This window comes from Podarcis raffonei, chromosome 17 (genome assembly GCF_027172205.1).
Source record: "Podarcis raffonei isolate rPodRaf1 chromosome 17, rPodRaf1.pri, whole genome shotgun sequence".
Classification (NCBI taxonomy): domain Eukaryota; kingdom Metazoa; phylum Chordata; class Lepidosauria; order Squamata; family Lacertidae; genus Podarcis; species Podarcis raffonei.
The window spans coordinates 904,645-2,058,077 of record NC_070618.1 but is presented as its reverse complement, the minus strand read 5'-3'; the positions used below and the strand labels follow the sequence as shown (position 1 = coordinate 2,058,077).

Below are 1,153,433 nucleotides of genomic sequence, written 5' to 3'. Positions count from 1 at the left end.
CTATTCTACATCAGGAAGCTTCTTCCATGCTTGATCTCACTGAACACATAGACGTCATGTACGCATCTACAGCGGTCACCTTGAGCCAATTACAACCTCTCTGCCAAATCTACCTCACAGGATTGTAGTAAAGAAAACATGTACAAGGCTAGGGATAACGTACAACACCTTCAACTGATAAATGGAATGAAATAAAATGTTAGCGGTAAGCTGCCTTGAGTTCTTGTCAGGGAAAAAGGTGGGATATGGAGGTGGTACTACTAGTACTACTGCTACTACTAGTGTTGTTGTTGTTTAGTCGTTCAGTCATGTCCACCTCTTCGTGACCCCCTGGACCAGAGCACGCCAGGCACTCCTGTCTTCCGCTGCCTCCCACAGTTTGGTCAGACTCATGTTTGAAGCTTCGAGAACACTGAACCACCATCTCGTCCTCTGTCGCCCCCTTCTCCTTGTGCCCTCCATCTTCCCCAACATCAGGGTCTTTTCCAGCGAGTCTTCTCTTCTCATGAGGTGGCCAGAGTATTGGAGCCTCCGCTTCATGATCTGTCCTTCCAGTGAGCGCTCAGGGCTGATTTCCTTAAGAATGGAGAGGTTTGATCTTCTCGCAGCACATGGGACTCTCAAGAGTCTCCTCCAGCACCAGAATTCAAAAGCATCAATTCTTTGGCGATCAGCCTTCTTTATGGTCCAGCTCTCACTTACATACATCACTGCTGGGAAAACCATGGCTTTAACTATACGGACCTTTGTACTACTACTAATAATAATAGAAACTGTGAGAATGCTTAGGAACATACCATAGAGCAAATCCTATTGAACTCAGTGGGACTTACTTCTGAGTAATAATGCTTAGGATTGCAGTGTAAGGCTGCACAGTCTTTGCCCAGTTACCTGGGAGTGGGATCCATTGAATACCATGGGACTTACTTTTAAGTAGACAGTGTAAGGCTCCATTTACAATAAAAGAATCAACACTCCATGTGTTTCCTAAAATAATGGCTGACTGCTGAAGCATGGCAATTAAAGAATTTAAAGTGGATTGGTGACCTTTTCCTTCAAAGTTATAGAAAGGGCTTCGTATGCCAGCATCACCATTTCCTTCATTTGGTGCAGGTATTTTACTTTCAGGATAAACAGGACTCTGTTTTTGCACCTACACACACTGTTATGTACTGAAGTTCTCACCCTGGGCCAGCAGGGGGATACTGTAGATAGTTATGCAAATGAAGGATCGAAAGTGACGTTTAGTGATTGGATAGTTTTGTATGCAAATGAAGGATCGAAAAGTGACGTTCAGTGATTGGATAGTTTTAGAATGTTGCAACAGTTACAATTGTTCTGGAGCTCTATATAAGCAGGCTGACTGAGCTCCTCAGTTCAGTTCTGTTCCAGCTTACAAAATAAAGAGCTGCTTTGGAGAAATCGCTGTGTTGTCTGCTATGTCAACCCACAACTTAACACACACAACTTTTTTCTGAGACATGGAGGGGAGGAAAAAGGAAAACCGGGACATTCCAGGATCAAATCAGAAACTAGAACAGCTTCTGTATTTCCAGGACTGTCCCTGGAAAATAGAGACACCTGGAGGGTATGCTGTTAAAAATGGTTAAAAATGGAGGAAGGGAGAAGAAAAGCCCTGTAGCTTTGACTGTCTGGGACACCTCATGAGAAAACCACCCACCCCAGTTCTTCGCTACTACTGAGCAAAGGTTTGCCCACCTTCACCTTCATGAAATATTGCAATGAATAAAATAGTGTTCAGGTGGCAGGTCCAATTTCACTGAATATTTTCATTCTACTCTTCCTGAAACAACACTGCCTTGTGCAAGAAGCCCAGGCTGGTATATTTCATCATCCCTGTTGGTTTCTTGAATGCAGCATTTTAATCAATGGCACGCAGTTGACTGAATAATCAATTTTTCATTACTACTGATGACTCTTTTAGATAGTTCATGAGAGAATAGGGCATTCATAATTAAGCATAATCAACTCTGATGCTGTGTTTGTAAGAAGAGATTTATTGTGTTGTCAGCTACATGCTGTGAAATTCCTGGAAGAATCTTGAATTTTAGCAATGCTAGGAAACTAAAATACGTGTCTCTCAGCTGTGCCATTTGGACCGCCTCGGTGTCTTTATTATATAGAATGGTGAAACTGTAGAAAAATTGGAAAGCGAGAGAGAGAGATCACCTGGGGTCTTTGAGTAATTCAGTTTTGGAAGAGGTGAGTTGAGAAACTTGTGTTTGGATTAGGGGAACTATCTGCATGACACTAAGAGCAAGAGACTCACAACAAGTTACAACAAGTCACACAGAACCGTTGTTATCAGTACTTCCTGTCACACTGTGCATGTCCAAAGAATAGTTCCCACAGAAAATGTCCTTGTATAGACAAACAATCTCAGTCTTGAACCTTCTTGAACCTTCTTCTCTGTTCTTCTCCGTTTCTGGAACAAATGATTCTCTTTCTCTCAAGAGAGAATATCCAACAGTTTTAATAGCCCCACATTTGTGTGAGGCTTATTATCGTTACCTTTGATCAACCTCCCCTGAAGTTCAGTGTCATCGCGAGTGGTGACTGTGGGAATATCCTACTGTGCTGTCAGAAGGTTGGCGGTTCAAATCCCCGCGACAGGGTGAGCTCCCATTGCTCTGTCCCAGCCCAGCTCCTACCAACCTAGAAACTCAAAATCATGCCAGTGAAAGTAGATAAATAGGTACCACTGCAGTGGGAAGGTAAACGACATTTCTGTGTGCTCTGGCTTCTGTCACGGTGTCCCGTTGCCCCAGAAGCGGTTTAGTCATGTTGGCCACATGACCCGGATAGCTGTCTTTGGACAAACGTTGGCTCCCTCGGCCTGAAAGTGAGATGAGTGCCGCAACCCCATAGTCACCTTTGACTGGACTTAAGCTTCTAGGGGTCCTTTGCCTTTTTACCTTTTTACATTCCATGTCAGTGATCAGCAACCTTTTTCAACCATGAGCCAGTCCACCGTTCCTCAGACCATGCGGTGGGCTGGACTAAATAACCCAGAGATGCATTTTAAATAAAAGGACACATTCTACTCATGTAAAAACACGCTGATTCCTGGACCTTCCGGGGACTGGATTGAGAAGGTGAATGGGCTGCATCCGGCCCACGGGCCTTAGGTTGTCTACCTCTGTTCCAAGTGGTTGCATGAATCTCGACAACATGGACCAAACGCAGCATGAGTTGGGTTTGCAGCTACTTGCGGTGTTTTCTGCAGCTGACACTTGCCTCCACCTTGAACTGAGTTTGCTCACTGTACCTTCATATACACTGCACAATTGTCAATAGTAAACGCAACTGTGCTTGTGCCGTAGGTCTATCTGTCTATCTTTCTTAAAAGCACCCACTCTTCCGAGCGATGCACACTGAAAGATATGTATGCCTATTATACTTTCAAAACAGAGTGAAGATAATAACAATGGGGAGCTGTATCCCAAATGATCCCATTATAAGGAACAGTAAATGTTAATATATGCCATGTGCAGTGCAGACGCTCATAAAAATAAGTAACAAGGAAGCACTTCATATACTATTGAAATATTATACACGATGGATGTTATTAGAACAAAAGTATGTATATCTGTGGAACAATTTATAGTCTTGTCAGCACGGGACTATACTTCACGGGAATGAAAGGCATAAGGATAAAAGGCATAATCTAGACCTTTTTTCTGCAAACGGCACATTTATTCATACCGGCTGAATAACTGGCAGTGCTGCATTCTTTGAGCTGTAGAAATGGCTCTTGTGTTGACAGCATGCAATCTCAAGCCAAGAACTGGTCAAGGAATTAATAACTGCTGGAGTTCATAATTACCTAGTCCAGAACATGAGACTGTCCAGCTCATAACGTTCAAGGTTGTACTATGAATTGAGTGCCATTTCCCCCGGGAGTTCTTACGCAGCTTTGCAAGCAAAATGAGATTGTTCAAATGTGTCACGCTGCTTTGCAGGTTGTAAGTGCAAAAGTCGCGTTAGCTTCTTATTTTTGTTGAAACTCTTATAGAGCATCATCGATTGCATGGAACTACGTGTGACAAAGCTTTGTAAGCACGTGAACAAAATGTTTTTTAATGTTAGCCCCTCACTGTTTGCTGTGAACTGTGTGACCGGACAGGCTTTTGTTTGTGGTGTATCTTCTCACTATTTGAGTAATTCCTAACAATTGTTTTTTATTAACATTTGTGTGTGTGTGTGTGTGTGTGTGTGTGTGTGAGAGAGAGAGAGAGAGAGAGAGAGAGAGAGAGAGAGAGTGTGTGTGTGTGTGTGTGTGTGAGAGAGAGAGAGAGAGAGAGAGAGAGAGAGAGAGAGAGAGAGAGACCCTGCTTTAAAATACTGTTACACAGCACCCAAATCTCTGAGTGGTGTGAGATTACAGGGGTTATTCAGGGTTTATGTTTCCTTTGGAAATGAGGCACAGCAGAGGCTGTGGTGTCTTTATAATATATGGTTTATTTTCACCTATATACAGTACAACCTGCGCCTACGATGGAGAACATTTCCCAGCATTACACTACAAGAAGGTCTCTTGCTTTTCTCATAGGTGCAGCAGCCTTGGATACGAAACAGAAATCAGCCATGCTTTCTGTCTCCTTTCTACAGACTGTCACAGTCTTGCTAGTACATCACCGCCAACTGTAATCCTAAAAACTAACACTGGCCTTTAGTTTTACCGACTAAAACCAGGGCCCATTTGGCTGTCTGGCACTGAATCTCCCTGTGGCCCATCTGCCTACTGTTCGTCAGGTTAACAACTCAGACATTATCAAGTGATTGCCTCATGAGGAAGCTGCCCTGTGTTATTCCAACCCTTGCTAGATCCAAGAGTTTAAGGTGGGGTTTGCTTAAATTCAGATTTAGGGTAGTCTGACGCCCTCCACAAACTCATAACAATACTGTTACATGCCCCCCAAAACTCTAAGCAGTGTGAGATTCCAGGGGTGCCAGGCACACTTACCAGGGTTTGTGTTTTCATTTGGACAATGAGGCACAGCAGAGACTGTGGTGTCTTTATCATATACGGTTCATTTATGCATATATATGCAACCTGAGCCTACTGTGGAAGTTTTCAAAGCATTACGCTTGAAGCAGGTTCTGTGTGTCCCATGGCTGCAATGTTGGATTCAAAACTACTAGAAACTAGCTTTCCTTTAGCTGACATCCTCCTCCACTGTAATTCTGCCCCTCCTGAAACTCCAGTTTTTTGTCTCCTGTTTGTTTCAGTGTGGGGGTGGAGGTGGGGGGTGAAATTCCAAATGGCTCTCAGCCATTGCTGAAGCAATTCCCAAGGATACTACAATAATGCTACATGCATATGGTACCATACAGCTGCACTGACATTATAAATTGGGAGAGAAGGAATTCTCAGAAGTTTTTGTCTGGATCAAGGCAAGGAGAATTGGCTTTCAGTCAAAATTGGCTCTGACAGGGTTGAGTGTCTCTGAAACGCAGTCTGAAAGGAAGATATAACTATACACCAAGGCTGTAACATTTTCAGTTTGGCTCGCCGGAGAGTGAGGCTGTTGTTTTCAATAGGCTGAAGCTGAAGATAGATGTAAATTTAAAGGAAGCTCGAAGCATTTCTTCAGATACTCTCTGCTACTTGTGTCAAGGTGAACTGTTAGATGTTCAGCAAACCAAATGCTGGCTGAAACCCTTCAACGTTCCTATCCTCTACCCAGTGCTTTTTTTCTGGGGGTGGGGGAACACAGGGGGACATGTACCCCTAAACATTTTTTTGTTGCCCTGTCTGACAGACCGACATGCCAGCTGTCTCCGCAGTAGCAGCGCGGACTGGAGCTCTGTCATTCTCCCCGCCGGTGTCCGGGGAGGGGAGTCTGGGGTGGCCACAGTGGAGATGACGGCGCTGTTCCTACTCCTCTTGACAGCCTAGAACCAGATGGCAAGCACTCGCCCCTTCTTGCTCAAGCTGACTCCTGCAGCGCCAGCACCTCAAGTCCCTCATCTGTGGGTTGGCAGGGGAGGAAAGGGGCGAGGGAGAGGGGGAGCAGCCAGAATGAGAGTAAGGTAAAGGTAAAGGGACCCCTGACCATTAGGTCCAGTCGTGGCCAACTCTGGGGTTGCGGCAGTCATCTCGCTTTATTGGCCGAGGGAGCCAGCATACAGCTTCTGGGTCATGTGGCCAGCATGACTAAGCCGCTTCTGGCGAACCAGAGCAGCGCACGGAAACGCCGTTTACCTTCCCGCCAGAGTGGTACCTATTTAACTACTTGCACTGGCATGCTTTCGAACTGCTAGGTTGGCAGGAGCAGTGACCGGGCAATGGGAGCTCACCCCGTCGCGGGGATTCGAACCGCCGACCTTCTGATCGGCAAGCCCTAGGCTCTGTGGTTTAACCCAGAGCGCCACCCACGTCCCTAAAATGAGAGTACCCCTAAACACTTTTTTAGAAAAAAACACTGCCTCAACCTGATATCTCTTCTTCCTCCCACTGTTGCTGCATCCCCTTCTCCATTTTCCACCTACTGCAGACAATTTGGGCACCTGGTATTAGGGTGCCTTTGAGGAAGCAGTGTCAGTGATGGAACCAAGTGGGGAGGGAGGAGGCAAGTCTGAAGAGCTTCAACTATCACTTGATTTCCTGGTACATCTGATTGTTTTATTTGAAGTGGGAATCAGAGCAAGGCTGAGAATGAGTTCTTTTTTTAAAAAAAAATCTTTTATTTTTGTGCCACCCTCTGCATACAGTGGGCTACGTAACTACATCAATCCTGGACTTCTTTTAAATCCTTTAGAAGATTTTTATTTTTATTTAATCTACATAGCTTTTATGTGCACGTAGTGAACCTGCCATATGAGTCATGAGCACAGATCACCAGTGTGTGCAAACCAAATTGTGTAGAATATGTTCACACCTCTTAGTAGCTAAATTCACACAAATGGCTCACTAGGCAAACCCTCTACGAGAAACAATAAATAAAATAAAATAAGCCCCATAAGCATTTGTGCAAGTACGCGTTCAGTTCCAACATGGAATTGTTTATGTATTATTTATAGTATTCATAAGCTGTAAAAGGCACCAAATATGATATACAACAATAAAACCAATAATTCATCCAAGGGTGCCTGAGCAATCCTGCAGCTTGATGTACAATGGGGACATTGCAATTCCACAGGTGCAAACAGTTATTCCAGAGCTGCTTTCTATCACATTCTATCTGCTTTGCTTCCAACCAAGGGAAAAATATTACCAGTGGCTGGATGAAGCAACTCCTGCACAAACTAGTCTGGGGAGCTAAAAATAAATATCCTATTGGGAGCAAAGGACAGCATCTGCAGTTGAATGCACATTAGATGCATGTCTCATTGAAAGCAATGGACAGCATCTACATTTGTATGCACTTCCAATTTATGCTTGCGGTTTCTAAAAGCAAGGATATCAGAGATGCCCTGTGGAGTTTCCATAGAAATCAGAGACCGTTGGGTGGAAAGCAGAAAGCACCACGGAAATAAGATGGCTAGCTTGTGCACATCACAATTTCAATGAACAACAACACCACTGAAAGCAACGGCAATAAAACATTATATTCAACAATATCTTTATCAGCAACTGCCGGCCAAGTCCTTTTGAAATTAAAAGCAATTATAAAAAGATGGCAGTAGCCAAGTTCAACAAAAGAGGCCAAGCTAATTTCATTTGCCTTTGCTGAGAAGGTTGCCTGATGGAGAAAGCCCCATTCCTTACATTTAGAACAACAGATTCATAGATTTGTAGAGTCCAACCCTCCCACAATGCAGGAATCGCAACGAAAGCATCCATGACAGATGACCACCTGACCTCTGCTTAAAAACCTCCAAGGAAGGAGAGTCCACCACCTTTCAAGGAAGTCCATTCCACTGTTGAACGGTTCTTTCCATCAGAAAGTTCTTCCTGGTGTTCAGTTGGAATCTTCTTTCTTGTAACTTGAAGCCCTTGGTTTGGGTCCTGCCCTCTGGAGCCAGGAGAAAAGAAACTTGCTCCATCTTCCATGTGACAGGCCTTTAGATATTTGAAGGCACATGAGGTTTGGTGTTTATAGGTTTAACCTCTATGTGTCCTGCATCTGGGGAGGAGCTTCCTACATCCAGGAGCTGAGTTCTTTGTCTGTGGAGTTACTTTCACTTCTCAATGGAGAAGAAGCAGAGACACACGCAATGGCTGCTGTCTCTGACGGTGTTTGTTATTTTATCTGTCTGATGTAAATAAAAGCTGTTTAGTTTAGAAAGAAACAGTGTATGAAGAAGAAGAAGAAGAGTTTGGATTTGATATCCCACTTTATCACTACCCGAAGGAGTCTCAAAGCGGCTCACATTCTCCTTTCCCTTCCTCACCCACAACAAACACTCTGTGAGGTGAGTGGGGCTGAGAGACTTCAGAGAAGTGTGACTGGCCCAAGGTCACCCAGCAGCTGCAGGTGGAGGAGCAGGGAAGTGAACCCGGTTCACCAGATTACAAGTCTACCACTCTTAACCACTGCACTACACTGGCTCTCAGCAGATGTCACAGGTCTCACATGTGTCAGCAGGTGTTTCCCTAAAATGTTCCCCCTGATACTTGATTACCTCTGCGTCCCCGGTCATTTTCCAGCCAAGTGTTATGTCTAACAAACAAATTGTGAGAGGACAAAAGGTCAGGGGGAAAACCCTAAATTTAAATTAAATATCTTTAATACGGTCAATGACCAGAAAGCAATTTATAAAAATATGACATTATAAATAGTATTGTGCTACAAATAACAGTGGAAATATGGCCAATTCACAGAATTGGTGCTTATATTTATGACCAGGTTTCGACTTTTAAGGTTTTAAGAATTCAATTCAAATGTCACTACTGTTTATTATCGTTCCTTCAATGTTTACAATTTGAACTCCGTTGCTGACATCATTGCTCGTCTTATTCTTGTTGCAATGTAACAGTACTTTGCCACAGGCCTGTTGATTTCGGGCTCTTTGTCAGCTAAGAGGTGTCTGATATAGGTGTCGTCTGTACTACGAGGTATTTTCCTCAGAATCGGCTCGATCAGCTCTTTTCTTGAGTCTCGATATAATGGGCAATATAATATGACATGCCCGATGGTTTCGATTTCGTTGCTGTTACAGGGACATAATCTTTGTTCGATCAGTATTTTGTTGTATCTTCCCTCTAGGAGAGCTGAAGGGAGAGCGTTAAAGCGGGCCCTGGAAAATGCCCATCGGTGTTTAGCGTTGTGTAAAACTTTGAGATAGTTTGCTAGATGGGGCCTTTGGGAATTGAATAGGAGTTTATAAGTTATTGGAAGTTGATTAAAGTCATTTTGGGCTTCAATGTCCCTGAGTCTTTCTTTGATTATGTTCTTGGCCCTTCCCCTTTCTAAACTTAATAAATACTCTGGGGAGAGACCATACGTGGCCAGTTTTCTGAGAGTGCCCTTCAACCAACTAGATTGGAATTTGTCAAGAAGCATCAGGGAAAGTAGTCCAACCGGCGAGTTGTTAAGTCTTAGCCCTTAGTGCATAAGGTTCTTATCCATACTTTGGCTTTAATGCTGTATAAGCCCGCTTCCAGTCGTAGGGCGGCGTTTGGGACGCATTTAGGTGTTTGCAGGAGTGATCTAAGGAAACCTGATTGTATCTTTTCATATGGGTCTAGATTAGAGAGGGAGACGAGTGGTGCGCCGTATAGTATTTGTGCTGTTGGTTTTGCAATGAATTGTTTAATTGTAGCAGGAATGAAATTTCCTCCCGTTGTGCGATGGAATCTTAGGATTGCTGTTGTACTTTTTTGTGCTGTGGAGGAGCTGTAATTTATGTGGGCAGTCTTCTTCCTTGATGCTTGGAATATAACTCCTAGGTATTTAAAGCATGTCACTTGTTCAATCTCCTGATGGTCTAATTTCCATCTGTATATTTTTCTTTTGTTAGAGAAAACCATGATTTTTGTTTTTTGGTAGTTCACTGCTAGTTTCTCTTCTTTACAATATTGGGATAAGCTGTTAAGAGGTCTTTTGAGGCCCATCTGAGTCTGGGACAATATAACCGCATCGTCTGCATAGAGTAGGATAGGCAGTTTTTTGTCTGCTAATTTTGGGGCGTGTGTATCCGCTCCTTGTAGGTGGTCTATTAGGGAGTTTATATAGATGTTGAACAAAAAGGGGGCCAAGATTCATCCTTGTTTAACTCCCTTTGTTGTTCTAATCAAATTAGAGAGTTGACCTTCTTGGCTACATCTTATACGAAGTCGTGTGTTGTACAGTTTGGATATTAGTAGCAGCAGACGTCGGTCTATGGATGATTTGTTGAGTTTGTCCCAGAGTCGGGTTCTTGAGATGGAGTCAAAGGCTGCTTTAAAATCTACAAATGCTGCGAATAGGTGGTGATTATGATGCAATGTGTATTTCTCAGCTAAGTGCTGTAAGATCAGGCAGTGATCTATTGTGGATCTCCCCTGTCTAAATCCTGCCTGTGCATCATCAAGAATCTTCGCTTTTTCTATCCATTTGCACAGTTTCTTGCTGAGGTGTTTAGCATATAATTTACTTATTATATTCAGAAGGCTTATAGGTCCATAGTTGGAGGGATCATCCCTCAAGCCTTTTTTGTAAATGGGAATAATGATGGAAATCCTCCAGTCGTATGGAATCTGTGCAGTTCTATCTATATATGTGAACAGAGAGGCTAACAAGGGGGCCCACCAGATCGCATTGGTTTTAAAAAGTTCCGCTGGCATACAGTCAATTCCGGGGCCTTTCCCGTTCTTTAGTTGGTCAATCAGCAGATGAGTCTCTGTTGTTGAGACTGCTGGCCATGGCTGTATCTGGTCTTCCGGTATGTCTAATGCATAGGACTCATCGCTAGATTCCTCGTAAAGATTATGGAAGTGTGTTTCCCAGGCTTTCATTGATATGCAGCAGGATAGTTGTGATAGGCCCCTATCCGGTTGTGCAACGATTCTCCAGAATAATTATGGGTTACTGGAATTGGAGGCCTCTATCAGTTGCTGCCATGATAACTTCATTGCGTACCTTTTCTTTTGTGTCAGGAGTTTTTTGTAACTTCTTTTGGCTTCAAGCATCTTTTGTCTGTTATCCTCTGTTGGATTATCCTTATGACATATGAAGGAGTGGATCAATGATTTCCTGGAGGCTATGCACTCATGATCGAACCACTCCCTGGAAGTTTTCCTATGATAGGGAGACTTGGTATTCAGTTTTACAACAAACTCTTGAATTTTTTGTTTAAGCATTTCATATGTTGTCATCGTGTTCAGGGCGCTCTCCTCTGTTTCTAAGCACCCTTCCATGATTGCTTTTGAGAGACGGTAGCTCTCCTCAGATTTGTACCAGTTAGATATCCGCTCACTCACTTGTCCATTCCATCTGATTTTCTTGAGGCCTATTCCAGGTGTTAGATCTGGTTGATATCTGTGTTGTGGTTTGGGCAGATCAGAGGGTAGATCACACACGAGGGATAAAGGTAGGTGGTCACTTTCAGCTCTTGCTGTAATGGTGAATTTTGATATCCTAGGGATCAAATCCTGGGAGACAATGCAATAGTCTATCGCTGACAATTTGTGTCCTGACCAATATGTATATTGACCAGGATAATCTCCTTGTATAGCCCCATTCAGTAAGTGTAGGTTCTGTCTGTAGGCCATCTGTGCTAGATGTAGTCCTCCAATGTTGCATGTCTTGTCGTAGGATGATCTTATCATTAGGGGTGGGATAATTTCCGTTTCTGGAGGCCATTGGTGAAAATGTGTATATAGGCCGTTGTCGTTGGGGCCCACTCTTGCGTTTAAGTCACCAGCTAGTAATATCATGGCTGACGGATGTTGTCTCCTCCATTGCACCACGTGGGCTTCCACTTCTTTCCATAGTTGTTCTACTTGTGCCTGCCGTCGACATGTGGGTAAGTATAAGTTTATGCATAACAGTTTGATTTGTCCAAAATCTAAAACTGCTGCTACAGACCATTCATCATTGGAGGGTAATTGGATAATATTAGCATGTATCTGCGTTGAGAACAGTAAGGCTAAGCCTCCTTTGGGTCTGCCTTTGGGTCCCTCTTTGGCTAGGTGTTGCTCTTTTTGTACACGAGTGGTAATTATCCAGGTAGAGCTCGTCTATCGACCAGGTTTCCTGGATGAACAGGATGTCAAATTTAGTGAGGAAGTCCATTAGATTGGGATCTTTACTTTTAGCTCCCCACCCTACGATGTTCCACGTACAGGTGGCCAGCTTGTGTTTTTTGATTGGCAGACATCTCAAGGGACAATCAAACCTAGGTTTATGGCCAGTTTGAGATTTGTCAATCATTATGTCCCTTTTGGGGTGTATAATAGGACATTTTGGCACAGTGTGTACTTGGTCATATTTTAGTGTCCCGGAGGGGCGTCCTTCCCCCGTGATCTTATTTCAGTCATCCGTGTGAATGGTGTCTAGGGTTCCTAGGTTGTCCACAAAGATTGAACCGTTCTTGCCTAGTGGAACCGCTATTTCAGCTTGATGTGTTATTGTTTTCTTTGTTATGGGTGGTTCTGCAGTCCCAGTTCCTCTGGCAATAGGAATAGCCTTAGTATCCACTCACTGTTGGATAAAGGTTTTGTGGTATAAGTTGCATAGTTAAATTCCCTGGTGACAGGTGTGGCTAGAAGGGTAATAGATTTCCTTATGGATGCTAATCTTTCAATTAGTGCGTCCTGAGCTTTACGTATTTGTTCAATAGTTGCTATGAAGCAGTTTTCCTTCTCTATACTGGAACTTTCGTCTGATACGTGATTTAGAGATAGGGTTTTTGGTCTTTTAGCCAGCTGGTTTGGGGCTTTATCTGCCTCTAGTTGAAGCATCTTACAGTTCTCGTCCATCATAGACTTTGTCGGCTTTATTTTTATCTTATCAGTCTTGATTGTTTCGATGAGAGGAGTGGGAGTACCGGACACTTCGAATAGGCGAGTCACCTGCAATCCAACCCTTTGCAGCTTGTCCTTATTGTCTGAAACTAGTTTGGTTGTGTGCCAGTCTCTGAATGTTACCACAACTCTGTTTAGGTCCTTGTCTGATGGCAGAAATTTAACATTAATGATGTTTTCTGCTGGGACGAACCCTCTAACGGCTAATTCAGTTTTCTTGAGAATATAGATTCTCTGTTGTGCTGGGGAAAGGAGATCTTTGTGCATGTATACGGGTAGGATGATAAGTTTTTGTTTATTTAGAATTAGATTTCTGCAAGAGTATTTTGTTTTAGGAGGAGTTTCTTGCTTAGGGATCGGGTTTTCCCTTGAATTTCCCGCGGTTCCATTCGGGAGCGCTACTTGCTCTGCTGAATTGTGAAGCCCAGCCTTATGGAGTTCCTCTGTTGAATTGAAAAGCCCAGCCTTATGGAGATTTTTGTTTGAGCTTGGGCTTCGGCTTTTATCAAGGGGTGGAAGAACTGGGTTAGCTGGGCTCGTTGAATTTGAATTCTCTAATAGCTTAAATAGTCTTGTGAAGTTCGTTTTCTTTGTTCGGGATGGGAGCTTTGTCTTCCTTCCCATTTTTACGTTCTTGGGCTTCCTTTCTTTATTCGTGGGACACTTCCCCTTTAAGAGGGGTTTCTTAGGGTCAGATAAGTTTACCTTCTGGTTTGATTTGATCCTAGATGTTTTCCTTTTTTCCACATCATGTTGGGTTTTATTTTCCTTAATGCTGTTATCGTTTGGTGTACTAGAGAGAACTTTATGTGTATGCAAGTTGTCTATTCTCCTAGTTATTTCAGTCAGGGTGGTAAGTAGGCCCAAGCATTCTGAGAGGAAGTCTTTGATGTGTCCCAGTTCTCTGCCTATCTACAACTTCTGTTCATTTAACAGATCATTATATAGCCCTGTTAGTGTGTAGGGGAGGCATTCCAAGTCCAGATATTGGGCTCCAGGTCCTCATTCGTCACAGTGTGAAACCCCATCTTCTCCCCGGGCCTGGGTCTTTGGGAGGGCTCGTTTGTCTTAATTACTGAGTTTTCCTCTTGTGACTCTTGTTCCTGCTCCTGCTCCAGCCCCGGTTGATTCACTAAGGTTTCATTTTCTATGGTAACTTGTTTTATTTCCATTGCCAGATTGACTCCTGCCCCTTCTTCATCTATTTCCATGAGCTCCCTGTACCTGGTGCGGTCTATGGACCATTCGTGGGGGTGACGTTTCTCAGCATTACTTATTTTATCTGTTTTTGGTTTAAAATAGTGTGAGATTTTCACCTGTCTTCCTCTTGTAGAGGGTTCAGCCGCTTTGGTGAGGGGGATTCCCAGCTCTTTATAGCTCTGCCTTGTGAGCACCATTCCCTAAGTTGAAAGCTTCCCTTATTGGAAACTTTATTGTAGAAATAAGGGTAGAGGTAAAGTTTGGAAGTCCCGTATCCAGGCTGTTGGCTCAGGGAGCCTCCCTTCCTTTCCCTCCTTAAGCCTTAGCTTGGGGCGGGAGGGTATTCATGGGGGAGATCTTGGACTTATCTTATTGAAGTTAGGCTCAAAGGAGTTCAGCGGTTTCCTCTGCTTCTTTGGCTGTATTTCAAGCCAGTCCGTAGTCCGGGAGCCCCAAGGTTGTGAGTCAGTGTAGCCGTATCAATAAACAGTGCAGGGGGAAAACCCTGTTTTCTAGCCAAGAAAATCAGGGAAAGCAGGTGTAACACTCCTGGACATACTGTTGCTCTCTCTTCACTCACATATCAAGCACGCACTGCTGCTCTGCTACTGGCTGGAAATTCTGGAGCCAGTACCAGACCCAGTCATCTTATCAAACAAGGCAGCTATCATATCTCCTCTCAGTGTCCTCTTTGCCTGGAAAAGAGGCACGGGACAAGTGGTGTCATGAATGAGCCAGCTCCCAGTCAAGGTTTGCAGCCAGCTCTCAGGGAAGGTTTACAGCCAGCTCCCAGTGTAGGTTTGCAGACAATTGAAGAAAGCAGCCAGGAACAGAGAGGCTTAACTGCCATATAGGATGAGCATCAGCTAATGCCAACTGCCCTGCCCCTTGGAATGCCTGTTGATAAGGGAATGGCTGAGAGCGGGCTGGAACCCAGCCAATGCTCTCAGGAAGTGCAAACTGGTGGGAACAGAGAAGGAAGAAATGGTCCTACTATAAAAAGCAGGTGACGGAGAGCAGCAATTAACCCATTCAAACGCAGTTAGTGGCTGCTAGAGCAATTAATATAGTTTCTAAAGATAGTCTAAGCATAATCAGATGCAGCTGGTGGGTATTTCTCTGCTGACAAAGCAATGATTGGAACTCTAAGATGTTCTTGACTCAGGAGCGCTTGTCAGGCTTCATGAATGTGAACAAGTGAATACACAAGGGGGGAAATCAGAGACAAGTGTGCTAGTCCTGCTATTTCAGTCGCCTTCCAAATCATGGAAGGAGATGGTGTGAAGTGGGGAGCTTTGAGAATCTGCGGAGGCTCCCAGTATGCTGTGGAATGCTCGAAAACTCAAAATGCTCAGGGAAGGCTCCCCACTTCACAGACTTCATATCGCACAGGTGATATGAGGCAAGGTGAGGCAATTGTCTTGGATGGCAGGATCCACAGGGGAGCAGATCCAGCCTGCAAAGAATGCATTTCCCACTGGTGCTGCTTCTGCTTCTACAATAGCAGCAACAGCTGTGGTGCACTCCTTGGAGATCTGCTACCTCCTCAGCAGCTCCCCTCCCAATGCCACCTTTGGTCCATGTCACCTTGGGGCGAAAAGGAGGCACTGGTGGTCTCCTCCCACCCTTCTTCCCAATGTAGATCCTTATTCCTCCCTTGTTCCTGATGTAGATCTTCACTCACCCCTTCTTCTCTGGTGGGGAGGGAGAATTTTGCCTCAGGTGATAAAATGTCTTGAGCTGGCCCTGTTGTAAGGTGTCTGAAATGGTAACGAAAGGGGTGTGTGGAGCTAGGCCCTTGCATGACAGTGTTTTGGATTTTTGGGTGACATGAGTACAGATTTCCTAGCAGCCTATATTTGTATTCCTTTCATTGAATAGGAATACTACATCTTGAGAGCCAGTGTGGTGTAGTGGTTAAGAGCGGTAGATTCATAATCTGGTGAACCGGGTTCGATTCCCTGCTCCTCTACATGCAGCTGCTGGGTGACCTTGGGCCAGTCACACTTCTCTGAAGTCTCTCAGCCTCACTCACCTCACAGAGTGTTTGTTGTGGGGGAGGAAGGGAAAGGAGAATGTTAGCCGCTTTGAGACTCCTTCGGGTAGTGATAAAGCGGGATATCAAATCCAAACTCCTCCTCTTCTTCTTCTTGAGACACTTCTCCTTCATCAACAAATCATACAATGGTACCTCGGGTTACGAACTTAATTCGTTCCATAGGTCCGTTCTTAACATGAAACCGTTCTTAACCTGAGGAGCACTTTCGCTAATGGGGCCTCCCGCTGCCGCCGTGCCGCCTGTGTGCGATTTCCGTTCCCATCCTGGGGCAAAGTTCACAACTCGGAGCAACTGCTTCCGGGTTAGCGGAGTTCGTAACCCGAAGCGTTTGTAACCCGAAGCATTTGTAACCTGAGGTACCACTGTATTTGGAAGAGGTTTCTTTTACCCACCACTGGCAATGCACAGCAAGAGAAAATGTCAGGTTCCTGCACCCATTCCCTCTGCATACTCAGATGCATGTCTCACTGAATTTAAGTGATGATGATGATGTTTGTTAGAGTTCTATCCCATCCTTCTGCCCAAAGGAGCCCAGGGCAATAAGCCTAAAAATGTTAGAACAGTACAATTAAAACAACAACAACAATGAAACATTTGAAAACATTTTAAAGCCATCTAAAGCATTAAAAACACTAAGAGCATCTAAAAACATTTAAAAGCAATTGCACACACACACACACACACACCACTTATTAATTACACAGGTGCCATGGCTAGTGCCTTTCAGCCCTCAAATGTCTGGGTAAACAGGACTGTTTTTTAAATTAAATCTCCTGGGAGTCAATAGTGAGGGTGACAGACACACCTCAACAGGGAGGGAGTTCCACAAACAGGGAACTACCACTGAGAAGGCCCTGTCTCAGGTCAATGCCAACCAGACCCCCCCTGCCAGTTGGAGGGCCTGAGGTGATTGAAATAGACATAGGTTTCAAACATAATCCTTTGCACATTTTCTTGGACTACGTTCAATTTCAGTCGCCTCAAATTATTAGATTCTAACTCATTTTCCGTTCCTTCCACTGGGTCAGTCAGATGCGGATCATTTCTTACTTTAGAATATTAATGCTTTGGATATTCATGATATATTGAACCATAAAATGGTGGAGGTTGAAAGTGCCCGGAGGGGAGGATAGTAATAGAATGAACTGAAAACAAAAGTCAACAATCCTGGAATTAAATAGCACAGAGGTGTATAAATCAAAAGCAGGTGCATTACAGAACAAAGCCAAGAGCTTGCTGGCTGGGGAGAAAAACAGAAGCAGTGTAAGAATGTCTGCACCTACTCAGAGCTATTCTCAAAGCAATAAAACTACAGTCCCTAACTAGATGAGCCACTGTAAGGAAAGAAAGCCAACAAGGGCACTAGCGAGGCAACACTCTCTTGAGTTATGCTCCCATTCTTTTCCTTCCTTATTGCATATGTCATCTACCTGTCACAGTGGCCTTGCACTCAGTCATTACTTCTAAGTCTGTTTCCTCCTCACACACAAACCTTTCAGGACACATCCCCATGTTATTTAGGTATCAATTAATTCATTAATAGTAGGGTTGCCATATTTCAATAGTTGTTTTTTTGTTGTTGAACTCTTTTTGCAAAATCTTAAATAGATAAAAATAAAATTGAGTTTTTGAACTATTTTTAATGAAATTCGCCAGAACCTACACTACTGACATGGACTGGTAGTGTCTGGATTTTCTCGAACATTTCAGTCATTTCCGCCCAGATGCTGTTTGCGAGGGCTGAATACCGGCTGTGTCGGGGAAATTGTGGATGTATAGCAACCCTAATTAATAGCGAAGATAATGTCTGCTTCAGCAAGCATTAGCAGACCTTCCAAGTGTCCCTATTTTCTAAGAACTGTATCAGATTTACAGAAGCCATCCTGGTTTCTGATTTGATCCCAGAATGTCCTGCTGTTCCTTAGGACATCCGTATTTTCATCAAAGGATATGGAGTTATGTGACCCCCAAACCAAGGAGATAAGTAACTATAGAACCTTTAGAAGACATCTGAAGGGAAGGTTTATTAAATATCGAATGTTTTGTTACATTTTTACATATGTTGGAAGCCACCCAGAGTGGCTGGGGCAACCCAGTCAGATGGGCTGGGTATGATGATGATTATGATGATTAAATAGGACACCCCTATTTTCATCAGAGAACCTTTTAATGAGGGTGAAAGAGGAGAGCGCAAAATATGGTCTGAAGCTCAACATCAGAAAAACAAAGATCAGGGCCACTGGTCCCATCACCTCCTGGCAAATAGAAGGGGGAGAAATGGAGGCAGTGAGAGATTTTACTTTCTTGGGCTCCATGATCACTGCAGATGGTGACAGCAGCCGCGAAATTAAAAGACGCCTGCTTCTTGGGAGAAAAGCAATGATGGAAGTGAGAGCTGGACCATGAAGAAGGCTGATCGCCGAAGAATTGATGCTTTTGAATTATGGTGCTGGAGGACATTCTTGAGAGTCCCATGGACTGCAAGAAGATCAAACCTCTCCATTCTGAAGGAAATCAGCCCTGAGTGCTCACTGGAAGGACAGATAGTGAAGCTGAGGCTCCAATACTTTGGCCACCTCATGAGAAGAGAAGACTCCCTGGAAAAGACCCTGATGCTGGGAAAGATGGAGGGCACAAGGAGAAGGGGACGACAGGGGACGAGATGGTTGGACAGTGTTCTCAAAGCTACCAGCATGAGTTTGACCCAACTGCGGGAAGCAGTGGAAGACAGGAGTGCCTGGCGTGCTCTGGTCCAGGGGGTCACGAAGAGTCAGACACGACTAAACAACTCAACAACAACATTTTCATCAGAGAAACGTTGGAGGGCATGCATTAGGCAGAGTGTGGTCTCGTTCTCCAGGGCAAATTAGATGTGACTGATGAGGGCAGCCATTGTTTTTCTTTCTACTCTTCTGCCCATTCTTCAGCCTTTGTGTTCAACCTGGTTGCTTCTCTTTCTACTTTTGCAGCTTATTTTTTCCAGCAACAGCAGAACTGTCCATGAACTGCAAAGGCAGACTTATATTCTTTTGACACCAAGCCTCTCTCCAACCATGTGCCTAATGCTAGTAAGCTTCAGAATATTTTGTTACAATAGTAATGGTTTGTATAGATTTTCTTGGAGTGATGGGGGTTCATAGGGCATTGCTCTTTAAACTGTAATCAATCTCAATAGGAAAATTGATTCCATGTGTTGTTACTGCCAATAGTTGCCTCATAGCATCCTTCCATATCATGGAAGAATTTTGGCTATGATGTGTTAATCCATGCATTCATGTAATGCTCCAGGAATAAAACGGAAGTAATGCAACAGTGGTTTTTAACAGTCAGGAAGATCCCTCTTACTCTGAAATCAAGTTTTATTTCCTGTGATGACTGTTTAGTGGACCTTTGGCTCATTATCTCCACTCACTTCAAAGAATAGGGATGACTGTATATGCCCCTTATGTCACAGGTCACCATAACTCTTCAAAGCAAGAAAAGAGCAGTTATTAAAAAGGAAGAAAAAAATTATTTTTATAAAGCATCTGACCCCAAAATACAAAATTAAATATTGTTACGAGTTTAGTCGGGGGGGGGTAGGCTGCATGCTAGATCTCCCTTCTAATACCTGGATCCCGCATGGATTCAATTCCTGCACTAGCAAGGCTTGTTTCCTGGTGAGGTAATAGCTTCCTAAGTATGGGCTATTAAGGTACCACAGGAAGTAGCTCTGTGCCACACGGCGAATGGGTGGGCCCCCCTCCCCTATTAAGACAAAGACCAGAGTTGTGAATCGAGTTATTTCAGCTAGAAGCTTGCAGGCTGTAGGCTGGGCAGCTGGGAGCAGAGCTATGCCCGATTTCTCTTGTAATCTAAGGCTGTGGATATGGGGAAAACAAGGCCCCATTGAGGTGTTAATGCTGTGAGCCCATCCATCGTACGCTCAGGTTGTGGTTGTTGTTTAGTTGTTTAGTCGTGTCTGACTCTTTGTGACCCCCTGGACCAGAGCACGCCAGGCACTCCTGTTTTCCACTGCCTCCTGCAGTTTAGTCAATCTCATGCTGGTAGCTTCGAGAACAGTATCCAACCATCTTGTCCTCTGTCGTCCCCTTCTCCTTGTGCCCTCCATCTTTCCCAACATCAGGGTCTTTTCCAGGGAGTCTTCTCTTCTCATGAGGCGGCCAAAGTCTTGGAGCCTCAGCTTCAGGATCTGTCCTTCCAGTGAGCACTCAGGGCTGATTTCCTTCAGAATGGAGAGGTTTGATCTTCTTGCAGCCCACGGGACTCTCAAGAGTCTCCTCCAGCACCAGAATTCAAAAGCATCAATTCTTCGGTGATCAACCTTCTTTATGGTCCAGCTCTCACTTCCATACATCACTACTGGGAAAACCAGAGCTTTAACTATACGGACCTTTGTTGGCAAAGTGATGTCTCTGCTTTTTGAGATGCTGTCTAGGTTTGTCATTGCTTTTCTTCCAAGAAGCAGGCATCTTTTAATTTTGTGACTGCTGTCACCATCTGTAGTGATCATGGAGCCCAAGAAAGTAAAATCTCTCACTGCCTCCATTTCTTCCCCTTCTATTTGCCAGGAGGTGATGGGACCAGTGGCCATGATCTTCGTTTTTTTGATGCTGAGCTTCAGACCATATTTTGCGCTCTCCTCTTTCACCCTCATTAAAAGGTTCTTTAATTCCTCCTCACTTTCTGCCATCAAGGTTGTGTCATCTGCATATCTGAGGTTGTTGATATTTCTTCCAGCAATCTTAATTCCGGCTAGGGATTCATCCAGCCCAGCCTTTCGCATGATGAATTCTGCATATAAGTTAAATAAGCAGGGAGATAATATACAGCCTTGTCATACTCCTTTCCCAGGTTGTACATATGTGTAAATAAACCATATATCATAAAGACGCCACAGGCTCTGCTGTCCCTCATTCAAAGGTAAGCAAAACTCGAGGGTAAATGCCTGGAACTCCTGGAATCTCCTGCCACTCTGAGATTGGGGTGGCATGCAACAAAAATTAGTATAACCTCTTTTCTGTTACTATTCAGGTTCAACTGCACAGTGTCCTTGGAAAGTGTGAAAGGTGCTGTTACCTCAAACACTTTTCAACATCCTTCATGTGGATGAAAGAGATTGGAGAGCTTTTAAAAAATATACACAGCTTTAATTGGCTCTTCCACACAGCGACAATGACGCACAAACCACTTTTACTATGACCCTACAGACATTTGCAGAACTTTGTGGACACAACCATTAAGCAAGTAGTAGGTGAGCTGAATCGCTGCTCGCTAGTCGTAACGGAGGGACAGGAGTACCTTGTTGGTTGAGGCAGACAATTCATGCTTCACACCTCTTGACTTCGACCTAACAAGATGCCATGAATTGCTCAGACAAGCATCACAGCTGCAAAAAAACCTTGTGCCTAAGAGGCTGAAAAATGGTGTGACAATGCCCAGTATAACCTTTGGCTTGGCAAACACAAGGCAGTTCCTTAAACATATGGACCAAAGCTTTTATTATCGTTAATAGCAATAAACACTGTTATGAATTTTGCTCTTCTGCTTATTATGAATCAGGTTTTGCCTACCTAAAAAATAATGGGTAAAAAGCATCTTAAGAAAATATGTTTAGTCCTTAATGTTCTAGAATATCACTCCAGCCTTTGGGACATCACCCCATTAGCATTTGGGAAAGAGATACACAGACATAAAGAAGCAGCTTGCGCTGTGAATTTAGGCATACACAGGAGAAGTGCAAGACAGGGAGATAATAGTTTTTGCTGAAATTGGATAAAACAGAGATGCAACAGTTTCTCTTTGGGGATTTGATGGAATATATTAGGGATTGTGTTGTTCGCTTTTGGAGTCGTCTATTTGCATAATTCAAATATGCTCCGCTGGTATACTTGTAAATAAACACGTATTTCAAATGCACGGCAGAAATCCAGAGTTCTCTCTCATCCAAGAGGGAAAAAAAAAAACCCCAGTAGAGCTGTCCCTGAAGTTCTCACCACTCAGGGAAGTGAAGAATGAGTAATAATACATAAGTCAAAAGCATTAGCATTATCAGTGTAACTCTGTCAATTTGCCAAGCGCTTGGCAATTCTTAGCTCATTTATCCTGACAATAACCCTCTAGGGGTGAAATCCAGAGCAGATTCTTCTCACACAACATTTTGCACTTGTCTACAGATATTGAGTACAAAGCAACCCCCTTAATCCCCTTGTACCCTGGACAAAATATACTGTCCTCAGCACACCCAGCCTAAGGAGGACAAATGGCTGGTGGTTTAATTCTTTGTTGACAAAGCACAAATTTACAGAAGCTTCCAAGGAGCGTTAAACACGCAGACGCATGCTTCTGGTGGCTTGGCAGCTGGCGTATCTCCCTGATAGCAACAAAAAACATTGCAATATACACAGAACAAAATAAAAAGTCGATTATATAAAACACAGTTACAGAAAGGTAGCCATGTTGGTCTGCCATAGTCAAAACAAAACATTTTTTTCCTTCCAGTAGCACCTTAAAGACCAACTAAGTTAGTTCTTGGTATGAGCTTTCGTGTGCATGCACACTTCTTCAGATACACTTCTTCAGATATAAAACACAGATACACTTCTTCAGATATAAAACACAGTTTAGGGTCCTGAATCAGCAGTCAAATAGTGGACCTTATTCTGATTGCCCCAGCTAGAAACCTTGCAACCTTTGCAGTCATCTGCTTCTCTTGACCTCCCGGGAGAAACAAGACTGTGGCAGTGGTTGGGCGACCTGGGATGGTCAATAAAAGAGGCGTGACATTCTAGTTCCTCAGGTCTTTGTAAAGAGTGTGCGTGAGGAGGGCATGTGCCACTGATTCAGTGCTGCCATCTCTGCAGGGACATAAGCGTTTTTCGTATGGAATCTGTTGGAATTGTCTCTCAAGTACATCCGAGGGCAGTACATTCAGTCTTGCGAGGGTGAAGGCACACCTATATTTTGGAATTGCTAGATTATACAGATAGAGTGCCAGAGAGTCAAAGTGGAAGGATGGGAAATGGTCATACCATGGGCAAAATTTCCTTATTGTGGCCAAGTTGTTCTGATGCTCGATATCATTTAGGCATTGGCAAATGAGACTGTTTGCTTTGCTATAACCCAAAGTGAGTAGCTGTTGTGGGGATAAACCACAAGAGTGAAGTTTTTGGTTGACAATTTTGGACCAGGCACTCTTGTGACAGTCTAGTTGCACTAGGGATATTAGACTGGGGGGATTTGAGTTTAGGCAGAGCCAGAAGTTGAATATTTCTACCAAGGGGAGATTGGTCTCTAGGTGCAATGATGCGTTTGGGGCACAGGATGGTACAGAAAAAATTTGCCTTAAGAACTTTGATTGGACAGCTTCCGTAGATCCATGGTAAGTGCCAGTCCAAAACTAAAAATATTAGTTTTACATAAAAGTTGTACACCATAAACATAATATTTTCAAACCTTCAAAAAGTGGTTCTTAGAACCTTGAGACCTCCTTCCCTCACTCCATGAGTTCCAATTCTAACCCCCCCCCCGCATCTTTTACTGTAATCTTTCTACAGATTCTACAGATTAAGTACTCGGGTTAAATACTTAATTTGTTCTGGGGGTCCGTTCTTAACCTGAAACTGTTCTTAACCTGAAGCACCACTTTAGCTAATGGGGCCTCCTGCTGCCGCTGGAGCACGATTTCTGTTCTCATCCTAAAGCAAAGTTCTTAATCTGAAGCACTATTTCTGGGTTAGCAGAGTGTGTAACCTGAAGCGTATGTAACCTGAAGCGTATGTAACCCGAGGTACCACAGTATTATATAATGATAGTATCCAAAATCCATGTTACTTTATAAGTGTCATTGTATTCCTGCCAATGATTTTAACTGTTTACAGTGGTCTCTCAAATATGTTAGAAAATTATTCCAGTCTTTTCTGATTTCTGATCTTTCCCGTCAGTCTAGCCATTTCTGCATACAGTGGTACCTCGGGATGTGAACAGGATCCGTTCCAGAGCCCCAAACGGAACGCAAGACGCGACAGCGCGTCTGCGCGTGTGTGGGTCGCATTTCACCGCTTCTGCACATGCGCATGACATGATGTCATTTTGAGCGTCTGCGTATGTGTGAGTGTGAGCGGCGCGTTCGGGTTGTCGCGGAGCACAACCCGAACGCGCTCAACCTGAAGCACATTCAACCCGAGGTATGACTGTATTCCATCAGCTTGGTCTGCCACTCTTCTCTGGTTGGCGTTTCTTCTTCTTCCCATCTCTGGGCAAGAAGCATCCTTGCTGCTGTCGTTGCACACATAAACAGTCTTGTATTTTCTTTTGGTAGTTCTGCACCTCACCAACAGGCAAACTTAAGCACCCTTGACTGACAGCGCGAGTGCAAGTAAGCTGCATGGAAGTTGTCACTGTACTTGCCTCTTCAAGACCATCCTGGCCCTGGGAGACAGCGAGGGAGGGGAAGAAGAAGAAGAAGAGTTTGGATTTGATATCCCACTTTATCACTACCCGAAGGAGTCTCAAAGCGGCTAACATTCTCCTTTCCCTTCCTCCCCCACAACAAACACTCTGTGAGGTGAGTGGGGCTGAGAGACTTCAGAGAAGTGTGACTAGCCCAAGGTCACCCAGCAGCTGCATGTGGAGGAGCGGAGACGTGAACCTGGTCCCCCAGATTACGAGACTACCGCTCTTAACCACTACACCACGAAGGGGATTCCACCAGTCCTCTCCCTTCAGGCTCCATCTCTTCCTTAGCTCCTGGCACATTCTGTCCTTCGGCTCCAGCTCCAGCCCCACTTCCTGCATCTCCTACCCTGTCTCCAACTGTTCAGACCCCTCTCAATCCTCCAGCTCTGGCTTCCGCCTCACGGTAGGCACAAAATTCCACAAATCGCTACCCACCCCATCCCCTCTGGCCCCACTACCTTGCCCACCCCATCCTCAGAGTCCTGCAGTCCCTGAAATCTAGCAGGTTTTGCTGCAGATTCCTCATTAAAAGTTAGACTCCTAATCAGGCAGGTACATGTGATCGGTTCTGTATAGACGTGGCACTCAGTGTCAGAGGATTAAATATATCTAATCAATGCTAAGACTTGCTCCAAATCCCTGTTCTTTTAGGCTGTGTTGACATATTTGGAATCCTTTGTCTCTCTCTAAATCCTACACTCTGCAGTGTTAGACCAAATATACCCAAATCAGCGATTTGGCCCTAATTAATTCAAGTCTGACTGTGCCTGAAAACTAACTGTGTTTATTTTTAATTTTCTCACATGCATAGCCCAGCTTGTACCCATCATCAAACTCAATCTGATGTACATATAGTTTGCAGATAGCCACCCACTCATCCAGAGACTGACCACATGCAAACACGCCAAAAGAAGATGGTGGACTTATTTGCCATCAGACCATAACTCAAAAATCAATTTAATCTAACAGAACCAGAAATCAGCCGGTTTTCTCCCTTATCAAACATGACATGGGCTGAAATAGTTTCCTACTGCAAGTGTTCCCTAAGCTATAATAATAATAATAATAATAATAAAAATAATAATAATAATAATAAAATTTATTTATACCCCGCCTGCCCCGGCCAGAGCTGGGCTCAGGGCGGCTAACACCAATACAATTTCAGTAAAAACATAATAAGAAAAAAGAAAAAAACAATTTAAAATACAGGTTAAAATGCGATTTAAAATGCAGCCTCATTTTAAAAGTCAAAACCATAAGGGGAGGGAAACATAATGGTCAGACTGAGTGTCCAAATAAAAAGTTCACAAACAACCCAAAATAGAAGGTGTCAAAAGTAAGGGGGGAAATGCTATTATGGTAGCAGCAGGATTCTTTTATGACCTGGTGAGCTTCATGCCCAGTACAAGATTCCACAGCACTGCAAAGAAAACATTAAAATACAGGCACTATGCTACAGATTCCTAAACTTGCCTTGTAACCCTCAGAGGACTTAGTAAAAAGGAAATTGATAATGGGCACTGTAGCATAGTTATTGCCCCCCAAAGTCAAACATGTGGCTGGATATCAACAGTCACAGCTTGACAACCCCTCCAATGCGAAATACAGTGGTGCCTCACAAGACGAAAAGAATCCGTTCCGCGAGTCTCTTCGTCTTGCGGTTTTTTCGTCTTGCGAAGCAAGACCATTAGCGGCTTAGCGGATTAGCGCTATTAGCGCTATTAGCGGCTTAGCGGGCTTAGCGGATCAGCTGATAAGCGGCTTAGCGGCTTAGCGGATCAGCTGATAAGCGGCTTAGCGGATCAGCTGATAAGCGGCTTAGCGGCTTAGCGGATCAGCTGTTAAGCGGCTTAGTGGATCAGCTGATAAGCGGCTTAGCGGCTTGGGAAAAAGGGGGGGGAGGAAAAAAACCCTGCAGGAACTCGCAAGACATTTTCGTCTTGCGAAGCAAGCCCATAGGAAATTCGTTTTGCGAAGCACCTCCAAAACGGAAAACCCTTTCGTCTAGCGGGTTTTCCGTCTTGCGAGGCATTCGTCTTGCGGGGCACCACTATAATTCAGGAAAGGTAATGCCTCTAGTTATCTGCTCCCATTCCCATTCCAGTTGCCATTTCTCACTTATGGAGGTAACCATCCGCTTTGCGAAGGCAAACCTTGCACCAGACGTGCAACAGTATGTCCAGGAGTGTTACTCCTGCTTTCCCTGATCTTCTTGGCTAGAAAACAGGGTTTCCCCCCTGACCTTTTGTCCTCCCCCAATTTGTTTGTTAGACATAACGCTTGGCTGGAAAATGACCGGGGACGCAGACGTAATCAAGTATCAGGGGGAACATTTTAGGGAAACACCTGCTGACACGTGTGAGACACGTGTCAGAGAAAGAGTTTATTCTGCTCTCCGGATAGCAGAAGGCACTTGCGTGGTCAGCTCACAGCAAGTCCGAAGAAATGAGAAATTTCATGCAGTATATATATACACTCCAGGCACCCTCTCACCCCTTCTCCAGGAATCCAACCATGTCAGCTTATACACGCAGGTTGACATCACATATCTTCCTGCTCCGGTACTCTTAACCATAAAAGGGTTTTCCTCTTCCTGTACTCTAGACCATAAAAGGGTATTCCTGTTCCGGCACTCTTATCTTGGGGTAAGAAGGTCACCAACTCTCCTTGCGCTGTTCCCGGACTAGGTCTGTGCGTCAGAGTGTGGTCAGGATGTAAGATATGACCCAGACGTGTCATCCCTGCTCCACTGGAACAGTCAAGGCCATACATTGCCGTCACGGACTGATAAAGGAGATGGCTTTGAGCACTTGTTTATACAGCTGGGTTTTGGCTCAAGAGCTCAAGTTAAAGCATTTTAGAAATGCTCCCTTGGAGAAGGAAAAATGCAGATTTTGGGGCCCGTTCCAGACTGACTACACAGTCAGGTTTTTAGATTTTGGAAACCCATTCCTTCACCTCAAGGGCCTTTTGGGCCTCAAACCCAGAAGAAATCCGGGCTTCCTTATAGAGTCTTTGGAACACTCTCTAGGCCACACCTCCTCTCCTTAAGCCACACCTACTAGAGGTGTTGCTCTGCACCTCCCTTGAGTGCTGTATCAGGCTGGAATATATCCTTGAACTTCAATAATGCTTCTTGCTTTGCTGGCAGGAGGATGAAGAAGGTTTTGCATGTGTAGGGACCACTGACGTTTGTATGGCTGAAATGTAAAGGTAAAGGGACCCCTGACCGTTAGCTCGCCTACGATAAAAGTCAGATCTGGGTTCAAATCCCCACACAGCCAAGAAGTTCACAGGGTGACTGTCAGCGCTGCCCAAGGTCCCAGCTCACAAAAGACCAACGCTGCTTCTTCCTCAAGTAAAAAAGTCTTTATTGAAGTTCAGTTTCATTTCCAGACGCGCAGCGCGCAACGCTACGTCTATGCCTTAGACCGTAGAAGTTCCATCTGAATCTCCTCCCCCCTGACACCAGCTTAAGATTCTAGCCTTACTCCACCTCTTCCTCTGTTCCTTCTTTCTCTGGGTCCTCCTGCTAGTCGGAGTCTCAGCCTTCCTAGACTCCTCTGACGCTGAGTCCCCTGACTCTTCCCCCCCCCTCCTTCGGGCTTTAGGACCTGGCTCCCAATCCGGGTTTTCTGCTGTCCCGCGCTCCTCCACATTTGAACTTGGCGCGCGCGCGCAGCCTCCCACTTTCCTTCGGACCGTTACACTTGTGTCACTGCTCCCTCTTTCGGGGAGGCTAGCTGGACCTGGCCTTCCCTCCGTTTCCCCACTTCCTGATGGGGGCGTGGTTCCCCCTGACTCATCTTCTCTCCCCGCTGGAGGAGAAGCTGGTCCTGACTCATGTGACTCTTCCCCCCCACTGTGCTCTGGTGGGGGAACTGGTCCTGATCCTCCGCTGCTCCCTTGGGAGTCCCCTCTGGTTCCTTGTTTATGGAGCGTCCCCCCTGGGACTCCCCTCACCCTTACCATAGGCGCCCCCTCCTGGGAATCTTCTGATTCGCTGGAGAAGCTCATGGAATCTCTCGGGCCACTGTCATATTCCCCTACGCTCCCCTCGGATTCCTCTCCTCCGCTCTCTATTTGCTTTCTCCCCTGCTCTTCTGCTCCTGAGCCTCTGACAGTGACCTTGGGCCAGTCACCATCTTTTAGCCTAACCTACCTCACAGGATTGTTGTGAAGACTAAATGGGGAGCATGAGAACCATGTACACCACCTTGCAATCCTTGGAAGATAAAGGTGGTATATAAATGTAAATCATCACCATCAAGGTTATGATGGCCCTTGCTACCCGGTTCCTTCCCTTAATGTGCAAAATGGGAACGGACGACGACAACGACACACATAATTAGTGGATGACAGTAACAGAAAAAGGCATGCAGGCTTCCACTCTCTTAAAAAAAACAACTCACACATCTCAAGCAATCTCCTCCAGAATAAAAAGTCTCTTGGAGGGGCCTTGAGTGTTTAGATAGGGACACAATAAGATACCTGATGTATTATTTGACACCATGAGGGGACTACAAGCCCTGGAAAACCGGAATCTCAGTTTCTGCTAGCCAGCATTTATGTTTGGATTATTATTTTTAAAAAACAAACAAAATCACCACTGCAAAAAAACTAAAACTGACTGGCCATATTAAAATGGATATTTTATAGTACAGTACAGGTTATAATAAAAATTGCTCCTCTGGTGGATCAGTTCTAATTTTTAAGATAATTTCAAAGGGTTAACGCCTCCCTGGGTACTGAGTCACTACTCCTGAGCCTCAGTGAGATGGGGACGAAGCACGTGGGAGATTATTGCTCCCCTCTTCTCCTTTCCCCCCCAAAAACAACATACAGTGGTACCTTGGGTTAAGTACTTAATTTGTTCCGGAGGTCCGTACTTAACCTGAAACTGTTCTTAACCTGAAGCACCACTTTAGCAAATGAGGCCTCCTGTGGCCGCTGCGCCGCCGGAGCACGATTTCTGTTCTCATCCTGAAGCAAAGTTCTTAACCTGAAGCATTATTTCTGGGTTAGCAGAGTCTGTAACCTGAAGCGTATGTAACCTGAGGTACCACTGTACAGCAGCAGCTCACAGTACAGGAGGCGGGAAGCGATTTTTCCTCACAGCGTGTCGGGAAATCCAGACAACTGACAGACACAGTTCCAAACTTTCAGGGACTATTATTTACTTCTGGTGGTAGGACAGGTATAAAAAGCAGAGTGTGGGATATGACAGTGTTCTGAACATGGAGCATGTGAATTGTGACTGTCTAAAGGCCAGCCTGATTTCTTGCGCTGCCCACCTTGTCAGTTGTTCCTTTTGTACCTGCGCTTCCTCAAAGTGGCCAAAGACAGCATTATAGGGCTCTTTGTCTCTGCCCTTCAACTGCACATGTCTCACTATGCCACACTGGCAAAATAATTTTAACCGCAGCATGCAGAGACAGCGCCACCCGATTATTACGTTCCACCCGGAGTTGGTATGAAATCTTATAACCTTGTAAACAGCATGGGTGTCATGATGATTGATACGGAGTGAGGCTGCGTGCTGCAAAAGTTGGCAGTTTGTTGCGGTGAGGTGTAATTGTGCTCTGCCCTACCTGAGCATTTTGGTCTTCCTTACTGGCAGTCGCCACGTGTTTTGACTACTTCGGTTCACATGCCAAGTATTTCTCAATGTCTCTTACCACTCTGCCTAGAAGTAAACCGAATGAGTGAGTTAATCTCTGGTGCCTATAAAAGGAAGACTTTTGCATTATCCTTTCCAAATGCATTTAGTACAAAAGAGCCAGCTGAAACGAAAGACGGGTCAGAGAGAAGGAGCTCCTGCCAAACTGTTTATTGTGAAGTCTTCTCTTTTTGTGGCTTCACGCAAGGCGGGCTTAACATGCCAGTGAAAATGGGCAGGGTTGAAATCTTGGGGACTGACAACAACATCGGTTAGCGCAGGGGTGGCTAGCCTGTGGATCCCCATGTGCTGTCAAATTCGAACTCCTGGCAGATTCAGCCAGCATGGCCAATGTTATGGGGCGAGTGGAATTCTTGAAAAACATCTGGAAGGTCAGAGGTTAGCCAACCCTGAATTAGTGTCTTGGTGACTACCAGCAACGTCAACGATAACGCTGGTTGTTGTTTATGTTTTATATGGAAATTATAATGAAATTATGGGCATTCATTAGTTTCCTCACCACCAACATTTTTTTTTAAAATGCAGTAGTAAAATCCCCCCAACAACCTTGCCTTAGCAAGCCTCTCTCCTTAACCATCTGAAACATAAATTAGCTCCACTCTACTGATTAAAAATATTGCTTACAGTGATTTGCTAGAAATAGAGTATTCTGAAATTTAAATTAGGTTAAGTATTTGTAGCAGAATGCCATCATAATTTTCCAAAGCAATAAAATCAGTTATCAGAATTAATGATACATGAAATTCATTTTATGATTTTACTTACATTAACTTCCTCCACTCCTCATCTGTTTTCAAATCAAGTTCCATAACTTTCTAATATACCTTTACACTGCCTAGTGACCCTGTATGTGTTAAAGGACAGCGATATTAAGTGTGGCTTTTGAACATTAACTTGTTAAATGTTTTCTTGATGGAGTTATGGGGAATGCAAAAGAAGGCTGCAGAAAATGATGTGGAATCTCACTAGGCCTTTGGCTCTGCACATGGCAAACAAGCAACTTTTTCTGATGCTATAGAACAGGGTTCCCCAATGTGGTGCCCTATAGCATAACCCCCATCAGCCCTATCCAGCATTGCCAATGACCAGGGACGTTGTGGTCCTAAACAACTTGAGGGAGTCAGGTCAGCATTACAATACTGTGAGTCTCTGATTCTATGATTCTGACTAGCCTGGATAGTTCAATCGGTTATAGCATGGTGCTGCTAATGCCAAGGTTGCAGGTTTGATCCCCGTATGGGACAGCTGCATATTCCTGCTTTGCAGAGTGATGGACTAGCCTACCTTCCAACATTTCACCAATGAAAATAGGGACGTCCCGTTCCATATTGATAATTTTACTATTTATACCCCACACAGCTTACTAGGTTGCCCCAGCCTCTCTGGGCAACTTCCAACACACACAAAAACATAATAAAACATTAAACATTAAAAACAACAACACCTTCCCTATACAGGATTGTCTTCAGATGGCTTGGGGGTCGGATAACTCCATACCCTCCAGAGAAAATAGGGACATCCTACCATACCCTCCGGGACGCAGGTGGCACTGTGGGTTAAACCACAGAGCCTAGGACTTGCCGATCAGAAGGTCGGTGGTTCGAATCTCCACAACAGAGTGAGCTCCCGTTGCTCGGTCCCTGCTCCTGCCAACCTAGCAGTTCGAAAGCACATCAAAGTGCAAGTAGATAAATAGGTACCGCTCCGGTGGGAAGGTAAACAGTGTTTCTGTGCGCTGCTCTGGTTCGCCAGATGCGGCTTAGTCATGCTGGCCACATGACCCGGAAGCTGTACGCCGGCTCCCTCAGCCAATAAAACGAGATGAGCCCTGCAACCCCAGAGTCGGCCACAACTGGACCTAATGGTCAGGGGTCCCTTTACCTTTACCATAGTGCTGTGGTTTACACCAGTGTGCTGCTTAGACTTGCAGATCAGAAGGTCGGCAGTTTGAGGCCCCACAATGGGGTGAGCTTCCGTTGTTTGGTCCCAGCTCCTGCCAACCTAGCAGTTCGAAAGCACGCAGGGCAAGTAGATAAATAGGTACCACTCCGGTGGGAAGGTAAACGGCGTTTCTGTGCACTGCTCTGGTTCACCAGAAGTGGCTTAGTCATGCTGGCCACATGACCCGGAAAAACTGTCTGCGGAAGCGGACAAACCTCAGCCTGTAAAGTGAGATGAGCAGCGCAACCCCAGCGTCATTTGCGACTGGACTTAACTGTCAGGGGTCCCTTTCCCTTTCCCTTTACCATAACCTCCAACATTTCTGCAATGAAAGGAGGGACGCCCTAATGAAAAAGCGGGACATTCCAGGATCAAATCAGAAACAGGGGCGGCTTCTCTAAATCAGGGACGTCCCTGGGAAATAGGGACACTTGGTGGGTCTGAACTAGGTGACTCCTGTGGTCCCATCCAACTCTACAATTCTATGATTACGGTTACTGATTGTTTTTCTGGCTATCCAGGAGTGTGGGGAAAAAGAGGTAGGAGCCAGGCTGCTCCAGGTAGATGCTGAGCTCTTGTCCAAAGGTGCTGTATTCTGCCTCAGCTCTTAAACTCTTTCTCCCAACTCTCAGGGAATCAATTGCTCAAGCATCCCTCTTCACAATCCCTTTGTTGTAATAGCATGCTCACAGTGTTTGATCATGGGCCAATTTTGGGTGACTGTGACAGAGGCTTGGCTGGGCACTGTTTGATGTAGTTCTGGGGAGATTAGGCGGCCATTCTTGTTTTTGCAACATTCACAGCCGTTGCTGCATCAGAAACGCCGGCGGTTGTGAGATACCAAGCTGAATGAAGATAACGTTCCCTGTTTTGAGGCACCGGTGTGCTCTGAGCATCCATCCCTCCTCACTCGCATCACTTAGATGTGCAAATAGAAATCTTATAAAAGGCTTAATAGCATGCATCTGGAGGCCCAATATAACACATAATAGGAGAACTAAAAATCTTGTGATAGTCGATATAGGTAGGTCTACATATATAGTGAAAAGTTTACATATTAAAAGACGTCTAAATCATAACAGCCACATCCTCAACACCAACTCCCAGCAAATTGTAGGGCGGTGTGTGGAAGATGACCGCACCATAGGTAGGCATGGAAGGAGCTAGTCCACTCATGGAAATCAGGAGAGCCCACCCCCCCGGGTGTCCCTCTATCTCAGGATCTGCCAGGCAGAAAAACACCACTATGTAGGATCGCTAGATCAGGGGCATCCCAGACCCTGAGATTTCAGAGCCCAAAGCTGAGACCTAGGGGTGGCCCACTATGAGGGCAGTGAAGCCCCCGGTGAAGTCATATGACGGGCCCTGGAGATGGACATTTATTGGGAGAGAGGACCAAAGTAGGGCAAGTGTCTATGCTATAATTTACAGCCAGCTTCTGCCAGGCTGAAGCTTGCAAGCTGGACACACAGCCTTCTTAATACCCCCCTGTTTTAATTAAAGGCATTCTCACCCAATGAAGATTCAAGCCTTCCACATACCACCCAGAACAGGGCAAGCAAACCTGGAGGTCTGGCAACCCTACCACTATGCGAGCCGTTGTGAGAAGAACTTAGCAATGGGGAGTCTTGTGGAATCCCTCCATACACGTAAACGAATATCCCTTGTAAATGCATAGAACAAAGGCATTTGCAACGCAGCATCTGACTAGCTTCTTGGCTGGAGATACGCATGGAAAATACCCAAGTTTCCTTGGGGAAAGGGTTCAAGATCCACTGAAGAGATGGAAGGAGACTGCACTCTACATTAGCTCGCTGCACGGGGTACATGGCTGGTTCCTGTTCCTGTGCTGTAATTGGAAGGACAATAACTGTCTTTGCTCCCTATTAGAGACTGGTCTCTAAAGAGAAGAGACAGTGATTTCTCTCTCCATCACAACACTGTGCTGGGAGGAACAGAACACCACAGCAGATGTGGAATAATAACATTACAGTCGTACCTTGGAAGTCGAACAGAATCCATTCCGGAATTCCGTTTGACTTCCAAAACCAAGGTAACCAAGGTGCGGCTTCCGATTGGCTGCAGGAAGATCCTGTAGCCAATTGGGAAATGCGACAGATGCTTGGGTTCCAAAGAACGTTTGCAAACCAGAAGAATCAAATCTGGGTTTGTGGCGTTCGGGAACCAAAACGTTCCGTCTCTCAAGGCGTTTGACTTGACGACTGTACTGGATTTTTTAAAGACTATACCTGAATATGCTAAAGCAACCTGAGTAAAGTCCTGCTAAAAAGCAAAGTTTACAGCTTCACTTTCTCCTGCTTAGATTGCAGGTACCCATAACCTTTTTGAATTATGGTGCTGGAGGAGACTCTTGAGAGTCCCATGGACTGCAAGAAGATAAAACCTATCCATTCTGAAGGAAATCAGCCCTGAGTGCTCACTGGAAGGACAGATCCTGAAGCTGAGGCTCCAAGACTTTGGCCACCTCATGAGAAGAGAAGACTCCCTGGAAAAGATGGAGGGCACAAGGAGAAGGGGACGACAGAGGATGAGATGGTTGGACAGTGTTCTTGAAGCTACAAACATGAGTCTGACCAAACTGCGGGAGGCAGTAGAAGACAGGAGTGCCTGGCGTGCTCTGGTCCAGGGGGTCACAAAGAGTCGGACACGACTAAACAACAACAACACCCATAACCTATAATATGGTTACCTATCTATGTAGGTGATGAAATTCATAGAAAATATGGGGGAGGGATCTGGTCCCATTCCTGACCAAAATAAGACGATGTTCAACATCTCACACATATACAGACACATATATGCACACATTGCCTCATGCTGCTTCTCACACAGCTGGAGATAGCAGGATCCTGGCACATGGCTCTGGCTATGTGCTTTTGTTCCAAAATGCAAGGAAACTTAGAAATCCATTTTGAAAGAGGCTAGTTCTCTAGTTAGGGAGGGAAATTGCAAGGCTGGGATTCTTATTAAAATTAGTTTGATTCATTCCTTTGTCATTCCTTTACCATGCTATTCTTATCCCATCCTCCATCTGTATTATATTGCTGTAGCACATTCTACTTTATGTTGCCATTTCATTCTTCAAAGTTCGTAATATTTTCTATATGAAAATAGTCCTGCTCTCTGAATGAAGTATTGCGCTGTCCGTAAACCTACTGATTCATTTCAATCACTTCATTTCAAGCTGTCGTCTGGTTGCTCAGGCCTCTTCCCAAGCTCTCAGAATGGGAGGGGCCCTGCTCCAACCCAAGATGAGGCGACTGACAGTGCAGCACACTGCCAATCATGACAGTGCATGCCAAAAACTCACCCCCCCAAAAAATCTTTACTAAAATGAATAATGAACTAGGGATGTATTTGTTGTTGTTTAGTCATTTAGTCGTGTCCGCCTCTTCGTGACCCCCTGGACCAGAGCACGCCAGGCCCTCCTCTCTTCCACTGCCTCCCGCAGTTTGGTCAAACTCATGCTGGTAGCTTCGAGAACACTGTCCCACCATCTCGTCCTCTGTCGTCCCCTTCTCCTTGTGCCCTCCATCTTTCCCAACATCAGGGTCTTTTCCAGGGAGTCTTCTCTTCTCATGAGGTGGCCGAAGTATTGGAGCCTCATTCTCTTGGGGGCCCCCCAAAAAATTAAAGGAACAAACCTGGCTGTACATATCCAAAATATAACATAAAAAATAAAATAAAACCTACATACAGCAACAGTGTTTTGTGTTGTGTTGGCTCCTATGATGTAAGTCATGGGCCCCGCCTGCTAGCCTGCTCCCTGAAATATCACTGGTTTGCTCATTTCTATATATAGGGTGCCTACATTTTGCATGGGCTGGTTGCATCCCAACATGTTCAAATGGCTTTAGATACCTATTAGGTCCATAAATAACCCTAAAGCATATATTCAACACAAAAAACAGCAACAATTTGTTGTTGACAAAGGACAGGTGGACATATAATGGGCCCCATTGCCTTCAGTAGCTTAGGGCTCATCAAACGTGAATCCGGCCCTGTATATACACCCCACAGTATGCTTTATGTGCCCCCAAAATCATACACCTACACCTTCACGAGAATGTCATCTATGAGATGGCCTAGCATTGCATCTGGCCCAATACTTTGTGTGCTGTCAAGTGTAATGGCCCATTGTAACAACCTTATTATATATTAGTGAACTGTGAATGTGCACTCCAAACAAAGCCTTGAGCCACCTGAAATCATACATCATTTCAGGAGAGTATTGCCCAAAAGATTTGTACTTTTCAGAAGAAGAATTACTCAGTGTTCCCCTCCCCCTGGAAATTTGCCTTCTTTAAGTGAATAAACAGAAAAATGCAGTGACAAATTTGTGTCTGCTGAATTGACCACTAGTTGGTTATAACTTGCATTTTGTGTGTTTATTTGGAAAATAATCACTATGACTTTAGGTGGAAAAGGTAGAGGACCCCTGGGCGATTAAGTCCAGTCAAAGGCAACTATGGGGTTGTGGCGCTCATCTTGCTTTCAGGCCGAGGGAGCTGGCGTTTGTCCACAGACAGCTTTCCGGCTCATGTGGCCAGCATGAATTCACTGCTAAACATGACAGAAACGCCATTTACCTTCATGCCGCAGCAGTACCTATTTATCTACTCACACTGGCATGCTTTCATTCTGCTAGGTTGGCAGGAGCTGGGACAGAGCAACAGGAGCTCACCCCATCGTGGGGATGCTTTGGCAGGCCCAAGAGGCTCAGTAGTTTAGATCACAGTGCCTCCCACATCCCTATGTTACATCGGTACTTTATTTTTCATTAGTAAGCAGTGCTTTTTTCTAGGGGGACACATACCCCTAAACATTTTATAAATCTTCATACTTTTGTCCATTCACTGTATTTATTTTTCCCGATTTGAACTATAAAATGGTGGTTTTCTTGAGTCAAAATGCAAGTACCCCTAAACATTTTTTAGGAGAAAAAAGCACTGTCAGTAAGCATAATTAAACAATAGATGAAGAAGAAGAGGAGGAGGAGGAAGAAGGAAGAAGAGGAGGAGGAGGAGGAGTTTGGATTTGATATCCCGCTTTATCACTACCCGAAAGAGTCTCAAAGCAGCTAACAATCTCCTTTCCCTTCCTCCCCCACAACAAACACTCTGTGAGGTCAGTGGGGCTAAGAAATTTCAGAGAAGTGTGACTGGACTAAGGGCACCCAGCAGCTGCATGTGGAGGAGCAGGGAAGCGAACCCGGTTCACCAGATTACGAGTCCACTGGTCTTAACCACTACACCACTTCTTTCTTTATGCTTGTACAGGCCCCCTTATTTTTATTCAGCGCCCCCAATTGCATCCAAGGCTACTACCGTCTCCCTGGATCATTCCAGTACTCCCCAGGAGGCAACATCTCCCACTTTGGAAAACAGTGTCCTAAATGGCCCAGCCCCTGACTCCCCTTTGTTTCTCAATGGCTCTGTACTTAGCTAGCCTGGCCAGGTTGGTTTTTATACGCTAACCCAGGAATTCCCTGTCTGGCACAATTCTGTAGCCTGCATTTCCCTTCATATCCCAAATAATATCTAAATACTCCTGTTTATTAATTTCTAGCATTCACTAACAGACTCCAGTACCCTAGATGTATGACAATATATATGATTTACGGTCACATTAATTGGACCAATAATTGTTTAGCTGCAGTGCTAACAGAAATACAGCTTCTATTTCTCTCTTAAGTACTTTATGAGCATGCTACATGTTTATTTACTCTTAGCAAAGGGCTAGGAGTTAGGAGGTTGAAAATATGGGAGTATTTCATGGCAAAGTGTGCTTCTTCTGTTCAAATGATTTTAATGTATAAGGGCAACTGTTATTTGCAATTCATCACATTAGAAGCTTAATTAATTGTGAGATGATCATGTAATGAATTTCTAATCTATCACTTGTTCGTAGCAGCAGAGAGATAACTAACTCACTCTCTTCTGCTTTTGACATTATAAAGTGGAATTGATTTGTATGCCATTTTTAATGATATATGCATTTTAATTCACACATTACCCAGGACTGTGCAATTTTTGTACACATTACTTGGCGTTGCAAAATTCAGAGATGTTTGTTTCAGTTTGTGTCTTGCTTTGCAAAAAGCAAAATGGGTAGATTCAAATTTAAATGTAAACTGGGTCAAATTTCTACTCCATTCATATGTAGAGGTAGTTGTTTCAGTTGATATTTGTTTTTGAGACACGGGAGTGATTTGCAACCTTGCTGACTAGAGGAGAGGAATTTTAAAGGTTTTGTTTCTTAAGAGGAGGGGGTTACCTTGAACCAAAGAATAGTACAGTGGTACCTCGGGTTAAGAACTTAATTTGTTCCGCAGGTCCGTTCTTAACTTGAAACTGATCTTAACCTGAAGCATCACGTTAGCTTTCTGAAGAAACCAGAGGCCTTTCTCCTGGGCATGGTCGGCCAATTGGTGCCAAAGAAGGATAGAACTTTCTTTATGTATGCCACAACAGCAGCAAGAATACTTATTGCAAAGTACTGGAAGACACAAGTTCTACCCACCCGGGAAGAATGGCAGATGAAGGTGATGGACTACATGGAACTGGCGGAAATGACTGGCAGAATCCGAGACCAGGGAGAAGAGCCGGTGGAAGAAGATTGGAAGAAATTTAAAGTTTATTTACAGAAACATTGTAAAATTAAGGAATGTTAGAAGGATGTTGGAATGAAGTTATGTGGTTTTAGCAGAAATGTTATAAAGGATTAAGAAAAAACAGATTGTTAATTGGTGAAAAGAGGGAAAGTAAAGTCACATTATATTAAGATAAGGACAAAAACTGGAAAAGATGGATTGTTATAAAGAATTAAGTAAAAATCGATTGTTAATGGGTTAAAGTGGAAAATTTAAGGTTAGATTGTGTTAAGATAAATTATAGAACAAAAATTGAGTAAGATGGAAAGGATTTGCTGAAATAGCTAACCGAACTAGAATACAAAAAAGGGAGGTGTGAGGAGGTCAAGGAAACAAGCGAATGAAAGATAAGTAATGGGAACGTTTGTTGTGTTTTTTAATTGTGTTTATTTTTCTGTCCCCCCCTTTTTTCTTTTTTATTATTGTGATGTGTTGTTTTGTTTTTGTTTAATATGGTGTTCTCTATTTTTTCTTTTTGTAACCTTTAAAACTTTAATAAATATTATTTTATAAAAAAAATAAAAAAGAAGCATCAAGTTAGCTAATGGGGTTTCTCACTGCTGCCGCTGCACGATTTCTGTTCTCATCCTGAAGCAAAGTTCTTAACCCAAGGTACTATTTCTGGGTTAGCGGAGTCTGTAACCTGAAGCGTCTGTAACCTGAAGTGTCTGTAACCTGAGGTGCCACTGTACAGTCGTACCTTGGATCTTGAATGCCTTGGCTCCTGAACAAATTGGCTCCCAAACGATCGAAATCTGGAAGTGAGCATTCCGGTTTTCAAACGTCTGATGGGGCTTCCGCAGCCAGGGCCAAATTTAGATGAAGAGAGGCCCTCGGCTAATCCACTTGTGAGGCCCCTCCCCACCCCCCCACCCTCACGACTAGAAGGAAAAGGAAGAGTGTTATAAACAAAATTGAGTGAAGCCAGGGATGATGACGGGTATTTAAAATTCTGCAATTCACAATTTCTCCTCTAAAGGACATAAGATATTGTTGTTAAATACCATGGTGATTTTAAAAAATGCATAAAATTAACACTGAATTTTTTTTGCAATAACTGAAGTTTGTAAACCTTTTGTGGAATAAGCATCATTTGTTAGGAAAATGAAGTTGTAATGTTATTCTTTATAAAACCCCGGCCAGGGCGAAGGTGTGACCAGGGCAGTCGTCCTCTTATATACCTGCTGGGATTGACAAGGCATCTGACCCTCACCTGAATCTCATAACTCTCCTGACAGGTGATTTGGTCTGCAGCCACAGTATGGAAATAAAAGATGAGCTTGCCCACCAGATACCAGGCACTCTACTATTCAAATTAGGCCCCAGTGTTTTTGTTACAATCCCCCTCTCAATGAAGTAATCAATTTTAATCCAGAATTTAAATTGCTGGATAGTTTTGATGAACTGCAAAAGCCCTGGGCTCCAGTTTGAAGAACGGTTGCACAGAAACAACAACAGATGCCGATGCTGCTGTTGATTCCCTTACGGGGAGAGAGATAGTGCCTTTCGGGATAGTGCTTTGTTCTTTGTTCACAGTGATCCATGCGACGGTCATCTCCAGGCTTGACTACTGTAATTCGCTCTATGTGGGGCTGCCCTTGAAGCTGTCCCAGAAACTCCAGCGGGTGCAGAATGCTGCAGCGAGGCTCCTCACGGGGTCTCTGCCATGGGAGCATATTCACCCAGTGCTTTTCCAGCTGCACTGGCTCCCGGTGGAGTACAGGGTCAGATTTAAGGTGCTGCTTTTGACTTTTAAAGCCCTTCACGGCCTAGGACCCTCGTACCTACGGGACTGCCTCTCCTGGTATGCCCCACGGAGAGCCTCAAGGTCCATAAATAGCAACACTCTAGAGGTCCCGGGCCCTAAGGAAGTTAGATTGGCTTCAACCAGAGCCAGGGCCTTTTCAACACTGGCTCCGGTCTGGTGGAACGCTCTGCCTCATGAGACCAGGGCCCTGCAGGATCTGATTTCTTTCCGCAGGGCCTGTAAGACAGAGTTGTTCCGCCTGGCCTTTGGCTTGGAGCCAATCTGATTCCCTCCCTCTCTTTCTTTTTTCCTTTCCTTCTCCTCCTGCGATGAGGCTGCATTTTAATATTTTAATGTTTCAGTATTTTAATGTTGTATTTTAATGTTGTTTTTTAAGTTGTACTCATTCAACTTGTTTTTATTATTGCTTGTAAGCCACTCTGAGCCCGGCCTTGGCTGGGGAGGGCGGGGTATAAATAAAAATTATTATTATTATTATTATTATTATTATTATTATTATTATTATTAGCAGGGCTATTGACTGGCCAGAGAATGATGCTTGTCTTGACTGTGTGCTAACAGAATCAGGTACAGAGCAAGGCATTATAGCATATACGTATTTTGAGTTGTCACATGTCAAGCTGATAAGCCTATGTCTTGTATATGAGGGTAACTTGTGTAGACTTGCAGAGCACTGTTCTCTTCCTTTGGCATTCTGCACTGCATCACACGCAGAGCAAGGCATTAGGAGTCAAGATGCTACAGGAGCCCACTTAGAAAGAGAGTGGGGCAGAGCACATCGGTAACAATGTACAAATGCCACTATTAACCTTTCTGAAACTCTTATTTTTGATGGAAGACACCGGGAGGGGACCACAGAATAACAAAATGGCAGAACAGAAAGAGTGTAGGTTAAATAATGCAGATTACAAAAAGCACAGGCACTAAATGAATAGCTAGGGCCAATGTGACAGAGCAACGGGTGCTTACCCCGTAGCAGGGATTCAAACCGCCGACCTTCCGATTGGCAAGTCCTAGGTTCAGTGGTTTAGACCACAGCGCCACCCTTTTATTATTATGGAATGTTGTTGTTGTTTAGTCGTTTAGTCGTGTCCGACTCTTCATGACCCCATGGACCAGAGCACGCCAGGCACTCCTGTCTTCCACTGCCTCCCGCAGTTTGGTCAAACTCATGCTGGCAGCTTCAAGAACACTGTCCCACCATCTCGTCCTCTGTCGTCCCCTTCTCCTTGTGCCCTCCATCTTTCCCAGCATCAGGGTCTTTTCCAGGGAGTCTTCTCTTCTCATGAGGTGGCCAAAGTATTGGAGCCTCAGCTTCCGGATCCGTCCTTCCAGTGAGCACTCAGGGCTGATTTCCTTCAGAATGGAGAGGTTTGATCTTCTTGCAGTCCATGGGACTCTCAAGAGTCTCCTCCAGCACCATAATTCAAAAGCATCAATTCTTCGGTGATCAGCCTTCTTTATGGTCCAGCTCTCACTTCCATATATCACTACTGGGAAAACCATGGCTTTAACTATACGGACCTTTGTTGGCAAGGTGATGTCTCTGCTTTTTAAGATGCTGTCTAGGTTTGCCATTGCCTTTCCCCCAAGGAGCAGGCGTCTTTTAATTTCGTGACTGCTGTCACCATCTGCAGTGATCATTATGGAATAGGCCACCCCTATTTTCACCAGAGAAATGTTGGGAGGGTACACATTGGAGGAGGTGGGTGTGATTTGTGGGAAATGGCCTCGCAAGCCAAATTGGGAGCACGGCTAGAGACTCCTTCATGCCTGGTTTATATTATGTCTAAGCAAATGATTTAAAAATCATTTCTGTTTTGCTTTACATTACACTTACATTACACTTATTTTTCTAATTGTTTTTAATGAGTTGATGTGGGGAATCCACTCCTTCCTAATTTTTATGGTTATGTTACAGTTAGGGATGCCAATTTTTTTTTAATTTGCTCCATTTTCTTGGATGTTTTAAATTGTTTCAGTCATTGCTAGCCAGCCCGAACACATTATTTGGAGCCATGTGAAAGGATGTAGAGCACATACGTCAGACCTTCTTCAGATGGTTCATATTTCCTATAACTATGGTTTTATTCATTCCCATTTAAAAAATAATTATGAACACAATTTAAACTATGGGCGAAAATTAGCAGAACAAAAATTAAAATAACCTATTATAATATTTTATATTAATCTGTAACGTGCTTAATTCTTCCAGCACCATATTTCTATACTACCAATTTAGAATCAGCCGTGATATGACAAGGATTTTTATTGTAGATTAAAAACGAGGGTTTAGTTAATAAGAAGCACTGTGCCAAAACACGTACATCAGTTCCTGAAAGTTTTCTTCCCCCACAAAAGGGGCCTTCAGCACACCATTATTTTTGAAACAGCACAATTAGTAAGTAAATTCAGATACAGAATTGGTTCACATTTCAGAAGGGAGATCACATATTCTACTGGGAGTCAATATTTGCTGTGAATATAGAGTTCTCCATTGAGGGGAGAAGTCAGTAAAGGTGGCGTAAAGGGGAAAGTTGTTGATTTTAGAAATGAAATGAAGTTACTGTAATTGCAGGAGAGGCAGACTGCAATGCTGCTTAGTTAAAAACTCTTTCCCATCTCTCTCCCTTGATCTTGTGAGAGTACAGAGCTTTACTAAAATGCACAAAAAGCACACACAAAATTCAAGCTTAGTTCCTGGGAATTTTGTGGAACCCAACCTCAGTTAACTGCTAGCTGTAGAAATTAGTCTGTTGACTAAGGCTATTCCACTAAATGCTTAATTTGACATAATGACGTGGGCTTGCTGTACTCTCTGAGTTTCAATTGCCAGGGAAGAGATGTGTGCTTGGAACAATATAATGAAACATAAGGCGTTTTATCACTTCCCAATGATACTTAACGGGTTGCTGATAGCCGTTAGCAAATTAAGAATTGGAATGGATGTGCACATAGGATAACATCATTAGAGACCTCCATTGATTTTTTCTGAATAGTTTCAGTATTGTGTATTTCCTGTTTCCAAGCGCTAATAGGTTTTGGTGGGTGAATGTCAGAATCTGCACTCATATACTGACATGAAACATCAGTGAATCACAGAACCAACCCCCACCCCACCCCACCCCACTCCACCCCAAAAAAGCATCCCCAGAAGCAAGGTTTTACAATCCTTTCAAAAAGGGACATGAGCAATTCATTAGTAGAATATCCTGCAGTTTTGATCTAATTCATTACTCCTAGCAGGTTTGAGGCAACTTTGAAGATCAGGGGAAATTGTGCTTTTGGAGAGCATGCTTTGACCTTTCTCCCTGTATTTTCCCCAACTCTAAATCCACTCTCTCAAATATGGCATTAGTTCTGCAGGGGGAAGAAGGCAAAGATGCTGTACCCATCTTTCCCCTTCATGGTGTCATGGACTGGTTGGACGCAGAGGAATGGTGGGAGGAGCCAGCTGGGGAACCCTAGGGAAGAAGGCTCAGAGCCTGAGGAGTGGAGTAAGATGACGATGAGTGGTCAGAGGGAGAAGACTGGTTCGGTTTAATTTCACAGTTATGCAAAACTACGGATGTAGTAGCACACAGCAATGGATATGTTAGGGGCATAGCTGTCAACGTTTCCCTTTTTTAAAGCTATGGTTAGGGGACCTGTAAGTTAAGAGGTTTATCTGCACAACAACTGGCCATTGTGTACCTTTACTAGGCCTCAAGGAGAACATGCATGTAATTTGACCATGAGAAGGGAATTGCGCACAATCTCCAGCAGGTCTTGGAGAAAGTGCCTATCTCAGCTGAATTTTGCACATTCTCTAAGTAATATGCACATTTGTTGGGCTGATTTGACCCATCACCCTAACCTGTTGTCATAATGTCTTGTCCCAATTCCAAGAGGTCTGATTTCCTTTCTTCTCATTTTGGAATTTGCCTGATTATGGGGTGGGGTATACTTTGGGCAAATCCAGAAACAGGAAGTTCACAGTGAGCCCTCTGATTCCCAGCATCCTTTTATCTCTGTGACAGCCTTGTGAGATAGACTAGGCCACACACACACACACACACAGATATATATATATATATATATATATATATACACACACACACACACACACACACACACACACACATATCTTAGGATATTTCCATTCCACCTTAAAAAGGGGACAGGCTGTTGTGAGTCCTGCTCACAGGAAGTTTCTGTTTTGTATATAGCTTTTGTTCTCTCTCTGTCGCCTTGACACGCAGGCAGGCAGTCATGTTTTTTCTTTGTTCTGACCATCGCTGAATAAAGCTGTAAATATGCTGCTCTCCTGGGTGAATTTTCCGTTGTGGGAACTCTGCGAAAAGGGCGTGCATGAGTCCTGGAATGTGGACTGCTATTTCTGAGGCTCGTGTCGCTAATTGACTGATACTGTTTCCATGGGAGACCGGGAGACGACGTGGAGGCACCATGGCCTTTGTCTCCCTGGCAGTATCCCAACAATATATACATGAGCAGCAGAGTAGTTTAACAATCAATCCTTCAGAACTCCAGGACCCTTCAGAACTCTCAGGACCCTCACAAACTACACAGCCCAGTATTCTTTGGGGGAAACCACTGAAGTTTAAAGTTGTATGATACTACTTTAAGTTTATACTGCAGTTGGAGCCTACTAAGGCAGCAGCCTACTAAAGCAGAAGACAGGAGTACCTGGCGTGCTCTGGTTCATGGGGTCACGAAGAGTTGGACACGACTAAACAACTAAACAAACACAAGGCAACAGCTCCAGGCTGCATTCTGCTTTATGTTACCACACATCTTCAGCTTCGTTGTTGCACAGCCCTGATGGGGAGACACCAGCAGCTCAGTCTTCGTTGCTCATTACGTCGCAGGCCTTTCTGGCATAATAGCCTTGGGACATTCATTTCCTTTGATTGATAACTGCCATTGATGGAGGTGCTTGCGAGGACTCCCAGATTTCTCTCTGAGGGCATTTGCCTGAATTGGTTTATATCTAGTTCTGGTTGTGTCTTGTCTCAAGACTTGTGAAACAAAGGTATGGGCCTAGCTTACAAGAAGGAACCTCAAGTAGTTTGTGGTCTTCCTTCTCATTTTTTGTATGGGGCGAATGGGAGAAGAGGCAGAGAGAACATCACAAAATGCAACATGGGGCATACTGCCACTTGCCAGCTAACAGAGCGGAAGTAGAATGAACCAGAAAGACGCCCCAGTTCCTGTTGAATGTTTCCCCCTCTGGGAACATCCCAAGCAAGGGAACTTAGTGGCCAGTTTCATGCTTTGGTGCTGAACTGGCAAGCATATCCATGTAGAAGTTTATGCACAAATAAGGGTCCTTTCTTCCACAAACCTTCATCAAAAACCATCCCATCTCTTTCAGAATGGGTTCATTTTCAGGCACACATAAAAATGAATGTAAGAACCAGTGCTATTTTTCTAGAAAAAGAGGTGCTGGAACTCACCACAAACACCTCCCTTGTTCTCTTATACAGTGGAACCTCGGTTTTCGATCCTCTCGGAAGTCAAACGTTTCGACTTTCAAATGCCGAAAACCCGGAAGTAACTGCTCTGGTTTTCGAACGATTTTTGGAAGCTGAACGTGCCACTCGGCTTCCGTTTTGAGTTTCCCTATTGTACTGAGGCTTCCGTATTGAGTTTTTGGTTGTCGAACCGTCTTCTGGAACTGATTATGTTCAAAAACCGAGGTTCCACTGTAATGGCAATGGGGCACACCTGAGAGGTGCCGGCACTGAGTTCCAGCTGAAAAAAGCCCTGGTAAGAACCAAATACCTATAAAAAGGTGTGATAACATGCTCCCTAACATAACAATCCAGCATATACAATTATTGCAGTCAGGCATACAGAATTATCCTGAAAATTATAACTCATGCAGCTATTACAACAGTGCATGAAATAGACCTGAACAATGAAGTCTCAGTAATCAACAGTTTAAATAGAACACATTTTTCAAGTTCATGTGTTGTTACTTTCTAATTCCTTGTGAAAAGCTCGCTTTTGTTGGATTCTAATTTCAGCTGTTGCTGCCAAGCTGAAGTCCTCCCACAGTTCTGGTTATTAAATGTAGTTTCTCCTGCTGAAACCTCAGCCTCCAAAAGGTACTTCCTGTAAAAGCGTGCTATTTCAAGTTCCAAAAGATTCTTCCTATAAAAGGTATTATTTTTGCTTAATATCAACAATCTAATAACAATAATCAGACAGAAAAAGATTAGCATTTACCATCCAAGGCCTAGCAGACGTCTATAATGACCGGCCTATCTGAACAATTTTTCCTTCACAACACCAGCTTTTCACAACATTACCTGTGGACAGTATGATCACAACTTCAAGTTAAACTGAAATTATGTCAGTTGCCAAGTCTTCGTCTCTCTGTCTCTTTTAGAGAAAATGTAAGTTGAGTGGGTAATGTGATAACAACCATCCATTGAGGCCTCATGGAGAATGTGCACATAATCTGTCTATGAAGAGGGAATTGTGCACATTTCCCAGACAATATATGCAATCGCTAACAGGGGAATGTGCAAAATATCGACGGAATTGTGTACATTCTCCAGCCGTTAGGAATAGCCTTCATCAGCAAATAACTGATTTTCCCCGTACTATTCCATAAGAAAACTCTCTCAAGAATTCCTCTGAGAAATCAGTCCATAGGAGAATTATACAGGGAGCAATATTGTACATAATGAACAATATTTTCCACCTGTCTCTGGCCGCAAATGGCCATTTACAGGCATTCTGGCATATTTCCCATCTAAATATGCTGCAGGCACGGTTTCGAATCTCAAAGCTGTAAATGCCTTCATTATCACATCAAATGATAATTCAGGACTATTTCATCTTTTGTTATAACTACATGAATTATATTTTTCAGGCTAATTCTACATGCCTCTCTATAACAATGACATATGCTGGATTATTATGTTTGAGAGTTCAATATAACATAATTTTATATGTATTGGGGTACTGTGTTTGTGTGAAGAGCATATGTGTGCCTAAATATGCTCAACCTTTACAAAGGATGGGATTGATTTTGATGGAGGTTTATAGATTAACTATCTGAGATAGCACATGACCTCTCACAAACAGCCTACTGATTCCATTATTCCCTCTTCTTGACTTGGTGGTTCATAGCTTGCTTTGTATGTGAGATATGTATGTAACAAATTCTGCCACATGCTGTCCCTGGGCGGGAAATTCACCAGATTTCAAGTGGGAAAGAAAACAAGATGGAGCGCTACCTAGATTTCTGTCTCATCTTCTTCCATTTGCTTCAAGATCTCCATCCTGCAAATCCATTTGTAGGAAATGCCTTTGGGAAGATCTCTAAAGCATCTTCTCAATTTTCAGGATAAATGGGCCAGGTCTAAAGGAGATTGCGGCAGACCACCCCCACCCCACCTTCAATTCCAACATTATTTACCCATTTTGGAGAGGATGGTTTTCTTAGAAGTTTTGTTTTCTCCACTTAAGCTAAAACGAAAGCATGAGGACTAAGGCCTAGAATTCTGTTCCAGGTGCCTTAGTTCCCATTTAGGGTGCCACTTCCTCCTTCCATGGATGAATATTATAAAACAAAAATGCCTCAAGAGTTCATGAAGAAGAGAAGGAAGCACTGTTGCCAAGGGAGCAGTGATTATTGGGTCTATCTGGTTTTTTAAAAACTCAGAGGAGGAATTTCAGAACTATATGTAACATGAAGTATGATCGCCAGAGAAGAAGACGAGACTGCCATTTCTGGAACTGTACCTAAAGGGATGGCAAAGAGTAGGGATGACCACCAAGAAAATTTGGAGGGGAAAATTTGCTTAATTTCTAGTGGTTACCTCAGAGCAGTGGCATAGCGTGGGGGGTGCAGGGGGGGCCGGCCGCACCGGGCGCAACATCTGGGGGTTAGGGTTAGGGGGCGCAAATCCACGGGTTAGGGGCGCAAATCCATGGGTTAGGGGGCGCAAATTACTTGCCTTGCCCCGGGTGCTGACAACCCACGCTACACCACTGCCTCAGAGCAAGCCTCATGACACACATACAAACACTGAGCTGGCAGAATTTGGGGAAATGATGTCTCACCAAAGGCTTAGTTATGTGAAGCCTCAAAATGGCTGTGCCAGGGCTTGACCTCTCCGTAGCTATGCTCTCCTGGGAGAGTTATTTGCAACAGGTAATTGTAGCCTATTCTGCCATCTCATGTGTTTATGGAATCGTGGTTGGCCTCTTAGGATGGGGAAGAACCATGCCTTCAGGCGGGACCACAGTAGAAGGGGGTGCTGAAAGCTCCTCCTCAAGTGAGGCAATTAGTGTATTATCTGAATCAGAGTTCCCAAGCCCACACTGGAAATTTGAATATCAACATTAAGCCAAAACAGAATATCCAGTCATTATGGTCAGCTTGATGGAGTTGGGTAGTTAGAGGGCACAGCTAGGAAACTGGAGAAGGGAAGGAAAAGGACTACAGCCAGTAAAGCTTCCATGTTCCTTCTTATGGGCTACTTGTTCCTCTGCCCACCAGAAGAATATGGAGTCTAGCATTCAGAGGCCAGAGGGAAATGGGGTCTGACTATATTACAGTAGCAGGGACCAAGCACAGGGCAGCCAGAATCTTTGGATGTTCAGGATTCTCTTAAATTGTGCCAGGAAACATCCAGAATAAATACAATTTATTTATATGACTCAGAGCTTCACCTAACCTTGCTGCCACCTCACCTTGACCCATCCCTGTCCTGGCAAATGTAGCACCACCATTGCTTGGATGAGGTAGCTGTCCCTCTGTCCCACCCCATGGTGCTGCTGGGGCAGAGTTGGCATCTGGGTTTGGTATAGAGTCTACTTCCTGTGTCCATGACTATGATCAGTTATGGGTTTACCTTCCTTTGATCAATCTTTCTCCTGTGCAATTATTTCATTGGAGCAAAAGGACACATACTATTTCAGCCTTTCTCTTTATGCTGCTTTTGTTTGTTAAAGAACTTATTTACCAGTTTTCTGTCCATTCAATGAAATTTGCAATAAATTATCACTTTGCCATATTATGCACAAGTTACAGAAAGTCCATGGCATGTTCTTCCTACGTTAAAAAAAAATGTAGTCAAGCAGATGGGGCACGTTATAGTCTTAAAAGAAAAATATGAAAATTGTTATCAACCTTCAAGACCTTGTTCTTCTGCTTAGCCACATGTATTACTTACATTTTAATTTAATTTGCATAAGTTCCCTGTATGCAGAGTCCCTGTTTAGTACATTTATGAGATTTCCTTTGAACTTGGTGCTTTCCTTACTAAAAGGGGATATATTATTCAGTCATTTTGACTACGCCATTCATCAAGCTACTAGGTTGCATGTAATCTTGACTGCATAAATAATTTATTGCTTACTGTAGCTCGCTATATAGAATACATTGGGCAAATTCCACTTAAAATAATCAAGAGATTAATTACTTGATTGAACTTTACTTATTAAGCTAAAACAATTCTTTAAAAGATTTGAGAAGACTTGGCGTACTACCATAAGTTTAGCTACCATTGGATGGGAATTAATTTTATCACGAGATGGAACCAGATCTAACCAAAATATATCTATTACTGGGGTATTTCAAAATGTCATTTTCCTCTTAGAAACAATTGTCAAAGTATCCATTATTGAAAAAATATGACTCCTAACACAATGATTTCAGGTGGTATTAAAGGATGCCAAGCAGGAAGGAGGGATAACTCATATTATTCTCTGGCTCAGAATAAAATGCTAGTCAGAGAAGAACTTCTGGGACTATAACACTCACTTTTCTCTTTGCACTGTGAGCTGCTAAAAATTGAGTTCCTAAGCCATTATTAGTCATCACCTAATTTCTATCTGCTGAACCTGTATCAGAGACATATGACGACTATGTGTTGTTTTACTTGGCCATAAATTGAAGACCTGGATCCCAAGTTTCGAATGAAACTATTTTCTCTGAACATCAAAATACAAAATGTATAATTAGGATAGCATTAAGATCTAGCAGGGAACTTTGATTACATATGCAAAAAAGGCTGTTACAAATAATATCTACAATACACCCGATGTTATACAAACATAATATAAAAATAATTCTGTGCACAGGCACTCATTCTTTTGGGATCGTGTGTGCCGAGATATTAAATTGTGTGGTGTTAAAGGAGTGAAGAAAGTCGTGCTGAGCTGAAACTTCATTTAATTTTCCTGAAGATATCACACCTACATGAAAAATGGATGTGGTCTTCTCTTGATTTCTTAATGGGTAATTAAAAAAAAAGTTAAAGCTATGGTTTTCCCAGTAGTGATGTATGGAAGTGAGAGCTGGACCATAAAGAAGGCTGATCGCCGAAGAATTGATGCTTTTGAATTCTGGTGCTGGAGGAGACTCTTGAGAGTCCCATGGACTGCAGGAAGATCAAACCTACCCATTCTGAAGGAAATCAGCCCTGAGTGCTCCCTGGAACGACAGATCCTGAAGCTGAGGCTCCAAGACTTTGGCCACCTCAGGAGAAGAGAAGACTCCCTGGAAAAGACCCTGATGTTGGGAAAGATGGAGGGCGCAAGGAGAAGGGGACGACAGAGGACGAGATGGCTGGACAGTGTTCTCGAAGCTACCAGCATGAGTTTGACCAAACTGCGGGAGGCAGTGGAAGACAGGAGGGCCTGGCGTGCTCTGGTCCATGGGGTCACAAAGAGCCGGACATGACTAAACAACTAAACAACTAAACAACAACAACAAAAACCTTCACCTGGGGAGGGGCAGCAATAATACTGTATAAAGTGGTCAAGGGGCAGAAGTGGTTAGCTTCAAACAGGCTTCCTTAACCTCGGCCCTCCAGATGTTTTGGGGCTACAACTCCCATGATCCCTAGATAGCAGGACCAGTGGTCAGGGATGATGGGAACTGTAGTCTCAAAACATCTGGAGGGCCGAGGTTGAGGAAGCCTGGCTTAAAACAAACAAACAAAAAACAAAAAATGGTAAAACAAGATCCCAAGCTGCTCACACCATCAAGAAACCCTCTCTGCCTCTTCCCACCAATCATACTTGTTAGACTTTTGAATGATGCACTGTGACATCACATGACTCCCAAGTCCCTCCAGGAAGTGTGGCTTGAAAGCACCTTTCCACACTTCCTAGAGTGGCTTGAAAGTGACACGACACATCATTATGTTCCTCCCTTCTGGAAGCATGGCTGTCCATTTGCCAGACAAACTTCCTGGAGTGGCTTGGGAACATTGTGACATCATTTTGCACCATAACACTTGGAAACTATTGGAGTAAGTACAGGTAGCAGGAGGAAGCAGAGAAAACCTTTTGTGGCTTGGGAGCAGCAATAGGACTCTTGCTTTCGAGTTTTAAAAAGAGCTCCAAGTCCTTGGCAACTCAATTCTCCCCATATGCGAACGTAGCTGTGTGTGTTTTGAAAATTCCTCATGAAAATTCCTCACCATTTTAGCGAGAATTTCTCCTAATAAATATACTTTATATGCAATTTATATCAAAATTTTGCCAGCAGTTTCCCCTAATGTGACACATTTTGTACATTGGTTTCGCCTTCATGTTTATGCATACTTTACCCTAAAACATGCATTTTTGTAAAGTATTTTTTCGGTTGGAGCACTGCATTGCAAAATTCAGATAACTGTGAATTTAGAAGAATAGCTGTGTTTCAGTTCTTATAATGTTTTGGACAGTGATTCGGCTTTAAATGCATACCAAATCAAAATTCTCTCCTCTTCTTTTTTAAGAAAATCAGGTTCTTGTTTCCATAATTGATAAGATGCTTTACTGTTATCAGAGTTTCTAGGCCTCAGTTATGTTCAGTATTAAAATAAGAAATGAAGTTCCATTAATAAGTAAGCAGTTCTTAATGGGCACCTCTGACTCTCTACAGCAACATCCAGTTGCACAGAGTTATTAGGAATTGTGGATATTTATTCCTGCCATTATACATTTTCTGCTGTTTGAATGGTTAGAGTTCTTTAAAAAACCACAAAAAAACCCACACACTTTAGTTTCTTTGAATTATGCCCTTAGGTTAATTTTCAGCTCACATTCCACTTACTCTGCAACTTTGCATTTTTGACATTGACCTTTGATAAGCAGTAACCTATCAAGCTATATTTTAATACACAGTGATTTCCCTTGTCTTCTTTGGCAACAGTCTTCTTAAAATGTGTGGAAGAACAAGTGATGCATGACCTTCTGAGGCTGTCTATCCTTCCCCTAGCTGTTTTTTTCTTAGCATGCATGGAACATTCCTACAAAGGGGAAGAATAAACCTGCTGTCTTCAGCTAATATATGATCCAGCCATACTTGAAACACTTTTAAGTACCATTTTAAACTTTTGTTTGAAAGTATTGCTGTTATTGTGTTGGGTTGCCAGATGTCTGGAATTTCCTGGACATAGCTGGAATACTGCAGTCGGAAGCAGTGTTAGGGCAGAAATCGCTGGAGTGTCTGGGAAAATCTGGATTTTGGCAACTTTCATTTAAAAATACGCTCAACAATTTTTGTGTCCAGATTTTCACTTTTTGAATATGGCAACCCTATTATAGTGGAGTAGAAGAGCTGAAAAAAGAATCATATCTGGAAACGAATGCACCCCTTTGGTTTCAGATAGTATTTAGTAATGCATTTAGCATTAACCCTAGAAGTGTATACTTGATTCTGACCAAACAGCCTTGTGATGCATATTTTGCTCTAGGAGATTTAGTTTGGTCAGAATCGAATATACACTTTCAGAGTTAACGCTAAATAAATTACTTCTGGTAAATGAGCCACCATAGCTGCTAGAGGGCTGTGAAAATTGTGTCCTGAGATTTTTAGTCTTGTCTACTAGGGACCCATGTACTAGGGACGCAGGTGGCGCTGTGGGTTAAACCACAGAGCCTAGGACTTGCTGATCAGAAGGTTGGCAGTTCGAATCCCCGCAACAGGGTGAGCTCCCGTTGCTTGGTCCCTGCTCCTGCCAACCTAGCAGTTTGAAAGCACGTCAAAGTGCAAGTAGATAAATAGGTACCACTCCGGCGGGAAGGTAAACGGCATTTCCGTGCGCTGCTCTGGTTCACCAGAAGCGGCTTAGTCATGCTGGCCACATGACCCGGAAGCTGTACGCCGGCTCCCTCGGCCAATAAAGCGAGATGAGCTTCGCAACCCCAGAGTCGTCCACAACTGGAGCTAACGGTCAGGGGTCCCTTTACCTTTACCTTTACCCATGTACTCTCTGAAACCAAAGGAACACATTGGTTGCCAGATGTGAAATATATGGACATTATTTTCAGCTTTCCTACCCCACTATTATTTTGCTGTATCTAATTAATGTGGTGCATCTTGTTTTTGTAAATTGCTCTGGAAGCACCGCTGAAGGACAGAGTGATAGGAGCCAACTCCTAGGGGCCGAGGGGTCTTGGGCCCCCACGACAAAATTATTTGAGGAGGCTGTGTCCCCCCCAAAAAAGATGATGTGTATTGCCATTCAAATGGTGTGTATGCACTGCATCATGAGACTGATTATGTGGGTCAGAGTTTACTGCCCCCGCTGCAATATTTTATTCAAGTTAGCACCCCTGGACAGAAGATAAACCTTTTAATTAAGGTAAAGGTAAAGGTACCCCTGCCCGTACGGGCCAGTCTTGACAGACTCTGGGGTTGTGCACCCATCTCACTTAAGAGGCCGGGGGCCAGCGCTGTCAGAAGACACTTCCGGGTCACGTGGCCAGCTTGACAAAGCTGCATCTGGCGAGCCAGCACAGCACACGGAACGCCGTTTACCTTCCCGCTGGTAAGCGGTCCCTATTTATCTACTTGTACCCGGGGGTGCTTTCGAACTGCTAGGTTGGCAGGCGCTGGGACCGAGCAGCGGGAGTGCACCCCGCCGCGGGAATTCGAACCGCCGACCTTTCGATCGGCAAGCCCTAGGCGCTGAGGCTTTTACCCACAGCGCCACCCGCGTCCCACAAACCTTTTAATTACATGCATACAATTAAACTATAACCTTGTGCGCTGTCTACTTGGAAGCAAACATCATTGACCTTAGTTGGACTTACTTTCATGCAAATCTGTACAGGATTTCAGTCTAAGTTAGTATTTGCTGTAGCAAAGAAAGAATATCTTCTTTCTCTCCTGAACTGTTATTTTATGCACATGAAGTCTTAATCAAATCAATTAGACCTTCAATCTGGTTACAGCCCTAATCTAATATCTTATTATCACGGCAAGGGTATTTTTTCTGAAACTGAAACACCATGGAAGGTATTGTACAAATGGATAATAAAGAGGCTGTTCTTGCACTCAATAATTTGCTTCTGTTAACACAAAAATATCACACCATTATTTTGACAAGATTTAATCTTTCACATCAAATGCTGGTGTCCAATGGGAGTTCTGTCTTGTGATTTCAAAGGATCTGAATATTTTAAAAGTTCTGTTTTTTAAAACAGCAACTGTCCTCCTTAATGCTGAATAGGTGCACAACGTTTATTTTCCAAGGACTCTAATGAATGTGAATTTTTGTATTTTTTAGGTATAGCTCTATTTGTATTTCTGTAGCTTCTGTCCATTGATTGGATTTTGTATTATCCTGTATTGATTCCTTCCTTTAAAAAAAATAAAAATCTATTTTCCAGAGTTGCCAGGGATACAGTTCCGGTTCTGTTACAAGAAGGGCTGTTCTTGCCGTGAATAGGAATGCAAAAGGGCTCCAGTGCTCACACTTTCTGCTGCTGATTAGAGATGGGCTCACATCCAAGTGCACCATTCCTGCCTTTGAATCTGTGCCATTTGCAGCCGCTCACATCCAAAAGCACTGCTTCAGAGAGGCTATTAAAATGTTCAGGGTGTGTTGATTATGATTGCAGTCAGTAACAGCCATGCAAAGTGTTGAGGAATTAATTGCCTTCTCTCTTGGACAAGGTGGAACATACTAGTTGATGAAGACTATTAAAACTAATTAAGTAGATGCTCAACTACACCAACTGCTATTAAATCTGTTTGTTACAAGGAATGTGTAATGACAGGGACGCCCAACCTGCCACCAGATGCCTCATCATTGTGAGTCACTGTACACAATGCAACACAGCTAACACATACTTCTTTTTTTTTAATACCATTTTCCTCAGGGAATGCAAACAGAAACCATTTGCACCCCGCTCCCTTCTGGTGTAGTGGTTAGAGTATTGGATTGGGACCCTGGGCATAGCTGTCAACGTTTCCCTTTTTTGAAGGGAAATTCCCTTATTCTGAATAGGATTCCTCACAAGAAAAGTTGACAGCTATGAAGCTCAACATCAAAAAAACAAACATCATGGCCACTGGTCCCATCACCTCCTGGCAAATAGAAGGGGAAGAAATGGAGGCAGTGAGAGATTTTACTTTCTTGGGCTCCATGATCACTGCAGATGGTGACAGCAGTCACGAAATTAAAAGACGCCTGCTTCTTGGGAGAAAGGCGATGGCAAACCTAGACAGCATCTTAAAAAGCAGAGACATCACCTTGCCAACAAAGGTCCGTATAGTAAAAGCTATGGTTTTCCCAGTAGTGATGTATGGAAGTGAGAGCTGGACCATAAAGAAGGCTGATCGCCGAAGAATGGATGCTTTTGAATTATGGTGCTGGAGGACACTCTTGAGAGTCCCATGGACTGCAAGAAGATCAAACCTCTCCATTCTGAAGGAAATCAGCCCTGAGTGCTCACTGGAAGGACAGATCCTGAAGCTGAGGCTCCCTGGAAAAGACCCTGATGTTGGGAAAGATGGAGGGCGCTAGGAGAAGGGGACGACAGAGGACGAGATGGTGGGACAGTGTTCTTGAAGGTACCAGCATGAGTTTGACCAAACTGCGGGAGGCAGTGGAAGACAAGAGTGCCTGGGGTGCTCTGGTCCAGGGGGTCACGAAGAGTCGGACATGACTAAACGACTAAACAACAACAACAACAACAACAACAACAACAACAACAACAACAACATGACTCTGGGAGACCAGAGTTCAAATCTCCGGCCAGCCATGAAGCCACTTCCTGTCATCCTAACCTACGTCACAGGGTTGTGAGGATAAAAAAAAAAAAAATGGAGACATGGAGAGCCATGTGTGCTCTGTGAAGGAAAAGCAGGATATAAATGTAATAAATAATAGGTAAAACAATAACTACTATTGGTGGAAGCTAAACCAGAGCTTTCCAAGGATTAGGGGTGAGGGGGACACCAATGCTATTTATGATCTAAGCCAGGCATAGGCAAACTCAGCCCTCCAGATGTTTTGGGACTGCAGCTCCCATCATCCCTAGCTAACAGGACCAGTGGTCAGGGATTATGGGAATTGTAGTCTCAAAACTTCTGGAGGGCCGAGTTTGCCTATGCCTGATCTAAGCATATGCTCTCCTTGTAGGTCATTTTGGAGCACAATCATATACAGTGGTACCTCAGGTTACATACGCCTCAGGTTACAGACTCCGCTAACCCAGAAATAGTGCTTCAGGTTAAGAACTTTGCTTCAGGATGAGAATAGAAATCGTGCTGTGGCAGCGCAGCGGCAGCAGGAAGCCCCATTAGCTAAAGTGGTGCTTCAGGTTAAGAACAGTTTCAGGTTAAGAACGGACCTCCGGAACGAATTAAGTTCTTAACCAGAGGTACCACTGTAGAATCATAGAATTCTAGAGTTGGAAGGGACCACGGCGGTCATCTAGTCCAACCCCCTGCAATGCAGGAATCTTTTGCCCAACGTGGGGCTCAAACCCACAGCCCTGAGACTAAGAACCCACAGCCCTGCACAATGAAGAAAAAGTTATGTCAGAGGGAAGTGCACTGGCCTGTCACTGTGCTTGAGACATGTACAGTGGTACCTCGGGTTAAGAACTTAATTTGTTCTGGAGGTCCGTTCTTAACCTGAAATAGCTCTTAACCTGAGGTACCACTTTAGCTAACGGGGCCTCCTGTTGCCGCCGCGCAATTTCTGTTCTCATCCTGAAGCAAAGTTCTTAACCCGAGGTACTATTTCTGGGTTAGCAGAGTCTGTAACCTGAAGTGTCTGTAACCTGAAGCGTCTGTAACCTTAGGTACCACTGTAGTTCCTAATGAGGTTTTTCTTTCTGTGCTTCAAGAACACATTCTTCCCTCTCCTGCCCTCACATGCAAGAGCGAGGTCTTTTTTCATAGGTATCACACAGAATGCCATGCTGTGCCATGCAATGTTTCCCTCCAGATTTCCCCCTTTTTATCCCCCACCTGTTTCTCCCTTTCTTTCTGCCTGTACCCGTGTTTTGAATATGTCACTGTAGTTTTTTTGCAGCTTACACCGCCCCCCTCTCTTTTCCTCTAGTGCTCCCTTCCCTCCTTTTCCACATGGGGTCATTTCTCAAGCTTTTTCTTCTTCTCATTACAGATTTATGAGCATCTTGGATGCATTCCATCCACAGGGTACATCTCTCCATTGTTGTGGCAATCACTTTGTCTTAGTACATTTTATATCATAATCTCATGAGCCTTGAGTTATCGGCTGCTGCAATGAAAGGGTATTTGTTTCCCTCTGTCAATTAGTTGTGCCTTGAGGCTCATAGCCTCCTTACGAGAACGACACCTCTGGTCCTTTCCTTGTTTTTCAGAGCTGCTCCGAACATTTCTTCTACATTTGCCCCCAATTCCCTATTGTTTAATGAGGAAAACACAACAATTATCAAAGGAGAGAGAATTTTTTTTGGTGAAATTCTCATGAATAGTCTTCAAGGCTTTTTATGCTTTTATCTTGCTTTTATTTTCAGTGGATGGGTTTTTTTGGGGGGGGGTGATGTTGTCATTTTCATTCTAAATATCCTTCCTTTTGTGGCCCTGCAATCTGCTGTCTTCTCTGGTGGTGACGCTTCCTGAAAACCCAGCTTGGGGCATTTCTCTAGGCACAGGGAAACAGGGAAGCTGTCAGCTGGGCTCCCAACAGCTGTTCAGTGTTGGTGGCTTTTAAAGTGAAACCCTTCACCTTAGAAAAAAAATTCCACACTATTGTTTTTAAAAAGGAAGAAGGATGAACTTCCCTTAAAACCAAATTTGGATGGAAAGATGGAAGACTGAAGAAATCCCAACTAAAGAATCATGGCAATAAAAATTGACGGACTATGCAGAACTGGCAAAATTGACATATAAGCTACAGGACAAGGATAACTGTAACTTTAAGGATGAATGGGAACCTTTCACAAAGTATCTGAAGACGCAACAAAGCGAAATGGACTCCTTGGCAGGTTTTGAATAAACATTCACAACTTTTTTTTTATTGATAATAAATTAGCTAAATAGTTTGAGGATCTATACAACTTTGTAACATGCAGAAAATAGCATTATTGGAGAAACCAAAGACTGGAACTGAGGGAAGTCAGGGGGTGGGGTGGGGGGATGGGTTTTGTGGGGGGGAGGGGGGAGGGAGAAAAATGGCGGAGGAAATAAGGAAATGTTTTTGGATAATATGTTTTGTTATAACTTTGAATAAATAAAAAAAAACCAAATTTGGCAAGTGCATTGATTTAAGCCCAGAAGGCAGATATGGTGTTGGGGGAAAGTTGGGCAATTGCAGAGGACATGATATTACCTCCCTCTTGAAGGTTTTCCTGCAACTCGTAGGACTTGTGTTGTCTGGAGAAACCAGAATTCCCAACTGGAAGACAAGCCAGGATGCCCATTCTATTCCTAAAGAAAAAGCTCCTTCCAAAGTAGGCTAACATAGAAAAAGTTGCCTCATCAGACTTCCATGTGAAAAGTTATGAACATTTCTGTAAGAAGTGTGGGAAAACTCGGAGCTGGAAGAGAAAGTTTCTAACAAACTCGTTGGAGAAAAGGCAGCCTTCCGCTATTGTATAAGGAACAAATAATGATCATCTGCTGAACCTGAACATGGAAGTCTTAATAGAAACTGACCAACCCCCTCTTCTCATTCCTGAAAAGGTACTAGCCCCAAAGGTACAAGTAGTGTCTAACATGCCAAAGTTCATGTTTCGAAACTCTTCCTGAGCCATCTTGTAAGACGGATACCATTTCAGATCATTACTCATCTCACCCAGTTATTTGGAACCCGTTTTTTCGATTTCTAATTAAGAAAATTATATAATACAGTCTTCACAGAGAAAAGAACATAGCATTAAGTTATGGCGCCATTTTACATATTCTTAAAACATTGGCAGTCCATATACGTTCTCCACAGACAGATTTGTGACATGGGCGTAGCCAAGGGGGCAGGGGGCAGCTGCCACTCTCCAAATAAAATAAAGAAAGAAAGAAAGAAAGAAAGAAACTTAACTAAATGACCAACAGATAGCTTGGTTCTGCCCCCTCCCCCCAAAATCTTGGCTATGCTCATGATTTGTGAGGCTGGTGGGAGAGCTTTACTTTCTTTCCCTTTACCTATGAAAAGAAGGGAGACCAGGTTTAATCAAAGGTATATTTCTTTATAACCCTTTTTGCAACTCTTCTAAGCCCAGTTAGTCGTTCTGAACTAGTTATATCTCAAATATTATTGAGCCATATCTCAAGAGGCAGCTTCACCTGGGATTTCTAGTGATCAACAGACATTATTTGGAACCCTTTGAGACAAACAAATGTCTCAACAGTGCTGATTTAACTGTTGTTTCTTTAAGCAAATGGGAAGAATGTGCAGATAGGTTCATTATCTAGCTCAGGCATAGACAAACTCCAGCCCTCCAGATGTTTGGGACTACAACTCCCACCATCCCTAGCTAAGAGGACCAGTGGTCAGGGATGATGGGAATTGTAGTCCCAAACATCTGGAAGGCTGGAGTTTGCCTATGCCTGATCTAGCTATAAGGCAGTCCTCCACTAATACCAATGAAATGATTTCCATGCGCACAACGTCCTCGTCCTCGTCCTGGGCATGCCCTTCACCCTTCCCAAATGTGCTGCCCTAGAAGAGATTTAGGGGGCATGCAGGAGGAAGAGAGGGGAATAATATTCTGCTGTTCCTTGTGTGGACAACAAAAAATGTAGTGCTACATTGGATTCCACCTGCAGTAACTAAATGGAGCCAGACTTGGTTGTATCAGGTTGTAACCAGGTGGTTTTTGTTTCTGTTCTGTTCTTGTTTAAGAGAGACAATAACATATTTGTCTAGCATCCTGACTAGTGTGTTCTCTAAGCTTCCATGACAACCTTGTTTCCTTATTGCTTCAAATTTATGGATCCACTCTCTCCCCCCAAACCGAATTCACGAAGTTGTTTATGATGAAGTATTTGGCCCCTCTACTCATAGAGGAATGCACAACAGTGCCTCAATCTATCCTGATATTTGTTCACACTTTCATCTAGTATTTTCCATTCCTCTGGTTAATTTTTCACAAGTCTCTTTTTCCTTTCAGCAAATATATGGGTGCTTTAAAAAAAAAAGTATATCACAGTGCCACAACAGACATACATATCTCAGCCATGAACAGTTATTTACAAATCAATTACCTTACCTGTGTGTTCACTTCCAAGGTTAATGAATTTCTAGAAGGATAGCCCTGTTAGTCTGTTGCAGCAAATACAGTTAAGAGTCCTGTGGCACCTTAAAGACAAAGTTAATGAGGTGTCTAATGACCCATCACAAGGGCATCTATGGCTGCTGTTCTAACCATGTCTACTCAGAATTCAATGAGGATTATGCCAAGGTAAATGGGGTTAGGATTGCAGTCCACCCTACTATCTATCATGGTGCAGGATAAATTTGTCATGTTGTCTCATTTTCCTCACTCAGGTATCTGGAAGGGACAGGCTAGCACCCTGCTGATGTGTCTGGGATCATATGAGTCAGTGTAATGCAACTTAATCACATATGCCTTTCTCATTACAACATTTCATTTAATAAATGCATATATAATACTGAAAATGGGACGCGGGTGGCTCTGTGGGTTAAACCACAGAGCCTAGGACTTGCCAATCAGAACGTCGGTGGTTCAAATCCCCGCGACGGGGTGAGCTCCCATTGCTCAGTCCCTGCTCCTGCCAACCTAGCAGTTCGAAAGCACACAGTGCAAGTAGATAAATAGGTACCACTGCAGTGGGAAGGTAAACGGCGTTTCCGTGCGCTACTCTGGTTCGCCAGAAGCGGCTTAGTCATGCTGTCCACATGACCCAGAAGCTGTACGCTGGCTCCCTTGGCCAGTAAAGCGAGATGAGCGCCGCAACCCCAGAGTCGGCCACGACTGACCCTAATGGTCAGGGGTCCCTTTACCTTTACCTTTAATACTGAAAATAGTTAAATGCGTGGAGGAATGTAACACTCAATATGACTTATGTTTTAAATGGCTTTTGGAACAAAGATTTAGGGGTTGGGTGGTCAAAAATGAGCAGTCAAATCCAAATGGCTGTCCCCACATTGACAGAAGGGGTTCAGATAAAGGGCAGAGGAGCACAGATAAAGTTTCCAGGTCCTGGAAGAAATCATTTTTTCCCATGTGAACAAACATAAGGAACAATGGATTCTGTTCACAGTAGGAAATTGATTATGGCTGCAACTCTATCCCCACTTACCTGGGAGTAAGCCCGATTGAATTTAGTGAGACTTACTTTTGAGTAGACACATATAAGCTTCATCCCTCAACAAACAACTCACACAAAATCAACAAAACACTTCAGAAAAAAAGAAGAGCAATGAGGCAAAGTGGCCACCACACTTCAATGAATATGTAAACAGCATCTATTGCAAAGCAATTTACACATCAATTGAAGTATAATGTGTTCATGTTAAAAACCAAAACTATTTTTTTAAAAAAATCCTTTTACTGTACATACCACATTTTTCACTCTGTAAGACGCACCAGACCATAAGACGCACCTAGTTTTTGGAGGAGGAAAACAAGAAAAAAAATATTCTGAATCTCAGGAGATAGAACAACAAGAGGGATCACTGCGCAGTGAAAGCAGCGATCCCTCTTGCTGTTCTGGCTTCTGTGATAGCTGCACAGCCTGCATTCGCTCCATAAGACGCACACACATTTCCCCTTACTTTTTAGGAGGGGAAAAGTGAGTCTTATAGAGCAAAAAATACAGTATATATCAATATGACATACCTTTATGGTTGGGGCGTAGTTGACTTTCCTCCCAGACAAAGAAATTGAGGGATTATAAATAAGAATCCTTCATAGGGGAAGGCATAGATCCATGTGAAACAGGTTTCAATACACTTCCCAAATCATTGTGATTGGAGCGCCATGGGGAAAGAATTCCTTCCCCTCTCAAGCTCTGGGCATTTCCCAGTCAGCTGAGACCACAGGCTGGATGTGAAGCTTAATGGTACAACTTGAGAAGATCCCCAGTTAACTGTGTGGTCTGACATGGAAATATGATAACTTTCCCCAAATCACCCCAGTTCATCTCATAATTTGGGGTACACAGAGAGCTGATGCACACCCCTGTTATTTGTTATTCAACTCTGGTTATCAGTAACCAAGCAATACAATTCTACACACATTCTCTTTTAACCTAAAAGCAGTTCCTATTAATACTTGATCTGTTTATGTAAATCCTACTCAGGGGGTTTTTTCCTATAATTTTGTGCTGCTTTAAAATTCACAGCTTGATCTCAGAAGCATGAACACTATAATCATTTTGATTTATATTTGCAGTTATTTAAATTATACAGCTTTCACCCACCATAAATCCTTGAGAAAGATCTCCCTGAAAGAGCAGTTGTGATATATTGTTGCAATCCTTTGCACACTCGCTTTGGCCTCATTGAATTCAGTTGGATTTACTTCTGAGTAGATATACTATAATTGGGCTGCACGATGGATTGATCAGCTAATTAGCAAGATCCAGAGCTGTGTTTTGCCAATACTATCGGTTGGGGAATTGATTGATCCAGAGCCTGGTACTATGATCTGTGTGTGGTTGAACCAATTGAGAACAGTGACCACACTGCGATTGAATTCAACATACATGGAAGTGGAAGGTCCAACACAGTCACCCCTGACTTTAAGAGAGGAAACTGTTCAAAAACGAGTGGACTGGTTAAAGGGAAACTGAAAGGGAAACGTGAAGTCAAGTACAGTGGTACCTCGCAAGACGAATGCCTCGCAAGACGGAAAACTCGCAAGACGAAAGGGTTTTTGGTTTTTTGAGCTGCTTCGCAAGACGATTTTCCCTATGGGCTTGCTTCGCAAGACGGAAACGTCTTGCAAGTTTGTTTCCTTTTTCTTAACACTGTTAATACAGTTGCGACTTGACTTCGAGGAGCAACTCATAGCACACGGTGTGGTAGCCTTTTTTGAGGTTTTTGAAGACTTTGGTGATTTTTGAAGCTTTTCCAAAACTTTTACGACACCGTGCTTCGCAAGACGAAAAAATCGCAAGACGAAAAAACTCGTGGAACGAATTAATTTCGTCTTGCGAGGCACCACTGTAGCTTCCAAATGCTTGGACATGATTCAGAACCACAGTCATAGAAGCTTAGAAGGAATGTAGGAATATGTACCACCAAGTCAAAGAGGGTGCCAACATGGGAACAAACTGCACATTGGGCAGTAGCCGACTAGGTTTCATTGAGTGTAGAGCTACCAGAACTAATGCATGTGACTCATGTTCATTAATTTAAGTGGGTCTACTCTGAGTAAAACCTAGTTGAATACAAGCCACGAGAAGAAATTCAATGTAGTGCTAAGGAGATCATTCCATCAACACAAGCATTTCTGCTTGCCTGATGGAATGATCTCCCTTCTCCTTCCCCGGTGTGCTGCTCTGGGGGTTCTGTTGCCTCCCAGAATAATTTGGGGTGGGCATGGGAGCACATGGTGGTGGGGAGCCCCATTCAGTGGCGGAGCATATGCCCGCGCTCCCAAGGGGGGGTGGGGCTTGGAGGGTGCCCTCCCAGGTGCGGGATAGCCACTTGTGTGTACGGAGCGGCACATGCACCCTGCAGCCGGGGGCGGAGCAAGCCGCCGATGGTGGACATTCGGCGAGCCGCCGGCCCGCAACTCCCAAGCCTCCCCCAGCTGTCAAAATGAAGGGGGAAGGGGGAAATACCATCGGCAAAGCGGGGCAGCTTCCCCTTCCCCTGACGGCTCGGGGTAGGCTTGGGAGTTGTGGGTGGGTGGCACGCCAAATGTCACCATCCTCAGCGAAGACACCCAGGGTGGTCTGCGCCCACCACACACCCCTTCATCTGCCCCTGGCCCCATTATGCTAGAAAGCTTTGTACAGGACCAGTTAGTCAAATCCAGTAAGGGATTGGAACCCTTACTCAACCAAGCTGGGAGAATGGCCCTGGGAGGACTACTTCCAGGTCCCCTCCTCGCTGTAAGAGTGAACCACTGTTGAACTGAAGGGCATGGAGGCCATGTGGTTGTGGTGGGTTGGATCCTCACACAGAAGAACGACCCAAAGGACTGGAGTTCTTAGTCCATCGAGCTAAGAAGACAGGAGAGACACTGTGCTGAGAGGGTGACTTCTGGGTTGCCTTTCTGAAAATGTGTGTCACTGCTGGTGTTGCACCATGAGGAAATGTGAGGCTAATTGCACACTTCATATCACACTTTTGGAGAACAAGTGATTTCCCCAGAAAGAGGAACACAGAAGTATTTTTATGGATGGCTGTATCAAGCAAGATCTTATTGACGCAATGTGATTTTTCCTCACTCCTTTGGGGGGGCCTGTTTTGGAAGGTTGGTCACATTAATCATACTGATTGGGAATGGGAGTGATGCTGACACTATTTTCTTCTCTCAACAGGTCTGCTGAAGATTTTTTTTTGTTTAAATGTGTTTTTTTTTAACCTTCTTGGTTTCTTCTTGACTCCAAGAAGAGAATAATGAAGTTAATGAACTAATGAACTAACAAGAACTAATGTCTGAGTAAATGATGAGCTGAATGAACTAATTACTTCTGGATCTAAAGCTATGACTATGAGACTGTTGTTACCGGACAGAACAGAACTTTTTTCTTTGATCTTGATTGTGATTAAATGATTATATATAAGTGATGAATTAGATGACTGATGAACTAATGAACTGACACTATCACTGGCATTGAGAAAAAAACATTGTTTTGTGCTGTATATTTATGAAGTATAGTTCGGGAAATCCTTATACCACAAACATAACATGTTGTGACTTTTTGAAAATTGGCACTTTTTTGGCTAATTTGATTAACTACGGCATTTTTCATTACTTCTACTAAAATGCAGTAGTTGATCAAATTAGCAAAAAAATGGAGCGGAAAAACAGTCCCAATTTTTAGTAACAGTAGAAGTTTCTTTTTTATTTTTTTAAAATCTGCTTTTTCTTATCTTTATTCATGTTGGCTTCAGTTCTTTGGTGATATGATTAAATATTGGAATTTTATAAAATCCTTAGATATTACAGACCCTTCAGCAAGAGCTATGAATGGCATTTTAGAAAAAAAAGAGAATGCCAGATATCTGCAAAGTTGCTATTTGTTAGTGATTGGGAAAGAAAGGGAAATCTCTATCAGTGCAAATACCATGCAAACACATTTCATTGTTGAATTACATTTACTTTAAAAATCCAACTGTTTTAATTAGATCAGTTAATGGATATTGTTGTTTTTTGGCATTGTTACTTTGTTGACATTTTGTTTATTTTTTAAATGGATGTTTTAGTAGCTGTTTTATTGTTTCATTGCATTACTGTAACTCCTTCCACCCTCCGGGACACCAGAATGGAAGGTGGGTAGGAAATGCAGCTCATAAAAAAATAAAAATAACAAATAATCTGTTTAGGTGAACCTGATTGCATTAAGAGAAGGAAAATAGGATATAATATTTAGAAGAGATTAATACAATCGATTATATAAAGTAGGAAAGAAAATTAAAGCATCAGTTATGCTCATTCATGTGGAAAAGGCTTTCCAATGGTGTAGAATGACCTTTTAATTCATTTATTTCAAATATTAGAATTTTTATGGGCTTGCTGTAAATTTTGGAAAAGGGATTAAATAATTTTCCATTATATAATAATGCTAATTAATAGACTGCTAACTTCACTGTTTACTCAGTCCACAGAGAAGGATGTCCTCTGTTGCCATACTTTCCCCCCAATAAATATTTAAAACAATCTCTTATGGCACTAAGGGACAACCCTAAGGTAAATACTATTTTGGGAATATGCTAAGGACAAAGCGAATGAAAGGATCACTAATTTTTGAGGTTGGCTGTAGGGTCTGGAGGACCTGAAGGATAGAAAATCAATGTGGATACATTCTTTTCTCCTCATCAATATAGTTTTACATATCGTTGAGAATGAAAGACCTAATATAAAGGTAAAGGGACCCCTGACCATTAGGTCCAGTCATGGCCGACTCTGGGGTTGCAGTGCTCATCTCGCTTTACTGGCCGAGGGAGCCGGCGTACAGCTTCTGGGTCATGTGGCCAGCATGACTAAGCCGCTTCTGGTGAACCAGAGCAGTGCACGGAAACGCCATTTACCTTCCCGCCGGAGTGGTACCTATTTATCTCCTTGCACTTTGTGCTTTCGAACTGCTAGGTTGGCAGGAGCTGGGACCGAAAGACGGGAGCTCACCCCGTCACGGGGATTCGAACTGCCGACCTTCTGATCGGCAAGCCCTAGGCTCTGTGCTTTATCCCACCGCACCACCCGTGACCTGAATATAGATATCCACAAATGGGAAAAGATACTGAAGAAGGGGCTTGCAGAAGAATTGCGGAAATATAAATATGCAACTTCTGTCTTCTTAATGGAAAACTCAATCAAATTATCAACACAAGAAATAGTATATGACCCCTCTCAGGTTATCCAGAATGTAGCAAGTGTGTGTTGGCTCTGTGTGTGAGCTGGATAATGAGAGGAATTAGTGTGATTCCCTCCTGAGCAAGATATGTTGGCAAATTCTCAGGGAAATAGGAGCAGAAATTACAGATGTTCACTTACTCTTTGCATGTTTGGATCGAAAATTATCCCGGAGAATACTATCAGTACTTGCTGCTACTGTTTTCAGCCTGCAAATGAAATTTAATTAATGATCTGCCCCATCATTTGCACTGTGTTTCCTCTGCATCAAAACGAACAGCCTTTGTGTTGAAATGAGTAGCGCGGAATAACGTCACGATATTGTAATTAATCACGTAAAACTCTACTACAGCGGACAGTGAGAATGATGTGGTTTTTGTTGGAAGCTGACTTCAGCAGAAAAGAAACAGGGCTGCGTGAGAGAAACACAGGTCAGAACAAAAAATTATGCCTTCCGACATTGCTCCTGCCAAATCAAAGTGTGATGTCAATATCTGCCCCCTCCATTGCTATTAGGTGCTCCACAAAGCCTTATTATTTTGTTTCTGTGCTTCTCTGTGCCATACACTGCCCTATATTTTTCCTATATTTTGCTATGTTTCTCTAGGTCTATGGGCACTGCAGGAAGTGAGGCTTCCAAACTGTTGCCTGAGGAGCACTGAAGACTATGGATGGAAAGATCTGTCCATTTTGGTTCACTTGCTTTCTCGTTTTTACAATCTTCAATTGTAAAATAGAGGCCATTATTTGTGGCGTGACACCCCTTTTGCTGGTATTTATTTTTGATTCAGATTTGTCATGGCCATTGGCTAGTACAATAAAGGGTTTTTTTGGGGGATTAGACTAGAATCTTCAGTTCAGTTGTTCACAATTTAAATAAATCTTCAAGAAAAGTAATCTGCATTTTAGTGTGTATTTTTACTCATAAGCACATTTTTGTATGCAGTTTTGACTAGTGGGACACATTTCTGTAAGAATTTTCCCCTAAAATAATGCATTTCGGTGTGTTATCTTCACTAAATATATTTACTTTTATGGACACTTTACCCTAAAACAAGCATTTTTGTAAACAACTGGTTGGTTGGAGAAGAGCACCATAAATTTCAGATAGGTGTCCATTTTGAATGATAGCTGTGTTGTGGGAAGTGTAAACTGGTAGATTCGCCTTTAAATGAGAACTTAATCAGATTATCCAACCACACACCCCCATCCCTACTGAAGAGCTCTTTACAAAAAAAGGCATTCTTTTTTAAAAAGTTAGAAACTTCAGTTGTTGTTGTTTTAAAAAAATCACACTATATTGCTCTGCTTTAACAAACAAAAAGAAAGCCCAGAGCTCTTCAAAATTCCTCAGGCAGTGTTTTAGACAGCCTTACATTATAATGTCTATTACATTACCGGCAAGGAATGGCTTCAACGATAATAAGATTTTGTGATCCAATATTTCTTTAGTCTCTAAAATCTATTTATTAATTTGTTTGAAAGGGGTAGTGCAGAAGAACAAAGAATATGTTTTTACACGATTGCAGCAAAACACTTAGTGTGTACTAAATACGGGAGCTGAAGTAAAATCCTTGTAATAAATGAATGGCATGGCAAATTGTGGAACTTGGCAGTATTAGGCGGAATTGCATGGGGCTTATGGGTTAAACAAGAAATCCATAAAATGAAAATGCACGTATTTTTTCTTAGGCAAACAACAGGTGATATGTTTCCATGGGAACTGATTATTCCTTAAGCCTTCCTTAAGTCTTCTGAACAGGGTAGAAACAGGCCTCCCTTTCTCCCTGCCCCAGCTTGATGTTGTCAGCTAGCAGTCTCCCTGTGAAAGGAGACAGTAAAAACAGTGGAACTGGGATAGTCTAAGCGAGAGAAGCAAAGCTGAACTTTGGGCTCCGTTGGCTAATGGCCTTTTGGGGAGTTCTCTGGAGATCTGATGTGGATGGATGGGTGAGGTGGACTTTGGCTACTTGTTGGCATGTTTAACGTCTCCCTCCAAATCTGCTCAAGTTGTCTATTCTAAGTAGGAATGTATGGAGTGTGTGGGGAGAGGTAGTATATTTGGGGGGCACCCATTGTGCTCCTTCTAACGTAGGTTGTCCACCTTGGAGTTAGGGACTTTCTCTGCGTGCAAAGAGGGCTCCAGTGGATTGAGTAGATGAGATCAATAGTAAGTCTGATGCAGCGGCGGAGGAAGCCGCTCAGGTGCCAGGGGCAGGGCAAGCCACCCATAGGGGCGGGGCGCACTGTGGGGCCTCCGGAGTCTGCCTGCCACCTCCTGCTCAGCCGCCCTACAGCTGGGGGGAGGCAGCAGGCAGACCGTTTGGGCAGCACGGAGCCTGTACACACCAAAGCCACAGCGTCTCTCCCAGGAGTCTCTCCCAGTGAGTGCTGCCTGGCATTTTGTGGTGACACCCAGGGCGGTCCGCACCCCCTTCCTCTGCCCTTGGTTTGATGGTCAAGAAGGTGGGTTTTGCATGTGCTGTAGAGGGAAGTCAGGGGCAGGTGGGACTCAGCAACCTGGGAAGATAGTCAGCCTAGGAGAAGCAAAACCCTCATTCTAAACCTGTGCTGCCTTGCAGGATATCTTTGACACAAATCTAGAGTGGAGTCTCTAAGATGGTTAGATGGCGCCTTGTATGCCTCCTTCCAGCAACTCCTGCAGCCAAGCATATTGCTCTGCTTTCCTTTGGACCACAAATCAGGTCCTCCCTTAAAGAGGGCACGTGTTGCGGTGAGACCTGGCAACCAAACCCTGCGTTGTCGGTGGGTAAGATTGGTTAGCCACAACACCTAATTGGTAGGTCCCTTGATGCAGGGTTTAATCAGCCCAATGGGACGCAGGCTAAATGGATCAAGGGACCTATATATACCTATGCACGTGACCCAGAGCTTCCTCTTTCAGTGTGTGCATCGGAACACCCACCCGCCTCTCCCTACTTTTAGGGCTTGTGTGCTTTACCTTGCTATGCCGTCATGTGTCGTGGGCAGGAATTTCCCCCACTTGGCTGATTGGCTGGTGCCATTTGGGTTTCGCCTGCCATGTAGCAAATCGTCACAACTTCTAAGGTTGAGGATAGGCTCTGGTTCAGGTGATAGGGATGGGAGAACGCTCTCGCCATCCCTATGTGATGGGTATTCCGTTAAAGGAATCCAGGGACTTGATGGTTTGGTTAACCCCTGAGAGGGGGTTGTGCCCGTGCCTCAGTCCAGGGGGCATTTGGGTGGCGAAGTGAGCCTGTTCCTGGCTTTCTGCTTATCCAGATGTTCACCCTTGCTGACCTATGCTGGTGCCCTGGGTCAGCGCTACTTGCAAGGGTACAGAGAGCTAGTCGAACCAGAGCCTATGCAACCCCTCACTTGCTGTAATCAATAAAGTTGTGGCCTAAATTCTGCCAAAAACCGAACCAAAATTTGAGTTTTGTCTGAATTTATTTAAGGGGGAGGTTTAAAAGTCTGAACACACAACAGTGAGGGCAAGAGGGGGTTCTTGTTGTCTGGGCAGCCCAGAACCTCCATACACACTTCTCAGGCTTACACCTTGGGGAGAGGTTCAGGTGATAGGGATGGGAGAACAGCACTTTGGTGCTGCTATTGACTTCAACCCCAGAGGCGCCCTCCATTCTCTCGAGACAGACAGATGCCAGCAATATTCTTAATAAATCCAGATATTTAAAAAATGCCACAAGTCTCCAGTGAACCCATTTGAAAGGAAATTAAACTCAGTTGAGCACTGAGCCTGAAATATACTCGGAGTCGAGTGTGGATTTCATGCTCCTTATTCAGCTCATAGTGGTGAGGAGGAATGGAAGTTCCCCCACAGTATCTGCTTTATATACATTATTTACACGATAGGCTAATTCTGGGATTCTCCTGTAGGCCAATCAGGTTGCGGATTCACTTCCACCTGGTGCTGGATTGGGTGGCTCCTGTGGACCAATCATCATGGAACTTTGAAGTGTCAGGCATAGCTCTAATGGCTTTAGCCCAAACGTAGCAGAGTTTTCCTGCACAGCGAAGAAGCTAGTTGAGGTGGAAATGACTAGCCAGCTAGACTCAGAATAACTATTTACAGGATTTATTAAAAGGAAAAATAAAAACCAGCAGAGTTTCTGCATACAAAACAAAGCAAAATAAATCCTTTCTTTCTCTCTCTCTCTCTTAACCATACACAGCACTCCTACTCCTAACACACCTAACCCAAACTGTGCTAGCATTCCTAGATAACAGAGTTGAGTGCTGGTCCTTAACCAATCAGAGTAAGTAGTTTCTAGGTCAAGCTGACCTTGGCTTTCTGCCAAGAGTAAATTGACACTGCCTTGAGTTAATTGTGTGAAGCCAGAATCTGTAAGTTTTCATGAGAATCAATTAACAGAAACTGAACAAATCAGACTGCTGCATTTTGGATCCTATTCAACTCAGTACATAACAGAGCCCCTGGAACTGCTCAGTGCTCAGAGCTGTGGGGTGAACACACAACTATGCATGCTCTAAGACGGGTGTGCAGGAACCTTTGACTCTCCAGCTGTTGCTTAACTACAACTCCCATGATCCTCAATGATTGGTTGTGCTGGCTGAGCCTGATGGGATTGTAGTTCAGCAACAGCAAGAGGGCCAAAGCTTCTCCACACCTGCTCAAAGAGTACAGAGATTACATTTTCATTTTTATACAATTGGGGTTTTGCTGCTCCCCATGAGAACTCCTCCCCTTTGGTTCTGAGCACACAGTACTTGAAACTAGCTGAATGGTGTACAAATGTTCTTTTAGCATAACTACTCTGTCCCTTCTGCTTTCTGACAGAAAACAAACTATATTTTAACCATTGTATTATCTTCTTGCATAATTAAACAGGAAAGGGTTATTTCCCCCTGGAAACATAATTAGTTCAGAAATTCTGTCTTGATCTAGCTAATAGGTTTTAATTAACATTCAAGCTGGCGGTACAATGTGTGTATTAATTGGTATCAAGCACTACTGAATAGCCGAGGCCAGATCAGTTTTTCATACTGACTACTAAAGATCCACTGCAGCTGCAGTTACAGCCCAAAATGGGAGCCAGTGCAGAGCTCAAAATATGATGTCACTTTGTTTGCATTGAATGAAGACTGAAATTAATCATTATGCAATTAATAGTATACAGTATACCAACAGTCTGAGAGACTTCCTTGGTCAACCAACAAGCGGATTAAATGAAATATATGCAAGCAGCCTCAAAGTCCAACAATGTAGAAGTGACCACTTACACTGGCATGACCAAATCTGTCAGGGGCTACAGACTGGTTTTCCAACTAGCTTAAATGATAAATGAATGAATTTCTGGCCCATGTCAGTTCATTCGTAAGTCTATTCCATCCCATCCCATTCTGTGATTTTTATTTTTATTTTGTAAATGCATGAACATTTGCATTCTGGGGTATGCATTTTGCCCTAGAATATGTGTTTTGTACTCATTTCATTTTAAAATACATGTTTTTGTGTGCATTTTTACTTATAACACTTTTTAAAAATGCCACAAAATTCAGAAAAGTGTGAAAACCAAAAATTACCTGTTCTGATCAACACATAGCTCATAGAATTGTAGAGTTGGAAGGGAACATAACCCTCTGCAATGCAGGAATCTTTTGCCTAACATGGGGTTCAAACCCACGACCCTGGGCTCATTCGTCTCATGATCTACCAATTGATCTATCAAGCTGGCTCACTTACGGTTGTGGAACAAATGATATCCTCAAGCATTCCCAACACAGACTGTGTCCTCCCACAACACACACACCCCCCTCAACTGCTGATACTACCATCTCCGCCACTAAAATAATAATCTTCATCATCATCTGTCAGGGAACTGCCATTGGCTCAGGGGCAAGGGGGGGGGAGACAGATGGATTACAGAGAGCCCCCAAAGATCGTGGGAAGCAGCACTTCCTCAGTGGAGGAAGGAAGCCACGCCTCCAGTGGAGAGGAGATGCGGGGCTCGGAGGAGGCAAGGCAGTGCCAGGACACCTTGCCTGGGCAAAGCGGGGAGGAGAGAGGTCCCCCGTTACCCACGCCTTCCTTGCGCAGTAGGCTTCCGTGCAGAGAGGGGAGGCGCAGACTGGGCGTCAAGAAACTACTCTGCTGGGGAAGGTTTAAGGACCCCCCACTCTCAGATTCTGCCAGTGAATGAGCAAGACACGGAATTGAGGCGCTCTGCATTCTAACGGTTTTTATCACCAATAAGAAACCTTTCAAAACAGACTATTGAAGCTTATTGCCTGATTGCTCTCGAGCAACCAACCGATACTTCTAACATCATCCAACAATTTTGGAAGGAAAACATTGCTATTCCAGGTTTACACTGATTTTCGCTGTGGCAAGTGCAGAAAAAATACAGACCAAATATTTATAGAATTCGCGTGCACACTACAGGGGTCTAAGGTACATTAAAAATGTGTGGAGACCTGGCTTGACAGAATCCAGCAAATATTTGCCTTCTGCTAAGAACAGACTCAGCCATTTAGATGCCTGGTAATGGCTGTGGTATGAATTAACTCAGCAGGCAAGCAGAGCTCTTTGTAGGTCTGCTCTCATGAGGTGGCCAGCCTGGTTCTGATCTCTATCTCTTCAGACAACTCCTCTGTAGGAAAAACAACAACTCAGGCATATGGGAAGGTGGATGTCAGATGAGAATGTCTTGAGCAGCCTTTCTCAAACTTAGGTCCCCAGATCTATGAACTGAGCCATCCAGTCCAACCGCCTACAATGCAGGCCTGGTAAAATACAGCTGCTCAGGGCAGGGAGGGGGTCATGTCGAAGCTGGACTAGATGACCCCCTAGGTCCCCATCCAATTCTGCAATTCCTTGAATGGGTTAGTCAGTGGCCTGGTGACCCTCTCATCCCCTGGCCCACCCTTCCCTAGTTGCTGTTAGGCGTTAAAATGTTCAGTGGAATAACAGAGTCATAGAATTGTCATGTTGGAAGGGTTATCTACCTAGACAGCATCTTAAAAAGCAGAGACATCACCTTGCCAATAAAGGTCCGTATAGTAAAAGCTCTGGTTTTCCCAGTTGTGATGTATGGAAGTGAGAGCTGGACCATAAAGAAGGCTGATCGTCGAAGAATTGATGCTTTTGAATTTTACTTTTGACAAAAAAGATATATGAAAATAATTTCTGTATACCTTTTTCTGAATTCCAATAAAATCTGTTTTGTTTTTTAAAAAAAGAAAGAAAATGAATAGTTCTCTTTCCCCTCTCTAAATCAACTTTAAAAAGTGCCTGGCCCAAAAGCCCATTAACATATTTGTCTGCAATGTGGCACATTTCCCACCATGGTAATCACTCTCATCTCTGCAATTTTCAGACCAATTCTCACAAATTACTAGTGGAGGTTAAGCCATTCCTTTTCTTACCCACCCCAAAAAGTGCAAGGGAAGCTCTTGCAGGAAAACCATTGAAGCTATATTTCAAAAATGCTCTAGGAATCATGCCCTCCGGAGTGACTTTGCCTGCAAATGCCATTACAGTCATACTTCCACTTCCATATCCCTCTGTTTACATAAACTTCAGGATACATAAGCAGCAAAACCAGAAGTGTATATTTCCAGTTTTTTTGCCGCATGCGCAAAAGCGCTCTACCACCCCGCGCGCCTGCACAGAAGCGGTCCCTCCAGTTGCGGAAACCTCAGGATCCAACCAGAGCTCTGGAATGGATCCCGTCCGCAACCGGAGGTACCACTGTATAGCCCCGAGGTTTGTTTGTTTTTTAGACTGTTCTTTTGGGTGGGGTGGGGGTGGGGAATAAAAGTTTAAAGAGGCCTAGCGCAAAAGCCTGTTGCCCTATCTACAATTTTGCAGCTTTCTTATCTGGGGGCTCATCTCTCAAGCCTGCAATTTTCAACCAATTGCTCAGGAAAAACCCACACCCCCAAACTCTACAGGCTGCCCTTGCAGGAAATTCACTGCAGGTGCTGTTCTGAAATTTGGCAGAATTCATGCCCTCTGAAAGAGTGACCTTGCCTGCACATTTCATGCACTTCTGCTACAGAATTAACTATAATAAAATGTTACAGTCATTTCATTTTTTAAAAAAACAATAATGTTAAAGATTCCCAGCCTTCAAATCTCTGGAACTATGTGCTTGTAGTTTGGTAGTCGTCATTAGTTCTGGAGGAGTTACAATGCTAGCAAATTCCACACACTTGTGTAAAAGGGTGGATGGGTTATAGTTGCTTTTTAATTTATTCAACAGTGAATTGCTGGGGGTGCGGTGGGCAAAGTGGGCTTGGATAGATGCTGAGCTGTCTCAACCTATGAAGCACTTTTTACTGAGACAGACTATTTCCAGAAGTGCTGAATGTGCTCTGTGCACATTCCTAGTACCTTGAGTTTTGCATATCTGCAACATAGCTGCCTTTCCAAGATGGCAACACTTACGTATTACTGCATTTTTAATATATTGCTTTCCCTTTATATAGTACTTAATTCCATACCTATGGGACTGAATAATATACTACATCGATTATTTATGAATGCCATAGTTAATTTTAATAAATAGATGAAAAGACCAACTAGTTTCATATTTAATGGTTCACCTCCTGAAAACATTTTTAAAGTGTTTTTGTTTACAGAAAGTGTTAACATTTTATATGATTGTCTGAAATTTATGGCTCATAGGCTCTGAAATCGTTAGCATTTTATTAGCAATGTGTAAAATGCATAACGTGCTGATTATGAAGGGTTAGCAAATCATTGTGGTTAATGAGACTGAACAAGTCAGATGAGGATATTCAGCAAAATTCTGCCTCCTTTGGGCTTTTTAAAAACAACTTGGAGACCGGTCTTGCCTCCTCCCCGAAAGATGTACACCAATCTCATAGATTCTGTGACACAAAACGTCAGGAGAGGACTTTGACTCCAGAAAGTTTCCTTTTAGGATACACAGGAGTAAATTGCTCTTCCTTTCCCACTCTTTCCAGATAAAATGTAAAAGGAAGAATTAAGCATTCTCCCTGTGAGGAAAATCCATGAGCTGTTTGGTAGTCTCAGTTCCTGTTGTGCGCGCACCCTTTGCACATAACAAAGATAAATCTGCTGTCTGGTGAATTTGCCATTTCTAATTTGTATGTAATCAAGGTTATCATGTGGCTACAGGATGACCTACTTTAGTGTTGATTTATGTTTCCAGTGATGCATCTCAGCAAATTTCCAAATTGGACTGATTGGGAATTCTATGCAAAGGATGATCCCGCGTCTCAGTGACCTGGTTCTATGTACAAGAGCAACGAGTCTGGTTGATTATAGTACACAGGGGCTGCCCCTTCTACTTCCCGGTTTCTTACTAAACTTGATGTACAGACTGGACTTAATGAAGCACTTCGTACTTTATCGGTCATGGCTATCAATATTTCTGAGAAATTCAGGTACTACTCTGTGTGATTAATGGTTTCACATAAAAGTTTAATAAAGGCTTGCATTGGTTACATGAGATGCTCAGCAAGGAAATTTCCTCTGGAAGTTTAAATACAAAGTTAAACCTGAAAATAATGTCTAATGTCTAATGTGAGGAGAGGAGGTATCTGGGGATTGCTATAATGGGAGAGTATTTGCAACAATCCTTGTAAAAAAATAAATAAATAACAAGGCAGCTCCGTTGATCCATAAGCATAGCTGTCAACGTTTCTCTTTTTTAAAGGGAAATTCTCTTATTCTGAATAGGATTCCTCATAAGAAAAGGGAAGAGTTGACAGCTATGTCCATAAGGGGAACTTCTGTGGCAGGTCAGAAGGCTATGGGAGTCCTCTTGACTGCCTCATATAGTTACTGTCAGGCAGCAGAGGAACCAACCACCATGGCAGGTTGCCAGGAATGGACAAGACAAGGGAAAGTCCTTACCATCTGCTTTTATTCAATATTCACAGAGAGAGGCTTGGGAATGTGGCCTCTGGGAATAATGGCGTTGCTCTGAGTGAATCTCCATCCCCTCACATTTCCTCAGCAGCCATAACTACGGGTGCTGGTGCGTGCCTTCTGCCTTTGAGCTCTTTGCTCTCCTACCTTCAAGGGCTGCCGTGTTCTGGGAGAGGGTGGGCCTTGAATGATCTAAAGACACTGAGTCCATCAGCTATTGCTCCCCTGGTCGTCGTCGTCTTCTTCTTCTTCTTCTTCTTCTTCTTCTTCTTCTTCTTCTTCTTCTTCAGCTTCTTCTTCTTCTTCTTCTTCTTCTTCTTCTTCTTCTTCTTCTTCCTCCTCTTCCTCCTCCTCCTCCTCCTCCTCCATCATCTCCATTATTTCCCAGCTTTCCCCCTCATCTGCCTCTGAGCTATGACCTCCCTCAAACCCCTGTTGTAATTCTGAACTGTCTCTTTCTTCTCTAGAAGGGTCAGACTGGGAAGGCGGTCTCCACCATTCCTCCTCTGCCCAGTTCCTGACAGTTACATGCCCACTCCCATCTCCCAAAATTCTCCTTCCTCTCACCCATTTTTGTGGGCAGGCTTTTCCCACTGCCCCTGCAGTAATGGGTAATGATAGAATAAAACATTGTCCCCAATTGTTATGCTTTGGAGATAATACTCCACCCTTTAGCCCCGTCCTTATGGTTATTTTCATTTTCCTATCCACTTGTATGTTTAACATGTTCATCGATAAATGGCCTATTCTCCTGGATCTACAAAGTGAGTTGCCCTGCCTTATATTAAATAAGAACTTGGCAGCCCCCTTGGCAAATAGCTGAAAACCAATTGTCTGAAAATATTGGCTCAGTATTACTTTGAAGACTGTTCAGAAACTGCAGTTTGTTCAGAGTACAGCTGCTAAATTGCTAGCTGGGCCCGTGCATTATGAACTTATTACACTGGTGCTTCGCCAAATGCACTAGCTTCTGGTTCATTTCTGGGCTAAGTTCAAAGTGTTTGTTTGACCCATAAATCCATAAATTTGATTGAAGGGCAGGGTTTAAATGTTTATCACAAACAAACAAACATTTTGCCCCACCTATGCATCACCTTGCCGACAAAGGTCCGTATAGTTAAAGCTCTGGTTTTCCCAGTAGTGATGTGAGAGCATGGATTCAGAAGGCCTGACTGTCTCCACATGGGCCCGTCCATCAGAAATAGGCCAGAGGGGTGCCTCAACGGTGGAGATGCATTTGGAGAATGGTTTCCTCCAAGGAGCCTCACTCAGCATCCACATTGATATTATTCTGGCGACCATTTTATTTTCTCAGGCCTTTTCAATTACCGTATTTTTCGCTCTATAGGACGCACTTTTTCCCCTCCAAAAATTAAGGGTTAGGGTTAGGGTGTGTGTGTCCTATGGAGCGAATGCAGGCTCCTTGGCTTCAGCAATAGCAACGCGAAGCTTCCGAAGCGCAGAGGGAACGCTCCCTCCGTGCTCCAGAGGCTTCACGTTGCTTTCGCTGAAGCCTGGAGAGCGCAGCGCAAGTTCCCGCTGTGCTCCGCAGGCTTCAGGTTCCTTTTGCTGAAGCCAGGAGAGCAAGACTCTCCCGGGTTCAGCAGAGAGGGAGAACTGCGCAGCGCCCCTTCAGCCAAGTGGGAGGAGAAATGGAAGGGGCTCCGTTTCTCCTGCCGCTTTGCTGAAGGGGCGCTGAGCAGAGAGGGGGAGAATTTTTTGTTGTTGTTCTCCCCCTCTAAAACAAGGTGCGTCCTATGGTCAGGTGCGTCCTATAGAGCGAAAAATACTGTGACTTGGTTGGTTTTATCTTGTTTTTATGCCCCGCCCAGAGTGGCTGGGCCAACCCAGCCAGATGGGTGGTGTATAAATAATAACATTATTATTATAAATTCTTATTACGCTCCTGAAGGTCAGAAGAGATCTTTTGCCCTCCTCTGCCCATTTCATGGACCCATCCCAAGGGTTTCTGTCCTACTGGAAGCAATGAGAAGGAAATGATCTGGAGAGATTTGGACAAGTTCCTGAGCTGGTCTAAATCTCTCCTTTGTTTGGATCACCCAGATCCCATCTATTTCCTAACTTGCCCCCAGCCTATCCAGACACACAACCTTTTTGGTCCTCCCATCATTACAACTCAACCGTTGGTTGGTCAGGTCCTGTCAGGAGTGGAACATCCTCTCCTCCCCTGGTAGCCTCAGAGGCAAGAAGAACAAACAGTTCGTATTTTATGGCTTTTGATTTAGTCATCTGGTTGCAAGACAAAAGATCCATGTTTCCACGCATAGGAGACGTTGGCTACTCTGAGTCCCTCCTCTTCCATCTTCCACAGCATCCTGGAAACCTACAGGAAGTTACAGGAGACACATCCCTCCGCATTCTCTGTTCTTGAATGTGGAGGGACCAGCAAGCCCTTGGACTAGGAAGGTCTCCCATACTTTCCAGGGAGGTCTCTGCTGTCTGTTTCCCCTACTCCACTATCTCATAACTAGTCATTTCCTCACTCAGCTGTACTTCATCCCTGTCTCCCTTTTCTCCTGAAACTGATGGATGTATTTCCAGGGGCAATAGGACTGACTCCTTGGTGTATGTTTTGATTTGTTTTATTACATTTTGAAATTCTGCAACTTGTCTTGGGAATTTGATTGAAGGGCAGGGTTTAAATGTTTATCACAAACAAACAAACATTTTGCCCCACCTATGCATCACTTTGCCGACAAAGGTCCGTATAGTTAAAGCTCTGGTTTTCCCAGTAGTGATGTATGGAAGTGAGAGCTGGACCATCAAGAAGGCTGATCGCTGAAGAATGGATGCTTTTGAATTCTGGTGCTGGAGGAGACTCTTGAGAGTCCCATGGACTGCAAGAAGATCAAACCTCTCCATTCTGAAGGAAATCTGCCCTGAGTGCTCACTGGAAGGACAGATCCTGAAGCTGAGGCTCCAAGACTTTGGCCACCTCATGAGAAGAGAAGACTCCCTGGAAAAGACCTTGATGTTGGGAAAGGTGGAGGGCGCAAGGAGAAGGGGACGACAGAGGACGAGATGGTGGGACAGTGTTCTAGAAGCCACAAACATGAGTCTGACCAAACTGCGGGAGGCAGTGGAAGACAGGAGTGCCTGGCGTGCTCTGGTCCATGGGGTCACGAAGAGTCGGACACGATTAAACGACTAAACAACAACAACATGCTCCACTGGTTACATCCTTGTAAGTCCAGCTGTGCTGAAGAATAAGCTACTGTTAACACACATACACCCTCTGCAAAAAAGGGTTAGGATGATTGACTATAAATAGGTCTCTGATCATTATTAAATTAATTATTTAGAGTAATCTTTTTGGAGCTTTTGATATATTAAGAAGGTTCTGAAAGTTACTTGAGCAAAAAGCAAATTGCTAATTTTTAATAAATGTACTTGCAAAAATGGCAGGCGGCAGATGCTGTCGTAGAAGAGACATTCATTTCTCATTCTTTTGCTCAGGAAGGAATGATCTTAGTAGAGCTAAGATTGTTCTGTTGTTGTGACACACTGTGCAGCCAACTAAAAAACAAACCATTTTTCTTCAGAATGATCTTGTTATTCATATGCAGATATCTGCAGATATGATCAAATAGTGAAACGGTTAATTCTGTTAACACTGTAACTGACTTAGATTTCTTTTAGCCAGGTGACATAAAGTACACAAAGTCAGCTGAAGGGGGGAAACCACATTTAAATGAAAAGGCTGCAAAGCTCATTCATACTGTGAGCTGGATTAATAAACAGAACTGTCTCAATCAAGGGGAGTTTTGGAATGGATCAATGAAGGTCCAGTGTTTCATCAGCCAGCAGCCAAAACCACATCTGGGTTGCATGCTGCTGTGTCATGCGATGGACTTCAAACTCATAACTCTTTCTCTGAGATCCAGTTTTTGAGATAATGGGGGGGGGGAGAGAGATTCTAAATAATTCCATGATTTTGTAGCCATAATTTTTCCAGACGGAGCAATGGGTACTAGAACCATCCATCCTCCTTATAGAAGCTGTAACTTTGAAATACTCAGCAATACACTATCTGGACAGTTATAACAGAATGGAAATACCAGAATTTCACATATGGACACCCTTTTTAATCAAAAGACACCACTCCAAAGCCAACCTGGAAAACAAATTTAGGACAGAAGAGTGAATTACTAGGTCTGGGAATAAACAAAATAGAGATACATAAGCGGCGCTTATGGATACAGTACAAAAATGAATGAAAATATGCTGAGCGACTACAGAGAACATGAGGCAAAGGGGGTGGCTGGCCCTTGGTGCAGAACAAGCTACTGCCTTCTTGCATGGGACAGATCTCCTCTCCTCTCCTTCAGAATAAACATACCAGCTACAATCCTGGAATCATTTTCGCAGGTACTACTGCCAGGGTATGGATCTGCTGCATTCAAATATTTTCATTTTGCTTTTAATTCTTTTGCATTTCTTCCTTATTTTTGGTCAGTTCTGGCCCTGTTTTGCATTTGTAAAGACTGTTTAGACTGTTATTTCTGTCATTCACATTGATAAGAATGCCTTCCACCCCTTCATCTAAATCCTTTGTACCACCACCACCTTTGAATTGATTCTGCCAGCCGGCATGACCAATAGGAATAATGATGGGAAGTCTGGGAGGGCCATGCGCTTTCCATCCCCAATGTAAGGGCCGGCTGGCCACAATAGGTGGAACAATGTATGAAGAGGGAAGGGAAGGAACTCTGAGAGCAAGAGAGCGATCTGAGGCACCAAGCAGTTGAAGGGGGAACCTGTGTAGCAGGCACTCCAAGAAGGTTCGGAGACCTGAGAGATGGAAAGGCCTTCCTTAACCCTGAGGACTTTTCCACAATTACTTTTCCCCCTGCTCTTTCTAGGCACAGGACCACGCTTTAAAGCTCTGTGTGAAAGCCTCCTCCTCCTCCTCCTCCTCCTTCCTCCCCTGGAGTTTTCCCTGCAAAAACCCATTCTTTAAAGCTGAAGCCAGTGGCGTAGCGTGGGTTGTCAGCACCCGGGGCAAGGCAAGTAATTTGCGCCCCCTAACCCATGAATTTTAGTAGGGGCAGAGAGCTGTGAGTGCGAGCGCCCCCCCCAGATGTTGCGCCCGGTGCGGCCGGCCCCCCCTGCACCCCCCACGCTACGCCACTGGCTGAAGCGCAACAAACAACAATTCAGGTCAGCCACAGATTGGCATTTGCTCTGATGCAGCTTTAAATACAGTGGTACCTCGGGTTACAAACACCTCAGGTTACAAACACTTCGGGTTACAGACTCCACTAACCCAGAAGTAGTACCTCGGGTTAAGAACTTTACCTCAGGATGAGAACAGAAATCGCACGACGACGGCAGCGGGAGGCCCCATTAGCTAAAGTGGTATCTCAGGTTAAGAATGGTTTCAGGTTAAGAATGGACCTCCAGAACAAATAAAGTTCATAACCTGAGGTACCACTGTCGTGGGTTTTCATAGGGAAAGCTCTGCAGCAAAAGTGTGTGTGTGTGTGTGTGTGTGTGTGTGTGTGTGTGCTTGGGCACAGAGCTTTAAAGTGTGGACCGTGCCCGGTATGCACAGAGGAAAAGTAATTGTGAATAAGCCCCTAGACACACAAACTTTGAGCTAATGTCAACCCGGCCAGCAGTTAGGGCAAAGAGGTGGGTGGTTGATTTCAACAACTGCGTCTCCAGCCCACAGAGTGTTACTCCTGCTGTGTTTATTGTATTGCATATCTCCACTGTAAATAGTCAATAAAGCCAGTTTAATTCAATTACATGTGTTTTGCCTCTTTATTTGTGCTCATCACAAGTGCTCAGTAAGTGACTGGAGGTCAGGTAACAAATGCCAAGCTACAGAAACACTGAAAAGGCAAATTAACATTTACTTTTGTGTATCAATGCGGAATGGCAGATTTTCCTTTGGGGGCTTACTGTCCTATGACTGCCTAATTTTTAGAGCTGGTAAAGACAGCGATATTATTTATGTAGTCGTAATATGAAGAGTTAATCTTTCAATACTTGTAGCAAGAGGCAACTTCCCTCATTTGGTATTGATTATAAGATCATTAATCATGACAGATCCTCTAGGTGATATTTGTGAGCCTGTCAGATATTCCCAGTACTTGAATAATTTCTAGAAGGCATCCAAATGATATAGACCTCTCAAACGGCATGGCATTTTCAGGGAGAAACTGTATTTTATTTCTCAAAGAAGGAAAAGAGAATTGTTAACCAATTTTGAATACATTCATTCCCTGCCACAAAAGAGCATAATTTGTTTCTGCATTCGCTAATTACCAGCTAGATGAGCAGTGAGGCCATCCACCTGGATACAGAGGAGGTTATGTATCTGAGCTCTCATTTAGGGGCTGAGTCACACATGCACGCTCATCAGTAAATGACTGCAATGTCAAGTGACACCTTACATGTCTGAATGACCCGCAGCCAGCCCAAACATGAGACAAAGGGAGGAAGCCGCCTCAGGCAGCAATAATAATAATTCTTCATTATTTATACCCCAACCATCTGGCTGGGTTTCCCCAGCCACTCTGGGCATCTCCCGATGGAATATTAAAAAAACGGTAAAACATCAAACATTAAAAACTTCCCTAAACAAGGCTGCCTTCAGATGTCTTCTAAAAGTCAGATAGTTGTTTGTTTCCTTGACATCTGATGGGAGGGCATTCCACAGGGCGGGCGCCACTACCAAGAAGGCCCTCTGCCTGGTTCCCTGTAACCTCACATCTCGCAGGGAGGGAACCGCCAGAAGGACCTGAACGATGGAGGTGGAGACGCTCCTTCAGGTATACAGTGGTACCTCGGGTTACAGATGCTTCAGGTTACAGACTCCGCTAACCCAGAAATAGTACCTTGGGTTAAGAACTTTGCTGAAGTTCTCACCCTGGGCCAGCAGGGGGATACTGTAGACAGTTATGCAAATGAAGGATCAAAAGTGACATTCAGTGATTGGATAGTTTGTATGCAAATGAAGGATCGAAAGTGACGTTCAGTGATTGGATAGTTTTAGAAAGTTGCTACAGTTACGTTGTTCTGGAGCTCTATATAAGCAGGCTGACTGAACCCTTCAGTTCAGTTCTGTTGTGGCCTCTGAATAAAGAAGAGCTGATGGAGAATCGCTGGTCGTCTGATATGTTCACCCACAACTTAACACTTCAGGATGAGAACAGAAATTGTGTGGTGGCGGTGCAGTGGCAGCAGGAGGCCCCATTAGCTAAAGTGGTGCTTCAGGTTAAGAACAGTTTCAGGTTAAGAACAGACCTCCAGAACGAATTAAGTTCTTAACCAGAGGTACCACTGTAATGGGCTGAGGCTTTTTAGGGTCTAGGAGTCTTGGATCTAGGAGTCTTGGTTGACCACAAACTTGACATGAGCCAACAGTGTGACGTGGCAGCTAAAAAAGCCAATGCAATTCTGGGCTGCATCAATAGGAGTATAGCATCTAGATCAAGGGAAGTAATAGTGCCACTGTATTCTGCTCTGGTCAGACCTCACCTGGAGTACTGTGTCCAGTTCTGGGCACCACAGTTCAAGAAGGACACTGACAAACTGGAACGTGTCCAGAGGAGCGCAACCAAAATGGTCAAAGGCCTGGAAACGATGCCTTATGAGGAACGGCTAAGGGAGCTGGGCATGTTTAGCCTGGAGAAGAGGAGGTTAAGGGGTGATATGAAAGCCATGTTCAAATATATAAAAGGATGTCACATAGAGGAGGGAGAAAGGTTGTTTTCTGCTGCTCCAGAGAAGCGGACACGGAGCAATGGATCCAAACTACAAGAAAGAAGATTCCACCTAAACATTAGGAAGAACTTCCTGACAGTAAGAGCTGCTCGACAGTGGAATTTGCTGCCAAGGAGTGTGGTGGAGTCTCCTTCTTTGGAGGTCTTTAAGCAGAGGCTTGACAACCATATGTCAGGAGTGCTCTGATGGTGTTTCCTGCTTGGCAGGGGGTTGGACTCGATGGCCCTTGTGGTCTCTTCCAACTCTATGATTCTATGATTCTAGGGCTTTAAAGTTCAGCACCAACACTGTGAATTGTGCTCTGAAACGTACTGGCAGCCAATGTAGCTCTTTCAGGACTGGTGTTATATGGTCTCTGCGGCCCTTGGACAGTTGAAAAAATACACATGCGCGCCCACACACACACCAGCTCTAGTAGGTGTCTGGTCAGGACTGTTGCCCGTGGAAACCGGGGGGGGGGGGCTACTTTTAAAGGCAAGCCTCCTCAGTGGCTAGCTAGCCAGCATCCCTGGCTCTCTGACTCACCGTTTTCCCTGACAAGAGTGGGGCAGGTTCTCCCCAACCTTCAAGCAGAAAGGTGGGGGAGCTACACTTCTATATATGACGAAGACGTATAATTTCAGAAAGTAATCCAGTGTACAGGGTGTTCTGTCCAATATCTTTAATAGTAATAAAATATTTCTAAAGCTGCATTGCCAATGATATATAATATTTGCAAATTAAATGTGTATCATGAGGAGAACTCATTTATTAGCAGCTCGAGTTCAGCAACTAATTTGTCTAGTAGTGCATTACTTTGACACCAGCAATTTAAGCCATTTTGTTTATAGGGAAGGGTGGCACCTTGCAGGAACTGTTACAAGACAATTAATTAAGCCATGCCAATGGCTACAAATGCCTTGACATGACTAATTTAAATAATTCTGCTGAGTGCAGAGCTACGCCACTGCTGTATAATCAGTATTACAATTTTTCTTTTCCTGAAGATGCCCAGACCTTCTTCTGGAAAGCAATTTATAGAGTGTGTGGATGGGTGTAAAGATTCTTTTGAACCCTTAGATAGTTTTTGTCATATATCTACACGGAACAAACATTACTGAACTAAGTTTATGTCACACGTGCATGTAAAAACACAATACTAAGAAACATGGCTGTGGTCAAAGACAGGAAAAAAGCTTTTGTGAATTATGGTATTAGAAACTGGAGCAATGCCTCACATCAGTGATTGCATCACATATCATTAATTTCGGAGGAAGGTGCTGCATAAGATATCCTCAGCCCAGGGCATTTGGCATTTTAATTTAATTGTCAACATCAGCACTTTGAAATGTGCCTGGAAACTTTGCTGAAACCATTGAAGCTTTTCCAATGAAGGTCTGTTGAATGTTGACATCCGTCTGTCTCGATACACAATAGACTTCACCTCTGGGGGTGAAGTCGAACCACTGTGTTACCAGCACTGAAGTGATCTCCTCAGGTTAGATAAACTAACAGGAAGGATTTGAAACTGGCAAGACCAGAAATTCATGGAAGACTGGAGTAAATTTACGGACTATTTGAAAAGTAATTGTGAAGAACAGAGGACGTTTGTAGGGTTGCAAGAAGTTTTGTGAAAAGTATTATTAGAAGTATTGTAAAAATGGGCAAGGGGGAGGATGATTTGTTAAGAGATGTAAAGGCAATATAAAGTTAAGAAATGCATAAGAAGTGGTTAAAATGGTGGATCATCAGAGGTGCTGATGGAAGTCTGAAAAGATTGTATAAGTGATAAGTTTTGTGGTACATCTTATACTTTATATGTTAAAATTAATTTAAAAATATTATAAAAAAAGAAGTGATCTCCTCAGGATAGAAGCCTAAGCAGTTTGTATGGAGTTCCTGGGTTGCCCAGGCAACAAGACCCCCTTCTTGGCCTTGCGGATGTGGTCCAAAGGACATCAGAGCAATACATTTGGCATCAACTTGGCTTCAGGAGTTATTATTGTTATTTATTATTCATTTCATTTCTATACCGCTTTTATATTTTTAAGAAAAATCTCAAAGCGGTTTACAGAATATTAAAACATCAGTAAAACAATCTGAAGAAAGTCAAATATAGAGTATGCAGTCAAAGCAACATAATTAAGAGAAAACTAAAATATTATCTTAGAGATTTTGAAAGAAAACATTACAAAGGAGGTCAGCTACAGAATACATATTTAACACAAACAAAGTGAACAAAAAAATCTTAAACATTTCAAAAAATAAAAAAAATTGCTAAGCCAAGTCAAATATAAAACGCATATTTAAAACAGCATAATTAACAAGAGAATAAAATATACATTTTTTTTTAAAAAAAAATGTTCAGTAGCACCTTAGAGACCAACTAAGTTTGTTCTTGGTTTGAGCTCGCACACGAGAACAAAGAACAAGAACAAACTTAGTTGGTCTCTAAGGTGTTACTGGACAATTTATTTTTTTATATATATATTTCTACTGCGTCAGACCAACATGGCTACCTCCCTGAATCAAGACAATAAAATATAATCTTAATCATGACACTGCTGTTTGGCAGCGACAAAAAGATGGGGCAAAAGAATCCAATAGTTTGGGTTTGTTGTCAGGCATAGCGATGTCCCTCTGGTCTCACCAGGAGCCTCTTCCGTAGAGCTGGTGAGTGTGGACCCTGCCCCCTAGGCCAGATGGAAAGGACCTTGCAGGGAGCAGCCTTCACGACTCAGTTTCTGGAAGGAGGCGTGCAAAATGCCATCGAACTGCCTTGGGGTCTAGTGAAGCTAAGGGCATAACTGAATATAACAGTGAAAACCTATGTACAATGCCAGGTCTTCCACTGAATGACTATAAAACGGCAGGACAGGACAGGACAATTTCGAGAGCAGCATGGGAAAGTGAACAGTTGGATCATCCCCTTTGCTTAGCCTTCATTTCCAAATTTACTTTTTAGCTGTTTTTCTCCAGATAAGGCATTATGACCCCTAGTGAGGGAAAGGGCTTAAAATAAGTGGGCCAGTACAGGTAAATAAGGGATGCGGGTGGCGCTGTGGGTTAAACCACAGAGCCTAGGACTTGCCGATCAGAAGGTTGGCGGTTTGAATCCCAGCAACAGGGTGAGCTCCCGTTGCTCAGTCCCTGCTCCTGCCAACCTAGCAGTTCGAAAGCACACAGTGCAAGTAGATAAATAGGTACCGCTCCGGCGGGAAGGTAAACAGCGTTTCCGTGCACTGCTCTGGTTCGCCAGAAGCGGCCACATGACCTGGAAGCTGTACGCCGGCTCCCTCGGCCAATAAAGCGAGATGAGCGCCGCAACCCCAGAGTCGGACACGACTGGACCTAATGGTCAGGGGTCCCTTTACCTTTACAGGTAAATAAGGATTCAGCTCCCTCTTCCAAACCACCCATGCTGCAGATTAAATTTGACACACATACACCAAATTGTGTTTTGTAGAGAATAGGAAGGAACCAGGTTGGGTCCTGCTGCTGAGCCAGAAAATACGACCTGAGGGGCCTGACTGGTTCTGTTCAGCTATTGATCCTCATTTGGATCGTCCGTTGAGCAACACATTCAACCAGTTAGCCCCACAAGCTGTGAGATGGGGGAAGTGGTTAGAAAATGGATTTTATGGCAACACATACAGAACTACATAACCGCTGCAATAATAACAGACACAGAGAGATCTTAGGTTAAAAGTTCTCCACAATATTTTCTGCTCTTTTGGGGGGACATTTAAAGGATCCACCCTCAAACTGAATATTTTATCCAAGTTGTGCAGGAGTTCAGGGCCACAGCTCACTGTAGAAAGGGCCTCCCAAGCACAAGGGGGGGAAGAACCTTCACAGACATTTATACTTCCTGCGGAGAACTGTTGCTGGTGAAGCAGATGGTTATTGCATTCCTAGAATCCTTTCTTCTGGCATTCAGAGGTCAGCCTCAAGAAATAAGAAATCCACAATGTTCTGGAAGCTTTTGGAGAACATGACCTATTGTTATGTTACCAACAGAATCAGGAAAAAGAAAAGAAAAAGGAGGAAACCTCTACAAGAGGATCACTTATCCTGGGAAATTCAGAACGAATTTCTCAAATTGAGTGGAAAGCATGTGTTGAAGCCTCTACTTTCTGAAAGAACAGAAGCAATATACTTTCCCCCTAATACGTGATGATACTTCTGATATTTCACACATGGAGCAAAATGTTCTTGTTTTCCATTATGACCACAGAAATGTGGGCAGAGTGTGTGAGAATCTTTTTTAACTTTAGCAAAAGGTAGGCAACAAAAGTACATTAACAGCCTTGTTGTGACTACAACATTGTGATGGGATCCAACTGGCTGCAGAGACAAGTGATTTGACAATGCCACAAATAGGATGCGGAAGAGATAATCAGGTCTGTGCTCAAGAGTACAACCCAGCTTCTATCTTTTCACCTTGTGGGGTGCATCCATTCAACCTTATTGATATACATGCTGTGGCACGCTCTCCTGAAGATATGACCTATTGTTGTATATGCTCTCTTTTCCAGAAGCCCAAAAAGATGGAATGTGTTAACCAAAAAACGCGATGTTTACTGCATCATTTGAGAGATATGCGAATAGGAATGTATGAACCTGCCTCAATCCATTCTGATATTAATTTGCACTTTCACCTGTTATTTTCTGTTCCCCTGCCATTTGCTTATTTTCCACAAGTCTATGTTCTGTTTTTGTCATTCACTGATGTGGAAATATATGTGTTTTTAAAGTAGCACACAATAAGCAAGCATACTGTATCTTGGCCATCAATTGATATTTGCAAATCAATTTATTCCCCTGCATGTTTTCTTTTGGAGTTAATGAAGTGGCTAACGGCTCATCACAAAGCCATCTGTGGCTGAAAACCTAATCATGTATACTCAGAAGTAAGTCCCATTGAATTCAGTGGGGTTTACTCCCAGGTACGTGAGGTTAGGGTTGTAGTTACTCTTGCCACCTTGATTTCACAGTTCAGTATAAACTTGTCATTCCCACTTGTCATATTATTTTCCTACAAGCATCAGAAAGGGACAGTTTCATTATAAGTCAATAAATTTTGAGGGGGCTGGGGTGAAGGAACAGAAATTTTAATTTAATGTTGCTTTTGAAACTAGGAGTATGAGTGGTCAAAAATGGGCAGTCAAATGCATGTGTTCTTTCCCACTTTGACAAGTGGGACTTTAACTGAGGTACAGAGATACAATCCACAGGTAACAAAAGAAATAACTTCTATGTGAAAATAACAATAATGAGTTATACATGTCATTGGTTTCTAAAATTCACAATAGGAAGCTGTTTAAGGCTGAAATCTTAACCCAGCACCTAAATTCAGGGGGTTTTACCTCTAAACAGACAAGTTTAGGATTAGTCATAGTGCATATTAGCTGCCTTTGGCAACAGACAGAAAGAAGAGAAACCTATATACATAAATAAAATTGTAAATAGCATATAGTGTGAAACAAGTTAGGTATCTATTAAAGTATAATATGTGCATGGTTGTTTTTTTAAGTTCATTGTCAAGAGCTAAGGTGGATAGTTTTCGCAGCAACAATTCATGCCACGTAATGGCCAAAAAATTTTGAATTCTGGTGCTGGAGGAGACTCTTGAGAGTCCCACGGACTGCAAGAAGATCCAACCTGTCCATTCTGAAGGAAAACAGCTCTGAGTGCTCACTGGAAGGATAGATCCTGGAGCTGAGGCTCCAATACTCTGGCCACCTCGTGAGAAGAGAAGACTCCCTGGAAAAGACCCTGATGTTGGGAAAGATGGAGGGCGCAAGGAGAAGGGGACGACGGAGGACGAGATGGTGGGACAGTGTTCTCGGAGCTACCAGCATGAGTCTGGCCAAACTGCGGGAGGCAGTGGAAGACAGGAGTGCCTGGCGTGCTCTGGTCCACGGGGTCATGAACAGTCCAACACAACTAAACGACTAAACAACAACAACAATGGTCAAATGGGTGGAAATCTGTTTGATTGCCTGTTCTCAACAAATTTCTCCAACATCCTTATATGTGATTGACTGTAAGATTACACACAATTTGCTAGTGGCCAGTGAAATTGATGCTCCGAGAGAAATACATTCAGTATCAGTAAAGAAACTAGAGCATGAACAATACTCAGAGTAATGATAGGTGAATCTGTCAATTTCAGTTTCTCTTAGTTTTTCATTTTTCCAGTTTTATGTTTGGTTTGCCTCTTTTCTGCATCGTTTTGTGATTTAAAAAAAAGAATCACAAAAATTCACCAGTAATTCTGTGTGCATTTATTTATTTTTGCTTTTGTATCCCGCCTTTCCTCCGAAGAGTTGTACGCATGTTTTTCTCCTCCATTTTATCTTCACAACAACCCTGTGAGGTAGGTTAGACTGAGAGATGGTGAACTTCACCCGGAGAATCCGCGACCAGAAAGAAGAGGAACGCCAAGAAGACTTGAAGAAATTTAAGGACTATTTGAATAAATATTGTAATATTAAAGATATGTAACCACTTGAAAGAAACAATTAGGCCTAGGATTAAAATGGAATTAAATTTATAAATAAGAAAATATACGATAAGGAAAGCTATGTAATATGATTAGGACTGTGATATGGTCTTTTGAAACACTGATATTGGAAACTTTTACATATAATTACTAAGAAATTCGGATGGAAGAGATTCGAGGAAGTCAAATACTATGTCTATGAAGATGGATGGCACTTAATTTTAATTAATTAAGTGGTAATATGTTGTATGTATCTTTTTTCTTTTTTCTCTTTTTCTCCCATTTTTTGTTCGTCTTTATTATTGTTAATCTTTTCTAATTTTTTCTTTTTTATTATGTTTATTTACTGAAAATAATAAATATTATTTGGGGGGGGGGAGAGAGAGATGGTGAACTTCATGGCCAAGTGAGGATTTGAATCCTGGCCTTCCGAGTTCTAGTACAACCCCTTAACCACCACACACCACTGTTGTAATGGAGCACATATTCCTTCACTTAAGTACCACTTTTGGGACATGGGGGAGGGGGAATCTGGAAGCTTTTCAAACCACTCAGAATTTAAAAGGCTGCAATTCTATGGTTGTGAAGTAAACCAAACCCCTAAAAGTTATACATGCAAGCAGTGTACGATGCTACATTTGGAAAATGGGAAGGAGTGCTTGAATTATTGAATGCCATGAGCAGGCTGCAGCTTGAAAGTGCATTCCCTGAAGTGCACCCCACGGATCTTCGCTTCCCTTTTCCTAAGTGTTGCAGAACGGGAAAGGGCATTCAGCAAACTGTCCCATAGAGAGAGAATTACGTTCAGTCAGCCTTGAGCGAAGAGGGGTTGAACAGCTTGACACTGATATTAACTGAACAAGAATTTGCTCAGGTTATTGATTACTCAGAGGTCATCCGAGACTTCGTGAATGAAAAGGCAAGAAGATGGCACTCAACCTTTTGAGACGTGTTCAACTTAATTCCACAAAATTCATAGGTAGCAATTCTACCTACAGCTACCACTTGGAAGTTGTGTTTCATAAAAATGTGAATATTGTTGAATATTGTGGTTCTTATTCAAATTTTGTATCCACAAAAACAGCAAGTTCCATGTTTTGTAATTATTTGAGCAAGAAAAAATGGGCATGGCAAGTGTCTTTCTGATGCTGTGCTTCAGTAAATGTTTTGCTGCTCCCCTTTAATGTTGCTTCAACATTGCTGAAATTTTATTTAATAATTTGGAGTGTTGGAATATTGTTATATGTTTATGGTGTGTGAACTATTTATCATTGCTGTAAGCCCCCCTGTGAAGACAGGAACCTTGAGGGGCAGGTTAAAAAGCTAATCGATCAATCAATCAATCTTCTCATTATGGACTATGGACTTTGTAGCTATATATGTACTATGTACATATAGTACTATGTACTATGATATTGGTAAGTTGGAATTCTTGAACAATACCTGTACAGAAGAAGCACATCTTTCCAATAAATTCAGGGATGGGGGCTTGTGGGTACCCTTTCACTTGCAAGGAGGTGTCCCCAGTTTCAGGAAAACCCCAAACCCTCAATCCACAATAGCTTTCATTGCTTTTTGCTTGTTCTGGTCCTGCTAATGCTGGCTTCTGTTTGGGTAGCCTTCCTAGGCTGAACAACCCTCCTCCTCTTAAACACAATTAGATGGCAGGACTGGAGACACACACCGTCTCATGTTCAGACAGAGCTTCTCTCAAGTGTGGTAGGTGCTTTGTTCTTGAGGGAAGAGGTTGACGGCACTGGCGGAGGAAGGGGGTGTGATGGATGCGGTCCGCCCCAGGTGCCATCCCTGAGGGGGGTGACATCGCCATGGCGCTCCCCTGGGCTACTCGCCGCAGGTGGCACCACCCATTCCAGGTGTCAGAGCAAATAGCTACGCCTCTGGTTGATGGAGCCCACTGGTACTGTTTGACTAATTGGTGAGTAGCTGGCGACACTGAGTTTTCCCCATTCTTCCACCCACCAGTCACATGCTTGGTGGTGATGGCTCATGGTGGCTTGTCTGCACCCAACTCTATTGCAGTGAGAGGGTTTTTTTGGTGGTGGGAAGCTACAGAGAATAATTCTCCACTCTCCTGATGTCCTAGCCATTCTTTTATAGGAGGTGTTTGCCATAAGGGCTTTTGGAAAGGAGGGAGGAAGTTTCTGCTCTTCCTTTGCCCCACCTGCTCCCCCCTTCTGAAATTTTGTTTGCCCATGAGGGCCATTGAAAAGTTGGCGGAAGTAGGTGGGTCATGGTTGGAGCCCAGCTTTTGCTCCCTTGCCTACAAACCAAGCTCCATCTAGCCAAGAGTAGGGGTGGGAGATAAATTTGATTCCGTTTGCATTTAAATGCAAGCCTACCTAATTTGCTCTTTCGGAAACAATGCATGAATGAAAACACAGCCATCCTTTGCAATCTGCATTTACTGGATTTTGCCATGCAATTCACACAAGCCAAATGAGTACAGAAATGCATAGATTAGTGAAAATAGCATACAAAACGCATTATATGAGGCGACATGTTTTTGCAGAGATTTGTATGTTAGGGGGAAATTGCATACAAAAATGTCTATATTAGGAGAACTTTGCAAAAAATGCTGATGAATTTTCATGAGGACTTTTTTTTTTTTAAAGGAAACTGATGTGGAGAACTGAATTTAAAACTGGTGTAACAGGTACAAAAAAAATATGTTATTGATGCCTCTAGGGTTTTAACTTGCATACTTTTTGCTCAGTTTCAGCTCCAGGAAGTTAAAAATGTGATCTGCATTGAAATAATGTGTGGGAGCATCATGGAAAATGATACAGATTAGAGGGTGCAAAATTTGTATAGCACGGATAAAAGAAATCTTATTTTTCAGATTTCGCTGGAGGAAAAAAATAGGTCCTAAAGCTTCAACAGCATTTTGTACCCTGCTCCCCATTTAGGGGGCTTCAATCCTGTGCATACTTGCCTGCGGGTAAGTCCCATTAAACCCAATAAAGTTTACTGTTGAGTAGACATGCATAATATTGCACTCTTGGCCTACTATCAAAAACTATGCAACAATCCGACAATGCATTATTGGGGTATAATTACTGGGGTGAAATATCACACACACACCTTTTCTACCAGTGGTCAACATTCATTCTAACCTACTGCTGCTTTTCTGCTCCATTTTCACTGCATGTAAACTAATTGTACAGTCAATGCCTGGGCATTTCAGAATAATTTTTTTAAGAATCACGACAACTGCATAATTCTTTTCATGGGAAAATTGTATTTTCCTTATGTGGGAGCAGTAATGAAAATGTATGTGTATGCACATATACATATACAAAGATAATGAAAATTAGCATGTCCAGCTGTGGAACAGGGTAAATATCAAAGGTTTTTTCCCCAGCAAGGATAAACTAGCCAGAGGAAATCTGAACTTGCAATGTATATAACTGTTTGCAGTTTACATTCAAGTTTACATGAATAAGTCCCGTCCCCCCTGCAAGAATTTTTTCCATTGGTCTGGAGAACCTTGGCCATTGGTCTGTCTGAGATAATATGTGCCAGAACAGTGGGGGAAGGGATTGTGGGAGATTTAAATCTCTGTGTCAAGGCTGCCTTTTCAGGTCCAGCTCAGGACTTTATGGCCACCATGGCAGCCATGGGTCATACCATTTATTTCCGGGAGGCCACATTTAATGGCATGAATAACCAAGTTGCAGATGATTACGTATCACGTTTATTTACATTGAAGTCAAATTTGAAGTCGAGCCATGGCGTGTACTGGATACTCCTAATCTTAGCTAGATTTCTGTATTACTATCCCTTTCTGATGACTGTAGAACAGGAGCTATAATTAGTTCATCAGAATGTCATTGCTTAGTAACAATTTTGCTCCATTTGGCACAATTCAAGGATGGGATGAAGCCACATGGAAGACTCCCAGCATTTATCGGATGTCATTGCTCTCTTAAAAGCTGCTTACACCATCTGCGCAATGAGATCTATGAGGTTCAGAGAAGAGGGCACATGAACCATTAGGGAAAACTTTATAACTTGTTTTAAGGTGTTTCATTGTTTGGCCAGTTTTACAATGTAAACCCCTTGGATAACATTTTTGCATGTTGGTTAACATGACAGACTAGTACAGTGGTACCTCGGGTTAAGAACTTAATTCGTTCCGGAGGTCCGTTCTTAACCTGAAACTGTTCTTAACCTGAAGCACCACTTTAGCTAATGGGGCCTACTGCTGCCACTGCGCCGCTGGAGCACGATTTCTGTTCTCATCCTGAAGCAAAGTTCTTAACCTGAAGCACTATTTCTGGGTTAGCGGAGTCTGTAACCTGAAGCGTCTGTAACCTGAAGCGTATGTAACCCGAGGTACCACTGTACTCAGGTAACCTGTACTCCCAGAGGACCCAAACCACCCAAAGGAATAACAGCTACACATATTCTGCTGCAGGCAGTGACCTGAGCCCAGGACCAGCCCAATATTGGGGATTTTATGCAGCCGATGCTGCTAGTGTGATTAGTATAAATCACATGAGATGTCTGAGAAGAGTGTGGGAACGGAAGACTGTCTTATCTCTTCCGTTTGAGCGTGTTTTTGTACTGTACTTTCACTTTTGCAGTATGCAACAGGTTGTTCTGCCAGAACTTGGAGAACACAGACGTGATTATGGATTGTCTGTATAGAATGTAAATAATGTTTAGCTCTAAGGGACGTGGGTGGCGCTGTGGGTTAAACCACAGAGCCTTGGGCTTGCCGATCAGAAGGTTGGCGGTTCGAATCCCTGCGATGGGGTGAGCTCCCGTTGCTCGGTCCCTGCTCCTGCCAACCTAGCAGTTTGAAAGCACGTCAAAGTGCAAGTAGATAAATAGGTACCGCTCCGGCGGGAAGGTAAACGGCGTTTCCGTGCACTGCTCTGGTTCACCAGAAGCGGCTTAGTCATGCTGGCCACATGACCCGGAAGCTGTATGCCAGCTCCCTCGGCCAGTAAAGTGAGATGAGCGCCGCAACCCCAGAGTCGGCCACGACTGGACCTAATGGTCAGGGGTCCCTTTACCCTTTACCTTTAATGTTTAGATCTACAGATGTTTCTTTCTACTTGCTGTATGATGCTAGAAGACTTGTGTACACTTTTCATATGAAAAGTGTCGCAGAGAGGCACTCTGGAGATGAAGGGACATGCCATTCCAGAGACGTGCCTACCGGGAGACGCTCAGAGGTCCTGGGCGGTCGCCGTCTCCCCAAGAGCATTTTTTCCAACACACAATACATTCTGGCACCGGAGGCACATAAAAGAACGGCATCTCCCTCCCCACCAAGGAAGAAAGGGTGAGGGAAGATTGACATCAGGAACAAGGGGTGGGGAATGAAGATCTATATCTGGATTAGGCCTGAGCAGCCTCCCTCTGCTGCCAGCCCCCAACATAGAATCATAGAATCCTAGAATCCTAGAATCATAGAGTTGGAAGAGACCACAAGGGCCATCGAGTCCAACCCCCTGCCAAGCAGGAAACACCATCAGAGCACTCCTGACATATGGTTGTCAAGCCTCTGCTTAAAGACCTCCAAAGAAGGAGACTCCACCACACTCCTTGGCAGCAAATTCCACTGTCGAACAGCTCTTACTGTCAGGAAGTTCTTCCTAATGTTTAGGTGGAATCTTCTTTCCTGCAGTTTGGATCCATTGCTCCGTGTCCGCTTCTCTGGAGCAGCAGAAAACAACCTTTCTCCCTCCTCTATGTGACATCCTTTTATATATTTGAACCTGGCTATCTCATCACCCCTTAACCTCCTCTTCTCCAGGCTAAACATGCCCAGCTCCCTTAGCCGTTCCTCATAAGGCATCGTTTCCAGGCCTTTGACCATTTTGGTTGCCCTCCTCTGGACAACATGCTGAGGGAAGAATGAGTTGCATTGGGCCTGGCCCTACAAGGTGCCAGAGTGAAATTTTCGCTGCCCCCACTGAGGGAGGTGAGGTAATTTCACCCCGGTGCCTCGCGAACCTGGGTCCAATGCAACTCATTCCTCCCTCCACTTTTCAACATCGCAATGTATCATTGGTGGTTTGGCTGGTGATACATCGCGATGTTGAAAAGCTGATATCGCCCGGCCCTAATCAGGATCGGCTGCTCCTGTGGATCCTGCTGACTGAGGCAGCCGCCTCACCTGGCCTCACAGGTGGACCAGCCCTCCCTGTTCCTCAACCCTGTGATCTGCTTTAGAATTCTCCCAATGAATGATCACCCTTTGATCATAAAAGGAAATGTGTTTCATAGCTTAAAACCCATCTTGAGGTGTCCGAAAAAGATTTCAATACATCAGAACAGAAGATGCACACAAGGGGGAAAACTGCTGTTAAGGCAGCAGCTTAATGGTAGTATAAATTTCAGATTCTCCCTAACGAAAAGGAGTCTAAAAAGTGTGGGAGGTGGTGATGAATTGGCTTATTTGACTGAGTTGTGGCATAGTAACTGGGAAGGTGTGGAAGAGACATTTCACACAACATTAGGAAGGTAAGTAGGAGTGAGTAACCGTTCACAGCTTGTCCATGGGAAGTATATCTTATGTATCCAGAATTAGATTATACTTATTTAAGAATAATGAATTAGAAAAATGTTTCTTGAGGTACTAATGAAAAGTTCAGGGCTCAGTTTTCAATGAAATAGTGATACTGTAATTCTGCAAGGACTGAAGTATTTTCAACACCATTCATCAAGTCTCCATAGCAACACTCCAGTGACCTCACAGAACCTTATGGAAAACCCTTCATACATTTTTATGTTAGTGCTTGTCTCTCAATTCAAGTGGGTAATTCCCATTTTTCATTCCTCTGAAGTGGATGATAGTTTGATGGGTGAAATGCTGGAAATGATTAGACCAAAGAACGGAGCAAATCATGAGAAGGAATGTCTGCATTATTAAAACGGCACCACAAATCGCCACATTAGTATTATTACCCTGACTGGCAGCTATGAGGAACTGAAACAAAGGCATAATTGTGTTCAAAGTACAAACATTTCACGGTTTCGGGTGACTGCAACCACAGATCCAAAAAATTAGGAACAGGGATATGCTTTTATTTTGCATCGACCAAGCAGTAATTATTAGCTGCTTGCAAATTATTAGAGGATAACAATTTCCCCCCAAAAAAACCTGCATAAGAAATTATTAAATGTAACACCTTCACGAGCAAATGTATTTTAAACAATTTAGAAAAAGCCCATCTAGTACTTTGGAGTGAAGAATTAGTCTCAAATTATCTGTGAGGCTGTTGACTCGATTTACATTTATTACTATAGCAACTGTGCAAGCTCTATGGGAGCAGTCAGAGATATGAATGATGTCACAGGACTGAGTGAGCAGTGCTGCTCAAAGCAGCACATAAACAAGGAGAGCGCAGTAAGTGGAGCTGCAATAATAGAAGGACCTATACCCCTTTTATTTATTCCAGCGGTTTCCTTCATCATTGTATTACAAATTATCCACAACATGCTGTACATATGCATTAGGGAGCAGTTGTGCACAAGAGTCTCTGGGTCAAGGTCACAATGGATGAACAAACTCAGAAGCTGTTGTTTTTAAACAATATAGTTCACACATAAAGTCAGAATGCCTAAGCACAGAATGATCAGCTCCCCCTTTTCTGATCCTTTTGCCGTACCTGCACAGGTTCTCTGATATTAGCACATTAATGGTTGTTTTGCAGACAAATGTCAACTGCAGTCTATAACAATGCTGAACTGACAAATAGCATGCAAAACCTTCATAAAGATTGTCAGGTACCAGTTTTAGTTCGCCATTTGGAAATCAGTTACAATCTGTTTTTTTTCTGGTTTGGTACCTGTCCCATGGAAATCAAACTGCCACAGATTGCAAAGCTTGTAAGGCTTCAAATTCCAAATAGTTGGGTTCATGTTTTCGCTCGGAGAAGAAGCATGAAAATACCTTGTTTTATAGAAGGTAGCATCGAATGTCACCCCCTTCCTTGTTTGTTTTATCTGAAACGCATTTTTCTAGATGATGCAAAACTATTCACAATAGTGAAATTAGGTTTTGTATGTCTTGCCTTTGTTGTTGTTGATGTTTAGTCGTTTAGTCGTGTCCGCCTCTTCGTGACCCCCTGGACCAGAGCACGCCAGGCACTCTTGTCTTCCGCTGCCTCCCGCAGTTTGGTCAAACTCATGCTGGTAGCTTCGAGAACCCTGTCCCACCATCTCGTCCTCTGTCGTCCCCTTCTCCTTGTGCCCTCCATCTTTCCCAACATCAGGGTCTTTTCCAGGGAGTCTTCTCTTCTCATGAGGTGGCCAAAGTCTTGGAGCCTCAGCTTCACGATCTGTCCTTCCAGTGAGCACTCATTGGCCAGATTGTACCCAGCTTCGAGGGACCTGCCAATCGGGTGTTGTGGCTAACCAATGGTACCCACCCACAACACAGGGTGTCAGTTGTCCAGGTCTCACCACAATAGCCTCTTTAAGGGAGGACCCGATTTCAGCGCTACTGTCTGAGTAGCCATGTACATGTTGCCACCAAAGGAGATGCGAGGGCAAAAGAGGACGCACATTTGCGTAGAATTTTATTTAGTTGTGCAGATGTGCATTTGAAAACAATAACCACCATTTAAATTTCACAGGAAGCAAGCCAAGGCAAGTCAGCCGCTGAACTACTTGCACTGTTTCTGCACAAATTGAAACCTCAAAGACCCCAGGCAAATGATGTTGCTTCTGTCTCCTTTCCAGGGAGATTGGCTGGAAAACGAAATGGCTGCTCCTTTGTGGTTTTCTGCCCAGGTCATTTCCGACTGGGGGGCATTTGAGGTTTCGATTCACAGTGCGGTTACTGAGCCAGTGGGAGCATCTGAGCTGCCAGCTTGCCTTTGACCTATTGAGTGGAAAAAAGCCTGACCACCCGCTTGCCACCTTCTCCCATCCTGTGTGTCTCATACCAGACATACGGAAAAAGAGGACACTCTCCTGGACAGCCCTTGACATAACAGGCTGTCTGGTATGAAAGAGGACTCCTGTCCATCCTGGTTTCTATCTACTTGTGAGAAATTATCCTATTAAAATGTCCCGATTCTTCACAGCCCAAGAAAGGCAGCGGTCAAAGAGACAGGATAAATGATTCCACTAGTGCTAAAGCTCTCTCAGAACACCATAAATCTATACCAAAGGGTTTGTTTTTTTCAGTTGAACATTCTCTTTGTGATTAAATGTCCCAAGTCACAGGTACTTGAGGAACAAAATGTTTGAATCAAAGGTAGCTCTTAGCAAGGAAATCTCTTGTGAAGCTGAGAGAACAGAAAAGGACGAATAAGCACCGGACCAATTACGATATTTACATTATTCCACTCGGTTGCGAAATCCACTGTGCTCTGCAGAAGACCTGCCACCATAATTAGATTTGGAATTAAAGAATTTGACAGAGCATTCCTGCGGTCCCAATATGTAAGGGGGGCTTTTGTTTATTTTAACAAAATGTATATGCTGCTTGATTTTAAGAAGTGGCTTACAAAAATATGAAACACAGCCTTAAAGTCCCCAATAAAAACAGGTGTTTTAAAACATTTACAAATGATTTTAATCAGCAGTAGCTAAAAAGAGATAAAACACATGAAATGTCTACATAGCTGGTATAATAATAATAATAATAATAATAATAATAATAATAATAATAATTTATTATTTATACCCCACTCATCTGGCTGAATTTCTCCAGCCACTCTGAGCGGCTCCCAATCAAGTGTTAAAAACAGTACAGCGTTACATATTAAAAACTTCCCTGAACAGGGCTGCCTTCAGCTGTCTTTAAAAGATAAGATAGCTGCTTATTTCCTTCACATCTGAAGGGAGGGCGTTCCACACGGTGGGTGCCACTACCGAGAAGGCCCTCTGTCTGGTTCCCTGTAACCTCACTTCTCGCAATGAGGGAACCGCCAGAAGGCCCTCGGCGCTGGACCTCAGTGTCCGGGCTAAACGATGGGGGTGGAGACACTCCTTCAGGTATACAGGACCGAGGCCGTTTAGGGCTTTAAAGGTAAGAAAAGATGGTGGTGGTGATTTCAAGCCAGCCCTGAAAAGAATACAGTTGAGGTTCCTGTGTACCAAGTATCATGGAATAACTATCACATGACACATGTAACAGCTTAGGGCTACTTACCTGGGTTATTTAGAAGGCCCTGATAAGAGGGTCTGGGTCATGAATCAGTCAGTAACCTCCTGGGGTGGTCCTAAAGCAGAGATAGACATCCCAGAGTAAGAGCTTCTGTCCTTGAGAAACCTGGCGTACAATGAAGAAGGAAAGAGAACCGATTTACCTTGACAGTATTGTAGTAATTTTCCCAGGGAGAAGTATCACCAGTGCTTTTGAAAATGATGCAATCAATATGTGCTTTTCTTGATTGCCCCATTAAAGCCTGTTCAGTCGTACTCAACTGTGATGTGGTTTTAGCACCCAATAACTAACAAAAGCTATATCGGTTCAGCAAAATCCTGCTTCAGGTTCCTTTGGGGAAGATAGCTCAGGCTATCCAGGATCTTTTGAGGTGACCTTGCTCATGGAGGTACATCAGGCAAAATAATACATTTTTCCTTAGAAGAGAATGTGGGTTTACCAGGACACAACATTTAGGGTAGGTTTGTTTGGTTTTTTAAGCCACTTATTGATGGATTCTTTCCAATCCCCATCTGTGCTCAGGGATTAGGCTCCAGAAACCAAGATATTCTTGAAAGGGCAGGATAATAATTCAAGGTGGTTTTTTTCCTGATCATAATTCTGATTTTAGACAGCAGAAATCAGGCCGCTTCCCCACTGCACCCATCTGGACACCACGGCAATGTGGTGGTGGCAACAAAGATCTAGAAGTCAGAGGCAGTTTTAGGATACTACTGCTACTAATAATAATATTATAATAATACTTTTATTGTCATTGTACAACCTGTGTACAATGAAAGTAAATGAGCCTCCCCCCCAAACACCCAGTCTTGTTGCACTCTGTGTGCTTATCGAACAACACACCACCTCGCAAGTCAATTTCGCTGTTATTTTCCCTTCAACAGCCTAACAACCCACGGATAGAAGCTATTTTTTAGCCTGTTGGTATGGTACAGCTGATTATACTTCTATATCTCCTGCCCGAGGGTAGAAGATTAAAGAGGTGATGGCCGGGGTGTAAGTCATCCCTGAGAATTTTTCTTGCTCTCCTAAGGCAACGATCCCTTGCGATGTCAGCTAGTGGACTCAAGGGACAGCCCATGATATCATGGGCTGTATTCACCACCCTCTGTAGAGATTTTCTGTCCATGGCTGTCAAGCCAGCATGTTGTTGTTGTTTAGTCGTTTAGTCGTGTCCGACTCTTCGTGACCCCCTGGACCAGAGCACACCAGGCACTCCTGTCTTCCACTGCCTCCCGCAGTTTGGTCAAACTCATGCTGGTAGCTTCCAGAACACTGTCCCACCATCTCGTCCCCTTCTCCTTGCGCCCTCCATCTTTCCCAACATCAGGGTCTTTTCCAGGGAGTCTTCTCTTCTCATGTGGTGGCCAAAGTATTGGAGCCTCAGCTTCGGGATCTGTCCTTCCAGTGAGCACTCAGGGCTGATTTCCTTCAGAATGGATAGGTTGGATCTTCTTGCAGTCCATGGGACTCTCAAGAGTCAAGTCAGCATACCGCACTGTAATACAATATGAAAGGACACTTTCTATTGTGAACCAGTAAAACGAGTTCATCAATTGTTGTTTAACGTTATTCTTTCGCAAGACCCTGAGGAAATGGAGTCTCTGTTGGGCCAGTGTGGCCACACTGAGCACCACACTGCAGGTGGCACCCCAAAAATGCTGTAGAGCGGAGCATGAGAGGTGCCCCCCATATTTTTTTTTAAGCACCACACAGTATTGAGTATTGTTCAGAGTTTGCAATTGTATTGAGCAGTTTCTCTGGAGTGCCTCCTGATTCTTTACCTTGACACGAGCCAGTGCTCTGCTTTCACAGCTGAAAATAGTCCTATACATATATATCTTGTTAGCCTTGGTGCTTTATTATTCCACCGCATCATTTAGTTAAAATGTTTAACGCAGCCCAGCACGACAGAATGCTAAAATGAAATGTCAGCCGCATGCCGTAATAAAATACTTGATACACAATCTGCTTGTGTCCCTTTGTGATAACCTTTCCCCTCCGAAGCTCGCACAGCAATTTCAATGGCTGGAATAAAGACACCAATTATCATTTACTCGCCAGAACTAAGTGGCATTGACTCTGTGGTATCTGCAGTATCAGTGCCGCTGAATCAAACAACTGCAAAGCTATTTTGCACATGTTCATCAACGTTTGTTTTGCTGGGAGCCCACAGAAACATGGAGGCTGCCATTTAGCTGTCGTTTGCTGAAGACTAGGAATTTCAGAGGAACGTTGTTAAAGCTGGAATAGATTTTCGGGAGCTGTTTTTATTCAGGAGCTGTTTGTTCACAGATTTCCGGGCTGGATTTGCAACAGACATTCCAGCTCTGCGGGTCTTATTTTATTCTGTTTTGTCCCACTCTAGTCTATTATTTATGGGTTTGAACTGTAATTGGATTGGTTTGTATTATATGAGCATTTAAACTCTTGATGGTCTCTTTGGGGGCTATAGGGCTATTTTATTTGTTTCATAAATTCTACACACTGCTAGAAAGAGAAAGAAAGAAAGAAAGAAAGAAAGAAAGAAAGAAAGAAAGAAAGAAAGAAATATTCTAAGTGGTTTGCAAAAAGAATAAGAAACAAAATGATCACTTAAAACAACTATTAAAAACATTTAAAAAATAAAATCAGCAACAAACTAAAAACAGATTAAAATACAAATCAACACCCCACATATCTGGGTAGGCTTGTCTTAACAAACAGGTTTTTGACAGGCACCAAAAAGAGAAAACTGAAGGCACCTAAGTTCCAAAGTTCAGGTGCTGCCACAATAAAAGAATAATTTCTGACAAAAACAGAAACGGGTATTATGTAGCACCTGTCACAATGCAAGTTCTACAGATTGAAGCTGTTAAGTGGGTGTTATAAGAATTCTAAGGTCTCAAATATAAATTTAATGTTCATAAATGTGCAAGGCAAACACATGCATAAGTATATAAACCACGTGTCTGAAATAGCACAGGAGAACAATCCTGACTCTCCCAAATTTTGACTCTCCCAAATGGACCTCAAATATTTCGCTGAAAGGAGAAAGGAAATGGCAAATACTTCCCATTGTCTTTTGCTTACAAATCCTGTCTTCGGGGGGCATTTGCATATGAATAGGGTGAGCCTGTGACCTCGATTCAGGAACTAAAGTATTAACCATCACAAAAGAATGGCCAGACTGCCCAGGTAATGCATTCAGTGACCATTATCAGGTATCCTGGCAAGCAGGATTTCTGCTGTAGACCGCCTCCTTCTGTGATGTATGTATGATGTTTTTTGGGGGGTGGTCTTGGGCTACAGGGTGGGCAATTTCAAAAGTCTATATAAGGGCTTGTGCACCACTGTTCGGGGTTCTCCTCCCTCCTGCGTGTGGTGAGTGGGGACCTTGTTGCAACTGTTCCTTGCTAGCCACTTTGCTTCTCAATATTCTCTGTTTGGCCTCTGTTGTTTTCTCCTACTGATAGGGGACCCACTTAAGGACTTTATACGGGCTCTTGGATACCCTATGAGGGAAAAGGAGCAGTTTTTTCTTATAACATGGGCATATATGAGGTTGAAATATACTCTGAGTCGAGAGTGGATTTCATGCTCTTTATTCAGCTCATAGTGGTGAGGAGGAATGGAAGTTCCCCCAGGATGTCTGCTTTATATACATTATTTACACAATCGGCCCCACGTGATTGGCTAATTCCGGAATTCTCCTGTAGGCCAATCAGGTTGTGGATTCATTTCCACCTGGAGCTGGATTCGGTGGCTCCTGCCAACCAATCATACTGCTGCATTGTTCTAGGACCAATCAGACTGCTGTATTCTGAATCCTATTGTTCTAGGACCAATCAGACTGCTGCATTTTGGATCCTATTCAACTCAGTACATAACAGAGGTAAAGGTGATTTCACAAGGAAACTGGTCCCAATTTGTTCAAGGCATATAATAATAATAACACCTTAAACTTGACAGCCACTGCTGATCTCTGAGAAGAGGGGTTGCGTGCTGACAGGGTCTCAGTGCTGTCAGCAATTGTGCTTCAGCATTTTGAACACACTGCAGCCTCTGGATCAAGTGCAGGGAAGCCCCACATAGAGCTCATGCGGTTAACTTGCTATACCTGACCTGATCTGAGGAAGGGAGAATGGTAACTGAGGATGTGAAAATTGGCAGCTAGCCCTTCTGAAACTGGGAATTACAATTCACAAAACTTCCTGGATCCTGTGATTTGCAACACACACAGGCAGACGCTAGAATTGGTCAGTTTGTTTTTGTTTTCCAGGTACGATAAAGGTGACATCTCGGGAAGACAAACACACAAACAGCCAAGCTGGAGAGTTTACAAAGAGGTGAATCCTCATGTAAATTCATATCCTTGGGGATTTTGTACTGATACGGGGAAAGGATTGCGTATTGTCCTGTTTTATTTTGTTCCTTTGCTCCACGAGGAAGCTGATTGTGTGCTAGCAAACTATCTCTGCTTTGCTTATCATCAAAGAACCTTCTAAATGTTTTACTAAGCTTTTATTTTGTTCATAAAACTGTTGTGGTCCCTAATTATTCTAATCACTCCATGCCTAGAAGTCATAAACTATGTTACCTGGGCAGGCTGCAGGGAGAGTTGTTTTAGGCAGATTGTTAAAAGGCAGCCTTGTGGAAGGCGTTTTTGGACTGGGGGGGCAGACAGAGGCACACACTTCTTATTAAATTAAGGTGACCAGATTCCCCCCCCCCAATGAATCCAGGGACACTTTTCAACTTCAGCAGGAATGACAGGATTTTGTCAGGGGAGTGATTTGTAAATCTGGGGACTGTCCCTGGGATACAGGGACGTCTGGTAACCTTATATTAAATTTCACTAGTTTCCAATTCAACATGCTTGTCATTATCATAGCTGTCAACTTACAAACTTGAAAATAAGGGACCAGCAGCCTCGAAAATAAGGGATCAGCAGCCAAAATAAGGGATTTTCTGGGCACAGGTATGTTCAGCTTCTGAGCCCCTCCGAGCCAAAGGCAGAAAGCCCAGCCAGCAGCCAAACGAAGCCTCAAGCGGTGGTTCCCACAGCGCAGCAACCCGGCAAAGGGGATGCAGCAAGGAAAACCACCGTCACCTCTCCGCTGGGAAGCGCTGAGCAAAGGCGAGTCCCCAGGCAACGCGGCCGATTTGATCGGCACAAGTCGTTCTTAGACTCCTTATTGGGTGAGCAACACAGCCAAGCAACACAGTTGGAGCCTCCCTCCTCCCTGGCCGGCCGGCAGGGAGGGAGGGAGAGGAGCTGCTTCCTTTGAAACCTGGTAAATTTAAGGGACATCATCAATAAGGGACAGCAGTGGGACACGGCGCTGGGATAAGGGACTTTCCCGCCAAATAAGGGACGGTTGACAGCTATGGTCATTATCCATAAAGCCCAAAATTGCATGGACCAGGTTATCCGAAAGACTGCCTCTTCACTCCTGTACTTGCGCTTCAGTTGCACTCATATTCTAAGGCCCATATCTGCATGTAGAATGTGTGTGTGTGTGTGTGTGTGTGTGTGTGTGTGTGTGTGTGTGTGACCTATGGGAGGGAGTGTTACAACTGTGAAATTCCCTCCCAAGAATGACATGATTGTTCTCTTCACTTTTATTCTTTAGGTCAGTGGCTCCCAGCCATGTTAGTATGGCGATCAACAAAACCAAACATACTGGATTGTCACATAAGTTATGGACCTTAAATCTTCTGCAGCTGTCATATTTATGCATCTTAACTGTAAGTTTGTGTATTTTATAACCATTACTTGAGGCATCCAAGCAAAAAACTTACTTAATGCCCCCATTAATGTAAAATTTGGTAAAATATTCATAGTACTTACAAAGTTATTTACAGTTTGGTTTATGGGAATGTAAGAACACCAACAATCTAATTGCAGAGCATTGCTTCATAAGCTATAAATATTTATTCTAAAAATATACAGTTATACAAGCAGTGTTAAGTATAACGAACTATGGATGTTTTTCATACTTTAATTCATGTTAAAGTCTATTTTGGCAAATAGCAGTGGGAGGGAGGGGTTTGCGTTTTGCCAACAAGTAGGTAAATGTGGGGTTTGATGGTTGTCGGGAAAAGCCTCAGATCGTTACTGATACATAGCCTGCTACTGTATTTCATTCCGATACCAGTCACTGCTGAAACACTCGTCTTGAAAAGGTACGGCGGCGGCACATCTATTGCTTTGACAGCTAGCTCAGGTTATTCAGTGGCAGGGCTGGCCCACCCATGAGACAAGGTGAGGCAACTGCCTCAGGTGGCAGGATCCGCAGGGGCAGCAGTTCCAGTCTCCATTGCTCACTGCTGCTGCTGTGGCATGCTTCTTAGAGACTGGATCCGCCGCCTCCTCAGCAGCCCAGCACACCACTCAACTGCCCCAAATTAAGTGGGACATCATAATCACATAATCTGTTTCATAGAATCATAGAGTTGGAAGAGACCACAAGGGCCATTGAGTCCAACCAAGCAGGAAACACCATCAGAGCACTCCTGACATATGGTTGTCAAGCCTCTGCTTAAAGACCTCCAAAGAAGGAGACTCCACCACACTCCTTGGCAGCAAATTCCACTGTCGAACAGCTCTTACTGTCAGGAAGTTCTTCCTAATGTTTAGGTGGAATCTTCTTTCTTGTAGTTTGGATCCATTGCTCCGTGTCCGCTTCTCTGGAGCAGCAAAAAACAACCTTTCTCCCTCCTCTATGTGACATCCTTTTATATATTTGAACATGGCTATCATATCACCCCTTAACCTCCTCTTCTCCAGGCTAAACATGCCCAGCTCCCTTAGCCGTTCCTCATAAGGCATCATTTCCAGGCCTTTGACCCTTTTGGTTGCCCTCCTCTGGACACGTTCCAGTTTGTCAGTGTCCTTCTTGAACTGTGGTGCCCAGAACTGGACACAGTTCTCCAGGTGAGGTCTGACCAGAGCAGAATACAGTGGCACTATTACTTCCCTTGATCTAGATGCTATACTCCTATTGATGCAGCCCAGAATTGCATTGGCTTTTTTAGCTGCCGCGTCACACTGTTGGCTCATGTCAAGTTTGTGGTCAATCAAGACTCCTAGATCCTTTTCACATGTACTGCTCTCAAGCCAGGTGTCACCCATCTTGTATTTGACGTCTGTGATGTCCGGCCAGGACTGTCTTAAGCAAATAATAATAATAATAATAATAATAATAATAATAATAATAATAATTTATTATTTACACCCCGTCCATCTGGCTGAGTTTCCCCAGCCACTCTGGGCAGCTCCCAATCAAGTGTTAAAAACAGTACAGCGTTAAATATTAAAAACATCCCTGAACAGGGCTGCCTTCAGATGTCTTTTAAAGATAGGATAGCTGCTTATTTCCTTCACATCTGAAGGGAGGGCGTTCCACAGGCTGGGCGCCACTACCAAGAAGGCCCTCTGTCTGGTTCCATGTAACCTCACTTCTCGCAATGAGGGAACCGCCAGAAGGCCCTCGGTGCTGGATCTCAGTGTCCGGGCTGAATGGTGGGGGTGGAGACGCTCCTTCAGATGACCGAGGCCGTTTAAGGCTTTAAAGGTCAACACCAACACTTTGAATTGTGCTCGGAAACGTACTGGGAGCCAATGGAGGTCTTTCAAGGCTGGTGTTATGTGGTCCCGGTGGCCACTCCCAGTCACCAGTCTAGCTGCCGCATTCTGGATTAATTGCAGTTTCCGGGTCACCTTCAAAGGTAGCCCCACATAGAGTGCGTTGTAGTAGTCCAAGCGGGAGATAACTAGAGCAGCGCCAGGGTGCAAAGATCCACCCGACAGCCTCCCCTCCCAGGTTGCCAAGTCCTAGGCGTGCAGGAGGGCGGAGCCAGCCAGCTGCCTCAGTGTCTCACTGGCTCGGTCGCCCCCGAACTCGCAGCACAGAGCTGCTCACAGCAGAAGAGCCCCCTGTGGTGCTCTGACCGATGGGCAGGCTCTTCCCCGGACTCAGCTCCTGGGCCCCGGACTCTCAGCCTGGAGCCCCTGAGAGCCCGGCGCCCGGGTGCCCCGCACCCTAGCACCTATGGGTAAGACGGCCCTGTGTCCGGCTTCTGCCACCTCGCTTCCTCCGCCTCTTCCAGGGCGGCCTCTGCCATCCACAAGCTGCTTGCAGAGACTTTTGAGTAAGTAGCACAGCTCTCCTCTGATGCACAGGCTCCTCAAAACAGCTCCATGTATGGGCACGTTGTGTCAAGCTGTCATGGGCTCTAACTCCAACGGACAGTTCCCAGGTGTTAAAATGTAAGGCTTGAGTTTGACTGACGTTCAGCTATAAGTGTCAACACAGCATTATGATACAAAGCAGAAACATATAAGGGGTTCTCATGGTAGCAATCAACGGTTAAAAGTAATAATTGTTTTGGTTTTACTTGACCCACTTGCACAGGCTTTGAGGCACACTCTTGGGCTGCAACCCACAGATTAGGACAGTAGCATAGCGTAGGTTGCCAGGGCCCGGGGTGGGAGAGAGGGAAATGGATGGAGCATGGCATCTGCGTCACCCAGGAGATTGCAGCCACAGAGATAAGAAAATAAGAGTTGTTTTGTTGTCTGGAGAGGTCACTTCCTGGTTCGCATGGAGATGCCATTTTCAACAGAGCCCATTGATGGAAGTGTGCAGCTGTATTAAGGCAGCACTGGGTGTTGAAATTTTACGCCCCTAACAATTTTGCGCCTGGGGCAATCGCCCCTGTGGCCCCCCATGCCATGCCATGTCACACCACGCCACGCCACGCCACTGGGTTAGGAAACACTGCTTTAAGTGAGTTGTTAAGACATTGTTTTGTTTTCCCTGGCTTTTAATGTGTCTTAATTTAATCTAGTTATGGTTTTCTTTATCAGTTTATCTTGCATTTAATTTTATTTTATTGTTGCGTCAGCTGTCTCGGGGCTCTTTTTAACAGCTAAAGAGCAGTGCAGAAATGTGTTATAAATAAATAATTGCAATGCTGTTCTTTCTAGATGGCATCGGCTGCATTATGGCATATAACTAATAGTGAAGGGGTTGGTCTGTGCAGGAAAATGCACTTCCAATAGCTCTATCACTTTGCAGAGAACGTAGTGGCTCCTGAGAGTATAGGAGCTGGCTCACCCTCATCAAGATGATGCAGATGATCTGCTCCAATGCTTCTCCATTAATTAACATCCATCATTAATGCTCAAGCCAAGCCAAAGCAGAGAAACAATAACAGAACAGCATGTCCCTTAACTCAACTCTTCTCCTTGCTTCTTAAAGCTTCTTAAATTATTATGTGCTGTTCAATAACTTTGTTGCTGTTGCTGTTTTAAAAATGAATCCCCATCTGGTGGCTTACAATCTCTCTAGCTGCATATCCCAAAACTATTTTTCAAAGATGCTATTTGAATGGTGCCTGTTTAGAATATAAACTTGGCTCCAAGTATAATATTTACCTTGTAAGATTAAGTTGGATTGAGCCGCCACTGAGGAAGAGATGAAGAAGGAAAAGAAGGTGGTGTTTAATTATGGATGATCTAGACCCTTTGTAAAAAATCTTAAAGCTTTCAATGAAGCAAAACATATATTTCACGTGGTCACTTGTGCCGTTCCAGAAATTACCACAGGTGAGGAAGCCCGTTTGTAAAGAAAACCCTGCCGTGGTGAAGGTGCAGGGGGCATGTTGCAATGCTCTTCTTTGAGAAAAAAAGATGTATACAGTTAAGGTATGTACACAACCCCCCCGCTTCCCCACTATCCTTAAGGATAAATTCTTCAAAGTTCTTTCTCTTCCTGTGAAAGAGGCAGAGAAAGCAACACCTCTTTCACGGGGAGCAAAGAGCTTCACGAAAACGGTCAGCAGCAAGATTTTGTTGTACAAAGCAATAAAAGAAATAAAAACATTACAGCGCCAGCATAATATCGATCTCCCGGTGCAATAATAATGTGAGGATAATTCACATTAGCCAAGTGTGATTCATGACATGCTAACTCCTTACCAAAGCATGCCTGAGAAAATGTCCCAATGATTCCCACAAAACTGTGTTCTGATTGGGCAGGGGGATGGGATGGTATCATCCTGTTCCTGTACCTTCCAGCTCACAACACATAGAAAGTAGAGTGGAATTAGGTGATGGAATGGTTGCACTTCCACGTCCTGTGGGGTGGGGAGTGTAGGCTCCTTAAGTTAGCCTGAAAATAATATTGGGTAGATGTCTGCAGTCATGCATATTTAGCCAATAATGACATCATGGGTGTCATAAACTTTACCAGCGCAGTGCATATACATAAGCACCCATATCTTTAATTGTTTTACATAAATACAGTGTCACATTAAACCTACTGACATATGCCAGACTTCTTGGATACTTATTGCAGAACAAGGAATGAAGTTTCATAACTATAAGTCAAATTTTAATACCTTTTCTTTGATTTCAGGTGTCATGAATGAAGAGAAAATGACTGAGGCAAAAGAATAGAATGTTCACAAAGCAATGATGATATACAGGACAAAAGTGAGCTGAGCAAATGTATGAAATACCAAAGAGCTGCTCGCCTGCAAGCCTGTAAATAATACAAGTAGACCTAAGGCAGGGTTGGGGCCCCCGGTCTGTTAAAACAACAACAGCACTGCAATTAAATGACAGAGCAGATGAAGCCCATCATCCTGAAAATGTAGCCCATCTAGGAGAAAGACTGATGACTGGGAGCGGCCGCTGAGACCATATAACACGGGTCCTGAAAGACCTACATTGGCTCCCAGTACGTTTCCGAGCACAATTCAAAGTGTTGGTGCTGACCTTTAAGGCCCTAAATGGCCTCAGTCCAGTAGACCTGAAGGAGCGTCTCTACCCCCATCGTTCAGCCCAGACGCTGAGGTCCATCTCCGAGGGCCTTCTGGTGGTTCCCTCTCTGCGAGAAGTGAGGTTACAGGAAACCAGGTAGAGGGCCTTCTCGGTAGTGGCGCCCGCCCTGTGGAACGCCCTCCCATCAGATATCAAGGAAATAAACAACTATCTGACTTTTAGAAGACATCCGAAGGCAGTCCTGTTTAGGAAAGTTTTTAATGTTTGATGTTTTATTGTGTTTTTAATATCCTTTTGGAGGTCGCCTAGATTGGTTGTGGAGGCCTGGCCAGAAGGGCGGGGTATAAGTAATAAATTATTATTATTATTATTATTATTATTATTATTATTATTGTTGTTGTTGTTGTTGTTAAGTTGTGGGTGAACATATCAGACGGCACAGCGATTCTTCAAACAGCTCTTGTTTATTCACAGGCCAGGCCAGAACTGAACTGAAGGGTTCAGCCAGCCTGCTTATATAGAGCTCCACTAGAACGCAACAGTAACAATTTTCTGTAACTATCCAATCACTGAACGTCACTTTCAATCCCTTATTTGCATTTGTGCACCTGAGCAAAAACTATCTACAGTATCCCCCTGCTGGCCCAGGGTGAGAACCTCAGTACATAACTATTATTATTATTATTATTATTATTATTATTATTATTATTACCCTAAACCTCTGCTGCCTTACAGCTATACTCATTTGTAACAAGGGCAAAGGGAGTAAACAGCAAGGAAAAATTCATACCTGCTGCCTTGCAGAACGTCTTCAGGGGAAGAAAAGGCTAAGGAGTAAACTCTACACAAGAAGTCCCTAAAATGGTTGGACGTTGACTTGTACGTCTCCTCCCAGCAACTTCTGCAGCCAAGCTGGTGCCCAACGTCTTGCTCTACTTTCCTTTGGACCCCATCAGTGAGGCCAAGAGGAGAGTCTTGTCATCTGGGCAGCCCAGGACCTCCATATACATTTCCCAGGCTTGTGCCCCGGAGAGGTCACTTCAGTGTTGCTAATGCCACAAAACCAACTCAGGAGGCAGAAGCTACAAGTTACCAGTTTCTCTATAGCAGTTTCACTTCACCTCAACAGGCGCACTCCATTGTCTCTTGAGACAGGCGGATGTCAACAAGGTCACCAAATGGTGAAAGCTGCTAGCAAGTACTGTATTTGTCTGGGTCATCAGGAGGGCTGGGAAAGACTTTACATAATTGCCGCTGCCCCTTCCAACATTGCTGGGACCAACACAGGAAAGCAGAAGGAGCTGAGCTGCTACATCTGGATGAGATGAGCGCCTTCCTGGGACATCCAGAACATCTGGTCCATAAGGCCATTTCCAGGTGGGCAGGATATTTCCCCAAAGCGTGGTATAGTCAGTGAACTGCTGCTAGTGAGCTGACCCTATATACCGTATTTTTCGCTCCATAAGATGCACCAGACCATAAGACACACCTAGTTTTTGGAGGAGGAAAACAAGAAAAAAAATATTCTCAATCTCAGAAGCCAGAACAGCAAGAGGGATCGCTGCGCAGTGAAAGCAGCAATCCCTCTTGCTGTTTTGGCTTCTGGGATAGCTGCGCAGCCTGCATTCGCTCCATAAGACGCACACACATTTCCCATTACTTTTTAGGAGGGAAAAAGTGAGTCTTATAGAGCAAAAAATACAGTATATTCTCATTGTTGTGTGGCAGGAAAAGACCAAATTATCAGTCCTGAAATAGCTGCTCTTGGTATGCAATCCTGGCTCTTCTGTACACATTGACTGGCAGCCCTGAGTAAAAGAAAAGCTTAATAATGGCAAAATGCAAACAATTCTGACAAATACACCCATGTCCTACAATTTAAGATGTTTCCTTCCTTCCTTCCTTAATCTATAAAAAGTGGTTTTAGTCAGCACTTTACATTGATTTTTAATGTGAAACAACAAATAATCTTCTCAATTTAAAGACAGACAGATTTATTATGACAATTATTACGAAGCTCAACAAGAAAATAGTCTTGCGTTTCGGTACAAAAAAAAGTGAAAGCATAAAATCAAACGGCTTGGCAGCAGCACATAGAAAAATGACCTCTGCTTCTTAGAGGATCACAAGTTGAACATGAGCCAGCAGTGTAATGCAGTTGCAAAAGAAAAAAGCTATTAAGTCTTAGGTTGCATTAACAGATGCATGTTGGCCAGACTGCAGTAAGTAATTGTTCCAGTATGTTTTGTGCTAATCATACTACACCTAGAGTACTGTGTCCAGTTCTGCACATCATATTTTAAAAAATGCATGGCAGTAAGGTTGATGAGGGATTTGGAGACTAAGTCCTAGGAGGAATTGTTGAAAGAGCTGGATCTGTTTAGTCTGGCAAAGGAAAGATTAAGGGGCGACATGGTTTTCAAATGTCTGGAGGACTGTCCTGTAGAAGGTGGAAAAGACCAGTTACTCTAGAGGGTAGGAAGGCAACCAGTGAGTGGAAATCACATGGAAGCAATTGGGAGCTAAACACATTGCATGACCAAACAAAAAACCCCACAAAAATGTTGTGACCTGAAAAAGATAGAGTGTGTCTTACACAAAATAGACTATTTTGGTTTGGAAATCACTTTAAATTTTCTCTACCACCCACCACTATTGTACTGGAGAATTTATTTCTGAAGTGAGCAAGGCAAAAACTATATGCAAATAGAAGTCTTTTTAATATTATGAACACACACACAAAAAATTATCTGATGCTGTTTTACATCTATACAGTTGTACCTTGGTTGACGAACGCCTTGCGACTCAGACGTTTTGGCTCCCAAACACTGCAAACCCGGAAGTGAGTGTTCCGGGTTTGCAAATGTTCTTTGGAACTTGAAGGTCTGACGTGGCTTCCATGGCTTCCGATTGGCTGCAGGAGCTTCCTGCAGCCAATCGAAAGCCACACCTTGATTTCTGAACAGACTTCCAGAACAGACTTCCGGAATGGATTCCTTTTGACTTCCGAAGTACAACTGTATTTTGCTTTTGGAACATTCCTTACTGATGACCAGCAGAAATCTGTAAGCCTGCTGGGACTCACCTGCCTTGGACCTCTTTTCCATGGCAGAAATACATTGTTGAAACCACTCCCCATGTTAATCACTCACAGCACCCACGTTGGGAGGGGGAAAGTCAAGATATGAATCCAAGAAATGAATTGTCAGAGACATATTACTTCCCATAGTTTTATAAGCATCTTAGAAATTCACTGTCAATTGTTTGTAGCTAGTTTGTAACAACAGAGGACAAGATGGTGGGACAGTGTTCTCGAAGCTACCAGCATGAGTTTGACCAAGCTGCTGGAGGCAGTGGAAGACAGAAGTGCCTGGCGTGCTCTGGTCCAGGGGGTCATGAAGAGCCGGACACGACTAAATGACTAAACAACAACAACATGCTATTTTTCTAGAAAAAGAGGTGCCAGAACTCACCATGAACGCCTCTCTTAGTCTCTTATAATGGCAATGGCGCCCACCTGAGAGGTGCTGGAACTGAGTTCCTGGGAGATGTGGCTGAAAAAAAGTTCTGATTATAAGCATACGAAAGCGCACATGTAACACCTGGGGAGGGGAAACCAACCTGTGTCACAAACTTACTGTTGGACAATGACATTAGAAGAAAGTTCCTAATGCTAAAAGAGCTGTTTTGACATTAAATCAGAGTGTTTTGGGTGGTGCTTAGCTCTCGTCCATTAGAAGTATTTAAGCAGTGACTGGACAAAAGTGCACTGTAACTGCAGGTCCTGCATTGCTGATTCCGCACTGAGCAGGGGGTTGGAGCACATGATATCCAAGGCACTTCGAACTCCATTATTCATTAATGAGCTTTCATGCGCCAGTCCATGTTGTCAGATGTCTGATTATCCTCAATTAGTAGATTTATCTGTATCCACAGTGACCATCCACATCAGCAGTAATTGGTGATAATGCAAGCTTCCTAGATACTCTATGCTAATTTAATCCCAACTTGGCATTTTACTGATAATTCTTAAGAATTCCACTAATGCCAGGAATGCAAATGGCCAGGAACATTTTGAGTCATGAGGGCGGTTTTCGATTGATTGTTTGGGCGATTGCAAGGACAGCCATCTTAAGGCAGCAATAGTAAATAAAAGTTAACTGAATGGCAATTAGTTTGGAAGGGGGAAGTTCCATCAGTGATAGAAACAACTGTTTTCTCCGGCAGGAGAAAAACCCAGACTCTAGCGCAGAGAATGCACACATAAATATTTATTGGCACCAATTCCTCACATTTCCCAGAAATGTCAATTTTTCTTTCCAGCTTCTTTCTGATTTGTCTTTCACATTTTCATCTTCCTCATACGCACCTATGAGACTCACCTTTGACTGCAGTCATATAAAGTTACCTGTTGGGTTGCATCCAACTAACACTTAGTTGCTAAATCAGAGTAGGACCATTGAATTCAATGGACTTCAGGATCTGAAGTATATTGATTTCAGTGGGTCTTAGTATGACTTTGTTGTTGTTGTTGTTGTTGTTTAGTCGTGTCCGCCTCTTCGTGACCCCCTGGACCAGAGCACGCCAGGCACTCCTGTCTTCCACTGCCTCCCCCAGTTTGGTCAAACTCATGCTGGTAGCTTCGAGAACACTGTCCAACCATCTCGTCCTCTGTCATCCCCTTCTCCTTGTGCCCTCCATCTTTCCCAACATCAGGGTCTTTTCCAGGGAGTCTTCTCTTCTCATGAGGTGGCCAAAGTCTTGGAGCCTCAGCTTCAGGATCTGTCCTTCCAGTGAGCACTCAGGGCTGATTTCCTTCAGAATGGAGAGGTTTGATCTTCTTGCAGTCCATGGGACTTTCAAGAGTCTCCTCCAGTGCCATAATTCAAAAGCATCAATTCTTCGGCGATCAGCCTTCTGTATGATCCAGCTCTCACTTCCATACATCACTGCTGGGAAAACCATGGCTTTAACTATACGGACCTTTGTTGGCAAGGTGATGTCAGAGTAGGACCATTGAATTCAATGGACTTCAGGATCTGAAGTATATTGATTTCAGTAGGTCTTAGTATGACTTAGCTGGATGCAGATCACATTGAACTCTCTGTGCTGACAGTCAGGGAGCAGTTCACAGATGGGGAGTTTCTGTGTTAGGGGAGAGGTATACAAACTTTGTGTACAAGATCAAGAATCAAGGAGGCAGAACCCGCTGCCTGTTTCTTTATTTAGAATTATAAAAGTACGCTTAAGGAGAAAGTTAATAATAGTTTCATACGAATGTGGTAATCTGCCATCCCATTTAAAGCCTCTCTTAAATTTCAACAACTTTGAATAGTTTTTTTATTGTTTCTCTCTTTTTTGATCACTGTTATTAATGTTCCAAATATAAAACACTTCTCCCCGCCACCCCGCCATCTGCCATTAGCTTGTGCTTGTTTGCTCTTTGCAAATTCACAGTTTTTGTAATATTTGCTTCTTTAACCATGAAATATGCAGAATTTTATATAATTATGAAGTCCTGAGGAAACTAGGACAAAGATTTCCCAGGAGGAATTAGCAAACAATTAGAATGTTAAGGAAAAAAATTACAAAGTAACATCCTCCAGTAAGAACTCTGTGATGTTGCACTAAATTTAGATTCTGTTCACTTTTCCTTTATGGCTATATGGCCCAGTGTGATAAGTTTAATTGCATTTACACAAACCACTTTACACTTATCAGTCACGGTTACGGCAGAACTAGATTTCTACAAGAGACAGAGCTCCCAGCATCCCACATCTCTTTGTCTTCCCTTCCCTGTAAAGTCCGTTACGACAATACAACTTGAGACATGATGTCATTATATTGTGCCTCCACGCCTGATATCACTGGTGCTTCAGAGATGAAAGGGCAGCATGACAATGTGTCACACATTGTGCTGTAGCACACATTATAAGGATAGGAGGGTGCGAGACATCAGATGGCAGAAACTTCATGTCTCCTATAATATCCAGTTTAGGCTTAAGAGAATGTTGCTGTGTATACCATTTCCTATTAAAGCAACTTTGCAGAACAGGAGATACATGTGAATCTGCAGGGCCTCTTTCTGTGCTTCTAGAGCAATGTTAATAATAATAATAATAATAATAATAATAATAATAATAATAATAATAATTTATACCCCATCCATCTGGCTGGGTTTCCCCAGCCACTCTGGGCACCTTCCAACAGAATATTAAAATACAATAATCTATTAAACATTAAAAGCTTTCCTAAACAGGGCTGCCTTCAGATGTCTTCTAAAAATCTGGTAGTTGTATTCTCTTTGACATCTGGTGGGTGGGCGTTCCACAGGGCGCGTGCCACTACCAAGAAGGCCCTCTGCCTGGTTCCCTGTAACTTGGCTTGTTGCAACAAGGGAACCACCAGAAGGCATCTGTTATGCCAGAGATTATCACCAAGGGGACGTTCTGTGCCATTTTGCATCTTTTAGTAGTGCTTCCATTCCCGTACTTTCTCTATCATCCCAAATGCAGCCTTTAATCATTCATTCGACAGGATCTGGCATGGATTGGTTGGGAATCCCTGATGGAAGAGACAGAAAAAGGAGAAGAGGGGGGGGGGGAGGTATTGAAAGCTGGCACCCATGGGTTGAGGTCATCTCCTTGTGACTCCAGATGTAGGAGAGGAGGAAGCAGATCTGCTGGCTTCATCCATCGGGTCCCCTGCAGAGCGAAAAGTTTCATTGGGAGTGTGGAGGACTGCGACCAGCCAGTGAGAAGGGCTGATCAGCAGCAGGAGGTGCTGGAGTCAGAGGAGCAGGACACAGTTATGCCAAAGAGAATGAGTTTACTGCTTCCACAGGTGGGAAAAGATGCACCCACCCAGGCAGAGGGCGTGTTTCAACACACAACCATCACTCACACAACAGGGTGAGTGAGCTCACCCCACCTTGTTTTTCAAAGCTTGGCCTTAGAGGGTCTGGCAACTGTTGGGACAACTTCATTGCATCCATTCAGTTTCTGCATCTCTCCTTTTTATATAAAGGTAAAGGTAAAGGGACCCCTGACCATTAGGTCCAGTCGTGACCGACTCTGGGGTTGTGGCGCTCATCTCGCTTTCTTGGCCGAGGGAGCCGGCGTCCAGCTTCCGGGTCATGTGGCCAGCATGACTATGCCACTTCTGGCAAACCAGAACAGCGCACGGAAACACACAGAAACGCTGTTTACCTTCCCGCTGGAGCAGTACCTATTGATCTACTTGCACTTTCACATCCTTTCGAACTGCTAGGTGGGCAGGAGCTGGGACCGAGGAACAGGAGCTCATTGCGGGGATTCGAACCGCCAACCTTCTGATCGGCAAGTCCTAGGCTCTGTGGTTTAACCCACAGCACCACCTGCGTCCCATTCTCATATATATATATATATATATGTGTGTGTGTGTGTGTGTGTGTGTGTGTGTGTTTAACATATCATTTTCAACAGTAATTAAACATACTTTTGCATCTTATTCAAATTTTTGACTTCCATCAATCCTGTCTGAAAATTTTCCAATCTAATCTCTCAGTATGCATTTTTTATCTTCCCTATTACCAATATCTCTATATTTTTCTACTTTGTAACACTTCGTATATTTCTCCTTACAAAACTTCTTGTAGTCCTACTAGCGTAATTTGTTGATTACAGTTGCTCTTCAAATAATTAATATACTTCTTCCAATCTTCTGTAAATCTCTGGTCCCGCAGGTTTCAAATCCTTCCTGTCATTTTGTCCAATTCTGCATAGTCCATTAATTTCGTCTGCCATTCTTCTTTCATCGGAATGTCAGTTCTGTATCTCTCACCTTGTTTGTGTACCCTGGAATCCTGGCTTTCGGACCCATGCTTGCTGCTAAGTCTATATCTTTATTAGTCTGAATAATGATCTCTTCCATACTCTCAAGTAGGAACCGCTGTCAATGTTTTTGGGAAGGATGTATGACACACATTAAATAGATCTTGGCTGGATTGGCATGGACTTCCAATTAACTACCAAGTGACACACAGCGTATATACTATGAAGATATTTGCCCTTTAAACAGCTATGCTTCTTTTGCTTCTGTAGTTTCCTTTGGTATCATTAGCTAATAATAAAGCAGTAATTAGAAACTTTACATAAGGATACCTAAAATATCGTCTCAACCTTTATATGCCCAATGAATCACCATACGCTTCAGGAGACAGCCTCCCACAGATACCATCTTTACAAGAGGTCTCTTCCATATGATATAGGAATTGGGCCTTTCCCGTAGTTGTTGTAGTAATAATAATAATAATAATAATAATAATAATAATAATAATAATAATTTATTTATACCCCACCCATCTGGCTGGGTTTCCCCAGTCACTCCGGGCGGCTTCCAACAGAATACTAAAAACATGATAAAAGATCAAACATTAAAAACTTCTTAAACAGGGCTGCTTTCAGATGCCTTCTAAAAGTCAAATAGTTGTTTATCTCCTTGACATCTGATGGGAGGGCATTTCACAGGGTGGGAACTACTACTGAGAAGGCCCTCTGCCTGGTTCCCTGTAACCATACTTTTTGCAGAGAGGGAACCGCTAGATGGCCTTGGAGCTGGACCTCAGTGTCTGGGATGAATGGTGGGGATGGAGATGCTCCTTTGGGTATACTGGACCGAGGCCGTTTAGGGCTTCAAAGGTCAGCACCAACACTTTGAATTGTGCTCGGAAACGTACTGGGAGCCAATGCAGGTCTTTCAGGATCAGTGTTATATGGTCTTGGCGGCCACTCCCAGTCACCAGTCTAGCTGCTGCATTCTGGATTAGTTGTAGTTTCCGGGTCACCTTCAAAGGTAAGCCCATGTAGAGCGCATTGCAGTAGTCCAAGTGAGAGACAACCACAGCATGCACCACTCTGTTGAGACAGTCTGTGGGCAGGTAGGGTCTCATCCTGCATACCAGATGGAGCTGGTAGACAGCTGCCTACTCTCTGGAGTAATTTCCTCCCATTACATACAAGAATCATAGAACTGTAGAGTTGGAAGAGGTCCCTGAGGGTTGTCTAGTACAGGCATAGGCAAACTCAGCCCTCCAGATGTTTTGGGACTACAACTCCCATCATCCCTAGCTAACAGGACCAGTGTTCAGGGATGATGGGAGTTATAGTCCCAAAACATCTGGAGGGCTCAGTTTGCCTATGCCTGGTCTAGTACATGACAGATGGGCATCCAATCTCTGCTTAAAAACCTCCAAGGCTCCAAGAAACCATTTCTGTTGTCTTTTGGGCACCTATTAGAAGTTCTTCTCTGAACAATCCAAACAGCGCATCTGCACTGGGGCTATTTTAAACTGTTTTCATAGGTGGAATTATTTTTTTTTTTTTTTAATATTTTTATTAAACAATTTTTATAATCATACAAGCAAAACATACATAAACAAACAAGAGACAAAAACAGAACATAAACAAACAAACAAAAAGAAAACAAGTACCATTTCATATCCTAATTTCTTGAACCTTTCTTCTTCGACTTCCTCATGCCTCCCATTTCTGTATTCCAAATTCTAATCAATTGCTCAGCAAATCTTCCCTTATTTTACTATAAATTTTAGCTAATCATCCTTATTCTCCTTGTCTTAACCATTACTAATAGTAACCATTTACTTTAGTCCAACATCATTCTAACTGTCATTAATTTTATAATATTTCTTTAGATAGTCCTTGAACTTTTTCCATTCTTCTTCCGCTGCTTCTCTTCCCTGGTTTCGGATTCTGCTCGTCATTTCTGCCAAACCCATGTAGTCCATCACCTTCATCTGCCATTCTTCCAGAGTGGGTAGATCTTGTGTCTTCCAGTACTTTGCAATGAGTATTCTTGCTGCTGTTGTAGCATACATAAAGAAAGTTATATCTGTCTTTAACACCCCCTGGCCGACAATACCCAAGAGAAAGGCCTCTGGTTTCTTGGGAAAAGTATATTTAAATACCTTTTTAAGTTCATTATAGATCATTTCCCAGAATGCCTTAATCTTCGGGCACGTCCACCAAAGGTGAAAAAATGTACCTTCCTTTTCTTTACATTTCCAACATTTATTGTCAGGCAAATGGTAAATCTTTGCAAGCTTGACTGGGGTTATGTACCACCTATATATCATTTTCATAATATTTTCTCTTAAGGCATTACATGCCGTAAACTTCATCCCGGTGGTCCACAACTTTTCCCAATCAGCAAACAAAATATTATGACCAATGTCCTGAGCCCATTTAATCATAGCTGATTTAACCGTTTCATCTTGTGTATTCCATTTCAGCAGCAAATTATACATTTTTGACAAATTCTTAGTACTGGATTCTAACAGTTCGATCTCTAATTTTGATTTTTCCACCTGGAAGCCAATATTTTTAAATGTATGTATTGCTTTCCAACCTAGCAGTTCGAAAGCACCCCCGGGTGCAAGTAGATAAATAGGGACCACTTACCAGCGGGAAGGTAAACGGCGTTCCGTGTGCTGCGCTGGCTTGCCAGATGCAGCTTCGTCACGCTGGCCACGTGACCCGGAAGTGTCTGCGGACAGCGCTGGCTCCCGGCCTATAGAGTGAGATGAGCGCACAACCCTAGAGTCTGGCAAGACTGGCCCGTACGGGCAGGGGTACCTTTACCTTTACCTTTATTGCTTTCATATATAGAAGTGGTGATTTGTTTTGTTTTTTTAAACATTTTTTATGGTTGTAGCTGTCTGTTTTATAATGGTATAGTTTATCCCTGCATATATTTTATTCCTGCCCAGGGACCATGTAGTAAAGGGCAGGTAAGAAATAAAATAAAATAAAATAAATATTGCTACAATTTAAACCTTTTTTCTGCCAGTAGATTATAATTCATTTTGCGGCCCAGAGAGAGAAATCTCTAAGGAGCAGAACTAGGCTTTTAATATAATTAAGTACTTCTACCCAGGTCCTCAAAGGAGTGATAGGAGACGATACAATAGATATTTGAGGTACCAAAGGGTTTTTTTTAAGCGATGGTGTGGTGGATAAGAAAGCCATTCTTGCTGGTCATCTGCCCATTCGCAGCTTGTTTTTCGTCTTTAAAGGTTATTTCTTCTTAATAGTTGGCTGATCAGGAAAGCAATACAAATAAATCACGGGGAGTAATGAGAGCAAAAGTAATTAACAATGCAATTCTATGCATGTGTACACAGAAGGGCAACTGGTTTCAGTAAGGCTTAGTCCCAGGTAAATGAGTCTAGGACTGCCAGGGCGGCAGCAGGGAGACAGAGAAGGAAGGAAGGAAGGAAGGAAGGAAGGAAGGAAGGAAGGAAGGAAGGAAGGAAGGAATACTGTCCACAATGTTTCAGTCCTCTCGGCCCTTTCTGACAAGGAAAAGGGAAATCTCACTGCTTGAATCTCCTCTGTCTACATTTTTATTGTCCTCAGGAACAAAAATTGATACTGGCTGAGGTTTCCCCCTATGTGACTGAGGATCATGGATGTAAGTTTCACTGGACCCACTTAATCATATCTCATTATATTCTGCTATGTAATAGTCCCTTTATCATGTAATAATATATGTAATAATCCCTTTATCATGCTGAAATGGAAGGTGAGATACATGTGGGCAAAACTTGCAGCAAGGCAGCCGCAAAACTATTTATTCATTTCGTTCAATTTATTTCATGCCCTCCTTCCTCTCAAAAAAGCCCAGGGTGGCAAACACATCAAGAAAATATATATATATATATATATATATATATATATATATATATATATTCTAAAAATGTATCTAAAAACTATTATCTCAGGGTTGCGAGGAAGGGTGTCTTTAAACCATCAAATGCCTGGGTAAACAGGAATGTTATTACATCTTTCCTGGAAGTTGATAAAGAGGGAGACAGGCGCACCTCACCAGGGAGGGCATCTCACAAATGTCGAATTGCCACCGAAAAGGCTCTGTCATGGGTCAGTACCGAGTGGGGAGCCCCTGGTGGTGGCGGTAGCACCAAGAAGGCCTCACCTGACTATCGTAGGGTCAGAGATGGTTGATATTTCAGAACATGCTCTTTTAGCTTTACACAGTCACCATATCCAGTGTGGCAAAACACTGCACTTGCTTGCTTCTAAATAAAATTGTGTCGTACCTTCTGCTGTAATCTAGGCAGAGTCTATCCACTTCACTATCTGACTCAAACCTTTTTGGTCACTCAGTGTCACGGACTGTCTGGATGCCGAGAAGTGGTGGGAGGCCCCAGCTGGGGAACGCCCATGGGAAGAAGGTTCAGAGCCAGGGGATTTGTGGTGGGATGAAGGTGCATAGTCAGAGGGATAAGACTGGGAGGAGGAGGAGGTGTCAGAAGCTGAAGAGACAACAGGGTTTAGTGAGCAGGAAGAGTCTGTGGCAGAGAGCAGCCCAGACTCAGGTGAAGGGGAGGAGGGGAGCCAGGAGCCAGCGATGAGGCAAGCGGCAGAAGAATCCAGGGAGTCTTCCCCTCCTGCTGCAAGTATTCCCCCTCCCCGCTGGTATCCCAGGAAACAGTGAGATGAAGAGGGCAGAGCAACGAGAGACAAGACGACGGAGCCTCAGACTGCTGGGGAAGGAGCCTTAGAGAGCGGAGGGAAAGCGAGGACCTTCAGGCATTGAAACTGCTTCATTGGGGCAAGATCTACTGGGAAGAGTTGCTGCGATCGCTAGGCCTGCACTGTTCTGGTTTCCTTGCATAGAGTTAACTTCACAGACACCGGTGTTTTTTTTAATTGCTGACCTACTCCTGACTCCGGCTCCTGACACCCGGTTGGCCTATGATGCAGGCTCCTTGAAGGGAGCTCTCGTCGTTATAGTATTCGTTCTTCTTTAAAAGGAGACTAATTACACAGTTATTTTTTTGGTACATAACCTCGGCCTCCCCACTCCCACCTCATCTGTCCTCACACCTCCCTTTCCAGAGATTTAATTGGGAGTCAAAACCCAAAACATTTAGAGGGATGTTGAGGTTATTAGCAAGGCATACAAAATTATTTGGGCCGTACCCTCTGTGCTGGCACTTCATGCCTCCAGACCTCCTTTTCCATATGAGAAACATGGCAAAAGAAGATGAGGTGACCCTGCGCTCTTCCCTTAGGTGTTGTGATGGAGGCTTCTTCGCACCTGGTGAATAAGGCCTGCCACTATCCAGGTCACGGTCAGGCCTTACAGCGTTCTATAAAGAGCTAATTATTATTCAAGTTATATTGCTGCTGTCACTCAGGAGGAGAGCTATTATGTGTTGGGAATTATTAAAACAATCTTAGGGATGTTGACTTTCATTCTGTTTGTTCAGCCTACTAGATTCAACATGCAGAACAATGAGGAATGTATGGCATTCTCGCAGCTTATGCGTTTCCACCACCTCCTGCTCCACAGATTCTGTTTAAAAGTCATTTTTGTAATCTGTGCGAGATGCATGCTTTTGAGAATAAGGTGGATGAGATTTATAAATCACACACATTCATTGATTGTCTTTTGTATCAAACTAAATCTGGCCACATATAAAATAAATATTTATGAAGACGAAAATCCTTTGCCTGAATCTTAAACCACCGTAAAAAATATTCTGCACACACTTTCCTCTCTCCTCTTTGATTGCCTTCAGCTTAAGACATTCTCCACACTCCCTGACTAGCTGCACCTGACCTCCTCTCTTTTCCAGCAGCTCCGGCTATGAAATATGCACATGGCTTTGGCACTGGATGCAGCTCTGCTAATCGCTTACCGAGATCCCCTGTCCATCCGCTCTGCTGTGGCCGCCTTTCAGCATTAACCACCCTCAGTCACAGGAGAGGTGCTATTTTTATCCGTCATACGTGTGGTTATGCAATGGTGTGCCTCTTGGATCGTTGCACGCATTTCACCTCCTACGGCTGGATGTGCATGCTCTCTAATGTTTCTAATGAATGCCTCCATGGAAAAGGAAAAAAGAAGTGGAAGTCTCTAGCGAGTGTCTCTCGAGGCCAGTCGGAAACAGCCAAATTCATTCGGAGACAGCCAAATTCAAATTCGGAGACAGCTTGCTTGGGAAAGTTACAAGGCCAAATTGATGTTTTGGCTATAAATGTTGCAACTCTGGACTTAACAGTAAACAAAGCCATTGATTTTGATAAGGAATTGACTCAGGAAGCCCATGCAGCTGGACAAGAAGAGAAACTTGAGAGTTCTGAGAGTGTGAAGAAAGAGATATATGTTGTTCCTGAGGAAAAGGAAGGAGGAGATGTAATGTTACAGAAAATAAAGGAGGGCCAGAGGCCTGACATGATGGCTACAAAGGAAAATAAGAACTTGATGGTGAAAATTTGGTCTGAATTGGAGACTGAAGAATGGAGAGATCTCCTTATGTGGAGATCGGAAGACCCAAGGATTACAAATTTGATTAAGGTGGAAGTTGGAGCTTTGGGGACATTTGGACTTGAAAGGAGTAAGAAACAAGATTCAGGCTCCACTTTTAAGTATGGAGGTCTGGCTGGAAGAAATATGGACCCTATTGGACTAGTGCTTCTCCGAGATTTGGTGCTTAATACCAAGGACTATCAAAAAAAACCGGCAGAGAGGAACTGAGAGAGAATTAAGAGCCTCGGACGTGAGATCTCCAGGCTGATAGTAGATTGAATGATGGACGTTTGTTGGGGATTGAAACCGGGAAAGGGGGGGGGTGGAGTTTAGGAATCCAAAGGGTGTATAATTATAATTTGTTTTGTTTTTACTTTTGTTATCTGTCTGAGAATTGAGGAAATCGTTGAAGGGAATTTAGGCCGACTTTAGAAAAAGGTTTTAAGAATAAGCACTGATGTATCACTATTGATGTTTATAAGGCAAAATTGGTTTTTTAAAATGAACTAAATATAAAAAGGTTAAAAATTAGGGATAAGAACTTGTTGAACCAACAATTTGAATTGGAATACAAGAGGGGGAGGTGTGGGGAAGTCAGGGAAATATGTTATTGAAAATAAGGATTGTGGATTCTATGTGTTTTTAAACTTTTTTGTTTTTTCTTTTTTGATTTTTTAATGTATTACAATGGAAAATTTTAATAAATATCTTTTAAAAAAAAACAAATTCGGAGACAGCTTGGACACTCCAAATTATTACAGGATAGGGTGGTCAAGTGTCATACTTCAGAGGACAGTCCTCTATTTGAAAGGCTATCTGGTCCAAGCCTCATTTGAAAAGAAAACCCTATGAAGAATGGAGACCTCGAAGCTGTTCATCAACAGCAACTGGACAGCAGACTGAGCAAGCACACACACCATCTAGTTCATGGGTAGCCAGCCTAAGGCCCGGGGGCCAGATCTGGCCCAATCACCTTCTAAATCCGGCCCACAGATGGTCCGGGAATCAGCGTGTTTTTACATGAGTGGAATGTGTCCTTCTATTTAAAATGCATCTCTGGGTAATTTGTGGGGCATAGGAATTCGTTCATTTCCCCCCCCAAAAAAATAATATAGTCTGGCCCCCCACAAGGTCTGAGGGACAGTGGACTGGCCCCCTGCTTAAAAGTTTGCTGACCCCTGAGTTGCAATCTTCCTTACTATGTCGCATTGTGTTGCATTGCATTGTTGCATGTTACACTGTTGCATTGTATTGTACATTGTACGTGATAATCCCTATGTACATATGATTCCTAGAACAGAAAGGTGAGATCTCTTTCTACAACTGATCCAGAATGTGGCAGCTAGACAGGTGACTGGGAGCAGCCGCCAGGACCACTGGTTATATGGTGCCGAATCCACACAACAGTCTATACCACTGAGCCTCTTGGGCTTGCAGATTGGAAGGTTGGCACTTCGAATCCCTGTGACAGGGTGAGCTCCGTTGCTCAGTCCCTGCTCCTGCCAACCTAGCAGTTCGAAAGCACGCCAGTGCAAGTAGATAATTAGGCACCGCTGCGGCGGGAAGGTAAACGGCGTTTTTGTGCGCTCTGGTTTCCGTCATGGTGTTCTGTTGCACCAGAAGTGGTTTTAGTCCTGCTGGCCACATGACCTGGAAAGCTGTCTGTGGAGAAACGCCGGCTCCCTCGGCCTGAAAGCGAGATGAGCGCTGCAACCCCATAGTTGCCTTTGACTGGACTTAACCATCCAGGGGTTCTTTATGTTTTAACCTTTTAAAATTTATAACACTGGTACTAAAGGATCTACACTGGCTCCCAATACATTTCCAAGCACAATTCAAAGTGTTGGTGTTGACCTTTAAAGCCCATTATCGGCACAATAAACTGGTGGTGTATTTATAGAAATGTTTCTTTTTTATCGTTGGTTTAAATAATTTTATGATGCATGTTGTTGTGTTATATTGTGTTCTGTTTAACCACCCTGGGATCTACTTCCGATGAAAGGCTTTTTCAAGGCAGAATGAATGAATAACAAAAATAGATACAAATCAAAATACCTATTATATATATATATATATATATATACACACATACATACATATACATACATACACACACACACACCAACAACCCCCAAATTGACAGCAGACAAAACTGCACGTTTATCGCTCAGATAAAAGATCAAAAAAACCATTTCGACTGCAACATTAAAAAAAACCCATCAAAAAAAGAAAGAAGAAGACTGGAATGGATCAGTTTTTAAAGCCCATTTGAAAACCTGAAGAAATATTACCATTTTCATCATCTGATGAGTCTTCCTGACAGCTAAGTTCCTTTAAAGTTGAAATTTATGAAACATTTTTTCCTCATGATGCCTACAGTTCTCTGTTTATTCACCAGTTCATTCACATTCAGGGCCTCCTTCTCTCATAGTCTCCTGTTGGCTCCTGACCTGATTTTTTAAAAAAAAATATTTTTTTGCTTCAATAATTGCCTTATTTTCTGTCTTTCCAACTAGTTTCCTCCATTCAGTGATGTTCTGACCTTCAGTGTTTCTCTGCAAAATATATAGCCGTGCCATCCTGGCTCCCCTCCCCTCCACCACCCAGATTTCTACCTTACCTTGAGGCAGAGGTAACTATGCATATCTAATGCATTCTAGAGCTGAGGCTTCTGCATAGTTTATACCTGCAGCTCAACAGCACAGTAGCCCTGTATCTTACAGAAAGGGAACAGACAAATTTATGAGTCCAATTTAGTTGGCATTCCAGGAAAGGCTACTTAAACTACGAATTTACCTTGTTTGCTTAAATCACAAGGAATGCATTGTATAAACTGAGGCCTTCGTGAGACGGCAACGTAAACCTTGAGATTTGCTGCTGAATACCTGTTAGGATAACCAGTTTTGCACTGCCAAAAAAAGGACAGAAGTTTGCATGGCTAAAATTCAGCCCTTTGCTCCTTTAAGAGGAAGTTTGGGGTATAAATTTAATGAATAAATAAAAGGAAAGGAGAACCGGAGGAGAACCACTACTCATTAAGGTGTATTGCTTTAGAGAGTAAAAATTAATTTTTGCAAATTTATTCAACGAGGAGGCCTTACAAATGTGCTTTGCGGTGTGAAGAATTCAAACCTATTGTTATTTTTGTGATTGAACAACATTTAGCTTGGTAAGTCTACATTTGATGAAGAAACACATAAACTGCTTTCGGGAAAACAAATAATTTTAATTTTACCATCTGAAAATATCAGATAATGCTTAAAAACAATAATAATAGCAGCAGCAGCAGCATTTGGCAATCATATTTAATGAGTTCTATGCAATTTCACACAAATTTTACTTACTTACTGAGCAAGTCTATATTATATTAATTTAACCAAAATATCTGTTGACTTCCCAAGTCACACTACAACTTTTAGCACCCCTCATTTTTGAAAGTTGAAAAATTCAACACACCCGCTGACTCATATTCCCAAGGCACATAGTCAAGCTGATTAAAAAACAGTTCACAAATATTTTATTTTGTTTGGTGTCAGCTGATATGCACATGTACCTTTGTACACAGGTACAATACTATGCAAAAAGAATCTTGATACAGCCATAGGTACTGTACTCTTGAATCAAATTGCTTATTTTGCCGAAATCTATCAAATACACATGTGCATCTGTAAACTGCAGCAAAAAAAAGAAAAGAAAAATATTGAAGTAATCATGCATCTGATCACAAGAAGATTGCTTTTTGTTTTTGCAATATGCATGGGTAATATAGCACAGGGAAATATACAAATAAAAGAATGGCAGGAACAGAAAACTCCGGCTAACTGTGCATGCATGGAGCTCTGCACAAAATCTGGAAATAAAAAAGGAGGGCATTGGAGGGTTCCTAACGCATTGGGTTCACGCCACAAGACCAAGTCATTCGCAGTGAGAAGCATTTCAGAATAACTGCCATACAAAACACAATAAGGCAGCAACAAATTTTCCTTTTGAAACAATAATAATCCAGCGCACTGGAAAGGAACCCAAGATATAAATAAAATCATGTTGTGAGGATAAAATGGACTGCCACATGTACGCCACGCTGAATTCCTTTGAGGGATGATGGGATGTAAATGTGCTAAATAATTTGAATACGCTTAGAATAATATTTATCTGAAGGGAACAAAACATCCGAGGACTTTGAACACAGTGCGGAGCAAAATGAGGTGGGCAGGTTTGTGAAAACCAGAAGCTTTGTCAGTGTAACAACGGGACTTGCGCTCGGCGATTTTCTGGGCATTGCTTGGGGTTTTGGGGGGGTGTGGGAAGCTGTTGTGTTTTTAGAAGGATCCCTACATAGCCCTGTATATAACATATGGTATGCAATATCTGATGAGCTGTGTTGTCTCAAATAGAAATGAAGAGAGGTGTGTGGCCAGCACTTGTGAACAGTCTCCCCCCACCTCCTGCTGTTACAGTGGCTTCCCTTCTCTCTGTTTAATTTTTCCTTGAGTGATGGATCATAGTATATGAGGACATTGCAACAGTGGCTGTGTACCACATGAACCATCATGATAAGGCAGAATTAAAGACTTTCACAGTGTGGGTTTCAGTCTTAGAAATCACTGAGGCGACAATCAAATCTGGAGACTTTCATCTCTTCACTACACGGTGTAGTGCTTCTGTAGAGTGGACAAGAATTTGCGTAGCCATTACAACTAGCAATTTAAAATGTGTGCACATAGCATGCGTCCTGCAGGTCAGCTGACACTCAAAATCTTTGACTCCACCTCAACGGAGCCAACCTGTAAACTCTATCAGAGTATGACACATTTCAGGAGAGCCATTCCAGCATAATTTTGGCCTTTGCAGACACTCTTCAGAAACTTCTTCCATATTCATGGCCTTTAATGTGTTTTATTCATTAAGGAGATTTCTTATGGAGTTAATGGCAACAATAATCATTGATCAGTGGCTCCTTTCGCAATTTCCCTGCTTCTAGTAAATTATTTAAATTAAAGCACATTCATATATCCACATACACACATTATATATACTCATGAAGAGGTTTTAGGGGACTTCATTTTCCCAGTGATTTCATTGAGTGCCATTGTCATCCTACATTATTCATGGGGAACCTTGCAAATTGCTTCTCATTCTTACAGTACTGATAAATCATAGGGCCATTTTCCCGGGAAGATTTCAGCTGTAAACTCCACAGCTTGTTTTCAAATGAAAATTGTGTTCAGTTAAGGTGATTTGTTTGCTATTCAAAACTGTAAGTCTTTCATATATTGCCATTTATAGAGACAGAAGCTAAGGATAAATTTGCACAACATGAATATTATAATGCCTTTGCCACCCTCACTTTCACTTTCTACTTTCCCTTCTCTTTGTTTCCTTCTCTTTGGACAAACAGGGGAAGCCATCAGCATTCCTTGTCCTCGTTGTCAGCTTCCCAGAGGCATCTGGCTTGGCCACAATTGTAAACAGAACGTTGGAATGATTCCACAAGGCTCCTTTTACGTTCTTAGGAGTGAGAAGACAAAGGAAGTACTTGCAAACTTGGAAATAACTCCCTTTCCACTGTACCATATGATCATCTCAGCTGTCTCCAGTTAGTCAGTTGTTGGCAGTCATTCTGCCAATGTTCTTTTGCTGGCCCTGAAAGGGGACAAGTATTGCTGGATCATCTTTAAAAGTAGAGACATCACCTTGCCAACAAAGGTCCGTATAGTTAACGCTATGGTTTTCCCAGCAGTGATGTATGGAAGTGAGAGCTGGACCATAAAGAAGGCTGATCGCCAAAGAATTGATGCTTTTGAATTATGGTGCTGGAGGAGACTCTTGAGAGTCCCATGGACTGCAAGAAGATCAAACCTATCCATTCTTAAGGAAATCAGCCCTGAGTGCTCACTGAAAGGACAGATCCTGAAGCTGAGGCTCCAAGACTTTGGCCACCTCATGAGAAGAGAAGACTCCCTGGAAAAGACCCTGATGCTGGAAAAGATGGAGGGCACAAGGAGAAGAGGACAACAGAGGACAAGATGGTTGGATAATGTTCTTGAAGCTACCAGCATGAGTTTGGCCAAACTGCGGGAGGCAGTGGAAGACAGGAGTGCCTAGTGTGCTCTGGTCCAGGGGGTCACGAAGAGTCGGACACGACTAAACAACAACAACGAGAGGCATAGATGAACCTCTAGTTGATTGGGGCCATTATGGAGGCTAGGTGCCATATTGGGCAACTTAACAGCACTATCATGCTTATGTACCTTAATGCTCTAAGACAGGGGTGACCCACCCCTGCAGACCAACTTTGGTAGGTGAGCAGGACTGCCCATCTGCCAATCACCTGCCATTATTATGATGCCAGGTGACAACTTCAGAGGGGTTTACTGTAACCACCAATCAGCATGGCCTGGAGTATAGATCACCCATATTGTAGGACACACGACTGAGTCTTCAGATCATTACTTCTTATGCACACCATTTGTTCGCTCTTGTGAGAACTGCTACACAGGCATGGGACTCATTACAAGTTATTCCCACAGTAAGGGAAGGGAAACTAATGGGGGGGGGAGGGTTTTAAGGCAGAATGTCAAAGTTTGAGAAAACTTGTGCTGAAGTAAGACACCAGACTGATAGATTAATCAGTGGAGAAAACAGAATGTGAAAGTATTTGTCAGTAGTGAAAGGGCTCATTTAGGAGAGTAATGTTTAAAAAGATAATGCAGGATCATTTCAGTGACAGTTTTTTGTTACAAATGGCTTACTTGGTGTAGCTTAGCACATCTTGTTCTCAACAATGTGCTTCGCTCTTCAGTGGTCTAAGAGAAGACAGAAGGAAGCATCAGATTAATATTATCAGCTATTCACTGTTTCCCATACCAAAAGAATGGCATGGAAACACCTATTCATTACTCCAAATGTTTAATGCCCCTTTTGACTTCCTCCTCTAGGGCTTTGATCTGACTATTATCCTTGTATTACCTTACAATGTTTATTAAATATGCTTTAAAAAGAGGGAAAGAGGGATGGCAAATCTAAGAAAGAGGGAGATCATAGTCTGGTATCAAGGTTCTGACATCAGAATTTAAAAAGGGTTTTCTTGTGTGAGTTTCTTGTGGCTGATTAGCTGCTCTCGCGCAGTTTGATCCATCTTTAGATTTAGGGGAGCTAGTCTCAAACGTTTGTTGGGGGAGACCTAGGTTTTTTTGGGGGGATTTATTTGTCCTGTCTTCATGCTTTTTATGATGGAGGACCGCTGTAGTCACCCCCAACGACACGTTCTCAAGATGGAGGGTGAGGGAACAGCTGCAGTCGCCTGTGGTTCCTGCGCAATGTTTGCCATCTTGCCAAAGGTTGCAGGCAGCTTTACCTGCAGCAATTGCATGTTGATTGCCCTCTTAAAAGACAAAGTCCAGCAACTGGAGGAACGTGTAGCTACGCTCCAAAGAATTAGAGAGCTGGAGCTCTTCTTGGAAGCAACAGAGCACACCGTCTCCACCAAGGAGGAGACAGGGGACTCCCCTGAGAAGGAGGCTAGTTCACCAACACAGGAGCCAGATATATGGAGAAACGTGACTCAAAGAAGTAGGAGGCCCAGGGTTCGCTCTGATTGTTTAGAAATACACAATCGCTTTGAGGTCCTCTCCCCTAGCATGGAATACGAAGAGCAGACTCCATTTGAGGATCTCTCCCTCATTACAGTCGATCAGGTATATGAAGATGAGCAGCAAAGTCAGTCCTCAGGGAATGTGCAGGCGACCTTGGAACGGACAGCTCACGGAAGAACCCCGACCAGACCTAAGAGGAGGCGTGTAGTGGTGATAGGGGATTCCCTACTGAGGGGAACAGAAGCAGTGACAAGATGTGGGCCTGACAAGATGTCTCGGGAAGTGTGCTGTCTCCCCGGGGCTAAGATCCAAGATGTAACTGAACGACTGCAAGGAATCATAAAACCCACTGACAAATACCCCTTCCTCTTGGTTCATGTGGGAACCAATGACACTGCAAGCAATAGCCTCCAGAAGATCAAAAGAGATTACGAGGCTCTGGGCAGGAAATTGAAGCAATTAAATGCACAAATTGTCATCTCATCTGTCCTCCCAGTTGAACGACGTGGCCCAGGGAGAGAGGGAAAAATAGTGGAAGTGAACAACTGGCTTCGCAAATGGTGTAAACAGGAACGGTTTGGATTCTTAGATCACGGAATGCAGTTTCTTGAAGATGGACTTCTGGCAAGCGATGGGCTGCACCTCACAACGGTTGGGAGGAATGTTTTTGCCAAAAATCTCAGAAACCTCATCAGGAGGGCTTTAAACTGACTAATGTGGGGGAGGGAGACAGTGCTCCTGAAGGTAGGAGTCTATCAATTGATGAAGATGATCATCCAAATGTCATAGACCGAATGGAGCAAACAGCACGCAGAACTAGTGGTGAGAGGAAAAAATCCTTAAATAAGAGACACGGGGGAATGATTAATGGACTTCAATGTCTGTACACTAATGCGCAAAGCATGGGAAACAAACAAGATGAGCTTGAGCTCTTGGTACAGCAAACTAAATATGACATAATAGGAATCATTGAAACCTGGTGGGATAAGTCCCACGATTGGAATGCAATAATGGAGGGATACAATCTATTTCAGAGAAACAGACCAAACAAGAAAGGAGGAGGAGTGGCGTTATATGTCAGGGATGTGTATACCTGTGAAGAGATCCAAGATTTAGAACCTCAAAGCCAAAGTAAGAGCATTTGGGTCAAAATTAAGGGAGAGAAGAATAACAGTGACCTCATTGTGGGAGTTTACTATAGATCCCCAAGCCAAACGGAGGACATAGATGATGCCTTCCTGGAACAGATGGCCAAGCATGCAAAAGGAAGAGAGATAGTAGTAATGGGGGACTTCAATTACCCGGATATTTGTTGGATGTCAAACTCAGCCAAGAGCATAAGGTCAAACAGATTCCTCACTGGCCTTGCAGACAACTTCATTGTCCAGAAAGTGGGAGAAGCAACAAGAGGAACAGCCATTTTAGATCTGGTCCTAACCAATGTTGATGACCTGGTTAGTGGGGTAGAAGCGGAAGGATCATTAGGCGCGAGTGATCATGCTCTTCTGAAGTTTACTATACAGCGGAAAGGAGCAGCCAAGCATACTAAGACTCAATTTCTCGACTTTAAGAAAGCCGACTTCATAAAACTTAAGGAAGTGCTGGGTGAGATCCCATGGACAGTAATACTAAAAGGAAAGGGAGTTCATGATGGCTGGGAGTTTGTTAAGAGGGAGATAGTAAAAGCACAACTTCAGGCAATACCAATGAGGCGGAAACATGGAAGGTGCCTCAAGAAGCCAGGGTGGCTATCTAAAGAACTTTTAACTGAGTTAAGATTAAAAAAGGATGTGTACAAAAAATGGAAAAGGGGGGGAACCACCATAGAGGAATTCAAACAAATAGCCAGCACATGTAGACACAAAGTCAGAAAAGCTAAAGCACAGAATGAACTCAGGCTTGCTAGAGAGGTTAAAAGCAACAAAAAAGGCTTTTATGGGTATGTTCGTAGCAAAAGGAAGAACAAAGAAGCAGTGGGGTCACTCAGAGGAGAAGATGGTGAAATGCAAACAGGGGACACAGAAAGGGCTGAACTCCTCAATGCCTTCTTTGCCTCAGTCTTCTCCGATAAAGAAAACAATGCCCGACCTGAAGAATTTGGAGCAAATGATTCAGCAGAGGAAACACAGCCGAGAATAACTAAGGACTATGCTACCACTCAGTGGATTTGTAACTGGCTGACTGACCGAACCCAAAGGGTGCTCATCAATGGTTCCTCTTCATCCTGGAGAAGAGTGACTAGTGGGGTGCCACAGGGTTCTGTCTTGGGCCCGGTCTTATTCAACATCTTTATCAACGACTTAGATGATGGACTCAAGGGCATCCTGATCAAATTTGCAGATGACACCAAACGGGGAGGGGTGGCTAACACCCCAGAGGACAGGATCACACTTCAAAACGACCTTGACAGATTAGAGAACTGGGCCAAAACAAACAAGATGAATTTTAACAGGGAGAAATGTAAAGTATTGCACTTGGGCAAAAAAAATGAGAGGCACAAATACAAGATGGGTGACACCTGGCTTGAGAGCACTACATGTGAAAAGGATCTAGGAGTCTTGGTTGACCACAAACTTGACATGAGCCAACAGTGTGACGCGGCAGCTAAAAAAGCCAATGCAATTCTGGGCTGCATCAATAGGAGTATAGCATCTAGATCAAGGGAAGTAATAGTGCCACTGTATTCTGCTCTGGTCAGACCTCACCTGGAGTACTGTGTCCAGTTCTGGGCACCACAGTTCAAGAAGGACACTGACAAACTGGAACGTGTCCAGAGGAGGGCAACCAAAATGGTCAAAGGCCTGGAAACGATGCCTTATGAGGAACGGCTAAGGGAGCTGGGCATGTTTAGCCTGGAGAAGAGGAGGTTAAGGGGTGATATGATAGCCATGTTCAAATATATAAAAGGATGTCACATAGAGGAGGGAGAAAGGTTGTTTTCTGCTGCTCCAGAGAAGCGGACACGGAGCAATGGATCCAAACTACAAGAAAGAAGATTCCACCTAAACATTAGGAAGAACTTCCTGACAGTAAGAGCTGTTTGACAGTGGAATTTGCTGCCAAGGAGTGTGGTGGAGTCTCCTTCTTTGGAGGTCTTTAAGCAGAGGCTTGACAACCATATGTCAGGAGTACTCTGATGGTGTTTCCTGCTTGGCAGGGGGTTGGACTCGATGGCCCTTGTGGTCTCTTCCAACTCTATGATTCTATGATTCTATGAATCTGGCCAAGAATAAACAATGATATTGCTAGAAATGAAGTATGAGGGTGAGATCCTGGGCTTGTTTTTACTCAAGAGTAACTCTCACTGAATGCAGTGAGACTCGTACGCTGGAAAATGCGTAGACGATTTTGTACTGAATCACTTACTTCCTCTATATATTGAAAAGCAATTATAATAAAATATAAAAAGCACTCACTTCAACCACTGACCATATTAATTCTGGGAAACCAGAAGACCCTTATGTTCTCAAACTCCAGTTAATTACAATACCCATCCACGTTCTCCGTGAATCCAATTACATGTTTCTTATATTGCTACAAATAGGAATTTCCCCGTGTGAGATCATTACGAGTTTTTATGGGATGTTAAAAGAGTGTCTGGTTTGTAGCAGCCTAAGACAGCAAATGACATCCTAACAGAATTCTGCATTCAGCGTGTTGGTCAACAAAAGAAAACAGAGGAAAGTCTTACAAATTGACACATCCCATGTGGCAGTATAAATTATGCCCAAAGAAAAGGTGACATTTCAGGTAGAATTATTGTGTGAGCTCAAACACACTTGCAGTTGCAGAGGGTGGTCCCATTATAAGGTGCATGTGCTGCTCTCACAGGAGCAGCTCATCTCATTTTGCCACCTGAGGCAAACTGGAAAGGTGTCATCCTGTGTGTGTGACCACCTGCCGTCTCAATGACTGGGGTCACGAAGCTTCCAGATTCTGGCCAGATCTCACAAGAGTCCCATCACTGAAAACCTGAAGCCACCATAGCCACTTCTCTGGTGGGTATGTCTTGGATTCTGCCACCAGAGGCAGCTGCCTCAGTCTGCCTCATGGACAGACCATGGTACAACAATGAGTAAACAAACCAACCCCTGTGTTGCAAAATATGAGTCAGCAATATCAAAAGCAACACGGTGGCCAGAAACAATTACAATGTGGAAAACTTTATGGAATAATTCAAAACATCAAAACTAACAAACTGAAGCCTCTGAAAGTCTCTGAAAGTCCTTAAATGAATCACGGTGCCAGACTTTACCTGGCGGATAACAAGCTGTGAAGCTTTGTATAATCAGCAAATGTCCAATTCTGATGTCCAACTCTGAACTCTGCTGAACAGTGTTTCCGGATAACAACCACTGTTTCGTTGAATTCTTCATCAGCCAATTAGTTCAACACTTGTAAGTAGAAAGATAGGTAATTTCTTCATTAACCAATCTTTTTTCCGAATAGATATAATGAAAAATACTCTGGAACAGTGTTCATGCGATTATGTAGTCACAGCTTGCTTTTGATATTGCTGACTCATGGACAGACCAGCCTTGTTGCTCTGTTCTTCACCAGCCACACACCTGGAATATTTTCTTCCTGTGTTCTCTGCGGTGCCACGCTAAGACAAATCGGGGGGGGGAAGCTAGTTGCAAGGTGTGCGTATGTGTGCATTGGGATGTGCGTCCAAACGGGCAGCTCAGTGAGAATGCAGCCCAACAGCTTCTGCATTCAGCTTCTGCTCATGTGAGTGAATGTGAGTGAGCATTGGCCCAGCTGCCTTAGTAACAGGGAGAGATCCAGTATATCAGGGAAACGAGAACTGGGGCCAGACATGAAAAGCTAAACAAAAAGTGGGAAAAGGTAGTGAAGGGGGTCATAAACACCTCAAACTTTGCAACGTAAATCAAACCCCGCCACATCTTGGCTCTGCGCTACTGCAATGTAGCTGCAACTAAGGGAAAACTTCCACCTACACAACGGAGGTAAAATCAGCTTCCCACATGGGCTGTGTTGAGCCATGCTCAGTACCTGGGGGGAAATACAATGCTGGAGTCATTACTTATCACAAGATCTGCCTAGCCCATGCTGGGATCTGATTATCATCACTGTATTTGAATCCAGTAACATATGGAGAAGTGTACTGTATCTGCACTTCAGTAAACAAGCATAGGGAGTTTTCTGCCCTCCTGAAGAAGACGCAGGAATGTTCAGCAGTCAACATAGAAGGCCCCCAATACCTGAAATATACCTTCGCTACAGACCCACCTTGGTATTAAGATTGGAAGAGGAGGCAATCTTGGTTGTTCCACCACCCTCAGAAGTTTGGGCACGGTGGTGGCCTGGAACAGGGCATTCTTACAGGTGGACCCTAGAGGTGCGTCCAGTACCTTCACTACACAGCTTTCGGCAAATGCTGAAGACATGCCTATTTACCGTGGCTTTTGACACCTGAGGTGTATATTTTTAGGGTCCACCTTATCTTTCCAATTTAAGTATTATTTATCATTATTATTGATTACATTTGTATAGTGCCCTATACTTGTAGATCTCAGGGAGCTTCACAAATAGTTTTAAACTGTATTTAATGTTGTGTTTTAATCATTGTAACCTGCCCTGGGACCTTAGATTGACTGGTGGATAATACATGAATGAATAAATGATACTATTCAACCTCAAGGTCCTTATAGTAAAAGCTATGGTTTTCCCAGTAGTGATGTATGGAAGTGAGAGCTGGACCCTAAAGAAGGCTGATCGCCAAAGAATGGATGCTTTTGAATTCTGGTGCTGGAGGAGACTCTTGAGAGTCCCATGGACTGCAAGAAGATCAAACCTCTCCATTCTGAATGAAATCAGCCCTGAGTGCTCACTGGAAGGACAGATCCTGAAGCTGAGGCTCCAAGACTTTGGCCACCTCATGAGAAGAGAAGACTCCCTGGAAAAGACCCTGATGTTGGGAAAGATGGAGGGCACAAGGAGAAGGGGACGACAGAGGACGAGATGGTGGGACAGTGTTCTTGAAGCTACCAGCATGAGTTTGACCAAACTGCGGGAAGACAGGAGTGCCTGGCATGCTCTGGTCCAGGGGGTCACGAAGAGTTGAACATGACTAAACGACTAAACAACAACATTCAACCTCACAATCAGATCTGAGAAATCAGGGAACTGACCTCTCTAAGCTGTAGCTTCTGAAGCCACTGCCTTGACAGTCCATACATGAAGCTTCTGTATGTGGTAATAGCACATAGAGGAGTGGGTGGGGAAGTTTATGGGAAGTGGCATGAATTCAGCCTAAAATGACTGCTGTGCACACATGTGGGGAGAATTCCAGCCATTTCCTCATTGTGAGCCCTGTCCTGCTTATATTTTCCTCCCCTTCTCCCTTCCCTTAACAGTCTAATAATCAGTTTACAGCAGGGCTGTCAAGCTTCAGCTAAAGGCTGGTGGAAGATTTGTATGGTGCCACAGGGAGATTGTGCAGAGCTGGAGGGGGATTTCAAGTAACTAATTGATGCAATCAATTTTTAGTGAGGAATAACAAGGCATACACCATTAATATTTAATGCAGAGGAAAATGTATTTTGAGAGTTTTTAAAAGGAAATATATGAATCTACTATTAAAATGGTCCCCATACAGGATCAACATGAAACAAAACCTCTTTTAATTCACAAGAATGTGAATTCTGTAAGAATTTGAAAAACCCCACCACCTGCCCCCTCTCTACTTTCATCCCTTCTGCTCTTCATTAACTGCAAAAGCTGGGAACTGGGGGTCAGGGGGGCGGAAAGGCAGCACAAACAAACATCTGTATTTCATAGGACCTTTTTGCATTAATGCCCAGCTATAAAGGTAAAGAGACCCCTGACCATTGGGTCCAGTCGTGGACGACTCTGGGGTTGCGGCACTCATCTCGCTTTATTGGCCGAGGGAGCCGGCGGACAGCTTCCGGGTCATGTGGCCAGCAGGACTAAGCCGCTTCTGGAGAACCAGAGCAGCGCATGGAAACCCACCAGAGTGGTACCTATTTATCTACTTGCAGTGGTGTGCTTTCGAACTGCTAGGTTGTCAGGAGCAGGGACCGAGCAACGGGAGCTCACCCCGTCATTGCGGGGATTCAAACCACCGGCATTCTGATCGGCAAGCCCTAGGCTCTGTGGTTTAACCCACAGTGCCACCCGCATCCCTAATGCCCAGCTAAGGGGTAACTAATACTGCACCATTTTTTCAGTAGATTTGATATCTCGTGCAAAATTTGTAATTTAATGGGTAAATGGAGAGTTTTGAAAGCATCCACAGAAACTCTTGCTTCTATGCACTGGTCATTCTTCCTGCCCACCAATGTTTCCAGTCCTTGTTTCCCCAGTGTGCTTCAGGAGCAAGCTGGTGTGCTGCCATCAGTTTGTATAAACTTGAAAGGGCTTCTTCACTGCACAGTTCCCACCTAATCAGACTCAACAAGATGGTTATCAAGCCAGCATCATAAAACTCTGACAAATTCCATGTCATGCTAAGCTTAGCTGGTGGTTTCATTGCTTCACTGTAACAAAGACTTTTCCCCTGCTCCAAGTTTAGTTTGACTAGCTGGGGAAGAATTGTGATGGTGTTTTGCTCTCATATGTACACGTTGTTGTTGTTGTTGTTTAGTCATTTAGTCGTGTCCGACTCTTCGTGACCCCATGGACAAGAGCACGCCAGGCACTCCTGTCTTCCACTGCCTCCCACAGTTTGGTCAAACTCATGCTGGTAGCTTCGAGAACACTGTCCAGCCATCTCGCCCTCTGTCGTCCCCTTCTCCTTGTGCCCTCCATCTTTCCCAACATCAGGGTCTTTTCCAGGGAGTCTTCTCTTCTCATGAGGTGGCCAAAGTCTTGGAGCCTCAGCTTCAGGATCTGTCCTTCCAGTGAGCACTCAGGGCTGATTTCCTTCAGAATGGAGAGGTTTGATCTTCTTGCAGTCCATGGGACACACACCCCTATCCATATTCTGACCCAGCTGAAAACTATGCATGACTGAATCAAGAGGACAGAGGATCAGATTGATTCCCTCAAGAATGAAATGTGTTCCCTCTTCGCCTGACACCTGTCCCTCTTTTATCCTTTGTTGTAAAGTGTTTTAGAGGATGCATCTACATATTTTTGATTAAGACCAGGGGCAACATTACAAAGGAATCATCTTGCACTTCTCAGTATCAAGTACAACTGCGCCTCTCCCCCTTCCCCACTTCACTGGTGTTATGTACTGAGCTAGAACAATACGATCCAGAATGCAGCAGTCTGATTGGCCCGCTGGAGCTACCCAATCCAGCTCCTGGATGAAGTGAATCAGCATCCTGATTGGCCTGCAGGAGCAGCCAATCAGGCTTCTGGAAGAAGTGAATCCGCAACCTGATTGGCCTACAGGAGCAGCCCGGAATGAATCAATCACGCGAAGCCCATTGGGTAAATAATGTATATATAGCCTGCTCTCTTGGAGCGCTAGCCACCGTGGAGTAGGCTCAGGTTGGGCATGGGCTCGGCCACATGTCCTTGCCCTCCCAGTGCTCTCCTCCTCAACTGTGGCGGCAGCAGTGGCACGGCAAGGTTGGGGCTCCCCTCTTTTTTCACCTTCCTCTTTCTCTCTCTTCCTTCTCCTTCTCCTCTCCTCCTTCTCCCTGCGTTGGCTCTGGGGTTTTCCTGGCCCCAGAGCACCGCTGCGCAGTTGGCCGGGCACTCTCGCTCCCGGCTCGATTTGGGTCATGGGGGGGTCAGCAGTTCCCCCAGTTGACACGCCAGGAGTCCCTGGTTCCCCCTTGGCAGTGGTGACGGCGGTAGCAGTCTCAGTAGCCCGGAGCGAGCCTGGTAGTGCAGTTGGCTCCGGCTGGCTTCAGGAGCTGCCCGCTGCCTTGGCGCCCGCCATTTTGCCTCGCCAGAGTCAAGAGAGCAGGCTGAGGACCAGAGGAAGGTCGCACAACAGAGGAGACCACAGAAGAGAAGATATTACTTCTTTAAAAAAAAAAAAAACTTTTTTAAAAAAATAACTTTTCTCTCTCTTTTTTTTAGAAAAAGTGTCTCCGGATTCTTTGAAAAAAATCTGGTAACCTTAGCACAAGCCCCGAGTGCTGATCTGCATTGCAGGATAATTGTATTTCTCATTCATTTTAAAAAATGTATTTATTGCACCTGTCGGTGCTTGTTCATCATCGCTAGGAACAGAGAGAGAAAGGATGGAGAATACATTCGTTAAACTTCAGAACTTCAGGACTGGGGATTGGCCCTGCGCAAAAATATAAGCCTGTCCCATTGCGTCTGGCTGCTCATGCTGAGATCTAATGCATGTTCCTTGAAACCCTGAAAAGCCCTGGAAGTTTAAGCCAAATAGTGAGATCTGGCAACCTAGCAGGGAGGCATAGGTTTCTGCTGCTTCTTTTCCAATTATTACACGAGCCCCTGAAAGAGACAATTAAAAGCAAGTGCCTTTAGCTCAAATGCTATAGAGCAGAGATTGAGGGTGCAGCATGGTGGATTTCCAGGTCTAAGTTTGTAATCCTGCTTTAGGTGAACTTTTTTCATTTCCTCTTTTCAGCTCCAAACTTCTCCCAAATTAAATGGGTGTTGTGAATTTAAAACAAAAACAAAAACCCACACACCTTAACAAATAACCTTTTTAGTGGGTTTCAGTTTTGCATTTCAAAGAGGCTGCAGGAGAGAATTGAGAAAGCCCTTGCACCTAGTTCAGGCATGTCCAAAGTCCGGCCCAGGGACCACTTGTGGCCCCCGGGCTGGTTTCAAACAGCCCCCCAGGCAATTTTGAAAAAGCAATCTCTTGCGGCCCCCAAGCGCCTGCCCACCAAAGCCATTTCCTTTTTGCAGGCTCGTCATGAGCTCTCCCCTCTGCACGGGGGGTGTGGCTAGCCCCCAAGCCATTAGGGAGTCCCCAGCTGCATCACTTCTTGGGTCGACCAATCTGGTCAGCTTGGGGGGCGTGACTGAATAAATAAATACTACAGCACACATTGGGGACACTGATGCTGCAGCGATGGTGGTAGCAGAGGGGCGGCTGCCACCTTGACCCAGTGCTGGATTTATGTATAGGCTAAGTAGGCTGAAGCCTAGGGCCTCTAAATCTAGGGGGCCTTGCCACCCCGCCCGCTCCCCAGTGGGCATTGTCCCCTCTCCCAAAATTGCAAACCCAATACTTCATGCAAGGGCAGGGCAACTCAGGCCCAGCAACTATGAGACTCGGGGCTAGCCAGTGGGGCCGAATTTGAAGCAGTGGGGCGCAACTTGAATTTTTTTTTGTAGGGCCCCAGTTTACCGCCATGACAAGGCATCTGACCCTCTCCTGCGGCCTGCCCAATACAGAACATTCCAGTAAATTCAAACATAAAAAAATTCAGAGCATGTCAGTAAATTCAAATTTATTTGAAGATCAAACAGCAATGTTTCAAAAGACAATGGGGAGGAAAGGATATTTGCCAGTTCCCATCAAAATGTGGCATATCCCTAGGTCAAAAGCAATCCGATTCTGGGAGTGACAAACAACAAGGGGCTGTTGCCTTTATACTTAGGTTGTGCATTTTCCCAAAGACATCTCCCATGGGGAGCTGGGCACGCTTTAGTAGATGGACCTTTGATGTGCTTCACCAAGATTCCCCCTAGGTCCTTCCTTTCCTATGCCTGGTCTATTCTGCTCAATGCAGCCGAGCAGTTTGTTTAAATTGTAACCCATGCTCTTTTTAAAGATTGCTGAGATCGAGCACATTGTTCATAGAAGTGAATATGTGCATCCCCCTATCACATTTGATATCATGTTTATGGGATGGGAGTGGAGGGCACAACCCTCCTTTTCCACCATGCATACAACAGCATTGCTAGATTTCAAATGTGTGAATACTGGCGGCTACTTTACAGAGGAGAAGTCCTCATTTTGAAGACATCCTCCGTTTCAGGAGCTGCCCAGGCCAAATCCAGTTTAAAGGTAAACAGCCCTAAGAAAGAAGAGCTGGGACTTGGAAGTTGCTCAGTAACAAGCACCCAGACACCAAACTGAGCAGGAAAAACAAGTGACCTGGTCAGTCTTCCTCACTGTGGTGTTGATAGTGTTTCTAAAATTGCACCTATGTGTCTAAATTAGAACATGCAAATTTTATGTACATTTTTGCCCCTTTTTGTCCTATTTTGGGTGATGCATTTACCCCTTTTTTGGCAAAATGGCTGCCCTATGTATGAGCAGCTCTGAGACAATGAAACATCTAAAGGTTGTATCAAACTCAGTCATTGTGCGAGCATAACTTCTGCTTGAACCCCTCCCTCTCCTCCTGCACCTCCAGGTGATTTGGGGGCAGCGGGGGGGGGGGAGGTGGGAGTTCCATTGTGTAAATGAAAGTTGTTCTACTTAGTTGGATTCATCCCTAAATAAGCAAACATGCAAGTTAGGGGCTCATCAACACTTCTGTAGGGATGATCGTGGAGTGGGGAGTGGGGTCTGGAGGGAGCACACTCCCCACCCGCAGGCAGCCTCAGCCTGCCTGCACGCGTGACCTTGGGGTGCGGAGCACACACACCCCTCACAGACAAAGCCACGGCTGTCTGAACATCGTACCCTCTGTCTAACCTTTTGCTGTCTCAGTAGTCTGCGGTGTCCTGTCTGTAACCTTTGCCCCTGAGACCTTTTGTCTCCTTCATCATACACTGTGCAAGGGGAAAATGACACGGTAGAAACAGGTGCCAAAATAACTTTGTACCACCTCACGATCTCGGGACTGGAAGATGTGGAAAGGGCACAGCCCAAAATGTATCTGCCTGGTTTGCATATTTGTGCCAATAAAAGGAGGCTCCCCAGGGCTGACCAGCAGCTTGCATGCAGCTCACCTGTGCGCAGTTCACCTGCATTATCAACTCCTGCCTCATGTCCGTCACTTCAACTTCCACTTGCCCTACTGCTTTCCCCCAAGGAAACCCACTCTTAAATTGGAGAAAATGTCAATCAGCTCTTCTGTGGATTGTCATTTGCTCCGATTCAGCAAAAAAGAGCAGATTTTCCCAGAGACAGCAGTAGGGCCAGCAGAAAACCTATTGGAACCATGCTTTCTAGGCACGGGACAAGTGAATTGTAGACCCTCTCAGCAACTCCAAAACTCTGCAATATCAGCCATTGCTAACCTGCTGTCTGTTAAGGAGATATTCACAACTTGTTTTCTATTACGCTTGTGTTAATCGCTTTCATCTGTAAAGCTCTTGTTCCAATTTAGTCCTGGTGCAAATTGCATTTACTTGAGAAGATTTTTGCCCACCTTAAAATGAACATCATTTTGTCATTTATATGTTGCTCAGAAGAATAAACAAAGCTTTTCATTTAAGTAGCAAAGCCTGAGAAAATCAAAACAGCATAACCAATTGTGATTGCTTGAATTATGTAACTAGTGCCATTGATTTCCTTCTAATTCTCCAAGAAAGAAAAACAAGTTAGGTTCACCTCAAGCACTGAAAATTTTTATACCCTATTGTGGCGATCACACAGGGCCCCCGGACGTTTGACGGTCTATTGACCCTGTGCCACCACTGTGATTGCTTTCTTCGCTGCCACCACCCCGTTTCTCACAGGGACACACGGAGTCCAGACAGTTGTTAACATAAACAAATAATCAAGTTTATTTTAAAATGCAGGAACAAGCATATGGTTTCAGTTTATTTTTCTCTTGTCAGTTTCTTAATCTTAGTTCCTAACAACTCCAAACTGAAAAAAATTTTTTCCTTCCAGTAGCACCTTAAAGACCAACTAAGTTAGTTCTTGGTATGAGCTTTCGTGTGTATGCACACTTCTTCAGATACACAGTGTGCATGCACACGAAAGCTCATACCAAGAACTAACTTAGTTGGTCTTTAAGGTGCTACTGGAAGGAAAAAAATTTTTTGTTTTGACTATGGCAAACCAACACGGCTACCTATCTGTAACTGGAACTCCAAACTGATTATTCCATCTATCTATCTCACTCAACCTAACAATTCCTCTCACTCTCTCGCAATACAACTCGACCAACCCACTGCCTATTCCTCCCTCTTACTTCTCCAACTCCCAAACCTCAACTCTCAACTCCCAAACCTCAACCGACTTTCAAAACCTCCCACTCTAACTTTTACTCCTCCCCTTGCATTCTCACTGGCCAATCACATCACACCCATTTTTACCCTTTCCTTATGACCCATCCTAGGAGGCAAACGCCACACCAATTGTTCACCAAAGACCTTAAACAGTAGCCCATTTCTGAAATGCTCCATGTTCAAGTCAATATACTTTTTGGTATTGGATCAAAATCCTCTGATTTAGGACAGTTTCATAACATGAATGGGTGCGATGGCAAAAAAAATATTCAGGCGGATGGAATGTAATGACGATAAAGCTAAAGATTTCATTCTAGAACTGTAGCAACATTAGAGTGGCAGTTGTGGCACAAACACATAGAATTGTAGTACAAATGTGAGTTAGACCTGGTCTACATATGCAGCACAATGAGGTGGGAGGTTTCTGAGGTGGTAGAATGGCCATTACCAATTTAGAATGAAAGTTGAGATTACTCTTTAAAAAAAATAAAATCCTGCATAATAAATTCCCAGCAAATATATTTCAAAAATATTTTGTAGTAGCTCATAAGTGTGGAAATTTATAAACCCACCAGCTCCTACCCAAGTCCCCCTCAAGGGTTAGCAGTCACTTTTGTGCAGCTTGGCTGAGAGCACCAAAATAGTAATGTTGGGATGAGATAAAATGGATTATTCAGAATGTCCTTGGATCAAAGCACACCAGGTTAATAATTCAAAAACTGTGGTTTATTAATAAAACAAAAAGAACACAGAATTGCAGTCAATGAAACAGACAAATAAATGCTCCTGAGACTTTTACCAGGTGGCATAATAAGCAAGGGGGTTGTCTGTTACATGCTGCAAAGGAGCCATTGTAAGAGGCAACAGTTAAAGCTGGCAGAAGATGTAGCATGCACTTCAGGATATATAGCCAGCTAATTCCAGCTGAAGACCAGAGACAGAAGGTACTACACTTTGTATTTGGTCAAATATTTACAGGACTGCCTGCAAAACTGGTGCAACTGCATGACTGAATAGTGAGGAAATAATGACCATTCAATTTGTACCAACACATATTTTTGTGAGACACTAGGCTTGTTCACATTTTTGCTTGCCCTGTGACTAGAAAGCATGGGTCCGAGTGGCTTTCTGGTTTTCTCATGCTTTCAGTAACATTTCAGCTACTCTGTAAACAAATATCACCTGTAAGCAGGGCTTTTTTGTCAATATATGAGTTTACTGGTACTTTAATCAATGAAAGCACTGCTTGCAATACCCCCATTATTTGGGGATCTGAATGTTGGCCTTTATCATTTGCCTACCTCTGTCCTAGATTAATGGCCATCAGCCATGTGAGTGAGACTGGTTGTATGTGCTTTCCCCATGGAATCAGGAGTGTGCCATATCAAAGGAAGGACCCACGTGACAAGTTCACCCACATAACTGCACGCCTTTTAAGAGCATACTGTCTGCAACAGGCACCAGCTCCTCGGTTCAAGGCAGTTTCACCCCCCATGTATTTTTTGAGGGGGGCAGGGCCTCTCAATGTTCAGAGGGCATTCGGCTCTGCCCCCTGGCTCCTTTCAACATTGTGCATGCAACTTCAGGACATCATGTGACATTGCACATGCAACATCATGACGTCACATTGGGCGCCCTGTATCAACTTTAGAAGATGGCGCCTCTGCAGGCTGCCATGGCATGAACGCACAGAAAATGCTATAATTCACCCTAGGACCTAGGGTGAAGGGTAGGTAATAAATATATTCTTGTTATTCTTATTATTAATATTACTATTACTATTATTGCTTCCCTTAGTGCTAGGGTGACATTTAAAGCAAACCTGCAATGCTACTGAAAGGACTCTCATGCTAGAAAACAATCGTGTGAGATTCAGTGGGCCTGCTAAAACGATATACCCTGGATTTCCAAAGCAAACACTAGCACACAAGCTTAACTTGATCCTCATTCCCAGCTTCATTGAACTCAGAGTGACTGCACACCTGGGCGAATTCAAACACAGCCTTAAGAGCTCACATTAACAGTGATTAATTTTTAAATCATTATTACTTGTTGTCCTTGCTATAAATTTGCAGAAGTACTACCAGGAAAAGCGGTAAACCTGTTTTTATTGTGTGATAAAAGCAAACTATACAAAATGCATATGTTTCCTTTTTCCAAGAAGAGAGAGAAACTGCTGCTCTTTATAACACTCTGGCAAAACAACTTTATTGGTTTTACTGCATCATTTTTACTTATTAAAATTTAATAATGTTTGTTGATGAAACAAATGAAACAATTTTACAATGATTTGTGCTTGCTTACTTGGGTTTTCAGGGTTGCTGCATTTCTTTCTAGAATGTGTGGGGCCTTCTGAAAGGCTGAAGTCCTGTGACGACAAGCTCTGTAGAGATGAATGTCCAGGGTGTGGGACAGGGAGCTCTAAGAAGGTCAACTACTGACCCCATCTTTCCACTGCAAACCCCACACATTTGAGATGGTGGTAGGCATAGTGTCCAATGAGCATAGGGTTGTCTCCAACTAAGTCCTACTCATTGGAATTAACAGACCTAATTTAGTCCATGTCCATTCATTTCAGTAGGTTTGCTTTAAGTAGGACTAAAACTGGATAGACCCCCCCATGGACTCCAAACATCCAACCACTACGCCGGAGGGGAAGAAATTAAACTTCTTAAGGCAAAGCTTTCAGCTTCTGCCTTCTTCAGCTGCTCTGATGTTAATCAAAGACTGTTGCATGGTCATGGTGAAGGTTGAAAAAGAACTTTTTTGAGAGTTATGGCACTCCTTTAAAGTAATATATATGCTTCCATATATATATATATATATATATATATATATATATATATATGCTTTTGAATTATGGTGCTGGAGGAGACTCTTGAGAGTCCCATGGACTGCACGAAGATCAAACCTATCCATTCTGAAGGAAACCAGCTCTGAGTGCTCACTGGAAGGACAGGTCCTGAAGCTGAGGCTCCAAGACTTTGGCCACCTCATGAGAAGAGAAGACTCTCTGGAAAAGACCCTGATGTTGGGAAAGATGGAGGGCACAAGGAGAAGGGGACGACAGAGGACGAGATGGTGGGATAGTGTTCTTGAAGCTACCAGCATGAGTTTGACCAAACTGCGGGAGGCAGTGGAAGACAGGAGTGCCTGGTGTGCTCTGATCCAGGGGGTCATGAAGAGTTGGAAATGACTAAACGACTAAACAACAACAACAACATGTTTCCATAGTCTAAACTCATACTACTAGCAGTCAAACTGCTTGCATAAGAAATCTTAAGCTGTGTTGTGTATTCGTGGGCATATTTGACTAAGAAAGAAAAACGGCGAAGGAAGTATTCAAGCATGATGAGAACATCAGATTTGCAGTCCCACAGTTTAACTAATTCATTTTAAAAACAGTCAATCTGTTGCAAAGGTCAGTCCTGTGCATATTTAATCATAAACGCAGGGGTCACCTCATTCTTCCTTTTCCCCACTTGTGTGGCAGTGCATGATGAAAGAAGACACGTATCTCTCTCCTCCCCACACCCACATCTTTCGTCTGTCAACCTCTTCCACAGACAGTTTGTCCCAATTAGCCCAAATGAAAGCATATCAAGGAATCAGGGTGCCAGGGTGCCATGAAGGAGACATTGCCGCATCGTGCCCTGAGGCGGTCCTTGAGGTACTGCAGTCTTGAGCCATTTCAGGCTTTATAGGTCAAAACCAGCACTTTGAATTGCAACTGGAAACTAATTGGCAGCCAGTGCAGTCGCGCCTGGATCGGTGTAATATGCTCAAGCCGTCTTGCCCCAATGAGCGACCTGACCGCCAAATTCTGCACCAGCTGAAGTTTCCAAACCATCTTCAGAAGCAGCCCCACGTGTAAAGCATTGCAGCAATCTAACCTAGAGGTTACCAGAGAATAGTGTTAGAATTCCTGCTCCATGATTGCAGTCATGGGATTTTTGTCTATCACATGATGATGTATGTTTTGACTCCACAGAGTGGGAAGTGACGGTGACAGGATGTTTGTGCTACTGTGTTCCACGAAGTGGGACTATTGTCCTTTGTTCTTTTTCTCTTTGCTGTCTGATGCTAGAGAGAGAGGGAGCCATGTTGCAGTGCCCCGTGTGTGTTTATATGTAAATAAAGTAGATTAGCCAAAATGCTAAGTTGTTGAGGTCTGTCGCAAAAACCTGCGGAGACTCTGCAGATCTCTAAGTGTGCCGATGTCTGTGGCATTGGTCGCTGTGATGTTCGGGCTGAAGAAAGCTTTTGAAGCTCCCAAAGGATTGACCAGGAGGGAGAGAACATGCCAGTCGGGCATGTGTCTCTGCCAGGGTCTACTCGAGTGTAGGCTGAACTCCTGACAAATAGATGACAGAAGTTTTGCTATCTCTGTCCACGGGGTGCAGCAGAATCACCAGCAGAAGCTGATGGAAGACACTCCGTTCCACCAAGGCCACCTGAGCTCTGCAGTCAGCATTTACGGGATCTGCTTGAGGAAATGGCCCTTTTGAGGGTCAGCTGACAGGCTGCTCAGGCAGGATGGTACTCCTGTCTAGATAGCAACCTGGCTCAGCTTGCCAGGCTTGCAGTAGAAACCAAATATTGCAGTGCAGGAAGCCTTTCTATAAGGGAAAGGGCTGCTGCTGTGAAAATATAAGATACCTGCACCTAAGCTTGTGGTAAGGGCTATACAGGAATGGCTTGAAGAACTTGGAATATTTTTTGATGCTGGCTCTTCATTAGTGGATTTGATTTGCGTGGAATTCCCAACATGCAAGGTTGTCACATTGCCTGAAAGAATGAATCCTTATTTGCGTCAGTCACTGGCCATAGCAATAAAACAACAATACGATATACAAAGAATAGAAATTTAAAAATCAATTATATAAAATACATTTTAGGGTTTTGAATCAATAGTCAAATAGTGGATCTTATTCTGGTTGCCCCAGCTAAAAACCTTGCAACCTTTGCTGTCACCTGCTCATCTTGGTCTGCCAAGAGAAAGGACATTGTGGCAGTGGTTGGGCAACCCGAATGGACAATACAAGGGGGGTGATAATCTCATTCCTCAAGTCTTTATAAAGAGTGCAAGCCAGAAGGGCATGCGCCACCGATTCGGTACTTCCATCTCCACAGCGACATAAGCGTTTTTCGTGTGGAATCTGTTGGATTCAAGCACAGCCGAGGGCAATACATTCAATCTTGCGAGAGTAAAAGCATATCTATATTTTAGAATTGCTAGGTTATGCAGATAGGGTTCCAGAGAGTCGAATTGGGAAGATGGAAAATAGTCATACCATGGGCAAAAAATTATTATTGTGGCCAAGTTGTTCTGACACACAATAACATTTAGGCACTGACAAATTAGACTGTTTGCTTTACTAAAACCCAAAGTGAGTAGCTGTTGTGGTGATAAACCACAAGAGTGAAGTTTTTGATAGACAATTTTAGTCCAGGCGCTCTTGTGACAATCTTGCAGCACTAGGAATATTAGACCAGCGGGATTTGAATTTAGGTGAAGCCAAGAGTTAAGTGTCCTACGCCAGATCTGTAATTCTACCAAGGGAAGATTAGCTTCTAGGCGCAATGATGTGTTTGGGGCACAGGGTTGTACACAGGAAATTAGCCTGAAGAACTTTGATTGGACAGCTTCCGTAGATCCAAGGTCATATCTAGAAGCAGCAATAGGAGTTAGCTACAATACTTTTATTTCACCTTCACTACTATCCTGAACAAATAAAGACTGCTGCACTGAAGATCAAACAACCGTTGGTTTCAGTTTTATCAGTTTTATTCAATTTTGCTTCTATTGCATGTGACATTTTGCCTGCACAAGCCACATAACTGGCTGGCCTTCAGCTGACTAAAACAAAAGCGAGCTTCGATTAGATGGCATGTCACATCATGAAAGCAGCAGCAGTTCCAGTAACATATTAACTGTGCCCACAAGGCTGAGCCAAAAATTCTCCTCTTGCAATTTACAGCCTATTTGCAGGGTGTGGTAGGGGATAATTTCAGGGGTTTTGGAAACACAAAAAGAGGGCAAAGTCAATACTGGAACGATGCAGCATTCTCATGAAGCCAATTGTGCTAGGAAATTATCTGAAACTTGGGGAACCACCAATGAAGGGGGCAGGCAGATCTTTGCATCTCAGTATTATTATAAACTTCTTCACAGCAACAATTCCATTGGTCCAATAGCCATCAAGGGAATAAAAATTAAAAGGCCCCAATATCTCAAAAGGGTACAGTATTCCGTATTCCTGAATTTGTACATGTTCTGTTCATAAAGTTCCAAAACTCTCCTGTCAAATCCTCCTTGTTCCTCCTTGCCAACGTACTTCAGCCAATTCGTTTTAGCATGGCGTAAAAATACACACCACTCCCAAACTTTGCCATCCTGTTCACAGGTCTCTTTCAGTTATTATTCAGGGAAGTGGGTTTCTTCAGAGAGGCATGACCTATTTGCCCTTCATATCAGCAGGGGAAGCCCTGGTTGTAGTCAACACCCCTTCCCACTACTCCCCAGGGCTGTTCCCCACCTACACCCCCCCCCCGCTGTTTTACTGATGGCAGAACTGTGCAGGCAGTGCCACTGCAGAAAGCCAGGTATCAGTGCATTTACTTAGTATGTAAACAGAGGAGGTGGAATATTTGAGAACATTCCAGGTATGTCAAAAGGCTTGTGAAACTCAACTGTGTGGAAGCTAATGAGCTAACACTTGTAAGTTCACTATACTTCACATTCTGAAGTTGCATGTAATTAGTTTTACTCATTTCCTTCAAAACAACAAAAACCTGGTCCTTGCAACCAGCTTGAGATTTGGCCTTGTTAGCATCTTGTTAGCATCTTGTGGTTTCTGACTCCTTGAAGCTTTTGAGAAGTGACAAGAAACATCACTAAAATATCCTGACTACATATCTGATCGTGCTAAAACCGTGCTTTGAACATCTTTTATATGCTGAGAAACAAAACAAACAAATCCCTGCTTTGATTGAAGTCCAGTTATGGTAGGGCAGGGATATTTTTCTTCTTCAAGGCTCTGCCCCAGTCACATCTAAAGAAGGGGTAAGTAGGTCTCATCTTTAAAATACGGTGTGTGCGCGCAGGTGAAAGGAGTGAGATGAACCTCCCTGCACCACCCATGGTCTTACTTGCTGTGCACCATTACCTGAAGCTCCCCCCCCCCCCAAAAAAAACCCTGGCTCACTTCTGGTTTGGGAGCCAGCATACAAGAGAGTATAGGGAGGGGAGACGGTTCATTTCCCTTTGATTGTATGAACATTTTGCTGGAAATATTACACACAGGGTTTAGATGTAGACAGTAGACACATGAAGAATAAATGGGGCTATCCCAATATCTCTAGTCTCACCTTGAGATACTGTTGAGTTGCACAGCTTGTGGGACCATCACAACACATCTGAAGGATCCTGCTGGGCCCTGGTCCACTCTCCCTTCTCAGGTTGCCAGACAGTAGATATATCTGGCCCCTGACCTAATTACTTCACAACAAGGCATAAAATAACAGTCCGTGTAGGTTACAGATAGGTAGCCGTGTTGGTCTGCCATAGTCAAAACAAAAAAATTTTTTCCCTTCCAGTAGCACCTTAAAGACCAACTAAGTTAGTTCTTGGTATGAGCTTTCGTGTGCATGCACACTTCTTCAGATACACTGAAACAGAAGTTGCCAGATCCTTCTATATAGTGAGAAGGTGGGGAGGGGTATTACTCAGAAGGGTGGTGGGAATGGGTGATTGGCAGATAGCTGTGATGAGCCTGTTGACGACTCTTAACGACTGCAATAGGTCTTACAGGAAAAAGCAAGGGGTGAGAAGGTGAAAAATGGCTTTGTCATGTATAATGAGATAAGAATCCAATGTCTTTGTTCAGACCAGGTCTCTCCATGGTTTTAAGTTTGGTAATGAGTTGCAATTCAGCAGCTTCTCTTTCCAGTCTATTTCTGAAATTCCTTTGTAGTAAAACAGCTACTTTGAGATCTTGTATAGAATGTCCTGGGAGATTGAAGTGTTCTCCTACTGGTTTCTCTGTCTTGTGATTCTTGATGTCCGATTTATGTCCGTTTATTCTTTGGCGTAAGGTTTGGCCTGTTTGTCCAATATAGAGAGCTGAAGGACACTGTTGGCATTTGAGCTCATACCAAGAACTAACTTAGTTGGTCTTTAAGGTGCTACTGGAAGGAAAAAAAATTTTGTTTAGTCCGTGTAGGCATTGCCTCCTGCCATTATACAGTAGCTGCAGGGCTTGCCCACCCGTGAGGCAAGGTGAGGTGACTGCCTCAATTGGCAGGATCAATAGAGGTAGATCTTTATTCCCTCCTTGTTCCTTATGTAAATAATAATAATAATAATAATAATAATAATAATAATAATAATAATTTATTTATACCCCGCCCATCTGGCTGGGTTTTCCCAGCCACTCTGGGCGGCTTCCAACCGAATATTAAAAACAATACAGCAGCAGACATTAAAAACTTCCCTAAACAGGGCCGCTTTCAGTTTTCTTTTAAAAGTAAAATAGTTGTTTATTGCCTTGACATCTGCTGGGAGGGTGTTCCACAGGGCGGGTGCCACTACCAAGAAGGCCCTCTGCCTGGTTCCCTATAACCTCACTTTTCTCAGTGAGGGAACTGCCAGAAGGCCCTCGGCGCTGGACCTCAGTGTCCTGGCTGAACGATGGGGGTGGAGACGCTCCTTCAGATATACCGGACTGAGGCTGTACTGGGAGCCAATGAAGATCTTTCAGGACTGGTGTTATATGGTCTCGGCTGCCACTCCCAGTCACCAGTCTAGCTGCCGCATTCTGGATTCATTAATCTTCTTTCCTCACTACTTCTTCCCTGGGGGTGTGCACACACCATTTTGTGCTTTGCCTCAAATGTCTTGGGGTGGCCCTGGGTAGCTGGGAGGGTTTGGTGGTAAAGGAGAGGTGGGGTGGTTTTCCCAGGCATCCAGAGGGGAATCAAGGAGGTAGAAGAGGTAGTTTAAAAGAGGATGACATACACTGCAACATATCTCTGATGAAAATAAAGGTAAAGGGACCCCTGACCATTAGGTCCAGTCGTGGACGACTCTGGGGTTGTGGCGCTCATCTCGCTTTATTGGCTGAGGGAGGCGGAGTACAGCTTCTGGGTCATGTGGCCAGCATGACTAAGCCGCTTCTGGCGAACCAGAGCAGCGCACGGAAACGCCGTTTACCTTCCCACCAGAGCGGTACCTATTTATTTACTTGCACTTTGACGTGCTTTCGAACTGGTAGGTGGGCAGGAGCAGGGACCGAACAACGGGAGCTCACCCCGTTGCAGGGATTCGAACTGCTAACCTTCTGATCAGCAAGCCCAAGGCTCGGTGGTTTAACCCATAGCACCACCTGTGTCCCTTTCTGATGAAAATAGGGATGGCCTATTCTATAATAATAATGATTTTATTATTATACCCTGCCCATCTGACTGGGTTGCCCAAGCCCACTCTGGGCAGCTTCGAACATATATAAAACCATAATTATACATTTAAAAACTTCCCTATCCAGGGCTGCCTTCAAAGGTCTTCCAAAGGTTGTATAGTTACTTATGTCCTTGCCTCTGGGGCTGCATAACTACATACCCTCCCACATTTCTCCAATTAAAATTCGGACATCCTAAGGAAAAGCAGGACATTCCCGGATCAAATCAGAAACTGGGATGGCTTCTGTACATCCAGGGAAAATAGGGACCCTTGAAGAGTCTTCATTTCAACCCATGATTGCCCACAGGAACCATCCCTCTTTTATGCTCCTTTTGAACAAAGTTTGATCCCTCTATTATTAAAGCATTGACTCCAGCATGAGGGCAAACAGGTCATATTCAACTCGGTCTTCTGAGTATTGCAGCCCACACATTTTCACTACACTGCAAGAAATGGATTAGAAGACCTTCCCTTATCTCATAGCCTAGGCCTCTCGCCACGATAGCCGGGAAATTAATATTCCGAGGTAAGTCTCAAATGTGGGTGATCATCTCTTTATCCCCAACCTCCAATAATAAAGTGCAACCGCTATGGGATAATTATGTGTTTGTGTGTACATATATACACAAACTCAGACTTGTACATACTATTTGGGGAAGGTTAGCATCATTCCCCCTTTTCTACAGGCTTTCTGATCTGCTGATTCCTAAGCAACATGCGGCATACCAATCAGGTTTCTACACACACATTAAGGGTTCCTGGCAGCTTGCCTTGGATTCTGTCACTGGCTAAAATGTTCCCATCGGGGGAAGAAAAACCTGCCAGAAGTAGACAGGTATTTAACGTGGTGTCAGCATTGTGGAAAAGTCAACATTTGCACTGTAGTTTACTGCCAGCTGTAAGAACTGCAGTGGAAATGGGATTGAATAAGGTGGTAAAAAGCATAAATTAAAATGATGGGGGTGACAAATTGTATGCCTGAGCTAAATCAGTTCTCTCCCCCCCCCCACTCGTTGCTGGAAGAAAAGCATAGATTTCCCTGATAAAGGACTGCCAGTAGCAAAGTGGTTATTCTGAAAGATGCTAGCCTGAATTCAAGGTTCCCACCTGCAAAGGCTGGGTTAGATGCTTCTGCAAACGGATGCCAAACTGGGATAGTAAATCTTTCTATGACAGCAGCTGGGAAAGATAATTTCTACTTACTGAGCACCTTGTGCCTGAGTGTCTCAGGAACTCTCATAATCAGTTAATTTGAGCTCCTTCCAGTGGCCTTTGGAGTTCAATGCTCAGAGATGGAAATGGAGGCACAGAGCACTCTGCAAGCGGCTTTTAAGCACACAGATGCTGGGTGCTCTACAATTATTAATCAGAGCCCTGTTTTCTAACTTGCCTTGAAAACCGTTTGGGATTCTGTGTGTTCCTACTGAATGCTTGAAGAATCTTAAGGGTTTCAAATATATATACATATAGCATAGCTGTCAACTTACAGATTTGAAAATAAGGGACCAGCAGCCTTGAAAATAAGGGACCAGCAGCCTTGAAAATAAGGGACCTGCAGCCTCACCTGTTCCAGGCACTCCAGTCTTCCTGTCCTCCTGCAGTCTGGTCAAACTCATGCTGGGTAGCTTCGAGAACACTGTCCAACCAACTTTGTAACCAGAGGTTCAACTGACTAGAATCTGAATCACATGCACCACAAGGCCTATGCAGCCTCAACTTAAGATGGCTCCCCGGCCTGGCTTTGCACTGCAAAGTTTGCAGCAGCATGTGCAACAAAATGGCATCCAGCATTCAAAAACCCCCTCAGCTTGCATTAACTAGCCACACACAAGGCATGCAAGCTCCACCCCCCGTCATTCTTAGACTTCTTATTGGGTGAGCAACACAGCCAAGCAACACAGTTGGAGCCTCCCTCCTCCCTGGCCGACAGGGAGGGAGGGAGAGGAGCTGCTTCCTTTGAAATTTAAGGGACATCATTTAAGGGACATTTAAGGGACATCCATCAATAAGGGACAGCAGCGGGACATGGCACTGGAATAAGGGACTGTCCCTTCAAATAAGGGACCCTTGGCAGCTATGATATATAGCAGGAGGACCACCATCACCACCTTGCAAAGGACTAGATCAAAGGCCTCCCACTGTCCCTCTCTCAAGCAACAACACCTTTGTCTTTGTGGAGAAGAGGGAGTAGCCTGAATCAAATAGGGGTCACTAGGCAAAGGCCTCACGTTGCAGGAGCTGCTCTTTGCAGACCCTCCAAGTGTCCCTATTTCCCAGGGACAGTCCTGGATTTATAGAAGCCATCCCAGTTTCTGATTTGATCCCAGATTGTCCCACTTTTCCTTAGGACCTCCCTATTGTCATCAGAGAAATGTTGAAGGGTATGGAGTTATCCAAACCAAGGAGATAAGTAACTAAACAACCTTTCTTTCTTCTTTGGCGATCACTAGTAGCCGAGTAAGATTGTCTACCATAAACACGGTTTTAACAATGAGTCCATAAGTGACTGTGGAGGCCAATTCTGGATCAACATGTCCTTCCACAGTGGGGACATTGGTTCCCAGGCGGGAGTTGATCACGGTGTGGATTTGCCAAGCGTGCCTTCCTCTTAGCACGTTTCTCCCTTGCGTTCTGAGTTTGAGTGTCTTCAAAGCCCATGACACCTTTGGTAAAGGCTGTTCTCCAACTGGAGCGCTCGCAGGCCAGTGTTTCCCAGTTGTCAGTGTTTATACTACTTTTTTTAGATTTGCCTTGAGACAGTCTTTAAACCTCTTTTGTTGACCACCAGCATTACACTTTCCATTTTTCAGTTCGGAATAGAGTAGTTGCTTTGGAAGATGATCATCAGGCATCCGCACAACATGACCAGTCCAACGAAGTTGATGTTGAAGAATCATTGCTTCAACACTGGTGATCTTTGCTTCTTCCAGTACACTGATATTAGTCTTCCCAAGTGATGTGTAGAATTTTTCGGAAACACAGTTGATGGAATCTTTTGAGGAGTTGGAGATGGCGTTTATAAGTGGAAGTGGAAGACATCTGAAGGCAGCCCTGTATAGGGAAGTTTATTTTTAAAATGTTTAATGTTTTGTTATGTTTTTATATATCTTGGAAGCCGCCCAGAGTGGCTGGGGGCAACCCAGTCAGATGGGCATGCCATTATTATTATTATTATTATTATTATTATTATTATTATTATCATCATCATCATTATTGAATAGGACGTCCCTATTTTCATTGGAGAAATGGTGGAGGGTATGTCTTTGCTGCAAATGATCCCCCTGACCATGGCCTGAAGTTTTGTTTGAAACCAGTGATCATGTTCATAGAATCATAGAATCATAGAGTTGGAAGAGACCACAAGGGCCATCGAGTCCAACCCCCTGCCAAGCAGGAAACACCATCAGAGCACTCCTGACATATCGTTGTCAAGCCTCTGCTTAAAGACCTCCAAAGAAGGAGACTCCACCACACTCCTTGGCAGCAAATTCCACTGTCGAACAGCTCTTACTGTCAGGAAGTTCTTCCTAATGTTTAGGTGGAATCTTCTTTCTTGTAGTTTGGAACCATTGCTCCATGTCCGCTTCTCTGGAGCAGCAGAAAACAACCTTTCTCCCTCCTCTATGTGACATCCTTTTATATATTTGAACATGGCTATCATATCACCCCTTAACCTCCCCTTCTCCAGGCTAAACATGCCCAGCTCCCTTAGCCATTCCTCATAAGGCATCGTTTCCAGGCCTTTGACCATTTTGGTTGCCCTCCTCTGGACATGTTCCAGTTTGTCAGTGTCCTTCTTGAACTGTGGTGCCCAGAACTGGACACAGTGCTCCAGGTGAGGTCTGACCAGAGCTAAATACAGTGGCACTATTACTTCCCTTGATCTAGATGCTATACTCCTATTGCTGCAGCCCAGAATTGCATTGGCTTTTTTAGCTGCCGCGTCACACTGTTGGCTCATGTCAAGTTTGTGGTCAACCAAGACTCCTAGATCCTTTTCACATGTACTGCTCTCAAGCCAGGTGTCACCCATCTCGTATTTGTGCCTCTCATTTTTTTTGCCCAAGTGCAATGCTTTACATTTCTCCCTGTTAAAATTCATCTTGTTTGTTTTGGCCCAGTTCTCGAATCTGTCAAGGTCATTTTGAAGTGTGATCCTGTCCTCTGGGGTGTTAGCCACCCCTCCCAGTTTGGTGTCATCTGCAAATTTGATCAGGATGCCATTGAGTCCATCATCTAAGTCGTTGATAAAGATGTTGAATAAGACCGGGCCCAAGACAGAACCCTGTGGCACCCCACTAGTCACTCTTCTAAGTTACAGTACCTCTGCTTTGAATTAGGACATAGAGTAAACCCCTGGCATGAAACAATATCTGTGGTGCAAGAGATTATTAGTTTTCATCCCCCTGTTAATTCCAGCTAAGCACAACCTTGCAAGGCTCCTCTGTTGTTCAGCAAGCCCTTCCATGCCACGGCTGCACCACCCACCCCCTCAAACTCCCAACTTGGCGAAGTGACTGGAGGCGGCTAGCAAACCTCAGGTCAAGCTGGACCCAGATCTGAGCCCAAAGGCAACTGGAATTTGTTTTATTCACCAATAAAAGAACCTCTATACTGACACATCAGAAAATATTAGTGCAGTGTACAACTATGAAATACAAAACACGGTTGGAATCAATGCAAATAATCATTCAAGTGACAGGCTAATCAGTTTAAAGAACTGCCTATATAGGCCTGTTAGCATAGGAAAGTATTCAAGAGATGCGTGGAAGTCCAAAGGGGTGAATCTTTGCTGGAAGAGTTTTCCGCAGTATGGAACCACTAAATGCCTGACTCCTTGGGGAGGCCAGTCAAGGCTCTGTAATACGGGGGGACAGCAAACTGCTTGAGTGAGAAATGGTGCTTTTTGAAAAGTGGAGTTTGTATTAACCAGTTTAAAGTTCATCCCCATCTCTATCTAGGATAGCCAGTTGTGGAGTGTGCAGCTTCTTTTGCTCAGCCTTAAGGTGCAAAGTGTTCCTGGGTCTGTCATTTTGGTTGGTTCTGCCAACAGAGTTCTCCTGGGCATGTAAATCTATCCTAGGCTTAGACTATGTACACATTATCTGCTTCATCTCCTTGCCTGGTCTGCTGTGTTTAAAACTGATTTTTTATGTCACTGATCAAACCAGAGGCGGATGCGGTGCCCATTACTTGATTTGTTTCCTAAAGCCAACTTCTAATTCCCTGAAGCTGTCAGCTGCACATGTGCAGTGGGTGGTTAAAATGTACACACCTCAACTGGACTGAAGCTTCTGTTCTCTATAATCAGATGGAAGCTGGTTTGAGGGTTGTTGTTGTTGTTTAGTCGTTGTGTCCGACTCTTCGTGACCCCCTGGACCAGAGCACGCCAGGCACTCCTGTCTTCCACTGCCTCCCGCAGTTTGGTCAAACTCATGCTGGTAGCTTTGAGTACACTGTCCCACCATCTCGTCCTCTGTCGTCCCCTTCTCCTTGTGCCCTCCATCTTTCCCAACATCAGGGTCTTTTCCAGGGAGTCTTCTGTGTATCAAATGGGAGGGTTGTTCAAGAAGCTATAAGATACCTATGGCTTGTGTCATGTGTCATGTGTACTCAGCTTCAAACACCAGTGGAGGGAATTTGCTGGAGCCACAATAGTGTGTGCACAGCCCTAGACAGATAAGGATGAGAAGGCTGGCCAGCCCTCAACTCTTGGCTGTCAGTATGAAACGCTTTGCATGGTCAAATCCATGGCCATGCCAAGGATTTGACACCGACAACTAGGGATGATGGATGCCTACAAGTCCCCTTAATCCCTGGCTGTCAAAGGCTATCTTCACATATGGTCAGGAGACAACTCTTTTAGCCATGTGATGCTAGCTTTTGACAGCCAGGGATCATACAAGCTAACAGGTTCCCAGACTCCCTTGCACACTCAGGAAAGGAGGTAGTCTTTTGGAAAAGCATTTTAAAGTCAGGGGTCATTGAGAATTATGAGCGTCCCCAACACCTAGCTGTCTATTGCAGTTGTGGTGGGGCAGGGGTGGTGTATTGTGCTTCACTACTTGGGACGCGGGTGGCGCTGTGGGTTAAACCACAAAGCCTAGGACTTGCTGATCAGAAGGTTGGCGGTTCGAATCCCCACGACGGGGTGAGCTCCCGTTGCTCAGTCCCTGCTCCTGCCAACCTAGCAGTTCAAAAGCACGTCAAAGTGCAAGTAGATAAATAGGTACCGCTCCGGCGGGAAGGTAAACGGCGTTTCTGTGCACTGCTCTGGTTCGCCAGAAGCGGCTTAGTCATGCTGGCCACATGACCCAGAAGCTGTACGCCGGCTCCCTTGGCTAATTAAGCGATATGATTGCCGCAACCCCAGAGTTGGCCACGACTGGACCTAATGGTCCGGGGTCCCTTTACCTTTCCCTTGAGGTGAAATGAGAAGTGCTGCTGCACCCTGCCATCACCACGCCACTCGCCACACCAGTGGAGAAGCAGTTGGAAATTGGCACCAATTTCCAGTGAGATCTTTCAATATCTTGCCAGAAATTGACACCACTGAATGTGCCAGTTCTCCACCACTGGCAGAGGTGACAGGGCAGGCAGGGCACCTGCGGGAGGTTCTGCCTCAGGGGCTTCTGCTGCCCAAGGCAACCTCTTTATCGTGCCTCATAGGTGGGCCAGGCTAGGTGGGGACAACACTTGAAGTTGGTTTGGAAATGAACTGAATGAATTCAAAAAGGGGGAGATTGTTGTCAAAAGTGCCTGTTGCAAAGTGGCAGCTCAGCACACTTCAGAACACGGGGTTCCTTCTTCAGGATCAATCAATTACTGATTGGATTAACAAAAGATGAAGAAAAAAATGGAATATGGAGAAAACTATATGAAATACAATTAAAATACTGAAACCCCTTGGAGGAGAAACTATTTAACGGAAGGAATAAAATTATCATTATTGAAAACCATTATGTAAACCCAAGGGTTGGGATGGCACAAAAATGGCAAAACTAGACAGCTCTCTTTCTCCTTTTCTTTGACAGGTCTTTTAAAATTATTTTGTTAAATATAAAAAACAAACAAGTTGATTTTTACATCAAATAACAAACCATTGTGGAGAGTAACATTTCAAAACAAACGTTAATAATACCTAGACTTAATAAGTACCTAAAACTTTCAAATTCTACAAACCAACAAAAAGCTGAAATCATTGACTGATTCTTAATCAGTTATAGATTGCTCTTGAAGACTCCCATGTGCTGAGTTGCAATGAGTTAGCAGTTGGTGCTTTGGAGAACAAAGATCTCATTTTTGCATTATTTTTGAAACTGAGTTGAACCATTTCCCAATTTTAGAAGAGTGGCCCTCCCTGTTTCCAAGCCATTCCCATGCAATCAATGGATCACTCACCCACATTGGCTATACAGTACTTTTTTGCAATCTGAAGGGAAAGGTTGAAATATGTGACTTTGGATTTGTTAGAAAGTTTTCAGTGCTGCTAGGATTGATTTGGCAGCAAATCGGAAGAAGGCTAATGTTCTTCACCTTACACATGATTTGAAAGGATCAGGCAAATAACTGAAATGACAAAACTGACAAACAATTAGTTTTGGGAAGGACACCCATTAGATAACAAGTTTGTGGAGAAGCTGGCATTTCTCCCTTTGACTCTGGAATGATTAATTTTTATGAAAATACACATCAATATGTTCTCTTTTTTGCAAAAATGGGTTTTCTTGTAGGATGAGATGCCTTTTATGTATGTTCTGTAACCTGAGACGTAAAATAAAATAAAATAAAATAACATGAGTCTCGGGTACTGACAACATTATTTCTCAGAACCGTTTAGATAATTGAGTGATTAGCTCTTTCTTGCTGCAGCTGCGGCTGCTCTGTTTTGTGTTTATTGAGGCTTCAGTATTTCTGGCTTTATTTTCATTTTATTGTTTTAGTGTGGTTTGACCTTATTTTAATAATTTGTTTTGCATGAAGCTTATTGGATTGACATTTCCCCTTATACCTGCCTTTTAAGAGGACAGATAAGCTCACTGCCAAATGTCGTACGGTCACCTCCAGTCAGAAGCTCGTTTTAAGCAACCATTTTAAGTAATTAAAACATGCACACACAGAGAGACAGGATTAGGGGGCTCCGGCACATAAACTCACACACCCCAAAGCTGACCAGGCACTGGCTGCCTTGCAATGCTCTCTTCCTTAGCAGCACAGAAAGCAGAAAGCTGAATAAAGCCACATGGTTAGTTGGAGTCATCCTAGTCACCAGCAAAAAGCTTCATTGCAGTTGTTTCCTTAGCAAGGCTCACCCCCAACACCTGCCCCCACCCTGGACACTGGAGCCATTACGCCCCCCACCCCCCGTGCTGACAGATAGAGTAGGGGAAGTTGTATTTCCAACACTGCCATTTTCTAGCTTCTACTGGATAGCAGATGGGATTACTCTGAAGGAAAACCAGGCAGGTGTATGTGATCAATGTGGACTGGCCCACTGGGAGAGATGGGAGAGAGAATAAGTACTTGGGGCTTCATGAGGCTCTGGCTATTGGGAAAACGGGCTTCTAATAGGCTGGGACGCCTTCTGCCTTTGTGAGGAACTGCTACTAGCTGCCAACATTTTTCGGCACCTTGTGACCATGTTCCTGTGCTATCTAGCAGATATGGGTGTTGTTGTTGTGTCTTTGTTTTTAATGAAATCAGATTTGTTACTAAATTGCAAGGAAAAAGCTTTTCAGCTGTTGATGGCACCACTTCGCATGGGATCTAGAAGAAGAAGAGGAGGAGGAGGAGGAGGAGGAGGAGGAGGAGTTTGGATTTGATATCCCGCTTTATCACTACCCAAAGGAGTCTCAAAGCGGCTCACATTCTCCTTTCCCTTCCTCCCCCACAACAAACACTCTGTGAGGCGAGTGAGGCTGAGAGACTTCAGAGAAGTGTGACTAGCCCAAGGTCACCCAGCAGCTGCATGTGGAGGAGCGGGGAATCAAACCCGGTTCCCCAGATTACGAGTCCACCGTTCTTAACCACTACACCACACTGGCTCCCTAGTTCTGTTTTGAGGCTGTGTACACACACCTATCTGCCCTGCATCAGGGCACTCCCACCACTGGCTTGGGAAGTGGTGTATGCACAATCTTAGACTCAATCCTCATCTATCCTGTAGCTATCCTTACAAAATACTGTGTTCCAGAGGTGTCGAGTTGCACCCAACATTGGGGAGGCCTGTTGGCGTGGCCAGAGTAGGGTGGGTAGGTGGCACATCACACACGTGCTGCTCCCACCCCCACCCCAGCCAGGCCATCGAAACCATCCTCTGCTACCACTTGTTGGAAAACTTGCCCCCTCAGGAGAGGCTGGCCTCTCTCTCAGGCTCCCGGGGCTTGTTTGCCGGTGATCTACTCTGGCTGGCATCCTCGCAGTCCAGGAATATCTTGATAGGCAACATCTCCCTGCGTGAAAGATGCACACCCCCTTCCCCCTTGCATACCAGCAGGAGAAAGAAGAAAGTCAGAAAGTCTACATCTTTAGTTTATTTCTGTCTGTACAACTGTACAAAAACATGTCCGTTCACTCAGACTTCTCTCCGAGCAACTGACAGAGACTTCCTTCACAAAAGCAACAGGAAGGTCTCAAATTGCACAAAGAACAAATCCCTGTGAATCGCCCTGTGAACTCCCTGGAATGTCCTGTCCCACGGTCAGGGCCATCATGTGATGTAAACACCGAGCTGCTAGTTTGCAGCTGCTCATATCCCAACACTGCCTACCACCTTACCTTCATATGCTGATCCTGCGAGGCTGAGGCCCCCAAGGCACTTTGGCATGTTTCTTTGAGATTGCCAGGGAAGGCGTCCTAGCAGTCGTCAAAACGATACTGCATCCCTACTCCATCCCTGGCGAAGAAGGGACACAGAATTTTGAGGGGGTCGTCCCCCCTCTTGAAAATGTGGGGGCCCTCACATGGGCCCCTCCCAGATGGTGCCCCTGCTGTGTTCTGATGCATTTCTCCCCCAAACCAGCTTTCATCTGAATTGAGAGAAAGAATGACCCAGCTGCTTTTTAAGCCAGCAAAGTGTACACAGCCCGAATATGCCAATCAAGCTATGAGCTACTCTCTTTGCTTCTGGCAGAGGTTTCATGTCATATGTGGAGATGCACAGAGGGACCTGGATGGTGGCAGGAGGACTGCAGAAAGGAATAAGAGACAACTAAGAAGGGGGGAGAGACGGAGAGGGTGCAGAATTGACAGAAAAACTGAATAAACTTAGGAAGAACTGTGGCTGTGGAAGTTGGCAGGTGCAGCAATTGACTTCCCTTCACTTACAAGATGTGACTCTCAGTTAATCTTTTCTCCTATGCTCTCATCTCTGATGTTATCTGGTTGGTTTCATACTGCCTAAATATTTACATATTAGGGAATAGATCTGTCTTTTATTCTTGTATTCAGTTTGTATTGCTTTTAACCAATGTCATGCATGAAAATAGGGATGCTTTTGAATTGAAGATACTTGAATTGTATTTTCATTTTGCATTTGGATGCTTTGTAGATGCAATTTGCATATTATTAGTCTGCAGTTGCACTTTATGCACCAGATTGTGACATAGTTGTGCCAGATATGTGTCTGACAGCATTTTATATAGTGAATTGCTCAAAAAGCTGAACTTTATATTGTTATTTGTTGCTAGATGTATTGGACGTAGAATGTATTAGTAATTAGACTTTTACGTATCAACATAATTGATTATCTGTGAATTTTTGGTAAGAGATTGCTGGATAAATTATTGTTTGACCCATAATGGAGTATTCTTTGGAATATTAGGGGATAGATTAGAATATGAACAACCAAAGTAAATTTACTATAGTGGTACCTCAGTTTAAGAACAGCCCTGTTTACGAACTATTCGGTATAAGAACTCCGCAAAACCAAAAGTAGTGTTCTGGTTTGCGAACTTTACCTTGGTCTACGAACAGAAGCTGAACAGTGGAAGGGTACTGGCTGGCGGGAGGCCTCATTAGGGAAAGCGCGCTTCGGTTTAAGAACAGCTTTGGTTTAAGAATGGACTTCTGAGGTACCACTGTACTATGAATATAAATACAGTGATAAGAGCAAGACAAAAAGATAAAAAAGTGAGCAGGAGAGCGGATACCTATGAACAAAGTTAAATAAATGCTTTTAACAGAATTTAAATTATCTCAAGTGGGTGTTTAGTGAAAAGTTTGATCATTGTGAGAAGAAAAGACATGAGATTTGAGATGAGTGAAAACAGAGTGCTAAAAAGTGAAAATTACAAGGCTGACATTAAGAAAGATTATGAAGTAATTATTATTATTATTATTATTATTATTATTATTATTATTATTATTATTATTTATACCCTGCCCTCTCCGGCCAGAGCCAGGCTCAGGGAGGCTAATACCAGTAAAATTACAATAATAATATTTTTAAAAAACACAATTTAAAATAGAGGTTAAAATATAATTTAAAATGCAGCCTCATTTTAATAGTAGCCCAGAGATCAAAACTATAAGGGGAGGGAAACATAAGGGTCAGACACAGCCCAAACCAAAGGCCAGGCGGAACAGCTCTGTCTTGCAGCCCCTGCGGAAAGATGTCAAGTCCCGCAGGGCCCTAGTCTCTTGTGACAGAGCGTTCCACCAATTTGGGGCCAGTACTGAAAAGGCCCTGGCCCTAGTTGAGACCAATCTAACCACCTTGCGACTTGGGACCTCCAAGGGGTTGTCATTTAAGGTCCTCCGTGGGGCATACCAGGAAAGGCGGTCCCATAGGTACGAGGGTCCTAGCCAATGATATGGTGTGATGGAGGTGCTTACTGGACCTCCCAACAGGTGGGTTGCTGCTGCTTACTGGGAGGCAGAACAGGGTGGAGTGGGGGTGGGAATGATGTGGCAGAGAGGGTGACACAGGAGGAGCACTAGGTTGGCTCAACCAATGCATTTGCACTGTGCCAGCCTCACCGCTACCTTACCCCTCCCAGTAAGCAGCAGTGACTCACCTGCCTGGAGGTCAGGTAAGCACCTTTGCTCCTCCACAACATCTGCTAATGAGATTATGTAACACCCAAAAAAGGAAGAAGAAGAAGAGGAGGAGGAGGAGGAGGAGGAGTTTGGATTTGATATCCCGCTTTACCACTACCCTAAGGAGTCTCAAAGCAGCTAACATCCTCCTTTCCCTTCCTCTCCCACAACAAATACTCTGTGAGGTGAGTGAGGCTGAAAGACTACAGAGAAGTGTGACCAGCCCAAGGTCACCCAACATCTGCATGTGGAGGAGCGGAGACGCGAACCCGGTTCCCCAGATTACGAGTCTACCGCTCTTAACCACTATACCACACTGGCTCTCAAAGGAAGAGAGCAAATGTCATTAGATGTGGACAAATAACAAGAAGGTTCCATTGGAAGTACCACTGAATTGGCTTCAGTTTACAGGATTCCATTCAAATATGCGTTTTTTTAAACCTTCCTCCCAGAAATGTTTTAATCTATTTTCAAAATGTGATGATTAAGTATCAGAGTAAGGGAAATTGTAAAAGCAACTGGCAAAAAGAACATGGTATGAGAAGGTCTCCCAAATATGACATTATGAGTTAGTTTAAGATATTTCGTGGAAGGAATGAGGAAAATACAGTATTGGTGAAATTAAATAGTGGGATTGCCCTTGTATAACAGCGGAATCTGGACAGTGAGGGTAACAGCGAAAACGAGGCAAGAAAGTATATGAAGGAATTCAATGAAGAGGAAGAAAATGTCTTGGATAAGAAGGAACCAAAGGCATAAAAGAAATTGTGTATTGAAGAGTATTGAATTGAGGCGTAAAGGAGATAAAATGTGCTACTTGGAATGTTAAAGGATTGAAGGGCAGGATAAAAAGGCAGAATGTATATATGGGGGGTTATATTTGCTTTTATTACAAGGCATTTGATTCAAAACATTATAAATACTTAGAAAATATGAAACGTTGGAAACATTTATCTTCTTCAAGTGCTATATCTAAAAGAATACCTGTTCTGAAAGGCTGCGGTAATGACTAGGTAAGTGTTCCATTGATAAATAAGGAACAGTAGTGTTTATTAAGGGTCAAACAGGGTAGGGGGGAAATAGGTTATTGGTGCTGTGTGCTTCAGATGGTTTGAAAAATGGCTGGGAGTAGAATAGTCAATATGCCAAGAAGAAAGAAAGATAAAGAGAAAGAAAGAAAGAAAGAAAGAAAGAAAGAAAGAAAGAAAGAAAGAAAGAAAGAAGCAAGCCCAGGGTAGCAAGTTTTGAATGATATACTTGAATTACTGCTGAAGTATTTCTACTACTTTAAGTATGCCCTAGATGGCATCTTAAAAAGTAGAGACATCACCTTGCCAACAAAGGTCCATATAGTAAAAGCTATGGTTTTCCCAGTAGTGATGTATGGAAGTGAAAGCTGGACCCTAAAGAAGGCTGATCGCCGAAGAATTGATGCTTTTGAATTCTGGTGCTGGAGGAGACTCTTGTGAGTCCCATGGACCACAAGATGATCAAACCTATCCATTCTGAAGGAAATCAGCCCTGAGTGCTCACTGGAAGGACAGATCCTGAAACTGAGGCTCCAAGACTTTGGCCACCTCATGAGAAGAGAAGACTCCCTGGAAAAGAACCTGATGTTGGGAAAGATGGAGGGCACAAGGAGAAGGGGACGACAGAGGACGAGATGGTGGGACAGTGTTCTCGAAGCAACCAGCATGAGTTTGACCAAACTGCGGGAGGCAGTGGAAGACAGGAGTGCCTGGCGTGCTCTGGTCCAGGGGGTCACAAAGAGTCGGACACGACTAAACGACTAAACAACAACAATAAGTATGCTCAACAGAATAATACCTTTTTTGGGGGGATCCATCAATCCTACTGAAGAACAGATTGTATTCAGTGATGCCTGTTTATGAATGGAACAGACTTCTGATCAGGTAACAGGACTTCCCCTTCCTCTCTTCTTCCCCAATGTCCTCTGTGTACCCTCAATATCTGCTCCAAAGGCTTAGTGGACTGACTGTTTGGAGCAGGGGACTGTGGGAAAGATCAGTCTCCTCTTATTCAGGCTAAACATATCCATCTCTCTCTCTACCTCTCACCACTTTACCTTGTTTAAACAAATGCAATAGTGAAAATGTTTCATCCAGAAATTGTTCTTGGTTAGTATTTGGTACATAGAGAACTGCTGTCTCTATCTAACATGCCTTTAAGAAAAATAACTCTCCCATTTGAGTCCCTTAATGTTCATTGAGTTAGAAACTGAGCTTTGGAGAGATCCAGGTTTTATGCCACTATTATGCTTTACTTTTTTTACACGTCTCTTGTGCAACAATAAGATCTAGGTCATGGGTAGGCAAACTGATGCCCGGGGGCCAGATCCGGCCCAATTGCCTTCTAAATCTGGCCCATGTACGGTCCGTGAATCAGCGTGTTTTCACATGAGTAGAATGTGTCCTTTTATTTAAAATGCATCTCTGGGTTATTTGTGAGGCACAGGAATTCTTTCTTTCTTTTTTTCTTTTCAAAATATAGTCTGGCCCCCCACAAGGTCTGAGGGACAGTGGACCGGCCCCCTGCTGAAAAAGTTTGCTGACCCCTGATCTAGGTTATCTCATTTTAAAGCAGACTACACCCACTGTTAGTAATTATTCTTGTAAGTTTGGCACTAGTTTGTCACATTCATGAAGATGGCATGGGAGGGGATTTACCCAATGGTAATGAAATGAAAACGACCGTTTACAGAAATGATATGATGTTAAGATTAGAGGAGCTGGTGGAGCATAAAAACTCTTAATCTCAGGGTTGTGCGTTCAAGCCCCACCTTGGGCAAAAAGATTCCTGCATTGCAGGGGGTTGAACCGTCATGGTTCCTGGCAACTCTATGATTCTATGTTACGGAGGGTTGAATTAAACACCCCACAAAGAACTTCAATTCACTGAGTCAATTTGCATTTCCCCATACCTGCTTCTAATGGAGGGGGCATAAGAGAGCCAATCTTTTGTCTCATCTAGATTTAAATATTTAATTGGACATTTAGGAGAATATAGTAGAAAGCAGAGGTATTAATGTTAGCAATTTATAAGTAAGGTAAAGGTAAAGGGACCCCTGGCCATTAGGTCCAGTCGTGGCTGACTCTGGGGTTGCGGCGCTCATCTCGCTTTATTGGCCGAGGGAGCCGGCGTACAGCTTCCGGGTCATGTGGCCAGCATGACTAAGCCACTTCTAGCGAACCAGAGCAGCGCATGGAAACACCGTTTACCTTCCCACCGGTTACCTTCCCGCCGGAGCGGTACCTATTTATCTGCTTGCACTTTTACGTGCTTTCGAACTGCTAGGTTGGCAGGAGCAGGGACTGAGCAACGGGAGCTCACCCTGTCGCGGGGATTTGAACCGCCAACCTTCTGATTGGCAAGTCCTAGGCTCTGTAGTTTAATAATAGGATATTGGATTCTTGATCAAGTGCGCAAACAACTCTACTTGTTAGAATTTGTAACCTCATTTATTAAAAACACCTGTATATATAATTGCTTTTGCGGTAAGAGTGTAACAACAGCCACGTATAAAGAAAAAAAAGCAGAGAATGTATATCACACCAGTAGATAATAGTAAGCCATATTTATGCAAGCAAGAAACCAACAGTATAAAAGGAGTGGGCTGTCAGAGCTATTCATCTCACAGTGGAAAATTGCCATGATATATTTATAAAGAACATGGTCATTACAGAAGGCAGCGAAGATTAAATGAAAACTCAAATTTCATGAGTTCCGGATTCACAGACAGGCTGCTGTAAGAGTATAATCCCACTCCACGAGCTACAGGGAGCCCTAGTTGATGAAGAATCTTAGCCCCTGTTGACAAAGCATCAAAGATGAGCTAAGCAGGCTTGTGAGGAAAGGGTGAGTCACGCCCATTTATTTAATTATTTAATTAAAACAGCTCAGACTACGGAGGCAACCACATATTTTTCTAGCCACAATTTAATCTACAAGGGTTCTCGCTGAATCCCTTGGTACACTGCCATTGCCATTCAGTTGGTAACAAAAGGAAGCTGAAAGGCAAAGAGAGTCAAATCACTCCCCAGTGCTTTGGAGCTGTTAAAAAACACCATATTACATAGAAGATCAGGGACACGGGTGGCGCTGTGGGTTAAACCACAGAGCCTAGGACTTGCGATCGGAAGGTCGGCGGTTCGAATCCCCTCAACGGGGTGAGCTCCCGTTGCTCGGTCCCTGCTCCTGCCAACCTAGCAGTTCGAAATTACGCCAAAGTGCAAGTAGATAAATAGGTACCGCTCTGGCGGGAAGGTAAACAGTGTTTCCGTGCGCTGCTCTGGTTCGCCAGAAGCGGCTTACTCATGCTGGCCACATGACCCAGAAGCTGTACGCCGGCTCCCTCGGCCAGTAAAGCGAGATGAGCGCCGCAACCCCAGAGTCGGCCACGACTGGACCTAATGGTCAGGGGTCCCTTTACCTTTACCTTACATAGAAGATCAACTGGAATGTATAAGGCGGATCTGGAAAGGTACCGTGGGAGTCATGAGGGTGCCAAGATGGCTAACAAGCAGAGTCAGAGAAGTTATTAGAGACAAGAAGTCTTCCTTTAAAAAAGAACAGCAGTATTGTGCAAACGAAGAGAACAAAAAGGAACACAAACTTTGATTCTCTCCCCAAAAGGTGTAAAGGCAGACAGTAAGAGATGCTGAAAAGGAATTTGAGGAGCACATTGCTAAAAACACTTAAACCAACAAGTTATTTAACCACCTAGTGAGGTGGTTGGGCTCTTGTATGACAAGCGAGTGAAATGAGAGCTAAAGGAAGATAAGAAAATGGCAGAGAAGCTTAATGAATTATTTGCATCTGTCTTCGCAATGGAAGATATAAGGCAGATCCCTGAACTAAATTTTTTAGGAAGGGAATCTGACGGACTGAGGCAGATCGTGTTTCAAGAGATTAGGTTCAAGGTCTAACAGACAAAATAAAAACCGACAGATTGCCGGGTCCGGATGGCATCCACTCCAAAGTATTTAATTATTAAATTCACATATATGGTCTGAACCGGTGGTGACTGAGCAGGAATAAGACTTGAGGGTCATAGCAGATAGCTCCATGAAGACGTCAAGTCACTGCACAGAATCTGTGAAAATGGCAAATTCCATGCTAGGGATCATTACGAAAGGAACTGAAAATAAAACTGTCAAGATCACAATGCCATTAAGCAAATATATAGTGTGACCACATTTGGAAGACTGTGTACAGGGCAACCAAAATTATCAAGGGGTGGAGCAACTTCCCTATGAGGAATGGTTGCAGCATTTGGGACCTTTCAGTTGAGAGAAAAGGTGAGCAAGACGGATGGCGGCTAACAGTTTGAGGCTGAATCCTGACAAGACAGAAGTACTGTTTTGGGGGGATGGGGCGGGCGGGTGTGGGGGACTCCCTGGTCCTGAATGGGGTAACTGTGCCACTGAAGGACCAGGTGCACAGCCTGGGAGTCATTCTGGACTCACAGCTGTCCATGGAGGTGCAGGTCAATTCTGTGTCCAGGGCGGTTGCCTACCAGCTCCATCTGGTACACAGGATGAGACCCTCCCTGCCCACAGACTGTCTCGCCAGAGTGGTGCATGCTCTGGTTATTTCCCGCTTGGACTACTGCAATGCGCTCTACGTGGGGCTACCTTTGAAGGTGACCCAGAAACTGCAATTAATCCAGAATACGGCAGCTAGACTGGTGACTGGGACTGGCCGCCGGGACCACATAACACTGGTCCTGAGAGATCTGCATTGGTTCCAGTACATTTCCGAGCACAATTCAAAGTGTTGCTGCTGACCTTTAAAGCCCTAAATGGCCTTGGTCCTGTATACCTGAAGGAGTGTCTCCACCCCCATCGTTCAGCCTGAGAGCCAGTGCCGAGGGCCTTCTGGCGGTTCCCTCATTGCACGAAGTGAGGTTACAGGGAACCAGACAGAGGGCCTTCTCAGTAGTGGTGCCCGCCCTGTGGAACACTCTCCCTTCGGATGTGAAGGAAATAAGCAGTTATCCTATCTTTAAAAGACATCTGAAGGCAACCCTGTTCAGGGAAGTTTTTAATATTTAATGCTGTACTGTTTTTAACATTTGATTGGGAGCCACCCAGAGTGGCTAGGGAGACTCGGCCAGTTGGGCGGGGTATAAATAATAAATTATTAAATTATCATTATTGGCATGTTAGAAGTCTCTAAAATTATGCATGGCGTGGGAGACAGTATATAGAAAGTGTATAGTTTTTCTCCCTTTCTCATAACGCTAAAATTCATGGTCATCCAATGAAGCTTAATGCTGGAAGATTCGGGAGAGATGAAATACCGTATTTTTCGCTCTATAAGATGCACCAGACCATAAGACGCACCTAGTTTTTGGAGGAGGAAAACAAGAAAAAAAATATTCTGAATCTCAGAAGCCAGAACAACAAGAGGGATCGCTGCGCAGGGATCGCTGTTCTGGTTTCTGGGATAGCTGTGCAGCCTGCATTCACTCCATAAGACACACACACATTTCCCCTTACTTTTTAGGAGGGGAAAAGTGAGTCTTATAGAGCAAAAAATACAGTACTTCTTCATGAAATGCACTTCGTGAAATAAACTATCGAACTCACCACCACGGGAGACAACGATGGCTACCAATTTGGATGGCTTTAAAAGAGGATTAGATTAATTCATGGAGGAGGTTATCAATGGCTGCAAGCCATGATGGCTACATTCTGTCTCCAAATCGTGTAAGAACTTTCAGTCTGAAGTCCAATGGAGCATATATGGACTGACAGTATTGTAGACAGCTTGTCAGTTGACTATTCAAACAGACAGGTTTTGCACTGTGATATATATTTGCTGTATACAGTGGTACCTCAGGTTAAGTACTTAATTCGTTCTGGAGGTCCGTTCTTAACCTGAAACAGTTCTTAACCTGAAGCACCACTTTAGCTAATGGGGCCTCCTGCTGCCACTGCGCCACCGGAGCACGACTTCTGTTCTCATCCTGAAGCAAAGTTCTTAACCTGAAGCACTATTTCTGGGTTAGCGGAGTCTGTAACCTGAAGCGTATGTAGCCCGAGGTACCACTGTATATCAATCCAGGCTTTGGACGTGTTGCTCACATTCACATTTCAGTGGATTATGCAGCAAATTCTTCGTTGACTCTTCTCTGACGAAAGGCAGAGTCACAATGACATTCCCATTTCTTTCCATTTACCTCTGAGCTTGTTTATATTCATTACCATGAAGCACAGCTTTGCAGGGACCACCTGTGGGGCTATGATGAACTCTGCAGATAATGCTTAATCTCAAAGGGTGTTTTAAGCCACCTTAATCATGCACAGAATTTTGAACATCTTATTTCGTCTAGAGCATCCTTTGTGCAGCTATGTAAAAAAAAACACAACTCCTTAGTTTCCAGCTGCAATCATTGCTCAAGTCCCTGACAACTTTACGGGAGAAAGTTCCAAAATTTGAAAAGAAATGTAGGACCATACTTAAAAAGATAGTCTTGGACCACATTGTATTATCACATGAATCAAATGACATAAGTCTGGGCCATCAACCGAGAGCGGGTACAGATCAGGACCAAAAGAATTTTATCTCCAGAGGCTTGAGCAACCTGTTTGACAGATGTAATGGCCAACAAACTGAACACTGATTCATGCTTCTGGAAGATGCTTGTTTTGATAGTTTTTAAACTGCTGATACACACACACACACACACACACACACACAGTGTTTAGGGGCAGGTGAGCCAGTGACCTCACTTTGCACAGCAACTCCTGTTGCTGATATGAAGAGGTTTCTCCTAAGCCCTATTTTTTTAACCCAAAATTAAGAAATCAGTATTTTAAACATCAAACAGAAAAACTTTGATATTTTATTAAATACAGTGGTACCATGGTTTATGAACAGTCCTGTTTATGGCTACAGTGGTACCTTGGGTTACATATGGTTCAGGTTACATACGCTTCAGGTTACAGATTCTGCTAACCCAGAAATAGTACCTCGGGTTAAGAACTTTGCTTCAGGATGAGAACAGAAATTGTGCTCCGGCGGTGTGGCGGCAGCGGGAGGCCCCATTAGCTAAAGTGGTGCTTCAGGTTAAGAACAGTTTCAGGTTAAGTACGGACCTCCAGAACGAATTAAGTACTTAACCCGAGGTACCACTGTATTTGGTTTACGAACTCCACAAAACCATAAGTAGTGTTCTGGTTTGTGAACTTTACCTTGGTCTACAAACGGAAGCCGAACGGTGGAAGGCCTCACTAGGGAAAGCGTGCCTTGGTTAAAGAATGGATTTGGTTTAAGAACGGATTTCAGGAACAGATTAAGTTCATAAACCGAGGTACCACTGTATTCAAAGCACCGGTACTGGCGCAGCAACCCCCTCTGGTGCTTGGGGCGGGGAGGTTTGTGCACAGGGGGGCAACAGCAGAACATACCCCACCAACACCCAAGATCACCCAAAGTGGTTAAGCCGGGCACTCAGGAGCCTTCCTATGCTACTGAGCACCAGTATATTTTGTTCCATATATTTACTATTCCGCACTGGTTGGCGGAAGTGGTACGTGAAATGATTGGTGGCTCCAGCAGCTTCTTCATGGCAGCCACGGGAAGGTAAGTAGTGTGTTTTTTTAATTAAAACAAAAAAAAACCTGTGCATTCACAATCCGTGTATAAGTCACCCCCCAATTTTTGACTCAGTTTTTAATAGAAAAAAACATTGCCTGATATACGGAAAAATAGGGTACTCCTTGCTTGGAGATGCAGGTGGAGAGAGTGCTGTTGTACTTATGTCTTGCTTGTGGCCTTCCTTCGGGTATCTGGCTGGTCACTGTGATAACAGGATGCTGAACTAGGTGGGTGATCGGCCTGATCTATCAGGCTCTTCCTATGCCCTTTGTTGTTGTTGTTTAGTTGTTTAGTCGTGTCCGCCTCTTCATGACCCCCTGGACCAGAGCACGCCAGGCACTCCTGTCTTCCACTGCCTCCCGCAGTTTGGTCAAACTCATGTTTGTAGCTTCAAGAACACTATCCAACCATCTGGTTCTCTGTCCTCCCCTTCTCCTTCTGCCCTCCATCTTTCCCAACATCAGAGTCTTTTCCAGGGAGTCTTCTCTTCTCATGAGGTGGCCAAAGTCTTGGAGCCTCAGCTTCAGGATCTGTCCTTCCAGCGAGCACTCAGGGCTGATTTCCTTAAGAATGGAGAGGTTTGATCTTGCAGTCCATGGGACTCTCAAGAGTCTCCTCCAGCACCAGAATTCAAAAGCATCCATTCTTCGGTGATCAGCCTTCTTTATGATCCAGCTCTCACTTCCATACATCACTACTGGGAAAACCATAGCTTTAACTATACGGACCTTTGTCGGCAAGGTGATGTCTCTGCTTTTTAAGATGCTGTATAGAATTGTCATTGCTTTTCTCCCAAGAAGCAGGCGTCTTTTAATTTCGTGACTGCTGCCACCATCTGCAGTGATCATGGAGCCCAAGAAAGTAAAATCTCTCACTGCCTCCATTTCTTCCCTTTCTATTTGCCAGGAGGTGATGGGACCAGTGGCCATGATCTTCCTTTTTTTGATGTTGAGCTTCAGACCATATTTTGCGCTCTCCTCTTTCACCCTCATTAAAAGGTTCTTTAATTCCTCCTCACTTTCTGCCATCAAGGTGGTGTCATCTGCATATCTGAGGTTGTTGATATTTCTTTCAGCAATCTTAATTCCCGCTTGGGATTCATCCAGCCCAGCCTTTCACATGATGCCCTTAGGTAAGAGCATATAGGATTGAAACCTTAGTCCCAAGTAAGGATGTTTAGTATTACAGCCTTTGGGGGTACAAAGTATTTTGCCTACAATATGCCAATGAAATGCATGAGACCTGGGGGGGGTGAATGAGTTTTATTGCCCCTGTATTTCAGGAAGGAGGAGAAGCTGAACAAAAGGAGAATGATTTGCTTACGGCCAGCTAGTGAGTTCATAGAAGAGTCAAGCCTGAATCCGGGGTTTTCATGATACATAAAGTACATGGTCTCTAGGTGGATAAATTACAAGGGGTTATAATTTGGCTAAACACGTTTGGCTTCGGGGGTCTTCATTATGGCACCTCCTATGCAACTTTCTTCCGTGACAGATTTCAAATTAACTTTAAACTGTATTATTGATACCACTGCAATATTAAATATTAACATACCATTTAAAGGAGGAAGCCATTCTTCCTTTGTGCATTCTTGTGACTTCACAGCTGTAGCTCCTCTCACTTGATCATTTCTCTTGTGTCACAATGAGACTTTCATCTCTAAGTCAGGGGCTGCTACAAAGGAAGAATGTGTCACTGTCATAGTTAATTATTCAGTACATGATGATAATTGCCCATCTCCCTGACTGTGGCGCTGTATCATGTAACTGATAGCGTCAACATACTCAACACTGCAGCGCTTAGCTTGAATGTGCAGTTTTTTAAAGCTGCAAATAGGATATCACATAAATGCAGAAAAGTTATTAAAATGACAACGGGAAGTAAAAAAAAAAGCTTATGGGAAATTACTAAAGTTCTAAATAAGAAAGATTGCAAATTAAACATGTCTGCCTCAGGTTTTCAGTAAGTGAAACTAGGAAAATATTGCTATTCAATATACGTATTTTATGAATATTCACATTAAGGCTATTGACGGCATTAATCACGAACCAAATCAAGTAGTGTACCCCAGTGCAGATAAATTCAAATAAATCATGCAATAGTGAAATAAATATCTCTTTTACAGCAATCTCATGAACATAACTAGACCTTTGATTTGCATATGACTGGAAAATAGAATGGTAGTTACAATTTATTTCATAACAAGAGTAGGTGCCATCTGTTTTTGGCTGTCAAGGATGACAATGTTCATATTCATCACCAGAATGTCACTCAGCACGCAAGAGGGAGCAAATAGCAAGGATATGTTAGAAAACAAAATGATCTAAAACCCAATTTGATTTAACTGGAAGAACAATGAAAGTATTTGAAATTTTTTATTTAAAAAAAATCAGAATGCCTTCTTCTGTCACACTTGGGATTTCCAGGTAGTAGATCCATATTGGGTCATAGGAATTTGTTTAAGGTTTCCTGCAGAGTCAGTGGCAATATTTGGACTTCTTGGGAAGCGGCTTTGAAAGGGATGAAGAATTTGACAGCTGAGCTGTGCAAGTGGAAGGAAATCTGGTCCAACATTTGCATTTCCAGACCAGAAGGAGCAATCGATTGGGAGATGATTTAGGTTCCATCGGCATTATATATTTTAAAGTTGCATTATAACAGTCCCTGAAAACAATCTGAGAAGTGTAGTTTGCTTGCAATAACAGCAGCAAGAATATTATTGGCCCAAAAATGGAAGGAAGAAGAGTTACCGTCAAGTGAAGAATGGAGGATGAAGTTAATGGACTATGCAGAATTAGATAAACTAACAGGAAGGATTCAAAACCGGCGAGACCAGAAATTCACAGAAGACTGGAGTAAATTTACAGACTATTTGAAAAGTAATTGTGAAGAACAGACGACGTTTGTAGGGTTGCAAGAAGTTTTGTGAGGAGCATTATTGGAAGTATTGTAAAAATGGAGAAGGGGGAGGATGATTTGTTAAGAGATGTAAAGGCAATATAAAGTTAAGAAATGCATAAGAAGTGGTGAAAACGGTGGATCATCAGAGGTGCTGATGGAAGTCCAAAAAGATTGTATAAGTGATAAGTTTTGTGGTACATTTTATAATTTATATGTTAAAATTAATAAAAATATTATTAAAAAAGAGAAGTATAGTTTGCTACACTTCCCAGTTACACCAAAAGTTCCTAAGGAAACACTATTCCCCTCACAGAACTAGAATTCAGAGTGGTTTAACAACCAATCCCTCTTCTCTGGGAACTCTGGGAACTGTAGCTCTGTGAGGGATTTTCCTACAACTCTTGGCACACCTTCAGCTTTACCATTACAGCTGTCATGTTGGTGGGATATTATTGCAGTCAAACCAACAATGCATGCTTTGTCAGAGGGGCACATGAAGGGGGCCGAGGCTCACGGAGCTTTCCTGTGAAATTTGCTAGAGAGAATCACTTCCTTTGTGTACCTTGGCAGGAAGCTGTAACACTACATACTTCCCTCCTGCCTGGACAGCATCCTCTTCATCGTGCTTCCAAACTAACCATATGCACATGTCTGAGCTCTGTAGCTCAGACTCCATTTTTGAACTTATATTTTGTACTTTTGTAACTTAGATACTAGTTGTAAACCTGCCTTCATTTTGCTACTGTAATTGCTGCTTCAAGATTTAGATAATGTAAGTAAATACTACTTTTATTTTTTCACAAAACAATGTGTGCGTGATTGTTGTTTTTAAGGGGCAGAAAAGGGGTGATACAAGAGGAAATCCAGTCTGCCTCAAAGCATCCTGGATTATTGTTTCTCAGAGGTTAAATCAACCTTGTTGATCTCCTAGTGTCTAAATCTATACCTGCAATGTCCATACTAAGAAACTTTTCATCTGCTAGTATACATTGCAATGCTGCAAATAGATTCATTTAACACTCAGATTTGGGCAAGCACTGTGTTCTTCTTGCGGTCTTTGAGAGCTCTGTATGTGTGATGCCAATAAAGAACTAATAGTGTTAAGCAGGAGCCTTGCCCCTCTAAGGAAGAGTGAAAATTATAACTTTGTGCTCAGATTATTCCAAGAATAATTAAAAGCAAAGTAAGGCTCTGTGTGTGCATGTGTGTGTTTCTAGGCATCTGACATTCAATTTGAAATGCAGACCTCAAATTGGACCCTGAAGCAGATGGATGGCAATGTCTCTTAGAACTATTACAGCTATACGTTTTAGAGGAAATGTGTTTCATTTGTCAGTACTTTGGATGGCAAAGACAGACACATTGCTCCTAGGTGAAGGGCCGAAGTGTTCCTAGTAACAAAAATAAATCTCAGAATGTTTAAGGTAGAAAAAGATGGGTCAGACAGGCACATGGGCTCTGTGACTAAAAAGAATCCCTAAACGTGCTGAGGACATCAATGAAAACTAGAAAATAAAAATGCTAAGGGCAAGCAGAACTAAGTTTTGCACACCAAGACACTCATAGAACCAATACACGCTCATTCTCTCTCAGGACTTCAAAACACCTTGCAGGTGCTGTTTAAACAAAAAGGGGGGAAATATTCATTTTAGCATGGATTTCAATGCAAATCCTTTCATAATCAGGAGGGGCTTGCACTGAAACCCCAGTTATAATGAAGGTGTTTTCATCTGTTTCTACAGAGGTTTCAGACCTTTGCAGAGGATTCTGCCAGATTTACCATCCTGCTCATCAGCTGATATGAGGAGAATTAAATCCAGCTGCATATGCTGTATCCACCATCTCCTCACAGGTATATGGTTGGCGGGGCGCAGCTTCCATCCTAAGACTCTGTGGGGATCGCTCTCCTCCCGAGGAGGCTAGGTGTGCTGGTGTGTTACCGTGTGGCGTGGTCAGAGTCCGGTTCTGGAGACTGTCCAGCAAGGGCGAAGCGGGGTCCAAAGCAAGAAGAAGGGCGTGGTCGGGAACTCCGGAAAAACAGGTCTGGGTGCTGGCAGAAACAGGTTTCCAACGTCGTTGCTCCCGCAACCTGGGACCGGGCTGACTGGCCTTTATCTTCTCTGAGGTCAGGGGCGGTCCCGGCCCACAGGTGACCCGTCTCTCCTGGCCTTAAGGTGAGCACTCCTCTTGAGAGAGAACCCAGTTCCCTCTGCCTCTCTGCCCTGAGCCTCTGCAGCTCAGGAGAGGCTGGAGGGTTACTGAACCCAAAGGCAGCTTCCCCTTCCCCTGACAAGGCTGGGAGAGGAGCACCTGCAGGCAATGGGTCCTCGATCACTTCCGGAGCCAGAGCGGATTCAGCTGGTGTCTGCTCTGAGGATCCGGCACAGGTAAGGGCCCTTCAGGTTCAAGCCCCTGCCCCAGCTCAGCCGGCCCTGGAGGCGGGGACTCCTGTGCAGGCTGGGATTCCTCCGGTTCAGCCTCTGAATCAGATTCCCAGGCCACCACACTAGGGAGGGAAGCTGCATGTCCGCCAGCCTGATGGTTGGCAGGGCGCAGCTGGCAGGCATGCAGGGAAAGAGGAGGCCGCCGGCAAAGCCACACAGCTCCCCCACTTGCTGGGGCACCCCTGAGAGACCGGCACCCTGGCGCGACGCACCACTAAGCCCTATGGGAAAGACGGCTCTGGGTTGGGGGATAGTTCTGCCTGGAAGCTGATGTGCACATGCAGACTGTACATTTGCAATAGAACAATGTTGAATTCCACCCAAGGAGTTTGGCACAGCAATTTGATTACACAAAGGCAAGGAAGATGGAATTTCTTTCTTTCAAACAATGAAACATTAAAATAGTACAGGAGAACCACCGGAAATTATTAAATGGAACAGGGCCATTGGACTGTATTTGCTTAGCTTGGCAAGGCAGAACAGCTTTGATTGAAGATGAATCTAAAATATTATATATTTTTCAGAATGCAGCATTAAAAGATAACTTAGCTATTTTAAAGCAGAAAGTTATCACACAATTATCTGGAATGGAGGTGAGGCATCAGATCAAGATCTGTATTTTAAAATGAGCTTAAAAAATATATTTGCAAATGTTTGTATCTCTCATGCCAGGCAGAAGACCAGCTGGGTTTGGCATATGTTTATCTTCCTAAACAGGGCCCCTCTGATTTGTATTAGCATTAGCAGGAGACGAGTGCCTCAGGGTTGTAAAAGGAAATTACAGGCTAGGAGCAAAAGGTCACACTGACCATACAAATTACAGAATACAATCAAGCTGCAAAGACACAATTAAAAGTTGGTAAATAGTAAGAATTATTGTGCCTCCCATTAGAGACTTGAGCCACATTTTCCTAAGGTTAAAAGGGCAAAAGCTAATGGAAACAGGGAAAGGGGGGCTTCTCTCTGAAGAAAGTGTTTTTAAGTTTCTTCTTACTTTGAAAAGGTCTTTCCTTCTAAAAAGCTATATATGTTAATGTATGAAATATATTGGCTTAAATGTAATTATGCAAAGGATTTAGAAAGTAAGAAATGTTAGATTCTTATGTTAGATTCTTATTTCATAGAATCATAGAATCATAAAGTTGGAGGAGACCACAAGGGCCATCGAGTCCAAACCCCTGCTGAGCAGGAAACACCATCAGAGCACTCCTGACATATGGTTGTCGAGCCTCTGCTTAAAGACCTCCAAAGAAGGAGATCTTTCATAGATGGTGTGTGAGAAGGTGAACCCAAGATCTCTGTTTAAGATAAAATTAGAACCATTAGCCATCTGTTTTGCAGGGAATAGGGCAAGAGGGGCCAAAGGTTATCTGGTAATTAAGGTGCCTGGTCGAGGTAAATGTAAGATATATGACTACTTATTTGCCATTTATAGATAGAAGGAAATATAGCTCTTTGTCTCCCATAAAAGGTAATAGGAAATGGGTGTATCTTTTATGATTGGTTCTAGCAAACAGCCAATAGGAATTTCAACCAGGCTGATTGGACAGAGGCAGCCAAAGGAGGAGCAAGGGGGCTGGGCTGAGGAAATATAAGTGCTGGCCATCAGGGCTGGAAGGGCAGAGCTTTGGTAACCATATACCACTGTGTCTCTCATTTATTTGTCTGACAAATAAATTATTATTTTAATTTCTCTATTGCTGCGTTGAATATTTCATTCCAGCTAAGCGTTAACCACAAGCAGAGTGCTGCAGAGGGAGGACACTCCAGCATTATTTAGATATCAATTAGATGAGGGAGTAGGGTTACCAGACACTAATTTATATTATTGTGAATCTATATTGCTAATGATGATAGAGGGTTAATTTTTGTTGGATAATGTCACAGGTTCAGAGCAGGATGTATAAAAATGCCTTAAGATAGTATTATCTGGCTTTTAAAAAATTGGGTCTTATCACTGGACACATTAAATTGAGCCCTGGATTTATCACCATACATATTGGTTTTCTCTAATGAGAAGTTTTCTTTGCTCACTCTCAAGGAGGTGTCTTCTGCCCCCTAAAATGCAAGGCCGGATTAAACCCCTGTGGAAGCACCTAGGCCGTCAAAATCTCGGGGCCTCCTTTGCTCTAATGGGATAACACTGAACTGAGAAAGCTTGACTGCAATTTTCTTTCAAATCAATATTGTTTTGATCTGTCATCACAGGGTCCCTAAAAGGCGTGAGGCCCATAGGCTGGTGCCTATTTGGTAATGCGGCACTGCTAAAATGTTGTGCTTCAGCCCCATAGAGAGAGCTCTCAGGCTGAAAGTAGGGCTTCTGTAGTAGGGAGGGGAACCTACTTATCCCAGAAATCAGGGACTTCTCATTACTGGCTTTCAGTGTAGTGTACACACACACACACACACACACACACACACACACACTTCCCCCGGTCTACCACTGGGATTTTACTCCAGATTTCCTTTACTGTGTCCTGCGTTCTACCTAAGATTCCTGGAGTATCTATCCAACAGGCTTGAGAAAAGTCTTGCTTCATCACTTACCCTTCCTACTTTACGAGTCCCTCCTAGAATTATATTTGTTAGGTTTCTGTATGTTGCCACTGTGCAGTGCTTGGAGTCACAAGACTGTTTACACTCCAGACTGTTAGAAGTCTCATGGGAGACGGATGTTGATATTACTGGTTTCCTGTTTCTTTGTATCCAGTTGCTCTCTGCCTTTCACAGAGAGAGGATGTAAATTCTTACTGTCTGCATAGTTAGAAAATAAAGCATAGCGATGTAGCTCATATTTCTCGTCTCTTCTGCTGCTTTGATACTCTGCGTAATGGGGAACGTGCCTGGAGCCTTATCAGGAGGAGGAGATTCCGAAGGCTTGACCGGAGGAGTAGCTCGGTCGTAGCGGAGATTCCGACAATATTGCTCTGTTCCCTCCCTCTCAGCAGCCACCACAGATTGTAGAGATGGAAGGGACCATGAGGATCATCTAGTCCAACCCCTTGCAATGCAGGCACATTTTGCCCAACGTGGGGCTTGAACCCACAACCGAGATTAAGAGCCTCATGCTCTACCAACTGAGCTATCCATGGAGCTCCACTTCCAGTCTGTCCATGTTTACACCCGGTTGGGTCAAGCACAGGATGCTACAGAGACTGGTGGCAGCAGCCATCTACTTCTCCCAACACAAACGTTCTTCTTTTTTTAATCCTTAATAATTAACCCCGTTTCAATTACTCTTACTACTGAATTGCTAAAACCTTCCCATAATGCATTTGTACTAGAGCATTACAAGCCCAACTTTCGATTAGGGAAGCCATGTATTTCTCTGCAATATTAATATATATATTTCTGTTTCATCATAAATATATATTGCCTCTCACAGCCACTCCCCGCTGTCACTGTTTGCTGTTAAAAATATGTCAGTTTGGTCATTAATTCAGAATTCCAGACTTTTTCTAGTCATTCTTTTACTGCTGGTGTTCTTTGCAGTCTCCATTCTTGCAGCAAAGGTACTAGCAAATATTAGGTCCAATTCTCGCGTTCCTTTCTTACAGAGCCTTCCGTATGTTTTAACAGAAAGAAAACTGAACCTAGAGCAGGGGGCAGGAAAAAAACTAGGTCTGGATCTACTGGAAAATCTTTCTCTGCCCTAGATTAGTAATGATTTCTGTCTTCCAACTGTTTAACGAGTGCAGCAATCAAAGGACCCCTCCATCCTAAGGTATGCTGCTGAAGATTGGGTTAACCGGGAGCAGACTTCTGGAGAAGGACTGTGAACTCTGCTCAGTTCTGTTCAGAGCCATTTGGCAAATAGGCTAAATGATGCTTTGAGGACCACTGCTGGCTGGCTGGACCTGTCAATTCCCACCTAATGAGGCTTTTCAGCCTTCTCCCTTCCTACAGCAGGAGGAAGGGTTGCCATTAAAAATGTGGCAAAAGGGAGAGAGAGAGAAATCTAAGCCATGGCGACATGGTGTTGTCACACTTAAAGCAGTGGCAAAACAACCACCACAAAAAGTCAGAGGAAAGGGGAGCAGCTGCTGCCACCACTACCGTGAAGATGAGTATCATGGTCCAGTTCACGGGTGATCAAAGTCCCGGCTGGGGACGTCGGGACTGGGGGTAAGACGTCGGGATGGGAGCAGGAACGGGAGTCCAGAAGCCAGGAGTCAGGAAGCCAAGAGTCCAAGGGTCAGAGAGCCGGGAGTCAAGAAGCCAAGGGTCCGAGGGTCAGGAAGCAAGGAGTCACAAAGTCAAGGGTCCGAGGCTCAAGAAGCAAGGAGTCATGAAGTCAAGGGTCCGAGGATCAAGAAGCAAGGAGTCAAATGCAGCAAGGCAGGGAATGTGTTGATGTGGCAAAGAGCCGAAGGGAAAATGCTGACCTTATATCCCTTCCCAGCTCTTGCCAGCAGGTGCTGTGAGTTACCAATCGGCCTCACCTGTGTGGCCACACCTTGCCTCTTCAGAAGAAACTTAGGAAGGCCCCAGTCCTGCAGAGTCCTACTGGTCACAGGGCCTGGCTCCTGCACGCACACCTGACAATGAGAAGCCGTGCCAGAGGCAGGGGGAGATGAAGACAACACTGGGGCCCACATAGCACAAACAGCTCCAGGTCCCACATCTCCTAGAGGTAGCCCTAGTTCTGGTACTGAAAACATATTCAGCGCTGTCTCTTTTGCACCAGCAGATCCCGATAGTCTGCAGCTTTCCAACCTCTTATCTAAAGGAATCCTATACCCTGTTCACCATTAAATGTTTGATCTTTTCCCCTATGTATCTCCACATGACACTCTCACTATATTTGATGATAACCTCTCTCGGGCATATTTTGGATAATGTTACTTTGTAGTATTTGTACAAACTGGACCAGGTTAAAAATCTATGGTGTATTGACCATTTCTCTATTTATGCAGGGATGATCCATAAAATGGGAGATATATCTTATCTCAGTTACTTCAAGGCAGAAATAATGTAATAAAGCCTGTTTACGAATCTTTTTGAGAACCAAGTGGTGCTGAGTATGTTTTAAATGACTGCCAAGACTAAAGGCATATTGAATAAGTGCTTCAAAATGATTTTACAGATGATTTAATTCTGAATGCAAATGGAAACCGATTTGAATGAAATAATCTCTACAGAATATTGGAAGTATCAGAATGTAACAAACAAAAAAAACATTACATTTGCTAAACTTAAAGCTTTCATGAAATGAAATTTAGTTGGTACCTCATCCTTGCACATCTGAAAAAATAAACAAATTATAGGAGAATAAATGTTGCAGGTGTCAGACCCAAGGGGCATAGAATCATATAATTGTAGAGTTGGAAGGGACTTTGAGGGTCATATACTCAACACCCTGCAATGCAAAAATTTCAACTAAAGCATTCATGACAGAAAACCAACCAGCCTCTGCTTAAAAACCTCTGAGGGATAAAAGTCCATCACATTCTACTCTCTGGGAACTCAGAATCATAGAATTATAGAGTATAATAGCTTTACTAAGGGAGCAGGTTGCGCTGTGGTCTAAACCACTGAACCTCTTGGGCTTGCTGATTGGAAGGTTGGTGGTTCGAATCCCCGTGACAGGGTGAGCTCCTGTTGCTCTTTCCCAGCTCCTGCCAACCTAGCAGTTTGAAAGCACACCAGTGCAAGTAGATAAATAGGTACTGCTGTGGCGAGAAGGTAAACGGCGTTTCCGTGCATTCTGGTTTCCGTCACGGTCCTCCATGCGTCAGTAGCAGTTTAGTCATGTTTGCCACATGTTCCGGAAAGCTGTGAACAAACGCCGGCTCCCTTGGCCTGAAAAGCGAGATGAGCGCCGCATTCCATAGTCGTCTTTGACTGGACTTAACCATCCAGGTGTCCTTTACCTTTACCTCTAATAGCTTTATTGCTAGGTAGAATAACGCTGGTGCCTCAGGCTGGGGAATAATGGCATGGCTTTGGAGGCCACAGCGCTTGCCCTATGCTACCTAAGCTAGTGTGCCATCAGCAGGGATGCCAACTTGAATAAAATATTTGGGGGGAGCAAGTAAGCCCCACCCCGTGTAATCGATCACATGACACAGTACATGCACACCATTTGAATGGCAATGCTCATTAACTGGGGAGGGGGGAGCAGCCACCTCAAATATTTTATTGGTGGGTGAAGACCCCTCGGTCCCTAGGAGTTGGCTCCTATGGCCATCAGAAATGAGGGAGTACACTGTTCCACTGACAGTACTGAAGTCATATTCAACTGCTAGTCTGGTCAGCTTTGGCAAATGGAATAGGAGGAAGGGTACCATCTTATCCTTTGCCTTGGCCAACAAAATACCTTTGGCTAGCCATGCATTTTCTGCAGGTCTGGGGCACTTGATCCTTGAGAAGAAGTGCTGACCATTTCAGAGGCTGCAGTAGCAACCAGAATGGGGCCTGGCGAGAGAGGAGTCTACTATCTATCTTGATAGCAAGACAGAAATATACAGCTTACATTGTGCACAAAGTATGCTCTTGACCATGAGTGAACCCCACTAAGTGCCTAGGCCACACACTCTGCCATGCGTTGCCTACAACATTTCACTTACCAGTTTCCACTGTGAGCAACTACATGTTCTGGATTTACTGGTTCTATTCTGAGTCTTTCCCTCCCTCCTGTCTTTAGTTTACCTCTATCCTCTGGTTCAATTTCTTTTAAAGATGCATTATGAAGAAGCAGTTAACGCTCATGGTCAGATGATTAACAATGACTCATATTGCACAAGACTTTTACTAATTAGCTTTCAAACATTTTTTTTTAAAAAAAATTAAAACCCTGGTGAGTAAGTATCCTATAAATCTAGCTAGTGCTTAACCAGTTTTATTACCTGTCAGAGGGCTGATTGTAGAACATTTGAAGTTGCTAGGGAAACAAGACTCTTAACTATTTTGAGAGTCTAGTGGTCAAGAGCTAGGACTTTGGAAACCAGGACTCAGATCCCCACTCAGCCTTCAGCATCACCTGGTGACTTTGACCTAGTCACTATTTCTCAGCCCAACTTACCCCCAGGGCTGGATTCAGGTCTGATGAGGCCCTAAGCTACTGAAGGTAATGGGGCCCTTTCTATGTCTAGCTGTCCTTTGTCAACAACAAATGGCCGTTGTTTTTTGTGTTGAATATATGCTATATGGTGATTTATGGACCTCATAGGTATCTAAAGCCATTTGCACATAACAAAATGTGTATTTTATCAAAGTAATTGTTGAACTGAAATACAATTAAGAAGAAGTATATTAATAGTGAAATACAATTAAGAAGAAGTATATGGGGGGGCCAAGAGAGTGGGGCCCTAAGCTATAGCTTGTTTAGCTTATACGTAAATCTGGCACTGCCTCCCTCACATACTGGCTGTGAAATAAAATGAGAAGAACTGTGCACATTGCCCCAAGCTCTTTGGAGAAAGGGATGAATATAGATGTAAACAGTAAATAAATGGTTTTATTTATAAAGCAAATGACTCCCCTGTCATAAAATAATAGAGGATATCTTTGCAGATCCTCTCAAACAGATAGCTCAGGTTGCGGCTTTGGTCCCCATATGGGAGAGAGCGTGTTCTCCAATAAATGAGAGCACGTGTTGAGGTGTGGGCCACCAGGCCAGGCCTCTTGTTGCCAGGCAGGTTAATAGTTGTTGCCTGGCATTGTGATTGGATAATCGGGTTGCTGGGGCAAATTGTATGTTGTCAATTGGGTGGGTGGGACCATAGTCTTTAAATATTGGTGCACTCTGGTTTCTCTTTCTCTTTGCAGAGTGCATTGGATCACCAGCCCGCCCGCCCGCCCTCTTTTCCGGTTGACCTTGCTATGCCTGTCATGGGGTCGTCTGCCTTGGCGCAGGGGCCTAGTAGGAATTTTGCCATTTGGCTGATTGGCTGGGCCAATTGGTTTTTGCCTACTACTCAGCAATTCGTCACAACTTGTAAGGTCGCGGTTAGGCATTGGTTATAATATGCTGGTGGTGGAGGGGTCAGGATAGGCTGTGCCTGCCCCTCCTATTGCGCTGAAGGGAATTCCGTTAAAGGAATCCTGGGGCTTGCCACGATTTCGTCCAGTCCCTGTCATGGGACCAGGGCTGGCAAGCTTTCAGGGAGCTGCTGGGGTGAGTGGCGTGGGTCCGACGCTTAGCTCAAATGACCCCCAAGTTTGACTTTCCCTTCTACTGGCTACCGATCGGACCTCGGGATGTCAGTTCTGTCCCAGGCGGGGGGACAGATAGTCATAACCAATGTCTAAACAACCACTCACTGATTTTGTATTTTAATAAAGTTGTGGCCAAAATAGTGCCCAAAAAACCAAAACTAAATTACGTGTGATGTGTGAAGTTATTTCAGGGGTGGCCTGGGGACCTACACACGCAACTGCATATTCCTGCTTTGCAGGGGGCTGGACCAGATGATCCTCAGGGTTCGTTCCAACTCTACAATTTTATAATCCTGTGCTGACTCTACCGCCAGATTCCAAACTTGCAGCCACTGAAACTGTCAAAGGATGAGATTGAATTTTATTATGCATCTCATTAGAAGTCATAAAGTGGTTTCTTAAATGCAAGCCATACACAACGTGGCAAAATTCAGTCTTACCTATCCATCAAAATTAGTAACTGTCTGCACCATGGTAACATGGTGATATGTAAATGAATATAAGTGAAGCTGTAGGCGATTGTACTGGGGTTAAATCTTTTAAATACTTATCCCAAATGGGTTCTGTGCTATACCCTTTCTTATTAACATTGCAACTCTAGACATGTCTACCTATTGAGGGGTTAGAATTACAGCCTTAATGATCAAATTAGGCCTTGAATATTGACCTTCAATCTAGTTGTCCTATTCATCGTAATATATCCCCTTACTGGTATGTAGAAACAGTTTTGTTGAATGTTCATACATGAGTTGACCGAACCACCATGAAGTCAATGCATGGTAACAGTAAGTGAAATACAGCACATCCATTCCTTCTCTTTTCTGTTTTTACCACGTGGTATTAATTCAAAGGGGTTTTTATTTCATAGAACTGATGAATATCACTTTGAATAAAATTGAGGTTTCTCTATGTATAATGCAAAACATTATTGTGCTTTTGTATGTGTTGGAAGCTGCCTAGAGTAGCTGGGGCAACCGAGCCAGATGGGCGGGGTATAAATAAAATTAGTAGTAGTAGTAGTATAAAAAATAGTAAATTAGGCAAAATGTTCATTTTGACTGAATGTTTTACCCACTCCCTCTCAAGCCACTTTTTGCATATTAGAGAGTCAGTCACTTTGTGAGTTCTTACTGGCTTTACTAAATCATAATGTTAAGTCGTGGGTGAACATATCAGACGACACAGCGATTCTTCAAACAGCTCTTGTTTATTCACAGGCCAGAACTGAGCTGAAGGGCTCAGTCAGCCTGCTTATATAGAGCTCCAGTACCACGTTACTGTAACAAATTTCTAAAACTATCCAATCACTGAACGTCACTTTCGATCCTTCATTTGCATAACTATCTACAGTATCCATCCAATCACTGAACGTCAATTTCGATCCTTCATTTGCATAATTATCTACAGTATCCCCCTGCTGGCCCAGGGTGAGAACTTCAGTACATAACACATAACCTTTAAAAAACTTTTTAAAGAGACTTAAAAAAAACAACCTTTCATTTGAGGATCACAGGGCGGTTTACAACATAAAAGTACAAAAACATATAACATAATAACACAATGGGTAAGCAGCCCCATCCACCTGTAAATTTGGCCCTGCAGGTGTGGAGAGATGAGGATCCGGCTCGCTGGCCAGAAAAGTTTCCCCACCCCTCACTAAATCCTGGCTTAGTCCTATGTGCATGAGCAGGAGGAAAGCCACTGATAGCTTCAGGTTCAAACACTTCCTACCCTCCTCCTGCATAGCCAGGAGAAGGACTTTTCCAGAGTTCAGTTCCATTCTTCCTGGATGTCAGGTTGCTTTGTCATCCGGACTAAAGATCGTGGTTTAAAACAAACACCGGTCACTTTCCAAAGAAGCCATCTTGAAACCATGGTTTATGAAGCTGCCTTGTTAAAATAACCAGAGTTTGATTTTAAACTCTTATAGCTTGTCCAGAGAACATAACAAGCTGGTGTTCAGGGAAAGTGAAACGAGACCCTGGCAAAGTTCTTCTCTTGGCTGCGTGGGGAAAGGGAGCAGGGAGCAGCCGAATCTGAATCTTGCTCAGTGCCAGATTTATGTATAAGCTAAACAAGCTATAAGTCAGGGCCCCCCAAAAAAATTTAAGGGGAAAAACTGGATGTACATTTCCAAAATATAAGATTAAGAAAGAAAGCCTACATACAGCAACAGTGTTTTGTTTTGTTTTGTTTTGTTCTGTGTTGTGTAAGCTCTTATTTGTTATGTGTAAATGGCTTTAGATACCTCTTAGGTCCATAAATTACCATATAGCATATATTCAACACAAAAAACAGTGACAATTTGTTGTTGATAAAGGACAGGTGGACATATAAAGGGCCCCATTACCTTCAGTAGCTTAGGGCGTCATCAAAACTAAATCTGGCCCTGCTTGCAACGACTCCCCTTCTTGGTTGTGCACAAAGTGCTAAGCCATGGTGAACATTGCCAATGAAAAGCGTTGCGTGATTAAGTTTGCTAAATGCCAAGTTCTTTCACTTAACTAGGTTGCAGATGGCCTGCCTATCACTTCACATAGCCTCTTGCATGAACACATTCAAAGAAGCAAAGTCTGGTACTTGGGATCTCTGAAAGCCTTTGTGGCACTTGGTAGGCACATGAGGCTGATTTTACAGGGTTAGTTCTGTTATGTACTGAAGTTCTCACCCTGGGCCAGCAGGGGGATATTGTAGATAGTTATGCAAATAAGGGATCGAAAGTGACATTTAGTGATTGGATAGTTTTAGAAAATTGTTACAGTTACGTTGTACTGGAGGTCTATATAAGCAGGCTGACTGAATCCTTCAGTACAGTTCTGTTCCGGCCTGTGAATAAACAAGAGCTGTTTGAAGAATCGCTGTGTCGTCTGATATGTTCACCCACAACTTAACAAGTTCCTTTAAACCACCTCTGGGAATTTGAGGTGTGTGAATCTGCAAAAACTGGGCACCTGACTGACACCAGTTATCTGCTTGCTGGTCACTCAATAGTTTTCAGAACAAATTGAGAATAAATGCCTTTAGCCCCCTGATCTGTGGTGATTGATTTACTTTCAGTCAGCTAAATCAATGGACAGTGTGCTTCATTGCATTCCTTTCGGTTTCTCCCACTTGATTAGTGTCTCCAAGATATTACGGAATATACTGAGACAAAAGCATTTACTTACCCATTCTAATTCCAGGCATGTGGTGTTTATCTCTGCATTAATGTTGGTGTCATGTTGATGTTAATGCTGCTTTTCCAGTTAGTGATAGCTTTGAATCAGATCACTGTATGAAGAGTGCACCACTTCAGAAAGGATTCTCAAGATGTTTTATGTTAATTCCATTATAATGGACTTCAATCAGCCAATTGTAATGGTAGTAATTTTCACTGCTTTTATAGAAATTGGAGATGGGTTGGAGGGACGCCAAAAGCTACTCCAAACATAAACAGCCATCAATGGCTACAGTTCTTGGTAACAATAAATGTTCAATTACCTTCCATAAAAAGTGTACCGGAACCAAACTACACAGATACCAATTAGAAATTACAAGGACCCCCCCCCCCCAAGTGATAACATCTCTGTAGATTTCATACAATACTTCTATGGCTTTCTCAGGCCGCAGAGTGAAGATAAGGGAATTCTAGCCCTTATAATACATTTCCTCCATTTACATTTCCTCCAGTATGCATGCTCAAAAACATTAAGAATCCATTAAAACAGCAGCAATAGATATTGGGATAATAGTGCTCCACCTGCCCAGGGTGGATCAGATGAGGACAACTTTTACCTCAGCGCCTACTGCTTAGTTGGAATCTCCTTTCTTGTGACTTGAAGCCATTGGTTCAGGTCCTCCCCCCCCCCCGTTTTATTAAATTTGCTTAGTAACATAACATTATTATATATATTCTATAAAACAAAGAATACAGAACAAAATTCATTCATACTACAATGCCTAACTACATAACATTAATATATATGGTTTCTGAAAAAAAAGGCTTACATAACAAAATCCATTCAAAATACCATCCAGTTTACTTTTTATTTTTCCCCTCCCTCCCCACTCCAGCCCTCCCCCCCCCCGGTCAGGCCTTCCTTCTTCATATCTTTATCCATGTACAGAGTCTGTTCATTCGAGCTTATATGTTAGGCTTGGCTTCCCCTCTTTCTATCCAGTTCCTGTAAAATGCCCATTTATTTGTGATTCTTTGGCATTTATTTCCCCATCTATCCTCTGCCACTATCTGTGCGAATATTTCTGATTGTACGTATTCAAAAACATCATCATTCCATTTTTCCATATTCCATCTGGTCTTTTCTTTCCATCCCAAAGCAATAACTGCCATTCCAGCTAGAATCATAATCTTGTACAACTCTTGCTTATTACTCTTTACTTTGTTATTTCCCAGTATTCCCGAAAATAACAAATCCCTATTAACTTCTATGTTTATTTGAAATAATCCAGAAATTACCTTTATAATCTTTTGCCAATATTCCTTAACCAGATTACATTCCCACCACATGTTTGAATATAGTCCTTTTTCCTGAATTGGTTCAGGTCCTACCCTTCAGAGCAGGAGAAAACAAGCTTGTTCCCTCTTCCATGTGACAGCCCTTTGGATATTTGAAGATGGCTATCCTATTGCCTCTCCGTCTCCTCTTTCCCATTGCTAAACATACCAATTCCCTCAACCATTCTTCATAAGGCTTGGTTTCCCGACCCTTGATCATCCTCCTCGCCACACATTCCTCCTTGTCAATATCCTTCCTTAAATTATGTGCCTAGAAATGGACATAGTACTCCAGGTGTGGTCTGACCCAGGCAGAATAGAGTGGTACTACAGTGGTACCTCTGGATGCGAACGGAATCCATTCCAGAGCCCTGTTCACATCATGAGCAGAACGCAACCCGCGTCTGCACAGGTCGCAATTCGCCACGTCTGCGCATGCGCGTGACATCATTCTGAGCGTCTGCGCATGCGAGTGCGGCGAAACCCAGAAGTAACCTGTTCCATTACTTCCAGGTCGCCGTGGGACGCAACCTGAAAAGATTTAACCTGAAGGGTCTTTAACCTGAGGTGTGACTGTATTAGTTACCTTGATCAGGACACTAGACTTCAGCTGATGCAGCCTAGGATAGCATTCATTTTTTTGCTGCTGCATCACACTGCGGACTCAAGTTAAACAATCAATGGCCTTTTAAACTCGGAGCATGGGGCACAGTAGCAGGGCTTTAGTGTTCTATTTATTATTATATTGTGTATCTTTTGTTGTTGTTGTTTATTGTTGTTTTATACCCTGCCTTTCTCCCTGACAGGGACACAAGGCAGCTTACTGTAAAAAAAAAGGAAAAAAAGAGGAGCTAAAAACATAAGAAAAGGGGGAATCATTAAAAATACAATAGTTTTTAAACTGTAAACCACCCTGTGATCTTTGGATGATGGGCAATATATAAATTCAATACATACCATATTGGCCCGAATGTAAGCCACACTTTTCCCCCAAATTCTGACAGTGAAAAGTTAAAGTGTGGCTTATATTCAGGACCTTACACCACTGGCAAGGCAGTGCAGCTTCTCCCCCCCGCCCCCCGCAGCCCAGGAGCGCTACCCATGACGTGCAGCCTGTCCGCCTCTCCCAAGCCTTCCCCCAAGCACAGGTCAGTTGCAGAGCATGGGACTTGCCCTGAAGCCAACATGAGTATTTTAAGCACAACATTTTTCCATGTTTCAAAGGCACAGATATCTGTGTTTGTTCAATGTGAATGTAGCCCTAAGGTTATGGCCTGACCATAGGTTGAAAAGCAGTGATGGTCCACCTCCTTAAACAGGGTTGGATCAGAAATAAGCCATGCTATTCCCTATCCCATCTGCAAAAGTGAAAAACTTGGCTTGTATTTGAGCCAATCTGAATTTGAACTGGAGGCCACCAGCAGCAGCCCTAATCCCCAAGCCTCCCTCCCTTATCTCCCCATAAGCCTCCTGCCCCCCTGCTCCTCCAAATACCCCCTTCCTCCCTTCCCACCTGCTCAACCACCCTCCAAACCCCATTTCCCTGCCCCACATGCCTGGCTACTGCTGACACTCTTAATTTGGGGGAAACTATTGAAACGCCCCTTGGGAGAAACTACATCCCCCCAGGATCGACTTAGGGCCGCATTTATTCAGGTATTTATTCAGGTATTATCTTTTTTTTCCCTCCCCTCCCCCCCCCGAATTTTAAAAGTGCGGCTTATATTCATGTGCAGCTTATATTCAGGCCGATACGGTAGTAATCATAATTCTGGGGCGTGGGGAGTAGAGTAGCCAGCTAAATGAAACTCACAAGACAGGACTGAACAGAGCAGTTGGCATGTGCTGGCTGGGTATTGTAACATCAGTATGAGGGTCTTGAGAGTGCACTAGTGTGGTTGGTGGGAGAACAGAGGGCAGCATAATAGAGGGGTGGAATAGCAATGAAGTGCTTCTAATGCCTAGATTCAAGGCAACTTACAGAAACACAAATAGGGACGTGGGTGGCGCTCTGGGTTAAACCACAGCGCCTAGGATTTGCCTATCAGAAGGTCGGCAGTTCGAATCCCCGTGACGGGGTGAGCTCCCGTTGCTCGGTTTCTGCTCCTGCCAACCTACCAGTTTGAAAGCACGTCAAAGTGCAAGTAGATAAATAGGAACCGCTCCAGCAGGAAGGTAAACGGCGTTTCCGTGCGCTGCTCTGGTTCCCCAGAAGCGGCTTCGTCATGCTGGCCACATGACCCGGAAGCTGTACACCAGCTCCCTCGGCCAATAAAGCGAGATGAACGCCGCAACCCCAGAGTCGGCCACAACTGGACCTAATGGTCAGGGGTCCCTTTACCCTTTACCTTTACCTTTACAGAAACACAAAGCAGCACCAATATCAATGGCAACAGCGCATCTGCTTAAAGGGCAGTAGCCCCAGCTTCCTCTATGTCGAAGAACTGGGAAAGTAGAGTGACCAGCCCTTATTCTCTCACCTGTTCTGGTGTAAAAATGAGAGATGGGACTCTTGCATCCCCTACACAGTGTGATTTGCAAGCCTCGGGGCTTATGTTCTTGAAAGGGGAATAGAAAACCTTAGTTATCTGTTCAATTTGGCTCTCCGGTCCTTCCGAATGTCTCTTGCTATCTCACAAGCCCTTCTGTTTACAAGGATAACTTTCAGATCCCCAGCTCTAGTGGAGAATAGAAAGTGTTCCCTTATAAACTCTGGAATGGCTCTTTTGCCGCTGCCTGTAAGCTAAGAATGTAACCGAGAGTTCCCCATTGACCTAATTATTGGTTTCTTTTGAACCACAACAGGTTTTGCTGCAGCACAGCAAGCAAACAGCCAAGGCTGGATAATCCTTCATGAAAGAAACTGAGAAATCCCCCGGACAGGCCATGGCTGGCTGTTGGGCTCCTTTAATCTTTTGTAAAATCTCTTACAACTTCAGTGGACCTGTACATGTTTCCAAATGTTGTTGATACATAGCTTTTATTAACCCTGCCCCACCACCAGAGTCTTCTTTTCTCATTCTTAATTATATTAGTACATCATTCTTGTGGTCTTTCCCCACAGGGACATGCATGGTCTCAGTCATGCTCACATCTTCAGGGCGGCAGGCTTCGAATATCTGGAAAAGGTGGCAGATCTGCCTCCTGCGTTTTTTCCAGCCACCACTGCCTTCTCTTCTGCATGCTCATCACACTCTGTCAGGCTCTGGGGAATCAACTCCCTCCCACAGGGGCAACCCAGAATTATAGAAACAATTATGAGTTCTTCCCAAGCAATTTATTCAATAATTCACAGAGAACGATGAAGGAATGCAGCCTTCCCCAATAATGGCATTGCTCCAAGTAAAGTCCCATCTACCCAGTTGTTGTTTAGTCATTTAGTCGTGTCCGCTTCTTTGTGACCCCCTGGACCAGAGCACGCCAGGCCCTCCTGTCTCCCACTGCCTCCCGCAGTTTGGTCAAACTCATGCTGGTAGCTTCGAGAACACTGTCCAACCATCTCGTCCTCTGTCGTCCGCTTCTCCTTGTGCCCTCCATCTTTCCCAACATCAGGGTCTTTTCCAGGGAGTCTTCTCTTCTCATGAGGTGGCCAAAGTCTTGGAGCCTCAGTTTCAGGATCTGTCCTTCCAGTGAGCACTCAGGGCTGATTTCCTTCAGAATGGAGAGGTTTGATCTTCTTGCAGTCCATGGGACTCTCAAGAGTCTCCTCCAGCACCAGAATTCAAAAGCATCAATTCTTCGGCCTTCTTTATGGTCCAGCCACCCTACCTCTCCCTTATTTGATGTCACTCCTGTATCGATTAATCTTAGCTTTCTGCCTCTGAGCTCTCTGTTCTAATACCCGCAATGCCTGCCTGGTCTTGGAGGGGGGGTCAGTAATGCTTTCCAAGGACATTGAATCTGTCTGCTGCCTCTCCCCTGGTGCTTCTCCTCCTTCCTGCTGTTCCTCGTCCAGTATTTCCCAGCTTCTGCCCTCTGCAGCCTCTGAACTGTGCCCTTCTGCAAACCGCTGTTCTAAATCTATACTGTCCTCCTGTTCTTGGGAAGGTTCAAGAGAAGGTGGGGGCTGCCTCCACCATTCCTCCTCAGTCCAGCCCCTGACACACATGCATATGCCCAGGGCCTGCTTGCCCACAGGGGGCAGCATTTTCTGTTCTGCCTCTAGGGATAGAGGTCAGCCTCTAACTGAAAACCTCTCAGAGAACAGACCTCTCTGTTTGAAGGAGGTCCATTCAAAGAACCATAAAAAGGGAGAGACTTGTGGTTTCCCATCAGTGGTTAGCACTTGACAGCAGACTGAGCAACACATAGATCACCCAGTCCGTCTTCCCCGTTATGATGAAATGTACTGTAATTCTATTAAAATTACAGTATTTCTAAATTTGCATCCATACATATAAATTAGCATACGAATTTTATTTGCAAATCTGTGCCCTTGTTGGCTGGTGCATTAGGTCTCATCATATTTGCAAATTAACTCTCCCAGTCCAGAGAATCCTGGTCCATTATTTTACTTATTTCTTATCTAATATATTTATATGTTGCCTTTCCCCCAAGTTAATTCTATCATCTTTGGTGTGATTTACTGCTAGCTTGCTCCTGTCACCTGAGCATCTTAGCAGGTTTGTATAGGGGGATACAAACTTTCAGATAGCCTGGGCCCTGACAATATAGGGCTTTATAGAGCACAACCAGCACTTTGAATTTTGCCCAGAAGCAGAACAGTAGCCAGTGAAGCTGTTTTAACAAGGGAGTAACATGTCCCCTAACCGGCCCCAGTCAGAAGTCTGGCCATAGCATTCTGGACCAGCGGAAGCTTGCAAACACTTTCCAAAGGCAACCCCATGTAGAGTGCATTACAGTAGTCCATCCAGGATGTAACTAAGGCATGCATCACCATGGCCACATCTGACTTCCAGCTTCCAAGCTATTAACTGCTATGAAATCAACCAATTTTACTTTTTAAAAACAAAGAGTAACATGCATGCTTGGCAAGTCTCAGGCTTAAGGCATACTTTCATCTGACACCCATAATGTGCTATTGCTTGTGGCAGCTGGACCGTGGGTCACCCCCCTGGAGACCCTGCAGCCAATCGGGGATGGGTGGAGAGTCAACTTATCAGGAAGGAGTGGAGAGTTAAAAATGATAGAACCTGAGATTTGAACAGGTTGGAGTAAGAGAGAGCCTGTATAGAGCCTAGCGAGGGCTTGGCTAGAGCCTGATACGGCTGGCATAGGGTTTAGGTAGGAATTAGCAAGGTGGCACAGGTTGGCTAGGCAGGGCAACAGAGATTATTTCCCTGAGGGGAAAGAAAAGATCCTAGAAGGGGGTAGAAGTGTTTTACTGGCTTAGTAAAACAAATAGCCATTCTAGGAGAAATTAGTTTAATTAGAAAAAGGTTTAAAGTGAAAGTTCTAAGTAAGTCTTAATTTTCTGTAAAGTGCTTTTGATTGAAACTAAGTGCTGTGCCTTATAAGAGTTACCATTAAGCCTTAACCCTCATCAAGGGTGTTTAAATAAAATTCCAGTTTAGTTTCCAACTTGCCTCATCCTTACTTTGATCCTCTGGCTGAAGAAAAAGTGGCCTTAGGTTTTCCTTTCACATTAATAAGAGTCCTTGCTGTTGTATATTAGTAAGCAATACCACGTAGAGAGAACCACAGGCCTCTCAAGTGTTACTGACAGGTTAAGTTATAAAGCACCCCAAACCCAGACACATTACCTCATTCCTATCTTTATTAAAAGGGATGCGGGTGGCGCTGTGGGTTAAACCACTGAGCCTAGGACTTGCCGATCAGAAGGTCGGCGGTTTGAATCCCCGCGACGGGGTGAGCTCCCGTTGCTTGGTCCCTGCTCCTGCCAACCTAGCAGTTTGAAAGCATGTCAAAGTGCAAGTAGAATAGGTACCACTCCAGCGGGAAGGTAAACGGCATTTCCGTGCGCTGCTCTGGTTCGCCAGAAGCGGCTTAGTCCTGCTGGCCACATGACCCGGAAGCTGCACGCTGGCTCCCTCGGCCAATAAAGCGAGATGAGCGCCGCAACCCCAGAGTCAGTCACGACTGGACTTTGACATGCTTTTGAACTGCTAGGTTGGCAGGAGCAGGGACCGAGCAACGGGAGCTCACCCCGTCGCGGGGATTCAAACCGCCGACCTTCTGATCGGCAAGTCCTAGGCTCAGTGGTTTAACCCATAGTGCCACCCGCGTCCCTTCCCTGTGCGGTACTTCAGCACTAAACCTTGCTCACCATTTGCTCTGGCACAGCATCCATGCAATGCGTGCTAGATAGATAGATAGATGATAGATAGATAGATAGATAGATAGATAGATAGATAGATAGATAGACAGATAGATGATAGATAGATATAGATAGATGATAGATAGATAGATAGATAGATAGATAGATAGATAGATAGATGATAGATAGATAGATAGATAGATGATAGATGATAGATAGATAGATAGATAGATAGATGATAGATAGATAGATAGATAGATAGATAGATAGATAGATAGATAGATAGATAGATGATAGATGATAGATGATAGATAATAATTTATTATTTGTATCCCGCCCATCTGGTTGGGTCTCCCCAGCCACTCTGGGCGGCTTCCTACAAAGATTAAAAATACTTTAAAATGTCACACATTAAAAACTTCCCTGAAATTTAGATGTCTTCTAAATGTCCGGTAGTTGTTTATCTCTTTGACATCTGATGGGAGGGCGTTCCACAGGGTGGGCGCCACTACCGAGAAGGCCCTCTGCCTGGTTCCCTGTAGCTTTGCTTCTCGCAGTGAGGGAACCGCCAGAAGGCCCTCGGTGCTGGACCTCAGTGTCCGGGCAGAACGATGGGGGTGGAGACGCTCCTTCAGGTATACTAGGCTGAGGCCATTTAGGGCTTTAACACCAACACTTTGAATTGTGCTCGGAAACGTACTGGGAGCCAATGTAGGTCTTTTAGGGCCGGTGTTATGTGGTCTTGGCAGCCACTCCCAGTCACCAGTCTAGTGGCCGCATTCTGAATTAGTTGTAGTTTCCGGGTCAGCTTCAAAGGTAGCCCCTCGTAGAGCGCATTGCAGTAGTCCAAACTGCCTGGAAAGTCTGTTTCGGTGAGAGTAGGTGCTTTGCCTGCACAAGCCTCCTCTGAATATTTTGCTTGCCTTCTGATCTGTACAGAACCTGAGCTCTCAACATCAGGCACATTGCATTGCACCAGCACAGTGGCGCCCCAGCTGCTCTCATGCAAGCTAGGGAATGTGCTTCTCTGATCAGGTGCATATACCAGCAAGTTTCATGACAGGACTGGGAAGGTGTAGCCTTGGGGATAAATGTAGTGCTGCTGGCTTGCAAAAGGCTGAACATTCAATTCCATCTGTTTCTGCAACATTCCCACCCAATGCCTAATCTGCTTTGCACTTTGTGATGTCCTACTCAACACCAGTTGAGCAGGACAGAAAACAGAAGCTTCAGGTTTTCCAAATCAAAGTTCCAATTCAGCGCTGAGGCAAAATGGGTTGATCTCCAAATCATTCCAAGCGAAATTGGGGTCCAAAAGAAATCTTGTGGTCATTGAGCATCCCCTAATAAAAACCCATAGCTTTCCCCTCACATCCCTCGTGCTGGCCTTTAGAGCTTATTAATCCATCTGTTTTCATATTGCTCTTGTCTCCCTTATTAAATTATCAACAGCTCATCCCAATATTGTGCATCAGCCACACGTCCTGCTCTTTCTTAAAAAGAAAAGTGGGGGCGGAATCCAACCTGCTTCACACACAGCCTCGAAAACATACACAGGCAATTGATTGTTGTGAAGTGTTAGCGCTTTAATTAGTAGGAATTGTCTTCTTTCCATTAACAATGGTTCTTGTGGATGGGAGTAGGCAAACTTCGAAATTGCTTTCATCAGGCTCTTTATAGTCTTTGCTAAGACTATCAACTGATTAAAGAGCTTTTAGTTGATTAACTCTCTGGCTTTTAGCCAATTAATCAATTGATTGATTAAACCTGCATACATTTACATATTTCTTTTCTTCCCTATACATTCTCTCTGCAAGGTGCTGTGCAAAGGTGACTGCAGATAATACACTATGATACACACCCATTGGTCAGAGAAAGAAGGATGCCGCTCTTGTATTATTTTCAGCAAACTTGTAAAACTGGCAACATTCTGAACTTCTAAGAGTCTAAACATGATGTAATATGTAAACAGGGCATGTTGCAGGTGAGGGGCGGAATCCCATCTGGAAAATAGCGCTGGAGAAAGGATTAAGCTCCTTCTTCCCCAGTGCTGCGGTCCCAATCCAAATTGTCCAGCCCCTAGTTATTTGCTTAAGGGACACGGGTGGCGCTGTGGGTTAAACCACAGAGCCTAGGGCTTGCCGATCAGAAGGTTGGCGGTTCGAATCCCCGCGACAGGGTGAGCTCCCGTTGCTCAGTCCCTGCTCCTGCCTTCCTAGCAGTTCGAAAGCATGTCAAAGTGCAAGTAGATAAATAGGTACCACTCCGGCGGGAAGGTAAACAGTGTTTCCGTGCGCTGCTCTGGTTCACCAGAAGCAGCTTAGTCATGCTGGCCACATGACCTAGAAGCTGTACGCCGAGAAATTAGCAGTCCAGTCAAATACTTCCATTGTCTCATCTCGTTAGCTGCTCCTCAACCCCCAACCCCAGCCATAACTTTAAACTTGTCAGCTTGTTGAACCTATCAGGGTCAAGAAATGGGCATAATTTGTAACTGTGCTCAAGGGGCAGATGGGGCTCGTCAACCTGGGAACACACCACATCTAGGAGAAGGAAAACTCTGATCCTAAAACTCTGCTGCTTTGCAAGATATCTTCAGGAAAAGAAAAAGCTAAGCAGTAAACCCTACTCAGATCCAGAGTGCTGAAGACTGTTGGATGGCGCTTTGTATGCCTCCTCCCAGCAACTCCTGCAGTCAAGCTGGTGCTAAACGTATTGCTCTGCTTTCCTTTGGACCCCATCAGTGAGGCCGAGAGGGGGGTCTTGTTGTCTGGGCAGCTCAGGACCTCCATATACACTGTCTGGGCTTGTGCCCTGGGAAGGTCACTTCAGTGCTGCCAAAGCAACAAAAACAATGCGGGAGACAGCAGTTACTGGTTTCTGCAGCCACAGCAGGCGCTGTGATTCTCCAGTGTTTTGGCTTCACCCTGCACTCCATTGTCTCTGGAGCCAGACAGGTGCCAACTACAACATCCGTCATGCTCAGCAAAGCATGGCCATGAGTCCTGATTCACAGAGAACCATCCTCTATTTGAAGCCATCCCTTATTTTGCAGGGTTGCCCCGTCCAAGTCTATTTTAAAGATAAAGAACCGAGATGATGGATTTTTCGGAGCTAGCTGACCTAACCGGAAGAGTCCATGACCAGAAGGAGGAGGAGTATCAGGAAGAGTGGATTAAATTTAATGATTATTTAGTTAAATATGTTAAGTTAAACTAACTGAAAACAGCTTGCATATACTTAATTGGCTTAGGATTTTATTTATGTTAAGTGATGAATTAATATGTTTAATTTCATAAAGTGAAGATTTAAGGATGTTAATGTTTAAGTTAAATTTATAAGAATTGTGACTTGGGAAACCGTTAAAAGGATATGCAATGAAATTCAACCAAGGGGAAGCGGGGAAGTCACTTAACAAAGTTAATAAGTGTAATTCTCAATAAGGTTATGATTTATGTTTGTTTGTCTTATGTGTTTGTTTCTTTATAATATTGTGAAAACCAATAAAAAATTTTTTTGAAAAAAAAGATAAAGAACCGTAGGAAGGGAGAGCAAGGGTCTTTAAGGTGTCCATCAAGAAAGAACACCTGGACAGCAGGCGAAGCAGGCTCACAGGTCATCTGGCTGCATCTTCCAACATTATGGTGATCATATTGTATTTCATTTTAAATCATAGTAATTATTTCTAAAGTTGCATCTATACATATAAATGAGCACATGCAATTTTTATGCAAATTTGTGCCCTCTTTTTCTGCGATGCGTAAGTGACTACCCTCTCAGCATCCTTTCATTTCCAGCTGCTTCCTTTCCTTGATTTGTGCTTCAGATTCTGCTTTCAAAAGCACAGGTACTTTGGAAAGCAGCAACGGAATCCATTCCACAAGGTGACAGGTTCACTTGCCTAATTAACTGATATTTTTTTCTTTTCTTTAATTCTTTGGCTCAATCTTCTGTCCTTTTTTCCCACTGATTAACCAGTTCAAGCTTGCAGCCCTAATAATGACATGTTCATAATAGAAATAAAATACAAATTAAGCTGATCTAGAATTTTTTTTGTTGGTGGGGTCTTTTCCCCCCCATGTGGAAGCATTCTGTCACGCAACCCCCCACCTACGATCTGAAGAAACAGATTTGCCACCTCAGTGAGAAAAACTAGGACTTAGAATCTCTTACACGGCAAAGGATCCTACCTTCTCCTTTTTTTCTATTTGGTAACATGGAGAGTTGTCAGTACTGCTAATTGCAAGATGGCAGTGTGTCGTTTGTGAAAGATAAAAGAGGCAGCTGGCATGCTTGTTTCGTTTTTATTTATTTGGGGGGGGGGAACACGCACACACAAACCAGAAAGCTTCTCTGATAGATTGCTGCTTTTCACTCATTCTTCGAGATTTACATTTTAAATGATCAGGACTCTAATAAGTTAGCATGGCATCTCATTACCAAAGATTTATCTTTGGGTGACTACCCAAAAGGAAAACAGTGCGGGCCTTTCTTTCCACCTCATATCCTTCAACTTAAGTACCTGCTGATTGTTTTATCTCTGCTAACTTCAAAGTTTTCCGGCTGCATTAATATAGCCTTTATCTGAGAATCCAGAGAAACAGAACAGGAGCCTCTGATGCATTTCAGTAAATTAGAGCAAGAAGATCCAGATGGTTTATTGAGACTAACCTTTCTCTTGGCAGTGTTTGATTACGTGCTACCCAAAACGGGTGACAGGGAACGGGCCATGTACAGGGCACAGCTCAGAAGGTCTGGGGAAACAATAAAACTCATTGGGTTTGCTTTTGAAACAGATGCAGCAGCACTTGCTGCTAATTTGGAGCCTGCTGAGAGCATTTGGAAAGCCAAAAACCCCGTCAGCCTCTTCTCTCCCTGGATCCAGTAGCCCTGCAATAATAAAGGCATAATCAGAGCAGCCCTGCTCCCCGCTGCCTCTCCAATCAAGAAGCAGGTAATAATAGCTTTATAGATTAAGCAGCAAGTTGGAAACCAAGTTAGGTAACCGCACCATAAAAATTATTGATGTTGGAAGGAATTAGGTAAACATAGTCAATGAAGCTGGACATCTCATTCATATTAATCTCTGCCCGGGATCCAGCCGTTCCAGTTATCGATCCAGTTGTTTGCTTGCCTGAGTGCTATCCATCCCTCTCCATGATCTTTCTCAGGATTGCTGCTCCTTCTGCCAAACTAATGTTCTGCCATCTGAGCAAGCACCTCCCTCTGCCATTGCGAGGATTAGGAAACTACTTCCAGGAACATTGCATAAACTGAAACCAACATGCATTGTCCTTGCTGAAATCAGACTGGGCACCGACAATTTTCGTATTTCATTGCCTGCTGAAAACATTTTTTTGCTTTGCTTTTTAGAGAATTAATCTGAGAATTGCTTAGTTGGTCATCTGCTCTGCATTTTAGGACTCTAATGATTCTATTGTACTCTGTCGTATTTTTAAAAAATGAATTAGCAGTTTATGAATATTCTTATAAATAAATGTGCATGAGCCCAAGTTCACGAGGTTGTTTCATGTGCCGGTAAGCAAATATCCCAACCACCTTTGCTACTTGAAAGAAACTGGAACTATTAAGAAAGTGCAAATGAGGAAAATTAATATTATTAAAGTATTAAGTTCTGTCAAACATGAAAGTAGTTTGTTTTATAACTATTAGCTTTTGAATACAAGTGGTTATCAGTTATATGTCCATTATATGTCCACTTCCTTTCACAGCTCCAAACTTTGCACTGTAGTACAACCTGTTGGAAAGGTTATGTACAGCAGACTGAAGCATAATTCACAGTACAGTGGTACCTTGGGTTACAGACGCTTCAGGTTACAGACTCCGCTAACCCAGAAATAGTACCTCGGGTTCAGAACTTTGCTTCAGGATGAGAACAGAAATCGCGCAGCAGCAGAGGCAGCAGGAGGCCCCATTAGCTAAAGTGGTACCTCAGGTTAAGAACGGGCCTCCAGAACGAATTAAGTTCCTAACCCGAGGTACCACTGTACTATAGCATGAACTGCCACCAAGACTGCAGTCTCTCTCTCTCTCTCTCTCTCTCTCTCTCTCTCTCTCTCTCTCTCTCTCTCTCTCTGTGTGTGTGTGTGTATATATATATATACAGTGGTAACTTGGTTCCCAAACGGCTTAGTTGTCAAACAAATTGGCTCCCAAACACCGCAAACCTGGAAGTAAGTGTTCCTGTTTGCAAACATTTTTCAGAAACCAAATGTCCAACACAGCTTCTGCTTGAGTTCAGGAAGCTCCTGCAGCCAATCAGAACCTGCGCCTTGGTTTTCAAATGGTTCCAGGAATCAAACGGACTCCCGGAACAGATTAAGTTCGAGAACCAAGGTACCACAAGGTGTAGTTTGCTGCCTTTCTTGTTTATTTTCACAGCAAACCTGTGGTTCAGGCAGAAGGCTGCAAGGGACAGGTTCAAGGTCCCCCAATGAACTTCATCCCTGAGCAGGGATTCAAATCTGATCTCAGCACTCTCCCCACTACATCACACTGGCTGTCTCTCTTAAGGTGGGTCATTTGTCCTTTTCCAGCTGATTTTGAAGCTGTTAACTGTACAGAACACTTCTCCAACTTGCCCCCGTCTCTCCCACTCCCCAATCCACGGTCTGCGTTGTGCTCACTCTCCTTCTTCCCCCTCCTCAGTCACCACTCCCCAATAGTGGACTCAGCTGCTCCTTCCCAGAAACACACCTTGTGAGCTTTCCCCTCCACCACCTGCGCCCCCCTTTCTGAAGACAGAATGTCAGCATGTGGCACTGGTGTCTCTGCCCCCATGGATTTTATCCCTCTCCCCCAATTCCCTGAGAAGTAACATTCCATCATTGAAGGATTCCATACAGACTCCATTAGATGGCTCCCCCTGCAAACACTGGAGTACTGGCAGCATTCTAGCTTTAGAATGAAACTGAGCATGCACTGTCTAACTTTGCCAGTAGCTGCTGCCATGGACCTTAATGGGTCAGGAAACACGGGCGTAGCCAGGATTTTTGTCAGGGTGGGCAGGCTTTTGTTACGGGGGGGGGGAGGAGGGCAGAACCTCAGATTTGTCCTGATTTTGATTGATTTGGAGGGGCAGCTGCCCCTGCCCACCCCCCTTGGCTACGCCCATGTCAGGAAAGCCTTAATAGCTTTTGAACCAATGCTCAGATCTTCTCCACATCAATGAAGGAGTGCTTTCCTTCACAACCCTGACTAAAGTACATCAATGTTGTTGTTGTTTAGTCGTTTAGTCATGTCTGACTCTTCGTGACCCCCTGGACCAGAGCACGCCAGGCCCTCCTGTCTTCCACTGCCTCCCGCAGTTTGGTCAAACTCATGCTGGTAGCTTCGAGAACACTATCCAACCATCTCATCCTCTGTCGCCCCCTTCTCCTTGTGCCCTCCATCTTTCCCAACATCAGGGTCTTTTCCAGGGAGTCTTCTCTTCTCATGAGGTGGCCAAAGTATTGGAGCCTCAGCTTCAGGATCTGTCCTCCCAGTGAGCACTCAGGGCTGATTTCCTTCAGAATGGAGAGGTTTGATCTTCTTGCAGTCCATGGGACTCTCAAGAGTCTCCTCCAGCACCAGAATTCAAAAGCATCAATTCTTCGTCGATCAGCCTTCTTTATGGTCCAGCTCTCACTTCCATACATCACTACTGGGAAAACCATAGCTTTAACTATACGGACCTTTGTTAGCAAGGTGATGTCTCTGCTTTTTAAGATGCTGTCTAGTACATCAATAGGCTTCATCAAAATTTCAAATAAATATATCATGGCTGGGAAACCTCTGATCTGGAGAATGTGTGTGGCTTTCCACGCCTCTCTTGACACACTGGTGGAATTTACACACATATAAAAACAGTTTTGAAAATGCTTTTTTAAAAAGCGTTTAAAACAAACAAACACTGAATTTTCCATAAGTCTCACCATAGCCATCTAGTGTCACATTTTAGATTGCCCTTAAAACACACTTAAAGTATTTTATTTGCCGCTGTACAACTGAGTCCCATGTCCACTCTCCAGGCCACTCCTCTCACTGGGCCTCCCACAAGCACTTTTGCTGACTGGAATGTGCCCTTGAACTGTTACAATGTACACCAGCATGGTGTAGTGGTTAAGAGCGGTGGACTCGTAATCTGGGGAACCGGGTTCGCATCTCCACTCCTCCACCTGCAGCTGCTGGGTGACCTTGGGCTAGTCACACTTCTTTGAAGTCTCTCAGCCCCACTCACCTCACAGAGTGTTTGTTGTGGGAGAGGAAGGGAAAAGGAGATTGTTAGCTGCTTTGAGACTCCTTAGAGTAGTGATAAAGTGGGATATCAAATCCAAACTCTTCTTCTTCTTCTTCTTGCTTGACTGGATTGAATACAGTTGTACCTTGGTTCTCAAACTTAATCTGTTCCGGGAGTCCGTTCAACTCCTGAAACCGTTCGAGAACCAAGGCACAGCTTCTGATTGGCTGCAGGAGCTTCCTGCACTCAGGTGGAAGCCGTGTCAGATGTTCTGCTTCTGAGAAACGTTCACAAACCGGAACATTTACTTTTGCATCATTTGCATCATTCAGGAGCCGATATGTTCAGCAACTAAGCCGTTCAGGAACCAATGTACCACTGTACAGAGCAATCTAGGGGGCTGACTTCTATGTGACTCTGCTCTTTTTTTCGTCCACGGCCACATGCACCACTGACATGTAGCCTCCACAAACTTACTGATTCCCAGTAGGTGAGAATCACAAGCAGGGAAAGTGCAATTGCAGCCGTACAACTTGCAAGCTTCCCACAGGCTTCTGTTTGGACACTGTGCAAACAGGACAACGGATTTAAGTGAATTTTAGGTTTGGTCCAGCAGGGCTCTTCACACCTTGGATTTTGAATTTGATATCCCACTTTATCACTACCCTAAGGAGTCTCAAAGCAGCTAACATTCTCCTTTCCCTTCCTCCCCCACAACAAACACTCTGTGAGGTGAGGGAGGCTGAGAGACTTCCGAGAAGTGTGACTGGCCCAAGGTCACCCAGCAGCTGCATGTGGAGGAGCGGAGACGCGAACCCGGTTCCCCAGATTACGAGACTACCGCTCTGAACCACTACACCACACTGGCTCTCGACCTTCTTAGTAGACACATTGATGTAATCACACTGTGAAAAGGAATACTGGTCTGATCACATGGCTCCATCATGATTCATTTTATGCTCACAGATATTGGGGGGGGGGAACTGTAGCTTTTAAGAAAAACAAAAGTCACTTAAAAACTGCAGTAAACAGTGGGTACACAGCTGCCTAAATTAATCCTGGAAATAAAATTGTAAAAAGTGGAGTGGATCACTAATGCATTAGAGCTACTCTATAAACAAGGTCAGGTAATTTGGAACCTGCAAACCTGTGAATAATTTTTTTAAAAAATGGCTAATGTGCTTGCTTTAGATTCTGGTTACCTCCCCCCCCCCACACATAGCTGTCCTCCCCCTCCCCTTTTTAAGATTAGCACTAATTATAATTGTGAACACACTACAGGGTTTACAAGACAGAATTTTCATTAGCAGTCTGCTGGAGTGTGACACACACCAGGCACACTAGCAAGATTCTGTTGGCAACCTTGCCCTCCTGCAAAACCAAGGAGGGAAACAACTATTTCTTCGGCTATTATTATTCAAAGTTGGCAAGGCTGTATTTCCCTGTGGAATCGTTAAAGGCAGCCCAAGACATTTCCCGCAGCTGTTTACTACTTTTAAGAGGACAGTTATCAACATATCTTAAACTGCATAAAGTAAAATGGGAAGGGGGGGGGAGTTAATGGATCAGAACGAATCTGGGGGAAAGCAAGCTTTTCCCATCCTGAAATAAAACTCCAGTTGGATCTGTATTGAAGCAAAGAAGGAAGTGCTTAGGTTGGGAGGCTACTCATGTGAAGACTCAATAGTATGGGAAACAGCCTTATTAGAAAAACTAACCAATAAACTGAATCTACCAGCATGAGTTTGACCAAACTGCGGGAGGCAGTGGAAGACAGCAGTGCCTGGTGTGCTCTGGTCCAGGGGGTCACGAAGAGTCGGACACAACTAAACAACAACAAACTGAAACTGACAGAGGGAGAAATAGAAGAAGATACCTTCACCCCGGCACGGTTCCCCTTTATCACATACACAGCCCCAAAAGACAACAAGAATCTGCCGACAGCATACGAATCAATCTGGCTAACCTGATTCAAAGATACACACTCACACTCCACTCACACACCAAAACAATTCTCACTACAGACAGCCAAGCACACCCTAAGGCACCCACAACCTTTCTCACCACCAAGGAAATACAACAAGCGAATAGTAAGAGAATCCATACACGTAACACTGACACAACTCCACACACACACACACTAAGTAGAAGAATAGAAGCATAACCACCCCACCCCACTTGCCATTCCTCCCCCCCCCTCTTCCCCCCTTTTTCTTCCTAATTGTTTAAACCAATTCATGAACCAAGAACTTACACTTTGACCGCTAATAATAAAACATACATTGTAGATAATTTCCCACATTTATTATGCCATTTTTGACATGAGAAAACTTGATATACAGTTATACCTCGGGTTACAGACGCTTCAGGTTGCGCCTTTTTGGATTATGGATGTACTGAAACCCAGAAGTACCGGAACCGGTTACTTCTGGGTTTCGGCGCTTGCACATGCGCAAAAGCGCTAAATCGTGCTTTGCGCATGTGCAGAAGAGCTGGGTCGCAACCCATGCATGCGCAGACGCGGTGCTGCGGGTTGCGAACGTGCCTCCCGCACGGATCATGTTCGCAACCCGAGCATCCACTGTACTTGTTTGTATAACATTATTCTTGCTTATAAAACCCAATAAAAACAACAACAACAATAGAAGGTCTGTAGTGCCTGAGCAGCCACTTGGGGATGCAGGAAGTCAGTAGGGAAATTGGTCGTGGGCAGAAGAAAATAAAAAGGGATGTGGGTTGCACCCATTTCACCTTCTCTGTTTACTCCTCATCTGTCTGCCTCCTTTTCTTTTCATATCTCTGATAGTTTCGTTTGCATAAGATTCACTTGTGCATTATCAGAATAATGGCTGTATATGCTAATGTTGCTGTTGCAGCGGAAGAGTCCCACTTAAATTTTCACCTATGCTTCGCTTAACCTCCTGCTCATTGAACAAGAAAGTATAGCAGGTAATGTTCTAAAAGGCCTAAGGGGAACTTTGCATAAGCTTTAGTAATGAACAGCAAAATAACTTTAGTATCTATTTATTTACTCAGAAGTGACATTGAATTAAATGGGACTTACTCCCAGGTAAATAGGGTTGAATGAGGTTGCGGCACAGAATTGGACTGTTTATTACTTTTTAAAGTGCTGTTAGAGTCAAGAGTCAGAAATAGAAAATTTCACCTGAAAGTATTTAGACTGGAAAAAAGAAAAGACAGCATCCGCTAAGTACAAAGAGGAATATAGTAAGGGTTTTCCAGCAGAGGACAGATGATGAAGGATACTACAGTAACAAATCCCCCCCCAAAAAAAAACCAGAACCATATTGCTGTACTGAAGTATCAGACAGAAATAGGTATAGTCGGTTTACATCTCAAGCTTAAGCCTCTTAATTACTGCAAGACTTTGAGGCAACATAGGAAATTTTCAAACACAGAATGGCTTCAAAAAAATATGGGGAACCGAACACCTAAAATTAACATATTATTTCAGAGCCAAGCAAAAATACACAGGATGATAAATTTACTGGAAAATGAGTTTATACAGTACTAGAAGAGCATAATACAGGATAACATAAAATCTTATATGCATTTCCCCCTCTACATTCCCCTCCGATTCTTAGTATTTAATATAGTTAGTATTTAACATACATAGTATTCCCAGCATTTATAGTATATCTTTCACTCAATTTATAAAATTTTATTTTTATTCCTTTTTTTTACCAAAGATTGCGCACAAGACTGTTAGACATATTTATTATTACACATATCCCACGTTTTCTCCAAGGAGCTCAAGGTGGTGTAAAAGGGTCTCCTGCTCCTCACAGCAACCCTGTGAGGTAGCAGTTAGGCTGAGAGGCAGTGAATAGCCCAGGGTCACCCAGTGAGCTTCAGGGCTGAGGGAGGGATTTGAACTCTGGTCTCCTAAGTCCTAGTCCAACACCAGCACTAGGCAATTTTTCATCAAAGAGAAGGCTCATTTTGTGATATTTTCATAGGTAAAGGTACCCCCTGACCGTTGGGTCCAGTCACGGACGACTCTGGGGTTGCAGCGCTCATCTCGCTTTACTGGCCGAGGGAGCCGGGGTACAGCTTCCGGGTCATGTGGCCAGCATGACTAAGCCGCTTCTGGCGAACCAGAGCAGCGCACGGAAATGCCGTTTACCTTCCCGCCACAGTGGTACCTATTTATCTACTTGCACTTTGACGTGCTTTTGAACTGCTAGGTTGGCAGGAGCAGGGACTGAGCAATGGGAGCTCACCCTGTTGCGGGGATTCAAACCACCGACCTTCTGATCAGCAAGCCCTAGGCTCAGTGGTTTAGACCACAGCGCCACCTGCGTCCCTTGCTGCCTTTTCATACCATATACTTAATATACATATGTTTGTATTTTTTTTGTTTTGTTTTAGTTTATTTCTCGCACATCTTGTAACTTGACATTATAAATACACCCACACCCACACCCACACACACACACACCAGTAAACAAATGAAACTCTGGACCAAAGAAAAGGCCAGGCAACTATAATGGCAGGGCAGATGAAGCAATCTTCTCTCTTGTTATGGATCTAATATAGAGGAAGACACTCACCATTATCATATTCATGAGACAGAGGGACAAAGCATCATAAACAACATCAACAGATGATCATCATTAATTCCCCCTTCTCCCCCCCCAAAAAAAACTGGCATATTCGGCTGGAAGTGTCTTTGTGCTGTCAGTCTTATTAGCATGAAAAATAAAACGAATCCATTCTGCAAAAAAAAGAAAAAGAAAACAGTGTCCTGTTCTACTTGTCCCCTGATGACATAGATTTGATGCATAAGCTTCTCTGCAGTGGCAATTTTTCGATGCTATGGAACCAGAGATCTATCAAAGAAGCTCTGTTGCTTTTCCACAGGTGCTTATTGCAAATCTGACAGCAGCTAACTTTTGTGTCCTTCCGCTCTGGTAGTTGCTCCAATCGATTAGGCCTATTCTATCTCCAACAGAGGCAATTGGCATGTGTAATGGTATGTTGTTTTGTATAAAATATTGAACCCCCAAATCAAGTTTTTTTTTTCCATTTGGAGGCAGTGAATATCCACTGCTCCAAATAAAGGAGCAGCAAAGTGCAGAAAAAGGCACCCTTACCAGCAGATGAAATCCAACCATCAACGAAGAGGAGGAGGAGGAGGAGGAGGAGGAGGAGGAGGAGGAGGAGGAGTTTGGATTTGATATCCCACTTTATCACTACCCTAAGGAGACATCACCTTGCCAACAAAGGTCCGTATAGTTAAAGCTATGGTTTTCCCAGTAGTGATGTATGGAAGTGAGAGCTGGACCATAAAGAAGGCTGATCGCCGAAGAATTAATGCTTTTGAATTCTGGTGCTGGAGGAGACTCTTGAGAGTCCCATGGACTGCAAGAAGAGCAAACCTCTCCATTCTGAAGGAAATCAGCCCTGAGTGCTCACTGGAAGGACAGATCCTAAAGCTGAGGCTCCAAGACTTTGGCCACCTCATGAGAAGAGAAGACTCCCTGGAAAAGACCCTGATGTTGGGAAAGATGGAAGGCACAAGGAGAAGGGGATGACAGAGGACAAGATGGTTGGATAGTGTTCTCGAAGCTACCAGCATGAGTTTGACCGAACTGCGGGAGGCAGTGGAAGACAGGAGTGCCTGGCGTGTTCTGGTCCAGGGGGTCACGAAGAGTCGGACACGACTAAATGACTAAACAACAACAACAAGGAGTCTCAAAGCGGCTAACCATCTCCTTTCCCTTCCTCCTCCACAACAAACACTCTGTGAGGTGAGTGAGGCTGAGAGACTTCAGAGACGTGTGACTAGCCCAAGGTCATCCAGCAGCTGCATGTTGAGGAGCGGAGATGCGAACCCGGTTCACCAGATTACGAGTCTACCTCCCTTAACCACTACACCACACTGGCTCCCAGCAGCACAGAGAGCACTCCCTAATCCCCCTTCTCCCATTGCAACTGCTAAGCCTTCCTAAAACCCCATCTATTGTAACCTCAGATATGGGCCAAGTAGCAGCAGCAGCAGAAACGTAAACAAAAACACATGCACAGCCATCCCAAAGTATTCCAGTAGTGCCCTTTCCTTGCTCTTCTGCACAATTTTTTCCAGAAAGGATAGTGAAGCCACAGTAGCTACCGCAAACAGCAGGGGAACAATACTGATCAGATGGACACAAACGAAACGTCTCCTCACCTGAAAAAAAGCAGCTTGTGATATCTCAGTTTTCCAAGGCGATTTGTCATGGTCTCTGTGCCACAAGCAAAGAGCCACAGGACAAGAGCTCTTTGGTTTGCGCCTCTGGCAAGGCACCAACTTCATACACCTGGATTGGGCAGAACACTTCAATCTGGAGTTCCTGTTGAAAGCATGAATTCCCTTCCTCTCCAGCCACAGCTATCAGTTCCCACAAAAAAAAAAAAATGTATATATTAGCAAAAAGAATTTTAAAATGCATTATATTACGGGAAAATTGTTTGCAAAAAAAATGCATATTGGGCAATCTTGCATTAAAATGTGTAAGAGACATGAGTAAAAAAAACCACACATATGTGAAGATGAATACAATAAAATTTGTCTTTGCATATACCCACCTAAGCCTGCTGCAGTGCATGAACTGCATGTATTCACGGTGCATTTCTGCTTAAAGATGAGGGTGACTCTCTCTTCCTAACAGGTCATAGCAGGCTGCTTCTGAATATGAATCACTCACTGGGAACAACAGCAGGAGAGGACTGTCGCCGTCATGTCCTGCTTGCAGGGATTTCCAGAATGGTGAACTAGAATGGCCCTCTGATCTGATCCAGGAGGGCTTTTCTTATCAGAGTGAGTTTGTAAGCAAGGAATATTTTTGCTTCGGTCCTTTTTCAGCAGAAGTTTAGCTGCATATGAACAATACAGACACGGGGACATCCTCCGAGGGTTTTATATATTTGCAAGAATACATGAAATTTTAAATGAGAAAGGATTATTATTTGATAAAAACAGCATATTATGCTATGAAAAGAAAGGAAATGCAAACCAACAAATACTTTTATGGAATGCTGTAATTAAGTCCTTTCATAAATGAAAGATTTTTTTTCTCCACTTCATTGTCGTTTGATGTTGTTTGGCGCATAGAACACATGAATGCAATAAGAGGGAAGAACAGTACAAACAATAACTCATAGCTTGCGAATATAAAAGATTTACATGCAAGTCTTCTTCTTTGTTTGTTGAAAAACTTTGAAAATAGCTACCAATTGTCACCGATAGAACACAAATGAGGTTTCTTATGATAATAGTGTTCCTGCTCCAGAAACCTGACGGGCACATCATTGCTTTTGGGGGGTGGGCAAAGCATAGTGCAGCTCTTTGGAATACTTAACCATTTCTTATGGAGTGCTGTTTAGAAACAGTGATTGCTTTCAAGGTTTGGAGGGACCTGGTCCCATGAAAAGATCCCACCAAATTCAAGCAGATAGGATCAGGCTTTGTTGTGCAGATATGAATTACCGTATTTTTCGCTCTATAAGACGCACCAAACCACAAGACATCCCTAGTTTTTGGAGGAGGAAAACAAGAAAAAAAATATTCTGAATCTCCCAAGCCAGAACAGCAAGAGGGATCGCTGCTTTCACTGCGCAGCGAACCCTCTTGCTCTTCTGGCTTCTGTGATAGCTGTGCAGCCTGCATTCGCTCCATAAGACGCACACACATTTCCCCTTACTTTTTAGGAGGGAAAAAGTGAGTCTTACAGAGCAAAAAATACGGTATATAAATGCATTGTTATTCCCATAGCCTCATACCTGTATGGGTGTTCACACATTACATTCAACAACTCTACAGTCCGTGTACTTGCATACACAATAATTGACCGGAAACAAATCAACAAGGGCGCACTCTTTCATGCAAACACTTGCGCACGTGTAGAGACAGCTTATATCTGTGTTCATTATAACGTGAGAACAAGCCCTATATCTTTAACTGCAGTGACTCCTGGAGGAGTGGAGGGAAGTGGCAACCACCAGCCACGGGAACATCTGGGAGCATTTGCGGTAAGCTTGCTGTACATTTTCTTGGTCACCTCCCAAAACTCTTGATATTTCTTTAACAGAATCCCCTGCAAATGGAGTAGCAAAATGTTTGTTTTTGCCCAGCCATGTTACCATCGTTTCCTGAGTTATGTGAAATCAATAGGTGAAGTTCACACACCCCAACATCTCATAAGTTTCTTTGAGGTTCCTTCCCCATTGGCCCCTATTGGCAACTATATCCATATCATGGAGTGCCTGGATGCAGAGGAGTGGTGGGAGGCAGCAGCAGCTGGGGAACCCCCAAGGGAACCCCCAAAAGAAGGCTCAGAGCCAGGGGATTGGAGATGGGATGACAATGAGTAGTCAGAAGAAGGAGGAGGAGCAGACTGGTATGAGGAGGTGTCAGAAGCTGAAGAGGTAACAGGGTTTAGCGAACAGGAAGCGTCTGTGGCAGAGAGCAGTCCGGAAGCAGAGGCTGGAGAGGATAGGGGGGTTAGAGGCAGAGATGAGGCAGGCTACTGAAGAAGCCAGGAGGTCTTCTCCTCCTGCGGCGCCCAGCTCCCCTCTCTGCTGGTCTCCCAGAACCAGAAGAGGTATGAAAAGGGTGGAGCAAGACAGGCAAGGCAATGAAGTCTCAGATTGCTTGGGAAGGAGCCGGGGGTGGAGGAGACTTGGGACAACGGTGGGAAGGAGGGGAGTTTTGGTCTCCACAACTGCTTCATTGGGGCAAGATCTACCGAGAAGAGTTGCTGTGCTGACTAGGCCTGACCTCCTGAGTTTAGACTAAAGAGTTAACTTCACTGATGCTGTGCGAGTTATTGCTGAACTGCTTCTGGTGTGGCTTACTACATCCCTTCCACCACTGACACACAAAACCTCTAAGCCTAGCCAATGACCCTGGTTCTCTTGTTCTGCCACACGGCCCTCCACTTGCATTTTTTCAGCCCTTACCATTTTCTATCTGTACTTGCCTACGGTATTTACTTTTTAGTTATTTATTCAATTTATACACCGCACCTTCATCCGTAGATCACAGGGCGGTTTACTTTTTGGCCAAAAGATTATCTCAGCTGAAGAAGTCTTCCCAGGGCAGACACTGTGATAAGTGACTAAACGGATTCTAATGATGTGCATAATAGAAAAGGTGTGCTGGCGAATTTCTGGTGATGAGAAGACATCTTAATGTAGAGTCACAAAAACTAAGCAAAATAAGGTGGCCCAATGCAAGAAATTATAAAAATGAGAAGAAGAACCTTAGCTGCATCTGAAGAAAGAACAAGTTGGGTTTTAAGCATTTTGCAAGGATAAAAAATGAATGTCTGGAACTGCAAAGCAACTGCCTACTGTAGCACTTTGATAAAAATGGGTAAATCAGAAATTATTAGTAGTTTCTACTTCCTCATTCTAACATAAAACTCCCTCTCCCCCCCCCCCCCAGAAGAGGTCTTAAATCAATGCCTCACAAACAAGATCAGAGTGGAATTCATGACAGAGGTAAGTTTCTTCCTGGTCACTTTGATGAAGGACAAATGTTCTTCAGAAGTTTTGCACCTCACTAGTGTCCTTTGTCATGTCAGTTTGAAAAGATGTCTTACTAAATAGATCTATTATTGTACCTAGTTACTTATGCCTCTCTCTCTTCCTTAGGCCAGAAGAGGGAGCCTCCCTTACACCTCCTGTAGGGCTGTTGTTCTAGCTTAGCAAGCTTTGAAAAACAAAGATGCAGGTCAGAATTTGCTTAGATCAGAAAAGGTATGGCAGCTTCATTACTGTCAGAAACATTTAATTAAAGATTCTGAGCTATAAGAGTCACAACAAGCAGAAGATCAGTTAAAGAGGAAAAACTCGATTTTATTATTATTGAAACAAACTGAGACTGGCATCTTACATCCAAGTTCTTAAATACAGTGGTACCTTGGTTTGCGAACAGTCTGGTTTGCTTACGTTTTGGATTACAAACACGTCAAACCCGGAAGTGCGTGTCCTGGTTTGCGAACTTTTTTTGGATTACAACCCATTCTTTTTGGATTATGAACAATTTTTTTTGAAGGCCCCATTGGCGAAAGCGCGCCTTGGGTTACAACCTGTTTTGGTTTACAAACAGACCTCCGGAATGGATTATGGCTGTAAACCAAGCTACCACTGTATCAGGCTTACATATATGAGCCACATAATAGGAGCTCAGATCCTCATGGAGGTTTTCTCAGGATACCAAATGAAACAATATGTTGATTTTGGGTCCATGTTAACAGTATTATTGAAATTCCCCTGATGAAAATTAGGATGCAAGAGACGGACACCACTGCAAACACCAGTGCTGGCTGCAAGCGCTGGCTCATCCCTGGGACATTACAGGATCAATTCAGAAGCTGGGATGGCTTCTGTAATTCCGGGAATGTCCCTTTAAAATAGAGATGGCTGGAGGGTATGCATTACTGTCTGACTCCTGGATCCAGAACTTCCACATCGGCTGTAAAAATTGTATTTTGAAGCACTACTTCAAAAGGGGACGTGGGTGGCACTGTGGGTTAAACCACAGAGCCTAGGACTTGCCGATCAGAAGGTCGGCGGTTCGAATCCCTGCGACGGGGTGAGCTCCCATTGCTCAGTCCCTGCTCCTGCCAACTTAGCAGTTCAAAAGCACGTCAAAGTGCAAGTAGATAAATAGGTACTGCTCCAGCAGGAAGGTAAACGACGTCTCCATGCACTGCTCTGGCTCACCAGAAGCAGCTTAGTCATGCTGGCCACATGACCCGGAAGCTGTCTGCGGACAAACACTGGCTCCCTTGGCCTATAGAGCGAGATGAGCGCGCAACCCCAGAGTCAGTCATGACTGGACCTAATGGTCAGGGGTCCCTTTACCTTTACCTTACTTCAAAAGTATATTGACTTCTCTCACTTCTCCACCCCAGCCTCTGCACCTCCTTCTTTGCCAGGCAGAGGACTGACACAAGCCCCTTCAGCCCGCCCAAAGGGTGATGCTAACCACCAATTAGGCAGCTCAGCAAAGGCAGGAATGTACGTTCAACAGTGCCGAGCCAAGGACATCTTTCTCTGGGCCTGCAGATTGTAGCTGCACCTCATGAAGCTTTGCTCTGGGAGCTTTTATATGATTCACAGGGCATGATCGTGTGGCAGTGTTCAAATTTTCATTACGTCAAGAAGTATCAAAGGAGCCCACCAAAACATCTGGGTACCACCTCTGTAATAACCCTGCAAAAAGGCAGGAACAAATGATAGCGGGTAAGGTTCACTGTCATGGAGATTAAAGACAAAGCCATTGCGGCTAGAATGGGGATTATTTGAATTTCTCCACAGAGCTGCTAAATGGATTTAGCGTTTCCTCAAGGTCACATAAGTGCTATTAGTTCCATGCTTGCTGAATAAAAAAAGAACCAAAAAAAACTTGTCTCATTTTTCTGTCAATTGTATTTTATAATACTACTGGCAGAAATCTGTGTCATTACCGTATACAATTACATTTCTCATTGTTTTACACTGAACACTAAATCCCAGCATGGGATGTCTTCTTTGGCTACTGGGAAATCATTCATGGACAGAAAGATAAGGATATCAATGCAATACAAAAATGGGGCGGGGGTGGCAGAGAGAATCATTCACAGTTCTTTTCATGAATACCTCAGCATCAATGGCCATAATCAAATTTGCAGTTGTGCATGATGAATCCCAGTTTTCAGCCATAAAATATGGCTTTAAGAATTGAATAACTTCATGGCTTATATTTCACATAAAGGAACGCAGAGGTTCTGGTGGCATATATTTATACTTTTGCTGATCTATCTCCGCCCCCCCCTTTAAACAACACATTATAAACAGATGATAAATACAGATACAGCAACAATTAAATATAACAAAGTACAGTACGTTTTGGGGTTGTTGAAATCATTGTAAAATCATTGAACTGCATCATTTTAATAGCCAAGGAAAGCAAATGGTGGCTCAAGAAGTACCATATATCTGCGCTGGGGGCCATTGCTTCACTCCTAAAAAGAGAGACATACCATCACTCTTAAAGACCTGTTTCTCTCTCTCTCTCTCTCTCTCTCTCTCTCTCTATCTATCTATCTATATATAGTGTATTATATACATTATATATGTGTGTGTGTTACACACACACACACATACATATATGGAGGAGGCTCCAAATATTCAGTATTATCTGGAAAGCACTCTGCAAATGCTCAGTTATCAATTCACTGCTGTTTCTGCTCAAGAATTCTGCAACTGAACTTGCAAGAAATACAGCATATATGTGCATTTTGCAACTTCTTCTACGTACTTTCAGTTCCCACTTCTTGCTAGTGGCAACTTAATCATGTCAATAGCTCAAAGACGGGTTAAAAAGGAGTATCTTCCCAGGACACACACAAATGCACACCAATAGGATTCGTGTAAGGAAAGGTGACGTTGTCAGAGTCAAGTGTTGACTCTGAAGTGTTGGATTGCTTCCTTCCACGTAAATCAGGTGCGCAGAAGGGCCTGCACAGCTACTGTTACCTGGGGCCTGTTTATGTCACATTGGCAACATGCTAGGACTTATTGTTGATGACCATACAGTGGGTGATGGAGCCAGAAGGTAGCAAGGTGGACACCGTAATGAGAACTGGGCACATTCTTGGCATTATAGCAAATAGTTTTTTTTATTGGCACTGGGTAGGTGCAGGTGGCCCCTTCATGGATCACTGCCTTGCCGTGGCAAAGGGGCTTGAATAACTCAGAGAAGCTATGAGCTATGCCGTATAGTTAAAGCTATGGTTTTCCTAGTAGTGATGTATGGAAGTGAAAGCTGGACCATAAAGAAGGCTGATCGCCAAAGAATGGATGTATTTGAATTCTGGTGCTGAAGGAGACTCTTGAGAGCCCCATGGACTGCAAGAAGATCCAACCTCTCCATTCTTAAGGAAATCAGCCCTGAGTGCTCACTGGAAGGACAGATCGTGAAGCTGAGGCTCCAATACTTTGACCACCTCATGAGAAGAGAAGACTCCCTGGAAAAGACCCTGATGTTGGGAAAGATGGAGGGCACAAGGAGAAGGGGACGACAGAGGACGAGATGGTTGGACAGTGTTCTTGAAGCTACCAGCATGAGGGAGGCAGTGGAAGACAAGAGGGCCTGGTGTGCTCTGGTCCAGGGGGTCACAAAGAGCCGGACATGACTAAACGACTAAACAACAACAGGTGCAGGTGAAGAATTTGGTGGTCCCCAACTGCTCAAATCTACATGTGTTGGTGTAGTTTTCAGTGGAAATGATAACAGAGGCAGCAATGGAGATGACGGATTCCAGCTACTGCATCTACTACCCTTTCCTTGGTGTTGCTCTTCTCCTGGGGGAGGGGAGGGCAGGGACCTCAAGATGCAAGTCCAGATTAGGCAGCAGGTCCAAGCAGAGGAAATGCATAGCACCTCCACCATGTTGCACAGCACATGGAACATCTCTGGGCTCAATGGCAATTCCAGTCAGGCTCCGGCTACTAATATATCACAATGGCCAAGAAAGCTTCACATCGAAGAATACACCAGTGGTTTCCCCCAAGTCACCTAGTACTGATGTTTGCAGCTAAGTTAGATGCGGAGAACTTCAAATGTGCTGAGACCTCACCAGTGATCAGCACAGGAGTCTGTTGTTAAAACCAGGGCTGAGGTCTCAAAAATGAGAAGAAAAATACCTCTGAGTTTCCTCTCTTTTCCCACTTCCTCTCATTCCAGCAGCCCAACTCACAAATTAAAAGTATACAGTTATTGGTGGTTTGTTTTCAACGTGTATCTTTACTACCATGATGGAATATGGCACTTAAAATTAATCATAATTGTTTGCATAACATAACAAATATCAAGAAAACAAAGTTCAGTAGAAATTTGTTGGGCAACCTTTTGTGCTCACTAACCTGGGCTTCAGCTTTTGCTGCCATAGATATTGTTAGTGCAAGCAACAACGCCATAGCTGTTTTCTTAGAATTATGACACATGGAATGTGTAGTTTGTTTCAGGCCAGACAAATGCGACTGTCCCGGCTAAATTCAAGTACTTAGAGGGCAAAGCAATGTGAAAATTTCAGCAGCAATTACAATAATAATAATAATTCAGTAGCTGCATGTAGTGGTGGCACAGGCTCTTTTCAGTATTGATTAAGATGTGTTAGGGTGCAAGCTTAATTAACTGTGACACCTGTCTTTCAACAAATGAATTCTAGAAAGGCTTGGTATGTTTCCAGATTCCCATTTCATACTTTAATTTCCTGGAAGCAGTTGAGGAACAGGAATCATGCCAGCCTAAAAGGTACAAACCAGTGACTCTACTGTAATGAATGATTATCTGGTCACTAGTTTATCTATTTAATAAATTCATGTTGCACAGAGAGCAGTATGTATATTTATCCCTAAGAGTGATTGATTAGAGCTGATGGTGCAGTATAGGAAACAGATGCACATTTTGACTAATTAATTAGCAAGAGAAAACAAATCCTGCAGTTATAAAAAAAATAATGTGTGTGTACAGAAACAATGGCAGGGAACCAGGACTGCCGAGAGGAAGGTACAGGGGGTATTGATCTACTGGGACCACAGCAAGCAGACACCCAGACTCCAGTTTTCATTTTTTTAAAAGGAAGGCATGCCTTAACATGCACACCGTGTAAATGCGTTTTACAATCTCACCTATTGTTTATCAAATCAAATACTTAAGGCCTGCACAGGCTTATATTAGAGGACCTTTCTATGACCAAAGACAATTTTTTTTTTATTAAATTAGGATGAAATTTAGCCAAAGGACCATTTTTCTAATCTTGAGGTTTGGGCCACCATCTTTAAAAATGGTAGTCATGGTTAATGAGATGAATAAATGTCTGCCTCAGTACTTATGAGCCAATTCTCCTCCTACGCCTAGAGAATAAATGGCAGGGGCCGCACTCTGGGGTCTCCTGGGCCCTACACCTGGCCAGCAGGATTCAAAGCAGGCTCATTTCCCTCCCGTGATAGTCTCTGATTCCCACTTCAACCAAAGGGCAAGATTGATTTGTCACACACACCCTTATTCCTGATGTGGATCTTCACTCGCCCCTTATTCCCTGGCCAGTGGAGGCCATCATTTTGTGGTTCACCTCAGGTGCCAAAATGTATTGTGACAGCCATGATCCTATGCATATTTAGAAGTCCCATAATGTTCAATGGGCCTTACCCCCAGGTAAGTGTACAGGGGTTCTAGCCTAAATACATATACTGTAAAAGCATACACACTTCCTTGTATTTTGATGAAGTCTTTTGATTTAAATTCAATAATAATAATAATAATTTATTTATACCCCACCTATCTGGCTGGGTTTCCCCAGCCACTCTAGGCAGCTCCCAACTGAATATTAAAAACATGATACAGCATTAAACATTAAAAACTTCCCTAAACAGGGCTGCCTTCTAAAAGTAAGATAGTTGCTTATTTCCTTGACATCTGATGGGAGGGCGTTCCACAGGGCAGGCGCCACTACCGAGAAAGCCCTCTGTTTGGTTGAAGCATTTAAATATAAACACTGGCATTACAGACCAATTTTTGGAAACATAAGAATAAATGCTTCAAATGTGAATTTTTATTCCCTTGATGTTATTAATAATATTAATATGCACTTGATCATGGAACACATTGAAATAAAATATTAAGCACTTCAATTTGAATTTGTTTTTTTTTTAAATATTTTTTATTAAACAGTTTTTATAACCACACAGACATAACATAAAAACAACAAATACATAAACAAACAAAAACATAAACAAAACAGAAAACAAGTACCATTTCATATCTTAATTTCTTATACCTTTCTTCCCCGACTTCCTCATGCCTCCCTTTTCTGTATTCCAGATTCTAATCAATTACTCAGCAAATCTTCCCTTATTTTACTTTAAATTTAAGCTAATCTTCCTTATTCTCCTTGTCTTAACCATTGCTAATAGTAACCATTTACTTTCCAGTCCAACATCATTCTAACTTTCATTAATTTTGTAATATTTCTTTAGATAGTCCTTGAACTTTTTCCATTCTTCTTCCGCTGCTTCTCTTCCCTGGTTTCGGATTCTGCTCGTCATTTCTGCCAAGCCCATGTAGTCAATCACCTTCATCTGCCATTCTTCCAGTGTGGGTAGATCTTGTGTCTTCCAGTACTTTGCAATGAGTATTCTAGCTGCTGTTGTAGCATACATAAAGAAAGTTATATCCGTCTTTAACACCCCTTGGCCGACAATACCCAAGAGAAAGGCCTCTGGTTTCTTAGGGAAGGTATATTTGAATACCTTTTTAAGTTCATTATAGATCATTTCCCAGAATGCCTTAATCTTCGGGCACGTCCACCAAAGGTGAAAAAATGTACCTTCCTTTTCTTTACATTTCCAACATTTATTATCAGGCAAATGGTAAATCTTTGCAAGCTTGACTGGGGTTATGTACCACCTATAGATCATTTTCATAATATTTTCTCTTAAGGCATTACATGCCGTGAATTTCATCCCGGTGGTCCACAACTTTTCCCAATCAGCAAACAAAATATTATGACCAATGTCCTGAGCCCATTTAATCATAGTTGATTTAACCGTTTCATCTTGTGTATTCCATTTCAGCAGCAAATTGTACATTTTTGACAAATTCTTAGTACTGGATTCTAACAATTCAGTCTCCAATTTTGATTTTTCCACCTGGAAGCCAATTTTACTGTCCAATTTAAACACTTCATTTATTTGGTGATAGTGCAACCAATCTCTCACCTTCCCTTTTAATTTCTCAAAACTCTGCAATCTCAGTTTGTCCCCTTCCTTTCACTTCAATTTGAATTTGAAATGTAGCTTATGACATGGCGTACACTGGGTATTCTTAATCCTAACTGTTCTTCTTCTGCATTTCTGTCATCAGATGACTCTAGAATTGGTTCAGCAGCATGTCAATTTTCATTGTTCAAAAATAATTTCACTCCAGCTAGCACATTTATTAAACCACGTGGAAAGGTCCCAGCGTTTACTGGCTAGCATTGCTCTCTTGAAAGCAATGTCATAAAGTGGGAAACTAATAACATTAAATGTTGTACACAGCCTCCAAGCCAAGAAGTTATTATAGATGTGATGGACTGGTGACAGAATGCTGCTGACCTGGAAAAGCAGCCAATGATTTAGTTGGTTATAGATCAAGATGTGGTTAGATAGAGAAAACAGGTCCTTGGTGAAAATGAGAAGAAATAACTTCATACGAAAAGGGAACTGGCGGATTTCATGTGGAGATAAGACATATTCTCTGGCCACAATCCTCTGCCAGACTCAGAGGCAGATGTGGAGAAAGAAGAGACATGGCCTGGATAGATATCACTCCTCAAAAATCCAGACCAGAGGATATGGCTTTGCTGGTCTCATCCGGCACAGAGGATACTCCTCCAACAGTTCCTTCCCACCTCCATGCCATAGAAGCCAGAGATTGCAGAATAGGGCAGTGGATCTTTAAATGAACAGACGCTTTCTATTACACCAACAACAACCAAATAGCTATCTAGTCAGCCAGCTTTCACAAGGCTCAGGTGGCTTCCGCACGCTGCTGAGGCAGCAATTCTCTTTGAGAGAGATCTAACTAACACTGGCCATGCAGCACTCTCCAAGGTCCGAGCAGTATCTGACTAGACTACTGCATTTGGCTTTACCACTAGACTTGACTCAACTATTAGACTTGGCTATTAGACTGAACTTGCCCTGTTTCTGCTTTTTGAGATAAGGGACGCAGGTGGCGCTGTGGGTTAAACCACAGAGCCTAGGGCTTGCCGATCAGAAGGTCGGCGGTTCGAATTGGTCCCTGCTCCTGCCAACCTAGCAGTTCAAAAGCACTTCAAAGTGCAAGTAGATAAATAGGTACTTCTCCGGCGGGAAGGTAAACAGCGTTTCCGTGCGCTGCTCTGGTTCGCCAGAAGTGGCTTAGTCATGCTGGCCACATGACCCGGAAACTGTACACCGGCTCCCTCGGCCAGTTAAGCAAGATGAGCGCCACAACCCCAGAGTTGGCCACGACTGTAACCCGAGGTACCACTGTAGTGACATAAGGCATAAAAATATATAAGAAAAGCCTGCTGGATTAGGCCAGGGGCTAATCTAGTCTAGCATCCTGTTCTCAACAGTGGCCAACCAGATGCCTGTGAGAGGCTCACAAGCAGGACATTAGCACAATATCAATTTAAATAATTTTATTATTTATAGCCTGCCCACCTGGCTGGGCTGACCCGCTCCTGCGGTTTCCAGCGACTCGTATTCAAAAGCATTACTGCCTCAAACTGTGGAGCCAGAGCATAGCTGTCAGATTTAGCAGCCACTGATAGCCTTATCCCCCATGAATTTGTCTAATCTTCTTTTAAAGCCAACCAAGTTAGCTGAATCTTCCGACATTCGGCTTCACTGAACGTTCACAAGTTCCAGTATTGCGACCAGGTTTTTTTTGGGGGGGGGGATTTTAATTCCTATCCACTTTCTCCATTCCATGCATAATGTTGCCTTTGACTCACTTTTTTTCTAAACTTAAAAGCCTCCACCGTTGTGACCTTTCCTCACACGGGAGTCTGTCCATCCCCTTGATCACTGCAGCTGACCTTTTCTGAACCCTTTCCAGCTGTACAATATATATTTTTTGACCCGAGGTGACCACAACTATACAGAGTATTTAAAAACGTGATTGCCCCATAGATTTATGTAATGGCATTAGGATTTTGGCAGTTTCTATTTTCAATCCCTTTCCTATGTTAATCCAAATATATTTCCAGAAGACAGCTTAAGAAAGTGACAGTTTGATGCAGTTAGCAGATACAGAAACTACAGGAGATGGACATGAGGAATTTGCCAATCCAGCTGCTCTTCGGGAATTGGTATGTTTAGTCTTGTGAAACACACACACACACACACACACACACACACACACATATATATATATATATATATATATATATATATATATATATATATTCACTGGTGTTGAAATCCTTCTCAAGGAGCGCAATGGCTTTTGAAGAAGATGAACTAACCTGTGGTAGTAGAATGTTTCCACTGTTCAGCAGCTTATGGAAATGCCAGCTATTTTAGATAACTGTCCTTATATTACTTGCAAAAGACAACACCGGGGGAAGATAAAAAGGAACACACAGCTCCACTACAGGCCCGCAAGCAGTGGCATTTTACTTGATAATTAGGCTTAAGACTAGAAGAAAGCATCGCGAGCAGCAGCAAGCCTCCAAATTATCACCAGTGTTGACTTCATTTCTGACCAGTAAATGCCACCCAAAGCATCTCTCCACTCATTTCTGTCAAAGTGCGCTAATAAAACGAGAGTGCGATGTTCCTTACCGAGGGAACGGCACTCTTGAGTTCCACCATGCTGACCTCAGTTTCACAATTAATCTCATCTGCAAAGATTTACTATCTGGCAAATACAATGCGCGCCAGATACTGAAATATCCGTCCTCCGCTAAGGGGTTCCCAAGGCTGGATCCCAGCACAAAACCCAGTTGAGCACAAAAATGGAGGTGCGAGTGGATGCAGGTTGTTCCCAAACGGACCCAACCCATTCAAGGGATGCGAAGAAGGAATGACAGTAAGCAGGGACCCAGGTTTGACTTGCAAAGGCTCCAGTTCCATTACTTTAAATAATTTTAATTCCAGCTTTTAGATACAAAGTGTTATGTACTGAAGTTCTCACCCTGGGCTAGCAGGGGGATACTGTAGATAGTTATGCAAATGAAGGGTCGAAAGTGACGTTCAGTGATTGGATAGTTTGTATGCAAATGAAGGGTCGAAAGTGACGTTCAGTGATTGGATAGTTTGTATGCAAATGAAGGATCGAAAGTGACGTTCAGTGATTGGATAGTTTGTATGCAAATGAAGGGTCGAAAGTGACGTTCAGTGATTGGATAGTTTTAGAAAGTTGCAACAGTTACGTTGCTCTGGAGCTCTATATAAGCAGGCTGACTGAGCTCCTCAGTTAGTTCTGTTCCAGCTTACAGATAAAGAGCTGCTTTGGAAGAATCGCTGTGTCGTCTGATATGTTTGCCCACAACTTAACACAAAGGTTGCACAACTGGAACAGAAGTTTCAAGTTTAATATAAAAACTTCTTTTTGTCATCACTTCTGTGTGAATTTGGGTAAATAAAAGGAACATAAAACCCAGAAATCTTTGAAGGGGGCTGGCAGTGACGATCTACGTGTCAACAGTCGTTCCTTTAAACTCCAAATTAGATCAGATAGTTTAGGCTGTAACTCCCCTGAGGACGAAGCACTGTTAGACTTTGATTTGTCCTTGAGTCTGAAAGATACAATCACAATTTGATGCTGCCAAAAAAAAAACTCATTAGGAGATGGAAACAATTTGGGAAAACAGCACCAGGTTCCTATGGAGTGGAAAGGTATGCTGGTTGTTTTTATTTTATATCAAGTCAATTTTGTTTCTTAAAAGGGCTTTCTAATAGTAGGAAAGCAGCATAAATTTCTCTGCCATGTTTGTTTTCCTCTTTTCAAATACATTGTTGTTGTTGTTTAGTCGTGTAGTCGTGTCCGATTCTGCATGACCCCCTGTACCAGAGCACGCCAGGCATTCCTGTATTTCAATGCCTCCCGCAGTTTGGTCAGACTCATGCTGGTAGCTTCGAGAACACTATCCAACCATCTCGTCCTCTGTCGTCCCCTTCTCCTTGTGCCCTCCATCTTCCCCAACATCAGGGTATGTATTTGAAAGCAGAGAAAGCAGAGACATCACCTTGCCAACCAAGTTTCGTATAGTTAAAGCTCTGGTTTTCTCAGTAGTGATGTATGGAAGTGAGAGCTGGACCATCAAGAAGGCTGATCACCGAAGAATTGATGCTTTTGAATTCTGGTGCTGGAGGAGACTCTTGAGAGTCCCATAGACTGCAAGAAGATCAAACCTCTCCATTCTGAAGGAAATCAGCCCTGAGTGCTCACTGGAAGGACAGATCCTGATGCTGAGGCTCCAATACTTTGGCCACCTCAGGAGAAGAGAAGACTCCCTGGAAAAGACCCTGATGTTGGGAAAGATGGAGGGCACAAGGAGAAGGGGATGACAGAGGACAAGATGGTTGGATAGTGTTCTTGAAGGTGCCAGCATGAGTTTGACCAAACTGTGGGAGGCAGTGGAAGACAGGAGTGCCTGGCGTGCTCTGGTCCAGGGGGTCACGAAGAGTCGGACACGACTAAACAACTAAACAACAACAACAAAACTTGGCTTAATTACTATAAGGTTTGGGGGGCATCTGGCTCACAGGCCTAATCTGGTACATGAAGCTATCTTCCCAAACCATGGCCACCTGCCCCACAGTTACCAGTGCACAACTGGAAGCCTGAAAGGGCACTCCAAATTTTGTACTGGTAAAGCTCTTCATAGAAAGATTATGTGCACGTTCTCCACGAGGCCTGGTGAATGTGCACAACAGCTGGTTGTTATGCACATTAACTGCTCAACACGTGTGCACGTACGCACACACACACACACACACACACATTCTAAGCATGAACAGCTTCACACACTTAAATGAGAGCACAATCATAACTTCAAAAATAAAATGGAGTTTTCTTCTGCTGTCCTGATGTTAAACACTTCATGAAAAGAAGCACCATTTTGTTCTAGAAAAGGATAATGTATTTAATTCACTTGACAGACTACATCAGCTTGAAACCAGGTTCTCTATTCTGTCAGTAGTAGAGGAAGTGCATTGTCTCAGCGAAGAAAATAGACTAGGAATACTTTCTCCTGACCAACATGGGGAATTTATGGTCCAAAGTAATGCTGAAACTATGCAGTACAGGCAACGACCATTTTGCACATGCGTTAGCAGAGCACGCATAAGCCCGCTCCACCCCCATTCTGCTCCATTCCTCCCTCCTCCAGGTTCAAAAGGACCTGCGCATTAGCATACCTCTTTCTGTGAGCCATACCTTGAGATGAATTGGGTTGATTATAGACTCCTGGACCCACATGAATAAGGTTCTCGCCACAACATGCATGTTTTTGATTCCAGGCCAGTTCTAATTCCTCCTGAATAACTGGGACCAGGAGCATTTTGAAGACTAAGGGAGGAACAGCTAACCTGATAAATCTTGCAGAGTGATGTCTACTGCCCTGGGAAATTTATCCCTCTTTAAGGATAATCTCCTGGAATATTGCTGGCTAGCATAATAAGAGCAGCAATAAATCATTTTACCAATATTTATGTTCATTTTGATATAATGTTGCTACAGGAAACTTGGGCCGCAGACAGCATTGCCTTGAATGGTATTTAAAGTAACAGCAATAAATTGAACATCTGAAACCCTGTGCATACACAGTTTGCCTGCCACAGACTAAAAATAATTTTTTAATTTTCTTTTCTTTTTGAAGGAAGAGCAGAAGAAAGAGAAATTATGCTGGGGTGAGCAGCCCCGGTTTCTCCTGGCATCCTATGTCTGGAGCAAACCAGCAGTAGATCACACGGAGTAAGTGAAATTAACTCTTTCTTAGGAAAACAGGATCTGCACAGGGGTGCCAGGCCTAATAAGCACAGCAACTCTTCTTCGGTAGGTCTTGCCACTATGAGTAAGTTGCGAAGACAGAAGGTCCCTGCTTTCCACAGCTACCTAAGTCCCCTCTTCTCCAAGGGTTTTCCCAAGCAATCTGAGACTGTGCCTATGTGAGGCTAACTTCTCCTCTGCTCTCTTCATGCCTCTCCTAGCTCTGGGAGACCAGTGGGGAGGGCAGTTTGTCACAGGAAGAGGGGGAGACACCTATGTTTCTAGGACAGCTGAACTCATCTCTGCCGCTGGACCTCTCTCCTCTCCTGCTGCAGCTTCTACCTCTGATTCTGGACTTCTCTGCGCTCACTAAGCCCTGTTACCTCTTCCACTTCTGACACCTCCTCCTCCCAGTCTTCTCCCTCTGACCACTACTCGTCGTTGTCCCACCACCAATCCACAAGCTGTGAGCCATCTTTCCTTGAGGTTTCCCTAGCTGGTTCTTCCCAGCATTCCTCTGTGTCCAACGAGGGTTCTCATATTTCAAAAAGTAAATCCAGGACACCCCCAAAAGCTGTTGAGTTCTTTTTTTTAAGGAAGACCCTAAAAATGTTGTGGTCCAGGACAAGATCCAGGGCAAAGCGCAGCCTTTCGGAAATCCCCCTCCGGACGTCAATTCTGCCTTTGAAATTCTGGTTAATGTCTGGGGGAACCCAGACATATGGCAGCCCTATGTCCAACCAGTCCCTGACATTGAAATAAAAAAAAATTAAGGTCTTAGATATATAATAAATGTTCATAAATGTACCTTCAAGCAAACACGTACATAGATATGGGGACCACATGTCTGGAGCAGCACAGGAAGACCGCCCTGAAACCATTTTGACTCCCAAACTGACCAAATGTTTTCTCTGCCAGGAGGGAGGGGGTGAGGGAACCTTCCCATTATCTCAGGAATCGGGAAATCACCATCTCAAAGAAATGGCCAGACTACCAGGAAAGGCAATCACATAAGCCATTATCAGATAACCTGGCAGACAGGAAAAACAACAACATTCAAATTTCTGTTGCAGACCGCCTTTTCTGTGATGTAGGTATGACGTTTGTGGGGGGCGGTCGTGGGTTACACCCCTTCTGTGATGTATGTATGATGTTTGGAGGGGTAGTCTTGAGCTCCAGGGCAGGGAATTTAAAATGTCTATATAAGGGCAGGCACACCTTGGTTTTGGGTCCTCCTCTTTTCCTGCATGTGAGGGGAGCACCTTGTTGCAACAAATCAATAAAGATCAGGCTTACTAGCTGCTTTGCTTCTCAATATTCTCAGGTTGGCCTCTGTTATTTTCTCCGACCGATGGGGAACCTACAAAGGACTCTATAAGGGCTCTTGTGTCCCCCATAAGGGAATAAGGGCAGATTTTTGTTTATTACACAGTCCAGGTGCTAGCACTAGGCCTTGTTCCACTCTTCTGCCACTCTCTTGGTGGTCATTTCCTGGGGTTGCAGGGCCCTGGACTTCTGGTCCAGTGGTCCAGTCCTAGGTGCACCGCTGAGTTTGCTCACTGCCTCCTGTTCATTTGGATTTTCCCACCCCCTCTACATTACAAAAAAGGGACGCGGGTGGCGATGTGGGTTAAACCACAGAGCCTAGAACTTGCCGATCAGAAGGTCGGCAGTTCAAATCCCCGCGACGGGGTGAGCTCTCATTGCTTGGTCCCTGCTCCTGCCAACCTAGCAGTTCGAAAGCACGTCAGTGCAAGTAGATAAATAGGTAGCGCTCCGGCGGGAAGATAAATGGCGTTTCCGTGCGCTGCTCTGGTTTCGCCAGAAGCGGCTTAGTCATGCTGCCCACATGACCCGGAAGCTGTACGCCAGCTCCCTCGGCCAGTAAAGCAAGATGAGCGCCGCAACCCCAGAGTCGGTCATGACTGGACCTAATGGTCAGGGGTCCCTTTACCTTTACCTTTACCTACATTACAAAGCAGGGGAGGGGCAGGCAAGGAAGACTGGCTTTTGGTGAACTGGCAGGTATGATTTATGAGAGAAAGTGGGGATGAGAAGAAGACATCAGCCTGAGCCAAGGGGGCCCACTTCCTTGTCCCTTTCCAGTCAGTTGCATTCTGTGAGGAAAACAAAACATGAAAACCTTAGAACCAGCACTAGAAACCTTAACGGTGGGAGGGGAACCCTGCACTCAACAAGTAGAGATAAAAAAGAAAAGAAAATAAGAACAAACTGACTGCCTCAAAAAGAATTCAGCAAAGGTGAAACATTACCACAGGAGAGAAAGAAGGCAGCCTAGTTTTGGAGCCAATCACTAATGAAGATCTGAGAAGTGATAAGATTAAACAAAAATAATTATTTGATAAGGTCAGAGCTTTGTAAACTGGCAACTCTAAAACGAGGAGTTAGTATGCTAGCAGAGTTTGAAGAAAAGAGGTTTGTCTCAGCAACCAAAGACAAGAATGTCAATGTATTGCGGGCTTCTCACTTTTGAACGTTTTCTAATGTTTCGCATGTGTTTCTTCTTTATATGGCTAATAAAATAAATATAACAACAACAACAATGCCTTGATTTCAGCAAGGCATTTGACAAGGTGCCCCATGATATTCTTGTAAAGAAGCTGGTAAAATGCGGTCTTGACTATGCTACCACTCAGTGGATTTGTAACTGGCTGACTGACCGAACCCAAAGGGTGCTCATCAATGGTTCCTCTTCATCCTGGAGAAGAGTGACTAGTGGGGTGCCACAGGGTTCTGTCTTGGGCCCGGTCTTATTCAACATCTTTATCAACGACTTGGATGATGGACTCAAGGGCATCCTGATCAAATTTGCAGATGACACCAAACTGGGAGGGGTGGCTAACACCCCAGAGGACAGGATCACACTTCAAAACGACCTTGACAGATTAGAGAACTGGGCCAAAACAAACAAGATGAATTTTAACAGGGAGAAATGTAAAGTATTGCACTTGGGCAAAAAAAATGAGAGGCACAAATACAAGATGGGTGACACCTGGCTTGAGAGCACTACATGTGAAAAGGATCTAGGAGTCTTGGTTGACCACAAACTTGACATGAGCCAACAGTGTGACGCGGCAGCTAAAAAAGCCAATGCAATTCTGGGCTGCATCAATAGGAGTATAGCATCTAGATCAAGGGAAGTAATAGTGCCACTGTATTCTGCTCTGGTCAGACCTCACCTGGAGTACTGTGTCCAGTTCTGGGCACCACAGTTCAAGAAGGACATTGACAAACTGGAACGTGTCCAGAGGAGGGCAACCAAAATGGTCAAAGGCCTGGAAACGATGCCTTATGAGGAACGGCTAAGGGAGCTGGGCATGTTTAGCCTGGAGAAGAGGAGGTTAAGGGGTGATATGATAGCCATGTTCAAATATATAAAAGGATGTCACATAGAGGAGGGAGAAAGGTTGTTTTCTGCTGCTCCAGAGAAGCGGACACGGAGCAATGGATCCAAACTACAAGAAAGAAGATTCCACCTAAACATTAGGAAGAACTTCCTGACAGTAAGAGCTGTTTGACAGTGGAATTTGCTGCCAAGGAGTGTGGTGGAGTCTCCTTCTTTGGAGGTCTTTAAGCAGAGGCTTGACAACCATATGTCAGGAGTGCTCTGATGGTGTTTCCTGCTTGGCAGGGGGTTGGACTCGATGGCCCTTGTGGTCTCTTCCAACTCTATGATTCTATGATTCTAACAACATAATTATACCTCACCCATCTGCCTGGGTTGCCCCAGCTACTCTGGGCATTTTTCAACATATATGAAAACATAATAAAACCTTTAAAAGCTCCCCTATACAGAGCTGCCGGTATATTCATATTAATATGTTATACAATAAATGGTGGGGCTCATAAAAACCCTGAGGGATCTTAACAGCAGGTACTTTGCTGTTTGATTAGATTGCACTTGGTTCCACTGACACTTTCAAATGATGTTTTTAATAGTTACATTAAAGGGTGTGTGTTTTATATAAAAAAAATAGTTATTCCATGGTTGTGAGCTTTAGTTGTGAGCTTTAGGGGCCATTTGTGGGACAAAAGGTAAGATACAAATCTCCCAATATATATAAATAAACTATATAAATAAACTATATAAAAGTGAACTTTTGACGTTTGTGGGAGCGGTCGTGAGTTACACCCCTTCTGTGATGTATTTATGATGTATGGAGGGGTAGTCTTCAGCTCCAGGGCAGGGAATTTAAAATGTCTATATAAAGGCAGGCACACCTTGGTTTTGGGTCCTCCTCTTTTCCTGCATGTGAGGGGAGCACCCCGTTGCAACAGATCGATAAAGATCAGGCTCACTAGCTGCTTTGCTTCTCAATAATCTCTGGTTGGCCTCTGTTATTTTCACCTACCAGTGGAGAACCTACAAAGGACTCTATAAGGGCTCTTGTGTCCCCCATAAGCGAATAAGGGCAGATTTTGTTTACAACACCCCAGTCAGCAATCTCAATGCAGACAATATATTGAACGCATGCGGATCACAGGAGAATGGACCCCCCACACACACACCTTCCCCCAATGTCCAGATGATCAGCTGTGCTGATCATCAGGACAGGTGTTCCAATGCTGAAATGCAGTACATGGGGCAGTGATCTGAGTTGCATCATAGATGCTGGAAGAGGGAGATTAAAGCCTCTACTTTCTAGCAATCCCAGTGTAGCCAAGATTGCTGTCTCATGCCCCTAACAGCAGCACAGGGATAGCACTTTTGCGCAGGGATGCGGGGGTGGGGGGGACAGACCACATTGACTACCCTCTGCTGTAGATATTCTTTCAAGACCAATTTGGCCCCCACTTTGGACATTTAGCTTGACTTACTGGATGTCCAAGATGGGTCTAATGTTACCAGACTGGTAAAGCATTCTGGGAGATAGGTAAAGGTAAAGGGACCCCTGACCATTAGGTCCAGTCGTGACAGACTCTGGGGTTATAGCCTTCCCCAAATGAATCTACCTTCAGTGGAGTTGCTTGCTACTGATCAAAATAAATGGTTCCCAGTGAGAATTCCATGGCTAAGAGGAGGAAGAGGATACAAGAACATGGGAGGAAGGAAGTGGGAAGGTAGGCAAAGAGAGACAAGACTGGCAGCTTGAAATAGAACTTGATCTTCTAATATGCTTGCCTGTCAGATCAACTGCGAAGAGGGGCTAGCAGGGCATCTGAAGGACTTACGATACCCCTTTCAGTATCACAGTTGTCTTCTTCATAGTCATAAGCTGACATGTTAGTCATGAGATGAGTGTAATCTGCTCAAATACCAACTCCAATTAGTTGATAGAATGAGGTGGTCAGTAGGGCTGAGCAATATGGATCCAAACTACAAGAAAGAAGATTCCACCTAAACATTAGGAAGAACTTCCTGACAGTAAGAGCTGTTCGACAGTGGAATTTGCTGCCAAGGAGTGTGGTGGAGTCTCCTTCTTTGGAGGTCTTTAAGCAGAGGCTTGACAACCATATGTCAGGAGTGCTCTGATGGTGTTTCCTGCTTGGCAGGGGGTTGGACTCGATGGCCCTTGTGGTCTCTTCCAACTCTATGATTCTATGAATATATTGAAAGTCCATATTATGATATCGGTTTCATAATTTTTGACCTGGCAATCTATTGCAAATCACGGGGGGGGTGTATATGTATTTGTACTATGCAAAAATCACAATGTGGGAAAAACCATGAAGCCAGACAATGCTTCTCTCGATTCCTGCAGCCCCTGTTAAATCTGCTGTCTCAGCTCTCCCCTGCTCATGCAGGCGACAGCGAATCACAAGAGCAGGCACTGGCAAAAATCACAATGCAGGACAAACTGTGAAGCCAGCCAATGCTTCTACATAGCTCCATCCTTATTTTAGACATTGTGATATATCGGTACATTGTGATGTTCAGCTGGTGATATATCCCAAAGTTGAAAACCAGATATCCCCCAGGCCTAATGGTCAGTGAGACTGCTCCTGGGTTCTGACTTAAAGATGAGGGTAGTATTTATGGAAGGGTGAAAGTGAGTGAACTACTATTGTGGACTTGGGTTTTTTAAACCTGCTTCAGCGATGCTTTGTGTATGTGTGCATATTTGTGTATCCAGACGCAGATAATTGCTAGTGAGTTCTAACAAAAGATTTTTAAAAAATATATATAAAAGGAGACTGAAAATTTATAGTGCCCTCAATTTATATGGGGGTGACCGTTGCAATTAAATATTTACCAAATGCTTCTTAACACATAAGTAAAGTATGCAAGACCATCCATTTACCATAAATAAAATATTAATAAACATAACCTCAACAGAATGTGTGCCTATAGTACTCCATAGAACACTGCAAACAGAAGTTCTGGCAGCCAGGGGCTGTTTCTACAAAGTACCTAAACTTCAAATTGATCTGAAGGACATAAGATTCTTCACATTTTACATCCTCCAGCTGCACAAACTTTCCTAGTCCAGGAGGAGCAATAGATTTTGCTTGCCTGCTTGCTTATTTTTTTAGCGTGAATCATTTGCACCCTTCTGATAGCCTCATTCAGGTATTTCAAATTTACGAGTGAAGACAAGGAGGCATTTTAAGCACAATGGAAGTTGTTTGAATGCATATTCACAGAGGAACCCCCTGCCTGCCATACCCACCACAATGTTGAATATATATTCCAGTCTCTTTCTTCACCCTTTATTTTATTTATTTTGAAATGGGAAAATGGGAAACAGGGGCTGCTCTGCATTGACACAGTGGGTCTCTGCTTTTCACATGTCTACCTATTTGCCATTGGATGTTGCAGTGCTGGTCACTATTCCTGGATGTGAATGACACAAGTCCTGGGTGCATGCTACTTACTTGTAGGATGTAAGATAAAGGTAAAGGGACCCCTGACCATTAGGTCCAGTCCTGGCCAACTCTGGGGTTGCGGCGCTCATCTCGCTTTATTGGCCGAGGGAGCCGGCGTACAGCTTCCGGGTCATGTGGCCAGCAGGACTAAGCCACTTTTGGCAAACCAGAGCAGCGCACGGAAACGCCGTTTACCTTCCTGCCAGAGCGGTACCTATTTATCTACTTGCACTTTGCTGTGCTTTCGAACTGCTAGGTTGGCAGGAGCAGGGACCGAGAAACGGGAGCTCACCCCGTCGCGGGGATTCGAACCGCCGACCTTCTGATTGCTAAGTCCTAGGCTCTGTGGTTTAACCCACAGCGCCACCCGCATCCCTATTCAAACTAGCGTAGGGCCATGTTTTCAGCCCACTGACATCAGGTCTTCCTTTTAAAGACTAATGCATATTAATTGGCCGAACAGAAAGGTCAGTGCATAGAATCATAGAATTGTAGAGTTGAAAGGGGCCATGAGAGTCATCTAGTCCAACGCCCTGCAATGCCGAAATCTTTTGCCTAATGTGGGCTCAAACCCAAGACCCTAATATTAAGAGTCTCATGATCTATGGACTGAGCTATCCCAGCCCCACTCCTGACACCGGTCTTTTTAAAAGCAAATGCATGGTAGCTGGCTGCATGGAAAGGCCAGTTCAGGAGCATCTCCTCACATGTAGGGTTCTACACAGTGAGTAGATCAACATAACCAGATGCAGAACACCCAGGTGCAAGGAGGATCTTGCCCTTTGGCTTTTCTAGATATATTATAAAAAGATGGCGCAACACTTGGAGCAGGGCTCAAAGTAAGAATGCCTTACACACAAGTAGGGCTGAAGAACGGTTTTTAAATTGATCTTTGTATATTTTTAAATATCTTAACTTGTTTGTAATCTTTGCTTTTTTATTGGTTTTTTAAATGAGTATTTTAGTTTATGAACTGCTTACGGGTTTGCTTGTTTTTTAATCAACTATACTATTTCTGTAACTGGATACATAAAATAAGCAATGGTACATGTACATAACATGTACCGAATATATTAGTGGCACTATCACAGGAGCTGTCAAACTTTGCACCTTCAGTTAGCACTTGAGAAAGGTAAAAATGATTGAGGCATACCAGTACAAGGGCAGAACCAGTAACAAAATGGAGGCAAAGGTTGGCATATTCAGCCGGCAATTAATGACACCATTTTGTATTGCTTGCTTTGGATACCGCTAGAATTTTGTTTTATTTTACATTGTGATTTCCATAATTCAGCTTTCTTCAACCTAACTACAGGCACTGATTTTGGAGGTATAATTATTCAGCCCCATTTTGGAATTGTTGGTCCCGAGGATCTAAGAATGGGGAGGACCAGAAACTCTAAATGGATATGGCTCTTTATTTTATATTTCCCCTCCTCAAATACCTCCCACAGCAGTTTTACTCGTCTCCTGTCACTTTTTCTCCCTTTCTCCTTTCACATTCTTGCATCCTGTTTCCTCTCCCGAACTGCCAATTTCTTTCATCCCTCATCCCTGATCCTTTTACATTCACTTCTTCCTCCCAGGCAACTTCTGTCCCTTGCCTTCTTCCTCTCTAGTCCAAGGCTGCTCCGGAGTATTTCACAGAAAAGGCAGCATTCATAAACTGCTTCAAAGTTGGCTTTTGCTCATTTACTTACTTCTGAATTGGTCTCCCCACAGTTGGATTGGCATGAATCAGAACTGAAACCCTGCCGCCAGGTAACCTCTTGCATAAGTTAACACCTGTTGATAATTTAATACTCAGAAGAATATGCCACAAAGGAGGCTTTGGCAGCCAGCACAGCACTTAAGGAGGCTGTGTTTCCTGTTCTGCAGGAGATTGCTTTTCAGTCAAAGCAGTGGCTGCTCTCCTCCTGTTTGTAACAGCTGGAACCTGTTGATATTTGCATGCCAAAAAAAAGGAGGGAGGGACTGTCAGTACTACGGGCATAAGATTGATCAGTAATATTATCGTGTCTGTGGATAGGTTGCTGGCAGCTGTTCTTTCAATGACAAACCTATACTTTCCTGCCTAGCAGAATTTCGTGATGTGCCATGAATGTTTGGTTGGGTTCCCACTTCTCCGCATGTCTTAAGTTTACAGATCTGTTGTGGAAATACTGCCTGAAAAATGCAACATGGGTTCTTATGGTCTTCAAACAAAAACATCCTGAAGGTCCCAGGCCACAGAGAGGTTAGGCTGGCCTCAACTAGAGCCAGGGCTTTTTCAGCTGTGGCCCCGATCTGGTGGAACGCTCTGTCACAATAGACCAGGGCCCTGCGGGACTTGACATCTTTCCGCAGGGCCTGCAAGACAGAGCTGTTCCACCAGGCCTTTGGCCAGGGCACAGCCTGACTCCCTCCTTTGGCAATCTTCACAGAACTTTAGCTCAATGGTTGCCATCAATTTGATTTTAATTAATTTTTATAATGAAATGTTTTTAGAATGTTGCACTATTTTATTGTTCCAGTTACAGATAGGTAGCCGTGTTGGTCTGCCATAGTCAAAACAAAATTTTTTTTCCCTTCCAGTAGCACCTTAAAGACCAACTAAGTTAGTTCTTGGTATGAGCTTTTGTGTGCATGCACACTTCTTCAGATACACACTGAAGAATCTGAAGAATTATGTATCTGAATGTGTATCTGAAGAAGTGTGCATGCACACGAAAGCTCATACCAAGAACTAACTTAGTTGGTCTTTAAGGTGTTACTGGAAGGAAAAAATTTTTTTGTTTATTTTTTTGTTGTTAGCCGCCTTGAGCCCGGCTTCAGCTGGGGAGGGCAGGATATAAATAAAATTTATTATTATTATTATTATTATTATTATTATTATTATTATTATTTAGCTGAAACGCAGCTCTTCATTCAGCTGGCTAAAGGGATGGTAGCTACAGTATCAAAGGTCCTCATTGGGTTAATGCTTGCAACATCACTTTTTCCCATTGAAACCTTGGGTTTCGTAGACTTGTTGCTGTTCTTGGCAGCTGTTTGCCTCGAGAGCCAATGGAGTGCACCTCTGGGGATGAAGTCAAACAGATGTGTTAGAAGCACCAAAGTTAGCTCGTTGGAGTGCAAGCCTGGGATGCGTGAATGGAGGTCCTGGCCTGCCCACGTGGCAAGACCTCACCTCTCGGCCTCACTGATGTGGTCCAAAGGAAAGCAGAGCAATACGTTTTGCACCAGCTTGGTAGCAGGAGTTGCCAAAAGGAGACATATAAGACGCCATCCAACCATCTTAGGGACTCCACTCCAGATCTGTGTGTAAGGTTTCCTTCTTAGCCTGTTCTTCTCCCAAAGCTATCCCACAAGGAGTTTCCTTCTCCTTATATGGGCTACCTTCCCAGGTTGACATACCTCATCTTCACCTCACTTCCCTCTACAATATATGCAGAAACTGCCTTCCTAACTGTTGGACTCACTACTAGTCTTGTCTGCTCAATCTGCTGGAGCCTGTCTTCACCTGCAGGGAAAGTCCCTAACTCACCAAGGGCTTGAGACTCATCAGCTACCCTCACCTCATTTAGCCGGTCACTCAAAACTGTTTCCTAGAGTGTGGCCACTGCCACATGCTGATAGCTTCTAGGACCCACAGGTGAGAACTGAGTGCAGGGTGGGGACCAAAGGTGGACAAACTACTCCAGAAGGAGCACAATGTCGCCTCCACCAGAGGTACTACCCCTTGTTTAACATCCCATGCACCCCACTGCCTGTACAGGCATGTTTTATTAGGAGAACTTTGAACTAAGATGCTGGTAACCTTTCATGGGGACTTCTTTTAAAATGCAAACTGATGAGGGCATGTGGAGAACTATGTTTAAGATTAGGGAAAAATGAGAAAGTGAGAGAAACTGACATTGACATATTCTCTTATTCTTACTCACCTTCTAAGATTCTGGCCTCTTATCGTTGAACTCAAACTTCTCCTGTTTGTTTATCTTGTGCAAAAGAGTGTGACCACTGCCACATGTTGACAGCTTCTAGGAGCCACAGATGAGAGTGGAGTGCAGGGTGGCGTCCAAAGTTGGGCACGCTACCCCTGAAGAAGTACCCCAGCTGAGGTACTACCTTCCCCTAATACCCCATATACTAGACTTCCTCAACCTCAGCCCCCCAGATGTTTTGAGACTACAACTCCCAGCATCCCTGACCAGTGGTCCTGCTAGCTAGGGATCATGGGAGTTGTAGGTCAAAAACATCTGGAGGGCCGAGGCTGAGGAAGCCTGCCATATACCCTTTCTTAGACAATATTCCCTACTATAACTAAGCCTAAGACCCTGATGTTGGGAAAGATGGAGGGCACAAGGAGAAGGGGATGACAGAGGACGAGATGGTTGGAAGGTGTTCTCGAAGCTCCCAGCATGAGTTTGACCAAACTGCGGGAGGCAGTGGAAGACAGGAGTGCCTGGCGTGCTCTGGTCCAGGGGGTCACGAGGAGTCGGACACGACTAAATGACTAAACAACAAGAACAAGAACACAACATTGAATTGAACACGCATTCTTCCCCAATTATCTTCACCTTCATTGTCTTTCCTCCCTCCTTTTATCATCTTCCCCGTGTCAAATGTTTAGATTATTTTTATTTTTATTAGATGGGAAAGACCTGGCTACAATGACAGTGCGTTGTTGTTGTTCTGGTGGACAACTTTATCCTGCTTGGTTTCTGGTGGTTCCTTCACCTGACACCTCCCCTACTATCTTGAACATCTTAGTCACTGACATACTAGACAGCTCCCCACGAAGATGGGAATCTGAGTCACACAGCAGTGGTGATAGCAGCAGGAGATTAGCCAGGCAGTGGGAGGGGAAAAAATGAGTCAGGTCTCATCTGAAGCTCAATCTGTCAAATCCACTCTTTCCAAAACAATATGCAGACTGGACCACAGCTATCCTTTGAAATCTGAACTTATCCAAATTCTGCTATGTAGTTTGCCCCCAAAACTATGTTTATGCAAAAATGTGTATGTTTAGGGGGATGTGTACATAAAAATGAACACTTTGGTGCAAATGAGGGACAAAAGTGCATTATATTGGGGAAAACGTCTCGGAAAATTTGTACATTAGTCATAACTGCAAGTAAGAATTTTTCTTTATTAGGAGAAATTTGCAATAAAATGCTGGTGAATTTTTATGAGGATTTCTTTTTAATGGCAAATTGCTGAAAAAATGTGGAAAATTGAATTTAAGATTGGAAAAATGAGAAACTGTGAGAACCAAAATTGACAAATCAATCCATCCTTACCAGAGAGAGTATTTTATTGAGATGAGAATGTACCAGATTTACTGAATGAGCACAACTGAAAACATGGGTGTCAAGCACTGAAACTGGTAGACAATATTGCTGAGTTTGTGGGTGCCAAACACCCTAAATTCCTGAGTCTAGTAGGTGTTAGAAATGAATCAATGTTTGAAGTGTTAAAACTGGGTGCTAGACTAATGTGGATTAAGACAGACTTGCGTGTATTAAGATGTGTGCTAGACAACGCTAATCCCCAGAAATCAGCAAGTCTTAATAACTAATTAAGCAAGGCTAACTTCCTTAACCATTAATGAACCATTAATGATCCATTAAGAAAACAAAGAATCAAGGGACTTGAGAGGACAAATGGGTGGGGTCCCCCCCTACAGATAAAGCCAGAGTTTAGAGAGAGACTGAAGTTAGCTGGCAAGGGTTAACAAATTCGGACACCTGCAGTTGCAAGTCACAGCAGCAGCCTCTATTGAGAGTGCACCAGCCTATTCAAAAATTGGTCTGAAACATCTTGGAATCAGCAAAGACAGATTTCCTCCACTTCCTAATCCATTTAAGACAATATTGTACCACTTATCAATTAATTAGTAAGAGTCCAGGTTCTTGTGTGACCTTCCATTTAGTACCAAAACACATCCACCAAGTGTCAAGCCACTCTCTATTTGTTGTTGTTTAGTCGTTTAGTCGTGTCCGACTCTTCGTGACCCCCTGGACCAGAGCACGCCAGGCACTCCTGTCTTCCACTGCCTGCCGCAGTTTGGTCAAAGTCATGTTCATAGCTTTGAGAACACTTTCCAACCATCTCGTCCTCTGTCGTCCCCTTCTCCTTGTGCCCTCCATCTTTCCCAACATCAGGGTCTTTTCCAAGGAGTCTTCTCTTCTCATGAGGTGGCCAAAGTCTTGGAGCCTCAGCTTCAGGATCTGTCGTTCCAGTGAGCATTCAGGGCTGATTTCCTTCCGAATGGAGAGGTTTGAACTTCTTGCAGTCCATGGGACTCTCAAGAGTCTCCTCCAGCACCAGAATTCAAAAGCATCCATTCTTCGGCGATCAGCCTTCTCTATTTAGAAAACCACATATAACCATTCTCCCCTGGAAATCTTCCTGGTGATTTCAGGAGCACAGTCTTGCTGGCAAAGGTTCTGCCTAACAGATCCTTAACACATACACCTCATTTAGTGATTCTTATGTTAGAAAATTTTGCCACGGCTGGGGAATGTCTGATCTTCCCACTCTGTTTCTTAAAAGTATGATTATTTAATTTTTATCCCTATCCAACTAACAAAATAGAATTTTCCAACCTTGTTTTAGATTCAACTTACTGAGGAACCTCACTCATTTGATATGTTTTCAGGTGGATCGTAAGGAGGGATAAGTATGCAATGACACATGCTTCATTACCCCTGATTCCTCCTCCTCCTCCTCCTCTCTCACCCTCCCTCCATCTTTCCAGCTTTCACTACTTTATTTCTCTCCCCCGCCAAACACTAGAACCAGGTTGTTGCCCTTGCAGACCCTCCAAGTGTCCCTATTTTCCAGAGAGAATCCCAGATTTATAGAAGCCGTCCCCATTTCTGATTTATTCCCTGAATGTCCCAATTTTCCTTAAAAATGGTAAAGGACCCCTGACAGTTAAGTCCAGTCACAGACGACTCTGGGGTTGCGGTGCTAATCTCACTTTACAGGCCGAGGGAGCCGGCGTTTGTCTGCAGACAGTTTTTCCGGGTCATGTGGCCAGCATGACTAAGCTACTTCTGGCACAACGGAACACCAAAACCAGAGCAGCGCACTGAAACGCCGTTTACCTTCCTGCCGGAGTGGTACCTATTAATCTACTTGAACTTTTTGGTGAGCTTTCGAACTGCTAGGTTGGCAGGAGCTGGGATCGAGCAATGGGAGCTCACCCTGTCGCAGGGATTCAAACCACCAACCTTCTGATTGGCAAGCCCAAGAGGCTCTGTGGTTTAGACCACAGCGGCCCCCCCCCCCCGCATCCCTTTTCCTTAGGGCGCCCCTATTTTCAATGGAGAACAACATGCCCTGGGCTTGTAGTTACCTCATTTTTGTTATTACTTTCGGTATTTATATAGGCCACCTTTCAGAGCTGCCACTCTCAAGATGGCTCTTGACACATTAAACAAGATCTACAGCAGCACAACAAAAAATAAAAAGATGATCTAAAGCACAATGCTCCCCATGTTGTACAAATCTGGTTCTTCAAAGTTCTACAATGTGCATGGAACCTCCTAGAAGTTGAGTGGGGTCCCCACTCCACACTCATCCCCACTTGATGTTAGTTGTGTCGAGAAACACCTGAAGAGGACAATCGAGTCCACAGATTTCCTTTGTCATAGCTAACAATACCCATTCCCCAAAATATGAGATGGTTGGAAGATTTCACTTAAGAGGATAATAAGCGATACATATGCTGGAAAAGTATTACCATTTATCCTAAATGACATTTATATCAACCCAGCTGCAATTAAAATAGATGCAAGCTCAATCACCTGATAACTTACTTCTGAATTTTATAAAGGAAGGGGAAAAAACAGGATGTGGGGTTGAACCTAAGAGCAAGAAGGTGGTCCGTGGAATATATTACTTTGATGAGGAGATTGTTCCAGAAGCAAGCAGGGAAGGTGGGGAGAAACTAATTTGTTTGTACATCAGATCATATCATTAGAAGCAATTTACAACCTTTTGTGTTTTGCATAAAAGTGGAGCTGGAAGTTGGGCGAGAGGAGGAATGATAACAGAGTGGCAATTTCCCCTGAGCCTGTAAATAACAAACATTATTAACCAATGAATGAATGATGGAGGTCAATGGGCCATACAGTCATTAGATTATTTAAGGATGTGCTGTGGGTTATAAGAGGGTTGGCTATACTAATGACATTCTTTGCTTCTGCTGCAGGAAATGGCCTCTGCAAGCAGAGATAAGCATTCGTAGCTTAGAATGCAGTACAAGAGCCAATCATCCAAATGAGAAAATTTCACTTGAGTTGTGTTTAATGCACTTACTTATCCAGACCTTTCATGAGAACCAAACTCTCAGAGATTTGCCAGCTAGGAAACTGGCTGCTCAAAGAACAGGGTATTAGTAATGGGCAAACCTCTTCTCCATTCAAAATAGGCTTGACTAAATTGAAACCTCACCTCCCCCTGGGAAATAATTTGTACTGTTTCTAAGCCCGCTCCAAATTTCAGTCTTAATCATGCGGTAGGTAGTGTAATCTGGAGTGCAACAATGCCCCCAAAACTCCTCCCAGGCATCCTTTATGACAATCCCAACTCCAACTGAACCTTCGTTCTTCTTGCTCTATACTTTTCCGCAAACTAAACTGGCAGACAAATGGGGGGGGGGGCTTGTAACAAGGAGGACCTCAGTTATGTGACAGAATGCTGCCCCAACATATCAGGCTCCAGGTCACCTAGGAATTGTAGCTTTCCCAAGCATCTGAGTAACGAAGCGATCAGCAAAGAATGATACCAACATGAGTTTGACCAAACTGCGGGAGGCAGTGGAAGTCAGGAGTGCCTGGCGTCTCTGGTCCAGGGGATCACGAAGAGGCGGACACGACTAAACGACTAAACAAAATGCTGGATAACCTTAAAAGTTATGTGCTTGAATACAGAAGTTGCCTGCTTGTGAGAACATCACATAAGGATAAAGAAGCATTAAATTAAACCTTTGAAATGAAAACTTTTTACAAATTGCTGAAGGAAAAGGGTGAAGAAAGAGCTGGGGGGGGGGAGCCTTCACCATCCTTTGGACTCCCTGGGAAACTCAACAAACTACACAGGGCCCTTCTTTTGCATCCTGAGAAAAACAGGGGTGAGAAATTGAAAATGCATTCGCTTCCCTAGTTCTAAAAGTAGGTACATAATCTAGAAAGCTACATCCTTGATCTTATATACTTAAAATCAGGGCCAGATTTAGGTTTGATGAGGCCCTGAGTTACTGAAGGTAATGAGGCCCTTTATATAGCAGGCAGGGCCCATTACTTACATCATAGGAGCCTACACAACACAAAACACTGTTGCTGTATTGCATGTTTTATTTGTTTTTTATCTTATATTTTGGAGATGTACATCCAGGTGTTTTTTTCCTTTAATTTTTTGGGGGGGACCCCAAGAGAGTGGGGCCCTAAGCTATAGCTTGTTTAGCTTATACGTAAATCCGGCACTGCTTAATATATTCAGAGCTTTGATGTTCCAAATGTATGGTCATGAAATAAAAGGAGGGGTTCACTTATGGCTCAACAAGTTGTTAAAGAATAGGAAGTGCTGTGTACAGCAGCTGTGAAAAGAGCAAATTCTGTGCTAGGGATTATTAGAAGGTGACAAAATCTAGTTAGGTCCCAGAAGGTCAAGGGAAGGAATTTCTTGACAATGCCAATGTCAGGCTTCTTTGCACAGGTTTTTCTTAACTCACTCTTTGATCTCAAAAAGAAACAAGTAATTTTTTTTTACCAGTACTGCTTACCCCACCCCCACCCACAATTCTTGCATATTATGTGCATAATTATTCACATTATTGTACATTACATATTCTGTGCATATACACTCCAGGTTTCCTAAGGTAAACTAGCTGATCAACAGATACATATAGCAATGAATGCATCTGTATAAGAATATTTATGTATCACAAAATTAAAAGATGCCTGCTCCTTGGAAGAAAAAGCAATGACAAACCTAGACAGCATCTTAAAAAGCAGAGACATCACCTTGCCAACAAAGGTCCGCATAGTTAAAGCTATGGTTTTCCCAGTAGTGATGTATGGAAGTGAGAGCTGGACCATAAAGAAGGCTGATCACCGAAGAATTGATGCTTTTGAATTCTGGTGCTGGAGGAGACTCTTGAGAGTCCCATGGACTGCAAGAAGATCAAATACATCCATTCTGAAGGAAATCAGCCCTGAGTGCTCACTGGAAGGACAGATCCTGAAGCTGAGACGCCAATACTTTGGCCACCTCATGAGAAGAGAAGACTCCCTGGAAAAGACCCTGATGTTGGGAAAGATGGAGGGCACAAGGAGAAGGGGACGACAGAGGACAAGATGGTTGGATGGTGTTCTTGAAGCGACCAGCATGAGTTTGACCAAACTGCGGGAGGCAGTGGAAGACAGGAGTGCCTGGCGTGCTCTGGTCCAGGGGGTCACCAAGAGTCGGACACGACTAAACGACAACAACATAAAATTATGCTCCAGAAATCTAGCAGTGCGCGGAGCTTCACTCATAAGACTAAATTTATTTATTTTTAAATTTTGTATACCGCTTAATTCTTGAAATCTCTAAGCAATTGATGGAACATAACATGTACACTAACATTATCAGTAAAAGTCAGAAGTTAAGAGCAATTATAGACAGAATCAGGGTGGGTGGGTGTGGGTGGGTGACCTATTGGAATGCCTGTCAGCTTTACCACACTCCAAGACTGTAGGAAGAGCTTGGCAGGATCAGGCCAATTAGAGTGAAAAAGAGCTTCTTCTTCTAACTCTTTAAATATTTAGTAGCCTTAACACGGTGACAAGAGATCCGCCTCCTAGGCCTTTCATTCACAGCCCCTGCTAGCCAGTTGTGAACAGGGGCAATAATTAGAAGTCTCTTGGCTTCCTTATTTTCAGCTGATACCAATTACGCTTAAAAGCAGTAGTGTTTTCAAATAGGCAGCAAACCTTCCGCTGTCATAACCTTTTAGTTCTAAGACAAATGTGCTTCTTAAATCATCCAGACTTACCTGTGCCTTAAAGGTTCAGTGGGATTTAAACAGTGACCAATAAGTCATTTGCTTCAAAACACTGGCACCTCAGAAGGCTTGCAGCTCTCCTTTGATCCCTCTTCCTCCTCAGTCCTTTGAGAAGTCCTGTGTTGTAGATTGACAGGGACTATGTTGTGCAAACCTGCCACTGAGGGCAGTCTACTGTGAGCAGGTGAGAGTCATTTGCTTTGTTCCAGCAGCCAACCATCCCATTAGACGCTGTTTTACCCTTTCCACCACTGGTGGCTGACCAAGAAAATACTCCTTTGGTAAAAACAAAAAACAAAATAAAAGCCCCCACCCTCTCGTTCTCCTTAATCTAGTGCTGCACCAGATGTTCGTGTGATAAGATTTTCAGTCCACAAGCCGTTTGCTGGACAAGGCACTGCTTGCAAAACACACACATTCACTTTGTATGCAAAAGAACAAAACAGAACTTTTTTAAAAACCACCCTGTTTAATTCCTCTTGCTCTCTCATGAATTAGGATATTTATTATGGTAAGGTAGCAGGGTGTACTTGTTTTACATGTGTGTGTGTGTTGGTTATTTTAAAGCCCATGTTTGTGCAGCAAGTGAAACGGGATATTCTTTTAATGGAAACTAAAAAGCCACCATGCTGTTGGAAGTTCAGCACTCTAAAGATTCTATAACAAAAAGTCAAGTGCAAATTCAGCATTTATCCTTGCCACAGTTGCTAATATGAAAGGTGAATGTTATGTACTGAGCTGAATCCTAGAACAATAGGATCCAGAATGCAGCAGTCTGATTGGTCTGCAGGAGCCACCCAATCCAGCTCCAGGTGGAAGTGAATCAGTGACCTGATTGGCCTGCAGGAGCAGCCAATCAGACTCCTGGATGAAGTGAATCAGCAACCTGATTGGCCTACAGGTGCAGCCAATCAGACTTCTGGAGGAGGTGAATCCACAACCTGATTGGCCTACAGGAGCAGCCCGGAATTAGCCAATCACACGGGGCCCATTGGGTAAATCATGTATATATAGCTAGACGTTTGGGGGAAAGTTTCATTCATTGCTACTGAGCTGAATGCTGAGCATGAAATTCACACTCGACTCCGAGTATATTTCAGTGAATAAATGCCAACACAAAGTCAGTGTGCGTTGTTTGCAGTGGCATAGTTTGTGGGGGGATCACTGCAGATGGTGACAGCAGCCACGAAATTAAAAGACGCCTGCTCCTTGGGAGAAAGGCAATGGCAAACCTAGACAGCATCTTAAAAGGCAGAGGCATCACCTTGCCAACAAAGGTCCGTATAGTTAAAGCCATGGTTTTCCCAGTAGTGATGTATGGAAGTGAGAGCTGGACCATCAAGAAGGCTGATCGCCGAAGAATTGATGCTTTTGAATTCTGGTGCTGGAAGAGACTCTTGAGAGTCCCATGGACTGCAAGAAGATCAAACGCATCTGTAATGGTTATATGGGGTTGCTCGTGCGTAGGTTGCCGCCGCTTTTGGCGAGGTTGCCTGGTTAAACCTTTTCCTGGCTGGACAGCCCTTCACTTCGTGGCTGTTTCAGTCGCCAGCAGAATCCGTCAGTGGGCGTTTCTTGAACCTCTTCCAGCATAAAAGTTCTTTGACGCCTAGTCGCCGCCTACTCTCCCTGAGCGGAAGTCTTCTGCGCAGGGTGGGTGTGGGCAGCGGAGGACCCGTGCTCTCCCCGCTGGTCTCCGGCGAGGAGTCCTGGAGCCCCCTCTCCGATTCCATCTGCCCCCCTTTCTCCCTGGTGTCACGCTGATTTCCTTCCCCAGCCGATGAGTCCCTCTCTCCCTGCTGGGCCCTTCTCCGGCATCGCTTGGGAGCCTTGCCTCCACCTCTGGCTCCGATGTCAGTTCCCTGACAGCATCCATTCTTGAGGAAATCAGCCCTGAGTGCTCACTGGAAGGACAGATCATGAAGCTGAGGCTCCAATACTTTGGCCACCTCATGAGAAGAGAAGACTCCCTGGAAAAGACCCTGATGTTGGGAAAGATGGAGGGCACAAGGAGAAGGGGGCGACAGAGGATGAGATGGTTGGACAGTGTTCTCGAAGCCACAAACCTGAGTCTGACCAAACTGCGGGAGGCAGTGGAAGACAGGAGTGCCTGGCGTGCTCTGGTCCATGGGGTCACAAAGAGTCGGACACGACTAAACGACTAAACAACAACAAAATGTAGATTGACTTTTTGATTTCATTTGCAAGTCTCTGTGGGTGTGATTTTGTTGCCTTCCCTTTTCCTTCTCCCCTCATCTTTTTCTTAAATAAACTTTCCTTAAATACATCGCCATTTGGCTTCATTGGTTCAAAATGAATTTCTCACTAAAATCTTCCCGGTGTGCTAGAGGCACAGTTGTTAAGCTTCTGTTCTAATGATATTTCACAATGTTTTGTTAAGTTCTATGTCCCCTGAGAAAGTACATCCAAAACTCATTTTAGGTTAATGTTGCTAAGGGGAGGCAAGGAAGGGTAATTAATTTTCAGTAGGGTTTAGCAATTGCCCCTGTAGTCAGGCAGCCTAGAGCAGACTTTCTCAACCTTGGTTCCCCAGATGATGTTGCACTACAACTCCCATCACCGCTAGCTAGCAGGACCAGTGAGCAGGGATGATAGGAGTTGCAGTCCAACAATATCCAGATACACAAGGCTGAGAGAGGCTGACCTAGAGTTTTGGTGGGGAGGGTCAGTCCGACTAGTGAAGGCCTATCGGGATTCTGTTGTGGGGAACCTTTGCAAAAGCAGGGTTCACCAGTAAGTAAATTTTTCCTACCATGTCCCAGATCTAATTCATTAAAGTACCTTAAAGAGGGATAGTTAGAACTGTTGACCCTTTGGTTCTCATCTCACGCTAAAGCTCTGATCCGGGTGTCCGTGTCTTTATTTCTTTTTTTAAAAGGCAATAGATATTTTACAGCATTACGATATGGTGTTGAACCTATCTAAATTGTTTAGCCTAAGATGCGAAGTCAGTTTTAAAACCATTTTGAACAATGGAAAAGGGAAGAGAAAATTTTAAAAAAACCAAATATGCATAGATAAGCACATAACCTATTACAAGCTCATTACTGTGCCACAACAGTCCTTGATTATTATTTTTGAGCTGTTTTGACTTGTGGCCAAAGAAATAATTAGACACCGTTATACACTACACTTTTGGCAAATTATCGTTTTGGATTTATCTATATATAGTGCAGTAGATTTACTTACCTTCACATAATTTAAAACTAGGCTGCCTTACTTGCTCGTGTTTTTAATTTGTTACACCATTAAAGTCACCTGGCTCTAAACACACATGGACGCACTCCTATGAGGTCCCTTTTAAAAATTTGCCTGCCTAAAGTACAGCCACAGGTTGTATCCCATGGCGACACTCAGCTGATGGTAAGGCTTCCATCAATGGAACAGGGAAGGGAATTTTCAGCTATTGTTTCCCCTCCCCCCAGCAGCCCCCCCCCCCTCTGGAGGATCTACTCACCCCCTGCAGCAAATTTAGGGAGGGTGTAGGAGGTTACAGGATTGTTGTTGTTGTTTAGTCGTTGAGTCGTGTCCGCCTCTTCGTGACCCCCTGGACCACAGCACGCCAGGCGCTTCTGTCTTCCACTGCCTCCCGCAGTTTAGTCAAACTCATGCTGGTAGCTTCGAGAACACTGTCCCACCATCTCATCCTCTTTTGTCCCCTTCTCCTTGTGCCCTCCATCTTTCCCAACATCAGGGTCTTTCCCAGGGAGTCTTCTCTTCTCATGAGGTGGCCAAAGTCTTGGAGTCTCAGCTTCAGGATCTGTCCTTCCAGTGAGCACTCAGGGCTGATTTCCTTCAGAATGGATGCGTTTGATCTTCTTGCAGTCCATGGGACTCTCCAGAGTCTCCTCCAGCACCATAATTCAAAAGCATCCATTCTTCGGCGATCAGCCTTCTTTACAGTCCAGCTCTCACTTCCATACATCACTACTGGGAAAACCATAGCTTTAACTATACGGACCTTTGTTGGCAAGGTGATGTCTCTACTTTTTAAGATGCTGTCTAGGATTATCATTGCTTTTCTCCCAAGAAGCAGGCGTCTTTTAATTTCATGGCTGCATGGATCACTGCCTTGCCGTGGTGAAGGGGCTTGAATAACTCAGAGAAGCTATGAACTATGCCAGCAGGGCACCCAAGATGAACAGGTCATACTGGAGAGTTTTGACCAAACGCGATCCACCTGGAGGAGGAACCGGCAAGCCACTCCAGTATCCCTGCCAAGAAAACTCCATGGACAAAGACAGGATTGTTACCGTCTGCTGAATGACACCATTGCATGCAAACCACTGCTTCAAGCTCGGTAGCAGATGTGGACATGACAGTGTCATAGTGTGGGGGGTGCAGGGGGGCCGGACGCACCATGCGCAACATCTGGGGGTTAAGGTTAGGGGGCGCAAATCCACGGGTTGGGGGCGCAAATCCACGGGTTAGGGGTGCAAATTACTTGCCTTGCCCCGGGTTCTGACAACCCACGCTACGCCACTGGGACATGATCCTATGCATGATTACTTGGATGTAAGTCCTACAGAGCTCAAAGGAGCTTACTTCCTAGTAAGTGTGTTTAGGGTTGCAGCTCTAAAGTCTCAATTCATATCCACACAACCTGCTTGGGGCAATTCTTCCAAACCTTTGGACTGACTTGGAAAACTACTGAAGTATTTTAGCAGTCCAGAGAACTTTCTGTTATGGGACAGTGTATGAATGTCCTAAATAAACAATATTTTTCCTCTCTTTTTGGGGGGGGCAGAATTAAAGTATTTCCCAAATTAATTTGAGGGAAGATTTGGAGGGCTTGCCCATCTTTAGTACCACTACTCTCAAACTCAGAATATTTTTTGCAGCTGGCATTTCCTAGCGATGCCTCACCTCCCTTCTGCCCCTCCTAATCACAGTCTATCTTAGGAACCGAGATGACAGTGTGTGTAACAGAATGTGACACAAAAATAATTTGCTGTGTCCGGTATGCTAAATGCTTCCTTTCAGGTGCTGAATACCTAAGATGCAGGAGCCTCCATTATACCTAAAACTCCACATACAGCTTGATATTTCAGTTTCAGTGATATCACAACAGAACAGCTTAATCATATTTAAGTAGAAGGCAGTGACTATTAAAGAAAAATGCCACAGGGGTTTAAAATCAGTTGGAATTAATTTTATCATATTCGCTTGCACATTTCTCTAAGAGAAAATGAATTAATTTGAGGAAAGAGAATCTACATATAGCAGAAGAGGGGGCTGAATTCCTAAACTGCCTGGAAATCTACTATGAGGCTCCTGCACTGCAGAATTCAGCATGAGAGACATAAGGTCATAAGGAAACCCCAATGGAGTAGACCAAAGACCTGCCTGAACCAATTTCCTGTTTTCACCTTGGCCAACCAGTTGGCTATGGGAAGTCAACAAGCAGAACAGGAATGCAACAGGACTCTCCTTACTTCTGTTCTCCAACAGCTGGTATTTGGGGTATGCTACACCTGATACCAAGGGTGGTAAGGTAAAGGTAAAGGGACCCCTGACCATTAGGTCCAGTCGTGGCCGACTCTGGGGTTGCTATGCTCATCTCGCTTTACTGGCCGAGGGAGCCGGCGTACAGCTTCCGGGTCATGTGGCCAGCAGGACTAAGCCGCTTCTGGCGAACCAGAGCAGTGCACGGAAACGCCGTTTACCTTCCCGCCGGAGCGGTACCTATTTATCTACTTGCACTTTGACGTGCTTTTGAACTGCTAGGTTGGCAGGAGCTGGGACCGAGGAACGGGAGATCACCCCATCGCGGGGATTCGAACCGCCGCCCTTCTGATCGGCAAGCCCTAGGCTCTGTGGTTTAACCCACAGCGCCACCCGCGTCCCCTAAACCAAGGGTGGTAGTCAATGATAGTCTTCTGTCTCTTTGTCTTTCAACTTTCAACAGTGCCCTGCTTGAAGCAGAAATTTGGCACTCCCTATACCTGTCGCCTTCAGTTCCGCTCAATTCACTATGACTTAGTTGCAACGCCCTGTGGCATCCCCCAGGCTTGGTGCCCAGTGCTGTGGAATCAGTCGCGCTGCCCTTAATCCAGGTGTATTCAATTTCTTATTTGTGCCCATTTTTCTCCACTGTTATAGCTACCCACAACCATCAAAGTAAATGAGCCTGATCCAATATATTTATTTTGGAAAGAACTGCAGGTGTGACCCAAGCAGAGTCAACCAGTTCTGAATAAATATCGTTGTTGTTGTTTGAATTTATATACCACCCTATACCTGGAGGTCTCAGGGTGGCTCACAGAATAAAATCAAAATATAAAACCACAAAATACTTAATCAAAATAAAAACAACAAATTTCATAAAGGAACAGTGATTGAAGATCTGCAAGACTTGTGTGGTAGACTCAAAGAGTTCTTCTGCAAGGTATAGCCTATAGCAGGGGTGAGAGTTTCTGTCAGGAGCTTGTCCTACACTCAAGTAGGACCGTGGTAGAGACATGCCCGACTGGCATGTTCTCTCCCTCCTGGTCGTTCAGGAGCTTCAAAAGCTTTCTTCTGCCCAAACATCACAGCGACCAATGCCAACAGACATCGGCACACTTTGGGATCCACAGAGTCTTCGCAGCTTGCATGACAGATCTCAGCATTTTGGCTAATCTCCTTTTATTTACATATAAACACACACGGAGCACTGCAACATGGCTACCTCTCTCTCTAGTATCAGACAGCAAAGAGAAAAAGAACAAAGGACAATAGTCCCACTTCACGGAACACAGTAACACAAACATCCTGTCTCTGTCACTTCCCACTCTGTGGAGTCAAAACATACACCGTCATGTGATAGACAAAAATCCCATGACTGCAATCATGGAGCAGGAATTCTAACAGTTTCTAGTCCATGGGCCCATTGCAATCCACCAGGGGGTCCAATTTGCCATCAGTTGATGGGTAGGAGCTTGAGCAATATTTAAAGGAGGAGGGGGTGGCTGCTTCAAAGAGTGTCTTTGCAATGGGCTGTCAGGCAACTTCCCTCCCCATTCCCATTTGAGACTCTGAGGCTCAAACAGGAGCACAAGGGCTGTCTCAAAGCATTTTGCAAAACCCTCTTGAAAGCCGACCACCCTTCCGCCTTTAAACATTGCAAAGGGCTTTCAGATAGCCCCGACATTCCTGTGCAAGCCTCCAGAGATTCAAATGGGAGTGTGAGGTCTTTCCTAAAGCCCTTTGCAAATAGCGATACGGCTTTGAAGCTGCTCAGTGTTCTCATGTGCCCATCAGCCAGCTGGCAGAGGGCAAATGAAGCGTTATCTTAATGGAAGCAGTGGAGTGCCTCAAGGATCAGTTATTGTTAACAAACGATTCTTGGGATACTAATGTTCACAAATGATCTGCGGTTGATGGCTGGCAATGATGCAGCCCAGTTTGTGAAGTGACACCAGGACATGTGGGATGTTGAGAATAACAATGATTGTATGCTACACAATTCTGTAGCAATACAGAAATGTCAGACTTTGTGTAGCATGGTTTCTTAGACTGCAGTCCTCTTACAAACAGTTGCCTAGGAGCAGTATGTCCCTTCCAGCCCAATGGGACTTTATTCCAAGTAGATCTATCTAGGATTACACTTTAATTGTTGTTCCTCATGTGCTAGCAACTACCTGTAAGCGTATCCACCCTACCTCACTCAGAAAGCTAATCCAGAGGCCCTGGGGAGGGCAATGAACCCAGAAGAGTGACAAGTCCAGCAAACTCACGCTAACAAAATTTTAGCAAGACTCCCTCAAAAGACAAACCTGATAACAAAACAGTTACAGTGATTTGCCAGGAGCAGGTAACTACAAACAAGGACTGTTCCCAGTAAATAAAAGTGGTGAGAGAGTGTGGGAGAATCACCATCACCGCATCTGAAAGATGGAGAATGAACTCAGAATAACAGAACTGTAGATCTGGAAGGGACCCAGAGTGACATCTAGTCCAACCCTCTGCGATCCAGGAATCTCAACTAGATCATACATGAGAGATGGCCATCCAGCCTCTGCATGTTAATGGATATAGGTTCAAGTGCTATGATCCAGGCTGTATGTCAACAGGATTTCCCTTGACTAACAGCAATTTAGCAGCTAAACTGATCTAACCAATCTGAAGACGATCATTTAAACACAAACATGCCCAAAGCCCAGTTTTCACAATTCCCGGCTGATTTAGCATAATTTTATTTAAACCAGACAAAGCTCTCTCATAATTTTATTATTTTTAGTTTTTAAAAGGCTGTTTGTTTGTTTGTTTGTTTGCTTGCTTGCTTGCTTGCTTGCCTTAAATCTGCTTTTTGGTTTTGTTTCCACTGTTGTTTTCACAAAGCCTTCCTGTGGAAACTTCAAGCAGTTTATCAATGCATATTGAAGTCAAGGTGCAACATTGCTCTTACGTTTCTGTGGCCTTGTAGATGCTGGTGGACTCCAGCTCCCATCAGCCCCTGCCAGCATGGCCAACAGATGGGAGTGATAGGAGTTGTAGTCCAGTTTCTGTGAACAGATTAATAGCTGTGGTCTGAATGGATATACAGTGGTACCTCGGGTTAAGTACTTAATTCATTCTGGAGGTCCGTACTTAACCTGAAACTGTTCTTAACCTGAAGCATCACTTTAGCTAATGGGGCCTCCTGCTGCCGCCGCACCGCCAGAGCACGATTTCTGTTCTCATCCTGAAGCAAAGTTCTTAACCTGAAGCACTATTTCTGGGTTAGCGGAGTCTGTAACCTGAAGCGTCTGTAACCTGAAGCGTATGTAACCCAAGGTACCACTGTACTTGTATTTTGGCAATGGAGAATGCTGCTTTGCAATCTTGTGGCATTCTGGATCCTGTGGGATAGGACTTTGTTCTGCACCCCATTTCTCTGTAGAAGCCGTTCACACTCTCCTAGTTTGGAGAAGGCTACACAGCAAACCCCAGAAGTGGTAGCACATGTCTGCAACACCTCCTTCTCTTATGCCTCACCTTGTTTTTCTATTTTTACTTGCAAGGATCCTTTGTGTGACAGAGTATCACCCATCCTTAGGGGGGGTGTATAGGACTAAGTCTACAGGGTCATGTGCCACTCTGAGCTAACATCCGGTGCTCAGTGCACTGAATAGACCGTCCCTGGTTCCCACGGTACAGTCCCATAACATCAGCTTCCTGTTTACCATTCCAGCCATCTGGAGCTCACTTCTGCATTGCTCCTTTTTCGTAACAAAAGTTTGCCTTACAAAAAAAAATCCTAAAGGTAAAATGGCCATAACTATCTTGGTTGATTTTCCAACCATAAGTGTATGTTATGTACATATGTGATAGCCCCTCCAGAGAACACTAACCATATCTAAGCACATCAAAGTGCAGACAGGTAAGTCCAGGTGTTTTTGTGCTAACCACCTTTAAAGTGTGTGTGTGTGTGTGTGTGTGTGTGTGTGTGTGTGTGTGTGTGTAAAAGACAGTACATTCAGACATTGGGAAGTTTCTGGCCTGCTGGTATTAGCAGCCTCTCTTGTTTCCAGTTACTGGATCTCAGAGTTGGTGGAGCGTAGTGGTTAAATCCTATACACTATTATTTGGAAGCAAGCTTGAAAGAGGCACTAGGGATCTGGCAGGGCTGCAATGGAAACCGTGATGCACCAGGGGAATGCTCAAAGGCAAATGGATGGTGCTACAGTAGAAACATAGTGAGATTAAGGAAATGGAAGAGGCGACGATAAGAATAATACACTCTTAGCTACCTGGAGAACTAAGATTCCTTACAACTCTGGAGGCGCCTGGGTATATATTTGGGGACGGAATCCTGGGGGGAGTCAGGTTTTTGTTGGGGGTATATCAGTAAGATCCTAAGGCCCATTAAGGGACGTTGGTGGTGTTATGTACTGAAGTTCTCACCCTGGGCTGGCAGGGGGATACTGTAGATAGTTATGCAAATGATCAAAAGTGACGTTCAGTGATTGGATAGTTTTAGAAAGTTGCAACAGTTACGTTGCTCTGGAGCTCTATATAAGCAGGCTGGCTGAACCCTTCAGTTCAGTTCTGTTCCAGCTTACAAATAAAGAGCTGCTTTGGAAGAATCGCTGTGTCATCTGATATGTTTGCCCACAACTTAACAGGTGGCGATGTGGGTTAAACCACAGAGCCTAGGACTTGCCGATCAGAAGGTCGGCGGTTCGAATCCCCGCAATGACGGGGTGAGCTCCCGTTGCTCGGTCCCTGCTCCTGCCAACCTAGCAGTTCGAAAGCACGTCAAAAGTGCAAGGAGGTAAATAGGTACCGCTCCAGCGGGAAGGTAAACGGCGTTTCCATGCGCTGCTCTGGTTCACCAGAAGCGGCTTAGTCATGCTGGCCACATGACCCGGAAACTGTACGCCGGCTCCCTCGGCCAATAAAGCGAGATGAGCGCCACAACCCCAGAGTTGGTCACAACTGGACCTAATGGTCAGGGGTCCCTTTACCTTTAAGGCCCATTGCTTTTGCCCCCAAAATTAGTCCAAAACCAAGACAGCATTAGAGCTAGCATAGGAATTTCCTCCCACTGGAGTCAAATTTTTAAAAAGCAAGGAAAAAGTGAAAAAGCCCCCAACTCTACCCAACCTGGACATACACACCTCCCACCCTAGCTGTGAGGCTTGGGCAGTGGCAATAGTCACAACTATAGCATCTTGATCACCCATACCATAGGATTGCTCTGATAAAAACTAATCTACTATTGTTCACATGTACCACATGTAAACCTTTGTAAACAAATTTGCTTACTTGAAAGATTTAGTCTCTTTTTCCTGTTTGGCTTGATTATCTGTTTGCCAGGGTTTAGCACCTTGTTTGTTATTTATTCTCCAGATATAGGAGGTAATAGTTAATTTATAATGCTAGGTGGGTCTCCTCATCAGTCGCAACAGAGTGTTAATTTGAATACTAAGTGGCATAATTAATCTAATTTTATTTCAAGGTTAACAAAATGAATTTCATTACATTTGAGAATGGAATTAATGGCACAGAATAAGAGCAGCATAGCTGAATTTGTCAAGAGGATCCAAGAAACTGCTTGTCAGTTCCAATATACACTATTCCTCTAATGTAGTGCTTTTTAAATGAAAATGTAATTGTAAAAAATAATCTATGGAGTAATTAGCAGGTCAGAAAAACATCTTCTTCCATTTTCATCATGATTGATGACCCAGGTAAAATTAATCTATATTCCTGACTGAAACTGCAGACACACAGTTAAGTTTAGCATAATTTCAAATGTCAAAACTGAGAAAGGAAACAGCCATCTCCTGTTCTGTTCCTTCACCCAATCTCCTGCATTCATTCTCTTCTCCAGCCTATGTGACGAAGGGCTGGACTTTTTTTAGAGCATGCAGGAGAAAATGGTGAACAGCCACAATAAACAGGTTTTATAATACAGTAAGTAAACAACTTCCATGCATTTAACTTGTGTGCATTCAGCTTTATGCACTTGGCAAAAATAAAAATAAAACAAAAATAAAAAGGGGTTGGGAGTCCAGGAGAAAGGACTTTGGCAAGACCACCTGCCATTGCACCCAAAGAGTTTCTACTACAGTGGTACCTTGGTTCCTGGATTTAATTCGTTCCAGGAGTCCGTTCAACTCCCAAAACGGTTGGAAAACCCAGGCACAACTTCTGATTGGCTGCAGGAGCTTCCTGCACTCAATCGGAAGCCGCGTCGGACGTTTGGCTTCCGAAAAACGTTCACAAACCAGAACACTCACTTCCGGGTTTGCAGCATTCGGTAGCCAATTTGTTTGGGAGCTAAGCCATTCAACTACCAAGGTATATGCTATTTTGGCTTTAAGCGCCATCCCTGGAATGTGACCCTTGCATAAGTTGCAAGCTTATGGTACACAAATGAGGTTGTGGAGAGCATGCCAAACATTGTTCCCGCTGCACCCTCTCTCACTACTGTGGAACATTTCAAAGTCAAGGCTGAGCCACCAGGTTAAACAAATGAGCAGGACATGGGGCAGTTCCGCCATCTTCCTAAGACCAGCAAACACAGCAGAGTGAAAAGCTGAGTTCTGCTCCCAAGGATACTTCATCTGAGCCCAGCTCTAGACATATAAAACAGTAAGGAGCTTTGGATAGCTTTCCCCAACCCCAGAGAACACAGGACTTCATAAGAAAAAGTGGTACCTTGGGTTACACACGCTTCAGGTTACATACTCTTCAGGTTACAGACTCCGCTAACCCAGAAATAGTGCTTCAGGTTAAGAACTTTGCTTCAGGATGAGAACAGAAATCGTGCTCCAGCGGCACGGCAGCAGCAGGAGGCCCCATTAACTAAAGTGGTGCTTCAGGTTAAGAACAGTTTCAGGTTAAGAATGGACCTCCAGAACGAATTAAGTACTTAACCCAAGGTACCACTGTACTGGGAAATATCCTAAAGCTACTACCCCCCTGTGCTCTCAACAACTGTGCAGTCTTAACATATTAAGATTTTAGTGAGAAAAATTCTTTTAAAAACCAATTAAGCCAAATATCCAACTATAAATACTTTTATGGGGGGAGGCAGGGAGAGACATTAGGAAGAAAAAGAGAAGTCACCAATCGCACACAGACTTTCAAATGAAATCATTATGCCTCCCTAACTTAGCTTATTAACATGTTGACTGCCTGAGCAGGTTTCAAAGCAGATTGCCGGTTTGAGCAGAGCTTCGGTTTCAAAGCATGTGCAAGTCCAGTTTTGGACCCTTAATTAGGTGGTTCCAGGAAGAAAAAAATACTTGGGTGGAGCTTCACATATATTTGAAAGCTTTAGATGAGTAGAAATTTAAACTACAGTGGTACCTCGGGTTACATACGCTTCAGGTTATGTACACTTCGGGTTACAGACTCCGCTAACCCAGAAATAGTACCTCGGGTTAAGAACTTTGCTTCAGGATGAGAACAGAAATCGTGCTCCGGCGGCACGGCAGCAGCAGGAGGCCCCATTAACTAAAGTGGTGCTTCAGGTTAAGAACAGTTTCAGGTTAAGAATGGACCTCCGGAACGAATTAAGTTCTTAACCTGAGGTACCACTGTAAAATACTTTATTGTCACTTGTACAACTTGTATACAGTGAGATTACACAAGCGCGCGCACACACACACACACACACACAGACACACACTCAGCTCTCTTAGTCTTAATTCCCCTCGTTTACTGACGCACACTCACCAAACCCAAAAGTCAGTTGCCCTGTTGTTATCTTTTCATTCAGCAGCCTAACAACCCACGGATAGAAGCCGTTTTTTACCCTGTTGGTGCGACTAATCCTGCTTCTATATCTTCTGCCCGAGAGCAGGAGATCAAGAAAGTGCTGGCCAGGGTGTGAACCGTCCCTGAGAATTTTCCTCACTCTCCTGAGGCAACGTTCACAGGACAGCCCATAATATCTTGTGCTGTATTCACCACCCTCCGTAGGCACTTCCTATCAGTTGATGTCAAACCAGCGTACCACACTGTGATGCAGTATGAAAGGACACTTTCTATTGTGGACCAGTAGAAGGAGATCATCAAATGTTGATTGACATCGTTCTTTCACAATACTCTGAGAAGATGGAGTCTCTGAGGAGATGGAGACTTAACCACCTGGTTAGAAGCGACACCCTTGACGGAGACAGACTATGGTTTGGTCCAGTGGTAAGATTGTACGCTCCATCCCTGATGTCAATGGTGTCTGGGGCCAATCAGAAATGTACAGAGACACTCCTTAGTTGCTGTTGAATTACATTACATACGAACTGGCTAGTTTTGACTACCTGGAGCATAACAACAACAACGGATTAATCTCATAATGTTTCTTATGAATAGAGGAGAGGATTTCTGCCTGTCATAGGCTTCTAGAGAAGTGGTCTAATTACAGACATTCTAGCACAGGTGCTCAGTTCAGAATCTAGGGCTCATCACACTAAATCTCATGGGGTGAGATAGTGGATAATCTGTTTTCACCGAAGAGCAGAATGACAGGGGAAAGCTACCTCAACCCCCAACTCCCTGTTCACCTTTCTCACTCACTCACCTTGGAGTTTTCAGTACTCTGCCAACATCTTCTCTCTTCTATATCATAGCCAAACTGTTGTTGTTTAGTTGTTTAGTCGTGTCCGCCTCTTCGTGACCCCCTGGACAAGAGCATGCCAGGCACTCCTGTCTTCCACTGCCTCCCGCAGTTTGATCAAACTCATGCTGGTAGCTTCAAGAACACCATCCAACCATCTCATCCTCTGTCGCCCCCTTCTCCTTGTGCCCTCCATCTTCCCCAACATCAGGGTCTTTTCCAGGGAGTCTTCTCTTCTCATGAGGTGGCCAAAGTATTGGAGCCTCAGCTTCACGATCTGTCCTTCCAGTGAGCACTCAGGGCTGATTTCCTGAAGAATGGAGAGGTTTGATCTTCTTGCAGTCCATGGGACTCTCAAGAGTCTCCTCCATCACCATAATTCAAAAGCATCAATTCTTCGGCGATCAGCCTTCTTGATGGTCCAGCTCTCACTTCCATACATCTCTACTGGGAAAACCATAGCTTTAACTATACGGACCTTTGTTGGCAAGGTGATGTCTCTACTTTTTAAGATGCTGTCTAGGTTTGTCATTGCTTTTCTCCCAAGAAGCAGGCGTCTTTTAATTTCGTGACTGCTGTCACCATCTGCAGTGATCATGGAGCCCAAGAAAGTAAAATCTCTTACTGCCTCCATTTCTTCCCCTTCTATTTGCCAGGAGGTGATGGGACCAGTGGCCATGATCTTCGTTTTTTTGATGTTGAGCATCAGACCATATTTTGCGCTCTCCTCTTTTACCCTCAATAAAAGGTTCTTTAATTCCTCCTCACTTTCTGCCATCAAGGTTGTGTCATCTGCATATCTGAGGTTGTTGATATTTCTTCCAGCAATCTTAATTCCGGCTTGGGATTCATCCAGCCCAGCCTTTCGCATGATGAATTCTGCATATAAATTAAATAAGCAGGGAGACATTATACAGCCTTGTCGTACTCCTTTCCCAATTTTGAACCAATCAGTTGTTCCATATCCAGTTCTAACTGTAGCTTCTTGTCCCACATAGAGATTTCTCAGGAAACAGATGAGGTGATCAGGCAGATGAGGTGATCATAGCCAAACTAGACTGCAATTAATGTGGTCGTGTTTTGTTATGCAAATAACAGCCATGGGGGAGCAATATGTGGAAGCGCATCATGTGTACATTAATTATAATGCAAAAGAGAAATTTTGATGAGGCACTTAGTTCTCTTTCTGTGTTGCGATTATTAATTAATTAAATTTATATAACACCCTTCATCCAAAGATCACAGGATGGTTTGGAATATAAAAATACAAAGTGAAAATACAAAATGCAGAACATAATATAGGGGGGGAAACCCAGTATCTCCCCCAGCACTTTTAAAAGGCCATAGATTGTTTATCCTGAAGGGGTGACTGAAGAGGAACATTTTTGCCTGGTGCCTAAAAATATGTAAGGAAGGTGCCTGGCAAGCCTTCTTGGGGAGATCATTCCACAAATGGCAAGCCACTGCAGAAAAGGTAAGTTCTGTTGCCACCCTCTGGATCTCCCAAAAGTTCTCCAAAAGGCTTCTCTGTCTGGGGAGTGAGCCCCACCCCACCCTCTCCCAGACCAAGAGAAGAGCCTTTCAAAAGCCTTTTGTTGTTGTTGTTGTTTAATCATTTAGTCGTGTCCAACTCTTCGTGACCCCCTGGACCAGAGCACACCAGGCACTCCTGTCTTCCACTGCCTCCCGCAGTTTGGTCAAACCCAAACTGGTTGCTTCGAGAACACTGTCCCACCATCTCATCCTCTGTCGTCCCCTTCTCCTTGGACCCTCCATCTTTTCCAACATCAGGGTCTTTTCCAGGGAGTCTTCTCTTCTCATGAGGTGGCCAAAATATTGGAGCCTCAGCTTCAGGATCTGTCCTTCCAGTGAGCACTCAGGGCTGATTTCCTTCAGAATGGAGAGGTTTGTTCTTCTTGCAGTCCATGGGACTCTCAAGAGTCTCCTCCAGCACCAGAATTCAAAAGCATCAATTCTTCGGCGATCAGCCTTCTTTATGGTCCAGCTCTCACTTCCATACATCACTACTTATTTGCCCTAATGGGGAAGGAGCAGCCCCATTACTACTCAAACTGGGAGAGAAGAGTGCTTTGAAAGAATGGATCTGATCAGATCTGCACTTTCGAAAGGCATCCTATATATCTCTGTCTTGTAATGTAGGTTGGGGGAGGGGAATAACATAAGGATATTTCTTTGGCTTAATGATATGAAGTTGTTGCTGTGATTTTTGAAAAGAATGAAATACAATAAGTGTGCTTCGGACAAATTCAGTTACCGTGTTTTTATTCTCAAGGTTAATGGTTTCCATAACAACCAAGCGCTGTATTAGTAGGCTTATAAAAACCAGAGTAGCCAGGCAATCCTAAGGCCACAACCTGTGGTTGTGGAGGGGGAGGGAGGGAGGGAGGGAGGGAGGGAGGGAGATCTGCCCCTGCTTTGCCGATAGATGTTCTGAAACATCCAGAACATCTTCCCTGACCTGGAAGGGGAGGACAAAAGCCCAGAAAAATACTGGTAAAACAGGCACAACAGGAGACAACATGCCTGGGGCTGCATCTCTGGAAGTTAAGGCTATCAGAAAAACAATCAGAGATAATAATAAATAATAATAATAATAATAATTTATTATTTATACCCTGCACATCTGACTGGGTCTCCCCAGTCACTCTCCGCCACTCTGGGCGGCTTCCAACCAAATATATATTTAAAAAAAACGTCAGACATTTAAAAACTTCCCTAAACTGGGCTGCCTTCATTTGTCTTTTAAAAGTAAAATAGTTGTTTATTTCCTTGACATTTGCTGAGAGGGCGTTCCACAGGGCAGGCGCCACTACCAAGAAGGGCCTCTGTCTGGTTCCCTGTAACCTCACTTCTTGCAATGAGGGAACCGCCAGAAGGCCCTCAGCACTGGACCCCAGCGTCCGGGCAGAATGATGGGGGTGGAGACGCTCCTTCAGGTATACAGGACCGAGGCATCTGCCATTCCCACAGCATGCCACCTTGTGCCAACACATGCAGATAGCACGCAGGAGGCAGAGGAAGGGTCTGGGTAGGGCGCATCTGAGAAGGCGGGAAGACACCATGGATGGGGGAAGCAGTAATGTGGTCACAAGCAAATACTGTGCATTCCTGATGCAAATCTGGATACAGCCCAATTTCTTTGCTGCATGGCCCCCCGCTCCTCAATGCACAGAACTACACAGGGAGGGAGGGAGGTCGCAAACTGCTGGCAGTCTAGACAGGTGTAGCAGATAGACTGGTGACTGGGAGTGGCTGCTGAGACCACATAACACCCATCCTGAAAGACCTACATCGGCTCCCAGTACGTTTCCGACCACAATTCAAAGTGTTGGTGCTGACCTTGAAAGTCCTAAACGGTCTCGGTCCTGCATACCTGAAGGAGCGTCTCCACCCCCATTGTCCAGCCCCTGAGGTCCAGCTCCGAGGGCCTTTTGGCGGTTCCCTCCCTGCGAGAAGCGAAGTTGCAGGGAACCAGGCAGACGGCCTTCTCAGTAGTGGCACCCGCCCTGTGGAACGCCCTCCCATCAGATGCATAGCTGTCAACTTTCAGATTTGAAAATAAAGGATCAGCAGCCTCGAAAATAAGGGATCAGCAGCCTCACCTGTCCCGGAGACAGTCTACAGGATATCTAACAATCCGGGATAGCAGTGGGAAGCAGCGGGAAACTGCGCTGGAATAAGGGAATTTCCCGCAAAAAAAGGGAAGGTTGACAGCTACGATCAGATGTCCAAGAAATAAGCAACTATTTGACTTTTAGAAGACATCTGAAGGCAGTCCTGTTTAGGGAGTTTTTAATGTTTGATGTTTTATTGCTTTGTTGTTGTTGTTGTTTTTAATATTCTGTTGGAAGCCCCCCAGTGTGGCTGTGGAAACCCTGCCAGATGGGTGGGGTATAAATAATAAATTATTATTATTATTACAGTGGTACCTTGGAAGTCGAACGGAATCTCTTTGGGTTCCAAAGAACATTTGCAAACTGGAACACTCACTTCCGGGTTTGCGGCGTTCGGGAGGCAAAACGTTCGACTCACAAGGTGTTCAGGATCCAAGGTATGACTGTATTATTAGACTGTAAAAAATCTCAACTTTAACACTGCAGTCAAAAATACTCCCCCCCCCTCCATTGTACTCAGTGGGACTGAGTAATGTGAAATAAGAGACTAACTGGAAAGAGAGCAGCTATCCTACTCACTTTTAGTAATTCATTGTAGGGTATGTTGTGTATAATTATGACAAAGGCCTGGCAAATATGAGTGCAGACAAGTAATTTCTCTCTCATGCCCTAATTATTCTCACATACAGGAGAAGAGCAGCCTGTTATCTAGAGGTGAGAGTCGGATCTTATCATTCCCTCTGCCCAAGTCTTTACTTTCATTTATAGATTTATTACTGATCAGTGTTTAAATATGGGTTAAACAAATATTACAGAAGCATCTAAACAGGAATCATCCCAGTAACAAATATACTGCTTAAGCAACCGCAGTCAGGAATTTATCTATATGCTAAAAACATAGTTTAATAAACCAAATACATTTGCATGCCAAAATTGAGACAATAGAAAATAATAGTAATTGCAGTGTAAGGCAGATTTGTAAGAGATGAATTTTGAATCATGGTATTTGTTATGTGTATAATGAATTGACTAATTATATTACAACATGGCTTGTTAATCCCTAGGGGATTTGCCTGTTGAGAATGGTAATTTTGAGTTCCTGCCTTCTGCAATACTCTTTTAGATTGAAAAAAAAACCCCACAAAAACAAATAAAACTTTTGCTTTGTTACACTGTGCGAAAAGGTTGCCTTCAATTATTTTCTTCCACCTCCTGGGAACACACACACACACACACTCCCTTTCTTTTTTAGAAGGGGGCTATGGATTGCTCCCTGCAATAAGTTATAATGACAAAACCTTGTGTAATAAAGGCTCCACCCACAGGCTTCCAAGAGAGCACCTGAAATTCAAAAAGTTGAAGGCAAATAAAGATCAAAGGCAAATGTCTACCATATTTCTACATTTGGAAGAAAGAAGCAGCTTAAGGCACTGTTTTTTTCAATTGGCTATTAAATTAATCCTTTTTGCCACTTGCTGCAATGAAGCATATTATAAACCAACCTTGCTTCGGATGTCTTGTGTTTTATTGTTTTTAGATGTTTTTAACAGTTTTTACATGCTTTCCATATTTATTTATTTATTTATTATTTTTTATTACATTGTTATTACTGAAATGTTTTCCACACTGGGCTCTTTTGGGGGAAGGGTGGGAAACAAATTTAATAAATAAAATAAAATGAGCCGGAAAAGGAATTTGCAGGAAAATAAACCACCAAGAGAAAGATCGTGCCATCATTTTACTAACTTTTAACATGAGCTACTCTTACATGATTTCTGCTAGGGATCATTGGGTAATGAAATATACTCAGAGTCCTGTAGTGATTTCATGCTCTTTATTGCAGCTTGTAAAACAGTGATTGAATTGCCCCCCCCCCAAAACCTCAGGCCTTTATATACATTATTTACACAATGAGTCCCGTCTGATTGGCTGATTCTGCTAACTCTTTTAAAGGACAGCTTGATGCCTTTACTTAATGGGTTGTATTCTGCAGAACATGTACTCTAAGTCTCTGTGTCCCCCTGGCTCACAGTGGATCACATGTGTGCCAGCATTTGTCTTCTTCACGCTGGGTCACCAGAGGGAGCTCCTGACCATCGTGTCCCAGGGCCTATTTCCTTTGTGCCGAGGTCACAGCATCCCTCGTTGTCGCATCTCAGCATTTAGCTCCTTTCTGATAATGCTTGTGAAGCTAGAACATGCCTCAGTGGTCTGATCAGCTGACCCAAGAAGCAACACATTCAACCTGTCAGCTTCTGTTCCTTGTGCTTAGCTAAGGGACCTGTGCTAAAGAGCAGAACAGGTCTCCTATCCAGCCAAGTAGACTCAGAGCCAATGTACCCATCATCTTAGTTAAATGTTTCAACAGGTGTGCTTACTTTGTGTTAAGTTGTGGGTGAACATATCAGACGACACAGCAATTCTTCAAACAGCTCTTGTTTATTCACAGGCCAGAACAGAACTGAACTGAAGGGTTCAGCCAGCCTGCTTATAGAGCTCCACTAGAACGCAACAGTAACCACTTTCTGTAACTATCCAATCACTGAACGTCACTTTCAATCCCTTATTTGCATATGTGGACCTGAGTGAAAACTACCTACAGTATCCCCCTGCTGGTCCAGGGTGAGAACTTCAGTACATAACACGTTGGGCACTTATATTTTGTAGAAAAGGCTGCTTTGAGGCCCCCAATCTGTAGTGTGCTCCACCTGTCTGCTCTTGAAGGTGCTGTTTGCACCTCAACAGCACCTTCAGGGGCAAAAAGCAGCCAGGAGCAGGGCTGATCTTGGCAATATGCCGCCCTGTGCAAGACAATTTGATGGCCTCACCCCAGCCCTCGTGGCACTGGCCTATGTCAGGCTGTTGGAAGGAGGGGCAAGGCTTAGGCAGGGTCCTACAAGTCTCCTACCTCCCTCCCAAAGCCCAGTAAGTGCTTGCCTGGCTTTGGGATGGAGGACTCTGGGACCCTGTCAGAGCCTTCACACCTCCTTCTCAAAGCCAGGCAAACATTTACTTGCAAGCACTTACTTGGCGTTAAGAAGGTACTTGCATACCCGGTGCAACTGCACCACTAACACCGCCGTAAATCTGCCTCTGCCAGGAGTGAGCAGTTTTTAGACAAAAATCATTATAGGACACACACACACACACACACACACACACACACCGCCTGCAATCCTGATTGGGATAATGAATGTTCCAGACTGGGGCCTCACAGTTCCTTTTTTATTATTATTTAAGGCACGCTTGCTTAAGCACTTGACAGTCTTGGATCTACAAATTTTGCTATAGGAGACAAAAGTTCTGCACTAGCACCCACCTCTCCCTGATTGTGAATTCCAAGCTGTAAACCTGCAACCCCAAAGTAAATACAGGGAGGAAGCAACAGGTCCTGAACCACTAAGTCTTTCATCATGCTTATTGCTTGGTTGCAGGGATGGTACACCTTGTTCTCCCCTTTAGGTGAAACAGGAAGTGCTGCCCTACCACCTCTGCCGCTGCCCTGCCCAAGCCAGCCTCAGACCACACGTTTGAGACTAAATTCTGTATTTTGTAACCAAGAATACCCTGCCTGTGTTGTTTCTGCAGTAGCACTGAATTATACATGAGTGAGACTTCTGATTACTGTAAATCAGCCATTTTAACTTACGTAAGGTTGTGGTCTATTCACTCCAAGAGAGTAGAGGCAGAGGAGAACAACTTTAAGGACTTAATAATGGGACATTTAAAGGTCTGACAACCTGTATTTCCCACATTTTGCAAGCACTGCACATATTTCTGCTTTATACTCTGCTGGGAGCTATTCTGGCTAAAAAGTGAGTCAAGGCCTGCATTTTTTAATTCAGGCAGTTTTCCATTTGTAGTTTCCCACACATATGGGACTTCAGGATTAACTGATATTCCCTAGTTATTTCCCAGCAGTCCAGTCCTCAGCAAGGCAGTTGGGTCCAAAATAGAATAATGTTGTAGGATTGGGCTTTTGCCCAGCACATTCAGAAGAAAGTGAGAAGTTTCAAGGTTATTTTCTTCCTCAGAGTTGCCAGTGCTTTCCATGGGCGATACTCCTCCTAAACTTAAGATGCAAGTTTTGGCCACAGTATTGTAGTGGGATCACTTCCATTTCTTTTCTCATTTACTGCCTATATATCAGTGCTACTGCCTGAAATTCTCAAGGTATTAAATGAACAGAATTGGACTCAGATTGTTTCTAAAGGGATGAGAAGAGAGGAGACCCGGGCAGAATAAGAACCATGACAGGAAAATCTCATCAAGAAAAAAGAAAGAAGAATTGCTGACTTATTGGGTCCCCATGGAAATATGAGGGAAAGGTTTAGACTGCTTGTACACCGGCTTCAGACTGGGGCATAAACCAGGTCTGGGGATTCAGCTTGTCAGTAATCTTTACATCACTTATTTCCCAACCAAAGGACCTATTGCTATAAAATTACTTTTAAGTGAGTCTTGCTTACAGAACTTTGGAAGGTGTTCTGAGGCAGACTCAGTCACCTGCTATTAATCAAAAGAGATCTGACTACATTGGAGTTGAACGACTCAGATTTGAACTGTTCCACTTCCACTGAAACATTTGTCAGACAAAGTCTGTTCTAGAAAGCGCAGAGCAATTTACGCTTAAAGCCTTTGAGCCGAAGGGTCCTGCCACAAATTTCTTCTGCTGGGCAAGCAGCTGAGCCACTTGGACACTTTTCCAGTAGTTACCTGAAGGCTACTTCCAACATTATAGCCTTTATGAAATCCATGTACCAGTAAAACCCATACCCATATTCTTATACATAAAACATACCCAATAAGAAATGTAGTCTCCAATGTTGTTGTTTTAAAGTAATTTTGGTTGAATTAGAAACATTTCCCCAAAATGCTCTTTGAATATTCATTTGATCCAGTTTGGTGCCACTATTTCTCCTGCCTCCTCTTGCTTTAGGACCATGTTTTTGGTTGGGACGCGGGTGGCGCTGTGGGTTAAACCACAGAGCCTAGGACTTGCTAATCAGAAAGTTGGCGGTTTGAATCTCCACAACAGGGTGAGCTCCCGTTGCTCAGTCCCAGCCCCTGCCAACCTAGCAGTTCAAAAGGACGTCAAAGTGCAAGTACATAAATAGGTACCGCTCCAGCGGGAAGGTAAACGGTGTTTCCGTGCGCTGCTCTGGTTCGCCAGAAGCGGCTTCGTCATGCTGGCCACATGACCCGTAAGCTGTACGCCGGCTCCCTCAGCCAATAAAGCGAGATGAGCGCCGCAACCCCAGACTTGGTCACAACTGGATCTAATGGTCAGGGGTCCCTTTACCTTTCCTTTAGGTTGATGATTCATTCTTCTTTCTGATCAGAGCTAAGCAGAGATCACATATCGAATTGGATGATGCCTCTCCTACCCAAGCTGTCTTCTGGAGGGAGTCTGGCAATCCCTACTTGTCTGCTGCACTTTGCAAAGTCAAAACTAGATTATATCTGCCACTATGGAAGCAGAAGCCCTGCAGCCTGGCATTGCTGGTTTGGGCCAGCACTCCTTATAGGTTTCGACCATCATTTCTGGTTTTATCATGCTAGCCTAGACGATGGCTCTTGACGACATTGTGTCAGTGACATGACTGGGAATGAACTGGACTACTTGTCTCATTTGGTGTTGGTCTTCTTGAGTGAAGAAGCTGCAGTTCTATGTTAAGTGCACAGTGGGTGATAAATGCTGGGTTTTTGCCACATAATGTGTGAGTGAAGTAGCCCTCACTACTGTAATCCACCAGCACTGAAGAGTTGTGCCTTGCTAAAGACAGACATCACCTTGCCAACAAAGGTCCGTATAGTAAAAGCTATGGTTTTCCCAGCAGTGATGTATGGAAGTGAGAGCTGGACCACAAAGAAGGCTGATCGCCGAAGAATTGATGCTTTTGAATTCTGGTGTTGGAGGAGACTCTTGAGAGTCCCATGGACTGCAAGAAGATCAAACCTCTCCATTCTGAAGGAAATCAGCCCTGAGTGCTCACTGGAAGGACAGATCCTGAAGCTGAGGCTCCAAGACTTTGGCCACCTCATGAGAAGAGAAGACTCCCTAGAAAAGACCCTGATGTTGGGAAAGATGGAGGGCACAAGGAGAAGGGGATGACAGAGGACGAGATGGTTGGACAGTGTTCTCGAAACTACAAACATGAGTCTGACCAAACTGCGGGAGGCAGTGGAAGACAGGAGTGCCTGGCGTGCTCTGGTCCAGGGGGTCACGAAGAGGCGGACACAACTAAACAACAACAACAAAGACAGCCCAGTGAGTTCGTAGTGGAACCAAGATTTGAACATCAAGCTTATTGCTCATGCTCTTAACAGCTACATCACACCAGCTCACCTCAGAATGCTGTTGCTAGTTTTGCAAAGTGTACATAAAATGTCCCACGAAGCCTGCCTAGGATTGTGAACAACAGCAAATATTTACTTTATGTGAAGAGTTATCAGCATCTTTCCCCTCCAACATCACCTGAGGCACATACTGTACTTGCCGGAAGGATAAAGGCAGTTTTGTTTAATTGCTGCCAACATGTATTCTCATCCTTTACATTTTTCATCTTTTGAAACCTTCTTTCTGCACGCTAGGATAAAATACTTAGCTGGACCCATCGCTCTAAGTGGTGAATTTAAGAGGATAAAAACCAGTTCCCAACATTGCGTTATGCTCTATCATGACATTTAAAAAACCCTCACAGTGCCTGAGACAGGCAGGCCTAACATGAGGCAGTGAATCTCTCTACCTTAAATTCACTGACATTATTAGCAGCAATAAAAATAAATTTCCAAAAGTCAAAGGCGATGTGACAGGAATTCAGAGCACACCTGTCATATGCAAATCTGTAAACAAGCTGTGTAAATACTTGCTCCTCTGGTACCAACATATGCTCTGGGGGAAGGGAGCACGTCCGCCAGGGCTCCTCCAGTTGACATTAGCCCACTGTGAACAATGCACATCTCCTTTCTACAGTATTTACATAGTTTAATGGAGTTTAAAAGGTCAAAATCTGAGTCGCAGACATTTTGCAACTGTGAATTGCTACATTTGTATTACTGAATTTTTAATTAAAGAGCAGGCACAGGGAGACTTTCAGAGTGGAGTCCTGTCTGTATTGTGTCATAAAACACGGGATGGTTGGAAGTGAATGATAGGAACAGTATCCTAAAGATTGCGAGGACAATGTTTCCTGCCTTGCCTTGTTCTTGCCCCCTGCTAATTTTGACCCACCCTTTAGAACAGGGGTTCTCAGACTGTCTTGGGCTGCTGCCCCCTGGGTTCCATAAAGTCGTCCCCAGTGCCCCTACCTTACCCTATGAAAAGAACAGAATAGCAGTTTGCATAACCCCCTAGGAAACATAATAAAATTCAAAACAGTGTTAGTGCAGTGACAGGACTTAGCACGTGGTCTAGCATACCCTCCAACATTTCTCCGATGAAAATAGGGACATCCTATTTCATCATCATAATTTTATTATTTATACCCCACCCATCTAGCTGGGTTGCCCCAGCCACTCTGTGCAGCTTCCAACAGATATAAAAATATAATAAAACATAAAACAACTTTCCTTATATAGGGCTGCCTTTGGAAGTCTTCTAAAAGTTGTATAGCTATTTATCTCCTTGGCTTGGGGGTTGCATAACTCCATACCCTCCAACATTTCTCCAATGAAAATAGGGGTGTCCTAAGGGAAAGCAGGACATTCTGGGATCAAATCAGAAACTGAGACAGCTTCTGTAAATCCGGGACTGTCCCTGGAAAATAGGGGTGCTTGGGGGATCTGGTATAGCTGTGTCCTAATCACATCCTGCCCACGCCACAACCATGGCAAACTCTGGATTTGGATGATCCACCACCACCACTTGGCCAGCAGAGGATTCCCATCAGTGACCAACAGGAGCTCTTCCTCTGGATCAGGGCCGGCCCACCCATGAGACTTGGTGAGGCAGTTGCCTCAGGTGGCAGGCTCACTGCCTCCTCCACACACACCTTGGCCACCTGCTCCTCTTCAGCCTCCTCTATTTTTCCACTGCCACCTTCAGTGCATCGGGGCTTCCCCATTACACCTCCAGTCGCCTCAGGCAGCAGTGAGGGAAGATGGTAGAGTGGGGGCAGTGGCCCCTTTTGCTGTTTTGCCTCAAGCGGCCAAAAGTCATGGGCTGGCCCTGCTGTGGATGTCTCATTCGGCTGATGTTACACCAGCTCTACTGGCAGACTTGACATAGTTTTACCTCCTCTTAATGCCACTCAGCAGGCAGATCTCCAATTTAGGATTGTGCCCCGAGTTGCGCAATGTTATTCCCTACATTCTATCAAAGCCATTATTCCACCTGGTTGGGCATCTCACTGAATAACAGTAATCCTCGGTCTGGAACAAAAAATATTTCACAACCTTATTTGTTGTGATTCATTATCAGAAGCAGTCTCTTCCCCCCCCCCCCGCCACCCCTGCAAAGACTCAGAATCCAACATTGTGTGCATTCAATACTGCTATTTATTCATTTAGACCCAGTTATCTGAGCTTGCAGCATCTGATGTTACAGCAACATTCTCCCAGAGGTTTCAGGGAGCTTGTTAGAAGGAAAATAGAGCTGTCCCTTTGTTGGGATGGTTCTAGCAGCAAGGGGAATATCGGCACAATTTGTAAGCATCTTATATTTCTATCATGCCATTCTAGTCTAGCTGATGTAGTAACTTTTCATTTCACATATTTCTTTGTGGTTTGCAAAAAGCAGAAGCAAATATCAAGAGTTATCATACTCCTAAAGAGTATTATTATAAATATAAAGGATGACGAGCTCACTGAAACCACCATCAGAGGATAAAAATGAATCATGTGCTACTTAAGAGACTTAATGTCATTTCTATTCATCTTATCTCTACAGGCTGCAGCAACTGCTTGTCTTGACAGTGTGTGCTGAGAGACAGTGTCTGCTCTTCTTCCTGTATTTAGTGGAACTTGTTTCCTGAGTTCAAGTCTTCCCCATCCTGAATTGTCTTTTCTTTCATTTTGGCAGTGCTCACCATTGCTCGGCTTTCATGTGTGAAGTTGATCAGCTTTAAAGCCTCTGAAGGCAGCATTCATAGAATTGCAGAGTGGGAAGGGACCCCGGGGTCATCTAGTCCAACCCCTGCTATGCTTTATTTGAAAAGCAGAGCCATAAGGGGCTATACTTTTGTTTTCACACAAAACATTGTGGGTATCTCCAACTTATCCAAAATGCCTTGATGGCGCACACGTATGTCCAAATCAAGGGAGGCTAAGTGCCCTGTACAATGAGTAGTGCTCCCCCCACTTCGCCACCCCTAGTTGGGACAAGGACAGCTCCAGAAACGAGAAAAGTAAGAATTGTATAGAGGCTCTTCCTGAAAAAGATTGGTGTACCCTGCTAGACAGAAGCAGCAGCACAGGAGCAGCTCAAACTGGTTGTTAGGTAAAGGGACCCCTGACCATTAGGTCCAGTCGTGGCCGACTCTGGGGTTGCGGCGCTCATCTCGCTTTATTGGCCGAGGGAGCCGGCACACAGCTTCCGGGTCATGTGGCCAGCAGGACTAAGCTGCTTCTGGCGAACCATAGCAGCACATGGAAACGCCGTTTACCTTCCTGCCAGAGCGTTACCTATTCATCTACTTGCACTTTGACGTGCTCTCAAACTGCTAGGTGGGCAGGAGCAGGGACTGAGCAACGGGAGCTCACCCCGTCTCGGGGATTCGAATCGCCAACCTTCTGATCGGCAAGTCCTAGGCTCCGTGGTTTAACCCACAGTGCCACCTGCGTCCCCAAATTGGTTGTTACATGTTTGTTAATACCACAGCTCAGTAGTGGAGTTTTAATATCTTGATTTGGGGGTGCCAAATAATATTTTTGACTACTCCCTTAAATCAGGAGCAAGCAGAAGATAGATCAAGACCCACTGCCAGATCTCTTTGTGACTTGCAACATATCAGCAAGGGTTTCTGACAAATTTAACAATAGCAATTAAAATGGCGAATTACAACAATTCTCTGCCACGGCTGGCCTAGTCACTTGCCCTCCGCTCAGCCTGATGTCCACCTTTAAATGGCAAACGCTCTGTTACTCTAGTCCCCTGAAGTGTTAGGATATCCTCAGCCTTCCTGTTCACTCAGCATAAACACTGGCGCATCATAGCCTGGTGGCTTGTTTTAGCTGGACAGGGGTGCTATAAACCATTGTTTCACTTCCGTATCCTTAGATATGGAAGGGATTCCGAATGTCAAATAGATTTTACCCTATTTTAATGATTTAAAGGGATGCGGGTGGCGCTGTGGATTAAACCACAGAGCCTAGGACTTGCCAATCGGAAGGTCGGTGGTTCGAATCCCCGTGATAGGGTGAGCTCCCGTTGCTCGGTCCCAGCTCCTGCCCACCTAGCAGTTCGAAAGCACATCAAAGCGTAAGTAGATAAATAGGTACCGCTCTGGCGGGAAGGTAAACGGCATTTCCGTGCGCTGCTCTGGTTTCCCAGAAGTGGCTCAGTCCTGCTGGCCACATGAGCCGGAAGCTGTACGCCAGCTCCCTCGGCCAATAAAGCGAGATGAGCGCCGCAACCCCAGAGTCGGTCACGACTGGACCTAATGGTCAGGGATCCCTTTACCTTTACCTTATTTTAATGATTTAAGTCTTAGGCATGCCAAAAAAAGGAGGCTACATATACATGAATGGTTTGTGGTGAACTTTTTGTCCACACTAATAGGAAAGATGTAACTTTACTGCACACAGCATGGGCACAGCTGCCAGTTTGTAGATCAACTGTTATATCATTCCTGGTTCTGGCCATGGTGGCAAACCATTGCCTTGACTGTGCCACTTCAGACAGCAAGTGAGGGATCACTGAATGCTCCCCTCTACAAAAAAAAACAACCCATTAAAAATCATATAAGGGACTGCTTCTAGCCTAGCTTCCCCCTAAGTTTCTATGTGCAGGATCATTTTTTCCACAAGTCATGGGAAGCCATATATGGATTGTCAAATGGCAAATCTCAGATATGAGTTTACCAGCACCCTGAGTACTAGACCTCAATCTCTGCTTACAGCCTTGGGGCAGGAGTCACATAAAGTACCCTGTCAATGAAAGGACTTCTGCTGGAGCAATGGGGCTTCCTCCCTCTCATATACTCCCGTGTTTCTTGGACATCTTAATTCAGGGGTAGGGAACCTAAGACCCATGGGCCACAAGCAGCCCACAGGGGGTCATTTCATCAGTCCACGAGCCAGCCCCAAACCACTAAGCAAGTCCCCGCATGCTGCACTAAACCAGCACAGTGTGGCGCGGGGACTTGCTTCCACAACACCGGAAATAACATCTGTGCACACGTGCGCAATCCGGCCCACAGACGGATCTCTGCTGGAGTGAACTGGCCCAGGCGAGGTAAACCTTGCTGACCCCTGTCTTAATTCCATTGCTCTGCCCCCCAATCAGCAGGAGTTACCCATGTTCTTTCTAGTTTCCACTCATAAACCAGAGAGAAAATACTAAGGTGCTTTAAAAATTAAATATGTTCACTTGTCTAATAGGAACTAACCTCTAATGGACTGAAAAGCATACACGTCTAAAGTTACAATAAAATGAGGATAATTATTCTCGGCTTAGCAGACATCCCCAGATGAGGACCATGTGTGTTCTGGAAGAATAATGTTTCGTTCAAACCACAAATGCAATAACGGCACCCATATTCATAAGGTTATCGTAACGGAGGGTTGTTTATACATCTTCAGTGATTGTGAAATTATCTGTGTTGAGAAAAACTGAATGTACTTCAAACCAAAGACAGAAAGAACATAAAACATGTAATATTGCTCTTACAAGGCACATAAAACCTTATTGGATCTGTGATAAGCATTTGCGCTTGAGTAATTTTACTGCTTTGCTAACTCTGGGAATGGTTCACAATATGGGAGATGCTTTCTTTACTAGTTTTAAAGTGGAGCAACTCTTAACACCAGAGTCAAGCAAGGTGCAAGTTACCTGCTCACCAAAACATTGAAGAATCGTGTCTGCTTCCTTAAAGATATGCACCAGTGGCAATTACTTCTGAGTAAAACTAGGATCACTTAATCTTTATTCAAGCTGCTGTTTTTCCATGAAGAATAGAAACACTGGTGCTACAATTTGTATAAAAAGGGTGCTTTGAATTCCTAAAGGTACCCAGTCAAGATATAAAGATAATTTTTCATTATAAATAACAAGTTGGACCTTCAACAAAATGTTGCGGTGCAGAACGTTCCTGATGAGTGATTCAGTTAATATGCCTTGCCCTTCTCTGTGATTCCATTTCTCTCTCATCTGAGTTTCCACCACATCACACCAGTGTTAGCATTCCATGACCACTGAGCATGCTCAGTTCTCATTAAGCCGAGGGTTCGCCTACCCCCCAAAATTATGGAGCTTCTGCAAACCTTGGTATCATCATCATGTGTGTACCATCATCATGTGTGTGTGTGTGTGTGTGTGTGTGTGTGTGTGTGTGTGTGGTGCTGCTATGGCTATATATGAAGCAGAACCCACCTCTGAACCTCAGAAAAAGACAGTCATGGAAGCCAGGCAACCTTCATCAAGTCATGCAATGGACTTGCAAATTCTTATAGTTAGACTGAGAGCACTAGAAATTATAGGTACTACTATTGGTCGGGCTTTCCAACGCCTTCCAGGCCAGGTGCAGAAAGACTTCTGAAACGAGCAGGTCCACCTTTTAAAAAAAAATATGAAAGTTTTTTTACTATGAGGTATGTTATATATTATGGTTATGGTTATGATTAAATTAAGTCTTAGCTGAAAAAAAATGAAATGACCAGGCCCACCAACAATGAGTGCCAATACTGTTTCTCCAATTTGGGAAAATAAAGAAGGGACAGCACTGATGCATAGCTGTCAACTTACAGGTTTGAAAATAAGGGACCAGCAGCCAAAATAAGGGACCTGCAGCCTCACCTTTTCCAGGCACTCCAGTCTTCCTGTCCTCCTGCAGGCCGGTCAAACTTCAAGAACACTGTCCAACCAACTTTGTAACCAGAGGTTCAACTGAATAGACTCTGAATCACATGCACCACAAGGCCTATGCAGACTCAACTTAAGATGGCTCCCCAGCCTGGCTTTGCACTGCAAAGTTTGCAGCAGCACGTGCAACAAAATGGCGTCCAGCATTCAAAAACCCCCTCAGCTTGCATTAACTAGCCACACACAAGGCATGCAAGCTCCACCCCCCAGTCGTTCTTAGACTTCTTATTGGGTGAGCAACACAGCCAAGCAACACAGTTGGAGCCTCCCTCCTCCCTGGCCGGCAGGGAGGGAGGGAGAGGAGCTGCTTCCTTTGAAATTTAAGGGACATCATTTAAGGGACATTTAAGGGACATCCATCAATAAGGGACAGCAGCGGGACATGGCGCTGGAATAAGGGACTGTCCCTTCAAATAAGGGACACTTGACAGCTATGCACTGATGCAGTAATAAGGATGAGACATGGAAGCTCCACTCACGGCAGGAAGAATTCTACATTAGACAATAATTGCCAGGATACACATGAAGAAAAACAAGAGCACATGTAAAACACCCCTTAGATGAATGGACACCTGACTAAGCCCAGGAATTTATTATTGTGGAACTAGGCAGTTTAAGAACCTCAGCATCACCCTTAAGACGCCCAATTCTAGGCTCCTCTGAGAGGAAGGGTGCAATCTAATTTTAACAAGCAAACAAACACTGAGTTTGGGTACCTTCCAGGAAGAAGGAAACCAGGCAAGGACATTACTATTTCAATGCTGGGAAACTTCAACTGTCCGTTGGTTAGAAATGATGCCAAATGAAAACACACACAAAAATAACTGTGCCCATTTAAAACTGAAGTAGGAGCAGTGCTTTTTTCTGGGGGTACTCAAGGGTACACAGTACCAGGACCCCCCCAATGTTAAGTGTTGCGCTTACTGTAATAATAATAATAATAATAATAATAATAATAATAATAATAATAATTTTATTTATATCCCACCCTCCCCAGCCGAAGCTGGGCTCAAAGCGGCTAACAAAAAAATAAAATAAAAATGGTACTGGCACCATTTTTCTATTAAAAACAACAAAGTGTTGGGTAGGAGTTATGGCTGCAGCAACGACGAGACAGAAACTTTATGATCAGGTGGCCAGAAAAGGGAGAAAAGGGGGAGGGGAGAGAAATAAACTCCAGCAGGTTTTCTCAGAATTAACTAATTAATGCATAACAGGAAATATTAAAACAGATAAAATACAACCACAGCAAACAAAAGGAACAGGAGTCAGGAGGGGGGCAACTTGCCAAATAAAAAGCAAGATGAAACATCCATCGCACTCAAGGACCCTACAGATAATTAAATCCCATAGGCTTCCAATCTTTCTTAGTGAATAAGAAGTTTAAGAGTCTTTTCTTAAAGCAGAGGAGGAAGATTCATCAGGAACCTTCAAAGAATAACTTGGGCAAGAAATACCCTGAGCAGTGTTCGAAAAGGTTTTACTGCCCTCCTCCCGCTGCTGAGCAATGCCAGCCATCCCAGGACTGACTTTAGTTCTCCAGAAAAGAAACAAGTCCACAGTTGTTGCCAGAGGCACCAGCAAGCATAGAGAGGAACGGCCTAATTCTCTCGTGCTTCTTCAGCACCGTCAACAACATAACAATCTCCTCATCTGCCGGCCTCTTCCCTACAGTTAACCGCACATGAAGTGCCTCACAGCTTTAGAAAAATTTACACGATAAAACGCAGCAAAGTTTCCTGGCAATTGCAAAATAATGGCAAAATGAAACAAAATTTAAATGTTGTTGTTGTTTAGTCATTTATTCGTGTCCGACTCTTCGTGACCCCCTGGACCAGAGAACGCCAAGCCCTCCTGTCTTCCACTGCCTCTGCAGTTTGGTCAAACGCATGCTGGTAGCTTCGAGAACACTGTCCCACCATCTCGTCCTCTGTCGTCCCCTTCTCCTTGTGCCCTCCATCTTTCACAACATCAGGGTCTTTTCCAGGGAGTCTTCTCTTCTCATGAGGTAGCCAGGCTCTCACCTCTCCCCAAATGCTCCCGGGGGCTCTTGCATGGCCCCAGCCCTTTGCCAGGGATTTGGACAAAAGCATGGCGAGCCCCTGGATTCCTTTAACAGAATACCCTTGCAGCAGCAGCAGCATTGGAGGGGCAGGCACAACCAACCATATCCCCTCCACCAACCAAAAAATTAACCAATGCCTAACCACAAACTTACAAGTTGTGACGATTGAGTGCCTGGCGTGCTCTGGTCCAGGGGGTCACGAAGAGTCGGACACGACTAAACGACTAAACAACAACAACGAGAGCCTGGCACCCAGCTTTAGTCTCTCCCCAAAATTGTTTACCCTTACTGACTTCTGCATGAGTGTGGTTGTCAGTTCTGTTCCTACCTTTGAGTGGGAACAGATAGTCGCTAACCAGTGCCTAAGCAACCACTCACATACTGTAATTCAATAAAGTTGTGGCCAAAATTATGCCAAAAAACAAAAACAAAATGATGTGTGAACCGTGTTTTTATTTGGGGGTGCCTTGGGGGTCCTCGACACGCAACTCATTTGCCACCAAAGAGAAACCCTTGTTCCTTACATCCTCCCATCTACATATGGTGGGAGTTGAGCCTCAAGGGATTCTTTTAACTCCCAGGCAGTTTCTTGGGTGTGGCGCCAGCTCTTCAGATGCCCAACCTTGGTCCAAGGTTATTCAAGCTTTATAGGTCAGAATAAGAGCATGGAAATAAACATGAAGAAAATAAACTGGAAGAAAATGAAGATGTTCCATCACATGTGACATAGAATCACTGCATTGGATGACATCTAGCAATGTGTTTGTTTTTAATTTATTGATTTAATAGCTTCTCAAATATACGTAATAAACACACAAGCCTGATAAAGCAAAATGGTTAATGATGTTTTATTATGTTTTGATTTCTGTTTTGATATCACCTGGGAGCCGCCCAGAGTGGCTGGGGCAACCCTGTCAGATGGGTGGGATACAAATAATGAAAATATCATTATCATCGTCATCATTAAGCAGAAAGAAGCTATATCCTTAATAAATTCTAAGGAACTTAAGTTAAAGAAAGAGGATATCCACACAACGCAATACAGTACATTAAGAATCCAAGGCTCATGCTGTGTAACAAACAATGCTTTTAACAGTAATCAATGCATTTTTGCCACAATATCAAAAAACGATCCTGCTTCTGTCGTTTTGCCTGGTATCTAAAATGAGCCATCATTTTAGCCATGACTGCATAATCCCATGCTTTGTCTCTCCATTATTTGATAGTTGGAATTGTATGTCGTCTCCAATAGTCAGCACAAAAATCCTCACCACAAGAAAGCAAGCAACAAGTTATCTGCGTTCTGAATTTACAGAATGTTTTAAATAATTCAAGATTTAAAAAAAAAACAACCAGGATGAAATGGAGCATCACAACCAGTAATTTCAACCACTTGATTTTTAAAAATCATTTCATAGTAGCTTTTTGTAGCGTCATATCTCCACCACATGTAGGAAAAGATGTCTCCTCTATTGCTGACATTGACACCTAGCAATTTGGCTGCCATTTTCTAAACGTTTTAGAGATTGCTGCATTGCAGCAGGTCTAACAGGGACATGAACAAAACACGGATGACTATGGCAAGATTCCTCTGGTGGTAGTACTTTAAGATTAATCTATCTGCTTTGGTTCAGGGAAGCAATAGTCCTTTTATCGGTTTATAAAGCCACTCACTTTTTAACCTACTCTCCTCACTTCACAGTACCACATTTCCATGCCTTTGTGCTACCCAGAATGTAAAGAACATCAGTTCAGTATCATCATCATAAAGCTCACCAGAAGCTGTTCCTTAGGATTTCCATCCGTTAGTGCTAGACATTATAGAATTAAAAAGCCAGCTAATTACCAGGTAAATATCTGCTTTCTCAATATTTAGTAGAATGCAAGAGACTGGAAAAGCATGAAAAAAATATTAATATGGGAAAGGACACAGAGATCTACTAATTCTTTTTGGTGGACAATGCATCAGAGCAATTTTAAGAGAAATATCTCCACATAGTTCTTCACAGAGGAAAGAAACTGGTCATACCTAATCCAAGCTGACAGAAAATCAAGTATTTTCCAGGCAGTACCTGCAGTGAAAGATAAGTATTCAGACATTGTCACTTTCTGCAAACATCTCTTGGTGCACAGATGATTAAAAAAATCTGCCAGCAGTACATCATTTCCATTCTATTGTGCAGTCTTACTTTAAAATCTGCCTGACAGCAAGTGTGGAATGCCTGGCGCTACAACTGTGCGATGCTATCCTCGTTTTCCAGTTTTTGTAAACCGCCCTGAATATTTTCAAATTGCAGGGTGTTATAGGAATGCTTTTATTAAATGAATTAAATCATAAATCCCACAAGAGAATGGGATTGAGGCGATAATAGCTTCAGTGTGAAAAATGGGACGCTGCAGCTTCCATTGTAGTCCAGCCTGTTACTTCCACTGCTATGGCTGAGATTCAATCACCATAATTAGCTATACAGTGGTGCCCCGCAAGACAAACGCCTCGCAAGACGGAAAACCCGCTAGACGAAAGGCTTTTCCGTTTTGGAGGCGCTTCGCAAAACAAATTTCCCTATGGGCTTCCTTCGCAAGACGAAAGCCCATAGGGAAATCTCCGGGACAGCGGGGAAGCGCAGCGCGTCTTCCCCACTGCCCTCAGACCTCCTCCGAAGGCTGGCGGCGGGGCGGAGAGACCTCCTCCCGCCACCAACCTTCGGAAGGCTGCTCCGAAGGCTGGTGGTGGGGCGGAGAGATCTTCTCCCCGCGCCAGCCTTCGGATGGCTGTCCTGAAGACTTGCGGTGGGAGGAGGGTTTTCCTTCCCACCGCCAACATTCAGAATGCTGTTCTGAATGTTGGCGGTGGGGAGGAAAAACCCTCCTCCCACCGCAAGCCCCGGGAACAGAGGAGAAGGACTGCGCGCCTTCCCCTCTGTTCCCGTACCTGTCCTGAAGGCTTGCGGTGGGGAGAAAAGCCCTTCTCCGCACCGCCAGCCTGGCAAGCGGTCTCCATAGGAACGCATTAATTGATTTTCAATGCATTCCTATGGGAAACCGTGCTTCGCAAGACAAAAAACTCGCAAGAAGAAAAAACTCGCGGAACGAATTAATTTCGTCTTGCGAGGCACCACTGTATACTACGCCATCCCAGCATAGATGGGATGACATGAATACTTGCAAAGTTGTCTTGAAATCAGGCAGGCGGTGGTGAGTAATAGTCAGAACCTAGACATATATAGTGGGGTAGTGAGCAACTGACTGAGTGAGGATTCTATAGCTGAAGAGCTCTTCCAGCTCCTTTCAATCACTCTCCCCTTTCCATTGATGGAATACCTAATGTTCCCATTTAGAGATAGATCTGTTGAAGGAGCTACTGTAATAAATGAGACTATATCCATCCCATGTGAAGAGCTACAGAAGAATTGCAGGTTCCTGTAGCGTACTTGTGTCTGGAGTCCCGGGACAGTCCTTAGAAGATACCCTTTTGGACATTTGGGTGGCTTATACTTATTTTATATGTTTAAATTAATATTAGTGCATTGATTGTTACTGTATTCTTATTATTAACATGTTCTGATTTCTTTCTTTCTTTCTCTTTCTTTCTTCAGTTGGTTACAAAAATTATATTAAACAAATAAATCCCCCTTCTGCCCTCCAGCATTCCTAAACTTGATGCCAGATGGTTGTAGGCCTATGCACCATCCTTGGACATAACAGGTTTCCTCTCAGGGGGTCCTATGCCTCTACTTGTTGTTTAGTTGTTTAGTTGTGTCCGACTCTTCGTGACCCCCTGGACCAGAGCACGCCAAGCACTCCTGTCTTCCACTGCCTCCCACAGTTTGGTCAAACTCATACTGGTAGCTTCGAGAACACTGTCCCACCATCTCATCCTCTGTCGTCCCCTTCTCCTTGTGCCCTCCATCTTTCCCAACATCAGGGTCTTTTCCAGGGAGTCTTCTCTTCTCATGAGGTGGCCAAAGTATTGGAGCCTCAGCTTCAGGATCTGTCCTTTCAGTGAGCACTCAGGGCTGATTTCCTTCAGAATGGATACGTTTGATCTTCTTGCAGTCCATGGGACTCTCAAGAGTCTCCTCCAGCACCAGAATTCAAAAGCATCCATTCTTCGGCGATCAGCCTTCTTTATGGTCCAGCTCTCACTTCCATACATCACTACTGGGAAAACCATAGCTTTTACTATACGGACCTATTTTTGGTAAGGTGATGTCTCTGCTTTTTAATCCCCTTGCCGTGGCGAAGGGGCTTGAATAACTCAGAGAAGCTATGAGCTATGCCGTGCAGGGCCACCCAAGATGGACAGGTCATAGTGTAGAGTTTTGACCAAACGTGATCCACCTGGAGCAGGAACCGGCAAGCCCCTCCAGTATCCCTGCCAAGAAAACTCCATGGACAAAGACAACAGGCATGCCTCTACTGGTGTTCTATAAATGACTCCAGAATTAGTCAATATCCACTCAATTGTCTGCATTTGCTTATGACAGCTCTTCCGATATCTTAATTTTATGCCAACGAGGGACTCTGCTGCCAGGGGGCAGAATCTAGGCTACACTCATCGCTCTTTCAATTCTTCACACCCCGGCCCACCTCTCACACCTACACCTTCATCCTCAAAACAGGAAGCAGGAGTCCCACTCATGTTCTGTTCACAATGATCAAAGGTTATTTTCAAGGTACTGCTAATGGATTGGAACAATCAACGCTACAGCCATTTATATATAAAAGCCATTTATATTACACACACTACCAATAGCATCACTTTAAAATGTGGCTTTTAAGGGCCTTAATTTCTTTAAATCCTGTGTTTGTTACAAACAATACACTATCAAAAGATGGGAGAGGATATTCACTATCTGGTTATCTTTGTTCTGAAACATCATAAACGGCTATTGAATTAGGCTTTCAACTTTAATCTGTGCTATGAAGGGTATAAAGGAGAATCCAATATGAGAAATAAGCGAAAGCATTCCAGCTCAAGGTCTGGCTCTCTGGATTGTGTCAGCACCTGTTAGCTTGCATAGCTCATTGCAGAGGGCAAAGCAGAAGGTCATTGCTGAATGGAACAGCAACTGGGGCTGAGGCAGAGCTCCAAACAAGCCACTAGTCCTTACAATAGTGCCACCTTGAAAGAGAGTTGGGACCGGCTACTTAAAAGTTGACAATTCAAATAAGGATGACTTAGAATTCTTCTCTGGAACCCAAGATGCACCCAATCTGGCCCAGGCTGAAGGCAAAGCCCAATAAATTCCTAAGATGCATAGGCAAATGTGTCATTTGCAGGCAGAGGCACTAAAATCCATTCTACCTCCTCTAAGTTTTACTTCCTGACTGCTATATGAAATTCATGCTCCCTGCCCCATGCTGTAAGTTACCAAACAAACCCCTGTGTTGAAAAGAGAACGTCAGCAACGTCTAGGCAACACGATGACCATGTACATACGCAACAGACAATCTTTATAGGATTCCTTCAAACCATAACTAGTACAAACTGAAGTCTTTAGTCTCAAAGTCTCTGAAAATCTTTAAATGAAGCAAGGTACCAGACTTTGTATGATGAAAGACAAGCTGTGAAGCTTTGTGTATTCAGCAAATATGATGTCCAACATTGCCAGCATGCAGTGCATATCTTAATTAGTAAGAAGGTGGTGTCCTACCATACTGGGTTCCCAGGGAGGAGGTTTTGGGGAAACTTGAGTCAGGCTGTGGGGACTCAGTGGAGCCCCAAAGACCTGATCCAGGGAGCCTGGTGTCAGACACCAAATGCATTAGTGGCAGTCCCCTAGCTGCCTTGAAAGCCCCCGATGCTGTTGCCAGACACAGGGACAAAAAGGAGTAAAGAAAACACATAAACAACCAAGTTTCTTCCTTTGCTGTGATTGGAATTATAAAGAGATCCTTAGTAAAGTCACCCCCTGATGGAAAGCTAGAGCTGTCCGTCACAGAACTACACCTCAGCACTAAAAACTTGCTATTTCCTCCTCTACCTGGCCTTTTCCATTTATGGTCAGCTTGGAGAAGGTTTCAGAAATATATGAAATTTGCAAATGGGGAGGGATAGTAAAAACTCTGAACAGAAACAACCTTCCATTCACACTTATTCAGACCGAAATGGCTCTGAAGCAGTCAGAATATACAGTGTGGTTTGCTTCCATTTGGATTCAAAGCAAACACACAGTCCTAATTACTTGTGCCCCAAAATTCTATTTCACCTTGGCAGAAAGTGCCTTGTGCCATGTTAAGCTCCAGCCCAGATTCATGGATCTGATTCAAGACAATGGCCCATGTTTTGTCTTCCACTTATGTGACATGTATTAAGATGTCATCTGTGAAGACAATAGCCCCTTTCAATGCCTCTAAGAAGTTTTGTCATCTTCCTTTGGAACCTCGGCAGCACTTGTGATCCCAAGTGGCAAGTGTTGAAAACAGAATCTCCCAAAGGGTGTGATAAATGCAGTCAATTTAGCACTCTGGTATGTCAGAGGTATTTGCCAGGAAGCACTTGAAACATCCAATTTAGAAGACACTTTGGCTCCTGTCACTTTTGGTAGAAGGTCCTCTAGCATTGGAAAAACCTATTTTTTTCCCCTCTGACTACTTAACAAATTAATTAAGAATTCTTGTGATTCACCCCTGGGCCTCTCCCTGAACAGAAGTGGAAGATGTTCGCGTATTTCCCTTGACAGATTTTTCATTTAGCCATTGACAAGTGGGTCAGGGGTCGCTGAGGTGCTGCCTTCCAAATGCTGTTGGACTCCAACTTGCATCCGCCCCAGCCAACATGGTCAGGGATAAGAGGATGAGTCCAAACCTTCTGGAGAGTACACAATGACAACCCCTGCTTTAGGGGATCACCTCCCCACACGGATAACTCTGAACACCTGCTGCCATGAAGGGCAGGAAGCGCCCTAGCAATCACCACTGCTGTGAGGAAGACAGAGACAGAGTACCCAGCAGCCCCAAGGATGAAATAATCAGTGTGTGGCTATATTCTCACACAGTTAGAACACAGAACCTTTTCCCATCATCACACCTTCCTGGGTTTTTTCTTTTATTTTGTAAATCTTATGCTTAACGGTGAGATTATTTCCTTTAACTGTATGGTGCCATGGGAGCCTATTGTCAGGAAGAAATTGAGGGTCTAAACCAGGGGTCAGCAAACTTTTTCAGCAGGGGGCCAGTCCACTGTCCCTCAGATCTTGTGGGGGGGGGTTGGACTATATTTTTTTGGGGGGGTGAATGAATTCCTATGCCCCACAAATAACCCAGAGATGCATTTTAAATAAAAGCACACATTCTACTCATGTAAAAACATTCTGATTCCTGGACCATCCGCGGGCCGGATTGAGAAGGTGATTGGGCCAGATCCGGCCCCTGGGCCTTAGTTTGCCTATCCATGGTCTAAACATCTCAAATAAGCAAACAGAGACCACAACTGACCATATATGGACATAAGATGCTGATGGGGTGGTAGCCCCTCCACACCTGATCACACAAGCTGTAGAAGGAGGAACCTTGTTCTGGCTAAGAAGGGACAACAGCTAATTAGGGCTGAACAATTTAGGTTGCCTTGTGCTCCCCACCCCACTCTCACACTTTCAGAAGTCTGCCATGGGCCAAAAGAGACAAGGCCCTGTCCTTCTTGTCCACAAGGTGGATATGTGGCAACAGAAGGCAGGCGATGCCCCCAGATGTTACTGCTCCTTCTTCCTCACCTGATGCCATGAGAGCATCACCAGAAGACACCTGCACAGCTCATTATGTGCTCTTTCTGCCGTTTCATCTACCCATAAAGCACCCTACTGCTGCTCCTCTACTAACACTATCCTGTCAGAGAGAACCTTCAAATGAATAATAATAGTAGTAGTAGTAATAATAATAATAATAATAATAATTTATACCCCGCCCTCCCCGGCCAGGGCCGGGCTCAGGGCAGCTAACACCAGTAAAATTACAGTAAAAACATAATAGGGGAAAAAAACAATTTAAAGTACAGGTTAAAATGCAATTTAAAATGCAGCCTCATTTGAAAAGTAGCCCATAGATCAAAACCAGAAGGGGAGGGAAACGTAAGGGTCAGACTGAGTCCAAACCAAAGGCCAGGCGGAACAGCTCTGTCTCGCAGGCCCTGCGGAAAGATGTCAAGTCCCGCAGGGCCCTGGTCTCTTGTGACAGAGCGTTCCACCAAGTCGGGGCCAGTACTGAAAAGACCCTGGGCCCTAGCTGAGACCTATCTAACCACCTTGTGACTTGGGACCTCCAAAATGTTGTCATTTGTGGACCTTAAGGTCCTCTGCGGGGCATACCAGGAAAGGCGGTCCCGTAGGTACGAGGGTCCTAGACCACATAGGGCTTTAAAGGTCAAAACCAGCACCTTAAATCTGACCCTGTACTCCACCGGGAGCCAGTGCAGTTGGTAAAGCACTGGGTGAATGTGATCCCGCAGCAAGGACCCCATAAGGAGCCTCGCTGCGGCATTCTGCATCCGCTGGAGTTTCTGGGTCAGCTTCAATGGAAGCCCCGTGTAGAGCGAGTTACAATAATCAAGCCGGGAGGTGACCGTCGCATGGATCACTGGCCAGATCAGGGCAAGAAAGGTAAGGGACCAAGTACTGAATATGACGGAGATGGGAAAATGCCACATTTGCTGTGGCTGCAACCTCCATGGAAAGGGATGTGTCAAAGGTTACACCCAAGCTCTTGACAGAAGGCGCTGGCACTAATTGAGCCCCCGCAAGAGATGGGAGAATCATATAGAACTCCAAAATGAGGGCTTCTTAGGCCTTCTGTGCCATCTGCCTCTTGACCAAATCACCATTTAAAACCTTGCCCAAGCCATTAAGAGAACAGATAAAGAGCTCCTTGGACCTTCTGTGACTTCAAGGCTAGTCAAGGGAAACGGCAGCTGTTTGAGCTGTGCTGATAGTAGAAGGCAGGGAGATGCATCCTGCAACAGATGGCTGACTGGGAAAAGATATATATTTACAATTTCTTAACCCTGGATGAGCAACAATAAAAAAAAGAACTAAAATAAAATATTCAATATTACTCAACCTTCTTGCGTCAGAGCTGAGTACCACGAACATAAAAACACTGATGTGCGTTATTGTGGGAAGATTAAAATTAAGATCGTGACCTGAATGTGCATTGCATTTGAAGCCTGGAACCAGCTTCCCATGCAACGTCGCTAACCTTCAAAGAGCTGACAGAAGTCTTTCTAGCTACGGCACTTCAGATCTCGCCCTGCAAACTCTTCTCTTAGCACAATGCTAAGCTCATTCTTTCAGTACCATTTTGTTTCATTTCTGCATGGGGTGATCTCAAGTTACGGACTAACCCCAAATCAAACTCGGAAAGAGCCCATGCAGAACTGAAGCAAAGTTATACTGAAAGAATGAAGCTAGTCCTATGCCAGTGTTATTGACTTTAACCAATTTAGACAAAGCAGGATGTAAGAGTTTGTGGGTCAAAGCCTTGAAGAAGTTTGTGTCCTGAGCTGTTTGACAGTGAAATGGACTCCCTTGGAAAGTGGTGGACTCTCCCTTCCTTGGAGGTTTCTAAGCAGAGGGTGGATGGCCACCTGACATGTATGATCTAGCTGAGATTCCTGCATTGCAGGGGGTTGGACTAGATGTCCCTCAGGGTCCCTTCCAACTCTACAATTCTATAATTAATTCATTCATTCGTTCAGCATTTATTGGCACAATTCTAAAATTCGTTAATCATTAAACTAGCTGACAGTACCTGACACAGCTTGTCAGGTAGTTCTAAGGAACTGAAAGGGGGGGATAAAATTGATAATGTAATTTGTGGATTTCCAGGTCCGTGCATGCTCCACACCCACAACCTGGGTGTTAAGTTGGGGGCGAACATGTCAGACGACACAGCGATTCTTCAAACAGCTCTTGTTTATTCAGAGGCCAGAACAGAACTGAACTGAGGAGCTCAGTCAGCCTGCTTATATAGAGCTCCAGAACAACGTAACTATAGCAACTTTCTAAAACTATCCAATCACTGAATGTCACTTTCGAGCCTTCATTTGCATACAAACTATCCAATCACTGAACGTCACTTTCGATCCTTCATTTGCATAACTATCTACAGTATCCCCCTGCTGGCCCAGGGTGAGAACTTCAGTACATAACACTGGGAACCCTGTGATGATCATCTGAAGCCCTTCATCTTGTGCCCCCTCCACAAGAGGCCCAGAGGGTGCCAACATGAGATCAGGCCTTTTCTCTGGTGGCTCCCCATTTTGTTGCATATCGTTAGGTGCCAGGCAAAAACTTTTCACTTTAACCAGGCCTTTGGCTGATTAAACATTCTGTGTCCTTTAAAATGTGTTTATGGGAGGATTGGGGGGGGGGGTCTTGGTTTGTTTTTGCTTTTGTTTTATTATGCATTTTGTGTCCTCATTTTGCATTTTTATGATGTGAACTGCCTTGTGATCTTCAGGTGATAGTTGTATCAGTAGTTGTAGTAGTAATGGCCCTTCAGTCCAATTATCCACAGCTCCCATCCACCCCAGTAAGTGTGTGTGTGTGTGTGTGTGTGTGTGTGTGTGTGTGTGTCACACACCCCTCTGGCAAGCGAGGATAACGTTTTATGCAACTGATGAAGCAGGCTCCAGCCTATAAATGTTTATGCCTCAATAAACTAGTTAAGCCTTTAAGGTGCCACAATACTATTTATTTACTGCAACTGTTTATATCCCGCTATTTGAAAGATCCGGTTACATATCTTTAAAGTACAATAAGAATAGTAAAGGTAAAGGGACCCCTGACCATTAGGTCCAGTCGTGACCGACTCTGGGGTTGCGGCGCTCATCTCACTTTACTGGCTGAGGGAGCTGGCGTACTAACTAAGCTGCTTCTGGCGAACCAGAGCAGCGCACGGAAACGCTGTTTACCTTCCCGCCGGAGTGGTACCTGTTTATCTACTTTCACAGGTGTACTTTTGAACTGCTAGGTTGGCAGAAGCTGGGACCAAGCAACGGGAGCTCACCCTGTCGCAGGGATTCGAACCGCTGACCTTCCAATCGGCAAGTCCTAGGCTCTGTGGTTTAACCCACAGCGCCACCCGCACAATAAGAATAGTAGCCTATTAAAAACATTAGGGTATTTCCCACATGGCGGTTGATGGTAATCCAGCTATGGCAGGTGCTGATCTAGTCTTCACCTCCCTTCTTCATCTACCCCGGGAATTCTTCCCATAATGCATTTGATGATAGAGCACTCTGGGGGATTTTTTTAGATTTGGAAAGACTGGTCTTGGATTAGCACTTCATCAAGGAATTAATCTTTCACTGTTTATGTTAGGGTGAGGTTCTGTCACTTTAACTTTTTTTATGTATTATGTATACCCCTCCTCGTATGGATATTAATGATGAGGAATGGCTTAAATAAATAAATACCCCCACAAAGCTATGAGCAAGACAAAGTACAGTTAGCACATTTCCCAGGTTGCTTGGATTGCTGCTTGACTTTTAAGCACTTTTAATCTTCCTAGTCTGTTATATTTTTAGATCTTTTATGTATACAGCAATTTTGCTTTCTGTTTGGACTGTGGATGTGTCCAACATTGTATAAACTGCATGTAAAAGACTATCTCTGTCAAAGCTGAACACTATGATTATCAGAGTAATGTAAGAACAAAGGCGAAAGCAGACACACAAGGCTGCTCTAGGAGCTGGGGGGTGCGGGGAAGAGAATGAAAACAGTATTATTTATTAACTTACTTTTATTATTTAACTATGCTCACCAACATTTCAAAGATGTTTCCAAATCAAATATCAATGCCTGTTACACAAGATGCAATTTCAAGACACATACATTTGACTGTATATTTTATTGCATATATTTGAGGCACCGAGTTTCTAAAAGTTATCCAGGCCTTTGGGGAAACAGAAGAGAGCATATGTTTTCCCTAAACAAAGAAGAGTTTTATTTCCTTTCTCCTTGTGCTTCTGATGCCATTTAATGAGATTGGCTGCAGAAACTCACGTGATTTTGTTGGTGTTGCCACGATACTATGAAGAGCAACACATTTTTCAGACTCTGGCAAATACTCCAGTGGCTCAAGAAAATGTTTGGTGTTTTCAGGTCCACGTTATCTGTCGTGGAATCAGATTAGTTCTGGAACTCTATAGTATTTCTAGTTATTCTTGACTTTCTTCATCAAAGCCAATGGGTAGAACTTTGCCTGAAACCATGGATACACTTCTTGTACTCTCTTCCACTAGGGTTTTGTAAGTAATTTAAAAATCAGTTACTTAAAGATCAACAGGCAATTCATAAATTCAGGTTGAATAATAGTGTCGTCAGGCTCAGGGGAGGTCTCATTTAATTAATCAAGCCACTCTGCTGGAGGAGAGTAATCAGTATCACACTCCATTCATTTCAACGCTGGTTGCAATGAAGACGCCGACTCTGCCTAAAGAAGGTTAATATTGAGAGTAATGAAAGCTAAAAGGAGTTTACACCAATAAAGCTGGAGTAGGCACCATCAGGCAAAGTAGCTTCTGACAAAAACAAGCTTCAGTTCTGTTGATGGTGGCTTTTCCTCTGGAATCTCCCAGTGAAGACAAGAGGTGAACTCAGATGCTGGGTAAGACTGTCACGGTCTGGTTCACGGGCGATTGAAGTCCCAGCTGGGGACGTCGGGAGCGGGGGCAAGATGGCAGGGTGGCCAGGAGTCCGAGGGAAAGCCAAGGGTCCGAGGGTCAAGAAGCAAGGAGTCAAGGAGTCAGGGGTCTGAGGATCAAGAAGAAAGGAGTCAAGAAATCAGGGGTTTGAGGATCAAGAAGCAAGGAGTCAAGAAGTCAAGGGTCCAAGGATCAAGAAGCGAGGAGTCACAAAGTCAGGGGTTTGAGGATCAAGAAGCAAGGAGTCAAGGAGTCAAACGCAGCAAGGCAGGGAACATGTTGCTGTGGCAAATAACGGAAGGGAAATGTTGACCTTATATCCCTTCCTGGCTCTTGCCACCAGGTGCAGTGAGTTACCAATCGGCCTCACCTGTGTGGCTGCGCCTTGCCTCCACAGAACAAACTTAGGAAGGCCCCAGTCCTGCAGAGTCCTATTGGTCACAGGGCCTGGCTCCTGCACGCACTCCTGACAAAGGCTGTGTCTCCAGTTCACTGCCCAGACCTTCCAGAATGGGGGAAGAATGCCCTGTAGCAGAGGCACCAGGTTGCCCCCAAGATTTGGGGGCCGGTGCGCATTGTGCGTGTGTGACATCATACACATGACATCACACACGTCTCTCGATGCCATGCAGGCTGGTGCAGCCTTCCATTAGACCGCACTGGTCCCTGCAGCATTTGGACACACTGCGCAGGCAGATGCAAGCTTGCGCATGTGTGACGTCATGCACACGACGTCACACACATCTCCCAACACTGAGCAGGCTGGTGTAGCTTTCTACCAGGCCCTACTGGATCCCCCCTAAACCTTGGGGGAGCTGGGTCCCCTTCAAACAAATATTGAGGGGCTGAAAACACCTATGCCCCTAAAGTTGGCATACCTGTTTTATAGACGCATAAAAGAGAGAAAGAATATGTGGTGGAAGCTAATGGAGGAAGCAAAGGAGAGACCAGGACCCTAGCACTTTCTCCTCCTGCAATATCTCATGTTGCCCTAACATGTCAGCATACACCGGTAACGTTACTTTTACTGTTTAAAGATTTACTATACAAGGAATGGAAAAGCCAAAGAAATCAGTATATAACTATGCATGCTGAGGGGAAGAAAACCAAGTAACTCACCCTTAATGATAATGTCTGCAAGTGTCATGGTCCGGTTCACGGACGATCGAAGTCCCGGCTGGGGACGTCAGGGCTGGGGGCAAGATGGTGGGGTGGGAGCAGGAACAGGGGTCCAGAAGCCAGGAGTCAGGAAGCCAAGAGTCCGAGGGTCAGGAAGCAAAGAGTCATGAAGTCAGGGGTCCGGGAATCAAGGAGTCATGAAGTCAGGGGTCGGAGGATCAAGAAGCAAGGCGTCAAACGCAGCAAGGCAGGGAACGTGTTGCTGTGGGAAAGAGCTGAAGGGAAATGCTGACCTTATATCCCTTCCCGGCTCTTGCCACCAGGTGCTGTGAGTTACCAATCGCCTCATCTGTCCAGTTGCACCTTGCCTCTTCAGAACAAACTTAGGAAGGCCCCAGTCCTGCAAAGTCCTATTGGTCACAGGGCCTGGCTCCTGCATGCACACCTGACAGCAAGTATCCACAAACATGTCATTCAGTTTTTAGCAGCTCAAAGAGAAAAGGATTCAATCCTTTGGCTATGAGATATGTACCCTTTGAGATTCAACCATATCCCTACTGTATAAGCCAGGAAATGTGTTCATTGGTTATTATGTCAGGAATTGTTGCTATTCTCCTTCAACATATCTACCTTTTCAACAGGAGCCCATTTTCCAATCCCAAGGTATGCTACAGCAGGGGTGAGCAAACTTTTTCAGCAGGGGGCCGGTCCACTGTCCCTCAGACCATGTGGGGGGCCGGACTATATCTGGGGGGGGGGGATGAACGGATTCCTATGCCCCACAAATAACCCAGAGATGCATTTTAAATAAAAGCACACATTCTACTCATGTAAAAACACGCTGATTCCCGGACCGTCCACGGGCCGGATTGAGAAGGCAGTTGGGCCGGATCCGGCCCCCGGGTCTTAGTTTGCCTACCCATGGATTAAAGGGAATCTTATTTTCCTTCTTCCAGTTCATCAATATCAGTCTCTCTCGGCCAGAGCCTTCTCAGCTTCTGAGACACCCGAAATACTGGAGCAGCTGTATTTGAAACTAAAAAGCTAATGATAACTTTTTATAGATATTTATTATCCATAAATAAGTTTGATATGCAGACTTTATGTGAATATATATATATATATATATATATATATATATATATATATGAAGATTAAATAAATGCTAGGAGTTACACCAGTCCATCCCAGGTTAAATATGTTCATGAGCAGGGGTCAGCAAACTTTTTCAGCAGGTGGCCGGTCCACTGTCCCTCAGACCTTGTGGGGGGGGCAGACTATATTGTTGGGGGGGGATGAACGAATTCCTATGTCCCACAAATAATCCAGAGATGCATTTTAAATAAAAGGGCACATTCTACTCATGTAAAAACATGCTGATTCCCGGACCGTCTGCAGGCCAGATTTAGAAGGCGATTGGGCCAGATCCGGCCCCCAGGCCATAGTTTGCCTACCCATGTGCTACATTTTACCAATCCAGCTATGCACTTTCATAGATACAAACGAGGATTAAAACTCCCTTTCATTTTGACTGGAAGCTTACCCACAATCTAGAGAAACTTGTTCACCTTGACACCTAAATTTAATGAGGGAGCCTCTTCAGATCAGATGGTTTCCTCATGGTTCTTCACTGCTTCGTTGCATCTTTGACTGTTTTATTCCTTATGTTTTAATTCTTTTTATGACTTTTGAACAGCCAGCAGGCATCTTCCATCCAGTGGTGATCCCCTAGTCATTCTTGGAAGCCTTGAGCGCTGCTGCGTCCCCAGCTGCCGGTCACAAAATGCAGTGAAAAGAACAAAATCGCTTCTGTCACTTCCTTCACAAAAGCACTGTGATTGGAAGGAAAGCGATATCCTAGTAAAGTCAGTCCTAGTTAATCTATATCAGAACAAACAACACAACCACGCTCTCTCCCTCTCCCTGTGCCTGGGATTTTCCTTTTATGGAGGACTTTGGGGAAGAGTCAAAACTTATCAAATTGGGCAAAAATGTAAAAACACCCCCCTGAGGCACCAGCGCAATTCTGAAGCTTAAGAACCTGCCCACTTCAGTTCATACTGCTTTGGACAAGAGCTGCTTCAATTTAGAAGCAGTTCAAGTATCTCCCAAACAGGTCACTTTGGTTCAGAATTCCTGCTTCATCAGAATTAGATGCACACACTTATGAACAACTGAACGTGTTGAAAACCTGCTCAAAAATAAGTGATTTCAAATAATAATAATAATAATAATAATAATAATAATAATAATAATAATAATTTATTATTTATACCCCGCCCATCTGGCTGAGTTTCCCCAGCCACTCTGGGCGGCTCCCAATCAAGTGTTAAAAACAGTACAGCGTTACATATTAAAAACTTCCCTGAACAGGGCTGCCTTCAGATGTCTTCTGAATGTCAGGTAGTTGTTTATCTCTTTGACATCTGATGGGAGGGCGTTCCACTGGGCGGGCGCCACCACTGAGAAGGCCCTCTGTCTGGTTCCCTGTAGCCTCACTTCTCGCAATGAGGGAACCGCCAGAAGGCCCTCGGTGCTGGATCTCAGTGTCCGGGCTGAACGATGGGGGTGGAGACGCTCCTTCAGGTGATCTGTCTGATCACAGAAAAGAAGAAGGTCTAACAGACCTTCCCAGGAAGCACATTTTGAAATCTTGGGGCCATCATTCACTGTGTCTCTAACAGTAGAAGGGTCTCTGACGCCACTTCTAAGGGATGTATGGGGCAAAGACCCTAGGCTTTACAGATAAACACCACCACATTGAACTGAGCCCAGAAACAAACAGGTAAACTAGTGGAGGCGTTATAAGATTGATAGGATTGAACTTGCTAGGATCCAGCCAAGACTCTGGCAAATGCTTTTTGGATCAATTGCAGTTTCTGAACCATCTTCAGACGCTGTCCCATGCAGAACACTTCGCAGTAATCTATCCTGGACATAAACAGGGCATAACTGCATGAGGCTGTGTCTGAATTTTCTAGGAAACGACTTAGCGGATGAACCAGACAAGGCTGCAACCTAAATTTTCAGTGACAGCTTGGAAGTCTAAGAACTGCATACCTGGTGGTGCAGAGGGAGTATAATTCCAAAACAGCAGCCAACTTGCCCAAAATTGGCAGACAGACACCCATCTAATCTGAATTACATTTCAGATTGTTTGTCCCTATCAACGCCTGTACTGATACTGTTTCAGGACCTCCACTGGCCACCTGGGATTAGAACATATTTTTTTGGGGGGGGGGAGGAATTAATGAATTCCTATGCCCCACAAATAACCCAGAGATGCATTTTAAATAAAAGCACACATTCTACTCATGTAAAAACACGCTGATTCCCGGACCGTCCGCAGGCCGGATTGAGAAGGCGATTGGGCCGGATCCAGCCCCCAGGCCTTAGGTTGCCTACCCATGGATTAGAAGATGAAAAAGAGAGGTCCTTGCTGATTAGCATTTCAGTCCACACCTCCAGATACAAAGCTACTTCTCCCAGGCTCCTGTAGGGCAGTGTGAGGAGGGACCTCTCTTTGGGGCAGGGGGGGAGGCCAGCTCAGAAACCAGAGACGACAGCAGAGGCAGAGCTAACTGCAGCATTCACCCGGGGGCGGGGCGAGCTGCCGTGGGGGCGGGGCGAGCGTCCCTGGGGGGGCGGAGTTAGCCTCCAGGGGGTGCGCAGACACCGCGAGCACTGCTATGTCACCCCTGCTCAGGGATGGCACCCGGGGCTGGCCGCACCCACTGCACCCACTTTCCTCTGCTTCTGGGCAACAGCTGCAGCTGCCCAGAGGGCTCTCAAGGAGAGGGGAGAGGAGGCTGAGGGAACACTCCACAAGGGAGGGTGTTTGAAAAGGGGTGAGGGACTGCCAGCTCTGCAGGCAAGGCGTGACATAACTGGGCTCCTGAGCCCCACTGGGGTGCTGCAGAAAGAATGTAGTTGGTCAAGGGAGTCGTGGACCCAAAAAGTTTGAAATCCTCTGCACTAGACTAAAGAACCTTCTGGCATTAAACTGACTGTGCCCATCCAAGTCAAGACACTTAATTTTCATAGGCAGGGAGGAGCAACTAAGGCTTTTTGTTTCAGTTGAGTCTTGCTTGACCAAAAAGTCAAAACAAAAATTTTTTTCCCTTCCAGTAGCACCTTAAAGACCAACTAAGTTAGTTCTTGGTATGAGCTTTCATGTGCATGCACACTTCTTCAGATACCTATCGTATCTGAATACCTTCGTATCTGAAGAAGTGTGCATGCACACGAAAGCTCATACCAAGAACTAACTTAGTTGGTCTTTAAGGTGCTACTGGAAGGAAAAAAATTTTTTGTTTTGACTATGGCAGACCAACACGGCTACCTTTCTGTAACTTGACCAAAAAGGGCTTTCTGAGCTCTGAACTATTCCTGAATCCTTACCCTGCCTTCTGGTTCACGCTTTGAACCTGACTGAGTCCTTGGGCCGGACAATGCATTGTCCCACATCTTCTGGTTTCCAGCTTCTGGTTCACCTCAGCCTCCCATCCACAACTCAGTCCTGGCAGAGTCCTACAGTATAAGTAGAGCAGGAGAGATGATGCAGTGGTTTCTGCCTTTTGACGTGAGAATGTTCAGGTGCACCTTTTTCTGGTGCAATGTTGCAGCATCCTGGGAGGCAGCCTGCAATGCCACAGGGAGCTGAGGATGCCAAGTTGCAAACTTCCCCCCATACTCACACCCCCTGGCACCATCCATTTATGAATGTTATGCAGGCAAAGTTGTGCAGCAGCATGTTTGCATTGGCATAACCTTGACGTTACAATAGTGTAGATCCCTATCCAGGGCTATTTTTCTAAAAAAAGAGGTGCTGGAACTTAGCATGAACACATCCTGCATTCTCTTAGAATGGCAATTGTGCCCACCTGAGCGGTGCCAGAACAGAGTTCCTGTGAGTTTCCCCTGAATAAAAGCCCTGCCTATGCCTATATGTATTTAGGATCTGCTAATACAAGTGATCTCATCAGTATCCCATTGTCATCCAGCCAGTGTACATCAGAGACAGGAATGTACTGTTAATAAAGCAAGAGGGAAATGCATCAAGACAATAATATGCATACTATTTATGCATCTGCTTTTGATTTCGGTTTGTGTCTGCCTTTATTCATATTTTATTATCCTTTTATCTGGAGCCTATTAAAATTAAATGATAAAAACAAATAATTTAAAAGTCACATTGGAGCATAACTACAAAAAAAAAAGATGCACCACGAAACTAATTGCTAGGGAGACATCAGGAGTTTGCTTCCTATACCGCATTCTCTAGGTGTTTAAAATTGAATCATTTAAGTAAATGCAATGTTTTTAAAGCGTTACGGGGCGGGGGGAACGCAATTAGAAGCTTAAACATCATCAGTATGACAACATGAAACTTTTCAAATTACCCTACAAAATGAGAACAGATTCTTATTCACATTCAGAAGCATCTCATTACATGCTTGGTCAATTAACTTTAACGGAACTCATCCTGGCATTTAAAGATAAGCCTAAGCTCATGTTCACTGGTGAATCACATCCAAAGTGGTTCCCTGCACCAACTAGAGCTATAGGCACAGAATTTTCATCTTCACCCAATGGGGCATGTTTCACCAGGGGGAGGGAGCAATGTACACGAAGCTCGCTCTATTTTGCAGGTTTTGAGGGTTGCTGCACAAAATGAGATGAAACTAACTGTCCGATCAACATCATTTTGAGTAGCTTTCCATACAATCCACCTTCAGCACTCCCTTCCCAAGTATCTTGTTTTTTTAAAAAATATGTTTGTACAGTATTCAGTTGCTGTTTCAGTGTCATTTTTTTAAAAGGCTTCTTCCTAGCAGCAATCTCTTGATGACATCATTGCTCTAGTACAGCATGTTAGTTTGCAGCTCCCGAAACCAATGTGAGTAAGGCTATAGTTCTATGCATGGTTATGCGGTAGCAAGTCCTGTGGAGCTCAGTGGAGCTTACTTCTGAGTATACATGTGCAGGATCGAACTATTGGTTAACTAAGAAAAGCATGAACCCAAACTAAAAAGAATGATTTTAAAACGAATGAACAGTATTTAACACTGTGTTTTGGGGCAAGAGGCGATCAAAGAAGCACCAGGCAGCTGGGGAACAAATAAGGCTCTACAGTACATCATTATTATTTGTTTATTAAATTTCTATACAGTGGTACCTACAGGTTAAGTACTTAATTCATTCCGGAGGTCCGTTCTTAACCTGAAACTGTTCTTAACCTGAAGCACCACTTTAGCTAATGGGGACTCCTGCTGCTGCCGCTGCACCACCAAAGCACGATTTCTGTTCTCATCCTGAAGCAAAGTTCTTAACCTGAAGCATTATTTCTGGGTTAGCGGAGTCTAACCTGAAACGTATGTGACCCGAGGTACCACTGTTCTGCCCTTCATCCAAAGATCACAGGACAGCTTGCAATGCAAAATCCCAAAGTCTGCAAAAGAGGGCTAAGAGTCAAAGGCGGAGGTTACAAACTAAATAAAGCAGGTAAGGCAAGAGCTGATCTTAAAGTGGATTGCCACAATTATAAACCAGTAGAAAGCAGAGCATTAAGCAAAGTGAAATGGCTGGCTGACATAGCCAATGAAGTGCTTGAACTATGGGTTCTCAAAGTCCTGGCAAAGTCAAACGTAGATCTCTGCTTATGTCCGGAGGACCATGAAAATCAAAGCAGACACCCCAACAGTCAGGCAAACAGATTTCAGGAATCTGGAAAGCCAAGATCGGATAGCGTTCCTAGTAAGCTGACTTGCAAACAACTTTTGAGACCTGAATATACACTGAACGAACATACAGAGTTCCAGAAGCAGCACAAACTAGGGACATTATCATAAGAATCACCTAATGGTCAATAAAAGAAGCCGAGTAACTGTAAGATACTTTGGAAATACTGAATGAAAGGGGGAGCAGCTCCTGCTTTTACAAGAACGTATCTCAAAGAGATATTACAAAGAAGGCATTCATTCAGATAACTTCATGAAACAACAGAAGCAAGCATTCAACATCTTTGAAGCTTCCCTTTCAAATAGTATTATATAGGACAACACTACTTATGCAATTCCTACTCACCGAGAAGCATGGAAGATCCTGGCACATCTTAATCGCAATCCCAGTAAAGAAACATCAAGTATGGATGTAGACAGATGTGAGCAAGGAGAAGATCGACTCACAAGTTTTATGGGTGGTCCTGGAAAAAAAATTAAAAAGAGGCCACCATGAAATAAAAGGTCTAGAAAACATAATATACAGAGATTCCCACAGAACTCCTGAAAGGGTTTTTTTGCGGGGGGGGGGGGAGAGACACAGGAGAAGGAGGAAAACAAACACTGGTTTGCAAGTGCCGAAAACGCAATGCAATGGTACACAGATTTTTATGACATGTAATCTTTTGGCTAAACCCATAGCAGGCCCATTATGTTGCTAAACTAAACCAAATTATGTTGACAGTAAGCATTCCAAGTCTCTGGAAAGATGCAGAGTGGAAGCAGGATAGAGTTATATTCCCAAATTGCATCCTGATGGAGCAAGTGGTCTTAAGTGTCACGGTCCGGTCTACGGGCGATCGAAGTCCCGGCTGAGGACGTTGGGACCAGGGGCAAGATGGCGGGTGGGAGCAGGAACAGGAGTCCAGAAGTCAGGGGTCCAAGGGTCAGGAAGCAAGGAGTCACAAAGTCAAGGGTCTGAGGATCAAGAAGCAGGGAGTCAGGAAGCCAAGATCTGAGGATCGGGAAGCAAAAAGTCAAGAAGCCAAATGCAGCAAGGCAGGAAACGTGTTGCTGTTGCAAAGAGCTGAAGGGAAATGCTGACCTTATATCCCTTCCCGGCTCTTGCCACCAGGTGCAATGAGTTACTAAGTGGCCTCACCTGTGAGCCTTGCCTCTCCAGAACAAACTTAGGAAGTCCCCAGTCCTGCGAAGCCCTACTGGTCACTGGGCCTGGCTCCTGCACGCACTCCTGACATTAAGAACCCAGCTGACAGGTGGTTGTTCTGGGTTATGTCTGTTCTTCGTTATTTTTATTCAGTGCTTTTTTTGTAACAGTACTCACCAGCATGGGGTACCAGCGCCCTTTTTAATTTTTGCTGCCCCTTGCGGCCATTTTGTGCTGTCACCCACAGCATGTTTATCAATACAGTGGTACCTCAGATTAAGTACTTAATTCGTTCCAGAGGTCTGTTCTTAACCTGAAACTGTTCTTAAACTGAAGCACCACTTTAGCTAATGGGGCCTCCTGCTGCTGCTGTGCCACTGGAGCACAATTTCTGTTCTCATCCTGAAGCAAAGTTCTTAACCCGAGGTACTATTTCTGGGTTAGCGGAGTCTGTAACCTGAAGCGTATGTAACCCAAGGTACCACTGTATATGAATACTCATTGTAATTGTTAACAAAAAAGCAACAACCCTCTACTTTATTTACTAAAGCCAGTGTATTTACTAAAGCCAGTGAGCCAGTGTGGTGTAGTGGTTAAGAGCGGTAGTCTCGTAATCTGGGGAACTGGGTTCGCGTCTCCACTCCTCCACCTGCAGCTGCTGGGTGACCTTGGGCCAGTCACACTTCTCTGAAGTCTCTCAGCCCCACTCACCTCACAGAGTGTTTGTTGTGGGGGAGGAAGGGAAAGGAGATTGTGAGCCGCTTTGAGACCCCTGAAGGGGAGTGATAAAGCGGGGTATCAAATCCAAACTCTTCTTCTAAAGGAAAACAAAAGGTGGCTGGATGCAATCAAAGATAAACATATATAACACAAAGTTAAAAGCTAAATCTGTTGATGCATAAGAACAATTTTAAAATCCATATTTATTAGGCCAATCAAAATAACCATAAACTAGTGAACATGGCTTGGTATGCCATTAAAAGGCTGCTAATGGTTAAATGGGGAACACCTGATATTGTGCTACTGCAGGAAACCCATCACAAAAGAAAATAAGTTAGGCTACTGAACTATCGCTGGATAGGATAATCTCTATTGGCGCCAGAAACTTCTAGTTCAAGAGTGGAGTGGTAAGATTCTTTTATTTTGCCTTAAAGTATACAAAGAGACTCCAGGGGATAGTATATTAATGCAAAAGGTTATGTAAGAGGGCAAATATTCACAATAGGTTTAATATATGGTTCACATTCAGAATAGTTTCTTCACCATATGACGATTCCTTAACAATAGAATTTCTTCTCTTTTTTTACATGTTAAACCATAAAGCACCACAGTCTGGAAGGATAAAAGTACAAAGATACCGTGTAGTTCCAATGGCATAATAAAGTAGCAACTCATACAAAGGTTCCCTTTACATATAATAAAAGAATATAAAAATAAAAGTATTCTCCACCTGAATTCTCTATCATTATTGAAAATAAAGCTTCTATATTGTCCTAAATGAGCCAGACATCTGCATATACCAGTGGCACTGAGTGACTATATGTCTCAATATTTGTATAAGAAATAATATCGTGGCATACACACACACACGAGTCATTCAAGCTATGCCCCTTTAGATATTTAGATACTTTTGGTATCTAACAGAATTTCAAAAATTAGGGAAAAAATAAAGGTAGAGAAGGGGTGACTTTCAGTCAGATATTTCCACAAGGACTAGAAAAGACAGGTGAAGAATAACCTGAGAATAGGAGATTCAGGGATGGAAATAGCCAAACGTATACACAGAAGCATGCCACCCAGATGGAAAAGGACTACACATATTACTCTCACTGCTATAAGACATTTGCATGAATACCACATATTTGTTTTCCTGACAATGAGCCCAGGTTATCTTAAAAATGGCACTGTTACAGCCTCAGACCATGGAGCTGTAGTATCAATATTATATATGGTTGAGAGGCAGCAAGCATCATGTGTGTGGTGCTTGAATCCAACACTGCTTGGAGTCTCGGAGGCAATGCTGTCTTCTTTGTGGAAGAAAGATCACCGATGGCATTTTTTGCAAGATTTGTTTTCTTTTCAGACAGACAAGGAGAGCACAGGTGGAGTCACGCAGCTGAGCCCTGCTTGCATCCATTGCCTCACATCAGGAAGATGTCCCTCCATTTCCAAGGTGTATGCCAGTCTAGCTCTCAGGTATCTCTCCAAAAAGCTGCAGTTCATCCACGCACAAGAAGACAGTTATGTTTTGCGGGCAATATCCAACATTAGTTGATTGATTTCTAGGAGCCTTCGGTGAAAACGATTTAGCTGGATATCACCCTTTGAATATAACTTAAGAATTGTAAAGTACCTTTTGTATTAAAAATAGGGGGAGACAATAATTTATCTGTGTGCTTTTTTAAAAAACATTTATAATACGCCCATCAAGAAAAGATTATCCGCCCCAACAATTTATTTATTTTTACAGCATGTAATAGTAATAATAATAATAATAATAATAATAATAATAATAATAATAATTTATTATTTATACCCCGCCCATCTGGCTGGGTCTCCCCAGCCACTCTGGACGGCTTCCATAGAAACCAAAAATACAGTAAAATATCACACGTTAAAATCTTCCCTGAACAGGGCTGCCTTAAGATGTCTTCTGAATGTCGGTAGTTGTTTATCGCTTTGACATCTGCTGGAAGGGCGTTCCACAGGGCGGGCGCCACTACCGAGAAGGCCCTCTGCCTGGTTCCCTGTAGCTTTGCTTCTCACAATGAGGGAACCGCCAGAAGGCCCTCGGCGCTGGAGCTTAGCGTCCGGGCAGAATGATGGGGGTGGAGACGCTCCTTCAGGTATACTGGACCGAGGCCATTTAGGGCTTTAAAGGTCAGCACCAACACTTTGAATTGTGCTCGGAAACGTACTGGGAGCCAATGTAGGTCTTTCAAGACCGGTGTTATATGGTCTCGGCGGCCACTCCCAGTCACCAGTCTAGCTACCGCATTCTGGATTAGTTGTAGTTTCCGGGTCACCTTCAAAGGTAGCCCCACGTAGAGCGCATTGCAGTAGTCCAAGCGGGAGATAACCAGAGCATGCGCCACTCTGGCGAGACAGTCCGCAGGCAGATACGGTCTCAGCCTACGTACCAGATGGAGCTGGTAAACAGGCATGGGATAGTGGTTAGAGTGTCAGACTAGGACCTGGGAGATGAAGGTTCAAATTCCCACTGAGCCATGAAGCTCACTGGGTGACCTTGTGACAGTCACTGCCTCACAGCCTATGACCCACCTCACAGAATCATTATGGGGTTTAAATGAAGAGGGGGAGAACCATGTACACCATTTTGAGCTCCTTGGAGAAAAAGGTGAGATAAAAAAAGAATGCATAAATAAATAACACCAAAATGTATCAGGACTGGATTAAGTTTTTCTCCAGCAGGTGCCATTTCCACCTCCAATTTCCTTCCTTCCACTGAATTAGTGGTACCTTCATGGTCTTCTGGTGGTTTTCCCATATTATACAGGGCAGGCATGGGCAAATGTTAGCTCAGGTTCCACCAATGAATCAGGAAGGATTCCTCTCAACTGTTTAAAAATAGTAACAAGATGACTCCTTTCCTCTGCCACTTTAAATTCACCAAAGAAAGGACCTGTGTGGTGCAGGAAGCCAACAGTTGTTGTGGAATTTGAGGGGCATTGTTACCACTGAGCTTACATTTCATAGGAACAAGATGTCAAGGTGAAATAGCCTCGTGAACTATCATCTGAGTCATGGGTAAAACCCAGTAAGAGTGGATTTTGACTCTTCGTTCTTTGCCAGCCTAATGTTATGCCATTGCCAGGAACAAGACCAAGGTTTGAGGCGGCTCAACATGTCAACGCATTCCTCTCCTGAAGTGCCTTTAAAACTGTCCACTTACTACCACATCCTTGCTAAGATTTGTTCCCTTGGCGCAGTTACGTTAAGTCGTGCTGCAATAAACCTGGCGATGTGCTGACAATGCGCAGCAACAAACACGGGTGTATCTTCAACATCTGCTCATGCTTTGAGCATAACTGGCAGCCTTGGCACACCAGAGCATGGGACTGCGCTCTAAATGAGGAAATGTGTGGACCTGCATTGTCTGCCCTCGAAGAAAATGCCCCAGAATGTGTTTGTCTGAACCATTTTTACACAATTTAGATTCTAAATTACACGACATCTATTTGAAACCTTATGAAAACAGGACTGAGCTTTTGAGGATTATATTTGACTTTGGGGAGATCATTACCCTCTGTTGTATTAAAGCAGGCTCTGTTCCTGAGTCTGCAATGTTTAACAAATGAGACCAAACATAACAATTGCAGTGAAGTAAGTTTTCTGAAAGCCAAACGCTCCTTGTCCCATTGCCCTTCACAACCTTGTGCATCAAGCTACCGCTCAGCTCCACAGGCTTATATTCAAGATTGCTTTTGGAATGGTTTGCCTTTTATTTTTATTATCCTTTGAAAGGTAACCAAAAGCCATTAACCCTGCTTGCCTAATCCTAATGACTTGGAGCCAGCCCAGTTCCTAGAGGAGAGGTGTCTAAATTACATGAAACATCCACCCAATTAGCAGTAATTGACACTGTACCTGGCATTTACATTACAAAACCCAAAGATCGAATGACACGGAAATTGAACCAGACGGTAAAGCGAGAGATGCGAGTTGCTCTTCTTCCAGTTGATGCAGGAGAGTGAAGAAGAGGGAACTGGAACCTCAGAAGGACCAGAATTAAAACTTTGATCACTCAGTCCTAAAACCGTGGTGGGAGAATTTTAAGTGGAAGATCTTCAGCCTTCCCTTATGTTAATTCACATGTTTTTTCAGAAGAAGCTGCTCTGGAGTTCTAAAGGTAAAGGACCCTTGGATGGTTATACTTAAAACTACTCATGCAATTGAAGATGGGAAGGAGTTGACAGGATTCTGAGGTGACAGAATGGACTATATCATTTCATGTGACAAGTGGAGAATCACTTTTTTTAAAAAGCCCCTTTGTGTAAATCAAGGTCGCTGCAAGCCCTGATGGGCTTTGTTTGTTGCTCTGAAGCCCTTTTAACATGGTTGAGTGTTCAAAAACATCACACCCACTACTGCCTATTGCTGCACAATACACTTTTTAACACCTCAAGATTCTAGCTTCTAATTCTGCTGCATATATAAGCCATTTCCAAGCAGAAGGCAGTTTAGTTTCTCCAGAGAAATGTATCAGCATTCGTCTCATATTCATGTGTGACAAGCAGCATGATGAATCTCAGCAACTAGGTAGGTTACTTAAATTCCTGCAAACAAAGTGCATAATTTCAGTTCACCAAAGTGAAATGAAATCAACGCTTACTTGTCATCCTATTCGGCTCAGGCAGGGGGTCTCGGGAGAAGTGGAAGCAATAGCAGGAACCTCTTGTGCTGTGAGCAGAGCAACAAAGATGAGATCAGGACCCTGGGCAGCTCTCAGCAGGTCCAGCAATATGCCAAAAAGACTCCAGACACCACTCTCTGCCCAGAAGGCAGAGCTCCAAAGCACCACCACCCCAATATTAAAAAGGGCAGGAAATGGGCCCCTAACTCCTTTATGGGTTTGTAGTTCAAATCACAGCTATCTTCCCATATAAACTAATGGTGCTGGTCGCTAAGAGAAGGATGAGCAGAATTCCGCATCACCAGCTTTCTTCTAAGTGAGCTACTTTCTCTGATGTGAGGTGTGGTGCCCAAGGTTATCAATTCTGTATTACAACAGTGTATTGAGTGATGACACCCTCTCTGTTTATCTAGCACTTCACTGGCACAAGAGATGCTTACAAAACTGAAATGGTGCAGAGGACGCTGAATAAACTGGAACTCCTTCAGTCTTCCTCTGAAATTAAGCAACTTATCATTCATTATGTATCCACCTCCATAGGCTGCCTTTCTTCCAAGGAGCACAAGATGGCACATTTCATTTATAGTCCCATTTTATCCCCTTGTGAAGTGGGTCGCTCAGTGAGCTTCATGCCTGAGCAGAGACCTGGACCCAAGTCTTCCCACTCCACGCTGAACACCCAGGCTCATGGTAACAGCACAATGTCAGTGTGCGACCACACCAATCAAAATGAGATAAGAACAAAGGAAAATGGTGCCTCAAAATGGAACTCTTCATCAAGCTAGCAAAGCAGAGGCTGGGAGGACGCTGGCTCGATACTGAAGTCATGTAGGCTGCACTTAGGGTCAGTCTTAAGCTGCAGCATGGGAGAATGTAGCAGACCAAGGTTACAGTCCTGTATAGAGAAGATGGAAACCCTGTGGTTCACTGGAGATTGACTCCAATATCTATAAGCCTCAGGCAGCACAACCAGTGGTCAAGGATAATGGGAGTTGGAGTCCAAAAACATATGGAGGGCCACAGTTTTCCCATTCCTGCTAGACATACAAGCTGTCACAGTCCGGTTCATGGGCGAGCGAAGTCCTGGCTGGGGACGTCGGGACTGGGGGCAAGATGGTGGGGTGGGAGCAGGAACGGGAATCCAGAAGGCAGGAGTCAGAAAGCCCAGAGTCTGAGGGTCAGAGAGCTGGGAGTCAAGAAGCCAAGGGTCCGAGGGTCAGGAAGCAAGGAGTTATGAAGTCAAGGGTCTGAGGATCAAGAAGCAAGGAGTCAAACGTAGCAAGGCAGGGGATATGTTGCTGTGCCAAAGAGCTGAAGGGAAATGCTGACCTTATAGCCCTTCCCAGCTCTTGCCACCAGGTGCAGTGAGTTACCAATTGGCCTCACCTGTGTGGCCGTGCCTTGCCTCTCCAGAAGAAACTTAGGAAGGCCCCCGTCCTGCAGAGTCCTGCTGGTCACAGGGCCTGGCTCCTGCACACACACCTGACACTAGCAGCCTTAGATTCAACTTGAAACTTTCATACCGCCTAAACTAGAAACTATCTCCTCCCTAGCTTCTCTTCATGCTTGTTTTCCAACTAACAAGAAACCTGTGTGTTTGGCCTAAGGGTGGACTGTTATGAGTAACAGCTGGATGTTACATTTTCAAAAATGTACCTCGTCACAGATTTGTTTTGGTTTTTTCCTTTATGGACTGTCTCAGCTTCCTCCACTTTCTGTCCAAATCAGAAAACTTTGGCACTGATGCCCTTCATCCATATCCCTCCCCATATCTCTCATTCCCTCCCTCAGGCAATTCCTTTTACAGGTGGGAAACACTGAGGTCAGGAATCCGACAAGTTAGTTGGAGCTCAGTTCTAAAACACACAGCACTGATATAATAGCATTTGGTTTTACTACCAGCTCTCTCCAACAGAAAGCTGGGAGCACATGTAAAAGTGTTCATGGCAGAGTCTGAGGCAGAATTCCCCAGGATCCCAGAAGCCCCAGAATGTTTTTCGGTGCCCCAACTCGAACCTGGCACAACTATGAAATAGTAGAAATAATAGGGCCTCCCCTCGTCCCGGGGACAGGGTGCGAAAGCAGAGTTTGGGAAGCAGTCACTCAAGACTTTCCCTGCGCTCCAAGTTAGTGCAGAGAAATGACACACGAATAATAATTCGGCCCAACTCAACACTGGCAATGGAGCAGCACACAAAATCTCCCATTTGATACACGGAGCCAGTTCCTCAGCAACAGCCTCACAGCTGGCGAGGTGCGCCATGAGGGAAGCCTGGGTTGTGTGGCCATTGTTGCCTCTTCACAGTCTTGTCCTACCTCAAGGGTGCCCGACCCAGGAAAGAGCCCTCCTATTTCCCCCACTTGGGCAAATAAAATCGCAGTTAGGCGGAGGAGGCAACTTCCCACACACATCCAAGCACAGCTCGGTTTGTGCAGGCTCACAAGTTATATCAAGAGAAGCACCTGCGCGCACGGGTTGAAGAGTCTGGGCTCCCCCACATGCTCCATCCGTGGGAACATGTGTGGAAGCTTCCTCACACGCCAGGGAAGCCAGGGAGGGCAGCCAGTGGCAAATTGGCCACCATTGGTGCCCATAAACGCGCCATGGCAGATGGGAACGGCGGGTGGGAACGTGCCATTTCTGCTCTTGTTGCGTCAGGTGCTCCTCACACTGGCCAAGTATACTTGTACTATCTCCTTAGTTATTCTGGGCTGTGTTTCCTCTGCTGAATCATTTGCTCCAAATTCTTCAGGTCGGGCATTGTTTTCTTTATCGGAGAAGACTGAGGCAAAGAAGGCATTGAGGAGTTCAGCCCTTTCTGTGTCCCCTGTTTGCATTTCACCATCTTCTCCTCTGAGTGACCCCACCGTTTCTTTGTTCTTCCTTTTGCTACGAACGTACCCATAAAAGCCTTTTTTGTTGCTTTTGACCTCTCTAGCAAGCCTGAGTTCATTCTGTGCTTTAGCTTTTCTGACTTTGTGTCTACATGTGCTGGCTATTTGTTTGAATTCCTCTTTGGTGGTTTCCCCCCTTTTCCATTTTTTGTACACATCCTTTTTTTAATCTTAACTCAGTTAAAAGTTCTTTAGACAGCCACCCTGGCTTCTTTAGGCACCTTCCATGTTTCCGTCTCATTGGTATTGCCTGAAGTTGTGCTTTTACTATCTCCCTCTTAACAAACTCCCAGCCATCATGAAATCCCTTTCCTTTTAGTATTACTGTCCATGGGATCTCACCCAGCACTTCCCTAAGTTTTATGAAGTCGGCTTTCTTAAAGTCAAGAAATTGAGTCCTAGTATGCTTGGCTGCTCCTTTCCGCTGTATAGTAAACTTCAGAAGAGCATGATCACTCGTGCCTAATGATCCTTCCACTTCTACCCCACTAACCAGGTCATCAACATTGGTTAGGACCAGATCTAAGATGGCTGTTCCTCTTGTTGCTTCTCCCACTTTCTGGACAATGAAGTTGTCTGCAAGGCCAGTGAGGAATCTGTTTGACCTTATGCTCTTGGCTGAGTTTGACATCCAACAAATATCTGGGTAATTGAAGTCCCCCATTACTACTATCTCCCTTCCTTTTGCATGCTTGGCCATCTGTTCCAGGAAGGCATCATCTATGTCCTCCGTTTGGCTTGGGGATCTATAGTAAACTCCCACAATGAGGTCACTGTTATTCTTCTCTCCCTTAATTTTGACCCAAATGCTCTCACTTTGGCTTTGAGGTTCTAAATCTTGGATCTCTTCACAGGTATACACATCCCTGACATATAACGCCACTCCTCCTCCTTTCTTGTCTGGTCTGTTTCTCTGAAATAGATTGTATCCCTCCATTATTACATTCCAATCGTGGGACTTATCCCACCAGGTTTCAGTGATTCCTATTATGTCATATTTAGTTTGCTGTACCAAGAGCTCAAGCTCATCTTGTTTATTTCCCATACTTTGCGCATTAGTGTACAGACATTGAAGTCCATTAATCATTCCCCCGTGTCTCTTATTTAAGGATTTTTTCCTCCCACCACTAGGTCTGCGTGCTGTTTGCTCCATTCGGTCTATGACATTTGGATGATCATCTTCATCAATTGATAGACTCCTACCTTCAGGAGCACTGTCTCCCTCCCCCACATTAGTCAGTTTAAAGCCCTCCTGATGAGGTTTCTGAGATTTTTGGCAAAAACATTCCTCCCAACCGTTGTGAGGTGCAGCCCATCGCTTGCCAGAAGTCCATCTTCAAGAAATTGCATTCCGTGATCTAAGAATCCAAACCGTTCCTGTTTACACCATTTGCGAAGCCAGCTGTTCACTTCCACTATTTTTCCCTCTCTCCCTGGGCCACATCGTTCAACTGGGAGGACAGATGAGATGACAATTTGTGCATTTAATTGCTTCAATTTCCTGCCCAGAGCCTCGTAATCTCTTTTGATCTTCTGAAGGCTATTGCTTGCAGTGTCATTGGTTCCCACATGAACCAAGAGGAAGGGGTATTTGTCAGTGGGTTTTATGATTCCTTGCAGTCATTCAGTTACATCTTGGATCTTAGCCCCAGGGAGACAGCACACTTCCCGAGACATCTTGTCAGGCCCACAGATCACTGCTTCTGTTCCCGTCAGTAGGGAATCCCCTATCACCACTACACGCCTCCTCTTAGGTCTGGTCGGGGTTCTTCCGTGAGCTGTCCGTTCCAAGGTCGCCTGCACATTCCCTGAGGACTGACTTTGCTGCTCGTCTTCATATACCTGATCGACTGTAATGAGGGAGAGATCCTCAAATGGAGTCTGCTCTTCGTCTTCCATGCTAGGGGAGAGGACCTCAAAGCGATTGTGTATTTCTAAACAATCAGAGCGCACCCTGGGCCTCCTACTTCTTTGAGTCACGTTTCTCCATATATCTGGCTCCTGTGTTGGTGAACTAGCCTCCTTCTCAGGGGAGTCCCCTGTCTCCTCCTTGGTGGAGACGGTGTGCTCTGTTGCTTCCAAGAAGAGCTCCAGCTCTCTAATTCTTTGGAGCGTAGCTACACGTTCCTCCAGTTGCTGGACTTTGTCTTTTAAGAGGGCAATCAACATGCAATTGCTGCAGGTAAAGCTGCCTGCAACCTTTGGCAAGATGGCAAACATTGCGCAGGAACCACAGGCGACTGCAGCTGTTCCCTCACCCTCCATCTTGAGAACGTGTCGTTGGGGGTGACTACAGAGGTCCTCCATCATAAAAAGCGTGAAGACAGGACAAATAAATCCCCTAAAAAAAACGTAGGTCTCCCCCAACAAACGTTTGAGGCTAGCTCCCCTAAATCTAAAAGATGGATCAAACTGCCGCTGCCCTACAAGCTCTGATAAGCTCCTCCCACAGCTAATCACCTACCTCAACAGAAGCCCTGCCCCCTCTGACCTTTGCACAGGGAGAGCAGCTAATCAGCTACAAGAAACACACACTCCTGAATCTCAAAACAGCCTGGTTCTGTGAAGGATTTTTCTTGGCTTGTCAGAGGCACAGTGTAATCTGTACAAGGGAGTACAAGTTGAAGCGGAGACTCCTGAAGCATTCTTTTGTGCCCCGGTGATTCAGAGTTCAAAAAAAAGTTGCAGACAAGCATTTACTAAAAGTGAAAGTATTGGCTGTAAGCTTACTACAGCAGCATAACACCACAGTGTGGAGAAGGATCAAGGGACAGTAAACACAAGAGTCTAGAAAATGAATTTACATGGAAAGCAAACCACTTTTAGTTCTTTCCCCCCCAGAATAAACTTTAGAGGAGCCTAGTATTGGATCTGTTTGTCTGCACTTCTACCATGGCTGCAATTTTCAGGCTAATTGCCTACAATAGACAGGGAGAGTGGTGTTAAGTGATCCCCTTTTTGCTCACACTAAAACTGCAGTGGCTTTCCTTGCATGAAAACCATTGCAACAGTCCTTCTGAAATTTAGCAGGATTTATGCTCCCGTCGTTCGGTCCCAGCTCCTGCCCACCTAGCAGTTTGAAAGCACCCTTAAGTGCAAGTAGATAAATAGGGACCGCTTTATAGTGGGAAGGTAAACGGCGTTTCCGTGTGCTGCGCTGGTGCTGGCTCGCCAGAGCAGCTTCGTCACACTGGCCACGTGACCCGGAAGTGTCTGCGGACAGCGCTGGCTCCCGGCCTCTTAAGTGAGATGGGCGCACAACCCTAGAGTTGGACACGACTGGCCCGTACGGGCAGGGGTACCTTTACCTTTACCTTTATGCTCTCAGAGCGGGTGGCTGCCTGCAAATGTCATACAATTCTGCCCCAAAATAAAAGGTTGCAGATGTTTCCTTTATAAATAAATCATGTATCAGAATTTAAATGTGTTCAGTCCCAAAGCTCCTGGACCTACTTGTCTGTAGTTTCACAGGTTTTATCCACTCTGTTGAAAGGGGGAAAGTTATAGCTGTGGGTTGTTGTTGTCATTCCAATAGTGAATTGGGAATGGGGGAGAGTGAATGAAGATTAATGAAGATCCCAAGATTAAATCAAGCAGGCTACAAAGTAGGCTGCTTTCCAAAATACTGAACCAGAGTCCAAAATGAATCATATGCTTGGTGGACAACCCTTTAGAAAGGTTCTGTATGTGTTATCTCAGTAATCCCGACATTTACAAAGTAAATCAGTCCAATATTGTCCCCATATTGGAGATGAGAAGCTGATGCTGAATTAACAATGGCTTGTCTGTGTCAAAGAACAATGTTTTGCCTCTGGCCAAGCTCATGCACTCTCCATCTTCAGCCATCTTGACTAATTATAGCAGCCAGAGGGCGACTAGACAAGCATGGGGAGTAAATTATTCTCGCCTCCTTTCAGGGTGGTAAAGTCCCAGTTGTGTTTACGGAAGTGATGGCTCAGTCATCCTTTCCTTGCCCTCTCCTTTGCTTGGTTGGCCCAAGGCTTGTCCACATTTGAGCTGGATCTCACTTGGAATACACATTTTCTCCTCTCAGAAGTGATCTCATTAGTCCACACAGGTGCAGTTGAACCTGAAAACCAAATCCATTCCTTCATGTCCATACGGACAGCCATTGCCTTTCCCCAGAATGAAATTAGAAGGGTACAGCAGCAACGATGCCTTTCTTTGTACATGGTCAGAGCACTAAAAAAATATATCTGAAGACCTCTGTGGAACTAATAAAACCTGCATGAAATACAGAGGTGCTCATGATCTATCATAACATGCACAGTATTCAATATAGGGACACACTCTCTTTTCTAAATGACTTTTGTGCACAAATTATATGTTCTTCTTTTTTAAAAAAAGTAACATATGGAATAAGAGTGATAAGACCTACTAATTTTAGCCAAAGAAGGCTTTGTTTTGTTTTTACTGGAAGCTGACAGTATCATTCCTCTGTATGTGTGTGCGCATTTTTCAGATTATACATACATACATTCATCATTTACATACATTCATCATTTTGTCATAATCTTATACAGTGGTACCTCGGGTTACATATGCTTCCGGTTACAGACTCTGCTAACCCAGAAATATTACCTCAGGTTAAGAACTTTGCTTCAGGATGAGAACAGAAATTGTGCTCCGGTGGCACGGCAGCAGCAGGAAGCCCCGTTAGCTAAAGTGGTGCTTCAGGTTAAGAAGAGTTTCAGGTTAAGAACAGACCTCCGGAATGAATTAAGTACTTAACCCGAGGTACCACTGTATGGACTTCCCAACCTATCCTTCCCTAACATCCTATTTCACACTCTTTATTTTGCTACATCTCCTTTATTTCTGACAGTATCATGCCGGAAAAGAAAAGTGAATAGAATGACAGAATCAGAGGACAGGCAAGGAGGAGTTCCATCCCCTAAATGTTTTGTCTTAGTCTGCCACCAGGACAAAACCACAGCAACATGTCCGCCACCCCTAAGCAAGGAGCAGCTGCAGTTTACATTTCCTTGCCTAGTCAGATTTTCCTTGGATTCTTAACATGCACATTTTAAGGGGGGGGAGTGCGGGACACTGCTACTTTCATGGGCAGGTTCCTTTTTTAAAAAATAATTTTTATTAAATTTTGCAATTTTATGTTCATCACAATAACATTGTCCACGCTCACAATAACATTGTCAAACAGAAGAAGAAATACAGTTCCCCGACGCCCCTCCCCACCCAGCAACTTCTGGCAAAGATGGCAAAATGTATAAAACAAGCTCCAACAAGTGTTGGAAGTGTAAAGAAAAAGAAGGCACGTTTTTTCATATGTGGTGAAATTGTAAAACAATCAAAAATTTCTGGGAAATGATTTATAATGAAATGAAAAGAATGTTTAAGATAACTTTTGTTAAGAGACCAGAAGCTTTTCTGCTAGGCATTACAGGTCAAGACTTGCCAGAAGATCAGAAGAAATTATTCATGTATGCCACAACAGTCGCTAGGATATTACTAGCCCCAAAATGAAAAGACAATAAAATACCAGCTGAAGAAGAATGGCAAGGAAAACTGATTGGAGTATGCTGAAACGGCGAAGCCAACTGGAAAACTGAGAGATAAGGACAATAGAGACTTTTTAAAAGATTGGGAACCATTTGCAAATAAGTGGACTCACTAGCAGGGTTTGAGTAAACACTTCCAATCAACAAAACAAAGGTAGAGAGTAAGATGTAATAACTGGGAAATAGTAAAATATTAGAAGTAATCTAAAAATAAGTACGGGGAAAAAGAAAAACGATAAGAATATAAAATATTCAACTGGAAGAATGTAAGATATGAAAATAAGCAGGAGATGTTATTGCGTAACAAACCAGAAGAAGAAGTTGAGGGAAGTCGCGGGGGTGGTGGTTGGACTGTATTTTATTCTTCTGTCCGAGACAATGTTATTGTGATGAACATAAAATTGCAAAATTTAATAAAAATTATTTTAAGAAGAAAAGAAAAGAATGACATTTGCACCCACTGTATTAATGCTGCAAGGGACTTTTTTCTGTGCTCTTATGACCCACAGGTGGTGGAAGGAGCGAGTCGCATTCCGGTGAGTGAGCCTGTCCCTGGCTCTAGGGCTGGTGCAGCTGAAGGCATGAAGGGGCAGAGGGATGAGGAGAGGGAGGGAGGCGGGGGAAGAGGAAGCTGAAACCAGCTTAGAGTAGATTGCTCTTCAAAACTATGGGGATTTATTTATTTATTTATTTATTTATTAGAGTAAATGAAGGGATTTCACTCTGCTGAAATTCATCATTTACAACTTTTAAAAGGGACACAGGTAATTTTCACCTGTGATCTCTGCTGTGGTTGATTTCAAATACTGCGCACATATATCTTAATCAGGTATTTGTCCCTGAAAAGTGTTAGCAGAGGCATTAAATTTTAAATTAAAAGGAAACCGAAGGAAAATAGAAGACCAAAGAAGACTTATTCCTAATAACACAGGGACAGTAAATGGTAGACAGAGGGTGGACCTTGAGAAAGACCCCCTACCAAAAGGGTGAACAATGTTCCCTCTTTCCACACCAAGATTAATGGCAGAGGTTTAACTCTGAATCTCATCTCTCTGTTTTGCCTCTGTAGATCAATGATTCATCCAGATTCAAACAAAAAAGGCAGTCAAAATGGTATTCCATGCTTGAAGGATGCCTAGGTGAGTATCCCTCACTTGGCTGGGAAATAAAGTTATCTTGTGTTCCTTCTGCAACTCTTTGTGCTAAGACTCTTTCAGGTTGCGGTGACGGAGTTGTCAGAAGAGGCCGTATTCTGCATCACCACAATGAGGCGCACCTGCAGGTAGGAGAGCACTTCTTCTTTTGTTCCAGCTCCACTTTTCTTCAGGTTTCCCAGAGTTAAGAGACATTAAATTTTAAATTAAAAGGAAACCAAAGGAAAATAGAAGATCAAAGAAGACTTATTCCGAATAACACAGGGACAGTAAATTGTAGACCGATGGTGGACCTTGAGAAAGTCCTCCCCCCCAACACCAAAAAAGTTTAGCCAAGCAAACTTTAAACTGAAAACTCAGAAAAAATACCAAGATGGAGATGTTAAAGAGAATCAAGAAAATGAAAAATACTTAACTGGGAAAGCCAAGAGAAAATGAAGCTAAATGAAGGAATGTGAAACGGGGGGGGGGGGTCAAGTTGTATTTACATTTCAAACTAATTAGTCTTCAGATGAAAAGAAGGAGCACATGGATATGAAGTCTGCTTAAATAAAACAGAAAATTAGAAGGAACTTTTTTAAAAAGGCAACTAGAGAAGTCATTTTATGAAGAGAAAGGTGGGGGGTTTTGTTGCTGAAGCTAGAAATGTGCATGTGGGGGGGGGGGAGAAAGAAGACAAGGAGAGGACAAAACCGTTCCTTCTAATTTCATGTTGGCTCAGGTTGCCTTGGAAGAAGAGAAAGACCGGTAAGTTAAAAACTTGCTGAAAAGGCAAATAAAGCATTTGGAGGATGAACCTGCTGATGGCGACTGGAGAGGGATTGCTCAGGGACACGGCAAGAAAATTCATCTTGTGTTCCTTCTGCAACTCTTTGTGCTAAGACTCTTTCAGGTTGCGGTGACTGAGTTGTCAGAAGAGGCCGTATTCTGCGTCACCACAATGAGGCTCACCTGCAGCTAGGAGAGCACTTCTTCTTTTGTTCCAGCTCCACTTTCCTTCAGGTTTCCCAGAGTTCACTGTACCTGAAGTGAGAGTCAGCTGCATCTGGACTGTTCTGCTTTAGGTAAGTTCACATTCCACCACTCAGTGGTCTTTTTAAAAGGCAATTTTGTTTTGTATTGGTCTCTAATTTCCCCCATTTTCGTTTCTGGTGTTCTCTTCACAGGTCTCTCCAAAGAGCTCTTCTCAACATCTTAAGGGTTTTTTTTCCTGAGAGAACATTCACAGAATGTTCTCTCAGGTTTTGCTTTTCCCCTTGTTGCATTGCTCAAAAAAAAGCAAAAGACACTGGTGGTCGGTTCTCCTGGTTCCCAGGATGGGGTTCAAATCCCTACGGTGTCCTCGCTAACTTCCAATGCAACCATCATGCCCCTCTATTTTTCCCTATATCCCTCACTTCCCAAAGTATTAGCATGGGGAGGTTTTTTGGTAGTGAGTTCAGTGAATAAGCTTGGCATCTAAGGACCAATTCAAGCAACCTTTGCACTGTGCCTGCTGCTCTAAGGATGCTCCCCTGATGCATCACTGGCGTCTGTCTTGATAGGCTGGATCATGTGGGTGCTTCCTATCCTAGCATCCCAGGTAGGTATCTATGTATGTATGTATGTATGGCTGAATGTAATTTCTATACCACTTTATATTTTTAAGAAAAATCTCAAAGCGGTTTACAGAATATTGAAGCATCAATAAAACAAGCTGAAGAAAGTCAACTATAGAGTATATTCTGTCAGATTTTTAAAATGAGATGCTGACAGAAATGCAAAAGCAGAATGAAAAAGTTGTAGCGAAATTGGGGAAGAAGACAAAAATGGTCACAGAATTGTCTAGCAAATTAGAAGTTTTGGACATTTCTGTGAAAAACTTGGAGGACAAATCCTTAAAAAATTGAAAAAGAGAATGTGTAAATTAGAGGGGAACAAGAGATAATAATGGGGGATATGAGAGGTTTAGCTGGCAGGCAGGATCAAATTATGTCGCAGTCTTAGAGATGAGACAAAAATCTAATGTGATGCGAATAAGAGGCCTTCCAGAGGCGGAGGGGGAACAAGTTCTTAAAACATACAAGCCAAGACAATTGCAGATTGATTGGGAGAGGAACAGGAGTATGTTGAATGATCGATTGACAGTTGCTACAAGGTCTGGTCTAAATCAGCTAAGGCTAAGAAACAGCCTGGAGACTGTTTGGTAACTTTTAACTCTAAGAAATTGAAGGATGGTATGAAAACAGATTCCAGGTTGACGGAAACCCTGTGGCAATGTTTAGAGAGATACCTCCCCATTTGCTTCAAAAGCACCAGAGGTACTGGTTCCTGACAAACGTCTTGATTAGAGTCAATATTAAATTTAGATGGGAATTCCCAGAAGGAATTTTATTTACATGCAAGAAAAAAAGATATAGGTTGGTAAATGAAGAGCAGGCACAGGAATTCTGGCTAAGACATGGCAGAGATTTTGACAACCCATACACTCCACAGGACCCGTTGAAAGCAGTAGGAGGGGCAGGGGAAGGAGCGACAGCGGGGGAGGTAGATAATTTCGATAACCAAGACAACAAAAACTTTAGACAAGACTTTAGCGGGAAAGACACAAGTAAACATAATGGCAGTCTTAAAGGTACTGAGTTGGAACGTAAATGGTCTAAACAGTAAAGTAAAAAGGAATAATGTCATGAATACACCAGCTCCCAGTGAAGAAGTACAGGCAGAGGGAGAAGGCAGACAGGAAGAGAGGGGGTTAAACGCAAGACTAGATGAGTACAATTGAAGCAAGACTAGATGAGTACAATTGAAGCGGACACGGAGCAATGGTTCCAAACTACAAGAAAGAAGATTCCACCTAAACATTAGGAAGAACTTCCTGACAGTAAGAGCTGTTCGACAGTGGAATTTGCTGCCAAGGAGTGTGGTGGAGTCTCCTTCTTTGGAGGTCTTTAAGCAGAGGCTTGACAACCATATGTCAGGAGTGCTCTGATGGTGTTTCCTGCTTGGCAGGGGGTTGGACTCGATGGCCCTTGTGGTCTCTTCCAACTCTATGATTCTATGATTCTATGATTCTATGATATGATTCTATGATTCAATCAGGAGTCCTCTCCCCAACCCTCAGGAATGTTGACTGGAAATAACCCTGATGGCAGACAACCAGGGGAGAGCTGGAACGAACATGGAAGCTCCGTGTCTGGGAATGAGGAAGGGGAGGGGGCTGACCCCCTTAGCCTCCACTCTCGTCGAAAAGGCGGCCTTCAGGACAGATCACGTCACAAGAGGAGGCTGGGCTGCTTTTGGTTTTGCTGGAAGAAGCCTCGTCAGTAGGAACATCTTCACTGATGGACGGACGGCAGTGTTCATCGCTCCATGAACTCTGTTGGGTTTTTTGCAATAAATATTCTTTCTAACTAACCACGCTCATTTGTTTCTAAGACTCCCTGACAAATAAAATTGGACATATAATTCTCAAACAAAATTTATACGTAATTTGTCTTCAAGAAACACATATAGTGAGCAAACATAACGGGCAGGTTCCAATCTACCTTCATTACATGTCTCTAGGTGCCAGGCAAAAACATTCCTCTTCTCCCGGGCCTTTGACTCATTAAATAATCTATGGCCTTTTAAGCTGGGGAGGTTAGTGCTATTCTGGTATGCATTTTTGTGTTCTTATATTGTAAACCGTACTGTGATCTTCGAATGAAGGGCAGTAGAGGAGGAGGAGGAGGAGGAGAAGGAGGAGGAGGAGGAGGAGGAGGAGGAGGAGGAGGAGGAGGAGGAGAAGAAGAATGCTCTGGTGTGGATACACTTTCAGTTTAGACAATGGTTGTCAGGGTTGGGAAGTGTGTGAGCAGGCACTGGGATGGGTCCAGAAGACTTGCAATGAATAGTGTTGCCCTCAAGCCAAACACCAATGGAGGAAGTGGGAAGATTATTTTCAATTATTCCTCCTTCCCCATGTAGCCTCTGACCTTGTGACAGGGCCGTCTTTACCTGGGGGTTCTAGGGGTGTGTTGCACCCGGGCGCTGAATTCTGTGGGGCACCCGCCACTGAAGCCGCCTAAGCTGTTAACCACAACCCCCAGGTGATTGCGTTCGATGGGTCGTTTCAGTTCTCTATTGCGGAATAGCTGCAGAATCAATGTCACTGGTGCCGCTCCCTAGTGGTGTCTTTCATTTTAGCATGATCGCAAAAATGGAAAGACAGAGGTATCACAGCCACTTTTTACTTTTTCATGTCAGCGGTTTTTGCTGTCCCCCCTCCTTAAAAGCTCAATAACTCTGAGCTGCCCCTCTTAAAAAAGCTCTACAACTTTGAGCTATTCCCCTAAAAATAGCTCAACAACTTTGACCTGCTGGGGGTGCTGGGTGAATTTTTGCACCCCGGTGCTGCATATGCTAAAGGTGGCCCTGCCTTGTGATGTGTGAAAAGCTGCTCCAGAGGGTTGAGGACCCCCTGGAACCCCATGAGAGGAAGTGGGAGCCCCATGAGAAGAGAGAGCCAGCGTGGTGTAGTGGTTAAGAACAGTGGACTCGTAATCTGGTGAACCGGGTTCGCTTCCCTGCTCCTCCACCTGCAGCTGCTGGGTGACCTTGGGCTAGTCACACTTCTCTGAAGTCTCTCAGCCCCACTCACCTCACAGAGTGTTTGTTGTGGGGGAGGAAGGGAAAAGGAGATTGTTAGCCGCTTTGAGAATCCTTAGGGTAGTGATAAAGCGGGATATCAAATCCGAAACCAAATTCTTCTTCTTCCCCTCTAGTGGGAATCTTTCATTCAAAGACAAAGGAGCCCTTCCATTCTGAGGAGGAAAGATATGCATGAAGGGGCATTGAAGTTGAGCTCAAGAGCCAATCTTATTTTAGCAACCTGGAAAAAGAATCTGGGTCAAGGCTGACAGTGACCAACTTAGATGAGTATTAAGGGAGGCTTGGAGCAGAGCAAGGCTGGAGTCAGAGAAGCCAAGAGGCTAGGAAGACCAGGCAGAAGAGCGATGCTCACAGTGAGGACCAGGTGGGCAGTTGCTCAGGAAAAGGTCAGGATCTCCCCTTGGGGTTTTCTGTTAACAGCATATTTGAGAAACTGATGACTAAAACTGCAAACCTAGTCACCTTTTCTTGGAAGTCCCACTGAAATCACAAGTATGATCCAGGAGGACTTTGGATTCAGCAGAAGCTGGCCCTCCCCAAGTTAACCTTTGATGTACCTCTTTACATTCTCTACCATTGTCAGAGCACCAACAGTGGCACCAGAGATTTGCACAACTGCCCCAAGGAGGCCTCCTCTGGTTGACCTTCTTCCTCACCCACAGACCCAGTGGACTCAGCCCCACTTGGCCGGGCACTTAGAAGTGCTCCCTAAGTATGTGATCCTATACATGTCTTCTTAGTTGAATTCAATGGGGCTTTATCCCAGGTAAGTGGATATAACTTGTTAAGGGATTCCAGAGCTGTCATATCCTGTAATGTTCTTGAAATATAATACAATACTGTATAATAATATATCAATTGCCAATATTTTTTAATTTCATCACAGTCCCAGAATATATGAATATAATTTGCATGTGCTTATCCACAGCACCAGCAATTATCATAAAACAGGTTATTAAAATAAGCTTTAAGTTATATGAGGTTAAGTGCCAGTGGTGTCACATTTTATAAAAATTCTCCTTCAAATGTATTGCAATTTAATTTCTCCCAACTTTCTTGTCCCACCAATGCAATCCTTTAGCCCGAATTGTGATGCGCAGATCTTGCTCCCATCTCTTCTGGTATGGTTGTGTGTCTTCAGAGTATGGTTCCTTAAGGATTCCATATATCATACTAACTGGCCATTTTTAACTGACCTCTGCAACTTCTAATGGCTTCTACACTGCATCATATTTTCCAGTTACAGCCACCTTGAAAATATTGATGTATTTTAGAAGCATATTGATTCATTTTGTTTATACCCTCTTCAAAGATACAGCAGTATCGCTCTTATAAAATTATATTTATGTGCATATACCACAAGTGTCCCAATTTGACATACTATGTAATATCACTCTCTGATTAATTTGTTTATTATAACAGCAGGAGTTATATGGAGAAAGATCGAGACTAGTTGACCCATACCGTATAAATAGCACCGATATGGATTTTCACATACTACTTTAAGATATTTTTATTGTAATTCCATACAATATTCCTTAAAGACAGAAACCTCCCAAACTGCTCGTATTCATAAAAATCCATACCCTTATATTAGTCATTGGTATACCCACATCCATAAATTAGGTATCCTACATGCATCGTAAAATCTTTTTTTCCACTGTGTGGAATTCCTCCAATGAGAGGAATTAGCAATAAATTTTTCAGATAAAGTCACTTGACATGGATGACATATTTGATACAGAGTCAGAGATGGTTCGAAGTAGTACCCTGGTCATATTGTTTTGGAGACCTTTCAGCTTGTACAACCCGAGGATCTAGACAAACGGTTCAGAGGAGTCTTCTGAAATATGCCAGAATGGGTTTGGACGTGGGCCTCACAGGTTGTGAATGCCTTCTTGAGGGATGGGGTAGTTCCTACTGTCCCAAATGAGGCAAGGATGAAACCTCTTTTAAAAAAGCTACATCTTCATATACAGTGGTACCTCGGGTTAAGAACTTAATTCGTTCCGGAGGTCCGTTCTTAGCCTGAAACTGTAACAGTACTCACCAGCATGGGGTACCAGCGCCCTTTTTATTTTTTGCTGCCCCTTGCGACCATTTTGTGCTGTCACCCACAGCACGTTTATCAATACAGTGGTACCTCAGGTTAAGTACTTAATTCGTTCCAGAGGTCTGTTCTTAACCTGAAACTGTTCTTAACCTGAAGCACCACTTTAGCTAATGGAGTCTCCCGCTGCTGCCACACCGCCGCCATGCAATTTCTGTTCTCATCCTGAAGAAAAGTTCTTAACCCAAGGTACTATTTCTGGGTTAGCAGAGTCTGTAACCTGAAGTGTCTGTACAGTGGTACCTCGGGTTACATATGCTTCAGGTTACAGACGCTTCAGGTTACAGACTCCGCTAACCCAGAAATAGTGCTTCAGGTTAAGAACTTTGCTTCACGATAAGAACAGAAATTGTGCTTCGGAGGCGTGGCGGCAGCAGGTGGCCCCATTAGCTAAAGTGGTGCTTCAGGTTAAGAACAGTTTCAGGTTAAGTATGGACCTCCGGAACGAATTAAGTTCTTAATCTGAGGTACCACTGTAACCTGAAGCATCTGTAACCTGAGGTACCACTGTATACATAAATATATATCATTTTATTTGTTCAAACCATGCTCAAGGCGGCTTACAACATGAAAAAATACATAACTACAGACATAACAAAAGTAGTCATAAGCAATAAATAAAACATATCAAAAAGTCCACAGCTGAATTGAACAATTTCCACATAAATCATGATAAGATTTAAATTAAAGGTTTTAAAATGTAGTATTAGTAACAGTAGCAACATCAAAAAAAATGAAAACCCCTCAGCAATATCCCAGCCCAATATTCAGTTCAGCACCCTTAACCGCCCGGGGTCCTTTTCCTTTTCCTCAGAGGCCTTACCTTTTGTGGCTGGAGTCATTCAGAGCCTTGCCCTCAGGGACCAGGTAGGAATAGAACTGCAAGGCAGATAGCAGATCTTCCAGGACTTACAGACAAGACGGTCTCTGAGCTCTTCAGCAGCCTCAGCTTTTGTAGCCAGAGCTAGTCAGGTCCCAATCCTCCTAGGCCAGGTGAGAAAAGTTCTGCAAGGCAGGGAGCAAGATACCTCAGTGTCCAGTATCCCATTCTTGCACAAAGTGGTGGTATTGGATGAAGGTGGCTATTGGACTGGACCCTAACCTATTAGTGCTCCTGGACCTCCCGGCAGATTTTGATACCATTTACTAGGCTACGGTATGCTGTTGCACCAGCTGTTCAAGTTGGTTTTAGGAGGTATGGTGTCATGGTGGTTCTGGTCTGTCCTAGAGATTCTGTCTCAGATGATGGTGGAGGATTCATCTTACATCCTTTACCTTTAGCTGGTGGGGTGCATTAAAGTTCCATTTGCCCCACCCACCCCGAAGCTGTTTACTTCTTCCAGCAATTCCAAACAGATGTTAAACTTGAGGTTTGTGTTGTAACGTCGGCAATATGCAACAGATTAGTCACCATTTTCATGTATATATTTCCTATACAGTGGTACCTTGGGTTAAGTACTTAATTCGTTCCGGAGGTCCATTCTTAACCTGAAACTGTTCTTAACCTGAAGCACCACTTTAGCTAATGGGGCCTCCCGCTGCCGCCGTGCCGCTGGAGCACGATTTCTGTTCTTATCCTGAAGCAAAATTCTTAACCTGAAGCACTATTTCTGGGTTAGCAGAGTCTGTAACCTGAAGCATATGCAACCCAAGGTACCACTGTATGTTCCATTTCAGTCCACCTGCCTTTTCGAACCCCTTTCCCTCCTGAACCGGGGCCAGGACTTCCTCTGAGGAGAAAGGCACCCAATACTCATTCTCTTTCAGAAATGCAGCGATGAAAAATATGGCAAGGTTGCCCAACTATGAAGGGTTCTGTTTATGGCTTGGATAATTTTTGTGGCCTTTTGTGTATTTCCTTTGGCGTAGATTACATTAATTTATCATCTGAGAGTAATGCTGATAGAAATATTTTAGTCAATTGCTCTTTTAAGTTCATGTCAACGAGCTTGCTACTAGCCTCTGGCCAAAACAAATAGGATACATTATTTTATTGTGTGTTCAGGTGGGGATTCCAGGAATTCTTTCCTAGGCAAGCCGGAACATTTGTACACTTAGCTGAAAGGGGAAGAGATAGGAAGGCAGGTCAGTTGGGTCAGGTTCCTCACTTGGTTCCTCAGTCCTTCGGAGCTCTTCTGTCCATCATCAGGATCTTTAGGTAGCTCAGTTCTAGTCATATCCCACACACACTGTTTTTTCTTACTGCAGCTCTGCTGAATGACTGTGCTGGTCCCGGGGGGGTTACCGTGCGGCGTGGTCTGAGTCCGGTCCTGGGTTGAGGGTCTGGAGGCTGTCCGCCAAGGGCGAAGCGGGGTCCAAGGCAAGGAGCCAGGCATGGTCAGGAACTCCAGAAGAGCAGGTCAGGGTGCTGGCAGGAACAGGTTTCCAACGTCGTTGCTCCCGCAACCTGGGACCGGGCTGACTGGCCTTTATCTTCTCTGAGGCCAGGGGCGGTCCCTGTCCACAGCTGCCTCGCCTCTCCTGGTCTTAAGGCGAGCACTACTCCTGAGAGAACCCAGTTCCCTCCGCCTCTCTGCCCTGAGCCTCTGCAGCTCAGGAGAGGCTGGAGGGTTACTGGACCCAGGGGCAACCTCACCTTCCCCTGAAGGGCTGGGAGAGGAGCACCTGCAGGCAATGGGTCCTCCATCACCTCTGGAGCCAGAGTGGATTCAGCTGGTGTCTGCTCCTGAGGATCCGGCACAGGTGAGGGCCCTTCAGGTTCAAGCCCCTGCCCTGGCTCAGCTGGCCCTGGAGGCGGGGACTCCAGTGCAGGCTGGGATTCCTCCGGTTCAGCCTCTGAATCAGATTCCCAGGCCATCACAATGACATAATTGCATAGTTCCTGCAGATCCATGGCAGAACATCTGCTTTGCACACAGAAAGTCCCAGACTGGATTTCCAACATGTCCAGGTTAGGCCGGGAGAGAATCCTGCCTGAAACCACAGCACTTCTGCCTGTCCTTGGAGACGATACAGAACTAGATGGTCTGGCTAACAGAATAGCTCAGTTGGTAGAGGCTGAGACTCTTAATCTCAGGGCTGCGGGTTCAAGCCCTGCGTTGGGCAAAGATTTCTGCATTGCAGGGGGGTTGATTAGATGAACCTTGTGGTCCCTTCCAATTCTGTGATTCTACGACTGCATAAGGCATATTTCTGTGTTCCATCTACTGCTTTGATCATGCTCAGGGGAGAACCATCTTTTGGTTTGTAAACATTCGTGATAAGAATTTATCCCAACCTCTCCCCTATTTCCTCATTCCCTAGGCATCTCACTCTGTTCTCCTTGCCACAATTTGTTGTTGTTGTTGTTGTTTAGTCGTCTCCCACCCTTCGTGACCCCCTGGACCAGAGCACACCAGGCACTAGTCTTCCACTGCCTCCCGCAGTTTGGTCAAACTCATGTTGGTAGCTTCGAGAACAGTATCCAACCATCTCGTCCTCTGTCGTCCCCTTCTCCTTGGGCCCTCCATCTTTTCCAACATCAGGGTCTTTTCCAGGGAGTCTTCTCTTCTCATGAGGTGGCCAAAGTCTTGGAGCCTCAGCTTCAGGATCTGTCCTTCCAGTGAGCACTCAGGGCTGATTTCCTTCAGAATGGAGAGGTTTGATCTTCTTGCAGTCCATGGGACTCTCAAGAGTCTCCTCCAGCGCCATAATTCAAAAGCATCAATTCTTCAGCAGTCAGCCTTCTTGCTGGTCCAGCTCTCACTTCCATACATCACTACTGGGAAAACCATAGCTTTAACTATACGGATGTATGAGCTAATACGAGGATGGGAACTGCTATTCCCTCATCCCTACGTAAATCTATGTTCTCTCCAGAAGCAAGAGGCACAAATCCCCTTCAATCACTTAGTAATAGGAGTACAAAATATGACTTGAGCTCTGCTTTGGATGCCAGCAACAATCCATTACACAGTTCTGCTATAAACTGCCATAGTCGGCTGCTGTGGTACTAACCACATAACGCAGTCTCATTTGGGAATTGCTTGTGTGACATAGACTGGAAATTTTACGATGCAGGAGAATGAACACTACAAACTAGCACCAGCTTCGTAACTTTTCCTTATTTGGATAGTCCTGGGCCCCCAATGGAGGGGTGCATAGAGGCTGCCCCCCTTTAAATGTCCCACCAGCTGAGCATAAGACTGACAATCTTGCTGATGTCACAACCTTTGCAAGATGTTTAACCAGGCCTTGTGTTTCTAATGAGATGACTATCTTGGTATTGACAGTTGAACTATTATGTCACCAGGAATGAAATGGGACAATCCTGAATCTGAGAACCAGAAATCTGATGTAACACAGAGTTAGGGCTCGAAGAGACCGATGCAAAAAGGGGAAGGGGTGCAGATTGGTGCTGAGTCAAAAAGAAATCTCCTCCTGCATTTTTGTTTTTACCATTTTCTATCACTTAATGAGAAAAAGAAATTCCCGTGGAAAAATAATCAAAGGGGAGAGAAAAATTCTCATGGGCTTTTCATGCACTTACCTTATTTTCAAGGTGGCTGAGGGGTGATTGTATCTTTTATTTCGTTCTACAAATAATCTCTCCAGTGGTCTGCACTCTTCAGATTCCCCCACTTACTTTGTTTATTTTGGTTCACAGTATTTTATATTCTGTTTGGTTGTAATAAAATCACTTTGCACTTTACAACAAATAAAAATATATTTTAAATTTAAAAAAATCTAACTTCAATTAAAGTCCAGAGGGAAAACAAAATGAGAGCTCCTCTCAATGGACTTTTTGGAGTAGGAAACTTGGGCAGCAGAGTGTTGTATTTGTGCATACGGGAAGAAAGCTCACAACCACCAATATTGGCCATATTTGAAGATGGCTATCATATGGCCTCTCAGTCTCTCTTCTCCCTTCTCCAATAAGCACCATGCTCATCCAAAGTTTTTCCCATCCAGCCTCCTAACATATCCTTCCTAAGGCTAATCTGACCAAAATGAATGTCCCCCCAGCACTAAATTCTCAATTTTCCCAGACCACCCATCCTAATGCCACCCTTGCTGAAAATAAATAGTTCCAATATTCTAGATGAAAATAAATTTTACTATATGTGTATATAAACAAAGCAGCTCCTCAGAGCTAGAACATGGTGGTTAGTGGTTGTGTTGCTCCATAGTAATTTTAGAAAACCTAAGATAAAAATGTAAATTTCCCTACAGACTAGTGAGCAATGTTTGTGGTAGTAAGGCAAATGTCACACTGGAAACATCATCTGTGGTATTCTGAGACATCCAAGGACTGGGCGTTGGTTTTTTTTACTTAATGACTTTTCAGGGATTTTAGGACCAAACAGGATGTGATACCAGGGCTATGGTAGGGTATCAACACTTGGGTCTTTTAGACTGGGCTCCTGCCCCCCCTTTTTAAATTTTGCTTACAAGGCAGCTGGGAGCCCTGCAGAGTGCAGTACCAGTGAAGCTTTGCCCAAATTCAAATTAAGTGCAGGCAGCTAGAGATTGAGCTTGTGCTTTCTCTCTCGGAAAGTTGGCCTAACTTTGTATCCTAACATAAAAGTTTGCATGTGTATACTTACTGCACATTTGCATCCTCATGAGCCTTCGCCCTGAGTTTCTTAAAAAATATATTTAGCGACAAGTGCAGCTCTGTTTCTCTTTCTTTTTCACTTAATGCCACAAGGGGTTTGGGTGGGTTTAATCCTTTGCCCTCCACTGCAGTACCCACAAAAATCTCTGGTAACTGCTATTGGCCTAGGAATGGAAACATCCAGTGGTAGCGATTGGTGAAATCCATTGTCATCAGTATAATAGTGAGGAGCGAAAGGGTTAAGCCCCTTGCTATGCTCTGCAGTCTCAATAAACACTTACTATTAAGTGTATTTAGTGGGACGCGGGTGGCGCTGTGGGTTAAACCACAGAGCCTAGGACTTGCCGATCAGAATGTTGGCAGTTTGAATCCCCGCGACGGGGTGAGCTCCCGTTGCTTGGTCCCTGCTCCTGCTAACCTAGCAGTTCGAAAGCACGTCAAAGTGCAAGTAGATAAATAGGCACCGCTCCGGCGGGAAGGTAAATGGTGTTTCCGTGCGCTGCTCTGGTTCGCCAGAAGCGGCTTAGTCATGCTGGCCACATGACCCGGAAGCTGTACGCCGGCTCCCTCGGCCAGTAAAGCGAGATGAGCGCCGCAACCCCAGAGTCGGCCACGACTGGACCTAATGGTCAGGGGTCTCTTTACCTTTACCTTATTAAGTGTATTTAAAGATAGAAGGAAGAAACTGCACTTATCACCTTAGATTTGGCCCTGATTTTGGTGTAGCAGACAAATGTTTTGGACTTGGGCCAGGGTTCAAAACTCCATTCACTGAGCAGCCTTGGGGAAGTCACTTTCTCTCTGCTTAGTGCGGGTGCTTGTGAGGCTCAAATGAGACAATCCACAGAGATCATGCCTACTTACCTATTCTTATGTTACCTGTAAGCTTAGCTTCTGTTTCCCCTGCCCCACACTGACATTGGAAGGGGGTGGAGCAGGGGAAATTAGCTGCTCTGGAAGAGAGATAAACAACTGACTAAGTCACATTTAGTTAGTTAGTTAGTTACTAACTGTGTGCCACCCTTCACCCACAGATCTCAGGGCAGTTCACAACATAAAAATACAAGATAAAAGCACAAAACAAACAAACAAACAATACCTATATTGTCAATGTACAACCTGTGTACAATGAAATTAACCAAGTCTCCCCCTGCCACAAACACTCAATCTCATTGCACTCTGTGTGCTTGTCGCACAACACACCAACCCCAAAAGTCAGTTGCACTATATTATTTTCCATTAAGCAGCCTAACAGCTCACGGATAGAAACTGTTTTTAGCCTGTTGGTACGACTGATTATACTTCTATATTTCCTGCCCGAGGGTAGAAAATTAAAAAGGTGCTGGCCAGGGCGTGAATCGTCCCTGAGAATTTTTCTCGCTCTCCTAAGGCAACGATCCCTTGCGATGTCATCTAGCAGACTCAAGGGACAGTCCATGATATCATGAGCTGTATTCGCCACCCTCTGTAGAGACTTTCTGTCCGTGGCTGTCAAGCCAACTTACCACACTTTGATACAATGTGAGAGGACACTTTCTGTTGTGGACCGGTAGAAGGAGGTCATCAATTGTTGTTTAACATTGTTCTTTCGCAAGACCCTGAGGAAATAGAGCCTCTGTCGGGCCTTCCTAACCACCTGAGTTATATTGTTTTTAATAAATGATTAAAACAAGAACAAAAAAAACTCCCCACAAACCAGTAACTCCCCCTCACCCGCTCCCACAAACACATTTAAAAGGGGTTTAAGATATTTATCCCCCTTCATGGATCACTGCCTTCCCGTGGCGAAGGGGCTTGATGCTTTTGAATTCTAGTGCTGGAGGAGACTCTTGAGAGTCCCATGGACTGCAAGAAGATCAGACCTCTCCATTCTTAAGGAAATCAGCCCTGAGTGCTCACTGGAAGGACAGATCCTGAAGCTGAGGCTCCAAGACTTTGGCCACCTCAGGAGAAGAGAAGACTCCCTGGAAAAGACCCTGATGTTGGGAAAGATGGAGGGCACAAGGAGAAGAGGACGTCAGAGGACGAGATGGTGGGACAGTGTTCTCGAAGCTACGAACATGAGTTTGACCAAACTGTGGGAGGCAGTGGAAGACAGGAGTGCCTGGCGTGCTCTGGTCCATGGGGTCACGAAGAGTCGGACACGACTAAACAACTAAACAACAACAAGAAGATATTTATCATCCAAAGGCCTGGTATTTGCTATTTTCAGTTTACTTTGTTACTTTGTTACTTTGCGATTGTTTCCAACTCCCATTTTTGCCACACTCTTGTCAATCATGTGACGGTTTTATGATGTCAGAGATGACCTCAAAGGGGCTCGCTGTGAGTGAGCCTCACTTTGTCCATTTGAATCCAAACTGTACCTGCAAATGAACTTCAAAGGGAGTTACTTGCCAGTGAGCAACTGGGAAGGCACTTTTTAAAGCCCTTAATTGTTCCTTTGGAGCCATGTGTTTACCTATCCCTGTGCACGACATCACGTCTGACCTCAGATATGGGGTAGGTGGATGAGGTTTAAGGAAAATGGCCTCACGGGCAAAATTAGGAGCCTGTCCGGGTCTATTGAGTCCTGTTTTCCAGCGGTTCACCACCGCTGCTTCTGAGGTCTCGCAGAATGGGGCTGGTCTGAAGTAGTGACTGTGATGTTGCAGCCAGTCTTTTAGCATTCTCCAGGGTTATGAAAGAACATTTGGGTATTTCCTTTTGTAGACTTAAGATTCACGTTCCATTGCATGCTTTTTAACAAGACATTTCTCAGCAATTAGCACGTTAGATCTGCTCTGCTTGTGCCTTTAAGTGTGAAGAGCAGCTTATCGGTCTTAGGTGTACAGATATGAGGAAGGATGTGACGACCCACCGAAATACTTCCGAAGGCATGTCCCTGGCACCCTTTGCTACTCTCCACAGTCCTTGGTGATTAACTGCCTCATTCAAATGCAGTGAGTGAGGGGCTGATTATAGTTTATTATTGATTATAGTTTAGATATTATTGTAACTGTTGGGTGGATTTCTGTTTAACTTTTATATGTTGATATTATTATTTTATACTATTCTAATGATTGTTGAATGTTACTTTTTTGATGGTGGTTGCCTATTTTAAAGTTATGTTTTATTATCACATTTTTGTATTGCATTAGATTGTTATAAGATATACATTTTTTGTTTCTTCAGCTTGTAAACCGCCTTGAGTATTGTAAGATAGAAAGGCGGTATACGAGACCAGGGAAAAGAGACATCGGAAGAAGAATGGAAGAAATTTAAAGACTATCTTAAGAAACATTGTAAAATTGTGGAATGCTGAGACGTTTGTGGATTTGGAAAATATGAGGTTGAAGGCTGTAACCATTATGTTATATGAAAAGAAAGGTTAAAATTTATTTACTAGAAAATAGGGAAGGATTTGTTGATCATAATTAATTAAGGATTGGAATGCAGTAAGGGGAGGTACGAGGAGGTCGGGAAAATCTTTTATGAAAAAAGGGTTTGAAATTATACATGTGGTGTTTTTTGTGTTTTGTGTGTGTTTATGTTTTTGTTTTGCTGTGATTTGTGTTTTTATAATCTGTGAAAAATTAATAAATATTTATAATAAAAAAAAATGATGATGATTCCTGGTAGTTCAGTGCCCTTGTCCAACTAAGGGAACAATGATCTCTGCTCTAAAAGCGGTTCAGTAATTTGTGTGGAGTGTGGTTCAGGTTCCAGAGGGTTGCACTGAGGTCTTCTTTGCAAGCCAAGAGCTGGCCAGTGCCTCCTGTACTGCTCCTTTCCTGACGGAATTGGACTGTGCAATCCAACAAAGCCCGGAATAAGGAAATGTGTTTCAATTATCCTAAACACCTTAAAGGCTGTATGCTTTAGTAAAACTGTTGAATAGTATACTAAATTTTGTATAGGTTTTGTTTTTTGTTTTTAAAAAGCATGGGCTAATAAAAATGAATTATTGTATGCGGAAGAGAGAAAAAAAACAAAGCCTGACTTTAAATATATTTCCTGCCCAGGATATGACATAGTATGAAGAAATTATGGGGAACCCCTTAATGATTGCAAACCCCTGATGGACTTTTTGCACAAAAAGGAAAATGAGCTTGTGATATTTGGGTTTGAAGACTGAAAAAAAGCTTGATTTATGGAAAGCAGAAGAGGTGAATGTATTAGGGTGTAAGAGTTTTGCATAAGTTTTTTAATGCTGATAGAATCAGAAGTATTTTCCTTTCTTTTTGTTTTCATGTTAAAAATGCTTGATATTTGATGTTGATTTCTGTATATTATTCCCCCCCTCATTTTTCAAGCTTCAATAAAAATAGCTTTACAAAAAAAGAGGAAAGGTACTTGGACATGTTTGGGGGATAACTACAGAAATCATACTACAGAGTAGTCAAGGAACAATTGTCTTCTCTAGTCTGAGCCTACTTCTCAAGGAAGGGTCAGTCTGTTCATCCTAGGCAGTTGTGTGTCACAAGCGTGAAAAGACGCTGCCAAAAAAATAGCTCCAGAAAGACCACAGAGGTTTCTCAGTTCCACCTTCCTTGAAATATGGAATGGATTGTGAATGCACAAAAATGACCATGACTGCTGTAAGGATATCCGGGGGTTACTCGAGAGCAATCAGGCAAATGCCTCCCTGGTCGGCTGTAAAGCCTCATTATTGGTGCCAAAAACCCTTCACCATGCAGAGCGCCTCTGTTCCGTGGCTTGCTTATTCACTGGCAGAATCTGAGAGTGGGCGGTCCTTAAACCTTCCCCAGCAGAGTAGTTTCTTGATGCCCAGTTTGTGCCTCGCCTCTCGGCGCGGAAGCCTACTATGCAGGGAGGGCGTGGGTAACGGAGGACCTCTCTCCTCCCCGCTTTGCTCAGGCAAGGTGTCCTGGCACAGCCTCGCCTCCTCCGAGGCCTGAAGCTCCTCTCCACTGGAGGCGTGGTTACTCTCCTCTGCTGAGGAGGTGCTGCTTCCCACGATCTTCGGGGGCTCTCTGTAATCCATCCGGCTTTCCCCCCTCTCCCCACTGAGCCGATGGCAGTTCCCCGACAACTGCCATTCAGGTAGCCTGGTAGTGCGCAAGATGACAGGCCAACCCAGTGAGCCTTTTTCCTGTTAAAACAGGCCAGTTTTAGTGAGCATGGTTACATTGCTCATCAGTGCCAACACACTTTAGATTTTTTAAATGTGTATTGCAGATGTATTTGCAATTGTAAATAATTTGCCAATTACATTTGCCAAATACATTACCTTTGACTGAGGTTTTGTTTTGATATTTTGTTTCTACTGTCCCTCTGCACTTTGTACCACTTCATGGTGGTGGTGTTTTTATAGATCTGTTATCCTATCGTATAGATAGCTGTTGTTTTTAATGTATGGAATGATACTATCACAACGGAATAATGAGGTGGGGGGAGGTTTTTTTAAAAAGCCATTTGCTCCCAAATGTGGTTCCAATCCAGATTGCCTCTCACAACTGCTATTTGCCTCATGAGGGAAGCTGAAATTAGCAGTTATGAGGGGCTATTTGGATCAAGACCACAGTGGTGGTGGGACAAAGCTTAAAGCCGCCAACTGCTGACAATACGGTCCCAATCCAAACAAGACCACTTCCCCTGGTGGCTGCTCTTTAGTAGGGGACAAACAAGCACGGAAGGACCAATTATGCAATCAACATCACAACTAGTTTGACCTTCAGTCATCAAGAGTTAAAGAGCTGACAGCACAGCTATGTTGGAGTGCAGGGGGTGGCCATTCCTTGTAAGGCTGCTGTCAGGAACCGGAGTCAGGCACAGGTCAGCAATAAAACATCCAGTGCCAGTGAAATTAACACTTTATTCAAAGAAACCAACACAGCCCAGGCCTAGTGATCACATCACCTCTTCCCAGTAGGTCTTGCTCCAATGAGGCAGTTGTGAGGACTGAAGGTCCGTCGTTCTCTAAGGCTCCTTCCTCAGCAGCCTAAACCTTCCTTGTCTTGCCTCTCATTGTTCTGCCTTCTTCATTTTTCTGTGTGTTCTGGGAGACCAGGGGCGAGGGGAGCTGGTCACAGCAGGAGGGGCAGACGCCCTGGCTTCTTCAGCAGCCTGCCTCCACTTCTGCCTCTGCCCCTGATGTTGGACTGCTCTCCACCACAGCCTATTGCTGTTCACTAAACCCTGCTACCTCTTCAGCTTCCTCCTCCCAGTCTACCCCTTCTTCTCCCTCTTAACTACTCATTGTTGTGCCACCAACAAGCCCCTGGCTCTGAGCTTTCTTCCCCTGGGGGAAAGGGTTCTCTAGATCAGTGTTCCCCAACCTTGGGCCTCCAGCTGTTTTTGGACTACAACTCCCATCATCCCTCGCTAGCAAGACCAGTGGTCAAGGATGATGGGAATTGTAGTCCAAAAACAGCTGGAGGCCCAAGGTTGGGGAACACTGCTCTAGATGGTGCCTCCCACCACCCCTTGGCATTCAGCCAGTCCATGACAGCTGCCTTGAATTTTTGTGGGATTGCTTTTCACATCACAATGGTTGACTCCGGTGTAGCCTATGGGGCCAACATGTCAGAAACAGAGCCCCCATTTTTTTGTTGCCTTCAGAGGCCTTTAGCGAGCTTGTGCAGGCAACGCTATCATTTGATAAATGGTGTTGCCTTATCAGTTGTGCAGGGATGAATATTTCTCTCTATAAACAGAAAAGAAATTTAAATTATCATAGGCGAGCGGAGATTTCAGTGAAATCCTCATCAGTGTTGTGTGAGGTTTCTGTTGCATTTATCTTATTTATTTATAAAAAAACATTTATATACCCCTATTCATAAAAAATATCAGAGCAGTTCACGGCAATTATATATAAAACCATACCATTAAAAAAAATGAAACTACTGTGGAAAGAAGAATTCTTTGTTGCCTGGGAAAGCATCCAGCAGGCACTTAGAAGTTGAAACAGAAGGTGATCTGCACTCTGTCGCCTTTCTGGGTGCCTAATGCTTCCTGAAAACTTCATGGCATCCTTAAACTTTCCTTAAATCTAAAAAGGTGGGAAGACTGCCTACCGGGTTCCTGTTCACTGTTACTTTATTTAAGTGGAAATATTTTATTTTTTAAAGAAATCAGTACAGGAAGACATTTCTAAAGGTAAAAGACGAACTTCCCCTAAAAACAAATTGAGTGAGCACATCTATTTCAGATGCTTGGTAGACAGTCCCTCTGGACTTCCTGCAGTTTAAGACAAGTGGAGGCAGTGGGGCAAGATTGAGGTGCGCTGGCAAAAATGGAAATAAAGACACACCGCCCATGATCAACTCGGCATGAACAGGACTTCTTAAGTACCCTGTAAATGAGGCAGACAAATAGAAGCCTCTTTCACAGAGGAAGAAAACTCTCTCCCCTCCCCCCAATAAACTGGAGGAAAAGGTTTCAGCACAGCACTATGTCACAGGGTAGCTACAAGCCACAGCTACAAATCAAGTTGTTCATGGGTCGAATTTCACCTCTACAGCAAGTTCACCAGGCAGCCTTGGAGAAGCAGAACCTCTCTCTCCATTCCCTTCCGCCTCTCCAGAAAGGAACATGGCTGTGAGAGACGGTGCTGTGACTATCATGCAAGGACCTGTGCTTCTGAAGAAGAGCCTGCTGTGAACCAATGGCCCATCTAAAGGGCAGCATCCTGTCCTCACAGTGGCCGACCAGCTGCCTTTGGGAAACCTGCAAGCAGGAGCTGAGCTCAAGAGCACACTCTCCTCCTGTGGCTTCCAGAAACTGATGCTCACAAACATATTGCCTCTGATCATGAATTTCCAGATTTATCCCTCTGATCTGCGAAGTTCCAAGATATATCCCTATTTGCAGCTGAGTGTGTGCTCGTGACAGAGCTTGGATATGGCCCAAAGACCCATATTTCAACAGCTCCCTATAGCCTAGTCACGAATACGTATGAACTTTGTGCAGGAAGGGCACAGTCAGAGGGAGAGGAAAGAAAGATACCACAGTAAACAGTGAGGGAGTTGTGCATTTGGAGGGATGCAATGAGAGTACGTGGGTGGCGCTGTGGGTAAAACCTCAGCGCCTAGGACTTGCTGATCGCATGGTCGGCGGTTCAAATCCCCGCGGCGGGGTGCGCTCCCGCTGCTCGGTCCCAGCGCCTGCCAACCTAGCAGTTTGAAAGCACCCCCGGGTGCAAGTAGATAAATAGGGACCGCTTACTAGTGGGAAGGTAAACAGCGTTTCCGTGTGCGGCTCTGGCTCGCCAGATGCAGCTTGTCACGCTGGCCACGTGACCCGGAAGTGTCTTCGGACAGCGTTGGCCCCCGGCCTCTTAAGCGAGATGGGCGTGCAACCCCAGAGTCGGACACGACTGGCCCGTACGGGCAGGGGTACCTTTAATGAGAGTACATATATATTTTGTACTTTTGTAACTTAGATACTAGTTGTAAACCTGCCTTCATTTTGCAACTGTAATTGCTGCTTCAGACAGCATCTTAAAAAGCAGAGACATCACCTTGCCAACAAAGTTATAGTTAAAGCTCTGGTTTTCCCAGTAGTGATGTATGGAAGTGAGAGCTGGACCATCAAGAAGGCTGATTGCCAAAGAATGGATGCTTTTGAATTCTGCTGCTGGAGGAGACTCTTGAGAGTCCCATGGACTGCAAGAAGATCAGACCTATCCATTCTTAAGGAAATCAGCCCTGAGTGCTCACTGGAAGGACAGATCCTGACGCTGAGGCTCCAAGACTTTGGCCACCTCATGAGAAGACTCCCTGGAAAAGACCCTGATGTTGGGAAAGATGGAGGGCACAAGGAGAAGGGGACGACAGAGGATGAGATGGTTGGACAGTGTTCTCGAAGCTACTAACTTGACCAAACTGCGGGAGGCAGTGGAAGACAGGAGTGCCTGGTGTGCTCTGGTCCATGGGGTCATGAGGAGTCGGACATGACTAAACGACTCAACGACAACAACAATGAGAGTACATGGTTCTCCAGAGCTGATTGTATGGCAAGAACTCTAGCCTGACCTTAAAAACAAAAAATCAGACCAAGAGGGCTATTGAGTCCAGTATTATGTTTTCAGTGGCTTCTTCTGCCTCTTATACTATCTGTAACATAACCACTGCAACTAGAAAGCCACAGATGGACATACCCTCCATAAATTTGTCCTGTCCCCTTTTGAAGCCCTCCAAGTTGGTGGCCACCACATTCAGGACATCTTGTGGAAGTGAATTCCATTGGTTAGCTAGCAGTCAGTCACTTTCGAGGATAGTTCTCTAGTTATGCACTATAGAAATGATCCATGAAAGTTGGTCAACCAACGTAACTCATGGCCCACAACTAAGATGTACCCCGACATACTGCGAGTCACAGCACTGATGCTGCTTCCATTTTCTTTTAAGTTGTTTGCCTATTTTTAGAAGTGGGAAAGCGTGGGTAACAGAAGGAGAAAGGAGTTAAGTGTGAAGGAGGAGAAGAAAACAGAATGAGGAGGGGAAAATGTGTCAACATGGTACAGGAGTCTCTGGGGAAGACTTGTCAAAGATGAGAAGTAGGTCTGAAAAGACCAAAATATCAATCAAATCAAATCTTTTTCATGATCCACTTGAAAACTCATAGAAGTCTTGGCCACTTCGTCACTGAATAAACTCTTATTCCCTTCACCATTGGCCTCATCAAAACCACTACCACATCATGAAAAAATGGATCTTAGGCCACTGAAAAGACCTCTTTAGCTAGTAAACTTTTTGTGGGATATTGGCAGCAAACCTAACAATGCTAGTTAGTATGTAAATGAGTTGGCCACAGTTTTAAATTACTATAGCAGGCTCTGTGATGTCAGATGCCCTCTTCTCCAAAGAGAGGAAGTAAGGCTTGTTTCCTGTTCCTTTCCCTCTCACACTGCACAGGATGGAGGCAGATATGCCTTAAATTAGCTTTCGGCCTCAGATATGTATCTGAGGCTGCCTTGCTGTATATCTTTCAACTAAGAACATTTACCAGCATTTTATTGTTCCTCCTAAGGAAAATGCAAGTCTGAGACTAGCTGCTGTGAGTAAATCATTTTAAACTTACCTCACTGTGGGCTCTTTTATTGAAACAGGGGGAAAGGGGGCCAGCTTTCTTAAGGAGCTGGAAAACGTTAAAAAAAAACACCTATTCCTATGCTCCACTAAATCTGCCTAAAGATGAGATTTTAACTCGGCTACTGGGGCTCTTCATGTGTGAGCTCCGAGTTTTGTTTTGTTTTTTAAACAGGCACAAGCAGTTTTGCTTTTGTGCTAACCCACACATGTGGGTCTGTAAAGGATCAAATATAATTAAGATTCTCCAAGTAATCACTTTTAGACAAAAATAAGTTGACGTGGCACCTGTGCCATGTTGTGAAAATTAGAGTCCTTCTAGCAGGATGGTGCTGGAGGAAACTCTTGAGAGTCCCACGGACTGCAAGAAGATCCAACCTATCCATTCTGAAGGAAATCAGCCCTGAGTGCTCACTGGAAGGACAGATCCTGAAGCTGAGGCTCCAATACTTTGGCCACCTCATGAGAAGAGAAGACTCCCTGGAAAAGACCCTGATGTTGGGCAAGATGGAGGGCGCAAGGAGAAGGGGACGACAGAGGACAAGATGGTGGGACAGTGTTCTCGAAGCTACCAGCATGAGTTTGACCAAACTGTGGGAGGCAGTGGAAGACAGGAGTGCCTGGCGTGCTCTGGTCCAGGGGGTCACGAAGAGTCGGACACGACTAAACAACAACAACAACAGCATCTCTCATTAGCTTGGTTGATAAATCCAGCCCTGGTCAATCTGGCCTGCATCTCCATTCTTGGGTGGGGGAATTAATCAAACACAGGCCACATATTAACATATTAATGACTTTCAGCAGACCTGTGTATGACAGGAGCACATGTGGTGTAATGGTTAGAGTGTCAGACTAGGACATGGGTAGGCAAACTAAAGTCCGGGGACCAGATCCGGCTCAACTGCCTTCTCAGTCCAGCCTGAAGACGGTCCGGGAATCAGCGTGTTTTTACATGAGTAGAATGTGTCCTTTTATTTAAAATGCATCTCTGGGTTATTTGTGGGTCATAGGAATTTGTGCATTTATTTATTTTTCCAAAATATAGTCCGGCCCCCCACAAGCTCTGCGGGACAGTGGACCGGCCCCCTGCTGAAAAAGTTTGCTGGCCCTTGGACTAGGATATGGGAGAGGAGAGTCCAAACTCCCACTCAGCCATGAAGCTCCCTGGGGGGCCTTGGGGGTCAGTCGCTGCCTGTCTAACCTGCCTCACAGGGTTGTTGCGGAGATTAAATGGGGGGGGGGAATGATGTACACCGCCTTGAGCTCCTTGGAGAAAAAGTGGAATATAAATACAAAGAAATGATGGATAAACTGGCAGGGTGATGTACAGTGGTACCTCGGGTTAAGAACTTAATTCGTTCTGGATGTCCGTTCTTAACCTGAAACTGTTCTTAACCTGAAGCACCACTTTAGCTAATGGGGCCTCCTGCTGCCGCCGGAGCCCGTTTTCTGTTCTCATCCTGAAGCAAAGTGCTTAACCTGAAGCACTATTTCTGGGTTAGCGGAGTCCGTAACCTGAAGCGTCTGTAACCCGAGGTACCACTGTATCGGAGTTGGAGAGCTTCTGCTCTGGATTGCCCTGGCAACTGTAGGGCTCATGGAAATGGAAAAAGCGAAGGGGGAGAAGGGGGTGCGCCGGCTCCCCCTAAGAGCAGTGAGGTCCCCAAGGAGCAGAATAGAGGCACCCAGAGAAGAGGGGAGAACGTCATGTTGGGGGGAGGGAATGGGAAAGGAAGCTTGGACGGAACTGGAGAGAAAACGTCCGGGGCCGAGGGGTCCAAGCTGGTCAAATAGGGCTGGGGGCTCCCGAGCGAGACCCTCCCCAAAGGCTCAGCAGGAGCCCCCCCCCCCCCCCGCAGTGGCGTAGCGTGGATTGTCAGCACCCGGGGCAAGGCAAGTAATTTGCGCCCCCTAACCCTAACCCCCAGATGTTGCGCCCGGTGCGGCCGGCCCCCCTGCACCCCCACGCTACGCCACTGCCCCCCCCCCGCCCTCTTTGCGAGGCAGCCAAGCCGGCCGAAGCCCCCTCCCCTGGGCGCCTCCCCGCCCCCTCCTCTCCTCGGGCTGTAGGTGGAGCCCGCGCTCCGAGGCGCTCCAGATCCGGGCTTTCCGTGCGCTTCTCCTCCTCTCCGGGTCCGGGGGCTTCCAGCCGCGCTCCCTCCTCGCCCGCCGCCTCGGCTGAGACTTGCGCCGAGAGCCGGAGCCAGCGGCGCCCCCTTCCGCCGGGAGACCCTCGCCCGCCCCCCGGCCGCCTCTCGCTCGGAGGGTGGTGGTGGTTTCGGGGCGCGGCCCCTCGGAGCTCTCCCCGCTTCCAGTCGCCAGAAGCAGCCGCGCCTGGGGCTGGGCCGAGGGGATGGCGGCGGCGGCGTCGGCGGCGTCGGGGTGCGGAGGCTGCCCGTGCCGGGCCGGGCGTCGGTGGCGGCGTCGGCGCTGCGGCGGCGGCTGCTCCTCCCGCGAGCAGTGAGCGGAGCGCAGCCGCAGCTGCGGCGGGGGGGGGGGGGCGCGCGCGCGCTGGGGCGCAAGGCTGGCGGTGGCGGCGGCGGGGAGCCCGGCCGAGGAAGGAAGCACGGCCCGCCGGGCGGCCAGCGGCCTCTCTCCCGGTGCTGGCGGCGGCGGCGGCTTCTTCTGGGGACTCGCTTCTCCGGACGCAGCGCCAAGGTGAGCCCAGCCTTTCTCCCTTCTCTCCCGCGGGTGCGCGTTGCGCGTTGCGCCTCCCGGGGCGGGAGGGAGCCTTCCGGAGCCTCCTCCTCCTCCTCCTCCTCCTCCCGCGCGGGGCATGTGCCAGAGGAGCCTCCCCGGGAAATGGCCCTGGGCGCTGGGGGGTCTGGGCGGCATCCGCGGCGGCGGCGGCGGCGCTGAGCGAGGCGAGGAGGGGGAGCCGGCGGCGGCGGCGGCGGCGGCGGGCGAGGGATGCGCGGGCTGAGCGAGGGGCGCCCCCCTTGCGCTGCAGCAGCGGCAGCAGAAGAAGAAGCAGCGGCGGCAGCGGCAGCAGCCTGGTCCTCGCTGGCGGCAGGTAACGCCGAGGCTCCGGCTTGCAGGGTTGAAGGATCGCGGCCGCGCGGCGGGGGGGGGGGGGGAGACACCGTTGTGTGCTACGGGTGGGGTGGGGGGGAGGGCGGCCATGCCACGGAAAGAGGATGGCATCTCGCTGTCGCTACCCCCCCCCCATCTTTGGGTAGCAGGTACGTTGAGCGGTTCCATCTTTTGAAGCGGGGAGGAGGATGGAGAGGAAATTAGGCTTCCTCCCCCCCCCTTCTCCGGTTAGTATTGGGGGGGGGGAGAGGGGAGGACAAGGAAAAAGCGCTCCATGGATGCAAAGGGGAGGTGTCCTTCCCTCCCCTTTGCTCAACGGAAGGATGGATGGATGGATGGGGATCTTGCCTGGGGGTGCAGCCTTCCCTCGGCTTGGTTTGCTGGGCCATTTGGGCCACGAGGGTCCCTGCTTTCAAGAGGCAGCCCCCCCTCTCCCGCCCCCCCCCCGCTCCTTCAAAGGCTGCTAATGGAGCCCGCCTTGCAGCGCCCTAAGTCTTGGCCCTACCTGGCATTTTGTTCTCATTAGCAGGCGGGAGTTCAATGTCGCCAATAGCAACGGCTTCTTCTTTTTCCTTTCCGCCATAAGGATGCTTTGGCCCAGATGTTTAGATCCCCCCCCCACTCTCCAGTTGCAAAGACCCTGTCTCAGGGTTGGGGTGCTTCACGCAATTCCTCTCTGCGGGGTTTGTTAACGGGGACAAATGTGGATTGGTGGAAGGTGAGCCAAGCCTCTGGCTGTAACCGTCAGGGCATCCATGTCCCACAGAGGAGATCTGCTGGCGCTGATACTGAGCCGGGGAGACCGGCTGGCATCCTTGCCCTCCATACTTTGTGCCCTTTCCTGCAATTAGCTGCTTTGAAAGGATGGCCAGAGGCCGGCCGAGTGACACTTACAGATGTTTGGGTGTGTAAAGGGCGGAAATATTGTAGTTCTTGTTAGAGAAGCCTTTCGCAAAGTGCTCCATCAGGTGTGCATGTAGGTGTCTCTCTGCCCTTTACCACAGATTGCTTCTTCAGATGGAAGCCAAGCAAGAAAGGCCATTTTTCGGGGCCAAAGACTGATTATAAAAGAGAGTTGTAGGCACTGTGTTTCAAACCCGTTATGTTTTCTTAAGGCAAGCGAACTGTTCTCACATTTCTGTATCCACTGTGTTACTATCACTGAGGTGATGCAATCCCTCTCCTGTGGCTTCAGCTGCTGCTGTTTTGTTGTTTGTTATGAACGTTATTCCTTTATTTAGCTTAGCATACTCAAAGGAACTCTATTGTGTTGCATCCTGTTAAAAGGAGGAAGAGGTGACTGCACAAATGCAGATCATTTATGAACATCAGAGTGCCATTGTGTGGCACTTTTTGGTGTTTTTTAATTAAAAAAGAGAGAGAAAACCCTGGCCTACTAATTCCTGCTAATTAAAATTAATTGTGTTTTAAAAAACTGAAAGAGCTCTCATACTTCAGTTTATAAAGATGTGTGACATTTCATCTGAAAATGTGGGCAATTTAGCACCGCTCAAATGGGTTTTGCCTACAAAGCCATCTGAGATAATGATGATCTGAAGCAGAAGTCAGCTTTTTTGTGAGGTTGCATTCTGATGTTTCTAACTCTGCGGGGTCACAGAGTGGCATTTCTCTACTGAGTAATAGGAAATCCACCCTGGAAGTACATTCAGGGTGTCTGGAAAAAATGAGATTTGATCCACGTCCTTTGTTTCTTAACAGGCTGTATCTCATAGTGCTTGCATGTTCCACAGGCCATGATGTCATCAAGATGATGCCTATCAGGTGTTGCACTGTATAGGGACAAAGAATTATAATGTACAGACTTTCTGTCCCTGTTATGTGTGTGTAGCCTTTGGAGTTGGTGTTTGTAGTGGAGCCCACTAGCAGGATGCAGCCCAGACCTCAGTCACATAATGGATATTGGTGACGTGGAACCGGTTGCACTAACAGCCACAAACAAACCCCTCCTTGAAGTTGAGATGTGCTTAGGTGTAAATACTGATAGTTATGGCTCTGGTTCTCTTTAGATTCTGAACGGCAAGCAAGGTATTACAGTGGAATTGATTTCCTGTTCAGTGGTGTCATGGTAAATTTGGAAGTGCATGAGCTCATTGTGACAACTCCCCCTCCTCGGTTGCCATTCCCCCAGGAGAGTCAACAATTGCTGGTAGTTGTGTTGATCCATCATATTATGCATGCACATCAAATAGGAGGAGTAGATGGCATAGCATACCCAAGTGAGGCCTGCTTGGCACCGGTTTTAACAACTTTTTGGCAACAAGTTAAGATCATCCACTTTCCTCAGGCATTTGGTGCATTGTAACGGGATATCAATGCTGATATGCTGCTGCTGTTTTACTGTTGCTGATGAGATTCTTGAAGTTGTTAATGTATTGATTGCTATTTTTAACTCTGTATTTTTTATTATTTTTCCAAGTTGCTTAGAGACTGTTTTTGTATTAAGCAATTAATAATAATAATAATTATACCACCTAACCTAATAATACAATCCTAGGCATAATTACCTGGGCGTAAATTCCACAGAACTCGGTGGTTCTTCCCTCCGAATGTATAGGTTTAACTTGTACAACACAGAGAGATCTTCAGCCAGCTGAAATGCAGCCTTTTCTTGCAGAGAAATGCTACCATTTCAACGGTTAGTGTGAAGTAGGGACCCCTTAAAAGAAAAGGACAGATGTCTACATCCTCTGCTTGATTGTTTTCCTCATTTTCTGACTTATCTTATGCTAATCTGTCACAAATAAACATGAAAGCCTCATTATCAGCTGATGCACTTCCTACTGTAAGGAGCGTCTATCATTTACTCTGGTACTCTAGCAGATGTTACCACAACTCCTGCTCTGGTTGGGGGGAAGGTCCTGGAGCTGCACCCCTATATTCCCTCACTACACCCCTATTTCTGTTCGAGGGAACTGCCACAGAGGTTGTTTGGGGGGAAAAGGGGAAGGTGTACCAATTTTTTATCTCTTTATCTTTGTTCTTCAGTGCTTTGTAGCAGGTGAATCTCTGCAGGGTAATTGCAGTTTCTGACAAAGGTTTTGTGCTCTGTAAATCTACCTGTACCTGGGAATAAGTGATTTTCTTTGGAAATACAATAGCTCTACTTACAAAGCTCTTGAATTTTTGTAGATCTGCTAATTTACTGAGGCAGATAGAAGTGACAGAGGGTCTCATTGCTTGGGGAGGGAGTTGTCACATAATTACAGAATACGTGTGCACACAATTTCACACAACATATTGTATGGGAACCAGTCATTTTATAGAGGCAAGTCTGTTGTTGCTGCTGTTGGGTTGCTCTTGCTGAAGTCATTGGTTGCTGCAATTGTTGTCAGTAGGCCTGGAGAAGAGATGTCTGTATCTTGTTTTCAGAATATTTCCTTGTGCTCCTTTGAACTGCTCAGACTTCTAGTTTAACTTCCTTTCTCAACGTGATAATGTTGGAAACAGTCCTTTAGTGATATCATGTATCCTTGTTGCAGTTTCTGCAATCACTTAATAGTAGGTCATATCTGTGAGGGGGAAAATAAGTGTTATGTAATAGGCCCATTGTGTATTTCATAGGTGGCCATCTTTATAGCACAGGTACCATAAATGGCACTGCATTATGGCAGCGACAGTTTTTTTGGCACTTTTAGGCAGGAGCAGGTTTAGTCTGCACCTCAACCTGTTTCTCCTGTGCTATTAACTTGCTTGTTTCACAGCTCAGTAGACCAGAGGCAAAGTTGCATCCAAACATAGAGGGTTGGGCACACTGGAGTGGCACTGTCTGGTGCTAAGGAACTTGTGGCATGCTTGGCTAAGAAGTTCGCCATCCCTGATGCAGTCTGTCAAAATGCAGTGTCCCTGTTGCTATGGCCCTTTCATGCAGAAACACTGTACTTTCAAACGTTCTAAAACTTATTTAAAATTATGTTTTATGCTTGAAATGAGTCCTGAGTTAGAAAGGGAATGAAAAGCTGTACTTATTTGCCGTTCTCTTTTGTCTGGTGGCTGGCCATGCCGGTGCCTGATCAGATATGCTAAAGTATTGGATTTGTTCATTGATTGCCATGGGCACCTCTCACTTTTGACCTGAAATTGACCTGAAGTTTTTAATGTTTGATGTCGTATTGTGTTTTAATTTGTTGGAATCCACCCAGAGTTGCTGGGGGAACCTAGTCAGGTGGGTGGCATAATAATAATAATAATAATAATAATAATAATAATAATAATAATAGAAGAAGAAATGTCTATTGAAGTTGGAAGTCCACTATGTGTCTTAACCTAGCTGCTAAGGTTGCAATCCTATGCATGTTTTCCAGGGAGTAAGTGCCACAGATCTCAGTGGGACTTAGTTTTGAGAAGACATACTAGGATTGTGTGGTAAATCTTTGCTGTCTACTTGCTAGCTAGCAGCTTCCTTCTCAGGAACCCAGGAAAGTGCAACCAGGCACTGCTTCGTTAAAGGGGAAATCTTAAAGCTAATAACTTCATAAAGACACCACAGTTGTTCATAAAGAGTAAGAGGGAGACTCCTGTGTTTTACTTATTTCTTTGGGGGGGGACTTTTAAAGAGGCTAAAAACCCCCTCCTGTTTTTCAAATAGAGGTGCAAAACCCCTAACATATGAGTAAACAGCAGATATTTGCCAAATATGAGACGTTGTAACAAATCAAATGGTGATATATTGGCCATTTCTTAATTTGTATGATATTTAGCCAGTATGTCATTAACATGCAGATATTCCATGCCAATTTTTAGCTTTGATAAATCTCCTGCATTTCATTAACATTTTGATCATTTGGGCTTTATAAAAGCCAGTTGTAACCTATCAGAGCTGGTAAGAAGAGTGTCTGTATAATAAAATATTTATTCATACACATTCAACATTACATGACTTGGAAAATCCCAAGCATTTGGTCACCCAGCCTTGGAGAGATTTTATGCTGCTACCTAAAATTTGGAATGCTCAAGGCCTTTTGTGTTGCCTTTCTAACCACAGAAAATTATGAACATTTTAAGGTGGCGTTGAGGACTTTGGGATGGGTAGTGAGTTACCTGGACTCTTGCCTTCAGACTTCCCTCAGATGCTTCTTCAAGTACAGAGTGAAGAAGGGTGACTGACAGGTGGTACAAGGCCTTTGGAATAGCTTGTTGTTGTCGTTTAGTCGGGTCCGACTCTTCGTGACCCCATGGACCAGAGCACGCCAGGCACTCCTGTCTTCCACTGCCTCCCGCAGTTGGGTCAAACTCATGCTGGTCGCTTCGAGAACACTGTCCCACCATTTTGTCCTCTGTCGTCCCCTTCTCCTTGCGCCCTCCATCTTTCCCAACATCAGGGTCTTTTCCAGGGAGTCTTCTCTTCTCATGAGGTGGCCAAAGTCTTGGAGCCTCAGCTTCAGGATCTGTCCTTCCAGTGAGCACTCAGGGCTGATTTCCTTCAGAATGGAGAGGTTTGATCTTCTTGCAGTCCATGGGACTCTCCAGAGTCTCCTCCAGCACCATAATTCAAAAGCCATCAATGGGATGGCTAGGCCTGCTATAAACATGCTAGAGGCCTGTCCTTCTACCCATGACTGGTCAACAGAACAATGTCTTCTGGGAGGCTGCGCTTCATGTTCCAGCTTAGTGACTGACCTCAAGATTCCTGGGGTCCGGAAAGCACAACTGCCTGAATGACATAAGTCATGCTCAAGTTAGTGTCAAAGACCAAGGCCATTCTAGTACACACTCCATTTTAGAATCTTGGTTTTCTTGTATCTGCCGAAGCATGGTTTCAGTAAATAACTTGTGACTTGGATAACCTTACCTATGTGGTCACCTGTAGCTTCCAGTTACTCAGTTTAAGTAACTACTGCCATGTTTCTGAAACTAAATTCTGGCTGCCTGGTAATGAAAATCTCATCACATGTGGTCAGATGGTTATAAGAGGCCCCTATGCCACAAATTGTCATGGTGACTTTATTCCAGTAAGGGCAAGGCAAGAGAATCCCAATGTCTCATCTAAAAAGTAGAAGCATGGAATAAGTTGTTACTCCATGAGATATTGAACCAAAGAGGAGGCCCATTTGAGACTAGAACAGGACTTTCCCACATAATCAAATGGTATTCCCAAGGAATTCCATCTGTCATCTTGGCCTTTGAATACCTGATGAAAGAGGTTGCCATTGGAGAGTCTTTCTCAGGCTCTGATTCAGGCTCTTCTGTGATGTTCCTCTGAGCATGTGTCTAATGGCCAACCCCATGTATGTTGGCTGATGGTTTAAGGAATGAATGGGAAATATTGATTTTCTTTTAAAAGCAATTGTATTTTGCACATGTGAGGGAGCAATGTGACTTGGCAAGCAGGCAGTTCTACTATGGAATCAAGACAATGGCAAGAGCTAGGATTTTGGAATTTGCAGGGTACTTATAGGTGGAGTGCAGTTTTTTTAATATCACTTAGTGAGCAACTCAGAGTAGTCTTCATCCAGCTTAATAGGCTTTATGAAGAAAGTATTAAGACAATTTGAAATTATGCTTTAAGGTGTGCTTAATAAATGTGCTAAAGTAATTGAGTAACAGGGTAAATGCTTCACTTCAGGAAATAAAAATGTTAAATTTCTCTTATGTAAGAGGGGGCACTTGACTGTCTAGGATGGTTGAAAAAATTGCTTTTTAAATGTAGCTCGCTAAAGCTTTTTGTGAGCAACACAAAGATCTAAAGGGTAGTAGAACTAAGGAAAGATTCTTCATTGTAGTATCTTTGTGTTTTTGTATAAATCATTTATATATACCTCCAAAAGACTAATTAATTTCTATACTGAAAAACAAGATACTTAAAACAGTTTTCTTGTCTACTTGAGTTATTATTTGTGGGGCTAAATTACACTGTGAGCGCAATTAAACATTTGAATACAGATGAGGGTCTTAATCTGTATGATAGCCATGTATTTGTCTGCAGTTGAAATGGACTCAGCTAGGAAAGCTGACAAATGTTAATCCTGATGTGTTTGAAAGCAATTATAAAGACCCAATGAATTGACTTAATTCCAAACTGTTAACATCAACAGGACAAGATGCTCTTAAACTTGTGTTTTAACTGATTGGTGGATCAGGATCTTAAAATTAATAGCGGATTAGTGAGCATACAATGTGCAGATGTATTGGCATTACAAGGACATAGATATGCATTTCCATTAGAATTTCCATTAGAACTACACCTGACAGATTAAAAGAAAATCCTTTAATTGACAAAAAAAAATGATCCCTCCCCCAATTAAAAGCACAGCAGTTTGTTTTTTTAATGCTATTTTCAATACAAATATTTGTGAAAACAATTCAAAAAAATAATGCTTAAGAGGAATATCCCTTGGGGAAATTCTAGTCCATGAGTCGAATCCAGCCAATTCAACCTCTCAAGCAAAGCCCCCTCCCCAAACTTCCTTACCAGATCTGCCACAAACCAGGATAGGGGTGAAAATATGTCCTCCCTGCTCCTTGGCTGGTTTGTACAATCCACAGTGGAGTGGGTAAGGCCTGATTTACACCTTCACTTTGGTATGCTGGATGGGGAGTCTTAAACCTCCTCATCCAACATGCCAGAATGGAGTTGAAGATATCTGCCCACCCACCTTGTGTCAGATGATTACTGGAAAGGAAATTCAGCTGATGAAGGTGGGTGACTTCCCCTTTGCAGTGTGGCACAGCCCTGTCTCCCCATAGCTGATCTGCGCCACTCGGCTGATGAGTGGGGAGGGGTCGGCAACCTAAGGCCCATGGGCCGCAAGCAGGCCACGGGGGTCATTTAACCGGCCCACGAGCCACCCCCGAAACGAGCCGCCCACTCGGCAAGTCCCTGCCAGCGCAGTGCAGCGTGGGGACTTGCTTCCGCGGCTGGAAATCGCATCTGTGCAGACGCCGGAAATTGCGTGTGCTCATATGCACTCAGGATCCAGCCCATGGAGGGGTCTCCGCTGGAGTGAACCGGCCCAGGAGAGGTAAACCTTGCCAACCTCTGGCCTAATTCATGCCATGGTCATGGGAATGGATAAAATCCCCTCCCAGGTGATCTGCCTGGATTAGTGTGTGGCAGTTGTGTCCCTGGCAGGGGTGTACCAGGAACACAAATATCTCGCCTCTCTACTCTAGTTAGGAGCCCACAGGCCCATCTGTGCAATCCTCAGGCCGCTGCTTTGCAAGGGATGCGAGGCACCAATACATCTCCTTGCCAAGGTTGCGAGGGAGCCTAGGTATGCCTCTGGTGCCTGGGCCTGCCCGTTGTGGAGTCTACTCCTACCCCCTATTGGAGCGTGACCCTGACAGCTTCTAGCCGTGGAAGTATAACCCTGGTACTGACGGAGGTGTTCCCATCCGTGAGATAATGCCTGTGCCAATATGATTTTTCTCTCCCTGACACATTCTACATATGCTGCTTATTTCGACATACAACTTCAGAAACAAAGAATACATGCTTTGGAATTATTGGGGGGGAATTCACTGTAGCACTAATTCCCACAGCCGTGTACAAGCTGTGCTAGTGGGATGGCTTGCACAAGAGAAAAGTGCAGGAAGCCAGCATGGATCTTGTGGCTGGTAGCGCAGCACACTGCTGTAGCCCTGACACTTCCTGTTGCACAAGAAGCTTCTGCTAGTGCAACTGTTGCACCAGGTTTCATATTCCCAACCATTATTTTCACCCTTGCTTAGCACAACATGCCTTGTAATCAGCAGTCAGAACGTTGAATCCCGAACTGATGGATTAAATCATATGAGTTTTAATAGATTAATCTACTTCCATTAAATGGGTGACATTTCCTTAATTTCCACGAGAGTAGTAATGAGTTATGGCTAAGCTTCAGTTCAGATGATCCTACAAAATAATGGTTTTGGAAGATCATAAGCAATCTGTTAGAATCCCTCCTACATGCATATCGGTTTAGAACAGGCTTCATCAACCTTGGCCCTCCATATGTTTTTGGCCTACAACTCCCATGATCCCTAGCTAGCAAGGCCAGTGGTCAGGGATGATGGGAATTGCAGTCTCAAAACATCTGGAGGGCCGAGGTTGAAAAAGTCTGGTTTATAATTTAGCACCAACCATAGTTTGTGACGGGACGCGAGTGGCACTGCGGGTTAAACCACAGAGCCTAGGACTTGCCGATCAGAAGGTCGGCGGTTCAAATCCCCGTGATGGGGTGAGCTCCCGTTGCTCGGTCCCTGCTCCTGCCAACCTAGCAGTTCGAAAGCACGTCAAAGTGCAAGTAGATCAATAGATACCGCTCCAGCGGGAAGGTAAACGGCGTTTCTGTGCGCTGCTCTGGTTTGCCAGAAGCGGCTTAGTCATGCTGGCCACATGACCCGGAAGCTGTACGCCGGCTCCCTCGCCAATAAAGTGAGATGAGCACCGCAACCCCAGAGTTGGTCACGACTGGACCTAACGATCAGGGGTCCCTTTACCTTCCTAGTTTGTGACACTGGAATCTACAAAATAGCCATGGCCATTCTAAACAGATCCATCCATCTATTTCCAGCCATAGCTTCAGATACTGCTTTGGAGGGCAAAATGTTAACCACTGTTTTCTGATCTTGGCATCACTGCAGAGTATGTCAGTGCTCAATTGCAAACTGAAGTGAAGCTGCCTATGGGATTGGAAGACGGAGCATATGAGCTCTTGACTCCTTTATGATGCTCGAAACCATATTTTGGAGAGTCATCTGAACAGAGGCTGAATAGTTTGAATTTAAACCTTGCTTTTGACACTAGGCGGAATTAGGCAAGTCATAGCAGGACTTCCTTTGCAAAGACAGAAATGAGAACAGATAGCATTTATTGTTTAATAAAGATTCATGACAGTATTGTTTACAACTGGTAGAATAAGCTGCATCTATCAAAGGTTAAAAGAGCAGTTCTCTTGGCAATAAAATAATTATAACTAACACCCCCCCTCTCACAAACAACATTTTCTTACTACACAAACGCTTCCCAGCTTTTGAGCTGCTACTGGAAATTTGGCCATGCTGCTATGCTTATTTCTTTATTTCTCCCATTTATACCCCACTTTCTAGAGTGAGCCTTCACAAAGTGGTTTACAATAACGTAACAGTTACTGTTTTAAATTATATTTGTATTCGTCATTAAACAACCATTTTGCAAAACCAATCCAACGGTTATTTTTGAAAACCAAGTAACATCAGCTAAAAATAAAATCCAGCACAGAACATTAGCAAACTAAATTGGCAACAGTCTAAAAACATAGTGGATCAGAACACAAAAGTTTGCTTTTGAAAGATAGGTTTATAGCCCTTGGGGAAGAGATTACAGAGGTTTGGGCCCATGCTGAAAAGGCCCCGTTTCTTGTGCCAGCCTGTCTAATAGATCTTGATAGCAGGCCCATGAAGCTAATATTCAGATTTTTATGAGTGCAGACAATCCTTCAAATAACCTGATGCCAAGTGATTTGTGGCTTAAATGTTGATACTGGCGTTTTAAATTGGTTCGAGAAACAAATTGGTAGCCAATGAAATTTGCGCAATACTGCCTCATTTGGGCATGATGATGTGCTCCTGTTCAACAACTGAGGCTGCACAGAATAGTCTCACTTCAATGGTGTGTGGTCCCCACCCCATGTCTGTGTGTGTTGCATGACTGTCTCTAGGGAGTGAAGCAGGCATCCCCAACCTGCGGCCCTCCAGATGTTTTGGGACTACAACTCCCATGATCCCTAGCTAAGAGGACCAGTGGTCAGGGATTATGGGAATTGTAGTCCAAAACATCAGGAGGGCCGGAGGTTGGGGATGCCTGCCTCATAGTATGCAGCTATGAAGCCCCCCTCCCTACAGATCTTTGTGCTGTATAGATGGGTGCCAGGGGAGGTGTGTGTAACTATTTGACACAGCCTTCTTCCTGTGTTGTTGACCACTGGGGTTCATAATGTCCCACTAACCCTTGGAGCTGTTGCATGCTGTACTAGTTGAAATTTCCAAGCTATGTTCAAAATGGCCCCCTGTAGTGCACGCTACAGTAGTCTCTACTCTGGGTGCCAATTAAATCACTGGCATTTGAGAATAAATTTTGGCTTAAATAAAACAAAACAAAAAACCCAATCCCTCCTATGAATGAAGTAGGGTGGAAATTCCCAAGCAATTATGGAAGAAATCAAAGAGTTGGAAGAGACAACAAGGGTCAGCTAGGCCAACCCCCTGCAGTGCGGGAATCCTTTGCCCAATGTGGAACTCGAATCCACAACCCTGAAATTAAGAGTCTCATGCTCTACCAACTGAGCTAAAAATGATTTGCCCTCTCTCCTCTTCCCTTCTCCATGCTGGGGATATTGGGCTCAAAAAGCTATGTCTGAACCCAATTCCCCTTCTTTATAGATGACGTGATTGCAGGGGAGGAAGCCCCCCTCCACCCCCTAAGTGATTTGAGCGGAGGTAGAACTTGGAGAAGGCACCAAAGGTTGATTCTATCCCTCCTATTTTTATGCAATGCTAGACTGTCTATCTCATTGGTAGAGATCTCCTCCTATCCCACCTCTCTCCTTTGCTACCCAGGCTGTCCTATTGGGCTAGTCATATTGGAAGCATATGTCCAGATGAGACCTTGAATGCAAGGTCTTGGTTTGCCAACAGAAGTCAGTAAAGAAGTGTTAAATGTGCAGTTACTGGAAAAAAGTCATTTTCCAGTCTCAGATGAATGATCTTTGGGCATTGGCAGGATAGAGAGAAGGACCTCTCATAAAGATCTGAAAACCTGGGTAGGTTGTTCGTCGTGAGAGGATATGGAGAAAAGATGGTTGTGACCAGCACCCAAGTTAGTAACAACCGAATCTGAGGTGGAGCACACCAGTGGTGCTGCCATTTATTTAATTGATTTTTAAAGATCTTCTTTCTTTGCTGATGAGCAGGAAAAATGGAATATACTATGCCCTAAGTGGTGGGTAAAGGGTAAAGGGACCCCTGACCATTAGGTCCAGTCGTGACCGACTCTGGGGTTGCGGCGCTCATCTCGCTTTATTGGCCGAGGGAGCCAGTGTACAGCTTCTGGGTCATGTGGCCAGCATGACTAAGCCGCTTCTGGCAAACCAGAGCAGCGCACGGAAATGCCATTTACCTTCCCGCCAGAGCGGTACCTATTTATCTACTTGCACTTTGATGTGCTTTCAAACTGCTAGGTGGGCAGGAGCAGGGACCGAGCAACAGGAGCTCACCCCATCGTTGCGGGGATTTGAACCGCCAACCTTCTGATCGGCAAGCCTAGGCTCTGTGGTTTAACCCACAGCACCACCCGTGTCCCTGATTTAAGTCTTAGAGGGAGGGACCCCACCCATTTGTCCTCTCAAGTCCCTTGATCCTTTGTTTTCTTAATGGTTCATTAATGGTTCATTAATGGTTAAGGAAGTTAAAGATAAAGGTAAAGGGACCCCTGACCATTAGGTCCAGTCGTGACCGACTCTGGGGTTGCGGTGCTCATCTCGATTTATTGGCCGAGGGAGCCGGCGTACAGCTTCCGGGTCATGTGGCCAGCATGATTAAGCCGCTTCTGGCGAACCAGAGCAGTGCACAGAAACGCCGTTTACCTTTCCGCCGGAGCGGTACCTATTTATCTACTTGCACTTTGACGTGCTTTCGAACTGCTAGGTTGGCAGGAGCAGGGACCGAGCCACGGGAGCTCACCCCATTGTTGCGGGGATTCGAACCGCTGACCTTCTGATTGGCAAATGCTAGGCTCTGTGGTTTAACCCACAGTGCCACGGCTACAACTAGCATTAAAGCTCTGACTAGCCTGCAGTGCATTGCAAAGGGGAGAGGACGTTGGAAAAGGTTCCACCATGCAGGTTGTATCTTGGAATTGAAAAGCTGGTGGAACACCTCTCTCTCCCAGAGTCTGCTTCCATTTTATGGTCAGCCTGAAGAGCCCTGCTCCAAACATCTTCTTTTGCAGGATGCTAGCTAATTCAGATGGTATGGGGAGATGGGTTTTCTCAGTGGTTGTCTGGCTCTCATTGAGTGACCTCCTTTCTCCATCTTCTTCCATTTTTGCTATTAGGTGCTTTTGTAGGACTCATTTGTTTTGAAAGGCCCTTTTTTGAGGTGGCATGTGCTCTGGTTTTGCTAACGTTTGGGTTGTTTTGTTGTACATATTAGAGAAGTTATTTTAATTAATGTAAGCTGTTAGGAAAAGCGGGCTAGTTGTATTTTAAATAAATACACATATAAATAAAATGTAAGGGTGAGAGCATGGAAAACAAGACAGTATCTCTGTTCAGACATCACACCAGACCATGATAAAGGAAGATTAACTGATTGACAAACTATGGTTTGTCACTTATTGTTTGGCCAGAAACTATGGTTTGAAGTGGTTGGTAAATCGTGGTTTGTGCTGTTTATGGCTTGGCATGATATCTGAATGGGCAAACGTTTCTCTTGGCCTTCAGAGACTGATCAATACCAAGGAGACAATGTGAGCTTACGAAGCAGTGCCAAGATTACAACACACACACACACACACACACACACACACACACACACACACACACACAGCTTTTAAACCATGGCCTGTATGTTCTGAAAGCTCTGACCATGTGTTGCCTCCTAAATTATGGTTTGCAGAAATAATGTTTTGATGCAGTCTCTCTGTGAATGGGAACATTATTTCAGGTGTTCTTAAACTGGGTAATAGTTGCACTGTGAAGTTCTGGCTGTTGTAAAACAAGCTGTGATCTTGAAAGACAAAGATGTTCCAGAATATTTTGCTTTAGGCGAGAATGGCAGGAGTCCAGAAGCGGTGCTTTCGAAGATGAGGGTTGGGAAATTGCTATAAAGCAGTAGCAACTTTCTTTACTTTCCCTCATGGACCTCTCCTTTCCTTGACAAATGAAGCAAAAGTTGAAAGCTCCCATTTTCGCACATAGAGCTTTGGAACAGCTGATATCGTTAAAGGGTTCCAAAATCGTTACAGTGTGCCGCAGAAAAAAGGGAAAACATTGCCATGAAATCACACTCGCACCTCAATTCTTATGGACTGGTTTGCATTGCTGTCTCAAAGAATTGCAGAGGCAGTTGTGTGCTACTGTGCCGTAGTGTTTCAGAAACAGAACGTTAGCCTGAGCTTTAAGAATGGAGCAGGGATCAGTGCCCAGTTTTGATGTTCTGCATGGGTGGGTATCCTGAATGCTAAAACGCATTCCATTGATAACTTGCCCTGTGAGGAGCTTTTTCAATGGTTCCCTGTTCCCCCCGCCCCGTCGAGCTCTCAAAAGCTATTCTAAAGGCTCCCCCCTCCCCCTATCTTTCTGAATAGATTTCCCTGCTCTGGAGAACTGAAGGGGTTTTCAAAGACCATGTTAACTTCTTTTCTTTATCGGTGTCTCACCAGCATTGGTGTCACTGGTGCTTTGTCGGTCCCAAAGTGATTCAGAATTTTTCTCGGTTCCGTCAGAGACCTCTTCCCCACCCACCCAGCAAATGAGACATTAATTCCAAAACCCTTTTGTACTGAAGTACGCACCAAATAACTTGAACTTCTGCACTCTTCAATAGCCTTCTTAACTAATTAACCCTGCTATGGTCATGCTCTTATATATTTGCCTCTGCTGTGTAGTATTCTTCCCCCTGTGAAGATGGCTGATGAGGACTACTCCCTTTTAAAAGTGCTGTTGAGGCCAAGTATGTAAATAGGTGGGGATGCGGGTGGCGCTGTGGGTTAAACCACAGAGCCTAGGATTTGCCGATCAGAAGGTCGGCGGTTCGAATCCCCACGACGGGGTGAGCTCCCGTTGCTCGGTCCCTGCTCCTGCCAACCTAGCAGTTCGAAAGCACGTCAAAGTGCAAGTAGATAAATAGGTACCACTCTGGCAGGAAGGAAAACGGCGTTTCCGTGCACTGCTCTGGTTCTCCAGAAGCGGCTTAGTCATGCTGGCCACATGACCCGGAAGCTGTACGCCACCTCCCTCGGCCAATAAAGCGAGATGAGCGCCGCAACCCCAGAGTCGCCCACGACTGGACCTAATGGTCAGGGGTCCCTTTACCTTTACCTTTATGTAAATAGGTAGTACGGGATCCCTCTTCTCTCTGGCTTTCGAAAGCCACCTTTTCTGTGACAGATTTGGCACAACCCTTTTCATCAGCACCATCCCTTCCTGCGATATTCTGCAGCCTGGTTTCCCTCAATATGTTTCGGATTATTCTTCCTGACAGCCCCATCCAGGCTGGGGGCTGATGGGAATTGTAGTTCAAAACATATAGAGGGCGTTGGATTGGGGGAGAGTATCCTATTGAAGCTAAGGACAGTGGAAATTGACTGAATGTACTGCTTATGTCGTGAGCTGTTTGGTAATGGAAGATACCTTGAAAGGTGGGCTAAGAAAACGTCTCCCATGTCCTGAAATTTTGATGGTAATACAATGGTACCTCGGTTTTCTAACATCTCCGCTGTTGAACATTTTGGTTTTCTAACGCCATTAACCCCTGAAGGAAACCCCTGATTAGTTGAACTACAACTAATTCAGAATGCGGCAGCTAGACTGGTGACTGGGAGCGGCCGCCGAGACCATATAACACTGGTCTTGAAAGACCTACATTGGCTCCCAGTACGTTTACGAGCACAATTCAAAGTGTTGGTGCTGACCTTTAAAGCCCTAAACGGCCTCGGTCCAGTATACCTGAAGGAGCGTCTCCACCCCCATCGTTCTGCCCGGAAACTGAGGTCCAGCGCCGAGGGCCTTCTGGCGGTTCCCTCGCTGCAAGAAGCCAAGTTACAGGGAACCAGGCAGAGGGCCTTCTCGGCAGTGGCACCCGCCCTGTGGAACGCCCTCCCACCAGATGTCAAAGAGAAAAATTAACTACCAAACTTTTAGAAGACATCTAAAGGCAGCCCTGTTTAGGGAAGCTTTTAATGTTTAATAGGTTATTGTATTTTAGCGTTTTGTTGGAAGCCGCCCAGAGTAGCTGGGGGGACCCAGCCAGATAGGCGGGGTATAAATAATAATAAATTATTATTATTATTATGCTTCAGTTTTGAAACATGCCTCGGAAGTCGAACATGCCATGTGGCTTCTGCTGAGTGCAAGATCCTGAACAAAGAGTTAAAAGATCACCAGTTTCTTTTGTTAGTAGATAGCCTGGCACATTCCCTACTGTTGAGCAAAAGGGCCTTTGTATAAAGAGTTGGTCAAATATAGGTGATTTTCTGCCGTAGTAACTTAATAGAGGAGTAATGACCACTGGGAGGAGCACAGAGAGAAGAAAAGTCATGGTGCAGTAGCACTAGCAGACTCCTTCCTCTGCCCCAGCTGCAACAAAACATGTCTCTTCCATATCAGTCTTTACAGCCACAGCAGGCACTGTAACTGTCCAACAGTTTGACATCACCCCCAAGGACACACTTCTCCATTGTCTCCTGACACAGGCAGATGCCAACCAGCTAACAGATGTCATTTGGAAGGAGAAATGAGTGCATAATATATAAGGAGCTTGAGTCTGTTGAGGCTCATAAATTCAGTGGTCACGTCGCTCACTGGGGTAAAACAGTTTGAGAATAAACCTGCTCAATCCTGGCCTAACCTCAGGGGCTACCAGTTAGTTTCCAGGACCAATTCAAAGTGCTGGTTTTGACCTATAAAGCCTTAAAGGGCTCAGGACCACAATACTTCAAGGATCGCCTCTCTCTATATGAACTGACCCGGAAACTGATAATCACCTGAGCCCTTCTTTGTGTGCCCAAGAGAGGGTGGCAACACGAGAACGGGCCTTTCCTGTGGTGACTCCTCACTGGTGGAATACTCTTCCCAGGGAAGCTGGCCTGGTGCCCCCATATCTTCCACTTCTCCCAGGTGTTGGGCTAACTAAACAATCTATGGCCTTTTAAACTGTTGTGTGTCTCTGTGTTGCAAAGGGTATTGTTTTTCTTTGTTACTATGTTATGTGTTTTTGTGTTTTTATATTGTAAATTGCCCTATGATCCTTGGATGAAGGGCTGCATAGAAATAATAATAATAATAATAATAATAATAATAATAATAATAATAATAATAATATCATCCCCCCTTAAAATGTGGCCACACATATTCGGATGATTGTAGATACAACATTATTATGAGCTCCAGTGAAGTTGTTGAGACTTGTGACCCGGTTTAAAAATGCATTTATTAGCCCCACCCAGTCCTGTGATTTTATAGCAGTAAGGTTTGCGTATGCAGAAGAGGAGAATTGAAAGAAATGGTCAAACCTGGCACATTCCCCTGCCCCACTTTTTAAAAAGAATGAGTATTTTCATGACTGAAGAGCTTGTCAAGTATACCTGATTTGATTTGTATAGCTAATGGTCACAGAAGTCATGTGGAAGCAGTAACCACCAGCATAATGCACACTATGTCATTATATTATAAATAAAAACTCCTTTTTTTGTTGGAGCCAAAACTTAATTCACCACCAAAATCACAGAGCGTATGAGATGGGGAATGTTTTGTTCTGGGGTGTTCTGGATACCAGAACACCCCAGTTCATGTATATATGAATATTTGGAGAATTTCCAACATTCCTCCTTATAACCTTGTGCCATATCTGGGTTCCATATGAACGGCTGTGTTGCCATACTTTCTCAGAGTCTTACTGCATAAGCTTTCATGGACTAGGGTCCAGTTCATCAGGTTCTTGTAGGGTTAACCTGAGGTACAGGAATTTATACATAGAATTGTTGTGGTGGTTGGTTGTAAGCATTGAAGCCTGAAACAAAATAAATACAGAAATCGTTTATAGTTAACACAAAACAGCTGTTGATAATGCAAACATCTCTGGCACTGGTAAACCAATGAACTTACATAGTGTGATTAAAAACACATTCGCACACCATAGGGTTCATTGCAGTGTGTTCTGGGAAGCTGGGTATTGCGGTTTCTGATAGCAGATTTGCGTCCTTATATTATTTAGCATGCAAAAGTGGATTGCTAGGAGATGATGGCATATATATCACATTGGACTATAAGCAGGTGAATGAACCCCCGGTGTAGTGGATGACATCAGGACTTGTAATAGGTCCCGCCATGTAAAATTGATTCCTTCCAGAATAGAAACTGGGCCCAACTTTGCATCTGGCTTTGCTGGAGTGTCTTATCCCTGGGCTCCTGTCTCTGTTATATGGCTAGTTGTTGATGATGGGCAAGTGTTTTAGGTTCAGGCACTGTGTCTGAGCACATTCAGGCAAATGGCAGACAACCACAGTCAAAACCACTCCTATTTATCACATTTTTCCCCTTCCTGCACAATGACACTTCTCTCTCACACAGGACTAGGACTCAAAAGAGGGAGGTTTCCTCCTGTCTGATTTTTTTAAATAAAAAACCCCCAAAATATTGTTTACAGGACACAGCCCTTTGGGAAGCAAGCAAAAGCCATGTAGGAGGGTGATCTTTCTGCAGAGCTTTAATCCAAGTTGGGAGTAGATTCAGCATTAATACCCGCATTGTTTCTTCCCTGCACCTTTATTTAAAAGAGCTGCTTCATGCTTATTTAAACAAGTGGCTAAGATCACATGTAGTTTGGCCTCACAGTCTACCCCTGGCATGTTTTGTTGTTGTTTAGTCGTGTCTGACTCTTTGTGACCCCCTGGACCAGAGCACGCCAGGCCCTCCTGTCTTCCACTGCCTCCCGCAGTTTGGTCAAACTCATGCTGGTAGCTTCGAGAACACTGTCCCACCATCTCGTCCTCTGTCATCCCCTTCTCCTTGTGCCCTCAATCTTTCCCAACATCAGGGTCTTTTCCAGGGAGTCTTCTCTTCTCCTGAGGTGGCCAAAGTATTGGAGCCTCAGCTCCAGGATCTGTCCTTCCAGTGAGCACTCAGGGCTGATTTCCTCAAGAATGGAGAGGTTTGTTCTTCTTGCAGTCCATGGGACTCTCAAGAGTCTCCTCCAGCACTAGAATTCAAAAGCATCAATTCTTCGGCGATCGGCCTTCTTTATCGTCCAGCTCTCACTTCCATAGTGATGTATGGGAAAACCAGAGCTTGAACTATACGGACCTTTGTTGGCAAGGTGATGTCTTTGCTTTTAAAGATGCTGGCTAGGTTTGTCATGGCTTTTCTCCCAAGAAGCAGGCGTCTTTTAATTTCGTGGCTGCTGTCACCATCTGCAGAGATCATGGAGCCCAAGAAAGTAAAATCTCTCACTGCCTCCTTATTTGTAGTAAATTTCACTAAGTTCAATTGAACTTAAAGGTAAAGGTAAAGGTACCCCTGCCCGTACGGGCCAGTCTTGACAGACTCTAGGGTTGTGCGCCCATCTCACTCAAGAGGCCGGGGGCCAGCGCTATCCGGAGACACTTCCGGGTCACATGGCCAGCGTGACATCGCTGCTCTGGCAAGCCAGAGCCGCACATGGAAACGCCGTTTACCTTCCCGCTAGTAAGCGGTCCCTATTTATCTACTTGCACCCGGGGGTGCTTTTGAACTGCTAGGTTGGCAGGCGCTGGGACCGAACAACAGGAGCGCACCCCGCCGCGGGGATTCGAACCGCTGACCTTTCGATCGGCAAGCCCTAGGCGCTGGGGCTTTTACCCACAGCGCCACCCGTGTCCCCAGTTGAACTTACTTTCCAGTAATTGTGATTAGCATTGCCAGCTCAGTCTAGTAAATGGATTGAGGCTTAGCCATACCACGTACTGGGGAAACATTCTCTTTATGCCTGTGCCAGCAAAATTTCTCTAATTATGAAAGCACTTTTGTGGTGAGATCATGTTGGTTAATTTCATGCGCTCAAGAAGCGCAGAAATGTATCCAAAGCTCTGAGTATGTGCTACCTGGGTGCTTGCTGCAAGCCATATTTGCAGAGTAGGCTTCTGGATTAATAATGTATTACATTATTCAATTCGGCGTAGTGCAGAATCTCAGGGCTGGTAGAAGTATTATCAATTTATAAAGTGTCAGATGCGTTTCTGACATTGTACGAAGGCCAAAGGCTAAGAGTGCTCTGAAGATCAGAGCCTGTGTAAAGATATGGCAAGGATATGGGGATGATAATAATTATTCATAAGAATATCTAAATGCACAAACAGAGACGTGTTCACTCATTACTATTGTAAAGAAAGGCTTCTCATGGGATCTGACCTTCATGGTTGTTGGAAGTGTGTGTATATAACACACACAAAAACATATACATTCTCCTTCTTCCAAGGTCTCTGAATACATTAGGTTTTTCAGGAAGTGAACCTCCATTTGCTGGTCAGATCTAAACCCACCTGCCTTTAGAGAAGAATTTAAAGGGTGGCAGCCAGAAGTTCATTTCTTCAATGTCCTTCTAGCCCTTCAAGCTGTTGTTGTTGTTTAGTCGTTTAGTCGTGTCCGACTCTTCGTGACCTCCTGGACCAGAGCACGCCAGGCCCTCCTGTCTTCCACTGCCTCCCGCAGTTCGGTCAAACTCATGCTGGTAGCTTCGAGAACCCTGTCCCACCATCTCGTCCTCTGTCGTCCCCTTCTCCTTGGGCCCTCCATCTTTCCCAACATCAGGGTCTTTTCCAGGGAGTCTTCTCATGAGGTGGCCAAAGTCTGGGAGCCTCAGCTTCAGGATCTGTCCTTCCAGTGAGCACTCAGGGCTGATTTCCTTAAGAATGGAGAGGTTTGATCTTCTTGCAGTCCATGGGACTCTCAAGAGTCTCCTCCAGCACCAGAATTCAAAAGCATCAATTCTTCAGTGATCACCCTTCAAGCTAGACAGGATCATTTCCCCCTTGGGTCGCTTTTGCTGTCCATAGAACGAATCGGAAAGAAACTGACAATGAGTCTGTTTTTTGACATTTTGTAATTCGTGTGGTGGTGTTGAGCTTCCTGTGAACAATTCAACAGGTTACAGGTAGAACAGAATGTTGTGGTTTGCCTCATCAGGTTGACCCAGGGTTGAACTCGCTACTGACAGACTTGAGGTGCCATTCAAGATGTGGTTTCCGACCTAGAAAGCCCTAAGTAATTTGTGCTGTGTGATTTAAACATTCCCTTTTCGTCATGGCAGCCAACGCTGACATTTCACGGGTTGATATGGCACCATAATGGTTGATATGGCACCATAAGCTACAAAATCTTTGTCACGTCCTAATCTTGGATGTCGTCAGCAGCAATACAATTTAGTCATGATTTGAACATCTCCCGTTTCTGCATGGCAGGAAGAGAGTTCTTAGCTAGGATAAAAGTGTAGCCTGTGGCAAGCAAGACATATCTGAATCTCCCTCCCCTTCTATAAAGACTCGGGAGGATATTATCTGGGTAGGGAAAATACATGCCTTTTGCCGGCAGAGGCATGCTATAAATTCTGCAAAACCCTTCATATACGGTATCAGCACCCTCGGGGATGACAAAAGAGTGCTGGAAGCCTTCTGTGTTGGAAACATTTGTAGAGACACACTTTTGAAGGATCTAGAGATGCTATAGAAATCCAAACACTGGTACTTCTGTTGCCACTCCAGTGGGGAAGACTCTTCAGTCATTCATTACTCATGCACTAATAAAGTCACTTCAGATTTAAATGGGTTAAATGCTGCTGTTCTTTATGGACCTATTAACTAACCAGAGTCTGAGGTGCTTTGCCCTAAACTCCAGTTGATAATCTGCAGGTGTTGGGACTGAAACATCACACTTGGAAGTTTCAGTGCATTTAGATAACGTAGCAGCTGTGAGATATACGCCTTGGAGCTGCTTTCAGAACTTGGCTATCTGATATGGTCTGGAGTTACTTGGATGCTGGAAAGGTTCTCATTCTAAGTCTGGAGTCTGACGGAATATTTGTGTTGTTGCTTTTCTCACCCAAGTGATTAGGGTGAATTTACTGATACGTGAGTCGTATATGGATATGTGAAACTCCTCACAACCCGCCCTTCGTTTCCACCGCGGCTTCATATTTGCAAAGCATAACCCAGGCAGAAAGGTCCTTAAAGGAAATAATCCAGTTTTACAGTTTTCCTGAGAGCTTCTTCCCCATGGGGGACAGCCATGTCCACAGCAAGTGCAGCCACTGCAGTGCTCAAAAAGTCACATCATTTTGAGGATTATGTTGCTGAGTATTTTTGTATCTTTGCAACTCTAAAGCTTTGCTAGGTTGTGAGATAATGGTTTTCTTAAGAACATACTGAGAACCTCCTGAGTAGTGTAGGAATCTGTACTCTGATATCCCCAGTAAAAAATACCCGACACACTGTCCAACAAATTGCACTGGCTGTCTGGAGCTTTAGGGATGCAGTTAGGACATGGTCCTGTGAAATGTTTGGGGAATCTTACCATTAACTCAGAAATCCATTGCCTTTTGTTTGTAAAGGAGAATTGCTAAAAAGATGGGAAATGTTGTCTTGGGGCCTAAGCTTTTATATAGTAAGACCTTAGTACCAAAGGTACTACCCAACATCCTATTAAACACCTCTTTTGGGAACTTCAGGGGCTGAAAGAACACGCCATTCTCTGAAGACATGTCTGAGGTGAATTAGCCTTAAATGGCCCCTGGACACCTGAAGATTTCACACGTTCCTTTCTTTGTCAAACTATATGTTTTCCCTCAAGTTTGGGGTTTCTGCTATGTGCTCTGTTTCTCAATGGATTTATGAGGGATTCACCCTCAGGGGAATGTACGGAAGGCTGTACACAAAAACCTCCCTCAAAGAATCGATCTCAAAATCCTGTGGGTGTAGAGTTACCAGATTTTTCGTTTTGCTTCAGAGTCTTGGGGGATGTCAAGCCCCACCTCTGAGATAATCCAATCGATCTCTGGGCTTTCAGCTTAGGCCAGGTGTTTTCACAATGAGTGTTTCTTTCTCAAGTCCTCTGAGCGTGCGTGCCAGGTGAAACAGGGAGGGAGTGGAAAAGAAGACTCTGCAATAACAACAAGAGGAGGCCATGTTGACGTCGCAGCTGCTCAGTATTATTTATTAAAATAGCCCCATGTTTCCTTTCTGAGCAAAGACCATCTAAGGCCAGGGAACAAACTACAAGTGTAAAAATGCAACAGTAATCAAACTTTAAAATACAAAAAAAAGCAATGAATTAAACTATTTTTTTAAAAAAAAATCCAGAGCCAAAGTATTAAGATGTCTCCAAACTTAACCAACAAAATGCAAGAAGCACTGAGGAGAGGAGGCGGCAGCAGGTTGGTTTAGGAATGGTGGATGGGATATTGGAAGTGTGCGTGGATCTCTCAACTCTTTATATTTCTTTAGAAAGCATTTATGATGGTGGCCTGATTTGGATTTGGGCTGTGATGCTGAGGGACCTTCCCCCCTCGGTACCATTTTGCTGAGGTAAATTGGCCAAGGGGGCAAGATAAACTCTTGGATCTTGGTGGCACACCCTGACACATGGATTGTTTAACTCATGATCTCAGAGTTTCAACTCTGTTTTCAACAAGCGCTTCAATTCTTGGCCGGTAGTCCTGGTGCATACTTCTTGTCCATCAGAAGTGAGAGGGTGTGCATCTTGCCCAGGAGAAGGTGGAGACTGGGCCTTGTTACCACCTCCGTTTTGCCTGAGCTCCAGTGCCACACTCCAACCTCCACTACGTTTCCGAGCACAATTCAAAGTGTTGGTGCTGACCTTTAAAGCCCTAAACGGCTTCAGCCTAGTATCCCTGAAGGAGTGTCTCCACTCCCATCGTTCAGCTCGGAGGTCCAGCTCTGAGGACCTTCTGGTGGTTCCCTCCCTGCGAGAAGCCATTTTATAGGGAACCAGGCAGAGGGCCTTCTCAGTGGTGGCACCCGCCCTGTGGAACGCCCTCCCATCAGATGTCAAAGAGAAAAATAACTACCAAACTTTTAGAAGACATCTGAAGGCAGCCCTGTTTAGGGAAGCTTTTAATGTTTGATGTATTACAGTATTTTAATATTTTTTTGGAAGCTGCCCAGAGTGGCTGGGGAAACCCAGCCAGATTGGGGGGGGGGTATAAATAATAAATAATAAATTACTAAACCTTGCGCCTAATAATGGGAACAGGAGCTGCTTGGTCAAGAGAAGAGGGAGACCGTTGCCATCCTTCTCCCAGCTATGAGGCTCTGGGGAGGATAAGTCAGTAGGAAGTGAGGCATCATTTGGGTGTTACAATTAGGGTTTGGAAGAGAAGCAATGAATTGAAACAATGGGCTTAAACATGCCTAACTTTGCATGAGTTCAGGTCATAAGCTTCACATACAGCACTGTCTTGCCCCAGGAGATTCTTACTTGCTAAATTAAAAGAACCTACCGTATTTTTCGCTCCATTGGACGCAGTTTTTCCCCTCCAAAAATTGAGGGGAAATGTGTGTGCGTCCTATGGAGCGAATGCAGGCTTGTTCCACAGCCGCGCGCAACCCCTCCAGCAGGGAGAGGCTGCACGGGGCTATGGCTTCTTTTTATTATTATTAATTTCCCCATCTAAAACTAGGTGCGCCCTATGGTCCGGTGTGCCCTTTGGTGCAAAAAATACGGTACTCGCTGCTAGCTAGTCGGGGAGGGTCTTATTAGAATACTGATGGTAATTTATACTGGGTTGAGCCCATTGTTTAGAAATACTGAGAAAGGGAAGCATTGGCATAACTGTGATTCTTATCTGCAGAGACTGCTTCCTCATATATCGCAAAACAAAGACACCAAGTCTGTGAAACCACTGAAGAATCAATACAAAGCCATACCTCTTCTTCCAGCAATGATAATAAAATTTCCCTTTACAATGGCAAGTCTTCTGGAGATGTGCTGGCTTCACCAGTTTTATCCTTAACACCCGTCTATTTTGGACCATCTGTTCTTCATGCTGCTGAGAGAGGATTAGAGATTTGCTCAACATTGCCCTCAGCCATCACCAGGAGGGCAGCATTGGTGTGAAATTAGTTCCAGTGGCATCAAATTGAATACTTAAAACAACGCAACAACTATGCAACAAGCATCTCAAAACTGTCCCAGAAACTCCAGCAGGTGCAGAATGCTGCAGCGAGACTCCTCAAGGGGTTCCTGCCATGGGAGCATATTCACCCAGTGCTTTACCAGTTGCGCTGGCTCCCAGTGGAGTATAGGGTCAGGTTCAAGATGCTGGTTTGGCCTTTAAAGCCCTTTGTGGCTTAGGGCCCTCGTATTTACGGGACCGCCGCTCTTGGTCTGACCCGCAGAGGACCTTAAGGTCCATGAATAACCATAGTTTAGAGGTCCCGGGCCCTAAGGAAGTCAGGCTATCCTCCACCAGGGCCAGGGCCTTCTCAGTGATGGCTCCAACCTGGTGGAACGCTCTGTCCCATTAGACTAGGTCCCTTCAGGATTTAACCTCCTTCCGTCGGGCCTGTAAGACAGAGCTATTCTGCCTGGCCTTTAATTTGAATTCAGCCTGATCTTTTATTTCCCTTCTCTTCCCTCCCCCTCCCATGTTATGAAGATCACCCGCTCTGAGACCCCATAGCTAATTCTCCCCTGGCCTCCTGGCTGGCCCAAGTAGGACTAATTCAGCCAGCTAGCCCTGGTGATTATCTAATGCTTATTAGATGGATTTCCCCCAAATTGATTTCTGAACTTTGAATTTTATTGTTATTTATGTTTTTATACTGTATTTTATGTTGCTTTTGCAATTAAGTGTTTTAAATTTGTTGTTAGCCGCCCTGAGCCTGGTTTTTTGACCTGGGAAGGGCGGGGTATAAATAAAAATTTATTGTTTATTATTCTTATTATCAACTTGTTACTGGAACTACATTTGAAGCATGCTATGGTACTCTTTCTGTAGATCATTTCCTGGTGAGGTTTGGACTGGCAGTGACTATCCTCTCCTGCAAGCGTGGTGGACCAGTTAGGATAGTCTTCTCCTGGAGACTGATGGTATCTGATGGGATGGAATGGAATGGTGAGACTTGTAGGGCCATTGACACAATCTCACTGGAGTACCCTCTCCAGCATGGTGAGGTCCATTTTGTCTGTGGGTCACTGATGAGTTGTGTCAATGAGGTGGAATGGGAGAGGGTTGGCGTGTAAGTGGAAGCTGCCTGAATACATGCTCGGGCTCATAATCGGGGGAGCAGTGAAGAGATCCTACTTTGCTGCCTCCATTGCATCCTCTGGGAGACATCCATTGGAGCTGTTCCACGTGGTCAAGAGGTTGGTTACTCCTGACCAGGAGTGCAGACCTCTGGAGCATATGGTAACTAAAGGTAAAGGTAAAGGGACCCCTGACCATTAGGTCCAGTCGTGAACGACTCTGGGGTTGTGGCCCTCATCTCGCTTTATTGGCCAAGGGAGCCAGCGTACAGCTTCCGGGTCATGTGGCCAGCATGACTAAGCCACTTCTGGCGAACCAGAGCAGCGCACGGAAACGCCGTTTACCTTCCCGCCGGAGCGGTACCTATTTATCTACTTGCACTTTGATGTGCTTTTGAACTGCAAGGTTGGCAGGAGCAGGGACCGAGCAACAGGAGCTCACCCCGTCGCGGGGATTCGAACCACCGACCTTCTGATCGGCAAGTCCTAGGCTCTGTGGTTTAACCCACAGTGCCACCCGCCTCCCCAATATGGTAACTAGCTGTAACTTAATGGCCAAACACTTGGAGAGGATCAAGTCGCTCAGATCTGCAGTGATTTAGACGCTGCTATTGTGACAGATAATTTCTTGCACTGGAGCAGATGAAGGCGTCCGGTTGTGCAACTGCAGATGCCTTGGAAAGAGGTAGTTGCCATGAATGAATTGAATTTGCAAGTGCCGCCACCCATAGACCAGCCTCCCCATTCTGCAGGCTTTAGCTCAATCCACTCTACCCCATCAGCTTTACAAAACACCAAGCCGCTACTTGGTATGGAAGTATGCTAACAGCTTTGATGATAGGTGAGCATTTCTCCAAAATGTATTGTATATCATACTAGTATGATATACTTGCATCTTGTGTTCTGCAAGCGTGTAGTAATGTTTCTGGTTGCTGCTGGATATGGACCTCCTCAACTGATACAGCGGGGAAGCAACTTTCGCAGATCAGCTGTCCACTCATATGTACCTTGGGTTCTTCTTCTTGTTGTTGCTGCCTTTTCTTACGCTTCATGGTCTTTGATCATCATATATATGAAATGCCATTCCCCCCAGAACTTTCCAGTAACTAGAGTGCCTTGGAATGCATGTATACTGACTTTCAACTTTATAGCTATCGTATTTGAGCAATAGCTCCCAGGAACATTGTTCTCATTTTGGGGATACAGTTTCTGTTGTCCTGAGTCAATAGAGAGGGTGTCCAAATGTTCCCCGTTCTATTTTTGTTTTCATAATAAATGAAAACAACAGTCATTTAAAAGAAATCACGAGACAAATCGCAAACTCCATGGTTGAGCAATGGCTTTATTAGGACTATCAAAGGGTTGCCAGAATCACGAGCAAGCTTTCAAGTTCTCCAGAATGCCTCATTAGGTTGGATGTTAAGCAATAGCAGGGAGGAGTAAAAGCTGAAAACAGCTGGCTCGAAATCTGAAGCCTGTATTTAGTCACAGCCTTAGATGGAATGTAGAAGACAACATCTCAAGTTGGATTGGCAGTTATATTTTGCAGAGATCTTTCATATTTAAAGTCCTGTTTTTCTACTCTTATATAGGACAATTATATTAATGGAGTACTCTCATAAAACCAACACAGCTCTTAACTTTTAAAGGAAATCATTTTAAGCTTTCTAACAGCAAGTGTGTCATGTATAGGATACTTTGAAAGGTTTTGTGTTAGTTCAACTGTATTTTATTTTATTTATTGCATTGCTTTGCATTGCTATCCCACCTTTTTCTCCAGGGAGTTCAAGGTGGTGCACGTGTTTCTCCCCCCTCCTCAATTTATCCCCACAGCAACCCTGTGAGATAGTTTAGGTCACCTGTGAGCTTCATAGCCAAGTGGGGATTCAAATCTCCCAGGTCCTAGTCTGACACTCTGACTACTACACCACACTGTTTTGGGGGTGCATCAACGTCTCAATATTTAAAAGGTAAAGGGACCCCTGACCGTTAGGTCCAGTCGTGACCAACTCTGGGGTTGCAGCGCTCATCTCGCTTTACTGACCAAGGGGGCCCGTGTACAGCTTCCGGGTCATGTGGCCAGCATGACTAAGCCGCTTCTGGCGAACCAGAGCAGCGCACGGAAACGCTGTTTACCTTCCCGCCAGAGCGGTACCTATTTATCTGCTTGCACTTTGAGGTGCTTTCGAACTGCTAGGTTGGCAGGAGCAGGGACCGAGCAACGGGAGCTCACCCCATCACGGGGATTCGAATCGCCAACCTTCTGATCGGCAAGTCCTAGGCTCTGTGGTTTAACCCACAGCGCCACCCGCATCCCTCAATATTGAAAAAGACACATACAATTGTTTCATTACCAGAGTTTGCCTTAGAATCATAGAATTGCAGGGTTGGAAGGGACCAGGAGAATCATCTAATCCAACTCCTTGCAGTGCAGGAATCTTTTGCCTAACGTGGGGCTCAAACCCACAACCCTGTGATTAAGCATCTCAAGGTTACTGACTGAGCTATCTTTCCCAAATTTTAGGTATCTGTAGTGTGGAACTACATTTACTGTTTCGGACAGGAGCCTTGTGGTGTAGTGGTTAAGAGCAGTGGACTCGTAATCTGGTGAACCAGGTTCAATTCCCCGCTCCTCCACATGCAGCTGCTGGGTGACCTTGGGCCAGTCACACTTCTCTGAAGTCTCTCAGCCCCACTCACCTCACAGAGTGTTTGTTGTGGGGGAGGAAGGGAAAGGAGATTGTGAGCCGCTTTGAGACTCCTGAAGGGGAGTGATAAAGTGGGATATCAAATCCAAACTCTTCTTCTTCTTCTTCCTTGTGAGTGAGTTCATCTCTGTACGCCCTGTTATTGGCAAGACATAGATGAAGTATAGAAGGCCCCTCTCTCTGGTTCTCTACCACCAGTTGGTAAAGACATTTTTATTTCAGAAGTCTTTTTTCTTGCTAAAGTCATTTTTACCTCCTTGATCACTGTAGTTGTTGCTTTTAAATAATAATAATAATAATGTGCATTTTATTTGCTATGCATTTTGTGTATTATTTATTGTTGTTAATATATTTTATCGCAGTTCTAAATTGTTGTAGGCTCCCCACCCGAGTGTTGCAAGGGCCACCTCTTCTTTAAAGATACCCCCTCAAAAAGGGTTCTGAAAATTTCCCCACCCCAGCCTCAAAGTCACTGATATTTTCCCCTCCCTGCTTCATGGGGGGCTTGAACACTCCCATGAAGGTGAGGGGTATAATCTGGGCTAGCGTAATTCTGAGCAAATACCTTTCAGGAATAATTCGGCAAAGACATTTCTGGAACACTAGATTACAGGGAGATTTCTCTTCAGCTTTTCCACACGTAAAAGGAGTCTTGATAAAGATATAACATGAGGGCATGGCTGTGCAAGAGAGACTCATGTGAAAGAGAATTAGCCACCCGTGTATTGCAGTAGAAAGGAAAAAAGAATTACTTTGCTTACGCCTCAGGCTACAGGTCTAAGCTGCTGCACTTAATTTTTTGTTCTTTGTAAGAGCGGAGTACACTGCGCATTGATGTTGCTTTATACACTGGGCGCATAAAGGTGCCTCTGCCAAGAGGGATGTCAGGAAAGCCGTGGTGAAAATTGATTTGTTATAAAATAAATTAATAAATTACTCCTCGGCTTCAAAAAGGCCGGCAAAAGCAACTTGCACAAAAGTGTGACATGCATTCATGTGCATGTTCAGGTGAAATGGAAATTCTGAAAAGGTCCACTGTCAGAGATTGACACTCATCCAGGGGAGAAAATGAAGAGAAATGCTCTGAGCTCCTTGGAGGAGGAAGGCTTGGACCTAAAGGCCACAACTTCATAGACTCATACCATTGTAGAGTTGGAAGGGAGCCTGAGGATCATCTAGTCCAACCCCCTGCAAGGCAGGAATAATGCTTGGCGTTATCAGCGCCGTGCTCTAACCGACCGAGCTATTCATTTGTGTATGAATGGGTGCAGCAGTTGTCTTCCAAACTAGCCATTGAGATGCTGTCCTCGTTCCCTATTTTTGTGGAGAGCATGAATGCATGTATTGTGGAATACATGATCTTCTGACAGATTGATAAATGGTGCTGATCACCAAGGGCATTTAGGTGTACGCATGAACAGATGTAAAAGAGGAATATGACAAACATGTTTATGATGCAGGTACACTTGTCAGGGAGCGCTGCTTGGAGCACTGCTTGCCTGAAGCTGCCTTTTAGGTATAAATTCAGAGAAAGCTTGTATTAAAATTAATTTCACTAATTTTTGCATTTTTATTTTTGCTTCCCTCTGATATACACATCTTTCTGCCCATTTTTTGTTGGAGAAAGTGTGTTCTACCTAAAATGGGAGCACGGGTTGCGGTGTGGGCCGCCAGGCCAGCCCTCTGTTGCCAGGCAGGTTAATGGCTATTGCCTGGTGCAACGATTGGCTGACCGGGTTACTGGGGCAAATTGCATGTAGCAAATTGGTGGGTGGGACCATAGTCTTTAAATATTGGGGCACTCTGCCTTTTGCTTTCTCTTTAGCAGAGTGCATCGGATCACCCGCCCGCCCGCTCTGTGTTCCAGTTGACCTTGCTATGCCTGTCATGGGGTCGTTTGCCGTTGGGGCAGGGGCCTAGTAGGAATTTTGCCATTTGGCTGATTGGCTGGTGCCACTTGGTTTTTGCCTACTACTTAGCAATTCGTCACAACTTATAAGGTTGTGGTTAGGCATTGGTTATAATATGCTGGTGGTGGAGGGGTCAGGATAGGCTGTGCCTGCCCCTCCTATTGCGCTGAAGGGCATTCCGTTAAAGGAATCCTGGGGCTTGCCACGATTTCGTCCAATCTCTGTCATGGGACCAGGGCCGGCAAGCCTTGGGGAGCTGGTTGGGTGAGCGGTGAGGGATTGATGCTCAGTTCAGTTGATCCCCAACATTGTCTTTCCCTTCAACTGGCTTCCGATGGAGTTCGGAATGTCAGTTCTGTCCCAGGCAGGGGGACAGATAGTCATAACCAGTGTCTAAACAACCACTCACAGATTTTGTATTTTAATAAAGTTGTGGCCAAAATAGTGCCCCAAAACCTTAAACTTAAATTACGTGTGATGTGTGAATTATTTTGAGGGGTGGCTTGGGGACCTACACACGTAACTGCATTGCAAAATCCAGAGAAGTGCAAATTACAACAGATAGCTGCATTTTGGGTCACGTATTTCTCCAGGAAAAGCACATCGTGGAGGTTCAGTTCGGCTCACATTTTAATGTAGATCCCCCCCCAATCTCTACTATGAAGTAATATGAAACAAGTTATTTCAATGAAAGGGGAAAAAATGTATATCATATTGTGGTGTTTGCCCGTTCGTTTAGAGCCTGTCTGTGCAGGGTGAAAAGAAAGGGTTAAAAATGTAGACCAATAGGAAAGCTGGAGGTGGAGCCTATGTGTATAAAAGGGCTTAGCCCGAGGTTTGTTAGAGTTGTTGGGTTTTAGTGGGTTGGCTGGTTGGGAAAGGCAGTTGGAGAAGCAGTTGGCAGGCAGTTGGTAATAGAGAGACAGTTAGGGCATGTGGGTTCTTGAGTGAGGGGAGGGAGAAGAGATAGAGAGAGGAAAATAAGACTAAGAAAGTAATGAGCAACAATATTGGAATGCCGTAAAAGTTTGTTTGTGTCTGAAATAAAATGTTGTTGTTTAGTCGTTTAGTCGTGTCCGACTCTTTGTGACCCCCTGGACCAGAGCACGCCAGGCACTCCTGTCTTCCGCTGCCTCCCTCATGCTGGTAGCTTCCAGAACACTGTCCCACCATCTCCTCCTCTGTCGTCCCCTTCTCCTTGTGCCCTCCATCTTTCCCAACATCAGGGTCTTTTCCAGGGAGTCTTCTCATGAGGTGGCCAAAGTCTTGGAGCCTCCGCTTCAGGATCTGTCCTTCCAGTGAGCACTCAGGGCTGATTTCCTTCAGAATGGAGAGGTTTGATCTTCTCGCAGTCCATGGGACCCTCAAGAGTCTCCTCCAGCTCCAGAATTCAAAAGCATCCATTCCAATCTTCTTTATTAATTGAGAACCTGACTGAGGCTGAAGTGATTTTACCGGGGAGGACCTGGTTGGTGACAGCAGATTAGTGGTGTACGGGTCAATAGTCTGTGAGATGACTGGGGGCTCCGTACGAACGCCACACACATATATAGGACTGTATAAATCAATAATCAATATAAGTGCCATTTGAATGTAGATCTGTGGTTGGTTTTCATAGCCCGAATAACTGCTTTATCATTTCATAGCAGTGCCGGAACCTGCAAATTAATCTTGATGCTGCGTTGAGATATTTATGCATTGGATAAATTAGCAGTCAGTGATTTTGTCTCAAAACTTTGAATCCTCAGCACAGATTGGTGCAAAAGATTAAGTAACATCTTATTATATCTGTTACAAAGATTAAAAGACTGTAGGCCCAATGTTAGCAGCTATCACTCCTCCAGTTTGTACAGTACTCCCATTTAAATTTTAACAAGTGCTTAGCAGAGGCCTTGAGAGAAATAAAGTGGCTTTCATTATGCAGGAAGCCTGCTAGATGTCTTCCATGGCTCTCTGCATCTATGAATGAACACTTTGGATTCTGTCTGCTGTTTCCAGCAAGCCTTTCTATGATTGGAGCAAATGGGAGAGTCAGAGAGATCGATATAATTTTCCTTTATGCTGCTGGGCATTGCTGCTCTGTGTTGTCGATCTCTGTTTGGGTAACAATATATGTGGGAATTAAATTGCCTCTTCTGCACAACTATTAAAATGCCAGGAATCCTGCCTTCTTTTTCATCTGACCACTTAGTTTTCTTACTATCCGCCCCCAGTGCATCTGCAAATAACTGTTTAACTGATGCCTCAAATTCAAACGGTGGCTGAATTTTCAGACATATTTATTTTAAAAAAAATAGTTTTCCAATATACCCCCAATAATAGCCAGATTATAACAATAACAGTTAATTGAATTTTGCAGTGATCTTTCATATATTTTCAGACATCATTATTCTTACCCACCATAGTTTGCTCTAGCAATGGCCACAAAATTTTTAGGTTTTACTAAACGGTGTGAAACAATTTTATTAGGCCAGAAGATAAAGAATTGGTTCATACATGGTTGCTGCAGCCAGAATTATTTTTGCCAAATTCTGGAGATTACAAACATTACTGAAAATCAGATAATGGATTGATAAAATTCAGGATCTTGCAGTTTTGGCCAAGCTGACAAATTGAGAAGGAAGACAAGCTAAAATGGCATAAATTTACTGATTATAGTGAAAGACCTGTTTTACAGCCAAATAATAATTATGGTTTTGCAATACACTAATGTTTATGAAGAAGTATTATGGAAAATAGATATAAATATGCTTATATATCTTGAGAAATATTAGTGAAATCTGTTTCTCCATGGTCTTGATTTGTTTATAGTTTGGGATATAAAGATAGAAATGATCGAATACGTCCTTCTGTTAGGCTCTGTTTCTGCTCATAGATGAAGCAATTATAGTTTTGTTGCTTATGCTTTTAATTTGTTTTTGGGGGTTTTTTTGATAAAAAATATGTATGTTGCTGGGACAGTAGCAATGAATAAAAGTGAAAATGCTGATGTTTAGAACTCAGACCATATTTCTTTTTTTTTTTTATAATATTTTTTATTACGTTTCTTTCCAAATTTTATACATTACAAACAAGGAGTTTACAAGAAACCTTTTTTTTTTTTTTTTTTAACAAAAATCCCAAATTGGACTTCCCCACCCCTTCCGATTCTGCGTTCTTTATATTAACAATGTCAGCAATTTGTTACCTTATGTCATACCTTATTGTAACTTTTACATGTTATGTATCTATATTCAATGTATTATGTCAGAATTTTTATACCTTTAAAATAAACGTAACATGTTCAATTTCATATTATCTCCTTTTCTCTTTTGTCACTTAGTTTACTATTTACTTAATCATAATTGCTAAAGCGTATCATTTTCAAATCATGCACCGTCTTAAGATTCATACAGTTTGTAATACTTTTGCAAGTAGTCTTTAAACTTTTTCCAGTCCACCTCAATTGTTTCTACATCCAAATCTCGGATTCTGCCGGTCAGTTCAGCTATCTCCATGTAGTCCATCAACTGCGTCTGCCATTCCTCCAGCGTGGGTAAATCTTGTGTCTTCCAGTTCTTTGCGATGAGTATTCTTGCTGCTGTACTAGCATACATAAACAAAGTTCTGTCCTTCTTTAACACCTTCTGGTCTACCATGCCCAACAGGAAGGCCTCTGGTTTCTTGGGAAAGGTATACCTAAATACCTTTTTCAACTCATTGTAAATCATTTCCCAGAAAGCCTTAACCTTTGGGCATGTCCACCAGAGGTGAAAGAAAGTCCCCTCTGCTTCCTTACACTTCCAACATTTATTGTCAGACAGGTGATGTATCTTAGCTAACTTGACTGGGGTCATGTACCACCGGTATATCATTTTCATAATGTTTTCCTTCAAGGCCGTACTGGCCGTAAATTTCATTCCGGTGTTCCATAACCTTTCCCAGTCTTCAAACATAATGTTGTGTCCAACATCCTGTGCCCATTTAATCATAGCAGATTTAACTGTCTCATCCTGTAAATTCCACATAAGCAGCAAGTTATACATTCTAGATAACAGCTTTGTCTTTGGTTCTAACAATTCTGTCTCTAGTTTCGACTTTTCCACCTGGAAACCAACTTTTTTGTCCATTTTGAAAACCTCTTGAATTTGAGCATAATGTAGCCAGTCTCGCACCTTATTTTTTAGTTTGTCCTGGCTCTGCAACTTCCAATTGTCTCCAATTTTTTCAGTCAATTCCCAATATTTCGGCCAGTAGGCCTCCATATTGGGTCTTTTTCGGGCCTTGGCCTCCACTGGAGATAGCCACCTCGGAGTTTTACTCTCTAGTAAGTCTTTATATTTCATCCAGACTGCAAAAATTGCTTTTCTGACAATGTGGCTTTTAAACAATTTATGTGCTTTAACCTTGTCGTACCATAGGTATGCGTGCCATCCAAAAGCATTATTAAAACCTTCCAGATCTAGGACATCGGTGTTTTCCAACAAAAACCAATCTTTCAGCCAGCAGAAGGCTGCAGCTTCATAATACAACCTCAAGTCCGGCAGGGCAAACCCCCCTCTTTCTTTCGAATCTGTTAATATTTTAAACTTTATTCGGGGCTTTTTGCCCTGCCAGATAAATCTAGATATATCCTTCTGCCATTTTCCAAAGCAATCCACTCTGTCCACGATCTGTAAGGTTTGAAACAAAAATAACATTTTCGGCAACACATTCATTTTTATAGCTGCAATTCTTCCCAACAAGGAAAGTTTCAATCTTGACCAAATTTCTAAATCCTTTTTAACTTCCAACCAACATTTCTCATAATTATCCTTAAATAAATTCAAATTCTTGGAGGACAAATAGATCCCAAGGTATTTCACTTTTTTAACCACATTCAGTTCTGTTTCTCTCTGAAACCCCTCTGTTTCTGTAATTGTTAAATTTTTGGTCAGAACCTTAGTTTTTTGTTTATTCAACCTAAATCCCGCCACCCGACCAAATTCAGATATAAGTTCGAGAACTCTTTTTGTACTGGATTCTGGCTCCTGCAGTGTCAAAACTAGGTCATCTGCAAAAGCTTTCAGTTTATATTGTTTCACTCCGACCTCTATCCCTTGTACCAACCGGTCCTCTCTGATCATGTTCAATAGCACCTCCAGGACTGAAATAAATAACAGAGGGGATAGAGGGCACCCTTGTCGTGTCCCTTTTTCAATTTTAAATTCCTCCGTCACCACATTGTTCACTATTAATTTAGCTTTTTGTTCTGAATAAATTGCATGTAATCCATTCTCAAACCCCCGTCCCACTCCCATCCCCTCCAAGTTCTTCTTCATAAACATCCAAGGTATATTGTCAAATGCTTTCTCCGCATCGATAAAAATTAACACCGCCCTTGTGTTCCTGTTAGTCTGCAAGAGTTCTAAAATGTCAATGATGTTTCTAGTGTTCTCATATAAATGTCTACCAGGGAGAAAGCCAGCTTGGTCTTTATGAATTACTTCATTTAAGACTTTTTTAAGTCTATTTGCCAAAATGTCTGCAAATATTTTGTAATCCACATTTAGGAGTGAGATGGGACGGTAGTTTTTAAGCTGAGTCTTTTCAGATTCTGACTTAGGTATCAATGTGATGAAGGCTTCTTTCCACGTTTCTGGTGCCCTCTTCCCATCCATAATCTGGTTACATACCTCCAACAAAGGTTGTATCAAATAGTCCTTCAGAACCTTGTAATATTTGGAGGTAAGTCCATCCGGGCCTGGAGATTTGCCTAGTTGCATATTCTGAATGGCACCTTCAATTTCCTGTGTGGTTATTATAGAGTTCAAGATTGATCTTTTATCTTGAGTTATTTTTGATAGTCCATTTATCTTTAAAAATTGATCTATCTCTGATTCTTTCTGGGGCCCCTGTGCATACAGTTCTTTGAAGTATCTGTGGAAGCACCTCCTAATTTCTTCTGGTTTCTGTACGGTCCTTCCATCAATCTCTAGATTTGTTATCGTGTTTAGCTTTTGTCTTTTTTTCAGCTGCCAAGCTAGCAGCTTTCCACATTTATTTGCTGATTCAAAAGATCTTTGCTTCATCTGTTTTATTTTCCATTCAATCTCCTGATTGATCAATTTTGAGTATTCTGCTTGGTGGAATTTAATTTCTCTCAGCACCTCCTTGGACTTTGGTTTGGTTCTCAGTTTTTTTTCTCCTTGGTGTATTTTCTCCAATATTTTGTCCTTCTTTCCATTCCAGAGTTTTTTCTTGATTGAATTCTGTTGTATCAGAAACCCTCTCATAACAGCTTTACTTGCGTCCCAGATCGTTCTTTTTTCAACTGTAGTATTCAAATTTATCTCAAAATAGTCCTTTAATGTTTTTTGGGCCTTTTTCACAATCTCTTGATCTCTTAGTAGTGTGTCATTCATTCTCCATCTGAAGGAACCGGGTTGAGTTAATCTAAGTTCTATTTTCAAGGCGTTGTGGTCGGAGCATGTTCTTGGGCAGATTTCCACCTTTTTAGTCTTGGGTGCCAGCCCCCTGGAGGTCCAGATTTGGTCGATCCTTGACCAAGACAGGTGGGCCTCAGAGAAAAAAGTTCCTTCTTTACCTAGGGGGTTCTTTGTCCTCCATATGTCGATCAAATCCAGATTGTCAGTCAGTTCGAAAAAAGTTTTGGGCAGTCTGCCATCAGATGTTAAGTTTTGGTTGTAAGACTTATCCATATGTGTAGACACCACTCCATTCATATCTCCCATCATTATGATGTTAGCATAGTCCAGATAGTCCAGCAACGTCTCATGCAGCTTCTTGAAAAATTCTGATTTCCCGTCATTTGGGGCATAAATTCCTAATATCAATATTTTTTCTCCTTGGGTTTGAATTTCAATTGCCAAAATTCTTCCTTGTTCATCCTTAAATAGAAATTTAGGTATCAGGCTCTCCTTAGCATAGATCACCACTCCTCTTTTCTTTACTTTGTCAGACGAAATAAATTCTTGGCCTAATCTTTTATTTACCAAAACCTTCCTGTGGAGCCTGGTCACATGGGTTTCTTGTAAGCAAATAATGTCCAATTGTTCTTTCTTCAATATGTGAAATAACCTCCTTCTTTTCTCCGGGGAATTTCCGCCATTTATATTCCAACTGAGTAGCCGCAGAGACATCCTGAACTATTCTGCTACACCTAGAGCGGTGTATCTTCTTTCTCCTCTGGTTCCGAAGGTGCAGGTATTGCTCCACCTGGGTTGGGTATAGGCCAATTAGCTGCTGCTTCTTTTTGGAGGTCTTCTCCGTGGTCGTGCTGGAACTTTTGTAAGTCCTCTGGTGATCTTATTTTAACCTTCTTCTGTTTGTAAGTGAATGATAGCCCTTGTGGGAACTCCCACCTATAAGGAATTGTGTTGAGTCTCAGTAACTTAGCCAAATCTGAGTAGGTGGCTCTCAAGTCCAATAACTGTTTAGGAATATCTCGATAAATTTCCACCCTTTTCTCTTGTATCACAATTGAGTTTTTGAAGTGTAGGCCTAGTATTTTGTCTCTCTCCTCCCTTGATCTCAAAGCTATTAAGCAGTCTCTGGATCTATCTTTTCTTACTAATCTTCCCAACCGAAAAGCCGATACAATTTTAAAATCAATTTCTTCTTTTAAGTCCCAGAACTTTGTAAACTCTGTTGTCAAAAGTCCTTTCAAATCTTCTTGTTCAATTTCTGGGACTGCCCTTAGTCTAAGGTTGGTCTCGCGATTTTTCAATTCCACCAACGAGAGATAGGTTTGTTGGTCCCCTATCTGTTTATGAAGAGGCTTGACTTCCGCTTTAACTTCCTCGACTTCTTTTTTAGCTGATGTTGCAATTTGAACGGCTTCCCCTGCCAGTTTACGATTCTCTTCTGTTGCTCCTTGCAATTTTTCAATTGCTTGAGTATGTTGGGAAACCTGATCTGTCAATTTCTGAATCGAGGATGTTGCTTGGTCAATTTTTGTTGATTGGTTATCAATTTTTTGATTTATTGCTGACAGTTGTTCCAAAACTTGTTTCAGTACTGCCTCAGCTCCTCCTGCTGCCATATCTTCCTCTTCAGATTTTTCAGGCTTTTCGGTTTCTACTTTTTGTGTCGCAAGCACAGCTGGAACTGATAATCTACGTCCCTGAGTTAAAGTTGTTTGCAAAAGCTGTGCTTGCTTTTTTGCTTTCTCTTTCTCCTTAGCTTCCTTAGCTTTGGCTGCTCTTGTCTTTCCTGTGCCACTCATCAGTCAACGTTCAAGGTCAAATGTTGTAATCCCATGGGAAAGGCAAGTCCAGAATTAAAAACAGTCTATTGAGAGAAGGTAAACAAAAAAAACTTTCCCAGGCCTCTGTATTCCCAATGTCCTCTAGGGGGAGTGCCACCAAAGTTTTAGTAAGAAGAAGGTAACTTTCCACAATTAAAGTCTCTTTGTTCCAACTTTAAAAACAACCTTAAAAGCAAATTAGTTCCAGCACGCTAAAAAGAAAAAAGTCCTGCAGAGCCCTTTTCAACATATAACAAAGTTCCAGCAAGGTGCCTGCAATTGTATCCACTTCAGCTAGATGAGCTCAAAAGTTACAAAAGTATCTGGAAACTTGCAACAGTTCCGCAGTTTAAAGAACTTTAACCGGCCACCCGGGAATTTGGGGTTAGAGTCTTCCCTTGCCCTTGCCCATGGGGTGTACGCTCCAGGTCAATTTTATGCTGTATTTATTCTTTAAAAGTGAAATTCAAATGTGCACGAAAGTCCCGATTTAAAGCTTCAAAGCTTCCCTGTTCACAGCGCTTTCCGCTCTTTAGACCGTGTGCTTTGATCTTGAAAGCAGTGTCGGAAGACGGACTTCCTCTTTCTCGTCTCCCGTTTTTAGCCAAATTTTCCGATTTAATTTGTAAAGTCTTAGGTCCTTACTCACGGGTTTGATGTTTCAGCCCGATGTTTCTTGGAAGAAAGGTCAGCGCTCATCCGTGACAGCCGCGCGGCTTCGCCTCCGCAGAAAGAGCGATGAACCCACAGCACCGCTCCCCCTCCTTCACTCCGGAGCCCCTTACGGGGTTCCTTTTGTGATTTCGGGGTCGCTCCAGGTGCCCGCCGGGTCCCACGGCCACGGACTCACTCTGCCCGTGGTTTGTCTTGATGGGTTGCCGCTGCGCCGTCGCGAGCAACCCTTTTCTGCGGTGCCCCTCTTCAGAGCTCGAAGAGGTCCGCCATCACGGTTTTGCGCCGCCTCCGGAAGTCCAGAACTCAGACCATATTTCAGATCCTTAAACAGGTAGGCAAACCGTGGTTTTAACAGTGGCTTATTGGAGACCAAGTTCTGTGAAGAAGTATTGAAGGAGTTGGGTATATTAAGGCTGGAGAAGAAGAAAAAACCAGTGGCAATATGATTACTGTCTTCAAATATTTGAAGGGCTTTCACATAGATGGAGCAAAGCCTATTGGTTCAGATACTAAGAAAACAATAAGATTTAGACTAAGTAACGATTCTCTTGATCGTTCAAAATGCTTGATAGTAGAACAGACTGTCTCGAAAGGTTGTTCACACTCCTTTGTTAGAGGTTATTGAGCAAAGGTGGCTGGCCACTTATCAGAAATGCTGTAGTAGTGGATTTTGTGGATTGCCAGGGATTTGACTATACAGTGGTACCTTGGTTCTCAAAATTAATCTATTCTGGAAGTCCGTTCCAAGACGAGACAATTGATCCATACAATGAAAGCGATAAACAATGTACTGCAGTCACACAATCAATCAATCAATCAATCAATCAATCAGTAGCTGAACTGGGTTCCACACAGTCACAAAAGCAAAACAGAAAAGCTGCAAAAACGCAAAATAAATAGCAAAAACAGACCTCAGCGTAACAGCAAAATGGAAGTGTGGCACTCAAATCGGAAGAGTAACACTCAAAACAGAGCGTGTTTGGTTTCCGAAAAAAGTTCTCAAAGCGGAACACTTACTTCCGGGTTTGCAATGTTCAGGTTCCAAGTTGTTTGAGTAACAAGGCATTTGAGAACCAAGGTACCACTGTATGGCCTTTGAGGTCCCTTTCAACTCAGATGCTGTGATTTCAAGCTTTCCGTATCTCATGATTTTGGAAGAATATACCTCCAAATTTTACATAAGAGCTGAAATACTCTTTTTAAATTTATCTCCCAACTTTCAGCATGAACTTCCAAGGCAGCTACACAAAAACACCAACATTTAAATTTAAGAATGACATATTGGAAATCCCAGCAACAAAATTAGAAGTAAAACCTGTGAATGGAGACATTATGGAGGATGAACTGGTAATTATTCAAAACAAACATTTTAGACTGAGGTTTTGGGGGAATCAGGGGATATAGCAATATTGATGCTTTGAAACTGGCATATTGCTAGTTTAGATTAGTAACTATACCTTCATAACTATTACTTTAAATTAATACTCATGGATGATTGAAGGTTTCCAAAAATGAATTTTCAAGAGCAAACATATTCTAACTTTTTAAAAAGAGTGATACCATTCCAGAAACATGTGTAGTTCCAATTAAATAGTTCCTTCTAACTCTACTCTCCTCGTTCCAATGTCACAATTGTTAAACATGAACTTAAAAAATAGATTGAGAATTCTGTTTATCCAACCTTAACTGACTTCTTAAGCTAATTTTAAAATGCATATTTCTTCGTTCCAGATGATAGTGAATCATAGATGTTATTATAATATTCATAGCTGGAGCTAAGAACTTTTCCTTTAGTTGAAACAAATACCTTTGTAGTTTTAGAGTGTTTCCTTTTTATGCCCAGATATGTGTGACACTGAAGTTGTTGAAGATCCACTTAATTGGTTTTATAGAAGTATACAGCATTGCATTCAGTGGGGCTTACCCCCATGTAAGTATTAGAGGATTGCACTCTCAGTCAAAGTATGGTTAGATCAATGCAGCAGCAGCAGCAACAAGAACCCTTTTATTATTTAAACCCTGCCTGTTATATACTGAAGTTCTCACCCTGGGCCAGCAGGGGGATACTGTCGATAGTTTTCACTCAGGTCCACATTTGCAAATAAGGGATTGAAGGTGACGTTCAGTGATTGGATAGTTACAGAAAGTGGTTACTGTTGCGTTGTAGTGGAGCTCTATATAAGCAGGCTGGCTGAACCCTTCAGTTCAGTTCTGTTCTGGCCTGTGAATAAACAAGAGGTGTTTGAAGAATCGCTCTGTCGTCTGATATGTTCACCCACGACTCAACACTGCCCATCTGGCCAGGTTTCCCCAGCCACTCTGGGCGGCTTCCAGCATAGAAAAAATCATAATAAAACATCAAGCATTAAAAACTTCCCGATACAGGGCTGCCTTCAGATGTCTTCTAAAAGTTGTGGATCTGCCCTTGAAACCACAGCTGGTACAAAGTGCTGCAACCAGAATAGCATATGCTTTTCTGTCCGTATTATACCAGTCATATTTACATTGCACTGGCTTCAAATTTGTTCCCAGCCCAATCAAGATGTTAGTTATCATAGCCTTAGATGGCCTGGGGCCAGGGTATTTGAAGAACAGCATCCTCCTGCTGTCACTTGTGATGGTCTTTAGAGGTCCTGTGCTATCTTATGCCACCAGAGAGGTGCAGTTGGTGGGACAATAAATGGGTGGCAACACTTCAGTTATAAGACAGCCTACCCACGCAACCTGGAGAGGTCAGGTTGACACCACCTCTGCTTTATATAGGTGGCCAGCTTAGATATTTAATGCAATTTAATATTTCAGGGTAGCTTTTAATGCTCTCTGGTTTTTAATTGTGTTGAGATTTTTTTAAAACAGTAATTTAAAAAGTGGGGGCATGGGGAAAAGAAGCGACACATACAGAGAACTAAACCACATATCTAATGTACCATGTAATTTGGTCCTTAGGCTTTGTTTGTGTGGTGAATAAGGACTAGAGGGACTAGGGCAAAGGATGAAATGAATAGGATGTTAAGAGAATGGTACCCCGGTTTTGCTGCTTTGTGTGGTTTTGCGTTCTTTGGGTGGATGATAGCCATCATGTTGCAGGTTTCCAGAAGTATAAATATTTGTGTTTTTCTTTTGCAATGGCTTTTTTTTTTAAGTGACACTGCACAGACTATTATGTAACTTGTTGACATAGCTTTTTAAAACCTGTATATGACAGTGTTTGTTATGCCCTACAGCCAAAACAGTTAATTACTTATTCCTCCCCTGCCTTGCTCCCTATATTTGGGCTCTCTCCAAGTCAGATTACTTATGGCTCCACTTGACCTTCAAGGTACGCTCTTATTTACCTTGTAATTGTGTTTAAAAAATGGACTCTTTTTGGGCGGCGGGCACATTTCTCTCTCTCTCTCTCTCTCTCTCTCTCTCTCACACACACACACACAGTGTGTGTGTTTTGCTTGTAAGCCATATAAGGGATATTTATTGATTGGTGGCTAAAGAAATTTAATAAATAATAAAGCAAAGCAATAACGGGTCAGATTCAAATAACCAATTTCAATAGTAGAAGGCCGGACCCCCAAAGGAGACAATAGGAGGCAAGATCAAGGAGCAAGCCGGAAGTCAAGGTTTAAGGGCAGTGAAGGATACAGGAATATGCCAGAGATCATGTTCCTTAAGCAAGGCTCAGCTGGACTAAGAAAAGCTGAGACTTTATATCCCTTCCTGTCCAGAAATTCTAATAGCCAGCCTAGGTGAGTACCCCCTGTCCAAGGCCTGAGACAGCTGTCAGCTGCAGTTGCGTGTCGAGGTCCCCAGGGCCACCCCAATAACTCACACATCACACCAAAATTTTAGTTTAAGGTTTTGGCATAATTTTGGCCACAACTTTATTGAAATACAAACATGTGAGTGGTTGCTTAGGCATTGGTTGCGACTATCTGCCCCCACCATGGGGGACAGACTGACATTCCGCACGCAGAAAAGGGGAATACACTTGGGGGTAGCGACGGAGCAGGGAACCTGCCCTCACCCCAAATGCAACCATGAGCTCATTGCTATGGCCCGAGCCCCCTTGACAGAGTGGACAAGCAATAGTTAGCCCCCGATTCCTTTAACGGAATCCCTTGCAGCAGCAGCATTAGAGGGGCAGGCACAGCCAGTCCATGCCCCTCAACCAACCAATCCATAAACCAATGCCTAACCACAACCTTACAAGTTGTGATGATTTGCTACGCAGTAGGCACAAACAAAATGGCACCAGCCAATCAGCCAGACGGACAAAATTCCTACCGGGCCCCTGCCCCAAGAGCAGACGACCCCATGACAGGCATAGCAAGGTCAAAGCAAACAACCCTATTCTAGGGAGGGGGGGCGGGCAATCCGATGCACGGGCGAAAAGAGGAAGCCCTAGCCTCGTGCAAGAAGTCTTAGCATTTCTGGCTGTCAGTCAACAAATGGCAACATTAACTTCTTCCCAACAACAAGGGAAGCCCAATCGCATCAGTGGCCAACGGTCAATTAGCCTGCCCCACAACTTTGGAGTGTCCTAGCGGCCCCCACCGCAACACATGCTCTCCATGAAGGAGAACACACTTTCTGTGTGTCTCCAAGGTTTAGCGTGATTTCAGGAAGAGCCTCATCCCTTCTCCTGAATTCTGGGGGGGGGGGAGTGTCTTTCTCTCATTTATTTACTTATTTAATTTTTAATTTGTATACCATCTTTCTATCTTACACTACTCAAGGCGGTTTACAAGCTGAAGAAACAAAAAAAGTACATCTTATAAGAATCTAATGCAATATAAAAATGTGATAATAAAACATAACTTTAAAATAGGCAACCTACATCAAAAAAGTAACATTCAACAATCATCAGAATAGTATTAAATAATAATAACAACGTATAAGAGTTAAACAGAAATCCACTCAACAGTTACAATAAATAATTTACAAACTATGATCAATAAAACAACGGCAAGCCACAGTACATAAAATAATACAATACAAATTGAGAAGCAGAGACTGTAGGGGGGGAGCAAGGCAGGTGGAAGGAGGTCTTGGCTGATGCAGTCTCTCCCCTCATTGACTTTGGAAGCACTTGGAGATACCTAGGTGGTGTTTCTCGGATGTTTGGTTTGTGATCAGGGAGAGACACTTCACACCTGTAGTGTGTGGCCTTTCTTCTCGAGAGACATGCCTGATCTGTGATGGAGACTCTCCTCCCTTCTCTGAGTGTGGTTTCCTCCATAGCTCAAGTGAGAACCAGCTGGAGTCTTAGTATTGCTTGGGTATCCAGTCCAAGCTGCTATCCTTGCCTATAACACCCTTCTGCACAGGCACCAAATTAAAAAGAAGCTTTCACCAAGTGATGAGCATGCTTGAAGAACGTCAGAATATTCTGAAGCCTCCATGACTTCTCTCACCTGACCTTAAAGAGTCTGAAAGTTTTCCAAGACTAAAAGGGAGAATAGGGGTTAACTTGCTTGCCCAGGGGCAATTCTTCCTTGCTTCCAGTGACATGATGATGATGATGATGATTAATAATAATAATAATATTTATACACCACCTCTCTGGCTGGGTTTCTCCAGCCACTTTGGGCGGCTTCCAGTACATAAAAAATTGTAAAACGTTAGACATAAAAAATATATATCCTGATGTAGGGCTGCCTTCAGATGTCTTCTAAAAGTCAGATAGCTGTTTATTTCATTGACATCTGGTGGGAGGGCATTCCACAGGGCAGGCGCCACCACCAAGAAGGCCCTCTGCCGGGTTCCCTGTAACCTCACTTCTTGCATTGAGGGAACAGCCAGAAGGCCCTCGGAGCTGGATCTCAGTGTCTGGGCTGAACAATGTGGGTGGACATGTTCCTTTCAGGTATACGATTATTTGCAAACTGTTATATGGAGCATTTTCACCACTGCTTTGCTAATTGATGCACCAAATCACCACCATTGGAGAGGTAGGCACTTATCCCTCCACCACCCAATTTGAACCAATGCCTTACAAGTTGTGATGATTTGCTACGCAGTAGGCAAAAACCAAATGGCATCAGCCAAATGGACAAAATTCCTACCAGGCCCCTGCCCCAAGGCAGACGACCCCATGACAGGCATAGCAAGGTCAGAGGACAACGAATCCCCCCCCCCTTTCATGGAGGGTAGGCGGGTGGTCCGGTGCACGCAGCCCAAGAGAAGGCCCCAGGCTACGAGCCCTGTATTTAAGATTTCTCACCCCTCCCACACTTTAGCAACATAACATTCTCCCCAGCAACACTCCTTGCCAAATCACAGCATGTGGCCAATTTGCCCAACAACAGTGGGGTGGCCTTTTTGGCCCCCACCGCAACACATGCTCTCTATTATGGAGAACACACTTTGTAGTTTCTGAGTCACCTTCAAAGGTAGCCCCACGTAGAGCGCGTTGCAGTAGTCCAAGCGGGAGATAACCAGAGCATGCACCACTGGCGAGACAGTCCACGGGCAGGTAGGTCTTAGCCTGCGTACCAGGTGGAGCTGGTAGACAGCTGCCCTGGACACAGAATTGACCTGTGCCTCCATGGACAGCTGTGAGTCCAGAATGACTCCCAGGCTGCGCACCTGGTCCTTCAGGAGCACAGTTACCCCATTCAGGACCAGGGAGTCCTCCACACCCGCCCGCCTCCTGTCCCCCAAAAACAGTACTTCTGTCTTGTCAGGATTCAACCTCAACCTCACTGAGTTTAGTGCTCAACTCTCCCATTAAAATCTCTTGGATTTCACTCTCCTTAAACTGGCTAGGTTTTGAAAGTGCTTGAGTTCGTCTGGATCATGTCACTGCATTGAAACAGGCAAATAGTCAAATTTGGCATGACATTAAAAACAAAACAAAAACATATTTTTGCCTAGCTGGGACTGCAGCTTCAGTCACGTGATCTGGCAGGGCCTTCCTTTCTTTGAAGCCATGTGCCAGAAAGCAGTATCCAGTGTTCTGGCTTAGCTACCAGGTTTTATATTATTAAAAGAGAACATAAATTATCATTTTGTGGTCTGGAGTAATAAAAAATGCAAGTTGTCAGTTTCTTCCTTAGTTCTGTACAAGACTGAATTGTGAATGAAGCACGCACATTAAATTTAGTCTGAGGAAAGATGCATATATAATTTAATTTGCATATATTAAAAGCTTAGTTTCATTAATGATTTAAGATTCTCTTACATTTGGAAGCCTTCTGCATTCCCCCCCCCCCCCGATTGAGCTGCTCAGTCTCTGGAGCTGGTGGTATTACTTATGCATTATAAAATTATATTGGTTATATTGTTGGAGCTTTCTTTCTCCCTCACTTAAAAATAACTGGTTTTGGGTTTTATTAAGCAGGATGATGTTAGCATTCTGCAAGCAATTTTAAGGAGCATGCTGGGATGTCAGCTAGTTGTTGTTGTTGTCATTGAGTCGTTTACTCGTGTCCGACTCTTTGTGCCCCCCTGGAGCAGAGCACGCCAGGCACTCCTGTCTTCCACTGCCTCCCGCAGTTTGGTCAAACTCCATGTTCATAGCCTCGAGAACACTGTCCAACCATCTCGTCCTCTGACGTCCCCTTCTCCTTGTGCCCTCCATCTTTCCCAACATCAGGGACTTTTCCAGGGAGTCTTCTCTTCTCATGAGGTGGCCAAAGTCTTGGAGCCTCAGCTTCAGGATCTGTCCTTCCAGTGAGCACTCAGGGCTGATTTCCTTCAGAATGGAGAGGCTGGATCTTCTTGCAGTCCATGGGACTCTCAAGAGTCTCCTCTAGCACCATAATTCAAAAGCATCCATTCTTCGGCGATCAGCCTTCTTGATGGTCCAGCTCTCACTTCCATACATCACTACTGGGAATACCATAGCTTTAACTATATGGACCTTTGTTGGCAAGGTGATGTCTCTGCTTTTTAAGACGCTGTCTAGGTTTGTCATTGCTTTCCTCACAAGAAGCAGGGGTCTTTTAATTTCGTGGCTGCTGTCACCATCTGCAGTGATCATGGAGCCCAAGAAAGTAGAATATCTCACTGCCTCCATTTCTTCCCCTTCTATTTGCCAGGAGGTGATGGGACCAGTGGCCATGATCTTCATCAGCTAGTTAAATAAATATAAATGAAGGACTATGTATATGTGTTTCTATCTGTGCATTGGGTTGCCAACATCGTGCCCTTTGGGCGCACATATGGCCACAGTGGTCTACCCCAGAGCCTCCTGGGCCTCCTTCTTCCCTCCTCCCTCTGTTAAATTCGACTTCTGTTGACTTGCATGTCAAACATTTGTACTTCTAAATGTTCAAAAACTTTAAAGAAAGAATAGGAAGTTAGACCCACATTAGAGTAGGAACTCCTGTCTTTGGTGGTAAATTTTATTGTTGTTTTTAAAACATTTGTACAGCCACTAGAACAAAAAACAAAAAAAGCCCCAAATATGGAACACCCCTCCCCCTGTCCCACCCCCCTCCCAATGACCACTTGGTGAATATAGCTTGAGAGGAAAAAAACATGTATGACATGCTTATGACTACACAGAAGAAAGCTCATATTGTTGGATTGTCTTCAGTAGAAAATCATGGTTTATCCCAGAGCTGAAAAAAGGATTGTGACATACTTAGCTCTGTTTATTTGCTTCCACTTAATGGACTCCTTTAGTTGAGTTTCTCTTCTCCTTTGCCAAGTTTTATGGTGAAATTCAATTTTTGTGCCATAACAATGTTCTATAGTCTTATGTCACCATGCACCAAAGGCTAAAGTATAATCTGCCAGTTAGCAGTTTTTGACACTCTCCAATCTAGCTGCCAGCAGCCAAAAAAAAAAAAAAAAAAAAAAAAAAGAAATTAAGGACTTGTATGTTGTATCCTCATTTTAGCGAGAAGTGTTGAATGCAGAGATAGATGCATATTCTGTTTTGTGACTCTTGCTGTTTCTTTGAAAATCACAGACCAGTAAGAAAACACTACAGGACAGTTCCAGCACACGTGCGCATAAGACTGCTGTACCTCACATCCCCTCCAACAGTTGTATTCTTTAGAGCCAGATGTATGCACTAAATGCAAGGGTAAATAAACTAAACTAAAAGCAGATAAATCCATTTTAAAGAACACTCCCTGGCCATTTCAGAATTGGGTATGGCTAGTTCCAGATACTTGACTGTGCCTCATCTGAAATTACTTGATCTATGTCTTGTTCCCAAACTCCCTTTAATGAGGAGAACGAGTTTGTTGTTTTATCGTTCAATAAAGAGCATATCTTTGAAACTAATACTTTTGTACTGTGTTCATATTCCAAAATTAAGTGCTCAAAACCAGTTAAGTCCCTTTGCAGAGATTTCTTTATTGATGTTTCCGTAATGAAATTATGTGCTTAGTGAAGTTTGAGCCAATTGATATGCAGTCATTGCAATTTATTGACTCATTTCTCTATAGATAGGGGTTGCTAGTATTCAAAAAAGTCTCATGAACTGTGAAACCCTCTGCTAGACCAGTCCTTAAACTGAACCAGCTTGTTCCAACAGTAGAAGTTTAATCCCAGTGGAAGCAATGGAGACATATCTTTCATGAGTTTCTATCTCCATTTCTTTCAGACCAGAAGAGTAGCCTTTGGAAAATGGGTTCTGGATTTCATTTATCATACGGAATTATTGCTGGCCTAACACAAGAATTTCACGTTTTGACTTGTCTATTTTAGCAATTTCCATGTTTAGCTATGGGCTATTAATATCATCAGGTACACAGGATATTATATTATGTAGCTGGAAAACTTCATAGTATGTCAAAAGACTTTTAGAAGACATCTGAAGGCATCCCTGTTTAGGGAAGCTTTTAATGTTTGATGTATTACAGTATTTTAATATTTTTTTGGAAGCCGCCCAGAGTGGCTGGGGAAGCCCAGCCAGATGGGCGGGGTATAAATAATAAATTGTTGTTGTTGTTGTTGTTGTTGTTGTTGTTGTTGTTGTTGTTGTTGTTGTTGTTCTCCCCAAGCTGGCTGCTTGGCATGTTTGTAGTGTATCATGCCTGGGAGTTGAGCCCTCACACTTGGTTGGTTGGCATCTGCCTGTCTTGGGAGACAATGGAGGAGTGTTCCTTCAGGGGTGAAGTCAGATTGTTGGAGAGTTACAGCGCCTGCTGTGGCTGTAGAGACATGTTTTGTTGCAGCTGGGGCAGAAGAAGGCATCCGGTTGTGCTGCTGTAGATGCCTCATGGCATTTCTTCTCTCTGAGCTCCTCCCATCAGTCGTTCCTCCTCTGGTCATGGCTATGGATATACCACCTGACTGTCTTCAGGCTCTGTCGTCATCTGCAAGGGATTGCAGTCTCTGTGCCACGTTTGCAGACATCTTTGTAACACAGAGTTGGTCTGCCAATGGGCCGTGTGCCTGAAACCAGGCCTCACGTGGAAATGTATATATTTAGAAAACATTTTTGCCAATTTAAAGTGTTTTAGTTGGTAGGATTTGAAAGGGGGGGGATGATTTTGGGGAGAAGGACAATTGTAGAAATATTTATTCAACCTTATACAACGTTTGCGATTTCCATCTACTTAGTTCCTTTTTACAAAGTATACACGTGATACAAAGATTCAGCTGCAATAGTTCCTTTAGATTTTTGGGAATCATTACCCCCAGTTAACAAACTGTTTTGTTGTACAGTGGAAAGCCATATTTACTCTGTTATTGGCTCTGTTGCCCTGGTGGGATATTTACACGTAAAATACCACAGTTGCTGTAATTTTTTAAACTACAATCTTTTCAGAGCCTTCTATCTCATTGACTAGGGCAGGAATTGTCTTCAGAGCATCTGTTGTCAGTATTGCTATGTCAACTGCAGGTAAAAAATCTTTATGTTCCTGCTTGTTTACCATTATGCCTGGTGTCTATTTTTATGGATGACGTATGCCAAAGATTCTAGAGAAGCAACCAAAAGTGAGGGGGACAGGGGACATCCTGTAAGTCTCAGAGCCACAGTAGTCATATCCATTTACCTCAAACCTTCATTGTAGTTGGGTTATATGGGGAGAGGGCAAGAGAGTGCTTGAATAAGCTACGTAAAACAGATACTGGGAGTTTGATGTATAATGGTCTTGGCTACAAACTGTAATAACAATACAATACAATAAAATTCAGTTTTAAAAAGCTGTTGCCAAGGTTCAATCTAAGTGGTCAAAAGCTCTATGGGCATCCAGTGACATGATGCCCAGTGGTTTGTGTTATATCTAACTGTAGTGCGTGATGCTTTGTTGTTGTTGTTTAGTCGTTTAGTCGTGTCTGACTCTTTGTGACCCCCTGGACCAGAGCACACCAGGCACTCCTGTCTTCCACTGCCTCCCGCAGTTTGGTCAGACTCATGTTTGTGGCTTCGAGAACACTGTCCCACCATCTGGTCCTCTGTCGTCCCCTTCTCCTTGTGCCCTCCATCTTTCCCAACATCAGGGTCTTTTCCAGGGAGTCTTCTCTTCTCATGAGGTGGCCAAAGTATTGGAGCCTCAGCTTCAGGATCTGTCCTTCCAGTGAGCACTCAGGGCTGATTTCCTTCAGAATGGAGAGGTTGGATCTTCTTGCAGTCCATGGGACTCTCCAGAGTCTCCTCCAGCCCCAGAATTGAAAAGCATCCATTCTTCAGCAATCAGCCTTCTTTATGGTCCAGCTCCCATACATCACTACTGGGAAAACTATAGCTTTAACTATACGGACCTTTGTTGGCAAGGTGATGTCTCTGCTTTTTAAGATGCTGTGTGATGCTTAGTATCATCCTAATAGAACTTGTGCAGTTCATTAACTTTGCTTACTTTTAAAAAGATCATACTGCCTATATGTTTGGAACAAAGGTGAAAATTCGCTTGGACACCAGATACCTTGTGAAGTTTTGGACGAAACTGAAACAGAAGGAGATACGATAAAAACAGTGGTTGGACATAGGGTGAAGTTGAGAATGCAAGAATAACTTGGAAAATGACAAGGAAGTTGTGGTTACAACCCAAACAAAATGCTACGCTTGTCCAAAGGAATGTTGGAATATCTGCAGGTCTTCACAGAGAGCAACCAGTTAGTGAATACTATTTGTGATGAACCTGATAAAGGAGGAGGATAAGGATGTAGTGTTGCACGTAACACGTGGATTAAAAAGAAGAAAACTGAGCAAGATGGAATCTCTTCATGAATGGCACATCTTCATAAATGGCCAGATTCTCCAGGTAATGTTGGTGATACAGTAAGGCTTCATATATCAAATGTTGATTGGAGCAGAACTAGTACAAGAAGTATTGTGGTATTGATCACGTCAGTTGAAGATGGACAGTGCTGTCAACTAGGCACCAAAGGGGGGAAGCCGAGCACCTTTTCAGTTGGAACAACTTTCCATTTCTTTCTTGAAAATGCATTAGCAGTTTGGAGAAGTAGCTGCTGTCAGACGAGTTCTGAGAGAAATAGCAACGCTGCAGTCATTGACTTGTGGACAGGGTTATCAGCAGTGGCACTCGAAAGCAAAGGACTTGACAAACATGTATAAATGCTTGGCTATGAATATGCTGTTCACCTCAGAATGTCACAGTGGCTGTTGCAACTTACCAGTAAAGGATATCTTGTCAGGGAAGAGAACAGGGTGCAAACCATCATCATCAATTGGAAGTGACATTCATTACTGCACTCATATGCATTCTGTGTTCAGGCATATAATTTTATAACAGTTTAAATCTGAACAATTACAACATGTTGACCTGTTAAATGACTTAGGCTGCAAACCTGTTACCACTTAGCTGCTCTGAACTCGGTGGGACTTACTTCTGAGTAGACATGTGTAGGATTGCACCGTTAATCTTGTTTATTTAAGAAAATCTAAGTACAGTCGTACCTCTTGTTACGTCCAGCTCCGATTGCATATTTTTGGGATACGAACGTGCCAAGTATACTTCCGGGTTTTCGCCGTTTGCACACGCGCAGAAGTGGTGCCTCTGCTTACGGACTTTTTGGGTTCTGGACGGACCCCTGGAATGAATTAAGTTTGTATCCGGAGGGTCCACTGTATTAAAAGAAAAAAAAATCCTGAGCTGTATCCAGTGGTATTACTCCTTTGATAGTAAGGCAGAATGGGAACTGTGTTCAAAACATACATGATGCTAGGATGGGGGAGGTATGGGCTGTGTTAAAGAGAGGGTGGTTGTGGTATTATTCAGTTCTGCATATAAGACATGCCATTTGTCAAAAAAACCACCTACCCTTTTACTGTAAGTGTGTGTGGACAGGTGACTGCTGCTCAGTAGTGCGACACATGCTCACATTGAATAAACGCAAGCATTAATTGGTGATGAACTGAACATTTTGACTTATGAATGCATAGAAAATTTAATACTTTAATAGGTCTTCTTTGGCGATCACTCGTAGCCAAGAAAGATTGTCTTCCATAAACACGGTTTTAACAATGAGTCCGTAAGTGACTGTGGAGGCCAGTTCTGGATCCACACGTCCTTCCACAGTGGGGACATTGGTTTCCGGGCGGGAGTTGATCACGGTGTGGATTTGCCAAGCGTGCCTTCCTCTTCGCATGTTTCTCCCTTGCGTCCTGAGTTCGAGTGTCTTCAAAGCCCAGGACACCTTTGGTAAAGGCTGTTCTCGATTTGACACTTCTGGTGGGATGTACACATCTTGAAATGACATATGTTAGAAAAACAAAATCAAAATACTTAAGAGTGTAGAAGTAAAATGCTGGCTTAAGAAAGAAAGAAAAGGTGCTTGGAATAAAATTTATTCCAGGCCAAATGTGTTTTGGAAGAAACATTTCTGCAGAACTACATTTTTAGCGGAGATTCTCATCAAATGCCTGGGACACTTGCAGCAGGAGTTGTCTGGCATAGATGCTTCCCCTGTTTTGTGCTTGTCTTTTCTATAAGTAGTGTACCATGGTAACCAGGAGATCAACTTTTAGGATAATTATAGATCTGAAAACACTGTGTAGCATTATTAATATGGTATAAGTAGTGTTATAGCATTTGCCACGTCTACTGTAATCTATTTATTTTAAGCATTTTAAACCCACTCTTTTAGTCAAGGCTTCCAGAGCAGCTTACAAGAACTCATAGATTCCCTTCCTTTAGGCCTGCAATCTGAAGGACATGGCGCATAAGGAAAAAGGGGGAGTTAAGGAGATTCAGGCATTCTTTCTTAACAGTTGTTACACTGACCCGCTGGGGTGGTAGCTTGATATAATGATTGCCACGAGGTGACAGTTGAGTGAGAGCCAAGGGCATCTTGTGTTCAGCAGCGGCAATGGATGTTTCTCCTCTCTTCTGTTTTGCAGCCCGGTGTAATTAAAGAACTCTGCATTTGTTTGTCATTCAATACATGGCATCCTAAACACAGATGCCCTATGAGAAAAGCCATGTGCTGTTGTATAATCCTTGCCACCTCCCTTAATAGCAAGTCACCAGTAAATCTATCCTGTAAACCTAGCCTCACACTGGTATCTATCTATATTGGAGCCCCCAAACCCCAGAAAACTAAGCAGTCTCAAGAGATCAACTTGGCCAGAGTTTGGTATCAGAATAGCTATTGCTCAGTGGTGTCCATAACATATCACAATAAACTTGTTTTCTTTCCGAAGTTCTTTCCAATGCAGAACTTTGGCCCCTTGTTGCGGTCCTTTTTCTCACAGTCAGTCAGATATTGTTCCGTGATGTTTTGCAGTTGTACAATGCAAGTGTGGAATTGGGCAGTGGCTTATGTTAAATCCAGCAGCTTATTTTAAATTTTATCAAACTTTTTTCAAAGTAAGTTTCTAGCCCTTTTAGGTATGAGCATAAGCTTGAAAGTGTTTACAATTCCTGGTAAAATATCAGAAGCCAGAAGTGGGGATGGAGCAGTGTTTTCAATGGGGAGAACTTCAGTTCAATGATGTGATTTAGCGCGTTACTCCTCCCTATGACTAGCAGCAGCAGAATAAATTAGGAAAGTAAGAAAATATATGGAAATATACCTGATTTGCATAATGATTGCATACTAGTCAGTAGTAGCGCAACAAAAGGCATTTATCACTACTCCGGGCCATTCTCGTGCAGTTTTTCAGAAGATATTTTGAGATGAAATTCTTAAATTCTTTACTCAAAATATTTTGTACTGTAATACTGGGATGGTGTGACTGTTTACCACATGTATATATTTGTTCATGCATGAATGCCGTTCCACAGGCAGGCTCACATTGTGTTGTCCACTGGTTGATTTCTGCAAAGTGTGGGTGGCTTTGGTAGTCTTTGGCTGGCTTCCCCTGTGGGAAGGGGCCAAATCCAGTATCTCTTAGCAGAGGTCCTTGGAGAATCTCCAAAGTGCACTGTGAAGTCAGGTATGATCCACAGCCCATCATATCTTAGAGCTGGAAAGTGGGGCATGGGACTTGTCAGGCTTACCAGATGCTCACCATGGTGAGCTTATTTATGAACTTCTAATTGCTCAGTCTAATAAGAATGGGTAGATATTTAAGAATTGATATGTAAATTGCAGAAGACAAATACTTGTAGTAAGAATGCATGTCACTTATCTATTATAAGATTTAATGAAAACATGTTTGGGTTTCCCTGCAGCTTGTGGGGCGGGGGGAGGGCTGAAAGGCCAAATTTCCTTTCCTGTAGTATATTCCTGGAAGAATATACTACAGTCACATCAGCAGAAGTCCTGACAAGTTATTCTATATTAAAAGTGATCACATCCGACTCGTCAAATGAAAAGCCAGCAAGTCTTGTCTTCTGGCTGAATAAATGGACCTACAATAGACTTTTGACCCTATAACTGAAATGTTGCATTCTTTGAAGATGCAATATAACAGCAACAGCACAGCAGCTGATACGTTGATCTAAATTCAGTTAATGAGTTTGTGTGTTAGAACCTGTTCTACTACGATTATCTTCAATCAGGAAGATTGTGTCCAATATTTTATTAATAAATTTCAAATATTTGTACATAGGAAAGAATAATATATCAAATAATTATATAAATAGAACAGTGTTGTTGTATGAATGGGTGGCAAACAAAGTTAAAAGAATGGAAACTTAAACACTAATACAGTGGTGGAATAAACAAAATTATGAAAAGTAGCAACAAGCTAGACAGAGCAAGAGCAACTATGGATGGCCGGAAAATGCCAGGTGCAATGCTGGGATTCCATTCCATGGACGGCAGCAGTCTTCAAAATCCTCTATGGACGAGGTTAACCAGACCTTTAGTTTAACCACTTCTTCTAGCAAAACCCTCAGGTCCATGCTCCTCTTTGTAATTCCAGCATATGTTGTTGTTGTTTAGTCGTTTAGTCGTGTCCGACTCTTCGTGACCCCATGGACCAGAGAACGCCAGGCACCTCTGTCCTCCACTGCCTCCCGCAGTTTGGTCAAACTCATGCTGGTAACCTCGAAAACACTATCCAACCATCTTGTCCTCTGTCGCCCCCTTCTCCTTGTGCCCTCCATCTTTCCCAACATCAGGGTCTTTTCCAGGGAGTCTTCTCTTCTCATGAGGCGGCCAAAGTACTGGAGCCTCTGCTTCACATTCCAGCACATAGCCCCTTGCATACTGTTCAGATCTTTGAGGACTCAACTCTTTCAATCGAAGGTTGCTCTGAGCAGATACATCTGGGCTCACCTTGGAACTGCTGGAACTGACTTAGCTGCCTCTCCAGTGCCTGGTTGCGGTAGTACATCTCCACATACCTGCCTGCATCTCCCGCTGATAGCGCAGGGCTATTTTCTTCTCCTCTTCCCAAGTTTTCCGCTGCTGCTCAAAGTTTGCCTCTTGCACCTGGGCCTGGCGCCTCTCGCGCAGCAATTCTCCCCGTAGCCATTCAGCGCCCTCTGCACTCCCCCCCTGCATCCCCCAAGAGCCATCTGTTTCACAAGCCGAAACGTCCTGGCATGATTGCATGGGAGAGTCCCGTGGAGGAACAGGGGAGCCACGCTCTGGCAAGGTTTGGGAAGAGTCCCCCAACTGTGCTGCTTGCGAGTCCTCGGCTTGCAGCTCCGTTTGGACTTCCCACAGCTGTGTGTTCAAGCTGAAGATTTCACCCTGTTTCTGGGCCATCTCCTCCTGGGCATCTGGGACCTGCTTCTTGAGCACTGAAATCCCTGCAGTCTTCCGACAGACGTCCCACTGGGTCTCCTCCAATATGGGACTCAGGCACTCTGCCTGTTGGTGCTGCAGCCTCAGCTCCTTGCACTGCCTCTTCTGAAGGTCCAGCTCTTCTAGCAGCCATTTCTCTTCCTGCTCAGCTTTGTAGAGCTGCAGCTGAATTTCCTGCTTCAGTTCATCCAGCTCATCCATCCACAAATGCCATTTGTCCTCAAACATCTGTGTGAAGGGATCATCATTCTCACTCAGATTTCTCTCCAGGCCCTTCTCAGTCAGCCGGTCCTCAAGCTGCTTCACCACATCTCCCAAGGAGTTTGTGGGTTCATTCGGAGGGTGTGGTTCCCCAGAGCTCTGCAGGGGGCTCAAGCTCTTGCAAGACAGAGGTGTTTTGTCTACAGCCAAAGGGTCCCGTGGCCCCTGAGAAGACCTGTCTAAGGAGTCGCCAGTGTGTTTGTTGTGGCCTGCGGAAGCACTGAGCTGGGTTGGAGCAGGTTTGAAACGTGGAGTGTCGGTGGGGAAGCTTTGGATAGCATTTGTGCTCTCGTCCAGGCTGATGGTGTGCAGCAGGTGACTGCGGAGAGGGCTGTGTTGCGAGGAGCTGCTGGTGCTGTTCTGGGTCAGGCTCCTGTTGCTCTTGGACAGCTTCTGGCCTTTGGCTGATGACCGCCTCGGCATGCACAACAAGCTCTTCCATGATACCAAGCCAGAGGGTCTGATCCGACACTTGGCGAAGCGTCCACGTTCAGGCAATGAGCTCTTGGAGAAATCAGCTGCCTGTTGATGGTCCCGGAAATACCGCTCGGGGGACTGGTTCTCCTGGTCACTCTCATAGTCCCTTTTCAAGCCACCTCCAGATGACTGGTGCTTCTTCTCGGCCCGGGTGTCCCGCTTGCCCCAAAGGAAGTAGCCAAAAACTCCACACTGTGACGTTCCTTTCCGGAGCAGCCCGTCTGGCTGACGCATGCCACACAGACCTCCTGGAGGAGTCGGCAAGGAATCCCGTTTCTCTACTCGGCTGCCCACGTTGCCCATGCTGTCGTCGTTGTCAGGCTCAGAAGCCAGAGTGAAAGGATCAAACCGACAATGGCAGGGGTTACCGGTCACATGAGAGGCCTGTTCTGTTGCTATGGAGTTTTAAAAACAAGCGGAATGCCAGCACAAGATGGCTGCCTGGAGCCTGATGCCCGACTAGACTGGGCTGGACTCCATTCCACCACCTCCTCCTCGTCCTCCTCCTGCAGCCCCTTGGTCGGCTCCATAATCCCTGACTTTCCATCCATTTATATATTCATTCTTTGCACTCTTATTTAGTTGCAAACAAAATACCGTATTTTTCCATATATTAAAGAATTTAGTCAAAATTGGGGGGTCGTTTTATACACGGTTGGTGAATGCTCAGGGGTTCTGGCTCTGGTGCGGGCGGCCCAAGCTCTGACCTGGACTTGGGTTCAGTTTGGGCTTTGACATGGGTGCAGGCGGTGCGGGTTTGGGCTCTCGCCCGATTTCTTAATTTTGGGTTCAAAAAAATAAGGGTCGTCTTACACATGAGGGCATCTTATGACTGAAAAATATGATATTCTTTCAACACATTGTTTTGTGTATGTTAATAAAAAAAAAACATTTGCAATTTTTCCAACTTGGACTTATACTGTGGTACCTCGGGTTAAGTACTTAAATCATTCCAGAGGTCTGTTCTTAACCTGAAGCACCACTTCAGCTAATGGGGCCTCCTGCTGCTGCCGCGCCGCCGGAGCACGATTTCTGTTCTCATCCTGAAGCAAAGTTCTGAACCCGAGGTAATATTTCTGGGTTAGCGGAGTCTGTAACCTGAAGCGTATGTAACCTGAAGCGTATGTAACCTGAGGTACCACTGTATATAATTATATTGTTACCTTGCTGTATAATTTCAAAAGTTCATTTATACAGCTTTTGGGGCATTACCATTGGCTTTGGTACATTGCAAAACCTGTAGTTGGACATTGATTCTGTGGATGTAATGGCTCATGAGAGGAGAGTTGGAGAGGGTGGCTGGTGGCCCCGGCTTCCACTGAAATAAATTCAAAGAATATTCCCCTTAGTAAGTAAGCTTTATTGTACTACCCAAAGGCCATGACAAAACCATTCAAACACTATCCACATGGCTTCCACTGACTCGTCCCAACTTTCACAGGAAGTCCTCCCAATGTTTTAAATTCCGCACCATGTTTTCTATGTCATCCAAGAGGAAATTTTCAGCAGACTTTTCCTACTGAAGTCTTTGATGATGATGATGACGACTACTGCTACTGCTACTACTGTTACTACTACCACAACTATTAATACATTTATTTAATAGGTTTATAGGCTACACCTTCCTCCAGAAGAGCCCAGTTTGGCAACTGACAGGGCTATTAATTAGTCAGTTGAAGATTCAACTGCAAGGCAGCCTTAAGATTCAGGGGCACAAAATGTTGGTAGTTGAGAAGAAAAGACTAGAATAAAGGGCAAGTGTAGTTTCTTCTGGTTGTTGACCAGAAATGAATTATTTGGCCACCAAGTCAACCATAACGACTGTGTGTTATGGTGTGTGTAAACGGCTGGCTGAGGCCCATTGTCTGATTAATTCACAAAAAATGCTGTGTCTGGCAAATTAGGCTTGGCGTGATCTCCTACAGGCCTCGCAATTGCAAGTTGTAGTTGCTTCACCTTGGAGTAGTGATTGTAGTAATGAACTATGAGTAGGTAGACACTGCTTGCCATCATATCTTGCTGATTCAATACTAGTACTTACCATGCGCTGCAGGTGGATTCTAGACCGTTAGCTGTCTTTGGTACTTGGCACACATGCTAAAGGTTTTGGACTATACCGTCACTTGTAGTTTCCCTTGCATTGCCTTTGAGTTTATTTATAAATTAAGTTTCTTTTGGCCACCCTTTGATCGTACAGTTCCAAGGCAGGTTACAACACAATTCCAATAAAACTGAAAGTAGGTGAAACCATCTCACCACATGTCCCATAGTTTATTGCAGAAGTAGACGAAACTGCAGGAGGCAGTGGAAGACAGAAGTGCCTGGCGTGCTCTGGTCCAGGGGGTCACGAAGAGTCGGACATGACTAAATGACTCAACAACACAGACTAAAATCCACAACAGCCTTGGCAAAATGCTAGGTCTTTATCTAACACTGAAATGCCAACAGCATTGATGCAGTTCCTACCTCCAGGAAGAGGGAGTTCCATAATTGGGACGTCGCCATATCCCATGTTACTGCATGAGCTATATCCCATAAGAACCTTATCCTTAAACATTTCATCCCTGTTTGCTAAGGCACTCGTAACTACAGTGCAGTTATCCATGGTTCCGTTGTTTTGGCAAGATCTTGTTCTCATTCTCCATATGAAGGCTGCAGTATGCCTCAAATAATTAAATAATCTACCTAGGTCTTTTATGTCTCCGGTAATCTTTCTGCTGGGCACTCACGCTCTGCAGATATCGAAGCAGAGCAGCAGGTGATTTTGTGAAAAAGATAAATGAAGCTTTTAACTTGAAAGACTATTCTCTGCTCCTCTGCTTCAATTAAAATAAAATAAAACCCAGGGCTCTTCAGTGCTCTGCAGGCAGCATTCTGGACAAAGCACTTGGAGGAAACCAACTTCTTGCAAACATGTAGAAATCCAGTAGGTGGAAAAGTAGGCAGAGTGACGGGAGCAACGCAAGGCTTCTGGGGGAACCCCGATTCAGCTTGGGATGCTTTGTGGTGCAACTCAAATTCCCCCAATTTGCCTGGTTATCTGGCACATTCCTAGTATATGCTTTTAACAGTCTTCTACCTCCGGATAGGGACACGGGTGGCGCTGTGGGTTAAACCACAGAGCCTAGGGCTGCAGTGATCATGGAGCCCAAGAAAGTAGAATCTCTCACTGCCTCCATTTCTTCCCCTTCTATTTGCCAGAAGGTGATGCACTTCATTTTATTTCATTTAGAGACTGCTTAACCACAAAACTCTCTTAAGCGGTGTCTCGTCTTGTGAATTTGTTCAGCCCCTCTTGGTTGAAATGATGCCATGTTGATGTGCTTCACGGCACCCAGCACGCTGGTCTACCAAATAAAGTTATGATAGTGGATAGTAGATGCCTGTACGAATTAGTCCTAACTAGAAGTAGACCACAGAAGGATGAAAAGTCTAAAGCAGTGGTTACAAGAAAGATTTATCGCCAGCATGTTTTCCTGATGGGAATTCTGGAAAGTACCTTGATAATAAATCTTTCTTGTCTGTATTGGCATTTCTCCTTTTCATCATTCTTGACGGTTTAAACTGGTCTGCAGGCAACTAAAATTGGGAAGTAGAGTTGGGTGCTGGGATAGGAAAGGAGGAGGAGGAGAAGACTCATGAGGGTAGAATTTTCACAGTTGCATATATTTTTCTGTTACCAAGAAGTTCTGTTTTTGAAGTGTTTCACCTGTCATTGTTCTGTTTTACTTAACATGGAGGGGGTGATCTTGTCTTAGAAAGCAGCAAATGTACCCACAGTTCTTTAGTCAGATATTTGAAGGTAATTGCTTCCTCTTTTCCTTTAGCTCGACAAATGTACAGCAAAATTTCCTATCCTAATTGTTCATGGGGGAGTTCATGCTGATTACATTATAGTTTCATTATACCATGTGTGGGTGTAATAAGTACTTCACGTATGAAACTAGTAACACATCCTTTCTTATGATGAAAAAAAATTGTATTTTATACAACTGTGGCTAACCCAAAACATTTCCTTGGTGGTATTTTATCACTCGTTGAATGAAGTTCTGTGAGTTTCATTGACCTTTCCTACTCAGTATTCTAAGCCGAATAAACATTTATTTCCTAGTCCTGAAGACATTTATTGGTGAGTCCCATTAATTTCATTCGGACTTGAGTGGAAATAAGTGTGTGCAGGATAATTGTCACCAAGAGGCAAAGATCTTCAAAACCATGGGCCGTCTTGGAGAAGGAAAAATCTTACAATACAAATCTGGATTGAAAATGTTACTCAATATCCCTGAATAAAATGCTCTGTTTTGTTACCTTTCAAAGTGAAAACGATTGCTCTTTTGATGCTAGCAGACCTATTATTCGAAGCCTTTACTCTGCAGGATTTAAGAAATTTTAAAAATGGGCTTTTGTTGTTGTTTTTTATCTGTTGTGGCTGAGTATTGATTTTTTTATACTTTGCCATAGTAAGGTTTTGGCTGGAAAAGTGGGATAAATGTATCTAAAATAAATGAAGAACCAGGCTGAGATTGTGAGCTGGGAAGACATTGGTCCATATTTTGCTCCTGTTTTGAATTTAGTAGATGTACCACATGCTGTACACCCCACCCAATCTGGGCTCAGTGGCCTACCTTACAAAGCTGTATTAAAGAATGAGATGGTATATCTGACGCACCAAGAACACTTTCAAACCACTAGAGAAATGCCTAGTAGTACTTATGATTGAGCTTTATTTGGTTCCGTTGGTAGATTAAAAAAAACCTTTATTCAGTGAAGACAAAGTTTTATCAGTTGGACTTCTCTTATTTGGGTGAATTGTTAACTATAACGGGTAATAAGCAACAGCAAAGCACTGGAATTTATGGAAAGCAATCAACCGCACGTTATGTTACACTTCCTTCAGTTCCTCAGAAAGGCACCTGCACTTAGATTTGGCAACACGCAAATGTGTTTAGACTCGGTCAGTTAAGACAGATGGTTAATCAATTTGTAAATCCTTTAATTGGTTGACAGTCCTGATTATTAGTGTTTGTCTGCAACTGAGAAACAAGTCCAGCTCCAGGTTTCGAGAGCCCTTGAATAAATAGACTCTGGTGGTCTACCCAGAAGGCACCGTGCTTGCCCAGGATGGGGGCAGCAGTGCTTAATAGAAGTTGTCACCGCTCCCGCTTCTGCAGCCAGTGGGCTGTTTGCTTTCCTATGCAATCTAGGCGCTGCTGATTGGAGCTGTGAGATGAGTGGGGTAGCATGCCAAAATTCTTATTCCCACAATATTAATCAGGACCCCATTCCCTCCATGCGCCAACATCACAGGTGACATATTTTAGCTGTCGTGACACTGGGGAGTTGGGTGGCACAGCCTGGAGCTCCACCCACTGGTGAGCCAGTGTGGTGTAGTGGTTAAGAGCAGTGGACTCGTAATCTGGTGAACCGGGTTCGTGTCTCCGCTCCTCCACCTGCAGCTGCTGGGCTCCACCTTGGGCTCCCCCGCAGTGTTGACTTGATGATGACGACAGCCCTGCCTCTGGCGTTTTGCAGGTGGAGGTTGGTGGGGCCGGGGCATTTTGTTTGTGTGTGCATAGGCCACACCTCCATTTAGCACTGCCTCCCCCATCCCTGCCAACCACAGAGGACGGGCCAGCAAGCTGTGGCTGCCATTTTCTTTTCCTCCAAATGCGTTTTGATGCTCGTCATAAAGATGGCTTACACAAAACAAACGAAATACTGTGAAAATCCCTGAAATGAGAAGTAATTGACCTTGCTGTATAATTTCAAAAGTTCATTTATACAGCTTTTGGGGCATTACCATTGGCTTTGGTACATTAAAAAACCTATAGTTTGACATATGGATGTAATAGCTCATGAGAGGGGAGTTGGAGAGGGTGGCTGATGGCCACGGCTTCCACTGAAATAAATTCAAAGAATATTCCCCTTAGTAAGTAAACTTTATTGTACTACCCAAAGGCCATGACATAACCATGCAAACACTATCCACATGGCTTCCACTGACTCGTCCCAACTTTCACAGGAAGTCCTCCCAATGTTTTATATTCCACACCATGTTTTCTATCTCACCCAAGAGGAAATTTTCACCAGACTTTTCCTACTGAAATCTTTTGTGGGTTGTTATTATTATTATTTATTTTATTTCTATACCGCTTTATATTTTTAAGGAAAATCTCAAAGTGGTTTACAGCATATTAAAACATCAACAAAACAATCCAGAATGAAACATTTCTGAAGAAAGTCAGATATAGAGTATACAGTCAAAGCAACATAATTAACAGAAAACTAAAATGTTATCTTAAAGTTTTCAAAATAAAACATTACAAAGGAGGTCAACTACAGAATACATATTCAACACAATGTTAACAAAAATATTAAACATTTCAAAAAAACAAAACCATTTCTAAGTGAAGGCGAATATAAAATGCAAATTTAAAACATCTTATTTTATGCGATTACTTTATTCCAGCATCAGTTTCCCCTTTTCTAGGTGTGACATTTAGTCCTTGCAGGAAAACAATATAGGCACAGTTACCTTTGGCTTGGTTCAGCCATCCCTGGCCAGCATCTCATTTGCACTGTGCTGCTCAGAATCACCGTGTCAAGATTCTAGTCCACTGTTTGTACTCAGAGAGATCAGCATGTGGTTTGTTGTTGTTGTCGTTGAGTCGTTTAGTCGTGTCCGCCTCTTTGTGACCCCATGGACCAGAGCACGCCAGGCACTCCTGTTTCCACTGCCTCCCACAGTTTGGTCAAACTCATGTTGGTAGCTTTGAGAACACTGTCCAGCCATCTCATCCTCTGTCGTCCCCTTCTCCTTGTGCCCTCCATCTTTCCCAACATCAGGGTCTTTTCCAGGGAGTCTTCTCTTCTCATGAGGTGGCCAAAGTCTTGGAGCCTCAGCTTCAGGATCTGTCCTTCCAGTGAGCACTCAGGGCTGATTTCCTTCAGAATGGATAGGTTTGATCTTCTTGCAGTCCATGGGACTCTCAAGAGTCTCCTCCAGCACCATAATTCAAAAGCATCCATTCTTCGGCGATCAGCCTTCTTGATGGTCCAGCTCTCACTTCCATACATCACTACTGGGAAAACCAGAGCTTTAACTATACGGACCTTCTGGAGGAGGAACTGGCAAGCCACTCCAGTATCCCTGCCAAGAAAACTCCATGGACAAAGACAACAGCATGTGGTATGTACACCATAAGGGTGCCGGTTGTCGTGATACTCTGGCTCAACACTGTGGTTTGTTTATTGGCTTCTGTGTAATAATAGAGATAGGTGCTGAAACTGATTCACAAGAGGCAGAGAAAGTACTACTTCACAGGGCATTTAATTAACTTCCAGAATTTGCTGCCGCAAGATGCAGTAATAGCCAATGAGTTAGATGGCTTTAAAAGTAGATTAGACAATATCGCGGAGAATAGGTCTGTCAGTGGCAATTAGCTATGGCAGCTAAATGGAATCTCCACCTACACAGGTAAACAAATACCGTATTTTTCCGTGCATAAGACGCCCCCATGTATAAGACGACCCCTATTTTTTGAGCCCAAAATGAAGAAATAAATTTATTTATATATTTAATTGCAACATTCCATGTGTGAGATGACCCCCAATTTTAAACTTAAAAAATTGGGGGAAAATATAGTCTTATACGTGGAAAAATACAGTAAGTATTGGGCAATTGCTTACCCGTCCTTCTTGTGGTTTCTCATAAGCATCTGGTAAGCCTTTAATAAAAAAAGGAATATGAAACAATAAAAACAATTATCTATAAAATGCTGGTAGGTGAGATATCTGTCACTCTGCTAATATAATGCTTCGTCAGCGCTGTGTTGTCTGCACTTTAGTTTGGTGAAGGCTGGAATGCTATCTTACAGTTCAGCCTTTTTCTTGATTACCTTAATAGAATTATTCGAATCTTGTGCGGCATAGTTTCACATGTGAGACCAGAGAGTGTATAGATTTTCAGCTCCATCCACACTTTAGTTCTCATCTTAAAGTTTACCCAACTTTTTCAGGCTAGCCTTGCAGGCCACACAGTAATTTCTTCTTCTTCTTCTTCCTCCTCCTCCTCCTCCTCCTCCTCCTCTTCTTCTTCTTCTTCTTCTTCTTCTTCTTCTTCTTCTTCTTCTTCTTCTTCTTCTTCTGTTGTCCATTTGTGGCACAGCACACTTTCAGTACAGTATAATAATAATAATAATAATAATAATAATAATAATAATAATAATAATTTATTATTTATACCCCGCCCATCTGGCTAGTAGCTATTGCCTCAACTTCCCCAAGTTTTTCCGCTTTAAAATATCAGATGCTGCATTCCCACCTGCCTTCTGCATCTGTTTTGTGTGACTTGTTTCCATGAAAGAAAAGAAGCATTAATTGATTGCATACTGTCTAGGCTTTGACAGAAATACAAGCAGTGATCTCGTCCATGTCACATTTTATCAGTGTGGTTAAAAAGTCCCACTTTTCTTTCGATTAATTATGGGCCTTGGGAAGTGAGTTCCATAGTTTTTCCTATGTGCTGCGTGAAGAAGTCATTTATTTTATCTGTTCTGAATCTTCCAGTGATGTCCACAAGTTCTAGTATTATGCAAGAGGAAGAAAACCGTTTCTCTTTCCGCTTTCTCCATGCCACCACGCATAATTATATGTACTTCTGCCCTGTCACTTCTTACTTGCCTTTTCTCTAGATGAAAAAGTTCCAAACACTGCAGACTTTCTTCATGGTGGAGCTACTCCATCCTCTGGATTGTTTTGGTGGCCCTTTTCTGAACCTTTTCCAACTTTGCAATATCCGTTCTGCGGTGAGGCAAGTAGTACTTGCTACCACTAGTTTGGATGCCTCATTTTGCCCGTTTGTATAAATAAGTGGACACTGATTTTGTTTTGACTTGGTTTGCAAACCATCTTGTGGGGTGGGGGGAAGAAACCCCAGCCTCTGTGCCTCTTTTGAATCAGTTGTCAGGCTGGGACAAAATCTAGATTCCTGCATTGTAAGGGATTGCACTAGATGAGGTCATTTCCGACTTTACGATTCTATAAGTTGTCTCTTGAAATGTGGGAGGCTGCTAGGCACAATTTGGGTTGAATATAGCAATTATGAGGAACGGAGAATCAACCCTCTCGCCAAGATTTCTACATTTACTTGTAATTGCCAGCCTAACCACTAGTCTCTCTCTCTCTCCCCCCCCCCCCCCCACTTTTCTGGTGGTTCCAGTAGTATCCACAGCAGTTTACAGCAGTAAACATTTAAGCCACACTCTTCCTCCCTTTGTTGTTGTTGTTTAGTTGTTTAGTCATTTAGTCCGCCTCTTCGTGACCCCCTGGACCAGAGCACGCCAGGCACTCCTGTCTTCCACTGCCTCCCGCAGTTTGGTCAGACTCATGTTGGTAGCTTCGAGAACACTGTCCCACCATCTCGTCCTCTGTCGTCCCCTTCTCCTTGGGCCCTCCATCTTTCCCAACATCAGAGTCTTTTCCAGGGAGTCTTCTCTTCTCATGAGGTGGCCAAAGTCTTGGAGCCTCAGCTTCAGGATCTGTCCTTCTACCTCTAGTATTTTGGGGGACTCTGACAGGTGTGCTGTTCTAGAAGCATTTCATATACTGGCAGGCAGGAGAGAGACCTCCCCCTGCTGCTCTGCTGATGCTGAAGCAGCCGCCAAGTTGACCAGAGAGAGGAAGGAATTTGTTGTTTTGCTTTGGATTAAAATCCAGGCTTGAGAAGGACACATATATTATACAGCCGTACCTTGGATCTCAAATGCATTGGCTTCCGAACAAATTGGCTGCCGAATGATCAAAACTCAGAAGTGAGTGTTCCGGTTTTCGAACGATTTTCGGAAGCTGAACATCTGGCGTGGCTTCTGATTGGCTGCAGGACACTGTTCTGTTCAAGAACCAAGGTACAACTACTGTATATGTAAGAAACGAGGAACTGAAGATCCTTAGAAGGAACACAATGTATATTATTGCTGTTATTATTTCTGTTTATGGTCTTTGCTGCTTGGCTGTTTTAATGCCTGCATAATTATGCTACATCATTCCTGGTCAGCTGGTTAGGGAGTGGGGTATTTTTAAACAGGAGATAAAGTTGCTCTGGTGTTGTATCTAGGTGGTTGTTGCCTCCTAGAGGGACTATGAAGACTATGAACCCACATAATGATCTTAAATGTGGCACAGTCCGCTTCACCATATTGATATTTCCATTTAAATGCAGTATACTAGCCTGTTAACGCTAACTTGACTCAGGACCAGTGTCGTAAAAATCATTGCCACAAAAGAAAAACAGAAGAGCTTTTGAAGAAGTAAGCAATTTAGTATAATATTCCTGCTGGGAGCATTCTGGGTTAGTGGAAATATTGCCATTCTTTAGAGTTTGCAGAAACCCCGAAGAGCGTTTCATCTGTAACCGATGAAATGGAGACCAGCATATGCAGAAGAGATGATGCTTTGCCCACTGGGAACAGCACTTCTGTTATTAATCTAAGATAATGCTGCTTTTAAAGGAGCTATTGTCATGGGAAGCGAAGATTAAATAATGTCTGGCTTAAAAATTGCAGCCTGAACCTTTCAGGGGGAGGTATCAGAATTCAATCACTCTTAAAATGCTGCAGCACTGTTGACAAAGTTGTTGAAAGATAAGTGCCATGGAGTCATTGCTCTGATTGCTAGTTTGTACTGTATATTAGATTAATGAATGTATTCTTGCTATAATCCACACTGGAAATGTTAGAATCTTTTGAAGTATAGTCAGTTCGCCTGTTTCAGTTTACATTCAGATGCTGGGATTACTCCAAATCTGAATCAACATGCTGGAGGTTCCTTGGTGGTGCTGAATATATATATATATATATATATATATATATATATATATATATATATATATATATATACACACACACACACACAGTGCTTTCATGGGCCAAATCCCACTTTGTCAGATGAATTTGTTCAACTTTAATGTGCCACAAGACACTTGGTGTTGTTTTTCACTGCGACAGGCTAACCTGGCTACCCAACTGCAATTCCCCCCTGTGCTTTAGGTACAACATGGGGCAGTATTTGTAGAGGTGTTAAAAGAGCCCATTGGGATTCGTGACTCCAGCAGTGGCTCAGAGTTTCAGAACGATCCGTGGTATCGTGATACTGTCATACATTTTAGACACAAAAGGAAGCAGCCGTTGTAGCTTAAAAGTTGTAACTAGGAGGTAGGCAGTGCATTGGACCACCCCATGAAGGTTCTAATTAAGGCTTGGTGGAGGTGCAAGGAAAGGTTATCTACAGGGCACAATAATAAGGCTAAATATTGGGGGGACAGGTCCCTTAAGCATATATTGACCACAAAAGTCTTCAGACACTCGTCTTTTTAAGAGGGTGAGCAAAGTGGGTCTGAATTCCATTCCTACATGCAGAGCCGTTTGAAGCCACCAGAGATTATTGCCCTTGCCTTCTAAATAAATAAATTTGAATGCTTTCCCTGCGTTCTTAAATACAGTTGGCTGGCCTTCCCCACGATGATGATAGTGATATTAGTTCTTACTCTTCATTGTATTAATAACCTGCCCTTCAACAAGAATGTTTCCAGGGCAGTGCACAAACAGCTGATTAAAATACAGCACAGCGAAGATACAGCAATAAATACGATAAAACAGCAATTCCAGAGCAGAAGCTATCAGCTCTTTAAGTCGGCTATCTCCATAGGCCTGAAGGAAAAGATACAGTTTAGCGTGACGCTGAAAAACAGGTGCGAAATTATGGATAATCTCTTTCATCCAGGTGCATCTTAAACTGACCGGGCAATATATATGTGGACTGCCCTCGGATCAAGACCTTTCAGTTCTCAGAAGTTCTTAACCTAGCTCAATTTTGTCATCTGAACTAGCCAGATGTTTAACTGATAATCACAGCCAGTCCACCATTTGAAAAATAAAACATTAGAGCTGACTTGCCACCAAATGGCAACTAGACATTCCATTTTGGCGACTAACCTTGGTTTAAGGAGCCATTTGGCACCTAGCTTATATATATGAGTTTCTAATACTCCTGAGGAGACTTCCAAGGGCCATACGGAGAGCCCTCAGTCCCACTCCTGACATATCCACCTCACTAGTTTTTACTGGCCATCAAAGTCAGGAATCAAGAGAACACATGGTAGGCCAGCCAGACCTCTGAAATAAGCCTGCCCACCCCTTAGGCCATATTGTGCTGAAGATCCAAGACCAGAGGCTTCTCTGAACACCTCTACTCGAACTGCTTTAATTTAGAATACTTCCATCCTGTTTTAGAACTATCAGAAAGACTCAGAGCACACACAAATCTAGTCCAGGAACAGAAATCACATGGTGTCCACATGGAATCAGGTTTAATGCAGGCAACATTTCCTGCCTTTGTTCTTGACCTTCCTTGGTGTCGCATCAGAACCTTCAGTGGGGCTGAGCAGCTGGATCTCACTCAGCCCACAATGGGAGCAGAGCTTCCCTTGCTGGCACTGGGCAGATGCCAGGCAGCAGTTCCCTGGGCCTTAATAGCTAGGACGCAGGTGGCGCTGTGGGCTAAACCACAGAGCCTAGGAATTGCCGATCTGAAGGTCGGCGGTTCAAATCCCCCCGACGGGGTGAGGTCCCATTCCTCAGTCCCTGCTCCTGCCAACCTAGCAGTTCGAAAGCACGTCCAAGTGTGAGTAGATAAATAGGTACCGCTCCGGTGGGAAGGTAAACGGCGTTTCCGTGCACTGCTCTGGTTCGCCAGAAGCGGCTTAGTCATGCTGGCCACATGACCTGGAAGCTGTACGCCGGCTCCCTCAGCCAATAAAGCGAGATGAGCGCCGCAACCCCAGAGTCAGTCACAACTGGACCTAATGGTCAAGGGTCCCTTTACCTTTACCTAGTTAACTGTTGGTATCTGATTGCTGACAGAAGCGTGTGTTGTGCGTGAACCGAATAGGAACGTGAAGATGGCTGCTTGAAACGTCATCTAGTCTACGTTATGAGATGGCTTAGATAGATACCGTTTTGCCATGAAATCTTTACCTTTCTAGCCTGGCTTTAATCTGAATGAGGAATGTTTTTCTTAGCAAGGCTTAAATCACCTCTGCTGCTAAGTCTGTATTATTCTAGCAAACACATGCTATCCAGAAATCGTTTCCATTAAGGTGCAGGCATTTTCTGCAAAGCTACTTTAAGTAATTGGATCCTGCTTGGGAGCAGGAATAAGTCTCTATGTCAGCCGCTCTAAATCTTCTGAGGCTGGTAGGAGGGAAGAACGTTGCTGGAGTCATTCAGTCTGCTTTTTTGAAGTTCCATGTTTTCAGACAGGAACGCTAGATTTTATACAGAGCTTTCTAGCTTCAGGTGGGTGGTTTCCCCCTTTCCCAAGAAAAAGGTCTATTTTCTTATTAGTCTATAACACAACAGTAGTGAGCATGGGCTTCAGAGATACAGTCATACCTCGAGTTGAATGCGCTTCGGTTTGAGCGCATTCGAGTTGTGCTCCACGGCAACCCGGAAGTAACGGAGCGCGTTACTTCCGGGTTTCGCTGCTCGCGCATGTGCAGACGCTCAAAATGACGTTTCGCGCATGCGCAGAAGTGGTGAAACGTGACCCGCGCACTCACAGACGTGCCGTCGCGTCTTGCGTTTCATTTGGGATGTTAATGGGGCTCCGGAACGGATCCCATTCGCATCCCGAGGTACCATTGTACTACATTCTGATATTTAACGGTAGCTCTGAGCTCTGCAACCCCTTCTTCTTGACATGACGGCCGGACTAGGCCTATGTAAAATGCTGCAATTCATATTCCAGGACCCATGGCGCAGGCGTGCATTACTTGACTCCATTGGCACACAAGTAAGGGGGGAAGTAGTGGGAGCCAGTGGCGGAAAAGTAGCTGCTGCCGAGTGATCACAGGATGCTAATGTGGTTTACGTTGAGTGCAAGTTTCTGGCATGAAGAATGGCATTCACGTTGTACTGCAGGCTGTATTCAGAGAAGAAATTTTCATTGCACACAAGAATGAAGAGCTCCTTTTGTATTTGACAAACAACTCTTTTAGGTTGATGCAAGGACACTGTTTGTTTGTTTGTTTGTTTGTTTGTTTGTTTAAAAAACCCAAACCTGAAGGCAAAATCTTACTTGTGCTCAGTAAGATTTTGAAAATCACAATAATGTTCCTTAGATCATGTGAGGAGATATATAATCAAGTTGCTGCTATGCTGCATATTTTTGATAGAAAGAAAATGATTCCTGTGTACAAACCATACCATCTATTTTGTCAATGACATGTAGGATTCGTTATCCATAGTTCTGCGATTGTACAGCCAAACTGAGCACATCAGTGAATATGAGATGGTGTGTGCATTTGAGACCAGAGCTTGAAATGTATTCAGACCATAAATACAAAACCTGGCATCAGGCATGACTAAAATACTTGTCAAAGAGACCCTTCTCCTGTAAGGTTGCCAACGCTCCAGATGTTGTCATCAAGCTAGGCTAAATTGCATTCAAATCCTGATCATAAAAATATCTGGGAGGTGAGGACAGACCTGCTGAAATAGATGAGGAAAGGGAAGTACACAGAGATGGATTGTTGAAAAAATAACCTATATTCACAAAGATGGCCAACGTTTCCAAGTTTTGTTTCAGCTCATTATCATCTGCTCATCCAGAGAGGCAGCTGTTACATTGGCTAAATTCAGACACCAGGCTAAGCTATGGTTTCCACTAGTGATGTCACTGATTTCTTTATTTCCTGACTAAGAAACACAAATTTTTGGCAAGTATGAGGCACGTGTTGCAGTATTACAGGTTTTTCTTAATGTTAGATCAGCAACAGCAGCAGCAAAAACACCAGATAGCTTGGGAGAGGCTTTTGCATGGCTTTCCACCCAGCACATGGGTCATCAACCTCTTTGGTGCCATGATCACACTTGCAAACTGGAGAAATTCTCTTGGGCACTACACCCATAACCATCCATCCTACGCAGTAGGGATCACATTGCAATCTGTTGTATTGGCATTGACACAACCTACAGGCCTGAGAGGAGCTGAACCTTCTGGTGGAGTCAAAACATGGTCATTAAAAATGTATGTATCCCTTTAACCCTTGTGCTCAGTAAAGAACTTGTTATGCCAGGAAGTAGAAAAAGGCGGGTTTATTACACCTTTAGACAGCGAGGTTGCAGATATCTGGGCAGCAAATAAACAACTGTCTCTATTTTCCTGGGACAATTCCGGATTTACAGAATCTGTCCCAGTTTCTGATTTGATCCCGGAATGCCCCTCTTTTCCTTAGGACGTTCCTATTTTCATCAGATAAATGTTGGAGGGTCTGTAATCATTAAGTGCATCCACACACCTTGGTTCTAAAAAGTAAAAGAGTCCCTAACTAGCCAAAGACTAAAAAAAGTGAAGATAGAGATGTGCTACAGTACCCACACTAAAAGAAGGGTGCGTGGGCCATACCTGATATTGGAGCAAGCAAAGCACAAAGTCAGGGATTGGATGTTTGTGCCTTCTGTGAGAATTAAGCTCTCTCTTTCAATATCCTGGGACGCGGGTGGTGCTGTGGGTTAAACCACAGAGCTAGGACCTGCCGATCAGAAGGTCGGCAGTTCGAATCCCCGCAATGATGCAGTGAGCTCCCGTTGCTCGGTCCCTGCTCCTGCCAACCTAGCAGTTTGAAAGCACGTCAGAGTGCAAGTAGATAAATAGATACCGCTCCGGTGGGAAGGTAAACGGTGTTCCGTGCACTGCTCTGGTTTCCCAGAAGCTGGTTAGTCATGCTGGCCACATGACCCGGAAGCTGTACACCGGCTCCTTCAGCCAGTAAAGCGAGATGAGCGCCGCAACCCCAGAGTCGGCCACGACTGGACCTAATGGCCAGGGGTACCTTTACCTTCAATATCCTATGTCAGCAGGGCAACAACACTCACTCTGTGGTCCAGTGAATTGTAGGGTTGATCCCTGAGATCCTTGAGGAGCGAAGTGGGTCTCCAGTTGCTTGCCAACCATTGGAAATATGGGGTTTAAGTGTTCTTTTATTTTAATTAAATTCTACAGAGAGGGGAGAGAGGCCTTCCTCGGTGAGTGAATAACAAAAGTCGTTTGTACTTTCTAAGAGAAGTTCGAAGTGAAGAGGACGCAACCTTAATTTTGGGAAGACTTGTCTCTACGGTTCCTGAATCATACATTCATTGCCTGTGCTCCTGCTTATGGGAGGGTGATAATTAAGTCTGCTGGCAAATACAAAGATTAGTATGCTGATCTTTTCTGCAGCTATTAGGAGTCAGGGTGTTAATTATTCTTTCCAGGCCATGTCTGAGATAGGAGCTTGTACCAGGGTCACAGACAGTTTGTGAGGGGTATATTTTATATTAAACTCATGCAGACATCACAGATGCCATGATCCATAGAAACAAGCCATGCAGAGAGTCCTGAGTAGGAGGAGAATCTTCATCCTCTAGGGACAATTATGTCTACCTCACAGCTGCCTGGAAATACACTTCCGTGTGGGGTGTGCATAATTTTTCTGGGTTGTTGTATGCCATGTAAGGACAGCGGCAGCCTGAACATAATGCCCCCCCCCAACTCTCTTGGTTGCCCCATCACCAAAAGACGTATTTTTATAATATGTTGCAAACTGCCTTGATGAGAAGACAGGGTATTTACTCTTTGAGATAAACCAAATCTGACCCAGAGGAGATTTCAAACTCTCCCAAACCCCCTTGTGCCCACTTTCCTTCCTCGTTAATCTTGCTGTTGTTGAATATGGCAATTCCTTCCCTGTCTCTTCCGCTTGGGCTGTCTCTTCCACTTCGGGCACCTCGCTATCTTTGCTCCCACCCTAAGGATTAGTGTAGATGGAGGGCACAAGGAGAAGGGGACGACAGAGGACGAGATGGTTGGACAGTGTTCTGGAAGCTACCAGCATGAGTTTGACCAAACTGCGGGAGGCAGTGGAAGACAGGAGGGCCTGGCGTGCTCCGGTCCAGGGGGTGACAAAGAGTCGGACACGACTAAAAGACTAAACAACAAGGACTAGTGTACTTATTCTCTTCAGTTTATAAAGGTGCAGTGCTCCAGGGGCTTGGCTTGCAGTCATAGCAGCGTGACATCTTTGAGAAGAGGGAGGGAACCTTCCTTCCCATTGGGAATTCTGCCGCTGTTGTTACTGGAACAGCAAGCCAGATAGAGAGGGAGGGAAGTTAGCAGTGTGTGTGTGTGTGTGTGTGTGTGTGTGTGTGTGTGTAGGACTCAACAGGGAGTTCAGAGAGGGGCTGCACACCGTCACATTTCTGATAACATGTGTGGGTTGCAGCATGGGCCCAGTTTAGCTCAGAATAATCGCAACAATCCAACCCAATATTTTGGGTTTCTGTGCCTGACTGGGTTTGCTTCCCACTTCTTGCTTCCCCAAATGTGCAGCAGAAAAGCTGCAATCTCCGCTTCAGACGCTTACTCCTGTCTCCAGGATACGGCACCCTCTGGAAGCAGGTTGATGCAATGATTATGCCAATTCAGGCAGCATGCTGAACCACAGTTTGAGCTGATGTCAGAAGTGAACCATTAGTTCTATTCATGTTACATGGGAAGCAGGGGCACATGCTTCTCCACCCCCATCTCTGTGGATTGAGCACAGTCATAAGAAGATGCAGGCAGGCTTCCCCTCCTCAGAGGCCCCCACAGATGGCCAAGGAGACATGCAATGCTAGAGGTGGCCAGCAGTCCACATTGCTTTCCATTCATCATGCAACACCACGATATAATGCATTTAGAGAGCTATTCAGAAGCAGACTGGGCCATATGAGAGAAGTTCTTCCTTGAGGAGCAATCATTTGCAGTGTAAAATGCCTCCAGTGTCTTGACTGCAGTTCCCAAAATGATTTGACTTAAACACAAACTTTTAGAAAGGCTTTTGCTAACTAGGCTGCCACTGTGAATGATAATAGTTTGCAGGAGTTGGCTTTAGGATTCCTCTCCTGTTTTAATCATCTTTAAGGGTTGCTGTTTTTAATCTTACCATATTCTAATTGTATCCATTTTCGATTTGGATTTTAATTGGGATTAAAAAACTAAATGAGGGGCAGTTTAAGGGGAAAACACATAAACATATTTGTTAACATTAGTCATTGTTGCACTTTTAGATCCTGTTTCAATTCTATTTCTTCTTGGCTGTTTAAAGGGAATTACGGGGTCCACTTTTCTCTGTTTCAGTGGAGTCTGCTTCTGAGACAGAGTTGAGCCCTTTGTGCCGGGGTGTGGAGTATTATTTATTATTTATTGAATTTATATACCACCCTATACCTGGGGGTCTCAGGGCGGTTCACAGGAGCAGTTACAGGTGCTGAGGGCCTACAGGTGAAGATGCTACCTCTCACACAACACGAACCATTATACGTAATCTGCTCTACTGCATCATCCATACCCTTTCCATTCAGCCAAACAATAAGTCACAGAAGCTTTGCTTGGAACATTTCATTTCTGGTCCATCGCCTTGGGTCCGAGTACGTTCTGGTTTTAGATGTGCTGCCTGAAAGATAACCATAGGAGATTGCAGCCAAATTCTTCCTATCCAGATTTCTCCCTGGATTTGTGGGTTCTAAATCATCTGATCTCGTTTAGAGTGGCACCAGTCCAAGTTATCACTGGTGTGATCTGCAGGGTACTTGACTAATCCGGGCAAACATGGATTATCCAGTGGCCTTCACTGCCTGTTCCAGTGTTCATCTCGTTATTCTAAGTAAGGATTTAAAATGCAATTTAGCTAGACATAGTAAGGCTATACAGTTTGTAACTTACATACATCCTTTCTTACCTCTGGCTGGAAACTGAGCAGGAACGCATCATAGCAGCCTGAGCCAAAACCATTCATTTGCAAATTTATTTTTTCATATGGGGAACATCACCTTTGTTTGGGGGCGGGGGGCAGATCCATGAACACACGTGTATTGCCAGGTTTTAACCTTCTGAGGATATCTGAGAAAGTAGTAAAATCCCAGGGGAATGCTTTAGAACAGAATTTTCCAAACTGTGTGTTGTGACACGTTAGTGTGTAGGCTGCAGTGTGTAGGTGTTTTGTGTGAAGACGCCCTGTGCTCCTCCCGGCACTGGTTCAATCTCTGGTTTGCTAGTAAAACTGAATTACTGTGTTGCAAAATGATGCATGTCTAAAAAGCGTGTCGTCAACATGAAAAGTTTGGAATACTCTGGGTTAGAATTAAGAGACGAAATATAGAGTGCTTTTCCTATAAACTCCACCCACATGCTTCACCACTTGAAAACTGTATGCGAATGGGCATGCAAATGTATCAATATTAAATTTTGTGCATAGTTCTCCTGATGTGCACATGTGCTTCCAGTTATCAGTTGGAAGCACTGATAAAAACTACAAATTAAAGCAATCTGGAGGCAACCTTACATACAATCGAATCAAGATGAATCCCTCGCCTCATTTTTCCAGTGCATTGGAGCACATCTCTAATGTGGATGGCTGAATAGACACATTGGAAGGGGACGGACAGACTGAAAGCCATGGTAAACTGCACAAACACAAGGCTGTATAAAAAAAATCTGTGAATTTAAAAATAAGAAGAAAAATGTAGAATTTCTAATGCATTTGTTCCACTTGGGAAACGAGAAGACTCCCTGGAGAAGACCCTGATGTTGGGAAAGATGGAGGGCACAAGGAGAAGGGGGCGACAGAGGACGAGATGGTGGGACAGTGTTCTCGAAGCTACCAGCATGAGTTTGACCAAACTGTGGGAGGCAGTGGAGGACAGAGGTGCCTGGCGTTCTCTGGTCCAGGGGGTCACGAAGAGGCGGACACGACTGAACGACTAAACAACAACAACAAAATCCGGGGAGAAATAGGAATAAGGAGAACTGCAGTAAAATGCCTTCCAAAGGCTGCCACAGCCCTGTCTGAAAGAATGGCAGAGTTAGTTTCCACATGCATCCTGTGCGGTTATTGTCATTACACTGGTACCTCGGGTTAAGTACTTAATTCATTCCAGAGGTCCATTCTTAACCTGAAACTGTTCTTAACCTGAAGCACCACTTTAGTTAATGGGGCCTCCTGCTGCTGCCGGAGCACAATTCCTGTTCTCATCCTGAAGCAAAGTTCTTAACCCAAGGTACTATTTCTGGGTTAGCGGAGTCTGTAACCTGAAGCGAATGTAACCTGAGGTACCACTGTATATGGTCTAGGCACCAACATGACACTTTCAGGCAAACATGTCCCCACAGGGCCCTTTGCTGGCACACACAGGGTTACCTACCCTCTTTCCCCCTGCTGAGATTAGACTTGAAAGAAGCACTCTGCTGTTGCCAATAAAATTGGTTGGGTCAGGAGCTTGGTTGTGTGTGTGTGTGTGTGTGTGTGTGTGTGTGTGGTGCCCAGAACACTTTCTCTAGTTTGCAAATGTGCTTATGGACACCAAAGGTAAAGGTAAAGGGACCCCTGACCATTAGGTCCAGTCGTGACCGACTCTGGAGTTGCGGCGCTCATCTCGCTTTAACGGCCGAGGGAGCCGGCGTACAGCTTCCGGGTCATGTGGCCAGCATGACTGAGCCACTTCTGGCGAACCAGAGCAGCACACGGAAATGCCGTTTACCTTCCTGCCGGAGTGGTACCTATTTATCTACTTGCACTTTGATGTGCTTTCAAACTACTAGGTTGGCAGGAGCAGGGACCGAGCAACGGGAGCTCACCCCGTCGCGGGGATTTGAACCGCCAACCTTCTGATCGGCAAGTCCTAGCTCTGTGGTTTAACCCACAGCGCCACCCGCGTCCCATATGAACCCCAAAAGGTGGCCCTTAATCTGAGTGGAGTCAGGCATTTCCCTTGTCTGCTCTGTTCTTGTTTAAGAGAGACAATGAAGTTCCCATCTTGCTTCCTGACTCCTGTGTCTTCTAAGCCTTCATAACAAAGCCTAAAGGCTTATTTTAGAAGAGGCAGCAAAACCCCCAGAGGGCCTGTCTAAGGACTTGCTGGCTCAGAGGCTGGTAATCTGCCACCTCCTTTGGAATGGCCTCAGAAGTGTTTTAGATTCTCCCTGTAGGTTGCCTGTTTTTTTGACAAACAGTTGCACCTCACTGAAAGGGCAAGCCTTTTTGGGAAAACTGAGGATTTGCCTTGATCCTGTTTTCACCAGACCTTTTGCTGATGTGCTGAGCCTTTGCCTGTAATAAAAGAACTCCTAGCAGCATGAGAATGGAGTATTCTTCTGCAATAAATTGATTTTGATCACAGTAGGTATACCGAAGAGTACCAGAAAAGCTGTATTTGCTGATATTAAAATTATGCTGAAAGTAATGGCTATAGAATTCATCAAAATACTCTTTGCATTCCATCCGACTGCTGATAAGACTTCTCAGTCTCCACTGATGCCCAGCTGAATTGCAAATTACAAGACTGGCGTAATCAGGTGTTGCTGCAGAAAGCAATCTCCAGATTAATTAACATTAACTGTGTGAGCTGGTCTGCATGGTGTGCAATGCATTTTGAACATTCCTGGCGTTTGGAATGTCTGTTGTGGGTATTTTCCTCCCCGTTATTACCAAACTTAAATCCTTTCCAGGGCTACGGTAATTAATTTTTGAGGAAGTGATTGTTTTGCGTGGATTTTTAATTGTGGCTCATGCAGGAATCGTGAGTGGTTACTGTTATCTGGAATGAGAGTCTTTCTGCTGAGCATCATGTTCACCTACACATTTTAACCTGCTCAATTTCCTCTTCTAAGGAGACCCGCTTCTGTTAATATAGTAATAGATTTAAGCGAAGCCATAAGGGCATTACCTTCCACAAAAGCCGGCCAAGTATTTATCCAACAGACAATAGCGAATCAGGGAGTTTCTTAAACTTAATAGATGAAGCTATTTAGAAAGTTGAGCAAGGCAGATGTATGCTTGAGGTCCTCCCATCTGCTCCTTGCGGTCTACTTGAAAAGCTGAAGCCTCAGGCCACAGTCAGGACTCATTAAAGTGGAAGCATAGAATACATATGGTTCCTTTTTATGGAATCAAGCATGCGGTTTCATCTGTTGTAAACACAACCTGCTTCTGCTTGTTACAATCTGCTCTCCGAGTCCAATAAAGAGCAATATCTTAACAAGGTCAGAGTTACGATCAAGGCTGTACAATCGCAACCCATGTTCTGTATCCAGTACTTGTACATCTAAAGTTGTATAGTTTCTCTTGCATGTTTTTATTCTGTTAGCCCTGGAGAACAGGTGAAAGAGCGGCACATGAAGTTGCCATATTCCAATTCTCCTAATCCAGATGCCCTAATTTGCATAGTATGCTTATTATTTCATGGAATCATAGAATTGCAGAGTTGGAATGAGAGTCATCTAGTCCAACCCCTTGATATGCAGGAATCTCTACTAAAGCACACAAGACAGATGACCACCTAACATCCAGTGCAGGAGAGTCTACCACCTTCTCCCTCCCTCTCTCTCTCTCTCTCTCTCTCTCTCTCTCTTTGAGTCCATGGCTCCCTTGGCCAACTACATTCTTTCTGCTAGCAGCCTCTCACCCTTTTCTGAACACCCTTGTGATGTGTTCCCTCAGCCTCCTCTCCCTTCTCCTTGGGAGTCCTCTGGGCAGCTACTGCTGCTGCCCCTGGTCTCTGAGCTGCCCCCTCTGCCCCAAAGAGAGGTGCCCTCTCACACTGCCCACAGGGGCCCACAGGGGCTGGGACTTGTCTGCCCATTCCCAGCAGCAAGGGCTGGTGGACTGGCTGGCTGGGCTCCCTCGCCCGCTTGCTTGCTTACTCTGAGGCTACCTCAGCTCCTGGCAACCCAGCACCCCCTGACCAGCCCCAGAGCCAGGGCTGCTGCAATAAACAGCTATGCAAGCCTTGAGGAGGCAGAGACGCAAGAGGGCATCTGAGGAAGGAGGGAAGGAAAGAGGGACAGAGGCCAGTGTTGCCCGTGGCACCCCGGCCATCATTCAAGGCACCCCAGGGTGCCACGGCACACTGGTTGAAAACCACTGCTCTAAGGAATACAGGATAGCATTTTAACCATAATATGATTCAGTGACGTACTGTAGGTTAGGCTGAGAGAGTGGTTTGCTCCATGTGACACAATAAGATTCAAGGGTAAGGGGGGGCGGTTAACCTCACTCTTCCCAGACTTAGTCCAGACAGGGTGCGTAACAAATTTCAGAATGCTGATGATGGAGAGATACCCTAACAATTTCCCCAAGTGTCAGTCCTCAGAGGCCTCAGATTTTCAAAATAAGAATGGGCCTCAGTTTACAAGATCTTAATAAACCACAGTGTACTCGGAGAATGATTTGAGATTTGCTGCATTAGGCAGTCTCTGGCAGGTGTAATGTAGTTATGCAAAAGCTACAATGGACATGCAACTTTGTTTAGTTGGGGACGGGGGGACGGGACACACCTGCCCATTTAAATTGCTTATATAGTATCAAGTGCAGATGCAGTCATTCTCAAGGAGCAGATTAGGGAATTTGTGTTCTCATTTTTAAAAAAAGGATATCTGCATATAATATGTTGCATAGCAAGTGTTTTTACCTCATGTGGCAGCATAAATTATTTGAAGTGTAATTAAACCTTAGATTAAGTTGCTTGATTTCAAAGCTGAAAGAAAAAGAAAGATTAGTTTACAGTGGAAGAAATTAGAAGGGAAACGGGAGCTGCATCAATAGGAGTATAGCATCTAGATCAAGGGAAGTAATAGTGCCACTGTATTCTGCTCTGGTCAGACCTCACCTGGAGTACTGTGTCCAGTTCTGGGCACCACAGTTCAAGAAGGACACAGACAAACTGGAACGTGTCCAGAGGAGGGCAACCAAAATGGTCAAAGGTCTGGAAACGATGCCTTATGAGGAACGGCTAAGGGAGCTGGGCATGTTTAGCCTGGAGAAGAGGAGGTTAAGGGGTGATATGATAGCCATGTTCAAATATATAAAAGGATGTCACATAGAGGAGGGAGAAAGGTTGTTTTCTGCTGCTCCAGAGAAGCGGACACGGAGCAATGGATCCAAACTGCAGGAAAGAAGATTCCACCTAAACATTAGGAAGAACTTCCTGACAGTAAGAGCTGTTTGACAGTGGAATTTGCTGCCAAGGAGTGTGGTGGAGTCTCCTTCTTTGGAGGTCTTTAAGCAGAGGCTTGACAACCATATGTCAGGAGTGCTCAGATGGTGTTTCCTGCTTGGCAGGGGGTTGGACTCGATGGCCCTTGTGGTCTCTTCCAACTCTATGATTCTATGATTCTAGGAAATGTGTAACATTGGGCTAGGATTGTGCTAGTTTGCGATACTGTTCTTATTCTAGGCCAGGGGTAGGCAGCCTAAGACCCGGGGGCCGGATGCAGCCCAATCACCTTCTCAATCCGGCCCACGGACAGTCCGGGAATCAGCCTGTTTTTGTGGGTCCTGCTTGGTGTTTTTACATTAGTAGAATTTGTGCTTTTATTTAAAATGCATCTCTGGGTTATTTGTGGGGCATAGGAATTCGATCACCCCCCCCCAAATATAGTCCGGCCCACCTGAGGGACAGTGGACCGGACCACGGCTGAAAAAGGTTGCTGACCCCTGTTCTAGGCCAAACTATATGGCAGTCATCTGTACAGTGGACCCTCTGGATACAAATTTAATTCGTTCCAGGAGTCTGTGCGCACCCTGAAAAATCTGTATCCAGAAGTGCTGCTTCTGTGCATGCACGCGGTGCGATAGAGTCCTTCTGCGCATGTGCATGGTGCGCAGAGAGCTTCTGCGCATGCGTGAGCAGTGAAACCCGGAAAAATACTTCCGGGTTTGCCACTTTTGCAACCTGAAGAGAGCAACATAACCCGAGGGTCTACTGTATGTATATTTTTTCCATTTTTTTAATTTTAAAATTGATAGCATCCTCTAAGGCTGCAATTTACAGTGGAGAAATGGCAGGTAGGAGGGAATACTTAATTCTTTCCCCTTCTGCAACACATTTTTATTTTTGTATTTATTATTTGCAAATGTTTTTATAGTGCCAAACATATTTAAAAAAAAAACAAAAAACACTACAGCTTAAACATAAATACAAATTAGAAATAGCAAATCAATAAATTAAATTATTATTCATCTTAACTGAATCCCCCCTCAGGGAACATCTGGGTGAACAGCAGCCCTCAAATGCCAGTATTGTAGACACCTGCCTGATATTTACCGAGGGTGCATTTCAAAGGGCAGGTGTTGCACCCAGGTGGCCTTCTTTCTTTTGCTTACCTGTGGGGCTTCCCTGCACCTTTGTCCTGTGTGTGGGAAGCAGGAGGCTCAGTTCAGAGAGGAGGGGAAAAGAGTGAATTAAGGCAGTCACCCAGGTCAATTTTTCTCTGCCCCCAAATTCAGCCTCTTGCCATTCATGGAACTGCAGAAGTGGGTTCAAATGACAAGGAAGGGAATTCAGGTCACACCCACACTGGACATATTTAGTACACATTTAAAGGCACATGGCTTCCCCTAAAGAATCCTGGCAACAGCAGTTTGCCACCTCACGAAACTACAATTCCCAGCACCCTCAACAAACCGCACCTCCCTGGATTCTGGGGGGAGCCATGTGCTTTAAATGTGTTTGTGTCCTTAGACTAAACCAGGAGTAGAGATCCCCTTTTTTGCCTGATTTCCTTTGTGGGGATCCTTCCGAGGCTCACATGCCCCAGTTGTGGCCCGGGCGAATGCAACACACACACACCTCATTTACATAAAAATATCATCCGCTCATTTTCTTTCTCACACATTTGTGTTCTCTCACTCTCTCCCACACAGAAAGCACTTGTTTCCTGCTCTCCTTATACAGTGGTACCTCAGGTTACATACGCTTCAGGTTACAGACTCCGCTAACCCAGAAATCGTGCTCCAGCTTCAGGATGAGGACAGAAATTGTGCTCCGGCGGTGCAGCAGCAGCGGGAGGCCCCATTAGCTAAAGTGGTGCTTCAGGTTAAGAACAGTTTCAGGTTAAGAACGGACCTCCGGAACAAATTAAGTACTTAACCCGAGGTACCACTGTACTTCTGTATGCCTTTCTTAAAAGGTAAAGGGACCCCTGACCATTAGGTCCAGTTGTGGCCGACTCTGAGGTTGCGCGCTCATCTCGCTCTATAGGCCGAGGGAGCCGGTGTTTGTCCGCAGACAGCTTCCAGGTCATGTGGCCAGCATGACGAAGCCGCTTCTGGGGAACCAGAGCAGCGCACGGAAACACCGTTTACCTTCCCGCCGGAGTGGTACCTATTTATCTACTTGCACTTTGAGGTGCTTTCAAACTGCTAGCTTGGCAGGAGCAGGGACTGAGCAACGGGAGCTCACCCCGTCGCGGGGATTCGAACCGCCGACCTTCTGATCACCCGCATCCTGCCTTTCTTACTCTGCCACGAATCCACTCTTGATATTATTCTGAAGCCTGTTTCCTGTCACTTTGCCTCTTCTCCTTCTTTCCCCACCCTTGCTCTTGAAAGGAAAGGAGATCTCTTGGCTTGAATTCCACTCCTCTCATGACTCGGGGGCACAAAATGAGCTAACAACACTTGACTGTCTGATTTCCTAGGGAGGCCGGGGAGTGGGGGCTGCAATGATGAAGAGAAGGGCACTTGAAGCAGAAGGGAATCCCACATTTTTGTGTCCCAATACTCTCCTTAAGCACGCCCCTTCCCCAATAAAAGAAGGCAATTTGTAGTTGTCCTTCTAAACTTTTTTTAATTTCTGCCCCCAAACCTTCATCAGGCACCAGAAGCTGAAATGCCCCACTACTGCTGCCACTCCTGCAATGGAAGGGCAAACTCTGTAAGGGCTTCATCTCCAGCATATCCCTATCGTTCAGCCCGGACACTGAGGTCCAGCTCCAAGGGCCTTCGAGCGGTTCCTTCGCTGCAAGAAGCAAAGTTACAGGGAACCAGGCAGAGGGCCTTCTTGGTAGTGGCGCCTGCCCTGTGGAACGCCCTCCCATCAGATGTCAAGGAAATAAACAACTATCTGACTTTTAGAAGACATCTGAAGGCAGCCCTGTTTTGGGAAGTTTTTAATGTTTTATCATGTTTTCAATATTTTGTTGGAAGTCGCCCAAAGTGGCTGGGGTATAAATAATAAATTATTGTTTATTATTATTATTGCATTGCAGGGGTTTGGACTAGACAGTCCTTGGGGTCTCCTCCAGCTATCTATGCTTCTGTGATTCTGTTGTAAGCAAAAAATGGCTTATCTTCTGAGTTTACGCCAATAAAACTCAGAGTCAAGAGGAGTTAGGAGTCCATTGTTGTTTATTGCAAAGCAGTAGGTTACAGTCGAATCCTTTTGCGAAACTGCAACCCGGCCCAAGGGTCAGGGCAGTGGCATTTATAACATTTCAAAAAAAGGATTTTAATTTTCACTAATCATGTACATCATCATCTCATTTCATGTTTAATACACAAGCGCAATACGCGTTAGCGATTTTGTCGATTCAGCTCTGATTCCCAGCGCTTTCTGTTTTCTGTTACATTGTGTTAGTATGCATGTTGAGAAACTGTGTTACGTGTAGCCATTTGCACCAAGTCCTTCTGTCCCAGTGGGGACATCTTGCAAAATCATCAGTTTCTTAAAGCAACAGCACATTCAAGGATTTATAGGGGTTCACATTATCACATTTATTGTGGCCCTTTGGGCCACCACCACAATTCTATATGCATTTATTCAGCACTGCCAGCTAGTTTTGCTGCAAAGTTATTCTTCAACACTAAAAGGAATCTGAGGTCGACAGGAGCAAAACTCACCTCTCTCTCCATCTTACTTCGCTATGTGATGATGCTTTAAGAACCGCCCCCCCCCCCCAGGCTGGCTTTGTGTATGCAGATGAGCAGAGTGGTCTCAATCTGGTCCTCATATCCCTTTCATCGCTTTTCTTTAATTTCAAAGTCCCCCTTGAAAGGAATGTCAAAAGAAGAGGCAATGAAATTGCATGTATTTAAAAAGTAGAAGAAATGAAGGAAAAATGTAGAATGCAACAAACCTGTCCCAGCATGCCTTTAAATGGAAACATGCCTTGCTATACTAACTTAAACTGTGTGACACAGTATGGCAGTGCCAAGACTTGGTGTCGCTATCTGTAATTAAAAGCTGTGTAAATTTACTTCTAATGGTTTATACAATGTTGTTGTTGTTTCGTCGTTTAGTCGTGTCCGCCTCTTCGTGATCCCCTGGACCAGAGCACGCCAGGCACTCCTGTCTTCCACTGCCTCCTGCAGTTTGATCAAACTCATGCTGGTAGCTTCGAGAACCCTATCCCACCATCTCGTCCTCTGTCGTCCCCTTCTCCTTGTGCCCTCCATCTTTCCCAACATCTGCGTCTTTTCTAGGGAGTCTTCTCTTCTCATGAGGTGGCCAAAGCCTTGGAGCCTCAGCTTCAGGATCTGTCCTTCCAGTGAGCACTCAGGACTGATTTCCTTCAGAATGGAGAGGTTTGATCTTCTTGCAGTCCATGGGACTCTCAAGAGTCTCCTCCAGCACCAGAATTCAAAAGCATCAATTTATACAATAAACACGATCAAATTAAATTAAATAATTAAATCAAATTAAATAATAAAAGATAAGGCTGTGGATATGCAGGAAGCTCCCCCCCCCCCCATGTTACGAATTTACTAATAATGGAATAAAATGAAGATGTGCTTACGAAACGTTCCTAGGGCCGGCACCTCATTTTCATTTTTTTAGCCTGCAGCAGTTGGAAATTGCAACTCCTCCCACACGTGAAATAATGGGACTGCAAATCCCCCAGAGAGCGATGTGATGATGTGCCGTCACTCCTGGGGAAAGTGGGGGCTGCCATGTGCCCCCCTCCCCCCCAAACAATCTCCCTGAGGGTGACAGCTTGTCATCACATCCAATCACTCTTGGGGGGCCATTATAATGAACACTCCTGGCCCCATTATCAGGCACGCAGCGGGAGCCAGGCTTTCTAACCGCTCCAGGTGGCTACTAAGGGGGGAGGGAGTGGGGGAGAGGAATAACAGAATAAGAAAATCCAGTAGGACAGCGAACCCTGATCTGCACCTTAGTCCAGAACGGGGCCAGCAAACTTTTTCAGCCGTAGGCCGGTCCACCGCCCCTCAGACCTTGTGGGGGGGGGGCTGGACTATATTTTGAAAAAAATAAATAAATGAATGAATGCCTGTGCCCCACAAATAACCCAGAGATGCATTTTAAATAAAAGGACACATTCCACTCATGTAAAAACACGCTGATTCTCGGACCGTCCGTGGGCTGGAGTTAGAAAGTGATTGGGCCGGATCCGGCCCCCGGGCCTTAGTTTGCCTACTCATGGAGTAAACCCAGCCCAATCGCCTGGTCATGTGGCCAGCATGACTAAACCGCTACTGGTGCACGGAGGACGCGGGTGGTGCTGTGGGGTAAACCACTGAGCCTCTTAGGCTTGCCGATTGGAAGGTTGTCGGTTCGAATCCCCGCAACAGAGTGAGCTCCCGTTGCTCGGTCCCTGCTCCTGCCAACCTAGCAGTTCAAAAGCACACCAGTGCAAGTAGATAGATAGGTACTGCTGTGGCAGGAAGGTAAATGGTGCACTCTGGTTTCCGTCATGGTGTCCCGTTGCGCCAGAAGCGGTTTAGTCATGCTGGTGTTCCTTCTATGATATCAGGTTCAGGCTGGTGAAAAACATGATAAAACAGCAGGAGGGGGTGATGGGGAAGGTGGGTTGTTTTCACTCCTGTTCTCTAAAGCGCTGGTCTTCATCTGGATGGTTAACTGGTTCCCAAAATGTCTTGCAGACCACACTGGCGTGGCAGGAGAGAATGGCAAGTGTGGTGGCAATACCCAAAGACAATCAAAGAAACATTTCAATGCGCTATGGTATAGCCTATTATTGAATTATTATTATTATTATTATTATTATTATTATTATTATTATTAATTTGCAGAGTATGGGTAAATATCTTTCCAAAATGAGAACAAAGAGCATTGGCTATTCTTCTACAGTTCTCCACGAGATATTGTTGTGAGCAGGGATTTTCAACTCTGACAATTATGAAAGATCAGAAAAGAGGGAGGCTTATTTGTGCTGATGAAGAGATGAGAGTTTTTATGTTTCAAATTACAGTGGTACCTCGGGTTACATACGCTTCAGGTTACACACTCTGCTAACCCAGAAATAGTGCTTCAGGTTAAGAACTTTGCTTCAGGATGAGAACAGAAATTGTGCTCTGGCGGTGCGGCGGCAGCAGGAGGCCCCATTAGCTAAAGTGGTGCTTCAGGTTAAGAACAGTTTCAGGTTAAGAACGGACCTCCGGAACAAATTAAGTACTTAACCCGAGGTACCACTATAGATCTAACGTTAGTGAGCTTACCTGGCAAAAGCAAGCTCACACCACTCACGGAGTTTCTATACATTCTTCTATATGTAAGAGGCTTGTTTATAGTTATCACTTGGGAATGATTCGTGGTCTTATGTAGCTGCATTGTTTTACACTTTCTGGGTTTCCCATGATCATATTCAGTGCTTTTCCTCTAAAAAAAATATGTGCTAGTATTGCAGACCCTTGAGTACCCCCAGGAAAAAAGCCCTGATCATATTATATAGTATTTGTGCTGTATGTGATAAATCAAGCACTGCTGGGAGTTGTTTCTTTTAGTTTTCCAATGTTTTTCTTATCCGTAAAAAAAAAAAATATTGGTGTGGCAAAAGCAAATTTTTATTCTGAAAGTGTGGCCCTGATAAAAAGGTTCAAAAGCCACTGCACAGGTGGGTTGCAGCCTGATCCAATGTGGTTCACAGCAGGAGCACTACTGCCATGCAAATGTGTGGTAAAAAAGTTAATAAATGGGTTCCCAAATGCATGTTTGAGTTAGAAGAGGGCCCTGGATTTGAAAGATTGAAGATACCTGCCCTAAAGCTTCCTTTAAGTGTTACAAAATCACACACACACACACACACACTTTAAGGATTGCATCCAGCTAAATTGATGCAAAGGTAAATGGTCCCTGGACGGCGAAGTCCAGTCAAAGGCGACTATGGAGTGGGGTGCGGTGCTTATCTCGCTTTCAGGCCGAGGGAGCCAGTGTTTGTCTGCAGACAGCTTCCGGGTCATGTGGCCAGCATGACTAAACCACTTCTGGCGAACCAGAGCAGTGCATGGAAACGCCGTTTACCTTCCCGCTGGAGTGGTACCTATTTATCTACTTGCACTGTTGTGCTTTCAAACTACAGTGGTACTTCGGGTTAAGTACTTAATTTGTTCCAGAGTTCCGTTCTTAACCTGAAACTGTTCTTAACCTGAAGCACCACTTTAGCTAATGGGGCCTCCTGCTGCCGCCGTGCGATTTCTGTTCTCATCCTGAAGGAAAGTTCTTAACCCGAGGTACTGTTTCTGGGTTAGCGGAGTCTGTAACCTGAAGTGTATGTAACCTGAAGCATATGTAACCCGAGGTACCACTGTACTAGGTTGGCAGGAGCTGGGACAGAGCAATGGGAGCTCACCCCGTCATGGGGATTCGAACCGCCAACCTTCTGATTCGCAAGCCCAAGAGGCTCAGTGGTTTAGACCATAACGCCACCCACATCCCTTGGTCCAATTAAATACCATATTTTTTGCTCTATATGACTCACTTTTCCCCTCCTAAAACGTAAGGGGAAATGTGTGTGCGTCTTATGGAGCGAATGCAGGCTGCGCATCTATCCCAGAAGCCAGAACAGCAAGAGGGATTGCTGCTTTCACTGCGCAGCGATCCCTCTTGCTGTTCTGGCTTCTGAGATTCAGAATATTTTTTTTCTTGTTTTCCTCCTCCAAAAACTAGGTGCGTCTTGTGGTCTGGTGCGTCTTATAGAGCGAAAAATACGGTAAGCCTCCCATCTGTGCAAGGAGGACTTCTTCTCTCACAGTGGGACTTCAACCTCATGCTCCCTAACTCTCTTCTGGGGAGAGAGCACCTGTTTACTAAACTAGGGTTGCCATATGTCTGGAATTTCCTGGACAGAATACTGTTGTTGGAAGCAGTGTCTTGGCGAATGTGCCCAAACAAATGTGCTAAAAATACTCAACAACTTTGGACAAAACCAAAAACTAAAACTAAAATTAAAAACCTCTTTAAAAAGAAGAAACAGCTCAACAACTTTTCTGTCCTGATCTTCACTGTTTGAAAGATGGCAACCCCAATTTAAACATGATCATGCCCGGAACACAGATAAACATCCCTGCTTGGAAAAGGGTCCCTGAATATTTAAAAATTATGTGAATGCCAGGAGCAGGAGAGGTGAAGCTCTAATTAGGGAAATTAGGGAAAGCTTCCATGTCCTTGGAATGTGGATAGCTTGTTTTATTAGAAGAGTGGTTTTAAAGTTTCATTATAAGTGTTTACTTTTTGTCATTTTTGCATGGTATGAGGTACACCATCACCTGGGATGAAGGGTTCCTGTTACTGATTTCATTTTCCAAGGACGTCTGATATCGGTATGAGCTGGAACAAATATTCTTTGAAAACCACCCTTAAGGCGACAAATTCTATGCAGCAGGTGCTGTTTTATTGCACGTGCTTCCCAAGCCAGAGAGAGAAAGAGAGCGAGAGAGAAGCCAACTTTTTTTCAGTCTTTAATGCGTGTTTCTGTGTGGTTTTTCCCCCCAAAGAAAAATAGACCTGTTTCATGTTACAGGTCTTTAGTCTTGCAAACACACACATGCAAACACCGTCAAGGAATAGAAGTGGGGTGTTGTTGCTGCTGCTGTTTTTAAAATCTGTTGCTGGAGGGAATGTTGTGTAGTGATGCACTCAACGGTAGCATGGGGTGGGGAAGGAATTGAGAAAATGCTTGCTCCTATATTGATGACAACTCATTTTGGCAGTGGGAGAAGAGAAGGGAAAGGAATTCCACCGAGTAAACTTGCATGGTGGCACAGGACTACTTTTGTGCTTGCTGGAATGCAGTAATAGGCAGGCAGAAGAGAGGGGTATATTGTCTTAAGCAGATTACAGGCTTAAAAAGGTAAAGGGACCCCTGACCGTTAGGTCGAGTCGTGACCGACTCTGGGGTTGTGGCGCTCATCTCACTTTATTGGCTGAGGGAGCCGGTGTACAGCTTCCGGGTCATGTGGCCAGCATGACTAAGCCGCTTCTGGCGAACCAGAGCAGCGCACGGAAACGCCGTTTACCTTCCCGCCGGAGTGGTACCTATTTATCTACTTGCACTTGGACGTGCTTTCGAACTGCTAGGTTGGCAGGAGCAGGGACAGAGCAACGAGAGCTCACCCCGTTGCGGGGATTCGAACCGCCGACCTTCTGATCGACAAGTCCTAGGCTCTGTGGTTTAATCCACAGCGCCACCCACGTCCCTTAGATGACAGGCTTAAACACCCTTAATTTACATGCCACCCCCCTTTTCGTTCTTAGCAGGCAGATTCCAAGGGCAAAAGAGGCTTCTTCTCAGTGGATTCTTGCTTTGTGGCTGCTTCAGTGGAACTTCTGAATGCCTCTTGCTACCAAACTGCATCTGATGTTACTCTTGGCTGCACCTGTTTAGGAGAGTAGCAGCTCTGGGGCCCTGATCCAGAATGTAGTCCCACACTGGATTGGAGCCCCAAACCAGTTTTCATACTTCCATTTCCTTACACTGCTGCAATAAACACAAAAGAGTAGTGAACAGGAGCCAAGAGTAAGTGATTTTCAGCAAGTGGGGACCTTCCTGGTCCACCTGCTGTCCAAATAATGCATTTCAAAAGTTAGACAAACTCCTCCAGGGTGTTGGCATCAATGGCGAGGAAGGCTATTTATTATTAGCGATCCACCTGAGATCGTTCATTCCCCAAGATAGTTGACTGATAACTATGACAATCCCAGGTAATTAGGGATATTTGGAGAGTAAGATTTTTCCATATTCTTAAAGGGATCTCTTGCTCATTTCAAAGTCTGAGGGTGCTGAGAGCTCTGCTTTGTTAATAGCACCATTGGGGTGACATCTTAGAATTGTTCTGGGTTATTCAAGATGTCAGTATTGATGAACCTTCTCCCATACATATGCTTGATACAGAGATGCTAGAAACAGACAAGTTCTATTTTTATTCCACAATATAATTCCTATCTGCCTTGCATTTGCATAATAATAATAATAATAATAATAATAATAATAATAATATATATTATACCCCGCCCATCTGGCTGGGTTTCCCCAGCCACTCTGGGCGGCTTCCAACTGAATATTAACTGAATATTACAGCATCAGACATTAAACAATACTGAACATTAAATAATGCTGAACAATACAGCATCAGACATTAAAAACATCCCTAAACAGTTGTCTTTCAAAAGTAAAATAGTTGTTTATTGCCTTGACATCTGCTGGGAGGGCGTTCCACAGGGCAGGTGCCACTACCGAGAAGGCCTTCTGCCTGGTTCCCTGTAACCTCACTTTTCACAGCGAGGGAACTGCCAGAAGGCCCTCGGAGCTGGACTTCAGTGTCCGGGCTGGATAATGGGGGTGGAGACGCTCCTTCAGGTATACTGGACTGAGGCTGTTTAGGGCTTTCAAGGTCAGCACCAACACTTTGAATTGTGCTCGGAAACGTACTGGGAGCCAATGTAGCTCTTTCAGGACCGGTCTTATGCGGTCTCGGTGGCCACTTCCAGTCACCAGTCCAGCTGCCGCATTCTGGATTAATTGCGGTTTCCGTGTCACCTTCAAAGGTAGCCCCACGTAGAGCGCATTGCAGTAGTCCAAGCGGCAGATAACTAGAGCATGCACCATTCTGGTCAGACAGTCTGCAGGCAGGGAGGGTCTCAGCCTGCGTACCAGGTACCAAAAGACAAATAAAGTTGTGCAAAAAGATTACTGCATTGTAGGGCATTAGACTAGGTAAGCATTATAGTCCCTTACAATTCTACAATTCTACGATAATTGTTTTTTTAAAAAGCAGATTCATATATGCAGTGTTATTTTGAATCATAACTATTTTAGGGGTATATATTTCTGATGTCATATGGCCCCAATCCCCCCTGATTTCTGCAGTATTAACTGTTCTGTAGTCTTTATCCCCATGGGCTTGAGAAAAGTGAACATGTTCAGAATGAGTGACGTGGAAATGTTTATAGCTTTGTGCAGTCATCATCTTCTAAAGCGCTCCCAGTGGGACGCACAACTGTGCTTTGACTCCTTATCCACTCAAGTCTGCCATTACAGAGTGTCAGAATGCAAATGAGGGAGGGAGGAGGGACATGTTCCCTCATCAGAACTGACTTCCATGCAATCAGTCCTTGTCTTACAAGAAGGGGGGGGGGGGAGAGATGCAATTCTTAAAAGGCTTGACACCGACTTTGATCAATGGGAAACATTTCCTGCAGAAATGCCCAAAGTTACTGCAGCATATTTCATATTGGCATAAGGACTTGGTAGTTGAATTTTAGATATACAAATCCTGTTGTTGTTTTTTGCCTTGGCTGGGAACTAAAGGTGTTTTAGAAGATCTGTAACGGTGTGTAGGCGATGGATTCCCCACCCTTCTCCAAAAGCATTGTTGTTGCTGTTTAGTCATTTAGTCATGTCCGACTCTTTGTGACCCCCTGGACCAGAGCACGCCAGGCCCTCCTGTCTTCCACTGCCTCCCGCAGTTTGGTCAAACTCATGCTGGTCGCTTCGAGAACACTGTCCCACCATCTCATCCTCTGTCGTCCCCTTCTCCTTGTGCCCTCCATCTTCCCCAACATCAGGGTCTTTTCCAGGGAGTCTTCTCTTCTCATGAGGTGGCCAAAGTCTTGGAGCCTCAGCTTCATTATCTGTCCTTCCAGTAAGCACTCAGGGCTGATTTCCTTCAGAATGGAGAGGTTGGATCTTCTTGCAGTCCATGGGACTCTCAAGAGTCTCCTCCAGCACCAGAATTCAAAAGCATTAATTCTTCGGCGATCAGCCTTCTTTATGGTCCAGCTCTCACTTCCATACATCACTACTGGGAAAACCAGAGCTTTAACTATACGGACCTTTGTTGGCAAGGTGATGTCTCTGCTTTATTATTATTATTATTTGGTCTGAAAAGAAAAGCCTGGGAAGAAAAGGAAGTTGTTCTAACTAGGGTTGTTCTGAATTCCCTCTGCCATTTCTGACTCCGAGCCCCACCTGGAAGTGGTAATAGGACAGTGCCCTCAGTTCAATTTATGGATTTGTCCACCTAGCCTGCCATTACCCAGCCATCGTGTTGCAAAATATAAGTCAGCAATATCAAAAGCAACACGATGGCCAGAAACAATTAAAATGTGGAAAACTTTATGGAATAATTCAAAACATCAAAATTAACAAACTGAAGCCTCTAAAAGTCTCTGAAAGTCCTTAAATGAATCACAACGCCAGACTTTACCTGGCGGAGAACAAGCTGTGAAGCTTTGTATAATCAGCAAACGTCCAATTCTGATGTCCAACTCTGAACTCTGCTGAACAGTGTTTCCGGATAACAACTACTGTTTCGTTGAATTCTTCACCAGCCAATTAGTTTAACACTTGTAAGTAGAAAGATAGGTAATTTCTTCATTAACCAATCTTTTCTCGAATAGATATAATATACATGAGAATGAAAAATACTCTGGAACAGTGTACTTCAGTTTGCTAGTTTTGATGTTTTGAATTATTCCATAAAGTGTTTCACATTGTAATTGTTTCTGGCCATCGTGTTGCTTTTGATATTGCAGATCACCCAGCCATCAGCAGAGTTCTGCTGTATCTGTGGTTGTGCTAATCTTGGTGATGATGGTTGCAGGAACTAGGTATGGCAGTTCAGGTAGAATTTAGAGAAAGAGTAGGCCGAACCCAGCTCCTGCAGCTCAGTAAAATAAATGACAAATTGGGTTATCTTCAGGGGTGTCCAAATCCATGCAATTTGGAAAGCTTTGGTCCAGCATCTTTTTATTTTATTTTAAATTATAATAAGAAATATATATATACATATATATAATAATACAATACCCTAAGTGTAATCAGTTATACTTCAATACATTATTGTATAGATACATAAGTAATATTATTGTCCTAATACATATATGATTATTAATAACCTTCTATATTCTATATAGGGACGCAGGCGGCGCTGTGGGTTAAACCACAGAGCCCAGGACTTGCCAATCAGAAGGTCGGTGGTTTGAATCCCCGCGATGGGGTGAGCTCCCGTTGCTCAGTCCCTGCTCCTGCCCACCTAGCAGTTCGAAAGCATGTCAAAGTGCAAGTAGATAAATAGGTACCGCTCCGGCGGGAAGGTAAACAGCGTTTCCGTGCGCTGCTCTGGTTTGCCAGAAGCGGCTTAGTCATGCTGGAAGCTGTACGCCGGCTCCCTCGGCCAATAAAGCGAGATGAGCGCCACAACCCCAGAGTCAGTCACGACTGGACCTAATGGTCAGGGGTCCCTTTACCTTTACTTTTTTATATTCTATATAAACTCATTCAAAATGTCAATATATTTATCCAAAAATGTCTGCATCTATAAGCAGTCCGCTCATATGTTGCAAGCATTGTCATGTTGTCGATCTATTGATTAAAGGAGACCTTATCTTTATTCTTCCAGTTCATCAATACCAGTCTCTTGGCCACTGTTACGGCACGTAGAATCCATTTCTGCTGTCCAGTTGTCAGCTTCCATACAATAGATATATACAGTGGTACCTCTGGATGCAAAATATGTTCAGGATATAAAATCTGGAAGTCCTCTCATAATATAAATAAATCTGGGAATAATGCTCATTTTGAGAGCAGTCACCCTTCCCCAAAGGGTAAGGTTTAATGACCCCCATCTATCTAAAAATAAACATATTTTATTGTTGTATTTATACCAACTGTTACTAGCTCAGTTATATCTCTTGGTATTAACATACCTAAATATTTAATAGATTTGGAACAAATACAGAATTGATATACCTTAAATGGATGGGTGATGAAATTTTCACCTATTTGCATCAATTAATAGAATATCTTGATGTTTTAACAAACGCATCTATTGTTTGCATCCACATAGTATGAGGTTTAGAAATAAAACAAAAATTTGCAAATAAAACCAATTTATATCCAGCTGAATTGTGAACTGCTCCATAGATCTTGTTATGTTGTCTAATAGCGCAAACGAGAGGTTCTAGGCAAATTTTAAAAAGCAAAAGTGAGAGTGGGCACCTCTGTTTAGTTCCTCTAGACAGTGGGAAAGTAACAAACCTAATACCATTCACTTTAACTCTAGATGTGAGTGAGTCATAAAGTATTTTAATTCATTTTGTAGAATCCAAAGGAAACCCAGATTTAATTAGAGCTACCTCTATATACTGTTTGGTCCAGCATCTTGATTCAAAATGACATCTAACTGTATCCAAGCCTAGATCAAAACCTGCTCCTCCATCTCTGGAGCTGTCATGCCAGATTTGGTGATGATCTCTCAAGAGGTGTCTGACTGCATAAAGAACAGATGGACAGACAGATGGACAGGCAACTTTACAAAATATATACTAGTAGATGAAATGCCTGTGATTGTGAAACTGTTTTCCCCCACCCGTTTTTTTTTTTGGTATACAGTGATACCTTGGAAGCAGAATGGAATCTGTTCCGGAAGTCCGTTCGACTTCCAAAACATTCGGAAGCCAAGGCGCGGCTTTCGATTGGCTGCAGGAAGCTCCTGCAGCGAATCGGAAGCTGCGCCGGATGTTTGGGTTCCAAAAGAACCTTTGCAAACCACAAAACACTCACTTCCGGGTTTGCCGTGTCCGGGAGCCAAAACGTTCGACTTGCAGGTCGTTTGTTAACTAAAGTACGACTGTATTGCAAAGCAGCCAGAGCTTGTCTTTGTCGGGGTGAAGTGTTTCACAGTGCAGGGGGAACCACAGGCCAAATCAGGTGAGAAACTGCCCCCACCCACAGCATCTAGCCTATTGTATGGAGACGAGAACCTGTTGTTCTCATTTGACACGCTGGCCCTGCCTCCAATGTTCAGTGATGATGATGATGATGATGATGATAATAATAATAAAAAAAATAAATAAAAAAAAATAAAAAAACATTAAAAGCTTCTCTAAACAGGGCTGCCTTCAGATGTCTTCTAAAAGTCTGGTAGTTGTTGTTCTCTTTGGCATCTGGTGGGAGGGCGTTCCACAGGGAGGGTCCCACTACCGAGAAGGCCCTCTACCTGATTCCCTGTAGCTTTACTTCTCGCAATGAGGGAACCGCCAGAAGGCCCTTGGAGCTGGACCTCAGTGTCCGGGTAGAATGATGGGGGTGGAGACGCTCCTTCAGGTATACTGGACCGAGGCCGTTTAGGGCTTTAAAGGTCAACACCAACACTTTGAATTGTGCTCAGAATTGTACTGGGAGCCAATGTAGGTCTTTCAAGACTGGTGTTATATGGTCTCAGCGGCCGCTCCCAGTCACCAGTCTAGCTGCCGCGTTCTAGATTAGTTGTAGTTTCCGGGTCACCTTCAAAGGTAGCCCCACGTAGAGCGCATTGTAGTAGTCCAAGCGGGAGATAACCAGAGCATGCACCACTCTGGCGAGACAGTCCGCGGGCAGGTAGGGTCTCAGCCTGCGTACCAGATGGAGCTGGAAGACAGCTGCCCTGGACACAGAATTAACCTGTGCCTCCATGGACAGCTGTGAGTCCAAAATGACTCCCAGGCTGCGCACCTGGTCCTTCAGAGGCACATTTATCCCATTCAGGACCAGGGAATCCTCCACACCTGCCCGCCTCCTGTCCCCCCAAAACAGTACTTCTGTCTTGTCAGGATTCAACCTCAATCAGTTATTTGGATGCTGCCCCATAGCTTTCTTTGAAGAAAGGGGGGGGGACTTTTTGCTTGTATGATTATATAGATATACCTGCGAGCAGGTGGGCAATGCCTGCTGAATGTCAGAAACCATAGGAATCTTGTGGTTATCTCAAATCTCTTTTATGGCAAGCTTTGTGGTCTAAATACTGCTTTCTCAGATGCCCAAGCAGTGCTTGGTTGGTCTACATGTAAATGCAACGGGAGAGAGAATTAACAGCAGGGCCAATCCCACAAAATGCAAGAAGGTCCAGTAAATTTGTTACATTTCTGTGCAGTTCCCACATACATGCCAAGACTGATGTGATCATAAATTGGTTCGTTTTTAAAGAGCCAGAAATTAGTTTCTTTCTTTCTTTCTTTCTTTCTTTCTTGCTTGCTTGCTTGTTGTTGTCTTGATATATTATTGGTGGTTGGAGACAGGCCTTCAGTGCCTTATTTATATTTCCCTTCCCTATGGCAAGCAGAAACAGAACAATTTATGCAAACCATGAGAGTTCATTTGCTCGTTTTCTGCAATTTATACCAGCCACAGAATTCAGCTTTCGGTTTTTGCAGAATTTGTTACTGTGACATGGAAGGTAATAGATGGAGTTTGGGCCATTGAGTTTTCGGTCTTACAAGGATTACATCTTCCAAACTGTGTTTTGTTTTCCCCCCCACTGCATGGCGCAGAATGCCTGGAGCACCCACTTGTCATGCCTAGAAGTCTTGGCTCATAGATAGTATCTGTGTAAGAGGATTATCTAGTGCGGATGATGATTATCACAGAGGGGGAAAGCAAAAGAAAGATAATGCTGTTTCAGTTGTGTGTGTGCATATATGTGTGTGGAGGGGGAAGTATTGGAATTTGTATATTTAAAGTGTATTGAAGTAGTACTTCTGGTAGCACCTGTCAGTGGAATATAAAAATTGCCTCTTATACTCCATTGCATTGAAATCTTACAGCCACTATTTCCTCTTTAGTACTTCCTGTGCCGAATCGGGAGTCCCGTTATTTGCATGCCTAGGGCTTCTGAAAAACTGAAATCATTTCTGCTTCTAGTCCAGAGTTGTCACATCTTACTTCATTTGATGTATGCTTCTTATCTGAATATATTAATAACTGCAAAGGCACAGACTGAACTGAAACATATGTGATAGATGTGAAATAGCAGGGTGCAGGGACCTAGAAGTCTGCTAGAAGCCAGAGGAAGGTTAGGGATCCCTGGAATCCACTGCTAAATGCAGACGGGGAGATACTGGCTGTGAGAACAAAAGCCTGGACTACCAGAGGCTGCCTTGGTTTTAGTATTCACAAAGAGGGGATGGAGCTAGGACAATATGCTTTAGCAGCATGGACCAAGCCAAGGACTGAGAAGATCACAGGGCAGCCTAATTGTGTGTGGACTGTCTGGATGACGCACAGTAGCTGGGGCTTGGTGACATCTGGCCACCGCAGGCACCGAAGCAAAGTCTCACTGCATCTTGCTTGCGCGCTTTGACAACTGCCGTTTTCTCTGAAAACGGGAGGAAAAGAGCCCAAATAAACAAGGCCAATATTTTAAGTCTCCGAGCAAGAATTTCATACCAAGAACAGAATCTGTAAACAAGCACGGAATTCCGAAAATCTGCAATTTCGAAAGCACCTAGTCGTCATAGACGAAAAGGCACATCAAAACCCCCACAAAGGGATAGTAAAACATTGCTTTCATTAAATCATAAGTGTGTAGTGTTTTCAGTTCAACAGGCTGGACTAGATAAGCAAAAGATGGGAAGTTCAGTAAAATGGGGGAAGCAGGGAAGGAGATGAAAGATGTTGCTGAGAAGACTGGGCACCCCAGCCTGCAGTTTGTAAGTTGCTTACGATAGCCTGGATGAAGCATTCAGAAACATAATGAGGTTAGTCTGTCTGATACAAAAAGACCTGATTGCATCTTAAGCATAGGGGGAGAAAGAAGCAATGCTTTTCTACCTTTGCAAATACCAAAGTCAGCAGTTATTCAGATCTGTCTAGTCAGAGCTCATGGGTCCCTTTTAGGGCAGAGGGCCAGAAGTAAAACAAGGCTAGTCCTAAAATGAGTAAACGTGCAGACTTAATTGTAGGTTATGCACCAGGTACAGTATCAGTTGTGGTCAAATTGGTGGTATTTTCTCATGGTCAATAGGCCATGATATACTGCTTAGTTCTAGTGGTGTTGTGGTTGTTGGTAAAACATCTCAGTGACAGATTCTTGACTGTCTTCTGGTTCTGTGGTGGTTGTTCTAGACCGCTAAATACTTGGCCAGCATTATTGAGATGAGCTAAGAGGAGTGGATCTTTCTCAGCTGTGTCCATCTGGATTCTTAAGGGCGGCTCCAGCATAGACTTTTGGAAAGGAACACTTGCTCCAGTCTACAGGGCATGGGGGGGGGCATTATCCAGCCCAAGGGTCACATTTCCTTCTGAGAAACATTTTGAGGGCCACATACCAGGGTGGCCAGGGACAGAGGCAAAAGTGGGTAGAGTAACCAATACAAATGTTACCTTTGTTGTTATTGTTGTTCAGTCGTTTAGTCGTGTCCAACTCTTTGTGCCCCCCTGGACCAGAGCACGCCAGGCCCTCCTGTCTTCCACTGCCTCCCGCAGTTGGGTCAAACTCATGCTGGTAGCTTCGAGAACACTGTCCCACCATCTCGTCCTCTGTCGTCCCCTTCTCCTTGTGTCCTCAATCTTTCCCACATCAGGGTCTTTTCCAGGGAGTCTTCTCTTCTCATGAGGTGGCCAAAGTATTGGAGCCTCAGCTTCAGGATCTGTCCTTCCAGAAGGCTAGTTTCTACTCTATGTCTCTCACACACAAGTCCCTCTTTCATCCGGGCAAGCATTGTTGGAGTACATGGGCATACTCTAGCTAGAAAGAAGCACCCAGGGTGTAGCCTGAGATGATTGAGGAGTGGCCTGGGGAGATATCATGGATTGGCTGGATGCAGAGGAGTGGGAACCCCCAAGGGAAGAAGGCTCAGAGCCAGGGGATTGGAGGTGGGATGGCGATGAGTGGTCAGAAGGAGAAGAGGGAGCAGTCTGGGAGGAAGAGGTTTCAGAAGTGGAAGAAGTAACAGGGCTTAGTGAGCAGGAAGAGTCTGTGGCAGAGAGCAGTCCAGAATAAGAGGCAGAAGTGGAGAATGGAAAGGAGAGGGGGCAAGAGGCAGTGATGAGTCAGGTTGGTGAGGAAGCCAGGCTGTTCCCCCTCCTGCTGCTACCAGCTCCCCTCCGCCCTGGGCTCCCAGAACACAAAGAGGAATGAAGAGGGTGGAGCAAAGGCAAGGCAAGGCAACAGCCTCGGATTGCTTGAGAAGGAAACTGGGGGAGAAGGAGAGTTAGGAACTGTGGGAAGGTGGGGACCTCCAGTCCTTGCAACTCTGCCTCATCGGGGCAAGTTCTACTGGCAAGAATTGATATGTTCTCTAGACCTGTCCTTCTGAGCTGTCTTGTTTCTTTGAATAAAGAATTAACTTCACTAAGGCTGCATAAGGCACCACTCCTGACAAAAGAACTCTGAGGGCCAAATAGAGAGACCCAGATGACTGCATTTGGCCCCTCAAGCATGAGGTTGCTCACCCCTGCTCTATTGGACGGCCTCCAAGGCTCATGTCCAGGTGGGCTCCACTTGTAAGCATTTGTGTAACACTTGCTGGACAGATTAAGGATTCTGCTCTTCTGTCCAGGTCTCCTTGCGTGATCTGCCAGAGGTTATCTCAGTTTGTTGTTGTGAATCCCGCAGGCTCGTTGTTTTGGGGGTCCTCAACATTCATGCTGAGGCTCGACTCGGTCCTACATGGGCACCATGACAATCTTGAAATGTGAGTCACGTTCTTAGCTTGGTGTTCTGGGCTGGATCCTCTGTCTTCCTTTGCCTTCCTGATGAGGTTTAAGATTTTAGTGACCATTCCCTCCTACAGGCGTAGCCCAAGGGCATCTGATGGTTGGCCTCTCCATTACCTCCACATATCAGAGGTGGGCACGGCCAAAGCAAGCCAACACACAATCATGTGTGTATGCATACACTTATAGGCAGGCACACAGTCACACACACATACACGCACACACACAGCATTTTCCCTCCCCATAGCAGTTCCTGGGGAAGGAGGAGATAACAGTATTTTCTCATGGCATAGTAGTATTGATGCAGGAGGAGTTATTCTCCTCCTCCTACCCCAGAGTGGAAAAAACAGAATGAGGTGGGGAAACAGAGGGAGGAAAGCTCTTTTCTTACCTTGGCCTCTTGCCCTCTGGCACAACCCCATTGTAGGAAGGTCTTATAACTCCTTCCTTGTTCCTGAGTCTCTTAAAGATCTTTTTGCGATGGTGCTGCATGTGGCTAGTTCTGCAGTTCAGTTTATGGATGAGTTTAGAACACCATCTAGTGATGTTTTGGTGCATGAATTTCATTTATTGTGGCCCGAGGATATTGACAATGTGATGGGTGGGGTGTAAGTTGCTCTTCGTTTGCCCAACCCTTGCCATTCATCCCCCTTCAATTATCAATCTCCCCCACCCCCATCCGATATCTATATCAATTAATAAGAACAGAAAGGATAACTGAAATTAGAACAACAGCCAAAGTTTTGAAAGAGAGGAAGATTATGCCTTTGAGTTGGTAAGAAAATAAGCCTTGAATCATTTTTGTGTATTTTTGTTGCAATATTGGGCCCATGCAGATTGGTTTAAAATCTCTTCCTTAGTTTGCAGCCAGATAAATAGGAAGGAACAAGCTAGAATGAGAGGTGAGAAGGAGGGGATGTGAGGGTCTTGTCTGTCTGCTGGGCAAGGAACCAGATTGCTGGGTTCCCAGCATCTGTTATTGTCCAAACACACCAGAAGGGCATCCCATATGCCATTAGGTTTATGCATGGTGTGTTTTTTTCATATATATGTCATGAGTTCTGTACTCAGTCATCAATGAGCAGGAGCTCACAAAACCAGTAAGAAAGAAACTGAGGTCTGTGCAGGACAGAGCGTCAAAGATGTGCTCTTCCAAGCCCACCTTCCATGCATGTTCACATTTCTGTCGCAGCGACGCCTGTGCTAGTTTGGTCATGTTCACTGAACGAAAGATGTCAGGATCCTTAAGCACGTGCTCTATGGGGACCAGGCCCCTTAGCAGATCAACTGTGTGCCAGAAAGATGTGGCATAAAGACTGGCAACATCAACCCTGCCCCGTGGGGATTTATTGCAGGTGACCTCAGTGCTTGGAGACAACCAGCCAGGTTGTGTATCCACAGCAGTGACCAGAGGAGGAATTGACCACTGGGAGGAGCACAGAGAGCAGAAACACCATGGTGCATCTGCAGCAGCACAACTGGACACCTTCATCTGTCCCAGCTGCAACAAAACATGTCTCCCCCTCTCTACAGCCACAGCAGGCGCTGTAACCTTCCAACAGTTTGACTTCACCCCCCAAAGGCACACTCTTCCATTGTCTCCCAAAACAGATGGATGCCAACCTATTCTACTAAGCTGTACTCAGAGTAGACCTACTGAAATGAACATACCCAACTTAAGTCATGTTTTTCCAGCTGCACTAGCTTCTGGTGGAGTACAGGGTCAGGTTCGAGGTGCTGCTTTTGACCTTGAAAGCCCTTCACGGCCTAGGACCCTCGTACCTACGGGACCACCTCTCCCGGTCTGCCCCACGGAGAGCCTCAAGGTCCATAAATAGCAACACCCTAGTGGTCCCAGGCCCTAAGGAAGTTAGATTAGCTTCAACCAGAGCCAGGGCCTTTTCAGCACTGGCTCCGGTCTGGTGGAATGCTCTGCCTCATGAGACCAGGGCCCTGCAGGATCTGATTTCTTTCCGCAGGGCCTGTAAGACAGAGTTGTTCCGCCTGGCCTTTGGCTTGGAGCCAATTTGATTCCCTCCCTCTCTTTCTTTTTTCTTTTCCTTTCTCCTCCTGTGATGAGGCTGCATTTCAATATTTTAATGTTTCAATATTTTAATGTTGTATTTTAATCTTGTTTTCAAGTTGTATTCATTCAACTTGTTTTTATTATTTCTTGTTAACCGCCCTGAGCCCGGCCTTGGCTGGGGAGTGCGGGGTATAAATAAAATTATTATTATTGTTATTATTATTATTATTATTATTATTATTATTATGTTCATTAATTTCAATTTCTATACTGTGAGTAAAACTTAGTTGACTGTCACCCCAAGCTGCATACATCTTTACAGCTTCTTATGGCAGAAAAAAGAATGCCAAGTACCAAGTGAATAAATGAGAATTGACAAGACTATGCCTACTGCAAGGTTGATTCCTTGTTTATGCATTTTGAAAGCCCTCCAATTGCCATACAGCTGCACATCTCCAACAAGGGCAGCTATCAGAATAGTTTCTGATGAGCACGGAAGGGGGAACCTCTATTTCAGTACAGAGCAACACTTTTTATTGTGCTAGTCTTAAGTTTGAGACTGAGCCTGGAAAAGCCTACTGAATTAAGGCCCTTCTTAGCTAACGCCATCTAACAGGAACAAGTTGGCCAGCTGGACCCAAGAGGCAGTTTTTGCCTGTTTTATGATGCAGGGCAGTCTGCCTTGAAGGAGGTGATTGTGTGATTACTCTTGAAGTAGTCCTCATTGGACCAGGAGGATTGCAATTACAATTACCACCTAGTTTCAGTGATGGGGGCTTTCTGGAAGAAAATGAATTGGAACATTTTCCACTGCCTTAAATTGATGGAGGTATAATGGAGGCTTTTATATGCCTGTTGTCTTTGTCCATGGAGTTTTCTTGGCAGGGATACTGGAGTGGCTTGCCGGTTCCTGCTCCAGGTAGATCACGTTTGGTCAAAACTCTCTACTATGACCTGTTCATCTTGGGTGGCCCTGCACAGCATAGCTCATAGCTTCTCTGAGTTATTCAAGCCCCTTCACCACTGCAAGGCAGTGATCCATGAGGACGAGATGGTGGGACAGTGTTCTCACAGGTACCAGCATGAGTTTGACCAAACTGCGGGAGGCGGTGGAAGACAGGAGTGCCTGGTGTGCTCTGGTCCAGGGGGTCACGAAGAGTCGGACACGACTAAACGACTAAACAACAACAACAACAACATAATGGAGGCTGCAATCCTATACATACTTACCTGGGAATAAATCCTGTTGAATAGACATATGTAGGATTATATCATCAACATGTTTATTTGACTTAAACAAAACTAAATATATGAATTTTTAAAACAAATGTTTTTAGTTCTCCGTCCAAAAGGCATAACCCCTCTCCCCTCATAAGAACGAGGTACAGTAAGGTTGCCAGACGTCCCCGTTTCCCGGGGACAGTCCCCGGATTTACAAATCAGCCCCCTGACAAAATCCATCTATTTAGAGGAAGTTGAAAAGTGTCCCCGGATTCATTGGAAAAAAATCTGGTAACCTTAAGGTACAGAGGTCAGTCAAATATAACCCACCGCAATTGGACATGCTTTGCTGGAGTGTTGGAATTGGTTTTTGCTATGTATGCTATAAAAGCGTGGCATAATTCTACAAAGTTGTTTTCTAGTTGTTCTCCATTCAGTGTTTCCAGCTGTTTAGTCGGTGTTTCCATGACAGCCATTTCCATGAGACCTTTTGTCCCCTAGCAGGCAACTGCAAATTATCCAAAACATTCCAAGTGTGTGCAATCAGTAGACGAGCTGCGACCAGATAGTTCAGTCGGTAGAGCACAAGACTCTTTAATTCTCAGGCTTGTGAGTTCAAGCCCCACGTTAGGCAAAAAGGTTCCTGCATTTCAGGGGGTTAAACTAGATGACTCTTGTGGTCCCTTCCAACATTACAATTCTGTGATCTTAACCAGTAGAAACACGATCAGTTCTTTGTACAGAAGATCCTTCTGTTCATCCTTTAAAATTGTTAATAATGCCAATTATGGCATGCATTGAATTGACTGTTTTGTGAACATATTTATTTCCTGAAACACTGCAGTCTGAAATGTATTAACAGTTGTGCAGGTCCACCACATATGGTTCACCATCTCAGTACACCCAAAGCCCCATCAATGATACTTGATCCAATTATCACCTATGTACCATTTTAAAATGTGTTTTTTCTAACTTGTGCGCGGTCAAGTGGCTTTTTAGCCCAAACATTGCACCAATCTGCTTAAACATTCTCCATGCCAAAATCATATTCCCAAAGGCTTTTCAAGGAGCCAGGGTTTCCAGTCTGAGAGTCACAAAGTATTTTGTAGAATGTTGATAAAAATGCATAATGTTAATTACGTGCAGTGTTAATTACTGTATGTGTTGTGAACTCAAATATATGGTGAGGGAAGGGGGAATCATGTGGGAGGGAGGAGTCCTTAAATTGTTCTTCAGCTCAGATGAAGACGGTTCAATCTAGAAGACGGTTGGAGTTGTAATACTCATCTTGCAGTGACGCAATTGTTACAAGCCACTGAAGTTTGTATTTCCCAGCCAGGAAACGCAATATTCAGCAATATTTCTGTTAAGAAGTACATTCCATTCCATTTTAGTAAGACTTGCTTACTGTAAAGTATGTTAACATTACCTTAAGTGGCACTTGAAATACCAGCAGGTAAAACAGTATTTAAAATGTGCACAATTAGGAAAAGGCAAAACAAATACAAATTAAGAGGAAATTGTTTAATTTGTAGAGGATTAACTCTTTCCTGCAGCGGGGAACGGGGCACGATCACTTATCAGAGTAGTACTATGGAGTATTGAAACATTTCCACCGAAGTCATTTGCTGTCTAATTTATTTGAGGTCAGAACAAGGGATGGAAACATTTGCTACCTAGGTTAGAACAAGAGTCTGCACCACCTCAGAGTGGCAGCCAACTCGCCCCTTCTACATTCTGTGCAGGACAAAAAAAAAGTGTGTGTCCTTCTTTGGAGTGATGTATTCTGGGTGAGGCAACCAAGAGACAACCTGTGCCCCCAGGGCTTGGGTCTGGCTGCTAGATGTTTTGTTTGAACACAGGCAAAAAATTATTCAGAGCTCCTGATGTCCTCTGAAAGCAAAGTGGACCTAATTAGGTCGATGGGTCACTGCTGAATTGGTGTGTGTTTTTGCAGCCATCTTAAAAGATGGCACTGTGGAGCCACCAAAATCACAAAAACTTCGGCAGGCTTGTATCGAAGAAGCACCGACTCACATAAAAGCCCTTTTCAAAATTGCTGTCCTGAAAGGTTGCCTGGAGGCTTCGTGTAGGGAGGCTACTCACCTGTGTAAATCATGCTGCAATTAACAAGGAGCCATAGGTGTTGCTTTTGTTGCAACGTGATTGGCTACTCTTCTGTAATTTTGGCAAAGGCCTTATTAAAAACGCTGAACCTCTAAACAGTAATCATGCCCCCATATATTGACACCTGAAAGAATTCTAAAAGGTTGGTGAGATAAGATTTCCATTTGTAGAAGCCACATTGATTATTCCTCAGGAAGGCATCATACTCTAGACCAGGGGTTGTCAACCTGGTCCCTAGAGCCCACCAGTGGGCGTTTCAGGATTCTAGGTGGGCGCTAGGGGGTTCTACGGCACAAGCTGAATCCTCCTTCCATCGGGCACTGGTGGGCGGTAAGGAAATTTTACCATCAAGAAAGATGCATTAGTGGGCGGTAGGTATAAAAAGGTTGACTACCCCTGCTCTAGACATTTCACAGTAGTCTTAATAAAGCTCTTTGCTGGGATATGTTCATAATTTTCTGCATTCCTTTAGAAGCACCTTCCAGTAAGGGAACTGATTTTAGCATAGTTACTCCTTTTAGTTAAAGCAGCAACCATTTGCATCAACAATGCAGCCCCGTCACAAGAACTTGTTACTTTTGTAATTTGCCATTTTACTCTAAAACATCATCTTTTGCTGCCTGTGTTTGGCCTAAGTGTTCAAAAGTACCGTATTTTTTGCTCTATAAGACGCACCAGACCACAAGACGCACCTGGTTTTTGGAGGAGGAAAACAAGGGGGGGAAATTCTGAATCTCATTTTTTTTTTATAATATTTTTATTGAACAGTTTTTTTTATAACAGAAACAAAACATACATGAACAAACATTCAACAATAATAAAACATAAAACAAGTACCATTTCATAACCCAATTTCTAAACCTTACTTCCTCGACCTCCTCTTACTTCCCGTTTCTGTATTCCAAATTCTTACAGTTATTCAGCGAAATCTTGCCTTATTTTATTATAAATTTATGCTAATCACCCTTATTCTCTTTGTCATAACCATTACTAATAGTAACCATTTGTTTTAATCCAACATCATTCTAACTGTCTCCAATTTTATAATATTTCTTTAAATAGTCCTTGAACTTTTTCCATTCTTCTTCCGCCGCTTCTCTTCCCTGGTCTCGGATTCTGCTCGTCATCTCTGCCAAGCTCATATAGTCCATCACCTTCATCTGCCATTCTTCCAGTGTGGGTAGATCCTGTGTCTTCCAGTACTTTGCAATAAGTATTCTAGCTGCTGTTGTAGCATACATAAAAAAAGTTGTATCTGTCTTTAACACCCCCTGGCCGACAATACCCAAGAGAAAGGCCTCTGGTTTCTTGGGGAAAGTATATTTAAATACCTTTTTCAGTTCGTTATAAATCATTTCCCAGAATGCCTTAATCTTCGGGCACGTCCACCAGAGGTGAAAGAATGTACCTTCCTTTTCTTTACATTTCCAACATTTATTATCAGGCAAGTGATAGATCTTTGCAAGCTTGACTGGGGTTATGTACCACCTATAAATCATTTTCATTATATTTTCTCTTAAGGCGTTACACGCCGTAAACTTCAACCCGGTGGTCCACAACTTTTCCCAATCAGCAAACATGATGTTATGACCAATGTCCTGAGCCCATTTAATCATACTTGATTTTACCATTTCATCTTGTGTATTCCATTTCAGCAGCAGATCATACATTTTTGACAAATTCTTAGTACTGGATTCTAACAGTTCAGTCTCTAATTTTGATTTTTCCACCTGGAAGCCTATTTTTCTGTCTAGTTTAAACACTTCATTTATTTGGTGATAATGTAACCAATCTCTCACCTTCCCTTTTAATTTTTCAAAACTCTGCAATCTCAGTTTGTCCCCTTCCGGAAATTCTGAATCTCAGAAGCCAGAACAGCAAGAGGGATCGCTAGGCAGTGAAAGCAGCAATCCCTCTTGCTGTTCTGACTTCTGGGATAGCTGCGCAGCCTGCATTCGCTCCATAAAACGCACTCACATTTCCCCTTACTTTTTAGGAGGGAAAAAGTGAGTCTTATAGAGCAAAAAATACGGCAATACTGTACCAGGAATATTTTGTAAGATATGGGTGGCCCTCGCAACATCTTCTGTAGCAATGCAAAGACTTAATCCAGCTTTTATTCTCTTTGCTGATTTCCCTCATTCTTCAGTACAGAAGAGAAGTGTGTTTGTAAGAGTTAACGCAAACTTGTCCAAGCCGTGAGCTGGCTTCCTTAATGGTAACTGATGGTGGCTTCTGCACAGGCGAAGTTGGGTGGGTCAGTGGGAGAACTGCGATACCATGACCCATGCATGCGTTTCCCTTAAGCAACTGTGTGTGAGGGGGCAGTGTGTGTGTGTGCGCGCTCTGCCTTCACCTATGCTTCTTTGTTTGCTATAATTGGGCACATTATTACATTCTTGCTGCATCTTGCTTTTGCTGTGCCTGATATGTCCTGCATAGCACTGCGGGCTGAAAATAGATCGCCAGTCAATACCGTGTGATGATTCAACTTGCTCCATAGTGAGAGATGCTCTGTGGCAGAAGTAATGGGGTGAGGGGGGGCTTGAGGTTTGTACCTGAACGAAATGGGCCCAGAGCTCTGTCTGAAATTCAGACACCTCAGATATTTGCTGTTTGGAATTATCTGCTCACCCAGACAGAGCTAAATTGAGAAGAGGCAAAGTGCTGGTTTTTATTGATTTATGGCTGCTTTTCCTTTACACAAAAGGGCTGGAGTCTTCTGAGTTCTAAAAATTTCAATAGAATTAAGATTGCGTAAGTTCTCATTCTCCTTTATTTTCTTTTTAGAGGACTTAATGTTGATTCCTCCTTCCCCCTCATCTGTAAAAAACCAAACCAAACAAACAAACCACCCCTCCTCACATAGATGGGATAGGAAGCTCTTTGCAAGGATCACATGAAAAGTAGACACAAACAAAACTTAGGCCATTCAGCCTATCCCTACCAGCTGTGGCTTATTACCAGCGTGGTCTGTTCAGCTGGCACTCTGTACATGCCCCAGAACTACTTGACTTCTTTTGATTTGCTCAGCTAGTGACTGCGCAATGAGTATAGGACTCTTTGCAAATAGAACAAAGAGTACATACCTTGGCTTAAGTTGACTGACACCCCACAACAGTTGATTGTTTGTATACTTGGGATTGAGAGTCTCAATAACACTGGGTTTCTGCTGGTGCCTAATTATGCACCTGCACTATTTTCCAACTGCGCAGACAAGCACACACCTGTATTGGGTCAAATTAGCCCTAGCAAGGCAAATAAGACTCCTCCTGACTGGCAGTGTGCTGCCAGAAAACAGCATTTTGTATTTGTTTTTTGAGTGGTTGCTTTTTTGGAGAAAATTAAGGAAATGGAAATTTTGACATGGTTTTTTTTATTTAAGGTGTTACAGTGTGGTTTTATATGCCTCTAAAGAATACAAGAACAGAAGATTTTTATTTTAAAAAGAACTGAATATCTCTATTACCCATTGTTGTATTGCTCCGTAAGCCACTGTTTCCAGTATGTGTTTGCAACTAGCTGTGACATGTCCATGCATCTTTATACTGATGTTGTGAGATGCGTACATATGCTAAAGTATTCAGATGTTGTGTGAATAGCTATCCATTAGGTTTCATTCAGTGTTCTAGTACCTAGTGTGTTATACTGTTGAATCAAGTGATAAAAATATTTCCTCTTCCGAATGGTTGGTTGTCCACATGTCTCTATAATACCAGAACAGTGTGTTAATCACCCAGTTTCTGCGATGTGCCTGGAGACTTAACATTTAAAACTCAGAAGTTACTTTCAGCATTTTGCTGTAACACCCTTCACCCAAGTGTTACAGGGTGGTTTACAACACAAAAAACACAAACATACATAGCATAGTAACAAGCGAAAACAACAAACCCACTCACACTGTTTATAAGGCCAAAAGGAGAAGAGGAATGTTTTTGCCTGACGCCTAAAGATACATAACAAGATTGCCAGGCAAGCCCTCCTGGAGAAAAAAATTCCAGGTGAGCCCTCCTGGAAAAAAATATCTGTATGTCGTTTGATAATAATAATAAAAAGATGATATTGTGAGTTACTTTGGACACAGCTTACTATGGCACATACATTAACTGAATTTAAAGTTTAAACCGAGTTGGCCTTACAGGTAATATTGGAACTGATGATGACCTGTGGAGAAGGAGGGTAATATGCAAGCTAGCCCATCATAGCTGGTGGCTGCTGAATAGAAAACATCCAGGAGAACTGAGGCATTTCATCGTATCAGGTCAGGCTGATGTGGCTTAAAGAAGGCTGGGGGAAATCAGGAGTAAATAGTTTTTGGGAAGAATTGACGGGAGGATAAGCAGAGGTGAAACTAATTCCATGGGAACTAGGAGGAGAATGCATGTTCTAGGGAGAAAATAATTTCAGAAAAGCGAAATGAGGGGAAATTCTACAGTGTCAGAATATTATTGTTGATTTGTTTTTATTTATGTGGGCACTTTCTATGATTATATAAAATTCAAGGCACCTTGCAAATAACTCTTAATAGGTTAGCAAGACTTACCTGTTGCTGAAGCCATGCTGGATACAATTCAACAAGACTTGTTCTTCTGTTATCATTACATCCTCACTGCATAAGCAACTAACCACTCATAAATGCCTGGGTGAGTCTCTTCTGGGACCAGAATGCTCATCTCTTTGAGGAAGGCAGTCCAAAATAAGGATGCTGCCATGGAGAAGGTCCTTTCTCATGCTGTCTTCTGGTGTCCTTCCGCTTTCAAGATGGGTCTGGCCCCCAGCTCAAAGGTCAAATGAATACTGATAAAGAGCGAGGCAGTTCTTCCAGGTATAGCTCAGTTGGTAAAGCATGAGACTCTTAATCTTAGCGTCATGGGTTTGAGCCCCATGTTGGGCAAAAGATTCCTGCATTGCAGGGGGTTGGACTAGATGACCCTCCTGGTACCTCCCAACTCTACAATTCTATGATTCTTTGAAATACCTGAGCCCCAAAGTATTTAGGGCTTTGTAGATCAATATGAAACCATCAACTTGCGTTGCTTTTTCAGGATTGGTGTTACATGGTCCCCGAGAGCTTTCCCTGTCAGTATACTGGCAGCCACATTTTACACAAATGGCCATTTCTGGAGCAGACCCATCACCAGAAATGCCCAGCAGAGGCTCAAATGCTGCTACAGAAGCAATGAGAGTTCTGTGAACTTTTGTGATCTGAGTAGGAATGTCTCCAACCCAGTGGTAACAGGTAATATGTGGAGCATCCTTTTCAGACCCAGAATGTAAACCACTGAGACCCTTGCCTGGTCTTCTGAGACCAAAAGCAAGAGAGGCTTCTCTTAAGTTGCCTTGCCGGTATTGTCTGCAAACGACAGCTGCGGGTTTGAATAAAGGAAACGCAGACACTTAAGGGTGTAACTACATTTTTCAAGGAAAATCCAGGGTTCCCTTGTGACACTGAAGTGGGTAGTTTCAGGGGGGAATCAGGGCACAGGTGAGGGCAACCTGCTCATCATGAAAATGTGCTCTATAAATGCTGCTATTAGTATTATTACTCACTGAATTTATCAATAAATAACTATATAACCTTTAGGAGACATCTGAAGGCAGCCCTGTACAGTATAGGGAAGCTTTTTAATATTTTATGTTTTGTTATGTTTTTATATATGTTGGAAGCCACTCAGAGTGGCTGGGGCAACCCAGCCAGCTGGGTGAGATACAAATATAGGTGGTTGTTGTTGCTGCTGTTGTTGTTGCCGCCAGAAGGGTAGGATACAAACAGTGGCGTAGCGTGGGGGTGCAGGGGGGGCCGGCCGCACCGGGCGCAACATCGGGGGGGGGGCGCGCTCGCACTCGCAGCTCTCTTCCCCTACCTGGCTCACTCGGGTTAGGGGGCGCAAATTACTTGCCTTGCCCCGGGTGCTGACAACCCACGCTACGCCACTGGATACAAATATATGCTGTTGCTGTTGCTGTTGCAAATCCCATGGAAAGAGCAATATCTAAATCCTTTAAACAAACAAATGATATTATAATCATTCTTATTGCTGTTATTTATTACATCCACCACCACTTTCTTATGAAAAATAAAGGTTTTTGTTTTATCATCTGTTCAGTACAGTTCCTAGCCTTGTTCTGCTTTATTTTTAGGCTTTAGGTTGCTCTGGAATTGTTTGGAAAACATTTCTGTTGATTCTGAGACTTGCCTTAATTATTCAGTGGCTGCTGTCACTGAACACTAAGAGCTGTCAGGCTCGCTGCTGCAAATGGCAAAATCTGGGCAAAGCGCAGCAACAACTGTCACTTGCGGAGGGTATCTCTGAAGGAAGCAAAATAAGCTCATGTTAGAGGTTTTAGGCTAGGGGAACTTTTTTAATGGCGCCCCCGGCAAGCATCAAGCTCCAAAAGGAAATGAATGAGAAGAGTCAGAAAGGGAGAGGGATTTGCTTCAAGAAGCTTAGTGGCAAGCCAGGACCCGGGCAGCAGCTGTCTCCACTAGTCGAGAGCAAACAGAGAGAACAAAAAACGGAACCTTAGAATTTGAGGCTGCAGACTACAGGCTGCTTGACTTGGTTTGAGGGGAGCGATAATTGGCCCACACTCCCTGCAAATTGGATTACGGAGCAGACCTAATGTACTTGTTGTACCTGAGTCACACTGCATGGCTGCTCTCATCAAATGCCACCTTTAACCTCTGAAGGTATTAGAAAAGGCGCGAACACATAGGAATTGCCTTGCTGGATGAAACCAAAGGGCTCTCTCTAATCCAGCATTCCCTTTTCCAGCAACGACGAACCAGGTGTCGCTGTGAGCTCACGGCAGCAGCGTGGAGATGGTTGTTGCTCGCTAACATCTTGCACTGTGGTATACTGCGCCCGAGCGTGGAAGTTCACCAGGGTGTCAACGTTTTAAGTATTCATATGCTGTTCTTCAACCAGCAAGCTCCCCCGGAGTGGCTTTCAGTAAAACAGGATCAATAAAAACAATGACAAATCAATTCGGTAATTTAAAAGTGGAGCAGGCAATCAATCAATCCAGTAAGCAGCATAAAGCCAAGCCCTAAAAGGCCTCGCCAAACAAGCTAGAGTTTTGTTGCATGTGTGGTCCTTGGTTATGTTGCTCGAACAATCTGACAGTGGGGGCTTTTTATATCTTTCCCCTGAAGCTTCAAATTGGTTAAGATGAGTGATGTCACCCAAAGGTGCTTTTCCTTTCTCAAAAACGTAAACCTTGTGATATTTTACGGCTCACCTCGGGTATGAGAAGACTATTAGAACCTACAATTCTTCTCTGTTTCAGATTTTAAAATCTTCCATATTGAACTCCTCGCCTTCCCTCCAAGCTCCCTTCTCCTCCACTGTTATGTACTGAAGTTCTCACCCTGGGCCAGCAGGGGGATACTGTAGATAGTTCAGGTCCACATATGCAAATAAAGGATCGAAAGTGACATTCAGTGATTGGATAGTTACAGAAAATGGTTACTGTTGCGTTGTAGTAGAGCTGGCTGAACCCTTCAGTTCAGTTCTGTTCTGGCCTGTGAATAAACAAGAGCTGTTTGAAGAATCACTGTGTCGTCTGATATGTTCACCCACAACTTAACACCCACCTACTTGGATGTTTTGCTTTGGTGACTGTGGCAGCCATGGGGAGTCACTCCCTCCCCACATCCCAGTACCTGGGGTTCTGGCCAATCCTTCACTGCAGGCACAGGTAGATTGTAAAATGTAGGACTGATCCCATCCGCAGCAACCTTGTGGGAAAGAGCACGTTCCACAAATGTTCCTGCATGTCAGGTGACAAAGTGCTGATGGAGGGCAAGAAGAAGAAGAAGAAGAAGAAGAAGAAGAAGAAGAAGAAGAAGAAGAAGAAGAAGAGAGACACTTGCAAATGGGAGGCAGACAAGAAGCTTGTGGATATGAGGGACAGGTGAGCAGCTTGGAGGTTTATGGGAAAGAAGGGGAAAGGACTGGCCGCTATTGCCCTCCTGCTGACTTGATCAGGAAAAGGATGAATTGGGGTCAGTTTGTCTTGGAATACATCTCTGGGAGGCTGTTGCATTGCCCTATGGCTGCTGGCTTATGGCAGGGGTGGGGAACCACTGGACCATGGCCACATTTGACCCCTGGTGGCCTCCCCATCTGACCTGCAGGGTCCTCTCCTTCCCTCTGCTGCAGTCTTTCAACCCAGATTGTAGCCCAGAGGGTGTTTTCGAGTGTGTGTGTGTCTCACAACTAGAGATGCAATGTCCACGCTGCAATTAGGCTAGAAGGAAATTCTTTTTTGGGTGTGTTAAGTTGTGGGTGGACATATCAGACGACACAGCGATTCTTCAAACAGCTCTTGTTTATTCACAGGCCAGAACAGAACTGAACTGAAGGGTTCAGCCAGCCTGCTTATATAGAGCTCCACTACAACGCAACAGTAACCACTTTCTGTAACTATCCAATCACTGAACCTCACTTTCAATCCCTTATTTGCATATGTGGACCTGAGTGAAAACTATCTACAGTATCCCCCTGCTGGCCCAGGTGAGAACTTCAGTATAGGGTGCCCTCTAGGCGGGGTCAAAACAGGAATGTGCCTCCCCCTGGTGCCACCGCGCCCACCCCCCTGATTTCTGCCACTTGTCAAAACACACACACCTTCTCCCCAAACTCTGTGTAAGAGGAGGTGTGCTGCAAGGCATTGCCACTTGTCTTCTATGCACTCTGGAATAACCCTCCTCTTGCCGAGCTCGCGCATGGAGTAGCGTTCCGCAGGATGAGCAGCCACGTGGCATGCCAGAGCACCTCCTCCTTGGTGAGAGGGGTGTTGTGGCTGCAGTGGAAGCCAGGGGGTGGGGGCGCTGCCTCTTGTGTTTCAGCTGCCTGAGATGGAGCGGCTCTACCTGCAGGGTAGTCAGACGCACAGAGGTTCAGGCCTCCTGCACCTTTACAACTGTGTAGAAGTGAGGATCTCAGCACCTGGTCTCGCTAAACCACTGGGTGAGGCCGCCTGGAGATTTGGGCCAGATTGTTATTATGCAGGCGACATCTACATCTGCTGCTCTTTTGCATTTAACCCTTGGGAGGTTATGGAAATTTTGACAGCTAGGGGCAGTGATGGACTGGATGTGAATGAACAAACTGAATCTCCAGCCAGAGAAGATTGAAATACTGGTGCAGTCGCTGCCTTGCATATGCAGTTTGGAGAGGAAAAGGAGCTCAGGTGTGCCTAGAGGGTCTGCTGCAGTTGTATAACAGATCTCCCAGGTGACATTCTGAAGGAGAGAAAACGATGGAAATGTTTCCTGCCCTTTTAAAGCGGGATGGTTTGCATAGTTCTCCCATATCTATCTTTTTGAATAAATCTATAATATATCTAATTGAATATATAATAATATATCTAATTGAATAAATAAATAAATAAATAAATAAATAAAATATTTAACAGGTGACAGTTCTTTTCAAAATTCCAATTAGCTTTGAGGTGTATAGATCAAGATTTGGTTGATTTGGGGATATAGGAATTACTTCAGCTGTGAGACCTTTCAGTACAGCAATATATTTATATGGTTCACCAGTGACTGAGCAGCTCCACCCAAAGCATTTAAACCCTCTGATAAAATAGTAATCTTAATTTTAAAAACAATTCAGCCTGCAATTCCACACCTTTACAGCACAAGTCTCCCCCCTTCTCCTATCCTTTCTGTGTCCCTGTAGGGCAATTTCACTTCCTGGCTTCACCTGTAAAGTGAAATCAGTTCACATCACTCGGAGATATTCCATTTGCAAGCCTGAACGCCTTTGCAAGAAAGAAAAAGCTAAAGCCAGCTGCCTGGCTTAGCTAACCAGAAGAACGTGCATCTCTCTTGTTTATTGGTTCGATTTGTTGAGGTGGCTTTGTTTGATTCAGCTTAATTCTTTAAAATTTGAAGCCCTTTAGTAAAAAGTGTGGTAAGATAATTAATGCCTAATTATACACCTGCATTGTTTTTAATCTGTCTGCGGCCTATGGTGCCAGCCCTTTTTCACTGCTCCCAATTTATCAAGCAAAGGAAAACCCTTTCCCCATTATTTATATTAGTCTATTTGGGCCCATAAGTATGCTGTGGTCTTATGCTTCTTGTATAATTGGTTCTGCATATCTTTCATGTTGTTCACCCCATAAATCTGGACCGAGTCTCAGTGTGTTCTCTCTCACCCACTCCGTTACCATGCCCACACATGGATTCCTGATACCCAGAGCCCCACCTACACATAGTGGAAAGAGAGAAACAAGGCTGGGCGTAATAATACGCATGTGATTTCATGTACCTATATGGTCTCATGTCATCCCATTGATCTCTTGTACCCAGTGTAATCTCAAAGCACAAGAGCGGACGCCCAGTGCACCTTCAGGAATCCGCCCTCCAAGCAGAGCTGCCAAGCAGTGCACCCTTGCCCAGCTTGGGGAACCTACCCAGAAGGTTTTTTTAAAAAGGGTAAAGGATCCCTGACAATTAAGTCCAGTTGCAGATGACTCTGGGGTTGCGGCGCTCATCTCACTTTATTGGCCAAGAGGGCCTGCGTACAGCTTCCGGGTCGTGTGGCCAGCATGACTAAGCCGCTTCTGGCGAACAAGGTCACTCTTCCCGGTTCTCTCTGTCTCAGCAAAGTTCAACTCAAGGCAGTTTCATGTTCTAAATCCACTCCTGAAGCCTGACTGAAATGAATCTAGAAAACCATGCTGCCCCCACTCTCTCACGCCCCTTTCAGTGGAAGGGGATACTGGCCACCGTGTTACCAAGGACTTCAGCCTTGCTGTCATTTTAAGCATGTCCCTAGCAGCGTAACTCCAAAATACTTAGGTTGCCCAGAAAAGTATGGAAAGCAAAAGCTTAGACATACAGGGTAAGGAAGTGGTAGTTTGGGTTTGTTGAACTCTACCAATATTAATTGTCGAAAGGAAGTCTTGTAGTAACACAATGGGTCAGTGCATCTGACTGCTAACCAGAAGGTTGCTGGTTTGAGCCCAACCCTGGGACGGCTGTGGTAGGATGCTTGAACTAGATGATCCTCAGGGTCCCTTCAAACTCGACAATTTCACGATTCTGTGATTCTGAGTTAGATGTAAGAGCATGAAACCTTCAGTTTATGCGGCTACCTTCCAACCAAGCCATGATAGGGAGGAGGATTCATCTAAAGCAGGGGACAACAAACTTTTCCAACAGGGGGCCGGTCCACTGTCCCTCAGACCTTGTGGGGGGCCACACTATATTTTGGAAAAAATAATGGAACGAATTCCTATGCCCCACAAATAACCCAGAGGTGCAATTTAAATAAAAGCACACATTCTACTCATGTAAAAACACGCTGATTCCTGGACCGTCTGCGGGCTGGATTGAGAAGGCAGTTGGGCCGGATCCAGTTCCCGGGCCTTAGTTTGCCTACCCATGATCTAAGGCATTGCAAACCATAGGTAAATGTATGCATTTGTCACCCATTGGCATCCATTAAGAAGAGCCTCCGTCCAGAAATATGCTCACAGAACTTTTCTTAAACACCACATGCTTTTGCACACACCACCCAGGAAAACTTGGATCCCACTGGAATTCCTGGTACCCCTTGCTTTCTCTGTTGTGGGAAACTGCTCCCTCATGCGACTGGCTCTGTTGTCCATTTCTAAAGCCAAGTGAGTAGTCCTAGCCTGATTAGCCTAGCTTGGCTTCTGAAGACCCCAACACCATATGGCCCACTAACCCATAGCCACTGCTATAGGGGGCAACCCTATCCCACTCCAGGTTCATTGGCTCATCCCCCCCAGGCACACAATTAAAATTGCCAAGAAATACGGAGGCAAAACTTGGTAAGTGCAAAATCCATTTAAGGCCGAAACATGATTTTAGAATGTTGTATTATTTTATTGTTGTTAGCCGCCCTGAGCCCAGCTTCGGCTGGGGAGGGCGGGATATAAATAAAATTTTATTATTATTATTATTATTATTATTATTATTATTATCCCATACAGATGTGAATCTATAGGAGTTTCTTCCTGGCAAACTTCAGGCTGAAGGTACTGGAACCCCTCACAGCTTTTAGCTGCCGGAGACCTCACACTCCCATTTAAATTTCCAGCACCAAAGTCCCACTGTACAGCCTGAGAAAATCCAGTCGCTAAATAGAAAGCACCGCTCCAAGTCAGAGGTCTGCTTCGTTCCGTCTGTCCCGCCCTATCTTGTGTCGAAGGGAGAGCGCTCAGCAGGCCTGCTTGGCTCCTCAGGTGCTGGGCCATGCTCACCTGTCAACGCAGCACATCTCTCTTTTCGGAAGCTGTCACTGGAGGTTCTCGTAGGTCTTGCAGAACTCAACCTTTCCTTGCTATCTGGATCCTGCTCCCTAGACCCAGACGTCTCTTGCTCAGGGACCAGCGCCAGGTGATTCCTGCCCTCATGAAACCCCTTTCGGCACCTGCAACGCTCTTTTCCTAGCAAGTAAAGGACAGCTTCACAAAATAAGTTTCAAAGCACTTTCAACCCACTAGGGTGGCTTAAAAAGAAAGAAAGAGAACTGTTTTTTTAAAAAAAAAAAAACGCAATCGCTAATATGTCACATTTTATACAGTTATTCCTTTTAGGCCAGCTGTATAGCTCTTGCTACCTTCAATAGAGCTGTAAAAGCTCTGTTAAAATTTCCGATCCAAAGTCATAACGGACATGTAATATATATTTTTAAAATCTCTTATTTCGGCACTTGTTAAACTTTATAGTATTGCGAGCCACTATTGTAGCCTGCTTTCTCCTCACTTACCACCATATTTTAGTTATTTTACAGCCATAAAACGGGAGCCAAAGGCTTGAGTTCATTCCGCCCTCCCGACGTGGCTACACTGAATGTAGCAAATGTGGTCGCTAGGTGGTATATGAGGGCTTTTTTCTTAATGTTCATGTCTCACGTGTAGGCTGCTTATCCTAACATTTGTTGTGTTTACTAATCCGCTGTGCGTTTCTTCTTTCTGTTTATATGTGTGCATTCTCATAAGATCATTTGAGTAAGTTACTATTTATGTTTTGTTTAAAAGAGAAGGTAGATGCATTTTGCAACTTCCACAGTCAACCTTGTTTCTTCTCTGTGCCTCGTGGTGATTGACATCTCCTTTAATGGACAACTCCTTTTTTCCTTTAAAAGTCAAGGAGCAATTGCATAAAAAACTGGAGCATGGAGGCTTCTGAATGTACCGTATTTTTCGCTCTATAAGACGCACCAGACCATAAGACGCACCTAGTTTTTGGAGGAGGAAAACAAGAAAAAAAATATTCTGAATCCTAGAAGCCAGAACAGCAAGAAGGATCGCTGCAAAGCAATCCCTCTTGCTGTTCTGGCTTCTGGGATAGCTGTGCAGCCTGCGTTCGCTCCATAAGACACACACACATTTCCCCTTACTTTTTCCCTCCTAAAAAGTGTGTCTTATAGAGCGAAAAATACAGTAGTTTATCTGATTCTACTCACTCCCAGAACTGTGCAACCTTGAGAATGCTGGCAATCAGTTTGATTCTGGAATAAGTGGCACTACAAGTGGAGGGTCCATATCCCCCCCCCCCTGATATCTTGCTGAGCTTTGGAGACATTAAGATCTGAAATGAGCCTGGAGCCTCCTCCTATTTTAGAGGCTTGGGAGAAGTATGGTGTTTCATTACCCACTGCGAGATCAGCTGTGGCAGCTGCTGCAAGAGCCAATACTGCTGCTGGTGGCAAGGCTGATGATTCTGCTGTCATGTTTGTGGCTGCAGAATCGGCTGGAGGGTCCGGGTGGTTTGTTCTCCTGAAATGATGAACGCTGCAAGTACCATCGACTCTGCAGCACAGCCAAATTGCTGCAGTTTCTACCCCTCGTTCCCTCCTTGCTGGCTGCCTCTCTTTCTGAGATGGGGCTGAGATCAGGAAGCAGTGTTGGTTCAGCTGCCCTCTGCATTGGCACTTTCCCCCCATCCAGAATATACCCTGTGCATCTCAGTGATATACTGTGAAGGATCATTCACCCTTGGTGATCTGCTGACAGGATGTAAAGCTCTGGACGGGATCCTCCGTACTCCTTTTTTTCCTCTGCACGGTGTGAGGTGATCAATCATATTTGCTTCAAAGATCGAGCAGTTCCGTTCTTTAGGCTCAGATTTAGCTTGTAGGGCATTGCTTCTTCCTTAGAAAGCCCATGTTCTGGCCATGAAAGAGAACTGGGATTCAGCATGGCTACTTACGCATCGCTGAAAAGAAGGAAAAAGAGGACTCAGATTTGTACAAGCTTTGCATGTGCTAATTTATATGTATTGATACACAATTGGAAACAATAGCTATCATAGAGCTGAAATAATACATCTCATCATAGTGGAGAAAACGTTGACAAGGTAGCCTGTAGTCCTGCTCAGCCTTCTGATGAGGTCCTAATTATTGATGGGCAACTCTCTAAATTCTCTCTGTAAACAGGCTTTGGACCAGACCGCCCTTCAAATAGAGAACTACTACTTAAAAATGAGGGACGCGGGTGGTGCTGAGGGTTAAACCACAGAACCTAGGACTTTGCCGATCAGAAGGTCAGCGGTTCAAATCCCTGCGACGGGGTGAGCTCCCGTTGCTCGGTCCCTGCTCCTGCCAACCTAGCAGTTTGAAAGCACACCAGTGCAAGTAGATAAATAGGTACCGCTCCGGCGGGAAGGTAAACGACGTTTCCGTACGCTACTCTGGTTTGCCAGAAGCGGCTTAGTCATGCTGGCCCAGAAGCTGTACGCCGGCTCCCTTGGCCAATAAAGCGAGATGAGCGCCGCAACCCCAGAGTCGGCCACGACTGGACCTAATGGTCAGGGGTCCCTTTACCTTTACCTTACTTAAAAATGAGGGTTGCCCTCTGACAGCCCATTGAATAGAAGACTGTCCTCTGATTTGCTGTGGGTTTTTTATTTATTTTGTCTTTGTATTCTGCACCATGAACAGCCAGAATAGTGGAGCCAAGGTTTTGGAGCTGGCTTCCTGACAGCTGCTTTTGGATGAGGACTGGGCAGCGTGCTGGCAAGGCCAGAGTTGCATGAGCACACTGTCAGGAGCACTGGATTGGCTCTGCCAGTGCACCCACGTAGCCCTAAACTCACCTCTACTCTGCCTTGCCCTTGGACCACTCTGGTAAGCAGCAGCAATACCACTGTCAGTAGGGTGACCCCAAACCCATGACTCACCTTGATGGCTACTCTTGTTGTCCTTGCGGGTTCAGGGTCTATATGTTCCAGATGCTGCCTATTCATTACTGTGCTCCCTGTGTCATTCTGTGCTCAGGTGGTGCAATTTCATAGCTCTTCGGAGGACCACGTTTTATCCAGATTGCAGCTGGGGAGGGAAGTTTTAGCTATGCAATGGTCCCAGTGAGAATCAAGGCCCCTTCACCTGTAATTCATTCCAGGAAAAGCAAGAAAATGCAACCTCAAATTTCTTTGTCTAGGTTCTTGTTTAAACTACCATGCCGTTAAACGTCATAGGAAGGAGATATAAGGGTTGCAAGCCTTTGGAGCTTCCTGTTTTCGCAGAAGATTTAAATATCTTAAATACAGAAAAGGCTCCGCTGAGCAAAAATAGCAAGTTGTTGACACGTTATGAAAACAGAAATGGAATGGAGCTTGGCATGCTGGTAGAAGGCATTGAGATTTAATAGTACATTTGTATCATTTATCCCAGTGGGGAAACAACACAGGATGTTGCCTTATAAATTTTTACTACTCCGTAATAAAATGTAACAGGAATAAATGGTGTCTAAGCAAATAAGGTAGCTGCATCTGGACCACATCCCAATCATCTTCATTACTTGGGTTGCTTCTGTTTAAGTTACTTATTATTTGGATGGCTAGAAGCGGCGTCAGAATTCTTAGCCTCACAGAGAAATATGTAGGCAAAGGTTTATTCCACATGGTCTGTCTTCACTGATGTGCTAATATACAAAACTGGAAAAGAACCATCAGAGGAGGAATCGTGATCCTCTCCACAACAGCAGCACAGAAAGGGATATTTTCTGAACTGCAGAAGATACGCAAGTAGTAACTGGGAGACAATAGGATCATGGAGTTAGAAAGGATCTTGTTGAAGGTCATGGAGTCTTAACTCCCTGCCGATGTCAAACTCCTCCTTAGGATCCCGGGAGGAATTCAGTGTAGTGCAAGCATTTCTGTTTGCCTGGTGGAATGATCTGCCCTCTCCTCCCCATATGTCCTACTCTGGGGGTTCCCCCAGCCCACCCACACCAATCCAATTGGGCAGGGGCACGGAAAAGGGAGAGTGCAGGGAAGCCCTTTGGAGCTAGCAAAAGTCCTTGTGTAGGTTATTTGATTTATTGTATTGTATTGTACTGTATTGCATTGCATTGCATTGTATAAAAAGGTAAAGGGACCCCTGACCATTAGGTCCAGTCGTGACCGACTCTGGGGTTGCGGCGCTCCTCTTGCTTTATTGGCCGAGGGAGCCAGCGTACAGCTTCCGGGTCATGTGGCCAGCATGACTAAGCCGCTTCTGGCGAACCAGAGCAGCGCACAGAAACGTCATTTACCTTCCTGCCGGAGCGGTACCTATTTATCTACTTGCACTTTGATGTGCTTTCAACTGCTAGGTGGGCAGGAGCAGGGACTGAGCAACGGGAGCTCACCCCGTCACGGGGATTCGAACCGCCGACCTTCTGATCGGCAAGCCCTAGGCTCTGTGGTTTAACCCACAGCACCACCCGCATCCCTATTTATTTGCATACCACCCTATAACTGTAGATCTCAGGGCAGTACACAACATAAAATCACATAGGTTTCCCACATCAGGGCCACTTGGTTGAATATGGCCCCCTGATTGGTATACAAACTCTTCATACCTTCAGGTATGAAGTTCTTTCTCATGATTAATCCAAACTCTTCCCCGCCCCCCATATAATTTGAAGCTACTAGTTCAGGACCTACTACCTGGAACAACAGAAAACAGATTTGCTCCACCATCTATGTAACAGCACTTTAGATACTTGAAGATGAGCAACATATTGTCCCATGGGCATCTCTTCTCTGTGTTACACGTACTCAGCTCCTTCAAGCTTTCCTCATGGGACTTGGGTCTCCAGGCTCCTCCCCATCTTTGCCACCCTCCTCTGGACGTACTCCAGTTTGCTCATATGCTTCTTAAACGGGAGTGTCCAGAACTAGACACAGTATTCCAGTTGAGGTCTGTAAGAGAGGAAGGAGTTAAGTCAGGGGCGAATCTAGGCTTTATTTCACCCGGGTGAAAGACCCAGTTTGGCAAAAAACAAAACAAAACCAACAACACAACAACAACCAAAACCGTGCATATACACAAACACAGCTTGGAAGCCTTAATGTGGCCCCTCTGGAGGCTTCTCCTGGGGCAAAAAGCCTGGCCAGCCTCCCTCTAGCGGTGACTCTGGTTTAGTTCACCAATTCCCACCTCTTAGGCCAAATCATCAGCTCATTTCCGCTATGCTACCTCCTCTACCTCTAAAATACCCTGAGGTCATCTTGTCTGCTCCCAGGAAGAACTTGCTTCTGCTCCCACCTACTGAGAGGGATGTTATAAGTAGACTAGCCTACTACACCCACCCCAACTCATCCATTAGTCCTTTTACCACCAGGTTTGCTTCATCTTCAAGATGGAAAGATCAATATGAAGTAAAAAACAAACAAACAATCAAAAAACCATTTTATTTAGCTGATACTAGAACATAAGAAGAACTTGCTGAATTAGGGCAGTGGTCCATCCAGACCAGCATACTGTTCTCATAGTGGCCAGCCAGATTTCTCCACCCCCATTGTTCAGCCTGAGGTCCAGCTCTGAGGACCTTCTGGCAGTTCCCAGCTTTAGATGTTTGATGTTTTATCGTGTTTTTAATATTTTATTGGGAGCCACCCAGAGTGGCTGGGGAAACCCAGCCAGATGGGCGAGGTATAAATTTATTATTATTATTATTATTATTATTATTATTATTATTATTAGCTCCAAGACAGGACCTGATCTCTCCTCTTCTTCTGTTCCAGCAACTGGAATTCAGAAACGTATTTCCTCCGGCAGTGGAGATAAAACATAACCACCATGGCTCATGGTGTTGGTAGCCTTGTCCTCCATTAATTTATCTAATCTTCTTTTAAAACCCTCCCAAGTTGGTGGCCGTCTCTACTTCCTTTGGGAGCAAGTTCCATAATTTAACTTGTGCTCTGTGAAGAAGTACTTTTCTTTTATCTGAATCTTCTGAGAGCCAGTGTGGTGTAGTGGTTAAGAGCAGTGGACTCGTAATCTGGTGAACCAGGTTCGCTTCCCCACTCCTCCACCTGCATCTGCTGGGTGACCTTGGGCCAGTCACACTTCTTTGAAGACTCTCAGCCCCACTCACCTCACAGAGTGTTTGTTGTGGGGGAGGAAGGGAAAGGAGAATGTGAGCCACTTTGAGACTCCTTCGGGTAGTGATAAAGCGGGATATCAAATCCAAACTCTTCTTCTTCTCTTCTTCTGACGTTCCATTTCATCGGGTGTCCCCAAATTCTACTGTTATGAGAGAGGGAGAAAAGGTTTTATCCATCCCGCTTGTTCCACACCGTGCAGAATTTTAATTTTATACACCTCTGTCACGTCTCCTGTTACTCACCTTTAATCTAAACTAAAAAGCTGCAAATGTCTTAACCTTTCCGCACTGGGGAGTTGCTCCACCCCCTTGATCATTCTCACTGCCCTTTTCAGCTCCATGGTGTCCCATTTTGACGTGAGGCTCATAGATTCATATAATGGCATTCTGATATTAGCCGCTTTGTTCCTTCTCAGTTCCTTCCCTAACGATTCCGAGCGCGGAATTCGCCTTTTTCACAGCTGCTGCACACTGGCTTGACATCTTCCTTGAGCTATCTGCTATGACCCCGAGGTTTCCTTCCCGGTTAGCCACTGCCAGTTCAGGCCCTGTGAGTCTATATATTTATAACCCGAGAAACGTATAATTCAGAGATAAATAGAAAATGCACACATCTGAAGATAACCACAAGAATAAATTCTACCTCCTCTCCCGAGGTTAGAAATGTCTGTGTTGCGACAAAGAAGAAAGGTTAAGACGTGAAGCTTCGAAGACTATCAGACTGGATTAAACTTACCTCCTTTATCTTTCCAACATGCCCAGAATTATGTCGTCTCTTAAATTCTATGTCTGACAGTGCAGCGCCTCTCCATACCCCAACCCTGGCCAGATCCAACCTCATGCTTGCTTTTAGAAGTCAACTGATACTACAAGCATCATTGTTGTTATCTAGTAGCAAGGAGGAAATGATGCATACCTGATTTCCTCTCCCCTCCTTTCTCTCTTACACACACACACACACACACACACACACACGCCCTCTGCCCTCCCCACCTTCATGTGCTTACATAGCAGATTTCTCCAGCCATCTCTCTGACAAATTAGATCTTTGGAATGGGCAGCAAGCAAGCCCTGCCTCTTGTGTAAACATGGTGTTAACCAACACACCACGCTGGGCAGCACCCTCACCCCAAATCCAGGGAAGTCCCTTTAGGGACAAACAAGCAAGTCACTGCCACCAGCACGTGGCAGGCAACAGACAAAGCAACAACCCCCCCTCAGGCAATGAAATTGCAAGGCTGGCCCATGTCCCTTCCTCCTGGATTGACAGGAAGGAAAGCCCTGTTACTGGAAAAAGCAAGGAAGTTGCCCACCGCAGCACATGGCTGGATGGCAGTGAAGTCCGGGGGCCTTCCTTCTTTCTCTCACACCTTTAAAAAATAAAATTATCCCATACTGTGGACAAAGGAAGTGCCACAAGGCTAGCAGGTGGCAACATAACTTTGTGGAGGGATATCCCCAATCTTTTTACTTTATTTTATTTTTTAAAAAAACTTTTTTTATTCAAAATTAAAACATATCTGGCGGAAATGACTGGCAGAATCCGAGACCTGGGAGAAGAGTTGGTGGAAGAAGATTGGAAGAAATTTAAAGATTATTTGCAGAAACACTGTAAAATTAATGAATGTTAAAATGATGTTGGATTGAAAATAAGTGGTATTAGCAACAAAGTTAATAAGAATATGCAAAAATGGATTGATAATGGATGAAAATATAGAGTTATAATATGTTAAGATATAGAGTTAAGATAAAGGAAAGAGGGTAAGGATTTGCTGATTTGATTATGTAAATGGGAACACAAAAGGGGGAGGTGCGAGGAGGTCAAGGAAACAAGCTAATGAGTTTAAAGATACAAAAAATGGATTTGTTTTTAATTTTTTCTTATTCGTTTTTTGTATTTTGTATGTTTATTTTTTATTTTTTATTTTTTCTATTTTATGTATTTTTGTATGTTTTCTTTTTATTTATCTTTTTTTATATGTTTTCTTTCTATTTTGTAAACCTTTGTTTTTTGTAAAATCTCAATAAATATTTTATAAAAAAACAAAAACAAAATTAAAACATATCATCCAGAAACATATCATCCTTATCCCCCCCCCCCATTTTTCCTCCCTCCCCCCACACTCCCACACAAAAACCACCCCCGGTCCCTCAGTTCTAGTCTTTGATTTCTCTGAAAATGGTGTTTTCTGCATGTTACACACTTGTAGGGATCCTCAAACTATTTAGCTGATTATTATCAATAAAAAGTTTGTGAATGTTTATTCAAAACCAGCCAGCCAAGGAGTCCAGTTCGCTTTGTTGCGTCTTCAAATACTTTGTAAAGGGTTCCCATTCATCTTTAAAGTCACAGTTATCCTTGTCCCATAGCTTATATGTCAGTTTGGCCAGTTCTGCATAGTCCATCAATTTTTCTTGCCATGATTCTTTTTTTTTTTTAACCACGCCTCTATATGGGCTGAAGGAAGCTCCTGCGGCCAGCTCCACCTGGCTGATGGGCAGCATGGCTCTGAGCCACTCCTTCCTTCCTTCCCCACCCTCACTCACCAGATTGGGAAGTTCCAGGGAGAGGTAGATTCTTCCCCCCCTCCCTTGACATCCCATTGCTCCAGGAAACAGTGGGCAGTGGGGTGCACCATCAGGAAAAAAACACATCATCATGCCAGCTGCCAAGTTATCCTCAATTTGCTACAATCGCAATCCCACGCAGCACAAAGGCACAAAAAGGGTTTTAGGGAATATTTTGGACCTCATAGCCCGTGTGGTGTAGTGGTTAAGAGCCATGGACTCGTAATCTGGTGAACTGGGTTCGCATCTCCGCTCCTCCACCTGCAGCTGCTGGGTGACCTTGGGCCAGTCACACTTCTCTGAAGTCTCTCAGCCCCACTCACCTCACAGAATGTTTGTTGTTGGGGAGGAAGGGAAAGGAGAAGGTTAGCCGCTTTGAGACTCCTTCGGGTAGTGATAAAGCGGGATAACAAATCCAAACTCCTCATCCTTCCCCCTTTTAAAATGAATTTTGCATTTTGGTCTTTTAGTTTCTCTCTGTGCTAGCCTCACAACACTGCTCCAAAAATTATAGGGAGCAATTTTTGCAATTATGAACATGGGCAAGAATATTGTGTCCTTCAGGTGCAATCAAAGGCATCTTTATTAAGGATGAGCTTACCTTGAAGACAAGGCTATCCATGCCCCCTTTTAAGACCCCCCCCAAAAAACCTGGTGCAACTAAAAGCAGTGACTTGGCTATCCTCAGTTTCCCAGTGATGTTTTCTTTCAATCTGGGACAGAATGCCCCATGGGAAGTATGCTTCATCATAAGGTAATGTCACCCCCAGGGACTCTCTTGGGGTGTGAGAAGATTGCTGCCCCCATTGGCCAATTTGGCTTTCAGCACCTGTGCTCCTTGGAAATGGAAGTGAATTATCCCTGCTCGAATTTTGAGATACTCCTGGATTTCCAGGATAGTGCAAAACAAAAGAAACGGAGCCAAGAGACGCACCGTGGACAATTACGAGGAATGCCATTCAACAGGAATCAGTGACCAAGTTGTCTTACACAAGTAGATTTGTGCTTACTGCAAGGCTGTGGCATATACAGCAGAGTTCTTTCAAAAAATAAATCTCCCAGCGCAAATGTCTCTGTTTTGCAAAATCGCACTTCGGATTCTTTTCAATAAAATGCAATTTGCTCTGTGGACCCGAGGAGAAATTTGCTCTAAAAAAAATTTCCTTAACAAATTTATTTTAAATTACAGCAAAATATATTTTACATTGCCTCTGACAGAAGTAAATTTGTTTTGAGATGAACCCAAAGGGCTTGCTGTCAGAACAAGCTTTTAAGCTCTTTGTACATCCACAAAGCAAATCTGAAAGCAGTTAAGCCTTTGAGGAAGGAAGAGATGGAAGTAGAGCACGAATCGCTGAGGGCAAAGTGGCCTTGGAAGAGTTCCAAGTAATTCTAGGGTTAGGGAAATGAGCTGTTGTTTTCTTGTAACACAGAAGTGTTGAAAGGAGGACAGACAATCCATCTACCCCAATTCATTATCAGCTAACACCATGCAAAGCCTAGATTGGGAGCCGAGCTGCTTTCTTCAGAAACACATACCCAATCAACCGGTCTCTCTCCCTCTGCCTCCTTCCCCGCCACCCCGCAAGTAGTTGCACGAAGCTATGCAAAAATCCTCTGCCTCTGTGCTGCTAAATGTCAAGCCTTTTTATTGTGCTGCCGCAATATACCATTTTAGACAGTTATGTGGCATCATGTACGCTACTGTGATACATGGCCATAATGGTAGACGCTAATGTTTTTATAATGGTCAGTTGATATAATCCATATCCTGAGATGCAGGCAGTTGTTTGTAACTCTTGCTGGAGGTTAAGTTGCTGGTGCTTTTAATATTTTATGATCTGAAAATTTTCACAAAGGCTAAAAGCTTTCGTTATGCACCTCCGTGCAGATCTTCCTCCTCACTTTCTGAAATGCGCTCTGGATATGGAACGGAATCTCGTAAAATTCTGAATGAAAATGGGGAGCTAGTGAGTCCAGATTTAGTCCACTGGGACTAAAAATTTGAAAATACCACAAATAAGGCACTCTGGCCTGGTTCATGTATGTGTGCAAACCTTTTAGCAGAGGCGGGTTAAGGGGAACACACTGGGGGTGGAGCCCTGGGGGAGCTGCAGAGGGTGCCACAACTAGGTTGGTTGAGGTTGAAAGAATCTTTATTTGCATCAGCCACTGGCCGTAGCAATAAAATAAAATAGAATGTACTGAAGACAGAGGTAAAAACAACTATAGAAAATACATTTTTTGGGGGGGTTACATCAGTAATCAAATAATAGATATTATTCCAGTTGCACCTGCTAAAAACCTTGCTGTTTTTGCTGTCACCTGATCATCTTGATCTGCTCAAATAGTGCAGGCCAGAAGCACATGAGCCACTGACTCAATACTGCCATCTCCACAGGGACATAACCGTTTTCCCAGTGGAATTTTTTGAAATCGACTCTCAAGTACAGCCGAAGGCAGTATATTCAATCTTGTGAGAGTGAAAGCACACCTGTATTTTGGAATGGTTAAATTTTGCAAATAGGGTGCCAAAGCATCAAAATGACTAGGTGGAAAATAATCATACCATGGACAAAATTTCCTTATTGTGGCCAAGTTATTCTGTCGCTCGATATCATATAGGCGCTGTCTAATTAAATTGTTTGCTTTACTGAAGCCCAGTGTTAGTAACTGTTGTGGTGATAAACCAGAAAATAAAGCTTTTGGTTGACCATTTTAGTCCAAGTGCTCTCATGACAATCTTGCGATACTAAGGGCAGTAGACCAGTGCCACAACTGTGATGTAGAGTAGAAGGTGAGAGGTTTGTGTGTGAGCCAGATTTTGGCATTGTGCAGGACACTGCTAGAATTTAAGTTCCCAAGGCCCGCCAGCGCTCATGGGCTGTACTGGGCTGCTGTGACCCATCAAGGAACTCTTCCACCCTCCCAAAGGGACTGTTGACAACAGAGAGCAGCACCCAGGAATGCATTTTCCATCCCGCTCGAACCCAGTAGGAAAGCTAATGCTCACAAAACTCCCATTGTCGTGCCTCAATTGTTCATATTAAACCTTTGCATATAGTATGATTGCACATGATACAGTTGGCCCAGCTGTTTTGCAGACAAGCATGAAAAGACTGCTCTATACTTTGTGATAATTTCTTAGAGACTAGTGCGTGTAAGCATAATTATTTCTTCTCTCTTTCCTCCTCAGAAATGCTGAATTCGGTAATCTGCAGAAAAGATATATGGATTTTTAGCAGCTGAAGAACAAATTCAGGTAATTACAGCATTTATTCTATCTGGATTTAACTGCTGCGAAATAGTTTTGGAAAGCCATGAACTTAATCGTATCGCGCTACCTATACTGATTTTATAGTTTTCATCTTGTAGATCCAACCATAATTCTTTTCAATGCTTTTTGCTTACATATTGGGAGATACCTGGAAAAGTCTGCATTATTGTACTATAAACAAACAGCACTTTGGCAAAGTTACAAGAGGGACTTGGGGGGGGTGACTCAAAGGCTTCCAAGAAAAGGTGAGTTTAGGGAGGGTCTTCAAGGGCATAAGAGACGTGGTTGCACAGAGGCATTTCTGGAGGCAGTTCCAGGTATCATGGGCAGCTAAAGGGAAATAGGTGGAGATTTTTCAGGGAGCAGGAGACCTTTGGGTGACTGCAAGTGATTTTGTTGTTGTTGTTGTTTAGTTGTTTAGTCGTGTCCGCCTCTTCATGACCCCCTGGACCAGAGCACGCCAGGCCCTCCTGTCTTCCACTGCCTCCCGCAGTTTGGTCAAACTCATGCTGGTCGCTTCGAGAACACTGTCCCACCATCTCGTCCTCCTTCGTCCCCTTCTCCTTGTGCCCTCCCATCTTTTCCAACATTAGGGTCTTTTCCAGGGAGTCTTCTCTTCTCATGAGGTGGCCAAAGTCTTGGAGCCTCAGCTTCAGGATCTGTCCTTCCAGTGAGCACTCAGGGCTGATTTCCTTCAGAATGGAGAGGTTGGATCTTCTTGCAGTCCAAGAAAACTCCATGGACAAATACAACTGCAAGTGATAGAGCTGGCCATTGAATCATAGAACTGCAGAGTTGGAAGTCACCTAGTCAAACCCCCTGCAAGGCAGGAATCTATCGTCCAATGTGGGGCTTGAACCCACGACCTTGAGATCTAGGGGTCTCATGCTGTACTGGTTGAGCTATCTGCATGATTCAGGAAATGAGAGCAGAGAGGTAAGTGCTGTGGTTGGTTTCTGGATGCAGAGGTGACTATTCCAGGAGAGGCAGGGGAAGACAATGAGTAGGAAGGAGATGAGGAGAGAGGGAGGTGCCAAAGTCCTGGAATAGGAATCTCAGGCGGAATCAGGAGGCCAAGCAGTCAGGGCACACACAGGGCTCGCTTTCTTCTAAGCAGCCTCATCACACTGCTGGTTTGTAGTCAGCTCAGTACCAATGAAGACACCTCAGTTTTACCCGTGGACTGCCATCTGTCCAGATTTTAATTTGCTCTGAACTAATTTCAAGATGTATTTTAATTAATTGACTGCCTGTTTTTATGTTCTTTGTATACTGTGTTAGTTTTATGATGTTAGCCGCCCTGAGCCTGGCTCCAGCCTGGGAGGGTGGGGTACAAATAAAATTTTCTTATTAGTAGTATTATTATTTACACACTCACTGCTGCCAAACCACATCTTAGGATGTGGGCAACTCAGCAAGATTTCAGAATCAGATTTTAAGGTTTATATGGATGCGGGTGGTTCTTCAGGGAACCTTGCACTAATCTGTGCTGGGTCTCAAAGGTAATCACCAGGACTTTGAGTTGGGCCCAGACATGCACTTGTCACCAGATGCAGGAGAGAGAGAAAGTCCCTTTTTGTACCATTAGAGTGTGTTATAGTTGCCCAGCCTGGCTGTCATCAGTGCATCTCCAGACAAGGTCACAGATTGTGTAGCAACCTAAGGTGGTATAAAGCACCTCTTTATACCACCTTATTCCCACAACAACCCTGTGAGGTGGCTTTAGGCTGAGAGGCCATGGCTGGCCCAAGGTCAGCGAGCTTCCTGACCAAGTGGGGACTCAGACCCTGGTTTTTCCAATACTCTAACCACTATGCCATTTTGGCCGCATGCCTAATATCCCGTGATTGACACCTCTGCCCTCCCTGAATCTGTCTAATCCTCTTTTAAAACTGTGTAACGTAGTGGCCACCACAGCTTGTGACTATGAATTCCATTTGCTCAGGCTGACATATTTATGCACTTCCTCTCCATCCGTTGGAATCCAGGAGATGGTTTAAGAGCCGTATAAAACTGAAGCCATGAAAAGCACCATGAAAACCCTGAAGCTCACTGAACAGCAGCTTTGTGGTTCCAGCTGGCTTAGAGTTGTAAGGATAAAGAGGGCAGGAGGAAGAAGGATGCACCCTGACCACCTTAGATGAAGGATGGGTGGTGGTGGTGGTGCTTCTACTAGTACTACTGCATCTCCCCCTCCTCCCCCTCAACAACAACAACAACAACATCCTAATAAAAAGAGCAATGGAGGCAGACCATTACCTATGGTCCCAACCTAGGACAGAAGTGGGATAGATTCTTCGTTGCAATCCAGCGCCCTGCCATACCTGCTTGCAGGTAACTCAGCATCAGACACAGCACATTCTTACTGAGGCCAAATCTCTCTATATTTCCTGTTCCGTAAATCAAGACATACTGTGAGTGGAGCACAGTGCATTGTCCCCATGGGGCATCCTATATGAACTTGGAAGAGTTGACCTGGTAGAATGATCTGGGTCACCTTTGACTACAGCATATCTGAATTGCAGCTTAATGGGAATGAAAGAACCACACATATTTGGAGCTGTCCTGGATCCCATTGACAGGGTGCTTGGTCTGGAAGTTCCAGCTGGTGCAGAATGCCACAGCTAGAGAGTTAATAGAGACAGAATATTGCCAGCACACCCCTCTGGTGCTCAAAAGCTTCTCCTGGCTGCCCATATGCTATGAGACCAGGTTCTAGGTTCTTGCATCAACTTACAAGGGTCTTAACAACACTGAGATCCCGGGGGAAGGGGGGGCTCTGTTGGTGGTCCCCCCCCCGGCTCAGACGGATGTCTCATATCTAGGAGAAGCCATGCATTTCGTGGCATGGGCCCAAGCCTGTAGAATTCCCTGCCAGCAGAGATTAAACATGCAAACTCCTTGCTGAACTTCAGGCATATGGAAATTACTTTCTTGTTCCGGTAGGTTTTTGGGGATTTTGCGTTCAGGTTTATGATAGAATTTTATTTTATTTTTCTCTGCATGGTTTATTTTTATGCACACAGCTTAGAAATGCTAATTATGATTTAAGTGGTCTATAAATTCCATGAATAAACAAATGAAATCCTTTGCTCTGCGTGGTATTAGATCTCTGTTTGAAGCTCTGAAAGTTGTGGCCTATACTGTGCTTAGAAGAAGACCAGGCACCCATTTTGGGTTTAGAAAATCTCTTTCAAGCATGAGTGAGCATTCCACTTACCTCTCCCTCTCCAGTACCTGAGCTTCTGTTCCTTGAGGGCGGCGTTGGGGAGGAAGATAATCCATCACATTCATGCTTTATATTCTGCCAGTTGTTTATTTCCATCGTTGCAGGTATAGAGAGGTTCCAACCATCCTTTGCGTTTCAATAGCAGAAATTACTTTATTTCGTTTAACTCGCTAATTAACCCTCATGTTCCCTCAAAGTATGCCCTGTTGAATTGTGTGTCTTAGTTGCAGCACTTGTCTCAATTGTCCTTCAAGAATATTTTGCAAGTTAAATTCCACTTCCAGTTGGAATAATTCATATTTCATTCATCTTTAGCATTGCGTCTTTCATTTGGCCTGCAGTGAAAATAACACATTCCCAAAGCTATCATCTCAAATAGCTTCATGTTATTATAATCCAATTCCCTTCTCTTGCTCTCATATTTAATAATCTAGAGGTAGGAGCTGTTGATACTTCTAAAGGGTTTAAATCTCACTCTAAGCTATATTAAGCTTGACATGATAGTTAATATTTCTGAAAACTTGTAGGGTTTTTATATTCTCTAAGTGCTGCTGTCACACACAGTCTTCCGCGCCATATAGATTTTGATGCAGACAGTTAAATAATTGAAATAGTTACAGAATCCCTGCATCTTCTAGGAAATCTCGCTCATTAACGGAGGGTTTGTTTTAGACTTTTGATAATAGTTTACATTGAAAACTCTAACAATTGAATTACTTTTCATAATCATTACTTTGAATATAATGATATGCGGTAGTTCTTTTATTTTTAAAGGAAGCAGTGCAGGTAGATTCTTGACATTTGGCCTCTAGGAAGCTTGATGACAACCGTCTGGTGAAAACAGAGATGTCTGTTGTGTGTCTAGGAACACTGCAGAACTAATAAGCTGCATAAGCTGCAGATGAATAATTCTACTACAGGCAAATATAATCCCATACAGAAAGGGAGCCTATCAAAGCCTAGGAACATCCTTGGACCACACTAGATTACCACCCTGCTTGTCACTCTGTGAGGTGAGTGGGGCTGAGAGACTTCAGAGAAGTGTGACTGGCCCAAGGTCACCCACAGCAGCTGCAGGTGGAGGAGCGGAGACGCGAACCCGGTTCACCAGATTACGAGTCCACCGCTCTTAACCACTACACCACACTGTCTCTCCTGAAAGCACAAAGCCCAGCAATACTGCATGAGATCCATGAAAACAGTGCTCCCTTGCTGTCTCACAGGGTTTCTGGCATGCGCAGAGAGATCAGCCATGCTTGGTCTGTTTTAGCGTGCCAAGAATGCCTTGCAGAGGCCACCCCAGATGCTGTGATCGGCTCTGGAATTTTGGCAGGGACGGGAGCACAGGGGCCTCCTTCCAGCCGAGGAGGTTCCTTGATTTCTGGGTTGATTCAACATGCAGAGATTGTGAATCGTAGCTTCCCTAGCATGGAATAAAGGAGGCTTGTGATGAAAGTGTGGTGCTAAAGAAACACTTTGTTTTCATGCTTGACTGCGTAATCGTGAGCAAGATAAGCTGGACAGCAGTGTATCACAGGGAGGATAACCTGGATAAGGGCAAAATAGAAGTACAGTGGTACCTCTGGTTACGAACTTAATTCGTTCCAGAGGTCCATTCTTAACCTGAAACTGTTCTTAATCTGAGGTACCACTTTAGCTAATGGGGGCCTCCTGCTGCCGCCGCGCTGCCGGTGTGCAATTTCTGTTCTCATCCTGAGGCAGAGTTCTTAACCCAAGGTACTACTTCTGTAGTACTGTAACCCAAAGCTTTTGTAACTCGAGGTACCACTGTATATTTGAAGAATTCCCACTCAAATTGTATTTCAAACTTCTGTTTCTATTTTGCTGCTTTTCAAAACACTGTTTAGAAGTGTTCCGCATTTTCCGTTAAATGTGTGCTGTTCCCGTGCAAATAGCAGGGGCCCTCTGGCTGAGTAAAACAAAGTTGAAAAATCATGTTTTGAGGATCATGCCCTATTATATTTTGAGTCCATTGTGGATGTATTTGAATGCGTATAATGCGGAAAGCATGCAGTAGAGAGAACAGTGCCAACCTGTGACATCTGAGAGGAAAGTGAGCTGTTTGGGCTTATTCAGATGTTCTGCAGAACACTTAGCGTCTCTGCTGTATGTGACGCCTCCAAGCTTTACAAAATTACTTATTCTTGGCAATGGAAGCAGCTAAACAAATGTAAACAGCAATTTGAGAGCCCAGTCCCCTGGATTAAAATTTCGTAAACACTCCAGCTAATTGCATTCTTGTTCTCAGTGTACTGAAGGCACCATTTAGCCAAAGCATTTGTTTACTGAATTTTGTTTATTTTAATGAACATGAATCTTGTGGCGCTTTGACTGGGGCATGGTAGGATCAGCATGAAATGCAAATCAGAAAGGCTTGTCTAATGCCATAAGTGTTTACATTACAACTAACTCTATTAGTGGAGAACCTTATAAGTTGCTTGCTTATGGAATCCCTGGTGAGAAGTGATTCTTCCACTGATGTGACTGGGAAAATTAATTTTGAAAGTCAATTATTATTTATAGCTCTTTTGTCAACGTAAAGCTGGAGGGAGGGAGAAACCATGTTTTGCACATGTTGCATATGCGGCTTGTGTATTCCGAGAGCACACAAATTGTGTGCTTGATTTTAGTGATTTCAGTTTCAAAAACCAAGATGGCTGGTATTGGCATTAAATGAAAAGTAGAGCTACATTTGGCTATTTTGTTGGATTGGTTCATATCTTGTCCTTCAACATGTTCTCAGGGTGGCTTAGAGCAATTTTAAATTACAGTGAAACAAATCTAAACAAACAATATATAAAAACTCCACCATATAAAAGGGCTATATTAAAAACTGTCAGCAAAAATATTTGATTTCATACTTTGATTCCAGAAAGAGTCATTGGGAAAAACTTACATGAAAACTGCTCTTTTGGAAGATTTAAACAAAACGGGAGTTTGCAACATCTCCCATCTGCCCTGATTCATTCATTCATTCATGAAATAATTTCCATCTTGCCTTTTGGCCCCAAAGTAGCCCGGCATTGCAAGTGAAAACATAGTGCAGGCTTTGATATCAGCTTAGCTGAGAGGACTGCAACTTTTGGTTCCTCTTCTCCTCAAACTAAAAATTAGTGCCTGAGTTTGCTTTCCCCCACATCCCTCCCAGTCCCTTTTCCTTTTGTGTTGTGTCTTGTCTTATAACTGATATATATATATATATATATATATATATATATATATATATATATATACGGAGCAATGGATCCAAACTACAAGAAAGAAGATTCCACCTAAACATTAGGAAGAACTTCCTGACAGTAAGAGCTGTTTGACAGTGGAATTTGCTGCCAAGGAGTGTGGTGGAGTCTCCTTCTTTGGAGGTCTTTAAGCAGAGGCTTGACAACCATATGTCAGGAGTGCTCTGATGGTGTTTCCTGCTTGGCAGGGGGTTGGACTCGATGGCCCTTGTGGTCTCTTCCAACTCTATGATCCTATGATTCTATGATATATGACCCTCAGGACCTTTGTTTGTTTGTTTGCTTGTTTTTGCTGAACGGAAAGCTGCATCAAATAAATACAAAATGAAACAGTTTTCTTAAAAAAAAACAACGAAGTCAGCTAAACCATGACTCCTAGAAAGCTGGGGAAATAACCCAAATCAGCGCAAAGCCTTGATGAAAAGGAACAGACTGCTAAAATGTCCACAAAGAGAGAGCCCGTCATGGGGCTCCACAGTCTGGTGGGTTCGCTGAGTGAAAAAGCCCCCTCCCATATTCCAGCTGACTGGAGGTTTGATGATAACAAAATGTAGAGCCAATTGTACCGCACAAATCAATTATTTACAAATTTTACATTTTTCATTAAATAAGATGGGGTGCAGTGATGGTACCTGGCCTTAAACAGTGGTTTGGCTCTGCTTCAGCTTCCCGGACCCCATTGGTTCATAATGTTACACCTCTTCAGGGACCTCTGTTCCAAACACAAGCAAAGGAAACGCTGGATGGAGCCCTCAATTCATGGTCTAGGAGTAGGCCAGAGTAGTAGTAATAATAATAACAATATTAATAATATTAATAATAATAATAATAATAATAATAATAATAATAATATTTTATTACTTATACCCTGCCCATCTGGCAGGGTTTCCCCAACCACTTTGGGCAGCTTCCAACAAGAGATTAAAAATACATTAAAACATCAGTCATTAAAAACTTCCCTAAACAGGGCTGCCTTCAGATATCTGTTAAAGATAGGATAACTGCTTATTTCCTTCACATCTGAAGGGAGGGCGTTCCACAGGGTGAGTGCCACTACCGAGAAGGCCCTCTGCCTGGTTCCCTGTAACTTGGCTTCTTGCAGGGAGGGAACTGCCAGAAGGCCCTCGGAGCTGGACCTCAGTGTCCGGGCAGAACGATGGGGGTGGAGACGCTCCTTCAGATATACTGGACCGAGGCCGTTTAGGGCTTTAAAGGTCAGCACCAGCACTTTGAATTGTGCTCGGAAACGTCCTGGGAGCCAAAGTAGGTCTTTCAAGACCAGTGTTATGTGGTCTTGGTGGCAGCTCCCAGTCACCAGTCTAGCTGGCACATTCTGGATTAGTTGTAGTTTCTGGGTCACCTTCAAAGGTAGCCCCACGTAGAGCGCAGAGTTCCCCTTGTAGTCTACCCCAAGGCTTCGCCCAGCCAGTCTGCATCTATTGTCTCAGAGGAAATGAGAGGAGCCAACAAGGGACATTAAGTTTCAAAGAATCTCCATGATTTAAACTTTTAACTCGTGCACTTTGATGTGATGAGTTAACACCATCATCATCATAATCATCGTTTATTAAATTTGTATGCCACCCTTCATCAGAAGGTTCACAACAGAAAAATACAAGATGAGAATACAAAATATGTAATAAAACCAAATAAACACAAAACACACAAAAATGCCTCTTATCTGCTATAGACAGTCACGGTGAATAAAAATCCTTTTGCTTGACAGTCACATCTGTAAGGATGAATCAATGTGTCAACATGGCGAGGCTTCAATAACCAAGGCCAAATCTCTGGAGAAATATTTGCCATGTAGGTTGGGAAGATAATAATAAACCCATCCCTCCTTCATATTAACTTCCCGAAAGGTATCTTTACATTCCTTAAAACCATCAACTTATTGGCTGCTGTAAATCTGCACACAAGACACCCATCTCCCTTATGGGTTTATTTGCTATGCAAAATCTTCCTTACAGAAGTTGTGATGAGGCGTTCCTTCAAAATGAAGAGCATGAGGTTTGTGCCTGACAAAGGAACCTAACTGGTGAGATGTTTGAAAATAACACCTCTGGCTTCATGGAGCCAGTAAGCAAAGGCTTCTGTCTCCTTTGCAAGTATGCTAGTGACTTGTCTTCCAAGAGCTGGGGTTTTGATTTGGTTTTGTTTTTGAATACCACAGCAGGAAGGTTGCCTTTTTGCAGCTTGCTCTCAGCTCGTCGGTGGCTCTCGAGCCGTGCAAATCTTCTGGAACTGCACGTGCTTGAGTTTCATGCAGACTTCTTTGACAGCAAAAGCATTATCCAGGCCTACAATTTTGCTTCTAGGCTCCAAAAGGCTTGAATTTTAATAAAGAGGAAATTAGCACGAATGGAAGAGCTGAAATAGAATCCCTATAGTTTGTGCACGGATGTCTCCATCACATCTTGGCTTTGATTTGTACACAAGTGATTTTTGGTAGCCTTTATCTGGAGCCATAAAATATGGCAAGCATGCAATGTTCGTTTGTGGGGCTCTTGTATCTTGAAGGGTTTGGTGAAGCAAAATGAGAGTCCGCAACATAACAAAGATGGCGGGGGCTCCTGACTATAAGAGTGGAGGCTGAAGCTATATCTCCCCACATCCACCCCACCCCTTTGAGCCAGCGCAAGCAACTCGTTGTTGTTGTTTAGTCATTTAGTCGTGTCCAACTCTTCATTATCCCGTGGACCAGATCACGCCAGGCCCTCCTGTCTTCCACTGTCTCCCACAGTTTGGTCAAACTCATGCTGGTAGCTTCGAGAACACTGTCCCACCATCTTGTCCTCTGTCGTCCCCTTCTCCTTGGGCCCTCCATCTTTCCCAACATCAGGGTCTTTTCCAGGGAGTCTTCTCTTCTCATGAGGTGGCCAAAGTATTGGAGCCTCAGCTTCAGGATCTGTCCTTCCAGTGAGCACTCAGGGCTGATTTCCTTAAGAATGGAGAGGTTTGATCTTCTTAAGCAACTCATACATATGGTTTAAGTGAAACAAATCCTGCTCAATCTATACCCAGCATTATAGCAGATGATAACTCGGGTCAATACCAAATCAATAATTATTTATATATGTATACAATGACGAACATTTACGAGTCCTTTGCTGCTCTTATAACTTGGGAGGGTGAAACACCCCCCAAAAAAATCTAATTTTAACATTTATTTAAGATACTTGAGGGATTTAGAAGCATGCAATTACTGGAATAGTGAAATGATTATGTGTGGCAAAGTTTAGCGTTTAAATGTAAATTACAGAGGCAGCTGCAGGATATCAATAGACATATGGTAGAAATGTAAATATATCCCCCGAAACTGTACATAAACATTCCTAAGCAAAGATATTGAGAGAAATTTCCGACAAAATAATCCATTAAAGCGATTGTTTCTCAGCCGGGTAAAACGAGTCCGCGTTTGTGTTTCCAGAATGTGAATCACTCTCCACAGAAGCTGTGCAGAGTCCTGCTTGGTGTTACAGCATCTTCTAGGGTTACTCTGAGAAATGTTGAGTTTCGACGATAAATTCTATTCCGTTTTCCTGATGCATAAAATATTCACCAAGTGCACTGGGATACCTTGCCAAGCCCGCTCCTAATTGAGGCATGGCGGCATGACTTAATTTCCTCCTTAGCTGGAGTTGGGTTTCCAGTTGTTACTATAAATAGCACCAACCACGTCTGCAATCCACACGAAAAACTTGTTAGTAATCCTTCTGAGGTCAGCGAGATTACTTTTCTTGTAAGGCTCTGGCATTGCAATTGGATTTTTCGCAGGGGAGGAATTTGGGACATTCAGGGATGCCGACGGAATCCTTCGCATCGCTACAGTTTTCTCATTGGTTTGACAAGAAGATTAATTGTCTCAATGCGCACTGTAATAACAACCCAAAGATCAGGTCGTTGGGGGTGCAAGAGATGGCATCCCAATTATAAAAATAACTTTAAAACGCCCTTCTTCGTAAAGTCTGGGATCCATTCCCTACCCTTGCATGTTTGTCCAGCATACTTACAGGAGTGAGCCAATGTTTTCTTCGGTCAGCAGTGCCTTGGCTCCATTAGGTTTCACTTTCAGAGGGGTCTGCAACCTTGGGAAAGCATTTTGGAGGCATGAGGGGACGCTGGAAGGGGTCAGTTTTAGAAGCCCTGTATGCGAATGAAAGACCACACCTGGTGGTTTGCATCAGAGGGCTTGAGACTCATCGGCCATCCTCACCTGGTTTAGCTGGCCAGTCGAAGCTGCTTCTGGGATGTGGCCGCTGTTGCATGCTGACAGCTTTTAGGAGCCACAGGTGAGAGCCAAGTGTAGGGTAGGGACCAAAGGTGGACAAAGGACCTCCAGAAGGACCACCAGAGGTAGGTACCACCAGAGGTACCCCTCCCCTAACACCAATAATAATAATACCTCTCCCCTAACACCAATTATGATGATGATGATGATGGCCTACACAAATTACTTGGCTCAGCTCTAGATTTGCTACATCACAGTGCCCTAAAGGTAACTTGTGTCTTACTTTCGCACTTAGATTTTCATTTCTTTTTCAGTTGCTTCCACACTCTGGACTGCCTTTTCAAGAATATTGGGCAGTGTACCATCAGTTCTTTATCTCTGAGCTGGCTCTGTGTTCTGAGAGGGCAATGTGTTGTCTGATGGGCTGTGATGGGCTTACCTGGGAGTGATGGCAGATAGCAGAAGCAGCAATGAATGGCTGGATCTTGCCACCATTTTATTTCCCACAATGCTCCAGAGTTGTATTACAACACAGGCAACACAGGAAAAGAAACGGTGGGTAGACCAGCCATCCTGCACTGCTTCGAGTGCTGTGAAATATTTACTCCAAAGTAGACATCGGTGATGGGCTTGGTGTGGCCCTGGCTCATCTTCTGTATATTCCGGGCATGGTTGCCAGGTCACCAATGTGTGGCATTGCAGAAACTGAATAATAAGAAAAAATACAAGAATCCAGGCATTCATTAGTAATGCTTTGCAAAATGTGTTTAATTAGCAAGCTTACCTTCAGAGCCTATGCCTGGGCATTTGACTATTAATTACTTTTCTGTTCCACTTAAAAGCATCGTTTTTAAAGTTAAGATCATAATTGGAATTTGTCTACATAATGTTTCATGAATTGTAAAAAGGAAAAAAATTAAGTGCTATACATTTGTTAAAATGCATGCGTGGAAGACTGTATCGCGGCTTAATATGCCAAAATATGTGCAAACCTTCTGCCTGTGCACACAGCTCCTTTGCTCCTTCCTCAGCACTGTAAGGAAGCCTCTAATTAACCACTGTTTTCTGTTTCATCTGACCTAGGAAATGGAGGTTATTAGCTTTTGGACAAGCCAGAATATCAAACCCATTTTGCATCATGGTTGGCTTGTTCTGAAGCTTATGACCACACTTCCCCAGTTTGGATGAAACAGGAAATTTAATTGGACACTTCCTGCTTTGATTGCTTGCAGTGGATAAGGAGGAGTAAAAGGGTTGTATCTGTGGGCAGAAGGCTTGCTCATATATTTGATCTGCGGTTTCAGCTTAGAAATGAGCAAGATTCTTTTTTCCCCCTTTAAAAATTGTGATACAGAGATTGTATGAGTCCAAGGGACCCAGCAAATGAGTACCGGATGGAGCGCGCATTTCATGTGTGTGTGTTGGGGGGGGGAGAGAGATTGCAGTTAAATATAACTATGCATGAGTGCTAGTTAGTGCGTGAAGGGGTTAAGAGCACAGAGTTAGATTCATAGACTTAGCTAGGTCACACACCCTCACCTCTGTGAGGGAGGAAGTGAAGCTGCTTCTCTTATTGTTCCTGTCTCTTTCTGTGCCATGTAACTGACCAAGGAAGATGTATCTAAGCTTTGCTCCAAGCTTAGAGCATGTGTTTGAAGCTATCTTTCTGTATTTTTTACCCAAAAGTATTCTGCCTGTGTTCTCCATGTTGCTGTGTGGATGTATACATGAATCTGACCTTTGGAGTGTTTTGTAAGTAAAGCATTTTAAACTTACTTAACAGTGTGTAGTCTGTTCATTGCAAGAGGGCTAGAAAGAAAGTACGAATTTTTCCATGTATAAAAGACCACATGTACAGGTGAAACTCAGAAAATTAGAATATCATGGAAAAGTTCATTTATTTCAGTAATTCAACTTAAAAGATGAAACTAATATATGAGATAGACTCATGACATGCAAAGTGAGATATGTCAAGCCTTTATTTGTTATAATTGTGATATTATGGCACACAGCTGATGAAAACCCCAAATTAACAATCTCAGAAAATTAGAATATTAAATGAAATCAGCAAAACAAGGACTGCAAATAGAGCAATATTGGACCTATGAGAAGTAGAAGCATGCATATGTACTCAGTACTTGGTTTGGGCCCCTTTTGCATCAATTACTGCCTCAATGCGGCGTGGCATGGATGCTATCAGCCTGTGGCACTGCTGAGGTGTTATGGCAAACCAGGATGCTTCAATAGCAGCCTTCAGCTCTTCTGCATTGCTCGGTCTCATGTCTCTCATCTTTCTCTTGGCAATGCCCCATAGATTGTCTATGGGGTTCAGGTCAGGCGAGTTTGCTGGCCAATCAAGCACAGTAATTCCATGGGCACTGAACCAGGTTTTGGTACTTTTGGCAGTGCGGGCAGGTGCCAAGTCCTGCTGGAAAATGAAGTCAGCATCCCCATAAAGCTCGTCTGCAGAAGGAAGCATGAAGTTCTTCAAAATCTCCTGGTAGACGGCTGCGTTCACCCTGGACTTAATGAAGCACAGTGGACCAACACCAGCTGATGGCATGGATCCCCAAATCTTCACTTCACACTGGACTTCAAGCATCTGGCATTGTGTGCCTCCCCATTCTTCCTCCAGACTCTGGGTCCTTGGTTTCCAAATGAGATGCAAAAGTTGCTCTCATCAGAAAAGAGGACTTGGGACCACTGAGCAACAGCCCAGTTCTTTTTTCCCCCTTTAGCCCAGGTAGGACGCTTCTGACGTTGTTTCTTGTTCAGGAGCGGCTTGACAAGAAGAATACGACATTTGAAGGCCATCTCCAGGATCCGTCTGTGTGTGGTGGCTCTTGATGCACTAACTCCAGCCTCAGTCCACTCCTTGTGAAAGTCCCCAACACGTTTGAATGGTCTTTTCCTGACAATCCTCTCCAGGCTGTGGTCATCCCTGCTGCTTGTGCACCTTTTTCTTCCACACTTCCCCCTTCCGCATAACTTTCCATTAATGTGCTTTGATACAGCACTTTGGGAACATCCAACTTCTTCTGCAATTACCCTTTGAGGCTTTCCCTCCTTATGGAGGGTCTCAATGATGGCTTTCTGCACAACTGTCAGGTCAGCAGCCTTCCCCATGATTGTGCTTCCTACTGAACCCATTGCAGGTGTTATGGATTGAATAGCTACTGCACCTTTTCACAATATTCTAATTTTCTGAGATTGTTAATTTGGGGTTTTTATCAGCTGTACCCCATAATCGTCACAATTATAACAAATAAAGGCTTGACATATCTCGCTTTGTATGTCATGAGTCTATCTCATATATTAGTTTCACCTTTTAAGTTGAATTACTGAAATAAATGAACTTTTCTACGATATTCTAATTTTTCGAGTTTCACCTGTATAAGACGATCCCTATTTTTGGGAGCCCTCTATAGTTGTTGAGCTGCTTTTGTAAGTTCGCTGAGCTGTTGAGCAGCTTTTCGACGATCCCCCGCTCTGGCTGACGGAACTGGTGCCGTAATACACCGCATACTGGCACTCACTTAATACTCTTCCTAAGCCGGGAAGAGCAGGTAAGCAGCCTCCTCTCCGACATTTCCCTGCTACCGCCACAGCACCAGCCCTCGCTTACTTAGCATATAAACCCATGTATAAGACGACCCTCAATTTATCACAAAAAAATTCAGAAAAAAGTTCGTTTGCTGGTCCCGAGGGTTAACCGTGCGGCGTGGTCCGAGGTCAAGGGTGTGGTGTGGAGGCAGACCGTAAAAGTTGAAGCAGGGTCCAAGGCAGGGAGTCGGGTGAGGTCAGGAACTCTGGAAGAAGAGCAGGACAGGGTACAGGCAGGAACAGGCTACTAACAATGTTGCTCCCGCAACCTGGGACTGGGGCTGGCCGGCTTTTATCTGCCCCGAGGCATAGGGCGGCCCCGGTCCACAGGTGACTCGCCTCTCCTGGCCTGGAGGCGAACACTCCTCCTGCAGGAACTTAGTTCTCTCCGCCTCTCTGCCCTGAGCCTCTGCAGCTCAGGAGAGACTGGAGGGTTACTGGACCCAGAGGCAACCTCAGCTTCCCTGACAGGGCTGGGAGAGGAGCACCTGCAGGCAATGGGTCCTCCATCACCTCAGGAGCCAGAGCAGACTCAGCTGGTGCCTGCACCTGAGGATCCAGCACAGGTGAGGACCCTTCAGGCTCATGCCGCAGCCCCGGCTCAGCTGGTTCTGGAGACGGGGAATCCTGTGCAGGCTGGGATTCCTCAGGTTCAGCCTCCGAGTCTGATTCTCAGGCCATCACAGTTCGTCTTATACATGGAAAAATACGGTAGTACGATCTGCAAGTGGACTAAATGGCATAAAAGGGTCTAACAACCTATATTCCTAACACCATACTGCTGCTTGACTTTTGTGAGTTTAAACTGGAGAGTGAGTTTAGCTCTGTGTCTGAATCCAATCACCCAGCCAATTATATTGCTACTTACCCCATGCATATGGGTCACACGAATTCAGTTTTCCTCCCAGTGTTCAGCCATCTGCATGGCAGATTTGTAAAAATACTCCACAAAGTAGAGACCTACTTCATGTAGTATATAACTTGAGGCTTAGAGAGAATGTAACCTAGGGATATCATGTAGCTAGTAAATGCAAAATAGGGATAAAATAAAGTAAACAAAGATAGGGATGCCACAGCAACAATTGCCCGACTATTCCATGTCTGTGAATTCCCTCTAAAGCAGGGCTGCCATACGACCACAATTTCCCAGGCATAGCCGGGATTTGCCCATTGAAAATGGCCCTGCCATATTGGAAATGTAGGATTTCTTTTGGGGAATTTTCCTTAAAAAATTGCTTACAAACATTCATTTATTTAGAGATTTAACAGATAAAGATCAACAACTTAGCCCCCCCCCCAAGGTACGAAGGAAGGAGCTCAATAACTTTTGTGTCCGAATTTTCACTTTTTGAAATATGGCAAGCCTAATCTAAAGGCCAATGAATATGAAAATTAAACAACATGAGAACAGTTGCCTGACATTTGGGTTAAATTGCTGTTGTTTGATGTGTGTGTGTTAATTGAGGACCATTGGAAGATATGATATGGGTGGAATCTACACACATATTGAAAACGCTGTGAAAATGCTTTTTCTGAAAACATTTTGAAAAATACATTGAATTTGGCATAGCTCACTCTCGCCATCTAGTGTCACATTTAAAACGTTTTGTTTGCAGGTGTCTAGTCCATGGACTAGAAGGGTGTGTGGCAAGGAGGAGGGAGGGGCTGCTTAATACTTTTCCTTCCTGGAAATTTCCTACTTAACTGTCCCCCTACCCAGTCTCCCCCACCCCTGAGGGACAGAAGCAGTTTTTGAAGAGAAAGGTAGAATAGAAGGGCTTAAGCAGCACTCAGTCTGTTATGATTCCTCCACTTAAATTTATTATTCTTTATGTTGGCTTAATTGCCAAGGCTTCACATGCAGCGGGTTACAAAATCAAACAAACGCAACCCGCATTTGCTTAGAGTTTTTATCAGTATGCATCAGAATTCCTTTTTTCCTAGCCCTCCAAATATGTTCAAGCCTTTACAAAAATCACACTTCTTTTTAAACGTGGATTTAAAGTTCTTCAACCAGATGCTGGCGAACTTGCTGCTGGTTCATTAGCATTGCTTGCCAATTAAATACAAACAGGAAGATACCAAAATATGTGCATGGCATTACCAGGTGCTGCTAAATCAAGACACAAGTTTCTTTTATTCTTTGAGAGTTGTTAAAGCTGACGATGGAGGTCAGCAGAAAAAGAAGATGCTGTTCCTTGAAAGTGCTGCAGCACCGTATCTTCAGCAGGGTAAAACTAGCACAGCTCTAAGGCTTAGTTGAGAAGCCAGTGGAGTGAAGCTGCTTTTAAGGGTCTCCTGCTTTGAAGTATATTAACCTGCATCTCTTCCATCAGAGGTACAAAAGCTGTCTTACAAAGGAGAAGACTTGCTTGGTAGTGATAGCTGAGTCTGTTTATTTCTGATCGCTGTTAATTTCACAGGTTTCTCCCATCTCATATTATTACTGCTTGTTGTTGTTTAGTCGTTTAGTTGTGTCCGACTCTTCGTGACCCCCTGGACCAGAGCACGCCAGGCACTCCTGTCTTCCACTGCCTCCCTCATGCTAGTAGCTTCGAGAACCCTGTCCAACCATCTCCTCCTCTGCCGTCCCCTTCTCCTTGCGCCCTCCATCTTTCCCAACATCAGGGTCTTTTCCAGGGAGTCTTCTCTTCTCATGAGGTGGCCAAAGTCTTGGAGCCTCAGCTTCAGGATCTGTCCTTCCAGTGAGCACTCAGGGCTGATTTCCTTAAGAATGGATAGGTTTGATCTTCTTGCAGTCCATGGGACTCTCAAGAGTCTCCTCCAGCACCAGAATTCAAAAGCATCAATTCTTTGGCGATCAGCCTTCTTTATGGTCCAGCTCTCACTTCCATACACACTACCGGGAAAACCATGGCTTTAACTATACGGACCTTTGTTGGTAAGGTGATGTCTCTGCTTTTTAAGATGCTGTCTAGGTTTGCCATCGCCTTTCTCCCAAGGAGCAGGCGTCTTTTAATTTTGTGACTGCTGTCACCATCTGCAGATTATTACTGCTAGTAGTACAAAAATGTGTATGTGAATACATACTTAAATACATATGCAGGCTGTGCTGTGGTCTAAACCACTGAGCCTCTTGGGCTTGCCGATCGGAAGGTCGGCAATCCCCACAATGAGGTGAGCTCCCGTTGCTCGGTCCCTGCTCCTCCCAACCTAGCAGTTTGAAAGCACGCCAGTGCAAGTAGATAAATAGGTACCACTTTGGCAGGAAGGTAAAATTTCCGTGCGCTCTGGTTTCTATCAATGTTTCCTGTTGCACCAGAAGCGGTTTAGTCATGCTGGCCATTTGACCCGGAAAGCTGTCTGTGGACAAACGCCGGCTCCCTTGGCCTGAAAGCGAGATGAGCGCCGCAACCCCATAGTCGCCTTTGACTGGACTTAACTGTCCAGGGGTCCTTTATCATATATCTTTATCATAGATACAGACAGAAATAGAGGTAGCCACAAAATACATATTTAAGTAAGGGGGGGGGTTGTTCCTCAATGTACACTTTTCTAAATTTATTTCATCCTAAAGTGCACCTTTCTTTTGTGCATTTTGCTGCTTCTTGGGTTCAAAATACAGTGGTACCTCAGGTTACAAATGCCTCGGGTTACAAACACTTCGCCTAACAGACTCCGCTAACCCAGAAGTAGTACCTCGGGTTAAGAACTTTATCTCAGGATGAGAAGAGAAATTGCGCGCCAGCGGCAGCAGGAGGCCCCATTAGCTAAAGTGGTACCCCAGGTTAAGAATGGTTTCAGGTTAAGAACGGACCTCCAGAACGAATTAAGTTCGTAACCAGAGGTACCACTGTACAAAGGAGAGGAGAACACAAAGCATAATTACATTCTGATATGTGTGCACAATGGGACGCAGGTGGCGCTGTGGGTTAAACCACAGAGCCTAGGGCTTGCCGATCAGAAGGTCGGCGGTTCAGATCCCCGTGACGGGGTGAGCTCCCGTTGCTCGGTCCCTGCTCCTGCCAACCTAGCAGTTCGAAAGCACATCAAAGTGCATGTAGATAAATAGGTACCGCTCCGGCAGGAAGGTAAATGGCATTTCCGTGCACTGCTCTGGTACGCCAGAAGCAGCTTAGTCATGCTGGCCACATGACCACATGAGCTGTATGCCGGCTCCCTCGGCCAATAAAGCGAGATGAGCGCCACAACCCCAGAGTCGGCCACAACTGGACCTAATGGTCAGGAGTCCCTTTACTTTTACCTTATGTGTCCACAAGATGTGAACGAGGTCAAGTTGCTTTAAATCCTCTTCCGTCTCTACGCCCCAGTTGCAATGCCTTCCCTAAATAGGTCTGCTTGGTGCCAACTCTGCTATAATTTATGCTCTGTGTGATGGGGGGGGAGGGGAGATTGTTATTAACCAGACATGCTCACGAGGGCTTTTTTTAAAAAATCGCACTGACCAACTTTTAATCTGTTTTAGGTTCCATCTGCTGCTTTGTTGTGGGGTTCTTTTGGGGGGTGGGGCAGGGAGTTACATTTATTTTATGCCACACACTGCCCTGAAATCTGCTATGATGATGAGTGGTATAAATATGTTTTAAATAAATAAATACACACAGCATCTCTGTGCAATGGTTTGGCCTGTTAGAATAACCACTGAAAGGTGGTAAAAGTGCTATTCTTCCAGGGTTGAGTTTCTGATGCTTTTCTTGCACTGGAAAACCTTAAGCTGGAATACGGCATTGCATTGAAATAACAGGATTCCCGGTATATACACAAGTCAGCAGAAATTAAGTTCGTTCCAAATGTTCTTTAATATGCTATTTTAATGAAAGGCAAAACAGTTATTCACTTCTTTAAACAAAAAACAAAAGAAACCCAAGCATGTGTTGTTTTCCCCCGATGAGCTGAGAGTGGACTCCCAACCAAAGATCATATAGTGACTGCGTTTTCTCCATCCAGAGTGAGGGAAATGTTTTCTGCCCTAAATTCAGATTGAGTTCATGACAGTACCAGATTAAGCTGTGTGATGATATCGCTAAGCCAGTTCAGAATGAGGGCAGGGCTTCTGGTCCTGTGGGGCATTGTCATTAAGCCAGTTCAATCAGTTTTGGATACACGACTAGATGAATAAGAGCAGAAAGCATGTCTATAGAGGAAGGTGGAGAGGATGGCTGGCTCGCTGAGGCGCAAGGGAGACAACTGTCTAGGCATTACACATGGAAAGAGACACATCAGTTGTGGCAGATAGTGCATTCCATTTTAAGGACAAACGACATTGGTGTGGTGAACTTTAGCTGTCTCGTAGTCTTGAAAGTGCCCCTGACTATGAATTCTTCTATTTGCCAGGCCTCCCCAAAAAATAACCGAGAAAGGTTTTATTTTGCAACCCATGAACAGGGCTATGAAGTCGGAGGGATGCAGTGGTTGAGCCCTAGAAATAATGCCATTTAGGGATAATTGGATTGGGAGTAACTCAAAGGTAATTTGGCAGTTAAATTGTACTTCTGAAATACTGTCTGCTAATCAGATTTAGAGTGCTAATTTAGAGGTCTATTGCCTTCATTTTTTTAACCTTGGAATTTTAGTTAGGTCAGCTGCAAAAACGAACTATTTCCCACACATTAGGGATTTTTTCCCCCCATAGGGAACTACCCCTGATTATTGGGAAATCAAAACTGTTATTGCACATTTATATTCAAAGGGATCAGTGCATATATTTGGTGAAAATCCATTAAAACATAATATGTATTATTTATGAAAGCAGTTCCGAAATCAAAGTACTTTACAGCCTCGTGCCATTTGACGAGATCTTCTAATGCTGTAAGCCTAAGCAGCCACACCTATAGACCTGACTCATTTATTTTTCTTTCACCTTTGAGGAGTGCACTAGGCCTCCCCAGCCAGCTAAACGTCAGATAGAATTTGCCACTTCCGTTACCCAGAATGTTCTAAGGCAGAGGTATCTCGGGAGTTTCTGAATTTTATTACTTCAGCCCTTAATGACCTATGACCAGGCACTTCAGGAACTGCACCCTCCTCTGTGAATCTGGCCATGCAGTAATGTTTACCTGCTGCTTTGAATCGTGTCACTGTCAGAGATATGATGCACATGCCTGAGAGTCAGTGCTCTCCTGATGGTAGTTCCAAACTTGAGGAATGTCCTCCGCAGAGAGCTCACTTTCCATGTTTTAGATGAGCTTTGTTAATCTATTTAAATATGCTTTTAATATTTAGTGGGCTTCTGCTTCCTGAATTAGGGATGCGGGTGGCACTGTGGGTTAAACCACAGAGCTTAGGACTTTCTGATCAGAAGCTCGGCGGTTCAAATCCCCGCGACTGGGTGAGCTCACGTGTCTCTGTCCCTGCTCCTGCCAACCAAGCAGTTCGAAAGCTCACCAAAAAGTGCAAGTAGATAAATAGGTACCGCTCTGGCAGGAAGGTGAACGGCGTTTCCGTGCGCTGCTCTGGTTCGCCAGAAGCGGCTTAGTCATGCTGGCCACATGAGCCAGAAGCTGTACGCCAGCTCCCTCGGCCAATAAAGCGAGATGAGCGCCGCAACCCCAGAGTTGGCCACGACTGGACCTAATAGTCAGGGGTCCCTTTACATTTACCTTACTTCCTGAATTGCTCATTTCATTTCTACGGTTCTGTTTCTATTACTGTACCATGTGTGATTTCCCCTACGTTAAATCTGCCGTCGGTTGCTTATAGACGGATGCTTTCATGTTATATTATTTGTATTTCACTTTGAATATTAATGCTATAAAAAGTGGGGCAGAAACTGTTGGTGGAAAAGGGGGGGGGAATAAAATCCCAAATTTGGCTGCTGTGTAAGATGCTGTGGCTTGCAGCTGCTGATTTGAATTAAACAGACAGCACTTGACTGAGCAAGGCATCAGTTGATGGATTTTGCAGGCACTAATGTCCTTTAATAAACCTTTCAAGGTAATTTTGAAAGGAGGTGGAGGTTAAGAGGAAACAGTTCAGGTGGCTATTTTATAGCTAGATCTGAAAATATATTACAGAGTTCTGACAGAGCGTGTAATTATTTTTCAAGGTGTTTATACTGAAGGATTAATAACTGGGCATATTTAAGACTCATTATAAACGTTTCAAATGGACGTGTGCTCAAATTATGAAGTGACCCTAGAGAATGTTTTAAGATACAGTGGTACCTCTGGTTACGAACGTTTCTGGTTACGAACGCTTCAGGTTACGAGCTCCGCTAACCCAAAAGTAGCTGTTCCTGGTTGCAAACTTTGCCCCAGGATGCGAACGGAAACCGCGTACCAGGCCCCATTAGCGAAAGCACACCTCAGGATAAGAACAGTTTCAGCTTAAGAATGGACCTCCGGAACAAATTACCATATTTTACCCAGCCAGATGGGCGGGGTATAAATTATAAATTATTATTATTATTATTATTATTATTATTATTATTATTATTATTTGGTGAGTGCCGGTATGCCGTGTATTATGGCACCATAATACATCAGCCAGAGCGGGGGATCGTTGAAAAGCTGCTCAACAGCTCAGTGAACTTACAAAAGCAGCTCAACAACTATAGAGGGTGCCCAAAAATAGGGGTCGTCTTATACATGCGGTCGTGTTATACATGGAAAAATACGGTACTTTCTTTCTAGCCCTCTTGCAATGAACAGACTACACACTGTTAAATAAGTTTAAAATGCTCTACTTACAAAACACTCCAAAGGTCAGGTTCATGTATATATCCACACAGCAACATGGAGAACACAGGCAGAATACTTTTGGGTAAAAAATACAGAAAGATAGCTTCAAACACATGCTCTAAGCTTGGAGCAAAGCTTAGATACATCTTCCTTGGTCAGTTACGTGGCACGGAGAGAGACAGGAACAACAAGAGAATTATTATTATTATTATTATTATTATTATTATTATTATTATTATTAGGTTCCAAAGAACATTCGCAAACCAGAACACTCACTTCTGGGTTTGCAGCACTTGGGAGCCAAAACGTTCAAGTTGCAGGGCATTTGGGATCCAAGATACGACTGGACTGCACAATTGAGGGTCAACACTGGCAGAGGGCCACTGTGCTCATGCCCTGCTTATAGGTTTCCCAGAGGCATATTATGGGCTACTGTGGCAACAGGATGCAGGGCTAGATGCAGACTTTTGTTCCGGCAGGACGTGTCTTGCATTATTATGCACTTTTTTAGACTCCCTCTTAAGATTTGGGTTAAGATTTGCCAAGTTGTGCAAATTTTCTGTGATGCAATCTCTCTGATCTGGTGGCAGCTACCAAGCTCTTCTTTAGAATTTATAAAGTGCAAAGAAATAAAATAACCATATATAGCTTTTAGCTTTTATAAATTTTCTTTAATATTAATAGGGCTGCTGTTTCCACAGAGTACTTAAGAGAATTATGGCAGGAGGTTTGACATCTGTGCATTCAGACACTCTTAAATTACGTTACAAGCTGTAGCTTTGTATAGAAAAACATCTGTTTTAATTAGAAAGAAATAGCTGGAAATTAAAAGTAATTTTAAAAGGCAATTTCTTTTGGAGTTTTACTGACCAATAGAATTTATTTACCATACAGAGGTAGCAATGAAATCTATATTTATGGGAGGGCTTTTAATTGGAAAGGGATGGTTTGCGCACACGAGGCAATTAATAATAATACTCATATGTGCTTTATGGCAGCCTTAGTGCCTGCAGTGATGCTTTGAAGAGTAGACAACAGAAATTGTGATTGCACCAGCCCACAGTACCTTGGGCAAATACCTGTGTTCCCATGGGATTCCAGTGCACCTGATGCTGCAGAACTACCTTTGTATTTTAAAAAAATAAAAGTTTGAAGGCATATATTCTGGGAACCTTATCCCTTCCCTTCTGTATTCAGGGCTAGGAATAGACATCAGCTGCCTGTAGTTATTCTAGAGGTGATTTGATTAGCAATTTCAGGAAACATGTTACGATATACCCAACTTTGAGGTTCTTCTACAATCAAATGGCATATAAATTTATGAAATAAATAGCAGCTTGCCAGTGTACTAGGATCATCAGAGAAGCCCCTTCTTGATGTTCCGTCTTTACGAGAAATGCATCGTCTATGAACAAGAGAGAGGGTCTTCCCTGTGGTGGCACCCTGGTGTAGAATACCCTCCCACAGGAACTACTTCGATGCCCAGTTAAATCCTTGTTTCCCCAAGCATTTTAGATTATATTTTTAGCATTTAGATGAATTTATTCCTTTTAACTTTTTTTTGTATTGTTGGCTTGTGCTATGTGCAAATAATGCGTATTTTGAAATTGCATTCCGTTCCTGTTTTGCTGCTTTTGAGGGTGTTTCTTTTCTGTCACTGAGAAACTGTACAGTCGTACCTCGGAAGCCAAATGCCTTTCAACTTGAATGTTTTGGCTCTCGAACGATCGGAAACCGGAAGTGATTGTTCCAGTTTTCAAACATTTTCCGAAAGTGAAACATCCGGCGCAGCTTCCAATTGGCTGCAGGAAGCTCCTGCAGCCAATCGGAAGCTGCGCTTTGCTTCTTGAACCATTTTGGAAGTCAAACAGACTCCCAGAATAGATTAAATTTGAAAACCAAGGTACGACTGTCCCATCTTTGAAGTTCTAATTGTGCATATGTGTTCTGTGTTGAGGGTTGGGAAGGGATGTAGTATATATGCTGCTAATCTTGCTTAAAATGTGCGCAGTGAATTGTTAATTTTTTTAAAATTTTGTATTGCAAATGTAGTACACATAAACCATAAAGCCCATTATATATATATATATATATATGCAGTGGTACCTTTGTACGAAATGTGCAAAAACCTAGCTGTCAGCCAATTAGAAGCTGCACCTCGGAACTCGAATGTATCGGAATTCGAATGGACTTCCAGAATAGATTACGTTCGAGTTCTGAGGTACCACTGTGTATATATATATATATATATATATATATATATATATATATATATATATAGTTCACTATTCACAACAAAACTTGGTTCACGACATATGCACCGTTCCCTGATCTCTCATCACAAAACACACAAGCACAAAAATAACTTTGAAAATACCCATTTTATGATTTTTCAGTACAGAGAAAATGGCCATTCTCTTCTTCCTCCTCCTTCACACCACCACCAAAAAAACCCCATTTTACTGAAAACGCTGTATTTCAAAATCAGTGCAAATAAGTGGGATCCTTTGGCAAAATGTTGCAGTGCGGGGTTCTTCTGTTCAGGGTTCCAGCCTCTACATTGCCCAGTTCCACAGTTTTCCATTCCTTTCTTCCACCCAAACAATCAGCATTACAGGAACCAAACAGAAGAACAAACGGTCTCTCAAGGACTGTGGATTTCTGAGGGATTATTTAATGAGATCTCTTATGGGCTTCATCGGAGGTGCAGGCGGGCACCATGACCCCTGGCCCAAAAGATTACAGAGTAATTTGCTATCATTTCATCTGAAGTGACATGGGCTTCTCTCCGCCTCGCATTAAAGCCGGCAAGTTTCTCACTGGGATCAACCTGAAAGGCCAGGTCTGATGTGGCAGATGCAGGTATGCAGGATGAAAATAGGAAATAGAAGTTGAAAATAGAAAATCCCCCATGACTCCCTCAGCAAAGCTCATCTTCCTGTCATGCTATCTTGTTAAGAGTTTTCTTGATTGGGTGGTTAGAAGGTAATTTGAGGAGGTTTCTATTAGGCTGCTACATGCCGAATCGCTGAAGAATTTATGCTTTTGAATTCTGGTGCTGGAGGAGACTCTTGAGAATCCCATGGACTGCAAGAAGATCAGACCTCTCCATTCTGAAGGAAATCAGCCCTGAGTGCTCACTGGAAGGACCGATCCTGAAGTTGAAGCTCCAAGACTTTGGCCACCACAGGAGAAGAGAAGACTCCCTGGAAAAGACCCTGATGTTGGGAAAGATGGAGGGCACAAGGAGAAAGGGACAACAGAGGACGAGATGGTTGGACAGTGTTCTCGAAGCTACCAGCATCATCATCAACAACAACCTTTTATTCGACCATCAGTCAAAAAAAAGTACATTTATCAATACACAGTTAAAACATCCAGGAAGATTTTAGAACTTAGCCAACACTGAAATGGGCTAAACAGATAGCCCCATATCAATACAGTCAATTATAGTCTTGCGACGCTTAAAAGCTAAAAAAAAAAATTTGGCCACCAAGGAAGGCATAGCTCTAGTGACATTATTCAGCAAGTGTAAAACCTGGTTTTCTCTGGGTAGGAAGCTAAATTGACATAGGAGTGGGTCTATAAAATTTTGTCTAAGCTCTGCATAAGAAGGGCAAGTCAAGAGAATGTGTTCGGTGGACTCGACCACACCCATGGCACAATGACAGGTTCTCTGGGCGTATGGGAAGCTACCAGCATGAGTTTGACCAAACTGCGGGAGGCAGTGGGAGACAGGAGTGCCTGGCCTGCTCTGGTCCAGGGGGTCACGAAGAGGCGGACACGACTAAACGACTATACAACAACAACAAATGCTGAATCGAGCAAGGAGTCTGTCATTTGCCGGATATAACCCCCCTTGTGTGTTGGTGAGCCGGAAAAGCTGGTGTGGTTCGAACCACTGGCACAAAGGCAAGGAAAAATAAAAAGGGCAAGGAAGGCTGTTTTTTGGGGTCTCCGGAAGGGCTCCATCGAATAAACACAGTATTAACTTTTTGTGAGTCCGTGCTCAATCAATTTCAACTCAGTAGTTTTGTTTTATAATACTGTTTTTCTCAACTCAGTAGTTTTGTTTTACAGTGTTTCCCACTCCACTAGCATTAAATTATCTTTCAAGAGAACATTAAGGCCCTCTTCACTTGCTAGAAGCCCCAGTGATGAAACAGGCAGACAATTGTATTTGTAATTCAAAGGAAGGGGGTAAATGGATACATACTGAGCAGATAATTTCAGTCTTCTTGCCCACGCAGGTTTTGTTGTTTCTCTGCATCTCTGGCTTTTATTGAATTACGCGTGCATTTCAGTTTCCATATCAAGTGAACCAAGAGGACATAATGACACATTATACTATATACTTTATTGTGTGTACACTTCTAAATTTTGAAGATGCGTTGATCAATGGCACCTAACTTAATCTTTTCGGGTATTTTGCGGAGACGAGATTAAAATAATTATTCAATCCAGTTTAAAAGAATCCTGCATAGTATTCAGTGAAGAGATGAACTGTAGAACAAAAGACTAATGTTAACAAAATGGACCATGCAAAAGCAGTTTAAATTTTTATTTGCATGTTTCTTATACAAATTATCTGCAGCCCAGTCTACTGGAAAATTTCCATGACCTTTTTTTTAAAGAAAAAAAGAGAGTTCAGATGCGACATCATAAACAAATAATGCAGGGTTGGTAAATTTCCTGAAAGAAAGATGTGCAAGACGGTTGAATGGACTTAGCTTTGAAACTGAAAACAGAAAATTAAGGTGCCAGACAACCTTTCCTTCTCTAGAATATTATAAGCTGATCACTTTCCCTCTCCTTTTGGTTTTATCTTGTGGGTTCCCCACCACCAGTGCCAGATTTATGTATAAGCTAAACAAGCTATAGCTTAGCGCCCCACTTATATTTCCAAAATATAAGATAAAAAACAAATAAAATAAAACCTACATACAGCAACAGTGCTTTGTGTTGTGTATGGACCTATTAGGTCCATAAATTACCATATATTCAACTCAAAAAACAGCGACAAAGGACAGCTGGACATATAAAGGGCCCCATTACCTTCAGTAGCTTAGGGCCTCATCAAACCTCAATCCACCACTAATTAACAGTCATATTCCATGGCTTATGGTGCCCATTCAGTATGCTTATCCCAGGCACCCCCAAACTCGGCCCTCCAGATGTTTTGGGACTACAATTCCCATCATCACTGACCATTGGTCCTCTTAGCTAGGGATGATGGGAATTGTAGTCCCAAAACATCTGGAGGGCCGAGTTTGGGGGTGCCTATCTTACTAGGTTATTTTCAAGTGGTTGTTCACCTTTATGGTATATAGTAGTTCCACCAATCTCAGTACAGTGGTACCTCAGGTTAAGAACTTAATTTGTTCCGGAGGTCCATTCTTAACCTGAATGGGGGGCTAATGGGGCCTTATGCTGCCGCCGCACCACCGGAGCATGATTTCTGTTCTCATCACGAAGCAAAGTTCTTAACCCGAGGTAATATTTCTGGGTTAGCGGAGTCTGTAACCTGAAGCGTATGTAACCTGAATGTAACCGAGGTTCCACTGTATTCTCCTAAGCATGCTAACACTTCTTGTTCATTAGTAGCCATCTATTGTCTGAGTTTACGTTGGCATGGGTGAGGGTACTGAATTTGCAATCAGAAAGAAAGATAAAAACAGCTTAATTTTTTTTTTTAAAAAAAAGGTTGGCAATGTAACCCAGTAGGCTGCCTTTAATGACAGCAGTGCTCACAGAACAGGAGGATTGTGGAATAACACAGGGAAGCCATGCCATCTGCTAACACCTGCCCATCATCCCTTGCTTCTGTGATTGTCCTGAAACATCAGAGTGGCAATTTTAGCAGCTAAAACTAGGATGTTTATGCCCTGTTAAATTTGTATGGTCTTGTGCTGATAGTATTTATCCTTTTGGTCTTGCTCACATTTGCTCCTTAAAAATACCCCAGCAAGGGGGTTAGGTAAAGGTAAAGGGACCCCTGACCATTAGGTCCAGTCGTGGCCGACTCTAGGGTTGCGGCGCTCATCTCACTTTATTGGCCGAGGGAGCCGGTGTACAACTTCTGGGTCATGTGGCCAGCATGACTAAGCCACTTTTGGCGAACCAGAGCAGCGCACGGAAACGCCGTTTACCTTCCCGCCGGAGCGGTACCTATTTATCTACTTGCACTTTGACGTGCTTTCAAACTGCTAGGTGGGCAGGAGCAGGGACCGAGCAATGGGAGCTCACTCCGTCGTGGGGATTCGAACCGCCGACCTTCTGATCGGCAAGCCCTAGGCTCTGTGGTTTAACCCACAGCGCCACCCGCGCCTGCGTCCCTAGCAAGGGGGTTAAGTTGTAGTAAAATTATATCTCACCCTTCCTCCCAAAGGAGACCACAATTCAGTGAGCTGAGCCACACTGTTAGCATGTTGCCAGTGCCTGTCTTTGGAGCCTGCTGGCTTTTGTTCGCACAATCATAAAATTTGTCCAAATACCTTGTTGCTATCTGCAATTGCAAAGAGAACATAGCCTTTTGCCAGCTCTTGACCCATTAGCTTTGCCTCTGCCACTGAAATTTCTATCTGACTGGCAATCATTATAGCTTTCTGTAAGGTAATATCAGGTTCTCTCAAGAAGCATTCTGCCAGGGCATCAACCGATCCTGAATCATTTCTGCTGCCATGCCCCCCAAATTACAAGTAACAGCTATTTCCCTTAAAGCAGCAATATATTGGTCTGCAGCTTCCCCTTCCTTCTGTCCCTGCCGGTGAAATTTATAATGTTCTTCCACAATATTAACTCTAGGCACAGAAAAATTCCTCAAAGCATTCAAAGCTGTCTCATATTTATCATCCACCACAGGCAAAATACGAAAGATTCTCTGAGCTTCTGCTCCTAAGCAATGGATGAGTGATGGTTGCTTTCCTGCTCTGGAAGTTCCTCATCATGAATAGTCAGCATATAGGCATTAGGACTGGGCGATAACTGGTTTTCAATATCACGATAGATCACCAGCTAAACATCGTGATATATCAATATATCACGATGTCTGAAATAAGGAAGGAACTACGCAGAGGCGAACAAGACAATCTCCTCGCAACTGCTACTACTTAGGGGTCTAAAATGGATAAATAACAATATTATCTGTTAAGTTGTGGGTGAACATATCAGACGACACAGCGATTCTTCAAACAGCTCTTGTTTATTCACAGGCCAGAACAGAACTGAACTGAAGGGTTCAGCCAGCCTGCTTATATAGAGCTCCACTAGAACTCAACTGCAACCATTTTCTGTAACTATCAAATCACTGAACATCACTTTCAATCCCCTATTTGCATATTTGCATATGTGGACCCGAGTGAAAACTATCTACAGTGTCCCCCTGCTGGCCTGGGGTGAGAACTTCAGTACATAACATTATCAATCATCACAAACTCTGTTTCATCAGCAGGCAAGCCAAAATGCATCCCATCAGGGCTTTGAGTTTGGGGCTTGGCTACCAAATGGTGGGATTCAGGGCACTCCAAGGTACGGTGATGGGTCATGGTGCATGCGAATAATCTGGGACTGCCAGACTGCCAGGAGACCGGCTAGGAAGCAAAAGCAGCAGTAGCAGAAACAGTAGGGCTGCCTGTGGAAAGGAGACATATAGAGTGAGATGCAATGGTCATCAGGTGGAAGACATACAGGTAGCTTCCAGACCTGGATGCACACTGGGTCTTTGTGAGCAAGCGATAAGAAAAAACTAGTGGTGCTGTTCAAGTTCCCGCTAAGTGAACTTTTTCTAGCAGTTGAGTTTAGGGCAGTGACTGAGGAACTCAAATGTCACCTGGAATACTGACCCTGCCATTTTTCTCCCTTTCCCCTCAATTTTTGTTTTTGGGGGGCTTAAAAAGAGAGCCTTACAGCTCTCCATAGCTTCCAAGCCTTGCAGTATTTCCTGGAGTGTCGACAGAAATAATGCTAATGTGTTGTGGTTTTCCTGAGCGCTCCAGGAACCTGGGTAGCTAGGAATCTATGGATAGTCATAAGGGGGTCTTTTTAAAGCACAACTGGATGGGATATGGGTTGGGGGAGCTCTGGAAGCTTCAGAGATCTTCAGTGCCTGAGGAAGAGAATAAGGGAAGGGACCCTCACTGATCTTGAAACATTAAGCTAAGGTAAGAAGACAGCCTTCTCCCTAATTATTTGTTTTTTAGAAACTTTGCCCATCCTTGAAATCAAGAGAAATTCCTTCCATATTTTCATGGGTGAGAAAACTGTCCTATGAAAATTAGGACAGCAATTTTCTCTCTTTTTTTTTTACTCTGGATACCATGCAACAAATGAGAAATGATTTTATAGGACACTGACAAACTGGAACGTGTCCAGAGGAGGGCAACCAAAATGGTCAAAGCCTGGAAACGATGCCTTATGAGGAACGGCTAAGGGAGCTGGGCATGTTTAGCCTGGAGAAGAGGAGGTTAAGGGGTGATAGGATAGCCATGTTCAAATATATAAAAGGATGTCATATAGAGGAGGGAGAAAGGTTGTTTTCTGCTGCTCCAGAGAAGCGGACATGGAGCAATGGATCCAAACTACAAGAAAGAAGATTCCACCTAAACATTAGGAAGAACTTCCTGACAGTAAGAGCTGTTCGACAGTGGAATTTGCTGCCAAGGAGTGTGGTGGAGTCTCCTTCTTTGGAGGTCTTTAAGCAGAGGCTTGACAACCATATGTCAGGAGTGCTCTGATGGTGTTTCCTGCTTGGCAGGGGGTTGGACTCGATGGCCCTTGTGGTCTCTTCCAACTCTATGATTCTATATTAATTGTGTAAAGAAGCTAAGTGTCATTTGTTGTGCAAGTAAGCCATATGTTAAAAGTTTGTTTCAACACATTTGCTATCAGAGATCAGAGTCTACTTTTTGATTTCCCTGCATTCCTGTTCACTTTTCTTATGTGCAAAGAGAGAGAGATGCTTATAAAATGTTAAAATTAAAAGTATGCTGTGTGAAACTAAGTGCAGCCGTAAGTACAACACATGTTTGAGTGCATCTGGCAATGAATAAATCATGACTTTCCATATAGCTGTAATTTAAAAAGCAGAAGAAGAAAGCTGAACTTTCTGCTGTGCAGCAATTATCAGGGCTGGATGCTATACTTAAATTGTAGCTATACAGGTAGAATTTATCTAGTGCTGACCCTGGTGCAGAGACTGTTTTAAATCTGGTCTGCCCATCATAAGTGAATGGCTTCTTCCAGATGGGTGACTCCTAGTGCTACCTAGTCATTGCTCTTCCATTGTAAACTGCAAGTGGGACTGCAATGGACATTCCACACTGTTGGGAGTATTGCAATTTTCATTGAATCACAGACTTGTAGAGTTAAAAGGGACCCTGAGGGTCATCTAGTCCAACCCCTATATGAATATCCTTCTATGTTCTGCCCATACCAGTCAGTGTGACATGGCTGCTGTGGATGAAGAAGGTGCAGCCATTTGAAGTTCAACACACTTATTTACTATCACATTTATTATCCCACCTGTTCTCCAAGGGGCTCAAGGTGGTGTATATGGTTCTTTGCTATCTCATATAATTCCCACAACAACCCTGTGAGGTAGATTAGGCTGAGAGGCAGTGGCTGGTTATAGTCTTTATAGCCTTTGTGGTGGTTGCCACTCTTCCAGAAAACAAAACAAAACCCTACCGTTTTCTGACAAAATACAGAAGAAACTACAAGATGAAAGTGATGGGATGGTAGCATTGTGCAGATGCTCCTTAAAAAGAGAGTAAATGAATAGGGCAACTCCACACCTAGTTCCCTGCTGTGGAAGTCCCCCTTGTCAATTGCTATGCCTTGACCACCCTTTGAGGCCAGCCATGATAGTTCCCCACCAGTGTTCGAAATTCGCCAGGTGCCGGGTGCATTTTGCACCTACCAATCGGCCGCTTGCCACCAAGTGAAGATTCCTGGATGCCAGGATGGCGCCTGACATTTCCACCATCTGGAGGTGCATGCCTGGGGATTGTTGGATCTTGCCTATTTTCACACACTAGCAACGTATCAGCAGTGACAAACCTAGACAGCACCTTAAAAAGCAGAGACATCACCTTGCCAACAAAGGTCCGTATAGTTAAAGCCATGGTTTTCCCAGTAGTGATGTATGGAAGTGAGAGCTGGACCATAAAGAAGGCTGATTGCCAAAGAATTGGTGCTTTTGAATTATGGTGCTGGAGGAGACTCTTGAGAGTCCCATGGACTGCAAGAAGATCAAACCTCTCCATTCTTAAGGAAATCAGCCCTGAGTGCTCACTGGAAGGACAGATCCTGAAGCTGAGGCTCCAAGACTTTGGCCACCTCATAAGAAGAGAAGACTCCCTGGAAAAGACCCTGATGTTGGGAAAGATGGAGGGCACAAGGAGAAGGGGACGACAGAGGACAAGATGGTGGGACACTGTTCTCGAAGCTACCAGGATGAGTTTGACCAAACTGCGGGAGGCAGTGGAAGACAGGAGTGCCTGGCGTGCTCTGGTCCAGGGGGTCACAAAGACTCGGACACGACTAAACGACTAAACAACAAGCAACATATCCTGTAGAATTCTCTCCGTTATGTTTTATGCGCACAATCAAAATGAATTTCAGGAACCAGAAAGTCGTATTGAAAAATACAACTTCCCAGCAGTCTGGCCCCCAAACGGCAACTGGGCATTCTGTTTTGGCAACTGTAACTCTGGTTTAAGGAGCCGTTATCTGCCTAGCCTATATATCTGAGTTTCTAACACTGTTCCCCACTGATGTTCCCACCCATAGGGTTGTGGAGGGTGCAGTGCCCACACTCTGCCGCACCCTGAGGCTAAGAGAGGTGTGTGAGGCACTGCTGTATTTGTAGAGTGGGGTGACAACAAAAAGGGTGCCAGAAGAGAGGGAAGCAAAGCCCTAGGTAGCACAACAGTGTGTTTGTTGCATGCTCCGTACACAATTATTGGCAAAGATGATATATGCAGATCTTAAATAGGATCAATGTATAGAAGATGAATTGCTTATCTCTCGGCTTGACATATGCATTCAGTTTTGGATAGAGGGATTTCGAGCTTTCTTTCTACCGGGAATGGTTTGCCTCAAAAATAAGCATAATATTCAGTTCACAGGTTTATTTATTCGGTGTTCTTCCGGTGTTCTGCAGAAGGATTGGCAAGTTACATTTTTCCCTGCCAAAGTCTATTAGCTACTGCATTCTAATTACGGCTCAGTCTCTGGATTGTTTCTCCCCTCTTGTAAGCTATGAATAAATTTGAAGCTGCTATTGGTGAACATCAGGCATTTCCATTGACATCAAAGAGATCTGACTTCGGGGCTTTTAATCTACCCACACTTCAATTTATTTCTTTGAATCAGACCGCTCAAGTGTTGCAGATGAGAAGCAGAATGTTTGGATTTGGGGGAAAATAAGTTGTTTCTCATGTGTGTATTTTTAAAAAATAAATGGAGAACTAATTGCTTTTTTAATATTTGACATCCTTAAGTCATTAGCATTAGTTCTAGGCTGCAGTCCTAGCACCTAGTGATGTGGGCAGCAGCCCCATAGAATTGAGTGGAATGTTCTCCCCATAGCTGTCCACTGGGCCCGAACTGTACCCTTTCAGACCTCCCTTGAGCTCTGTGGATTTAGCTCAATTCGGATCTATCTTTTCTTATGCTGGTTGCCAGATCGGTTAATTGCTGTTTTACTAGTTGTGGACACTGAATTATAATTTATCTCCTGTCAGGAAGAGATTTCATTATTTTTTATCCTGTTTTTGTTTTCCTACTTCTGCGTTAATCTTGGGGGTTTTTTTATTGTGTTTTTTATTGTGCTTGTTTTAATGTTTTATTTATTGTTCTGTCCCTGTGAGTTATCTTTGATAAGATAAAGCTGGATCCAAATGATCAAAGTAAAGTAAATTGCATCCTCAGAGGGATTGCTATGGGCCTGAGAGTAAGAAGGAGATAAAAGAGCACTAGGCTTTTTCCTTTTCTTCCTCTCCTTCAATCCTCCAGCCCTTAAATGCTGGCCTGTGAACCAGTGCCCACTTTCTGCTTCCTTCTGTGACCCCTTCTGACTGCCATAGCTCATGTGACTAGGAGGAAATGTTTCTGACCCCTGACAAGAACTGGCGGTCCTGATATCATCCCTCAGTTGTCATGGAGACCAGGTAATTGGCTCACGCCGCATTGCTTCCCTCCAGCCTTCCCTCTGCCTGTACAAATCCTTTGCAAGGCATACTTGGAGAATGAAATGTGTTATTTAGCTCAATTCATCATTACTGTTTTTAAATGATTCCATAATATGATTGCAGGAATTGAGCAACTGCAAGGTTAACTTGGTACGATCCTTAAATGTTGTTGGCGTCTGTCTGTCTCAAGAGACAATGGAGTATGCCTTTGGGGGTGAAGTCAAACCTGAGTGGTCCAAAAGAAAGCACAGCAATATGTTTGGTACCAACTTGGCTGCAGGAGTTGCTGGAAGGAGGCGTACAAGGCACCATCTAACCATTTTAGGGACTCCACTCTGGGTTTGTGTAGGGTTTTTGCTCCTTAGCCTCTACTTCTCCTGAAAATATCCTACAAGGCAGCAGAGGTTTAGGATTAGAGCAGGGGTCAGCAATCTTTTTCAGCAGGTGGCCGGTCCACTGTCCCTCAGACCTTGTGGGGGGCTGGACTATATTTTGAAAGAGGAAAAATGAATGGATTCCTATGCCCCACAAATAACCCAGAGAAGCATTTTAAATAAAAGCACACAGTCTACTTATGTAGAACGATTCCCAGACCGTCCGCGGGCCAGATTTAGAAGGCAATTGGACCAGTTCTGGCCCCCGGGCCTTAGTTTGCTTACCCATGAATTAGAGTTTTCCTTCTCCTAGATGGGCTGCTTTCCCAGATTGACAAGCCCCACCTGCCCCTCACTTCCATCTGCAGAAACTGCCTTCTTCATCGTTGGACCCAGTCTTGGTCTCATCCGCTCAATCCGTCAGAGCATGTATTTGCATTAAAGGGAAATCCCTAACTCACCAAGGTTTTGAGACCCACCAGCTACCTTAAAAATGTGTTAGGGCTGGGTGACATCTGGTTTTCAACTTCACGATATAACAACAGCTACACATCACAATATCTATCTATCATCTATCATCTATCTATCTATCTATCTATCTATCTATCTATCTATCTATCATCTATCTATCTCTATCTATCAAGATATATATGCATTGGTGGAGGACCTTGCTGGGCCTCCCCGCAGCAGCAGAGGGCCTTGCTGGTCCTCCCCGTGGCAGCAGAGGTCCCACTGTAGTTCCCCATGGTGGTGGAGAGTGTGCCATGCTTCCCCGCAGCAGAAGAGGGCTTTGCTGCGTCTCCCCGTGGCAGCAGAGGGTCCCTCCGTACCTCCTTGCAGCGGCAGAGGGTGCACCCCACTTCCCCACAGCAGCCGAGGGCCTTGACAAGGCTCCCTGTGATGGTGGAGGGCCTTAAAAAGTAAGGAAGTAGTAGATTTAATGAAAAATACTAAATAAACTTCTATATAATACATTGAATATATTTTCAACTAATTTAAGAGTAGTTTAAGTGATCTACCCCACTCAGAGGTCTAAGGGGAAACTGTTCATGCATAAGCCCCCTTGAGTTAAATTAAACTTACTTCTCCTTTCCTGGGAGTAAGCTTCATTGAATTCAGTAAGGCTTGCTTGTGAGTAGATAAGCATTTGCTTGCATTGCTTACCCACAACCCCCCCATTGTTCTCACATTGTACCCAACCTCTCATTTCAGCATAAGGCAGCCAGCTAAATCTCCTCCCCTCCATTCCCCACCACAGAAGCCTCACCCCCCCCCCACAAAGCCCTCATCCCGCCAATCTCTCCCTTTTTATGGGAGGGACGGAGGGCAAGCAAGCAAAAATATAGCCTCCTTTAAATAAAAATTTTAAAACCTTTCCTTTTTAATATGGAGGGAAGCTATTTAGGGGGAACCAACAACATAAACGGCACCAGAGAATAAAAATAATAACTCTTCCTCCTTTTTTCCCACTGGTGGGGATGAGTGTGAGGAAAGAAATAAATGCTTTCCAGTTCTTCCTTTACCTTCTTTGTTTACTTTGCTGCTGCATCTTTGATTGTCTGGATTGTGGTGAGGAGGAAGGAGGCAGAGAGCAAACAAAGCAGGAGACATGCGCTTGCAAATTACCTGCAAATTATCTGTAAAGTAGCTGTCCAGCTGAGCTGCCTCCTGGGAAGCTGCCAAGTCTCCACCTTTGTTCACCTGTATATTGCCTTGCTGAAACACTTTATAGGAAGTTATTTCAATACCGTGGTACCGCAGGTTACGAACTTAGTTCTGGAGCTCCGTTCTTAACCTGAAACCGTTCTTAACCTGAGGTACCACTTTAGCTAATGGGGCCTCCCGCTGCCGTCCTCGTGCGATTTCTGTTCTCACCCTGAGTTAAAGTTCTTAACCCGAGGTAATACTTCTGGGTTAGCGGAGTCTGTCACCTGAAGTGTCTGTTACCCGAGGTACCACTGTAAAAGGTAAAGGTAAAGGGACCCCTGACCATTAGGTCTCCAGGGCGGAGAACTGGGCACAAGCTAACAAACTGGATTTCAATAGGGACAAATGTCAGGTTCTACATTTAGGCAGGAAGAACCAGATGCACAAATATAGGATGGAGGACACCTGGCTTGCCAAGACTACATGTGAAAAGGATATAGTGGTCTTAGTAGACCACAAGCTTAACATGGGTCAAGAATGGATTCACCAGCAAAAAAAGCTGGTGCTATTCTAGGCTGCACCAGCTAGGCTGCAGTCCAGTGTCCCGATCAAGGGAAGTAATACGTAAAGGGACCCCTGACCATTAGGTCCTGTCGTGGCCGACTCTGGGGTTGCGGCACTCATCTCACTTTATTGGCGAGGGAGCCGGCGTACAGCTTCCGGCTCATGTGGCCAGCATGACTAAGCTGCTTCTGGCGAACCAGAGCAGAGCACGGAAACGCCGTTTACCTTCCCGCTGGAGCGGTACCTATTTATCTACTTGCACTTTGATGTGTTTTCGAACTGCTAGGTTGGCAGGAGCAGGGACCAAGCAACAGGAGCTCACCCCGTTGCGGGGATTCAAACCGCCGACCTTCTGATCGGCAAGCCCTAGGCTCTGTGGTTTAACCCACAGCGCCACCCGCGTCCCTGAAGACCACTGTACTGGTCTTCAAAGATATGGTGATTTATCAGGCAGCCCTAGCTGGGATGTGTTGTCACAGCCTCCTCCCATGTGGGAATGAGTGGGCAAAGCGTCCTTTGCCACCTCCGTCACTGCCACCTCTCCTTCTATACTGTCTTGGGTAGGTTTTCTGTCTCTGCGATGTGCGTAGGAAGGATGGCAGCCGTGATGGGTGCTTGCAAGTCAGAATTAGCAGTCTGGCCCTCTTCTTCACAGCTAGTGGCGTTTGCTTTTTCCAGTGCTCCTTTCTGGTTCCTCTCACGACATTCCTGGTCTTTCCGCAGGCTAATGTTGCTGCTGTTGTCCTTATTTTTGTTCAGCTCAGGCAAGGAACCCTGCACTCACAAGATTCCTCAGAAGCTGCCTCAATTAAAAATATATAGTCTTGACATTCTGCTCTTGAAGGCGCTGGTGTACAGTTCTAAATTGGTTCTCATTTTGCAGACTAGAGTGAGCAGCTTGTAAGTGTGCTGTGGAATACAAAGTAAGAGCTGCTTATATAATGCGATATGCAGGCCGCAATCAATAGTGGCTTCATAGTAAAGATTGTGCTGCTATTTGCCCTGATAAGCACTTTGTCTCCGGTATTTTTCTTGCCAGTCTGCTGCTGTCAAACCACCTACACTAGAGTGATTTGCTGTTAGAAGATTTTGTGGAATGTAGACATTCCAAAATGGGATTTTTTTGTTTCTCCTAACCTTGCCGTTTTTATGGCATCAACAATAGAAAGCATATGGAAGACGGTACTTACATTTTCTGGAAGCTTTATGGGACTAAAATCATTGCCACTGCCGTCATCCTCACCCTTCATCCTTTGCAGCACCTGTGGAATCCCTCTAGGGATACGATACTCCATCCCCCCACTTCCTGGGTTGTTGATTTGAACATTTCCCCCCAATTCTTAATGTTGCTCTCAAGTACATGCGCCTTAGGGACATGGGTGGCGCTGTGGGTTAAACCACAGAGCCTAGGGCTTGCCGATCAGAAGGTTGGCAGTTCGAATCCCCACGACGGGGTGAGCTCCCATTGTTTGGTCCCAGCTCCTGCCAACCTAGCAGTTCAAAAGCACGTCAAAGTGCAAGTAGATAAATAGGTACCACTCTGGTGGGAAGGTAAACGGCATTTCCGTGCGCTGCTCTGGTTCGCCAGAAGCGGCTTAGTCATGCTGGCCACATGACCCGGAAGCTGTACGCCGGCTCCCTCGGCCAATAAAGTGAGATGAGCGCCGCAACCCCAGAGTCGGCCACGACTGGACCTAATGGTCAGGGGTCCCCGTTACCCTTTACCTGTGCCTCACTCAGTGTTTTATATGTTTTAAATTAAAGGCCCTACTGAGTATAAGGGAGCATTAGTACAGTTTCACAACTGGTTAGCAATCTGCGTGTGTTTCAGATTTTTGTGATTTTTTGATTTTGGGGGACGGGGAGGGGATTCCACTTTGCAACATCCTTAAAAATAAGTCAAATGCTCTCTGTAGTGGGTTAGGAGAGCTGAAAATAATGCCAATATATTTCACATCTGGCAACCAGTACAGTGGTACCTCTGGTTAAGAACTTAATTCGATCTGGAGGTCCATTCTTAACCTGAAACTGTTCTTAACCTGAGGTACCGCTTTAGCTAATGGGGCCTCTCGCCACCGCACAATTTCTGTTCTCACCCTGAAGCAAAGTTCTTAACCCGAGGTACTAATTCTGGGTTAGCGGAGCCTGTAACCTGATACGTCTGTAACCTGAAGTGTCTGTAACCTGAGGTACCACTGTACACGGGCTCTATTCATGGCCTCTAACGATTATGGTGGCTCATTTACCACTAATAATGTATTTAGCATTAACTACTTGATTCTGCACAGAGTTAACGCTAAATACATCTGGTAAACGAGTCACCATAGCCACTAGAGCAGGGGTCAGCAAACTTTTTCAGCAGGGGGCCGGTACACTGTCCCTCAGACCTTGTGGGGGGCTGGACTATATTTTGGAAAGAAAAAAAAATGAACAAATTCCTATGCTCCACAAATAACCCAGAGAAGCATTTTAAATAAAAGCACACATTCTACTCATGTAAAAACACACTGATTCCTGGACCGTCCGCTGGCCGGATTGAGAAGGCGATTGGGCCAGATTCGGCCCCTGAGGCATAGTTTGCCTACCCATGCACTAGAGGGCCATGAAAATTTGTGTCCTTGGACTTTTAAGACTTATCTACCCATGTGCTTTCTGAAAACAAAGGGGCACATTGCTTCTCCTACCCCACTAACGATACTAACGTTCCAACCAGATATTAAAATGTCCTGGTCGGCTTCCTTTTCTAAATTAGTTGCAACCGACTTAGCAATGTTAATGGAGAGATACGTGATGCTAATATAGGCTCAAGCTTTCCTCCCACGTGGTGTGTGGTTTGTGATGTGGGAGGGAACTTTGCTGCTCTTGTGCTGTGAATGTGGCATGGTGGGTCAGGAAGGCTTATAGACACTTATTTCTGGATAAGCCCAGTTGAACACAAAGTGGCTTACATCAAAATAAAACAGCATAGTCTCAGGCTTAACATTCATCACACATTTCTGAAGTTTTCCCAAGTGCTCGGTGGAATATTGCTCCTGATTTCTGACCTGTCGCCTCTTTATGCTGTTTTCTTCCAACTGACTAAAATCTGGTCCATCGTTTATCTTCTCCTACCTTGAATGGATGCTTTTGAATCCTGGTGCTGGAGGAGACTCTTGAGAGTCCCCTGGACTGCAAGAAGATCAAACCTTTCCATTCTTAAGGAAATCAGCCCTGAGTGCTCACTGGAAGGACAGATCCTGAAGCTGAGGCTCCAATACTTTGGCCACCTCATGAGAACAGAAGACTCCCCAGAAAAGACCCTGATGTTGGGAAAGATGGAGGGCACAAGGAGAAGGGGACAACAGAGGACAAGATGGTGGGACAGTGTTCTTGAAGCTACGAGCATGAGTTTGGGAGGCAGTGGAAGACAGGAGTGCCTGGCGTGCTCTGGTCCAGAGGGTCACGAAGAGTCGGACACGACTAAACGACTCAACAACAACAAACCTTGATTATTGCAGTCTTCTTCCCTCTGCACTTTAATTGTCACACAATGGTCTACTCATTTCTTTCCAGGACAATGTTGCTAAAACAATTTACCTCTCTAATTATTCCTACTATGCAGTTCCCTTTTTAAAAGATCCCGTAAGATTTTGAATGTGCCTTGGTTGGTTTCCCCATTTTCTTTAGGCTCAGGGATGTGTTACTTATTCTCACTCTGTAGTGAAGTGAGGATTTTTGCAATGTTTATCTGAGAGCTGAAGAATATGATATAAAATTTGTATGTTTCTGATTTATAGGTCAGGGAGAAATGTTTTGGAAGGTGCTCAGGAACTTAAATTACTTAGGTGAACAAAGAAATCATTCAGTGTGCCATTAAGAAGTGTATTGGATATCCTTTACAAAACCAATAAAGAAGACAAACTTTTAAAAAAGAATTTACTTATTAGATTTGTGGCCAGTAGACTTGGCAGTTGCTCTTATTTATGTGACGGAAAGATTTGAGAAGATGCCCTTAAGAGGAATGGATACCTGTTATTCTCTGACTCCAGGTTTTATTGACTAAACGGCAGATGTTCTCAGGGAGAAAGCACACATCAATCCCCCTACAGTGCCGAAAATTCTAGATGTGACCTTCTAGGGCTGGCTTTTTGATTTCGCAAGTAAGATGGTAAAATCCTGGTAAAATCAAAGTTCATTACTTTACAACCCCTTAAGCTCCCTCTCTTGGGCTTTTTATATCAGCTTCAGATGTCAGAGTGTTAGCTGACCTGAACCAAAATGTCATTTTAAACAATGTTTAAACTCAAGTTCATCCCTAAACCACCCCAATAAGGATGAAGTGTTATACCACTAATTGAGACGCAATGCCCTAGTTGAATCTTCCTGCTGCAAGCCCAGGGCTTTCATGCCTTGACCAAAGTCCCACAACCATTGCTAAAACCCTTCCAAAAAGAATTTAAAACGACCATCTTTCAGTATTCCCAAATACTGTAATCCATTACACACCCAGCACAGACCTCATCCTTCCCTTGAAAGCTCTCTTTGGCCTTTCTGCCCTTATTTTCATTACCTTCCCGACCACGGCCTTTGTTTCTTCATCTCTGTTCTCTCGTGTCAGCTGAATATATCTTGCTCCCTTAAACGATTTCCACCATTCTCTCTTGCTCTCCCCTACACCTGCAAGTTCTTTTATAACATACCAGCTTGGGACCACCTTCCTCACATTCACCAGAGCCCACCACAAAACCCATCACTTCAGTCTCGTCTTTGGCTTAAACCTTTATCCTGGTTTTTTTAAATAAAGTTAAGTTTGTTAACTTCACCTTTCTAGCATAATAGTGCAGTTCTAAGCATGTTTGCTTCTGAGTTCAGTGGGTTCAGTAGTACTTACTCCCTAGTGTATGAATTTAAGAGTATAAGGATGCCTAAATATAAGTAGCATCACTTGCTTATTTTCATCCTTTGTTAGCACTTCTCTCTCTCTCTCTGTCTCTTCTTCTAGCATTGTTGGAATATATTATACTCTCCTTGGGGATGTAGAGCCTCTATTTTGTTTGTTAATTTATAAACTGTTCGGTATATTTGTGGCACTGCAGAATAGATAATGTGCTAAGATCTAGATCAGACTTTTTCAACCTTGCGTCCCCAGATGTTGGGATACAACTCCCATAATCCCTGACCACTGGTCCTGCTAGCTAGGGATGATGGGAGTTGTAGTCCAATAACATGGAGACAACAAGGTTGAGAAGGGCTGATCTACCAGTAACACCATTCATGTAGTGACTGGGATGGCACCATTGGCTCTGCTCCTGGTATCACATGCCTGAGCTAGCCCCACCCTGATGTCCACACATTAGAGGATGGATGTCTGAAGCAGAAGCTGTGTGGATGAGCTGCTTGCTTTGGAGGTCTGCGGTCATTCAGCAGACACCAGAGGGTAGACCTAGTCTAGGCACGTGGTTGGCTGGTCATATGGCTCTCCTCCCCAGCCATCATCAAATGGTAACTCTTTGTGTAGGTAATGAATGGGGGCTGGTAATTTTTATGGATGAAGGTTTGGTCTGGAATCTCTATGCATATGGTGATCCATTTACTTTTGGCCAGGACTGGATTGTAGTTTGTAGAGAAATAACTGAGTGACAATTGCAACATGGATTCCTACTGCATCACTGAGCTTCAAAAAGTGGTTGGAACTTTAGTGCTTCCAATTAGAATCTGGCAGCAATGGGTATTAACTCAGGTTTGGTTGTAGAGATGGATGGTGGTGAGTGCAGAAACAGAGCGCACTTTATCATCCTCAATGTCTCCTGCCTCCAGCTTTTCATACGAGGTTGCTCTTTGATCTCACAGATGGTGGTCTGCCCCCCAAATTTGGAAATTTCTGTGTTCACTTATTGTTTTTGGAGCATTCATCCTGATATGCCCCCACGAAGTTTGTGGGGAGGTTAAGTGACGTTGGCTACTTAGCCTTCATCCTGATTTGTTTGTGCAGAGATTATACAATGCAGCCTCCAGCAAGTGTTATACTTTCCGTATTTGAAAACTCCAAGGTTTGTTGCGCACGAGAGTCTAATAAAGTTTAATCGGAGAGCCCAAAAATGGCAAGAGTCTGGAAGTGGCCCTGTATCTGACATGAAAGACAAAAATCCACTCCTCAGATGGTATAAAATGCCCATGACTGTGAACCTGGAAGTGGGAGTCTTGGGTTCAAATCTCTGCTAATTCATGTAGCTTATTGGGTGGCCTTGGGCAAAATTCTCTTAAAAGGCTACTCTGAACTCTATGTAGGAAAACTGCAGAGAGATAACTAGCAGAGGCAGAATTTTATTTCCTCAACTGCTGCTTGATCTGTTTCAGATCATTTTTAGGTCTTGCATTTATGTTGATTTTATTTAGCTAAAGGCTCCCTTTAGAAGATTGTTCACACATAATGTGTAGGTGGAATATATATATATATATATATATATATATATATATATATTCTCATTCATTCATTTACATCGAAGAGATTTAGTCAGTTAAAAAAAATTGCAGATGACTGCAAATAGGATGTTATTGTTTGAAAGCTGTGATTCATTACTACAGGATATTAGAACATGGAGAGTTTGATTTGTAACACTGAATAGTTAATGTGAACAAATCGTAAATTACAGCATTAGCTGGCTGCAGGTTTCCATTTGCCAGGATGCTGTACAATTTGAAAGTGAAGCAAAGTGCCCCCTTTCTCCTTTTCCCACCTCATGGCCTGGCTGAGGGCATTAAAGTCATGGTGGTCTACAAGGGTAGTTGGTGAGAGTTCTCCGGCACAACCCTGTACATTTCTTTTCAGACGTAAGTCCCATTGATTTTGAGTGGGCTTACTAGATCAGACAACGTTTGTAGGTTTGCAAGAAGTTTTGTGAGGAGCATTATTGGAAGTATTGTAAAAATGGAGAAGGGGGAGGATGATTTGTTAAGAGATGTAAAGGCAATATAAAGTTAAGAAATGCATAAGAAGTGGTGAAAACGGTGGATCATCAGAGGTGCTGATGGAAGTCTAAAAAGATTGTATAAGTGATAAGTTTTGCGGTACATTTTATAATTTATATGTGTATAAAAAGGTAAAGGTACCCCTGCCCATCAGGGCCAGTCGTGACCGACTCTAGGGTTGCGCGCTCATAGAATCATAGAATCATAGAATCATAGAATCATAGAGTTGGAAGAGACCACAAGGGCCATCGAGTCCAACCCCCTGCCAAGCAGGAAACACCATCAGAGCACTCCTGACATATGGTTGTCAAGCCTCTGCTTAAAGACCTCCAAAGAAGGAGACTCCACCACACTCCTTGGCAGCAAATTCCACTGTCGAACAGCTCTTACTGTCAGGAAGTTCTTCCTAATGTTTAGGTGGAATCTTCTTTCTTGTAGTTTGTATCCATTGCTCCGTTTCCGCTTCTCTGGAGCAGCAGAAAACAACCTTTCTCCCTCCTCTATGTGACATCCTTTTATATATTTGAACATGGCTATCATATCACCCCTTAACCTCCTCTTCTCCAGGCTAAACATGCCCAGCTCCCTTAGCCGTTCCTCATAAGGCATCGTTTCCAGGCCTTTGACCATTTTGGTTGCCCTCCTCTGGACACGTTCCAGTTTGTCAATGTCCTTCTTGAACTGTGGTGCCCAGAACTGGACACAGTACTCCAGGTGAGGTCTGACCAGAGCAGAATACAGTGGCACTATTACTTCCCTTGATCTAGATGCTATACTCCTATTGATGCAGCCCAGAATTGCATTGGCTTTTTTAGCTGCCGCGTCACACTGTTGGCTCATGTCAAGTTTGTGGTCAACCAAGACTCCTAGATCCTTTTCACATGTAGTGCTCTCAAGCCAGGTGTCACCCATCTTGTATTTGTGCCTCTCATTTTTTTTGCCCAAGTGCAATACTTTACATTTCTCCCTGTTAAAATTCATCTTGTTTGTTTTGGCCCAGTTCTCTAATCTGTCAAGGTCGTTTTGAAGTGTGTTCCTGTCCTCTGGGGTGTTAGCCACCCCTCCCAGTTTGGTGTCATCTGCAAATTTGATCAGGATGCCCTTGAGTCCATCATCCAAGTCGTTGATAAAGATGTTGAATAAGACCGGGCCCAAGACAGAACCCTGTGGCACCCCACTAGTCACTCTTCTCCAGGATGAAGAGGAACCATTGATGAGCACCCTTTGGGTTCGGTCAGTCAGCCAGTTACAAATCCACTGAGTGGTAGCATAGTCAAGACCGCATTTTACCAGCTTCTTTACAAGAATATCATGGGGCACCTTGTCAAATGCCTTGCTGAAATCAAGGTAGGCTACATCCACTGCGTTCCCTTCATCTACCAGGCTTGTAATTCTGTCAAAAAACGAGATCAGGTTAGTCTGACATGACTTATTTTTCAGAAATCCATGCTGACTATTGGTGATCACAGCATTCCTTTCCAGGTGCTCACAGACTGTTTGCTTAATGATCTGCTCCAGAATCTTCCCTGGTATTGATGTCAGACTGACTGGGCGGTAATTATTTGGGTCCTCTCTTTTCCCCTTTTTGAAAATAGGGACAACATTTGCCCTCCTCCAGTCTGCCGGGACTTCGCCTGTTCTCCAGGAATTCTCAAAGATGACTGCCAGTGGTTCTGAAATCACATCTGCCAGTTCTTTTAATACTCTTGGATGCAGTTCATCTGGCCCTGGAGACTTGAATACATCTAGACTAGCCAAGCATTCTTGTACTATCTCCTTAGTTATTCTGGGCTGTGTTTCCTCTGCTGAATCATTTGCTCCAAATTCTTCAGGTCGGGCATTGTTTTCTTTATCGGAGAAGACTGAGGCAAAGAAGGCATTGAGGAGTTCAGCCCTTTCTGTGTCCCCTGTTTGCATTTCACCATCTTCTCCTCTGAGTGACCCCACTGTTTCTTTGTTCTTCCTTTTGCTACGAACATACCCATAAAAGCCTTTTTTGTTGCTTTTAACCTCTCTAGCAAGCCTGAGTTCATTCTGTGCTTTAGCTTTTCTGACTTTGTGTCTACACGTGCTGGCTATTTGTTTGAATTCCTCTTTGGTGGTTTCCCCCCTTTTCCATTTTTTGTACACATCCTTTTTTAATCTTAACTCAGTTAAAAGTTCTTTAGATAGCCACCCTGGCTTCTTTAGGCACCTTCCATGTTTCCGTCTCATTGGTATTGCCTGAAGTTGTGCTTTTACTATCTCCCTCTTTAACAAACTCCCAGCCATCATGAACTCCCTTTCCTTTTAGTATTACTGTCCATGGGATCTCACCCAGCACTTCCCTAAGTTTTATGAAGTCGGCTTTCTTAAAGTCGAGAAATTGAGTCCTAGTATGCTTGGCTGCTCCTTTCCGCTGTATAGTAAACTTCAGAAGAGCATGATCACTCGCGCCTAATGATCCTTCCACTTCTACCCCACTAACCAGGTCATCAACATTGGTTAGGACCAGATCTAAAATGGCTGTTCCTCTTGTAGCTTCTCCCACTTTCTGGACAATGAAGTTGTCTGCAAGGCCAGTGAGGAATCTGTTTGACCTTATGCTCTTGGCTGAGTTTGACATCCAACAAATATCCGGGTAATTGAAGTCCCCCATTACTACTATCTCCCTTCCTTTTGCATGCTTGGCCATCTGTTCCAGGAAGGCATCATCTATGTCCTCCGTTTGGCTTGGGGATCTATAGTAAACTCCCACAATGAGGTCACTGTTATCCTTCTCTCCCTTAATTTTGACCCAAATGCTCTCACTTTGGCTTTGAGGTTCTAAATCTTGGATCTCTTCACAGGTATACACATCCCTGACATATAACGCCACTCCTCCTCCTTTCTTGTCTGGTCTGTTTCTCTGAAATAGATTGTATCCCTCCATTATTACATTCCAATCGTGGGACTCATCCCACCAGGTTTCAGTGATGCCTATTATGTCATATTTAGTTTGCTGTACCAAGAGCTCAAGCTCATCTTGTTTATTTCCCATACTTTGCGCATTAGTGTACAGACATTGAAGTCCATTAATCATTCCCCCGTGTCTCTTATTTAAGGATTTTTTCCTCCCACCACTAGGTCTGCGTGCTGTTTGCTCCATTCGGTCTATGACATTTGGATGATCATCTTCATCAATTGATAGACTCCTACCTTCAGGAGCACTGTCTCCCTCCCCCACATTAGTCAGTTTAAAGCCCTCCTGATGAGGTTTCTGAGATTTTTTGCAAAAACATTCCTACCAACCGTTGTGAGGTGCAGCCCATCGCTTGCCAGAAGTCCATCTTCAAGAAACTGCATTCCGTGATCTAAGAATCCAAACCGTTCCTGTTTACACCATTTGCGAAGCCAGTTGTTCACTTCCACTATTTTTCCCTCTCTCCCTGGGCCACGTCGTTCAACTGGGAGGACAGATGAGATGACAATTTGTGCATTTAATTGCTTCAATTTCCTGCCCAGAGCCTCGTAATCTCTTTTGATCTTCTGGAGGCTATTGCTTGCAGTGTCATTGGTTCCCACATGAACCAAGAGGAAGGGGTATTTGTCAGTGGGTTTTATGATTCCTTGCAGTCGTTCAGTTACATCTTGGATCTTAGCCCCGGGGAGACAGCACACTTCCCGAGACATCTTGTCAGGCCCACAGATCACTGCTTCTGTTCCCCTCAGTAGGGAATCCCCTATCACCACTACACGCCTCCTCTTAGGTCTGGTCGGGGTTCTTCCGTGAGCTGTCCGTTCCAAGGTCGCCTGCACATTCCCTGAAGACTGCCTTTGCTGCTCGTCTTCATATACCTGATCGACTGTAATGAGGGACGATCATATACCTGATCGACTGCTCATCTCGCTCAAGGGGCCGGGAGCCGGCGCTGTCCGAAGACACTTCCGGGTCACGTGGCCAGCGTGACGAAGCTGCATCTGGCGGACCAGAGCAGCACACGGAAACGCCGTTTATGCTAGAAAGCGGTCCCTATTTATCTACTTGCACTTTGACATGCTTTCGAACTGCTAGGTTGGCAGGAGTATGTGTGTGTGTGTGTGTGTGTGTGTGTGTGTGTGTGTGTATAAGATTTTGAGTGGGCTTACTTACAGGTAAGTGGGTATAGGATCGCAGCCTAGGTACAAATCTCCTCTAAGCCATGAAACTCACGGAAGAGAACAAGGGAGATGTTCCTTGTGAGTCCTGGCACCTCTTTTTCTAGAAAAATAGCCCTGCCATTTTTTAGGGCATTTCTTTTAAGTTTCCCTCACAAAACAAGAAGGGAAATTAGGAATGTCCTAATTAGGAAAAGGACATGTCCTTTAGGCGGTTTCAGCCAACACTTTCTGTCAGGTGTTTGAGTCTGTCCTTACGCTGGCAACTCTTGATATTTTCATCTTAATTTTGAATTATTATTACTTTAAGTAGATAGCAGGTGACGACAAAATTTAATCAGTGCAACAGGAGCTGAGCCCCGAGCAATCCAGATGGTTCTGCTGCATGTTTTAAAGTACTTCTTGGGGGGCTTTAATGAACTAAATCCTTGTGGTAGAAATCATTCATTGAAGAAATAGCTGAGAGGTTTTTGGGGGGGGTTAAACCACCCTGCACCGTGAGGCTTATAAAATCAATCTCCAGTAATGGGCACTGGCGGAAATGTTGCACGCCTCCCCCCCCCAATGTATCTAGCTCTGTTTCCTTATCTCATCTGAAATGTCTCCAAATATACTTCAGAGCACTGCAGCAAAAGTAGGTTGAGGCCACAGCTATATTCTTTTCCCCCCATTCATTGTAGCCCTCCTTATTCATTTGACTGCCCAGTGCTTTGAGGAGTCATTCATTTTCCTGTCATAAAATGCTTGGAATCTGTCGTGCCCAAAGGAATTTTACTTGATGATGGCTGAGAAGTGGAATCGATGCAAGGGCTTTGGGAGCGCTCAGTTGGCCGGGCAGAGGTTGTGCATATCTAAAAGTTTTTGCTTGTCAGTCGTCTTGGGGTTTTGGGGGGGGGGGTTGAATGCGCCTCTGGGGGTGAAGTCAAACCCCTGGAGAATCACAGCGCCTGCTGTGGCAGCAGAGACTGCTAACTCATAACTGCTGCATCCCACATTATTAACAGCACCTCTCCAGGGCACAAGCCTGGGCAGTATGTATGGAGGTCTTGGACTGCTCAGACAGCAAAGGTAAAGTAAACGTAAAGGCACCCCTGACCATTAGGTCCAGTCGTGGCCGACTCTGGGGTTGCGGCGCTCATCTCACTTTATTGGCCGAGGGAGCCGGCGTACAGCTTCCGGGTCATGTGGCCAGCAGGACTGAGCCGCTTCTGGCGAACCAGAGCAGCGCACGGAAACGCCGTTTACCTTCCCGCCGGAGTGGTACCTATTTATCTACTTGCACTTTGACATGCTTTTGAACTGCTAGGTTGGCAGGAGCAGGGACTGAGCAACGGAAGCTCACCCAGTGGCGGGGATTCGAACCGCCGAACTTCTGATTGGCAAGTCCTAGGCTCTGTGGTTTAACCCACAGCACCACCCGCGTCCCTCACAGACAGCAAAGAAAAGGCGTTAAAAGTGCAAATAGCAAAGCTGGTCCTTATGCAGTCAAGATGCATCCTCCATACTTAGGAGAAGGAAGCAGCAGCAGGCCTGGGAGCAGCCTAAGTTTTGCAGTACTGCAAAGTCAGGGAACTCTCTAGGAAAACAGCCCAGTAAGGTTGGGCTCAGTTGGGACAGAACGCTAACCTTTGCTGGGTGGTGGCCGAATGGAGTGGCTCAAAACCCGAAGGGGAGCTGACATGGTTTTTCTAGTCCAGGCACCCGCAAACTTGGCCCTCCAGATGTTTTGGGACTACAACTCTCATCATCCCTAGCTAACAGGACCGTGGTCAGGGATGATGGGAATTGTAGTCCCAAAACATCTGGAGGGCCAAGTTTGGGGATGCCTGTTCTAGTCCATGCAAGTTCCTTATACTACTATAAAACTGAAGTATCTTTAATATTAAAGATTATCTTTAATATTAAACCCTTGAGATGGAGTGCCTTACAAATGTAAATAATTAGTTTTATCTGTTCTGTGTATCTCTTTCTGATAGCTATCACTGTGGAGAACATGCAATTGATTATTAACTTTTTTATAGTCCTATTTCAGAGTGTCAGGTGTAAGTTGTGATGGATATTTTGTGGGCACTGGGAAACTGAGATATGAAAGCTAGGAGCTCAATGGCATCTTAAACCCAGGTTATGGGCATAACAACAGAATGTCTAGGCACGCTTTTTCAATAACAAGGATACAAAGCTGAAAACGAATGAACTGCAGCTAAAATATTTTCATTTTTCACATGGTCTAGTCCTTCCCTTGGTCCCACCTCCTTAATATTCTTCCAGAGAGTATCTGGAAGTGAGGAGTCAGAGAAAAAGTCCTCATTTCCTTCTACTCTGCAGTGTTAAGCTGAAATCTTAGGTGCAGTACTGCGCCCAGAGCTCAGAAACTGCTTGCGCTAAAGAAATTCCTTGTCGCAAAATGCGCTTAGAACAATGGGAGTTTCGAACACTGGTTGTGGTGTGGCTGGTGGCTTGAGCCCTGTTACTGGCTTCGTTAAGACGGTTAAATAGAGTAACTTACAGACTGAAGTGTAGTCCATGAAACCTTTGCCGTAATGAATTCATCAGTTTTGAAAATGCCACAAGACTTTGTTCATTTTGCATGCAGATGTGCACCATGTGAGTTGATACTGACACAAGGAGGTTAGTCACTGGCAAATGTTCAAAAGAACTACAATTGAACTTAATTATACTGAAGTTCATAGGCTTCTCACCATTTCCAAAACACGTTTTTTTTATGTTTTATGAAGTTCAGTATCTTTCTGAAAATAATTAGGGCAGATAGATGTTAACCTTGCCCTGTATTTCAACCTGAAACATATAGCTTGTAATGTTATCTTAATTAAATGGGTAGAGGGTTTATTGAATCTAGATAACGATGAAACATGTTGATGTTTTATTGGGCTCCATTAAGAGTACTGTAAAAAAAGAAAAAGTAATTCCAGGCTTAAAGAAAAATTCACTTTTTACTGTTGGTCAGTTAGGGCGAACATTTCATCATTATCTGCTGACAGAGCATTAAAACGTAGATATTTATTACCTACAGAAATGAAATGCTTGAGAGCAGCTAATTATCAACTCATCTGTTTTATTTCTTAACATCTTCGGCTTCAGAGAGAAGACATTTTAAATCGGCATCTGCGAGGAAGAGAGCTTTTCACAGGCTTGTGAAGCCAGCTACCAATAGTGTCAGAGCCGGGGGGGGTGAGGGGGGTGAGGTATACATTTTGCAAATTATCTAACATGTCAGAAGGCATTTGCATTTCTAGTTGGTCTAAAGATACCTCTGGCTAGCAGGCAGCAGGTTGGGTCAGGGTGCTCTATACCAATGCATGGAGTATGGGAAATAAACTGGGTCCACTCAAAATATTTATCCAGGAAGGCAAATGTGATTGAATGGGCATTACTGAAGCCTTACAAGATGAGAGTCGTAATTGAAATGCAGGGATTGAAAGGAGCAGACAAACAAGAAGGGAAGGGAATAGCATTACAGTGGACCCTCCGGATACGAACTTAATTCGTTCCCGGGGTCCAGAGCGCTTCTGCACATGCGCGCACGGCGAAACCCAGACGTATACACTTCGGGGTTTGCTGTGGCCATAACCCAAAGATTCCGTATCCAGAGGGATACATAAGTAGAGGTACGACTGTACAGTGGTACCTCGGGTTACATACGCTTCAGGTTACATATGCTTCAGGTTACAGACTCCACTAACCCAGAAATAGTGCTTCAGGTTAAGAACTTTGCTTCAGGATGAGAACAGAAATTGTGCTAAAGTGGTGCTTCAGATTAAGAACAGTTTCAGGTTAAGAACGGACCTCCGGAACAAATTAAGTACTTAACCCGAGGTACCACCGTATATATAAAGCTATAGTGGCTGACCAGGCAGCTTGGCTTCCCTGGCTCACATGAGCAAATTCTCCTATGTGCAAAAAATCCATGGACAGTCAAACCTTGGTTCCCCAACTGCTCCATTTTGGAACGTTTTGGCTCCTGAACACCAAAAACCTGGAAGTAAACGCTCCAGTTTTTGGACATTTTTCCAAAGCCAATCGTCCGGCGTGACTTCTGCTGAGTGCAGGAAGCTCTTGCAACCAATCAGAAGCCGCACCTCGGTTGTCGAACATTTCAGAAGCCAAAAACTGGCATGCCAGGAAGAAGGTTAGGATTCTTCTCTCTCATGTGTAGTTCATTAATTTCCTTTCATTTCCTGATGTTTATATCCCGTTTCACCATAAACAAAATGACAACAACCTCAAAGCAGTTTAGGTTTTTTTAAATGCAAGGTGTTTTGTTTTGGAGGAACATTCGGTTATGCACAACTTTAACATTCATTGAGAACTTCTCACAGGCAGTGTTAGAAACTGAGATTTGAAACCTAGGAGCTAAATGGCACCTTAAACCTTGGTTATGGGCGCAACAACGGAATGTCTAGGCACACTTTTTTATAACAAGAATACAAAGCTGACAATGAATGAACTGCAGCTAAAATATTTTGTTCATTTTTCACATGGTCTAGTCCTTCCCCTGCCCACCCCCCTAATATTCTTAAGAGGGTCTCTTCTCCAGTCTTCAGAGAGTAGCTGGAAGTGGGGAGGCAGAAAGGGGTCCTCCTTTCCTTCCACTCTGCAGTTTTAATCTGAAATCTTAAACGCAGTACTGCGCCCAGAGCTCAGAAACTGCTTGTTTTAATAAAATTCCCTTTTGCAAAATGTGTCTAGAACAATGGGAGTTTCGAACACTCGTCCTTGGTTAATAAATGAAGAGCAAAATATCCTAATCCAATACAGCACATCAGATAGATTAGTGGCATGGTTTGCCACTGGTTACTGAGAGGTGTGGGGCAGCAGAGAGTTTGGCGTGGGGCAGGTCCTCCTGCTGTGCCCCCACTATCTTGAGCTGTCTTCTGCCTTGCCCCTCTTCCTTTTAGCAGTGTGCCGCCCGGTAATCAACATTGTGATGTCCAATCGACTGCTATCGATATAAAGGATGTGAGGAAATCCATTAATCTGAGCATGGAAGGAAGGTCTGCCGCGAGCATTTCGGTAAAAATAAAAGGAGAGGGAAGTAATAGGGATGTCACTGTGGGAATTTGCTACAGACCACCAAACCAGGCAGAGGACTTGGAAGATGTCTTCCTACAACAGATTACCAAATTTTCAAAGAAGACGTTGTTGTATTGGGAGAGGCCAACTGCGTCAGAAATTGACTGCCGTGTTTTGTACCTTCTGCTTGTCCTTTAAGTAGCTGTGATCAAGTTTATTAGTTATTTGTTACTCATAATTACTAATATTTAACAATTATATTATCATTGATTGTATTTTATTATTCCTAATTTTAATGTGTGAATACATAATATTTCCTTTTGTTCATACTGGACAAGTAGTTACATGCCTCTAGAAGATATTTATATAGATTTTGCACTCTGAATTATCCTCACAGGGCACAGGGATGTGGAAATAATTGTGTCCCATGCATTTTCGGACCCCATTCTTTTCATATTACCTGAAAAATAAAAAGGGCTTCTTGTTTGCAGTTCTCCTACCCCAACACTGCAAAAAAAAAAAAAAATTTAGATAAGGGCTAAATAGCCAAAATCAACCAACTGCTTCAAAATTAAAACTCATCCAAAAATGAAAGCACCCAGCGAAGGCCAAAAAACATTCAAGCCTGCTAGCTTATCAGAACTAATGGTGCATTCACGTTGCAGTTTATTCCATGATCATGATTTCCCCCCAGCTCTTAGGTTCTGCCTTGCCTTTGAGCTTTTCATGTGATGTAAGAGCCATTTCTGGAACCACAGTGGAACAGAGTGCAAGTTTAGTACCCATTTCCATGTTATGTGCCTCCGGAATAAATCTATTTGCAAACAATATGGAAATGAGTGCACAACATGTGCTATAGTCCACTATGGTTCCAGAAGTGGCTTTTGCATCGTGCAAAAGCTCAAATATAATGTGGGAATTAGCAGTTAGAGAAATGTCGTGGAAACGGATTGTAGCCTACATGAGAAATCCCTTCCCAGTCCTCCTGAAAATAAAGCAAATAAAACAAAGGTGGGCCAGGAGTGGCATGGCGAGGAAGTTAACCCTTCCACAGGACATACAGCTGTACCTTGGAAGTCAAACAGTATCCGTTCCGGAAGTCCGTTCGACTTCCAAAACCTTCGGGAACCAAGACGCGGCTTCCGATTGGCTGCGGGAAACTCATGCAGTCAATCAGAAACTGCGATGGACATTCGGGTTCCAAAGAACGTTCGCAAACCGGAACGCTCACTACCGGGTTTGCGGCTTTCAGGAACCAAAACGTTCATCTCGCAAGGCATCCGACTTCCGAGGCACGAATGAACTTGCTGTGAAAAAGGTACTGCAGTGACCCAAAAAGCTTTTGGTTTAAAAGCACGTCTGTCCTGATTGCCCTACCAATTAATTCCTCCAAGAAAGCACTAAAGGAAAAAAAAGTTAATTAATGTTTGCCTTTCACCCCTCTAGACATTTCATGACGCTTCTTATACTATTCTTGAAGAACTACACCGGCATAGTAATAGGAGTCCCTTCAAGGGGTAGGAACACTTTTCTCAACAGGAAATACCAAGAATAATTTTTCTTAAAGGTAAAGATAAAGGGGCCCCTGACCATTAGGTCCAGTCGTGACCAACTCTGGGGTTGCGGCGCTCATCTTGCTTTATTGGCTGAGGAAGCCGGCATACAGCTTCCGGGTCATGTAGTCGGCATGACTAAGCCGCTTCTGGCGAACCAGAGCAGCACACAGAAATGCCGTTTACCTTCCCGCCGGAGTGGTACCTATTTATCTACTTGCACTTTGAAGTGCTTTTGAACTGCTAGGTCGGCAGGAGCAGGGACCGAGCAACGGGAGCTCACCCCGTCGCGGGGATTCGAACCGCTGACCTTCTGATCGGCAAGTCCTAGCTCTGTGGTTTAACCCACAGCACCACCCGCGTCCCACCCATTTCCCCCCCCTTAGGATTTGTGTTATTGTTACATACTTTCAGCTGCTATCCAGTAGTCCTCATGAAGGCATTCCAGGGGTTATTTCTTTCCCCACTTTCTGAGGCTGGAGAAAGAGGTCTTTCTTCACAGAGGGAAGGAGCCAGGGTGTATGATGCTGTAGAAAGATGGACACAGAAATTAACAAAGATATCAGATCATTGTTTATTTATGGTATAACAGCAGCTAGAACCCTTCTAGCACAGAACTGGAAGAATGAAACGCTCCCAGAGATTGGCAGATACTCATGTTAGAATATCTACATTTAGCAAAACTGACGGGATCAGTCAGAGGAATATCGAAACAAAAAACAACTAGAGAATGGATAATATTTAAGAATTATGTAAAACTTTATTGTACAAATAACTCCATATTAGCAGAAATCGAGTGATATTTGTAAAGAAAAAGATCAAAGGAATGTACACAAAGCAGAAAGAAATGATATACAATGTAAACCTGTGTAAAAAAAGAACGTTATATCAAACAGTGTAATGAAAAGGATGGGAAGAATTGTGCTGAGTACTTTTATTATGTAAATAATTTTTCTCTTTTCTTTTTTTTATTTATTTCCTTCTTATCTTTGTTACTTTTCTATTTCTTCTTTTTTCTTTCTTGTAAATTTTTTCTATTTTATATATCTTCCGTTTGTTATCAGTTAAGGGATAGTATACAACGTTTGTATAGATTTGCAGTTTTTTTAATCAATAAAGAACAATATTAGAAAGGAAGGAAGGAAGGAAGGAAGGAAGGAAGGAAGGAAGGAAGATGGACAGCCCGTTCCCCTCCACAGCTGGAATGGGCAGAAAGGAGACATTCCAGCTGTGGGTGGGTTTGTCTTGGGAGAAGATGTGGACCCGCAGGCTACAAAGCCCTTCATTGGACCAGTTCCAATGAGAGCAAACTACAAACAAACCAATATTTATTTCGCAAAATTTATACGCTGCTTGATTGAAGAAGAAAAAAACCATAACCTCAAAGCCGTTTACAAAAAAAGGCAGAACAATAAAATCACTTAGGGAAAAAATTAGCAATAATAATTTTAAGACATTTGAAAAGTTAATGCTGTGAACTTCCCCGAGATCTTCGCATGGAGGGCAGTATGCACACATTTAATAAAACGAATAGTGATATATAGACTGAAAACAGATAATAATAATAATAATAAATTTTATTTATATCCCGCCCTCCCCGGCCGAAGCTGGGCTCAGGGCGGCTAACAACAATAAAACAATACAAAAATACAACACAAACAACACTCTAAAATCATTCATTATAAAATTAATTAAATTCAAGCCACTGGCCACCATTGGGCCAGAGCTCCGCGAAGATTGCCGAGGGAGGGAGTCAGGCTGTGCCCTGGCCAAAGGCCTGGCGGAACAGCTCTGTCTTGCAGGCCCTGCGGAAAGATGTCAAGTCCCGCAGGGCCCTAGTCTCTTGTGACAGAGTGTTCCAAAAGGAGCCACAGCCGAAAAAGCCCTGGCTCTAGTTGAGGCCAGCCTAACTTCTCTGTGGCCTGGGACCTTCAAGATATTTTTATTTGAAGACCGTAAGTTTCTCTGTGGGGCATACCAGGAGAGGCGGTCCCGTAGGTACGAGGGTCCAAGGCCGTATAGGGCTTTAAAGGTTAAAACCAGCACCTTAAACCTGATCCTGTACTCCACCGGGAGCCAGTGCAGTTGATATAGCACCGGATGAATGTGATCTCGCAGCGAAGACCCCGTAAGGAGTCTCGCTGCAGCATTCTGCACCCGCTGGAGTTTCTGGGTCAGTCTTAAGGGCAGCCCCACGTAGAGCGAGTTACAATAATCCAGTCTGGAGGTGACCGTCGCGTGGATCACAGTGGCTAGGTCAGGGCGAGAGAGGTAAGGAGCCAACTGCTTAGCTTGGCGGAGATGGAAAAATGCCGCCTTTGTTATAGCTGCAATCTGCGCCTCCATGGAAAGGGAGGTGTCGAAGATTACACCCAAACTCTTAACGGACGGTGCTGGCACTAACTGCGCCCCCGCAAGAGATGGGAGTTGCCCCCCCAATCCCATATCGTCCCGTCCCAGCCACAGGACCTCTGTCTTCGAAGGATTTAGCTTCAACCGGCTCCCACGTAACCATCCAGCCACAGCTTCCAGACATCTGGTCAGTGTGTCTGGGGCCGAGTCAGGATGGCCATCCATCAACAGATAGAGTTGGGTGTCATCGGCATACTGATGGCAACCCAGCCCAAAACTCCGGACAAGCTGGGCGAGGGGGCGCATAAAGATGTTGAAAAGCATTGGGGAGAGTATCGCACCCTGAGGCACTCCACACACCAAGGAGTGGCACGATGACAATTCCCCCCCAAGCGCCACCCTCTGTCCCCGACCAGAGAGAAACGAGCGCAGCCATTGAAGGACTGTGCCCTGGATCCCCACGTCGGCAAGGCGGTGGTCCAGAAGTTCATGATCGACCATGTCGAAAGCTGCTGACAGATCTAGAAGAATCAGCAGCCCCGACCCGCCTCGATCCAGCTGTCTACGAAGATCATCTGTTAGGGCAAACCCACATCACCTTTCTAAACATCTGGGCAGGTTTGCCTAAGCAAATATGCTTTTAGCAGACATTGAAAAGAATACAAGTAGTAGTAGTAGTAGTAGTAGTAGTAGTAATTTATTTATACCCCGCCCACCTGGCTGGGTTTCCCCAGCCACTCTGGGCGCCTCCCAACAGAATATTAAAAACATGATAAAACATCAGACATTAAAAACTTCCCAAAACAGGGCTGCCTTCAGATGTCTTCTAAAAGTTAGATTTAGGTTTGATGAGGCCCTAAGCTACTGAAGGTAATGGGGCCCTTTCTATGTCCAGCTGCCCTTTGTCAACAACATATTGTCGCTGGTTTTTGTGTTGAATATATGCTATATGGCAATTTACGGACCTCATAGGTATCTAAAGCCATTTGCACTTGTTGCTATGCAACCAGTCCATGCAAAATGTAGGCACCCTATATATAGAAATGAGCAAACCAGTGATCTTTTAGGGAGCAGGCTAGCAGGTGGGGCCTATTACTCACACCATAGGAGCCTACACAACACAAAACACTGTGTTCAGTTCCTTGACATCTGCTGGGAGGGCGTTCCACAGGGCGGGCGCCACCACCGAGAAGGTTCCTGCTTGATATCAGTGTGCAGGGAGTTCCAAAGTGTAGATGCTCCTACACTAAATTATCAAGTTCTTGCAAACGTGGGGTGGGTATTATGTTGCTGCCTGGATAGTTCAGTTGCTTAGAGCTGATAATGCCAATGTTGCAGGCAGTGCCGGATTTAAGAATAAGCTAAACAAGCTCTAGCTTAGGGCCCCGCTCTCTTGGGGGCCTCCTAAAAATTTGAAGGAAAATAAACTGGATGTACATTTCCAAAATATAAGATAAAAAAACAAATAAAATCTATATACAGCAACTGTGTTTTGTGTTGTTTTGGCTCCTATGATGTAAGTAATGGGCCCCGCCTGCTAGCCTGCTCCCTAAAATATCACTGGTTTGCTCATTTCTATATACAGGGTGCCTGCATTCTGCATGGACTGGTTGCAGGGCAACATGCGCAAATGGCTTTAGATACCTATTAGGTCCATAAATTGTTGTTGTTGTTGTTTAGTCGTTTAGTCGTGTCCAACTCTTTGTGACCCCATGGACCAGAGCACACCAGGCACTCCCGTCTTCCACTGCCTCTCGCAGTTTGGTCAAACTCATGCTGGTAGCTTCGAGAACACTATGCAAATATAAAAGGTAAAGGGACCCCTGACCATTAGGTCCAGTCGTGACTGACTCTGGGGTTGTGGCGCTCATCTCGCTTTGCGTGTCGAGGTCCCCAGGTCCACCCCAATAACTCACACATCACACAGAATTTTTTGTTTAAGATTTTTGGCATAATTTTGGCTACAACTTTATTAAAATACAAACATGTGAGTGGTTGCTTAGGCATTGGTTGCGACTATCTGCCCCCACCATGGGGGACAGACTGACATTCCGCACGATGCGAAAGTCAGAATGGGGGAATACACTTGGGGATAGCGACGGAGCAGGGAACCTGCCCTCAGCCCTCCCCAAATGCAACCAGGAGCTTATTGCTATGGCCCGAGCCCCCTTGACAGAGTGGACAAGCAATAGTTAGCCCCCGATTCCTTTAACGGAATCCCTTGCAGCAGCAGCATTAGAGGGGCAGGCACAGCCAATCCATGCCCCTCAACCAACCAAACCATAAACCAATGCCTAACCATGAACCTTACAAGTTGTGACGATTTGCTACGCAGTAGGCAAAAACCAAATGGCCCCAGCCAATCAGCCAGATGGACAAAATTCCTACCAGGCCCCCGCTCCAAAGCAGACGACCCCATGACAGGCATAGCAAGGTCAAAGCGAACAACCCTATTCTAGGGAGGGGGGGAGGGGCAATCGGATGCACGGGCAAAAAGAGGAAGCCCTAGCCTCGTGCAAGGAGTTTTAGCATTTCTGGCTGTCAATCAATAAATGGCAACATTAACTTCTTCCCAACAACAAGGGAAGCCCCAATCGCATCAGTGGCCAACGGTCAATTAGCCCGCCCCCAACTTTGGAGTGTCCTGGCGGCCCCCACCGCAACACGTGCTCGCCATGAAGGAGAACACGCTTTACTGGCTGAGGGAGCCGGCGTACATCTTCCTGTTCATGTGGCCAGCATGACTAAGCCGCTTCTGGCGAACCAGAGCAGCGCACAGAAACGCCGTTTACCTTCCTGCCGGAGCGGTACCTATTTATCTACTTGCACTTTGACGTGCTTTCAAACTGCTAAGTGGGCAGGAGCAGGGACCAAACAATGGGAGCTCACTCCGTCGTGAGGATTCGAACTGCCGACCTTCTGATCGGCAAGCCCTAGGCTCTGTGGTTTAACCCACAGCGCCACCCGCGCCCCTTAGCAATATATTCAACACAAAAAACAGCTACAATTTGTTGTTGACAAAGGACAGCTGGACATAGAAAGGGCCCCATTACCTTCAGTAGCTTAGGGCCTCATCAGACCTAAATCCGGCCCTGGTTGCAGGTTCGATCCCCATACAGGACAGCTGCATATTCCTTCATTGCACGGGGTTGAACTAGATGATCCTCGGGTCCCTTCCAACTCTCCAATTCTGTGATTTTGTGTGACACCTACAGTAGTGGCTGACTCTGCCAATTGAAGTGATCTCACAGGTCAACTCGTCCCAAGTTGCTACAGGCTTTATATACTAATAGTAACAACTAGAACTTGGCCCTTTAATAAATCAGCAGCCAGTGCATATCCCTGAGCAACGGTATTTCTTGCAACTCCCTGCCAACCTTATTTCTGATAATTTGTTTCACTTCATCTTAATTTGAGTTTTCCACCATATAATCATCCATCCTAGTATAAATGGTGGGACTTCAGCGTTTCTTTTTAAAGTGCCAATATTTGTGGTATTCCACATGCATTCTTAATAGAGATGGGTAAGCGCTTGTCCTGGAAAGCTGCCTTGAACTTCAACCAGCACTTTGCATGAAAACCCTCAAGAGAAGGCAGCTGAGTGCTGGAAGCTGAATTATATATATTTATATAAAAAAATAAAAATAAATACACACACACATCTGCAACTCAGCATAATAACACTTTGTGCGGCTGATGAAGCGTACTGTAGTCTGCAAAAGTTTATGCCGTAATAAATGTGTTAGTCTTTAAAGTGCCACAATTTACAAGATTCTTCTTTGCGTTTGCTCTGACATTTTCCCTCCCCTCTTTTAAAGTTCTCCTTTTCATTCCTGTTGATAAGCTACCTTTATTTTCCTCAACTTCCTTGATCCAGCTTTTTACAAAGAATCTTATTATCTCCACAAGAAGCCATGGAAGCATGCTACATTTTTTGACAACACAGTTTCAAAGATTTTTTTCCCTATACTCCTTTATGTCATTCTGTTTTCTTCTCTTTATTTGACTATTATAACTTGAGTTGTATGCCTGTTTTTTTACTGACTACCTTCAGGTTATTTCCCTGTCTGTTTAAAAGTGAATATTTTATGTGCTTAGCCGCTTGTGGATTTCTCCCTCTTTTTCATTGTTTACTGTATATGCTATTCCCCATTTGCTTTCCATGAATTTATTGTATCAAGTACTTTAAATGTAGAGCAGAGCAATCCCAGCAAAGAAGAGCCATGTGGGTGAGAGGCACATTATTAGAATCAGAATGGTAGAGTTGGAAGGGACCACGAAGGTCATCCAGTCCAACCCCTGCAATGCGGAAATCTTTTGCCCCGCGTGGGTCTCAAACCCACAACCCTGAGATTAAGAGGTGCTCTACTAACTGAGCTATCCCCGCTCTATTATCATTTTACTTAGTTGCTAGGTTTTGCACTTCCACGATGGGCGTAAACCAGGCCTAAACTGAAGGCCCACAGTGCAAGACCTGTGCTGCTTCACATCCCCTCCCTTATAAGTAAAGGTAAAGGGACCCCTGACCATTAGGTCCAGTCGTGGCCGACTCTGGGGTTGCGGCGCTCATCTCGCTTTGTTGGCTGAGGGAGCCGGCGTCCAGCTTCCGGGTCATGTGGCCAGCAGGACTAAGCCGCTTCTGGCGAACCAGAGCAGCGCACGGAAACGCCGTTTACCTTCCCGCCGGAGCGGTACCTATTTATCTACTTGCACTTTGACGTGCTTTCGAACTGCTAGGTTGGCAGGAGCAGGGACTGAGCAACGGGAGCTCACCCCGTCACGGGGATTCGACTCCCTTATAGTCGCTCCCTTTTAACCACTTGTCTTTTGTCTCTCCCTGCTTTAAGTTTTGGTGAATTATAACCACTTTTAACTATTTGCTTTTATCCCTCTCTTCTTTAAGTCTTATATGCTTTATTTTATTCACGGGTTTGTATCTCATGCTGGTCTGACCGTAATAAGGTTTGTAATATTATTTATTGAATTATTATTTATTAAATTTATATAACCACCCTTCAACTGAGGATCACAGAGCGCTTTACAACATAAAAACACAAAAATGCAGTACCGTTGTTAGTATCCACAATGGAAGTCCCAGCCTGTGGAAAATTCAACAGATACTAACTGGTATCAATAGATGTTAACAATGGTATGCACTTTCGTATTTTTTACATTGCAAAGCGCTCCATGATCCTCAGTTGAAGGGTAGTTTGATGCCCCCAAACAGGTGTTAACGGAAAAATCCGAGGCCTCCCTTGGACAGAAACAAAGACACCAACCAGGATAACTTGGAGCAAAACAGCACCCTGTAGGCTTGGCCTTTATTGAACTGTTGCAACAGGGTGCTCCCCTCACTTGCAGGAAAGAGGAGGGACACAGAAAAAATGGTGTGCAAGGTCTTATAAAAACTTTTGAAATTCCCATCCTGTAGATCAAGCCCACCCCCAGAAACATCATGCATACATCACAGAAAGGAGGGGTTGAGGGAGGAGTTGTGGTGGTAACCTGAGTGTCCTGTCACCTGGCTGGTTCCCCCTTTCCCCCTCCCCATGAGTACTTTCCAGGTGACAGAGGGGAGTTTGCAGTTTCCTGCCCCCAGAGGGAAGAGCTGATCATTGTCCTTTGTTCCAGTCCGTGCTGAATCCACTCCCATATGCAAGTTCTTTGTGATCTTGATGGTCTTCTGTCTAGGACCATCAGGGTTGGCATAGCAACCGGACAGGGCTCCTGTGAATGTGCTGGTATGCTGAAGGGATTATGGCTGCCCTGTATCAAACCTTCCCCATTTTGTAGTCCTTCCTTCATGGAGTAAAATAAAAGTGGAACAGTGCAAATCCAATGTATGGTTGATTTTCTATGAATTTATAACAGAAGTGTAGCGTATGTAGTGTGTGAGTGTGTGTGAAGTTTGTACAAACTGAATGATTGGGGGGGGGTTTCCTGCTACACGGGGCATTTCTTTTATGCAAAGCAGATGAGTCCGCTTTCTCTGCTAAGACTCCCAGCTGTCTTGGCGTACTAACCCCCTTCAGATATCATTAGCGTTCTCACCCACCCAGTGGATGTATCTAGGAATGCAGCATGGCTTCATCCTGCCCTACATGCGTGCCTTCATGTGTCTATAATGTTCCTGTGTGCTGAGGAATGTGAATGCACTGGGTAGAGCAGGCACCCCCAACCTTTGGCCCTCCAGATGTTTTGGACTACAATTCCCATCATCCCTGACCACTGGTCCTGTTAGCTAGGGATCATGGGAGTTGTAGACCAAAACATCTGGAGGGCCAAAGCTTAGAGTCTGCCGCTGTGATCCCTCTGTACCTGGCAAGCGCTGAACTCCTGAAGGGAGCTGGCGTGTCTCTTCACAGCGTGCCTTTTAGCCGCCATGTAATTCAGTGGCTGAAAGTGTAGAATTATTTAGGATAAACTTACCTTTCTGGGGGGAAATAATAATGCATGGTTGTTGCCAAATTTAAAGGAAATGCACTTAGCTTTAATTGTAGCATGCCACGGATCATTAGCAAGTTTAAATCGGGGGGACGGCTTTTTGCGTGCGCATGTGCATTCCACACCGGGCTTTATTTTGAGGAGCCGAGCATTTAATATGCTAAACCGTCTTTTACTTGTTTTATTTATATTATGACATTTAATTCTGTGGAGCTATTACAGCTGCTTTCTGAGCCTGCATAATTCATCAGCGGTGGGTGAAGGAGCCTTTCTGTTAGTTCCCTGCCTCCACCGCAGAAATTCTCTGTTCCTGCTTCTTTTTAGATCAACCTACAGCCCCGAGGGGATGGGACACAGCTTGACACTTCATAGCGGGTTTTGAAGTGACACACTACCAATTTTCAGGAGAAACTTTATTCTTCATTATAAAACTCTTGTTCCAAGTATACATTCCCCCCCCACACACACACCTCAATTTTAACAAAAATACATTTCCTAAGGATTCAGTGTTCCATTTAGATAAGAGATTCCAGCTTTCCCCAGATGTTGCCAGAACATTTTAATTGGGGGAGGTTTAAAGAGTGTTGTTCTTTTTGCACTCCTGTCCTTTTGAAGTGGCTCAGACTCGGCTCAACAAAGCTTGTTTGCTTGCTGGCAAGTATCCTTCTCCCAGTTCACGGGTGTGTCTGTATGCAGAGGGATCTCTTGGTCTCCACATCTACTGAAAATCCCTTTATTAATTCATTGACCACCTCCTAGGTTGTGGGGGGTTTTTTTGAAGCCTATGGGCACATATAAAACATTTTTTGTACGTGAAAAGAAATTCTCATTCAGCAGTGGCAAATATGCTTCTGTTTGCCTCTGGCCTATTAGAAGTAAAATTATATTAAATGGTTTCTGAGGTGTGAAAAGGTTAAGTCAAGGAGAGTCTGCAAGAAAACCACCGTAGTGTAAAACATTAATCTGTTTTACACTTAAACTTCATGTCACCCTGCAGCCAAAAATAGCAATGATCATTAAACCAAATTTGCTCCTAAACATTAACAGAAATTTATTACAACTTACAGTTCTGAAAGACAATTAAACTTGCTTTTCATGTGGAGAACATTCCCGCTGAAATTGCTTCCCAGCAGGATATTTATTTATTTATCAGTTAGCCTATTATCATGGGGGGGGATATTTTTTACATATGAACATTTTTTATATATATACAATCAATTACAGACACACCTTGATATTCTTTCAAGTTGCTCCTTTAACCCGCTTTATTGCAAGCATGGAGTATTTGTAAAAGCTGCAAAGTTTGTATTTTCTTTTAAAAAAACTAAGTTGCATTTGCACATTTGGTACAAAGACAAGATGAAGATACAACAACAAGGGTGAGTTTGAACTATTCAGCTAACCTCTAACCACAGTGTGGGCATTAACATCAGGGCTGAAGGAGTTTAGCCCTTCTCCCTCTACCCCATCCCCACTTAGGCTGTGTACACACCATATGTTTAAAGCACACCTCTCCCCAAATAATCATGGAAACTGCAGTTTACACCACAGAGCTACAAATCCCCACAACTTTAACAAACTACAGTTCTGGGATCAAATCAGAAACCAGGACGGCTTCTGTAAACCCAAACTGCCCCTGGAAAATAAGGACACTTGGAGGGTCTGCTGTTGGTATAGCAAGATTTGGATGGGACACTGTTGGGAATCTGTGTACGTGCAGCTACTGACACAGAGTCAATTAAGGTTTGGCAGACAGCCAGAAGGCAATCTGAAGGAGCAAGTCTGCCTGGTGATAACAGAGGCATGGAGACAGCTCCCTGATTGGTCAAGCTCTCTACTGACAGGAATGTGTTAGTTCAGAGGTTCAGAGTTCTGTGTCAGTGAAGGAGTTGTGAGTCGTGTCAGAGAGAGCTAACATAGTGTTCTGTTCCTGTATATAGTCCACTATATATAATAAACACCTAACTACAAGTTCCTGGTTTCCTGCTTCGTCTATCCTGTCTGCAGCTGTGCTGGTCCAGGGGGAGGTTACCGTGGGGCGAGATCCAGGACCTGAGTCGAGGGTCGGCAGACAGTCCTCCATGGGCGAAGCGGGGTCCACAGCGAGGAGCCGGGCAAGGACAGGAACTCTGGGGGAACAGGACTGGATGCTGGCCAAAACAGCTCTTCAACAACGTTGCTCCCGCAACCTGGGACCGGGCTGACTGGCCTTTATCTTCTCTGAGGCCAGGGGCGGTCCCGGCCCCCAGGAGACCCGCCTCTCCTGGCCTTAAGGCGAGCACTCCTCCTGGGAGAAACCAGTTCCCTCCGCCTCTCTGCCCTGAGCCTCTGCAGCTCCGGAGAGGCTGGAGGGTTACTGGACCCAGGGGCAGCTTCAATTTCCCCTGACAGGGCTGGGAGAGGAACACCTGCAGGCAATGCATCCTCAATCGCCTCTGGAGCCAGAGTGGATTCACCTGGTGCCTCCTCCTGAGGATCCGGCACAGGTGCAGGCGCTTCAGAATCAAGGCCCTGCCCCAGCTCAGCCGGTCCTGGAGGCGGGGACTCCTGTGCAGGCTGGGATTCTTCCGGTTCAGCCTCTGAATCGGATTCCCAGGCCATCACAGCAGCCAAGTCGCCAATTGCTTCCGTGGATTCTGCATTTACTCTGCTAGGTCTGGCTAAGGTCCTGCAACTAGTCAGAAAGTTGTGAAACACCAAATAGGTTTTGCCAATAGACACTCCCTTACTCACTCGCTGCAATCTGGTGCATGAGCCTTCAGGAGTGACTGGTGCTGAAGGGGACGGGGAATAGGTTTTATGGCCATAATATCCCTGTGGGTTGGTTGAAAAGCAGTTCAGCTCAGTTGTCAGTAACTCTTGTTGTTGTTGTTAGCGTCTACAGTCAGCCTGGGCAAATTTGTCCGACGAAACTTTCTAAAATCAATAAGTTTGGAAGGCATATCGCGCACTCTCTCCAGCTTCTTAAGGGCATCTTTGAATGCAGAGCCACAGACAGTATTTTAGACGTAGCCGCAGTTATATCCTTTCCATTTGATTCCATTTCTTGAAGCCCACTGACAGCCAGGCTAGGACTGCAGTCCTTGGGGATTTACTCCCTGCAAACCACATGGGTTTGTTAAGCTATTGTACCCCCCCCCTTTTTGATTCCAGCCACATCGTAAACTTATTGCAACCATATAATGCAAAATGAGCAAGTCCCTGGACAGGGAAGGGGGGCAGCGGAGAAGATAGCAGAAGTACTTTGTTAGGGGCTCCAGAGCCCCCTCAGGAAATTAACTTTTGTCTCACTCTGTGCTTGCTCCTTCACATGAAAGCTGATAAATAAAATAAATCTGTGCCGTAGCCTCTGTCTCCCTCAACATCAGGTTGTCATCTGCAATATCACAATTTAAAAAAATATAATTTACCTACTCTGAGGATTGCAAGACAAATGATTACCCACGTTCGAAAAGCGTTATGTAAATGATAAGACTTTTATTTTATTTTTTTACTTATTACCCTTTTGGATTGGGAAGTGAAGCAGGGAAAGTCTTGTGCCTTGGGAGAGTTTACTTTGCTATTTTGTTTATTATGCACTTACATCTGTTCAGGACTGTGGTTCAAGGACCTGATAAGCCTGTAATTAGACCTCATAAACTTGGGGAAGAAATAACAAAGCATTGTTCCACACTGCTATTTTGTGTCTTCTCTTTAGGTCTTGCTTTCCAGTTATAATTTCTTGATGCCTGCATGCAATCTGTGCTTCCCACAGATTCGCATTAATCCTATGCTTAAATTTTCAATAGAATGTCTGCTTCATCCTGACATATTTCTAGTTCTAATTACCGAACGGAGACATGAGCAAAGGCTTGTTGGAAAGTATTACTTGGTGCAACTGTTTGCCAAGTGCACAATGATTGTGGTGCTTAGAAACACCCGGTTTCTTAACTGTTTCCCCCTTTTTCTTTTTCTTTCTAGGTCTTGAATTTTGGACACTGGGTGAGGGTGTTGGTTTAGAGGGTAGCCACCCCGTTCGGATTAAAGCGAACTATCACCTGGAGGATTACCAGCAGAGAGAAATCTTGATTCATTCTTTTGGAAACTTTCGCTGCTGAATTACCCTTAAGTTTTGGTCCACAGTCATGTGGCCGCCACAGCTGCTGTTCCTCACAATGCTCTTGGCATCCACAGTCATCCACGGTAAGTTCATGAAGGGCTTATTCAGTCCTCCCCCACCCCCTCCGCCCAGCCCAGGAAGTTGAACTCTGCTGCCGAACAGATGAAATTTCAGAACTGTTGAGTTCCTGTTGATTTGCCGCTTCTTGAAAGATGATAGATAGATTAGATAGATGATAGATAGATAGATAGATAGATAGATAGATAGATAGATAGATAGATGATAGATAGATAGATAGATAGATAGATGATAGATGATAGATAGATAGATAGATAGATAGATAGATGATGATAGATAGATAGATAGATAGATAGATAGATAGATAGATGATAGATAGATAGATAGATAGATAGATAGATAGATAGATGATAGATAGATGATAGATAGATAGATAGATAGATAGATAGATGATAGATAGATAGATGATAGATAGATAGATAGATGATAGATAGATAGATAGATAGATAGATAGATGATAGATAGATAGATAGATGATAGATAGATAGATAGATAGATAGATAGATAGATAGATAGATGATAGATAGATAGATAGATGATAGATAGATAGATAGATGATAGATAGATAGATAGATAGATAGATAGATAGATAGATAGATAGATATAGATAGATATTGCATTGGTTATGCTGCTTCGGTTCAGAAATATAGAATGTTTGATTCAGGCAGACTATTTTTTTTTAGAAAGCCAGCACTCCACACTGTGACAAATGCAGGGTTCAATTAAGTCCACTTGTCAGTGGCAATTTCCCGCCCAATGTCTGGTGAGTGCCCCCCACATGCCTTGCCCAAAGATCCCACAAAGAGTGTAAACAGATGAAATGCTTCCCTTTTGCAACGGCAGTTCAGAAAGAGTTTGGGGAGAGCAGAGGAGACGTTGGTCTCCATTCCTTGTGGCCTTTTGCACGCAATGGCAGTGGAGGTGTGGAGGTGCTGCAGACACCTTTCTGCAAAAGCCCAGAGGCTTGAGGCAGGGGATCTCCTCGACACCCCAGGCTCAGCGCTATGCCAGCATCTGCATGATAGGACGCATACGTATATTTAACCAAAGATCTAGAATTGCCACTACCTCTGTTAGTACCTAGCAGTGTTCCCAGCTGGCAGCATCTTGCTGAGACTAATGATTTCGTTGAAAAGCAAGACTGGGAAGAAGAACCTGGCTGCCAGAGAAAGTGTTTCCCTCTTTCCCCCTGCAGTAGTCAAATTTCCAGAGAGCCCTTGCCATAAATAGTCGGAGAAAATACTTGAATGGTTTGGGGACTAAGAGCCCTTTTATCTGTCAAGATAAAGCACTGGTTAACATTAAGTATTGGTTTTCTCAGAGGGTGTGAGGTTTGAGGTTCCCCTTCCTGTACAGCTAATAACTGTTATCTCTGCTAGAAAGTGATTAAGGCAAGTGACTCCCTTTTGGTTCTGCTAAACCTCTCAGCAGCTGTCTGTACTATTGACATCCTTCAATATAACCTAGCCGGGATAGGGCTTGGTGTCATCGCTTTGTGCCGGTTCCATCACTTCCTGGGGGAGGAGTTCTAGCCAATGGTACTGGAGAACTCTCTTTGGCTTGCTGGGTTCCCAAATATTTTGTTTCTCAAGTCACGCAGTAGCTATATGAAACCGCTGGGACCTGTTGCCCAGGAATTTGGAGTACAGTGTCATCCACATAAGAATGCTCCTCAGCTCTGTTTTTCCCTTTGTGTTACGTTCTGGCGTGGTGGTTGTGATACTAATTGAGTCCTTGAGGTCAGTAATGGAAAACAAATGAAAGCATTATCTAGACAAGGCAGATGTGCTCCTGGACACTAGAAAGGTTGATCTGGGAATAGGAGTTCAGCCTGGTTTGGAAAGGGGATAGCAGTCCCCTTGAATACTCTGGTTTGCAGGCTGTATCCTGGATTCGCAGGTTGCAATGAAATGTGTCTGGAAATATTGGTCCAGAATGTGGCCGATAAGACTGTTGGCTTTAGCTGGGAATCACATGACTTCTTTTTTAAGACAACTTCACTGGCTTTGGGTACATATCTGGGCAAATGCTGTTTGTCCTGTGCTTCTAAAGCCCTAAACTGTCTTAGGAACCAGGATACTTGGACTTTGTTCTCCTACATGAACCTGCCCAGTTAGTAAGATCTCTTTATGCCCCCACCAGCATATGAGTTGTGCCCAGAGAGGACATAAAGAATTGTCTCCTCCATGGCCACTCCAAAGCTTTAGTTTAGTACTCTCCTCTCATGCCTGTTTCAACCTCTCTGTTTTACTTCTGTTGGCATGTGAAAACATCTCCTTTATGGCAGACATTTTTCCTGCTGAGTTGCTGGTGGGATTTAATTCCCCCTGTTCGTTTCTTTGTTTGTTCGCTCGTATTTTTTTAAAAAAATTATCAGCTGTCTTTTCTCCTTTAGATCAGTTTATATAGTTCTTATTGATTGGGTTTAAATATTTTGACTGTGCTGCGAGCCACCTTGGATATTTGTTAAAGGAAATACAGGGTACAATTGAATAAAACAGAATATAATCTTGTCATATTTCATTTTTCATCGAAGATTAATTAGAAATCCTAGTATATGTTATAAAAATTGAGAGATTTCAGGGGGCAGGGACATTAATGATGTTTAGTTGTTTTATTTAATTTGGCTCAAAAACAAATTGTTCATTTTTCAGAAGCCAAAGGAATATTTAATTCACATAACCAAGGGATGTCTCAGAGACAGTGAGCTTTCGTGCCGAAGTACTTAGAATTCATATTTAATTGAATTCCACTTGCACTGGAATAAACTGCAGATCTCTCTGCATAGAAACAAGGACTGTGGATCGATGGGAAGGAAAAGGAATATTTTCATCCTAAGAGAACCCTTTAGTTGTTGCAGTTGCCCATAAATGAACATGATATACAAGGATAATGATAGAAAGAACGCTGCATGTTAGACGTTAGACAGTTTTCTTTTTCTTTTTTAAGGAAAACGTTTGATGTGCTTTGACAGCTGTCACACTGGAATTCAAATAAGTTTTAAACATGTTGGGATGGAGTGGAGCAAGAAGCAGCATGAGGAGAATGTGAATGTGCAAAGCTGGCCACTGGTCCGTCCAGCCTAGAGTTGGAGATCCCAGGCCACAGGGAAGTTAGGCTGGCCTCAACCAGAGCCAGGGCTTTTTCAGCTGTGGCTCCGATCTGGTGGAACGCTCTGTCCCAAGAGACCAGGGCCCTGCGGGACTTGACATCTTTCCACAGGGCCTGCAAGACAGAGCTGTTCCGCCAAGCCTTTGGCCAGGGCACAGTCTGACCCCTTCCTTCGGCAATCTTCACAGAACTTTGGCCCAACGGTTGCCATCGATTTGATTTGAATTACTTTTATAATGAAATGATTTTAGAATGTTGTACTATTTTATTGTTGTTAGCCGCCCTGAGCCCGGCTTCGGCTGGGGAGGGTGGGATATAAATAAAATTTATTATTATTATTATTATTATTATTATTATTATTATTATTTACTCTGAATAGCTTCAGCTTTCCAGGATCTGTCCCAGCCCAACCACCTGACCTCTTTTAAGAGGAAGTGCCTGGAATTCAACCTAGGGCTGACTGCATGTAAAACTTGGACTCTTACCTCTGACCCCCTCCCCTCCCTAATGGCTTGTTTACATCATTAATATGGTCTTCATGCTATATGGAGAGCCATGATTTAAATTATTCTAAAATAAATCTCGGATTCTTGTGGTTGCAGAGAAACACTTCAGAATTTACACTTTTACACACACTTTTACACACACACACACATACACACACACACACACACACACACACACACACACAATGAATATCTTCCATGTTTTGTTAAGCATTATGTTATTTAACTTTGGAGGTAGGTTGGAAAAAATAGAGCTGGAAATGCTCAACCTCTGGTTCTAAATTTCAGTCAGGATACATATCTCCCATGTCAATGGCATTGCAGACTAAGTGGTTTCAAATTCCATCATCACTATCTCCTGCTTCAGGACCCAATATAATGCCTAAAGAGGTAAAGTTAAAGGACCCCTGGACGGTTAAGTCCAGTCAAAGGTGACTATGGGGTTGCGGTGCTCATCTCACTTTCAGGCCGATGGAGCTGGTGTTTGTCCACAGACAGCTTTCCGGGTCGTGTGGCCAGCATGACTAAACTGCTTCTGGTGCAACGGAACACTGTGACGGAAGCCAGAGCACACAGAAATGCTGTTTACCTTCCCGCCAGAGTGGTACCTATTTATCTACTTGCACTGGTGTGCTTTCAAACTGCTAGGTTGGAAGGAGCTGGGACAGAGCAACGGGAGCTCACCCTGTCACGGGGATTTGAACCACCAACCTGATCGTCAAGCCCAAGAAACACAGTGGATTAAACCACAGTGCCACCCTTGTCCCTATATATAATGCCTAACTACCTTGTCAGAAGAGAGGCTGTGGAAGGTGTGTTATCACCATTCTCTTATTCCACTGCTTCCATCCTCTTTTCACTTATCCCCCATCCGTTGTCCCCAGTGTACTGTCGTAAAAATGAATTTCAGATATTGTAGCTAGCAGGATGCAAAGTCATGTGATAATTCCCACTTAATGAAATCCTGCAGCAGCCTTTCCCAACCTGGTGCCTTCCACATATTTGGGATCACAGCTTCTCTCATCTCTGACAACTGCTCATCATGGTCCAAAATATCTTGATATCAGCCGGCTTGGGACAGCGGTCCTTTAGAGAGGAAAACACACTGGTTTCATTTTCACATTGAACCAACGTTTTTTTAATTCAATACTTGCTTATTCATGAGGAATATCAATATGGCACTTAGATTACCTTCTGAATTAATATGAAAATAACACACAATAGTGTGTGCAAATCCTATCATGGTGTTGTTTCAATCGAGGAGTTTTTCATATTTACCTTCCAAATGCTTTTCATCTGCAGATTGCTAATTTGACAAATGATTTGTATTGGGGGGGGGGAGTGATGGTTCTGAAAAGCCTGTTTTGATTTATCAGATACGGATGGAAATAGCCTGCATTTGCATTTTGAGCTGATTAGTGAAGCAGTGATTTAGCAGTAAACAAAGTTGTATTTCCCCCCCGTATCGTCAGACTAATTCTGCTCTAGTTTCAGGCGCGTGCCTGCTCTGAGCATCATATTTCCTAGGCAAAACAGTTAACACTGTTTTGGATATCTGCAATTTTGAACTGATGTTTTGTACTTTTTCACATGTGTAACATTCAGTGCATACCATAAACACTGCATACTTTGGTGTAAAGGTTCTTCAGTGATATTCATCTGCTGTGCCCAGTGCTTTTTTCTAGAAAAAGGGATGCAGGAACTCCCACCATTTTTGGACAGGCAACCCTAAGTTGTTGAGCGTCTTTCAGGAGGACACATAAAGTCCTAGCCTTGCATATGATTAGCCCATGTAAATAGGTGCTGTGCTCAATAATATAAACACTTAGTCCTCATTGCCTACTAAAGCCCAAGAGTATGCATCTGAACTAAACGCAGATTCACCCCTTTGATGGTGCCAAATAAATAGATAAAAGCATAACTTTTATTTTATTTATTAAGTTTGTATACAGTGGTACCTCTGGATGCAAACGGGATCCATTCCAGAGCCCCGTTCGCATCCTGAAGTGAACGCAACCCACGTCTGTGCATGCATGGGTCACAATTCGCCACTTCCACGCATGCGCATGACATTGTTTTGAGCATCTGTGCATCCACTCCATTACTTCCAGGTTCCACAGAGCACAACCCGAAAATATTCTTCCCAAAGCTACTTCAACCCACTTCATAATATTAGAGGTTGTAGTCCAAGAATGCCCGGAGGAAGCAAGTATCTGTGGTGCATTCTTCCTACATGTGTTCTGAGACTACACTGTTTCCTGCAAAGTGCCCTTTCTTATAGAAAGAAAGGAGCTCTCTCACTCACGGTCAAGAGTGAACATGGAGCACTGGTACCAAACTGTATGTCATGGGCCAGGAGTTGGCTTCACCTGCTGAGCAGCAGCCTGAAGAAGCAGAAAGTGAAGTGACTCCACCTGCTGCTGATGAGAACGAGCTGGCTCCAGCTTTCTAAAGCAGGGCTTCCAGCCTAAGTCAGTTGCTGGAAACACCATTCGTTGTTCCTGACCAGACCTTGCTGCTTCTTGCTTCTCATTGCCTTTCTTGACCCCGGATCATCTGACTACGTGAACTGAGATACTCCTGACCTTAGGACTGGACTGGACTTTGTATATGGTCTCTGCCTCCAGGCAAGTACCCCCCTGACACTTGGCTGGCTTCTCCATCCACTGAGCTCCGCCATGGCTGGCAGCACTGTATGGGAAACAGGCCTACTAGAAAAGCTAACCAACAAATTGAAATTAGCACGGGGACAAACAAAAGAAGATTCTGTAATAGATCATGGATTGCAGTTAGGAGAACATTATACTTTCATAACCATTTCTCAGACATGTTCTACCAAAAAGGCAAAAAGGGGCAGCACCAATGACATTTTAGGGGAGTAATAAATAGGCTTATTCTAAACTCACCCAGAATCTGCTTCCATTCCCTATGCTAGCTGTCAGGGAACTGACATCGGAGCCAGAGGTGGAGGCAAGGCTCCCAAGCGATGCCGGAGAAGGGCCCAGCAGGGAGAGAGGGAGCTCATCGGCTGGGGAAGGAAATCAGCGTAACACCAGGGATAAAGGGGGGCAGATGGGGGAATCGGAGAGGGGGCTCCAGGACTCCTCGCCGGAGACCAGCGGGGAGAGCACAGGTCCTCCGCTACCCACACCCACCCTACGCAGAAGACTTCCGCGCAGGGAGAGTAGGCGGAGACTTGGCGTCAAAGAACTTTTGTGCTGGAAGAAGTTCAAGAAACACCCACTGACGGATTCTGCTAGCGACTGAAACAGCCACGAAGTGAAGGGCTGTCCAGCCAGGAAAAGGTTTAACCAGGCAACTTAGCCAGGAGTGGCGGCAACATACGCACGAGCAACCCCTATAACCATTACACTAGCATAATGATATGCTAACAAGAGAGGTAGTGCAAGTTAAAAAAACTCTTTCTGAACTCAATAGACCAGGCATAGGCAAACTCGGCCCTCCAGATGTTTTGGGACTACAACTCCCATGACCCCTAGCTATCAGGACCAGTGGTCAGGGATGATGGGAATTGTAGTCCCAAAACATCTGGAGGGCTGAGGTTGCCTATGCCTGCAAAAGACAGCTAAAATACGCTGCCCTTACCTTCTCCCACTCCATACCTGCACTGCCAGATTGGAATTCTCATTGGTGATGTATCTAAGATCCCAAATCCTAAAACACTTCACCCAGTGTAAATTTAGCATGATAAGGTAAAGGTAAAGGTACCCCTGCCTGTACGGGCCAGTCTTGACAGACTCTGGGTTGTGCGCCCATCTCACTTAAGAGGCCAGGGGCCAGCACTGTCCGGAGACACTTCCGGGTCACGTGGCCAGCGTGACAAGCTGCATCTGGTGAGCCAGCGCAGCACACGGAAACGCCGTTTACCTTCCCGCCAGTAAGCGGTCCCTATTTATCTACTTGCACCCAGGGGTGCTTTCGAACTGCTAGGTTGGCAGGCGCTGGGACCGAGCAACAGGAGCGCACCCCGCCGCGGGGATTCGAACCGCCAACCTTTCAATCGGCAAGCCCTAGGCGCTGAGGCTTTTACCCACAGCGCCACCCGCGCTTATATTTACATGTATTTGCATGTTAGTCCAGGAACATTTTATATCAGATTGACAGGGTTCACACCGAAAGGGAGATTTATAGTTTGATTCAAACTATGCTTACCTGGAAGCGAGTCCAGTTCATTATCATCAGACTTGCTTCTAAATGCTCAGGACTGCGCTATTAAATTGCTATGATACGCTCTCTTGCCTGGAATTGAACATAATGACACTTCCTTGTAAATAAATATGCATAGGCTCCAGCTGTTAATATGCTAAAGGACGGATAAGTGGACAGTGGAATAATGCAGCGTTTTAAGAGCTGAGTGAAAGACAATGCACATAACTCTGAAAAAGATTTATTCTGACATTCCATTATTAAGAATTGTAATGTTTTGTTTGCCAGAAAAAATATATGGAGATGCGTTCATAACAGTAGCTTACAAATAGTTACTGGAATTTGCACTAAGATACTTTTACGGGGGGGGCATTCAGAGATGTCATCTAGTAATTGGTGCATTGCTGGCAAAGCTGAAGGCTTGGTTTTTCTATTGCTATTCTATGACTTGTTACTCTATGTACAGAGAAATGGAGCTTGTTACGGTTTCATACCACATAAGAATTTGGGCTAAAATGGAGATGTAGAATTCAACATTTTGATATACTGTTGTATGTTCCAACCTTCTCTAATTGGAAGTCACAAAAATCGCCCTTGGAATTTGACATGGATATCCCGGCCAACCAATTTGTTCTAATTTTTTAATACTTTCTCTGCTGCATAGAGAGGCATGTCATTATTTTGTAGCATGGATGGATTTACAATGTTGTAATTCAAGAATGTCATCAGTGGTATGTGAAATCATTTATTATATTAGGGTTTTCTAGGCCTTTCTGTGCAGTGCTTTTGGCAAAACACCCAGTTTGTCATGACACATCTCTGTATACAGAATCCATAATGCCAGAACGCTTGCACAAAGCAATCTAATTCCATAATTGAATCAGTTTCCATAGATCAAAACAGCTAGGTCATATTGTTTCTGAAACATAATTTGGAATAATCTTGACCACATGGAAATTTCAAAATCTCAAATGCATTCTTGGTTTTTCTTCTTCCCATCTTCCAACTTATTAGTTAGATTAGTATTCAAATACAGTCTGTATCTGAGATTTCCGTTCCTCGCTAGCAATTGTGTAAGTCAATCACAGTCCCCTAGGGCTTTATAACAAAGGCTTTAAACCCTATTCATTCAACTGGAGGTGAAAGAGCCCAAAAGGGTTCTTTGATATCAGAGAATCTACTCGCTATGTTAGATTTGGAAATGAACTCCTGAAAAGCCTTTCCACACCAGACTAACATTTCATGGTGCAATCACTTCGGGGCGAGCGGATGCAGTACTCTAACGACAATGCAATATAATTGAGATAATGCTGTTTTTACCCTGGGTAGAGAGGTTGTTGCATGTTGGAGTATTTTATCACGTATGGCTTCGTAAATGACATTGGTCCTTGTAGGAGTGACGTAACTCCTGGTGATGGATGCCACAACCCTACTTAAGCTCACGTTGTCATAGCCCTAAAATCAATCCAGACTGCAAAGAGAGGTGTTGTGCTTCAGTTGTGCCTGACTTTTCACCTTGCAGCTGCCTCAGGTCCAATGCTGACATTCTTACTATTAGAAAAATGCTCTCATGATGCTGGTGGAACTTCTGCCACCATTGTATCATCTAGCTTTCACACTTGGGCTTCACATTAGATGGCCTCACTGACAAGGCCTCTTTCCTTGTTTCTTTTGTTGTCCCCCATCTCCCTTGCCACCCAACATCTTAGGAGTCCATTCAGGATCTCTGAACAGCCAAGGCATAAACTTGTGTTCATGTATCCAGAATATTCACTTATGCATAAGGACATAAGAAGTGACTTGTAAAATCAGACCAAAATCCACTTAGTCAAACATTCATTGTAAGAAGCTCAGCACTAGAAGATCAAGCAGATATTGACCAGTGGTCAACTGAAGGCCCGCACTCGGCCTTCTCCTGTCCTCCCTTACTGCAGTAGGAGATTTAAAAATATACAGTGTTCTATCCACATGGTCTCTTGTGGCAGGTGCCTCCAGGCATGTACTATATTCATCTGTCTGGAATAAAAGGGCTTCTTCAATTCTCAAGGACTTTTAAGGACATTTGTTTGCTTACATTATTTATAGGTCACAGGGTAAACAGTTGTTTTTACTCTCTTGTTTTTGTAAGGGTCAAGGAACAAGTTAGTAGTCGGGACCAAATAATAACCAAGCATGCAATAATATAGTGAAGTTCAGGAAGACTCTGTTGCTCAAGCAAGGCTCAACTGGAACAGAAAGTCCTTCATAGTCTTTTCTGCCCAGAGGGAGGCAGTGTTAGTTCAGGTCCAGAAGTTGAGTGGTTCACCAGGACTTAAGTGATTCACCAGTAGATCCTAACCATGTCTCCTGTCAGGACATTGTTGGCTATTCTGGATTCTACAAGGCTATTACAACATCATTTACTACAACTTTAGGAGGAGATAATGAGATGGGAGCACAGAATTTTTCCAGGCACCTCTGTAGTTTCAAGGGAGATGCTACAGCATCAAAACACTGGTTCAGCTCAAAGCTGTACAGTGGTACCTCGGGTTACAGATGCTTCAGGTTACAGATGCTTCGGGTTACAGACTCCGCTAACCCAGAAATAGTACCTCGGGTTCAGAACTTTGCTTCAGGATGAGAACAGAAATCGTGTGGCAGCAGCAGGAGGCCCAATTAGCTAAAGTGGTGCTTCAAGAACAGTTTCAGGTTAAGAACGGACCTCCGGAACGAATTAAGTTCTTAACCCGAGATACCACTGTACTGACTGTGAACACTTCTGTGCTGTCTGAATTAATTTGTTTGCTCACATCTAATTCATTACCAGTTCCAAATAATGGTTCAGGACCTTCACAGCTCCACTGAAAAAAGCATTGAAAGAAGAAACAGAGTTGGTTGTCATCATTTTGGAGGGACACCGAACTACAAAACTCCAGATGATCTCCCCCAGCAGTTAAATAGATGTTAAATAGCATTGGGGGTGGGGGGAGGAAGAGAGAGAACTCTGAGGGATAGCATAGGTTCATGGCAAACAGGAGTCCCCCGACACCACCTTCTGAAATGATCCTTCAGGGAGTATTGGAGCCACCATAATACTATGTTCTCAAGTTGCTTCCTGACAAAGTGGTGAATAGTATTGGAAGTCACTGAGAGGTCCATTTCACTGAAGCAGCAGGGATATGCTCCCCATGTCCAGTTCCTGGTTTAAGTAATCCTCCAAGGCAGGTTGAAAGGAATCCAGATCAATACATCTGTTTTTGTCTATTCTATTCTATTCATTTTACTTATTAAATTTGTATACCGCCCTTCATCCGTAGATCTCAGGGCCGTTCACAGCATAAAAATACAAGATAAAACCACAAAATACATACTAAAAGCAAGAAGAAAAACAAAACAAAGCAATAAAGCCACCTCCCCCTTAATCCAGAAGAACCTGGAACCGAGGCTACCACATGTTCAAGAACCTTGCTCCCAAACAGAAAGTTAAGATACTGGCCATAATTTTTCCAAAACTGGTTGGGAGTGCTGTTCTCCAATCTGCTTTCCACTCTGACAAAGTGCATTAAACCAAAAACTCATCTTTTCATAGGTCTCGAGAGCACAAACTAGATCTTTCTTACTAGAAAGTCGGAGGCTTTGTTTATTCCTTCCCCACTTAGTGCTGTGTCAAAAAAATGCCATCAACACTTTCTCCTGGTGGCTGCAGGAGATAATTGGCTTGATATACAAGGACCCCCTTGGCGTCACAGCACATGCCTTGAGATCGGGCAGCGGCCACCGTGGCATTTAGGGCTTGTTTTTCTCTCTGCGAGTTCCGTCAGGCAGCAACTTGGTTCATACTTTTGAAATTTCTACGTATTAAGGGAAATAAATCCTGTGTTCTCCAGAGTAGGAAGGAGGGCATTCAGGTACCCTTTGGGATCTATCAGAGCAGTTTAATGAGGAGCCGAGTTGGAATACAGGCTGTTCTCCCACGTCTTTTGTTTTGTGGGAGCAGTTTGTCCTTCTGGGTGATAAGCATTTGTGAAGAGGCCGATAGGCTTTCTTGGAATAATCTTTTTTTCTGCCTCTCTTCTGATTTTTTTGCTTCTGATCTTTTCTCTCCCTGCGTGTGCCAGCAGTGCTGGCAAGTTACTGTTCTTGTTGGCTGTTATTTTCCTTGAAATTCCTTGGTTCTGCTTCCTGGGGAGGTGGAAGGGGATATCTCAGATGACATCTAAATGTTCTATTTCTTTCTTAAGAACAGGAATATGTGGTATATAAGTGCTTCCCTTTTACCCAGATAGGGTTACCTCCATATCCTAAATTAGTTGATATAGGCAAGTATTGATCAACTCCTGTTCTGGGCATTTAAATAAAAAAATCTCATTGATTTGAAATTTACTTGTGTTCATGCGTCAATCTTCTCACCCCCACTTTCTTCCAGCAAAAAACGATCCTTGAGTTTCCATAGGAGCTTCCTCTTTCCACAAAGACTTGCTATGTATTATATTTATTAATAATTCCTATTCTTATTTGCATTTATATCCACCATTTTCCCCCAAGGAGCTCAAAGTGGTGCACGTGGTTCTCCCTCATCTCATTTAACCCCAACAGCAACTATCCTGTGAGGTAGGTTAGGCTGAGAGGCAGTTCCTCTCATGGCTGAGTGAGGATTTGAACCCTGGTCTTTCAGGTCACCATCCAACATTCTTAAACACTGTACAGTACAGTCATACCTCGTGTTACGTCCGCTTCATGTTACGTTCTTTCAGGCTACGTCGCACGGCGACCTGGAATTACCGGAAAGGGCTACTTCCGGGTTTCGCCGCATGCGCAGGTGTGCAAAATGATGTCACGCACATGCGCGGAAGCGGCGAATCGCAACCCACGCGTGTGCAGACGTGCCTCTCCAGGTTGCGTTGTTTTCATGTTGCGAATGGGCCTCTGGAATGGATCCCGTTTGCAACCAGAGGTACCACTGTATATGCATTGGACAGTACAATCCTATACATGTCAACTCAGAAATAAGGTTACTCCAACACTAGATTACTGCAATGCGCTCTGTGTGGGTCTTCCCTTGTGCTTTGATCCCAAAGGTGGAGTTGGTGCAGACTGCTGCAGCATGATTGCTAAGAGGAGAGAGACCCTATCAACATATAACACCTCTACTCGGAGACCTGTGGTGCTTGCGAGTTTGCTACCAGGCAAAGTTCATGGTGTTACTATTAATATATAAAGCCCTTAGCAGCTTGGCACCAGTTTACCTGCAAGATTGCCTTGCTCCATATAAGTCCACCTGACTGTTTCAGTTTGCAGGTGCCACATAATACGCGTTCTGCATTTGTAAGAAATTGATCTTTTACTATGGCAGCACCAGCATTTTGGAACTCACTGCTTATTGACATCAGGCCTGCTAAATAGGTACCGCTCTGGCGGGAAGGTAAACGTCGTTTCCGTGTGCTGCTCTGGTTTGCCAGAAGTGGCTTAGTCCTGCTGGCCACATGTCCCGGAAGCTGTACACCAGCTCCCTCGGCCAGTAAAGCGAGATGAGCACCGCAACCCCAGAGTTGGTCACGACTGGACCTAATGGTCAGGGGTCCCTTTATCTTTACCTAAAATTAGAATGTTGACATGTGTAATGGCTGCTTGCCACAATAAATCGAACTGAACTGAAGTGTCATGTGTTTTAATCTGGTTTTTAGCATATTAGTTATATTTGAATGTTTTGAATGTTTCTAACTGGTGGTTTTTTTTACTGATTATTTTATTGCTTTATTCCTTTTGTAAACGGCTTTGAAGACAGAACACAAATAACATACTACTTATTGCTTAACCCACCTCGTAGTAATTCCAGTGATAGATCACTTTTTGTCCATTGTGGCAGAGGGTTCACCTCTCTTGCTTTGATGTAATATGATGCAAACTATTCGTTATCCTTAAATAACTGAAAGGGAGAAAATGTGCAACCTGCTCAAATATTTGCAATTCACCCTCAAAGCGTGTATTTCACCTTCTTTGATTGTTCTAGAAAAGTTTGAGATGATTTGGATGAACAGAGGAATAGAAGCATATTGTTTCTTTATGGTTATACCTAAGCCTTGTCATCACTGGAAATATATGGCGATTGTGAAATTACCCTGGCTGCCCTTTCCCTTCCTGTGGGAGGGAGGGATGAGGCAACCAGATGATTGTGTGAAACAAGCCAATGCTTTTATATTCAAACACATTTTATATTTCAACAAATTTGCTTTACTGCCTAGGAATAATGAACCCAAACCCATAATGCTCTTAAGAGCATTTGACTTAGTTCCATGCAATTAAAAATCTCAACCTACAGGTATTTTCCAACGTGTTCTATTGCAGGTATCAGGCAAGGAAAGGGAAAATTCAAAGGCCACTTAACAGTGCTCTAGTTGTTTGAAAAGCCGATAAAAGTTTTAGTATATGGAATTTATGTATAATTTATGAATTTGTGGAATATTTAGGAACATTGCGTTGGCATTTGGGAGCAGTGAAAGGTGTGTAAGTAAACGCACCAGTCCCGTCTTTCCAGCTGTTCTGAACAAGTTGAAATAATGATCTTCCTTCATACGTGGGTTTCTCTTATCATTGGCCCTTTGTGTGTGCTTGAAGTGCTCTCATAAAACCTTGCTGAGAAATCTTTCCCCAAGGAAACAGTAGAGGAATATAATTTTCATTTTAGAGTACATTTGTTACCCTCCAGCTTCTTCCTGAAGTGAAACTCAACTGGTTTTTTTTTATCAATTGAGAATACTTTCAAATTAAAGCTGCTTTAGCCATTGATTTAGGACCAATTCTTAGGTTACTCTTTGTGTATGGAACTTATCCTTGTGTACCAAAAAAGAGGAACCCCCAATCCCTTTGTATAAACAGTAAAAGAACTGCCATGTGAGGCTTGAGATGCGAAGCACAAACCTGCCTGTTCTTGCTCGTTGTGAGATCAGCACCCATATTTGTTCAGTCGTTCCTGCCCCATTCATGTATAAAGCGGAAATCAGGAAAGCTGTGTCTGGGGCAGTCCAGAAGTAATTGCACCATTCAAGTTGGAATTAATTCTTAATTAGCAGGAGCATGATCTGTGCAGACTTGGTGGGCTGTCAGGCCTAATGAGCGCAGCAGCTCATCTCTGGTAGGTCTTGCCCCAAGGATCATTGGCCAAGACTGGAAGTCCCTGCCTCCCACAGCTGCCTGAAGTTCTCTCCTCTACAGGATTTTCCCCTAGCAATTGGAGCCTGCGCCTCCGAGCAGCCAACCTTTCCTCTTCCGTTTTCATGTCTCTTATGGTTCTGGGAGACAAGTGAGGAGTGGAGCTTGTCGCAGCAGGAGCGGGAGGCACCTGTGACTCTTCACCAGCTTGACTCATCTCTGCCTCTTGGCCTCCCTCATACTCCTCTCCAGCTTCAACTTCTGCATCTGATTCTGGGCTGCTGTCTGCACAGACTCTCCCCGCTCCCTATACCCTGTTATCTCTTCAGCTTCCGACACCTCCTCTTCGTCTGCTCCCTCTTCTCTCTCTGACCACTCGTCGTCATCCCACCACCACTCCCCGAGCTCTGAGCCGTCTTCCTTTGGTGGTTCCCCAGCTGGTTATATCCACCATTCCTTTGCATCCAACCAGTCCATGACAGGCTAACATTTTGCAATTAATGGGTATATGCACAAGCAGAACAGAATCCTTCCTGACCTGATCTTTCTATGCTCTGTTGCCCTAGGCACGTTTTCTCCCAGTCCAGCTTGCTTCTGACATACTCAGGATGGAGGTGGGGGCAGTCTGGGTGATGAATTATCTGTTTGCTTCATAGACACCCTCCCTTTATTTTTGTAAACTGCGTTGAGGTGTGGTTTTTTAAAAACAACAACAACAATCAAGTGGTATATAAATTTTTTGAAACGTCATAAAATCACATCTGGTCAAGTGCTTTGTTCTGGTGTAAGAAATTGTTGAGCATGGTGTCCCCATGTCAGTAACAACCAATATATGTAGGCAGGGTAGGAATTGGGGACGTAAGGAGATGGGGAAAATGTTTAAAAGGATGCTCCACAAAAGACCAGAAGTATTCCTTTTAGGATTAATTGAGTCAAATGCACTAAAGCAGAGGTTTTCAACCTTTTTGAGGCCATAGCTTCCTTGGCCAACTACATTCCTTCTGCGGCAGCTGTGTGGGGCTCAGGAGCCCAGTAATGTCACCCCTTGCCTGCAGAGCTGGCAGCCTCTCACCCTTTTTCAAACACCCTCCCTTGTGGAGTGTTCCCTCTGCCTCCTCTGCGCTCCCCTCTCCTTGGGAGTCCTCTGGGCAGCAGCTGCTGCTGTCCTTGGTCTCTGAGCCCCAAAGAGAGCCACCATTTGCCTGCAGATCTTGAAGCCAGGGCTGCTGCAATAAACAGCTGTGCAAGCCTTTGGGAGGCAGAGAGGCAAGAGGGCATCAGAGGAGGGAGGGAAGGAAAGGGGGACAGAGGCCAGTGTTGTCCGCGGCACCCCTGACCACCATTCAAGGCACCCCAGGGTGCCACAGCACATTGGTTGAAAACCACTGTACTAAAGAATCAAAGAAGTTTGTTTTGGTATGGTACTCATGCAGCCCGAATTCTATATGCTAAAAATGGCGGGAGGGGGCAGTTCCCATGAAAGAGGAGTGGCAGTCGAAACTGATGGAGTATGCAGAATTAGCAAGTCTAACCAGTAGGATTAGAGACCAAGACGAAACAGCCTTTAAGGAAGATTGGAAAATGTTTGTAGATTATATGAAGAATTATTCTAAACAGGTTAAATAGTAGGTTTCGAGTAAATTCAGCAGTAAACGGATATTGAGAATAAAATGAGAAAAAGAAGCTATGGATTGATTATAATACACAGCAGCAATTGGTAGTTAGTGAAACCATGGAAGGGTGGAAGGGAAGTCAATGGTTAACGTATTGCTTATTATCAGCGTGTGAGTGACTGTATTGTTGGGAAATTACAAATAATTTTTTTAAAAATGGAACTGGGGGTGTGCACACCAGAAAATACTCTGGCCCAGCTCAAATCACACAAAGGCATTATTCTCAAGGAGCTCAGAAAAGTCCATCATGATCCTAGTAAGACGGGTTCACAAAGTTATGTGTGCCAGTAAATCCTGGTTATCCACTCAGCCTTCCGCTATTCATGAGGCATCTCAGAAAGCCCACGGCACACAGTCCATAAGAAGAAGAGCAATTACACAGCATCGTGTAATTACACACCTTTTCCTGCTCAAATGGTCATGAAAGAAGGAATGTGGCTCTTCAAGTGTTCATGGTTACTATCTAGAGATCTGTAGGTGCAGGAACAGTGCCAGAACGGGGCAGTCAATGTATGTTAGGGATCGATGAGTCGATAATGACAACAACAGTGTCTTTTAACTCCTCCAAATACGCACATGCTGATAAATACCCGCTACCATTTCAAGCCCTCCTTGGATGGTTGTCACAAAACACAGATGGCCATTGGCTGCCCTGAAGAGCAATCCAGATTGCCAGAACAGCTGGCATATAACCAGAGCTTCTAGAATCCAGCCAAAACAACAGATATCAGTGTAATGGTTCATTTTGCCACGTCTCTGGCAACCAATAAGAGTTATCTGGGTGAGTGGACACAGTATTCCATTTGGAAGGGGGATGGAGGTGGTCACCAAAGAGCTCTGCTGGCAATTCAGCTAGTCTATTCATTGCTGCACTAATGTACAATATGGCGTCCAAGGGTTCTCTAATGCCGCTCCAAAGCTTTATAGCATGGCTTTAGATGTTGGCTGCTTGTCACAGAACCTGGTAGACTATGCCAACTGGATATAGTTGTGGGACTGAAGCAGAATCGGAATTAATTTCTGTGTGTCACCAGTGATTATGTATTAATTTATTCATTTAGACTCTCTTGACCCTAAATCTCTCAATATTGCCTAACATTTCTCAACCTTTCAATTTTAATTTAATCTGGGGAAAGCATCTCGCATGACGCAACCTGGTATTATTATTTATTAATTGTTATAATTTAAACTGCATATTACAATGGCCGTAAAAGAAATCTATACTCACAACCCTTGCAGATGAAACACCTCTTTTAGATTATCCTTGGAAAGCATCAGAGAAGGTCATTCTGTTTTCTTATTTTTCAATTAAAAAAAAGAACACTTGTTTAGGTCCACACAACTCCCCTCCCCATTTTAACCTGTTATTATTGCCCTTGTAGTCAGATGTGGCAGATCTTTGAAATAAAAGGCAGGGGGACAGGACCAACATGCTTTCATCTTCATAAGTATATACTCAAACACTTTCAGCATGTTTTCGTAAGCTTTGCCTCTGTCGTCTCTTACAGTGTAGGCGTCTACAGTGGAATGTGTAAAGAGCATCTAATAATTAATGTAACATGAATGGCTCTGTGAGGTCATGCACACAGGAACACATTAGTCTTTGGTCTAAAGAAAAAGTGTACATTATTCAGCGTGTTAACTACGGTTGGCAACTTTTGATTTTAAAAAAATTGTTGGTCCTTTCGCAGAGCCAGAAATAGATCAGGACGTAGCAAGCCACAGACTCCAGTGGGAGCACAGCTAATAGCAAAAGCCTTTTCGTTGCTTCTGTGGTGTAATGGCTCTGGGATCCTCCTCTCCATCTTCCAGGCACAAGGACTTCCATTTCAAGGAAGCATCGGTGTGGCAAAATGCATGCCCCTCAGAGCCAGTCCTGGACATCACCACTGCTCCAGAAGCTCTGGCACAAGCCTGTTTTGTCAGCGTATCTCCAGCCTGATGTTCTATAAAACTGTTGCTGAAGCTTTAGCCTTGGCCCCTATGAGTCTCCATCTTGAACTCCCCACAAACCCAATTCCTTGGTTCTGAGCCTTCTTCCCTTGGGGGTTCCCCAGCTGGAACCCCCCAACACTCTGCTTCATCCAGCCATCCTGGGCGTGTGACTTTACTGTGGGAGTCTGCTATAGACCTCCAAGCTAGACTGAAGACTTGGATGGAGCCTTGCCTAGAGCATTTTACCAAACATTCTGAAATGAGATATAGTAGTCATGGGAGATTTCAACTACCCTGACCTGTTGGCACTCAAACTCACCTAGGCGCAAGCCCATTCACAACCAGTTGCCCAGAAGGAGGGTCCTCACCCTCATCACACCTTAGGGCTGCCCCAGCAGGGTGGGCCCACTGTTAATGACTGCCTTCAGATAGATAATAATAATAATAATAATAATAATAATAATAATAATAATAATAATTATTTATTATTTATACCCCGCCCATCTGGCTGGGCCTCCCCAGCCACTCTGGGCGGCTTCCATAGAAACCAAAAATACAGTAAAATATCACACGTTAAAAACTTCCCTGAACAGGGCTGCCTTAAGATGTCTTCTGAATGTCAGGTAGTTGTTTATCGCTTTGACATCTGCTGGAAGGGCGTTCCACAGGGAGGGCACCACTACCGAGAAGGCCCTCTACCTGGTTCCCTATAGCTTTACTTCTCGCAGTGAGGGAACCGCCAGAAGGCCCTGGGAGCTGGACCTCAGCGTCCGGGCAGAACGATGGGGGAGGAGACGCTCCTTCAGGTATACTGGACCGAGGCCGTTTAGGGCTTTAAAGGTCAACACCAACACTTTGAATTGTGCTCGGAAACGTACTGGGAGCCTATGTAGGTCTTTGAAGACCGGTGTTATATGGTCTCGGCAGCCGCCCCCAAGATAGGTGCTCCCTCCCATGGAAACCAGCTCCAACTGTGGCAAAGATCTTTTTCTTCATGGGTGGAGCTAGCTTGCCAAACCAGGCCCTGTCAATAGGCTGCTGTTCTCCAGGCGTATCTCCCAGCCAGCAATAGCCCTGCTACTGCTGCCTGAGCACATAACCAGAACACATGTAGCACATCAGCCCCTGGACTGGGACGTTTCCAGCATCTATTTTAGTGCAGTCTGTATACATCTTATTTAGCATGCATTCTTCTTCTTCTCTTTGGTGATCACTCGTAGCTGAGTAAGATTGTCTTCCATGAACATGGTCTTAACAGTGAGTCCGTAAGTGACTGTGGAGGCCAATTCTGGATCCACATATCCTTCCACAGTGGATGTGTGGACAGGAGTTGATCATGGTGTGGATTTGCCAAGCGTGCCTTCCTCTTAGCACGTTTCTCCCTTTCGTCCTGAGTTTGAGCATCTTCAAAGTCCATGACACCTTTGGTAAAGGCTGTTCTTCAGTTGGAGCATTCACAGGCCGGTGTTTCCCAATTGTCAGTGCTTATAACTACATTTTTTTAGATTTGCCTTGAGAGTGTCTTTAAACCTCTTTTGCTGACCATCAGCATTACACTTTCCATTTTTAAGTTTGGAATAGAATAGTTGCTTTGGAAGATGATAATCAGGCATCCGCACAACATGACCAGTCCAACGAAGTTGCTGTTGAAGAATCATTGCTTCAACACGGGTGATCTTTGCTTCTTCCAGTACACTGGCATTAGTTTGCCTGTCTTCCCAAGTGATATGTAAAAAATTTTGGAGACACCATTGAGGGAATCTTTTGAGGAGTTGGAGATGGCATTTGCATTAAGTACCATCTGGATTGTAGCTTTCTTTTAAGTTTTGCTGAAAGGATGTTTTAAAGTTTTCCTTGCTCCTGTAGGTCTGGAACTTTTTTCCACTCAACTAGGCCTGCTGGTCCCTTAAGTAAACTCCCAGCTGTGTTTCACATTGCCAGCCTAATATTGCCCACTTACCCAGGGGGCACCTCCTTCATGTCACCAGTTTTCAGAATGACTGCCCACAAAACACTAGGAAAGTTCAAGTGATTTATATCTTAAACACTTCAGAATGGTCAAGTGTGGAAGATCATCTGTTCCATTTGGCAGGAATCATCCCCTCAAAGAGGTCAACCATGGCTGCAAATTGCATCCAATTCTAGCAGAGAGAAAAAATGGTTATAAGGGGTTTTTTTTTCCATTTTCTTTTGAAAAATAAACTCCTCTGCACAAAATGTCTGCATTTTGGCAGGCTTCAGCCACCTTAGAGAATCCCTTTTGCCTGAAAAGAAAGCACCCGCTTCTGTGAAAATTAAAGTTATAGCCGTTTTTTGATTCCTTGTTATAATCAGTGGGGAGCAAGCAAAACTTAACAGATTCTAACAGATCTGATTTGGACTCAAATAAAATGTTAAGTTGGAAAGGCTCAAAGTAGATGTAAAACAAGATCAGGTTTCTTCCCAATCCTACACAAAAGAGGTCTTTCTGTGGTTGCCCCCACCCCAATAAATAACACACAGAGGTTTGTATTATGGAGATAATGTGTTCTCCTCTCTACAATATCAGTTGCAAAGTTCTCTTTTCCTCTTGCTCAGCAGTAAGACTACACAAAATTGTTGCTATTGTGTCTAAAATCCAGGATCATTCTCCCACCTGCACCTCTGTTTGTGAGAGATATTTTTCTCCCTCCATTTGCTTCCTGGTGTTTACCATAGTTTTGCACACCACTGTACACAGTTGCTTAAACAAACAATATTTCTTTTGTAAACTAGACACTGTTGGGATACTGCCAGGGAGACAAAGTCCATCTTAGCCCCAAGCCGGCTGCCGGACGATCCATCGACCTCTGTAGACACGCAGTATCAGCAAATAGCAACACGAAGCCTCAAGAATAGATTGCCACATTCTTAGGCTGGTGCACACTTTATCAGCAGAATTCACACAGCGAAAGATGCACAGCAGGAGAGCATATTTACAGTTTATTCAGCGTTGGTCAGAACAAAGAAACCATGACCGCCTGCATCGGTATGTTCAGGCAACAGGAGGGAAAACGAAAGCAACTGAAAACATAAACATCCTGTGAACAGGAAATATGCAGACTCTGTGACTCACAAAGCCTGCTCCCATTTAAGGTGGAACGGAAATATCCTAACAGACACTGACGTCCTAGTTTGGGGAAGATCTGTAGATCATGGTTGTGAGGCATCCTAATTCTGGGAAGTGAAGAGGGTTAGCAAATCAGTCCAGTGGGAATGGGAGAAACATTAATTCCCAAAGCTCCCAGTTTTCAGTCTACGATTGGCAGGAAACGAACATTACATCTGCACCAGACCCAAGTTTCTCTGTGTTGGGAATGGGACAGATAATGCAAAGGCACAAGGGATGCTTGATGTATTTGGACATTTTACTTGTTTCTGGTGTGTTGAAGCAGGAAACTTTGTCCCAATTTTTATTAAGGAACACAAGTGAGTTGAGGTTTATGTTCTGCAAATAGATGCAAATATATCCTTCGGCAGGGTATCAATTTGCTAATGGGGCCCTTTAAAAGTCCAAGCTGGAAATAAAGGTTACTGATTTCAAAATGACTCCACTTTATATAAAAGAAAAATAGATTTCATTTGTGTCACATTTCAAAAACTACAAATGCCATTGCAGGGTATAATTGGACTCCACAATGATAACTTCTTGATTGGGCTACAGGGAAGCCCAGGTGAGCAAACAGAAGAGATCCACAGGTCAAATGCAGGACTTGTAGAAGAATAGAAAATAAACACAAAAAAGGCTGAAGTGAAACAGTGGACTCATAGGAAGTAATGGAAGGAGAGTGGTCCAATATACCTCATCCAGAAGAAAATTTCAAATAAGCAAAGGGTGTTGTAAGTTTGCACTACAAAAGTTGTAACTGCTGTTTCAGGCCAAACCAGTTTGGGGCAGCGTTAACTTTCTAGGGACACCTGCAGTCATTTGCAATGTTTTGCTTTGCTTGTTTTTTTGGTCTTTCAGAGGAATGTGACAATTTACTGTTATCACTTCTGCTGGTACTGCTATAACCAAAAGGGGTATACTCCAGTGCTCTTGGTGTTGCCAGAATGTTAAACGTTTTCCGTATTCTGTTTTAAGGACTGACTTGGGATAGAACAGACCCCAGTTATCTTAGGTGTTTGGTAGCTTCACTTACCACTCATTTCAAGAGGGGGAAAACTGGATCCTTAATAACTTAGTAAGTTAAGTGCATTTCGTTTTTTAAAAGGGGGGCATTTCAAACCGCACAGGGCAGCTGACCTCACAGTTCTCGTGGCGTTTGAAGTGGGTCTGGTTTGCAAAAAATATATTTAAAAATTTACATACATTTTAGACAGCTTTTGGGTTTCACGTCAACACTATTAGCACTGTGTATTTAAAAGCCACTGGGGAGGTGGGAGGGGGGGAGAGATTTCCAGTTCTGCAAGCAGTTTAGAAAAATGACTCTGCACATTTAAAACTTTCCCCACAAAACTCTACATAAGTCCATGTTATGAAACAAAATCCCTGACTCTGCATGCTAAACATAGAGGTTTTTCTCCTGTCTACAGCTTTCAGCCGTGCTCCTGTTCCGATGGCAGTGGTCCGAAGGGAACTCTCCTGCGAAAGCTACCCAATTGAACTGCGCTGTCCAGGAACAGATGTTATCATGATTGAAAGTGCCAACTATGGCAGGACGGATGATAAAATCTGCGACTCTGATCCCGCTCAGATGGAGAATATCCGCTGTTATCTGCCAGATGCCTATAAGATTATGACTCAAAGGTAGGTGTTTGACATTCTTGCGCGATGGATTTTGTCTTAATCTTGCTTGCTATTTATGAACTTCTGTGTTTGTATGAGGCTGTATAGGCTCTTGAAATGTCTGTCTTGGAGAGACTCAAATCATTCCGCGAAATGGCTGCTTCCAGAGGCCAAATATTTGTTGCACAGCAACCCTGCGGCCATTACTTTGAACCCCTATTTGATATTAAACCCTCCACCCTGGTTTCTTGAACACATCAATTTCCCTTACTCTGCTTACCTCCGTGCTTTCCCTCTCCCTCCAGCACACAGTCTTGCCCCTAAACTTTGGCTGAGGCTTCCTATGACAATAGCCTGATCAGGAAATTGTGAATTACTGCTCATTAACTTCAGGTGTGTCTTGAATGCATTAGGGAGCCAGTGTGGTGTAGTGGTTAAGAGCGGTGGACTCGTAATTTGGTGAACCGGGTTCGCTTCCCTGCTCCTCCACATGCAGCTGCTGGGTGACCTTGGGCCAGTCACACTTCTCTGAAGTCTCTCAGCCCCACTCACCTCACAGAGTGTTTGTTGTGGGGGAGGAAGGGAAAGGAGAATGTTAGCTGCTTTGAGACTCCTTTAGGTAGTGATAAAGCGGGATATCAAATCCAAACTCTTCTTCTTCTTCTTCTTCATAGACTGACCTCCCTCGATAGGTTCTGGACTCTCCTTCCTTGGAGGTTTTTAAGCAGAGGTTGGATGGCCACCTGCCATGGATGCTTTAGCTGAGATTCCTGCCTTGCAGGGGGATGGACTAGATGACCCTTGGGTCCCTTCCAACTATTAAGATTCTATTATTCTTGACACCTGGTCCACCACACCTGTAGCCTTTCACTGTTCTCCAAACTGGGACCCCCAAAATAACCCTTCATATTTCTACAACTTTTTTCTGTTCACATTCTCTCAGCAATTGTTACAACCGTCCTCTTAAGATCAGGTGGATGCAGCGGTTCTCAACCTGTGGGTCCCCAGATGTTGTTGGACTACAACTCCCATCATCCCTGAGCTCTGAAATGGTGCCCACATTGTGACAACTGCAACCTAGGTTTAAGGTGCCATTTGGTGATTAGCTTATATATCTGTGTTTCTAACACTGGGTATCCTTTATGCATTTCCGAAATACCTAGCTCCTCCCAACTTGAACAAACTTAATTGTATGTAAAATATAAACTCAGTACATACACACACACAAGCAAACACATGGTGCATGGGAGAATGCAAACATGAAAATGTGATTCTTGAATACGGCTGATTATTCAAAAGTGACATTGATATGATTCATCTGTTAAATGTTTGCTGAATCTTGACTAATTTTTGTTTGCAAAGGAAGTAGAACTTTAAAAGACTGTCATTGTTTTATTTCTAAATTTCTGGTTGTTTACATTTGTGGTAAAAAAACAAAACAAGATGCACTTTTCATGGGTTTATTTGTAATCCCCATTAATACTAGGCTAACCTTCATCCCAGAATAATCATTTTATAGCTGAGCCTCTGCGAGATTTATTATAATGGGAAATGATGGCATGCTGTAACCGGAGAGTCTTTGGCCTTGTGGTTTACATCTGTAATTTTTGTACTGTATACAAAGTTGCTTTCTGTGGACATTTCAGCTGTGGGATTATTTATCTGTCATTTGTTAATCACTTAGCTGGAATGCAGGATTTGTGCATTTCCAAAAAAAAATGTCTTTGGCTTATCTGGGAACATCAAGTTCTTTGGGAAACAAATGATAACAAGCCTGGGTTGAAGGAGGGGATTTGTGCAAGCGCACATGGACCTGTGCAGCCTCACACCTGTGATGTGTTTATATTTTTCTAATGTGTGAGCAGAGCATCTGTGTGACCATGGTTAAGTCAACAAAGGGTACTTTGAAAACCCAGTATATCTAGGGAACCAAGGACTTTGGGATTGGGTGCCTATAGCGCTGTAGTTTAAACAACTAGGTCTCTTGGGTTTGCCAATCAGAAGGTCGGCGGTTCAAATCCCCGTGATGGGGTGAGCGTTGCTCTTTCCCAGCTCCTGCCAACCTAGCAGTTTGAAAACACACCAGTGCAAGTAGATAAATAGGTACCGCTGCAGCGGAAAGGTAAACGGCGTGTCCGTGCGCTCTGGTTTCCATCACGGAGTCCCGTTGCGCCAGAAGCGGTTTAGTCATGTTGGCCACATGACCCAGAAAGCTGTCTGTGGACAAACGCTGGCAACTCCCAGACTGCAACTCCCAGCAGCCCCCAGGCACCCATGCTGCTTGGGTGCTGATGTGCGTTGCAGTTCAAAACATCTGGAGGACCCCAGCTTGGCAAAGGCCGCATTAATTTATACAAATGGTGTCTCTGTGTGACAATTGTCCCAGTATGTTTTCTTGCATGGAGCAAGCATCAATGATAACTGGCCCTGAAATGATATGCATATTTTGTCAATGGGTGCCTGGTTTCTAACAGTGCGTGGGGCATGGAAATCGCCATCTGATTCATCTGCAGGCGCCAATCGATGAACACATGTGCATGAACAACCTTTGAACGACCATAGTTCTTCCCGGCGTATGCGCGGTTTTGGGTTCAGGCTTTCAAGATTGGGCCTCACTATTGGTTGATGAGAAAATAGAGTGTGTGGAACAATACAGTAATAAGCTTCATTTTATTGTAGTATCATGTGTTAACACCTTGCAAGATGTTACATTTAATGTTGGCATCAGTCCAAAACACTGATTGAGTTTTATCGAGTCTGATTTCTTGGCGTGGAATCAGTGGTGACCAAAGCCATAATAAATTGATATTAGACTGAAAACCAAATCCATGCCTCAATGGAGAAGCTTTACCTGGTGGTGAAACCCCAGAACAGGGAGCTCCACAGTCTTGGTGCTGCCACGCAGAAAGCCCTTTCACTTGTCCTCACCAATGTCTGCTTAATGGGAAACACAGGAGGGCCTCTGCCCTAGTTGACTCTAGGGGATGGGCAGAATGGTATAGGGGAAAGCAGCTCTTAAAAGCATTCTAGCCCTGAACTTCTTCGAATGTTTGGAAGCAAATCATTGGCCTTGATGTGTGGAGCAGTCACAAGCTCCCTCCAACTTTTGAAGGCAATTTGTACCCACTGAAGTTTCCAGATGCTGTTATTGAGTGGCCTGTCAGGCTTGAGACTGAACTTCATGATAGGATAGATAAAAGGAGACTCGGAGGAGATATGATCGCCATCGTCCAATATTGAAAGGGCTTTCACGTGGAGGATGGAGCAAGCTTGTTTTCTCCTGCTCTGGAGGGTAACAATGGCTTCAAGTTACAAGAAAGGAGATTCTGACTAAACATCAAGAAGACCTTTCTGACAGTAAGAGCTATTGGACAGTGGAACAGACTCCCTCAGGAGATGGTGGGCTCTCCTTCCTAGCAGATTTTAAAGCAGAGGTTGGATGGCCATCTGTCATGGGTGCTTTAGTTGAGAGACCTGAAGGAGCGTCTCCACCCCCATCGTTCAATCTTTTTCAATTATACAAATAACATAATTTAAAACACCCTATTATGCCTAGGTTCTGTTGTCTTAAGTCCCTTGTTCAAGTCTCCTCGCTTAATTCTAGCACACATTTGAAGGACGCAAATCACGTGCAACCCTGGCCGGATCTGCCCTTTTCAGGGATGAGTGCATCCAAAGTTATCCAACAGATCTTACCAAGTTTTTCATTAGTTATGACCCACTTATAGTTCACTAAACGCCTTTGGCGGTGTTGGACAGTTTTACAAATACTCCTTATAATCCGTTAGTGGGGAGTGTATAGTTGAAGATGCTTATCATTATTTGCTTCTCTGTTTACAAGGAGGTCAGATGGAAATATTTGGAGCAACTCCTCAGGCGTCTTTTAATGGCCAAATTGGCAAAAATTGAATTCTTGTTAGCTAATACTGAAAGTAACCTTGCTTTTTCAGTGGTATTTGTATGATGAAATTTCAAATCAGTTGGATTGTTTTAGTGATTATTTTAAAAAATATGTGTGTGTTGTGCACGTGCACATATGTGTGTGTGTGTATTGCCACCATTTTGTTGTAATGTGGTTTAAGGGAATCAAAGGACTGAATGATTGTCCCAGTCTGATTACACATAAACTTGATTGCACTTACTTTTATTAAAATATTTCTAGCACATATTTTGGGACAGTGCCCATCCAAGGTGGCTTCCAGCAATAAAAATTGCAAAAATGGGAAATAATATAAAATCTAAAACCATCGGATTCACAAACACATACACAAACACAAGTAAAAACCATTAAGACATAGACAACAGTGACTACAGTGGTACCTCGGGTTACATACGCTTCAGGTTACGGACGCTTCAGGATACAGACTCCGCTAACCCAGAAATAGTACCTCGGGTTAAGAACTTTGCTTCAGGATGAGAACAGAAATCGCGCGGCAGTGGTGCGGCAGCAGCGGGAGGCCCCATTAGCTAAAGTGGTGCTTCAGGTTAAGAACAGTTTCAGGTTAAGAACGGACCCCTGGAACGAATTAAGTACGTAACCAGAGGTATCACTGTTTCTGTTCTCATCCTGAAGCAAAGTTCTTAACCTGAAGCACTATTTCTGGGTTAGCGGAGTCTGTAACCTGAGGTACCACTATATACTGTTAAGTTGTGGGTGAACATATCAGATGATACAGCGATTCTTCAAACAGCTCTTGTTTATTCACAGGCCAGAACAGAACTGTACTGAAGGGTTCAGCCAGCCTGCTTATATAGAGCTCCACTAGAACGCAACTGTAACCACTTTCTGTAACTATCCAATCACTGAACGTCACTTTCGATCCCTTATTTGCATAGGTGGACCTGAGTGAAAACTATCTACAGTATCCCCCTGCTGGCCCAGGGTGAGAACTTCAGTACATAACATATACCATCCAATGGGGCTGCCCTAGGATGTTTTTCCACTTCAGGCAAAACTGAAAATACCACCAGCTTTGCCGCAACGGCTGCCTCCTCTGTTGCCTGTTCTGAGTGGTGGTGTGTGCCCAAAGGAAGCCTTCTGCCTGAGGCAACTGTTTCGCATCACTTCATAGGTAGGCCGGCCCTGCCAGCCTAAGCTGATCAAGTGTACTCCTGACTACCAATGCCACTAGGGCTTCCCTAGTGCTGAGTCCAGGAGAATTCTGGAACTGAATATTTGGTCTTTCAACGGGGGGGGGGTGCCACCTCATATTGACCCACTGGTAAATCTCCTTTCAGAGCCAAGGATTTTGCACCTTGCAGATCTCTACCTTGATTTAAGCTCCGTTTATTTGCCCACATCTATTCCAGAACTTAGGGACGCGGGTGGCGCTGTGGGTTAAACCACAGAGCCTAGGGCTTATCGATCAGAAGGTCGGCGGTTCAAATCCCTGCGACAGGGTGAGCTCCCGTTGCCCGGTAACTGCTCCTGCCAACCTAGCAGTTCGAAAGCACGTCAAAGTGCAAGTAGATAAATAGGTACCGCTCCGGTGGGAAGGTAAACGACATTTCCGTGCGCTGCTCTTGTTCGCCAGAAGCGGCTCAGTCCTGCTGGCCACATGACCCAGAAGCTGTACGCCGGCTCCCTCGGCCAATAAAGCGAGATGAGCGCCACAACCCCAGAGTCGGTCACGACTAGACCTAACAGTCAGGGGTCCCTTTACCTTTACCTTTTATTCCAGAACTTACTCCAGGTATTGTCTTAGGATTTCAGCTGCTTCCCTGAGACCAGAGGATATAAAGAGAGGTAGAATTGTGATGACAGTGCAACTCAGACCTCGGGTACTGCCCTCCCCCCAGCAGTTTCACGCAGAACGATGTTGAAACGCGTTGTTTGCAAGAAAGGCCCCACCACTAATCTGGAGCTTTTCTGAAGACTTTCCCCCCTCCCTCTCCATTACTCAGAGGTGATTCTGCGAACCCCACACATTCCCCCTGCAGCTGGCTTCTGTTTTGCAGTATCTGATTAAGCAGTTTCTCAAATTAAGGAACAAAATCCCAAACCCCTGACCTCCACCATTGTGTGAGCTCACGGCACCTTCCCTCTGTGCGGGAGAAGCGCCAAAGCTGCTCCTGTCATTGTTTCTGCAGCGCATCTGAGGCTTGTTGAACACAGTGACGGTTAATTAATACCTGTGGAGGAACACTTCAGATGAGAAAGAGTTGTCACTGACACTTTGTTCTGCCGCCTGAGAGGTGTGTTGCATTTCTTTAATCAGCCTGCCATGGGTGGGTGCAAGAGCCCAGAGCAAGTGTTTCTTTTAAGTGCCGGGTAAAGGCCAAAATGTGCCGAAAACCAGAGCTGGAGACTCTTCAGAAAAGTAGCCTGGCAAAGGTGGGGTGAGGGGTGGAATACTGTCTTGGCTCTAACCGAGAGTAGCTAAGTGAGAGCCATTTACCGTCCAGGTCAGCATTGCAATTAGCCCCTTTGTTCGGACAGAATAATAATTTCTTAGAGGTGTATAACTGGCCAAACCAGCAGCGCCGTGATTCTGCAAATGAGTATGTCACGGGATGTGTTGGTAAATGGCTTCCTGCTGGTGAACATTTTTATCTTACCTGGGAATGTGCCTACAATTTTAAGTCTTCTTTACGTGGATAATTGGGATGTATTAATTTAATACTTTTTAACCTCACACTGCCTCTAAATTGTTCACGGCACCATGCAGCAACCGTATCCCAGTCTTTCCCTCCCCGATTCACAGAAGCTCTGTGAGAGAGTGCCAAGAGATAATCCCGTAGCAATAGTTGGGCAATACTTTTATTGGGGCCAACTAGAAGTAAGCTTTCAGGTTCATCAAGCTGGATGTTCTGCAAATAAAATTTTAAAAAAATTGGCGGTGAGGGGATTCTAAAGATGGAAAAGCCAAAAGCTGCAAATTATAATAGTCTTAAAATGGATCGGGAGACTTAATAGTTTAGGCTGTGCTTGGTGCAAATAAATCTTGGGTGGTCTGTTTTGGAAAGGACCCAACGTAGCCGTGCAAGAAAGTGATCATAGAACTGTAGGAATGTTACAGTCTACCACCTAATTATGGGACTTTGCCTATAGGGGAATGAACATGCATTCCAACCACTGGATTAAGCTACCTAATTTGCCTTCAATTGACTTTTGCACCACCTGAAATTAATCTGTAGCATTAACAGAAAAAAGAGCGTGCTTTTCTTTTTTTCTTTATTTCTGCTCACAGGGGAACCCAGTGTTCATTTAGTGCTAGAGGCAGAGCCAAATAGCTGCTCATGTTTATATTTTCAAAGGAAGACTAAACACCTTTCTTGCAACAAGCAAACTTGAATCTGAGTAAACTGCACAACACATTCTACTTTAAAACAATTGCAGTCTGCAGACCTGGCTTTTTCATCTTCACCCCCCCTCTCCCATTCCTTAATATTCAGTGTTATTAAGATTTCTGATTAACTCAAAAGCTGCCTCACTTCTTTGTGACTTTTGGTGAGGAAGAAGGTCTGAAGGCGGCTTCTAAGCGCACAGTACATAGAGGCAGACCCTCCAAGTGTCCCTATCTTCAAGGGGCAGTTCCAGATTTACAGAATTTGATCCCAGAATCTCCCACTTTTCCTTAGGTAAAGGGACCCATGACCATTAGGTCCAGGTGTAGCCGACTCTGGCATTGCGGCGCTCATCTCACTTTACTGGCTGAGGGAGTTGGCGTTTGTCTGCAGACAGCTTCCGGGTCATGTGGCCAGCATGACTAAGCCACTTCTGGCGAACCAGAGCAGCGCACGGAAACGCTGTTTACCCTCCCGCCGGAGCGGTTCCTATTTACCTACTTGCACTTTGACATGCTTTCAAACTGCTAGGTTGGCAGGAGCAGGGACAGAGCAACGGGAGCTCACCCCGTCGCGGGGATTCGAACCGCCAACCTTCTGATCGGCAAGTCCTAGGCTCTGTGGTTTAACCCACAGCGCTACCCGCGTCCCTCACTTTTCCTTAGGACATCCCTATTTTCATCAGAGAAATGTTGGAGGGTATAGAGTTAATATCACTACTATTATTTACTAAATTTGTATATACAGTCATACCTCGGGTTGAATGTGCTTCAGGTTGAGTGCTTTCGGGTTGCGCTCCGCGGCAACCTGGAAGTAACGGAGCGTGTTATTTCTGGGTTTCACCGCACACACAGACGCTCAAAATGAAGTCATGCGCGGAAGCGGCAAAACGCGACCTGCGCACACGCAGATGCGCCGTCGCGTCTCACGTTCTATTCAAGATGTGAACGGGGCTCCGGAACGGATCCCATTTGCATCCCGAGGTACCACTGTTCCGCCCTATACCTGCAGGTCTCAGTTATCCGACCCCTGAGCCATTTGAAGGCAGCCCTGTATAGGAAAGTTAATGTTTTATTACGTTTTAATGTACGTTGGAAGTCACCCAGAGTGGCTGGGGCCACAGTTGGATACACATAATAATTTGTTGTTGTTGAATAGGACATTTGTATTTTCATCAGATAAACGTTGGAGGGTGTGCAGAGGTCAGGGCGCAGCTTACATGCCTTGTCTTTAGAAACCACTTTCAGTTTGTTTGGTTTTTTTAACAAGCAGTGTGTAAATATTATGAAATAAAAGTGAAAACGTGCATTACAGGTATGGGGCCAGCCCACGCGAGCCCACTCCCCGCTGCTACAAACCTCCATGTGCACCTACCCAGACCCTGAAATCATCTTTTGAGGCCCTTCTTTGTGTGCCACCTCCTCAAGAGGTCCGGAGGGTGGCAGCACGAGAACAGGGCCTTCACTGCAGCGGCTCCCCGTCTGTAGAATGTTCTCCCCAGGGAAGTTCACCTGGTGCCTTCATTATTCACCTTTAAGCGCCAGGCAAAAACGTTGCATTTTAGCCAGGCCTTTGGTTGATTTGATTGACATTCTATGCCCTTTTAAAATGTGGGGGTTTGGGGGGGGCTGTTATTGGGTTGTTTTAATTTTGGTTATATATTTTGTGGTTTTATAATTTGATTTTGTTCTGTGAACCGCCCTGAGGCCTCCGGGTGTAGGGCAGTATAATAATAATAATAATAATAATAATAATAATAATAATAATGTCCATACACATTCTTTCAAATGTATGAAGAGGGATAAAGTAACAAGCTGTTTGTGTCATGAACGCCCCACATTATCTCCGTGATTCTCGCTGTACGGCTGTCATTCCTCACCCCACACTTCCACCCCACACAGTTTGTGCTGGTATGATGAAAAGCCCCAGACCCCGGTGGTGGGAGGCCTTGTGCAAATTGCTTGCTGCATGCAGCTGCCTCCGCAATCTTGTATTCCACGCTCGGATTTAAGAGCAATATCTCGTGAGCGTTTTGTAATCATCCTGCTTTCAGCTGCAGCGCAGTGTGATGATCAAGAGAGCAGCAGATGGTTTTAGAATTGTAAATCCATTCTCCTGGCAAATTGGAAAGGACGACAAGAGCTAGGTGTGCCTTGCCAGTAATATTGTATATTTCTTGGGGCTGAGCCAAAATATGCAGGATGCAAAGAGAGACCTCTTTTGCTGTTTCTTTTTTTGAGGGGGGGGGGATGAGAAAGCTGTGAAAAGTGCTCATTCCGTGATCCCTCAGTGCTCATATGTAACCAGTATATTAAGCTTCACCTTCACTCTAAGGGGACTTAATTTTCTTTGCTTGACATCAGCAATTAGACAGGTCTGTTTGGCTGCCCGGTGTCATTGTACCATAATGTCCAGTATCTGCTCCCTGATTTAATGGGATCTGTTGAAGAGGAACGCAATAGAGAGAAATCCTGACGCGGAAGCAAAGTGGGCATAAGTGGGGATGATAGGGGCTTAGATCAGGGGACCACGACATGAAAATAGAACCAGAAAAATATGCATTTTAGCTCTCATATTACCATATTTGTGAGAAATGGATATAGATGAAGTTTCGCCTCAGTCAAGGTTGTCTGCAATGGACTTAACTTTATTTTAGTCTGAATTTTCAGTTTTACTGAATTTTGTCCAAGGCTTTCATCAGACTACAGTTTAGCATGTAGCTGGAAATCTTTAAAAAGTGGGTTGAGTGATGTTGTGCCTAACAGCAGTGGGCAATGGATTTGACCCTTTCGTTCTGGACAAAAGGTAAAAAGGCTGAGGCTCAGAAAAAGGGGATCATTACAGGTGAGATGCTGTAATTGGCCTTCAAGACTCAGAATAGGTAGGAATCCAGTGAGGTTTTAGTAGGAGGATTTTATATTTAGTGATTTAGTGGTGGCACCATGTGTGGAAGAAATGTGTCCAGATCTATGAAGCTGGGAGATGAAATTTTAATGGAACTACTTCTCCGTTCTATTCAGGATAGTATGTGCAAGTGCCGGTGTCATTTTGTAGACAACTAGGTGTTGAGAAGATCCAACCTCTCCATTCTGAAGGAAATCAGCCCTGAGTGCTCCCTGGAAGGACAGATCCTGAAGCTGAGGCTCCAGTACTTTGGCCACCTCATGAGAAGAGAAGACTCCCTGGAAAAGACCCTGATGTTGGGAAAGGTGGAGGGCCCAAGGAGAAGGGGACGACAGAGGACGAGATGGTTGGATAGTGTTCTCGAAGCTACCAGCAGGAGTTTGATCAAACTGCAGGAGGCAGTGGAAGACAGGAGGGCGTGGCGTGCTCTGGTCTTTGGGGTCACAACGAGTCGGACACGACTAAACGACTAAACAACAACAACAACAGTATTCCTAACAGCTTAGCCAATTAGTCTTCCTAAAGCCCCCCCCCTTTTTACTGCCCCTCAAACCTCTCTCTCTACATCCCTGCATAGCGCTAGCCGGCACAGAACCACTAGAGCGGCAGGCAGGATGCTCGACTGCAGCCCCCTGATTTACAAAAGCACCCCTAAACATATCTATAGATTTATTTATCATATAGATTTCACACAGTTCCTTCTTATTTTTTATCAGCACTGATTAATTTTCAAGGTTTAATTTATTTCTAATTTTTAAAAGTTCACTAAAAATAATTGATTGGTTCGCCCCCCAAAACAAGGAGCAATTAACTAAAAACCAGTTCGTGAAGCAGAGCGCAGCTGCCAAACGTGAATGAATACATAATCTTGCACAAAATGTCTGCCGATCCAAACTGTTTTTCGCGAAGGCAAGAACTCTCATGCTTGCACAAATTAATTCAAGTTTTAATCATATTAAGTTATTTCAGTTCCACTTTTCCATGTGTGTGTTTGAATAGCATCTCCATTAATTTAATTTCCTTCGTGTCAGCACGGGGACTCCTGATTATAGAAGCTGTTTGGCCCACAGTTAACTCGTAATCCGGTCCTGGGGGGTTTCCTCAGGTTGGGCAAGGACTGTGAGATTCTCAAATGTGTGGCATGTTGATAACGTGCAGTGAGGAAATGGACCTTTTCAGGATCTCATTTGAATTCTGAGCATGCTGAAAGTATTTGCTGTTTCCCAAAGGAAGAAGCTGCTCAATTCAGTTTCAAGAAAATATATTCCCGCCCCCCCCCCTGTATATAATTTTCTTCACTCAGCAAAAGGCAGATGGGTCGGGGGAGGGGGAAACTTTGGCTCATCTCTTAATTTTTGTAGTCACCGATTTCATGACAGGTAGAAAGAGAGAGAGAGAAACTATTCAAAGCACAACTGAAATTTATGTAACAGCTTTATTACAATAAATAATTAGAAGTCAAATTAAATTCTTGCACTTATATTCTGATATGGGAAATGTTTTCAAAGACCATTACAGACTACAGCGTTTCTGGACATGAAAGCTTATTTGAAAGGATACAGGGATATTGTCGTCAGCAACACGACATTCATCTTCAGTTCATCATTCATCTTCAGTTGTAATTGTTAGCAAGAAGACAGATTAGAATTGAATTAAAATCAATTAATTTTTTTTTATATTGCAATGGTGTCACTACAGCCAGCAGTAACCAGAAGTCTTTATATCAACCACACTCGCCAGTGAATTGCTGGAGGGGAAAGAGTGGGAAGAGATGGGTTCAAATCCCTTCTAGGCAATGAAATGTTTTCAGCGGTCTTGGGCAAGTTAACATTGCTCAGCCTAACTGATATCACAGGCAGGTGTGTCAACAGGATTTTCTGGGCCCAGGACACTGTGTGTGGATTGGGTCCCCTGCTGCGCTTGTAAAAGGAGGAAGGACCTCAGATAATTATTGCAGGGTCCGGGTTGGTTCATATGAGGAGAGGCGGTCTTTGGGGTGCTGGGCCATTTGAGGTTTTATTATTTTATTTTTTCCCAATAATTTTTTATTGATTTTCCAGAATTTATAATCAATCAAACAAACAAACAAACATCAATCCTAACTGTAATTATTCCACTCTTAATAACATTGTTAAGTTACTTCCTCCAATCCCCCTGGCTGAGTTTCAATGTAACCATTTTCCAAAACAAATTTCTCATAAAATTTACTTAATCAATTAACATCTTTCTTTCTTTTCATTTTCGTTTACGGTTTTATAGGTCAAAACCAGCTCTTTGAATTGGAAACTAATTGGCAGCCAATGCAGTCAGGCCAGGGTTGCTGTATATACTCAAACCGTCTTGCCTTGGTTTGTTGATTACATTGTTCAGAATGTCACATTTTTCTACAGATAAACCTAATCTGTCTCTTAGCAGACGATCAGATTCAATTTCCTACTCAAGTGCAGTTTATTAGGTACACTGAAGACTTTCTGGTTGGACTGTCTTTTGTTTGAACCCTGTGCCCTTTTATAGAATCTTGTAAGATCTTGTAATAATGCTGTCATTAGGTTTCCTCGCATAAAAGGACCGAAGGACACCAATTACATCAGCTTACAGCAAATTGCTGGACACTTCTTTCTAGGATCAAGTGGGATTAGGTTATTACGTCAATGACTTTGATTAATTACTTTTTTGTGAGGAGACTTTGATGTTCCTTTGTAGTAAAATTGTTCCCTTGCCGCTGGGAAACAAAGCAATGAGACTGATTCTTAATGCATTGAAAGAAACAGAGTTTATTCACATTTAATAATAATATTGAAACATCAAAACATATGAAAGTGCAGGTTATTAATTGACTTTTTAATATTTGCAGTTCTAGACAGCAACCAGTAGCGCTAGTCCTCTAGGGATTGCAAGGTGGTATAAAATGCACCATGAATTTCTGTTTGTGCCTGGTGGGTTGCTGAAGCAATTACTGACCCCATCCACACCTTAAATGGAGCTCTGTTTCATAACCAGAGCTTAATAATAATAATAATAATAATAATAATCTAGAAAGCATGCGTGGCAAAGTTAGAAAACACCACAGTATTATTGCTCATTTTCCTATTTCTATATGTTTGTTCTTGGAAGTACATTGGAAGTATATTTACAGTTTTGTGGATCTTATTTCCAATTGCATTTGGTACATAAGGGCCCTTATGGCATAATGCGTTCCACACCACCCTCTTTGACATTTGGCAATGATAACTCCAGTCTGGTTCTGTGTTGTTTCAAGGTGTTTTGTAGTTTTTGCAGAATCCTATGAGTCTGCGGTCTTAACAACCTTGTCAGCAGCCTCCAGGTATCCTAAAACAGGTGGGTAAGAATCAAGTTAGTACTATAGCATCTCCTTCGGGAAAAGGCTTGACAACCTAGGCAGTGGTAGTGCTGGGCTTAGAAATTCAAGATGGTTAGGAGCTCAGCTGATGTTTGATGGTATAACTCAGCCTTAGAACCTGTGAAGTGACAGAATTGCATCCCTCATCGGGGGAAGCTTGCCACAGTTAGAGCTACAACAATGGTCTAACTGGGTCACTTCATTCTAGAAGTTCAAGACTTTCCACTTACTTCGTGGTGCAATGAGTCAGTGTTTTCGTTAACCAGAAGGTTGGTGGTTTGAACCCACCCAGGGATGGTTGTGGGCAGGGCTGGATTTAGGTTTGATGAGCCCTAAGCTACTGAAGGTAATGGGGCCCTTTCTATGTCCAGCTGTCCTTTGCCAACAACAAATTGTTGCTGTTTTTTGTGTTGAATATATGCTATATGGTAATTTATGAACCTGATAGGCATCTAAAGCCATTTGCCACTGTTGCTATATGTAGGTTTTATTTTATTTGTTTTTATCTTATATTTTGGAAATGTACATCCAGTTTTTCCCCCTTTAATTTTTTTGGGGCCCCCAAGAGAGTGGGGCCCTAAGCTATAGCTTGTTTAGCTTATACGTAAATCCGGCACTGGTTGTGGCCAGGATTCTTGCATTGCAGCAGATTGGACAAGATGATCCTTGCATCCCCTTCCAACTCTACCATTCTGTGATTCCAAGTTTGCTCCAGACTGTATAGAAACCAAACATTAGGTGAGCTTGGGGCTCCCAGTAATCAGAAAGAGGATGGTGCTTATTTCATTTGTGGAAGAGACTTGAAGTGAGAATAATGGCAGCTCAGCTACAGGCTATCTTATTTATTTATTTTCCCATGTATACAGTGGTACCTCGGGTTACATACGCTTCAGGTTACATACGCCTCAGGTTACATACGCTTCAGGTTACCGACTCCGCTAACCCAGAAATAGTACCTTGGGTTAAGAACTTTGCTTCAGGATGAGAATAAAAATTGTGCAGCGTCAGGCCCCATTAGCTAAAGTGGTGCTTCAGGTTAAGAACAGTTTCAGATTAAGAATGGACCTCCGGAACGAATTAAGTTCTTAACCCAAGGTACCACTGTATCTCACTTGTCCACCAAAGTACTGAAGTTCACATCAGTGGTTTCTTACTCCTTCCTGTGTTTTATCCCAAAATAAAAAACACCACCCTGTGTGATAGGTTAGGCTGCGCAACTCCATGTCAGACATCCATTGGCCTCAGGACTCCATACGTTGCTCTAGACCCATGGTTCCGAATGTGGGGCACACGCCCCACAGGGAGGGCAATTTGTTTTTTTAAGGGGGGCAATTCAAGAATGAGTTATTAACAGTGAATGGTCTTTTAGGCTTCCTCCACGTGAATAGGAATTCACTTTTTGAATAATAAGAATTATATGTCACCGGGGGCGGGGGGGAGGACACCAGGCTTTTAGAGATGCTTAGGTGGGGTATAGGGACACGGGTGGCGCTGTGGGTTAAACCACAGAGCCTAGGGATGCCGATCAGAAGGTCGGCAGTTCGAATCCCCGTGATGGGGTGAGCTCCCATTGTTCGGTCCCTGCTCCTGCCAACCTAGAAGTTCGACAGCACGTCAAAGTGCAAGTAGATAAATAGGTACCACTCCAGTGGGAAGGTAAATGGCGTTTCCATGCGGTGCTCTGTTTCGCCAGAAGCAGTTTAGTCCTGCTGGCCACATGACCCGGAAGCTGTACGCCGGCTCCCTCGGCCAGTAAAGCGAGATGAGTGCTGCAACCCCAGAGTCGGCCCCGACTGGACCTAACAGTCAGGGGTCCCTTTACCTTTTCTTAGGTGGTGCATGGCTCTAGACTAACCTGAAAGAATTGCCACTCTTTCGGTTTGTTCTTACATTATATCACTGTTTAAAACAACCCACCACTCATCATTATGTACTCAAATAGTTGAACAATTTAAGCAGTTGTCAACAAGTCTCCATCTGACCCCTCTATCCCTTTCTCATATAACTTGCCTTTTGGGTTATTTTACAATCCCCCTAATTTTCCATTTCCCACAGCCTGTTTTCAGTTGAACCACCCAAAAGCCAGCGTAGTTTTAAAAACTAGGTTTTCTGTTTATATAAATACTTTTGCTGATCATTTGTGGACGAATGGATTCCAAATCTGTGGGTATGCCTCATTGTAATGCCCCTTGTAAACAAAGTAGGTACCAAACAGATAGGTACATCCCAGTAAGGAAGGGATAAAAGTGTGTGTTTTGGGGGGGATGACGTAGATAAGATTGAAGCAGGTATTTTCTCCTCTAATTAGGATGCAGTAGCAGTCTCCACAGCAACTGGTCTGAAACTGCAAGAGCACAGCTGGTGCCTGGGTGAGATTTCCATTCTGAAGGATTTTGTGGCTCTGTATTCAGGGAGTGAGGGGGAGGAGAACTCTCTTATCTAGGCAGAAAACTCATCTTCTGCTTGAGAACAAACAGCAGACAGGCTTGGCTCTCTGGTCAACCAGCAAAAGCAGCATTCAAGCCAGATTAGGCCTGGGAGTTTGTCATGAAAGGAATCAGCTGAAAACACAAGTGCGGGGCTGACAGATATTCATGCCCTTTAATTGGAGGTCACCAGGTTTTTTGACCCTCGCGTGGGATCTATTGAGCATTTCTGTATGCTAAGCAACATTTGTCCAAGGTGACTAACGCTTACTGTGGATCAGCAGGGGTGGGGGAATCTGAAATACTTGGCACCACAAGAGAACTGGATGGAAATCGCAGGAGGAAATTGTAACTGTACTTTGATGTTACAGGGTGAAAAATCGTGTGACAAGTAGCACAATGCTGATAGGGAATGCTCTGTTTCTCCACCTTTGAAAATCTTGCATAAAATATGCCAGGCTTGACAACATGTATCAGTCTTGTTTTGATCAGGCCCATGAAGGAGACTGTTCGCTTTGATGGCTGCTGAAAATATCATTGCCAGTGACTTGTCATTTTCGCTTCAATTTCCTGCTTTTCAGGCTTTACAGCAGAAACTGCTAAGGAGATTGTCAACTCCCTTGTCTTATTTCTGCTTGTTTGCTGCTCTGTAAAGTGCTGTGCGCTTGCTAGTGCTATATTAATACAGGAGGACTCAAACTGATGCCAACTCAAATATAATTAGATATTCCAGATTAGGTGCATGTAGATTAATTTGGCAGGATAAATATTAACAGCAGTGTTCTGAAATAAATGCAGAGTTGCCCTTTTATTCTCACTAGCATAGACAGTTTGGAAGGAATGGCCTGTTTCTTTGTTTGTTTGTTTGTTTGTTTGTTTGTGTACTAGTTCCTCCTTCCCCTTTTCTCTTGAGATAAGGTAAGAAGTGCTGGTTTCCACTCAGGGCTTTCCCGCTACACTCCAAATATGCTTTCCTTTCTCGTCCTGATGACCTACAATTTTTTTTGGCAGACCGCTTCAGCCTTCCATTGGTGATCTAGCCATGCGTTAGTTTAATAATGCTGTTGTGTCCTTTCAGGCACGGAAAGAGCTCATTGTTTTTCTTGTAATGCCATGTGCGTGTGGGCACACGCACAAACCCGTAGACTTGAAATGTTTCCTTACAAATCGGAATGTGCATTTTCACATCTAGAAGCTGTTTGTTTTATTGTGCATTTCAGAGTTACAGCACCAATGCCACACTTTTCCTAATTCGATCCACATTAGTAAGGTAGCAAGATTCAGTTCTGAAACATGGCAGCAGATATTACCATGCTATGTAAACCTCACTAGTAAAGACAAAATCAGTGCATACCACCCAGCTCAACAGATGTTTTAAAAATAGTATGTACAGAGTGTGTAACAGTCACTGTTCCATACATATTCTACAATATGTTGTTGTTTTTTAATACACATTGTTAAAATCTGGATGGTAGAGTATGGACTTGTATTGCTTTATGCAGGAGGAAAGGTCAAATTCAAAAAGAGCAAAGCAGAAAAAGCTTTGCTGTATCTCTCTTTGATTCTCCTATAATCTTTTCACATGCTTTCATATCATTTTTTTTTTTTAACAACAAAGTGCCTTCCAACCCAAACAAAACCCTGGGCCTGCTGAAATGTAGCAGGAGCATTAAAGATTTGGGGGGGGGGATCTTCCCATCAAACAGCAGGAAAGAAGAGTTAATAGCACTTTAAATAAGCTCTAAATTAGTTGTAATGTAAATTGACTGCAGACTTGCTGCCAAAGATTTAGCTAGGGATTTCAAGTCAATATTTTCCAGTGGCCCATCCTGACCTTTCTGCCTCTTTGCCAACCAGCCTCTGCCTCTCCAGCTTCCCAACCTCACCTCTCTCTTTTCTTCCTTTACCCACTCTTTCCCAATTTCCTGCTTCTTAGTCTACTGCCTGCTTCTTCTGTGACTTGGGACCCCTTTCTCTTAGGGCCATTCTAGACCTTTATCAGGATAGGGACAGGGAGGGTGTGACCCTGTTACACTTGCTTGATCTGTAAGTACCTTCCTGAATCAGCTCTATGGGTTGGAGACACTCTTTGTCAGTGGTTCCACTCTGACCTGCAGGAGTAAAAGGTAAAGGTAAAGGAGCCCTGGACAGTTCAGCCCAGTCAAAGGCAACTATGGGGTTGCAGTGCGCATCTCGCTTTCAGGCTGAGGGAGCCGGCGTTTGTCCACAGACAGCTTTCTGGGTCATGTGGCCAGGAGGACTAAACTGCTTCTGGCACAACGGGACACCGTGATGGAAACCAGAGTGCATGGAAACGCCATTTACCTGCCCGCCGCAGTGGTACCTATTTATCTACTCACACTGGTGTGCTTTCGAACTGCTAGGTTGGCAGGAGCTGGGACAGAACAACAGGAGCTCACTCCATCACGGGGATTCAAACTGCGTGCAAGTCCTGAGCTGGTTCTGGGTGCCGTGGTGGGCTGGATGTGTGTGTTTTCTGTGTGAAGAACTGGCCTTGTGTCCATTTGAGTGTTCACTCTAGTATGTGTGTGAAGAGTTTGTGTGCCATCCCTAGAGTAGCTCTAGCAACCAGGGACAGGATGACTCACTCCATATTTAGGACGTTGTACATCTCAACTGCTGTTTTCATACAATGATCTTAGATTGCGGGGCGGGCAACCTGGTTGGCATCCATCTGTTTTAGGAGACAATAGAAGAGTGCTCCTTTGAGGGTGAAGTCAAACCACTGGAAAGTTACAGAGCCTGCTGTGGCTGTGGAGACCCATACGAGCGAGACATGTTTTGTTGCAGCTGGGGCAACATAATCTTTGCTATTCTTGCAAGCATTCCAGAGTTGACCTCTAGCACTGGAAAAGTGCCATGCGGGTGGCGCTGTGGTCTAAACCACTGAGCCTCTTGGGCTTGCCGATCGGAAGGTCTGTGGTTCGAATCCCCACGACGGACTGAGCTCCTGTTGCTCTGTTCCAGTTCCTGCCAACCTAGCAGTTCAAAAGCACGCCAGCGCAAGTAGATAAATAGGTACCGCTGTGGCTGGAAGGTAAATGGCATTTCCGTGCGCTCTGGCTTCAGTCATGGTGTTCCATTGTGCCAGAAGTAGTTTAGTCATGTTGGCTGCATGACTCGGAAAGCTGTCTGTGGACAAACGCCGGCTCCCTCGGCCTGAAAGCGAGATGAGAACCACAACCCCATAGTCGCCTTTGACTGGACTTAACCGTCCAGGGGTCCTTTACCTTACCTTACCTGAAAAGTTCCTGGCACAAATGAAATGCTGCCACAATCTGCCCCTCTGCTATGAAAGCTTTTATCTTAGGTGCTTGGATAGAGGTCTTCAATGATAAAACTTAATAGAATGATATCAACACCATCGGTTTTAGAGTTAAGCCAGATTAAATGTATTGAATTTCCTGAGCTCAGTGTCCCTCATCTATAAAACCAGGCAAAGAAACTCCTCCTCTCTCTTTTTCTCCCTGTGAAGAAGGGGTAAACTGAGCTTAAGGATTCTCTGGTGCAGATGCTCTGACTTATCCAAGCCATTCTCTGGTTGCTTCCAGATGAAAAATCCCCTCTCAGAGGATGCAGCCCTCAACAGAAAATGTTTTGGCCATCAATTTTTTTGGTCAGGTGCATCTTATGGAGGTACTTCACTGGAGAGAGAGAGAGAGAAATCTGGAGTGGGAAAATTGGCTTGAAAGGACAACATGGGGAGAAGGAATTGAGGGGAGTATCTGTGTACAAGTTTGCAACTCACCTCCTGTGTAAAGCCACTAAAGGAACAGAAGGGAGGAGTATAATCGATTAAGGAATATTTCTGTAGTCATGCACACACAAAATAGGATTTTTGAAATGATGTTTTAATGTGTAGAGTTAATCATGCAAACTTGTATATCTGAAAGGAGCATATTGCTGCTAATGAATGGAAGATATGGCAAGAGCAAACTGCAGATGTGCACCCATGTTTACTGCTGTGGTGAAGAGCCAGAGGTGTCCTCAAACTTCCAGCAGGAACAGACGCTGCTATTTACTAATGAAACTTAACTGTTTATTTTAATAAAAAAGCAATTGAGGCCTAGAGCCTACAACAGCAGTCAGACATCTTATCAATAACAAAGCAGACCGCCTTTCCAGAAATTTATTACTCGCCCAGTGAAACGGCAAGCACATGTACACACTTGCAAAGGGTTGTTATCCCACAGCAGTTACATTCTGAGCACACCCATTGAAATGAATGTACAAGGCTTAACATCCATTGATTTCCACGAGTCTACTCTGATTAGAACCTAGTTGGCTACTGTCCAGGTTAGAAACAGACAAACTGTGTTACTCTTCAGCCAGGGCTATGAAATTTGGAACCCCAAGATCTTGGGTTGGGGAGAGGGTGAGAATTCAAGGCAGGGAATTTCAAAAGTACCCCCTGCCCTCTGCACACAAATGTACCATGCACAACCCTCCCTCCTCACACGTGAATAACATTTTCCTAGATAATACTGTATTTTTTGCTCTATAAGACCCACTTTTCCCCTTCTAAAAAAGGGGGGGGAATGTGTGTGCATCTTATGGAGCGAATGCAGGCTGCGCAGCCATCTCAGAAGCCAGAACAGCAAGAGGGATTGCTGCTTTCACTGCGCAGCGATCCCTCTTGCTGTTCTGGCTTCTGAGATTCAGAATAGTTTTTTTCTTGTTTTCTTCCTCCAAAAACTAGGTGTGTCTTATGGTCTGGGGCGTCTTATAGAGTGAAAAATGCGGTAGTTTCGTTAGATTCTATAACTACATAATAAAAGTGTCAGGACATTCCTTCCAATGGAAATGTGCCCATCTGTTGTACAGAAGGCTGAAGTAAAAGTTGTAATCTGAGAACTTTCAATTTGAGATTATTGGAGGGGAAGGGGCCAAAAATGACATTGAAGTTTTATCCTTGTTGTTGCAGCTTCAGAGCTCAATCAAGACTTAAGGTAGCAGCTGCAATGAACACACTTATTGACAGACAGACACACACTCACATACGAAGACATCTATAACAACATTATGTGATGACACACTCGCTGCTGTTGCCACCACCAGTAATCCCACCCCCCTCTCTGTCAGATTGCTAAAATGACCCTACCAATTCTTTGCCTGTGAACTGGGCAGCAAATGGTGTTTCCTGCTTGGCAGGGGGTTGGACTCGATGGCCCTTGTGGTCTCTTCCAACTCTATGATTCTATGAAATTGGATGAGAATGTTCTCTGCTCCGCTATAGCTAGAAGATTGGCAGAGATTCTAACAGACATCTTTGTTATATGGTTTTTCAAGCCCCAAGATGAGAGCTGAAAGCATGTCTTCAATAAAAAGATAAGAAATCGAAAAGAAGGGGAGAGGCTCAGGCGTTGTGTTGTAAGCAGTATAATGGTCTTTCGCATTTTCCACGTGGAACAATTGCTGTTACGACATTTATAAAAATAAATTGGAACATTGCAGAGCTTCAATATGCGAAATCCATGCTCCAAAATATGAAATCCATGCTACATTTCCAAGAAAGCCCAGTGGTATATTTTTTTTGTGGCTCACAATCAGAAGATTATCAAGGGATGGCAGAACAGAGACCAGCATAGCTATATTTAATATGGGGTGGGGGAAGGGAATGACTAAACTAGTTGGAAAATTCACTGCTAAATATATGGATGCAAACCAATCACTTCTAAGCTGTCCTCTGTGAACATAGCCAGAGGAAAAAGATTTACCAGCATAACGATCTGTTTCCTGTACCGCTCTGTGCTGCTTGTCTTGATGGTCAATGACTTAAATATTAAAAGGAGGAGATGAATGGCTGTTTTCACTGATGCTGAAATGTCTAAAACAAGCAATGGGCCATTTTTACTGTTTTCTGATTGAAAAAATGTAAAAGCAGTTTCTAAATGAAAGCATTTGTTTTCCTTCCCAATAAAGCCACATCCAACACATTGACACAGCCAATGTGCGAGAGACATTTTCAGAGAGGCTCCCGAAACTAATGAATTGCACTTGGCTTTGTAGTTTTAACATTGTGCCAAATTCAGCGGCGATAAATGTAATCTATGGGTTCAATAAAGCTCTGCTTTCCATTTGCAGATGAAAGTTTTAAAACAGATTTTAACACTGTAATATATTTTGCTTTCTTGCAAGATGTTGCACTGAACAATACGGATGCACCAACAATTTGCATTTAATTAATTAATTCTACTCTGCCCATGGGCAAGACGCGATTGTGAATCTCCATAAATAAACATTTTCTCATATTTAAGAGGTAATCCAGTATTGCTTTCTATTTCTAAATCCACATTCCTTTTGTAGGCACACAGTCTCCCCAAGCAAGGTAAATCATTCATGATGCAAATAATGAAAATCATGGAAAATCCATTTTTAGATTATTGTTGTCTTCTTATAACCACATGTAAGAGCTAAGCACAGCTTCACAGTACATGGTTTGTTTGCCTACGTGCTATGGATCTTAGAATCATGGCAGCATACAGAATGCATTTCGTGGGGAGAAGATGGTGGTTGCTGTAGCTGCTAGACTTGTCACTTGAAGGCATATGTCTGTCTTGGGAGACAATGGAAGAGTACACCTTCATGGGTGAAGTCAAACCATTGGAGAGTTACGGCGCCTGCTGTGGCTGTAGAAACCAATACAGGAGAGACATGTTTTGTTGCAGCTGGGGCAGATGAAGGCGTCTGGTTTCGCTGATGCAAGTGTACAATGGTGTTTCTTCTTTCTGCACTTCCCCCAGCGGTCATTGCTGCTCTGGTCACTTTTATTATTACTATATTAAGAATATTTATTTGCTCACAATTATCTATGGACAGCTAAACAAATGTCATAGGGCCGTACAATGGAGTGGAGGGAACCCACAAGAAATAAAAGAAGAGACAGTACTCCGAAGGGAAATCAGTTATTGTCCTCGGGTCAACTCATCAGTCTGCAATAGCTTGAAGAAATAATAGAGCTTTTAACAACTGATGAAATGGGGATAGTATTGGACCCTGTCTACCTTCAAAGAACAGTGTGTTCCAAAAGGCTGGTACCACTGCAATGAAGGACTTAGTCAAACTTCCAACGCGGCGCCAATTGGAAGCCGCGTCTTGGTTTCCGAACGGTTTCGGGAGTCGAACGGACTCCTGGAATGGATTGTGTTTGAGAACCAAGGTACCACTGTACTCCCTAAAAAAGGGGGGAATAATTCAATCTGGCAAGCTGCCATGTTTGAGCAGGTAAAACAATTGAAAGGGTGCAATGTTGAATTCCGCTCAGGGAATCTTGTTTTGCACCCTGAACCTTTGAGGAAGGGAAGGAGTATTATTTTTTAATTAAAAAAAAACTTTTCAAATCTAGAACTGGTATTTAGATGCTTTTTACAATACCCATCTCCCAGAAAGACAGACTTTTGAGACCAACACTTTATAACATGCCTATAGTCGTATCTGGATGTAATTATTTTAATGCAGTTCAATTTCATTTTGAACTCTATTCTTTTTTGAGATGACTGCACACTTCAGCAGTATTCTCTGTCATGTATACTTGCACTGATTAAAATAGACGTCACTAATTTAAGAGAGCATTTTCAAAAGAAGCATAATTCTGCTTTCCAAATCCTGTTGATTTAAGAGGAGGACATTGCAAGCACAGCCTCAACTCTTCCGTGGAAACCAAGAAGATAATGACTGTGTTTGGATAGAATGCAAAGTTAAACTATGGTTTAGCATTACATTCGCAAGCCTCACACTTATGTGCTCCCTTCTCTTTCCCTCCAGTACAACTGTCTATGTGGCGTTTTTGTAAGTCACTTTGGGTTGCCCTGGGAAAGATAAAACTAACAAATTCAATAAATAATAATAAATAAAGGTAGAGATTAGAACCTTTCACTTCTGTTTTCAACTGCCACTGTTTATTGTTCGGTGCTAATCTGCAACTGTGGTTAGTCTTAACTTTGGTTTAGGGCAATGGTGGCCAACATGATGGACTACAGTTCTTAGTATCCCTGACCATCTAGGGCTGGTGGGAGTTGTAGTCCAGTGATATTTAGAAGGCACCATGTTGTCTGTCCCAGGTTTAGGGAAACAAACTAGGGTCAGAAACCATGGTTTTCACTTGACTTGTTTCTTAAACCATAGTTAAGACTAACCACATTTTGTCTGGTTTTGCAAATCATGACAACCCACACTTAGCTGACAATGGAAGCAAAAGCTTCTAACTTCCCTCTTGGAGCCACACTGGAGAAAGAGAAAGGAGGGGGGAGCTCATTCATGAGCATGAGTCTCATTCATATAATGCTCAACTATGGTTTAGCACTGTGCCTGAGCACAGCCTTTTAGTGTTTAACTTTGGTTAGATAGTGTTCTAGGTATTTGTAGATACACACCTTAATGCGATTTAAACTTTCCTGTATCAAATTATTTTTATGAACAACACTCATCCAAGAAAGTTAACATTTTACTAAATAAAAACTTATTGTATGTGGGGGATTATGAATGAAATTTCCTAAAACAGAGCAAAACGAAAAAGAGGAAGGAACAAAAAAGGAGAAAAAGTGAGAGCCTTATTTATATGGGCTTTTGTACTTCTGTTTGACTCTTGGCAGCCAGGAACATAAAGACTTCAATAGAGTGTCCAAGTTTCTGAATAGCCTCTTTGGGTGCAGAAGTCAGATTTGTGAATCTTTTCAGTGGAATGGAATCTCTAATGAGTGTTTCTCTGTTCCGTTGCCTGAAATTGCTGCCCATTATAGTTTCTAGGTCACTAAGTTAATTAAGTCAATGGGTTTTGTCCATTGTCCCCCTTATCAGTCACAGCTGCCTTTGCATCAGGAAGCTTTCTGACTTTTTAAAGCCTTATTGAAGAACTGTTGAAATTTCCCACCCCCAGTAGTATGTGCTTGACACATGCTGTAACTCTTTTCAAGCGGAAAATGGAACGCGCTATAAATTCGTTGAAAGAAGTACACGTTTGCTCTGATCAAAAGTTCAGCGCACACTTTGATACGCTCACAGAATTCCTGTGCACAGGATGCGCCCGTTCATTTCAGTAGAGGAAGCTGAACGACACACGTGGGCAGGAGCCGTGCCGGCAGAAAGCGTCGCTTCCTCCAACTTTTATTAGTGACACCAAAGTTCAGAAACTATCTGGTTTAGTAAAGGAAGCCGTGTGGCTCATAAATGCACAAATCAGGTGCCATTTCCTCGGAAGTTATTTTGCGGCTCGGTTATGGAGAGCAAGATTCTGTGCGCGCACCACTGTTCAGGAGCCCAAAGGCCACTGCTTTGTATCCATATACATGGCTTTTCCATGTTCACTCCTTGGTCTTCATGGAGCTCTCGTTGATTGTGCTTGCTTACGGCTTCAGTCATACTTGTGGTAGCAAACCAAAGTTATAATTTCCACGAAACAAAATGATAACTTCCTCCTCAGCACCCCCCTCACACACTCTTTGCCCTTTGCCACCCAGTATGAAGCAGGGATGCGGGTGGCGCTGTGGGTTAAACCTCAAAGCCTAGGGCTTGCTGATCAGAAGGTTGGCGGTTTGAATCCCCGCGACAGGGTGAGCTCCCGTTGCTCAGTCCCTGCTCCTGCCAACCTAGCAGTTCGAAAGCACACAGTGCAAGTAGATAAATAGGTACCACTCCGGCGGGAAGGTAAACAGCATTTCCTGCACTGCTCTGATTTCACCACACGCGGCTTAGTCCTGCTGGCCACATGACCTGGAAGCTGTACGCCGACTCCCTCGGCCAGTAAAGCAAGATGAGCGCCGCAACCCCAGAGTCGTTCACGACAGGACCTAATGGTCAGGGGTCCCTTGACCTTTACCTATGAATCCAGCTGCACTGAGGTGGTGGCATTTGGGAGTCAAGCATCAAGACACATCCTTCTTCCTCTCTCCAAGCTAGATACTGCCACCCTCCCAAACTGGCTGCTCCTGCATTACGCATTTTTTTACACTTTTGACTGTGGCAACTCAGAGTGCAAAAGGAAACAGAGAGAAGCACTTCATGCTTTGTCTGTTACAACAGTTGTGAAGCCTTAGGGATGAATAGGAAGTAGGAGAGAGGAAGTAAAAATGAGAAGCTGTAATCTTTTCTATTCGTTGATTCATATCAATGCTGAACTGAAATAGTCCCCCACATTCCACCATCACCATGGATGTGTGGGTGTGTAATTGATTTGTGTGTGTTTGGAGGGGTGCTGTTGGATGTAAATCCTTGCAGCTACCACTGACACCCCAAAAACACAGACCAGAGAAATTCAAAAAGGGGTGGGTGATTTTGAACCCTCTTCCGTCCCAGAACCCTACCTGGTTCGGACTGGTTCAGGGTTTTATTTTTAAAAACTTTTGGGCTAGCGCTAATTAAAATATTTCTCCCTTGCAAGGTGGCAATGAATTGGCAAAATATTTCTCTTTTCTTAAAAAACACACACCAAAAAGAGCATTTAAAACTTCCTAGCGGTGCAGCAATAAAACTGCTAGCCCATTTGCAAAGCTAAGCAGAGGCCGGTATGGCTTCAAATTGAATGGGAGACGACGTGTTGCAGGGGGTTGGACTAGATGACTCTTGGGGTCCCTTCCAACTCTATAATTCACGAAAACAGAATAAAAGCCATCAACGGACTCATTCATTAGCAGCAATAATAGCAGATTTTGTTAAACTCTGAAGACAATAGCTGTCGTCTAAAATCAGTGAAGGTTAGCATCTGAAGAACTTAAATGGGTAGGGTTAACACATTTAGCCACTCTATTTTGAACTACCATTGGTTCATTTAGGTGGGGCTGAACGATGATGCTAACTTCTGGGCAGGTGCATTACTGCTGCTTGGCTGGGTATGAGAAGGGGGTGGGCAAGGCAGTGGTGAGGGGGGCGCAGGTTGGTACACCAACAGGACCTCCGGACTGGCTCCACTGGTTGACCTGCTGCCTCATCTGTTCAACACCCCTTCCTGAAAAGTGACCACAATCCATTTTGGGGTACTTGCTCTACGGGGTTTCATGCAGGGGACATTCCCAGCCTTGAACTGGACATACAGAGGTTGGACCTGTGACCTTTTGCATGCAAAGCAAGTCTGCATCATTAAATTCCTCTTTTCTAACTTTTTGAGGTTGTAGAATATTACAGCTCTATTTCTGGTTACGGCAATTAAATCAGTCAGAATTTTTAATCACTTACATGCCTATTCAAGATATACTGCATATAGCCCAAAGGTGCGGGCTAATGGCTACTAATAAACTAATCAGATATTTGGATATTAAATTCTTAACAGATCCTAATAAACTTGCTAAGGTCAATTTATCTTTTTAAAAAAAACAACCAAGAGGACATTAATAGATTGGGGGAAAGCTAAATCTCTCCTGGCTTGTCTGGATTTCAACAGTGAAAATGTTGGCTATTTCCAAATGTTTGTTTCTGTTTGTGTCTTTGACACTGGTACTATATTTCTGAGAGCTGAATGGCTTGCAAAAGATATTTGATCAATTTACACAATTTACACAAGAAGACAAACTGGAGCATGTTGTTGTTGTTTAGTCGTTTAGTGGTGACCCCGTGGACCAGAGCACGCCAGGCACTCCTGTCTTCCACTGCCTCCCGCAGTTTGGTCAAACTCATGCTGGTAGCTTCGAGAACACTGTCCCACCATCTCATCCTCTGTCATCCCCTTCTCCTTGTGCCCTCCATCTTTCCCAGCATCAGGGTCTTTTCCAGGGAGTCTTCTCTTCTCATGAGGTGGCCAAAGTATTGGAGCCTCACCTTCAGGATCTGTCCTTCCAGTGAGCACTCAGGGCTGATTTCCTTCAGAATGGAGAGGTTTGATCTTCTTGCAGTCCATGGGACTCTCCAGAGTCTCCTCCAGCACCAGAATTCAAAAGCATTAATTCTTCGGCGATCAGCCTTCTTGATGGTCCAGCTCTCACTTCCATACATCACTACTGGGAAAACCATGGCTTTAACTATACGGACCTGGAGGAGGAACCGGTAAGCCACTCCAGTATCCCTGCCAAGAAAACTGGAGTATAATCTAGTGGAAATGGGAGGTCAGGTTTTCCCAAACCTAATAGCAAATTTTGAAGCAGCTCAGTTGGGTCACTGTCCTTACGGATACTTCAAAGAGAAACTTAAATTGAGACGTTATAGATTTCAGTCTGCGTTGATGTGCTACTCTGGATTCATAAACCGTGTAAAGGTAATGTAACTGATCTGGAGCTAATGTCACAGCAGCTGTTAAAGATATGGGATAACTGCAAGAGAAACCTCAGCCATGGGTTGTCACCTTTTTAGCTTCCGTAATAAGGAATGGTAATTTTAATCAAGATGGCCACTTCAGAAATTTTACAAGCTGGGAATTGAATAAATTTCATTCTCGTGGTTATGGTGTTGAAGGTAGGCTTGTAACTAGGACGGAAAGATACTTTAGAAAACCAGAGGTTGGATGGATTCAGAAACTTTGGATGAGAGTATTTCTTAAGCAGAATAAGTTCCACAGCTTAGGAAACTGACAGCCTGTGAAGCAGAATTTGTGACTCTTGGTGAAAGTGTGTGTGTGTGTGTTCCTTATTTGGACAATCAAAGTCAAAAATTAAAGAAAAGATCATTGGGAAAGGGTCCTGGCAATTCTAAATTTAGAAGGCAGGGATTCAAAATGGAACTCAGGTTGTTTATCTATAAAGGATTCTTGTATTTATGAGTGAAGGAGATACAGTACAAATCTCATTCGCATATGAAGGGAAAGTCAAAAGAGCTAATGAGGCAGGCTTATAATCTTCTTTTGAACCTGAAATTGAATACACTGAGAATGTTTAAGTCTTTTATTATTAACACTGGAATACTGTAGATTTGCCCGGGGGGGGGGCTCATTATTAGCCAGTCCAGGAATAGTTACTAAAATCTTTGCACTGGGCAGAAATGGAAAACTTGATTGATAGCATTCATACAATATATGGTTCTTGTCAAATAATGAATCTTGCAAATAAATTGATTGCAAATTGCATTATGGATATTTTCGAATGGAATATAATCTGGGGTTTTTTGCCATTTGTTTTATATGTGTACTTTCCCCCCCCCCCTGCCATTTTAAAGGGGAAATATTTTTAAACATTTAAAAAACAACATTTGGTCTATGGCTTTACTTGCCACTGAATTAGAATAAACAGAAGTTTCTTCACTGGGTTGATAATTCTCTTAATTATAGCTGTATATCTCTTTTACGTATTCCTTAAATATAAAATGTCCTTATTTTCTCATCGTTTTGCTTCCTCCATTAGTGCAGTATTATTATTACTTTTACGATACATTGCTTTGCATTTCCATGGTTTTTCAGATTGTTGTGATCTTCCATCACTGACTGCTGTTCGCTGATACTGAATTTCAATTTCAGGTGTCTCTGTTACTTTATCTCTCTGGCTCTAAGACAGCTTACAGTTAAAGTTTTTATCTTTATGCTACTTAGCATTAAAGAGCTGAAAGGGAAACTATATTTCCATTGCTGATGAAGAACAGATCCTAGTCTTATACTAGCTGCTTAGAGATTCACTTATGCACCAAAAGGCATGGGCGTTATTAAGTTGCAGCACTCACTTTCACTTCCATACAATATGAGTAGTACACCTCTTCTGGACTCTCCCATATTGGGGTCACTTGCACCTTAATTTTGATGTATCTGCCCCACCCCTCCTGTCTCTCAGGGAAGGTGGACAGCAAGATCTAGAAACCAAGCCTGAGGAACGGTTGAGGGTATTGGGTATGTTTAGCCTGGTAAAGAGGAAACTGAGACAACATATGATTTGTTGTTGTAGTTTAGTCATTTAGTCGTGTCCGCCTCTTTGTGACCCCCTGGACCACTCCTGTCTTCCACTGCCTCCCGCAGTTTGGCCAGACTCATGTTGGTAGCTTCGAGAACACTGTCCCACCATCTCGTCCTCTGCCGTCCCCTTCTCCTTGTGCCCTCCATCTTTCCCAACATCAGGGTCTTTTCCAGGGAGTCTTCTCTTCTCATGAGGTGGCCAAAGTCTTGGAGCCTCAGCTTCAGGATCTGTCCTTCCAGTGAGCACTCAGGGCTGATTTCCTTCAGAATGGAGAGGTTTGCTCTTCTTGCAGTCCACGGGACTCTCAAGAGTCTCCTCCAGCACCAGAATTCAAAAGCATCCATTCTTCGGCGATCAGCCTTCTTTATGGTCCAGCTCTCACTTCCATACATCACTACTGGGAAAACCATAGCTTTAACTATATGGACCTTTGTTGGCAAGGTTATGTCTCTGCTTTTTAAGACGCTGTCTAGGTTTGTAATTGCTTTTCTCCCAAGAAGCAGGCTTCTTTTAATTTCGTGACTGCTGTCACCATCTGCAGTCATCATGGAACCCAAGAAAGTAAAATCTCTCACTGCCTCCATTTCTTCCGCTTCTATTTGCCAGGAGGTGATGGGACCAGTGGCCATGATCTTAGAAATCTTCAAATATCTAAAGGGCTGTCACATGTTGGATGGAGAAAGCTTGGTTTCCCCTGCTCCAGAGGCTAGGAGCCAAACCAATAGATTCAAGTTTCCAACTAAACATCAGGAAGAACTTTCTGACAGTGAGAGAAAGTTCAACAGTGGAACGGACTTCCTTGAAAGGTGATGGGCTCTCCTTCCTTGGAGGTTTTTAAGCAGAGGTTGAATATCGTGGATGATCTAGTTGCAATTCCTGCATTGCAGTGGGTTGGACTACATGACCCTTGGGGTCCCTTCCAGCTCCACAATTCTATGATTCCATGAAGGTGGCAGGAACAGGCAGTGGCCCAGTGCAATTCTTAGGGGCCTGAACCTAAGAGGAAAAATTGTTTGGTTGTAAGTTGCTTTGTGTTGCCTTGGGCAAGATAAAACGACTAACAATTTTTAATAACAACAATGTTACACTGATATTCAGGGACACTGGTGGCGCTGTGGGTTAAACCACAGAGCCTAGGATTTGCCGATCAGAAGGTCAGCGGTTCGAATCCCCGTGACGGGGTGAGCTCCCGTTGTTCAGTCCCAGCTCCTGCCAACCTAGCAGTTCAAAACCACGTCAAAGTGCAAGTAGATAAATAGGTACCGCTCCAGCGGGAAGGTAAACGGCGTTTCCGTGCGCTGCTCTGGTTCGCCAGAAGCGGCTTAGTCATGCTGGCCACATGACCCGGAAGCTGTACACCAGCTCCCTCGGCGGCCAATAAAGCGAGATGAGCGCCGCAACCCCAGAGTCGGTCACGACTGGACCTAATGGTCAGGGGTCCCTTTACCTTTACCTTTACATTGATATTCATGCTCTCTCCTCTAAATGTCCTCCAAGTAACATTGCAAAGGAGCAGTATGTTGATTGGCAGCATTTGGGGGCAAAGAAGATCTCAGTCACTAATATCACCAGCCCTGACATCAGCTCCAGACCCTGAAAAAACACATCCATTCAAGTGGTACTAGCATCAGCCGTGTGTGTTTGGTGGCAGCTTTGGGGGGTAAGCACTTGGTGGACAATGCTGTGTGTGGTTTTTAGCCCTGGCTGCAAACATTGTGAAAGCAAACTCATTTAAAGCAAACTTTAAGAACTGCTGAAATCAAATGTTTTTTTCAGCAGATTTCTCTTGCCCCTGATATCTGGCCAGAGTGTAACCTTCCCTAGGTAGATTCCCTGTGCCAAATTGCATACCGATAGAAGAAATTGTTTTTTCATTTCATAGTGAATGGAATTTTCAGAGTGCAAAATGATAGCAGCACATTAGGAAATGCTCTCACCTTCTCTATCCACTCTGCAAAGAGGAATAATTAAGACAAAGTAGAAAATTTGGACAGTAATAATTAAAACAGATTATTGATTTACAATTTGGCCTAAGGGAAATTAAGTTTATTAGAACTTTCCCCCATCTGGTAGCAAAGGGGACCATGTTGAGATTGAATTTGATGACCTAAGCTTTGTATGAGCTTTTAGGGAGAGGACACTGGTGGCTTATGGTCCCCTCGCCGCTTTTGACGGGGGAACTGTTTGAATTTAGACCTAAATGAGACCAAATAAAGGGATCCTTTATGAGCAGCAGTTCCCTGGATCCTATCCGAGTTACCAAAACAATAAGCCCTGTGGGTAGACCAAACTATTTGCACGTCATCTGAAAGAAATAGCATGGTGCAGTCAGTTAAATAAAATTCAAGAAATCTTATTCAGCAGAATATTAACTATATCAAGAAAAGGAATATTATAATAATTTAGTGCCTATGGAGATGCTTTCATGGATGAGTTTCTGGATGAGTTTTTTTAGGGATTTCAGAGACAGCTGCAGGTCGTGGTCCCCTTTTATTTCTTTTCTTTACGGGAGACGTTGCTTCACCTACATTGCTAATTTCCCCTTTTTAAAAGGTCACGTTTAGATTATGCATAGCTTTCCTTAAGGTGAATGCGAGTTAAAGGGTAGTGGGCCCTGGATTTCAGTGTTTCCCTGAAATTGATTAGGACTAGCTACTTCTTAATTATAGCCTCTGACATCTGTATTATGTAGGTGATTCGTAGTGAAATCCTGAGCATTTTCAACTAAATTTTAGTCAGAGTAGACTGATTGAAATTAATGAACATGGCTAGGTTGGGTTCATCAATTCCCAAAGGTCAACTCTAAGTAAAACATAGTTGAATATGACCCACTGAATTCAGTAAGGGAAAGTGGCTTAGAAGTGAAAGCCGTAGGGGAAATGTTTCACTAGGATATTCAATAATCCTGCATTGGGCGCTGAGAGTTCCCCTGTGGTATCATTATTTTTCAGTTCCCCACAATTTTGCGCTTTGGCCAGCTGTAGTAGAAGACTGAAATCATGCAGTTAATAATGAGTTAATCTAATGCAGTCATCTCTCCACTTACATGCGGGTTACGTTCCCGGGTACTGCTCATATACAGTGGTACCTCGGGTTACAGACGCTTCAGGTTGCAGACTCCGCTAACCCAGAAATAGTACCTCGGGTCAAGAACTTTGCTTCAGGATGAGAGCAGAAATTGTGCTCCAGCGGCGCAGCAGCAGCAGGAGGCCCCCATTAGCTAAAGTGATGCTTCAGGTTAAGAACAGTTTCAGGTTAAGAACGGACCTCTGGAACGAATTAAGTACTTAACCCGAGGTACCACTGTACATGAAATCACGTATAGTGGGGGACACCATCTAGAAAGCCTGTAAACAGCTTCTAACCCCCTGGAAACCCTTGAAAACTCCTTTTAAAAGCCAGCAGCACTTACCAGACTGGCATGAATGGTGGCAGTGGTGGCTCTCAAGGTCTTCCTCAACGCTGGAGGACGATGTGGAAACAATGACAAGTGCAGTAGACCAGGACGCCAGAGTGCTTGGCTGTGGGTCAGATTCCCTTGCTGCTGATGGTGGTGCTTGTGGTATCTTGCCAAGGAACATGGTGATGGGCAACTGGCTCTGTTGTCTCTTCAGCTGGGTCAACCATCTCCTTGTATGGCCGTCCACTGTCTGCAACCACACCATCTTCGGGCTGTCTTCCATGGAGGGGGATCATAACTGTGCAATGATATCATTCATATGTTTGAGTGTGCCAAAGAGTTCAGAAAAGTGCTCTGCCAAAAATCTACCAAACTCCCAACAGAATCGCTCCCTTCGAACCTTCTTTCTCAAACTCCCAACTCTCCTCAAAGATTGGTGCAAAGGCTCATGAGATTGCAGTTTCAAAGGCTCCTGGGATTGCTAACCATTTCCCCCCACTCTTTTCACGCCCTTTTGCAGCACCTGAAGTTCTCTTAAGCACTGTACATATGTTGAAAGATAAGTCCCTGCGTGCAAGCTTACAATCTAGAAGGCACAATGAAAAATTTGGTTTCCCCCTTACCGTAATGTTCATCCCAGGGGCCTCATGAAACACACACACACACACACACACACACACACCGTGACCCAACCAGTCACCTGGCTGGTGGTAGAGACCAGAGTTGCCCATGCATTCTGGTACACGACACTCACATTATTGTGTTTCCCCCGGGGAATTGTAGTTTGTGTTACTGCTCCGTGCATGTCAAAAGCTGATGTCACCCTTGTGTGATTAATTACTGGCAGAGGCCTAGCATGAGACTTGTGCGTGCTCCTGTTCTTACTCAACAAAATGATGGGGTCAGAGCAGAGTGAACTGATCAGGTGGAGAAAAGGTGGATTGGGTAAATTTCTCCCACCGTGGGTTAAAAGAACGCGTGTGTATGCGCTTACAAAGCAACTGGCTTTGAGAACGTGGCCTGCTGACTGCCCATGCACAACATCTCATTTATCATTCCAAGCCAAAATGATATCTGGGGGAAACTGTGCATAATTCATAATACAGCCATGCATCGTGAGCCTGACAGATCGGTATTCCAAACCAGGTAATTACAAACTTTGATGATCTCACTAGTAAAAACCCAGGACACAAATACTGAATAGTCAGATTAAGTAAACAGCTATAAAAAAACAACAACAACATAACAGCCAGAAAAAGGGTCAGGCAGGAATGCCTTTGGGCTCTTTTCCTGTTCAACGTTTCAATGAACTCCTCATGCTGAAATTAGGTTTCAAAGAGGCTTTCTGTCGCAGCCAATAAAATAGGTTGCAGTACGGATGGGTGTGGTGCCCACAACAGTGTCAAATGTTTGCATATGCACCCATAGAACCAAAAGTTTTAGCGACCGCTGTACCGGGGTATCAAAGCCTGGGCATTTGTCGATAGCAATAGGTAATCAATCTCCATTTCATGTAGTCCCAAACTGTTGGTTTTAGTATGCAATCTTTGAAAGGGTTAAGCAAAAGTCGCAGTAAGAAAATATGTTAGTTATTGTCATTGGATATATGGTTCTTCTGCTGCAACAAATCTACATATTCAGAAATGGCATTTACCCTATCTAATATTTTGATAATTTTACTAGCCGGATAGACATCTACCAGACATCTGCTAGCTTGCAGACATCATATATCTTGTTTCAACAAGACTTTATTTATCATGGTTGACAAGCTAGTAAAATGTGGGGCTGGTGATGTTGCTGTTAAGGTGAATTGAGATGGCTAATCAATAGCTTTTTGTCAACCTGGAGAGAAGTGGGAAGTGGATTCCACACAGTTCTGCCCTAGTTCTTGTGTTGCTTTAACATCTTTATAAGTGACTTGGGTCAAGTCACTTAAAAAGTCAAGCAAAGGCTCATCAAACTTACAGATAACACTAAACTGAGTGGGGTCACTAATATTTTCAAAAATGGAAGTAGGATTCAATACTATCTTGACAGGATGGAGAACTGGGCCAAAACTAACAACATGAATTAAAATAGAAATAGTTGCAAACTTTCTCACTTAGACAGGGGATTTAGTAGATGCCAAACTAAACACGAATCAGCAGTGTGATGTGGCAGCAACTAAAAGGCTAATGCAATCTTAGGCTGCTTCATCTGTATAGGGTTCATTGCATCATACCTGTATAGGTCTATTGCAAGAAATAATGTTGCCAACTCTATTCTGCTTTGCTCAAACCTTACCTCAAGTTCTGTGTCCACTTTCGGACACTGTGGATTAAGTTTGGGGCAGAAGAGGGCAACAAAAGATGGTTGAGGGGTCTTGGAGACCCAAGTCCAACAAAGAAAAGTTGAAGTAGGTTGGATGTTTAGACTGTATTTAAAAACAACAACAACTTATAATCAGATATTTGAAGTGCTGTTAAATAAATAATAGACCAAATTCATTTTTCTGGTCTTTCCAGAGTGTACGACCCAAGCCAGTGGGTTTAAACTACAAGAAAAAGGGATTCAGATTTAACAGTTCAGCCTTTCAGACAACGGGACAGACTGTCTTGGAAGACGGTGTGCTCACCTTTGTTAGCAGAGGCTGGATGGATGGCTACCTATCAGGAATGCTTAACCCATCAGGGCTTCAAGCAGAATGACTTCTGAGGTCTCTCCAACACCATCATGAGTGTTCGTTGTTTCACAGAGCATCTTAAGAAGTCTACATGAACTGAAAATAATGTTACGTTATGAGTGATATCAAATGGTTCTGTTTTGTTTAAATCAGGCTTCCTCAACCTTGGCCCTCCAGATGTTTTGGGCCTACAACTCCCATGATCCGTGTACAACAGGAAATATTAGCAGAGTTAGTGAAACACTGTACAATTTTATTTTTAGGAAGGGAAAAAAATAACCTCACACCTTCAAAACAGCCTGAAAGACAACTGTGTCAGGCTGGAAACACTTCTGCAGCCAGGGTCGGGTCAGGTGGTAGGATGAAGCCATGGGCAGCATGGAGCATCTGCAACCCTGAACAGATGCACTCCACGCTGCAACATTATGTTGCAGCCCCCGCTTGTGACGGCCATGCTACTTGTGCTTCATGTTGTTTATGCAGCTCTGTGTGCGGAATCGACAAAAACAAAGTCATGCTTGGGACGTTTGCCAAATATTCCCACACTGGGGGCTCCGACCTGCTTTCGCTCTTTCCTGCAGAGAGGCTCAGGGTGGACTACCAGGAGAATACTTTTCTCTCCAGCTGACGCAACCGTATCCCTATAATTAGACTTCTGGGAATACTTCAGAAGGAAACAGACAGCTCTTCCTTGCCCCATAGACCTGCGCATCGCAGCTGGCACTCGCTCGGGGGACCAGGATTGCAAATATACATAGAAACAACTGCATAGAGAGCTAAGATAGTGAACAGTCCGGTAGTACAGTAAAGGAATAATAATAATAAAATCCTTGCTATCTCAGGGCTAGAGTAGATACGACTGATTCATACATTGATTCCCCCACCTTGTGATCACTGAATGAAGGAGCCGGTGAGGCCACCTCTGTTTCTCAGCCGAAAGTTGCACAAAGGCACTGTTTGCATGAATAAATATCTCCGTGTGTGGGCTATAAGCAGAAGCAGCATGATTTTTGCACCTATAATAGCACTTGTTTTGAGTTGCTGTGATCACATAAAATTGCAATAGCTACATGTTACGGCCCCCACGTTGAAGTACTGGCTCGTGCGGTGTAACTACGCCAGCTCCTCTCAGATGTGAGGAGCTGTATTGTAACTTTTGAATAATTGTTGTTTCATAATTTTAAAAAATGTGGTTTATTATTTTTTAAAAAGATGTGAGTTTTCAGATCCCCCAAATGCTGAGATCAAGAATAGATTATCTACAGAGAACCTGCCTGGATCAGTAATTTACTGATAACCAAGGAAAGTTCTCTTTTATTTAAAGTTTTCCCATTTTTAATGCACGTCACCAAAGCACATCTTGGGACTATGCCATGTCTAATGCTGTGTTCTTCTTTACCTCATGGATCATTATTAATATTATTTATTAAATTTCTATACCACCCTGCATCTGAAGATCACGCGGTGGTTCATAACATAAAATACATAATGAGAACACAAAATACCCCCTTCTCTGTTAATGCCTGTAGCTAAAAAGTTAAAGTAAAACCACTCTACAATCACGTACATTTCAAATGGGACTTCAGAAAATAAAGGCTTGCACCAACAAGCAGCTAAGCATGCACAAAGCTTATGAAATTTAGCTGCTTAGTGATGCCAACCGTGCTCCATTTGAAATACGAAAATCTCAAGGTTTGTTGGACTGAAGCCAGCACTCATAATACATTTGAGAATTATGAACCTACTAGGTTTGACTTAGGAATCAAGGAACTTCCAAGTTTCAGAAGCATCACAATCCATGGTATAAAATCACAGATGCTTCTGAAATTATTCACACCCAGTTTTCTTTACAGAATTACTATTGTTTCCAAAGTAGAAATGCATTATGAGCCCCCCTGTTGTTCCTTTTTTTCACTTCCAGGTTTTATACAGCTGAGATTTCTCAGCTGCTTCAGAGTCAGTTCATTCAATTCATCCATGTGTTCCCTTGCACACCTACTACAAATGCACACGTACACACTGCAGAAAAACAAGCAACCTGTATATGTTATGTTTATGGCAGAACTACTTTTTAATTCACATGTGCATTGATAAACATCACAGGAAGTATTGATGTTTAGAAGTATTGATGTTTAGTATAGAAGGGACGCGGGTGGCGCTGTGGGTTAAACCACAGAGCCTAGGGCTTGCTGATCAGAAGGTCGGCGGTTCGAATCCCTGCGACAGGGTGAGCTCCCGTTGCTCGGTCCCAGCTCCTGCCAACCTAGCAGTTCGAAAGCATGTGCAAGTAGATAAATAGGTACCACTCCAGCGGGAAGGTAAACGGCGTTTCCGTTCACTGCTCTGGTTCACCAGAAGCGGCTTAGTCCTGCTGGCCACATGACCCGGAAGCTGTACGCCGGCTCCCTCGGCCAGTAAAGCGAGATGAGCGCCGCAACCCCAGAGTCGGTCACGACTGGACCTAATGGTCAGGGGTCCCTTTACCTGCATTGATAAACATCACAGGAAGTATTGATGTGATTTATGTAAGGTTATATCAGTATTATTTTTGTGTGTGGAGGATGCATGCAGCCATCGGTAAAGCGGGGCGCAACAATAATAGCAATGCGGTTGATCACAAAAGTTTGATTTTTGGCAGTGGTATTTTTTCTGTGTGTGCATGTACACACAGAGATGTATGCATTGGTGACAGAAGGAAACCACATGGAGATGAACTGAAGGAACTGAATTATGTAGCCAGTTGCACATGCTCCAATTCTGGAATTAATTGTAGAAATTTGCCTAATTAATCTAGAAATCAGAGGAGTAAAAGACAGAACAGTGTTAATCTATTAAACAACAAAAGAACAGACTGGGGGGAAATGCACTCATCCCTAAAAGTCAGCAGGGAGGAAGATTTACTTAAATATCATGAAAACATCCTTCTGCAAGAGCTGTTCAGCACAGAAAAGTAATGAAATGTCCTTCTTAGTCAGGAATGTTAAGTACAGAATGTGCAGGAGATGGACTAGGAGAATATTCCACTGAGTATCTTTCCATCAGTGGAAGTGGAAGCTAGGTTAGAATAGACTGGGGACACTGACATGGCAAAGCAGAGGAAGAATGGATGGGGTTCTGAATCTGAAATTTCCCAAAGAGAATATAGTTCTTTGGTTAAAAGGCAGGTAAGGTAAAGGTAAAGGGACCCCTTATCATTAGGTCCAGTCATGGCCGACTCTGGGGTTGTGGCGCTCATCTCACTTTATTGGCCGAGGGAGCCGGCGTACAGCTTCCAGGTCATGTGGCCAGCATGACTACGCCGCTTCTGGTGAACCAGAGCAGAGCACAGAAATGCCGTTTACCTTCCCGCCGGAGTGGTACCTTTTTATCTACTTACACTTTGAGGTGCTTTTGAACTGCTAGGTTGGCAGGAGCAGGGACCGAGCAACGGGAGCTCACACTGTCGAGGGGATTTGAACCGCCAACCTTCTGATCGGCAAGCAGACCCACAGCGCGTCCCAAGAAAGGCAGGTAGAAATATGTAATTGGGCGTGGTTAGTGTATGGAACTTAATTTCATGTGCAAGCAGAAGGCCCCAGATCCAATTCCTGGCATCTCCAGTGAGGGTTGGGAGAGACTCCTGCCTGAAATCCTGGAGAAATGCTGCCAGTCAGTGTAGGTAATACTGAACTAGATAGACCAAAGCTCTGAGTCAGCATAAAGCAGCTTCCTGTGTTGTTGTTGTTGTTGATGATGATGATGATTTATTTATATCCCACCCATCTGACTGGGTTTCCCCAGCCACTCTGGGCGGCTCCCAACAGTATATTAAAAACACAATCAAACATCAAACATAAAAAACTTCCCTAAACAGGGCTGCCTTCAGATGTCTTCTAAAAGTCAGATAGTTGTTTATTTCCTTGACATATGATAGGAGGGCATTCCATAGGGCAGGTGCCACCACAGAGAAGGCCCTCTGCCTGGTTCCCTGTAACCTCACTTCTCGCAGGGAGGGAACCGTCAGAAGGCCTTCGGTGCTGGATCTCAGTGTCCGGGCTGGACGATGGGGGAGGAGACGCTCCTTCAGGTATACTGAGCCGAGGCTGTTTAGGAAGAAGAAGAAGAGTTTGGATTTGATATCCCGCTTTATACCCGAAGGAGTCTCAAAGCAGCTCACATTCTCCTTTCCCTTCCTCCCCCACAACAAACACTCTGTGAGGTGAGTGGGGCTGAGAGACTTCAGAGAAGTGTGACTGGCCCAAGGTCACCAGCAGCCGCATGTGGAGGAGCGGGGAAGCGAACCCGGTTCACCAGATTACGAGTCCACTGCTCTTGACCACTGCACCACACTGGCTCTCGCCAGTGGACTTTAAAGGTCAGCACCAACACTGTATCATCACTCCATAGGTAAAGTGCCCCCCCCCACTTTCACAGCAAGATAACTGGGATTCACTGGTAGGTGACCACTTTCAGCTTTTACACTACCAGGAATGGATTCATTCCTCTTCCCTAAAGGTTCTGAAATTGGAATGCATTTTAAAATCCATTTACAAAATTGCACAGAGAGTTCTCGTGTGGCCTGGGGGCATCGTGCTCCCAGGACTCAGAAACAGTGAAATGTTGTTATTGCATCAACTGTCCGCTGTGTAATGGGCTGAGGGACATGCTAAATTGCGACCTAATGCAGGATAGTCATGTACCTCAGAGTATGTGAAAAGACCTAGCGTGCCCTGGGGTCAACCATAGGGGAGGAATCCATTTTCTTTGTGATGTTATTATATAAAGTTCCATGTCCTCAACCACAACATCACTGCTTATAGGTGAGCGTCTTCAACCTCTAATAATTATGTAAACAATTGCACACACCCCCCAAAAAATGAAGTGCTCTGAATTTAAAATTGTGTTGCCTAGGTTCAGGAACTCACTTCATATCATGAACAGATATGTTGCATTATTTTAATCATTCCTGCATCAAAGCCTGATGGGATCTGTTCAAAGTTTGAAGTTATTAAAACATTTCCCACTTTGTCCTACAGTTGTAATAATGCAGCTCCCCATAGTCAAGAGAAGTGTTTGTTGCTTTAGCATATTTATAAGTAATAAAGGCTAATTAAATCCAGCCTATCTGCAATAAAGTGGTATAGCCAATGTAGGACAGCGCCAAATAATAGATTTCCTGCTTTCGCATCTGCTTAGCTGATACTCAAGTGTTAAAACGCAATCGCTGATTTTTGGAAAGCTAAGTGGTCTTTCCCCCTAGAGACTGCTGGGTTCATGTTGCCACTTTGAACCTAATTAATCAACACTGAAGCTCAGTGAGCCCAGGGTGTTGACTGCTCTTTTAATTGCTGTCTTCTGGAGTCACATGTTTTCTTTAACCTTCTCTGTAATAAAATGCTGCAGTAATAAAGGTCTCCAGTTCTGGTAGTAGGAGTATTCCATAGATGCAATCTCAACAGACTTCCTCTACTACTCTTTATGGCACCTGACAAAATGTTTAAGCATCATTACTATATGTCTATCGCAGCTTTGATGCATTTCACTCAAAGTACACACAGTTTGGTAAAAGAACAACAGCAATTCTGGTGAATGCTTGCAAAGTGGCTCACAACATGCCTTCCTGCCCAGCACATTGTTAAGTATAGTAATTTAATTTGCTGAAATGGTAAATACTAATAGGTGTCACTATGTGTTTAAATTTGGTTGGTTGTTAACTGAATTGTAGAGAGTTCCCTAGTAGTTCTCATGTGATTGGTTAACATTGGTCACGTGGGAGGTATCTGGGGAAGGAGGGACTCCATTTTATGTGAAGCAAGATGAGTGTGTTTCAGAATCCACTGTGAACACTGCTAAGTTTAATAGAGTGCTTCTTCTCTGCTTGAAAGAAAGAGAGCAAAGCTGGAGAAGGTAAAAGTGGAAATATCTCACAGGAGCTGCAAGGCATGGCCTACAGACTGCTGAGCTCAGGAAAGAGAGGAAAATAGGGTTGTTTGGAAGGTAGAAGAGACTGTCAGCCTATGCTTGGAGAAGCATCTGTCACTATGTTGTTGCTTAGTCGTTTAGTCGTGTCCGCCTCTTCGTGACCCCCTGGACCAGAGCACGCCAGGCCCTCCTGTCTTCCACTGCCTCCCGCAGTTTGGTCAAATTCATGTTTGTAGCTTCGAGAACACTATCCAACCATCTCGTCCTCTGTTGCCCCCTTCTCCTTGTGCCCTCCATCTTTCCCAACATCAGGGTCCTCAGTAGCATGTTGGATGCCTTCCGACCTAAGGGGCTCATCTTCCAGCGTCATAACTTTTATATGCCTGTTGTCTTTGTCCATGGAGTTTTCTTGGCAGGGATACTGGAGTGGCTTGCCGGTTCCTCCTCCAGGTGGATCACGTTTGGTCAAAACTCTCCACTATGACCTGTCCATCTTGGGTGCCCTGCTCGGCATAGTTCATAGCTTCTCAGAGTTATTCAAGCCCCTTCACCACGGCAAGGCAGTGATCCATGAAGGGGATCTGTCACTATAAGTTTCTGCAAGTAAAGTTTTTGGATGCTAACATCTGGGCATTGGTTTAATTTCCACAGTAGGGTGATTTAAGCTTCTTGACTGTGTTTTGGCTACTCTTATTTCAACACACCTCTGGTCCGGGATTGTGTGAGGAAGAGAGTAGTCAGTGAGTGGCGATGGCACCACAGCACAATGGCAGGATGAAGCCTGGATTGGTGGAGCCTTCTGACTTCCTGGTCCATTGCCCAACCTCACCTGGCCAACTGTTACCACCATCAATACTTGCAAGGAGGTCCAAGGGTTGCTTTCTCTTTCGTTTTAACTCTGCAGGGGAGGAAATGTCTAAGAAGACTGGAAAGTGGTGCAGAAAACACCACTGGGCTGCATCAATAGGAGTATAGCATCTAGATCAAGGGAAGTAATAGTGCCACTGTATTCTGCTCTGGTCAGACCTCACCTGGAGTACTGTGTCCAGTTCTGGGCACCACAGTTCAAGAAGGACACTGACAAACTGGAACGTGTCCAGAGGAGGGCAACCAAAATGGTCAAAGGCCTGGAAACGATGCCTTATGAGGAACGGCTAAGGGAGCTGGGCATGTTTAGCCTGGAGAAGAGGAGGTTAAGGGGTGATATGATAGCCATGTTCAAATATATAAAAGGATGTCACATAGAGGAGGGAGAAAGGTTGCTTTCTGCTGCTCCAGAGAAGCGGACACGGAGCAATGGATCCAAACTACAAGAAAGAAGATTCCACCTAAACATTAGGAAGAACTTCCTGACAGTAAGAGCTGTTCGACAGTGGAATTTGCTGCCAAGGAGTGTGGTGGAGTCTCCTTCTTTGGAGGTCTTTAAGCAGAGGCTTGACAACCATATGTCAGGAGTGCTCTGATGGTGTTTCCTGCTTGGCAGGGGGTTGGACTCGATGGCCCTTGTGGTCTCTTCCAACTCTATGATTCTATGAAAACAAAAATCATGGGTGCATTAGACCAGTAGAATGTCGTCAGGATAGCTCAGTCAGTAGAACATGAGACTCTTAATTTCAGGTCCGTGTGTTTGAGCCCCACATTGGGTAAAAAAGATTACTGCATTGCAAGGTGTTGGACTATACCAGGGGTCTGCAACCTTTAAGACAAAAAGAGCCACTTGGACCCGTTTCCGAAGAAAAAAAACCTGGGAGCCGCAAAACTCGTCATTATAAAAATAACTTTTTTGTCACTTTTTTATTATTTCTTTGGTTTTCCCCTCAGAATTACTCCTCCTCATAGAAATAAACGTTAAATTAACAAGTTACCTTTGTGTGTGTGTGTGTGTGTGTGTGTTCTTCACTCCCCTTCAAAACAGTGACCAGCGTACATGCCCCCTTTCAATGCAGTGACCAGCGAACATGCCCCTTACAATGTAGCGGGCGGGCGGGAAGGTGACGTTGGGACGGTGCGTGACTAACGCACGCACCGCCCCCATGCGACGTCACAGCCAGTACAGCGCCCGCCACAGTGGGGAGTGTCGGGGCGCACAATGCACCTCCTCCCCTCGCTAGTATCTGCCCCGGAGCCGTGGCAAAGGTGTAAAAGGGTCACATCCGGCTCCGGAGCCACGGGTTGCAGACCCCTGGACTAGATTATTGTCATGGTCCCTTCCAACTCTATAATTCTATGATTTTAAGGTCCCGTTCATCCCAGGGGTTACTTTTTGATGCTTGTTGTGGCAGAAGCTCTGTGTGACCCTGCAATTCCAGGTGGCTGGCATTGTCAGTATTTTCAGCTAAAACTGATAAAGGAGAGAGGCAGCCCTCAGGCCATCTCTTCATGGAATCTAGCAAACTGCAGATTCCAAAGTAGACCAACCCCCCAATCTGCATTTTGGTCTGAGTGTTGTAAATCTGGTGAATCTGCTTCAGAAACCAAGCTAGCAAATTCCTCCCTCATCCTTAGCAGAAATACTTTGCTATCTGGAAAAAGATGAGATGTACGGATTTACTCAAAGGCAGTCATTCTGGGTCATAAGAGCGGGGAAAGCTTTTTTCAGATGTTTATAATATCACACGGCATGAATATATCATTAGAAAATTGAGACATAAAGGATGCTATCCAAGATGAGTGCTAGTCTGTCATCAGCTAGAAGCAGGGCTTAGTTTGTGGTGGCCCCATAGCTGTGGAGTGAGTTGGCCTTCTGAAAGAGCTCTGGTTTTCCGGGTCGTTTATCTCCTTTTGCACATGAGCTGCTGAGCCTCTGTTGACTTTCCCCCCCTTCTTGTTCACAATATTTTATGTTTTTATTACATTTTAATTCCCTCAGCATTTTGCTTAAACTGCTTTGAGAACTGAAGTTTGGTATTAGAGCACATGCTTTGCATTTTTACTTATTTATAGTTTTTATTTGGGTTTAACATTTTCCGAATAGATAAAAAAAGCAAGGGGGAAATTGTTCAGCTGGTATTTTGGGAAATAAACTTTGTCTGAAACTCTTGGGGAGATGCTACCTCTTGTGGAAGATACTGGGCAAAAATAGACCAATGACGTGCGGTTTCCTTTGCTCACAGAGACTTGGCCAGGGGGCTGGGATGGGATGGAATGCAAATAGCATGGGAGAAGGTGGTCCTCCAGATGCAATATTTATCCAAGCCTGGTACTTCGGAGCTCTGTAGATAACAGAGGTGTTGACTCTGAATTAATAAACGAATAATGTAAATGTGCAGGGGTGTCACTTGTTACTTTAAGGTATATTTTTTGTTCACACAGATAAGCACCAGGAGATCAACTGCCTTGAGGTCCCATCCAATTAATCCCTTGGCTTTTAAATTTAAATAAATTTGAATATCAACCAAACCTCCAAATGCATGTCTTCTGGGGTGATCATGAAAGAGGACCATGGTGCCTCTTCCATGTGAGACAGCATACAATTTTATAACCAGTGCACACACACACACCCCCCCATGGTGAGAAATAAAGGGCACCTTTTTATTTTGTTTTTCAACAGTTTGGGTATATTGCATATAGAATATTCCTTGTTAGTGTCACATCACAAAACATAAATGGCTGCAAAGAAGAAAGAAGAACGTTCAGATTCCATCATAATTGTAGATGGCCCCAATTTAAGAAGACATGTAGTCACTGATGTCAACAGCGTTGTCAGCTTCAATTGCCTCTGGTTCCTGCTGGAAGGCAGGCTACAGTGGTTTCAGGCTGGCGTACAAAATATCAAGTCTCTTTGCATGCTGAAAGCTGGATCTTTCCTTGTCATTTAGTTTGATATGGGAATAAGGTATCTATAATGTCACCTGTTTGCTTTCCGCTGTTTGAATTCCTGCTTTTTTTCTTGTAGCTCAGCTGGAGTCTGTAGGTTGATCGGCACTGACCTAATTTCCATCCTGTGCTTATTTTATTTTATTTATTAATGAAAGCTTTAGTCCACTCTTTATTACAAATTGCAGAGCAGATTACAAAACAACACACTATAAAAAAACAATCAATTATAAAGTTGTGGTTCGAGGACCCGACCCCCGCGAAGTGAAATGAAGACACAAGGACAAGTGATATAAGGTTGATGGGCTAGAAAAGGCCACAACTTTATTGATTACAGCAATGAAAAGGTATTGGCTTAGGCATTGGATCGAAACAAGTGGGTTTATTCACCAGTAGGTGGAGCCTGTTGATGCTAATCCAACTATAGGCTCACCCCTGCTGTCACCGAGGGTCGTGCCATGGCCTCCCGCCAAGCAGGCATCGGACAGAATACACGACCGCCAGATTCCTTTGACGGAATACCCAAAAATTGAAGGCATAGGCGATGGCCACACCTAGCACTTCGACACACAACACATTATTCCAATGCCTAACCTACCCACCAATACCACAAAAGTTGTGACGATTGCTACGAGGTAGGCGAAAAAACCAAAAAGCCTAATGCCAAATGGAAAAACTCCTACCAGGCCCCCCGGGCAACCAGGGCGACCAACCTAAGGTCCATAGCAAGGCCAATGACCTAAGCGCTAACTAAAAGGGAGTGGAGGGTGGGTGACTTGCGATGGGACGATGATGAGGAATGAGGCCAGGGAGAGGCTGGCACTGCAGCAAAAGGCTGCTGAACACGCCCCCTCCACGGCACCTGGTTGGGTGGCCATCGGGGGGCGTGAGCGCCAGCCAGGTGAGCTGGAGGCAGGGGGCAACGCCCCCTGCTGGGCGGTGCTCGGGCTCCCGCCCACAACCACTCCCCTCTCTTTCAGGGAGGAGAGTCTCTACTGTAAACAACAGCAGTGATTCTCCTAAAACTTGGAGTAGCCTTAATTTCTCTCAGCATATGCCTGGAAGAACGTAAATGTTTTTAACCTGTCACTGGACTCTCATGAGAATTGGGGCATTCCACGCCTCCAAAAGAGAGTTCCACAGCCAAGGCACCATCACAGAGAATCTCCATTGCTCCATCTCCATCGCTATCTTATAGGCAACAGGCAATGATGGGATATTAAGAAGGGCTTCCTCTGTTAACCTTAGAGCCTGGGATGGATAACATGAAGAGATCTTCTCCCACATATACCTGTGTTGCATTCAATGTAGGCCTTAAATCAGGGTGGTAAGCCTGCACCAATTTTGACAGCATTAAGTAAAGGTAAAGGGACCCCTGACCATTAGGTCCAGTCGTGGCCGACTCTGGGGTTGCAGCGCCCATCTTGCTTACTGGCCGAGGGAGCCGGCGTACAGCTTCCGGGTCATGTGGCCAGCATGACTACGCCGCTTCTGGGGAACCAGAGCAGCGCATGTAAATGCCGTTTACTTTCCCGCTGGAGCGGTACCTATTTATCTACTTGCGCTGGTGTGCTTTCGAACTGCTAGGTTGGCAGGAGCAGGGACCGAGCAACGGGAGCTCACCCCGTTGCAAGGATTCGAACCGCCGACCTTCCGATCAGCAAGCCCTACGCTCTGTGGTTTAACCCACAGCACCACCCGTGTCCCTTTTTGACAGCATTAGCAAAAGGGAAAAAAGTAAAGTAGACACAGTGCTGGAAAATAGCCCCCCCCCCCAGTTGATGTTCACCCGTCAGTTGAGGAGGTGCTGTGTGTGCATGCAAGAAAATGCTTGTGAGAGATTGTGGCTACACCTGCTACTGGCATGCAGAGTTGGCACGCCTCAAAAAACGCGGGGTTAGCCTTAAAGGTTTCAATCAATAACAACATGTTAAATTCTGCCAGGCAACAGATAGGCAGCTAGCGCATGCTCCACAAAATAAGTGTCATTTGACATTATGCAGATGCACCTGTCAATATCCCAACAGCTGCAATCTGCAGTAGCTAAAGTTTCCGGACTGTGGCCAGGCTATCCCAGTCCAGGAATGGAAATAGCTGGAGCACCTGCCAGAGCTGGAAATAGGCACTCCTTGTCGCTGAAGCCACCTTGGCCTCAAGTGACAGTTCTGCATCTATGAGTATCCCCAGCCCCTGAGTGTTAGCCTACTTCTTCAAGGCACATTGGCCGTGCAACCAATTCCTGAACATAATATCGTAACAAGCACCAACCAACCACCTCTGTCTTCTCAGAATTCAGCTTCATTTTATCGGCCCCCATTTGGTCCATTACTGTACCCGGGACTGGCTTAGTACTTCCTCTGGTTCACATGGTAAGAATGATAGAATCTCAGAAGAAATAGACCATGATGTCGTCAGCATATTGATGACTCCGAGCCCCAAATCTGCCACTTCCTACAGAGGTTAAATAACATTGGGATATGTATATATGTGTATCTTGGTGTCCCGTGCTTTGTTTCTAGAAAAATAGATGTTGTTACTGAGGAGATTTCACCCCTCCCATATCCAAGAATCTGCTGATGTTCTCTGCTGATTCTCCAGAGAGGAGGGGCGGTTTCTACCCTCTACTTATTCCGCTCCAGCCTCACAACAGAGAGAGAGAGAGAGACTGAGTGTTAGAGAGAGATCGTGTGTATAGATAAGGTTGCTGCTAAGAGCAGCTGCAGACACTCAGTGCAGTTCAGCTTTTCGTTTAGACCTCATTTAGCTCTGTACATAGTTGTGTATTATAGTTGTAGATAGAATAAAAGAAGATATTCTACAGAGCTGTTCTCCGAGTGGTTTATGCTCTGCTGTACTCTGCTGTGCAACGACTGTCTTCGGAAGTGAATCTGGTGCTCACAACTCTGAGTTGTGAGTCCACAGCACTTTGACCTGTTCCTGTGCAGAAGGTGGTCTCTGGAAGTGCTACCCAGCTCGCCTAGCCCAGTCGGGGCTGAAGTGGATGAGTCCAGTTCGTGGCACTGGCTCAAGGGCGATGCTGACAGTTACTCACCATGAAGTTGTTACAGTACCACACTTCTTAACAAGAACAAAAAAGAGGTGCTGGTATTGCGTATCCCTTGAGTATCCCCTGGAAAAAAGCACTGTTGGTGACAATAAATCAATGCAGTAGTTGTACAGCTTGGAATCGGATGGACAGTTTTATCTTTTGACTCCAACCCATTTCCGGGTTATTGTCTTCCAAGAGTCAGTCAAACCTCTGATAACCCCCAGGAATCTCCATAAGATGGCGCAAGTGAAAGCAAGGGCCCCTGAAGTGCTTTCTGGCACCTCAGTGATTCAGACATCAACAAAGTGCTGCAAACAAGCATCTGCTCAAAATCAAAAGTAATATCTCTAAACTTACTACAATGGCAGGATGGGGTGCTGGGAAAAAGGAATAGCAAACGCCAAAGTGTCAAAAGGATGCAAAAGGCGAGCTCCATTGTGGCTAGCTGGATTATCTTATAACAAAAGAAAATGGCTTTGACAGCATTCCTCAAAACTTTGGGGAGGCAGCAGTTTTACAAGAGCAAAACCTCTATCTCTAAGCTTGAAGAGGGTGCTGGTGTGAGAGGAGGGAAAAAGCACGGAGGGAGAGTTGTGATTGACAGGTCAAGCTTGTAATCAGAGGGAATTATTTTACCAAGAAAGCAGTTCTTCTCACCCCAAAACCAACTTGCACAGAAGCCCCCGGCCCTACTGTTTGCAGTTTTCAAGGTTACCCACTCAAGGGCACATCTTTTATATCTGCAGTTTTCTAAACAATTGGTCACAAAACACTAAGGGAGATCAAGTGATCCTCTCCCCCCAAAAAAAGAAAAAATCCCCCACACAACTGGATTGTCTGTCCTTGCAGAAAGAGCACTGCAGCTTTTATTCTGAACTTTTGCAGGGTTTTGTTCTGGGGTGGGTCACCCAACTCTGTCCATTTTAAAATATATTTTTAGTTATGGACAGTTCCTTTTGGAAACACATTTTAGAAGTATTCAGCACAAATATCCCTAGACCTCTCTGCCTGTAATTTGACAGGCTTTCTTTGCATTGGAAAAGCTACTATGGTTGTAATTTATGTTCACTGTATCAGAGAGATTGGGAAAATTATACTCATTAAAAAAAAAAATATCCAGTAGTGACTGGTGGGGGTATGGAGCAGGTTAAGAAACTCTTAACAGCAGTCCTTGTAAGAAAACCATTGAAACAATCCTTTTGAATTATGGCGTGGTTTTGTTTGTTTGTTTGTTTGCTTGCTTGTTGTTTGTTGTTTGTTTGTTTGTTTGTTTAAAAGCATATCTAAACTGCTTAATATTTAAAATTTCAAAGTGGTGTGCAAAAATAAATTCTGTGGGCAGTATTCAACTAATGTTTACTTTGAGTAGACCTCTTAAAATTAGTGCACCTAATTTAGCTATGTTCGTTAATTTTAGTGGGTCTGCTTTAAATAATCCTGGTGATCATCACAATCTAGTAATAACAGGGTCCAATCTGATGGTTCCGGGAAAGCCTGGACAAAATTATTTGTCTTTACAAGCCATCTAAAGCAATTGATGGGTGATGCTTCACATATGGCACAGGGAAGGACATTGGAGACGGAGACTGTTGCCTGCAAATTTCATCTAGTTCTGTCCAAAACTAATAACATTCTAGAATCTAGATGGTTTATTTTTGGGGAGGTGTAATATTTTTACACCCTGAATATATTTGCCTAGAATTTGACAGGCTTCCTCTACTCTGGATGGCTATGCTGCCTGCAATTTCTATCCACTTCTATGAAAAGAAGGGAGGGGAGGTCACAGTCATTTTAATTGTGGCACAGTTTCTCAAAAAACTGTGGCCAGTGTTTAATGGACCATTTGTGTATTAATGAAAGAACTCGCTATTTCCTTCTTCTGGAAGATATTTTCACATCCTGATGTTCAAAGTGAAGAGCTGTCTCTTCAAATTAAGAGCAAAGCCCGAGCTTTCACTTTCGCTTCTTATAGTGAGCCCTTTGCATGCTTAGCCATGCATTAACACTGAAGCTATCACTTCTGGCTGAAAACCTCCGAATTTAGGCCTAAAGTCTTCACTGACTCTAGCCCTGTGCAACCTCCCCTGCCTGCCCTCCCTCACATTGGTATGCAAGGCCAGTCTCCTGACATAGATAAATGCAGAGTGCTCCTTTGTGACAGGGACTGGGCTCGTTAGGAAGTGCTTTAGCTGTCATAGGGCTCAATATAAGATGGATCAGCTAGCAGAATCTTACATTCTTTGGTCCTCCAGCAACAGAAGCTTGGGTTGTCCAGCTGTGAGCAACACATTCATTATCGCAATACAAGGAGTCCAATTCACATGGCATTGTGCTGCCGATAATGGACGACCTACTTACCTCTAGGCTGGGCGCATTTGGCCATGAATGCAACCAAAGGAGGAGGAATTGCTGTGGCTTGAGGAGTCTCTCTAGCAAAGTCCCATAAATTCACTCCCTTGCTCACCAGCAGTGAACGTTGCTCCCCTCTCTGGCAAGCCCCTCTGCCACCTTCCGCATGCCCAGCGCAAAAAGCCCCTTTCTGATTAACTCTGCAGTAGGCTCCAAAGGAAACCCAATGTGCGCAAGAAAAAAGCACCCCGAGGACAGATGGATTGTGACCACAAGTAACTGCGAAGTCATGTTGTTGTTGTTGTTGTTGTTGTGTTGTTTAGTCATTTAGTCATGTCCGCCTCTTTGTGACCCCCTGGACCAGAGCATGCCAGGCCCTCCTGTCTTCCACTGCCTCCCGCAGTTTGGTCAAAGTCATGCTGGTAGCTTCGAGAACACTGTCCCACCATCTCGTCCTCCGTCGTCCCCTTCTCCTTGTGCCCTCCATCTTTCCCAACATCAGGGTCTTTTCCAGGGAGTCTTCTCTTCTCATGAGGTGGCCAAAGTCTTAGAGCCTCAGCTTCAGAATCTGTCCTTCCAGTGAGCACTCAGGGCTGATTTCCTTAAGAATGGAGAGGTTTGTTCTTCTTGCAGTCCATGGGACTCTCAAGAGTCTCCTCCAGCACCAGAATTCAAAAGCATCCATTCTTTGGCGATCAGCCTTCTTTATGGTCCAGCTGTCACTTCAATACATCACTAAACTGCTAAGTCATACCCTCCAATATTTCTCTGATGAAAATAAGGACATCCTATTCAACAACAATTTTTACTCTTTCCATCTGTCTTGGTTGTCCCAGCACTTTGGGCACCTTCCAACATATATTCAAACATAATGAAACATCAAACATTTAAAAAAACCTATGCAGGGCTGCTTTCAGATGTCTTCTAAAGGTTGTGTTGTTACTTATCTCCATGGCTTGGGGTCACATAACTCCATACCCTCCGATGAAAATAGAGGTGCCCTACCATAAAGGTAAATGTAAAGGTACCGCTGCCCGTACGCGCCAGTCTTGCCAGACTCTAGGGTTGTGCACCCATCTCACTCTAGAGGCCGGGGGGCCAGCGCTGTCCGAAGACACTTCCGGGTCACGTGGCCAGCGTGACAAAGCTGCATCTGGTGAGCCAGCGCAGCACACGGAAACGCCGTTTACCTTCCCGCTAGTAAGCGGTCCCTATTTATCTACTTGCACCCGGGGGTGCTTTCGAACTGCTAGGTTGGCAGGCGCTGGGACCGAATGACGGGAGCGCACCCCGCCGCGGGGATTCGAACCGCCGACCATGCGATCGGCAAGTCCTAGGCGCTGAGGCTTTAACCCACAGCGCCACCCGCGTCCCCATGCCCTACCATACTCTCCAACATTTCTCCGATGAAAATAGGGTTGTCCTATGAAACAGCTCCCATCAGACGTCAAGGAAATAAACAACTATCTGACTTTTAGAGGACATATGAAGGCGGCCTTGTTTAGGGAAGTTTTTAATGTTTGATGTTTCATTCTGTTTTAATATTCTGTCGGGAAAACCCAGCCAGATGGGTGGGGTATAAATAAATAAATAAATAAACTTGTTGTTTTATTTGCAGAGAATAGGCATCCTACATAAAATGCAATTTGCTGACCAGGAGAAACCATTGTGATGCCCTCCAGATGTGTTGGGCTCCAGTTCCCAGCCAGCATGGTCATTGGGAAGGTGGAAGTTGTACCCCAGCAACATATGCTACCCCTCCTAATTATTATTATTATTATTAATTAAATTTGTATACCACCCTTCATCTATAGATCTCAGGGTGATTGACAACATAAAATTACAATACAAAATTCATAATAAAAATAAGAACAAAATTTGAATGACCTTAAATCTATCGTACCTGTATGTCTCTGTTGGATTCCTGGCTGCATTTCCGGAATGCACAGGGATAGAAAAAGTCTCATCTGTATCCTCAACTGTGACTGTTCCATTATGCTCAGTTACTGAAATTTTCTGAGTGGGGAAAAGGTATAATTTTTTTGGTAGATTTCCTGAATACAAAATTCTAGAGAAATTGGAATGTCCTGTTCAAATAAAGCATATTCCTGAGAATTGGTTCCATGGATTTGGGAGTTAAGAGATTCACGGACAGTGCTATTTTTCCAGGAAAAAGAGGTACCAGAACTCACCATGAACACCTTCCTTGTTCTCTTACAATGGCAATGGCGCCCACCTGAGAGGTGCTGGAACTGAGATCCAGGAGGTTCTGGCTGAAGAAAAGCCTTGCTTATAGATACAATTGGCAATAGGCTGCTGTTCCTGAAACCAGCCAGCTGGTACTTAAAATAAGGAACTGTGATGAGCAAGATCCTAGGATCCAGTGGAATAGCAAGCCATGCTGACAGTTCTTTGTACAGGGAATGAGCGATGAGCAACAGCTGGTCAACAGATAAACATGCAAGCATTATATATACATGCATGCAGATGTACCATTGTGGGAGGTAAGAAAAACATTAGCCCATGTCTCTGTGCCTTAAAATGGAGGACAGTAATGTTACTATTCAAATTGTCAAGGCAACAACCCTTAACTTTCCAGTGGCATAGCAATATCTGTAGAGTGGGGTTGTACATCTTTATTGTGGCTGAAGAGATCTATGTACAGGTCATTGGAGAACAAGTGTCCTCGCCCAAAAGCAGCTTTGATGTGAAACAATCAGCAGCTGTTCCTTTGATATCTCAACATCTGAGAAAATTCAGCTGTTTGGCTTCCAGTTTTTGCTTAATGGCAGTTTAGCATTTTGTCTGAACCCTGAATTGGTTAACATCCACTGTGGTTTATTGCACAAAGCCAGCTTCATAAATCACAATTTGAACTTGGGTTGTTTCAATAAACTGTAATCAAGGCTAACCATAGTTTGTCTGGGTTTCTGCGTAGCATTAAACCATAGTTAGGCAAAGCTGGAATCAAAAGGTTCTGATTTCTTTGCAGACATGCATGGGCCCAAAGCTCATCCGAGTTTGTTCCTGTAGACATAAACCATAGTTGATGGTTTTGTTGGAATGTAGTCACTGTATGTATTGTAAGCAGCTTTCGTCTTTTCTACCCTCAAAGTGTTCCTTCATGTGGCAAAAACATACCCTGCACCTGTAAACGGAGCCAACGTTGAATGTACAGGTGCTTGCTCATATGAACGAAATCGTTACAAAACATTAAGCAAGCTTTGAGTTTTGCAGAACTCTTCAGGCTAGAGGTTAAGCCAAGCAAGGATAGGTTGGTGTTAAAGCCCCAACGTCTTCATTGGTTTCAGTCTTAAATTGGAGTGTGAAAAGAGTTAACAAACTTAATAGATAGGCTCTCCTATGCAGGTTTCAGGTTCCACCTAGAGGTGACGGGATCAAAAAATCAGATATTGGTTGACACCACCTTTTAAAATACAGTGGTAACCTCAGAAGCCGAACGCCTTTGTTGTCGAACAAATCAGCTCCTGAACACCACAAACCCAGAAGTGAGTGTTCTGGTTTGCAAACATTCTTTGGAACCTGAACGTCCAGTGCGGCTTCTGATTGGCTGCAGGAGCTTCCTGCAGCCAATCGGAAGCCGCACCTTGGTTTTCGAATGTTTTGGAAGGCGAACGGACTTCTGGAACGGATTCCGTTCAACTTCCAAGGTACCACTGTATATATAATTCAGCAGAGTGACAGCAATGAGACACTTGGCCATTCTTACATGTTTACATTAGCAAAGTCAGATATTACTTTTGTAAGAGAAGTCAGATTAGGTAGCTTTACCAAAATAGCAACAACATCACCTAGTGGTTGGAGGGGAATGTACCCTAGAGAATAAAGTTCCATATCCAAGTGGTAAAAATACAGTTTTTTAAAAAATAATTACCAAAAGCAATCCTTGTATTATCCACACCACATGAACTATTAGAATATTAAGGGTAAGAAAGATGCTTTTCATAATGTTTCCGCTAGTTTCACTTTCCTTCCTGATTGCTCTGAGCTCCTTGCATTTAATTTGAGTCAGATTAAGGACATTTACGTATAGAAGCTGACGCACAATGCAAACAACATTGGAAGGGATGCTGCTGTCTGGTTTCAGAAGAGGTAGCAGGGAGCCTTTATTTCCAGGCCAAAGAAACCATCTCACCAACAGCAGTTGCTGAGTGATTGAGCTCTGTGTAAATCACTGGATTATCTGCTAAAATCCTGTGATTTCTGGGCATTAATTGCAAAGCAAACTCCATTTAGTTTACTGAGATGCTGTAAGGCAGCTGGAGATTAGGAGACAGATAACAAAAGAGGATTGGTAATGGTATTCAAAACCTTTCACCTTTAAATCATACACAGTACAAACCTTACTGTCTAAATTGCAAAAATTCCTTTCCCCCCAGAAGCTTAGAGCATTTTTGTATGCAAAGCATCTTTTCCTCATTTTCCAAGTCAAACACTGTATTTAGAAGCTAGCGCTGCATACATTAATACTTACAAAGATTATAATGTTGTTTTTAATCTACCGCTAGACAGATCGAAACAAATGTAGAAATACCCATTTCGAATCCAAGAACAAATGCAAAATTCAGACAGGAAGCCCACTGAAGCAAGCCCAGTGAGGGGAGATATAACTCTAGGGCTGGTCACCCCCAAGACCTTTGCACCCCCCCAACCATTCAGCCAGCACTTAGAGTAAGAAACAATGAAAAAGAGTCTGCCACCATGTGCAATAGTAAGCAGGTCTGTAAGCACATTGAACCATGACGTGGAATAACCAGTTAACAACAAAAAAATTATAGGGGAAAGGATATGCACAAAAGTACCAATGAAAGTTTAAAATTAAGCCAAAGTACAATTGAGCTAGGTCTGTGTATGCTTTAAGATTGTTAACATGGGAAAAGCTAATGCAAGGATCCAAATAACCATGCGGAACATAGCAGTTGGGAGCCATCCCATGGCTCTGCAGCCCATACCGTATTTTTCCTGTATGAGACTATGTTTTTTACTAAAAATGTGTAGTCAAAAATTGGAGTTGTCTTATACGTCACTGATGAATGCCCAGGGCTTCAGGCTCTGGCACAGTGTCAGGGGCGTGGCTGAGTTGGACGCCTGGGAAAAATCTGACTCTATAGATGAGGGAATGCAGTCATAGAGCAAGAGTATGCTAGTTTGACTCCCCTTCCTCCTGAGTTTCCAACCACAGATAGAATAGTAGGCTCAGAAGGCTCGCAGTCGGGGGGGAGGAAAGAGTCAGCCTTGAGGGGATCGCTATGCAACCAGAGTAATTCATTTATGTTAGGTCTAATTTGAGACAAATGCTCATCTTCTCATCAACACAAGCCTTCCTCTTTTCTGATCTTTCTTATTTGTCAGAGTTGAAAATCCCTGTTCACAAAAATATGTTGTGGAGAACGGTAGAATAATAGCTAGTGCTGTTCAAGGAAGGCATGTGTGTGTATATATTATGTAATATATATAATAATTTGATGGTATACGACAAACAGCAACCATTTTGTGTGGTGGTTTCGTTCCCAGTCCCCAAGCACATCAGTGGGGTGCAGATAAGTGTGCCCTGCCCCATTCTACCCAGTCCAGCCCCCATTGCTCCCTCTTCTGGGTCCAAAAAGACGCTTGAATTGGCAATCACACATCAATTGGATGCCCCTAAAATGGTTGCTCCTGTATACTATACTACACTGAAATGTTGAAATGTTCGTTTGATTGTCCTTGAATCTTCCCCACACACTTGCCATCCTCTCCTGACACCCTCGTGTGGTGCACAAGGCCCATCTATCTGAGCCCTTCCCTACCTCTGGAACATGAATTGGTAGAGCAACCTTTGGCACATGATGTCTCAGCTCCCTTGCACACCCGGAGAGTAGGCAATTTTTCTGTAAGTATTTCCTGCTGGGAGAGAGAGAGGAACCTGTTCAATGGCAACAGCCTCCGGGACTGGATGAAGTCCATATAACAGGCAGCACTGACTTGCTCCTAACTCCGGATGTGATTGCTGTTGTCTTCTGCTGGCAATAGAAATGTTCTCTAAAGGTAGCTAGTTTTTAAAGTATGAATGACATCACTGATCATATCAAATCACAAAAGACAGAGAGGTTTTATATCATCTTCGACACATCACTGAAATGGGAAAGTACACAGTCACCAATCCATGTCTAGTAACCTTTAAACAGTGCATTTAAGCGTGACATTTGAATACACGCACTACTGAATATTTAGCTCTCTGATTTTTTGATATATTTTTTTTTTGGTTTTTATTCTAATTCATCATTGCTACAGTGTTTCAATATCTTAATCTCCATTTTAAACTGATTTGTCATGGTGTTATAATCTATTCTATTTTTCTATTAATAACTGTGATTTTTTAATTTGTTTTTATTTTGTACATTGTCCAGAGAGCTCATGTTATTGGGTGCCTGATAATTTGGCCATTAGATCTGTGTCCTAAGTCCCTAAACCAGAAAGTTCTAGGCAGAAGTCTGCCTGTACACATGGATCTTCATAGCTGGATTAGAGTTGACAGTAGACTGAGGAGGAGTTAACAGCATAAATGACATTGATGTAACCAATTTATGACAACTGGTCTACCTTACAGCCCCTTCATGGTGGCCTAAACAAGGGGTCACCAATACACCCATCAGTGACTTCATCGGGGCTCCAGACTCTAAGCTTTCATTTCATCCAGACTTCCTAGAAAGGAAGTTAGGAAGCAAAATGTGCAAGTACCCTTCTAATAAATTGATGTGAAATGAAGCAGCCTGGCTGCTCCCTGCCTATGTTTTAGCTGATGAGTCAGAGCTGTACAGCTTGATAAGTTAGTTGTTTGGACACCAAGGTATTGGCATTCATGGGGTCCTAAAGCACTGCTATTTCCCCCTCCTCTTTAGCACACTTTTCCTGCTTCTGCCTTGTTTTCTAGTCCTTTGACTCTCCATAACTTTCCCTTCCTTTTCACTCAGCAACTGGTAGTGGACTCATCTGAGATCAGGTCCCTAGACATTATTTTCTGCAAATATTACTACAGTGGTACCTCATGTTACGTACCGCACCCCCTTACGAATGCCGTGGGTTACGCACTCCGCTAACCCAGAAGTAGATGCCCCTTGTTGTGACCTTTGCCCCGGGATGCAAGCGGAAATTGCAGCAGGAGGTGCCATTAGCAAAAGCACTCCTCATGTTACGAGCAGTTTTCTATTATGAACGGACCTTGGGAACGATTAAGTACGTAACACAAGCTACCACTGTACACAGTAATTGCCAGTGGATATAAATAATCTCCCCTCACCCCAAAAACATATGTTAAAACTTTGCAAAAAAAAAAGGTTAGGCATGTCTCCTGCTGTGCAGGGGTTTAAAAACAAGGCACACATAGAGAATTCACCGCAGAAAGCCTGTGCAGCAGCCAGTTAAGCCTCCTCTGCCATGGAAATACAATTATGGGGAAAGTATCACCATGACTGTGCTCTCTCTAATGCACACCCTCCAACATTTCTCTGATGAAAATAGGGACGTCCTATTCCATTATTAACCTAGACAGCATCTTAAAAAGCAAAGACATCACATTGCCAACAAAGGTCCGTATAGTTAAAGCTATGGTTTTCCCAGTAGTGATGTATGAAAGTGAGAGCTGGACCATAAAGAAGGCTGATCGCTGAAGAATGGATGCTTTTGAATTATGGTGCTGGAGGAGACTCTGGAGAGTCCCATGGACTGCAAGAAGATCAGACCTCTCCATTCTGAAGGAAATCAGCCCTGAGTGCTCACTGGAAGGACAGATCGTGAAGCTGAGGCTCCAAGACTTTGGCCACCTCAGGAGAAGAGAAGACTCCCTGGAAAAGACCCTGATGCTGGGAAAGATGGAGGGCACAAGGAGAAGGGGACGACAGAGGACGATATGGTTGGACAGTGTTCTCGAAGCTACAAACATGAGTCTGACCAAACTGCGGGAGGCAGTGGATGACAGGAGGGCCTGGCGTGCTCTGGTCCAGGGGGTCACGAAGAGTTGGACACGACTAAGCGACTAAACAACAACATTCCATTATTATTATTATTATTATTATTATTATTATTATTATTACCCACCACTCTAGGCAGCTTCCAACATATAAAAACATTTTAAAATGTTAAACAATAAAAAGCTTTCCTATACAGTGCTGCCTTCAGATGCCTTCTAAAGGTTGTCTAGCTACTTATCTCCTCAGCTTGGGAGTCACATAACTCCATACCCTCTGATGAAAATAAGGATGTCCTACCATATCTGTCACATTTCTCCATTGAAAATAGGAACAAAAGCGGGACATTCCAGGATCAAATCAGAAACCAGGACGGCTTCTGTAAATCCAGGACTGTCCCTGGAAAATAGGGACACTTGGAGGGTCTGCTAATGTTTAATGATATTAAAATCAATGGATTCTCCTCCTATACGAAACCCGCATTGAAAACGAACACGAAGGGCCGGCCGAAAGCAGGGTTCTGTTGTATGATCAAAGACAACTTAGGGTTTGAAATCAAGCAGTTAGAAAAAAGCTTGCCACTTGCACAAGCCCTACTTTTAACCCAAAAAGACGATACTTTGCTACTTGTAAATGTCTATATCCCCCCATCCAAAAACAACAGCAACAGTGAAAATTGGTCACAACTAACCTTTTATATAGAAAATTTGACCGATAAATACCCAAACACCTCATTGATAATAGCAGGTGATTTTAATGCCAGAGTGGGAACCAACAATGAACAACTATGTAGCAAACTAAATTGGAATACTGATAATGATATCGCACATGCCCTGAAAATAGGACGATTCTCCAGAGATAGGGTTGTAAACACCGAAGGCTTACGCCTACTTGAATTATGTAACAACTTTAATTTGCAGATTGTGAACGGTTCAACAAAAGGCGATAGAAGCGGGGAGTTTACATACTTCTCCCCCCGAGGATGCAGTGTCATCGACTATATTCTTGTCCCTTATAATATTATAAATTCGATCATGGACCTCAAAATTGGAACGCGTACTGAAAGCGACCATCAGCCATTATTGTTGTCTATTAACTTAAAGGACGAAACCAAAATAACCAAGCACAATATTATAGAACCCTCTCAATACAAACAAATGACCCAATTAAAATGGTCCCAGGAAATGAGTGCAGTAGTGGGGCAAAAACTTACAGCCAACCTGAGAAAACAAGTATTATCCAACTTAAAGACTACTAATTCCTACAGCGATATTCCGAAAATTTATAATGAAATCTTCCAAATGTTCGTAGAACTTAGTACTCCACCTAAAGTTTGGGTACTTAAACATAGCGCTAGCCCTTGGTTTGACGATGAATGTTTCCAGCTAAAAAGAAAACTGCGCCAAACATTTAAAAATAATCGTACTAAACTAGAACCCTCTTATCTTGATGAAAAAAGAAAATATCATTACATTCTGGCCGAAAAGAAACAGAAATATGCAACCCAAAAATGGCTACAATTACTCGACTCAATTCAGAGTAAAAATAACAAAGCGTTCTGGAACCTAGTGTACGGAGGATTGAAAGCCGAAAATCAACTAACTCTACCACCAATTGCAGAATCCAAATGGTCCCAATATTTTACATCGGTATTTAACAATCTACACAGTGAGCTTAAAGGAAATGAAACCACTAAAAATAAAATCAATAAACTCCAGGAGTGGCCAAGGGTAGAAGAAGAGGAAATTAGAGAGATAGTTAAAAATTTCAAATCGGGGAAATCTCCTGGGCCAGACGGTCTACCAATAGAATTATTCAAGACCTATATAGATTGGTGGGCAGAACCCTTAGCTCAATTGTTTACTCTCATAGATAAATATGGGATCATACCTGAGATATGGTTAAGATCAATAATTATCCCAATCTTTAAAAATGGCGACCCAAAAGAACCAAGGAATTATAGACCGATAAGCCTATTATCAGTGATAGGGAAAATCTACGCTAAGCACCTTTTATCTAAACTCCTTACCTGGATGAAAAATTTAAATTTACCAGGGAAAGAACAAATAGGTTTCTCCAAAGGTTGCTCTACATTAGACCACTGCCTTATACTTATGCACTTGGTTGAAAAATACAGATCTCAAAGGCAATCTAAGATATATGCTGCTTTTGTAGATTTTCGTGGTGCATTTGATTCAATTGACCGCCCAAAGCTGTGGAGGAAACTCACAGAATTAAAAATTGATCAGCGCTTATTGATCCTAATAAAAAATTTATACTCTTCCAATATCTGTCAAGTCAAACTTAACACCAAAGGTCACCTCTCACCAGACATCCCAAACTCGAAAGGGGTAAAACAAGGGTGTATTCTTGCCCCCTTCCTATTTAATTTATTTTTATCAGACTTGCCAGATCACCTTCAAAAAATAGAATCACATGCCCCTAAACTTAATCAGAAACCAGTTTCTCTGTTATTATACGCAGACGATGCTGTTCTACTATCATTAACGAGCTTGGGTCTGAAACGTCTTATATCTTCTCTGATCCTTTACTGCGAATGTAACAAGCTCTCTATAAATTATGAGAAGACAAAAATTTTGGTCTTCTCGAATGGTTGGAAATTAGAGAAATGGAAAATAAGAGGGCAGGAAATCCAACAAGTGAAAATCTATAGGTATCTGGGAATCTTATTCCAGAGCAATTTAGGGTGGGCAAATCATCGCACAAATGCCATAAAACAGGCAAAGTGCACCTCATCAGCTGTTGCCCGTTTTTATTATCAGAAAGGCAATCAATTTATTCCTGCGGCCAATCAGATATTCCAAACAAAAGTGCAATCCCAGATATTCTATGGAATCCCGCTATGGGTCCAAGCATATAATAGTGATTTAAAAAAGATTCACTCCAGCTTTCTGAGACGTATTCTTGGACTCCCAGCTGTGATCAAATATGAAACAATGTGTGCAGAAATAGGCATACACACAATGGAATATTGGGCCTGGTCCACCTCAATAAAGTACTGGTTACGCTGCCATTTTCGCTGCCCTCCATCAAGTCTGCTCGCTGATTTGCTCAAAGACTCCTACAAATCAAGATGGTATCAGTACCTCGAAAAAAAGATTGAATCTTTAGGCATCGAGCTGGAGCCCCTGTACAATTCTAATGAGCAATACATTTTCCATAATATCCTAACTAGACTAAAGGATGTCGAGAGGCAAAATATTATGGCAGCTGTAAACAAAATTTGTTCGCCCATATTCTATGATTTAAATATCTTAGATAGCAGAGCCAATTACGTCACCAAATTAATAATTCCAGCCCAACGTAGGGCCTTTATGCTGGCCCGTTTGAATGTTTTTCCCTCAGCATTTGTCAGGGGAAGATATCAAAACATCCCCAGAAACAAGAGATTCTGCAGATGTTCTATGAATGTCCCGGACACGGTAGAGCACATTCTCTTTCAGTGCCCATTGTACAGTACGCTCCGTCAACGCGTGCTGTCCCCTCTTTTGGGTGGTCTGGAGCCCCAACAAGGTGAATGTGTGGGATTCTGCCTATCCGACGTTGACCAAAGGGTAACGGCGGGGGTAGCCGAGTTTTTGGTAGTAGCCCTCCAAGGAGCGGGTTAGCAAGGAAAACCACTGATTTTATATGTATATATATATATATGTATGTAGCCAACTGCTGCCTTTCTGTATATATCTCAAGGCTTTTATATGTTACTTTCTCTTTTATCGTTTTATTTGTATAATGCCTAATAAAGGTTTGAATAAGTAAGTAAGCTAATGTTGTGTTATGTCATGCCCTCCATGACAGCCATTTTGTGTTTTGCCATGCCCCTCCACCATGGCAGCCATTTTGTGACTGATACCCACAGCGCGCTCTCAAAATTCATGATGTGCCCACTGGTCCAAAACAGCTGGTGATCCCTGGCCTAAACAGAGAACATCACAAACTACAATATAATAATTTCAGTTTATTCACCATGTTTGCTTCCACTGATGTGCTGTCTAATAGCAGATATGCTTCAATGTTAATGCTTCAGAAGAAGGAATTCCTTAAACAGAACTGTAATGTTTTTCTTTTCATGGACCCGAGGGTTAAAGATGTAATCAAAGATGGAAATCCAAATAATCTGCTATTTTCTTCATTAGGAAAGCTCTATTATTTATTGTATTTATGGATCTTTCTGAATATGAAATTAATGGCTTTCTGGCCTACGCTGTGAAGCAATTATCTGGATTCTGCAATGCTTGTATAGGAAAGTCCTGCCACATGCTGAATGCAGTTGGTTTATTGACAGGTTTTAATTATATCTCTGGCTTCCTACAGCTTTTGGGGAGGATTGCTTTTCAGTGACGAAGCTGAAGAATATTTCTGTTCAGCAGCCTATAAATCCTGCTCTCATTAAAACAATCAGCCAGCTACAGTTTTGACAGCAGATTGATATTTTTACATTCCACTTGAGAAAAGTCTTCACAGCTCTACTTGTCTTGTTGGATTTTGATTTTTTTGAGCCAGATTCTCTAGTCTTAAATGTGCATATATTATGCAAAATGCCATTCCAGTTTTTTTGCATGCTCTTGGCATTATGCAGATGTTCCTGGTATAAGTTCCACGCATGACATAAATGAACGTATTCCTACTTTTACTGCATTTTGAGCGGCAAGGGGCGTGGCATTTCCATGTGCTTGGAAGGAGGCAGTGGGTGGTTATGCTGTTTCTTAACATTTATGCGCATTTGCAGGTTTAACACATTAAGCATTCCAGCCAAAAGCCATTGGCCCCATATAATCTCCAGCGCCAATACCAGCACCCCAAGATAGCTGTAGAGATCAAACTTGACTTTCTAACTTTCTCAAGGCTCAGCTGCCCTGAAGGTTAATGAGGATTTCAAGCTGCTTGTGTCACTATTGTGTGTGTGTGTGTGTGTGTGTGTGTGTATCCACACAACGTCCCGCTCATCCAAGTGTTAGCCACACTTCCCTCACTACCACTAAATTCATATTTTTCCTGATCCATGGGGATAATCTGATGTGGGAAGAAAATCCAATATGAAATGCATTATACCTGTGAATGTGTGGTTGCGCGTTGTGTGGCTGGGTTTTATTAACATAAAAGGTGCAACAGTGTTTCACAGGATCAATTAAGAATCCTTGCCTGGTTGGAGCGACATATATGTCTGTTGCCTGCTCTTTTGTGTGAATCTGGTATATAAGAAAACTTGTCTTCCAATTAAAAACTAAACACACTCAGGCAGGTAACAAAGAGCTGCTGATACACTCAAAAGCATGTGGAGGCAAACTAAGGCCCGGGGGCCGGATCCGGCCCAATTGCCTTCTAAATCCGGCCAGCGGACGGTCCAGGAATCAGCGTTCTTTTACATTAGTAGAATGTGTCCTTTCATTTAAAATGTATCTCTGGGTTATTTGTGGGGCCTGCCTGGTGTTTTTACTTGAGTAGAGTGTGTGCTTTTATTTAAAATGCATCTCTGGGTTATTTGTGGGGCATTGGTTCATTTCCCCCAAAAAAATATAGTCCAGCCCCCCACAAGGTCTGAGGGACAGTGGACCGCCACCCTCCTGAAAAAGTTTGCTGACCCCTGCTCAAAAGGGACGTCAACTTTCCTGGCTTGGAATGTCACACACATCTTAAGAAATTATTTTATGGCTCACTTTGTGTAAACCTAGTGCGTTGCAAAACTTGTATTAAAAAGTAAAATAAAAACATTTTTTTAAAAATACCTGCACACATGCTCACAATGGACCTCAGGTTTCCAGAACTTAAAGTGTTACTAAGGGGAAGTACTAGCTGGGGACAACACACACTCTGAATATATTCCACCAACCAGTGTGTGTGGATGGAAAGATTGATTTGGGAGGCATACAAGTGCTCTTGTGTGGATGGAGGTGCAGAAATGCACACAAGAAAACAGCAACCCACACATGCTCAAATCCCAAAGTGCAGAAACAGCCTCCGTCTCAGTCTCTCCGGATTGCAGTCTTCTTCAAAAACATTTAGATTTACATCACCCTAAAATATATATTTAAAAAAATGAGGCAAGGAGCTAAACTAAGCATTGGGATGCATGACCTTTTGCAAAAACGACTCTCACCTTCCAGAGGAGTGTGCAATTATTTTCTAATCATTTACCTATAATTTACTAGCAAACTGTGTTTCTGGGAAACTAGTAAATCAGTGTCCTTAGGTACTACTGGATACATTAACCTTTTCCTTCCCAAAGTTCCACTTGAAGCTGCCCTCTATTGAGGCAGGTCATTGGTCCACTGGTCTAATGTTGTCTAGTGTTTGGGAAACACTCCTGTAATGAATGTGAGAGATGATGACTTGCCTAAGGCCACTGGATGTGTTCAAGGCAGAAGCATGGGTTTTAGTGGCAATAGTTTAGTGACTTTTTCAGCCCAAGGGTCACATCCTGCACCATACCAGTGGCTGGTCATGTGAGAGGTCAAAAATGAGTGGTGCAAAACAGGTGTGAGTCTTCCAGAAGGCCCTCTGTCTGGTTCCCTGTAACCTCACATTCTCACAATGAGGGAACCACCAGAAGGCCCTCGGAGCTGGACCTCAGTGTCCCGGCTGAACGATGGGGGTGGAGACGCTCCTTCAGGTATACTGGACCGAGGCTGTTTAGGGCTTTCAAGGTCAGCACCAACACTTTGAATCGTGCTCGGAAACGTACTGGGAGCCAATGCAGATCTCTCAGGACCAGTGTTATGTGGTCCCGGCAGCCACTCCCAGTCACCAGTATAGCTGCCACATTCTGGATTAATTGCAGTTTCTAGGTCACCTTCAAAGGTAACCCCATGTAGAGCACATTGCAGTAGTCCAAGCGGGAGATAACCAGAGCATGCACCACTCTGGTGAGACAGTCCGCGGGCAGGTAGGGTCTCAGCCTGCGTACCAGATGGAGCTGGTAGACAGCTGCCCTGGACACAGAATTAACCTGCGCCTCCATGGACAGCTGTGAGTCCAAATGACTCCCAGACTGCGCACCTGGTCCTTCAGGGGCACAGTTACCCCATTCAGGACCAGGGAGTCCCCCACACCAACCCGCTCACACATCCACCCAAGCAAGAGGTATTGTCCAAGTCTGGTGTCCTCCAGCCACTGGAGCAGAGCCAGTGAGGGGTCTGGTCTGGATAACGAAGCATAGGAAAGAGGAAATGGTCTAGGAAGCCCAGAAGGACTGCATTCATCTCCTGGACCTGAGGTTCTCCACTCCACCAATAATCATAATCACAATTGCAGCACATTGGATGTTTATTTAAACAATATAAATATTTCCCTTCATTGTGTTCCTGCTTTTACTTTGCTTCTTTCTCTTTCAGGTGCAGCAACCGGACGCAGTGTGCTGTGGTGGCAGGTCCAGATGTGTTTCCTGACCCTTGTCCAGGAACATACAAATATCTAGAAGTGCAATATGAATGTGTCCCTTACAGTATGTATACCACGTTCTTATCATTATTTTTCTTTCTGTGCATGAATGAGAATTTTTGACTGTACAGATGTTTCCCCCAAGGGATTGTAAAATTACTTTGTCGTCCTGTAGGAGAATTGGTGTGCTATTTTACCTATTTCCACTGGGTAAGGAAGTTCCTAATCTGAATCCTGCTTTTGCCAATAGCTGGCCCCAGGAAAGCCGCTCCCACTCTGCCTTACACAGCCCCATTTCCAAAATAATACCATGGTGGTTTTCATTGATAAGACCTCATGTTGCAAGATGTGGTAATGGCAATGGCTTAGATAGGCTTAAGACGCCATTAAACATGTCCGTGTTGGATCCATTTGCCCAAAGCTATTGCTAAAGAGGCTGTATTTAACCTCCAGGGTTCAAAGCAGTTTGGGGAAGAAGTAAACAATGACAGAAGTTTTTCTTCCTTTGTGCTTTTCGTTTGTGTGCTTCCCATAAAACATATCATATCATTCCCACTGTGGGGAATGAGATGCTGTCCCAGATGAGTATTTGGTCTGATTCACCATGGCTTTGCTCAAATTCTTATGAAAAGTAATTTGAATGCCCCCTCCCACACACAAAATGTTATATAAATGCTAAGCAGTATTAACATTGTAGGTGCATGTTACCTGACTGTGGTGGTTTGTGTTATTGACGTTTCATAATTATGCTTAAGTAGAGCACCTCCTTGCATTTTTGGAACAGAAATGGAAAGTGTGTCGATGAGAAAACAGGCCATGTCCGTTTTCTTACTGAATTGTACCTTTCTACACCAATGGCATTTCTTCAAGCTCTTTTCAGTGCTAAAATTCAGCTTCGGAATCATTGCTGTATCTGCGTATTGGAATATCGCTGGACTAGAACAATGTCAAGTTGTTTAAAAAAAAAGTATCATACTGTTTGATTTTCAAAAAAGTAGGCAAAGCTTTTTACACTCCTGCTGAAAAAAACAGTAACACTAAAAAAAGAAAAAAAAGAAAGAGTGCTGTAGCAAGTAATAATTTACTTTACCAGGGGCTTCTCTCTACAGTTAGCACTGCAAGGATGAAGAGATGCCTTTTAGATGGTTCACCTGTGCAGAGAGGGGACACATACATGAGTTCATTAGTGAAAGACCACGTGTTATCTTCTCTGCCTGGAAGTGACTCATGAGGGTCTCAGGTGACTTTTGGACCCGAGATCCTTTTTGATCAGGGAGGCCAGAGGCTGAACCACGTTTGTTTATTTCCCAAAACATAGATGGTGTTTGATTGTAAAACCAACCACAGGCGCCTCAAATCACACCCTGTGTGCAGGGCAGGTGGTCTTAACCACTGAATTTTGAGCCTACTGCATAAAAGAGAGATCTGAACACTGAGCAGCTCCAACTGTGTGTATGTCAGGATGCAGAATGCATTTGTGTATTTGTCATTTTTGTCTTGCTTTTCAGTTTTAAGTATTTTAAATGTTTCCAGGGCAGTCCTTCCATCACCTTTTGTGTGTAGGGATCAATTGCAGACATTTAAGGTATGAAAGGAGGCACATGTGCTGCATCACATCTGGGATTTCCGTAAAGAAGTGTGTGAGAACTGGCTCTCTAATTATTATTATTATTATTATTATTATTATTATTATTATTATTATTATTTGTATCCCACCCTCCTCGGCCGAGGCTGGGCTCAAAGCGGCTAACATCATAAAAACAACACAATATGCATAAAAACAGACATCAATTAATTAAAATACATCTTAAAATTAATTCAGACAAGTTAAAATCCGGGCAGGTGGCAATTGAGAGTGGTTAATAATTGCCAGGACCAACTGTTTCCACTGATCATACAAGGACCTGTGAGCAGGTTGGGGGCCTCCTTTGGGCTTGGTTTATACAAAGGAAAGTACGGTAAGTCAAACTGCATCTGGCCCACAGGCCTGGCGGAACAACCCCATTTTGCAGGCTCTGCGGAAAGATGTCAAATCCCTCAGGGCCCTGGTCTCTTGTGGGAGAGCGTTCCACCAGGCTGGGGCTTTCCAAGATTTCAAACGTGAATATAGGGACACTTGTACTTCAGTAGGTAGGGGGCTAGGGGTGGAGTCTGGCAGCCCAAAGACATGGGCAGCTGGGCAGCAGTGGACAAGTGCAATCCATAGTCAACTGAGCTACAAGCAAGAAATGAGGCCAGTCAAATGCATATGATAATGCATTATAATTGTATTTTTACCAGAGGATGGTGTTTACATTTTACAGCTAAGGCACAGCAATAACAGTATTTGGTTCGGTCAGTGAATGCATTGCATAGAATTCTTAAGCCAAAATAACTGTTAAGTAATCATAAAGATCATATCCATGAGAAGGTTGCCTCTGAGCTTGTCTTTAGCCTAGGATTTTCAGCATATGGGATAAGACCAGAGTCGTTACCACAAAATGTTACATTAGTTTCAACCCCCTTCCCTCATTCCAGAAGCTATTTTAAAAACCAAATAAAAAGTGAAAGTGGGCACCTTTGTTTTGTTCAACTTGGTATTTTATCAATTAATTAAGGAAATGGAAATCAGAATATACTTCCCTGACCCAAATCCTTTCCCCCCTCAGTCCTACAGCCTGCAAACTTCCACTACGGCTGAGAGAGCAGAAACAGGCACCATCACCAAGGGGCTTTCAAAATATATTGTTATAGGATTAGTGAGGGGGTTATCTTTAGGGTTCCCTCTGTGATTTTATATATGCAAAATGAGATTTGGTGGGGAAAGAGAGTGCTGAAGGAGCCGAACCAGTCTTGTTATAAAGTTAAAGGCTCTGGCCAAGTATTTTAAGAATCTCTTTCTTTGCATGACTGGAAAGTGCAGATGACTTGTTGCCACAAAAACTGCTATCTGGAAATGATGGCCTTGGTGAGAATGAGAGAACAGTAGACCTGGGACAGTGTCCTCTAAGCTGGGGCAAGGAAGACAGAAACCTGACTTGTTCTCTGTGCTGAATTTAAAGCAATGACTTTTCTGGGAGTGGGGGCAGAAAGCTAATGAGCATTAGGAAGGAAACAGAATAGGCTGCATCAATAGCAAATACCACTCCTCCTCTTCATAGGAGAATGAATGAAGGCTATCTTAGAAGCAGCAGAGTAGGGGAATCAGGAGCGCCTTAATGCATAGATAATATCCGGAGTGGTTCTGCACCCTGTGAAACCAGCTCCTTCTGGAGAGACATTATAGGTTGCTGTCAGGTTTAAGCTCCATGTTTATTCCGAGGAAATTGGTCCTATGTGGGTTAAACCACAGAGCCTAAGGCTTGCTGATCAGAAGGTCGGCGGTTCGAATCCCTGCGATGGGGTGAGCTCCCGTTGCTCGGTCCCTGCTCCTGCCAACCTAGCAGTTCGAAAGCACGTCAAAGTGCAAGTAGATAAATAGGTACCGCTCTGGCGGGAGGTAAACAGCATTTCCGTGCTCTGCTCTGGTTCACCAGAAGCGGCTTAGTCCTGCTGGCCACATGACCCGGAAGCTGTACGCCGGCTCCCTTGGCCAGTAAAGCGAGATGAGCGCCGCAACCCCAGAGTCGGTCACAACTGGACCTAATGGTCAGGGGTCCCTTTACCTTTTTAACCCAAATCCCTCCGGTGGTACGTTAAGGGATGTTTTTATGTCAGGTGAAAATATCTTCCAGTTGCTCTGTATTCTCTGTAAAAGTGGTGTATGCCCCAACAGCGGCAAATTGGGACAGTTGCTCTGCTGCCATTTCACGAAGCACCTGCCCTGTGGAATGCCCTCCAATCAGATGTCAACCTGGATCTCCAGTCTTGATCTGACACTTGATCTATAACACTACCCTGGATCTTCTGCTAGGCATGGCAGCTGGTTGTGCTGTTTCTGTTTCTCTTTGTGATGCTGTGGAGGAGCATTTATCATGCCAATCTGAAGCGGAGCTCTTTTTCAGCCTTGCCATTGAAGACCCTCCAACTACAGATGCTAGAGTTTGAAGTCGGGGGCTTACTGTACATAGAAAGCATTTTTAAAAAATAAAAATAAATAAACTCTCAGAGGAGGAATTAAAGAACCTTTTAATGAGGGTGAAAGAGGAGAGCGCAAAATATGGTCTGAAGCTCAACATCAAAAAAACGAAGATCATGGCCACTGGTCCCATCACCTCCTGGCAAATAGAAGGGGAAGAAATGGAGGCAGTGAGAGATTTTACTTTCTTGGGCTCCATGATCACTGCAGATGGTGACAGCAGTCACGAAATTAAAAGACGCCTGCTTCTTGGGAGAAGGGCAATGACAGGCCTAGACAGCATCTTGAGAAGTAGAGACATCACCTTGCCAACAAAGGTTCGTATAGTTAAAGCTATGGTTTTCCCAGTAGTGATGTATGGAAGTGAGAGCTGGACCATAAAGAAGGCTGATCGCCGAAGAATGGATGCTTTTGAATTCTGGTGCTGGAGGAGACTCTTGAGAGTCCCATGGACTGCAAGAAGATCAAACCTCTCCATTCTGAAGGAAATCAGCCCTGAGTGCTCACTGGAAGGACAGATCCTGAAACTGAGGCTCCAAGACTTTGGCCACCTCATGAGAAGAGAAGACTCCCTGGAGAAGACCCTGATGTTGGGAAAGATGGAGGGCACAAGGAGAAGGGGGCGACAGAGGACGAGATGGTTGGATAGTGTTTTCGAGGTTACCAGCATGAGTTTGACCAAACTGCGGGAGGCAGTGGAGGACAGAGGTGCCTGGCGTTCTCTGGTCCATGGGGTCACGAAGAGTCGGACACGACTAAACGACTAAACAACAACAACAACAACATCCTTCCCATACTTACTTGTACTGGGCTTGCAGTTTTCTCATTGCTCCCTCATCTTTTCTCTTCAAGGCCTGAACTTCTCTGCTCTGAAATTATCCCCCATCGCTGAGCATTAGGCTAGCATGACTCTGGCATTTCATGGAGCGATGTGAAATCAAAACTCATTGCTTCACTCGTACCGTTGCGCAGAGGGAATGAGCCAGGAGGAGGTGAACATCAATCTTGCCACAAGTTTGTAAGGTGTCCTCATGAATAGTCACTGTGCTCGTTCATCATCCCAAGATGGCTTCAGCACTTCGGCTTGTTCCTGTAAGACTTCGACAATAAACTCTCTAGGCAGAGTCCCTGTCCCTTCTGTCTTCCATATCGTGATTAGAATAGTGTTGACACTTAATCAGCTTTAATTAGCACTGGTAGGGCTGCAAGGTTATCCAACCTTTCATAAGCATCTGTATAAATCCCAGATAATCCCATCAGGCAGTGATCCACACAGACAATCGCCTCCAGACGAGAAAGGTCACGGGCATGATGTGACAGGAAACATTCGTCGGAAAGGAAACAATCATAATGATAACGATAATAACAGGAGTGTGTTTAGGTGCTTAAAGTGCTTCATGTACATTATGGGATTAATCCTTAAACATGAATTGGCATCATCATTATCCCTGTATTGCACATGAGCTGGGAGGCGTGGAGGGCGGAAGCGGAGAGCAAAAAGCCTGTGCCAGAATCTGATAAGTGGTCAGATTGAAGGCAGGGACTTCCCCTATCCCTGCTTTGTAGCCAGTCCCCTCCACCAACTCTTGAAAGTGAACCTTTGTTTATGCAGGAGGAAATGTCGCAGGCCTGAAAAAGTTGAACACTCCTGTTCTAGAGGGAGAAGATAACATTCCCAGTGAATATTGCCTGCATTTGCACAGTTGACCTCATGCTGAATTCAGTGTTCATAGGACCGAAGAAGAGATTTGCCACCTTTTCTAATGCAAGAATGCTGTACGTAAATGTAAAAGGACCCCTGACCATTAGGTCCAGTTGTGACCGACTCTGGGGTTGCGGCGCTCATCTCGCTTTACTGGCTGAGGGAGCTGGCGTACAGCTTCCAGGTCATGTGGCCAGCAGGACTAAGCCGCTTCTGGTGAAACCAGAGCAGTGCAGGAAATGCTGTTTAGCTTCCCGCTGGAGCAGTACCTATTTATCTACTTGCACTTTGATGTGCTTTTGAACTGCTAGGTTGGCAGGAGCAGGGACTGAGCAACGGGAGCTCACCCCGTCACGGGGATTCGAACCGCCAGCCTTCTGATTGGCAAGCTCTAGGCTCTGTGGTTTAACCCACAGCTGTAAGGTAAAGGACCCCTGGATGGTTAAGTCCAGTCAAAGGCGACTATGGGGTTACGGGGCTCATATCGATTTCAGGCTTGCAGAATGCTGTAGCATATTCTGATACTGCGGGGGTTTGAACAATTGTAAGTACAGTACACCAGAAGAAATAACTTCACTGACACCAGGTGTTTTATTGCTTACCTGCCCCTGACTCCAGATCCTGACACTGGTATTGGCATCTTGCTTCTTTGGCAGTTCATTTCCTCTCAGACTGGCTGGTGAATTTATTTACATCCTCTTTGCCTTCACGGGGATCACAGCCGGGTTCCCCCCAGTGTGTGGGAAGGAGTGAACTGGTCTGCATAAGTCTTTTGCATATCAACATTGCTGGTTTTTCTTGCTGCCATAGTGCCAAAAGAAAAGGCAATTTTGTTATGTGAAATTATTTCTGTTGCTGACAGGAGCATGGATGGGCTTGCATATCAATAAAAGTGAATGATGTTCAGGGTAACAGGGAATCAGAATTCAATAAAGCTTTATTGCTGCATACTCGTGGGCAGAAGAACATTTAAAGGCATTAAATAGAAGCTTGCTTTTCCTTTCCCTGGACTTCCGAGCCAGCAAACAGACAGGTAATTGAACAGCACCGCTTTTAAGAGAAATTGGGCACTGCAAAGCAAACCGCAGCCACCTCTTCTTATTATTAAAGTTTTTGAAGGGAAAGGGAAAGAGTAAAAAAAAAAAAAACAACCTGAAAAAACAGTAAGAACAATTCCCCCCAGAGATACAGTTCTTAATTATTTTGGGTGCCAGACATTGTTTTTGGAAAATTGTTTTTTCAAGTGCCTCCCTTTCTTGCAATTCTTCTCCCTTCGCACTGTGGTGGAAACACATTAATAAGGTTTGCAACCAGCTATGGCACAACGCTGTCCATTGACGAGTTTCACACCCTCCTCCCTTCAAACTGTTAAATTAAACATCATTTTGGTTTTGCTTCAGTTTTGTCCCTTGGGATTTCTCCTTCTAGGATCAGCTTCCCCCTGAGGAAACACAATCCTGGTTGCTCACAGAATGGCAAATGTGACTGGGAGAAAATGATGAGAGGCTAAGACGCTAAACTGATACCCTCCAAAAGATAATTTATTGAGATATGCAAATTGCAGCGTGTATTTCATTTTTTAAAAAAAAAAAAATTCTTCAGTGACAGAGAATATGATCCAGCAGAACTCCCAGAGCAGATTACTCAGAATCCTTTCTCAAGAATGTGTTATTTTGAAAGTTACAAAGATTCTTTGTCCCTGAAAACACACACACAGCCTTGCTGTCTGCTGCCAGTCAAGTGAGCGTGTGGGTCTACTGGTCCCTCTAAATTACTGGAAGCCTGCAAGGCTCTCTGTGCATCAGAAGGGAAGCATATTCCCTGGCAATCTAGGAGCTTCCTTGCAAACATCCAAGGCCCTTTCCTAGACCCTTACGATTTATCACAGAGGATACCTTTGGCCCTCCTGATGTTCCTGAACCACAACTCCCATTATGCCCAGCTGGCATTGCCAATGTCCAGAGATGATGGGAGTCGCAGTTCAGCAACAGCCCCAACTCTGGTGCACCAGAAGGGGCCAGGCAAGTTCTGGCCATGTTAACAGGAATCACAACAGTTTTATGCAATACGTTTGAAGCACAGTATTTGGACTTCCAAAAATGCTTTTGACAGAGTTTCTCCTTAACTCCCAAATAAACCTTGCAGTCATGGGAAATGTGGCAATTTTTATGAAATCGACAATTGGCTAAAGAACAGGAAGCAGAGAGTAGGGATAAATGGACTGTTCTTGACATGGAGGCTTGTAAGAAGTGTCAACATGGAGAACTGTGAACCGCCCTGAGACCTCCGGGTATAGGGCGGTATATAAATTATTATTATTATTATTATTATTATTATTATTATTATTATTATTATTATTATTATTTTATTATTTTTACCCCACCCATCTGGCTGGGTTTCCCACTCTGGTGAATAATAATATTCCCCATTATTATTATTAATAATAATGAATCATAGAATTGTAGAGTTGGAAGGGTCCCAGGGGTCATCTAGTCCAACCCCATCCATGACAGATGGCCATCCAATCTCTGCTTAAAAACACCCAAGGAAGGAGACTCCACAACTTCCTGAGGGAGACTGTTTCGCTGTCGAACAGCTCATACTGTCAGAAAGTTCTTCCTGATGTTTAGTTGGAATCTCCTTTCTTGTATCTTGAAGCCATTGGTTCGAGTCCTACCTTCCAGAGCAAAAGGAAGCAAGCTTATTTTCCACAGCCCTTGGAAAAGAGGAGACTGAGAGGAGATATGACAGCCATCTTCAAATATGTGTTTGTGCGTGCATGCGTTGAACAGTTTGAGGCTTTGCTTTGTCTATTTCTAAGAACTAACCTCTTCTGTTTTTGAAAATTTGACCACAGGTGTGCTTGTTTCACTATAAATTTGCCTCTTCTAAAGAGAAAGCTATTTCAGAGTGCAGTCTGGACTCTGCTGGATCCATGCTTTTAGGGGGGGTTAGTAGCAGGTGAAGCTATCTCCCCTCCAGGCTCTGCTGATGTGTAGTTGGGCGAGACACTAAAGGTAAAGAGACCCCTGACCATTAGGTCCAGTCGTGGCTGACTCTGGGGTTGCGGCGCTCATCTCGCTTTATTGGCCGAGGGAGGCGGAGTACAGCTTCTGGGTCATGTGGCCAGCAGGACTAAGCCGCTTCTGGTGAACCAGAGCAGAGCACGGAAATGCTGTTTACCTCCCGCCAGAGCGGTACCTATTTATCTACTTGCACTTTGAGGTGCTTTCGAACTGCTAGGTTGGCAGGAGCAGGGACCGAGCAACGGGAGCTCACCCCGTCATGGGGATTCGAACCGACAACCTTTTGATCAGCAAGTCCTAGGCTCTGTGGTTTAACCCACAGCGCCACCCGTGTCCCTATTACCATTTATATCCTTGCCAGCCATAACCACCAGTGTAAGGCCCCAAAATGAGGCAGAGGCAGTTGACTAGCAGTAAGAACATAGGAAGCTGCCTGCCTTATACCACATCCATCCGTTGGTGCATCTGTCTCCATATTTTCTACACTGACTGGCAGAGACTATACGTGATTTCAGACAGGGTTCTCTCCCAATGCTACTTTGAGAGGCTGGGGGTTGAATTTCGGACCTTCTGCATACGCAGCAATGCTCTACTGCCGAGCGGTGGTCCTTTTCCTCTTGGTCTTCTTGATCTAAAGTTGGGTGGCCATGCATTTATATACAGGGTGAGTCTTTTAAAAGAGGCCCCGTGGAACATGTGTACTCTATCCACGGGGCCTCACCCTGTATATAGGACAGTCCCCTATTTCATAGTGCTGTCAGAGAACAGCCCTCTTTTTGAAGAGGTCCTCCAGAATTACTGTCTAGATGGTTGATGGATTTGGTGAGGCTAGATCATCGCATCACTTGCTGCAGAACAATGCCATTGACTTCAGCAAGTCACTGTGAAATAAATTGTTCAGAGCTGTAACTTGATTGTCAAGACTGATAAACATTGCCCCTTTGAGTTTTGTCTTGTACATAAACCTTTCCAGATACACGCCTCATGTACTCATCCACTGACCTTTACATCTTCACTTTTATGGGATTTGAAGGGATTCTGGGGTTTAAAGTCTCTTTGTCTTTCGTAGAGAAGCTTCGTTTGATGAATTCAGGGGTCCTTGCTGAGGTCTATTATACCGTTCGGGATGGGGATTTTCCGGGGATTTTCCAGGGTTCTGAACTAATCATTTGTCATAGAGGCAAGGCCATTGTAGGCTGTCCAAGTGCTAACTGAATAAGGTCACCTCCAGGCTCTCCTCATTTTGCAGGAGAGATTCAAATGCATACCACAAATTTAGGGTTGCACTATTAAAGTGGATAAAGTGCTCTGTTGACCTGGTGCAACAAATACACCTTAAAAAAAACCCAGACTTTTTGTGGTTAGGGAACTGATGGAGAAATGCACTGTAAAGTATGGGATTCCATTCTGAAGGAAATCAGCCCTGAGTGCTCACTGGAAGGGCAGATCCTGAAGCTGGGGCTCCAAGACTTTGGGCACCTCATGAGAAGGGAAGACTCCCTGGAAAATACCCTGATGTTGGGAAAGATGGAGGGCACAAGGAGAAGGGGACGACAGAGGACGAGATGGTGGGACCGTGTTCTCAAAGCTACGAACATGCGTTTGACCAAACTGCGGGAGGCAGTGGGAGACAGGAGTGCCTGGTGTGCTCTGGTCCAGGGGGTCACGAAGAGTCGGACATGACTGAACGACTAAACAACAACAACAAAAGTATGGGATAGATGGATAATTAACAGGAAGCCTTTTAAATACCATGCAAGCAAATTGGGATGAAAGTTCATTGTTTTATAAGCAAATCAGAATTAACAAAGACTGCACATATTCTAACCTCCCTGAATTCTGTGCAAGTGAGTCAGGACGAATGCTCAATAAATTGGCTGTCTGGGAGCCCAGAGTGGTGACATACGTGCGTCTGCAATCTCCCAAATGTATTTGCATTGGGCAGTATTGTTTGCTGAGGCCCAGTACTGTGTACCCCAGTTTGTCCTGCTTTGACTGGAGACATTTAATCCCTCTATCTACCATATTCACTAAAAATAAAGAACACACAAAACAAACATTCACTTATTGAGATGCAGGCAACTCCCCATATGCACGGCAGTTGCCTTCTGACCCCGCTCCCTTCTGTGCCCTTCTGGGCCTGAAAATGGTGTGCGCATTGGTGGTCACGTTCCAATCAAACGCATGCAAAATGGTCATCGCCTGTATAACATAGTCTCAAATAGGTCTGAAGAAGAAGAGTTTGGATTTGATATCCCACTTTATCACTACCCAAAGGAGTCTCAAAGCGGCTAACATTCTCCTTTCCCTTCCTCCCCAAAACAAACACTCTATGGGGTGAGTGGGGCTGAGAGACTTCAGAGAAGTGTGACTGGCCCAAGGTCACCCAGCAGCTGCAGGTGGAGGAGCAGGGAATCGAACCCGGTTCACCATATTACGAGTCTACCGCTCTTAACCACTACACCACACTGGCTCAGTCTGAGTGACCTTATCAAAGCCAATTACCCCGAGCTTCTGGAGGCATTTCTTGTACGTCCCAGGAGGTCAGATTTTTCTAGCGCTGTCACTCGTGATAGGTGGTATTGAACTTTGGACTGAAGCATGCAAAGTATGGGGTCTGCCATTGAGCTCTGCGACCCCTTCCCTTATAATTTCCTCTTCAAACAGGCGCGTGAGGCTGCCCACACAAATTTAGAGCACCACTTGCTTAGAGATAAAACAATCTGATAAAACAATGCCGTAAAGCAGTGCGCTCAAATATTGATATATTTTGTCACAGCGAAGGAAGAAATTCTCTAAGGAATACTTTACAATACATCGTTAAGTACACATTCAAATTTGTGTAAAATGACTTTTCACAATGAAACACAGCCTGAATCTCATCATTTAAGAATGGCTAACAGATGGTGCGTGTGGCTGTTTAGAAAAATTAGCAGTGAATGTAAAATTAAAAGCACAGGTCTCTAAACATCGTCAGCTGCAGCAAATGGCAGGGGTGCCCTTTATTACCTGATGATCTATGTTTGTTACAGCATTATGTGGAGCTGTACCTTGCATTAAAAAGTTATCTCATTACATCATGAATAAAAATCTGTTTGGTCCAGTGTACCTGAAGGAGCATCTCCAACTCCATCCTTCTGCCCAGACACTGAGGTCCAGCACCGAGGGCCTTCTGGCGGTTCCCTTGCTGCGAGAAGCCAAGTTACAGGGAACCAGGCAGAGGGCCTTCTTGGTGGTGGCGCCCATCCTGTGGAACGCCCTCCCACCAGATGTCAAAGAGAAAAATAACTACCAAACTTTTAGAAGACATCTGAAGGCAGCCCTGTTTAGGGAAGCTTTTAATGTTTAATAGGTTATTGTATTTTAGTGTTTTGTTGGAAACCGCCCAGAGTGGCTGGGGAAACCCAGCAGATGGGCGGGGTACAAATAAATTATTATTATTATTATTATTATTATTATTATTATTATTATTATTATCATCATCATCATTATCATCATTATCATCATTATTATCATCATCCTCTTTGGCAGCCATCCAAATTGGTCTCATCACTGCCTCCTAGGGAGCGACTTCCATAATTTGATGATGCACTGCGTGAAAGAGTACTTTCTTTTATCTGCCTTAATCTTCTAACAAGGGTTGTGGGTGGCGCTGTGGGTTAAACCACAGAGCCTAGGACTTGCCGACCAGAAAGTTGGTGGTTCGAATCCCCGCGACGGTCCTTTTAATCTTCTAACATTCAGTTTCATTGGATGTCTATGAGCAAACTACGGTTTATGGTGAATGAGCAGTGTGCTGGTGCATACCGCTGAAATTATGTGCCCTTCGCTCCTTCCCCCACTCCAACCCAGGATTTCCCAAACTTGGGTGTCCAGCTGTTTTAGGACTACAAGTCCCATCATCGCTGACCACTGTTCCTCCTAGCTAGGGATGATGGGAGTTGCAGTCCAAAAACAGCTGGAAGTTTGGGAAACCCTCCTTCGGCTCATCCTCAGCTCGTAGGGGACAGGGAATCAACCTGAGGCAGGCTTCACATTATGTGCAAACCAATAGTTGTGCTTTGTTTTCCCCCAAACAAACCACAAGCAGCAAGTAGAGTTTTGTTCTTGGCTTGCAAATAATACATACGGGATATACCTGCCTCTTTGTTCCCTAGTGTTAAACCTATATGTAGACTGCAAGCAATATTTTAGCTCAGTTTGTTAGCCAGTGTACTCATTGGAAATAATTGTGGTTAAGCACCATCTTCAAGAAGCTTAGCAATCTTGCGAACCTCTTCCTGCCTCCCTCAGTAAAAAAACCTCCAGCCTAGATTTGGAAGCAGACGCGCCGCTGACAGCTTTGTTCTATCTTCCCCGCAGAACACGGTTGTTAAAAATGCTGAATAGCAAAATTGGTACTTAGTATGGAAACTGTACTGTAAGAAATGGCTTGATGTGTAACAGCACTGAAAATCTAATCAGAGATGCTTCATTGGGCTGCGAAGTCATTGTTGATGACAACATTTTAACAGGAAAATTGTGCTGTAATTGCTGAAGGAGGCTCTGGCTTTTAAGAGCCACATGACCTCCTGCTACTTATGATGGCAGCACGCAAGACAACCATTTACAGGGGAGGCCTTATTGCTTTTTTGAATAACCCAGGGTGCTTAGGCTGAACCACCCGGAGAATCACAGTCTCCAGCAATGGTGGACAAAGTCCCCTCAGCTGGATTAAAAAAATTAGGTGGGCCGTTATTGGGAAATGCTTAAATTAAAGATCAGTTTTAAAGCATGCTAAACTGACTCACGGTGTCAATGTTGCTTTATTCAATTAAGAGCCATTTTGCTGCAGAGGACCAAATTTGCCTGACCAGGAGTGAGGAGGCGCCAGAGGTTCAAATCCTCACTCAGCCAAAAAGCTGACTTTATGACTTTGGATCACTTCTTATATTTTGGCATGGGCCAAATCCCAGGGTTTGTGCGGCAATGGAAAGAAGGAATGACCCCACTTTGAGGCCTTCTGCTCTTGTGTACCTGCAGCATTCAAAAGCATAAAAAGTTTTGGATCCGTTCTCCTTCATTCAGGAGGACGGAATCTAATCTGCTAAATCCAAAGCTCTTGCTTGCCCCCGAATAATGAGGTTTCTTAAAATTGCTATAACATTTTATCCTTTTAATGTAAGTGGATGGAATTTGCAAGCAAAGGAGCCACTTAAAAGTTGATGACGCCTGCCAGATTTCAGGAAGATTCATGCAGGTGTTTTCATACAGGAGAACTTTAAAATTTATTCCTAAAATAAAGAAAAAAAAAGATCTCTGGCTTTTATTTTCTGCCAGAATTAGATGCAAACTGTAGGTAAGGTCACTGCTTCTGAAAGGATGAAGCCTGCCAAATTTAAGAAATATAAGCACGACTTATATTTGCAATGGCAGACTTTACCATTGGGGGCTGAGAAAATATAAATCTCATTCCCTCTCCTTGTTTGTTTGGCAGGGGGCAATGAGTTTGAAAACTGGTGTCAAGAGGGACATAGCCCTGGAAAGAAACCTTCAAAAGTTCAGACATATAGGTTGAGGGGCCAGCGGTGCAGCAACCCCCGGCGGCGCCTGGGCAGACCAAAGTTGCTGAGCTTTTTTTTAGGGCAGTCACCGATTTCAGGGCCAGGAAGTGGCTTCACCCCCTGCAGCACCCGAAACACCCAGTGTTATGTACTGAAGTTCTCACCCTGGGCCAGCAGGGGGATACTGTAGATAGTTTTCACTCAGGTCCACATATGCAAATAAGGGATTGAAAGTAATGTTCAGTGATTGGATAGTTACAGAAAATGGTTACTGTTGCGTTCTGATGGAGCTCTATATAAGCAGGCTGGCTGAACCCTTCAGTTCAGTTCTGTTCTGGCCTGTGAATAAACAAGAGCTGTTTGGAGAATCACTGTCGCTGCCCTCAAGTTCCCCTGTCACCCAGAATCCGAACCCCCAATGCACAGCAGCCACTGTGACACAGAACAGACCACCCTACAGACCCCTGTGACTCCCTGTGCACCCCCAGGCTGGCTACGCTACTGCTGGGGCCTACTGTTGTAGGTGATTTTGCCTTCGTTATAAAAAAGTGGGAAAGCCAGCTGTTCCTTGCCTTCCCATTTCCTGATCAGCCTTTGCAGGAATAGACTTACAGAGGCAAAGAGCTTGCAGGCGGAAGTGTGTAGCCCATATAGGCCAGAAAATTTAGTAGAGACTTCATCCATACAAAGGACCTGAGGGCTGCATACATATAATTCTATATTTGCTCAACTCATGTCCAAACTTTGCTTTCTATGTCTCGTGTCACAGCAGGTGAATCTGCGTATGTTAGAAAAAACTACCAGTCCAAAGCCTCAGTGTAGTCACGTTTGCAGTTCTTGATTTTATTCGTTTGTGTTTAAGCTGGATTTCATTGAAAGCTTCATTATGAAAAGCAGGCGTTTGGAAGGGCTTATTATTGGACAGCCACCTTTGCCCTACTCTTTGCTGGGGTCCAGTTTCCTGGAGCCTTTAATTATACTATACTTTTTCACTTGTTGTTGTTCAGTCGTTTAGTCGTGTCTGCCTCTTTGTGACCCCCTGGACCAGAGCACGCCAGGCACTCCTGTCTTCCACTGCCTCCTGCAGTTTGGTCAAACTTATGTTGGTAGCTTGGAGAACACTGTCCCACCATCTCGTCCTCTGTCGTCCCCTTCTCCTTGTGCCCTCCATCTTTCCCAGCATCAGGGTCTTTTCCAGGGAGTCTTCTCTTCTCATGAGGTGGCCAAAGTCTTGGAGCCTCAGCTTCAGGATCTGTCCTTCCAGTGAGCACTCAGGGCTGATTTCCTTCAGAATGGAGAGGTTGGATCTTCTTGCAGTCCATGGGACTCTTAAGAGTCTCCTCCAGCACCATAATTCAAAAGCATCCATTCTTTGGTGATCAGCCTTCTTTGTGGTCCAGCTTTCACTTCCATACATCACTACTGGGAAAACCATAGCTTTTACTATGCGGACCTCTGTTGGCAAGGTGATGTCTCTACTTTTTCACTTAAGGGACCCATAATACTGCAATATCTTTTTTTTTAAAAAAAAATATTTTTTATTAGATTTTCCATAAAAAAAAATTTTTACAAAATTATACATCCATTTTTAACTTAAACCCTTTTTTCCAGAACTTCCCTCGTCTCACATTTCCCAATATTATATTGCACTCAAATACTCTTAATCACATCATATTTTTTAAACAATATTTCTAACAGTAATTTCACAGAGCTTCTTGAAAGCCAACGAACGTTATTTGCTCATCACAGAAATTTTTGATATACTCTGTAAATTTCTTCCGGTCTTCGGAGAATCTCTGGTCACGTTGGTTCCTAATTCTCCCCATCAATCTGTCCATTTCTGCGTATTCCAATACTGCAATATCTTAGTCATCCTAGCTCATATACTCATCAAGCATCATATCAGAACAGGACATCCAGGCTTGAAGCAGAGATCTCATATCAGGGGCTGATGATCACCAAATTTGCCCTGACTTGACTCAGATGGCCCGGAGTTGTTTACCATAGCTGCGTATTTACAGGGCTACTTGGAAAGCATATTTGCTGCTGTGATAACAGACCTGGCAGATATATCAAGCATAGCAACATGCTGTCAAAAGCTTACCTGGCTGTCAGGTGCACAAGCGTGACGGAAAGAGAAAGATCCTTCCGTTGAAGTGCGGGGAAAGAAAGACGTTTCAGCCTTTAAAGGACCCTGACTAGTGGCAGTCAATAAATGCTCATTTTATGACCCCAGAGTTCTTGACTCTGTGTTCAGTTTGCTAGGGATGATGGATAGTTTTCAGGTACCATCCCCATAGACTCCATGACAGATAACTACCTATGGCTGTACAAGGAAAGATAAACTATCATATTAAAGCAGAGCATCTAGATCTGCAGTCGTTGTGCCACCCCCTGCTCTGAGATGCTCTGGCACACTCCCCTGGGGCACCTCATCACAAGACGTACAGTTCTGAGCTGGGTTTTTGCTGGGTATTTCAGTAATCCCCCTTTATCCCCACTGCCACCACAGATAATATTTATCTGAGTACTCCACCCCTAGCATAGCTAAATAATAGGTGTATGGTATAATTCAATTAATTTATGAAACAAGAAACAAGCGTTTTATGATTACTTAGTGTACATAAGCATATGGGTTCAGTCTTTTCTTTATCTTAATGTGTTACTTTATTACGTAAATAAAGTAATTATGCGGGTGGCACTGTGGTCTAAACCACTGAGACTCTTGGGCTTGCCGATCAGAAGGTCAGCGGTTCGAATCCCCACAACAGGGTGAGCTCCTGTTGCTCTGTCCCAGCTCCTGCCAACCTAGCAATTCGGAAGCATGCCAGTGCAAGTAGATAAATAGGTACCGCTCTGGCGGGAAGGTAAACGGCGTTTCCGTGCGCTGCTCTGGTGTTGGTGTTCCGTTGCGCCAGAAGCGGCTTAGTCATGCTGGTCACATGACCCAGAAAGCTGTCTGTGGACAAATACCGACTTCCTCGGCCTCAAAGCGAGATGAGCGCCGTAACCCCACCCCAACGCCTTTGACTGGACTTAACTGACCAGGGTCCTTTTTTTATTACATAAGGTAACAATGGCTAATATAATACCGATCCTGTTTTAAACTATCCAACCCTGCTTCACACCCACAATGAATTATTATTATATTATGTATTTCTCACACCTTTTACCACCTACTCCAGACTCCACTCCAACCCAACCAACCCTGGAGGTGCAACAATAAAACTGCAAAGCTAAGCAGGTCCGGCATGGTTTCAAATTGGATGGGGGACCCTCTTGTGATCCTTGCATTGCAGAGGGTTTGATTGGATGATGCTCAGGGTCCCTTGCAACTCTATGATTCTAACCCTCAACTCTCCTTCAGCTGAACTCAAAACGCTATCCTCCTGACAACCACAACCCTCCCCTTCCCTCAGCACCTTGCCTCTTCCCCACCCCGTCCAGAAAAGTGGCAGTGATACTGGTGTCAGGATAACACCGCCCCAACCACTTCTGCTTAATTCTGTAACTAAATACAGTGGTACCTCAGTTTTCAAACAGAATCCGTTCTGGAATGTCATTCGAGTTCCGAAACGTTCAAAAACCAAAAACTCAATATGGAAGCCTCAATACGGAAGCTGCGTGGCATGTTCAACTTCCAAAGCATGTTCCAAAACTGAAGCATTTATTTCCGGGTTTACAGCATTCGAAAACCAAAACATTCATCAACAGAGACGTTCAAAAACCTAGGTACCACTGTATATACTTCAGTTTGCATTTTATCACAAATTACACGTTTCAATAATATTTTATTACAAGCTACATTCCCAAATACATATTCAATGTACTCCTTTCTAAAATATTTTATTCTAAAATGTACATTTTTGCCTGCATCTCGAGCTGAGAACTGTATCACAAAAATTGGATAAGTGTGAAATCTGATGGATAATTGTGTTCCAACCTGCGTATAATGCCAGGACGTGTACATTAGGTTAGTTTGCTTAGAAAATGTGGGTCAAATGAAATTCTCCTCCATCTTTGGCCTTAGGCGAGCAATATATTTTGCACCAGAGCTGACGAACGAACGCAGGGCTCTAGCTAGTGCAAGTGTTGTTGGTTTTATAACACATGTGAAGAGCCAGGGCTCATATACTTGGCAGAGAAATATAGTGGGAAGTAGTGCATAAAACATTCCTCATGTCAAATCTCATGCAGGGCTGGCTGACTGGTTATTAGCAAAAGATATTGCAAGACTCACACTGAGCACTGGTGTTTTCACCGGCCAGCTTTGTATATGAACTTTAGAGTATCATAAAAGCACACCTCAAATGAGAGGTGCATTTTTAAAGTTGCCAGCACTTTTCCAGCTCTTTAATACACACACATTAAAAAAAAACTGACAGTACAAAGAACTTAAGGTATCATTTATTAATGGGTTTATTAAATTAACTTTAGAACCTTCTTACCAGTCTTTCGGTAATTAATGATCTCGCTCTAATAGCATGTAAATTTATAACAGTGTTCTGACAAATCTTTTTTATTTCCTCACCCTTCCCAAATTTCTTCCATTGCACCTTGTGCGCATTAATATTAGGTCGCAAACTCTTAATATTTTCTGATGGAATTGCTAATGGAAAGATCAAAACAAAAAATATTATTTTAGGGTGAATATTCAGCTTGTTACCATTTCATCAAACCACTACAATTTTCCTTGTGATAGTTCGCCCCCCACAATCATCACATTGTGTGTATTAACCATAAGATTCTGTGATGTCAAAATTCCCAAATGATTAATACTATTATTCTCCTGGTTTGCCTGCGTAATATATTTTTATTTCTATGTTTAACTGTTTGTCATTATTAATTCCCAGCATTTCCAGTTGCATTTGATTAATTTTATACACTACAATTCATAATTCCTTACAGAACATCTTTGACAATTCATTGTATTAATTTTTTGCAATGTTTTTATTGTACTTTTATATATTGCTATACACCTCCTTGGGACGCGGGTGGTGCTGTGGGTTAAACCACAGAGCCTAGGACTTGCTGATCAGAAGGTCATCAGTTCGAATCCCGCGACGGGGTGAGCTCCCATTGCTCGATCCCTGCTCCTGCCAACCTAGCAGTTCGAAAGCACGTCAAAGTGCATGTAGATAAATAGGTAGCACTCCAGCGGGAAGGGAAACAGCATTTCCGTGCGCTGCTCTGGTTCGCCAGAAGTGGCTTAGTCCTGCTGGCCACATGACCCAGAAGCTGTATGCCGGCTCTCTTGGCCAATAAAGTGAGATGAGCGCCGCAACCCCAGAGTCGGCCATGACTGGACCTAATGGTCAGGGGTCCCTTTACCTTTACCTTTATACACCTCCTTGATATTTCGTATGAGTTGATATCTATCTATCTATCTATCATCTATCTATCTATCTATCTATCATCTATCTATCTATCTATCTATCTATCTATCTATCTATCATCTGTCTGTCTATCTATCTATCTTGGGCCACCTGAATTGGAATTTCCCAAGGAGCCAATGGAACTGAAGTCGTGCCCCACAGATTTGTGCGAATTTGAGACCAAACTCCATCTCTGATGGTGCTAAATAACTACTACTACTACTACTACTACTTTATTTAGCGGCAGGTTCCACCTTCTCGATGGTTCTGAACTTCCACTATAAAACAACTAGCTGGTGCAGACTAGCTAGGGTTTAAACCAGATATGCGGACTGGCAATAAAAACCCAGGATATTTGTCTATTTAGGAGTTATCTGCAGGCATTCAGAGTGTGAGATACACTAGATGGTGCTGTTGACCTATACTGGAATATACGGGGTTGTCAGAAGGTGTTTTAAATATCATTTAGGATGCCCAAGCCAGTGACACATTTCCATCTCCAAATTTCTTTTGAGACCCAGCATCAACAAAATAAATAATAGAAGGAATCAAGCTGTTATTATAATTATCTGTTATATTAATTGCCTTTTAGATAGTATCCTTTTACTGTTTGCCCTTACTTAATCTTTTTCAATCATCTTCAGCCTGTTAGCCACCACTGTAGCTAGAATCTTACCGCTGGCATTAACAGTGAAATTTATTTTTGGGACTACACAATTTCTTACTGGGTTTGGGGCTTTAATATTTAGGTTTTCTTTGTTTCAGTCCAAGAAGCAATATTTATAATATAAATATAATATAAACAAACAGTCCCCTGCAAACTGGTGTTATTATTGAAACTATAAACGTAATGGAATTCTACTGTTCAGGCATCAGGCCCTGCAGTCTTGTTTAATGTATTAAAATTAAATAATGTTCTTGGGCCTGTTGACTTAACAGCGCAATAGTAGCTACTATTTCTTGTATAGCAGTTACTATCTTGAGAAATCCACTTGCAGCTTTTCCTTATGCTGTTGGGAAGAAAATGGAATATTTACCTGTCAAAGTTTCTATCTTGGACTGCTGCGGTTTGTCAAAATGATGGACAGATTCATCTGTTGGCTTTTATCCACCTTGATTCCTAATCTGAGCTGAGGCAGGGGGAAATTCCAAGTTATTCAAAGGAAAGTTCGCTTATTTCTAGTGCAGTCACTGTGATCACATTCGGAGTCTTCCCTCTCTATAATTTTATATAGCAGATTGTTTAAACACCCTTATCTCAGCTGCTAATCTTCATTGGAAATTCAGAAAACACTGTCCTGTGGACTGTTATTCTGCCACCAGCGGATACAGTCATACCTTGGAAGTCGAACGGAATCTGTTCCAGAAGTCCTTTCGACTTCCAAAACGTTCGTAAACCATAGCGCGGCTTCTGATTGACTGCAGGAAGTTCCTGCAGCCAATCAGAAGCCACGAAAGCCCCATCAGATGTTCGGCTTCCAAAAATAGTTTGCAAACCAGGTTTGCGGTGTTTGGGAGCCAAAACATTTGATAACTAAGCTGTTCGGAAACCAAGGTATGACTGTGTTGTCTTACTCTGAACACCCCCTTCCCCATTGCTGAAGGCTTCCCTTTCCCTCTGTTACTGTATTCTGTAGTCCCTTTTACTACAATATCCTGTGTCCTACGCGGGTTTCTGAAGGAGACTATGTCAAATCAAAACTTTCGTGTTACAGTCCATAACCAGCATTAAGAAGTCTATGTTAGAAAGCTGGCCAGAGCAGTTTCGTCCAGGCAAAAAGCAAACATAAATGTCTTTAATCAGATCTGGCTGTAATTAATACAGAATTACAACAATTCAAAAAACATTTAGCAGTATTTACTACCTGGGTACACAGTTGCAGAGGAGGTCTGGAAAGGAAGCTGTTCACTGGGGTTTTGTGCCCATGTGGCGCTGTGGGTTAAACCACAGAGCCTAGGACTTGCCGATCGGAAGGTCGACAGTTCGAATCCCCACGACGGGGTGAGCTCCCGTTGCTCGGTCCCTGCTCCTGCCAACCTAGCAGTTCGAAAGCACATCAAAGTGCAAGTAGATAAATAGGGAAGGTAAATGGCGGGAAGGTAAATGGTGTTTCCGTGCGCTGCTCTAGTTCGTCAGAAGCGGCTTAGTCATGCTGGCCACATGACCCGGAAGCTGTACGCCGGCTCCCTGGGCCAGTAAAGCGAGATGAGCGCCGCAACCCCAGAGTCGGCCATGACTGGACCTAATGGTCAGGGGTCCCTTTACCTTTACCTAACTGGCCTGCCTGTGTGCTAAAATCAAGAATTAACTGTCCCCATGCAGAGATTAATTTTCTTAGGGAATCTCCCTAAAATCAAAAACGAGGAGAATGATTTACCATAGACAGGTATCGCAAAATATCAACTTTACAGGAATAGTTGGAAGGTGTGGAGGCTGTTGCAATGCGTGATATACACATTCAGGATGCTTCTGCCGTAGTGTGGCATAACTGCTTTTAAATTACTGCCTCAACAAAAAGCATTGGGTATTAACAATCATTGCTTGTATTTAAACCATTAAGACTGCAGTCCATTTGGGATTTGCTTTGGAGTAAGCCTCATTGAACAATGGGATTTTCTTCTAAGCAAACAAGCGTAGGATTGTGCTGCGTGAGATGGCTTCAGCCCTGCACTGCTACCAATAGATTTGAGGTAATGAGGATCATAAATACATTTGAATGATATTTCCCTTCATTTGGTTCTGGCAGCTGCAGAGGCAATCTGTGTCATCTGAAGGATCAAATGTTTTTCTTGTGGAGATTAAATATGAGCTGTATTAATCATAGGAAGGAAAATGGGCTCTAGGGACACCCGTACAAGATAGCACAGTCGTGCTTTTGATTTGCTTCTGACCTCTTATGGACTGAAGAACTTGACGGGTGATGAATTACAGCGCAGCAGGAAAAGCCAAGCTATAGCATATGGCTGAATTCTAATTTTCCCCCAAGGAGAAAAGTCCAAAATGACCCTAAGATGCATTTTAAGTCTTGGGATGTGTCATTTCTGAATGATATTAAGACAGCAAAGAAAGCAGAAAGGAGTCATTTTATATTGAAGGCTTGTATGAAAAATCAATGCAGAGCTTTCTTTCATGGATGAACTAAATAACACCAGACCCAGTAAAGACTTTAGGAAGGGGCACTGCTTACATTCTCTTATTTATTGCATTTTTATCCTCCCCATCCTTCAAGGAGCTTAGGACAGCGTACATGGGGCTGTTCTGTTCTATTAATGTGTACAATAACTCTGGAAGGCCTGTCAGGGTGGTTTGCTCAAGTAGTCAGCCAGACATTCCCAGTAAAGGTAAAGGTAAAGGTACCCCTGCCCGTACGGGCCAGTCGTGTCCGACTCTAGGGTTGTGCGCCCATCTCACTTAAGAGGCCGGGGGCCAGCGCTGTCTGGAGACACTTCCGGGTCACGTAGCCAGTGTGACGAAGCTGCTCTGGCGTGCCAGCGCAGCACACGGAAACACCGTTTACCTTCCCGTTAGTAAGCGGCCCCTATTTATCTACTTGCACTTGGGGGTGCTTTCGAACTGCTAGGTGGGCAGGAGCTGGGATGGGAGCTCACCCCGCCGCGGGGATTCGAACCGCCGACCATGCGATCGGCAAGCCCTAGGCACTGAGGTTTTACCCACAGCGCCACCCGCCCCCTACATTCCTAGTAAGTTGTTATAAATAATGATTTTATGGTAAGTGCCCATTGAGAGACAATCTTTAGAAAGAAAACTGTCCTCACAAAGTAGACTTTCCAAAAAAGAAAATACCGGAAGTCATCTTTGCATATGATGGTCATATGATGCTATTTTCAAAATTCTACATGTAATAAATTATAGCAGGGGTCGCCAACCTTTTTGGACTAGCAGACACATTTCAAATTTAGAGAGAGTGCCGGGGCCACCAGTCACGAAATGACTGCCATGGAGGGAGTATGGCATAATACAACATTAGAGAGATAACCATCCCTATCTACCTTAGAGCCAGTGTGGTGTAGTGGTTGAGAGCGGTGGACTCGTAATCTGGGGAACCAGGTTCGCTTCCCCGCTCCTCCACATGCAGCTGCTGGGTGACCTTGGGCCAGTCACACTTCTCTGAAGTCTCTCAGCCTCACTCGCCTCACAGAGTGTTTGTTGTGGGGGAGGAAGGGAAAGGAGAATGTTAGCCGCTTTGAGACTGCTTAAAAAGGGAGTGAAACCACTGAACTCACAAACTACCAGTTGGTAGACCATTAATTATCACTACCTTGAGAGAGCTTGACCAGTCAGGGAGCTGTCTCCATGCCTCTGTTATCACCAGGCAGACTTACTCCTTCAGATTGCCTTCTGGCTGTCTGCCAAACCTTAATTGACTCTGTGTGAGTAGCTGCACGTACACAGTTTCCCAACACCCCCTCACAGCTCACACACAGTGCAATTAACTATTTTACCCAACTACCATGGACCGTCAGTTATGTTCTGCTGTTCCCATTTGTTGATCTCGCTCTCTCCCTCCCTCCACCTCTCAGTTTCTGGGCCACCCGTGAGTTCAGGTTGTCAATCCCTGAAATATAGTACATCAGTGAATTAATATGGAGTCCATGTTTTTCAAGGTCAAGGAAACCAAAGGACATGTTATCATGACCATCAAATAAATAGTAATTACTCAAAATGAAATAAAATGGAGGGCATGACCTGTCATTCGCAGTGTAATTCAAAAGCTCTTCTCCACTCAGGTTATTTTTACTGGAGGTAGTTGTGTAAGCTTGATTGATTGATTTGATTTGATTTATTGTATTTCTATAATGTTTCCATTCAAATGAGTGCCAAAGCGGCTTGCAGACAACAAATAACAAGGACATAATAGAAACTTAATTACAGCATGAGGCTAATACACAGGCAGAGGCGGCTACAGCTGGTCATTGCCACGTCCTTCTTCTGATGTAAACATGGGTAGGCTGCAAGTGGAACCCTGAAGAGCACAAGAGCTATTTATAAGGTGGTTGTCAAGATCATCTGGTTGGCTTGGAGTAGAGTACAAGGGCGACCATGAAGTCTTTCAGCACTCTGGAATCGTTGAGAGCTCCAATATAAAAGAGGAGATAACTGAAAAGACTCATAATTCTGCTCAAGCTGGATGGGGTCATCCTGTTTCTTTGCTAAAACACCCAGCTTCACCCAGAGGTGAAATTGATTTCTATCCAAGCATGGACCAAGCAGGGTTTATCCCCAATCATCAAGTGGCTGATTTGGTTCACAGGTTCCTGAATGCAGTCCATCTTAGCAATAAAAGCAAACAGCCAGCCATACCTTTATCTCCACATGCTCTTAAGATATTTGGTGGGGTTAAACGGAATTGGGGTGGGGGAGGGTTTCCCTAAAACTCAGGTATATTCCAGTCTACAGCACATGAATGGCCATGACTCCCAAGTCAATCCGCCTTGGAAGGGACGCCAGGCGGGATTGCCCAGTGTCACCACTGCTGCTTGTGGTGATGATTGAGACTTTAGTTCAAGCCATCCATGCAGACCAGAAGGTAAAAGGAATAAAGCCGTGAGGAATACACCACATTATTGTTTTATTCATGGGTGATGCCCTCCTAATGCACATTAATCCAAGAAAAGGCCATACATGAACTGAAAAAGGGGTTATTGGACTTCCAAGGCGTGCTGAGATTTGAAAAGGATTTTAAGAAGCTGAACATGATAGACTTCAGCATCCCGGCCTCAGAACCAAGGGTGGAGGGGTGACTACAGGAATTCTCTGATTTCCATCTACAAATGGGCAGCTTCTGAGACCTAGGAGAATGGTCCCCTAGGATCAGAGACCGCTTCTGAGGTTGAACTTCACTCTGCTTTTTTAGGGGGTGGGTCATAGGGTTGCCATATTTCTAGAGGTAAAATTCAAGACGCAAAAGTTGTTGAGCTATTTTCACCAGTTGAATTCCAGATGTATGGAAACCCTAGTGAGTCAGTTTCTTTCTTATGTTTTCTTGTGTTTTTAATAATTTTTAGGAGCTGCCCAGAGTGGCGGGGGCAACTCAGTCAGATGGGCGGCATATAAATAATAAAATCATTATTATTATTATTATTATTGTCAGACAAAGACATCTGTAGAGAAATGTATGGGGTGAGTGAGGTTTGGATCTCCCTGCAGTCACCACCACTCTCCATTTTTGTTTTTAAAGCAGGCTGAGTTAGCCTTGCAATGGGTCCCAGCACTACTTAATGTCATTTTGACATAGCTGTCAAGCGTCCCTTATTTGGCGGGACAGTCCCTTATCCCAGCGCCATGTCCCGCTGCTGTCCCTTATTGATGAGGCTTCGTTTGGCTGCTGGCTGAGCTTTCTGCCTTTGGCTCGGAGGGGCTCAGAAGTCGAACACACCTGCGGGCGGAAAATCCCTTATTTTGGCTGCTGATCCCTTATTTTCGCGGCTGCTGGTTCCTTATTTTCAAATCTGTAAGTTGACAGCTATGCATTTTGATAAATGTCAGGTGCTGCCTTGCTGCAAGAACTGTAGGCAGCCAGTTGCACAAGCCCATTCTGTGTGGATTCTCACTTCGTTGTGTTTGCATAACAATGTGCAATGGCTTACCAGCGATGTCAACTGCTGATGCCAAACCCTTGACAAGAGTGTCCCTGTTTTCGTCTGTCAATTATTGGAAGGTGTGGGCCCCACTTCAGACATTACATTCATGTATTCCTTGAAGCCATGCTAAGCAAAATGCAGAAGTAGTCATGAATTCAATCAGATTGTACCTAATTCCATGTGTTGTGTAAAAGCTCCGGTGGGAACAGAACAACCCCTAGGCCAGCAAGCATTGGCGTTAGGAAGGACATACGCGCAGAATGTCCCACTGCAACAGATTGGAAATTTGCTTCTCTGGACGTTTCACGAAAGGCCTTTTGGTATCAGTAAAGGCATGGTTCAAAAAGTGTTGAAATCAGTCAAGCGATTTTAGATTAGCCCTGCGCTCTTTCGTCATTTCAGAATCAGTTCTTAGTTCATCCAAATCTGTATTTCTAATACTTGTCAAATTCCTAACTGCATCCTTGAGAGCAGGAAATGAGTCCAGGTAAAAAAAGGAAGTAATTATTCAATACACAAAGCATGTCTTTTCCTTTGGAACTATTGTTTAATCATACACTGATTTATGTGGATCTAATTACATCATTGGCTAATCAATTACCCTGTGGCATTAGGTAAGGGGTTTTTTTCCCTCTTTTTTTGGTGAGTAGATGACATATGTTATTTGATCTAATGGGAATAACTGCTGTTATGTACATTTATTTCAAGATTTTTTCTGTTTTTTAAAAAACAAAGATGATTTCAGTCTATGTCAACATCTTCTTCGGAAGTTGGAACATATCATTCTTTGGGAGCACTGATACACTGGGGACCAGCCAATTATGAAGAGGCTGTATATTCAAGAATTTCCCCGTCATTCCTGTGTTCAATGGAATCCTAGTCATTAGTCCGACAGAATCAATGAAAACCTTGCACTGACGTTAATGGGTTATGGGTACAATGGTGCATGCTTTTTTAAAAAAAGAAAAAAATTGTAACAAACCTTTATAAGGGTTTGATTTGTATTTTTTAAGGCCTTACAAACTAATGAATGCAGAATGTAGCAGTAAGCAAAATGAAGGCTAAATAGTTCAGTGCAAGAGCAAAAGTGTCTAGCCAATACAATACCATTAATCTGTTCTCTTTTTCTCCTTTCCTGCTTTTCTTCTTTCTCTACAATAGAAGTGGAACAAAAAGGTAATTAAATACCTTTCACATGTTTTTCTATATATACACATACCCATTCTAAGCAATTGCGGGATAAAATATTTAACAGTCTAATGCTTTACTTCATATCCTTTCATCATTAATTTTCGCCATTTTAATCTATTGGTTAAAGTTGTTCGGGGGGGGGGGGTTCTGCTGCTAAGCAATTTCACCTAACATGTCGCCTCTTTCCTGGAAATGTTTACTGGCACCATGCTTCTTTCCACCCCACCCCTTGAAGGATTGAAAATCTATTCCCCTTTCCTTCTGCACCATTTATGGAGCAGTATAAAATAATTTAGAAGGACGCAGTTCTTTTCCTTCCTGCCGTACTTGCATGCAACTTGCTTTCAGTATATCACCAAGGCATCAAGGGTAATTTAAAGCTCCTCAGAAGGTTTATTCCCCTCTGTTATGTTACAGCAGTTTTCTATTTGTCAAGTGTTTAACAGTATAAAGTGCTGTGCAATTTTTATAGGTGGCTTCTGTTCAAAAGGTCGACAGCTAAATTGCATATGCATTGTGCATTAGGCAGATGTTGAATCCAGTGTACATATGAAGGATCAGGATCGTGCCAAAGAGTGTACATTCCATGTCCATTTTGCACAGAGATGTACGCAGGTGACCCAAACCCTCAATTTCTTGGTGGTAAATGGATCCCATGTACATATGAGTGTACGCATGTTGTCCCATGACAATCCAAGATGGCGGTGGGAAGAGTGCCTTGCGTGCATTCAGTCGTCAGATTGTCAGAGGACCAGCATAAAATGGCACTGTGCAATTTCACACTATCATTTACCAATCTGATTTCTGGCTAACAGCACCAATGTTGGTGGAAATGCGTTGCTAAATTGATGTTTGTCCTTGCAGTTTTATTCTGATGAGCTGGGAGCCTTCTTCCCACTGGGAAATCCCATCCTGGTTCCTGTGGGAAGGAGTCCACTAAATGAATTATGGCCAATAATTTGGGGCTTCCAGTTGACTCTGTGCAAGAAAGAGCTGCTTTGCAAAGGTGGCGTTACAGAAAATAGGACTTAGGACACCTTTAATTTTGGATCAATAGCTAGAAATGAAACACAGTCATGGGTGAGCACACACTCTCACACACAAACACACATCAATTTTCGGATTAGCCTTGGTGCTGAAATTCTCAAGTCATTTGTAATGGGAACTGCAGACTATGACATAAGTCCATATAGCTATGTAAAACTGTGTATTCAATCAATTAACAAGTTGTATCCTGTATTTCCCATTAGAAATGAAGCAGAGAGAAAAGGTTCATTTCCCTGTCCATGCCTATTGGGACGCCATTAATTATCAGCCCCTTCAGCTAATGCTATTTGCACTTTAAATGCAAAGATACATTTCATGCCACCGCCAGTTTGATCAGGTGTGAGCAGCTGCCTGTAGGACAGCTGTTTCCCTGCCTTATTTCCCATCAAACTCGGGATATGGGTGCAGGAGCCTGAAACTGAATAGAACCTATCCAGGAATAGGCCTATTAAAAACGTTGAGTATGAAAAAGTGAAAACAAAGGGGGGAAATCTATAATAATCAGGATTTTTTGTTTTTATTAGTTTAAAGCAATTTATTTATTTATTTCATAAAATCTCTATACTGCTTGATCGTGGAAGGAACCTCAAAGTGGTTTACAAAAAAAGATAAAAACAATAAGCATATCACTAAGAGAAGTTTACAACCATCATTTAAAACGTACAAAAAATTAAAACCACAATAGATGGAAACAAATTAAAAATCGCATCAACTTTCTAAACAACTTGGCAGAAATGTCTTCAGCAGGTGCCAAAAGTAATCCAGTGAAGGCACATGCCTTATATCTATGGGCGGAGAGTTCCAAAGTGTCAGTCTTCTTTCAGATCGAGTTCTTTCAGATGCGATCATTGAGAAATGGCAATTGAGAACTGGCAGCTTGGTGTCTAAAACCACGTTTGGTGAGGGGTTACGGGGATGTAAAATTATTTTGAAGTCTGTGGAGTGGATTATTTCAGCTGGTCGATCTTGATTTACTTAAGGCTTTAATTCTCCTGTATTTCAGAGGACTATCCCTATTGATTTAAATCTTGATCCTAGCCTTCCTCCACTGAGCTTTTCCCTTATCCTTTCTCTCTTCCTCTTGGCATATTCATTAAATGTTATTTCTTTACTTCTGTGGCTGCATTCTGTTTAGGTAGCAGCTTCCAAAACCTTTTTCATTATTTAAAGCATTGACCTGCAAGAGGCTTGTTTCCCTTTTGTGTGCTTTTAGAGTTGTTGGGGGGGTTTTTTAGTTGTTGTTTTTTTTAGTTGCTACGGAATTTTTACTTTGCCGTGCAATAATATCTGTTAATTATATAATTTCAAAGGAGGCACATTTGCCAAGGGGCTTTTTGAAAAAGAGGAATGGAGAATAGTTCTCGGGAACTTCCTGTATCCTCTTTTCAGCATGAAAAGCCACTCTCACATTCATATCAGAGTTTAGGAAAGCCTGAATTTCTTTTGAGCTCTCTCTTTGTTCTTGAGCTGTGAACTTCTAAGTGCATGCTAGAGAAGGCCAGCACATTTAGTAACCTGCTTTGTTTTTAACTTTTTCCCTCCCTTCAGTTTTTCTTTGTCCTGGACTACTAAAAGGAGTATATCAGAGTGAACATTTATTTGAATCCGATCACCAGTCAGGAGCCTGGTGTAAGGATCCTTTGCAGGCTTCGGACAAAATTTACTACATGCCATGGACCCCTTACAGAACTGACACTCTAACGGAGTATTCTTCGAAGGATGATTTCATTGCTGGAAGACCAACTACAACATACAAGTTGCCGCACAGGGTGGACGGCACGGGGTTTGTGGTGTATGACGGGGCTTTATTTTTCAACAAGGAACGAACCAGGAACATTGTCAAATTTGACCTACGGACAAGAATTAAAAGTGGGGAAGCCATCATTGCAAATGCCAACTACCACGACACGTCTCCTTACAGGTGGGGAGGCAAGTCTGACATAGACTTGGCCGTGGATGAGAATGGTCTTTGGGTGATCTATGCAACTGAGCAAAACAACGGCAAAATAGTCATTAGTCAGCTGAACCCTTATACCTTGAGGATCGAAGGGACCTGGGACACGTCTTACGACAAGAGGTCGGCTTCCAATGCGTTCATGATCTGTGGCATTTTGTATGTGGTGAAATCGGTCTATGAAGATGATGATAACGAAGCAACAGGTAATAAAATAGACTATATTTACAACACTGAACAAAGCAAAGAAAGTGTCGTGGATGTTCCTTTTCCGAACTCCTACCAGTACATTGCTGCGGTGGATTATAATCCAAGGGACAACCTTCTTTACGTATGGAACAACTACCATGTGGTTAAGTACTCTTTGGATTTTGGACCCATGGACAGCAGAACAGGTAAGGCTTCTTTGTTAAGTTTTTGGGTTTTGCGTCCTATGACTTTACAGCCATGTTGGGCTATGGCTTGGGGCTAAGCTGTGCTGCCTTTTCCTTAACAAAAGCAGCAGCAGGAGGAAGGACTGATTTGGAATGGAACCAAACTGTTTCCCCAATTTAAATTGCCTCCACCTCCCTGAGGTCCTTATTCCTGAGATGGGAGATGTGTATTCATATTGTGGTTAGAACTGCCCATAACATACTTCACCTGCGCATGGCTTCAGATTTGATTCCTGACTTCTCTAGTTTTGATTTGTGTGTGTGTGTGTTTGTGTGGAAAGGGGTGCTGTTTCTCTTTTGTTTATAAGATGTCTTAGCTGCCCCTAACCATAAGGTCCTAGGGCAGGTCAAAGCAATTAAAAAGACAATTATAAAAACAGATGAAATCATCACAATTATCGGACATATAAATCAGTTCCAAATGGAACACAACGATTTATAATTTGAAAGATCTTAGAGGCAGTAGGCCTAGAAAATATTCCAATTTGAGACCCTGAAGAATTATCATCATTGGGACTGTTAGTACTGTGTTAGATGATAGACGGCTGATGTCACTTGGTAGCAGGTTGCGCTGAAATGAATATGTGATTTTTATCCATGCCAGCAGAACACTATTTTTTTTAAATTAAAAAAACACTGGTTTGTTGCTTGCTTGCTTGCACAAATAACTCTAATGTCTGTACTGGATTGTCTTGCACTTACAGACTTTGAGAATCAGGGAAGATGCCTCGTCGCACACAGAAGCATGTAACTGACCTTTTCTTTTGTCAAGAAAAAAGCCACTGCAGTTCTTTATCCCTTTCCCCAGCGGCGTAGCGTGGGGGGTGCAGGGGGGGCCAGCCGCACCGGGCGCAACATCTGGGGGGGGGGCGCTCGCACTCGCAGCTCTCTGCCCCTACCTGGCTCACTCACTCTCTCTCACTGCAGTGCTGGCTGTGCGAATCTGATCCGAGCCACCGGGTCGCCGCCCACTGTGGAGGGGGTGTGTGTGCCAGGCGTGCGGTGCGGTGCGGAGAAAGAGCAAGGGACTATCTGGGGGAGGGACAGGTTAGGGGGCGCAAATTACTTGCCTTGCCCCGGGTGCTGACAACCCACGCTACGCCACTGCCTTTCCCTCACTGCCAATTTTCTGCTGCAGTTCTGCCCCCATCCCCATGGGGTTGCAGGTGCATGTTACCTGTTAAGTTGTGGGTGAACATATCAGACTACACAGCGATTCTCCAAACAGCTCTTGTTTATTCACAGGCCAGAACAGAACTGAACTGAAGGGTTCAGCCAGCCTGCTTATATAGAGCTCCACTACAACGCAACAGTAACCACATTCTGTAACTATCCAATCACTGAACGTCACTTTCAATCCCTTATTTGCATATGTGGACCTGAGTGAAAACTAACTACAGTATCCCCCTGCTGGCCCAGGGTGAGAACTTCAGTACATAACATTACCCCTCGCAAGCATGCATATGTAACCAGTGATGGCCTCAAATCTACAAACAGAAAACATTCAATATTAAGTTTTCAGCAGTTTGAGTCTTGAAAGCTGCTTTCAAGCCATATTCAGACCCCTCTGAAATTTGGGCCTAATTCAAAAAGGGGCTCATTCTGTACCAGTGTTCCGTGCTGCTCCCTTTCCCCAAGCTACTAGAGATGGTAGTGAAGCTCTTTTTTAAAGAAGCAAGTGAAAGTAACATGGTTTGATTTCTGATTTGGGAAACGTTTTAGGGATGCAGGTTTGTAATTTGGTGAAATCCTCACAGGGTCTCAAGATTCCGGCAGGGATCTGTTTTCACCAAGCCAGATGGGGGGGGGGGATCATATTTTCTTTTACAGAAAGGCACTCCAGGTTTTCTTTCCTTCCTTGCAGAACCTTTCTCTTGTTTTTTCTTTTTAAATGGGTTCCATGCCGCAATTAAACACAGGGTGGCTGTACGCATTGCCAAAGAAAGAAGACAGATAAAAGGTTCAAGTGCTTGCTTATCTATATGTATAGACGCACATTGCAAAATAAATACCTTCACATGTGTATGCATTGTGTTTCAAACAGCTCACTGTATTTAAAGAAAAGCTCCCTGCTCCAAGCCTCTTTCCTTTGGGGCAGCTAGCAGAGGATGCATATCACTCAAACCCCCAAAACACACCCAATTCACCTCTTTCAACTCACTCACAAACACATTAAACACCACCTTTATTTACATATTTATTTCATAAAATTTATATACTGTTTCGATTATAGATAAAACCCTCAAAGCATTTTACAAAAAAGATAATAAAAGTATCACCAAAAAAAAATCAAAACCATAATTTAAAACACACAAAAAGTTAAAACCACAATGGAATAGACAGAAGTAAATTAAAACTCACGCAAACTTTCTAAACATCTGGGTAAAAAGGTGAAGGGACCCCTGTCCGTTAGGTCCAGTCGTGGCTGACTCTGGGGTTGTGGCGCTCATCTCGCTTTACTGGCCGAGGGAGCCGGCGTACAGCTTCCGGGTCATGTGGCCAGCATGACTAAGCCACTTCTGGCGAACCAGAGCAGCACACAGAAACACCGTTTACCTTCCCGCCGGAGCGGTACCTATTTATCTACTTGCACTTTTTGGGGTGCTTTCGAACCGCTAGGTTGGCAGGAGCAGGGACCGAGCAACGGGAGCTCACCCCGTTGCGGGGATTTGAACCGCCGACCTTCTGATCGGCAAGCCCTAGGCTCTGTGGTTTAACCCACATCTGGGTAGGTTTGTCTAAATAAGAATGTCTTCAGCAGGCCCCGAAAAGAATACAGTGAAGGCACCTGCCTGATATCAATAGGTAGGGAGTACCAAAGTATTGGTATGCCTGAGTCTTACAGATGTGTCATGGGTTTCACGTGGCCCCTGTAGAAGTGCCCATTCCACCAATCAAAGCAGTTGGGTGGGCGCAGATGGGTTAAAGCAATCTCGTAGGTAAACTGGCCCCAAGTTGTTAAGGGCTGTGTAGCCTAATAGTAAGATTTTGAACTCGGCCCACTGGCAGATCAGCACCCACTGCAGACATTTCGGAGTCCAGGTGTTCTCTGCTGACCAGGCCTCATTCCCCCGTCAGCAATTGTGCAGCAGCGTTCACATGCAGTCAAGAGGCAAACAGAAATATATGCATACATTTCACACCACTTTCACGCAATTGCACAGCCTTGGCACACAATCTCACCCACTCAGACGTATACAGTGGTGCCTTGGTTTAAGAACAGCTTAGTTTATGAACCACTTGGATTAAGAACGCTGCAAACCCAGAAGTAGGTGTTTCGGTTTGTGAACTTTGCCTTGGAAGCAGAACATGTTCCGCTTCCTCTTGAGCGTGTTCCATTTGTAAATTGAGTCCCCTGCTGCTATGGGAAGGCACGCCTTGGTTTAAGAATGCTTTGGTTTAAGAACGGACTTCTGTTGGCAGTTTTCTTCCTAATCCTCACACCCTGGAAAGGGAGACTTAATCCTTTCTTCCCAGTTTAGACGTTTCCAGGTGTCTCTTTTGATTACTGTACCTGTATCTGTAATGACTGTATCTTTTGATGGCTGTATCCCAGCATAACCCAGTGGAGATCCACAGGTGAACTTTCCCTGTTTCTCAGATCCACACTAATCATCTGAGGAGCAGGGATGGCCTGATTTTCACCCCCATCATCGTACACAGGGAGACGAGAGAGGCAGCGTGGCATAGTGGTTAAAAGTGTTGGACTGGGACCTGGGGGTGCAGGGTTCAAATCCTCACTTGGCCCTAAAGTTCCCTGGGTGACCTTGGGCTAGTCACTGTGTTCTCTCAGCCTGACCTACATCACAGGGTTGTTGTGGAGATGAAACAAGGAGGAGGACCACAAAAAGGGGAAAAGTTGGAGTATAAAGGAAGTAAACGAAGAAACACATCCATTGTGTACTGTGATGAGGATAAAACTTGCCAGGTCAGGTGAAGGTGGACTGTTTTGTTCCTGATCACAGCACAGGAGGTGGGAATGTTTTCATTCCGCTGCTCAGCACCTTGTGGCAGGGATGGGATTTGACCTTCCCAATCAGTTTTGTGGAAGGGGAAGGCTAGCAGAAGGACAAAGGCTTAAATGGACCAGTGCCAGAGGTCTGAACTAGGCTCACATATTCCCTGTGCTGGCCTTAAGCAATAAAAGTAAAGCCATTTTGGGAAGAGTTAAGAGATAATCAGCTGGCAGCAGAGAAACAGGAAAAGTGAGTCTTGACACGAGGTAAAATGATATTGAAAGAGGTGGGTACTGAAAATAAATGTAACGGAGAAGGTGGAATTGTGGATTGACAAATAAAGGAGGCGTGTTGCTGGCAGCAGTAGGAAAAGAAAAGACAGCTGTCAGGACACTCTAATGTATTCCATTTGTTTTGTTCATAACATAGTTTTTATTTTGAAAAGAAACACCTTGCCTTGCCGCATGAGTTTCATTACAGGGATCCCAAAATACCTGGCTGTGATTCACACGCCGTTGCAATGCATTTGTATATGACGTGAAGAAACAGAGGAAAAATGAGCCTGTGTGTGGCTTTGAGGTCTTTTCTGGAAGTTGGAATTCTTGAAGTATTATACAGTGGTACCTCGGGTTAAGAACTTAATTCGTTGCGCAGGTCTGTACTTAGCCTAAAACTGTTCTTAACCTGAAGCACCACTTTAGCTAATGGGGCCTCCCGCTGCTGCCATGCCACCGCTGTGCGATTTCTGTTCTCATCCTGAAGCAAAGTTCTTAACCCGAGGTACTATTTCTGGGTTAGCGGAGTCTGTAACCTGAAGCGTATGTAACCTGAAGTGTATGTAACCTGAGGTACCACTGTATTAAGATAGAAATATTGGGTCCATTTCGTGTGTCGAATGACATTTTTGAAAGCTTTGATATGTATCTAAATCTATACAGTCGTACCTTGGAAGTCAAACGGAATCCGTTCTGGAAGTCCGTTTGACTTCCAAAACGTTCGAAAACCAAAGCACGGCTTCTGATTGGCTGCAGGAAGCTCCTGCAGCTAATCGGAAGCCATGAAAGCCCTGTTGGACGTTTGGCTTCCAAAAATCGTTCAAAAACCGGAACATTCGCTTTCAGGTTTCGATCATTCAAGAGCTGGAAGCCAAGGCGTTTGAGATCCGAGGTACGACTGTAGTTTGCATGTTCATGTTTGTTGGTGGGAGAAAATGGCTCTCTTTGCCGGCCCAAATCGTATGAAGATGTAGGTGATATTTTGTATCGGGAGAGGGGACAGCCCAATTTTGCCAGCAGAAACCCCCTGCACTCCGAATCCCATCATCTGCGTGGCTCCTTGTCCATTCCACTATGTTCAACATCTTTATATGAAAATAAACAGATTTTTTAAAATAATAATAACAACAACATTTTGGGGTGCTAGTACTGTCTTTTCCACTGGATACACTACACAGAGAAAATCTACAACTTAGGGAAGAAGGCCAGCAAAACATTTCATTAGCCAATACATCTTCATCTTTTTTATGAGGTAGGAAGATCCCAATCCCATATAAAAGGGCAGGAAGGGAATGAAGAGAAGTCAGAGCACTGCATCTTTAATATTTGGGATAGGGGCATTCTAGGACTGAGCAACAGCACCTCCTGAGATGTGCTCTTGTCATCCGTTGCTAAGGATGGAAGATGATTTGCAGAGACAACTCCCTGAAACAATAGGCCTATTTTTATTGACTGCCTTTCACTAGCATGGTAAAAAGTGCTGCATTATAGCAAATTACTTCATTTTTACTGGGCAACAGCAAAATTGCAATAATATCTTGCATTTTAATAGCATCTCTTAAATTATCTTTGCTTAATGGGAATGATTGTTGGGGGCTTGGTGATGAAGATAAATACGTAGGCAGAAGGCATGAATCAATATTACGGTGTCATAAAGTAATTTAATTCATTAACTGAAGATTTAAAAGTGGATTAAATTGGAAATTTAACCTATGAAAATATATTCAGCACCAATGTTCTTGCTGTATCTGAGGACATCAGAGTGCTTTGTGGGGGATCAGGAAGCTTGAGGGTGGAATTGGGGAAACAGACATTAAAAAGAAAGAAATAGCTGTTGCTTAGCATTTTTGCACCGTCAGAAATTGGATTTAAACATGGGGACAAACAAAAAGTTAGAATTCAGTAAAGCAAAACACACATTGAATTTGTTCAGGCAACTGTCACACTGGGACCACATTCCAGGAATAGTGCCTAAAACCGAAATCACATATAGTCCAAGCGCATTGAGTTCAGTGGCCGCTGGGATTGCCAAAGCTCCCCACCCCAGATTTCTGCCCCCTTTCCTCCCCCTTTTTATTGCATTTCCAAGCACATAAAGCTGAACGAGCACAAGTTAAATGCACATAGGTTGCGAGTTACCCATCTATCCTTAATATGTGGGCTAGCACTGAGTATCTACTCCCAAGCAGAGCAGACTTTGGAAATGCCCAAACAAGGAAGTTTTAAATAAGCATTCTGCATTCATCTCTCAAGTCCAGCAGTTCATTTATCACGATTTCCCAAATGGCTCGTTTGTCAGGGTTGAGACAGGCTGTTGCCTTAGTTATGTGTGAAAAGGGGTGTGAGAGCATGGGTGATGGTCTTCACAGTGAAAGGCAAAGAGGATGAAAAGCAAGCAGACCACGAACCCACCCTACCATGGTCCTCACTGCTGTCACTAAGAGGCTGTCTTCATGCCCTGACAGCTTTCATTGAAGAATTCTTTAATCTCTGGACTCAATTGATTGGTCCAGCCAACTCTCTGTATTTAATAGTATAGCAAGGCAATTAGGCATGAGCCGGCCCTCCAAGTCTCCCTATTTTCCAGGGACAGACCCAGATTTACGAAAGCCATTCCAGTTTCTGAATTGATCCAGGATTGTCCCACTTATCCTTAGGACGTCCCTATTTTCAAGGGAGAAATGTTGGAGGGTATGGAGTTATGTGACCCCCGAACCAAGGAGATAAGTAACTAGACAACCTTTAGAAGACATCTGAAGGCAGCCCTGCATAGGGAAGGGTTTTTAAAATGTTTAATGTTTTGTTATGTTTTTATATATGTTGGAAGCCGCCCAGAGTGGCTGGGGCAACCCAGTCAGATGGGTTGGGTATAATAATAGTGATAATAATTAATGATGATGATGATGATGAAGAAGAAGAAGAAGAATAGGATGTCTCTGTTTTCATCGGATAAATGTTGGAGAGTATGCATGAGGGGCTGGATGCAACCAAAGAGTCCTGCTAGCATAATGGGACTTCATCCCCTTTCTACCCCACCCCCACTCCCCATGGGCTTGGGAAGAGTCAGTGGTACAGTGGTACCTCAGGTTAAAGACGCTTCAGGTTACAGACTCCGCTAACCCAGAAATAGTGCTTCAGGTTAAGAACTTTGCTTCAGGATGAGAACAGAAATTGCGCAGCGGCAGCGGGAGGCCCCATTAGCTAAAGTGGTGCTTCAGGTTAAGAACAGTTTCAGGTTAAGAACGGACCTCCGGAACGAATTAAGTTCTTAACCCGAGGTACCATTGTACTGATGAAACACTTTCCATAGTGCTACACTTGAATTCCACCCAAGCCCTCCAATGTTTCTTCCTAAACAAATTTAGCTTTTACTAAAGGTATTCGTGGGGCAGCAATTTCAATAATTATTGCAAAGATTTTCAAAATAAATTAAATATAATTTTAAAAACAGCCGCAATAGGAAATAAAAACTGCACAGTAACGTGTTTGGCTCAACCTAATCTCGATTATTTCCCTGTTCAAGTCAATACCTAGTAATACAGCTGTTGCCCATCCTCTCAGAGTTCAGCTTCTGTTCCAAGAGACTGAATGCACTCTGGTCCTCTGACTTCTGATTTCAGCTTTCTGAAACAGTGCACCCAGTCTCTGAAGGGAAATCTATCTGCTGGTTTGCTCTCGCTCTCGCTCTCACTGTGTGTGTGTGTGTGTGTGTGTGTGTGTGTGTGTGGTGGGTGGGACTAGGTGCAAAAATGAGGAAGGGGAGTTAGGAAAGCCCCACTGATCTGGCACAGAGCATCTTCTCATGTTAATCTTGGTGCATAACTAGCCAGCCAAAATCATTAATAAAGGACTTGGTTTGGCAGTCTTGCTGTTACACATTTGACCCCAACAAATAGGGCATAGCTAGGAACTGGAAGGGAACTGGGGTATCTGACCCTGCAAACTCATAACGATATGCCAACAAAGTTGGCATCTGGATTTGCTGCAGGATCTGGTCCCTGTGGCTGCGATGTGGTTTGCTCTTGACGGCAAGCAGCAGGGAGGGTGCTATCTGCAAACAAGTGCAGGCCTTCTGCCCAAGGCGTATTTGAGCAAAGCATCGTTGTCCAAGATGAGCTGCGGATAATGGAAGATACTTTGGAAGAGTGGTTTTATCTGGGCGTGATAGATGACAAGGGACATTCATTTGCTTTCTCTTCTGAGTCTGTCCTGTCGCAGATTATTCCTAGGTACCAGTCTGGCCTTGTCGATTTGCTTTTTCCACTTCGTATTGTGGTCTGGAAAATGCCTGATGATGTTGTGAGTCTGCCCAAAGAGTCAGTGCAGATAACGCTTGTGTCTTAAGCGTTGGCTGCAGGCCACGGATTTCGCGTTACATTCTGGGTGGAAGCCAGAAGCATGTCAGTATGTGTAGTGGTCAGTAGATTTCTTTTATATAATATGTGTCTTACGGGTTTCATATAAAACAAACATAGCAATAACCATAAAAAATAACACTCAAATCCCACCGGGGGGAAAGTCACGCGTCCTTTGTTTCCAATAGGAAAGTATCATTTGTATCCCAGGGTATCTTTCCAGTGTGATCTTGTGAATCCAGATGATAAATGTGCTTTCAATATACACCAGGCAGAGCAGGGCCTTTTTGAGACAGGAGCAGAGAAAGCACTATTTTAAGTCATCCATGAAGATGTTGGCATACTGTGGAGCCATGCAATAACCTATGGGCGTGCTATTTATCTTAAGATGCATATTTGCCCCAAAGCTCAATTAATTGTAAGCACAAAGTGGCAGAGTTTGCTGCTAGATGTGCTGTAGCGCCATCAGGAATGATAGTCTCACATATTATATGGCTGCACACATTGGAATGCACAAAATATTACACACCAGGTTTCCTAAAGTAGCCAGCACATAATACAACAACAACTCTGACTGCTTAAATATACCATATTTTTCGCTCTATAAGATGCACCAGACCATAAGACGCACCTAGTTTTTGGAAGAGGAAAGCAAGGGGGGAATTCTGAATCCCAGAAGCCAGGATAGCAAGTGGGATCGTTGCGCAGTGATCCCACTGGCTGTCCTGGCTTCTGGGATAGCCGCGCGCAGCCTCTCCTGGGCAAGGGGAGCCTTCATCCCGCTGACCGGGAGAGGCTGCATGCGGCTAAGGCTCCCCCAAGAGCCGCACTCCCTTTAAAGAGCCGTGCGGAGTGTGTGTGCGGCTCTTGGGGGCTTTTCGGGGAAAAGCCCCCAAGAGCCACACACGCACTCCACGCGGCTCTTTAAAGGGAGCGCTGAGCAGAGCCTCCCATCTGCGTTCGCTTCATAAGACGCACACACATTTTCCCTTACTTTTTAGGAGGGGGAAGTCCGTCTTATAGAGCGAAAAATACGGTACTTATGTATGAATACTTATGAAATTATGCTGCAGAAATATAGTGCTGCTAGGGGCTTGACTCTTTTATATGTATATTATACATATAAAATAAATATTCCTGCATATAATTTTGCACATATTCAATCAGTGAAATGTAGGACCTCAGAAGGTGGTGGACCAAACAGACTTCAAGGATTTTATAGATGAAATTCCTTCATTGCAGGGGGGTTGGATTAAATGACCCTTAGGGTCACTTCCAACTCTACAATTCTATAATTCTAAGTGGGTTTTTTAAAAACAAAATCAGCAATGCTAGATGCAGGAGGCAGTCTGATATGTTTGGGTCAGAACCCCCAAATTCCATGTATAAATATTTTTAAGACAGATTACAGTACTCAACCATCCTTAATGACAGAGTTAATCATTTTGTAATGAGACATGTCAGTCATGTAGTGAAAAACAAGTATGAAGATGTGATTGATGTTGATTTGTAATATGATTAGTTGAGGTTTTAGGGTTTGTTTTAATAAGGTATGTTACATGCTTGATTTTCATGTGGGTTGCTAATTATAATTAGTGTCTATGTATATTATCTGAATTGCGTTTGTTTATATGTTGCTGTTCTCCTCAAGATCTTCACTGAAATATATTGGGCATTTTAGTACATTTCAGTTCGCTTTTAAAGATTTGCATTGTTTGCCTGTTTGCTTTTGCTTTCATGAGAGTCATTGCCAGTCAGAATAGGTAATGAAGAGCTAGATTGATCAGTGGTCTAATTTCTAATTTAAAGAGCTTCATACATTAAGTTCAGTCTTAAAGAGGATTTATTTAATATTAATTAAAAGTATAGATGCTCATGAAGAGAGTCTGCTAATCCTTCAACTCTGGGATAATGCCCCTTGCTTAGAGAGAGGTGCAGACAAAAGAAATTTTGCACAAGAGTAATCTACCTTTGCTCCAGGATCAATACTCAGGTCTAGGAATTGGCCACCTCTGCTGCCAGGTTGTCTCAAACAGCCTGTGAAGCTTAATACTGTGTTTACTTAAACTCTGGCAAGGATTTCAACTTAATCTTCACCAAAGAACTTCCTTATGGGGGGGGGGGATAAAGAGTAATCACTTTGGTGTGGAGCTAAACATTATTGAATGAAATTGTTAGTGAGAATATGGCCCCCATAAAATCATCAGTCTCACGCTACTTTTGCAAGCTGGTCTGTGTATTAGCAAGTCATATAGGCTGAAATGTAATTGGAAGGCTGTAAACAAAGCCACAAAAATCAATGCTGTTTAACTTCTCCATTAATGATCTCAAAAGAAGGAACACTGTGAACAGCATAACAATTACCATCAGATTCGTTGTTGAATTGGAACTAGTTGCACCTTAGCAAGAAAAGAGAGAGACACACAAATATTCCAAAGTGATTAGAGTTATGTGTTGGGAATGAAATTAAGTAAACTTCGAAAGCAAAGGGGAAATGAGAACAGCATAGGCCACTCATTACAGAGGAAGAAACCTGGTAACTAAAGTGTAATGTACTGAAGTTCTCACCCTGGGCCAGCAGGGGGATACTGTAGATAGTTATGCAAATAAGGGATTGAAAGTGACATTCAGTGATTGGATAGTTACAGAAAGTGGTTACTGTTGCGTTGTAGTGGAGCTCTATATAAGCAGGCTGGCTGAGCCCTTCAGTTCTGTTCTGGCCTGTAAATAAACAAGAGCTGTTTGAAGAATCGCTGTGTCGTCTGAGATGTTCACCCACGACTTAGCATAAAGCATATATGTTTAGTAAGGTACATGTGTCTAGAGATGACTGTCTCTATGCTGAGCAGTGTATCTGTTGCACTACTTTTTTGGTAATGAACTCTTGAAAAGCACAGCTTTCCTGCTGAAGCTAAGAAAGAGAGAAGGACAAAAATTCAGATAGAGATGAGGGAATACTTGGCTTAGTGAGTGCAAAGGATCTCAGAATTATGGTCCATCACAAGCTAAACATGAGTCAGCAGTGGGATGCAGCTGCAAAAAAGGCTAATGAGATTTTAAGCTCAATTAATAGAGACATAATTCTGAAGTCACAGGATGTAATTCCATTTAATTCTCTACTAGTCAGACCTCATCTGGAATACTGCCTAGTTCTGGGCGCCACACTTGAAGAAGGATGTAGACAAATTGTAACGGCTCCAGAGAGCGACCGTGAAGATGGTAAAGGTTATTGAGAAAAAGTTCTGATGGGAAGAGTTGCCACCTTTAAGATGGAGTATAGAAAACTGAAGGGGTGTAATTGCCCTCTGTGTGACAGCCCTTAAGATATTTGAAGACTGCTAAGGCTTTTGCTGCCCTAGAAGGCACAATTAGATTTAAAAGGCTCATGTTACACTACAGGAAGGTGGATTCTAGTTGAGCATTAGGAGACATTTCTTACTAGTAATAGCACTTCAGCAAAGAGGAGAGGGAGAGACTCTCAATTGCCAGATGTCACAGAGCAAGCCAGTCAGTAAATCACACAGTTCAAAGCTGGAGTTAACTCTTTATTAGCGAAACACAATCTGTACAGAGTTTACAGAGCACAGCAGCCCTGTAAGTCCTATGAAATCAGTTGCCCCACCTCCCTGTTGCTGTTTAGTTGTGTCCGACTCTTCGTGACCCCATGGACCAGAGCATGCCAGGCACTCCTGTCTTCCACTGCCTCCCTCATGCTGGTAGCTTCGAGAATGCTGTCCAACCATCTCGTCCTCTGTTGTCCCCTTCTCCTTGTGCCCTCCATCTTTCCCAACATCAGGGACTTTTCCAGGGAGTCTTCTCTTCTCATGAGGTGGCCAAAGTCTTGGAGCCCCACCTTCACGATCTGTCCTTCCAGTGAGCACTCAGGGCTGGTTTCCTTAAGAATGGAGAGGTTGGATCTTCTTGCAGTCCATGGGACTCTCAAGAGTCTCCTCCAGCACCAGGATTCAAAAACTTCAATTCTTCAGCGATCAGCCTTCTTGATGGTCCAGCTCTCACTTCCATACATCACTACTGGGAAAACCAGAGCTTTTACTATACGGACCTTTGTTGCCCCACCTCCCTACAGCCACCTAAGTTTCCTCTCCAGGGCTTCTTGCCAGCAATCAGAGACTGTACCTGTGTGCAACTTGTCTTTGCTCTGCCCATTTCTTCCCTCTCCTGGTTCTGGGAGTCAGCAGAGGAGGGGAGCTTGTTGCAGCAAGAGTGGGAAACACCCTCGACTCTTCACCAGCTGGACTCATCTCTGCCTCTTGACTTCCCTCCTCTCCTGCTTCAGCTTCTGCATCTGATCCTGACCGTCTCTCTACCACCGACTCTCCCAGCTCACTAAGCCTTGTTACCCCTTCAGCTTTCGGCACCTCCGTTTCCCAGTCTTCTCCTTCTCTCTGTGACCACTCACTGATGCCCCACCACCACTCCCCGGACTCTGAGCCTTCTTGCCTTGGAGTTTCCCCAGCTGGTTCCTCCCACCATTATTCCGCTTCCATGACACCAGAGATCTGTGTGTCTGACTCTGGATTTCCAGTACCAAACAGAGGGTAGACATTTATTATTAGATTTATGAACCGCACCATCAAAGTTCCTTCAGTGTGACATCGTTGTTGGGGATGAGATAGATGATCATAGGGTTTCAAGTAAACCTTCGCTCCAGCATCTTCGAGAACTCAACCCAGTCTTTAATCTGTGCTGCTGGTTTTTTTAGTGACACTACATTGGCACGATAGTCTAAACCACTGGTGCAAGGATATTTAGGAGACCTTGGCGTGAAGGGTGGGTAATTGTCATCAACATCTTCCTGGCTGATGAGTGAGATTGCTTATATTTCTATGGTGCCTATATACTGGTGTGGGTTGAAGCACATGAGTGAATCCCACACCCTTAGAGTCCACAGACTAAGCTATAATAGCAGGACATTTTAATTGACAGAATCTTTGCATTTCTACCCTTAGAATTAGAGGGAATAATTGTCCCCGTGCTATTCTTGTTGCTTGGTCTTCTTACGATCATTCCTACCCCCAAATGAAGTATTTGTTTCAGTTTCCCCTCATCTCCAGTTCACCCTTCTTCCCACCCCCCGTTTGTGCTGGGGGGGGGGAATCCCATCAGTGATCTTTGATACACAATTACAGCCTCTATTTCCTGAGTAAGTCAACTGTGCAGCCCCCATTGCGCTCACACGGGGGTGTCTCACTTACAGAAAGGAGATGAAGGGAGAGAAAAGGAAACCAGAATGAGAAGATGAGATATCCATTTGGGGATTATATCACTTGTTCCTCGATGGCACTGCAGTGCCGCCTTCATGAGCGTCATGATTAAAGTCAGAATGGGATGTGAAAGAGATAAAGGCAAGTTTTGCATTGGAGGCATACGGCTATTCACCTGCCGAGGAGTTGGAGGAAAACCTCTCAGGTCCTCTGCTTTTCTGCCATTGATTTGAGAGTTAGTTAATCTTCTTGTTTCAAAACTAAAATGCCTGTTAGAGAACGAAAATGCCTCTTAAAGTAAATACCAGAAACAAAAGACTTCTCATTCTCTTTGCGACTAAAAAGACATAGCTTGACTTGTTCTTGTTGTTGTTTAGTTGTTTAGTCATGTCCGACTCTTCGTGACCCCCTGGAGCAGAGCATGCCAGGCCCTCCTGTCTTCCACTGCCTCCCGCAGTTTGGTCAGACTCATGCTGGTAGCTTCGAGAACACTGTCCCACCATCTCGTCCTCTGTCGTCCCCTTCTCCTTGTGCCCTCCATCTTTCCCAACATCAGGGTCTTTTCCAGGGAGTCTTCTCTTCTCATGAGGTGGCCAAAGTCTTGGAGCCTCAGCTTCAGGATCTCTCCTTCCAGTGAGCACTCAGGGCTGATTTCCTTCAGAATGGAGAGGTTGGATCTTCTTGCAGTCCATGGTACTCTCAAGAGTCTCCTCCAGCACCATAATTCAAAAGCATCAATTCTTCGGCGATCAGCCTTCTTGATGGTCCAGCTCTCACTTCTGTACATCACTACTGGGAAAACCATGGCTTTTACTATATGGACCTCTGTTGGCAAGGTGATGTCTCTGCTTTTTAGCTTTTCTTATTCTACTTTTTAAGTTGCACACTTGTTGGCAAGGTGATGTCTCTACTTTTTTGCTCGACTTACCCTTTTCTTATTCTGGATGGCCAAACATTATTCTTACATTGGCAAGAAATATGTCTATAGCAGATCGGGACAAAGATATCACTGTTTTAATAGCTTCCTTTTTAGCCACAGTTTTACCCGGAAGGGTTCCCAACAAACCATCCTTTCGGGAAACAGACAGGGCGAAGCAGAACATCTAAGTGCACACAATCCCAGTGTGACCTCATGACCTCGACAGCTTCACCCTTGTCCTTTTAATTATCCCAGTGACCTGAAATGTTTTATATTGTGATGCCAATAAAGGGATTTGATATGTCCATAGCTTCATCAGAAATATAACCCCAGTTTAGAAAGGGCAGCATTTCAGGGCTGGGTGAATGATTTGCATGTGAGAGTCCCACTCACATCAGAACTGCTTAAAAATTGGGCCACACTTTACAGACCTTCTACAGATTTTGCAGCGTCTATTGTGCATCTTTTCAGTGATGCTCTCAGAAATTATCTCAATAGATTACCGGTATGTATCTTCTTTGGTCAGCTTGAGCCCGCGTGGATTTAAATTGGGCAAAGGTGTAAAATGTACAGCCCCAAACTGGGTCCTAAATATTTTTGGCTTTTCTTTGCACAATTCAGGTGTATTTTCAGTGAAAGCTACTTTTTGCTGATAGCTAGTGATGGGTAATTTTACTAGGGATGTTCTTGTTTTTTGTTGTTGTTTAGTCGTCTTAGTGGTGTTCGACTCTCTGTGACCCCATGAACCAGAGCATACCTTGGAAACTCTCACTTTCGTCTCAGAGCTTCTCCTTTTTTATGTCCATAAAAGTTTTCTTGGCAAAATACTGGAGTGGTTTGCCAGTTCCTTCTCCAGGTGGATCACATTTAGTCTAAACTCTCAGCTATGAGCTGTCCATCTTGGGTGGCCGTGCACGGAAAAACTCACAGCTTCTTGGAGCTATTCAAGCCCCTTCACCACGACAAGGCAGTGATCCATGAAGGGGACTAGGGATGTAGTCGATTAAAAAAGAGACATCCCAGATGGTAACAGCCACCCCATTTTTAGACCCCCTAGGCCATAGACTAAAATAGTAGTACTGTAACTGATAATAATAGAATCTTCTTAGGAGAGAAAAAACACGATAAATGTTCTCTAGCTTTGACCAGATTTGTTATCTTATCTTTCACACAGCGGCTTCCTGTTTCCTCTTTAGATTTGCCTGTACCTTGCTGGGATGTGCAAAAAAAAAAAGGGGGGGGAGAATTTAAAGTGCTTTGTGTGTGTAAAGAACATGTGAGAACAAGGTTTATTCAAAAGTTCTAAACTGATAGTTTACACGCAGCGGTTCTCAACCTGTGAGTCCCCAGATGTTGTTGGACTACAACTCCCATCATCCCTGAGCTCTGGCCTTCCTAGCTAGGGGTGATGGGAGTTGTAGTTCAACAACATCTGGGGAGCCACAGGTTGAGAAAGGCTGGTTTACAGGATCATGATAACGTGAGTCACCATATGGGGTGTTAGGGGAGGGGTAGTACCTCTGGTGAGGGACATGTCTTGCACCTTCTGGAGTAGTTTGTTCACCTTTGGTCCTCACCCTGAACTCAGTTCTTGCCTGTGGCTCCTAGAAGCTGTCAGCATGCAACAGCAGCCACATCCTGGGAAACAGCTTTGACTGGCCAGCTAAACCAGGTGAAGGGAGGTAATGGGTCTCAAACCCTCAGTGGGTTAGGGACTTCCCCTGCATGCAAAGATGTGACCCAGCGGACTGAGTAGAGGAGACCAATAGTGAGTCCAGTGGTCAAGGAGGTGGTTTCTGCACCTGCTGCAGAGGGACGTGAGGGGCAGATGGGGCTCATCAACCAGGGATGGTAGCCCATCTAGGAGAAGGAAAACTCTGATCCTAAACCTCCACTGCCTTGTGGGATATCTTCAGGAGAAGGAAAGGCTAAGGAGTAAACCCTACACAAATCTGGAGTGGAGTCCCTAAGGCGGTTGGATAGCATCTTAATACACCTCCTTCCGGCAACTCCTGCAGCCAAGCTGGTCCCAAATCTTGCTCTGCTATTCTTTGAGCCAGTGTGGTGTAGTGGTTAAGAGCGGTGGACTTGTAATCTGGTGAACCAGGTTTGCGTCTCTGCTCCTCCACATGCAGCTGCTTCTCTGAAGTCTCTCAGCCCCACTCACCTCACAGAGTGTTTGTTGTGGGGGAGGAAAGGAAAGGAGAATGTTAGCCGCTTTGAGACTCCTTAAAGGGAGTGAAAGGCGGGATATCAAATCCAAACACTTCTTCTTCTTTGGGTCACATCAGTGAGGCCGAGACGGAGGTCTTGTCATCTGGGCAACCCAGGACCTCCATAGGCACTGCCCAGGCTTGTGCCCCAGGGAGGTCATTTTGCTAAGCGGTTTGACTTCACCCCCGGAGACACACTCCATTGTCTCTTGAGACAGAGGGTGCGGTTTGACTTCACCCCCGGAGACACACTCCATTGTCTCTTGAGACAGAGGGTGCCAACGAGCCAAAATAAGTGTACAAGCAAAGCTGGAATTGGAATTCCTGAGCTTTTGGTTGATTCTTCTGTCAAGGTAGTGAAGTAATTAATGCATCCCCTACCTGGTGCTGCTAATTTCAAAAGCAACCGCAGTGCCAAGGAATACATTATAGCAGATTTCTCGCAGACATTATTTTTCAGTGCATCATGAATGCATTATAGCCCACAAAAGCGGGTGTATGTGGGACATTTCTGAAAGTCGTTTTTTAAAAATCCCAGCTACAACGACAGCAGGTCCACGCTCAAGATGCTGCTGACTGGGAAACAGCTTAGAGCAACAACAACACATTTCAGTGGGGAACAATATTAATTACTTCCAATATGCCTCACAAGAGGAAGTAACTCGTTTTTATTATAGCACAAATATTATTTGGAATAGGAAGGTTACTCTAACTGTTACCACAATCTACGTATCATTAACTTAACCTGTATAGAAAAGAGATTAACAGCAGTGTAAATTGTTATGGAAAAGCGGTGAGTGATAACTGCATATTTTTAATGCAAATAAGTTTCTGCCTACAGCTCTTTCTCTAGCACACTGGGGAACTGAAATTATGTATTTAACAAAATAAGAAACTTTGCCGTTGTTCTGAGCCTTGAAAATAACTGCTTATCGCAACAAGGTTTACCATCTATCAATTATCCACTACTCTCATGTTTTTTATCGGACTGCCATTAATTGGTCTCAAGGTAGATACATGTATAATATTAATTTTAAAATAAAACAGAGGCAAAAACATGCCAATATTGCTTCTGCAAGGAAGCAGACATATTTTTCATACTCAGGAGTCACATGCCCAGTTTAAATTTTGAAGTGAGAATTTTGCCAGTATCCCAGTGCTTGCAGAGGGAGCCGCCTGGTGGAAACTATGTGCAAGGCCTATTCCTTCACTTGTGGAATATTTCAATGTGGTGCTGTGGTTAGAAGAGGGGGCACTAACCTTTCTGGGCCTGTGGGCACATGTCAGGAGCGGGTGTCAGAAGCAGGTCAGCAATAAATCACACGGCATCAGTGAAGTTAACTCTTTATCCAAGGAAACAAGGTCAACTCAAGAGGCCGGGTCTAGTGAGCACAGCTACTTGTCCTGGTAGATCTTGCCCCTAGGAGGCAGTCATGGGGACTGAAGGTCCCCACCACCCCACAGTGGCCTCAGTCTCCTCCTCTCCTGGGTCCTTCCCAAGCAATCTGAGACTCCGTTGCCACGCTTGCCTGCTTTGCTTCTCCCTCTTCATACCTCTTCTGATTCTGGGAGACCAGAGGGAAAGGGAGCTGGTCGCAGCAGGAGAGGGAGACCCCCTGGCTTCTTCACAAGAAATAATGAATAATAATAGTTCCTTTTTAACCAGGCCTTTGATTGACATTCTATGCCCTTGTAAAATGTGGTTCTTGGTGGGGCGGGCGGTTATTGGGTTGTTTTTATTTTGATTATGTATATTGTGGTTTTATATTTTGATTTTGTTCTGTGAACCACCCTGAGACCTCCGGGTATAGGGCGGTATCATCATCATCATCATCATCATCGTCCTGCCTCTGCCTCTTGGCCCCTTTCCTCTCCAGCCTCCCCTTTGGGCCTGATCTCTGCCACAGACTCTCCCAGCTGACTAAGCCATGTTATATCGTCAAGGTCTGACCCTTCCTCTTCCCAGTCCTCTCCCTCTTCTCCCCCTGACCACTCATCATTGCCCCACCACCAATCCCCTGGCTCTGAGCCGCTTTCCCTTGGGGGTTCCCCAGCTGGAGCCCCACAACACTCCAGCCGGTCCATGACATCACATATGGGGGAAAATGATCGTGGCTCCCACTTTCCCTTGCAACTGCCTCTGTGCACTCAGCTATACATGTGCAGAGATGCACCAGGCAATGCCAATACCACTCTTATCCCTGTTGCGTCAGAAGCAGCCGTAATCTCCCACTGTTTAACCTCCTTTACAGGAGCATTCTTCTAGCAATATAGGGAGGCTTAGATGCTTAATAAGGCATGTGTAGGTGCATACATAAGGGACGCAGGTGGCGCTGTGGGTTAAACCACAGAGCCTAGGACTTGCCGATCAGAAGGTTGGCGGTTCGAATCCCCATGACGGGGTGAGCTCCCGTTGCTCGGTCCCTGCTCCTGCCCACCGAGCAGTTCAAAAGCATGCCAAAAAGTGCAAGTAGATAAATAGGTACCGCTCCGGCGGGAAGGTAAACGGCGTTTCCGTGCGCTGCTCTGATTTGCCAGAAGCGGCTTAGTCCTGCTGGCCACATGACCCAGAAGCTGTATGCCGGCTCCCTCGGCCAATAAAGCGAGATGAGCGGCGCAACCCCAGAGTCGGCCACGACTGGACCTAATGGTCAGGGGTCCCTTTACCTTTATGTTTCCACAAGCAGCAGCTTCGCGTGTGTGACTGCAACAGAAAAGTCTAACCAGATTCACAAGCCAATAGCCTCCATGCTCTGCACAGGGAAGTTCCCCCCATCCCAAGATAATTGAACAAGATTGCCTTTGAGTTCCCTTCCAGTGCCTACATAAAAATGTCTGTGCTGGGGGAAGGTCACTTCCTATTCTATAATGCTGTGTAGCATAGAAATAATGTTGGTAAAACACCAACACAATCAATATAAGCAATCACTTTAAACCTGTTGCAACATATTTACAAGTCAGCCTATCAGTCAAAGGCTTATCTAACTAAAATGGCCGGTTTGGTGAAAGGTCATCAGCTGCTGAGACTTTGGGATGCATATATATATAAATCTGCCTTTTTTTTTGTTCCGCTTGTTTCCAAATATTTCATTGGTGTTTTTTCTTTTGTTTAACTGGTTTGGTTAATGCCAGAACAACATTATCTGTATCTTGTTTAATATGTTTGACATTTTGTAAAATAAAAGTATCCCTTTTTCTGTTTCCTTATCACTTGTATTAATTGCCAGGGTTTCTTAAACCAAGATTGATAACATAGCTGATAGTGGACAGACCTGTCTTCCTTTCTTTTTTTCTTTTAAATTAATATTGTATATTAATTTTTTAACAAGGAAAACAAATATCGTATTTCCAAAATAGGAATTGTAAAACACCAAAAATTGGAATTTGCATAAAGGTAAAGGTACCCCTGCCCGTACGGGCCAGTCGTGTCCGACTCTAGGGTTGTGCGCCCATCTCACTTAAGAGGCCCGGGGCCAGCGCTGTCCGCAGACACTTCCGGGTCACGTGGCCAGCGTGACGAAGCTGCTCTGGCGAGCCAGCACCAGCGCAGCACACGGAAACGCCGTTTACCTTCCCCCTATAAAGCGGTACCTATTTATCTACTTGCACTTAAGGGTGCTTTCGAACTGCTAGGTGGGCAGGAGCTGGGACCGAAAGACGGGAGCTCACCCCGCCGCAGGGATTCGAACCGCCGACCATACGATCGGCAAGTCCTAGGCACTGAGGTTTTACCCACAGCGCCACCCGCGTCCCTTGGAATTTGCATAGTAGTACACAATAACTGGTTTGGTGTTAAGCCAATATAACACACAAAATCATAAAAGAATATGACAAACTAATGAACCTACAAATAATATATGCTAAATCACAAAACACATAAAAAAAATGAAACAATTTTTAGACTACGGTATGTTGTGTTTTCGTTATGTCCCTAATATTTCCCTTCCATAAAATCCCTCTTTGATCTTGTTGTATGTATTTATACCATTTAATCTTTTTGCCGAAATGCCAGTGAATATCTTCTAGTCATTGTTCAGCAGTGATATAGGTCTGTAGGAAATCATGAAAGATTTTATAGATTGATGATAAACTTTCACAGCCTAGCACCATATTCTCATTCAAAGCCTTAATGACTTATAGTATTTCACTGTTAGAGGTGGGCTCAGTCAGTAGTTCCTGATCTCCCTCAGTTAATTTTGGAATATTTATTTCAGATACAAACTTCAATATTACTCCTTTATTGAGCTTATTTGATTTCTATAATATAGACTAATATTTTAAGGATTCTACCGACTTCTTCCCTGAAATTTTGACTGTATCATTTTCCAACTTTAGTTGAGGAATTTTCCCCTTTTGTTGTTGCTTTTAGTTGAAATGCAAGTAGCGGGCTCTGCTTATTCCATTTGCATTTTATTTGTTGACCTAAATTAGTTGATTAAGACATTTTGTGTGTTTCTGAAAGTCCCTTTTCAGGAATATTCAGTTTATCCAGACCTGTTAAAATAGGTTGATGCCTTATATTATTTCTCCCTATAGTTTTCCTCTGATTTATTAATCTCTACCAACAGTTCACATTCAAATACTAGACGTTCATCCATTTTGTTTTTCCACAGGGCAGGTACACCACGGCCAAGTTTCCTACCTGGTTCCTCCAATTCACCTGGACTCGGATCTCGAGAGGCAATCGTTTAAGGGTGAGTTAGCAGTGTAATAATTCTTTGGTGAAAGCATTCATGGACTCAGCACACTTTGGCTACATTACTGACCCCATGAAGGGTATTCTGTCCCAAGTGGATTGCAATTTAACAGGTTTGAAGCACGTTCTCTGAGTTGCGGCGTTATTTGGAACCAATCCGCCAGATCTATATCCCACTTGGGAAAAGCTCTGAAAGAAAAACCTCCAAAAATATAAACAGAATATATCTGGTATATAGCGCCTTCTTTGTTAGTTTGCTTGGACAGTCAGGAGAGATGTGAAGTGCCCCATTCATCGCAAGACACTGCTAAAGAAGTGGCAAGAATGGGAACATGAATGACACCCACTTCCTGTTCCAGCTTGTACTCCAAGGGGGATAAATGTACCGTATTTTTTGCTCTATAAGACTCACTTTTTCCCTCCTAAAAAGTAAGGGGAAATGTGTGTGTGTCTTATGGAGTGAAAAATACGGTAATTCTTGGTTTCAGTTCCTCTCCCTTTCATTCAAAATCAGGAAGAAGTCGAGATGAATAAAGGCAGCGACAGCCTCTCCACCTCCACAAGTCTGTTTTGCTTTTGTTTTTAAAATGACAATACACCTTTTTTTAAAAATACCTCTGGTAAAGTAGTGAGAAACAAAGGAAAGAGTCAGAAGGCTGTAAATCGAGGGAAGCTTTTCATATTTGAGATGCTTGGAAGAAGGCTAAGAGAAAAATACAGGCAAAATGAACTTTGCTAAATCTTAGCCTCAGTCTCCCCCTTTAGTCAAGAATCCGGTTATTATTTTGGGGCTTGTTTGGGATCTGTTATCACTGACATTATTACAAGGATTGACCTCACTTATGAGGTGTTCCAGTCTCCACTGCACGAGGCTCCATATTATGTGTAAATGTTTGTATTCCACATAGGGGTGGTTCTTATTTTTCCTGGTCTGTATAAGGTGATATGGACTTTATTTGTGCTGGTTCATTTTGTGTGCTGATTGATTTTCGTTTTGATTCCATTCCTATTTTATTTTGAAGGTGTGAGCCACCAAGAGGACCTGGTTAATTGGATGGCATAAAAATGACAAAAATAAATGCATGTTCTGAGCAGCTGGTAGAAATTCTTCTGGAGGCTGCAGTTTCATTTCTTGTTTACGGGGGACTTAAATGCTACTCTTGGCAGTGATTAATTGGTGGTCTCCCTGTGACTCTTGGATTCATGTTGAATGATTAATCTTGTCTTTCGTCACCAGGCAAGTCACAGGACCAACATGTTTATAGGTATGGTTTTAGGCTTTTGCCATTGGTTTATAAGCATAATTGGTAAGCCTTGAATTTTCAGCCCCCCAGGGAATGCCAGAGAGTTCTATATCTTTGTATCCAGTTGTGAAGCAGTCTGCTTGATTGCCTTGTGATCTCTTTAGATTGACCTCATTTTAATGCCAAGTTTTGAAACGGATTCGCAGCCAGTGATCACCAAACATCTATTACTAGGTTGCTCTTTGGACTAAGTGTGTTGCAGCTAGAGGAGAAAATGGGTGATGAGAATGTGTTAAATATTGCAGGAAGGAGGTGGATGAGATGATGGTTATTATTATTATTATTATTATTATTATTATTATTATTATTACCCTGCCCATCTGGCTGGGTTTCCCTAACCACTCTGGGTGGCTCCCAACAGGATATTAAAAACACGATAAAACATCAAACATTAAAAGCTTCCTGTATACAGGGTTGTCTTCAGATGTCTTCTAAAAGTCAGATATTTATTTCCTTGACATCTGATGGGAGGGTGTTCCACAGGGCGGGCGCCACCACCGAGAAGGCCCTCTGCCTGGTTCCCTGTAACCTCACTTCTCGCAGTGAGGGAACCTCCAGAAGACCCTCGGAGCTGGACCTCAGTGTCCAGGCTGAACAATGGGGGGTGGAGATGTTCCTTCAGGAATACTGGGCTGAGGCCGTTTAGGGCTTTAAAGATCAGCAGCAACACTTTGAATTGCGCTCGGAAATGTACAGGGACCCCATATTAGTGCCAATGTAGCTAATATGCTTCAAGCAGAGGATTTATTTTGGATCTCAGAAGGGATTTGGATTTGGTGGAGGATCTTTTGAGCTTCCACCACCTACTGCCTCTGTGCTCAAGGCTCCCTGGAGCAGGGGAAGAAAGTTCTATGTTTATATATTGTTGTAAACCACTGTGATATATTTTTATGATACAGCGATAATACAAATATATATATTTAAAATAAATAGCAAGTAAATAAACAAGCCATGGGTGGCCCTAAAGCCTTGCAGAGGTCTCAGCTGGAACACTTACTAAAGTTCAACCTGTTTCAGACCAGGCAATGAGATCAATTGTTCCATTGCTGCAGTCACACAATTTGCTTCTGGGAATTACTTATGTGTAACACAGCTACTGGTTTGGGGGGGGATTAGTTTAAGCAATTCTTCAGGGATATATGTATAGTTACACGCCACCCCAATCTCCATGAGTGGTGCGAAATTCCAGGGGTTCCCGGCGCTTAGGCAGGGCTGTGTTTGTGGAGGCATAGCAGAGACTGGTGTCTTTCTGAAATATTGTTTATTATCTCAGTATTTACACCTGTTAAGTCTGCAGCGGAGGGAATGCAGAACGTTATGCAGTGGTCCCTCAGGTTGCAAACACTTTGGGTTACATACTTTGGGTTACAGACTCCGCTAACCCGGAAATAGTACCACGGGTTAAGAACTTTGCTTCAGGATGAGAACAGAAATCGTGCTCCGGCGGCGCGGTGGCAGCAGCAGGAGGCCCCATTAGCTAAAGTGGTGCTTCAGGTTAAGAATGGTTTCAGGTTAAGAACGGACCTCCAGAACGAATTAAGGGCGTAACCAGAGGTACCACTGTACCCCAAGAATGTCTCTCGTTGCCTTCGTCATAGCTTCATCAAGCTTTGTTCCAAAGCAGCCGTCAGCCACGGCTCCCGGTCTTGCAGTGCAGCCTCCTCCAGCCAGAGCCAAGATAGTACAGTGATACCTCGGGTTACAGACGCTTCAGATTACATACGCTTCAGGTTACAGACTCTGCTAACCCAGATTAAGATTAAGAATTTTGCTTCAGGATGAGAACAGAAATTGCGCGGCAGCAGCAGAAGCCCCATTAGCTAAAGTGGTGCTTCAGGTTAAGAACGGACCTCCGGAACGAATTAAGTTCTTAACCCAGGTACCACTGTACAGTCATACCTCTTGTTATGTTTGCTTCAGGTTAAGTCTTTTCAGGTTGCGTCCCGCAGCAACCTGGAAGTACCGGAAAGAATTACTTCCAGGTTTTGCCGCTAGCGCATGCGCAGATGCTCAAAATGACGTCACACACATGCACAGAAGCGTCAAATTGCGACCCGCAGGCGCGGGTTGCGTTCTGCTCATGTTGCGAACGGGGCTCTGGAATGGATCCCGTTCGCAACCAGAGGTACCACTGTACTGCCATCTGGGCCCCTGCACAGAGTTCTAGCCTGTCCAGCAGCTCATGGAGGTCTGGCCTTTGTCATCCTTCTTCCCAGTGCACCTCTCCCAAAACCCAAGCCTTCTGCAAGATGACACTCTTTCCTATCACCGGACGCCCCTCCCCGTCACCTTGGCAACCCCTCGTTTTCTGCAGCCCTGAGACCCTTCCTTCATGCTCTATAATCACCAGCAATCAGTAGCTTTGTCTGTGAATGGCTTTGCTCTTAACTGGTTTGCATAAGCCAGCCCACGGATTTCTTGTCTGGTGCAGTTCTGCAGCTTGTATTTTGCATTCATAGAATCCTAGAATTGAGTTGGAAGGGTCCACGAGGATCATCTAGTCCAGCCCCCTGCAACGCAGGAATCTTTCGACAAATGTGGGACTTGAACCCTGTTGGGAGGGTCTCCCTCCTCAAAAACTCACTCTCTCTCTCTCTCTCTCTCTCTCTCTCTCTCTCTCACACACACACACACACACACACACACACCAAAAGGCTTGTCTCAGCTTGCCATGATAAATTCAGTCATGGCCTTGAAAATGATATATTGGATTTGGCCTAAGTTTGATTTGTAGAGAACTTTAACTTCGTTGAGAAGTCAACAAATGCACTCTGCAGTTTCAACCAGACTGGGAATGATGAGTCAAGACGCAACATGGCCTTGCACGGGAGTCACAACTTGCATTAAGTATTTACAAAAGGGATGTACAATGGTATAATCTATTCTGTATCTCAGAGGCTGCCCTACTCTTGGCAAAATTACTGTTTTCCTTCTACCATTTAAACTAGTATTACTGAATATGACATATGTTGTTCATTTTGTAGGCAAAAATGGGATTCTCCTGAAAAGCAGATATATTCCCACAAAACAATTTTATTTTTTAAAAATCATCTTCGGGGCGCCACGCCCCTCAGAAATTGCATCTCTATATGTGCAGACGTATGGATTTTTTTAGTAGGTTCCCATACTTACCGGGGCAATTTCCTGGACACTCACCTTCCAGCACCAGAGGAGGCTGTGGTTTTATTGAATAATGTGTGTGTATAGATGCCTCCAATAATACCCTATGATGAGAGAACATTAAGGTCTTGTTTACAGACGATACCCAAGGCTAACAGGTCTTCTGCTGAGCGATCACTCTGTACCCCTCTGCAGAAGATCGTTGCAGAAGTGGTTCTCACGTCTTCCACTTGGTAACGCTCTTTAACCATCTCCAGGAGATTACAATTTCCTGCGTAGTACAGTGGTACCTTGGGTTACAGATGCTTCAGGTTACAGACGCTTCTGGTTACAGACTCCGCTAATCCAGAAATAGTACCTCGGGTTAAGAACTTTGCTTCAGGATGAGAACAGAAATCCTGCTTCAGTGGCGCGGTGGCAGCAGGAGGCCCCCTTAGCTAAAGTGGCGCTTCAGGTTAAGAACAGTTTCAGGTTCAAAACAGACCTCCAGAATGAATTAAGTTCTTAATCCAAGGTACCACTGCATTGGACTTTTGGGGCATGACTCCTCTGCAGGTCCACCTGTTCGTCTACCACTTGGGCATCAGTTATATTTGCGGTTTGTCCAATACTCACCACTAATTCAGGCTTCCTCAGTCCTCGTCTTTGTGAGCTGTCATTCTGTTGTGTCACCCAACCGTGCTTTATTTGGAGCAGACGTTTATTTGGGCTTTCTGGAGTGTTTTAAGGATGATATAATTTGAATAGTCTCCATTTCTGTCTTCTTTGTGTGTGACCCCTCCGCACAATTCCTATGTTTTCTCAAAAATCAACCTACAATATTTTTCTCTTTATAAGTCTAGGTTGTGAACTTTGAAAATTCAGGAAAGTATTATAATCTGTAGGTTTTCTTTGTCACAGTTCTGTAATTTTCCTGTCTTACTAATGCTCTTAATGTGCAGATAATTTCAATTTGTTTCACTGAAATATATTTCAAATCTGATACTGGAGTCTCTGAGACTGTCAGTTAAAAAGAAAGAAAGAATTTAACCTAGTAGGATCACCATCCCAAATGAGAAAATATCACCAATATAATGTCATGATTTCAAAACATAAGGATTATCTCTAGGGGAAATAAAACTTCAAAGACTCCTGTATGTTAATTTGCTTCTGCTGGTGCCGTTACAAAGCCCTTAGCTTTAGCATCAATCCCTTTTAATCTGCCTGTAAAAATGAACAGTGGGAAAAAACACAATTTCAACACAGAGCAAGATTAGCCAGTTCCGTTAGAAAGTACGTAAGAGGGTGCAAGTTGTCCAGCCATTTTTCCAGTGACCTCTTAATCATTTCCAGACCCTCTCATTGTGGAATTCAAGTACAAAGAAAAAGCACCCTTCAGATGTAACCAGCGCTGTATCCCTTACTAAAACAATGGAAGTTATTGATTTTCACAAAACCATTGAGTTGGCCATCTCAATGCAAGCCATTGTCAAAGTGGTGGGAACTGTATTTTTTTGTCTATATGACGCCCCCATGTATGAGACACCCCCTATTTGGGGGGACTCAGATTTAAGAAAATGGGTGGAGATGGCCCAGTGTATAAGACGCCCCCTAATTTTTGACATTATTTTTTAGGGGGAAAACCTAGTCTTATACATGGAAAAATACGGTATGTCATTGCACCTCCAAACTGAGGCTGTGCAAGGGAAACTGAGAAGGAAAAGAAGCAACAAGTTGGACGGTGGCCTTGTAGCAGAATAAAACAAACAAGCGTTTGTGTCTTTTCTGTCTCTGGCTACCAATGGCAACCATTTCCCGCATGCCAAAGAAAGCTTGTCTCTGCTTCCTGTAGAATTAATATGTTTACGAATAAGCACTAGCAATCCCATAAAATAGTGTCAATGGTATGTTTGCTTGACTAGAAATAGGTTTAAACTGGTGTTTAATAGCGCAACTAATATGTGCAACTAATCTTTTTAAATATTCTTAATTAATGGGAAGTACCGAAATAGAGTCAACATTAATTGTGAGTGCTGATTCAGCATCCAGCTTTCTTAAGTGATTTACAGGATTCACTATGTTTCCGTACGGAGCAGTGGTTTGAAGTAATTACCTTGTAATGTATGATGACACTAATGTGCTAGTAAACTAGTGGAGTTTACACACGGCTTATGTGCTAGCATCATTGCACAGAAAGACATGGAAAATGCATTGCAGGCATAAATAATGCAGGTAAACATCAGTTGTAGTGAATTTTCACAAACTTTTTTTTTTTATAAGGAGCAGTTACACATAAATCTGCCAACAGGAACAGTTCTCTTTTATATTGGTGGAACATGCTGTCATTTAATGAGAGAACAAGTGGGGAGTAAGGATAGGAATAGAAAACTTCCTATTTCACAGAAAATTGAATCAAGGGATAAAGAAGTTTTCTAGTTTGGTGTGATTTCCATGCCACTCACCACTATCAGTAACAATTTGACCTCTTTGAGGAAGACTTGATCCTGGGTGTCCATAGAGATTGAGAGAAGGGTTAATGGTGGATCAAGCAGAATTGGCCTCCTGCACTATATCTGAACTATCTCCAAATGCACGTCTCTCTCCCACGAGGGAAGAGAAATTCACGATTCTACAGTGTGGAGAGATTATTCTTGGAGTGGAGCTCTACTGGAGTGAAATGGCATCTATTCAGTAGCTTCAAAAATGACCGACAGATTACCTCAAATCCATTGGGTTAGGTTGAAAACGAAATTAAGAAGTGCGTTTATGTAACGGTTTTATATAGGAATGCTAGCTGTGAAATAACAAATTCTGAAAACGGTCACCCATTACAAGGCTGTTTAAATGCTTTTTGAGCTGGCACTATCTTCATTTAATTATGGGGTCTGAGAGACTCTTTGGATCAGAGTTGTGGTTGCTGAATGAAGGAAGAGAGAGAAGGGAGATTTACTCCTGCAAAATTACCCGATGTTCAACAGCATATCCTTGAGGATCCTGACCAAACCTGTAAAGTAATTATCTCCTTCTTCAGGCCTTGGAAAGCCGACACGACCTTACAAGGGGCCGCTCGGGACTTCGTGGAAAGCATGGCCTCCATGGGGCTGTCCCTGAATAAGTTTGGCCCAACTCATAGCCGTGGACATGCCTTAGACTTGGTGTTCACCTCTATGGATGTTGGTGATCTGACACTAACTAAAAGCGAAACAAAAGAAGTGCCATGGTCAGATCACTTCCTGGTGCAACTGGACTTCTCCGCAACCCTTCCCCTCTGCAGGGAGGTGGGACCGATTCGGATGGTCCGCCCCCGCCACTTAATGGATCCAATTGGCTTCCAGAGAGTGGTAGGGGATGCTTTATCCCAAGCTGATGGCCTTTCAGCTGATTCCCTGGTGGCACGCTGGAATGCGGAGTTAACCAGGGCTATTGACTGTCTGGCTCCGAAGCGCCCTCTCCGATTGCATGGAGCCCGGAGAGCCCCGTGGTTTTCCCCGGAGCTGAGGGTGATGAAACAATCGTTGAGACGGCTAGAGCGCCAGTGGCGGAAAACTCATTCTGAATCAGACCGGACACGGGTTAGAGCTCAACGTCGAGCCTACCAAGTGGCAATGGTGACGGCGAAGAGGGCCTTCTTCGCCGCCTCCATTGCGTCTGCAGAAAACAGCAGCAGGAGACTTTTTCAAGTGGTTCGCAATCTATCGGAACCACCTGTACCACCGGGGCCTGGTAGGGACCCCAAGATCTCCTGCAATGCTTTTGCAAAGTTTTTTGCAGATAAAATCGCTCAGATTCAGAAGGAGGTAGACTCCACCGTGGGAGCAGGGCCAGGGCGGGAGAGTGCTAGAGTTCTGTCTGGTCCTGTTACATGGGATCAATTCCAATCTGTTACCTCCGAGGATGTGGACAGGCTGCTTGGACAAGTGAAACCGACCACCTGTCTCCTTGATCCTTGCCCATCCTGGCTGATAAAAGCAAGCCGGGAAGGGCTGGGCGATGGGCTATGCGGGGTGGTGAATGCTTCCCTCTGTGAGGGAGCCTTCCCAGGCCCGCTGAAAGAGGCGGTCATTAAACCGCTTCTTAAAAAAACATCTTTAGACCCGGCCAATTTGGCCAACTATCGCCCAGTCTCAAATCTGCCATTCTTGGGCAAGGTGATTGAGCGGGTGGTTGCTGAACAACTCCAAGCACGCCTGGAGGAAACGGACCATTTGGATCCCTTCCAATCAGGATTCAGGCCTCACCATGGGACTGAAACTGCCTTGGTCGCGCTGGTTGATGATCTCCGGCGGGCTAGGGACAAAGGTGAGAGCTGTTTCCTAGTTCTGCTGGATCTCTCAGCGGCCTTTGACACCATCGACCATAACATCCTTCTGGACCGTCTAGAGGGGCTGGGAGCTGGGGGCACTGTCATACAGTGGTTCCGCTCCTTCCTCCTGGGCCGTGTCCAGAAAGTGGTGGTGGGGGATGAGTGTTCAGACCCCTGGGCTCTCACTTGTGGGGTGCCTCAGGGTTCTGTCCTCTCCCCCATGCTTTTTAATATCTATATGAAGCCGCTGGGAGAGATCATCAGGGGGTTTGGACTGGGTGTTCATCAGTATGCAGATGACACCCAGCTCTACCTCTCCTTTAAATCAGAACCAGTGAAGGCGGTGAAGGTCCTGTGTGAGTGCCTGGACGCGGTTGGAGGATGGATGGCGGCTAACAGATTGAGGTTGAATCCTGACAAGACAGAAGTACTGTTTTTGGGGGACAGGGAGCGGGTTGGTGTGGGGGATTCCCTGGTCTTGAATGGGGTAACTGTGCCCCTGAAGGACCAGGTGCGCAGCCTGGGAGTCATTTTGGACTCACAGCTGTCCATGGAGGCGCAGGTTAACTCTGTGTCCAGGGCAGCTGTCTACCAGCTCCACCTGGTACGCAGGCTAAGACCCTACCTGCCCGCGAACTGTCTCGCCAGAGTGGTGCATGCTCTAGTTATCTCACGCTTGGACTACTGCAACGCGCTCTACGTGGGGCTACCTTTGAAGGTGACCCGGAAACTGCAATTAATCCAGAATGCGGCAGCTAGACTGGTGACTGGGAGTGGCCGCCGGGACCACATAACACCGGTTCTGAGAGATCTGCATTGGCTCCCAGTACGTTTCCGAGCACGATTCAAAGTGTCGGTGCTGACCTTTAAAGCCCTAAACGGCCTCGGTCCTGTATACCTGAAGGAGCGTCTCCACCCCCATCGTTCAGCCCGGACACTGAGATCCAGCGCCGAGGGCCTTCTGGCGGTTCCCTCATTGCGAGAAGTGAGGCTACAGGGAACCAGACAGAGGGCCTTCTCGGTAGTGGCGCCCGCCCTGTGGAACGCCCTCCCATCAGATGTCAAAGAGATAAATAATTACCTGACATTCAGAAGACATCTTAAGGCAGCCCTGTTGAGGGAAGTTTTTAATATGTAACGCTGTACTGTTTTTAACACTGATTGGGAGCCGCCCAGAGTGGCTGGGGAAACTCAGCCAGATGGGCGGGGTATAAATAATAAATTATTATTATTATTATTATTATTGTTGTTGTTGTTGTTGTTGTTGTTGTTGTTGTTGTTTGTTCTTCTTTAAACACGTAGCATAATATCTCCCAGGGCTGCTGATGTGTCTGGAGGAATGTGTAAGATCTTTGGGGACTGTAACTGTCAAGAACATCCCTTGCTGTTTCTTAAACGTCAGTGTAGATGATGCCTTACTGAACTGGGTAATCAAAATGACAATTCTCGCAAGTTCTACCCTTTTGCTATTTGAATTCTGAGCGTTACCAGGAGATTAAAAGAGTTATCATCTAGTATGTGAGGCCTCAGAAGAGTGTGCTTTAGAATCAGAAAAACCATCTGTTACCTTTTTATTCTGTTTTACTTCTCTGGCATCTTTAATGTAGCTCTTGTTGGACTACAACTCCCATCGTCCAGTGGTGGAGCATGGCAGGGCACGGGGGCAATTGCCCCTGGAGCAAAATTTAGGGACGCAAAATTTCAACACCCAGTGCTGCCTCAATACAGCTGTGTGATTCTGCCACTGGGCTCCACTGAAAATGGCTTCTGCATGCAAACCAGGAAGTGACCTCTGCAGACAATGAAATGACTCTTTCCTTATCTCTGCAGTCGTGATCTTCCGGGTAACGTGGACACTGCTAGGCAGTTGAATGCGCATGCATTCTCTGTCTGTTTCCCTCCATCCCACCACCTCTCTGTGCAGCCCTGGGTACTGACAACCCATGCTACACCACTGTGATCATCCCTGACTATTGGTCATGCTGGTTGAGGAGTTTGGGTCCAACATCTTTTGTTGAACAGCATGCTTTTATGAGGGGCGGGGTAGACTTATGGAAGAAAGGTAAAGGGACCCCTGACCATTAGGTCCAGTCGTGGGCGACTCTGGGGTTGCGGCACTCACCTCGCTTTACTGGCTGAGCGAGCCAGCATACAGCTTCCGGGTCATGTGGCCAGCATGACTAAGCCGCTTCTGGCAAACCAGAGCAGCGCACGGAAACGCCGTTTACCTTCCCGCCGGAGTGGTACCTATTTATCTACTTGCACTTTGATGTGCTTTTGAACTGCTAGGTTGGCAGGAGCAGGGACCGAGCAACAGGAGCTCACCCCGTCACGGGGATTCGAACTGCCTTCTGATCAGCAAGTCCTAGGCTCTGTGGTTTAACCCACAGCGCCACCCGCTGTACTAGGTCTTCGTTAATGCCTTAAAAACAGAGGAGTATCTCAGTTCCCTTTGCCCTTGGCAAGGAGCTATTTTGTCTGGGAGAGACCATGGACCAGAAACTCAAAAAGTTTGCACTTCATCACCTTTTCTGCTCCACCAGTGACTTCCTCTGCAGCCATCCAGGTGGGGTCTGCTGTGCTCCGCCTCCCCTCCTCAATCACCTCCTCTGTTGGTCTCTCTATCTGCCTCCCTCCCCGCACTTGCTGCTTTCCCTTCTTCCTCCTCCTTTCCTTTTTCCTCCTCCTGCAACTCTCCTGGCTCTCTCAAAACCTTGCTGGGCACTCCCCTCTCATCACCAGCTGACTGGGGAGGGGACCCTGCAGGGCTGCTGCAACTGCCCACGCCAGCGACTAGATTCCTTCACTGAGGAGGCCAGAGCAGCCTGCACACCTCCCCTTGCCGCCCAGACATAGCTGTCAACTGTCTCTTATTTGGCGGGAAAGTCCCTTATCCCAGCGCCGTGTCCCCCTGCTGTCCCTTATTGATGATGTCCCTTAAATTTCCAAGGTTTCAAAGGAAGCAGCTCCTCTCTCTCCCTCCCTGCCGGCCAGGGAGGAGGGAGGCTCCAACTGTGTTGCTTGGCTGTGTTGCTCACCCAACAAGGAGTCTAAGAACGACTGGGGGGGGTGGAGCTTGCATGCCTTGTGCCGATCAAATCGGCCGCCTTGCCTGGGGACTCGCCTTTGCTCAGCGCTTCCCAGCGGAGAGGTGACGGCGGTTTTCCTTGCTGCATCCCCTTTGCCGGGTTGCTGCGCTGTGGGAACCACCACTTGAGGCTTCGTTTGGCTGCTGGCTGGGCTTTCTGCCTTTGGCTCTGAGGGGCTCAGAAGTTGAACATACCTGTGCCCTGAAAATCCCTTATTTTGGCTGCTGATCCCTTATTTTCGAGGCTGCTGGTCCCTTATTTTCAAATCTGTAAGTTGACAGCTATGCGCCCAGAGCATGTGAATGAGCAGGCACTCCAAGCCAGAGTGGAGAGGCATGGTTTTTGTGTTCCCTGGGCCTGCGCTCTGGGCAGGCACCAACCTAGCCAACCCTGAGGTAAGCCGATACTTAAAAACACCGCTTGTAAAGTTCATGTTATGCTGATGGTCATGGAATTCTGGCCTGTTTTCCTTTTTCAAATGAATGCCTTGCCTTCATAGCCCTTGCAATCTGCTATCAGGCTTGGTTCCTTCATGGGCTGCTACCTGTTGCAACTAGGAGATGGAAAAGTGAACCCTGCTGTTCTTTCCCCACAAACTGCAACTGCTGCCCCCACCATCACTTGCAAGAAAGAAAGATAGCATTTCTGAACTCAAGCCCAGAAAACTTTCCTGGCAATTCTTAATGGATATGCAGTACTGAGTTCTACTAATCTCTTCTTGCAGACTGGATTCTCTGAGCTTTATTCTTGCCAAAATATGTTCCAGCAGTTGCTTAACAAAATCTTGCCTTGTTTAATAAACAATCAGCCCATCAATTCGTGTCCTAATAAAGAAGTTGGAAGAAAATGTGTTTTCCCTTTATGGACTGAAACAGGGCAAGGGGAGAGCCTTGATTTGTTCAAATCTATTCTATATATCCTTTGAGTTTATGGGTAACAATTAGTTCCTCTTTCACTTTTGATTTCACAAGGCACTGAAATGCTACAAAGCGTTAGCATGCAACCTTTAGGGCTTAATCTTCTGCAACGACTTTAGAAAGTAATGTTAGTGTCATGCAGCCAGTGGAGACGAAGGTATACCGGCAGGATGAAAGCGATGCTGGTGTTGCCTCCCCTCCCCAGAAGACTGCCAAAAGCCCTCCCCCCCCCCCCCAGTGAGGAAAAGCTCCACCAGCCAAGTCCTGCCAGCGGAGTCTCTGAAAATGGGTTGTGGTGCAGATGTAGGGCTGGTAGTGCCTAAACCCTGTAATGACTCTGGCCCCAGGGTGGTATAAGAAATTCTCCTCCCATAGAAGTCAATGTGGGCGGTATACAAATGTAATAGATAATCATGGGGCTGTAATCATGGGGCTGGCCTCTGATCCTGAATACTTGGTATTCACAAGGATGATAGTGGGCAGCTATGGAGAAAGGGCTCTTTGCTCAACAGGAGAGCCCTCTGCACTGAAAAGGGTCACTCTGAAGAGCCAGATGAGCCACCCTAGGATTTTGAGAAACAAGCCTGTGGCATAACAAGATGCTGTTGACAAGAGTTACCTGGATTTTTGGTTTTGCTTGCTTTCCCCCACTCCTAGCCTACGTCCTCGTTCATGCTGGTGTTGTTGTTGTTGAGTCGTTTAGTCATGTCCGACTCTTTGTGACCCCCTGGACCAGAGCACGCCAGGCACTCCTGTCTTCCACTGCCTCCCGCAGTTTGGTCAAACTCATGCTGGTAGCTTCGATAACACTATCCAACCATCTCGTCCTCTGTCGTCCCCTTCTCCTTGTGCCCTCCATCTTTCCCAACATCAGGGTCTTTTCCAGGGAGTCTTCTCTTCTCATGAGGTGGCCAAAGTCTTGGAGCCTCAGCTTCAGGATCTGTCCTTCCCGTGAGCACTCAAGGCTGATTTCCTTCAGAATGGATAGGTTTGATCTTCTTGCAATTCATGGGACTCACAAGAGTCTCCTCCAGCACCAGAATTCAAAAGCATCAATTCTTTGGCGATCAGCCTTCTTTATGGTCCAGCTCTCGCTTCCACACATCACTACTGGGAAAACCATAGCTTTAACTATACGGACCTTTGTTGGCAAGGTGATGTCTCTGGTGTAGCTCAACTTAAAATAAAACAGAAGAAGAGGAGAAGGGGTGCTTTGCACAAAAAGGGAGCACTTTGCAATGTGCGCACGTGGAAACTAGAGCACATTGCTAACCCTTCTTGTTCCAGGTGCCCTGTCTAACTTTCCTGCCACGCTTGCCATTCTCTCATGCCACACCCTTTGAGAACCACTGCTGTAGGGTATTTGAACCAGCTGCATCCTTGGTATATAAGTAATGGATAGCTGAGTTGGTGAGTGTGTTGCTGAGAACCCAAAGGTTGCAGGTTCTATCCCCGTAAGGGACGGTTGGACTAGATGATCCCCCGGGTCCCTTCCAATTCTATGATTCTGTGTGTGCAACTGCATTACCCCGTGGGGTGGGGTGATGCAAAGGTGTTTGTTGGGGCATGGCAGGGGTGCCATGAGCTCACTGCCTGACGGTGTCTGTGGGCAGCTGGTGGATGTCATCGGGGGCATGGTCCCCAATTGATTGCTACTGGCATAACTTCCCCAGGTATGTCTGCTGTCACGGCTTAGTATGTAATTTGTTTTTCTTTGAATTTACCCTCCACTCTCAGACTCAGACACAGCAGAACATCTGCCAGGGTGATTCCCTGGTGGATTTCTGGGCATAGAATCGCTTGGCTCCAGTGTCAATAATTCTTAACAGAAGTATTTAACCTTTATTCATTTACCATTATATAATTTGTTATATAGTGTATTCATATAGGGCAGTATATTCATAGTGTGCGCACATGAATTCCCTTAAAGCGTTCACACATACAGGCAACAAATGAAGGCTGTTTTGACTAAGCAGGGCACAGAAAGCACCACTAAGAAGAAACTGGCTCAAGCCAGCCACGTTCTTAAAGGAGCAAACCTTCTTAGCTCAGTGGGGACAGCATTGGGATGGAGAGCAAGCCGTACCTGTTTGAGTCTTACCTGGGGGGATTGTGGGGCGAAGGCAAAATACAACTTTTGCATGCTTCACCAGCAACAGCCATGTCAGAGATGAAAGATGGAAAGCAGGAAGGGTTCATCTGCCTTTCCTACCATACAGCCACCATTGTCACTCCCTGGAGCCTCTGACCCTCTGCCTCCTCGATGTGTGAGAGGTGCAGGAAGAAAGAGCAACAACCAACACCCACTTTGCCATTTCCCTCTGGGTAGCTCTGCAGATTGGGTCTAAAAGAAAAGGGCAAGTGAATGACAACAGCAGCAGTAGCAAGAAGGAAGTGAGCTTGCCCAAGGGCCACCAAACCCTGGAGCTATCTGGCCACCAGAGGGGACTTTCTGAAAGCCCTCCAGCTGCCCAATCCATCAACCTAATCCAGGCATGGCCAAACTTGACCCCCCAGATGTTTTGGGACTACAGTTCCCATTATCCCTGACCACTGGTCCTGTTAGCTAGGGATGAGATGATGGGAATTGTCCAAAAACATCTGGAGGGCCAAGTTTGGCCATGCCTGACCTATTCCATTAACCCAGCCATATTCACCAAGAAACAGAGTGGAAGAGCCCAAGGCCCCAGTTTTATGCTCTGTGTGCAGCCCTTGGCCCTGAAGCACACAATGGCACCCAAGAATGTCAAGACAATCAGAAGGTATGGGACAGGTGATGGACATTTGTACAAGAGCAGGTTTTATCAGGTGAGAATGGTAGGACAAGCAGAAGTGTGTGATACTTCTTACTCATCCCCTGTAGGCACCTCCAGCAGAACTTAACATTCAATGATTTTTTGTTCGTTGTATGTGTCATGGTGCAATCCTGAAAAGTAAAAGGGGTCATAAGCAGTTGTCCAGCAGTGACAATGGCTGGAATGGAATTTAATCTGTATCAGCTGTGTGGGAACCTTTGGCCCTCCAGATGTTATTGAACTACAACGACCATCAGCCCCAGCTAGTGTGGCTGACAGCCAGGGGTGATAGGAGTTGCAGTTTGGCAACATGTGGAGGACCAAAGGTCAGTGTGGTGTAGTGGTTAGGAGCAGTGGACTCGTAATCTGGTGAACCGGGTTCGATTCCCTGCTCCTCCACACGTAGCCACCTTGGGCTAGTCACACTTCTCTGAAGTCTCTCAGCCCCACTCACCCCACAGAGTGTTTGTTGTGGGGGAGGAAGGGAAAGGAGAATGTTAGCCGCTTTGAGACTCCTTAAAGGGAGTGAAAGGCAGGATATAAAATCCAAACTCCTCTTCTTCTCCTCTCACCTGGTCTAAATGAGCAGGTGTTTTAAGGGTCTTAATCCATCTTTACAACTAATTGCAGTTGTTTTGCCTTTTACCATGAATCAATGAAACTGCACCTATGAAACAGAAGGAATGAATCGAGTTGCTACCATAGTCTGAAGCCTCTCATAGCAACCAGTTATTAAACTTACCCAGTCCCAGATATTTCCCCATATCTCAATCACTTACTTTCTTGAACTTAACTCATTCAGATCATTTTGATCCATCTTATGTATAGTATTATTCAAGAAATAACTGGTAAGACAGATCTGGCTTAGCCGATGGTGTAACAATGAAGAAATTAATTTAAAATGCCCTCAGTAAAGGAAGTAATGTTTCTGTTACCAATCCAGGCAGATGGCATAACTTGTCTATTGTCTTTGTTTCAAATGACTTTCCAACTTGAGTGTAATATGTAAGTAGATGGGACATATTGTAATAACAGGCTGCTTTATTACTCCTCCCTCCAAAAATGTATTATTTAAAACAAACAAATATACAAAAGCACTTCCTCAGTTTCATCAGTATATATTGATCATCCAATACATGTATATATGCACCTAGTTTACATAGGTTTTCTTTGTCACCTCTCTCTATATATATTCCTTTTCTAACTGTAATGCTTTCTACTCTAACTCTCCTTTTTCCCTTATGTTGCTTAAGCAAATTGCTTCACTAATAAATTCACCCTTTGTATACTTCACTTTTGCTTGTATTTCATACATATCTATAGGCAGCTTCTGGTGGCTCATTTAATTTTGAAACATTGGTCTAGTTCATGCATCACATTAAGTCATAGTAATAGTGGTAGTCTCTGCTTTTACAGTTACACCAAGGAAGCGTTTTGCACCCGCCGCTTTGAAAGATATGCTTTCACTTGTTTAAGGAAGGAAGTGCTGTTTGTTCTCTTTGGTTGGGAAGACTGAAGTGGTTGTGGAATATTTTAACTTTAAATAAATCAATGTACCTTTTATACTATTTTCAGCTGAGATTATCACAGGTAGAACTTCTAATTTTCTTATGTAGTACAGGTACAGTGGTACCTCTGGTTATGTACTTAATTTGTTCTGGAGGTCCGTTCTTAACCTGAACCTGTTCTTAACCTGAAGCACCACTTTAGCTAATGGGGCCTCCTGCTGCCACCGCGCCACCAAAGCAGGATTTCTGTTCTCATCCTGAAGCAAAGTTCTTGACCCGAGGTACTATTTCTGGGTTAGCGGAGTCTGTAACCTGAAGCGTATGTAATCCGAGGTACCACTGTAGTTGCTAGTTTCCGGAAAAGCAGCAACAAAATAATGCCACATGAAAATGTGCTCCCTGGTCCGGTCCGGTCCGGTCTGGTCTGGCAGCCAGGTGATGGTTCTACACGCTTGAAACCGGGCATTATATAAATCAGTTTGGATACAGTTCTCCTAAAGTAAATGTAGAGCCAACAAACATTTGAATGAGCAGATGGACAAAGCTGAAGACAAGCTGTTAAATTAATAAACGTGTGGTAGTCCTTAATCAGAAGAGTGGTCCATTTTCACATTTTCTCCAGATGATTTGTGTGGCCTGTCATGATTGCACCTGGTAGATGGGCAATGTGCAAATGCCTGCCATTATAACTGCATTATGTTGGATATAATCATATGTAACAACATGTCAAGTAGATAATTTATACTCCCCCTGCCCACCCCAGAGGAAAACTTCACACACACAACAGATAGGGTATTAATGCTCTGATCTTATACTTTCTCCGTTTGAATGGTACAATTTTGCTAACTTGCTATCAGTTCTTTCCATGATGGCAGAAAGGCATATTAATCTATATATGTGTCAAATCTCTAGGTCAGAGGTGGGGAACCTGTGTCCCTTCAGAGGTTGTTGGACTCTACCAGTCCCAGCAGGCATGGCCAGCAGTCAGAAATTATGGGAGATGGAATCCAACAAAAATGAGAGGACCACAAATTCCTCATCCCTACATTGGATGAGTTAGTTGGTTGGAATTACCAAAGAATGACACCATTTTTATCAACAACTCAGAAATGTACAATAAAAAAACCATGTTAACATGTTAATTAATCAAGTTAAAATTAACAACAGCACAAATCAGACAGAGTCAATAAAACTGTTTTCAGTACCTTCATAATTATCCGTGGCCTCACATTGGTTCCAAACCCAAGTTGCCATGAACCACTTGAAAACCACCGAAGGATTTTTCTACCTGAAGTAGCAATTGTAATGTGGCGCAATTTTCCATTGTATTTCTATCGCTTCTTTTATTTCTTATATACTCATTTATTTATCATATATTGCATTTTTTATTGTATTACAATTCGAATTCAAATTGCAATACAGCAAAATACAATATAAAAAATAGAAGAAGAAATAAAAGTACAATTGGAAATCAATACGGATATTTGTCGTGCCATCTCCCATCTTCAACCACAAATCCACAGACCACAGCTTGGGAACCCTTGGCCTAACATATCCATTAGTGACCTAAAACAGTGCAGTGAAGCTTTTCCAAGTAGACCTCTGATTTAAAAAGATATATATTACTAAGAGGAATAAGAACCTTAGATGTCCTGCGAGTTTAGAAATTGCTTTGGCTTAAACTGTGAGATGATATTTTCTTTCAACATTGCCAGCCCAAATAAGAGTTGTTGTTGTTGTTTAGTCGTTTAGTCGTGTCCAACTCTTTGTGACCCCCTGGACCAGAGCACGCCAGGCACTTCTGTCCTCCACTGCCTCCCGCAGTTTGATCAAACTCATGCTGGTAGCTTCAAGAACACCATCCAACCATCTCCTCCTCTGTCGTCCCCTTCTCCTTGTGCCCTCCATCTTCCCCAACATCAGGGTCTTTTCCAGGGAGTCCTCTCTTCTCATGAGGTGGCCAAAGTATTGGAGCCTCAGCTTCAGGATCTGTCCTTCCCGTGAGCACTCAGGGCTGATTTCCTTATGTCCCATTTAACTCAACGAGACCTATTCCTGCGTAGATACGCATTGGACTGCTCTGTTGTTCTTCTGAAATAACTACACATAAGCTACTATTAATGAATCAGCTGTCATTGCGATCATTTTGATAATTAGTATTTTATTTCACAGCCCCTGTGTCTTATCAGACACCTACTGGTAAATGTGGCAAAAAAATAGTGATTAGTGATGCCATTAGCAACTGACAGGGGTAGTAGATGCCTCATCCATGAAAAGTGGTATTGATTTATTGGACAGGAGAATAAAAAATAACCGTTATAGCTATTTGAAAGCCAATTCTGAAGTCCCTGCCAGACATAAATTAGTAAATACTCATCCCCAGTGACTTCTAATTGTCAGTCAAGAGGGGAATGCAGAGTTGCTTGTGACTTTATGACAAGTTTTATTATTCTTAAGAACTCCACTGACTGAAACATAAGACTCTTGGCTTAATCAAGGTTGTACAGAAAATCTCTGAAGTTAATCCTTCAGTATTTCCTTAGAGGCCCAGAATCCAAAAGATGAATAGAAGGAATAGTTAATTAATCAGTCACTGAAGCTACAGAATCACCGAGGTCATAGTCAAATGATGCCATAGTCACAGTGATATATTCACAAGCAGAAGCAGATTCTGCATACGAACCTGTGCAATGAGGCGCAGTGGGGTGTTACAAACAGGTAGTCAAACCTGTCAGTCCAGCTGGTTGAGAACTGTGTGATTTCTGACGGACTGGGCGTTGCTCACCTATTATGCCAGTGCTTGGTCCTTGGTCTCCAGTACATTTCTAGACCCGTTTTTGATTTTTATGGTACCTGAACAATTGGAGATGGTTGTCATGGGCCAGAAGTTGGCTTCACCTGCAGATCAGCAGCCTGAAGAAGCAGAAGGCAAAGTGACTCCAGCTGCTGCTGATCAGCCATCTTGCTTCTGATGAGAACCAGCTGGCTCCAGCTGGAGGAGGTGCTGGCCCTGAGGCACTTTCCATGATTTGGAATTTGTTGTTGTTGTTTAGTCATTTAGTCCTGTCCGACTCCTCATGACCCCATGGACCAGAGCACGCCAGGCACTCCTGTCTTCCACTGCCTCCCACAGTTTGTTCAAACTCATGTTCATAGCTTCGAGAACACTGTCCCACCATCTCGTCCTCTGTCTTCCCCTTCTCCTTGTGCCCTCCATCTTTCCCAACATCAGGGTGTTTTCCAGGGAGTCTTCTCTTCTCATGAGGTGGCCAAAGTATTGCAGCCTCAGCTTCACGATCTGTCCTTCCAGTGAGCACTCAGGGCTGATTTCCTTCAGAATGGATAGGTTTGATCTTCTTGCAGTCCATGGGACTCTCAAGAGTCTCCTCCAGCACCATAATTCAAAAGCATCAATTCTTTGGCGATCAGCCTTCTTGATGGTCCAGCTCTCACTTCCACACATCACTACTGGGAAAACCATGGCTTTAACTATATGGACCTTTGTTGGCAAGGTGATGTCTCTGCTTTTTAAGATGATGCTGTCAAGGTTTGTCTTCGCTTTTCTCCCAAGAAGCAGGCTCCAGTATTAGAGTCACCTTTGAATGCCGGTTCCTGGGGAGAGTGCTGGTGCCCCATTGTTCTGCTTCTGGGTACCGTAGGGGCATCTCTGGGTGGACACTGTGAGAATAGGATGCTGGACTGGATTCACTTTTTGTCTGATCTTGCAGGCCTCTTATTACGTTCAGATATTTAACTTCAGAAGCATTCACCACAGCCGCATTATTGTCTCAATCAGATAGCATGAGGTGAGAATACAAAAAAACTCCAGGAAAATGAGAAAAGCTTTGCCAGCTAGGGAGCACAAAGCAATGAACCGGACATCTGAAGCCTACCTTCCTGCAATCTGTCTCTAGATAACACTCCCGTTTTATTGGCACACTCCCATTTGTGCCTCCTTTCCCCTGATTATCTCTTTATAACATCAGCTACTTTGCCTTTTTTCATATCATCTCCTTTCCACTTAATTTCTAAAGAATATTTAGCTTCGGGGCAGCAGAGTGTGACTAAAATGCTTTGCACTTTCTTTCTGTGCCATTACCGTCTAGTGTCAACATTCCCTAAAAGACATGCGAGTGTGTTTACATGGAGTAGCTTCCAGCTCCTTGTGCAAATAAATGGAAGGAATATGCAAATGATTCCAGAAACTGATGGCAGAAGCAAATAGCAGTGTTGCGTTTGTGTTGTTGTTAAAAGTAAACACTAATGCGAAGTGCGCATTTTTTTTTAGTCATGTTTGCATATAAATAGGAAAGTGTTGTGGAAAGCTTGCAATTTCTTTGGAATTTTAACTCCTAAAGCATGGGTAGGCAAAATAAGCCCCGGGGGCTGGATCCGGCCCAGTTGCCTTCTAAATGCGGCCTGCAGACAGTCCAGGAATCAGCGTGTTTTTACATGAGTAGAATGTGTGCTTTTATTTAAAACGCATCTCTGGGTTATTTGTGGGGCATAGGAATTCATTCATCCCCCCCCTAAATAATTATAGTCCAGCCCCCCACAAGGTCTGAGGGACAGTGGACTGGCCCCCTGCTGAAAAAGTTTGCTGACCCCTTTCCTAAAGCATAGGACACAGAAACTCAACCTGCAGAGAGCTCATTGGTAGCAGAGGAAGCTTTAACCTTCACCAACTACAGTGGTACCTCGGGTTAAGTACTTAATTCGTTCTGGAGGTCCGTTCTTAACCTGAAACTGTTCTTAACCTGAAGCACCACTTTAGCTAATGGGGCCTCCTGCTGCTGCCGCACCGCCGGAGCACAATTTCTGTTCTTATCCTGAAGCAAAGTTCTTAACCTGAAGCACTATTTCTGGGTTAGTGTAGTCTGTAACCTGAAGCGTATGTAACCTGAAGCGTATGTAACCCGAGGTACCACTGTAGTTCAAAACATGGGGCCTTTAGGTCCCACAGTTGGATTACAGGATTGGAGACCTAGACTAATATTTTGTAGACAAATGCTTAGTTTTTGCCATCTCACTGGCCTCCTTGAGACCACATCATTTAGTTTGCAGGAGAGAGGAGTGGTCTGTCAGTGCTTCTGTCCATAAATTATCCACTGGCTGTTCTTTCAAGGACAACCATGTGTCCACATGTACATGTGTATAGTAAATCACACATGTAAACCCAAATGTGCACAGGGGACTTTAACCAAAATCCACAGCAAAGAGATTTATTACAGGACAAGAAGATGGTGTCATTCAGTTTAGACCAGCATGTAGTTAGTTAGATCTATATGGTAAATGCAAACGAACCAGAATGCAGCTATTAACTGTTCCTGGGCTCAGGGGATGCCGCAACTATGCCTTAGAATGGAGTGTGAGAGGCGGGGGTGGGGGGTGGCATTGACTTTTGGCATCACACAAGGTCCCCCACTGACTGCTAGCACATTTGCAAAGATAAGCAGGTTCCAGTATGGTTTTAAATTGAATGAGGGGACTGCGTGTTGCATTGGTGTAGCCAGGCTTTATGGGGGGGGGGGGGACAGAACCAAGTTATATGTAACACAGTTGGTCAGTCAATTAAGTATTTTTATTTATTTACTTGATTTGGGGGAGCAGTTGAGATTCCTGCTTTGCTGGAGTATGGATTAGATGACCCTCTGGAGTCCATTCAAAGTCTACAATTCTATGATTCTGTGTGAGAGAAGACTGTGGACTAATATAGTGTGGATCCGGACTAACTTCTGTGAAAGATAGCAGCCAATTTTGGCCTTGTACAAATCTAGGAAAAGGACTAGAATGGTCTTGTGCTCTACTCTACAAGGGATCATGCAGTCACATGAGTCACCTGTTCATAGTCTTTCTAGATATGTATGTATACATATGAGTGAGAAACTGGATTTGTTTGTTCTTACTTTTTGCAAATTTGTGTCTTCGTTCCTCCTCTTTTTCCGGTGATGCTTAACTGGCCACCCTAGAGAAGGCAGCCTACTTTGTTGTTTTATTTGTATGAAAGGGTGCTTTTTCCAGAGCCAGCCCACCCAGGTGAGACAACGGCATTAGACAGCAGGATCCTAATGTAAATATTTATTTCCCTCTTGTTCCTGACGTCAATCTTCACTCCCTCCCTTCTCCTCTGGCAGTGGGGTGCCATTTTGTGGTTCGCCTCTGGTGCCAAAATGTCTCAGGCCAGCCCTGCGTTTCTCTGACATTCGGTTCTGCACCTGAACAAGTTATCAAGCTCATCTGCTGTATGCCCCTCTCCCCTCCTATGTTTCCAGACCTCTAGAAGGAGCCTCCTTTTTCAGAACCTCCAAAAAAGGAGTTCAAATAGGATACAAACCTCAGGTGAGCGTCCCTTGTTCACCAGCATCCTCTTCAATGGATTTATCTTTTGTTCTTCGGCGGATTATTAAAACAATTAACTGATAATTAAATAGGAGCTCAATTCACTTGAGCTTCTTAAAACTCTTTATTCCGAGTCTCCGTCATATAAGCAAAAAGGGTTTTGCATCAGACTTTGGTAGTATGCCATTTCATGAACTTCTCCCCAAGGAGCCTCAGCTAATTAAACAAATGATTGCAAAATACTCAAAATATCAGTCCCGTCGGCTTACGCTTTGGGCAGCTAAACTAAGCTGCCATTATCTATCCAAACAGAGTGTGCAGAGACATCAGCAGAAGCTGCTGTCATCTTGTGTTGTACAGATAAGAAATAAATTTAGGTGATAGGAACACAGGAAGACGTTTTATACCAGTGGTTGTCAACCAGTGTGCTGTGGCACCCTGGGGTGCCTTGAATGTTGGTCAGGGGTGCCGCCGGCAACACTGGCCTCTGTCCCTCTTTCCTTCCTTCCCTCCCTCCTCTGATGTCCTCTTGCATCTCTGCCTCCCAAAGGCTTGCACAGCTGTTTGCTGCAGCAGCCCTGGCTTCAAGCTCTGCAGGTGGATGGTGTCTCTGGAGCTGGCCAGGGGTGCTGGATTGCCAGGAGCTGAGGTAGTCTCGGAGTAAGCAAGCAAGCAAGCAAGCAAGCGGGCGAGGGAGCCCAGCCAGCCAGTCCGCCAGCCCTTGCTGTTGGGAATGGACAGACAGGTCCCAGGCTCCTGCGGGACAGTGTGAGGAGGCACCTTTCTTTGGGGAAAGGGGTGCAGCTCACAGACCAGGGACGGCAGCAGTGGCTGCTTAGAGGACTCCCAAGGAGAAGGGAGATGAGAGGAGGCTGAAGGAAAAAGGGTGAGAGGCTGCCAGCTCTGCAGGCAAAGGGTAACATAACTGGGCTCCTGAGACCCAAAAGGGTGCCACAGAAAGAATGTAGTTGGTCAAGGGAGTGCCGTGGACTCAAAAAGGCTGAAAATTTCTCCTTTATACCAATGGTCCATTTAGCTCAATATTGTCCATATTGACTGGCAGTGATTTAAGACAGTCCTATTTCCCAGCCCTGCTTGGAGATGCCAGGGTGGGCATTTTTGCACGTGTCCTACTACTGAGCTATGGCCATTTCATTAGCTATGCTCTCCTCCCACATGTTGTTGGCATCCATCTGTCTCAAGAGACAATGGAGTGCACCTTCGGGGGCAAAGTCAAACCACTGGAGAGTCACAGCGCCTGCTGTGGCTGCAGAGACTGTCAACTTGCAACTACTGCCTCCTGCTGTGCTGGTCCGGGGGGGTTACTGTGCGCCGTGGTCTGTGTCCGGTCTGAGGCTGAAGCTGGGTCCAAGGCAGGGAGTCGGGTGAGGTCAGGAACTCTGCAGAAAGCAGGACAGGGTGCCGACAGGAACAGGTAACCAACGATGTTGCTCCCACAACCTGGGACTGGGCGGGCTGGCTTTTATTTCCTCTGAGGCCAGGGGCGGTCCCGGCCCCCAGGAGACCTGCCTCTCCTGGCCTTAAGGCGAGCACTCCTCCTGGGAGAAACCAGTTCCCTCCACCTCTCTGCCCTGAGCCTCTGCAGCTCAGGAGAGACTGGAGGGTTACTGGACCCAGAGGCAACCTCACCTTCCCCTGACAGGGCTGGGAGAGGAGCACCTGCAGGCAATGGGTCCTCCATCACCTCTGGAGCCAGAGTGGATTCAGCTGGTGTCTGCTCCTGAGGATCCGGCACAGGTGAGGGCCCTTCAGGTTCAAGCCCCTGCCCCAGCTCAGCCGGCCCTGGAGGCGGGGACTCCTGTGCAGGCTGGGATTCCTCAGGTTCAGCCTCTGAATCCGATTCCCAGGCCATCACACCTGCATTGCTTTTGCTGCGTTAGCAGCACCAAAGTGACTTCCCTTGGGCAGTGTGTCTGGAGATCCTGAACTGCCCAGAAGACAAGACCCCCCTCTGGGCCTCTCTGATGCGGTCCAAAGAAAAACAGATCAATAGTTTTGGCACCAGCTTGGCTGCAGAAGTTGCCTGAAGGAGGCACACAAGGCGTCTTCCAGCTGCCTTAGGGGCTCCAGTCTGGATTTGTGTAGGGTTTACTCCTTAGCCTTTTCCTCTCCCGAAGATGTCCCACAAGGCAGCCAGGGTTCTCTTCCTACAACAGGGCCAGAATTGGTCGCATTCTGCTCCATAAGCAACAGCTCTGAGCAATCACCAGCAAATCACTGGGAAGGCGTTTTAACAGAGCCCTAATTATGTTTGCCACTGTTGTTCCCAGTTTGCACCTAGGGAAAACTTTGTCTGACATCATTCTGCTGTGCAAGGCTGCTATCATCTGCTCCTTTGAAGAGGGATGCGCGATGGCAACAAAGACACTGATGTTCCCCAGAAGTTTGGGCTGCCATGGGATTGTTTTATACAGCTTTTACTAGAGAGGCCTTAGAAGCAGGCTATAGAGCACATACTTGTTGGGGTTTAGAAAGAATTAGACAAATTCATGGCGGATAATTCTATCAGTAGTTACTAGCCATGATCATTAACTATGGTTTGTGAGAAATGGTAGGAGAGACCATTGTTTTATGCACTGCTTGTGAGGTTTCCAGAGGCAGCTAGCAGGCTGCTGTTAGAAACAAAATTTCTGAGCTTACTTGACTCTCTTTTTCATCTAGTGAAGGAAAATCCTCATGCATTTTATGCATTTCCAGATGCATAAACCCCTTCCAAGCCTGTAAAAGAGCAATCGATGAGAGAACACAGCCTGTCCACCTGACCTCCCCTAGAAGAAATGTTCTTAATCCTCTTTTCAGAAGTGATACCTGTTTATATCCAATCCCCTTTTATTTCAGAGTAAGGAGTGGGGGTGGGGGCAGAGAATAAAATCATTTCTCAATAGGCCATGATTGAAGCACCATTTAAAAACATCTCATCATCTCATAACATCCGTTTGGAAACTCAGTGAGTTGCTTTTCAATAGTAAAGAGTTTTTCCATTTTGCTTCTAGGAAGGCTATTGCAGTATTGGAAGGTAAACTGCGTTTCCGTGCGCTGCTCTGGTTCACCAGAAGCGGCTTAGTCCTGCTGGGCACATGACCACATGAGCTGTATGCCGGCTCCCTCGACCAATAAAGCGAGATGAGCGCCACAACCCCAGAGTCGTCTATGACTGGACCTAACGGTCAGGGGTCCCTTTACCTTTACCTTTATTTCTCTAATACAGTGGTACCTCGGGTTAAGAACTTAATTCTTTCCGGAGGTCCGTTCTTAACCTGAAACTGTTCTTAACCTGAAGCACCACTTTAGTTAATGGGTCCTCCTGCTGCCGCTGCGCCATCGCTGCACAATTGCTGTTCTCATCCTGAAGCAAAGTTCTTAACCTGAGGTACTATTTCTGGGTTAGCAGAATCTGTAACCTGAAGCGTACGTAATCTGAAGTGTATGTAACCCGAGGTACCACTGTAGTTAGATTTTTTTCCCCCTGATCTCCTCTCTAATGATATAATGGGAACTTGAGCCTACAATCTCCTTTTAGGTAAAACTCCTTTTAAGTTAAACGTAAGTAAAATTCCCATCTCCACTAGCCACTATCTGGTGTGCTCAGTTAACTACCCTAAGCCTGCTTTTTGCTGAGATTTCCTGTGTGTGAAGGTCATGCCTACTGCTCTGTTGAGAACTTTCTCTGCGTACAAGAGTACTTGAAGACTAAAACTCAACCTAGCACTCAAAAATGATTTGTTGCATCCAAGTAATGAAATTCCATATTAACTACAAGAAACATCTTTCTCTGATCATCTGACAGATCATCTTGTGTTACTGCAGAACTGTGAGCTCTGCTCCTATCTTGTATATGCTTAAATTTAACTGAAGCTTAGAGTGACCATTAACAGAACTGATTTCAATGCAACCTGAATGGACATCTATTTCTTCAGTCACATAAGAACGTAAAAACAGTCATCTGCTTTCCATTGGCACATTGAAATTCTGAGCATAGCTCTTGGAGATTAAGCTGTCATGGTTTTGAGCCAGAAACAGGGCAGATAAATGGTCTCAGGACTAAACTTGATGGTAAATAATGGATTTAATGTAATTTTTTATATGTTTCTGATGGTAAATAGCAGCCTCAGAGGGACTAACCAGGAGTGAGAAAGCAGCAGGCAGCAAGTAGAGTTTACCCCCACGCCCACCCCAGCCCTGACTAAAATGGCCTTGCTTTGGGATATATAGACACAGTAATAGACTGCTACCATTCTTTTTGCCTTTCACATATCACTAGAATTTGGGTCACTCAGTGAAATTGGTTGGCAGTAGACTCAAGACATACTCCAGAAAATACATCTTCATGTAATGCAAAATTAATATGGAATTTGCTGTCAAAAGATGTGATTATGGCCACTGGGTTGGTGGCTTTAAGCAGGATTAGACACTTTGGCACAGCTGGAGTTCCTAGTGCTTCAAACCTTGGCAAAGTAGCCAGACTTTTAGCAGTAATTGCACTAACTTTGCCGGACATCTCGTGTAGGTTGCAAGTGTAGAGGCAGAATGCAAACGTGGGTTTTGCCGTGCTTTGAATTTGCTTGCTCTATAGTTTTTCACTAGCTTTCCCGCTGCAAATCTTTGTATTTTTGTTGGAGATTTCCGCAGAGGACTTGCAACTTGAGCTGTGCCTTCTGCAGCCAGGCTTTGGGTTCTTCTCAGACTTACCTTGGTTGGATTGAAATGATTGAGACTTTTACCTAGCGTGTGACTAGATTTTAACACCAAGTGCTCTTTTGTGCAATACATGTTTGTTTCCTCAGTAAATGGTGTTCTCATAATCTCATCTGCCATATTTCCAGAGTTGTGTAGGACAGTTGGGCCCATCAGAAACTGAAAGGCTGTTGGTTTGACTTCCCTGATTTCTCTTCACGGGGGCAAAATATGTGCATGTTTAGCTACCACATGAACTTTTGGTACATAAACAAAACTCCTTCATGCAGTCAGAACAGACGTACATTCCACTTTAGTGGATGTTTCGTGCATGTTTTCTTCCTTGAGAGACCGCTTCATCATTTACAACAAACAGATCATTCTCAAATATCTAAATCCAAACAGCAAATGCATCTGGAAACTCACCTGGGGTTTGAAGTAAAGCTGCAGGTGGACCTTGAAGCAAATAGGCTACCTTCATTGCCAGAATGTTGTGTCATGCGAGTAAGCCACTTGCAAAGACCAAAAAAGGGGTTGCTTTTATAGGCAAATGTGCGTAATTGCTAACTCATTCTACGCCAAAGATGAAAATTTCCATCTTACTACCTGTGATGTTAGACCAGGGTTTCCCAAGCTTGGGTCTCCAGCTGTTTTTGGACTACAGTTCCTATCGTCCCTGACCACTAGTCCTGCTTGCTAGGGATGATGGGAGTTATAGTCCAAAAACAGGTTTGGGAAACCCTTCGTTAGACTATAGGTGTTACAAATACGGAAAGGTAAGCACATGATGGGATGGAGGGAAGAGGACACTAGATCCCCCTGTTCCAACATTGTTTCCATTGCCTCCCAACTTGTGGAAGGCAATTAACTAAAGTGGGTAACTCATGATTTTCCTTTTGGACATTTTGGAGCCCGGGGAAATCAAAGATCCAAAATTCTCAAGCCTATAGGAGTACAGCAGGAGCAGAAACAGTCACCTTTGATTATGCATAGGGTGATGGGAATGGTCCTTGCGCATGCTCTCTTCTCCTTGAATGTTTATCTAAGCCCTATGATGATAAACTCCTAAACAGGAGTTATGTGTAAATAACCATATATGATATGATACAGAGAGCAACCTTATGCACGCACATACACAGACTAAACACATGTTGAATCTAACATGTGAACATCCCCAAGATTTAGAGATTCAGGAAGCAGCTAGTCATTCAAGGAGGATTGCCATCTGGTGAGAAACCAATTATCTTTGTTAATCTGAGCTAGCAGAAACTCTAGACTAAGAGCAAAGGCTAACAATTGCATTGTGAAACCAGATTTTTGGCAGCCAAAATCCTTAGTTTACTTTAGCATCAGGAAGATAGAGAGAGAAAGAAAACATTTCAGTTTTTTAAAAAACTGAGTAAAGGTGTCTGTTAAAAAGGAAGGGCAAAATCTGGTTTCACGAAGTAATTGTAAGCCAATTAAACTAAAAACTAACTCCTCACTATATTCTTCTAAAACTCATTGAGCATTTGCTTAAGAAAGGCTCCTTCAGCTGTAAAGAAACATTTGTATTTCGAATAACTATTATTATTATTTATTGTATTTGTATACCACCTTTCATCCATAAATCTCAGGGTGTTTTTTGTTGTTGTTTAGTCGTTTAGTCGTGTCCGCCTCTTCGTGCCCCCCTGGACCAGAGCACGCCAGGCACTCCTGTCTTCCACTGCCTCCCGCAGTTTGGTCAAACTCATGCTGGTAGCTTCAAGAACACTGTCCAACCATCTCGTCCTCTGTTGTCCCCTTCTCCTTGTGCCCTCCATCTTTCCAACATCAGAGTCTTTTCCAGAGAAGGGAGTCTTCTCTTCTCATGAGGTGGCCAAAGTATTGGAGCCTCAGCTTCACGATCTGTCCTTCCAATGAGCACTTAAGGCTGATTTCCTTAAGAATGGATAGGTTTGATCTTCTTGCAGTCCATGGGACTCTCCAGAGTCTCCTCCAGCACCATAATTCAAAAGCATCAATTCTTCAGCGATCAGCCTTCTTTATGGTCCAGCTCTCACTGCCATACATCACTACTGAGAAAACCATAGCTTGAACTATACGGACCTTTGTTCACACAGTAAGCTTTAGTCTTCTAAGGTTTACAACTGTCCTTCTGAGCTGCTACGTTCATCAAAGAAAGGGGTAGAAATATTCAGACCTGCCATGCATGATGCATTTTTAACATTGCAAATTCCAACCTGAACAGTCAGGGATGGAACATCTGGTTTTCCCCAAGAGTGCAGGTACCTCTCTCTCATTCCTTAGTGCTCCGTTTTGGCACTCAACTACTTGGCTTGTTTAATGTTTATATTGCTTACTAGAACAAAATACCTTTAAGTGGTTTACAATATTAATTAAAAATGCTAATAAAAACAAACATTAAGAACAAGTTGCATATAAAATGTGAATATATGAAATAAAAAACTGCAATTTGGAAACATTTTTACTTACTAAAACAGCATGTCCAAGTTACATGCCTGGGTATACTTGCTACAACAAAAAAGGCACTGAAAACAACACAGTGAAGGTTCCTGCCTAATATCAATGCACAGGGAGTTCCAGAGCATATGTTCTGCCACACTGAAAGGTCAATTTCTTGAAAGTGCAGAGCAAACATTATGCAGTACTTGCAAAAGTGCCAGTTCCGCACATCTAAGTGGTTGAGTGGGCAGGTACTGATAGTGGTATCAAAAAGAGTAATATCTTGGATCGCTTATTCCTTGTCATCCCAGATCTTATGTGTATAATTACTCTAATGCTTTAGAAAAGTATTGCTGCATAATACTGCAAGGAATGTTGTTTTCTCTTTAAGCAGTTCCTAACCAAATCCTCTTTGGCTGAAAGGTAGGACAAACAGCTGTTGGTAGAGATTTTGTGATTCTTGCGGCCAGTCACATGAGTGGTCTTGCAGCTCCTAGGATACGCTTGGACTTTGCTTGGGCTGTTTATCATGCTGTGGGAAAGAGTAGAAGCCAGGAAATACGGGAATATTGTGTCCAGTTCTGGGCACCACAATTTAGGAAGGATATTGACAAGCTAGAATATGTGCAGAGGAGGGCAGCCAAGATGATCAAGGGTCTGGAAGCCAAGACTTATGAGGAATGGTTGACGAAGCTGGGTATGTTCAGCCTGGAGACTGAGAGGAGGAATGATAGTCATCTTCAAATATCTCAAGGGCTGTCACATGGAAGAAGGTACAAGCTTGTTTTCTCCTACTCTGGAGGGAAGGGCTCGAACCAATGGCTTCAGGTTATAAGAAAGAAGATTCCGACTCAACATTAGGCAAAACTTTTTGACAGTAAGAGCTGTTTGACAGTGGAACAGTCTCCCTCGGGAGGTGGTGAACTCTCCTTCCTTGGAGGTTTTGAAGCAGAGGTTGGTTCTCCATCTGTCATGGATGCTTTAGCTGAGATTCCTGCATTGCAGGGAGTTGAACTAGTGACTCTTAGGTCCTTCCAACTCTACAGTTCTATGAAACGGCATCTTCAGAAGGTGGATGGAGGAGTTCCTTGTTTCCTCGGTGCCTATACAAGGAGAGTGGATTATGACCTAAACCACCTGGTGCTGTTGGCAGTTGCAGTCCAGAACATCTGGAGGGTGGTGATGGCTGGCTTAAACACCAGGGTGGTGATGGCTGGCTTAAACTAATCCTGATGAAAGCTTGCAGTCTGATATACAAATGAATATAGAGTCCTGTTTCACAGCAGATTTATGTGACCACATCCTTTCTACACTTCCAATAGCGTTTAAATTGCAGAGAGGTTTTGCAAATGTTGTTGCAACACAAAAGCATTTCTTAGAATTACCAAGAAAGAAGAAAAGGGAAAACAAACTGCCCAACGTAAGAGGGCATGCTATCTTTTGGAGAGGTACAGACACATTTTTAGGAGACTGGTGAATATAACTAAATTTTATGTGACAGCCAATTTTCTGTGCACAATCCCCAATGCGCATATATATATATATTTCACTTTGAAATATTGAATCAGCATGTTGGTCATCTGATTAGGTTGGTGCTTTTGGTTGCTGAGTTTATCTCTGAATATATATCCCATTGTAGGAAGGAATGGTAAGAAATTGAATCAGAGTGTTCTGCTGAGAATCCTAAAAATGCCTTTTATTAAAACCGTTTCGCTCCATCAAAATCACAAAATAATTTTCTGAAACAGAAGTTATATAAGTAACATTCTACTTAAGTCTTTAAATTGTTTTAAAAAGCCCACCTGCATCTGTTCTAATAAACGTATTTACTAATTTGCCATGCTTAGTTATATTAATGATTTAACTTTAGATCCAAACCATTAATATAGCTAAGCATGGTAAAATTGTGATAATATTGTAAGGATAATGAAATCTAGATCAAGGGAAGTAATAGTGCCACTGTATTCTGCTCTGGTCAGACCTCACCTGGAGTACTGTGTCCAGTTCTGGGCACCACAGTTCAAGAAGGACATTGACAAACTGGAACGTGTCCAGAGGAGGGCAACCAAAATGGTCAAAGGCCTGGAAACGATGCCTTATGAGGAACGGCTAAGGGAGCTGGGCATGTTTAGCCTGGAGAAGAGGAGGTTAAGGGGTGATATGATAGCCATGTTCAAATATATAAAAGGATGTCACATAGAGGAGGGAGAAAGGTTGTTTTCTGCTGCTCCAGAGAAGCGGACACGGAGCAATGAATCCAAACTACAAGAAAGAAGATTCCACCTAAACATTAGGAAGAACTTCCTGACAGTAAGAGCTGTTCGACAGTGGAATTTGCTGCCAAGGAGTGTGGTGGAGTCTCCTTCTTTGGAGGTCTTTAAGCAGAGGCTTGACAACCATATGTCAGGAGTGCTCTGATGGTGTTTCCTGCTTGGCAGGGGGTTGGACTCGATGGCCCTTGTGGTCTCTTCCAACTCTATGATTCTATGATTCTATGATTCTATAAATGTCCCATGTAGTATCCGGAACTGCCCAGGCTGCTCTATCCTGAATTTAACCGTTTGCTTTTGACCTGGCTGACAGATTTGTATTCTGTACTGTATAGAATGTCAAATAAGTTTGCTCAGGTTGGCATTTAATCATAGTTGCAGCCAGAGTGAAAAACCATTTATATGTAAATGAATCAGATGCCTTGTTCTTTTCTAACTAACCAATTAAGCTGGTTTTAAATCACATAAATGAGTAAGTGAAATTTAAAGCACGTGCCGTTAGTATGATCATGTATCTTGTGGTCTTCATAAAATTGATTTTTGAGTTATGCTTCAAGCCATTTTTTTTCCTTTAATGAAACTAATCTACTATCCCGCACAGATTTTGTACATTCCTTAAGGCTCTGGTAATCATTTTATGGTGGTTGTAGCAGGGGCTCACTCCTTCCCACTGTGTTGCTCCCTAGATTGGCATATTGATCAATGTAGTTGAATTCCATTGATCTGAACCCAACAACCCCCTTGTCTAAATCGGGATACCTTATTATAAAGTGGCAACAGATGCCTGTCCAACTTTGTATTTAAAATCTAGAGGGAAGGTGATGGCAACACTGCCCTCAGCAACATCTTCCAGGGATGATCTGACAAGACAGTGAGTCTCAACAGCAGGGAAAGGTTCCCTTCATGGCAGAGGTGGAGAACCTACAGCCCTCCAACCACCATCAGCCTCAGGCAACATGGCAAATTGTCAGGGATGATGTGAGCTGTAGTCTGGGAACATCTGGAGATTCCCTCCGCTGCTATAAACGCTGCAGGATTTTCCACCCTAAAGTGTGGATCGTGTGTCTCCAGATGCAAAATGAAGTGGTGCATGCCAGTAGATCAGCCTTTCTCAACCTGTGGGTCCCCAGATGTTGTTGGACTACAACTCCCATCACCCCTAGCTAACATCTGGGGACCCACAGGTTGAGAACCACTGCATTAGATGGTGTCTGCTGAAGTTCATATGCATGGGATAAGGAACATGACTCCGGCTTCTCTTAGATCCCCCTGGAGGTTCTGCTTGTTGCTCATGATAAGGAACAGGCCCTAGGATTTGGCAAGAAAGGGGGCACAAATGTCACTTGAGTGGTTCTGTCCTTCACAAGTGTAGGGGAAGTATTCTGTGTGAGTATGCCAGCATTCAGTGAAGCTCTGCCAAGACAAGTAGAAATGGGCAATATCTGGTTTTCATCATTGCGATATATCACCAGCTAAACATCACGTTATAGCAATAGATCACAATATCTGAAATGGGGCAATGTTGAGGCATTGGCTGGCTTCTCATTTCCCCCCACAACATGATTTTTGCCGGCGCCTGCTCTTGTGATTCACTGCTCCCTGCATGAGGAAGGGAAGAGCTGAGCTAGAAAAGTTAACAAGGGCTGCAGGACTCAAGAGAAGCATTGTCTGGCTTCACAGTTTTCCCCACATAGTAATTTTTGCATGTTTTTGTCCATGGAGTTTTCTTGTCAGGGATACTGGAGTGGCTTGCCGGTTCCTCCTCCAGGTGGATCACGTTTGGTCAAAACTCTCCACTATGACCTGTCCATCTTGGGTGCCCTGCACGGCATAGCTCATAGCTTCTCTGAGTTATTCAGGTCCCTTCGCCACGGCAAGGCAGTGATCCATGAAGGGATCACTTTAGCATGAGTTTGACCAAACATGACCAAACCTGACCAGCATGAGTTTGACCAAACTGCAGGAGGCAGTGGAAGACAGGAGTGCCTGGTGTGCTCTGGTCCATGGGGTCACGAAGAGTCGGACACAACTAAACAACTAAACAACAACAAATTTTTGCATAGCATACACACACACAATTCGCAATAGATTTCCAGGTCAAAAAATATGAAACCGATATCGCAATATGGACTTCAAACTAGACATGGGCCTTGGGCTTACTTCACATGTTACACATAGTCTCCATATAGAAGCACTTTTAACAAGAGGTTGTTAGATCCCTAAGAAGCTGCCATTCCCTCCCTCTTAACTTGTTCTTGCTTTTCATTGGCAGCATCAACGGCTGGAGCCACAGGTTTGGGTGGGACTACCACAAGCACCACTCCCCGACTGACTACCAGCAGCACTGCACGGACCACCACTGCGGCAGCTTTGGGCAGAAGGAACAAGAGCACAACGACACCTTCCCCGGGTTTGGAGGCCCCCAATGAAATGACGACACACCTGCCGCCTGCGGCTTCCCAGCTGCCTGCGATAGGGGCAGAGAGCTGCGAGACGGTGGAAGCCCGTGAGATCACATGGTTCAAGACCCGGCAAGGACAAGTAGCCAAGCAGCCGTGCCCCAGGGGCACCGTAGGTGAGCTCATAAAACAAAGTTACTTCTCTGCCATGCTAAGCCAGCCGTCCAAGTTTTGCTGAGTGCGGTTTTGTTTAATCAGTGTCCTGCTCGTCCTTTGCCGGTGTTCCTTGTCTTTCTGCAAAATGTTGTTGAGAATGTGGTATTAGAAATGGCAACAGGGGCAGAACGGTCCATTGTATACTGCTCAAAGAAAAACACCTGTCCTTCCCACCTGTCCTTCTGCTGGATCTCTCAGCGGCCTTTGACACCATCGACCATAACTTCCTTCTGGACCGTCTAGAGGAGCTGGGAGCTGGGGGCACTGTTATACGGTGGTTCCGCTCCTTCCTCCTGGGCTGTGTCCAGAAAGTGGTGTTGGGGGATGAGTGTTCAGACCCCTGGGCTCTCACTTGTGGGGTGCCTCAGGGTTCTGTCCTCTCCCCCATGCTTTTTAATATCTATATGAAGCCACTGGGAGAGATCATCAGGGGGTTTGGGCTGGGTGTTCATCAATATGCAGATGACACCCAGCTCTACCTCTCCTTTAAATCAGAACCAGTGAAGGCAGTGAAGGTCCTGTGTGAGTGTCTAGAGGCGGTTGGAGGATGGATGGCGGCTAACAGATTAAGGTTGAATCCTGACAAGACAGAAGTACTGTTTTTGGGGGACGGGGGCGGGCAGGTGTGGGGGATTCCCTGGTCCTGAATGGGGTCACTGTGCCCCTGAAGGACCAGGTGCGCAGCCTGGGAGTCATTTTGGACTCACAGCTGTCCAGTTTTTGCAAACACTTATTTTTCCATATCTGAATCTCTGAAGCACCCTGATTGCTTTGGCGGTCTATTCTTCATTTTAGGGTGATCCAGAGATCCCACTTCTGCTCAAACTCTGTGAAGTGGACTATTTCAGTTCAGGATTTGGGCAAATTCACTGCACAGACTACTTCATGCATTAGAAGACTTCTACCACCCAGAAATTAATCTTTACATTAGAAAAAAATCCTTTTGAAACAACTGACTGATCAGTACTTCTAGGGCCGGGTAAAATGTATGGTGTCTCATATCTTTGTCATTATAGGTGTTTCAACATTCCTGTGCCTTGCTCCTGGCGGGATCTGGGATCCTCAAGGGCCAGATCTTAGCAACTGCTCTTCACTTTGGGTCAACCATATCACGCAGAAGGTAACGTTTTGCTTTTATCTGGCATGTCCTTGTGTTCATATCTTATGCTCCCATTCCTGCTGTGTTGCGTTTATATAAAAATATGGTTCTGCTGCGACTGAACCAGAAATCATAGCATTGCGTTGCATCTCCTGGATCTAAAGTACAGTAAATGCAAGAAATTAGGAGACTTGGCTATAGAAAGGGGAGCAGTGAGCATATGATGTCAGACTGATGTGAAAAAAGAGAGCATTAATTGCAGTACATACATACCCATATGTAAGGTGCTAGTCAAGAAGTAGGTTTCAAAACAGCAGGGGAAGGGAGTCTTCAAAATATTAGAATTTTTTACATCTTGTCAAGAAGACCCTATTAGAATTGATGCCTTATTGTGTGCATCAGTGGTAGGATAATTGATCCAGCCAGGGGGCTGGATCTAGAAGTGGCCAGTTCCCCTGTGGGACACCCAACTGTCAATCACCTGAATTCACATGACATCTGGAAGCAGAACTGGCCCTGTCCATGAGAATGCAAGGGGTGGTTCTCTGCCCCTCCAACATTTCCACTGCCAAGATGGAGGCGTTTCAGCACACAGTGTTATCAATATTCCCCGTCAGTATTGATCATTTGTTTACTACATGAATGCTTTTAACTTTGTGCATCTTTATCTGAGGCATTTGTGTTTGTGTGGTTTGGGAGCTGCACGGCCAGCGAAAAAACAATGCTATCCAGGGTTGTAAAGACTGCGGAGAGAATAATTGGGTGCACTCTTCCCACCTTGGGTCAAATCTACGCTTCCAGGTGCCATAAGAAAGCGGCAGAGATAGCGCAGGATAGTGCGCAACCCGGAAATGATCTCTTTCAGCTTCTGCCTTCTGGAAGAAGGTATAGGGTTATAAAGACTAGGACTAGCCACCTGAGAAAGAGTTTCTACGCAAATGCAATTCTGGTTCTAAACGCAGCTTAAGGGGTCTCTATAGTATAGTGTATTTTAAAATGGGGTTTTAGAGTTTTTAGGGGTTTTTGGATGTTTTATGTAGTTTTTATGTAGTTTTATGTAGTTTTTATGTAGTTTTATGTAGTTTTTCAATTTCATTGTTCTGCATGGGACAATGACAATAAAGATATTGATCTATCTAAGATATTTGAATTTCTATGTCAGTTTTAAGGTGCTTCTTATTCAGCTTTGGAAGTTATCTGAATGGAAAGGAAATAATTTCCAAAGCAGTTTAAAATTAAGAGAGTCAGACTAATATAAAAATCGCTTTAAAATAAGTGGCAATAAACACACAAAAATAAACTTTTAATTGATTGTGGACTTTCTTTTTTAAAAAGAATAAACTGTTGATGTTGGATCTAAGCTATGTTTTATAATACTTGGTTGTATTATCTCTTACCATATAAAATGATTTACCTTGCTCTAATGTATCAAGGTCATATCACTTCCTGAATATAAGGTATGATATTTTCCCCCATTTCTAAAATTATTTTAGCTGCTTTTCAAATAAGTATGGAATCCCTTTCCTTATAATACGTGATCACAATATGCTCACTTTCTAAACGAGTAACGGTCAACGGAAAAAACAAGAAATGTTGTATGGCGTAACATTTTTTTTGTAGAAAAAGAATTGCTGGAACTTGCCATGAACGCCTCCCTTGTTCTCTTTTAATGGCAATGGCGCCCACCTGAGAGATGCCGGAACGGAGTTCTGGCTGTGGGGAAAAGCCTTGGCACACATTTATTATGGCATCAGCATTCATGGACTGGAGTTCTCTTCTTCAGATTTGTGGAGTGTTAACTTCAGCTGACAGGTGCATATGTATAGCAGTGGAGGCAAATGGCTGCAAAATGCAAAAAGTTCACAATCATCCTAGATTTACTATGCTAATTAACACCTACCTAGCAAATCCTAGGATGTTTGTGAAAAAGTTCTTTTTTAGTGTGCTGTTGGACACAAGATGTGAAATTGCGGGGGGGCGGGAGGGAATGTGCAATTGGAAAGCCGATAATGTACAGCTTGAAAAATGGGGAGGTGAGACACGTTTAGGTGTATCCGTTTATTAAACACTTAAATGACAGGCAGTGTCAGGGACAGTATTACACAAATCATATGTGAGTAGAATATGCACAGTTTCTATCATTACAACAAACTTCTCAAACCATATTAAAACTGTGTATCTGAAGAAGTGTGCATGCACACGAAAGCTCATACCAAGAACTAACTTAGTTGGTCTTTAAGGTGCTACTGGAAGGAAAAATTTTTTTTGTTTCATATTAAAAATGCCTTCTTTTTAGCCAAAACCGCATGTTCTGTACCTTTCTTATTGGACAGATAATGCTTCATTGCATCCTTTAAAATTCCTTCTTCTTTTCTTTTCTTTTCTTTTCTGCCTGGTTGTTACTGAGCTAAGACAGATTCATAACTGAACTGTCACTATATAATCAATAAGAACTAGTGACCACTGATACAGGGTGTAAGCAAAAAGCAAAGCATGCTTTGTGTTCAGATTTTTCTTTTCTTTTCATTAGTGTGGTATGTATGATGGGGGATTTGTGCAGTCTGAAAATCTGCTTTTAAAAAAAACCTTGATTGGGATCTCCAGTTGTGAATGGCCACTGTGCTTACTTTGCACACACTTAGTCTTTAATTCAGTTTACCGTATTTTTCGCCCCATAGGACGCACCGGCCCATAGGACGCACCTAGTTTTTTGGGGGGGAAATAAAGGGGGGGAAATTATTTCCCCCCCAGGTGTGCTGCGCTAATCCCGAAGCTTGGGGCATGCGGAGCTCAGTGCGCCCCAAGCTTCTGGGTGCCGGCAAGGTCTCCGCTAGCCGTGGGAGAGCTGGGTCTCCCACGGCTAGCGGATAGCTTCCTGAAGCCTGGAGAGCGAGAGGGGTTGGTGCGCACCGACCCCCCTCGCTCTCCAGGCTTCAGCGAAAGCCTGCATTCACCCCATAGGATGCACACACATTTCCCCTTCATTTTTGGAGGGGGAAAGTGCGTCCTATAGGGCGAAAAATACGGTATTGTTCGTTGCTGCACTGTGTACAGTATTCCTAATTAACGGCTTCTCCAGGCATATCGGGGCTTCCTGAGAGCCAGTGTGGTGTAGTGGTTAAGAGCGGTGGACTCGTAATCTGGTGAACCGGGTTCGTGCCTCCGCTCCTCTACATGCAGCTGCTGGGTGACCTTGGGCCAGTCACACTTCTCTGAAGTCTCTCAGCCCCACTCACCTCACAGAGTGTTTGTTGTGGGGAAGGAAGGGAAAGGAGAATGTGAGCCGCTTTGAGACTCCTTCGGGTAGTGATAAAGCGGGATATCAAATCCAAACTCCTCCTCCTCCTCCTCCTCCTCCTCCCAATTCAAGGAAGGGCATACCAATAGTTCTTTGGACATTTTCTGCCGATGAGTCTCCAACACAAAGGGTGCGAGTTGACAAAGCTATATGATCACTTGGGAGAGAAGCATTTATTTGGTCAGAGGCTCTTTGAATTTTCTACCGCAGTGCATCAGACTGCCAAAGTAGACTGCCGCATTTCAAGCTGAAAACTGATGCCTTTTCAGCCATCCAAATGGCAAAATGCACTTCATATCTCTTGTTCAGAATCCTGATTCAAGGGTATCAGATTAATAGGGGGTCACATAATTTCCTATAAATCCTGGTGCATTACACTCCAGATCCATTTGAATTATTAAAGTTTTTGGACTCTGGGTTGGCTTTTCATGAAAGATACCCTTTAATATTTGAATGAAAAGGTTTTAGCTTTGCCCCATCTTCATATCCAATAACTTCTATTTCGACCATCTTACTCATGCATTCATTATGACCCAATTGAGAGGATGATAAATCACTGGAAATTGAGGCTGTGTCCGTATGCTATTTGTGATAGGCTCAAATAATATTTAATCTCCCTCCCATCCTTAGTATATGGTAGGGGCGGCAGTTATTATCTTCTAGGATTTTTTAAAAATTATTGCTTTAAACCTCTTCCTATTTGGCATGAATTTAGATGCGATGGAGATTGTGGGGAGTGTATGTCGATGGCACTATCTTGACATACTTTCAAAAAAAGCACCAGTGCTTTTTCATTTCCTGTTTCCACACCTCTCAGTCTCAATCAGAATAGGGTTTTGTTTTGTTTTGCATTTCCTTTCTCTCTTTCCCTTGAGTTGTGGAGCTATGAGGGATCTGTGAGGAGATCAGCGTCTGCCCGGGTGCAGCAGCAGAGGCAATCTGATGTTCCTGCTGCTGCCCTCGCACTGCACTGACCTTGCCACACGGCTTTCCCATGTAAGTGGCAGGCATGCTTGGTGTCAAGAAGTCAGGTGCACGACTCCTGCCTCAACTAGCCATGAATACACACCTTCCTACACTTAGAAAACTAGAATGTTGGGGAGAAGGCTAGGTTGGAATTCTTCTAGTTTTGTGTGGCTACAGAAGTGTTTTATAAATCCATTTCATCATGTGAGCCGCTGCCTTCATTCAGAATTGCGTGACAAGGTCCCAAACCCTCCCAGAAAGTGGAATAAAGACACATGAAACAGTGTTTTAGGTTAATGGGCAAAAAAGGCCACAACTTTATTGGTTACAGAATGTGAGTGGTATTGGCTTAGGCATTGGAAACCACACGACTATATCTGACAACTGCCCGTCTGCAGGAGTCTTGGAAGGGTTAACCACCAGAAGGGGGAGCCCTGCTGATGAACATCAACTAGGAACTCCTTCAGGATCACCGCTAGGGGTTGTGCCATGGCCCTAGCCCCCTATCTGGGGCTTTGGACAGGACCACACCCCTTGGATTCCTTTAATGGAATACCCTTGAAATGATGGCTACTTCCTCCCCTCACCTTCAACCTAATGCCTAACCGCCAAACCTTACAAAGTTGTGACAAATTGCTACTAGGTAGGCAAAAAACCAAATGGACGATGCCAAGTGGAAAAAATTCCTACCAGGCCCCTGTTGAAAAACAGGCAACCAACCGAAGTCCATAGCAAGGTCAGGAGATAAAGAGCCAAACCTAAGTGAGGGGGGGCGGGAGAACGGACCGAACAGGGAGAAAAGGAACATGTCCTTGGCCGTGGGCAGTTTAAATAGCCGACGCCACACCCCCGGACCATCCGGATTGGACAGCCTTGGGTTGACATGGCTGAGGACCAACCAGTGGCGCAGGGGCTTTCCCGCCGCATGCGCATGGGGAGAGCTTGCTCCCAGCCCGCAACGTCATCTCCCCGGGGACGGGAAATGGCTTTGGCATAGCTCAAGACACATTTTTAGCCCTTCTTAATGAATTGCCAAATTAAAACAAGAGTTTTGTAGTTTTTGTGAAGCTGCCCGATACTGCGTCAAACAATCAGTCCCTCGCTTATGAATTTTGGTGGTGGCTGACGTAACACATGGTTTCATAAATTAGGAATGGAGGGATGAGCCATCAACAAATAACTGCTTAGAATATATTAGTCCAGGGATGGAAAGTTCAGCGTTGTGTGATCTAATTTGTTTTTACTGGAACTCCAAAATATGCCAAATGGAGCAAGAGCCAAAATGGTGGCAAAATGGTGGCCATACACTGGGTTGACTTGTATTTATGTTTACAAATCTGAGTCGTTGGTTTCTTTTAAGTAGTCCGTGTTCAGTCTGAACAGAACATGATCTGAGTGTTTTATTTTGTCCCGGGACAGTAGCTGGGGTCTGTCGGTTATTTTCTTCATCAAATTTGTGGTGGGGTGGAATGCACACTCCTAGTAAATAAGGCAGTTCTCTTAGTGAAGTCTGCTGATTATCATATAAATCCTCTTAAAAGCAGACTTCAAATCTGGAGCCCCAAATTAGAGCATGGTATTTCAGTAGTAGGTGTAGTGGTTTTGACTTTGTGGAGATGTCTTGGAAATATTAACCTAGTTTGAGAGTGTTGACTACACCAAGAAGGCAATGCTCTTGGCACTGGGATGGCATTTACATAGGAAGATAACAATTTGTTTTCTCTGGGCATGGCTTTGTCTCATGTTGTGTGATTATCTGCCAAAAAAACTTCATTTCATCTTGGCAAAAAAAAAGCATTTATCCTTGTTTAGCTTGAGACTGGATTCATGGATTTGATTCAAGTTGATGGCCAACATCTGGTCTTGATCTTCCAGTGATGTATTAGGGTTTCATCAATGAATCCTTTTAGAACTCTTAAGAAGTCCTTTCTTTGAAAGGTTTTGGGTGTACTTGTGATCCCAAATGGCAGTGCTGAAAAGAGAAACTCACAAAGGTTGTGTTGTCACTTTAGTGCTCTGGTTTGTCAGGGATATGTGCCAAAGGCTTATTGAGTCATCCAGTTTGAAAATGACTCTTCTAGGTGTTTGAAGTACATATTTTCCCATTAAGCTTTTAAAAAAAATCTACGCAAATGTGTTTTCCTATTGTGACAGCTACACAATTGTGTGAATACAAACTGCTCATCTTTGTAGCTTGTTTCTGTGGTAAAGCATCCAAAACAATCAAGAATACCCCATGGGCTATGTAAAATGATTTCTGCCTATTGCTAATCTGGGGGGTTCTGAAGTCCTGTGCAGGTCTTCTCTGAAATAACTGTGGTGGGATCTACACAACATATAAAAAACGCTGTGAAAATTATGTTTTTTAAAAAAAGGTTCAAAAAACACGTTGAATTTTGCATAGCTCACTGTTGACACCTAGTGTCACATTTATATATTGCACTTTGCAACACATTTAAAACATTTTATTTGCAGCTGTGTAGATGAGTCCTGTGATATCAGCCCCTGCATCTATTTCAAGACGAACATTTGTTTCACCAATGATTAAGAATAGTCTCCAGGGAGAGTCACTGTTTTCACAAAACAGATGTCCTAAAAAAAATCTGGTGTTGTTACTTACCCCTACCCCACCAAAAACAACCCCACATAAAAAGGGTTTTAAATAATTTTTTAAAATTAAAAAACACACACATTAAAAAGCAGTTTAAAATAATGTAAACAGTATTCTCTGCCGGGCGGCAGCAGTCTTTTTGTAGTCTGCCAGACCCTGCCCTAGGCCTGGTGGAGAGACGCAGGAGCAGGACCCTCAGACTCAGCAGATTTCAGTCTAAGAACCTCTGATACAGATATTTCCCCCCATAAGGTGGGTCTAAGCACTAATGCTCAAAACCATCCTTTCCGTTTTGTAATTGCACATCAGGCTAGTACCGAGAGAAGGAAAATAAAGAAGAACTGCCACTATATTGTGCCTCAGTCTGCTGTGAAGTTTCGCTGCTAGTGCTGATTTATGAATCTCAACAGGCGTCCTTCTTTAATCAAAGGCATCCTCCTTTATTGGAGAAATTAAAAGGCAGTTCCTGCCTGTTGATCATCTTCAGCCTTGGCAACGAAAAAGAACAAACACAAAAGGCATCATCCGAAAAGATAAAAATACATTCTCAAAATGACTAAAGAGGGAGGGTATTTATGCATAAAGAGGTAATAAAGCTTTAATTCTATATATACTTACCTGGTAGTAAATCTCCCAGAATTAAATGGGACTTACTTCTGAATAGGCATGTATATGATTTTGCTGGAAGGGAGGCTGAGTAAGGTTATGTTGTTGTTGTAGTTGTAGGTTAATTCATGATAGTCCCAAGAAAAGCAGCTGAGTGGAGGATGACATCTTCGGGTTGCAGAAGATTTAGAATTTTTCAGAATTGATTTTATAATTTAAGACATTGAAATAGAGCAGTGCTTTCTAAACTTGGCTCTCCAGGTGTGTTGGACTACAACTCCCATCATCCCTGACTACTGGTTTTTCTAGCTGGTGGTAATGGGAATTGTAGTGCAAAAAACAACAACAACAGCAAGTGGAGGACCAAGTTTTAGAAGCACTGATACAGAGCATTAATGAAGAACATTTGCATATACAACTAAAGCCTGTTATGGCGCTTTTTTCCATAAATACAACTGAGCTGTGAATCAAGAAGTCCTTGGTTCGAATCTTGTTTCTGTCCTGAACTCACGAGGTGGCCTTACGCCTCTAAGCGCACACGCATGAATGTGCTAAATGGGGAGGTGATAATACTGACGGACTTTACAGGGCTGTGGTAAAGATTACAACCCGATAATGTACGTGAAGCACTTCAAGCGCATGAAAGCTCTAGGCAAATGTTGCTGTTGTGAAGCTGATCCCGAACCTCCCTGATACGAGAGCCCAAACTCGGTTTTCAGCAGTGAAATATCTTGACGCTTTCTCGCCTTCTTTGAACCATAGTTGAAATCGGGAGAGACAGCTGCCAACGTCGCTAGAGAACTTGCCGAGCAAACGAAAAGCCACCTGAACGCCGGAGACATCACCTACTCCGTTCGCGCCATGGATCAGTTGGTGGGTTTGCTGGACGTGCAGCTGCGGAACTTGACGCCTGGCGGAAAAGACAGCGCTGCGCGGAGCTTGAACAAGGTAAGTAATAACAACCAGTGAAGCCACCGCCATCTTTGTCTTTCTCTTCTGCTTTTTGCTATGAGAAGTCCTCTCGCATCTGTCATGGGAGCTGTGGACCTCGGCACTCTGCTAACTTAACAGATCATTTTTTTTTAAATAAAGTTTTTTATTTATACAACAAGAAAAAAAAACCACAAATACCAAATTACACACAAATTACAAAAATAACCATAGACACATAATTTTCTTAGCAAACAATAAAACTTCTATTGGTCTTAACACTAAAGACCCAACCTCCCGTCTATTCCATATTTCAAATTCATATTACTTATGTCCAATACACACTTTTATCATAATTAAACTTATTCTCAATAAATCTAATTTCTTATATCTACCTTGCAACTATTACTGAAGTTCCTCGAATGCTGCAACAGAATTTAAATTACTATATTTCTTTTTCAGATATTCTTTGAAAACCTCCCATTTTGAAACAAATTCCTGTTTTGATTTATTCTTTATTTTTTCTGATAAACCATCTAATTCGGCATATTCTGTCAGCTTTTGGATCCAGTCTTGTATAGAGGGGATTTCATTACTCTTCCATTTTGCTGCGATCAAAACAGATCACCTTTGGACTCCCTGCGAAATATTTGTTTATTCCAAGAACAATCGGGGCTTCAGATAACATTAGAATGCAAGGCCAGCGTGAGAGAGCTCTTTGTAGCTTTGTCCCAGTGGATAGTAGGAGCGGGTAGCAGAATAATACTTCCCTGGCGATGTATATACTAGAGTAACTTGAGAGAGCCGTGTTGGCAGCGCTCCCAGAACTATAGTGGCCGTCTGAGTAGCTCCTGCACCAGTAGGCCTTGCTGGAGGAGATAAAAATCAAACATATAGGGAATAGGCAGTTGCAGCCTCCTTTCCCCATCCATTTCTCCTCTTCCAGATTAGTAAGAATTTTCCTGTTGAGAATTCTGAAGGCTCTGACAGGAATATGCAGAGGGAGTTGAAGGCGACTGAAATCTCAGCTTATTTTTCCTAAATTTTGGGACTGGGAAGAGCAGGGGAAATTAACAGTGGTGAAGAGGAAACAACAGCAGATAGAGGGGGAAACAGCCAGGACTTTTGTCTTCCCCATATATGCAGTTGCGTGTCGAGGTCCCCAGGGCCACCCCAATAACTCACACATCACACAGAATTTTTGTTTAAGATTTTTGGTATAATTTTTTGGCCACAACTTTATTAAAATACAAATTTGTGAGTGGTTGCTTAGGCATTGGTTGCGACTATCTGCCCCCACCATGGGGGACAGACTGACATTCTGCATGATGCGAAAGTCAGAATGGGGGAATACACTTGGGGGTTACGTGGAGCAAGGAACCTGCCCTCACCCCAAATGCAACCAGGAACTCATTGCTATGGCCCGAGCCCCCTTGACAGAGTGGACAAGCAATAGTTAGCCCCCAATTCCTTTAAGGGAATCCCTTGCAGCAGCAGCATTAGAGGGGCAGGCACAGCCAATCCATGCCCCTCAACCAACCAAACCATAAACCAATGCCTAACCGCAACCTTACAAGTTGTGACGATTTGCTACGCAGTAGGCAAAAACCAAAGGGCCCCAGCCAATCAGCCAGATGGACAAAATTCCTACCGGGCCCCTGCTCCAAAGTAGACAACCCCATGACAGGCATAGCAAGGTCAAAGCGAACAACCCTATTCTAGGGAGGGAGGGACGGGCAGTCGGATGCACGGGCGAAAAGAGGAAGCCCTAGCCTCGTGCAAGGAGTTTGAGCATTTCTGGCTGTCAATCAACCATAAAGGACAACACGCTTTCTGTTGACCTTGATGTTTTCTGTCTGTTGGTGGTGGATAGCACCAGCCCACTCGATAGGGAAAATGAAGCAACTGCCTCAGACAGCATTCTTTCGGGCCCTGATTGCTTCTCCTATTCCTTTGGGAAACTAGGTGGAATATAGTTTTTAAAAAAATAATTCATCATAATGAGTTATGGGTTGCGAACTCGTAAAGGAGTGATAAAAGATAAAGTGATAAAAGAAAGGTCACCAATGAAATTGATGAAAAGCACTCCTGTCTGTGTCCACCACAGGTTGAAAAAATGTAATAAAAAGAAGACGAGCTAATTTCCAGGCAACCCAAGATCTGCTTTGATCACCATGATCTTTTCTGGATTGCTTTAGTTTGCTTTTCTTAATTTTCTTTAGCCACCCTAACTTGGAAGAATTAAGAACCAAGACTATTGTTCTCTTGGATAAGTGGGGAAGTTGGGGACATAGTGTTACGCCTCTTCCATACACAATATGGAATAGCAATGGAGGGAAAGACGCACTAGCCTGGCTTCCTTTGAGAGTGACCCACGAGGTTGCAGTGGAAGTTTAGCCACAGTGGGCAATCTCCAGTGCCACAAAAATAGATTTCCCTTCCTCCCCACTGCAGGCCCTTCATGCACACCCAAAATCTGATCTGGAGGGTTGCGGGACTTCCCGGACCACATATTTTTTTGAGGGAGGAGGAGTGCAGGTGTGGGGCTGCAGTGGAATTGGGAGGAAGGAAAAGTCTCACTGTGCAAGTGGAAATCAGTTGCACAATCAGACAAGCAGTTGTATTTATTTATTTAATAAAATGTATTTAAAAATCTATGTACATAAAATATTAACCCATTTACCTTTTTTAAAAAAATCTTTGAACTCCATGGGACTTACTGCTGCATAGACATGTATAGAATTGGGCTACCAATAAAATAGATGGATCAATTAAAATATTTTATCATTTAAAAAGATTACTCGAGCATTAGGTTTTCCATTTATCTTTGATACAAATAGTTAGAAAAAATAAGGGTGGCAGGTCCCATTTTAGAATGATTTGTTTTATTTATTGTTTTATATGCTGCTTTCCATTCAAGTGAATCCCAAAGCACTTTGCAAAGTAAAAGCAATAACAAAAGAGACATTCCTTCTTCTGTTTTATGCGGGAGGGAATCTCTTCGTTCTGTTGCAGAATTATAATTGGGTCATTATAAATCGGAAGAAAAAATACCTTTTTCCTTATCCATATGCCAGTTTTGTATATCTAATTAATTTCTGATAGCTTAATTGTAATTAATAATCATTTGTCAATTGAAATGCATTTGATTAATTGACTGAGATGAGGTCTAAACCAGTGGCTCTGCTAATGTTGTTGGAATCCAATGTATGTAGGGACAACAGTTACTCACCCCTGTCACTGCAGAGGTTGAATATCAAGGTGGAATAACAGACTTTATCACTTCATACTGCAAGTGGAGGATTTTTAATGGCCCTGTGTTTTATATGGCACACGAGTGAGAAAGGTTATAGCCCAGCAGTTTTCTTGCTAAGGTGCTTTTTTCTGTTTGCAGGGAGCTTTTTCATGTAGGGAAACATTAATAAACATGACACATACACAGACCCATTGTATTCTGAAGTGGTACAGTCCATTCTGTTACCTCCTTCTGCTGCTTTTGTAGTTCAGTCCTAAGACATTTAATTGGCTGCCAGTCCTTGGCGAAGTCATTGTGGGTCAGGTTCTCCCATGGCCACTGGTTTGTGCCACTGCTTTAACAGTACCCAATAACCTATTGCCTCCAAAGTTCTGGAGATGGTGCAGTTTCTCTTGTTGATCTCCATACGGGGACCGTCTAATAAGACCACTAAAACAGTTTTGTTCTCAGAGCCTAAGCAAAAGCCAAGCTAAAAAAAGATTAAGAATGTTTTTATCATCTAGGTATGCCTGGAGTTGCTAAGCAACCCTATGCTCAATTACGTTGCTTGGAAACCGGAGCTCAGATACTGGACCGTGATTTACTGGGTTATCAACACTCAAAGATCCCCTGGGGAGCGAATGGATAACAGCCTCCTTAAGAGGCATAGACAGCTTCCCTGTCATCATTTAAAATGTTACAGAGCACCTAAATTAATAATAATTGTGAACGGCATGATAACTGGAAAGCAGCCTCTCCTTTTTATTAGCCAGGAAAGGCAGAGATGAGCATGTGGTTCGAGACATTTCCCCTGTCAATACGTGAGCAGGAAAGAATCCATGGCTTGCAGCTCGGACATCATTACAACCATGGTCTCCTCATCACACTGAATGCAAAGATTTTGCAGTTATGTCTGGGCCTGACTCAGAAACAGCAATGTCTGTCTGGATGTGCATATCTCACAGAGCCATCATTGTGAGAGACTTCAGCACCAACTCCAATGTCATCTCAGCCAGTGATTCTTATTAGGCAGAAACGTGGCCTGTGGAAACCACTGACTACTCCTGGTGCGCAGCATCACACACACACTTCCAAGCTGGTAGAGTTCAATGGGCAAAGATTAAACCTTTGTGGATAATGTGACTCCACCACCTTATCTGGCCACTGATGAGTGAAAAGCAACGCAGTCCCACCATCACCCTGTTGTTGTTGTTGTAGTTGTTGTTGTTGTTGTTCAGTCATTTAGTCGTGTCCGACTCTTCCTGACCCCTGGACCAGAGCACACCAGGCACTCCTGTCTTCCACTGCCTCCCGCAGTTTGGTCAAACTCATGCTGGTAGCTTTAAGAACACTGTCCAACCATCTCGTCCTCTGTCGCCCCCTTCTTCTTGCGCCCTCCATCTTTCCCAACATCAGGGTCTTTTCCGGGGAGTCTTCTCTTCTCATGAGATGGCCAAAGTCTTGGAGCCTCAGCTTCAGGATCTGTCCTTCCAGGGAGCACTCAGGGCTGATTTCCTTCAGAATGGAGAGGTTTGATCTTTCTGCAGTCCATGGGACTCTGAAGAGTACCAGAATTCAAAAGCATCAATTCTTCGGCGATCAGCCTTCTTTATGGTCCAGCTCTCACTTCCATACATCACTACAGTGGTGCCTCGCAAGACGAAATTAATTCGTTCCGCAAGTTTTTTCTTCTTGCGAGTTTTTCGTCTTGCGAAGCACGGTTTCCCATAGGAATGCATTGAAAATCAATCAATGCGTTCCTATGGAAACCGCCTTCAGACCAGGTCCGGGGACAGTCTGTCCCCCGACCTCTTCTGAAGGCTGGGGGGGGGGGGGGACAAGGGCTTTTCTTCCCACCGCCAGCCTTTTCAGATCGCCTGGGACAGCGGAGAAGTCTCCGCTGTCCCGGGAAGGCAGGCGGGGGGAGCAAAGACTTTTGCCCCCCGCCGGCCTTCAGAAGAGGTCCAGGACCTCTTCTGAAGGCCGGCGGAGATTTCCCTATGGGCTTTCTTCTTGCGAAGCAAGCCCATAGGGAAATTCGTTTTGCGAAGCACCTCCAAAACAGAAAACTCTTTCGTCTTGCGAGTTTTTCGTTTTGCGAGGCGTTCGTCTTGCGAGGCACCACTGTACTGGGAAAACCATAGCTTTAACTATATGGACCTTTGTTGGCAAGGTAATGTCTCTGCTTTTTAAGATGCTGTCAAGGTTTGTCATTGCTTTTCTCCCAAGGAGCAGGCATCTTTTAATTTCGTGGCTGCTGTCACCATCTGCAGTGATCATGGAGCCCAAGAAAGTAAAATCTCTCACTGCCTCCATTTCTTCCCCTTCTATTTACCAGGAGGTGATGGGACCAGTGGCCATGATCTTCTTTTTTTGATGTTGAGCTTCAGACCATATTTTGGGCTCTCCTCTTTCACCCTCATTAAGAGGTTCTTTAATTCCTCCTCACTTTCTGCCATCAAGGCTGTGTCATATGCATATCTGAGGTTGTTGATATTTCTTCCGGCGATCTTAATTCCAGCTTGGGATTCATCCAGCCCAGCCTTTCGCATGATGAATTCTGCATATAAGTTAAATAACCAGGGAGACAATATACAGCACCCTAGTACCCTAGATAGATGATAGATAGATATAGATAGATAGATAGATAGATAGATAGATAGATAGATAGATGATAGATAGATAGATAGATGATAGATAGATAGATAGATAGATAGATAGATAGATAGATAGATAGATGATAGACAGACAGACAGATAGATAGATGATAGATAGATAGATAGATAGATAGATAGATAGATAGATAGACAGTACTTAGAAAAATTATATACTTGTTGGGGTGAAAGTCAAGTGGTTAAACTCAGCACAGAAAATGCCCCCCTGCAAAAAAAATTAAAAATTGCTTTGTTGGAATGATTCGCCATGACATAGTCGGCCACCATATTTTTTCCCACATGGCTGACAGAATGCTGCTGCTTCAAAAATGGAGAACCTGTGGCCTTCCAGATGTTGTTGGGCATCAACTCCCAGCATGGAGTTGACGTCCATTCGCTTTGCTGGCAGAGGCTGATAGGAGGGTCACATGTTCCTCACCTGCATTGCTGAAATGAGCCACCAAATTTGCTGGCTCTAAATTGGGGGCCTAGTCTTGTTTCAGCACCGTTGATCAGGTACGTTTCAAGCTGCTGTCTGGTTCTAGGAATAACAGCCATACTTGCTTCTTCCAGACAGGTTGGAAGATTATCAGGGATTAACATTAATTTATAACAGACACTGTGGAGATGGTATTTTTATTTTAAACAGTTGGAATAAAACTGCAGAAAAACCTCCTGAACCTGTAGCCTTATTTTTCACTTCAGTGAATTCCCTGTCCCCTCTCATTAGCTTTGAACTATTAACACCTTTTAAAATTACTTTATTCTCTCTTGTTTAAGAAATGTAATTGCGGAAAGCTTTTTATACTAATTTTCACATTCTTATAACATTGCTTATGATTTAACAACAAACTCATTATATTCCTTGATTTTTTTTCTTTTGCTCATCATATGGATAGTCGCCAAATGATTTACCTATCTTGTCAAACAAATATTTATTTTGAGAAGTCAAGCTGTTTATATATTTTATATGTTTCCAAATACTTTTGCTGTTCTTCATTCGCCTTCAATCTGTCATATATTTCCCCAGATTGTGTTCTGTTAGGCAGATTTTCTAACTTTCTGATAGCTTGCATAATTAAACCCTTTAATTCAGATTCCTGCCTTATAAGTTAAATCATCTAAAATAAGTTTGTTTTCTCAGCTTGTTTAAAAAAACAATATAATCTGCGTAAATTGTGGGTTCTGTTGTGGCGTTCAGTGCATTGTTGATTAAAGCAGAAGGGGTAAAGATTAGTTCTTGAATATGAAATGGGAATTGAATAAACTGTATAATTGTAATGAGTTGGATTCAGAGAAGTTCCCACTGAAGGGTTGGATGGAAGATGACTTTCCTGTCCCCACCCAAACCTCTCCCAATATTCATTTTTTTAATATGAATTTTATTAGTATTTTCCAAACAACAACACGAAAGATATCAAAAGATAACAATACACAACACACAAAAATCAACATTCGAAAAATAAAAAGGCAACAAAAACAAAACAAAAAACCAAACAAATCCATATCTTACAAGTTAATATTATAAACACTAAAGCAACAACAACAAGACATTGACTTCTACCAATCCCACAGCACCTCCTTTATCTCTCATTCTGTCTTCCTGTTTTCCTGTTTTCTTTATCCTCTCTATCCTAACATCTAGATATAAAACCTTTTTTCATATCCTTTCACTTCACAAGGTTATTCCAGACTCAGCCAGATTTCTGCCCTTGAACCTTGACTTTTGAGGTATTCATTTAACCTCTCCCAATATTCAGTGGACCCTGCTGCATTGGGTAGGCTTTGGCATTGAGACGCCAAATCAGATTTCAGGGTAGGGCTTGTAATCCAAAACAACTGAAGGCTGTGCTAAAGAGTGTTGAATTCTGAGTCAGCTTACATTCTGAGTCATTCACTTGCTCTTTTTCCTTGCATAATTCTCCAGAATGTAATAGCTTTTCACACAAATCCAGAGAACGAAATCAGGAGTGGCAGGGGTAAATTGGATGCCCGGCAGTATGTCGTTTTGTAAATCGCTTAGAGGTTGTTTTTATATTAGGTGGTATATAAATATCTGGAAGAACTGCACATCCATGGGCGCATCCAAACTTTTGTCCCATTGAAAGTAAATTGGTTATTTGGGGGTGCTGATACACAAATGAATAGCATTCTCTGGATCAGGGCACCAATGTTCAATGAAATGCAGTTCACGTGATCCTGCAAATGACATCTGAGTCAGCAAAATGATGGTTATTTTGGTGTGGCGATGAGGTCTCTTGGGGCCTGAATTCATATGGTAGTAGTACTTCATAAGCAGCCCAGAGGAAACATTTTTGCATATCCAGAAGCCTTTATTTGTAGTGCTCAGAGGTGGACATCTCAAAACTACGACCAGATACAAGAAGCAATTTCAGGGAAGACTTCAAAATAAGCTTGAGTTGGTCATTGGATGAAGGAATTCTTTTTAAAAGAGTTTTGATTGAAAATATTATCTCTCATGGCCCCTACTCTACAATTCTATGATTCTTTGTTTACTGCTTGTCTTAGTACTTTTCTTATAAATAACAATTAACTTGTCCTCAGTGGTATTGAAAGACTGCTACTGCCTAGTTTAGTGTGCTTTCTTGGAAACAAGTTGTAAGAGAAACAAGTTTTGCAGTAGATGTTTTATATAATTTTGCTTTCTCCTGTCACTAACTTTTTTATTCTGTGTTTATAACAACCATCTTTATGGATACAGCTTCAGAAACGGGAGCGTTCCTGCAGAGCCTATGTCCAGGTACTTTCACATTCCTCCCCTCTGTGTTTATCATAGTTCGGCTTTGTGTTCCTTATTATTGCAGCACCATCAGTGGACACCAAAACCACATAGAATTTGTAATGGGGGAAATAGACATTTTTTTATTCCTAAGAAGAAAAGAAGAAAAGTAAATAATGAGGGAAAACAACTGAAGGAAGGAATGGTAAGACAAATAGAGGACTGATACCAAGTGCAGAAAAATCCCATTTGTAGAGCTCCAGGAAATCACAGTTGCAGCAGATCATTTAAGCAGGTTGTGGGTGTTGTGTTTTTGGTGAGTTATGAGCTTACAGCTTCACAGAAATATTTGACACAGAGGGGTTTTTTCCATGAGTGAGAGCTTGAGTGAATACAGCATATCAGGCTGACAAAATATCACTGTATCATGTGTTCAGACTTGTATTAAATTTGCCATGGATGCAACATGCCTGGAGATTCAACACCTAAGCCCAACTCTCTGATACATGCCCAGCTCTCTATTTCCACCGAGATGCCCTCTGTCTGGTTCCCTGTAACCTCACTTCTCACAGTGAGGGAGCCGCCAGAAGGCCCTCGGCGCTGGACCTCAGCGTCAAGAAGCTAAAAACGGTCTCCTTTTCCAAGGCCACTATGAGAGCCAATGTGGTGTAGTGGTTAGAGTGCCAGGCAGGACCTGGGTTCAAATCCCCACCCGGCCATGAAGCTCACTGGGTGACCTTGAGTTAGTCACGGCCTCTCAGTTTGATTCACAGAAAGGTTTTTGTGGATTGGTGGCCCATTGTTGAAGTTCAGCAGTTTTGAGTTTAATGTATATTTACAGCAAGGAAACTCTGCTTTTCATTTGGGTCGGCAGGAATGTCATTTCAAGTCCTGCAGTCCCACAGACAAAGAAACATACCATTGTTTATTCCTAAGCATTTAATTTTCACATAAGAGCATGTGTCCATTTTTATTGCTCATAGACTCCTCCTTGCCAGCCAAGACTAGTGAGAAATGACCAGTTGGTACAAACTGCCGCTGAGGTGGTCCGCTGCACTGTCAAACAGCTTTTACTTATTTCATGGCCACAATAAAGTGAGATAGCAAGCACAACTCCCAAGATCCCCTTTGTCAAGAGATAGTGCCACTTCAGATCTCAGCTGTGCATGGGTTGCAGTTCATATATTTATTTTGCTGCAGGTGCCACTTCAGATCTCAGCTGTGCATGGGTTGCAGTTCATATATTTATTTTGCTGCAGAACATATTGGTGAACATATATTACATCTCATTTCCCATCCACTCACTTGAGAGAGCTACATCATCTGCTTGTGACGGGACTCACAGGGAAGAAGTGTATATCCCCTGTCAACAAAGACTCGCAGATACACCTTGATCTCTTAAAGAACAAACCACTTGTACAAGTCCACAGAAAAGAACTGAGGAACTTCTGTAGGCATGAATTGTTGTGTGACAAGTAAAGCTGAGTCATTTACAAGGCCTGAGTCTTCTAAGCAAGAGAGTGATTGCCTCTTTGCTAAGTGCAGTTTCTTAGCTGCAGACAGTAATTACCTAATTCAGGTCCACAGAGCTTTCTGTCACTGTCATTGATTCAATGCTTCTTTTTAGGTCCCTGTTAAAAACCAATATTGCCACTTAAAGGAAAGTTTCTGGTTGGGTTTTTTCTATATATAAAGAACAATTAGGAACAAGGCTGTCACCTCAGTCGAGTAGAGAGCTGTGAAGACGTCAGCAAGGCAAGGTGCTGTGGCAAATGGAGGCTGGCAAAAATGGGTTCAGGGCAAAGACTGGATCCCAAATCTGGGAAATGCGTGGAGGGAATGGGTAGGGAGATATGAGAGTTGTCCATCTCATACACAGAGCCAGAAACATTGATTAAGTTGAGAAGGATGGGCAGTGAAACTGGGCGTATTGCGTTCTATAATGAGTGGATGGGGCTCTCGCAGGAAATCAATCTTATTCCTCTTCTTCGCAGGCCATGGTGGAAACAGTCAATAACCTCTTGCAGCCGCAAGCTTTAAATGCATGGAGGGACCTGCCTGCAAGTGATCAGCTTCGTGCAGCGACCATGTTATTGGACACCGTGGAAGAAAGTGCCTTTGTTCTGGCTGACAACCTTCTCAAGACTGATATCGTGAGGGAGAACACGGACAACATTCGTGAGTAGCAGAAATAATTGGGGTGAAACTTGTTTCGGTGGCATCCACTCACTTGCATTGGCACTGGCTTCCTAAGAACAAGTGATATAAAGTAGTTTGTGCAAGAGTTTTCACACTTAACAGCCTGTGAACAATTTATGTGAGACTTGCAGTCTACAGAGCATCAGTAAAGCATGGCCAAAATAGTAGGTCAAGGAAGTAGTGTTGCATAGTAAATTTTGGCAGAATTAATTTTTCCAGGCACAATCTGGTGGCTTGGGTTAAATGTGCAGAGGAATTTCAAGGACTGAAGAACTTTATCAGGATCAGCCTGGCCCCATCTGACAGATGGACAGGGGCCACCTATCTGTCAATCGTGTGGCATCTTTATGATGTCACCTGGTAAGCAGCTGGTGCAGCTTACCTTTCAAAATCCCTAGTGGAGGGGGGTTCCACTTGGGAACCACATGGCAAGGGATGTTGTCAGCCCCACGTTCAACACTTTAGGAAGCTTTGAGCATGGGGTTGGTAAATGACTTGACAGGGAGGGGAGAAACACCTGGTCCAAGCAGGATCTCTCTCTCTTCTCATCAGCTAACGTAGAGGGGAGCAACTCTGCACAGCAGTGAATTTGGGTGTGCAAGAGGGCTTCCTGCAGGGAATTTTATTGCACACCCTGATGAGGGGGACAATCCTGCTTAGCACTGGGCTCGGGTGCACCTTGCAGATGAGGAATGTAAATTAATAACTGTGGCCCATACTAGAATCCATTTACAGGGTCTCACGTTTTTATTTGGGGCTGTTTTTGACAATATTATATATATTGATTGTCGCCTGAATTTCTAATCAGTTATATCCTTTGGAATGTTTTGCATGCATTTCATTTTTCACTTCTTTCATACCAACAGAGTTGGAGGTTGCAAGGCTAAGCACAGACGGAAACTTGGAAGACCTGAAGTTTCCACAGAATACAGGCTATGGAAGTGCCGTCCAGCTCTCAGCAAACACACTGAAGCAGAATGGCCGGAATGGTAAGTTCAGCACCTCACAATTGTTTTCTATCTTATTTTGTCTGCTGTTCTTCATGGTTTCACCTTCTTTAGAAGGGGACAGTGGCTTCATTCTGTCCCCTTGAATCTTCCTACCTGGCAGGGAACTGAGATGGCTAACCTGATGGTGCTGTTGTTGTTCAATGTCTGGTCAGTGTATAATAAGACCACCGCCCTTCATGGCCTAGGACCATCATACCTTTGGGACCGCCTCTCCCGGTCTGCCCCACGGAGAGCCTCCAGGTCCATATATAGCAACACCCTAGTGGTCCCAGGCCCTAAGGAAGTTAGATTAGCCTCAACCAGAGCCAGGGCCTTTTCAGCACTGGCCCCAGCCTGGTGGAACGCTCTGCCTCATGAGACCAGGGCCCTGCAGGATCTGATTTCTTTCCGCAGGGCCTGTAAGACAGAGTTGTTCCGCCTGGCCTTTGGCTAGGAGCCAATTTGATTCCCTCCCTCCCTCCCTCCCTCTCTTTCTTTTTTCTTTTCCTTCTCCTCCTGCGATGAGGCTACATTTTAATATTTTAATGTTTCAATATTTTAATGTGGTATTTTAATCTTGTTTTTAAGTTGTATTCATTCAACTTGTTTTTATTATTGTTTGTTAGCCGCCCTGAGCCCAGCCTTGGCTGGGGAGGGTGGGGTATAAATAAAAAAATATTATTATTATTATCTATGATTGGATTATGGATGAAGGAGCTGAACTGGTCTGTATAACTGTGGGTATGTGAATAGGGAGTAGTAGATTTGACTCAGCTCCGCTACCCTGGTGCAACACCAACCGAGGTTAGAAGGCAGGGGTGGAGGAGTTGCTATGATCCATTCAGCTTGCCAGGAAACCTCTTTCCTTGGAGTGGGCATTCAAGGGTTGGGTCAGAGTGAAGATGCTTACCATCCACCCTGTTGCCCAGTGGCCTCCTTGGCTGAGTTGTTGGCGGTAGTCTTAAGTTGAAGAACCCCAGGGGTGTGCCAGGTTGTTGGTGGACCTTGGTGGTGGTGGGGTGGATACTGAAGGATTGCATTGACCCCTTTGTCATGGTCAGACCAGTTTTCGGTAAAATTTGAGTTCCTGCCGCACCCCCTTGTTAGGGTGAGGGACTCACTGGATCTGATAAATCCCCAACTGTTTTGAAGGAGGTAGTGGCAAGCCCATTTCTGAAAAAGCCCTACCGGACCCTGAGGTGTTTGACAGCAACTGCCCAGTCTTGTAACATGCCCTTTGGGGGTAACGTGCTCAAAAGGGGGGTGGTTCAGCTGCTGACACTGTTGGAACAGATTATCTGAACCCATTCCAATCTGAGTTCAAGCATGCTATGGCCCCTGGTTGCCCTGACAGATGTCCCCCTTCAAAGGAGAGACAGGGAGAGTGAAACTCTACTACTGCTGATGGATCTTACATCGGCTTTGGGTACCACTAGCTGTGGTATCATTGTGGAGCATCTCAGTGGTTTGGGAGTTGGAGGCACTGTTCTCCAGTGGCAATGCTCCTATCTGCATGACCGTTACCAGAGAATAGGATTGGGGAGTCAGTGTGGTGTAGTGGTTAAGAGCGGTGGACTTGTAATCTGGGGAACCAGGTTCGCGTCTCCGCTCCTCCACATGCAGCTGCTGGGTGACCTTGGGCCAGTCACACTTCTCTGAAGTCTCTCAGCCCCACTCACCTCACAGAGTGTTTGTTGTGGGGGAGGAAGGGAAGGGAGAATGTGAGCCACTTTGAGACTCCTTCGGGTAGTGATAAAGCGGGATATCAAATCCAAATCCAAACTCTTCATCTACCTCTTGCGAGGTTCCACAAGGCACACTTCTGTCCCGATGCTGTTGAGGCTTCTGATTTTATAGTTTTAACTAGGGTGTGATTTGGGCATTTTCCCTAAGCTGTTTTAATTGTCATTCTTCTTGTTTTATTATATATTTCAATTAAGGATGTTTTAGTATGCTGATGGAACTTGTGTGTTTTAATGATGCATTGGTTTTTGTAGTTGTAAACCACTCAGAAGCCATCTTGACATGTAAGTGTTGTGTAAAATAATAAAGCAATAAATGTTTTGCTCCAACCAGTTAACAGCATATATCGGGCTGCCTTACGAAGTCAAAACCATTGGTCCATCTGGCCTAATCCCATCCACTCTTCCTGGTAGCAGTTCCCCAGGGTGGCAGGCAGAGTGGGATTTCTTAGCTATGAGATCTGACATTTTTTAAAGGGGAAACCTGGACCTTTTGTATGTAAAGAATCTTCACGTTCATTTTCTAGCTGTGGGCAAGAAGGTCATGTCTTTACATGGTCCATCAACCATGACCAGTTTGTTGAAGGTCCTGCTTTGATTGACTGGCCCAAGGTCCAGCGAACAGTGTTTATGGTGCTATTTTCCTTAGTGAGGAAGTGGCTGCAGTTCTGCTTCTTCCCACCCCACTTCGTAATAATGTCAGGTGCAAAATCACCTGGAAGAAGGTGCAGGCCCTGCTTCTGTCCATCAGCAGCGTTGCTGGCATGTTTTGCCAAAGGGCACCACCTGGCGTGAGAAAAAGCTATGAGCTACGTAGGTTTCACTTAGAAATTTGTTTGTTTAGAAAATGTATAAACTGCTTGATTAAAAAAAAAATCTACCAAAGTGGTGTACAGGTTCACTTATATTTTTTTAAATGTCAAAACACACACAATTTTTTTTTTTAAAAAAAAAAACTTTATTCCATGCCTCTAAACCGTTGCTTCCATTGGTAAAGTTGAATGGGCTTGAAATGAACAAGTCAAGTTTGTTCCGTTGAATAGGTTTATTCCTCACACGGCTGTCAAATGAAGCTCATAATGATGCTTCTCCTAATATCTTCACAGAGGGGCTATTCTTCTGTGTCTCAGCATTTATTGCTTCATGTTGGTGCTTTGTGCTCAAGACAGGATGAATGTGGGGTGGCTATAGAAAGGAAGGCTAGCCTATCATGCCTAACAATTTTAAACTTACCATGAGCCCAGGAAATAGTATTTTCCCCCCATTCATGGGTAATAGTTGTTTACCTTCTATGCCTCCAAAATAACAGGCTTAGCCTGCCTGTTTGTGACCTATGCTCTTTCCAGGGTGCCATGTTCTTTCAGGATGGGAAAATATATTATAAATTATACTGTGCAAACAGGAATGAACTCATGAAACTGACACAGTTCAGAAATATAGTCATCCATCCATCCCTAACCAGTAGTTTTGTTTTTTCTGGTGCTGATGCTTTATATCTTTTTGGGTTATATTATATTCTTCCTATTCCTCTAGGATATTGATATTTGTACCTCTGGTAGTTTTGTTCATGCTCCTTTTTTATTCTGCAGAACTTTCTTTGTTTCTCCATTTCTTAACTGTCCATACTGTTTTGGGGGACTCCGCTTCTTTGTGTCCTTGCTTCTTCCAGATGCAAATGAGTTATCTCAGAGGCCTGATCAGTAATCTTACAGTGTTTTTCGCTGGGCATTCTATCGCTACTTCTCCTTAAGTGCCTTTTTAAATGAAAACTTGGGAGTTCCAGTGGGTAGGTGTTGAGTTTTTCAGCTGTGAAATTGCAGGTTCAACTTAGCACACCACCCCAAATCACCCCAACCTTCTTGGGCGTTATATGGAGATTTTGGGAGTGCAATGTCAGGGTGTAACATCTGAAAAGGCCCTAAGGGTTTTGGAGACCTCAAATAAATATATAAATAATAAAATCAACAATTATAACAAGAAGAACAATGCATTATGTTCACCTTTCACATGTCCAGCACATGCAACACACACCATTTTGCTTTAATCCTTATGGCAACCCTGTATAATAGATATTATTATCCACATATTTCACATGGAGGCTGAAGAAAAGTGTCTTACCTAAAAATCTACCTCTTTGGCCTAATTGACGACAGCATAGCAACGAATGTAAAGGATGATAATAGAGTAAAAGAAATTAAACTTTGGACTGAAGAAAAGGCTTTCGTTTTGTACAGATTGTGTTGTTCTCACAGTGACAATGAAGGGCTGAATATTACATACAAAAGACTATGGTTTATAAGCTGAATGAAGCAAAATCCCGAGTTACTGGGTTTAAATACGGATTATCTGTTTTGGAATTTCTTTTTCGCATCATACTCTATGGGAAAAGAGAGCTAAATATTTAGGTATACTGCTCACTGCCCAAGCATCACTGGCGCACACCTGTGGAATGGGCCACCTCGCCTCCCTCCCTGCAGAGGCTCTTTTGAAAAGTTAAAGAATTGATTGGTGCCATTTAACTCATTTATCTCTCTTTGCTTAAGCTCCTCACGTTTCTGGCTGACTGGTTTGTATGTATAACAAGTGTGGCATGTATATCCATATCAATTATGTACGAGTGACAGCTGCCCTTTCCTTGGCCTTGGGATCTAGTGTCAATTCTGCACACCTGGGAAACTTGAGGCCTCTTGTTTTCTCATATACACTTTGGGCCCTAGAAATTCTGTCAGCGACACAGGTTCCCACTCTCTCTGGGATCTCCTGGTTATTATGGCTCCTGCCCTTCCTTCTGAAGCCAGTCCACTTCCACGCTTCTGTGGCTTTTTCCTGGGCATAGGACATTTCAGCAGGAACTAAAGAGCTCCAGCACTTGTCCTTCTGGAGTCGCAGAATGTGGCATAGTCCTCCTGTCTCTCGGGGCTCGTCCTTCAGTTTCCCCCAGGAAAATCACTTGTTTGCCACTGAATCAGAACAAATGTCAGTTGGGTTTTCTGCAGATTTACAGACGCGGGTAGTACTGTGGGTTAAACCACAGAGCCTAGGGCTTGCCGATCAGAAGGTCGGCGGTTCGAATCCCCGCGACAGGGTGAGCTCCTCATTGTTTGCTTGTTAATTTAACTATTTCATAATGCTTATTTAAAAATGAGACTCATTTATTCGATATGTAGCTTTCCTGCCAAGGGGCTAGTAACAATCCTAGTATTTATGCTGGCTGTGAGGGAGACTGGCAATTGTCCATTTACCAAAGACGCAGGTGGTGCTGTGAGTTAAACCACAGAGCCTAGGACTTGCGGATCAGAAGGTTGGCAGTTCGAATCCCTGCGACGGGGTGAGCTCCCGTTGCTCGGTCCCTGCTCCTGCCAACCTAGCAGTTCAAAAGCACGTCAAAGTGCAAGTAGATAAATAGGTACCGCTCCGGCGGGATGGTAAACGGCGTTTCCGTGCGCTGCTCTGGTTCGCCAGAAGCGGCTTAGTCATGCTGGCCACATGACCCGGAAGCTGTACGCTGGCTCCCTCGGCCAATAAAGCGAGATGAGCGCCGCAACCCCAGAGTCGGCCACGACTGGACCTAATGGTCAGGGCTCCCTCTACCTTTACCTTTACGTTTGCTCTGATTCAGTGGTAAATAGCGGGTATTCCTGGGGAAAGCATCAGGGCAAATGGAAAACCGCTTGGACCCATGCTTCGAAGCACGGGACTAGTGTGGACGAGCCCTCTGCTGCAATTCCTGGAGTTCCTTGTAGAATTGCTCTCTTCCTCTTCCTTCTACAGCAGCTTCCTGTTCGGAATATGTTTGCATTAAGCTCGATCTTCACTTTAGCCTCAGTGCTTTCTTCTTCGTAACTGGTGTGCATCTCAGGGTGAACCTCCCTGAACCTCCCAGCCAGGGACTTTGTTTAAACTTAATTACATCCCGGTAATAAACATGTAATTACATATAGAACTAATGTTACACTAATTATTATCTTCAGCAGCAAGTCTAGAATTTTGGCACACAAAAAGAATAGATTTGTTTTTTAATGGGGAGATACAATACAGTCGTACTTTGGTTGTCAAACTTAATCTGTTCCGGAAGTCCGTTTGACTCCCGAAACGGTTCAAAAACCAAAGCACAGCTTCCGATTGGCTGCAGGAGCTTCCTGCACTCAATTGGAAGCTGCATTGGACGTTTGGCTTCCAAAGAATGTTTGCAAACCAGAGACAAAACGTCCGAGTACCAAGGCGTTCAACAACCAAGGTATATCTGTACTGTGATCTGTCAACCTATGGTTGACAGTATTAGGCTGTTATCGTTGTATTATCTTCAATTAATACCCTTTCTTACACAGATAAGGCAATTAGGAATTCATTCCCTCAATGTTATCAAGATTATATTCGTTAAAGCCCAATGTTTGTTTATTTATTGCATTCCTTTCCCACCATTTTCCCAAGGCGCACAAGGTGGTGTACCTGGTCCTCCTCATCAGTTTATTCCCACAAGAAACCTTGAGAAGTAGGTTAGACTGAGAAGCAGTGAGTGGCCCAAAGTCACCCAGTGAACTTCACGGCTGAGTGGGAATTTGAACCCTGGTCTCCCAGGTCCTAGTCTGACACTGTGATCATTCTAGATCTCTGTCTACAGCACTGTTAAAGGAACGTGTGGATAGAAGGGGGATCAAAAATATAGGTTTAAGAGAAAATGGAATAAATTTCTTATGTGGAGATACTAGTAGACACATAGAACATTTACTAATCAAATTATTCTATATCTACTATTTCACTACAAGATACATCTTACTCAGGTGAAAAAGTACATTTTCTGGAGATTATGAGACTGCATTCTATTACGCGTGCCTGTCTGGAGAGTGTACAAAAAATTAGAAGGGTGTTTAAAGAGTTAACAAAAATTGAATGTTTAATATTTATGCCTCCAGTACGTTTTTGTTTGCTTCATTAAAAACATGTAAAGTATTGACAGAACACTAGGAAACTGCAATCAATCTTAATTATAATAGTAAGAATTGAAGTGGTCTGTAAATGGAGAAGGTTCCTGCTTAACATGTATAGAAATTAGCTGGTTAATTGAATTGTGTTTGTAATATGCTGGAACAGGCATTTTGATCAGAATGTACAGGAAACATATTTTTTGATAGCATTAATAGATACAGGTATTCCCCCCCCTTTTCCTCCTGTTGAAGAATTTGAATGCCTAGTCCTAGCAGGACTAGGTTTGTTGTTAGGTAATGGCAAGCCGAACCCTCATGCAACTTTGTACTTAGTGGAAGAAGCACTGCCACAAAATTTGTAGGTTTCCCCAGCACCACTGCCATAGCTCTTTCTGTGATGTAATTGTGACTTCCTCTGCTCAGCTTCTGAAGAACCTCTCCTAACCACCTGTGAAAAGTAACTTCAAAGTGATCAGGCCATTACCACGGCTGTTGTGTCCATGAAAATTCACATTTGCTTTTGGAAAACGTTGGGAGCAGCAGTAAAAAGCTTTTCCTATGAGAAACGTGGATAGAATTCAGCATATTTGTTGTGATGTGTTCACTGCAAGATGAGCAAACTCAGAGCAAAAGGTTATGGGTGGGAGGGGAGCTATCTTAATCTCCCCATTATCCCGTTTTCTCCTTCCAGGTGAAATCAGAGTGGCTTTTGTCCTATACAACAACCTGGGCCCCTACCTGTCCACAGAAAATGCCAGCATGAAGCTGGGGATGGAAGCCTTGTCTACCAATCACTCTGTCATAGTGAATTCCCCCATTATTACAGCAGCAATAAATAAAGAATTCAGCAATAAGGTTTATCTGGCTGATCCTGTTGTGTTCACTGTCAGGCACATCAAGGTAAGGAGCTATTTGCCTTCCAGAAGATCACATATTTCAGTCTGCTTGTTTTTCCCTTTCTCCTAAAAACATGCCAGAAAACATTTCGAGATTTTCCTCACATATATCATTTCTTTTTAGTCAAAGCACTGTGGCTCAAATTATATTTTGATGTTTGCTTTTATTCCCTTTTCATTTATATCCTGTATTTCAGGATATGAAACCTTCCAGGGTGGCTTATTAAAAAGAAAAGAAGAGTAAATTACATTTTTAAAGACCACAATCAACAATATCAGCATATAAAAACTAATCAGGATATTTAACAAAAGGCAGTTGGTGGTAGAATAGTCATGGATGGTAGAGCTTTAGATATTTATTGTCTATTACAGTTTTAAATGAAGAAAGACCTCATGCTCATCATATAGAAAAATGTTTATCTACTAATTAGAAACCTCATTGTTTGATTGTTAATTTAACTATTCCATAATGCTTATTTAAAAATGAGACTCATTTATTTGATATGTAGCTTTCCTGCCAAGGGGCTAGTAACAATCCTAGTATTATTTTATCCTGGCGCTGAGGGAGACTGGCAATTGTCCATTTACCAAAATCGCAAGTGGTGCTGTGGGTTAAACCACAGAGCCTAGGGCTTGCCAATCAGAAGGTCGGTGGTTCAAATCCCCACAACAGGGTGAGCTCCCGTTGCTCTGTCCCTGCTCCTGCTAACCTAGCAGTTCGAAAGCATGCCAGTGCAAGTAGATAAATAGGTAACGCTCCGGCAGGAAGGTAAACGGCGTTTCCGTATGCTGCTCTGGTTCGCCAGAAGCGGCTTAATCATGCTGGCCACCAGCTCCCTCGGCCAATAAAGCGAGATGAGAGCCGCAACCCCAGAGTCGGTCACGACTGGACCTAATGGTCAGGGGTCCCTTTACTTTACTTATCACTGCTTTAACTCTCATAGGGTAATTCCTTTGTTCTTCAGTTGAAATATAGCAGGTTAGTTCTGAAGTACTCATTATAGTTTTATGACCAAAATAAATAAAGAACAAAGAAACAAGACCCCATTTAGCTAAAGTGGAAAAGACAGAAAACTTTCTAAAGCATGCACAAGGTAGAATTTTTAACTCAACAACCTCTGCTGATTGTAGCTGGGAGAAAGGAAATATGTTTAAACCGTTGTCATTTCTATTGCATGTATTTCTTTCTTCCCGATAGCAGTCAGAGGAAAATTTCAACCCTAACTGTTCTTTCTGGAGCTATTCAAAACGCACAATGACAGGATACTGGTCAACTCAAGGATGTCGGCTTTTGACAACAAACAAGACGCACACAACTTGCTGCTGTAACCACCTGACCAACTTTGCTGTCCTGATGGCCCATGTGGAAGTGAAGGTAGGAATGGCTCATCTTCTTTAACCAGAAGACACTTGTTCTAGTTCTTGTTGCTACAGTTGCCTGGATCATTTAGGATGCTTTGCTGCAGTGACGTTCTTCCATGACACATGGGGGCTTGGTGAGACTCAGTGATGTTCCCATTTGCCACAGAATGGTCCAGTGGGAATCGTGCTAATGGCCCAGTGGGAAAAAGCAGTGTCAGGAAAGATAAAGCTCAGAATGAGCTGAAGCTGGAGTGCCAAGAGCAACAAAAAAAGTGTATTTTAAGGTATGTTCAAAGAAAAGGAAGAAAGCAATAGATCCACTGCTCCCTAAGGATGGCAAAATGACAAAGAGTAGGCTGAAACTATTGAACTTCTATTGTGCCTCTGTTCTCTCCCAAAAGGAAACTCGACTAACATTGCATAAATTGTGTTACTGATGAGGAGTCAGGATTGCAGTTCAGGATTGATAAGCAGTTAGTCAAGAAATGCATGACTATCCCTAGTGAGTTCTTCAGAGCCAGGTGAACGGCATCCTAGCATGCTAAATGTGCAGGTATTCTCTCAGAAACTTTGTATATCATCTTTTGAGAATTCCTAGATAATAGGTGAGATGGCAGTCTTCAAAAACAGGGAAAGGAGAATCTTCAAAACTATAGACTGATACCAGGGAAGATACTAGAACATAAACTAAAGGGATCAGGTTTTATGCATATTGATAACGATGCAGCAGAATTAGTAGAAACCAGCATATTCTTGTCAAGAATAAATCCTGCCTACCCAATTTTGCTGTGTGTTTTTTTTTATCTGGGTTACTAGTTTAGTGGCTTGAATAATGCTGTGGTTGTAATTTATCTAGATTACAGCATCACATTTGGCAAAACTGAGTTAATAAGCTAATTGAATATGGGCTAGATTATAGTTCCAATTGGAAGCTTCGAATGGCATGGATCACACCCATCAGGGTGCTTGTGGGGGAACAAATGTACTGATCATATTGCAACAATACTGTGCCAGTTCCACTGGTTGCCTGCTTAATTCTGAGTTAAAATTTGAGTGCTGTTTAAAAAATTTTATATACACACACACACGGTTTAACTGCACTTTTTTTAGCATAATGTTTTAATGAACAGTCTGGCTAAAATGCTCTTTGCACTTTTGCATTTTGAGGTGGGGCCTTGTACGCAAGTAGGTGCAGAATAGCCGTTAGTTGGCCAGCCATTGGGGTAAAGGAGGCGGTTGCTCTCTGTTGGCGCCTCACAGGTGTCGCCCCCCCCCCATTCTCTGCTCACAGCTGAGGCAGGCGACTGATGGAGCCATGAGAAGGCAGCTTCGGAAGAGGGTGGTGATGGCCATTGTTGCTGACACCCCCTGGCACCTGCCTCCATCTCCCGTCCTCTCCTTGGCCCCAAACAATGGGGCTCCCTGCCCATGGCAGAGGCTATTGGCAAAACCTATTAGGTGTTTTGCAACTTTCCGACTTGTTGCGGGACCTTAGCCAGACCTAGCAGAGTACATGCAGAATCCACGGAAGCAATTGGCGACTTGGCTGCAGACAGGATAGACGAAGCAGGAACCAGGAACTTGTAGTTAGGTGTTTATTATATACAGTGGACTATTTACAGGAACAGAACACGGATCTTCTGCTAGCTCTCTCTGACACGACTCACAACTCCTACACTGACACACTGAACCTCTGACTCACGAACTACCAGTTAGTAGGCCATTAATTATCACTCCCTTGAAAGAGCTTGACCAATCAGGAAGCTGTCTCCATGCCTCTGTTATCACCAGGCAGACTTACTCCTTCAGATTGCCTTCTGGCTGTCTGCCAAACCTTAATTGACTCTGTGTGAGTAGCTGCACGTACACAGTTTCCCAACAGAGGCCAAGGGTGAGAAAGAAGGACCTGCCAGCCACCGTGGTCAACTCCACCCCCTGACTCCTCCCAAAACGCAACGTGATGTCTTGTGTCTCTGTGGGGTGGGGGAAGCTAGCTCAATCTTGGGGACAGGATGTTTCAGACTGGGGGCAACACTGCTGAGAAGGCCCTCCTGCTAGCCACAGAACCATGAACCACACTCAAAGATGGTTCAATTAACAAGCCCTAATTTACCTTGAAGTTGGACTGGGCAATACAGGGTGAAGTGAACGGTTCTGAGGATTTTATATGTCAAGACTGGAACCTGGAATTGGACCTGGTGATTACTCAGCAACCAGGGCAATATGTAATATGATGGTATGCTGTCAGACCCATTAACACTCCAGCTGCAGCATTTTGCGCCAGCTGCAGTCTCCAGACCATCGTCAAGGACAGGATACACACACAGTGTGTGTAAATAATGGCCCCCGAAGGCCGTGAAATGCAGAAGAAGCACTCCTCTTAGTAGTTTCTGGCATTCTCTTTAGATTTACTCTTCCCAAAATTTCTCTGAGTCAAGAAAGGCTTTTATGATGTGTCAGCTGTTAAATTAGGACTAAGACTGAATCACTTGAATTTATGAGAAAAAATCATCGGGGGCTGCTCTGCAGTTGCCTCCTTTCTAAGATGCTGCTGCTACTACCACCACTAATGAAGTGCCAGCAGTATTCTATGTGTTCTACATATGCTAAGCCACCTTTATACAAGGATGTGCATCTTATGAAATATTGCAGCATTGCAGACTCCTTCATCTTCCTTATTTTGTTATATTATTCTGTTTCCCTGGTGCCGATGAAAACTTATTGAGATGGCTACCAAAAAGTATGTAACTGATCAAGGACAGAAGTGAACAGAAAGAAAAGGAGGCTGTCCCTCAGCCATACAGAAATATCAATCAAGCTTTATTACGGTCCAGATACCCAACAAATTGTTACAAAACAACACACAATTCATACAGCCTCCCTCCAGGTTAAACAAGCATTTTGTTCAGAATATAGGGATCATTGGTTCCTGCAACCACCGATAAAAACTTTGCCACTGCTAATGTTCTAGCATTTGTCCGGTCTTCCAATAGGAACCTGACATAGTGAGCCTCTGATTTTCCCAGGAAAGGTACCAGCAAGGGTAATATCAGTTCAGCCCTGGCTCGCTCGTGTTTTGCACAGTGCAATATTGCTTTCTGAGGAAGAACCAGAATCAAATGTTCTGAATTCTGTTTGGAGGGCGTTTCAACATCTGTATTATAATACACTAAAGTGTCTTGTTCCAGCGGTTTGAAGTCTCTGGTTGACCTCCCTTCCCAGGGTACGAAATCATCAGCTACAGAAAGTGCACAGTGCGGTTTCTGTGAAGGAAGGTATCTTTGTCAGTTTGGTTATCAAATCATCAGACAGACCTCCACGAAGAGCAGAACTTGTGTAAGGCAAGTCAGCAAGAATACAAGCTGAGAAAAGGTTGTAGGTGGCAGGGAAACTATGAAGGTGATTGAAGGGAGGGAATTAATATACGCAGGGAAATGAAACACAGGAGCCTTAATGAAAGGTAAGTAGAGAAGGAGGAAGCCGCTAAGGGAAAATCACACATAGAGATGGTGAACTTGAGGCCGTCCAGCTGTTGAATGCTGTCTCCCATCATAGCTGGCTTTGCTAGCTGGGAATTAGCGTGAGTTGTTGAACATCTGGAGAGCCACAGGTTCATGCCATTCCTAGCCTAATATGTAAAGAGGCTTCATGCTGTTAAGGAGGGCAAGACGGGAGACAGTGAAAAGGGCCAAGAGTCTAATACAGGCTTTCAAACTTCTGGTAACTGCAGCACACTTAAAATGAAGACTCATGTCCCTATTGCTTCTGAAAAGATTTGCTTTTACTGTGAAAGAGTAAAAATTGCATTTCTCAGACCTGCCCAGCCTGTGTTTCTGAAACAGGAAGCCTTCTTTGGGCATATAGTTTCGTGCCCCATGTGCTACTACCAAACTGCTGTGCAATTTCCTGATAAAGTAGTTAAGACCTGCCTTCTCCTCTATTGGATCATACATTATAGCCCCATAGGCTGGTCCATGACGAATATACAAAATAATAATAATAATAATAATAATAATAATAATAATAATAATAATAATATATTTTATTTATACCCCGCCCTCCCCAGCCAAGGCCAGGCTCAGGGCGGCTAACAATCAATAATAAAAACAAGTTGAATGAATAACAAGATTAAAAACAAGATTAAAATACATTGAAACATTAAAATGCAGCCTCATCACAGGAGGAGAAAGGAAAAAAGAAAGGGGGAGGGTTGTAAACTTCAGATTCCCCATTGGTGCAGGGTTGTATGACTGACATACAAATGTATGTGTGTGTCAGCGACAAAAAAAAAGTAGGATTCAGTGCTGAAGTACTTAAATAACTTTTTGCTTTTTAAAGCTATATTCTTTTCATTTTTTTAAAAAAAATCCCTCTCGTAATCATTTTCTCCTGACTGAAGTTTAATGACTGATGAGTAAATATATGGGATTCAAATCAGCTACAACTGCCTTAGCCTGCAGCATGTATTAACCTGCAGCAAATAACGCATTGCAGAGGAACACCATTGCTTTGGTGCTTCTATATGGTAAACTGGCAGCGTGGGCAAAACATGTGCCTTCAAAATGTTTGGCACATTTGGGCCTCCATCTGTATTAGGTGTATATCTGTTCCCTTTGGGGCATGTCTTGGGAGCCAGAGTCACCTCAGTACTATACATAAAGGTATATACTATTGATTAGAATTCTTTGTAACTAAGGGCAGAGCTAAGGGAGGAGACTCTTGAGCGTCCCATGGACTGCAAGAAGATCAAACCTCTCCATTCTGAAGGAAATCAGCCCTGAGTGCTCCCTGGAAGGACAGATCCTGAAGCTGAGGCTCCCATACTTTGGCCACCTCATACGAAGAGAAGACTCCCTGGAAAAGACCCTGATGTTGGGAAAGATGGAGGGCACAAGGAGAAGGGGACGACAGAGGACGAGATGGTGGGACAGTGTTCTCGAAGCTACCAGCATGAGGGAGGCAGCGGAAGACAGGAGTGCCTGGCGTGCTCTGGTCCAGGGGGTCACAAAGAGGCGGACACGACTAAACAACAACAACAAAGGGTAGAGCTAGGTATACCAAGTGGCAGACCCATGTGTAAACTAATCCTGCTGCCTCCCTCCCATTGCTACCATTCACAATCCCCTGACATCCTCAGCTGAGCAGGAAGAAGAAGAAGAAGAAGAAGAAGAAGAAGAAGAAGAAGAAGAAGAAGAAGAAGAAGAAGAAGTGGAGGAGTTTGGATTTGATATCCCGCTTTATCACTACCTGAAGGAGTCTCAAAGCGGCTCACATTCTCCTTTCCCTTCCTCCCTCACAACAAACACTCTGTGAGGTGAGCGGGGCTGAGAGACTTCAGAGAAGCATGACTGGCCCAAGGTCACCCAGCAGCTGCATGTGGAGGAGTGGAGACATGAACCCCGTTCCCCAGATTACGAGACTACCGCTCTGAACCACTACACCACACTGGCTCTACACCACACTACACCACTACACTACACTACACCACAAAGGCAGCAGCACTTTTGATTGGCAGCCTCTTGACTTCCATCCATGGCAGGGAACCACCATATTAGATCCCTCAAAAGGCATTGCCCAATGTCAGGAATGTCAGAATTAAGAAAAAGGTGTCCATAAAGCTTGAATGAATCATTGAGCAGCAGGATTGTTTCTCTTTGACACCCTGGTTGGGTGTGGCACCACATTCTGCATATGAAACGTTGGAAGGTCTTCAGAGAGAACCATCACCTACTTGGTAATTTGGGAGATCAAGCCATTACGTTAGCTAAAAAGGTGATGTGGAATGTAGCATATACAATGAACATCCAAAAGAGGAACTATTGTAGTAATTGATGGCTTCAACTACCCTCACACAGACTGGTCTACAAGGCTGTTCATAAATTCTTAAGCCAGTGCCATAGCTCCACATCTGCCAGGACTTACGCCAGCTCCTAAAGCCCCAGTGCCAATGGATCTGAACTATAGATTGCACCCTACATTTTGTAATTTGAGGCATGCCATTTTTGGATCTGTGTCTGTCTGAAATCAATGTCCTGTAGAATATCTATATGAGCAGCCTATTGTAGTTCTGGAGGGAGGTGTTGAATTAGGCTGTTTTGTTGCAGTTCACGTAGAACAAAATATCCAAATTGATACAAAATCTTTTACACAAAAATGCCTGTTTGTTGCAGCAAAAAACAACAAAGGGTTCTTGCAGTGCTTTAAAGTCTAACAGATTTATTATGACATAAGCTTTCTTGGACTACAGCCAATTTTTTCAGATGCATTAAAGGATCATATTCAGTTGGCAGGACACATGCAGATGGGTGCAGAGAGAAATGTGAACAGGGAGGTTAGATGGAAATGAATTGTTAAAAAAAAAAAGGTCTGACAATTAAGTTAAAGATTAAAAGTATGCAAAGCGGGCAAAGTTGCCAGTCTTTCCCTGTGTTAATTCTATAGTTAATCTGGGTCTCCAGGACTTTTTGAAAATATTTTTAAAGTGGTTTTTGCAATCCTGATGGAGCTAAAAATGTCAGTTTTCAATTTCTCTGGTACTTATTGATTTTAGTGGTGCAGGTTGATGGTATTTTTCTGCTGAATCAATGTTCCTCTCCTTTCTAAAATGATTGCTATCATAGAGGTCTGAGAAATACAGCAATTGTTTTCACTACATATTTCACAAATACAGATCAACACCAGGTTGCTAACACCACTAATCTGTAATACCTGAAGTGTGTCATGTTCTCAGGTATACGAGATCAGAAAAGTCTGCTAATGAACTTTTTTTTTTTTGGCTGCTTTTGCAAACAAGACAGACAGACAGTGAAGAGACGGAGTGTGCATGTGTTAATGTACTGCTTGCTTCATTAGTCCCTCATATGACAGATTTGGCATGCAAATGGAGATAAGGTCAAACCGTTTCAGATGCGTCAAGCTTTCTCAGACTTGGGTACCAGTTGGTGACTAATTGTCTTTCTGCTATGTCTTGCAGCATGGGGATGCAGTCCACGACCTCCTCCTGGATGTCATTACTTGGATTGGCATTCTCCTGTCCCTCGTCTGCCTCCTGATCTGCATCTTTACTTTCTGCTTCTTTCGTGGGCTCCAGAGTGACAGAAATACCATCCATAAAAACCTGTGCATCAGTCTGTTTGTGGCAGAGCTTCTCTTTCTCATTGGGATCAACAGGGCCGATCAGCCGGTAACTATCCCGTTAGAAATGCAGTAGTGAAGGCTATTCCTTGCCTTTGGCCAAGCAATAAAGCGCCACTGATTTATCCACCCTGAAGCTGAATCAAATGCTACTGATCGCGATAATAAAATGGAGTGTCCAAGTTTTCCAAATATCCAAAACCTACCTTTATTAGGACCAACTAAAATGTCACAAGTAGGTCATGAACAAGCTTCCTAGTGCTTTAATTCAGGCTGGATATTAAGGAAAACAAGGATAGGAAAGAGAAGGGGGAAAATGCTTGTTGTGGTGTCAACACAGAGGGAACTGCTGATAAAATAAATAAATAGAATCTTCCTCCAGTTTTAAGATTCCTCTCCTGGACAACCAAATTTGGTGTTCTCCAAAAGCATGGTTGATCTATTGGTGGAGGTTCAGGGGGGTGTCTAAAAGCCACACCAGCATAATACCTTTATTAAGACCAATTAAAATGTTCCCAAAGTATAAGCAATCTTAGTTGTCCAGGTAACAGATTTTAAAACTGGAAGACGATTATCCTCTGCTGCCTATATATGGAACTTAATTTTGGGAGAACACTTCACTTCTAAACCACAAGGAAACATTTCCCATATTAATTTCTAGTCCCCCACCTTCGTAAAATTAAACTCCAGCTTTGCTAACACACATGAAAAGGATCTTGGGATTGTAATTATACATAAAAACTATATCTGGATTGTGTCTACTGCAATCTGAACTTGAGTCAGCAAGTGTGTTGGAACTGCAGAAAAGGAAAATGCTAATACGATTTTAGGCTGCATTAAAAGTTTCCAAGTCATCAAAAGAAATAGTTGCACTTTATTTTCACATAGCCGTCTAATCTGATTTAACAGTGGAATCCTATGCAGGCCTACTCAGATGCAAGTCACAACACATACAGTGGGGCTTTCTCTGAAGTAAGTGTGCATAGAATTGCAGCTAACACCTCCTTGAATCCATATTAATAAAAACAACAGACATTTGAGCACCAATCTATCAAGCTCAGCTTTTTCTCTCCTCCGTCCCACAAACATCTAGTCCGAAGAAGAGTTCTGAAGAACTTGAAGCTTGTTTAGAACTTTGTGACATTTTAGTTGGTCCAAATAATACCATTAACTGTGGTTTGTCGGTTTTTATAACAAACCAACACTGCTATATAATAAACTATGCAAAAGTGCATAGTGCTCCAAGAATGGATAAGCATATATATACCATTTTCAGCATTTGGGAATCATAATCCAAGGGTCGTGGTATGTTAGCTGTTAAGGCTTACTTGGAGAATATTTTAATTCAGTACTGTTTGAACCAAGTGTAAAGTCAAGCTAAAGGTAAAGGGACCCCTGACCATTAGGTCCAGTCGTGACCGACTCTGGGGTTGTGGCGCTCATCTCGCTTTATTGGCTGAGGGAGTCGGCGTACAGCTTCTGGGTCATGTGGCCAGCATGACTAAGCCACTTCTGGCGAACCAGAGCAGCACACGGAAACGCCGTTTACCTTCCCTCCAGAGCACTACCTATTTATCTACATGCACTTTGACGTGCTTTCGAACTGCTAGGTTGGCAGGAGCAGGGACCAAGCAATGGGAGCTCACCCCGTCATTGCGGGGATTCGAACCGCCGACCTTCTGATCAGCAAGTCCTAGGCTCTGTGGTTTAACCCACAGTGCCTAGTAACTAGTAATTAGGGTTAGTCACATCATATCATGCCTTTCCCTGTAGACTTCTAAAAACAGCAGATATAGGGGCAATCACAAAATGTTAGGGCCCCTCTGCCCCCTTCTCTGGGTTTGAGCATTGACCAGCAACGTAGAATTTGCCTTTTTTGCCATTCCACGAAGGATCAATGTCAGATTCAGATTACAAGTAATTGTTTTTTTTGCTTTGTCTTTTTACTCTCCCAGATAGCCTGTGCTGTGTTTGCTGCCCTCTTGCACTTTTTCTTCCTTTCTGCTTTCACGTGGATGTTTCTGGAGGGAGTACAGCTCTACATCATGTTGGTGGAGGTCTTCGAGAGTGAACATTCACGGAGAAAATACTTCTACTTCGTTGGCTATGGCATGCCCGCTCTAATTGTGGCTGTTTCGGCGGCCGTAGACTACAGAAGTTACGGCACAGGAAAAGTGTGAGTTTCATTTTGTGGTTTGGGAGAGTCTGAAAAACCAATACTAGTGAGCATGGATTTGTCAGAGTTGTAGAAATAAATAGGCAATAGAAAGCCCGTTCACAGTAGGCATGTGCGCTGGCCAGAATATTTGGTCTGGACCCTGATCTGGGGATTTGAAAAATAGTCTGCCTCATTCCAAGGTTCTTTATTCAGCTTGGGGTACATCTATGTCTAATTCATTCCCTGCTCCCCCCCCCCCCCCGCATACAGAATTCACCATTGGGAAATTGAAAAAAATACTATGTATTTTTTTCCTTTTGACAGAAATAGATAAAATTTGCAGGCATACTATCCCCTCCAGAGTGGAGAGAGCCCGCCAAACTACAGGCTTTTGTGCTGAGCACGTTTAGGAAAAGAAATGTGCATTATTGTTTTGGGTTTTTTTAATGGTGGCAGAATTGGATTAATTTTGCAGGGTTCTAATCTGTGTTGCGCTGCCATTCTCACTTTTCACGGGGCACATAAGAAAGTCAGATACATTGTAAAAGAAATTCTTAATTTGCACGTCCTGTTTCAACCAGTGTTAGGTGGACACCTGAGGGTGTTGTGGCTCTCAAGCACACACCAGAAAAAAACTTCTTTCTGGAGCTAGCACTTCCAAGAATAAAAGCACTTCCTATAGGGAAGATGTCCGATCAACAACCGCACTTTTATTAAATCTACCTCCAAAATAAGTTTGTTTCAAAATGGCCGTTAAATTAACCACAATATTTAAATCCAATTAAAAGAGAAATGGGACTGCAGAGTTTGGTCAGAACTCTTGCTGAAATAAAGGAAGTCTGGATCTGGTCTGGGGTTTCCATAATGGAAGAGAGGTGAGACTTAAATGTAAGGATATGAAAATATAAAATAACCCTGTAGCAGAAGGGAGATACTAGGGAGTTAATCTAGAAAAGCTGGAAGCAAGGGAAAGGTTGAATACCTTTCCACCATCACTTGACCACTCCCCCTCTCAAAACTGCATATCTCTAGGAAGAACAAGGGGTAAGTTTTTCACACATTTGCGTATAGCAGGTAACCAGGCCTATAATGATATGTTAGTTTTTCTCAAATGAGTTTTCTGATGCCGCTCAATTTCCTGGTTTTGTGTAGTCTTTAAAACAGCCTCTTTCATTGTTTTATCTCGCTTAAGTCTTCTGAAATAATGACCAGATATACTATTTATTTTTGGTGGGCTAGAAGGTCTCATCTGAGCAACATGGTTACTGGAATCTAATAAAAGAGAGCACACGCTCCATTTTGAACATACACATTAAACTTCCATATATAGTCAGATTTGCCACTTACCAAGCGGGAAGCGGTCTATTGCACATTCACAAACAGCGCGATAAGTCGGAGCTCTTCAAATTTTATGGTCCAGTGGCATCTAATGATTGTTTATTGGGTGCATTTAATACACACCAGGGATACCTTAAGGTTTGATTTCTTTTCAGGCAGGAAATAGAGCAAATTGTTATAGCTGTTATTACTTGGAAAGAGCAAGCGTGATTGAACGGATCCCCAGTTGTCATTGTGGTTGTGACAAAAATAAAAAGCAGAGAGCATGGTCCCATGGAACATGATTAGCATATGCTTGGGGCAGGGGGAAGATTTTAGAAGCTGCGACAGGAAAGGTGGAGATTTGCAACAAATTTAACTGCTTTTGTTATTTAGAAAACAAGAACTACAAAGAATGAGTGATAAGGAAAGGGATGTCAGGGAGATCTCTGTGCCTGGAGCTGGTCCAGTGATCAAGCCCAGAGCTGTCATGTGATGGCATCAGGATCCACTGGATCACAGGCTAGTTCATTCCTGTCCTCTTCCTGTAGCCTTATTAGACTTTACCGATTGATTGGGTGAGCGTTGCTCCCAGAGAGGGAAGAAAGAGTCAAAAGACACCGAGGATGGTTCAGACAAAGAGTTCTTTATTTCTGCTCTCCGGATAGCAGAAGGCACTTGCGTGGTCAGTTCACAGCAAGTCCAAAGAAATGAGAAATTTCATGCAGTATATATATCCTCCAGGCACCCTCTCCCCCCTTCCCCAGGAATCCAGCCAGTCAGCTTATACACGCAGGTTGACATCACAGATGTTCCTGCTCCGGTGCTCTTGACCATAAAAGGGTGTTCCTGTTCCTGTTCCTATACTCTTATCTTGGAGCAAGAGGTCACCAACTCCTGGTGCCGTTCCCGGGTGGCTGACAAGGTCTGTGCTTCTGGGTAAGATAAGACCCAGATGCGTCATCCCTGCTCCACTTTGGAATGGACAAGGCCATTCATTAGGCGTCACGGACTGATAAAGGAGAGAGCTTTGAGCACTTGTTTATACAGCTCAAGAGCTCAAGATAAAGCATTTTAGAAATGCTCCCTTGGAGAAGGAAAAATGCGGATTTTGGGGCCCGTTTCAGATTGACTGCCCAGTCAGGTTTTAGGTTTTGGAAACCCATTCCTTCATTCCCACTCCCTGGAAAGCACCATTTGGAAGTGTGGACATTACCGGGATTTCAAAGGCGGAGTTGACTTCCAGGGGGAATTTTTGAAAGATGGAGCTTTGTCCTGGGTCTTAAGCAAGTCCATTGAAAAATCGTGTTTTTGGATGTCCTGGTTTTTACTCACTGAAATTTGGGGGCTTTTTGCTGGCTGCTACAAGTGGGAACCCTGGACACATACTGGATGAGGGGAAGAGGGAGCGCTCCACATCTGCCTCTTGTTGGTATCATTCCGCAGAAGGCAATAGACAACTGGATGCCTGGGGAGCTGGTGGAAAGAAAACTCCACCAAAATAAATAAACAGTGTGTTTGGATTTCTCTGTAAGCCCAGCGGTTCCACTGTAGCAAGAATTGCTATATCTTTTGATACGGAACAATTACATGACATACCTAATAAACAAAAGTGTAAAGCAAGGCATCTTAATTTATCTGCCTTATAAATAGCTCTAATTGCCAAAAGTAGTTGAAGTGAAATATTTGATAAGGGGGGAAACCAGTTTAATTAAGTTAATGTGCTTTAAATGTAGCATTCAAACCAATTCTAAAATTTGTTTAGAAATGTTTATGGAGATATTTCTAAATATGTTAAGACGTAACAGCTGAATCAAATATACTTCCTCAAATTGTTTAGATGTTGAGGGGAAAATGAATGTTCTGAAAATTAATTAATATTCCAGATTTAGCATATCTGAAGAGCTGTGCGCGCACACACACACATATGGTTTCTAGAATCACAAAGGAACTTCAAAGTTGTATAGTCTGACCCCTGAACCCACATAATGTCAAATCCCTTTTTTTAGCTCTGGGGCTATTTTTGCAGTGTGTTGCCTTTGGTGTGTTTACCAAGGCTGCACTTCCAATCATTCTGAGATGCTTTGCATCAGGTTTGGTTTCATGAAATAACTCGAAGGAAGTTTCCAGGGTGTCAGATGTGTACAAGCAGTTTTGCACATAATGAGCAGCTGCCAGAAAGTTGCAGATAGACTGCATCTGTCAGCATGGTTTGCAACATCTCCTGAAAAATCCTGTATTTTCTTTCTGCCACCCCATTTTCTTACAGGAGAGTAAGGATTAGTCAACCTTTCTCTTCCAAGAATGTTTTAGAATCTGAAGAATGGAATTCCACACCTCTGTTACTTTTGAGTGCCATAACTGGCTTGTCAAATTTCATATTTGCCCAAGTAACTCATTTTTTGAACTTTTCAAATGTTTCATCTTTGTGTTAAAGCAGAAATATGAATAAGAATCAGTAATAATAATAATAATAATAATAATAATTTTGTTATTTATCCCTCACCCGTCTGACTGGGTTTTGCCAGCCACTCTGGACGGCTTACAGCATACATAAAAAATTGTAAAATATCAGACATTAAAAATTTCCTGATACAGGGCTGCCTTCAGATGTCTTCTAAAAGTCAGAGAGCCATCAACTATTACAAGACAGTACTTAGCTCCGCCCAGACTGGGAGAAAATGGTCCCGTGAGGTCTGGAGACACTTCACATGCACTCACCACTTTCTTCTTCCCTGGAATCTGTCAAGAGTGGCTGACCTGGGTCTCAGATTTCAACAGTGCCCTGTGCAATGCCAAAATTCAATGCCATCCCCAAGGCTCTGTGTCCAGTGCATCCAAACCAGTCACACTCCCCTAAATCTGTCTCTGATTTACTGCTTCAACTCCAGCCTGATTTGTGTCCATCCAGGTTTACTGTCCTCTGCCTTCTTACCTCTGATAGCTGGGGAGCTGGGCCCATAACCTGTTGAAAATCTGGGGTGAGATACTCAGGTAGCAGACAATGTCCCCAGTTCTAGTCACCACACAGAGGCAGTTTAAGATCCAAATAGTTTACTGCTGCAGAAGATAAGGCTTTAGTAGAACAGTTCCAGGCTTGGTATATACATACAGCATGTTGACATTGCAGATAGAAAGTATTTCACTGACTTTGAGCTGACATGCCTTAATGTCTTGAATAGTCAGCAATGGACCGTCACCATAGGAGTTGACTTGGCTGACCTGACACCTGTTGTGTTTCTCTCATCCATTGGATGATTTGTGCCCATGAAATAAATTACCCCTTCTCTGTGTCTAGTTCCTCCAACAGCCACCTCCACCATGCTAATGGTTTTTTTAAAAAAATCTTTTTAAGTGTGCTTTTCTTAATTTTCTGTCCATGGGAGTTAAAAATTACACTGAACACCTCAAGGGCAAAGCTGACAACATGGGTGATCCTTGTTCATGGTCTGCCAACTTTTTTAAAGTGGAAAAATCAGCCATTGGAGGCTCCTGGTTTTAATGAAGGAAAGGCAGGGGGAAGGAGATGCTGCCCGTTTTCTGCTCAAAATCAGCCTGATGAAATTGCCCCTAGCAGGGGGCAGGGGGAGGCATAGTTAGGGTTCTGATATTTTTTCCTCTGATGGCTGAAGAGGCAATTTTGAGCAGGAAGGAATGGGAAAATCTCCTTCATTCCCGACTTCAGCCTCTGATACAGTTTGCTGCATTTCAGTAATAAATGGATGAATCCATTTGGACACTGTTCACACATCTCCCACGTATTGTCTAGTTTGACCCTTAATAAGAGGACTGATGTTTTGCTATGCAAATCTGTAATGCAAGTTTAATAATGAAGTATAATCTTCAGCGTGAAATGCAGAATAGGTAAGTTGATACCTTTTATTGGAAGGGAGAATATATACAGGTTTCCAAGTTACACGGAAACTCTTGTCAGGCACCAAAGAATGCTAACTAATTCTAAGGAGAGAAAGGAAATAATGCAAAAATCTTCGCTATTCGTTTAAACAGGGGCCTAATGGCAAAATGGCTTGTGCATGAAATATACATACGACACCACATTAATGCAAGCTTTGTGTTTGGCAGACTGTTGTGCTAATTAAAAATGCTAAGCTTCCTGCTCTTCCACAAACAAAAATAACCATAGAACAGGATGCTGAAACAGCTGCATCAGTAGCTAAAACAGCAATGTATAAATGGCCAGGAAGAATAGGCCAATGTTTGCAGCTGCCATAGTTCTGCTTGCATGGTAACATTATAATATGCAAACCTGTGACAGAGTTCATTGTAGGAAACAACCACAGTTCTTCCTTTCCTACATGTCCATCCTTGCAAAGTCTCATGGAAGCTGTAGTGAGGTGACCAGAAAAGACAGCTCTTGTTAGGTGGGTTTGTCTGGCAGATGAGTGACAGCTGCCGCCCAAGAGGAGAACCTCTTATTATGGCATGGCTCTCTTTCAATTTTGCCCAAGTCCTCCCCAGCTCCAAGTGAGCCAGAGCCGTTGATGCCTTTTTAAAAAACCAACAGTATGAAATATTACCCTCAATGATCAGTTTCCTGAGTCGCTTCAAAGGTCACATTTACATGCTGTATGCCCTTACGGCATTCCCAACTTTTTGAAAAGTCAGATTGATTGCTCATTGGGCAAGATACTCTTCGGTAATTTATGTTTCGTGTTTTATAAGTCGGTTGCAGCAGTCTGCAAGGTTTAAAGTATGAAGGGGTTAAAGCAAGTGACTCCCAACAGCAGTTTTGCCAGTTTTGAGCTCCTCTTCACCTTATGCATGTAGACCACACCAGTGCAAAACTCAGAATATAAACTCATGATAGTTTCATTTTGCATTCTGAGCACAGAAAGGAAAAATTGGGAAAGGAAACTCATCTTGCAATACATCGAAGCATTATCAGCTGGGGAGATTTTTATTATCAACCCACCATTTCTGAAATGTAGCGGCAGCACTGGAGCTTCACTCCCAAGAAAAGCTCATATCAAATTTCACCACTTAAATATATCCCATCATAATGATGTTAAGGGCAGAAAGCCTCTGTTTAAAGTAATGGCAACCCCAGAAATGAGAGAGAGGTAGAGAGAATTGGAGACTATATTTTTTTTCATCAGGTATGAGCAAGAATAAACTTTATCTGTTCTTATCTAAAAGAGTTGACTCAGGGTGTGCCATTTTGGGAACCTGTTCTGGCTTCTTTTGGTCATCACCACTATCTAAGCTTTCTGGACCAGCACTGAATCCAGAAACGCTCTCCCAACTGTGTATCTGGTACTTAAGGGGGAATGCAACCCTATCCAAAAGAGGCTGAACAGTGTCTCTTGGTCTGTTGAATCTCTGAGCAACAGTACTTCTGCCTTGTCTGGATTCAACCTTAGATTGTTTACCCACATTACTGATCTCAGTCATCAGTTCAGAAGGTCCTCTGCCTCCATCTAGAATTTTATTTCAGAGAAAATCTGCATATTTGAAAATGACTGTATTCCCATATTTCTTTGGCTAGCAGGTATTCAATCTCTTGTGAGTGTGCAGCTCTTGATACATTAAACTACCAAAAACAGAAGATCATAAGGGTAGATTTATGTTCAACTGTCTTGTTACCTTATGCCCATTTTGTCATTGGGAAAACTCAGAATGGAAATGTAATTTCCCCAAATCATTAACCATTAGGGGATATTAAATCAGATAAAATGAAGCTATTAATAATTTAGGTTAGGTCATGAATCACCTAGCTTGATTCTAAAGGTCAGTTGCATTTCTAGAAATATTCATGAAAACAGAAAACTCCTGAATCTAATTAAGCTTCAGACCTTCTAATCCTAAATTTATTTCCCTTTTCACTAAATCGTTCAGATCTTCACCTGCTATGGAAGCTGGCAGTCTGGCTGAGCAGCAGTGAATAGCTTGCAGCTAGATTTAATGGCTGTTTTAGGGCTTTTATAAAGATTTTCTATGACAGAAACGGAAGGTCTTAGCAAGTAGAATCTGTGCTATTTTCTCCTGCTTCCTCCAGAGGTAATTATCTTACTCCATCAATAGCACTGTCAGAAACCAGGCATATAATTCAGGTTTTAAATGAACAAGCAATGTGATATTTCCTGCCTCCTAGTGGAACGTTACACTGCTCCCATTCCTCTCTGTCACTTACTCACACTTGATATATGCTTCTTAGATGCCCCTTACATGCCATATTTTCCTGCATTTCCATTACAGATGTTGGCTTCGACTTGACACGTATTTCATCTGGAGCTTTATAGGACCTGCAACCTTGATAATTATGGTAAGAATTCCTGATTAGCATGACTTTCAGGGCATGTTTTTATCGCATACTTAGCAGACAGTGCCTGGTGTTGCCTGGTAGTTGAATCCTGGTCTGTGAGGCTGGACGCATTGGGGGAAAGCTTGTGCAACCAAGGTGCAGTGTGGGGCTGTTTCGAAGTCCTTTTTCAATCAGTCCTGCGGTGCTCTTTGCGGAGGCTGCCTGCTGCTCCTTCCCCCCCATCTCCTACTTGCCCTTCAACATCCCTGAATTGCCCCCAGGTGGGCCAAGCCAAGGTGGTCCAGCCCTAATATTTGCCCACTTAAGGAGTGTTCTTGTGAATCTGTGCAAATAAAAGGGCATACATGAGAGACTGAACCCACATCTATTCCTTATTCTGCTAAAGGTTCAACAGAGCCAAGATGTTGTTCTTTTTGCTTGGGTCTTAGAGACATATACAGAAACAGTGTTTAACTGTAGTCTTCTGGTTGTTATCTTGGTTGTGTGGTTCTTTGATCCTGCACCTTCAAGAAAGATTCCTATGGGTACATCGGTTGAGGATTTTTGTATCTTTTACAGAGTATAACAGGATTTGCTTTGTCTAGTCATCGCAGCATGGATTTTTAGCAATTGCTTCCCTTCCTGTGCATCCTATTATTCTGTTCTGCCTTTGTGTTTGCACATTTCCAAAAGTCCTGCACAGCAGTGTCACCACTGTGACTGAAGAGCAAGGATTGAATAACACGCTATAGAGATCCGGAAAAGCAACATGTCAGATTTTAAGCATCTGCTTTTTTCCCTGTAAAAGAACTTGTTAAGATCAGTCTGTCTAACGTTGTGTCTTTGTGTTGCCCTGTGGGCTTTCGGTGCCCCTTTTCCACAAGTCACCTTTGAAAACTGTCTACTTGGGCTGACCCTACAAACTAATTTCTTAATCCGCTTCTTCTGCTATGAAGAATGCAAATAAAAGACTAAGGCCCAGCCCAGCTCTCAGTAATGTCATAAATCAGTGTCTGGGCTGTACCATTTCAGCTTGCAGGTGGGCGCACACATGTTGGTACAGTCCTGCATACAAAAAAAAAATCATCCCACAAAGAAAACTAGGATGTCAGAGAGGTAGCTAGTCTAGAGTCTTCTCTTTGACATCTAGTGCTTTATCTGTAAGAATTTTTACTTTTGTGTGGAGGAATATACAGTAATGTGAGTCTCCACTTGCTGTGTGAACTAGTGCAGTCCAATCATAGTTTTGCCGCCGTAGAGAAAACTAGAGCCTTGGGTTAATCCCCTTCTTTTTCTCATAACTTGCTTCTTATTTTTAATTTCAGCTTAATGTAATCTTCCTTGGGATTGCTCTTTATAAAATGTTTCATCATACAGCCATATTGAAACCTGAATCTGGGTGTCTCGACAATATCAAGTAAGTGAATTTTCACTCGTTGTGTTCTCAACTGTGTTATGTAAACAACACATAATTATTCTAGGATAACGCCAGCAAGAAAATACTAGGTTGGATCCAGAAAAAGTTGGTTGAATTCAAGACCCACACTGAAAATGATGAGACAAGTCAGTCTGGACTTCGGTCCCATTGCCTTCAGTGGGAGTTCGGTGAAACTTATATAGCCTGGATCCAACCCAAAGTGTTGATTTTCTTGTGTTCCAACATTTTTGCACTATTGTACAATGCCATTAAGAGTTCCTTTCCCATGAAGGTAACTTATGTAGCTATAGTGCAGCGTTGCCTAGTTTTGGCCATGTGATTCTGTGTGAAAGACCCAGTCTACTTGAATGTTGCACTCTGATGCAACCTCTAATGCAAAAGCAGCTGTTTCTACATCTGAAAGGCATCTAGGAATGTTTAGCAAGGTGCAGTGATACTTTTTTAAAATGCCCAGTGCCCAAAGACAGCTGTTTAAAAAACAAGCAGCAGCCCTCAGTCGTTAAGACAAAGATGTATTTATTCTTCTGCAATAAAAAGCATACATGTAATTCACACTGAAAGTAGAAGTAAATAATAGGAAGGAAATGGATACAGTTGTAGGTTGTTTAATTATTTCATTGTGCTTAGTGTTCCAGGATAGTGACTTACTGGGTGCAAATGGTTCTGTAACTTGTATCAGAGGGAACTTTGAATGTCCTAGTAGACTACGTCCTGATGTTTTTTTTACTGACAACAAAGTCCAACCAGAGAGCAAAGTACGCCATATGTTATTTTGTCTGCCAATGGGACCTCTTCTCTAGGACTTGACCACATTCAAATCAGATTGAGAAGTTATTGTCTCTATAGGTTAGCTGTTTCTGTTGTTGTGGCTTAAATTCAAAACCATAGACATTGAGGAATGGAAGCCAGATAGTGATAATTAGTCTGGTTCAACTCAGACCAATTATCCAAACTATGATTTGGAGGACAGAGAATGAGCTGTGAACTTCCCACTACCTTCTCTTCTCTTCTCTCTTCTCCTCTCTTCTTTATTCATCTTTATCTCAGCTTCTGTCCCATTTTCCTGTTTAGTAGAAGCAATAGTTTGCTGTCACATCTGACTTGGCAGACCATATAGATAGTGCTCACCTCCAAATCAGAAAGCATGAGTTGATAAAACTCTGCTAAAATTTATCCTTTTACATCCATAGCATCAGCTGAGATCTTATAGTTAAATGTCAATGATTCCCATCCATTAGCATCTAGCAGCTTAAGATTGGGAAACTTTTTGGTACAAATTTTGATCATTAATTACTCTTTTTCTTGTGCCTAATGTGTTCCTCCCTCCTTCACAATGACTGCTTCTACTTCATCTGAATCTAACTCACTTTTAAAACCCTTCCCTTGTTTACAGAAAAATCATGGTTTGATTTTTCTGTATTCTACGCACAACCAGAAAGGAAAAGCCCACCAATATTGCCTTTTTTTCTTTATTTAACCTAGATCTTTAAAATGCAATTCTTATCTCTTGTTGAGTGTAATTGAATGTTAGAGAAAACCTTTAACCTACCTATTAGCAATTTGAGTTCCTTCTACCAAAAACAATACTATCTTTTGAAATCCGCTTTTGGTATTTAACCAGAATATCTTGTGCCCCCCCAAACTTCCATTACTAGTACACTTTTAAAAAATATATCAGTGCAACATATGTAAAAGTTCGAGAAAATAACTAAAGCAGCAGAATATTTTACTTGCTATGGACCTGACATTAAAAACAAACAAACAAACCCTTACACTGCTTTCCGAAGACTGGGAATGGGCCATAATAGGCCTGTAATGGAGTTCAGTGGAACCTAGTGGACTGTTTAGTCCAATCTCCTGTTGAAGTGCAAAAAATCTTCTATTTGAAGACCTCCAACAAGTGTCCCCCCCTTAGTTCAGTAGCTTAGTAGTAGTTCAGTAGCTTTTCTTCCTAAAGAAATATTTGTTTTTGTAGCTTAAGATCTAATTCCTTCCACTGGGACAACAGAGAATAAATCTCTTCTATGTGACTGTCTGTGAAGGTTTTTGAAATGAGTGCTAGCATGTCGTCGTCCTCCCTCAGTTTCTTCCTTTTCCATATTTTGTTCCTTGTCCTCAGGAGGACAAGATGTGCTTCCTTTTTAAAGACAGCTTCTGGGTGGAAGGGGAAGTGGAATGTACTGTGCTACCTTTGGACTGCAACGTTTTGTTGTGGGTCCTCCTTTTGGTAGTTTAGCATCAGACAAAGTAAAAGATGGGGAGCTAGTCACCAATTAATAGAAGACTGCCACCTCCGCTTTCATGGAGTGTAGGAAAGAAAAATGTGACCTCCATTGTGACCTTAACTTCCAAGAACATCCCAAGGCTGCAAACCTTATTGAGCAGGATGTGCTGCCAAACCATCATTATTTCCAACTTGTCAGGATTCACCTTCAGGTGGCTCATGTCACACAGTCCCCTCCATGACTATAAAACAGATAAACTCAGAAACGGAACCTAGTTGGAGTGAAATAGAGGCATGTTGCTCCAAGTCTGCCCCATACTAGTGAGCAGGGAGCATATCTCCATGGGAATCTCACCCAATGTCCTTATAAACAGATTGAACTAACAAATGAAGCTGCCTTAGAGGGAGTGTGCTTATTGGTCCATCTAAGTACTATCTGGGACGCGGGTGGCGCTGTGGGTAAAACCTCAGTGCCTAGGACTTGCCGATCGTAAGGTCGGCGGTTCGAATCCCTGCGGCGGGGTGAGCTCCCGTCTTTCGGTCCCAGCTCCTGTCCACCTAGCAGTTCGAAAGCACCCTTAAGTGCAAGTAGATAAATAGGTACCGCTTTATAGCGGGAGGGTAAACAGCGTTTCCGTGTGCCGCGCTGGTGCCGGCTCGCCAGAGCAGCTTCGTCACGCTGGCCACGTGACCCGGAAGTGTCTGCGGACAGCGCTGGCCCCCGGCCTCTTAAGCGAGATGGGCGCACAACCCTAGAGTCGGACACGGCTGGCCCGTACGGGCAGGGGTACCTTTACCTTAAGTACTATCTATCATAGTGGTTTCCAAACATTTTCCTCCACGGTCCCCTTAAAAACTGTTTAGGGTTTCGGCTTAATGATTTTTCTGCCTGTTGTATCAATTGCAATGCACTGGTCTAGATGCTGTGTGTTTTTTAATGGTACTTTACTTGTTTCTTTCCTCTTATATTGTATATTATTGTATTGCAATTTGAATTCAACAGGGCAGGATTCAGCTAACGAATCTTATCAGTGGAAGCCCCCTACAAGGATTTCCCTTTGTGCAATGGGGCTTCCCCTCCCTACTCCCCCGTGCACCCCTTTCATTGGCCAGAATTGAGGGGGGAGACCCCCCCCTGAACAGCACATGCTTGCCTTGAAGGAACAATTGCCTTAGTGAGACTGTGAATTCCCCCCCATAGAATTCAGATTGTAATATAATATAAGAAATAAAAGAAGCAATAAAATAAGAAAATGAAGTAAAGAAAAGAAGCAATAAAACACAGTGGAAAATGAATCTGTAAATCTAATGTGATAGATGTGCCGTCTCCCATCTTCAACCACAAATCCACAGACACGTCACAGACCACCTGAATGAGGCTTGTAGAGAACAGATTGGGTACTCTCTGGTCAACATCAAATAGCAGCAGTTCTTCAAGGTCTTTGGCAAAGTCATTTCCTTTCTGTGCCGCCTGATTTTTTGGTGACAGAAGATGCTAGAACTCTTTACACGTGAAACATGTGCTATACCACTGAGGTATAGCAGAACAGGGTTGACCTTGTGGAATATCACAGAGAAGGCTCTGGGAAGATGAAGAGAAACCTTTTTGCCATTGTTCCTTCCAGAAATGAGTAGAACCTGCACCACCTGGTGAACTCCCATATCAACAACTTCAGAAAAGGGTCAGTGAGTGCGGTCGCCTCTATTCATCCCTAAAACGGAGGTTCTCAACTAAGGCCACAAGTACAGTCTTGGTGCCAAGCCCAAGCGAAAAGGACCAGCAGAGGTCTTTGAAATGGCTCCCATCCAACTATACATCATTCAACAAACTTCTCTGAATTTTTGACTGAAAGTAGAGAAAAGGGTAGCTAACAGAAAAACCCACACGCAGGGTCCATATTGTTGTGCAGGTGCCACACAACTGTAGATATGGCTATAATGGGCACTGCTTCTCTCAACTGGCTTTGACAAGTCAGAATGAACATCGCCCCAGTTCCCAAGTGGCCATGCTAGCAAGCACATATTCTACGTTGTCATGTGATTCCAACTGAAACCAGGCCAAATGAACAGGATGTGAATGAGCCTTTGAAGTTTCTGTGTTGTGACCCCAGGATCCAGAAGAGACCTAGACACTCGGTTATACCATAGTTTCACCTGCAAGAGAGCCAACCCAGAGTCCTGGCAATGAGGCTGATGCTGTTGATCGGGACCACGGAGCTCGAGGCTGGCAGGCAGGAGCCCACTGAAGCAGATGTCAGGGCCCCAGTGCAAGGACCCTTCAGGATCTTCCCTGAGCTCAGGAAACTGAGTGCCTTCCATAGTACCTTGCCAGTCCAACAGTGAAGGGAGTGCACCAGGTCAGGGAGCACCAACCAATTTTAAGTGCAGAGGGTTGGCATTTAAAGAGACCCTAAAGGTAAAGGGACCCCTGACCATTAGGTCCAGTCGTGACCGACTCTGGGGTTGCGGCGCTCATCTCCCTTTATTGGCCGAGGGAGCCGGCGTACAGCTTCCGGGTCATGTGGCCAGCATGACTAAGCCGCTTCTGGAGAACCAGAGCAGCGCATGGAAACGCCGTTTACCTTCCTGCCAGAGTGGTACCTATCTATCCACTTGCACTTCGACGTGCTTTCGAACATCTAGGTGGGCAGGAGCAGGGACCGAGCAACGGGAGCTCACCCCATCGCAGGGATTCGAACCACCAACCTTCTGATCGGCAAGTTCTAGGCTCTGTGGTTTAACCCACAGCGCCACCTGCGTCCCTAGACCCTAGTTATCCCCAAACAGGCAGAGCCTAGGAGAGGTGGATTAAAGGCAGGGACTCAAAGTACCGCAGTTCACTTTCAATCCTTGTCAAAGCAAGTTGCTCATTAGGAACTTCCCACAATGTGGTGACAACTGACCTTCCTTGCTGCCTCGTCCCAGAGGTTCCTCTGCAGGTCCAGAGCAGGACACTCTAGGTCTTAACAGCAAGGAGTTAAGAAAACGATATGGAATGCATGTGCGCACCGAGTAATACCAAGTAGATCTTTTCCATTCAAAATGTAATTGTTCTTCCAGTATATGAAAATGTTTAAAGGTTAGGCCAAGAACCAGGGGGAAATGATTTATTCTAGCACATTTTATCACTGCTAGATTGGCAGCAATTACTACGCGTAGCTTTTCAGTCACGATTTAGATTACTGATCTTCTAAGATTCATTGAAAGAAGAGTCATCCTGACCCTTTTCACTGTGATCTGAGAAGTCATAGGTGCGATTCTGTCTTTAGCAATGTGGTTGTTACCACTTTGGTGTCATTCTGCACCATGATGGTATCCAAAAGGGTCGTGTTGCACTCAAAAGACTAGCATTTATTGTGACAAAAACTTGAAAGGCCTAGAGCCCACAGGGCCAATGTGTGTGAATTTTAAGGTAATATGAGTTGAACAGTTCATCTGAATCATTGTGCACATTCACCACACATCATGGAGAATGTGCACATAATCTGTCCATGAAGAGGGGATTATGCACATTTCCTGGTCAATATGCATAATTCTTCAACAGGCCATGAGTATTGTGTGTTTCTCAACAAGAATGTCAATGTAGCAGCTTCACTTTCAATCCAGATATCATCCAGAGCACACCACACATGGATTACAGCTAGCCCATTGATACAGCTGTGTTTGCTATAGCTGCTTAAACAGGATTTACTTCAGGCATTTTTAGACTAGCATACCCACCTAACCAAATAAAGAAACAGATTAACAAGTGTCACTCATTTATATCTTACTACAGGGCAAACCTAGGAGAGAACATAACAGACTATCACTTGTCTCCTACAGATCTCAGCCAAAATTGTTCCAAAGTACCTCCAGTTATTCTGAACAATGCTACCTCCCTCTCGGACCTTGGGTGGTTGCCAGCCACTAATCTAAAAAACCTTCTACTCACCAGCAACTAATAGAGAAACATAACCAAGGACCAAGCCGAGCAAAAGGCACAGAGGCCAGCTTTTCCTTACCCACTCAAACAACATTATTATAGGATCTAGTAGCATTAGTCATGCCACCAGGCATTCGTTCATTTGCTCATTCTCCAGCATGATTGAATAATCAGCTCCCAACAATGCCATTCTGCATTTGAATTTCCATTCTGTACTGCTTAATGTAAATAGGCAAAAAACGCATTGCAGAGCCTGCTATTAATAACATAAAATGGTGTGTTCAAGTGTTATTTATTAAAACTGTTTATTATACAGTTGGTAAATGATCTAATAATTTATATTATTACAACCACGGCAGAGCTTTTAGCCCAGGAAGGAAGGAAGGAAGGAAGGAAGGAAGGAAGATAGTCCCATTCAGTTCTCTAAAGATGGTACATTTGAGACACTATACTGGAGTGAATAGAATACTGGATTGGTAGCAGAGACTCCTGGGTCCACACTGTGGATCGAGGTTCCCTAGGAATAGAGGGTTCGCAGGGGGAACAGTATCTGAGCCCCCAAGTGAGATAGGTGCAAACTATCAGCTAGTTGACCGGCAACCAACAGCATAATTAAGACAGGTAAATGTGAGGTTTCAGAAGTGGCAGCAAGTGAGCAGAGGGGCCAGAATGAAGCAGCATAGTCCAAGAAGGCAAACTGTCAGGTGCCAAGGGAGCATCAACTGTGAGAAAGTATGAAGAGCAGGAGCTCAGTCTTGGAGTCCCTATGGACTTTATGGAGGCAGGAGAAGCTTCCCTAGTCCTCTTAAGGGATAGTACTAGTTAAAGAAGCAGAGTAAGACTTCAGGGACAGCTCTCTCAATGGAGGAGAGTCCTCCAAGGATTTGTGTGGTGACTTGTGCTTAACTTCTTTACAAGAAGTTGGGGGTGAGCAGGAAGGTGGCCAAGTGTGCTGATCATATAAAATTATTCAAGAGGATGAAAACCCAAGGGAACAGTGAAGAGCTCCAAGAGGATCTCTCCAAGCTGGGTAAATGGACAACAATCAGGCAAATGTAGTAAACGGTAAAGTGATAGATCTTGAGGCAAAAACAGCAACGCTAACTGCACCTGTACGCTGTGGGGATCTGAACCTGCGGTGGAAAGAGATATTGGTTCATAGCGAACATTTTCATTGGTTATCGGCTAACTGTGTAGCAACTGTGAAAAGGCGAATCCCATTCTAGCGATCATTAGGGAAGAGATTAAAACCAGAACCGCCAGTGTCACAATTCCCCATAGAATTCTACGCTTGGAATCCTATGTACAGTTGTGGTCACCACATAACAAAAAAATTCTTATAGAGGAGCAAGAAGATGTAGAAAAGGACAAGCAACATTATCAAGGGGCTGGAGCAATTATCCTAAAACTAAAATGTCCAGGGGGGCAGGAGGACATAGCAGAAGTTTATAGAATTAAGTGTGGTGTGGACAAAAACTCTTTATAATACTAGGACTTTGGGCCATCCATTGAAACTGCCTTTCAGGAGATTTAGGGCAGACAAAAAGAATTACTTCTCCACACAGCACATAGTTAAGCTCATCAATCTTTATTACTGTCCAGAGACCCAACAAATCATTACAAAACAACACACAATTCATACAGCCTCCCTCCAGGATAAACAAACATTTTGTTCAGAATATAGGGATCATTGGTTCTTGCAACCACTGATAAAAACTTTGCCACTGCTAATGTTCTAACATTTGTCCGGTCTTCCAGTAGGAACCTGACATAGTACCTTTTCCCGGGAAAGGTACCAGCAAGGGTAGTATCAGTTCAGCCCTGGCTTGCTCATATTTTGCACAGTGCAACAAAATATGTTTTATGGAATCAATGTCTTGAGCACACGAGCAAAGTCTGTCCTGGTAGGGAACTCCTCTCAACCTGCCATTCAACACTGCAGAAGGAAAGACGTTTAGTCTGGCTTTGGTGAAAAGCCTTCGATAATTTGGTACTGTCAGGTTTTTAATGTAAGATGTTAACTTAAAGACGTGCCCATATTGTACTCCTACTGCCAGCGGACTACAGACTGTGTGTGATCGAGATCGCAAGTCACTGTGTGCATTATCCCATAATCTTTTCTTTAACGTCTTTAGGGCGCCTTCATAACCCAGGTAATACAGTTGGGGGGCAGACAGCCCAATAGAGGTGGCTTTTTTAGCCATGGTTTTCTGCCATTTGCTGACAAATTCCTCATTGGTCAGGTGTTGGTACAAACCCTTCCCTAGATCAAACACTGAAATCCTGAGCCAATGTTTTATAAAACATAGTTAAACTGTAGAATTTGCTGCCTTAAGATGTGAAGATACCACAGAGAATGTGGTATTCTGCCTTGACATCAGGGAAGAATGCTTGGTTCTCCTGATATTTTTCTCTATCCAGGCAAGCCATTTACCCATGGAAATGTCATCAGTGAGACCTGCAAAGATGTCAACCAAGTAGAACTGCTATGTCTGACTCTTTAAATCATCATTGCCCCAAACCACCAGCTTGATGTCCCACATCTCTTACGTGGGGTCAACACTTAGCAAGGTCCTCCTGAGTAGCACTGAAGCATCAGCACTCCAGCTCCCAGTAAGAACCGGCAGTTAGGTGAGCCACTTCCTTCAAAGTCATGATGGCATAGAAATCTTCTGTGTACCCACCCTCAATGACTTCTGTGGGAGGTAATTGTCCTGAGCTGCTCTGATTATTGTGGACTATTACCTCCCAAGTTAAGGGATGCAGGTGGCGCTGTGGGTTAAACCACAGAGCCTAGGACTTGCCGATCGGAAGGTCGGCGGTTCGAATCCCTGCGACGGGGTGAGCTCCCGTTCCTCGGTCCCTGCTCCTGCTCCTGCTCCTGCCAACCTAGCAGTTCAAAAGCACGTCCAAGTGCAAGTAGATAAATAGGTACTGCTCCGGCGGGAAGGTAAACGGCATTTCCGTGCGCTGCTCTGGTTCCCCAGAAGCGGCTTAGTCATGCTGGCCACATGACCCGGAAGCTGTATGCCGGCTCCCTCGGCCAATAAAGCGAGATGAGCGCCGCAACCCCAGAGTCAGCCACGACTGGACCTAATGGTCAGGGGTCCCTTTACCTTTTACCTCCCAAGTTATTGTTTGGAAGTGACTCTGCTAGAGCCTCTAAGACCAAGAATATCACAACTTCCCTCAGCGGTTCTCTGAAAAGGGAGCGTTCAGCATTAATGAATGAATTTTGCTTCGTGGTGGCCTGAAGCCCAGAACTCTTCTCAGCAAATCAAGTGGAATGAACATCTGTGAGGATTGGCAGTCTTTGTGGCCTGGTCAGAAGGGGATCCGCATGCCAAGGACCTGAGGCAAACTTACTATAGCGAGGCCTCTAGGGCATTCATAAGTGCTTACTGTACTGTACACCGCAGAGGATTCAGAGATGATTGGCACTTCTTCATCTTGGCTTGCTCCAACTGACTCACTGGCATGTATTCAACATCATGGCATACAAGATGTAACAAGAGATGCTGGCGATGTAGTTAGAAATAGGAAGATCTGCCCGATGGAGTTCAGCGCTGCATACCTCGCTCCGCGACTTTTCAGATTTGCTGCAGTGCTGGACAAGAATGACTTATCAAGTCTGCCTCACTTCCCATGGGAATTATCATCTATATTGTGTCCTGACATACTTGACATCCTGATGATGAACCATCTTCAGCTTGAGAATAGGGCTGCCCTCTTACCTGAGATGCCTGTTCCCAAAGGCATATATACCATCTGTGTATATGAGACTATGGGAATCCTAGCGCCTGTCCTGGCTTGCAGAATTGCCCAGCTCTGAGTGCAGCTGAAGCCCAGGACAATGCTGGCTGACATTATCTGGTGGTTCAAACACATTTATATGCAGTAATTTTCTGGGCACCCAACAGCACATCTATCTACTCCAGGTGCTTGGAAGAAGAAGACATCTAGTGCACTTGAGCAAATCAGTAACTGTGCATACTGTATTCTTTCATTTATTCATTTATAATCCCACCTTTTTGTGCCAAAGACCCTTCAAGGCTCTAACAATTACTAAAATACAATACACTTCTGCAAATGTGCTGCACATTGATTCAACCTCCACTCTCGGCATTTGAGTGATGAAGCTGTACACTTCAGCAAAGGAGCAGCCGTGTGACAGAAATTCAGTTCCCACGAGATGCGGTGGTCATTGGCTTCAATGGCTTTCAAATGAGATTAATCAAATTCATGGAGGATAAAGGCTATCAATGGTTATTAGCCAGGAGAGCAAGATGGAACCTTTCGTGGTTAGGATACCTCTGAATACCAGATGTTACAGAGCAAGTGCAGGGAGGGGGGAGAAACAGCCCCTGCTACTTTTGGGATCTCCCTAAAGCCCACACAAAAACATCTTTGGGAACCATTGTTACAGCTAAGCAAGACAAGCAAAACCACCGCATGATGTATACGCTGATGGCATCATTTCTCCCTGACATGCTAGTTTTTGCGTGAGAGAGTGATATAGAAGTCATCAGCCCTCACTTGCAGTCTAAAATGCCATTTTTAGCCATTGAATTTAAGGATGAGCAGTTCCTCCAGTAGGTTCACTCTGTCCCGTGGTCCAGTCTGCCTGCCTTACAGTTTAACTTGCAAAATTTCTAAAAATGATGAATTCGCCATGCCCAGTTTGCTGCAGTTTTGCAACACGTTTGATCATTAATTAATCAGTGCGGCATTGATTAAATCAGTGCTAAAAGTAATCAATGCGAATGCATTATTGCCTTAGGATTCCTCACCCAGCTTTGATCTAAACCTTGCGCATACATGCCGATGTGCATCACTAGTGGCCAAAGGCGGATATGAACTAAAAACTGTGGCAAAATGCTGAGCCAAAATCTGCCCTCAGCCTGATCCTGCTTAAGGTCCACACTTGGGCAGCATTTCATCGATGGAGAGGGGTTTGAACAGGGAGACATTTCCCAGCAGTAACACTTCTTCCTCCTGCTGCTGAGTGGAAATGCTCTTCAGTGCAAGTTCAACTTCCTACCCACAGAACACCTGCATCATTTTATGCAGCAAGTTGGCTTTGTTACAATGCTGTATCACTATGTAATGTTATCTTTAGCCACACCAGAATTTGGAAGCCCGAAAAATCTGGGGAGAAGTTCAGTTGGAGGCAATTGCATATGCATTGTTAGTTGAATTGTTCTTTATTAATTTTGTGTCTTGCTGTGTAAATGCTCACTCTGATCCTTCCAGTTATGGCAGAATGGGCATTAATAAATGAACAAAATGCACAGGCTGTGGCTCAGCTGGTGGGATGCAGTGTGTCACTGGGGGAAAGAGAGAAGGGCATCTGTTGCAAAGTCCTCCTCTGCCTTCACTTGCAGCCATAACGTTCACCATTAATTACATTTGCTTCGTGTGAGCCCAGCTGCTGATAGCTCCTTTCCTTCAGGTAAAATATGAACATCAATTTCAAACATGTGAAAATGCCTCATGACATGGTTTATTTTTCATTTAGTCTTGAGAAGTTCTGGGAAAGTGTGTGGTTATTCTCATAAGATCCTTTTGCCTTTGTGATCAGTAGGAGCTGAGGTCAACAGCCTTGCTGAAGAACGGGCATATAAAAGCCAAATTAACTTCTTGGCTGTGATCCATTTTCACACATTACACGGGAGCAAACCTGGGGCAGGATTCAGCTAAGGAGTCCAGTCAGTGGGAGCCTTCACAAGAACTTCGGCTTGTGCAACTGGCTTTTTCTCTCTTTCCTTCCCATGCCCCTCCTGCCCTCCCAAAATTTGTTCAGCAGAGGTCAGAGTAATCCTCAGAACAGAACAGGGCAAGAGAAGAGGAGGAGAGATGGTTCCATCTAGCAAGCCAAAATGATTGCACTGAAAGAACAATCGCCTTAGCTTAGCATTGTATTCCACCCCTCGATTGTTGCCAAGTGTAAATTATACATTTATTTACTATCCAAAATGCATTTCTGTTTTTAAAAAATCCATTTGCCGCATTCACACTTTACATCCCCCAGTATGCATTTCGGGAATTATATGTTTTTAATCTAAAAGTCCACAACAAGAGAAGCTCCCAAAGGAAAATGTTTATTTTGTTATTGTTTAATGGTTTTATCCCAGAATTTTAACAACCCCCTGTCACTCCTGAACACCCCTCACCCGCCCCACCTACAGCAGTCGGAACAGTTGTGTTATATAGATTCTCATAACAGAAAAATAGAAAGGAGTACTGAAAGAAAATGGTTATAAGAGGAAATATAAACCAACAAGCACATATGCAAGTAAATAAGTCCTTTAAAGGAATACAGACGAAAAGCACAAGCCGTCTTGCATAACCGCCATGTATTCTGACCCTTAGACATTGGTTCATTTCATTCCATGTCTAGCTCAAGGAAATTCTCTGAAACTTTTCTTCCATTTGTAATGTAATCTAAAAGGTCTTTTTGTAGAAAATATCCTTTCGGTTTTTCAGTTTTGCAGGATTATATGCTTAGAGGCCAGCTTGGCCATAGCAAATCATTCTCCCCGTCTGTCTGCCAAGTTCCAGTAAAGGCCGTGTACCCGACCAGAGCATCTTAAATGACTTATCTAGCATCATATTGATTCATATCTTAGCTTCTTTTCAGAAGGGAGCTATCAGTGGGCAGCTACACAGGAGTAGTGTGAGAATTGCTGGCAACAGTTTATACCTCCAACCATTGTCATCCTGGGAGAGACTCAGGCTTTGAATAGGAACTGGTTTTTTGATGCATTAATCTTAGCCTAATATATCAGCTAGATGAGTTAATCACTTGTAAGGCCGCTTTCCAGTGTGGAGGTTTTAATTATATTTTGCTCTGTTTTGGTAATCATTTTCTTTCTTGAATTGCTTGCCTCAGTCTGAGGATCACAGAACTGTGAGCAATGAAGGTGTTCCAGGGGTCTTCTTGGCCCTTCACTGCTAAAAATGAATTCCCTTAACCTGAAGATTCCTCATTTTTCCCTTTAACCCCTTCAGGGAAGTAGCTTCGTCACCTGGAAGAAAACTTCATTTTGTTGATGAACAGTTCTCACAGGCCCCTCCCCATGTCTAGCCCCCCCCCCAAAATAAATGCCTTGTAATGAATGATGTAAACTCAGTTGCAAAGTCCTGATCAGCTCAGAACATAAGCAATTCAGAGAAAGTTCATAATCCCTGCAGGTTTCCTTGGAAGTAAATCTCACTTATTCTATATAAGTCCATGGGTTGTATGAGGGTTAAATTGTGGCTAATTCTGTCCTCAGTAGAAATGGTAAAGGTTTGTTCTCTTTCTACAGCTACCCATAGCTCCCCCTTCAATTTCCTTTTCTCTAGCTAAAATATCGGCTATACAGAGCACTCAAGAAAGAAACCGAAGCAGAAAATACAGTTTCTGTATTTTATAGGCGTGACATAAAGTTAGGCACCCCTTTCCATGTTTGTTCAGACCTAAGGCCTTTTGTTCAGCAGGGCAGTCTCCTAAATAAATGTGCACAGGATTGCTGTCGTATTCTTCATCTCAAGGCTCCTCCATGCTTCTGCTTATGCTGTGCATAGAAGGCACAGGTCCAAGCGGTTTCCCCCTTCCCCGCTCCTTTCCCAGGGAAAACCCACTCTTTAGTGAGAGATCAAAGCAAATATCAGTCTGGGGGGAAACCCCAAATGCAGTTTGCTTTGATTGAGTGCTAAAGAGCAGTTCTTCCCACCCCAGGAGAAAGCAGCGGGACACTTGGAGTGAAGCACAAGAGTCAAGGGGGCTGGCTATTTTCTGCTTGGCTTGATTAGAGCTTTTGCTTGTATCTATCAGGCACATAAAATGACTAGCCCTAACCTCTTCTCCAAAAGGGACGCAGGTGGTGCTGTGGGTTAAACCACAGAGCCTAGGACTTGCCGATCAGAAGGTCGGTGGTTTGAATCCCCACGACGGGTTGAGCTCCCGTTGCTCGGTCCCTGCTCCTGCCAACCTAACTGTTCGAAAGCACGTCGAAGTGCAAGTAGATAAATAGGTAACGCTCCGGCGGGAAGGTAAACGGCATTTCCATGCGTTGCTCTGGTTTGCCAGAAGCGGCTTAGTCATGCTGGCCACATGATCCGGAAGCTGTACACCGGCTCCCTCGGCCAGCAAGGCGAGATGAGCGCTGCAACCCCAGAGTCGGCCACGACTGGACCTAGTGGTCAGGGTCCCTTTATCTTTAACCTCTTCTCCTAACCAAGCATCACTAGGCTATGTCACTGCCATACCAGGCTTCACCAACTGATCTGCCAGGCACCACCCCTCAGTTGCCCAGTTCCACATCCTGTGTCCCATTGTATGATCCTCTGGAGCCCTGGGAACCCTCTGTTCTGGGTCTCTGGGGTGCTGGGCTTCCAAAACATGGTGCTCTTGCTGTGGGCACCTGTAAGATAGTTTTACAACAGTATGCAAGACATGCAGTGGAAGAGCACAAACCTTTAAAGTTGAGCTCTTTCCCAGTCTGCATCTGTATTGGAATTAAAAAGTGTTTTTATTGCCTCCTCTGGGAGGAAGGGCAGGCTTTGAATCAATCAGTCAATGAATGGGTACCAGGGTTTGCCCCCCAAATCATTTGTGGCCCTCAAGCATTGAAGCTGAACATTAGAGACCTTTGCAGGGATGCTTTTGAGCATTCCGTTTTAAGTTCTGAAACGCGAAATGCGAGCCCTTTTGAGTCTACAGTGGTACCTCGGGTTACAGATGCTTCAGGTTACGTACGCTTCAGGTTACAGACTCCGCTAACCCAGAAATGGTACCTCGGGTTAAGAACTTTTACTTCAGGATGAGAACAGAAATCGCACAGCATGGCCATTAGCTAAAGTGGTGCTTCAGGTTAAGAACAGCTTCAGGTTAAGAATGGACCTCCGGAATGAATTAAGTGCGTAACCAGGGGTACCACTGTACTACCACCTCTCCCTCCCCCAAGAAAAAGAAATTTGCACCTTGGGAGAGTGGGTAGCTAGTGAGCAGACCTCAACAATAATGGGAAAGACAGTGGGAGTCTCCTCCAGGAAGACATTATGCTCTCAGCATCTTTTCCATCTTGGGAAAGCTGCATGTCCCATTACACCCAGTGGGAAAAGACATTCAGAGCGCCATTTCCCATCATTGCCAGAGCCCTCTGCCTGCCTGCTATACAGTTCCCCTTCCACAAGGTGATAGTTCTGCTTCATTGGGGGGGGGGCAGATTCTGCCTCTGATTTTAACCCCTGAAAGATTCATACACAACTGTAGAATGGATGTAAATAAGTGAACCTTTTCTTTGGGGTCGTTTTCATGTACCTGGATCTGCATTCCGCAGCTACGCACAAAAAAGTAGAAATCAATGGCTTTGTAGTTTAATTCCAAACTGGCAGCGATAACTGTCTGTCCCTTGACTTTTTTGTCCTTAAACACGTGAGCTTTGGCACCATACTCTCTCATTTATGTGTCAAGTGTCATGTGAAACAGAACCTTGAAAATGGTGCCCAGCGCATCAAGGGAATTTTGGGAGACGCCTGCTCACTTAGCTTACTTTAACTGCAAAAGATGTCAGTGGGAATTCCTCCTTACACCATCATATTTATTGTTTGGCTGGTAGAAGCCAAACCTCTGTGTGTGTGTGTGTGTGTGTGTGTGTGTGTGTGTGTGTGTGTGTTTTCTTTTCCGTTTATATTGTTCCCCAACTCCAGGTTGTTTTTAAAAAACAACAAACTGTGGGTGGGGGAGCTAAGTCTATATGCAAATTCTGTTTTGTCCTGTCTGAGTAGACTTGAGCATGATTATTTGATTGCTTCTGTTCTATGCTACTTCATTCTCCGCCTTTTGTAGGTTATTCTCTGATTTGTGTAGCTCCTGTTTTATGAGGGTTATGTTCGTGTTGAATTGCAGTGCTAAACCCTCATTTTCTTTTGTCAGAATTGTTCCATGTGTATATAAAAAGCCAAGCTCACACCTGATCAATGGTTATTGATTTGTGATGTGCCCTGAAATGTATTAAATACTCAAGGTCTTGCTACGAAGCCATTAAGCATGGGGATTGCTTTCAGGAATCATGTATTTAGTATTCTGCCAGGAAGTCCTGCCTGGGTGGAAATCTGGATCATACCAATATAAGGTTAGAATATAATAGAAAACAGAAATATGGCCAAAAAAAAGTACTGAAAACTGCAGTTGAAACGATTGGGATGCCACTACAAAAAAAGATTCCTCATTACTGCTACAGATCTCTCATACAGTGACAAATAATCTTAATTTTATTGATGTAAATTTACTTGGAGGTCACCTAGTCCAACTTCCTGCACAATGCAGGATCTGCAACTTCAGCCTTCCTGACATATGGCTGCCCAACCTTTGCTGAAATACTTCCTCCAAAGGAGAGCACCACCGACTCAAGGCAGTCTGTACAACTACTAAACAGCTCTTACCAATAAGACGCTTCTCCAAGTGTTTAGCCAAAACCTGCAATTTCCACCCTTTGGCGTTAATTGCACCCTCTGGAGCAGGTCCCTTTGGGGACATCCCATTTGAATAGGCTCTTGTAATTCCTCCTCATTCTGTGGATATGGGGCAAACAGATGCATTGAGGACCTCTTAGACCAAGTAGACTTGTCTGAGCAAGTCATTTCAATACCCTTGAGCTTCAATATTCAGCAAGACAGATTCTATAGAACTCCAACTCCCATCAGCCTATTCTATTTGGACTCCACCTCCCATCAGCCTCAGCCACCATAGCCATGGCCAGGGTTAATGGGACTATTACTCACATAAAGAGGGAGACGCAGGTTCCCCAACTCTGCTATAACAGAATAACCTTCCCCTCCCTTGACTTAGGTGCTGTAAGGTGCACCTCGCTATCTGTATCTTTCCATAAAATGCCCGTCTAGTTCAGGGGTAGCCAACATGGTTCTCTTCAGCTCCCATAATTCCTGACCTTTGGCTGTGCTGACAATGTCTGATGGGTGTTGTACTCTACAACAGTTGAGTCTGCCACCTTCACTACCCTTTGTCTGATCAGTTGCATAAGCCCTAGAAGGCTTATGCCTCTCCCAGACAGCCTAGATTGTGTTTTCATTGGACCTCACAGGGGGATAAGAGAGAGACTAGTTTGCCAGGCTAGAGGGATGGTGTCTTCAAAGCTGAGGAGAGAGCCTTTTTTAATTGGTTTTATTTTATCAGCCCCTGCATACATGCCCAAGTTGGCCATTCCTGACGGAGGAGCATCCTAGATGGTAGACGTCTTCCTAACAGAGTCAGTTGTGATAAGTTAAGCGAATGTTCAAAGAAAGAGCTGCTGAACAATGGACTTTCTTTCTCTCTCTTGCTATCTCACTCCCCTAACCTCCACTGCCTTTCAGTTGCTAGGGTAAATTAGCCAAATGAAATTACATGAGTTTATCCCTGTTCAGAGGGTTTTTTTAAAAACCCGCAGTGACTTTTTCCTGTTTTTATAGTGTTTGGTTTTCATATTGCTGTTTTATTATGGACTGTGTGTTGTAAGTTTGCTGTGATTCACTCTTCAGCCGTGTGAATGCATTTGAAGGACAGGATATAAATATTTGAATGAATAAATAAAGCCTTCTGACCAGTTCAGCAGAATGCAAAGGCCAAGCAAGTCAGCCTTTAGAACTGTCTGCAGTTACTTGTAATGTGGTTTGCGGGTTCCTGGGTAAAGATACGTCAAGAAAACTATGGTTTTGAGTCACAGTATTATCCCACTAGCATCCAGATGCCACGAGGCATAAGTAGAACATTCACGTTATCTTTTAAAATAAGAATTTGAGAGTTGCTTCACTATTCTTATGTCTTCTTTTCTGGAGTGACTGTGAATTTCTCCGCATGAAAATCAGTGATTCGTCACAACAGAAAATACATCTGCCAGGGGATAGAGGGAGATTGCTTGTAACCAAGAACTGCAGAAATGTATTTTTAATGAGAGACAATGGAGGCTATTTTTCATCTGCATGTTTAGCTACTCCTTCAGTTTGGTAGGCAACCAAATATATGTATATTTTTAAATGGCATTTAAATAGGCCAACTGTCAGCAGAGAGCAGTAGAGGGCTTGAGAAGATTCTAACGCCATTACCTATAAAAGATAATGGAGTCTGACTCATGTAAGGAGGAAATTGTTATTGCCAAAAACTGACAATAAAACATTAAGGAATGTATCCTCATATACTGGGTAAATAATGCCTAAGGTGCAGGGAAGCTTGTCATCATACGCAAAGGCCTGCTGTATTGTCTTTATTCAAACCTGAATAGTAATGTTATTCAAAGGCAGCAGATCTTAATATCAGTTTTGTAAGCCAATCAAGACTATGGTCGAGCAGCCGTAGAACTTAAGGGTGGCTCTGCGCACAAGGAAGATCACTGTCTCTAGGTCCTTAAGGGGTCTAAGGGGTCCCATACAGGACTACTTCTCATTGAGATGGTAAACTTGTGTCTGGCCTCTCTACCCATCCTCAGATGGAACGTTTCTTTGCGAAAGTTTTCTATGCACATAAATCTTTTTGCACACCAGGGAGAGAGCCAGGTTAAGTGTTAGTTTTCTACATGGATGGATTTTTTTAATGTTTATTTTTGTATCTTTGACCATTCAATTGTGAACTGCCACATGCACCCCCTAATTGGTTTACCACCTCATTGAAAACCAGGCCAAAGTGTAGATCTTGTTAGCTGGGGATCAGCTTGTCTGATTGCTTACCTACCTGGTATCTTTTTGTCATTATATTCTAATGTTGACGTTCTTGTCTTTATGTCTATGCATTCTTCAGCTTTGAGGATAACAGACCCTTCATCAAGTAAGAATGACCTGAATGACTGATAAATTCCATTTATCAGTGTGGTCCCATGAACTGGCTGTCAGATCAGTACTTTAAAAGTCATTACAGCTTCTGTCATTCACATTTGAGGGAGGCAGAAGAGCAAACTGTGCAGGAAAACCGTAAGGCCTACAGTTTCTATGCTTCGTGTTCCTTGATTGGCTGTCACCTGGACTTTCTTGTGATCTGCTGTAGTACAGACTTTGGAGACCCCCGCACTGCTCCCTGCTGGGTCATAATGCACATCTCTGCACACTGAATTGCAAGTCCTTGACGTGATCATTTTACCTTTGAATGGTTAAATGCAATTGAGGGGTAAATGTTCAAAGGAATGCTAACATTATTTATTTCACCCAATATCTGTCCTGAATTGGCAATTCTGGACAATACATAGAAAATTCTTCTTTAGTTTTCGGTTCCATTCAGTCTATGACTGCATGGCAATGTTTGAATATTTTGCTTCTGTCTTCAAAAATAGCCCTTTGAATAACACAAGTCTGTACAGAATTGTTTAAAGTTAACGGAAACAACAAAGCATCAATTATGGGCCTTGGATAATAATGCACCATATATCCTGCAAGAAAAAACACTGAATCAGTAGCACAACTAATGCAAGTGCCTCTATTTTGCAGTGGACTTTCAGTTTGTTCTTCTGGTGAAGAGTCCTTTGTGTTCATTTCTTTTGTCTCATTCTCATCTCTGTCATTCTTTGGATCTTTTACAAGAGTGGTGAATACAATTTATTTTAGGCTGGCTTCACTTTCTTGCAAGTCTCTTTTTGACAGCAAAAAAAACCAAAACAATTCGTACAATTTCTGCATGAACCCAAATATTTTTGTTCAGCGTTAAACTGACAGCGATTAACTCATTGTATAGTTCCATGATACAAACCCAAGCTTTAATTTCTACATGAAGTCGTGGCTTTGTGTGTGTGCGTGGCATACCTAGGTTATGAAAAGGCTATATAGAATGAAGGTAAAATATTATTTTTGATTGATTCTTGATGACTTCCACCCCAATCTCTACATTCCTGGGGATTGTGGTAAAGCCAAACTCCACAACCAAGCCATTGTGCATGAAGAGCTGCCCTCACTATTGTATTGTGTGGGAAAGTTACTGTATTTTTCGCTATATAGGACGCACCCGACCATAGGACACACCTTGTTTTAGAGGGGAAGAACAAAGAAAAAAATCTCCCCCTCTCTGCTCAGCGCCCCTTCAGTGAAGCGGCAGGAGAAATGGAGCCCCTTCCATTTCTCCTCCCGCTTGGCTGAAGGGGCGCTGCACAGCTCTCCCTCTCTGCTGAAGCCGGGAGAGTCTTGCTATCCCTGAAGCCTTCGGAGCACAGCGCGAGTTCCCACTGCGCTCCGCAGGCTTCGGGTTCCTTTTGCTGAAGCCGGGAGAGCAAGACTCTCCTGGCTTCAGAGAAAGCAACGCAAAGCCTCCGGAGCACGGAGGGAGCGCTCCCTCTGCGCTTCGGAGGCTTCGCGTTGCTATTGCTGAAGCCAAGGAGCCTGCATTCGCTCCATAGGACGCACACACATTTCCCCTTAATTTTTGGAGGAGGAAAAGTGCGTCCTATAGAGCGAAAAATACGGTAAATGCAAGAGAACCCCATGCAAACAACCAATCTTTAGACTGGAGACTCTATATTTATAGAATACTTTTTTTGACCATAATCTAGCATCTGGTCTACAAACAGCTGCCATTTCCCCATTTACTTCCACTGCATAAAGCTTCTTCTTCCGCATTGTTAGTTTTTTGTAGTTCAGGTGTTGATGTTAAAAAAAACCCCAGTGCTGGTGTGAACAGTTTCAAGTACCGCTTGTGTTTAAGGAAACTCCAATGTGTATGCTCTAGTGCTTTCCAATTTGCTTCAGTGGCAGGTTCAATTTCACCTGAACATTTTATGGCTCCAGCGAGCTCTAACCAACATTTCAGCAAAAACTAGGGTTGCCGTACGTCCGGAATTTCTCGGACGTAGCTGGAATACTGCATTTGGAAGTAGCCTCTATGCTTTTGTCATCGTAATTTGTGTTCAGCTCAGGGTGGACCTTCCTGAACCTCCCAGCCAGGAGCTTCGTTTCAGCTTAATTATATCCTGGTAATAAACATGCATAGGGACGCGGGTGGCGCTGTGGGTAAAACCTCAGCACCTAGGACTTGCCGATCGTCAGGTCGGCAGTTCGAATCCACGCGGCGGGGTGCGCTCCTGTTGCTCGGTCCCAGCGTCTGCCAACCTAGCAGTTCAAAAGCAGCCCCGGGTGCAAGTAGATAAATAGGGACCGCTTTCTAGCGGGAAGGTAAATGGCGTTCCATGTGCTGCGCTGGCTCGCCAGATGCAGCTTGTCACGCTGGCCACATGACCCGGAAGTGTCTGCAGACAGCGCTGGCCCCCGGCCTCTTAAGTGAGATGGGCACACAACCCTAGAGTCGGACACGACTGGCCCGTACGGGCAGGGGTACCTTTACCTTTACCTTTTAATAAACATGCATAGGGATGCGGGTGGCGCTCTGGGTTAAACCGCAGAGCCTAGGACTTGCCGATCGGAAGGTCGGCGGTTTGAATCCCCACGACGGGGTGAGCTCCCGTTGCTCGGTCCCTGCTCCTGCCAACCTAGCAGTTCAAAAGCACGTCAAAGTGCAAGTAGATAAATAGGTACTGCTCTGGCAGGAAGGTAAACGGTGTTTCCGTGCTCCGCTCTGGTTCTCTAGAAGCGGCTTAGTCCTGCTGGCCACATGACCCGGAAGCTGTACGCCAGCTCCCTCGGCCAATAAAGCGAGATGAGCGCCACAACCCCAGAGTCGGTCATGACTAGAACTAATGGTCAGGGGTCCCTTTACCTTTAATAAACATGCAATTACATACAGAACTAATGTTGCACCAATGATAGGGTTGCCATACGTCTGGAATTTTCTGAACATAGCAATTGTTTAGCCCCCTTAAACAGGGTGGAAATCATGGAAATGTCTAAGAAAATATGGCAGCCCATGTCGGTAGTATAGATTTTGGCGATTTTCATTTTAAAAAATAGCTCAAAAACTCTTTTTGAAATGTGGCAACCCAACAAAAACTAGCATAGCCCTGAGGTCTGTATACACACATTTACAGCTCCTCCAAACTGAAGAGTCATAACAAAGCACAATATTTACACAGTTTAATAATTAAAAAATGGGCCGTGATTGAGTACTTCATATGCTGCAAATCCACACCCAGAAACTGGGCATTGTGCTCACTACACATCAGCTCTCACTGCTTTTCTTTAAACCAAAAAAAAACCCTCTTAAAATTCAAAGGATGCTGAAAGGAAAATGGTTTTGTGATTCTTCTAAGGTCAGAGAATATTGAGGTGAAGCTGAATGAAAAGCAGGTAGTGATGCAATCTGGCATGCATTCTAACGTTGCTTTGTTGGATTGCGGCTGCTGTAACAACAACAACAACAAATCAAAATAAAAACAAACCAATTAAATATGCCACTCTGTGGTAACATTTTATTCGTTGGCTATCTTTGGGGGGGAAATTGAGCATTACTAAATGTGTACATGAAACTTCAAAACAATGTACATATTTGCAATATTGCGAAGAAATGATACAGCATGACTGTCCTGGTTTGCTACATGAATTATATTGATTTCCTTTTAAACTGCCTAAATAAACAAGCCCCCCCCCCTTCAGAATACATGTAAACTCATGAATAAATAGATAAATAAATAATCAGGAAGTAGATCATTTCAAGAAACAATTGCAGTGTTTATTAACATTTCAACTCAGTAAAAGCAAGGGTTGCTAAGACATATTAACCCAGTTGTTTAAGAAGCAATAAGCATTGCGTTATTAAAGGTAAAGGTAAAGGGACCCCTGACAGCTTAGCAATTATGTAGTACAGTATAAAGTGCTTCATAGACAACATCCTAACAATCGTTACGAAAGGATTGTCCCTGTATGTTAGATGCAGAGTCGAGGCTTAGGGAAAGTAACTTCCATAAGACCACCTACTGAATTTATTGAAGAATTGAGATTTGTACCAGTTCGCTACAGCTTCTAGTTGTAGCCTAATGTCTGCATCATGGCAGAGTAATTAAAGGAGTGTTCCAGTTATGATTGATATTATGAACCAGCGGATCCTTTTTTCTTTTCCTTAGTTAAACGTCCTTTGTATCATTAATCATCTGGATTTTTAGCGTAATCGTAGATCAGTTCCAAATTTTTCTTCCAGTCTGTCACTGTGGCCCTCTCTGCAGTATTCCAGTATGAGCTAGTGGGTTGGATTTAACTCACTCAGTGCACTAGCAGAAACCCGCTAGTGCAGTGGAACTCCACCACCAGCATCACCACCATTGCGTGGCTATTCCTGCCCCCTCCCACAGATGGAGTAAATAAAGACACCGGACACAAGAATTTAGGTTAATGGGCGAAAAATGGCCACAACTTTATTGATTACAGGTAAGAGCGGTATTGGCTTTAGGCATTGGCCCTAACAGACTATCCAGTCTAACCGGGAAGGGTTAAGCACCACCAGGGGGAGCCCCCGAGATGCACATCCCTAGGCGCTCCCCAAGGGGTTACCGCTCGGGAGCGTGCTTTAGGCCCTAGCCTCCGTAGGTTTCAGACAAGGCGACGCCCCCCGGAGTCCTTTAACGAACTACCCTTCAAGAATTGGGGGAGGTGATGGCGTTCCTCCCCCCCGATCTCATTTGCATGACAATACCCCGGCCAATGCCTAACTGCCAAGACCAGGGAGTTGTGACGTTTTGCTACGAGGTAGGCGAAAAAAACCAAGTGGCTTCAAAATTCCAGCCAATTAGCCAAATGGAAAAACTCCTACCAGGCCCCTTGCGGCGACCAGCCGAAGCCCATAGCAAAGTCCAAATGCAAACCTAAAGGGCGGGTGGGTGGGAAACCGCAGCTGCTGCAGAGGAGGAAAAGGGGCGAACCAGGGCTGCCCCGACCTTAAGTGCCCTTTGGACGGCCCGCCCCTGCCGCCAGCCGATTGGCTGGCGATGCAGGGGATGAATAATAATGGGAATTCCTGCGTCCCGCGGGGCTGACGCCAGCCCCGCGAGAGTGTAGGCGGGGTCGTGAGCCCGCAACACCCCCAGCTCCTGAGATCGGGAGTGGCTTTCTCCACCAAACCAGTCTGGAGGGTCAGGAGAACCCCCAGAACTGCACAGGGGGAAGGACATTTGCAGGTCCGGCCATTTGGCAAGCTGATGGAACAATTCTTCCCAGTGTCAGTGTTGATCAAAGTGGTCCTACTATCCTACTAATATGTTATACTCCTCAATGACATTAGCCTGTAGTTTCACAGCAACATATTGTTAACTTGTGTTGTTTGTTACCCATAACCCCCTCCTAAATTGTTATCTACAATGAAAATGCCTAGCAGGCTCTTCTTATACTTCTTCATTCCTTTTTCTTTTATTGTGTGTAACATTTGCCTTTATCCTATAAAATTAATTTCAGCTTTCTAATATATCAGAATCAATTGAAATGCCAGCAGCCAGCTTATCCCCCGCTTGACAACTGTATCAGTCATTGATTAATCGTAGAACCAACGACGACCAAAAGGTCATCACATCTAATTCTTATTGCTCTTTCTCCAGTGTGTGTGTGTGTGTGTGTGTGTGCGCGCGCATGGGCACAGACACACAGGCACACACTGAAAAACAGGACCATTTGCAGACCATCCGTATCTAGCGCAATATTTGCATTCCGGTATGCCACAGAAAAGTGTGATATACTATGCAATATAGTAAAGTTGACTTGAGCGAATAAGCCAAGCTTACTACAGCAGGAAGAAAACAGCCCAAGAAGCAGGTGCTCAAGAGACAACTAAGCCTTGCGCCAGGTGTCCATACAGTAGAGAGAGCTTGGAATTGTCCCCATTGTTCTGCCCGTTCGTGGCTCTCTTATACTATTTTCTGCAAGTGGTCTGCTCAGTGGGCTACAAACATAGCTCCATTTCCTCCCAGAATATGGATCAGGTGTACAAATCCTGCTTTTAGACCACTTTGTAGGCATCACATCTACTATGAGATGGAGACCAGGCCAGCAGGCATGATCCACACGCATTGCCACACTGTCTGAACAGGGAATTTGTCTTCCTATAAGGAGATTTACTGTAGTCAGTCCTACACAATCACCATCCTAATTCTAATAACCCCTCAAGATTGTAGGCTGGGGTGGGGGCTCCTGACCCATTGAAAACAAAGAAGGCACCAGAATATTTAAAATAACCCAAAGGTAGACTTCCAAAAGTTTTCCAGCCATTAAGCTCCTTTATTTCCCATTAGTATTCCAGGAAAAGTATTCCTTGAATGTCTCATTTCTAATGACCTCCTTCTATTTTGATCATATGTCTCAGAATAATAATAATTTTCAACCCGCGTAATAATTTTAACTCTCGTTTTTAATCACCATTCTGTTGGTGCAGGTCCTTGTACCAGATTCTTCCTCTTTCTCTCATTTTGTCCTATACTCTACAAAATGCTTTGAATAGTTTCCTGCTCCTGCAGTCAGTCCAGCTGGTTTCCTTTGAAACTTTTCCAACTGCACTGCAGATGCACCGTCTTCTGATGGTTGTATATAAAACCACATAAGACCGCTATCTAATCTGTTGTTGATCCATTAATTGTTCCTCAATTAGTGCAATTTTTTTACACATGTGAGTACTTAATTTATCGTAATCACTTCTTGTCTGCAGTTCTGAAGGTTCCTTAGGAGACTATCATGTGGGAAAAGATCAAAAACTTTGCTTCAAAACGTATTAAGTTCAGCGAAATCCCCCGCCAACCAAGCCAGATATTTAGACTGATCTGGCATGATTTGTTGTTAGCTGCTATTAAGAGGATCTTAATCTGGTCTTAGAATCCACCCCCTGGAATTCCCATGACTGCTTCTATGGGGAGAAACACTTTGCATGCTTATTGAGATTACCTAATGTGTACTCAAGAAGCTTTAGGGGTCCTTATCTGCGCACTGGCCAAAACAGACATTACATGCAGGTCCGTATGACGTCACCCCACTCAATGTCCATTTTAAAACCAGAAGTAGCTACTTACTTCTGGAGGGACAAGCAGAGAAATGGTAAGGAAAGGAATTGGCAGCAAAAGGAGACTGCTTAACCCTTTGTCAGCCTGCCATTTTTCCCTCTCCCAATCCCAGAACAATCACCACTTTCTCTGGTCTTTAAAATCTCAATATCATCACCATTTTCTCTGGCATTGATTGGCTGATTTGATTTCAAAAGAAGGGATTAAGGTAATCTTAAATACATCTGTGTAACATCTAGTTTATTCCTCATTAACTTCAAGGTTTTCTTAGGCATAGCAGCCTAACTTGTGTTTAGCTCCTTTTCTTGCTTTTTATAGAGACGAGCGCAATATTTTCTCCCCCCCCCCCCTTTGGGATCATGCATATTCTTCATCCTCCAGTACTATAGAAACATTCCTGAGATTTCTCTAGCTTAGCCAGGCAGAATTTAAAACTACTCCTTGCCCTGACAGGGAGCGATCGTAAGATTTTGAAACTGCTACAAGGAATAGGTTTGGGGTGCCTTCAAATGTGAGGGCGCTTGAAAAGCACTTGTTCTACTGCTGCTGCCCCACGGCTCCCCATAACTTTTGGGAAGGGGGAAGGTAGAGGCAATGGGTGGTATTCAGCTAAGTTATACTCAAAGTAGATCCATTCAAATAAATGAACATGGCTGAGTTAGGCCCATTGATATCAATAGCTCTACTCTAAGTAAACTTTAGTTGGATACCCCACATTAAGACCACTTACAAAGGACTAAGAAACCGAGCAAACTGCAGATAATGTGCAATATCACGACAAATAGCCTACAATCCTGAGGGCAGTTTGAGTGGAAGGGAAGCTACGCAAGAGTGTCATTGTGCTCTTGATTTGCTCCCATTCTTCTCAATGGGGCTTTCATAGGAGATTTTGTAAGATTGTGAGCTGAGCCAACAGGCATGGAAGGAACGGAGGCCAATTCAAAATATTTTGCATTTTCCTCTTATCATGTAGCATCTGCATATTCCATTACATTTACACGGCTGCTGCTGCTGCCGCCCCAGAACATTTGCTACAAACATTTGCTGCTGCCCAAAAATGTGTGTTAAAAGAAGCGATTTCATGCTCATGACATTTTCATCTGTGTATTCCCCCCCCAAAGTTATAATAATAAAGTGCATTGAATTCAAAAAGCGCATTCGCAAATATGTGTGCGGTGTTTTCCTTCTCCCCAAGGAATAGCATGAAATGCTTGTTCTGTGCATCGTGCAGTTTTCTCTATGAATCAAAGACACTTTTCCTTTCTGTCTTTCTCTTTTTTTTCCTCTCTCTCTCCGCAGGTCGTGGGTTATAGGTGCAATAGCTCTGCTCTGCCTATTAGGACTGACCTGGGCCTTTGGACTTATGTATATTAATGAAAGCACCGTCATCATGGCATACCTCTTCACCATTTTCAATTCTCTGCAGGGAATGTTTATATTCATTTTCCATTGTGTCCTCCAGAAAAAGGTAAGGACAATTATTCTACGGTGAAGAGAAGTGATGGGGCTATTTCATTGCCTAGCAACCAGAAGCAAATGTTTGCTGACCGTGCCTTGCATTTTGTGTTACCGTGGTTTGGGCCGGTTCACATTAGAGGTGAGGCCAAATGTGTCTGAACCAGCAGTGAAAGCAAGAGGGTACTGCTGGGAGGCACTGTTGTTTCACTGAGCCTCTTGGGCTTGCTGATCAGAAGGTCGGCGGTTCGAATCCCCGCGACGGGGTGAGCTCCTGTTCCTCGGTCCCAGCTCCTGCCAACCTAGCAGTTCGAAAGCACACCAGTGCAAGTAGATAAATAGGTACCACTGCGGCAGGAAGGGAAACAGTGTTTCCATGCGCTCTGACTTCCATTACGCCAGAAGCAGTTTAGTCATGCTGGCCACATGATCTGGAAAGCTGTCTGTGGACAAATGCCAGCTCCCTCGGCCTGAAAGTAAGATGAGCGCCGCAACCCCATAGTCGTCTTTGACTGGACTTTGCCATCCAGGGGTCCTTTACCTTTTACTGCTGGATTCAGAGTGTTGATATGAGCCAGGGACAGCCAATGTGATGCTCTCCAGATGTTGGCCTACAACATCTGTCAGCCCCAGGTAACCTCTGATATAAGGTATAAATGGAAGTTAGGGATACCCTGCAAATTTATGCCCTTTGAATTTTTTCCTGGGTTTTGGAACTCCAGTTAACCTGGCCTGTTTGCAACGACACTGATATGGTAGCAATCCACCATTTTTCAAGGGGTGTTATCTAAAGGTGCTAGGTGAATTCATTTGTTGCAGACCCTGCTGAAGCTAAGCAGGTCTATGTGTTGTCAGTGCCAGGATGGGAGGCGACATGTACGTCACCTTTGTTTCCTTGGCAGGAAAAAAGACAGGCTATAAACTACTCCCCATCCATTCTAACATTCTGTTTCCAACAGTAGTCAGCCAAATGAAAGGCAGTGTGCAGGAATGGAAAGTGTGTCAGACTAGGACAGTGGCGACCTCATTTCAAATCCCTCTTTGGTCATGAAGATCACTGTGTGACATAGGTTAGCCGCCTCTTTACAGGTTTCTTGTGAACCAGGAGAATAAAATATACAGCCCCTCAGCTCCTTAACAAATGCTCAGGATAAAAAATACATATTTAAAAACAATATACACCTGGGAAGTTTACAAGCTGGATAGGGTATTAGCACCCCCTGTCCGTTTCCACATGTGCAATAAAGAAAGAGGAAAGGCCGTATATGATATAATCTCTTAGACTCCTAAGATAATAAGAAATTTGAGTTTATGTTCCTCATTGTTAAAATGGGCAAATATTTTCTAGAAGTTCTTCTATGTGCTCAATTTTTGAACATATAATGCATATCTTATGCGGCTTAGCAAACTTTCCTGAGGTATCTCTTCTGCACATATTTCTCCCCCCCAAAAAAAAAAATTATATGTCCAGCTGTAATACCATTATTGTCTGGATTGCATTGGCCTATAGTTGCAGGGTGTCATATCTAGATGGCATTAAGCAGTGGCGAGAGACTTGTAAATGCAGACAGCAACTGAGCATTGTGGCTGTTTTAGTTCTGCCACCGGACTCTCTAGGCCCCACAAGTCCTCCTCTTGACTCTTGAGCCCCACTTATTCAGCTGCCAAAGTCTGTGGAGCCGGTGGGGGAAACAGGAGCACGATTAGAGAAAGAAATGGGGCCAAAGGGAACCTGCTAGCTGGTTTGTTGGCTTAACTCTTAAGAAAAACCAGGAGCCAACTCTAAAAAGTAGGAATCAGTGTCTGGTACAACAAGGCTTTTTAAATTATTGACTGTAGCATTGTGGGGGGTGAGAGGAGATAATATTTTATACTCCTTTCCAGGCAGCAAAATGCACAGGTTCCCTTTGATTTGGCTGATAATATGCATAGGACTTCAGCACATCAATTTACATCTACATTGTACTTTTTGAAATGTCATCTTGAAATGCAACCTATACTGTCTCAGCTGATCCTACATACTTACAGCAAACTAATTCTCCAAGTGATGGTACTTAATGTCGCCACAACGACACCATTCTCATGCAGGCAGGAGGAATGAGCAGGCTTAGGGAAGGCCAAGGTTTGCAGAAGTACCAAAACAAACCCCCAGCTCAATGAGGGCTGAGCATGAACAGTGGATGCAGAACACTGGCTGACTGTTGGGCGCATAAAGCTGGAAGGAAGGGGAGTGGAAAAGAACATGGGTGCAAAGTTGTTTTTGCAAGTCTCACTTATTCTTCTTAATGCTCTCCATTAGTTCTTTGTCTGGGATAGCTCAGTTGGTAGAGCATGAGAGCCTTAATCTTAGGGTTGTGGGTTCTAATTCCACGTTGGGCAAAAGGTTCCTACATTGCAGGGATTGGACTAGATGACCCTCGTGGTCCCTACCAGCTGCACAATTCCATGATACTCCCTTTGCAAATTTACTCCAGGTAGCGTATGAAATTGTTGAACCATAGGAATAATCTGGGAGCTCCGCTTGATGCCTTACACTCATGAACTCATTCGTATCCCTTTTCCCAGCCCTGCACCTACTTTCTGCCAACTCCTCTTCTATATTTCTCCACATTTTAAAAATGTGTCATAGGATAGTACATTACAAATCCTGCTGATAATAATAGCTCCTAGAAATCCATGCGAACACCAAGCGTGCTCTTTGGGCTAAACAAAATTACAGAGAAGTAGCGATAATCATCCCATTTTCCTCTTGATGGTTATAATTGGTTTATTACAGTGCTGTGCTGAAACCTTTCCTCCCATTTCTCATGGCCCTACAAAAGAGAGTTCTGGTTTCCGTGCCTCACGCACATGTTGCTGTAGAGTTTTTCAGAATATTGGTGGATGTGGAGTTAAGCTGGCCTCAAATCTTCCTTAGTTGGCTGGCATTCATGCATGTTTTCCTCTCCATTAAACATTTCTCCTGTGTCTCCTGAACAGAAAAATGCCCATGTTACCTCATGGCACTTTTCCACGGGTTTTCACTGGAGCACAGCAAATCAAGGCGCATAGTGACTGGAAACTTGAGAACAGTGTCCTCACTGATTTTGCTCTTAAGAGAGATCCTCCACCCCCTTTTAAAAAAGATTTCTGCACTGTTACTTTTTGAAAGAAGCAAATTTCATATTAAATTTATTATATGCTTCATGTGCGTTTGTTATGATGCACGCTTTAAAGTTTGTTGAAAGAAAAATATCCACAATCCTGCTGAATTAAAGAAACAAGAAAGCAGCACCCTGCTATAAAATACTGCCATCTATCCCTGACATGCAGATGCTTACCTGAACCTGAGGGGACTGAAGAAAAGTTAGCATCAAAGGCAGGAGTCCCTGCTCTAATTTGGGTCTTACTTCCTGTGGGAAAAAGCTTCCTTTTTTAGCTTTTGAACATTTTAAAAGGGCAACTGGTTGGTTTTCAAGTCAATGGAGCATGAGGCTTCTGTGTGCAATTGAGTGCTTGATTTGACCTGGAAGGGTGTCCAGGGGGACAATTTAGCCACCGCTAGCCTGAAATATAACAATGCTAAAACCTTTCTGCAGTCTCTCTCTCTCAACAACTCTTCAACCAACAACACTACAGAGTTATCCTCAGCCCAACCTGCAATGAGGAGATAAAAGCAACGGATAATAATGCACAGTTCTTGTAAGCTGCTCTCTCAGCTTTGGCGCAACCTGCAGTGGGGGTCCAGTACCTCATGGCAACACTGTGAGGTTTTTGTAGGCCGGGGTGGGTAGAAGCTAGATTGGGATTTATCAGTAGATAGATTGGTAGATTGCCGGATGATTTGCGAGAGATCATCCCAAGTTTCCAACTCCCAATGGCAGACTGAGGCAGCCATCTTGGGCAGCAGAATCCCAAAGGGCAGCAATGGGTTCCGGCGAGATCTTGCCGCCCCGGCCACTTCTCCTGGATTCTCCCATGGCCTGCTACCACTGCTGCTGCCAGAGAAGCAAGGGGAAGCGGACCTCTTGCGATCCCTTGCCTTAACCCAGAACCTGCAGCCACGCAACCCCAGTAAGCCTCAGGCAGCAAAACAGGACAGGCCATCCCTGCCCAATGGTTGAATGATGTTGTTGTTTAGTCGTTTCGTCATGTCCGACTCTTCATGATCCCCTGGACCAGAGCACGCCAGGCCCTCCGGTCTTCCACTGCCTCCCGCAGTTTGGGCAAACTCATGCTGGTAGCTTCGAGAACACTGTCCCACCATCTCGTCCTCTGTCGCCCCCTTCTCCTTGTGCCCTCCATCTTTCCCAACATCAGGGTCTTTTCCAGGGAGTCTTCTCTTCTCATGAGGTGGCCAAAGTCTTGGAGCCTCAGCTTCAGGATCTGTCCTTCCAGTGAGCACTCAGGGCTGATTTCCTGAAGAATGGATACGTTTGATCTTCTTGCAGTCCATGGGACTCTCCAGAGTCTCCTCCAGCACCAGAATTCAAAAGCATCCATTCTTCGGCGATCATCCTTCTTTATGGTCCAGCTCTCACTTCCATACATCACTATTGAGGAAACCATAGCTTGAACTATACGGACCTTTGTTGATAGTCAACCTTTTTATACCTACCACCCACTAATGCATCTTTCTTGAAGGTAAAATTCCTTACCGCCCTCCTGGAATCCTGAAACACCCACTAGTGGGCTGTAGGGACCAGGTTGACAACCCCTGACTTAGAGCATTCTCCCATGCAGTGATTATTATTTTTGTGCTATGTTATTCTTTCTAAGCCTTTCTGAAATGCACACTTTATGGCAAACTTCCTCTCATTATCAATATATTCTTGTTACAGCTGTGTGCCTCTTAGCAGCTCCTTGTGCTTCTAGCCATTGTTACAATGGGATTCTTGGGGTGTAAAGACACTTAATTTGATTATACTAAGATGCAGGATCCTTCCAGCGCTCAACTAACATCCACATTGTAGGATCACAATGTAGACAAAAGAAATCAGCAATTTGAAAGATAACCAATGTCAGTGGGTAAATTATCACAGCTTCACTATATAAAACATACACAATAATACATATATTCCAGTCGTGGGAGCCAGAGGCGGTGCCAGATATAGGGCGATGAAGGTGGTTTCCCTGCACAGGGCTCACAAAATTGAGAAGATCCATAAATGAGAAGTTCCATTTGGGGGGAGCCATATTTATTTTGCCCTCACACAAAGTAAGTCTGCCCCTGCCAGGGGGAGAATATAACAGGGCCATCTACCACCAGCTATGAGAAGGTTTCTGATTAAATGCTGGTGTTTTTATTTAGCCAGTTTGGAAGAATTTGTAACTTGAGAGGCAGGATATGAATATTTGAATAAGAATAGTGATGGTGAAGCATGAGACTTCTCTGTAGCTGATTGCACAAAATTATGCTGGTCGGGGAAAACCTTTAGTCATTTAGTATTATTCATTCATTTCATGGCTTTTCTTCATACTTTTTCACTTTTGAGGCCCATGCTTATCAATTCCAAACATGTTGGTAAGCCTGTCAATACCAATGGCTCTTAATCAGCTGTGTTGTCTACAATTCTTCATTTCTGTGAGAAAATATAACTTGGGAGAAGTGGTGGCCCAAAATGAAATGCCATCCATGGCAAATATTCACAGGTGCAGAGGTCATATATTCTCACAGGAAGGCAAAAGAAAATTGAAAAAAGTTTTCCTTTCTCTTTGGATGTGTAATATAGACTTTTCTTTTTTATATACCCATGCCAGAAAGCAAAAGAAATTACCTAAGTGCCAGTTCACATGTAATTTAAGTAATACTGATTTTCAGTCATAAATGTAATTACCCATTTATCTTGCATTTCAGTACTTTAGTTTGACGTTGTTGGTGAACATCTCAAAAACAAATCCCTCAGGTCCTCAGTGTGTGTTAAAATGTAAAATTGCCAGATGTCATAGGTATACAGAAGCAATGGCTACTTTAATGCATTTCTCTTCATGTGCGCATGCAAAATCAATTTTTGAAGCTGAAAAATGGGGTTTCCTTCTCATGTATATTGCCATTTGATTGCTTAGGTGCGTAAAGAATATGGGAAATGCCTGCGTACGCATTGCTGTAGCGGGAAAAGTACAGAGAGCTCCATTGGCTCAGGAAAAACATCTGGGTCACGGACACCAGGACGATATTCCACAGGCTCACAGGTAAGTAGTTTCCTTTGGCTTGAAGGGGGGTCTGGAGAGTTTGTCCTGCCAATATAGTTTAGTGCTGAGGCATAATCATTATACCTCCGTCTAGTATCTGAGAACCTAGCTCTGCTTATGGTTATGACACCGCCAGGTTGTGGTTGCACTTTTATTGCTAGAGGGAGATTATTTGAGTTGGATGTGATATTCTCCACTGAAGATTGCATCCCTACTACCCATAATGTGTGGAATTACTTCCCCCAAGCCATGTCATCATCACATCAAATCTTCTCATCACCACCTTCCTACACAATTGACTGTCACTTTCAGGTGAGTTGAAAAATATGACCTGATGATGATGCTGATGATCTAGAGAACTATTTCTACAAAACATTTTGGCACTGTTTTCACACCCTCCAAGTGTCCCTATTTTCCAGGGACGTCCCTGATTTTAGAGAAACTGTCCCGATTTCTGATTTGATCCCGGAATTTCCTACTTTTCCTTAGGATGTCCCTATTTTCTTTGGATAAATGTTGGAGGGTATGGAGTTATTCGACCCCTGAGCCATCTGAAGCCAATCCTGCATTTCTTAATGTTTAATGTTTTATTATATTTTTATATATGTTGGAAGCTGCCCAGAGTGACTGGGGCAACCCAGTAAGATGTGTGGGGCATAAATAGTAAAATTAGCATTATGGAATGGGATGTCCCTATTTTCATTGGAGAAAAGTTGGAGGGTATGTGTTTTGGAAATCGAAGCTGCTTTATCCATGTATATCTGTCAACGTCCTCAGGTCAGGCCAGGGTTGAGAGCATTGTTGTGAAGCAATATATGCATTTGATGAAATATATAGTTTATTAATCCTCCTTTCCTGGGGTCCAGCCCCCACTCCTGTTATAAGTGCTCCAATAAATCCTAACTCTAACTGACCCTCTGTGTTTATAATGAGCAGATCTTATTTTCTGGTACTTGAGCCTGGGAAATCTATGTCCACATGTTATATGCAACCTGAAATTCCGTTAGCATTTTCTGCCCCACTCTTTTTTAAAAGTAAAATATATTGAGTGAAGATGGGCAGGCGCATCTCTTTATTTTAGTGCATATTTAAGTCAACCCATGCACATTCACTCTAATGTTCAGCATGCCAAATCACATACTTCATTCATTTTTTAATGATTGGGAACATAGAGGACCGTTAGGTTTTTCTAGTATCTTTAAACACCCACTTTACTTTTAACTGAGTGTAGGTCAGGCTATGAATACATCAAACAATGGGTAGAAAAGAGCCTTCAGAAATGCTTGGACCATAGTAGTGAAATTCAGGCTGTGATCTTTTATTTACCGTATTTTTCGCCCTATAGGACGCACTTTTTCCCCTCCAAAAATGAAGGGGAAATCTGGGTGCGTCCTATGGGGCGAATGCAGGCTTTCGCTGCAGCTTGGAGAGCGAGAGCGGTCGGTGCGCACCAACCCCTCTCGCTCTCCAGGCTTCAGGAAGACATCCACAGCCTAGGCAGCCCTGCGGGAGGTCCCGCAGGGATGTCTAGGCTGCGGATAGCAACCTGCTTCCCGGAGCTTCGGGCGCTCTGCTTTCAGGGCGCCCGGTGCTTCGGGAACACATCCACAGCCTAGGCAGCCCTGCGGGAGGTCCCGCAGGGATGTCTAGGCTGCGGATAGCAGCCTGCTTCCCAGAGCGTCGGGCGCCCTGAAAGGAGAGCGCCCGGCGCTTCGGGAACACATCCCCACGCTGCGGATAGCAGCCTGCCGCCCGGCGGGCAGGGCGCCCTGAAGCAGAGCACCCCTTGCGCCGGACAGACATCCGCAGCGTGGGGAGCCCTGCAGGAGTTCCCCGCAGGGCTCCCCACGCTGTGGATAGCAGCCTGCCGTCCAGCGCGTGGGGCACCCTGAAGCAGAGCGCCCCGCGCGCCGGACAGACATCGGCCAGCCCCACAAGCTCGGGGGACAGCAGAGAGGCGCAGCGCCGCCATCTCGCTGTTCCTCGACCTGGTTCGGTTTCCCCGACCTGCTTTTGGGGGGGAAATAAAGGGAAAAAAATTTCCTTTATTTCCCCCCCCCCCAAGAAACTACGTGCGTCCTATGGGACGGAGCGTCCTATGGGACGAAAAGTACGGTATTTATAAAATTTACCCTGAACCATGGCTACTTTGAAGAGCATTATTCTACTCAGCCCTATTCAAGGGTGGGCACTGCTCAAACACATTGTAAATTTCAGAAGCATTTAAAGAAGATGAACTTTTGATTGGTAGAGATTACTTGGGAGGAACTGGATCATAGGTGAGAAGGGCGAGAAGGAGTTTACTAAAGATAAAGAAGACTTGCAGACCTTTTACACACCCACAAATTTAAGGGTGTGTGGCAGGGATTGCATGCTATCGAATTTGGTTTCACATATTGTTCTTTTTGTATTGACTGAAAGCTCTTGTTACATGGAGTTTGCCAAGCTACCATAGGCTTCCGAAAGATCTCAGTCCAATGTGCTGGTCTAGATATCGTTTCAGATTCATGGCCCAGTATGCAGTTCTCCTATTTGGTATTTTAATTCAGACCTATGAACCCATCAGAGCACTGTGCAAATCCACCATGGTAGACTGGCAGAATATTTAGATCTTAAGGCTGAAAGTGCTCATTAGTCTGCAGTGCCATGAAGTTGGTGCTTCAGGGGCTGGCAACTAGTGAATCTATCCAACTGAGAAAGATTTCCTTCCGCTACGTATCTGATTACAGTAAGAAGTTAGAGAGAAGACATAAATCTTCCAGATCCTATAGGGTCAATAGAGTCTTTGAAGGTAAACAGGGGTCTCTTAAAGCCTTAGAAACTGGAAGATATTTGAACCAAAAGTGTTGTGAGTTTGGGAATAAGAACTCAAAATTATTGGCCTCAATTTGGTCTATGAAATGGGAAAGGATTTAGGACCTGAGGTGTCAGGGATTAGCAGGGCTCTGAATAGTATGGGATAGAGGCAGGAGACCAGGGGAGTGACTCAGGAGAGTGGACCAGTGATGGATGGCGTTTGGTGCTACTTGCAAGGCAGGAGCCAGGACAGGAGGAGGAGGAAGAGTCAGGGCAGTCTGGGTAGAAGGAAGGCACGCAAGATGTGGTGGAAGAAACATATATGGGGGAAGAATGGGAGTCAGATCACTTGAGTCAAATGTGGCATGGCATTGGTATTACTGTACACCAGTTTGAATGGTCCACATTCAGGGTAGCGGTAATGCTCTGTTGATGGAAATGCAATGAAAGGTGTACCTACTGGCACCTCCAACGGACCTGCCCAGCAGTAAAAAATCTTCTGGGAACAGGTAGTTGTAGAGATTAATGCCATCACAGGGCACAGTGTGGTTTTGGGTTCCTAAGTTAGGTTTATTATCTCTATTTGAGGGAGCAAATGCTGACTTTTTGGAAAACTTTTAATAGTTTCATTGGAATATCTTCATATCTGGTTATTTCATTGGGCTGGAAAGATGCTTCATCACTTTAGAGAACTGGTACAAAAAACCCCCCCTTTCTTTATTGCAATTTCTAAGAAAATCATTAATTATTTGTGCACCTTAAGAGAACAAGCAGAACCAATATAGAATTTTAGGTTGCCCATGAATGATCAACCTTTCTGGTTTCTTATACTCCATAATATGAATATGGAGAAATTTGCAACAACTTGTATATTTGCATATATTTGTACATTTCATTCAATGTTATTCTTACTTTACCCCTGATCGTATAGTTCTTATTTGAATTCAGACAGCATGTATTTGTCTTTGGTCTGTGTAATATAAAATCTAACTTACATAATTATTTTTAAGTATTTATAAAATTTATTTAAAAAAATACTTAAATATTGCTAACATATGGAAGGCATATAAGTGGTGTGCAGCAAATACGAAATCACAATAAACGTAAGTAAAATATAAAAACAGACAATGTCATAGGGAACTGGCCAGTCTTCGGGATGAGGAGATGGTAGCAATATACAGAAATGCCCCTATTTTGATCTCTGAAATGTTGGAGAGTCTGCCATTTTCCTCCTCCTATTGGTGGATTTAAATCCTATTTTCAGGCACCGCAGTGGATTTTTGCTCCCAGGCGGCTTTTGCACCTATATTTAATCAGTCAGCCTGGTGCTTGAACTGAAATCTGTCCACCTCCATCTAATGTTTTTGCAACACTCTGGGGGTTACATACCCTTCTTTGAAAACTCTGACCTTAGCTTGTTTACTCTGAGTTACTGAGAACACACTCCATTATCTGCTTCTAGTGCCAGGTTTAGCTTTTTATGCAGTAATGCACAGAAACAGATTTATGAAGGGCAGTTCATATAAAACACTGCAGCTTACAACTTAATCAATAGAAAGGAAACACAAATTCAGTCTGTGCTGCTAATAGATGTAATTATATCTGACACCTCACCAATTTAGCTTTGAACTAAAACACACAGGGAGTAACCATTAAATTCTTAGTAAGGCTGTTGTGACCTGCATCTGTGTAATAGAGGCAACATGCTTAATTCATACCCAAATATGTCAGCTGAGAGATGTTTCTTCTGGTGTCTGGAGTGGCTGTCACAGCACAAACACTTATCTCAGAACAAATTCAAAGTCTCAAGAAGCTGGGCCCAAAAGACAGTTCTAAAATGCCTTAGATAAACCAAAACAGCTGTGGCAAGTCGCTTCTACGAGGGAACAAACGCACAAGCCATCAAAACATTTAAACGGCATCAAATGTTTGTGAGAAGCAGGTTTTGCAAGGCACTTAGAAGACAGTAATGAAGGTCCATCATGGCAAAGATGATCCAGAAGGAAGTTCCACAATAATCGCCCTTTCGAAGGGCGTATGGGGCACATGGGGAAGATCTTGAGAGGGAACAGTTGTGGATCTTGGGGTCTCAAATTTCAGCAGCACCCTGTGCATTGCCAAACTTTGGCCCCACCCCGGAGTCTGACTTTCCATTCTATCTAATAGTTGCAGTGCCCTCGAGGCTCCGCGCCCAGTTGGACTGGTCACACTCCCCGAAATCTGCCTCTGCAGGGAAGGGGGTCCTTCAGTCAGGTTGTTGGTATCTTAGAATTGTGTATTGTGAGCTGGCTTAGATAAATTTTAAATAGAAAAGTTAAATATAATTTTAATTTGATACTTTATTAGATCAATTTTTATTTATAAGGATATAAGTAATAAAAGAAAAGGGTGGGGAAGTGTGAGAAATAAAGGTGCAAAAATAATACTGTAGGTAAAATCAGTACATTTCGCTTCATTGTTCTATAGAAATAAATGGTGTTATACTCCTAAAGCAAATGTAGTTATTCATAACGTACTGCATTCTTTATAAACACATTCCAGATTTCACCAGATTCGTCCAAACAAAGTCTACAAGCAATCTGTTCATAAGTTGCAAGTGTTGTCTTTTCATTGACCCATTGATTAAAGCAGGGGTCAGCAAACTTTTTCAGCAGGGGGCTGGTCCACTGACCCTCAAACCTTGTGGGCGGCCGGACTAGAAAAGAAAAAGAAAAAGAAAAGAACAAATTCCTATGCCCCACAAATAACCCAGAGATGCATTTTAAATAAAAGGACACATTCTACTCATGTAAAAACACACTGATTCCCGGACCATCCATGGGCCGGATTCAGAAGGCAGTTGGGCTGGATCCGGTCCCCGGGTCTTAGTTTGCCTACCCATGGATTAAAGGGAATCTTATTTTCCTTCTTCCGGTTCATCAATATCAGTCTCTTTTGGCCAGAGCCTTCTCAGCTTCTGAGACACCCGCAATACTGGAGCAGCTGTATTTGAAACTAAAAATCTAATGATCACTTTTTATAGATATTTATTATCCATAAATAAGTTTGATGTGCAGACTTTATGTGGAATATATATATATATATTAAGATTAAATAAATGCTAGGAGTTACACCAGTCCATCCCAGGTTAAATATTGTCATGAGCAGGGGTCAGCAAACTTTTTCAGCATGGAGCTGGACCACTGTCCCTCAGACCTTGTGGGGGGCCGGATTATATTTTGGGGCGGGGAATGAATGAATTCCTATGCCCCACAAATAACCCAGAGATGCATTTAAAATAAAAGGACACATTCTACTCATGTAAAAACACGCTGATTTCCTGACCGTCTGCGGGCCGGATTGAGAAGGCGATTGGGCCAGATCTCGCCCCTGGGTCTTAGTTTGCCTACACATGGTCATGAATATAGAAGCATAGGAATTTTAGCTGCATGTTGAGGGGAAAAAGGAAGGTGTGATCTTGCTGCTGGGTTTGGACTCCAAGCTAGACCCAAAGTCTGTTAGCAGTTCCTGGATCTTGCCAGAAAGGAACCAGCCAATATGTAGCATCCTGTACTTGCACCTTTTGTAAGTAAAATTTTAAATAAAATAACATTGTTCAAATCATACAATTATCATGTTTAAGAAGCCGTGAAGTTACTCAAAAAAACTTATGTTTGTAGATATGTGAGATGTAGTCTGTCAATAATAAAAATAGCCCAATTATGAACAAGTATGTTACAGAATTGCCCCTCCCTTTTATCCTGTTATTAAAGAAGTTTAGAAGAGATGGCATGCGATTTATTTCCCCACTCAGCAAATGTGGGAATATCTGTGACTGTCCAAAATTTTGCGCAGACATTTCAGGCTGAAGGAATCATATACAGTGGAACCTCAGTTGTCGAATATAATCCTTTCCCAAAGACCGAAACGTTTAACATCCGAGGCGCAAAGGGCGGTGAGAAGATTCAATTGAGAAAATTGAGAAGCTGTTCGGCTTCCGAGGCGCGTTCAAAAACGGAAGCAATTACTTCTGGGTTTTCGGCGTTCGAAAACCGAAACATTCGGTTAATAATAAACAGAGTATGTGCTTAGTGAAAGTAAAAATATTAAGAAGTCCAAAGAAGGATGTAACCCACTCAGTCGTCTTCGCAGTTACCACATTAATCTTCTGCTGGCATTTCTACATATAGAGCATCACATGACGCAAAATTATCTTATTCCTTTTTACATTTCCAGAATGAGGTTTTATGTTCCTGTAATCTTATATATTTTATGGCTACATTATGTAGTTTATTACTCTACCTTCTAGTCATGCACTTAAAAAACAATTCTCTCATAGTCTAGAACATAACAAGGTTTTTTCACAGTAATTCTAAAACTATTCCCAAATATCAAAATGAGTAATTTCATAAAATGCTGCCTTGCAGACAATCATAACTCTTTACCTTTGATCCATTTCTTCATGAAAACTCCATAAAATCTGATATATTTTAGGAACAAGATTTTTATCTAAATTGTTAACCCTGATCAGTTAATTTCTGAATCCGACTTCAGTGACGGGTTGACGTATGGTGATGGCTGCTCATTCATCATAGTGGTGTTATCGTTATATAATCAGATTTTCATGGCCCTGGTTTTGATATACCAAAAAAGATAGCACATATTGTTCATATTATAAAGGAACCCAGTTCTCCACTGAGTTTAAAATTCCCGCAAAATATTAAAGCTGCTGTTAATGATTTAACTTGACTACTTCTCCTTCCAAATTTATCCTAGATTCTAAGCAAATTTTATGAGGTGCTTAGATTGCATTTCTCCCTGCCAATAGCAAGAGATCTGCTTTGCACCGTCCGTGAGTTCTTAAACAGTCTTAAACATGAGGTTGCAAAGCAGCTCCAATCTTCATGAGTCCACTTCACATAGCTGTTCAAATTTATAATGTGTCCCACCTAGAGAAAAACCAGTTTTTTTCTGTTTTTTCCCCAAAGCCGTTCCCACTTGGGGGGAAAGTGTGTGGAATATTCAAACTATATCAAACTGTTTTTGTTTTGTTTTTTTTCATTTTTTTCTGGGGTTTTTCCAGGCCTTCCCATCTCTAGCCCCACCAAACACCCTGGGCTTATATGCCTTTGCTTAACTTGGCTCAGTGTTCTTTTAGCCATTACTTTTTTTTTTAAGGGAAGAATTCGCATGAAACTTCAGGCGCATTCATACAGCTCCTCCATATTCAGAGGCATGTATTTCTGAGTGCTTGAGGCAGACAAGAAGTTTCAATCTATTGAATCTTACAGTTGAGTCACTGTTCTCCAGTTGCATGACAGGAACACTGGCTGTATGTAGGGAACGGTACATTTCTGGCATCTTGGCTACCCTTAGAAGCAAATACAGTTGTACCTTGGTTTTGGAACAGCTTCGTTCTCGGATGATTTGGCTCCCAAATTATCAAAACTCGGAAGTGAGTGTTCTGGTTTGTGAACTCTTTTTGGAAGCCATCTGACAGGGCTTCTGCAGCTTCCGATTGGCTGCAAGAGCTTCCTGCAGCCAATCAGAAGCCGTGCTTTGGTTGTGCCCAAAACTCACAAACTTTGGTTTCCAAATGTTTTGGAAGTCGGACTCACAGAACTTTCTGGGCACATCCCTTTCAGCTTTTGATCCAGTCCCATTATCAGTGATTTGCGCTTTAGTATATAGTCTGCATTTAAAGGCTTTCAAAATAGAAGCTCATTGTTGTAGGCCTCTTTGTGAGCTTTTGGGTGGAATCAGGATTCTGGACAAAGCAGATTCATGTTCTGCTATATGCAAGGGGTGACTGACAATTCATACAGTTCTCACTATCTGAACACAATGCATTCTCAGAAAATTGTCTCTTAGGCAAGAGTTTGCATAAAGAGTCAACCATTTCCATGGTTTCCTATGGGGAAAATTCTAATGTGTTCCCAAGCACCTAATTTTGACCACAAAATGATAGGGAAACCCTCTGAAACCTTGCAAGAAGCAAACAAAGAAGGTGAAAAAATGCTCTTACTTGTCTGATCTCTCCCCTCCCTCCCACCATGGTTTGTGGCGAAACAGATGCTGCAAACCAGCAAAAAAAAAAAAACAGAAAGAAAGGCCTGTTTAAGACTGCTTATTTGTTTACAGTACTGCACACAGGTCCAGCTATTTGGATATCTGACTCTGTGATGTGTATAGCAAGGTTTGGGTACTAATTCCTCATGTTTGGATAAGTGAATTTTCATACAAGAAGTGTCTAGATAGCGGGACCTGCATGTATGTACAGGTGATTGGGAGTTGTACTCAAAACCATCTGGGAAGCAGAAGGTTGGCAGAGGCTGCTGTACATGCTCCGCTTGAGATTCACTTTCTGCCCCTTCCTTTTGCCCTTCTCCAGAGTCGCATTCGCAGGATGTGGAATGACACTGTCCGAAAGCAATCTGAGTCATCCTTCATCACTGGTGATATAAACAGTTCAGCGTCACTTAACAGAGGTAATTATGGACTTATCAGATATGTATGACCTTTGTAATTACTAAGGAATCTAAACGGCAATGCTTTGTCGACCTTGAAATGTGCTGCACCTCGTTCCTTTGGATTCAATTATGTCCATGGAGAATTTTAAAAAGTGCTTTATGCACTGTTTTTCATTAAGCGAAAATGATTTTTTAAAAATGTTTATTAGTTTTTAGCATGTGTTTTCACAAATATTGCTGCGGTTGCAGCAGGGATTTGGGGGGAAGGCAGGGAGTGAAGCAGAATATTTCTATAGTCAACTTCTGGTGCCAAGAAATGGAGGTTGTCAAGCTTCATTGGTAGCAATGAAATGGGCAATTATGGAGTGATATAGTCTGCTAAGTGTTGTTATCCCAGGTAAAAAGCAATTTGGAAGGCTTTGTAAAGGTTAAAAACTTCTGCATAATGTGTACCCAGACCATCATCCCCTGTGTCCAAAATGGATGCCTCTCAGCTCTCCAGAGGACTGTGGGAAATTCTCTGCTTAAAATGTGATGAGGAGAACCAGGCTCAAAATTGGGTTCAGAAATCTAGGGAAATAAGTTGATCTATTCAGGCCCAATACACACCCTGCCACATCCCTGATGATCTGGCAACACTCATTCTCAGTGATCCTTCCTTCTGATTCTCCTACCCTGCTGCTATAGCAGCTGCAATGGTGGAATAAAGGAAAGGGAGGAGGGCTTTCTCGCCTCACTCTTTTCTGGCCTACCACAGGCTTCCCCGGCTGCATGCGAGGTGCCAGGAGCCCTGGGAAATGATGTTTTCCCAGTGATACTGACACCTGTCAGTGATGCTGGGAAAGCTACTTTCCCGGTGGTCCTGGTCACCTGCTGATGGAGCCACAAAGATGGTAAGTGGGACAGGGAAGGGTTTTGAGTAGTGGCAAATCAGCGCAGAAGGCAAAACCATCTAAAAGCTCTTGTCATTTGGGGGGGGGGGTCAAAAGCCAGGTGAGGGCAAAATTCACCACTGCTGTCCAGCTCTTCTCCCAGCATCTGCCAGCTGCCATTTTCCTGATGCCCTCAGGAATGATGAAGTTGTTTCTCTCATATTAGCCATGCATCTCAATCTCCGCTTTTCGGGTGTGCAAATGAGGGCATCATCACTTAACCTGGAGAGATGAAGGTTTTTGGAGAGAGGGTTGATAGTGATCTTTGAGTTGGATTAAAATTTGAACCAGATATGAGTTTTTGGCACCATAATCCAGCCTCATCTTTGAAATGAGCATTACGAGCTGAGTGAATTTGGATTTCCAAGCTTAGAAATTAGGCAGCAGCTGAATAGTGTTATAAGAAATGCACGTCTTTGGAATAGTTTTATCACCTTTGTCAACACAAGCGTGAAATGTTTAGCAAAGGCACTTCCTACTAGCACCAGATTGCGGCTCGAAGATCCCATCTGTTAACAGCTCTGAAGCGACCACAAAAAATATCAAGAGGCAGCTTCTCTACATTGTTCCTCCTCTGCCCCCTCACACTCATCCCTTCCAATCTTCCAAACAAATAGGCTCCTTGTTTCGCTCTGCAACACTTGAGGAGGAAAAGGGGGACATAGGAGAGCCCCCTCTGCTTGTCACAGAAACCAGTGCTTAGGTGGAATTTTCAGGTTGTGATCTGGCAACCCTACTCTTTCTATAATTTCAGGGGGGACCCTAAAATGTGTTGTTGTTTTTTCTGGGCATCATATTGGAAAATGTGTGTTAGTCCCTTTCAAGGCAATGCTTTGGCGACCCTTATGTGCTGTTTCCTAAACATATCCACTGTCAAATTAAGGTAGAGAGAAATTTAAGGCTACTGTGGATGAAACATGGCCAGAGGTGAGAGGATCACACACTCCTTCTGAAGAGCAAACCACTCTTCCTCCACCAACCGTAAGCACATTTAACGCTAAGAGAAACCAGTCTCAGATTGGCGATGCTTGTGGTAGCTCCCAGCAATTAAAATATCAAATACCAAACATAACACAGCACAAGTTAGCGACCATAAACAAAACAAGAACACAATGAAGCTGATCAGGCCAGCTAAGGAGCTTTGTGCTCAGGAGGGGGGAGGACAGAGGCAGTACCCCCCCCCCACTCCTACTTCCCTTGCCAAGGTGCTGTCTACTTTCATTTGTTTTTGTTTTTCACATATTTTTATTCAGTTTTATAACGACAGACAGATTGCAGAAAAAGAAACAGAAGATAGGTTGTCACAACTGCCAGTAAGGAAATGCAGTACGCAGCTATATAATCTATTAAATCAATAATAAAACAAACCAAGAGGAAAAGGATGTGTGGTCTCTAGCATTTGCATAGGAGTCCACAGTCCAAATCAAAACAATTACCATTTGTTTTTATTTCAAAAAAGAAGTTAGGCAGCAAAATTAAGCGGTACTAAATCCAGACGTTCACATTCACCTGTGGTCCCTGTTGCTCCTGAGCCACTTTGTTTGTATATGAAATAAAATTAAACCAAATAGCAAAGCATTGCTCTCAAAGTGGCCGCTGGGCACTTTGAACTTATGCAATCCCCCCGCCTCTTTCACTGGTGAGGTATCACAGTACAGTCGTACCTTGGTTTTCGAACAGCTTAGATGACGAACAAATCAGCTCTCGACGCCGCAAACCCGGAAGTGACTGTTCCAGTTTGCAAACTATTTTTGGAAGCCAAACATCTCACGGGGCTTCCGATTGGCTGCAGGAGCTTCCTGCAGCCAATCAGAAGCCACGCTTTGGTTTCCGAAAGTTTTGGAAGTCAAACGGACTTGCGCAACATTTTCCATTCGACTTCCAAGGTACAACTGTCCTGGTAGTTTTCACAAAGTGCTGCTCATGGCGCGCACTGTATAGAACACAATGCTTATTTACCACAGCATTCCATGTGACATGCCCCTGTGAACCGCAATAGAAAGTGGGAGGGTCTTTAGTCATGTGTACGGCATAGACTTTCTTTTCTTTTTTTATTCAAGTACATGCATGCATACATACCTTCCCATCTCCGCAGACAAGTTAATATAAATTAATGGTGCAATCCCTCCTGGATATAAAAGAAATACTCTGTAGTGGAATCTATTCCCCCACCAGTAGGAACCCTGTTATCCCCAACGGCCCCTGGTAAAGATGGGCTTCTTCTCTCTCCGCTAGCATTTTTGGGGATATTTAGCCAGTCTCCCCCCCCCCCCAATGTGAGTTAATGAATAGATCATTCCCCGACCTGGCCACAGTGATCCATGCGACAGTCACCTCCAGGCTTGACTACTGTAATTCGCTCCATGCGGGGCTGCCCTTGAAGCTGTCCCAGAAACTCCAGCAGGTGCAGAATGCTGCAGCGAGGCTCCTCACGGGGTCTCTGCCATGGGAGCATATTCACCCAGTGCTTTTCCAGCTGCACTGGCTCCCGGTGGAGTACAGGGTCAGATTGAAGGTGCTGCTTTTGACCTTTAAAGCCCTTCACGGCCTAGGACCCTCGTACCTACGGGACCGCCTCTCCCAGTATGCCCCACGGAAAGCCTCAAGGTCGATAAATAGCAACACCCTAGTGTTGCCCTAAGGAAGTTAGATTAGCCTCAACCAGAGTCAGGGCCTTTTCAGCACTGGCCCCAACTTGGTGGAACGCTCTGCCTCATGAGACCAGGGCCCTGCAGGATCTGATTTCTTTCCGCAGGGCCTATAAGACAGAGTTGTTCCGCCTGGCCTTGGCTTGGAGTCAATTTGATTCCATCCCCCCTTTCTTTTTTCCTTTCTCCCTCGGTGAAGAGGCTGCATCCTAATGTTTTAGTGTTGTATTTTAATCTTTTTTAAACTTGTATTTTAATCAACTTGTTTTTATTATTGGTTGTTAGCCGCCCTGAGCCCAGTCTTGGCTGGGGAGGGCGGGGTATAAATAAAAAATTATTATTATTATTATTATTATTATTATTATTATTATTCTCCTTTTTACTTGCATGGAAGGGGAGAGCGAAAGAAAGCCTTCACTGGCTGCTGCTGGTGGGGAAATCACACCAAAAAACCCATACACAATAGTTCTCTCAGCCCAAGGATCCCTGGTGTGAGATGCAGCCTTTTCGTGCTCAGTAAGGGCCTGGGCTGGGCTGGGGAACTGTGCTCCTGAGAGAAGGGCATTAAATTGGGAATATCACAATCATAGTCATGCCCCTCCTTGCCTGGAAAGTGAAGGTTTGGGGAACTGGCTTTCAGTCGAAGCACATGTGTGCGGACGTACAAAAGAGTGCATTGAGAAGTAGCCTAGAAAACAAAAGAAACGCTGTCCTGCAAGGTCAAAGCCACTTGCACTGAAAAGAGTAATAAAACAGTAGGTGGCTGGTTCATCTGGAAATCGACAGTGCAGGAGCAATAACATGCTGTGGGTTAAACCACAGAGCCTAGAACTTGCCGATCGTAAGGTTGGCGGTTCAAATCCCCGCGACGGGCTGAGCTCCCGTTGCTCGGTCCCTGCTCCTGCCAACCTAGGAGTTCGAAAGCACGTCAGAGTGCAAGTAGATAAATAGGTACCACTCTGGCGGGAAGGGAAACGGCGTTTCCGTGCGCTGCTCTGGTTCACCAGAAGCGGCTTAATCATGCTGGCCACATGACCCGGAAGCTGTACGCCGGCTCCCTCGGCCAGTAAAGCGAGATGAGCGCCACAACCCCAGAGTCGGTCACGACTGGACCTAATGGTCAGGGGTCCCTTTACCTTTACCTTAGGTGGCTGGAAATCGACAGTGCAGGAGCAATAACACAATAAGTAAAGAGATAGCCAGGCTGCAACAGGTTGGGGAATGTATGGCATGAAAATGATGGGGAAGTAAAAGTACAGAGGGGCGAGGAGAGAGAAGGCTACTGGGATCGGACCCAAGCTTTTCTGAAAACTCTCAACCCCTAATATTTAATTAATATTTAAATCTCCCTCTACATGAGCTGTGGCCTTTTTAAAAAGGAGACAGGCATTTTTTATATAAAAATCCCCCATGCTTTCGGTAATTTCTTCTTCAGGTTAGGAAAGGTATTTGACTGTGTCCACACATTTCACTGTGCACTTACTGTGTGTTTCCGGTGCTTGGATTTTTTTCATCAAAAATGCACATGTAGCTTTGGTTTGGAAATACTACAGTTTCATAGAATTGTAGAGTTGGAAGGGACCCCGTGGGTCATCTAGTCCAACCCCCTGCAATGCAGGAAACTCAGCTAAAACATCCAGTTTGATGCAGTTGTTTCTCAACTCAGCTTCACACTGTTTTGATTCTGTTTATTTATTTGATTCTGTTTGTTTTGATTCTGTTTATTTATTACACTGGTTTTCCCCTGCCCCCATTTAGTTAACCACCCTTGGTGATGAGTGGGCAATAAATACATTTAAATAACCAAAGAGGTCCCAGACTGCCCAGAGGCCTGTAGGCCTAGCTACCGAGAATATTGTGCGGCTGATCATGGAGTTGGTACTTAGGAGAAGGGGAGGGGAAGCAGAATGATATATATAGATATATAGATATACCGTCCTTCTAGCTGGGTATCCCCAGCCACTCTGGGCAGCTCCCAACAGAATATTAAAACATGATAAAACATCAAGCATTAAAAGCTTCCCTAAACAAGGCTGCCTTCAGATGTCTTCTAAAAGTCTGGTAGTTGTTGTTCTCTTTGACATCTGGTGGGAGGGCGTTCCACAGGGCGGGTGCCACTACCGAGAAGGCCCTCTGCCTGGTTCCCTGTAGCTTTGCTTCTCGCAGAGAGGGAACCCCCAGAAGGTCCTCAGAGCTGGACCTCAGTGTCTGGGCAGAACGATGGGGGTGGAGACACTCCTTCAGGTATACTGGACCGAGGCCGTTTAGGGCTTTAAAGGTCAGCACCAACACTTTGAACTGTGCTCAGAAACGTACTGGGAGCCAATGTAGGTCTTTCAAGACCGGTGTTATATGATTGGTCCTTAAGCCAGTCCAAGGTGTCTCCAGTCAAGATGTGAACACCTTTGCATGGGGTGAAGACATTCCTGCCCTATCCACTCCCCTTGGTGTGCACACAAACAGAAACTGGTCTGATACTAATTAAGATATGTTGATGTGAACAGCTAGGGGTCTGGGAAGCAATGTGAAGCACACTGCGGAAAAATAACAACTTCAGGCTCATCCTGACTTAACTGGTGGTGATATGAACACCCATTTCGTCTGAAGAAAACACAAACTCTAAACCTTCTTCTCTTCTTCGTATCTAAACTGAAATATCTCCACCAATAGCATTTTAATTAATTCTGATTCTCTCACGAGAGAAAAGTGTGTTGTTGTTTTTTAAAAGCTATGACTGTCTCACTGTAGCCCCAATCCTGATCAGGCCCACCTGCAATTGGAAATTGGCAATAGCAACCTTGAATGTATAAATATTTGACTAAATATTTAAAGTATTTTATGCGATCTGCAAAGACATAATCTGAAACTTAAACAGGAAAAAGGAATAGAGTGTTATGGCAACTGTATTTATATATAATCAGTTTAATTTCAGTTTCATGTACATTCTCTCATAATGAGTCGAGCAAATTAATCTCAAATTCAAACAGTGGGAATCTGAGTCTGAAAGAAAATTAAAATTCATAACCTAATACCATGATTTCCATCCCAAGTGAAACCTGAGTGTTTTCAGAATGAGGGCTCCCACCACCTCGTCTTCTCTCCAAATATAATTAAGCTGTCGTTTGTGCTGCTGAAACAATATACAGCAAAGCTAACTTAGCAGGGATACCTGGAGGCAGGTGGGGGTGTGGGTGTTATTTTTAGGCAGTCTTTAAAATGATCCACTGATGAAGGCATATTTTCAAACTTCAGTATCAAAATTTACATTTGGTCACTCTGCTTCTACCTAAAAACATGGGGAGCCGTTCATTTACATGCTTTTTCTCTTTAAAAGAGTGTTGTTTTTGTAAGGCTTAATTAGGGGTTGGTCTTTAATTTCTCTCTACATCTCATGCTGATGTATCCCGTGACATTTGATACAGCCAGGGTGACACCAAAAGGGTTTGCTCTGTGGTGGTGCCGTCTCTTTGAACATCCCAATGATTAGCTTGCTGGGGGCTTTCACAAAAGCTGGAAAAATATTTATTTAGGAGGGCATTCACACTGATAAATGTCATTTTACTGGGACGTGATCCAATTAAAGTGAAGGACATGTTCCGGAACGATAGCTTTTAAATATATAAAAGAAATATGCTAATTAGGCTAGCTGTGTTGAGATTTTTAGATTTTAAACGGATTTGTTTTAATTATGGTATTGTTACAAGCCCCTCGCTTCCCAGTATTATAGGGTTTCCTTTACAGAAGAGAGCGCAGGACTGTTGTGCTGTTTTTGTAGTGTTTTCTTTATTTGGAAATATACCAAGAGAGTATAGTGGGAGCAAACCGTCCTCCTATAGAAGATCCCAAGACAGCAATTTCTGCAGCCCTTTCAAGGCTGCACCACCAGGTCTAGTTTACTCAAGAAACCCTTGGTTGTCTTTCATGCTGTATGAAAATTGCCAATGAGAAGTTTATGGCTTTTATCACGCCCATTTTGACATGCTTATTCGCAGAGGGTCACTTATTCACTCACTTATTGGCAGAGGGTCGCTTATTCGCTCATGGGTCACTGCTCAGCTCCTCCTTCTGTAGAGAGTTGGGCATGGATGGGAATCACAGCCATGCCACACTCAGCCCGAATGGATATAAACATCACCGAACAGGATGCATAAATTCCCAGCAACCTGGTTTCTCCACACTCTCCCAGCTGCTGTGTAAATCACAGAAATAGCAAAAGCAGCAGCAAGAGAAAACAGAAGAGGAGGAGAGGCAGGGCAAAATATCTGGCTAGAAGTATCTGGCAGAGTAAGCCCAGTGATATGCTAGGGCCCCTCTCTGGAGACAAGGGTGTACTGTCTCAGGAACCCGGAAAGACTGCAATGAAAAGAGCAATCAGAGGAGTGCAGGAGGTTCTGAAAGACTCTAGAGGGCACTCCAGCCCAAGAAATAAGGTAAAAAGTACTTGGATGAGTTGAAGCGTCACTCTAGAACTCTTATTAAAAGCAGCTTGTCACCAGTGGAAGAAGCCAGGCTTCTTGTTCTGTAAACAATACCAGATCTTCTGAAACCTTATATGTCTCACTCCACTCGGCAGTGGAAGAAAAATACGGGGTTGTGCTGTGAGGGTAGCAGAAGCAGTGGCATTTCACGACTGTAAGCCGTTTTGTTCACTCCTCCCACAAAAAAAAGAAGGAGAAGCGGTGCATAAGTCTACCTGCAGGGTTTGTGCCAGAGACAAATGCCATTTAACGCGGGTGGCACTGTGGTCTAAACCACTGAGCCTCTTGGGCTTGCCAATCAGAAGGTCGGCGGTTCGAATCCCCATGACGGGGTGAGCTCCCGTTGATCTGTCCCAGCACCTGCCTACCTAGCAAATTGAAAGCACGCCAGTGCAAGTAGATAAATAGGCACTGCTGCAGCAGGAAGGTAAATAGCGTTTCCATGCGCTCTGGTTTCCGTCATGGTGTTCCGTTGCGCCAGAAGCGGTTTAGTCAACCTGGCCACGTGACCTGGAAAGCTGTCTGTGGACAAACGCTGGCTCCCTTGGCCTGAAAGCAAGATGAGCGCTGCAACCCCATAGTCGCCTTTGACTGGTCTTAATCATCTAGGGGTCCTTTACCTTACCTTTGACATCTATATAAAGCCTTTGGGAGCAGTCATCCGTAGATTTAGGGCAAGGTGTCATTAATTTGCTGCTCTATGTCTGGAGTGTCTGTCAGTTCCAAAACAGAGCCTGGGTGTAGTGGGAGGATGGATGAAGGCCAATAAACTGAATTTGAATCCTGAAAAGACAATAGCCCCTGTGAGTGATCAGTTCTTGGATCTGAAGGTTGGGGTGTTAACCTACTCTGGTAGTGTTTACACTTCCTCTGACTGAGCAAGTATGTAGTCTGAGGGATGCTCCTGGATTTGTCACTGTCATGGCAGGCCCAAGCAACATCACCAGCAGGGAATGCCTCTTGCCTGCTCCAGTTGGTTTGTCAGTAGTGATCATTCCTGGATAGGGATAGCTTCGATACAGTGATTTGTGCACTGGTAACCTCAAGACTGGATTACTACAAAAGACGTTATGTGGAGCTGCCCTTAAGGTTTGTTTGGAAACTGCAGCTCCTGCAGAATGCAGGGACCAGGTTGCTCAATGCAACTCTTCTGAAAGAGTTGCACTGGGGACCATTTAGCTACTGATCCAAGTTCAAGGTTTTACTCCTGGTTGATAAGGTTCTAAAGATCTCATAACCAGGCATTCCCAATATAGACTAACTTGGCTGTTTCCATCTGTGGAGAAAGCCCTGTTAACCCTGCCACAACCTGTAGACATCTTACCATGGTGCAGAGAAGGGCTTTCTCTGTGGTGGCACCCACCACGAGGAACAATCTCCCTGCGTTTGGTTGTTTCCACCAAGAATTGAAAATATATCTGTTTACCCCAGGCATTTCTCTAATACCAATTCCAGGTGTTTCTGCCTACAATGTTGATGTTTTAACTTGGCTTTATCAGTTGTAGGGCTACAACTTGTTTCATTTGTTTGTGAGAAGCCTCGGTTGTGTTTCTTTCAATGAAAGACTGTGTATAGACTCAATTAATAATATCCATTGATAATTTGTGCTGCGATCCTGCGCTCAGTTCCATATGCTTCACTCCACTGACCACAAGCCAACAAAAGAGTTGAGTGTAAAGAGTTTTAACTCTGTTGGGCTGTGAACTATTGGCACCATCCTTCGTTTGCTGACTCCCCAAAACAGCCGTGGATTGGTTAAATTCTTTGAGTACTGAATATTATGAATGAATCTACCCTCCTCTTCCAGAACTGTGTTTCCTACAAGGCTCCTTCCTCCCCTAGAACCATGACTCTTATCACCCATCTCCCCACTTTGGCAGCAGTGGGTGTGGGAGAGGCAGCAGAGAAGGACAAGGCAGGGGGCACCATTTTCTGTTTTGCCTCAAGTGGCAAAGCATCCCAGGCTGGCCCTGCAGGAGTAGCACAATGGGCATTTCTCCATTTTGTGATTTGATAGTGATCAAGCCTTAAAGGAAAACAAAGAGCTGCACTCTTAGGTGGCAACTCTTCTAGTTTTCCGGTTTTGGAAAATGAGCGATGCAGTGCTGTGTGAATGGGGTTGGTTTCTTTAGCATTGTGTATTCTGCACACAAACCACTCAGATAATGGGGTGGGGGGTTGCCCACAAGTTCACCTTCCCCCCAAATAAGTGGCCGTTCTTTCTGAAGACCTCACAACATGATCATTTAGTGTGATTTGAGATGTAGGCTGTGGCGTCTCACCCAATCAATCTGCGGCAGAGTTACAATTCTGTTGCTGAACCTTTCGATAGGTTCATTGATAGGCATGTAACCCGTTGCTTTGATTTTCTCAACAACATCATCCAGGAGCTTTTCCCCCCATATATGAGAAAAGATGAAACAACACCAGCTGAAGAAAATTAGTGTCTATATCACAGACACAAATGTATTGAACTTGCTCTCAGGAACATGTAACATCAATCTTGTGTTTGCCTCAGGTTTTACATCCGTTGTCCTATTTGATGCCAGCATTTCATCATGACTTGGTGTTGGAAAGGAGTTCCTTAGGGCGGGGGGTGGAAACCGGGATCTTTTAAGATCAGCCTTATTTTATCAGCCATGAAAGTTGGCCTCATTCAACATCAGTTCATAGAGACTGTGGCCTGCCCAGTCATAGAGACTGTAGGCACACCCAATCCTTTTACGTTTCAGCTTGATGTGTAGAGCTTAGCCTTGCCCAATGCTTCTGCGTCTGTTTCTTCCATAGAGGAGTTCCTGTGCAACACTTAGCATTTAGCACTGAACATTTATTTTCTTTGGCTTCAGATATATCATCCTCCAGAGCAGCCTGGCCACCATATAGAAGTCTCAAGAACATGTAGATCAGGGAACCAGGCCTCTCTTTCGAAACCTTGGGATTTCCCCCAGGCCACAGATCGCTCTCCTGTCCTGCTAAACGCCTAGCTGGAATGCCATTGAAGTGTAACATTGCCTGTTGGTTGCCTAGATGGAGAATGGAGGAGGAGGGGGGTGCGGAATGTAGAAACTTCTGATTTCTGCATGGCTGGAATATAGCCTACTGTACAAAAGGAAGAATCACATCCATTTTTGCTTTTGCCCCTTTTATGCCTCCCACCCCCCAATGATACGCCGCCCCCCAGAAGGTTGCCCACAACGGAATGTCTTGGACGCACTTTATGGCATCCTTTTTACTCCACACGGTTAATCCTGGATGGAGGTGCCATTGTATTGCCACATCTTTTTAGAGCTGGATGAACTGGAGCTGTAAGCATGTCATCCTGGTAACGTGCGTTTTAGGGAATAGTTACAACTTGGTCTGTTGTCTCTGTATGGCCGTAGTTTGCTAGAATCAATAAGAGTTTGTTTCTCTGAGGGGCATCTTGCAAGAGACTGAATGGAATGGGATGTGTAACGCAAGCAAAGGCTGAAGCTTTTCGGTGAATGTTTCCCTTCCGCTGTAGGACTGTGACAGCAGAAGAGTCCTTGGTGTTACAATAGCACCGCCAAACATTCAGCCAGAATACTTGACCTTCTCAGCCACTATATACAATTCGTTACGAAGCCACTCTGTAGGAAGGTGAGATTTCCTTTCCCTTGGTGGTAGTTCTGATAAACTTCCTTTGACATGTCAAGTTACATTTAGCTTCAGAGGTAAATCAATCACTTCAGGCAAACTGACATTAGCTTTGTAGTCAAGAGATTTTAGGCATTTCTTATGGACAAGATGGCAGAAGATGTGTAAACTCCAATTAACTGGTTCCATCTCCACTCCCACAAAGGATACAAAACTAAAATATGAAGTTTAAGACTATAGGGGCAATACAAGCTGTATCTAGGTCAAACTATATCACTGCTTAGATCAGTGGTGGATTATTTAAAATCATATTAGCCATATTAATCCATACGGCTCGGTTCCTTCAAAAGTACAATAATAAGTGATAGTCTAATTTATAAGCTCAGGGTATGTAATTGTACCAAATGTGAGTCGCTGTGTAGTGACCCCTAGAAATATGTTGTTGTTCAATTGTTTTCTTCCTTGCACTGTTCTTCTTTTGGTTTGTATTTGCAAAATAAAAAATAAAAATTATTTTTTAAAAAGTTCAGAAAGACTTTTTCCAATATAAAGATATTTTGATGCATAACATTCTTATTCCAGATTAAAAGGAAATTACAAGGTTTGAGTCTTCCATGGTTTGACTATGTTCAAACGCATCATTCATTGAACATCTAAGCTCTAATGTGCAACTAAGTGTGCAATCTTAGTTATGTCTATGCAGAAGTAACCCGCACCGAGTTCAGTGGTGCTTACTCCCAGGTAAATGTGTATAGGATTGCACCATAAGAGAAGAATCCGCTTTCAAAAATATTTATGACTATTAAGAATGACTTTTTATCTTCGATGTATAAGTTACTTTTAAAATACTGGTCTGAACCAAAGCAAGTAAAACACTTGATTGTCAGCTGCATCCAAAGTATATCAGATAATATATCTAGGAAGATCTGGGAAAATAAAGAATATAAATCATCTTCAGCAATTAGAGGAAAAGGCTTTGAAGTAACAGCAGGGTGGTATAAGACCCTAGTATTAATAAATCAATTTAATAATTATTATTCTATAATCTCTTGGAAATGTTGAAGGAGCAGAGGAGGAACTTTTGATATATAGTGGGAATTTCCCATAGCAAAAAAACCCAAAAGTGTTCTGGAAAATAATTCATATATTATTAGGAAAGATCACAGAATAGCCTCTTCCACTAGATCCATTGCTTTCTCCTGAATTACACTGTTCATTTAATTAAACAAAAGCATAAACATTTAAAATGGTCACTACAACCAAAATCTTGCTTGCAAATATGAGCGATTGTCAGCAATGTACGTAAATGAGTTAAGCTATGGGACCCCACACCTATGACCAAACTAGCAAATTATATATAATGATAAAAGAGAAAACACAATGGTGGGGTATATTTATGCCCCTGTGGGGATGCCAGTCTCACCCCTCCATCCTATCAATTGATGAGTGGAGAGAAGGTGATAACCTTTTCCTAGGTGATCTGCACAGATCATCTGAGGAAGGGTGAGTTGTGTGCCTGTGAGTGTGTGCTTGCGTGTGCCTTGCGTGCCTAACTCGCATATTAACTTTGACGGTTTGTCACTCGGACTGAGACGCTTTGTCAGCTGGGGTTCCCCTGTTGCTCACAGAGGCGGCGGTCGCAGCTAGGGAAGTTGAATCTACGGAAACACAGCCTGACTTCAACTCTTGTCCATATATCTTCAGTTCAAGAGCTTTTCCCAGAGGAGTTACTCATGCTCCGCACAGCGCCTGGTAGAGCTTGTCCACTCACTCCACTGCTACATCAAAGCTGGGACATCAGAAGACAGAAGCCGTGGAAAAGCGGGGAACACCAGGAGTGGGCAGAAAAGCACGAAATGGAACCCACAGAAAAAGAGCTATGAGGAAGTGACATTCAGGGAGCCATATAGACTCTTTGCCCTGACCTGTTTGCTATTTGCATTAACCACTAGGCAATCCAGTGAGGTAATGGGCAAACCAATAAAGTCAACCTCAAACACTTACCTGTGTGGGATCTCCTTCTTTCTTGTTGCAAGATACGGATGTCAGGTGGTTTGACGTCCCCAGTGAGTCAATGACACACGGCCAGTCCCTATTTTCTGTAGCTGTCCCAAATCATTGTGTCTCCTAATCTTTTTGTGTGATATGCAAATGTGCATTAGAGTTCTTCAGGTTTCCTCATCCAACTGCAGACCCTTAATTGATAGAATTGTGGCCATCCTATTTGACTTCAAAGTTGGTGCTTTCGCTCTTTATTCCAGGGGTTTCAGTGATGATGAAGACTCTGGCCATGACTATGGGGTAGCCGGTTATGACTCTCAGTCGTTAAACTATTCTGCTTCTAGATAGGGTCAGGGGAGGAAGAAAGGTCTATGGAAGGAGAAAGCCTGGACTAAGATGGAAGCTGGTATGAGGGAGTAGAGGAGCCTAGAGAAAAGGGGATTTGTCAGGTAGGTCTTGAGTAATAAGAGGAGAGTGAAAGAGACACAAAAATTGGGGTTGGAGAAGGCGTATTGATTCGTAATACCCTGACAAATCTTTGTAAACCTAGGATCCAAAAACTGCCATAGCACAGGGGTAGCCAACATGGTCTCTCCATGTTTTGTTTGACTCCATCTTCCATCATCTCCTGCCAGCATGGCTAATGACAATTGTAGTCTAACATCATTTGGAGATCCCCGCATTGCCTCCCTGTGTGCTATGGCTTCCCATTCTCATCCCTCCTTCCCAGCAATAACTCTGCCACCACGATCAGAGAGACAGCAAAGGAGAACCTGGCCCCAGACACTGGCCCAGTTCACGTCCAAATGTGAACACACATAGCAAGTTCAACTGCCATCTGTTTCGTCTCAGTCGCAGCCTGCATGAGCTGTTTTGCTAGTCTTCATAAAATGCTTAGGCAGAACAATGTACGTTTTCACCTTTTTTAGTGTATTGTGTAAAGTTGTTCAGAGTGTTGGGGATGAAGCGGCACATAAAATAAATAAGCAGTTGTAACTTTGGTGGTAAGAAGGTGACTGACTTGCAGCTCTAGGGCTTTCTCTCTTTGAATCTTGTCTGCTAAGCATATAAACCACTAGTGCATTCTTAGGCCCAGGATTGATTGACAGGATATTTTTTATTTAATTTTATTTTTCATTTTCTATCCCAACACTCCTTGCTAGACTCTTCCTTGAGAGTTACGGATTTGCTTCTTGCTATTTTTCAACCAGTTAGTATAGAGAAAATGAAGCCAAAACCACAACCACTCCTGTCATTTTTGGAGCATCCTCACTTTGTGGACTTGTGGTAAATAGACACAATTTAGATACTAGAAAAGTAGAGGAAATTGGAGAGTACAGAATCTTACTGAGGAAAAACTGGAGCTGCTCTTCCCTAGCTTAAAAGTTAGCTGGTTTTAAAGAACTCAAGCCCGGTTTTTGTCATGACTCCTTTGAGAAAGGAGGATCTGCCCCCATTCTCTTACTCTCTACAAGAAAGCGAACAAGGCAGATTCTCTAAAGGAACAAGGGTGCAGCTAAAATTCTCTTGAAAATGGCAGATGACTGAAGCTAGCTTGGGAAGTGGATCTAGAGACACGATTAACAGAGACTGAGTGGAACTCCTATGTAGTTAAGCTTCACCTGAAAACTATTTCGGCGAGAACCTGGGAGGTCATGTTAAAGTTGATACACACATGCGTCTTACTCCTGTTGAGTGGGAATGTCTCTGTTGCGCTTCAAGGTGATGAAAGGCACAGAGGTCACTGATTCACCTGTGGTGGGAATGTGGTACATTTTTTAAAAAATGGAATATGATTTTGACTACCATTGACGACATTGTTCAACAGGCAATTCAGCAAGAGCCTCTCTTGGTGTTGTTATTTTTAGAGAACGGCGAACAGGTTGTTCAAAAAGAATTTATAGTACAGCTATTAATTGTAGCTCACGTATCACAAGGTATGGCAAACAGCTGTAGCAGAAAAATTAACACAACAGCGTAGATTAGCTGGAGAGATTAAACAAGATACGTATAGGGATGTATGGTTTCCTTTTTCCTTTTCCTTTTCAATTTGCATTAAGTCTCACATGGGAGCCAGCTGTGTAGTTTGGTATCAACAGTATCTAATCCTATCAGTTATGCACCAATTTGTGTTAACAACATAAGGATGTCGTCAGGCAGAAGCCGCTTTTCTGCAGCTCCTCGCTGGTACAATAATATGCATGCTTTAGAAACTACCACTGAGCTCTGTGAGCCTGTTGTGTCGCGAGGCCCTATTCCCCATGGAGCACTGACCCATAGCAAGCCCCATCTGATTGTACGCCCACTCCTCCCTCCCTTTCTCTCTCTCTCTCTCTCTCTCTCTCTCTCTCTCTCTTTCTCTTTTTCTCTCCGAAATGTTTTGGGTTTCTGTCTTAGGGCAGAATCTAACTGGGCATTATCCTATGCCAGCCCCATCAGAATGAATAAAAGCTCTACCAGATCACAGTAGTTGGTGGCTGGGCTGTGTCTTTAGGTAATTGTTGCAAATGTCCCTGTATTATTACTGTGGGTACCAACACAAAAAAATAGTCCTCTTTCATTATCACAGTTTTTCAGCAATTCTTTCCTAGTCTTTTTATATCACTCCTTGCTGCCCAGACATAGAAAAAAATGAAGTACTTGAGACACTATACTCTCTCCATCTCTGTCTGGAAATCCTCCCCAGAATTTTTAACCATCCCTTTGGGACCTGTGGCTGCTTTCAGAAGGATCCTTATTTCTGCACTTCCCTTGTTCATATCAATCTTCTTTTAACACTAGTTTGTATAGACTTGTTTATTTTGCTATTCTTGGTCTTTGTGAATTACACTATAAAGAACTTCCGTACTAGTGGACTTTATATCAAGGGTCTAGATCCCCTCACCCCGACCTAACATTCTGGCATGGCAAATGAACATTGATTTGGCCACTTACCAGTTTGAAGGTTGTGTTTGTAAAAAACAAGGAACTATAAATGGGAAGGGGATACCATAATATCTGAGTATTGACTCCCAGTATTGTATACATCTGAATTTTACATTGTCTGTCATTACAAAGTGCTTTCTAAGGGTCCATCCTGTCCCAGGGGTGACCCCCCTCTCATAGAAGTAAATATGAATCATATCACATTAATTTATATATAGACACATTATTTGTTGTGCTGTCAGTAAACTGTTCCAAAAGTGAATAAAGAGCAGTCTGTAATGGGAGTGTAGCAGCGGAGCCCGAAATCTGGAGGAAACTCATGACTCACGTTAGTGGGTGTTAAATGTGCCATTTTATTTTAAGTTACGCTCATTATATTTGTTTGGCCTTTCCTTTAGAGTGATCATCATCTTTTTTTTATGTGGCAAACATGCTGAGTGTCTCTTCCATTTACACTCTAAGCAGTTGGTTGGGGACATCCTGAATGGTTGGTTTAGCATCCCTCACATCCTTTTCTGTTTGCATTCTCAGTGACATCTGTGCTTTGGTGGCATTTAGCTTCCCACTCGAAGTAGCTGGCTGCTTTTAATCGGGACTGTTGAAATTGCTGTCAGTCTGAATGTTTCCTTTTTTTAATCGCATTTGCCTGATTGACCTTTTTTTGCTTTTTTCCCTCTGTCTTCCTGTTGGGCTGCTCCAGGAGCCATGGCTAACCATCTTATAACCAATGCTCTCCTTCGTCCTCATGCCACTAACAACCCTTATAACACATTGCTCGGGGAATCGGCCGTCTATAACAACCCTTCTATCAGCATGTACAACACACCAGGTGTGGTGGAATTCTCTCATTTTTCTAGTGAGAGTCCCATTTTATGTGGCTTTTATAGGCACATTTCTTTCTTTCTTTCTTTTTCTTTCCTCCCCTTTATTTTTGAGCACAAATAATTATTTCCCTACCCATTTCAGAACATTTTTTCCATTTTCCCCAGGCTTTTTTCTTGAACGAATCTAAATTAATTTTGAAAGACACCCATCAGTCAGATCTATTCAGATGTGTATGACCTTTTGTTTTAATATTTTCAGTGTTGTGTTTGGTCACTTGTATCCATTTATCTCTTGTATATCTGTTTGTCAAACATTCATTTGAGAAACAGGAGCACTGTCCAAGGTAAGTGATATCAAAATAGCCTTTTAATGCTAAAAAAAGCCAAAGCTATTGTTGAGTTTTGAAATTCAGAGCAGGATTGGGCCAGTAAGGAATATACCCCCAACTGCTGTTTAAAAACAACAGCAGTAGCAGCAGTTAGTTATTTAGCAGTAGTAATAAAAGCCCCAGGCCAACCATTTAGTTGGTTTAATCCTCATTGAAATAAATGAGACTTACTGTAGTCACAACAAAATTGTTCTGCTGGTTTTAATAGGACTTAAGTGCAACCATCTTTAGTAGGACTGAAGTCGCAGCGTATCATTCCAGATGGGTCAAGTAGAATTCTGCAATCAAAGAAGTTGGCATAAGAATGCAAAGATCTTACCAGTAAAGCCAGGGGAGTTTGTCTGACATGACTATCTGAGATTTTGGTCATGACAATCTCTTTACACAAAGATAATACAGGTGTGAACAGCACCTCTGTGGATTATATAGCCTTCTAGTATGAAATGCTGAATGGTCTTATTGGCATTTCATTCCTAGAGATGAAATGTTATTTGATATTCTACTTCTTTTGCAAATTTTTCATATAGCACTTTTTATTCATATAAGCAATGCATTTAGTTACATTAAAATGCTAATATAGCACATAAATTGCTCTGGTACTTACCCATCATAAACAGTGAAAGAATTTTTTTCTTAATATAAAGCATTAATCATGTCAAAATTTACCTTTTCATCTCAAAAAGTAACTTTCTATACTGGATAATAATATTGAGAATTCTGTATCTCCCATAAAACTGGAAGAAATAAAATTTCATTTCTGATGCACAAATGTTCTCTGGTAGCTAGGGCAAGATACAATTTTTAAAATTACTTTATATTATATTCTAGTGAGAACCAAGATAAGTTAGTTACACAGATTTCAAAGCGGAGCTCAAGTCTTGACTATCTCATCCCATTGACTTCATAGGGACTTGCATTCAACTTAGCCCGGCTCCAGCCCTCTGACAAGATCTTTCATTTCAAATATCAGTATCTATGCCAGAGATTCTTCTACATTTATTTGCACCATGCTCCATTGATCTCATTGGCCATACTCTCTGTTTTTAACTGGAACCCAAATTGTAAATAAAAACAGCACACGGTCCCTGGAAACAAAGTGAACAGTGTTACTGTTTGTTCCATTTTAATCACCAATGAGAATTGTATACCGTATTTTTTGCTCTATAAGACTCACTTTTCCCCTCCTAAAAAGTAAGGGGAAATGTGTGTGCATCTTATGGAGCGAATACAGGCTGCGCAGCTATCCCAGAAGCCAGAACAGCAAGAGGGATTGCTGCTTTCGCTGTGCAGCGATCCCTCTTGCTGTTCTGGCTTCTGAGATTCAGAATATTTTTTTCTTGTTTTCCTCCTCCAAAAACTATGTGCGTCTTATGGTCTGGTGCATCTTATAGAGCAAAAAATACAGTACTTTTTGAACGAAGCAATTGCTTATTTTATATCACATTGTCTCACATCCACCTATTTCATGTGCAAATACATTTCAGTGCTACAGGAAAATGGAAATCTATGCTAACCATTGGCATTTGATAGCTTGCCTCAGTATGCTTTGCTGCGTTACCATGAACAGAGTCGAGGATTTTGTCAGTCTGTTATCATGTATAAAATGTTATCTGATAATGAGGTAAGAGTAGTGAGCCATTATACTTATTAGACATCACTGAAACCTGGCCCATGCTAACCTGACCTGCAGCCTGACAAAACTCAGCTAAAATTCTTCGCACATTATCCCACGAGCAATCTTTTCTTTTTGGCTTGGCCATGGATGAGCTGAATTACTCACAAAGCAGCTGTCACGCTAGGCGTCATGGCACTTTATTTTGAATGATAGAACTGATAAAGTAACGAACCATAAGAAAACTCTGCAGGGTCTCAAGGGCACTGTTGCAGCCCAGATCAGCTTGGCATGACTCAAGCAATCATTTTCCGGCTTATTATTTGTAATCCATGCTGGGTTTTAGCCTATGCAGGTTGAATAGATTCATGAAACAGGAGTCATCTGAGATGACGACCAGACCCTGATTTGTTCCATGGCCACTTGGGGATATGTGGGAGTATGAAATGCTCAGACCATCACTTCACCACACGTGTCTAACAAAGTCTATGGCAATATGAATTGGCCAAGAGGAGGAGTGTAGTTTGCTAGAGAAGCGTGTGTGTGTGTGTGTGTGTGTGTGTGCGCGTGCGCGCGCATGCACTCTTTAGTGTGTGGATCTCAGCGGGTTATACCCAGAAACCCTATGCATGTTCTCTCATATTCCAGGTCTACATACTGAAGTAAACATATTCTCTCCCCCTCCCCCCGATACAGTCCTCCTTCTCTTCCCTTCCCTCATCTTCATCATTGTTCACCTGTGTGAAAGTTAAGCAGCAAGGTTAGACCAGAAAAAAGCATACTGGCTGCTAGAACAACATGGATCACATCTTGCTTTCCTTTCTTGTTTAATTAAAAGAACAGCCAATTTAAGAGATTAAAAAGCTGCTCCACTATTTCTGTTAATTCTAACCCAGTAAACTGCAGAAAGGTAACCTCAGGGATCTTTCTGAATCAACAGACGTTTCATGCCATTTTTATGATGCATATTTTCTAATTATTCAGTCTGTCAAAATTCATTGAAGAGTAGCCTTTCAGGGTGGGTTGGTATGAAAACCTCCTTTGGGGAAAACCCTTCATGATTGTCTGTGTCATTGTCCCTCCCTGGCCCCCTCTTCCTGTCCCATTTTGTGTTCTTAGATTCATTCTTCTTTAGGTAATCATAATGGCGCATTGCCTGTGCAATGTGATGATGTCATGTTGCCACATAGCCAATCAAAACTGGGAGGTGATGAAGTTCCTAGAGAGAGGGCAATGCTTAGTCGTGTTCATTAGTTTTGATGGGTTTGCTCTGAGTGAAACTTAGGTTGGATCCAGACACGTCAAAGAAACGATTCAGTTAAATGCGTTGTAAACTTCATACCGGGAAATCCCGTTGTTGAAAAACGGGACTCCACAGTGCCATCTGGTGTCAAGGAGTTGTAATGCATATAAAGCGCATTATCTTTACCAAGTCCTTAGTTGAATACCACCTGTTGCCTCTAGCTTCCCAAAAGTAAGGTTCTGTTGGAGCCTTGGGCAGCAGTAGAGCAGGAACTTTTCAAGTGTCATCGCATCTGAAAGCACCCAAAACCTCAACTCCTTTCAAGGTAAGCTTAGGGATTTAGAAACAAGCTTGTTTAGCAAGCAGAGGCAGCACACACACACACACACACAGAGAGAGAGCTTCTTCAGCAGTGGAATTTATTCCACGATTTTATTCTTATAAGAAAAAAAGAAAGAATTGTGGACTAGAAAAAGCCATCAAGATATCTGTATGCATTTACTTTTAAAAAGCATACTTTAAATGCCGTAAGATTAGAAAAAAGAATGTGACAGATTCCCTACAATGGTGCTCTGAGATGTTCAGGTAATCCGGGACTACAAGCTCTGGGCAACTATGCGCACACAGTGTGGAGATAAGCGAAACCCTCCATTGTTTTCAAGAGGAAGAGCTGGACAGTTAGCAGCTGAACAAAGCTCAGTTTGGGAAAATGTAAAAGCTTTATCGTGGGCAAGAAGAAGTAAAATGTTTTGCTGCCATTCTTTAAATAAGTGATTAAACTACAACCCTTGGGAGAAGAATTTGAGAGGATATAATGGGAGACACTGGTCAACAGGATACATTTTGTACCAAAAGAGTGTCGTTTTTCTGTGCCCAAGTAGGAGCATTATTTCCAAAATTTGGAAATTACAGCATTGGTAGTGAAATCTCCTGTGGGATCCAGCAGGCACAGATGTTCAGGAAAAGTAGCAGGGGGTTTTTGGCTTCTTTAATCTCATGTGCCGTTGGCTGCTTCTTTTTGTGGTAACAAGGAGCAAATGCCTCTTGCTACCACAGCAAAGCCTGTGAGACGAGGAAAGAAACTGTAGGCTGTGAGTAGAACAGGTGTCTCTCTCTCTCTCTCTCTCTCTCTCTCTCACACACACACACACACACACACACACACACACTTATGCAGGGGTTATATTCCGGCACCCCACATGCGTAAGTGAAACTCGCGTAAGTGGGGAACACCCTCTTAACATCCTTTAAACACCCTTTCTGCAGTCCAGATCAAAAATACTGTACAGTGGTGCCTCGCAAGACGAAATTAATCCATTCCGCGAGTCTCTTCGTCTTGCGGTTTTTTCGTCTTGCGAAGCACGGCTATTAGCGGCTTAGCGGCTATTAACGGCTTAGCAGCTTTAAGAAAAAGGAAACAAACTCGCAAGAACTCGCAAGACGTTTCGTCTTGCGAAGCAAGCCCATAGGGAAATTCGTCTTGCAGAACGACTCAAAAAATGGAAAACCCTTTCGTCTAGCGAGTTTTTCGTCTTGCGAGGCATTCGTCTTGCGGGGCACCACTGTACCAAAAATATCCACAACTGGAATTGAAGCTCTGGGGCCAGCTGGAGAATGCGCTAGAAATCTGCTGCTGCAGCAGCACTAACCCCGTGTGTCAGCTGTTAGGCGGGGAGGCTGAGCAGCGTAAAAATTGTTTATTTATTTCCTGGCACCACACGTATATGCAAGTTCATGGCTCCGACCTGGTGGAATGCTCTGTCCCAGGAGACTAGGGCCCTTCAGGATTTAACCTCCTTCCGTCAGGCCTGTAAGACAGAGCTATTCCACCTGGCCTTTAATTTGAATTCAGCCTGATCTTTTATTCCCCTTCCTTCCCTCCCCCTCCCCTTTTTATGAAGATTCCCTGCTCTGAGACCCCACAGCTAATTCTCCCCTGGCCTCCTCGCTGGCCCAAGTAGGACTAATTCAGCCAGCTAGCCCTGGTGACTATCTAACGCTTATTGGATGGATTTCCCCCAAATTGATTTTTGAACTCTGAATTTTATTGTTATTCATGTTTTTATATTGTATTTTCTGCTGCTTCTATGTTGTATTACAATTAGGTGTTTTAAATTTGTTGTTAGCCGCCCTGAGCCCGGTTTTCTGAACCGGGAAGGGTGGGGTATAAATAAAAAATTACTATTATTGATTATTGATCGCGAGAAAGTGGAGGGATGGCTGCAAATGGGAACAAAGTTTTCCATAGTCTGGCAGCTAGCTGGACTGGGCAGGAAACCAGTTCAGTCCAGCCATTTCCTTTGGGGCAGAAAAGCATCACTGCTCTGTATGGGAGGCCAGGAAGGAATGTTTCCTCTTTGTCCCAATTGGTTATTGAGCCGGTGTGTTTCTTTCTTTAACCTTTTCGTGGGTGGGATTTGTTTGTTTTGCTTTGATTTATTCCACGTGGCTATGTCTGCTATATATTTTGCTCTTTTAAGACTACTTCAGGAGAATGACCAGCCTGGCTGTGGGAAATGGCACCAGAAATCATAAGAATGAGAAGGTGTCTGGGAGCTCCATCTTCTCTGAGATTGGCAAGGCAAAAGGACTAGAGCAGCCCTTTTAAGACAAGCTTGCACATTCTGGGGTGCTTCCGATGCAGGATATCTTGTCCTAGGGAGGTGGCTTAGTCTTCTAGTCCTCAGTATAATATGTGTTTTGTTTTTTATTACAAATTTGTGGATGATATACCTTGTGTTTCAAATTTACATGACTTGCAAATCCTGAAGTTTGATCTTCAGGTTTCAGACTTTGGGCTTCCACTTTCACGAGGGGACTTCCCCCTCTCTCCTGCCCCTGGCTTGTGGGGCGGGTGGTTTGGAAGAAGCCCCAGAACAGCACAGAAGGGATGGGGGTTCGTTCTGTCTGGCAAGCTGATAAGCTTGCGCAGAAAGAATGTTAGAAGTAGCAAGATGTTAAATTCCACCCCTAGAATTTATAATTTATATTTTTTTGGGATGCGGGTGGCGCTATGGGTTAAACCACAGAGCCTAAGACTTGCCGATCAGAAGGTCGGCGGTTCGAATCCCCGCGACGGGGTGAGCTCCCGTTGCTCTGTCCCTGCTCCTGCCAACCTAGCAGTTCGAAAGCACGTCAAAGTGCAAGTAGATAAATAGGTACCGCTCCGGCGGGAAGGGAAACGGCGTTTCTGTGCGTTGCTCTGGTTCGCCAGAAGCGGCTTAGTCATGCTGGCCACATGACCTGGAAGCTATACGCCGGCTCCCTCGGCCAATAAAGCGAGATGAGCGCAGCAACCCCAGAGTCGGCCACGACTGGACCTAATGGTCAGGGGTCCCTTTACCTTTACCTACCTTAGAGTCTACCTGAAGCATTTGGTTTTAGAACAGTGACCCAACCGAGGGAAATTCCCCTGACAGCACCGGAAGAAGTGCTCCTGGCAGGAAGGAGAAAGCCTCTCTCCCGTACGGAGATGCCGCAAAGAGGAAGTGCATTCAACCCGAGGTATGGCTGTACCTTTAAACCAGGATCAACGCTAATGGAGCAATCAGCCAGCAACCAAGCTAGGCTGATTTAGGATACATGCCTATGCCAAAGCCTACTTACATCTGAAATCAATAAAAGTTGTGGCCATTTCAATCCCAGATTGTTGTCCTGTCATTATTGCTACCTTCACGCCCCTGAAATCTGAGCCCAGCCCATAGAGCAACAGGGAACTTTGGTTCAAGACACGTCAATGGGGAAATAAAACATTTGTGTGCATTTTCAAAATAGCCTGAAATAAAGGACAAGCTCCATGATGTGCTTAAAACAAACAAAGCAAGAATTAGAAAGGTCTTGTACATAATGCTTCTGGTTGTTCTGAAACTGCATTCCAATGTAATCATTGGATGGGTGGGGTGATCATACATAATGCATTCTCCATCAGATTTTTGTTTGTCTTAATCAAGAAACATTAATACCTTGCATTCTTTCTGCATATTCTCAGTATTCCTCCTTGCTTTTAAAAGATTTCCTGATTGTGAGGATTTTAAGCATGTACAGGCAAACGCCCTTCTGCCTTTCACACTAAAAATGTGAAAAGTTAGGTTCTTCCTGCATATCTTTCCTAGTCAAGGCAGGCAAAAGTCTGGATATTTATTTCAAAAGAAGGGTTCCGTTTCATAACTCTGTCATATTTTAAAGTATATGTATTTTTATTTCAGGTATAACTAATTAGTAGATGACTGAGGCAGAAGGAGTAGAACTTTTGCAGAGCAATGAAGGTGGAGAGGATGAAATTCATTCCTGCAGGCATATAGTATAACTGCTGGGCCTTCCTTGCTAGCTTGTAAGTAGTAAAAGGGGTCGTAGCTGTACAGGACAGGACACAGTTGCCAAATGCCTAAAGATTGGCAGCCCTTGAAAGAAGAGATTAGCAGCCCAACTAGAAAGATGGCAAGGAAAACAATCACCTAAGGGTGGCTGTGTTGGCTCAGTTCGAGACTTAAGTTTGTTCCATTTCCATGAGAATTTTTCAGTTGAAAACTATTTGGCTCTTCATCTCTCTCTCAGCTGCCCCTAACAGGCAAAGGAAGGGAGTAGGGCAACTCCATTGCCTCTGCTGAAAGATCAGCTCCTTTGGACTCCTCCCTGAAGTGTTTCCATCTCAGCTAGTCCTTATCAGCTAGTCCTGGTATGTCCCATGGAGGAACTTACGGTCTTCAAACAAAAACATCCTGAAGGTCCCAGGCCACAGAGAGGTTAGGCTGGCCTCAATCAGAGCCAGGGCTTTTTCGGCCATGGCCCCGATCTGGTGGAATGCTCTGTCACAAGAGACCAGGGCCCTGCGGGACTTGACATCTTTCCGCAGGGCCTGCAAGATGGAGCTGTTCCGCCTGGCCTTTGGTCTGGACTCAGCCTGACTCCCTCCTTTGGCAATCTTCGCAGAACTCTAGCCCAATGGTTGCCATCAATTTGATTTGAATTAATTTTATAATGAAATGATTTTAGAAAGTTGTATTATTTTGTTGTTAGCCGCCCTGTTAGCCGCGGCTTCGGCTAGGGAGGGCGGGATATAAATAAAAATTTATTATTATTATTATTATAAGAACTTTGTGACTTTAAGAACACATCCCCAAAGTTGACTTCTCCTGTTCCATCGCCATCCCTTTCCCCTTTTTCATTGTGCCTGCATAAAACCCAATTGATGTTTGTTCTAATTCAGCAGTAAACAGCTGGTTTTCCTGGGGAAGCAGCAGAATGCTTTTGAAGCCAAGATGCTAGGAAATATACAAAGCGGTAGCGGAATTTTCTTCTCTGGCAACAGTAGAGTAGTTTATGGAAGTGAGTTCTGGCAAGGTTACCCAGACTTGATTGATTTGGGACCAAGGCAAAATAGTTTCAAATAGCTTAGGCTTTGTGGAGAATCTACCACTAGTACCTGGCATTGTCCCTTGTCCAGCACCAAAAGCGTCAAAGGTGATCAGGTCTACCTGGGAGAGAGATGTTACAATTTCTTCTTTCTAACATGTTTTGCAACAGATTATCACTGTGCCACAAAAAATTGTCACCGATTATGGGCTATTATACCAGGTTATCTATGACTTAGGGGTCATCCATACTTTTGCCCCATGCTTTCTAGACACAGGTCCACACTTTAAAGCGCAGTTCTGATTTCCCATGGGTTAGAATTTGCTCCAATTCAGTGGTAAAGAGCAGGTTTTTGTGGGGAAAGCTCCAGGCCCCCTCACCCCCCCCCAAAAAAGCACTCGGACACAGTGCTTTAAAGCGCAGGCCTGTGCTTAGAAATGTGGCACGAAAGGAAGTCCAGAGGAGCCCTTACCTATGAGCCAGCTAGAGCATTTATTATATGAAGTGGTGTGCATTTCTTTCCATTGTGCTAGGACTCAATTATTTTAAGCTACTTTCTTTCAGACAAACCATACATGTTGGCTGCTCCTCATCAAGCTCACTATCGCTTTCATCATTTTGCCATGTTCAGGTTTTTTTTTCTTTTCTTTTCCATAAAATTGCTTTGGAGAGAAAATGAGCAGCTCTCTAAAGAAAACCAACACAAAATAACACCATCCCCTCTGATAGTGCTCGCTGCAGATCACTGTTGTCAAAGAAACTGTCTTTCAAGTTAAATCAACACTTCCTACAGCTGAGTTCAGCAGTTGCGCATTCTTGCAGGCTTTTTATACAATCTTTCCTCAGCGGGAAAATATATATTGGCTTGGCGCTGAGATCTCCATTTGCCTTACTAAGAACTCTTTAGAATACATATATATATATTGGCGTGCTCTGGTCCATGGAGAGTAGGACACGACTAAACAAAACTAATATATAGAGTCACGGCAGAAGAGTGCTTTTGCACTCCTCCATCCTTTTAAAAATGTTTTATTTTTCCATCCCCCTCCCCTCCAGGGCTAGTATAGTTTTATTCCCTGGCTGGAGGGCATGTAGGGTGACTGGAAAGGCGATGGATCACATTCATGGCTCTGCTCAGGTCAGATCTCTGATGGTTGTGGGGCCAGGACTGCAGAGGTTGCCACAGCAATGGGGAGGGAGAATCTGGCCCTGAGTCTCCCTCTCTGCCCTCCCAAAGAGAGAGCCAATGTTTACTTTGGCTCCCAGGAGACATAGAACTGCAGGGTTAGTCACTTGGTTCACAACAGCACAATGTGGCAATACCTTCTCTGCCATAATTTGAAAGATGGTGAGCGCGAGACCTTCACCTCCTTGTCATTTTGTCTCCATTTCATTCAAGCCACATAATGCCAAAGCACCGTGCAGTGGGGTCCTTAACTCTTCGGATTGTGTTTGCTGCATTCTCATACTTCAGTTACCGTATTTTTCGCTCTATAAGACGCACCAGACCACAAGACGCACCGCACCTAGTTTTTGGAGGAGGAAAAGAAGAAAAAAAAATTCTGAATCCCAGAAGCCAGAACAACAAGAGGGATCGCTGCGCAGTGAAAGCAGCAATCCCTCTTGCTGTTCTGGCTTCTGGGATAGCTGCGCAGCCTGCATCTGCTCCATAAAACACACACACATTTCCCCCCACTTTTTAGGAGGGAAAAAGTGAGTCTTATAGAGCAAAAAATACGATAAATACTTATGTGTACAGTTTGTGTTGTAATGCGGTTCAGTGACAAACACATAATGCACACATTATGCATCTGACTTTGGTACACTTGATATTTGAAGAACTGAGCCGTCAAACATATAGATATTTGAAATTCAATATAGCTGGTATTTAACATATGTTCCATTAAATGTGGCCTTCAAAAATACGATGTGAATGAAGCTTTCAACTAGCTTCTATTCCCATTACCTGCCTTTGATGAAGTGATATTTGTGACTGAACAAGTGGCTGAGAGTCTTCACCCCTCCAGCATGAGCAGTTGTCTTATGTTTCTGGCAGAGACATTCTTTTGAGAGTTGTCTCCATGCGTACGTCTTATAACAATCACTGCTAAAGAGGTACACAAATTCAGTACTTGCCAGTGTCTTTAGTTGTTTTGGCAACCCTAGCCTGACAGATAAAAGCAGCTGCCCTGGGAACTTGTTTGAAAAAGCAAGGTAAATATGTCTGCAAAAATAAATAACTTACCGGTGATTCTTCCTGTTACTTGCAAGTTCCAGCACTCTGGGCATTTAAACATTTGTAGGCATCAGTTTCATCCCCTCCATCTTCATTGCACTGCAAAAATTCTACTCCTTTTGCCTCAGGCAATACTCTTCTATCTTTTTTTTTGATACCTGAAATATATTAAAAAGTGACATGATTCTGTATGTGTGTGTGTGTCCATTATGTTTTCTACATGTGAGAACTAGACTTAAAAACTAAGATACAAGGATTTGAGGCTATATTAATGGCTTGTATCCTAATGAGCAGAAGTAAATTCATGCATGGGGAGTTTTCCATTCATTGTGATACCTGGTTATGATACCCCCACCCCCGCTTTATTAAAAAAAGGGGCCTCCCTGGAGGGTTGGGAGATGCGGAGGGGAGGAGCAGCAGCTGGAGTAAGAGGAGATTGCCCAAATCAGGCAGTCGTACATCCTCAAGAAGCAGCTGGTGGAGAGATGCAGGAGGTTGAAGGTCTCCTTGCACAAGTCTCCTACACCTTCGCTACTTTGGATCGGAGCCAAGAGGTACATTGGAAACACATGTCACTAGTGATGCTAAGTGGCCAGAAATCCAGACTTGTCTTCCTAAGGTTCTTCAAACCAACTATGTCCACCTGAAAGACTCTGCAGAGTTTATCTCTGGACGTAGAAGTGTTCACAAGATGGCACCCAGCTGCTACACTGCATGCAGTACAGAGATCTTATTTTCTGGGGCAGTTTAACATATATCAATAATAAGTAACTTCATTCATACCTGCCCTTTAGAATAGCTTTCCCAAGCAGAAGGAGGGCAGGTGCTCCTTTTCTGGAACAATAGCAAGCCTCGTGGCGCAACAGGCCCTCTCTCTCTCAGTTGTCCTTTTCACTTGCGTCAGGACTGCTATTTGGAAATAAAACCCTGCAGGTGCTATTCCACATGGGAAACCGTTTTGGAATAATCCAGCCATGTCATATAGATACAATTGCTCGTGACAGCATTGTGGCCTTCAAGTTGTTGTTGAATTCTCAATCCCATCAGCCCCAACCGTCATGACCAATGTTCAAGGGTGATGGGAGTTTTCCAAATGTGCTCTCTGGCATAGGTATTTAAGGATCAGGGCAGTACCAGAAGTGGACATTGCTGTGCACCTGCCAAAGCTGGGGGTTCACTGTCCATCTTAGTGCCTCCAGGGCCAGGTGATTTCTCTCCTTCTTGGGATGTGTGCCCCATCTAAGTGTGGGGCACAGAGTGTGGGGACAGAGCAGCATTCTCACCGCACCCTGCACTGCGCTTCACAGCAGTTGTAGAGATTGGACCCAGAATGGGCAGAAGGGATGTGGGCGAGCACAGGTGCTGGTTCCCTGGATGCCAGAGCCCCCACAAAATTCCCCATCAAGGGGCCAGGCATTCATGGCCCTGGGCACCCACAATCGTGGGGCCAAGATGGCCCTCCTGTTGGTGCGGAGGAGATAGGCTTACTTGCAGGGGCACGCCATCTTACCCTAGGGCCTTCCCAAACCTGGAACCCGCACTGACAGGTGCTAATGCAATTAAACTTGGACCTAAATTTCAACCTCCCTGCTCCATCAAAGCTAGTAAATATCCCGAATATGTTGGCCTTCCACATACATGAAGATGTTAAGGTGGTGAGTCCCTGTGGGCTTTTTTATCTGTCCCGCTTAGTGGTTCTCTAAGCAGCTGCGCTGATTTCAACCACACCAGCATAATAATCAGGAGCTGACTGTTTCTGGCAGAAATGAGGAGCAGCAGCTTTGCACAAGAAAATTCCCATGTGGATTGGTACCACTCAGTCCGCTTCCAGGCAAGTACTGCCTTGCAAGTTGAACTTGTGAAATGGGCCTTAGAAGTGGCTGTTCTGGAAGGAAGGGCATTTCCTATCTGAATTAAGCAGCTGAAGGGAGAATCATACTTTAGCTTCACCCTTCTTCCCTTAGAAGTGCAGCTTTCAGAAAGCCATGGGACTCTCAATGGTTCTAGGCTGGGCTGAAGCAAAGCCTGACTCACTCTGGACTGAATATGGATTTGGTTGGGTAAGTAGAGCAGAGGTCTAAGAGTGCGGAGTCCCCCAGGAAAAACATTGGCGATAAAATTGTCTTGAAGCTTGAACATTTCTGAAGGGTCCATTTTGTATTCATCAAAAATATTCATATTCACATACTAACTGTAGTTTTCACAGAAAATTCCCCATTAGCTCTAGGGGTGTTCTGGTTGCAGTGGGCTCTGTACTGGGGCCTAGAAAAGCTTGAGAGGTCTTTTGAAAAGTTCCTAACGATGCTAGTGTTCATTATAAGAGTTCTTTGAATGCTGTGAATGAAAAGGAAAAGTTTACAAGAGTAATGCAGTGCTCACATAGACAAGTAGGCAAGCATTTTAGCATGCAAGCAAGCCATAGGTGCCATAATTGACAGTAAGTAAAAGCGCTTGTTTGAAAACTCAGGAAATAGCCTTGGATATTTACTGGCATAATTAGTGCATGGTGATTTTCAGATTTGATTTTGCTTTTGAAATCTTGAGGACGGGGTTTATAAAACCAAAACATCTATCACTGTAAATAAAACATGTTGTGACTAATACGTCAAGCAGGTATATCTAATCCATGCAATGTAACGTCATTTGCTTCAAAAGTTGAAATGCTTTCTGTTAACACTTTTTCTGCATATCATCAATTTGCTTTTGAACCACATTCCTCCTATTGTCGCTGTAAGCTTACTTGTTGTTTTTTCTTTCCTTTTCTTCATGCTGTCGTTTAGAGCCCTACAGAGAGACAAGTATGGGAGTAAAGCTAAACATTGCATATCAAATGTAATTTTTTTTAGTTCACTTTTTAATGCATCATATATCAATGATGTAGATATTTAAAACAGTTCATCTCTCACAATGCAGAAATCAAGAATAATAAGCCATATTCTATAAATATTGATAGAAATTAGATGCTTCTGTTGTGTCTATTTTTTCATTTTGTCTTTCATCCAGTGTGTTTAAGTTTTGTGTAATTGTGTGTGAGAATGAAATTTCTTTTATGTTAAAAACACTTTTTGTCTGCAAAGTCATACTGTTTACTCATGTTGCTGTGGCATCTTTAATGAGAGCTGAACATTTTCAATGCAAAGCAATTGAAAATTGATTTATTTTCCTTTAAAAAGCAATATTGCAGCTAATAATTCTTTCTTCTTAGCAGAAGAAAGAAGGAACAATGTCTTAATGCAGAGCTGTGACCACTCTTGAGATTTTGCAACCACCTCTTGTTTTGCCCCTCAAATACTGTCGGTGATGGATAGAGATTTATACTGTGAAAATAAATGGCTCCATTCTTCATCTGTGATGGTTGTTCTATTTTTACCCATGAGTTGTTCTTTTCTCTCTGTCTGAAACACAGATTTGATGTACATCTGGTAAATACCTAAGTATCAAAATAAAAATGACCTTTTGGAGAAATTTCAATTCAGAGAAATGCCAAACTGCAATCCTAAGCGCACATCCTGGCAGTTCTGCCTCACAGATGCAGACTGAATTCAGTATTTTCAGAAGGTACACTAACAGTGTATAAAAAGGTTTTTCTTGCTGATATGAATGGCCAATAAATTGTCAACAAATTGCTTTTCTAATCCGGCAATGTTGGTTCAGCCTTGTCTGCTGTCTCTGGCACAAGCAGCTGAACTAACAGGGAGAGCAATGTGGAAGCATTAATCCTGTCTCATGTTTTGTGTGTGTCAAAAGGATTACAATATTAATTAAGGAAGCCCAGGTGGATCGCCAGCATCTGATGTCTGACTTATTGTCTCCCCTAGAGCATCTCACCCATATGGCTCCAGTGCAAATGCTCTTTCGACACTTCCGACCCGACTGTCTCTTAAGTTGTGCAGTTGCCTCAGTCTAATGCCCCGAACAGGACCAATTGAAGTTTACAAAGCAGTGGGCTAGGTGTTTTTTAGCTTCAAATAACTCTTCCTCGTGCTTAATGTTAATAGAGGAAAAGAAGGGAGGGAGGATCTTGCATGCGCACAGCTGTAGGGTGTGGTGTAAGTCCTGATTGCAGGATGTTACATCCTTAAGGAGGAAGCTTTTGTAGGCTATTTACCGTATTTTTCGCTCTATAAGACGCACCAGACCACAAGACGCACCTAGTTTTCGGAGGAGGAAAACAAGAAAAAAAATATTCTGAATCTCAGATGCCAGAACAACAAGAGGGATCGCTGCGCAGCGAAAGCAGCAATCCCTCTTGCTGTTCTGGCTTCTGGGATAGCTGCGCAGCCTGAATTCATTCCATAAGACGCACACACATTTCCCTTACTTTTTAGGAGGTAAAAAGTGAGTCTTATAGAGCAAAAAATGCAGTAGCTTATTGTGTGCTCAGTTGAAAAGTCTCAGGTTGCAGCAGAACATGCTGGCGCAAAGAAACAACAGCCCGTCTCCCTTTGAAAAAATATGAACTATACCCATCTCTCCCACGCACTAATTGGAACTCATAGGTAAGGCAAAAGAGAAGGGGAAATGGTAGCCTTTATATTGCCAAAGTTGGGAGGAAGAGATTCCTTCTTTCCCCTGGGGCCTCTTGCCACAATGACAGCCATGCGCTGCAGCATGAAATTGTAAGCAGAAAGCTGCCATTGGCATGTGCCTTCAGAGCATTTTCCACACATGAGGCTTAAAGCAGTTATTGCAACCCAGTCCGGTTTGTAAAACACTTTGAAGGCTCATTCGCACTGCTCTCCTCCGGTTGTTCTTTCGCCTTCACACCCACCTGGATAGCAAAGCTTAAAGGCAGATTGACAAACGAAAGTGCTCAGATTCCCTGAGCTCCTACGACTTCGCACCAAGAGGACAGTTTGAGATTTGGATTCCACACACACACACACACACACACACACACACACAGAATTAGCTCCCTGAGTTGCCTGTAGAAGAAGTTCCCTCAAACTATTTTGGTACTCAGAGGGAAATCAGGCCCAGTTTTTCATTACAGTCCTTAATAAAAGTATGAAAAAATGTATAATTGTACCAATACATGATATGTATTAGAAATTTGAACAACTAACCTTACCAACAAAGGTTTCTTATTCCTCGGCAGTGGGTATGTCTAAGTTATTGCATGTAGATTCTGAACATCTTGGAATATCTTTATTATACAGACCTACCAGTAGTGAAACAAGCACCAAAAAGAATACATTAAATGCAAAACCCAACAGAAGTCAGCGTTAAATCTTCCAGAATAAGATATTAAACCATCACAGTTTTATTGTGTTGCTTCAAGAAGTTGCAGCAAAAATAAAATGACACATTCACAAATGCAGCTATTAAACACAAATCTATATATAGCAGTCTCAACCACTCTAAAGTGACTAACAGGATTGGTCCTGTCCATGTTTATTACGACATAAGACTTGCTGAATCAATGGGACTTTATCTCAGGTAAGTAATTATAGGATTGTAGCCTTAATATGTATGCATAGGAAGTATTTTAGGGTCAGACCCTTTCAAGGCAGCTTTCAAGATATCATTCACAATTGATTATGAAGTTTGGTTATGCAAGCTCATTAATTCCACGCCATTTTAAGAATTAATATTGTAAGGTGCATGCTGAATCCTTAAAAAAAACCCAACACCTTGCATAACAAATGTTCAGTTTCATTCAATTGATTTATATGCCACTTTTCCATGGTGGATTATGCCCAGAGCAGCTTATAATAAACGTAAAAATGCAGCACCACAAAACTGAAAAAGAATTCATTACAAAATATATCAAATTCAACAAGCTGTTTTCAGTATTACAATGAAATGATAGTTGCAGTTAGTTAATATCTATCAAAGAGAAACATCAAGATTAGAATTAACGGGGAGTGGAATAGCAAGGTCTACTTAATGCCAGCCTTCTTGCATTACAAGAGGCCCCAAGAGGCCCGTTTTTGCAATCTTGAGATGTCAGGGACTTGTTCATCTGCATGCAGCATAATCCCAGGCACGGTTATTTAAAAAGAAAAATAAAGAAATCTCACTGAGTTTGATGGGAGCTGCTTTCTTCTAACTGCACTAAGGATTGCAACCACAAGCTTGATCCTGGGCCTGTTTACCTGGAAATAGCTCTCACTTTCTAACTGGCTACAGTCCTCGCTAGACACACTTGCAAAAATGACTCATTGAAAACAGTGGGGCTTACTTCTGAATAAACAGGCAACTGTGTGACACATCATTATTATTATTTTGGACTAGTTACGATTGCTATGTATCTGATTTGTGGCAATAGTTGCTGCTGGGAAGGATTTTAAAAAATAATAATAGCAATACTACTTCTTAGGGCCAAAGTAGCTGAAATGCCAAGAGGTTCATGACCAGATCTCTCTCAGGTATTGTGTTTTAAGCCTGGGGAGGTGGCCAGGGGAGCAGGCTTCTTTAAACCTTACTCTGGGCTGTGCTCTCAAATTCATTCCCCTCCCCTTAATTTATTGCCCTCCAGGGAAAACTATATAGGTCAACGAGCAGCTCTGTGAGTGGTTTAACACAGGAAATGTGTGTGGAAGAAATGATTTAAAATCACTCCCCAAGACTGATCCTCCCATCTGCATGTGGCTGCTTTGGGGAGAAAGGGTTGGGTATAATTTCAGGAAATAAACAAATCAAAAGCAGTAAGAGATCTTATCAGGTTCCTTGGTGCCTTGTCAACCTTCACTCTTAAAGCAATACAATAAACTTGTGATGCAATTGTATATCTTAATTCTTCTTTGATTTAACTCGAACAGCGATAACAAGCAATTAGATAGCAGTCATCTTGCAACACATTAGTTCTGCCACAGCTTGCAGATATTTTCCAGTTTCCATTCAAAATAATTTATTATATGCAGAAACAAACAAACTAGAGACAAAGTTAAATCAGTAATTGATAGAAACCTAGGAAGCTGGAATACCAAGGCAGGTCATTGGTCTGTCTGCAATACTATCCACGCTGACTGATAGCAGTTCTGCAGAATTTCAGACTGGGCTATGTCCCAGCTGTATCTGAAGGGGCGGAGAGCTGAGAGCTTCACCAGGAAAGCAGATGCTCTAGCACTGAGCAGCGACCATTCCCCACCTGGGCAACTCAGTTAACCCCAGTAGGGTTGCTGAGCATGAGAAACTGAATTTTATCCTGGTGATTTGTATTTTGTTTACACCCTCCCTCCAAAAAGCACTTTCTCAGGCTCTACATTTCCGTACTAAATCAGTAATTTTCTCAAAAGTAATTTTGCGTCAAGCAAGGCGATGCCACACCTGACTTAATCCAAACTGTTTTCCTTGCCCCCAAACCCAACAATTTATGTATTCCTTTTTCCTTTCCTTTTCCTCTCTTTCTTTCTTTCTCTCCCTCTCTCTCCTTTTTGCACGGTTATTGTATGATGTAGCGAAATAGTATAGCATTGCTCCTTAGGTGGCTAGGCATTTAGAGCAAGACCCCCATGCATATATACCTTTTGGTACAAGTCAACCTTTCTTGTGTGATATTTTTCAGAGGGGCTTCTGAACAATGCCAGGGATACAAGTGTCATGGATACTCTACCACTGAATGGTAACCACGGCAATAGCTACAGCATTGCCAGCAGCGAGTACCTGAGCAACTGTGTGCAAATAATTGACCGTAGCTATAACCACAGTGAGACTGCCTTAGAGAAGAAGATCCTGAAAGAACTCACGTCCAATTATATACCTTCCTACCTGAACAACCATGAGTGCTCTAACGAACAGAACAGGAATCTGGTGAACAAATTCGTCAACAACCTAGGCAGCGGGAGTGAGGACGATGCCATCGTCCTTGACGACGCCACCTCCTTCAACCAGGAAGAGGCCCTGGGCTTGGAACTCATCCACGAGGAATCCGACGCGCCATTGTTACCCCCGAGAGTTTACTCTGCAGAGAACCACCAGCCTCACCATTACAGCCGGCGACGGATCCCGCAAGACAACAGCGAGAGTTTTTTCCCTTTGCTAACCAATGAGCACACAGAAGATCTCCAGTCCCCCAAAAGGGACTCTCTTTATACTAGTATGCCTGCTCTGGCCGGCATGCCCGCCACGGAAAGCGTCACCACCAGCACTCAGACCGACCCCCCGCCAGCCAAAAGTGCTGATGCTGACGACGTGTACTACAAGAGCATGCCAAACCTGGGCTCCAGAAACCATGTCCAGCAGCTACACACTTATTACCAGTTGGGGCGAGGCAGCAGTGATGGATTTATAGTCCCGCCAAACAAGGATGGGACCCCGTCAGAAGAAACCTCCAAAGGACCGGCTCACTTGGTCACTAGTCTATAGAACATTAAGCAAACATTTTAACAAAACAAATGCCCCCCCTCCTGCCCCCCGTCCCACACCTGGATTACTGTTTGGAGTTAAATCAAAGCGGTGGTAATATTGTGTGTCCTCCTACTTCATGCTGTTCTAAAGAACAAACAATTCTCATACCTTTTTAATGGAATTTGTAGGCCCATCCAGGAAGAATGCTAACTGCTGTGATTCTCTCACCCCAGCCCCCCAGCCCGGCCCCTGTTGCCCCACCCAAGAAAGACTTCAGGATGCTAATTAAAGGGATGCACCAGGAAATGGTCCACTGTGTGGCCTTCTCAAATTATACTGTGTTTGTTTAAGCATCTTTGGGTGCTCTCTTTCTCTTATCACCAAGGACCTGATTTACAAAAGGCCATTTGAAGCAACTAGCAACGATGCATCTAGATTGGAGTGCTGCACAAAACAGAAGCAAAAATAGCGAAACTGTTTATTCTGAATCTGTATCACATAATAGTTTTTTGGTCTCTCACCACTTGATTTAACCGCAGCTCACTTAGCTGTGGAGCAAACAAAACCTAATGAAATAGAAAGGGAGTCTGTAATTGTATGCTACACGGCATATTTTTATGTTTTGCTGTATTAACTGATGATAATTCTAATGGCAGAAAAAAAATGGAACAATTCCTATGTAATGTACAGATACTAGCATTGCACATATAGTCTGCTTTTTGTTCCGCCAGAACTTGCGTCCCTGTTAATGTAGTGGAAAAACAAAACAAAACTTTTTTCTGTTGTGCTGGTCTTGCAAGTTTGTCTACCAGTAGGAGCAAGATTTTTCATATATCCTTTTTTGGCCATTTTTCCATTAAAAAGAATTCACCGGGTAAAATAAAGTAATTCACTTTATAAAGATCTTTTTATCTCTCAGTTCAGTCACACCCACACTTCAGTAGTCTGAGATATATGAATATATATATAAATATTATATATATTTTCTGACACACTTTATTTCATTATTCAGTCTATAAATTTGCCAACAAGACCTTTTTCAAATTGGAAAACTGGACGAACCTTTATGTTTACAGTGCACAATCGATTGAGATGCTGCATTTGTGGCAACAGACCTTCAGAGGGGATCTTCCTAGGAGTCTGGATATTATTAGAGAAATAAGGGGGCTTCTGCATGCGACCGCAATGCCTCTGCAGGAGTCAAAGTCTAGTCCCCAAACTAGGAACTGGTACTGCAGTGGTGAAAAGCAAAAAAAAAAGACTGATTCATAGCAAATATTAAAAAAAGAAAATATAAAACCCTATTTTTAAGTGGTTTTAAATAAAAACCCTTCCTAACAGGAAATGTATTTATTTGACAAGATATAAAGTAACGTAGGCCTTCCCAGGGGGTAAATTAGCAGCACAGATTCTACTTTTTTTTATTTATGATGCATTTTGTATGGTCGCCAAGTTGAATGACCTCATTACTAATATTTGTTGTAATAGTGAAATTTGTTTGCCAACCAATAAACAACTGATTACGATTTAGAAGGCACTGTATATATGTCCTGTACAATCAGTCTCTCCTAATTTATCTCCCTCTTTCCATCCTCAGCAAAAGGAGTTCAGCTCTTTTGGAGCTGAAGGTAGCTATGCAAATAAAAGGATTATTCAGCACAGAATTATGCAGAGAGGATCTGGGGGGAAATTAAGCCAAAATCCTAGAACGATGAGGCAGCCATGGGAAGTATCTTGTGTTATACTGGAGGCTTCTGTTATTGTTTGCTTTTGCAGTAGCATTTCAAATTAGGAGGACTTCAGACTATATTTTTCACCATACTTTTTTATACATGGTCCATCCTGTATGTAGCTTTTGATGATATCCATAACGATGTGGGCCAAACTGGACGTGGCGTTAATTTCATAAATGCAATTAACATGCATTTAATTACCTATATGTATGTAAACAGCATCCAAGGGCGATTCTAAGCAACCTCAGGAGTGTGTATTGTGGGAGAAATTAACTGAGTGGGATCACATTACCTTGAAGTTATTTTCCCACAGCAATTTCTTTCTTTCTTAGCTGTCCACATGAGCCTGGCTTTATTTCCTTTCTGTTGGTGTTCACACCCGGGAATGTGGACTGAGTGGGGATGTCTTTATCCTGGGCAAAAGTGTTGGCACCTTGGCTAGAGACCACTCAGGGTGAAGCTGGTTTGAGAAACAGCACATCAAACAGTAGTAGCTCGTAACAAAGAACAGGACACACATGCGTAACAGCCCTGTGAACATGGGTTAAAAGCCCAGCCACGGAAACTCAGTGAGTTTACAGTGCTAACTGGGAGTGTGAGAACTCAGCCTCCCTGTTGATGCCAGGAGCCCAAGAAAAAATCCTCCTCTCTGAAACAGCTGTTTGCATTTCCAGGGGAGCTCCCAGTGGCTTCTGTTAAAATGCAGGCAGACAGACACATCAGAGAGGAAATTTCTGTCAGGATGGTGAGACAGGAAGAAGAGAGTTCAACTCCCCCTTCCCCACCCACGGTTGCTGAGGCTCCCCCTTGGCTGTTTTATGTACAGCAAAAAGTGCACATTGATTGCATTCGTGACACTTCTAGCTTGATCCTGTATTGTGTCCAAGAGAAAAGGAAAGCCCTGCGAAGCCTCTCCAAGATCCTTTGTGTTTTTATGTTTTAGTGCTTGGCATTTGTTAATTGTGTTCTCTGGAAAGGAAGCATTCGTCTCAATTGCTTGAGCGCTGGGAAAAGGCCCTCTACATTTCAGGAGGAGATGAAATAGCAGTGCTGAGTTGTATCCTCTGGAGAGATGTTGACAGACCCCTCTGGCATTCCACGCCCCAACCTAAGTGCTCTTTTGTTGATACTTGCTTGCAGGATTTTGCAAAATAAATAAAAAAAATCCACCCAGTTGTACTTGAAGTTTATTTATTGAGAGAGAGGAATTAAATCGCTGTTCCAGTGGGTTAAGTAGGAAAACGTTTAGAAATAAATCAACAAACTGAAACAAGGCTGAGTGGTTTAGGAGATGATTTCTGGTTAATATAAAAGGCCACCTTTTGTGACAACAGTGCGTGCAAATGCTTCTAGGAACGTCTCAGAATTCAGTGAACAATTAAGTGAACTCTCATGAGAACAGAAAAGACGCTGATGTTTTTCCATATCCATTTCTTTAGCCCTGGGCAGATGGCCATCGTGGCATGAATAGGAGTGGGGCTGCACTTGTGGGCCCCATCTCCCAACCTCGCCTGGTGCAAAGAAACCCACCAGAACCTGGAGAGTTGGGGAGCATAGCCACCGGCACCTCCTGCTCTCTAGCCCCGGCCTCCTTGGTTGTCATTTGCACAGCGCTATTATTTTACTGCTGTTTTATTATCTCAGTGTGTCAATAGAGGAGGGGCCCAAACTACAGGGAGATGTCCCTGCACGTTGCCTCCTTGTACGTCCAAGAAGCCTTTCTCCAGGTTTCCTGGCAAATATGAGCCCTTCATGCGTTCCCTTTGCTCTAGCATGGAAAGTCCCTATGCACACACAACTGCTGTACACATTTTGGGACCTGTTTTAGGCATTTAGCAGAACGTGTGTAAGTCTGGGCTGGAGCCTCCCCACCTAGCCACACAAGGCCGGATTAAGACCTTTAGAGGTCCTAAGCACTTAAAAGATTCTAGTGCCTAGGGGAACACTAATATAATCTAATTCAATAATACCTATTTCAAAATATAAACAATAATAAAACTGTAAAATTAAATTTTATTTTTCGAAATGCAACAAAACCTACGGTAAGAGGGGAAATGATGTTTATTTTTGTATACGTTCGCTTTATTTACATTTGGAAAAAATTATCCCACTTTTTCTAATTGCAAAGCCTTTGATCAGATCACTCAAACTAATCTTACATAACACATCTGCTTCTATACTTAGCAGAGATAAGGCATCCAGCCTGACTTGATTCATAGTTGTTCTGTTAGGATTTTTAATATACTTCAACTGAGAAAATGAACACTCAGCTGAACGATTTGTGACCATTAAAGTTAAAGATGCGGCAATGGAGAATGCCCCCCCCTTTATGCCCTAAGCACATGCGCCTTTTTTGCTTAACGGTTAATCCAGCCCTGGACCCACACACCACATCTTCAGTAGGACTGCATGAAAAGGCTATGATCCACTGAAACAGTAGTTACGAACTGACTGGTGCTGTGTTCCTGTAACAAGAAGGTTCTGCCTACATAGTTATTTCAGATAAGGAAGCTCCCATCAGACGGCTCCAGTTGCCATCTGCAAATGTAGCTTAGGGTAGAGTGGCAGAGAGGGACACTGCATCTTTCAGAGCTTCAAGATACTTCTGTATATTGTGCTAAACCAGGCTTCCTCAACCTCAGCCCTCCAGGTGTTTTTATCCTACAACTCCCATGATCCCTAGCTAGCAGGACCAGTAGTCAGGGATGATGGGAATTGTAGTCTCAAAACATCTGGAGGGCTGAGGTTGAGGAAGCCTGTGCTAAACTCTAGGACTCCAAGCCGAATCCAAGCCCCCTTGATTCTTCAGTGATGTCTGTTTATTATCTCCCAAGCCATAAAGACAAACAGCCTTTGCTTGAGGACTAAAATCTTGATATTTTAAATTCTGTTTTAAAATTGTTGTTTTAAACTGCTGTGAAATCCTTTGCAGATTCATAAAATAGACACCCACCCACAACACACCCACATTGCTTTATGATACTTGCTAGCCAGATGTTTGAAGCATGAATTAAGGACATTGAACTGAACGTGACACAGAACTCGCTGGAAACTTGGCCATCTGATAGTAAGTTCTTGGTCCTGAAACAAAATGCGCTACACTGCAGAGCTGTCGGAAGCCACTGCCTGCCTGCGACAGTCCCTTCCAACTTGCAATTTTTATTTTACTATTCATTTTCTTCCATTTATATCCTGCCTACCTTCCTTCATGGGACGCGGGTTAAACCACAGAGCCTAGGACTTGCCGATCAGAAGGTTGGCGGTTCGAATCCCTGTGACGGGGTGAGCTCCCGCTGTTTGGTCCCAGCTCCTGCCCACCTAGCAGTTCAAAAGCACGTCAAAGTGCAAGTAGATAAATAGGTACCACTCCGGTGGGAAGGTAAACGGCGTTTCCGTGTGCTGCTCTGGTTCGCCAGAAGTGGCTTAAGTCATGCTGGCCACATGACCCAGAAGCTGGACGCCGGCTCCCTCGGCCGTTAAAGCGAGATGAGCGCTGCAACCCCAGAGTTGGCCACGACTGGACCTAATGGTCAGGGGTCCCTTTACCTTTACCTTCCTTCTTGGAACACAAGGGGTATTGCATGTGGTTGCTGGGCACTGACCAGACCTAGACATGCTTAGCTGGAGAATGTTGGTGGTCTCACCATGGAAGAATTAAGAAACTCCATCCCCAGAGCCAGTTTACAAATAGCCATGAAGTTACATACCCAGACAATAAGATAGTTCTATCTATGCTCCTTTTATCATTAGAACCAAGTTTGCATGTACCTCTAAGCCAAAACATGGCTTAGTGGGAATATGTGTGTGGGTTCCCAGAGGAACACCATATTTCCATCTGCTGCTGTGAGCTAGCCATGGTTTGGCTTACTGTGTCTTTCGAACCTCGGGTTGTGGTTTGTCCCTCATCAAAGTGCAAGCTGTAACCGAGGTTTATTCTTTGGGAAAGGCTAGACTCCTAACATTGCCAATGCCCTGAAATCATTAGCGAAGAGCTGAAATTTGCAGATCGAGGAAGAATGCACTGCCAAGGCCCATCCTGCCTCTTCCTCCTCCTCCTCCAGGAGAGAAGGCAGAGCTGAGCAGCAACAGAAGTCCACAGTCATTAGCCTCTGGAAAGAAACAGGATGAGACCTAGAGGCAGGACAGAGTCATGTGGTGACCAAGACCCACCTGAATGCCTACCCACTGACTGACATGTGCTACAACATGCTGCCTCGTCTGCTTAGTTCAGCCAGTGCTCTCAGGATGGTGTTGTGAGTGCAAATCCAGCACAACTAAGGCTCTTTGGCCTTTTCTGTCACGGCACCCAGGCTTTAGATTATGTGCCTTGCACAAACACTCAGTATGGTTAGAAGGCGTGCCAAGGTGCATTTTTTTAAACCAAGCTTCCGGGAATTCCGATTCATTGTTTACCCTTCTTTTAATAATGTTATATTATGTGTGCTTTTAAAAACTTGGATTTGTTTTAATTCTGTTTATTTATTACACTGGTTTTCCCCTGCCCCCATTTAGTTATCCACCCTTGGTGATGAGTGGGCAATAAATACATTTAAATAACCAAAGAGGTCCCAGACTGCCCAGAGGCCTGTAGGCCTAGCTACCGAGAATATTGTGCAGTTGATCATGGAGTTGGTACTTAGGGGAAGGGGATGGGAAGCAGAATGATATATATAGATATATAGATATACCGTCCTTCTAGCTGGGTCTCCCCCAGCCACTCTGGGCAGCTCCCAACAGAATATTAAAACATGATAAAACATCAAACATAAAAAACTTCCCTAAACAGGGCTGCCTTCAGATGTCTTCTAAAAGTTTGGTAGTTGTTGTTCTCTTTGACATCTGGTGGGAGGGCGTTCCACAGGGCAGGTGCCACCACCAAGAAGGCCCTCTGCCTGGTTCCCTGTAGCCTCACTTCTCGCAGTGAGGGAACCGCCAGAAGGCCCTCGGTGCTGGACCTGTGTCTGGGCTGAAGGATGCGGGTGGAGATGCTCCTTCAGGTATACTGGACCGAGGCCATTTAGGGCTTCAAAGGTCAGCACCAACACTTTGAATTGTGCTCGGAAATGTACTGGGAGCCAAAGCACAGCTTTGGGGTGGGGATGGGGGCCATTTCAAAGACAAGTAGTGTGTGAGAGGGGGGGGGAGAGAACGCTTAGGCAGTAGTCACTGGTTTAAGAATATTTTCTGTCATGATCTGGGGGTGCAGGGGGGACACTTAAGGGACGTTTCAATTTTCTCTACATTTCTGTTTTCAAATAGATTTTTTTTGTCTTGTAAGACCTGGCAGCCTGCCGGTTTAAAACGTTTGCTCTGAATCACCCACTTTCCCAAGAGTAGTCGCTCTAGAGAAATCAGTTTTGCTGAATTCAGAAATGCTGAAATTATTGCATTTATCTGCAATTGACCCCTTTTTATTACATTATTTTGCCCTGCAAGAAGAGCACTGACCATTTTGGTTTTGTTTAAATTAAATTGCTATGCGTTGCCACCTTCTGCTTTGCCTGCAATGTGACTGCAGATCCCTACAGGACAAAGAGCAGCTATGGGAGGATTTTCATTGAGGAAGCCGCCCTGGAACTTCACACAGACGCTAAACAAACACACTCTTTCAGAATCACAGTTATCTGTCCAATCTAATCCTTTGTGAAAACATATTATTGCATATTATAAACATATATTTAAAAAGAAACAGGATCAGTTCACAATCAGTGTTCTTCAGAAGCCAGGGCGTGACAAGATATTGCCGTTTGAGTGGATATCACGTACAGTCACCATAGAGATTTTCAAAATCTGCTTAAATTGCTGGTGTAGAGAGGAAAAGAAGCACATTCGGGAATAAATTCTTTGTTTGGGAAAAGGGAGAAATTTTACTCACTGTAAATTCTTGTTCCCTGGAAAGGAAGGCGGGCACACCAATTTCCTGAAGGACATCCATCAAGGCAGGAGGCAAGGCTTACTAATGGTTGACTTTTCCCAGGGACGGCCTCCCACAGTTCCCAAGATCAGACCAGGGAGAAAAGAAAAGCCCATAATGCAGGTGACAACACCAGGCAAAGAACAACATGCCCAAAGGGTGAGGTCCAGCGCCCAGGGCCTTCTGGCGGTTCCCTCACTGCCAGAAGTGAGGTTACAGGGAACCAGGCAGAGGGCCTTCTCAGTGGTGGCGCCCGCCCTGTGGAACGCCCTCCTAGCAGATGTCAAGGCAATAAACAACCACCTGACTTTTAGAAGACATCTGAAAGCAGCCCTGTTTAGGGAAGTTTTTAATGTTTGATTATTTTATCGTGAGTTTAGTATTCTGTTGGGAGCCGTCCAGAGTGGTTGGGGAAACCCAGCCAAATGGGTGGGGTATAAATCAATCAATCAATCAATCAATCAATCAATCAATCAGTCAATCATCATCATCGTCATCATAGTTAGTAGCCAATGATGATCCAGTCCTCTTTTAAAGGGGATCCTACACAAGTAAGACAGTCTCCCTAATGCAGAGGTTCAGCCCCCAACAGGGGGGGAGTAGGGGGGCTGCAGCAACAGAGCCATACTTGAGGAGGCAGCGATTACCAGACTCCTCTCCACTCTTCCCCCTCACACAAGGCTAATTAGAGCCAGTGTGGTGTAGTGGTTAAGAGCAGTGGACTCGTAATCTGGGGAACCGGGTTCGTGTCTCCGCTCCTCCACCTGCAGCTGCTGGGTGACCTTGGGCCAGTCACACTTCTCTGAAGTCTCTCAGCCCCACTCACCTCACAGAGTGTTTGTTGTGGGGGAGAAAGGGAAAGGAGAATGTTAGCCGCTTTGAGACTCCTGAAGGGGAGTGAAAGGCGGGATATCAAATCCAAACTCTTCTTCTTCTTCTTCTTCTTCTTCTTCTTCTTCTTCGAGGAGGTGGCAGAATGGCTGAACAAGGCTAATGAGATCTGAACATCTGCTTGTATTATCTGCAGGCATACAAAGGCCTTGAAGATAGACAATCCCAGGATGCCAGCTCCTCTGTCCAAAGGTGCATTGTACAGGTGCAAATAGAGATCCAACTGCTATAATACAGAGAGATGCTGAGGATGTTTCAGACTTCTTGCAGTTGTTGGAAAGATCCCACCAGTACAGGATTCGTTGCCACAGAGGATCTGCAAAGGCTGATCCATCAGTGGCGTCTTGAGATAATCCATGATGGCCTCTGGCAAGGATTGTTGTTTAGTCGTTTAGTCGTGTCCAGCTCTTTGTGACCCCCTGGACCAGAGCACGCCAGGCACTCCTGTCTTCCACTGCCTCCCACAGTTTGGTCAAACTCATGCTGGTAGCTTCAAGAACACTGTCCCACCATCTCGTCCTCCATTGTCCCCTTCTCCTTGTGCCCTCCATCTTTCCCAGCATCAGGGTCTTTTCCAGGGAGTCTTCTCTTCTCATGAGGTGGCCAAAGTCTTGGAGCCACAGCTTCAGGATCTGTCCTTCCAGTGAGCACTCAGGGCTGATTTCCTTCATAATGGAGAGGTTTGATCTTGCAGTCCATGGGACTCTCAAGAGTCTCCTCCAGCCCCAGAATTCAAAAGCATCACTTCTTCGTCGATCAGCCTTCTTTATGGTCTAGCTCTCACTTCCATACATCACTACTGGGAAAACCATAGCTGAACTATTTAAAATTTTAAAAGATGATGCTGTTAAGGTGCTACACTCAATATGGCAGCAAGTTTGGAAAACTCCGCAGTGGCCAGAGGATTGGAGAAGATCAGTCTACATCCTGGCAAGGATTATCAGTTGCTAAACAAACATGCTGCATTACTTCAGGTGGGGCTGGACATTTCAAGATCCTACTGAAGGGTTTTGGAAGGGGAATGAAAGAAGCCTAGCAGAAATCTGAAGAACACACTGTCTTGGTCCCAGTCAGTAGAGAGGACAGAGTTTCTTGTTCCTTACCCCACCCCCTATCATCTGAAAGTTGCAGAATTCAAACTGAATCAACTGTAGTTTTTTGAGGGGTGCCACACAGTAAACAATACCCCACTTTTCCTCCAAGGAGCTCAAGGTGGCATGTATGGGTTCTCCCCCCTCCCCATTTTATCCACACAACAACCCTGTGAAGTATGTTAGGCTTAAATATAGTAACTGATCCAACCAGTGAACTTGGTTGCTGAGTACGGATTTGTAAATGGTCTCCTAGCTCCTAGTCCAGCACTGGTAACCCTACAGCACACTGACAGAGGTAGGCACCCTCCTGTTCTTCATCCTGTCTTGAGGGTTTGGCTGCCTCCATACTGGTCATATCTGATTCAAGCAGGGAGGAAGGCCATTGGGGGTTGCGCAAAATACCTCTGTGGGGAACTAGCCCATGTGCCAGTGGTTTTGTTCAGGCCTAGCTTGTCTTTGCCCATGTTGCTCACAGCACAACATGGGAAGGTATGCAGAGTGTTTGGAATGGAAGCCAGAGGCAGAGAATGGTATGAAACACGTTGAACTACAACTTCCAGTACCCCTAACCATCAGCCCATAGCCTCCACCATTTCCCCAAAGAAAATAGGGACATCATATTCCATTATTATTATTATTATTATTATTATTATTATTATTATTATCCCACCCATCTGACTGGGTTTATAAAAACATAATAAAACATTAAACATTAAAACCTTCCCTATACAGTCGTACCTCAGGTTAAGTACTTAATTCATTCCAGAGGTCCGTTCTTAACCTGAAACTGTTATTAACCTGAAGCATCACTTTAGCTAATGGGGCCTCCCGCTGCACGATTTCTGTTCTCATCCTGAAGCAAAGTTCTTAACCTGAAGCACTATTTCTGGGTTAGCGGAGTCTGTAACCTGAAGCGTATGTAACCCGAGGTACCACTCTACAGACCTGCCTTCAGATGTCTTATAAAGGTTGTATAGTTGCTTATCTCCTTGACTCGGGGGTCGGATTAACTCCATACCTTCCAACATTTCTCTGATGAAAATAGGGATGTTCAAATCAGAAACCAGGACGGCTTCTGTAAATCCAGGACTGTCCCTGGAAAATAGGGGAACTTGGAGGGTCTGTTAGCCATGCTAGCTGGGGCTGGTGGGAACCGAGGGGTGGACTGTGTTCTGCACACCTGCCTGGTTGCCCTCTCGGACTTACAAGCCAAGAGGCAGGTGCAGAATAACCGTGCTGCTTCTTAGCACCTCCCACATGCCTGGCGCAGAAGAGAAGGCCTGTGTGGAGGAGATGGAAGCTACTGAGCAATCTCTCCTTGAGGATTACAAGATCTGCCGCTGCTGGAGGAACTAGGCTGCCGCCTGTGGCTTTTTATTTCTCCAGAGGCCCTATCAGGGTCCCTATGCCCACGTCACTTGCGTGGCCCTCCTCGTGGGGCTTCTTCTGTGGGGTGAGCGGGTGTGATCATTGAACTGAGTGACACCCCCTCTCCCCACAGGAGCCGGCAGGCATGGCTTTTCACGTCCCTTGAGACACCCGTGTTGGCAGAGTAGCTAAATTGCAGCTACAAAGCCAAATCATGTGCAGTACTGATTCTTTTCTTGAAATCAAAACAATGTCCAAATACTCATTAAAGTAAAGTGGTGCCTCGGTTTTCGAATGTCTCGGAAGTCGAACGTTTCGGTTTTCGAACACAGAAAACCTGGTAGTAACTGCTTTTTGGAAGTCGAACGTGCCACACGACTTCTGTATTGAGTTTTCCATAAGTAAATGCTTCCAGAAGTAAATGTTTTGGTTTTTGAACATTTCAGAAGTCAAATGGACTTCCAGAATGGATTATGTTTGAAAACCAAGGTACCACTGTATTCTAAAGCTTTTACTAGCAGAACATATAGATAAAGAAGAATATATGCAAAGTATTTACATTCACATCCAAGCATGGGCTTAGTTTTTCCTGGTAGAAGATTACAGCTTCTTTCCTAAACATTCAAGCAAACTGTGCCTTTCCCTCTTTCAGTACTTGCACTCAGCCTTATTTATGCACATAACCCAGCCAAGCCAGGCAGGTCCTTCTGAGAGGTTTAAACTTTCTCCTTCCAGCTGATTTCTCCTTACTGCTTCTTTGGGAGAACATCAACTTCTGTACATCTTTTCTGTCACATAGGTAAAGGTAAAGGGACCCCTGACCATTAGATCCAGTCGTGACCGACTCTGGGGTTATGGCGCTCATCTCCCTTTATTGGCCGAATGAGCCGGCGTACAGCTTCTGGGTCATGTGGCCAGCATGACTAAGCCGCTTCGGGCGAACCAGAGCAGCGCACGGAAACGCCGTTTACCTTCCCGGCAGAGCGGTACCTATTTATCTACTTGCACTTTGTGCTTTCGAACTGCTAGGTTGGCAGGAGCAGGGACCGAGCAACAGGAGCTCACCCCGTTGCGGGGATTCGAACCGCCGACCTTCTGATCAGCAAGTCCTAGGCTCTGTGGTTTAACCCACAGCGCCACCCGTGCCCCTTTTCTGTCACGTAAAGGTAAAGGTACCCCTGCCCGTACGGGCCAGTCGTGTCCGACTCTAGGGTTGTGCTCCCATCTCACTTAAGAGGCCGGGGGCCAGTGCTGTCCACAGACACTTCCGGGTCATGTGGCCAGTGTGACGAAGCTGCTCTGGCGAGCCGGCACCAGCGCAGCACACGGAAACGCCGTTTACCTTCCCGCTATAAAGCGGTACCTATTTATCTACTTGCACTTAAGGGTGCTTTCGAACTGCTAGGTGGGCAGGAGCTGGGACCGAAAGACGGGAGCTCACCCCGCCGCTGGGATTCGAACCGCTGACCATGCGATCGGCAAGTCCTAGGCACTGAGGTTTTACCCACAGCGCCACCCGCGTCCCTATTCTGTCACATACATTCACACAACAATATTAGCATGCCTCTCCTCTATTGCATTTGGCGAGAGAGAGAGAGAGAGAGAGAGAGAGAGAGAGAGAGTGTTATCCAATGCTGCTGCTGCTTCTTCAGTGTTCATGGAGATAGCGCCATCGCCGTCAAGTTTCTCACACCAAACAAAATGGAGAATGTCATAAAAAAATGCCTCCCCTGTGACCAAAATTAACCAATCGCACAAGAGTTACTGGGGAACACTGCAGAACGAAACACACAGTAATGTGGTTTAAGCATTCCCAATTTCAGTACCTTAAATCACTATACTTAGCAACCAGCCCCTAAGCCAAGGTGTGTCTCCAGTGGAAGGGAGAAACTGACAGGGGAGCCGTGAGCGACTCCTGCCTTTCCCACCTCCCTGCCATCTCATGCAAGTTCTACCTCCGATTCACGGTGTCAGTTGATGGTGGTGCTGTCCTCTTCAGCGGGCGCCGTTGCTGCTGCCCCTCTTCTTCCCCAAGACGCGGCTGAGGCAAGGAGGAGCGCAGGCGGTTGGTCCAAGTCCCTCCCTCACCTGCCCAGGCCAGGGGGCAAAGGCACAGCAGGGAAGGCAAGAGCCTGGCAAGTCTTTGCTCTCCTCCATGGTGGAGAAGGCACCAGTGCGAGGAAGGCAGTGTGGGGAGAGGCAAGCTGGTCCCAAGGGAAAGGGCCGCTTTGGAGAGGTGGAGCAGGATTCAAACCATCTTTCCAGGCGCCTTTTGCATCTCTCCCAGCAACGTGCATCTTGAGGCAGTTGACTTTCCAAGCCAGGTGTGGCCCCACAGAGGACCAAAAGTCATGGCCTGGACTCCCCCATTCCACATGGAGTGAGTTGAGAAGGCCCATATGCCTTTCCCTGGCAGGCTTTCGAGGTAAAGAGGGAGAAGTCCAGCTGAAATAATCGGAAAAGCAAATGTGAAAAGGCACACAGAGGACTTTTCACCACTGCATCTTGCTGTTACAGATGCTCTGCTGAGAGACAACCTCCGGTTGCTAGGCAGGGCCTGAGTCCTTCTGGGACTCCCTCCCAGGATGGAGTCAATTATTATTTGGTCCTGCCACCTGCCTTAGCAGGAGGGTATATCCCAAAGGATGGTGAATGCCATCCTTCCTGCCTCAGCGAAACAAGTAAAAGATACAAATATACTTGGTGTATTTGTATACAGTGGTACCTGTTCCGGAGGTCCGTTCTTAACCTGAAACTATTCTTAACCTGAAGCACCACTTTAGCTAATGGGGCCTCCCACTGCACGATTTCTGTTCTTATCCTGAAGCAAAGTTCTTAACCTGAAGCACTATTTCTGGGTTAGCAGAGTCTGTAACCTGAAGCGTATGTAACCCGAGGTACATATATATAGATATATACAGATATATACAGATATATAAGAGTTTTCATATCTGCAGTAGTGGTAGTAGTAGTAGTAATCAGCGCTTTTTCCCCTAAAAAAATGTTTAGGGGTGTTCTCATTTTCCTACTCATATTGAAATACTTCCCCTCAATGAGGCCAAACTTAGATTCACAAAATGTTTAGGGGCATGCGTACCCCTGCGTACCCCCAGAATAAATAATAATAATAATAATAATAATAATAATAATAATAATAATACATCTATTACCTAAGCTCACAGGGCATTAAAGCACAGCATTTCAACAACATATTATAACAGAATTACATAAACAAGGTGGATCCTAAAAATATACACCTCAAATGTCAAACGCCAGGGCAAAAAGGTTTGGACACTTTTGTATGTGAAGGAGGGAAGAGTACGCAACACCCTGTTCCTTACCAATATGGATGCAGGATTCTCACCTAGGGCAGTTAGAGGAGGGAGGAAGAGGGTGGGGAATTGTATATATATGCATACAAACATATAAACACACACAAACTGCTCTGAGGTTTCATTACAATCAAGTAGTATATAAATTTTGTGAAATGAAATAAAAAACAAGACCCAAAATATGAAAGTAGTACTGTATTGAACTCTCCAAACATAAATATGCAATTAAACAATAGCGTAATATATACATTATTGGAAGACAGAATACTGCTTGAAAGTATGTTTTGATTAATTAGTCCATTTTGACTCATTAGTCTTGTCCATTTAATCTAGTATCCCCGGGAAGAGTGATAGCACCACATTCCTAAGGAAATGTATTCAAGGCCCTCAAGCACATTACTGGCTGAGAGAAGTGAATTTGCCTCTGCGACTGCATTTTCATTGGTAGATTGCTAGCTGTAAGCACAACTTGCTGGAATATATATGGTATAATTATACAAAAACCTTTTAAACTGTACAATAAGCACACTTCCCCTTCAGTCTGTGGTGTCTGACAGGGAATTTGCGCAGCTCAAAAATCTTTCTAAGACACCATTATATCAAAAGGGAGCAGAAAAACCCAAAAAACTTACCAGCTTGCTGTTCAACCCAAAAGCAGACATATCGAACCACTCTTTATTGGCAAGGTTGGCAAGGTCACAGATGAAAGCAAGAAAGAATCATCTTCCAACTCTGATTCTTGGACAATCTGAATTCAAATCTGCCTAACTGGATTCAGCTGGATCCTGAAAGAATTAGATAGGATCATTGCAGAACCACCTGTTACCTTGCACAAAAATACTCTTTCAGATTCACAGGTACATGTTCCAAAATGGAAAGAAGGAAGACTCAGAAAGCTGTGGTCCTGCTACTTGATTTCTATAGTTGAAAAGGTACTAGAACAAAGTGCTAATACTGTTGAATGGTCTCTTTAAATGTGAAGGTTCATTCTTGTTCCACAAGATGTGTATGTCTTTGAGGGCCAGAGCAAATAACGAGACCCAGTTTTACAGCTGTGAAACAATATAGCAGGTGCTGCTAAGTTGTGTTAATTAAGCTGTGTCAGCAATTGGGTATAGTATATAAAGAGCAGCACCTAGCCCTCTGTCCTCTGGGGGATGGGTTGGTGGTTGGGTCATGCTTGGTGATATATTTAGTGTAAAAGGAGTTTTTGGTTTTGTTATTAAAACCTTGATAAAGTTATTTATCAAGTAAGACAGTAAGAGCTGTTTGACAGTGGAATTTGCTGCCAAGGAGTGTGGTGGAGTCTCCTCCTTTGGAGGTCTTTAAGCAGAGGCTTGACAACCATATGTCAGGAGTGCTCTGATGGTGTTTCCTGCTTGGCAGGGGGTTGGACTCGATGGCCCTTGTGGTCTCTTCCAACTCTAGGATTCTATTTTTGAGTTCCTTGTAATGCGTGGTCTCCCATGCAAGCTTTCTGCAGCGCAACTAAACTGCAAATAGCCAACAAATACATGAGGACTTAGACTAGAGGAAAATTGACTTAGAAAGACATGCTGACTGCTACTAATCATGCCATAACCAACTTCCTTTCTGAACATTAACTGATTTAGTAAACAAGGAGAGTGATGTGGAATATACTGTATCTTTTTAAATATATAATGTTATTTTTCATTTTCAACCTTTACAAGCATTTTAGCCAGAGAAACAAAATCTTTACAAATCTAATTTACCCTCCCCTCAGCTGTAACTGAACTCCAAAGTTCTATTTGCATTGGTCACCTATAGACAGCGCTGGCCCATCTATGAGGCAAGGTGAAGCAACAGCCTCAGGCAGCAGAATCTACAGATCTTTATTTCCTCCGCCCCGCCCCCCCCCCGCTCCTGATGTGCATTTTCACTCACCCCCTTCCCTTGTGGAGCGGTGTGCCATTTTGTGGTTTACCTCAGGGGCCAAAATGTCTTGGGCTGGCCCTGCCTATGGCATCACCGTGCTAAATTTTCAGAAGCATACACTAGAAGTGAACACTGCAATAGCTGAAAATCCACTTGGAAAGCATGGTTATAAAAGGATCAGTACTGGACTGGGATGTGCAGAATATAGGGTTCAGAACCGAGTCAGGAATAAAACTGGTTAGGTGATGGAAGATATAGAAACCCGCAGCTGTTAACAAGCTGAACAGACACCAACAATGCAGTTATGTGCCACAAAAGGCCAGGCCACATTCAAGGTTATATCATAATTGCAAGATTCAGAAATTAAAACCCCAGTCCAATTAAGCCTTTATTTGTACAGCATTCACCTAAAGGAATTCAGGATGACTGAAAAGGACTTAGAAGCCAGGCAGAAAGCTGGAATCATTCAGCCTAGGAAAAGGAGGAAACAGGTTGAACATTTTCAAATATTTAAAAGGATGTCAAAAAGAAGAGGAAGGATCCTTTGCTCCATACCCTGGGGAGAGGATGGTAAGCAATGCACTCAAATTATTACAGCAGAGCTAAGATATCTCCCTTCTCCAGCAGATTGAAAACGCCATTTCTAAAAGCTCATCTCTGACACATGGCTGTAAGAATATCTGCTGGTTCCCTGCAGCTTTTGCATCAACCTCAGGCTTCAAATCTCTTACTGAAAAGCTCTCCGCCAATCTGCCTCCAACTCCCAGTTTGCTTGGCAACAAAGGCTCCACATGCCTTTCCATGGTGATCATCAGGCTCCAACAGGAACATCTAAATGGCTTAGCATGTCAATGGTCACCACTTTCCACCATCATCAGTGATCATCATCATCCATTCAAGGTCATGGCTTGCTCAGGTGTGGGAAGCAGAAGGTTCACAAGAAGGCAAGGCATTGCTGTGTGGGTATGTGGGGGGGGGTAGTCTTACTGGTATTTCAAGAATAAGTGTTCCCATTTTTGAGATGCTACACTGCAGTGGAGCCAGAACATTCAGGGTCCCAAGCTGACAGGTGCCACTGACAGTCACGTTCTGTGCCATTACGATGATGGATGTTGTGATGAAATGGGAACACTCCAAAGAGCTTTCACACACCCCTTTCCTTGCCCAACCGCAAACCAACAACCCTGCGGTGTCGCCCGTGGTCTTAATCTCTGGTACTGGCTTCCGCCACCCTCCCCCTTTCTCTTGCGGCCCAGACGGAAGGGGATCTGGGATCCACCAATGCAATTGCTTTTAAAAAGGTCAGTGCACCCAGCACCCCTCAGTTCAACTTATGCACAAATTGCTGGGGAAAGCAGGGCTAGCTTCGAGATGCCTTATCCTAGTCCAAGATCAAAGCAGCTTGCTCATTTCCCTGGCAGAGCCCCCTAGACCAGGGGCGAAACTAGGTGTGCTGGTCCCGGGGGGGGTTACCGTGCGGCGTGGTCTGAGTCTGGTCCTGGGTCGAGGGTATGGAAGCTGTCCGTCAAGGGCAAAGCAGGGTCCAAGGCAAGGAGCCGGGCGTGATCAGGAACTCCAGAAGAGCAGGTCTGCGTGCTGGCAGAAACAGGTTTCCAACGATGTTGCTCCCGCAACCTGGGACTGGGCTGACTGGCCTTTATCCCCTGCCCTGGCTCAGCCGGCCCTGGAGGCAGGGACTCCTGTGCAGGCTGGAATTCCTCCGGTTCAGCCTCTGAATCAGATTCCCAGGCCATCACACTAGGCTTATTTCACCAGGCTCAAAGATCCAGTTTGGCACCCCCTTTATTGATTTGCATGCGCACGCACGCACACACACACACAAGCTGGGAGCCTCAATGGTGCTCCTCTGGAGACTTTACCCAGGGCAAAAAAACCTGGCTAGCCCTTGCCCCCGTAGCTACAGCTCGGCCTAAACTTCCTAAAACCCAAGACCTCTGAGACCAATGCATCCTGTGTTTCTCAGACAGTTCACTATGAGTTATTCAGAGTGTCAAGGCAGCCCACACTCCCTGAGTGTCTCCCAGTTCTCAGAAGAGCAACTCTGGTTGCAAACCTTTAGTAGTATGAATTCCAAGCATCTAGGAACCTGGAGAGTCTCAACCTGAGGTTGGCAATCACACACAACTTCAGTGGTCAAGTGGTCCAAGTTTATTAAACACAAAAAGAAAAGGGAAAGGAGGCGGAAGGTCAAAACAGAATACAAAACAGACCAGAATCAGAACACTGTGGCTCCAAAGCTAATCTGAGCCGTGTGACTAAGATTCCAATTCAGTTAAACCAGAGGAGGTACTTCTGTGTTGTGGCATCCTTAGAAATAAGGAGAACACCAGCCTTGGTGTAGCATCTGAATTCTTTATTTGTTCTTATGTTTAATTGTGGGGAGCAAGTAAACTGCCAACGAAACTGAAAGCAGGAACATATTGCCCCAGTCTTCAAAAGGGGAGAGGGGTGAAATTTGGCAAAATACAGACTGAGTTTAACTTTGATGGTGGGGAAGATACTAGGCTAGATTTTAAAAAAACACGGAATCAGTTTGTAGGCCAGCATGAATTTGTGAAGAATAAAACCAGCAAGATTAATTTTACCTCTCTTTTTTTTTTAATCGGGTTTCTAGCTTAGTGGATTGTGGAAATGCGTTGGGTGCAATGTATCTTGACTTCAAGAAAGCATATGACATTTCGGCTAGCAAACTAATTGAATGTGGGATAGAATATATGTGGGATAGGTGGGTTCACAGCTGATTGGGAAACCATACTCTGAGGGCTCATCAGTCCTGTCCTGCACCTGATACTAACTAAAATTTTCATCAGTTGCTTCAGTGAAGTGGTAGAGGTAATTCTGATTGAAGTGTGGATGGCACAAAACTAGGTCAGCTTAACACCTCAGAAGACAGGAATAAAATTCAGAAAGGCCCTGACAGAATGGGAAACTGAGATGAAACTAAGAAAGTGGTATTGAATGCAAAGTTCTGCATATAAACAAAAACAAAACTCCCCAAATCCACAAAAGTACAGAGACCGAATGGACGTGTGTGTGCACACCTGATTTGTGTGTGTGCACACCTGATTTGGAAGGTAGTACATGTGAAAAGGATATTGCATCTCATAGACATGAACAATGAGAACAGAGTGGGTTCATTCTGGTGCAGCAGATATCATCGCTTACCTCCTTAAGGGTTTGATCAAGCAATATGTAAGCTAAATAAATTAAAAAATTGTCCAGTAGCACCTTAGAGACCAACTAAGTTTGCATGCACACGAAAGCTTATACCCAGAACAAACTTAAAGGTAAAGGTAAAGGGACCCCTGACCATTAGGTCCAGTTGTGACCAACTCTGGGGTTGCGGTGCTCATCTCGCTTTACTGGCCGAAGGAGCCGGCATACAGCTTCCGGGTCATGTGGCCAGCATGACTAAGCCGCTTCTGGCGAACCAGAGCAGCGCATGGAAACGCCATTTACCTTCCCACCGAAGCAGTACCTATTTAGCTACTTGCACTTTGACGTGCTTTTGAACTGCTAGGTTGGCAGGAGCTGGGACCGAGCAACGGGAGCTCACCCCGTCGCAGGGATTCGAACCGCCAACCTTCTGATCGGCAAGTTCTAGGCTCTGTGGTTTAACCCACAGCGCCACCCGTGTTCCAGAACAAACTTAGTTGATCTCTAATGTGCTACTGGACAATTTTTTAATTTTTTAATTTATTTCGACTGCGTCAGACCAACACAGCTACCTACCTGAATATGTAAGCTGTGCAACTTTGATATTCTAGAATCATCTTCCAAATCTAAAAAGGAAAAAAATGCACTTTTTGGGATGTGTTTTCTGATATGATTTTTTGAAGGCAATAGCTATGAGTCTGTGGCAGTGCATTTGTTTCAAACAACATACTCATGATCAGAAGCTAGTGTGGCAAACTCCCTTCGCAGTCATTTCACCTTGTTTTTCCTCGCCACTCCATCCCATAACAGTCTGCGCATGGGAGCTCATCTCACCCCCGGCAACCCCTGTTCTCACTTATTTTTCTCTTAGCAACTGTGTAGAATGATCGTATTTGAAACATTTACATTCTCACCTTCTCCTCTCTCACCTTCTCTTCTTGGCAAATGAAAGAGAAGAAGAATTGCATGAAGGGAGGCCAAACGGATCTCAGAATGTCAACAGAGAATGGTGGAGAGTGTGTGTGTGTGTGTTTGTGTGTGTGTACTGTCGTGAATAGAAGAAACATTAAAAAAATAATAACACTGGAACAATTTATTTTTCTGCCTATTGAGATCACACAAAAGGCTTGTCACATAATTTTCAGAACACTGGGCCTAGCCTTGAGGCAACAGAAGTCGTTCATTAAATTGGGTATATGGTTTGCTTGAGTTCAAATCTTCTTTGAAGTCCATATGCAAGCCAAACCTTTGAAGTCCAGATATGTCTTTCCCCAAAGGGCCGTCTCCCTTCCTGAATGTCCTATGAGACATCAGCAGAATATTCCTTCTGCACAATCTGTACCTAAGCATGTAGACCTTCTTGTCACACCTTAGCGAGTGAGGTTTCGATGATTCTGAAAGATTTGAGTAACAACCATCAAGCAGCTAAAATAGGGTGGTCATAGGCCTAAATATGAGTTGTTGCTGTTGCTGCTGTTGTTTTTTAAAAAATAGGTTGTATTTTTTAATCAAGTATTTATCATTAGTTTCCCATATTAGAAGTTTGATTTGTACGTAATAACATCTATGCATTTATTTATTTATTTATTTATTTATTTATTTATATGCTGCCCATCTGGGGTATAAATGAGGTTCCAGGGCATCAACAACAGCCTTTATTTGCTTAGGGGAGAACCAGAATGATTTGGGAGTTACAGGTCCATCTAGACATTTGCTTGGGCAGAACAAACTTTTCTAGTCTGAATGGATATCTCAGATGATGTGGAGGTATCAGCCACACAGTCTTCAGATTTAGGAATTAAGGCATTTTTATAATTGCAACTCTAGTTTGTTCTATGTTGATAAGACAATTTGACCCTGTGAGAGGTAGGAGTCATGAACATTGCAGCAAAATGAGAAAATTGTTTGATTTTTTCCGTTTTCGTCATTGGCAATTGACCCATGTACGTAATTGGCTCAATAGTGTTTTAAGATTGGTGGTTTGGATAGCAGGGAGCTAATAGAGCCTGATAGATTCACTGAAACACACTTGATATAGTCAGTGGTGAAGTTGCCAGGTAATCATTAGTTGTGGAGATTGTCTTAAAATAAAAACCTCATCTAAGATTGCTTTTGGTACAGATTTTTTTTTTAATGCATTAATGATAGTCAGTTTTTTTACAGGTTTTTTTTTAATCACCATTTATTCATCAGTTATCTTTACATGTTCCTGTCTTCCTCTTGCACTATACCTTTCTAGATCTGAAAATCAATGTGTATATGCCACTCACCCCATCGGTCAATTTTGAGACTACTGCTGGGTACACTCCACAACATGGAACTCAAGGTACTGTGTATGACATACACCTCTTACCCATAGATATTCATTTAGCCTTTCCCTGAATACAGTGGGCTCTCAGATATTGTCTAGTCAACCTGCTCCTTTTAACTCCAGTCCTTGGGAATTTCCCCCTCTATCATTATACCATGAATTACCATGAACCTTTTTTTTATAAGCACAAACTAAATTCAGTTTCTAGTTAATGCCATTCTTTGGAATGTCATTTGCCTGCGCTGTCCCGATGACTGGAACCATGTGCTTAAAAAAGCTTTAAAAACCCCGGTCCCTGAGGTGACATCCTTAGAAACAATCCACCTTCCAGGACATAATGAAGAGAGACTTCACGAGATGTGAAATGGAGAATTTCCCACCTCCAAGAGGCCATTAGGTTTCACTGATCGTGCAATCCTTTCGTATCTGGTGGGACATCCCAGGGCCATAGGCATGTTGGATCTCCTTCTCTAGGCGTTAGAGAGAGCAAGAGAGAGCGCCAACCTCAGAGAGGGAGATCCGATGGCAGGTGGTCCTTCTTCACCTTCACAGCACACCTCCACAGCCAAGACCCTACCAGTAGGGTTGAAAAGGGCATGTGTCATTTAATGAAGAAGAATTTGAACTTGAAGAGTTTGGATTTGATATCCCGCCTTTCACTCCCTTTAAGGAGTCTCAAGGCGGCTCACAATCGCCTTTCCCTTCCTCCCCCACAACAAACACTCTGTGAGGTGAGTGGGGCTGAGAGACTTCAGAGAAGTGTGACTGGCCCAAGGTCACCCAGCTCCATGTGGAGGAGCAGGGAAGCGAACCCAGTTCACCAGATTACGAGACTACAGCTCTTAACCACTACACCACACTGGCTCTCATGTATAAGCTGCACCAGGGACCAGGGAAGGCATGGATCTGAAGGCTCCATAGCCTTTTACTTCACATGCCCTCAGATCTAGCAATAAAGGGGGGGCTCTCATTTTTAACTGAATTTTTATCTATTTTTTATTTTTTTTATTTTATTTCTATACCGCTTTATATATTTTTTTAAAATCTCAAAGCGGTTTACAGCATATTAAAACATCAATAATGCAATCTGAAGAAAATCAAACGTAGAGTGTACAGTCAAAGCAACATAATGAAAGAAAACTAAAATATTATCTTAAAGATTTCAAAATAAAACATTACAAAGGAAGTCAACTACAGAACACATATTTAACACAAAGTTAACCAAAAAAATTCTAAAATTCCCAAGTGAAGTCAAATGTAAAATGCACATTTAAAACAGCCTAATTATCAAGAGAATAAAATATAATCTTAAGCATGACACTGCTGTTTGGCAGCGACAAAAAGATGGGGCAAAAGAATCCAATAGTTTGGGTTTGTTGTCAGGCATAGCGATGTCCCTCTGGTCTCACCAGGAGCCTCTTCCGTAGAGCTGGTGAGCGTGGACCCTGCCCCTTAGGCCAGGTGGAAAGGACCTTGCAGGGAACGGCCTTCATGACTCACAGTTGAGTGATGTATTTTATATTGTTAAGTCGCTTTGAGACATTTTTGTAGAAAGCAACTAAGAAATGTTAACAACAACAATCTATGCCCACTGTAAAAAGGTAAAGGACCCCTGGGCAGTTAAGTCCAGTCAAAGGCGACTATGGGGTTGCAGCACTCATCTCACTGTCAGGCCAAGGGAGCCGGTGTTTGTCCATAGACAGCTTTCTGGGTCATGTGGCCAGCAGGACTAAACCGCTTCTGGTGCAACGAAACACCGTGATGGAAGACAGAGTGCATGGAAACGCTGTTTACCTTCCCGCCGCAGTGGTACCTATTTATCTACTTGCACAGGCGTGCTTTCGAACTGCTAGGTTGGCAGGGGCTGGGACAGAGCAATGGGATCTTACCCCGTCATGGGGATTCGAACCGCCAACCTTCCGATCAGCAAGCCCAAGAGGCTCAGAGGTTTAGACCACAGCCCGCCGTAGAGTGTCCAAGTCTCCTGTTAGCCTTTGAAGTAACTTTGGGGGGCCCAGCCCAACAACATTCCCATCACAGAATAATTTGTTGTTGTTGTTGTTGTTGTTGTTTAGTGACCCACTGGACCAGAGCACGCCAGGCACTCCTGTTTTCCACTGCCTCTCACAGTTTGATCAAACTCATGTTAGCAGAATAATATTAACCAACATTTTGGACAATAAAGGAGGTCTGGAATAAGGAAATGAAGAGCCCACTGATTCAGGGTCAGCAGAAAGCAACATATTGAAACACCAACACTTTATCTCAGTTGGAGATGAATACAGCAGATACTCATATTCTGGGGACTTGTCCCCAGAATCAATTTGAAAAGGAAACGAGGTTTATGCCAAAAATGAATGGCACTTTGATTCACATGTTGTGGGCCTGCCCAACAGTGTCTTCTTTGTGGTCCGAAATAGTCGTACCAGGGCTGGAGTGAGCAATAGGGTGGCGAGGACAGGCAGAAGTGAATTTGGATTCTGTTATGTACTGAAGTTCTCACCCTGAGCCAACAGGGGGTACTGTAGATAGTTTTCACTCAGGTCCACCTATGCAAGTAAGGGATCGAAAGTGACGTTCAGTGATTGGATAGTTACAGAGAGTGGTTACTGTTGCGTTCTAGTGGAGCTCTATAAGCAGGCTGGCTGAACCCTTCAGTTCAGTTCTGTTCTGGCCTGTGAATAAACAAGAGCTGTTTGAAGAATCGCTGTGTCGTCTGATATGTTCACCCACAACTTAACAGATTCATAAGTAAGGGAGCTGCACAATGAACACCATCATCTGTAGGGAGAGAGGGGTTGGCTTACACTGAATAGAAATAGCACAGGAACATCTTTGTTTGGTGGGTGAGGTGGGAGGTGTTAACACTTTATTTTGCTGCTGCGATGTGCAGCAGCAGTGGCAACATCACAACTCTGCTTTGGTGAATTGCCTGCCATATTGTTAACCCACAGATGACCTGAGTGCAGTGTGGGGTGGAGAGTGGGGAAGCAGTGTCTGCCAGTGGGAGGTGCACCATATATTACATGCACTTTGCAAAAGAGTATTGGGAAGGGAGGGGCAGGGACCCATGCCGTCGACACTGTAGGCAGCAAGTGCTGATGTGCATCACCCGCTGCCAGGGGGAAATCCCAGCCCTTGGTTGTACAAATCAATTTGCTGTAGCAGATGGCCAGCTGAGTGAGAAGAACTGCCTTCTACAAGGGTAGAAACACTAGACGGAAATACAGGCCAAATACACATACAGACCAAAGCACTTTCCAGGTTTGGCAGTATAAGAGTCAAGCCAAACATGATGCTAAAAGTCACAGTGAGAACTGTATCAGATTTTATGTCAGCACTCAGGAAGGGTATGTTTAATCCATCCACCCAAAGCCATGATCCTGATAAATACCCCCTACATTGGGTTATGAGACTTACGGGGTGGAAGCTCCTGTTCGTTCTCACTGTCAAGATCATGGATGGGGAGGGAAGGGTTAATACTCCCCTCCTAGCATGGTGTAATCCGGATAAAAATTGACCCCTGTGCTGGGGTAACCAATATGGCACCCTCTAGTTCTTCATCATCATCTTTGTTGTTTTGTTTTGTTTTGTGTTTTGTTTTGTTTGTTTGTTTGAAACATTTATATCCTGCTTTTCAGCATGTAGAACTCAAAGTTTCTTACATCAATAAAATGCACAATATGCCAAACTTCAAGCATAAATTATTATTTTTCCACAAATTTATTTATTTCGTTTTACATAATAAAGTTTACAATCATACCACAACACATTCCAAAAGGAAACCAAGATTACGACAAACCTTTGGACTTCCCAGCTTCCCCTCCATTGTTAAACCTTTTCTTCTGCATCTTTTTATAATAATCCAAATGTTTATATTTCCATTGTATCCATAGTTCTCGTTACATTACAGGTGTTATTCCAATCCCACTAATGATTTTAACTGTTTACAGTGGTCTCCAAGGTAACTTATAAATTTCCCTCATTCCTTCTTCAAGTTTTGGTCTTCCTGGTTTCTGGTCAAGCAACAATTAAACCTAGAGATTTTTTTTCTTTTTTTAAAGAGCACCTGCGAAGCATTCAAGATTCAGGGGCCTGCTGAAATAAAACAGTTTTGATGAGGCATCTGAAACTCAGTAGGGACGAGGCCTTTCAAACTTCTTGTGGGGTAGGGGAGAGTTCCATAGAGTTGGGCCCACAACGCCTAAGCCATTACTCCTTATTGACATGATCCATGCTTCTGGCCCAAAGGGAACTACTAATAGTACTCCCCTCCAATGGTCTCAGTGATTACGTGGGGCATGCGGGGTAAGGCAGTCCTTAAAGTATCCTGGGCCTAAATTCTTCAGTGCTTTCTACACTAGTACAAGAACCTCAAAGCTGGCCTTGTAGCAGACAGGAAACCAGTGCAGGCCTCTTAACACAGGTGCTGTTATGTACTGAAGTTCTCACCCTGGGCCAGCAGAGGGATACTGTCAATAGTTTTCACTCAGGTCCACATATGCAAATAAGGGGTTGAAAGTGACGTTCAGTGATTGGATAGTTACTGAAAATGGTTACTGTTGCGTTCTAGTGGAGCTCTATATAAGCAGGCTGGCTGAACCCTTCAGTTCAGTTCTGTTCTGGCCTGTGAATAAACAAGAGCTGTTTGAAGAATCGCTGTGTCGTCTGATATGTTCACCCACAACTTAACAGGTGCCATGTTTTTGTGGTAGTTTGTTCCCATCACCAGTCTAGCCGCAGCATTTTGCACTAGCTGGAGCTTCCTGGACCAGACTCAAGGGCAGACCCACACAGAGCACGTCTGGCCTTAAAGAGTATCTTGTTGTTGGCCATGCTCATTGGGGCTGATGGAAGCTGGAGTCTAATGTCATCTGCAGGGCACCATGTTGGCGTCCCTCCGCAGTAGTTTATTTTAAAAGCAACTACGAGAAACCTATCTTATGAACAGGAATTTGTATATTCAGACCTCTGATGGAGTACCGTATTTTTCGCTCTATAAGACGCACCAGACTGTAAGATGCACCTAGTTTCTGGAGGAGGAAAACAAGAGATAATAAAAAATAATATTCTGAATCTCAGAAGCCAGAACAGCAAGAGGGATCACTGTGGCTTCTGGGATAGCTGCGCAGCCTGCATTCGCTCCATAAGACGCACACACATTTCCCCTTACTTTTGGGGAGGGAAAAAGTGAGTCTTATAGAGCAAAAAATACGGTACATGTTCCTCCACTGGCGACTAAAATGACCACCAAGGGGCAGTAGAGCTGAAAGGACTGAGAGCTGAATGGAAATATGGCTGCGTTTAATGGTGGTGTACGCATCCTCCATTCATGACAGCAACCAATACTCAATATTATTACTGTTATTTCAAATGAACATATACTCTGTTGCTTTGTTATTCACTGCCTGAGTACTGGTTCCAGGGCTTTCGTTGTACTTTAATTGAGCCTATTCCTGAAACTGAAGACAGCAATTGGTTCTGTGTTTCCCCCCGCTAAAATCACTGGTCTTTTCTCTTCATTCCCTCAGCTGCTTCCTGCGCCTTTTAGCCAACATGTAACTATTGAGCCTTTTGCGTCTCCTACCTTTCAGCTCTCAGTGTTTATTATTTCATCCCGTTCTGTTCTTGAAATTGTGGCAGGGCTGCTCTTGGAGAAACACGGACATAAAACCTTCACAGTTTGGCACGTCTCTTTTCTCTTCATTTTGTAAAGCTGTCACAAAGCCAGCCACGGTGACAGCAAAAAAGAGCAAAGGTTTTACTCCTGCTTACAAGTGACTGCCTGGTCAGGTGCTTGGTAAATTGTTTTACTTGCTTTATTCCCCTGCACCAGTTACAGAAGCTGTGCCGTTGGTACATTGGTGTGGCTCCTTGCTCCCAGCTTGCATTTGTCAAAAAAGCAGCTCCTGTTGCAAGACTCCAAGTGGGTTGCATCTAACTGCTAAATGAATAGAGTTTTGTAATGGGTTTTTCACTATCCGAGACTAATTTCTTCTTCTTTTTAACCCCAAACATTAAATCTCAACTTCAGTAGAAAATCCAAATTCCTATTAACCTAAGTACAATCCATGCTGCAACCTGGTGATCTTTCAGCACTGTGTCGTGTGTTTCTGAGCGTGGTCTGGACAGAAATCTCTCACTCTTCCACTTCCCAATCATGGTTTCGCTCAGTCTCTTATCACTGGAGCCTTTCATTCTTTTTAATGGCAAATTGGTGCCATTGCACCAGCAGGAGGGGGAACTAAAATGAAGTGTGATGACTGCTAGTCTGGATGTGCCAAAGTAGAAAGAAAGATGGTTAGAGCCAGTGCTTTTTTCCTGGGGAGATGCAGGGGAACGCACACCCCTAAACATTTTGTGATTTTCCCCGATTTGAACTATAAAATGGTGATTTTATTGAGTCAAAATGAGAGTACCCCCTAAACATTTTTTTAGGGGGGAAAACACTGGTTGTAGCACTAAATGGAGTTGTCTGGTGGTAGAACGCATCTTTTGTTTGCTTGCGTTCCCTCATTCAAACCCGCAGCATCTCTAGGTTAGAAAGTATCTACAGTAGAGAGCTGGGAAAGAATTCTCTTCTTAGAAACCTGCCGAGTGGTCTAACAATTCCATGCGCAGTGTGAGTCAGCCTTGTTCTCTCATCTGTCATATCAAGCAAGGGGCCACCTCGTGTCACCCTCAGGGAAGAGGAAGATTTGAGATTCTCCAGAGGCTTACAACCATCAAGAGGACTCTTTTCAGTTTGAGTTTCTGAACCTAATTGGAATGCAGTTATTGGACTATATTTTTTCTGTTTTGGTTTTCATGTTTTGTCTCTTTTACATAACATAAAAATGCATGTACATTTACTTGATTATGCAATTCATCTTGTGTTGTTGTTTTTTATTAGATCACGGAACTGCAGTAAGACATGAACCAGTCTTTCGAAGAATTCTGATGGAAGACAGCATCATCTGATATCAGAAAGATTTGTGAAATCCCTGGGTGGATCTTGTGCTCCGCATGTGTGTGTGTGTGTGTGTGTGTGTGTGCACATGTGTGCATTGTGTGCATGTGTTCTCGTTCTCTCTGTTTCACACACACCCATGTGCGTGCACACACACACACACACACTGCTGCCTCTAAATTGGCCATGCATTAAACCGACTAGATATGTAAAATCATCTCTGAAAGGACATAGTTAACAGATGTGTGTATGTGCAATTTGAAAAGTGTAACATAAGCAAGGTACCTTGGGATTCTTTCCTTTTATTTATACATTAAAGTGTGAATATTTTCTGTTACGAATGTTCGGGTTCATTTATAGCTTCACAGTGCAACTGAGATGTACGAGAATTTTTCAAACCCTTGTACTCTTCTGCACATTGCTCTGCGTGGCAGAAGGGATGTGGAAGTGAATCTTTGCTTTTTGCCACATGCTGGATGAGATGTCCCCATGGAAATGGACATTGGTGCCAGGTCCAGCAGATTTCTCCACTCTCTGATACAGAGAGTATGGGATACAGAGTATGGAAATAGCCGTCCTTGTGGTGCAGGTTCCAGGACAGGGGTGCCAGTGGACATCTCCAGGCTTGGATCTGAGAATGGATGTTGGGAGACTTACTGAAGTCCACTTCCAAAGAGAGGCAGAGAAAACAAATGCCCCAAGTTCTCCCTGGCCTGGAATAAAATTTGAGTTTGAGATGGCTGGCTCTCACCTGCACACACCCATCCACACCCATCGATGCCCCCCTCCAAATGACCCCCTTTCCCCTTAATTCCCAAGTGGACAGCAGCAGGAACATGATTAGTGAAGGCAGTAATCTTGTTCCCCTTTGCAAAGCTGCAAGGAATGCTGCCATGTCATGATGTAGCTTTCTTCTCAGGGTGAAGGCGAGGCTGGCTGAAGCTCAGATCAAGCTCAGGCTTGCAAGGGAGGTTAAAATAATCTTTAAAAGGTTTCTTTACCTATGTCCGAAGCAAGAGGAAGAACAAGGAAAATTATCTCTCCCCCAGTTTGGGGACGGAACAGCTCAGATCCATTCTGTGTTAACATAGAGAATGCTTTGGGGATGCTTTGCTCATCCTTATAGAGGGATACAGGACAGCAGTTTTTGGCAGGTGCCACTTGTTTTATCTCCAAACAAGAGCTGTTCCCACAGAAGAAATGCTTCGCTTCCAGATGCATGGTTGAGTCAGGGCCCCTCTAGACTGATGCTTTTTGTGGGCATGTTTTGCAACATGTGATCGATTTATACTGCACTGCCCCCACATCAATCCACTTTATTCGTTGCTCTGTGATGCATTATTATCTAATGTGACTGCATTATTGCCATCTGGAGTGGCTCTCTTGCCCTATAGCAGACAAGAGACACAACACACCCACCCCTGAACAGTAGGGTTATAAAAAGTTGCAGGATTTCAGGAGGAATTGTGCACCAACTGCAAGCCAAGCACCATGTCAACCCAGAAACTTTTTCAGGTGCAAAGACGATTGAAAGCAAGGTCATGTAAATAAAACCATGAGCACAAACCATGTGCTGAAGGGGAAGATGTGCACATTCCACCAAGATTTATGCCATAACTGCCAGAGGCAGAAGGGGGTTGATGAATTAGCTTAACTTAAATGAGCCACGTTTGAGCTGATCTGAAGTGCTGTGAAACTGGTGTTTAGTTTGCATTGAACACAGCCGTTGGGAGGGCTGGAGAAATGGGAGAAACGTTCTGTGTTCAGGCATTGGGTTCTCAAACCCCAAATAATGCAAAACGAAACCAAGTAAGGAGAGAGGTGAGGGCCACAGCAGATGCCTGGGCTGCACATAAAAGCAAGCAAGAGAAAGGAATGGGAAATGATCCAACAGCAACTATAGGGCAGGGTTGCCACCTTTGTTCTGGCAAAATACAGGACAGGGCAGGGTGGGTGAATCCCCCCCCACCCATAGCTGTCAACTTACAGATTTGAAAATAAGGGACCAGCAGCCTCGAAAATAAGGGATCAGCAGCCAAAACAAGGGATTTTCCAAACACAGGTATGTTCAACTTCTGAGCCCCTCCGAGCCAAAGCCAGAAAACCCAGCCAGCAGCCAAACGAAGCCTCAAGCGGTGGTTCCCACAGCGCAACCAGGCAAAGGGGATGCAGCAAGGGAAACCACCGTCACCTCTCCGCTGGGAAGCGCTGAGCAAAAGCGAGTCCCCAGGCAACGCGGCCAATTTGATTGCCACAAGGCATGCAAGCTCCACCCCCCAGTCGTTCTTAGACTCCTTATTGGGTGAGCAACGCAGCCAAGCAACACAGTTGGAGCCTCCCTCCTCCCTGGCCGGCAGGGAGGGAGGGAGGGAGAGGAGCTGCTTCCTTTGAAACCCGGGAAATTTAAGGGACATCATCAATAAGGGACAGCAGCGGGACACAGCGCTGGGATAAGGGACTGTCCCGCCAAATAAGGGACAGTTGACAGCTATGCCCCCCCCAATCTGGTGTTGAAATGACTTCAAAGCAATCTATTACAATCTATTGCAGCCTCTGGAAATTCTCTCTCTCTCTCTCTCTCTCTCTCACACACACACACACACACACAAACACAAACACAATTTGTAAACCTTTCTGTGCTTTGCCACCCAGAGCTTAAATATATGACCTTTCACACACATACTTTTGGAGAGGATCCCTAATCTGGCAGTGAAAGGGGGCACATAGGAGCCAGCTCCTAGGAGCCACGGTCCCTTTGGCCCCCCAATAAAAAATTAAGGGGGCCACCACCACCCCCAAGTTGATGGGCATTGACATTCAAATGGTGTGGGTGTGCCCCATCATTTGATTGTTTATGAGTGGCGGGGCTTACCTGCCCCCCCATATTTTACTCCCCTGGAGAGAGGAGTGCAGAAACACAGGACAAAGTACATTTTACAGGACAATTCTGTATTATATAGGGCAGAAGGAACCTCCTTTGGGAAAGGGGGAAGGGAAGCTGTAATACCTTGTACAGGTAAAGGTTGTTTGGAAGTGGAACTGGGAACAGTGCTTCTAAGCACCTTTGGACTGGGTGATCATTCCTGGCCTCCACTTCCACGCTGGCTGCTTAGTCTTTCCAACAGTGTATAATCAGTCTTCATAACTCTGCTATATGTTGGGAAATTACAGAGGTTAAAAATGAGGCCATCTTTAAATAAAGCGACTCAGTTTAGTTTCATGGGATTGGGTGTTGTTTCCAAAATAGGTGTCTTTATTTACATCCTTTCTGCTCAATGTGTTGATTTTGGGGTCCATTGAATGCCAGGGTGTATCATGCCAAATCTTGGCCGTTGCTCCAGCACTCGTTGGGTTCCCCAATCAAGCTTCAAATTTGCTCAACTGCAACCCAGCAGAACAGGAAATAAAGCTTCTCCAGCAAAAGCCACAGGCTGAAGATTGTGACTGGAAGGAATCCCTCGGCTTGTTATTTTACGAAGCTTAATGATATTATGGGATGGCATTAGGAAAGCTTGTAGAAAACAAAGCACATAAGATGGACTGTTTGAAAATAAAGCAACTTCAAGCAACTGACATATGATGAGATTTAAAGCAACTTCAAGCAATCTGATATAATTCCCAAACCAATTAATGGTTTAATAATGGTATGACCTACTAGTAAGCTCTGACAAAGCAATCAATTTGAATAAACAACATCCGTCTCCACAAGGCCCCAAAAGAACTCCCTAAAAATGCCCACATATATGTCTTTAGATTGCGTAACAACTGGGCCATTTATTTTTCCATAAACTTCATTATTTATGCCCACATAGATCATGAGTGACTATAATCTACCTGGGGGAAAGGAGTAAGTGAGACACCTGCTGCATCAGTGATACAGGACACTTGGACACACTCTAGCACTGGCTGGCCCAAACAGATGTTGCTCTTGCTTTGGCTTCATGGCCCAGAGGGTGGTCTTGTTGTGTGGGCAGCCCGGGACCTCCACACACACTACCCAGGCTTGCACCTAGTCACTCCTGGAGACATATTCCATTGAGACAGATGGATGCCAACAGAAGTATGTGTAGCTGACTATGGCGCTAATATTTTTCATCCATCATTATGTGTCCCTATCTCACACAGTGAGGTCATTTTAAGATTTTTTCAGGTGTTCTTGGTGTTCTGTTCCTGAGATGGCTCATCCTATCCTCTTTGTTTGTGGCTGTGTATATAGAAATGAACATTATGTCCATATTCGAGGAAGGTAGGGTGATTGCACAGCGTAGGAGTGTGGACAAGGCCCCAGGTTCAGTTCCCAGAATCTGCAGGTACAGGTGGGAAGGACCCTGGTCTTGAAACCCTGGAGAGATTCCAACAGTCCAAGTAGACAATACTGACCAACTGGACCAATGGTCTGATTCTGCAGAAGACAGCTTATTATGTTCCTATAGGCTTTCTCACATGATCTGGTCCTGGATGCCTTTCATAGAAAAGATATCCGTACAGATCACTACCCCACCATTGTCTTTCAGATGCAGGAGGTCATCGGGTAGATTACCAAAACAGAAATGGCCTGAAATTACCCTTTGACTTTGTGTATATGTGCATGGCAACACAAACACAAGCAAGTTAGCAGTTTACGACTGCAACCCCATGCACATTTATCTGACAGTAAACCACCTTGAAATTTGCGAGATTTACCTTTGAGTAAAATGCACAGGCGCATACATTGTGAACCCAATCAGAGTGGAATTGATGCTCCTTGAAAATTAAAGGAGGTGTTACTGCTAACCTCAGCAGGAGCAGAATTAGATAATAGCAATTAAATAACATTTTCTATTAGCCTATCCAACCTCCTCTCCCCCTGGATGCTAATGATGCGGGAAATTTTCATCCAGTGTCACAAGGACTCTGGCAGGGATGGTTTTCTCCTAGTAACCTCGTGAACAGTTATTCTGTGCAGGTAATTTACATAAGACAGCCCTGAAATCATTTCCAATTCCATGCAATGTTCATCCTTTAAAAGAAAAGCCAATTAAAGATGAAATAACTCTGACTATTTGAACATGGGAAATAATTATTTGAGGAAACAATTCTTAATTTATAAAGTGTTCTTATTTCACCAAGGACTCATCTATAATGTTCAATTAATGATGTTTGCTTATCACTGTAACAATTACAAAGTTTCGGTGTTTTTTGTTTCTTTTGTAACAGACAACACTTTCACATTGTGGCTATCGAATAATAACACTGGAAATGAAGAAACCACATTCCCTTTGCAGAAGACTGACACAGACACATAGACTCAGTGCAAACATTTGACAAAGGATTTTTTTTTTAGTGTAATCTAACTGCAACTTGCAGATCACTTCAAAAATATTAATAGTCTTAGGTGATGAAACAATGTTTGCAGCTGCTTTATTAATCAGCTATGATGGTTGGTTTTTGCTCTGCTGAAACTGGTCCTCTAATTTCTCAAAAATTGCATTTCCCAAGAAAAGAGGCTTCTATTTTTCTGCCTCGCAGTTTAGAATTTCTTTATCCTTTCATTAGGGTGGAGCTTAGCTACTTGGCTGTGGGTGGCACGTGTAGTTTTCTGTCCATTAAACATGTTTCCAGCGCCGTTTGGTCTCTCTGGCTGATGATGTTCCTGAGCTGGAGGGGGGGGGACACAGGACATGAGAGACGTTGCCCTGTGACATCTTCCTACGGATTTTTAATTGAAGCACAGGAAGTCGGGGAGAATCCCTGGGATTAGTGTGCTTGCTGGCTTTGTTTTTAAGGGAAGTTCTTCATTTCACCTTGAAAAAAAGTCTGTGCTGATTTCTTTAAAAGTAAGGAGACCACTTTTCAAACAAAATAACAATGTGCAGCTTGACTTCTTCCGACACTTACAGTAAAGGAAAGCTAAGAGTGTCATGGGATACTCAGGAAACATGGACACCCAGGAATGCTGCAGAGTTCAGACCACAGGAGAGGTGATTTGTGGGGTGGAAGAAAGGACACTCAAAACCCCTTGGCCACACAAAATAATATTACCCGAGACTTTACAATTTCAATCATCAGACTTTTCTCATTAACAGATAAACGACGGGAGAATAGACTGCACTAGAACACTCAACAGGGACATCAAAACATACCAGTGAAGGGTCTTCATATTTATGCCAACAGGAAGCTCAGGGTGATATTACAAGCATTTGTCCTATTATGTCCTTTTGTTTTATCCTCTCTTTGAAGTAGGCTGGGTTGAGAGAGAATGGCTTTAAGATCACTGTGAGGCAGCCATGTCTGCTGCAAGTACACCTGGGCTATATATCCCTGCAGCAATATGAAGTATGAACGACATGTTTTCATTCTTAAATGCCAATATGCAAGTCTCAGAGAGCAGAAACCTAAGTAAAGCTCACTGCAGGTATGTGTGTATGGGTTACTCAGATGCATGGGTGTGCTGGGTGTGGCCAGGCACACACTATTGTATTTTATCAGTTGTAGTAGAGCACTATGGTATGTTGAGCTTCAGACATGGTCTGAAGCTCAACATCAAAAAAACGAAGATCATGGCCACTGGTCCCATCACCTCCTGGCAAATAGAAGGGGAAGAAATGGAGGCAGTGAGAGATTTTACTTTCTTGGGCTCCATGATCACTGCAGATGGTGACAACAGTCACGAAATTAAAAGACGCCTGCTCCTTGGGAGAAAGGCGATGGCAAACCTAGACAGCATCTTAAAAAGGAGAGACATCACCTTGCCAACAAAGGTCCGTATAGTTCAAGCTCTGGTTTTCCCAGTCGTGATGTATGGAAGTGAGAGCTGGACCATAAAGAAGGCTGATCGCCGAAGAATTGATACTTTTGAATTCTGGTGCTGGAGGAGACTCTTGAGAGTCCCGTGGACTGCAAGAAGATCAAACCTCTCCATTTGGAAGGAAAACAGCCCTGAGTGCTTACTGGAAGGACAGATCCTGAAGCTGAGGCTCCAATACTTTGGCCACCTCAGGAGAAGAGAAGACTCCCTGGAAAAGACCCTTATGTTGGGAAAGATGGAGGGCACAAGGAGAAGGGGATGACAGAGGACGAGATGGTGGGACAGTGTTGGTACTTCAGGTTGCATCATAAGGTTATGGGTTGAGCATAAGAGTGTGGCAAATGTGATGTGGGGAGGCATGGGTTCTGTGGTGCAGTGGAAGAAACATGGTGGAGGGATATTTTTTGTTGCTGGCATCCATTTGTCTCAAGAGACAGTGGGGTGCGCCTCCTGGGATGAAGTCAAAACACTGTGTTGGCAGCACTGAAGTGACTTCCATGCAGCACAAAACTGGGCAGTGCCCTACGGAGGTCCTGACCTGCCCAGGCGACAAGAACCCCCTCTTGGTCTCTGTGGGCCAAAGGAAAGCACAGCAATATGTCTGGCTGCAAGAATTGCTGGAAGGATAATTGCAATAATTGGTCCTCCTTCTCCTTTGGCAATCACTCATAGCTGAGTAAGATTGTCTTCTATGAGCACGGTCTGTAAGTGACTGTGGAGGCCAATTCTGGATCCACACGTCCTTCCACAGTGGGGACATAGGTTTCCAGGCTAATTGCTCCAACTGTCTAGAGACTCCACAATGGATTTGTGAAGAGTTACTCCTCAGCCTTTTCTTCTCCTGAAGCTATCCCGCAAGTCAGCAACAGTTTGGAGTCAGAGTTTCCCTTCTCCTAGATGGGCTGCCTTCGCAAGGTTGACAAGCTGGAGGGACATGGTGGCTCAGGCAGCCTGCAAGCCCAATGCCATTCATGGGGACGGCCTTTTACATCCTTCTCAATCGCAGGAGGGGGGCTGGAAGGGACACAGCAGCTCAGGTGCACTGCAAATCCAGCCCCATGCTGCTTTTGCAAGCGGCACACTGGTGTCTCAGGGTGCCTGGGTTTGTGCGCCACCTTGGGCTATGATGTGTCGCTCTCAGAGTGCCACCCAGGGCGATCCGCCCCCTGCGCACCCCATTAGCTACACCACTGGTTGAGAGAAAATTATTTTCTCAAGGCCACACAGAATGGTCAAGAAGGCTGTGTACCCAAGGCCTTCTGGCAAAATATCACACGGTCTCTCTACAGGGATGCAATTGTCAAGCTTAACTTGCCACAGAGATGTGCAGTATACCAGATGAAACTATGTCTAATTTCTAACCATTGGTTTTCAGTTTGAAAAGGGGAGACATAAACTGTCCATTAATGTACCTGTTGATAGTGTTAATAAAATTCCATTTATCTTGCAGGCTAAGCCTTTAGATTCTGCTGCAAACTCCAATGTCACTTCTTCTCGGTCATGCATATTCTAGTCGCCTGCTTCATAATGTTGCAGTCCGTGATAAAATGATTTATTAGGTGAAATGGTAGCTGATTGGTTTTAACCCCTTCAAGCTGAAACTGCACCCAGGCATCAGAAATCAGTCTGTCATTTTGAAATAGATGTTATAGCCTATGAAGTCATTTGGACTCCCAACTCTCCCATTATTTCTGCAAATCCTCATTAGAAAACGCTGGATGAAATATAGTTGGTATTAAAGAGGAATATAGGGAATACAGGGCAAACAAATGTGTTTGCTGATATTTACATGTCATAACAAGCACACTGTATAAAGAGATTTCATATTATTTGTAATGCTTTGGGGAATGAGTTTAAGAAAAGGCAGGACTCTTAATGATACTTCAGTGTCTGCCAATTCAATGTCAATCCATGTTTTATCTGTTTTCTAAATAATACAAATTAGCCACCTGATTTGGATCGCCTAATTATATTTGAATAGATGTGGAATATTCCACCACACTTGTATTTTTCTGTAAGATGGTAAAAGCAATTAAGGGGTTTCATTAAAAAATAAATTTATGAACAGTATTTTGCCACTTATTCAGAATACCGTATGATAGGGTAAGAAATTGGGAAGTTTTGGAAAAATTGATCACAATAGCCCTCAAGCTTTCCAACATATGTTTTGGTTTGTGGGTACGGAAATTGCAACTGCATATGCTTTGAGAATTTTTCCTAAGAAAAGAAAATGGGCTTTTAGTATTAAGCTATATTCTTATAGGAACTATGGTACATACTGATGGTTAAATGGTATGTAAAATTGGATATGAATATGTATTAAAGCTTAGAAAATAATTCTAACCCTTTATGTTCTGAGCAGTTCTCGTTTGCTTTTTCTCCTACCCCAGCCATCCATGTGCAATGGCGCAGCAGTACATTACATGCATATGTGTGTAATGGAATGTCAATACCATTCTTTTAAAAATAAAACAGCTTTGGGATGGGGTAGTTTTGACCAAAGAAATTAAACTTTTCCCTGCTCAGTTTTCCCTCTTAATATCCCTCTCATTCCCAGCCAGATAAATTAAATATCCCCTCTTCCAAACTAGTTACCTCACATGGCTGTCTACGCATTCCAATCACATAACCTTAAAGCTTCACGAAGAGAGAGAACTGCCTATTATATGTACCCCTGAGGTGATTAAAACAGCAAACATTATCTCATTTTGTCTACTTAATGTAACATAGTAGTTGGACTGGGAGTACCTGTGTTCAATTCCAAACCTAGCCATCAAGTTCACTAGATCCCTTATGGTCTTTCACATGCTGAGGTATAAAATGCCTTTGAGCTTCTAATGCTATTTATGTTAACATGTCATACTTGTTCACGCAAGAAAAAAGGGAGAGAAGCAGCCTTTGCAATATGAATGAGTGTTTTTACAAGAGCGTTACAGATGGGGCATGTGCTCAGGAAAGATGCACATAATAAGTATACAACAGCAGCCTTAATGCTTACATACAACTCTTAAGGTCTCTTCATTATTGGATGCTATTGAAAGAGAGCTGGCTTCTATTAGTTTAATAACAGGCACATGCCATCACCATTCATCTCCAAATGCTGCGTTTGGAGAACTCTAGAATATTGTCCTTTGGGGAATTCCTACCTACTTCCCCTGTTTGTTTGGCTATATCCCTAAAAACAAATATTTTCAGGAAATAAAACCTGTTCATTAGCAGAAAGCTGGGATTTGCTTTCCTAGAGCTGATCTTATTTGTGCATGAGTGACATCTGGTGGTCAAGTAGAAGCTATTCCCACTTTCTTCCTCATTTGTGAATTACAGCATCAATCACATGCACATGTGATTAGGAGTAATTTCTGTGAACTCAGAGGTCTTGCTTTTGTGTAAATGTGTATAAGATCAAGCCATCAATCTCCCTCCCCCAAGCTGTTGCAGCTTCTCTTCTCTCTCACTCCCGGGGGCATTAATTTTATAGGACAATATAACAAACCAAACTGAGAGTAGACCAAACTTTCAGTGGTTGATACAGTGGTGGAAATATATGTGAATGGACAAATGAAAGCACCAATATGTTTTCACTCATATGGAAAATCTGATATAGAAACACACCAGACATATATCTTTAAAATGAATTTTAAAATAACCGCTGAACCAAGTGATTGGTCAAGATCAACTCTTCCAAGGCTTGTATTTCCACTGGGAGTTTAGAAACCATTCATTCTTGCTTTTGTTCAGCACCCTTAGTTTCCTTCAACATTTCTTGCCAGTTCTTCTCCATTTCTTCCTTACAGGTGAGAAAAGCATCTTCCAGTCGTCTCATAGAGTTGGCCAAGTCTGGGTTAGCACGCATCACCACCATATCATAAGCCATCCATGTAGCCTGCACTGGGACAGAGTGCAAAATGCAGAGTCACTAATTTGATGAGATTTGTTGCAGTGGCATGGATGAGAAGGAAAAGATGAAACTGATAACAAAACGGGAGAGTTGCCAGCTCTGAGACTAAATACCTCTTCAAATACACTTTTAAGTTTCAAACCAGTGCTGCACTCACTGCAATAACTAACTAGTTTATTCATTGACAGCTTTCCACAACATCATTGACCCTCAGGGAAGAGTGACATCCTGCTTCTGGGTGTACAGATCTGTGGGGTGGCGCCACTCATCCAACACTTGCATTAGAAAAGCAATAGAATATCTCCCCCCCCCCCAAAAAAAAATGTGCACAGGGAATTATTAAAACAAATCAGCGAGTTTTCCCAAATCAGACTGCAATGATAGCAAAAGCGGAGCAGCTGTCCTTCCCCCTGTCCACAAAAAAGTATGGATTAATGAAGATCCTCCCAGATGGCGGGAGGTTGTCTCTATTTGCATTATGATCTTAACCCCCCACAACCCACACTTTTCATCACCCCTACCCCTACCCATCTCAGCCAAGTTTGAGAATCGCTGTTATAGGGCACATTCAGTAATTTAAATGTTATTTTTCAAGTTAACTAGACCATGGTGGCAGAACAATCTAATGCTATTTGCAACAGCTAGCTTGCTGTTTTTATCCAATCTGACTGAGAAAAGGGTTTTTTTTTAAGTATGTACTAATTAGTGGAAATGTTTGAATGAATCTGTAATAGAACTCCTGCAAATATTGTCTCACATCAAAACCTAGATTAAGTTCTGAGGCATTGTTTAATTATCCAAGAGGCTCGATCAGTATTTGACTCTCTTTGTGCCATTGCAATCCTCTCTGCAAAGATTCCAGGGCTGTTGTTTTTTTTAAAAAAAGAATCCATTTGAAGTCTATAGTAGTTTGACAACCTGCCCTTGAACTGGAAAACCTCTTTAGAAAGTAACCTGAGAGAAGAGAAGTGGTGGGCAGGATTTAAATCCTCCCTCCACCCATTTCATGTTTGAAACCCACCCTCACCCTGCTGTTCTCCCTGCAGGTTCAAATCTATGTTCACAAAAATCAAAGTGTAATTTCGCTCTAATTCATTATATTCTACCAGGAAAATCTTTCTTGTCATATTTGACAGGATACTGTAAAAACAAGGAATTCTGTCCATTGGTTATTCTTATAGTTAGGAACTCGGCATTCAAAAGAATGGTAGCATCTTGAAAGGGATAATTGTTACGTTGGGGTTTTGTTATTGTCTGTTCTATGAGACCTGAAAAATCAATGCTTTGTGGAAAGAAATAGAGAGCATACTTAAAGGTGCTTAAATTAGCAGTTTTTCTAATGAATAGGACTTATACAGTAGCAACTGTATAAGTAATCTACAGTTTCTAAGGACATAATGCAGAAGCAGTTTAGCATGCTCCTGTCCTGACACTACAGAACTTATTCAGCTCTTAATTGCATGTATTGATTAGTTATACTCAGATGTGGATGAGCATCAGACCCTCACATCAGATTTAATGGATCCTGGGTGAGCATTGTAATCTGCACACTAATTTCTCCCTTGGTGGCTCAGGGGGATATAATTAGCAACACATAAATCCTCTGCAGGAATAGTACCACACCTGATAGTTTTTCCATGTCTTCCAGGAGCTTCTCTAAATCCCTGTTCAGATCCTCAAGCATTTTTACCATGTTGTCGTAATTTCTTTCACAGGGTTCACATTTGGCCATCTAACAGGGGAAAAGGAAGCGATGAGTGGCAGTACAACTTTGTGAAACCGAAGTTTAAAGCACACAGAATGTTCTTACACTCTTTTAATAACTGTATAGAAGAGCACGTTTTGTATATTTTAAGCATTTCTACCCTGATCTTCAGGCAAAGTGTCCCAGAGCATTATTGTAGGTTAAGGCCAGTAAGAACAGTAAGTAGACAGTCCCAGCCCACAGGCTTCAACAGGGAGTAGGAAAACAAGCAAACTCAGGCACCAGTTCTCAGTGGTTGATAACAGGATGCCATTATTAATTATTATTATTATTATTATTATTATTATTATTATTATTATTATTATTATTTATATACCACTCTATACCCAGGGGTCTCAGACTAGACCAGATGAGCTCGTCTTTTGTTCTTAAAAGTTACAAGTTCTTATAATAAACATTGCACATCAAAAGAGTTGAGGGTGAGGAGGGACTAAATGGAGCTGGTCTATGGATTGGGCCCAATAGTTCCACCCCCCTGCAGAAGCCAGAGTACAGTAATGTGTACAACGAACCTGCAGGATCCTTCCCATTGTTGTTGTGCCTGAGTAAACACTTTATACAACTGGACCAAAATCAGAAAATTGTAATTTTCACCCTTTCCACATCAAAGACTGCAAAACACCCCAATGAATTTTGGATAAATGGATATAAAATATTGAATACTTGGGCGGGGGGGAGCTGCAAGTATGTTTAGAGAAAATGAACTTAAATGATTAATTCAATACTTCTGAAAATCAGAGCACTTCTTATGTGTCAAAGTAAAGATCGAAACACTTAACTTCTAACACTTCAGATTGCAAAATTATACCTCTTGACAGCTGTGCAATAGTGGGCACATGGGAAAAGAAAACCTCAATTACCACAGTAAATGTAGAATAAAATCAAATAAGTATATTAGTCACAAGCAAACAAACAAGCATGCCTAGTAAGTAGTCCCCAAGTGCCAAAGAGAATATATTTTAAGTGCATACTTGAATTTTTGGCTACAATACCAATTAGGTACCCTAGCTTAAACAATAAATTAATCTATCAGGTCTGAAAAAGATAGACGCTAAATCACTTTGAAGAAGATGATGCTGACAATAATTTAAATGCTTAACTTCAGAAACTCCAGATATCAAACTGTTTTTGTTTTATACTATGCTTGTGGAAGTGAAATCTTGCCACAAATAGTGCCTGCATCAGGCAGAGAGGTGGCAGAGAGCCATTGTTGGATTAGGGCCAGGGAATTATGGCCATCCAAAACAAAAACTGAAAAGCTGAAAGTTTCATGGTAGAATCAAAAGGTTCCTCATAAAAGCTCTAATGTACAGATAAGGGATCTCTGCAAGAACAGCGGCTTCTAGAGAAAACTTTCCTTTTGGAAACACTTCCGAGGGAAGATGACCAGAGAGGGAACCATATTACATAACGCATTCACAATACTCTACAAAAAACCTGAATGATCCCATCTTTAAAACCATAGGATGGATTTTGTTTAATATTGTGAAAGGGCAAGATATGAATATTTGAAATAAGATAATACATCTGTGTCTTGTATCACAGTTGGAGAGCACAGGTTTCGGAAACGGAGCGATCATTCAAGGAGTCCATGGCTTGAACTTCAGCTCTGAACTTGCTATGGGACTTTGGATGTGCCACTTTCCACTTCATCTCCTGCATTTATAATACAGGGATAGATATACTTGCCCTCTGGGATTTTTTTTTAAGGACTGGGAAAATTGTGGAGTGCTTTGAACACTCTAAAAAGTGCTTCCCAACAGCCAATTTCCGTTGTCTTTTGCACAGTCAGTATTGCATCTGGTAAAACTACCAACCGTTCTCTCCCGAAGCCCCTTTCTCCACTCCTGCCCTTCATCCCATCCCATAATTACACTTCCGAATTGGTACAGCGATGCTGATTATTTTTAAGTGTTCATCCTATTATTTTTGAATTGTTATATTTCAGTGCTGTTCATCTGGCATGTTGTACTCCACTTTGAGCACGATTCTGTGGGAAAGTGGCATACAAGTACACTCGATGATGATGATATCAGATGATGATGATAATTATTATTATTGAAAGACTAGCCAGGGGAGATGGAGGTATATTAGCTTTACAATTTAATATTCCACACATTTATCATATAAAAGAAAAATAATTAAAGAATCCAAATATCCCCCCCCCCCTTATGACTTCCCTCAAATTCCCTTTCCGGTTCTTTGAATATTTGCTACTTCTGCTTAATTTCCAAGTTGTCGTTTCTTAACCTTTACCTTTGTCTTCTTAATTGTGTTTACTCAAACCCTATTAATGAGTCCAGTTCTTTATGACGTTTCTGTAAATACAGCATAAATGGTTCCCAGTCTTTTTAAAGCCTCTATTGTCATTGTCTCTAAGTCCCCCCTTGATATGTATTTTATTTCTAATAATAATAATAATAATAATAATAATAATAATAATAATAATAATAATAATAATATATTATTATTTATACCCTGCCCATCTGGCTGAGTTTCCCCAGCCACTCTGGGCAGCTCCCAATCAAGTGTTAAAAACAATGCAGCATTAAATATGAAAAACTTCCCTGAACAGGGCTGCCTTCAGATGTCTTTAAAAAAGAAGATAGCTGCTTATTTCCTATAATAATAATTGAATTTCCATAAAAAATTATACACCACTTGATTCAAAAAAGCAAAAAACACCTCAAAGCGTTTTCCACTGCTTTTTATAGAGGAAATACATTGTTGGGCGCAGCTGGGCCTGGTCAGGAGACCTTATCCCTGTGGTTGTGCTTTCCCTCCTCAGTATACCATATTATTATTATTATTATTATTATTATTATTATTATTATTATTATTATTAAAATTGATATACCACCCAAATATCACAGGGCCTGGTTTACCAGGACACAGTATGGAGAGGGAAGCCTCAGAAGCGCCTTATATTTTACGTCCCCTCACGTTTAGCCAGGCCTCCATCGCCAGAGGCCCAGAGGGCAGCCACACAAAACCAGGCCTTTTCTGTGGTGGCTCCATTTGTGGGCTGCTCTCCCCAGGGAGGCTCGCCTGGGGCCTTCACAAACATATATGTCAGTTTCTCTCCAACCAGGCCTTGGGCTGCATTTGGTTTCTTTTTATTGTTTATTTTGTCTTCTCTTTTTGTACTTTTCTGTTGCCCACCGGCCTGGGATCTTCGGGAAAAGGGTGGTATAAAAATGTAATTAATTGATCAATTAACCGCCCCAGCACGGGAGATGAAAATTAGCAACCCATCCTATTTCCCCCTACTTCACAACACGCAACTGGACAACCAACACACACAGTCCCTTTCCTTTCTGCTCATCCTTCCTTCGATGGCCCCAAGCAGCCCCCTTTCCTCTCTCCCTTCATCCGACCCCACAAGGCCGCATCCCCCCACTTTCCTACCTTCCCCCTCCAGCAGACAGCTACACAAACCTGGGCACAGCTCAGCCGCCACTGGCCCTTCTCCCTTCCAGCCAATCCCAAGGCCTAGCGCTGCCCGGTTAGAATGGGTGTGGGCGGGTGCAGGGAAGGCCTAGCAAGGGACTGTGAGCATCTGGAGAAGGGGCAGGAGCCGTTTTAATATGGTCTTTTAAAAATAAAAATAAACATCAGCAACCTCAGATATGCAGATGACACAACCTTGATGGCAGAAAGTGAGGAGGAATTAAAGAACCTTTTAATGAGGGTGAAAGAGGAGAGCGCAAAATATGGTCTGAAGCTCAACATCAAAAAAACGAAGATCATGGCCACTGGGCCCATCACCTCCTGGCAAATAGAAGGGGAAGAAATGGAGGCAGTGAGAGATTTTACTTTCTTGGGCTCCATGATCACTGCAGATGGTGACAGCAGTCACGAAATTAAAAGACGCCTGCTTCTTGGGAGAAAAGCAATGACAAACCTAGACAGCATCTTAAAAAGCAGAGACATCACCTTGCCGACAAAGGTCCGTATAGTAAAAGCTCTGGTTTTCCCAGTAGTGATGTATGGAAGTGAGAGCTGGACCATCAAGAAGGCTGATCACCGAAGAATGGATGCTTTTGAATTCTGGTGCTGGAGGAGACTCTTGAGAGTCCCATGGACTGCAAGAAGATCAAACGCATCCATTCTGCAGGAAATCAGCGCTGAGTGCTCACTGGAAGGACAGATCCTGAAGCTGAGGCTCCAAGACTTTGGCCACCTCATGAGAAGAGAAGACTCCCTGGAAAAGAGGCTGATGTTGGGAAAGATGGAGGGCCCAAGGAGAAGGGGACGACAGAGGACGAGATGGTGGGACAGGGTTCTGGAAGCTACCAGCATGAGTTTGACCAAACTGCGGGAGGCAGTGGAAGACGGGAGTGCCTGGCGTGCTCTGGTCCATGGGGCCACGAAGAGGCAGACATGACTAAACGACTAAACAACAACAACAATGGTAATTTGGAGAAGAGGTGAGCAACTAGCCCGGCAGGCACTCATGGCAGCACCCTGGGGACTTCAGGGGGCCAGCAGATTCACAGGTCATTTGCAACTCTCTTTTTTTATTTTGAAACAGGTGTGTGGCATTGTGTTGCACAGTAGCTGTTAGATGGCTTTCCATGAGAAGTAACGCTCCTCCATCAGATGTAATCTGGGGACAACCATTCCATCAATTTGCAGCAGAGGAAGAAACCTAGGAAGCAATGCCACCCCAGTCCTCTCTGTCAACTGTTTCTGTTCCTCGCATTCATTAACTTTAATAATATTGTTACACGCCAACCCAGTCTCCGCAGCGGTGTGAGAATCAAGGGATACTAAGCACGCTTCCCAGGGTATGAGGCACAGTGGAGTCTGTGGTGTCTTTATGATACGTGGTTTATTTACACATATATGCAATCCAATGGAGGGCTCTGCAGCATTGCTTTCCAAGAGGTACTGGCCTCTCCCGTGGCCACAGCATTGGATTCAAAAGAGACTTTCTGCTTTTTTTACTTTCTCTGCAGCCCACTGCTTAGTAACTGTTCCTTAACTCCTAACTGCCATTCTAAACTCTAACCCACTAGACTAAACCCTTGGCTTTTATCCCCTGAGGGAGTAGGGTTGCCGTATTTCAAAAAGTAGAATTCCTCACACCCGCAAAGTTGGAAACAGAGGCTTATCAGTGAGTCCATCATACCACTTGGGTCTATTGTAAAAACGCAGGAGTCTGCTTATTTCCTGGTTCAAACATTCCAACATTAATTCAGTTCTAACACAAACTTAACCCAGAATTCAGGGTGTCTTACACCACAGATTCATAACAATTTGAAGCTTTGATAACTGCTGCCTGAGCTGCCTGGTTTTTGTCTTCCCTCCTCATCCCTTCTTCCTTCTGTGGCATGTCTTTTACATTGTTGACTGGGAGAGTTCTCACATGGTTATTGACAGTGAAAGACGCTGCGTGCTACATACAGCAGAGAGCACCATTTCCTGCTGCAAAGCAGCCACTGCCTACTCGTAACTACGTAGCTGAGCAAATATGTTGCTGCACACCTGCATAACCTGTTCATAGGGGGATGATATGCTAATCGATGTGGCTGAGGAAATGACTTCTAGCATTGCGGTGGAACAAGAATCTTTAAGTCAGGATCGAGAAAGACTCTTTGTTCTGGGATCTTGAAGAAGGGATGTGCCGACTGACAACGTTGTGGAGGGAGCCCTCAGGATTCCAAATATAAGAAGAATAGGATTTGCGGTAAGGACTGAGAAACTTTATCAGAGATGTGTGAAGGAGGTTCTGGGATGGAGTGTCACTTCGGAGGAAGGCTAGGCTGCCTCTAACCATCGTTTGCGCTCAGCCTCTCCAATGAGACCTTTTCTCATCAGAAAGAATAAATTTGGTATAAAATGTTCTTTGGGCCTGTTGGGGGTAGATTGTGGATTTATGCCAAGTATTTGAACATGATTCTAAACCAGAATGTCACAAAATGAAAGGGATGCAGTTTGCATGAGGGACCAATTCTTGTTTGTAAATTCCATTTCACTGCACTCTGCACCAATTGGTTTCACCCAGAACCAGATTTCTTGCTATCTCTGTTTATTAAATAAAAAATTAAAAATGATCAGGACATATGACAGGAAGAATTCTCAGGCAGAATAAGCAGATTTAAATAACTCTACATTCGGATTCTCTTTTGCAAATGCCTCCCCTATATTAACATTCCAAAGGAAACATGGAGCTGGGGAACCCATGTTTTCTTTGCAGAGTGCAGTTGTATCCTGGGAGACTAGGAAAGATCAAGCAGCCTTTGCTATCATCCCATGTTTCTGCCAGGCTTATCTTTTGTAATTGAGGAACTTCTGACTCCCCCAGAATAAGAGAGACTGCTCTGTCGGAGCAATATACTTTTTTCCTAGTTGTGTGTGTTGGCAGGAACCTGAAATACTGGCTTAACCGATGCATAACCTATGATACAAATAAAACAGCATGATTCCATTTGAGGACAGAGTTCAAAAGAACTGAATGAGTAATGAAGAGTAATAAGTCAGAATGGCATGTATCACCAGTAGAGAACTTCTATTTGCTGGATTCAGAAACATAACTCAGTAATCATAGCCTTGGACAGGCTATGAGGCCGCATGTTAGAGATATCAGAAAATCCTGCAGTGTCAGGGGGGGAAAGGAGTAGTTGACAGGTTAATGACACATAATCAATAATTTGTTCCAGTTTTCAAGGTGTTGATGAATTCTGACAAGCTTTGTAATACCTTCAAAGTTTTGCTGTGTGGTTTCTGTTTTCTCAATCTTGCAGACTATTATTTGAAGTGTTAGTGTTGGTATCGGGGAAAGAGAGAGAAAGAATAGCTTCAAGGGGTGGTTGCAAAGTGAATTAGCCTCAAAGGGAGTAAATAAGAGAGGCATGTTGAGCAGGTTTTACATGAAACCTTTGAAGGAAATTGGAACACTTCACTGGGCAGCTTCTTCCATTGCCAAACTGCTTAGATAATCTAGGGAAGTATTCCTAGTGCTTAACCTGCTAGCTTTCTTCTCAGTTGATTTAGAATACAGTAATTGCTGCTGTCATCATCTACAGAAACATATGTGGTTGTGCCCGGGAGTTGCAGCCTAGAGCAGGCAACTTTTCAAACTGAAACTGTATATGAAAAGGTGAGAAGGAAGTTCTTACACTCACCTGCTGTGACTAAAGGACTGCTCTTGAAACCGTGTTACATTTTCTCCTAATCCACAATAGACGGGCATGTTCAAACAAAAGCATTAGAGCATTCAGAATGGAAAAGTTCTTGTCTGCACAGGTAAGTTTGCCAAAGGTGTAGTCAGTGTCCTTCTCGGCTAGATCCAAGCCTTCATCTTTTAAAACAAACATTCAAGCACATATATAGCAGTTCAGCCAAGAGATCAACACAGCCTTGTCCTATCCACTTGCGTCTGTTCATGCTCAGGGGACATTGGTGAATGGAGAATGTTTATATAGTATCTAGATAAAAATATGAGGAAGTGTTGCTGTGACTACTTGGGCAATAGAATATTGATGTGCAAAAGTTGCATGCACCCGGGCCAGTGCATAGATAAGAGCTTTTCAGATATCTTACTGCCAAGTGCAACTCCTACCTTGGTAAGGGCTTTTTTGAAAACATCACCTCTAAATCAGCACTAAATTGCTTTCCTTCATAGAACTGTTTTATTGTATCACATGATAATTAGTTTAGCAGAAACTGGCCTGAGATATAACAGTTCACTTTGCAAATGGTGGAAGTTTTAATTAATAATAAACTAGTAAATTGGATTGACTACAGGTCTTTTGATGAATGCTTCTGATTCTATTGCATGACTTTCTAAAACTTCCCTTTAGAAGTTTTTTTTTGGTAATATTTACTTTAATCGTTGAAACTATTCTGAATATAGAACTGTAAACCATTACTTTGATTACTTTATGTGTAGGTTTATGCAACCCACTTTTTAAGGATTAGAAATTTATTCCGTTTTTCTGTGATTAATGTTCACAGCTCTCTTTAATGCATTTATGCAATCACAGATTCTTCTTAATTGTCAATAAATTCATCTCTTTTACTATTTGGGAAGGTGTGTGTGCGTGTGTGCGCATGCATGCAAATGTTAACCATGGACGGATTACAGATTAGATTGTGAATACCGTTTGTTTATTTTATACCTAATAACTTGGAAACATGGCATTATTATTCCTGTTTAAAATGTTTTTATTTGCATCATTTTGGAGTGTCAGAGTAATGTTTAGTCTTATTATTTGTTTTCTATGTTGAAATGGCATTAGATTGACAAAGAATAATGTATTTTATATATCTTTGAACTGGACATATGAAATCGTCAAAGGTATACAGTACAGTGTCTGTAGATGCATCTTGCATGCACAAATATTTGGTGGAGAAGCAGATGGTAACTCCTATATCAGGAACAAAGTAGCATGGAGATAATGAACTCTGCCTTTGTTACCATGTGGTTCACAGGTGGCTGTTGTGTTTGTCTGCGATGCACAAAGAGCTTAACATCAGGCTTGTAGTGCAGAATTTGCCTTTATCTACATCATTTGCAGTGATGTTTCTTTTTACTTCATGTGTTTTTATCTGATTTTTTCCGCCCTCATTGCAGAAGCATGGCTTGTGTCTGCTTATCTTAGATCATTCTGGTACAGCTGGGCCATTCTAGGCATTATGGTTTGCTTCAGTCATCCTGGAATCTGTCCTTTAAAAAAAAACTTCATTACTCTTTGTCATGAACTCGATGTTGTTGTTGTGAACCCACTTTGAATGCTTCTTCAGAAAAGATGCACTAAAACTTGACTTTTTAAAAAATGCTTGTAAAAATAGTTCTGAAGTTATTTTTGTACTATTATGTGAAACAAAGAGACTCTTCTGATGAATATGTGGATTGTGCAATCTCACAGACTTTAAATAAGGAGGGTTAGGAATAGAGGACCTTTAGAATTGGGTCTGGAAATGTGCTGAGGGCCTGCAAGATATCAGGAGCACAACAAACTCAGTCCAGTCTACATGTTTTTGAAGTTCATTTTTTAGATCATTTGTTGTTTATATAGCACCCTCAGTTTACATAGTACTTAACCGAAGTAATCAAAGTAATGGTTTACAGGGTTATGTGGCGAGCATGACTAAACCGCTTCTGGCACAACGGGACACCATGACGAGTGCCAGAGCGCATTGAAATGCTGTTAACCTTCCCACCACAGTGGTACCTATTTATCTACTGGTTCTGGCGTTCTTTCAAACTGGCTAGGTTGTCAAAAGCTGAGACAGAGCAATGGGAGCTCACCCCATCACAGGGATTGGAACCGCCAACCTTCTAATCGGCAAGCACGAGAGGCTCAGTGGTTTAGACCACAGTGCCACCTGCGTCCACTACTATGACTACTGCCTCACTAATAGTAACAAATCCTCTTGTGACAACTGTATAGAGTCTTCATTTGATGAGCTTGACAAACATCCAGACTTCCTCCCAACTTGGAAGCTTCAGCAGTGGGCAGTGACCCCCCACCACCACCCTGCCCCAAAGTTGGGAGGAAGGCTTAGGACTGTTTGGCAGCTGTGTCTTCAAAGTGCAGGACCAAGCTGGCAACATATGCACACACTGACCTTTCCTCCTGCCAGATCGGTAGTGTTGGTTGCTGCTGGCAGCAGTGACTAATAGTATACACTCCTTGCCAGCCTGGAAATGGACAGGAAGAGTTGGACTCCATGGCCTGAAAGCACTCACAGCACCTTCAAGCTTGTGGCTCCTGAAAGCACAAACCTGCCCATCTAGCCAATCCATTGGTAAAGGCAGAAGGGGGTTACATAGGCAAGGAGAGACTGTCAAGTCAACTACAATTTTCGATTTTCCAGCAAGGTTAGCCCAACTTGTTTTTAATCCCACAAATAATTCATGGGACTCACTATCAGCTCTGGGCCTAGATAACTTGAGATAAATGTAATTAGGAACATTTATGACAGGTGGATCTCATTGGCTACTTGGGGGTGGCATTTTTCAGTGGCATGGAAGGAGATGAGCAGGGAGGGAGGCTGATGTTTTTGTGTCCTGTTGCATGTGGACTTCTGATCTGTTCCAAGAATGCTCCTCTTGTGTTCTGCCCCCCAAGAACAGACAAGTGTGAAAGATACTGCTTTCATAGTCAACAATCAAGTCTTTGCATCTTGTGTTTGTTTTGCTTCTGTCACAAGACATTTTGCAGCCTGAAAACTCCCCACCTTGCTAGGGTAAATGTTTTAAGAATTACTGTTGTGCCATGCAGATAACATCTATTTCCTTCTTCGCATGTTTCACTCTGCTTCATGCCTCATTTTTGTACGCATGTGCACTGCCTACACATGGCTGTTCAAGCATACAACTGCATGTGTCTATCTCATGTGGTGGGGTGGGTGTGACTTTGTGATGTGGCAGATTTATTTAGCTTGTTTGTTCACAGGGTGAGTTCAAAAGCTTTGGAATGATACTTTATTGACTTCCCTTATCTGACTTTGGCTGTTTACTGACATAGGAACCACTCCCCAAAAATGTAGGTTTTCTACTTTCTACTTATCCATTGTTCTGTAAACAAAAGCAGTCCCATTGTGAGATTAAACATTCTATTAAACATTTTTTTAAAGGGGGGAATTATTATGGCCAGGTTAGTTTCAGAGGCCATTGTAAAGCCTTAAGTGTTAAATGAGTGTCAATGTGTTAAATGAGGCCAGGAAATGATTACTGGAATGAGAGTAGGAGTATTGCATGTATACCAGAGTGTTATTATTTTCATCATGTCGGTGAGTATGAAAATGTAATTGAAAATAAATATAATAAAAGATTTCAAAACCAAAAAATCTCTATTATCAGGGAGGTAATATATAAATGATTCAGGGCATAGCAGGGCCGTCTTTAGCATATGCAGCACTGGGGTGCAAAAATTCACCCAGTGCCCCCAGTTTGGGGGGGCAACTCAAAGCTGTAGAGCTTTTTTAAAGGGGGCAGCTCAGACTTGTTGAGCTTTTGAGGAGGGGGACAGCAAATACCACTATTATGAAAAAGTAAAACAGCTGCAATACCTCCGTCTTTCCATTTTTGCGATCATGCTAAAATGAAAGATACCACTATTACAAAATGACAGCTGATCCATATAGAGCATAGCACAGATCCATACACAAGGGTCTTACATTGCACATTTAGACAGCTAAGGATAATTCCTAGTAACAGAATTGTTTTCAAACCCTTCAAACTCCCATTACCCCTGGCCATTGGCCATGTTTACTTGGGCTGATGGGAGGTAGTTCAGCAATATCTGGAGGGCCAAATGTACCCTAGCCCTGGTCTGGAACATTTGCTGTGTCTAACCAAATTTCAACTAAATTTAGGTCCTTATTCAAAATGGTCATTAAAGTAGAGCAACTAGCTTCTTGTAGGCTGTACTAATTAGGCACTGCAAGTTGCTATTGTTTGATCAGTTTCTATATAATTGTATAGTCGTTGTTTAGTCATTTAGTCATTGTTGTTGTTTAGTCGTTTAGTCATGTCCGACTCTTCGTGATCCCGTGGACCAGATCACGCCAGGCACTCCTGTCTTCCACTGCCTCCCGCAGTTTGGTCAAACTCATGTTCGTAGCTTCGAAAACACTGTCCTCTGTCGTCCCCTTCTCCTTGTGCCCTCCATCTTTCCCAACATCAGGGTCTTTTCCAGGGAGTCTTCTCTTCTTGTGATGTGGCCAAAGCATTGGAGCCTCAGCTTCAGGATCTGTCCTTCCAGTGAGCACTCAGGGCTGATTTCCTTCAGAATGGAGAGGTTTGATCTTCTTGCAGTCCATGGGACTCTCAAGTCTAGACAGTACTGTTACTCAATTTCTTAAGTGCTCATGTGAATGAACTTGAATTTTCATTTCTAAATTCATAGTACTCTCTCTTTTTTGTATATGCCAATGAAATCTGTATTTTTCCTATGTCCACTGCTGGAATTTCAAAAGCTTTGCACCAGTAAAATATATTTGTTTTCATTTTTTGCTTAACCCTTTATATTTGTGTAGTGGACTCCAGCAACTGATGAAGAGCAGGCCAAATTTGACCAAACATGGCAGGAGAAATAAGGAGGCTTTCACGCACGCTGCTGGACTGTCAGAAGAATGATGAACTGTGTGGTAAGAATGAAAACGACTTTCTCTCTTTTAGTGCACTCTACATCTGGAAAGATTGCACATGCTGAGCTGCAGCAAATCAATAGTTTATAGAAAATGTTTTCTGGCTTAGTTGGACAATTCTATCAGCCTTCCTTAATCAAAACGATCTTGCAAGATGGGCCTTTGATGTGATCCAGCCGGGCTCTTCTTAACGTTCTTACGTGTTCTCATCTTCTTATGCGCTAGCCTGCATTGTGTCTTCCCTTAACTGTTTCAGCTAAGCTCAATATATACAACCAAGTAGAATGTGTAACTGTAATTTGTTTATTTTAAGCCTTATATTCATAAGCAATCCCCTTGGCAAACCAATAATAATAGCTACATTCAAGGCAGAGAAGAGAGCGTAGGAAGAGCATCAGAGAGATGCTCCCTGCCCCTTTCCACAAGTCAAAAATCATACATGGCTACGGATAACAAAGAAGTACTATAATTTTGTGGTTTCCCACTAATTATGTACAGTACTGTATGTGAAGTCTAAAGTCAGTAAACCCAAAAGCAATTCTGGTGGATTGGGACCCTGGGGAGTCAAGGGCATGTGGCTTCCAGAAAATGGAATATGGAATAAATTAAATGTCATTTAATGGCCCTTCCACCATTTCTAAAAGATCGCAAGCTTTTGAGCTGAAAATTATCTTTAGGCACAGGTCTTTACAGCAAGTAAGTGTTTTGTTTTTAACATGTTCAAGGTCAAGATGTTCACCAGTTATCGTGACTATGCTGCAGTCTGAGAAGCCAGAATAATCTTAACTTGATAGATCATTTGGCCTGTCATTTCTGTCCTTGTGAGAGATGCTTTTGTTGCAGAGAGTGAGAGAACAGCTTGAATAACTCTTGCGCTGCACACCTGCTTGTGATGAGCCAGATGAACACTAGCTATTATAACTTTATTATCATTTGCTATTTCCATTGACAGTTGTACGAGAGAATCAGACTGAAGTAATCATTGTACCAGTCCTCTTGATAGGGGTATTTGTCATTATCTTAAGTGTCATCCTTTGGCTCCATTACCAGAGCATGAAGGCAAAGCAGCAGGATTCTCCAGAGTCCAGCGAAGAAGGTAAGGACAGCTGTCAAAATTGCCAGGTGCCAGGAAAAGAAAGTTGGAGGGATAGTCATGATGGCTGTATGCCACTTCCAGGATCGTGTGCTGTGCTCCTCTGATTACCAGTTGCTGGGAAACAACTATACAGTACTTTCTCTGAAGACTTTGAGGTGGCTAAGGTCTTGAATTTTCAAGTCATACCCTAAGACCTGACACACCCCTACAGATCTGAGAACATGCCACCTTCATACTTAGAGTCCTGTTCAGGTGCTGCCTCAACATAGCTTCCATAGCTCTCTTCCACCATGAGGTTAATCTAAAACAGGCTTCCTCAACCTCGGCCCTCAAGATGTTTTTGGCCTACAACTCCCATGATGCCTAGCTAGCAGGACCAGTGGTCAGGGGTGATGGGAATTGTAGTCTCAAAACATCTGGAGCGCCGAGGTTGAGGAAGCCTGATCTAGAATGCATCTGCATCACCAGCTGGGGATGTGGTGGTAGTTCCATTGCCGCATGCCAACAACAATTTTCTATTGATAAATAAAGAGTCAATGTTTTATATTGGCTATTTGTGTTGCAAGAACATCTGTCTTTTTGAAATCCTGTTGTAAGATATTTCCCAGAACAGAGGGTTAGAGAGTACATGGCTAAAACTAAAATGTAAGGGGTGGAAGCGGGAAATACCTACTCTGTGTTTCACCGCAAGTTTTACATTTGCTAACAGGTCATGTCCCAGTATCAGAAAAGAAGAAAAGCCCAGGGAAAACGGTCAGCATATCGGAACATACTACCATTCAATTAAATGAGACAACCAGGAGTTCCTTGCTTAAAACTGCAGCCTTAACCTTCAAGGAGCTGGAGATTCCACATGAGAAAATATCCTGGGAGTCACTGAAGCTTATAAGAAATGGCAGCTTTGGGGGAATCTACAGAGCAGAGCTGAAGACCAGCAACCCTGGGAAAACTCAGCCAGTCTTACTGAAGGCCTTGAAAGGTAATGCGAATGCCATCCAGCTTCATGCAGGCCTGGAAATGTTAACTTTTCATTTATTTGTGTGCCTCTGTCTTATTGTGGGAGCTTTGCACTGAACTGGCTAGACCTGTCTACTCTATACAAAGAAGTAACATTGGTGCTTTGATAGTGTAGAATCCATACCTTCTGTTCAGTCCTGCATCTGCAACTGCATAGAACACAGCAAAACCCTCTGCAGGGATGTCCAACAGGTCGATCGCGATCTACTGGTAGATCCCTGCGATGTTTTGGTAGATCGCGGTCGATCTCTGACTCCCTTTCCTCTGCATTGGTAAATCTGACTCCTGCCCCGCCCTCCGTTCTTGTTTGACCTCAGGAAGGCAAGACGGAGCTCCCTCTGTGTGGCTGTTTTCATCCATAGCTATGTTTTTGTGACTTAACCCCAACTTCCCTTGCCTCCCCCCCCCCAAGAAGCCTGCACCTTAACCCCCCCAAAACAGGACTCTCCTCCCCAAAAAAACTCAACAAGTTTGAGCTGAACCCCTAAAAAAAACGGGGGTAGATCACTGCCAGATTTTAATTCTGAAAGTAGATCGCAGTCTCTTGGGAGTTGGCCACCCCTGCAGAGGGTTTAACATACTTGATGTGGTGTTTAGCTATGCTGTTATGCAAAGGCTCTGTGTGTGTGTGTGTGTGTGTGTGTGTGTGTGTGTGTCTTGCGGTTGCAAGCCGTTTTCTTTTCCATCCAGGCTCAGAGACCAGTGCTAGAGCCTCTGAAGAGCTTTCTCTTCAGTTCTAGCACAAAAATGGTTCTTACTCTTTTGTGTATGAGACCTAGCTGTGTGTGTGTGTGTGTGTGTGTGTGTGTGTGTGTGTGTGTGGAATTTAGAAGCAAGAAGAAAATGAGAATCCATCTGTTTTCTGCTTCTCAGTGGAGCTTAAGGTAATAGCGCTGCTCTGGTCAAAATGCCTGAGAGATTTTAGGTGTTAACATCTGCTAAAACAACTCAATTCTGGCAGAACATCAGAACATTCTGGGGCCTCTCTGAACCAGAGTAGGCCTTCCTTTCTTTCTTTCTTTCTTTCTTCCTTCTTACCTTCCCAAAGGAGAATCATGGGTAGGCAAACTAAGGTCCAGGGGCCGGATCCAGCCCTTCTAAATCTGGCCCGCGGACGGTCTGGGAATCAGCTTGTTTTTGATCAGAATGTATCCTTTTATTTAAAATGCATCTCTGGGTTATTTGTGGGGCATAGGGATTCATTCATTTAATCTTTTCCCCAAAATATAATCCACCGTCCACCCCAAGGTTTGAGGGACAGTGGACTGGCCCCCTGCTGAAAAGGTTTGCTGACCCCTGATTAAGAGAGTCAGTCATACCAGCGTCTCTCACTCATTTTTAACTTCCCTTTTAGAGTCTGCCAGCTCCCATGAGATTAAAGATTTTATGGAAAGGATTAAGTTTTATCAGTTTCTTGGTAATCACGAAAACATCGTTAAGTTAATCGGGTGTTGTGTGCACCAGATGCCTCTTTACATGATATTGGAGGATGCTTCCAATGGCAATCTTCTGAACTTCCTTTGGACCTGCCGCAGGGTAAGTCTTAAGAAAGGCTGTGCCTAGCGAGATCTGATCGGTCTCCAATATATTGTAATAGAGTACGTACAGGTGAATTGTTGCCATAGGAGTTCATGACCAGAGATTCTCCTGGAAGTGGGCACGTCTTTCTTCTATGAAACACACAGGAGATTTAACTTGCTCTCTGTGAGTACTTGAGGAACCTTAATGGGAGAACAGGATCCACTGGAGATCTGATGCTGTGAACTTTTCATCCTGAGCTTAGCCTCTATAGATGTGTAAGTAAGTGTGGCATCACAGTTATATTCAGTCCCAGGAAAGCACCCCATGGTACATTCTGGAACCCTAAAAGTTCTCACCGTTCAGAAACTGTGATGCAACTAACAATAATAAGTAACTGCGTCCTGACTATAAGAACCGTGGGAATAGATATGCAGTAGTACAGTAAACAATTGAGCTAAAATCTATGCAACCAATACCTGGAGTGGATGTGTGCAAAAAAATGTATATTTTAAAGCTACAATTTTGCTGAGGATCTGGGAACGTTATAGCTGGGAGTGCAATAACTATAGCAATTTGGGGAATGTGACACTTTCTGATTAAGGAGGAGGAGTACAGAAACAGTTTGGAGTTGTAGGTCAGGGGTAGGCAACCTAAGGCCCATGGGCCGAGGGTCCTTTAACTGGCCCACGAGCCGCCCCCAAACCAAGCCACCCGCTTGGCGAGTCCCCGCGCGCTGCGATAAACCAGCGCAGCGCAGGGACTCGCTTCTGCGGCGCTGAAAATTGCATCTGTGCATGCGCAGGCATTGGAAATTGCGTCTGCGCAGACGCCAGAAATCACGGGTGGGTACACTCACACTCACGCACAATCCGGCCCACGGAGGGATCTCTGCTGCAGTGAACCGGCCCAGGCGAGGTAAACCTTGCTGACCCATGTTGTAGGTTGTACTTAGAACTTTAGACTCCCGTCTGTTTCCAGGTGCACTCCTGTTCATGTGTGGCTACCCGTGGAGACGCAGGGCTGCCTATGCAGGGCCATCGCTCCCTTTCCCCTGGGTGCCCTCCTAGTCCATCTCCAGTCTAGGGTCAGCCATCTTCCCTGCTGCTCTCTCAGGCCTGTCTGAGCACTGCACTCCAGGTGCCTTCTAACGTGAAAGACACTACTGCCCCTTTTCCAGAGGAAACAGTCTGGTAGCATTGTCCCTCGAATGTCTCACTACCTGGGGAGGTAGCGAGTGTATATCAAACCACCTGTTTCTGTCTTGCCAGGATGTGGTGACCATGGATGGATTGCCACTTGATCTTACAGAGAGGCAGGTCTATAAAATTGGACAACAAATTGCATCAGCTCTGGTAAGTTTATTAATTAAGCCCAGCCCCACCCACAACTGGCTTTCTTCAGAGCGTGAGAGTAACACCCACTCTAGGTAATTTGTTTGGTTCACAAGAGACATAAAATGTCTACTAAATGGACTATGCATTGGCTAAACTTACCGGAAGAATAAGAAATCAAGACGACAAACTTTTTTGTCAGTGTGGTGTAGTGGTTAAGAGCGGTAGTCTCGTAATCTGGGGAACCAGGTTCGCGTCTTCTCCTCCACAGGCAGCTGCTGGGTGACCTTGGGCCAGTCATACTTCTTTGAAGTCTCTCAGCCCCACTCACCTCACAGAGTGTTTGTTGGGGAGGAGGAAGGGAAAGGAGAATGTTAGCCGCTTTGAGACTCCTGAAGGGGAGTGAAAGGCGGGATATCAAATCCAAACTCTTTATTAAGGAATGGAAATCGTTTATTGAATATTTGCAAATAAATTGTAAACAAATTAAGACATTAGCAGTATTATTGTAAAGACTTGCAGTTTCTAAAACATATATGAAATAGATGAGGAAAAGAATAAATAGTTAATTGGGATATGCAGAAGAAAAGAAAAAGAGGGTACATTCATGGAACTGCTGGAAGAGGGGAAGGGGAGTCAAGGTTTGATATGTGAGAATTGTTTATTTTTGTTGTTGAAATGTTTATTTGTAATAAATGAAAATTATAAACTTAATAAAATAAAATGTTTACTAAAGTTTTTGAAGCTTGGACCCACGCTTGCCGATGTAACAATTCTAGGGGAGGCTGCAGCTTTGAGACAGAGCACATGATCTGCATGCAGAGTTTCTAGGTTCAATACCTGGCATGTCTGGGAAGGGCTGAGCAAGACACATCCCTGTCTCCTGAAGAGTCACTGGCAGCAAGGAGACAGTGCTGAGCAGATGGACCATTGGTCCAAGGAGATTCCTAGATTCCTAACACAACTGGAAGAAAACCTCTGGGTACTGCTGCATTGCAAAGGATAAATACTGTATGAAACAATTTCATGCCTACAGCTAGGAAAACACAGCCTTGCAAGAGATAAATACTGTATGAAACTAGGAAAATACTAACCAAACCTTCTCCCCACCCCAAGATAACTGATTTCCTGTTCTAAAACCTAATTTGATTGTGTGTGCTGAATATCTGATAAAAGGTAAAGGTAAAGATACCCCTGCCCGTACGGGCCAGTCGTGTCCGACTCTAGGGTTGTGCGCCCATCTCGCTTAAGAGGCCGGGGGCCAGCGCTGTCCGGAGACACTTCCGGGTCACGTGGCCAGCGTGACGAAGCTGCTCTGGCGACCCAGCACCAGCGCGGCACACAGAAACGCTGTTTACCTTCCCACTATAAAGCGGTACCTATTTATCTACTTGCACTTAAGGGTGCTTTCGAACTGCTAGGTGGGCAGGAGCTGGGACCGAACGACGGGAACTCACCCCGCCGCGGGGATTTGAACCGCCAACCATACGATCGGCAAGTCCTAGGCAATGAGGTTTTACCCACAGCGCCACCCGCGTCCCTAAAACTTTTTCTGTTTCTGCCCGGTTATCTGATAGGACTTGCCAAATCTAGATGTAAGTGTTGATGCATACTTCATGTTAAAACAGGGAGAGGTGCTCTCAATGTAGCAGCTGACAACATATCATTTCTAAATTTTCCAGGATTTTCTTCAGGGGAAGAAACTATTTCATGGTGATGTGGCAGCCAGGAATGTCCTAATTGGCAATGCATTTACTGTGAAGCTCTGCAGACTGGGACTGGCGTACAGAGGCCACACCTGCAGTCCCAGCTCCATCGCACAAACCGTTCCACTCAAGTGGCAGGCTCCAGAGCGACTTATGAAGAAACCACCCAACATCAAGTCAGACATGTACGGGTCCATTCAGATATCTCATAAGCTAGGCTTGTTGGTCAAAGGCCTGCCAGAGTACGCCTGCCTATTTTTCAACAGATGTAGGCGTATTTCCAGCTGGTAATTTGACTGCTTCAGCCCAAACAATAATATTGGGTTACTCAACTGCACTGTTGGGTGTAAGTTTGGTCAGTTCTTTTTGCTAATCAGTTGTTTTATTGATACACATTGCTTCCTTCAGAGAATAATATTTTCTTCATAATTAAATTAATATCATGAACTTTGAAGAAAGACATAGTAACATAAAGGAAAATGCAATACACTAATGTAACACAGATTGAAAATGGCATAAGCTTAATATTACGAGTGTACTGAGAAGGCAATCAATCAGATTAATTAGAATAAGAATCCTTGGTTCTTCCTATGCTAATTGAATTGAACATTTGGCTTGTTTCTGTTCACCTAGTTTCCAAAATGGCTTCATAAACTTCCTAGCATTTTGGAATAAAGTTCCATTATCCAACCAGTGCCATAGTTTAAGGATGCTGTTAAAGGTAAAGGTAAAGGTACCCCTGCCCGTACGGGCCAGTCTTGACAGACTCTGGGGTTGTGCGCCCATCTCACTTAAGAGGCCGAGGGCCAGCGCTGTCCGGAGACACTTCCGGGTCACGTGGCCAGCGTGACATCGCTGCTCTGGCGAGCCAGAACCGCACACGGAAACGCCGTTTACCTTCCCGCTAGTAAGCGGTCCCTATTTATCTACTTGCACCCGGGGGTGCTTTCGAACTGCTAGGTTGGCAGGCGCTGGGACCGAACAACGGGAGCGCACCCCGCCGCGGGGATTCGAACCGCCGACCTTTCGATCGGCAAGCCCTAGGCGCTGAGGCTTTTACCCACAGCGCCACCCACGTCCCCAAGGGTGTTGTTATCTTCAGCCAAAAGTGAGAGCGTGTGAAGGTGAGAAGGTGTTTGAGTGAACGAATAAGTGTACGAATTATTGAACAAATGAAATTCCGAATGTCCTCTTACGTTGATCAGTGACTGGAATAGAGTTTTTAAACCTTTTCCATCACTTACGTAGGTGCGACTTGTCACTTTGACACACTCCAGCAAAACAATCCAATAATGTTATGATGCCACATCCTCTGTGCTGCTGTTGTTGTGGTTCTCTTAAGGATTTTATTAGGTATGATATTTTCCTTACCCATATCATCAGGTCCTCATCACTCAGGATGCCAGGGTCTCACACTGACTATCGCTGTGGTTCAGCAACAGCTCCTCCTAGCTTGCAAAGGGTTGAACTTTTCCAATGTACACCCATCAGGACTCCCCTGGTGCTTGTTGAAGTTGCTGGCTCCTTGAATTTCTTAGGGCCCAGACTAACCTTAAGGTACTTTCCCTGCAGCTCTCAGTGGAAGGTATGAAGCGACTGCTTCTGTTAACCCTTTTCATTTTTCTCTTTTGCTTTTGTCGTTTTGTTTTATGGCAGATGGTCCTTTGGAATCTTACTATATGAGATGATCACATTAGGTAAGTAGAGAATAAATGCCAAAGAATCACAAATAAATGGGCATTTTACAGGAACTGGATAGAAAGAGGGGGAGCCAAGCCTAACATACAAGCTCGAATGAACAGACTGTGTATATGGATAAAGATATGAAGAAGGAAGGCCTGACTGGGGGGGGGGAGGGCTGGAGTGGGAAGGGGGGAAAGTGAATTGGAAGGTATTTTGAATTGATTTTGTTATGTAAGCCTTTTTTCAGAAACCATATATATTAATGTTATGTAGTTAGGCATTGTAGTATGAATGAATTTTGTTCTGTATTCTTTGTTTTATAGAATATATATAGTAATGTTATGTTACTAAGCAAATTTAATAAAACAGGGAAAAAAACATTAGGTAAGTAGAGGAAAGCAATCCTGAAAAGAGGCTGCAATCCTAATCATGTTTACTTAAAAAATGTGTTTGAGTAATTGTGCTAGATAAGAGTGGAAGATCCTCTGGTCAAAGCTGCAGTTGAGTTTTTAGTTTAAGCAGGCTTTGGAAGTGGATAGCTCGGGTTGGCAGCGCATGATGCTCTTCTCCTCAGGGTCATGAGGCCACTTTGGGCAAAAGATTCCTGCATTGCAGGGGGTTGGACTAGATGGCCCTCATGGCCCCTCCCAACCGTATGATTCTGTGTCAAGGATGGTCAGATTAAAACACCCACATGAAATCTTACCTTGATTTGCATTTCGTCTTAGCTGCACCAACAAAAACAAAAAACACATAAGAGAGCCCATCTCATGTCTCATCTGGATTTAAATGAATGTTGTCATTTAATTAGTGTAAAAACTCTTGTGGGTTTTCATTTTGTTTTGCCACCCAGGAGCGCCACCCTTTCCAGAGGTTTCCCCGTCTGATATCTTGCAACACCTTCAGAGGCAGCACACTATGAAGAGGCCTTCCAGCTGTCAGCCAGCCATGTAAGATTGCTCCGCATTCCATCTTATAATGCGGGCTGTGCCTTTTATTCTAAATTATTACCTCGTTTCCTAAAGGATCGACCCACCACAGATCGTTCTGTTTCCTTCCTGCTATCTGCAAGAAGCACCTTTGCACCTGAGCCAGCATTTGAAAAATGTTGAACCTTCACGCCCCCACCCCAAGACAAGCCTGCCGGCGACTTCGTGGCTCCTTTATGAACAAAAGGATACAGCTGTGGTTTACATGTGACTAAATCAGGAGGGTTGCATCCCTTAGCTCCATATGCCAGGGAACAGACCAAGCCTATGAAGGCTCACCTGGAAGTAAATCCCACTGAGTTGCATGAGGATAAGCCCCAATGAATGGAGTGGGACTTACTTTCATCCCTTTAGGGCTCATCCAGATTTGCCCTGCTGCTTCCCCCCAAGGAAACTCAATCTTTACTGCTGAATCAGAGCAAACGTCAATAGGATTTTCTCCAGATTGGTGTTTGCTCTGATTTATCGCTAAAGAGCAGGTTTTCCAGAGGACAGCGACAGAGCAAGGGCAAAACTGCTCAGACCCATTCCTAGAAGGTGTGGGGCAAGCAGACAAGTGCTCAGAGCTGTGCTTTCTAGGCATTTATATGTCAGGAGTGCTCTGATGGTGTTTGCGTGGCAAGTCCCCTCCCCCATGTGAAATAAAGATACAGACACATTAATTAAGGTTAATGGGCGTAAAAGGCCACAACTTTATTGATTAGAGAATTGAAGGTATTGGCCTTAGGCATTGGCTCCTATCGACTACCCGGCTTGGTGACCGGGAAGGGTTGCACACAAGCCGTGGGGGTCCTGTTGAAGTACGCCAACTAGGATCCCACGGGTGTCACCGCTCGGGGGCGTGCCGGAGGCCCTTACCTTCCCAGGTTTCGGACAAGGCAACGCCCCCCAGAGTCCTCTAACGGACTACCCCTTCCATTGGGGGAAGGTGATGGCAGTTCCTTCCCCCCCCCGTCCATTTGCATAACAATTAACCCCTGCCAATGCCTAACCGCCAATACCAGGAAGTTGTGACGATTGCTACGAGGTAGGCGAAAAAACCAAAAGGCTGGAAGTGTGCCAACTTGGAAAAATTCCTACCAGGCCCCTTGCGGCGACCAACCAGAGTCCATAGCAAGGTCATACCTAACTAAGCCTAAGGGTGGGTGGGACAGGAAAACCTCTCAGCTGGCAAAAAGGGGGAGAAGAGGGAGATCCCGGGGCGTGCCTGGCCTTAAGTACGATTTTGGCCCCGCCTCCTCGGCCCGCCGATTGGCGGGCCGGTTGGAAGGCACGCCCCGGAAATTCTCTGGGTCTCGCGGGGGCAAAGGGCCAGCCCCCGCGAGGGTGGGAGGGGGTTTTGCCCGCAACCCCCTCTCCTCCTGATCTCGGAAATGGCTTTCCTGCTTGGCAGGGGGTTGGACTCGATGGCCCTTGTGGTCTCTTCCAACTCTATGATTCTAAGCAGAAGTGTGGGTGGGCAAAAGCAGATGTGGCCACTACTGTGAGCTGTTTTCCTCTCCTCGGTTTAACCCCTCCCTTGCCAAATATCTTTGCTTTGATACCCGCCCCCCAAAAAATTCTAGAAGGGGGGCAGTCGGGATAAGTATAGTGAGGGGGAATAGAATGCTGATCCTTTTCCCCACACACAGTAATCTACCGTATTTTTTGCTCTATAAGACTCACTTTTTCCCTCCTAAAAAGTAAGGGGAAATGTGTGTGCGTCTTATGGAGCGAATGCAGGCTGCGCAGCTATCCCAGAAGCCAGAACAGCAAGAGGGATTGCTGCTTTCACTGCGCAGCGATCCCTCTTGCTGTTCTGGCTTCTGAGATTCAGAATATTTTTTTCTTGTTTTCCTCCTCCAAAAACTAGGTGCGTCTTGTGGTCTGGTGTATCTTATAGAGCAAAAAATATGGTATATGCCGCGCTCGCACACTTGGGGCTGAGGAAAGAGGGCCTTCTCACCTAGTCTGAAGTCTGAAAGTCAAGTTGCCACTCAACTTCCGTCTTAATGCAGAAGAGCAGTGATTGGGTGCTACTAAATCACCCATCTGCTGAAGCATGTGAGTGAACACAGAGACGTTCCAGTAAATTTGATTTAAAGAAATTTCTGCATATTTATGATATAAAATAAATTCTCACAGTATTTTGCCCTATGAGAGTAAGGTCAAACATTTGCCGTTTTAAAAGTTGCGTTCCTGAAACTAGCCGCTCTTACTTTGAAGTGAAAGCAGGCTTGGGCCCACAATCTAGAAGAGATGGGGGGAACCTTTGGCCTTCTAAATGTTGCTGAACTCCAGCATCCATCATCCCTGATCATGCTTGCTGTGGCTGATAGGAGTTGTATTTCAGCAACATCCAGAAGGCCAAAGGTTCCCCACAACTGATCCAGAACATGCTCCCAATCCAGATTAGAGGACCACACCAGTTTTTTGCTAAATATCTTCTCCTCCGTGGCTATTTGCCCTAGTCAGAGGTAGGGTCCCACCCACCCACCCCACACCCAAAAAATAGCTCCTTTGGGTTTTGGGGGGCAGGAAATAGGTGCAAGGCTCTGAACTGCCCCCCCCCCTTAAAATAAATGTAGTTAGTTTAAGCACACCTTTTTAAAAAAGGGGGAAATGAATAATGGGCTGTGTGATTTGGCCCTGAAGTCTACATTCTGCCTGTTACTTTGGGTCATTTACCTCTCAAATAAAAGGCTTCCTGAAAACTAATTTCGTGAGGCAAAACAACAGTAAACATGAGGCAAAAGCAATTGTCTAGAGCACTTTATGCCTGGTTTTCTGCCTGCAAGTGCCTATGTTCCTTACTCTATATTTTATTATAAACATGTCACAGTTTGTTACAGAAGGCTCCCAGGGGAGCCAAGCTACACAGTATACAGAATGAGATGGAGTAGAAGAACGTATTATGCACTTCAGGATGGAGTGCAAGATCATTTTGAATATTTCCTCACATCGAAAACTCCCTGCATGAAATGGATTCTAGTCAATAAAAGCTTATCCCATAATACATTTGTTAGTCTTTAAGGTGCTGTAAGATCCTTTGTTATTTCTTTCTACACGTGGCAAACTAGCATATTCGCTAGATTTCTTGACATAGTGGGCTGTCTCTCGGTGTGTCCTTTGGCTCACAAAAGGCTCTTTGTTCCAGGGGAGACATCCAAGAACAGAAAGGAGAGGTGGTTTTCATGTTATTGCAAAGGGTCCCCTAAATTAAAAAAAAACTTTCCATGACTGGAGGGACACGATTGTGATATAACCCTGGGAGTTTAGAAAATATGTAGCTATCCACCTACAATCCAAAACGGTACAGACCAGAATCTGCCATTTCACTCTGCCACCTTGTGATGCAAGATGCCTAAATATGCATTGCACTGTGAGATGAACCACTGCCCTTTCTTTGACAGGGATAGCATTGCGTATTCAGGTGCCCTTACCGCCCCTCGAGGGACATGGGTGGCGCTGTGGGTTAAACCACGGAGCCTAGGACTTGCAGATCAGAAGGTTGGTGGTTCGAATCCCCGCGATGGGGTGAGCTCCCGTTGCTCGGTCCCTGCTCCTGCCAACCTAGCAGTTCGAAAGCACAAAGTGCAAGTAGATAAATAGGTACCGCTCCGGCGGGAAGGTAAACGACGTTTCCGTGCGCTGCTCTGATTTGCCAGAAGCAGCTTAGTCATGCTGGCCACATGAGCCGGAAGCTGTACGCCGGCTCCCTCGGCCAGTAAAGCAAGATGAGCGCCGCAACCCCAGAGTCGGCCACGACTGGACCTAATGGTCAGGGGTCCCTTTACCTTTAGCGCCCCTCGACTGGCTAGGAAGAATAGACACAACAGAGTTCAATTGGGTCAAATAAGGCCACAGCTGTTTACAGGTGTAAGAGGTTTGTCATAGGCATTGAGCACAACCATTGGCTTCCAATGTGTGAATCGGGAGTGAATCGGGGTCAGCCCAGCAGCAGGGGAGTCCTATGACCCACATCAATAGGGATGCGGGGATCTCCGCTTTGAGGGGTGCTGTGGCCCACCTGGGCATATGCACAGGAGCAGTTCCTCCCAGGTCCCTTTAATGATATACCTTCATTTTGGAGGGGCAGATAGAGACTACAACCACCCCTCCATCCAAGACTAAGGTTTACCCACTGCTATAAAATAGGTAAAAAAGGGTAAAGGATCCCTGGATGGTTAAAGGCAACTATGGGGTTGCAGCGCTCATCTCGCTTTCAGGCTGAGGGAGCCGGCAGCTTTCCGGGTCATGTGGCCAGCAGGACTAAACCTCTTCTGGCACAATAGAACACCATGACGGTTAAGCAGAGCACACGGGAACACCGTTTACTTTCCCGCCGCAGCGGTACCTATTTATCTACTTGCACTGGTGTGCTTTCAAACTGCTAGGTTGGCAAGAGCTGGGACAGAGCAATGGGAGCTCACCCCGTCGCGGGGATTCGAACCACCGACTTTCTGATTGGCAAGCCCAAGAGGCTCAGTGGTTTAGACCACAGCGCCACCAGCTATGACTGCTATAAAATATGCAGCCCTCCACTTACAATCCAAAATGTTACAGACCAGAAACTTGTCTGCTGACCCTGCCACCTCATTCTGCAAGATGCATAAGGATAGGTGCACAGGTCAAATCCGTGAGATGAACCACTACGCTTTCTTTGACAGGTATAGCATTATGGTGGCCTGCTGGCGCTGGACTCCAACAGATCGCCCTTCACCCACTGAGCTGATCAGGAGGCTGCAAACAGGAATCAAGACCAGCAATGACCAGGCTGTTCTGCAAATTCCGGAGCTGGTGGTACCTGAGCTCTATGCCGCTGTAGCCGGGATTGACTTGAGAGATCTCGCCACCGACTACACCGTGTTCTAAAAAGGTGCCTTTTCATAATGTACAGAAGGCAGACTCTGCGAAATGGTAGCTTCTGAAGACTAATCAAGAAAGGAAATGGCATCATTTCAGTTCACCATGGAAAAATGAAGGAGAAAATGAAGTTGGATGTTAGGAAGCCTTGCTGTAACGGAACAGGTGTGCATCGTGATATTGTGCGCATTTTATTGTAAGCATGTCCAACTGACTTCAATGGGTGACCCGTACAACTGTTCATAGAACTGTAACTTTAGTAGTAGAAGAAGAATTGATAGTTATCCAGGAAACGGCTTCGACTGGCCGGCTAAACCAGGTGAAGGTAGCCTGTGTGGCTGACCAGGAAAGCCCAAAAGGGCATAGCTGATTGGTGGCTTTGTCTTCTTGTGTTAATCTGCTGGCCCTTGCCCTACCTGGGGGGGGGGCAGGTCACCCCGGGTGTCACCACTGAGGGGGGTGACAAAATGTGGGCGATACTCACCGCAGGGCCTGCAGCACGCCCAAGCTATGCTTCTCTCCTGGCAGTGGCGCGGTGGCTTGGGTACCTGCAGGCTCCGCGTTGCCCCAAAACAGTCCGCCTGTCGCCTCTCCCTCAGCTGTAGGGCAGGTGAGTGGAAGGAGGCAGGCAGACTCCTCGGACGCCCTGTGGAGCGTCCTGCCCCGGCTGGCCCCGCCCCTGGGCACAGGGCACGCACACCACCCCAGGCACCCGATTGGCTTGCTCCGCCGCTGCCTACCTACAAATGCTTTGAGCTGCAAAAGCTGGCTGGAACTAATGGAAGTTGTCGTCCAAAATTTCTGGAGGACATTAGGTAGGGGGAGTCTGGCTGCAAGTCCGTTTGTTATCCTGTGGCAGTTGTGGCATTCAGGCCTTCCCACGAGCAATGCATTTGTCAAGGAAGAGAGCGTGTGTCACCTGGGAGAGGGACTGATGCTCTTCTCAAGCCAGACGACAGCAGGTGATGTGAGGAAGACCGAGGGCTTTGCCACAGCGCACACTGGAGATATGCACAGTCACTTAGAATAGTTCCTGCTTTATTAGACAGAAACAAAGAATTAAAAGGAGGTTGTTTTAAAAAGCGTTCTAAACGTTTTGTATGTGTGTGCATGCATGACGTGGGAGACCTTTCAGCTACAGGTGCACCTATTCAGTTTTTCGTCAAAATGAACCTGCAAGTAAACCGCTCTGTAGCTCAAACGACAAGTGAAGGGAGTGAGAGGGAGAGAATGTGCTGCACAGAGAGGCGACCAATCCAAATATCTATTCTCTGCAAAATTATCACACAGAGAGAGCCTCCATGCTTGTGGCAGTATAACTCAGACTGCATTATAAGAGAGTTGAGGGTGGGGAAAAGCGCAAAATGAATTTACATCACAATAAGCCTAAACTAGGAAACACCTGCCAAAATTGCTTGTGAAGGGCTAGCAATAATGAGCAGAATTATCTGGCTGAATCTGGGTATCTGGTTGTACATGGTACTCTGCAAATTAATAAGTACTTGTCAGTGGGGATGGGGAGAATAAGGACAGGGACATGAGGAGAATATTTCTTTTTAATGCTCTCGATGTGCCATGCCATTCAACTGAAAACATGGAAATTACGGGCGTGATGGTGTGGCTCAACAGTGCCACCTGCTGGTCAGTTTCTTGCTTTTAAAAAAATGAAATCAAGTTGCACGCCTTGCGCCACTAGAAATTGCTTAGGAGGCCGGATACAGCCTCTGGGTCAGCCGCCCCTGATTTATGGAATCCATTTCAGTTATCGTGGCCTGAGAATGTGGTTAAACCACTTGCAGGGAGTGTGCAAAACACATACTCCTTTGACCCTTGCCCATCGTGGCTGGGAAAAATTAACATGGACTACTTGTTTGACTCAGAATTGCTAAGTCTGAATGTCATGTCTCTGAAGGTGAAGGACTGGTTTCTTTTTTCAGGATGCAACTCCATTCCCAGGCTGTGCTGAGCTCAGCGGGTGCCGAAATGCCCCCTGCCACACTGGTACAGTGGTACCTCGGGTTAAGTACTTAATTCGTTCCGGAGGTCCATACTTAACCTGAAACTGTTCTTAACCTGAAGCACCACTTTAGCTCATGGGGCCTCCTGCTGCTGCTGCTGCTGCGCCGTCGGAGCACGATTTCTGTTCTCATCCTGAAGCAAAGTTCTTAACCTGAAGCACTATTTCTAGGTTAGCGGAGTCTGTAACCTGAAGCGTATGTAACCCGAGGTACCACTGTACTAAGGTGGCACCTTCCATGTTGCCTAGGACCAGGAAGAAGAAAATCAGGTTGCTTAGCTGTAGCTGCAGCTGTTCACCTGGTCTTCTGTACCATCATGGGCAACCCACTTTCCTTCCCCACTGCCGGTCTCTTCCATGCCGCTCTTGCTCTGACCATTCCTTATGTACCCTGCTGTGGTGAACCTTTAAGGAACTAATTTGAACACAGATTTTGAGGGCTCCTGCCAAAAATCTTTTCAGATTCTAAACTTTGTAAGGGAACAGAACCCATAAATGTGACTGAAGAAATGACAACGTGAAAACCTTAAATAAACTTTTCATTTTACTTACTCTTTGTTTTTAATTCAAGGTTCCATTCCCAATACGTTTTGAACCAAAGGATAGCAGGACTTTTCTTCCTTCACGCCACCTTGAAAGGCAGTGCAACAGATATGTATAGATATTATTCATCACTGTTCTTCATGCTGCTGGTCACAGTCCTTAAGACTTTGGGTGCAATTCTATTTTTCATTAATTCATTAAAACATTTTTAAGACATCTTTCAAGGCATTTGCCCTTGTAAGGGAGCATTCAAAACCATTAGGTTAAAATCCACCTTCTACCCTTTAAAACAAGCAGTAAGATTTCAGCAAGACACAACAATGAATAAAAAGCTGGTTGAAACGAAAATATCTTGAGTTCTTTTAAAAATCACCACTCTGTTGAAGTCAGGAGTAAAGTTCCCATTTATTTGAAAGATTCTGGATTGCACCCTCTGTTTCATTCTATCCTGAAAGCATACAGCTAAGTTTATTTTTCCCCAGTTGACATACTAATAAAGAATATGAAATCCATTTCAGAGAGAACAGCTAAAGTTCTGATACAGTTGTTCCAGATCCAAAAGAATCTTTCTCTCAAAATCAATTCGGTCTTCTCTGAAGTTTCTTTAGGCTGTGTTTGACTGTGGAGACCAAAGTGTCTTGCTTCTGTTCTTCAGGTGAAAACAGTCTAGGCAGCAAAACCGGATCCTCCTTGCTCTCCACCTCATAAAAAGGACAGGTCTTTAAATGTGCAGCCATTGAAGGGATGTCACTGAATTGCCAGCTATTCACTGTGGAGAACAGGCTGCTAAATTTCCAGATCTATCAAGAGGCATAAACAAGGAATTTAGGCATTGAAAAATCAGTCTTGCAATTCTGCAAGACCTTGCAAACAACTCATCCCATTACAAGAAGTTATAGTAAAGGTAAAGGGTCCCCTGACCATTAGGTCCAGTCGTGGACGACTCTGGGGTTGCAGCGCTCATCTTGCTTTACTGGCCGAGAGAGCCGGCCAGGAGGACTAAGCCGCTTCTGGCGAACCAGAGCAACGCATGGAAACGCCGTTTACCTTCCTGCCGGAGTGGTACCTATTTATCTGCTTGCACTTTGGCGTGCTTTCGAACAGTTAGGTTGGCAGGAGCAGGGACCGAGCAACAGGAGCTCACCCCATCGAGGGGATTCGAACTGCCGGCTTTCTGATCGGCAAGTCCTAGGCTCTGTGGTTTAACCTACAGCACCACCCTTACAAGAAGCTAGGTGCTTGCATAAGAGGGCATCCAGATTTTGCCCAAATGTTTCAGGCTTGTAGCCCATCATTGAACCTACTGGTAGAACTCCAGACCTCTGGACCAGTCAGTCCACCACTTGCCCACGCACTCGCTGCCACACCTGCCCACAAGTGCACCACTGGGATGTTCCACCCCTTCCGCCCTGTTCCTGCTGCCACCTCTTCCTCCTTGCTCCCCCCTGTTTAAAACGAACAGGCACTCCTGTTTAAAACTGCTGCTCTGCTCCATCTCTTCCACTTGGCCTGGAAAGAGAGGAGGGGGTGAAGCAAGGCAGTGTGGCAGAAATGGTAAAGAGGCAGCAAAAGTGCTGTTCATGGCCTAGCAGCGTGTACTCCATGTGCACCTAGCAGCTTTTAGCATTTTGAGTCAAGGGCACAGGGGTCCCCAAGATCCTGTGGGTCTGGCTTGTTAGACCTGTGCGCCCCCTCTTCTCTCCAGCCCCTTTTGTCCCCCAAGCACTTTGCTATAAATATCTATCTAATGCAGTCAAAGGGGAGAGGAGGAGCGAAAATTAATTGGATTCTCCTTGTTAAGATATGGATCCTAACAAACATTTTCAAACTTTCGGCATGGAGTATTATCCTTTAGGAATGAACGTGCATTAACAATTTATTCAATTTATGTAGAATAAATTATTTGGTCTATTTAATTTATTAACATTCCTAACCTATTAGCAACTGGTCTTTTTCACTTACCTTTGGATATCAATACAGTGGTACTTCGGGTTAAGCACTTAATTCGTTCCAGAGGTCCGTTCTTAACCTGAAACTGTTCTTAACCTGAAGCACCACTTTAGCTAATGGGGCCTCCTGCTGCTGCTGCGCCTCCAGAGCACGATTTTTGTTCTCATTCTGAAGCAAAGTTCTTAACCCGAGGTACTATTTCTGGGTTAGCGGAGTCTGTAACCTGAAGCGTCTGTAACCTGAGTTACCACTGTATAGGCCTATATATATTGGATATAGGTATGGGTATAGCTATAGGCCTAGATATAGTTTGCAGAGTCCCTGTTAAATTGACACCTTCATTTAAAACTCAAACTCATACTGTATTTATCATCCCACTTTGATTAAGGGTACAATTCTCCCTGCTGTCTGTGTGTGGGAAGGGGAGAGAGAGTCAGAAGCAACAGAAATCAGAGGTTCTGTTAGACCATACTATTTCCACTGCAGTGCTGGAACAATATTCTTGGCAGACTCCTACTTCGAATCAAGGCTTAGTTTTCTTGGAGAACTAAGTACATGCTTGCTTTCCATATTCAGGGAACATTCTGATATAAAGCTAACTCTTAATCTCAGAATCATGGGTTTGAGCCCCATGTTGGGCAGGGGGTTGGACCAGATGACCTTTGTGGTCCCTACAATTCTGTGATTCTGTGAAGGTTTAAAGTCTAAAACATCAGGACAGACCCTGATATCTTGCAACCCTTGCTTGTGGCAGTGCTTTAGCCAGTGTAAACAAAGCCTAACTAAAAATTGCTAAAATGTTTTTTATAGTGGTAGAAACCCGTGATGCTCACAGCCCCAAATCCAGAGACCAATGTAAATGTTTGGATGATGCCACCATACCCTCCCAAATGCCCCCATCACTTGCCTTTTTGCGGACTCTCCAAGAAGTGCCCCCGTGAGAATATCTCTTCTTTTCCCACGACAGAAGGACCATTCCTCTCTCATGCAGCAGAGTAGCACAGATGTCCCTCATCTGCACCGACACCTGAGCCAACTGAGACAAGCTGTAGCTATCCAGAAACTCAGCAATGTACTTCAGGATCTCCAGGGGAAGGCTGCTCAGAACATCCATTTCTTTCCCCCTGCGATTTCTGCTCAAGTTAAATTTCTTTGCTTCCGAGAGCACGGGGTCAACCTCTGGCTTAAGGGCAAATGTCTTGAGGTGCTGGCTGTAGATGACACTTGAGCTTTGCCCAGCGGGGCGCCAGGGATATTGAACAAAAGTGCAGCCCAGGTAGGCGAGTGGGCAACGGCGCTGGAACCATCCATTCAAGCAGGACTGGATGTCAGCGTGAACGTTCTTGAAATGCGAAGGAAACTCGTCTCTCCTGAAAACGTGGCTGCAGGAGAATGTGAAAGCAGAGTTGCTTTTGTTGTGCCTTTGGGTTACACTCTCGCTGCTGAGCTGCATGTGGAGACTGGGTGGGTCTTCGGCATCTAGTGTGTCTGCTAGGACGGCCGTGGAAGCGAAAGGCTCCGTAGCAAAGTTGTACGTTTGCGTCCCAAAATCTATGAAGAGAGCATCGATGCTCTTTGATTCAGAGATTTCGTGCCCTTTCAGTTCCTTCTCCAAGGCACACAGCAGTGTAGTTTTGATTGCATCGGATTTAGGAAGAGCCTCCAGGCTTACTCCTAACTCTGAAGTATCCACAGATACGCTCTTCGTGGGCTTCCTGTGCGCCACGACGTCCCCAAGGCGAGCTCTTTTGCCACAATAGCTGACTGGCACTCTGAAGGTGGTTACAGTCTTCACTTCCTGAACCTCCAGGTTTCCATATACAAAGTCTTTCTCCCTGGGAGTGCAAGCAGCCATCTGACCAAAATGAATTAGCATCCTTCCATGGTGCACCAGGTACATATTATAATCCCCTATAGGAACCTCTTTTTTTAACCTCTCCAAAACGCCATCTTGCCAAGGAGCCAAACCTGTCTTTTCAGCTGCTAAATTCACTTCAGGAGGGGCTTGGTTTTTCCCACTGTCTCCCACACTGCTACCTTCTTCCGGCGGCTTTCCTTTCTCATTGCCACTAGAAGTTGGTCCTGTTTTCAGGGGCTTACTGTCCGTTCCACTTTCCTTGTTTTCGGCCAGTTGGCCTGTTACTGTGCACGCTTTGAATTCTTTACTGAAGATGTTTTCCCAGGTTTTGTAACCAACTAAATCGACCCCTTCTTTGTCCTTTGCAAGGTTCTCACGCTCTTCCTGGCTGAGCCCGGCTGCCTCAGCCAGAGTTGCTTCGGACCGACCAGCTCCTTCTCCTAGGTAGGACTCAGCACCATCCGTTCCTTCGTCATCTGTGGGACAGGCCTCCGTGCATTCTGGGAAAAACTCAGCCATTCTGAGTGTCTTAAAAAGAGCTTTCTGATCTCTCAAGGCGAGGGCCGCATCTAAGCAGGCCTCACCGGGCTCCTCTTTCATAATGTTCTGGTGCAGAACGGTCTCAGAATCCACGTTTGGCCAACGATTCCAATCCATCGAACAGGAGACGATACTGGCGGGGCAGACTCTGAGGTGTTTGGCCACTTTGAAGCGGGCCATGGTGAAAGGGCAGCCATAAACAGAGTTGAGGCACGAGACTTGCTCTAGCGGACACAGGAGTTGGTGCTCGTCCTCTTTACACATATGGAAAGCAGCGCCGCAGTGAGACCGGCAGCTGATCACCACACAAGAGACTGTGGGCTCGACTGGCGCTTGGCAGTGCCGGTTGAAACACTTCTCACAGTGCTTGTGGAGTCCAGAGGAAGCTCGGTGCTTCCTGCCCTGCGGACACGAGAGGAGACAAAAAGAGAAGAGAAAGAGAAGTAGCTCACCAAGGGATGCGGGTGGCGCTGTGGGTTAAACCACAGAGCCTAGGACTTGCCAATCAGAAGGTTGGCGGTTCGAATCCCCGTTGTTCGGTCCCTGCTCCTGCCAACCTAGCAGTTCGAAAGTACGTCAAAGTGCAAGTAGATAAATAGGTACCACTCCAGCAGGAAGGTAAACGGCATTTCTGTGCGCTGCTCTGGTTCACCAGAAGTGGCTTAGTCCTGCTGGCCACATGACCTGGAAACTGTATGCCAGCTCCCTTGGCCAATAAAGCGAGATGAGCAACCCCAGAGTCGGTCACGACTGGACCTAATGGTCAGGGGTCCCTTTACCTTTACCTTTAGGCAACCTAGTCCTAATATATTGAAGCTTTAAAAGAAGAAGAAGAAGAAGAAGAAGAAGGAGGAGGAGGAGGAGGAGGAGGAGGAGGAGCAGCTCACCAAAGCATTGACAAAACCTGGGACATGGTCCATGTTTGTGGCTTAAAGAACTCTGCATTTATTATTACGGTCGTACCTTGGTTCTCGAACGGAATCTGTTCCAGAAGTCTGCTCAACTTCCAAAAATGTTCGAAAACCAAGGCGTGGCTTCTGATTGGCTGCAGGAAGCTTCGGCAGCCAATCGGAAGCTGCAGAAGCCGCGTCGGACAGTCAGGTCCCAAAGAACATTCGCAAACTGGAACACTCACTTCCGAGTTTGCGGCATTCAGGAGCCAAAACCTTTGAGAACTCAGCTGTTCGAAAACCAAGGTACGACTGTATTATTATTAAGATTTATATACCACCCTTCATCAAAAGATCTCAGGGAGGTCCACATAAAAAGACAAATAGTTAAAACTAAAATAGAATCACAGTGCCTGCTGTGGTTGCAGAGACCGGTAACCTGTAATTGCTGCCTCCTGTGTTGTTTCTACTGCGTCAGGAGCAGCGGGGTGACCTCTCTGGGGTGCAGATTGGGCAGTGTGGCTGGAGGTCCTGGGCTACCCTGACAACAAGACCAGCTTCTAAACCACATCAGCAAGCAATACATTTGGTACCAGCTTGGCTGAAGGGTTTGCTGGAAGGCGGCATACAAGACACCATCCAACTGTCTTAGGTGCTTCACTCTGGATTTGCGTAGGGTTCACTTCTTAGCCTTTTCTTCTCCCAAAAATGGACTACAGCAACCAAGGAGGAAGGTGTCTCTTGGGCAATAAAACCAAACGTTAGCACCCTTGGCTTAGAACAATTAATGGTGTGCTGTAAGAATGGAATTGAACTAGAGAGACCAGTTCATTGAATGCATAGCACGACAAAACAATCTTTTCTCTTACCATAGCTGCAGTTGGCTGCCTTTGGTATCCCTGCAAGAAAAACGAAAAGGCTTCACAAAAGTATCAAATAGTTGTGATCTAAGTACTGTACAGCCTTGCAGTTCAACCATTCCATTCCAAAGCAGAATACGGAACCTATATGGTGTAGGCAAGCCCCATCATTGGGGGAAATGTCGTCACTCCAGTGTAATTCATTGTAGATGCAGATGCCCTTTTCATTACACAACTGCAAATGACCGACCCAAACTGTCGCAGGTTGCTTGTTCTCCTGTATCGTTTTGTCAAATGGTCTGGAGGACATTTATCGCATGTCAGGTTTTTGACTACAACTCCCATCATCCCTAGCTAACAGGACCAGTAGTTAGGCATGATGGGAATTGTAGTCCAAAACAGCTGGAGGGCCAAGTTTGGCCATCACAGACTAAGGGCTTGTGCACCGTTGTTCAGGATTCTCCTCCCTCCTGCGTTTGGTGAGTGGGGACCATGTTGCAACAGTTTATTTCCTTTAATAAAGATCAGGCTTACTAGCCGCTTTGCTTTCAATATACTCTGGTTGGCCTCTGCTTTCTCTCCAACTGATAGAGATCTCCTGAGGGACTCTTTACGGGCTCTAGATACCTCCTATAGGAATTTTTCTTATAACAATATGCACCATTACTTCAGTGCCACTGGTCATCAACAACCCAGAAAGTAACAAGTGTGAAGAAAATTGCTCAATATTCCATTGTACATGCTGAGATTTCTCGCAACCTCTCTGCTAGCATCTGTTACTTGTAAACTACAGTGATGGAAAAGATGTACCACTGAGTTGATCTCAGCTGACAGTTCTTCAGCATTGTACAGCTATTGTTCAGGAGGCAAGATCTTCCTTCTGCAGAACTTTTAGTGCAAATCTGCAGCAACAGCCTTCCCGGTGTACAACAGCAAAAGCATTTGTCTGTTTGTCTGTCACAGCCCGACTTCTGTTGCTCTGATTCTTGGGAGTATTTTGGATGCACATAATCTCTAAAAATAGCTGCAGCCATGACTTGCAGAATGTCGGCGCAGTTACATAGCACAAAAACTATGCATGTATCAGGAGCACTTGAACATTACAAGGGTTGGAGCAAAAGACATATAACCCAAATAAGGAGCAAACATTGCGCAGTCTGAGTGCCCTACATGGGGCAATCCATCATTCAACGGAAGGACCATTTTTAAAGTTCTTTAGCATGACTGAAACAAGCCAGTTTCTTAGGGGGCAGGTGATGGAGATGGAAAGGAAATGCAAGAGGCCTGCTAGGGCTCATGCTAACCTATGGTTTAGCCAGGGCTTCTTCCAGCCAGAATGCACCACAATGGCATCTTGGCACTTCTCAGGTGGGCCCTGGAGGTGTGGGGAGAGACTTGACCGGCCTCAGCAAAAGCCCCGCTTGCACCTCCATCGCACAAGAAGACCCTCCGCAGAACCTGAAGGGACATCCTCCACGGGGTCTGGAAAAGGTCTCCTCGTGAGCAGGCGGTGCAGCCAGGCTTTGCTGAGGCTCTTCAGCCTCCTGGCTAACAGCCAACACACAGGAAAGCTGAGCCTCAACTGAGCAAGTCCCCACGCCATTAAGCTGCTCAGCTGAGGGGCAGAAGGAAGTTTTTAATATGTAACGCTGTATTGTTTTTAACACTTGATTGGGAGCCGCCAGAGTGGCTGGGGAAACTCACCCAGATGGGCGGGGTATAAATAATAAATTTATTATTATTATTATTATTATTATTATTATTATTATTATTATTATATAAAGAGATCCGGGGTAGTTCTTCTGAGCAAAGTGCATTCAAGCACCTTTTTTCTGGGGTGTTATAAGAATTTTAAGGTCTCAAATATAGAATTAATATTCATAAATGCACACATATCTAAATATATGAACCATGTGTCTGAAATACCAGGGGAGAGCAATCCTGAAGCTATTCTGACTCTCCCAAAGACCTCAGATATTCCTCTGCAATAAGAGAGGCAAATGGGGAAAGCCTCCCCATGGACTTTTTGCTTGCAAATCCTGTCCTAAGGGTGTATTTGTGTGTGAATAGGGTGGACCATGGGGTCACGAAGAGTTGGACACGACTAAACAGCAACAACAACAGGGTGAGTTCCTGGACTCAGGAACTGAAGTATTAACAATCACAAAAGAATGGCCAGACTGCCCAGGTAATGCAATCAGTGACCATTATCAGGTATCCTGGCAAGCAGGATTTCTGCTGTAGACTGCCTCCTTCTGTGATGTATGTATGATGTTTCGGGGGGTGGTCTTGGGCTACAGGGTGGGCAATTTCAAAAGTCTATATAAGGGCTTGCGCACCATTGTTCAGGGTTTCTCCTCCCTCCTGTGTGGGGTGAGTGGGGACCCTGTTGCAACAGTTCCTTGCTAGCCACTTTGCTTCTCGATATTCTCTGGTTGGCCTCTGTTTTCTCCTACCGATAGAGAACCCACTTAAGGACTCTATATGGGCTCTGGAATACCCCATAAGGGAAAGGGAGCATTTTTTCTCATAACAGGGGGGGAAGCACTGGGTTTAGCTCACTAGTTCCCTAATTTAGTGGGCCACCATCTCCTTGGTTCTGTAATCTCATCCCCAGTGAACTCCACCCTATAAAAAGCATTATTCAGAAAAGTGGTTAGTGCAACCCATTAAGGAAGATAATAACACAAGAGAATTCAAAAGAGTAACAATTAATTGCCACATTTATTCAAAATCCAACTAAAACTATTTAGTTTAATTAATTCAGCGAAACTAGTGGATTTGATCCATTGTCGTACCAGCTCTTCAAAGTCTGATCATTGTTTACACTTCCAGTGCCTCCCTGCCACCCCCTAGGTAATCCTAACGCTCCCAGGGGGCAGTACCCCCCCCCCACACACACACCTGGAAGCCACTGGTTGAGATTCACATTGGAACCAGCAGGTAAATTGGAAGTTCAGGAATTATCAGCCCCAAAAGACTTTACACCATTGACCATGGTGTCCTTTCATAATGACTTGGAGGCAGTGTAGTACAGTAGTTCCACTCTTACTTGCAGGGTTGTCCCCAGGAAAGAGAATGAGGAGGAGGAGGTTGCTTGGCCCTGAAGCTTTTGAGCTGTGGGGGTCTTGCAAGAGTCCCTCCTGTCTTGCTGGGAAACCCAGCCAGATGGGCGGGGTACAAATAAATTATTATTATTATTATTATTATTATTATTATTATTATTATTACTACTATGTCATTCAACATCTATGTGAGTGTGATGGGAGCTGTTGTCCAGGAATTTGGACCATAATCCATCAGTATGCTGAAGACACATCGCTCTGTCTCTTCATACCATCTGAATCAGGAGAGACTGTGAAGATGTTAGACCAGTGTCTGGAAGAAGGAAAAGGCTGACTGGGGGCTTATACTGTTAGTGGGTGTCTGGAAAATGGCTGTACGACCTGTACATTTCCCCTGAAAGAGCAGGTTTGTCATCTGGGAGTATTCAAAATCTTGAATACTCGCTTGGCCTCTAGGTCCTTCCTACGGTGGCCTCCTGCTTAGACTACTGCAAAGTTGGGGCTGCCCTTGAAGATGACCCAGAGGTTACAAGCTTATGCAGAATGTGGCTGTTAAGTTGGTAGGTGGGGCAGCCTAAATGGATTGGGACCCAGATACCCAAAGCAGCAGTTCCCCCCATATCAACTATCTCGAGCACCACTGTTGTGTCTGGAAGCTGCCTGGTTAGCGTTGATCTGTGACAGGGCCTTCTTGGTGGTGGGTCCCTGTTTGTGAAACCAGATCCCTGATAAGGTGCGCCCAACTCCTACATTATCGACTTTTAAGAGAAATTTCAAAACATTCCTGTTTACACAGGCGTCTGATGGTTGATAGATACAGTGAAATTAATACAGTACTTATGAGGGTATGAGTCTGCTTTTAGATGTTCTAATTAGTTTTTTTAATGTGTTAAATCTGTTGTTGTTTTTTAATTGTACTGTTTTAACATTTTGACATTTGCTGCCCTGGGCTGCTCTGGGAGGGAGGGCAGGGCGCCACAACACAACTAATCACCCTTGGCTGGAAGGCGGACCCTTCCTGCTCATTTCAGCAGAGCACAGCAGAATAGTATTGATTACTCTGAGATGTGTTCAAAGCCATCACAGAAAAAAAGTCACTGCTGTGGACAATTTATATTGATTATTGGTGTCTTGTTGTGTTTAATGAGCTATTGTAAACTGCCCTGGACATTTTTTAAGTGAAGGGAAGCATAAAAGCTTTCAATGTAGTTTCCTACTCTGAGAGTTAGCTATAGACAAACTATAGATAAATAGATCCTTGAAGAAAATAAGAGGTTACAAGAATCTTGGCTATTCTGGGGGGAAAGGGCTTGAGAGCCACTGGTTTGGGGAGCATCAATTACTTTTTATAAGGGTTTTCATGTCAAAACCACGTGGCAGTTGTTTGCAATATTAGTGATAATACTGTCAGCTCTGTGCTATCGTTTGTTCTTCCATCTTCTAAATTCTTTTTTTTAAAACATCTCAAAGCTCTTCCCCTGCCTCACAGAACCTGCTGAAAATTCCTGATTAGAGCCACTCTCATGATTAGATGGCTATAAACCTCAGCTAATTCTGCTCTGAAGTTTCAGATCTGCCCCGCTGTAACTGATTTCAGAGACCAGTCCTCTCAAAAGGGACACATGCTTGTTTTTTGGAACTGACCTTGGTCACGAATTTAGGATATTAATAGCCGAGCTCTTTAGTGCTAGCTTTCTGAAACTACTCTGTAACCTAGAAGCCCGTCCCCCAGTCCTAGATGCGCATGAAAGCAACCTGTGGTTATTTAAGTAGAAAGGAAAATGAACTCTGCACCTGCTCAGAGCCTCCTCCTTCTTTACTAGTTCATATTTTGCAAGGATAAGCTCTGGCATTGAAGGTGGCAGCCTCCGGTTAATTCCATTTTCTTTCGGAATGCAAAGAAGCAATAAAGACTAAAGCTGCCATCCTGCACACAGGCTGTGCAAACATGGGGAAACTGGAGCTCACGGAGCTCAGCACCTCTCTAGCATTCCCAGTTTAACAGAATGTCAAGATGAGAGTCTAACATTTATCAGTACTTTAAACACTTTGCATAACTGGCTGCGACACACTCCCCCCCGCCCTTATTATACACGTTAATGTTTTTCATTGGCATGATAATATAGCATTCACCTTTCAGCTTTGATTCCAAAACAGGTTTTCGTTTTAAAGCCTTACCCTCAGCACGCAGTCTCTTTTTTTCCTGTACCCCAAATAAATGGTCTCTTGGGTTTTTCAGGCTGAGTTGAAATGAGGTGGAGCAGAGATGGGTGGGAGCAGCAGAACGAAGGAGGAGGAAATCTGAGGAGGCAGGGGAGGTAAAAAAAACCCTGAAATGCACACAAGTGGCCTCAGTTGTTAAAAATAAAACTGGTGCACTCGGCAGCATGGTTCAATTTACAGAATGTTGCCCTTCCACAATATTTATTTTAACTGTCATCGATGCTGCGCTGTTTAACAGAGCTTGAGCAGAACAGCTGATTCACATCTCAGTACAATAACATCCTCTGCATGGCATATGCTTTGCAATGAAGTCTTCTTTCTTACTGAGGAAATCAGTTTTACATCCCTTCAGCATCTTCCTCCTCATGCTGCCTATATGAAATAGGTAAAGGTAAAGGGGACCCCTGACCATTAGGTCCAGTCGTGACCGACTCTGGGGTTGCGGCGCTCATCTTGCTTTATTGGCCGAGGGAGCTGGCGTACAGCTTCTGGGTCATGTGGCCAGCAGGACTAAGCCACTTCTGGCGAACCAGAGCAGCGCACGGAAACGCCGTTTACCTTCCTGGCAGAGTGGTACCTACTTATCTACTTGCACTTTGATGCACTTTCAAACTGCTAGGTTGGCAGGAGCAGGGACCGAGCAACGGGAGCTCACCCCGTCGCGGGGATTCGAACCGCCGACCTTCTGATCGGCAAGCCCTAGGCTCTGTGGTTTAACCCACAGTGCCACCCGCGTCCCGCCTATATGAAATACTCTGACTTTATTTATCCCCCCCCTTTTGCATTAAAGCTAATGAGTATCTCTTTATCCGATGCGGGATATTAGTTTTCTGCACTGAAAATGTAAAAATACTGATGACTTCCACAATCTCTGCAACGTTAAAAGGCAACTTGTGTGGTTAGCAGCAAAGAGTGGCACAATTAAGATAAACCTTCAGTCATAGCCTGACAATGAACTGCAACTTCTTTCTCCATGTCTTTGACATGCCCATAGTTTGCTATGGGATCCAAAATGGGAAACGCTAACCAGAATTCAGAATTATGGTGGGAGGATGTTTCCGAGTCTAGTTTGGAGTAAAAGTAATTTGCCGACTGAAGGGTCATGGTGGCGAATTATAATTAGCACTGAACAAGTATTATAGGGGACAGGATGTATTATTCTGTAATGTTGTTTTGTCTTGTTGCCACCTTGAAGACTTTCAGCTGATATGTGTGTTACTAATAATGTAATTAGTTAATTAGAGTTGTCTGAATTAAGCCATGTGAGCAATACACTCATGGCAAAACATTATCAGCCTCCATTTATGTAGCATAAAGATTTTAATGTGCTTCCGTGAGCAGGAAGAAGATCCAGGGCCACAGCACTTGCCCACCTGCCCACCTTGTTTGACCACAAGCGGTTCCTCGTGTGCTTCCTGCAGCCACTTGCTAGCACATTTGCAAAGCTAAGCAGGGGCTGGCATAGTCTCACATTGGATGGGGGACGATGTGTTGAGATTCCTGCATTGCGGGGAGTTAAAAACATTAAAAACTTCCCTGAACAGGGCTGCCTTAAGATGTCTTCTGAATGTCAGGTAGTTGTTTATCGCTTTGACATCTGATGGGAGGGCGTTCCACAGGGCAGGCGCCACTACCGAGAAGGCCCTCTGCCCAGTTTCCTGTAACTTGGCTTCTCGCAATGAGGGAACCGCCAGAAGGCCCTCGACGCTGGACCTCAGTGTCCGGGCTGAACAATGGAGGTGGCGACGCTCCTTCAGGTATACTGGACCGAGGCCATTTAGAGCTTTAAAGGTCAGCACATGAAATTAGAAACTCATGCAAAGAAAAATTATTGCAAAAACCTTTGGGGCTTGCAAATTCTTAAAGAACCAGGAACTTTTTCATCAAAGGAAGAATTTAAAAACAAACAGAACGGCAATTCTGAGTAAATTTTCCATGGATCTCTTCTAACTCTAACATTCTACGATTATATGAACCCAACCCTTTGAGAAGTAAAAAGAATAAACTAAAAAAAATGAAAGTACATTGTACATGGTACAACATGCAAATTATGTGTGGAATTTAGTTATTTTGTTAATGGTGTTGTTGTTCTTGTTGTTTTGACAGCCTTTGAAACATTATTTCAGTGTCCTCTCTAAAAAAGCCAAGCTTCACAAATAATTCATTCTCATTAAATTACTAGGCTTCTCTATATGCGAACATCTAAAATAACACTTAGGGGTTTGTTTGTTTGTTTGTTTGTTTGTTTGTTTGTTTGTTTTAAAAAACGTACATATATGGTCAGTTTCCTCTCCCCCATAAAACCAAATTCATTATTATTATTATTACTATTATTATATTTTTATTTATTTATATCCCCACTTTTTCCCTGACAGGGACTAAAGGCAGTTTTCTTATTTTAATAAGAACAGCTCTATCAAATTTGCCCCAGAAAACCACTCTTGAGGGCAGAGCTGTCTTGTAGGTCAACAGGCCAGATGAGATGAGGCAACCCAAGTCCGAAAGACAGGCAAAAGATTATGACTGGTTTGTATCAGGAAGACGTGGGTCTGATCTCTGCTGTGAGATCAACACCAGGAACTTTGTTCCATAGGCTCAGGGGGAGCACAGCCTAGAGTGAGGTCGGTGGGAGCACTGCTGGCCGGGGCAAGTCCACAGTGGATGCGTCGGCTGCGCCCTGGACAGGGCTGGGCTTGCAGAGTGCTAGTTTTTTGCTGAGCTGGTTGTAAAACTCCTTCAAGGCTTCTCCGCTGTGCTTGAGAGGCTCCAGTGACTTCAGCAGGGACTCCAACTTGGCAGGTGTCACCTTTTGGTGGAGGTGAAGCAGGAGCCTCAGCATGTGTCTATGTACCGCATTTTTCACTCTATAGGACACACCGGACCATAGGACGCACCCAACCATAGCAGGGGGAGAACAGGAAAAAAAACATTCTCCCCCTCTCTGCTCAGTGCCCCTTCAGCAAAGCAGCAGGAGAAACGGTGCCCTTTCCATTTCTCCTCCCGCTTGGCTGAAGGGGCGCTGCGCAGAGAGGGAAAACTGTGTAGCGCCTCTCCAGCGAAGTGAAGCCTGGAAAGAAAGAGGGATCGGTGCGCACCAACACCTCTCGCTCTCCTGGCTTCAGCGAAAGCAACGCGAAGCCTCTGGAGCGTGGAGGGAGCGCTCCCTCTGCGCTTCGGAGGCTTTGCGTTGCTATCGCTGAAGCCAAGGAGCCTGCATTCGCCCCATAGGACGCACACACATTTCCCCTTCATTTTTGGAGGGGGAAAAGTGCGTCCTATAGAGCGAAAAATACGGTACATTCTCCTTCCTCCAGCAGGTGGTGAGGAAGACGTCATCAAAAAGGCTAGTGCAGAACTCCTCATGAGTGAATTCATCGCTGAGGAGAGTGAGGTTGCAGGTGAGCAGGTGCAGGGAGATGTCACTGAAGGCCAGATCCCTGAATGTCTCCCTAAGGGTGGGGAGCAGCCAGAGAAGGGCCTTCTTGTTCCTCTGCTTGGTGATGTGAAGCATGTAGTAGAGCCCAACCTGGCAGGCGATCCAGTGCTCTTGCAGAAATTTGGGAAATATATCTGGGATTGTGGTGGGGTAATAATAATAATAATAACAACAATAATAATAATTTATTATTTATACCCCACCCATCTGGCTGGGCTTCCCCAGCCACTCTGGGCGGCTTCCAAAAGAATATTAAAATACTATAATACATCAAACATTAAAAGCTTCCCGAAACAGGGCTGCCTTCAGATGTCTTCTAAAAGTCTGGTAGTTGTTGTTCTCTTTGACATATGGTGGGAGGGCGTTCCACAGGGCGGGTGCCACCACCGAGAAGGCCCTCTGCCTGGTTCCCTGTAACTTGGCTTCTTGCAGCGAGGGAACCATCAGAAGGCCCTCGGTGCTGGACCCCAGTGTCCGGGCTGAACGATGGGGGTGGAGACGCTCCTTCAGGTATACTGGACCGAGGCCGTTTTGGGAGTAGGGCTGAAGAAGTTGTGCAGGACAGAGATGTAGTCGCTAAACAAGGCATTCTCCTTCTCCAGGATTTCCCGCTTCAGCAGAGGGGACACCTTGTCACCAAACAGGGCCTGGTCATCCCGCCAAATCTGACGCTTCACCTCCAGGGCACACGCTTTGTACAGGTCCTTGTCAGTCATCACCAACTTCAGCTTCTGGCCCCTTGGGCAAGTGTCGCATGACACGCATCACCACAGGTTGGACGGATGGCACCTTGACCAAGGGAAAGCTCTTCTACAGGAGGTCTTCCAGCTGCTTGGACCTTTCTTCAGCCTTTCCTTCAGAGGCAACAGCCGAGACCCTCTCCAGCAGTTTCTCCCTCAGCTTGTCCAACACAGACTGGTGGAACTCGAGCCTGAGGGTGCCTTGGGGGTCCAGGAACGGCAAGGCGGACTGAAGAGGGGGCAGGAGGATGCCATTTTCGGTCTGGAACTGCTTGATGGCCTTGAGGGGCTCCACGCAGCTGCTCAGCGTCTCCTTCAGGTCTTCCCTGTTTGCCACTCCGGGCTCCTGCAGCCTGGAGAACATGGCGCAGCGAGATTAGACTGCTTTGTTAATCATATAATACGACTTTGGCTGGAATTGTGATGTTCAGCTTATTTTGTTCCCAGCGTTCCATAGACCAACTGTTTTACTGACAATTTGTTAATTGTTTTGTATGATTTAGGCTGTTTTGGTGATTCTCTGCTTAAATTACGCTGCGACTCCTTTAATTTAAGAGTCCTCTTAAATTTTACCTTTAAATGGCGCTTTGTGGGTTGCATGTATTGTCCCAAGGTCAAATAGTCTACGTCAGCCTCACGTAATACTGTAAAAATTAAACGTATTATCTAGTGAATGGCAGAAATATAGTATAGCATTGTTTATTCTTCCAAACCTCACTGGTGCCTGTTTTTAAGCAGCGCATTTAAGAGAGCAGATAAAGTACTGTATGTTTGTTGAAACTGCTAGTTTTAACTCCCTAAATGAGGAAGAAAAAAACCATAGCAAAAGTTTAAGAAACAGACCCAAAATGAGAACGCTTTTCAATCTCCAATCAGCCTGCCCCATATGTGAACTCCTCTTAAATTAAGATTCCTCTTACATTTAAATTAATTTAAGACCTTTCTCTTAAATTTAATTTAAGACTCCTCTTAAATTACTCCTCTTAAATTAATTTAAGACTCCTCTTAAATGACGCTGCGGCTCCTTTATGGCTCGCAAGCCGCTTCGACATCCATTTGAATGGAAATTCAACCAGTCAAATTCCCTTTCTGCGAGGAGCAGCCGCCGCCTCCACATCCCTAGAGCGCCACTTCCGGGTCTCCGAGGCCATAGAGCTAGAACCGAGCGAGTCTATGGGCCGAAGGAGGAGAGCGGCGTCGGCGGAAGAGCGCGCCGGAAGAGGCGGGGCGGAGACTCCGGCGCCGGAAGCTGCGCCAAAGGGCGCGCTGGGCGCGTGCGCAGGGTCGGCCTTTCGCAGCCGGCTTCGCGGCGCAGAGGAGGGAGAGGCGCCGGCGCGCGCGCGCCTCGGGCCCAGCCAGCAGCAGCAGCAGCAGCAGCGGGACGACGCGGGGCCGCCGGGCCGCCCACTGGCAGGTACCCGGGAGGGGCCGGCGGAGACCCACGGCAGGGCCCCGGGGGGGGGGCGGCGTGTATAGGGATATGAGGGCCTTTTCTGAGGGGGGGCGCCATTCTGATGGGTCGTCAACCCCCAGGGTCCTCCTCTGAAAGGGGCGCGCGGGTTTGACAGCGGGGGGGGAGACGCGTGTCGGAAGTGGCTGTGGGAAAGGGCGCGGGGCGTGTACATATCACCCTCGCGTGCTCCCTTTCCCCCCCACACGCCCCCCCGTCAAATAGGCCCTTCGCTGCGACAGGCAGGCAAGGCGTACCCCTATATATGTATGTATCTGTATCTGCACGCCTTGCCTGTCGAAGCGAAGGGCCTTTTTTGACGGGAGACGCGGGTCGTCACCCCCGAGGGTCTTCTGAAAGGGGCGTGTGTGTTTGACAGCGGGGGGGAGACGCGGGTCGGAAGTGGCTGTGGGAAAGGGCACGGGGCGTGTATATATCACCCTCGCGTGGTCCCTTCCACACACACACACCCATATACACACACACACACGCCCCGTCAAAAAGGCCTTTCGATTTGACAGGCAGGCAAGGCGGACACACACACACACACACACACACACATATATATTTGTGTGTGTGTGTATGAGAGGGTCTGGGTTAAAGGCGGACCTACATGGATCCTCGTGGATCCTCCACTTTTTAAAAAATAACCAACAAATCCAGTGTCAAATCACACCTGGAAGGCACGCCCACAGTACAGACTGGGCTATAAAAAACTTGGATCCAATACTTTGTGTGTGTGTGTACGTACGTACACCTTGCCTGCCTGCCTGCCTGCCTGTCAAACCAAAGGGTCGTTTTTGATGGGAGACGCGGGTCGTCACCCCCGAGGGTCTTCTGAAAGAGGCGTGTGTGTTTGACAGCGGTGGGGAGACGCGGGTCAGAAGTGGCTGTGGGAAAGGGCACGGGGCCAGGCAGGCAGGCAGGCAGGGCAAGTGTCACAGGGAGCTGCTGCTTCCACTTCGCCCCATTTTGAGGGGTCTTTGGGGCTGGGTACATTGCCCTTGCTTGGGCCGCGAGGGTGTTTTGGAAGCGCTCGCCCGGAGATGCTTTTTTGAAGCTGCCTGCTCTGACCATTGGTCTACCCAGCCCTTCATAAACGTGGGGCTTCTTAGAATGGTAGGGTGGGGAAAGGGACCGCACAAGGGTCATCTAGTCCAACCCCCTCCAAGGCAGGAATCTTTGGCCCAGTGTGGGGCTCAAACTCAGGACCTTGAGATTAAGACTCTCATCCTGTACCCGCTGAGCCATTCTGATCATTGCTGGATCCGGCCAGCAGCCCATCAAGCCTTTGAAGAAATAGCCAGTTGGATGCTTCTGGAAGCTCACAAGAGGCCATGAAAATTATGCCCATCTCTTTAAAAAGTGCTTTCCAGTACCGACCCTCTAAGCACAAAAATTAGGAAGATTCTGCTCAAACCCGCAACCCTGAGATTAATGCTCTGCCTCAACTGAGCTATTCCACATTTGGTTTGTTATTGTTTTTTTATTATTATTATTTTATTATTTTCTTGTGGGGTTTTTTGTGTGTGTGAACCGCCTTGAGATCTTTGGATGAGGGGTGGGGTACAGATTTAATAAATAATAGTGATGATCAAGACATTAGTGATGTTTCTCTGGTGGCCAGTGCCTCTCTTTAGGGCTTCTGGGGGAATGGGGCAAAGGCCCTTTCCCAGCACTCCTACTGCATGGAAATCGTTTAGGCTTTAAAGCGAGAGGATCTCCTGTAAGAAAACCGTGACTTGCTTCTGCTGAGCTCTTCAGACAGTCTCCCAAACATCTCAGGATCCGTACGGAGAGCTTTCATACTGTCAGGCTAGTGGGCTCTATCCAAGGCAGAGAGGCTGTGTTAGTGAAGCCCTTTGATTTGGGGATTGAACCTGTGCATTTCAAGTGTAAGTTCTACCTGTTGGAATAGTTAAGGCTCCATTTTCCTTTTCTTATTTTGGGTATATTTGCCCTAGTTTCTAATTGGTAGTGGAGACACACCCTTATCTAGTAGACCTTATCTAGTGTCAGGGCCCAAAGCATAGAAAACTAGTCATGGGAAGGGATCGAACCATAGATATTGTGACTTTAGCATAGGTCAGAGGTATCTCCTCTACATTTTTATATTTATTTTTTGCATTGACAGTGGAACCTTAGGCCCAAGCCGTAGGGGAGGAGTCAATAATACAGCAGCCCCAAAATGGGGCAGATAAACCAGAAAATCCTCTTGTTTGCAGATGGTAGTATTCTTGTGACAAACCCACAATCTTCTTTGCTAGCACATCAGAGGGTAACTTCACAATATAATTAAGGTTCAGGCGTTAAAAGTGCACTGTCCAAAGGTTGAGATGCTGGCAGTACACATTTAAAGGGAGGTTCAGGAGGCCTTACCTGGAAGTAAGTCCCATTTAAGTCTATGAGGGCTGAGTATTAGTATTATTTATTCAATTTATATACTGTCCTCTATCAAAACATCCCAGGGTGGTTTACTACATTAAAAGCATATTTTACAGAGCAAAATAATAAAAACATAAAGTAGACATAGAACTGCATTGTTAATATCACATTTCCAATACAAATGGGAAGGAATGGTAAATACTTAGAAACATTTTGGGGTTGTAATTGTATAGGGACTTGATTAAACATATTATATTGATGTGCTCAGTTTAAAAGGGTATGACAGACTGGGGAAAGCCAAATGTGTCATAGTTGATGAGGGTGCAACCAGGGAAAATTAGTATTTTGTCCAAATTTATATATTTATTCCCTAAGCAGTAGTTACAGTGAATCATTGAGTGACTGGCAGAAGCTATTAGTGAGGGTGAAGAAAAGCTCAGGATATGAGTGCCACATATTTTATATCCTGATGTCTTCCACATAAGGGGGGGGGGAGGCTGTACAGGAGTAATGCTCTAACAAATTGTTCTCTATAGAGTGATGGGTTTTCTCTGGAAAAGAAGCACAAAAGTAGGTGCCAAACAATTCAAGCTATGCTTACATGGTCTAAGCCTTGACAATCTGACTGAGGTAGCTAGTATAAAATTCTGGAATTTTACCAGTTTCCACCTTTTTAGGATAAGCCTATTTTAGACCTGTTTGGCTTGTAGATTCTTTAAATTATTGGGGGGAAATAGTTGCAAGGTTTTAAAAAACTGATGGACAGGCATCTTTTAAAGAGGGAGGTCAAGATTAAATTAAAATAGGTTATCGGTATATACAACTACATCACTTGGCTAATGTCTATAGAGCCTTACTGAGTTTGCAAACTTCTTGACAAACAATTTGGCCAATCGAAAAGATCTTGGTCATATAACCTGTTAGGGTCCCACACCATCCTATGTAGTTTGATTGTTTCAGGACATAGAAACTCAAATTGAGGTAGAGGTACATAGTCTTCAGATCCAAAGGTTTCTTCCTCAAACAACTTTAGGTAAATCTCTTTTTATCGGGATTATATAGCAAGGTGGTACAGTATATCCCAGTCATAATATAAATCAGAAATGTGTCGGACCACTACTGGTACAATTAGACAAATCTTAGCTATCAATGTCCAAAGGCTAAATGATATCAGGCATGTATATTCCAATGTATTAATGGGATCACTAGCTGTTTTATACCAGTTGAACCACACATTCTGTTAGGGTGTTCAAACACAAACTGTGGCAGAACTTAGAAGGGAATTGAATTATATTGTTACTGATTGCTGCTGAAATTTAGCTAACTTAAAGATAAAAGTGCATAAGTTCACCTGCAAAATGTGGGAGCTCTTAATCACGAACAAGATCTCAATACAAAGGAACAACCAATTGTTTGGGGGCTTTTTAGAAAAGTGCTTTCAGTTTCTTAATTGTGTTGAGTCCACCAAAACAGTGCACAAACAATCATTTTGCTTTAACTCAGTGACACTGAAGAAGGAATGTTCAGGGTCTACAATTTGTGATTGATTTTGAACCTCAGTTTGTACATTAAAAAATATTTTCCTAAATATTTAAAGTACCTATTGGCATTTTTCGGTGAATTTTAAGCAAAAGCTTCAAAATAAGTATGATGAAAGCAAGTAATGGATTTCTGATTTGAAGACTGTCTATAGTTTGTAGTGCTGTATATGAACTAAGTACACTTATTCCTGAGTTATCCCATGAGCGTAGCCATAACACCCAGCATGTCTTAGCTTCACAAGGCCATTGCAGAGCAGAAAAGAAGTTGCTGGCCATGAATTTGCACAACACTGGTGGGTGAATATTGCAAGTAGCTTATCGCTGCATCTCAATTAGATCAGGGATCATTTAAAACATTGGCCAGTGAGTTTGTGTGTGTGTCTTTGTCTTGTGGATAATTTAAGTTATTCACACATGCAAGTCTTGCTAGCAACAGCATGAAATATCATAGAATTGTAGAGTTGGAAGGGACCACAAGGGTCATCTAGTTCCACCCCCTGCCCAGTGTGGGGCTCAAACCAATGACCCTGAGATTAAGAGTCTCATCCTGTACCCACTGAGCCATTCTGATGATTGCTGGATCCTCCCAGCAGCCCATCAAGCCTCTCAAAAAATAGCCTGTTGGATGCTTCTGGAAGCTCACAAGAGGCCATGAAAACAAGTACTTTCCAGTACCATCCCTCTGAGCACAATAATTCAATTTAATCATTCTAGCTGATAGCCGCTGCTAAACCATGAATTAGTCTAATACTTTTAAGAAAGACAATCAAAGCAAGAGACCATTGTCACATCATGCAGGTATGGAATTTCCTTTTAGTCCAGAGCAGGTTAAACACCAGTATTTGAAACAAAGAAATTTCATATTCATAGTGTGTTTTATCTTGTCTGACATGAATTTCAGTAGTGAAGTGTATTTTCTTGAGACTTTTCCTGGGAAAATATCCCTATGCAAATTACTCTAATTTGCATAACAACATTTTTCAGTTTGCTTCGCAACATTTTCTGATACCCTAGAGAGTTATCTAATTAGCATGTTTATTTTTCTTTTATTTAGTAAATGAAGCTAAAAACTTTGAAGCTGCCAATTATTGCCTAATGTGTTGTACTTTGCAATTGGCATCCATTCATTATTATGAATGAACATAAGAAATTATCCCCCCCCACTACACTTCACTGAGTTTCACTTTATTGGCTGTCATTCAGGCCATGCCCAAGAACTGATCCAGCATACCCATTGCTACATATCTGATGACAATGCACTGCAAAACCATGGAAGGCTTCACTTCATATCAATGGCAGCATGGGTGATAAGATAAAATCTGACTCTATGCTGCAAATTCCATGGGATCAAACAGAAATCCACCTGCATCACCTTCTGTGCTGGCCATCCCAGGTATAAGCAGAAACCATTCCAGTTCATTTCCTTCCAACCCTATAGCCATTCCAGAAGTATACTATGGTTGATGGTATTGAAAGCTGCTTAGAGATCGGGGATCAACATCAGGCTTCCTCAACCTTGGCCCTCCAGATGTTTTTGGCCTACAACTCCCATGATCCCTAGCTAGCAGGACTAGTGGTCAGGGATGCTGGGAATTAGGAAGCCTAATCGACATGCACACATTTCCCCTATTTCTCACCTGACAGCTAGGTCATCCTACAGAGCAGCCAAAATAGTTTCTTTGTCCAAACCAGGCCTGAACCCCAACTGTAATGGACCCAGAAAATCAAATTCATCCAAAACTGCTGGGTCTGGTTGGCAGCCACACACTCCAGCACTTTGCACAGGAAAGGGACATTAGCTAGCGGTCTATAGTTGTTAAAGTATTCTAAGTCCAATGATTCTTTCTTCAAGAATGGACACACTGCCACCTGTTCACCCTCTCTTGGTGCAGTTTATTATCTTCAGGACCTGACCAGTTGTCCCTTTGCTGCTAGAAGCAGTAAGCCAGGAAGGGCGAGGGGTCCAGCAAACTCATAGTTGTGTACACCCAACCAGGTTTCCTTGTTCACATCCCCTACCAACTGAAACTGGCCATCAGTACTAGATTAGACAGTACGCTGGATATTTCCACAGATGAGCCAGCAACAGCTAAGTTGTGGTGGTTGCAAGTGGTTTTATCCTTAAAATGTTTTGCAAACAAGTAACAACATACTTGCTTCTACTATTTCATCCATAGAGCCAGAGTTTAAAAGGTCTTTAACCCCTTGGAAAAACCCTGCTGGGTTTCACTGAGGGGCAATGGAGCTGGTGAAAAACCACACCTTTTCCTTACCCTTGGTGGCTTAATACTGAGTTTATACTAGTGTTTGATTGGATTCTTCTTGAGCTTCCTCCACTTGTGTTCTGGTTATCTCCCAGCTTGCTTCATTGCCCTCAGCTCAAGTATGTACCATGGAACATCCTTGGCTCTGTTAAGCAGGAGAGGAGGACATATGGAACCAATTGTGTTAATTATTCAGGTCAGTTTGGTATTTCACAGATCAGCCAGAAATTTGGCAGGAGCAGCAGTCATATCCACAAAAGCACCCCCCCCCCAAAAAAAACCCTTAGGATCCATTGGTCCCTGGGGTGGACCATCCTAATAGACCCCCATACATGCCCGCAAATCTAATTTGCAACAGGAGGGAGAATTTGCAGCCCAATATAGTTAAGGGGATGGTTAACAGATTCCTAGTTCAAGTCTCAAAGACTAGATGTAATTACAAGACTGCCAAAAGAATTTGTGGACATTATTTCAGAGCCACTGTAAATTTTGAGGATTCATGGTAGGCAGTTGAGGTGCCAGAAGGTTGGAGACAGACAAGTGCCCCTGTCTTCAGAAAGTGCGGAACGAGCTAGGCTGGAAAACTGAAGATCGGTCAGCTTGACATTGTTACCAGGCAAATTTCTGTTATAGCTTATTAAGTTTGTGAGCATTGATAAAGGAATGCATTGATTTCTAGGAGCCAGCATGGGTTTATCAAGCATAAGTCATGTCAGACCAACTTCATCTCCTTTTTAGACAGTTACTAATTTGGTAGACCATGGAAACATTCTGGGCATAACATTATCATTATTTCAGCAAAGGATTTAAGAGAGTTTCCCGTGGTACGCTTGCTGACAAGATGATAAAATGTAAGCTGGATGATACTACTGGTAGGTGGCTCCACAGCTAGACCCAGCAAGGGCTTATAAGCACGACTCTGTTCTTGCTTTTGTGCTCTTGAACATTTTTATAAATGACTAGGGTGAGGGCATTGAGGGGATGTTTATCCCATTTGCAGATGACACAAAGCTTGGAAGGATAACTGACACCATAGAAGAAAGGGTCTTGACAGATTGGAATACTGGGCCAAAGCCAACCTTGTGAAATTCAACAGAGACAAATGTCTTGCATTTAGGGGCAAAAGTGGTGGGCTTGGCAGCAGTGCATGTGAAAAGGATCTAGGTATCTTAGTTGATCACAACGTGAACGTGAGCTAGCAGTGTGATGTGGCTGTTGTGAAAGCTAATGCATTTGTCATATGCATTAACAGAAACATAGCAAGGCTCTGCATCCACTTTCAATGAAGCTGAATATCAAACCAAAGGAGGCAGCTATAGAGGTATTTCAGCCTCCTTCAAAGTGAAGCAGGCATTATCTGAAATGGACCTAAGTACAGTGGACTGATCCCAAAACTTTGGTCCTGCTTTGGGGTTTTGTAGGCTATAAAAGCAGCTGTCAACAGGGTGATAAAAATCAATTATTTTAAAATAATGGATTTTTTTTATTTAAATCAGTTTGTTTTTTAATTTAAATTGGATTTTTCTTTCTAAAGATAGTTTCCTATTTAAGTCCCTGCTCTTGATCACTAAGTTGTCCACTAAGACCATAACATTTCTTTCCTTGGTAGTAACAACCAATTTTGACCCCTGTCACATCAGGTTATATGTGAAATTAAATTTTTCTTGCCCTAGTTTACATTACTTTGTAAACTTACATTGGATTTAGGCTGACATTTTGTTGCTCATTCACCCAGCTTGGAAGATTGTTGTGATGTTCTTCTCAATGGCTGCTGGGCTTTTGATCATCCTGAATAATTAGTAAAGTTCTTATTGCCCACCCCTGTCACCAATTCATTTATTAAAGTTGGATGGCACATGCTCCAACACAGGGCTTTGGGAAACAAGATGCCTTGTTTCCATGAATGTAAAAACTGACCATTGTTGTCTTTGCTTTTAATAAACGTTTGTTTGTTTGTTTGTTTTTTGCCTATAGAGCCAAAACTGTGGTGCCCAGTGAGTGGTGTCTGGAGACTGAGGGTAACCCCAAGATATGCAGACATTCAAGAATATCTGGAGGGAGGGCAGAAACCATAATGGGACACACACACACACACACACACACACACACACACACACACCACCCTCCAAAAGAGCCTGTAATAACTCAGAGTCACAGAAGGCTAAGAGGGGGAAACTGCTAGCAGGCTGGGCGTAGGGAATGGAGCAGTGCAGCTGGGGCAGGAGGACAGGAACATAGATAGATACAAAGGGAATAAATAAGTGTCTGGATGGGTCACTTCCAGGTTCACACTGAGAAGCTACTGTATTTTTTGCTCTATAAGACTCACTTTTTCCCTCCTAAAAAGTAAGGGGAAATGTGTGTGCATCTTATGGAGCGAATGCAGGCTGCACAGCTATCCCAGAAGCCAGAACAGCAAGAGGGATCGCTGCTTTCACTGCGCAGCGATCCCTCTTGCTGTTCTGGCTTCTGAGATTCAGAATATTTTTTTTCTTGTTTTCCTCCTCCAAAAACTAGGTGCGTCTTGTGGTCTGGTGCGTCTTATAGAGCGAAAAATGCGGTATTTTTGAGGAGAGCTGCCCATATACGTCAGTGGAGAAATCCAAGATTGTAAAGTAGCTGGGATTGATCAAATGTGTCCACCACCAGCACACACACTCGGGGGCGGGGGGAGTTCTTACTGATTCCAAATTCTTGGTGTGAAACATGCTTTAAAAATGGCCGCTAATGCCAATGCAAAATTCAAAGGAGATGCAATCCATTCTCCCCAAATTGCAAGTGGCTCCTGATAGACCTGCAGTGTAGCTCACACTGAATACTGCAGCTCAGGCTTTGCAGCAATGCTGCAGTCTTGTCCAGATGTTATTAAACCCCTTATTGAAGTTTGGGCTGAAGCTGAAATAGTAATTTAAAGCTGTGCTGCAGTGTTATCCATTGCCTTTCCCCTCACGCTGCAGGTTAGGCTTGGAGAGCAAGACCCAAAAACCCTGCAGTGTAGCTCACGGTTATACACCTATCAAGGGATGGAGAACGGTGCTGAGGCAGGTTAGCTTATAGCAGCTCTCTACACTATATTCATTGTTAATACGCTATGGCATTTTGTTGTGAGGTCCTGATTCTATGTACTAATACCAAACTCTTCCCTTGGTGCTGGTCCTTACGTAAGCAAAATCCACACACAAGGGGAAAGGTTTCAGCAGGTTCAGGGGAACCCGAATTTTGCTGAAGGACTGGGGAAAAATTAGGAAGAAGCAGCCTTGGGGAAGCCTCTGGCAAGGAACCCAATGAAGACTCAGCATTCATGGCGGCCGTGAAAAGCTGATTGATTGTTGGGGGGGGGGGCATAATAATAAGACCCCTTATTAATGACAGCTCTTTTTTCTCTTCTGAGAGAAGGAATAATAGGAGGGAGGGGGCATTATTCCTTTTGTTTGTTACTATGTTATGTATTTTTTCTGTTTTTATATTGTAAACTGCCTTGTGACTCTCAGATGAAGGGTGGTATAGAAATTTATTGAATATAAACAAACAGGACAGCTTCCGCTAAATTCATGTAGTTTGTCTGCTTTGACTGTATAGGTATATTTATATCTCCCATTTCTCCCATCTTGGAACTCAATGTGATGGGTGTATGTAGAATTCCCAGGTGGGCTTGTATTCAGGCACTACCAGAATGATGCAGCCTCATTGATTTTAAGTTGTCAATTAGTTCTTCTTTTCCTTTCCTTTCTTGTCAATTAGTTCTGAAGCACATCCTTTATCACCTCTGTTTGAGAAAATTCACTGCTTCTGACCAGTGATTCAGGTGTGAGAATCTGTCCCAATATTTTCTGCAGTGAATTCACTTCATTTCTTTGTCCTCCTTCAGTAATAGTTCGGTTCCTTTGTCACTTAATGTTCCTTTTCACTCTTGCTAGCCTCCTTCTGAGTTATTTTAAGAAAAGTTTATTATCTGTTCTTACCAGCTTTATAGCAACTTGCACAAATTCCTCCTGTGCCTTATCAGTTTATATTGGTTTTTCCAGAGTCTCTGCTTTTCTTTTTAAATTCCCATTTGGACAAGACTTCTGCATTTTTAAAGGAAGCATTCTGGCCTTTAAAAACAAGAGTTTCCCTAGTGGTGCTATTGAAACATGTTGGTATCGTCTTAGACTTGGCTATATAATCAACTCCTAAGATAATGTTTAAGACAACCTCTAGATTTTCTGAACATATTTTACCCTTCTGACTCTCCCTTTTAGTTTCCTTATTTTAAATCTCCTTGCATTTTTGAAATCTTATTTTTTGAAACTAATTATGATGATTTTAGACTTCCCTGGCAATTCTTTGAGCATGTTTCTCTTGAACTTGATAATGTCTCAGTCTGTTCAACTAAGAGATATAGCAGCAAATGTAACATTGCCATTTTATGGAACGGGTATGCAGGAAAAGCATAGGAATGTACAGTACATCTTCCCTTTTGTACCCTCCTGCTTCAGCTGAGGGTACCACATGCCACATAGCCTGACATCTAGAGATTTTTTCAACTGGGTTTGCATGGTGAAGGGGAGGATAAGAGCAGCTGCATTGATGATGGATCAGAACACATTTGAATCCAGCATGTTTGTATCTTTTGAGCTATCTCAAAACGACTTGTCTCCAAAGCTGAGCCCCTTAGATGTGGATGAAGGACTCTTGCACACCACAATAACACATGGACAACTTGTGACACAGTTGTAACTCGTGTTGCTTTCATATTAAGTGCAGCTTGGAGCTTTATGGAATTTTTAAAGTGTGTGATTTATTTCTGCCTCTGCTTTTTGGTTTTATATAATTCTTTGATAATACCTTCAATTTATATATAAATAAGGGTTGACTCTGACGTTACCTGGTTACCTGTGGGCTGCAAGCCATGTGTAATCCTTGACCAGGTTTCTTGGGACCCTGATTCATGCCTCATGCAGAGATGGTATGGCATCAACTAAGTCTTACTCAGCATAGAGCCATTTAAACAAATGAACGTGGCTAATTAATTTAACTGGGTCTACTCTGAGTAAAAGAGTACCACCCAGAGTGTGGGGGGGGAGGAGTGGGGTGGCACAGAGAAAGGAAGCGGTATTTAGTCCTGAAATGCTGCAAGCACTGCCCTCCATTGAAAGCAGCTCCCGTTGACTTTTCCCATGAGTCAAAAGCCCTTAATTGGAAAAAGAGTCCCCATAGTGTTGCACACACTATTGAGGTTGTTTAGGTCTACAGAAAGCAAACCATGTGGCTGATCTAAATGGGTGGTATGCTTTTTGTTCCTTGTAACCCAAAGTTCACACGCATACCTTGTGTGTTCCGTTCCCTTGATGCCACAAACTGTGTGTGTGTGTGTGTGTGTGTGTGTAAGGGTCGATGAATATTGCAACAGTGAGAATATTTAGCTCTCATTTGAAACAGGCGTCTGCTTCGCCTGGATATGAAATTTCCCCCTTGCTGCCTGCAGAGCATGTTCCTCTGAGAATGGAATGATGCATTGCAGTGCGCATTGGGGCAGGCAGGGGTGGAGTCGAAAAGAGATGATTGCCAGGAAAGGCAAGATCTGCCTCCTTCCTTTGCACCTGATTGACTACTCTCCGTGTCTGGGTCATACTGCTCTGTGATTGGTGGTAGGAGTGACTTACAAGAACCCTCTACAAATGAAATTCATGATGTGGGAAAAGTCTAACACTGTTAATCTACCATCTTAATCACAATAACATGATCTCAGTTTAACTTAATTCCATTTACATGTCTCATGTTTGCTCATAACTGGGTGTAAAAATAATTTCAACCAGGGTTATTAAATCAGTGGGACCAGAATTACTGGACTTAAGTGAATACACAAATTAGGGCAAATATGAGCTAAAATCCTGCACAGAATTTTTGCTGTCTTGTTTGTTATTTGGGGATAGGTTCTATGCCAGTAGAGCAAAGACTTTCTGCTGAAGCCACGTGGACTTCAAGGGGAGCCAGAATTGACACTTAATCTGACATCTATCTTCACTCTTATTCCTGCAAAAGCTATAAAGTTGTTTTTCTCCACTGCTTGCTACCTTCAAACGCTTGGAAGCACTTGCATAGGAACAAACACTTTTTCCAACCCCATTTAGCAATTTAATCTGCCAGCAAGGACTATTTTTCAACAGCTGCCACTATTAGAGGTGATACATTTAGATAGAAACCTAAAAAAGAAAGTGGCGGGAAGTAAAGTCAGTCTGGGAACTCCTGTTGTAACTTCTCTCTACCATACAAATAAATGTTGCGGGAAGAATATTAAATTTTTGCCTCTTTGAGGTTACTCTGGCCAGGAATTAGGAAATTCCCTACAAACACTGTTGGGGTACTTAAGGGGCCTCAATAAAGAGTTCCGCAGAAGAATTGACCCAAGTGCAGATCTTCTGCCTTTATCCCTGTATGTTTGACACCACACTTTGAGATTATATCTTCCTCAGAATTATTATTTTAATCTGCTGTTCGTCTTAGCCAAATGAACTTGCTGAGCTAGGGTAGAGTTACTCTCTTGATACCTGCCTTTAACATGTTATATCTCTTGTAGGGTTGGAAAGAAATCTATTGGCATTGCTAAAGCCAATAAAAAATTCAATTGAACAAAAGAACAGAACAGAAAATGCTCCTTTGACCCATATTTTCTTTCTAATTACATTGCTGTTTAGAAATCATGACAACTTCAGGAAAAGAGAACTTCCGACTGAAGAGCTATAAAAACAAGTCTCTTAATCCTGATGAAATGCGCCGCCGGCGGGAGGAAGAGGGCCTCCAGCTACGGAAGCAGAAACGAGAGGAGCAGGTACGCTCCTCTATAGCCAATGAATTTGAGAAATCCCATATTCAGTTGCAGGATCTCTTGGCTTGGGTGTTACCCAATGGGTGTTTGGATGGACGGGGGAGTAGGGCATACCATTTTAGAGCGTGAAACATAATTTTTGCAAATTTACTTTTGCAAATTTATTCAGTGAGGGGTCTTAAAAATACGTTTTTGTGTGTGAGGAATTCAAACCTGCTGTTATTTTTGTGATTGGACAACATTTAGCTTGATAAACCTACGTTTGAATAAAAAGCACGTGTTTCCCTGGATAAAACATACCCTACTAAGCATACAGCATTACTTTGTAATCATAAAACAACAATAGAAAGTAATGACATCAATTAATAATAAATTTAAACAACAAGTTTCATCAAGTCTTGCTTTGATTCATTCTTGGACACCAGCCACACCTTCTTCTGCCTCTGATGTAGCCTTCGGGATTCTCATGTTTATACACCCTGCCTCCTGCCTCTGTGCCTTGTTTCACACATTTCTGTATAGACTGAGCATGGCAAGGCCACTGTGGAACCTGCATGGGCTCATTGATGAACTGACTGACTTCTGCTGTAGTAAGTCTATCCCAAAGGAGGCTACCCTGCCAGACCAGTCTAGCAGCTCCAACAGAGACGAAACGCAGAGGCTGATGGAAGCTTGTCTTCCTTGGATGTACATAAAGATCTCCCAGTGTGTCGTCATCTCCGCTCCTCAAGTCAGCGATATTTTGGGCGCCAGCTCTCCTTTCCTCACTATTATCTGAGCACCAGAGTGTTTGGACTATCATTTCTCTGAATTCATACCATGCTGAACGCTGGGTGGTTGGCAAAACAGCACCCGCTACTGCCTTATTTTGCAGCCTAACTCGCCACAGCTGAAACAAGATGATATGTGGACCTTCCCCACAAGAGTGTTTTACTCTGACATTGTGTGATGTAGCGTGTCGGATTGGGACATGGGAGTCCAGGAATTCGCTGATCTGTGGCCCCACTTTATTATTTCTATATAGTGTATAATAAATCATTATCTTTGGTTATATTCTCTCAATGTATAAACAGTGTTAGTTGTAACTGTAATTTCTCTGCATATCTCTCTCCAGCTGTTTAAACGTAGAAATGTTGCTACAGCTGATGAAGAAGCGGAAGAGGAAGTTATGTCAGATGGCGGCTTCCATGAAACCCAAATGAATAACATGGAAATGACTTCTGTAAGTGGAGCAAAGACTTGACAACTCCATTCAGTTTGCTTTTCCTGTAGTGCCAACTGTGATTTCTAAGGCTGCAATCTCAAAACACACTTCTCTGGAAAGCGGTTCATCTACGATCACTTGGACATGCCTAACTTGTGTATATTTTGCAGCAGTTGCTGCACTCTACCACTGAAAGTGCCCTGTAAAAGACTTGTTAAGGGAGCTAGACTTTGCCCCTGCATGTGGGACTTTGCAGAGCAGTGGGGCCATTGCCACATACACAGCCTTATTGCTCATGAGGGCCAGGGTAGAAAGTCAATCTTATGCAGGGTAGAAAGTCAATCTTATGCAGTTTTCAGGCCCAGGTTGGGCACCATGCCATCACATGATGGCATTGGAACCGGTTTAGGATCCAATGTTTCAGGGCTCTCTGTTCACCCCTGTTGGCAGGGATCCTGCCAGTGTCCTCCTGGCATATTTGGCAGGCAGAAGCAGGAGGTCAGCACTAGTGACTTGGGAGGGCAGCTTAGCCAGGAAAGCTGGGCTGGCAGTCACTTCCACTCATTCCAGCCCCCGGTCTGGAGTAAGGGGTGTTTGGATTGTTCAGCCCACCCAGTAACAAATGGTGCTATCTTAATTATATACCTCTTTTCCACTTCTTCCAAGCAGTTTGCAAACCAGTAGGTATGAAAAAAATTAATAGCGATGCGAAAAGCCAGTTCTTAGGGCTTTTTAGTGCCAGCCAGACTCAGTTTCTTAAGCTTGGTGTCATTACCTTGCAATGAGAATGCATAGATACCTTTGATAAATTTGGAACTGGGCTAGGTATATGACATAATTAGGGATTACAAAGGTGGTTTTTGTTAAATAGCTGATGTGGGGGGGGGGTCAAATCAGGACCTCGCCATGGGGGGAGCTGCTTTAACCTTTTGCCCCTGCCACGCTATCTCCTGCTCCTGTTTTCAGTGGTAGTTTTGAGAAGGAACTTTTCTGGCTGGATTTTAAACAGGAAATTGTATTTTAGATACTCTTACTCCCTTCTGCATTTGCACTTGGAGTTGCCTTCATTGCATTTCTTCTTTATAGTAACACATTGAGAAGTATTTGCCCTTAAATTTGAGGCAAAAGTGACAATATTTTTCCTTTGTCATTGCAGAGTGCGGTGATCACATCTGATATGACTGAGATGATTTTCTCCAATAGTCCAGAACAGCAGCTCTCAGCTACCCAGAAATTCCGAAAACTTCTCTCAAAAGGTGAGTGCCAGAGGTAGTCGTGAAAAAGCTCAGCTTCTCTTCCTGTTTGTATCCCAATATACATGATTGCCGCTAACTTTTCCGTAACCCCCTGAATCCCGTTTGTCCTTTCCTCACCACTTGAATTTAAGTACTACTATTGCTAGTTTCCAGCAGTCTTTCCTGTTTCCGTCACAACCAGCCAATACCCCCCCACAGTGGGGCAAGGGGAGGCAGGGCGTGGTTGGGAGATCTGGAACTGCTTTGACTGTTGGCAGTTGGCTATTTTATTCTGTGTTGTTGTTTTTTACCTGCTTGTTTTATGTACCCTTTTGTGTTTTATGTCATATTTCGTCTTGTTCGTGGTTTGGGCATCACTGTGCGCAAAGGTGGAATAGGTGGGGTTATATACAAATATTCAACCCACCACTGCCTTCCTGCTCACTTCAGCATGGAGGCTGCAGCCACTGAGCAGCTGCCCCCCTCTCCCTGTGCAGTCTTGGATCCAGGATGTTATGAGAAGAGGGAGGGAACAGTGCATGTTGGGTTGCGTGGGTGGAGCCACTCAAAACTGATGTTAGGCAGGTGGTGCCTGTGCTACAACCCCATCCCCCAGTTCTCCTTTGTTATGTAAGGGTTTTAGGGATATCGGTGCTTCCAGTCTTGTCATTAGGCAGCAGGTGGCACTGTGGTTTCACTGAGCCCCTAGGGCTTGCCGATCAGAAGGTCGGCGGTTCGAATCCCCATGACGGGGTGAGCTCCCGTTGCTCCATCCCAGCTCCTGCCAACCTAGCAGTTTGAAAACATGCCAGTGCAAGTAAATAAATAGGTACTGCTGCGGTGGGAAGGTAAACGGCATTTCCGTGTGCTCTGGTTTTCATCACGGTGTTCCGTTGCGCCAGAAGCAGTTTCGTCATGGCCTGGAAAGCTGTCTGTGGACAAAGGCTGGGTCCCTCGGCCTGAAAGCAAGATGAGCGCCACAACCCCATAGTTACCTTTGACTGGACTTAACCATCCAGGGGTCCTTTACCTTTACCTAATTGGGACCTATGGCTTTGGAACAGTTAAGTGGAGCGGCAGTTTTTGAGCTTATGGGACAGGTCCTAGGGTATCAGTTAAATTAATAATAATAATAATAATTAATAATTAATAATAATAATAATTTCTTATTTATACCCCGCCCATCTGGCTGGGCTTCCCCAGCCACTCTGGGCGGCTTCCAAAAGAATATTAAAATACTATAATACATCAAACATTAAAAGCTTCCCAAAACAGGGCTGCCTTCAGATGTCTTCTAAAAGCCTGGTAGTTGTTGTTCTCTTTGACATCTGGTGGGAGGGTGTTCCACAGGGAAGGCGCCACTACCGAGAAGGCCCTCTGCCTGGTTCCCTGTAACTTGGCTTCTCGCAGTGAGGGAACCGCCAGAAGGCCCTCGGTGCTGGACACAATAAATGGCTGTTACCTGTTTCTAAATGGGAAATGTCACATTGCAAGCATGAAAGACCCAAGTATAAGAATGGAGAGTGTAGAAGATTGCATGTAAAGTAATAAACTGAATGCCTTGAACAACTGATATTATCTGTTTCTTGTGTAAGCACATAGCTTCATTTAAAAGGTTGGAAAAACCTACTCTGGTATCTTTGTGCTTTCAATAGAACCAAATCCTCCTATAGACGAGGTCATCAGTACACCAGGAGTCGTGCCCAGGTTTGTAGAGTTCCTCAAACGGAAAGAGAACTGCACTTTACAGGTATGTGTGTTCTGCTCCTCAATTTTATAGAATAGACTTTGATAATTAAAGTAAAAAAAAGAGGTGGGATTTTCTTAAGTAAAGGCCTGTGGGCTCTTGCAATAAAAGCTGCCTATCCTAAAGGACTCATTCGATTTAACCTTGGGAGTTAATTAGAAAATAACCTTGAAATTCCATCAAGATTGAGGAGAAGATGGCCTGCTATAGACTTAGCTTCAGCCTTTATAGGTCAGAGTGCCAGCAATGCCGCCTTCCCTGATATTTTTGACTGTATGAAGGTCAAGAAAGTCAATTCACTCCTTCTCCCAACTCCTGGTTTTCCATTTTTCTTTTCCGGTGGACACTCCTGGGGCTCCCGCGGGCCACTGAGCATGCCCTGCCCTCACTGGGCTGTTTTTTTGTTTCTTTTTAAGGGGGTGTGTGCTCTCTTTGGGCTCCAGTTGTCTCAGAGTTGACCATTGGAGTGAACAAGTGGGATTAATAACATCTGCTCAGGGACCTGTTTCCTCTGTGCAAGACTTTTTGCTCCCCCCACAAAAAAAAACCCTAACATTCTTTGGCTACTGGGCACATTTTGCCTTCATTGGGTTGTTACACAGTGGGGGTTTTTGCCCTAGGTTTATATTTTTTAAAAGAGCTTTTTGTACTTCTGTGAACTTCAGGAGTTTCCCGGTCTGTGCTAATACCTCCCTCTCGTTTCTGAGTGGATCCAGTTTGGCCCATTTCTGTGGTCACTCTCTACCTTGAGGTCACAGTTAGAGGGAGTGGTGATGATATTACAAATGGCCGAGAGTGACTTGCCTAAGGCTTAACCAGTGAGCTCATGAAAGAGGCAAGAATCAAATTCCAGGTCTCTCTTAGCCATCATTTTACATCAGTTTGAGTTGCCTTTATAAAATATGCCCAGTGAAAGTAAATTTAAGTCTCTTCAAGGTTAGCTGTCGTGTTTCTTTGCATTTAGTTAACTTTTTTTAAAAAAAACTCCAGGGAAAAATATATATTTTTTATGTTGAAGCAATTTGGGATATGATCCCTTCAAATTATGTCCCAACAAAGCTCTTCAGTTTGTAATATCAGGAGAAAAATAGGTACACATTTGACTCTGCTGCTACCTATACACCCTATATTAAGAACATAGGCCACTAGTCCAGCATTCTGTTCTCACAGTAGCCTTCCTGTTAGAGGCACACACTTTTCTTCTGCACACACTTTTTAATGAATGCCAATTGCAGCATATCTGTCTGATAATGCAATATTATTTGCAGAATTGTGTATTACATAGAAAGCAGATGAGCAGGATGTTAGAGGAAGAAAAGCTGATTAAAGTGTCTGCTAGATGGCTTGTGCTTGTTGCCACCTCTGACCAAGCGCATGGCATGGCAACTACCCCAAGTTAGTGTAGATTTCTGGTTCAAGCATCGTGTCGTAGACAAACAGCTGCTGAAGAATGGCTTCCTCTCTCTCCCGTTCCAGTTTGAAGCTGCCTGGGTGCTGACTAACATTGCCTCCGGAAATTCCCTTCAGACTCGGATTGTGATCCAAGCAGGAGCTGTTCCTATCTTCATAGAGCTCCTCAGCTCAGAATTTGAAGATGTGCAAGAACAGGTTAGTGTCTCAAAAGGCAAGATAGCGTAGAGGCTGCTGAGTATAGCACACGCCACTGAGTTTCCTCCTATTCCTAGTTTCAAGTCCTCCAGCTGCTGATGCTCATCTGGTTTAAAAAGATGGCAAACAAAAGTCTTACTCGTGAGATGCAGAACCTTTGGCCCATGGACTTAATCCGGGCAACAGGGATGAGTTCTTTTCCTCCTCTTCAGAAAATGCTGGGTGTATTCTTGAGTTTTTCCACGTGCACTGCAATCAGGAAGAAGATTGCTTGCCACTTTCCAGCTGATCTGTGTTTGCGTGCTCATCCTTCTGATCGCAGCGCAGCAGGAGGGGAGGTGTAAACCTCTCTGCCTAGAGCAGCGTCTTGGGGAGTTCAGATCAGCCCTCCTGGCTCCGCAGCATGGATCAGGGGAGGCGTATGGAGGGCCTGGTTTTCATCCCTGTGGAGCATGCTGAGTGAAGAAGTTTTAAGTATTGCTGTGATTGGGGTTAAAATAATGCCTCCACTCCTTAACTGATTTGCATGGATCCCAAGGGAAGGGGGAGCTGAGCAGAAGGCAGTGTATTGGTATTACGTGTTTCTGGGAGTAATTTTTGGTGGGTCCACTCTTCTGATTCTAGTGTATAAACTGTTTAAATACATAAATAAGGGGAAACAGTAACTCTTTAGAACCTCAATGGTTCCTATTGCCTCATGTTCAAACAACTCAACTTATCTAGCAAGCTGTGACTTGGCTCAATACTGATAGGTGGGAGCAGTCAGGCTGGCTCATATATGAATATGACGTTAAGACAATTATTGGTGCTGAGATACAGGACAAGGGAGCGTTGCACTCTCAGAAAAGTTGATCTAACAGTATCCTGTCTTCTTTCTCAGGCTGTTTGGGCCCTCGGCAATATTGCAGGGGACAGTACTATGTGTAGAGATTACGTGCTGGACTGCAACATCTTACCCCCTCTATTGCAGTAAGTTTTCTAGATGGTGTTCAGGTTTATTTGCCAGCAGTGCCCAATAGAATAACCCTGACCGGAGTGGTTTTGTGTGTGTCTGTGTGCATGTGCTCATGCAGATGAGCACTACAGTATTAGCACAGAAGAATTTGGTGTAATGTGCAAACTATTAGAGACACTTATTGTCTGACTCTACCTAGATAACTTTGTAGTTGATATTTATTGCTTTAATGTGGTCTGTTGGGAAGGATGCATAGAGAGGATAAAATATTTCATCATTTGGCCAGCCCTACAAGCAAAAGGTAAGCTTAGGCTGGAATCCTAATTCCACTAACATAGGAGTAAGCCCAACTGAATTTTAGGGACTTACTTCTGAGTAAACATAGGATTGTGCGCATAGCAGGTGTTGCTATACTTGCATTTCTTACACCGGCCTCCATATCTTCCCTCATTAGCAGCAAGTTTTACTCTCCCCCCCCCCCATGTCATTCTGTGAAAGCATGACATTTCCTCCTGAACTTCTGGGGAATAAAAAATACAGTAGTACCTCGGTTTTTGAACATAATCCATTCCGGAAGACCGTTTGAGTTCCAAAACGTTCGAAAACTCAAAACAGAAATCGAGGTGCCACTGTAACTATGGGAATTTAACAGGGTTTTCTTTTACAAGCATGATTTCAAGTTAGAAAGCAGATACCCGGTAGTTTGTGTTCAGTGTCCTCTTCTTCTCATAAGCTTTCTGTTGCAATACTTTCCCCCTTTTTTCGTATTTTCAGATTGCTTTCCAAACAGAATCGTCTCACCATGACTCGGAATGCTGTGTGGGCACTCTCTAATCTTTGCAGAGGAAAGAATCCTCCCCCAGACTTTGCTAAGGTAGGAAATAAAGTCTGAAAAGCATTGCCTTTTGTGGATAAGAAAAGGAGTTCACAACATTCCTTTCTGGAGCAGCCTTCTTAAATATCTGGAGGCTTTTAAGGAAACAAAGTTCTCATCTCATTTAAAAAAAAATGTTTGCTGTCATGTATGCTTCCAGGTGGGGTGATGGGAGTTGTAGTCCAACAACAGCTGGGGGACCAAGTTTGAGAAACACTGGTTTAGGTCCTTTGTTGAAAAAGACATGTGCATAGTAGTAATTGTGATAACAGGCATGCTTATTCCATTGATTTTCCACCCCTCTCGTTTCTTTGTAGGTCTCCCCCTGTCTGAGTGTGCTGTCATGGCTGCTCTTTGTCAACGACACAGACGTCCTAGCAGATGCTTGCTGGGCACTCTCATACTTGTCTGATGGACCCAATGATAAAATCCAGGCTGTGATTGATGCAGGAGTATGTAGGAGACTTGTGGAACTCCTGATGTAAGGACTTGAGATCAAGCAAATTTATTTAATCAAGCAAGTCCATTAAATGTTGTCCTTTTACTTGCCGTCATGTCAGGTTGGCCTTGGCTTTTATTTCTTGCTGAAAGTGCAGGTGTGAATGCATTATTTGGGGGCCACCTGTTTTGAACCACATTGCAGGAACAGTGGTTATTATGTCCCTATTACTTAAAGAAACAAAGGAATAAATAGAACACAGTGGCCTTGCATCCTGGCAGCAAGACACAACAGTTGAAGACGTGACTATGAAACAAATAACATTTGACTCTGTTAAACTGAAGCCTTTCTTTTTCCCCCTTTTTTAGGCATAATGACTACAAAGTGGTATCTCCTGCTTTGCGAGCAGTTGGGAACATTGTTACAGGGGATGATATCCAGACCCAGGTATAAACACTGCTCACTGCAACAACATTTACTGATTCCAGTTTTCACAATAACTGAATAGAAGTACAGTGGTGCCTCACAAGACGAAATTAATCCGTTCCGCAAGTCTCTTCGTCTTGCGGTTTTTTCGTCCTGCGAAGCACGGCTATTAGCGGCTTAGCAGCTTTAAGAAAAAGGAAACAAACTCGCAAGAACTCGCAAGACGTTTCGTCTTGCGAAGCAAGCCCATAGGGAAATTCGTCTTGCAGAACGACTCAAAAAACGGAAAACCCTTTCGTCTAGCGAGTTTTTCGTCTTGCGAGGCATTCGTCTTGCGGGGCACCACTGTAAATCTCTTTCTTTCAGTCCTCAGTGTTAAGAGGCTTCATAGAGCTGAACATGTATTGTGGGTTATATCCTGTGAAAATGTTGCACAAGCGGAACAACTTCTGCTCATACAATGGAACTTTTCCTTCCTCTCCACCCTCTTTGCACCCCACACATTCCCCTCCAAATCTTTTCTGGGGGTTCTCCCTGTCAGCATCGCCCTTGAGCCAGCCCCACCGACTGGACTCATCCACTTCAGCCCCACTGGGCCAGGCGAGCTGGGGTAGCACTTCCAGAGACCACCTTCTGCACAGGAACAGGTCAAAGTGCTGTGGACTCACAACTCAGAGTTGTGAGCACCAGATTCACTTCCGAAGATAGTCGTTGCACAGCAGAGTACAGCAGAGCATAAACCACTCGGAGAACAGCTCTGTAGAATAACTACTTTTATTCTATCTGCAACTATCATACAAACTATATACAGAGCTAAATGAAGAAGCTGAACTGCACTGAGTGTCTGCAGCTGCTCTTAGCAGCAACCTTATCTATACAAAGATAACACTCTCTCTCTAACACTCAGTCTCTCTCTTTGATGTGAGGCTGGAGCGGAATAAGTAGTGAGCAGAAACCACCCCCCTCCTCTCTGGAGAATCAGCAGAGAACATCAGCAGATTCTTGGAATGGGAGGGGTGAAATCTCCTCACTCCCAAGACTCTGGAGCAGACATGGGGGTTGGAGGAGGAGAAGTTCTGTTGTGCAAATAGAACTCTTTCTGCCCGTGGAATGACTTCATTGGATTCAACCCTTTCCCCCCTTAAACCCCCTTGAGGTTTTGTGCCTTGAAATCCTGTGTTCACAAAGCTACATTGGCCTTATTCCTGGTGTCCTTGGCCTGCGCTCTCCTTGAAATATTCATTCCTGTGCTTGCTAGTTCCAACTCTCTAGGATACGGCTAAATCTTTAAGACATACATAATTGCTCGTGGCATTCTTTAGTATCATACTTCTCAAAATGTTTGAAGTCAAAGCCAACTATATGCTAACTCCACTTTTCTGAGCCTGATCTTCCTCCTCTACAACAGAAAACGTGAGCATATCAATATAGTGAGTAAGCTGATGATGATGATGGTTCTAATATAGGTGTATAAACAGGCACTATGTAGCCGAATAGAAATTCAGCATAACAGGAAGGGAAGGAGTCCGTCTCTTCAGTGATGCTCCCAGTGATAGTGTGCTGTTCACCTAGTTGTGGCAGGGAGACTTTCTTTCTGGAATCTGCTCAGGAAAAGTGCCAGGAACCACAGTTTGAGAAACACTGTTTGAGCTTGTTGGCTATAGGGTATCTGTATCATATCATTTTCCCTGGTTTTTTTTAGTGCCTAGGAACCAAGCACTATTTGTGCTACTCAGCTTTCTTATTCCAGTTCAGCATCTTGGACTTTTCAAGTCAAGTTTGAGCATGCAGCCTTGCTCAGTGTTAGATTGTAAACCTGTCTTTTGAGCATGGTGGTCTCTGATGTTTTGAGTAGACTTTCTTTGTATCTCTTGCACCTGCAAACACATCTTTGTAATGTTCACCAGAATCCTTTCTTCCCGCCAGTTGTGCACCTGCTGTACAGTGGCAAAACCCACCCTTTGTATCCTTAAAGGGCTGCAAGAGCAAGTCTTGTGAGACTTGTTAAATAAAGTCTCATGATAAACAACCCTCCTTGCTCTTCTTTGGCAAAGTCTGCCACTTCATGGCAGGAGAAATTTAAGCTTCCAAAATAATATTTTTTCATTATTTCACATTTACTTTCTTGCTCACCTTATATTTACAGGGTTAGAGTGTGAGACATTGGTTAGATTCGTTAATATGAAAATGCCTATCTATGCAGTCTTTAACATTATTAATACTTACATTACTTAGAATATCTGCCTTCCTCATCAGTGACAGCTTACTTTCCACTAAATCTGAGATGAGAAAGGTATTAAGTTCACCTGTCTTCTCTGTCAAGTTCTTCAAACTCTCATGCCCTGCTCAGTATCTGCTCCTGTCGTTGACAGTGCTTTCTGTGCATGGAAAAGGCCTTTATGTTGCCTTTTCTGCCTCTTTCGTTCTTTTCGTCTTTCCCACTTGATTTTATCTTCAGGCAGACCTACTGCTATCTTATTCTCCCCTTTACTTCCTTGAGCTTTCTGCTTTTTCTCAGCATATTCTTTTGATTTTAGATAAGGGGAAAAAACCTCTTTATTATGCCTTCCTCATGTTTGCTTAAGGTAAGTGTGCATGGATTTTTTAGATCCATCTTTTGGATGCAGTCTAAAATCAATCTCTTTCTTTCCCTTTCCCAGGTAATATTGAATTGTTCGGCTCTGCAGAGTTTACTACACTTGCTTAGCAGTCCTAAAGAATCAATAAAAAAGGAAGCATGTTGGACAATATCAAACATCACAGCTGGAAACAGAGCGCAGATTCAGGTAATGAAGCTGGCTGGCTCAGAGGTTCACTTGCCAACACAAAATCAGATTCTTAGATCTATTGCTGTCCATGCAGACTTTGGCAGAATATTGCACGCTCTTGCTTGTATCTTGTTTGGCATTTTCAGCAGACTTTTATAAATTCAAGATCAGAACTGGGAAATGTCAGGAGAACAACTCTAATTTTAACTCTTCTCCTCCCCCCACAAAATATTAGACTAGTTGGAGATGGATGCTCAGTACTGTTGAATACAAAACAAACAAACAAACAAACAAAACCCACTGTTGAATCCAGATTTCCATGATTAGAGTAACCTGCGCCATCCCCCTTTCTGATGGACTCAAGCCGGTTATTTGGTCTAAACAACAAACAAACCTATGGTCACGTAAAGCATCCTCAATAAACACACGAGACGTAACCGGCTGTGTTCTCAGATAAATTTAGCAGGGGATCAAATACTTCCCCCCTCACTGTAGCGCTCTGTGTCATATTACTGTGTTGAAGCAAATAATCCTGATTTTTTAAATCTGCTATTAAGACCTTGTTTATTTTTCAGACTGTCATAGATGCCAACATTTTCCCAGCTCTGATAAGTATATTGCAAACTGCCGAGTTTCGGACAAGAAAAGAAGCAGCTTGGGCTATTACTAACGCAACATCTGGTGGCTCTGCTGAGCAGATCAAGTAAGTGCCAGGAAGGTTTCCAAAGAAAGATCTTCACGGTGGAAGGGTTGAGAGCTGGTGCTGCAAAGTTTCTCTTTTCTCCTGCCCTCCTCATCCCCCTTGACCAAAAGATGCCTGCTCTACTTGCACATGTTTTCTCATATCTCTGTCAGGAGTGGGGAACCTCTGGTCAGCATAGCTAATGGCCAGTTTATGCACTAGTAGTCCAGCAATATCTGGAGATTTCCCCACTCCAGTCTACACTATTTTGGTCAGCCTCTTCTAAGGCTTCACTTTCTAGAAGAACTGCCCAGATTCTTCATACCACTGAGTGTTATCCACTGGACATGGGTGAACGGAACGCTGTTCCTCTCTCTCAAGAACACTTCCTAACATACAACCAGCACCTCTTGGCTCGAGCCATTTCCATCATACCTTTCAAAGCTGTTTGTGCTTTTGAGGGTGACTTAACCAAGGTGCCAGAAGTGGTGCTGCCACTTTGCCAAACCGAATCCTCTAGTTGTCTTGATTCTCACTCCATTGTGGTTTTCAGGTACCTGGTAGAACTTGGCTGCATCAAACCACTCTGTGACCTCCTGACGGTAATGGACTCGAAGATTGTGCAGGTGGCTCTTAATGGGCTGGAAAACATCCTGAGACTGGGCGAGCAAGAAGCCAGGCGAAGTGGAACTGGCATTAACCCATACTGTGCACTCATTGAGGAAGCCTACGGTAAGGGGATGTGCTGGTGGGTGACATTCATATTAGTCTATCCAGCTTTTGCCTCATTTCTCATGGTTCATTATGACCTCAAAGTAAATGGAAGACTTTCCAAGCAAAACTGTACTCTTTCGGTGTCGGGGGGGGGCGCATTTTAATATTTCTATACCACATCATTACCTAAGCAGCACCTGCAAAGTCTGAAGTAATGAAGAGGCAGTTGTGGGATGGGATAGCTCCAGTAGCAATGGAAACTTCTGCCTTTAGAATCTTTGTGGGGTCTCAGTGGAGTCTCCTGGTTTTTAATTGATGCTACAGTTCAGATAGCCTGGTCTGTGTATCTCGCTCCATCTTTGCCCCACCCCCTTCTCAGCAACATGCACATATAGGGAACCTGTGGCCCTCCAGGTGTTTGGGGATTCTAGCTACCGTCAGCCCCAACCAGCATGGCAAATGATATGGGGTGATGGGGAATCCACCAATATCTGGAGAGCCAGAGGTTCTCCATCGTTGACAAAGATGAAGCACTTCAGGTATACCTTCATGTTCAAGAACTGAGGGGCTCTGTGTATTTTTCTTGCAGGCCTGGATAAGATTGAATTCCTCCAGAGTCACGAGAACCAAGAAATCTACCAGAAGGCCTTTGATCTGATTGAGCACTACTTTGGGACAGAGGAGGAAGACAGCAGCATCGCCCCCCAAGTCGATCTTGGCCAGCAGCAGTACATCTTCCAGCAGTGCGAGGCTCCCATGGAAGGTTTCCAGCTGTGAGGCGCTCCTGTGCGCTGCGTTGCACTTGCCCATCCAGCCCTATTGTAGAGCTCTGAGTTGCCCACAGAGTGGTCCTGTTTTCCATAAACCTGTGTGAGCTCATTTGCTTGCTTTGCACACACGCTTCCTTACAAACACAACTGGAAAACGTTTGGCTCTTTGTTGTAGGACGCCACTTCGGTAAGGGCTTACCCTAGCTGCTGTGCCCATCTCTCCAGAGCTTGGGCACTTCTGCAAAGATGTCCGTTTTCCCCAATGAAGTACACACTAAAGTGGTGTAATCCTAGATTCTAAAACAAGGGTGGAGTTTCCTTTGTGTGTCTGTGTGTGTGTTGCAGTGTTCTTGCTATCGAGAAAGAGGATTCGAGAGACTCTTCCTTTCCAGGCAGTCCTTGAGTGCCTGTCTCATTGGAGGCTCACACAGAATTTTGAATGGTGGTGGTTCTGTGTGTGGCAGCTTGGGCTTCTGTTAATCTATATATATGTATGTATACTATATATATACATATATGATACACAGAGATACAGGAAGGAGCTCTCTGTTTCCTGCACTTACAGCCGCCAGTGAATAAGCTGCTCCAGGTTCTTGGAACAATGAACAGTTGACAGCAGGCAGGATTCCTATGCTGCCATTTTGACTGCATGGGGTTTGTTCTCTTCTGTCTGCATGAGGAACGGAGCCCATCTCTCTGTACCTCCCATGGGGCAGCCAGGGCTCTTTTGAAGATGTCTGAAATCCTGTCAGGGATAGAGGAACTGTTCCTGTCCATCTGCCACAGCATCAATTGGCTCCCTCTACATTCAGACTGAAATCTCTTTCAAGTTTCGAAAGTGGTCCTCATTAACATGGTTCCTGCTGAGAAATCCACGCTTGAGTTTTTGTAAACGTCTTGGTTGAACAGGGCTGTCTGTAAATCACATTCTGTTGTAAATTCTTGATATGCTAAAATATTGAAGCAAAGAAGATAAGTGGCTCCCTGGGCCACCTCTGCTAACGTGGACTGTAGCTTCTAAGTCAGGCCAGAAAGGGACACCTGGATTCTATAAACTTCACTTAAAGGCACATAGAACGCTCTTATGACTAATGAAACCTAAGTTCTGAAATCATCTAATATTCTTGACTGACACCGCTCATTTAATCCTTAGTACAGCTGATCTCTGGCCAAACGCCATCACGTCAGCTTCCTGCAACAACCAGGGGTGTCGTCGTGCCATCTCCATGTCTGTAGAATGCTCTCTTGACTAGCACCAAGATGGCTCTCCGATACGCTCGGACGGAAGACATTGGATATGAACGCCAATTGTTTTGAGCCTCTTCACCAAGTCCAAGGCCAGCCGACTCCGACAGCATAGTCTTAATTTAACTTGGCATCAGCCATGATCAGCAGTGTTGTTCACTCTCTTGTGAATGCATGGATCTTGCAGGAGGCTTGCACCCTGTTCCCTGACCGGGCGGCACCTTGAGTCAGTTTGACTTTCCAGGACTTGACCTTCCATTACAAACATTGTGAATACATAATAAATTCTGTTGTCAGAATTGGTTTGACAAGATTCTTCGTGTTATAATTAACGGAAGAAAACTGACATCGCCTGCAACGAAATATACTTTGTCAACCTATTAGGAGGTATGGTCTCATCAGTGTTCTTCTGTGTGACTGACCCTTCTCCTGAACACTTTGTATCTATGTCTGTGCTTTTAGGATGGGAGCTCTCGCGGCTGCCAGTTCTGTGCATTCTTCATCAGCCTCCACCCTCTTAAGTTAACTTCCTCTAGTTTTGTGCTGCTTTATGAAGAAGCATCTCTAGGTTACCATTTCAACTTCAGTTGTTTGTAACTTTAAAATTAGGGCTGGGCTGAGATGGGGGGGCGGGCATGTGTTTCGCAATAAACTTATTTCCCATTTTGGTTATTGTTCTGGGGGAAATTTAAAACTAGGCAAAAAAAGTTGGCCCCCTACTATGAGAGAAGGGAATCTGTGGCCTCTCTCTGATTCGGCATAGTGGGATCATCACGTAACCAAATCCAGCAGGATTGCCTGGATTGATGTTTAAAAAGGGGGGAAAGGCACCAAACCGCAGATGGGAGAAATAATCCACAGTGAACAGGAAGCAAACAATGTACAAGAAAGGTAAGCGAGGTGTGAGAAGAGTAGTTTCATGGGGTGTATTGTGGGCAAAAAATGAAGTACAGTCTGGTTGGTTTGTTCTTTAAATTAGGTGGCTAATCTTTATAACAACCTCAATGTTGCCTTTATATCCCATAGTAAACCATGTTTCTTTAAGGGTGGTAGCAGCACTGATGAATAGCCATCTTGTTTCAGCTTTCAGATTTTTTTTGTGGCTGAGTTTTTTAAAGTGTAAATTACTGATGACATGTCATTTCTATAAGATTTGTTTCAAATCATGTACTTTAATTGATAGTTTTTTGGGGGGCAGCAAGCTGCATATTTTGTAAGCCAATTTCAGTGAAGGGTGCATGTGGTACAGAAATGTCTCACATGCACAAACACTGACAGTGTGTATATGTGTGTGCTTACCTAGAGTATATATGCACAGGCACACTCCTCCAATGTGTGTGCTAATGTGTATGTATATATGTATATTTACACACATCCTATATCTTTCTCACACCGAAAGTTTTTCTCCCAAGCTAGTGAGAACGTGGTGCATTGGTGTTCCCGCTAGGAAATAATGAATTCTCTCTTTAAAGGAGTGAATTAAACCATAAATACATAGAAGTGAAATGGAGTGCTGTTTTTCTTTCATTTTTAAAAGCAGGGCTAATGTGGTGCTTCTTTCTGTTAGCTGGTGTGGTGATGTACATAGGCAAATCAGAATATCCTGTACAATCCAAAGTTGAGAGACGGCAGGTCAACTCTGTGAGATGGAGGTGGCTGCATAAAAGTTCTGGACAATGAGTTGAAGCGTCAAACCACACTTCCTAAACCTTTGAAGGCTTGCACTAACACTTAAATATTATTTCAGTGTTGACCTGCTGCTGACCTGGACGAGCAGAACACTGCCTGCATTTTTTGCTGGGGGGGTCAAGGGCAGGAAGGAAATGGATATGAACCTGGCAGAGATTGTGCCTTCTGTCTCTACTAGCCCAAAACTGGTGTATTGAATGCCTCTGGCAGAGAGACCCCCATTGTTGCATATTGGGTTTAAGGGAGACGGCACCCTCGTTCAAATGTGATTTGATTGAAGGAAGCATTTAGGGTCCATACCATAATCTATAAATCATTTCCCAAAGCTATAGGGTGTATAATAATAGCATGAGAGGATTATGTCCCGTTTACTGGGGGGGCAGGCCACAAAAGGTAGGGGGAGGAATATATTATTTAAAGATACATATTTTGAAATACATACATTTAGCCCTGTGCTTTGGGTAGTAATTCTGTATACATGTAGCCCAAGACACCTGAATTAGTATGAAAACTATTTCTAGGCTCTATCAAGAACTGAATTTGTATATTCAGAGATCATGGCATTCTTCTTAGAGAAGTTAAAAGTCTCTCAATGGTAGTATGACATACCCCGCAGTGTTCAAGGAACTTCTTGGTACCCAGAAAAATGGGATATGGTATACATTATGCCCAAACCAAACTACTGTACTCTGAAAGGCTACAGATGAGATAATTTTGTAACCCCAAAAGTGGACTGTTTGCCTTGTAACAAAAGCCAGCGATACGGTATAGACTGAGCAAGTGGATCTCCATAGGAGCATGTTCCCCAAATGCCACTGAGTGCCACAGGACAAAGTCAATGGTTGGAGCTGGGGGTTCAGTTGAGAAAACCCTGCCCTTGCTTGCTAGAGGCTTCAATTAGCAGGAGCCCCCATAACATACATAAGTATGCCAGACTTGGCCCTCCAGCTGTTTTGGGACTATAATTCCCATCATCCCTGACCACTGGTCCTGTTAGCTAGGGATGATGGGAGTTGTAGTCCCAAAACAGCTGGAGGGCCAAGTTTGGCCATGCCTGGACTGTATGCCATTACTTTCTCCTATATAAACCAGGTGAGTTATATTGCCCTTGAAAATAACAGGCTACTACTGAGAGTAACATCCTCTGCCCTAGGAAGTGGGCCATTTTTATTTTTAATTCTATGCATCTTACATGGTTATTCAATGCATGGAGTTCTCCCCTACCATTTTTATCTTCAGAAGAACTCTATATCAAGTGGGTTAATGAGCAATTAGTGGCTCAAGGTTTTTCTGTAAAATATTTCTGTAGTGGCAATAGTGCACCCCAGAGTTGAAGTTGGTGTCCAGTCCTGATCCACCAGTGGAATAACATCTCTCTCTTGAAAAAAGGTTGTATTCAGTGTAACACTAAGGTAAATATTACACAGGTGTGATGGAACATTCTCTCCTCTCCTCCCCCTTTTTATTTTACATATTTATAAATTACTGATTCAGATTATTTATAAATCACAAGCCATCAGAGCAGTGTGCAAGATAAAATGAGACCAAAAATGCACAATAAAAAAACATTTCTACAATGCACAATTAATATTTCATAAAGTATCTGAATTACCTACACTTCAGGAAAAACCTTTGTGTGCTATTTTAGCCTATCCTGTGATGGGGACATGGGGGGTACATTTGTGTTGTTGGATGAGCACTTTTAAGAATCTTTGTGTTTTAAGTCTCCTTTCTCAATGTGGTTTCTAATTAATTTTACCTGTTTCTGTTTTATCATTTTAAGTTGCTTAGAGATCCCCCCTTTTTTTGAAACAGCAAACAAATGCTAATAACAATAATAATCATTGGGAAAATGGAATAAGGATCATGTTGTCTGCTTAAGGCTTCAGTAGAATTTTTTGACAACCAGTAGGTGGGGGGTGGGGTGGGAGGAGAGATAAGAGACCCCTGAATTACGAATTTATTCAATTATTTTTTAAAACCTTGCTGGTTAAAGGTCATCTCATGTTGGCTCAAGCTCCACAAAGCGAGTAAATTACAGACCAAGGCATGCCTTGTGATCAGCAGTGATGTGCAGCATAACAAATTGTGCTTTTTACAACCTACACTCCATACAACCCCACTTTTACTTGGACTCGATCTCAAGATTGTGGATTCACACCCTACACTGGGCAAATGTTTCCTGCATTGCAGGGGGTTGGACTAGACAACCTTTGTGGCCCCTTCCAACTCTACAGTTCTATGATTCTATGCTGCGTGTGCTTCTGTGCACAGTGCTTTATGGGGGAAAGACGGGCGAGGGGCCATTAATGATCCATAACCCCTTCCCTTGGCGTCTCTGTTTTTGCCAAATCATATCACAACTTTTCAACAACAGAAAGCCTGTGTAATTTGAGCACTAGTATGCAAGGGACACGGGTGGTGCTGTGGGTTAAACCACAGAGCCTAGGGCTTGCCAATCAGAAGGTCGGCAGTTCGAATCCCCGCGACGGGGTGAGCTCCCGTTGCTCGGTCCCTGCTCCTGCCAACCTAGCAGTTCGAAAGCACGAAGTGGAAGTAGATAAATAGGTACCACTCCGGCAGGAAGGTAAAACGGCGTTTCCGTGCACTGCTCTGGTTTGCCAGCAGCGGCTTAGTCATGCTGGCCACATGACCCAGAAGCTGTACGCCGGCTCCCTTGGCCAATACAGTAAGATGAGTGCTGCAACCCCAGAGTCGTCCACAACTGGACTTAACTGTCAGGGGTCCCTTTACCTATGCATGGTGGCAAGGCTAAGTAGACCCAAACTGAAAGAGTGGTTTGTGCTACATCTTTGCTGTAGCTGTTTCTTACCTACATGGAATTATTTACCTATACTGGTATAATGAACACTGGTTTGAGTGCTTAATTGCACCTACCATATGGTGGTGAGCACTGCAAAATCATACTGCGCTGCCTCCATTGCATCAAGTACCCATATGGCCGCTGCTGACTCTGGAGGATCTATCCAAGTCCCACTTTGACATGTTTGGGCAGCACTTTCAAGGATGAAGATGCTTGTCTTTGGAATGAACTTGATGCAACGGTTGTGGCATCTTATGTCGTGTCTGTGCCATGCCTAGCATAGTTTTGTGGACTCTGATGCTCTTAGAGGCATCAGTGCACCTATTTCTTAAAGAAGTCAAACCTGGACCAGATGGTGACTGACAAGTTGCAAATGCCCCATTATTGGTCAAGAGGGTAACGGCAGAGCAACTGGAGGTAATCGTGGATGATGCTGATTATCTTGGCCCATTTCAGTGTGGGTCCAAGCCTGGTTTTTGGAATTGGCCTTATTCAGACTGATCAAGCCCTGGGTGAGTACAGTCATACCTTGGTTCTCAAATGCTTTGGTGCTCGTACATTTTGGCTCCCGAACGCCGCAGCCCCGGAAGTGAGTGTTCAGGTTTGTGAACGTCTTTTGGAAGCTGAACATCCCAACGCTGCTTCCGATTGAGTGCAGGAAGCTCCTGCAGCCAACTGGAAGCCACACCTTGGTTTTCGAACGTTTTCAGAAGCTGAATGGAATTCTGGAACCAATTACATTTGAGAATCAAAGTATGACTGTATAAGTAATTTTCTGCAGCTTTTGATGCCAGTTTTAAGGAGATTGCTAGGTACCAGGAACACACTTTTATTGTGTTTCTGTTCCTACATCAGCAACTAATCCCAGAGAGCAGCGTTAGGAAAGTGTTCCAAGGACCCTTGCCAATTTTCCTGTGGGTTCCACAGACCACCATTTTATCCCCAAAATTGTTAATACTTCCTTGAAGCCATTAGGGTATCGCACCCATGTAAGTGGGTATAGGACTGAAGTCCTGAATTGTGTCTCCTTTTAGTGCTATCCTGTGTGTTGGATTTCGAGTGCATGATCCTCAGGGCAAAGGCTTGTCTATTCATGCATAGCCAGACTTTCTGACCTCCGAACTTCCCTGTGTTTATCAAAGACTTTTGAATTAGGCACCCTGTCAACTTCGATGTATGAGTTTTGTGTTCTGAGCACTTGTTCTGCACTGGAGCTGAATCACATATGCCAGTTATATCCTGAAATAATGAAGATGTCAGAGATTATGAAGTTTAGAATCAAAGGTTTTAGGATGATATCAACAGAACAGAAAACCAGAATTATTACAGATATTAGCTTCCCAAAACATTCACGGCTGGTAGATGATATGAGAGCAAGCAGTAGCGTCTACATTCCATTACTGCTGTTTCAAAGCGTTAGGTCACACACCATTAAGATACCCATGCTACCACCGTGTGTGTGTGTGTGTGTGTGTGTGTGTGTGTGTGTGTGTGTAGAGAGAGAGAGAGAAAGATTCCTATGTATGCTATTAGTCACTCAAGGTGAATTCAGTACCTTGCTTCAACAAGCCTATTGACCAATACAGAAGGTGCAATGAATATTTTAATACATACAGTAACTGAACGGAATTGGATACTGTATTTAGCTTTCTTTGAAACTGAATAGTTACTGGATACTAGCAAAATATAAAATCTTCATAGGATTACCACAAAGCTCTAAAGCAACCCTTGACTAATGAATACGCCTTCCCTCAAGCCCCTCCTCCTCCTCTATAATTAAAAGATAACAATACATCTCGTCCCTTCTGAAGTATTGTCCTTCCCATTGACTATGGTTTGGCAGAGACACTCTGAGCGGCCTCCTCTCTCCAGCGAGCTTTTTTCTCCAGATTCTGGCTCGTCAGGGATTCGTGCCTCTCAACAGCCTGCAGAAGAAGAAGAGACCACAGAAGCATGCAAGAAAAGTGACCATGTGACTATACATTATTTTGGCTTCAGGTGTGATTCCTAGAATGTAACCCATAAGTAAGTTGCGGGTTTGCTGTATGAAGAATGGAAAGGCTTTTTAGACTCCAGGACTTATGAAATGACCACTCAATGGAAGACTGTGCACTACAAGACTTGAACCCAGACTGTTTGGTTCTATGTCAGACAGGTTAATTTCTTTATTTCAGGAAACAAGTAATGATAACAGGACGAAGAGCCCCCATATATATCCTCTCCTGCTCACCTTAAGAGATAATAGCAGAGCTTTCAAGAAAAGGCAGAAAAGAGTAACTACCATATTTTTTGCTCTATAAGACTCACTTTTTCCCTCCTAAAAAGTACGGGGAAATGTGTGTGCAAATGCAGGCTGCGCAGCTTTCCCAGAAGCCAGAACAGCAAGAGGGATTGCTGCTTTCACTGCGCAGCGATCCCTCTTGCTGTTCTGGCTTCTGAGATTCAGAATATTTTTTTTCTTGTTTTCCTCCTCCAAAAACTAGGTGCGTCTTGTGGTCTGGTGCGTCTTATAGAGCGAAAAACACGGTAAGCATCAAGAAATTGAGATGCCAAACATGATGCTGTAATCCTGTCTGCCAGTGGGGGGCCATTTCAATCCCTCTCCATATTGCAGTTTCCAGCTAACATTACAGTATATTTTTTATGAAAACTATAAGCAATCTTCCACAGAGCCATTGACATAAACTGTTGATAATGCACTGAATTCCACATTTGGGGAAATTCCCATTCTCATGCCTATCCTACCCTGACTTTGATTCTAATTCCTTCTTTCTTCCTCTCTCCCTCCCCCCATCTTAAGTAGACTATAGTTTATCCTTCCATTTACTTTATTAAAAATACAACCACCCACATTTTCCCTGCTGCAGTATTCCCACAATTTAGTTGCTGTTCCTGAGAGGCTAGGCTGGTCCATTCGCTCTTCCCCCCCCCCCCCCCCACGCTATTGCCAACCTCTTAGCTCTCTTGTACTCACCCGCTTCCCCAGAATGACCATCAGTATGCAGCCCATGATTGTCAAGGCAATCATTACGTAGCTGATCTTCACACGCATCTTGTTCCTCGCTGCGTCAACCATCTCAAACCTTTAAAGAATGAATTATCCTAAATTAATTATCATGGATTAGTATTGTCAAGCCATAGCTGCTTCCACTGCCTTGACCATCTTGTTAATGGGGGGAAATCAAAGGAAGAATCTAGTTAAAGGCTGCTAAGCCATAAGGCAAAACCCATTATGGTACCATTCTGGGGACTACATAACCCCTAGAGCAGGGGCCGCCAAGGTTTACCTTGCCTGGGCTGGTTCACTCCCACAGAGATGGGCTGGATCGTGTCTGATCTTTGGTGTCTGCACATGCACAAACATGATTTCTGGCACCGCGGAAGCAAGTCCCTGCTCCGCGCTGCACCAGTTTAGCACAGTGCGAGGGGTCTCACCAAGCAGGCAGCTCGGCTCGGGGGCCGTTTCTTTTTTTGTAAAAAATACTTTTTATTAGATTTTCAAAAGCAAAAACAAATAAAAACATAAGTCAAATTTCCAAAAACGAAGTCAAATAAAACATAAACGCTTGCATAAACTCTTGCATCCAGCATCTTAGTGTTTTCTTATTTACCCTGCGCTTTGTTGCGCTCGGACTTCCTTCCTTCCCTGCTTCGGCTTTCACAAACTAACATCCACTCTTACAGATTCATATTTACATTCCATCCACATCACAAGATTTAAGTTAACCCTGCTACAGTTTTTAAACTTCTACAGTTATTCCGTATATACACAACAAATTTACTCCACTCCTCTTCAAACTTTGTTACTTTTTGGTATCTAATCTTATCAGTCATTTTCGCCAACTCAGCATATTCAAACGGCTCGGGGGCCGTTTAAACGACCCCTGAGGGCCGCCTGTGGCCCATGGGCTGCAGGTTGCCGACCCCTGCCCTGGAGCTTGGGTTAAAAGTGTCTGGATCTTTTTCTTATTCAGGCAGAACTGCTGGCTTGGCCCAGTCCTGCTTGGCTGCTTTTGAACTCCGTAGACCAGGAGAGCAGAATTGGGAGGCATGCAGAGGTAGGACCTAGAATGAGGTAGGGCACAACTCTGGCCTTCAAAAGGACCACCAGGTCCCGTCTCTTCTGAGGGAGGGAGAAAGACTAGCAGGCACTAGGAGCAGGAGGAGCCAAGTGCTCAGGAGTTTAATCTTCACACAGATGCTGCAAAGCAAGGTTGAGAGAAGGGGAAAGGAATAGTTGCATGATACAAAATCAACCCTTGAATGGACCTGACCAGGCAGAGAGACAGACAGACAGACAGTGTGGGACTTCTGAAGAAAAGAGATCTTCTGACAGTGAAGAAATGTCAGTATGGTCCCCTCCTGATGGTTATGTCTCTCTTCCATGGCTTATTCCGTATTACAGACAGTGTCGTCACTCGGCAGCCAACACAACCCGATTCCCGGTGTGCAAGGATGTCCCCATATGATCTACCAACAACTAAGGAGACAGAGGAGCTTGAGAAGGTCTGAGTGAAGGGGCAAATGGAAAATGCCATACAATGTAAGCAAGTGCAAAGTGATTTATACTGGGGCAAAACAGCAGCAGCAGCCCTCGACTTCACCAGAGGGATCTATCCAACTGATAGGATCTAAGCTGGCAGTCACTACAAAAAGGTTCTTGGGTCATGGCAGATAACCCAATTTGTGGCAGCTGTGAGGAAGGTGAATTCCATGCTAGGAGTCATGAGAAAAGGAGCAGAAAATGAAACAGCCAGTACAGTGGTACCTCGCAAGACGAATGCCTCGCAAGACAAAAAACTCGCTAGACGAAAGGGTTGTTTTTTGAGCTGCTTCGCAAGACGATTTTCCCTATGGGCTTGCTTCGCAAGACGAAAACGTCTTGCAAGTTTGTTTCCTTTTTCTTAACACCGTTAATACACTTGCGACGACTTCGAGGAGCAACTCATAGAACGCAGTGTACATAGTAGCCTTTTTTGAGGTTTTTAAAGACTTTGGTGGTTTTTGAAGCTTTTCCAAAACTTTCCCGACACCGTGCTTCGCAAGACGAAAAAAAATCGCAAGACGACAAAACTCGAGGAACGAATTAATTTCGTCTTGCGAGGCACCATTGTACCATTGTACAAATCCATGGTGTGACTGAACTGTCTACATTTCTGGTCTCCTCAGCCCACAAAAGGATATTGCAAAGCTGGAAAAGGTTGAGAAGATGGCAATCAAAATGACCAAGGGGATGAGAGAACTCCCCTATAAGCAAAGGTTACAACGTTTGGGGCTTTTTAGTTTGGAAAAAAAAGCAAAGGGGAACACCACAAAGCTATGTAAAATGATGCACAGAAAGAAGAAAGTGGGCGCAGAGATACTTTTCTCTCTAGAACCCAGGATTCTAGACGCTTACCTGGGTTCTAGAGAGAAGGGTCATCCAGAGGCCGGGGTCATCCAATGAAGCTGGACGGTGAAATATTTTGGCCAAGCTTCTTCACGCAGCACATAGTTAAACTGTGGAACTTGCTACCACAATTAAGTCAAAGCTGGAAAGAACCTATGAGAGGAAACATCGCTAATGTTGCCTTTCCAAGCCAAGATGTAGTCATCACCTCTGTCAACAGTGTGAAAAAATGTTCAATAAGATAATAAGCAAACAGCTGACAAAATCTCAGAATATTTGGGTTAGTGCTTCAGCACCCTCACTATAAACCTAACAGGGTTGCCACAAAATCTGCTTTGCAGCTTTTTAAGAACTCAACACTAAAAGCCCATCTGCAAAATAATTCTTGGTCCAGAACTGTATCAAGGAAGAGCTAACACAAAAGCCTGGGAAGCTCCATGCAATCTATTCTGCCTGAATCTGTCGTTGTGCCTGTTTCCACAATTTCATTAAGCGTTTGCCGTTTGAGTAGTTAATTGGTGGAATCAGTAACATGCATGACAGAGTCAGTAACTTCTGGGAACAGAACTGATAATGTAATCACAGTTCAAAGTCAGTTGCTTCTGGCAGCTGCTGCCGATTGCTTTGCTCTTCGACGCAGCTGAAAACAAGCAGCAAGCTTTGAGTGTCTGGATCCCTTGATCAGCCTTGCAGAGGCCCTATGCTACTATTTTTCACACTGGGTGACTACTACTACAAAGAACATATGATAGGAAGCTACAAAAGCACTCTGCTTGGTACGCAGGCTGAGACCCTTCCTGCCCACAGACTGCCTCGCCAGAGTGGTGCATGCTCTGGTTATCTCCCGCTTGGACTACTGCAATGCGCTCTATGTGGGGCTACCTTTGAAGGTGACCTGGAAACTACAATTCATCCAGAATGCGGCAGCTAGACTGGTGACTGGGGGCGGCCGCCGAGACCATATAACACTGGTCCTGAAAGACCTACACTGGCTCACAGTACGTTTCCGAGCACAATTCAAAGTGTTGGTGCTGACCTTGAAAGCCCTAAACGGCCTCGGCCCTGTATACCTGAAGGAGCGTCTCCACCCCCATCGTTCTGCCTGGACATTGAGGTCCAGCGCCGAGGGCCTTCTGGCGGTTCCCTCACTGCAAGAAGCCAAGTTACAGGGAACCAGGCAGAGGGCCTTCTCGGTAGTGGCGCCCGCCCTGTGAAACGCCCTCCCACCAGATGTCAAAGAGAAAAATAACTACAAAACTTTTAGAAGACATCTAAAGGCAGCCCTCTTTAGGGAAGCTTTTAATGTTTAATAGGTTATTGTATTTTAGTGTTCTGTTGGAAGTGGCTGGGGGACCCAGCCAGATGCGCGGGGTATAAATAATAAATATTATTATTATTATTATTTGCAAGCCCAATAATATTCTTTGTTGATAGGATTTCCTTGAGACACGTCAAATAGCACACAGACCAAAGCAGCACAGGAAGGTGAGGCTCTCTGGAATGCTTCACTGCTCCATGTAAAACTAACACAGTCTTCATAAGGCTGGAAAAGGCTTTGATGCAGGTCAGATGAACACCAATTTTATCCAGCCTGTATCTACTGAAAGCTCAGAACCCCAAGATGGACAGTGTTCAAGGGGCTCAGGCCTAAAAACCAGCCTACACCTTATGCTCATCGCATGACGCACAGTGAAAAAACAGGCTGCCTCTGTTCATCTCTGCGTAACAAACTGGTTTTCTAGACATTGGCAGAGGGAAAGACAAAGAAATGAGCAGAGGTAGACAGCACACAAGTTGATCCTTCTTTGCCTGCCTGTCTCCAAGGAGAATTTCAGAACCCTCAGTCAGAGCATAGCTTGCACATGACTACTTGTGATGGGATTAAAATGTAGCCAAGCCACATTACACCTCCTAATCCACATACCCGCGATCACTCATCTTTTATAAAATATTCTGGATTCTCTGAATATTACCAAAAATTACAACCAGAATTATGCAAATGGCAGTTTTAGCCTGGTTTGCACTTAATGCTAAGCCGTGGCTTGCTTTCCCAGAGTATGGCTTGTTTGAACATCCACACCCAACCCAAACTAACCAAGGCCTGTTTTCTAGCAACAAACCATAATGCGGAGCCAATATTTGTTGTTAACTTACAAGATCCACTGTTTAGCGTTATGTTCAAACCAAAGTGTCTTGCTTCGCCACAGTCTGTATAGTTCCCCTATCCTTCAGCAAGCTACAGATGTGTGAGGCAAGAGTAGTTGGAAAACAAGCTGAAGACACAAGCTGCGACTTGCTTTCCTGCCTATGAGACAACCTATGGTTTGTCAAACAAGACGTGCTTAAAACAAGCCATGACTTATTGTGTTGTGTGTGAACACAGCCAATAAAATTTGAACATCTTGCTGTAACAGCTATCTGCATTTTTCTGATTAAAAAAAATGGGGGGTGGAGAGAAAAGAGTATTATCTTTATTCCTTCGCGAAGGGCATATCCCAGCTTTAGCATGAAATAATTACTGGAGTCAAATATGGAGAGAGTCATTTTAGCTACACTAGAAGTACAGTTTGAAGTGGGTTTTTTAATGCTTGGTTTGTGAAACTCAGACTTACGACACTGTTTCTGGTATATCCTCTTCTTTCTTGAAACGGCCCGTCCATAGCAGCAACTTCTTGTCCCAGTCACTGGGCTTGTGTCCTGGAACTTTGAAAGAGGCTGTAGAAAACATGGAAGAGAAAACACAGCGCTTGAGAACCAAACACCTTATCCAAAAGGTGGAATCGAGATAGCGATCTCTTGCAGCACAGCCAATGACTTGAGGTCTGGGGAGCCTCTGGCCCCCTTAGGCCTTCATCTGTCACTGTTGGACTCTCCTCAGCGTCCCTGCTCCACCAATCAGGATAGCAAAGCAGAGCTCTCTGTCATTGCTTCACCAGCCTGATCAGCTCTGTACTGAGTTTCCGAGCACAATTCAAAGTGTTGGTTCTGACCTTGAAAGCCCTAAACGGCCTCGGTCCTGTCTACCTGAAGGAGCGTCTCCACCCCCATCGTTCTGCCCGGACGCTGAGGTCCAGCGCCAAGGGCCTTCTGGCGGTTCCCTCATTGCGAGAAGTGAGGTTACAGGGAACCAGACAGAGGGCCTTCTCGGTAGTGGCACCCAGTAGTGGCACCCGCCCAGATGTGAAGGAAATAAGCAGCTATCTTCTTTTTAGAAGACATCTGAAGGCAGCCCTGTTTAGGGAAGTTTTTAATATTTAATGCTGTATTGTTTTTAACACTTGATTGGAAGCCGCCCAGAGTGGCTGGGGAAACACAGCCAGATGGGCAGGATATAAATAATAAATTATTATTATTATTATTATTATTATTATTATTATTATTATTATTACTGGCTGAAGAGGAAGTGGATTCACTTTCTCAGTGACCAATACAGAAGGCAATCCAGCTAGCTTCAGCCTAGTTTGCTTATCTTGTCCCTGACCTTTCCTGTTGGGAAGAGAGGAGCAGAGGAACTTGGTTTCATTAGGAGCTGCCACCTCAAGGTACCTGAAACTCTCCCCTTTTATCCACTGCTCAGCTATTCCTGATCATCTTAGCAGTGGCAGAGGAGAGTTACGGGCTGGGATTACACAATCTCTCCCCACTCTGCTGATCGGGAAACAAGCCAGCGGCGTAGTAAGTACTGGGACACTGGATCATCCTCTTCTCAGCTGTGTGCAGGAGTGATAGAAGGATGGCGCCTGTCTCCTCTGCAAGGAGGGGGTGTCATGTATGTACATGTCTGCAAGAGTGTAGGCTAGCTCTACTTATTGCTAGTTCTGATCCTACCAACTCTGGTTTTGAGCCCTATGGGTTTTTTTCTGCATTTAGATAAAACACTTTGCACACTGAGCCACTTCTGAATGATTAAAGAATTAGAGTCTTGACCACGGGGGTTTAGGAGCTTAAAATGCCAGTAGCAAGCTATCTGCGTTTCAGACTGCTGATAAGAAGGTGAAAATTCTTCAGCTCATACCAACCAGTACATTTGAAGACAACAATCATTCCCTATTCATCCGTTTATATCTACCAAAAAAAAGTGTGTGGTGGGGGGACAGCTGGTCCCAAATGCTAAACAGTCGGAAAGGCAAAGGTGCAACTGGAGATTAAAGGATTTAATGCTTCTAGACAGTAACAAATTCAGAAAATATGGGCTGAGGTATCTTCAAGCTATCCGCCTTCCTACACAAAAACACCTTCATTTACTAATGATCAACCACTTCCAAGTCCTTAGTGCAGGCATCCCCAAACTTGTCCCTCCAGATGTTTTGGGACTACAACTCCCATCATCCCTAGCTAACTGGACCAGTGGTCAGGGATGATGGGAATTGTAGTCCCGAAACATCTGGAGGGCCGAGTTTGGGGATGCCTGCCTTAGTGGCTGCCCGCCAACTCAGAAGTAGGGCTTACTCCCAGGTAAATTAGGTTAGGATTGCAGCCTTAGTCACCCAAACCCTTTAGACAGACAAGGCCTGATTTCAGCAAGTCTCACATATGGACTTTGGCTTGCAAAATATGGTAGCATACATAGTTAAGCAAACATAGCCATAGAAAGGAAGGTTAGTAAAAAGTTTATATGGAAAGGAAATCAAACAGCAAGTCACCACGTGAAGGTAAAGCTAGCACACACATTGCATACAATGTACATGGAACTACTTCCTCATTTTTAAATTGCACAAATTTAACGAAGAAAATAAGATCCTCAGTACAGAGAATGCATGGGGTTCATTCACTGTCCTAATTTCCAGTCAACAACTACTTCCCATTGCACTATACCTTTTCCTTCAGTGTTAATGGGCTACATGCACACTTGTGAATATGCCCCCATTCTTTCAGATACTGGAAAAAGAAATCTGATTTGGGGCATGCATATAGAACAATTTAAAAAACTACTGGGGGTGGGCCATGTTCCCCAATCAGTACCAGAGGCAGTCACATGCAAATACACATGTTGGATTTCCAGGCATGCTGCTGGAACATATACCGTATTTTTCGCTCTATAAGATGCACCAGACCACAAGACGGACCTAGTTTTTGGAGGAGGAAAACAAGAAAAAAATATATTCTGAATCTCAGAAGCCAGAACAGCAAAAGGGATCGCTGCACAGTGAAAGCAGCAATCCCTCTTGCTGTTTTGGCTTCTGGGATAGCTGCGCAGCCTGCATTTGCTCCATAAGATGCACACACATTTCCCCTTACTTTTTAGTGAGTCTTATAGAGCAAAAAATAAGGTAGTTATATGCCCAGCTCTTTCTGGCATGACTGAACATGGCAGAAAAGAAAGAAATGAATTTGTACATAGTAGTCAATGACGGGTCATCAAAAAGCAGTTATTTACACAAAGGGTAAGACTACTACCCTACACACAAATACTTGGGGAGCAGATTCCATGAAACACCATATTACCAATCAAGTGCGAAGATAATTCTGGTTTACCTGAAGCCTGGGGTTTTGGCTTCTGCACATTCTCTGCTTGGGTTTTGCTGCACATCCTCCTGTTCACGAACCGGCATGGTCCTCCACTTGCACGCAGAGCAGAAGGAAGACGTTTGTCCAAAATCCTAACAACTGCGCCTTGGGGGGGGGGGAGAAAGGTGACACGTTAGAAAAAGTTGCAGCATAAAGAGAGAAACGTAACCCAATGCAGAAGACCCTACTCTTGGCTTCAGGTCCTTGAGCAAAACAGTGAATTTAAGAGGGAAAGCGCCACTGAACTCTGCAAGATGTGCTGGTAGAAGTACGACAGCGCCGGATTCGAGATGGTGCAGGCAGTTCTCCCGCACCAGGCGCCAAGCTGAGGGGGCACAAAGTAGTAGGAAGAACAATGACCTATTTTTTTTGGGGGGGGTGCCAAATTTTGTGCTCACCCAGGACAACCTGTTACCCAAAGCCTGCCCTTGAGTATCCTCTGACTGCATTTACTTTTGTTTCTTTTTGGAAAATTTAATAAGAGCAACAGCAACAAAATCCTGTGGGGGAGAAAGCTCGTCAGAAGGTACCCTGATAGGTTCCATAAGGTCACAACTGGAAAAGATACGGTTTTGGGTACTCAAACCTATTCAGTAGCCATCTCACACTTAAGTCACAACCAAAGTATCTAGTGGGTTGTTCAAAACACTAAGACAAGAAAGCAGAAAAAGCCGCACGTTTTTAAAGTGTCAAAAATTAGCCACAGACTAGGTTTTCCAAGCTAGTTAAGATTTGGTCAGGCGTCCTGTGATAGGAATTTTGAGGTCTTAGATATATGGCAATGTTCATAACCACACGTACATAGATCAGCACAGGAAGGTCAACCTGGAACCATTTTGATTCCTAAACTGAGCAAATGTTTTCTCTGCAAGGTCAAAGTGGAAAGGCCTTCCCATTGTCTTTTCCTTCACAAATCCTGTCTTAAGGGTATGTCTGTGTTTGAATAGGGTGTGAGCCTGTGATCTGGCCCAGGAACTAAGTATTTATCACTACAAAAGACTGGCCAGGCTCCCCAGGCAATCCAGTCAAGTGAGCATTAACAGGTGATCTGCCAGACAGGAGATAAACAAGGACAGGAGAAAAACAACATTCAAATTTCTGTTTAGACCGCCTTTTCTGTGATGTATGTATGATGTTTCTGGTGGTGGTCTTGATCTACAGGGTGGCAATTTCAAAAGTCTTTATAAGGCCTTGCGTGCCATTTTTCTGGGTTCCTCCTCTCTCCTGCGGGTGAGGGGAGCACCCTGTTGCAACAGATCGATAAAGATCAGGCTTACGAGCTGCTTTGCTTCCCAATATTCTCTGCTTGGCCTCTGTTATCTTCTCCTACCAATAGGGAACCTATGTAAGGACTCTATATGGGCTCTTGGATACCCCATAAGGGAAAGGGGCAATTTTTGTTTACAACAGCCCTTAAAACATTTACAGATAGGTAGCCGTGTTGGTCTGCCATAGTCAAAACAAAAAAAAATTTTTTTCCTTTCCAGTAGCACCTTAAAGACCAACTAAGTTAGTTCTTGGTATGAGCTTTCGTGTGCATGCACACTTCTTCAGATATCTGAAGAAGTGTGCATGCACACGAAAGCTCATACCTTAAAACATTTTTAGTGATGAAGTATTTGGCCTGCCCTAAGTCCAACACAAATCAATATTTACCAATACATTCTTGCTCCTCTCACACACTGGAGTATGTTATGCCCAGAATACTTTGCATTTCTCTCCCCCTTTTCCTGCATGGCACTCCAGTCTCCTCCTCTGGTCCCCCCAACAACCCCGCCAGGTCGCCCGGGCCAGCTGCGCCACCTGAACCCGGGTCTCCCCGGGTCTCCCCGGCCGGCCCTTCGCTCCGGCTTCTCCCCGCCCCGGCTCCGGCTCGCGGGCCCCGCCGCCGTCCCCCCTCCGAGGTCGGGCAAGGGCGAAGGCCCGGCGCGGCAGAGGCACTCACCGGCAGCTGCAGCCATGGCCCCGCGGAAAGAGGCCGCTGCTTCCCCGCTTACGAAACGCGCCTCGGCGGGGAAGGAAGGTCAGGAGCGGAGCCGAGAAGGAGGAGAAGGAGGAGTTCGGGGCGTCGCTGGCCGCGGAGGCCGGGCCGAGGGGAGGCCGAAGGGCGGGCTGCGAAGAGGCTCCAGGGCGGCCGCCGACAGGCCCGCCTCCTCCTCCTGCCTGGCGCGGAGCTGCCGGAATTTACTCGCGAGGAGGAGGACGCGCATCTGCCTCCTGAGAAATCTCTCTGTGGGACAAGTCAGAACTGGATAGGGAACGACGGATTGGGAAAGGAGGGCGACGAGGCTGTACTGTGGTCCCTCGGGTTAAGAACTTAATTCGTTCCGGAGGTCCGTTCTTAACCTGAACCTGTTCTTAACCTGAAGCACCACTTTCGCTAATGGGGCCTCGATTTCTGTTCTCATCCTGAAGCAAAGTTCTTAACCTGAGGCACTATTTCTGGGTTAGCAGAGTCTGTAACCTGAAGCGTATTTAACCTGAAGCGTATGTAACCCGAGGTACCACTGTATTGCGCTTCTTAATGCATGCCAGCCTTCCTTCTGGATCGTGTTAGCGAACACCTTCTACCCGAATACAGTGGCACCTCGGATTAAATACTTAATTTGTTCTGGAGGTCTGTTCTTAACCTGAAACTGTTCTTAACCTGAAGCACCACTTTCGCTAATGGGGCCTCCCGCTGCCGCTGTGCCGCCGGAGCACGATTTCTGTTCTCATCCTGAAGCAAAGTTCTTAACCTGAAGCACTATTTCTGGGTTAGCAGAGTCTGTCACCTGAAGCGTCTGTAACCTGAAGCGTGTGTAACCCGAGGTACCACTGTACTTGGTTTGGTGGACTATCCCTAGTGAAATCCACAGGTCATATTAGTCTAGCTTTGCCCCCGACGCTGCGTAGAAATTGGGTTGCCTCAGAGATTGATCCAGAAGCTCAATCTGCAGGAATCCAAAGAACAATGTGGCAAACTACCCATTTTTAACTTCTCCCAAGACAGACTTTGTACGTGGTCTGAAAGTGGTGGAAAACCTTCCCCATTACAGTGGTACCTCGGGTTAAGAACTTAATTCGTTCCAGAGGTCCGTTCTTAACCTGAAACTGTTCTTATCCTGAAGCACCACTTTAGATAATGGGGCCTCCTGCTGCACGATCTCTGTTCTCATCCTGAAGCAAAGTTCTGAACCTGAGGTAATATTTCTGGGTTAGCAGAGTATGCAACCTGAAGCGTCTGTAACCTGAAGTACCACTGTACTCTCCTTTTCCTACTCATACTGAAATACTGCCCCTCAATGAGGTCAAACTTAAGATTCATAAAAAGTTTAGGGGTCTGCGTCCCCCCAGAATAAAAGCACTGGATAATACCCAAAATACAACACCATGTATTGCAGCAGCAAATACAGTGGTACTTCTGGTTAAGTACTTAATTCTGATTGCCGAAGAAGTGATGCTTTTGAATTCTGGTGCTGGAGGAGACTCTGGAGAGTCCCATGGACTGCAAGAAGATCAAACCTCTCCACTCTTAAGGAAATCAGCCCTGAGTGCTCACTGGAAGGACAGATCCGGAAGCTGAGGCTCCAAGACTTTGGCCACCTCAGGAGAAGAGAAGACTCCCTGGAAAAGACCCTGATGTTGGGAAAGATGGAGGGCACAAGGAGAAGGGGACAATGGAGGACGAGATGGTGGGACAGTGTTCTCGAAGCTACCAGCATGAGTTTGACCAAACTGCGGGAGGCAGTGGAAGACAGGAGTGCCTGGCGTGCTCTGGTCCAGGGGGTCACAAAGAGGCGGAAACGACTAAACGACTCAACAACAACATGGGGTTTTTGTTGTTGTTTAGAAGAGCATTTACCCATCTTACGAGCAGTCTAAAGTTGGTGAGAACTAGGGCCAAGGGCTGGAAGTAAAGAAGTGGCGTGTCTGGGATGCCTGCTTTGGTCCTATTTTGCTAGAAATAACCAAGAGTAGTATTTCTAGTTCTCCCTGATTTGTGAGAGAGAGAGCAGTGAGAGTTGAAAAGCGGAAAAAGACAGAATTTGGTTGGCATGGCTCTCAGCCCCAGATTCTGGCCCAGTGGCCATTCATTTTTAAGGCATTTAAGGTGCAATAAAACTCTTTGGGGTTTGGAGTTTGGTTTTTTGCTGCAACAGACTAACTCATGGTTACCCCTCTTGGAATCTAAACTTTTGAAAATGTGATATCTACCTATAGGCTGCAGTAGAGCAGGTCATTCTATTATCTCAGCATTCTGACACCGTTCAGGCGTCTGCATAGCTCAGGTTTTATTCTTGGTTAATTCAGTCTTGAATAATGCAACTGCATGTACAACAAGTTTTGTATTCTTAAGCAAGTGCCAGGTGTTCATCCCCAGAGACAGAAGACTTGAGCCAGGCAGATTGAGTTTATTATTATTTTTTTAATTTATCCAGCACCATAATTCTTGCAGCTGCTTATAGAAAAGAAACAAAATAATAAATTAATAAACAATAAAAAATCGTGTCAGCGAACAACATCCCCACCCCCAATAGTCAGCAGCCGAGATGTCTAGTGATATCTCAGAGGGCATTCCTAGTGAGAAAACAGTAGCAGGCTCCCGTTGACAGGCCTGGATTATCTGGACTGTAGTCAACTAATTTTAGTTAGAGTAGACCCATTGAAATTAATGACCTTGACTGACTTAGGTCCATAAATGTCAATGCGCAACAGGGAACATCCTTTGTACTGTCGTGGAAGCACTACAAGGCCAGCAGTTCACTGATCCAATTAATATTGCTGGTTTTCTCCCAGTGCTGATTTTGATTAGTTCCCACAAATCTTACAAGATCTGGACACCCCACAAATATAAAGATAATGTATACATGGTGGAACATTAAGTTTGCAGAAATATTTTTCAGTATAATCTGCAACCTTTCACCTCAACTCCATCCCCCTGTGGCAACTGTGTTGTTTCAAGACTTTCCTGGACTCTGGTCAAAGGTCTCATACATTGTTTCTCCTCCCCTTCTACCAAATGACCTACCAAATGACCTCAACCCAGACTGCTCTGCCTTTATTTTAGTTATTTATGCAGTTACGCAACAGCTTTATACACTGGCTTTCAGGGCATAAAACCCTGTAGGCTTTTCTCCCTTTGTCCACAAGTAGAGAAAAAGATTAGCACTGCAAATATCCATTCAAATTTTTTCGTCATTTTAGAGCCAGCCTAGGCTGGGAGGGAGAAAAAGCAGGTGGAGTAGGCCCCATTGAATTCAACAGGACTTGCTTCTGAGTAGACATGCCCAGGCCCATGTGGCTACCTTTGGGTGGTATTCAGCTGTCTTTTACTCAGTTTAAATTAAATTATTTAATGAACACACGCAAGTTAGGTCCATAAAATTCACGGAGTCTGTTCTGAGCAAATGTTTGGGTTTATCCAGATCTCATTTTGCACTTTCCAGGCACAGGTCTGGGCTTTAAAACTCCCTGCCCGCCCCCCCAAAACCTGCTCCTTGGTACTATGGGTTGGATTAAACTAAGCCTTATTCAAGTCTGTTGAAATGAATGAACCAAATGAAATTCCGTAACAATGAATATCACCCTATGTAATGGTGGGTGAAGATGGGGTGTCACACACAAATATACAGTGGAGCCCTGGGTTGCGAACGTGATCCGTGCAGGAGGCATGTTCGCAACCCACATCAAGAACACCTTTCTGATTGTCAGAGCCACGGGTGGTGCCTCCTTGCTTTCTGCCATCAAGGTTGTGTCACGTACATATGGAAATGTACATCTAGTTATTTTTCCCCTTTAATTTTTTTGGGGCCCCCCCAAGAGTGTGGGGTCCTAAACTGGAGCTTGTTTAGCTTATACGCAAATCCGGCATTTAAATCATAGCTGTCAACTTTCCCCCTTTTTTTAAGGGACATTCCCTTCTTCCAAATAGGATTCCTCGCAAGAAAAGGGAAAAGTGGACAGCTATGACTTCCATCCCTGCAGCCTGGCCGGGGGCTGGACTAGATGCCCCTCGGGGAAACGAGCCCCGCAAGCCGCGCTTGGGGAAAAGCCGCCTCTCTCCTGATTGCAGGCCCGGGCGGGGGGGCGTGGCCGTTGTGGCGCCGCGCCTCCCGATTGGCTGCCCTCGCGGCTCTCCGGCCTCTCCAAGATGGCGGCGCCCAGCTCTTTCCTCAACTGCGAGGAGTACGCCGAGTTCCAGGTAGGAGACGCGGCGGCGGCGGCGGCGCGGAGGGGGAGCGGGGGTGCTTCGTCGGAGCGGGAGGCCTGGCTGTGCCGGAGAGGCCTCTGCCTCCGCTTTCCTATGCCTGAGGGGAAGCGGAGAACCGGCTGGCCATTCAGCCCGGCGGCGGCGGCGGCAGCGCCCCCTTCCACCTTCCTGGGGACGGCGCTCGCCGAGGGGGCGGCAAGGGCAGCCAGGGTCGCCCGGCTCCCGCGGCCTCGGAGGGGGAAGCTGGCTGGGAGCCGCGAGGGGAGAGGGAAGGGACTCGGGCAGTTTCTGCCCGTGCCGCTCTGAGGGCAGCCTGGGAAGGGGCCCCGCCGGGAGAGGGACCAGCCCGGAGCCCGAACCTCCGCTGCCTTGGCGGGCAAAAGGAAAAAGGCTCAGGAGGCAAAAATCCCCCCACACAAATCCGGAGTGGAGCCTCTTCCGACGGCTGGAGGGCGCCTTGTAACGCCTCCTTCAGGCAACTCCTGCAGCCCAGCTGGTGCCAAATAGTATTATTATTACAGTGGGACCGCGGGTTACATACACCTCAGGTTACAGACTCCGCTAACCCAGAAATAGTGCTTCAGGTTAAGAACTTTGCTTCAGGATGAGAACAGAAATCGCTCAGCAGCAGCAGCGGGAGGCCCCATTAGCTAAAGTGGTGCTTCAGGTTAAGAACAGTTTCAGGTTAAGAACGGACCTCCGGAACAAATTAAGTACTTAACCCAAGGTACCACTGTATTATTATTTCCCCAGCCACTCTGAGCGGCTACCAACAGAATATACAGTGATACCTTCGGTTAAGAACTTAATTCATTCGGGAGGTCCGTTCTTAATCTGAAACTGTTCTTAACCTGAAGCACCACTTTAGCTAATGGGGCGTCCTTCTGTTGCCGCGCCACCAGAGCACAATTTCTGTTCTCATCCTGAAGCAAAGTTCTTAAGCTGAAGCACTGTTTCTGGGTTAGCGGAGTCTGTAACCTGAAGCGTATGTAACCCGAGGTCCCACTGTATTAGTAGTACAGTCATACCTTGAGATGAATACGCTTCGGGTTAGGCAAATTCAGGTTGCGCTCCGCGGTGACCCAGAAGTAACGGAGCGCATTACTTCTGGGTTTCGCCGCACGCGCATGCGCGGACCATCAAAATGACGTCACGCGCATGCACAGAAGCGCCAAAACGTAACACGTGCGGACACGGGTTATGTTCACTTCGGGATGTGAATGGGGCTCCGGAACGGATAATAATAATAATAATAATAATAAGCGATAAAACATCAAACATTAAAAACTTTCCTAAACAGGGCTGCCTTCAGATGTCTTCTAAAAGTCAGGTAGTTGTTTATTTCCTTGACATCCGATGGGAGGGCGTTCCACAGGGCGGGTGCCACTACCGAGGAGACCCTCTGCCTTGTTCCCTGTAACCTCACTCATTTCCCTGGGTTTTTTTTTCTTTTTCACTCTTTTTCACCTTAGAATCAACGTGTCTGTCTTTCTTCCACAGGAGTTGCTCAGGGTGATGAGAACCATCGATGACAGAATAGTCCATGAATTAAACACCACTGTCCCAACAGCTTCTTTTGCAGGAAAAGTTGATGCTAGCAAAACGTGTAAAGAACTTCATCAGTCGGTAAATGCATTTGTTGCTGTTCTATTATTTGTGTTTTGGTTTTTAACTCATAAAATGTTACCAAGTGGTAATAGGCATGTCACTCATTAATGCCATGCTACATAGTGACTATGTTTAACTACTTCATTCTCTGGAAGGAGATTGTTACTGCTTTTGTCACTGTCAAGAGGTAGGTTCAGACAAGGATAGTTATAAATTATTTTAAAGTCTAATAATAAACAGAAGTACACAAAAAAAAATGGGGTAAACCCTAAGAGATAGGAGGAACACGCAAAACAGATTAATAAGGACTGAGCATGCTCAGTGGACACAAAATTCTGAGAGGCTTTTGTGGGGCAGGGGAGAAGGAGGATGGGGGAAATGGACTATTCTGGAAAAGAGCATGGCCGACTGGAACTTGGAAACCTATGCTGCAACATTTTATTTCAAGCTTCGCTTGCAATCAATAATCCCCATGACGAGTTAATAATAGTTAACCATAAATCTGACAAGTCTGGCGTAGTGAATGTCTTAGAAGCATCAGAGGCTGTAGTGCTGCTGAAGTTAAGCAAATTGGAACTATCATTCCCCTGGACAGGACCCCAGTGGGAGTCCCATGGAACAGTAGAATAGAATAATATTTAATAATAATAGTATAAACTAAAAAGTTTTACCTCTCTGTGTTCTCTCTCTCTCCATGGCCTCACTTTCTTCAAGAATGAGTCTTGTAACTGCCTCTCACTCACACTGGCCCCTTCCTCCAAATACTGTCAGTATCTTTCAATGCTCCTGTCAGTCTCAGGCGAGTCAGTGCCAATGTTCTCAATGATCTGGGCCTTATCCTGTATGAAAAGGAATCTGTCCCCACCCCACTTATGGTCTTAGTGCCTTTCTAAGACAGCCTCTTAAACAGCTTTCTGTATTTTAAGTAAATTAAATTGAAATATCTTAAATTGGCTTTCTGTCATTTTAAATAGCATTATATTATGGGTTCAGAGGCTCGCTCTTCATTTTCTTGTTTACGCCCTTTAGCAGTGCTCTTACAAGGCTGTACAATAAAAGTTGAGTCTATATACTGCTGGTTGCACCAGTAAGAATTCATTGTCTGACATGTAAAAAGCCGAGAACCTTTTTAAACATCAGGCAATGAAATCTTACTGGTGCAACCAGCAGCATATAGTCTACCCTGGAGAAGCAGCCTAAGGAGCTCTTGGAACTTCAGGATACATTAAAAGTTGGAAAGGTAGTTTTGAATGTATCTCATGTACAACATTTAAATACGAGAACTGTATGTTGCCACTCTCCCCTCCACTTACCATTTCAAAGAAAGTGAACAGGAGTGGAACCAGTTCATTAAAGCTGTATTATTCTCAAGCAGTGAGGATTTCTCTCTAGTATCTAAATTGACAGACTTTTTCCTTGCTTTCTGCTATAGCAGAAATTTTCCATTTAAATTTCTGCGTAACCTAGGGTATCACTGACTGCACTGTTACTGGGTGAGCTGTAGGTTTTCTGGCTGCATTTGTGAATAAGAAGGCGAGAAAGCTGGATGGGAGTAAAACGATCTTGTGGAACATCCACTGCATGCACGTTGAAAGATTTACATTCTGTACAAAAATCATTCCATTTATTCCTTGCTTTTAACAGGTGATTGGATAGCTGACTCTTTTCTTTTCACTATTTATTTAGCTGGCACAGGCTCATGAAAGTAGAGAGAGAATAATCAAAACCTGTATTGCCCAAGCTTCCAGTGTAGTAGAATCTTTGCAGGAAGAGAGGAGGAAATCTCTGGAGGATACGGCATTGTTAAAAAGGCTCAGGAAAGAGCAGACAAAGGTGAGTGGAAGAGTTTTAAGACTTATTTCCTTGTTATTATTATATGAAAAATAGTGTACAATTCATAATCGCAAGTGGAAAAAAGATAGTACAGTGGTACCTCAGGTTACATACACTTCAGGTTACAGACTACGCTAACCCAGAAATAGTACCTTGGGTTAAGAACTTTGCTTCAGGATGAGAACAGAATTTGTGCTCCTGCGGCGCGGCAGCAGCAGGAGGCCCCATTAGCTAAAGTGGTGCTTCAGGTTAAAAACAGTTTCAGGTTAAGAACGGACCTCCGGAAGGAATTAAGTACTTAACCCGAGGTACCACTGTACATGCAGGTCTTGCTTACTGAACGTAGGCCTTTCTGTCTGGCCCTTGGGAGATTTCCCTGGCCCCTCTCCCTCTCACCAGTCCCATCCTTTCTCCTCATGCTGCACCCCTTATCAGCCTTCCACCCCTTACCAACACTTCGTAAGTGTTTTGCCTGGCTAGAATATGCCCTTGAGCCCTGATGACGTTTCTTGCATTATGGATGGAGGATAGAGGGTGTGTGCGAGACTGTGCAGAAAACAGCCTACTGTACAGAGGCAAGGGAACCTGCCCCTCCGTCCGAAAAAGGTTCCCCATCTCTGCTTTGTGGCCTCTTGGACAGGAAAAAAAAATCCCCTTCCACCAGTGAAATGTTCTAATATCTGTTCAAGGCCAGGCCCCCGATACCTATGTTAAATTCACATATTTGCATGGAAAGGTTCACTTGCTGGATGGCAGGGTCTGGACCACTACTAGCTAATGATCAGGGATCTTCAGTGTTTGTCATAATGTTTTTATTTACGTGAATAAATGTTTCGGCTTCTACATGGTTTCGCTGGATGATAAAGAACATGATCCCTGTCAGTCTGCTGCTGATAGGAACCCATCCATCTTGCCAAGCTCCTAATGCAGAGAGTACTTATCCTTTTCCTTTCTCCCACAGTTGAGATTAATGCAGTCAGAGTTGAATGTTGAAGAAGTGGTAAATGATAGAAGCTGGAAGGTATGGCATTCTCTTGACTTGAGATTTCGGATCTCTGTGTGAATATTTGTTTGATGCAACGCATAAAGACTGTGATGAGATGAAGCGTGATGATGCAGGCTAGGTTAAAATAAGGAGCGGAGTAGAAATACTCTGAATAAGAGGTTCTCAGACTTGTTTGGCCTGCTGCTCCCTTTTCAGAAAAAAACACAAAGCAAAGAAACAGAAAGATGCAGTGACAAATTTGGTTCTTTTATGTATCTGTATTTCTACCTACGTCCTACAACATAGTAAAGAAAGATGTTGTAAATAAGACATCTTGAAGCTTGAAATTATAAAATCATTTATAAAAATCAACCATAGTATCATTCGCACCACACACAGAAAACTAAGATAACGAAAGATAATATTAAAATAAAAATTAAGAATAACATGAAAAATAATACTAATGAGAAGGATGAACCTGGTGTGCTGCTATCAGTTTATTAGCGTTTGGTTCTGCAAAGTGGACTAGGCCCCAGGATTAAAACCCATTGGGCGGAGCAGAGTGAAGCCTGCCGACTCGAGTCTGGTCCACCCAGGGGCAGGTCCAGCACCTCAGCCTGCCTGCCATTGGCTGAATAGGCAGACAAGCTGCAATTCACTTCCTGGGCTTGAGGGAACCTGAAAAGGGTTCACCGAAGCCCAGGTGTCAGGCTTCGGGGAATCAGATCCCTCCCCTGGTGGCAGTAAATAAGCAGACCAAGCAAAAGGTGTGCTCTTACCAGTTAGTTTCTTTAATAATCACAGTGAGAGGCAAAGGAATGCGTCTCTCGAAATGGCGTTGCTCCCAGTAAAGGTTCACCCCCTCTGTCCCCCTTAATCTACGTCACTCCTATGCCAGGTAATCTGAGTTTATTGTCACTGCGCTCTCTGTTCTATCACTCTCAAAAGCCCTTCTAGTCTTAGGCGAAGGGGGGAATCTGCCAGCTGTCTCTCTCCTGGCGTTTCCTCTTCTAGCTATTCCTCACCCAGTATTTCCCAGCTTTCCCCCTCTGGGCTATGCCCCTCTGCAAACCACTGTTCTAAATCAATACTGTCCTCCTGCCCTTGGGAAGGTTCAGGACAATGGGGGGGTAGCCCTCCCACCATTCCTCCTCAGTCCAGTCCCTGACACCGGGGAAAACCCCTCACTCCGCATCCAGGCGAGGCATTGTCACCGTCCCACAGTGGCGCCCAACCTGGTGGTAAGCATCGTTGCACAGCAGATGAAACCCGTATGAATGGTTTTTCAATTTTTTCTTCTTTCTTTATACTTTTACTGCCCCCTGTTTTTATTCAACACCCCCCCAATTGCAGCCGAGGCTACTAATGCCCCCCTTGATCGTAGCAGCTCCCCCCCCCCCCACTTTGGGAAATACTGCTCCAAATAAATAAAACAAATAGCCTAGGTATCTAAGATGGACACAAACTAGATGAAAACAATAAAAACGTAACAAAAAGTATAAAACAAAGCACATTTTATGTATGGATAAATCTGTTGGCAACATATGCATAGTTGATTGGACTGTAATTAATCCTTTATTGGGGGGGGTAAAGTTTTATTAGTATTATATAATTTTAGAATGCATATAAAACAGAGATTAAAAATATAACAACAGTCAAAAATTTAAAGATGAAAAACAAAACTATAAAATATACACACGAGTTAAAATAACAAAGTCCCAAGTGAAGGCTATCAGCTTTATCAGATCATCAAGCATAGTTCCAGATTTGCCAGGCATGTGACAAGGGTTGCCTTGAGAATGATGGTTCTGCTTTATGCTTCTTAAAGGACTGCTAGATCATATAAAAATGTTTGGAGGTTCTTATCCTTGTCAAAATCTCAAATTATGCATGATTTTCTCTATTAGAGCTATATTCCAGAGTGAGCGGTATCAAGCGTCCAGTTTAAGATTTGGGCTGTTTCCCACTGAGTTGCGATTACTGGAGGAGGAGGAGGAGGAGTAATAATAATAATAATATATTTATACCCCGCCCATCTGGCTGGGTTTCCCCAGTATTTTGCCACCCAGCAGATGAGGTGTTTTGAACATTCATTGCACCCTTACTTGTATTAACAATATTTATTTCAAGAACCAATCCCTCTGTCTTGGTGTCTTAGGTATTTAATGAACGCTGCAGGGCTCATTATAAGCCTCCGAAGAGTCAGTGACGCAGAGGAGGGGATGTCTTCCCCTGAAAGTGAACTTCAATCATGCAAATAAGAGAAGAAACATGGAACAAGCTACTTGGGACCTTTTGAGGGGGGGAAATCAGATCTGTGGGGGTCAGCCCAGTGAATCATTTTGCTAATTAAGATAAATCAACTGCTATTTTGTATGGAAAGAAATTTTTTTTTATTAAAGAAAAGAAAAAACCAGATGGAATGTGATGCCAGCATTTTAACTTCAGCATTTCCAGATCTGCAAGTATCCTTTAGACAGGATGAGAGAATAATGTCTCTTTCTCTCCTTGGACCACAAAGTTTCACCTTTTTATTTTGGTTTCCAGGATGGCTAAATTTGGGCTGTATCATCTGGCCTAGTTCTAAAACTGGCATAGGTCTTAAAAGATTACTGCTGTGATAAAAGGAAGTTAATAGGTAATACTTGATACAAACTGGGAATTTACCTTTTAACTACATGTAGCATTCTGTAAACAAATCCAATTTTGACTGGCAATGTTGTCAGTTTAAACTGTGGACTCCATTTGCACATATCCAATGGTGCCAGTTGTGAATTGCTTTATAGTGGACACTTTTGGAGTGTGGATGTTGACATCTATATCTTTTTGGCTTGGATGCTGAAATAATTGGAGAGTGAAAGATATTAAACTCATGAATTTGCTACATGAAGCAAATACTGAATGCCTCTCATCAATTTCACGGATGACATGCCAATGTGGACAGACCTATAGGTAAATTCACTTCATATCATGTTAACTATAAGTCTCTCTTTATAAGTGACCTTACACAGCATAATTACTCGCCTGCGGAAATAGCAGATTTCCCCCCCCAATATGTCAACAGAGTTTCTTGAAATTAAGTCCTATTGATCAAGTTCTAGAAGAGTCACAGTTCTAATTCATGGGAGAGAAAAAGGTGTGTGTGTGTGTGTGTGTGTGTTAAATTGAACTCGAGAGAATTTGCCTTCGTTAGATGTAACTGTCTGATATTCAAATCAAGAAAATTTACACTGCTCAACAGCTGGACAACATGACAGGCTTTCCAGTAGTTCTATCCTTCTATAATTTTGAATACAATTCTTTAATGCCATTTTTAATGTACAATAAATTTTCAAGCACTATGCAGTTTTGCTGACAATTTTCTAAAAGCTTAGCCTTATAATAAATCACAAATACTATCTAATTGGCTTGTTTTAGGAGACCAACAGATTGCCTTACTCTTGTCATGAGATTCCAGTGTGAGGGGAATTGGCTCTGAAAAGCACGCAGAACACATGGTTACACTCTACAAAGTGTGTAGATATTTCATTTCAAAAGCCATCCAAGGTGTAGAGAAAGCAAAAAATAAAACCCTGCCATAATTATCAACATTCCAGAGTCACAATACAAGCCTCTCACTGTGTGATGACTCAATTTCCTAAACCCACCTGTGCATAGAAACATTTATGCTCTCCCTGACAAGACACCGCTGCTTCAGATTCCTTTTTTTAACATCCTATTAAATTGATTAATTCATTATTAAAAATTCCTTTTATCAGGAATTAAAGGTTGGACTGTAATTATTTTAATTAAGACCAATTATATTTTTAGCATGTGGGGGTAGGATTTCCTGTAACGAGGGTTTTCTGAATTTTGGGTTTGCCTGCCATACACCTCACCTTAGCTCTGAATTTCCAGCAAGTAATGATCTAAATTGAAACAAAAGGAAGAACTGTAGAAACAATTTTTAAAAAATAAAGAAGAATTGAATCATCCATACCCTTTCAGGGAATGCTGTACATTCCAGATAATGAATGGAACCTGTTTATAATGTGCCAAGACAGACGATAGAAGCAGATACCACACATCCAAGCCGATGTGCTTAGGCCCTGTGTAAAGTCTGCATGCCTTTATTTAAACAGTACTTCATTTCCAAACGTAGACTTGGATTTGAAAATCGTGCAAGCGGTTATTTACTTGGTCCACTGGAATGATGTTGTTATGTGAATATATGAGTATTCAGAGATCATAGGGTTAGGAGTTAAGATTGCTTCAGCCAAAGCAATTTTGTTTAGCACACATTTGTGCATGTGTTAATAAGTCACAATGGAGGTGCTGCATGTTTCAACTGCAATGTATCATGCAATCCTTGCCCTGTAGATCATTCTGAGACCCTGTTTTCACCTCCATTCGGCTGAAATGCAGAGGAAAGTACCCAGGTGGGGGTGATAGAGTGTGTCCTCTTGATAGGCTCCCATTCTGAATGAGCACAATACTGGAGCCTTCCCACATTTCCCAGTTTCATGTGATGTGATGTGATGCGTTGCGAGTGAGCCGTGTGGCCGTCTTGTCGTTTTCTTTTGACAAGCTATGAAATTGCTGGGTGTCTGCATAGCCTCCAGGCTGATGGACTTGATTTCCTAAGCTGAAGAGTTTTATCTTTTGGTTCTTTACGTATTTCAGGGTTCCTCACTTTCTGCATTTTTATGTGCAAAACAGCTGAAAGACTAATCCTGCTGTGGCTGCTGGGGATCCAAAGTGATAGAGGGAAAATAAAACAAAACCCTAACATTGGGCTTTAATGCCCATAACAGGTGCTGCATTCTCTTAATTCTTGGCAGCCCTGGTTATGTTTTTTAAAAATACACATTTTGCAAAACATCACAAGGGTGCTTTTTATTTTACCTGTTTTGAAAAATGAGAGAACTTTCTCTAGAATGTGGTAATATATTTTTTAAAACTATCATTTACAGTTAGGAAAGGTCACCTTTGATAATTTACGTTCCATCAAATGGGAAAATACAGAATTTCCTGTTGCAGAACCCTATCACAACCTACCTGGCTAAAATATCCAAGTTTTGAGAGCTGTCAGTATTTTGGAAGATTTAAGTGTAAAAGGCTTATTAAATGTCCTGGAAGGAGGCAAAATGTGTGGCCCTACTGACACTTTCAAACCCTCCCCCTTCACTTCCTTAATGCCTAAAAGTTGCTTAGCTTTTATCAGCATTGAGGGGGTTTTTTATTTTAAAACTATGCACGAGTCCTTGGTTTTTCTATTTGGAATGACCTTTGGGCCAGACAAGATGTGACAAGAACACCCATGTTGGTTAATCATGTGCTTGCCCCATTGAGTCATAAAAGCATGAGGGTGGGGTCTAATTTTCCCAATAGAAGATCACCAAAAAGGGAAGCTGATCTCCTGTCCTCCAAGTTACCTCCCTGTGTGCTGTTGCTTCAGGCATTCTCTTCTCAAGTCCCAGCTAGAACAAACTACCCAACTTTCCCTCAGTTCGATTATGTAGACTGGTGTTTCCCAAACTTGGGTCTCCAGTTGTTTTTGGACTACAGTTCCCATCATCCCTGACCACTGGTCCTGCTGGCTTAGGGATGGTGTAAGTTGTAGTCCAAAAACAGCTGGAGACCCAAGATTGAGAAACACTGATTTAGACCAAGCTGACAAAAGCTATTGATGGCTAAGACCAGCATGCAAATATATCTTAGTAGCACCCTCCATTTCCATCTATGTATAGAAAAACTGAAGTTAAGAAGGTATCTGGTTGGAGGCTATAAAATCTACCTTTTTCAAAGTTGGTATAGCACCTGTCAGTGAGAAGCTGCCTTGAGGTTGGACCAAGTACTCTGCAGTCTCGCTTCAGGAAAGCCAGGGTGGAATAGTGATAAAATATAAGAAAATAACTAAGGAGATCCGGGGCCAAAATTCCATGTAGCCACAACTCCCTGGCCAGTCTTTAGGCCAGTCATTCTTTCAGCTGAACATTCCTTACAGGCTGGTTGTGCAGATAAATTGGGGTGGGAGGATGCTATCCTTAGTTCCTTGGAGGGAATATGTGAACATTATAAATAAAAAAACCCTGTGCTTCTAGGCCAAAAAAATTGTTTTACGGTTCCATTGGCAGGTTGTTCCTTCTTCCTTTTAATGATTCTCAGTGCTTGTCTTTCATGCAAATTCTTAATGCCATTGATGTGTAGATTCCACTCGGAATTGCTTGTTTAAATAATGCCCAATCGTTACTCTTCAGATACTATTAAATTTGCTTGAAGTCTGGTTTTTTTAAAACACACACGCACAGAGAAAAAATTATCTGTGGTATTGCGAAATGGTAACCAAAGCGCTTGAATCTTTTGCAATGTAGAAGCATTCGCCTTGCCACTCAGTAAACACAAAGAGGATAGGATTGCCCAGTTTCTTTAAATGCACAGTGCAGTCCTAATCTATGTACACAGGGATGGAAGAGTCTCACTGAACTCACCTATGTACAGGATTTCAGCCTTATTCTTGTGGCACCTTGAAGACTCCCAAAATTATTGAAGGATGCAGGTAACCAGCATCTGATTGTGCTGAGAAATCACTTAGTTTTTTAATTGCCACACGCAGCACCCTCCCCCCATTTCTACGTATTTCTAAGTAATTAATATTAAAGTATTTCTAAATAAAAGACTGGTCATCTTAATTTAGGGTTTTCTGTAGGGTAACAGAAACACAAGCCAGCTCTTCACATTCTATAGCCATTTGTTTCATAGGACATAAAATGTGCAACAACTGCCCCTTGATCCATATCCAGGGCAACACTGAAACTTCACATATAAAGCCAGTGGCTGCAGCTCCCAATACCTAACTTCACACGTCCTAGATGTAGTGGGTTTTCATGGACCTCATTTTAGTTCTTAGGCTACATCGAACAGGTCAGCTATTGTAATTTGCCAGGCTGATACCAAGTGGGCACTGGTACAGAAAAAAGCAATAATCATAATAATTTTATTACTAATACCCTGCCCATCTGGCTGGATTTCCCCAGCCACTCTGGGCGGCTCCCAACAGAACAATAAAAACACGATAAAAGATCAAACATTAAAAACTTGCCTAAACAGAGCTGCCTTCAGATGTCTTCTAAAATAGTTGCTTATTTCCTTGACATCTGATGGGAGGGTGTTCCACAGGGCAGGCGCCACTACCAAGAAGGCACTTTGTTAGTATTTTTTCCCCCTCCCATAGCAAATAGCAGGGTGGGTGGGGTGGGAATGGTTTTCACTGGAAAGATAGAAACTCCTCGCATGCCAAGCCCTCCTTCAGCTGCTATAGACTTAAACCCTCCTTTCACAGCCTGCTGTCCTCCAGAGGTTTTGGACTGGCACCATCCAGGGTGACCAGTGTTCAGGGATGATGGGAGTTGTAGTCTAGCAACACCAGGAGGGGCACCAGGTTTAGGAAGACTGGTTTTAATTCCTAGACCTTCGAGCTTTTTCATGCATCCTGTCTTCCCTTCTTGTTTGGCCTTGAACCAATGAAACAAGCCATCTGACTCTGGGTTGAGCAACTCAAGAAGAGGTGCTGTTCCAAAGAACAAAAGTCAGTCATGTGTCCATTACTCAAGAAGCTAAGCTTTTGGTGAGTCAGGAAGATTCCTCACCCCCCTTCAACTCTCACAAAACAAAAGCTTGATTGTGTTGTGTGGGAATCTTATCTTCTGCATGTTCAGAGAGATCAATCATGTTAAATTTGTATTTCCCCATACTGTAACAACCCATTGTAACAGAAGTCTACCTCTTTCCTTTTAATGCTCAGGTGATGACTCTTCAAATTCATTTACATAAGAGTCATGTGACACTGTTAGAGTATATAATACGCCCGACTAAACTCCTGGATCGTAGTTGCTGCTGATTTGCTTGTGGAGACTTCTCAGCACCTACAAGTTTGACTTGTCACCATGATGGCTGGAGGCTTAACAGATGCCAGTCCTTCTACTCCAGATGTTCAGCAGCTGGCTGACAAGGTAAGTAAAAGAGCCCATTAAAACAATCATTGACAAATTTATAGTTTGTATATAAATTAAACCAATGTGGTAAATGCATTTTCCACTTATTTAGTAGCCGTCATTCAATTGTGAAATAAGAATACCTGTTTATCTGGCCACAGATTGCCTGTGTTATTTCAGAATCAATAACCTCCCTTGACTCCACGTTTGGTGGAGCAAGTGACAATGCCCTATTCTAACTAATGGGGATGGAGTGGGGCATTGAGCCCCCCCAACTCTTCGCTCTCCTGTCCTGCTACAGACCCCGTTTTGTGTCATCCATTCAGGGACCAGATTTGGAAAATGAATATCAATGCTGATAGTCTCACGATTTCAGATTCCCTCTATTTTGTAAATAAAGTAAAATAAAAATCCACAGGAGCTGTCGCAAAGAGTCTTGTGGCTGCTCGGAGGTTATTATGGAATATGTTTTTGTGACACCTTATAGGCTTACAAACTGCTTGTGGCACAAGTAAGGTGGTGTATGTGTTTTTTTTACTCTAGCCTACAAAAACTTAGATGCCATGAGACTTTGTAGCTTTCTTTGGAAAGAATGCTATTTGTTCTAGGGGAGCAGTTTAATATTTTCAGAGATCACAAAGCTAGCCATACTCAGATTCTTTTTCACAAAGGGCGGCAAATATGTTCCAGCAGCCGTAAGGGTTTTCAACGCAAAACCCGTTTCCCAACTCCTGTACGCTGCAAATGTCTGACATAATGGGGACCTGCCTAAGTTATAGATGGCTTTCAGGCAAAATTTCTCCGATCTCTGCTGCAGGTACCCAACTGTGTCCCCAACTCCATACTGCTGTTAGAAGCTAGTGAATGCCCAATTTCAACTAAAGCGTGATGGGCTGCCCTAAAACATTGGCTCAGGATTACAGTGTTTGATCTAGGGAAGGGTTTGTACCAACACCTGACCAATGAGGAATTTGTCAGAAAATGGCAGAAAACCATGGCTAAAAAAGCCACCTCTATTGGTCTGTCACCCCCCAACTGTATTACCTGGGTTACGAAGGTGCCCTAAAGACGTTAAAGCAAAGATTATGGGATAATGCACACAGTGACTTGCGATCTCGATCACACGCAGTCTGTAGTCCGCTGGCAGTAGGAGTTCAATATGGGTATGTCTTTAAGTCAACATCTTACATCAAAAACCTGACAGTACCAAATTATCGAAGGCTTTTCACCAAAGCCAGACTAAACGTCTTTCCTTCTGCAGTGTTCAATGGCAGGTTGAGAGGAGTTCCCTACCAGGACAGACTTTGCTCGTGTGCTCAAGACATTGATTCCATAAAACATATTTTGTTGCACTGTGCAAAATATGAGCAAGCCAGGGCTGAACTGATACTACCCTTGCTGGTACCTTTCCCGGGAAAATCAGAGGCTCACTATGTCAGGTTCCTATTGGAAGACCGGACAAACCCTAGAACAATTAGCAGTGGCAAAGTTTTTATCGGTGGTTGCAGAAACCAATGATCCCTATATTCTGGACAAAATGCTTGTTTAACCTGGAGGTAGGCTGCATGAATTGTGTGTTGATTTGTAACGATTTGTTGGGTCTCTGGACCGTAATAAAGGTTGATGATGATATTTTCAGAGACTAAATTGTTAGGTATGGCCAAATGTGTCAGCCCATGCATTTTGACCACAGTGTCATATAGCTTTTTGTGCCATTTTTACTGTGTTTCTTCTTCATAAAAACTTTCATCTCAAGAAGTGTTTGGTTGCATACAAAAATGCAGCTCTTTTCTAGGCAAGCAGGTTTGGCTTCTCTGGGAAGGGCAGCCATGAGCATCCACCCTTGGCCTGAGGTCAGAACTTGTCTTGAAAAAGCGGCTGTTTCTTGCACTTCTCCCAAATGGATTTGGGAGTCTGCAAAATTTCTCAAACATAAAATGAATAACGGAGCAAAGCAAACGCCCACCACTTCCTATGGCTTTGGCTCAGTTCTTTTCTGTCCAAGAATGACAACTCTTCTTATTTTCAATTTCAGATGAAATCTCAGATAGAACAGAAGGAAAACAAGGTTTACACTGTTTTCACTGCTGTTGAGTACAAAACACAGGTGGTTGCTGGAACAAACTATTTCATTAAGGTCAGTGCTCCAACTGAGAAATGATCGGGAGTTTTATTAATGAACTTTCTATTCTAAAAAGTCGACATTTTTAAAACTAGTTGCGGCGTTTGCCTCCTAGGATGGGTCATAAGGAAAGGGTTAAAATGGGTGTGACGTGATTGGCCAGTGAGAATGCAAGGGGGGAATAAAAGTTAGAGTGGGAGGTTTTGAAAGTCAGTTGAGGTTTGTCAGTTGAGGTTGAGAGTTGAAGAAGGAAGAGGGAGGTTTAGGTGTGGGTTGGTAGAGTTGTATTGTGGGAGAGTGATAGGAATTCTTAGTGGAGTCAGATAGTTGGAATAGTCAGTTTGGAGTTGTTAGGAACTAAGGATAAGAAACTGACAAGAGAAAAATTAACTGTAACCATAAGCTTGTTCCTGCATTTAAAAATAAACTTGATTATTTGGTTATGTTAACAACTGACTGGACTCCGTGTGTCCCCAAGAGAAACGGGTTGGTGGCAGCGGAAAAAGCAATGGCAGTGGCGGCACAGGGTCAATAGACCGTCAAACGTCCGGGGGTCCTGTGTGTGATTGCCACACTAGTTTTTATTGAAGAAGCTTAATCAAGCCATATATATATTTGCTTTGAAGTATTAATTATTGAATACCTTTGCCGTTTAAAACTACTTCATCAGGAAGCTCTTGCATCACTTTAAAAATAGGCTGGCTTGCCTTTAGAGATGGACGTGTATCGTCCCTTCACTCGTTCTTCAAATTGAGAGAAATGCTGCCTGGTGCTGCCTGTTGGGTAAGACGCAGGTGGCGCTGTGGTCTAAACCTCTGAGCCTCTTGGGCTTGCCGATCGGAAGGTTGGGGGTTTGATCCCCGTGACGGGGTGAGCTCCTGTTGCTCGGTCCCTGCTCCTGCCAACCTAGCAGTTCGAAAGCACGCCAGTGCAAGTAGATAAATAGGTACCGCTGTGGTGGGAAGGTAAATGGCATTTCCGTGTGCTCTGGCTTCCCTCACTGTGTTCCATTGCGCCAGAAGCGGTTTATTCATGCTGGCCACATGACCCACAAAGCTGTCTGTCCCTCGGCCTGAAAGTGAGATGAGCGCCACAAGCCCATAGTTGCCTTTGACTGGACATCATCATCATCATCATCATTTATACCCTGCCCATCTAGCTGGGTTTCCCCAGCCACTCTTAAACTTAACCGTCCAGGGGTCCTTTTTTTTTTACCTAGCCCTTCCACCTTTTCATTTGGTTACTACAGTAAAACCCTGAAAATGTTGTCCCTCTCACTGTGCGGAGCCTGCCAGTAGACTGTCCAGTCGATGGGTCTCTAAGCAATGTGCATTTCCTGTTTAACACAATTCTTTTTATGCAAGCTACTTTTGCCTTAGGTTCCAGTCATCCCTCCCTCCCTCGACTAAAAGCTTCTCACAGGAGTAGCTAATTTGTGATTCTGCCAGCCTCTTACTTTCATAATCTCCCCAAACTTTGAACTGTCTTGGCTGGGGCTTCTAGGACCTGGGAGTCCAACAGTAGCTGGAGGGGCACATTTTAGGATTGTTAATGTGAACTCGGGTAGTAATTAACATTGTACATTTTAACCCTGGCTCATTCTCTCTTCCCTACAGGTCGATGTTGGCCAGGGTGAACATTTGCACTTGCGTGTATTCCAGCCCCTTCCTCACAAGAACGAAACCCCTTCTTTGACCGCTTACCAGACTGGGAAGACGGCGAGTGATCCACTGAACTACTTTTAATGAGAAGTAGCCCATTCTGCTGCCATCTTGTGTGTTTTTTTAAACAAGTACAGGATGCAGACTGACATGTCAAAATCAGCTACAAATAAAACATCTCGTTTGGGAAGTTTTAGGTTGTGATTCTGCATTGTATTCTGGGTAATGGCAATGTTTATTCCTCGTACTCCTTTTCCACTAGTAAGACACAGGGATAGAAAGTGAATAGTATACTTTGTGCACTTACAGGCTTCCCGGAAAACAAGGCAAATGATAGCAGGTAGGCACAATTTCATAATTTATCTCTCCGGAATTTAAGGATATGATTGCAAAGGCAACTGCTAAACTGCATTTACCTCACACTCACGGGACCCACATAACATTTGTAAAGGGGACCCCTGACCATTAGGTCCAGTCGTGGCCAACTCGGGGGTTGCGACGCTCATCTCGCTTTATTGGCCAAGGGAGCCGGCGTCCAGCTTCCGGGTCATGTGGCCAGCAGGAGTAAGCCACTTCTGGCGAACCAGAGCAGCACACAGAAACACCGCTTACCTTCCTGCCAGAGCGGTACCTATTTATCTACTTGCACTTTGATGTGCTTTCGAACTGCTAGGTTGGCAGGAGCAGAGCAACGGGAGCTCACCCCATCGCAAGGATTCGAACCGCCGACCTTCTGACCGGCAAGTCCTAGGCTCTGGTTTAACCCACAGCGCCACCCGCGTCCCTAACATTTGTCTTAGAACATCCAAAAAAAAAAAAAAGGATTGCCTACTCTTTCCTGCTTCACCCATACAAGGCAGGCAGTTGGTTGGTGTTGCTTTCCAAGGAAATACATACAGCGAAGAAGCTTCTCTTTCAATTACTGTGTGGAAGACAGAGCTGGTATTCTCAGATATGAAGGAACAACCATTGCGAGCCTTGTCAGCAGCCATAGGCACAATCTGAAACCTGCACAGCCTCATTCGAATCTGTGCTACCACCTCCTACAGTCCACATGGATGAAGGCAAGGGGGGGCGGCAGGCAGCTGCCCCCTGGATCCTCAAAAATTATTGAAAAGCATTAAAAATACTCAGCTAACGGAGGTTCTGTTCCCATCGCAGAAGCCAGTTCCCCCTAGTCAAAAGCCTGCCCTCGTAATGTCTTTACCCATGCTCTCCCAAAAAAAGCTCAGTAACCTTGGGGGGTGACCTCCCCTAAAAGTTTGACAACTTTTTTGCCTTCTCCCCATCAAAAATCCTGGCTATGCCCATGACAGTCCATCTTAACTACTGTGGCCAGATCCAGACACCATCAGCCGGTCTTCACCCTCTTCCCATTTACCATCCAACCTAATGAAGAGCTGAGTTGAACTAGGCCTTCAACACTTATCAAGTTTCCCCTATTAACATGGGCTTTTTTTTTTTAAAGCAAGCGACTTGATTTATTGAGAAGGATCCAAAGAAGTGGTATACAAAAATGAATGCACATCAGATGAATTCTTGGGTATATAATGACTATGTAGCCCTATTCAGACGTTGCTCACATGTCAGGCATAAGCGTATAGAGGATTGGGACCTGGTTTTAGCCCCACTCAGCGTCTCCCCCCTCCTCTTTTTTCTTTTTAGTAACCACATGGTCATGGTTGTGTGAGCAGAAATCCCAGTAATATGTGCGCTCCTGCTCGCGAGTAGGGGGGCCTTCACAGCTGGGACACCTGATTAGTCAAGTGTCATGAATTAGGCTTTCTGCTCACACAAAACGTTGCTGAACACATGTGGGGGGGGGAGGTGATAGCGTGAGGTAAAAAGCACAGTCCCAGTCCTTGATCTGCGCGCTTACGGTTTACACACAAGTAACACATAAATGCTTGTACGCCACAAGAACTAATACGATCAAAGCATGGCTACATTACTACCATTTTAAAGCACGATGCCATTTTTTTAAGAAAGGAAGAGAAATCATTTGCATTTGGCAAAATAAACTCTGGTTTTCAACTGAGTAAAAAAACGGCAGAGGAAGAAAGGCTTCTGCAGAAGCGCTTAGAAGTAAGCTAGTTCATCGTGCTTTGCTTTCTTGCTTTGGTAACTGGTGAGCTCCAGCGGCTTGTTTTCGTGAGGGAGTCTTTTGTACACTCTCACGTGAAGGAACTCGTCATTGCCAATGTGGACCTGGGAAGGAAGAAAAAGGGGCCTGTAAATTGTGTGAAGTGAAGGAATAATAATAATAATAATAATAATAATAATAATAATAATAATAATAATAATAATTTATTTATACCCCGCCCATCTGGCTGGGCTTCCCCAGCCACTCTGGGCGGCTTCCGAAAAAATATTGAAATACTGTAATACATCAAACATTAAAAGCTTCCCTAAAGAGGGGTGCCTTCAGGTGTCTTCTAAAAGTCTAGTACAGTGGTGCCCCGCAAGACGAATGCCTCGCAAGATGGAAAACCCGCTAGACGAAAGGGTTTTCCGTTTTGGAGGTGCTTCGCAAAACGAATTTCCTATGGGCTTGCTTCGCAAGACAAAAATGTCTTGCGAGTTCCTGCAGGGTTTTTTTCCTCCCCCCCCCCTTTCCCCAAGCCGCTAAGCCGCTTATCAGCTGATCCGCTAAGCCGCTTAACAGCTGATCGCTAAGCCGCTTATCAGCTGATCTGCTAAGCCGCTAATAGCGCTAATCCGCTAATGGGCTTGCTTCGCAAGACGAAAAAACCGCAAGACGAAGAGACTCGCGGAACGGATTCTTTTCGTCTTGCGAGGCACCACTGTAATTGGTGTTCTCTTTGACATCTGATGGGATGGCGTTCTACGGGGCGGGCGCCACCACTGAGAAGGCCCTCTGCCTGGTTCCCTGTAACTTCACTTCTCGCAGCGAGGGAACCGCCAGAAGGTCTTCAGAGCTGGACCTCAGTGTCTGGGCAGAACGATAGGGGTGGAGACGCTCCTTCAGGCATACTGGACGGAGGCCGTTGAGGGGAAAGGTCATCCAGTATAGCTTAGGCATCAGCGCTCGTCTCGCTTCATTCTAGTTGTACTGTAGTTGGGAAGGGGAGGAGGAATCAAGCTTCTTTCCTATGGAAGGATTGCTTTTCACATCTCCCTGACGCCAAACAAATGCCAGGAGCTCCAGTTTAGCCTACGCTATCCTAAAGGAGTCATCTGCCTAATGTTCCTCAGGGAAATCATCCAACCCCTCACTTCTCTGAGGCTTCAGCAGCACCAGCGTAAATGATTGCTTGACGAGTGCAAACTGCAGTATCAGCACAGATGCATCACTGCTGTTATTGTTAGAATGAAAACCACGATTTAGTAAATGGGGCCTAATTCTCAGTGAAGCAATAAATTTCTGTAGCAGATGTAACAGTTCAGACGGTGGGGGGAGGAATCAAATGACTGAACTCTCTTTCACACTATTAAAAGGTAAAGGGACCCCTGACACTTAGGTCCAGTGGTGGCCGACTCTGGGGTTGCGGCACTCATCTCGCTTTATTGGCTGAGGGAGGCAACATACAGCTTCTGGGTCATGTGGCCAGCATGACTAAGCCGCTTCTGGCGAACCAGAGCAGCGCACGGAAACGCCGTTTACCTTCCCGCCGGAGCGGTACCTATTTATCTACTTGCACTTTGACATGCTTTTGAACTGCTGGGTTGGCAGGAGCAGAGACCAAGCAACGGGAGCTCACCCCATCGAGGGGATTCGAACCGCCGACCTTCTGATCGGCAAGTCCTAGGCTTAACCCACAGCGCCACCTGCATCACGCTATTACCACCATCCAAAATAATTTATCTCCACATTTAAAAGCAGTATGCTGGGGAGAAGGCAAGAGTTCCAGCCCCTTAATAGAACCTAGCCTCTTGGATAATGTCATTGTCCCGAGTGAATCTCCACCCCCCGCCTCTCCCACTTCCTCATCATCACTTCTATGGGTGCTGCTCCAGGTCCTCTGTCTTTGAGCTCTTTGCTCTCCTACTTTTAAGGCTCGCCGGGTTCTGGGAGATGAGGATCTGGAATGTTTTCCAATGACAACAGGTCAGCCAGGTGTTGTTCTGGGCTCTCCCGTGATTTCCCAACTTTTCTCCTCATCTGCCTCTCAGCTGCGAACTCCCGCAAAACCCTGTTGTAATTCTGAACTGTCTTCTTCTTCTCTGGAAGGGTCATGCTGGGCAGGCGGTCTCCACCTTCCTCCTCTGCCCGGTACCTGACAGCCAGCCACTATCCAGGATTTACCGCCTCAGCACTAAGCTTGGCTTCCAAAGGCTCAGACTCAGGCAAAATCACCTGGAAAATACCCTAGATGCTTTAATTTGTTGACATATAATGGAGAAACTGTCCATTATTAGCAGATATACTGCATTTGACTTGATAGCCACAAGAGCGAATGTGTGCTTTACAACAACCAAAACAGCAGGCATATACAGTACCTTGATGAAGTAGTTCATTCCAGAAACCATCTGCGTCTTAAACTCAACTGCGTCAAAGACTTCAAAGCTTCTTCCTTCTTTCTCTTCCACTTGTCCTTTCACCTTTGGGAACAAAAAAAGGTGGGGGGCGAGGAGGAATTAGAATTTGTTTGCTGCTTAAAATATTGTGAGGCCTGCAAAAATCTCTGCCATTTGTGCCTGGAGAGGTTTTAAAGACCAGATGTAGAGGTGAAAGAAGAACCAAAAGCTGGGAAAGTTCTGCTCTCCATGAGGATACTGGTCAAGACAATATCCCCACCCCATGGAAACTTCTCCCCCCTTCCCCACTTTAGATGACCTATAATACAATGTGTAAAATAGAATCCTAGCTGCTTTGAAATAGAGCAAACCACCCACCCAGCATTAGGAAACTCCCTAGCTCCTTCCAGGCTTCCTCAACCTTGGCCCTCCAGATGTTTTTGGCTACAACTCCCATGATCAATAGCTAGCAGGACCAGTGGTCAGGGATGATGGGAATTGTAGTGTCAAAACATCTAGAGGGCCGAGGTTGAGGAAGCCTGCCCTAGCAGTTTTTGAAACTCCCATTGTTCAAGGCGCATTTTGCAAAAGGGAATTTCATCAGCGTGAGCAGTTTCTGAACTCTGGGTACAGTACAGTGCCTGAGATTTCAGATTAAAATTACAAGTGGAAGGAAAGGAGGACCTTTTTCTGCCTCCTCACTTCCAGCTACTCTCTGAAGACCGGAGAAGAGACCCTCTTAAGAATATTAGGGGGGTGGGTAGCGGATGTCCATCAGGTAGATTATGATGTACTGGTAGATTACGGGGTGTACCTGGTAGATCCTGGTGGATTTTGGCCCCTCCCCTCAGTGTTCTCTCCCCCCAAAAACCAACAACTCTGGGTAGACCACTGCCAATTTTTTTTATACTGTGAGTAGATCGCAGACTCTTGAGAGTTGGACGTCCCAACACTAGACCATGTGAAAAAGGAACATAATATTTTAGCTGCAGTTCATTCATTTTCAGCTCTGTATTCTTGTTATTAAAAAATGTGCCTAGACATTCTGTTGTTGCGCCCATAACTTAGGTTTAAGGTGCCATTGAGCTCCTAGTTTTCGTATCTCACTTTCTAACACTGTTCCCTAGCACAGCCAACCCCAGTGGGGTGTCCTGTCAACATCTATCAGCCGATCAGCACCAACAGGAAGTCCCGCTTGCAAAGGAACAATCGGGAGCTCCACGTCCATACCTGCCGCACACGTGATTGTTTGTGGGGAGCAATTTGAGGGCCAAATTGGGACCCATTTCAGACCTCATTACTCCCTGCCCAGCACTGTCCTAAAGGGAGCTCATGCACAGGCAATCCTCTCTTGACAGAGGCAGAGCTTTCCTATGACACAACCTGGCTTCACACAGAGTACTTTTTGAAAAAGGCAGTTCATATACTCCAGATCGTAAGATGACGTGCATGCAAATGTGAATCAAGAGCAGAGCAGGCAAAACTGAGAGCCTAAGAACCTCAGCAAAGGGGATTAGAAATCAAGTTGTCATAGACAGAAATGAGCGATCAGACATGCAGGTATTCTGCTGATACGAATGAAGAGCTTTGCTTGCTCATTTTCTTCCATGTCAGATGAAGGTGCAGAAGCAAGACAAATAAGAAGTTGCCAACTGCATCTCCCAGCCCTTGTGCAGAGATTGTATGAGCGAGAAAGAACACACAAGAGCAGGAGTTAGGGTTAGAGGAAGCAGGGACATTCCCGGGTCAGGTTCCGCATTATATTAAAATCTTAAATCATGAGATTAGGCATCAGAAACAGAATATCTGAGACAGATATTCTGCCTGCATCCTCTGCTGCCCTAACCCTAACCCAGACAGTTCCAAGTAACTGAGAATGGAAAATATGCAACTACAAGGAGGGATAGAGGAAGTGAAAGAGGAACGTGCCAAGGAGGGATAGAGGAAGTGAAAGAGGAACATGCTGAAACGTCAAAGTTCCTAAGTTCCTGAGCAATTACAGGGGGTGGGTCACAGGATCTAAAAGAACGATTTAAACTGCACAAATTCTTATTTTCTTTCGTTGATGAGGGTGATGTTGGTTCAAAGCAGAGCTGAATGAGCAGCCCCCAGTAAGGAACCAGAAATGCTCCTGTGCCCCTGAAATAAGCCTTGAGCTGCCCCATTGCTATATATCTCCATAACTTAGGGCAAGTCCACTTTGAGATTAGGACACTTCAACCACAAGGAAGCACTGAGTCAAATGCTGCACAAGGCTGACTCAGGGAAAACGCCCTCCTTGCTATTTTTAATGTGGGATGATCAAACGGCAAGTTTCCAATCTAAGAAACGAACTTCTTATGTGGATGCTTGTTTCTAAGGGAAAGGAAGACCCAAAGCATTTCTGCACCTTTTGGTGGGAATTCGTTTCTTATTTATCAAATTTGCAAACACAAAACACTGCCCTGCCTCCCCAAATCATGAAATTTGGCTTTGATTATGCATTTTGCTGTTTTTATTTTTCTGCATTACTTGCTCTCTGCTTATTTGGAAAACACAACCTCTGTGCTGTTCCTGTATTTTGTAACTTTGATCATGTTTTGTTTGTATTTTTTATGTTAATAAAAAAACCCTATTTTTAAAAAAATGTTATGCATATTGTGGGGTATGCTCTCCTGGAAGTGTTGATCTATCATTTGGGGGAGCCCAAACTTATTTTGGGATGCAGGTTCACATATAGTCCTACTCTTAACTGAGGCTGCTCACTTAATTCCACTTCAAAATGTCCTGGGAAGGACAAATAAGGAACTAGGACTACGGTAAGTAACCAATCTCAGCACCGTCTTTTGCTTTGGATAAGGAAGACTCCATAAATTAAAGCAGTAGTCCCCAAAAATATTGGGGGGGCTGGTTTAGGTACTTTTAAACCAATGCACCGCTCCGAAGTGCTTCCTTCCATTTCTCGTCCATCTCTTTTCTAAAATCTATCCAGCCCCTTAATTAAACCCCAGTTGCCCAAGTGCACAAAAAACTTCCTTCACCGTGCACAACTTTTCGTTTTGGGGAAATTGCCCAAAATGCGCCTAGCATTAGAATAAACCTTGGAACGACATGCTCGGCACCTGAGCATCAATGAAAGAGGTATGAAAACAACCAATATGTTGTTCTGCACGCGTCAGCATTTCCAGGCTGACCTCTCTTCGGCACCTGGACTAACATGGCGACGAGGACAGAACTTTTGTGGGCGAAGGGCGCGGCTAGTCCTCATGAGCCCCGGGGTCAAGGGAGGAAGCGGAGAAGGGAGTGCCTCGCCTTTCATGCCAGATGTTGGGAAGCCGAGGAGGAAGCGCCACTGGAGGAGGAGGAGGAGGAAGAAGGGAGCAACTCTCTCCAGGCTGCGCTTTTCTCTTCCCCACCTCCCCATCCATCCACCTAGCCAACCAGCCCCCCGTCCCCCTCCAGAGATGTCTCCAGCTGCGTCCAGGTGCCAGGAGGCTCCCTTCCTTACTTCCTGGGCGATTTGCTGCGTCTCGGCCGTGGCTGCCTTGGCCTCGCTGATCCCTCCGCACATCATCCTCCGGCAGCGCGTTGCGCGTAAAAACGAAGCTCCGGTGCGCAAAAGCGCCCTTCGCCACTGGTCGCCCATCTGTCAGCTGGTCAAATGATGCAGCTGGGCAGGCGGAGAGAGGGAGGAGAGGAGGAGGCGGGCGCAGCAAAGGAAGGAAGAGAGGATTGCTCAGCGCTGCAGAAGCCATTTTTTTTTCAACCCCAAAGATCGAGAGAGACACGCAGAGAAATCCGAGAAGAAAGCCGGGATTTCGCTCCAAAATGGGGCCGGGCATTGCATTGCAAGGACTGGAGCGCCCTCCACGCATTCCCGGATTTATGCTCTGCCCAACCCAGACCTCGACTGGTGTCGATTATTTATTGCATTTATTGCTAAACGGCCCTGCTAGTTCAAAAACAAAGGCAGCCGGTTGCAAAGGGGCGCGCGCGCGGCTTGCAAAGCCTTGCAAGTGTGTGGCCGGCGGTTAATGTTGCAAACTGGGAGACGGGCGAGGTCGACAGGGACCAAGTAATTGGATTCGGTGTCGTTATCCTATTGTGGTTCTGGAATCGGCCTGAACAAGTACAGAACAAGTCGAGACAGCTACTTGCCCGCTGTTGTTAACGTTGCAAAGCGACAATTTGTTGTTGACGAAGGACAGCTGGACATATAAAGGGCCCCATTACCTTCAGTAACTTAGGGCCTCATCAAACCTAAATCCGGCCCTGATGCTGTGTATACACAACATTCTGTGATAGAATGAATGAAGACTTGGTGCTTGGTTTTTGTTTTTGTTTTAAAAGGGGGGGGCAGTACTTTAACCGCCATGACATCATTGCATAATTATTGTAGCTTGCAAAACCAGATAAATCTTAGCACAATGTATAAAGTCACTTTCCAGATAATCATCACTGAAGTTGGACTGTTAGTTTACAGGAAAGCAGTTAGAGGTGAAAGACCATGTGAAATTGGATACCATCAAGTGTGTTTATTCTGCCCAGAACTACCTGGGAAAAGGCATTTAAATTCAGGTTGCAGTCCTATGCAACCTTTCAAGTTTCCAGTAAGTATGGACAGGATTTGGGCTGCATATCAAGTGGTAAGAGCCAGATAGCAAAAGGAAGACTTTGAGTGTGTCCGTCTCCTTTAAACGGTTGGAGAGTGACCCAAAAGAGGCCAAGCCAACTTTGTGGTAGGCAGAGGGAGGATTCTGCCAACTTCATTTTTACATTTGTAGCGTGAAAGCGTTTGGCACACATCATATTTGACCTTGGGTGTAAGGATGCTTTTGAAAACATACAAACCTTTAACTGGATTTTGCACTTCCTGGCATAGTTCCGACAACTGAGCTAATTCTTTTAAGTAACTGAGCAGAAGTCAATTACAGTGGTACCTCGGGTTGCATACGCTTCAGGTTGCAGACTCCGCTAACCCAGAAATAGTACCTCAGGTTAAGAACTTTGCTTCAGGATGAGAACAGAAATCGTGCGGCAGCAGCAGGAGGCCCCATTAGCTAAAGTGGTGTTCAGGTTAAGAACGGACCTCCAGAACGAATTAAGTTCTTAACCCGAGGTGCCACTGTATACAATTCCCAGAGCTTGCCCCAATCACACACACACATATAAATTCTCACAAACAGCGCAAAGGTGGGATAGAAGGCACTTTTTTATTTTGACATGTTTCATCTTCTCAACGCAGGAGATTCTCTGGCCACTAGTGCAGCCGAGTAACTCCTTGCAGGCTGAAGCCTTGCCGCCTTGCCAGAATCCCTTCAGAGCACCACAGTCCTGAGCGGGCTCCTTCCCAAAGTCTCGCCAGAGGGCACAGTGGAGCACTCGGAGGCTTCGGCTACGCTGCCACAGCAGGACCAGTGAGGAGCGCCAGGGTGGCCCTTGTGGCCGTGACCGCAGCCCTGATAGCCACCTGCCCATTGGAAAAGAAACTGTTTTACTGGCTAGAAAGGCTCTCCAAGTAAACTCGCCATTTCCTGCACGTTGGGCAGCGGTTCTCCAAAGGTGTGGTGTGCTGCACACTCGCTTGGCAGAAGAGGATGGCAAGTGTGGCAGGAAGATTCAAGGGCAATTAGAAAAGAGAAAGGCTTCTTTCTGCTGGTGGGCAACGAGAATTTGTTTGTCTCAAACTAGACTTAATATAAATGAGAGAACCTGGCAAAAGCAAGCTCACAATGTCACTGAGCTTGTCTGCATGCTAAGGCAGGCAAGTCCAGATGTTTCGGACTACAATTCCCATCATCCCTAGCTAACAGGACCAGTGGTCAGGGATGATGGGAATTGTAGGCACATAGTAAGAGGATTGCTTATAATTATATTTTGGGAATGATTCACGTTCTTCTTTAGCTGCTTTGTTTTTACTTTCTGGATGTCCCATAAAGTTGTTGTGCTCTATATCACAAACCAAGCACTGCCTGGAGTTTTTTCTCTCCCCCCCCCCCCAATGTATTTCTTATCAATAGAATATTCGATGTGGTGCAATAAATTTTTTATTCAGAAAGTGTGACCCAGAGGAAAAAGTTTGAGAAACACTGACCTCAGGTCATTTATCACCAGAGGAGATAAGACTACATTCAACCTTATACACAGATAGAGATAAAGCAGGAAACAAACAAAAAAATTCTGTTCCAGGTTATGAATGTAAAAATAGCTTTTGCCTTCCATCTACCAGCTTGGATGTCTGTTTTATAATGATGGTGGCTGGACTCTTTCATCTGTGCTATTACACTTCTGGCCATTTTGCTGGAGACATTTTTGCATCCTGTGTAGGGAGGTGGCTAACGGGCTGAGGTGCAACTCAGGAATCCCTGATTCGAGTGTCACTGCTGCTTTCAACCTGCTCAAGTAAGCCACTCTGTCAGCATAACAAGACCAACCTAGCTCCTGCACATGTCAAGTGTTTGAAACACTCCAAAGGCCATTGGATCCTGACATGCTTCCTTAGGAGTAAACCCCAGAAAACACAGTGGAACTTACTTCTGAGTAGACACACACAGGATTGCATTGTAAAAATTATTCTTGCACAAAACGGATGAATTGAAATAAATTATATATCCTTTGTCTGCATGATAATTTTAATTTCCGCGATATGAAAAGCCTGATGGCTGTACAAATCGAATAAGCCCCGTTTCTGAAGACCTAGGGTTCCCAACGTGGGGCACATGCCCCGCAGGGGGGCAATTTGATTTTTACAGCAGGCAATTCAAGAATGAGTTATTAACAGTCAATGGCTTCCTCCATGGGAACAGGAGTTCACTTTTTGAATAGTGAGAATTATATATTATTGGGGGGGGCGGCACCAGGATTTTAGAGATGCTTAGGTGGGGCATGTCCAAAAAAAGGCTGGGAACCACTGCTGTAGACCATTAAAAGTTCCCTGGAGAGAGAGAGAGAGAGAGAGAGAACTGTGCCTGACCCAGCAGTTTATGGGAAAGGGGTGACTTACCAGGCATGACTCCTGCACAAGCGCATTGAGCAGCCTTCTGCCCCCCACTAGAGCAGAACGTGCAGCAGTGGAAGACGCCTCGGTGGGGGCGGAACTTGTTCTTTACAATCATGGTGAAGGGGGAGCCCTGCGGAGAACATGTTGACAAAGGGACAGATTGGCATGTCGTAGGTAAAGGTAAAGGGACCCCTGACCATTAGCTCCAGTCGTGACCGACTCTGGGGTTGCGACGCTCATCTTGCTTTATTGGCCAAGGGAGCCGGGGTACAGCTTCCGGGTCATGTGGCCAGCATGACTAAGCCGCTTCTGGCGAACCAGAGCAGCGCACAGAAACGCCGTTCACCTTCCCGCCGGAGTGGAACCTATTTATCTACTTGCACTTTGACGTGCTTTCGAACTGCTAGGTTGGCAGGAGCAGGGACCGAGCAACAGGAGCTCACCCTGTCACTGGGATTTGAACCGCGACCTTCTGATCAGCAAGCCCTAGGCTCTGTGGTTTAACCCACAGCGCCACCCGCGTCGCTATGCATGTCATACTAGAGGATAATACGACATCAAAGGTTGCAGCAGCAGGAGGAGCTATTACAGGCCTTACACTCACTTTGAGTGGGGGAAAGGACTAGCAACCATTTTCTGAAACAGTATAACAACTACATCATCATCATCAGTATTATTTCTTATTATTATTATTATTATGCCACCCATCTGACTGGGTTTGCCCCAGCCACTCTGGGTGGCTTCCAACAAATTAAAACACAGTACAAATTAAAACACAAACTTCCCTATGCAGGGCTGTCTTCAGATGTCTTCTAAAAGTCAGATAGTAGTTTATTTCCTTGACATCTGACAGAGGGCGTTCCACAGAGTGGATGCCACTACTGAGAAGGCCCTCTGCCTAGAGTAATGGTTACCAGTCTTAAATACAGTGGAACCTTGGTTGTCGAACGTAATCTGTTCTGGAAGACCATTCGACTTCCAAAACGTTCGACAACTAACTGAGGAGCAACGGGCGGGCGGCAAACTCAGTTGAGAAATGTGCCTCAGAAGCCGTTTGACTTCTAAGGCCTGTTCAAAAACGGAAGCAATTACTTCCAGGTTTTCGGTGTTTGAAAACCAGAATGTTCAGCTTCCGAGTCACTTGAAAACCAAGGTTCCACTGTATATGTGTATAATGCCTGCAGGGTCATAGTCCTTTGCACACAATCACACTGACTATGTATTTATTAAAGTGTTTGTATACATTATGCTGATGAGTTGCGTCCAAAAGTGGGTATGTACCCTCTGGGCCAACTTATGTTGTTGTGGTTCTCTGACAATCAAACTTGTCAACACTTTCCCCATGTATACTTTCTTCATGACAATGAAAGGCGATAGCCTTTAGATGTTTCCAAAGCCCTTAAACCAATGAAAATGGAGGGAACATGTTCTGTCCCCCTAAAGTCCAATGGATTCACCTAAGGCAGTGACACTCAAAGCCAGGTTCGAGGAAGAAGTGTCTTGACTCCCCTTTGATAGCTTGAAGCGCAAGCCAACTGAGGCTCCGAGAAGCCTCCTCAGCCATTCCCATCCCTGGGCAAGTGCTGAGTTCAGAAGTGCCTTAAGCTCCAATTCTAACTCCTCTCTCCTCTCTCTCCTTTTCTGCTCTTGCTATAAAAGGTAAAGGTAAAGGGACCCCTGACCATTAGGCCCAGTCGTGGCCGACTCTGGGGTTGTGGCACTCATCTCGCTTTATTGGCCGAGGGAGCTGGCGTACAGCTTCCGAGTCATGTGGCCAGCATGACTAAGCCGCTTCGGGCGAACCAGAGCAGAGCATGGAAACGCCGTTTACCTTCCCGCTGGAGCGGTACCTATTTATCTACTTGCACTCTGACGTGCTTTCAAACTGCTAGGTTGGCAGGAGCAGGGACTGAGCAACGGGAGCTCCTCCCGTCGCGGGGATTCGAACCGCCAACCTTCTGATCGGCAGCTCTTGCCATAGGTCTGCCCATTTTTGGTTGACTCTCCAAAATCAGCCACACCCACAAAAGCTAGCAGAAAGTGTTACCTGTACATGTTGACCTCTGACAAAGACGCAGACCTTGTACTTGCCCGGTTCCTCAGGGATGTAGGAAATATGGTATGTCCCATCTTGGTTGTCAGTTACACTGGCCTTGATGACACTGGATTTAAGACAGAGAGGAAAGAAAAATAATTGCTTGGCATGGGGGGAAAAGAAAACGTTTGTATAGAGACTTTGATCCAGTGACGGATAAAGTTGGTGATTCTTTATTTTAAGAGGTCTCAAGTAGCGAGTTGCTTAATAGAAACAAGGATATCTCACAACTGGTATTTTTGAACCATTGATGAACTTCTTTTCAACTTCAGGACCTGAAGAGTCAATCTGATGGTGGTAGACCTATGTGTCAGAATCAGGTCATTGCTATAAAGCAGAAATGAAGACTGGATTTGAAGTATACTACTGGTGACTGGAGAGACGCGGGTGGCGCTGTGGGTTAAACCACAGAGCCTAGGACTTGCCAATCAGAAGGTCGGCAGTTCGAATCCCCATGACGGGGTGAGCTCCCGTTGCTCAGTCCCTGCTCCTGCCAACCTAGCAGTTTGAAAGCACATCAAAATGCAAGTAGATAAATAGGTACCACTCCGGCGGGAAGGTAAACGGCGTTTCCGTGCGCTGCTCTGGTTCGCCAGAAGCGGCTTAGTCATGCTGGCCACATGACCCGGAAGCTGTATGCCTGCTCCCTCGGCCAATAAAGCGAGATGAGCGCTGCAACACCAGAGTCGGCCACGACTGAACCTAATGGTCAGGGATCCCTTTACCTTTACCTTTACCTTTACTGGTGACTGGGGAACATTCTTCCCATCACTAGGCAAATCTCCACCTCTGTTTTCTTCAAGATAAAGAAGCAGTTGATGCCAAGAGAAAGCCAGTTGAGGAAAGGCAGTTTTGGATGGGGAAAAACAACAACACTACAGTGGTACCTTGGTTCTCAAACTTAATCTGTTCTGGAAGTCCATTCCAAAACCAAAGTGTTCCAAAACCAAGGCAGGCTTTCCCATAGAAAGGAATGCAAAACAGATTAATCCGTTCCAGACTTTGGAAAAAAACCCTAAAACAGCAATTTGACATGAAATTTTATTATCTAATGAGACCATTGATCCATAAAATGAAAGCAATCATCAATGTACTATACTATAAATTAAATAAGACTGTATTGTAGATGATAATTATCCACACCGTCACAAAAACAAATTAACCGAAAAAGCCTCATAAACAAAAACACAAAATAAATAGAAAAAACAAAAGTGCCAAACTTAATCTATTCCGGAAGTCCGTTTGACTTCTGAAATGTTCAAAAACCAAGGCGCAGCTTCTGATTGGTGCTGGTGCCCTGAAAACAATAGCTGACAACCACATCAGGCAGTCAGCTTCCAGAAAACGTTCGAAAACCAGAACACTTACTTCCGGGTTTTCTGCGTTTGAGTACCAAAGCATTTGAGAACCAAGGTACCACTGTAGTAGGAAAGGATTCAGTGCTCCTTTCCTGTCTGCCCTGAGTGAATATTTTAACCAAGTCCCCAGTCCCCAATACTGATTTACAGGAATTTGGCACCGTGTGGTAGATTGGACAAAGGGGCACTTATTGTTGCTCCTCTATGCATGTCAAAGCACAAGATTCCTTCTTCAGGAACTTTAAATGACTGCAAATTCCTTAGACACAAAAACACTGCTCTGTAAACCTGAACTCAGAAACCAGCTTTGAACAAGCTGTGAAACAACAAGTTTTCTTTTTGCATATCTGCAATGAATTACCCTACTGGAATGTTAAACACATTTAGAATCCAGCTCATTAAAGTCATGGCATGCTTGGGAATTAATGGACTGAAGAATAAAGTATAAAGCAACTCCAGAGTCCAGCAAATTTGATATAATCTTAGGAGCTTTTTAAACACACTAGAGGAACACTTTATACTTCTGAATATAGGGGAACTTTTTGTATTTGGGCCACAGTGCTCTGAAAACCTTTATAATGTCTCCTTGTGGTACTAAAAGGTCTGATGGACCGATTTGGATACTTTGGTTGAAAGATGTGATAGAAATAGATTGAACTGATGAAAGCCTTAAATTAGTAAGTCTCACAATGGAGTGTTTCCATCAGAAACTGGACTTACTAAATTAATCCAATTTTAAGGTTGTCATCCAGCTCTTTGAGACTCAGGGAGCTGCTCATTATAGAACAAGAAGGTGGAAATGTGAAATTACAGAGCTATGAGAAACTGAAGTCTAAAGTAAGAGATTGGCTTCATTATTACCAGATAAATGAAGTATTTAAACAGGACAGGAAAATTGGCTTCCAGGTGGAAAAGTCAAAGTTAGAAACAGAATTGTTAGAACCCAATACTAAGAATCTGTCAAGAATGTACAACTTGCTGTTGAAATGGAATACACAGGATGAAACGGTTAAATCAGCTATGATTAAATGGGCACAGGACATTGGACATGACATTATGTTTGCTGACTGGGAACAGTTATGGACCACCGGTATGAAATTTATGGCATGTAATGCCTTAAGAGAGAATATTATGAAAATGATATATAGGTGGTACATGACCCCAGTCAAGCTTGCAAAAATCTATCATTTGCCCAATAATAAATGCTGGAAATGCAATGAAACTGAAGGTACTTTCTATCACCTTTGGTGGACGTGCCCAAGGATTAAGGTCTTCTGGGAAATGATTTATAATGAAATTAAGAAGGTGCTTAAGTGTACCTTTCATAAGAAACCAGAGGCTTTTCTCCTGGGCATGGTGGGCCAATTGGTGTCAAAGAAAGATAGGACGTTTTTTATGTATGCTACAACAGCAGCAAGAGTTCTACTAGCAAAGTATTGGAAGACACAAGAACTACCCACGCTGGAAGAGTGGCAGACGAAGGTGATTGACTATATGGGACTGGCGGAGATGACGGGCAGAATCCGTGACCAAGGGAAAGAGACGGTGGAAGAAGATTGGAAGAAATTCAAATTTTATCTTAAAATTTTTTGTAAAATTAGTGAGTGTTAAAATGTCATGAGTAAAGCATAGCAGATTTGCAGAGATAAATGATTGGATAAGAGGAAAGAAAAGGGTTTAAAGAAAGGAATTTATAAGTAATTTAGATCAGGGGTTGCTGAAAAAGTTTAAAATAGGGATGCAGAAAAGGGAGGCATGGGGAAGTCGTTGAAATTGGGTACATGAAAAAATTTATGAAATTATACATGTTTGTTTGTTTGTTTGTTTGTTTGTGTTTGTTGTTTGTAGTGTCTTATAATATATGTTGAAAAGTCAATAAAAATTAAAAAAAAAAGAGAGACTCAGGGAGCTGCTCATCACAGCCAGCTTAGCTCAACCCATGGCAATGTCTAGGACTGGTTTACTCACATGAGCAGCTACTATCAGAGGACGACTCACAGAAGGAGACAAACATGCCTGCCACCAGCAAAGATTCCTTTTGGAAAGACAGAAGGAAAATGCCTAATATCTATTAATTTGGAGTCTTTATGCCTTTCCTACTAATTTAATGTATTTTTAATCTTTGTTGGAAGCCACCCAAAGTGGGCTTTGTACCCCGCCCATCTGGCTGGGTTTCCCCAAACAGTCAATAGCCCTGGTTAACTCCGCATCCCAGCGGGCCACCAGGGAATCGGCTGAAAGGCCATCAACATGGGATAAAGCATCCCCTACCACTCTCTGGAAGCCAATTGGATCCATTAAGTGGCGGGGGCAGACCATCCGAATCGGTCCCACCTCCCTGCAGAGGGGATGGGTCGCAGAGAAGTCCAGTTGCACCAGGAAGTGATCTGACCATGGCACTTCTTTCGTTTCGCTTTTAGTTAGTGTCAGATCACCAACATCCATAGAGGTAAACACCAGGTCCAAGGCATGTCCGCGGCTATGGGTTGGGCCAGACTTCTTCTTCTTCTTCTTCTTCTTCTTCTTCTTCTTCTTCTTCTTCTTCTTATTATTATTATTATTATTATTATTATTATTAACCAGGATCTTGAGGCAGTTTACAACATATTTAAAGTGAAATAAAATAGGCAAGAGAGGCTAAAATAGGGAAAAGGCAGTGCATTTTTTCTGGGGGGACGCATACCCCTAAACATTTTGTGAATCTAAGTTTGGCCTCATTGAGGGGCAGTATTTCAATATGAGTAGGAAAATGAGAATGCCCCTAAACATTTTTTTTAGAAAAAAGCACTGGGCAAAGGCATATATACATATCCCATCTTCCTAGTTTTCAGGTGTTCCAGTTGCCACTATGCAACTGAATATCTTGACCTGCTACAAGCACCAGATGCAAGTCACTCCTCATTGGCTGGTGCTCATGTCTTCCCGTTTATTCACTATTCAAGTGCCCATATACTCCTAAATCAAGGCAGGCTGCTGCAAATCCGCATGCATCCCTTCACCTGTGCTCTCAGGTATGATTCTTACGCCACTCTTCTGATTCTGGCAATTCACCTCCATACCCTTTCCGTGCTCATGAATGTGCTTGCGAAGGGACTCTTAAAAGGAAACGTGAAAGAGACTGAAACGGACAACACTTTGCAGAATAGCTACCAACCAATCCTTCCTGTCTTTATGGAAAATGGACACCCGGACGGGCTCCCCTCCTCTGTCCACCTGCTCATCGGAAGCGTCCTTGCAGACCAGAGTGAAGCCGGCTGGCTCGTTTTGAGGAGTGCTGCCGAGATCTGGAAAAGCAGAGCAGAGGAATTGGGAAGAAAATGCAAAGTGTCTTATCCTCCCTTAAATGACTCTGCCCTTTCTTCCTCACTCCTGTCCAAGGCTTCCGGCACTGAACTTCAGGTCTTGTTCTCTGTATGCAAACTGAGCTGCAATCCTGCATTTAAACAGACATGTGTAAAGACATTCTCAGGTTAGAGATCTTCTGAAACAACACTGGGACACTAGCACCGCCCAAGGCATCCTGGAGAACAGCAACAGCTGACAAAAGATAGATATAATATATTGCAAGGACAGGAAGAAACACTATGGACAGAATAATTGCCACACACAGGAAGGAGAGAGTGTGAATGCTTCAGCTGTAAGCGTAGAAATCATTCAATGTGTCAATACATAATAATAATAATAATAATAATAATAATAATAATAATAATAAAAAATTTTATTTATATCCCGCCCTCCCCAGCCGAAGCTGGGCTCAGGGTGGCTAACAACAATCAAAATAATCCAACATTCTAAAAACATTCATTATAAAATTAATTAAAATCAAATTGATGGCAACCATTAAGCAAAATTCTGTGCAGATTGCCAGAGGAGGGGGTCAGGCTGCGCCCTGACCAAAGGCCAGGTGGAACAGCTCTGTCTTGCAGGCCCTGCGGAAAGATGTCAGGTCCCGCAGGGCCCTAGTCTCTTGTGACAGAGCGTTCCACCAGATCGGGGCCACAGCCGAAAAAGCCCTGGCTCTGGTTGAGGCCAGCCTAACTTCTCTGTGGCCTGGGACCTTCAGGATGTTTTTATTTGCAGACCGTAAATTTCTCTGTGGGACATACCAGGAGAGGCGGTCCCGTAGGTACGAGGGTCCTAGGCCGTATAGACATCAGGCCTTTTATTGGCATCACATACAAACATTCAAAACAAATCAATACAGAATTACCACTTCCCCAGTGGCACAAAACATTGCCTAAAAAAAAAAGGAGGCAGAGCTGTCTATCGTCATATCTTTTCGTCTCCAGTGTATTTTGACGACAAAAAACCAAACAGAGATATTTAGCCACAAATGGAAGTCGCTAAAACTGCAGCTGCAATATATGGGATTGGGATTTGGACTGGAGCGTGATTGAAATTTATAAGATCTTCGAACGCAGAAATAAAGAAAATCATCAAACCATTAATTCTAGCATGTGGGGGGGGGCACCTAAATTGTATAACTTGGCATCTCAATGATTGGCATTATTAATTGTATTATAATTTGGCCTTGTTATAATGAGGCTATTATTGGATTGTTGTAATTGAAAACTAATAAAAATTATAATTAAAAAAAGAAAGACATTCTCAGGTGAACAGCCTCCCTACAGTGGCAGTGGTAGCCACCAGTTAAAGGTAAAGGTAAAGGGACCCCTGACCATTAGGTCCAGTCGTGACCGACTCTGGGGTTGTGGCGCTCATCTCGCTTTATTGGCTGAGGGAGCCGGCGTACAGCTTCCGGGTCATGTGGCCAGCAGGACTAAGCCGCTTCTGGCGAACCAGAGCAGCGCACCGAAATGCCGTTTACCTTCCCACTGGAGCGGTACCTATTTATCTACTTGCACTTTGACATGCTTTCGAACTGCTAGGTTGGCAGGAGCAGGGACCGAGCAACGGGAGCTCACCCCGTCACGGGGATTTGAACCGCTGACCTTCTGATCGGCAAGTCCTAGGCTCTGTGGTTTAACCCACAGCGCCGCCCGCGTCCCAAGCCACCAGTTGGTAAAGGTACCCCTGCCCGTACAGGCCAGTCGTGTCCGACTCTAGGGTTGTGCGCCCATCTCACTTAAGAGGCCGGGAGCCAGCACTGTCTGAAGACACTTCCGGGTCACGTGGCCAGCGTGACAAAGCTGCTCTGGCGAGCCAGCATCAGGATGTCTTTAAAAGAGGATTAGACAAATTCATGGAGGAAAGCACTATTGATGGCTCCTAGCCACGATGGCTGTGCTCTGCTCCACAATTGGAGGCAGCGATGCTTCTGAACACCAGTTTCTGGAAGCCACAGGAGGAGAGAGGGCTCTTGTGTCAAATCCTGCTTGCCAGTTTCCCGCAGGTAACTGTTTGGCCGCTGTGAGAACAAGATGCTGGACTGGAGGAGCTATTGGCCTGATCCAGCAGATGCTCTTCCTATGTTCTTTTTAAAAGAAAACAAAAAACAAACTTTTTGCCTTGGATTTAAATAAACATTATTTCAGCTAAAAAGACAACTTTTTTCATAAAACAAACTTTTTATGAAGAATGGAAATGGTTTATTGAATATTTACAGATAAATTGTAAACAGCAAGAACGTTGGCAGGATTATTGTAATAACCTGCTGTTTCATAAGAGTATATATTTAAAGAAGATGAATAAATGAACAAATTAAGTTAATTTGGATATGCAGAAGGTATTAAAAATAAATTTAAGGAACTGCAGAAAGTGGCAGAAGGAAGTTAAGTTTTGAAATGCTAAAATGGCTGTAAAATTATTGAAATGTATAAACCTGAAAATTATAAATAAAATTTAAAAAGAAGGCTCTTAGGATGTTTTTATGCTGCTACAAACCACCCCCTTACCTGCTCCTTGCAGGACACACTTGGCTGGGTGAGCTGCTTTGTTGAGAACGGCCCCAAAGATTTCGTAGCCATGGTATACGCCGGCCTTCTTTTGAGGAGAGAAGTAGATTCTGTCGTCGGCAAGAGGGTGGATATTGCAGTCCACGCTGGTTAGCTTGCTTAGCCGGTTCTCCACCACCCCTTTGGTAAGGAGGATCTCAAGGTCCGAGCCGTTGGTGAGCAGGTGCTCAGTGAATTCCACTCCTGTCTGCATATCCAGGAGCAGCTGGAGCAGCTGCGCTTTCTGCAAATGCAAGAGGCTCTCCCTTTGGACCTTCAGTTCGTTCAGAAACTTGAGCAGCCGGTCTCGGTGCTCTTCAACGGCTTTCACGTACCCGTCTGCAAAAGCGCAGATCTCTCGAGCCACGGCTTCCACGTGGGTGCTGAGGGCGCTGCCCACCTCTTCAATACGGCTGAGCGCACCTTCCAGAGTCCTCATATTCAGCTGGGTGATCTTCAAGAGCTCCCGAATCGAGTCTCCGTGCTTGTGGATAACGTTGCTGGTGAAATTGTAGGGATGCTGCCGGTGTGTACCCACCACACATTCCTGGCACACAGACGTGTCGCACTGCTCACAGAAGAGCGTCAGCTCCTCCGAAGGGTGCAAAAGGCACTGGATGGGCTTCTCAATGTGGGTGTAGCCTTTCAAGTCCTGCAGCTCCACCACAGGGTGGGCAGCGGTTTTCTTCTGCCGCCTGGAAGAGTAAGGTGCAAAGTTCAGCCGTCTATGCATCCCAGAAAACGACACCCGCAAAGCACAAGAAAAACCATTCCTACTCACACACACTGGGACAGTAATCCTGTTTTGGGGGGCAGGGGGCGGGCAGGTGTGGAGGACTCCCTGGTCCTGAGTGGGGTAACTGTGCCCCTGAAGGACCAGGTGTGCAGCCTGGGACTCACAGCTGTCCATGGAGGTGCAGGTCAATTCTGTGCCCAGGGGAGCTGTCTACCAGCTCCATCTGGTAGGCAGGCTGAGACCCTTCCTGCCCGCAGACTGTCTCACCAGAGTGGTGCATGCTCTGGTTATCTCCAGCTTGGACTACTGCAACATGCTCTACATGGGACTACCTTTGAAGGTGACTTGGGAACTACAACTAATCCAGAATGCAACTGCCAGACTGGTGACTGGGAGTGGCCACTGGGACCACTGGTCCTGAAAGACCTACAATGGCTCTCAGTACGTTTCCGAGCATAATTCAAAGTGTTGGTGCTGACCTTTAAAGCCTTAAACTGCATCTGCAGTATAAAAGAAAAAAGGATACTACAGTGCTACCTTGAGTTAAGTTCTTAATTCGTTCCGGAGGTCCGTTCTTAACCTGAAAGTGTTCTTAACCTGAAGCACCACTTTAGCTCATGGAGCCTCCTGCTGCCGCCGCACAATTTCTGTTCTCATCCTGAAGCAAAGTTCTTAACCCGAAGTATTATTTCTGGGTTAGCGGAGTCTGTAACCTGAAGCGTATGTAACCTGAAGCGTATGTAACCTGAAGTACCACTGTATATCATTTTACCTGCAGGTGTGAAAGCAGCTGAAGTAGCGAAATGGCAGGGAGTGAAGGGTCAGGCAGCCTCTACCCCACTTTCTGTAGCCTTTTCACTGCCTTCCAATTCTGTTGTTCAGTTTAAAGGATAAAGGGGGGGGGCTGTTCAAGTCTCCTGCATGTTATTTAATGTGATTGTAAAATGGGCATAAAAGGCAGGAAGGTACCACAAAATTACCATATTTTTCGCTCTATAAGATGCACCAGAACACAAGACGCACCTAGTTTTTGGAAGAGGAAAACAAGAAAAAAAATATTCTGAATCTCAGAAGCCAGAACAGCAAGAGGGATCGCTGCGCAGTGAAAGCAGCGATCCCACTTGCTGCTCTGGCTTCTGGGATAGCTGTGCAGCCTGCATTCGTTCCATAAGACGCACACACATTTCCCCTTACTTTTTAGGAGGGAAAAAGTGAGTCTTATAGAGCAAAAAATATGGTATGTAGGGTGACTCTATAGCACTGTCTGGGCAGGACACGTACTTGTGAGCTTGGCAGCAAAACTGGCAAAGGCAGACCCGGCAGGCCTGGCAGTGCTTCACAGCTTCTCCATCCACGCAGAGGTCACATGCTAAGCCAAGGCCTTCTCCCTGCAAGGTCTCCAACAGCACCTCTTTCAGAGCCATGTGGTCGGTGGTCAAGTCTTTGATCCCTCCTGGTGGCAAATCTACCTCAGCATCACAGACGGGACAGAGGAGGCTGAGCAGCGGTGATGGCGGTGGCCGGCAGCTCTGGAGACAAGGCCCTTCTGAACTAGAGTCCGAGTCTTCCCCTGGCAAGCCCAGGTCTGAAAAGGGCTCCAGCTGCTCCAGGCAAGCTGTGCAGAAGGTGTGTAAACAAGGCAGTATTTTAGGGGCAGAGAAGAGCTGAGCGCAAAGTGGGCACTTGCTTCTAGAACATTCCTTTCCCTCAGGAAGGGCTTTGCGCACGCTAGTCGGCTCTTCTTGTAACCCCTGAGTGTTAGACATCTCCTGGAAAACAAAGAACAATAACTTTTTAATAACAATTGTTAGTCCTATTATTAGTATTATTTATTGAATGTATATACCACCCTATACCCGGGGGTCTCATGGCGGTTCACAGAATAAAATCAAGATATAAAACTACAAAATAGATAAAAATAAAAAACAACCACCCAATATTCCTATAATAATAGGAATTAATACATAATATGATCAGAAAATCATTATTGCTCTTTAAAAACAGGAGGAGGCAATACAAATAAAGTATTCCCCCAGCCTACAAAAGGAAGAAGCCTCAAAGTCCCAGGTTATTCCACTCTCTTTACAGCAAGGCATGCTTTGCCCAAAATATTAATGAAAAAGCTGGCTTCAGGCAGTTACAAAGATGTCAGCAAATGTGACATGAACCCTGCCAAATGGAAATCCCTTGCAGACAACCTCAGTGCCTGGAGACAGATAGATTGCGTATCCATAGCAGTGCCCAGTGGAGGAATGAGTGCTTGGGAGAAGCACAGAGAGAGAGAGAGAGAAATAGCATGTTGCATCTGCCCCGGCTGCAACAAAACATGTCTCTTCCATATCCGTCTCTACAGAAACAGCACATTCTATAACTCTCTAATGGTATTCGAACCGCTCCACAAATGTTCTTGCTGCGCCAAGTTCATATTGACGTATCTGTGCTCAGAATAAAGCTGGGTGTATGTCACAGTGTGTGTGTGTGTGTTATAATAATTCTGCAAATCTGAAGAGAGCCTTGAACAAAACTAATTGCCCCCTTATGTCACAAGAGCTTTGGTTACACAGAGAGTCAGGAGGGATCGAGTCTCTTATCCCAGAAGGAAAGCCATGAGTTGGCCAAACTGTCTCTCATTTAGAATGGGCTCTAGCCCACGAACACTCATGCCATGCTGTCCTTAAGAAGCCACAAAGCCTTGTCTTTGCTTTATTTTGACCATTTCATAAGCGCACAGAGCAGAATTTGCGAGATGGCTTGTGCCACACTCCCTTTTCCCGACCCTGTCTCCAACTGTGATCTGTCATTTCAACTGCAGGAGACCCGAGGGGCACAGAGGACTCCATTCCTGACCCTGGACAAAGTCAGCGAGGGCCGATCCCTCCCTCAACCGAGGCAACGCAGGTCCGGCCCCTGCCTCCCCCAACCCAGCGCCCTGCCCCCTCCCGGGGGGAGCCAATCAGCCCTTGGCTCCCCTCCTCTCCGCCCGAAATAGAGTGGCATTTCGCTTCTCCCTCGCCCTTTCGTTTGCTCCCTTCCCCATTCCTTGGGTGTCGCCAAATGCGCCAAGAGAACAGATTCTCCAGGCGGAGTCTCTCTCCGCTTCGCTCCCCCCCGGAGTTGTTCCTCCACCCCCCTTACCTCCAAAAGTGGCCTGGGCTTCTCGGAGAGCTTTCAGGCCCCTCAGCTGCCGTTTTCCTTTCCTTCCTTTCCTTCCTTCCTTCCTTGCTTCCCTCCCCTAGAAAGAGAAACCGTTCACTTGGTTACGCACGGAGCAGCTGCGCCCTGCTTTACGCACGGCGAGGCGCGCCTTGGCAACGCGATCTGGGGATCTCTGGAGATCTCTGGAGAATGTGGGAGAGGCTGGCGGCGCCAGCGACGCAGCCCATGGCTGGCTGGGGAGGAGAACTGGGGCGGGGGCTGGGATTTAGTGGAGGGCTAAGGGCGAGAAGGCGCGTCGCCAGCAGTTATCCGCTGGGGCGCATCAGGTTACACAAAGACTGGGGGGGCGAAGCGAGGCTGTGAACGGCTGCAACCTGCTTTCGGGAGCCTAATCTATATAACAACAACAACAACAGCAACAATAATAATACCCTGCCCATCTGGTGAGGCCTCCCCAGCCACTCAGAGCAGCTTCCAACAGGATATTAAAAACAGGATAAAAGATCAAACATTAAAAACTTCCCTAAACAGGACTGCCTTCAGTTGTCTTCTAAAAGTCAGATACAGTGGTACCTCGGGTTAAGTACTTAATTTGTTCTGGAGGTCCGTTCTTAACCTGAAAATGTTCTTAACCTGAAGCACCACTTTAGCTAATGGGGCCTCCTGCTGCTGCTGCACCGCTGGAGCACGATTTCTGTTCTCATCCTGAAGCAAATTTCTTAACCTGAAGCACTATTTCTGGGTTAGTGGAGTCTGTAACCTGAAGCGTATGTAACCTGAAGTGTATGTAACCCGAGGTACCACTGTACTGTAGTTGTTTATTTCCTTGACATCTGATGGGAGGGCGTTCCACAGGGTGGGTGCCACAACTGAGAAGGCCCTCTGCCTGGTTCCCTGTAAGTTGGCTTCTTGCAGGGAGGGAACTGCCAGAAGGCCCTCAGAGCTGGACCTCAGTGTCTGGGCAGAACGATGGGGGTGGAGACGCTCCTTCAGGTATACTGGGTTGAGGCCATTTAGGGCTTCATAGGTCAGCACCAATACTTTGAATTGTGCTCTTTTAAACACTCTTCTATTTCCAAATTTTTAACTGTTATTAGTGCTCTATGCAGAAAGGGAGGTCATACATTGAATGAATGAATGACCTTCCTGTCCAATGAGAATTCAGTCTCATTTATCTATGCCTTTTAGTAACACTTTCGCCAAACAGCTTCCCCATTTTCCTAAGAGTTTTTCTGCATCACCCTCTCCTGAAATCGCCTTGGTGCTTCAGCACATTTGGGCACTGGATACAGGCTCATTTGTCCAGGTAAGCTGGCAGATAGAGTAACCTTTGTGTTGCTGCTTTATGCAGAAAAGAACTTAATGGGACTGTGGTTCCTCTGCCCATGCACAGAATGCAAGTGTTCCTGTCAGAAGTATCTATAATTTTCCATGTTGGGCTTTTCAAAGGGAACAAACAGAGGGTTACCGTATTTTTTGCCCTATAGGATGCACTTTTTCCCCTCCAAAAATGAAGGGGAAATGTGTGTGCGTCCTATGGGGCGAAAAATACGGTAAACTAGACATGGTGGTCGGATGCACAATAAGTATCTCCAAATGTTGGTGGAAAATTCTATTTTAATGCAGCCTTTCAACTTTTAACCCAAATATACAGCACTTAGGGCTGGAGGAGATACCTAACCTTTTAGTCATGGGCCACGTTTCCAGTCAAAACCACTGCTGTCCACCTGCTTCCTCACTTGCAGGAGAAAATACTGACTCCTTATTTTTCCTCACTGTGGGTAGAAAAATAGTTCGGGTTGGTTGGGTGATTTATTTTTTAACTGACAACTTAAGGGACAGGGTTTGGCACCTCCCTCCCCATCCTCTTCCCAGTTCAGAAAGCATTCAGATTTTATCCATGGCTATCTTCCTTATGTCTGTTTGCACCGCAGGGCAAAGTTAACATATTGTTGCCAACTGACCAGGAAGATGGGGGTGGGTGGGAAATTGCCCCCACCCACGGCATACCTAACAGTTAATTTGCATTGGGAACCAGGCAGAGGGCCTTCTCAGTAGTGGCGCCCGCCCTGTGGAACGCCCTCCCATCAGATGTCAAGGAAATAAACAACTATCTGACTTTCCGAAGACATCTGAAGGCAGCCCTGTTTAGGGAAGTTTTTAATGTTTGATGTTTTGTTCTGTTTTTAATATTCTTTTGGGAGCCACCCAGAGTGGCTGGGGAAACCCAGACAGGTGGGCGGGGTATAAATAAATTATTATTATTATTATTATTATTATTATTATTATTATTATTATTAGTGCTTAAGAACACTCTTTTCAGGACAAATGGGCAGGAAAACCAAGGAGACACCACTCCTTACCCGTTTTAAAGGCCAACAGAGCTAGACCACAGTAATCAATGTAAGAATGTGCATGAACTGAAATAGGAGGGGGGGAAACTCCTCCATCTGCGTTCTGCTCCTGTGATATATACTGTAAGCTCATTAGTCCTCCTCCTGGAATTAAGACACATGGTCTGGATGAGCACAGAGGCAAAGAAGCTGAGTGATGCAGTTGTTAGGAGCAGTCTCTCACTGAGAAGTCGTTTTTCGGTGGCTGGTGGCACCCACCTGCGTGGAGCCCTGGAGCTTGGAAGGGGTCGCAGGACTCCTGATCCAAAGCTCTGCATCTCTCGCTTTGTGGAAGGATGGCTCCCCTTCTGAACCTCATCTCTCCCTTCCTGCTCACGTTGCTGATGTATCACGTTGGTAAGTGGCTCAAAATGTCAGGAAGGCAAGTGGAATGTTTGTGGTCAGTGTGGAATGAAATGTTCTCATTTGGAGAGGAGTTGAAACTTCACATTTATGCGCTTTCAAGCTTTTGAGAGCTGCAAGTGTCTTTCTTGGGTTATAACGGTTTCTAGCCTTTTGCCATTTAAGTATTTACTTAATTTTCTTTAAACGAATCTCACTTAACCACAATTGCGGCACACACCAAGAAATATATCTACCCCGAGCATGGAACTTTGACAAGACTACAGCATCATACCAATATGTTTATTTAAAAAGAAGAAAGATTAAAAAAAACCTCACCACAATTCTACTAGCTAAAATACTAGTGAATGTAAAGCACTTACACTCTTAAAAAAAACTTCTAGTAATTGAAGGCAAGAGAACAAATGTTGGGAGAACAATGTTACTCATTCTAAGCTTTAGTGCCAAGTGGGAAAATGAGTTTGGTTAAATGGGCAGCATGTTCTTTTGGTTCACTGTTCAGAAAACAGGAGAGCTAAATTAGGAAGGCAAGAGTTTAGTTACAGGACTAGGCACAATGACAAGATTTAGCATTCATATAGGGTGTTTTCGTGTGTGTTAAATATTCAGAATGCTTCACATGTTATATTGATGCAATTCTTAGAACAACGCAGAAAGGTAGGTGACTGATCAAGAAACCAGTGGCTTGATTGATTGATTGATGGATTTCATCAGCAGAGCCTTTGAGCTAGCGGAGTACTAACTGTTCCATTCCATAGATGCAATAATGACGGAATTCAAAGTACGTCCCTTCGACAATATTTCTCTGCCCTGCCAGTTCTCCTTTGTGGACGGCATCGATGGCTTGACATTTACGTGGGAGAGGGAAGATATTAAGGAAGAACATGAAGTGGAAGATAAAGAATTTTACAAATTTTTTGTTGGGCTCCACGACTTTTACCAGTTTTACCCAAAGCTGATATACAGCTTTAGCAACAACCAGGAACAGCTGGAGGAGCGGAATTCGCTATATGAGGGGAGAGTCTGGGTAGATGAGGAGGAGATCGCCGATGGCAGCCTGGCACTCATGTTGGAGCAAGTACAGTTTTCTGATGAGGCAATATACATATGTAAGGCATACAATTCACGGGGCAGGGGGCAAAGGAAAGTGAAGCTCCTTGTGCAAGGTAAGAACATTTAAATGCACTTGAATATTGCACAGGTGAAAATAGGAAGGTGTGTATGTCTGATATCTCTATTATCACAGAGAGTGCTGCATAAAGTCCCTCTTAAAGACTGACTCCAGGTTTGAGGAAATCCAGTACACAGTGGCTTTTGGTTAGCAGATTTCTCCATCACTTGGAAGCAGTCAATAGCAGCCACACTAGGGCTGGGTATAGCCGCCATTTAAATATTTTACAATGGTGGTATGTTGGGTGGCTGTGTGAGGAAAGAGGACAAAAGAATGAGATGAATGTGGATTGGGTAGAGTAAGGGATAAAAGGAGATGAATTGGGGACAGGTCACCAAAAAAACCCCACAACCCTGGCCATCCACAAAAGACCAGAGGGATAAATAGTCGTAAGTTTCAGAGAAGCAGAAGTGAAAATGGACAGAGTAAAAGATAAGATCGTGAATATAGATGCTGAATAGAAATGGGCCGTAAGAGTGAATGGGGCAGTTTCAGGATGAGTTTTATAAAATGGCACATGCCTGAATAAAATCTGTTAAAATTTATCCCCTCCCACAGTCTAGACTTGTGTAAGTTCTCTTATTTTTCTCCTTCAGAAACTTGGTATTTAAGATTAGGGTAGGGTCATGGAGCTGGTTTTCTGTACGTTAATCTTAAGGAAATAGTCGTTCTAACAAGATTTTTTTCTTTCCAAAATTGCCTCTTTCTTCAGAGACCCCAGAACAATTACTAACCAAGCTGCAATTAGCCAAGTCACTAATTGTTTTGTTTTTCCTTCCATAACAATTAGATGCTGAAGAGCCACAGGTGCAGTTCAGCACCGTCAACGACACACTTGTGGCCAAGTGCATCTCCGCAGGCTGGTATCACATGCCAAAGGTAACTTGGCGGAACCGAAGGGAAGAGGACATTTCCAGCTACGCCAAATCAGACATCCTGGAGGAGAAGCAGGATGGGTCCCACAGGGTGGTATCCGTCTTGCACTACCCTGTATTGCTCCACGAGATCTACACTTGCCATATTGAAGAAGACGACGTGCTCAACAGGCCTGTTCGATCCATCCACAAAGTCCCAAGTAAGCGATCTGCTGCTGCTGTCTCCTTGGACCTTGAAGGTCTGATGCAACATGACATCAGACCTGTGGTCAAGAAAGGACATGCTCCTGACACACCTGCCCTCTCCAGGACAAATGAAGGCCTCTTGATCTAATGGGAAAGGTGCAGGATAACTGGAGACCTGGGCTTCATACTCTGAGTGGGTTTGACAGGGCTGCCTTCAGATGTCTTCTGAAAGTCAGATAGTTCTTTATTTCCTTGACATCGGATGGGAGGGCGTTCCACAGGGCGGGTGCCACCACCGAGAAGGCCTTCTGGCTGTTCCTTCACTGAGAGAAGTGAAGCTACAGGGAACCAGGCAGAGGGCCTTCTCGGTAGTGGCGCCTGCCTTCAGATGTCAAGGAAATAAACAACTATCTGACTTTTAGAAGACATCTGAAGGCAGCCCTGTTTAGGGAAGTTTTTAATGTTTGATGTTTTATCACTTTATTACTACTACGATGATGATGGGAGCCACTCAGAGTGGCTGGGGAAACCCAGCCAGATGGGCAGGGTATAAATAAATTTATTATTATTATTATTATTATTATTATTATTATTATTATTGACAAACTTGTCAGAATATGAATTTATTTTGGGTTTCCTTTATATTGCACTTCTTAATGCATGCCAGCCTTCCTTCTGGATCGTGTTAGTGAACACCTTCTACCCGAATACTTAGATCCTTAAAACTCAGTTTGCTTGCAGCACAGCATTCCTTTCTTGGGTGGAGTAGTCAAAATCTAACGCTGGCTACATTTTTATATTCACTTACTTGGGAGTAAGCCCCATTGAACTCAATGGGACTTGCTTCTGCATAGATATATATATAGGATTGCACCGTTTGAGGGATAGCTTGCACAACACTTCCTTTTTTCTCTTTTTTTTCCAGAGAGGAAATACCATAATATGTACAATCACTATTAGAATGTTAGCTGGTCGCAAGCTACTTGCAAAGAGAAGCCCTTACTGCTTTCAACAGATGAATTCTTCAGCTTTGCACAGTTCTCGGATGCAGCAGAAAGAAGAGGAAAACTAGACTAGACAATAGGACAGTAAAAATGTCCATGGAAATTCGGCTGTTTCCATGCTGCTTCTCGACCTGCATACTTCAAACAGGGCAACAAATCACATGAGATGGCCTAGTTCACATTCTATATTCTTAGGCACAGAAAGAGCCTTCAAAACCTCTGAACAATAAAGTGAATGAAGTACAGGAAAGAATTCTGTCTTTTATACATACGTACCATTTGTAAAATATAGTTTTTATTGAATTTTAATCAGGGTAAATTTTCCAACAATTGAGAAAAAGAGAATTATAAATACATGTCTTCCTGCAACAAGGTAAGGTGTAACACATCTATCTCCACTACACATGTGAAAGTTATTAACAGCTTCAGTTGCAGAAGATCTTCCTGAAAAGAAGCTTGCACACCTGAAATATGCTCACCTCCTTATTAATATACTTGAAGAATGGAAATCAGGTTTCAATACAGTTGTCACTTTTAGTTAGCCTTCTAAGCAGCCTGCTATGAAATCTGAGCTTCTCTGACAGAATAATTCTTCAAACTCAGCTATTAAATTATTGTGGGTCCTGATTAGAACTTCCGATGTTGCCTAACGGCAGATTTTTCCATTCACGGATGAACCTGTCAAACTTTCACATTCACGTGTTGATTTTTTGTTTCAGGTTTGTTCAGCTACAATGGTGCTGGCATACCTTGTCAAATCAGCTGTCTGAAATGATAGTAACATAAAGGCACCCCAAGCCGTTGGGAACCAAGGGACTAATACCTATTGATGGAAGGAGGACAGTGCTCCCCTGGCCATTATAAATTGCCCTTCCACATTTGTATGTAGATTAATGTGATTATACCACTTCACACCGAGTTGGGGATGGAGGTTTGAAAGGATACCAGTCAGCTTTTAGGCAAGATTCATAGTGCTTGTGATAGCTTAGGATACACCTTAGGGGCTACTTCGTTCTGTATATTCTGCTCCCAAAGATCAGGAGAGTCCTTTTTCTGCATCCCACCTAGGGTAGAAGGAGGTTTGAGTGGGATGAGAGAGGTCTCCTCAGTGGCTGCACCTAGATTACAGAACACCTTGTTCCATGAAGTACAACTGGTCCCTTCCCCTCAGTGTCTTTTGCCAGTTGCTAAATACAGTACAGTTTTATTGTGACAGATTTTTGTTGCATTTGCACCAGAAGAGCAAAATGTAAATGTAAAGTAACACAGTAAAAAATAACTTTAATACATTTTCCCACTGCAGTAATGGAACTGACAAATACTACGCTTGTATTTCTTCTGCAGAGCCAATAGTAACAGCACCACTTTTTGGATAAAAATTTAAGACCCTGCATGGAACAGGAAATAGCTGCCTTCTGTGGTTTTGCATAGGCGAGTTCTTAATAGCAGCACATGGACTATAAGACTTAATGCCAGGATAAATTTGCCTGGCAAATGAAGACAGGTATGAGCACGGTAAACAATAACTAGACCCCAAAAGTTATACATTCCAGTCCAGGGATTTGCTTTATGTGATATAAAGCCTATCACTATTACAACCATTTAAAAAATACTTGAGTTCCAGAAAGTATTTGCTCAGCAGCATTAACAGGGTTAAAACATTGCCTTGATCTTCTTATATTAACTGCATACATCAATTATCAATTACAGTTTCCTCTTTCATACAACACCGAATGTTTCAGATATGAGTATCAAAGAACAAAGGACAAATCCAGGAGCCCCCATGGTTTCCAATGGATGCTGAGGCCAGCAATGTGGAAACACAATAGCCTGGAGGCAGCTGCACAGCAAGTTGTCTATGTGAGCCGCTCCATCCTTCTGTGGTTCACGTCAAAGGAATGACACAAGCAGTTGTCCGCACAATTCTGTTGCACACAGATGCCTTTGCAACACTGCTTGTTTCAAGTGCCTAATGTACTCCAGACTGCACACATGACACAAGTCCAAGACCATGTTCAACTGTAATATGGACGAGAAGCACATAGCCACAGATGTGGAAAGACCTCAGCAGAACCAGCAGGACTGACCTTGTCCATGGCCTGGCAGAAAAGGCTCTAGAACAGGGGCGGCCCCCAGACGTCCCAACTCCTGTCACGGCCAATGCAACATCTGGAGGTCCACGAGTTGCCACCCCTGTTCTAGAACTTTATAAGGGTTAAAACACTTTTACGACAACATCTGGGCTTGGGGCTAACCAATATGTGTTGACAAGGCAAACCAGCCATCTTCTCCTTGCTTTTTAGGCTACGGGAATGGAGAAAAAAAAGTGAAGTGTTACATTCCTTGCACTGTCACTTATTCCTTGCCTCCCCTTCAGTTCTCCCCTTAAATATATATATATATTTATATATATATATTACTTCTGCAATCTTGGGGTTCTGTTTTGACTATCCTCTTATTATTATTATTATTATTAATTTTAACAAAGTAATAATAATGTAAAAATAAAAATGTGCACCCCACCCCAAGACCATTCCATTGTAACTATCCAACCTCCCCAAATTTCAGCACCTCTTGCGATGGTTTGACCCCTTTCCGTTTTAACAGTACAAATTCTACAAATACCTTCCATATCTCCTCAAAATCATTTCTCCTGCATATTCCCCGTCTTGCCTTAATAGCACATGTTAATTTATCATTAATAGCTATATTCCACACCTCTTTATACCATTCTTCCATTTTATATTCTGCTTGCCCCTTCCACTTCCTAGCTATAATAACTCATGTAGCTGTCAATAAATTTGTGGGCAAGCCCTTCCTAGCCTGCGAACCTTCCACCTCATTGTAAATTGATAACAATGCTACCTCTGGACTTTCGGTCAGTTTCAACCCAGTGATTTCTGTTTTCTCCTTAAACACCCTTTGCCAAAAACCCCTGTACATATTTACACCCCCACCACATGTGAACATAAGTCCCAGTTTCCTGGCATCGCCTCCATTAACACCAAATATTCCTTGTTTATATGATTTAATCTTACAGGTTGTTTAGACTATCTAAGGCTTGACAGTCACCCTGAACATTGCCAAAAGGTGGAAGTATGGTTGTCTAAAAATGACTTACCTTTATTCTATGACTGTCGTAAGTCAACTGTACATTTCCCACTGAGGTATTTAGTGGTAAGCACACCTGGCTAGACACATCTGCAGATCTGTGGGCATAAATAATAGAGAGCTAGGAAACACGAAGTGTATAGAATTACAGGTGCTGAGTGCACTGTCCTGTTTCCTAATTGCCTTGTACCTTTATATTATAAACATGTAGGCAGAGATGGTCTTCTCTTAAATTTAACTATTATATAGCTCCTAGAGTCTGGGTGCTGCTAACAGGCATGGCCAAACTTGGCCCTCCAGATGTTTTAAGACTACAATTTCTATCATCCCTAGCTAACAGGACTAGTGGTCAGGGATGATGGAAATTGTAGTCCCAAAACATCTGGAGGGCCAAGTTTGGCCATGCCTGTTATTATAATCATAATAATAACAACAACAACCAGGATGTAGATGATTTAGTCATTCAAATTTCAGAAATAATTTGATATAAGTGTTTGAATTGTAGGAGGGCCAGAAAGGGTTATGCCCTCCTTACTTTGGTAGCTGGTCCCTCAGGTACTTTTTGTAGAAGACTCCAGTGGGGCCCACGAATTGACTAAAATTAGGGAAATCAGAGGCTGGGGCATCCCCATAACTTTCCCCATGTGTGTGTGTGCGTGTGTGTGTGTGTACTTTAACTAAGCCTGTGTATTACCTGCCTGCTTCTCTGTCATTCAGTAAAAAGGCATGCACGTTGTAATGGGAATTGGGGTTGCTTATGCGTAAAACTCCTTGCTGCTCCAAGCGGGTTGTATAGCTAAACCTTTCCCTAGTTTGACAGCGCCTTACAACGCGACTGTCTTAATCACTGGCAGAATCCGTCAGTGGGCGTTTCCTGAACTTCTTCCAACATAAAAACTCCTTGACAGCCAGTCTCCGCCTAGCTTCTCTGCGCGGAAGCCTTCTGCGCAGAGTAGGCGTGCCAAGCGGAGGTCCTGTGCTCTCCCCACTGATCTCACTGGAAGAGTCTCGGAGCCTTCCCTCCGAAGTACTCTCAGCCTCCCCTTTCTTCCTGGTGTCACCTTGGTTTCCTTCCCCAGCGGAAGCTCTCTCTCTCTCCTTGCTAGTTCCCTCCCCTGCATCATTGGAGCGACTTCCCTCTCCGCTAATCTCTGATGTCAGTTCCCTGACACACGTTGATGGAATTGGCTAGCTAAATGAATTAAGACCTAGACAGGTGAGAAAGGAATGGAAATATACATTTGTATTTAACCATCTGAGTCCATAGATGACTGCTAATGGAAACACATCAGACCTCTGACGTGCCTCAACAAGGCTCTAATGTACATTTAACTTCCCATTAATTAGGACGCAGATATTATTTGAGAGGAAAACCAGGTACAGTCGTATCTCAGTCGACTTACAAAATGTTTGGAAACCAAGGCGCAGCTTCTGATTGGCTGCAGGAACCCGCATCGGACATTCAGGTTCCAAAGAACGTTCGCAAACTGGAACACTCACTTCCAGGTTTGCGGCATTCGGGAGCCAAAATGTTCGACTCACAAGGCGTTTGACTTAAGAGGTACGGCTGTATTTGCTTATCAAGGCATTTCAAGTGAAGAAAGCTGTCTGCTAGAAACCTTCTATTTCTAGAGCCAAAATCTATAACGATTCACTGGAAATCACAGCCTATCTTCAGACTATAAGTTAGCATGGGGTGGAGAACATAACTGGCCAATGGACCCAATTAGATCCACCAGGCTGCTGAGAACGGCCCACCAGGCAGTTTGGGGTAAACCTCCCTTCATACAGAAGGGGAGAAGAGCTCAGGATCTAGCCTGCTGTCTAGATCCTGTTCCCCTTCCCTGAGCTGTATTCCTTTGTTGTTGTTGTTTAGTCGTTTAGTCGTGTCCGCCTCTTCGTGACCCCCTGGACCAGAGCACGCCAGGCACTTCTGTCTTCCACTGCCTCCCTCATGCTGGTCTCTTCAAGAACACTGTCCCACCATCTCGTCCTCTGTCGTCCCCTTCTCCTTGTGCCCTCCATCTTTCCCAACATCAGGGTCTTTTCCAGGGAGTCTTCTCTTCTCATGAGGTGGCCAAAGTCTTGGAGCCTCAGCTTCACGATCTGTCCTTCCAGTGAGCACTCAGGGCTGATTTCCTTCAGAATGGATAGGTTTGATCTTCTTGCAGTCCATGGGACTCACAAGAGTCTCCTCCAGCACCAGAATTCAAAAGCATCAATTCTTCGGCGATCAGCCTTCTTTATGGTCCAGCTCTCACTTCCATACATCACTACTGGGAAAACCATAGCTTGAACTATACGGACCTTTGTTGGCAAGGTGATGTCTCTGCTTTTTAAGATGCTGTCTAGGTTTGCCATCGCCTTTCTCCCAAGAAGCTTATACTACCCACCCTGCCTGTAAAAAGAGAATAGCTAAGCAGCTGACCTCTTTGTACTGGATCCACTGGCGGGAGAAGGACTATTTTCTTTGGAACTATCCAGAATTTCTGCAACTGGAACAGACACCTCAATTGTTCTTCTCTTTCCGTTTTCTAGAAAAGACAGTATCTGATTAGAGAATTATTAGGTGTCCAGGTGTTCCAGTAATGAGGAAGCCCATCAAGCAATTACTAAATAGAGAAACAGAATGTTTTCAAAAATTCAAAAAAAGATAAGAAGAAAAAGATTGTCAAGTAAAGACAGCTGCCATCATCAGAATACACCAACCCATATTGCCAACACTGATGTAAGAAAAGCTTTTAAATAGTGGGTAACATACCAAGCAGATTTACGGGTGGTGATGGAATTGGTGAAACTGGCGGAGACACAGAGACGAATGTTGGTAACGTTTGCTGATTGGTCAGCTGCACCAGTTTGCTGCGTGCTTCTGCACTCTGGCGGTTCAGTTCAGCTATTCGTTCATCCAAGCTCCTTGGTAATTCTTTCAAGCTGCTTACGGCATCACCATGTCCCTAAACGAGTATTCAAGAGGGTAGTTAAAAGTCATTTTCCTACTTTTCATTACTGAACTTGGCTGCTTGGCAGACTCGGTGCATCTGAGTTACCCAACAGTAGCAGCTAGCAGCAACCTTTCCCCCCACAATCTACTTTTAGCCACCTCGCGTAGTCTTTAATCACAAAAAAGCATTCTGGCAGCACAAGGTCAAGTAAAGGTAGGTCATGACAGATGATAGATCACTGGTTTGAAGCAAAATGTAATAGTCTATAATTATTTCTAGCTGGAGAACAGCAACCAATGAAGTTCCCACAATCCCAACTTATTCAAAGTATTTTTTAAGAGACCTGTGAGTAGAGTTTTAAAAGTGAGCTAACAGAATTCTGCATATACCAAGCTAAGCAGCTTTCAAATAGAATACAAAATAGCATTCAGAAAGTATGTCACTGAATGGAGTAATGACATTCAGTAAGTTGTTTTAAACATTTTTTTAATTGCAACCCACCCTTGGATGTTAAGGTGAAGAACAGGTAATAAGTTAAAATAATATCACATATAAGATTTGCGGGTGGAGGAAACAAACACTTTGTCATTGGCACTGCACTCATTCCCAGAGTAAAAAGGAAGATACAGTGGTACCTCGTGTTGTGTAACCTCCAGGTTATGGATCTTTGGGTTACGGCCGCAGCAAACCCGGAAGTGTATACTTCTGGGTTTTGCCGTTCGCGCACGTGCAAAAGCGCACACACAAAAGTGGCGCCTCTTGTTATGGATTTCTCGGGGTGTGCGTGGCACCCCGAAACAAATTAAATCCATAACCAGAGGTACCACTGTACACTCTATTCCAAGTTGGCTGAAATACCATGTCCAGCTCTAGGCACCGCCTTTTAAATCAGGACACTGAACTGAAATAAGGGCAATGAACCCACAGGAGGGTAATGAGGATGGTGCTGAATGGTTTGCTTGAGGAAGAGATTAAGGGGAGACATGATCGTGGTATCAAAATATCACACTAATGATGTGAACTGATTTGTTCTCTGCTGCTCTAGAAGGCAGGAATAGAAACTTTATTGGCAAGAGCTGTTCAATAGTGGCAGGCTGCCCTGAAGAGGTGGCGAGCTCTCCTTTGCAAGAGGTATTTAAGCAGAGGATGGACGGCGATCTGTTAGGGATGCTTGCAGATCCTGCATTCAAGACCCTGCGCTGAGCTGGTGGTTGGACCAGATGAGCTCCAACAGCCCATCCAGTCATATGATTCTATAACTATTTAGGCTTCCGGAAACACGGTAAAAGGTAAAAAGGTAAAGGACCTCTGGACAGTTAAGTCCAGTCAAAGGTGACTATGGGGTTGTGGTGCTCAACTCGCTTTCAGACCGAGGGAGCCAGCGTTTGTACACAGCTTTCCGGATCATGTGGCCAGCATGACTAAACCGCTGCTTCTGGCGCAACGGAACACTGTGACGGAAACCAGAGTGCACGGAAATGCCATTTACCTTCCCGCTACAGCGGTACCTATTTATCTACTTGCACTGGCGTGCTCTCAGACTACTAGGTTGGCAGGAGCTGGGACAGAGCAACGGGAGCTCACCCCGTCATGGGGATTCGAACCGCCAACCTTCTGATCGGCAAGCCCAAGAGGCTCAGTGGCAACTCAGTACATGGGTCACCAATAAGATGCCCCACAGGCACACAAATGCCATGAATGGATGGTTGATGACTGTAATTCTTGCAAAATTGACAGGTGTGTGTGTATGCACATACACACCCATGCTTCCCTTTCCACAAGTCACAAAGCATAATCTCAAATTATCAATGTTTATTGAGAATGTCAAGATCCAACACTCTCTTACATTCTTACCTGCCCCTCTAGCACTGATCCACTCTGCGCCGAAAATGGCTGCTGCAAAATATCCCATGCCTCCTGAGGGCAATGCCTGAATTTGCTCAGCTGAGCTTTAATGACAGTGTTCTGGAGTGTTAGCTCAGCTATTTGTCCCTGCAGATCATCACTCTGGGTGAGAATCATGGTCACATCAGAATTAGGCCTCTCTGAAAAGCCGTCAGGGCTTTGGCTTGGCACCGCAGAGAAGGCACTTGCTAACGGCTGGCCATCTGGCTGTACAGAACTCTGCAAAAGGCCAGCACCTTTCTGGGTGAACAAACTGCCATCCTCTTCCACCGTCTGTGGCTTGTTCGACAGAGAGGACTTTTGCTCTCCTTCTGATTCTCTCCCAGTGGAGTCTAGGGAAAGACAACATAGGAGACCAAATAAATCTGTACGACTATATTAAATCCTATTCCTAGACTAATAAAAAATGGGAGTGAAAAGGCTATGTTCCAAAGAGAGGCAAAGGCTGGTTATAATGCCAATTTGAGTGTCAGTTCTCATTTTTTAATTTAACACTCAAGGATTGATATCTGAATACAAAAGAAACATACCTGCCCCCAGGTCTAAAGGAAACAGTTCAAAACGTTCAAAACAATCTAATGTCAATGCTGTGGGCCTAGAGGCCTTTTAGACTTCGGGAGGTGCATTTATTTTGTATTCTGGATCACAGATTATTATCTGCAAATGTTCACCTACAGAGCTGACCTTCAAGTGAGGTGAAACTCAAATGCTTGTGCCCTGCAATTTAAAAGCAATCTTGCCCAAATATCTGGTACTGTTTCATTAGATCTGTGCTGTGACGATTTTCTGATTGGGGAGAATATATATTAATACATATGGTATGATATTAATCACTTCTCCCACAACTCTGATGGCCCTTAGTTTTCTTCGAAGTAGATCCATCTTAAGCAATGGGGCTCCCAGGTGAAGCACTATCCTGTCCTCAAGGTGGCAAAATTTAACAAGATGCCTCCAACCAGCTGAGAAAGAGGAAAAGTACAAGGTGTAGCAATTGCTTGCTGGTTTAAAAGTAAGGAGTGTCCTGCTATAAATTCAGACTGGGTTTCCTAGGCATGAGACCAAAGACCTGACATTGTATAACTGAACAATAGCCACATTCACCGATGTTTTTGGGACTAGATACTACACTAGATTAGAAGGCATAAAAGGACTTGTCCACAATGTGACTGATGGAGGGTTGATTACGGAAACAAAGTCAGGAAGCTGTCATGCAGTCAAAATGACCCTCTTACCATTCTGAAGAGGAGGGAATGCCTGACTGCTCTTCTGTTGTGGTGGAGATAACAAAACAGCTGGTTGGAATAAACAAGCTGGTAAAGATGGGGTTGGATGCATTTTATCCAAAGGATTTGGAAACACTGGGGCTTTATTGGGAATATCCACTTGTGTATTTCTCTTTGGCCCAACGTAGTTTGAGAGGCATTTTTCTGACGAGAGAATAAAGAGGGCAATGCATTATATTAGACAGAGGAAAACTTGAAACAGTTAATCAAATCTAACAGTGAATCTTAGGGCCAACTAAATGTTATGTTAACAATGCTTTTTAAAAATGTGCTTGATGCTTTTCATTTTAAAGGAAAAATGGACAGTGACTGCCATTTCCCCCAAAATTGCTGTTGACTTCAAATATCACCTTCAGAGACCAACAACGGCCTGTAGGGATTTTAGTGGGAAAGTAGTGCAGTGTTGGGGGACGCAGGTGGCGCTGTGGGTTAAACCACAGAGCCTAGGACTTGCCGATCAGAAGGTCGGCGGTTTGAATCCCCGCGATGGGGTGAGCTCCCGCTGCTCAGTCCCTGCTCCTGCCCACCCAGCAGTTCAAAAGCACCTCAAAGTGCAAGTAGATAAATAGGTCTACTCCTATGTTTCCATGTGCTGCTCTGGTTTGCCAGAAGCAGCTTTGTCATGCTGGCCACATGACCCGGAAGCTGTCTGCAGACAAACGCTGGCTCCCTCGGCCAATGAAGCGAGATGAGCACCACAACCCCAGAGTCGGCCACGACTGGACCTAATGGTCAGGGGTCCCTTTACTTTACTTAGTGCAGTGTTGGAATGGGGACCGTAACAGCTATTTACTCTTCCATGTTTGATATAGTACAGTCAAACCTTGGTTTGTGAACGGCTTAGCTGATAAACAAATCGGCTCCCCAATGCCGAAAACCCGGAAGTAAGTGTTCCAGTTTTCGAAGGTTTTTCAGAAGCCAAATGTCCAACGCAGCTTCCGCTTGAGGTGCAGGAAGCTCCTGCAGCCAATTGGAAGCCACGTCTTGGTTTTCGAATGGTTTCGGGAGTCAAACAGATTAAGTTCGAGAACCAAGGTTCCACCGTATTGGGCAAAGGCCTGAAAAACCACAATGAACACCATGTGTAGGTACCTACACATTCAGAACCAATCACCACCAGAATAAATCAGACAGCTATCAAGCAGCAGTCCAGCTGTTTTTTAAAACTCTAAGTTTTGAAACTGTCGTGTCACTCAGATTATTGAGGTTTCCCTGGTGAAGACTTGTACCTTGAGCTGCCTCAGGACTCCTGACTGAAAGTTCTCCAGAATCTGTAATGGGAAGCCCTTTAAATGCACATGTGAGTGAAGTCAGTTGTTCATCTGTTACAACCGTGTAGTGCTGAAACTTATTCTAGAAGACAAAAAGCGAGAAAGAAATGCACCAAAATCACCATTCTGATTCACTTGCAACAGGCAAACATGAAGCATCCAAGCACCTGCCCACACCCCTAGTAGTCCCATAAGCACATATTTGCTCTCTACTGTACTAATGCAATAGACATATAACATAAACAATAACTGAGTGCTACTAAAGTGTTTATCACATGAATTCTGAAGTTGGAACCAAAAGGTTAGATATGCCCTCACAGCAGAAGCAAAAATACTAGGTGTGAACAAGGAGAACACAGCAAATGTATCATGAGGATACAGACTTGAATCCCCGTAGAGATAAGATTACAAGGGGTTCAAGTCCATCTCTTGCTCAAGTTAAGCTACTAAAGTCATTTAGCCCCTTGCTGCTCTGCCAATGCATTCAAAGCATGGTGTCTGGAAACACATCACAGCACCAAACGAAGGGAATATATGCTGGCATTAAATTCCAATTGCAGGTCGTGCCTAGGTTACCTAGCTCAACAGTGATTCTGGGTAGTACCTGCATAGCAATATTTTCTTCTCTCGCCAGGAGGACTTCAGCAGTTAGAGCATCAATGAGGGCCCTGTGTTCACTTAGCTCTCCTTCAAGCTGCTGCCTGTTCAGCTTTTCTTGACGCAGCCTTGTCTCAGTCTTTTGGGGACAGGGAAAGAGGGAGAGGGAGGAATCAGCCCCAGTAAAGTGACAGCTGAAGTATTCATTGTGAAAGCATGAGTTATCAGGGTTCAGCAGCATTTGAATGAAGGGCAGACTTCAAAGTGAAAGGCAAAGCTCTCCCTCCTAGACCTTCAAAGTCGAAGCCTAAATACTGGGGCATAAAGGGTAGGGGGTGGGGGAAGTAGGAAAAGGATGTATGTTACACTAGCTGAATGTTCAATGCACCTTCTCCTTGCAGGACATAGATCAGAAACTGATCTTATTACCAGCTTTAATTATAAGGAAGAGGTTGTTTTGGTGTTGTCCGCTTTGCCTTGGCAGCATTAAGCAGGGATTAAACACAGTGGGCGGTATTCAACTAAGTCCTACTGAGAGTAGACCAATTGAAATCAATGAACCTAAATTAATCATATCCATTGACTTTAATGGGTCTAACCTGAGTAGCATTGAAAAACATCCTCTGTACAGAGATACCCTCAATCTCCCCCAACTACACTTGTGGATTATCAGAATGAGGGCCTCTATGTCATCAGTAATGAAGTTTGGCTCATCCTAAACATACTTTCATCCCAGGTAAATTGATGGAATGTAGGGATCGTGGTGTGCCTTTTCCTCCCTCCCACTCAAAGAATAAATGTTTTCAGATAAAAATAAATTCAGGTATAATCCCCATATGCTTTTTTGCAGCAGGAAAAACAATGCAGCAGTACAAAAACTAGCAAATTAAACATAAAGTCTGACCTAGTAAATCCAACCTAATGCCCATAAAAACAATTATAATTATTAAACGTATTAAAAGGCAGCCATTGCACCTGGCAAAGCACAGCACACCACAGTAACTGGTGAGTCTTCTTTGAAGAGCGTAACATAACATGGTGGCCACAGTTATAAATATTCCTTGAGTTAACTGGTTGCATTTTTCTGCACTATTATGGCAAACAAAGTGAGGTGTCATTCCATCCTATATGGGCCTAGAGAAAAAGGAATGATGGATGGTGTTCCCCAGGATGGACAGCTGGGCCTAAACCTTTGAGGGGCATCAAACCAGTAACTGGCACCTTGAACTGGAATTTTGGAAATGGTACTATGAGTATGCAAGTGGAACCTGCAACAAAATTATGCAATGTAACTTTACCCATATGTCAGTGTGGACAGCCAAGTTGTGATAGTCCAACCCCACTACCTATTGTCCAACTAACACTCAATATTACTTCGTTAGTGACTGTACTCAGTCCTAACAGGGGTCTTAAGTTTATGGTTTTTAAAGATTTTAGCTTGCCACTCCCTCCCTCTTGTTTCTCAGTGGCCCTGCTTTGGCATCCACCACATGAGTTCACTATTAGAGGGAGAGGTATAAGGGAGTTTGTAGTGTGTTTTTTTTAAAAAAAACAAGTTTACATTTGTTCATTAATCATCTGACTATATGTATATTCAAAATAGCTGTTCTGAGGCTGGTGCAACAGAATGGACATAAATCCAAAGCAAATACTACTTTCTTCGAAATCAATGGGAAACAAACTAAAACAAACAGCACCAAACTACTGAAAAAGCACAGTCAACGTTGCTCAAAATATTACAGTGGCTACAAGCAGCAGTTTGCTGTATCTTCCCACCTCCTTCAAATAGCGCAGAACCCGACACAGAGCGTTCACCAGCGAGCGGGTAAATCCAGAGAGACCTTGGCTGCTGTGGACTTGCTGGACTTCATGGCCCATCCATCTCTCATATTCCTCCATTTCATTCTCCATATCGCGCACCATTTGGTTCAAGACCTCAAGGCTGGATTTGTTGCCATTGGGCTCAAGGTCAAGGGAAGCTGCAGCAGCACTCGAGTTACTCCTCTTCTGTGCTTCCGGGGTCTGCACACTTTGCTTCTTCTTCACTGAGAAGAGGACAAGGAAGCATGCTGTCCTTAGCAATGCAGAAGTTAGCACTTAAACAGAGTGCTTTGACGCAAATAAAAGCGATGGGAGGGGGACTTTAGCTGAAGGGAATTAAGGTGCTTACAAAGGTTCCCCACCACTTTGCTATACTTTGATGAAGTTTGGAAATTTTAAATCCTTGCAAAACAACTCAAGCTTTAGACAGCAATTAGACAGAGTGGCTGGGAAAATTATTATTATATAAAGGTAAAGGGACCCCTGACCATTAGGTCCAGTCGTGACCGACTCTGGGGTTGCGGTGCTCATCTCACTTTATTGGCTGAGGGAGCCGGCGTACAGCTTCCAGGTCATGTGGCCAGCATGACTAAGCCGCTTCTGGTGAACCAGAGCAGGGCATGGAAACGCCGTTTACCTTCCCACCGGAATGGTACCTATTTATCTACTTGCACTTTTGACGTGCTTTCAAACTGCTAGGTTGGCAGGAGCTGGGACTGAGCAACGGGAGCTCACCCCGTCGTGGGGATTCGAACCGCCGACCTTCTGATTGGCAAGTCCTAGGCTCTGTGGTTTAACCCACAGCACCACCCGCGTCCCTTCAAAGGTATACTAGTCACAAAATAGTAAGAGGCAGACCAACAAGGTGATCCAATTGTGAATGCTACACTATTACCTTACTGCAGATACCTGCAAAACAGCACAAAATAAAACTTATCTAGTTAGGCCATGGAGGGGGGAGCATTGTGGGGTGGGGGGATGTGAAGGAGAAACAATAATTTTGGGTAATATGCTGGAATGTATGCAGTACTTATTTTCTTATCAAATCTAAACTCTTCCATTTACTGCTTTTGTAATTCTATCTGGCATATTTATGAAATGCACAGAATAGTATTATGCATAAACTAGATTAAACTCCAAACTAGATTAAGGAGCAGCAGAAGGCTAGCAGCAATTCACAAGAAATGAAGGTCTTGATGGCTCCTTTCCTCAAAATAGCAGCACCCTCTAGGTGTAGAAACACATATTGGATTTGAGTGCTATATACATACACATTATACACAGGAATTATTATTTTCCACGGGTGCAGATTGTTTCACATAAGAATCTTCACACTACGTATATTTGGTAAAGTCTGATTTTAAAAAGGTTAATTCACTCCTTCCAAAAGACAAATTGTTCCACACAGATGGGCACAAGGGAGGTTGCCACCGAACAGAGACTGAGAAATATACGCGAGAAGAGGTACACTAAGACATACCTTTTGTGGTTTGCTTTTGCTTCCTTACATTGGCGTTCAGTACTTGCTGCACAATGTATGTGGCATCTGGAGTCTGCTCTTCATACCGAAGTTTTGAGTGGACTTTCTTGACTACATTAGTAGCATTAAGGGCTAAATGAATTAAAAAAAAATGTAGGCAGTTTTTTAATTAGTCTAAAATAATCCAAAACATACCTTCCCCTACAGAAGGGTTGGAGAACCTTTTCAATCTGAGGGCTGCAATTACTCATGGGGAAATTTCCGGGGACTGTATGCCAGTGACGGATGAGGCCAGAGGCAAAAGTGAGCAGAGAAATGAATGGGACTTCTACCTTTGTACACTAGCCTATGTTCCATCTATGCAAAGCGCTTTCTATGCACCAACACCGCCTTCATTCCACCATCCAGCCAAGACTCTTGGCTACATTTCAGCTAGGATAAGGAGGGCATGGAACAAGGCCAGTGTTGGCTGTGGCGTGAGGGCCAGGCAGAGAGATCTAGAGGCCACACCTGGCTCCCGATCCTGCAGTTCTCCATCCATGCCCTACAGCAAGGTGGGGGACTTGTGGTCCTCCAGATATGGCTAAACTACAGTTCCCATCATCCGTGGTGACTGGCCATGCTGGCTGGGGCTAAGAGGAGATGGTGTGTGACATCTGGAGGGCCGCAGGTCCCCCATGCCTCCTTACAGCAAGCCACAGCAGCTACTGTTTCATTTCTGACTGGTTTGTTGTTTTAAAAGAGAGTAAAATGAACCTGTGGATCCCAATGGCTGAACATTTGTTGTTGGGGTTGAAAGCACATAGACTTCCTGTGATGATACTTGTTGCTTAGAAACTTCATGCTGGCCACCGGCCACAGAGTTTTCTTCTTTCAGAAGGTGAAGCATCCTAAGTGAAGAGCAGAGATGCAGAACAACTTTAGGAAGGTCGCAATTTTATCACCATGCCCTTAACAGAAACATTATTTTAGCCATAATGGACATGGTTTGGTACCCTATGCTGTGCTTAGTTTGCAGCATTGTTCCTACCTTGCAGCTAGATAGCCATCAGTGCCGCATACTATACTTATTTTGGCAAAGTGTATTTTGGTAAATATCAACTATAGTGGAACAAAACTGATTGCATTAGATCCAGCACTAGCCCTTTGGGCAGTGATTCCAGAAGCCACACAACAGCTCTTTATAAAGAGTTGATTATATTTCTGCTAGCAGCACATGAATAGAAATAGCCCAGCGCTGCCTTCACTCATCACCATTTACGATTTAATGCTGGCAGGCAAAATGTGGTTTATTGTGGTGGCTGGGAAGCAAAGTAGAGTCCCCAAAGGAGCTGCAAGTCATGATAACTTCACAGCAATATGGAGGCCTTTCACAACATTTTAAACTAGACAAGATGCTAATATAATATTGCCTAAGTTTAAGAAGACTTTTTGGAAATATTTATTGCCACAGTGTGTGTTAGCTTAACCTTCATTGTTACATGCCTGTATTTGGATATTTAAATTATATCTCCCAGTGATGTTACAAATATGTAAAGGATATGTACTATATCTTGTTCTGGTTTATTGTGATATTGTTCTTAATATAAATTTAAAAGGCAAAAGTTTGGTTTTATTTAAGCATTATAGCAACATTTAGAAGATCATATACATGAGAGATAATAGCAGAGCTGAATAGCTGGATTAGTAGATCATGTATCAAGCAATAAACTATTTGTGCTTATGCAGGGTATACAAAACTATGAAGGTAGAGAGATACACACTTACCTCTCTGTATCAGTGTCAGATCTGAAGCTCAAATACGTATCGTTCTCACTGTTTGTCTTGCACATCAAATAATTTTCTCCTTCTACTTCATTGAGAGCCTTTCAAGAGACAGATATAACATCTCAAACATTTGCATGGGAAAATTGTATCTGAAGAAGTGTGCATGCACACGAAAGCTCATACCAAGAACTAACTTAGTTGGTCTTTAAGGTGCTACTGGAAGGAAAAAATTTTTTTTGTTTTGACTATGGCAGACCAACACGGCTACCTTTCTGTATTTGCATGGGAGAAATTTAAACTGACATATTTCATAGGCTGACAAAACACAGTGAGCCAATAGCCAGAAATCACAACTGCTGCAAGCCCAGCTAAAGGAAACACACATTTTTGTGTCCCAAGAAATTTAATTTCACACCAACAGAGGGCAGAAAGACAATTACCAATTGCCCAGAAGTGGAAAGTGAACACTTACTGTAATGCTACAGCATTTTTAAGCAACTAGTGCAAACACACTATTGCTTTCAATCTATGTTGCCTTGATTTCATTAAAATCAAAACTGAAGTGTTCAGGTTTCAATAAACATTATTTGTACCCACTACTGTCAGTAAGTAATTTGCTAAAATAAAACAAGTACAAACATTTATTTCTGCATTCAATTTTTTATTTGCAGCACAACCCTATGCATGTCTACTCAGAAGTAAATCCCACTAAATTCAATGGTACTTAATCCTACATAAGTATGCAAAGGATTGCAGTCTTAAGAGATATTTCAAGCGCCTCTTCTGTTATGTCTTAAGAGTCACTGCTGCAACTATGGACTCAACAATTTATCTGCAGACATCTCTTAACTGGCATGTGCTTGCCATTTCATTTCACTCCACAGAATGACTAACACTGGTATAATTTGAAAAGGCATGTCTATGTATCAAATGCAAAAGACACAGTCCTTGGTCTATTCTATTTATTTAGTGACAAAGTTTACATGGAAAATACACCACCTGTGGATCCATGACAGAATCACTAAGAAGAGAGAGCTGTGTGTGGGGATCACATTTTTGTACGATGGGACCTTGAGAGGATTCTACATCATAATCAGGAGCCACAGTCACATTTGGGAAACCTAGAGGGTAGACAAGTAAGAAAGACTTCCATTCATTAGGCCCAAGATTAGATGCTGAGCCTCCTGCACAAACGTAGCAATCCTTTGTTGCCTTCCATGGAGACACTATCTTATATTTCTACAAATTCTAGATACCGTTAGTTTGTTGTAGAAAAACAATAGAACATTGTGTGGCACCGTAAGCTCTTAAACACTAAAGTTTTTATTGCATGATACGCTTTTGTGGGCCAGAAATAGAGAGAAGGGTCTTTTATCCACTTTCTCCACAATATATGTATCACTTTATAAACCTATACCCTTTCCTCATAGGACATGTGATACAGCTCATAGTTTGCCAACGGAGTAACAAATGCAGAGGAAAGGACTGTATGTGGTGGAATTAATCAGGCCAAATGGGATGGACGTGTATATGCTGCTGTAGGTGAAACATCTGTAGACGCAAAGGGAGAAAATATGGCTTCCACACTGGCAATTTACACTGTGTAACTCTCTGGAGCACCAGTCAAGACCCAGCCATCACTCTCTTAGCAAAACCAACAGAATTCAGTTTAAATAGATCACTTGCTTATACAGGCAACCCCCGATTTGCGCAGGGCTTGGTTTCTGGATCATCAAGCACGTCTGTAAAATTGTGTGTAATTGAAAAAGCCCGCAAAAGCCTGCAACCCACCCTTTATGTTAAATACATAAAATGTATTTTATGACATTTCCAGGTTACTTCTGGGGTCGGCACAATGCACATATAGATGTGAACACGTGTAAATGGCGGGGGGGGGGGTTGCCTGTATGCTACAAGGAAAATTTGGAGGCATGGTTGTGGCTGTCATCAAAGAACATATTTCCATGTTATTATCACACTAGGAAACATGAAGCTATCGTTTCCAGTAAACAGCTTTCATTTGGGGTTTGCTTGGGTCTGCTAAACAAAACTATATCTCACTCAGTAAAACTTCACCTAAATGCCTGCGAGGGGCATCTCCAAATAGATCCTTCACCACAGCCATGGCCTGATCAGATCTCTCCAGGACTTCCTGTAACTGGTACTGATCAGAAAGAATCTAAAAAAATGAAAGCACAGAACACACACATTTTATACTTCTCTTTCCTTCCCCAGGCCCTATCCACTCTTCAAAACAGGTTACATGCCACTATTAATCATATAAATTATTAATACTGCTGCCTATATCATCCTTGAAATGCTACCTTTTATTAGGACCAATAGATGGGCATGATTAATTCAGTAAGTAACACATTTAAAAATACATCTACATGTGGCAAATATTTGAAATTACTTATTTTGAGGCATGACCAAGGCAGTCTATGCCAGTCACTCTTTAGCACTCATCTTAGGCTTATTTGTACAGCATTGTCTAAAATACTAAATGCTTCTTTGAAAATGGTGTTATTTTACAACCCGCCTTAATGAAGACATTATAGCTAACAAAAGGATAACAAAAATATATAACTTGTCCCTAAGATCTTTTGAGGGCTGGGAAGTAGCCAATGTAGCACCAATTTTTAAAAAGCGATCCAGGTTTTATTTAATCTGTACTGTTTTGTTTTTGTCTGAAACAATTTTACTTGCTTTACTTGGTTTTATAAAGGTATAATTGTATTGTTGCAACCTGCTCTGAGACCTTATAAACAAACAAACAAATTCACTGGGCTAGTGGAGAAATTATGAATCGTTCCATCCACTTTCTACAAGGACACCTGGTAGAAGGTTTTTAAAAACCCAGCCGCCTGGTCACAGAGGATGTGGCTTCCGACTCCCTTTTAACCAGCATAAACATACTTTTGTGATTTTATTCACTTTACAAGCTTGAAGCACACTATGAGGCTGAGTGTGCCCTCTCCAGATTAGAGAACTCCAGGCACATAATGAATGAATAGTTCACCAGGAAGCCTTGCACAGCAGCAAACATGAAAAGTAAGCTAAATCTCAGGTTGTTGTTGTTTACTCATTTAGTCGTGTCCGACTCTTTGTGACCCCCTGGACCAGAGCACGCCAGGCACTCCCGTCTTCCTCTGCCTCCCACAGTTTGGTCAAACTCATGCTGGTAGCTTCGAGAACACTGTCCAACCACCTCTTCCTCTGTCGTCCCCTTCTCCTTGTGCCCTCAATCTTTCCCAACATTTTCTTTTCCAGGGAGTCTTCTCTTCTCATGTGGTGGCCAAAGTCTTGGAGCCTCAGCTTCGGGATCTGTCCTTCCAGTGATCACTCAGGGCTGATTTCCTTCAGAATGGAGAGGGTGGATCTTCTTGCAGTCCATGGGACTCTCAAGAGTCTCCTCCAGCACCAGAATTCAAAAGCATCAATTCTTCGGCGATCAGCCTTCTTTACAGTCCAGCTCTCACTTCCATACATCACTACTGGGAAAACCATAGCTTTAACCATACGGACCTTTGTTGGCAAGGTGATGTCTCTGCTTTTAGGATGCTGTCTAGGTTTGTCGGATCTCAGGTAGTTGGGAGGAAAGAACTGTGCATGCCACCATGCAGACAGAGCTCTCCCCACCCCCAGTTGAACCACAGCTGATGACTAGCTTACTATATCAGCCACAAGGAAACTCTATAACCATTTCTTACCTCTCTCATCAAGGCCAGTTTCTTTTTTTCTAGAGATTCTGGAACTCTTGGTCTCTGCTTCTTCCATTTGCTCTTCAGTGCTTTTTCTTGCAGTTCAAAGTGTACAATGCCTTTGTTCTTTGACTTGTGCATCTCATGGCGTCGTACCTGGAAAGGAAAAGATTTTCCTCAGACCAGAGCCAAGGAACAAATGAAGGAGATGGTTGTGACGGTACAAAACAACTAGAAGGCTTTCTGTCTTTACACTTCTATACACTGGGCAAAACTAGACAGCAGGGTCACTATCTTAGTGCCATATGCAGACTGTTACAAAAGCACAAGCAGCCAGGGTGGTGTAGTGGTTAAGAGCAGTAGTCTCGTAATCTGGGGAACCGGGTTCGTGTCTCCGCTCCTCCACATGCAGCTGCTGGGTGACCTTGGGCTAGTCACACTTCTCTGAAGTCTCTCAGCCCCACTCACCTCACAGAGTGTTCATTGTGGGGGAGAAAGGGAAAGGAGAATGTTAGCCGCTTTGGGACTCCTTAGGGTAGTGATAAAGTGGGATATCAAATCAAACTCTTCCTCTTCTTCTTCTAAACACTTGGAGATGGTTCACCTAATACAAGCTTTCCAATGGACTGTGAGCATGTCAGAGAAAGAGAGAAGAACAAGCAACAGAGAAGCATGGAAGGGATGGGGTAGCCATCAAATGTAGTGGAGACCTGCACTATCAGCAGCAGAAGGGAGCATATAGGGATACAGGATGCTAACTGCACACACCCTTTGCACTTGCATCATTACAGTTTGTAACCCCTCTCCCTAGTCAATTTCCTCCAAAATCCAAAATCCAGCACTGGACCCCAGCCTCCACATTATACATGACTGGGACACATCCAGAATTAAAAAGAGCAAGTCTGTGGTTTACTTGTATAATTTTATGTCTAAGACAAGCCTCCTTAAGTCCCTCCCTAGTACAGTGGGGCCCCGCAAGACGAATGCCTCGCAAGACGGAAAACCCGCTAGACGAAAGGGTTTTCCGTTTTGGAGGTGCTTCGCAAAACGAATTTCCTATGGGCTTGCTTCGCAAGACGAAAATGTTTTGCGAGTTCCTGCAGGTTTTTTCCCCCTCCCCCCCTTTTTCCCAAGCCGCTAAGCCCCTTATCAGCTGATCCTCTAAGCCGCTTAACAGCTGATCGCTAAGCCGCTTATCAGCTGATCCGCTAAGCCGCTTAACAGCTGATCCGCTAAGCCGCTTAACAGCTGATCCGCTAAGCCGCTTAACAGCTGATCGCTAAGCCGCTTATCAGCTGATCCGCTAAGCCGCTTATCAGCTGATCCGCTAAGCCCGCTAAGCCGCTAATAGCGCTAATCCGCTAAACCACTAATGGGCTTGCTTCGCAAGACGAAAAAACCGCAAGACGAAGAGACTCGCGGAACGGATTCTTTTCGTCTTGCGAGGCACCACTGTATGTCAAGAAAGACAAATTTCCAGCTTACGAGATCTTCAGGAGTTGCACGATGCACGGTGAGATCATGAACAGTGTTCTGCAACAAAACATACAAAATGCAAGGTTAGAACATGAAACCAAGTACCTCAAATTAATAACATGCATTCTCCAAGTTCTTCTATCTATAGATAGGTCAATTCTAACCATCCCACCCCGTTTTAGCACACCCAGGAACCTAGAGGGCAGGGCTATACAGTACAATGGAAAGAGCACCGCTGCCTCCTCAGTTGAGGAAAGTCTTGTAATCCTAAGAGTTGGAAGGGACCACGAGGGTCATCTAATCCAAGCCCCTGCAATGCAGGAATCTTTTGCCAAGCGAGCAAGCGAACAAGAAGAACTGCGCTACTGGAAGAAGAAGAAAACTGAGTATGGCACTGCTGCAATATTATGTCTGGGCACATATACCAAAGGAAATAATAGCTAAAGAAGGCATACTTCCAAGTAAACATTTTTTAAATGGTTTTAAATTCTCATAAATTTTGATAGCCTGGGCTCTGACACCTGTGATTGTTTTGACACGTGGAATTGGGGAGACTCGGGCACAAGTTGCCAAGCTGGACTAAAAGTTCCAGAATTAATTCCTCCATGGAGGATGGAGGCTGACAAAAAAAATCTTGAAGCAGTGCACAGCCTGAGAACTTCCACACCTCGCAAATCTCTCCCTCCATTTCCCATTGGGGCAGCAATTCCTGCATAAGTACAAAGGAGGCTTCCACAAAGGGCAGCTTTTATACCCCTAACACCTTCTCCCCCCCCCACCCTCTCTCTCCCTCTATACAGTGGTACCTCGGGTTACAGACGCTTCAGGTTACAGACTCCGCTAACCCAGAAATAGTACCTTGGGTCAAGAACTTGGCTTCAGGATGAGAACAGAAATCGTGCTCCAGCGGTGCAGCAGCAGCAGGAGGCCCCATTAGCTAAAGTGGTGCTTCAGGTTTAGAACAGTTTCAGGTTAAGAACGGACCCCCGGAACGAATTACGGTAAGTTCTTAACCCAAGGTGCTACTGTATTCGGGTAGAAGGTGTTCGCTAACACGATCCAGAAGGAAGGTTGGCATGCATTAAGAAGCGCAATACAGTGGTACCTCGGGTTACAGACGCTTCAGGTTACAGACTCCGCTCACCCAGAAATAGTACCTCGGGTCAAGAACTTTGCTTCAGGATGAGAACAGAAATCGTGCAGCAGCGGCCGCAGGAGGCCCCGTTAGCTAAAGTGGTGCTTCAGGTTAAGAACAGTTTCAGGTTAAGAATGGACCTCCGGAACGAATTTTAAGTGGGGCCATTCGAGAGTGAGTTACACTGAGTTAATAGCCTTTTAGGCTTCCTCCAGTGAATAGTTCACTTTTTGAATAATAATTACATGTCACTGGGGGCGGGGGTGGGGGTGGCATCAGGATTTTAGAGGTGCTTAGGTGGGGCATGGCCAAAAAAAGTTTGGGAGGCACTGCTGACTCACTCACTCTCTCTCTCTCTATATATATACCGGTATATATATCTCCAGCCTGAAGAGAAGTGTTGGTAAAGTCAAAAGCTTACACACTAGATTTTATTGGGTTTGGTTCCTTTTAGGTTTTGATTCCAAACCCCTGGGCAAAACCCACCATCTTCTCCAACTCAGAGGAATCTTTATTTGCATCAGCCACTAGCCATCGCAATAAAATAGAGTAAAAGATACTGAAGATAGAGGTAAGAACTTAACTATAGAAAATACATTTTGGGGGTTGACATCAATAATCAAATAAGAGATATTATTCTAATTGCCCTTCCAGTTTTTGCTGTCACCTGATCATCTTGATTTGCTCAAAGAAAGGACACAGTAGCAATGGCTGAGCAACCCAGAATGGACAATAATAGAGGGATAATCACATCACTCCTCAAATCTTTATAAAGTGTGCAGCCAGAAGCACATGAGCCACTGAATACTGCCATCTCCACAGTGGATTTCTTGGAAATCGACTCTCAAGTGCAGCCAAAGGCAGTATATTCAAACTTGTGAAAGTGAAATCACGTCTGTATTTTGGGACCGTTAAATTTTGCAAATTTAACCAAGTGTCAAGACGACCAGGTGGAAAGTAATCCTACCACCGACCACATTTCCTTATTGTGGCCGGATTATTCTGTCACTCGATGTCATAGAGGCGCTGTCTAATTAAATTATTTGCTTCCCTGGCTATTAATAGTGTTGATAGCTGCTGTGGTGATAAAACTGGAAAAGTAAAACTTTTGGTTGACTCATATTTTAAAAACAAACAAATGGAATCTGTCATAAAGCATTTAGAAAACGTGAATTCCATTTACGAATCTACGACTCTTGCGACTAGAAAGGAAAATAGATTATTATTATTATTATTATTATTATTATTATTATTATTATTATTATTATTCACAGCTTGGCTTCCCCCCCCCCCGCTCGTACTCACGTCCCAGTCCTGCTTCTTCCTCCTCGCCTTCTTGGGCGGCTTCCTCTTGGCTCCCGAGGCCGGCAAGCGACTCGCCCTCAGAAGGGACATAGCAATAATAATAATAATAATAGCTGCAGCTCCCGAGTAATAGCTCAAGCGGCGATGGCTGGAACGGGCGGGGCTCCGAGCGAGGAGAGAGAAGCGCCGGCCGCGACGCACAAATCGAGGCGGGTGGCGTGGAGGAGAGCAGGCCTGGCGCCCGTTGCCCCGGCAACCCCGCCTGCTCTGGCGGAGCTCAGGGCGGGAAGGGAAGGAAGGCGGCGCCGAGGAGGGAAGGCCCAGGCGGGCCTCTTCCCCTCAGGAGAGCGCAGCCAAAGTTTGCCCCACGCTCGGCAAGCGCACCCCGCTGGAAGGAGCCAAGTCCTAATGAAATTATTATTATTATTATTATTATTATTATTATTATTATTATTATTATTATTATTATTACCCCGCCTTTTTTCTGCTGGGGACTCAAGGCGGCTTACAGATAAAAACAAGAACAGCTAAAGCAGTGGTTCTCACATGGTGTGGCCTGTCCATACAGTGGGACCTCAGGTTACATACGCTTCAGGTTACAGACGCTTCAGGTTACAGACTCCGCTAACCCAGAAATAGTACCTCGGGTTAAGAACTTTGCTTCAGGATGAGAACAGAAATCGTGCTGCAGCAGGAGGCCCCGTTAGTTAAAGTGATGTTTTAATAGTTTCAGGTTAAGAACGGACCTCCGGAACAAATTAAGTTCTTAACCCGAGGCACCACTGTACTGATGTGGCAGGAGAGGATGACAAGTGTGGCGAGGAGATTCAACCACTTTTAAACATTTTAGTACAGTATAGTATAATACAGTGGTACCTTGGTTTGCATACATTTTGGATTACAAACACGTCAAACCCAGAAGTGCGTGTCCCGGTTTGCAAACTTTTTTGGGATTGCAACCCGTTTTGGGGGGATTATGAACACTATTTTTTTTTTTTTGAGACCCCATTGGCGAAAGCGCGCCTTGGGTTACAACGTGTTTTGGTTTACAAACGGACCTCCAGAACGGATTATGGTTGTAAACCAAGGCACCACTGTATAGTATAGTATAGTATAGTATAGTATAGTATAGTATAGTATAGTATAGTATAGTAATGTTTGTTTGTTTTGCAGATTATGGATAAGATACCTTATAGCAGTGGTTCCCAACCTTTATTTGGCCATGCCCCACCTAAGCATTTCCAAAATCCTGATTCCTTTCCCCACTGTGACATAATTCTTATTATTAAAAAAGTGAACTCCTATTCACAGGGAGAAAGCCTAAAATGCCATTAGCTGTTAATAACTCATTCTCAAATTACCCCTCTTAAAAATCAGATTGGGAACCACGGCCTTATAGCGTAACCATATTTCCAGAAGTAAAAACCAGGACACCCCAAAGGTTGTTGAGCTTCTTTTAGGAATACCCTAAAATTGTTGAGCTTTTTTTTTTTTTTAAAAAAAGTGATTTTTCGATTGACTTGCCTAAGATTCAGGACAAAGAGATGCCTTTGAAATCCAGGTAATATCCGGACGTATGGCATTTTCAAAATGAGAGCAAGAGCATCAAGTGATAGTGAGGAAATCCTAGATGTATTTCTTATCAACAAACAAAAATAGTGTGGTGCAAGCAAATTTTTATTCTGAAATTGTGACCCAGAGAAAAGGTTTGAGGACCACTGAGCTAAAGATCATTTTAAAAACCCAAATAAACACAATCATAGAATTGTAGAGTTGGAAGGGACAATGAGGATCATCTAGTCCAACCCGCTGCAATGCAGGAATCTCAACACATGGTACCCCTCCAATCTGAAATCATATCACACCCTGCATAGCTTTTCAAATGTGCTAGCAGGTTTTTTTTTGCTACAATCTGTTAAAACCATACAAATAGCATCATAGTAGAATCGTAGATTATTATTATTATTTAAATTTGTATACTGCCCTTCATCCAAAGATCTCAGGGTGGTCCCTTTCATTAAATAATAATAATAATTTATTATTTATACCCCGCCCATCTGGCTGAGTTTCCCCAGCCACTCTGGGCGGCTCCCAATCAAGCGTTAAAAACAGTACAGCATTGAATATTAAAAACTTTCCTAGACAGGGCTGCCTTCAGATGTCTTTTAAAGATAGGGTAGCTGCTTATTTCCTTCACATCTGAAGGGAGGGTGTTCCACAGGGTGGGTGCCACTACTGAGAAGGCCCTCTGTCTGGTTGCCTGTAACCTCACTTCTCACAATGAGGGAACCGCCAGAAAGCCCTCAGCACTGGATCTCAGTGTCCGAGCAGTCAGTTCCCAAGAACCTGTTGGAACAAGTCAGAAGGGTGACAAGGAGGGAGCCAGTCTAACATCCCCTAGGGAGGGAGTTCCAGAGTCTTGGTCAATTCCTTGTCCAGGGCAGCTAGACCAGTTCCATCTGGTACGCAGGCTGAGACCCTACCTGCCTGCAGACTGTCTCAACAGACTGGTGCATGCCCTGGTTATCTCCCGCTTGGACTACTGCAATGCACTCTACCTTTGAAGGTGCCTCAGAAACTGCAGCTAATCCAGAATGGCCATCGGGACCATATGACACCGGTCCTAAAGGATCTTCACTGGCTCCCAGTATGTTTCTGAGCACAATTCAAACTGTCGGTGCTGATCTTTAAAGCCCTATGGCCTTGGCCCAGTATACCTGAAGGAGTGTCTCTACTTCCATCGCTCAGCTTGGACACTGAGGTCCTCCTCCAAGGGTCTTCTGCTGGTTCCCTCGCTGCGAGAAGCAAAGTTACATGGAACCAGGCAGAGGGCCTTCTCAGTAGTGGTCTCTTCCCTGTGGAACCTTCTCGGTAGTGGGGCCCTCCCTTTGGATGTCAAGGAAATAAACAACGATCTGACTTTTAGAAGACATCTGAAGGCAGCCCTGTTTAGGGAAGTTTTTAATGTTTTATGGTGCTTTAATATTCTTTTGGGAGCTGCCAAGCCAGATGGGCGGGGTATAAATAATAAATTATTATTATTATTATTATTATTATTATTATTATTATTATTATTATTATAGGTCAGGGGTCAGCAACCAACGCCTATGAGCCACAAGCTGCCCATGGGGGTCGTTTAACCAGCCCATGAGCCGCCCCCGAACTGAGGTGCCTGCTTGGTGAGTCCCCGCATGCTGCACTAAACCAGCGCAGTGCAGCGCGGGGACTCACTTTAGCGGTGCCATAAATCGTGTCTGCGCAGACACAGATGCTGAAAATTGCATCTGCGCAGATGCTGGAAATTGTGGGCGTGCATGCTCACATGCCCGCAATCCAGCCCACAGAGGGATCTCCGCTGGAGTGAACCAGCCCAGGCAAGGTAAACCTTGCTGACCCCTGTTATAGGTCATAACCTATAAGAATGTGGGCTGGCTGCAATAGTTAATACAAGTGAGGGAAAGTCACAACTTACCTTTAAATTGCATTGGAAACACATGCTTTCTTTCACATAATTTTGGGCAATGTAGTTTACCCATCGCATAGAGTTACAAATCCTAGCAACCCATAACAAACTACAGAGCCCAGAATTCCTTAAGGGGGAGACAGTGCTTCGAATGTGCTTCAAAAGGTAAGGCGTCTAGGTGCTATTATTTCAGAAAGGAGCCCTGGGACCCCCTGCAAGCCAAACCTTGCCTTCCTTCATCTCTTAAGAACTGTTCTCTATGCGAGTAGGGCTTCTTCCTGGTTTTTGGATTCTTGTCCTTTCACTATACATGATAACTCAGACCCATAAGGTGGGGGACTCCCTTCCGTATTCAGCCCCCACAAAAAAGTTGTCCTCAGAACTGTTTAAATGTTTTTGCCTTTTCCTTTAAGGATACCTGCAGAACCAGGTTTGAGAGGCCCTTTGGACAGGGCCCAACTCCTTGCTACTTTCACCACTGCCTCCAGGGACGAACGAAGGCTAACCGACACCCAGGGTGAGCCAAACCGCTACATACGACGCATGTGTGGCACCACTACGTACGACGCATGCGTGGCGCCGCCATGTACAGCGCATGTGTGCGACACAGTGCATGTGTTTTAGGTAGCGGTTTGCCGCCAGCACCGCTCGAACGCCTTATGGACAATGGCGGGATCCTCTGCTCATGGCTGAAGCCATGAATGGAGGATCCTCCACATGCGGCAGCAGCAGTGTGATGGCAGCTCACGCCGCCACGCCTGGGGGCGGCGGGCTGAGCACCCCACGGGGCGCCTTCTTGTCACACCCCCCCAGACATGGCACCTGGGGCACCCCGCCCTCCTTGCGACACCACTGACTGCCTCCTTTTACCATTCACTCAAGGCCCTATGAGTCCTACTGGCCAAAGTTATGATAAGCAGCAACCCCCTTCCTTTTCCTCCCTCCTGCAAGTCCTCATTCACTTAGGAAAGGCAGGCAAAGAGGCAACAGGATGGATGGGATGCAAAGGGAATGGGTATGGGCACATGCTCAATAATGGTAGCATCTGACCTGGCTTCTGGACTCTGGCTGGTGATGTGGGGTGGTGCTGAAATTCCCCCCTTTTTATTAGATCTCAAGCTTCCTAGGTCAGCCGGCCATATCTTTTTTTTACAGAAGTCAAGAGGCTGTAGCAATCTGAAAGATGCATCCTTTAAAATGTATTATGGCTGGGTTTCCAAATAAAATCTGAACCTTCTAGACCCATGGTTCCCAGTGTGGGGCACATATAAGATATATGTCACGGGGGAGGGGGCATGAGGATTTTAGAGATGCTTAGGTGAAGTATTGGGACGCGGGTGGTGCTGTGGGTAAAAGCCTCAGCGCCTAGGGCTTGCCGATCGAAAGGTCGGCGGTTCGAATCCCCGCGGCGGGTGCGCTCCCGTTGCTCGGTCCCAGCGCCTGCCAACCTAGCAGTTCGAAAGCACCTCCAGGTGCAAGTAGATAAATAGGGACCGCTTACTGGCGGGAAGGTAAACGGCGTTTCCGTGTGCTGCGCTGGCTCGCCAGATGCAGCTTTGTCACGTTGGCCACGTGACCCGGAAGTGTCTCTGGACAGCGCTGGCCCCCGGCCTCTTGAGTGAGATGGGCGCACAACCCCAGAGTCTGTTAAGACTGGCCCGTACGGGCAGCGGTACCTTTACCTTTACCTTTAGGTGAAGCATGGCCAAAAAAAAGTTGGGAACCACTAAAAGCAGTTATTTTTAGGCAAGCCTTCAGTGCTACCATCTTAATAACTGGTATTTTATTGCTTTAGACTAGGTATGTGCAACCTGTGGCCCTCCAGGTGATGTTGGACTACAATTCCCATCATGCCATCAGGTAAGGAGATTGCTTTTTGACAGTATTAACAAAGGTTGCACGACAATATTGCAGCTAAGGAGAAAACTCTTGCTGTTCCAAGATGAGAAGGAAATGTTTACTGGAAAGTTGAGGGTGTCCATTGAAAGGTGAGGTGGGGAAACAGGATACTGAAAAGGAAGGAACTAGCTTGCTTTATCTTCTTACACTTGATAGTGGCCTGGGTTGCTAAGGGGCCTGACATAAAAGAGCTTCACTGCAATATACAGCAAGGTGGAAAGGAAAAAGATAGTTCTTCAGCTATCACCATCCTTGGATAGGGATAGCCTGACCCCAGCTGGACTACTGTAATGCATTGTACATGGAGCCGTGCTTGAAGACTACTCAGAAGCTTCCTTTAATGCAAATTGTTGTTGACAGAATTTTGACCAGTGCAGCAAGATAAACTCACATTGCACAGATTACAAAAGAACTGTGTTGGCTGCCTACGCACTTCCAAGCCCATTTCAGGTTTTGGGTGGTTACCTATGAAGCCCTAAATGGCTAGGCACCTGAAGGACTCGCTGTATCAACATGCCTAAGGGGGTTATTCACATTCCAATGGGGGCAGGAGCTTGTTCTGTGTTCACATGTATTAGGTCTTTCTTTGCGGTGGCACCTACCTTGGAAGGTGCTTACAACCTCATCACTTCTATTTCAGAACCATGTTAAAACATTTTTTTTTTGTTTACTCAAGTAATTTGAGTGTTTTTACTGTTTTAAACAGTCTGACTTTTTTTAGTTGGCTCTGTATTAACACCCCCCCTTGGTTATGTTATTGTTCTTGCATAAATTATTGTGTTATTTGTTTGAATCAGTAACTTGTCCAGGTACCATCAGTGAAGAAAGGAAGGTTGGTCCTTCTCTGAATTATGGGATGCTATCCCTTTGCAAACGCAGGTGGCGCTGTGGGTTAAACCACAGAGCTTAGGACTTGCTGATCAGAAGGTCGGCGGTTCAAATCCCCCTTGACGGGTTGAGCTCCCGTTGCTCAGTCCCTGCTCCTGCCAACCTAGCAGTTCGAAAGCACGGCAAAGTGCAAGTAGATAAATAGGTACCGCTCTGGCGGGAAGGTAAATGGTGTTTCTGTGCGCTGCTCTGGTTTGCCAGAAGTGGCTTGGTCATGCTGGCCGCATGACCCGGAAGCTGTACACCGGCTCCCTCGGCCAACCCCAGAGTCGGCCACGACTGGACCTAATGGTCTGGGGTCCCTTTACGTACCCCTTTGCAAATGCAACAAGCATTTTTTTGGGGGGTTGTAGCCAGGTTTGGTCATTTTGCTCTTCATGCATAACTTATTGTGTCATTTGTTTTTTGCTGTTCGAATGACACAACATACGAAAGGGAGGGCTATGTTTATTTTTAAATCAATGAATCAAAGTAATTGCTCAAGAACTAAGCTGTAGAATTTGGCATTTAATGAGGGCTACAGAAATACAGTAGGCTTAATTCAAGTGGCCGATTTCCGTAACCATCTATCTCAGTAATCCGTTCACCACCACCCCATCCGAAAGCTAAATGTGACGTTTCAATAATAAGTACTCGCAACCTTCTCGAAAGTGCTGCGTACGGGAGGAAGCAGAGCGATGATATGAGCAGGAGCCTGCAAATGGACACGTGGCAGAGGCTGGCGCAAACCACCCAGGCACTAAAGTGTGGGATTGGCTTCGGGCATTATTTTTACAGATCGCTGCCCACGAGACGATGTCTTGCGAGAAAAGCAAGCGGGGGGCTCTCCAAATAACAATAAACACAACCGTCGTGAAAGGTTAATCGCGAGTGATGTTTCCAGCCGGAGTTCGCCTCCCGCCCGGGTTTTTCTGCTTGCCGAGCCCCGCGCGCAATAAACGATTTTTTTATCCCGGCGAAAAGGGGGTCGCGCCTTTCGGCGACCTCCGTCTTGCGCAAGACCTAAAGTTGGAAGGACACGTCCTCCTGGCAGCCGAGAAGGGAAAGGCAGCCAGTTAGTTCCCAAGCCTCGGCCGGCTCCCCTTCCCCGGGGACCAGAACCCAGGTGGGTTTCTGCTGCGGGATCTGCGCGCTGCGCAGCCGGCTGCTGCTGCCTTCTCCGCGGATGCCTCCCTGCGCGCCGAGTAGGAGCAGCTGCCGTCTCGACCCGAGGGAGATCGGCGTCTATCAATCAGACGCAGAGCGGGGGGAGAAGGCAGATCCGGCATAGGCGCCTCCAATCCGGATTCAGCCACCGCTACTCCGGCTGCAGCGGGAGCATGGAGAGCCCCGGCGCGGAGAGCAGCGCCTAGCCAGGACTGGAAGGCGACGCCGGGCCCGGCGCTAGAGCGGACCCTGCTCCAGCCGCTCCCGGTTTCCTTTACTCCTCCTCCTCCTCCCCTTCACCTGGCCGGGGGATCATGAGCGGCTGGGCCAGGCTCGCCGGGCTGCTGCTGGCCGTCGCCGGATCCCGCGAGCTGCAGCCTCCCCGCGCGCAAAGGAGAGGCGCCGGGGCGGCCGGCGCGGAAGAGGCAGCCCAGTTCGACACCGTCTACTCCGGCCAGGTCAACCGAGCCGCTGAGCGCCTTTACGCCTTCAACTACACCAGCAAGCCGGGCCAGGTAAGGCGAAGCACCGCCCCGGGCTGCTGTCCTCCTCGCCGCTGCCCGGCAGCGGAGCCCGGACGACCGGCTCCAGGGGCGCTCGGTCCCCATCAGACTCGCGAGCCAGATTCACCTGCCGGGGCCAGGAGCCTGGATCCCCGTCCCCCCGGGCAGGGCGGGGGGCGCCGGGAGAGAGGCAGGCCTGTGTGGCCGCCCTTAGGGATGGCCGGGGGGTCCAGACAGCCCTCTCTGCGGAAGAGCCGTTGCAGGCAGCCGGAGCTGGGATAGGAAGGGCAGGAGATCCGCGGCAGGGAAGCGAGACCCGTCTCGCCTGCGCGCCTGCATCTGACCGGCTGCTGCAGCTGGACGGTTGATACTGGGAGAGATGGATCGACCTTGGGGCGATTCGGTGGGGAAACCCTAATGTCTCCAACGCTTCTTTGGGGGGGGGGAATGCGCTTTAGATGCGGTTTGGGACCGCAGACTGCTGGTCTTCCCTCCTTGAGAGTCTATAGTGGGGGTGGTAGAAAGGTCCATTTGTCTGGTCCATTATCTTCCCCAGTTGCCCAGGAAACACTTGCATTGTTTGGTGTGTGTGTTTTAAATGCATCCATCCTTAACTTCTTGCCCTTCTTTCTGATGAAACATTTTCTGTGGCTGATTGCTCGATTTGGCAGTTTAATTCAGAAAAAGAGCGAGGCATCACGTTTGTCTTAAGCTTTTTGCTTGATTTGGGAGTTTTATTCAAAAGAGAGAGAGAGGCCACGTTTGTCTGAAGCTTTTGAGTCACCAAACATCTTAGCTCTGTCCAGTACTGTATAGATGAATATTTGTCAGGGAAACAAAGAAACATCTATTGTTTAATGAGAATGCATTCATAAAATCTTTGGAGATGTTATAGAATACATTGGGATATAGCTGTTACCTACCCAGATATAATGGGACGCGGGTGGCGCTGTGGGTTAACCACAGAGCCTAGAGCTTGCCAATCAGAAGGTCGGTGGTTCCAATCCCCATTGCTCGGTCCCTGCTCCTGCCAACCTAGCAGTTCGAAAGCACGTCAAAGTGCAAGTAGATAAATAGGTACCGCTCCAGCGGGAAGGTAAACGGCGTTTCCGTGCGCTGCTCTGGTTCGCCAGAAGCGGCTTAGTCCTGCTGGCCACATGACCCGGAAGCTGTACACCGGCTCCCTCGGCCAATAAAGTGAGATGAGCACTGCAACCCCAGAGTCGGCCACGACTGGACTTAATGGTCAGGGATCCCCTTACCTTTACCTTACCCAGATATAGCTAGATATATTTATTAGAGTACCCAGTTTCTATGTTGTATGGTATACCTGTTAGAACAGAATTAAATAATGAGATGGAGGAGTAAGCCATAATGTGAATATACCCTCCCTAAGGCTGAAGCTAGATGTGAACCTGAACTTGTAGTTATTTTTTAATTGTTAACTGCTGCAGGGAGCCCTGATTTTCATTGGTACTGTAACACATGGGGAGTTGTGTCAACCTTTTCCTTCTGCTATAGTCCTGGTTAAAACAAGTTTCCCTTCTGGCGTCTATTAGTGCTGGAAGAAAACATCACATGGGGTGGGTACAGTGGTTACATGTTGCAATAATGCTTTGCGTTTATCTAATATTAAAAGCACTTCCCATTCGTTGCATCAGGAAGCCCTACAGCAACACTGTATTTTCTCATAGTTGCAAGGTGTGTATGTGTTTGTGTCCGGTACCTGAGGCAAGATTTAACTTCCTAGTTCACAGGTCAGTCCATTACAGAGCAATCTTTTACTCACCTTGATGCCAGCCCACAGATACACTGTACACCTGCCAAATACTACGCTTATTCAGCCTAGGGCAAGAAGGGAAAATACTTTTTTATAAAAAAGATAGAAAATGGAAGGATACCCTGCCCTGATAAGCACAAGCTTTGTTACTGCCCTCCAATTGCAGGTGGGACTGGCAACACACCCCATTATGTGTGGCGATGGAAGCAGCCGGTGACAGTGAGACAATTGGGGACACCTCCAGCACACCATCTTGTATCTTAAAGACTACAGAGCACACAAAGGGATACCATTGCACCCCAAGTCCAATGGCTCCAGGGACATCATGCTCTCACACAGGGATTTTTTTTCTGCCAGAACACAGTTCTGGCACCTTTTTTGCCATGCTTTGCTCAATAAGTCTGCTCAACCCAGCAAAGGAGGTCCCTAAGTGATGAGGTGCGCAGGATGGCAGCCAAAGTGGCCTGAGTGGGGTGGGGAGAGCAGCCAACCTGCCATCTTGTCACATGACTTGCGTTACAAGATGTTGGTGACGGTGGTGTCTGGGTTGGCGACTTGTGGGAATGTTGTGGATACTAGGAGAGGATATATTGATTAAATATTATCCTTCCTAACTCACGCTAGTGAGTCATACAGCAGAGTTCATTCCCTTCTATACACAGCAGGAAGCTAGTTGCAGATTCGTTTGAATCTCTTTAGTTAAGCAATCCAGTCTGGCATGCCCAGATTGGAGTATATTCCTGGTAAGACCCCTTTGTCCCTCCTAAAAAGAATATAGACACAAGAAGCTTAAAAAAAATAAGAAGAAGAAGTTTACTCGCATTCAGTTCACAGCTGGATCCCTGAAGGCAGGCTTTAGCTTAGAGTTACAGAAGAAGGGTTGAGCTCATCCCATATTGGAATGAGCCCATGTCCTGGTGGCTGAGAGCCAGCAGACAGCAAAATACATCAGTATCAAGAGAGCATGGCACCAAGAGAGTAGCATGGCATGAAGAGGAAGATGGCTGCGCAAGCAGCTCCTCTTATGGGGTCTCCCAGGGTCACGCCCACCTACCTGATCACACGCAGGGGGAGGAAGCTCAAGACCAGTATGACAGGAAGTCCTTCTGGAACTGGAGTGACCCCGCGTGTCCACTCTGGGCAAACAGGAAGTGTTGTGCTTGACTGCTTATGTCACATCCCACACGACTTAGGTGGTGAGTTCTGGCACCTTTTTTCCTAGAAAAAAAGCACACTTCACTCATGTTTTACATTCCTGGCGCACCCACACACCCACAAAACCCAGTCATATTAGGGGCAGAAGAGAGGGGCATGCCTGGGATTAAAATTACCTAGCAGATACCACAGAGCCATTTCCTAACCACTCAGCCACAGCAGGAGACCAGAATCATGGGGCATTTTTCTCCCACCTCTGGGGTGAAAATGGTACAAATCTTTGACTTTCATACTCAGAGCCAGGTTGGTAGCTGTGTTGGTCTGACGCAGTCGAAATACATTTAAAAATTGTCCAGTAGCACCTTAGAGACCAACTACGTTTGTTCTGGGTATAAGCTTTCGTGTGCATGCACACTTCTTCAGATACACATTCAGATGCTCAGAGCCATTCTTGAATATTAAAGCATTCTCTGCTTTAATGAAACACTGAAAGAAATTTAGCCTTGATGCAAAGATGGGGAACCTTTTTTCTGTTGTGGACTGGACCGCATTCTCAATAACATGTATATAGCCTGGAGGGGATTTCATTAACTCTTTAAGCATTGGCATAGATACAAGATATCAAAGGTAGCATTGCCTGATTAGAAATTTCTCAGGCAATGATAGTTCCAAGACATCTCTAGTTTGAGAAGGCTTTGAAAACTTGCAAATAAAGCTTTACTTTAAGTGGCCACAAATTGGCACAACGTAAGGTACACCTTTTCAAAGCTGTGATTGCTTTTACCTTTAGCTGCCAGAAAAGGGATACAACGGTAAAATATTTTAATGGTGTAGTTTATAGAAGCAAACATTAGGTGGTAACCAAGGAGACTATGACCAGGAGGTTGGTCACCATCTACTTTCCATTTTTATGCACGTTACACAACACCACACACACACACACACACACACACACACACACAATACTGAGGTGTTATAATTTGTATCTCAGGCTGCTTCCATGATACTGGGTGGTTTGCAAACTACCACCTCAAAGAAGGGCTATAGGATTCTATAGGATTCAAAATACGAGCTTCTGTTCTTTAAAAATGATTCAGTGCAAAAGATGGCAATGTGTGGACCAGAAGTCTTATGTGGCTGGCATCAGAGCTTTTGTGTAGCTCAGGGCTGACAGAGTGAGGCAGTTGCCAGAGGCAGTGATTGCTGGAAGGAGTGGGGCAGTGGTAGCCCCCCCACACACATGGGGGGGGACACCCACCCTAATGCAGTACAGATCTCTGTGTGCTATGAAGGGCTCCTGCTCCCCTCTCTTGGAGTGCAATGAAGGATGGGAGCCTGTGGAAGTAAAATTCATCTGTGTGAACCTTATTGGCTTTAGCAAGAGGAATGGGGTGGGGGGGTTGCCCCCACACTTTAGCCAGCAAAAAGCCTTGGTGTGGGCCACATCCTATATTCTGAGAATATAGGCTTATTTTATTATGGGAGCTTTCAGACTTCATGACTGTGGAGAACATGGGAATGATAGAATGCCATAGAAGTTCCAAATAAATAAATAAAAATACATGGCTAAATTTATAAGCTTTGAGGTTTTATAATTCCTGGTACTTACAATTCTTAATATTTCTAATTCCACATTGATCTGGTGAGAAGGGATTTGTCTTGCTTACAAGTTTTTCCAAAAAACCCTCCCACCCTCTCTCTGGCCTAGACAAGAGGTAGATTTAGAGCAGTGGGACCAGTTCTGCCACACTGAGCGCCGAGCCTATGGGGTGCCTGAGGGTGTCGCGACTATTGACGTGGTACAGAGTATAAAGCGTGGGGTTGACAGGGAGAATGTACGTGTGAAATATCACAGGTTTCATTTTGTCCCCATGGATCCTGGACTCGAGGGTGCCTTGCCAGCTGTTATTAAACTTTATGGAGGAGAGAAGGATATGCTTGTCGCATAGCTTGTGTTGCCATGGCAACATTAATAGACACCTGCCATGAGGACATCTGGCTTCTTGAGCCACTTCTGTCCTGCGGGTGTTCTGGGTCTGTAGCTGACAGGCAGTTACAGGTTCTCCTACATTTCAAGGCTACATTCTTCCTCTTTTGCTGAACATTGTGAGCAGGAAAAGCTTGGCTTATTGCTACACCTTCTGACGTTTTTGATGTGAGATAACAGGAGTGGCAGTCAGGGCAACCCCAAGGAAAGATTACTGCCCATCTCAGGATGGAGGGCCAGGGGCATAGAGTGGCATGGGTGGGGCGATCCACCATGGGGGCAGGGCAATCCATGCACGGAGGCGGCACGGTGATCCGCACATGGGGTGCTGCACGGGGGTAGCACGGCAATTCGCTCAGGGGGGTGGCGTGGCGAGCTGCCCACAGAGTCTGCCTGGCGGATTCAAGCACTATGCTGCTGTTATGGGCAGCACATGGCCCTGAGCCACTGCGTCACTCCCAGGAGAGGCGAGTGGCTCAGGCGCACTGCCGGCCAGGCCCCGTGCTGCCTCCCACGGTGTGCCATTTTGTCACACACACCCCTCAAGGATGACACCTGGGGTGGGCCGCCTTCCTACACCCCCATGGAGGGCATCTTTATAAGACGCGGGGGGCGGGGGTGGATGGACAGGGCACTCCAGCAGAATGCCAAGTGGCATTTGCTATGAGAGACACTGCTGACAATATTCCAAGTGCCTTGTCTCTCAAATTAGATTGTTACATGGGGCAGGTAACAACATATTAAACGTCTATGGCAAGTTCATTGGCAAAACGGAGGCAAGTTTCTCAGAAAACTAATGAGGAGAATGGTGCCTGCAAATGTTTGCCTCATATCCCAGGTTTGACAAATCCTAGGAACAATCTGGTTGTTGTTCTTTAAATGAAATCTGGAACTTCAAGTTCAGAGGGTGGGGGACCATCTGTTCCTCTTGCCTCCCCATCATGGGCACCCTTGGAGACGACGCCATGTGGGTTTTTTTAATTAGTGAGTGCTTGTACATATTTTTTTCTCTTTGCAGGTGGATGCAGTCCGGGTTAATGTGCAGAGTAACTCTGAAGATCTTCAGTATCCAGTCTTGTTTGTAGTTCGGCAGCAGAAAGGAGTGCTATCCTGGCAGGTCCCACTTATTTTTCGAGGCCTGTAAGTAGTTTGAAAGCACCTCAAAGTGCAAGTAGATAAATAGGTACCGCTCCAGCGGGAAGGTAAACGATGTTTCCGTGCGCTGCTCTGGTTCGCCAAAAGCGGCTTAGTCATGCTGGCCACATGACCCGGAAGCTGTACGCCGGCTCCCTCGGCCAATAAAGCGAGATGAGCGCCACAACCCCAGAGTCGGTCACAACTGGACCTAATGGTCAGGGGTCCCTTGACCTTTAAGTAGTTGTAGTATTGTCATTGCCTGACGGTGTATTTGATGCTATTCTGTTTAAGGTTTTCCATATTTAGTCCCCTTCATCGAATAGGGGATGAGAGCATATCATTGCATCACTTGTACCTGTGGCGTGGTGGAAGGATATCTTCAGTGGCAGAGGTGTGTCTCAATTCTGCTGGCATGATGGGGCTCCTGCAGAATCCTATAGCCCTTTCATCAGTGCATAAGGAATATGGTTCAACATGGCTGTTCCTCTAGAATTTAGCATTGTCATTTTTCTTGGGTATGAAGAATTCTGGATTTTATTCTTGTTTTTTCAGTTACCAAAGAAGTTATAACTACCAAGAAGTGAGCCGTACCCTCTGCCCTTCACAGCCCACACCTGACAGTGGACCTTCTGAGCAGATCATATTCGTAGATGTGGCTTCCATGGCCCCCTATAATGCCCTATACAGACTGCAGGTCACCAAGATTAAGAGCTTCCAACTTATGTGAGTGGTTCACGTTTTGACTCTGAACTTGTCTGTGTTTTTTGTTCTGCATTCACGGTTGCTGTCAGTTACACATACGTATTACCACTGTGACTAGAAGACCTTAGGCTACTTTGAGATATGGTATAATCGGTTCAGGTTGCTCTGGCTTACTGTTAGCACAGCTTGGAGACAGATTCATTGCTGCAGCCCACACTCTCATGCTTGCTGCAAGGGAAAGCTGGTGGACAGCATAGGTGCCAACTCCCTGGGGTCCTGGGTGCCCGAGCACCCACAAAATTCCCCACGAAGAGGCCAGGCACTCACAAATTTCAGTGTCAGGGCCATGCACACTGCATGGCACCCATGGCCTAGGGCACCCATGGTCACAAGTTGGCACTCCTGGTGGACACATCACTCCATCACTCTCTTCTGGCAGAGTCTTTTTCACTCTTGGATAAATTTTAGTTGGATCCTCAAGTGTGTGTGTGTGTGTGTGTGTGTGTGTGTATACCTTCAACTTGCAACCCATCTGTCTTAGCTTGTCCTGACACACTGGGTTTGTGCTGGGCAGTTATAAATGCAGATGTACATATATACATGGAGATTTTCACTTTTCTGCCTTGTGCTATTGAATATCCATGGAAACCCCTGCTGGCTTTTCTAAGAGTTTGTTTATTCAGCCATTGGTAATTTGATTTCCTTAAAACACACACACACCATTATCACAAAGCATACAAAAAGATAAAGGAAGTAACCGCTTTCAAAAACATTAGTGCAGCTTACAGAGTTGAAACAGACTTGTAGCACAAAACAGATCACTACAAATCTGTGGTTCTCAAAGAGTGTGGTGTACCAAACTGGTGTGGAAGGAGAGGGTGGCAAGTCTGGTGGGAAGATTCATGGACAATCAAACTCATTGAGTACGTGTTCATACATAAGGTACATATGTAAGAGGCTCGTTTATAATTATATTTTGGAAATGACTCATGTTCTTATGTAGCTGCATTTATTTTGTACTTACTGGATGTCCCATGATCATATTAGAAAGTAATTGTGTTATAAAGCAAACACTGCCAGGAGTTGTTTCATTTTGTTTTCCAATGTATTTGTATGAACAACTTTTGATTCTAGCCCAGAAAAGAAAGTTTGAGAACCACTGCTATCATAAACAAATGGGGAAAAAGAGGGATTGGCATATTCCCTCTTGCACTTTTACTCCAACCAAGATTGGTGCATAGTGACTGGAAGGTGGGGCAGTTCCTCTGTATTTCCAGACAGAAAGTAAATTGAATTGGACAGAGGATGGTTTCAGGAGGGAGGTGTTGATTTTCCCTCAAAACATCTGTAATTTGATCTCTGCTGAAGAAGCCATCACAGCCACCTGATGATTGGTCTATTGTCTTAAGCCAGGCTTCCTCAAACTCGGCCCTCCAGATGTTTTGAGACTACAATTCCCATCATCCCTGATCACTGGTCCTACTAGCTAAGGATCATGGGAGTTGTAGGCCAAAAACATCTGGAGGGCCGAGGTTGATGAAGCCTGCCTTAAGCGATGCAATGAAACTGCCTGAGTTTTTCCCCTTTGAGGAAAAGACCTTAGGTTCAGAGATCACTTTCTTCTATGAAGGGTGAACAGGGTAATTCAGGGCATCTGATTTAAGGAGAAAGAGATGCTTTCATAATCCAGCTTCTCAGTTTTGCTTTGGCACCTGCTATATACCAAATGAACTGATGAGCGGGGATACCCGCCGGCTTTTCTCATTGACTTTGCGGGTGCCTGGCCCCCACAATTATATTATTGTGAGTCCCCAAACACCCACGGCCCCCTGGAGTTGGCTCCTATGATGGGCTTTACCTTCAAAAACCTTCTTCCTGCCAACGTTCCGATGTATTTTGGGTTTTATGTTGGCATCCATACTAATCTTTCCTCCTCCTGTGTTTTCAGGTTGAACACTCCTTTTAGCTTCAGTGCCAGCCCTTCCCAACCGCAGGTAAGTTAGAGTACTGGATGCTAAGTATAGATTATACACCCCCCCGCAGTGGCAAGTGAGTATAATTAGTAGTTTGACTATTAGGATCACTACCTCTCCTTTCTTAAGATGCTGATATGCCCTAATTGCACAATACCAGAAAACATTATCTTGTGGCCATTGTAAGTACTGTATTTTCCCGTGTATAAGATGATATTTTCTACTAAAAAAAATAGTCAAAAATTGGGGGTCGTCTTATACACAGATGGTGAATGTATGGGGTTTAAAACACACACACACACACACACACACACACACACACACACACAAAACCCCCACTACTTACTTTCCTGCAGCTGCCATGAAGAAGCTGCTGGAACCAGTTCCACCAACCATCACAGGCTGACCGCTGGTGGGATTTGTTCATTCTTTAGCAAATGTCTGGGTCAACAACTTTCTGCCGCTTCTGATTGTCCGGGTTTTCATTTCTAGAGATAGGGCAACCCTAAAATAATGATTTTTAAATTCTGGGTTAAACTAAAGGGGGTCGGGACGCGGGTGGCACTGTGGGTAAAACCTCAGTGCCTAGGACTTGCCGATCATAAGGTCGGCGGTTCGAATCCCCGTGGCGGGGTGAGCTCCCGTTGTTCGGTCCCAGCTCCTGCCCACCTAGCAGTTCGAAAGCACGTCAAAGTGCAAGTAGATAAATAGGTACCGCTCCAGCGGGAAGGTAAACGGCGTTTCCGTGTGCAGCACTGGTGCTGGCTCGCCAGTTGCAGCTTCGTCACGCTGGCCATGTGACCCGGAAGTGTCTTCGGACAGCGCCGGCTCCCGGCCTCTTGAGTGAGATGAGCGCGCAACCCTAGAGTTGGACACGACTGGCCCGTACGGGCAGGGGTACCTTTACCTTTAAAGGGGGTCACCTTATACATCGGGGCATCTTATACGTGGAAAAATATGGTAGATAAGCTTTATTGTACTAGCCAAATGCCATAACAAAACCATACAAACACTACCAGGAAAAGAAATATCTACAGTATATATAAAAAACAGAACCACTGCCTGAACCATCAAAATAATAAAATGCAGATGCGTTACTGAATGATTTGTAGAGTGGGGACTCCACACAACATGCAATATTTTCCTATTTAGAGCTCTGAATCTCCCTCACAGTTTACTTCAATTTTGTCCAGGTTCTTCTTCCTGATCTTTCTTGCCACCAGTGCAAACAGGGCCACAGTTTGAGTCGCTGGAGCATTGGCAACACTGAGCAGCCATAGCAGACTCTCTGTGGGTGGGAGAGGTAGCTTTTCTGGACAAGCAAGGCATTTACAAAGCGTTCCCTAGGCTCTGTATATAGTGGGCAATCTAATAAATAGTGCTGGATGTCCTTCAGCTGTGGTTGCCCACAAATACAAAGTCTATCTTTGTACAGAACCCTGTTATAACGCCTGTCCAGGACAGCAGAGGGCATTACTTGTGGCCATTGGAAATAATTATATCGCGTTGCATACTTCTACCAGGCTCTTTGCCTGTCCAGGTGCACGGGGAGGCCATGTCCCAAGGAACAAATCATTAGCAAGCAGTGCTTGCCCAGTATACCTGAAGGAGCATCTCCACCCCCATCATTCTACCTGGACTCTGAGGTCCAGCCTCGAGGGCCTTTTGGCGGTTCCCTCACTGTGAGATGTGAGGTTACAGGGAACCAGGCAGAGGGCCTTCTTGGTGGTGGTGCCCACCCTGTAGAACGCGCTCCCATCAGATGTCAAGGAAATAAACAACTACGTATCTGACTTTTAGAAGACATCTGAAGACAGCCCTGTTTAGGGAAGTTTTTAAAAATGTTTGATGTTGTATTCTGTTTTTAATCTGTTGTGAGCCCCCCAGAGTGGCTGGGAAAACCCAGCCAGATGGGTGGGGTATAAATAATAAATTGTTGTTATTGTTCTGCCTGGACACTGAGGTCCAGCGCCGAGGGCTTTCTGGCGGTTCCCTCGCTGCGAGAAGCCAAGTTACAGGGAACCAGGCAGAGGGCCTTCTCGGTGGTGGCTCCCGCCCTGTGGAACGCCCTCCCACCAGATGTCAAAGAGAAAAATAACTACCAAACTTTTAGATGACATCTGGAGGCAGCCCTGTTTAGGGAAGCTTTTAATGTTTAATAGGTTATTGTATTTTAGTGTTTTGTTGGAAGCCGCCCAGAGTGGCTGGGGAAACCCAGCAGATGGGTGGGGTATAAATAATATATTATTATTATTATTATTATTATTATTATTATTATTATTATTATCACCACCTTGCAAGAAGTGGTGGCTTGTGTGAGGAGTGGTGGAGAGCAGGAGCTCAGCCTAGCAGGATTTCCTAAGTCTATGAAATGTTCAGACTGAATAGTGGGCCCTGCTGCGGCTCAGGCTTTGTAGCCGTAGGTGGGGCTGCATTGACACTGGGTTTTCTGACGAGGTTCTGAGTCAGCTGGGGGGGCTTGCAGTGACGCCCTAAGGTGGCACCACTGAGGAGCATAGTTCAGTCTGCATCTTCTTCAGCAGACAACTTGCCTTGGTTGCCCAGGAGCCTGGCCTCTGTGAGTCATGCTTCTGGCTACAGTGTCCCATCCCTCCCCTGCTGTTGGCGAATTATGTCCCTTCCTTTTCCTGCCACATTTCACACACATTTCTGAATCAAAACACCATAGCTATGAAAAGTGGCAAAGATAGTAGGGAGGATAATCTTTGTACATTGTGAGCAGAAGTATTTCAGTCCCATATAAGTGTCCCGTCCTCCCTTCGAACATTGTTGTTCATTTTTACCCACGGCTGCAAAGTCCACTTCTTGTTTGATTTGCTAAGGGAGAAAAGCTATTTGCTTAGTTGAAAGGCACCAGGTTATGGGACTGATAGCGGACAAGGGCAAATGTATTCAAAAGCAGCTCCTTCAGTAATAGGGAGCACACAAAAAGCAATGACTCTTGGACCGTAGTGGAATTCAAGCACCTCTTTCAAGCTTCCGCCATCTTTAGGCGTAACAGTCTTAACTCTGTTTACCAAATCTTGCGCAAGGAATTCCTACATACTTAACATCCTGTTTTGGTTTGCTCTGCTTTTGAAGACTTGTATCGGACCTTGATTACCTGAGCGTGAGGGCAAGCGCCTTGTGAGTTATCTTTTCAAAGATGTATCACCTCTGGATGCTAATGTGTCGATGGACTTTCCTCCATCCCTTTCCTCAGCCTCAGTTCCCACCCCTCCCTTTTCTTCTCTTTTTACTTGATTGCAACAGTGTTAGGGGTACTTTTAGCAGAGAAGCAGCTCATTAATGCCAACGATAAATAAATAGAAAAGTTCCTATTATTTCCCCCACTGGCTAGTGGAAGCATTTGTGAAATGACTACACTGTAGTCCTCCTAGGCCACAGTAATGAGAATCTTGGAGGAACTGGTTTTTCTGGTTTTCGGAATGGTGTCTGCTAGGATTTTTTTTTGCCAGAACACAGGCTGAGCTCATTCAACAAGAGACGACTGTAACAGTAAGCTTTTTGACCCTGTGAAGATGGGTGCAAAGGACAGGTGCACTACAAACAAGGAGCTTAATGGCCATTATTATTACTATTATTTTATTTTAAATTCCTATCCTGCCCTTCTTCTCAAAGGCGTCCAGAGCAGCAGCCAACACAATGCATAGTTTATGTTATTGTGCAGTTGCCATTGTGTGAGTGAATGGTGAATGTTTTTCAACTGTGTAAACCAAAGAGGAGCACTTGACGGAGCCTGGGAGTGGCTGCAACTCCTTGCCACATGTGCATGCAGTTTAATCTATGCTTGCTCTGAGGTTTTACAGTCAATACCGAGGAAATAAACAGCTTGCTCCACCACTTCATACTGTTTAACTGGGGCTGACCCCAACCACAGCTTGGCAGTGTGAAAGTTGCCCCTACTGTGGTCACTCTTGAATTGCTACAGTTCCATTTAAGTCTCCAGCCACATGGGTCTGAACCTTGGCTGTGATGGATGCTGATTGGCCAACTGCTGGTGGGCATGGCTCACAGTGGCAATGCCCATGCCACTCAGCTGTCGTTTAAACTGGGCCTTGTGCAACAATTGGTAAGAGGGGAGGTTCAATTTGTGTGTCATGACAACAATGGTGTGCCCTAATGAGATGGAGGGAGGGAAAGGGAAAATCAGGTACAAGGCTGTTTTCTATCTTCTCCAAGCCATGATAGATCTCAGTATTTATTTATTGTGAAATTCAACCTTTCCTCTATGTTGGAACTCAAGGCAGTGTGCCCAGGGAGTCTTCCTTCTGGGCACTGAGAAGGTTCAGACTTGCTTACCTTCAGCACACTATGCCATGTGCCTTCAGACCAATGCTCTGCGATGAGGGACTTGCTTAAGTTGGCCATAGTGGACACTGGGCTTTAAAATTTCAGCGGTGCCCTGTACAAAGCCCAAATTTGGTGCCCCTCCACCTCTCACCTTCTGTTGCTTCTCATTGTTGCCGTGTCCCCTGAGGTGCCCTCTCAGCTTGGCGCCCAATGCGGGCAAACAGGTCGTACTCCCTTTAATTCTTCTGTGGGCTCTCCAGTGGGCATGGCTTTTCTCATGACATAAGGATGTTTTTAGCGCATGACAAGAAAGAACCTTAAAATCCTTTCCTTCTTTCCATAGTATTTTCTGTACAAGTTCCCTCCAGATGTGGATTCTGTCATAGTCAGAGTGACTTCCGAGACAGTCTACCCATGCTCCGTTGTCTCCATACAGGATATTGTGGTAAGCTCCAGGAGGCTGGGTCATACAGAAGGGCTGTAATAGCCTGGTAGAACATTTTGGTGCGGCTTTCCCAGGCTTAGCATTGCGCATCAATAACTATGTCTCAGGTACTGGGAGCTTTGTGTGGGCTTTTAAGATCTAAATGTTTTGAAATGGTGAGAATATGCTTAGGTGTGTTTGTGGTCACTGGTCAGGGGAATGGCTTGTGACAGGGGCAAAACTAGGCTTTATTTCACCCGGGTCAAAGACCCAGTTTGGCACCCCTCCACGTGCATTTGTGTACATACACACACAGGCTGGGAGCCTTCACCTGGGCTTCACCTGGGGTAAAAGAACTGGCTATTGTCGCATATGTATGCAACAACAGCCGCAGGGATGCTATTTGCCCAGAGATGGAAAGAAGATAAAGTCCCTACCAGAGAGGAATGGCAAATCTCATGGAACTTTGAAGTGTCAGGCATAGCTCTAATGGCTTTAGCCCAAACGTAGCAGAGTTTTCCTGCACAGCGAAGAAGCTAGTTGAGGTGGAAATGACTAGTCAGCTAGACTCAGAATAACTATTTACAGGATTTATTAAAAGGAAAAATAAAACCAGCAGTTTCTGCATACAAAACAAAGCAAAATAAATCCTTTCTTTCTCTCTCTCTCTCTTAACCATACACAGCACTCCTACTCCTAACACACCCCACAACACACTGTGCTAGCAAACCCTAGATAACAGAGTTGAGTGCTGGTCGTTAACCAATCAGAGTAAGTAGTTTCTAGGTCAAGCTGACCTTGGCTTTCTGCCAAGAGTAAATTGACACGGCCTTGAGTTAATTGTGTGAAGCCAGAATCTGTAAGTTTCCCATGAGAACCAATTAACAGAAACTGAACACCCCCTCACAGATTCTGCTGGACAATTAACATCAAATACACCTATGTAGGAGATTACTTTTCCAGCAAACCTAAACCCTTGCACATTCGCTTGTTCTTTACCTTTGCCAATGGTTTAGTTAACACATCTGCTACATTTTCTTCACTTGATACATAAGTACAGGTGATTACATTGTCTTGTACACAGCAACGCACATTGTGGTATTTTACAGAGATATGTTTGGAACGCGATTTGAAACCCTCTGTTTTACTTAAGGTTATACAAGCTTGATTATCAATGTAAACTTGTACTGGTTCTCCACAATTTACTTTTAAATCTGTTAACAAATGCTTGAAATAAATCACCTCGTTGCACAATTCACTCAATGCGGCGTACTCGGATTCCGTTGATGACACACTTACAACGTCTTGCTTGCGTGACCGCCAGCTGATTAAAGCTCCACCGACCATTATGACTAGTCCTGTGACAGATTTTCTATCCGGCAAATTTCCCCAGTCACTATCACAGTAGCAACTCAACATTTCATCCTCTGAAGAATTTAATTGTAACATATAGCCAATTGTCTGTTTGAGGTATCTCAGAACTTGTTTTACCCCTTTCCAGGCATTTAGTGTGGGTTTTGAGACCAATCTACTTAATATGCCTACAGCGTAGCTAATATCAGGTCTGGACCACTGTGCTAGATACAATAAACTTCCAATTACAGAATGATATACACCAGGATGTTCAAATTCAGGACTCTCATCTATATGAAGTGTTTTTATGAAACCTGGATCCATAGGCACCACTGCCCCTTTGCAATCCTGCATCCTGTATGTAGTCAGTAGTTGTTTAACTTTGTTCTGCTGACTAATTAGGCAGCTGCCATCTTGGGCCCAGCACACTTCCAACCCTAGATATGTCCTAACCGGGCCTAAGTCTTTCACTTTGAACTTACTGGACAATTGCTTGGCAAACCTTTTAGTTTGTTTATCTGTTTTGCAGGCATACAATACATCATCTACATAAATCAGACAAAACTCTTGATCACTGCCTGTACCACGTACATAAACACAATTGTCAGCTGTACTCTGCTTGAAACCAAATGACACTAAGGCCTCATGGAAACATTTGTTCCAAGATCTTGCAGCCTGTTTAAGACCATATAGAGCTTTGTTTAATTTCAACACTCTATTGGAACCTGTCTCATAACCAGGCGGTTCGGCTAGATACAGGTCTTCTGATATTGATGCATGTAAATATGCAGTCTGGATATCAAAATGGTTTAACAGGAGTTTTCTCTTTGCTCCAAGCGTTAAAATCAGCCTTACACTGTCCCCCTTAGCAGTAGGGGAAAAAGTCTCGTCATAATCTTTTCCAGGCCTCTGAGAGTATCCTTGAGCCACTAAACGAGCTTTGTATTTGTACTCTCCTGTCACCAGAGGTTTAAGTTTGTACACCCACCTGCAGCCTACAATCTTTGCCCCCTCAGGCGCTGCTACTGGTGTAAAAACCTTGTGCTCATTCAGAGAGGACATCTCTTCCTCCATTGCCTGCTTCCAGAGCTCTGCCTCCTCTTTTGGTAACTTTAACACCTCCTGAAAACTCTTGGGCTCTGCAATCACACTAAACACATTTGCAGTATCTGGAGAAAAACGCACTGGAGGCACTCCTTTGTTTTGTCTTTTAGATCTTCTGGGAGAAGATTTTTCTTCTGACCCACTTTCCTCCTCAGAACTATGACCTCTCTTTTGTTGCTTAACAACTGGTCTTTGGGCAACTCCACTTTCTTGAGAACTCTTATCTGAACTTTCCTCCCCCTCAGACTCTGATTCTCTATGTTTACCTTCAGAGTCATGAAGCTCCTGGGAAGGTTCAAACCAAACCTCAGTATTGGCATGTAGTCTCTCCCAGCCACTATGTTCACAAAAACTGGCATTCCTGGAGATCACAATGCCATTTGTCCCTTCAGCAAAGCGGAAACCTTTTCCCAGCTCCTGGTAACCCACAAACACTAACTGTTTGGTCTTAGGATCTCCCTTCTTCCTCATTTGTTTTGGAATTAACACCCAGGCTTTTGATCCAAACACATGCAAATGGTCAATTTTGGGTTTTTTCTGAAACAATTTAAAGTACGGAGTTGTACCTATTGTTTGATGAAAGAGCCTGTTTTGGAGATAACACGCGGTGAGCATGCTCTCCCCCCAATAAGACATGGGCAAATCAGCATCATCAAGCATGGCAAACATCATATTTTGTAAAGATCTGTTTTTTCGCTCTGCAATGCCATTCTCCTCTGGGGAAAAAGCGTTCGTTTTTCTATGCCCAATGCCACGCTTTTGTAACCAATCTCTAAAAGCATTTGACATAAATTCGCCACCTCTGTCCGTCTGAATCCTTTTGAGTTTAATGGACAGAAATCTTTCCACAGATGCCACCCAGCCTTTAAACTTAGTGAACACGTCACCCTTATTCTTCATGGGAAAAACCCAAGAATAACGCGTGGCGTCATCCACAATTGTTAATGAAAAACGCGATCCACCCCTGCTTACAGCAAATGGACCAATTACGTCCATGTGAACCAGCTGTAGCGGTGACTCACTAACTCTGTCACTTCTGGGGTAAGAGACTCTGTGGGTTTTAACCTTTTTACAAACATTACAATCAAGGTACTTGTTACAACTCTTTAAATTACCCCCATCAGCCAATTCAGACATTTTTAGTACACTTTTCCAGCAAGCATGCCCCATCTTCCTATGCAATAAGTGCACACAGTTGTCATGTATAGCTTTGTTATTCACTGCAGGCTGAGATTTACTGACTACTGCTGCAACTTGAGATCCTGCTTTAAGCCAAAACAAGCCTCCCTCTGACTTAGCAGTGCCTAAAATCTCACCAGCCTTCTTAATAATGCAACTGTCTCCTTCAAAATGCACTTTAAACCCAGCTTTTAGCAAGCAATCTACAGACATCAGATTGCTCCTTAATGAAGGCACACAAAGTACATTTTGCAGGCATTCACGAAGACAAGGAACAAAAACTGCACCCCCCGAAATCACTTCGGAAGTACTTCCGTCTGCTAGAGCCACCTGGCTGCGCTGTGCTGAGTTCTTGGAAACAAACAATTCATCTGAATTTACGATGTGCCGAGACGCTCCCGAATCGACCACCCAGACAGCTTGTTTCTCATCAGCAATCTTGACCTCGGCGGTCACCAGCTGAGCCGACTGTTTTCGTTTGAAGAATTTCTTTTTCCGCTGCTGCTGCTGCTGCTGCTGATCTCGTCTCTGCTCCTGCACCGGCAGCTGAGACTTGACCAACTCAGGACATTGTCGTTTTAGATGCGCTGAAGACCCACATCGGAAACAACGCCTAACAGCAAACGCTGACTCCTCACCGGTACGCTGCTCTTGCTTCACCCCTGGCACGGCATGAGAACTCCTTCCAAACCGCCCGCCTGTAGAAGCCTCTGCAGCCAACGACCTTTCTTGCCTCTTCTGCCACTCTTCAATCAAACGCCCAGTAACGTAACTGACTGATAAATCACGCTCCTGTATGCCTTCTAGAGACAAAACTAAATTATCCCAGCTTTCCGGGAGAGAACTCAAAATAATAGCCACCTTCTCCTGCTGGTCTAACGCACAGTCTCTTTCCTGTAGCGCAGCAAACTTTAACTGTAAACTGTGTAGGTGTTCCTGCATTGTAACCCCAGGCTGTAACATTGCCTTGTACAATGCCTTGCGAATGAACAGCTTGGAAACTGCTGTCTCACGCACATGGAGTTCTTTAAGTGCTTGCCACACACCTCTAGCTGTCTTGATTCCCCTCACATACGGCAACTGGGAATCTTCCAGCCCCAAGACAATTGTGGCCCTTGCTCTTTGGTCTTTATCGAGGTCTTCATCATCAGGCTTCACAGGAAACTTACTCACCACTTGCCAGAGACGATCCCTCTGCAGCACTGCCTGCATGCGTTCCGACCACAGCAAGTAATTGGAGTCATTCAGACGCTCAAAAACCATCTGAACTGGTTGTGAGGCCATCTTGAGAGCGATGTCCCTGGAACCCGGAACCAGCTACTCACAACCACCGAGAGAGAAAACAGGAACCACAGCACCCAGTACTCACACGCTGCAGCTGTTGTCCTTGTGTCCGCTGCGTCACCAGCTCACCACAGTCAGGAACCAGCCAGTGTCCATCTGCTGCACCAACAGGAACAACAACTTCTGGGACTACTGGAACCAACACCGTTGATGCTGACACCACCACAACTCAGGCTGGCAGCACAATACCCATAACCTCATGGAACTTTGAAGTGTCAGGCATAGCTCTAATGGCTTTAGCCCAAACGTAGCAGAGTTTTCCTGCACAGCGAAGAAGCTAGTTGAGGTGGAAATGACTAGTCAGCTAGACTCAGAATAACTATTTACAGGATTTATTAAAAGGAAAAATAAAACCAGCAGAGTTTCTGCATACAAAACAAAGCAAAATAAATCCTTTCTTTCTCTCTCTCTCTCTCTTAACCATACACAGCACTCCTACTCCTAACACACCCCACAACACACTGTGCTAGCAAACCCTAGATAACAGAGTTGAGTGCTGGTCGTTAACCAATCAGAGTAAGTAGTTTCTAGGTCAAGCTGACCTTGGCTTTCTGCCAAGAGTAAATTGACACGGCCTTGAGTTAATTGTGTGAAGCCAGAATCTGTAAGTTTCCCATGAGAACCAATTAACAGAAACTGAACAAAATCAAGCTGTTGGACCATGCTGAAATTGCAAAACTGTCTGGAAGACCTAAACTTCAATAAAGAATGGGGGAAATTTATAATTTATCTAGGAGATCACCGTAAGCAGATGAAAACACTAGCAGGATCTTAATAGCACAAATATTATGGATAAGATGGAAAGATACAAAATATGGATTGTGGAAAAATATGCAGTTAAGAAGGTGTACAATAGGACCCTTGGAAGGGAAGGTGGGAAGTCCAGAGATTTGGAGGAAATTCTAAATATGGATATGTAATTTGGATTGTTATACATTAATATTTGTAAAACCAAATAAAAAAAATATCATACAAAAGAACTGGCTAGCCCCTCCCGAAGCTACTGCCCTGTTTGTGAGCTGTACCCAGTTTCTTCCAGACTCGTGAAAGTCGGTTGTTCTTGGTCAGCTGGAATTAACAAGTAATGTTTTAAAATACAGAAGCTGGCTTTCGATGAAAAGCAGTCATGTTTAAGGGGAGTAATCAATTCAGGACAGGTCAGGACAGTACAAACAGGAACTGAGAACAAAGGGCAAACAATCCCATGTGCATTGTGGGTTTTTGAGGGGATACTTACTGAGCTTTTCCACGAAGTAATAGGAGACCCTGATAGAGACTGGAGGCTGCCACATTAAACGGCATCTGCCCTCAATATTGAGAAAAATATAAGATGTAAATTGTACAGTGCAAAATTGCAGTTCAGGAAAAGATTTGTGCAAGGTAACTTCAACAGAGAACCTAAGACAACCCTTTAACAAGCAATGTCTCTCTGTTGCAGTGTCCAGTTTATGATTTGGACCATAATGTGGAATTTAATGGCGTTTACCAATCCATGACAAAACAGGCAGCCATCACTGTGCAGGTGAGTTGCTTATTCTATCCATTAAGCCATTTCCCTGTTTTCCCCTTTCTCTTTATTATTCTAGGCACAGGCAGCTCTAGGTTCAAAAAATGTTGAGCTTAAGACAGGGATGTACAATAGATGGAGAAAGGTTCTATGACCCTCTTCAAGTTTCTACAGAACTACAGAGAGCCTCTCATTTGTTGACAGACTCAGTCTCTAAGATGAATTTTGCTTCTTGTCTTGTGCAGAAAAAGGACTTCCCAAGCATGCAGTTCTTTGTTGTATTTGTCATAAAGCCTGAGGACTATGCCTGCGGGGGATCGATACCTTCCTCCATTCGAGGTAAGAGGACTGGAACCAATTTGGTTGGGGAAAGCAGCCTATTCATAAGGCACCATCTTGGACACACTTAGACTGCAATGGCAATGTCCATAGGAAATGTCATCCGTTGTCTAAATGTGGTTGGATCCTAGAGAAGACGAGCAAGCAGCTGTGGAAAGAAGGAAGGAGCTTCCCAGGTTGGGCATCTCCTTACGAACCCTATAAATAATATCTGACAAGGGTTATTATCAAGAGATGATATCATCTGCACCACATAGCTTTTAATGTGATCCTGCCTTTGATAGGTATCAAAGTTCAAAGGAATATTGCCCAGTTGCCTCTTCAGTGTGTTCTATCATTTTTGTTCCCTAAGCAGTAGTGGATTATGGGAACAATAGCTCCACGCAGTTGCACGCATAGATAGATAGATAGATAGATAGATAGATAGATAGACAGTTAAATTAAAGGGTGGAAGGTCAGGGGTTTAATGTGCATTTCAGACCTCCCAAAATGACAAATTTCACAGCAAAACTCAAATCTAACAAAAAAAATTCAGCATAGCACCAATCAGCAGTAGTTGCTTGAATTTTGCATATGAAAAAAGTTGAGAGTACTTTTATTAATTGGGGGGGAAATGAGTTAAAGTTTCCCAAAAGGTCTTAATTGCACATTGAATAAATTTGTTCTTTGAAATCACACGGATTCTTGTAATTGATCTAGCATTTGTTGATTTCATTCATTCATTCATTCATTTCCTGCTTTCCTTGAAAAATTATGAAAGCAGTTTCATTCAAAAATACCAGAGTACTGTACAGCAATTCCTGTGCTGCATCTTGGAGAGGTCCCCAGGTGAGTGAGGGCTTAGACAGCACCCCAACGTGTTCTGCCCATGACCAAGGCCGCAAGAAATCCTCTCTCTCTCTCCGCCTCCCACCCTGCAATCTTCTTCCTCTAGGAAAGACTAACTACACCTGGAACCTGCAGCGGATGAAGAGTCTTGAAGTGACAGTGGTGCCCTCCATTAAAGGTATCTGGCTATCATGTTAACTTCTTCTTAGGATGAGCCTCAGAAAGAGAAGTAAACTATTTGGGAACAATGTCCCTGTAGATAGGAGGAGTCTAGAAAGTGCTAGTGCATCCCATGCCTTTTTAAAATGTGGGGGTTTGGGGGGGTATTGGGTTGTTGTTTTTATTTCGATTACATATTTTGTGGTTTTATATTTTGATTTTGTTCTGTGAACCACCCTGAGACCTGCAGGTATAGGGCGGTGTATAAATTCAATATAATAATAATAATAATAATAATAATAATAATAATAATAATAATAATAGGATCTTTTAAAAATTAGTACAAAATGGCTGGTTTTCACAGAACTGTTCCACTTTCAAGGCCAAACTAGCCACATGTTGAAATGCACCTTTATGTTTTATCTGTAGGTTGTGGGGCTGATCATTGTTCCTGGCCCCATAGCAGGCGTAGAATGACAATGCAACCCTCTCCTTCCCCACTGCAGTCCCGAGGAAACTTGCTTCTCTGAAGGAAGCACTGGAAGATACTGACACAATTAGCTATTACATTTCCCTCCTGATTATCACCCGGTTTATTCAGTGTATTTATTTGTTATGCATACCCCTCTCCCTGAAAAATGCCCAAGACAGATAACAACAAAATCCATACATAGCAAATAAGCAATATGGCAATAAAACCATGCAACAATCAAAAAGAGCAGATGAAAAAAAATGACAGCTAGTTAAAAATGTACCGTATTTTTCTGTGTATAAGACTCGGTCTTTTTTCCTAATAAATTATGTCAAAAATTAGGGGGCGTCTTATACACTGATAGTGCCAAGGCCATTTTCTTAAATCTGAGTCCCCAAAAGTAGGTAAGGTAAAGGGACCCCTGACCATTAGGTCCAGTCGTGGCCAACTCAGGGGTTGCGGCGCTCATCTCGCTTTATCGGCTGAGGGAGCCAGTGTACAGCCTCCGGGTCATGTGGCCACCATGACTAAGCCGCTTCTGGTGAACCAGAGCAGCGCACGGAAACGCCGTTTACCTTCCTGCCGGAGTGGTACCTATTTATCTACTTGCACTTTGACGTGCTTTCGAACTGCTAGGTGGGCAGGAGCTGGGACCAAGCAACAGGAGCTCACTCCGTCGTGGGGATTCGAACCGCTGACCTTCTGATCAGCAAGTCCTAGGCTCTGTGGTTTAACCCACAGCGCCACCCGCGTCCCCAAAAGTAGGCTGTGTCTTATACATGGGGGCATCTTATAGACGGAAAATATGGTAATTTAGGTAAAAACACACAGACATTAAATTGCAGAGCAGCAGAGAAAAGTCAGTTTATGTTGTGGGGCAGACTGCAGAGTGTGGGTCACACATGGCTCTGACTCCAGCATGCTTGTGTAATGGAGGAGGAAGAATTGGATATTCTCTGTTGTCCAGTTTTTGGTCTGCTGCAGACCTGGCCCACTGATGAGGCAGGGTGAGGCGCTTGCCTCAAACTGTGGAAGCCCCAAAGGCAGCGCCCAACTCACCTCTGCTGCCAGCCTTGCCTTCGCCTCCCACCCTGCCACATCTGCTGCCAGCGGAGAAGCTGCGCCAGCTGCGGCACTGGTTTCTTTCGAGATCTCGTGAGATCTCAATGAAATCTTGGGGGACTTCAGTGATATCTCGCAAGATCTCACCAGAAGTCGCCGCCACCGCCCAGCTCGGAGTGGTGGGGAGGCAGCAAGGGGGCAGGGCAACAGCTGGTGGCAACATTTTCCCGGTTCACCTCAAAATGGGAGGTGGCACCCCTGGTCTGCTGCAGCAAGGCTTTGGAAAGAGTGAAAACACTTATGCTACCGTTTTAGGAGCAAGAGCAGAGGGATGGACTTATGGGTTCATCCTCTTCATATGCTGATGGCAGATCCTTTTTCTTTCCCCTAGGTTCTGTTTATGTGAACGCCATCCTTTTCAGCTTTCTGAGTTTCTTCTCATTCTATCTGGGCGCACTGGTGGTTGCATTTGTGCACTACGTCAGGTGGGTGAAGCATTCAGCAGCGGCTGCGTGGAGGGCAAGCCAGCTGCCTCATTTTCCATTTACTGACATGCCTGACTCTGCAGGAAGTCAGAAGAGTTGGCCAAAGAAGTCGCCATCCCTTTAAAGACTTGTATAAATTAGCTTGGCACTCTTTGTACTCTCTTTCCTTTTTGCCACTTCCTCTTTGACTGCAATGTCATCTTCTTTGCATGTGACCTTTCACCTATGGAGCTTCTTGATTCCTCCCATAATTCCTCCCTGCACAAAAGAGAAAGCCCCCCCCCCCCATTCTCTCCACACTTTTGCCCATGGTTCATTCCTGTTCCTGGAAAAAGGATTTGTTTTGCACCTATTTCTCCCCCAATGTGTTCTTTTGGCTCACATCCTTTCCATTTTACCATGGTTTCTAGATGAAATGGTTTGTAGTGTAGGAAGAAAATTCTGTGCATGAAGGAAGATGGGCCAGGCCTTTACAAATACATATTCCGGCATCCTGCTTCTGGTTCTCCAGTGCCTCCTACATGAGAGCACTTTCTTTTGGTTAACCCATGTGATGTTAAAAAAACCAGGAAATAATCCACCAGGACTTTGGTTCGCATGGTATCGAGAATCAAATTTCTCTCCTTTGTAAAGCGTATGTGGACAATGGCATTGTACATCTCACAGATGAGGGGAATAGCTGCGTAGCCTGATGGGTAATTAGCCATGTTTGTGCTTGATTGCAGGAACCATAGGAAGCCTTCAATTGCCGGACACAGTCCTGATGATGGTAACCTTCTAGTATACTGTTCTTATATCACAGACCTGGAAGGCACTTCATGGGTTACTGGATCCAACCTCCTGCCCACTGCAGGAGTCCTATCTAACACACACACACACACACAGTGGGGAAATAAATAATAATAGCCATGGACAACACTGCAGGGGTGTTGTAAACCATTCAGAGACTGACCTGTGAACTGAAGGCCCATCACACTCTCACCCTTCCAACATACAATTTAAACTGCATTTGCATGTGCAAAGTTCTTTGTAAAAATGTTTTACCCCAAATAAGAACTAATAAACAGCAGGGACTTTTTAGTGTTACCTGTTGGTTTTTTGTTTTGTTTTTAGGGGTGCTGCTAATCTCTACCATATTAAAACCTTGGATTTCTTGATGGATTAATTAGTCCCTGGGGACATTTAAAAATTGTGTGTGTGTGTGTGTGTGTGTGTGTGTGTGAACCAAGAAGTTACCTGTCCAGACAATGAAGTATTTCTCACTATAATTTTTGGAACTGTGTATGTCTTCCTCCTCCCTCTTTTTCCAGTATTCACCATTCCGTTTTGGCTACATAAGTGTCGGCATTCTCAGTCTCAACTGAAGATGGGAAGTAAAGGGAATGGCAATACGTACTGACCTACAACAGAAATCAAAACAATGTATTCATAGCCTTTCAGCATTTGAAATAACTCTCACCGTCCCTGCCCAACGGCCATGCTGGTGCCAGGAAATGGGAGTTTGAGTCCTTCAGCATCTGGAAGGCCAATAAGTCCTCTGTCCTCTGTTCCTTCTATAATGGTTCACTGCTCACTTTGCGAATGGCAAGCATTAACTAAATGCTATAGGCCACCTGTTCCCCTTTCCTGTGCAATCCAGCTAGGCTTTGTTGACCTTTTTCCTTTTGTAACCTCACCCTCTGATTGTTCTTCCATTCTTTGGGTTCCTCCCATCGCTTACATTGAGGAAGATGGGCTGCAGAAACCAGCTTTGCTTCATCACACCTTGTTAAGCAAACACTGGTTGTACATTCTGCCGGTTTGCTGGAGGAGGCTTGTTTGAAACGAGCCTCCTGCAAATGTCTCCTGTTTGATGTCTCAACTGCTCTTGTAAAGCATTTTTACTCAGAACTGAAAATTTACGCAGTGACATGCCAGGTATATCCACATGTACAATACTGAGGTGCAACTGGGCAGTGCTTTTTCCTGGGGGGACGCAGACCCCTAAACATTTTGTGAATCTAAGTTTGGCCTCATTGAAGGGCAGTATTTCAGTATGAATAGGAAAATGACAGTACCCCTAAACATTTTTTTAAGAAAAAAAGCACTGCAAGTGGGGCAGTGCCGGCCCACCCATGAGGGAAGGGGAGGCAGCTATCTCAAGCGGTGGGAGAATCCACAGGAGGTGCAAATCCCAATGTTGATCTTTCTTCCCTACTTGTTCTTGATCTTCCCTCACCCCTTCTTCCCTAGCGGGGGGTGGGTACCGCCTTAGGTGCCAAAATGCATTGGGCAAGCCCTGTCTTGGGGGCTGGGTGGGCTGGGGATGAAAGTTGGGGGATGTGTTAGCATTCTCTGGTTCCTGTGGTGGCTCCCTGTGGCTTCAGACAGAAGCAAATGTGCTAACAAGCACCCTATTCTTCACCTCTTCCATGAGGCAGCTCTGTTCCTTGAGCTCCTTCCCATCAGTGCCAGAGGCCCATAGAGCAGGAAGCACCTGCTCTCCATTCAAGGAGGAGTCTCCCTGCCAAGTCTGTGGGGACTTTTGACCAGTCAGATGAAGGCTGTTCACATGTTTGTTCCCATTGCAGGGTCTGGGACTGTGGCCTCCTCTCATCCTATCACTGCCAGCACTCCGGAGGGAAGCAGCTATGGAGCTATTGGTAAAGTAACCCTGGAATTGCAAAGGCACAGCTAGATATATCTCTGTGGCTTATAAAGCTGGTAGTAAAGTTACATTAGAACAGTTAGTTAAAGTATGTGATGGCAAGATGTGGAACCATGAGAGTAGTTTTGGGGCTACCTTTGAAAGTGACCCGGAAACTACAATTAATCCAGAATGCGGCAGCTAGACTGGTGACTGGGAGTGGCCACCAAGACCACAGAACACTGCTCCTGAAAGACCTCATTGGCTCCCAGTTCGTTTCTGAGCACAATTCAAAGTGTCGGTGCTGACCTTTAAAGCCCTAAACGGCCTCGGCCCAGTATACCTGAAGGAGTGTCTCCACCCCCATTGTTCATCCAGGACACTGAGGTCCAGCACCAAGGGCCTTTTGGCGGTTCCCTCATTGCGAGAAGTGAGGTCACAGGGAACCAGGCAGAGGGCCTTCTCAGTGGTAGCGCCCGCCCTGAGGAACGCCCTCCCATCAGATGTCAAGGAAATAAATATCTGACTTTTAGAAGACATCTGAAGGCAACCCTGTATACAGGAAGCTTTTAATGTTTGATGTTTTATCGTGTTTTTAATATCCTGTTGGGAGCCACCCAGAGTGGCTGGGGAAACCCAGCTAGATGGACGGGGTATAAATAATAATAACATTATTGTTATTATTACTACTTGTTGAAATAGGATGTGAGGTGAAATGCAGACAGCCAAGAAAACAGCTGGTACAGATAAGCAGCGAAAGAGCAGAGCACCTCATTCTACAAATTATTATTATGAGTTAAATGCTTGCAATACAGTGCATCTATGCCGTGAAATATAAGAAAAGCAACATCATTTATAGAAGTTTGGACAACTTCCTTTGTAGCTTGATGTTTTTCCTCATCATGAAGAGGTCTTGCTTGTCCACTTAGTCTTGTTCCAATAATACATGCCATTATTATTATTATTATTTGGCAGTGCATTTAGCCAAGAGGTTGATACTCCCGAGAGAGGCATCTCGTACTTTAAATATTCCTGTTTTCTTCCCAGATGAGTCAAGCTCCAGCGGGGGCCAGCAGCTGTCTCTGGAGCGCAGGCCTCGTCGCGGCTCTGACACAGACAGCTCCGTGGAAGAGGAAAGCGACTTTGACACCATGCCTGAAATTGAAAGCGACAAGAACGTCATTCGCACAAAGGTATTTCGTGCAGGATCATTTATGTAAGGAACTTTTCCTTCCAGGTGTCACACACAAAAACACACGCATCCCATCTGGCATTATAATTTATCTGGGAAGCAATAAAAACCGATAAGTTACCATTCATAAAATAAAAACAAGGAAGGCGAGGAAGGAAAAACAGGGACTCTAGCAAAAAATCAAGGGTTATTTGAGATGGTATTTGCTGCTGGTAAGCAGGGTGCCACATAACCCTTCTGGGACAGGCAGTTCCATGGCTCCAATACCATAGTCAAGAAGGTTCACCTCCATCTCATCGCCACCCGCCACACTTCAAATGACAGGGGCTCTTGCAGTCCATGTTGCTGCATTTTACTGTAAAGCATTTAAAGAACCCATCTGTTGTAAAAACAACAACCCAGCAAATGAAAGATATGAACCCTGTGTGGTTTTGACCACAGGTAGCCAATTCTGGCCACAGCTATAGATGGAGGGTCCCATTTATCTCTTTGACTGTGGGGTGAGAGGCAAGTGGCAAGCGGACCCCAGGCACACACTCACTTTGTGCAGGACAGGCAACTGATGTCAGAAGCTGTGCAATATTCTCTTTCATGCTGCTCTTGATCTGGTGAGTGCTGCTGCCATAACCAAAGCGAGAGCAGCAGTGCAGAAGACTCTGATGTGCACATGGCTGGGTCCTTATTTAGGGAGCATTTGGAGAGGAATCCTGTTGTACCAGGATGGGGGACTTGGGGCTCTCCAGCAGTTGCTGGACTCCTATTGTCCCTTATCATTGGACATGCGGGTGGAAGTTGGGAGTCCAACAGCATCTGGAGAGCCAAGGGTTCCCCATTTCTGCCTTCACACCAGTGTGGTGTAGTGGTTAAGAGCGGTAGTCTCGTAATCTGGTGAACTGGGTTCGCGTCTCCGCTCCTCCACCTGCAGCTGCTGGGTGACCTTGGGCCAGTCACACTTCTTTGAAGTCTCTCAACCTCACTCACCTCACAGAGTGTTTGTTGTGGGGGAGGAAGGGAAAGGAGAATGTTAGCTGCTTTGAGACTCCTTCGGGTAGTGATAAAGCGGGAGATCAAATCCAAACTCTTCTCTTCTTCTTTCTCGCTCCCTGTGTGTCTGTGTTCCTGTTCTTTTTCATGGTCTCAGTCCATGAATACACATGCCTTTCTGAGCTTGTGCAGGACATGCACTGGTAAATTATGTGTGTGCTGCCCTTAAGGAAGGAGGTTTTTCTCCATGTGCTTATCCTGAGGATAGGGATGAGGAGGGTTCCAGTGCATTCTGCATTTTGGTGTGAACTCTCGCAGTTCACATGCATCCCTGGCCTATGCGCAGATCAGAACATTGATCTGCCGATTAACCCATCTAATCCATTGATCAAACCACACACAGATCCGTGCAGTACTTTTGCCTTTTTAACATGTTTAACCTTTTAAGGTGCTCAGAACAGCTCCATGGCCACATGGTAAAATATCTCTTTGGAAAATGCTCCCAGGAAGTGAATGTACATCATGTTGTGGAATCCTTTCCAGAACAAAAGATGGCTGCCCCCACAATGTCACTATTTTTTTTCTTTTGTAAGAAATCTGCAATTTTTAAAGTGTTTCCCCTTAGAAACCCACCTACACAAAGACATGACCTGGAACTGGTTTTGCAAAGACAAGCAAACAAAAACTAAAGCAGCTCAAGGTGGCACTATGGTGATTCATCTATTCTTACCTGAGTTCCTTCTTAAAAGTTCTTGGCGCAGCTGTCCTGTCCTAGGCCTTTTGCTAGCTTGCACGCCTTTAAATAAACTGTCACAGAATTTTTTTAAAAAATAAGTTGTTCTCTCCCTCTTTTTAGAGACTGCTATATCTGTCAGATTTATCCAGGAAGGATCGGAGAATTGTCAGCAAAAAATATAACATTTATTTCTGGTACGTAGCTGATAGCCAAAGCTCAGCCTTCTATATCTTAATTTTAGGGCCATCCAGATGACCCAATGTTTTCTTGGTATAATAAGAGCTGCCTACCTAAATCCATCGTTAGTGACATCCTCCGTCAAGAAGATATTTTGGGCATGTGTAGAGAGGCTGAAGAGGGAGGTGGAGTGGTGGTCAGCTAGGAGTGGAAGGGAAAGTTCTACACCCTATGAAACCTGGCTGTTGCTCAACGCAGAAACTGCTGTATGAGAAATTTCAAGACACTAAGATCCAGCTTCAAGTTTTAAATGAGCAGTCCAGAAGTCTAGAAATTGGAGGATTGGTATGGCGGTGTGGAAATAATGGGATTTACAGTACAGGCAAATTGTAGGGTCCATTTGCCTTTCTTAGCTGGTAAAATACATGCCGTTGGTTAAAACTCGGTGGAAATGTGTCTGCCTCTTCTTATGCCCATTTATTCTCTTCCTACGGTCTCTTGATCCTGAAGGAACATCATCACAATAGCAGTCTTCTATGCCCTGCCTGTGATCCAGCTGGTGATCACGTACCAGACGGTGAGTTGTCTGCCTTCACCCCACATCATAGGACCAAAAACTCATCTCAGTGCTAACACCTCGATGACTTGATAAATCTACTATGGTAAAAGATTTTGGTTGCTAAAATCCACTTCATCAGTCTTATAATTTTTGGTAATCCTTGAAAGGTTATGGGATAATACATTTCCTAGTCTCTGAAGTGCTCCTTGACTATTGTTTAATTTCTGCTGTAAGTCATGGCTAATTGGCTACCCCTTTGATAGAGAGGATACCAGAGAACCAATGACAGAGAGGATGACATTTAAATTAGGTCTCCAGATCCCCTGTTACCTCTTGTTTTTTAAAGGTATAGGGACCCTTGTTTAGACAACTCCACCTTTTCTCCAAATCTCAGGTTGGCTGAGGTTGGTCCTTAGTCCTCACAGCCAATCCCCTTACAGGTGCACCATCATTCTCAAACCATTAAGATGTTGAGGTCAGGAAGGCTACAGTGTCCACAGTGAAATGTAGCTGGGTTGAAGGAGGTTTGAAGGACATGTCTTCAGTCCTGCTTTTCATTATTAGGCTGTTTGGCCTCCCTTTCCATTTGCTCATCATCTTCGGGATGGTGCATTCAGAATGCAAGTGACGCCTTCTCTACTGCTCTTCCTAGGTGGTGAATGTGACTGGAAACCAGGACATCTGCTATTATAATTTCCTGTGCGCTCATCCACTGGGTGTCCTGAGGTGGGTGTGGCTGACTCACAGGCCACTGCTTGGCTTTACTTTTTCTCTCTCCTTCCTTTACAATCAGGAAGTAGATACAGTGGTGCCTCGCAAGACGAAAATAATCCGTTCCGCGAGTCTCTTCGTCTTGCGGTTTTTTCGTCTTGCGAAGCAACCCTATTAGCGGCTTAGCGGATTAGCGCTATTAGCGGCTTAGCGGCTATTAAAGGCTTAGCGGCTTAGCGGCTAAAAGGCTATTAGCGGCTTAGCGGCTTAGAAAAAGGGGGGGGAGCGAAAAAAATCACAAGACTCGCAAGACGTTTCCATCTTGCGAAGCAAGCCCATAGGGAAAATCGTCTTGCGAAGCGCATCGAAAAACGGAAAACCCTTTCGTCTAGTGGGTTTTCCGTCTTGCGAGGCATTCGTCTTGCCGGGCACCACTGTAGTGATCTATTCCTGTTTGTAAATGGACTGTTCTGTACAGGAGAAGTTCCTACATTTTTGAACTTCTGGTTTGGCTGGTAAGGTTTACAAAAACAAGATTTAATAAGATGTCCTTCTTTGCAGTGCTTTTAACAACATCCTCAGCAATGTGGGTCACTTGCTGCTGGGCTTCCTCTTCCTCCTGATTGTGCTGCGCAGAGACATCCTCCACAGACGCTCCCTGGAAGCCAAAGACGCCTACACAACGGTACGACTACTACTACTACTACTAATTTATTATTTATACCCCGCCCATCTGGCTGGGTTTCCCCAGCCACTCTTGGCGGCTTCCAACAAAGTATTAAAATACAGTGGTCTGTTAAACATTAAAAGCTTCCCTAAAGAGGGCTGCCTTCAGATGTCTTCTAAAAGTCTGGTAGTTGTTTATCGCTTTGACATCTCGTGAGAGGGCGTTCCACAGGGTGGGCGCCACTACCGAGAAGGCCCTCTGCCTGGTTCCCTGTAACTTGGCTTCTCGTAGTGAGGGAACCGCCAGAAGGCCCTTGGCGCTGGACCTCAGTGTCTGGCCAGAACGATGGGGGTGGAGACGCTCCTTCAGGTATACTGGACCAAGGCTGTTTAGGGCTTTAAAGGTCAGCACCAACACTTTGACTTGTGCTCAGAAACGTACTGGGAGCCAGTGTAGGTCTTTTAAGACTGGTGTTATGTGGTCTCGGCGGCTGCCCCCAGTCACCAGTCTAGCTGCCGCATTCTGGATTAACTGCAGTTTCCAGGTCACCTTCAAAGGTAGCCCCACGTAGAGCGCATTGCAGTAGTCCAAGCGGGAGGTAACTAGAGCATGCACCACTCTGGCAAGACAGTCTGCGGGCAGGTAGGGTCTCAGCCTGCATACCAGATGGAGCTGGTAAACAGCTGCCCTGGACACAGAATTGACCTGCACCTCCATGGATACTGAATTGTACACATTTATCTTTGTCAGTATATCGGTCCCAACCCGCAGTGCGTAAACATTCATTAATCTGGCTGAACATTTTAAGCAGCGGCACAAATATGGCAGACTACATTTCTTCTCGTAAAGGTGTCTGGTGTAAAAGAGCAAGATATTTTTCAAACAGAGTTGCTACTACAGTTGTCACATCCAGCCAAAACTGTGAGTTAGACAGATGGATTTTTGTCTGCAGTACTGAATGAAAGACACTTTCCAAGCTTCTATGCAGGCTACCAATGCATGATGCTGTTCTTGGTCCCTCTGTTTCAGGAATACGGGATTCCCAAGCACTTTGGCCTCTTCTATGCCATGGGCATAGCTTTGATGATGGAAGGTGTCCTCAGTGCTTGCTATCACGTCTGCCCCAACTACTCTAACTTCCAGTTTGGTAAGTGGGTGGCTTCTTCTAGCCAAGGAGCTAAGAGGTTTGTTTTCTTCTATGGATGTTTTGAGCAGAGTCCCCAAGAACTGGTTTCGGATAGCCGAATCAGTGGCGGATCTTGGGGTCTCAAATTTCAGCGGCATCCCGTGCGACACCAAAATTTGGCGCTCCATAACATATCATAGTTGCAGCAGCCCCTGCATCTCCCCCAAGGCAACCAAACCGGCTGCACTTCCCTGAATCTGCCTCTGGCTGGATGTTTTGGGTTTCAGTGTGCTCGAGGTCCTCTTTCAGTTAGGGTGAACATAGATCTGAACACTATAGTAGCTGGGGAGAGATGTTGCTTTGAGGACTTAAGAAGTGGGGCAGGGGAATCAGTGGCCACATTCTTTAGATCATGTGTTGTTTGGGGCACTGGAACAAAGACTCTCCTTCAGTCACATTTTTACGATTTTTTGCCACACCCACGGGTGCCCAGAACTCTTACCTTGAAGAAATATAGGAACCCCACTGTGGTGGTCTTAGTTCACAACAAGAACCTTACGAGCCACAATGGGGTGGTGATAGCGCCCTCTGGTGCAAAGAGAGGATTTCTCCCTTAGAAAAAGATTTGCCAATAATACCACTGTTGCCAATTTGTTAGATACCATCGATATATCATTTTCATATACTTTTCTCTTAGACCATAACATGCTGTAAATTTTATCTCCATATTCCACAATCGTTTCCATGCCTCCTTGTCTATATTATGACCAATATCTATTGCCCAGTGTATCATTGAGGATTTTACTTGCTCATCCTTTGTCTCCCATTTCAATAATACTTTATACATTCTAGACAGCACTTTTACATTACATTCCAACAGGTCTCTCTCCAGTTGTGATATTTGTTCCCCAAACCCTTGTATCCTGTCTTTCTTAAATACTTCATTAAATGGTGATATTGTATCCATGTTGTTAATTTTCCTGATAATTCCTTAAATTCTTTTAATATGTACTCTCCTCCCTCTTGTTTTAATAAATTTTAATAAATAATTTGTCCATCCTTCTATCATATTCTCTTTTTTTTTACCGCTATAGCTTCCAACGGTGAGAGCCAAAGTGGGGGTTTTTACCTCTAATAAATTCTTATATCTATACAGATTCTTCCTAATTATATGATTTGTAAATCCCTTTATGAACTTTCACCTTTTCATACCATAAATAAGTGTGCCAACCAAAAATATTGTCATGACCTTCTAAATCTAGAATATGTGAATTCTCTAATGTCATCCATTCCTTCAACCAACAAAGACAGGATGCCTCATAGTATAGTCTCATATCCAGCTGGGAGAAACCTCATCTTTCTTTTGCATCTATCAATATTTTATGCTCGTTTTTCCCCCTTGCCAAATATATTTAGAAATATATTTTTGCCATGTATTGAAACGATCTGTTGCCTTTTCTCCTCCTTTGACAGACACCTCCTTCATGTACATGATCGCAGGGCTGTGCATGCTGAAGCTCTACCAGACCCGCCACCCTGACATCAACGCCAGCGCCTACTCTGCCTACGCATCCTTCGCAGTGGTCATTTGCCTTGCTGTGCTCGGAGTGGTAAGCATGTATTCGACACCCTCTGCCCTTCAGAGAGAGGGACCGAATCAGCAAAACTTGGGGGAGAGCTCTGAGAATGGGGTCAAAGGCAAATAGGCTGTAGCATCTGCAACAAAATTGCCTGCGCAGCCTTACTCTCAACCTCTGCAGGATTCTCGTGGTTTTAGGCTCGGATTCTGCAGCAGCCAAGTATTAGAAAAACAACCGCTACAGCTCCTTCCATACTATCCTAACACTCACGGCCCTTTATACAAAAGAAGTGCTCTGATTAAAGCCCATTATTTTGCTCTAACTGCTTTGGGAACAGCGCTACCCTCGGTGCATGTCTCTCCCCAGTACTTCAGCTGCTTGTCGCAGATGCCGGAAAAGGTGCAAGGTCTCCCGGGACATGGGATGGCTGTTTCTGTACTCTGGGTTATTTGAGTATCTACATCTTCAAGCCATTCTAACAACCAGACATAGATTGGTTTGGAAAATGCCACCTGTCTGTAGAGCATCTATAACCTCTCATTGCAGAGAAGGAGACCTTTTTCATAACTGGACATAACGCACAATAATTCTCTTTCTGTTTGCTATCAGGTTTTTGGAAAAAATGCTTTGTGGTTTTGGATCCTCTTCTCAGTCATCCATGTTGTGGCCTCACTTGGACTCAGCACCCAGATCTACTACATGGGCCGTTTCAAGATAGGTAAGTTTGATGACAGGTGATTGACACTTCAGGCCCCCCTAAATATATTCACCTGGAGGTAAATCCACGGAACTGCTCAGCCTTTTACCTTTAGGATTGTAGCCCCAGAGATAGAATAGGAGTGGTGTTTATTCCCTTCATACTGTTTGTTTCTGGTCTATTAAATAAAAACAAAGGCCACATGTTGACATGACCTTATGATTTCTGTTTATTGCCTGACCTGGAGATTTGGTACTAGGGAGTTTCACCTTGACTCCCTATGAAGTCTTGCTTTTTTTAAAAAAAAAAATTATTTATACTTTTCAAGTTTATACATTTTACTAATTTACAATCATGTTGACATTTCAAAACTTGACTTCCTTCCCCCTCTTTCTGCGGTTCCTTAAATTTATTTTTAATATCTTCTGCATATCCAAATTAACTTAATTTTCTCATTTACTCATCTTCTTTAAATATATACTCTTATAAAACTGCAGGTTATTACAATAATCCTGCCAATGTTCTTATCTGTTTACAATTTATCTGTAAATAGTCAATAAACCATTTCCATTCTTTTATAAAAAGTTTGTTATCTTGATTTCTATTCTTCCGGTAAGTTTCACCATTTCTGCATATTCCATAAGTTTTTGTATCCGTTCTTCCTTTGTTGGGACTTCTGCTTCTTTCCATTTTGGGGCAAATAATATTATTGCTGCTGTAGTAGCATACATAAATAAGTTTCTATACAGTTTAGGTAGTTCTGTCCCAATAATTCCCAAAAGGAAAGCTTCTGGTTGTTGTTTTTTACAAAGGTTATTTTAAACATCCTTTTCATTTCATTATATATCATTTCCCACTAAGCTTTAACTTTACTACAAGACCACCACATATGATAAAAAGAACCTTCTTTCTCTTTACATTTCCAACACTTATTTGATTTAGATTTATACATTTTGCCAATTTACTCAGTGTTAGATACCACCGATATATCATTTTCATATACTTTTCTGCTGTAAATTTTATATCCATATTCCACAATTGTTCCCATGCTTCCATATCTATATTATGACCAATATCGATTGCCCAATGGAATCTGGTACTGGCTTTGCCTCTGCCTAATGTACTTAACTGCATGCTAGTGCTGGGCTTTGTGCGAGGAATTATTCACCTTCCTGCCAGTGACTCAGGGAGGAGGCTGGTTGGGGTATATGTGTGTATGTAAGTGCATGCTGTAGGAATCAAACCAGCTTCTGCTTTAGTGGGCATTTGGGGGGCTGGGGGGCTTTCCAACGGCAGCACATACATTTATCCTTCTTTGCTGTGCTGTTATGCTCCTCTCACTAGCATCTTTCTCCCTTTCTCTTCTGCTTCGCTTGGCTGCAGATGTCTCTGATCCAGGTAACTAGCCCTTGATGTGAATCCTCTTTCCCTTTGGGCTGAGCATGCAGAAGCCTTGGCAGCCAGAATAGGAGGGATGTTCATTCTTCTAACGCTTTAGGGGAAGGTCAATAGCTTGGGCTAGGGCTGGGCGATACCTGATTTTCAACATCGCGATATATCACCAGCTAAACATCACAATATATCACAATGTCTGAAAGAAGGATGGAACTATGTACAATGGTACCTTGGTTCTCAAACTTAATCTGTTCCAGACTTTCAGTTTTGGAATGCTTTGGTTTTGGAACAGACTTCCGGAACGGATTAAGCGGCAGGGCAGTGTGGCACTTCCCATTTCAGCTCAAGTGGCGAAACAGGATGCGCCACTCCACCCCCTGACCATCAAGAATTGGTTCTGGATCAAGCAGGGTCCAAACAGCAGACCTGATTTATGTGAGGGAATGCAACTCCATTCAGAACAGGTTGGAAACAATTTCTTGTACCACATTAGGCCAACTAGTAGTCAGCTCACAACACTATTACATTATTAGTACAGTGGTACCTCTGGTTACGTACTTAATTTGTTCCGGAGGTCCGTTCTTGACCTGAAACTGTTCTTAACCTGAGGTACCACTTTAGCTAATGGGGCCTCCTGCTGCTGCTGCACAATTTCTGTTCTTATCCTGAAGCAAAGTTCTTAACCCGAGGTGCTATTTCTGGATTAGTGGAGTCTGTAACCTGAAGCGTCTGTAACCTGAAGCATATGTAACCTGAGGCACCACTGTACAGTGGTACCTTGATCCTTGAACGGCTTGGCTCCCAAACAAATCAGCTCCCGAACGCCACAAACCCGGAAGTGAGTGTTCCGGTTTGTGAACGTTTTTCAGAAGCCGAAAATCTGACGCCGCTTCTGCAGCTTCCAATTGAGTTTAGGAAGCTGCTGCAGCCAATTGGAAGCCGCGCCTTGGTTTCTGAACTGTTTTGGGAGTTGAACAGACTCCCAGAATGGATTAAGTTCGAGAACCAGGGTACCACTGTACATTATTATTCTAAGAACCTTTGCAAGCCACAGTCGTTCTTGAGCTTGCTACAGTTCCCATCATGCCAGATCAATCACTGGCCATGCTGACTGGGGCTGATGGAAGTTGTAGTCCAACAACATTTGGATCACAGCTTGTTAGCTACCCCTGCCTTACAGTGCTGGGATGTTTTCTTTGTTTTTGTGGAATTTATAACCTGCCCTTCATTATCTGATCTGAGGGCAGGAATGCAGCACTCTTCACACAATCAATAGCAATAAAACCAGAAATGCATAGAAGTTGAAAACTCAGTAAAATAAGCAATGCCAGCAATGTTGAGTTTCTGTTAATTGGTTCTCATGGGAAACTTACAGATTCTGGCTTCACACAATTAACTCAAGGCAGTGTCAATTTACTCTTGGCAGAAAGCCAAGGTCAGCTTGACCTAGAAACTACTTACTCTGATTGGTTAACGACCAGCACTCAACTCTGTTATCTAGGGATTGCTAGGACAGTGTGATGTTAGAGGTGTGTTAGGAGTTAGGAGTAGGAGTGCTGTGTATGGTTGAGAGAGAGAGAGAAAGAAAGGATTTATTTTGCTTTGTTTTGTATGCAGAAACTCTGCTGGTTTTATTTTTCCTTTTAATAAATCCTGTAAATAGTTATTCTGAGTCTAGCTGACTAGTCATTTCCACCTCAACTAGCTTCTTCGCTGTGCAGGAAAACTCTGCTACGTTTGGGCTAAAGCCATTAGAGCTATGCCTGACACTTCAAAGTTCCATGAGGTTATGGGTATTGTGCTGCCAGCCTGAGTTGCGGTGGTGTCAGCATCAACGGCGTTGGTTCCAGTAGTTCCAGAAGTTGTTGTTCCTGTTGGTGCAGCAGATGGACACCTGCTGGTTCCTGACTGCTGTGAGCTGGTGACGCAGTGGACACAAGGACAACAGCTGCAGCGTGTGAGTGCTGGGTGCTGTGGTTCCTGTTTTCTCTCTCGGTGGTCGTGAGTAGCTGGTTCCGAGTTCCAGGGACATCGCTCTCAAGATGGCCTCACAACCAGTTCAGATGGCTTTTGCGCGTCTGAATGACTCCAATTACTTGCTGTGGTCGGAACGCATGCAGGCAGTGCTGCAGAGGGATCGTCTCTGGCAAGTGGTGAGTAAGTTTCCTGCGAAGCCTGATGATGAAGACCTCGATAAAGACCAAAGAGCAAGGGCCACAATTGTCTTGGGGCTGGAAGATTCCCAGTTGCCGTATGTGAGGGGAATCAAGACAGCTAGAGGTGTGTGGCAAGCACTTAAAGAACTCCATGTGCGTGAGACAGCGGTTTCCAAGCTGTTCATTCGCAAGGCATTGTACAAGGCAATGTTACAGCCTGGGGTTACAATGCAGGAACACCTACACAGTTTACAGTTAAAGTTTGCTGCGCTACAGGAAAGAGACTGTGCATTAGACCAGCAGGAGAAGGTGGCTATTATTTTGAGTTCTCTCCCGGAAAGCTGGGATAATTTAGTTTTGTCTCTAGAAGGCATACAGGAGCGTGATTTATCAATCAGTTACGTTACTGGGCGTTTGATTGAAGAGTGGCAGAAGAGGCAAGAAAGGTCGTTGGCTGCAGAGGCTTCTACAGGCGGGCGGTTTGGAAGGAGTTCTCATGCCGTGCCAGAGGTGAAGCAAGAGCAGCGTGCCGGTGAGGAGTCTGCGTTTGCTGTTAGGCGTTGTTTTCGATGTGGGTCTTCAGCGCATCTAAAACGACAATGTCCTGAGTTGGTCAAGTCTCAGCTGCCGGTGCAGGAGCAGAGACGAGATCAGCAGCAGCGGAAAAAGAAATTCTTCAAACGAAAACAGTCGGCTCAACTGGTGACCGCCGAGGTCAAGATTGCTGATGAGAAACAAGCTGTCTGGGTGGTCGATTCGGGAGCGTCTCGGCACATCGTAAATTCAGATGAATTGTTTGTTTGCAAGAACTCAGCACAGCGCAGCCAGGTGGCTCTAGCAGACGGAAGTACTTCCGAAGTGATTTCGGGGGGTGCAGTTTTTGTTCCTTGTCTTCGTGAATGCCTGCAAAATGTACTTTGTGTGCCGTCATTAAGGAGCAATCTGATGTCTGTAGATTGTTTGCTAAAAGCTGGGTTTAAAGTGTATTTTGAAGGAGACAGTTGCATTATTAAGAAGGCTGGTGAGATTTTAGGCACTGCTAAGTCAGAGGGAGGCTTGTTTTGGCTTAAAGCAGGATCTCAAGTTGCAGCAGTAGTCAGTAAATCTCAGCCTGCAGTGAATAACAAAGCTATACATGACAACTGTGTGCACTTATTGCATAGGAAAATGGGGCATGCTTGCTGGAAAAGTGTACTAAAAATGTCTGAATTGGCTGATGGGGGTAATTTAAAGAGTTGTAACAAGTACCTTGATTGTAGTGTTTGTAAAAAGGTTAAAACCCACAGAGTCTCTTACCCCAGAAGTGACAGAGTTAGTGAGTCACCGCTACAGCTGGTTCACATGGACGTAATTGGTCCATTTGCTGTAAGCAGGGGTGGATCGCGTTTTTCATTAACAATTGTGGATGACGCCACACGTTATTCTTGGGTTTTTCCCATGAAGAATAAGGGTGACGTGTTCACTAAGTTTAAAGGCTGGGTGGCATCTGTGGAAAGATTTCTGTCCACTAAACTCAGAAGGATTCAGACGGACAGAGGTGGCGAATTTATGTCAAATGCTTTTAGAGATTGGTTACAAAAGCGTGGCATTGGGCATAGAAAAACGAACGCTTTTTCCCCAGAGGAGAATGGCGTTGCAGAGCGAAAAAACAGATCTTTACAAGACATGATGTTTGCCATGCTTGATGATGCTGATTTGCCCATGTCTTATTGGGGGGAGAGCATGCTCACCGCGTGTTATCTCCAAAATAGGCTCTTTCATCAAACAATAGGTACAACCCCGTACTTTAAATTGTTTCAGAAAAAACCCAAAATTGACCATTTGCATGTGTTTGGATCAAAAGCCTGGGTGTTAATTCCAAAACAAATGAGAAAGAAGGGAGATCCTAAGACCAAACAGTTAGTGTTTGTGGGTTACCAGGAGCTGGGAAAAGGTTTCCGCTTTGCTGAAGGGACAAATGGCATTGTGATCTCCAGGAATGCCAGTTTTTGTGAACATAGTGGCTGGGAGAGACTACATGCCAATACTGAGGTTTGGTTTGAACCTTCCCAGGAGCTTCATGACTCTGAAGGTAAACATAGAGAATCAGAGTCTGAGGGGGAGGAAAGTTCAGATAAGAGTTCTCAAGAAAGTGGAGTTGCCCAAAGACCAGTTGTTAAGCAACAAAAGAGAGGTCATAGTTCTGAGGAGGAAAGTGGGTCAGAAGAAAACTTTTCTCCCAGAAGATCTAAAAGACAAAACAAAGGAGTGCCTCCAGTGCGTTTTTCTCCAGATACTGCAAATGTATTTAGTGTAATTGCAGAGCCCAAGAGTTTTCAGGAGGTGTTAAAGTTACCAAAAGAGGAGGCAGAGCTCTGGAAACTGGCAATGGAGGAAGAGATGTCCTCTCTGAATGAGCACAAGGTCTTTACACCAGTAGCAGCGCCTGAGGGGGCAAAGACTTAGGCCCGGTTAGGACATATCTAGGGTTGGAAGTGTGCTGGGCCCAAGATGGCAGCTGCCTAATTAGTCAGCAGAACAAAGTTAAACAACTACTGACTACATACAGGATGCAGGATTGCAAAGGGGCAGTGGTGCCTATGGATCCAGGTTTCATAAAAACACTTCATACAGACGAGAGTCCTGAATTTGAACATCCTGATGTATATCATTCTGTAATTGGAAGTTTATTGTATCTAGCACAGTGGTCCAGACCTGATATTAGCTATGCAGTAGGCATATTAAGTAGATTGGTCTCAAAACCCACACTAAATGCCTGGAAAGGGGTAAAACAAGTTCTGAGATACCTCAAACAGACAATTGGCTATATGTTACAATTAAATTCTTCAGAGGATGAAATGTTGAGTTGCTATTGTGATAGTGACTGGGGAAATTTGCCGGATAGAAAATCTGTCACAGGACTGGTCATAATGGTCGGTGGAGCTTTAATCAGCTGGCGGTCACGCAAGCAAGACGTTGTAAGTGTGTCATCAACGGAATCCGAGTACGCCGCATTGAGTGAATTGTGCAACGAGGTGATTTATTTCAAGCATTTGTTAACAGATTTAAAAGTAAATTGTGGAGAACCAGTACAAGTTTACATTGATAATCAAGCTTGTATAACCTTAAGTAAAACAGAGGGTTTCAAATCGCGTTCCAAACATATCTCTGTAAAATACCAAAATGTACGTTGCTGTGTACAAGACAATGTAATCACCTGTACTTATGTATCAAGTGAAGAAAATGTAGCAGATGTGTTAACTAAACCATTGGCAAAGGTAAAGAACAAGCGAATGTGCAAGGGTTTAGGTTTGCTGGAAAAGTAATCTCCTACATAGGTGTATTTGATGTTAATTGTCCAGCAGAATCTGTGAGGGGGTGTTGAGTTTCTGTTAATTGGTTCTCATGGGAAACTTACAGATTCTGGCTTCACACAATTAACTCAAGGCAGTGTCAATTTACTCTTGGCAGAAAGCCAAGGTCAGCTTGACCTAGAAACTACTTACTCTGATTGGTTAACGACCAGCACTCAACTCTGTTATCTAGGGATTGCTAGGACAGTGTGATGTTAGAGGTGTGTTAGGAGTTAGGAGTAGGAGTGCTGTGTATGGTTGAGAGAGAGAGAGAAAGAAAGGATTTATTTTGCTTTGTTTTGTATGCAGAAACTGCTGGTTTTATTTTTCCTTTTAATAAATCCTGTAAATAGTTATTCTGAGTCTAGCTGACTAGTCATTTCCACCTCAACTAGCTTCTTCGCTGTGCAGGAAAACTCTGCTACGTTTGGGCTAAAGCCATTAGAGCTATGCCTGACACTTCAAAGTTCCAGGACACTGTACTCCTCTATTAAACAACAGCACTACCGGCCCAGATTTTTGGCAAGAGCGCATCTATTTGGGGCACAATCTTGCTGAATGTGCAAGATCTCACAATTTTGGGTGAGATCTCAACCAAAACTGGCATGGAACTTGGCCAGAAATCGCCAGCGCCTGGCAGGGTACATCGTCATGGTAGAGTGGGCGGTGTCCTTAGATGAAACGTAGCTCCTTCATAGGAGCTGTGCTCTGTTAGGTTTTCATCCCCTGTGCTCTCAATCTCTGGCAGACTTTGGGATTTTCCAGCGTGCGGTTATGGTCCTCTACACAGATTGCATCCAGCAGTGCAGCTGGCCAATGTACACGGTACGTATTTCCCTTGTTCTCTTTAGCCATCTCTGGCCGGTTTGGAGAGCTGCTTATTCCCTTTTGCATCTGAGCATGCAAACATGGGTGAGAGAGAAATTGCTATCTTGCTTTTATTATCAAAAGGAAAGTCCTCAACTCTGAATGGATCAAAGGTAAAGGTAAAGGGACCCGTGACTGTTAGGTCCAGTCGTGGCCGACTCTGGGGTTGCAGTGCTCATCTCGCTTTATTGGCCAAGAGAGCCGGTGTACAGCTTCCGGGTCATGTGGCCAGCAGGACTAAGCCGCTTCTGGCGAACCAGAGCAGCGCATGGAAACGCCGTTTACCTTCCCACCGTAGTGGTACCTATTTATCTACTTGCACTTTGACGTGCTTTCGAACTGCTAGGTGGGCAGGAGCAGGGACCGAGCAACGGGAGCTCACCCTGCCGCGGGGATTCGAACCGCCGACCTTCTGATCGGCAAGCCCTAGGCTCTGTGGTTTAACCCACAGCGCCACCCACGCCCCCGAATGGATCATGCCTAATCCTTATTATAAAACTTAGAAATTTCAAATCCGTACTTACTTTCCTGCTCCCCTTGGTGGTCTCTGGGAGTAAACTGAGAGAGGGCCAGAGACTCACCACAGACAGAGCAAGAGTGGTGCTGGCAGGATCTTTGGAGCCAAACTCCAAGAGAGATTTACACCAGTGAGATCAGTGTGGAGTGGAATTCTATGTTGTCAGCAATTGACCTGGCGTGGAGCAAAAACATCTGGAAATCAGAATTTTGGAGTGGGGAATGAATGGAACAAGAGAAGTTGTTCTTCCTGGTTAACTTTTTCAGGAGAAATGGTGCTTTGCAATGGTTAAGAGCACAAACCTCGAGGCAGAAAGCCTGAGATTCAAAAGTCACCTCAGCCATGAACCTCCCTAGGTGGTCTTTTTAGCAAAGTGATTACTTCTTAGCATGGTGGATTTGATTTAAATCAAATCGATTTAAATCACTAGTCAGTAAGACTTGATTTAAATCATTTTTTACAGAAAGGTTCATTCTTGCTGGTATCATCTTAATATTTACAACCAGAAGAAGGTTTCGTTTTTTGGAATAATAAATTTTCATAGTGGTTTTTACAGTTATATCAAAAATTACTGATTTGGCTATACTATTAGAAATACATAGACACATAATTATGAAATTATTGTGAGGTTTAATAAGTTAACTTTATATTTCGACAACTTTTCTGCTGTACTTTATTGGAAGGAGAAAAAGAATCATTTCCTTAATAACAATTTAAACAATTTATTTAACTAAAACAGTAATATTATATCATATGTATCCATGTTTGTTAACTGATGTGGATAAACAATTAAAAAAAAACCTTAGACTGAGTTTTAGCACACATGAAAAACTTAAAACAAATCCTTATTTCCTGATGAATAGCCTTTGGACTATAATGTAACTTAAACAGAAAACTATCTTTAGAAATATTTTTCCTCCAAAAGCATTTTATTTGGAACATCAGGATAACATGGGCTGTCTCTTGCTCCCTCCCTTTGCCTCCCTCTTTGTGAAAGATCAGACAAGATGTGTAGGAGGTGCTCTTCATTAGTTTGTTTAAAACCAGAAATGAAAGCTTCTGGTTTCCCTTTTGTGGCCACAAAAGAAGAAGGTTGCAGACTTGTTCACTAGTCAGAAACTATTGTTTTCCATTGCATTTGAACCAGGCACATAACCTCATAATTATGTGGAGTATTCAGAACATTCAATTTTTTGGTAAATGCTTAGTAGCAAAGCATCAACAGTTACCTGAAAACATTTTTAAAGTTTCCTCGCAGGTATTTTGGAATCAAAAGGATGATCCGGCCCAAAGTGACGCATTTTTCTGTCCCAAAGTTAAGCATGTACCGTATAAGACGCACCAGACCACAAGACGCACCTAGTTTTTGGAGGAGGGAAACAAGAAAAAATATATTCTGAATCTCAGAAGCCAGAACAGCAAGAGGGATCGCTGTGCAGTGAAAGCAGCAATCCCTCTTGCTGTTCTGGCTTCTGGGATAGCTGCGCAGCCTGCATTCGCTCCATAAGACGCACACACATTTCCCCTTACTTTTTAGGAGGGAAAAAGCGAGTCTTAAAGAGCAAAAAATACGGTATTTAACTCTCTCCCTTTGAAACCAATGGGTTTGATGTTTATCAGACGAGGTTTTAAAATGATCGTGTGTTTGGATTGTCCCTTGGGCCTCTGAGTCTCCAGCTGCAACTGTGACTTGACACACCTTTCTGGCTTGCTAATGAGGGTTCTTGCTTCTTTCCTCTAGGACAGAATGGTCCTGCTTGTCGTTGGGAACCTCGTAAACTGGTCCTTGTAAGTAGGGGGTTTTGGGATGTTTAGCCTGCTCAGGGAATACAATCAGAATGGTCTTACATGGATTAGCCCCAGAAATTCCCCCCTCATATCTGAGGTTTTTTATATACTTTTGAAGCAGGGAGCTTAGAAATAATGTAAAGATTTTGCTCTCTAGTCGTTTTGTCTTTCTTCTCTCCCAGCCCCGGCCCCTGATAAATTTAAGACATTTCCCAAATATCACTCTGATTATTGTTAGTGGAGAAACCTAAGTTCCCTTAAACACACAGTGGGGGAGCCACTTTTAGCCTGAGGACTGGATTCAGACCTGGTCAGCCTTCTAGGGCTTTGAATGGTGAGCAGGGCCAGAGCCCAAAAAGCAAATGTTGCATACTTTATTTAAATATATTTTATGTCCATTTTATTATGCATTTTTCATTCAATCCCCCCTTAGTTTGGGGGAGAATTGCATGTAAAATACAGGACATGTGACGTATGTAACGGACAGGTGTCAAATGACACCACATGTTTGGCAGGTGGGCGGAGTCTGCTCAGAGTTCCCTCGTCAGCCATTCGGAGGGGCCTGATCCTGCAAATTGGCTCATGGCTGGAGGTCCCAATGCTGTAAAGGGAGACCCAATTAGACTAAGTACTAGTTGCTCCTTAATTCTATGCAAGTATCTTCTTATATAGGGACGCGGGTGGCGCTGTGGGTAAAACCTCAGCGCCTATGGCTTGTCGATCGTCAGGTCGGCGGTTCGAATCCCCGCGGCGGGATGCGCTCCCGTTGTTCTGTCCCAGCGCCTGCCAACCTAGCAGTTCGAAAGCACCCCCGGGTGCAAGTAGATAAATAGGGACCGCTTACTGGCGGGAAGGTAAACAGCGTTTCCGTGTGCTGCGCTGGCTCACCAGATGCAGCTTGTCACGCTGGCCACGTGACCGGGAAGTGTCTGCGGACAGCGCTGGCTCCCGGCCTCTAGAGTGAGATGGGCGCACAACTCTAGAGTCTGTCAAGACTGGCCCGTACGGGCAGGGGTACCTTTACCTTTACCTATCTTCTTATATGCTTGACCTGCAAGATGGCAGCATTCCTCTTCAGTATGTGCAGTGAGGGTGGCCGGTGATATTGGTATCATGAGCTATGCACCAGGATGGCAAATTATGGGGGGCCTGCACCTCGGATAACATAACCCTTGTCTTTTTCCTTTCTTAGTGCCATTTTTGGACTGGTGTATCGGCCGAAAGACTTCGCCTCCTACATGCTGGGAATCTTCATTTGCAATCTTCTGCTGTATCTTGCTTTCTACGTCATCATGAAGGTAAAGGAGTAGCACTTGCAGCTCTTTTCTGTCATTATTGTGAGAACTTTAACAACTAGCTTTCATAGGCGAGCCCGAAAGATGCACTGTGTGAACTTACCAGTTCTACCTGTCTTGTGCTAAACTATAGCAATGCAGGGCTTGTTTCTCACATCTTTTTGATAATAAGTTTTATTGAGTTTTCGCTTTACAAATGAATGGCTGTTGTTGAACACACAAACTAGCATAGTCCCCAATCTGTGTGATAGATTCCCCAAAGAGAGAGTTACTAAAACTAAAGCTGTATCAAATACCTTCTCCAAGAAGACGACTGGGAATTTGGGGGGCTGGGGGCTGATTTTTTTGGTTATTTTTGACCAACAACCACTTTCCATTAAATTTATCATGTTTTGCCACCTTTCGCTATTTTGTGTTGTGTCAATTTGTGTCAAAGTGCTATCTCCCATATTATGTCATAGCACGTATTTGCAAGAAGGCAATTTTAGATTGAACATTTTGCTGGGCTATAATTACCTACTGCACGCCCACTCTAGTAGTAGATCTACTTTCTGAGGCTCCACCGTAGATGTCATGGGGATTATTGGATTCCTGTTGGAAAGGTAAATCCCTTGCTACGAATTCCAGTTTTCTGTGGTTCCAGGAGGCTATTCTAACCCTTAGAAGAGCACTGCACTTGGACAGGAGGCAGGCCAAACACCTGGTTCTTCTTCCTCCAGAGTAACTCTCCCGTAGCCATGGGAGAATGTGGGGTTCCCTTGGCCATCTGACATTGCCAAGGACACCACCGTATGAAAAGTAACTTCCAGCAAATTGAAGCACATTTTTATCACTCTAGGTTCAAATCAATGACTGGCAAAAAAGCAGCAGCAGCAGCAGCACAGATTTGTTTGGGTGGGGATCCAAGTCTTTGTGATGCACCCCTTTGGCTTAAATGTTCTCCTGGGAAGTGTCTGCTCAAATATCATTTATTTGAGGGGATTATTTTAAGGTTTTTTCCCTTTTCAGCTCCGCAGCTCAGAGAGGCTTCTGCTCATCCCTCTATTCTGCATTGTGGCCACAGCTGTGGTTTGGGCTGCAGCCCTTTATTTCTTCTTCCAAAACCTTAGCAGCTGGGAGGTAGGTTTCCTCATTTGTTGCCCTCTCTTGCGCTTCAGGCACAACATACATAAATTTAGAAATACAGTGTGTAATTGATTTCCTCCAAGCTTTCTAACGCTTGCAATACTCACGAATTTCCAAAATGATCTTAACTGCCCAAAGCCACTCTCCACAGCCCTATAATAATAGAAACCTGCACATGATCCACATACTTAAAGTTTAATCCCTGGAATTTCTGTTAAATTCTGTTCTGTTCTTCTGTTAAAGAAGATACAGTATTGGGAAAAGAATTTGGCAAGAGTTGTGCTGGAGATCTTGAACAACTGCTGCCAGGCATTAGGCTGGATGGGCAAGGCCTCCCAGGACTGTCTGCTTGGCATGGCCTTTGCAATCTTGAAGACTTACTGCAGTAAACAGCTGCAGGTATTGGAGGGAGCAGCCTGTAACTCTTTATTTGCTCTGCCTTCCCACTGGAATCCATGTCTTCAGACTTACACCTCAAGCTCCTGGGCAACGTTTTATTTCTGTGTTGTTTCAAATGCTGCGAAACGCCAAATATTAATGAGAACCAGTTGTGCAGAACCTGCGCTTTGTTTACGCAGAGTTATCCACCTTATGCTCTTGGGAGGTCTTTGAAAAAGTTATAGAATGTACCCAATATCCTTGCTATTCAGGATTGCAGGAATGAGTGGGGTTTGCAGCCAAATGCACAGGACATCTGTGGAAGTGATACAACTTTGCCCCTCCCCAAGCACTACAGGAATAATAGTGTTACAAGCAATGAGAGCTTGCAACAGGCACACCCCCCCCCCCCGTTGACACATATTAAAACCACACGACCCCAGAAACCCGGAAGTGGGGGGAAAGACTTGAAGAGCCTCAACCAAGCACTGCCTCATGAGTCGGAGGTGCAGTGGGGCTTTGCTGAGGCTCTTCATCCTCTTGGCTAACAGCTGATGCACAGGAAAGCTGCTGCTGCTGCTGCTGCTGCTGCTGCTGCTGCTGCTGCTGCTGCTGCTGCTGCTACAGTTCCTGTGCATCAGCTGTTAGCCAAAAAGCCCCAGTGTGCTTCTTGGCTTGTGAGGAGACACTCCCCGGAGCCCAAAGAGGACATCCCGTTTAGGCTCCGGGGAAGGTCTCCTCACGAGCTGGAGGCGCCGTGGGGTCCTCCTTATTTCACCTATGCATGCAGGGGGGCAGAACATAACCCACGTGTAAATGGGGCATCACCTGTATTCTAGGATACTGCCAATGGTTTGCTAAAGAATTATTAACAAGGTCTCTTCCAAAGCCATGATTATCTGCTGAAGGCATCGTGACATCTATCCCCCTCACTCCCCCAAAATATTTTCCCCCTGCTTCCGGGAGGGTGGGGAGCACACATGTGGTAGGAAATGATCTACAGCACCAGAAAGACAGAACTGGAATTCACTGCCTGTGCCCATCTTTCTGTAGGAAACGCCGGCAGAGTCCCGAGAGATAAACCGCCCGTGTATCCTTCTGGGATTCTTTGATGATCATGATGTCTGGCACTTCCTCTCAGCAGCTGCACTGTTCTTCTCCTTCTTGGTGAGGTTTTCCTTAAAGTCCCTCTATCAGTCTTATGCTGGATAGGCTTCCTGTCTCACCTGGTTCCATGTCATAGCACACTCAGCGCATTCTCACACATTACCTTAAATACTTGTTGCAGTTTTAATGGACATGCAGGTCAGACTTAATTGAGACAGAGAGAGAGAGAGAGAGAAGGGCCCTGCTGGATCAGGCCAAAGGTTCAGGATCCTTTTCTCACAATAGCCAACCAGATGCTCGTGGGAAGCTCACAAGCAAGAAATGTGCACAATTGCCTTCTCATGCTAATTATTATTCCCCAGCAACTGGTGTTCAGTTTGGTAGGATACTGCTTGTAAGTGTGCAGGCAGGGCCTTAATATGTTTGTGTTCTCATCAATTACTGCTGCTGTGAGTGGTCACTGTGGCTTTTTATGCCTCCAAGTTAAAGTTTAATATAAATGGTCACACCGATAAAATGCTGAACGCCTTCTGGGAGACTCAAACAACATAAATTCATGCCAGAATTTGTTTCTTTTTATCTGCTGCAACTGAATCAATACATGAATTTCCTAATGGTGGCGAAGCTTGAAGGGCAGGGTGTGAGCCCCCCGCCCCCCAACTCACCATCACCTTCTGCCCTGAGAGGGCACTGGGGCAGGGCATCACTTGTCTGGAACAGATCCCAAATAGGATCTATACAAGCTCCATCAAAGCCCAAGAATCAAGAGGACAGATGCAGCCCACGTAAGCAGGCCCAAATTGTCCCGAGCAATCTTTAGCGAGCTGCACTGGTTTTCTCAAAATGTAACCACATGTATTGTGCAAGGATAAGATGGCTGCAGCATTTGAATTGGGGGCCTTCTGCACACAGATGGGCCTTTCTGCTTTTAGATCCTTTCCTGGGCCAACGCCCACAAGAGGCTAAAATGTATAGCCTTGGGCGAGAAGAGTGCTGGTTCAGGCTGCTCTAGAGAAGCCCTCTCTTTCTGTTCCCCTGAGAATTTGTGTTTGATAGGGTGGGAAGGAAGAATAAAAAGGTAAAGGGACCCCTGACCATTAGGTCCAGTCGTGGCCGACTCTGGGGTTGCGGAGCTCATCTTGGTTTACTGGCCGAGGGAGCCGGCGTATAGCTTCCGGGTCATGTGGCCAGCAGGACTAAGCCGCTTCTGGCGAACCAGAGCAGCGCACGGAAACGCCATTTACCTTCCCGCCAGAGCGGTACCTATTTATCTACTTGCACTTTGAGGTGCTTTCGAACTGCTAGGTTGGCAGGAGCAGGGACCGAGCAACGGGAGCTCACCCCATCGCGGGGATTCGAACTGCCGATCTTCTGATCGGCAAGTCCTAGGCTCTGTGGTTTTACCCACAGCGCCACCCGCGTCCCTTTTGGGGAGGAAGAATAGAAGCAGCTAATAATCAGGAATAGGCTTCTGCAGATAGAAAATTATGTGCCCACTCAAACTCCATACTCGTTTCCTGCTAAAAATAATCCCACGAGGGAACCACAAAGATCATTTACTTCCATCCCCTGCAGTGCAGGAATCTTTCATCCAACATGGGGCTTGAACCCATGACCTTGACATTAGGACATTAGGACATTAGTTGTATCAACTAAGCTATCTCCCCACCGTTATTTGTTCCCAAAGGTTGGTGGGAGTGGGCAACACCATCTAGAACCTGAAAGGTTCCTTTTTTTTCCTGGGGCATCAGGGGTGTTGTCTCTGCTTCCGCAGGAGGCTGAGTTGACCTTTGCCTGCCTGCTTTGGGGTTTGCTGAGACGGGAGAGTGTGTTCTGCAGAACCACCCGGAAGACCAGACTCCAATCTCTGCCCTGCTTTGTTCCAGGTCCTGTTGACTCTGGATGACGACTTGGATTCTGTGCGGAGAGACAAGATACCCGTTTTCTGAACCGCAGGAAGTTTTGGCGGTGCTTGCTCAAACCCATTGTGTTGCCAGCCCAGGGCAGTTGACGGAAAACAAACTTGTTGGTGTACACAATGCGCACCAAGTGTACACTGGGAAGAAACGTGTTCAAGCCAACTGGCAAATAAGGAAGACCTGAACAGAGGACAAGAATCTTTTTGCAACTGGAAGGCTCAGGCTTGTATGCCAGATTGTTGGTAGAAAGTAGAGAGATGAGAATAATTATCTGGGGGTTGCAGATCTTTTTCAGCCATCTGATGAAGAATAAAATTTACTCCCCAATGTGAATTTTAGTGGTGGAACTTATGCTTCCACTCACTGCCTGGAAACAGCGGGTATAAGTGCAATAGTGTTGAGACTTGAGAGATCTCTTGTATTGAAAAATCAAGCATGTATTGGCCATTGAAGCTATGGTTCTTAGTCTGATTCTTCTGCTGTTTATGGTAAGCCGTTATCCTTTTTACTACTCATACCCAACTGCTTAATTTATCACCATTAGTTTACAATGGAGCATCCTATCTGCTCCTATACAAGAATGCTTTGACCCCACCCTGGTCTGCCAATAACAGCCCACCACCATTTTATTTAAATTCCAATTTAAAAATTGCACCCACCCTGTACCCTTCTTCCTCAGAGAGTTATTTCTTGGCTAATTTGATTAGCACAGCTGGAAGGGAAAAGCACACGCCTCAGAAAGGAGCTTTCCAATCTGGGCTACAGGTATGGTATGATAGCCATGTTCAAATATATAAAAGGGTGTCATATAGAGGAGGGAGAAAGGTTGTTTTCTGCTGCTCCAGAGAAGCGGACACGGAGCAATGGATCCAAACTACAAGAAAGAAGATTCCACCTAAACATTAGGAAGAACTTCCTGACAGTAAGAGCTGTTGGACAGTGGAATTTGCTGCCAAGGAGTGTGGTGGAGTCTCCTTCTTTGGAGGTCTTTAAGCAGAGGCTTGACAACCATATGTCAGGAGTGCTCTGATGGTGTTTCCTGCTTGGCAGGGGGTTGGACTCGATGGCCCTTGTGGTCTCTTCCAACTCTATGATTCTATGTGTTCTCTTCCTCATCCACAATCTGCCGCTCCTCTCCCTGCCATCATGTTATTATTTAGAAAGCCATTTTTCAGGCCCCTTGAACTGAAAGGACAGTGTTGGTTCTGTTCTCAAAGAGGGTAAAAGGCTCTGTGTATTGCAGTGTTACGATACTTCAAGGTCTAGGAGTCCCCTATCTCTTCTGGTTGTTGCTGCAGCAGACTGCTCATGAATTCTTTTCCGAAAGCTGCAGTTATTATTATTAACATTTGCTGTGAATGCCAAATGGATTATTTTCTTAAGTATGCCTTTCTCTTGAGAAGAGGAAGAGGAATGGTTTTAGGAAGCAACTCTTACATTTTTCCTAAATTGCTTTATTTTAGATTACACATAGCAGGGCACTGCGTTTCTTGTTTGTCCCCAGCTCTGCTGAATTTTTGAATCAAAAGTTGGTTCACTATGACTAGGTAAGGTAGTAATTATTCCAAAAGTGTATCGATGGAATCTACCCAAATATCTGCCCATTCTGCTGTTAATTCTTAAACCAGCTATTAAACCAGCTCAGACTGTGCTGTCTGCTTACCTGGGCAAAAGTACTTTTGTATCAAAGTACCAGGTGCTGAAATGCTGCACTGATGTGTTTTACAATGTCGTTGTGTCAAATGCAATCAAATGTTTAAAAGAAACCTGAGAACTCAAAACAAAATTAGTTCCATTCTTATATCAACTAAAAACAAACAAACCCACCCAAAGCTTCTTCTGCACCCCTAACTTGTACCTCCTCCATATCTGCTGCCTGGAGGTTGTACTCAAGAGTCTGGAGAGACGGTATTCATGAACCCCTTTTCAAATCCTTATCAACCTTTGTATTTCATAAAACTTGTGGCCAGCAATGGACAGTGTGGGGTGGAAAGGCTCCGTTTCAAATTCCACCTCGGGCATAAACTTGGTAGCTATGGGCACAATTCTGTCTCAGAGACTCAGGACGCCTTCCGTTGTCAACGGGAAAAATATCAGCCTGCCCTTCAGCTAAGAACTTTTGACAGAATGTAAGTGAAGCACTGTTGTTACTTCGTATGTATTATACATTGCATTTTTTCAGTGTTCCATTACCTAAAGAGATGTTTAAACAGTAGTTTCCTTGTGCTTCTGATTTGTAAGTTTAGCGCCTTTCATTTCATGCCGGTCTTCTTTTCTTTCTTTAAAAGCTCAGTCCAAATACTGAACAGACCAACCATATGCTATAAAGTTCTAGAAGGAAGGGAACCCAGGAGAATAGGCCAAATCAGGCTGTTTCTTTTGGTCTCATCCCCCCAAACTTTTAGCCAGGGCTGGGGTGACAGGCAGAATTTGGATCAGCTAGTCAAAGCTGCTAACAGATAAAAAAGGAACATGAGAGTATATGGACCCAGTTTGTAAACACAGAGGCGTTCTTAAGTGAAACTTGCTAGCCGATTTAAAGTGATAAATACATCTACAATGCAGAAGTAGGCAGATCAAAGAAGTTAAAATTAGTTAAAAACCACAAAAAGAATTTCTTGACTTTAAATTCTTTACATTTTTCTTTAAAAAATTACAGTTTATAAACTTTGGCTGCAACTTGCAGCCAGGATTTAAGCACAGGATCACAGGCATTGGGGTTTTTTTCCTGGAAGGGGAAGTGGAACTAGAAAGTATATAGAGTACGCAAAAATGAAAGTACACAAACTGTACATTTTTAAAATAAAATACCATTTTGTTCGTATCTATACAATTTTTACAATCAATAAATTGTTACATTTAATAAAAATCTGAGACCTTTCATCAAAACCACTGTTGTAAATATTTACATCTGAATGCAACGAATTTGTAAAAAGATGTCAAAATAAATGGAACAAAATCTTATTTACAATAATTTGTGTGCCTGATCAGCATCACCACACATTTCTGTACTAGGGCTTGAAAGCATCTAGAGGCTGTATGTAGGATTTTAGGGGATGCACTGCAGAAAAACTGTGGCGCAAATCAAGGGAATACATTTGTTACTTTCAAGAGAAGGGGGAAGCATCGCTCACTCTGAGTTGTTTAAGGGAATCATAAGGGGATCGGGATGTCCGCTTCTGGCTTGGAGATGAAGCAATCTACCAAAGCTGGATGCCACACAACCTATAATCTGTATGGTATCCAGTTTTCCATAATTGCTCCCATTGTCTGCTTGCACCCAGCAGAAACAATACAAGATGTGATATGCACACTCCGTTAAAGCTTCTATATTTACATGCAACTCATTTGCATGTGATCGTGAGAACAGCACAATGGTTCATGTGTCCAGTCTGGCATCCCATTGGACCTACAAACTGCCAAGTGTTGCTTTTTTAAAGCTCCCTTAAGCAGTGCTGGTTAGAAGGTCACGCATAATGCAAAAGATCTTGATAAGATTACAAAATTGAACAGCAATGTTACTAAACTGGACAGCGGTATTAAGAAAATAAAGCTAAGAGATATATGAGTCAAATGGCTTGCTAGTACATAATAGACCAATTTGTTCAGCACATTCTGCAAAGAAGAGAGAGAAGATCTCTGCATGTTGGCTCTTTAGTGAAGAACATGACAGCCTTAAAGGAGGAGATAAGATGTGATTGAATTTATGGGCTTTGTATCACTTTGTACTCCAAGGATTCTACTGAGACATGACAATTTTCGGCTAAACGGAACTCCCTGCGATCGCTCAAGCTCCTCCAGCACTTATGACAGCAAAGCTGCCACCGCAGACAATGTCAAGACAGACATTTTAAAAAGGTCTTAACAGCACTAAGGTTCACATTAGCAGCTATCTACCACAGTTGCGTCTACCAGAAAATCCTTGTAAGAAGATGTAATATAGATAAAGCCCACAGAAGTGGTTGATCTATTAGCTTATACCACAGAACACACTGAACGCTTTAGCAGTCTTAATTTTTTCCTTCATCAGAAAAGTGGGAAATAGACACCAATTTACAGAATTTAAAACATACACCCTCCCAGCTCTGTAGATGTCTTACTAACTTGATGGCGGAGGCAGAACTAAAATAAAAACCATGGGGAGGGAAGGGGAGGGTCACAATAGATATTGGCTCAGAAGAAATAACATGCAGAAGCCTTTTCTCATATTGTATGGCCTGTTTCTCCAGCCCTTCCCCATTCTTAAACCACATCTAACCAGTTTACAGAATCCCCAACCTAAGCACAACCTTTTGCATAGAAATGAACTTCTATGACAAATATAGAACAGTATAAAGGTAACCCAGGAAAAGTAGGATTCTAACTTGCCATGTTTGTCTTGGAAAGTCACTCTTTAAGTTTCCTCAGCTCCTTATTATTTGAGTGTTTAACCTGAATTCCTCTGATGCAAAATGATAAGAAAACTGATTCTTCTCAATACTAGGAGTACCACTAACTGTATAGGACAACCAACTAAAAACAGGGGGTGGAAGGTGGTTTAACAATGTAAGTTATAGAACAGTGAGGCAATACCAATGCAGTGTCAAGGCACAACATCATAATTTCTATAAAGTAGCAGTTTTCTTTCCCTTCCGTTTTCAAGACCAGAATATTTTTTTGAAAAACCAGTGTGTACTAATTATGAATATTTTTTTAAAAGTTAATGTTCATAGTTCCATAAAGTTTGTATCAGTCTGTACCAGACCATAAAGTTTGTATCAGACACTGCAGACCTTTTCAAGTGCTTTAAAAAAATACTTGACTAACCAATGCAACACAGAGCTCTCCATTTTCACTGGGACAAAACAGAAACTTGGCATGTGTATACAGGTAGCACAGCAAAGTGCCCCTTCTACCCCCTGGCATGGGGACCACAACAGAAAAGAGTTAACCTGCTATGTCCTCTTTCATTACAGAATTAAATTACTTGTGGCAATTTCAGGAATTTGATGTGAATGCTGTCCTAGGCTCCTTCAGCAGAGTGTGTTATAAATTTAGCAAATAATAATTGATTTGAATTTTTAACTTTTCTGTCGACAACCAAAATAGTCCTTCTGGTTTCTGAACTACAAAAAAAACAACAACCCTCAAACACAATTAGTGCATGTCTAACAAACTTAAACAGGCTGAATAGTTAAGGATTTTTAAGGGTTCCTGCAGCTTTTTTGGGGGAGCAGAACACTAAGGAACAACTCCACATCCTTAGGAAATGAGTTATGTGGAGTAAGGCATGTCAAATACACCACTTTTACTTATTAATCATGGCAAATGACAAGACTTTGATGCAGCAAGAGATAAAGCCTTCGAAGAAATAGTCAGATGTTCATTTCAGACATTATCCAAGTGATATTATCAGAAACTCAGAGACAATTCTATGACATCTCTTAAGTGGTTAAATCGTACAACACAGAGAAGTCTCCAAACTGAACCAAGTAGCTGGAATGACGTATGGAATGAAGAATCCAAATAACTGGTTACTTGACAATTGCTTTTGAAAAAATTATGCTAGGAATCCATGTGTTTTTGATGTCTGCACATACATACATATGTCTTATCATGCTAGTATGCCCTTTGAAAATAATTACTGTATCCACCCTTTTCTTGAGACAATATATATGGAATCGAGCTCTTGATTACAACTATGGTAGCATACATTCTTTCACAGTGATGAATTCCCCAAGCACTTGGAGACCCAGAGATCCAGGCTGAATGACCCTGCCAAGCCAAGGAACTGAAATCACCATGAGGCTAGAGGCTTCCCAACATGCTATGCACAAACTATGGCCAAGAGAGCTGTTCGCAGTTTTAAAAATAATCTGGATGCCCTGGGGTTCTAAGTTTACCTTCACACACTGGATTCTAAGAGGAAATGGCTTGTTTTGCCATTGCTGATGGACAAAAATGTATGTTATGTGGCAGCTACTCTAGCTGGAGTTAGAAGAAAGCAACAAGCCTGGGTCCTGCCCTGAAAAGGTGAGCCAAGAGGATAGCATTTTGAAGCACATAAGGACACTTGAACTCCAGGGCAAACTGAAGGGACATCCTTCAAAACAGAAATATGCTATTATAAATCAGTGGTAAGCTTGCACACCCTTCTTTTAGATGTACACAGAAAGTCAAAGTCCAAGATTCAAATTCCCTCTGTTTTCAGGCATGTGTCACGCAGGTCCATGGGAGCTGTTCCACTGTCTTACCTTACCCTTTGTGAATCAGCCACTGCAATACTAGAAAGCTAACTTCCAGTCTGGCCAAGTGAACCTTCTGGGGTACTCATTAAAAAGCCAAGCTTGTGGATATTCCTACAGTTCTGATTCTGACCAAGCCAGCCACTTCAGATTTCCCACTGGAGATTAAAAATTCCCATGAGGATCCCTGTTCTGAGACAGGAGGCCCTAAAAGCAACTGGTGCTGCTGAGGACATTGTTGAATCGCTATTCCGAGACAGACCCACGCTGTAACTTCAGCACATTTACTAAGCAATGACTATATATTATACCCATTCTAAGATCCCTTTATATGCTACCTCTAAGGTTCTTCTTGGCTATCTAATTGCCTAAGTTTCTTTTCTTTTTCTTAAGTCCCACAAAGAAGCTAGCAATCACCAAGGAAGTAGTCCAGGCCATTTTTTTTTACTGCCAGGGTCACAGCCTGGCTGCCATCAGCTGAGGAAGACTCTTTGAAACAATATTGCTGTATGTTTTAAACTATCCAAAAGGGTGCAAAAAAAGAAAGAAAAAGCATTTGTAACAATTACAAGAGAAAATGAGCCATTCACCTGTTACTTGCCACATTTCATCTATTAAGTTACTGACAAGTGCTTCTCCGCTGTAACTTTGCCTCATCAAGACCATCCCATTTTGCTAAGTGCTCAAAACTTCACACGCTCCTCTTTCTGTTCCCAGCAAAGCGTTTCTGGACAGAAGGTGCTTTGTAAGTGCAAACGAATACATTTAAATAAGCACTTAATACTAATGTTGTATTTGCCTACAGTTTCACCCAACAATATTTGTCACACAATATGTTCCTATTACATGCTCTCAGGTTACCAGAGTTATCTGAGGGAAAAGGAAAGAAAAACATTACAATGGTAAAAATGGAGATAATTCCCCTCCTCAAAAAAGTGATAAGCAGGACATAAAAAGGATACCCTGAGAAACTCACAGCATACAAGCTGCGGGGGAGAAATCAACATGTATGAACTGAACTGAACATAAATGGTTTTTTAAAAAATTCTATGGATTGTTAGCAGAAACAATGCTAAAAATAAAATCCTCAGGAGGAGAGCATTAAACTATATGTTTCAGAAGACAGGCAGTATCTCCCATTAAACAATATGTTAATACAGTTCCTCAGAAGCTAGGCATGGCGCTAAGCTTTAAATGCCCATCAGAATTCATCACATGAAGTCAACCCTATGAAAGATGCCTATGATAAACTTCAACACAAATAGTAAAAGTGATCTAGTGTGCATTGACTCAAAACCTTTGTACCAATTTGAGATGTGCTTGAGACTCTCACGTACCTACTTCCTGGGCAAAAAAGAAAAATCACTCTCCAAGAACTATAAATGCAACTCTTCAGCTTCCCTGGACTTAATTTTGCACAAGGCTCATCTTGGCACAGGGGGTGATGATCTGGAACTGTTAAGACAGGTGTTGGACTCTTACTCTTACTAGTAAGCATTGAGATAGGCACCTGCTACTTTAGCAACACGGGTATGTAGAAATACAGAAGCACCTGCTATTGTATATATACTCCCCACAAACAGTGATGCTACGAGTGGTCTTTTCAAGGATGGCAATCCCAAATGCATACATGGACACATGCATGTATATACACAAATATGCATACGACACACATAAAACAATTCACCATTCTAACTCCTGGCCACCACCTTTCATACAGCCGAACTGCAATCATGACCTAGAATATGGCTTATGTTGTGAGCAGGCCGGTTTGATGATTGCTTGGAAGAATCAGCAGCAGATGTGTTCGCTATGGAGAGCAGAGGCGAGATTGCGGAACCATCTGGAGGAAGAGCTGTAGCAATCTCTGGGAACAAAGAAGTCAAATTAAAGTTGGACAAGTGAGAAGAATTGGCCATATGCATTGGGGGCATGTCTGTCAAAAGGGGGAAACTTGGCTGGGCAAAGCCCACGGGCCTGGGAGGAGACAAGATGGAGCCAAAGCGATTGTTTAATCCTCCACCGCTTGGCTTCTCTGTGCTTGGGTTAGGAAACATCTGGTTCGGAAAATAAGGGATTGAAATGTCATTGGAAAGGGTGGGGTGGGCAGGAGAATATGGCGGATAAAAAGATGGCAAGGTATTCTGAGGATCTACTGGAATCAGGGCTGGTGTTCGAGTAGTACTAGACTGAGTCACTGGTGGGATGAACGGGGCGTTGGCATTTATGGGGGGGTTCATTCCACCCTCTGGAATAAAAGGGAATCCAAAATTTTGAGACAGACTGTGCTGATCAGGAGCTGCACTGTCATTAGTCATTTGTGGTCCTTCCGGCATGAATCGCACAATACTGCCTCTTTTTTCTAGAGCAGGTTGTTGCCTTCCAAGGATCATACTACCACTGGCAGCCAAAGGAAGGTGGGGAAGACTAGGATCAAACACATTTCCGTGTCTTTGATTTCCAGAACGATTTCTTTCAGGCTGGCGAATTTTAGAACCACTGTTATCTTGGAGAGGATGTCTTGATCGCTGAGTAACTGAAGAATTGGGTTGACGAACTGATGGTGGGACTTGCTCGGCATTCCGAGAGACGGGCGGGTGGGTGAGAGGAGGTCGGACGACTCCATGCACATTGCTAGAAACTGGAGCATTCATGTGACCCTTGGTTCCATGACTCTCTGTCATTCTCATGGGATTGGATTTCTGAACAGAAATATTGGGGCTGGTATTGCGACCCTGAATATCTCCAGAGGAACTTGAAAAGGGAATATTTAATGTATTGTTCCTATTATTAATAGCACCAAGAGACATATCGCAACTTTCCCTGTTCTGACCATCGCCTTCTCTTCGAATGTGAATACTGTCTCTTGCTGGGGGACAATTATATTCAACAATAGAAGTGGCACACTGTGGATTTCTCTGGTGCTCTGCAATTGGTCTTTGGCCTCCACCGACTTGCTCTCCCAGATGAGGGACAAGTAAACTCTGCATAAAACTTTGGTGGCATGTATTTTCATTGTCTCTTGGGGGAGGAAGAACATTTCCTGCTGAGATGCCCTGAACTGGCTGATAGGGCAACCTCTTCTGTCTGTCTATGGGTGGTCCAGCATTCTGAGCTATTCGAAAAGCCTGTGTCTGCATACCTCTGAGGGATGACATTGAGGTCCCTATTTCACTGTTCCTTGAGGACTGCACATCAAACTGCTGGTTAGCGCCATTTGCCTTGAATGTCTGGCACTCCGAGAGTCTTTGAACATCTGCTCCAACCGTATGGTCTACTGACATGCGTCCTTGCATGTTATGGATTACCAATCCTTTATTCCTAGACACATCAAGGTAATTTCTCATTTCAAGATTATCTGAAGCCCTCAAGCTCTGAATAGATATTCCTAGTCTCTGCTCTGAATTAGAGGGCGTCTTTCCAATAAGTGCCTCTGCGGAGTAGCTGCTAACCCTGTTTCTTTCTTGTCTGTGGGGGACACAGCTCATGTCGGATGACCTGGTGACAATACTAGGCTGGGACACCATTTGCTGCTCCAAAGCCCTGGAGGTCATAAGTCTTTGCATCTGGCCATGTCCTGGCACGTGTTCAGAAGAAACCCCAGAACCTGTCTGTCTGTTGCCCACATCTGGTGCTTGCTGGTGCAGAATGTCCTGATTCAGACGGCTCTGAGGATGGCTGTGGTGAGTTCTGTTTGCAGTGGGGTTCTCGCATGTCTTCTCAGGCTGAGAAGATGTATAGTGCTGCTGCATTTGCTGCATCTGTGGGTGATGGGGGTGGGGCTGGCTGCTCTTTGACCGCGACTGGTCGTTTCCATGATGTTTCTGCTGCAAAGCAAGTGTGGTGGGCTGGGCTGCTTGGATGAGGGTCCTTTTCTTCTGCATTTGTGCCTCTTGATGCATTACTCTTTGCTGGTGGACGCTGAGGGCTTGCGAATGGATAGGGCTTTCTGCATGAGAAATGTGATGCTGGAGTTGATACAACTGATGTCTTTCTCTTAACTGTCCAGCCTGTTGCTGCTGCTGCTGCTGCTGCTTTATATATGGATTGCTATGAAGGTGGGTCATTCCTTGAGTGGGAGCATGTTGAATAGGTTGCAGGTGCTGTCCTGTCTGATCCGGGACAGAAGGCTGAGAATTACACTGGATTTCAGCTTGCCTCAGAGCAGGTGGCACAAAATTGCTGCTTGGGAACAGCCGGCTAAGACTATCCGTGTGCCCTTGACTGCTCCCTGATACTGCCATATTGGAGGAGTTGGAGGGGATCTGGTTGACAAGGATTCGACTTTGATCTGAAATATCGTCAGCTGTTTGGTTCAGCAAAGCCATCCCTTCAAGCTGCAAAGGTGCCGTCTGGCAGTGTTTCTGTCTCTTCGGCGTGGAAAGCAGGTGATCATCTGGAACAGAACGTTTGACAGAGTCTTTGCGGCTTTCCTGGCTTTGCTGCTTTAAGTGTGGCTCATGCATCTGAGAAGCCTGCATTGTGCTGGTCCGAACAGCAGACAGTTGTTCTGAAGCATAATCTGTCATTAGCACTGGAGAATGTCCTGGAGACTGAGTCATATATGGATTAGTGGGCATGGGTGGAGTCATAGTCACAGGAACAGCTGATTGGTCTGAAGTTGGGGGTAAACCTGAGCAGCTCACAACAGGGTGGATGATGCAGCTTTGATGGATGAGATTATTGACACTTAAGCTTGATGTGCTTGAAGACTGGGAGGCTGGAATTTGCAAGGTTACACTGGACACTTCCACTCCAACGGAACAGCTTTGTTTCTCGACTGACCGATCAACGTTTATTTTCACTGCATTCTGTGTGCTGAAATTTCTTGGCACTGTTTCTATCTGGTCTGCCTCTTTAATGGCGTGAGACTTAAGAGACTGGTCTCTTCTTAGAGATGCCACTTCATCATCCTTGGAAACAGCAGCTCCCGACACGGCTGCTTTTGCATGGGCCTCTTGGCCAAAAATGGCTTTTGCTGCCAAAGCTACAATATCCGTTTGCTCTGAAAACGTACAGCTGTTGCATGTATTCACTGAAGTGTTGTTGGGAACATTTTCCCTGCATGTGTCTGGCAACATGGATGCAACTGAGAATCCACAACTGCTGCCTGAGCTAGTTGACATGGGAGAGTCTGCTTGTCTGTTAGCAGTGACTGTTTCTTGTTCAGAGGTACAGGAATGAGACTGTGCAAGGTTTTCCTCTTCAGTGTTCACCAGCAAGAGCCCCTCCTGCTTCTCTGCCAAGTCATTCGAGTCTATAATTGACTTAGTGTTTTGGGTGCGAAAATTAGGGTGTTCAACTTGGACCGAGAAGTTTTTTTCCACAGCTTCTCCCACTTTACTGAAATCAGAGAAAATCTTGGTCAGGCCTTGCTCTTCTAACAAATCACTGGCCTGCATGACTATGGAACAATTTTGTTCCATTGTGCAGATTTCAGACACCTCTGTTCTGGGAACACCCTCTGCACTCGCCCCACTGTTTGCCACAGATGTCCTAGAAATATGAGCAGCTGTCACCTGAGAGTCAGAAGATGTTAAAGGGCTTGTGGGGATGCATTTGGATGATTCTGATAACTTAGAATTTGTTGCTGAATTAGTTTGAGGAGGCAGAGATGCACACTCTCTGGAGACAGGAGCAACCACTTCAAACTGTTCTGATGACGCCGATTCGAGGGGCAACGATCTCGGCACTATAGCTGCATTCAGGTCAGAGGCCAGGGTACTTTCCATGTCTTGCTCAGCTCTCAGTCTCTCTTTGGGATGGGAATTGGAAGCATCATTTTGGGCAACATCGTTAGGTGATACCCTATTTGCTTGTGATACGGCTAAGCTTTGCAACACCACATTGTCAGGCATGTTTTCAAGCAAGATGTCACTTCCTGAATGCTCAGGGGTAGCCTCCACATCCCCACTATCTAGTTTCTTCAAATCTTTGCAAGAATTCACTCGACATGCAAGATTGCTGCTGGCCACCAAGCATTTCTTAGTACTTTTATTAGACCATTTTGAAGCCAGACCAAATGAGGTTTTGGGGGGAGAAGCACCCACTGAGCACGAAACACTGGTTAACATTACATTCTCAGCAGCAGAAGAGGATGCTGCTGTAGCTGCCAGCAGAACATGGGTACTTGGTGTGGTTTGGCTGCTGACCGTTGATGGATTTGTAGGCTGACTGGTAGACACCTGCAGACAATTCTGTCCAGCCATCTGCGATATGCTTTGATTGAGGCTAGCTAAAGCACCAAATGTATTGAGGGCAACGTTTGTATTTGGATCTTCACTGGTGGTAGGCTGAATAACTTGCATAGGGGTTTGATCCGAACCTCCAGAACAGGACTTCACAGGCTTCAATGCAAACAGCTGCCCATTTAAAGAAATAGTCTGCGGAAGATGTTGGTTAGCCATTGCAACTGAAAACGTTTGTGTCGAGCCAGAAGATGGTGCAGAAGATGGCCTTGGCAAAATATGGACAAGATGCTTCCCACCAAACATATGAGGGCCAGAGGCATTTTGCATAGGGTTACTAGCACTTGCTGAGGGAGCGGCTCCATTTATAGGCATTCTGATAGGAGGAGGAGGAGGAGCAGAGAAAAGGGAGAGAGGATTTGGGTTAGCAGTCTGTATAATTACAATCTGCTGGCTAACAGTTTGGTTGGGGACTTCAGTTCTCAACACTGGTGGACCTGCACTGGCATTTGAAGGCTGTAAAATGACTACATTTTGTTTAGCAGGTGGTGCAGTGACAGATGGACCTACTGGCTGGGGCACCTGAATCAGCTGCATCGGTGGATTCAATGGAAGGAGGCCGTTTGCAGGTTGTGCTAGAACCTGCGTCTTAGTGACTAGCGGCTGCATAGGTAAGGATGGGTAAGATGGCAAAGTAACCATGATTTGCTCAGCTGTTTGTTCACCAGCAGGCAGAGGATTATTTAAACTGGGAGCAGTTGCCAAAATCCTGTTAGGAGTGGATGCTGAAATGCTAGCATTGTTAACTGGCTGATTTAAGAGGGCTGCGTTTATGCTGGACAGAGTACGGTTTAGAGGCTGAACAGTATTCCCTGCTAGTTGCAAAGTAGTCCAAGTAGTCTGGGTGTTTCCAGCAGAAGTCATTCGCGTCAGGCTACCCATGGTTTTGGAATTTGAAGTGCCAGCAGCTGAAGAACTGGAAAAAGGCCACTTATCTATAGAAGCAGCAGGCAAAGTGTTAATTTCTGTTACAGCCTTCTGGATTTCTACAGCAGATGCTGCTGGCCCTCCGCTGCTTTTGAAGATGCTTCCTGCAGACGGCTTTCCATCAATGGAGAGCATTACAGATGGAGTACAAGTGGTGTCAGCTGCAGAAACCACACAGCTTTCTAGGGATCCATTTCTTGGATCCTCTTTAGGGGGCATGTCTGCCAGCTGAGCCAGAGATCTGTCTACACTAGCACTGACAGGAAGGCTGTTGCTAGGCAAACCCGCTTTCTCAATTAACTTGAAAGTCTCTGGTTTATTTTTAGATTTGGAGATGTCATCTTCATCTTGAGGAGAACTCTGCATTTCAGGCTGTAGCCTCACTAGCTGCAAGGGATTCAGTGAGCTGTTAGCACTAGAACTAGTAGGTAGGCCTTGCTCATTCTCAGAGGTAGAGTGCTCAATAATTTTCTTGGCTGGATTTGACGGGCCTGATACCAGTGGAGGAACTGAAGTCTGAAGCCCTGATTTGATTTCCGCGGAATAGATACTAGAAATGGTCACAGGAGTGACTAGGTTGCAAGTCCTCTGGACAGGAACAACATTAGCAGTCTGCTTCTGTAAATTATGACTGATATTAAAGGTTATTCCTTGGACCGGTGCCCCCTGGTTGCTTCCACCAAGCGGACTGCCGTTGGAATATACAATGATGTTCTTTTGCAGCTGGTCGCTGGGGATCACAACAGACACTTTTGCATTTTTCAGGTTCCCTTTCTTCTTTTGCTCCTGATCATTGGGGATAACAACAGAAACTTTTGCGTGCTTAAGGTTCCGTTTCCAGTGGACAGTGGGGTCATCATAAAGGCAAATGTCGTTGGCTTTCAATAATGCAATGTAGCGCCCATTTTCTTTCTGAAGTTCATCCAACTGCTTCCGGAGCTTTTTTATTTCTTCAGCTGCAGAGAAATAAAAAACTAATAAATCCGAATGACCAAAGGTTCTGCAAAAGTCTACCACGGCTGATTTGTTTTAGGAGCAAGTGAAAATAGCATTAAAGAAAGCCATTTCATCACCTCAACATAGGTTTCTGCTGTAATATGCAGAGATTTTTTCCCTTTAAAAATGTTTAGGGGTACTCTCATCTTGACTCAAGAAAACCACCATTTTATGGTTCAAATCGGGAACAATAAAGACAAATAAATGGACAAAAGTACAAAGATTCACAAAATGTTTAGGGGTATGCGTACCCTTGCATCCCTGCAGAAAAAAGCACTGGTAATATGTACTCAAACTCAGATTACATCCTTAGAGACTTAGAATTAAAAGGAGAGAACACAGGTTGCATGCAACACATCCCAGGCATCTCTAGCTACAATATTTATAGGTAACAGGAAAGAAAGCCCACTGCAAATTGGAGCCAATCATTTCTGGGCAGATGGTTCAACTGTCCTGAATTGGTAGAGAGCAATATGTTAACTGTATTTCACAAACTCATCATCTGAAGAAAACTACAGCCTTATAAATACTCTCAGCAAGGAAACATTTCTATTGCTTTCATTCTATTATTTCTTTATTGTTCCAGTTCACACTGCATTTTTCCAAAAAGGATAATTGGTCGTATGAAAATTAGGGGATCATAGAATGAACAGGCATCATCTAATGTAAATCCTAATAAACAACTACTACTGGGACTTGGATTTCAACCATGTTGCAGAATATTCAGAAATACCCTATTCTTTCTGTTTAGTTTGGATGAAGAAAACAGCTCCAGTTATAACTGAGAGGCAACTTCACTTAGAAAAACTATCAAATTACAGTTCTTCTATAATGTAATTTACAAGTGTGGCAACATTTTTTAGAATTAACTTTACTGTTGCTTTTTTCAATCATGTTCAACTTCTTCACATAAAATTTGTATTGTGAAAGAGAATTAGCATACCGGCACACCAAGATTATGTTGTTAGCAAGGTATAAAATTAGCAAATCTGCTTTTTAATAAAAGATTGGGACTACTTTTATTAGGATAAGGAAAATTACAATCCGAAACACAAATATTAAGCAAACAGCATTCAATCTGCAGGATAGCGAATCTATCATTTGATAACATTTCCAGAGGAAAGGTGGAGTAGCAGTTGGACAAAGAATGCTTGGTTTGAAATGTATGTACAATAGAAACAGAGGCATTCTAGCGAGAGTATTCTAGCCAGACCATTCACCTTGCTCACTGTTTCCTCCATTCAGCAAGAGCTCATCGTTTTGCCTTTTCATTTCTGTTATATATTGATATGCCTGGTCAAGGATCATGTTCTTACTCTGCAAGGGAACATGTGGATGATTAGGAAAAACATTCAGAGACTCAGTCTGAAATACAAACAGGCCTACGTCGTCTTCTTCTTATTATTAAGTTTGTATACCACAGCAGTTTGGGCACTAGCAACTTCAGTATTGGATTGCTGCAATGCAGAGTTGCTGAACAGAAGTGAGACCCTGTCAGTCTCTAACACCTATGTTCAATGGTTGGCAATTTGTTTCTGGGCCAAGCTTTAGGTGTTACTATTAGTATATAAAGACATTAACAGTTTGAAACCAGTTTACTTGCTGGAGCACGTCTCCTACATATGCCCACTTGACTGGAACTAGCACTACAGGTGCCACATAACACTCATTACACACTTGTAAGAAATTGATATTTTTGTGTGGCAGCACCCACACTTTGGAAATCCCTGCCTACTGACATCGCCCAAGCACCTTCGCTGTACTCTTTTCGGTGTCTGCTTAAATCATTTTTGTTTAGCAAGCCTATCCACACATGTAGATGTTGACGTCTTTTCATCTCTTTACTGATCATTCTAATAATCTTTAAATGTTTAAATTGTTTTAACTGTTTTCATCGATAATTTAAATATTTCATACTTAGAGGTTTTATTACAGCCAAGCGGTATATAAATTCTGTTAAATAAATAAATATTCAGCTGCCATGAAGTGCAGACTAACTTGTTTCAGCGCTGGGGAGCATGGAATTAGTTCACCAATTCGGTTTATTCCAGCATTGATTTTCTTCTTTCGATGCCTCTCCACTAGCAAAAACAGAACACATAAGGTGTATAACAGTACATTGATAGCATATCCAGAAACAATAAGACTTCTCTTTTGATTGCGAAGGCATATATTTGCATGCTTGGTGGAATGATCGCTCCACTCTGACAACAACTGCACTGAAGCTCTTACCTGCATTGTGAGTCTCACGGTTTTTCTTTCTGTTAAAAAAAAGGTAACATGTAAATGGCTAAATTACAATATTTGCTATCTAGGAAGTTTTCTTTAATCAATCTATTTTCTTTAATCTGCCAGCAAATGCACAAAAGGGAGAAGAGAAATAACCACATTTGATGTAAGGATCCCCAAGATATATATATCTGGCTTGCATTATTTATATATAAATGGCGTTTCCGTGTGCTGCGCTGGTGCTGGCTCGCCAGAGCAGCTTTGTCACGCTGGCCACGTGACCTGGAAGTGTCTCCGGACAGCGCTGGCCCCCGGCCTCTTAAGTGAGATGGGCGCACAACCCTAGAGTCGGACACGACTGGCCCGTACGGGCAGGGGTACCTTTACCTTTACCTTTTTAAATTATATATATGCCACATTTTGGGACACAGCCTAGCCAAGGCAGTTTGCATTATCATAAAAAGAACAATAAATATAATGACCTAAGACAACCTAACAAAAGTAGCACATTAACAAAGGCCATTTGAAACAGTTACAAAGATTAATAAAACAGAGCCATATTTTGTAGATACCTCTGCAGGAAAAGCCTTTAGGAAAAGGCAGAAAGAAAAAGGTCAGTCTATAGAGCCCATTTTAAAATCCACAGTATACAGGCCATGCTAATCTCTATGAGGAAAAAGTTTCAGAATCTGGGAGCCACCACAGAGAAGGTCCTACCACTTTGGCTTGCCAATTGCCTGCCAAAGGCATAGTACTACTCCCCAATCAGTGGGGCTTAATGATGTGTGTACAGTGGTACCTCGGGTTAAGTACTTAATTCGTTCCGGAGGTCCGTTCTTAACCTGAAACTGTTCTTAACCTGAAGCACCACTTTAGCTAATGGGGCCTCCTGCTGCTGCTGCGCCACCGGAGCACGATTTCTGTTGTCATCCTGAAGCAAAGTTCTTAACCTGAAGCACTATTTCTGGGTTAGCGGAGTCTGTAACCTGAAGCGTATGTAACCTGAAGTGTATGTAACCCGAGGTACCACTGTACTGTGTTATATAAGGAACAGCCATCCTTTACTTCACAGCAACTCTTGCCCTGTTGGTGAGGTGTTTTTCATACTGATGGAAATTATCATAATTTTATGTACTCTTATTATCCTAAGCATGTTTTTGCACTAAGTTTCCTTATTTTGTAGGTTTGACTGCAGACTTGTATGCCAATCATGGGACTAGAAACTTGACCAAAGAGAACAAATTAAGTTACAACCACTTCTCATCATGTGCAGGCTATGCAGAGCTGGGTAAAGACAACAAAATACCTTCTCTACCTTACTGAGACCCTTTATACGGAAGTCCAACTGTTCTTAAACCAAGGCACGCTTTCCCTTATGAGGCCTCCTGCCGCTGGTGCCCTTCCACTGTTCGGCGTCCATTCTTAGACCGAGGTAAAGTTCGCAAACCGGAAAACTACTTCCGGTTTTGCAGAGTTCGTAAACCAAACAGTTTGTAAACAGGACTATTCTTAAACTGAGGTACCACTGTACTTATTGATGACTAAGAAACTCAGCAATAAGAACAGTGGCGCAGCTGAGCTTCCATTTCTCTGAAGGTGCATTAGTGAACATGAGAAGTAACATAACCTATCTGGAGAGGTCTTATAAGAAACTTGGCAGATGCAAGGATATAAAATGTGGGTTAAAAACACTAAAGCACATTCAACTCTAGGGCTTAGAAAGTACTGTTCAGATGAACAGTACCAGTGTACACCAGTGGTGATATGGCACATAAGTATGGACCTGTCCCCACATTGCTGGCAGAGATCTTTTCCTTATCTTGTTATAAGGGAAGTTCAGCAAAGGGTCAGAACAGGGATTTATTATTGATTGGTCATATTTCATGTTGCATGTAACAAACCAGGTGTACTGGTTTGTTTGATTGTTCATTTAACACACTGAAAAACATTTATTTAAAAATTTAAAAATGTCAGATGTGACATGCAAAGGACCATACAGTGGTACCTCAGGTTAAGAACTTAATTCGTTCTGGAGGTCCGTTCTTAACCTGAAACTGTTCTTAACCTGAAGCACCACTTTAGCTAATGGGGCCTCCCGCCGCCGCGCAATTTCTGTTGTCATCCTGAAGCAAAGTTCTTAACCAGAGATACTATTTCTGGGTTAGTGGAGTCTGTAACCTGAAGCATCTGTAACCCAAGGTACCACTGTAACACTGAACATCATCATCTTTGGAGAGTCTTTGACTTCACCTAATAGCAACACTTGTAAAAGCTTAAGTTGTTATGCTCCCGTTGCCACCACTATTTTACATTAGACTGACCTACATTTAATCTGATGCAAAGGCTGTCCAGGTCATTATCTGTAGTGGCTTTTTACAAACAGCTGACACATAATAAGAGAGACTGACAAGCATGATCTTATACACACTTATTTGTGAGTCAGGTTCACTGAACTCAATAGAGCTTGCTTCCAAATAGATAGGCGAAGAATTGCATTGTAATTCTATTTGTGAACAGGACACTTACCGGTGTTGTTTCTTAAGAGGAGCCTTCTCTGTCATCTCTGGCATAGTTTGAGAGATGAGGATCTAGAAGAACAGAACCAAAAGTAACGATTCTAGAAGCACCGATCATTATTGTTCCATCTGAAAACCCTGACTCTCAAGTATTTTTTTCTACACAGTTAAACTTCCACTGGCTTCTTTTAAATCAGCATAACCTAATAAATTGCACCACAAAGGACATTAACTAGCCTGCTAGGCCTCATTTGTGGCCTAAAAGAAGATGCAACCATGCAAAGCTGCTCTACAGGTGACTAGATAGATTATAGATTATTTATACTCACCACTGGTGAGTGGCTGTTTACAAGACTGCAATAGTACTCCAGCTTCTACTGTGTTGATGTTTCTCAAACCATACTTCACAATCCTAAGTGAGACAGATAGAATTTATTGGAATTCTAAGGACCTCTGCTTACATTTAAAGATTACAGTCATTGGAATAATTAAATACATTCTTTTAAATGAAACTTGAGTAATAGGAGGGGGAGAGAAACCAAGTTCTGTATAGTTTACTGTAGTTAAATAGATTTTTTACCCCACCTTTCAGCATATCTGCCCTCCCAAGATACATTATAATATACTGATACAATGATCTGGTTTGTGTACCACTAATAACCATTACTATGGCTTAACTTTGGTTCAGCATTCTCTCTCTTTGTAAAGTGGAATATTTATGAACTTCCAATCTCAACTTTTCCTGGGTTTGAGTTGGGCTACTGTGACTCATGTGCTGGTAACCTCACGTTTGGATTAATGTAATGTGCTCTGTGTGAGGCTGTCTTACAACTAGTCCAGAGACTGCAGTTGGTACAGAATGCCACAGCCCAGGTGGTTAATTGTGCTTCTTACTGGGCATGTATCACAACAGCACTAAAGGCTCTGCTATGGTTCTATAGGTCAATGAACCAGTTTTAACATCTTGTTACCTACATATACAGCCCTAAACAACACTGGACATGGTTACCTGAAAAATCAGTTTCACCTCCACTGCTCAGTAAGACCATTAAGATAAACAAATAGAACCTGATTAGTTTTATCATTCATGCCCTAATGATGTAGTGTCAGGTTTTTTCACTCGTGGCACCAGTGTTGTGGAATGTACTGGCATCCCATTGCCTTCTGAAGATGCTCCTGGCATTCCCTTGATCTCTTCACCTAAGTCTCCTGCTTTAATTCTTGTGCTGTTTTAATGGGGCTGTTTCAATGAATATTTTAATCACTGAAGTTTGCATTTTAACATCCCAATTGGATTGTTTTCCAGTGGACTTCAATTATGGCATACCATTATGTATTTTAACAGTGTTGTTTTTTGTTTTGTAAACTACTTAGAAACCAACTGGGCATTAAGTGGTATATTCATTATTAATAATAATTTCAGAGATTCAGGCACAAGGCCAAGCTAAACATGGCCAGACAGCCACATTCGTTGTTCATGTGCCAGCTCCATTCATGTATAAAGCCTGGAAGAGTGATCATGGTTTTTACATCAAGAGAGATACCATATTGGCCCGAATATAAGCTGCACCCAAATATAAGCTGCACCTTTAAATGTAAATGGGGGAAAAGAAAAAAAGACAATACCCAGGCTGCTTCCCGGGGGGGGGGGCAGTCCCCACACCACTTTGCCAGCGGCCTTCCCCTTTCCCCCTTCATTTCAATGGCTCGGGGGAGGCTTGGGAGTGGCATAGCAGCAGCGCTTTGCTGGCGGTGTAAGGTCATGAATGTAAGCCGCACTTTAACTTTTCATGGTCAGAATTTGAGGGGAAAGTGCGGCTTATGTTCAGGCCAATATGGTACCTGGTTCTCTTTCTCTTTTACTTGCACCTGTTACTTCAAATCAGACGCCCACCCTAGCATCCTACTAGTAAGGTAAAAAGGTAAAGGCCCCCTGGAGGGTTAAGTCCAGTCAAAGGCGACTATGGGGTTGTGTTGCTCTTCTTGCTTTCAGGCCGAGGGAGCCAGCCTTTGTCCACAGACAGTTTCCTACTAGCAGCATCTAGTAAGTTAGCATTATATAAATCATGCTTGGGGATAAGGAAACTTTATTTCCCTCTGTCTTTGTACCTATTGCTGAGATCTTGTGAGTTTAGGAAAAGCCAATGGCAAGCAGTGTTAGAGCAGAACAAGCAACTCTGTGGACAAAGCATCATAATAAACAAAGACATTGATTCCAGGGACAGTGGGACTCAGCATTGCTGGTGGAATTTACAGGCTCTCACAAGCACACTCTAGATCTTTTGAGTATTTTCCTTATGATACGTCATCTGAGGAGAATATAAACTATCCTCACTTCTTATTAAATGCAGTTCACACAACACTCCAACTGAAATGAATTTTCTGTAAAGTATGCATTGCTTTGTGGATTTTCTTAACAATTGGAAGTGACTCTTGTAGAAAATGAATTTCAGCAAGCTAGCAATCATCAAAAACTGCAAGTGACTTACAGAATAAGAATGGTTAACCAATGTAGTTACTTTCTCTTAACAAGAGTGAGTTTGCAAGAGAAATTTACTTTGAGGAGTTAATTTAGCAATGAAAAAGAACACAAAATACAATAAATAAACTGGTCTATATATAAAATGTTTGTACACATGCTGGTCCATTACAATAAAAAATAAAAGCACTGACAGGATAATATATTCATAAGGACCAACCAAAAAGTTAAAATAGGCAAAACCATTTGTAGGACTCATATTCAGGCTAGGTGTTTGGGGGCATGGTTGAAAAGCCCCAATTACAGTAGGCCATGGTATAATTTTGGAAATGCGAAAAATATAATTTCAGAATTAAAAGACAAACTTTTATTTAACGCCTCATGCAACTGTATGTATTAGATGGGATTATGGGATGCGTGTGGGAGGGGGCTGGTGTTATAAATTTGTAGCGGGACCAGAAAAACAATGCTTGGGCATGCTGACAATCAATCTTAATCCTAATCATGTTGACTTGAAAGTAGTATTTACTGATTTACTTTTGAAGAGGAGGCTGCAATCCTATACAATCACCAGGGAACAAATCCCTCTAAACTGACCCAAGTGGGGCTGCATTGCTAGGACTGTAGCCTGTGTTTCTTAATATGGTTGTCAGAATGTAAAGCTAAGAATATAGAAGAAAATTTCAAAGTACAGGCGACTCCCAATTTATGCCGAGGTTATGTTCCATGGACAGTGCCTAAAGCCAAAACAGTGTATAGTCAAAACACACTGAATTCAATGGCGAGTGAGAGTACCAAAACTTCCCTCAATGCTTGCCCCCTTTTTCATGTTTTTTTACATTTTTTTGCCAAGCATTTAAACACAAAATATAATTGCATTGTCACAAAAAGCTGTACAGAGTATGTCTGCCTATAAGGAGTAGGAGTGTGTGTGTGTGTGTGTGTGTGTGTGTGTAAATAAAACATGAAGAGGTTAATAAAAAAATGGGCACAAAACAAGAGAACAAATTTACCATTAATACATTTAGCTTGAATAATGAAAGTGTATGTCCTAACTATAAAACAACAATAATACCAGAACAGTGTCTTTAGGACAGCCATGTGAGCAAGGAAACTCACTGGTCATACAAATTAGGAGGATGTCATTTTTATGTGGCATCTTAATCTGGCATCTCATAGCTTCCAAAACGTTTCCATATCTCAATTCAATAATCTTCACAAAAGCCCTGTACAAAAACTTAGCATTATTATTTTCTTCATATTGACAATGCGAGACTGAGGTTATAATTTTAATAATAATAATAATAATAATAATAATAATAATAATAATAATAATAATATGCACTACTATTGCCGGGCTTTTTTTCCTGTGGCATGCAACATGGCCATGTTATCAAATGGGTATTTTGGTAACTAGACTCCTTGCTCCCTTTCCTACAAGCAAAATCCAGATTATAATGCATTATACAGTCCACTGCAAAGTGCTTAGCATACTGCAATCCTTCCGTCCGTCTGTCTGTCTGTCTGTCTGTCTGTCTGTCTATCTATCTATCTATCTATCTATCTATCTATCTATCTTGTATGGATAACAGCTACACAGGGAGAGTCCCACTGCAACCGATCACCTAGTCCTGAGGTCGGTTTCCGACAGCAGCCCCCAAGATGCCTCCTTCCTGCAAAACTTACAAACAAGGCACGGAGCTACAACCCATCTTCCCTTGCGCATCCCCAGCATCTTATCTGCTCCAGCAGGTACATTGCCTCTGCACATGGAGGTTTCCGCGGGCCACCCTGTTCAGACCTCCCCGCTCCAGACACAAAGTGCATGGCCTGCAGCACTTCGGGGGCAGCCTCGGAAGCCTAGTCCCCTCGACACCCCCCACCCCGCCCGGCAAAGAAAGCCGCAACGGGGAGCACTGGACATTTGGGGCAGCCTGGGGGTGGGAGGGCTCCAGGGCCCCACCATCCCAAAACCGAATATTGGGAGCTGGGGAAAGCCACAACAGGGAGCAATGGACATTTGGGGCAGCCCAGGGAAGGGAGGCCACCCCAACTCCACAAAACCTATTATTATTATTGAATTTATATACCGCCTTCACAGAACAAAACCCAAATATAAAACCACAAAATAGATCATCAAAATAAAAGCAACAAGCCAATAACCCTGTCTCTGGTAGCTGTCTCATAGCTGAACTCTTGTAAAAATATAATGTGTGAATCTGTGAAAGAAAAAAGGACTCGCTTCTCACTCCATCCAGATGATCATTCCAGTGCTTTTTTTCTAAAAAAAATGTTTAGGGGTACAGTACAGTGGTACCTCAGGTTAAGTCTTAATTCGTTCCGGAGGTCCGTTCTTAACCTGAAACTGTTCTTAACCTGAAGCACCACTTTAGCTAATGGGGCCTCCTGCTGCCGCTGCACGATTTCTGTTCTCATCCTGAAGCAAAGTTCTTAACCTGAAGCACTATTTCTGGGTTACAGAGTCTGTAACCTGAAGCATATGTAACCCGAGGTACCACTGTATTGCGCTTCTTAATGCATGCCAGCCTTCCTTCTGGATCGTGTTAGCGAACACCTTCTACCCTGAAGGAGCGTCTCCACCCCCATCGTTCTACCTGGACACTGAGGTCCAGCTCCGAGGGGCTTCTGGCGGTTCCCTCATTGCGAGAAGCCAAGTTACAGGGAACCAGGCAAAGGGCCTTCTCGGTGGTGGCGCCTGCCCTGTGGAACGCCCTCCCACCAGATGTCAAAGAGAACAACAACTACCTGACTTTTAGAAGACATCTGAAGGCAGCCCTGTTTACGGAAGCTTTTAATGTTTGATGTATTATAGTATTTTAATATTTTTTGGGAAGCCGCCCAGAGTGGCTGGGGAAATTATTATTCTTATTATTATTACACGAATACAGTGGTACCTCGGATTAAGTACTTAATTTGTTCTGGAGGTCCGTTCTTAACCTGAAACTTTTCTTAACCTGAAGCACCACTTTAGCTAATGGGGCCTCCTGCTGCACGATTTCTGTTCTCATCCTGAAGCAAAGTTTTTAACCTGCAGTACTATTTCTGGGTTAGTGGAGTCTGTCACCTGAAGCGTATGTAACCCGAGCTACCACTGTACTCTCCTTTTCCTATGCATGTTGAAATACAGTGGTACCTCGGGTTACATACGCTTCAGGTGACAGATTCCACGAACCCAGAAATCTTACCTCGGGTTCAGAACTTTGCTTCAGGATAAGAACAGAAATCGCATGGCAGCGGTGCAGCGGCAGCAGGAGGCCCCATGAGTTAAAGTGGTGCTTCAGGTTAAGAACAGTTTCAGGTTAAGAACGGACCTGCGGAACGAATTAAGTACTTAACCCGAGGTACCACTGTGTTTGCTGCTGCAATACATGGTGTTGTATTTTGGGAATTATCCAGTGCTTTTATTCTGGGGGGACGCAGACCCCTCAACGTTTTGTGTATCTAATTTTGGCCTCATTGAGGGGCAGTATTTCAATATGAGGAGGAAAAGGAGAGGACAGTGGTACCTCGGGTTACAGACGCTTCAGGTTACAGACTCCGCTAAGCCAGAAATATTACCTCGGGTTCAGAACTTTGCTTCAGGATGAGAACAGAAATCGTGTTCCAGCGGCGCAGCAGCAGCAGGAGGCCCCATTAGCTAAAGTGGTGCTTCAGGCTAAGAACAGTTTCAGGTTAAGAACGGACTTCTGGAACGAATTAAGTACTTAACCTGAGGTACCACTGTCCTCTCCTCCTCATATTGAAATACACCACCATGTATTGCAGCAGCCCATACTGGGAGCCGGGGGGGGACGGGGGCGCCCCCCCACCTGCCTGACGACCCCCAGCAGCTCCCCGGGGGGGGTCGAGGGAGCCCCCCCCATACACACGTTTCGACGCGTCCCCGAGCTGAGGCGGCCCCTGACGCGCGGCCGGCCGGGCGAACTGTCACTTCGGCGTGAGGCGGGGAAGGAGCGGGCCGGGCCGGGCGTGAGGGGAGCGGGGCCGGCCTTCCCCTCACGACGCCGCCGCCGCCGCGACCCACGACCTGAGGGACTCACCGCCGGAGCGCCGGGCGGGCTGGGCGGCTGCGGCCCCACCGCGGGGACCATCCTCCTCCGCCTCTTCCTTCCCTCCGCCTCCCCTCACGCCGACTCCGCCTTCTCCTCGCCACACCGCCGGTACCGTCTCCTCAGGTACCGAGGGAGCCGCCCCTCCGCTTGCACGACAGCCAATGGAGAGCCGGCTCGGCCGCCCCACAACCAATCGGCGGCCGCGAGAAGTGGAAAGGGCAGGTCGAGCCCGTGAGGAAAGGCAGAGGCCCTGCCCACTTCCAGCCTTATATGGCGCGGACGGAGGCCCGCACGGGCTTTGGGCTCGACGCGAAGGTTAGATTGACGTGGGGCGCGGGGGCGGGGAGAGAGAGAGAGAACAGGAACTGCGCGAGAGGCCAATGAGCGGCTGGGAGGGCGGGGCGGAGGAGCGTTGCTCCAGAAGCCGAAGTGTGCCTGATAGAAGCGCAGCAGGAAACATATGCGCGGTAATAGGATGCTTTCGTAGTGATGGATGGAAGTGAGAGCTGGACCATAAAGAAGGCTGATCGCCAAAGAATGGATGCTTTTGAATTCTGGTGCTGGAGGTGACTCTTGAGAGTCCCATGGACTGCTAGAAGATCAAACCTCTCCATTCTGAAGGAAATCAGCCCTGAGTGCTCACTGGAAGGACAGATCCTGAAGCTGAGGCTCCAAGACTTTGGCCACCTCAGGAGAAGAGAAGACTCCCTGGAAAAGACCCTGATGTTGGGAAAGATGGGGGGCACAAGGAGAAGGGGACAATGGAGGACAAGATGGTGGGACAGTGTTCTCAAAGCTACCAGCATGAGTTTGACCAAACTGCGGGAGGCAGTGGAAGACAGGAGGGCCTAGCGTGTTCTGGTCCAGGGGGTCACGAAGAGTCCGACACGACTAAACAACTAAACAACCACAACAAAGGATGCTTTCGAAGTGGCGCATGTGAAAAAACCCCCGTGTGGCCTGTTTTCTTTCCAGATTCCTGCCGAATTATGCTAGCCCTTATTGAGAACTTACTGATGCCCATGGCTGGGCATTGGGGAAGATTCCACCAAGGGTGTATCTGAAAAATTGTACACATCACTTGGGAAGACAGGCAAACTGGAAGAAGCAAAGATCCCCAGTGTCAAAGCAATGATTCTTCAACATCAACTTTGTTGGACTGGTCATGTTGTGTGGATGCCTGACTATCATCTTCCAAAGCAACTCCTCTATTCCGAACTTAAAAATGGAAAGCGGAATGCCAGTGGTCAACAAGACATTTAAAGACTCAAGGCAAATCTATAAATAAATGTTGTATAAACACTAACAACTGGGAAACACTGGCCTGCAAGTGCTCCAGTTGGAGAACAGCCTTGACCAAAGGTGTCATGGACTTTGAAGATGCTCAAACTTTGAAGATGCTCAGCATGTGTAACAAACTATAACTCCCAATATTCCTTTGGGGGTAATGTTATTTAAATGTTTTAGACTGGAGTCTTTCAAGCTTCTCTGGCCTACCCCCACGTAAGTGACTGTTAGAGCAGGACAGATAAATGGTTTAGATATGCCAAATGGTCCCTTAAGAGCAGCTGGTCACGAAACCACACCAGAACAGATGCAACCCTGGACTTAATCCAAATTATGCCCAGAGCCTGGTGCACATACTTCAGAACTCACTGGCAATGATGACTGCTTTGCTCTTGCATTTGTCATATTTGTGTGAAATCGCCAAAAAAAGTATCACATTTGCCATCAGAAGATAAATTTGAAGCACGAGGGCACTAGTTAAGGAAATATGCTAAAAACAGAGTCAGATTGCTTTGATGTTATTTTAAAACCATAATAGCTCAGGAAGAACGATACCATCAAGTGTGAAAGAAGTGAAGGAAGCTTCCTTTTTTTTAAAAAATGAAGTTTTTCTCAAGTGAGAACAAAAAACACACACATACTCTGTACATGTAAACTACAATAGGGGAAGCGAAATATTGAGAGCATATTGCTAGAAATAGAATAGTAGAGTTGGAAGGGACCTTGAGGGTTATCTAATTCAACCCCCTGAAATGCAGGAATATGCAGCTGTCCCATACAGGCATCAAACCTCCAACCTTGGTGTTACCGGCACCATGCTCTAAGGAACTGAGTGACCCACTTGGATCATACGACGTATTTATCCTCAACATCTCTTAAGCTTGTTCACGCCTTGAAAGGTAATTTTTAACAAATGAAGCGCTGTGTACATTTTGCTAAATAAAATGCCATCTGTGAAAGAACACAGCTCAGCAACCAATGTGAGGTTTTAAGCCTGGTTTGACTTGTCCTACCTTGAATATCCTGTTGGCAGGGACTATGATTTTGTTTGTTCTTTTTCAGACCATAAACATTTCAAAGCGCTGTACAGCAGATATAAAAACAATACAAATAAAACAGAATTTAAAACCAATAGAACCAATGAGTGACCAAGTGGCTAGGTTAGGTCAATAAAACAGGAGTGCTTGGGAAGGCAAGTCTTTAATGTGCATTGAATAGCTAAGACTGACAATAGTTTCTTCTTCTTTGGTAATCACTCGTAGCAGAGCTAAGATTTGTCTTCCATAAACATGGGTTTTAACTGTGGAGGCCAATTCTGGATCCACACATCCTTCCACAGTGGGGACATAGGTTTCCGGGTGGGAGTTGATCACGGTGAGGGTTTGCCAAGCATGCCTTCCTCTTCTTTCCCCTTTTGTCCTGGGTTAGAGCATCTTCAGAACCCATGACACCTTTGGTAAAGGCTGTTCTCCAATTGCAGCACTCACAGGCTAGTGTTTCCAGTTGGTGTTTATACAATTAATGTATGGTGTCTGGAGAAGGTATTCCATAAGGGACAAGGGGTGCTGCCTGTTCCATGTCACTCCAGAGGATCTCGGCAGCTTGCAGCACCACTAGGACCTCATCAGATGACCTTTGTGACCTGGCAGGCCTATAAAGGAGAATAATCAAATAACCTGGTCCTAAATTCTTTAGGATTCCATATTGTACGCCAACTAAACCTTATTGAGCGCTCTCTCTCTCTCTCCTGTAAATCTAGTTGTGAGCTACAAGCTTACTTTGCTGGAGTCTGTGCAAATGAGTTTCTGGCCTTCTCCCCAGATAAATTCATCTTCACTCAAAGCATGCAAGGACAAAGCTAGCTTAGGTGGGAAGTCTGCTTGAGAGGACTATCCAATTTGTCAAGTTGCACCACAGCCTTGTTATATGGGGGATTTGACAATTGTCTCAGTGCGTGGACAGTTTGTGCCTGCGAATTGGGTAGATAAGCTTCTGGTAGAAGTTCATTCAGCCTCATTTTCTAATGCTTGCATCTTGTCTACATCTAGTGATATTTGTTTTCTGAGCCCCTTCTGTGGATTCTTACACAAGCATACATACATACAAAGAACTGCTTTATTAGTCTCTTTGCTGTCATTACCCACACCAGGAACAGTACTGCAACAGGATTTTAACCCAGTTTAAAAGTTAAGTGCCTGATTCTCCCTGAGACCATGATAGTGCAATCAGGTCTCTTCTGCACGGTCTTTCTTATTTATTAGCAGAATCTGCATTTTGGGCTTTCTGTAAATCCTCTGACCCAACTATACCTGCTTCAGAAGAGTCTCTGCTTGCTAGCATGTTACTACCTTGCAGGGTTGGAGACCGGCAATTTCTCTTGCTGGGACAGAGGAAGGGGTGAGAAGTGAGACACAATTCAGGCTGTTGCCTGGCAATCGCTGCAGCTTTTCTCTGCCTGCCTTAAGAGAAAAGGGCATGTCTGAGTTGGAGATGTTAGTCTGCAAGCTGGTCCTACTCTTACTGCATGAGGGTGGTAAATGGAGAATGCTCCCATCTTTAACAGAGAAAGGCAGGTAAGGGAGAAAGGAAGCCAAAAACCCAAGGCCAGCTCATGGGCCATGTAACTTGTGGTGCACATTTATTAAGAATGGTTTTTTTAAAAAAAATCTTTAGCTTCCTAGGATTTCAGAAAGGTGAACTTGCTCCTGATGCACAAAGGCGGCGGCCGCCTAAAATTTGTGAACATGTTTATTCATGTAAGATTTAAACAAGGTATTCTACCTTGTGAAATGCCCCAGCAATAATCACAGTCATGTCACAAAGAAAACATCCTCCTTTTTTATATGACACAGCATCCCTTCTAACATAATTGCAACAGGCTGCCAATTAAGCAAGAATAACTTTTATCCACAAAGTGAAGGATAAAAGCAGTTTCAGTTATATAGGAGTAGACAGCAAATTTCCTCCAAGATCAAGATATGTTCTCAGCATGGTAACTCACTGCTATGTAAGATGAACATTAACATATTCAAAACAAATCCTAAATCAATATACCTGGGGAAGGAGTGGTTTTAGACAATCCCTGCAGCTGCAAACTAAAACTGATTTTGTGCAGAGGGTAAAAAATATATAATTAGGTTCACATTTACTAGACATCACAAGGCACCATTAAATGTTAATGAAAACAGAACTAGAATTTATTTCAGCTGTAACAGTATGTCATCTTTAATGGACATATTCAATCATTAACTGAATCAAGTAATCCCAGCCACTTTTATGTATACAAAAATATTCCCCCTCCCCTGCCAAGTAAAGGGTGTCTGCCCTGGGTGCTTTTTTCCCATTCTTGTTGCATATATCAGTTACCTAATACTGAAAAAAATATTTATGAAGTCCAGCAGTTTCATAGTTATATGATGAGAAAAGTACTGTGCTGAGCCCCTTTACATTTACCCTGCTATAGGATATGTAAAGTATGCTATGCGCATTCTCCTTGTAAACCTCTACAAGAGAAGCACTGATGATGGTAATTTAACCTCCCAACTAATTACTGCAGTTGTACATGAGCTGATTTGCAAGAGAATGGAAAGTACTGTCGAGTCACATGAAGCATTAAAAAACACCCATTTTAGACAACCCCCTGCTTGACTATTTCAAAAGACAAGACATTTCCTCCAAATTGGCAAACTTTTGCAGCACTCAAAGAAAGGAACCCTCCGAACTGCTGCTCTTTGCCACACTCAAGCAGAGGGGATGCAGCTCCGAGGGCTAGGGATTAAAACCTGTCTTCTTTTTAAGCAAGGAATCACTGGCAGGACTGATAGTCATGAAAAGTGGAGCTTTGATTTCCAATTTCTTTTCCTCCTACCTCCTGTAGAACATAGTTACTAAGGAAGGTTGACTGCACAATGGAAACCCCAAGAAACGTTGAGAAATACATTCACAGAATGACAGTTGATTAAAAAATATATAAATGGGTTTTGTTTTGTTTTTAATGTCTAAGCGGAAAACTACCTGTAAGTGATTTGTAGATCAAGAGAAGCCATTGACTTCCCAACCCCCAATTCCACGTATCTACCATTCGGTTCCAAAAAAAAAAAAGGGACACACTTTCCTTAGCACCAGAAGATAGTTATGAGCAGATGTTGACTTGGGCTGTATATACATTCTTTAATGCAGTACCTTCCCCTTTGAACTTCTTTGCCTTATCTACAACTGATCAGGGAAAACAGTGTTGGCACTTGAGATTTAGATGTGCTTCAACATCTTTGCAGAAGGAAAACAAATCCTCAGGAAACACAATATAAAACATAGCAAACTATGGCCAGAGAAGCAGTACAAGAACATTTCCTGTACAAGGATTCGGAAAGGGTGAACTTGCTGTTTTTTTCTGATCAAAAGAATAAGCATGCAGTTGGGCAAAATGTCTAATGGACCAAATAGGTGTCAGGATATTCTGCTAGCCTGATAAGGAATAGTGTTTCCTGACTTCTCTGCAATTAAAGGTTGCGCAATATTGCAAATTGCCTGAACTTTCCTGGTCTTCATATCCCCTTGTTTCTCAATTCAGCATCACAGTGAAATTACAACATCTGCTAGCAAGGTTACATTGTAACCCCCACCCACCCACCCTCAATATTTTTCAAAGCAGAAAAGCGCAAGATACAGTTGAAAGTTCAAAATCAGGAGAGAAATGCAGTTTAATATTGATTTAGGTGATAGGGCAGGTTCCCTCCCCTCCCTGGTATGTTTCCCCAGATGGAGAGGAGAGGTGTAATGTTAAGCGGGCATTGCTGTACTGAATTGCTAGAAGCTCAAAATGAAATTGCAAACAAAAGCGTAACAAAATACAAAGCGAGAGCTTGGTAAAGTAGGCTACAGTTCTTACATTACAATATCAGGAGAAAACCAGTTATTTTCTGAATCCTCACAATGCTCCCCCATAAGCCACTTCCATCTGGTCTTCCATTGCATCCCCTTTTAATATTCTTCTAAGACGAGTGCCAAGTCTTCAGAAGTGTAATGGAGGGGGGTGGGAGAAGCAGTTTCAATCACCTTCTATCTTAGGGAGCATATAATCTCAGCAAGCAAACAGGGTTCAAACCAGCAGAGCCATTCAAAGGCAAAGCTTCCCTCCTTCTCTTTCTTTCTTTCTTTCTTTCTTTCAAAGTAACAAAGTTCTTTTCAGAGTCACAGACTGATCTTCTTTAGTAATCTTTAATGTTTGGCTCCTCCACCGTTGCCAGAGCCAAGGGCCGTTCTGTTGTTAGTGCAATACCTATAACGAATGAGAGAAGAGTGGAAGATGGTACAGTCCACTCTGAATCCTCACCTACATCCCGACCGCTCAGCAAGTTGAATCTTCTCGCCAGCCACTTTGTCTCAAAACACAATGAAGAAATGGCAGCTCAAATGCTCTGAATTAGCTTCCAAACTGATGCATGTTCAAATAGTAAACAAGGCCAAAACCGCCAAACCAAGTTCAAAACTAGAGACCGATAGACTCCATTACAAAAAATAAAAAAGTGGCATGGTATTAGGAGCCTGGATGCAAGGTATTGCTTAAACTCTGGCCTTCAATGGGAATGCAGGAGGATCACACACATACCGAGGAAAAGCTGACCTTTGGAAGACCAAATGAAGGCCCCACCCCAGCTAGAACCGCATACTACTTCCATCCCAAAATTGCAAAGAAGTAGAGCTATAGAACCCAAACACACAATTTGACAATCCTTGGGAAGTTATTAATTTGTTGGAGAGGATACAACACACATTAGGAGCAGGGGACGGGGGGACGGGACCAGACCTCTCTTTCCCTATTTGGTGACAAGAAAGTGCAAGAAAGCGTTCCTTGGGTTTTGTTCAGTTGTCAGACTTTTGCACATCTGTGTTCTGGCCGAGACAAGGGACTTTGAGGTTTTTTTGCAGCACGTGAGCATCCGCTGGTTCTATCCTCTTGTAGTAGTTCTTCTTCGTCTCAATGATCTCAAACCCAAACTTTCTGTAGAAGTCAATAGCAGATTCATTGCTAATCTGGACATGTCTGGGTAAAAAAAGAAACCAAGGGAGAAAAGAATTACCATTTATGAAGGCTGGAACTTGGATCTGTACGCTAATGAACTGTTTATCTGAAGAGTGGAAGGGAAAATGGAAAAGCAAGGATAGAGAAGAGATTAAGACAGATGTTACTAAATGTGATAATAAACAAAAGTCCATCCAACTTCTGTATCCCATGTTACTTTCATCTATCATCTTTACTACGGCTGGGGGGAAAATCTTGCATGCCAGCTTATAACACAAGTGCCCAGAAATCAAGTACAGTCGTACCTTGAAGCTGAATGGAATCCGTTCTGGAAGTCCATTCAACTTCCAAAACGTTCAGAAACCAAAGTGCGGCTTCTGATTGGCTGCAGGAAGCTCCTGCAGCCAATCAGAAGCTGCAGAAGCCCCGTTGGACGTTCAGGTTCCAAAGTTCGTTTGCAAACCCGGACACTCACTTCTGGGTTTATGGCGTTCGGGAGCCAAAATGTACAAGTACCAAGGTGTTTGGGATCCAAGGTACAACTGTCTATGACCATCCTATGTAAACAACTGCCTACCTTTTGCCTTTCTGATTTCAGCGACAAACAACTACTATTCTAACACAAAAAGCTACTCTAGAGCACATGTCCTAACCTGTTGTCTGCCAAGTACTTTGGACTAAAACTCCCATCAGCCTCAGGTAGCATGGCCATCCCAGGGATGATGGAAGTTAAGTCCAGGATGGGAAGGAAAACAACATACAGTACTGCAGAGCTCTCATAAACCAGAAGGTAACAATACTACCAAACTGGCCCCCAAGAAAGTTATACCTTGATAGCGCTGCAGATGCACAGCAGCAATTGCACCAGGTGGGCCTTCTTTGAGAAGGCATCCCACAACTGTGGGGCCATGATCAAGCAAGTCCTATCCTACATCCTCATGTGCTGTATCTCAGATTGGGGGACAGCTAGTAACATTAGAGGACATATTTACAGGGTTGGGTTTACATGTGAAGAATTATGCTTAGGAGCTTTTTTAACTGCTGTTTATTTATAAGTTTAGCTCTTGCAGAGCTCAGCATATCCCTGGTCAATGGATATAGGAACTAATAATAAACAATCCAGACACAATACTGATAAAATAAAGAGGGCATCACTTACAAAAAAGTAACAAGACTGTACAGTCACACCTTGGTTCTCGAACGTAATCCATTCCAGATCCGTTCGACTTCTGAAAACATTCGAAAACACTTCCAGGTTTGTGGCATTTGGGAGCCAAAATGTTCGAGTCACAAGGCGTTTGAGAACCAAGGTATGACTGTAATGTATGTACCTCCTGTGGTTAGCATTTGCACTGCGTGGTAGTATCAATATAATTAGTGCCCCTACTGTGTCCCAGCAAACTCTAGTACTCGAAAGCAAAAGTCTTATATTAGTTGTTCTTTAATACTATGCCACAAGACTTGAGCGCCAACACTTCCATGCATGCCAACTAAACATGTAAGCGACCAATTCCTCCTGCCTAGGCCAGCAATGTCTTTCTACTTACAGATAGATATTGTCGAAAGTGCCATCTTTTTCACAGATGTTTAACACATGATTCAACATTTTAGTTCCTACAAAGGAAGCAAGACAAAATGGAAGAAAGTTATTCCGTTTCAAATACTGCAGCATCTTGCAATATTTGTTATTTTATAAACAAGTACTAAATTTTGTAAGCTTTAGAGCCACATGTTCCATAGCCAAGAGCCACCTCATCATTTACAAAACAGCCTTACCTATCCCCAACCTTCGGTAAGGGGCCAGACATCCAAGCGTCATGATGTACAGTCTTTTCTGATTCTGAGAATGATCTACTCTACAGCACACTGCACCCACTGCAATATCATTGAAATAGGCTGCCAAAAAGAGGGGTGGGGAGAGGAAGAAAGCATATTATTTTGGGGTTTTTAAATCCACCATATCCTGAGGGTTTCGGATAAATATAAATATATAGATTTAAGAATACTGCATAATTAGAACAGCAAGGCACACTTGCATATTATATATTAAATATGTAACAATAAATGTGATCCCATCCCTGCTTAACTCGACGCCTCAAACTAAATATGTAACAATAAAAATAATCCCATCCCAATTTAACTCCACATATCAAATATCAGGTCAAACAAGGTCTAATTCTCACTGAAGGGAAGTCTGTACTGGTAGAACTCCAGGCTGAAGGGGACAGAACAGTCCCTTGTAAAAATAAGATCTATAATCCTGCATGCATAAAACTAGCATATTAAAGAGAATGCTGGGGTACAACCCTTTCCCCTCATATTCTATGTGCCAGAAATACTATGTATAATGGACAATTCAATCAGACCTGAAGTACAGCCTAAAGTGATAAAATCAAGACAGAGTTCTACATCTGCAGTAAGAGCTAGATCTCACAATACTTTAGGAAAACATTCAAGCATAACTTGATGCACAGTGGCCCATAGTTCTGCTTGTCACCCCCACCATAGTGAGTGTTTCACTAGCTTATGGCAAGGACAATGAGAGGGGAACCAACCTCTTTCTACCTTGGATCATCAACCGAGTTGTGCTGAATTTCAAAGGGTGTCTGTGACTGCAATCAGGGGGATGACCTCAACCCCCTCTCCAGCTCCAAGCTAAACAGGTAGGCTAGAGTTGACCATGGCACTCTTCTTGCTTCTGCTGCCTGCCACCAAAATGTTGGTGAATAGTCAAGGCACTCAGAATGCCTCAGCCAGCTAGCTCCAAAGCAAGCTCCTACTCCCCTTCCTCAGTTCAGAAAACCTGGAGCTAGAGAGGGAAGCTGGGACTTGTCCCTGAGCTCCTGCAGGGGTGCAGCAAGAGGTCAAAGTTACAGTCTTATGAATACCCACCTCAGAGTAGGACTCATTGGGTTGAATCCATACTTAAAAGCAGACCCATTGAAATCAACAGGGCTTATTTTAGTCATGGACCAAGATTCCAATGGGTCTGCTCAAAGCATGGCTTATTTGGGACCCAATCCATTCAGTTCAATGGGACGTACTTCTGAGAAAGCATGCATAGGCTGAAGGGGAGGACCAAGGCCACCTTAAAAAAAAGCTGTGAAACCCTGTTGTGTGTGTGCAGGAGGAAGGTTTACACCTGAGGAGTTGATGAATGGGTTTCTCTCTGTGCATATCATTGAGACATGTGACAAGATATGTTAAGCATTTGAGCAGAAAAAATGATATTATTCATTTTAAAGGCCATGATGTAGAATAAAGGGAAAATGGGTTTCTAATGTAACATATGAAGAGTAATTTAGGGCTGCATAAGTTGTCAGTTCTGGATACTGCAGTCAACAGGCGGCTAAAACACTCACAACCTGGCATGAAGGATCTTCATGAGGAAATGGGCCACTGCTTCCCGCACTTGTTGAAGCTTTCAAAGCAACCAACAAGGGCACTAGTTTTTCTGAGCAGCTGTGGAAGGTAAAAGCTGGTAGCTCTCTATGGCTAGAATAGGAGGAACTGGAGGGGAAGGAAAAGGCACGGACAAGGGGAAAATGGGATGGACAACTATCTCAGGCCAAAGAGGTACATACCTGAGGAAGATGGCGGAATAAAAGGCAGTATCAGCATTGTATGTGCAGGCCCAGGTTGCATGGCGTGCAAGGATTCATACAGTGAGAATAATCAAGGTATCTGGTAAAGTTATCCTCAGGTAACAGGTGATGTACTGAATCTAGCAGATAAAGCAAGAACAATGGGAAACCTTCTATCTACGAACCAAATAAAAAAGCAAGGTACTATACCCAGTTTGGCGAGCTCGCCAACCTCCAACACATCCTTGTAGAACTTGTCATTGTAGCTGACGGGGAAAATGACTTGGTTTAACCGCTTCAGCTGCTTAATGTTGTGTGGCGTCACATCACCCAGCTCGATCCGGCTACTGGAACAAATCAAAACATGCTTAATACCTTAGGAATCCCACTGTGATTAAGCTATACTAGAAACAGTAGAACTGGCCACCTTGTCATGTCCAAACACTTTGGTGCAATATCCCCATTCTGCACAGAACCCTCCTAAATCTATCACGCAGGATTTAGTAGGACTCTTTTTTTAAAAAAAGCAAACACCTTGCAGTTACTCAAACTGAAATTTGGCCCAGTGCTTTCAGGTTACACTGATCTTATGGCAATTAAATTTATACAGTGGTACCTCGGGTTAAGTACTTAATTCATTCTGGAGGTCTGAAACTGTTCTTAACCTGAAGCACCACTTTAGCTAATGGGGCCTCCCGCTGCTGCCGCGCCACCAGAGCACGATTTCTGTTCTCATCCTGAAGCAAAGTTCTTAACCCAAGATACTATTTCTGGGTTAGCGGTGTCTGTAACCTGAAGCGTATGTAACCTGAAGTGTATGTAACCCGAGGTACCACTGTACATGGATTGTACCCAGAGCAACAGGATCAAACCATCATCTATTCAGCTTCTCAAGGGCAAGTCCTCTAACACTGCAGAGAACATGGAAGTCATGTGTCTTGCTTCACACAAAGCCACAGAAGAGGTGAAATACTGGCACATGTGACTTTTGGGAGTTTCAGAGGACAGAAGACCCATAAGTCACACTCACAGCTTGCTTGCTTCCTTCCCCAACACATCTAAAGATGCCAGGAAAGAAGCAAGAAAAACTTACTTTGAAACTCATCAGAAAGTGAAAGAGGACACTTTGCCTCTTCCACAATTTTGTGGCATGTCTGCAAGCCTCAGTGAGAGGGAGAGACTGGTAGTGGCAACCACAAATAGCAGCTGCCTAGTAAACCAAGCCATAATGTGTGGATCCTGGGAAGCAACCTGTCACTTTAGAGTTGAGAAGGAAGCTAAATTAGCTCCTCAGAATGGCAGGAAGTAACATGAGCTATGCTAGAGACTTGAACCACTGGCTGTACGAAAAGAATTCCCAAGTTCACATTACAAGGCTCAGTCAAACATATAAACAAGACAACAGAACAAGTAAGCAGGAACATACATAAGATATAATACGTTTTCACATATAATAAGCCATTACCCAAAACACATTTCCAACAGTGAAACCACATACAGCCATAGTTTCTTGTTCACATTAAGAAAGTTAACACCCCCAAAAGGAGTCAGGGTCTCAGGGACAGAGAGTGGCTGGAAGTGGGGAGGCAGAAAAAGGTCCTCCTTTCCTTCCACTCTGCAGACAAGCCCTGGATTCTCCCAAAGCCCCCTTTCCTTCATATAAATATATCTTTTTGGCACCACAATTAACACATATTAAAGGCCTATACTGATGGCAGAGACACCCACCTTGAGTGCCCAGTTCGCAAACCTAAGACTTACTGTATTTTTCCAGGTACAATCATACCTTGGTTTTCCAACAGCTTAGTTCTCGAATATTTTGTCTCCCAAACCTGGAAGTGACTGTTCCAGTTGGCAAACTATTTTTGGAAGCCGAACGTCCAGCAGGGATTCTGCAGCTTCTGATTGACTCCAGGAGCTTCCTGCAGCCAATCAGAAGCCACGCTTTGGATTTCGAACGTTTTGGAAGTCAAATGGGCTTCTGGAACGGATTTCATTTGACTTCCAAGGTACAACTGTACAAGATGCCCCCAAGACCTATTGGAAGTCTAGCGGGGAGAAAGTTCTCCTCCCACACCCTCAGCATCAGCTTTAATCTGAAATCTTAGGCGCAGTACTGCGCCCAGAGCTCAGAAACTGCTCACGTTTATGAAATTCCCTGTCACAAAACGCTCCTAGAACAATGGGAGTTTTGAACACTGTCCATGTGGTCACAATTAGACCCACGCCAGTAGTAAAACGTGTCTGGCACATGGCTATTTCCTATGTGCTAGGGCAGAGGGCCAGAGAGAGTCCATACTGTGTGTCTCATCATCTGACTTCTGCTCATGCATTGCTTGAGATGTGCTGCACCACTGCAAGGTCTCCCCTGCCATTCCAAACTGGGCAAGAAGGGGGGGGGGTCAGTTTCCTATCCAATCACTGACTTCACTGAGAGGGATAATACTTGACCTGGCAAATATTATTACTATTTATTATTATTGTATGAGACAACTGAGAAGCAGCTGTGTTGAACTCTCAAGGGCTGAATCCAAATGCAATGACAGAATAGTAGAGGTTGAAAACCTTAACAGGCTTGCTCATATTAAGCACTTAGAAAACTGGTTATATCAGGAGATATGAAATGAGAAATATAGTCAAAGAATCTCAAGGCTAGCTACAGCTGTGTCTTAAGAAAGAACTTATAAAGAACTTTATACTGCTTTCTTTGATGCTTTTCAGATTTTAAGTGCAATTTCAGATTTCTATTCTATGCGAGTGTGTGTGTGTGTGTGTGAGAGAGAGAGAGAGAGAGAGAGTCATTATTTGCAGGGTGTGTTTTTTTAAAAAAAAACCCTATTCACTTAAGTCTTGGAGTGTTTTGAAAGGAACACCTTTTAATATATAAACACAACTTGTAGTTGCTTATTGCAGGCTAAGAAAAGTAGGCAATAACTGAAAAAGCATCTATGCATAAACTCATGCTCCAGCCACTAATAAAAACTTTGCAAAAGGTTTTAGATTACTCAAGTTCTTTTGAGAGTTGCTTGTGTATGTGTTTCTAATTAAGTGAGAAATTGTACTAATCTTTCTGAAGCTGCAGTTGTGTCTGTTGTGTACTGAGGGGGCTGAACTGGGAATGTATATGATTTATCTTGATTTTACAGTCAAATTATACAGCTGTCTTAAAAACAATACATTTTTAAGCGCCAGACATTCCTCTTATTAGAA

The 1,153,433-nt window shown here is 44.1% G+C and overlaps 15 protein-coding genes, 1 long non-coding RNA gene and 2 pseudogenes across 32 annotated transcripts; 7 read left to right on the top strand and 11 right to left on the bottom strand.

Moving 5' to 3' along the window:
- The first annotated feature begins 344,809 nt into the window (after positions 1 to 344,809).
- ADGRL3 (adhesion G protein-coupled receptor L3) lies at positions 344,810 to 850,125 on the top strand. Its single transcript, XM_053370359.1, has 26 exons — positions 344,810 to 344,848; positions 475,568 to 475,633; positions 542,816 to 543,037; positions 566,107 to 566,320; positions 632,588 to 632,697; positions 660,101 to 660,115; positions 662,726 to 663,526; positions 685,122 to 685,202; positions 720,241 to 720,543; positions 721,600 to 721,703; positions 729,926 to 730,111; positions 738,705 to 738,743; positions 740,717 to 740,900; positions 741,788 to 741,910; positions 749,269 to 749,477; positions 750,672 to 750,848; positions 757,809 to 758,018; positions 759,925 to 760,145; positions 767,661 to 767,727; positions 769,032 to 769,123; positions 788,069 to 788,095; positions 796,470 to 796,638; positions 802,671 to 802,796; positions 811,963 to 812,059; positions 829,341 to 829,469; positions 847,807 to 850,125. Exons 3-26 carry the CDS (start codon positions 542,980 to 542,982, stop codon positions 848,604 to 848,606), a joined length of 4,542 nt encoding a protein of 1,513 aa, XP_053226334.1. The 5' UTR covers positions 344,810 to 344,848; positions 475,568 to 475,633; positions 542,816 to 542,979; the 3' UTR covers positions 848,607 to 850,125.
- Positions 401,179 to 405,081, bottom strand: LOC128405313 (NEDD4-binding protein 3 homolog; annotated as a pseudogene).
- Positions 850,126 to 887,660: 37,535 nt separating the features above from the next.
- On the bottom strand, positions 887,661 to 896,858 carry SYCE3 (synaptonemal complex central element protein 3). Of its 7 annotated transcripts, none has more exons than XM_053370358.1 (3): positions 896,834 to 896,858; positions 889,562 to 889,670; positions 887,661 to 887,928 (listed from the first exon to the last, which is right to left on the bottom strand). In XM_053370358.1, exons 2-3 carry the CDS (start codon positions 889,668 to 889,670, stop codon positions 887,759 to 887,761), a joined length of 279 nt encoding a protein of 92 aa, XP_053226333.1. In that variant the 5' UTR covers positions 896,834 to 896,858; the 3' UTR covers positions 887,661 to 887,758. The 7 variants fall into 7 exon arrangements, with proteins under 7 accessions (XP_053226333.1, XP_053226332.1, XP_053226331.1 ...); XM_053370357.1 differs by lacking the exon at positions 896,834 to 896,858 and adding an exon at positions 893,383 to 893,407; XM_053370356.1 differs by lacking the exon at positions 896,834 to 896,858 and adding an exon at positions 893,326 to 893,350.
- On the top strand, positions 894,383 to 916,398 carry STYK1 (serine/threonine/tyrosine kinase 1). Of its 4 annotated transcripts, none has more exons than XM_053370346.1 (10): positions 894,383 to 894,493; positions 901,698 to 901,808; positions 902,761 to 902,904; positions 903,614 to 903,883; positions 905,276 to 905,457; positions 906,711 to 906,794; positions 908,456 to 908,664; positions 910,136 to 910,176; positions 911,016 to 911,112; positions 915,801 to 916,398. In XM_053370346.1, the coding sequence occupies exons 2-10, from the start codon at positions 901,742 to 901,744 to the stop codon at positions 916,003 to 916,005; spliced, it is 1,299 nt and encodes a 432-aa protein (XP_053226321.1). In that variant the 5' UTR covers positions 894,383 to 894,493; positions 901,698 to 901,741; the 3' UTR covers positions 916,006 to 916,398. The 4 variants fall into 4 exon arrangements, with proteins under 4 accessions (XP_053226321.1, XP_053226322.1, XP_053226319.1 ...); XM_053370344.1 differs by lacking the exon at positions 894,383 to 894,493 and adding an exon at positions 894,565 to 895,395; XM_053370347.1 differs by lacking the exons at positions 894,383 to 894,493; positions 902,761 to 902,904 and adding an exon at positions 894,564 to 895,395.
- Positions 916,399 to 918,656: 2,258 nt separating this feature from the next.
- FBXO40 (F-box protein 40) lies at positions 918,657 to 930,740 on the bottom strand. Of its 3 annotated transcripts, none has more exons than XM_053370341.1 (4): positions 929,853 to 930,740; positions 924,664 to 924,693; positions 921,414 to 923,306; positions 918,657 to 919,356 (listed from the first exon to the last, which is right to left on the bottom strand). In XM_053370341.1, exons 2-4 carry the CDS (start codon positions 924,664 to 924,666, stop codon positions 919,135 to 919,137), a joined length of 2,118 nt encoding a protein of 705 aa, XP_053226316.1. In that variant the 5' UTR covers positions 924,667 to 924,693; positions 929,853 to 930,740; the 3' UTR covers positions 918,657 to 919,134. The 3 variants fall into 3 exon arrangements, with proteins under 3 accessions (XP_053226316.1, XP_053226313.1, XP_053226317.1); XM_053370338.1 differs by having other exon boundaries at positions 929,898 to 930,739; XM_053370342.1 differs by lacking the exon at positions 924,664 to 924,693 and having other exon boundaries at positions 929,898 to 930,740.
- A 1,813-nt stretch (positions 930,741 to 932,553) lies between these two features.
- On the bottom strand, positions 932,554 to 934,482 carry LOC128405312 (negative elongation factor B-like; annotated as a pseudogene).
- A 13,953-nt stretch (positions 934,483 to 948,435) lies between these two features.
- KPNA1 (karyopherin subunit alpha 1) lies at positions 948,436 to 964,739 on the top strand. The gene is made up of 13 exons (XM_053370343.1): positions 948,436 to 948,569; positions 949,681 to 949,788; positions 950,927 to 951,026; positions 952,661 to 952,755; positions 954,229 to 954,360; positions 955,241 to 955,329; positions 956,090 to 956,189; positions 956,507 to 956,670; positions 956,997 to 957,075; positions 959,715 to 959,840; positions 960,398 to 960,525; positions 961,058 to 961,236; positions 961,808 to 964,739. The coding sequence occupies exons 1-13, from the start codon at positions 948,441 to 948,443 to the stop codon at positions 961,993 to 961,995; spliced, it is 1,617 nt and encodes a 538-aa protein (XP_053226318.1). The 5' UTR covers positions 948,436 to 948,440; the 3' UTR covers positions 961,996 to 964,739.
- A 2,130-nt stretch (positions 964,740 to 966,869) lies between these two features.
- On the bottom strand, positions 966,870 to 980,640 carry FAM162A (family with sequence similarity 162 member A). The gene is made up of 6 exons (XM_053370349.1): positions 980,589 to 980,640; positions 978,611 to 978,748; positions 975,748 to 975,850; positions 970,721 to 970,829; positions 969,540 to 969,671; positions 966,870 to 968,985 (listed from the first exon to the last, which is right to left on the bottom strand). The coding sequence occupies exons 1-5, from the start codon at positions 980,602 to 980,604 to the stop codon at positions 969,576 to 969,578; spliced, it is 462 nt and encodes a 153-aa protein (XP_053226324.1). The 5' UTR covers positions 980,605 to 980,640; the 3' UTR covers positions 966,870 to 968,985; positions 969,540 to 969,575.
- A 4,064-nt stretch (positions 980,641 to 984,704) lies between these two features.
- On the top strand, positions 984,705 to 992,516 carry MIX23 (mitochondrial matrix import factor 23). Its single transcript, XM_053370350.1, has 5 exons — positions 984,705 to 984,827; positions 986,337 to 986,462; positions 988,131 to 988,277; positions 989,239 to 989,298; positions 991,421 to 992,516. Exons 1-5 carry the CDS (start codon positions 984,777 to 984,779, stop codon positions 991,469 to 991,471), a joined length of 435 nt encoding a protein of 144 aa, XP_053226325.1. The 5' UTR covers positions 984,705 to 984,776; the 3' UTR covers positions 991,472 to 992,516.
- A 4,042-nt stretch (positions 992,517 to 996,558) lies between these two features.
- On the top strand, positions 996,559 to 1,001,212 carry LOC128405170 (cystatin-A-like). 2 transcript variants are annotated; one of them, XM_053371499.1, is made up of 4 exons: positions 996,559 to 996,868; positions 997,046 to 997,253; positions 999,271 to 999,372; positions 1,000,974 to 1,001,212. In XM_053371499.1, exons 2-4 carry the CDS (start codon positions 997,188 to 997,190, stop codon positions 1,001,100 to 1,001,102), a joined length of 297 nt encoding a protein of 98 aa, XP_053227474.1. In that variant the 5' UTR covers positions 996,559 to 996,868; positions 997,046 to 997,187; the 3' UTR covers positions 1,001,103 to 1,001,212. The 2 variants fall into 2 exon arrangements, with proteins under 2 accessions (XP_053227474.1, XP_053227473.1); XM_053371498.1 differs by having other exon boundaries at positions 996,559 to 997,253.
- A 1,792-nt stretch (positions 1,001,213 to 1,003,004) lies between these two features.
- CSTB (cystatin B) lies at positions 1,003,005 to 1,009,130 on the bottom strand. Its single transcript, XM_053371080.1, has 3 exons — positions 1,008,985 to 1,009,130; positions 1,005,480 to 1,005,581; positions 1,003,005 to 1,003,226 (listed from the first exon to the last, which is right to left on the bottom strand). Exons 1-3 carry the CDS (start codon positions 1,009,120 to 1,009,122, stop codon positions 1,003,098 to 1,003,100), a joined length of 369 nt encoding a protein of 122 aa, XP_053227055.1. The 5' UTR covers positions 1,009,123 to 1,009,130; the 3' UTR covers positions 1,003,005 to 1,003,097.
- Positions 1,009,131 to 1,010,670: 1,540 nt separating this feature from the next.
- TRIM45 (tripartite motif containing 45) lies at positions 1,010,671 to 1,025,800 on the bottom strand. Of its 2 annotated transcripts, XM_053370915.1 has the most exons (7): positions 1,025,695 to 1,025,800; positions 1,023,841 to 1,024,328; positions 1,021,785 to 1,022,518; positions 1,019,084 to 1,019,213; positions 1,014,524 to 1,014,638; positions 1,012,480 to 1,012,606; positions 1,010,671 to 1,010,946 (listed from the first exon to the last, which is right to left on the bottom strand). In XM_053370915.1, exons 2-7 carry the CDS (start codon positions 1,024,323 to 1,024,325, stop codon positions 1,010,795 to 1,010,797), a joined length of 1,743 nt encoding a protein of 580 aa, XP_053226890.1. In that variant the 5' UTR covers positions 1,024,326 to 1,024,328; positions 1,025,695 to 1,025,800; the 3' UTR covers positions 1,010,671 to 1,010,794. The 2 variants fall into 2 exon arrangements, with proteins under 2 accessions (XP_053226890.1, XP_053226891.1); XM_053370916.1 differs by lacking the exon at positions 1,012,480 to 1,012,606.
- Positions 1,018,711 to 1,018,981, bottom strand: LOC128404875 (uncharacterized). Its single transcript, XR_008328186.1, has 2 exons — positions 1,018,825 to 1,018,981; positions 1,018,711 to 1,018,783 (listed from the first exon to the last, which is right to left on the bottom strand). It is a non-coding gene; the product is annotated as an uncharacterized LOC128404875 (long non-coding RNA).
- Positions 1,025,801 to 1,028,161: 2,361 nt separating the features above from the next.
- LOC128404792 (butyrophilin subfamily 2 member A2-like) lies at positions 1,028,162 to 1,031,990 on the top strand. The gene is made up of 4 exons (XM_053370717.1): positions 1,028,162 to 1,028,465; positions 1,029,230 to 1,029,637; positions 1,030,433 to 1,030,717; positions 1,031,629 to 1,031,990. Exons 1-4 carry the CDS (start codon positions 1,028,405 to 1,028,407, stop codon positions 1,031,661 to 1,031,663), a joined length of 789 nt encoding a protein of 262 aa, XP_053226692.1. The 5' UTR covers positions 1,028,162 to 1,028,404; the 3' UTR covers positions 1,031,664 to 1,031,990.
- Positions 1,031,991 to 1,033,254: 1,264 nt separating this feature from the next.
- On the bottom strand, positions 1,033,255 to 1,055,615 carry SPICE1 (spindle and centriole associated protein 1). The gene is made up of 17 exons (XM_053370716.1): positions 1,055,502 to 1,055,615; positions 1,053,071 to 1,053,118; positions 1,051,595 to 1,051,741; positions 1,049,961 to 1,050,063; positions 1,048,884 to 1,049,005; positions 1,047,885 to 1,047,982; positions 1,046,874 to 1,047,007; positions 1,046,118 to 1,046,249; positions 1,044,593 to 1,044,861; positions 1,042,824 to 1,042,955; positions 1,042,178 to 1,042,301; positions 1,040,898 to 1,041,092; positions 1,039,615 to 1,039,997; positions 1,037,580 to 1,037,772; positions 1,037,247 to 1,037,352; positions 1,034,829 to 1,034,916; positions 1,033,255 to 1,034,011 (listed from the first exon to the last, which is right to left on the bottom strand). The coding sequence occupies exons 1-17, from the start codon at positions 1,055,589 to 1,055,591 to the stop codon at positions 1,033,958 to 1,033,960; spliced, it is 2,418 nt and encodes an 805-aa protein (XP_053226691.1). The 5' UTR covers positions 1,055,592 to 1,055,615; the 3' UTR covers positions 1,033,255 to 1,033,957.
- A 5,150-nt stretch (positions 1,055,616 to 1,060,765) lies between these two features.
- SIDT1 (SID1 transmembrane family member 1) lies at positions 1,060,766 to 1,116,612 on the top strand. Of its 3 annotated transcripts, none has more exons than XM_053371906.1 (26): positions 1,060,766 to 1,060,824; positions 1,069,341 to 1,069,462; positions 1,070,012 to 1,070,182; positions 1,072,110 to 1,072,155; positions 1,076,792 to 1,076,893; positions 1,083,291 to 1,083,374; positions 1,083,605 to 1,083,698; positions 1,084,633 to 1,084,704; positions 1,086,611 to 1,086,704; positions 1,087,430 to 1,087,473; positions 1,089,275 to 1,089,346; positions 1,090,378 to 1,090,523; positions 1,092,363 to 1,092,436; positions 1,092,930 to 1,092,996; positions 1,093,631 to 1,093,704; positions 1,094,251 to 1,094,374; positions 1,095,386 to 1,095,503; positions 1,096,956 to 1,097,092; positions 1,097,672 to 1,097,780; positions 1,099,143 to 1,099,157; positions 1,105,391 to 1,105,467; positions 1,107,768 to 1,107,814; positions 1,109,007 to 1,109,112; positions 1,110,118 to 1,110,228; positions 1,111,666 to 1,111,779; positions 1,113,606 to 1,116,612. In XM_053371906.1, exons 3-26 carry the CDS (start codon positions 1,070,121 to 1,070,123, stop codon positions 1,113,666 to 1,113,668), a joined length of 2,052 nt encoding a protein of 683 aa, XP_053227881.1. In that variant the 5' UTR covers positions 1,060,766 to 1,060,824; positions 1,069,341 to 1,069,462; positions 1,070,012 to 1,070,120; the 3' UTR covers positions 1,113,669 to 1,116,612. The 3 variants fall into 3 exon arrangements, with proteins under 3 accessions (XP_053227881.1, XP_053227879.1, XP_053227880.1); XM_053371904.1 differs by lacking the exon at positions 1,060,766 to 1,060,824 and adding an exon at positions 1,062,168 to 1,063,412; XM_053371905.1 differs by lacking the exons at positions 1,060,766 to 1,060,824; positions 1,099,143 to 1,099,157 and adding an exon at positions 1,062,169 to 1,063,412.
- A 4,721-nt stretch (positions 1,116,613 to 1,121,333) lies between these two features.
- Positions 1,121,334 to 1,139,462, bottom strand: USF3 (upstream transcription factor family member 3). 2 transcript variants are annotated; one of them, XM_053371902.1, is made up of 7 exons: positions 1,139,319 to 1,139,462; positions 1,133,108 to 1,133,190; positions 1,132,789 to 1,132,850; positions 1,130,266 to 1,130,294; positions 1,130,032 to 1,130,114; positions 1,129,254 to 1,129,350; positions 1,121,334 to 1,127,993 (listed from the first exon to the last, which is right to left on the bottom strand). In XM_053371902.1, the coding sequence occupies exons 3-7, from the start codon at positions 1,132,830 to 1,132,832 to the stop codon at positions 1,121,575 to 1,121,577; spliced, it is 6,672 nt and encodes a 2,223-aa protein (XP_053227877.1). In that variant the 5' UTR covers positions 1,132,833 to 1,132,850; positions 1,133,108 to 1,133,190; positions 1,139,319 to 1,139,462; the 3' UTR covers positions 1,121,334 to 1,121,574. The 2 variants fall into 2 exon arrangements, with proteins under 2 accessions (XP_053227877.1, XP_053227878.1); XM_053371903.1 differs by lacking the exon at positions 1,139,319 to 1,139,462 and adding an exon at positions 1,139,148 to 1,139,170.
- Positions 1,139,463 to 1,145,820: 6,358 nt separating this feature from the next.
- NAA50 (N-alpha-acetyltransferase 50, NatE catalytic subunit) lies at positions 1,145,821 to 1,150,561 on the bottom strand. The gene is made up of 5 exons (XM_053370671.1): positions 1,150,434 to 1,150,561; positions 1,148,416 to 1,148,535; positions 1,148,187 to 1,148,253; positions 1,146,424 to 1,146,660; positions 1,145,821 to 1,145,895 (listed from the first exon to the last, which is right to left on the bottom strand). Exons 2-4 carry the CDS (start codon positions 1,148,456 to 1,148,458, stop codon positions 1,146,480 to 1,146,482), a joined length of 291 nt encoding a protein of 96 aa, XP_053226646.1. The 5' UTR covers positions 1,148,459 to 1,148,535; positions 1,150,434 to 1,150,561; the 3' UTR covers positions 1,145,821 to 1,145,895; positions 1,146,424 to 1,146,479.
- Positions 1,150,562 to 1,153,433: the final 2,872 nt, after the last annotated feature.

Excerpts from the sequence above, each read along its gene's own strand:
- MIX23 (XM_053370350.1), top strand. The coding sequence starts at position 984,777 with ATGGCGGCGCCCAGCTCTTTCCTCAACTGCGAGGAGTACGCCGAGTTC. Across the intron at positions 984,828-986,336 it reads AGGAGTACGCCGAGTTCCAG|GAGTTGCTCAGGGTGATGAG; the intron begins GTAGGAGACGCG and ends TTTCTTCCACAG. Across the intron at positions 989,299-991,420 it reads TAAATGATAGAAGCTGGAAG|GTATTTAATGAACGCTGCAG; the intron begins GTATGGCATTCT and ends TTGGTGTCTTAG.
- FAM162A (XM_053370349.1), bottom strand. Across the intron at positions 975,851-978,610 it reads GCCAAAACCCCAGGCTTCAG|CCTCTTTCAAAGTTCCAGGA; the intron begins GTAAACCAGAAT and ends TGTTTTCTACAG. Across the intron at positions 969,672-970,720 it reads TGGTCATTCTGGGGAAGCGG|GCTGTTGAGAGGCACGAATC; the intron begins GTGAGTACAAGA and ends CTTCTTCTGCAG.
- NAA50 (XM_053370671.1), bottom strand. The coding sequence starts at position 1,148,458 with ATGACGCTTGGATGTCTGGCCCCTTACCGAAGGTTGGGGATAG. Across the intron at positions 1,148,254-1,148,415 it reads TTACCGAAGGTTGGGGATAG|GAACTAAAATGTTGAATCAT; the intron begins GTAAGGCTGTTT and ends CTTCCTTTGTAG. Across the intron at positions 1,146,661-1,148,186 it reads ACTTTCGACAATATCTATCT|ACATGTCCAGATTAGCAATG; the intron begins GTAAGTAGAAAG and ends TTTTTTACCCAG.
- TRIM45 (XM_053370915.1), bottom strand. The coding sequence starts at position 1,024,325 with ATGTCTAACACTCAGGGGTTACAAGAAGAGCCGACTAGCGTGCGCAAA. Across the intron at positions 1,019,214-1,021,784 it reads GTGTGTCCTGCAAGGAGCAG|ATCTCGGCAGCACTCCTCAA; the intron begins GTAAGGGGGTGG and ends CTGCTTTTCCAG. Across the intron at positions 1,012,607-1,014,523 it reads TCAGAGGTCAACATGTACAG|GGCTCCCCCTTCACCATGAT; the intron begins GTAACACTTTCT and ends TGTTCTCCGCAG.
- ADGRL3 (XM_053370359.1), top strand. The coding sequence starts at position 542,980 with ATGTGGCCGCCACAGCTGCTGTTCCTCACAATGCTCTTGGCATCCACA. Across the intron at positions 769,124-788,068 it reads GGGTGTCTCGACAATATCAA|CTTTGAGGATAACAGACCCT; the intron begins GTAAGTGAATTT and ends TGCATTCTTCAG. Across the intron at positions 829,470-847,806 it reads CAGCATGTACAACACACCAG|AGGGGCTTCTGAACAATGCC; the intron begins GTGTGGTGGAAT and ends GATATTTTTCAG.
- LOC128405170 (XM_053371499.1), top strand. The coding sequence starts at position 997,188 with ATGATGGCTGGAGGCTTAACAGATGCCAGTCCTTCTACTCCAGATGTT. Across the intron at positions 997,254-999,270 it reads TTCAGCAGCTGGCTGACAAG|ATGAAATCTCAGATAGAACA; the intron begins GTAAGTAAAAGA and ends TTTCAATTTCAG. Across the intron at positions 999,373-1,000,973 it reads GAACAAACTATTTCATTAAG|GTCGATGTTGGCCAGGGTGA; the intron begins GTCAGTGCTCCA and ends TCTTCCCTACAG.
- FBXO40 (XM_053370341.1), bottom strand. Across the intron at positions 919,357-921,413 it reads CTTGGAGAGTCCGCAAAAAG|ATCTGGAAATTTAGCAGCCT; the intron begins GCAAGTGATGGG and ends GCCTCTTGATAG.
- SYCE3 (XM_053370351.1), bottom strand. The coding sequence starts at position 892,721 with ATGGAGCCACCACAGAAAAGGCCTGGTTTTGTGTGGCTGCCCTCTGGG. Across the intron at positions 889,671-892,646 it reads CGATGGAGGCCTGGCTAAAC|ATGGCCAAATGTGAACCCTG; the intron begins GTGAGGGGACGT and ends TTCCCCTGTTAG. Across the intron at positions 887,929-889,561 it reads AGACATGGAAAAACTATCAG|TGCAGGCTACATGGATGGCT; the intron begins GTGTGGTACTAT and ends ACTCTGTCCCAG.
- STYK1 (XM_053370346.1), top strand. The coding sequence starts at position 901,742 with ATGGCAGGAGAAATAAGGAGGCTTTCACGCACGCTGCTGGACTGTCAG. Across the intron at positions 902,905-903,613 it reads TCCAGAGTCCAGCGAAGAAG|GTCATGTCCCAGTATCAGAA; the intron begins GTAAGGACAGCT and ends ATTTGCTAACAG. Across the intron at positions 903,884-905,275 it reads CTTACTGAAGGCCTTGAAAG|AGTCTGCCAGCTCCCATGAG; the intron begins GTAATGCGAATG and ends CTTCCCTTTTAG.
- USF3 (XM_053371902.1), bottom strand. The coding sequence starts at position 1,132,832 with ATGCCAGAGATGACAGAGAAGGCTCCTCTTAAGAAACAACACCG. Across the intron at positions 1,130,295-1,132,788 it reads CCTCTTAAGAAACAACACCG|AAAGAAAAACCGTGAGACTC; the intron begins GTAAGTGTCCTG and ends TTTTTTTAACAG. Across the intron at positions 1,130,115-1,130,265 it reads CCGTGAGACTCACAATGCAG|TGGAGAGGCATCGAAAGAAG; the intron begins GTAAGAGCTTCA and ends TGTTTTTGCTAG.
- LOC128404792 (XM_053370717.1), top strand. The coding sequence starts at position 1,028,405 with ATGGCTCCCCTTCTGAACCTCATCTCTCCCTTCCTGCTCACGTTGCTG. Across the intron at positions 1,028,466-1,029,229 it reads GTTGCTGATGTATCACGTTG|ATGCAATAATGACGGAATTC; the intron begins GTAAGTGGCTCA and ends TCCATTCCATAG. Across the intron at positions 1,030,718-1,031,628 it reads ATCCATCCACAAAGTCCCAA|AGAGGAAATACCATAATATG; the intron begins GTAAGCGATCTG and ends TTTTTTTTCCAG.
- CSTB (XM_053371080.1), bottom strand. The coding sequence starts at position 1,009,122 with ATGGGCGACCAGTGGCGAAGGGCGCTTTTGCGCACCGGAGCTTCGTTT. Across the intron at positions 1,005,582-1,008,984 it reads CGCAGCAAATCGCCCAGGAA|GTGAAAGGACAAGTGGAAGA; the intron begins GTAAGGAAGGGA and ends TTGTTCCCAAAG. Across the intron at positions 1,003,227-1,005,479 it reads GAATGAACTACTTCATCAAG|GTCCACATTGGCAATGACGA; the intron begins GTACTGTATATG and ends CTTCCTTCCCAG.
- SPICE1 (XM_053370716.1), bottom strand. The coding sequence starts at position 1,055,591 with ATGTCCCTTCTGAGGGCGAGTCGCTTGCCGGCCTCGGGAGCCAAGAGG. Across the intron at positions 1,046,250-1,046,873 it reads TCAGCCATTGGGATCCACAG|CCCTTAATGCTACTAATGTA; the intron begins GTTCATTTTACT and ends TAATTCATTTAG. Across the intron at positions 1,042,302-1,042,823 it reads AAGAAAATATTGCTATGCAG|AATAAGTTTCAGCACTACAC; the intron begins GTACTACCCAGA and ends TTTGTCTTCTAG.
- SIDT1 (XM_053371904.1), top strand. The coding sequence starts at position 1,063,212 with ATGAGCGGCTGGGCCAGGCTCGCCGGGCTGCTGCTGGCCGTCGCCGGA. Across the intron at positions 1,086,705-1,087,429 it reads GCATTTGTGCACTACGTCAG|GAACCATAGGAAGCCTTCAA; the intron begins GTGGGTGAAGCA and ends GCTTGATTGCAG. Across the intron at positions 1,094,375-1,095,385 it reads CCAAAGACGCCTACACAACG|GAATACGGGATTCCCAAGCA; the intron begins GTACGACTACTA and ends CCTCTGTTTCAG.
- KPNA1 (XM_053370343.1), top strand. The coding sequence starts at position 948,441 with ATGACAACTTCAGGAAAAGAGAACTTCCGACTGAAGAGCTATAAAAAC. Across the intron at positions 955,330-956,089 it reads ATCTTACCCCCTCTATTGCA|ATTGCTTTCCAAACAGAATC; the intron begins GTAAGTTTTCTA and ends TCGTATTTTCAG. Across the intron at positions 960,526-961,057 it reads GGCTCTGCTGAGCAGATCAA|GTACCTGGTAGAACTTGGCT; the intron begins GTAAGTGCCAGG and ends TGTGGTTTTCAG.